The sequence below is a fragment of the Dendrobates tinctorius genome, unplaced genomic scaffold (assembly GCF_039654945.1).
Source record: "Dendrobates tinctorius isolate UK_male_01 unplaced genomic scaffold, ASM3965494v1 ptg000102l, whole genome shotgun sequence".
Lineage (NCBI taxonomy): Eukaryota > Metazoa > Chordata > Amphibia > Anura > Dendrobatidae > Dendrobates > Dendrobates tinctorius.
Genome location: NW_027361770.1, coordinates 32,927,067 through 34,080,499, shown reverse-complemented (window position 1 = coordinate 34,080,499; position 1,153,433 = coordinate 32,927,067). Strand labels below are relative to the sequence as shown.

The 1,153,433-nt window shown below is 44.5% G+C and overlaps 3 protein-coding genes across 9 annotated transcripts; 2 read left to right on the top strand and 1 right to left on the bottom strand.

Moving 5' to 3' along the window:
• Positions 1-52,219: 52,219 nt before the first annotated feature.
• On the bottom strand, positions 52,220-281,294 carry LOC141099764 (NFX1-type zinc finger-containing protein 1-like). Of its 3 annotated transcripts, XM_073587800.1 has the most exons (21): positions 281,238-281,294; positions 274,166-274,216; positions 248,109-248,231; positions 238,203-238,322; positions 214,453-214,572; positions 205,730-205,849; positions 200,359-200,457; positions 189,846-189,971; positions 163,075-163,191; positions 141,498-143,048; positions 140,976-141,101; positions 139,935-140,137; positions 137,637-137,780; positions 128,915-129,014; positions 123,730-123,953; positions 98,320-98,456; positions 88,932-89,086; positions 87,564-87,709; positions 81,255-81,365; positions 59,340-59,435; positions 52,220-57,794 (listed from the first exon to the last, which is right to left on the bottom strand). In XM_073587800.1, exons 2-21 carry the CDS (start codon positions 274,191-274,193, stop codon positions 56,121-56,123), a joined length of 5,520 nt encoding a protein of 1,839 aa, XP_073443901.1. In that variant the 5' UTR covers positions 274,194-274,216; positions 281,238-281,294; the 3' UTR covers positions 52,220-56,120. The 3 variants fall into 3 exon arrangements, with proteins under 3 accessions (XP_073443901.1, XP_073443902.1, XP_073443903.1); XM_073587801.1 differs by lacking the exons at positions 205,730-205,849; positions 214,453-214,572; positions 238,203-238,322; XM_073587802.1 differs by lacking the exons at positions 189,846-189,971; positions 200,359-200,457; positions 205,730-205,849; ... (3 more) ...; positions 274,166-274,216; positions 281,238-281,294 and adding an exon at positions 164,692-165,653.
• Positions 281,295-525,292: 243,998 nt separating this feature from the next.
• On the top strand, positions 525,293-1,005,958 carry AHRR (aryl hydrocarbon receptor repressor). Of its 2 annotated transcripts, XM_073587798.1 has the most exons (11): positions 525,293-525,519; positions 526,399-526,471; positions 589,299-589,480; positions 830,404-830,516; positions 894,858-894,947; positions 954,723-954,852; positions 980,038-980,171; positions 985,629-985,828; positions 995,653-995,756; positions 1,002,362-1,002,503; positions 1,004,214-1,005,958. In XM_073587798.1, exons 2-11 carry the CDS (start codon positions 526,410-526,412, stop codon positions 1,005,298-1,005,300), a joined length of 2,244 nt encoding a protein of 747 aa, XP_073443899.1. In that variant the 5' UTR covers positions 525,293-525,519; positions 526,399-526,409; the 3' UTR covers positions 1,005,301-1,005,958. The 2 variants fall into 2 exon arrangements, with proteins under 2 accessions (XP_073443899.1, XP_073443900.1); XM_073587799.1 differs by lacking the exons at positions 525,293-525,519; positions 526,399-526,471 and adding an exon at positions 555,361-555,453.
• An 89,387-nt stretch (positions 1,005,959-1,095,345) lies between these two features.
• EXOC3 (exocyst complex component 3) lies at positions 1,095,346-1,153,167 on the top strand. 4 transcript variants are annotated; one of them, XM_073587793.1, is made up of 13 exons: positions 1,095,346-1,095,474; positions 1,103,996-1,104,145; positions 1,106,173-1,106,392; positions 1,123,577-1,124,258; positions 1,127,367-1,127,484; positions 1,135,426-1,135,551; positions 1,136,813-1,136,913; positions 1,146,724-1,146,834; positions 1,148,639-1,148,786; positions 1,149,360-1,149,482; positions 1,149,605-1,149,766; positions 1,149,974-1,150,101; positions 1,150,211-1,153,167. In XM_073587793.1, the coding sequence occupies exons 2-13, from the start codon at positions 1,104,002-1,104,004 to the stop codon at positions 1,150,395-1,150,397; spliced, it is 2,250 nt and encodes a 749-aa protein (XP_073443894.1). In that variant the 5' UTR covers positions 1,095,346-1,095,474; positions 1,103,996-1,104,001; the 3' UTR covers positions 1,150,398-1,153,167. The 4 variants fall into 4 exon arrangements, with proteins under 4 accessions (XP_073443894.1, XP_073443898.1, XP_073443897.1 ...); XM_073587797.1 differs by having other exon boundaries at positions 1,095,413-1,095,489; XM_073587796.1 differs by having other exon boundaries at positions 1,095,456-1,095,474; positions 1,104,001-1,104,145.
• Positions 1,153,168-1,153,433: the final 266 nt, after the last annotated feature.

The window sequence follows — 1,153,433 nt, the reverse complement described above, 5'->3', positions numbered from 1 at the left end:
ACAGGCCCTGAGGCGCGGGATACTCTCACAATGAGTGAAATTTTGGGAAGATGCTGAGGGAGTACCTTGTTGACCGTACCAACGTCCTCCGTGATTTCTCTGTGCCTTATAATTATTGGGTATCCAAGCTGGAAACATGGCATGATCTGCCTCTCTACACCTTGGAGGTCCTGGCCTGCCCTGCCGCTAGTGTTTTGTCAAAGTGGGTTTTTAGTTCCGCTGGTGGAATTATAACTGATAAGTGCATCCGCCTGTCAACTTAAAATGCTAACAGGCTGACTCTTATAAAAATGAACAAGGGCTGGATTCTGCCAGACTTCTCAACACCACCGAATGTTAAAAACTTAGCAATAAGATCTATTTTGGCCTCATCTGACCACATGACCTTCTCCCATGCCTCCTCTGGATCATCCAGATGGTCATTGGTGAACTTCAAACAGGCCTAGACATGTTCTGGCGTGAGCAGGGGGCCACGCGTGTCCTGTAAGATTTTAATCCCTGACGGCGTAGTGTGCTATTAACTGTGTTCCCAGCTCTATTCAGGTCATTGACCTAGTCCTGCCATGTAGTTCTGGGCTGGTTTATGACCCTTCTCAGAATCATCCTTACCCAACGAGGCGAGATCTTGCATGGAGCCCCTGACCGAGGAAGATTGACAGTCATCTTGTGTTTCTTCCATTTTCTAATATATGTGCCAACAGTTGTTTCTTTCTCACCAATCTGCTTGCCTATTGTTCTGAAACCCATCCCAGCCTTAAGTAGGTCTACAATTTTGTCCCTAGTGTCCTTAGACAGCTTTTTATTCTTGGCCATGATGGAGAGGTTGGAGTGTGACTGACTTAGTGTGTGGACAGGTGTCTTTTATACAGCTAACAAGTTAAAACAGGCGCAATTAACACAATTAATGAGTGCAGAGTAGGAGGGCTTTTTAACCCCTTAGTGACAGAGCCAATTTGGTACTTAATGACCAAGCCATTTTTTGCAATTCTAACCACTGTCACTTTATGAAGTTATAGCTTTGGAGGCTTAAATGTATCCCACAGATTCTGAGAATGATTTTTTGTGACATTTTGTACTCCATGTTAGTGGTAAAAAATTTTCAAACTTTTAAAATTTGTACCCTTAAATCAGAGAGTGGTGTCACTCAAAATAGTTAATAAATAACATTTTCCACATGTCAATTTTACATCCGCATAATTTTTTTTGTTAGGACGTTATAAGGGTTAAAAGATTTCTCAGTTTTCCAACAAAATTTACAAAACCATTTGTTTTAGGGACCACCTCACATTTGAAGTGAGTGTGGGGGGTCAATATAACAGAAAATACCCAAAAGTTACACCATTCTAAAAACTGCACCTATCAAGGTGTGCAAAACCACATTCAAGAAGTTTGTTAACCCTTCAGTTGCTTCACGAGAACAAAAGCAATGTGGAAGGAATAAATGAACATTTTACTTTTTTCACAAAAAATTTACTTGAAACCAATTTTTTTTTATTTTCACAAGGGTATCAGGAGAAAATGGACCACAAAATTTGTTTTGCAATTTCTCCTGAGTATGCCAATGCCCCGTATTTGGGGGAAAGCCACTATTTGGGCTCAGAAGGGAGGGAGCACCATTTGACTTTTTGAACACAAAATTGTCTGGAATCAATGGTAGGTGCCATGTAGCATTAGGAGACCCCCTGATGTTCCTAAACATTGGAGCCCCCCCAATTCTAACTCCAGTCCTAGCCTCAACACACCCCTAACCCTAATCCCAACCCTAACCCTATCCTTAACCACAACCCTAACCCCAACACCCCATAACCCTAATCCCAACCCTAACCACAACCCTAACCCTAACACACCCCTAACCCTATTCCCAACCCTAACCGTAATCCCAACCATAATCACAACCATAACCCCAACAGCACCCTGACCCCAACACCACCCTAACCCCAACACCACAATCCTACCTTCTACACAACCCTAACCCCAACCCTAGCCTCAACCCTAGCCCCAACCTTAACTTCAACTCTAACCCTAGCCCCAACTTTAACCCTAGCCCCAACCGTAACCCTAGCCCAACCCTAATCCTAGCTTTAGCCCCAATCCTAGCCCCAACCCTAACCCTAGCCCAAATCTAACCCTAGCTCTAACCCAAACCCTAACAATAGCCCCAACACCCTAATGGAAAAATTGAAATAAATACATTTTTATTTTATTATTTTTACCTATCTAAGGGGGTGATAAAGGGGGATTTGATTTACTATTTTTTTATTTTGATCACTGTGATAGGGTCTGTCACAGTGATCAAATTGAATCGATAGGAAAAATTTCCTACCCTTGCTGGGTGCTGGCTGGCAGATCTCGGCAGGCGCACTGCGCATGTACTCACCATTTTCTTCCTGGGAAAAGGCGTTGACATCACCAGGGGATGCAGGAGGATCCAGGGACACCGGAGGTACTCAGGAACCCCATTTCTCTCTCCTCTGATGTGCTAGATCATATCAGAGGAGAGAAAATGAAAAGGGAAATCAGATTTTTTTCTTTTTTGCGGTCGCCGTTATTCCGTGAATAACGGTGATCATAACACTGGGGTTCATAGAAACCGACCCGATTCATGTTCTCTGAGGTCTCAGTTACCCCCACTAGCTGAGACCCCGAAGAATTTACGATGCTGGAGGGCGCTATACACTTATTTTTCATTGCCGTTAAAAAGCGGCGCTGAGGAATAAGTACCATTAACGCCGCCATTAAAAGGCGTATCGGCGGTCATTAAGGGGTTAAAGAAAAACTAACAGGTTTTGCTGGTTGGTAGATGATCAAATACTTATTTCATGCAATAAAATGCAATTAAATCATTTAAAAATTATACAACGTGATTATCTGATTTTTAGATTCTGTATCCCACAGTTGAAGTATACCTACGATAACATTTATAGACCTCTCAAATTTTAGGTGGGAAAACTTGCAAAATTAGTAGTGTATCAAATACTTATTTTCCCACTATAGATACCTCTAGGGCACATTGTACATTATATAATGGTGTACATAAATTGAAGTTTTCACTTTTTGCCATCTGCAGCACATTAAAAAACAACATCACTTCTGGAGCTTCCTTGCCACTAATACTATAGGGACTCTGCAAATGGAATGTGGGAACAAGAAACCATTCCAGTAAAATTTATACTCGAAATGGCACTCCATTTCTTTCTGACTTCTGAGCTGTACCATGCGCCCAAACAGTAAACTACGACTACATATAGGAAATCTCCAAACTCAAAAGAATTAAGTAAAAATGTTTGGGGTATTTTTTCTACTTTTGGAACTGAAAACTTTTTGGTATACAACTCTTTTTGTGTATATGTGCATCTCATAGATATTTTTTATTGGCACACATCTATTCATTGGTCTTCATTATTATTTTTATCCTCTTTTAATATTTTTTTTATTTTTTACACACACTTTGCTTCTGGTCCCACACAAGACCATGTTCTCGCTTCTTTACATGGCTTTGATTTTCTTTTTTCTTTCTTTCACTTTTCCTGTTTTTATTCTCATCATTTTTGATGTTTTCAAATTCTGTGAGTACCTGGGGGTTCAAAGTGTTCACCACACATTTAGGTAAGTTCCTTGAAGGGTGTAATTTACAACATAGTGTCACTTGTGGGGGGTTTTCCCAGCTTAGGTATATTAAGAGCTCTCCAAATGTGACATGGTGTCCGTTAATGATTACAGACAATTTTGAGTTCAAAAATTCAAATGGCGCTACTTTACTTCTGAGCCCTGCCATGCGCCCAAACAGTAGTTTTCCTCCACATATAAGATATCGCCGTACTCGGGAGAAATTTCAAAACAAAAAATAGTCCAATTTCTCCTGTTACTCTTGTGAAAATGCAAAATTTGAGTTGAAAACAACATTTTTGCTGCAGTGTTTAATCCTTGGTGTTTTCTATTAACCTGCAAATGTGATGCACTAAATCCCTGCAGTTTGTCTGTGCTTGCAGCGTGCACTCGTCATGATTGCCCACCATGGGGACTCGTCCTTCTGGCCTTGCCTACTCCTCGCCTCCACCCTGATGTGTGTTTTGGGGATGGTGACTGATGCCCTCGAACGCTCATTGGTGTCTCTCTATATCTGCTCAGGTTTACCAATCACTTACCAATAGTATTGAGCGATACCATCCGATACTGAGAAATATCGGATCGGATTGGATCGGACCGATACCCAAAAAGTATCGGGTATCGCCGATTCCGATACCGGAAGTCCCATGCAAGTCTATGGGACAGAAATATCGGAAGTAAAAAAACCCTTTCTTTCCTTGTACATCCTGTTCGGGAGGGGGGAAGAGAGTGGGCGGTGCGTGGGCGGACACTGTGCGTGTCTGTATGTGCGGGCGGGGTCTGTACGGGCCTCTCGGGGGTCTATGCTGGCCTCTCGGGGGTCTGTGCGGGCCTGCCGGGGCTTGTACGGGCCTCTCGGGGGTCTGTGCAGGCCTGCCGGGGCCTGTAAGGGCCTCTCGGGGGTCTATGCGGGCCTGCCGGGGGTCTGTGCGGGCCTGCCAGGACCTGTACGGGCCTCTCGGGGGTCTATGCGGGCCTGCCGGGGGTCTGTGCGGGCCTGCCGGGGGTTGTGTGTGTGTGCGCAGGCATCGTCCGATGGGACTACAAGTCCCATTGGGCGATGCCTGCTACAATGACAGTGATTGACACATTAGCCAATGATGGGACAGCAGTAGTCCCCTCATCCGGCTAATGTGTTGAATGTAAAGAAAAAAAAACAAAAAAAAAAAAAAACATACATACTACATACATACTGTCAGAGACACCGCACTACACGCTCACAGAGACAGTGCGCGTGTCCTGAGTACAGAAACAGTACTAAAAGATACCTGTGGAGCAGGGCAGCAGAGGTGACAATGCATGCTTCAAACTATTTGTGTCAGGGTCCAGTCAGCGCCGGAAAGTAAAGAGGCACAGGACTTGCGGACACTGAAATTAGCAAGCTGGCACAGGACCTATGGTCTGGTGACTGCAAGGGGGCGGGGCTTAGCATCCTGCTTTCTGATATGACAGGACGACATACAACAACTCAGAGTCAGGCAAAATGGAGGTCACAACAGTACGGGCAAACGAGGCACAGGAGGTACAAACAGACGGGTAGTCAGACAAAGCCAAAGGTCATACACAAGAGGGCGATGTGGTACCAAGGGGACGAGCAGAGAGAAGTCGGGTCACAAGCAGAGAGTCATACACGAGAGGTAGCGCAGTACAAGAGGGGCAGGCAGAACTCGTAACAGGGACAGAACCGGATCAAAACCAAACAAGCAAGCAAGATAACAGGCACAAGGCACACGTACGCACAAGGTCAACTAACTCAGCCGAGGGCAGGAGTATAACTGACAACGGACCTAGGTCCAGTGAGCATTAAATAGCCGCCCTCTGCCAGAGAGAGGCGGAACAATTAACCCCCAGTCTGATCAGGACGGGCCAAAGCGAAACCCCGTCCTGGATCATGACACATACTACATACATACTATATATATACTACATTCATACAACATACATATATACATGCTACATACTGTATATACTACATTCATACAACATACATACATACTACATACATACTTCATATATACTACATTCATACAACATACATACATACTACATATATACTACATTCATACAACATACATACTACATACATACTTCATATATACTACATTCATACAGCATACATACATACTACATATATACTACATTCATACAACATACATACATACTACATACATAATACATATATACAACATTCATACAACATACATACATACTACATATATACTACATTCATACAACATACATACTACATATATACTACATATATACTACATTCATACATACATACTACATATATACAACATTCATACAACATACATACATACTACATACATACTACATATATACTACATTCATACAACATACATGCATACTGCATTATTGTGAGTTCATTTTCCCCTTCACTACTGAGGCCCGGGGAACTCCCTCTTCTGGTGGAGAAGGGTGGTGAGCCTGATTATCAAACACCTGGGCCTGATGATGATGACTGGCTGAATGGAGTTACTGACTGGATATAAGGCTGCCAACACCCTTCTGCCCTGCGGGTGATTTCTCTGTGGGATCCTTGGAGACCAGTCTGAATTCCTGCTCTTCTTAAGCTAAGTTTTCTGCTCGGCTTTTTGCATTTGTGCTTTGACTTTGTTTTGCTTTGTTTTTCTGGATTTCAGCCATTCCCTGCTGGGGTGTGCTGAATTCCTTTAGCTCTGTCTTCTGAAAATACCTGAGTGCTGATTTAGTTTTTGAAGTCTAGCTGCTTCAGGGTCTTTTTCCATATCAGCTTGTTGGCTTATGTCTTTGATAGGGTTTTGGCAGATTGCAGACAGCAATCTTCCTTTCCTGTTCTGTTTAGTTAGCTTGGGCCCCATCGTTTGCTCAGCCTATCTTTCTATCTGTGTGAGTGTTTTTTCATCTTGCTTCACCGTCATTATATGTTGGGGGCTGCCTTTTACTTTGGGGTCTGCTCTGGGGCAGTTTAGATTTCCTTTTCTGTCTTTAGGCTATTTATCTCTCCGGCTGTGATCGAGGGGTCTAGGGCATCGTAGGAACCCCCCACGGCTACTGCTAGTTGTGTTGATAGGTTCAGGGGTCTGCAATCTGATAGTTGGCAACTTCTCTGGTTTTCTGGACGTAGCTTCTATTTTTGTGTCTGCCTCCTACAGTGACTCAATCATTACACTGCATACTACATACATACTACATATATACAACATTCATACAACATACATACTACATACATACTACATATATACTACATTCATACAACATACATACATACTACATACATGCTACATACTACATACATACTACATACAATACATTCATACAATACAATACATACATATAGACATACAGTACATATAACAGAGTACATACTCACCATCACTTGTCACTTTGTTCCCCGAAGCCAGTGTCATCTGTAAAAAAAAATATTAAAATAACAAACAAGCGATATACTCCCTGATCCGCAGAAATCCACGAGTGTCCCACGACGATCTCCCGTGGAGAACAGCAGCATCAGCTGATGCCACCGCTCTCCAGGGGCCCCAGGAATGCAATGACAGGAGGTAGGTATCCTTCCGCACTGTATTCCTCCGCCACTGTAAAATAAAAGTCCCTAGTCTCATCTTTTTATCAGCACTTGCTGACTACTATTATGTCTTACTGCAAGGTATTGTATTTTTGCACATTTTTCATTCTGTGCTTTGTTTATGTATGTAGTATGTATGTAGCATATATGTAATATGTATGTTTTTTTTTTTTTTTTTACGTTCAACACATTAGCCGGATGATGGGACTACTATTGTCCCATCATTGGCTAATGTGTCAATCTCTGTCATTGTAGCAGGCATCGCCCAATGGGACTTGTAGTCCCATCGGACGATGCCTGCACACACACAAGACCCCCGGCAGGCCCGTATAGACCCCCGACAGCCGGCACAGGCCCCCGGCAGGCCCGTACAGACCCCCGACAGCCGGCACAGGCCCGCGGCAGGCCCGTACAGACCCCCGGCAGCCGGCACAGGCCCCCGGCAGGCCCGTACAGACCCCCAACAGCCGGCACAGGCCCCCCGGCAGGCCCGTACAGACCCCCGACAGCCGTCACAGGCCCCCGGCAGGCCTGTACAGACCCCCGACAGCCGGCACAGGCCCCCCGGCAGGCCCGTACAGACCCCCCGCAGTCGGCACAGACCGCACATCATGATGACATCATTTCAGCAGCCAATCACAGCCACAACAGTGGCTCATTGCATTATGGGGACTTCCGATTCCGGTATCCGATATTGAAAAAATATCGGTACTCTGTATCGGAATTCCGATACAGCGAATATCGGCCGATACACGATATTTGCAGTATCGGAATGTTCAACAATACTTACCAATCTATTTTACCATGTGTACCAGAACTTTATTGTTTTGGTATTCACTGTACTCTCTTGCAGCACCTGACTAATTGCTGTGTCAGGACTATTTATTGCCTTATGGCCACTTGACCTTTCATTGGATATACTACTTATTATCTTTACTGTGATTAGATACTTGGCTTGTTCTAAGGGTTAAATTATACTTCTACATTTAATTGTCTTAGGGCCACTTGACTTTTTTACAATTCTGGTGTATCTTCTTAGTGCTGTATATGTGCTTCATGGTAAAATCTGATTAGATAATGTGGCAGACATCTGTCCTGAATACTGAGGGATTTTTACTTTCATATTGGGCTCCCTGAGTTATATAGTATCTCTATATACATTCTCCTTTTAAACAAATGGTTTTATGTTTCTGTTTTGTAATACAATGAAACTTTGATATTACTACTTGACATATACAGTACCTTTAATTCTATGTAGATTTATGTTGCTATGTAGTAGTGCCCTTTATAGAATTTGGCCTTACATAGGGGTCGATTTAAACCAAAACTGCGCTCCAACACTCAAATAGCACTACCAAATAGTTCCAATATTCTAAAATCCTGTAAGTTTCTTTTAATAGTCAGCGTACTCACAAAACAAAAAGTAAATAGGATCCTCCGGATCACGGCTGAGAAACAAGATAGTCTGTAACCGGGAACGGTTACTGTGGCGACTGCACCTCCGTGTTCACTGAGGGGTGCCAGGCCTTTTTACGTTGCTTGGCTCTGTGTTGCTTCACACAGAATGAAGCTATGGCAGAGCATTATGCTCTACAGCAGGGGTGTGGAACCTTTTTCCATCCGGGGGCCATTTGGAAATTTCTACCATCATTTGAGGGCCACACAAAAATGATGACCTTGAAAATTACCCCGGTATATTTAGTCAAACAATTAATTACGGTAACTCACCCTTAATGTGATGGCTGGAGCTGCTTCTCCATCACTGTGGGCTATATATATCACAGGAGGTAGGATATATAGCACTTTTGGGGTAAATGCAGCACTGGGAAATATACACATCACTTGGGGGGCACATACAGCTGTGGGAGGGATATATAGCACTGGGGGGGACAGGGATCATCGGGGAGGCTCATAGATCACCGGGGGGGACAGATCACAGAGGGGTGACACACGAAGATCACAGGGGTGGGGCACAAAGATCACAGGGGTGCATATAGCTGGGGGGCACATAGCTTTGGGTGACAGATCACAGGGGACACATGGGAGCACAAACATCACAGGGGGTACACAGCAGGGGGGCACATAGGTAACAGGGGGCACAAAGCTGGGAGCCACAGATATCAGAGGGGTGCACATAGCTGGGGGCACAGAGATCACGGGGGGCATATAGCTAGGGAGCACAGATCATGGGAAAAAAATCACGGGGCACATAGATCACAGGGGACACAAAGCTGGGAGCCAAAGATATCACAGGGGTGCACATAGCTGGGGTCACAGAGATCACGGGGGGCATATAGCTAGGGGCAAAGATCATGGGAAAAAAATCACAGGGGGCACATAGATCACAGGGGACACAAAGCTGGGAGCTAAAGATATCACAGGGGTGCACATAGCTGGGGGGCACAGAGATCATGGGGGCATATAGCTGGAGAGCACAGATCACAGGGGGCATAGATTTCACATGGAGAAACAGCTCGGGGGGCACATAGATGGAGGGCACAGAGATCACAGGGTGGCATATAGCTGGGGTGGCAGAGATCACAGGGGGCACATAGCTGTAGGGCACAGATCACAGGGGGTAAATATAGGTGGCGGCACAGATCATATGTGGAAACATAGCTGGGGGCACAGAGATCATGGGGGGCATATAGCTGGAGGGCACAGATCACAGGGGTCATAGATATAACATGGGGAAACAGCTGGGGGGCACATAGATGGAGGGCACAGATCAGAGGGTATATATAGGTGGGGGGCACAGATCACATGTGGAAACATAGCTGGGGGCACAGAGATCATGGGGGGCACATAGCTGCATAGCTGGGGGGGCACATAGCTAAGGGGCATAGATTACAAGTAGAAAAGCACACAGCTGCCAGCACAGAGATCCCCGGGGAGACACAGAGCTGCGGGCACGCACAGAGATTGCTGTGGACTCTATGGCAGCATCTCCTCTTCCAGGACATGTGGACGCCGGGAGAGCATTGGGCGCTAATCCCGAACACCCAGACGCTAACCCCACCCACCCAGACGATGTCATCATTCATGTGTAGGGCAGGCAGCGTTTTGTAATAAACGCTGCGTGCCATGCACTTGGGGGTTAAAGGGCCGGCAGCTGACAGGATACAGCTGCCGCCCGAGCATTGGGGACTCCAGGGACCTGCCCATGGGCCTCATGAAAAGCCACTGCGGGCCGCATGCGGCCCGCGGGCCAGAGGTTCCCCACCCCTGCTCTACAGGTCTGCAAAGCAAGAGTGACACACCAACCATTTGCTGCAGGGGCTTTCACAAGGAGACTGTGGCCGTAGGTCACATGGAAAACACGTCCGGGAAGGAAACAGATTGCCCCACTACCATCCTGTAGTCCGTTTAAAAAATAAAAACCCAGAGCAGGTTTTCTTAAATCTGCCTTTGACAAATAGCTTGCCCAAGACCACACGTACTTTTATTTTGCATTGCAATCACAGCTATGCTTGTGACTACAATGCACTCCCGTGGCCTCAATACGCTTCTGTGCGCTTCCTGGGGGACACATAGTGACCCTTGCATATAACACCGGTCACTGCCTCACACCACATATGGGATTTTTCCACATTCAGACAAAATTGCATAACAAATTATAAGATCAAACTTCTCTTATTACCTGTCTTGATTCCACGACTCAGTGTATCTTCGAGGCAGTGACTGACAGCTCAGTCGTCCAATCTAGTGCGGGGGTCTGCTGAGCTGTCAGTGTTTTGAGCGACAGCTCTGCCATTCAATATGGAACTGGAAGATGCCGAGTAGAGATGGGAGGACACCTGGATGTTCAGGTGTGGTAGTATCGGCCGAACAGTTACAAAAAGTTCAGGTCACGGTATGAGAACAGTACCTGAACCTGGACCCAGTTCACTTGAATGGGGAGCCTGAACATCCAGTGTTTGCCACGCTGTCATGTATATGACAGCGCGCGGCAAATGCCGCTTCTGATCGACGGTAAAATGATCACCGCTGGTCAGACAGCTGCGGTTCCCATGCTGTGAAATGACAGCTCGAGCACGCAGCTGTGATCAGAGGTACAGTGGGTATGGAAAGTATTCAGACCCCTTTAAATTTTTCAATCTTTGTTTCATTGCAGCCATCTGGTAACTTCAAAAAAGTTATTTTTTTCTTATTAATGTACTCTATGCACCCCATCTTGACTGAAAAAAAAACAGAAATGCAGACATTTTTGCAAATTTATTGCTCAGACACTCATATTTAAGTCACATGCTGTCCATTTCAATTGTGATCCTCCTTGAGATAGTTCCACTCCTTCATTGGAGTCCAGCTGTGTTTAATTAAACTGATAGGACTTGATTTGTAAAGGCACACACCTTTCTATATAAGACCTCACAGCTCACAGTGCATGTCACACCAAATGAGAATCATGAGGTCAAAGGAACTGGTCAAGAAGCTCAGAGACAGAATTGTGACAAGGCACAAATCTGGCCAAGGTTACAAAAGAATTTCTGCAGTACTCAAGGTTCCTAAGAGCACAGTGGACTCCATAATCCTTAAATCGAAGAAGTTTGGGACAACCAGACGTCTTCCTAGACCTGGTTGTCCAGCCAAACTGAGCAATCATGGGAGAAGAGCCTTGGTGAAAGAGGTAAAGAAGAACCCCAAGATCACCGTGACTGAGCTCCACAGATGCAGCAGGGAGATGGGAGAAATTTCCACAAAGTCAACTATCACCACAGCCCTCCATCAGTCGGGCCTTTATGGCAGAGTGGCCCAACAGAATCATCTCCTCAGTGCAAGACATATGAAAGTCTGCATAGAATTTGCTGAAAAACACTTGAAGGACTACCAGACTATGATAAATAAGATTCTCTGGTCTGATGAGCTGAAGATAGAACTTTTTGGTGATAATTCTAAGCAGTATGTGTCGAGAAAACCAGTCACTGCTCATCACCTGCCCAATGCAATCCCAACAGTGAAACATGGCAGTGGCAGCATCATGCTATGGGGGTGTTTTTCAGCTGCAGGAACAGGATGACTGGTTGCAATTAAAGAAAACATGAAAGCGGCCAAGTACAGATATATCCTGGATGAAAATCTCTCCTGGAGTGCTCTGGACCTCAGACTTGGCCATAGGTTCACCTTCCAATAAGACAATGACGCTAAGTACACAGTTAAAATAACAAAAGAGTGGCTTCAAAACAACTCTGTAACCATTCTTGACTGGCCCAGCCAGAGCCCTGACCTACACCCAATAGAGCATCTCTGGAGAGACCTGAAAATGGCTGTCCACCAAAGTTCATCTTCCAACCTGACAGAACCAAAAAGGATCTGCAAGGAAAAATAGCAGAGGAAGGACCCCCAAGCCCAGGTGTGAAAAACTTGTTGCATCATTCCCAAGAAGACTCGTGGCTGTACTAGCTCAAAAGGGTGCTTCTACTCAATACTGAGCAAAGGGTCTGAATACTTATGACCATGTGATATTTGAGTTTTTGCTTTTTTAATATATTTGCAAAAATTTCTACATTTCTGTTTTTTTTAGTCAAGATGGGTTGCAGAGTGTACTAATGAGAAAAACAATAACTTTTTTGAATTTACCAAATGGCTGCAATGAAACAAAGAGTGAAAAATTTGAAGGGGTATAAATACTTTCCTTACCCACTGTATAAAGTTTACCTTTGGCCACTGGTGTCAGCTGATAGGACTACTGCTAATAACAGTGAGAGCAGGAGTGGCTGATGATGGCTGATGAGAGAATTCATCAGCTGGCTCCTGCGCTGTAACTAAATAATTAAAAATGTAAAGAACGGCGTGAAATGTCTGTCCGCAGTCTCCAACATCATGTCCGCTCTCTGTCTGAAACTCAACCTCTCCAAAACTGAACTTCTTCTGCTCCCGCCGTCTACTAACCTCCCTAAATCTGACATTTCCCTCTCCGTGGGTGGCACCACAATAACACCCCGGCAGCAGGTGCGCTGTCTGGCTGTTATGTTTGACACCAATCTTTCCTTCACATCCCATATACAATCTCTTGCCCGCTCTTGCCGCTTACACCTAAAGAACATCTCTAGAATCCCCCCGTTTCTCACCATGGAAACAACAAAAACCCTCACTGTAGCATTGATCCACTCCCGCCTGGAATACTGCAACGCTCTATTAATTGGCCTCCCCGTTACTTGACTATCCCCTCTCCAGTCCATACTTAATGCAGCGGCCAGGATCGTCCATCTGGCTAATCGGTATTCGGACACGTCCACTCTTCGCCAGTCCTTACATTGGCTGCCCATTCAATATAGGATCCAATTCAAAGTACTTGTTCTCACCCACAAAGCTCTCCACAGTGCAGCACCCCCCTACATCTTCTCCATCATTTCTGTCTATCGGCCTAACCGACCGCTGTGCTCTGCAAACGACTTTCGACTAAACTCTGCACTAATCCGCACCTCCCACTCTACCCCAAGAAATTAGGACTATCCACAATTTGCATAGTTTCAGGTGCTCGCTCAAAACACATTTGTTCAGAGCAGCCTATCACGTTCACTAATCACAGTCATTCTATGTGTAAGTGTGCATGTGTAGCCCATTCACTATCTCCATCCATCCCTCACTCCCTCAAGATGGCAGGACCATCATTGTAAATACATCACTGTAAATACACACCTGTACTTTGTATCTCCCCCACCTCATTGTAGATTGTAAGCTCTCACGAGCAGGGTCATCTTATTTTGCTTTAATTATTGTATTGTTAACATTGCTACTTATGACTTTTGTTTGGAACTGTTAAACTGTAAATCGCTGCAGAATATGTTGGCGATATATAAATAAAGATTATTATTAAATCCCCTGTAATTTCTATAACCAGCCAGGCAAAACTCACAGCTGGGGGCTGCAACCCTCTGCTGTCAGCTTCAGCATGGCTGGTTATCAAGAATAGAGGGGACCCATGCCATATTTTTTAAATTATTTAAACAAATAATTGGAAAAAATGGCGTAGGGTCCCCTATTTTTTGACAACCAGCCAAGCTAAAGCAGACAGCTGGGGGCTGGTATTCTCAGACTGGCGAGTGGCCATAGATATTGCCCCCTCAGCCTAAAAATAGCAGCCCACAGTTGCCCAGAAAAGGCGCATCTATTAGATGAGCCAAGTCTGGTGCTTTGGCCGGTTCTTCCCACTTGCCCTGTAGCGGTGGTAAGTGGGGTTCAAATTTGTGGGGTTAATGTCACCTTTGTATTCACAGGTGACATCAAGCCCACGGTTTAGTAATGGAAAGGCGTCTATAAGACGCATCTCCATTACTAATCCTATAGTTATATTGTAAACTAGCTGAAGAGCCCGGCGCTGGCCGGGCATAGTAACTAACTGTGGTTAGTTATAGCAAATTATAATTATCCTCCATCCCATAGTCCCGTGCCCTGCCCATATACCCATCATACATATCCATGATCCCATAGGCCCGTGCCCATATACCCATCATACATATCCTCCATCCCATAGTCGAGTGCCCATATACCCATCACACATACTCCGTCCCATGCCCATATACCCATCACACATCCTCCATCCCATAGTCCCATGCCCATATACCCATCATACATATTTGCCATCCCATAGTCGAGTTCCCATATACCCATCACACATCCTTCATCTCATAGTCCCATGCCCATATACCCATCATACATATCCGCCATCCCATAGTCCTGTGCCCATATACCCGTCATACATATCCTCCATCTCATAGTCCAGTGCCCATATACCCATCACACATCCTCCATCCCATACTCCCGTGCCCATATACCCGTCATACATATCCTCCATCCCATAGTCCAGTGCCCATATACCCATCACACATCCTCCATCCCATAGTCAACCATTATGACATCATAATGAGCGGCGGAGCTTGCAACCTATGATGACATCAGCGTCGCCATGGCAACCATTATGACATCATAATGAGGGGCGGGGCTTGATACGCACACACTTTTTCCCCATTATGTAGATAGGGGCAAAATTGTTTGGTGAATTGGAACGTGCGGGGTTAAAAATTTTGCCTCACAACATAGCCTAGGACGCTTTCGGGGTCCAGACGTGTGACTGTGCCAAATTTTGTGGCTGTAGCTGCTGCGGATGCCAATCCCGGACATACACACACACACACACACACACACACACACACACACACACACACACACACACACACACACACACACACACACACACACACACACACACACATACATACATACATACATACATACATACATAGAGCTTTATATATTAGATAAACACACAGCCAGAATAAAGTGTTTTATTTGAAATAAAACAAAACACATTTTTCCAATGTTTTTTCATAAAAACACAGTTATACTCACCTAATGCCTGTTCCACTGAAGCCCTCGTTGTTCTGCCTTCATACATGTTGTGACGGTGTGCAATTCAGCATCCAGCATAAACCACTGTTCTGTGTTCCAAGTAAGCAGACTGTTCTCTGTAGTCTAACTTGTTTATTGGTGAACAGTATAGAACATGTGTGGTAAAACTACAAGGAATACAAATGACATAGGTAAGTATTCGGCAGATGATAACACAGCTAACATATTTATAGAAAGTGTACGATGATGCAAACATTACATGAGAATACATGAGTCTCTGATTACATTCACTGTGAACTGGTAGCTAAACAGTTAATGATATCTCCTAGCTGCTAGACAGTAAATAACACCTCTGCAAATCACTGTATTGTAAGAAAACACTGATCCTTACCAGATATGCTTTACCCAGATAGCGACTCAGGTAGAGAAGTCACAGGAAAGCAAAGATAAACAGGAGGACAAAATTCACATGTGCATCCTATGAGATACACAAAATGGAGTCTCCCTCATCCCAGAATACACTGCTTCGTTCCCACAAAGCATTGCTTCTGTTAAAGTCACAGACTGTAAATGCTATCAAATACACTGCTATATATTCAGCCACCACTAGATGGTGCTATAACTAACCCAGTACATAATACAAACATATTGCTTTATTTAGAGCACATAACACAACAGACTGCCTTATATCAGAGGGTAGAACACTCGTCTTCTGTAATAAAACAAAAATATAAAACAACAATATCCCTCACCTGTCCATCATTCTGTCCCAAGCAGTAATCCATTTCTGGGGACTAAACAGTTTCTAACACTAAACAGCAACTAAAAGAGGACTAAAATCATCCAAAAACTCAAAAGACTTGAGAAAAAAGGCAGCAATGTTTTTACCTGCCTAGGCCTCTACACAAATGCACACTCAGGGCGCAGCAGGCCCATGTAGTTAAGATGGCAGTCACACAGGTGCAAAAATACTGATGAGACAGCCACTCACTATTAGAGTTGAGCGAAACAGGTCGGTCAGATTCATAAGTCGCCGACTTCCGCCAAAGTCGGGATTCGCTTCACGAAACCCGACCATAGCGTGAAGTCAGCCATGCGGTCGTCGTCCCGTGCGCCAAAGTCGGTTTTCCCAGAATGCTTGCAGGCTTTTTTTCTCAGCCAATGAACAAGGACGCACACTGTGGGCAACAAGATGACATGGGCAGCGTCCACCACCATCTTAGAGACGGGCATTGCAGTGATTGGCTTGCTTTGGGGCACGTCTTAGTGTCTATAAAAGCCCTGACCGCCGACCGCCATTTTACTTCTGCCGATGTTAACAGCAGGGAGAGGTTGCTGATTATCAGTAGGGAGAGAGTTAGGGCTGTAAAGATCTAAGAAGATGTTCTTATGTGCTTGTGCTGATAGCGATTGTGCTGTACTGTTAGTGTGCAGTGACAGGGGAGGATTTTCTTGCGTGCAGCAGCGCTGGTTATTAGGCTGCCTGCTAGCTGCATTGCTGTGTGTACACTGCTGTGCAGACTGCTTTTTACACAGCACTAATACCTTTATTCTTTTTTTCTGCACAGTTACCAAGTGTTCATTTTTTTCCCACACCGTATAGAGCTGTACGCTCCTCACACACTACCGTGTACCGTGTCACGGAAAAATACATGATGACTATCTGTGTGTGACTCCTGAAATATATACGGTGATTTACAATTTTCCCCAATACTATATACACCTGCAATCTACTGATACAGTACTCTTTTACTGCTTTTTATATTCAGGTCTAATCCATACTGAGCCTGAGAGCGTCTGTGTGTCACTCCTGAAATATATACAGAGATTTACAATTTTCCCCAATACTACATACACCGGTTATCTTCTGATACAGTACCCTTTTACTGCTTTTTATATTCAGGTCTAATCCATACTGAGCCTGAGAGCGTCTGTGTGTGACTCCTGAAATATATACGGAGATTGAAATTTTCCCCAATACTATATACACCTGGTATCTTCTGATACAGTACCCTTTTACTGCTTTTCATATTCTGGTCTAATGAATACCGAGCCTGAGAGCATCTGTGTGTTACTCCTAAAATATATACTGAGATTGAAATTTTCCCCAATACTATATACACCTGGTATCTTCTGATACAGTACCCTTTTACTGCTTTTCATATTCTGGTCTAATCCCTACTGAGCCTGAGAGCGTCTGCGTGTGACTCCTGAAATATATACGGAGATTGAAATTTTCCCCAATACTATATACACCTGGTATCTTCTGATACAGTAACCTTTTACTGCTTTTTATATTCAGGTCTAATCCATACTGAGCCTGAGAGCATCTGTGTGTCACTCCTGAAATATATAAGGAGATTTACAATTTTCCCCAATACTATATACACCTGGTATCTTCTGATACAGTACCCTTTTACTGCTTTTTATATTCAGGTCTAATCAATACTGAGACTGAGAGCGTCTGTGTGTGACTCCTGAAATATATACGGAGATTGAAATTTTCCCCAATACTATATACACCTGGTATCTTCTGATACAGTACCCTTTTACTGCTTTTTATATTCAGGTCTAATCCATACTGAGCCTAAGAGCGTCTGTGTGTCACTCCTGAAATATATACGGAGATTGAAATTTTCCCCAATACTATACACTTGGTATCTTCTGATACAGTACCCTTTCAGGCTATGTGCACACGGAGTTTTTTGGCTCTGCGGATTTTGTAGTAAAAACCACAGATAAATACGCAGGACTAAAGTTCTGCGGTTTATCTGCGGTTTTGCCCTGCGGTTTTACACCTCATAAAGGTGTGAAACTGCAGCGTTTCTGTACTAAAGAATTGACATGCTGCGGATTGTAAACCGCAGCAAAACCGCGTGGAAAAATCCGCAACATGTGCACTGCGTTTTCCAGTTTACCATTGAAAACAATGGTACTGTACAACGCACCTAAATCTGCTGCGGACCCGCAGCTGCAGAAACGCTGCGGATCCACAGCAGAATCCGCACCATGTGCACATACCCTTACTGCTTTTCATATTCTGGTCTAATCCATACTGAGCCCGAGAGCATCTGTGTGTGACTGCTGAAATATATACGGAGATTGAAATTTTCCCCTTCACCGTATACAATTGTACGCTTTTGATACAGTACCATATATCTGCTGGTATTTTGGGTACATTTTCCCAAACATGAGGAAGTATGGTGGAAGAGGCCTCGGACGTGGGTGAGGGGGGCCAGCTAGTTCTGATGGTGGTGGTGGTGCATCTGCTGGTAGTGCCAAAAGCACAATAGCACCTAAGGCAGGAGGTGTTGAGCCTGCGTCATCTTCTGGCTCCAGAAGTCCTGGAAGGCTCACTTTTCTGGGAGTAGGTAAACCGCTTTTAAAGCCGTAGCATCAGGACCAGGTTTTGGCTTACATTGCCGAAACAGTCTCCAGCTCTATCTGCTCCTCTTCTGAAGTTTCAAAAAATGTAAGCACTGAGTCATCAGTGCAGGCTCCTGGTCAGGAACAACACCTTTCCTTGTGTCCTTCACCCGCAACAAAAGTGAAGGATGCGGCAGACAACACATCAGATTACTCCCAAAGGGTCAAGTAACTGAGGTCAAGTTTGGTAAACCAACAAGCACTTTTAACTCTGGAAAATAAATCAGAAATCAGGGGTAACAGGTACTGATATTTAACAGTGATTTTGTTAAGGGAATGATAGTCAATACATGGCCTTAATGAGACATCTGTCTTGGCCACAAAAAAAACCCAGCACCGAAAGGTGAAGAGGATGGTCTGTTATGACCCTTCTCTGAAGTTTCCTTGATATAAGATCGCATAGCATCATGTTCAGGTACCGATAAGTTGAAAAGCCGACACTTGGGAAATTTACAACCGGGGATTAACTCAATTGCGCAGTCATAGCTCCTATGAGGAGACAAAGACGCAGCCTTACTTTCACTAAATACATCAGAAAAATCAGCCAAATAGTCAGGAACCTCATGAGACTGGGGAGAGGTGGAGAAAACAGGTGTGTCACTAAGAACACATTGACAACCCCAACTCACCACATACACTGTTTTCCAATCCAAAACAGGATTATGGGTCTGCAACCAAGGAAAACCCAGTACAATAATATCATGCAAATTGTGCAACAACAAAAATTTATAATTCTCTTGGTGGTCTGGGGCGACCCGCATTATCACCTGGGTCCAAAACTGGGGTTTATTTTCCGCCAAAGGGGTAGCATCAATACCCCTCAAAGGAATAGGGGACCGCAGGGGCACCATGGGAAAACCACAACGTTTGGCAAAGTCAAAATCCATCAGATTCAAAGCTGCTCCTGAATCAACAAAAGCCTTAGCAGAAAATGTAGACAAGGAGCAGATCAAGGTAACCGCCAAAAGGAACTTAGGTTGTACACTGCCCACCGCAAATGCGTGAGCAAAACCTTTTTCTCGTTTAGGGCAGACAGAAATAGTATGAGAGGCGTCCCCACAAAAGATGCACAACATATTACGCCTTCTGAACTCTTGACATTGCGCCTTAGACAAAACCCTATCACATTGCATGGGTTCAGAAGTTTGTTCGAAAGGCAGCACCGCCTCTCACATAGTTTTACGTTCACGTAAACGTCGATTAATTTGAATGGCTAATAACATAGTCATTAAGACCAGAGGGGACAGGAAATCCCATCATAACATCTTTTACAGTTTCTGCCAGACCTTTCCAAAAGAGAGCTGCTAGGGCGTCATCTTTCCATTTAGTAAGGACTGCCCACTTTCAGAATCTTTGACAATATAACTCTGCAGCATCCTGACCCTGGTTCAATGCCAATAAGGTTTTCTCAGCTTGATCAATAGCATTAGGTTCATCATACAACAACCCCAGGGCTTGAAAAAACACATCCACATTAGCAATAATAGGATCTCCAGGTGTCAGAGAAAAAGCTCAGTCCTGGGGATCACCACGCAGCAGGGAGATGACAATTTTAACCTGCTGCACTGAGCTCCCCAATGAGTTAGGTTTCAAAGCAAGAAATAATTTACAATTATACTTAAAATTCAAAAATTTTTCCCGATCCCCAGAAAACACATCAGGAGTAGAGATCTTCGGTTCTACTGCAGATGATTGAGCAAGATAGGCAGAAATTCCCCGCACTTCAGCAGCGAGCTGCTCAACACGATTGGACACTTGCTTAGTCTCCATTAAAGAAAAAATCCTCCTACGGCCCCAGAGAAAAAGAGGAAAAAATATATTAAAAAATTCAGACACTTTTTTTTTTTAAATTCTTTCCTTCTTTAGAGTACCCTAGAGTCTACAGTTAGGCTGGTGATTCTGTTCTGAACTGGTCACCGAGGAGGATGGCAGGAATAGGCTAGGCCACCAGGAAACCAGAAAGGTTGGTAACTTAGCGGATTGCAGACCCCTAATCCTAACAACACAACTAGCAGTAGCCATGGGGCGTACCTATGATACCCTAGACGCCTCAGCACAGCCGGAGAGCTAACTAAGCGTAAAGCAAGAAAGGTGAAATCTAAACTGCCCAGGAGTAGACCCCCAAAGGAATAGATAGCCCCCAAACATATATTGTCATGAGACAAGATGAGACCCAAACACAGGCAGAAAATAGACTGAGCAAATGATGGGGCCCAAACTGACTAGATAGGATAGGAAAGCAAAGACACTGTCTGCAATCACGCAGAAACCCTAAAAATCCAACACATCTGATGTACAAAAAAAATTCTGAGGTCTCACAACCTCTCCCCCACTATATCAGCATTCTGGTATGAACTGGCAGCAAAGCAAAAGAGACTAATATAACAGGGGACTGAACAAACTGACACAAGCTGTAACATATGGAGCAGGGTCCAGCTCACCCCAGCAGGGAGCACGTTGAACCCTCGCAGCAAAGCAGAAAGGGCAAAACCAGATCAGATGCAAAGGATTAGCAAATGAACAACTTAGCTGAAAAATGCAGGATCAGGCAGGAGACATCAGATCTCAGAAAGCACAGGAAGAAAACTAATCACCAGCAGGGAACAGGAGGAAGCCTGCTCACTTAAATACTCCAATCAGTGACCCCTGATTTCCAATCCTTGTCGTCAGGTGGCAGACTTTGGCCAGCTCCACTACCCACAGTAACCACCAGAGGGAGCCCTGACTCAGAGGTCAAATCGAGATAGTTCACAACACAATGCTAAAAAGTTCTATAGGCTGAATGGGAAATCACATATAGTATCAAATATTTGTTCAGATTAGTACAAAAAAGGTTCAAAAGACCTAAAATGAAAAGAGGATATACACTCACTGGCCACTTTATTAGGTACACCTGTCCAACTGTGTGTTAAGACTTAATTTCTAATCAGCCAATCACATGGCGGCAACTCAGTGCATTTAGGCATGTAGACATGGTCAAGACAATCTCCTGCAGTTCAAACCGAGCATCAGTATGGGGAAGAAAGGTGATTTGAGTGCCTTTGAACGTGGCATGATTGTTGGTGCCAGAAGGGCTGGTCTGAGAATTTCAGAAACTGCTGATCTACTGGGATTTTCACGCACAACCATCTCTAGGGTTTACAGAGAATGGTCCGAAAAAGAAAAAAAATCCAGTGAGCGGCAGTTCTGTGGCCGGAAATGCCATGTTGATGCCAGAGGTCAGAGGAGAATGGGCAGACTGGTTCGAGCTGATAGAAAGGCAACAGTGACTCAAATTGCCACCCGTTACAACCAAGGTAGGCAGAAGAGCATCTCTGAACGCACAGTGCGTCGAACTTTGAGGCAGATGGGCTACAGCAGCAGAAGACCACACTGGGTACCACTCCTCTCAGCTAAGAACAGGAAACTGAGGCTACAATTTGCACAAGCTCATCGAAATTGGACAGTAGAAGATTGGAAAAACGTTGCCTGGTCTGATGAGTCTCGATTTCTGCTGCGACATTCGGATGGTAGGGTCAGAATTTGGCGTAAACAACATGAAAGCATGGATCCATCCTGCCTTGTATCAACGGTTCAGGCTGGTGGTGGTGGTGTCATGGTGTGGGGAATTTTTTCTGGGCACTCTTTGGGCCCCTTGGTACCAATTGAGCATCGTTGCAACGCCACAGCCTACCTGAGTATTGTTGCTGACCATGTCCATCCCTTTATGACCACAATGTACCCAACATCTGATGGCTACTTTCAGCAGGATAATGCGCCATGTCATAAAGCTCGAATCATCTCAGATTGGTTTCTTGAACATGACAATGAGTTCACTGTACTCAAATGGCCTCCTCAGTCACCAGATCTCAATCCAATAGAGCATCTTTGGGATGTGGTGGAACGGGAGATTCGCATCAGGGATGTGCAGCCGACAAATCTGCGCCAACTGTGTGATGCCATCATGTCAATATGGTCCAAAATCTCTGAGGAATGCTTCCAGCACCTTGTTGAATCTCTGCCACGAAGAATTGAGGCAGTTCTGAAGGCAAAAGGGGGTCCAACCCCTTACTAGCATGGTGTACCTAATAAAGTGGCCAGTGAGTGTATATTATGTCACAATGAAAAATAGCATAAATAAGTCAGAAAAAGATCCATCAAGCCATGAACTATTAAGACGTTACAAACCTAGCATCCCTGAAATATACTAAGGGATAGAGCCCAAAAACGTTCAAGCGGTCATGGGGAAATGCAAATATAAAGTGCTAAGTGCAATCCATGGGAAGGCTGAGGGCCCACGTGTATCGATACTGAAAGGGTGTCTTCCTCAGGGTAAAATTTCAACAACACACTCATAACATGCCTTATTTATATCTATGTGACAAGGTAAAATGATTACCAGCTGTAGAGCTGCAGCAGCGCACAGGAATTCAGCAGCATGTATCTGGTTGAATGACACACGCACGCACACACGCACACACACTGTTCTAGTGTCTCCATAAAGGCAGCAATACTGAGCGCACAAGGCATCAAAGCCATGGCAACAATAATCATCCAGTTCAGGTCAATCATACTCCATCTTGCGCACAGCAAAGATGAAATAAATAAAGCCCACGTTCAATGATACACACACATGTGCCGCTATAGTACAAAAGCGGATACATGGTGTGTTGACACAGAGGCAAACATAATAGCAATGTGACCCAAGTCTATGCACGAGACACAGTGCAGAATACGCAATGAGTCATAACCATGGCAACAATAAATATCCGGTTAAATGAAACCCACACTCTGTCATGCGCATAGCGGCAATAGTTGTATAGTATAGAGGAATCCCCCATCTCGACGTGTGCATGTGTGTATATATTTATGATAAAAATAGAGATAAATACAAGATATATTACTGCAGGAGCAACCATGGTAGAAGTGTGATCCAAATCTGTGCACAAGTCACAATGCAAAGCGCGCAATTAGTCCAAGCTATGACAACAGTAAAGATCCATTTAAATAAAACATACACTCTGTCATGCGCATAGTGACGGTGAATGTACCATATAGGAAAAGGCCCCACTTAGACATGCGCAATCTCCACTCACTCTTTCACTCCACATACGACCCCTTCTCTCACTCCGTCTCTCATACTCACGCCGTCATCGCCGCTGCTCCACGATCCCCGACATCTTCTTCCGCCGGCGCCATCCTGGATCCAGACGTTGTCCACGCCGGCGACATGTTCTTGCGGCGACGCCATCTTGAGTATCGTGAAATCCCGCGATAGTCAAGATAGCATCGCCGGAAGAACATGTCGCCGGCGTGGACGACGTCGGGATCCAAAATGGCGTCGGCAAAATCTCGCGAGTTTTCGCCGACGCCATTTTGGATCCCGACGTCGTCCTCGCCGGCGACATGTTCTTGCGGCGACGCCATCTTGACTATCGCGGGATTTCGCCGATCCAAAATGGCGTCGCCGCAAGAACATGTCGCCGGCGTGGACGACATCGGGATCCAAAATGGCGTCGGCGTAATCTCGCGAGATTTCGCCGACGCCATCTTTTTGGATCCCGAGTCGTCCACGCCAGCGACATGTTCTTGCGGCGACGCCATCTTGAATCTCGCGGGATTTCACGAAATCCAAGATGGCGTCGCCGCAAGAACATGTCGGCGGCCTGGAGAACGTCTGGAACCAGGATCGCGGCGGCGGAGGAAGATGTCGGGGCAGCGACGATGACGGTGTGAGTATGAGAAACGGAGTGAGAGAAAGGAACGTATGTGGAGTGAAAGAGTGAGTGGAGGTGAAAGGTGAGAGGAGTGTGTGTTGAGGCGGTGTGGTGTGCTGAGGGTTAACATGTGCGTGTGTGTGGTGACATCACCGGTTACAACTGGACGGAAGTTGTTACAACCGGAAGCTGCTTAGGGCATTTATTATTATAGATGATGAGGAAGAAGCCGTCTGTTGTTGGCGGTGATGGCGGGTAGAGGCTTCTTCAGCCAATGTAATAGATTTAGAGTTAGGGGATTCGTGTGTGAGACGACGGCGTTTATAAGCCTTAATCTTGTCAAGTCGATGCTGTTTTTCCTCAGGAGTCTCATTAGCACGGCGTTGTTTTTGTCGTAGTGCTAAAGCTGCTTTCCTTTCACTGGCATTGGCATACTGTGCATCAGTATTGAATGGTGGTATTGATAGGGCAGAAACAGATTGCTGATTAGTTATGTCAGTGAACGGCATATGGGATGAAGTGTAGCAGTAAATTGTTCCACATGCTGATGTGGAAGCATCCTGTTGTGAGTCTAATAATAATGATGAGGAAGAGGCCGTCTGTTGTCGGCGGTGATGGCATGCAGAGGCTTCTTCAGCCAATCTTATGGATTTAGAGTTAGGGGATTCGTGTGTGAGGCGACGGCGTTTATAAGCCTTAATCTTCTCAAGGCGATGGTGTTTTTCCTCAGGAGTCTCATTAGCACGGTGTTGTTTTTGTCATAGTGCTAAAGCTGCTTTCCTTTCACTGGCATTGGCATACTTTTTGTTATGACTCATGTTGGCACAGGTAAAGGAGTCTATTTGGCAGTTATCTGGCAGTGAAGAAGGCGTCCTGGAGTATTGTAGAGTAAACAGATACTAATTGACCCTGTAATTGCCCAGCAGTAGTTATGAAGTGGTAGTGGCAAATTGGCCCTGTAGTTAGACACCGGCAGAGGAGCAAGGCAGCAGTAGTTATGGCGGTAGAGGCAAATTGGCCCTGTAATTAGACACCGGCAAGAGGAGCAAGGCAGCAGTAGTTATGGCGGTAGAGGCAAATTGGCCCTGTAATTAGACACCGGCAGAGGTGCAAGGCAGCAGTAGTTATGGCGATAGAGGCAAATTGGCCCTGTAATTAGACACAGGCAGTGAACAGTCAGAGGAGCAAGGCAGCAGTAGTTATGGCGGTATAGGCAAATTGGCCCTGTAAGTAGACACCAGCAGAGGAGCAATGCAGCAGTAGTTATGGCGGTAGAGGCAAATTGATCCTGTAATTAGACACCGGCAGAGGAGCAAGGCAGCAGTAGTTATGGCGGTAGAGGCAAATTGATCCTGTAATTAGACACCAGCAGAGGAGCAAGGCAGCAGTAGTTATGGCGGTATTGGCAAATTGGCCCTGTAATTAGACACCGGCAGAGGAGCAAGGCAGCAGTAGTTATGGCGGTAGAGGCAAATTGATCCTGTAATTAGACACCGGCAGAGGAGCAATGCAGCAGTAGTTATGGCGGTAGAGGCAAATTGATCCTGTAATTAGACACCAGCAGAGGAACAATGCAGCAGTAGTTATGGCGGTAGAGGCAAATTGATCCTGTAATTAGACACCGGCAGAGGAGCAAGGCAGCAGTAGTTATGGCGGTAGAGGCAAATTAGCCCTGTAATTAGACACCGGCAGAGGAGCAAGGCAGCAGTAGTTATGGCGGTAGAGGCAAATTGATCCTGTAATTAGACACCGGCAGAGGAGCAATGCAGCAGTAGTTATGGCGGTAGAGGCAAATTAGCCCTGTAATTAGACACCGGCAGAGGAGCAAGGCAGCAGTAGTTATGGCGGTAGAGGCAAATTAGCCCTGTAATTAGACACCGGCAGAGGAGCAAGGCAGCAGTAGTTATGGCGGTATTGGCAAATTGGCCCTGTAATTAGACACCAGCAGAGGAGCAATGCAGCAGTAGTTATGGCGGTAGAGGCAAATTGATCCTGTAATTAGACACCGGCAGAGGAGCAAGGCAGCAGTAGTTATGGCGGTAGAGGCAAATTGATCCTGTAATTAGACACCGGCAGAGGAGCAATGCAGCAGTAGTTATGGCGGTAGAGGCAAATAAGCCCTGTAATTAGACACCGGCAGGGGAGCAAGGCAGCAGTAGTTATGGCGGTATAGGCAAATTGGCCCTGTAATTAGACACCGGCAGAGGAGCAATGCAGCAGTAGTTATGGCGGTAGAGGCAAATTAGCCCTGTAATTAGACACCGGCAGAGGAGCAAGGCAGCAGTAGTTATGGCGGTATAGGCAAATTAGCCCTGTAATTAGACACCGGCAGAGGAGCAAGGCAGCAGTAGTTATGGCGGTAGAGGCAAATTAGCCCTGTAATTAGACACCGGCAGAGGAGCAAGGCAGCAGTAGTTATGGCGGTAGAGGCAAATTAGCCCTGTAATTAGACACCGGCAGAGGAGCAAGGCAGCAGTAGTTATGGCGGTAGAGGCAAATTAGCCCTGTAATTAGACACCGGCAGAGGAGCAAGGCAGCAGTAGTTATGGCGGTAGAGGCAAATTAGCCCTGTAATTAGACACCGGCAGAGGAGCAAGGCAGCAGTAGTTATGGCGGTAGAGGCAAATTAGCCCTGTAATTAGACACCGGCAGAGTAGCAAGGTAGCAGTAGTTATGGCAGTATAGGCAAATTGGCCCTGTAATTAGACACCGGCAGTAAACAGGCATAGGACCAAGGCAGCAGTAGTTATGGTGGTACAGGCAATGCCAAGCGTCCGCACAGCAAGTCGGCGTGAGGTAAATGACGCAATTTCATGAATGCAAGATGGCGTCGGCGAAATCTCGCGAGATTTCACCGACGTCGTTAAGGCTGTGTGCACACGCTGCGGATTAGGTGCGGATTCATCCGCGCGGATTTTGTAAAATCCGCAGGTCAAAAGACCTGCGGTTTTACCTGTGGATTGCTCTGCGGTTTTGCCCTGCGGTTTTTCATCTCCTCAATAGAGGAGATGGCAAACCGCAGGAGAATCCGCTGAAAGAATTGACATGTCAATTCTTTCTGCGGATTGAAAACCGCAGATAATCCGCGCGGAAAATTCCGCACCGTCTGCACTGCGGTTTTTGATTCCCATAGGGAATCATGGTACTGTACACCGCAGCAAAAACTGCTGCGGGTCCGCAGCGGCCAAAACCGCTGCGGAACCGCAGCAAAATCCGCAGCGTGTGCACACAGCCTCACACCTCTTGCCATGTTAACCCTCAACACACCACACCGCCTCAACACACACTCCTCTCACCTTTCACCTCCACTCATGTCCACTCACTCTTTCACTCCACATACGTTCCTTTCTCTCACTCCGTTTCTCATACTCACACCGTCATCGTCGCTGCCCCGACATCTTCCTCCGCCGCCGCGATCCAGGATCCAGACGTTCTCCAGGCCGCCGACATGTTCTTGCGGGACGCCATCTTGGATTTCGTGAAATCCCGCGATATTCAAGATAGCGTCGCCGCAACATGTCGCTGGCGTGGACGACATCGGGATCCAAAAAGATGGCGTCGGCAAAATCTCGCGAGATTACGCCGACGCCATTTTGGATCCCGATGTCGCCCACGCCAGCGACATATTCTTGTGGGATGCCATCTTGGATGTCGTGAAGTCCCGCAATATTCAAGATGGCGTCGCCGCAACAACATGTCGCTGGCATGGGCGACATCGGGATCCAAAATGGCGTCGGCGTAATCTCGCGAGATTTCGCCGACGCCATCTTTTTGGATCCCGATGTCGTCCACGCCAGCGACATATTGTTGCGGCGACGCCATCTTGAATCTCGCGGGACTTCACGACATTCAAGATGGCGTCCCGCAAGAACATGTCGGCGGCCTGGAGAACGTCTGGATCCTGGATCGCGGCGGCGGAGGAAGATGTCGGGGCAGCGACGATGACGGTGTGAGTATGAGAAACGGAGTGAGAGAAAGGAACGTATGTGGAGTGAAAGAGTGAGTGGACATGAGTGGAGGTGAAAGGTGAGAGGAGTGTGTGTTGAGGCGGTGTGGTGTGTTGAGGGTTAACATGTGCGTGTGTGTGTGGTGACGTCACCGGTTACAACTGGACGGAAGTTGTTACAACCGGAAGCTGGTTAGGGCATTTATTATTATAGATGTTAGAGCCGTCCCCTGTCGTTTATACTCCTAGTTGAGTGTGCCTGACCCTGTTCTGCCTGTGCTTCGTGCCAATCCTTGTCTGTCTGTCTGGTGTTTCATTCGGTCCTGTTTCGGTTTACGTCGCTTGCCTGCTGATTTTGTACTTCTCTGACTATCCTGTGTATGACCCCTGGCTACATTATTTGACCCCTCTTGAGAATATCCCTCCTGTACCGCACCTCCCGTTCTGTGTGTGACCCTTGGCTATGTTATTTGACCTGTCTCTGTACCTCCCTTCTGTACCTCGCCGCCCGCCCCGTGTTTTGATCTGATTTCGCTTTGACTACTGTTATTCTCTGAGCCACGTTATTCTCTGTACAATTGCTAGCGTCCCTGGAGCTTGCCTGTGGCTCCGCCCACTCCCTCTGATGCGCGGTCACGTGACCGCAGGTCCTGCGGACCCCGGGGGTCTCACCAATGCTCCGCCCTCCCCGCGGGTCATACAGCCAAGCTGTCGTTACCAGCGCTTCAGACTCTCACCGCGGTGAGTAGACATTCTACTCTCCATTATCCAGCCCTGGTCACCCTAGTGGGAACACTATCTAGCTGTCAGTGTGACAGTCCTGATAGGAAAGGGTAAGAAGCTTTCATCTGCGGCCTCACATTTTTTTACAACATCATAATAGCCTAACGAGGGGTCTCAGGGTCATGGGCCTTGAAGGGGTCAGGTTGGATATTAGGGGTGGTAATGTCACCTTAGACTTATTTAGGAAAGAATCCAAATGGATTTATAAGCTTAATAGTCTGGTCCCCTTGGGGATTAATGAGGAGCTGCTATACACTGGTTTTTATAAACAAACCTAGGACTATTAACTCATCTTATCTTTTGTCCTCTTTTTTGTGCAGGTATCAATGCCTGGAAGGTTATTCTGCAATAGTGCCTCTGACCTCCTCTCTGAAAATCTTCAATCGCCCCTGGATTACAAGATTTGATTGATGGATGTTTTTTATAATGTTCTTCATATGAGTTATACAACCCTTGACTGCTGTTAAAAATGCTTATTCTGTTATATTAGTCTTTCTATCTTGGGATTTGTCTCTACAAGCTCTTCTTTTTGAGGGTTTTTCTCTAGGGTGGTCATTTGTTCAGATCTAGGACCTTCATAATACCTATACACATTCTTTACTTCAAGGGATGTTCTCTCTGAGGATGCTTTTGGCACATATATTTTTAAGATCCATGATGTCCATGAATTATTAAAACATTACTATAGGTTAACTGATTTTGTATTTTCTTGCCTTAGGTCACCCATGCTTTGATCTGTCTTTATTATGACCTTTGTAAGACCATTTGGTCCCCTAGCCATAAGATTCTAATATCAACATCTCTATGAAGTATTTTTTATGAGTTTGTCCAAGCTATAGGTAAAACAAGAGCGCAATAGGGTCTTATCCGGGTGACTTTTAGGGTTTAATAAAGAAATATACTCACCCTTTCCAGGAGAGAGCAAAGCATGTAGGATTAGTTTGTCAGCCTGCTGCACATCCAACGGTCCGCCAGTGACCGACACATAAAACTCTTAGGAATAAAATCTTTGGATTTAAGTGCGCTGCCAGACAAATATTCAGATTCCAATCATTTAGATGAATTAATCTCTTTATTCCCAACGTGTTTCGAAGTCCATACTTCTTCCTCAGGGGATGACATATACCATAGCGACAGCAAAGAAACATACAACAATTTTATAATGCAAAACTTTTGCTTATACTAAGCTTCCTAGTATAGGAGGTACTCATTCTTGAACATTACCAACAATCCTATCTAAAATTCTAAGTTAAACAGTGCAAATTTTCCTTTATTCAAAAGTGCTGTACTCTGTAATACATTTCTTCATCATTTTTCTCTCTCTTAGACGCAAGACGCTGACCGCAAGTACCTGGTCCGTCACCTGTCTACTTTCAATTCTTTATTCTTAATTCTATATCAAAACATTCCTAATTCTCCATAAAAGCCATTTCTCAGTGACTAATACTCTTATAAAACACATTATCAAATACTGTCCAGTAAAACATTTCAAAGATTCTTGTAAGTGCTGGACACCGCTCCCAGCTGGGATTTCTTGCAGTGTCCTTCGAGGTAGACATCATCTTCGAAAAGGTTCCATGCAAAACATCATCTTCGCAAAGTGTCTTTATGTAAAACCACGAAAGAGCACCTAAAGAGGTGCAAACTATTTACAAGAGAGTTTGTGATACACTCCAAGTTCATGATCACTGTAGTTCAAAATTGGAGAACGCTGCCACTACAAACATTAGGCAACAAAAGTGCTACCAGAAAAACATGATAACAACAAAAATATAACCAAGCACAACCGTGCAAATAAACCCTCCTGGGTAACGAGAAATTTTAGAAATTATTGTAAATCTTCTACTTGTGGACCCCTCCTGGGGTTCTGGAAGCCAAACTGGAACTGTCACCAGACGTGAGGTATTCATTGGCAATCCTCAGATATTCCTCTTCCCAAGGTGTCAGGTTGGGGACCTTTTGGCTTAGGCTGCCGGGCTGGGGCTGATGCAGGGGCAGCCGGTTTCCTGGGAGCAGGTACCTGAGCAGTCTGGGTGACAAAATTTCATCTCAATACTTTGTGATATATCCTTTGTTGGCAATGACAGAGGTCAAACGTTTTCTGTAAGTCTTCACAAGGTTGCCACACACTGTTGTTGGTATGTTGGCCCATTCCTCCATGCAGATCTCCTCTAGAGCAGTGATGTTTTTGGCTTTTCGCTTGGCAACATGGACTTTCAACTCCCTCCAAAGGTTTTCTATAGGGTTGAGATCTGGAGACTGGCTAGGCCACTCCAGGACCTTGAAATGCTTCTTACGAAGCCACTCCTTCGTTGCCCTGGCGGTGTGCTTTGGATCACTGTCATGTTGAAAGACCCAGCCACGTTTCATCTTCAATGCCCTTGCTGATGGAAGGAGGTTTGCACTCAAAATCTCACGATACATGGCCCCATTCATTCTTTCATGTACCCGGATCAGTCGTCCTGGCCCCTTTGCAGAGAAACAGCCCCAAAGCATGATGTTTCCACCACCATGCTTTACAGTAGCTATGGTGTTTGATGGATGCAACTCAGTATTCTTTTTCCTCCAAACACGACAAGTTGTGTTTCTACCAAACAGTTCCAATTTGGTTTCATCAGACCATAGGACATTCTCCCAAAACTCCTCTGGATCATCCAAATGCTCTCTAGCAAACTTCAGACGGGCCCGGACATGTACAGGCTTAAGCAGTGGGACACGTCTGGCACTGCAGGATCTGAGTCCATGGTGGCGTAGTGTGTTACTTATGGTAGGCCTTGTTACATTGGTCCCAGCTCTCTGCAGTTCATTCACTAGGTCCCCCCGGGTGGTTCTGGGATTTTTGCTCACCGTTCTTGTGATCATTCTGACCCCACGGGGTGGGATTTTGCGTGGAGCACCAGATCGAGGGAGATTATCAGTGGTCTTGTATGTCTTCCATTTTCTAATTATTGCTCCCACAGTTGATTTCTTCACTCCAAGCTGGTTGGCTATTGCAGATTCAGTCTTCCCAGCCTGGTGCAGGGCTACAATTTTGTTTCTGGTGTCCTTTGACAGCTCTTTGGTCTTCACCATAGTGGAGTTTGGAGTCAGACTGTTTGAGGGTGTGCACAGGTGTCTTTTTATACTGAAAACAAGTTTAAACAGGTGCCATTACTACAGGTAATGAGTGGAGGAAAGAGGAGACTCTTAAAGAAGAAGTTACAGGTCTGTGAGAGCCAGAAATCTTGATTGCTTGTTTCTGACCAAATACTTATTTTCCACCATAATATGCAAATAAAATGAAAAAAAAACAGACAATGTGATTTTCTGGATTTTTTTTTCTCAGTTTGTCTCCCATAGTTGAGGTCTACCTATGATGTAAATTACAGACGCCTCTCATCTTTTTAAGTGGTGGAACTTGCACTATTGCTGACTGACTAAATACTTTTTTTCCCCACTGTATATACATACAATTTCAACATTTACATTTATTTATCTATATACGATATCTGATGGGTGGTATACCTTGTGTGGTGCGGGTAGACCTGCGTAATACTGGTGTAGTGGGTAATGTACTGGATACACTACTGGGGGTTCTGCATGGCACAGGGATCATAGATTGTCTGTGAACTCTTAGACTCACCATGGGCATAACAGGTTCACCACTAACAGGGCAAGGGTTCTCTGGCTCCACTGCTGGTGTGGCATCTGCTGCCTGATTATCCTGATCTTCAGAATTTCCTTGAGTCACGTCCTCCTGTGCTACCAATTGGGGAAATGTCAACACCGGCACCACTATAGCATCATTTACTTTAGTCCAATTCGCAGGGAATTCTCCAAGTATTGTGCTGACCTTCTCTTCTTCGTCTATGGGTTGGATGTTATCTGGTTCTTCCACTCTCTCCTTCAACAGGTCAGGACATAGTTTCAGGTGATCTCTTGATCTTGCTGCTGAGGTTTCTCCTCCATCTTTGCTAATAAGGCATACCTTGGTATTATCAAAATTTGAGGGCAGAATGGTATAAGGCTCAGCTTCCCATTGATCATCCAATTTGTGCAATCTTCTCTTCCTTTTTAAGACTTGTTCTCCCGGCGACAAATGAACAGCAGGTGCATTTTGATCGTAAAGCTTCTCCTGCTTTTGTCTTGCCTGGGCTAGACTCTTCTCCACACACTCTTGTACTCTTCTGTACTGTTGCTGCCTCTCTGTGTCCCAGTCAGCATCTGGTGACGTTACTTCAGGTGTCAGGACTCCCATGTCTAAATCAAAAGGCAGTTTACTAGGTCGTGCTCTCATCAGGTAGGCTGGGGTACAGTTGGTGGAGTTCACTGGAATATGGTTGTAAAGATCTACCAGATCTGGCAACTTTTCTGTCCACAGATTTCTCTCCTCCAAGGGCAATGTCTTCAGTAGGTCAATCACTACCTGGTTCATCTCACACATGCCATTGGTCTGTGGGTGATACGGTGTGGTCTGGATCTTCTTACAACCATACAAGTTACAGAATTCCTGGAACACTTCTGCCTCGAAAGCTAGACCTTGATCTGTAAGCACTCTTTCAGGATATCCATGTGAGATACAACAAGAAAACACAGAATGACAGATTTGCAAAAATACTCTGTAATAAAAAATGGCAGTAAACAGCAAGCGCTGGATAACAAATACAGAGTATTTAGTCGATACGCTTTTTTGCGCAAAAAAATGTACACCAAGCTGCTCCACCACGTCAAGGTAACCCCCATTGAAGCAGTCCCTATCTAATGTATTAAAAACCTGAACATGTGAACAGTGTCTAATATGAACAGGATTCAGACAGGCTGCTCCCTAGTATGGGCTTGTGGTCTGAGACAGCTCTTATGTGCACATCACACAAGAGAGGGGTGGGGTCTCCCAAACCATGCTAAGCAAGGAAATGGATTAAAAACACACATGTGACATGCACAAATGTGGACACGTCGATCAGACAATGCTCACACCACCCACCAACTGAGATACAACAAGAAAACACAGAATGACAGATTTGCAAAAATACTCTGCAATAAAAAATGGCAGTAATCAGCAAGTGCTTTATAACAAATATAGGGTATTTAGTCGATACTTTTTTGCGCAAAAAAAGTACACCAAGCTGCTCCACCATGTCAAGATAACCCCCATTGAAGCAGTCCCTATCTAATGTATTAAAAACCTGAACATGTGAACAGTGTCTAATATGAACAGGATTCAGACAGGCCGCTCCCTAGTATGGGCTTGTGGTCTGAGACAGCTCTTATGAGCACATCACACAAGAGAGGGGTGGGGTCTCCCAAAACATGATAGCAAGGAAAAAAAAAACGGATTAAAAACACACATGTGACATGCACAAATGTGAACACGTCGATCAGACAATGCTCACACCATCCACTAACTGAGATACAACAAGAAAACACAGAATGACAGATTTTCAAAAATAATCTGCAATAAAAAATGGCAGTAATCAGCAAGTGCTGGATAACAAATACAGGGTATTTAGCCGATACGTTTTTTTGCGCAAAAAATGTACACCAAGCTGCTCCACCACATCAAGGTAACCCCCATTGAATCAGTCCCTATCTAATGTATTAAAAACCTGAACATGTGAACAGTGGGAGATATCTCAGTTAGTGGGTGGTGTGAGCATTGTCTGATCGACGTGTTCACATTTGCGCATGTCACATGTGTGTTTTTAATCCGTTTTTTTTTCCTTGCTTAGCATGGTTTGGGAGACCCCACCCCTCTCTTGTGTGACATGCACATAAGAGCTGTCTCAGACCACAAGCCCATACTAGGGAGCGGCCTGTCTGAATCCTGTTCATATTAGACATTGTTCACATGTTCAGGTTTTTAATACATTAGATAGGGACTGATTCAATGGGGGTTACCTTGACATGGTGGAGCAGCTTGGTGTACATTTTTTTTGCGCAAAAAAAGTATCGACTAAATACCCTGTATTTGTTATCCAGCACTTTCTGATTACTGACATTTTTTATTGCAGAGTATTTTTGCAAATCTGTCATTCTGTGTTTTCTTGTTGTATCTCAGTTAGTGGGCGGTGTGACCATTGTCTGATCGACGTGTTCACATTTGTGCATGTCACATGTGTGTTTTTAATCCGTTTTTTTTTCCTTGCTTAGCATGGTTTGGGAGACCACACCCCTCTCTTGTGTGACATGCACATAAGAGCTGTCTCAGACCACAAGCCCATACTAGGTAGCGGCCTGTCTGAATCCTGTTCATATTAGACACTGTTCACATGTTCAGGTTTTTAATACATTAGATAGGGACTGTTTCAATGGGGGATACCTTGACGTGGTGGAGCAGCTTGGTGTACATTTTTTTGCGCAAAAAAAGTATCGACTAAATACCCTGTATTTGTTATCCAGCACTTTCTGATTACTGACATTTTTTATTGCAGAGTATTTTTGCAAATCTGTCATTCTGTGTTTTCTTGTTGTATCTCAGTTAGTGGGCGGTGTGACCATTGTCTGATCGACGTGTTCACATTTGTGCATGTCACATGTGTGTTTTTAATCCGTTTTTTTTTCCTTGCTTAGCATGGTTTGGGAGACCACACCCCTCTCTTGTGTGACATGCACATAAGAGCTGTCTCAGACCACAAGCCCATACTAGGGAGCGGCCTGTCTGAATCCTGTTCATATTAGACACTGTTCACATGTTCAGGTTTTTAATACATTAGATAGGGACTGTTTCAATGGGGGATACCTTGACGTGGTGGAGCAGCTTGGTGTACATTTTTTTTGCGCAAAAAAAGTATCGACTAAATACCCTGTATTTGTTATCCAGCACTTGCTGATTACTGCCATTTTTTATTGCAGAGTATTTTTGCAAATCTGTCATTCTGTGTTTTCTTGTTGTATCTCAGTTAGTGGGTGGTGTGAGCATTGTCTGATCGACGTGTTCACATTTGTGCATGTCACGTGTGTTTTTAAGGATATCCATGTGGTCTACAAAAATGCTGTTGGAATGCTCTGGCTGCTGTCCTGGCTGTTTGATCTTTGACAGGCACAACTACCAGGAATCTTGAGTAGTGGTCAACAATGGTAAGGGCATAGATGTAGCCTGACCGACTTGGAACCAGCTTCACATGGTCCAGGTCTACCAACTCAAGTGGCTGTTTGGTGATGATTGGCTGTAGAGGAGCTCTCTGGCTGTTTCGATCCTTTCTGCACAGGTTACATTGTCCACACTCCCGGCACCACCTCTCAATGGCTTTCCTCATATCAGCCCAGTAGAACCTCTCCCGGAGCAATGCTTCCAACTTCTTCCATCCAAAGTGTCCAGCTCCATTGTGGTATGCATCCAGGACCATTGATGCCTCTCTCTTTGGGACTATCACCTGCCAGACCAGCTCATGAGTGCAGGCATTAATACTCATCCGACACAGCTTTCCTTCGTAGATGAACAGCCGACCTCTTTCCTTCCACAACTGCTGGGTTTCTTCAGGAGCATTCGACTATGGGCGTGAGTCAGCTTGTGACAGTAGCTCCTTCACCAGGCGGACTGCAGGGTCACTATCTTGCATTTCTGCCCTGTCATGATGGGGCAATGGATTCAGGGTGACCTCCTTCAAGCCAGACCGTCTGTTTCTCACTCCTTGAGCACGTTGGGCCGCAAGTGGCCGGTGGAAGGGAGGTAACTCTATTTCTTCAAGAGCCTCAGGGTCTTCTCCTGCATCTGGTAGGTTAGGCATTCTCAACAGTGCATCAGCATTGGCATTCTTGTGCCCTGCCCGGTACTTGATGGTAAATTCAGTTAGATAGCCGAGCCATCCATCGCTGTTCCAGTGCACCCAGTTTTGCAGTGTCCAAGTGCGTCAACGGGTTTTTGCCCATGAAGATAGTGAACTTGGCGGAGGCTAGGTAATGTTTGAACCTTTCGGTGACAGCCCAGACTATGGCAAGGAACTCCAGCTTGAAAGAACTGTAATTGTCAGGGTTCCTTTCAGTGGGGCACAGCTTCCTGCTGGCATAGGAGATCACTCTTTCTTTCCCATTCGTTACCTGCGACAGTACTGCTACTAGTCCCACATTGCTGGCATCCATGTACAGCACAAAGGGTTTGTCATAATCTGGGTAGGCCAGAACTTCGTCACCTGTGAGAGCCATCTTCAGCCGAGTGAAGGATCTCTCCAACTCTTCAGTCCATTCAAAGGTGGAATTTTTCTGTTTGGTCTTTTTGGACTGCCCCACCAGAAGATTTTGCATAGGGGTGGCTATTTCAGTAAAGCCTTTGATGAGTCTTCGGTAGTAGCCTACCAGTCCAAGGAATTGACGTCCTTCGTGAAGGTTGCTGGGCTTCGGCCAGTCCCAGATGACTGTGACCTTGTCAGGATCTGGTGCCACACCAACTGCACTGACCACTTGACCGAGCTACTGTACCTTGGGCTTCAGGAGGTGGCATTTGGAAGGCTTCACCTTCAGGCCAAAACTGGACAAAGCTTCAAATACTTCAGCCAGGTGTTCCATATGATCTTCATAGGTTTTGGAAAAAACAATGACATCATCCAGGTACAACAGGACCATCTCAAAGTTCATGTATCCCAGGCAGCACTCCATCAGACGTTGAAATGTTCCTGGGGCAGTGCAAAGCCCGAATGGCATATAATTGAACTCACAGAGACCCATTGGAGTGGTAGATGCTGTTTTCTCATTGTTTGCCTCTGCCACGGGAACCTACCAATACCCACTAGTGAGATCCAAGGTGGAAAAGTAGTTAGCAGTTTTAAGTGCAGCTAATGATTCCTCAATTCTTGGTAATGGGTAGGCGTCTTTATGGGTAATGCTGTTAATTTTCCTGTAATCAACACACATTCTCATGGTACCATCCTTTTTCTTTACAAAAACTATGGGTGCTGCCCATGGGCTACAACTGTCTCTGATAACCCCTGCTTCCTTCATCTCTCTCAACATACTCCTAGCACATTGGTACTGTGTTGGGGGTATAGGTCTGTACCTCTCCTTTATGGGTGGATGGTCTCCAGTGGGGATATGATGTTGAACCCCTTTTGCCTTCCCAAAATCTAGTGGGTGTTTGCTGAATACCCGCTCATACTCTTGTGCCACTCTGTAAACCCCATTTTTCTGGTATGAGGGCGTAGAGTCAGTTCCCACCTGTAGCTGCTGGCACCATTCCTCCATTGGCTTCACAGAGCCATTGTCCTCCACCTGATCGGATGAGACCAATGGCTCTGCTGCCTGCATAGAGTTGCTATTAACAGTGAGCAGCTTAGCAACTGTGGCGTACCGAGGTATTGTGGCCTCATCCTCCCCACAATTCAAAAGGCGTACAGGTACTCTCCCTTTACGTACATCAACCACCCCTCTGGCTGTCAGGACAGTGGGCCTGCTATCAGAATATATGGGCTCTACCAATGCCTGGAAATCCTTCCCTCTGAGACCTATAGCTGCCCGACACCAAACCAACATTTTACATCTGGGGGGTATTGAAATGGGGAAAGCAGCACTGACTCTGACGCTGCCAATCTCTCCGCCACAGAGTTCTACCTGTTGTCTTTGCATCAGGGCTCTGATCTCCTTCTGCAGGACTCGTTGTTCACCGGAACCAGCAGTCTCAGCCACCTGTTGCAACAAGACAATAACCTCGGAAAGACAGTTTTCAATTACATTTATACCAAGAGTCATCATGGGATTACATTCACGTCGATCAATATCAACAACTATGAGACCTTGAGATTTTAGCTCTAGCCGACCCACTTTAACAGTAATCTCTTTACATCCAATCTGCGGACTGGCAACTACTGCCAGTTCATCAGTTGGGCCACAGGTGAATTCAGAATCAGCCCAATACCTCTTGTAGAGGATATAGGGCATAGTGGTCACCTGGGAGCCAGTGTCCAGCAGAGCGTTCATGGGGATACCGTCAATCACCACTGGAAGGATTGGTCTCCCTCCAACATACTTGGCTCGCCAGTTCCTTGGGCCTTGTGGTCCTACTCCTAGGGGTTGGCCCTCTGCCCCAGGGGTTGCTCATTTAAAGGACAAAATCTTGCAAGATGACCTGCCTTGTAGCAGCGACGACAGATGGGACGTCCGTCCTGGTCATAGCGATCGTTGTTCCTCCCTCGAAGTGGCGGGGCTCTCCTCCTCCGGAGCCACGGGACATACTCTGGACTGGAAGCAAGCTGGATCTTTTCTTTGGAGGATACCTGCAGGGACTGCATGGTTTTAGTAAGTGCAGCCATCCCTTTAGTCAACTCCTGGACCTGAAGACGCAGCTCCTCAGTTGGATCTTTATCCAGAGTCTGTGCATCAGCCTCCACAGGGATGGAAGGAAAAGATGTAGCTTCCTGATGGTAGGTGATCGCTGGGTGCCTAGGGGGCGCTGGACGGCTGTCAGTGGGTTCCTGCAGTACTCGTATAGCCCTGTCCTTAAAATCAGCAAAGTCCAGATCAGGATCTTGCAGGGTTAGGATGCGCAACTGTCCTCTGTGTGTACTGGATAGAAGTCCTTCAATGAACTGCTCCTTTAACAGTTTATCTTCCTCCTTCACACTGTCAGGAACAACTTGTTTAACTGCTCGCATCGCCTCCTGCAGGTTGAGAGCATAGTCCCTCATACTGTAATGCGCCTTCTGTTTACAGCCAAAGAACCTCATCTTGATTTCAGCTGCAGTGCGCGTGTCAAAGGTGCTTCTCAGCTTGGCCAGGATTTTTGCAACAGTCTCTTTATCAGTGTCCTGCCAGGCTTTTACTTCTCTCTGCGCTGCACCCGTTAGCTGTCCAATCAGGATATTCACTTTCTGACTTTCAGAAAGAGGGTATACTTTAAACAAACTGCACAGTCTCTCTTTAAATTCACTCAGGGTATGCGACTCACCTGAGTACTGCGGTAGCCAGGCCGTTCCCGGTATATAGGGCATAGACAGCGGCATTATGGGGACCGCTGCGGTGGGCACTACTTGCAGCGGGGTTGGCAACGGCGTCCGCCGCTACATTGCCGTTTGGTACGGACATTCTCTCCCCCCCAGTTAACGTTAGCCAGGGTCGGGGGTTGTGTGAGCTCACCGGCGGCCGCTTCACAGGCCCGATGCTCCGGGCTGTAGGCCTCAGCTCCTCCCCTTCTCACGCGCGCCAAGCAGTGCGGCAATGGCGCCAATTTCACACAGTCTTTTTCACAAACACAGTCTATGGCGCACAGAACCAGGAGGGTACCGGGCTCTGTAATCCTGTTCGTGACGCCAAATTTGGTCGCCCTCCCAGGGCTGTGGGGTACTCGGTATCGGGCCGGTGTCAGGGGGATGTGTCACAGCAGCGGTGACCAGGTCCGTGGCCCTGGGCACCCAAGTAATGGGGGAATTGGAATGGTGGAATGTAGTTAGATGAATAGTTTGTGACGCCACCTGTGGTGTTCGGCGAGTAAGATGTTAAGCCGACGCTGCATGCAGATCCGCTGGGACTGATAGTATGGTGCAGCAAAGGTGTAAAAGCTCACCACAGGTGAAGCTGTAGTCCCAGGTCAGTGTAGATGTGGTTGGCACGGGGATGTAGCAGTGCCAGAAAGGTAGGAAGCAGACAAGACACAGCAGGGTGCAATTTCTGTACCTTTACGTGATAAATGCAGTCCAGGGTCCTGATTACAGATGGTAACGGAGCAGGCTAGCCTGGAAGCAATTCAGGGATTCTCTCTCAGCAGATGGGCTGTGCTGTCTCCTTCCTAGCGCTTATGTGAATGAAGTACTCCCAGAACTGAGTTACACTGGAGTCCCTCCTGACAGATGTTCTCAAGAACCTCACTTGCACGGCAGACAGCTGTAGCCTATCTCGGGGACTCCTCTTTCCTGAGTCCCGGCTCACTATCCAAGCTGCTGTTGTGCCCTCAAGTCTTAGATGGGAGTAGGGAATTTACAGCCTCCTACTCCTCTGGTGTGTCAGAGACACCGCACTACACTTGTTCATAGAGCCAGTGCGCGTGTCGTGAGTACAGAAGCAGTGCTAAAAGTTACCTGGGGAGCAGGGCAGCAGAGGTGACCAGGCGTGCTTCAACTAATAGTGTCAGGGTCCAGTCAGCGCTGGAAAGTAAAGAGGCACAGGACCTGTGGACACTGAAAATGAGCAAGCTTGCACAAGACCTATGGTCATGTGACTGCAAGGGGGCGGGGCTTAGCGTCAGAGAAGCCAGAGAACTCAGATTATGGCAAAGCAGAAGTCATGTACAGTACAGTTAAACGAGGTACAGGAGGGATAAACAGACGGAAGGTCAGACAAAGCAAAAGGTCATACACAAGATATCAGTACAGTACCAGGGAGGAGACAGAGCAGATAATCAGGGCCAAGCAGAGATCAAAACCAAACAGACATATAAGGTACCAGGCAGAATCCAAAGCGATATCCAGGGAACAGACCGAGTCATACACAGAGAATCAAGTAACCAGAACACAGCACTAACACACTCAGGGGTCACCACACAATGCCAAGGGCGAAAGTATAACTGACAGGGATGGGAGCGTCCTGAGGCTATAAGAAGCCTCCCCCAGAACCAGGGAGAGGCCACAATCATAGCCCCAGGTGTGCAGGTAAGCCTGCACGGGATCACAACCTTTAACCCCAGAAATGCCAGTCATCAGAACTGGTTCCAGACATTAACCCCACGTGTGCGAGTCAAACCCGCACTGAGATCATGACAGTACCCCCCTCTCAACGGGGGGCCTCTGGACCCCCAGGCTTGCCCGGGTACTTAGCATGGAAAGCCCGCACCAGGCGATCAGCATGCATCAACCGGGCCGGTACCCAGGACCTGTCCTCCGGTCCATACCCCTTCCAATGAACCAGGTACTGTACTGACTGCCGTACCAACCTGGAATCTACGATATGACCAACCTCGTACTCCACCTGCCCCTCGACCAAAATAGGAGGAGCAGCAGACTCGGAGTCTCCCCGCCCTGCTTCAAAAGGTTTCAGTAGAGATTTGTGGAAGACGTTAGGGATCTTGAAAGAGGGTGGAAGGCACAGCCTATACGCCACTGGATTTATTTTTTCCACAATCTTGTACGGGCCAATGAATTTGGGTCCCAAGTTGGCTGACGGAATCTTTAACTTAATGTTTCACGTGGAGAGCCAAACTTTCTCTCCCACCCGAAACATGGGACCAGGTGTTCGTTTCCTGTCCGCGAAAAACTTATACCTGCCTTGAGACCTAGATACACGCCGCTGGACTTCTGCCCATGTATCTTTTAACCGCTGAACAGACTCCTCAGCCCCGGGACACCCCGAATCCAGATGAGAAAACTCACCAAAATGAGGACTGAATCCATAGCTAATCAAGAAAGGGGACCTACCAGTGGATTGACTCACCCGACTATTGAAGGCAAATTCAGCCAATGGCAGAGCATCGCACCAGTCATTCTGTCTAGCAGAGGTTAGACACCTGAGGATCTGTTCCAGGGACTGGTTAGTGCGCTCCGTCTGCCCATTGCTCTCAGGATGGTATGCAGACGAAAAGGACAGAGACATACCTAATTTTTTGCAGAAAGCACGCCAAAACTTAGCCACAAACTGCACACCACGATCAGACACCACATTCAGGGGTACCCCATGCAACTGGATCACATGCTGCACAAACAACCTGAACAACGTCTCAGCTGACGGTAGTGCGGACAGGGGTACGAAATGAGCCTGCTTAGAAAACCTGTCCACCACTACCCATACCACTGTATTACCCTTAGATGGAGGGAGATTGGTAACAAAATCCATGGATAAGTGAGTCCATGGCCTTTCGGGCACTGCCAAGGGTATCCGCTCCCCTGCCGGCCGGCTATGAGAGCTTTTAGAATGAGCGCAGACCCCACAACTAGCAATGAATTTTTTTATGTCCGAACCAAGGGTAGGCCATCAAAAGATCCTAGCCACCGCCAGACGTGTGGCTGAAATACCAGGGTGAGCACTCAGTTTGGATTCATGGAACGCCTGCAAGAGTTTCAGGCGAAGTTGCTCTGGGACAAACAACTTCCCCTCCGGCTTGGCCGCCGAGGCCTGCGACTGGGCCCCCAGAATCTCCCGTTCCAATTCAGATGAGACCTCTGCTATCACAACCTCAGGGTGAAGAATGGAGGACGGTGGCTCAGGGGGCGACACAGGCTGAAAACTGCGTGATAAGGCGTCAACCTTGACATTCTTAGACCCTGGACGAAATGTAATCGTAAACTGAAAACGGGAAAAAAAAAGTGACCAACGGGCCTGTCTGGGCGTTAGTCTTTTAGCAGACTCAATGTACGACAAATTTTTGTGATCCGTGATCACCGTAACCGGGTGACTGGCCCCCTCCAAAAAGTGCCTCCATTCTTCAAACGCCAATTTGACCGCAAGAAGCTCTCCACTGCCTACGTCGTAATTTCTTTCCACAGCAGAGAACTTCTTGGAAAAGAAAGCACATGGCCTGAGGTCGGTTAGAGTGGCAGGCCCTTGGGACAACACCGCCCCCACCCCCACCTCAGAGGCGTCCACTTCCACGACGAATGGTTTGGACGGATCTGGCTGCACTAACACAGGAGCAGACATAAAACATTTTTTCAGCGTTGCAAAGGCCTCTTTTGCGAGCGAGGACCAATTTCTCACATCCGCACCTTTGCATGTTAGATCCATGAGAGGTTTGACCACTTGCGAAAACCCCCGGATAAATTTGCGGTAATAATTGGCGAACCCCAAGAAGCGCTGAAGACCCTTAAGATCTCGGGGTTGCACCCAATCTGCAATGGCCTGCACCTTCTTGGGGTCCATGCGAAAACCCTCACCGGATACAATTAACCCCAAAAAGGACAACTCTTGTACACAGAATACACATTTCTCCAATTTGGCATACAAATGATTTTCTCTAAGCCTTTGGAGCACAGTTCGTACATGTTCCAAATGAGAATACTTGTCGGGGGAATATAGCAAAATATCATCTAAGTATATAACGACAAAACGACCAATGAGATCCGAGAATACCACGTTGATGAAGTTCTGAAATATGGCAGGGGCGTTGGTAAGACCAAACGGCATGACTAAATTTTCAAATAGTCCCTCGGTCGTGAGGAACGCGGTTTTCCATTCATCCCCCTCCCGGACCCTTATCAAGTTATATGCCCCCCCGAAGGTCCAGTTTAGACAACCACTTTGCCCCTGATAGTTGGTTACATAAATCGGGAATCAACGGAAGGGGGTATGTATTCCGTACAGTAATTTGATTAAGCTCCCGGAAGTCGAGACAGGGACGTAACCCGCCATCTTTTTTCTTTACAAAAAAGAAACCTGCCGCCACAGGTGAGACTGAAGGACGTATGTGTCCTTTGCGCAGACTTTCAGTAATGTACTCCTTCATAGCCAAGCGCTCAGGACCGGACAAATAAAACAGACGGGCTTTGGGTAATTTAGCACCCGGGTCCAGCTCAATAGCGCAGTCAAAGGGTCTCTGTGGCGGTAACGTCTCGGCCTCGCTTTCGGAAAATACATCTTCGAAGTCCTTCAGGCATTTCGGAATACCTTCCAGCTCGACAGATGATACAGACACAGATTTAACTGGTTCAACCAGCAGTGCGGATTTATCACATAACTCAAAATCATTAAACCCCCATTGAACAATCTCCCCCGTTTTCCAGTTAATAACTGGGTTATGGCGTTGTAACCAGGGCATGCCCAACACCAACCCTGCAGGTAGATTGTCCAGCACAAAACAACTTAATTTCTCCACATGAATAGCGCCCACTCTGAGCGAAAACACATCAGACATAAAGCGAATTCCCTCCTTAGTGAGGGGAGATGAGTCAATGGCCATCACCTTGATCGGAACCTTGAGCCTAACTGTCCCTATCTTGCAGTGTGTGACCAATTGGGAGTCAATGAGGTTAATAGATGATCCGCAGTCCACGAAGGCTGTAGAGGAAAAAGAACTACCGTCCACAAACAGTTCCACAGGCACTAATACTTTAGAAAATGAGGAAAATGGTACCTGAGGGTCTGAGCAGCCTCCCCGTTGACTACCCAGACCTAGTCGTTTCCCGCCGACCGGGTTTGAAGACGGGCAATTCGGGCACTCCCTTTTCCAATGTCCCGTTTTACCGCAGTAAAAGCATAACTGCTTGTCCTTCCGGCGTTTCCTCTCCGTATCCTTCAGGGAGAGGGCGCCTACATCCATGGGCTCAGGGGCTGTCTCTTTTCCACTGGGGAATAATGGAGTATCCACCTGCATCACCCCTCTGGCCCGCAGCCTGCGGTCCATCCGGACGGCCTGGGTCATGGCGTCCTCGAGAGCGTTAGGTGGGGGATGTAACGCCAAGGCATCCTGCAGCCGCTCGGACAAGCCTCTTCAAAAGAGTCCTCGGAGTGCGGCATCACTCCAAGAGACCTCTGCCACCCAGCGGCGGAATTCAGAACAAAACCACTCAGCTGAGTGTTTCCCCTGACAGACACTCATCAACATGTCCTCTGCCAATCGCACTCGGTCAGGTTCATCATAAATGTGCCCGAGGGCCTCAAAGAATGCGTTCACTGACATACGTTCAGGAGCAGAGGAAGACAGAGAGAAAGCCCATGCTTGCGGAGCCCCCCGAAGTAGGGAAATAAAGACCCCCACCCTCTGGAACTCATCCCCAGAGGAGCGGGGCCTTAGAGAAAAAAAAAGCTTGCATCCTTCTCTGAAAGACCTGAACTCCCTTTTGTCCCCTGAGAAAAGGTCTGGCAATTTGACCGGAGATTCGGGGGATGCTAATGACACATCCCTACCCCCAGAACTAGAAGCCCCTGCAGTGACAGCCCCCTGCACAGTAACCACCAACTGTTGCTGGGTCTGGGCCATCGTGCGTTGTTCCACATTGAGCTTATGGAACATTTGGGTCAGGTGCTTGACCTGATCAGCCAAGGCTTGTATGGGATCCATGAGGATAACACACACCTTTTTTTTTTTTTCTTCAGAAAAAAAAACAAAACTGAAATGGTCAGCTATAATGTCAGAGACACCGCACTACACTTGCTCATAGAGCCAGTGCGCGTGTCCTGAGTACAGAAGCAGTGCTAAAAGTTACCTGGGGAGCAGGGCAGCAGAGGTGACCAGGCGTGCTTCAACTAATAGTGTCAAGGTCCAGTCAGCGCTGGAAAGTAAAGGGGCACGGGACTTGCGGACACTGAAAATGAGCAAGCTTGCACAAGACCTATGGTCATGTGACTGCAAGGGGGCGGGGCTTAGCATCAGAGAAGCCAGAGAACTCAGATTATGGCAAAGCAGAAGTCATGTACAGTACAGTCAAACGAGGTACAGGAGGGATAAACAGACGGGAGGTCAGACAAAGCAAAAGGTCATACACAAGATATCAGTACAGTCCAGAGAGGAGACAGAGCGGATAATCAGGGCCAAGCAGAGATCAAAACCAAACAGACATATAAGGTACCAGGCAGAATCCAAAGCGATATCCAGGGAACAGACCGAGTTATACACAGAGAATCAAGTAACCAGAACACAGCACTAACACACTCAGGGGTCACCACACAATGCCAAGGGCGAAAGTATAACTGACAGGGATGGGAGTGTCCTGAGGCTATAAGAAGCCTCCCCCAGAACCAGGGAGAGGCCACAATCATAGCCCCAGGTGTGCAAGTAAGCCTGCACCGGGATCACAACCTTTAACCCCAGAAATGCCAGTCATCAGCACTGGTTCCAGACATTAACCCCACGTGTGCGAGTCAAACCCGCACTGAGATCATGACATGGTGTCTGTTGCAGGACCCTTAGTATCCGTACAACCGTGGAGACCAGGCTCCAGTTCATGCGCTCTCTCCAGAGATGAGCTCTTCCTCTCAGCTCTATCTCAGCGCTCCTTCCACACGTCTGCACACTTCACCCTCCACAGACTAACTAACCACTCCCTCCTCTTGGCCCTCAGAGAGCACTCCTCCCCTTAATCCCGGTTCAGAGTTCCCCCTGCTGGCCTGGAGTGGCACTGTGTTGCATGCATAGATTGACTGCGAGAGAGACCCATCATTGCCTCCAAGCCTGGTATTACCCTCCCCTGGAGGAAGGCAAAGCCACTGTGGCGGCCATACTCCTGGGGGTGCCACACATACCTTTTTCCTTGTCTTCTTCTGCACTTCCTTCAGAGGAGAGCACAAACAGGCCCTAACCAGAGTAGAAAGAGAAGTGGGAGGCTCCGCTGCACAACTGAGCACCAAACCAAGTACATTTGAATCTGCAGTTTGAGAAATAAACGCCTCACAGGTCCTCAACTGGCAGCTTCATTAAATAGTACACACAAAACACCAGTGTCAACGTCTACAGTGAAGAGGTGACTCCGGGATGCTGGCCTTCAGGGCAGAGTGGCAAATAAAAAGCCATATCTGAGACTGGCTAATAAAAGGAAAAGATTAATATGGGCAAAAGAACACAGACATTGGACAGAGGAAGATTGGAAAAAAGTGTTATGGACAGACAAATCCAAGTTTGAGGTGTTTGGATCACACAGAAGAACATTTGTGAGACGCAGAACAACTGAAAAGATGCTGGATGAGTGCCTGACGCCATCTGTCAAGCATGTTGGAGGTAATGTGATGGTCTGGGGTTGCTTTGATGCTGGTAAAGTGGGAGATTTGTACAAGGTAAAAGAGATTTTGAATAAGGAAGGCTATCACTCCATTTTGCAATGCCATGCCATACCCTGTGGACAGCACTTGATTGAAGCCAATTTCATCCTACAACAGGACAATGACCCAAAGCACACCTTCAAATTATGCAAGAACTATTTAGGGAAGAAGCAGGCAGCTGGTATTCTATTCTGTAATGGAGTGGCCAGCGCAGTCACCAGATCTCAACCCCATTGAGCTGTTGTGGGAGCAGCTTGACCGTATGGTATGCAAAAAGTGCCCATCAAGCTAAACCAACTTGTGGGAGGGGCTTCTGGAAGCACGGGGGGAAATTTCTCCAGATTACCTCAGAAAATTAACTGCTAGAATGTCAAAGGTCTGCAATGCTGTAATTGCTGCAAAAGGTGCATTCTTTGACGAAAGCAAAGTTTGAAGGAGAAAATTATTATTGCAGCTAAAAAATTTTTTCGAACCTTGTCAATGTCTGGACTAGATTTTAAATTCATTTGGCAACTCATTTAATTAATAAAAGTATGTGTTTTCATGGAAAACACAAAATTGTCTGGGTGACCCCAAACTTTTGAACGGTAGTGTATATATAAAAATATGTGAGGTATTAGTCGATATTTTGGCCAAAGTATGCAAGCTTGCAATCCGCGTCAAGGGTCCCCACACTTGCGAGTCCCTAACACTAAACAGCAACTAAAAGAGGACTAAAATCCTCCAAAAATTCAAAAGACAGCAGAAAAAAAGCAGCAGGCCTGCTGCGCCCTGAGAGTGCATTTGTCTGGAGGCCTAGGCAGGTAAAAACATCGCTGTCTTTTTTCTGCTGTCCTTTGGGATAAATAGTTTGCCAAGATACGACCGTCCTAGGCTGAGAGCCACTAATGAATGATCTGCTGTGAGCGCGTCCCTGACTAACGGTGACATAGAGTTTATTGCCGGTCACTGAGGCTGCTTTCCCAGCCAGCAAATGAACTACAGTGACCTCTGCACCATGAGAAAAATCTCATGGTGCGAAGGTGAATTCTCCACAGTTCACATGGAGGATTTCACTGTGGTAAATTTGAACTGCAGTGAACTCACCTCTGCATTGTGAGACTTTTTCTCACAGTGCAGAGGTCACCACAGTTCATTTGCCAGCTGGGAACACAGCAGTAGTAACTTCTATGATGTCAACGCTAGTCACTGACGCTGCGCTCGCAGCAACTCATTCACCAGTGGTTCTCAGCCTGGATGGTCGCATTTTGGCACCGTCCAGGTTGAAAACTAATTCTCTCCCAGACATGAATTACGGCGTGGGACATAACAATGGAAAGGTGAGGTATATTGTTGTTTTTTATTTTTGTCTTATTACAGGAGATGAGGGATTAGTGGAGTTAGGCGTTAGGTGAGTATAACTGTGTTTGTTACTTTTAACTGAAAATGGAAAAGCTTGTTCTGTTTTATTTCAAATAAAATACTTTATTCTGGCTGTGTATTTATTTACCATATAATTATAGGATTAGTAATGGATAGGTGTCTTATAGATGCCTCTCCATTAATAAGCCGTTGGCTTGATGTCACCTGACAATACAAAGGTGACAACAACCCCACAAATACGGACCCCACTTGCCACTGATACAGGGCAAGTGGTAAGAGCTGCGAAAAGCGCTAGATTTGGCGCATCTCATAGATGCTCATTTTCTGGGAGGCTACAGACTGCTAATTTTAGGCTGCAGGGGCCAATATCCATGGCCCCTTACCAGCCTGAGAATACCAGCCCCCAGCTGTCTGCTTTAGTTTGGCTGTTTGGCAAAATTGGGGGATCCCATGCCATTTTTTAAATAATTTATTTAAATAATTAAAAAAATATGGCGTGGGAACCCCTATATTATTGATAAGCAACTTTGCTGAAACTGACAGCTGAGGGTTGCAGCCCCCAGCTGTGAGCTTTGCCTGGCTGGTTATCATAAATACAAGTGAACCCATGCCATTATTTTTTCTTAAATTATTTATTTACAGCGCAGGCGGTGGCTGATGAATACTCCCATCAGCTATTCCTGCTCTCACTGTTATTAGCGGCAGCAGGCGGCAGCTGATGGGAGCAGTAGTCCCATCAGCTAACCCCAATGACCGGATGTAACCTTTATATCTCTAGTCATAGCTGCGGGCTCATGTCATTTGACAGCATGGGAACTGTGGCTATCTGACCGGCAGTGATGATTTTACCGCCGATCAGAAGTGGTGTTTGCCGTGCTGTCATGCAAATTGACAACGTAACAAACACTCGGTGTTAGGGCAGCCGAACCCGAATAGTAACATGAATTTCCTGGTGAAGTCTGCGTTCCGTGTCCGTGCCCGAACAGTTGGTGTTCGGTATGGACGCCGAACTTTACTGATCAGGTTTGCCTATCTCTAGTGCTAAGTTTCTTTCAGGTGTTCCCTGTTCCAGGCGATTGCCCAGCTACTTAACTGAGCTACAGTAGCTGCCAGTTGTATCTTTAAGCTCTGTGTGGCTTGTCCTCAGTGTTTGGCTCCAAATTCTGACCTTTTGTTGCCAAACTCTGGATTTGTCTATTGACTACTTGTTTGTCTTGATGGACTCTGACCTTGGAATTCTGACTCTGGACTGTGACCTGACTACGCCTTCCGTCTTACCCCTTTAAGTAGTGGTGGGAAGTGACAGAAGGAAATTGCAGCTCAGCACATAGCGCTGGGCTACAATAAAATGGCACGTGGCTTCACTTACAATTGTGAACCGTGCATGATACAGGGAATGCACAGTGCACAGCTGATGTGGGCACAGCACAGGAGATAGGGTCTGAGATTGATCCTACTCCCCTATGGCCTGTGTCTGCTACATTTAAAGTGTCTGTTGTAGTGTAGCACATTTTTGTTCTTTTGCACCAAACTTTTTGTCCTTCTGCACCAATCCAGTAATTTCAAAAAAGTAAGGGGAGATTTGCAAAAAGGGATATGGCCAACTGTGAGTTGACAAATTGCACAACAAAATTTGGCATAAATTCTTCATTTTCTGGAGCAAAGACAGTCAAAAGATGTGCCAAATTTATTATCAAAGTGCAAGACCTTGAGAACTGTGAACCAGAAATAGATTACATATTTCTTTTGCTGTATCTTAGTTCTAGAAGAGTTCAAAGAGGACAAATAACAAAACACGAAACAAAATAAAATGGAACAGGAGCGATTTTTAAGTGAAATAACATTTATTAGATACAGTCAGCATACAATGTTTATCATTCTGCTAAATAAGTTGGACAGATGGGAGTAGGTTTTCACTTCTCACAAAGAAAGAAAAAGATAACTCAGCACCCCAATATGTAATGCTGTTCAACAGATTTATTTTTCCTAAATCCAAGTGGAAAAAGAAATCTGTTGTACAGACTATTGGAGTGCCAGGTTCTCCTTTTTCTATCATTCTGTCCAAGCCATTACTTTGAATGCATATGTTTTGAATATAAATGCAAATACAAACTATGAGCAAGTGTGACTAAGTAAGTAAATAACTGGGTGCAGGGTACAAACCAAAAGGATGCTATTTACATGACATACTCAGATTTGGTCATAATCAGCAGTACCACATGGTCAGCATGGCATCATAGGGGTCAGCACTAGGCCTATGTGATGTAAGACATATACTAAGGATGATCCTGCAGAAGTTTTCTGGATTATTGTAAATATCTGCAGGTAATACTAAACTAAACTTTAATTAATTTGAGGGTGTCTGCCAGCTTTTTCTCCCTGAAAACTTTTATCATTGTTAGAGAAAAAACTGGAAAACTATTTAAAAGGAACCTTGTCATGTCCAAAACACAATTTCCTGCAGATATAGGGTTAATCTGCAGGTAAGTAGTGTTAAAGGGAACCTGTCACCTGTATTGGCCGCTATAACATGCGGCCACCGCCTTTCAGGCCTTATCTACAGCATTCTATAATGCTGTAGATAAGCCCCCGGTCTGAACTACAAGATAAGAGAAATAAGTTTTATTATACTCACCAGCGGGGCGGTCCAGTCTGATGGGTGTCGCAGGTCCAGGTCCGGCACTTCCCATCTTTTTGCGACACCACCCTCCTCCTTGCTTCATCGCTCCCAGCATTGCGCTCCTGCGCAGGCGTACGTATCTGTCCTGTTGAGGGTAGAGCAATGTACTAGAGTGCGGAAGGCGCTGGGCCTCTCTGACCTTTCCCAGCGCTTGCACACTGCAGTACTTTGCTCTGCCCTCAACAGGGCAGAGAAGTTCGCTTGGGCATAAGCGCGATGCTGGGAGCGATGAAGCAAGCAGGAGGGTGGTGTCGCAAAAAGATGGGAGGCGCCGGACCCAGACTTGCGACACCTATCGGAACGGACCGCCCCACAGGTGAGTATAATAAAACTTATTTCTCTTATCTTGCAGGTTGGACCAGGGGCCACATTTTATAGCAGCCAACAGCTGACAGGTTCGCTTTAACATTTTGACAGACTACCTTACTAGCTCAGAGGCTATAGGTAAAACATGAACTTATACGTTCACTGTGACCACCTGTATACTGTAATTGGGGTGGTGATGTGAGTGGTTACAGTCATCGCTGACTTTACAGCGAAGCCTCTTGAAACTTTGATTGACAGCCTGCTCTGCACACATACCCTGCAGAGCACAATGTTAATCAAAGTGTATAGTGAACAGTGATATGTGGGTCGCCCCCGCTCCACCCAGGGCCGTGGGGTACTCGGTACCGGGCCGGTGTCAGGGGAGATGCGTGTGTCACAGCAGCGGTGACCCGGTCCGTGGCCCCGGGCGCCCAATATCAATGGCGGTGGTGTTTGTAATATAGTTTATATGGATAGTAGTTCGTGACGCCACCTGTGGTGTTTGGCAAGTAAGAAGGTAGCCAACGCTGCTTGCAGATCCTCTGGGTCTGATAGTGTGATGCAGCTAAGAAGGTGTAGCTCCCCACAGGTGGAGCTGTAGTCCCAGGGCAGTGTAGGTGCAATGGATGAGTAGAGGCGCAGAATGGTGTAGATGTTGATACCCAGATGTAGCGGTGCTGATGCGGGAATGAATGGAGGACACCAGAGCTTGCAGTTTCAAAGCTTTACTCACAGTTCGTAATGCACACAGGTGCCAGCTTCAGTACCGTGTCCTCCGGGGCAGAGGCCCAGCCAACCTCCAGGCAAGATAGGACTCTCCTCACCAGCACCCCGCCAACATGTGCCTTCCTGAACAACTCCTCCAATGTGCCTTTAAGGGCGAAGCACTCCAGTACTTAGTTACCCTGGAATGCCTCTCTCTAGATGTTCCTAGTCTTTACTTGTATGACAGACAGCTGTAGCCTGCTTCAGGGACTCCTTTCTCCTGAGTCCCGGCACTCTATACAGATGATGCTGTGCCCCAAGTCTTGGATGGGAGTAGTGCATTTACAGCCAACTACTCCACCGGTGTCTGTGCAGAACCATAAGTGTCCATACAACCTCGGGGACCGGGCCCCGGTCTTGCGCTGAGAACCTATAGGCAGGGTTCCTATCCAACCCACTCCTCCTGTTCTCTCTCCTCTTCGTTCCGTACTTGTCTCTCTCTCTCATGGAAATGCAGGTTACATTTCTACGTCTCTCACTCTCCTTCTCTTTCCTGTGCCAGCTGGCTCGGGTCACTGAGGCAGCTGCAGCACTCCTCTCTCTCTTCTCTCAGGGAGCTTGTTCCACTAAGACCAGTCCTCAGCCTCCCCTGACTGATGGTCTTCCTCCTCCTTGAGCTCCCCTCAGACTGACCTTCTGTCAGACTGACCTCCTTCTCTGGGACTCACCCCAGACTGGCCTGTAAATCTATCTTTCCCCTTCTCTTTATACTAACTCCACCCACCTCCCAGCACATCTCGTGTTACGAAGCATGGTTCCACGAAGGGTGCTCTGCTACCCCCAGCCTAAAGCTGCTATGTTGTCCTACTGAACTATCCTGTGTGTGGGATGCAGGTGTTGGAGCATGGCAAGGAGTTCCAACCTTACCTGGATGGTGGGGCACTACACCTTAGGAGAAGGTGCAGCACCTTTGTGGCGACTGAGCCTCAGGGGCGCCACATATGCTCTGCATTAGTAATGCAGCCTATCATGATTTTAACGCTATTTAGGACTATGTGGGACACATTACACTGTATGTAGCACTTTTGGGGGCCATTATACTGCATGAAGCACTATATGGGGCCATTATATGGTATTGAGCATTATTCTAAGGCCATTATACCGTATGAAGCACTTTACGTGTCCATTATACTGTATGGAGCACTATGTGGGGTCCATTATATTCTATGGAGTACATTGTGGGGCTATTACACTGTATGGAGCACCATGTGGGGCCATTATGCTGTATTGAGCACTTTTTCTGGCCATTATACTGTATGTAGCACTATGTAAGGCCATTATACTGTATGGAGCTCTATGTGGGTTATTAAACTGTATGGAGCACTTTTTGTGTCCATTATACTGTATGGAGCACTATGTGTCACCACTATTCTGTATGGAGCACTTTTTGTGGCCATTATACTGTATGGAACACTATGTTGAGCTATTATACTGTATGGAGCACTTTTTGTGGAAATTCTACTGTATGGAGCACTATGTGGGGCAATTATACCATATGGAATGCAATGCAGATCCCCGTTATACAGTATGGAGCACTATATACTGTATGCAGAACTTTTTGTAACCATTATACTGTATGAAGTGCTGTTTGGGGAATACAGTTGGAGAATTATACTTGGATGAGGTCACCATTCCTTGTTGGGACGAATGAGGGAGGGGAATACAATAGGGTCATCATACTGTGCATGTGGAGGGTACGGTGGAGGAATTTACTGTGGGGGGTATCATAATGTGTTTGGGGGCACTTTTGTTTGCACCATACTTTATAATAAAAAAACTAGGGTCTTAGCTGAAAAAATAAGTTAATGTGTATGCAGAATGTAAATGCATATTAACACACGACCATTACACAGAGAAAACCAAAAACAAGGCACAAAACACAAGTATCCTAAAATAAAAAATAAACTGAAAAAAAATGCATGAAGTTATTACTATTATTACTAACTGCATGCATATTTTGCAGTTTATTTTAGAATATTTGTGTTTTGTGCCTTGTTTTTAGTTCTCTCTGTGTAATGGTCGTGTGTTAATATGCGTTTACATTGTGCATACACACTAACTTACTTTTTCAGCTCAGACCCTAGTTTTTTATTCAGTTAAATGTGCATTCTGTGAATATATGGGTGTGACCGCCCTCTTTCTGAGCTGGGAAATCCATCCTGTCTGGCCTATACTTTTACTGGTGGTTCAGTCCCTCTGTCCTTGTACACAATTACGTCACTTGACAAGTGGAAAGGTTTTAATACAATAGTTAGGACTCTTTCACAAGCGTTGCCTTGATGTGGCGGGATGGCTTGTACATTATTTTGATCAAAATTATGTTTACTAAATACCCTTATTATTATTACTAACTTCATGCATTTTTTGCAGTTTATTTTTTGTTTTAGGATATTTATGTTTTGTGACTTGTTTTTGGTTTACCATACTTTATTATCTGTATTATTCAAGGTTTTTTACTCCTTTGTTATTACATATTTTAATTAGGCCCTTGGGCCACATGCTTTTTACTGCTGAACCATAACATATATTATTCAAATATTTTTTTATTCTAAGATCTATAAATTAAAATGCACTTTGTTCATGGGACAACCCCTTTAAGTTTGTTTCCATATAAAAAAAAAGTTAATTGTTATATTTGATAAGGAAAAACTTATTTGTTAAAAATATACGTACAATTGAATATCAGGGTTGGCCCGGGACTTTCGCCAAGCTTTTTATTTTGAACCTCTGTGTATTAGAGTTTGACATCTAGAGGAAAGACAGTTTCTGCCAACAAGATTATTCTTTACTGTAACTGCAGTGAGGCTCTAGAACTTGCTGCAAGAAAATCTGGCCATGGTTAAATTACTTAGAAAGATCTGAATCCTATCCTGAAAGTAAGAATATTACAAATTATATGTACTAGATTCCTGTAGAGGGGTAGACTTGGAGTACAGATTTTAAGACATCCAATGTTTTTTACCCTGAACATTTGAAACAAGGCATGGGTTTGATACACAAGGATTCTGAGGTTATAGTCCCCAAAATGGCTCATCATTATTACCAGTGAATCGAGCGGTTTTGGCGGTTCTGGCGGAAGCGAGGAAAACCAAAAGAGGTACCTGACTGCCTAGAATGAAACGAGTGGTTGGAGCTATGTCTGCCCGGTTGAGAGTAAGGGGGAGCAAGCATGTTCATGCTAAGAATACTGCTTTCATCACTTAATGTAGAAATAATACGTTGCCGCTCCTTGTTTCCTTCAGCTTCCTGAACCTTATTCATTTTGACATACTCCATTATGTTTTGATAGTTTTTGTAATCACTGTATGTAAATGTGGCCACATCCGTTTGTGACACATCCAGATGGAGATCCTTAAGTTTTCCTTTACAAGCTCCGATTTTAAATAAAAGTTTTATTTTTGTATCTGCAAGTATCATTTGTGCAATTGTCTTTTTCATGCGCTCAATTGCATTTATCATTTGTCCAGAATTATGAACCTGAGAAAATTCAGCTTTATTTTCTTGGACATATATTTTCAACTCAGACTGCCATTTTTCAACTACATTTGTTTCTTGTCTGTGCAGAGAACATTTCACATTCTTGTAAATGTTGGAATATTTGCTCATACCATATTTGACATTAGGACACAGAACATGGGTTTCTGTTGTGCGCAGAAGAGTTGCAAAATATGTTGTTTCTATTTTTATTCCAAGGCATGTATCGCAGGGTCCCACAAATAAAGTATCTTCTTCAGAGTTTTCAACTTTTACAAAAAGACCAGACTTCAAAAAGCATCCAATCCAGAATTTGTGACCACATATGAGAGTTATAGGGACATTTGTAGTGCACTGTATAGGACAAGAATCCCCACAAAAATTGCCACAGAGATGGCCACAAGGAAAGGTTTTAGGCGCCTTACAAGGCTCTCTGCAATCTGATCTTTCTGGAATCTTTGAACATGCTAAATCTCGAATGTGTTCACATATAGGAATTGTTTTTGGCACCAATTCCTGACAGTTCCCACAAGGCTCACTACATATTTTCTTACACTTGTGACCCTTTTTACAGACGATCTTGAGACAAGGCTTTTCACACTTAATTTGTGTATGTTTAGGATCATAAGGGTGGCATCGAAGGGCGCAAACATGCCCACAATCTAAACGATATTCACAAGGTATCATGCATCCACCTTCTGGGACATTATCAAAATCTTCAGAACACGATAAGTCATTAATGGTGTTTGGATGATTGACACATTGCACCTGAAGTTCTTTCCCAATTTGTCCATTTTCTTTTAGCACATCAATGATTTTTTTCCAGAGTGAAACTCTTGATAGCATCTGCATGTTCCCAATACAATATAATCCTTTCTTGGCTCTTGATAAAGCAACACATACCCGATTCGGGATTTTAAGAAAACCAACATTGCCAACCAAGTTACTTCTTACCAGAGAGAGGATGATAATATCATTTTCCTCTCCTTGGTATTTATCAACCACACATACCCTGACACCCTGAAACTGAGCTTTGGGCATCATTTTCTGCAAACAATGAAGCTGCCCAGAATAAGTAGTGAGTATTGTTATCTGTGATGGAGAGTAGCCTTGTTGTATGAAATAGAGGCAAAGTGACTTCACAAAAGCAGCTTCATGGACATTCTGACGACTCTTGCCTTCACTGATGTGGTGTTCAGGATGGTCGTGATCCACAAAAAAAAGATTTTGGCAAACACCCTATGTGAGATAAGAAATAAGGTGGTGTTAGTAAATATATTAGAAAGAAAATTCTGCATCCGAAAAATGAATTATACATTACTAACATGTAAGAGGACATGAAAATGAATATGCTACGTCTTATAAAATGTAAGCACTTTGGTCACCTAAACCCCATTGTTATGTCATGAACTACCCAGCTCTTATGTATCCTACCGATTGCTATAGCTCACTTAGAGCCCGTTGTAGTAGAGATACCACCTGATGGTTTCCAGATTGGTTGCCTTCTTGCCATGTAAATGTCATATTGTGTTATGATGTTCTATGCTGCGCTCTGTGATATATTGCAATATTTTATATCTGCTGAATACTGACAGTAAACCATTATTGCTCAGTTGTCTAATGCTTCTTTCAGTTAGGAACTTCAAATTACAATACCATATACTGTAGATACTTATATTGCTATGTGAAAGCGGTGTCATGCGCCATCTTACTCATGCGCGTTGCTACATATTACGTGTGGCCACTCTATAAGGCAACAACAGCTTTTTAACCCAGCAATGTCTCCCCCCATCCCGAGACACCCCGTGAAGGAAGGCGAAACGCGTGTCGGGGTGGTGGGACACGTTGCTGGTCCTCAGTTTGGCAACAGCAATCCCCATTTTAAAGGTAATATCCTTTACCACTATTTACTATGCTGTTTAGTCACCTATTTAATATAGCACACACGTTATGAAAAGGAATCTGATAACTAGAGATAAATAGGGGTCATCTACTGTTAGGCTGGCATCCCTTTATAGATTGTAAGAATGTAGGAATGCAAGCAGGGCCCTCACTCCTCCTGCAACTGTTGAAATGTATTACATTGTTTTTATTCTCTGTACATGTCCCTACTTAATTGTAAAGTGCCGCAGAATATGTTGGCGTTATATAAATAAAAATTATTATAAAAAATTATTATCTTCATGTATATTGCCCCCTATTACGTAAGCATTATATGTGCAAATCATGGATCTTTAGTCCATTTCCCCTCTTTTTGTGAGGCACCTTTTAGCTTGATCTATGTATTCTGATATCTATCTAAAAGTTTGTTATTGTTTTGGACATTTTTCACTTCTTTTGCTTGGAGTATCACTTTCTCTTTACCAGTGTTGCATTGTGAATGCATACCTACCATCTTGCTTGTGTGGCTCACTGTCTGCCAGAGGCCGAATGAAGGTCCATGCTATATATATATATATATATATATATATATATATATATATATATATATATATATATCGACTGTATATTTTCTGTTTTGGTGCTGTTATATGCTTTGTACTCAGAAGAGGTTGTGTTTGTTTGTTAAGCTGGATGGTTTATGGCCATTTAATAAACTGCTTGTTTCTTTTGAGCCATAAAATCAGACCCCTGTATTTTCACTAGTGTCTACCCAAGAGATGATTGCTTACGCCCCCTATATTTGAACACTTTATCTGTCCTTGAGTCTGTAGGGCACAAGGTTAAGCAGGATCTTAAAAACGGTTAGTTTTCTTGATTATTATGAAAAAAGTAAAATATTACCTTTACGTTTTCATATTTATATACAGATTCATGATTCTCCAATTTGTCATAAATGTGTGGTGTTAGTAGCTTTGCTATTTCTGGCTTCATTCGATGCTGCAAAAAAAAAAATTAATATACTTTGATGCATAAAAAAGAATACAGTTCAAAAGGTGGGACTATACCAGTGTAGTAACCTTGTAAAGTAGCAGTTGACTCCCTTGTAAGACTAAGGGCTCAATCACACTTGTGAATAACTCAGAAAACTAATGCAATCCGATAAAAAAAAGAAAACATTTTTTTCAGCTACAATTGTATCAAGATCAGGCTGAAGAAAAACGCAATATTAACACAAAAATGTTCCCTAAAGTAAACCACATGGCACTTCAAATCAAACATAAGGACAAAGCACAAATTCTGGTGCCTGGTAGCTCCAGTAAATTGAAGAGATCTATAAAATATTTAGAGCTTTATACTCGAGTATAAGCCAACCCGAGTATAAGCCGACCCCCCACAAAAACTGGGAAAACTTATTGACTCGAGTATAAGCCTAGGGTGGAAAATGCAGCAGCTACTGATGAATTTAAAAAATAAAAAATAGATACCAATAAAAGTAAAATTAATTGAGACATCAGTAGGTTAAATGTTTTTGAATATCCATATTGAATCAGGAGCTACATATAATGCTCCATACAGTTCATGATGGCCCCATAAGATGCTCCATACAAAATACGCCCCATATAATGCTGCACAAAGGTTAATAATGGCCCCATAAGATGCTCCATAGAATATTATGCCCCATATGCTGCTCCATAAAGGTTATGGCTGCATAAGATGTTCCATAGATTATGCCCCCATAAAATGCTCCATAGATTATGGCCCCATATGCTGCCCCCATAAGATGCTCCATAGATTATGCCCCCATATGCTGCCCCCTTAAGATGCTCCATAGATTATGCCCCCATATGATGCTCTATAGATTATTCCCCCATATGCTGCCCCCATAAGATGCTCCATAGATTATGGCCCCTATATGCTGCCCCCATAAGATGCTCCATAGATTATGCCCCCATGTGCTGCCACTGCTGCTGCATTTAAAAATAAAAAATGACATACTCACCTCTTCGTCGCTGGATGTCAACTGCCAGTGTCACTGCTGGCACCTGAGATAGTCACCTGTCTCCCAGTCCATCGCTGCTTACTGCTGTCTGGCATGTCATCTGTCAGTGACGGTCAGACTGCAGGGGGCGCGGTGTGCACTAACCACGTCACCGCGCCCTCTGCTGTCTGAACGTCACTGACAGATGACGTGCCAGACAGCAGCAAGCAGCCATGGACGCAGGACAGGTGAGTATCGCTATACTTACCAGTCCTGGTGCTGTCTCTTCAGCCACCAGCTTCTCAGCGATCGCCCTTCCTGCCTTTAGCAGTCACGTGGTACCGCTCATTAAAACTCATGAATATGCGCATTCAAGAAGTTTATTAACCCTTTACATGCTTCACAGGAATTGAAGCAATGTGGAAGTAAAAAATTAACATTTAACTTTTTTTTTATAAACATTTTACTACAGAACCAATTTTTTTTAATTTTTACAAATGTAAAAGAGAAAATGAACCACAAAATTTGTTGTGCAATTTGTCCTGAGTACGCTAATACCCCATATGTGGGGGTACGGCAGAGCTCTGAAGGGAAGGAGCTCCATTTTGGAATGCAGACTTTGATGGAATGGTCTGTGGGCATCATGTTGCGTTTGAAGAGCCCCTGATGTCTCTAAACAGTAGAAACCCCCCACAAATGACCCCATTTTGGAAACTAGACCCCCCAAGGAGCTTATCTAGATGTGTGGTGAGCACTTTGAACCCCCAAGTGCTTCACAGAAGTTTATATTGTAGAGCCTTGAAAAAAAAAAAAAAAAAAACATTTTTTTCCACAAAAATGATTTTTTAGCCCGCAATTTTTTATTTTCAAAAGGGTAAAAGGAGAAATTGGACAACAAAAGTTGTTGTCCAATTTGTCCTGAGTATGCTGGTACCCCATATGTGGGTGGAACCACTGTTTGGGCACACATCAGGGCTTGAAAGAGAAGTAGTGACGTTTTGGAATGCAGACTTTGATGGAATGTTCTGCATGTGTCATGTTGCGTTTGCAGAGCCCTTGATATGCCTAAACAGTAGAAACCCCCATAAGTGACACCATTATGGAAACTAGACCCCCCAAGGAGCTTATCTAGATGTGTGTTGAGCACTTTGAAACCCCAAGTGCTTCACAGACGTTTATAACGCAGAGCCGTGAAAATAAAAAAATCATTTTTTTCCCACAAAAATGATTTTTAGCCCCCGATTTTTTATTTTCCTAAGAGTAACAGGAGAAATTAGACCCCCAAAGTAGTTGTGCAATATGTCCTGAGTACGCTGATGCCCATATGTGGGGTAAATTACTGTTTGGGCGCACAGCAGAGCTTAGAAGGGAGGGAGCACCGTTTGACTTTTTGAACACAAAATTGGCTGGAATAAATGGTGCCATCTCGCGTTTTGAGACCCCCTGATGTACCTAAACAGTGGAAACCCCCCAATTCTAACTCCAACCCTAACCCCAACACACCCCTAACCCTAATTAGGGATGAGCGAGTACTGAAGTATTCAGACTCGCTATACTCGTACTGAGTATACCTTAATACTCGGGTTTTCGGTACGAATAGCGAGTCCAATGATAGTCAATGGAAAATGCGAGTAATTGTCTGCTGGACCCTACAAAGTGGTCTGGGGGCTGAGGAAAAGGCTAAAAAATGTGTAAAGGTTAAAAAAATGTATGCTGTAAACAAATGTTTATAACATGGGGGCACCTGGTCAGGGGCTGCACGAGTGGTTTTACATCACTGCTTCACTAGAATGTACAAACACTACTTAAAGTCATGTGGTTTTTTGCCGGAAGAGCGGGACTCGTACGCCACTTACGCAGTGCCAGTGATATATCAGAAATGCCGTAAGAGCGAGTGATGATGGAGGCGATCTTCTGACAGCTAAGTGTGTAAGTGGTGTAAGGAGAGCAATCTGCCCTAGGGGCTGTGTTATGGTTAACACAGGAAGAAGCCACCTATCATCATCACAAGGGATTCAAAGCTTGGACTACTGTCCTTGTTGTGCCACTGCCCAATGTGTAGGCATAGATATACTGTAGTGTCTTCAAAACATTAGCCCTAGGGGCTGTATCATGGTTGATGAAGGAAGCAAGGCAGGTCTGAAGGGCCAAACAATTATGATAAAGCCAGGACTACTATCATAGAGGTGGCAGTGCCTAGTGTCCAGACTTAGCAATAGTGTCTCCAAAAATTAGCCCAAGGGGCTGTATTATAGTTGATGAAGAAAGCAAGACAGGTCTGAAGAGCCAAACAATTATGATGAAGCTAGGACTGCTAGCATAGAGGTGGCAGTGCCCTGTGTCCAGGCATAGCCATAGTGTCTCCAAAAATTAGCCCAAGGGGCATGATACCGTGGTTGATGAAGGAAGAAGGGTCTCACTCTCACCACAAGTGCCTCCGATCGGAAATATTAATTAACATAACATTGTTTTTAGCTTATTGACCATGAGGTACATGTGTCAGAAGCAGGTTTTGAAAACATGTGTAAGAAGAAGAAAAGGGGCTTGTATGGGAAGGGATGGATGTGATCACCAATTAAAAAAAAATGTTTTGGGTGACTTTAGGTTGGGATACTGTCATCTGGTGGGCTTAAATATTGTTGCGAAATCCAGTCCTTGTTAAATTTTATCAGAGTCAGTCTGCCTGTATTCTCTGTAGTCAACCGTGTGCGTGTATCTGTGATGATTGCCCCAGCGGCACTGAAAACACGCTCTGACATCACACTAGCAGCAGGGTAGGCCAGCACCTCCAAGGCATAGAAGGAGAGGTCGGGCCAACTATGCAGCTTCAATACCAATTAAACGGTACAGAAGCGTCAGGAAGGATGCAGGTATGGTCACTTAGATAGTCGTTGACCATCTTGTTCAACTTCTCCCTCCCTGACATTGCTACTGATCCAGCTAGTCCTTGGTGATGAGCCAGTTTATTGAAGATGGCCCAGTTTGTGGACGTTTTACGACCACCTCTTTTGTACCTGCTTGGTGTATCTCTCCCCATTAATGCATACTGTTGGACAGACCTGGTGTCTCTGCTAGCAGTGGTGTCTGAGGGTGCTGTTGCCATCAAATGATCGACAGCCTTCTTGAAGGATTCCATTGTGAAATCACTTGGTGACTGCAACAGTAGCGAAGGAAATTTGTCCTTGTACCGTGGGTCTAGAAAGGTGGCCAACCAGTATAGGTTGCTATTGAAAATGTGGATTACGTGAGGGTCTTGACACAGACAGTCAGATATGAAGTGTGCCAAGCTGCAAAGAGGCAAATGTTCTATGACCCCTGAAGGAGGAACAATACCCATCCTCTCCTCACACTGACTCTCCTTCTCCACCTCCTCTTCAGCCCACCCATGCTGGACAGACATGAAGCTGGGGTTGGGATTCCCCTCTGTAGCATGAGGTGTCCCCTTGGTACCACTGAAAAAGTACTCTCCCTCCTCATTTTCATCATCATCTTCATCCCTCAATGTTACCTGATGATATTGGCTGGACTGGGTAGGATCACCCATTGTGAAATCTTGCTCCATACCCAGTTGCTGGGCACGCAAAGATTCCATTTTTTGATTCTGCAGCAATTTTTTCAGCAGACATAGAATAAGGATGGTTACGCTGATAATAGCCTGATCACCGCTCACGAGCTTGGTGCAGTACTCAAAGTTATCAAGCACCTCACAAATATCAGCGATCCACACGCACTCGACAGTTGTTATGTGTCTTGGCTGAGTCTCAGTGTGATGGGCATGTTTAAGCTGGTATTCAGAAAGTGCCCTCTGCTGCTCACTTACCCTTGCCAACATATGATATGTTGAGTTCCACTGTGTTGGCAGGTCGCAAATGAGTCTGTGGTTTGGCAAATTATATTGCTTTTGAAGCGCTGCAAGACCAGCAACAGCGGTTGAGGAGTGGCGGAAATGGGCGCAAATACGGCGCACCTTCTCAAGTAGGTACGGCAAGTCAGGGTATGTTTTTATATATTTCTGCACCACTAGGTTTAGCACGTGATCCATGCATGGCACATGTACCAGCTTCCCGAGCTTTAAAGCCGCCACCAGGTTACGCCCATTGTCGCAGACAACCAGACCAGGTTGGAGTTGCAGTGGGGAGAGCCACTGATCGGTCTGCTTTATTCCTTGCCACAGCTCTGCTGCAGTGTGTGGTGCTTCACCTAAGCAGATCAGGTTCAGCAGAGCGTTTTGCCGCTTTGCCGATGCGCTGCTGCACAGCTCCCAACTTGAGAGTGATGTGGAGGGTAGTTCAGCATAGGATAACGAGGCAGAGGAGGAGGAAGAGGGGAGACTGGACGTATATGATGAGGCGGAAACCCTGATTGAGGTTGGGCCTGTTATTCGTGGCATGGGTAGGATATGTGTTGATGGTCCAGTTTGAGACTTAGTCCCACCCTCCATCAGGTTGAGCCAGTGTGCCGTGACAGAGATGTATCGTCCCTGGCCACAAGTACTTGTCCACGTGTCTGTTTTAAGATGGACCTTCCCAGTTACAGAGTTGGTGAGAGCACGCTTAAGATTGTTTAAGATGTGCTGGTGTAACGCTGGGACAGCACACTGGGAAAAATAGTACCGGCTGGGAACCGAGTATCGTGGGACAGCCACAGCCAAAAGATCACGGAAAGACTGTGTCCCCACAAGCCTAAATGGCAACATCTCCACGGCTAGCAACTTGGCAATGTGCGCGTTCAGTATTTGTGCTTGTGGGTGCGTGGCTTGGTATTTACACGTCCTTTCATACATCTGGGGCACAGACAATTGGACGCTTTCCTGGGACAAACAAGTGGATGAGCTTGTTGTGGCCTGTGTCTGTGCAACCGCAGCTTGTGAGCAAGAGGTATGATGATCACCTGTGTCCTGCCCAGCAGATTGGAAAGGACGTATCACAGGTGACATGTCAGCGGTTTGAGCCGCAGTCGCAGACACTGATTTGGTACCCTGTTGTTCAGCCCACCGACTAAGGTGCTTGGTTGCCATGTGTTTCCGCATACTGGTGGTGCTTGGTTGCCTTTGCCCTGACCTCTGCTCATCTTCCTATGGCAGATGCTACAGATGACAACATTTGGTTCAGAAGGACTATTGGAAAAAAAATTCCAGACAGCGGCTGAACGCACCCTTGCCTTTACTTGGGGCACAGAGGGATTGCTCTTGGCAACAGTTGACAGTTTGCACTCTGCTCAAACCAGTAGCCCTTGGTGCCTTTGTTGGTGCTACGTATCCACCTTCATCCTCTGTGCTGCTGTGCTGGCTATGCGTGCCAACGGTCTAGGTCGGATCGGTGGGCTCATCGACCACCTCATCGTCCATGTCATCCTCCTTCCGTGTTGATATTGGCGACTGGCCAGATGGCAACTGTGTGTCATCACCATCAGCCTCCACCTGGTATATCATGTGGATGAAAGTGGCTTTCTTCTGGCCGTGGGGTTTCAAATATTTGGCCATCATCAACAGACAATACCCCCTCACGTTCCTCTTCAATGTTGTGCAGTGAGAGGCCAAAGGTAATGCAAGGAAATGGACCAAACAGATCTTCGGAGTGACCACCAAGGTTGGGGTCAAATATTTCCTGTGACTCCTGACTGGGTGATGAACTAATATAAAAGAAGCTGAAGGAAAAAAAAAAGGGCACAATAGGGTCTTATCTGGGTGGTATTGAGAATAAATGGTAGGAAGTTCACTCACCTTTTCCAGGGGAGATAAAAGCATATAATCGACTGTCAGCTGCTGCACGCCCGAAGGTCCACTCTGTGACCGCCAATGTAAATCCTCATGGATAAAATATTTTTTTCGGACTCACTGTACGCTGCTTGACAAAGTTCAGTAGTACAGCATGAAGGGTTTTAACAGTTTAATTCCCAACGCGTTTCGAAGTTTCTAATACTTCTTCCTCAGGGGATGACATGAAGTCAGTAGACTGTTTTGTCATGGACGATTGGGTGCTGCTAGAACATTTCATTAGGCCTTATCAGCCATCCAAGACAGTATCTGCTCTTGTTCTTCTGGCTTCCAGGCCCGTTTATGTTCCAGACCGGGAAATTTCACCAGGAACCTAGGTGCATCAACCTTCTTCGATTTCCCAGACTCTGTGCCTTGTTGGGCACCAACGGCCCCACGTTCACGTCTCTGTCCCTTCACAACAGCCTTTTTAGGAATTTTGGATTTTTCTGCCATAGTTGCAGATGTTCAGATGCAGATATATTGGGGAACAAGGAGCAGTTAGTGCTTTGTGGAAGGTAGCACTATAGCCTAGTACTGCATTGTGTTTTACAAACAGCACCGCAGCAGCAGAAAAAATGTTTCCCTGTGGTTTAAGGAGAGATTACACACCAGTAACCACACAAGACAGTGGTGCTGCCACTAAAAAATTGCCCTGAGGTTTAAGGCAAGAATACGCAGCCCAGACACCACACAAGACAGCGGTGCTGGCTGCGTGTCAGTTGTGCAATACTGTGCGTGCATACTATTTGCTGTGAACACAGCACCGCAACAGCACAAAGAAATTGCCCTGAGGTTTAAGGCAAGAATACGCAGCCCAGACATCACCACACAAGACAGCAGTGCTGGCTGCGTGTCAGTTGTGCAATACTGTGCGTGCATACTATTCGCTGTGAACACTGCACCTCAACAGCACAAAAAAGCTGCCCTGAGGTTTAAGGCAAGAATATGCACCCCAGACACCACACAAGACAGCAGAGCTGGCTGCGTGTAAGTTGTGCAGTACCGTGCGTGAATACTATTCGCTGTGGACACAGCAACGCAACAGCACAAAAATATTGCCCTGAGGTTTAAGGCAAGAATACCCAGCCCAGACACTACACAAGACAGCGGTGCTGGCTGCGTGTCAGTTGTGCAGTACCGTGCTTGCGTACTATTCGCTGTGAACACAGCACTGCAACGGCACAAAAAAAATTGCCCTGCAGGGGTAAATGTGACCCCAAAAAAAGCTGGGAAAACTGTCACTACTCAGTCCCTGACCTTTTCCTTTCAGCGCTGAAAAGAGCTTTTGGGTTTTACAGAGGATTTCTGGATGATTTGCACCAAAAAGCACAACTATCCCTAGCAGCTGCTCACACTCTCCCTACACTAGCTGTGTTTGCATGCAATGTGCAGAAAATGGCGGCGGCTGGGCTTAGTGCCAGGCTATGATGAGTCATAGCCTATGATGATGCTGGGGGTGGCCAGCCAATCATAGTAATGCCACCCACAACCAAGAAGGGTGCAGCATTACTGTGATTGGCAACTGCTGGGCGGGAGAACCGAATAGTGCGAGGCGAGTAGTGAAATACTCGCTATGTACCGAGTACCGCATTACCGAGTATCGAATACCCACGATTATACTCGCTCATCCCTAACCCTAATCCCAACCCTAACCATACCCCTAATCACAACCCTAACCCCAACACACCCCTAACCCTAATTCCCACCCTAATTATAACAGTAACTACAATCCTAACCCCAACACACCTTTAACCCTAATCCGAACCCTAACCATAACCCTAATCACCAAACTAACCTCAACACACCCCTAACCCTAACTGTAATCCCAACCCTTACCCTAATCCCAACACTAACCCTAATCCTAACCCTAACTCTACCTTTAGCCCAACTCACTTTAGCCTAACTCTAACCCTAATGGAAAAATGGAAATACATATATTTTCTTTATTTCATTATTTTTCCCTAACTAAGAGGGTGATAAAGGGGGGGTTTATTTACTATTTTTTTATTTTGATTATTGTGATAGGTACTTCACAGTGACCAAAATGAACCAATAGGAAAAATCTTCCTATTGTTGCCGGGTGCCGGCCGGCAGATCTCGGCGGGCGCACTGCGCATGCGCCTGTCATTTTATTACCGGAAGAAGACGCCGGTGGCCATGGGGGGAAGCAAGGAAACCCAGGGACACCAGAAGGTACCGGAGGGGGATTGGGGACCCTATTTCTCTCTCTTCTGATGTGTGATCACATCAAAGGAGAGACAAATTAAGTGGAACATCTGACTTTTTTTTTTCGCCGTTATATGGTTAATAACGGTGATCGCAAAACCGGGGTCATCAAAAACCGACCCGAAACATGTTCTCTGGGGTCTTGGCTACCCCTGGCAGCCAAGACCCCAGAGAAAATCTGACTCTGGGGGGCGCTTTACACTTAAACCTCAGCGTCGTTAAACAGCAGTGCTGTGGTTTACCCTTAACTACCACCGTGAAAAGACGTATGGTGGTTGTTAAGAAGTTAAGTAAACTTGCCTGGACATTGCAGCAATGCCGCTACACAGTATAAAGTAGATATATGGTAGGAAAAACTCTATGTGAATCTCAGATGCACATGGATATGTAAAGGTATTCACAAGTTATTGCTACATTAAGTGACACATGCCAAATTTATGCTGAGCCCCAAGTCATTTATGGGTCATTAAGGGGTTAAAAAATGTTGTGGCTGTAGAAGCTTTATGATATTTTCCGGTTTCAGCTTAGGTTTTAGGTTGCAAAATGACTAAACGATGTCATTTGCATGTTGTAAGATGTTGTCATTTTTGCTCACAGCATTCCCTTTATCCACGTTTTTCCAATCCTGGCTTTGGTTTAAAAACAACAGCTTTACGTGCACCTGGCTGAAATCTTTTTGTCTTATTAAGACATACACTGTTTTTGTATACAGTGATGAGCAAAAGGGTAATAATAATGTTTTGAGCTTTTAACTTTTCAGGGTCACCATCCACTACTGCTTTGAACATGAGACTTTGAACATAATGCTTTCTCATCATCACACAATAAGAGAAAAAAGAATGCATCTACCTGTGGCAAAACATTTTTGTATACCCGGTTATAGCATGATGGGCATTAAAGTATTAAGTTACGTACCGGTAACGGTATTTTTCGGAAGCCCATGACAGCACCACGAGAGGGGATCTGCCCTTCGGGAACAGGAAACCTACAGATACAAAAGGGCGGCACCTCTCCCACGCATCAGTTGGATTACAGAGCTTGAGAGGCTACCATGGTTAGTACACCGCATATACACAATATATACAACCTACGGTATCTATCCTATTTACAATTCTTTAAACCATCTCCCACATAAGGTAAATTCGTGAAACAATACTTAAAAGGGGTACACCCCTATACGTGAACAAGGGAGGGAACTAAGGGTGCTGTCATGGGCTTCCGAAAAATACCGTTACCGGTACGTAACTTAATACTTTATTCGGACTCCCATGACAGCATCACGAGAGAATTACAGAGATGTAAACTAACTTAGGGAGGGACTACAGCTTGCAGCACCCTTAGCCCGAAGGTGAGATCTGAGGAGGCACCCATGTCTAACCGATAGTGGTTAAAAAAGGTGGAAGGAGATGACCAGGTGGCCGCTTTACATATCTGGTCAATCGATACTCCTGATCTCTCTGCCCAGGATGAAGCCATGGCACGAGTGGAATGCGCCCTCAGGTTCTGTGGAGCCGGACCGCCACCTGCTGTGTAAGCAAGAGAGATAGCCTCCCTAATCCACCTCGCTAACGTGCGCTTTGACACTCTACACCCTTTCCTGGAGCCTTGAAAGGATAAAAATAATGCGTTCTCCCTCCTCCAGGGATCCGTGGCTGCTAAATATTTTAGTAGGCATCTCTTAACATCTAGAGCCTGGAGTTTTTGATCTTTAGGATTGGTTGGATTACGGAGGAAGGAAGGCAGAACTATCTCTTGTGTCCTATGAAAATGAGATGCTACCTTGGGAAGGTATGCCGGGTCTGGCCTTAGGATTACTCTATCCTGTAAGAATTCTGTGTAAGGGGGCAATCTGGAAAGTGCCTGTATGTCGCTTATTCTACGTGCAGATGTTATTGCTACCAAAAATGCTGTTTTAAGTGATATCATCTTTAGTGAAGCAGAGTCCAGAGGTTCAAACGGTTTCTCTGTCATGGCTGTCAGGACTAAATTTAAGTCCCAAGGTATACACCTATCCTTGTGTATGAGTCTCGATTTGTTAACTGCCTTAATGAATCTCGCCACTCAATGGTTGCCGGCAATGTCGCATGCAAATAGGGCCCCTAAAGCTGAAACCTGTACTTTTAATGTACTAGTGGAAAGGCCCAACTCGAGACCCTTCTGGAGGAATTCCAGAATCTGTTTTATGGGTATTCCATCCCTGATATTAAACTCAAAGGTGGACAGGAATTGCCTCCAGGTTCTAGCATAGATGTCTGTGGTGGTTTGTTTCCTACTTTTTAGGAGAGTATCGATTACACTTTTTGAGAAACCTCTATCCTTCAATATTGTCCTCTCAAACACCATGCTGTCAAACGGAGTCCCGCTACTTGTGGGTGGTTGACTGGCCCCTGGTAGAGGAGATCTGGAAGGTTCGGCAGTACCCAGGGATCGCTCACTGACATGGTCCTCAACCATGCAAACCAGGTCCTTCTGGGCCAGAAGGGGGCAATCAATATGACTTTTTTCCCGTCTTCCCTGATCTTCCTCACTACCAGAGGTAGAAGGTTCAAAGGTGTAAAAGCATAAGCCAGCGAGAAGTTCCATTTTATTAGGAGGGTGTCCACGGCCAGTGGATTTTCCCTGGGATTTAGGGAGCAGAAAGTTTTTTCCTTCCTGTTTTCTCTGGTGGCAAAGAGGTCCACCTCCGGTTGACCCCATTTGTGGACAATCTGGTTGTAGATGTCTAAGTTTAAAGCCCATTCTCCCTGCTTTAGGGCCCTGCGGCTTAGAAAGTCTGCCTTCATGTTGTCTTTCCCCCTGATGTGGAGCGCGGTCAAAGACAAAAAATTTTTTTCGGCTATTTGAAGGAGACGTTCTGTTATCCGCATTAGGGCGTCAGAGCGGGTTCCACCTTGGTGATTGACATAGGCTACCGCTACCTGGTTGTCCGAGAGTATCCTCACGTGATGGCCCTGTAGATACATAATGAGTTTTTTAACAGCCAACTCAATTGCCAGCAGCTCCCTCTGGTTAGATGAGGTATCAGTATCAGAGTCCCACTGTCCCTGAACCACTATGTCCTCCATATGGGCCCCCCAACCCCAAGGACTGGCGTCTGTGGTAATTACATGGGTTATCTGCATCACCCAGGGCATCCCCGAGGCTAATTTTCCGTCATCGAGCCACTACTTAAGAGATGTAATAGTTGAGGGGCTTAGCAATACTTGACCCTGCAAGGAGCCCTCTAAGGTTCTGCTATTAACCAGGACATCTTTCTGAAGGGCCCTAGTGTGGAATTGTGCCCACTTTACCTCTGGGATACACGAGGTTAGGGAGCCTAACAGGGACATGGCCTGCCTGAGGGTCATGGAGGGTTTATTGATTGCCCGAAGAACCTGCTGCTGTATCTGCCGTAATTTCTCTACTGGTAACAGACACTGCTGAGTTTCTGAATTTAACAGCAAGCCCAGAAACCTCTGGACCCTTAAGGGCTGAAATCGGGATATCTCGTAATTTATTATCCATCCCAGGTTCTCTAATCTGGACTTAGCTTCCGCTAACTGAGATAGACAATGGCCCACTGAATTTCCCACGATCAAGAAATCATCTAAGTATGGGACAATTAAGATGTCAACTTCACGTAAATGAGCCATAAATTCGGCCACTATTTTTGTAAATACCCAAGGCGCTGCTGAAAGACCAAAGGGCTGGGCTCTATATTGATAATGACGGATTACACCATCTATTGATACCGCCACCCTCAGGAACTGCTGGAAATCTGCGTGTATAGGTACATGATAGTACGCATCTTTCAAGTCCACGACTGCCATAAAACACCCTTCAAACAGCATCTTTATTGTCGAATTGATGGACTCCATTTTAAAGGTGCGATTAACCAAAAATTCATTAAGGAAACGTAAATTAATAATTGTTCTAAATGTTTTATCCGGCTTTTGGATTAGGAATAAGTGAGAGTAGAACCCTTTTCCTCTCTCAGATTCTGGAACCTCTATCAGGACATTTTTCAGGCACAGGTTCAAGATCTCTGCTTCTAAGGCCGCTTGTTCGAGGGGTGAAGATCTTAAAGGTGTTGGTTTCAAGGTATCCCGTGGGACCTGAGTGAATTACAACCTGAGCCCGGTGGATATCACCTTCCGCACCCAGTCACTATTGGTGACCTGTAACCATGCTGGGAGGAAGGATGACAGTCTACCCCCCACGGGAATTGCTAGTCATTGGTTCTGTCTTTTTCGTTCTCTCGATGAGCGCCTGAACATGAAACCCGTACCTCTTCTTCTATCCTCCCATCTGGGACGGTCTCTATTAGGTGAAGGGTTGCGCCGTCTCCCTTGACCGAATCTCCTCCTATTAAATGGACGTTGGTAAGGTGTGGACCAAAGGTTTGGGAATTTTTTCTTATCATCCCCGGCCTTCTCCAGCAGTTCGTCCAGGACTGCTCCAAATAAATACTCCCCTTCACATGGGATAGTGCAGAGTTTCGCCCTGGACTGAATATCTCCCGGCCAACACTTTAGCCACAGGGCTCTCCGAGCTGCATTAGAGAGCCCTGCCGCCCTGGTGGCCATTCTGACTGCATCAGCTGAGGCATCTGCTAGGAAGGCTGCTCCATCCTGGATTATCGGTAGGGCCCCAAGGATCGCCTGTCTAGATGTTCCTTGTTTTAATTGTGATTCTAACTGGTCCAACCAGACCATCATGGACCTGGCCGTGCATGTTGATGCTACTGCTGGTCTTAAGGAACCGGCTGCCATCTCCCAGGTATTTTTAAGGAAGGTTTCTGCCTTCCAGTCTAGAGGATCTTTGACCCCATGTCCTCAAAGGGTAATGAGGATCTTTTTGATGCCTTCGCAATAGCTGTATCTAATTTGGGGGCCTTATCCCAAGTATTTATTGTTGAATCGTCAAAGGGATATCTCCGCTTGAGGGCTGGTGGTAGCGGCCCTCCCTTATCTGGCTTTTTCCACTCCCTGTGGATCAGATCCTGAATCTTTTCGTTTAGTGGGAAGACTCTACGCTTCCTCTGCTCCAGTCCCCCGAACATGACATCCTGCATGGATAATTGAGGCTTCGGCTCCTTCACCTCCATTGTCCCTCTGACTGCCTTCACTAACTTGTCTGCTCGGTCAAGTGGCAGGCAAAACCGACCAGAATCCTCTTCTTCTTCTTCTGAGGAGAGAGATGAAACCTGGGAGTCCTTGCTTCTCCTCCACTCTGTCGAGGAATCCGACTCCACCGGGTCCTCACCCCTTAAACTTTCTGGCTGGGACAGGGATTTTAGGGTTTCTTTCATCTCTGCCCTAACTATATCCCTTAAACATGCTGCTACTGCAGGCGACTCCTCCGCCACTGTTTGCTGGATACAGGGGGGGACACAACTTTTTGGGGCATGAGTCTGGTAACGGGCATGCACAGAGTGCGCATTCCCTGTGTTTGGTTTTACTCGTAGCTTTCTTCCCCTAGAATAAAACACAGAAGGAGGCCCCGTCACTGAGTGAACATTCACGAAGATCACTTACCAGTGCCACAATCAAGTACCGGAGAATGAGGAGGATTTTTCTCAGTCGATGCTCCTGTCCGCCTAGAGGAGCCTTTATGACTGGATTGGTCACTTCGTCCCGGACGCTCCTTACTGTCATGGGACTCTTTCTTCTTCTGTTTGACCTGCCTAAGGTCATCCAGGGGCGGCAATGAAGATTGTCGGTGTTGCCGCCGTTGCTGCTGCTTGCTCTCCATTACTGCACGCAATAATGTGGCCTAGGCAAGGCACCCATCCAGGGTCCTGCCTATATATCCCTCCTCCTCCGGACAGCAGATTTCCTTCCCTTGCCACGCCCCCCCCAATCGGGCCTCCCTCCCCAGCTGGCGCTGCTCCGGTCAGGAGAACCGGCGCTTACCGGCGTCCTCCCGATGGGCGCCGCCATCTTGGGTCCCTGCGCCGCCGACCCGGAAGCGCCCCCCGGCCCCGCCCCCTGACGTCACCGTGACTCCGGCGTGACCGGAAGTCATGCAGGACGCCCGGGCACTGCACTATGGAGCGCTCACCGGCCCCAACGCCATGCAGCCGCCCCCGACCACCACGATCGCGCCAATGGAGTTGGGAGTCCCCGGGGGGCATACTCACCGGCGCGGTCTGCTTATGGAGACGGACCTCCTCCGGACGCCGCTCCCTGCTGTCTACACCACCGCCGTGCCACCCATCCTGGGCCACCGTGGCGTCTTCCAGGAGCCCCGCACCAGGCCGAGGTAGGAGACCCCCTCGCTACCTGTACCGGCCGGCCGGCCGGCCTGGGATCCGGTCATCTGCAGGATCCCCTCAGGAACAGGAAACAAACTGATGCGTGGGAGAGGTGCCGCCCTTTTGTATCTGTAGGTTTCCTGTTCCCGAAGGGCGGATCCCCTCTCGTGGTGCTGTCATGGGAGTCTGAATAAATTACTTTTATTAAAAGGTAACTTCAAGTCTCAGAGAGACAGAAGAGTCTGAGAGTATAAATTTATGACAACTTTTGACACACTCAGTGCAGGAATGAATGTGTCGCATGGATTTATGTCTTTTTACATCAATTAAGGAATTTGCTCTTCAGACCTTCTGGGGTCATAACACAACACTGAACCAGACCCCAATCATAGGACAATAAAACTTTCATACTCCTTAACTATGAACTGTTCCAATACTTATGTTTATCCCTCTCCCATAATGACAATTCTGCATCATGTCAATTGTCTTATCCATTGCATTATTTCTGTGCTGTTTTGTGTATAAATATGTGATTCTTCAGATGTCGTATTAGTCTAGCCTGATGAAGAGACCTGAGTTACCATCTTTTCAGTTAGCCATTAAAAGGTATCAACCACTGAGGACTCAATTCTAAATGTTCTTCTATTTACTGGCTAACACGGTACAAAGATATATATCTTTCCTGTATCATGAGACTGCCATCATTTTATAGACAATCATCTTGGCTATATCATGCATAAATTTGACTTGCAACTATTTAGCATATGATTAGTTATGCAGATTCTTGTCATGTCACTGCAATGTTACTGTATTGCTCCTAAAAATCTAAATTTTAATTTTTATTATTTTGTTAGTATTTTGTAAATCCACCTTTGGCTTTCAACACTGCCTGAATACTTCTTGGCATGCTCTTGATCAGATTCAAGCAAAATCTGATCCCAGATCTCTTCTACATGATTTGAAAGTTGGTGGACTCACTTGGGTATGAATACAGCTTTTTCTTCAACTCTACCCACAAGTGTTCGATTGGGTTGAGGTCTGGGGACTGTGAGGGCCAATCCATCTCCTCTACTTCATTGTCATTAAACCATTACTTTGCCAATCTCGATGAATGCTTTGGGTCATTGTCCTGCTGGAACACTATCTTGTCCTTTTCATACCCATAGTACTTGAGTGTACAAAATAACTCGACTTGTAAGATACTCACATATAGCTCAGCATTAAGACCATTATCGATCCTGGTCAAGTATCCAACACCTTTGGCTGTGAAACACCATATCAGACTTCCTCCACCAAACTTGACAGTTCCTTCAATTTCTCGATCCGTTATCCCCTTTTACTCTTGTTTCTACCAGACCCATTTGTGCACATCAGAGTCTAGTCTATTGACTTTGGTCTCATCACTCCAAAATACCCGTTTCCAATCTTCTACTGTAAACTTTTTGTATTTTTTTGCAAACTCGAGCTGACGCTTCTTCTGACGATATTGAAGTTTAGGCATCTTCACCTTTTTCAAGCCACAATTCCAGACTTGTGTAAAGTACGTTGCATGGTGCTTGCATGGACGTCTGTGATCTCACTATTACAAAGCATATGAGCCTCCTCCACTGATGTGTTTGTCGCAGCAGAACTGATAGACATTGTGATGAGCCGACTTGTTGACTCCATGTCCACCTTTTGGCTTTTGAATGGATGGATGAACTTTTTTTTTCATTTTTCCATCTATTGTGGCACTCACATGTTGCAGTTTGGCAATTTTCTTGGCCAAGAGACCGCTATCGATGAGCTGAATTTGATTCGAGCCAGTGAGCCTTCACTTGGAAATCAACCTAATAACACACTGAGCTATTAGGGAATGTGAGAACAGGTTGTAATTTGTAGTATTCAGGAAGTAAAAAACATTTTTCTACCACCATGAGCAAAATATTAACAATAGTTGCAAGTCAAATTTATGTATCAGATATCCAAGATGATTGTCTATAAAATTACGTTAGTCTCACACGTTCAAAGCAGTAATGGATGGTGAGAAATGGAGTCTGAAAGTCAAAAGTTCAAAACATTGTTATCCTTTAGCTCTGGTGTATATCATGCTCTAAGTATAACATTTTGGGGTTTTTCCATAGGATTCTTTAACCCTTTCATGACCAGGACACTTTTTTTTTTTTTTGGGCTTTCATTTTTTCCTTGCGTACTTTTTTTTTTTTACAGGACGAGTTATAGTGTTGCATTCTTTTTAGCATATAATATACTGGAAAGTGGAAAAAAATTCCAAGTGTGATGAAATTGTGAAAAAACTGAAATTCTGCATTCATTGTGTGGTAAAAACGACATGGAAACATGATTGTAAACGTCAGTCTAATTACAGTGATACCAAACATGCATTGATTTTTTTCCTATTTAAGTCAAGAAAAATATTCAGAATATTGTAAAAAAAAGTTTATGCTTTGTGTCACCACTTTCAGAGACATTCCATAACATTGTGAGGGCTTGTTTTTTGTTTTTTTTTTTACACAGTGAGCTGATTGATACCAATTTTGTGTACATACAATGCTTTGATTGCTTATTATATTTTTTTTTAGAGAGGTGAGGTTACTAAAAAAAAAAAGACATTGTGGCATTCTAATTTTTTTCTCTCTTTATGGCATTTACAGATCGTGTTAATTTATTACATATTTTAATATAGCAGACTTTTCTAACACAGTGTTGCTAAATATATATTTTTATATTGTGTATATATATTTATCCTTTATTTTTAACATTGGAAAAGGGGTTAATTTGAATTTCTATACTTTTTTTATTTTTAAAAAACTTTTTTTCTTTATTTTTTATATTAGTGGCTAGTACATTAGTGGACTTCAACTTACAATCAGTATAACAGGATGTAGTGAAAATCTTGTACTCCTATGGAAAATATGCTAATTATACACCTCATCTTGCTACATACAGCGCAGGCACCGCCACCGGCGCCTGCCTGATGAATGTATAAAAAAAAAAAATTAGGCTTCATCAAGAATGGCGCCAGCGGCATCTGCACAGTAGCATCTTTCTGATGAATTCTACTGCGAAGGCTCCACCGCTTTCATCTTGATAGAGCCCAATTTTTTTCTCTGTCAAAATGGCGCCGGCGGAGAAAAAAAAAATAGGCTTCATCAAGATGCCGCTGGCAGCACCTGCGCAGTAGCATCATTCCAATAGATGCTAATGAAGCCTAATTTTTTCCCTGTCAAAATGGAGCTGGCGGCGATGCCTGCATAGTAGCATCTATTGAAATGTGATAGATGCGGTTGCCGGTGCCACTTCGTTTGAAAAAAAAATTTGTTAAGCAAATCTATATGTCTAAAGAAAATGAAAATATGTATATTATTGTCCGGCACCTGCCTGATGAATATGAAAAAAATTAGGCTCCATCAAAATGGCACCAGCGGTGCCTGCGCAGTTGCATTGTTCCAATAGATACTACTGCATCTTGATGGAGCCTTATTTTTTTCTTCTCTGCTAAAATGGTGCCAGCGGCAGTGCTTGCTTAGTAGCATCTATCGAGTTCCGATAGATGCTATTGCTCAGGCGCTGCCGGCGCCATCTTAATGAAGTCTAATTTTTTTTCTCTGCTAAAATGGTGCCGGTGGTGGCTCTGTGCAGTAGCATCTATTGGATCGCGATAGATGCTACTGCGCAGGCGTGGCCTCCATTTTGTTGGAAAAAAATAGAAAAACATTTTCTTAAACATATCTATATGTCTAAAAAAAACGAAGATATCCATATTATCCACCTTATCAAGCTATGACTGAGGGATCAGTGACCTATGAGCAGTCTTCATTATGAATACCTAATCAGAGCATATGAAGACCTCCCACAGGCCGCCCTGGAGCATGAGAATCTCATTAATTGAAAACTGCAACTAAAGATTAAACAACAACCACAAGACGGATTTCATCAACCCAGGTATCATTTTAATTAGTATAACGGCACCAACCTGACACTGTCTGTAGGTTACTGAGCACAATCCTGCTGACAGGTTCACTTTAAGGTCTAAATTGGCTTGCTCACTAATGGGTTAAAGAGAAACTAACAGGTCTGTGAGAGCCAGAATTCTTGCTGGTCAGTAGGTGATCAAATACTTATTTCATGCAATAAAATACAATTTTTTTATGTAAAAATCATACAATGTGATTTTCTGTTTTTTTTATTTTTATATTATGTCTCTCACAGTTGAATTGTACCTACAATAAAAATTACAGACGTCTCCATTCTTTGTAGGTGGAAAAATGTGCAAAATCAGCAGTGTATGAAATACTTATTTTTCCTGCTGTAGAGCCAATATAGCTAAAGGATTTTTACATCATGGTCTTTCCAGACATTGTACCAATGAACACAGCAAGGATGCTGCTTGCGGAGCTATCATCCCAATTGAGTTTGTCTCCTCAGAATCCCCTAATAAAATGGAGAGCCTTAAGAGGAAGGAAAGTTACTGGTAGTACACCATAAATCTTCATGGACTCAATATAACTATGTGAGTTTTTATGTGAATGTTTTGAGAAGTTTGGCATGTCTACGTACTATTTATACTGGAACCTTTTTACCTTTTAAATCATTATATAAGTCTATGTATGTTATTTAATATGTATTTTTATATTTCACCATACAATGTCCTGTTCTTTTATCTCTATATAATTTTATAATTTCTCCATTGTTTACAGAGATACACAACCTACCACAAAAAGTACTTTTACAGCCCTCAAAATTATTTTTTTTATTTAATACTAATTTATTTTTATTTGATTTTACCCTAATTAATTTTAAGTTCTTATAAAATCTAACAGTTAGTTGCTTACTAAATTTTTCATTGCATCATTTTTATTGCAACTTGTTTTTAGACATTTCCATTTCACTAATGCCATTCCTACAATCTTCTTCTTCCTCCATTACATCCTTCCCCCACCATATCCATACGACCCATCTTTTTCCTCTATAATTTAGGTCCTCATCATTAAATTCCAGGCTCCATCATTTTTAAAGGGCTAGATCCTGCACAAACTCCTCTCAGGCTACTTCTTTCCACTTTGCCTGCTCATCATTATTATCAATGTCATGTCCTTTCCACTCGATCCTTTCCTATGCACCTTTTACTTATTCTATCACTCCCAATATTCTAAAAATGTATTTCTTCAATTAAGCGCTATACTTTTTCTTCACCATTGTTCCTTTTCCATATTTAAAATTCTAATTAATTTTCCCTGTTTCTCATTCTGTCTCTTCTCTCCTGCCACTATTCTTTAGCAAACCTCAAAGCGACACTTTCCAGCCACCCATCCAAACACACTTGGATGTTCACTTCACCTTCGTTCCATAGGGGTTATTCTTTTAATTCCCCTCTGATCACAAACACACTTTCTCTCTCTATCCTCTTACTTACCTTCAATTTTCCACCCTCGTTCACCCTACATCAAGCCCTGAATTTGCTACATGCATTAGCCTCCTACCCAGTCTTTTTTCCCCAATTGGTGACAAGTTCTAATCCCTTTGTTTCACACTTTTTTCTTTACAGCTTATTCTTGTACTTTAATTACAATGCACATTCTGCAAGTTTGAGATTTTTCACTGTATCCATAAACTCCTTGCCTCCTTTCTATTTAATGACTATCCCATCTCTGTATCTTCACTTTTTTCTTGTCTTTCCACCCTACCCCTTCGGGAGCATTTTCTCTTTATTGTTGCCATCCCTTTACCCCCTATAAAGCTTGTAGTTGCTGTACCCTGCTCATTCTTTTTTGACTTATATAAAGGAGCAGGTTTTGCGCTGAAACACATTGGTACTAATGAAAACCTCATCTAAAGCTCAAAGAATCCTGATTTCACGCAGCATAGACCACCTAATGTGATTCTCTCCATTTTGGTAAATGTAGCAGCACACTGACATTTGTCAATTAACTGCCATGCATTTCCGCAGCTATAAAGCACACAGCACACACCCCTTGCTGTTCTTTATATAAAAGCAATACCTGGAGTAAAATATTATCATGCCATACAAACATACATATAGCTAATAAAACTAAATTTTAACACAATATATCCTCTTTAGCCAATTAGCAACCAAGCTACATAAATTTACGGTTCCTGGTCCTGTGATCTTACCCCATGCATGGTAAATTTATGGCGCATGGTTACAGCTTCTGTAATCTAATAGGAGCAGTTCCGGTTTCTGCAAGTTCTCCTGGAATGAATGTCACAGTTCAGTTTCCTATCTCAGTAATCGGAAATTCTGAGTTTACCCATGAATTGAGAATTTTTAGAATGGATGATCAGTTCAGGAGGAGAAATAAATAAATTGCTATAATAAGATATATTACGTTTCTTAATCTCACATGTGATTTATGAGAAAAAAATAAAATGAGGTTACTCTTTCATGGGACCGCCTGAGATCGTGTTTGGTACTCCCATAAGAATGAATGGAGTGGTAGGGTGCATGATAAACCTTTGCTCCATTCATATGGGGGTGTTCAGAGACCTGGTTCTCGGGGACTATGGAGTTCCCTTCAGTTGAATAGGGAATAACTTACAAACTTTGGAAAACCCTTTTGACTTATCATTCGCCAGCCCATATTTTCACCTAGAACTTACTTGATAGTTAAGGCGCACGTATGGTATACCCATTCTTATCAGCCTCTCAAACATTGAAACTTCCAAATTAAAATTTTTAGCCAGTTCGTACACAGTTGTTGCTGGACGGAGCTGCATAGAAAAATATATTTAATCATGAAAAAAATAAATTACATTAACATATTATAATTTTATTACTACTCTGAAAGTGTGTGTCTTTTTAAAAAATCTGGAATGTAATAGAAACATGAAAGACTAAAAATTCTAAGTGATGAAGAGAGGCTAACATTCTCACCACTGTTCTGCTATGATATTTAGAAGTCTTGCATTCCTATTTATATATGCAGCATATTCAAAGAAAAAGAGGAGGGAAATGGATTGAAGGGGCATCAGAAATGACGGACCAGGGTACTCAGGTCGCCGGGCAGCGTTAAATTCAGGAGGTCACGGGGTGGCAGCCGTGCCCGGTGCCTGTGCTCCAGGGACAGTGAAATGGGGGTTGAAAAATAAAGTAAAAATAAAAGAAATTTGAAAAAGAGTACGTGACGCCAATTGGAGTGTTCGACTGTAGGATAGCTGGCACTGCAGATGATCCCTGGGGGGGTAGATGGTGATGGCAGTGCAGATGTTTAACCCCCTCCAACCAGGGCTGACCCCCAGAGATTGTGATGGAAGTAGATGGCACGGAGTAATAAGGCATGAGACAAGGAAAGTCACTATATCATTTACTGTAGTTCAGATGCAGCTCAGAGGAGAAATTACAACTCTCACCAGGTTTACAGTCTGCTCTGCACGATGGGAGTTATCCATCTCTCTGCTGAGACTCGGTGTAAACTTCCTGCTGTTCTAATCCCTTCAGGGACCAAGGCTCCCCGGAGTTTGAAACTTCCAGTACAGCCACTTACTCACTGTGTTTTCTCCCCTTGGCAACTTGCAGCTTGGATCCTGTGTGAAGCACAAGTTTCTTCTTGCACAATCCTTCACTGATCCTCGGTTGCTGTAGTCTTCCTGGGGAAATACACTCTGCTGTTGGTTGTATAAACCCATGCAGTCTCTCAGCTTACCACCTGGCTCTAAAAGCATGGATGGCCTAGGGGCTGATTCTCTGATTCTTCTTATCTTTGCTCCTGGAGGGAGGACCTGTTATGGCTTCCAGGAGCGTTCTCCATTTTCTCTCCACCGTCTTCCTCACTGAACAACAACTCGACTCTTCCCCCTCCTAGTTATGGTACCTCTCCAAAGTTCTAAGCTTCAGGCAAGTAAGGGAGTGAGGTGAAATTGTGTGTGTTTGTGTGTCTCAGCAGAGAAAGCATAACTTCCATCATTTACAAAAACACAAACAGAGTACATATTTGACCATTTTGTGGCGGCAAAGACACAGGGCGCCACAGGACCCTTTGGTGGGCACATGGCATTGCTGGACTACTGATGCAGCAAAGGGCAGATTATACATAATGAATGAGGTCAATTTGGGCTGCTGTTCAGGGCCCGAGGCTCTGGGGGAAAATCATACCCAAAAATTGCTCTCATTATGCTCTATTATGCCAACACTGAGTAGGAAGGAGAACAGAGAGCCCAGAGCAGAGTAAGGGACATTAAATGCATGTAGAATAGCTTCTCTGAAAATCAAATTTCCCAGGAGAAAAAAAATGCACCAACAGATAAATTCGAATTTTGCCTTATCCACTCATTTCCATTGAAGGCATATGCAAAGTAATTAAGACAAGTATGACACAAGAGAAGGAAATCCACTTGGAGACCCAATTGCTGGTGTAATCCATGATGAAAAGGCTACTGTGGCGTCCCCAGGAGTAAGGTCGCCACAGTGGCTTTGCCTTCCTCCAGGGAGGGTAATGCCAGGCTTTGAGGCAATGACGGGTCTCTCTCACAGTCAATCTATGCATGCAACACAGTTACACTCCAGGCCAGCAGGGGGAACTCTGAACCGGGATTAAGGGGAGGAGTGCTCTCTGAGGGCCAGGGAGTGGTTAGTTAGTCTGTGGAGGGTGAAGTGTGCAGACGTGTGGAAGGAGCGCTGAGATAGAGCTGATAGGAAGAGCTCATCTCCCGTAAGAGCGCATGAACTGGAGCCTGGTCTCCACAGCTGTATGGACACTGATGGTCCTACAGCAGACATCAGAGGAGTAGAAGGCTGTAAATGCAATACTCCCATCTAAGACTTGAGGGCACAACAGCAACACAGATAGTGAGCCGGGACTTAGTGAGGAGTCCCTGGAACAGGCTACAGTTGTCTGCCGTACAAGTAGAGTTCTTGGGAACAACTGACAGGAGGAACTTCAATGTAACTCGGTACTGGAGATCCCTCAAATAAGCGCTAAGAAGGAGACTGCACAGCCCATCTGCTGAGAGAGAATCCCTGAGTTGCTTCCAGGCTAGCCTGCTCCGGTACCATCTGTAATAAGGACCCTGGACTGCAGTTATCAAGTAAAGGTACAGAAACTGCACCCCGCTGTGTCTTTGTCTGCTTTCTACCTCACCAGCACAGCAACATCCCCGTGCCAACCACATCTACACTGCCCTGGGACTACAGCTTCACCTGTGGGGGGCTTTTACATCTTTCCTGCACCATACTATCAGTACTAACGGATCTGCATGCAGCGTCGGCTTAACACCTCCCTTGCCGAGCACCAAAGGTGGCGTCACAAAGTATTCATCTAACTACATTCCACCATTCACATTTTCCCATTACTTGGGCGCCCAGGGCCACGGTCCGGGTCACCGCTGCTGTGACACATCCCACTGATACCGGCCTGGTACCGAGTACCCCCACAGCCCTGGGAGGGCGACCCACTACCTGAGCTGCACATAATAATATAATATTGTAACGTGGAATGTGAGAGAGATAAACATTGGAAGGTTGGATATTATCAAGATGGAAATGGAAACAATAAGTGTGGACCTAGTGGGAGTCAAGTGAACTGCACTGGATTAGACTGGATTAGATCTGGATTAGATCTGGAGACTTCCGTTCAGACTTCCGTTCAGAAAGGAAATGCAACATCAACTGTTATTCACTGTCCTATTAAGGAAATAGAAGAATCCAGGATATCTATAAACAGAAAGATAGTGAGGAAACACTTAGCTAACCTAAATGAATTCAAGTCTCCAGGTCCAGATGAATTACACCCCAGAGTACTGAAGGAGATAGCAGAAGAAATTTTTGAACCCCTCTCCATAATCTTTGAAAATTCTTGGAGAACAGGAGAAGTGCCAGAAGACTGGAGAAGAGCAAATGTTGTTCCTATCTTCAAAAAGGGGAAGAAGGTGGACCCAGGCAACTATAGGCCGGTGAGTCTGACTTCTATACCAGGAAAGATCTTTGAACAAATTATTAAACAACATGTATGTCAATACCTGGATAAGAATGAAGTGATTAAACAGAGTCAGCATGGGTTTCTAACTAATAAGTCATGTCAGACTAACTTAATTTCCTTCTATGACGGTATCACTGATTGGGTGGATCAAGGAAATGCTGTAGATATAGTATATCTTGACTTCAGCAAAGCATTTGACAAAGTCTCTCATACAATCCTTATTGAAAAAATGACTAAGTATGGAATGGACAAGGCAACTGTTAGGTGGATTCATAACTGGCTTAGTGATCGGACCCAAAGAGTGGTCGTAAATGGCTGCACATCCAGTTGGAAGAATGTCTCAAGTGGGGTACCACAGGGCTCTGTCCTGGGCCCTGTATTGTTCAACATCTTTATCAACGATTTAGATGAAGGAATTGAGGGTAAACTGATTAAATTTGCTGATGACACAAAGCTAGGAGGGATAGCTAATACTAGAGAAGAGAGAGAGAGGATTCAAAAAGATTTAAATAAACTGGAGAAGTGGGCAGCAACTAACAGAATGGTTTTTAACAGGGAGAAATGCAAAGTACTACATCTGGGCAATAAAAATGAAAAAAGCATATATAGAATGGGAGGAATAGGGCTAAGTGACAGCACATGTGAAAAAGACTTGGGTATACTAATAGATCACAGACTGAATATGAGTCAACAGTGTGATGCAGCAGCAAAAAAGGCAAATGCAATTCTAGGATGTATTAACAGAAGCATACAGTCTAGATCATGTGAAGTCATTATTTCCCTCTACTCCTCTTTGGTCAGACCTCATCTGGAATATTGTGTCCAGTTTTGGGCACCACATTTTAAAAAAGACATCAACAAACTGGAGCAAGTTCAGAAAAGAGCGACCAGAATGGTGACCGGTCTGCAAACCCTGTCTTATGAGGAAAGGTTGCAGGATTTGGGAATGTTTAGTTTGCAAAAGAGAAGACTGAGAGGAGACTTAATAGCTGTCTACAAATATCTAAAGGGCTGCCACATTGTAGAAGGATCAACTTTATTCTCATTTGCACAAGGAAAGACTAGAAGCAATGGGATGAAACTGAATGGGAAGAGACACAGATTAGATATTAGAAAAAAACTTTTTGACAGTTAGAGTGATCAATGAGTGGAACAGGCTGCCACGAGAAGTGGTGAGTTCTCCTTCAATGGAAGTCTTCAAACAGAGGCTGGACAGACATCTGACTGGGATGATTTAGCGAATCCTGCTTTGAGCAGGGGGTTGGACCAGATGGCCCAGGAGGTCCCTTCCAACTCTACGATTCTATGATTCTATGAAGACTACACCATTTATTACTATGGCAGTGAGACAAAAATGAGAAAGGATCTGCCATTGTGGCCAACAAAACGATCGCAGAATGCGTAAAAAGCCACCAATACATCAACTATAAGGTCATGTGCAACACACATTAGATGGAAATGTGACCATCATCCAAGGAAATGCACCAACTGTGGACAAATCAGAGCAAGACACTGAGTACTTCTATGTTCAGGTCCAAGGTGCACTGACAAGAATCCAAAGAAAGGATATAGTCTAAATTATGGGTGACTTCAATGCCTAAGTTTGAGAAGAAGATGATGGAGGAGTGGTCAACAGACATGGCCTTAGGGAGAGGAATGAAGGTGGGGACCACCTTGTGCAGTTCTGTTGTGAGAACAAACTTAGAATGAGGTTATTCAATGCTAACTTTCATAGAAAAGCAAGGAAAGACAAGAGCAAATTCCTGAATGCATGAACCTCGAAGTAGCATATAAAAATGGCCACATCAGGAAATTTGCCTTTGTTGAAACAAGTGAAGAAGCCTTTCTTAGCACACCAAACAATTACTAAAGACTGTGAATGGAATGAAACTAGTGACAAGCAGAACATCAAGCAGAAACTAAAAATACACATTGGAATTATATGCCAGTAGCAGCATTGACCATCATGAGGAGCCTGGGAGCCAAGAGGAACAAGAACCAGACCTGAAGTTAATTTGGTGCTGAGCCAGCTGCTAAACAAAGCACCTGGTATTGATAGTATTCTTGCAGAGCTGCTAAAAGTAGTTCCAAGAGTGACACTTACAGTACTATTACAGAAGATCTGGAAGACCTGCACATAGTCAAAGAAGTGGAAAAGATCAGTTTTCATCTCACTGCGGAAGAAAGGCGATACCAGGAACTGTGTCAATTCAAGAACAATCATTCTGATCCCCCACACCAGCAATGTGCTTCTAAAGATCATTCAGAAGTGCTTGGGCAACATGCTTGATAAAAAAAAAAATTATGATACCTAGATGCATAAGAAAACCCCACAAAGTTGGCTGTTTCTGAAATAATGATCCTGGCTAGTCTAGCACCTATGATTATGCCATGTTCGAAGACACTCTGGTCTTGATTTGGTCATAAAAATTTAGTCTTATGTATAAAGTTCCCATGCATGGTAACTCTGATACTGAAAGAGCAGATGTCTTTAATAAAATGGCTGTTCAGTATAAATTGCCAAACACTGAGAACCTTTGTTTTTAGAATTTCTTGTCCAGGTTCTTCAGTTGCTTAAATAAACAAATAATGCTATCTTCTCCCGTGCTTCCCCCATACTCTGGAACTCTCTACCCCAACACATCAGACTCTCGCTTACCACGGAAACCTTAAAAAAAAAGCTGAAGACCCACTTCTTCCGACAAGCCTACAACCTGCAGTGATCCTCAGTCTACTGAACCGCCGCTTGACCAGCTCTACCCTCTCCTAGTGTATCCTCACCCATGCCCTGTAGACTGTGAGCCTTCGTGGGCAGGGTCCTCTTACCTTCTGTACTTGCATGTGCCTTGTTTTGCTCATGTTTATTGTACTTGTCTATATTTGCCCCTTTCCCTTGTAATGTACCATGGAATAAATGGAGTAAAAAAAGTGTATAATAATAATAATCTTGTAGTGTTGTGCTGTATAAAATATAAAATGACGGTTGAAAACATACTTGCTGATGGTCTCCAATTAGGATAAGGTGTTGGCATCTGCTGCTCAGCGTTGTAATAATATGTGCTTCCAAAACCTCAGCAGCCTCTTCAACAATGACAATTCTTGGTTGAACAACTTGTAGAAGTTTCCTGTATTTTGCTGCACCTATACATTTTTTTTTTCAAAAAGATACACATCGTTTAACTTATTATTTTGGTCTGCTCCTCAAGTACTACTAAGGTACATTCAGTTTGAAATTTAGAAACTAATAAATGGCACAGATTCACTAAAATGTATGAAGACCATGTATCACATAGTAAACTCATCATATTTTCTGTTATTTGCAAGCAATGATAGCCAAAGCAAACCAGGCAAAATGTGCTCCCACAGCTAAAGTACTGCCACTCTAGCACCTCTATGAAATGCACAAGAAGTATGTCTATAACAATGCTAGTCACATTTTTGTTTATATTGTTTTTCCATGAATATGTATATATGTATATTTTTCAGGATTTTTTTTCTTTATTTTGTCTTTTTTTACTTTTTTTTTTTTTTTTAACTTTTTTACTTAGTTCTTCTATGTGACTTTTATTTGTTGGATCACATGACTTTCAATGCAGTGGACTTGTCAGTTTTACAGTGGTAGAATGCACGAACTCTGTAACAGGGTCTAACAGGCCACTGTAGCTGGCAGATGTAAAGGTCATTATTTGACCTCCGACTTATGAGTATGTACAGTGCTGGTGGGTTGAGGGAGGGAGACTATTTGGCAAGGCTGGTCTCCAGCAGCTTCAAACCACCCCTTGCCAATGACTGACAGGTCTCTCCCTATATACTCATGTGGGGAGACACCTGTTACAGTCTAGATGGCATGTGACCGCATGCATCCAAATTGCATACTTGTGGTCACGTCCCATTCTCTCCCGGCCCTGGAGAATCCTCACGGCGCACATGATGTGAGGATTCACAAGTCTGCAGTCACAAAGAGTGACGGCAGAGTTGTGGTTTTAGACCGGACAATTCCTTTATATTCCCAGTGAAGCATTGCATGGCCTATAAGTCTCCCTACACCAATTTGGAACACTCCACAAGGAGAAACTTTACCCCTTAGAATCTGTCACAAAAAATAGTCATGAGATAGAAACATCCACTAATTAGACACTATTGATGGTTGCACTGGATCTACTTTTGATCCTAAATAAAATACTTATACATAACATACGCTAGGGGTTATCTCCACATTACAGTACAGGCTAGAGATATAAAATGTATCTACTGAAATTATCACAAACACATACACTAAATTATATTGATGATCAGACATGTAATAGATATAAAACTGGGAGGAGGAGAGTGGGAGGCTGTACAGATAGTTACTGTGAATCACCTGTTGTAGTCATTCCTATGATGTCAGCCCGTTGCAGTGTATCACAATCCTGCTGGTTCCTCAGTTCAGCCAGCCGGTTGATTAGTATTTGGTACTCATCTTCTAGTTTAAAGATCTCTGAGCGAATAGCTTTCATAACTGTCTGTCTCCACATTCTACAGGAAGAATAAAACATGACTGATGCAATCACACTGAAAGTATAGTTAGCTCTAATTAGAAATATAGTTATGTGTTTGACACTGTGGTATTTACAAATGGCCTACACAATGAATACGGGAAGCTCTGATTACATGACAAGTGTTATGCTGGCCATACACATTTACGGGTTATTGTGCGAACGATGCTTCTGTCAATCTTCAGACAACAACCTTCTAAGACAACTCACCCATACACAGGAGCACTCAATCGGCTGAGCAATCGTGTTCTTGTGGTTTTCATGAGAAACAATCAGTGCAATAAAAGCAATCCGTTCCGCTGCAGCACCTACTGTATGTAAGAACACCTGACCGCGTCAGTAACGCTGCAGGCCGGGCTCTCTGGTGCTGACCCAAGCGAAAAAACAAATCATGTAGTCCGTGCAAAAAGAAGGATAAGGGTGGCACTCATCGTCCCATAAAATTCACTTTAGTGAAGTAGCTTACAACATCCAAGACAGGAGAGTCCCATGTGGAGCTCAATGGACGGCGGCCGTTTCATGCATCTGCGCTCCTATGGGTCCTGAGCATTACCATAGAAGCGCAGATGCGCAAAACAGCCGTCGTCCATTGAGCTCCACATAGGACTGTCCTGTCTTGGATGTTGTAAGCTACTTCACTAAAGTGAATTTTATGGGACGGTGAGTGCCACCCTTATCCTTCTTTTTGCACGGACTACATTCATCATGAGAAAGCTGCCAAAAGAGACATCAATCTGCATTTCATCTCTGGGAAAACAATGTGATTGGCATTCCAAAATCAGTTATACGTATACAACATCTAACCTGGATACAAGTTGGCGGTGCGCCATACACATTAAACTGTTGGTCAAATCTATCGGTGAGTTTGGTCGACATTAGTCTAATGTGTACGGGGACTTTATGGGTAGGTACAAGTTAGCAGTCTGAAATTTAATTTTCTTTTCCTGCTGTATTAGGAAGAGTGTAATTAACTTCATCCCTGGGATGGATCTGCCACATGATGCACACAAATGGACTCCCTTTAATTATAATAGGATCTGTCACATTTTAGACATGACGCCTGTCATTTTACCAGAGAAAAATAACTGCGTTCTTCACTGTTCCAGTGAATATGTTGAGCAACTTGACAGACACCATCATGAGTCAATGCTGTGCTATTTGATCCAGCAATAATACCATCTGTTTTGAGACTCCACATTTGGACCTGCACCTATCAAAGAATTTTCTAGATATTACTAGAAGAGGGACCTGCTGTGTTAGCACATAAAATTTCAGTGTCTGAAGCGGTTTAAGTGTTGCTACCTGAATCAGAACACAAAACTGTAAATTTTAGGTTATGTTGCCATGCTGCCCTTTTGTCTTCACCCAAATACTGAAAACTGGTTTGTAATGATTATCGTGGTGAGATTTGCCACAGAATGTTTTATGCATTCTTTATTGCAGACACGTTAAGATTTAAAAAAAAGAAAGTAATGTGTATAGGAGAAAAAGATACCAAAAAATGCACGGTTCAACAACGTCTTTTATGACACAGCAGGGAGGAGCCTCAAAGTTTCTGTGCATGATTACAGCTGAGCTCCCATCATTCTGAGCGGTGACTCGCAGAGATCCATTATAAGAAGATTGCAACGTGATTAAAACTTTATTTTCTGATGGGGGGCGTGGCCTAGCAGCATGTGAGGAAGACGTGGGTCTGCTGAGCTCCCACACACAGCTACTGATTACTGCCATTATATCCCCACAGCACGGTCAGTAACTAATCTGTGTGCATTCCTGAGACCTGCGGGTGCCGCTGGACAGAGACATTCAGCCTCTAGCCCTAAATCATGCGAAAAAAAGGTCAGAGAAGAGTGACTAATGAGCTGGGGCCTGGGTCCCAAGATGGCGCTGCTAACACAGTACGTGCTCTGGAGGAAGCAGCTGCAGACAGTGAGGACAGGAACAGGGAGGTGGCAGCCCGGCTGAGACGCTTTGCCAGAGTGGAGGAGGCAGAGCGCGAGTCCCTCCAGGAGACAGACGAAGAGCTGGAGTCTGCAGGTGAAGGTATGGATCTGGAGGTGGGAGAGAGGGGAAAGGAGGAGGCCACAGGCTCTGGAGGTCGGGAGAAGCAGGACGCTGCAGCCAGCTGGGGAGAACTAGTGGAGCAAAACAAAAGCCAGCTCCAAGCATTGCAGCTGCAAATGCCAACTGAACCTACTATCAAAGATGTGCTGACAGCAGTTATGCAGTGTGGGTCTGCTATTTCTTCTGTGCTCACTCAGCTGGGTTATTTACAAGAATCCATGCAAAATGTGAGGCATGAACTGCACACCGTTAAAGACAGAACCGGGCAACTTGAGAAACGAGTCGGAGTTGTGGAGGGTACTGTGTCTAAGTCAGCGCAGCATCATAAAGAACTTAAAAGATATGGTTGCTGTGTGGGCCAAAACTGATGACCTAGAGAACAGGTCTAGACGGAACAACGTCCGCATTGTTGGCATGCCTGAACGTCATGAAGGCAAAAATCCTACTGTTTTTATCGAAGCCTGGATTAAGGAGAAAATAGGAACTGATAATCTAACTCATTTATATGCTGTGGAACGTGCTCACAGGGTTCCTACCCGCCCTCCTCCTCCTGGTTACCAACCGAGGCCTATCTTGGCTAAAATTCTCCACTATAGGGACAGGGATAATATCCTTAGATACTCAAGGGAACATCCTGACCTTTCTATTGATGGCTCCAGAGTTTCTTTTTACCCTGACTTCTCGGCAGAAGACCAAAGAATGAGAGCTAAATTTATGGACATCAAAAAACGTCTAAGGGCCATAGGTATCCAATATTCTATGATATTCCCGGCCAAGCTGCGGGTCGAGGCCCGGAACAAAATTCACTTTTTTCTGGATGCTAAAGATGCTATGGACTGGCTGGATCTGAATGAACAGCATCTGAGGAAGGATGAGGAAGACCGGGAATGCGGCTGATGATGTATTTGCTACTTTGGACACTTCTGCGCTGTCTGGTGTCTTGACTTTCGGTTCTGTTGCAGGAAACTGCTCAACATGTTGTCGTTTTGCTATAGATGGTTGCCATGTGCTGTGGGGACTCATCCTGTTATGTGTGGGCAGCAGTTAGGAAGTGAAAGGCCCGTTGACTGATGTGGAAGGGAATAACATCGCCCTTGTTTGAAACACCCTTGGCACTGCCGGGGGACATGTTGGGGAGAGTTCTGGGGGGGGAGGGGGGGTTCTAGGGGTTTGTCGGGTCCTATGTAACTTTTGTGCACAACAATGTAAACTCTACTATGACACGGTGGATATTGGCACCGACTGTATATCGACTTGAGAATGGGTGACGTTAAAATACTTAGCTGGAATATTAGAGGGCTAAAGTCCCCAGTAAAAAGACAGGCCATATTTTCCTTTATAATGGATCAGAAGCCAACTGTTGTATGCTTACAAGAGACGCATCTTACTCCTGAGACACTTGGTATATTAAATAAGAGGTGGATACAACATGGGTATCATTCCACGTACTCTCAATACTCCCGGGGAGTTAGCATACTGGTCTGTTCAGGTGCCCAGTTTACATGCAATCAGGTGGTGGTGGACACGGAGGGGCAATTCGTCTTTCTATTCTGCAAACTCTTTGCTGAGATAATGATACTCATTTCTATATACATCCCCCCCGCCTTATAGCAGCAAAGTTATATATAAAATTCATACCATGTTGAGGGACTTTCCGGGGGTCCCTTATATGTTGGTGGGGGACTTTAATAATGTTTTGGACTCCCACTGGGATAGAGGGAATCATGCACCCCTGAAACCGGGAGGTAATCGTACGCCTTTTGGAGTTTTGTTACATGAGCTAGCCCTGACTGACTTATAGAGAAGTCGTAATCCTGATGTCTACCAATATTCATGCTTCTCCTCTACCTTTGTCTCAGTGTCACGCATTGATTTGGCTATGGGTGATGATTTGATGCTGAGAAAAATTTTAGACGTTAATTATTTGCCGAGAACAGTGTCGGATCACTCGCCCATGTCCATTACAATCAAGGGGGGGGATAATAGATTGAAAACTAAACCGTTATGGCGACTTAAACCGTTTTGGCTGCAGGTAGTGGATAAGAATGATAGCTTTAGCTTTGAGATACAGGAACATCTCAGGTTTAATTTGGGTTCAGCGTCTAGTTTGACTGTTTGGGAGACTCTGAAGGCATACCTGCGGGGCATGTATATACGTGAGATTTCAAAGCTTAAATCTAATTCCAGAGCAGAATCTCAGATTATACTTCATGAGCTGGAGGATGCGGAAAAGGCTCTCTCCATGCGATTCACTCTCGCCAGTCAGAAAAGGCTAAAAGAAGCACAGTTGAAGGTGACTAAAATGACGCTAGAAACTGCGAAACGAAAACGTATGTTTCAGTCAGTTCAATATTTTGAAAATGCGGAGAGTGTTGGTCATTTGCTCTCGGTTATAACTTCAGCACAGGGGGGGTCCTCGTTTATAGCCGGCCTTCGGGATGTGGGTGGGCAACTTTTCAATGACACACCGGGTATTTTGAGAATTTTGGAGACTTTTTATACTGAGTTATACTCCTCACACACCAGGGCCTCAACTGAAGACCTTGACAACTTTTTGGGGCCCGCTAAACTCCCACGTCTGACTGATGAGGCGAGACGTATGCTTGATGAGCCGCTGGACTTGGGGGAGCTTGAAGAGGCTTTGGGATCTATGTCCAATGGTAAGGCGCCGGGGGTGGATGGCTTACCGGTTGAGGTGTACAAAAAGTATAAATCTGTACTTCTCCCTACCTTGCTGGCTGTATTCAATGATAGTCTCAGTCTCAGTTCTGGAGCTCTCCCATCTTCTATGCGGGAAGCTATTATTACTGTGCTGCTAAAAAAGGACAAAGACCCAACACTCCCGGCGTCATATAGACCCATTTCCCTCCTGACGGTGGACATTAAGCTCCTGGCGAAGGTTTTGGCCACTCGACTTTCGAAGGTGGTGGAATCGTTAGTACATTCGGATCAGACGGGTTTCATGCCTCGTAAGTCTACGGCCATAAATATTAGGCGACTGTATTTGAACATGCAGGTGAGGGCGGATAATGCGGGGGGGAGGGTGGTCCTGTCTCTGGATGCCGCCAACGCATTTGACAGTGTAGAGTGGACCTACCTCTGGGCTACACTTCGCTGTATGGAGTTTGGTTCGGGTTTTATTAGCTGGATCAGGCTCCTATATTCCGAACCAAAAGCACGAATACGAGCAAATGGATCACTGTCTGACCCTTTTCCTCTTTATAGAGGTACGAGGCAGGGCTGCCCTCTGTCCCCGCTACTCTTTGCTTTAGCGATAGAGCCTCTGGCCTCCAGAATAAGATATGATAAGGGCATCGAGGGGTTCAGATACGAAGGACAGGAGGAGAAGGTAGCACTCTATGCTGATGACTTGCTTATGTTCTTGGCTGACCCTGATAGATCATTACATAATGTGATGCTGCTCCTTAATTCTTTTGGTGCTGTATCGGGACTAGTTATTAACTGGGAAAAATCTGCGATTCTCCCTTTAGATCCGATCCCAATCAACGTCACGCAGGTGCCGGTTGTAACGACTTTCAAATATCTGGGTATTATGATATCTAATAAACTAATGGATTTTGAATATTTGAATCTCTCGCCACTGATGGCCAGGATTAAGGGAAAGGTTAAGGCCTGGGCTAAGTTGCATCTTTCTGTGGTGGGGAGAGTGAACTTACTGAAAATGGTGATCATGCCGCAGCTTCTGTATGTTCTTCACAACTCCCCAGTCTGGCTCCCTCAAAATAGGTTTTACAAAATTAATGCGATATTTAGAGAACTTATTTGGTTAAAAAAGGGTGCAAGGATCAAATTGGAACATTTACAAAAATCTAAAGAGGAGGGGGGGCTGGTGCTGCCCAATCCATGGCTCTACTTTCTCTCCTCTCAATGTCAGCACATGGCGGGGGGAATGGAGGGCTTCCCAGCGGAGACAGCGGGGGGCCAGTTGATTTTCCGGTTTCTTGTGGGTCAGGGGTCGCTGTTATCCAACTTAGAGGCGGGTAGATTTAGACCTTGGGCGTCTAGATATCCTACGGTCCTTCTCATGATTAAAGTGTGGGATAAAATTAAACAGTTAAGAGGAATCACGGGTTTCACAAAATACTCCCCTATTTGGGATAACCTGTATTTGCCGCAAATGAGGTCGCTTAAAGGTTTTGCGCAATGGAGGCGAATAGGTATCTGGTGGCTGTCGCAATTAGTGGAGGATGGGGTTTTTAAGTCCTTTGACACACTGAGACGGGATTTTCCGCTCCAACACTCTATGTTCTTCCAGTATCTGCAGTTGCAGCATGCCTACACAGTGCAGGACCAAATGAATAGCATATCTATACACCAGGATGCTATTGTCAGCAGGCTCGGGCTGCAGGCATCCACTAGGGGTTTAATCTCGTTTGTGTACGGTGGACTTCTTTCAATGGTTTTGGTGAAGCATCCGATAGGAGCGCTGGCGAAGTGGGAGCAACAGTTGGGCGCCATTTCAGGGGATCAATGGGAATCTATTCTGCAGATGGTCCCCAGGCTGTCTCTTAGTGAACCCAATCGTTTGTCCCAATTGTATATTCTTTATAGAGTTTATAGAACCCCTAAATGGTTATTTGATATGGGGATGAGGAGGGATTCGCAGTGCCCTAAATGTACGCTCGAGAATGCTGATATCTTGCATATGTTGTGGACGTGCCCCTGCCTGCAGGTATTTTGGATTCTGGTCCTTAATTTGAACGATGTGACTACAGGACAGGATATCCCGAGAGATCCCGTTGTCTGTGTCTTGGGTTATGTGGAGGATGTGGGGGGAGATGAATACCTTCAAACCGCAGTTGCCAGAATGCTTTATGCTGCTAGGAAGCTGATAGCATACCATTGGATTTCAGATAAGGTGCCATCTCGGACAGAATACATCAATAAATTAAACTATATACTCTATAGAGAAAAAGCCATATACCTTAAGAGGGGATGACCGAATACTTTTGAGCAAATTTGGGCTGGTTGGTTGGACACCCCGGGTCTGCCAGCAGCGAACCTATTCGTCTAATAGCTGATTTTGGTCGACATTGTTATCCACTGTGTCTATGTGCATGTATTTTATATTTTCATAAGATTTGTGCTTTTTGTGTATAATTTTCTTATTTCTTTTGTGGACCGGGCGGGGGTGTGGGGGAGGGTGGGATGGATGGTGATACAGTTGTTTTTCACTTGTTTGTTATAATGAAAATGTGAATAAAAACTATCTGATAAAACAAAAAAAAAAGAAAAAAAAACAACTTTATTTTCTCTGTGTAGCTGCAATTCAAGTCAGCCAACTGCTCAGTGTTTTAACACTATTTACCTGGAGGATAACCCAATATCTGCAGGTAAATAGCGTTTCTGGTGATATCCCTTTATGTCCATTACAAGAACTGATTATTAACAGCAATCCTTCAGCAGTTACAATGAAAAATGAATTGTCTTCTTCCCAACCTACTCTGATTTTGAATATTTGATGCACATGAATGTTTCAGATAATAAACTACCTTTGATAGACAAAGATTACCCAAATAAGTGCAAACTGATTTCATTTAGTAAAGTAAAATGCTGTTCAGCCCTACGTGAAAAAATTATTGGCGGGAACATGTGTAAAGATGCCAAAGGTTTACACAATTTCCAGTTGTGTCAAAATTTTGAAACATTTTAAGCAGTTTTACATCAGAATTCTGATGAAAATTGCTTGATCAATCTGCCCTTATACACTAATATTACTGCATGCAAATAGTATAAATAATCATATACAGACAACACACCAAGTACTCACATACTCCTTGAGAAAGTCACCTGGTGAAACGTACGTTGGAGTTCCGGGGTGGTCATATTTGGTAACTCATTTTTCCTGTATTATCTATATGTTAGGAGCGGCGGAACGCACTAAATATTAAATAACGTAAAGTGCGTTCGCCGCCCGGGGTCCACCATGCAGAAGGTGTTAACACTGCTGCTAGATAATGGCGGACGTACAATATGCCGGAATAACGCACGCGGGTTGAACGTCACCAGGGTGCGCTGAGCAATCTCTGTTTATTCACAGAGTCGCCTAAGTGCTAAACACAAAAGGCTGAGCCTGTTAACGCCACAGGTCTCAGAGAAATGCACGCACGGTATATGGTCACAGGAGCTGGGCCCTAGGCAGAGGGTCAGTGTCCATCTAGACCTACCGTGCATGCGGCGTCACAACTGTGGACGCCAAAAGGAGCAGCAGACTGCAGCTCGGCGACTGACACTGCTGCTGATCGACAATGCCCGGTAGCAGGCGCACTATCGGACGCTAGCACTGTGGAGGATGCTAGTGTGGCTTGTCACTGCTGGCGCTGACTCTATAGCTAAGTCCCTATGCACACTCGTAATATCAGAGGGAGGGGATCTTAATGAGTCATTTGCATGTTCATGCATCAATCATCATTCACACAGTAGCAACTAGAGACTATACTAGCGCATGGCCGAGCGGCCATGCAAACCTTTTATAGCTGGGACCTTCCGGAAGCTTCCAGATCCCAGAGATGGACCAATCAGATCACGAGAAGGACCTGGGCATGTGACTCCCGATCTCCAATGGGAGATAGTCTCGTGAGCATGCCCAGTGGAGTGATGGAGGGACTTAGTCTCTGGAGCGATTTGCTGCTGAGCAGCCTGTATTGCCATTGCTGACCCAAAGGTGGCAGCAATAGCCAGACCCACAGAGCAGATCTGGGCAGAGTGTCTGGAAAACAATGGTACTGTACAACGCACCTAAATCTGCTGCGGACCCGCTGATCCGCACTGTGTGCACATAGCCTTATACATGGATCTTTCTTCTGCATTCATATTGGTTACTCTTTAACATTATTGAGGGAAAATACCATTTTTTTACAATACCCACTTCTTATACGTTTCCCTGTGATTTTCCTGTGCAGGATTTTTTTCCCCCCTCCTATATGCCTTTTAATCATTCTCGCTAATATTAATACACGGATTTATTTTTGTGTATTAATAAAGATGTGTTTTTTATTCAACATTCCAGTGTCAATTCACAATTTTGAGTAGTATTTATATAATGAAATTGTGAATATACACAAATATGTGTATTGACTAAGCTACTTTGTTACTCTGACGTTTGTGTTAGAAATAAGTCATCCAAACCTGTATATTTTCCAACGCTTATTAATTTGAATAGCACGAATATCTGAGATCTTTTTATATTCCTCTTCACTCATGTAATCCATTTTTTGAAGCTCTTTTTCCATTTTCTGACGGAGTTTAATTTTTTCTTGATTTATCTGAGAGAAAAAGATAAGATTAATTAGATTTAATTAAAATAAATATTATATATTAGAACACTAAGTTCAGGGCAGTGGAGATTTTTTCACTTTCACTTTACTGTTAGAAATATAGCTTGTATATCACGACTGTGTGGCACCCCAGGAGTCCGGTTGCCACAGTGGCATTGCCTCCCTCACAGGGAGTAATCAGTTAAAACTAAAAGAGAAAGAGCGCAATAGGGTCTTACCTAGGTAAAACAGATATGACTCAAGCTGTTATACTCACCAATAGCAGGAGAGTTTTAGGCATGAAAGGAATAGAATCATAGAATCATAGAATCATAGAATCGTAGAGTTGGAAGGGACCTCCTGGGCCATCTGGTCCAACCCCCTGCTCAAAGCAGGATTCGCTAAATCATCCCAGTCAGATGTCTGTCCAGCCTCTGTTTGAAGACTTCCATTGAAGGAGAACTCACCACTTCTCGTGGCAGCCTGTTCCACTCATTGATCACTCTAACTGTCAAAAAGTTTTTTCTAATATCTAATCTGTGTCTCTTCCCATTCAGTTTCATCCCATTGCTTCTAGTCTTTCCTTGTGCAAATGAGAATAAAGTTGATCCTTCTACAATGTGACAGCCCTTTAGATATTTGTAGACAGCTATTAAGTCTCCTCTCAGTCTTCTCTTTTGCAAACTAAACATTCCCAAATCCTGCAACCTTTCCTCATAAGACAGGGTTTGCAGACCGGTCACCATTCTGGTCGCTCTTTTCTGAACTTGCTCCAGTTTGTTGATGTCTTTTTTAAAATGTGGTGCCCAAAACTGGACACAATATTCCAGATGAGGTCTGACCAAAGAGGAGTAGAGGGAAATAATGACTTCACGTGATCTAGACTGTATGCTTCTGTTAATACATCCTAGAATTGCATTTGCCTTTTTTGCTGCTGCATCACACTGTTGACTCATATTCAGTCTGTGATCTATTAGTATACCCAAGTCTTTTTCACATGTGCTGTCACTTAGCCCTATTCCTCCCATTCTATATATGCTTTTTTCATTTTTATTGCCCAGATGTAGTACTTTGCATTTCTCCCTGTTAAAAACCATTCTGTTAGTTGCTGCCCACTTCTCCAGTTTATTTAAATCTTTTTGAATCCTCTCTCTCTCTTCTCTAGTATTAGCTATCCCTCCTAGCTTTGTGTCATCAGCAAATTTAATCAGTTTACCCTCAATTCCTTCATCTAAATCGTTGATAAAGATGTTGAACAATACAGGGCCCAGGACAGAGCCCTGTGGTACCCCACTTGAGACATTCTTCCAACTGGATGTGCAGCCATTTACGACCACTCTTTGGGTCCGATCACTAAGCCAGTTATGAATCCACCTAACAGTTGCCTTGTCCATTCCATACTTAGTCATTTTTTCAATAAGGATTGTATGAGAGACTTTGTCAAATGCTTTGCTGAAGTCAAGATATACTATATCTACAGCATTTCCTTGATCCACCCAATCAGTGATACCGTCATAGAAGGAAATTAAGTTAGTCTGACATGACTTATTAGTTAGAAACCCATGCTGACTCTGTTTAATCACTTCATTCTTATCCAGGTATTGACATACATGTTGTTTAATAATTTGTTCAAAGATCTTTCCTGGTATAGAAGTCAGACTCACCGGCCTATAGTTGCCTGGGTCCACCTTCTTCCCCTTGTCCACATGTCCACATGTGGGGAGCAGAACCATCCCAGCTGCATCACCATCAGCCCCAGCGGTCTCCTTTAACAGCATTGGCCATCCGTTGCCGAACACCACAGGTGGCGTCACATTAAATCCCATATACATGTCCCTCATTTTACGGCACAGTGTAATGCTCGCGCCCTGACTGGTTGGCGTGAGCGTGGGCGATGTGGCCCCACTGGACCACAAACCAGACTACCCTGGAAGGGGCATAACTAAGCAGCTACCTTGGTGTTCACTGGAGCCTCTGATGGTGATGTCAGGTTCATGCGGCAGGTAGCTGCCACTCCAGGGTGGTAGTAGAAAACACCGTGTGCACTACTATAGTGGTGCCAAGTTAGGTTCCGAAACCATACATGATAAAATGAAAACCTGACACTCAACTTAATGCTTGGTGAGGTAGTTTATTGTAGTACCAGAAAACGTTTCGGTCAATATAGACCTTCATCAGTTACTACAGTGTGAAAAAAAATAAATAAATAAACAAAAATAAAGTATGTACAAAAATCACATAAAATGCTATTTGGTCATGGATATATACAATGTTATACAAGAAATACTACAACAGAGACCAAAAAATATATCTTGGGTGCGCAGATTGAAGGAGAAAAGGATAAGATATACCGTGCTAGTATGTTTGAAAGTAGCTTGAAGGAGGGCGCTTTTTATGTTAGTCACTGATAACGCCTAAAAAGAAGTGATTGGCCCTGTTAAAGTGTATACATAAGGTCAATTAGGTGGTGTTACAGAATGGTACATACCAGTAATCAAATGGTTAGAATGCTGCTGTAGCGCAGGATAATCTGTAAGGTAAACGTCATGTAGGATGACATAAGACAGCGGTAAAGTGTGCTATATATCAAAGTTGTGAGTGTCGCTATAAATGGCGAGGTAGTTACCTTAACAGTTGAAAATATCAGCACAGCCTGGTCCTCCTGGACGTGGGTAAACACCACTTGTCAGTGGAGACAGAGGCGAGCTGAGCTTAAGTGGAGGAAGGGCGGGTCTATGGCCTTGACGGACAGGAGGGTAGGGCCAATGGGAGAGAGCTGGGTGGTGACGTCAGCTGAACAAAGATGGCTGCGCGCTCAGAAGCAAAATAGGATGCATTGTAGTGTAATAAAGGGTTATAGAGTCAGGATGCACTGTTTTTCTGTGTGAAATTCATAGTGGATATATTTTTTGGTCTCTGTTGTAGTATTTCTTGTATAATATTGTATATATCCACGACCGAATTGCATTTTATGTGATTTTTGTACATACTTTATTTATTTTTGTTTATTTATTTTTTTCACACTGTAGTAACTGATGAAGGTCTATATTGACCGAAACGTTTTCTGGTACTACAATAAACTGCCTCACCAAGCATTAAGTTGAGTGCCAGGTTTTCATTTTATCACTCCAGGGTGGTGTCTGGCTATGGCTGCTGATCCAACTGAGGGACAGGATACTGCGAGCAGGTGCGGGCTAGTACAAACTGACATGATGGGTACTCTAGCAGGCACGACGTGAGACAATGACAGACAGGCGGGCACAGCTGAGACACTGGCAGGCAGGCGAGCACGGCTGAGACACTGGAAGGCATACGGGCACGGCTGAGACACTGGCAGGTAGGCGGGACAGGAACTGACTCAGTAGTGACAGGACAGAGACTCGCACTGGGACGAGTAGTATTTGTGAACAGGTAGGGGGCTGTTCACACTGGCGGTGCAGGAACTGGTTCAGGAAGGACGGGAACATTGACAGGTACGAAGTGTATCAGGAACAGGTAGAGAGCGGTTCACACAGAAGATGCAGGACCTGACTAGGAACCAATACAGATGGGTAGAACAAGGATCCGCAAGATATGGAACGGAAGCAAAGCAGAACCGCAGAGTTACGGAGCAGAGAAGAACCACAAAGAGCGGAGCAGGGTAGAACCGCAAGGCTTGAGGAGAGGCACTGCAGTTTGCAGCAAGAGGTTCTGCAGCAACAGGAGCTACAGAAGGGAAATAGCGCGGAACCACAAGGTATGCGGAAAGGAGCTGCAGCAAGAGGCTCTGCGGCAGCAGGGGCGAAGCAAAGCGGAACCTCAAGGTATGCGGAGAGAAGCTGCAGCAAGAAGTTCTGCAACAGCCAAACCAGAGCACAGGCAGAACCGCAAGTGTGCGTAGCACAGGCAGGACCGCAAGAGTGCGGAGCACAGGCAGAATCGCAAGACTGTGGAGCACAGGCAGAACTGCAAGTGTGCGGAGCACAGGCAGAACCGCAAGAGTGCAGAGCACAGGCAGAACCGCAAGAGTGCAGAGCACAGGCAGATGGAGAGGACACAAGGATAGACACAGTGGGGTAAGGAGCCACAGACAAGGAGGCCAACAGACAGAGGTTAGAACAGAGTTCAGACTAGGCAAGGCACAGAAACAGGGATATGACGGACACAGGAGTTCAGACAAGGCAAAGAACGAGTCAGTGCACAGGAACAAGGACACAGACCAGGATATTCTGCCTCCTGGTGGGTGGAACAAGAAATGCACAAGGCACAGAGACAGGAATACAGAGACCAGGATATTCTGCCTCCTGGGGGGCAGAAAACATGACACAATGCACATGGAAACAGATCTGGGTAGGATGCCCCCAGAGCAGGCAAAGACAGGACAGGACCTGGCAACTCAGCAGCAAGACACTGACTGAGTAAGGGCATTGCTCAGGCAGCTTCCACCAGGTGGAACTGCCCTAAATATTAGAGGCCTCTTGGTAATTGGCTGGGAACACCATAGGCAGGTGCACACTGATTCTATAAGAACCAGAAAGTGCCTGCGCCACAGGCAGAGCACAGGGGCCACAGGAAGAACATGGGGGCCCCAGGCAGTGCACAGGGCCCCCAGCAGCACACGGGGCCCTAGGCACAGCACAGGGGTCCCAGGCAACACACAGGAGCCCCAGGCAGCGCACAGGGACTCCCAGGCAGAACACTGGGGGCAGAGGCAGCGAACAGGTCCCAGGCAGCACACAGGGCCCCAGGCAGCACATGGGGGGCCCCAGGCAGCACATGGGGGCCACAGAAAGTGCACAGGGCACCAGGCAGCACACAGGGCCCCAGGCAGAGCACAGTAGCCACAGGCAGCACACGGGGCCCCAGGCAGTGCACAGGGCCCCTGGCAGCACATGGGGCCCCAGGCACAGCACAGGGGCCACAGGCACCACACAGGAGCCCCAGGCAGCACACAGGGGCTTCAGGCAGAACACAGGGCCCCAGGCAGAACACAGGGGCCACATGCAGCACACGAGGCACCAGGTACAGCAAAGGGGCCCCAGGAAGAACACAGGGCCCCAGGCAGCACATGGGGCCCCAGGCAGAGCACAGATGCCACATACAGCACATGGGGCCCCAGGCAGAACACAGGGGCCACAGGCAGCACACAGGGCCCCAGGCAGCGCTCAGGGCCCTCGGCAGCACATGGAGCCCCAGATACAGCACAGGGGCCACAGGCAGCATACAGGAACCCCAGGCAGTGCACAGGGGCCCCAAGCAGCACACAGGGCCCCAGGAAGTGCACAAGGCCCCAGGCAGCACACGGGGCCCCAGGCAGAGCACAGGGGCCACAGGCAGCACACAGGGCCCCAGGAAGTGCAAATGGCCCCCGGCAGCACACGGGGCCCCAGGCAGAGCTTTGGGCCCCTGTGCTCTGCCTGGGGCCCCATGTGCTGCCTGGGGCCCCGTGTGCTGCCTGTGGCCCCTGTGCTCTGCCTGAAGCCCGTGTGCTGCCTGGGGCCCCGTGTGCTGCCTGGGGCCTTGTGTGCTTCATGGGGCCCCCCGTGTGCTGTCTGGGGCCCTGTGTGCTGCCTGGGGCCCTGTGTGCTGCCTGGGGCCCCCATGTGCTGTCTGGGGCCCTGTCTGCTTCCAGGGGCCCTTTGTGCTGCCAGGGGCCCCTGTGCACTGCCTGGGGCCCTGTGCACTTCCTGGGGCCCCCAAGTGCTGACTGGGAACTCGTTTGCTGTCTCTGCTCCTGTGTGCTGCCTGGGGCCCCTGTGCGCTGCCTGGGGCCCCAGTATGCTGCCTGGGGCCCTGTCTGCTGCCTATGGCCCCGTGTTCTGCTTGGGGCCCCTGTGCTCTGCCTTGGGCCCCATGTGCTGTCGGGCGCCCTGTGCGCTTCCAGGGGCCCCTGTGCTCTGCCTAAGGCTCCGTGTGCTGCCTGGGGCCTTGTTTGCTTCCTGGGGCCCCGTGTGCTGTCTGGGGCCCCGTGTGTTGCCTGGGGTCCCCGTGTGCTGCCTGGGAACCCGTTCACTGTCTCTGCTCCTGTGTGCTGCCTGAGGCCCCTGTGTGCTGCCTGGGGCCCTGTGCACTGCCTTGGGGCTCCCATGTGCTGCCTGGGACCCCGTTCGCTGTCTCAGCCCCCTGTGCACTGCCTGCAGCCCTGTACGCTTCCTGAGGCCCCCGTGTGCTGCCTGGGAACCTGTTCACTGTCTCTGCTCCTGTGTGCTGCCTGGGGCCCTTGTGTGCTGCCTGGGGCCCTGTGCGCTGCCTGGGGCCCCTGTACTGCCTGATCTAAAGCAGCTGGGGTATATTCTGACCCGGAGGGGTATAATCTGGCCTAGGCCAATTTATACCCTGGGGTATAGTTTGGCCTAGGCCAGAATATACCCGGGGTATAATCTGGCCTAGGCCACTTTAACCCCGGGTATATTCTGGGTGGCCTGTTACACCGGGACACCCAACTAGTTGACACGCCTACCAGGGCCGTGGGGTACTCGGAACCGGGTCGGACAGTTCTTTGGGGAAGTCACGGGGGCTGTGACCTAACTCTGTGGCCATGGCTCTGTGTAACAACCCTGCCGGCATCACTGCATGGCCTCCCATCTGCCACTTACCTTACTCACTACTCTGGGCCATGCTGTGAGTGGTGTCTGCTGCCGGCTCCATGCTGTTTGCCTCTTGCCTCCTGCCTGCTCTCTGCATACTTCCTGGCTGTGTGCATAGGGGGTGGCGCCGCCACTTTCTGGTTCTTATAGAATCAGTTTGCACCTATGGTGTTCCCAGCCAACTACCAAGAGGCCTCTAATATTTAGGGCAGCTCCACCTGGTGGAAGCTGCTTGAGCAACGCCCTTACTCAGTCAGTGTCTTGCTGCTGAGTTGCCAGGTCCTGTCCAGTCTCTGCCTGCTCTGGGGGGCATCCTACCCAGATCTGTTTCTGTGTGCATTGTGTCATGTTTTCCGCCCCCCAGGAGGCAGAATATCCTGGTCTCTGTATTCCTGTCTCTGTGCCTTGTGCATTTCTCGTTTCACCCACCAGGAGGCAGAATATCCTGGTCTGTGTCCTTGTTCCTGTGCACTGACTCGTACTTTGCCTTGTCTGAACTCCGTCCTATACCTGTGTCCATCATATCCCTGTTTCTGTGCCTTGCCCTGTTCGTTGCCTAGTCTGAACTATGTTCTAACCTCTGTCTGTTGGCCTCCTTGTCTGTGGCTCCTTACCCCGCCGTGTCTATCCTTGTGTCCTCTCCATCTGCCTGTGCTCCGTACTCTTGAGGCTCTGCCTATGCTCCGCACTCTTGCGGTTCTGCCTGTGCTCCACACTCTTGCAGTTCTGCCTGTGCTCCGCACACTTGCGGTCCTGCCTGTGCTCCACAGTCTTACGATTCTGCCTCTGCTCCGCACTCTTGCAGTCCTGTCTTGTACTGCCTGATCTACAGCAGCTGGGGTATATTCTGAACCGGAGGGGCATAAACTGGCCTAGGCCTATTTATACCCCAGGGCATAGTTTGGCCTAGGCCATTTTAACCCCGGGTATATTCTGGGCGGGGGGTTAATCTGGCCTGTTACACCGGGACCAGGGGCTCCTTCCTTGTCCTTGTGCCTGAGCTCACCCTGTTACGTGGAATACTTCTGATGGTGAATACGCCGGGGCCACGTACCTTGCCTTAGCTGCTGAATCCACCCTCAGTCTGTACCCATCTCTCACTCAGTATTGTACCGTACTACACCAACCAGACTAACAAGGTAATACGAACAGGGATAACGAAACATACCAAACATACAAATATACACTCATAAATAGCAGAGGTATGCACTAGGGAGTGGAGGATGGGGGAATTATCAAACATTCAAAACCTAGCAACAGTGACAGATAAATCCACCAACCGCCTTCTCCAATAATAACAACCACCAATAACCTCCATCCATGCAGCATAAGCTATCTCTCTGACAATGAGTGCTAGCCAGGAACCAGTTTATATAGGAGATGGGAATGACTAACAGTGAACAGCTGAACCTTAGGGTGTGTGCACACGCTGCGGATTCTGCTGCGGATCCGCAGCAGTTTCTGCTGCGGTGTACAGTACCATAATATCCTATAGGAAATGGAAACCACAGTGCAGACGGTGCGGATTTGCTGCGGTTTCTAATACGCAGAAAGAATTGACATGTCATTCTTTTCTGTGGATTCCGCTGCGGTTTGCCATCTCCTCCATTGTAGAGATGATAAACCGCAGGGCAAAACCGCAGGCTAATCCACAGATAAACCTGTGGATTTTGCTAAATCCGCGCGGATTAATCCGCAGCAGAATCCGCAGCGTGTGCACGTACCCTTAATGCAGGAAAGCTTCCAGGAGCTCTCAACTGAGCAGATTAACCCCTACACTGCTAAAATAAATGTACAACATTTAATATAAATATGAAGTGATTCTAATCAGTGCAGGGGTAGGAGAAATCAGGCGATGCAGTCTTCTGGCTCCACTCTGTCGTGGTAAACTCGTGACACTGTGCAGCAATACAGTATATTGTCCTTTAAAATTCACCAGTGTTTTTTAAAATGGTTGTCATGAAGTCAACCCTTGTCTTTATTAACCCCATAGTAACAGAACCAATTTAGGCCTTTATGACCAAAACCCATTTTTCAAATCTGACTTGTCCCTTCTTGAGGTAATTGCTTATACATAACTCAGTGATCCTGAAGTTACTTTGTTCCTCACACGTCAAACGTTGTATTCGTGGTACATTTAGGTATACAGTATATGTTTTGCATTTATTTATGAAAATATCTGAAATTAAACGTATCCCACGAAAAAGTTATTTACCATATCTCTAACATGCATTGGCATAATATTTCAAACTTCATTTTATTTTATTAGGATGTTAAAACTTTAGCATCAAATGTTAATTTTTTTTCAACAAAGTTTAGAGAACCTATAAATTTTATGGCTCTACTTACCTTTGAAGAGATTTTAAAGGGCCTGTTCAGGGGCATTTGCCTCAGGTGTAGCCAGCACAGGGGCGCCATTGTTAATAAGCAATGTGGCAGTTATAACTAATAAGGGTAGACAGTATGGCAATTATAGCTAACAACAGTGGGCAGTGTGGCAGTTATAGCTAATAAGGTTGGACAGTGTGGAAGTTATAGCTATAGTTCAGAAGGGCAAAGAGTGGCAGTTATATTTCTTTAAGGAGGATGCAATATTTTATAGAAAAGGACAGTGTATAATCCAAGTACCATAAGAGAGTTTACAGATCATGTTTTGTGCAGGGATCAAAGTGAGGTGCAATAAATTATTCAGGCTCACAGCATAGGGCAAGCATTTATATTCAGGGACATTATAGTTTTATTTTTAAGGACAACATGTCGTGGTGTGCTGCAGAAAACAAGAGAATATGGAAGTCTACAGAGATGATCTGTGAATGTGAAAAGTCATCATGTTGTCTGGACAAGATGGAGAAGAAATTAAAGAGAGCAACTCAAATCAAAGAAGGTGTCACCTATAAAGGCACCTGAATGTAATTGTTGATTTGTAATACCGACTACATCTCATCAGTACTGTGTTTCTTGTATGGTTCACAGTCAGAAGATGGCTGTTAACATCTCCCAGAATCTTCTCATGATTTTTAAGGAAATATCAAGAGTAGTAGGCTCATTTGATACAATTGCATGACAGGCTGTCCTGTCATTGCAATTGATCACTGTACTAAGCTTGGTAATGTGTAACACCCCGTGGATGGCATTGGGGCGTCCTACGGGTCCTCAAACGCCAGCTCGGTGAGGAATCTTCCAACCTCGCTTCTCTCTCTGCCCATGGTTTAGAATCTTCTTCCGGATCAGTCTCTGACCTCCGTTCTTCCCGTTCCCGCAGCCTGGTTTCTGGCAGCCGCCAGAATTGTCCGTCATCTTCCCAGGAGTAGCGATCCCATTCAAATGACTCTCCAAAATCACATACTCCCCACAGCCGTCCAGGATGGGCTCGCTCCTGCTCCTTCCTCCATTTTCACTTAATGCGTCCGATGCCGTCGCAGACCAGAGTGCAAGAATGCTCCATGTTATCCACCACCGGCTGCTTCCGCAATGGCGCCGTCCAGTCCGCCACGTGGGTTTCTGCTTCCTGGCCCCTCCCAGGCCACAGCCGGCTCCAGCAGCTCCTCCTTTGCATCCTCAGTCTCCTCCCCTTCAGGGATCCGCTCCATAAGATGTAATTTCTTCTTCCTCCGCCGCGCCCAACGTAGGCGGACTCTGCTCACAAAGGGATGGGACCTAGGCACAAGACACCCTCTCCGCCAGCCAGGCTTTCATGCCATTTTGCTTGTAGGACACCCACGATGGGCGGAGCTATCATCAGCCTTTGCGCCATTTTTCTCCATAGCAGTATTCACAGCCGCCATCTTAACCATGCTGGGGGCTCCTCCGTTTTCTTGAAGCAAACGTTCTTTACCGTGCTCGCCACTTTGTAATGGGGGCTTTAACTCTTCAGCACCCAGGTGCCCCAAAACTATAATTTTGGAGTGTTTGCTGGTGTTAGAGTGGCATGTGTACAATTCTTCACCCACCTGCGGGACCGGAGCCTGATCAGGACGCAGTGTCCCTGTGGGATGTGAACTCACACAAATGTCCTCTGACTCATTGTTCTTTTTCTGTAACGTTTTATGAGGTACAAGTTCTTGCAGCACAGTTACAGTCCATCCGTTACCATAAAGCTTTAACATGCCATCTTCTGCACAATTCCTGATCTGATCCTGACACTTCCCATCCTGCACGTTGTCTGACCCAAAGGCCCGCAGAATCCTCTCGTTGGCCGTCACTGGACACTCCCCGTCTATGTTGCCCATCCTGGCAAAGGTACCAGACTGCCACTTGCATGGACCCTAGGTCCCTGTCAATTCCAGACTGTGTCCCCAGACGCTGCCCCGAGGCTCACTTCCTGGCCTCTCCCTGAGAGTGCTCCCCAGAAGTTCAACTTTTCCTTCAGATCAGCACTGACTGTCATGTCCTGCTTACTCCAAGCTACTGCTGCAACTGAACTGTCTCCTCCCACAGTCTAACCTATTTAACTATTGTTTAGCTTATTTAATCTACATCTCTATAGCTCTACAGCACCACCTATTGTCCTAATTACATATCTATACTGTTCCTACATAACTTTGCCATCACACAGTACATGTTATATAGATACAACAATTTAAAGGGAAAGACACATGACATACAGTACCCCTTAACAAATGTATTCATGTACAGATGGTGGTTCTGGTGCAGTATGTGTGTATGTACTAATGGTGGTTCTGGTGCTGGAGTAGATGAAAAATACAGAAGTGGTGACGTGTTTCTATTATACATTTTCTGTGATTGTTCCATTCCTGATTTTGACTTACAAGTACCGATGTAAACTACTGACGAAATATAGAACGTGTCAGCTTACAATGATCATATAGATTAGAACCAGGAAGGGGAGAGTTGTGTAAACATGAACATCTGGAAAATATTCTAGTTAATCAGGCAGAATGCTTCATGGGCTCTCTGCCCAATCATTAAGGAAATAAGAAGGGGGTTTGGCAATGCTGTGCTTCCCCGAACAGAAACTATAAGATGCAGACTTTTAACCCCTCTCTGCCATTAGACATACTATTCCATCCATGTGACCTGGGACTTGATTCCCATGGATGCAATAGTACGTCATTAGCGATCAGCTGCACACCCGTGGGGTGTGCGGCCAATCGCGGCTGGGTGTCAGCTGATTCTTACAGCTGACACCTGGCACTAAGTGCCAGGAGCAGTTATAATGACCGAAGGTCCGAATAAGATCCAATGGGTCACAAACCGAAACTGAGGCAGAAATCCCAAAAGAGTCTTTACTCAAACAGCAGATAAAGTAGAACTTAGTATATGGAAGAAACAGATTGAATACCCTTATACAGTACACTCACTCAGCCAGAGCTGAAATCACTATGCCAATCCAAGGTTCTCTGAAAAGTGTATTACACAGGGATTTGAAATAAATTTACCTATTAGAAAGGTCAAATCAGGTACTCAGAGAATAGGTGTAAATCGAATGTAGTGATATCAAGGGACCCCCTGGAATGGCACACTGAGTATAACCTATACAAACCTACAATAACAATACATATAAATATAATACAAAGGTCCTTAAGCGCTTCAACTAGGGATACCCGGGTATCTATGACTATGGTACCTTTAACCTGAGATGAGTCTCCTCTCAGGCATATAGATTGCATAGGCTGCAGCCAGTCCCAATCTTCGGCACCAATCAGTTGCAGCAACACAAGGTTCCTCGTCTTGTCGGCCGGTGCCGAGCCCAAACGCCGGGGACTTATAGTTCTGTAGCAGCACCTGCTCTTAGCAGCAGCAGGCAAACATCACAGGGTCCTAGTGGTCTCCTGGTGTAATCACAGTTCAACTTCTTACACGGTCAACGACTGCTCCTGGCACTTTAATCCCTGGAACACTGCGATCAAACAAGGGACTGACAGCCCCTCTGCTTTTGGATTGGAGACCCCGCAGCATGCCGCGGGGTCCCGATCGCTGCCATGGAGACCCGATGTCGTCATGACGACATCCGGGTCTCCAGAGCTGAAAGACTTCCTGTCATGCGCAGTGATGACCAGGAAGTCTCTCAGGTCAGTATAATAGAAACTGCAGAGCTGGCAGCTTCTATAGCATGCAGATCTGCATGCTATAGATGCGATCAGCCTGCATAAAATGAGTGTCCCATAGTGGGACAAAGTGTAAAAGATAGAATTAAATTTAAAAAATTAAAATAATTGTAAAAATATTTAAAAAAAATAATAAAAAATAATAATAAAAAATCAATATTTATTCCATCACTAAATAAATATTTATTTTTCAATAATTTTTTTATTACATTTTTAAATTTTTAACAGGAAAGGAAAGTAAGGGAAGGTGAGGGTTAGGAATAGGAAAGAAATCCCCCTGTAAAGACAGGGAGACCCCCAGATGGGGGATAGACAGGCAGACATACATAAGAGTACCATAGTTACGTCATAGATAGTGGTAATACACTTATTAATAAGACATATCAAGTTCCCTAATAAAAAAAACCTTTCATCGCCTATTTCTAAGCTAAAATTTTCACTACTTATTACCTTCCACTATAATTTTACGATATATATATAACACTAGGAATCTTTCTGGTATGGACTTGATACATATTCCTAAACAAGAAAACTGGTAGCTATAGGTGTATGGTTACTAAAAGTGGTACTAGGACTAGTTTGGAGGCAAAAAAAAAATGGTTCAATCCAAGACTACAAAGCGAAATACTATTCTTTATCCCTACTAAATACTAATCTGTTAAGTTATAATATACACAAATAGTTTACCCTGGAGTAAAGAAAAAAAAAAGAAGTAGCACTACTATTGATGTCCAAATCCTAGCAATATTCAAATATATTAATAACTCCTGGGGAAAGAAAAGGGAGAAAGGAGGACAAAAACCGCCACTATCATCTGAGGCCTTACAGTCTTTAAATGCTTTCATATAGGATTAAGGTCTGCTTTAGAACGTCTAGAGCAGGGTTCCCCAACTCCAGTCCTCAAGGCCCACCAACAGGTCATGTTTTCAGGATTTCCTTAGTATTGCCCAGGTGATAATTCCATCACCTGTCAAATACTGAGGAAATCCGGAAAACATGACCCGTTGGTGGGCCTTGAGGACTGGAGTTGGGGAACCCTGGTCTAGAGAGTTCAAGTAAATCTTCCGAAGATAATATTCCGATGTTTTTCAAAAACTCAACGCCTTCCTACGGTGAAGGGATGACAGTCATTTTTGCTGCAAATTTGACCTGGAGACTAGAATGTTGAATCCAATTATAGGGAATATCAGCACGACGGAGTTCCTTTGTTATAGTATGAAATGATTTTCTTTTCCTCCAGGTGTCCTTAGAGAGATCCTTATAAAAAGATAAGTGGCTGTATGGAGATGAGAGAAATAACGGATCTTTCGCAATATTCAGTAGCGTGTTTCTGACCCAGTTAGGATAGAATGAGTCGATGACATCTCTAGGAACGTCAGATGGAAGGGAAGGAGGTCTACGGACTCTAAAGGCTTTCTCAATCAGATTTCCTTTTTCAGTACAAGGAATAATTTGGTGAATCATTGAAGAAATGTAACTCTTTAATTGGAAGGTCGGGACTTTCTCTGGGATTCCTCTGATCTTGATATTGTTTTTCCTTTTAAAATCTTCGTATGTAGCCAAACTATTTCTAAAGGAGTCTATGTCTTTTTGAATTTTTTCTACGGATTCTGTAAGTGTAGATAAGTTCTAAGTTTCTCCCACACATGAAGTCTCGAACTTTGAGTAAGGAAAGTTATCTGTTTTGGAATCTTGAGGAGGAATGACTGAAGTTTTGGTGAATTTAAAATAAGAGTCCTCCAGGAAGAAAGACAGCACCTTTTGAAAGAGTTTTTTTAATAAAAACCTCCAATGTTTTACCATGCTTAAAGTCCGTATTTTGGTTCCAGAACCACATGCTGCTTCTGAATTTTTATCTGTGATGGAGTTTTCCCCTAGTATTTCTATGGATTTTATCAAAGCTTTTAAAATTTTAACCAAGAATACATCTGTAGGATGTCTATCAGAAGCAGGTAACATTAAAGATGTTATGGAGGTATTATAATTTTCCTTCATATGAGTAATATTAGCATTTCCTCCAGAATCAGTGTCAGAATTACCATCTCCCCCATCTTCTGAGAAAGAGTCTGAGGAATTGTACTTCTCAGAATCCGTGCCAGCAGACAAGTCACTGCCTCCAGATTAAGGTGGTTCCATCTCTAAAAAGTCCTCTGAGTTTATACTTTGCAAATCTTCCAATGAGTTATACGAGTTATAAGTATGGTCAGATAAATCCCCTGTGTTATTACTAGGTTTAGAGAAATCAAGATCGCAACCTTTTATCTCCTCTCCTTCCCATGGCCTATAAGAAATCTTCCCATTCTTCTTTGGGACAAACATTGGCGCATCGTATCTGAGTCTGCCGTCAACAGCTAACGTGGGTGAGAAGGGCCTACAGGGGTTATGCCGTATTGAGTTTGCAGTGTAGTCATCATATTTTTCTTCCCCCAACACTGCGTTGTCATATGGATGAGAGATATCCCCTATACCAAGGCTTGCACCGTTAGAAAGGTTATCTTCCCTTATCTGTTTAATATTGTCACCTCCACTTTGTCTCCATTGTATTGCAGTGCAGCTTCTTATCTCTGTTGCCCCGTTGTACAGACTGCCGCTTCCTCGGGGTTCCAGCTGACTCCTGTTGTCACTGGAGAGTCTGGAGCTTCATCTCCCGGGCACCTGTCTGCTCCTACCTCATCTAATGTATCCACCACCATGTCTCCCCAGCTCCTGTCTGTTCCTGACATCCCCAAAGTGTCCATCACTATGTGTGCTGGATTTGTGATTGCTCTAACTGCCGCTGAGAAATCTGCCACTGAATCCATCAATATTTTGATAATTCTTTTATCCGCTGCCCCCACCGCTGCTGAGCCATTCATCTCTGTAACATTCCAACTCCTGCTGTCTCCTATGGTTGTTATTGAATCCCTGGCCGCATCCCCTGGACCCCTGGCTGCTCCTGCAACCGCTGAGGTCACCATTGCCTCCCTTGAACTCCTGGCTGCTCCCACCTCCAACAGTGGATCCCCGCCGCATCTCCTGGCCTGTTGGCTGCTCCTGCAGCCGCTGAAAAAATCACCGCCATGTCCTCTGCGCTCCCGGCAGTCCCGCCTCCACCAAAGGATCCCCCGCCGCATCTCCCGACTCTCTGGCTGCCTCTGCAGCCGCCGAACAGGTCACCGCAGCCCTCCCCGGGCACCGACCTGCTCCTGCTGCTGCTGGCTTGAAAGGCGCTGACTCATCCTGTTGTCCTGCTTCCCTCACCGGCTCATCAGACATCGCCGCCTTCCCCGGGCCCCCTGCAAGCCGCGCTGCTCCAATCGACTTCCAGCTTGATGCTTCCCGCCCAGCAGTGGGCTTACCTCCGCTCCTGGCCGGCGTCAACCTCAGGGAAGACTCCACTTTAAACCCCGATCTTCCTGCCTTGCAGCTCCCCGCGGTCTCCAGATACTGTTGCCGATGTAACTCCTCAGATGCAGGAACAGCGGTCTGCAGATTTCTCCTTGTGGCTTCAGCTCGGGGAATACCCTGAGCCTGCCGAGTCATCACCTTCCCCCTCTCCTGGCAGGACGCTGTAACTGGATGCCGCGGCTTGTGTTGATCGGATCTAAGGGAAGGGAGGCCCACCTCGGATCTTTCCAGAGGGCTTCAGTGTCCATAAATTAAGTTTTTCTTCATTGGGTCTGGGTCTTCCCTCTCCTTCTTCACTCCAGGAATGTTCTAGCAGGTTTTTAAATCAAAAGTTCGGCTTTTTTGTATGCTTTTGCAAGCTTAAATAGGGGATTCGCAGGAGCTCCTGGTAAACAGGTCTGCTCCCTTCCCCTGAAACCACGCCCCCCAATAAATAAATATTTAAATAAAAAAAATCTAAACAATAAAAGTACACATATTTAGTATTGCTGCATCCATAATGACCCAACCTATGAAACTGTCCCATTAGTTAACCACTTTAGTAAACACCATAAAAAACAAGGCAAAAAAACAATGCTTTATCATTATACCGGGGAACAAAAAGTGGAATAACACACGATCTAAAAGATGGATATAAATTAAAGTGGTACCGCTGAAAATATCATCTTGTCCTGCAAAAAACAAGCCCCCTTACAGCATCATCAGTGAAAAAATAAAAAAGTTATAGCTCTCAGAATAAAGTGATGAAAAAATAATTATTTTTTATATAAAATAGCTTTTATTGTATAAAAGCGCCAAAACATAAAAAAGTATAAATGAGGTATCGCTGTCATCGTACTGACCGGAGGAATAAAACTGCTTTATCATTTTTACCACACGCAGAACGGTGTAAACGCCCCCAAAAGACATTCATGAACTGCTGGTTTTGTTCATTCTGCCTCCCAAAAATCGGAATAAAAAGCGATCAAAAATTGTCATGTGCCTGAAAATGGTACCAATAAAAACGTCAACTTGTCCCGCAAAAAACAAGACTTCACGCGACTCTGTGGACCAAAATATGGAAAAATTATAGCTCTCAAAATGTGGTGACGCAAAAACTATTTTTCTCTTAGTGTATGACAGCTGCCAAACATAAAAACCAGCTATAAATAGTAAATCAAACCCCCCTTTATGACCCCCATAGTTAGGGAAAAATAATAAAATAAAAAAAGTATTTATTTCCATTTTCCCATTAGGGTTAGGGATAAAGTTAGGGTTAGGGTTGGGGCTAAAGTTAGGGTTAGGGTTAAGGTTGGGGTTAGGGTTTGGATTACGGTTACGATTAGGGTTAGGGTTGGGATTAGAAATAGGGTTAGGATTAGGGTAGGGGTGTGTTAGGGTTAGGTTTGTGGTTAGGGTTATGGTTAGGGTTGGGATTAGGGTTAGGGGTGTGTTGGGGTTAGGGCTGTGGTTGGGGTTGGGTTTAGGGGCGTGTTGGGGATAGGGTTGTGGTTAGGGTTATGGTTGGAATTAGGGTTTGGGGTGTTTTGGGGTTAGGGTTGGAGTTAGAATTAGAGGATTGCCACTGTTTAGGCACATCAGGGGCTCTCTAAATGCGACATGGCGTCTGATCTCAATTCCAGCCATTTCTATGTTGAAAAAGTCAAACGACGCTCCTTCCCTTCCGAGCTCTGCCATGCGCCCAAACAGTGGTTTACCCCCAGATATAGGCTTTCAGCATACTCAGGACAAATTGCACAATAACTTTTGGAGTCCAATTTCTCCTGTTACCCTTGAAAAAAATAAAAAACTGGGGGTGAAAAGATCATTTTTGTGAAAAAAAAATGATTTTTATTTTTATTACTCTACATTATAAACTTCTGGGAAGCACTTGGGGGTTCAAAGTGCTCAAAACACATCTAGATAAGTTCCTTAGGAGGTCTACTTTCCAAAATGATGTCACTTGTGGGGGTTTTCACTGTTTAGGCACATCAAGGGCTTTCCAAACGAGACATGGCATCCGATCTCAATTCCAGACAATTTTGCATTGAAAAGTGAAGAGGCGCTCTTTCCCTTCCGAGCTCTGCCATGCACCCAAACAGTGGTTTACCTGCATATATGGGGTATTAGCGCACTCAGGACAATTTGTATAACAACTTTTGTGGTCCAATTTCTCCTGTTACCCTTGGTAAAATAAAACAAATTGGATCTGAAGTAAATTGTTTGTGAAAAAAGTTAAATGTTCATTTTTTTAAAACATTCCAAAAATTCCTGTGAGGCACCTGAATAAACTTATTGAATATGGTTTTGGCACCTTGATGTGTGCTGTTTTTAGAATGGTGTAACTTTTGGGTATTTTCTATCAATAGACCCCCCTCAAAGTGGCTTCAAATGTGATGTGGTCCCTAAAAAAGAAATGGTGTTGTAAAAATGGGAAATCGCTGGTCAATTTTTAACCCTTATAACTTCCTAACAAAAAAAAAATTTTGATTCCAAAATTGTGCTGATGTAAAGTAAACATGTGGGAAATGTTATTTATTAACTATTTTGTGTGACATACAGTATCTCTGTGATTTAAGGACATGAAAATTCAAAGTTGGAAAATTGCGAAATTTTAAAAATTTTTGCCAAATTTTCATTTTTTTCACAAATAAACGCAAGTCATATCAAATAAATTTTACCACTCATAAAGTACAATATGTCATGAGAACACAATGACAGAATCACCGGGATCCATGGAAGCGTTCCAAAGTCATTGCCTCACAAAGGAACAATGGTACGAATTGTAAAAATTGGCCCGGTCATTAACATGCAAACCACCCTTGGGGGTAAAGGAGTTAAACAAGATTTTTTCTCTTGCTAAAAATGATGTCTTATAGTTTTAAAAGTACATAATATAGAAAAAACTATAATGGAGTTGTTCAAAATAATGAAAATGAGGCACACTGGGAGCAATACTTATTCACCCGTCTAGTTTGCAGTGGCTCCAGTGCCATGTCTCCAACGCTTCTATTTACATTGACTGTAGATGGCACAGCCCGGATGCTAAGTGTTTTTTGCAGCTTGTCAGTGGTATATGGTTCAAGACCCTGATGCCAGTGCTTGGCTGCAGATGTCAAATTGGGCATTTGGGCTGTGACATCTGCAGCCATTATAAAAAGAAGGATCAGGGAATACCCCATTAGAGCTGCCAGGAGCTAGAAAGATGAGTATTTATATGTTTATTAAAGGGTTTGTCTGGACTAAAGGTTGGGGGCCGACAGCAGAATGTGATACATGGGGGCAGAATGTGATACACGGGGGCAGAATGTGAGACACAGGGGCAGAATTGACATGGGGCAGAATGTGAGACACGGGGGCAGAATGTGAGACACGGGGGCAGAATGGATATGGGGCAGAATGTGAGACATGAGGGCAGAATGTGAGACACGAGGGCAGAATGTGAAACATAGGGCCCTGGGATATATTTGGTTATCCCACCGCTGCCACCAATAGGTCTTGAACCAGGGTGTTTGGTTGTCCCTGCAGCGAGGGAAATATAACTACTCCCAGCTGCAGCCTGGCAATACTCTTATAAACCCATTCTGTCACTGCCAGCTTTGCCCAACAAGCCCAGGACATGGCGTCGCCACCAGCTCCTATTCCTATGATTAGTAACGGGTCAGGAGCCAACCCAATCAGTAGCGAATTTAGCCTCAGAGGACGTTAACGTACATTATAGAGCAAGGAGAAACGAAGCTAGTAATTTTATAGATTTTACTCCAAAAGGTAGGCAGTGTTTACAAAAGGTATGAAAGATATTACAAAATGAGACAATTGAAATATGTACAAACGAGTACAAAATAACAGGGATTAAAAGGAGAAAAACACTTACAGTTGCTTAAGTCATTTCATAGCAGACCATGTGGTGCGGGGGAGGGGTGATACATCACAGTGCATCACATAGCCTCTCTGTATCAGGGTTCCAGAGCAGACACTTGCAAAATGAGCTCCCACTATCTTATACCCCCGTGGCATCACTGAGGGGGCTGAGTTATGGAAGCACTCCTCTTTTCTCAGAGGGGCTAACATGTACTGAAAACTCATAAGTATCATATCTCGGGGAGGGAACCTCGTAGAGGGACGACCAAAGTATCACTTTCCCCAGCATGACGTTGGCGTTAATTTGAGCCTAAACATGAAGTACCTGTATGAACTGGTAAAGTAGGGATCCATTTCTTGGATTCCGCTGAAGCTGGAGTCTAGAAAACTACAGGGTGGGAAGCTCTATTGGAGCACATTTCAAATATGTAACTTTCATACTTATAACACCAACTGGGGTCAAGATATGCCCTTATATTTAGATCTTATATCAACTCTATCTTAGACAAAAGAGTACATTTCCTCAACTGCCTTCAGCCAGCTTAAGGCCATAAACTAGTATCATGTTAGGAGTCAGGTTCCTGCGTCTGCTCTGCAGGAATCCAGACCCTTACATTCTGCGGTCTCTTGCTCTTTATCTACCGCAGAGGAGATTGCCTTGCAGTAAATCTCTCCAGGGGCTAAGTCCCTCTGTCCTCCTACTGAGCATGCTCCTGAGACAGTTTCCCATTGGAGATAGGGAGTCATGTGCTCAGGTCCTGCTCCAGATCTCATTGGTCCTTCTCGGAGATCTGGAAGCTTCCGGAAGGTCCCGGCTGCTATAAAAAGCGCGCATGACCGTTCCACCATGCACTAGTATAGACTATACTGCTAAGTGTGAATGGTCACGGATGTATGATTCTGGTGACTGACTTATTATGAAACCCCTTCCCTCTGATATTACGCATGTGGTTAGAGAATTAGTTCAGTAGTCTGCGCCAGTCTGTGGCAAGCCTTATGCAAACGTGCACACCATACCTCTGCGCTACGTCCGACATAGCGCCTGCTTTGTAGCTGTGTCGTCCAGCGGCAGTGTCCTGCGCCGCGCTGCAGTTTCACCCCTTCTTGGCGTTCGCAGTAGCGACGCCGCACACACGGTAGGTCTACATGGACGCAGCCCCTCTGTCTTAGTTCCTGCTCCTGTGACCTTATACCGTGTGTGCATTTACCTGAGGCCTGTGACTCTAACAGGCTCAGCCTTTTTGTATGTTTTTGTTGCGGCGCCTCTGTGTGTGAACAGAGCCCGCTCTGCGCACATCGGATGAAGTTGAACCTGTGCGCATTATATCGCCATATTGCTCGTCTGCCATTACTCAGCAGTGGTTGTAACACCTACTGCACGGTGGACCCCGAGCGGCGAACGCACTTATTATTATTTTTATTTAGTGCGTTCCGCCGTTCCTAACATACGTTACACAGAATGTGGAGCAAGAAGGAGCTGGGAGGGGGTCGAAAAGCCCACAGCGTGTGTCTTGCCCAGACCTAATGGATGTAGCAGAGCTCAGTGTGTGACAATGAAAAGTTCTAGAAGGGTACTTTGAATGTAAGCATATTCGTGGTATCATTACAGTGAACATCAAGGTAGATGCTCAGTCACGCCCATCTAGGGTTAGTCTGGTTTGTGGAACAGTGGGGCCACAATCCTCGCTCATGCCATACAGTCTGGGGTTGAACATTACAACATGATAGTGCATGAAAATAGGATTTTAGAGAAGCAGAGTCTGTCAGATGCAAACATGGTTCGAGGTTCACTAATTTGTGAACAACAGCGTCTAAAGATTGTGAATAATTTTATAAAAATGTTCCTTAACATAAAATTGCATAGACATTGAAAATCTACCATCTACAGTAAAAAGAATGACATAAGGATTCAGAGATTCTTGAGAAATCCATGTACACAAAGGACAAGGCCAACATTGGATGCTCGTGATCGACAGGCCCTCAGGTGGCACTTTATTAAAAACAGGCATGATTCGGTTGTTCAAATCACTTCCATAAACCATTGTATGAATATATGTGGCGCCCCTGAAGCTCAGTCGCCACAGAGGTACTGCACCTTCTCCTAAGGTGTGGTGCCCCACCTTCCAGGTAAGGTGGGAACTCCTGACCACGCTCCAACACTCGCACCCCACACAATAGAGTAGTTCAGCAAAACCACATTGCGGCTCCTTGCTTAGAGAGAGGCAGAGCACCTTTGGTGGTTCCCTGCTCGGAACACTAAACGTGCTGGGAGGTGGGTGGAGTTGATGATACATAAAAGAGTGGGAAGGTTTAGGATTAGAGGTCAGTCTGACAGGAGATGAGAGAGGAAGGAAGCCACTCGGAGAGGAGTGGGGATCCCTGGAAGAGGGATGGAGGAAGGAATGCTGCAGCAGGCCTGAGTGACCCGGGTCTGCTGGCACGGGAAAGGAAAGAAGGAGAAAGACGTAGAACTGAAACCTGAACTTCCATAAGAAAGAGAGATTAGTACAGAACGAAGGAGAAAGAGAACAGAGAGGACGTGGGTTAGGAGAGAACCCTGCCTAGAAGTCCTAAGCGCAAGGCCGGGGACCGGTCCCCGAGGTTGTATGGACACTAATGGTTCTGCAGCAGACACCGGTGGAGTAGTGGGCTGTAAATGCACAACTCCCATCTAAGACTTGGGGGCACAACAGCAACACGGATAGAGAGCCGAGACTCAGGAGTAAGGAGTCTCCGAAGCAGGCTACAGCTGTCTGCCGTACAAGTAGAGTTCTTGGGAACATCTGATAGGAGGAACTTCAGTGTAACTCAGTACTAGGAGATCTTCACACCTAAAGGCGCTATAGAGGAGACGTTCAGAAAAGGCACATAAGTTGGCGGAGTGTTGGAAGGGAGCATTCCATCTTGCCTGGAGGTTGACTGGTTCCCTCACCCGGAGGACACGGTACGGAAGCGGGCACTACAGACTGTGAGTAAAGCTTTGGAACTACATGCCCTGGTGTCCTCCTTTCCTTCCTGTGTCCGCCAGCCTGGCACTGCTACATCCCCTGCCCTGGACACTACACCATCTAAGTGTCACTTCACCTACACTGCCCTGGGACAACAGCCCTGCCTGTGGAGGGCTATACCATCATTGCTGCACCACACCATCTGTCCCAGAGGACCTGTCTGCAGCGTCGGCCTAACACCACACTTGCCGAGCACCACAGGTGGCGTCACAAACTATTCATCTAATTGCATTCCCCGCCATTACTTGGGCGCCCAGGGCCACGGACCAGGTCACCGGCCCGGTACCAAGTAACCCCGCAGCCCTGGGAGAGCAACCCATATAATTTGCTGCTCATTCCACAAATGCAAGTTAATGCAAAGAATATCAACACAATCCAAAAGCTCTGCCATCTTTTCTGGGCCAAAGCTCATTTAAAATTGACTTGTGACGCTAGTCACAACCCACGGACTGGCCATGAGTCAGCGAAGTCAGAAGTTCCGGAGTCAATACCAAAAGAGAATGCAGTAAACCAAGGGAAAATATGAAGTCATAAGTCAGGTAACATGCTAGGGTCAGAATGCTAGAGAAATAGTGGATAAGCAAAGGGGCAATAACAATAGGGTAGTCAGAACACCGTCCAAAGGTCAGCAGCAGGATATAAGAAGCAAATGGGCAATAACAAACGGGTAACCCCAGGGTTACTCTTGAAGGTGGAGATGCCTGGTTCTCGCACCTCTCTGTGCTGCTATCAAAATCCTATGCAGCTCCCACCATGGAGGAAAGTGACAGGTATAACAAGGAGTAACACTGTCTGGACAAAGAGTGGAAAATCAAGCCTCAATCAAGCAACAGGCATACAGGATAAATATAAAGGGAAAATGGGTGCACAGTAATAAGGCAGAAAATCAAAACGAAAGAACTCCAAAAAATGGGAAGGAAGAGGTATTCACAACAAACCGCATACAACAATTACAGAACAACAAGAGCGACATTCCAGACCGCCTTCTCCAATGCAGCCAAGAAAAGAATGAAGAATCTATTGCTCGCATGGAGAGAAACCAGACTCAGGTTAATAGAAGAGTGTGGCTCCAATTAGCAGCACAGCCAATAGACCACAAGGAACTCTAAACCCTTTCCATGTCACAAAAAACCTGTTAACTCATAAATGACCGTGAAGATTTAAAGCGAACCTGTGTCCAGCTAATCACCGCAATCTTCTAACCTCAGATGTACCACAGGTCCTAGCAGAATGTGGCACATTCATGACATATTATCCCATTCAGGCAATGTCTGTTTCATTGAATCCATCACAACAGCATGGTTTTACAAAAGAAGAGTTTGGGTCATGAACCCATCACCAATAAAAAACATTTGGGGCATTATGAAATGAAAAATCTAGAAACGAAATCCCGGGACTTATAAAGGGAATCTGTCACCCTTTTTTTCGATTATGAGCTGCCGCCACTGACATCAGGGGCTTATCTACAGCATTCTGTAATGCTGTAGATAAGCCCCCGATGTAACCTGAAAGATAAAAGAGTTATATTATTCTCACCGGGGGGGGCGGTCCGGTCTTGGTCTGATGAGTGTTGCGGTCCGGCGCCTCCCATCTTCTAACGGTGACATCCTCTTCTTTCCTACCTTTCATGGCTCTGGCACAGGTGCACTGCTCTGCCCTGTTGAGGGCAGAGCAGAATACTGCAGTGCACAGGCGCCGGACCTCTCCTGGCGCCCGTGCGCAGTGCAGGACTCTGCTCTGCCCTCATCAGGGCAGAGCAGTGTGCCTGCGCAGGAGCCGCGACGAGAAGGAAAGAAGAGGACGGTATCGTATGAAGATGGGAGGCACCGGACGGGACAGCGACACCCATCGGACCGGACAGAACGCCGGGGTAAGTATAATCTAACTCTTTTTTTATCTTTCAGGTTACATCAGGGGCTTATCTACAGCATTACAGAATGCTGTAGCTAAGCCCCTGATATCAGTGGTGGCAGGTCATAGTCGAAAAAAAGGGTGACAGATTCCCTTTAAACAGCTAGAATCCTACATCGGACAAGAATGGGACAACATAACTTCCTCAAAACTCCAGCAATTGGCCACCTCCTTGGTTTACAGCTTGTTGTAGCAATGCTACAGTTATTTTTTTTAAATGAAATAGAAAAATAATTAATTTTCTACATCTGATCTGAGTTCAATGCTCTGCTATGAATAAAACATGGCTACAAGAGAGTTCCAAATGATTGCTTTCTTGTTTTCTTTACATTGTAAGAGTGTCTCAGCTTTTTTTTTCAGTTAGGGTTGTACACATATGGATATACAAGTACAGTACATATGTATATACAGTAGATAACAGAAAATACTAAAAAATAGAAAGTTCAGTCTGTGAAATTCATGTTTATGCTCAATGCTAAGTGTGCCAAACTGCTGAACTTACCTTACAGCGAGAAGCATTATTCTGGTGCTCAGTAGTTTGATCAGCTGTAGGTTTAGAAGTCGGGTCTTTATTTTTACTTGCTCTTATTCGTGCTAACTCATCACTTATATTATCACCATCAAGTTGACGCTCAAGTAATGCAATTTCAGGCTCTTTTATAACTTCAATGTTCTCTTCTTTATTTTCGGGGCTCTCACTGTTGTCTGTAGTATCTACCAATTGCTCTAAAAAAAAAATACATAGCTTTATATTTGCAATTTTGAACACTCATGGAATTTTCTAAAAATGAAGGATGTAGAAACTCAATTATATTTGCTCAGTTTCATAATAATTTCTCCATGGAGACATAATATCATGTGTATGCTACCAATGTGATGCCTTACCTGTATATTACACCATCTCCAACCCTGTAGCAACCTCAGCATCTCCCCCAAAAATTATTACAATAATGTCCTTCTTTATGTGAGTTTGACATGGTGCAAAAGCTTGAGATATATGATTCTAAATTGCAAAAGTTACATGTTGTGCTATCGCATTGAAGTTTTGTTTTAATCCACACCAAGATCTGCTTGTACACCAGAAAAAGAGATCTACAGCACCTTGAAAAATGAATCATGCCGCATGAACTTTTTCACATTGTTTCATGTTATACCCAGAAAATTAAATTTATTTTATTGGAATTTTATGTGCTATACTAACGCAAAGTAGCAAATATTTGTGAATTGCAAAGGAAATGATATATAGTTTTCTAATTATTTTGAAAATACAAATCTTAAAATTGTGATTTGCATTTTTTATTTAGCCCCCTGTAGACTGATAACCCTAAATAAAATCCTGAGTGACTACTTGAATCCAGAAGTCACATAATTGGTTAATTGAGTCCACCTGTGTGTAATTTATTCTCGGTATAACTACACCTGTTGTGTGAGAGACTCAGAATTTTGTGTGAGAACATTAGGGATCAAACAGCATCATGAAAACCAAGGAACACACCAGACAGGTCAGGGATAAAGTTATAGAGAAGAGTAAAGCAGGGTTAGATTACAAAAAAATAATTATCCAAGCTCTAAAGATCTCATGTAAAGATCTCATTCAATCCATCATCCAAAAATGGAAGGAGTATGGCACAACTGCAAAGCTACCAAGAAATGGTCATCCACTTATACTGACATCCCAAGCAAGGAAAGCACCAATTAGAGAAGCAGCCAAGAGGCCCATGGTCATCTGGAGACGCTGCAGGGATCCACAGCTCAGGTGGTAGAATCTGTCCACAGGGAAAATATTAGTCATATACTCCACAAATCTGGACCTTATGGATGAGTGGCAAGAAGAAAGCCATTTTTGAAAGCAAGCAAGAAGTCCCATTTTTGCAAAAAGTCCTGTAGGGGATACAACTGGCATGTGGATGAAAATAATCTGTTCAGATGAAAACAAAGTAGAACTTTTTGGGCTAAATGCAAAACGCTATGTGTGGCAGAAAACTAACACTGCACATCATCCTAAAAACACTATCCCCACTGTGAAACATTGAGAGGCAGCATCATGCTGTGGGAATGCTTTTCTTCAGCAGGGACAGGGAAGCTGGTCAGAGTTGATGGGAAGATGGATGGAGCTAAATAGGGGGCAATTTTGGAGGAAATAATGTTACATGCCGCAAAAGACTTGAGAATGGGGTGTAGTTTCACCATCCAGCAGGACAACGACACTAAACACATTGCCAGAGATCAGGGCCGTATTTGCCACTAGGCACTTGCGGGCACGTGTCTAGTGCACCAGGATGCAGGGGGGCGCCTGAGCACCGAGCAAGATTTTTCTTTTTTTTTAAGTCCGGTGTCCATCAGCCCATCTGCCCGCCCACGTCAGTCTTCCGGATTCCGGGCTGTCACTGATCTCGGCACTCAACTTAAAGGTATTTGTAAGGCGGTTAATTGTAGTACACGAAAAAAGACGTTTCGGTCAATGTGACCTTCTTCAGTTACGTGTGGTATATAGATTGTGTAGAGCTTATAGGCATCTATCAGAAAGGACGATGGTGCTTTAGGCATTGAGGAGAATGATCTCTCTAAGGTAATGAGCTTGTCAGTATATAGGAGAGGGGCAAACGTGCCTCCAGATGCGGTGTCCACGTTTGCCTCTCTCCTATATACTGACAAGCTCATTACCTTAGAGAGATCATTCTCCTCAATGCCTAAAGCACCATCGTCCTTTCTGATAGATGCCTATAAGCTCTACACAATCTATATACCACACGTAACTGAAGAAGGTCACATTGACCGAAACGTCTTTTTTTGTGTACTACAATAAACCGCCTTAACCTTAGCACCATCTTGAGTTGTGCTCACGGTGTTCTTTCTATACTGATCTCGGCACATCCTCCCTCCATCCTGTGTCCCTGTCCGTCTCAACTCCTCCTCCTCCCCAGCAGTGAAGGAGCTGCGGCTGCTATGAAGGGGAGTGTACGCGGCTCAGGCTGCAGCCTCCTCTCTTCGTGCATATTTTAGCCACGTCTTCCCAGCTGCTCGTCAGCTCCTCAGTGACAAACTTTCCCGGGTGTCATGCATGGCTGGACACAGCGCCTCCAGCAGGGCAGATTTAGATGACACGCGTGACCCTGGATACACCACCTCCAGTTGGGCGAATTTAAATAATAATAACGTGCAGATGGATGCGCCACCTCCAACAGGCGAATTTAGGTAATACACGTAACACGTAAATCTGGAAACCCCGCCTCCAGTAAGGCAAATTTAAACAATAAGGGAAAACCTGGGTAACAATAACAATGGTGGCCCTGCGATAGGGAACGGGGGACGTGGAGACCTCCTGCACTCCCCTGACTCTGTGTCTCTACACTCCTAACGTTCCCTAGGCCGGTTCTGCACCAGGCGCTGCTCAGGATACCTTTAAACCCTAGCTCACCCTGCACCTAAACCCTCACTAGGGAAATGGTCGGTGCGGAAACTAATCCCACCACTGCACTAAACACACATAAGGAAAAGTGACAAAACACGGGAAACACCACTTAGCTTTGCTCTGTTGCTTACGCTCCCAGCAACAGAGCCCACCACCTGCGTGCATCTTTTCCTCCGACCGGATCCAACACCATAGTGCAGCCTTGGAGCAACCAGAGTCCACCACCTGCATGCAGCTGTCCAGAGACAGAGTACAGCTTTTCTGCCAATGAGTACAGCATTTTGAGTCCAGCTTTCCAGCAACCAAGTCCAGCATCATGAGTGCAGCTCTACAACATAGCTGCCACTCCACCAAGCCATGCAAGAACTCCTTGCTGACACCATAGCTGCGACTCCACCAAGCCATGCCAGCCCTCCTTGCAGACACCATAGCTTACACTCCAGGACTCTCACTGAGCTGCCCGTGACTCTCCTTCAGCTCCATTCTTCACCCAGGCTTGCAAATGAGGACCAATCACCAACAGTGATTACCACACCTGTGACTCTTTTATAGCAGAGCCAGCAATCACACCTGTTTTATAATTACGTGCACAAAACTAAAGAAGCAGAGTGCAATGACGCTCACCACCACCGGGGGGCAAATTTAAAACAAAGACACCACAGTGCAATGATCCTAATGGCCACCGGGGGCAAAAACCAAACTTTGGCACACAGCCAAAGGAAAAAAAAAGGTTACTTGAGTGTTTTCTCTGTCATATCCAACCTGGATCATGACACCGGGATGGTGGCTGTACGGAGCCAGGTAAGAGGACGGTGGGAGGGAGCGGCGCTAAACTTCCCCTGTCCCCTCACACTTGAGCCACTGTTTTCCCTTGTGTTCCAGTCCCACGGTGTATATGGCTGCAGACATGTATTCTCCTGACCCATTCACTGTAGGACACGGTAACAAGTGCAGGAGACGAACTCAGCCCCCACTGTCACTCAGTAACCGGAGAGGAGGTGCTGAATATTTCATGAGGTGTGGGGAATCCTGTGGAAACTTTCCACCCACAGCCTGCACTGGGGAGATGGGTGCACTGGGGAGATGGATGCACTGGGGAGATGGATGCACTGGGGAGATGGATGCACTGGGGAGATGGATGCACTGGGGAGATGGATGCACTGGGGAGATGGCTGCACTGGGGAGATGGCTGCACTGGGGAGATGGCTGCACTGGGGAGATGGCTGCACTGGGGAGATGGCTGCACTGGGGAAATGGGTGCACTGAAGAGATGGCTGCACTAGGGAGAATGGCAAAATTGCTGATGTGAAAGTAGCCTAAGTGTCTGCATTAGTCATACTCACCAACGGGGGAGGCAGCACTAAAAGTGCCTAGGGCATCATAAACTCTAAATATGGCCTTGCCAGAGATACAATGGAAAGGTTTAGATCAAAGCATATTCATGTGTTTGACTGACTCAGTCACAGCCCAGACCTAAATCCCACTAAGACTGTGGCAAAATGTAAAAATTGCTGTTCACTGACGCCCTCCGTCCAATCTCACTGAGCTAGAGCTAGTTTGCAAAGAAGAATGGGCAAAAATTTCAGCCTCTAGAAGTGAAAAGCTGAGACATACCCCAAAAGACTTTCAGCAGTAACTGCAGCAAAAAGTGGTGCTACAAAGTATTGACTCCGGCTGGGGGGTTGGAATACAAATACATGTCACAATTTTAAAATTTATATTTTTTAAATATTTAAAAACCATGTATGATTTCCTTCACACTTCACAAATGTTTCCTACTTTTTTTGGTATATCCATAACATCTCAATAAAATACATTTAAGTTTGTGGGTGTAACGTGAAAAAATTTGTAAGAGTTCACAGGGTATGAATACTTTTTCAAGACACTGTACAAAAGGTTGGGAAGTAGCATAGATTTCAGCTTCAGTTTAAGCCAGCAAATGCCCCTTCAGCATATTGTAGCCACTTTTTGATTGCAGAAAACTGTCATAATGGAATGATAAATTCCTCCCTAAGATTAGACCACCTAATAAATGTCTTATGTCTGTGCAATATTGGCACAAGGTGTCACAGTTTAGGTCATGTCTCCTTTCTGATAGGCAATGGTTTCTTGTCTAGCATTCAGAAAAAAAAGTGTGTGAAACACATACTCAATGTGTATGACAGATTTTGGTGCAAGGTAATTTAAATTTGTGGTGCATTTAGATTCAGTAAATCTCCATTTTTTTTCGCCTTTCAACGAAATCTTACTCTTAAAACTTTAGCATGTGAAATACCTTTTTCTTTTGAAGCGTTTTCTGTTTTTTCATAATTGGTACGATACAGGAGTGTTAAACCCAGCCAGTCATATAGGATATAGGATGCCCTCCTGGGTTCCTAAAACAATAGAGCATTATACAAGATACTCATAAACATCGTACCAACATTTAAAAAAAATCTTTCTTTACGTGTCACAAAGTGTATTCTATAGCGTAATGCAGATGAAATGATATATAGTATATACTGTATTTGTCAAGGGCAGGGTCTAGATTACAGCACAGTATTCGATATGGCAGCATTTCAAGTGCTCTAGCAGTTTGTGTTATTATATATATTGGACATAACTAGAACAGTCTGACATTATTCTAAATGAACTTGTCCATAATTATGACGGTGTAAGAAGATAAACCAAGACAGTTAGCGATTTCCGGTGCCCTTTGGGGCCGGAACTATTGGGACTGTCACCACTGTTGCCAGGGGAAGGTTCTTCTGGGAGGGGAGTCCCTTTACGCTGGATGGCAGGGGGCGCGGGGGATATGAAAAGGATTGAGCGCGGGAATGGGGGAGACTTGGCAGGAACACGACAGGAGAACAAGGAGAAGGTTGACTCCCTCCCCACTGCTCCGACTGCTAACTCCAAGTCTTTCATCCCCAAGCGTTCTGAGTCTACCATTGACTGTGTCACTACCGAGTTGACTTCTGACTCTTCCTTTCTGGACGGCTCCTTCCCACCCGCAGTTACAGATAAGCTGACTTGTTCCGTTCTTAGAAACTACTCCAAAGTACTGCCCGCTGCCGCGGTCTTCAAGCGTGCCCACAGTTTGTGTTTGGCGCCATTCCAAAGGAATCCACACTAAGGACTGTTTCTATGCTCCAGCGCACTCAAGCCAAGCGAGACCGGACACATCGGCACCATCGGGAGACTGTGCTTTTCGTTCCTCCGTAACAGAGCCAGAGACATTGTTCAAGATTTGTGACGCCATGGGGAGATATTCTTTCCCCTACAAGAACTGAAAGCGATAAGTTACCTATTATTGTATACCTTTTTCTCAAGCATTGTGTGTTTGTGTGCAATTTCCGTTGTTGCCGTTACTGATCTTGTCGCTCTGCGTGAGTATTCCTTGTCTAATAACCTGTTCAGTAAACCATGTTAACCCCTTCTCTGCTTCCGGCTCTTCACTGCATCCAACGAATCTCTCCCTTTTACAACAGCACAATGCCGCAGTCTTCATATGGACAGCCCTGAACATTATATAATTTATTTTCAATTTGCACCAATATGGCTGGAATTGTACATCCAGATTTGCTGTAGTTTTTAAAATCAAAACCATAAACAATCCTAGAAAAAGTGCATTGTAAAGGAAAGACTGATGGTTCCTGTTTTTTTGTATCCACCCCTGTTTTGGCTCAAACAAACTGCCAGTAAAATTGCCTTTGTGATTCCAGCCTTACAGCTGATGGGGATTATATGCCACCTTCTGCTTGGCTTACTGCTTAATGATGCAGCACAGAATTTGTTGGTTTTTTTTTCTTCTTCTTTTTCATTGGTTGAGCGCCATGCAGATGCGATGGTTATGACTGTGACTACCGCTGACGACACTGAGGCTGCACAGAGTCCCCTGACTGACCTGAGGTGACCTGATGAGCATGGGAAAAAATTCAAAAACTTTACCACGCTCATTAGTTCATCTCCGGTCAGCCGGGGAGGCTGCGCAGAGAGGAACTAATTAATTCTGGCAGTGGTTTAGAGCAGGCTGGTCACATTAGTGCTGGTCCTGTTCTAAACCACTTAACCCCTTCTGATGGATTGCAGCGGGGGATGTGACTGACCAGCGGAGAGGTAAGGTTATTGTTGGTTTTTTGTTTTATTTTTGTTACAGGTCCATGGTTTATTTATGGATTAACAGAGTAATAAATCTGGTCAAAAACTTGGTGTCTTTTTTTCATTAAAATAATTTTTCATTCATGTCTGTGTGGTTTTTTAACCCTTTAATAGTCTAGGGTTAATAATGGATCGGTGTCTTATTGACACCTCTCCATTATGAATAGGCTTAATGTCACCTTCCAATAACAGGGTGACATTTACCCATTAATATTAACCTATTAGCCACCGCTAAAGGGCATATTGGGAATAAGAGAGGCTAAGTGCCAGAAAAGGCGCATCTTATAGATGCGCCTTTTTTGGGGTGTCTGAGGGCAGATTTTTGTAGCCGGGTGGGGCAAAAACAATGGTCCAGCTCCTGGCAATTAAAATATGCCCTCACTCACTGGCTCTCCCTCTCTGGTGCCCATTTACCTCAGGAGCCCACGCAATTTTTTTCAACGAATTAACCCCTTTATTTAATACCTAGATGTCCCAAATTTTACACACAATCTCTAATCTAATTATTAGTCAGGGACATATAAAAAAAATACATCAAATGAAATGGTTTCATGTTGGGTTTTGGATTGTTTTTACAGAAGCCTGCAATTGAATTAGCAGCTATTCTGCTATGTAGAACTTTGTGAAATATCAATATATATATATATATATATATATATATATATATATATATATATATATGTATATATATATATATATATGTATATATCTATTCTTTTGTTTCTTTATTAAATATGTCAGTGTGATTTTGCTGTCTCGCAAAATGAATTGCCGGCTTTTGTTAAAGGACACCGGGTGCAATTTTCTCGCAAGTCACACTTGTGGTCCGTTTGTAATCAGATTTTTTATCGCACCCATAGACTTGCATTGGCGAGTCCGATCCGATAATCGGTGACAATTGCAGCATGCTGCGATCGTATCGGCCCGAGGAAAACGGCTGAGAGAAAAAATCGGATGATGAGAGCTGCCCCATAGATTAACATTGGGATGATTGCAATGCGATTTTTCATTGCATTGCACTCGTCCGTTTTTGTCGCTAGTGTGGCTTCTGCCTTAATCTGAGAATAGCACAATATGGGGCAAGATACCCTGATTCCAACAATGTATTGCTTAGTTTACTGGATGCAGCAGTTGTGATGCAATCAGAGTTTTTAAATGCAGCATGCAGCAGAGCTGAGAAAGTTAACCCCACCCACACCAGCCTCAGTATGTACATTGCCTATTAACAGTGAGCTGCTTATCATGGGGGGGTGTTCGGACCAGTGCTCACTTAGTGCTGTAGTCCAGCAGTGAAATCTTTTAAATCTTCTGCCTGAGCGAGTGTGAACGAGCTGAGTGTGACCTGAGCGTAAGTGCGAACTGTGGGTTAATCTCTTATTTTACTATCTGTGTTTTTAAGGGTTAATTATATTGCATTTAAATCTTGAGGTGTAACTATATTCACAAGGGGTTAATTAAGGGTGGGAGTTCATAATTAAGGGTTTATAAGGGGCAGCTGGTTGGGGCTCAACTCCTTTTGGAAGTGCATTGAGCAGCAGGGTGGTGTACTGGTAAAAGAGGAAAAAAAATCTTTTAAATCTTTTGCCTGAGCGAGTGTGAACGAGCTGAGTGTGACCTGAGTGTAAGTGCGAACTGTGGTAAGTGTGTGACTTGAGATTCAGTGACATTGGATTCAGGAAGTTTCCAAGGGAGGTATTACTGAATTGCTGTTATATTTTATTAATACTTTGTATTTATTTTTGCTTATCTTATTGTCTGGTGCAATCCCCATTAGGATGTGCTCCACTATTGCCAATGCCATCCAGTGCACGTCTTGCCGCATGTATGAAATCCTTGAACAGCCAGTTGAGGGTGCATACTGCTGTGCAAGATGTGAGCATGTTGTGCATTTGGAAGCCCAGATACTGGATCTAAATGTGCAGCTGGTAACACTGAGATCCATAGACAATATGGAAAGGAGTCTTCTGCTCACTGAGCAGACGCTCAATGGGATTGATGAGGGGGGGATGCTAGGTTGGAGCTGCAGGACAATGAAGCAGCTAGCTGGGTGACAGTTAGAAGGCGGGGTAGAGGGAGGAGCACCAGGGAGGCTAGTCCTGATCTGGCACACCCCAATAAGTTTGCTAAGTTGGCAGATGAGGGGAGTGCTAGTGCAGGAGTAGCACTGCTGCAGCAAGGCATGTCCTCTGAAAGCCGGAGGAGTGTCTGCTCCAGTAAGGGGGGAAATAGGAGAGCAGGGCAGGCCAGACAGGTTCTGGTAGTGGGGGACTCAATTATTAGGGGAACAGATAGGGCAATCTGTCACAAAAATAGGGATCGTCGAGCGATTTGCTGTCTACCTGGCGCTCAAGTCCGACACATCGCTGATCGGGTTGACAGATTACTCGGAGGGCCTGGTGAGGATCCAGCGGTCATGGTGCACATTGGCACAAATGACAAAGTTAGAGGTAGGTGGAAGGTCCTTAAAGATGATTTCAGGGAATTAGGCTGTAAGCTTAAAGAAAGGACCTCCAAGGTGGTATTTTCGGAAATACTTCCTGTACCACGTGCCACGCCAGAGAGGCAACGGGAGGTTAGGGAGGTTTATAAGTGGCTCAGGAATTGGTGTAGGAAGGAGGGGTTTGGGTTCCTGCAGAACTGGGCCGACTTCTCAGTTGGCTACAGGTTCTACGCTAGGGATGGGCTGCACCTCATTGGGGAGGGTGCAGCTGTGCTGGGGGAGAAAATGGCTAAAGGTTGGAGGAGTGTTTAAACTAGGGATGGGGGGAGGGTATTCCTTTTATAGGTGGGGAAGACAGTCCTGGGCGCAAATAATGAAATTGGGGGTGGGGTTAGAACAGTTAATAATTTAAGAAAGAATAGAGGTACAGAGAGATACATAAAGTGCATGTATACTAATGCCAGAAGTCTCGCCAACAAAATGGAGGAATTGGAGTTAATGTTGTTGGAACATAATTATGACATGGTGGGGATATCTGAGACATGGCTGAACGAGAGCCATGACTGGGCGCTTAATTTACAGGGCTATAGTCTGTTCAGAAATGACCGTACAAATAAACGAGAGGGAGGCGTGTGTTTATATATAAAATCATCCTTAAAACCCATCCTTCGTGATAATATATATGAATCTAATGAAAATGTAGAGTCCCTGTGGGTAGAGATAAGGGGAGGGGGGAAAAATAATAAATTACTGATAGGGGTTTGTTATAAGTCTCCAAAAATAATGGAAGCAACAGAGAATATCCTCATAAAGCAAATAGATGAAGCGGCGACTCAAGGAGAAGTCATTATTATGGGGGACTTCAACTACCCTGAAATACATTGGGGAACCAAAACCTGCAGTTCCAGCAAAGGTAATAGGTTTTTGACAACTATGAGAGACAATTACCTTTCACAACTGGTTCAGGACCCAACAAGAGGGGGGGCACTGCTAGACCTAATAATAACCAACAGGCCAAACTGCATATCAAATATAAGGGTTGGGGGTCACTTGGGTAATAGTGATCACAAATTACGGTAATAAGTTTTCATGTATCCTTTAATAAGATGTGTAGTAGAGGGGTTACAAGGACACTAAACTTCAGGAAAGCAAATTTCCAACGGATGAGAGATGATCTTGGTGCAATTAACTGGGACGATATCCTGAGACATAAAAATACACAAAGAAAATGGGAGACGTTTATTAGCATCCTGAATAGAACCTGTGCACAATATATACCGTATGGGAATAAACATGCGAGAAATAGGAGGAAACCACTATGGTTAAATAGAGCTGTAAGGGGTGCAATAAGAGATAAAAATAAAGCATTTAGAGAATTAAAGCAAGTAGGTAGTGATGAGGCATTAACTAAATACAGAAGATTAAATAAATTCTGTAAAAAGCAAATCAAGACAGCAAAGATTGAGACAGAGAGACTCATTGCCAGAGAAAGTAAAAATAATCCCAAAATATTCTTTAACTACATAAATAGTAAGAAACTAAAAAATGATAGTGTTGGTCCCCTTAAAAATAGTCTGGGTGAAATGGTGGATGAGGACGAGGAACAAGCCAATATGCTAAATTACTTTTTTTCAACAGTATTTACACAAGAAAATCCCATGATGGATAACATGATTAGGGATAAAAATTCTCCATTAAATGTCACCTGCTTAACCCAGCAGGAAGTACGGCGGCGTCTGAAAATCACTAAAATTGACAAATCCCCGGGCCCGGATGGGATACACCCCCGAGTACTGCACGAATTAAGCACAGTCATAGATAGACCATTATTTTTAATCCCCTAAAGATTCCATAATAACAGGGTCTGTACCACAGGACTGGTGTATAGCAAATGTGGTGCCAATATTCAAAAAGGGGACAAAAACTGAATTCAGAAATTATAGGCCAGTAAGTTTAACCTCAACTGTGGGTAAAATCCTGGAGGGTTTTCTAAGAGATACTATACTGGAGTATCTGGAGAAGAATAACCTCATGACCCAATATCAACATGGGTTTACAAGGGACCGTTCCTGTCAGACTAATCTGATAACCTTTTATGAAGAGGTAAGTTCCGGACTGGACCAAGGGACTGCAGTAGACGTGGTGCACATGGACTTTTCAAAAGCTTTTTATAAGGTGCCACACAAAAGGTTGATACATAAAATGAGAACAATGGGGATAGGGGAAAATATGTGTAGGTGGGTTAAGAGCTGGCTCAGGGATAGGAAACAAAGGGTGGTTATTAATGGAGCACACTCGGACTGGGTCACGGTTAGCAGTGGGGTACCACAGGGGTCAGTTTTGGGCCCGCTTCTTTTTAACATATTTATTAATGACCTTGTAGGGGGCATAGAGAGTAGAATTTCAATATTTGCAGATGACACTAAACTCTGCAGGGTAATCAATACAGAGGAGGACAATTTTATATTACAGGAGGATTTATGTAAACTAGAAGCTTGGGCTGATAAATGGCAAATGAGCTTTAATGGGGATAAATGTAAGGTCATGCACTTCGGTAGAACGAATAAGATGTATAATTATGTGCTTAATTGTAAAACACTGGGCAAAACTGTCACTGAGAAAGACTTGGGTGTATGGGTGGATGACAAACTCACATTTAGTGGCCAGTGTCAGGCAGCTGCTGCAAAGGCAAATAAAATAATGGGATGCATTAAAAGAGGCATAGATGCTCATGAGGAGAACATAATTTTACCTCTATGTAAGTCACTAGTGCGACCACACTTAGAATACAGTGTACAGTTCTGGTCTCCGGTGCATAAGAAAGACATAGCTGAACTGGAGCGGGTGCAGAGAAGAGCGACCAAGGTTATTAGGGAACTAGGGGGTCTGCAATACCAAGACAGGTTATTACACTTGGGGTTATTTAGTTTGGAGAATCGAAGGCTTAGGGGTGATCTTATCACAATATATAAATATATGCGGGGACAGTACAAAGACCTTTCTAATGATCTTTTTACTCTTAAACCTGTGACGGGGACAAGGGGGCATCCTCTACGTCTGGAGGAAAGAAGGTTTAAGCATACTCACAGACGCGGATTCTTTACTGTAAGAGCAGTGAGACTATGGAACGCTCTGCCATATGATGTTCTAATGAGTGATTCCCTACTAAAATTTAAGAGGGGTCTGGATGCCTTTCTTCAAAAGTATAATATTACAGGGTATATACACTAGTTTCCTTAGTGTTGCGTTGATCCAGGGAGCTAGTCTGATTGCCGTATGTGGAGTCGGGAAGGAATTTTTTTCCCCAATGTGAAGCTTACTGTTTGCCACATGGCTTTTTTTTGCCTTCCTCTGGATCAACATGTTAGGGCAGGTTAGGATAGGCTATGGGTTGAACTAGATGGACTTAAAGTCTCCCTTCAACCTTAATAACTATGTTACTATGTTTCTCCTAGTGATAAAACCTTCATTGTAGGTAAACAACAGCCTGATAAGTGACACATCGCTGCATTCAGCATCTCAATTGCTACCTCATGCTGTCTTCAGATTACACAGCAGAACCTGCTGACATATTCCCTTTAATACATTTTTGTCATGGTTATTTATGATCAAAGCTCAAAATGTTTCCTGTCTTGACAAAAAAGTCACCTGGCAAGATTCTTGCTGTAAACATTACTAGGAGCGCTTAAAGGGAATCAGTCAGCAAGTTTTTTGCCATTTAATATGAGATTAGCATAATGTAGGAATTGGGAGCCCGATTCCAGAGATGTGTCACTTATTAATCTGTGTGCTGTAGTTTCAATACATTCAGTGTTTTATCAGCAGGAAATTATCACTGCAGGACTAGGTGTCTCATGCAGTCCAGTCAGGGTGAACTGTGTATCCCCACCCCCATCACTGAGTAGCAGCTTGCGCACAATGCACAGTGTACACAGGCAACTACCAGTCAAGGGTGTAGGCGAGGTTATACACAACCCAGAAGTCTCAGCTCTGCTACCTCTCATCATTCAAATCAGGTATTCTATAAAAACAACAGTAAGCAGCTAAGTAGGTGATACGTCACTGGAATCCGGGTCTCTGTCTCTACATCATACCGCTATCATATTCCATAGCAAAAACCTGCAGACAGATTATGTTTAAGAACATATTGCAAACTGTTTGGTAACTGCATTCAATGCATGATCATACAATGCTATGAGCACCTTAGCTCCCAGTCAATTAGCGTCATGCCTATGCATGAGAAAAGTTGGAGCTATGCTCTGTACCATCAAATGATGCGGTAACTGCTGCAATAGTAAAAAGGAATTGTGAAACTTCCAAACTGAAAACAAAGGGCACTCAATGGTGGACGACTGTTATAACACCATCAGTAAAAGAAGTGTGCAGAAACCCGATGAGCGAATGGGCACAGCAATACCTGGGGAGTGATGAAGTTCAGGAACATGGGATCGTTCATATACTTCTTCATCTCGTATTCTTCTAGAACTGTATTATAGGCGCTCTCCATGACCTCTCTTCTGGACAAAATTCTGCTCTTCAGAATGTCTACTTCTCTCTGCAACTAGGGAATGTTAGGATAAAGGTGATAGCAGGTTATTAAAATGTCACCTTCTAGGACGGACATAACCAGAGGATCAGGCAAAACAAATATCATAATATGTGTAACCTTGATAGTCTGGTGCTTACTATAGGGAGCTGCTATAGTCTATTTTTCATGCGGTTTTATTGCTTTTTAATTACCGCAAATCTTACAATTGTGGCACAACTGCAATATAACTGCAGCAGGTGAATAGTCCCCAACTCACCACTGACTCGCATAGATAGGCTTTCTGTAACCCACAGAGGGCCAAAGTGCCCACTTTTTTTCTACTTGCTTAACTGGGTGCATCTCGTTATCTATACAAAATGTCACCTATCCATATATCAATATCATAATTTATAAACCGCTAAGAGACAAAAGAGCGGAACCTGCCATACGTCATATATTATACTGCAAGTTTCTGCAAAGACGAAACCTCTACAATCCCTACATGATTTTGTGTCTCATCAGGTGTTTCGTTTATGTTTCAGGAATGGATAAGAAACAAATGGGAGTGTTACGGCACTGTCCATGGAGCATGGAGTAAAATCCACTAACTTTATTAAAGGCAGTTTAAAACCATAAAAGACAGCGGTTAAAAGAAAAGTACTTGGATCGAGTACTTGGATATTCTTCAGGCTCATCCTGGGCTGTCTCCAGCTCTCGGGGTATATGTCAATTTTTTTTTTTAGAAAATTGCTGTTACATGATTAAAAGGGCAATTAGAAAACAAAACCCATAAATCTGCAAAGTTCACTGTTACTATGGATAACTTTACAACCAGATGGAATAGTGGAAGCCAAACAAAACTATTCTGTGTAGCTTACACGATATTTATCGCATAGTAACGTGGGAATGTTTTCCTGGGCGGCATCTGAACTGTAAAACATAACGAATGAACGTTTAACAACAGATATACTTGCTGTATACAGACATCTATGAGGTTTAGCCTTGTGTCTTGTGTTAAGTATGTATAGCTATGCCGAACATGTATTGGATCTGCTATCTGCAACCTTACAAGCCCAGGGTTGGCGAGGCAGTAGAAATAGTCCAGTAGTAATTTGCAATGTACAGCCTATATCTCTGCCACATCCTGACTTCTCAGCAGTACAAGTGAATGACAATATTTCAACTCTTGCCTGTAAGTAACCACCTCCACTACAACAGCCACATCTAGCTTTCCGGTGATTCTGCATAGATATGCATAATAAAGCACACAAAAGCATAAAATATAATAGAAAAGAGCGACCAGAATGGTGACCGGTCTGCAAGCCCTGTCTTATGAGGAAAGGTTGCAGGATTTGGGAATGTTTAGTTTGCAGAAGAGAAGACTGAGAGGAGACTTAATAACTGTCTACAAATATCTAAAGGGCTGTCACATTGTAGAAGGATCAACTTTATTCTCATTTGCGCAAGGAAAGACTAGAAGCAATGGGATGAAACTGAATGGGAGGAGACACAGATTAGATATTAGAAAAAACTTTTTGACAGAGTGATCAATGAGTGGAACAGGCTGCCACGAGAAGTGGTGAGTTCTCCTTCAATGGAAGTCTTCAAACAGAGGCTGGACAGACATCTGTCTGGGATGATTTAGTGAATCCTGCTTTGAGCAGGGGGTTGGACCAGATGGCCCAGGAGGTCCCTTCCAACTCTACCATTCTACGATTCTAGATATCTACATATAGCATAGTATATCTGCCATTTTTACACTTTTAACCTTGTAACCCCAATTGTATGCCACAAAAATAGCATGTAACCTGTGAAGTAGAGAAATCTCAGTTTGAAAATGAAGATCCAAACACTGGATTGACAACGCGTTCATTCACAGCCTCCATTTTTGTGACTTTGCCACTGTTGTTTATTATGGTTTTAAACTACCTTTAATAAATGGATTTTATTCCATTCTCCACAGAACGACATTTTTGTCTTATCCAGACCCAATAGGTGTTCCGCAGCAATCCTATGACACTAACATCCAGATCTCAAACAATATTACCTTGGGGAGCTCATTGGTCTTTCTGACTTATCCACAGTATCACAGTATTTTTCTTTTTTTATGTTATAGAATACATCATTTTTTTTTAACATAAGAATTTGGATATCAAACATTAATGAAAGTATCAAGACTCATCTTACTGTGTCTTCTATGTCTTCCACCTCCACCTCCTCCTCCACATCTTCTTCCAGGTCATCAAAATCTGAGAGATCATCGTACTTCTGCCTACGACGTATTGATTGTTCTTTAAACCTCAGTACATTCAAAGAAAACTTCTTCATAAGTTCACTGTTGCTCCTTGATCCGACTCTAACAATTTTGCAGTGGCTGGATTTATATATCCCTAAAAAAACAAAAACGGTGTTGACTTCTGAATACTGCACCTATGTGCACATTATGTTTTCTGTTCCATATTTTTTTTTTAATCATTTGGTACTGTAATGGGCTGGTGACATTTTACAATAAAGCTTTTAGCTTCATGGCTTCTGTTAAATCATTTTCAAACCACCTGTTTTACTTATACACGCTGCACAGCCAAAATTGGTCATCTTTGTTGCTAAACGCCACTTAAGCGCCATTTGCTATGAATAGTGCACCATTAAGGGTCTTTCACATGGTTGCGCCAATTATAGACTTCATCCCAATCATTGTCAGATTTTAACTTGTTCATAGGTTGAATGAATCATAAGTCTTCAATTGCATCTTTTACGCTGACAGTGAAGTCATCGGTATCAGCATAGTGCCTTATGTTAACAAGTGATGTGCTGCCAACAATATGCAAACCGTATGAGAGGAGGAGGAAGTGAATTATCATTCATAAATACCATAACATAATATTAACAGGTAAAAGGGCACCAGTTCACTTTCTATATCAACACAGAGAATGTATTTGCTTGTGTAAATAGACCTGAATAGACTATTCGTTTTTTGATCCCCTATGCTGGTAACATCTGCAGCCAATCCCTGGCTCTGCGGCTAGTAAATCAGCAGAGCCGCTGAGCCCATTGATTTGGACTGCAGTAAATTGAATCTTCTTCCCTCTTTTTTAAGTTTAAAGTTTATTATTATCGCTTTTTTATGTAAAGTTGTTAAGCTACAAGTTTTTTTTTAAATTTTGACCTAGCTCCCTCCTGGTGACGTAGTCATTGCTAGGTTAGATTTATCAGCATAATTTATTTTACCTTCCAGAAATTGGTCAAGGGCATGGTTTGTGTAACAGACAATTAGGATCGGATTGCATCCTTGCCTCCAAATCTTTGCATTTTTCAAAAGAGCACGAACAATTTTCAGTCCAACGTATGTTTTTCCTAGAGGCAAAGGCAGAAGAGTGTAACTTTAAGTGAGCGTTTGTATGGCTTTGTTATTTTAGACAAATCCCAACTATAATGGACAAACATGCCAGCTAGATACAAAGTAGTTTATATGCTATATGCCACACTAAAGGGAAAGTTACAGACAGTCATACTGTCGAGTATTCTATTGGGAACTGACAGCAGCCAGTGCGCACAAACAACACCAACTGTCAGCGTTTGACAGCAGCATGTAAATGGTTAACAGCAGCACAAATATTACTGTGGCTCTTAGACTTAGATACTGGCTATTTAATTTAGCCGGCATCTACAACAGTAGAGCACAAAGGTTAGATTTTTATACCATTGTACTTATCGGAAAATTATTTTAAATGTTATACTAAAAGAAATTACCTGTTCCTGGAGGACCTTGTATAATGGACAGCTCACTTGTTAGACCTTTCTGGAATGCTTCAAACTGAGACTCATCAAATTCAAGCTCTTCTTTCGTTGGCCAAGTGTCCAAATCAAGTATATTAAGCTCCAGCTTTATAGTTTTATTTTTATTAATGTTGCCATATGTTTTTTCGTCTGAAGAGTCTGAGGATGTTTTGTGTTCCAGCTCGCTTAAGGTGAATGACAAGTCATCAAGTAATAAATAAGCAGGAGGAGACATCATTGTTTTACAGTGTACAATGTAATTCTGGAATGGAACATCAGATTCTCTCATTTCTTTGAGCCCCTGCAGGGTATGACAATAGGCTTCAAAATACGCAGTGGTCTCAGCCATCACAAACAGATGTTCATTGTCAGCATTCTTTGCTAGCTGTTGACGGCTTTCTTCCTCAAACCTCAAGGTTATGATTCCCTGTTGCAGATCATCAACAGTTCTTTCTGCAACAGTAGCAAATAACATGCTATTGAAGTTGTCATTTGACAGACAGACAAGGGAACCATAAAGCAAACGCTGTGAATTTTCCCACACAATATGTCTCAGATGTTGGGTTGAGAATTGAACATGATAAACTATCCCTGACTGGACACAAAAAGACTCCAAAATAGATACATTGAAGTATAAGCGTATGTCATTAACACCCTCATCACTCTGATCTCTTAAATATTGAGAAATACCATCTCGTAGTGGACCGATGAAGTCTTCTCTTAATAAAGAAAAGTGAGTGTTGAGGTAGGATGTAACATCGGGATAAGATCCATCTATGATATTTGGGGCCAACCGAGGATTGCCTTTCATGCAAATATCATCATGTGTTGGAAACACTGAAACTCCACGAAAGTCGTCACCAAGCACAAGTCCCTTTTTTCCAACAGCATAGATATAATTATCAGCTTTGAGTGTTCCGTCTTGCTTTTTGTCCTGTAAGTGCTGTAGAAAAAGATTTAGTGTCTCCATGTTTTGTTTTGTTTTCTCCAAAACGGTAACACTATTTGCTTCCATCTGTCTCACAACATTTTCAAGGACAGTTTTGATTATAGATACATCTGCAAAAGAACTAGATGGAAAAATGCTTAGAATCTCAGTCAGCACGGTAAGCGAGTGATCTACCACAGAGCATAGGTCTTCGCTCTGTAGACTACTGCCACACTGCATAATGAAGGAACAGAGGACGTGCTTTAGGAACAACGAATCGAGGATGTGGCTTAAGATATGGATTAAATTTTGGCAACTTGATCTGCACTCAATGGCTTTATTTAATACTGCAAGAAGTTTCTTCACCAACTCAGGAGTCATACTTGCTTCATTTACAAGCTCCTTGAGACCACTACCAGGTGCAGCGAGTTTAAGTATGATCTCAGAAGGTTCACGCGTTTCCATTTTACTGAGTTCTGGAAAGCCGAGCTTTCTTGTCTTATGTACTCTGATTTCATTTTTACTCTCTTCCTCATAGTTTGCAGTGCTGTAGGTTTTAAGCATTGAATATTTGTACACTTTGTCTTTATAATTTCCTAAAGATTGAAGACAAGATAAAATGCATGTTAGTATAATACAAGTATAAATCTATATAGGTTTAGCAACTGTATTATACATCTTGTATGAACTTCTAATATTAATTAATACCATGGACAGACCACCAGTGATATTCTCATTAACATATTCACTACCCAAAGCCACTGGAAATCCTAGCATTAAATACTTTACTACCACTGACTTTTAGTTGGGATGCCTGAATTTTATACCAGTTGTATATGCTATATTGAATATATGTCTCTTACACGACGACATAATTTACAAGTTTACTTTTGAGGGCCTACATTTAATATAGCATAAACATAATTTCTTTTTTGCATAACACTATGGTATGATGATTGGTTGGTTTCTACATCAAGCTACACTATTATGGCATATGGATAGTACAAGCTCGGCAGCTGTGCCAGTATCATCATCACCAGTTGTAACCCCAATGGCATCCCCACCCCTATGGATTGCCATGGAAGTTGAAAGTTTAAGGGTAAGTACACGCTGGGCATTTTTGCTGGGTTTTTTTCTGCAGCAAAACCTGATTACTTGGCAGGAAATAAGCTGTGGCAAAAACGCAAGTTTTGGTGCGTTTTTGTTGCATTTTTTCATGTGTTTTGGGGGCTAACTTGTGTCTCTTTGTGCATGCTAATAAAGTTGATTGCCCCCAGAGGAAAAAAAAAGCTACTATGAGAATAACTGTTTTACTCCATATCAGCATGGGTTTATGAGGAATCACTCCTGTCAAACCAATCTAATCACTTTTAATGAAGAGGTATAGACTGGACCAAGATGAGTCATTGCACATGGTATATCTTGATTTTTTTCAAAGCATTTGATACTGTGCCACATGAGAGGTTGGTACACAAAATGAGAATGCTGGAGCTGGGGGAAAATGTGTGTAAAAGGGTAAGTAACTGGCTTAGTGATAGAAAGCAGAGGGTGGTTATAAATGGTATATTCTCTAACTGGGTCACTGTGACCAGTGGGGTACCGCAGGGGTCGGTGTTGGGACCTCTTCTCTTCAACATATTTGTTAACGATCTGGTAGAAGGTTTACACAGTAAAATATCAATATTTGCAGCTGATACAAAACTATGCAAAGCAGTCAATACAAGAGAAGATAGTATTCTGCTACAGATGGATCTGGATAAATTGGAAACTTAGATCGAAATATGGCAGATGCGGTTTAACAATGATAAATGTAAGGTTATACACATGGGAAGAAGAAATCAATATCACCATTACACACTGAACGGGAAACCACTGGGTAAAGCTGACATGGAGAAGGACTTGGGGTTCCTAGTTATTGTAAACTTACCTGGAGCAGCCAGTGCCAGGCAGCGGCTGCCAAGGCAAGCAGGATCATGCAGTGCATTAAAAGAGGCCTGGATACACATGATGAGTGCATTATACTGCCTCTGTACAAATCCCTGGTTAGACCGCACATGGCTTACTGTGTTCAGTTTTGGGAACTGGTGCTCAGGAAGGATATAATGGAACAAGAGCGAGTACAAAGGAAGGCAGCAAAATTAATAAAGGGGATGGGAGAACTACAATACCCAGAGAGATTAGCAACATTAGGAATATTTAGTCTAGAAAGAAGACGACTGAGGGGCAATCTAATAACCATGTATAAGTATATAAGGGGACAATACCAATACAGTGGGGAAAAAAAGTATTTAGTCAGCAAGCAATTGTGCAAGTTCTCCCTCTTAAAAAGATGACAGAGGCCTGTAATTGACATCATAAGTAGACCACAACTATGAGAGTCAAAATGAGAAAACAAATCCAGAAAATTACCTTGTCTGATTTGGCAAGATTTATTTTGCAAATTATGGTGAAAAATAAATATTTGGTCATTAACAAAAGTTCATCTCAATATTTTGTTATATATCCTTTGTTGGCAATGACAGAGGTCAGACGTTTTCTGTAAGTCTTCACAAGGTTGGCACACACTCTTGGTGGTATGTTGACCCATTCTTCCATGCAGATCTCCTCTAGAGCAGTGATGTTTTGGGCCTGTCGCTGGGCAACACAGACTTTCAAATCCCTCCAAAGATTTTCTATGGGGTTGAGATCTGGAGACAGGCTAGGCCACTCCAGGATCTTCATATGCTTCTTACGAAGCCACTCCTTCATTGCCCTGATGGTGTGCTTGGGATCATTATCATGCTGAAAGACCCATCCACATTTCATCTTCAATGCCCTTGCTGATATAAGGAGGTTTAAACTCAAAATCTCACAATACATCTCCCCATTCATTCTTTCATGTACATGGATCAGTCATCCTGGTCCCTTTGTAAAGAAACAGGCCCAAAGCATGATGTTGCCACCCCCATGCTTCACAGTAGGTATGGTGTTCTTTGGATGCAACTCAGTATTCTGTCTCCTCCAAACACAATGAGTTTTGTTTCTACCAAACAGTTCTACTTTGGTTTCATCAGACCATATGACATTCTCCCATTACTCCTCTGAATAATCCAAATACTCTCTAGCAAACTTCAGACAGGCCCGGACATGTACTGGCTTAAGCAGAGGGGCACGTCTGGCACTGCAGGATCTGAGTCCCTGGCAGAGTAGTGTGTTACTAATGGTAGCCTTTGTTATGGTGGTCCCAGCTCTATGCAGGTCATCCCATGTGGATCTGGGATTTTTGCTCACCGTTCTTGAGATCATTTTGACCCCAAAGGGTGAGATCTTGTGTGGAGCCCCAGATAAAGGGAAATTATCAGTGGTCTTGTATGTCTTCCATTTTCTTATTATTGCTCTCACAGTTGATTTCATCATCATAGCAAGCTGCTTGCCTATTGCAGATTCAGTCTTCCCAACCTGGTGCAGGGCTACAATTTTGTTTCTGTGGTCCTTCGACAGCTCTTTGGTCTTCACCATAGTGGAGTTTGGAGTGTGAATGTTTGAGGCTGTGGACAGGTGTCTTTTAGACTAACGACAAGTTCAAACAGATGCCATTACTACAGGTAATGAGAGGAGGACAGAGGAGCCTCTTAAAGGGAATCTGTCACCCCATTTTTGGCCTATAAGATGTGGCCACAGCTATCAGGGGCTTATCTACAGCATTCTGTAATGCTGTAGATAAGCCTCCGATGTAACCTAAAAGATAAGAAAAACAAGTTAGATTATACTCACCCAGGGATCCGGTCCAGCCCGATGGGTGTTGCGGTACGGTCCGGCGCCTCCCATCTTGTAGAGATGACGTCCTCCTTCTAATTTCTGCCGTGGCTCCTGTGCAGGCGTACTTTCTCTGCCATGTTGAGGGCAGAGTAAAGTACTGCAGTGCGCAGACCCCGGATCTCTCTGACCTTTCCCGGTGCCTGTGCACTGCAGTACTTTACTCTGCCCTCAACAGGGCAGAGAAAGTACGCCTGCGCAGGAGAAGGAGGACGTCATGGTATGAAGATGGGAAGCATCGGACCGGACCGCGACACCCACCGCCCCCGCCCCCGGTGAGTATAATCTAACTTGTTTTTCTTCTCTTTCAGGTTACATCAGGGGCTTATCAACAGCATTGCAGAATGCTGTAGATAGTCCAGTGATGGCGGTGGCCGCACATCATAGGCCAAAAATGGGGTGACAGATTCCTTTGTAACAAAGAAGTTACTGGTCTGTGAAAGCCAGAAATCTTACATGTTTTTAGGTGACAAAATACTTATTTTCCACCATAAATTGCAAAATAAATCTTGCCAAATCAGATAAGGTGATCTTCTGGATTTGTTTTCACATTTTGACTCTCATAGTTATGGTCTACCTTTGATGTCAATTATAGGCCTCTCATCTTTGTAAGTGGGAGAACTTGCACAATTGGTGGCTGACTAAATACTTTTTTTCCCCATTGTATCTCTCCTTGGATCTGTTAATACCAAGGAATGTGATGGTCACAAGGAAGCATTCTCTGCGTCTGGAGGAAAGAAGATTTTTCCAACAACATAGAAGTGGATTATTTACTGTTCTTACCCACAAAGCACCCCCCTACATCTCCTCCCTCATTTCTGTCTATCGGCCTAACAGACCGCTGCGCTCTGCAAACGACTTTCGACTAACCTCTGCACTAATCCATACCTCCCACTCCTGACTCCAAGACTTCTTCAATCCTCTGGAATGCTCTACCCCAAGAAATTAGGACTATCTACAATTTGCATAGTTTCAGGCGCTCCCTCAAAACACATTTGTTCAGAGCGGCCTATCATGTTCACTAATCACACTTATTCTATGTGAAAGTGTGCATGTGTAGCCCATTCACTATCTCCATCCATCCCTCACTCCCTCCAGATGGCTGGACCATCATTGTAAATACACCATTGTAAATACACACCTGTACTTTGTATCTCCCCCACCTCATTGTAGATTGTAAGCTCTCACGAGCAGGGTCATCTTATTTTGCTTTAATTATTGTATTGTTAACATTGTTACTTATGACTTGTGTTTTGAAACTGTTAAACTGTAAAGCGTTGCGGAATATGTTGGAGTTATATAAATAAAGATTATTATTATTATTACTGTTATTATTACTGTTAGGGCAGTGAGAATCTGGAATTCCCTGCCTGAGGAGGTGGTGATGGCGAAGTCAGTAGAGGGGTTCAAGAGAGGCCTGGATGTCTTCCTGGAGCGCAACAATATTGTATCTTACAGTTATTAGGTTCTTTAGAAGGACGTAGATCTGGGGATTTATTGTGACAGAATATAGGCTGAACTGGATGGACTAATGTCTTTTTTCAGCCTTGCTAACTATGTTACTATGTTACTTTCTGTAGAACCGTACCTCTAGATTCTTTGAAAAGCCGGCAATTCATCTGCCGCATATAGTAAAATCACAGAGTGACAGGTTGGAATAGAATAGCTATATACACATAGAAGACATACAGTAGATATGAAGATGTCAGTGGCATATATATATACACGGTGGTCCAAAAGTAGGTGGACAGTAAATAATAACATTTATTTTGATTTATACAGTGGGGAAAAAAAGTATTTAGTCAGTCAGCAATAGTGCAAGTTCCACCACTTAAAAAGATGAGAGGCGTCTGTAATTTACATCATAGGTAGACCTCAACTATGGGAGACAAACTGAGAAAAAAAATCCAGAAAATCACATTGTCTGTTTTGTTTTCATTTTATTTGCATATTATGGTGGAAAATAAGTATTTGGTCAGAAACAAAATTTCATCTCAATACTTTGTGATATATCCTTTGTTGGCAATGACAGAGGTCAAACGTTTTCTGTAAGTCTTCACAAGGTTGCCACACACTGTTGTTGGTATGTTGGCCCATTCCTCCATGCAGATCTCCTCTAGAGCAATGATGTTTTTGGCTTTTCGCTTGGCAACACGGACTTTCAACTCCCTCCAAAGGTTTTCTATAGGGTTGAGATCTGGAGACTGGCTAGGCCACTCCAGGACCTTGAAATGCTTCTTACGAAGCCACTCCTTCGTTGCCCTGGCGGTGTGCTTTGGATCATTGTCATGTTGAAAGACCCAGCCACGTTTCATCTTCAATGCCCTTGCTGATGAAAGGAGGTTTGCACTCAAAATCTCACGATACATGGCCACATTCATTCTTTCATGTACCCGGATCAGTCGTCCTGGCCCCTTTGCAGAGAAACAGCCCCAAAGCATGATGTTTCCACCACCATGCTTTACAGTAGGTATGGTGTTTGATGGATGCAACTCAGTATTCTTTTTCCTCCAAACACGACAAGTTGTGTTTCTACCAAACAGTTCCAGTTTGGTTTCATCAGACCATAGGACATTCTCCCAAAACTCCTCTGGATCATCCAAATGCTCTCTAGCAAACGTCAGACGGGCCCGGACATGTACAGGCTTAAGCAGTGGGACACGTCTGGCACAAACCAGGGGAAGATCCTTGAGGAGATCATTTGCATATTCCCAGTGCCTTCTGGGATAAGTCAAGAGTCTCCGCGAGCTCAACGATCACTGGGTTTTGGCCGTTGCAGCTGAAAAGAGGAAATCTTGACTCATCTTTCATCGTTTTTAAGAAATCTCAATATGGAAGAGGCCAGGAGCCATTTGGTGAGCTGCATTTCTTGCTACATGTTCACAGACTTACCAGTGGAAAAGCCAAACTTCACATGCCACAAATGCAAGCTTGTGTCCCTGTTGGAGGAAAAGTTGCAAAATCTCGAAGAGAGTTTAGCTACGTTGAAGATCATTAAGGAAGGTGAAGAGTTCTTAGACAGAGCAGAATTATCTCTTCATGTTACAGAAAGAGAAGAAATTCGAAGTGCACCTGAAGAAACAGAGAAATGGAGACATGTGATCCAGAGAAGCAGAAGGATCAGGAGGCAATCAGCACCCATACTTCTCAGGAACCAGTACCAGGCTCTCATGCAGGAAAACTATGAAGAAATACATCAGGATAAGACTTTGCCCACAAACAGCAACCTTGTACGCCCTCAGAGTCCTCCTGGATGGAGAAAGAAAAAAGTTGTGAAGAAGAAACGGAGAGTGGTGGTCATGGGGGATTCCCTGTTGAGAGGAACAGAGGCCGCTATCTGCAGACCGGATATAACTTCAAGAGAAATGTGCTGTCTTCCAGGTGCAAAAATTAAAGATGTGTCTGACAGGATATCAGGACTTTTCAGACCTACAGATGACTACCCATTCCTGCTACTACATGTGGGGACAAATGACACCGCAAGAAACGACCTGGAAACCATCTGCAGAGACTTTGAAGACTTAGGCAAGAAAGTGAAAGAACTGGGAGCGCAGGTGGTCTTCTCTTCCATCCTCCCAGTGGATGGCCATGGAACAAGGAGGTGGAATAAGATTCTGCAGGTGAACAACTGGCTATGTCGATGGTGCCGTCAGCAACGATTTGGATTTATGGATCACGGAGTGAATTACCTTTACGATGGACTACTTGCTAGAGATGGGGTGCACCTTACGAAGACTGGAAAACATGTATTTGGAAGTCACCTTGCTACACTTGTAAGGAGAGCTTTAAACTAGAACAACATGGGAAGGGAAGCAAAAGACCAGAAAAAGCCATACACCTGACAAATGCTATTGAGAACTCTGCTATTAGAAGTGGAAAGGAAGAACAAAGACAAAAGAATCTAATTAATAAAAATATTGGAGAAAGAGAAACCAATCACAAACTAAAATGTTTCTATACTAATGCACAAAGCATGGGCAACAAACAAGGAGAATTGGAACTACTAACACAGGAAAAGAAATATGATGTCATTGGAATCACTGAAACTTGGTGGGACGATACACATGATTGGAATACAAGACTAGAAGGATACAACTTATTTGCAAGAAACAGACTTGATAAACGAGGAGGGGGTGTCGCATTGTATGTTAGAAACGCGTATATCTGCACAGAGATTGAAGCTTCAGAGACTGGGAGTTCTGTGGAAACTGTTTGGGTAAGAATACAAGGACAGAACAATGGAAAGGACACCATAGTAGGCATTTACTACAGGCCGCCTGTGCAAGCTGAAGGTATGGATGAACTCTTTATGCATCAAATGGCCAAGTTCTCCAAAAAATATGACATAGTTGTCATGGGAAATTTCAACTATCCAGACATTTGTTGGGAATCTCTCTCAGGCAAAACTAACAGGTCAAAGAAATTCTTATCCTCTCTTGCTGACAACTTTATCTTCCAAAAGGTAGGGGAGAAAACAAGGGGAACTGCTACCTTGGATCTAATCCTTATAAACAAGGAGGAAATGGTTGAGGAGGTAAAAGTGGCTGGGACCCTAGGAGGTAGCGACCATGCTATTTTAGAATTTTGGATAACTAGAGGAGGAAGACCTGTGAAGACTCAGACGTCAAGGTTAGATTTCAGAAAGGCAGATTTTAAGGGATTCAGAAAGAGCATTGGAGGGATCCAATGGCTGGATATCCTTAAAAACAAAAATGTCCAGGAAGGATGGGAAATCTTGAAAAATGAAATTCTTAAAGCACAATTGTTAACAATTCCGAAAAGAGGGAAGAATAGGAAGCATTTAAGGAAGCCAGGATGGATGAACACAGAACTTAAGCACATGCTAAAAAGGAAGAGAAAAATGTTTATAAAATGGAAAGAGGGAGGCATATCTAAAGAAGAATATAATGCGGTCTGCAGAACCTGCAGGGCACAAATCAGATTAGCTAAAGCTGACAATGAATTGAGGCTTGCAAGAGATGTCAAAAGCAATAATAAAGGATTTTGGGGATATGTCAAAAGTAAAAGAAAAGTCAAAGATGCTATAGGATTTTTACAGGATGAAAATGATGAAATGGTAAGACAGGATGTTGAGAAGGCCGAACTTTTAAATTCCTATTTTGCATCTGTTTTCTCTCAGAAAGGAAATGTAACATCAACTGTTCTTCACTGTCCTATTAAGGGAATAGAAGAATCCAGGATATCTATAAACAGAAAGATAGTGAGGAAACCCTTAGCTAACCTAAATGAATTCAAGTCTCCAGGTCCAGATGAATTACACCCCAGAGTACTGAAGGAGATAGCAGAAGAAATTTTTGAACCCCTCTCCATAATCTTTGAAAATTCTTGGAGAACAGGAGAAGTCCCAGAAGACTGGAGAAGAGCAAATGTTGTTCCTATCTTCAAAAAGGGGAAGAAGGTGGACCCAGGCAACTATAGGCCGGTGAGTCTGACTTCTATACCAGGAAAGATCTTTGAACAAATTATTAAACAACATGTATGTCAGTACCTGGATAAGAATGAAGTGATTAAACAGAGTCAGCATGGGTTTGTAACTAATAAGTCATGTCAGACTAACTTAATTTCCTTCTATGACGGAATCACTGATTGGGTGGATCAAGGAAATGCTGTAGATATAGTATATCTTGACTTCAGCAAAGCATTTGACAAAGTATCTCATACAATCCTTATTGAAAAAATGACTAAGTATGGAATGGACAAGGCAACTGTTAGGTGGATTCATAACTGGCTTAGTGATCAGACCCAAAGAGTGGTCGTAAATGGCTGCACATCCAGTTGGAAGAATGTCTCAAGTGGGGTACCACAGGGCTCTGTCCTGGGCCCTGTATTGTTCAACATCTTTATCAACGATTTAGATGAAGGAATTGAGGGTAAACTGATTAAATTTTCTGATGATACAAAGCTAGGAGGGATAGCTAATACTAGAGAAGAGAGAGAGAGGATTCAAAAAGATATAAATAAACTGGAGAAGTGGGCAGCAACTAACAGAATGGTTTTTAACAGGGAAAAATGCAAAGTACTACATCTGGGCAATAAAAATGAAAAAAGCATATACAGAATGGGAGCAACAGGCCTAAGCAACAGCACATGTGAAAAAGATATGGGTATACTAATAGATCACAGACTGAATATGAGTCAACAGTGTGATGCAGCAGCAAAAAAGGCAAATGCAATTCTAGGATGTATTAACAGAAGCATACAGTCTAGATCACGTGAAGTCATTATTTCCCTCTACTCCTCTTTGGTCAGACCTCATCTGGAATACTGTGTCCAGTTTTGGGCACCACATTTTAAAAAAGACATGAACAAACTGGAGCAAGTTCAGAAAAGAGCAACCAGAATGGTGACCGGTCTGCAAACCCTGTCTTATGAGGAAAGGTTGCAGGATTTGGGATTGTTTAGTTTGCAAAAGCGAAGACTGAGAGGAGACTTAATAGCTGTCTACAAATATCTAAAGGGCTGTCACATTGTAGAAGGATCAACTTTATTCTCATTTGCACAAGGAAAGACTAGAAGCAATGGGATGAAACTGAATGGGAGGAGACACAGATTAGATATTAGAAAAAACTTTTTGACAGTTAGAGTGATCAATGAGTGGAACAAGCTGCCACGAGAAGTGGTGAGCTCTCCTTCAATGGAAGTCTTCAAACAGAGGCTGGACAGACATCTGACTGGGATGATTTAGCGAATCCTGCTTTCAGCAGGGGGTTGGACCAGATGGCCCAGGAGGTCCCTTCCAACTCTACAATTCTATGATTCTATATGTATATAGATATATATATATATATATATATACTGTATATATATAAAAAGCTACAAAGGTGATATCAACCCCACAGATATGAACCCCACTTGCCACCACTACAGGGCAAGTGGGAAGAGCCAGGCAAAGCGCCAGTATTGACGCATCTAATAGATGTGTCTTTTCTGGGTGGATGCGGGCTGCTATTTTTATACACTAAAATAAATCCTGATAATATAGTGGATATTGATCCCCTCATATATCAATAAATGAACACAAAAAAAGAGCAATTGAAGGAACAGTCAATTGAAACAATGTAAAAAATTACAAAATTTTATTAAACAAATATACCATAAAATAACCAAAAACAACACAATAGCACTAGAAATCACTAGGGACAGCTATCATAAGGCTAAACAGCAGCAAAAAACACCGCAGATTATATCCTGATGAAACTGCAAGTGGCGGTGAAATGCGCGTCGAGGTGCGCTCAACAGTCCCTACAACCTTTTTACAATGGATATAGGTAATTATTATTGATGTTATACTCTGTTAAATGTTCTGCTATTAGTGCCTGCCTTATAGTATTTTACTGATCTATATTTGTTGGTCATTTATGACCTTGGATCAATCTATATTTTTACTAGGCATATTGTTTGGATAATATGGCATGTTACAGTTGTTTGATTGTCAGTTAATGTATATACACTTACTTTGCTGTGCCATTTACCTATGATCCTTATGCACTATAGCCACTTTATATAATTCTGCAATATTATCCATTAAGTATATTATTACAATCTATTATTGGGTGTCTCCACGGATATATCTAGTGATATTTTTACTTATACAATATTGATATTTTATAGATATATTCTGCTGTGTTTTTTGCTGCTATTTTTAGGCTGGGGGGGCCAAAATCCATGGCTTGTTACCAGCCTGAGAAAACAAGCCCCCAGCTGTCTGCTTTAGCAAGGCTGGTTGTCAAAACTGGGGGGACATCACGTTGTTTTATTTAATTATTTAAATAATTTTAAAAAATATGGCTTGAATACCCCTATATTCTTGATAACCAGCCATGCTCATGCGGACAGCTGAGGGTTGCAGCCCTCAGCTATGAGTTTTTTCTGGCTGGTTATCAAAAATACAGGGGAACCCACACAGGTTTTTTATTATTTATTTGCAGCGCAGGAGCCGGCTGATGAATACTCCCATCAGCTGCTCCTACTCTTATCACTTTATACCTCTAATCACTGCTGAGCGCTCACGCTGTCTTTTGACAATATGGGAACCGCAGCTGTCTGACTGGTGGTAATGATTTTACCACAGATCAGAAGTGGTGTTTGCAGCGCTGTCATGCACATGACAGCATGGCAATCACTGTGGTGTTGGGCCCCCCATTCAAGTGAATGGGGTTTGGGTCTGTTGCTCAGTGTCTGCTGGATGACAGGCTGTATGGTCGCATCATGTAACCATTCAGTTTGCCATCTAGATGTAGCGGAACCGAGTGTGAGGTCACATCCTGCTGTTCTTGACTTTTTCTACAGCAAATACGCTGCAAAAAAAGTCAACCTGCATTTTTGCAGCATTGTTTCACCGTCCATTCAAGTCAATGGGTGAAAAACGCTCCAAAAAAGCTGAAAAAAAGTAGTGACATGCTCTATGTAAAAAAACCACAGGACAGCACAAAATCCTGATGACAAAAAAAACAATGTGTGTGCATGAGATTTCTGAAATCTCATAGGTTTTGCTGGTACTGTAAAAAGCAGCTAAAATTAACATAAAAAATGCAGCAAAAACACCCAGTATTAACATGTCCTAAAAAGGCACTTAGGTCTGCCATGTATTTGGGCCTCCTAAGCTCACTGCTAATGTAACAGTATCATTAAAAATACAACATATCGTGCCAAAAAAGCCATTTGACAGCTATGTCAAGGAAAAACTAAAAAAAAAACATGGCTTTTTAAATGTAGTGATGGGGAAAAAAGCATAAAAATGTAGACTGCTTAAAAAAATAACTCCCATCAAATTTGTCATCTTAATTTATTGCAGTCAGCATATTACATGGCACACTGTCCTTACAATTGCTCATTTTGACCTTCTATGCAGCTAATTCTCTTTTCCATTAGGTCTATGACTTCATGTGATTAAAACTGACTAACTGAATCCTTCTAAGCTCTATGTAGAAACAGGACATCAATTTTCCATGTATGAGTCATGTCACTGGAAAAGTCCCTGGCATGCTATTTTAGAATTTTGGATAACTAGAGGAGGAAGACCTGTGAAGACTCAGACGTCAAGGTTAGATTTCAGAAAGGCAGATTTTAAGGGATTCAGAAAGAGATTTGGAGGGATCCAATGGCTGGATATCCTTAAGGAGAAAAATGTCCAGGAAGGATGCGAAATCTTGAAAAATGAAATTCTTAAAGCACAATCGTTAACAATTCCAAAAAGAGGGAAGAATAGGAAGTATTTAAGGAAACCAGGATGGATGAACACAGAACTTAAGCACATGCTAAAAAGGAAGAAATAAATTTTTGTAAAATGGAAATAGGGAGGCATATCTAAAGAAGAATATAATGCTGTCTGCAGAACCTTCAGGGCACGAATCAGATTAACTAAAGCTGACAATGAATTGAGGCTTGCAAGAGATGTCAAAAGCAATAATAAAGGATTTTGGGGATATGTCAAAAGTAAAAGAAAAGTCAAAGATGCTATAGAATTTTTACAGGATGAAAATGATGAAATGGTAAGACAGGATGTTGAGAAGGCCGAACTTTTAAATTCCTATTTTGCATCTGTTTTCTCTCAGAAAGGAAATGTAACATCAACTATTCTTTACTGTCCTATTAAGGGAATAGAAGAATCCAGGATATCTATAAACAGAAAGATAGTGAGGAAACACTTAGCTAACCTAAATGAATTCAAGTCTCCAGGTCCAGATGAATTATACCCCAGAGTATTGAAGGAGATAGCAGAAGAAATTTTTGAACTGCTCTCCATAATCTTTGAAAATTCGTGGAGAACAGAAGTCCCAGAAGACTGGAGAAGAGCAAATGTTGTTCCTATCTTGAAAAAGGGGAAGAAGGTGGACCCAGGCAACTATAGGCCAGTGAGTCTGACTTCTATACCAGGAAAGATCTTGGAACAAATTATTAAACATGTATGTCAGTACCTGGATAAGAATGAAGTGATTAAACAGAGTCAGCATGGGTTTGTAACTAATAAGTCATGTCAGACTAACTTAATTTCCTTCTATGAGAGAATCACTGATTGGGTGGATCAGGGAAATGCTGTAGATATAGTATATCTTGACTTCAGCAAAGCATTTGACAGTATATCATACAATCCTTATTGAAAAAATGACTAAGTATGGAATGGACAAGGCAACTGTTAGGTGGATTCATAACTGGCTTAGTGATCGGACCCAAAGAGTGGTCGTAAATGGCTGCACATCCAGTTGGAAGAATGTCTCAAGTGGAGTACCACAGGGCTCTGTACTGGGCCCTGAATTGTTCAACATCTTTATCAATGATTTAGATGAAGGAATTGAGGGTAAACTGATTAAATTTGCTGATGACACAAAGCTAGGAGGGATAGCTAATACTAGAGAAAAGAGAGAGAAGATTCAAAAAGATATAAATAAACTTGAGCAGTGGGCAGTATCTAACAGAATGGTTTTTAACAGAGAAAAATGCAAAGTAGTACATCTGGGCAATAAAAATGAAAAAAGTATATACAGAATGGGAGGAATAGGGCTAAGCAACAGCACATGTGAAAGACTTGGGTATACTAATAGATCACAGACTGAATATGAATCAATAGTGTGATGCAGCAGCAAAAAAGGCAAATGCAATTCTAGGATGTATTAACAGAAGCATACAGTCTAGATCACGTGAAGTCATTATTGCCCTCTACTCCTCTTTGGTCAGAACTCATCTGGAATACTGTGTCCAGTTTTGGGCACCACATTTTAAAAATGACATGAACAAACTGGAGCAAGTTCAGAAAAGAGCGACCAGAATGGTGACCAGTCTGCAAACCCTGTCTTATGAGGAAAGGTTGCAGGACTTGGGAATGTTTAGCCTGCAAAAGAGAAGACTGAGAGGAGACTTAATAACTGTCTACAAATATCTCAAGGGCTGTCACATTGCAGAAGGATCATCTTTATTCTCATTTGCACAAGGAAAGACTAGAAGCAATGGGATGAAACTGAATGGGAGGAGACACAGATTAGATATTAGAAAAAACTTTTTGACAGTTAGAGTGATCAATGAGTGGAACAGGCTGCCACCAGATGTGGTGAGTCCTCCTTCAATAGAAGTCTTCAAACAGAGGCTGGACAGATATCTGTCTGGGATGATTTAGCGAATTCTGCTTTGAGCAGGGGGTTGGACCAGATGGCCCAGGAGGTCCCTTCCAACTCTACGATTCTATGACAATCATTTTGTATTTCTTCAATTTTCTTACTATTGCACCAACAGTTTTCTTCTCACCCAGCATCTTCCTTATGGTTTTGTAGCCCATTCCAATTTTGTGCAGGTCTATAATCTTGTCCCTGACATCCTTATAAAGCTCTTTGGTCTTGCCCATGTTGTAGTGGTTAGAGTCTGACTGATTAATTGAGTCTGTGGATGGGAGAGTTTTATAAAGGTGACAATTTAAGACAGCAGTCTTTAACCCCTTCATGACCCAGCCTATTTTGACCTTAATGACCAGGTCATTTTTTCGAAACAATCACTGACCTCAGGGAGACCCGTGTTTGAGACTCTTAAATGAGGCTCCATGGACTTTATTTGCAGGTCATTTTTTGCAATTCTGACCAGTGTCCATTTATGAGGTAATAACTCAGGAACGCTTCAATGCATCCTAGCGATTCCGATATTGTTTTTTTGCGACATATTGGGCTTCATGTTAGTGGTAAATTTAGGTTGATAATTTTTGCGTTTATTTGTGAAAAAAACAGAAATTTGGTGAAAATTTTGAAAATTTTGCAATTTTCAAATTTTGAATTTGTATTCTGTTAAAACAGAGTTATGTGACACAAAATATTAATAAATAACATTTCTCACATGTGTACTTTACATCAGCACAATTTTGGAAACAAAATTTTTTTTTGTTAGGAAGTTATAAGGGTTAAAAGTTGACCAGCGATTTCTCATTTTTACAACAAAGTCTACAAAACTATTTTTTTAGGGACCACCTGACATTTGAAGTCACTTTGAGGGGTCTATATGGCAGAAAATACCCAAAAGTGATACCATTCTAAAAACTGCACCCCTCAATCTACTCAAAACTACATTCAAGAAGATTATTAACCCTTCAGGTGCTTCACAGGAACTAAAGCAACGTGGAAGGAAAAAATGGACATTTTGATTTTTCCAACAAAAATTTTCTTTTAGGCTAGTTTCACACTAGCGTTTTTCTGCGCTGCGTTTGGTGCACACATCAAACGCGTGACAAAAACACAAACAAATGCTTGTAAATGCTGCTTTTTTTGTCGCATTATCGTACGCGGTAAGCCAAAAAAGCAGCATTTGTATGCGTTTTCAAGCGTTTTCCATGCATATGCGTTTTTTATGCGCATGGTGTCACAATCACAGGAGGAAAATTCTAGAAAAATTCTTGCATCAGACACCACCAATGGGACAGCAGTGGGCTTGTGTTATGGAAATTCTTTATATAGACCCAGTTTACAGCTGAATTCTTCACATTTCCTTGGATTTTCTCTTGACAACATGGATCTGCGCTGGAAGACTTTTTACTCCAACTTGGATCTGGACACCAGGACGGCTCAGGCTTATCCAGTTGCTTGCCATCAACAAAGGGAGAGAGACAGCGAAGATGGCAGCGGCAGCGTTTGTGCATACATCCGATTGTTGAACTCCGGGAGAGCCGTGGAGCGTACCACACCCTCTACAGCGAGCTACAGGCAAACCCGGATAAATTTACTGATTACACACGGATGTCCCAACAAGGTTTCATGTATTTGCTAGGTCGTGTCCAAGATGCAATCCGGAGACAGGACACACAGCTCCGTCATGCGATTCCTCCTGACTCCTGGTCACCTTACGGTACGTAGTATTTAAAAAACAATGCCTGCCTAATTTTATTTGTTCTCTCATATGTACTATGAATTATTGTTTTTCCATGTACGTAACCAAAGGCTGCAGCATTATTGTTATGACATGTAGTAAAGAAAAGGCTGCATATTTATGTTTATGCCTTTTTTTTGTTTGTAATTTTATTTTTTGTTGTTGTAAAAATACAGATACACAAATATTAATTTTTGTTGTTTCTCTGTTTCCCAGATTCCTAACTACTGGAGATACCCTCTCTTCACTGCACTTCCAGTACCGGCTTGGAATCTCCACCTTGTCGGGAATAGTTGCGGACACCTGCCGGGCTTTGTGGGATGTTCTCTGTCCCAAATTTCTGCCCCTCCCCACCGTGGAAAAGTGGATTGAAAATGCAGAAAGATTCTGGACAGTCTGCAATTTCCCCAACTGTTTGGGTGCGGTGGATGGGAAACACATCCGGATTATGAAACCAAAAAGAACAGGATCGGAGTACTATAATTACAAAAAGTACTTCTCTACAGTACTCATGGCCATTTCTGATGCAGACTGTAAGTTTGTTGCAGTGGACATTGGTGCATTTGGACTTGGGAATGACTCCCAGGCTTTTAAGAACTCGGACATGGGCCAGAGGTTGTATGGCAACCAGTTCAATTTCTCCATGCCACGTCCTCTTCCCAACACCGAAGGTCCACCACAGCCCTTTGTAATGGTTGGGGATGAGGCATTCCACATGTGTCAAAACCTCTTCAAACCGTACTCCAGCCGGGACTTGGACCACAACAAAATAATTTTTTAATTACAGGCTGACCAGGGCAAGAAGAACTGTAGAGTGTGCCAATACTTGTCTCTAGATGGCGCATTCTAACCACAGAATAAAATGGATCCTAAAATTTGTTGGGCAATTTCTCCTGAGTACGCCGATACCTCGTATGTGATCATAAACCACTGTTTGTGTGCATGGCAGGGCTCAGAAGTGAATGAGTGCCATTTGACTTTTTGAATGGAAAATATGCTGGAATATTTAGCGTTTGCCATGTCGCGTTTGGAGAGCCCCTGTGCGCCTAAACATTGGAGCTCCCCCACAAGTGACCCCATTTTGGAAACTAGACCCCGGAAGGAACTTATCTAGATGTGTGGTGAGTACTTTGAACCCCCAAGTGCTTCACAGAAGTTTATAACGCAGAGCAGTGAAAATAAAAAATCATTTTTTTTCCTCAAAAATGATTTTTTAGCCCGCTATTTTTTATTTTCACAAGGCTAACAGGAGAAATTTGACCACAAAAGTTGTTGTGCAATTTGTCCTGTGTACACCGATATCCCATATGTGGGGGAACCACTGTTTGGGCACACATTGGGGCTCGGAAGGGACGTAGTGACGTTTTGAAATGCCGACTTGATGGAATTTTTTATTTTCCAGGAGAAATTAGACTCCCAACGTTGTTGTGCAAATTTTCCGGAGTACGCTGATACCCCATATGTGGGGGTAAATCACTGTTTGGGCACACATCAGGGCTCGGAATGGAGGGAGCACTGTTTGACTTTTTGAACGCAAAATTGACTGGAATAAATGGTGGCGCCATGCCGCGTTTAGAGACCCCGTGATGTGCCTAAACAGTGGAAACCTCTCAATTCTATCTCCAACCCTAACCCCAACACACCCCTAACCCTAATCCCAACCCTAATCATAACCCTAACCACAACCCTAACCCCAACACACCCCTAACCCTAATCCCAACTCTAACCCTAACCACAAGCCTAACCATAATCCCAACCCCAACCCACCCCTAACCCTAATCTTAACCCTAATTCCAACCCTAACCCTAATTCCAACCCTAACCCTAATCCCAACCCTAATTCCAACCCTAACCTTAATCCCAACCCTAATTCCAACCCTAACCCTAATTCTAACCCTAACCCTATTTTCAACTCTAACCCTAATTCTACCCCTAACCCTATTTCTAACCCTAACCCTAATTCTTTATTTTATTGTTTGTCCCTACCTATGGAGGTGATAAGAGGGGCGGTCATTTGCTTTTTTTTTTATTTTTATCACTGTGAGAGTTTATCCCAGTGATCAAAATAATTGAATGAATCTGCAGCTTTGCAGATTCGGCAGGTGCACTTTTCCAAGATGGCGGCGCCCATGATCCAGGACGGCGGGACACCAGGACAGCCAGAGAGACTCAGGGTGAGGGGGGTGATCGGAAGGCAGGGGAGCGGAGGGAAGGTGAGGGGAGCAGATCATGACAGCGGCAGCTGATCAGTCGGTGCGGGGGTCTGATCGGTGTCTCCAGCCATGGCAGATGCTATTGCAGCATCGACCATGGCTGGATTGTAATATTTCACCAAATTTCATTGGTGAAATATTACAATCGCTCTGCTCTGATTGGCTGTTTCACTTTTAACAGCCAATCAGAGTGATCGCAGCCACGTGGGGGCTAAGCCACCCCCCTGTGGTGAAGTTCAAAGCCCCCTGTACCTGCGGGTCGGGTGACCTTTCAGTGACCCGGTCACTCGACCTGCAGGGGGGCAATCAATTCATGACGCCACATAGGTGTCATGGGTCATATTGGCACAGCTTTTCATGACACCTATGTGGCGTCAAAGGTCGGGAAGGGGTTAATGCAGGAGTTGATTAGGAGCGTCTAACTGGTCTGTAGGAACCAGAACTCTTAATAGTTGGTAGGGGATAAAATACGTATTTCTCACTGCAAAATGCACATAAATTTATTTAATTTATACAATGTGATATTCTGGTTTTTATTTTTGATATTCTGTCTCTCAATGTTAAAATTAACCTACCCTTAAAATTATAGACTGTTCATGTCTTTGTCAGTGGGCAATCTTACAAAATCAGCAAGGGCTCAAATACTTATTTCCCCCACTGTTCATTTTATAGGGAGAAATCATGCCATTTGCATCTAATAAGGAGACATTTTGGAACTGCACTTTCAAGTAACATTTCAGACTAAGTTGTCATGTGCCATTTTTTGTCGTGCGTTCTGCAATGTCGCCAGATTTTGCATCTCCCGCCTCTCTCGCTCTTAATTTGCAATTGACTCAAAGCTGGTGGGAGAACACTAGTTGCTATTATACTGTATCTCTGCTACACAACAGAGCACACAGAGATCTTCCTGCTCATCATTATTTAGTTAAGACAGAAGCAACAGAAGTATGGAAGTGATTATACAGCATTAGAGATCGCTGTAGAAGTGAATCCAATTCTGTGATGGGGTACATGATTTGATAGAAAGTTTAGCACACTCTTTCTGTGTCTCCTTCTATCTGTTTACTCACTCTGTTCCTCATTTCCCATTCCGCATCCACTCTCCATAGACTGTCATAGAGAGTTTAACATGGCAAATCTCTGTGGTGGCAGTCCATCTAGCTCAAGTTGAGCTGTTGTTTTTTTCCAGCCTGTCTGATAAGTTCAGGAGGCTGATAAGTGGAGAAAGCGGCACAATTCTCTGATAGTATATATTTTAAGGTACTGTCACACTTAGCGATGTACCAGCGATCCTGACCAGCGATATGACGCGGTCAGGATCGCTGGTACATCGCTAAGTGGTCGCTAGTGAGCTACCACACAGGCAGATCTCACCAGCGACATCGCAGGGGTCGGGGGTCGCTACTTACCTGTCAGACGAGGTGATCCTGACGTCCTCCCGCTCGTCGTCACAACAGGAAGCCCAGCAGGAAGCTGATGACGAGAAACAGTCCAGGACGTTCTCGCGCGATCAGTGATAACCAGCGGGGGAGCGGTCGGAGGTAAGTATCAGACACAGCGATATCGCTAGCAATATCGCTATAACGTCACAAAAACCAGTGACGTTATAGCGATATTGCTAGTGATATCACTTAGTGTGACAGGCCCTTTACAATATAGTTAAAGTTTGTTGAAAGTACAATTCCCTTTTAACTAGTGACCATTCAAACAATTGCAACTGGTTGCACGGAAATCAGTAATCAAATAATCTCAATTACCTCTAGTATCTCTGCTATTAAAACCAGTTTGTGATACAAATCTTGCTCCTTTGTTTTGTCTTGTAAATCCATATCTTGGTTTTTCAGTTTGTTTAGATTCTTCGTTAAAATGATCCTCTGTAAAAAAAAATAGTTACATTTTGCAGATATGAGTTAAACATATGTATTCACAGTGATATGCTAATCCAGGTAGAGCGTTGTTTAGTCTGTCCCTTTTGATAGGGGAAATAGTTATGTACACTGTGTGCATAATTATTAGGCAAGTATTTTGATCATTGTTAGGCTAGTTTCACATTAGCGTTTTTTTGCGCAGCGCATCGGGCGCATAAAAAACGCAAAGAAAAACGCAAAACAAACGCGCGTTTTTTTAACGTCATGCGCACGCTGATGTGTAAAAAAAACGCAGCGTTGTTTGCGTTTTACATGCGTTTTTTGCATGCGTTGGCGTTTTTTATGCGCATGCGTTTTTAAGTGTGACGTTTTTTCCATTGTCTAGAGAACATTCTAGACTTGTTTAACTCAAAAACGCATGCGCAAAAAAACGCAAGCGTGCGCAAGACCATGCGCACGCATGCGTTCCCATAGGCTCCAATGTGGTGTTTTTGCGCATTCCATGCGCAAGCGTGCGCATGCGTTTTTTTGACGAGACAGGGCGGAACCAAAAATGCAACATGTTGCGTCTGGCGCGCCTGGCGCAAAAGACAAAAAAACGCATGCGCACGAAAACGCAAGTATGCGCAAGACCATGCGCATGTCATGTTAAGTATAGGTGCGCAGTGCGCATGCGCACGGGTGCGCACGATGCGCTGCGCACAAAAGCGCTAATGTGAAACCAGCCTTAAGCATATTTTCTGACTCCAAGCTGTCTAAACTTGAATGCTTATTGGATGAAGCAGATCAGATGATGTCCATCTGTGTAATGGCTGAAAGGGTGGCCTAAGAATTTTAACACCCTTTATCAAGGTGTGCAAAGCTGACGAGAAAAGAGATTTAATTGACTCTGGAAAGTAAGAAATTATTGTGACGGACAGGTCGTGAGGCAGAAGAGTCAGACGTTCCAGAGTCAATACCGAGAGAGGTACGTATATAACCAACGGAAAAGGTGTAAGGGTACCGTTACACCTAGCGATGCACCAGCGATCCCGACCAGCGATATGACGCGGTCAGGATCGCTGGTGCATCGCTAGGTGGTCGCTAGTGAGCTGCCACACAGGCATATCTCACCAGCGACATCGCAGGGGATAGGGATCGCTACTTACCTGTCAGACGCGGCGATCCTGCGTCCTCCCACCCGGCTCCATGCGTCGCTCGTCGTCACAGCAGGAAGCGCAGCAGGAAGTGACCGACGAGGAATGATCCAGGAGCTTCTCGCGCGATCAGCGATAACCAGCGGGGGAGCCGGTCGGAGGTAAGTATCACATGCAGCGATATCGCTAGTAATATCGCTATAACGTCACAAAATCGGTGACTTTACAGCGATATTGCTAGTGATATTGCAGTGTGTAACGGGGGCTTAAGTCAGGTCACAGTGCAGGGTCAATAACAAGAGATAGCGGAGCAAAAGCAGAAGGACAAGACAAAGGGGTAGACAGCTCAGTTAAGTAGCTATGTGATTACCAGAACACTGAAGACCTGCAGAAACTCCCGTGTAAAACCACGGCCGCCGGGGGGTAGCTGCTGCGGTTGTCCCAGGACTCACTGTGCTGGAGGCTGTTTTATCACCCATATGTTGTTCACTTTGGGGACCCAATGGACTGCAGACAGAGGCTGGAATTAACTTTAACAACTCAGCTTTATTCTCTTCAGGGCACAGCACGTTCAATACAGCAACAGGACTCTTTACTTGTTAACAGCAATACATCTTCATCTACAGCAGTACGTCACTTCTTCCTTCACTTCACACATATGCACCACACAGGCAAGCTGACACGTCACACGGAGCACGATGAACACGGAACTCTTCCCTTCTTTCAGAGCTCGACTTCAGCCCCCAAAAGTACCTGACTTTTCCATTACAGCTCACCCCCTAAAGGCACTGTTGCTCCTGTTCTTATCCTAGTTTCACAGCTCACTAAACTCTCCACAATGCTTCTGTACTGCAGCTGCTACTCCCACAGGGATCCTTCCATGAAACTCCCTGGCTTGCAATTCTCCAGACACGGGCTGGACTCAATTAGACTGGTTTGGGTTGTCACTTCAGCTTTTCCTTGGTAGCTGACTTGACCGACGAGACTCCTTCTGTCTCACTAGCCTTATAGTCCCCAGTCCCTGACTGCAAGGCCTCCAACACCACAACGTGCTGGCTACTGCTGTAGGCACTCCGCTGTTCTTCACTTCTGTCCTGTTCGCTTCTGTCCTGTTTGCTACCCCCAGCTCAACTGACTTATTGGAGGGAAACTCCTGTCTAGCCACTCTAAGTTAACCCTATTAACGTCTTCTCCCTAGTTGAGCTCAGTGCCCCCATCTAGTGGCCCTTTTCTAATACTACACCTAACTATCTTACTAATATTGTGTGGATACAAACACACACACAACATGCATACAGCACACAGATAATATCAACAATCGCAGGGCAAAGCCCTTGCCCTCCTTACATTTGCCTGGTAATCATACGCAGTCTGTTGCTGCAGCCGCACTTGGTCCAAAAGTCCATGGACCTATGGCCCCACAAAAGGTAAGTCCTACAATCCAGTAGAAGGGCCATAACAACATATGCACAAAATAATGTTCTCTATAGGCTGTATTGGCCGCATTACTCCCAAATTTGAGAGCGCATCAGTGTTTCTTAAAAAAAAAAAAAACTCAAAGCAAACAGAAAACAAACATTTTTACAAAACGGTCCCATAGACCATCATAGGCTCTCATCTGAAGAGCGTTGCAGGGTTCCCTTTTCCCTGCGGAACAGTCCCAAATGGTGCAACAGGCACTTAAAGGGTTAAGCAAAGTCAGTTCAGCAGTGCGCATTCTGCGCAATTTTTCTACTTAAAGCCCAGGTGTGGGCTGAAGGGGACTCTGCAGCCGCAGAATCTCCATGGTGTAAGAGGGCCCAGGTCTCCCTCTCCTTAGCCTTCTTCCTGGCTATGATGTCCGTGATTCACATGGACGGGCACGCAGGTGGCGGGGGACCGGTACCACTGGGGGAGAGCTGGCCAAAAAGTGGAGGCTCCGGGGCCTCGGGGAGCGCCTGGCGTGGGTGCGTGTGCACAGTGGGGCAGAACTTGGGCCGTGTGTCCCCACAGTGGGACAACAGTGGGGCCGTGCGATCCGCTGATAGTGGAGGCTGGACAGCACTCACCTCCGTCTGCACCGCAGCTCTGCTCAGGCCAGGTCGCAGCTCCTCCTTCAACTTCTGCCAGTGGGAAGCCAGGGTCTCTTCTGGCTCTGTGATCTCCTCTATTGCGACGTCGCTGCCAGGCTGGTCCTCCGTGGTGTTCCAGGGTCCTTCCTCCCCCTGCCGTCCTGCAGGAACATCCTCCCGGTCTTCTAGTTCCTCAGGATGAGGAGCGGGTTCCTCCTCTCTCGTTGTCTGCTCAGTCGCGGCCTGCAGTGAGTGTGGACGCATCTCCGGTGCAGCGATTCCAGGTGTCAGGAGCTCTACTGATGGCGGGGCTTCGGACCGGGTAAGAGATCAGCATTCTCGTTGTTGCTCCGAGCTTTGGGTGACATGTCCGGCCTCCTCCTCCTGTTGCCATCGCCACTCTGCACACTCTGCAGGGTCACTCCCATTCCAGGGTGGAGCGCTGTCCAGCCTCTCCACCCACTTCTCAGCATTCAGGGGGAAAGGGTGCTGCACATACCACTCCTTCAAGGGGCGAACCCGACATTGCTGACAGCTCACATTTGGCGCCATCCAGACCCAGTCACGCCCACGAAGTGCAGCTTGTTGACAAGAAAAGTTCATTTTGGCGTCAGAATTCTCCATCTTGCTGGCGGCCATTTTAAGGTTCACAGTATCACTTTGCAGATCTTCTCCTTTGGTCACAATCAGTTTCTTGGTCTCGTTTTTCAGCATTTTCAGCATTTTTTCAGTCACATCCAGTATTTTAATCATCTTCACTTGCCCATCACTGCTCTCTTCAATTTGCATCTTATAGAGCGCTGCAGTCACTATCAGACTGTCTCTTTTCTTCACCTCCGCTGTGGTCTCGCCGCCATTTTGGGCAGCGAGATCTGTCATGAACTCATTTTCTGCTCCACCAGTTGAGAGTTCCCCTTCCGTTCTCCCTCTGGTGGTGACAGGAGGTAGTGCGGTTGGTTTAAGTGGTAGTGATCTGCCACCTGATGAGGAAGATAACGATTTCATCTCTGGAGTATCAGACTGGATATAAGACAGCCGACGCCCTATCCGAGTGCTGGTGATTCAGTCTGCTTCTCAGGTCCTGGACTTCAGCTCTCTTCCAGTCTTCTCAAGTTAAGTTTGTTTTTTGCTATTGTTCTCACTTGCGCTTGTTGGTCAATTCAGTTTTTTGTGTAATCAGCCTGCCCCTGCTGGGGCTATGCTGAAATTCCACTCCTATTAATCAGTATTTGCCAATCTGCTTTTTGTCCCTTATTAGGCTGGCCTCTTTTTTGCTCTGTCTCAGAATATTTCAGAGTGCTGATATAGGTTTAGAAGTGTAGTGACTTCAGGGGTAATTTTGCTATCAGAAGTGTTGGACAATATTTTTGTAGGTTTTTTTTGGCAGATTGCAGACAGTGTCATTCCTTTTCTGTCCTTTTTAGTTAGCCGGGCCCCATCGTTTGCTCACCCTATTTTCCTGCCTTTGTTTGTATTTTCATCTTGTTTCACCGTCAATACATGTGGGGGGCTGTCTTTCCTTTGGGGTCTGCTCTGGGGCAGTTAGTTTTCCTCTTTTCCTGCTTTAGGCTTATGTAGTTCTCCGGTTGTGACGAGGTGTCTAGGACGACTGCTGCTAGTTGTGCGGTTAAGATCAGGGATCTGCAATCTGCATAGTTACCAACTTCTCTGGTTTTCTGAGACTTAGCTTGTTGTCTTTTTTTTTTCCTCCTTGGTTTCCCATTCATAACAGAATCACCAGCCATACCACAGATTCTAGGGTACTCAAAAGCAGGAAAGAATTGTTAGAGAAAGAAAAAAAAAGTGTCAGAATTTTTTTTTTTTTATTATGTATTTTTTCCTCTTTTTCTCTGGGGCCGTAGGTGGATTTTTTTCCTAATGGAGATTAAGCAACTGTCTGATCGTGTGGAGCGGCTTGCTGCTGAAGTACAGGGAATTTCCACCTACCTTATTCAGTCACATGCTGCTGAACCCAAGATTCCTACTCCTGATGTGTTTTCTGGGGATCGGTCTAAATTTCTGAATTTTAAGAATAATTGTAAATTATTTCTTGCCTTGAAGCCTAACTCATCGGGGAGCTCTGTGCAGCAGGTTAAAATTGTCATCTCCTTGCTGCGCGGCGATCCCCAAGATTGGGCTTTTTCTCTGACACCTGAAAATCCTATTCTGACTAATGTGGATGCATTTTTTCAGGCCTTGGGGTTGTTGTATGATGAACCTAATGCCGTTGATCAAGCTGAGAGAACCCTGTTGGCATTAAACCAGGGTCAGGATCCTGCAGAGTTGTACTGTCAAAAATTCCTAAAGTGGGTGGTCCTTACTACATGAAATGATAGTGCATTGGCAGCTCTCTTTCGGAAAGGTTTGACATAGACCGTAAAAGATGTTATGGTGGGATTTCCTGTTCCCTCTGGTCTGGATGGCTCTATGTCATTAGCCATTCAAGTTGATCGGCGTTTACGTGAACGTAAAACTACACAGGAGGCGCTGCCACCTTTTGAACAAATGTCTGAACCTATGCAATGTGATGGGGTTTTGTCTAGGGCGCAACATCAGGAGCTTAGAAAGCGTAATAAGCTGTGTTTTTTCTGTGGAGACGCCTCTCATACTATTTCTGTCTGCCCTAAACGAGAGAAACGTTTTGCACACACATTTGCTGTGGGCACTATACAACCTATGTTCCTTTTGGCAATTACTCTGATCTGCTCCTTGTCCACATTTTCCACTAAGGCTTTTGTGGATTCAGGAGCAGCTCTGAATCTGATGGATGTAGACTTTGCTAAACATTGTGGTTTGTCCATGACGCCTCTGCAGACGCCCATTCCTTTGAGGGGTATTGATGCCACTCCTTTGGCGGAGAATAAACCTCAGTTTTGGACCCAGGTGATAATGCGAGTTGCCCCAGACCACCATGAAAATTGTAAATTTTTGGTGCTGCATAATTTGCATGATACTATTGTCCTGGGGTTCCCCTGGTTACAAACTTATAACCCAGTTTTCGATTGGAAATCTGTGTCTGTGGTGAGTTGGGGTTGTCAGTGTGTTCTTAGGGACGCTCCTGTTTTCTCCACCTCTCCTCAGTCTCATGATATTCCTGATTATCTGGCTGATTTCTCTGATGTTTTTAGTGAGAGTAAGTCTGCGTCTTTGCCTCCTCATAGGAGTTATGACTGCAATTGAGTTGATGCCTGGGTGTAAATTTCCCAAGGGTCGGCTTTTCAACTTATCTGTACCCGAACATGATGCTATGTGATCCTATATTAAGGAGTCATTGGAGAAGGGTCATATTAGACCATCCTCGTCACCATTAGGCGCTGTTTTTTTTTTTGTGGACAAGAAAGATGGTTCATTAAGAACGTGTGTTGATTATCGTTCCCTTAACAAGATGACGGTTAAATATCAGTACCCGTTACCTCTGATGTCTGATTTATTCTCCAGAGTTAAGAGTGCCTGCTGGTTTACTAAGCTTGACCTCAGGGGGGCGTATAATCTTATTCGCATTAAGCACGGGGATGAATGAAAGACGGCGTTTAATACTCCGGAGGGACATTTTGAGTACCTGGTGATGCCTTTTGGGCTCTCTAATGCCCCTTCTGTCTTCCAATCCTTTATGAATGATATTTTCCGAGACTTTGTGGATAAGTTTTTGATCATCTATCTGGATGATATTTTGATATTTTCTAGTGATTGGGATTCCCATGTGGAATATGTCCGGACTGTGTTCCGGATTTTGAGGGAGAATTCCCTGTTTGTTGAGGGATCAAAGTGCCTCTTTGGTGTACAGAGGATTTCATTTTTGGGATTTATCTTGTCTCCATCGACTATTGAAATGGACCCGGCAAAGGTACAGGCCATTTATGATTGGGTTCAGCCTACTTCTTTGAAGGCTCTCCAGAAGTTTTGGGGTTTTTCTAATTTCTATCGTAAATTTATAGGTAATTTTTCTAGTATTGTCAAACCACTGACTAATCTGACCAAGAAGGGAGCTGATGTGCTGAAATGGTCTCCTGAGGCTGTCTCAGCATTTCAGGAGCTTAAGCGGAGATTTACTTCAGCTCCAGTTTTACAGCAACCTAATGTCTCACTTCCATTTCAAGTGGAGGTGGACGCTTCTGAGATTGGTGCAGGAGCTGTGCTGTCCCAAAAAGACATCGGTGACTTCTAAGATGAATCCCTGTGCCTTCTTTTCTCGAAAGTTTTCCCCATCTGAACGCAACTATGACGTGGGGAATCGGGAATTGTTGGCCATGAAATGGGCATTTGAGGAGTGGAGACATTGGTTGGAGGGAGCTAGACATCAATTTGTGGTCCTCACCAATCACAAGAATCTGATTTATCTGGTGTCGGCCAAACGCTTGAATCCTAGACAGGTTAGATGGGCCTTGTTTTTCACGCGTTTTAATTTTGTGGTCTCTTTTCTTCCAGGCACTAAGAATGTTAAGGCAGATGCCCTTTCTAGGAGTTTCTTTGCTGATTCTCTTATTGTGACCAAGCCTACTACTATCCTAGGTGAGGGGGTAGTTCTTTCTGCCATTTCGCCCGATTTGAGATGCGCCCTGGAGGAATTTCAGGAGGATAAACCTGAGTGTTGCCCTATGGGAAGATTGTATGTTCCTGACCAGTGGAGAAAGAGAGTGATGTCTGAAGTCCATTGCTCCGCATTGGCTAGTAATACGGGTATTTTTGGTACCAGAGATTTGGTGAGTCGGTCGTTTTGGTGGCCTGCCTTATCTCGTGATGTCAGGAATTTTGTACAGTCCTGTGGGACTTGTTCTCGGTCTAAACCCTGTTCTCGTTCTAGTGGGTTGCTGATGCCCCTGCCGGTGCCCAAGCGGCCATGGACCCATATCTCAATGGATTTTATTTCTGATCTTCCTGTCTCTCAGAGAATGACTGTTATCTGGGTGATTTGTGATAGATTTTCGAAGATGGTCCATCTTGTACCACTCCCAAAGTTGCCATCTTCCACTGAGTTGGTGCCCTTGTTTTTACAACAGGTGGTTCGGTTACACGGGATTCCTGAGAACACTGTGTCCGATAGAGGGGTCCAGTTTGTTTCCAGATTCTGGAAAGCCTTTTGTTCCAATCTGGGAATTCAGTTATCCTTCTCCTCCGCGTTTCATCCCCAGACCAATGGGCAGACTGAGAGAACAAACCAGACCCTGGAGTCTTATTTAAGATGTTTTATATCTGCTGATCAAGATGATTGGGTCTCATTTTTGCCCTTGGCCGAATTTGCGCTGAACAATAGAGCTAGTTCTGCCACTCTGATGTCACCCTTTTACTGTAATTTTGGGTTTCATCCTCGATTCTCTTCAGGGCAAGTGGAATCTTCGTCCTGCCCAGGTGTGGACACTGTGGTTGTGAGAATGCAGCAGATATGGGACCAAGTGGTGGATAAGTTGTCACTCTCTCAGGAAAAGGCCCAGCGTTTTTCCAACTGGCGTAGGACCATTGGTCCCCGGTTTAAAGTGGGTGATATGGTTTGGCTGTCGTCTAAGAATATTCCTGTGAAGGTTGCATCTCCAAAATTTAAGCCAAGATTTATTGGACCTTATAAGATTTTGGAGATTCTTAATCCTGTTTCTTTTCGATTGGCTCTTCCAGTTACGTTCAAAATCCATAACGTATTTCACAAGTCACTGTTGAAGAGGTTTTTTGAGCCAGTAGTTCCTGTGGCGGCACCTCCTGATCCTGTATTGGTTAAAGGCAATGTGGAATATGAGGTAGAGAAAATATTGGATTCTTGTTTGGATAGACGGAGACTCCAGTATTTGGTCAAATGGAAGGGTTATGGCCAGGAGGATAATTCTTGGGTCTCTGCCTCTGATATTCATGCCAATAAATTGGTTCGTGCTTTTCACCGGGCCCATCCTGATCGGCCTGGTGGCATGGATGAGGGTTCGGTGACCCCTCCTCAAGGGGGGGTACTGTCATGAACTCATTTTCTGCTCCACCAGTTGAGAGTTCCCCTTCCGTTCTCCCTCTGGTGGTGACAGGAGGTAGTGCAGTTGGTTTAAGTGGTAGTGATCTGCCACCTGATGAGGAAGATAATGATTGGATCTCTGGAGTATCAGACTGGATATAAGACAGCCAACGCCCTATCCGGGTGCTGGTGATTCAGTCTGCTTCTCAGGTCCTGGACTTCAGCTCTCTTCCAGTCTTCTCAAGTTAAGTTTGTTTTTTGCTATTGTTCTCACTTGCGCTTGTTGGTCAATTCAGTTTTGTGTGTAATCAGCCTGCCCCTGCTGGGGCTATGCTGAAATTCCACTCCTATTAATCAGTATTTGCCAATCTGCTTTTTGTCCCTTATTAGATTGGCCTCTTTTTTGCTCTGTCTCAGAATACTTCAGAGTGCTGATATAGTTTTAGAAGTGTAGTGACTTTAGGGGTAATTTTGCTATCAGAAGTGTTGGACAATATTTTTGTAGGTTTTTTTTGGCAGATTGCAGACAGTGTCTTTCCTTTTCTGTCCTTTTTAGTTAGCCGGGCCCCATCGTTTGCTCACCCTATTTTCCTGCCTTTGTTTGTATTTTCATCTTGTTTCACTGATAATACATGTGGGGGGCTGTCTTTCCTTTGGGGTCTGCTCTGGGGCAGTTAGCTTTCCTCTTTTCCTGCTTTAGGCTTATTTAGTTTTCCGGTTGTGACGAGGCATCTAGGACCAACGTAGGAACGCTCCACGACTGCTGTTAGTTGTGCGGTTAAGATCAGGGATCTGCAATCTGCATAGTTACCAACTTCTCTGGTTTTCTGAGACTTAGCTTGTTGTCTTTTTTTTTCCTCCTCGGTTTCCCATTCATAACAGAGATCCTGCCGGCTACGCCAAATGTAAATCCACGGCCGCCTGGGGGTAGCTGCTGCGGTCGTCCCAGTACTCACTGTGCTGGAGGCTGTTTTATCACCCATATGTTGTTCACTTTGGGGACCCAATGGACTGCAGACAGAGGCTGGAATTAACTTTAACAACTCAGCTTTATTCTCTTCAGGGCACAGCACGTTCAATACAGCAACAGGACTCTTTACTTGTTAACAGCAATACATCTTCATTTACAGCAGTACGTCACTTCTTTCTTCACTTCACACATATGCACCACACAGGAAAGCTGACACGTCACACGGAGCACGATGAACACGGAACTCTTCCCTTCTTTCAGAGCTCGACTTCAGCCCCCAAAAGTACCTGACTTTTCCGTTACAGCTCACCCCCTAAAGGCACTGTTGCTCCTGTTCTTATCCTAGTTTCACAGCTCACTAAACTCTCCACAATGCTTCTGTACTGCAGCTGCTACTCCCACAGGGATCCTTCCATGAACTCCCTGGCTTGCAATTCTCCAGACATGGGCTGGACTCAATTAGACTGGTTTGGGTTGTCACTTCAGCTTTTCCTTGGTAGCTGACTTGATCGACGAGACTCCTTTTTCTGTCTCACTAGCCTTACAGTCCCCAGTCCCTGACTGCAAGGCCTCCAACACCACAATGTGCTGGCTACTGCTGTAGGCACTCCGCTGTTCTTCACTTCTGTCCTGTTCGCTTCTGTCTTGTTTGCTACCCCCAGCTCAACTGACTTATTGGAGGGAAACTATCTCCTTTCCTCCTGTCTAGCCACTCCTTTAAGTTAACCCTATTAACGTCTTCTCCCTAGTTGAGCTCATTGCCCCCATCTAGTGGCCCTTTTCTAATACTATACCTATCTATCTTACTAATGTTGTGTGGACACAAACACACACACAACATGCATACAACACACAGATAATATCAACAATTGCAGGGCAAAGTCCTTGCCCTCCTTACACCCGCATGCCCCAGTCACAGATTGAACAGCATAGCTGTCAGTCAAGGCACCAACAGCCCAGCAAGACAGTTTCCATAGAACAACATAGCAATCATTCACTGAGCGGAGGAATAGTGGCAATTAACTTCCAAAGATTTGAGAAAAATCAAATCTAAAGTGACCAGGGGGCCCGGGGCAGACTGTGAGACGGGGACAGAATGCTGGACGCTGGGGCAGACTGCTGGACACTGGGGCAGACTGCTGGACGCTGGGGCAGAATGCTGGACGCTGGGGCAGAATGCAGACATGGGGGTAGAATGCTGGACACGGGCAGATTGCTGGACACAGGGGCACAATGCAGACACGGGGTATAATGCTGGATGCTGGGGCAGAATGCTGGCACGGGGTAGAATGCTGGATGCTGGGGCAGAATGCAGACACTGGGGTAGAATGCTGGACGCTGGGGCAGAATGCTGACACGGTGTAGAATGCTTAACACTAGGGCAGCATGCAGACACGGGGGCAGAATGCTGGACACGGGCAGAATGCTGGATACAGGGGCAGAATGCTGGACACAGGGGCAGAATGCTGGATGCTGGGGCAAAATGCTGAACACTGGGGCAGAATGCTGGACACTGGGGCAGAATGCTGGATGCTGGGGAAGAATGCTGGACGCTGGGGCAAAATATAGACACTGGGGCAGAATGCTGGACGCTGGGGAAGAATTCTGGATGCTGGGGCAGAATGCTGACATGGGGTAGAATGCTGGACGCTGGGGCAGAATGCAGACACTTGGGTAGAATGCTGGATGCTGGGACAGAATGCTGACATGGGGGTAGAATGCTGGATGCTGGGGCAGAATGCTGGACCCTGGGGCAGAATGCTGGAGACTGGGGCAGAATGCTGGACACTGGGGCAGAATGCAGACATGGGGGCAGAATGCTGGACACTGGGGCAGAATGCTGGATGCTGGGGCAGAATGCTGGACGCTGGGGCAGAATGCTGGACGCTGGGGTAGCATGCTGGACACTGGGGCAGAATGCTGGATGCTGGGGCAGAATGCTGAACACTGGGGCAGAATGCAGACACGGGGCAGAATGCTGGACGCTGGGGCAGAATGCTGGATGCTGGGGCAGAATGCTGAACACTGGGGCAGAATGCAGACACTGGGGCAGCATGCTGGACACTGGGGCAGCATGCTGGACACTGGGGCAGCATGCTGGACACTGGGGCAGAATGCAGACACTGGGGTAAAATGCTGGATGCTGGGGCAGAATGCTGACATGGTGGTAGAATGCTGGATGCTGGGGCAGAATGCTGGACACTGGGGCAGAATGCAGACATGGGGCAGAATGCTGGACACTGGGGCAGAATGCTGGATGCTGGGGAAGAATGCTGGACACTGGGGCAGAATGCTGGACACTGGGGTAGAATGCTGGACACTGAGGCAGAATGCTGGCGCTGGGGCAGAATGCTGAATACTGGGGCAGAATGCAGACACAGGGGTAGAATGCTGGATGCTGGGGCAGAATGCTGAACACTGGGGCAGAATGCAGACATTGGGGCAGCATGCTGGACACTGGGGCAGAATGCTGGACACTGGGGCAGAATGCAGACACTCGGGCAGAATGCTGGATGCTGGGGCAGAATGCTGACACGGGGGTAGAATGCTGGATACTGGGGCAGAATGCAGACATGGGGCAGAATGCTGGATGCAGGGGCAGAATGCTGGACACTGGGGCAGAATGCTGGACACTGGGGCAGAATGCAGACATGGGGGCAGAATGCTGGACACTGGGGCAGAATGCTGGATGCTGGGGCAGAATGCAGACATGGGGCAGAATGCTGGACACTGTGGCAGAATTCTGGACACTTGTGCAGAATACAGACACGGGGGTAGAATACTGGACACTGGGGCAGAATGCTGGACACTGGGGCAGAATGCTTGGCGACATTATGTCACCTTTTTTTCTTCATATGATGTAATGTAGAAATTGGGAATAAATAAGTAATGTGTTCTGCAAGTGGAGCTCTAGATAACTGTGTTATTTCCTGCAGAGACGAGCCCTGGCTGGAATACGTGATGGTGATCTGTGCTGGATGAAAGATGAAAAGCAAGGATGAAGGACTTCACCTAGAGACATCACTGGTGAGTTACCTATACACTGACACTATACACTGTATACTATATACAGAGGTCCTGTGTATAATGTCACCAGTGATCACTGTGTTACCTGTACATTATATACAGAGCTCCTGTGTATAATGTCATTGATCACTATATTAGCTGTACACAGACACTGCATACTAAGTACAGATCTCCTGTGTATAATGGCACTTATGGTGACAGTATTATTTTTTTTATTAATGATCAGTATTGTAGTATTCAGTCACCATGTGGTGGTAATATGTGGTCTGGGCATGGTGCGGTGGTATTTGTCCCTTGTATGTGCTATTATTTGGTCACTTTGTGGTGATAATATGTGGTCTGGTCATGGTGCAGTGGTATTTGTTCCTTGTATGTGATATTATTCAGTCACTATGGTAGTAATATGTTTTTCCGGTCATGGTGTGGCTTATTTGTTCCTTGTATGTGGTATTATAGGTCACTATGTGGTGGTAATATATGGTCTGGACATAGTGTAGCGGTATTTGTTCCTTGTATGTGCTATTATTTGTCATTTTAAAAATTGAAAAATAAATTAAAATATACCTAAATTGTATTGCATATTTTAACAAATATTTAATAGGTTAAAGTAGAGTAGGGCCTGACCAAAAGTGTCTACCCTATTATGGTGGCGGCTTAAAAAAATCTTTTGGCCAAAGCAAAAGCTGCCGGCTATATATGTGATCTGGTGATGGGAACTGTTAATGTGTGATAGGTGAGAAGTGGAGTTTTTCCAAGAGAGAGCGGTGGGACTGTGGACAGTTTGAGGGGTGGAGGCGGGGCTGGGTGGAGCCTGGGCGGGGTCTCAAGGGGGCCCCGAAAATTTTGCCAGTATGGGGCCCCGAAATTCCTAGTGGCAGCCCTGGAGACACTTAAATTGAAACATCAAGACTGGGCCAAGAAATATCTGAAGATAGATTTTTCAAGAGTATTAAGGACTGATGATATGAGAGTGACTATTGACAGACCAGATGGATGGGCCCATGCCTGGATCAATGAAGGGCACAGACCTCCACTTTGACTCAGACACCAGCAAGGTGGAGGTGGGCCCTGCTATGGGCTGTTATTAATAAAGATGAGCTAGTTGAATCATTTTGGTTGAAGAAGGGCTTAAAATCATCTCCAAAATCTTGTGCAGGTTTTTAGAAGATGCTTTGTTCAAGTGTCTTCTAAAAAGGAAAAAGTCTGCATCTTTCAAAGAAAACCATGATTCCTATGCAGGGCAATGCTCCATTACATGCAACACAGTACTCCACTGCTTGCTAGCCAATGACTGACTGAAAACTAGCCCTTTTAGCCCTTTTTAAACGGGAGATTTATGGAGAAGGGAAACAGTACACCTCTCTGAACAGTGTCTGGGAGGTTGTGGTTGGTGCTGCCCAAACAGTTGATCGTCAACAGATTAAGAAACTGATAGACTCAATGGATGCAGGTTTATGACTGTTATTGAAAGGAAGGATGGCTATATTGGTCATATCTATATTGGTGATATTTTACAATGTATTTTTGTACATTTTGAGTTGTTTGGTTATTAGAGTTGAGCGAAACGGGTCGAAAAAATTCAAAAGTCGCCGACTTTTGGCAAAGTCGGGTTTCATGAAACGAAACCCGACCCTAGGATGAGGTCGGCCACGAGGTCGGCGACTTACGCGCCAAAGTCGAGTTTCAAAAGTTTGTTTTGCGCTCTTTTTCAGCCAATCAGGATCCACGGACACTGTGGGCAACGTGATGACATAGGCACGGGTCACCACCATCTTTCAGAAGGGCATGCAAGTGATTGGCTTGCTTTGGTGGGCGTCACAGGGGGTATAAAAGGGCGTGCACGCCGACCGCCATCTTACTTCTGCCGATCTTAGTATAGGGAGAGGTTGCTGCTGATTCTGTAGGGAGAGCGTTAGGCAGGGAAGAAGACAAAAAAACTGCTTCTGCTGCTAGCGATTTGGCCTGCACAACACACAAGTCACTGTGTGTGCAGTGCAAGGGGAGGCTATATTGTGGTGTATCAGTGGTGTTGGTTGTTGGGCTGCCTTTTAAGGCTTCCTGACACGCTGGCATTGCTGTTTACCCACTGCTCCGCAAACTGCTTTTTTAAAAGCAATCCAATCTCCCTTATCCTCTCGTCACTTTGGTCACAGGCAGCTGTGCCATCGAGCGTGTCACATAGCGCTCAGATATCAGTGGGCCGCACACAATCCAAAAGTGTCCAGTGTCCAAAAGTGTATGCAGAGATTCAAAATCTCCATTATCCTCTCGTCACTTTGGTCACAGGCAGCTGTGCCATCGAGTGTGTCACATAGCACTCAGATATCAGTGGGCCACACACAATCCACAAGTGTCCAGTGTCCAAAAGTGTACGCAGAGATTCAAAATCTCCATTATCCTCTCGTCACTTTGGTCACAGGCAGCTGTGCCATCGAGCGTGTCACATAGCGCTCAGATATCAGTGGGCCGCACACAATCCACAAGTGTCCAGTGTCCAAAAGTGTACGCAGAGATTCAAAATCTCCATTATCCTCTCGTCACTTTGGTCACAGGCAGCTGTGCCATCGAGCGTGTCACATAGCGCTCAGATATCAGTGGGCCGCACACAATCCACAAATATCCACTGTCCACAAGTGTACGCAGAGATTCAAAATCTCCATTATCCTCTCGTCACTTTGGTCACAGGCAGCTGTGCCATCGAGCGTGTCACATAGCGCTCAGATATCAGTGGGCCGCACACAATCCACAAGTGTCCAGTGTCCAAAAGTGTACGCAGAGATTCAAAATCTCCATTATCCTCTCATCACTTTGGTCACAGGCAGCTGTGCCATCGAGCGTGTCACATAGCGCTCAGATATCAGTGGGCCGCACACAATCCACAAGTGTCCACTGTCCACAAGTGTGTGCAGAAATTCTAAAACTCCCCTGTCCTATAGACACCTTGTACCTTGTTTTACATTACTATATAGTTTGTTGGATTTTGTCTACATTTCTACCAAAAATGAGGAAGGCTGGTGGAAGAGGCCGTGGAATTGGGCGGGGGTTGGCAGCTGGTAATGATGGTGTTGGTGGTAGATCTGATGGTAGTGGCAAGAGCAAAATAGGACCGAATGCAGGAGGTGCTGACCCTGCGTCATCGTCTGGCTACATAAGGACTCGAACGCTTAGTTTTCTAGGAGTTGGCAAACCGCTTTTAAAGGCAGAGCATCAGGAAAAAGTTTTGTCTTACATTGCTGACTCAGCCTCCAGCTCTATCGCCTCCTCTTCTTCAGTTGTAAAAAGTAAAAGCACTGAGTCGTCATTGGAGGCTCATGTTCATGAACCACACCTTTCCTTGTGTCCTTCACCCCAACCAAGATTGAAGGATGACGCAGGCCATACTACTGATTACTCCATGGAGCTGTTTTCACATACCATGCCTGGATTATCAAGTCAAATGGTGAATTACCCAGGCCAAGATGAATCTGACATGGAGTGCACTGATGCACAGCCGCTGATGGATGATTCTGCTGGTACATTCACTCAGAGCACTACATTGTCCTCGCAGTGTACAGAGCCAGATTTTGACCCTGATGAGACTCAGGTGCCCCTTCCCGCACACTATACCACCATACACGGTGACACAGAGAAAGGTGCACATGACATAGAAGAGGAGGTGATGGATGACCCAGTTGTTGACCCAGATTGGCATCCATTGGGGGAAGAGGGTGCTGCTTCCAATAGCTCAGATGAGGAGCATCCACAGCAGACATCGACATCGCAACAGCTGTTATCTGGCAGGCCCGGAGCACTCCAAAGACAGGTTCCAAACATCAAAAGAGTTGCTGGACAGCTTGTCCAGAGGGTCAAAAGATCACAGCGTGCTAGGCCGCAAAATGTCTGCCAAAGTAGGAAGAGTGCAGTGTGGCACTTTTTTGAACAAAATCCTCATGATCAGGCCAAGGTTATCTGTAAGAAGTGCGCAAAGACCTTTAGCCGATGGAAAAATCTGAAAAATTTGAATACCAGTTGCATGCTTAGACATTTAACCAGCATGCACTTGCAAGCGTGGACACAACACCAAACCTCAAGTGGTCAGCAACGCTACATTGTTTCCCCCACTGTAAGCCCACCGGTTAGCACAGCAGCAAATGTTGAGGTGTTGTTGCAAGGCCACAGCAGTCAGGGAATCCCACTGTTATATCAACGAAAGACTGATTCTAGGCCATCAGAAAGAACAACAACTCCATCACCATCATCAACCCTCTCTCAGTCCGCCCTGTCCACCGCTACTTCCACCATATGCAGCTCTCAAGTCCAGCTCACCCTCCCAGACACTATGAGTAGGTCAAGAAAGTACTCAGTCTCTCATCCGCGTACACTGGGTTTGAACGCCCACATTGCCAAACTAATCTCGTTTGAGATGATGCCCTTTCGGTTGGTGGAAAGCACAGCTTTCCGCGAACTCATGGCCTATGCAGTACCATGCTATGACCTACCCAGTCGCCACTTCTTCTCTCGCAAAGCCATACCAGCCCTCCACCATCATGTGAAAGACCGCATTGTCCATGCACTCAAGCAGTCAGTGAGCGGAAAGGTGCACCTCACAACTGATGCATGGTCCAGTCGGCATGGCCAGGGCCGTTACGTGTCCATCACTGCGCACTGGGTTAATGTGGTGGATGCAGGGTCCACAGGGGACAGCGGTGGTGGGACAGTGCTGCCTAGCCCACGGTATAGGAAACAGTTGGCTGTAGGCGTTCGACCCTCCTCCTCCTCCTCCTCCTCCAGAAGCGACAGCTCATCCACAGAGCGCAGTCGTACGAGCACTCCATCTGCAGCTGCCACTGTTGCACACGATGTGTCCCCCTATCGAGCAGCTAGTGGAAAGCGTCAGCAGGCTGTGTTGCAGATGATGTGTTTGGGCGACAGACACACCGCCGAGGTGCTGGCCGAGTACTTGAAGCGACAAACTGAGTCATGGCTGGGCAGTGTACATCTTGAGGCAGGCAAGGTAGTTAGTGATAACGGCCGTAATTTTGTGGCAGCCATAGCCCTTTCAAAACTCAGCCACATACCTTGCTTGGCTCACACCTTGAACCTTGGTGGTGCAGTGCCTCCTCAAAAATTATCCGGAGTTAACAGCCCTGCTCCAGAAGGTGCGAAGACTGTGCGCGCACATCCGCCGGTCGCCTGTACACTCCGTTCGTATGCAGAAGCTGCAGCGATTGCTCCACCTTCCCAACCACCGCCTCATTATCGACATTGCAACAAGGTGGAACTCCACCCTGCACATGGTGGAGCGGCTGTGCGAGCAGAGGCAGGCCATAATGCATTTGTGGGAGGATACACGGCCAGGCACTTTGAGAGCAGACATGGAGTTGACAGGCGTGCAGTGGTCGAAGCTGAAAGACCTTTGTAAAGTCCTTCAGTGTTTTGAGGAATGCACACGGCTGGTAAGCGCAGACGACGCCATCCTAAGCATGAGCATCCCACTTATGCGTCTGCTCATGCAAACTTTGACGCACCTTAAGGAGCAGGCGTCTGCAGCCAATGTTGATGAGGAGGAAGAGGAGGAGGGAATCCTTGATGACATTCAGCCATTGTCTGCTCAGGGACCTCTCCTGGACGAGGTGGAGGAAGAAGAGGAGGAGGAGGATGATGGGGATGATTACTTAGGGGAGGAGGATGCATCTCGTGGGGCAAGTGAAAATGTTGGCGTGGCAAGGTCTTGTACAGGGTTTGTGCGTGACTGGAGGGATGTGGATTTGCCAGAAAGTGCTCCTCCACCCAGCACTCGCAGTGCATCATTGACACCAGGAACATTGGCCCACATGTCAGATTATGCCTTGCGGATCCTAAAAAGGGACCCCCGCATTGCCAAAATGATGAACGATGACGACTACTGGTTGGCCAGCATCCTGGATCCACGCTATAAAGGCAAATTACAAAACATCATGCCACAGGAGAACCTTGACCTAATATTGGCTAATAAACAAGCAACTCTGGTAAATCGGTTGCTTGAGGCATTCCCAGCACACAGCAGCGGTGATGGTTCTCACACGAGCCATACGGGCCGGGGGCAGCTTGGCAGAGGTGTTCGTGGTGCACACAGCAGAAGTGGCGTTGGAGACAGGGGTTTCATGACAATGTTGTGGACTGATTTTTCAAATACCACTCACACAACTGGTAATACTGCATCGATGGAAAGTGACAGGAGACAGCAGTTGTCAACTATGGTTACAAACTACTTTTCCTCCCATATCGATGTTCTCCCACACAGGTCATTCCCCTTTGACTATTGGGCCACTAAACTGGACACCTGGCCTGAATTGGCCCAATATGCCTTACAGGAGCTCGCTTGCCCAGCTGCAAGTGTGCTATCGGAAAGAGTCTTCAGTGCAGCTGGATCAATCCTGACAGAAAAAAGGACCCGTCTGTCAACCCAAAATGTGGATGATCTAACCTTCATTAAAATGAACCACGCATGGGTTTCCAAGGATAGGGTGACAGAAAAATGGCTTGCTTTGGTCCACCTCTTCCTGGTACTTCACCTATTTCGCCTTTTGCATCAGTTGAATGTCCAACATCAACATATGCCACTTTCTAAAACTCCCTAACTGTGCTGCCTCCCCCCCAAATGGCCGGGGTCACCACCTAGCGCACGACACCGTGCGAGTGCAATTGCCCTGGACAGGTGGGTAGGCCGACTCTTGGGCGCGGGCACTGGCACAGGGTCCCTCATAGTGCAATCAAGTGTCTCTGACGGTGGTGGTGCACACCCGCCGTCAGACACACCGCTGTACTATGAGGGGCCCAGTGCCAGTACCGACGCCCACGAGTGGGCCCCCCTTGCTTGGCCAGGGCCCCAGCATTTGCAATCTTTACCTCTCCCTGCTCCTCCGCTGTGTAATCTGGGCCGTCAAATCCATACTGTGCCTGACACCGTCTGAGCCTGCCTCCTGAGACATATATTTTGAATGTGTACGCTATCCATACATGTTATCCAGGGATACGGTACCCTTTCTAACCTTTGTGCAATGACGTGCAATCCATACTGGGCCTAACACCGTCTGAGCCTGCCTCATGCTGTATAGACATATATTTTGAATGTGTACGCTATCCATACATGTTATCCGGGGATACGGTACCCTTTCTAACCTTTGTGCAATGACGTGCAATCCATACTGGGCCTAACACCGTCTGAGCCTGCCTCATGCTGTATAGACATATATATTTTGAATGTGTACGCTATCCATACATGTTATCCGGGGATACGGTACCCCTTCTAACCTTTGTGCAATGACGTGCATTCCATACTGGGCCTAACACCGTCTGAGCCTGCCTCATGCTGTATAGACATATATTTTGAATGTGTACGCTATCCATACATGTTATCCGGGGATACGGTACCCCTTCTAACCTTTGTGCAATGACGTGCAATCCATACTGGGCCTAACACCGTCTGAGCCTGCCTCATGCTGTATAGACATAGATTTTGAATGTGTACGCTATCCATACATGTTATCCGGGAATACGGTACCCTTTCTAACCTTTGTGCAATGACGTGCAATCCATACTGGGCCTAACACCGTCTGAGCCTGCCTCATGCTGTATAGACATATATTTTGAATGTGTACGCTATCCATACATGTTATCCGGGGATACGGTACCCCTTCTAACCTTTGTGCAATGACGTGCAATCCATACTGGGCCTAACACCGTCTGAGCCTGCCTCATGCTGTATAGACATATATTTTGAATGTGTACGCTATCCATACATGTTATCCGGGGATACGGTACCCTTTCTAACCTTTGTGCAATGACGTGCAATCCATACTGGGCCTAACACCGTCTGAGCCTGCCTCATGCTGTATAGACATAGATTTTGAATGTGTACGCTATCCATACATGTTATCCGGGAATACGGTACCCTTTCTAACCTTTGTGCAATGACGTGCAATCCATACTGGGCCTAACACCGTCTGAGCCTGCCTCATGCTGTATAGACATATATTTTGAATGTGTACGCTATCCATACATGTTATCCGGGGATACGGTACCCCTTCTAACCTTTGTGCAATGACGTGCAATCCATACTGGGCCTAACACCGTCTGAGCCTGCCTCATGCTGTATAGACATATATTTTGAATGTGTACGCTATCCATACATGTTATCCGGGGATACGGTACCCTTTCTAACCTTTGTGCAATGACGTGCAATCCATACTGGGCCTAACACCGTCTGAGCCTGCCTCATGCTGTATAGACATATATTTTGAATGTGTACGCTATCCATACATGTTATCCGGGGATACTGTACCCCTTCTAACCTTTGTGCAATGACGTGCAATCCATACTGGGCCTAACACCGTCTGAGCCTGCCTCATGCTGTATAGACATATATTTTGAATGTGTACGCTATCCATACATGTTATCCGGGGATACGGTACCCCTTCTAACCTTTGTGCAATGACGTGCAATCCATACTGGGCCTAACACCGTCTGAGCCTGCCTCATGCTGTATAGACATATATTTTGAATGTGTACGCTATCCATACATGTTATCCGGGGATACGGTACCCTTTCTAACCTTTGTGCAATGACGTGCAATCCATACTGGGCCTAACACCGTCTGAGCCTGCCTCATGCTGTATAGACATATATTTTGAATGTGTACGCTATCCATACATGTTATCCGGGGATACGGTACCCCTTCTAACCTTTGTGCAATGACGTGCAATCCATACTGGGCCTAACACCGTCTGAGCCTGCCTCATGCTGTATAGACATATATTTTGAATGTGTACGCTATCCATACATGTTATCCGGGGATACGGTACCCCTTCTAACCTTTGTGCAATGACGTGCAATCCATACTGGGCCTAACACCGTCTGAGCCTGCCTCATGCTGTATAGACATATATTTTGAATGTGTACGCTATCCATACATGTTATCCGGGGATACGGTACCCTTTCTAACCTTTGTGCAATGACGTGCAATCCATACTGGGCCTAACACCGTCTGAGCCTGCCTCATGCTGTATAGACATATATTTTGAATGTGTACGCTATCCATACATGTTATCCGGGGATACGGTACCCTTCTAACCTTTGTGCAATGACGTGCAATCCATACTGGGCCTAACACCGTCTGAGCCTGCCTCATGCTGTATAGACATATATTTTGAATGTGTACGCTATCCATACATGTTATCCGGGGATACGGTACCCTTTCTAACCTTTGTGCAATGACGTGCAATCCATACTGGGCCTAACACCGTCTGAGCCTGCCTCATGCTGTATAGAGATATATTTTGAATGTGTACGCTATCCATACGTGTTATCCGGGGATACGGTACCCCTTCTAACCTTTGTGCAATGACGTGCAATCCATACTGGGCCTAACACCGTCTGAGCCTGCCTCATGCTGTATAGACATATATTTTGAATGTGTACGCTATCCATACATGTTATCCAGGGATACGGTACCCTTTCTAACCTTTGTGCAATCACGTGCAATCCATACTGGGCGTGAGAACGGCTGGCGAGCTGTTAAGCAAGCTACAGCACCTGTCCAGACAAGTACAGGGATTCCCTAGCGAGCAGACTTATTTGATTGGTTTCTATGTTGGGACAGCAATTTTTGGGGAGCACTATACTCTGGAGAATGATAGATGGGGCCCACCATACACTGGAACATTCCAAAGGTGGACATCAGACACTGGAGCAGCATTTACAGGGCCCAGTATACACTAGAGCATTAGAAATGGGGCCCATTATGTTTGGAGCATTATTTGGGCCCATAAGACAGTGGAGCTTCATCCATGGGGACCAACATATACTGTAGCATTATGTGGAGCTCATCATATACTGTTTCAAACATTATATGGGACCAATGATTTTGTATGGAGAAATAGATGGGCCTCGTCATGAGATGTAAAAAGTGAGGTATTTTTCATTGTACTATACCGCTATTTCTCTGCCGTATCGGAGCATGATCATTGATGAGTTGTGGTATGTGTTAAAGGGGCGCTCTTTCGCCCAGGGCACATGAAAACCTGCAGCCAGCCCTCCCCCCCCACAACTTTAGCCAAATAACCCCCATTTTCCAGTGCGTAACTTGTATTATGAAGTTAATTAAGGTTGACAAGCTTAAGTAAGAAGAATTGATGCTTTTGGCATTCAAATGGGCACTGTAGGTGTGTTTCCTGTCCTCCTCTCACTGCCGACTTTTATTCCCCATTGACTTACATTGGGTTTCGTGTTTCGGGACGACCCCGACTTTTCCCTATAATCGGACGATCTTGCTCGACCCGACTTTTGGAAAAGTCGGGTTTCACGAAACGAAACGCGACCCTAAAAAACCAAAAGTCGCTCAACTCTATTGGTTATTATTCTCAGTTTAACAGATTAAAATAAACAATTGAGATAGGAAAATGTATGTTTTTCATTTAGCTGTGTAATATTTCTGCACACAGGTATTCTCTTACGAAAGACAAAACTTTTCTTTTATTTTCTAACATATTCAGATTTCAGCTTTATTAACCTTTTGGATTGACCAACAGATGTTACATAATAATATAATGAATCATCAAAAATATAAATTGCCTAATAATTGTGCACACTGTATAAGTAGAGATTACTCCTGTACTGTGGCATGGTTTCCATATACAATAGAGCATCATCTCTTATCATAATGGGTCATAGTAAATCAGTCATATCTGAACTAGTTTCTCTAAAATGTAAATAATTCCTGTGTAAACATTTCCTAACAATACTCGGCTGTGACAAAACTTTGTTGTGAACCAGGGGCAGACATATCATTGGTGAAAGAACAAAAAAATGCCCTAAATAATAAACACGGAGGACTGTGATAACACCAAACACCAAACACCTATGTAGAGCAAAAAAGAAGTCCTCCAAACATAGTAATGCATAAAAAATGTTAAAAAGAAGTGTTTTGGAGATGTATACAGACCATACAGAAAAAACACTGAGCTCAAAAATGGATGGATGATATCAATAGAATAATTATATTGCATCCATAATTATAAGCAATCTGCAGCTACCTGCATAATGAGTTTTAGTTACAAGGTGCCCTTATAAAGCAGTAGTCAGCAATAATCATCTAAAGCAGAGCTCTTTCAGCTGGCACGTGGAATCACCTCATCCTTGTTCCAGAGCTCCGAGCTGCAGCTTCCTGCCTCGCACATTGAGCAGCGCAGCTGGATGACTTCATCATTCAGCTCCGCGGCCGCTGTGCCAGTGAGAGGAAGGAAGCTGCTGGCGCACAGAGATGTTAGTGTGGCCGCTGTGCCAGTGAAGCTGCTGTGGTGTGTGTGTGTGCCAGTGAAGCTGCTGTGGTGTGTGTGTGTATGTGTGTGTGTCAATGATGGGGAGAGGGCCAATTAATGGAGTGACAGGGAGAGGGCCAGTGATGGGGAAAGGGTCAATGATGGGAGTGATGGTGAGAGGGCCAATGATGGGAGTGATGGGGAGAGGGCCAGTGAAGGGAGTGATGGGGAGAGGGCCAATGATGGGGAGAGGACCAATGATGGGAGTAATGGGGAGAGGGCCAATGATGGGAGTGATGGGGAGAGGGCCAGTGAAGGGAGTGATGGGGAGAGGGCTAGTGAAGGGAGTGATGGGGAGAGGGCCAATGATGGGGAGAGGGAAAATGATGGGAGTGTTGTGTAGAGGGCCAATGATAGGAGTGATGGGGAGAGGGCAATGATGGTGGTGGGGGAGAGGGCAATGATGGGATGATGGGGAGGAGGAAATGATGGAGGTGGAATGGGCAATTTCTACATTTCTACATGAAGGGGATCATGATGGGGCATATTTCTGCATGAAGGGGATCATGATGGGGCATATTTCTGCATGAAGGGGATCATGATGAGGCATATTTCTACATGAAGGGGATCATGATGGGGCATATTTCTACATGAAGGGGATCATGATGGGGCATTTCTACATGAAGGGGATTATGATGAGGCATATTTTTACATGAAGGGGATCATGATGGGGCATTTAGCACATGTTGGTACTTCGTCATAAATAATTGGGTTTTAGGTTGCAGATGGGCACTCTCAGAAAGGTTCGCCATCACTGATCTATAGAGATAAATAAAGTGCAGAGAGCAAAAAATTGCCACAATAGGGTGCAAAAATAAGAAAATAAATATACCTGGGTTACACTGGGACTTCTGACACTCTGGGTAACTATTCATCCCCCCTGGCTCCTCATTATATATTTATGATTGACACTGATTTTTCTACTCTGCACCTTGAGCCATGGTATGCATTTTTCTCTTGTTTCTGGTTTTCCTCATGAGGTATTTACTTATTTTATTTATGTTTTGAGGTATTTACCCATTGCATTCATAGTATTAACCCTCTGCAAGCCTCACTGGGGTATCCAGGGAAGTAACCCCAGCAGTGTCCCGGTATATTTATTTATTTGCTTATTTTGCACCCTATTGTTGCAATTTTTTGCACTCTGCACTTTTCTCTATAGGGATGATTATTGCTGACTATGGCTTTATAAGGGCACCTTGTAACTAAAACTCATTATGCAGGTAGTTGCAGATTGCTTATAATTATGGATGCAATATAATTATTCTTTTAATATCATCCATCCATTTTTTGAGCCCAGTATTTTGCTTGTTTTTTCTGTATGGTCTGTAAACATCTCCAAAACACTTCCTTTTAACAGTTTTAAGTATATGTATCAATAAAATTTATTTTTTATGTTTGGAGGACTTCTTTTTACCCTACCTAGGTGTTTGATAATATTGGTGCACCCTGTGCAGCCAAACAGGGGTCCAAGAGTTAGGCGGGCCCACTTCTACCTCAAAAGTATTTGGAACTGTGAATTATGATGAGCTACTGGACTGTAAAGGGCCCATATACAGTCCTCGCACAGGGACCCTATTCTGTCTGTGTCCACCACTGTAATAAACCATAGAAAGCATCATAGAATAACAACTGAGAGAATGGAAGTAATAAAACATTCCGCAGTGAACAGCCTTCTCCCCCAGATATCAGGGAGAGGCAATAGAAATGGCTATGGATCTAGGTCTTCAGTTGTACAATAGATCATTTGTTAATAAAGGGGTTCAGGATACTAAGCTAGTAGGAAATGTCATAAGTTCAAAAAAAAACATTAATCAACTGAAAATTCCCTGTCACGCCCAAACCATGATGGTCCCCACAAGTCTTTCATCATTTTTCCTGGAGTGATGAATTAAACATTGCAGAAAACCACTGGTCAGTAATTGACTGAATCAGTCCCATGCCAATATAGCATGTCATTGCTCCACAAAAGTAAACAAAGACCAGCTAATTCCATTTTTTTAAAACTCTTCGTCAACCTATTTAAACCTTCTGCCCTCTAATGATGAGATTACTTTGCTTACCTTGACTAAAATGATACCGATGGTTAAGGCCCCTTTTACAAAATATCACATTTTTTGAAGAAAGATTTCCTTTAATAACTTCCATCTAACTGAAAGATGTTTTGGTAGTGAACAAACAACAAACTGTCATTAGTTGCAAGAAAAAAAGTACCTCTCGTTGTCCTGCTTATATTATAGCCAAACTGTGAGGAAAACCTTGCTCCTTTGGTTTGTCTGGTAAAATCATATATTGGCTTGTCATTTTCTTCAGACTCTTCATACTCATCCTCTGGAACAGCTATGTAAAATAAATGTTAATGTTTACAAGTTTTAAATGTTTAGTAGACATTCTAAAAACCTCTCCCAATTACAGTAGATCTCTTAAACTAAAAATTGAAAAACATACTAAACTAGTGCATACTAAGGCATATTGTTGCAAGAAAAAGTACGGTAAATGTCACATGTCTACCCAGATCTGCTTCATCGACATCTGGCCCTGTCGCAGCTACCATTGTATTCAAGCTGGTGATGGTGAAGAGTTAGACGTCATGGTCAATATCACTGGGCGCCTCAAGCTCTGTCCAGTCAATGATACCAATGTGTATGGCACCTATTATTCCTCAGTCAGGCAGAATGCATGTGTGTTCTGTGCAGCAGCTCCTCAGAAATAATCAGTTCCCTGCTTTGTCCATTAGGACAGTAATACACTTAACTAAAACTTTCAGCAGTATGTTGTGATTTTCCAGTTATTGCTTGGTTTTCTTCTTGTATTTTGGGGAAACATCTATTATTATCTTGATCCTGACACCAGCAAACCTGACTTTGCTGTCACTGGCAACCTGGTATCTGACCCCAATTGTCTCTTTGACTTCGTTTTTACCGACACCGACCAAGCTTAATTTGACAATCATTGTCTCAAGCTCGCTCCTACAGCCAGCATCTACTCCACATGAAACCCAGGAAGCCCCATAGTAAGTTCAGATTCCTGTATAGGATTTAAAAGAAGGCCAGTATTCCTCTAGTACCTTCTAGACAAAGTGGTTAGCACTATATCTTCCTGCCTAAACACAGACATAGGCAGGGACCAGTCAATCCATGTCAGTCGGTGGGGACCCACCTTTCCGACAAGTGTACAGTGTGGTCTTGGTCCCTGGCGTCGATTAAAGTATGTTATTCTCTGAAACACTACAGCATTTCAGAGTCAAACATACTTGGCTGAGTTCATAGTGCCAGTGCCTGATACATGCTGAACATGGATTGGGCATATAACAGCTGACAGGTTCACTTTAATAGAATAACTATACTATAGGGATAGCCTGCAGGCTGTGGCTGACCAAATCAAGGCCAGGATGAAATGTGCCAGTATCTTGCAGGACAGCTCTACACGATGCTCCAGAATTCACCACAACTGACTCATTCTTTGTGGGTGGCCCTTGGTATCTTCTAAGATGACTCTGACTATGTAGCTGTAAGAAAGGTGGCTGGGACCCTCACGTGCCTCCTCTCCCCTAGTAGCTGCTCACAGGATTGCATGCAGAACATCATTGTTTATTAATGTGAAATGTAATGTTTATGTACTGTAATGTCATGTGTCTGTCAGGCACATTAGAGATATAGACTAGACTAGACAGGAGCGTTAGTTAGATACAGGCAGCATAGGGGTTAAGCAAATGTGAGGGGGTCACAGAGCATAGCAGCACAGAGCAGGAATGTATAGGAAAGGCACTTTCTGATTAGAGGCAGAAGCCCGGGCAGCCTGCCCAGTGCAGGGTGCATGCAGTACTAAGTCCAGACGGATTGTTGGCTGTGGGGATAAAGCTGCAATGGCAGTAAGGGGCCCAAGGTGGAAAATAGTGCAGTCAGGCATCAGCTCAACAGGACCATCCCCAAGAAGGATCTGGGGTCTAAGACCGGGGAGGGAACAGTTGAGATGGCGTTCCCGGCACCTTTCCCAATTGGAACCGGATGAAGGGCTGACAGGGAGCAGGTGACATGGAAGGCACAGATGGGACAGACTGTCCAAAGAGACTGCCCAGATGGCAGGGAAAAGGAAGGTACAGGCAGAATAAAGTTTTACCAGAGGTACAGCTGTAAGGGTTGGCCAAGACAACAGTCGTGGACAGGGATGCTAAAGTATTGGTGTCCATGCCTTCCCTCACAGTCAAGTAAAGTCCACTATTCAGCATACCTGCATCTCCAGGTTCGGGTCCCCCTGGGCACTTTCCAGGCGGCAATGGCCCCTCTCCGAGGTGACACCCATTAACTGAGACACAGTCATTGGTAACTTAAATGGTTTCTTTACTGACAACTTCACACAATATATCCACAGTTGGCACATAATTTATAACACATCTGTCTTTACATGCTTCCTCAGCTTTCACTACTTTGCTGACACTTGCACACGGCACGTACCTGGACTGGACTGTCTTAGACTGCTTCCCATCTTCTTCCTGGCCTAACTTTGCCATAATGACAATTCCTTCTGCCTGTTTGACCCCAGACTCGAAATTATCAGCCACCTGGTTTAGTTGCCTATGGAAAAGCATCTGACCCGTCTGTACTGCTCCCTGTGAAGCTACAGCATCCTTCTGTTCCTCAGCCCATCCGACTCCGGTCCTAAGAGCGTCTGCCAAGGCGATGAGTCACCATATATTATCTGTTGTTCTGGGTCACTGTACCAATGTCCAATAGCTGTGGATAACTGGGACTTTCACTACTTAATGTTGCGTGGCTGCCAAGCTGTCCTGGGCCTATAGCCCATGTGGACACTTTGGGTGCCCTGGCCCTGTCTGAACTAACTTCCTTCTAGCCTATCCTTACCTCCCGGAAGCCCCTCCCTATCTTGCTAAGAACTATATGTGCTAAAGTGCCCCCCTTAGTGTCCAAAGGGTGCACTACACTTTCCCTATCTAAAACATAGTATTGTACAATGGAACACAACATATTTACAAGAAATGGTAACACATATATAACAGTGTGTCAATACCATTGATTCTGGGTGGTAATACATGACGACATGTAGCAGTACCACCGTATTACTATAAAAAACATTAAGAACTACTAAGGCCGGTTTCACACTAGCGCTTTTTCAGCGCGCGCACGGCCGGGGGTAGCTCCGCCCCCGATCCGGCTCTCTGCCCGGCGTGCCCGCCCCTTCCTTGTAGCGCCGCCTCCTAGCGGACAGCGGCGCCTGCGATCGGCGCACCCTATCTTTAGCATAGGGTGCGCCGATCGTGCGCAGGCCGTGCGCTAGTTGCGCTTTGACCTGCGCTGCGCACTTTTGACGGTGCGCCGTGCGCGCCTAAATCCGAAAAGTTTGATTTTGGCGCGCACGGCGCACCGTCAAAAGTACGCAGCGCAGGTCAAAGCGCAACTAGCGCACGGCCTGCGCACGATCGGCGCACCCTATGCTAAAGATAGGGTGCGCCGATCGCAGGCGCCGCTGTCCGCTAGGAGGCGGCGCTACAAGGAAGGGGCGGGCACGCCGGGCAGAGAGCCGGATCGGGGGCGGAGCTACCCCCGGCCGTGCGCGCGCTGAAAAAGCGCTAGTGTGAAACCGGCCTTAGGGAGGCAAGGAAATAGTATTATTCGATCCCCTTACACTCGTCCGTTCCTTAAATTTGGTCGCCCCCGACCAAACATTTTCCAAACTTTACTGGTTACAATGCATACTCGCAGGGAGATAATATAAGATCTTAATCTAAGTCACATCCGGTACGCACCGGAGTTTGTCGTACGGCATTATTCTTGATTCCCAGTCCTCCAGTGGAAAAAAACTTCACTGTAAGCAGTTCCTTTCAGTGAATAAAACACAGGTACATTTCCTACATGTTGGACAGCAGTCCTGGGGATAAGCTCTCCCTTTCCTTAAGGGAAGTACGTTTTTTTTCTTGCTAGGCTTCAGCCGAAGAGACAGTCTCTGCTTTTCCAGCAAAATAGGCGCAACAGGCGCAACAAAACAAAAAACAAAAAGTGAAAACAATGCGTTGTCTCAACACTATTAACCCCTTTCCTACATTGGACGTACTATTCCGTCCATGTGACCTGGGACCTAAGTCCCAAGGACAGAATAGTGCATCTAGTGCGATCAGCTGCGCTCACGGGGGGAGCACAGCTAATCGCGGCCGGGTGTCAGCTGATTATCAAAGCTGACACCCGGCACGTAAACCCCTGGCACACTGCGATCAAACACGATCGCAGTGTACTGGGGATTAAGGGAAGCATCGGCAGGGAGGGGGATCCCTCCGTGCTTCCCTGTGACCCCCACAGCAGCGCAATGCGCAGCGCTGCTGCGGGGGCCTCCTTCCCTGCAGGTCCCCGGATCCAATATGTTGGCGGGGACCTCCGGGGGGCCTGCAGGGAGCTGGCTTCCTCACTGCCCGCAGAGAGCAGGCATGAGGAAGCCTGCAGCAGTGCCTGTGACAGATCGCTGATCTGTCACAGCGATCTGTCACATGACAGTTATGCCTCCCCTGGGACATTGTAATAAAGTTGAAAAGAAAAAAAAGTGTAAAAATAATTTTTTAAAAATCGCTAAATAAATTGTAAAAAAAAAAAAAAAATATTCCCTAATAAATTCATTTAAAAAAAACAAAAACAAAACAATAAAAGTACACATATTTGGTATCACCGTGTCCGTAATGACCCGCCCTATAAAACTGTCCCATTAGTTAACCCCTTTAGCGAACCCCGTAAAAAATAAAAATAAAAAACGAAGCAAAAAAATAATGCTTTATTATCATACCGCCGAACAAAAAGTGCAATAACGTGCTATCAAAAAGACAGATATAAATAACCGCTGAAAACGTCATCTTGTCCCGCAAAAAACGAGCCACCACACAGCATTATCTATGAAAAAATATAAAAGTTATAGCTCGCAGAATAAAGCGATGCAAAAATAATTATTTTTTATATAAAATTGTTTTCATTGCATAAAAGCGCTAAAACATAAAAAAAGACATAAATGAGGTATCGCTGTAACCGTACTGACCCGAAGAATAAAACCGCTTTATCAATTTTACCGCATGCGGAACGGTGTAAACGCACCCCCCCAAAAGAAATTCATGACACGCTGATTTTTGTTCATTCTGCGTCCCAAAAATCGGAATAAAAAGCGATCAAAAAATGTCACATGTCCGAAAATGGGACCAATAAAAACGTCATCTTGTCCCGCAAAAAATAAGACCTCACATGACTCAGTGGGTCAAAATATGGAAAAATTATAGCTCTCAAAATGTGGTGATGCATAAACTATTTTTACAATAAAAAGCGTCTTTTAGCGTGCGACAGCTGCCACACATAAAAACCCGCCATAAATAGTAAATCAACCCCCCCTTTATCACCCCCTTAGTTAGGGAAAAATAATAAAATTAAAAAAAGTTATTTATTTCCATTTTCCCATTAGGGCTAGGGTTGGGGCTGGGGTTAGGGTTAGGGCTAGGGTTGGGCTAGGGTTAGAGTTAGAATTGGGGGGGGGTTTCCACTGTTTTGGCACATCAGGGGCTTTCCAAACGTGACATGGCGTCCGATCTCAATTCCAGCCAAAAAAGTCAAATGGCGCTGCTTCCCTTCTGAGCTCTGCCATGCACCCAAATAGTGGTTTACCCCCATATATGGGGTATCAGCATACTCAGGACAAATTGCACAATAACTTTTGGGGTCCTGTTACTCTTGGGAAAATAAAAATCGGGGGTGAAAAGATCATTTTTGTGGAAAAAATATATTTTTAATTGTACAGCTGTACGTTATAAACTTCTGTGAAGCCCTTGGGGGTTCAAAGTTCTCACCACACATCTAGATAAGTTCCTTGGGGGGTCTAGCTTCCAAAATGGGGTAACTTGTGCGGGTTTCCACTGTTTAGACACATCAGGAGCTCTCCAAACGTGACATGGCATCCGATCTGAATTCCAGCCAATTTTGCAGTGAAAAAGTCAAACGGCGCTCCTTCCCTTCCCAGCTCTGCCATGCGCCCAAACAGTGGTTCCCCCCCACATATCAGGTATCGGCATACTCAGGACAACTTGCACAATAACTTTTCTGGTCCAATTTCTCCTGTTACCGTTGGTAAAATAAAAAAATTGAACCTGAACTAATTTTTTTTTGTGAAAAAAAGTTAAATGTTCATTTTTTTTTACACATTCAAAAAATTCCTGTGAAGCACCTAAAGGGTTAATAAACTTCTTGAATATGGTTTTGAGCACCTTGAGGGGTGAAGTTTTTAGAATGGTGTCACTTTTAGGTATTTTCTATCATATAGACCCTCAGTGACTTCAAATGTGATGTGGTCCCTAATAATAAAATGGTGTTGTAAAAATGAGAAATCGCTGGTCAACTTTTAACCCTTATAACGTCCTAACAAAAAAAAATTTTGGTTGCCAAATTGTGCTGATGTAAAGTAAACATATGGGAAATGTTACTTATTAAGTTTTTTGAGTGCCATATCTCTGTGATTTAAGAGCATAAAAATTCAAATTTGGAAAATTGCAAAATTTTCAAAATTTTCTCCAAATTTCCATTTTTTTCACAAATAAACGCAAGTTATATGAATGAACTTTTACCACTAACATGAAGTACAATATGTCACGAGAAAACAATGTCAGAATCACCAAGATCCATGGAAGCATTCCAGAGTTATTACCTCATAAAGGGACAATGGTCAGAATTGTAAAAATTGGCCCGGGAATTAACATGCAAACCACCCTTGGGAGTAAAGCGGTTAATGGGCCGCAACGGCCATGTGGTGCTTTGACTGCAGAGCGTAGCAGGGCTCCCTGCTCTATGGTGATGCATAACAGTCCCGGATTAATTCATAGTACAACGTGCACAACTTTTTCCAACAGCACCAAACAGAAATGTTCAATGGCACACATCTCAGGTTGGTCCTTTCACATCTGTATCTTCCACTTGGCGGTGAGACAAGGTCATCTCTGTGGCCGCAGAGGTTGTAGACTGCTGCGAGGCAGCACAAGCGGGAGTGCTGGCAGTCTCCCGGGTGCCAGCTGACGTTTGGGCCTGCACCGATTCTGGTAAGAGCCCCGTGTCATCCTCATTATAGAGGTGACCGCTACCTTGTAATAGCCATAGGGACAGTTCTCTTTGAAGAGGGAGACACAATCCCCTTTCTTTAGCAACCGACCAAATTTGACGAAAGCCACATTCACGTAGACCTTGGTGTCAGTCAATTCCTCTCTGATGAAGCCATAGCCTCGCTCAGTGTCAGTATAGACCAGCCATCCATGAGTATGTCGCCCTGCCAGAGCTCCCCCGCCAGGCTGCCGCAGCTCCATCCAGACTTCTGTCTCCCTTTGTTTCTTATCTTTGATGACCCCTTCCACCCAGGCTGTCTGCCTAGGAGTGGGAAAGGGACCCTCTGTTGTCAGGTGTGAATGGGTGGCTCCCAGTGACATGACAGAGTAAGATGCAGGCCAAAGGGTGCACTACACGTTCCTTATCTAAAACACAGTATTGTACAACGGACGGAACACAACATATTTACAGGAAATGGTAACACATATAACAGTGTGGCAATACCATTGATTCTGGGTGGTAATACATGACGACATGTAGCAGTACCACCAGATTACTATAAAAAACATTAAGAACTACTAAGGGAGGCAGAGCAAGGAAATAGTATTATTCCACCCCCTTACACGGCCGTGAAGGCTGGGAGGAAAGAAGGATTACAGAAAGAATAGAGTCTGCCCAGAAGGCAGGGGAAATGCAAGATATGTGGCTCTGTGTGAATTGTGCTGCCTGTGTGATGAATATGTTGCTGTTCTGTAAAGTTAAGCTGTTGGAAAAAGACCTCATCTCTGAAGTGATTTGTGGAGCTCATGGATGCGGAGCCGACATGGCAGCAGCTGAGGGGAATATGACAGAGCCTGTAAGTGTGCAGTGGCACATGCTGCAGATGCAGCAGAATGGACTTTGCATTTCATCTGTGGGGCGCCAGGGTGTGGAAACACTACCGCTCGTTGCCATGACTACCACCCTGGCTGCCTCGCATAGCAGAAAGTAAATTAGCAGCCCTAAACCGAGGATGATGTTCTGCTGAAGAGTTCTATACTGAAATTTGGCATTGATCCACAGACTTTCAGTGGAATGACTTGGCCTTTCAAAATCAGTTCCATGCTGGACCTTCTGACTACATCAAAGAATTGGTAGTATAGTTTCCGTCTCTAAACTCACTTGATTCAAACTTGTCTTTAGCAGTCGTTCTGGATAAGCAGCTGTGATTACACAGACTGAAATGTACGACTGTGCCTGCATCTCTACCTAAGACTTGTGTACCCACTAATACTGTAATACCCACACAGAGTGAAATTTATATACGGACAATGTCCCCTACAACACTTTGTGCTTAATATTTACTTCCAGCTTGGGCTAACAGATGACCTTAAACACCTTAGTGGCAGAGCCATTTTGGTACTAAATGACCAAGCCAATATATACAATTCTGACCACTGTCACTTTATTAAGTTATAACTCTGGAACACTTCAACATATCCCACTGATTCTGAGAGAGTTCTTTCGTGGTATATTGTACTTCATGTTAGTGGTGAAATTTCTTCAATATAACTTGCGTTTATTTATGAAAAAAATGGAAATTTGGCAAAAATGTTGAAAATTTTGCAATTTTCAAACTTTTTATTTTTGTACACTTAAATCAGAGAGTGGTCTCACACAAAATAGTTAATAAATAACATTTCCCACATGTCAAATTTACATTAGCACAATTTTGGAAACATTATTTTTTTTGTTAGGGCGTTATAAGGGGTAAAAGTTGACCAGCGATTTCTCATTTTCCCAACAAAATTTACTAAACCTTTTCTTTAGGGACCACCTCAAATTTGAAGTGAGTTTGGGGGGGTCAATATAACAGAAAATACACAAGTGACCCCATTCTAAAACTGCACCCCTCAAGGTCTGCAAAACCATATTCAAGAAGTTTATTAACCCTTCAGGTGCTTCATGTAAACTAAAGAAATGAACATTTTACTTTTTCACAAACAATTAACTTTGGAACCAATTTTTTTTATTTTCACAAGGGTATCAGGAGAAATGGACCACAACATTTTCTTGTGCAATTTCTCCTGATATGTGCGCCAATACCTGGTATGTGGGGGGAAAGCCACTATTTAGGTGCATGGCAAGGCTCAGAAGCGAGGGAGCTCCGTTGGCTGGAATCAATGGCGGGGCCATGTCGTGTTTGGAGACCCCCTAATGTATCTAAACAGTGGAACCCCCCAGTTCTAACTCCAACCCTAATCCCAGCACACCCCTAACCCTAATCCCAACCATAACCCTAACCACAACCTAACCCCAACACACCCCTAACCCTTATCCCAACCATAACCATAACCCTAACCACAACTCTAACCCTAACACATCCCTAACCCTAATCCCAACCCTAACCATAATCCCAACCGTAATCACAACCATAACCCTAACCACAACCCTAACCCTAGCCCATCCCTAAATTTAGCCCAACCCTAACCCTAACCCTATTCCAACCATAACTTTAGCCCAACCCTAACCCTAGTCCAACCCTAACTTTAACCCAACCCTAACCCTAATGGGAAAATGGAAATAAATACATTTTTTTTATTTTATTATTTTACCTAACTAAGGGGGTGATAAAGAGGGCTTTGATTTACAATTTTTTATGTTGATCACTGTGATAGGGTCTATCACAGTGATCAAAATTAACCAATAGGAAAGATCTCAGCAGATGCACTGCGCATGCGCCCATCATTTTCTTCCCTAAAGATGATGCCGGGGACATCACGGGAGGCTGTAGGAGGGTCCAAAGACACCGGAAGTACCGGAGGGGGATCAGGGGACCCCATTTATCTCTCCTCTGATGTGCAATGAGAGAGGTGGAAGTAGATGGGGACAGGCGCAGAGATCCTCACTGCGCAGGCACAATATTTCCAGCCCCGCAGTGTGAATACATCATAACACACTGTGGGGCGGGATCTGGGGCCTCCGCTACACGCAGGCGAGATATCCTTACATCAGCTGATGTAAGTTCCTGGGCAGCGCACATGGGGCATGCCCGAGAAATGTTTCCAGAGTGCAGGCGCCGGTCACGTAACAAGGAACAGAGGAGGCGTTGCATGGAGGCAAGAGGGGGATGATGGACGGCTGCAAGGCGGTTGAGTCAGGGGAAAAAACATACCGCCATGAAGCAATAGAGGTATGTCGGGCAATTTATAAAAGTCTTTATTTCAGCGAAGACACCAACTGAAGGGCATCATTCAAATATTAAGAATGTGTAGTTGTAAAGAAATTTACACCGTTTAATATGAAGGTGAAATGCTTCTAATCAGTGCAGGAGTAGGAGAAATCAGACGCTGAGGTCATCTCACTCCTCTATGTCAAAGTAAACCTGTGACATATAATTTACAAAAAACACAGGGATCATTACAAAAATGGTAATAGGAGGCAGGTAAAGTGCTACTATTACACCCTAGAGGGTATATCCTGCTGGTTGGTTCCATACAAAGGTACGAAGATAAACCCCAATATCAGAATTATACTAAAAAAATTATTATTCCAAAAATGTGTTTTAGCAAAAGATTTCTTCAATGCCAAACATTTAATTTATTACAGAAGTGTGTATGTGTAAGACACTGAATCTTATAGCCTATATGGGAAGGGTTTAACAGATGAAAACACTCTACCTTTGACTCTCCAGTTGTTACTCAGATCTCCTCTAGCTGTCTGATGTGTTGGATATTTTGCTTCATCGGATAGCTTCTCATCAGCATTATGCTGATCCCCTGAAATACAAATAGTACAATTAAATATTCATGGAATATAATAAGAAGCAAGAGTGGTAATGTAGGGAAGGGAGAGAAGATTGGAAGCAAGGAAGCGTATTATTAGATTGTGGTATATGTATCTCCAGAGTACACACAATCTCTTTGTAGCCCTTACCTTATGTTTAAGCTTTGCTTGCAATAGATAGAACAAGGTATAATCACAGCATTGGGTTACGTACTGATAGATCTTGTGATAGTAGAGGTTACTTGACTTGGTTTTATTGAGAAACACTAGTCTAGGGTATTCCTCCAAGGGCTCATTCACACAGTAGTTTTTCTAGTATGTCACTAACATATTGGGTTCAACTACTCAAATTTAAGTATTTTTTTGCTGACCGATAGTCCTCAAAAAAAATGGAAAATTTTACTATGCTGGTTTATTTTTCCGGTCAAGATTCACCCATTCAAGTTAAAGGGGACAGCACATGGATTACGTTCTATGTACTATGTTTTTCACTTACTGCTTGCTAAGAAAAGCTTGGGTCTGTACTACTGGACTGGCGCATAGCAAATGTGGTGCCAATATTAAAAGATGGATGAAAACTGAACCTGGAAATTATGGGCTGCTAAGTTTACCTTCTACTGTGGGTATAATCTTTCAGGGTTTTTTAACCCATTAGTGACAGAGCCAATTTGGTACTTAATTACCAAGTCAATTTTTACAGTTCTGACCACTGTCACTTTATGAAGTTATAGCTCTAGAATGCTTCAACGTATCCCACTGATTTTGAGATTGTTTTTTCGTGACATATTGTGCTTCTTGTTAGTGGTAAAATTTCTTTGCTATAACTTGTGTTTATTTATGAAAAAAACATAAATTTGGCAAAAATTTTGAAAATGTTGCAATTTTCAAACTGTTAATTTTTGTACCCTTAAATCAGAGAGTGGTTTCACAAAAATAGTTAATAAATAACATTTCCCACATGTCAACTTTATATCAGCACAATTTTGGAAACATAATTTTTTTTTGTTAGGACATTATAAGGGTTAAAAGTTGACCAGCAACTTCTCATTTTTCCAACAAAATTTACAAAACCATTTTTTAGGGACCACCTCACATTTGAAGTGAGTTTCTAAAAACTGCACCCATCAAGGTGTGCAAAACCACATTCAAGAAGCTTATTAATCCTTCAGGTGCTTCACAAGAACTAAAACAATGTGGAAGGAAAAAATGAACATTTTATTTTTTCACAAAAAATAAATTTTGGAAATTTTTTTTTATTTTCACAAGGGTATCAGGAGAAATTGGACCACAAAATTTGTTGTGCAATTTCTCCTGAGTACGCCAATACCCCATATGTGGGGGAAAGCCACTGTTTGGGCGCATGGCAGGGCTCAGAAGGAAGGGAGCACGGTTTGTCTTTTTGAACGCAAAGTTGGCTGGAATCAATGGTGGCGCCATGTCAAGTTTGGAGGCCCTCTGATGTACCTAAACAGTGGAACCCCCCAATTCTAACTCCAACCCCAACCCAAACACACCCCTAATACTAATCCCAACCCTAACCACTATTCTAACTTAAAACACGCTTAACCCTAATCCCAACCCTAACATAGCCTTAACCACAAACCTAACCCTAACACACCCCTAACCCTAATCTCAATCCTAAATGTAATCCCAACTATAACCACAACCCTAATCCCAGCCCATCTCTAACTTTAGCCCAACCCTAAATTTAGCCCAAACCTAACCCCAACCATAACTTTAGCCCAAACCTAACTTTAGAGCAAACCTAACTTTAGCCAAAGCCTAACCTTAGCCCAACCTTAACCCTAACCCAGCCCTAACCCTAACTTTAGCTCAACCCTAACTTTAGCCCAACTCTAACCCTAATGGAAAAATGGGAATAAATACTTTTTTATTATTATTATTATTATTATTATTATTATTATTATTATTTTTACCTAACTAAAGGGGGTTTGATTTACTATTTTTTTTTATTTTGATTACTGTGATAGGGTCTATCACAGTGATTAAAATGAATCAATAGGAAAAATTTCCTATTGTTGCTGGGTCCCGGCCGGCAGATCTCGGCTGGTGCACTGCGCCTGCCATTTTCTTCCCGAAAGAAGATGCCGCTGGCTGGGGGACTTCACGAGATAATGCAGGGTCACCCGAGGGGGATCATGGAACCCCATTTCTCTCTCCTTTGATGTGCGATCACATCAGAGGAGAGAGAAATTAAATGGGAAATCAGACTTTTTTTTGCGGTCGCCGTTATTCTGTGAATAATGGTGATCGCAACACTGGGCTCAGTAAAAACTGACCCAAATCATGTTCTCTGGAGTCTTATCTACCCCCTGTAGCTGAGACCCTGGAGAAATTCCAATGCTGGGGGGCGCTATACACTTAATTCTCAGTGCCATTAAAAAGTGGCGCGGAGGAATAAGTACCCTTAATTGCCACCATTAAAAGGCGTATCGGTGGTCGCTAAGGGGTTAAGAAATGGAATCCTTAACAAAAACAGGGTCTCTCAATAAAAATAACCTCCTGACTCAACATCAATTTGGATTTATTAGACATTGGTTCTGTCAAACTAATTTGATCAGCTTCTATGAGGAAGTAATTCCAGAATGAACCAGTAAAACGCAGTGGATGTCCTTTACCTGGACTTTTTAAAGTCATTTCATACACTGTCACATGAAAGGCTGGTACATGAAAGAGGAAATATGTGTAATTGGGTTTACATCTGGCTCAGTGATAAGAAACAGAGGATGGTTATTAATGGAACAACACTCTGTGTCCCAATTAACAGTTGGGTGCCACAGGGGTCAGTACTGGGTCCTCTTCTGTTTAGCATATTTATTACTGATCTTGTTGCGGACATACAAATTAGAGTTTCAGTATTTTCAGATGATACAAATTCAAAGTAAACAACACAGAGGAGGATAATTTAATATTATGGAGAGATTTGCACCTTATTTATTTCCTATTTATTGCACTGCAGCATCCTTCATATCGCTTGTGTTATAAGCACTGTTTTGTGAATTTTGATAGTTTTCTGTACTTATTTGCACTGTAGCACTTTTATTAGCACAGAAAACATTTATACATTTTTTTAAAAATTTGCACTTTTATCACTTTATGATAGGTAGTTTAATGTTGGTTTTATGCTATTTTGCACATTATTATTATTACATTTTCAGTATTAACACTCTTACAAATGTTGTGAATACACATTAAATAGGTATGATTAAGGTTGCACTTTTTAACCTATCTAGATAGTGTGTTAAGCAACACTTTTTCATGTTATTGATTGCTTTATATACCGTATAACTCGAGTATAAGCTGAGATTTTCAGCCCATTTTTGGGGGCTGAAAGTCACCCCTCTCAGCTTATACTTGAGTTATACACTCACTGGCCACTTTATTAGGTACACCTGTCCAACTGTGTGTTAAGACTTAATTTCTAATCTGCCAATCACATGGCGGCAACTCAGTGCATTTAGGCATGTAGACATGGTCAAGACAATCTCCTGCAGTTCAAACCGAGCATCAGTATGGGGAAGAAAGGTGATTTGAGTGCCTTTGAACGTGGCATGATTGTTGGTGCCAGAAGGGCTGGTCTGAGTATTTCAGAAACTGCTGATCTCCTGGGATTTTCACGCACAACCATCTCTAGGGTTTACAGAGAATGGTCCGAAAAAGAAAAAAAATCCAGTGAGCGGCAGTTCTGTGGCCGGAAATGCCTTGTTGATGCCAGAGGTCAGAGGAGAATGGGCAGACTGGTTCGAGCTGATAGAAAGGCAACAGTGACTCAAATTGCCACCCGTTACAACCAAGGAAGGCAGAAGAGCATCTCTGAACGCACAGTGCGTCGAACTTTGAGGCAGATGGGCTACAGCAGCAGAAGACCACACCGGGTACCACTCCTCTCAGCTAAGAACAGGAAACTGAGGCTACAATTTGCACAAGCTCATCGAAATTGGACAGTAGAAGATTGGAAAAACGTTGCCTGGTCTGATGAGTCTCGATTTCTGCTGCGACATTCGGATGGTAGGGTCAGAATTTGGCGTAAACAACATGAAAGCATGGATCCATCCTGCCTTGTATCAACGGTTCAGGCTGGTGGTGGTGGTGTCATGGTGTGGGGAATTTTTTCTTGGCACTCTTTGGGCCCCTTGGTACCAATTGAGCATCGTTGCAACGCCACAGCCTACCTGAGTATTGTTGCTGACCATGTCCATCCCTTTATGACCACAATGTACCCAACATCTGATGGCTACTTTCAGCAGGATAATGCGCCATGTCATAAAGCTCGAATCATCTCAGATTGGTTTCTTGAACATGACAATGAGTTCACTGTACTCAAATGGCCTCCTCAGTCACCAGATCTCAATCCAATAGAGCATCTTTGGGATGTGGTGGAACGGGAGATTCGCATCAGGGATGTGCAGCCGACAAATCTGCGCCAACTGTGTGATGCCATCATGTCAATATGGTCCAAAATCTCTGAGGAATGCTTCCAGCACCTTGTTGAATCTCTGCCACGAAGAATTGAGGCAGTTCTGAAGGCAAAAGGGGGTCCAACCCGTTACTAGCATGGTGTACCTAATAAAGTGGCCAGTGAGTGTATATTCCAGGAGGTCAGCGGGGGAGGGGGAGCGGGGGTGTCAGATCATACTTACCCCCTCCTGGCACATCACTGCAGCCCCCCTGCTTCTCCCACGGTTTCCAGAGCCTGTGTTCAGCGGTCATGTGGCACCGCGGTACCACATGACCGCTGAAGGAAGGAATAGCTGCCGGAGACCGTGGGAGAAGCAGTGGGGCTGCAGCGACCGTGCCAGGAGGAGGTAAGTATATGCAATATTCACCTGTCCCCGTTCCACCACTGTGTGCCCCTCTGTCCTCCGCGTCATTTGTCAGTGACGTGACGTTCAGGCAGCATGTAAAAGGGCAAAAAGTTTCAAAATTGTTGTGCAAACACTTTATTTTTTTCATTTTTCATTTTTTTAATGCCATGAAACTGACATAGAAGGAGCGATAAATCCTCTAAACATCTAAATGCAGTGCTTCTAGAGGTGAAGCCTATAATATTTGTAGTGCTCATAGGGGAGGTGTAATATTTGAAAACATTAAACATGATACAATTTTTTTATATGAAACCTAAACAGTTCTAGTTTTTTTTGTTATCTAGCCTAAGCTTTGATTGAAAAAAAATCACAAAACTGCTCTGAATGAACAAGGCTTAATGGCCATACGTTATTCCAGAATTGAATATATTTGAGTTACCTGTACTTCTCCAGTTGTCAATTGAGTAGGCATCTGGCAATTCTCTCCTATCAGCGCTATCTCTTGTCGGACGATATCCACATTTTTTAATTATTTTGGTATTATCAGTTTCAAAATTCTCTACAATAAAGTTGAATATACTCTCGTTATAAAACATTGTGAGATTATCATTAACAGCCCTATGATTAGCAGAAAAAGGGGTCTTTTCCAGGTTTCAGCAAAATTTCTGTAATCACTCTTTGTGATTACAGTTTGTGCATAATGTACACTGTCAGGATTCTGCTCTGTTGTCTGCTCAAGTGGATGTCACTTGTGTATGTGATTTGCATAGTTGTTCTAACTAGCTTGCTTCATTAGGTTTTCCATCTAAATCCCGAATTCGAAGGATTAAGAAGATGGAAGCATTCACTCTAATGAGGCAGATAAAGTCATTTTAGACTCCATTTAGCCTTTGTTTTAGCAGTATCCCATTTTGTGGAAGGAATGCATAAAACCATGGTAGACCATGTTTCATGTTTCTTGTGTACCCCTAAAAAGACAGACACTGCCAAAAAATGGCCAAAATGAAATCCAAAGTGAATAGGCTTACTTTAATATACTGAATTTTTCCATGAGGGGTTTAATCATGTTTTTCCAGATTTAGACGTAAACCTATGTACTCAGCGTGGAGCACAGGATAAGTGAGAACCTAGTATTATTCTGATTTTTGCAAAGTACAATGAACAAATAAACAGCAGTTTAGGAGTTTTTTTATATTTTAGTTTATATTTTTATGTAATTCACCATGCAGTTTAATTGATCCATCAACCTTATTCTTCAGGTCAATTGGTTTACTGCCATAACAACTTTATTGTTTTTTTCCTGTTTTTCTCCCTCAGCAGACTAAAAATTATTATTTATTTATTTTTTGCATTGCCATATTTTGAGAGCTGTAACACTTTTTATTTTTCTGTCAATAACAATAGAGCTATATGATGTATTGTTTTTTGCAGAATGAGTTAACATTTTTATTGGTAGTACCAATTTGACCAACATAACCCTTCCTGATCACATCTTACTCCAACTTAGCAGAGATGGAATGAACAAAAAAACATTAATTCAGATATTGTTTTTATTCATTTATTTTTTAACAGCAATCACCATGTGGTGTAAGTGAAATGCCAACTAGATTCTTCTGTTCAGTACAAAGCTATAACTTTTTTACTGTATAAGAAACAGATTCAACAAGAGAAGATGCATGTTAAGAAACTGTATTTCTCCACATAGATCCAAGCTTCAGAGAATGGTAGCTCTGTTTAGGTATGAATACAAGAAGAGAAGAACAGAAAGGACACTATTGTAGGTATTTACTATAGGCCACCTGGACAGACTGAAGATATGGATGAACTTTTTTTTTTTTTACATCAGATGTCTTTATTCTCAAGAAGAAATACAAGATGATCTGCCATCTTGGCCCTAATTCTTACCAACAGAGAAGAAATGGTTGAGGAAGTAAAGATGGCTGGGAATTTAGGAGGCAGTGATCATGCTGCCTTTGAATTTTGGTTTGCAAGAGAAAGAAGAACTGAAAAGACTCAAGACTTTAAGGTTGGACTTCAGAAAGGCCGATTTTAATGGACTCGGAAAGAGGGTAGGAAAGGTCCAGTGGATGATGTTCTAAAGGACAGAAATATCCATAAAAGTGGAAGATTTTGATAAATGAAATTCTCACTGCACAATCATTAACAATCCTGAAAATAAGGAAGAATATAATGATGTCTACAGGGAATGTAAGGTAAGCATTAGAAGATCTAAAGCCAGTAATAAAAGTCAGAGTTGCAAAGGAGACCAAAAGCAATAGAAAAGAATTTCGGGGGTTTGTCAAAAGCAAAAGGAAAGTCAAAGATGCTATAGGACTTTTACAGGTTGAAAAGAGTGAATTGGTAAAAAATGATTACCATTTTGCATCAGTGTTCTCTAAAAAAGCAATTGTAACATCAACTGATCTTGACTGTGCTATTGAAGGAATAAAATAATTCACACTATCTATAAACAGAAAAATGGTTAGAGAACACTCAGCTAATTTAAAATAATTTAAATCTTCTGGTTCAGAAGAATTACATCTTAGGGTACTGAACAAGATAACAGAGGAAATTGCAGAACCACTAGCCAGAATCTTTCAATATTCCTGGAGAACAGAGGTCCTAGAAGATTGGAGAAGGGATAATGTTGTCCCTATTGTCAAAAAAACGAAAGAAGATGAAGCCAGAAAATTACAGGTCAGTGAGCCTTACTTCTATACCAAGGAAGATCTTTAAACAAATTATTAAACAGAATGTATGTAAGTACTTGGATAAAAATACAATAATTAGCCAAAACCAGCAAGGGTTTGTAGAAAACAAGTCATGCCAGACTAATCTAATTTCCTTCAATGATAAAACCATTGACTGCGTCCAGCCATGTGAATTGCGTAGATATAGTATGTTTTGACTTCAGCAAAGCATTTGATTATGTATCTCATACTATCCTTATTGAAAAAACAACCTAGTATGGGATTGACAAGGCTACGGCTAGGTGGATTCATAACTGGCTCAGTGATCGTGCTCAAAGAGTGGTAATACATGGTTACACATCCAATTGGAAGAGCATCGTTCAACATTTTTATAAATGACCTAGATAAGGGAACTGAAGGTAAACTAATCAAATTTGCAGACAATGCAAAGCAAAGAGGCATAGGTTTTCGTTGGCTGTAAGCCATACTCATCAAAATTAACAGAAATAAACACTTGAAATACATCACTCTGTTTGTAATGACTGTATATAATAATTGAGTTTCACTTTTTGTATTGAAGAACTGAAATAAATTAACTAATGCTATTATATATGCTAATTAACGCTAATATGCTAATGCTAATGTTAATGCTAATATGCTAATTATGCTAAATTAACTAATGCTATTATATATGCTAATTTTGTGAGAAGCATCTGTATATACAGTTGAAACCAGAAGTTTACATACACTATATAAAGAGACACACATGCATGTTTTTCTCAATATCTGAAATGAAATCAGAATAAATATTTCTCATTTCAGGTCAATTAGTATTACCATAATTATTAATATTTGCCAAATGCCAGAATAATGAGAGAGAATGTTTTAAGGCATTTTTATTACTTACTGCAAAGTCAAAAGTTTACATACACTAAGATTACTATGCCTTTAAACAATTCTGGACTGCCCATATGATGATGTCATGTGTTTGGAGATAGATATATATATATATATATATATATATATATATATATATATATATATATATATAAAACACACTGCTTCTTTGTGTAGCATCATGGGAAAGTCTAAAGAAAACAGCCAAGAAATCAGGAAGAGAATTGAGGACTTGCATAAGTCTGGCTCATCCTTGGATACAATTTCAAGATACCTGAAGGTGCCTCGTTCATCTGTACAAACAATTATATGCAAGTGCAAACAAGATAGGAATGTCCACTTATGCAGCCATCATACTGCTAAGGAAGGAGAAGGATTCTGTGTCCCAGAAGTGAACGTGCTTTGGTCCAACATGCATAACAACCCAAGGACAAAAGCAAAAGACCTTGTGAAAATGATGGCGGAAGCTGGTAAGATTGTGTCAATATCCAGAGTGAAATGAGAACTGTATCAACATGGGCTGAAAGGCCAATCTGCCAGGAAGAAGCCATTACTCTAAAAGAAACTTTAAGGCTGTGTACCCACGTTGCGGATTGTCTGCGTTTTTGCCACGAAAATGCATACAGAACGCACCCCAAGCATTCCTATGGCATTCTGCACCTGCTGTGCTAATGCTGCATTTTTTCCGCGGCGGAATCGCATAGCCGAAAAAAACGCAGCAGGCTCATTATTTTTGCGGAATCACCGCAATTCCGCAAAGAATCGCCGCAATTCCGCACACATAGGAATGCATGAGATCCACTTACTTTCCACATGTGGCTATGCCCACAATGCGCAAAGTGAGCGGCTCATGGAGGAGACTGTCCTCCAGGCTCTGGGTACCATATGTTAGGGAGTGCGGAACGCACCAAATAATATGAAAGGAGATATGAGGTGCGTTCGCAGCCCAGGGTCCACCGTTCAGAGATGGAACCTGCTGCTGGGTAATGGCGGAACAAGATGGTGGCTAAAGGCTTGCTTACACGTGGGTTAACTTCACCCAGTGTGAATAGAGGATCCAAGAAAAGCACTTGTGAGCATCTGCGCTGCTTTAGTGATAAGAATTCTTCAGAAATCACAACTCTGTACTCTACCCTGAAGAAGAGGTGCGGTTTGTCACCTCGAAACGCGTCGTTTCTGTAGTACATATAATAAAGAACTTGAAGAATTTATATGGATTTCTGAAGAATTCTTATCACTAAAGCAGCGCGGATGCTCAGAAGTGCTTTTCTTGGATCCTCAACTTATGATACCTAGTGGACGCTGTCCACCTGCACGAGCTCTGCAGCAGCTATATGACTGCAACAAACGTTGAGAGTGGTTGTGTCTGAACACAACCCATAAAGGGTGAGTACTCCAGAGTATTTTTATATTTTAATTGATTTATACCAGGTGAAGCCCTATGTCTGCGCCCCCGCCCTTGTTTTCTCTTATCCAGTGTGAATAGAGGCAAACTCTGTTACTCCACAGAGCCGCTGAAACAAACGCCAGAGCCTGTTGAACTCACAGAGCTCGGCTGAGTGAGCACTAAGTAGGGTCACAGAGCCCTGTCCTAGAGACATCGGAATAGAGCTCCTCTAGACCATCAGTGCTCGGCGCCGCGGCTGCGGTGCCAGCAAAAGGTAATAATATACTTAATCGCACCAAGTGCACACAGTGCCGCTTCGGCGGATGCCACTAACCACCCAGGACAGGGAGGAAAGCGCTAGAGGTGCGCATGACGTCACACGGCGGTCACAGCTACCTGGTGCAGTATGACAGTGCCTGTAGCAGGGAGGCACAGTCAAACGCTAGTGTTCATAGACTACTGGGAGCACAGTGGCTTGAGCATAGCCACCCATTGGTGCTGACTCTCACTCTGAATCCCTAACCAACATGCGTATCAAAGGGAGGGGAGTCTTAATGAGTTAGTCACCAGATACATGCATCCATCATCATACACACAAATAAGCATAAGAGTCTATACTAGCGCAAGGCCGAGTGGCCATGCAACTCTTTTATAGTGGCGTCCTTCCGGGACCTTCCCTGTGGTGGACCAATCTGAGCAGGAGCGGGACCTGTGCATGTGACCTACGACCTCCAATTACAGGTTGTCCCACGGGCATGCTCAGTACCGAAAAGATAGGACTTAGTCCCAGAAGTGTCTACTTGCTGCTGACTCAGTCATGGGGTAATAGCAGAGCCAGAAGGAGCAACCAGATGCCTAGCATCAGCCTGGGCAAGACGCCTGGAGTGGCGACCCTGCCGAGCAGGAATCTCTGCGGCTGCAGAGGAATGGGAGACCGCAGAGAGCATGCCTCGAGATTCCCCCTGTGCAGTGGGGAAAACTCGATGCCTAACACCATATCCCTGTAAAAAAAGAATAATAAATTGGGTTATACTCACGTTCCGGTGTCCCGCGCAGCCTTACTGATGCTCCCGCCAACTCACGTTCCCAGTAATGCCTTGCGGCAAGGACCTGTGATGACGTAGCGGTATTGTGAGACCGCTACAGTATCGCGAGACTGCTACGTCAAAGTTCATAATTGCAAGGCATCACTGGGAACGGGAGCATTGCTGAGGCCTGGGGATGTTGCGCGGGACGCCGGTAGGTGAGTTCATCACGATTTTTTTTTTTTTTTATTATTTTTAACATTCTATCTTTTACTATTGATGCTGCATAGGCAGCCTCAATAGTAAAAAGTTGGTCACACTTGTCAAACACTATGTTTGACGAGTGTGACCAACCTGTCAATCACATTCCAGGCGATGCTTCAAATCGCTTGGAATGTGCTTGAATTCCGCACGCGAAAATTGCGTGAAAAACGCTTGTTTTCGCGGGATAAACGCATGCGAATTCCATGCGTTTTTCCCGCGACAGGATTTGCAAAGTGCAACGTGGGTACATAGCCTAAAAAGCCAGATGAATGTTTGCAAATGCACACAGGAACATAGACCTTAATTTTTGGAGACAAGTCCTGTGGTCTGATGAAAGTAAAATTTTGACTTTTTGGGCATAATGACCATCATTATGTTTGGAGGAAAAAGGGAGAAGCTTGGAAGCCTAAAAACACCATCCCAATTGTGAAACATGAGGGTGACAGCATCATGTTGTGGGGTGGTTTTGCTGCAGGAGGGACTGGTGCACTTCACAAAATAGATGGCATCATGAGAAAAGAAGATTATGTGGCAATACTGAAGCAGCATCTCATAACATCAGCCAGGAAGTTAAAGCTTGGGCAGAAGTGAATCTTCCAAATGGACAATGACCGAAGCATAGTGCCAAAATGGTAACAAAGTGGCGTAAGGATAACAAAGTCAATGTTTTGGAATGGCCATCGAAAAAGCCCTGATCTCAATCCTATATGGGCAAAGCTGAAAAGGCAGGTGCGAACAAGTGACTTACAAACCTGGATCAGTTACACCAGTTTTGTCAGGAGGAATGGGCCCAAATTCCGAGCAACTATTGTGAAAAGCTTGTGGAAGGGTATCTCAAATGTTTGACTCAAGTCATTCAGTTTAAGGGCAAAGGTACCAAATACTAATGAAATGTATGTAAACTTTTGACTTTGCAGTAAGTAATAAAAATGCCTTAAAACATTCCCTCATTATTCTGGAATTGGCAAATATTAATAATTATAGTAATCATAATTGACCTAAAACTGGAAAGGTTTATTCTGATTTCATTTCAGATATCGAGAAAAACATGCATATGTGTCTTTTTATATAGTGTATGTAAACTTCTGGTTTCAACTGTATAAAGCAAGTTATTTGTGAAATATATAAGGAAAAACAAACACATAAAACTATAGCTTACGATACATAAAAGATCTCACGAGACCTATTAGAATATTTACACCACATTAGTGTAATATTATAACATGATGTAGTAAGTCAGAAAATCTTGAAGTCTATTTAATAATGTCTGTTAAAAGTTATAATACAATCTAGAAAGAAGAAAAAATAAAAAGAGAAATAACAACAGTGAGAAAAAAGGATAGAGGAGGAAGAAAAAGAGAAGGAAAAAGAAAAAGGGAATATGAGATATATACACTTAGGACCCAGTCAGACGGCTGTATAAATCGGACAGTGCACGGACTGGCCGGTGGCTCCACTGACCTGCGGGTGACAGCTTCATGTATTTCTATGCAGCCTTTACGCTCGGTTCGGCCAGCTTTGTGCACTACGTTCCGATATCAATTCAATTTATACGGCCATCTGACTACTCCCTTTAAAGGTAACCTCACCTATTAAACAAACTAGTTCAAGAGCACAGATAATTATTTATTGGAGTTTCTAAATATGATCAAACTCTGCCAAGTTGTATATGGTAGTAGGCTGTTGAACATTTTAGTATCTTTCACATTTTCAAAATTTTCAGTAAGACAGTCCCTTTATTTCTAAGCCGTACAAATGTTTAAGGAAGAAACAATGTTTAAAAAAACAAACAAATTGTTGTGCCAAAACTTTCTTTGTGACTTTTTCATGCCAGGAAGCTGATGTAGAGGGAGCAATAAATTCCTAAATGTAGTGCTCATGGGGGAGAATAAATCTATAATAGTTGAAGACATTCAACATGATACAATTTCTTTTATGTGAATTTTCTTATATTTTTAATCTAGCCTAATGTTTGATTTAAAAGAATTGATCAGCAGGCGTTCACAATGTAATCTGACAGCAGCACAAGCAAGGTACACAGACCTTTATTCTATATCTCCCGGTATTTACCTGCACGGAACCTCCGATCCTCACAAGATCTCCTTCGCTACTCCCCTCTTATCTCCTCTTCCCACAATCGCATACAAGATTTCTCCCGCGCATCTCTCTACTCTGGAACTCTCTACCCCAACATATCATGACTCTCGCCTACCATGGAAACCTTCAAAAGGAACCTGAAGACCTACAATCCTACAACCTGCAGTAACCACCGATGAACCAAACCGCTGCACGACAGATTGTGAACCCTCGCAGGCAGGGTCCTCTCCCCTCCTAAATCAGCCGTGAGTTATAATGTTTAAGACTACTGTACTTGTTTTTATTATGTATACCCCTCCTCACATGTAAAGCGCCATGGAATAAATGGCGCTATAATAATAAATAATAATAATATTTCAGGGACTCATCACCCTGTGTGTTTGGGGAGTGGTGGCAGCATGATTACAGGTTGTGTAATCTGTATTGGGGGTGTGATTTATGCTCACTTAATAGCCAGTAACAGAGGATGAGTGCTGGATTGAGTGAGAGGAGATAAATTAACCCTTGCAGTCACATCCACGTCACATGCTGGGAAGTGTGTACGTGACAAGACAGTTTTCCTCTAATGATAATTTTTTGCTGATAAAACACTGATTGTATTGAAACAGCAAAATACCACCTAGTAAGTGACATATCACTGGACTCAGGCTTTATTCCCCTACATCGAGGTGCTCTCAGATTATATAGTAAAAACCTGCAGAAAAAAATTCCCTTTAAAAAAAATCACAAAAACAGCACTGAATGAACAAGGCTTAAAAGCTATATTTATTATTCTATGTTTTAATATACCATATTGAGTTACCTGTACTTCTCCAGTTGTCAATTGAGTTTGCATCTGGCAATTCTCTCCTATCAGCGCTATCTCTTGTCGGACGATATCCACGTTTTTCAATTCGTTTGGTATTATCAGTTTCAAAATTCTCTACAATAAAGTTGAATATACTCTCGTTTTACAACTTTGTAAGATTATCGTTAACGACACTATGAATAGCAGATAAAGGGGTCTTTTCCAGGTTTCAGCTAAATTTCTGTAATCACGCTTTGTGACTACAGATTGTGCATTATGCACACTGTCAGGATTCTGCCCTGTTGCCTGCTTAAGTGGTTGTCACTTGTGTATGTGATTTGCATAGTTGTTGTTATGTTCTGACTAGTTTCTCATCGGCTTCATTAGGATTTCCATCTAAATTCCAAATACAGAAGATTCAGAATATGGAACCATTCACTCTAATGAGGCAGATGAAGTCATTTTAGTCTCCATTTAGCCTCTGTTCTAGCACTACCCCATTATGTGGGGACGGATGCATAAAACCATGATCGACCTTATTTCTTGTGAACCAATATAAAGACAGACACTGCCAGAAAAATGGCCAAATGGAATCCACAGTGACTAGACCTGCTTCATAATACCGAATTTTTCCATCAAGGGTTTAATCTGATTCATGTTTGTGCAGATTTAACCATAAACCCGGGCTTAAGTACTCAGCTTAAAGCACAGGATAAATGAGAACCTAGTATTATTCTTATTTTGGCAAAGTAGAATGAACAAATAAACAGCAGTTTAGGAGTTCTTTATATTTTATTTTATTTTTTTAATAATTCGCCGTGCAGTATAATTGATCCATCAACGTTATTCTTCAGATCAATATGGCTATAGCCATAACAACTTTATATAGTGTTTTTATCCATTTTGCTCTTTCTGCAGACTAAAAATTAGTATTATAATTATAGTTTCAGTAACTATAATTATAGTTTTAGTAACTTTAACAATTTTCAGTAAGCCGTTTTCCTTTATTTCTAAACCCTACTAGAGTTGAGCGACTTTTGGTTTTTTATGGTCGAGTTTCGTTTCGTGAAACCCGACTTTTCCAAAAGTCGGGTCGAGCAAGATCGGCCGATTATAGGGAAAAGTCGGGGTCGTCCCGAAACACGAAACCCAATGTAAGTCAATGGGGAATAAAAGTCGGCAGTGAGAGGAGGACAGGAAACACACCTACAGTGCTCATTTGAATGCCAAAAGCATCAATTCTTCTTACTTAAGCTAGTCAACCTTAATTAACTTCATAATACAAGTTACGCACTGAAAAATGGGGGTTATTTGGCTAAAGTTGTGGGGGGGTAGGGCTGGCTCCAGGTTTTCATGTGCCCTGGGCGAAAGAGCGCCCCTTTAACACATGCCACAACTCATCATGCTCCGATACGGCAGAGAAATAGCGGTATAGTACAATGAAAAATACTTCACTTTTTACATCTCATGACGAGGCCCATCTATTTCTCCATACAGAATCATTGGTCCCATATAATGTTTGAAACAGTATATGATGAGCTCCACATAATGCTACAGTATATGTTGGTCCCCATGGATGAAGCTCCACTGTCTTATGGGCCCAAATAATGCTCCAAACATAATGAGCCCCATTTCTAATGCTCTAGTGTATAATGGGCCCTGTAAATGCTGCTCCAGTGTCTGATGTCCACCTTTGGAATGTTCCAGTGTATGGTGGGCCCCATCTATCATTCTCCAGAGTATAGTGCTCCCCAAAAATTGCTGTCCCAACATTGAAAACAATGAAATAAGTCTCCTCGCTAGGGAATAACTGTACTAGTCTGGACTCCTCGTCGTCCCCATCTTCCATCTCACTGCACAGTATTTCAACCTTGCAAGTGCTGTGATCCTGAGCAAGCAGGGGGGGGCCCACTCGTTGGCGACGGCACTGGCACAGGGCCCCTGATAGTACGGTGGTGTGTCTGATGGCGGGTGGGCCGAACCTGCACTTTCATCTGCAGCTTCCTCTTTGTCACCGTGTAAGATGGAACTGTATATGGGAAGGGTAACCTGAGTTTCATCAGGGTCAGATTCAGGCGGGGTAGCGTGCGAGGGGAATGTAGTGGTCTGGGTCAATGTACCAGCAGATTCATCGAGCAGTGGCTGGGCATCAGTGCACTTGTGTCGCCCCCAGGAGTACGGTCGCCACAGTGGCATTACCTTCCTCCTAGGGAGTGTGATGTCATGCTTGGGAGCAACGAAGGATCTTAACTGATTAACTGATTGGGCGGCGTTATTCCCACGAGTCATGACCCTCCAAACAGCGTTCATGAAGGCAAAGTGTTTGTTTTACGTGGGCAGTATGGTTGCAAAGCTGAACCTTAAAGGAATGTCCAGAAGGGCACCACCAGGAGTGGAGCCTACGGCGTAATTTGACTCAACACGGGCAACCTCAACCATGCCAGCTACAGAACAGATGCACACATTGCAAGCTTAATTCCGTTAATGAACGAGACTCCGTCATGCCCCGCAGTCCGAGTCCGGCTTACTAGAGGGACACGTGAGGCTCTGGCACATGAGATTGGCCAATAATTGGTGTGTCATGCCCTTACATGTCCGTGGCTGCATGTGCGCTACACTGAAAAGACCAGCGTTTGTCGCTTACAGGTGCAGATAACCCGCTGAACAACGTTAGTGATGGGGATCACTGATTACAATTATTACTCGCGAACGATGATTTCCCAGTAAGTGCAGGTCAACCGCAGTTCCGGAATTAGTCCTAACCGTCATTCCTGAAAAAAATGAAAAACTTACGTGTGCAAACCACAGGTGCTGTAGCTTGCTTAACAGCTCGCCAGCCGTTCTCACGCCCAGTATGGGTTACACGTGATTGCACAAAGGTGAGAAAGGGTACCGTATCCCCGGATAACATGTATGGATAGCGTACACATTCAAAAGATATGTCTATACATCAGGAGGCAGGCTCAGACGGTGTAAGCCCAGTATGGCTTGCAAGTGATTGCACAAAGGTGAGAAAGGGTACCGTATCCCCGGATAACATGTATGGATAGCGTACACATTCAAAAGATATGTCTATACATCAGGAGACAGGCTCAGACGGTGTTAGGCCCAGTATGGCTTGCACGTGATTGCACAAAGGTGAGAAAGGGTACCGTATCCCTGGATAACATGTATGGATAGCGTACACATTCAAGAGATATGTCTATACATCAGGAGGCAGGCTCGGATGGTGTAAGGCCCAGTATGGCTTGCAAGTGATTGCATAAAGGTGAGAAAGGGTACCGTATCCCCGGATAACATGTATGGATAGCGTACACATTCAAAAGATATGTCTATACATCAGGAGGCAGGCTCAGACGGTGTTAGGCCCAGTATGGCTTGCAAGTGATTGCACAAAGGTGAGAAAGGGTACCGTATCCCCGGATAACATGTATGGATAGCGTACACATTCAAAAGATATGTCTATACATCAGGAGGCAGGCTCAGACGGTGTCAGGCACAGTATGGATTTGACGGCCCAGACTACACAGTGGAGGAGCAGGGAGAGGTAAAGATTGCAAATGCTGGGGCCCTGCCCAAGCAAGGGGGGCCAACTCGTGGGCGTCGGTACTGGCACTGGGCCCCTCATAGTACGGCGGTGTGTCTGACGGCGGGTGTGCACCACCACCGTCAGAGACACTTGATTGCACTATGAGGGACCCTGTGCCAGTGCCCGCGCCCAAGAGTCGGCCTACCCACCTGTCAAGGGCAACGGCACTCGCACGGTGTCGTGCGCTAGGTGGTGACCCCGGCCATGGGGGGGGGGAGGCAGCACAGTTAGGGAGTTTTAGAAAGTGGCATATGTTGATGTTGGACATTCAGCTGATGCAAAAGGCGAAATAGGTCAAGTCCCAGGAAGAGGTGGACCAAAGCAAGCCACTTTTCTGTCACCCTATGTGTCATCAGGGGAAGGTGGGACAAAATGCTTGGAAACCCATGCATGGTTCATTTTAATGAAGGTTAGATCATCCACATTTTGGGTTGACAGAAGGGTCCTTTTTTCTGTCAGGATTGATCCAGCTGCACTGAAGACTCTTTCCGATAGCACACTTGCAGCTGGGCAAGCGAGCTCCTGTAAGGCATATTGTGCCAATTCAGGCCAGGTGTCCAGTTTAGCAGCCCAATAGTCAAAGGGGAATGACCTGTGTGGGAGAACATCGATATGGGAGGAAAAGTAGTTTGTAACCATAGTTGACAACTGCTGTCTCCTGTCACTTTCCATCGATGCTGTATTACCAGTTGTGTGAGCGGTACTTGAAAAATCAGTCCACAACATTGTCATGAAACCCCTGTCTCCAATGCCACTTCTGCTGTGTGCACCATGAACACCTCTGCCAAGCTGCCCCCGGCCCGTACGGCTCGTGTGAGAACCATCACCGCTGCTGTGTGCTGGGAATGCCTCAAGCAACCGATTTACCAGAGTTGCTTGTTTATTAGCCAATATTAGGTCAAGGTTCTCCTGTGGCATGATGTTTTGTAATTTGTCTTTATAGCGTGGATCCAGGATGCTGGCCAACCAGTAGTCGTCATCGTTCATCATTTTGGCAATGCGGGGGTCCCTTTTTAGGATCCGCAAGGCATAATCTGACATGTGGGCCAATGTTCCCGGTGTCAATGATGCACTGCGAGTGCTGGTTGGAGGAGCACTTTCTGGCAAATCCACATCCCTCCAGTCACGCACAAACCCTGTACCAGACCTTGCCACGCCAACATTTTCACTTGCCCCACGAGATGCATCCTCCTCCCCTAAGTAATCATCCCCATCATCATCCTCCTCCTCCTCTTCTTCCTCCAACTCGTCCAGGAGAGGTCCCTGAGCAGACAATGGCTGAATGTCATCAAGGATTCCCTCCACCTCTTCCTCCTCGTCAACATTGGCTGCAGACGCCTGCTCCTTAAGGTGCGTCAAAGTTTGCATGAGCAGACGCATAAGTGGGATGCTCATGCTTAGGATGGCGTCGTCTGCGCTTACCAGCCGTGTGCATTCCTCAAAACACTGAAGGACTTTACAGAGGTCTTTCAGCTTCGACCACTGCACACCTGTCAACTCCATGTCTGCTCTCAAAGTGCCTGGCCGTGTATCCTCCCACAAATGCATTATGGCCTGCCTCTGCTCGCACAGCCGCTCCACCATGTGCAGGGTGGAGTTCCACCTTGTTGCAATGTCGATAATGAGGCGGTGGTTGGGAAGGTGGAGCAATCGCTGCAGCTTCTGCATACGAACGGAGTGTACAGGCGACCGGCGGATGTGCGTGCACAGTCTTCGTACCTTATGGAGCAGGGCTGTTAACTCCGGATAATTTTTGAGGAAGCACTGCACCACCAGGTTCAAGGTGTGAGCCACGCAAGGTATGTGGCTGAGTTTTGAAAGGGCTATGGCTGCCACAAAATTACGGCCGTTATCACTAACTACCTTGCCTGCCTCAAGATGTACACTGCCCAGCCATGACTCAGTTTGTCGCTTCAAGTACTCGGCCAGCACCTCGGCGGTGTGTCTGTCGCCCAAACATATCATCTGCAACACAGCCTGCTGACGCTTTCCACTAGCTGCTCGATAGGGGGACACCTCATGTGCAACAGTGGCAGCTGCAGATGGAGAGCTCGTACGACTGCGCTCTGTGGACGAGCTTTCGCTTCTGGAGGAGGAGGAGGAGGAGGAGGAGGAGGGTGGAACGCCTACAGCCAACTGTTTCCTATACTGTGGGCTAGGCAGCACTGTCCCACCACCGCTGTCCCCTGTGGACCCTGCATCCACCACATTAACCCAGTGCGCAGTGATGGACACGTAACGGCCCTGGCCATGCCGACTGGACCATGCATCAGTTGTGAGGTGCACCTTTCCACTCACTGACTGCTTGAGTGCATGGACAATGCGGTCTTTCACATGATGGTGTAGGGCTGGGATGGCTTTGCGAGAGAAGAAGTGGCGACTCGGTAGGTCATAGCGTGGTACTGCATAGGCCATGAGTTCGCGGAAAGCTGCGCTTTCCACCAACCGATAGGGCATCATCTCAAACGAGATTAGTTTGGCAATGTGGGCGTTCAAACCCAGTGTACGCGGATGAGAGACTGAGTACTTTCTTGACCTACTCATAGTGTCTGGGAGGGTGAGCTGGACTTGAGAGCTGCATATGGTGGAAGTAGCGGTGGACAGGGCGGACTGAGAGAGGGTTGATGATGGTGATGGAGTTGGTGTTCTGTCTGATGGCCTAGATTCAGTATTTCGTTGATATAACAGTGGGATTCCTTGACTGCTGTGGCCTTGCAACGACACCTCAACATTTGCTGCTGTGCTAACCGGTGGGCTTACAGTGGGGGAAACAATGTAGCGTTGCTGACTACCTTCTTTGTGATCAGTTGCACATGTGGCACTTGAGGTTTGGTGTTGTGTCCACGCTTGCAAGTGCATGCTGGTTAAATGTCTAAGCATGCAACTGGTATTCAAATTTTTCAGATTTTTCCCTTGGCTAAAGGTCTTTGCACACTTCTTACAGATAACCTTGGCCTGATCATGAGGATTTTGTTCAAAAAAGTGCCACACTGCACTCTTCCTACTTTGGCAGACATTTTGCGGCCTAGCACGCTGTGATGTTTTGACCCTCTGGACAAGCTGTCCAGCAACTCTTTTGATTTTTGGAACCTGTCTTTGGAGTGCTCCGGGCCTGCCAGATAACAGCTGTTGCGATGTTGATGTCTGCTGTGGATGCTCCTCATCTGAGCTATTGGAAGCAGCACCCTCTTCCCCCAATGGATGCCAATCTGGGTCAACAACTGGGTCATCCATCACCTCCTCTTCAATGTCATGTGCACCTTCCTCTGTGTCACCGTGTATGGTGGTATAGTGTGCGGGAAGGGGCACCTGAGTCTCATCAGGGTCAGAATCTGGCTCTGTACACTGCGAGGACAATGTAGTGCTCTGAGTGAATGTACCAGCAGAATCATCTATCAGCGGCTGTGCATCAGTGCACTCCATGTCAGATTCATCTTGGCCTGGGTAATTCACCATTTCACTTGATAATCCAGGCATGGTATGTGAAAACAGCTCCATGGAATAATCAGTAGTATGGCCTGCGTCATCCTTCAATCTTGGTTGTGGTGAAGGACACAAGGAAAGGTGTGGTTCATGAACATGAGCCTCCAATGACGACTCAGTGCTTTTACTTTTTACAACTTCAGAAGAGGAGGCGATAGAGCTGGAGGCTGAGTCAGCAATGTAAGACAAAACTTTTTCCTGATGCTCTGGCGTTAAAAGCGGTTTGCCAACTCCTAGAAAACTAAGCCTTCGAAGCCTTATGGAGCCAGACAATGACGCAGGCTCAACACCTCCTGCATTCGGTCCTATTTTGCTTTTGCCACTACCATCAGATCCACCACCAACACCATCATTACCAGCTGCCAACCCCCGCCCAATTCCACGGCCTCTTCCACCAGTCTTCCTCATTTTTGGTAGAAATGTAGACAAAATCCTGCAAACTATATAGTAATGTAAAACAAGGTACAAGGTGTCTATAGGACAGGGGAGATTTAGATTTTCTGCAGACACTTGTGGACACTGGACACTTGGATTGTGTGAGGCCCACTGAATATCACAGCGCTATGTCACAGGCTCGATGGCACAGGTGTGAAAAAAGTGACTACAGGATAAGGGAGATTTTGAATTTCTGGGAGATTTTGAATTTCTGCAGACACTTGTGGACACTGGACACTTGGATTGTGTGAGGCCCACTGAATATCACAGTGCTATGTCACAGGCTCGATGGCACAGGTGTGAAAAAAGTGACTACAGGATAAGGGAGATTTTGAATTTCTGGGAGATTTTGAATTTCTGCAGACACTTGTGGACACTGGACACTTGGATTGTGTGAGGCCCACTGAATATCACAGCGCTATGTCACAGGCTCGATGGCACAGGTGTGAAAAAAGTGACTACAGGATAAGGGAGATTTTGAATTTCTGCAGACACTTGTGGACACTGGACACTTGGATTGTGTGAGGCCCACTGAATATCACAATGCTATGTCACAGGCTCGATGGCACAGGTGTGAAAAAAGTGACTACAGGATAAGGGAGATTTTGAATTTCTGGGAGATTTTGAATTTCTGCAGACACTTGTGGACACTGGACACTTGGATTGTGTGAGGCCCACTGAATATCACAGTGCTATGTCACAGGCTCGATGGCACAGGTGTGAAAAAAGTGACTACAGGATAAGGGAGATTTTGAATTTCTGGGAGATTTTGAATTTCTGCAGACACTTGTGGACACTGGACACTTGGATTGTGTGAGGCCCACTGAATATCACAGCGCTATGTCACAGGCTCGATGGCACAGGTGTGAAAAAAGTGACTACAGGATAAGGGAGATTTTGAATTTCTGCAGACACTTGTGGACACTGGACACTTGGATTGTGTGAGGCCCACTGAATATCACAGTGCTATGTCACAGGCTCGATGGCACAGGTGTGAAAAAAGTGACTACAGGATAAGGGAGATTTTGAATTTCTGGGAGAATTTGAATTTCTGCAGACACTTGTGGACACTGGACACTTGGATTGTGTGAGGCCCACTGAATATCACAGCGCTATGTCACAGGCTCGATGGCACAGGTGTGAAAAAAGTGACTACAGGATAAGGGAGATTTTGAATTTCTGGGAGATTTTGAATTTCTGCAGACACTTGTGGACACTGGACACTTGGATTGTGTGAGGCCCACTGAATATCACAGTGCTATGTCACAGGCTCGATGGCACAGGTGTAAAAAAAGTGACTACAGGATAAGGGAGATTTTGAATTTCTGCAGACACTTGTGGACACTGGACACTTGGATTGTGTGAGGCCCACTGAATATCACAGTGCTATGTCACAGGCTCGATGGCACAGGTGTGAAAAAAGTGACTACAGGATAAGGGAGATTTTGAATTTCTGGGAGAATTTGAATTTCTGCAGACACTTGTGGACACTGGACACTTGGATTGTGTGAGGCCCACTGAATATCACAGCGCTATGTCACAGGCTCGATGGCACAGGTGTGAAAAAAGTGACTACAGGATAAGGGAGATTTTGAATTTCTGGGAGATTTTGAATTTCTGCAGACACTTGTGGACACTGGACACTTGGATTGTGTGAGGCCCACTGAATATCACAGTGCTATGTCACAGGCTCGATGGCACAGGTGTAAAAAAAAGTGACTACAGGATAAGGGAGATTTTGAATTTCTGCAGACACTTGTGGACACTGGACACTTGGATTGTGTGAGGCCCACTGAATATCACAGTGCTATGTCACAGGCTCGATGGCACAGGTGTGAAAAAAGTGACTACAGGATAAGGGAGATTTTGAATTTCTGCAGACACTTGTGGACACTGGACACTTGGATTGTGTGAGGCCCACTGAATATCACAGTGCTATGTCACAGGCTCGATGGCACAGGTGTGAAAAAAGTGACTACAGGATAAGGGAGATTTTGAATTTCTGGGAGATTTTGAATTTCTGCAGACACTTGTGGACACTGGACACTTGGATTGTGTGAGGCCCACTGAATATCACAGTGCTATGTCACAGGCTCGATGGCACAGGTGTGAAAAAAGTGACTACAGGATAAGGGAGATTTTGAATTTCTGCAGACACTTGTGGACACTGGACACTTGGATTGTGTGAGGCCCACTGAATATCACAGTGCTATGTCACATGCTCGATGGCACAGGTGTGAAAAAAGTGACTACAGGATAAGGGAGATTTTGAATTTCTGGGAGATTTTGAATTTCTGCAGACACTTGTGGACACTGGACACTTGGATTGTGTGCGGCCCACTGAATATCACAGCGCTATGTCACAGGCTCGATGGCACAGGTGTGAAAAAAGTGACTACAGGATAAGGGAGATTTTAAATTTCTGCAGACACTTGTGGACACTGGACACTTGGATTGTGTGAGGCCCACTGAATATCACAGCGCTATGTCACAGGCTCGATGCAGCAGGTGTGAAAAAAGTGACTACAGGATAAGGGAGATATTAAATTTCTGCAGACACTGGACACTTTTGGATTGTGTGAGGCCCAATGAATATCAGAGCGCTATGTCACAGGCTCGATGCAGCAGGTGTGAAAAAAGTGACTACAGGATAAGGGAGATTTTGAATTTCTGCAGACACTTGTGGACACTGGACACTTTTGGATTGTGTGAGGCCCACTGAATATCAGAGCGCTATGTCACAGGCTCGATGGCACAGGTGTGAAAAAAGTGAATTGTAGAATTGGGCAGAATAGGAATCTCCCTAGAGTGTAGGTCTGTAAGAACGGAACAAGTCCTCCACTTATCCTTCCACAGTGACACACAGATAGCTTCACTGTGGCTGTGATAACAGCCGTTACACGGTACTGTGTGAGGAGCGTACACCGCTGTTTGGTGTGAATAAATGCACGCTCAGTACCTTAGCAGGACAAAAAAAAAATTGGGATTGCTTTTAAAAAAGCAGTTTGCAGAGCAGTGGGGAAACAGCAATGCAGCTGTCAGGAAGCCTTAGAAGGCAGCCTAACAACCATCACCGCTGATCCACCACAATATAGCCTCCCCTTGCACTGCACACACAGTGACTGGTGTGTTGCACAGGCAAAATCGCTAGCAGCAGAAGCAGTTTTTTTGTCTTCTTCCCTGCCTAACTGTCACGGCACCGCCAGACTCAGGGCCTGCTGTCCCGGCCTCGGCCAGTAGGAGGCGCCGGACTATCACATCACCGTCAGACTCAGGGCCTGCTGTCCCAGCCTCGGCCAGTAGGAGGCGCCGGACTATCACATCACCGTCAGACTCAGGGCCTGCTGTCCCAGCCTCGGCCAGTAGCAGGCGCCGGACTATCACATCACCGTCAGACTCAGGGCCTGCTGTCCCAGCCTCGACCACTAGGAGGCCCCGGACTGTCCTATCACCGTCTGACCCGTGGCCTGCATTCTCGGCCTTGGTCTCTGGGAGGCGTTGTGCTTCAACCCCGAGTGATGGCGGCGATAGCCATGAGGCTCCTGCGCAGGCGTCCGCTGGACGCAGGCTTCGCTCCTCGGTCAGTCATGAAGGGGCTGGTGCATTACCATCCAGCATGGTCCTGGGGCGGTCCGGATGACATCATCAGGCCACGGGCCTGTAAGGGATGACCTGATCCCTCAAATACCTTGGGACTGCTCTTGCAGGCCGCCGGATATATTCTTGGTTCCCCTGCGTGTTACTGTGTGAATTGCTGTTTGACCGACTCTGACTTTTGCCTGGACTTCTGACTCTGCTTCTGCCTAACGACTTTGTACCTCTGCTGCCCTCCTGGTTTATGACTCTTACTTTGGCCTGGATTCTGACTCTGCTTCTGCCTAACGACTTTGTACCTCTGCTGCCCTCCTGGTTTATGACTCTTACTTTGGCCTGGATTCTGACTCTGCTTCTGCCTAACGACTTTGTACCTCTGCTGCCCTCCTGGTTTATGACTCTTGGCCTGGATTCTGACTCTGCTTTTGCCTAACGATTCTGTACCTCTGCTTCCCTCCTGGTTTATGACCCTGGCTTCGGCCTGGAATCTGACTCTGCTACTGTTTACTGTTTTTATACCATTTCTGCCTGACTGGTTTAGTCTCGGATATCATTGCCTCTGTGTCCTGTATTGGAACACCTTTCTGGCGACCGTCCTGCTCTGGTCATTGCTCCTATTCAGACAGCGCCTCCTGGGCTCTGCTATAAATCCAGATCCCTGTATAGGGGTAAAGGGTATCAGTGTTTCTCGGGGTGCTGTCTGGCTGCAGTCCAGACCGCAGGCAGACGCCACATTATATCCGGCCACAAAAATAAAACGGCTTTTTGTGTCTATACTTAACACATATAAAAGCAGTTTTTCCTCACTTTTTTTTTCCTTCCTCCTGACTGAGCTGATTCCTGGCCCAAACACCTGTTACATTGCACAGCCTGGAAGGTCGCTCTCAGGCTCAAGCATGCTGCAGCCTGGAAGCTTCAAGGAAAATGCTGGCTGTTGGAAATCCACATTCCTGGATCATCACCCCCTGGACAGCTCTGGGGGCAGTGGCGGATTATAATGAGGTCAATTTGGGCAGTTGCCCCGGGCCCAGTGGGGTTAAGGGGCCCACAGCCCAGGCCAGTAAATTGCCCCATTATAATCCGCCACCGCGCAGGGCCGGATTATAGGCAGGGCAGGCGGGGCTTCAGCCCCGGGGCCCCCACCACATTCCTGCTGGCTGCTGCAATGGCACTCCATCTTCTCCCCACCTAAAAGTGAGTGACCGTGGGGGCGGCATTATGTGCTCTGCTACCAGCAGCATCTACAAGTAGCGTGAACGCTGATGCTGCTGGTAGCGTGCAAAGGCTTGTGATGAGATCACAGGAGGGAAGGCGTCAGGGCCCCCGATCATGTGACCCCTGTCTCCTCCCCTCCTGTGACCTCATCACAGGTCCTGTGCGTACAGCACTGAGAGCAGCCATGTATGTGGAGTGCGGCTCTGCGGGTGGAGGTCGGTGCTGGAGGCCCCATTATCCTCTATGTGGAGTGCGGCTCTGCGGGTGGATGTAGGTGCTGGAGGCTCCATTATTCTCTATGTGGAGTGCGGGTGGAGGTCGGTGCTGGAGGCTCCATTATTCTCTATGTGGAGTGCGGCTCTGCGGGTGGAGGTCGGTGCTGGAGGCCCCATTATCCTCTATGTGGAGTGCGGCTCTGCGGGTGGAGGTAGGTGCTGGAGGCTCCATTATTCTCTATGTGGAGTGCTGCTCTGCGGGTGGAGGCCGGTGCTGGAGGCTCCATTATTCTCTATGTGGAGTGCAGCTCTGCGGGTGGAGGTCGGTGCTGGAGGCCCCATTATTCTCTATGTGGAGTGCGGCTCTGCGGGTGGAGGTCGGTGCTGGAGGCTCCATTATTCTCTATGTGGAGTGCTGCTCTGCGGGTGGAGGCCGGTGCTGGAGGCTCCATTATTCTCTATGTGGAGTGCGGCTCTGCGGGTGGAGGTCGGTGCTGGAGGCTCCATTATTCTCTATGTGGAGTGTGGCTCTGCGGGTGGAGGTCGGTGCTGGAGGCCCCATTATTCTCTATGTGGAGTGTGGCTCTGCGGGTGGAGGTTGGTGCTGGAGGCTCCATTATTCTCTATGTGGAGTGCGGCTCTGCGGGTGGAGGTCGGTGCTGGAGGCTCCATTATTCTCTATGTGGAGTACGGCTCTGCGGGTGGAGGTAGGTGCTGGAGGCTCCATTATTCTCTATGTGGAGTGTGGCTCTGCGGGTGGAGGTCGGTGCTGGAGGCTCCATTATTCTCTATGTGGAGTGCGGGTGGAGGTCGGTGCTGGAGGCTCCATTATTCTCTATGTGGAGTGCGGGTGGAGGTCGGTGCTGGAGGCTCCATTATTCTCTATGTGTAGTGTGGCTCTGCGGGTGGAGGTCGGTGCTGGAGGCTCCATTATTCTCTATGTGGAGTGCGGCTCTGCGGGTGGAGGTCGGTGCTGGAGGCCCCATTATCCTCTATGTGGAGTGCGGCTCTGCGGGTGGAGGTAGGTGCTGGAGGCTCCATTATTCTCTATGTGGAGTGTGGCTCTGCGGGTGGAGGTCGGTGCTGGAGGCTCCATTATTCTCTATGTGGAGTGCGGCTCTGCGGGTGGAGGTCGGTGCTGGAGGCTCCATTATTCTCTATGTGGAGTGCGGCTCTGCGGGTGGAGGTCGGTGCTGGAGGCCCCATTATTCTCTATGTGGAGTGCGGCTCTGCGGGTGGAGGTCGGTGCTGGAGGCTCCATTATTCTCTATGTGGAGTGGGGCTCTGCAGGTGGAGGTCGGTGCTGGAGGCTCCATTATTCTCTATGTGGAGTGCGGCTCTGCGGGTGGAGGTCGGTGCTGGAGGCTCCATTATTCTCTATGTGGAGTGCGGCTCTGCGGGTGGAGGTCGGTGCTGGAGGCTCCATTATTCTCTATGTGGAGTGGGGCTCTGCGGGTGGAGGTCGGTGCTGGAGGCTCCATTATTCTCTATGTGGAGTGCGGCTCTGCGGGTGGAGGTCGGTGCTGGAGGCTCCATTATTCTCTATGTGGAGTGTGGCTCTGCGGGTGGAGGTCGGTGCTGGAGGCTCCATTATTCTCTATGTGGAGTGCGGCTCTGCGGGTGGAGGTCGGTGCTGGAGGCCCCATTATTCTCTAGGTGGAGTGCGGCTCTGCGGGTGGAGGTCGGTGCTGGAGGCTCCATTATTCTCTATGTGGAGTGCGGCTCTGCAGGTGGAGGTCGGTGCCGGAGGCTCCATTATTCTCTATGTGGAGTGCGGCTCTGCGGGTGGAGGTCGGTGCTGGAGGCTCCATTATTCTCTACGTAGAGTGTGGCTCTACGATTCGTGACCCCCGTCACGTGACGAGGGGGGCCCACAGAGTCTGAACTGCCCCGGGCCCTGGCTACCCTTAATCCACCCCTGTCTGGGGGTCAGGTATTGCCCGCAAATGCGGCCAAACTGTTGTTACCAGTTTCCCTTTCTTTTTCTAAGAAACGTCTGTGTGTGAAGGCTTATGTGGATTGTGGTGCTGCCGGCAACCTTATGGATTTTTTATTTGCTAAGCGCCTTGGTGTACCCCTGTCAAGGCTTAAAGCGCCTATTCAGACTACTGCGATTAATGGTACTTCTATATTCCAAGGAGGCGTGGAATTCGTTACTGCCGAAATTTCTATGTCAGTGGGGACATTACATAACGAGCAAATGTCCTTTTTTGTTATATACAATTTATCTGATCCAGTTGTGTTAGGCATGCCATGGTTGTACCAACATAATCCGGTTATTGACTGGCGCATAGGTGACGTTGTACGCTGGAGTCCACAGTGTCAGAGTAACTGTATGTCTTTTTCAGTAAACCAGATTAAAATTAAAACACCTTCTATTCCCTATGCGTTTAGGGATTATGAAGATGTTTTCTCTATAGTGGAGTCGGAGAAACTACCTCCTCACAGAGAATACGATTGTCCTATTGAATTGGTCCCTGGTGCCCGTCTCCCTAAGGGGAGAATATTCAACCTCTCTGGTCCTGAGCGTGTAGCCATGAAGGAATACATAGCAGATAGCCTTCGAAAAGGCTTCATTAGACCTTCCACCTCACCTGTAGGAGCTGGGTTTTTCTTTGTAGAGAAAAAAGATGGTGGACTTAGACCATGCATTGACTACCGTGAGCTGAACGCCATAACCGTAAAAAATCAATACCCGCTGCCACTCATTCCTGATCTGTTTAATCAGTTACTGGGAGCTCGCTGGTTTACTAAGCTCGACCTCCGGGGGGCATATAACCTGGTCCGCATAAGAGATGGGGACGAATGGAAAACGGCCTTTAATACACCCCTTGGCCATTTTGAGTACCTGGTAATGCCCTTCGGACTCAGTAACGCTCCTGCAGTATTTCAGCACTTCGTCAATGATATTTTCAGAGATATTTGTGGGGTGTATGTCGTCGTATATCTGGACGACATTTTGATTTATTCTGCTGACCCTGTGACACATGCTCAACACGTCCGTTCAGTACTGCAGCGACTGCGCGAAAACTCTTTGTTCGCGAAATTTGAGAAATGTGTTTTTTTTGCCGAAGAGGTGCAGTTCTTAGGATACATGGTCTCAGGCAAGGGGTTCCGTATGGATCCTGCCAAGATTCAACCCATTAAGGATTGGGTACAACCCAAATCGCTGAAAGAACTACAGCGATTTTTGGGATTTGCGAATTATTATCGCAAGTTCATCAGGGAATTCTCAGAGATTGCCAAGCCACTCACGGACCTTACCCGGAAAGGGGCGGACGTGACTAATTGGAATCCTGAGGCAACCAGGGCTTTTTCCACACTAAAAGAGTGCTTCGTGGCTAACCCGGTGTTGATTCAACCTAACTTGGACCACCCGTTTATTGTGGAAGTAGATGCCTCCGAAGTCGGAGTGGGAGCAGTGCTCTCACAAGGCACTGCAGCCCTCACTCAGCTTCGCCCATGTGCCTTTTTCTCCCGCAAATTCTCTGCCACAGAGAGAAACTATGACATTGGAAACCGAGAATTATTGGCCATCAAGTGGGCCTTCGAGGAATGGCGCCACTTCCTCGAAGGCGCCAAACACAAAGTTACTGTTATTACCGATCACAAAAACCTAACCTACCTAGAGTCGGCTAAAAGACTAAACCCTAGGCAGGCCAGGTGGGCCTTGTTTTTCTCCAGGTTCGATTTTTTAATCACCTTTCGCCCCGGAACCAAAAATGTGAGGGCAGATGCCCTCTCCCGCAGCTTTTGTCACACACACACCGAGGACTATGAACCAGCCCCCATATTGGCTAATGGCATTGTCGTGTCGGCAGTATCTCTGGACCTTCTGGAGGAGATCCGTAGGTCATCAGAACAAGCTCCTGACACTACGCCCCCCAAAAAATTATTCGTTCCAGCTACCTTTCGCTTACGAGTGTTAAAAGAATCTCACGACTCCTTCCTGGCAGGCCACCCTGGTCTCAATAATACCACTAGGCTGGTAACCAGGAACTTTTGGTGGCCAACGGTGGCCAAGGACTGTAAGGAGTACGTCTCAGCGTGTGAAGTCTGTGCCCGCGCCAAGTCCCCCCATATCCGTCCTGCCGGCTGGCTTCAGCCCTTGCCCACCCCTGAAAGTCCATGGACCCACATCTCCATGGACTTCATTACAGACCTGCCACCCTCTGAGGGGAAAACTTGTATTTGGGTGGTGGTGGACAGGTTCAGTAAACAGTCTCACTTTGTTCCCCTGTCCGGCTTACCCAACTCTGAAACCTTAAGTAAGTTGTTTGTTCTTCACGTTGTACGTTTGCACGGTGTTCCGGCAAATATCGTATCCGACAGGGGTACCCAGTTCGTCTCGAAGTTCTGGAGGGCGTTCTGTAGACGTATTGGTGTTGAGTTGTCCTTTTCCTCGGCATACCATCCCGAGACGAATGGTCAAACTGAGCGTGCCAATCAAACGCTGGAGCAATACCTCCGCTGCTATGTCTCAGCACATCAGTCAGATTGGGTGGAACATTTGCCATTGGCAGAGTTCGCTCTCAATAATAGATACCAAGACTCCATCAAGACCACCCCCTTCTTCTGTAACCTTGGACTACATCCGCGCTTTGGATCATTTTCGGCCAAGATGTCGGAAATCCCAGGGGTTGAGCAAAATATACATCGTCTAAAGACTATTTGGTCCGAAGTAAACTCTAATTTAAAAGGGGCTCAGATTAGACAGACTTCGGCAGCTAATAGACGATGATCCCAGGGGCCGCACCTGGGAGATGGTGACAAGGTTTGGCTCTCTACAAGAAACATCAAACTTAAGGTACCGTCGGCCAAACTGGGTCCCAGGTTCATCGGCCCATATGAAATATTAGAGGTAATTAACCCGGTAGCGTTTCGGTTAAAGCTCCCGCAGTCTTTTAAAATTCCTAACGTTTTTCATAAGTCCCTCCTCAAGGTATACCGCTCCCCAAATCGTCCCGTCCGGTCCCCTCCTCCTCCAGTTTTGGTCAAGGGCGCCTTGGAGTACGAGGTCCAGGGCATATTTGATTCCTGTCTAGTGAGAAACTCGGTACAATATTTGGTGCATTGGAAGGGCTACGGCCCAGAGGAGAGGTCCTGGGTCCCCGCTAGTGACATTCGTGCAAAGCGGTTGATTAGGAAGTTTCACCTCCTCCACCCTGACAAACCGGGTTTTGAGGGTCCGGAGGCCCCTCTTGGAGGGGGGGGTACTGTCACGGCACCGCCAGACTCAGGGCCTGCTGTCCCGGCCTCGGCCAGTAGGAGGCGCCGGACTATCACATCACCGTCAGACTCAGGGCCTGCTGTCCCAGCCTCGGCCAGTAGCAGGTGCCGGACTATCACATTACCGTCAGACTCAGGGCCTGCTGTCCCAGCCTCGACCACTAGGAGGCCCCGGACTGTCCTATCACCGTCTGACCCATGGCCTGCAGTCTCGGCCTTGGTCTCTGGGAGGCGTTGTGCTTCAACCCCGAGTGATGGCGGCGATAGCCATGAGGCTCCTGCGCAGGCGTCCGCTGGACGCAGGCTTCGCTCCTCGGTCAGTCATGAAGGGGCTGGTGCATTACCATCCAGAATGGTCCTGGGGCGGTCCGGATGACATCATCAGGCCACGGGCCTGTAAGGGATGACCTGATCCCTCAAATACCTTGGGACTGCTCTTGCAGGCCGCCGGATATATTCTTGGTTCCCCTGCATGTTACTGTGTGAATTGCTGTTTGACTGACTCTGACTTTTGCCTGGACTTCTGACTCTGCTTCTGCCTAACGACTTTGTACCTCTGCTGCCCTCCTGGTTTATGACTCTTACTTTGGCCTGGATTCTGACTCTGCTTCTGCCTAACGACTTTGTACCTCTGCTGCCCTCCTGGTTTATGACTCTTACTTTGGCCTGGATTCTGACTCTGCTTCTGCCTAACGACTTTGTACCTCTGCTGCCCTCCTGGTTTATGACTCTTACTTTGGCCTGGATTCTGACTCTGCTTCTGCCTAACGACTTTGTACCTCTGCTGCCCTCCTGGTTTATGACCCTGGCTTCGGCCTGGAATCTGACTCTGCTACTGTCTACTGTTTTTATACCATTTCTGCCTGACTGGTTTAGTCTCGGATATCATTGCCTCTGTGTCCTGTATTGGAACACCTTTCTGGCGACCGTCCTGCTCTGGTCATTGCTCCTATTCAGACAGCGCCTCCTGGGCTCTGCTATAAATCCAGATCCCTGTATAGGGGTAAAGGGTATCAGTGTTTCTCGGGGTGCTGTCTGGCTGCAGTCCATACCGCAGGCAGACGCCACACTAACGCTCTCCCTACAGAATTAGCAACCTCTCCCTATGCTAAGATCGGCAGAAGTAAGATGGCGGTCGGCGTGCACGCCCTTTTATAACCCCTGTGACACCCACCAAAGCAAGCCAATCACTTGCATGCCCTTCTGAAAGATGGTGGTGGCCCCTGCCTATGTCATCACGTTGCCCACAGTGTCCGTGGATCCTGATTGGCTGAAAAAGAGCGCTAAACAAACTTTTGAAACGCGACTTTGGCGCGTAAGTCGCCGACCTCGTGGCCGACCTCATCCTAGGGTCGGGTTTCGTTTCATGAAACCCGACTTTGCCAAAAGTCGGCGACTTTTGAAATTGTTCGACCCGTTTCGCTCAACTCTAAACCCTACCCATGTTTAAGAAAGAAGGCCGATGTAAAAAAACTAATTGCTGTGACAAAACTTTGGGACGTTTTCATGCCAAAGAGGCTGACGTAGAGGGAGCGATAAATTTCTAAATGTAGTGCTCATGGGGGAGAATAAGTTTATTATAGTTGAACACACTAAACATGATACAATTTATTTTATACGAATTTTCTTATATTTTAAATCTTGCCCGATATTTGATTAAAAGGAATTGATCAGCAGACTTAATGTGAAGGAAAAATATAATTGTAGGGAAATAAATAACAGCAGTAGACTTATATTTAGTTGACAAAAGAACAAACTGAAATTACCAGTATTGCATAATCTCAGAACCATAGGGGGTCCCCTACAAGAATACTGAGAGGTGTGAATCGTGACATATCGGTCTATTGAATCAAGCTTCAAAGTGTGGGAAGATGGTGATTACAACCAACCTGAATATTTCCTATGTACTGTAGCTAGAGACACAGGATATCACTAAATGCAATGTCCTGGGCTCCTAAATTAGCCTAACCATCCATTCACAAACAGCAATTTTTAAATAGTCCAATCGAGGCCGTCCTGGAAATAGGAGCCCAGGACCAGGCATATAAAGACGGGTGACACAATAGGAAAGTTGTTCCCATGTGGGGATCAGTGTCTGCTCTTCGTGATCCATAATTCAGTTCTCCTTCCCTCAAGGAAACAGGAGTTAACTGTAGACGGAAACGTTTAGGTATTTCTGTTATTTCTCTCTTTTTAATTTATAACTGTTTTTTGCACATTTGTGTGTCATAATATTTTTAACAGTTTTATATTTTTTATTGTAAGTGTAACGGGGGCCAGGGTATCAGTCATGGAGAGGGGCTTTAACTCTTCCACATCCTGACGCTCTGCTACTGTAAAATCAGAATGTCCATTTTGTAATGTACTTTGTGTGTTAGTGGTTTCACCCACCTGAGGGCCAGCATTCTCCTCAGAAGACAGGGTTCCTTTTCTTCTCACACACACACAATTATTGTCAGAGTCTCTGTTCATTTTTTGCAACACTTTACTTAATTCGTTCAAACTTGCAGCAGCTACAGTCCAGTATTTTCCACATGACACAGAAATTTCCTTCTCTAGACTCTCCCTAATACTGTCTTCTGGCACAAGATCTTGTTTCCAGCTAACTGAGATGATGGTCCCGCTTCTTCCAGGGGTTCACCGTTCCTCTTCCATTCAGAAACATCTCGGGAGTTGCCCAAAAGCCTCGCCATTTGTTCCCTCAGGCTGCCCAGTCCCACTTGTTTCCTGTCGACAGTTTCCACCTTTTCTGTAACCCGAGCCTACACTTCCTTGTGTCTCCCCCTCTGGCACTGCTTCTGTTCACTCTTTACATCACAACTCTTTCTAGAACAATCCTGTTTCCTCAGAACTAACTCCTCCCACTAGCTAGCTTCCTATTGGGTTAAACATTTAACTATTACTACTCTGGCTAAAACCAGTTAACTATCTTATCTTACATCTAAATCTACATCTCTGCCCCTGTAGTGCCCCCACTGCACTATACTTGTTATGGGCTGGTGGAACACACCAAATAATAAAGATGAAATAATATATAAGGTGCGTTCGCAGCCCAGAGCCCACCGTGCAGAGGTGACCAACTGCAGCTAAAACAATAGGGAGAAGGCGTGTAGGAGAGAGCCAGACACCGGTGGGAAAACACCCACCCGGTGCGAACAGGCACGAACCCCGTTACTTCACGAGGTACGTGCCAGCCGGTGAACAACCGCAACCTGTTAGCGTCACAGGTCACGGTAGTGTGAACCACTGCGTAGTGCGGGTGCACTGTCCGCCCTGACGGATGCCACTAACCAGCCTAACAACTGAGCTGGAAAGCGCTCCTAAGGTGCACGGCATTACTTTGGCGGATGCTGCGGTAGCAGTGGTCCAGAAGGCCGGTACTGGCTGACGCCCAAGGCGCAAGAGGAAGACGATGAGGAACACTGCGGAGCTATGCAGTGTCAGAGCTGCTATGCTGACTCCAATTCCTAACCCTAACACATGCGTAATATCCAAGGAAGGGGAATTATAATGTGTCAGTCACCAGGCTCATTCATCCATCATCACACATACACTAAGTACTATAGCCTCAGAGTCTATCATAGCGCATAGCGGGGCGGACATACGAACCTTTTATAGCCGTGCCCTTCCGGGACCTTCCTGATCCTCCTGATGGACCAATCAGAACTGGAGAAGGACCTGAGCATATGACTCCTGATACCCAATGGGAGATCATCTCATGAGCATGCCCAGTGGACCGAAGGAAGGACTTAGACTCTGGAGTCTTTTGCTGCTGGCCAGGCTTCATTGCCATAACTGGACCAGAGGTGGCAGCAGCAACTGAACCCACAATGCTGGTGTGGGCTGAACACCGGGATCGTGGAGTCTGCTGAGCAGGCTCCACTGCGGCCGGAGAGGAATGGGAGACAGAGGATGGCAAGGCTCGGGATTCCCGCTGTGCAGTGCCCGGAACCTGACGCCTAACAATACTTCATATAACCTCAGACTATGCTAAACATTAGGCCTAACTATGTTGTTAACTGTCCCTACCTTAGTCCCTAACACAATACAGGTATATAAACATTACATCACATGTAAACGTATACTATAAATGACATATACACATAAGCACATTAGTAAACATCCACAGCGCACCTGGTTTGATCCAGCAGATATGCATCGAGGTGCAGGGCCGAAACCAGCCACCTGCACACCCTTACAGAAGCACTATAAATGTTTACATTAAAGGTTAAAATCTTTAATTAGTCTGATGCTTGTATGCTCTAAATTAGAGGTCTCAAACATGCGGACCGCATGTTGTCCCTGAGGCAGTCATCTGCGGCCCGCGGTGCACCACATGTCTCACCCCCTGAGGCAAGTAGAAGGGGGAAGGCACGCAGCCATCCAGGAGCGCGCGATGGCTGTGTGTTCTGTGTGCACAGGACCTGTGCTGAGGTCACAGGAGGGGGAGGAGTCAGGGGGGTCACATGATCAGGGGCCTCAGTGTATGCTGAACTCTGCTGTGGTTGTCATGGTGCTGGCTGGGTAAGTTTCTGTGTGGGGTCAGGAGGGGTTTACAGGGTGGATGTAGCAGAGATGTGTGTATGAGGTGTACGGAGAGGAGCCGTGTTTGTACAAGGTGTACGGAGCGGAGCCGTGTGTGTACGAAGACCGAGGTGTATGGAGCAGAGCCGCATGTGTACGAGGTGTACAGAGTGGAGCCGTGTGTGTACGAGGTGTACGGAGCGGAGCCGCGTGTGTACGAGGTGTACGGAGTGAAGCCGCGTGTGTACGAGGTGTACAGAGCGGAGCCGCATGTGTACAAGGACCGAGGTGTAGGGAGCGGAGCCCTGTGTGTACGGAGCTGAGCGGAGATGTGTGTGTATTTTGGCATGGGGTGGGCCCCATTTGAAAGTTTGCACCAGGGCCCATAACTTTGTAGTTACACCACTGCTCACGCTAGAAGAGAGGAGGAGTGCGCCGCTCTGTAGTGGCTGTGGCCCTGCATGATGACATCCATCTGGCGCTGTGTAATGACATCACGCCAGCGCGCAGAGAGCAGAGGCGTGACTTTCCCCCCATTGCTGGATTTTGCAGGTGACTGTGGCTGTGCGTGTACAGTGAGATGATAGAGCCGGCTCACATGCATAGCCGACACTATCATCCGCTGAGGTAAGCTGTACATCGCAGCTGATAACCTATTTGAACGGCCACGATCTGTATTAGCACCGATCGCGGTCATTTAACCCCTTTGATACCGCTATCAATTGCGACTGTATTAAGTTTCAAAGGAATGTGCCCCGCCAGCTTAAATTTTTTTTTGTGTGCGGCCCATTTACTCTGCCGAGTTTGAGACCCCGGCTCTAAATAATCCATAGCCTTAAAGAGAGCGGGTGTGGCTTTCTTTTAATTGTCTGACAGTAACATATTTCGGGGGGGGATTCATCACACTGTGTGTTGAAGGAATGGTGGCAGCATGTTACATATCCAGGATGTGTAATCTGTATTGGTGGTGTGATTTATGCTCACTTAATAGCCTGTAACAGAGCCTGAGTGCTGGATTGAGTGAGACGAGATAAATTAACCCTTGCAGTCACACCCACATCACGTGCTGGGTAGTGTGTACATGTCATTAGTTTACTATGTGCAGCAGTTATGATATTCACAGTTTTCTCTATTGGAGTTCTAGCACACAGACCACAGCTCTCTATGTAAATAGCAGAGTGACAGAGACCTGCAAATCACTGCTGAAGGCATAGTTGGACTAGCAGTCACAAGACAGTTTTCCTCTAATGATAATTTCTTGCTGATAAAACACTGATTGTACTGAAACAGCAAAATACCACCTAGTATGTGACATATCACTGGACTAAGACTCTCTTCCTCTACATCGTGGTGTTCTCACATTATATAGTATAAAACCTGCTGAAAAAATTCCCGTTAAAAGAAAATCACAAAAACTGGACTGGGTGAACAAAGCTTAATAACCATATTTGTTATTCCAGATTTTAATATATCTGAGTTACCTGTACTTCTCCAGTTGTCAATAGAGTTTGCATCTGGCAATTCTCTCCTATCAGCGCTATCTCTTGTTGGTCGATACCCACATTTTTCATTTCGTTTGGTATTATCAGTTTCAAAATTGTCTACAAATAAGTTGAATATACTCAAGTTTAGAACATTGTAAGATTATCATTAACAACACTATTATTAGCAAATAAAAGGGTATTTTCCAGGCTCCAGCTAAATTTCTGTAATCACTTTTGGTGGCTACAGATTGTGCATGATGCACAAAGTCAGGATTCTGCTCTGTTGTCTGCTCAAGTGGTTGCCATTTGTGTATATGACTTTCATAGTTGCAGTTGCGTTCTAACGGCCTTCTTTTCTCTTTCACGATGGAACCATTCACTCTAATGAAACAAATTAAGTCATTTGGGTACCATTTAGCTTTTGTTCTAGCAGTGTCCCTTTTGTGTGTGTGGATGGGGGGCATGCACAAAACCATGATTGACCTTGTTTTTGTCAACCCCTAAAAAGACACACATCACCAGAAAAATGGCCAAATAGAATCCAAAGTGACTCCGTCTGCCTCATTCTGATTTTTCCATCAAGGGCTTCACCTGAATCACTTTTTATTGGAGAGTTAGCTGCAAACCCTGAAACAGCTTGAAAAAGACCACAAAGGTCGAAAAGATGTTGATGTTATATGAAGGACTAAAGAACATATATATGAAACTTCCTAAGGAGCGCTGCCTTCAATTGGTTTTGCAGCTTGTACATGACTTGTCATGAAGTGAGGAGTGAGAGTTGGAGAAGCAAAATATTCAGAATTGAGTTCTCAGTGGCTGATACCTTTTAAAAGCTAAATGAAAAGATGGTAACAAATTGCAAGCTTTCGAGACTACTCAGGTCTCTTCAACAATGCATTGACTAATAAAAAATCTGAAGGATCAAATATTTATGCACAACACAAGTCCCGCAAGGCTTATCACAGTCTGTGTGGGGGTTTGATGTGTTCTCCCTCACTCTTGTTCTCCACTTTCTGACAGCACGTTCATAGCTAGTATGTGATATGTCATTTCCTTCTTCCTGCTTCTCCAGCTGAGTTTTCGAGACTACTCAGGTCTCTTCATCAGGCATTGACTAATACAAAATCTGAAGATTCACATATTTATGCACAGCACAGCACAGAAACAATGCAATAGATAAGACAAGTGATGTGAAGCAGAACTATCATATATGGGAGAGTGATGGACAGTTATGGCCATAAATATTGGAACAGTTCATAGATAAGGAGTATGAAAGTTTTATAGTCCTCTGATTGGGGTCTGGTTCTGTGTTATGATGCCTCCACAAGGTCTTAGGCGCAAATTCCTTAATCAATGTAAAAATACATAAATCCATGCGACATATTCATTCCTGCTCTGAGTGTGTCAAATGTCATCATGAGTTTATATTCCCAGACCCTTCTGTCTCTCTGAGAGTTGAAATTACATTTCAATACAAGTAACCTCATGTCCATGGTGCTATGATCAGACACACAAAAATGTTTTGCCACAGGTAGATCCATTCTTTCTTCTCTTATTGTGTGGCAATGAGAATGCGTCCTTGTTCTCAGTTTTTGCCCGGTCTCCCCCACATACAGACCCACAGTTGGACATTTAGTACAAATAATTAAGTACACCACATTAGATGTGATGCAGCTGAAAGTTCCTGGGATCTTATAGTTCTGGTGTGAATTGGGGATCTTTATCTTGTCCTTGGTAATTATAAATAGACAGGTTTCATATTTTTTATGGTTGTAAGGAAAGATTACTGCAGCTGTTGGAGATGACAGTGAGCTTGTGACAATGATGCTTCTTAGATGTGGGGGCAGCCTAAAACACAATAGTGGGGGGTCTGGAATAATGGATTGTAATCGGGCATCTTTTTGTTGCAAAGGTTGTTATTTCCATGCAGATCCCCTTAGCACTTCCAGATTTGGATTGTAGGTGACTACTACAGGCACCCAATTATTTTCTTCTTTATCTTTGCAATGTACTGTAGCAGGTGATTCCTTGACATTCTGGTGGCTCTTGTAATTTGGTTTTGAATTGTTCTTGGATGGTAGCCCTGATTCAAAAAGGTCTTTCTGAGGCAACCAAGGTGTTCATCTTTATCCATGGGGTTGGAACAAATACGACTGTATCTGATGGCTTGGCTGTAGACAATAGATTTTTTTAAAGGGAATCTGTCACCCATATTTAGTGATATCATGTAAAGATATCACCCAATTGTGCGTCCCATAAGGATTCTATTAGGATTTTTTATTCCCCCTGACCCAGCACCTTTGAGGCATAAATACCTTTTTTATCTTGTTGGGGATGTATGCAAATCACTGCGGTCCGGTCTGATGGGCGTGGCTTAGTCGCCTTCTTTCTCCCCGCTCCTCGGCTTGCTGCACGTAATCTTCATCTGTGAATATCACAGATAACGTTGGTTTCCGTGCTTGCGCATTGTATAGGCCTCCGGCGCCTGCGCAGTATGCTTTGCCCAACTGTGGGCGAAGCACATAATTGCTACTGCGCATGCGCCGGTATTTTCCAATGCGCGCTAAGCCTCGGAAGTGTGTCCTGCATGTGAAGACTTCCGGGGCATGGACCACGTTGGAAAATACCGGCGCATGCGCAGTAGCGATTAGATGCTTCGCCCACAGTTGGGCAAAGCATACTGCGCAGGCACCGGAGGTCTTTACAATGCACAAGAGCAGAAACCAACGTTATCTGTGATATTCACAGATGAAGATTACATGCAGCAAGCCGAGGAGGGGGGAAAGATGGCAACTAAGCCACGCCCATCGGACCAGACAGCGGCGATTTGGATACATCCCCAACAAGATAAAAAAGGTATTTATGCCTCAAAGGTGCGGGGTCGGGGGGGAATAAAAAATCCTAATAGAATCCTTATGGGACGCACAATTGGGTGATATCTTTACATGATATCACTAAATATGGGTGACAGATTCCCTTTAAGTGTTTTGGATGGAAACTGTCCCATTTGAGTTATGTTGGATGGTCTATTGGCTTCCGATACAGGGATGCCTCTATTTCATTGTTCTTTAGCTTAAAGATGGTGTCCAAAAAGTTAATTTCATTGCTGGAGTAGTTGAGTGTTAAGTTGATGGTGGGATGAAATTGATTAAACTGTTCATGGAACGTCTTTAGCTATGGCTCAAACTCCATCCAGATAATTAAAATATCATCAATGAAGTGGTAGTAGGCCTGAGGCCTGATGGGACATGAGGACAAAAAGTTGCTTTCAAGCTTGGCCATGAAAAGATTTGCATATTGTGGAGCCATTTTACTTCCCATAGCTGTGCTAGTCTTCTGTAGATCTATCTTGTTGTCAATTTCAAAGTAATTGTGGGTGAGGATGAATTTTATAAGTTTCACCACAGAATCAGCATCAGACCCTGTGTTTTCCATGAAGAATTTGCAGGCATTTAATTCATCCTGGTGTGGGATATTGGAGTACAAAGATTCCACATCCACGGTGGCCAGGACGGTTCCATCTGGTAGAGGACCTATTCCTGCTAGTTTATTCAATAGGTCAGTTGTGTCCTGAATGTAGCTGGGTGTATCCTTTATCAGTGGTTTAAGAATACCCTCTACCCATCCAGATACTTGCTCAGTAAGGGTGCCCACACATGAAATAATTGGTCTTCCTGGATTTCCAGATTTGTGGATTTTGGAAAGCATGTAAAATGTCCCTATTCTTTGACTCCTTGGTATCAGTAAAATAAATAAGGCAACACTCTGTAGCACCATAGCTTGCAAACATGGAATATGAAAGTTGAACTGCGTTACTGCACTAGAAATATGAAAAACTGAGAATGCTTAGCACATAAATTGGCCAATTCATGCGTACCTGGAAGCCAAGTTAAGGTGATTCTCATTTTCCAGGACCTAACACTGCCAAACCTCTCTTAGACTAAAGTCTTCATGTGTATGGGAACCTGTGAATCCTCTCTTGGACTGAAATCTATATCTTTGTGGAGGGCTAGGGTCTTGCTATGATTAAAAACACCTGAGGCTAAAAGGCAGAGTGCTCAGTCAGAAGGCTAATGAATACAAATTTCTAAAAACTGACTGTCACATCCAAACATAGACTAGATGTGAACAGGTGCTTACGTAGAGTCACCAACTCATATACAATCAAATAAATAAGGCAGCACTTTGTAGCGCCATAGCTTGCAAACATGAAATGTGAAAGTTGAACTGCATTACTGTACTAGAAATATGAAAAATTGAGAAAGCTTAGCACATAAATTGGCCAATTCATGTGTACCTGGAAGCCATGTTAAGGCAATTCTCATTTTCCAGGACCCAACACAGCCAAACCTCTCTTAGACTAAAGTATTCATGTGTATGGGAACCTGCGAATCCTCTCTTAGACTGAAATCTATATGTTTGTGGAGGGGTAGGGTCCTGAAAACATGAAATATGAAAGTTAAACTGCATGACCTCTGCTATCAGGTCATCGAATCTTATGAATTAATCAGGCAGACAAGATGGGATATGTCAAAAGTAAAAGAAAAGTCAAAGATGCTATAGGATTTTTACAGGATGAAAATGATGAAATGGTAAGACAGGATGTTGAGAAGGCTGAACTTTTAAATTCCTATTTTGCATCTGTTTTCTCTCAGAAAGGAAATGTAACATCAACTGTTATTCACTGTCCTATTAAGGGAATAGAAGAATCCAGGATATCTATAAACAGAAAGATAGTGAGGAAACACTTAGCTAACCCAAATGAATTCAAGTCTCCAGGTCCAGATGAATTACACCCCAGAGTACTGAAGGAGATAGCAGAAGAAATTTTTGAACCCCTCTCCATAATCTTTGAAAATTCTTGGAGAACAGGAGAAGTGCCAGAAGACTGGAGAAGAGCAAATGTTGTTCCTATCTTCAAAAAGGGGAAGAAGGTGGACCCAGGCAAATATAGGCCGGTGAGTCTGACTTCTATACCAGGAAAGATCTTTGAACAAATTATTAAACAACATGTATATCAATACCTGGATAAGAATGAAGTGATTAAACAGAGTCAGCATGGGTTTGTAACTAATAAGTCATGTCAGACTAACTTAATTTCCTTCTATGACGGTATCACTGATTGGGTGGATCAAGGAAATGCTGTAGATATAGTGTATCTTGACTTCAGCAAAGCATTTGACAAAGTCTCTCATACAATCCTTATTGAAAAAATGACTAAGTATGGAATGGACAAGGCAACTGTTAGGTGGATTCATAACTGGCTTAGTGATCGGACCCAAAGAGTGGTCGTAAATGTCTGCACATCCAGTAGGAAGAATGTCTCAAGTGGGGTACCACAGGGCTCTGTCCTAGGCCCTGTATTGTTCAACATCTTTATCAGCGATTTAGATGAAGGAATTGAGGGTAAACTGATTAAATTTGCTGATGAGACAAAGTTAGGAGGGATAGCTAATACTAGAGAAGAGAGAGAGAGGATTCAAAAAGATTTAAATAAACTGGAGAAGTGGGCAGCAACTAACAGAATGGTTTTTAACAGGGAGAAATGCAAAGTACTACATCTGGGCAATAAAAATGAAAAAAGCATATATAGAATGGGAGGAATAGGGCTAAGTGACAGCACATGTGAAAAAGACTTGGGTATACTAATAGATCACAGACTGAATATGAGTCAACAGTGTGATGCAGCAGCAAAAAAGGCAAATGCAATTCTAGGATGTATTAACAGAAGCATACAGTCTAGATCACGTGAAGTCATTATTTCCCTCTACTCCTCTTTGGTCAGACCTCATCTGGAATATTGTGTCCAGTTTTGGGCACCACATTTTAAAAAAGACATCAACAAACTGGAGCAAGTTCAGAAAAGAGCGACCAGAATGGTGACCGGTCTGCAAACCCTGTCTTATGAGGAAAGGTTGCAGGATTTGGGAATGTTTAGTTTGCAAAAGAGAAGACTGAGAGGAGACTTAATAGCTGTCTACAAATATCTAAAGGGCTGTCACATTGTAGAAGGATCAACTTTATTCTCATTTGCACAAGGAAAGACTAGAAGCAATGGGATGAAACTGAATGGGAGGAGACACAGATTAGATATTAGAAAAAACTTTTTGACAGTTACAGTGATCAATGAGTGGAACAGGCTGCCACGAGAAGTGGTGAGTTCTCCTTCAATGGAAGTCTTCAAACAGAGGCTGGACAGACATCTGACTGGGATGATTTAGCGAATCCTGCTTTGAGCAGGGGGTTGGACCAGATGGCCCAGGAGGTCCCTTCCAACTCTACGATTCTATGATTCTATGATACCAACTTGTTTAGTTCCTTGTAATAGCCCTGTGTAGGATCTGACTCCAATTTCTGTAGTAGAGTGTGTCCATAAGATATCTGTTTGCTTCCTTCATTTAATCTGACGTATTCATCATGACTATTGCACCTCCATTGTCAGCAGGTTTAATAATGATTTCTTTGCTGGTTTTCAAAGACTATGGCCTTTCTCTCCTGGGCACTGATGTTGGATGTTTGCCTCCTGTTGTTGTCTATGATTTTGGATTTTATCAAATGTCTGAAGAAGTCTATATATTTATCTAAATGAGGATTGCATCCAGGTGGAGGTGTCGATGACCTGATACCAGATAGTCCAAGAATAGGGACATTCTACATGCTTCTCCGCCTTTTAGACTCAGGCATTTTTGCTGAATCTGTGGTGAAACTTCATCCTCACCCACATTTACTTTGAATTTGACAAGATATATTGACAGGAGACTGGTACAGCTATGGGAAGTAAAATGACTCCACAATATGCAAATCTTTTCATGGCCAAGCTTGAAAGCAACTTTTTGTCCTCATGCCCCTTCAAGCCTCTGGCTTACTACCGCTTCATTGATGAAATTTTAATCATCTGGACGGAGTCTGAGCCACAGCTAAAGATGTTCCATGAACAGTTTAATCAATTTCATCCCACCATCAACTTAACACTCAACTACTCCAGCACTGAAATTAACTTTTTGGACACCATCATTAAGCTAATGAACAACAAAATAGAAACATCCCTGTATCAGTAGCCAATCGACCATCCAACACACATTAAATGGGACAGTTTCCATCCAAAACACTTAAAAAACTCTATTGTCTACAGCCAAGCCATCAGATACAGTCGTATTTGTTCCAACCCCATGGATAGAGATGAACAACTTGGTCGCCTCAGAAAGACCTTTTTGAATCAGGGCTACTATCCAAGAACAATTTAAAACAAATTTATAAGAGCCACCAGAATGTCAAGGAATGACCTGCTACATTACAAGGCTAAAGAAGAAAATAATTGGGTGCCTCTAGTAGTCACCTACAATCCAAATCTGGAAGTGCTAAGGGGATCTGCATGGAAATTACAACCTTTACTACAAAAAGATACCCGTTTACAATCCATTTTTCTAGAACCCCCCCACTACTGTATTTTAGGCAGCCCCCACATCTAAGAAGCGTCATTGTCACAAGCTCCCTTTCATCTCCAACAGCTGCATGAACCTTTCCTTGCAACCATAAAAAATGTGAAACCTGTCCATTTATAATTACCACGGACAAGATAAAGATCTCCTATTCACACCAGGACTACAAGATCCCAGGTACTTTCAGCTGCATCACATCTAATGTGTACTTAATTATTTATACTAAATGTCCAACTGGGGGTCTGTATGTGGGGGAGACCAATCAAAAACTGAGAGTAAGGATGAATTCTCATCGCCACACAATAAGAGAAGAAAGAATGGATCTACCTGTGGCAAAATATTTTTGTATGCCTGATCACAGCACCATGGACATGAGGTTACTTGTATTGAAAGGTAATTTAAAATTTCAGAGAGACAGAAGGGTCTGGGAATATAAACTCATGACAACCTTTGACACACTCAGAGCAGGAAAGAATGTCACATGGATTTATGTCTTTTTACATTGATTAAGGAATTTTCCCCTAAGACCTTGTGGGGGCATCATAACACAGAAATATGTGAATCTTCAGATTTTGTATTAGTCAATGCCTGATGAAGAGACCTGAGTAGTCTCGAAAACTCAGCTGGAGAAGCAGGAAGAAGGAAATGACATATCATATACTAGCTATGAACGTTCGGCCAGAAAGTGGAGAACAAGAGTGAGGGAGAACACATCAAACCCACACACAGATTGTGATAAGCCTTGCGGGACAAAGGGGCTGATCTCTGTCCAAGCATCCCAGAGGAGCAGCAGACAGGACATCACAGCGAGAAGTAGTAAATCACATGACGTTACATATTTGAACAGACAGAGGGATATCAGCTCTCATTGTTTAATACAGAAGGTTGATTGAAATGCATTTTAATCTCCCTGGAGTCCCCCTTTTAGCTCTAGTTTCTCAGGTTCTCCAGCAAATTATATTGTAGTTAATGACTCCAGCAGCTGAAACCCCATTATAAGCTTATTTTCAGGGTACCCTTTAAACAAAAAAGTCTAAAAATAAAAAATAAGTAATAAATAGATACAAGAAAAATGTACAATCTATTCAACTATTCATGTGTGGATATATTTACAGTCAATATTGTATTTTTGGGTTTTGCACTTTCATCTCTCATTTCATTTTTTGGGGGGTATGCAAAGTGGAAAATAAATTGTGGAGTTTTATTTTTTTCCTTATTCTATTTACTGTTTGAGTTAAATCATTTTAAGTGTTGAAAGGTCAGACTTTTAAAGACACAGTAATTTTTATTAAATTATCTGAATAGGAAAAATAGGATAGGTCTGAAATTGTAGGTTTTGGTTTTTTTTTTTTAAATAATTTCTTTTTCACTTTTTTTCTCTCCCCCCTTAGGAGACTTGAACCTGTGATCCTATAGTATTGCAAAATATTGTAAAAATAGCGACTTCATATGGAGCTTAGGCACAGATAGAGGCAGTAGGCCACTGACTGCTATGGTAACCCCTTGGCACCCTGCGATTATGTTATGGAGGGCATTGGAAGAGAAAATGTGCCTTCCCCTCAGATCACACCACTTAAATGCTGCTTTCAGTGATTAACAGAGGAGTTTAAGTGGGTAAACAGCAGCAATCAGAAACAGCTCAGATCATTGCTGTTGGCAAGTGCAAAAAGGAGCCACCGTTTACTCCAGAGCTCCATATACGTGCCCCTGACATCCACTGTACATGTAGCAGTGCAGCGGCATCCACACTGTGCAGTGATGAGGTAGGTACCCAGCAAAGTTCAAAGCAAAACGTGTTTTAATATCCAACTCACAGAAATACACAGCACACGATATCCTCCGGCCCTGTGCTGCCTCACACAGAGCCTTCTGATCTGCACGCTTGCAAGACCAAACTGACACACCCAACCCTCTGCTGCAGGGAGTTTTACAAGCAACCTGTGGCTGTAGGCCACATGGAAAACCCGGCCGGGAAGGAAACGGACAGCCCCACTACCATCCTGTAGTTCATTTCAAAATTAAAATCCCAGAGGAGGTTTACTGGTTTTCTTAAATCTGCCTTGGACAAAAGCTTGCCCAAGACCAACACTTTTATTTTGCATTGCAATAACAGCTATGCCTGTGACTGCAATGCACTTCCACAGCCTCAATTCGCCTCTGTGTGCATCCTAGGGGGGACACATAGTGACCCTAACATATGACACCAGTTACTGCCTCCCAATGTACAACAGGTGATAGGAAGTAGTTGAACTTAAAAATGAAATACTAATAAGAGATAAACATGCCATAAAACAAACGAACATAAAAACAAATACAAACATAATACACCTGTGACATAAAAGCAAAAGATTATCAAATCCCCCATTCTTTCCTCCATTGCTTTTCCAGGAGTATAATTACAGTAAATGCATCCAGTCACAGATTTGAAATATGGCAGATTCTACTATCTTTAATGACAACATACCTTTATTTCGCCAGCTATTAATTTTGACTGTATCTGTCAAATTCTCCACATCTGTATTCTCTCTTATTTCCTGATATGGGTGATTTTCTGAAGATGTGTCTGAATCTATAATGCTGGGATGTTCTAAAAGAGAAAAATATTATTTTTATGAAAAGATTAAACCATAGGTGCCAATTTTACGAAGCTGCCATCTGGAGAATGGAGTAATTGTCACACCCCGTTTTTATATGCCATGCCCCCTTAACACTCTTTCTTCATGCTCTGCATGCTCAATGCCCCAACAATGCCTCTGGACCCCCCCAAAAATGCTGTAGTATAATGTCACTGGTGATCACTGTATTACCTGTACACTGACCCTATATACAGAGCTCCTGTGTATATTTTCATTGGTGAGTCACTGTATTACCTATACACTTACAATATACACTGTATACTAAATACAGAGCTCCTGTATATAATGTAACTGGTGGTAATAACAGTGTACGTATTGCAGTTTATATTAATGATCAGTATTGTAATATTCGGTCACTATATTGTAATATGTGGTCCGGTAATATGTGGTCCAGTCATGTGCTGCTGTATTTATTCCTATATGTGGTATTATTTGGTCACTATGTGGTGTAAGATAGCGCTGTCATTCAGATAGGGGATTCTCGCTTGGCAGGCAAATAATCACATCCGGCACAGATTTTCCATAAAGCAATCTCAGTCCATGTGGTTTATTCATGCATCATAAACCATCAAAGCAATAGAAAACAGCATAGCGTCCATAACAGAGCTTCGCTCTGTCCAGCCCGTGGTCACACAGGTTATGCAATGTTCCATGCGCAGGCTCTTCAGCCTCACAGTTAGCTCACCCGTCAGGGTTCCCTCATGGCTGCTTCTCCATGCTGCAGACGTCCCTTCCCTCCAGGGAACTATCAGGCATGTGCAGCCATTAACACAGCATTCACTTGCTGTCAGGAGGACAGCCCCATCTCGCTCAGACGGGACCTTCTAAAATGGAAGAACCAGGTCCCAGCATTCACTCATGTGACCTACCCTGGCCACCTTATATGGTCCATAGCCACGCCCACCGGGTCACATGGCTATGACCTCATCACAGGTCCTTCACACACTCACATAGTCTTTTACTACAGGCGTTTTCAGAAACACCGCTGGGTGAATTTGTAGTTAGCTAGTTCTGCCCATCTCTCCAGCTACCTGAAGGCTTCTCCCTAACACATTGGCACGAAAGATCAGCTCTGCTGATCAGCACATAATCAAGCCTTCATCTCAAGGCTACCCACCTTGAGATATATTATGATCATTCAGCATCCTACTCCTATCAGGACACTGGAAATGCTTATACGCCTGTCCTGGGACACCCACACAGCGCCCCCTAGCAGACAGAGTGATCACTACACCACAGTGGTGTAGTCATGGTGTGGCAGTATTTCTCCCATGTATGTTGAATTATTTGGTCGCTATATGCTGGAAATATGTGTTCTGGTCACGGTGTGGTGGTATTTCTCTCTTGTACAGTGTGTGGTATTATTCTGTTGCTATGTGGTGGTAATAGGTAATCCAGTCATGGTGTGGTGGTATTTTTCCATTGTATGTGGAAATAACTTTCAGAATGAAAAAAGCTATGTAGAAGAAAAAAAATTGTATTTCCAGTTAAAATTGTGTAGCCCTAAATATCTGAATGAGGTTATTGAAAGAGTGAAATTAATTGCTATGGATGAAATATTTAAGGAAGTAGCGTAGTTATGGAGTTCTCATATGATGTGCATTATGACAGCATTAATTTATCATTGTATACAGGGTCGGACTGAGGGCTCCTCAGAGGGCTGCCGAGCTTGACGTAGAGGGTGCCCACTGGTTTCAACTTGAATGTGCGTCCAAGGACATACATTCAGTTGAAATGTATTGTGGTGCAGAAAGCCTGAACCGCAATAGTTAACACGGCCGACAGCTGACATCAAGGTGGCGCATGAAAATGACCTCAATGGTCGCAGGGACTTCAGCCACCAGCCTCTTATAGGTCGGCGGCCATTTTAACTCGACTGCACTGGATCTGAGGATGCCGGGAGCGCAGGCATGGAAAAAGATTTTTTTTATTCTTCTTTTGCGGATGTGGCATGATGCTGGGCCAGGACAGGGTCATGGGGATCACCAACCAGTGACATGGGGGCCATAAACCAGGGACATGAGGGCCAGTGACATGGGGGCCATGGATCATGGATATGGGGGCCTCGGACCAGGAACATGGGGATTACGGACATGGGGGCCATGGACCAGGGACATGATGGCCAGTGACATGGATGCAGGGACATGAGAGCCAAGGAGATGGGAGCTGGGGGTAAGGGACATTGGGGCCAGGGACATGGGGGCCAGGAACAAGGGACATGGGGGCCAGGAACCAGGGACATGGGGGCCAGGAACCAGGGATATGGGAGCCCAACATGGGGGACATTAATTAAAGGGGCCAGGTTGACAGACCTAATTACTGTATGGAGGCCAAAATAAGGAACCTACATTATTTGTTTATAGTGGCAAGTGGATGGACATAATTACTGTAGGGGCCAATTAGGGAACATTACAGCTGTGACATAATTTACTATTTAGAATACTGTTTTCCATGGGGGGGACAAAAGGGACATCCTGTTACTATGCAGGGCGCAATATGTCGCCTTTTTCTTCATCTGGTGTAATGTATAACTTGGGGAATAAGTGGAGAATGTGCTCTAGCAGTGATTAGCTACATTTGTGTCTTATCTTCTGCAGAAACGAGTCCTGGCTGGAAGAAGAAAAGCGAAGATGAAGGCCATCACCTAGAGATGCTACTGGTAAGTCAGTGTGTTTCCTGTACACTTATACTATATACTATATACAGGGCTCCTCTGTATAATTTAACTGGTGATCACTGTGTTAGCTGTACATTATATACAGAACTCCTGTGCATAATTTCACTGGTGAGCACTGTATTACCTATACACTATGCACTATATTAGGAGCTCCTGTGTATATTGCCATTGGTGAGTCACTATATTACCTGTACACTTGAACTATACACTGTATACTATATACAGAGCTCCTGTGTATAATGTAACTGGTGGTAATAACATCTACGTCATCTACGTTGGGCTTGCTATTATCTGTGGATTACCGGACGTTTGCCTGCACACAGAGCCTGTTACCGGCCGGAACAGAGCTCTGGGACTCATCTGTTTGCTTCTAATAGCCGGGAGTCTACTTAAGTTGAGCACATGCTATTGGCTTCTACCTATTGACTTTTCAGTGCCACCGCTCAAAAGACCACTTGCAGTGGTGAACTATCTGGCGATTGCAACTGCACTCCTCTTTAGAGGTATTTCATATATTGGAGTTAATCTTGGACCACATTTAAAGCACTTTTATTATTTATGGTTCCTCCATTATATTTGATTTTATTCACATTAGCACAGTTATATCAGGAACTGTTTTTTAAATATTGGAGCGCAACCCTGTTATTGTTATTTTTTATTTTCACTGGGAAATTTGGCTACTTATAACCACATTTAATACATCTCTCCTTTTTTCTTTGTAGTTTGATTGAACAAACTTCCATTTTTTATCTTCTTATCATCTAAATGCTTATGAGTTTACTGCATCAACAATACAGGTAAATATTTTTATTTTTACTCTTATTAATTCACAGCGCGAGTATTATTTGTATGATTTATTAGTTTTTATTAATGATCAGTATTGTAATATTCGGTCACTATGTCGTGATATGTGGTCTTGTTAATATGTGGTCTGGTCATGTGTGGCGGTATTTATCCCTATATGTGGTATTATTTGGTCACTATGTGGTTTGGTCATGGTGTGGCGGTATTTACATGTATGTGGAATTATTTGGTAACTATATGCTGGTAGTATGTGTTCTGGTCACGGACAGTATATGGTATTATGTGGTATTATTCTTTCACTATGTAGTGGTAATATGTAGTACAGTCATGGTGTAGTGGTATTTCTCCCTTGTATGTGGAATTATTTGGTTGCTATTTGCTGGTAATATGTGTGTTCTGGTCATGGTATGGCAGTATTTCTCACTTGTACAGTATGTGCTATTATTCTATTACTATATGGTGGTAATATGTAGTTGTAAAGATTCCAGATGTTTTCATGGAGCCTGTTTTGCCTTTGTCCAAGATGAGTTTGGTACTTTGCTCTGTCCTGGAACTTCTTGTCTGCCCTACTATTTATGTCCAGGTCAGGAGATCCTCCTTGCCTGAGTATTTTGTTGCTGTTTGCTTCTGAGCTTCCTGCTGGCTTGCCTCTGGGGTTCCCTCTGCTGCCCATTACCCGTTGCTTTGCCTCACCACTTCCAGTTGCCTTCAGTCTTGTACGCTTCTCCCGGATCCAGGCTGAGGTTACCTGCTGTCCTGACTTCTGAGACTGTGTTCTGTTTCGGGCTGCTTTGCGGGACTTCTCAGCCCAAAAGGTACATTTAAGGACCTACTCTCTGTTATGCTCCACGTATGTGTTTCTGGACTTCCATGAAAGGTGTCATCTCCTCTATCTTCATAGCTTCATATGCTGGGGGGGTGCTGTATAAAATGGGGCTGTGCTGTATATCATGGTGCTGTGCTGGGGGGGCTGTGCTGTATACCATGGGGCTGTGCTGGAGGTGCTGTATACCATGGTGATGTGCTGGGAGGGGGTTCTGTATATGATAGTACTGTGCTGGGGGGTGCTGTGCTATATACCATGGGGCTGTGCTGGGAGGGGGTGCTGTATACCATGGGGCTATGCTGTGGGGGCTGTGCTTTATACCATGAGGCTGTGCTGGGGGGTGCTGTATACCATCTGGCTGTGCTGGGGGTGCTGTACACCATGGGGCTGTGCTGGGGGTGCTGTATACCATGGGGCTGTGCTGTATACCATGGTGCTGTGCTGGGGGAATCTGTGCTGTATACCATGGTGCTGTGCTGGGGGGTGCTGTATACCATGGGGCTGTGCTGGAGGGGTTGTGCTGTATACCATGGTGCTGTGCTGGGGGGCTCTGTTGGAGGAAGCTGTGCTGTATATCATGGTGCTGTGCTGGGGGGCTGTGCTGTATACCATGGGGCTATGCTGGGGGGCTGTGCTGTATACCATGGGGCTGTGCTGAGGGGGGCTGTGCTGTATACCATGGGGCTGTGCTGGGGGGTTTGTGCTGTATACCATGGTGCTGTACTGGGGGCCTGTGCTGTATACCATGGGGCTATGCTGGGGGGCTGTGCTGTATACCATGGGGCTGTGCTGGGGGGTTGTGCTGTATACCATGGGGCTGTGCTGTATACCAAGGGGCTGTGCTGGGGGGTTGCTGTATACCATGGGGCTGTGCTGGGGATTGCTGTATACCATGGGGCTGTGCTGTATACCATGGTGCTGTATATTATGGTGCTGTGCTTGGGGGACTGTTCTGTAAACAATGGTGCTGTGCTGGGGGGCTCTGCTGGGGGAAGCTGTGCTGTATATCATGGGGCTGTGCTGGGGGGTTGTGCTGTATACCATGTGGCTGTGCTGGGGTTTGTACTGTATACAATGGTGCTGTGCTGGGGGCTGTGCTGTATACTATGGTGCTGTGCTGGGGGGTGTGCTGTATACCATGGGGCTGTGCTGGGGGGGCTGTGCTGTATACCATGGTGCTGTGTTGGGGGAGGGGGGCTGTGTTGTATACTATGTGGGGCTGTGCTATATACCATGTGGGGCTGTGCTATATACCATGTGGTGCTGTGCTGTATACCATGTGGTACTGTGCTGTATACCATGTGGCGCTGTGCTGTATACCATGTGGGGCTGTGCTATATACCATGTGGGGCTGTGCTGTATACCATGTGGGACTGTGCTGTATACCATGTGGGCTGTGCTATATACCATGTGGGGCTGTGATAAATACTACAGTTAGGTCCATATATTTTTGGACAGAGACAATATTTTCGTTCTAGACATTACCACAATGAATTTTAAACAAAACAATTTAGATGCAGTTGAAGTTCAGACTTTCAGCTTTCATTTGAGGGTATCCACATTAAAATTGGATGAAGGGTTTAGGAGTTTCAGCTCCTTAACATGTGCGACCCTGTTTTTAAAGGGACCAAGAGTAATTGGACAATTGACTCCAAGGCTATTTCATAGATAGGTGTGGGCAATCGCTTCATTATGTCATTCTCAATTAAGCAGATAAAAGGTCTGGAGTTGATTTGAGGTGTGGTGCTTGCATTTGGAAGGTTTTGCTGTGAAGGAAACATTCAGTCAAAGGACCTCTCCATGCAGGTGAAACAAGCCATCCTTAAGCTGAAAAAACAGAAAAAACCCATCTGAGAAATTGCTACCACATTAGGAGTGGCAAAATCTACAGTTTGGTACATCCTGAGAAAGAAAGAAAGCACTGGTGAACTCATCAATGCAAAAAGACCTGGGCGCCCACGAAAGACAACAGTGGTGGATGATCGCAGAATAGTTTCCATGGTGAAGAGAAACCCCTTCACAACAGCCAAGCAACTGAATAACACTCTGCAGGAGGTAGGCATATCAATATCCAAATCTACCATAAAGAGAAGACTGCATGAAAGTAAATACAGAGGGTTCACTGCACGGTGCAAGCCACTCATAAGCATCAAGAATAAAAAGGCTAGACTGGACTTGGCTAAAAAACATCTAAAAAAGCCAGCACAGTTCTGGAAGAACATTCTTTGGACAGATGAAACCAAGATCAACCTCTACCAGAATGATGGAAAGAGAAAAGTATGGCGAAGGCATGGTACAGTTCATGATCCAAAGCATACCACATCATCTGTAAAACACGGCGGAGGCAGTGTGATGGCTTGGGCATGCATGGCTGCCAGTGACACTGGGTCACTAGTGTTTATTGATGATGTGACATAAGACAGAAGCAGCCGAATGAATTCTGAGGTATTTAGAGCCATACTGTGTGCTCAGATCCAGCCAAATGCAGCCAAACTGATTGGTTGTCGTTTCATACTACAGATGGACAATGACCCAAAACATAAAGCCAAAGCAACCCAGGAGTTTATTAAAGCAAAGAAGTGGAATATTCTTGAATTGCCAAGTCAGTCACCTCATCTCAACTCAATTGAGACTAAACTTCAGACAGAAAGGCCCACAAACAAACAGCAACTGAAAACCACCGCAGTGAAGGCCTGGCAGAGCATCAAAAAGGAGGAAACACAGCGTCTGGTGATGTCCATGAGTTGAAGACTTCAGGCAGTCATTGCCAACAAAGGGTTTTCAACCAAGTACTAAAAATTAACATTTTATTTACAATTATTTAATCTGTCCAATTACTTTTGGTCCCTTTAAAAACAGTGTGGCACATGTTAAGGAGCTGAAACTCCTAAATCCTTCATCCAATTTTAATGTGGATACCCTCAAATGAAAGCTGAAAGACTGAACTTCAACTGCATCTGAATTGTTTTGTTTAAAATTCATTGTGATAATGTCTAGAACCAAAATTAGAAAAATGTTGTCTCTGTCCAAATATATATGGACCTAACTGTATGTGACTGTGTTATATACCATGGGGGGCACATTATACATTAAATTCTATGGGGTAGGCTGTGTTATATAATATGGGGGGGCTACATTATATTCTATGGGGAGGTGGGCTGTATTATATTCTATTTGGGGCTACATTATATTCTATGGGGGGCTGTATTATATTTATTATATTCTATGGGGATGATTACATCATACTCTGAGGGGCTAAATTATACTATATGAGGAGGCTACCTTGTATTTTATGGGGGGGGCTAGATTATATTGTATGGGGGCTGCATTATACTTTATGAGGGGGCTACATTATATTCTATTAGGGCTGCATTATACAGTACTATATGAGGACTACATTGTATTCTATGGAGGGGCTACATTATACAATATAAGGGGCTGCATTTTACTCTATGAGGGGGATGCCATATTTTCTATGGAGGGGCTGCATTATTTTCAATGGGGGGTTACATTAGATTCTGTGGGGTGGCAGCATTATGCTCTAAGGGGAGCTGCATTATATTCTACTGTATGGATGGTTACATTATATTGTATGACGGGGCTGCATTATACTCTGTGGGGTGGCTGCATTATGCTCTATGGGGTGGCTGCATTATTTTTTATGTGGAATGCATTATACTGTATCGAGCGCTATGAGGAATACATTATACTATGTGAAGAACTATGGGGTGCATTATACTATGGGAAATTAATTGTACTACATGGATGACTGGCGGTGTATTATACTATATGGAGCACTATGACGAGTGTATTATACTATATGGAGGACTGAGCAGTGTATTTTAATATATGGAGGACTATGAGGAGTGTATTATACTATATGGAGGGCTATGAGGAGTGTATTATACTATATGGAGGACTATGAGGAGTGTATTATAGTATATGGAGGACTGAGGAGTGTATTATACTATATGGAGGACTATGGGGCACATTATATTATATGGAGGACTATGGGGCGTAAACTGTAGATGTGCTGCTGATAACATGATACTGTATGGTGATCTGTTAGTGACCTGTTAGTGATTGTTTTGTCCCCATCTTTCTTTCTCAGACGGTAGAAAGAGGCCGGGAAACCAGTGTTGAACTACATAAATTTTGTCGATCACACTCATTTAGCTGCCCGAACTCAGCGCATGTAAATACAATTGAAATGCTTCTGTGTGATGTGCAATATGTTAGCATTTGGGGCCCCATTTTAAACTTTGCCTAGGGCCCCACTTTGCCTAAAACCGGCTCTGGCCACAGGGGCTTAACATGGAGGCAGGTAAGATCCAGGCTATTCTTAATTGGCCCGCACTTTAGAATGTCAGGGAGGTACAACGTTTTATCGGCTTTGCTAACTTTTATAGACTGTTTATTCATAATTTCTCTGAGATTGTTCGTCCTATTACACAACTAACCAAAAAGGAAAAGACTTTCTTGTTTTCTACACAGGCTCAAGAGGCTTTTGATTGTCTTAAGTCCCGTTTTACTTCTGCACCTCTGTTGATTCACCCTAACCCAGCACATCCTTTCATCGTGGAAGTGAACACTTCGGATTGTCCTCTGGGGACCAGGAACAGGAGAGAAAGGTCTGTTACATCCATGTGCTTTTTTTCTTTTGTAAACTTTCTGCTGCAGAGAGGAATTATGATGTTTTAGATAAAGAGCTTCTAGCCATCATTGCTGCATTTAAGGAATGGATGCACCCTCTGCAGGGGCAGCACAACAAGCTATTGTGCTCACGGAACATCGGAATCTGGAATTTCTTAGATCTGCTAGATGTCTTTCTCCACGTCAGGCTTGTGGGAGTTTGTTTTTGAACCAATTTAATGTTGTCATCTCGTACCACCCAGGTTCACGTAATGGGAAAGCAGATGCTTTGTCCTGAATCCATGCCTATGTATTTCTGGACTTCCATGAAAGGTGTCATCTCCTCTATCTGCATAGTTCTGGACTTCCACATATAAGTGCCCATTGTACTCTTGCTTGCATATTACTGCTGTACTTTCACGTACAAGTATCCGTTGCTCTCTTGCTGAATACTACTGCTGGACTTCCACGTATAAGTGCGGGTTGCACTCTTGTTTGCATACTACTGCTGGACTTCCACATATAAGTGCCGGACGCACTCTTGCTGCATATTACTGCTGGACTTGTTTGTATGAGCGGTTTTGCCCCACTACTAACTAACATTTCTGTTTTGTGCCTTAGCTTTGTTACAATTGCAGGAAAGTCTCTGCTAGCTCATGTTCTACTTCTTGGTTTGTTAAATACACTTATTTGTTGCATCTTTGGTCTCAGTCTCATTTTATCCCACTCAATCAGATTCCATAGTACCCACATAATTGTTACAGTAGTCCAGTCATGGTGTGGCAGTATTTCTCGCTTGTACAGTATGTGGTATTATTCAGTCACTATGTGGTGATAATATGTGGTCTGATCAAGGAGTGGCAGTAATTTTCCCTTGTATGTGGAATTATTTGGTCGCTTCATGCTGATATTATGTTGTCTGGATTTCTCCCTTGTATGTGGAATTATTTGGTTGCTATATGCTGGTAATATCTGGACTGGTCACGGTGGGACAGTATTAATGCCTTGTACAGTATGTGGTATTATTTGGTCACTATGTGGTGGTAATATATGTTATGGCCATGGTGTGGCGGTATTTCTCAATTTATGTGGTACTAGCTGAAGAGCCCGGCGCTGCCCGGGCATAGTAACTAACTGTGGTTAGTTATTGCAAATTATAATTATCCTCCATCCCATAGTCCCGTGCCCATATACCCATCATACATATCCACGATCCCATAGGCCCGTACACATATACCCATCATACATATCCTCCTTCCCATAGTCGAGTGCCCATATACCCATCACACATCCTCCATCCCATAGTCCCATGCCCATATACCCATCATACATATTCTCCATCCCATAGTCCCATGCCCATATACCCATCATACATATTCACCATCCCACAGTCGAGTGCCCATATACCCATCACACATCCTTCATCTCATAGACCCATGCCCATATACCCATCATACATATCCTCCATCCCATAGTCCCATGCCCATATACCCATCATACATATCCTCCATCCCATAGTCCCGTGCCCATATACCATCATACATATCCGCCATCCCATAGTGCCGTGCCCATATACCCATCACACATCCTCAATCCCATAGTCCCATGCCCATATACCCGTCATACATATCCTCCATCCCAGAGTCCAGTGCCCATATACCCATCACACATCCTCCATCCCATAGTCAACCATTATGACATCATAATGAGCGGCGGGGCTTGCAACCTATGATGACATCAGCGTCGCCATGGCAACCATTATGACATCATAATGAGGGGTGGGGCTTGATACACACACACTTTTTCCCCATTATGTAAATAGGGGCTAAATTGTTTGGTAAATTGGAACGCGCGGGGTTAAAATTTCGCCTCACAACATAGCTTAGGACAGATGTGTGACTGTGCCAAATTTTGTGGCTGTAGCTGCGACAGTGCGGATGCCTATCCCGGACATACACACATACACACACTTGAGCTTTATATAATAGATTATTTGGTCACTAGTGGTCTGATCATTGTGTGATGGTAGTTCTCCTTTGTATGTGGAATTATTTGGTTACTTTATGCTGGTAATATGTGATCTGGCCACAATGTGGCGGTATTTCTCCCTTGTATGTAGTATTATTCGGTCACTATATGATGGTAATATGTAGTCCAGTCATGGTGTGGTGGTACTTCTCCTTTGCATATAGTATTATTGGTCTTGTTATAGTGGATTGTGTTGTCTATAGCGGTAATTTGTTCTCTCTGATATTAATTAGGAGAATATTCTTTATTTCCATTACTGATTGAATACTTGTAACATGATGCACTTACAGGGGTTCTCTGGTGAAAACAAGTAATCACCTCTCCACAGGATAAGTGATAACTTAATGATTGGTGGGGGTCCAACTGATGGGAACAGCAATGATCGACAGAATGTGGAACCTTTATCTCTATTAGATTGGAGAGGCATGTGCGACTTGATCACTGATCCATTCATTTCCTGCGCTTATTTTTTTCTGGAAATCCCAAAGAGAATGAATGAAGATGTAGGGTCGGTGGGCCGGGCTGGGGGGTGGTCCCTCGATATACCGCGCAGTGACGTACAGACACAAGATCAGGCAAGTTTCGGGTACAACAGGTACAAGTTTATTCTCTTGCCGTCTGCCTGACGGCCTCCGAAGTACACCTTACTTCAATTCACTTTACTTCACTTATCGGCCCTCCGTTTCCAGGGCCGCTTCCCGCACGCCATACTTTACATCGGGGATGTACATTTACGCACCATCCCCTCTTCACTCTTCGACGCTCCTGTCAGTTCCGTCACTGTGGCCGCCTTAGGCCCGTAAACCAACAGTACTTTTACTGATCAGTCGTCTCTCCCTCAGTACGGTATGCTTTACCTCAGTGCCTTGTCTATACTGCGGTACTCGTGTGTCAGGACCACCCCCCTGACGTTCTCTCTCCTCAGTCCCCCTGGTTTGGTTTTCCTCACAGTGCACAAACTGTCGTAGTCCTCCTGTCACTGGAGCTCCCCCTGGGGACTGGAACTTTCTGGAACCCTCCTGTCAAATTTATATCATTCCCGGGTTCCCTGTGACTCCGCCCCCCATGACCAACGGTTTCCTAAGCTGATGTCAAGTCCTTTGCTCACACTCCTCCCTGCCCTCTAATGGTCAACCCAAGGTACTGCACGTCCACTACACTTTCTCAGCTGTTTCCCCACTGTGGTAACTGACACCTGTCTAAACTGTGCAACCCTTCCTTTCTCTATTCTGACAAGTCTGTCCGTCCATCAGGTCACCTTCCCTACAAAGATGCGCTCAGACGTCCCACCTGCTTCTCCATTTAAAAAACGGGGATAAAAGTGTCCTGTCAGGAAAATAACTCCTAAACCAGAGGTCTCAAACTGCATTCCTCAAGGGCCGCAAACAGGTCATGTTTTCAGGATTTCCTTGTATTGCACAGGTGATAATTTAATCACCTGCACAGATAATGATTCTTACAAGAAATAATTCCCTCAGGCCGGGGTCACACTGGCGAGGAATACGGCCGAGTGAGAGGACCAATGATTCTCTATGCACCAGGCGTATATTTCTCCTCAGTATCCTACGCTCCGTGCCACTCGCAGCATGCTGCGATTGTCAGCGTACTACACCCGTAATACGCCAATGCAATTCTATGGGTGCACAAAAAATACGGATTACACACGGGCCACACATGTGACTTGCGAGAAATACGCACCAGGTGTCTTTTAGCAAAGCCGGCAATTCAGTGCGCTATACAGTAAACTCATACTGACAGGTTTAATAAAGAAACGAAAGAATAGATATAGACACATAGAATGTGTATATATATATATATATATATATATATATATATATATATATATATATATATATATGCATTCTATGTGTCTATATCTATTCTTTGGTTTCTGATATAAACCCGGTCATAGGGCTCCAATATATGTCCATTTTGCAAGCCTGCGAGAAAATCTCACCATACGGATGCCATACGGATTGCATACGGATGCTGACATGCGCAAAATACGTGACCACACCTTGATTACGGATGACATACGGATCACTGTTTAGTGGTCTGTCATCCGTATTACGCATGTAAACTACGGATCGTATTTTGCGCAGGTTAGTGTGACTCCAGCCTCACAGTCACGGGGAGAACACACAAACTCCTTGCTGATTGTGTCCTTGGTGGGATTTGGACCCAGGACCCCAGCCCTGAAGAGCTAAACACTGAGCCACCATGATACCATAAAAACTATCATTTAAAGAGGACCTTTCACAGGTTTTTTCAAATTTAAACTAATTACCTCATCCATTTGTCGCCGCTCCTCTGGTTTTGGAACAGATTTCCATGTTTTTTTTCTGTGCCCCTCTTTTGCAAAGTTATGCCTCCTAGTAAAAAAGATAACAATTTTCCCTTTAACCAGCCACGAGTGGCATGTCCTTTTTCTCCTGTATGACAGCAATTCCTTGATATACTTCCATTTGGACGAAGGGAAAAGTTGCACCTTTGTTACCATGAAGCATAACTTTGGAGCAAAGAGGCACAAAAAAAAACTGTTCCAGAATGAGTGATAAGCCGGAGTCACACTACAGAGGAATACGGCCGAGTGAGAGGCACAAAAAGCACGCATTAGACACGGACCAATGATTCTCTATGGGGTCCCTCGCACCAGCCGTATATTTCTCATCAGTATTCTACAGTCCGTGCCAATCGCAGCATGCTGCGATTGTCAGCGTACTACGGCCGTAATACGCCAATGCAAGTCTATGGGTGCGCAAAAAATACGGATTACACACGGAGCACACATGTGACTTGTGAGAAATACGCACCCGGTGTCTTTTAGCAAAGCCGGCAATTCAGTGCGCTATACAGTAAACTCACACTGACAGTTTTAATAAAGAAACGAATGAATAGATATAGACACATTGAAAATATATATATATATATATATATATATATGCATGCATTCTATGTGTCTATATCTATTCTTTGGTTTCTGTTAGAAACCCTGTCATAGGGCTCCATTATATGTCCATTTTGCAAGCCTGCGAGAAAATCTCGCCATACGGATGCCATACGGATTACATACGGATGCTGACATGCGCAAAATACGCGACCACACCTTGATTAGGGATGACATACGGAGCACTGTTTAGGGGTCTGTCATCCGTATTATGCATGTAAAATACTGACCGCATTTTGCGTTGGTTAGTGTGACCCGGCCAAAAAGTGGCAATTGGAGGAGGTACTCAGCTTATGTAAGACAAAAAATCCAGTGAAAGGGTCGTCTTTAAATATATTTGTAAATTTTAATGTCCCTAAAAAAATTTTGTCATGGAAGAAGATAATGGGTTCTAGTTAAAAAAAAGAAAAGAGGAGAAAGGGGTGAAATTACTTTTTATAGGTGTTAGAGATTGATTAAGGTTCAGCAAACATGTTTCATACAATTCTATTTGTAAAGAGGGAGACTGTACTTATTGGTGACTTCCTGATAGGCAGCCAGAAGAGGGCAGCATTGGGTAGAATATCAAAAAATTGCATGCCCAAAGTGCTGCTTGTCACCATAGGATAGGGATTTTCCCATGAGTCATGTAAGCAGTCAGCTGTATTATTTTCGGGATTTCCCAGTGTGAAAGGGGAAGCTAGTAGCCAGGAATTGAAGTTTCAGGTAATGCATGTAGTGGCAAAAGTAATGGGTGTGTTATCCCAGAAGAAGAGAGAACCAGCACCCCTGAAACAATATTGTGCACAATAAATGAAAGGGGTTGGTCCCATTCAGAAGCTCTGTTAGTAGTTAAAGCACTACTCCAGTGGGTTTTTTTTCCAGCACTGGAGTAGTGATTTTAACCTAAACCCCCTGCCATATTCTCCCCTTCTTGTCACCTATTTTTAGCATCGCTCTGGTCTCGCGCCATCTTGTGGGCACAACTTCTGACTGGCTGGAAGTCAGAGGAAACGTCACACGCTCTCAGTGCAAGTCTATGAGAGCCAGAACGAGGCACTCATGGACTTGCATGGAGCTGTGAGCTCCGACTCTCTCCAACAAACACTGGAGCAGCCGGCAGGTCACAAACCTCCAGACTTGACGGAAGCGTCGGTGATAACAGATGAAGACGAAGAAAAAGTAAAAGAACATACAAATTTGATTCACCCCAATAAATAAAAGCCATCATCATTTTCCCAGTGCTGCACCAGGTGACTGACAGGCCCCTTCCTATGTACACACAAGGAGGAACTGAACTAGCCTGGCTTTGAGTACTGCTGACTGTGGTTTAACCAGCATGAATCAGACGACAGATTCCTTTTAACCCTATAATGTGCAATGACACTTCCCCCTGTTTGATGTGAGCTCCGACAATGAGCCCGCACCTTTTCCGGCACATTACAGCTGATCTGTACAGCTGACATATGCCCGGAACAGTTGGGGATGGAATTGCGATTCACCCGTGGCTGTTAACATATTAAATGCTGCTGTCAAACTTTTGATAGCGGCATTTACCATGCACGCGCAGGAAGCGCGTCATTACCTCCTTCCATCGGCGCTCGTGTTACATGACTGTGGGTCGCCGATGGGTTGGCATGACAACCTGGGGTCAGGAGAAGACCCCTGTGGTTGTCATTGCTGGATCGCTATGAGCACCATCTGGTGGATGGCGCTCATAGCAAGTGAGCATATCTGCTACATACAGTAGTTCTGCAGCCCTGCTCTATGCAGCAGAAGTGATCGGGCAACTGCAGCTTCTAGTCTCCCATGGAGACTATTCAAGCAAGTAAAAATATATATATAAAAAAAAAGTTCGAATCACCCCCCTTTCGCCAAATTCAAAATAAAACAATTAAAAAAAAATCAAACAAACACATATTTGGTATCACTGCATTCAGAATTACACAATATCAATATATAAAAAGAATTAATCCAATCGGTAAATGGCATAGCGAGAAAAAACATCAGAATTACGTTTTTTTGGTCACTGCAACATTGCAATAAAGTGCAATAATGGGCGATCAAAAGATCGTATCTGCACCAAAATGGTATCATTAAAAACGTCAGCTCGGCATACAAAAAATAAAATAGGTTGTCAGTGTCTCCTCAACCTTCCCTCCGATTTTCCGGTCGGGTTCATGAATTTTTGTATTCTGCATACCTATTTTATGGATATCTAAATAAAATGTTTTGGATTTTACCCTTTTGAGCAGGACCATCCTTTCCGTATTTTGTCTACTGCCTGACAGAGCTGTGGCCCGTGCTTGAAAGCAACATGGAAGTATAAAGGGTGAGCTGAACACTTTTTTTTCATACAAAAAATAATCACTCACCCAGCCCCAGATCCCGAAAAATGGAGAAGCTACGGATCTATGAAAATGGCAACTTTTTTTCTATTTTTTTTATTTTTTTCAAATTTTGGAATTTTTTTTCACCACTTAGATAAAAAAGAACCTAGACTTGTTTGTGTTTATGAACTCATAATGACCTGGAGAATAATAATGGCAGGTCAGTTTTAGCATTTAGGGAACCTAGCAAAAAAGCCAAACAATAAACAAGTGTGAGATTGCGCTTTTTTTTGCAATTTCACCGCACTTGGAATTTTTTTCCCGTTTTCTGTTACATGACATGCTAAAATCAATGGTAACAATCAAAAGTACAACTCATCCTGCAAAAAACAAGCCCTCATATGGCTACAGTGACCAAAAAATAAAAAAGTTATGGCTCTGGGAAGAGGGGGAGCGGAAAACGAAAATGCAAAACTAAAAATACCCCTTCTCATTTTATAAAGCATTGTTACGTTACAGCATTTCTTCAAAGTGTATTTTTACTGATACATTTCAGGAAAAAACATACCTCTGCTGTAATCATGCACCTAGGATCTGATTCTTGCTGCTGAGTTTTATTTTGGTCTTTTGCGTTGCTTAGGCTGCTCATCATGGTTACCATGTGAGCCCTACCAACTTGGTAAAGACCATTAAAAGTATCACTAAATAAAAGTCCCATGTGTCTGAAACCATTTGGAGGATTAAAAATAACAATAAAAAAAAATCGACAAACCAATTTAGTGGAACAGCGAGAATAAATTCAACAATTAGCCACTTTTGACCTATTGACAAGCCCTATTAAAAGACTATCTTCATTATTGAGAAGAACAGTGAGTCCTGACAATGATAATATGGCCCAAAAGAGCCCTGAACTCAATATCATCGCTACTGTCTGGGATTACATGAAGACACAGAAGGATTTGCACAAGTCTACATCCACGGGAGATTTGAGGTTGGTTCTCCAACATGTTTGGAACAACCTTCCTACTGATTTTGTTCAAAAACTGTCTGCATTTGTACCTACTGTAGAAGAATTGATGTTTTGATGGCAAAGTGTGGTCACAACAAATATTGATTAGATATAGATTTTCTTTTGTTCATTCTGTCAGCTGCTAAAAATAAAATATTAATTTCTATTTTTAAGGCCTGGGTCAGACTTGTGATAAACTCAGATGAGTCTCGCACGTCAATACCCGGCGAGACTCGTCTGAGCTTTTCGCAAGTCTGACCCCGGCCTAAAGCATGCTTACTTTGCAGCATTTTTTCCACTACTGCCTAAAACTTTTGCACAGCACTGTATGTCTAGAATGCTCTAGAATGTGACAAGGTTATGCGCTTTGTTTGAGTGATATGTGTGCTGCATGTGTACGCTATATAACAAGTGATTTGCTGCATGAGTATAATATCTGAGCGGAGTGCATGCTGCATGTGTCTAATATGTGCACAGTGCAGCGTGTGTTCTGCATGAGTATAATTTGTGAGCAGGGTGTGCTGCATACACTTGATAATAGAATAGTGGGCGCACACCTCTCAATCAATGAAGTAAAGATATGAAAATGGGATGCAAAACCTGGTCTCCATACAAACGTGAGAAAAATATGGTTTGCATATATGAATATCACACTTTCTTTTTTTTTTTGCATTATGTGCTGATTTCCATATGTACCTTATGTATTAGTTAGCTCAACTATCATTGTTATTGATGGTGGATTTTCCACTGATTTGATTCATACTAGGGTATGTAGTTTGATTGCTATGTATCCATATTTTTAATTGGTTTTAATGTTTGTTCATGTTTGCGGTGCAATAAAGGTTTTTCTATTTTACATTGTGGTTGTGCATACCATTATTGGTCTCGGCTTTTCTCTCCTTTGCTGCATATACTTAACATGCGAGCGGTGTGTGTTACATTATCTGTGAGTGATGTGCGTGCTGCATGTACCACCTCCACAGGAGTAAGGATAGCAGAGGGTTAATTTACATATCATAAACGGACTTTAGAAATACTTTTTTTAAAGATCTGTTTATATGTCCATTGTAATAAAGGGACTGTTAGGCAGGAAATTTAGATAGGTAGACACGACTGATGGCTGCTGGTGGTTCTGGGGGCTTGGAGGGCCAGTCAGGTTCCCTTTAAATAAATAGCAGTGATGAGAGCTAGCTTCAGAGACGCACTGTGCACGATCAGAATCCCTCTTCTGACCTTCCGATCATGCGCACTGCACTTTTGATGCCGGAGAACAGTACACCCAGCTTCTGAGGTGCACTGTGCATGACCGGAAGTTCAAAAGATGGCTTCTGGTCATGCACAGTATGCCTCTGAAGCCAGGAAGCGTACACTTGGCTGCAGACATGCAGTGACACTGCCAAAATGTACGTTGCGCATGCACGAGATTTGCAGGAGCTGACAATGACTAATGACCCATTGGCTAGTCAAAGCATAGCAAACGGGGATAGTATTAATGCTTTTTTTAAACCTCATTTTTACAGAAAAACATTACACAGGGCTACTTAGGCAGGGAATGTACTCATAAATAAGTGAATGCTGTAGGGTTCCAGGGTATGGAGAACCCAACAGGTTCCTTTTAATAGGACAGGCACCTGTAAGCATGTGCAATAGGAATTTCTGCTCCCTGTCTTTATGTGTGGGGGTAAGAGGCAGCTCACTCTGCTGTCCACCCTGTCTCTCTAAATGCTGGGCAGCTGCTGTAACCTGGAGATAGCTGGTGGGTACATGGCACAGATTATTTCCAGGTCCCAGTGGCGAAGCTTCTACTGCACATGCTCACAGGCACCTGTCTTAACATTCTAGGACAGTTTAGGCTAGTTTCACACTAGCGTTTGTGAGCGCAGCGACGGCCTGCGCACGGCCGCCGCTAAGCCCCGCCCCCTGCCGCGCCTCCGCCGGTAGCTCCGCCTACTGGCGCATGACGCTGCATGCGCCCTGCGTCCCCTATCTGTATCACTGGGGGTGCAGGTCGTGCGCAGTTTGCGTTTGGCGGCGCATGCGTCCTTTTGACGGTGCGCCGACCTGCGCCAAACGCAACCTGCTGCATTTTGGTTGCGCCGGCGCACCGTCAAAAAGGAGCATGCGCCACCAAACGCAAACTGCGCACGGCCTGCGCCCCCAGTGATAAAGATAGGGGACGCAGGGCGCATGCAGCGTCATGCGCCGGTAGGCGGAGCTACCGGTGGAGGCGCGGTAGGGGGCGGGGCTTAGCGGCGGCCGTGCGCAGGCCGTCGCTGCGCTCACAAACGCTAGTGTGAAACTAGCCTTAGAAATAAAGCTAGCCGCCATCATAATACTCACCGGTGACTAGCTCCCTTGACAAAACCAGTCTGATTTGGAATTTATTTCTAATTACATTTCCTTTTGTTACTTAGATTTTTCTATTCCCAGAGGACACCTTTAAGGATCCTTTAAATGGGCTGATAATTAGGCAAACGACCGCTGTCCTGTTTAATTATGTTTGCTGTTGACTTTTTCTGTTATTTAATTTCATCTTTTTGCAGAAATGGAAATCACTGATTTTCAGCAGCGCACCGCCCATTAGTAAATGTGCTGTCGACAATTATGGAACTGTGTGCGAAGAAATGCGTGCACGTCTACTGATCATCCAGTCACATATCAAGCAGGAGGAGGCGAAAGAGCCCCAATGGACTTGCTGTATTGTCAGTCTGTACTGGGTATGAATGTACCTATGTAAAAGGCTCCTTATAAGGTTCATTGTGTACCTTTCTGAACTGGCAGATAAAGCAGGATGGAAAACACTACCTGATACCATTTACAACTTGCAAATACATATGTCACAAAACAGGTTAGATAACATAATATGCAAAATAATAGATTGCTAAATCTGACGCTTATAGTTAATGTTGGTGCATATTTTAATGAATGCTAAATGGTTAATTAATTTCACCCTATTTTATGTTACAGACCACCTTCTCCAAAAGAGGACTCCGACATAGGAAGCTATACCTATAACAAATTCTCTAAACTAGTCTGCCAAAGTGCTTATGTGGTGCCCCTGAGGGTTCAGTCGCCACAGAGGTGTGGTAAGGGCCAGATTGGGGGGTGGTCCACTGCTTACCGCGCACAAACGACACAGAGACGAGATGGAGGCAGATTTTCGGGTACAACAGGTCCGAGTTTATTTGCCGTCCTCCTGACGACCGTAGCAATGCACCGCAGCACCTTTACAGCTCTCCGTATTCAGGCCCGGGTACCTGCATCTTCCTTCTGTCGTAGTGACGTTCCTCGTGGCTCTTTCACCGGGGCTGCCCTAGGCCTATCTACCGCCAGCGCTTCACCAATCCGAGGTCGTCGTCAATTTGGTACCCCCGAGGCCTTGTCTGTTCTGCGGTTCTTAGTGTCGGGGCCACCCCCCTGAATTCTTTTTCTCCTCAATCCCCTGGTCGAGTTTTCCACTACTGTTCATTCTTCTTCACTGTCTCTTCTCCTCCTGAGCGCCTCCCAGGACAGGAACCGTATGGAACCCTCTCCTGTCCTATTTATCTCCCTCCTCAGGAATTTTCCTCCTGGGTTCCTGCCTCCTCGCCCCCCATGACTAAGTGTTTTCGTAGCCTTAAGCTGCTGTCAAGTCCTGTTCTCACGCTCCCTCCTGCCATCTTGTGGTGAAACTTAGGTACTGCATTCCTTTTCCGTTTTCCCCAGCTGTTTTCCTTTTGTCGTTACAAACATCCGTCTACAGTGCACCAACCGTCCCTTCTCCCTACAGACAAGTCCGTCCGTCAGGTCACCTTCCCTACAGAGGTACTGCACCTCCTCCTGAGGTGTAGAATCCCACTTCCCAGGTAAGATGGTAACGCCTGACCAGACTCCAGCACCTACATCCAGCACAGACACCTTAGAACAGCAGAGCACCCTTTATGGCAGCTGCTTTGGATCATGAAGGGTGCTGGGTGGTGGGTGGAGCTTAGAAAAACTAGAGGGGAAAGCTGACAGGAAGTTCAGTGAGTTCCCCTATGGGGGAAGGAGGGAAAGGACGTAGATGCAGCAGCCTCCTGTAAGCTGTAGCTGCTTGCAAGGAAAGAGAAAGAAGGAAGGATCAGTTTTCAGAAGAAAAGATAGATAAGAACGGAATGTGAGGAGGAGAGGGACTGGGGACTAGGGCTAGTGCAGAGCCCAATCCTAAGTTTAATGCACCAAGGCCGGGCGCCGGTATCCGAGGCTGTGTGTGATACTAATGATCCTGCAGCAGAAACCGGAGGAACAAGAGGCTGTAAATGCTCTGTTCCCACCTAAGACTCGAAGTCACAGCAGCAACGTGTGTGAGCCGGGACATAATTGTATGGCGTCCCCAAAGCAGGCTACAGCTGCCTGTTATACAAGTGGAGTTATAAGTAACATCAAGAAGGAGGAACTTGAATGTAATTCAGAACTACAAGTACCTCAGATTAGCGCTAGAAAGGAGACGTTCAGAAAAGGCATACGAAAGGGAGTGCTGGAAGGGTGTATTTTAATTATATGTCATTTTATTTCTAGTGATGATATTTATCGCGTTTTTGCTGGGTCATTGAACATGTGGTGGTGTTGGATTGTTCGGTTATTTTCTTCTATCAAAAAGCGGACGTATCAAGTGCAGTTACTACAATTATGCTGAAGCATCTGTATTCCTATATATATGAACCACTACAATTTTCTGGTCATGATTAGCTGCTGATGATATTATCTTTTATTGCTATGCATTTTGTGCATTAATATATATTACTAGATGGTGGCCCGATTCTATCGCATCAGGTATTCTAGAGTCTCTGTTAAAATAAAAAATAGTGATATACTCACCTCCTGACGGCCCCTGGACTCTGTCCCTCCTCTCACCACGCTCCCGGCATCTTCTGGTCCCAGTAATGCTTAGCGCGAAACACCGCTGATGACGTCACGCTCACGTTAGAGTGACGTCATCTCCGGCCCTTCACGCTAAGCATTACTGGGACCGGAAGATGCCGGGAGCGTGGTGAGAGGAGGGACAGAGTCTGGGGGCCGTGGGGAGATGAGTATATCACTATTTTTTATTTCAACAGAGACTCTAGAATACCTGATGCGATAGAATCGGGCCACCGTCTAGTGTATTATACTCCTGTTATACCCGGAGCTGCTGTCACTGTTCTGCTGTTACATAATGTATTGTACTCCAGTTACAGCCAGAGCTGCAGTCACTGTTCTGCTGTTACCTAATGTATTGTACTCCAGTTACACCTAGAGCTGCTGTCACTGTTCTGCTGTTATCTAATATATTGTACTCCAGTTACACCAAGAGCTGCAGTCACCGTTCTGCTCTTACCTAATGTATTATACTCCTGTTACAGCCAGAGCTGCAGATACTGTTCAGATCTTACCAAATGTATTGTACTCAAGTTACACCCAGAGCTGCAGTCACTGTTCTGCTGTTACCTAATGTATTGTACTCCAGTTACACCCAGAGCTGCATTCACTTTTCTGCTGTCACCTAATGTATTGTACTCCAGTTACACCCAGCGCTGCAGTCACTGTTTTGCTGTTACCTAATGTATTGTACTCCATACTATATACAGGACTGTGTAATGAGTGACGCAGCAGTGATGCCTTTAACGGCTGTAATGTGCCTGTACAATAAGCAATGCAGCCGTGTTGCCACGATGACTAAGCAACTGTCGCTGATTGGTCGTGGCCTAACTGCCGCGACCAATCAGCGAGGTGGGATTTCCATTACAGACAGACAGAATTAGACAATTATATAGTAGAAATATCATGTGATTTTTATCGTTTATTATGGTTTGCTGTATCATTTTCTATATTATCTTTTATTGCTATGCATTTTGTGCATTAATATATATTATATATCGTCTGTGATTTATATAGTTTATTATGGTTTGCTATATCATTTTCTATCTGTTTGCCTTTATTTGTACATATATTTATATACTAGCTGACGATCCCGGCGCTGCCCGGGCATAGTAACTAACTGTGGTTAGTTATAACAAATTATAATTATCCTCCATCCCATAGTCCAGTGCCCATATACCCATCACACATCCTCCATCCCATAGTCCCGTGTCCATATACCCATCATACATATCCTCCATCCCATAGTCCCGTGTCCATATACCCATCATACATATCCACCATCCCATAGGCCCATGCCCATATACCCATCATACATATCCTCCATCCCATAGTCGAGTGCCCATATGCCCATCACACATCCTTCATCTCATAGTCCCATGCCCATATACCCATCATACATATCCTCCATCCAATAGTCCCGTGCCCATATACCCATCATACATATCCGCCATCCCATAGTCCCGTGCCCATATACCCGTCATACATATCCTCCATCCCATAGTCCAGTGCCCATATACCCATCATACATATCCGCCATCCCATAGTCCCGTGCCCATATACCCGTCATACATATCCTCCATCCCATAGTCCAGTGCCCATATACCCATCATACACATCCTCCATCCCATAGTCAACCATTATGACATCATAATGAGCGGTGGGGCTTGCAACCTATGATGACATCAGCGTCGCCATGGCAACCATTATGACATCATAATGAGGGGCGGGGCTTGATACACACTTTTTTCCCATTATGTAGATAGAGGCAAAATTGTTTGGTGAATTGGAACGCGCGGGGTTAAAATTTCGCCTCACAACATAGCCTAGGATGCTCTCGGGATCCAGACGTGTGACTGTGCCAAATTTTGTGGCTGTAGCTGCGACGGTGCGGATGCCAATCCCGGACATACACACACACATACATATACACACTTGAGCTTTATATATTAGATTTAAATGGCTATCTTGACCATTATAATGAATATACCTTTCTGGATTAATATAGGGTCCCGTGAGTATTGTTTTGATCAGGCGCTTTCCATCTCTGCCGTATGTTCTCCCCTGTCCCATTTGGCTATTCTTATTTGTATATGTAGGTATTATATCTTAGATAATCTTTTATAAATATGGTATGCTTTACTTTATATTCTGGTCGCGGTATCACGCATCCGTACGTAATTTTTATGTGTTCCCATATTTTTGCCCTCATCCAACATGGCCGCCACATGCCATTTTGCCATTGCGCATGCGCGGCTTTTCCCTGCTTCCGCCTCCATTCACTTCCGTCCGCGGTCTGGCGTCTGACCTCACGGGGCCCCGTTCTGTGTCAGCGCCAGCTGCTGTGGCAGTAAGGGAATGGTGGGCGGGATCATGGCGTGCTCCTGAGTGGCTGAATTTTTTGCATGGTCTTCATAAATAGCCATAGCGTGGTTCATGTCTGACGCCCCCTGAGGAAGGAATTTTTCTGAAACGCGCGTTGGGGTAGGCGGTGGACAGTGCGGGGTCTCCACTCACAATGCTGGTATGTGATCCCTTTCTCTACACTAGCGGCTATGGCCATAAATCAGCATTATTTTTTGATATGGGTGCAGGTCCAATGTGGTTACTCCCCTGTATAGTGTCTGGTTGCTTGCTACTGAGATATGTCAGTTTGATTTGCATATTGTGGTGACTGTCAGCCGGAATATTATTCATACATCTGCCTTCAATAAGATGCTGGTCTATCTGACTATAATTTAAATGGCTGCCTCCTGGTTACTGTATACTTGAGTTAATATATTAACCGCAGTTTCATGTGGACTGTCAGTCTTCAGTGCAGTCAATCAGGGTCACTGCTGTATGCACCTTATATGATCTCATTTAAATGTATGCTGGCCACTTATACAGGGCTTCCTATATAACTGTGATACTATAAATCTATGGAGTTACCTCTCACTGTTCCACTGCTATTTTTACAGATATTGTCTGTCGCTTTTTAGCCTATTCTGTTGCCTACCTGTTTGTCTAAATATAGTTTTTCACCTTTGATATACTACCATTATTCCTGGACTTTTTGCATTGCGTCTTCGTTTTGTGGTTTTTCAGTTGATATGCAGTGTGTCCTACACTGTCTTGAATGTAAGCTGAGATAATAACTTATATACATTGCTTCACATAATCTATGATATGTTTCTGTTTTGTCTCTTCAGCTTTTTATGTTGTCAAATTTCCTTACATCTGCCTGGGAGTTGGCTGAGCCCCTGACCTGGAGGCTGCGGCACTGAAGCGGACACCCGTCTGTGCGCAGAAACGTGAGTAAAAGAATTGGAACTGCACTCAGCTGTGTCATTGCCTCCTTCCTGCGCCAACTCACTCAGGCACAGAGATGTAGCAGTGCTAACACTACACCATCTACCTCAACACCTACTACTACTGCCCTGGGACTACAGCTCTACCTGTGGGGAGCTATTCCATCTTTGCTGCATTATACCATCTGTCCCAGGGGATCTGCACCCCAGCGTCGGCTTAACCCCTTCATTGCCGAGTACCACAGGTGGCGTCACAAATTATCTACCTATAAACTTTATTCAGCTTCATTCCACCTATTTTACATGGACGCCCAGGGCCACGGACCGGGTCACCGCCACCACGACACATCCCTTTAAGACACTGGCCAGGTACCGAGTGATCCCCACAGCCCTGGGGGTGATCCACTTACCCCATAAGTAACATCAGAGAACAAAAAAAAAAGATACTGAAATTGCAAATACGTCATTTTCACTTAATGAAACCTTACCACGCAGATTGTCTTCTTCCTCTTCCATGATTCAGTGGTTGATGCTTTAGGCTACAATTAAAATATACAATTATAGATTTCATTTAAATGCATATTTTAATTGAAGTTCATGCTTTGAGGGCCTAAGTTAAGCTACAGCTATCCTCATTTATTGGAATATTGCCCCACTATAGTTCCCTATGTGACAGGGGCACGGGAGGGGGCAAAGAAGAGGATACATAGCTAAAATAACAATACATGTTCTCACTACCTATTGAGATCACAAAGGATGAACCCGGTCTGATAATAAATCAATGACATATGCCATATCCTAGAATTATGATAGTCAGTTTAGAAGATGTTGAAACCCCTTGAACATAGGGCAACACTGACAGAGCTGTCATTATGTAAATACATATTCAGCAATCATGTGACCAATTTGGATGGTGATACACCAAAAACTAGTGCAAGGCTATTACAGGTCCAGGTTTTACTATTTTAAAATACATCTATGCGGAATAGAGTAGATTCCAGAGAAAACACTGATAGTGTCTTTGTTATGTTTATCCATCTGCAGCTCCTTATTACCTTAACCCCTGGAGGAATTTTCGTTTTTTACTCCCCTTCTTCCCAGAGCCATAACTTTTTTACTTTTCCGTCAATATAGCCATGTGAGGGCTTGTTTTTTGCTGGACGAGCTATACTTTTGAACGACACCATTGATTTTAACATATCATGTACTAGAAAATGGGAAAAAATTCCAAGTGCGGTGAAATTGCAAAAAAAGTGCAATCCCACACTTGTTTTTTGTTTGGCTTTTTTGCTAGGTTCACTAAATGCTAAAACTGACCTGCCATTATGATTCTCCAGGTCATTACGAGTGCTTAGACAGCTAACATGTCTAGGTACTTTTTTATCTAAGTGGTAAAAAAATTCCAAACTTTGTTTAAAAAAAATTGTGCCATTTTCCGATATCCATAGCGTCTCCATTTTTCGTGATCTCGGGTCAGTTGAGGGCTTATTTTTGCACGCTGAGCTGACATTTTTACTGATACCATTAGTGTGCAGATGCGATCTATTGATCACCCATTATTGCATTTTATTGCAATGTTTCAGCGACCAAAAAATGTAATTCTGGCATTTTCACTTTTTTTCTCACTATGCCGTTTAGCGATCAGGTTAATCCTTTTTTAGGCCGGGATCACACTACCGCGTGTGATGCGAGAAACTCGCACGAGTCTCTTGCATCAACACCGACATTGCACTCAGGACCGGAGCTGCGGCTGCATAGAAATACATGTGCCGGGTGTTGATGAGAGAGACTTGTGCGAATTTCTTGCATCACACACAGTAGTGTGATCCCGGCCTTTTAGATAGATCTGGCAATTCTAAATGCGGCAATACCAAATATGTGTATGTTTGATTTTTTTATCGTTTTATTTTGAATGGGCCGTGATTTGAACTTTTATATTCTTTTAATGAATGGGCTGTGATTTGAACTTTTATATTCTTTTAATTTTCTTTTGTAAATGCTTTATTTAAGAATGTTGGCTGTTATGAATGGGTCACCGAGGAGGATGGCAGGAACAGGCTAAGACACAAGAAGACCAGAGAGGTTGGTAACTGAGCGGATTGCAGACCCCTGATCCTATCCACACAACTAGCAGTAGCCGTGGAGCGTTCCTACGATGCCATAGACGCTTCGTCACAGCCGGAGGACTAACTAAGCCTAAAGCCAGAAAGGTGAAATCTAAACTGCCCCGGAGCAGATCCCCAAAGGAATAGACAGCCCCCAAACATATATTGTCAGTGAGGCAAGATGAAACACAAACACAGGCAAAAAACAAACTGAGCAAACGGTGGGGTCCAAGCTGTCTAGACAGGATCGGACAGTAAAGGTACTGTCTGCAATCACGCACAAAACCCTAAAAAATCCAACACTTCTGATATATAAAAAGCCTGAGGCCACACGACCCTCCCCGCTAGATCAGCACTCTGGTATAAACTGGACGCAAAGCAAAAGATACTAACATAACAGGGGACTGAACAAACTGACACAAGCTGTAACATATGGAGCCGGGCCCAGCGCTGCCCCCAGCAGGGAGTACGTGAACCCTAGCAACAAAGCAGAAAGCAAAAAAAAAGGCACAACCAGATTAGATGCAAAGGATTAGCAAAATAACAGGACAAATTACACAATAACTTTTGGGGTCAAATTTCTCGTGTTACCCTTGGGAAAATAAAAAAAATTGGACCTGAAGTAATTCTTTTTGTGAAAAAAGTTAAATGTTGCATTTTTTCTAAACATTCAAAACATTCTTGTGAAGCACCTGAAGGGTTACTAAACTTCTTGAATTTGGTTTTGAGCACCAAGGGGTGCAGTATTTAGAATGGTGTCACGTTTGATTGTTTTCTATCATAAAGACCAGCTCAAAGTGACTTCAAATGTGATGTGGTCACCCCCAAAAAATGGTGTTGAAAAAATGAGAAATCGCTGGTTAACTTTTAACCCTTATAACTTCCTAAGAAAAAAAAAATTGGGTTAAAAAATTGTGCTTATGTAAAGTAAATATATGGGAAATGTTACTTATTAAGTATTTTGTGTGCCATATCTCTGTGATTTAAGGGCATGAAAATCCAAAGCTGAAAAATTGCAAAATTTTCAAAATTGTCACCAAATTATATCTATGGATATATCTATAGATATATCCATAGATATATCTATCTTTTGATATATCTATGGATATACAGTACAGAGCAAAAGTTTGGACACACCTTCTCATTCAAAGAATTTTCTTTATTTTCATGACTATGAAAATTGTAGATTCACTCTGAAGGCATCAAAACTATGAATTAACACATGTGGAATTATATAATTAACAAAAAAGTGTGAAAAAACTGAAAATATGTCTTATATTCTAAGTTCTCCAAAGTAGCCACCTTTTGCTTTGATTACTGCTTTGCACACTCTTGGCATTCTCTTGATGAGCTTCAAGAGGTAGTCACTGGAAATGGTCTTCGAACAGTCTTGAAGGAGTTCCCAGAGATGCTTAGCACTTGTTGGCCCTTTTGCCTTCACTCTGCGGTCCAGATCACCCCAAACCATCTCGATTGGGTTCAGGTCTGGTGACTGGAGGCCAGGTCATCTGGTGTAGCACCCCATCACTCTCCTTCTTGGTCAAATAGCCCTTACACAGCCTGGAGGTGTGTTTGGGGTCATTGTCCTGTTTCAAAATAAATGATGGTCCAACTAAATGCAAACCGGATGGAATAGCTTGCCGCTGCAAGATGCTGTGGTAGACTTGCTGGTTCAGTATGCCTTCAATTTTGAATAAATCCCCAACAGTGTCACCAGCAAAGCACCCCCTCACCATCACACCTCCTCCTCCATGCTTCACGGTGGGAACCAGGCATGTAGAGTCCATCTGTTCACCTTTTCTGCGACGCACAAAGACACGGTCGTTGGAATCAAAGATCTCAAATTTGGACTCATCAGACCAAAGCACAGATTTCCACTGGTCTAATGTCCATTCCTTGTGTTCTTTAGCCCAAACAAGTCTCTTCTGCTTGTTGCTTGTCCTTAGCAGTGGTTTCCTAGCAGCTATTTTACCATGAAGGCCTGCTGCACAAAGTCTCCTCTTAATAGTTGTTGTAGAGATGTGTCTGCTGCTAGAACTCTGTGTGGCATTGACCTGGTCTCTAATCTGAGCTGCTGTTAACCTGCGATTTCTGAGGCTGGTGACTCGGATGAACTTATCCTCTGCAGCAAAGGTGACTCTTGGTCTTTCTTTCCTGGGGCGGTCCTCATGTGAGCCAGTTTCTTTGTAGCACTTGATGGTTTTTGCCACTGCACTTGGGGACACTTTCAAAGTTTTCCCAATTTTTCGGACTGACTGACCTTCATTTCTTAAAGTAATGATGGCCACTCATTTTTCTTTACTTAGCTGCTTTTTTCTTGCCATAATACAAATTCTAACAGTCTATTCAGTAGGACTATCAGCTGTGTATCCACCAGACTTCTGCACAACACAACTGATGGTCCCAACCCCATCACCTGTGAAGTGAAAACCATTTCCGGTGACTACCTCTTGAAACTCATCAAGAGAATGCCAAGAGTGTGCAAAGCACTAATCAAAGCAAAAGGTGGCTACTTTGAGGAACCTAGAATATAAGACATATTTTCAGTTGTTTCACACTTTTTTGTTAATTATATAATTCCACATGTGTTAATTCATAGTTTTGATGCCTTCAGAGTGAATCTACAGTTTTCATAGTTATGAAAATAAAGAAAACTCTTTGAATGAGAAGGTGTGTCCAAACTTTTGGTCTGTACTGTAGATAGATAGACAGATAGATAGATAAATAATAGCAAGGGCGATGTTTATTAATGACCAATATTTTTTATTTGAAAAAAAAAAAGGGAAAAAAATGGCGTGGGCTCCTGCGCAATTTTCTGCTCCAGAGGGAGAAAGATGATGGCCAGGGGCCAATATATGTAGCCTGGGAAGGGGGTAATACCCATGGCCCCTTCCCAGGCTATGGATATAAGCCCACAGCTGCCTGCATAGCCTTTTGTGGCTATTAAAATAGGGGGACCCCCCCAAAAAATGATGTGGGGTCCCCCTATATTTTATAGCCAGAAAGGCTATGCAGACAGCTGCGGGCTAATATTCATAGCCTAGGAAGGGGCCATGAATATTGCCCCCCCAGGCTACAAATACCAGCCCGAAGCCACCCCAGAAATTCTGGCACTTAGCCCCTCTCTTCCCACTGCTGTGTAGTGGTGGCATATGGGGTAATAAGGGGTTGATGTCACCTTGCTATTGTAAGGTGACATTAATCCCGGTTAATAATGGAGAGGCGTCAATAAGACGCCTCTCCATTATTAATCTTATATTAATATAGGGTTAAAAAAAAAACACACACATAAGAATAAAGTATTTTAATTAAATAAAACACAACACATTTTTTCTAAATTTTTACTTTACGCCTATCCAGTCGAAGTCATCGATCAACTGCAAAAAAAATGAAAGCACAAACCAACAATATACTCCCTGTCCAACGTAATCCCATTAATAACGATTGACTCACGACGATTGTCCCCTATAGAGCTGTCACATCATTAGATATGACTGCTCTATAGGCCTCCGATGACCGGAGATAACCCTCTGGCAGTGTGTCATCGGAGATAAGCCTCTCGCTTTATGGCACTAAAGCGTGAGAAAATTCTCACGCTGTAGTGCCACAAAGTGACAGGTGAACTTAGATGACCTGTCGGCGGCAGAGTGATACAATGCAGAGAATTATTTCCGTCATTGTATCACAGGAGCCCCTGGAGATCGGTCGTATCAGCTAATGTGACAGCTCTCCACGGGAGATCGTCGTGGGACAATCGTATTAATTGGATTACGTTGGACACAGGGAGTATATTGTTGGTTTATTATTGCAATTTTTTTTACAGGTGATCGATGGCTTTGAGGATTAGGTGTAGATGGTGAGTATGAACTATATATGTGTGTATGGTTTTTTTTACATTCTACACATTAGCCGGATAATGAGACTACTACTGTCCCATCATTGGTTAATGTGTCAATCACTATCACTGTAGCAGGCATAGCCCGATGGGGCTTGTAGTCCCATCGGACGATGCCTGCATACACACACACACACAAACACACACAGACCACCGCACAGACCCGCACAGACCCCCGCATACAAGCTCACACAGCTCCGCACAGAACCCCACACAGATCCCCGCACAGCCCCGCGTATCCCACACAGACCCCCGCACAGCCCTACACAGACCCCCGCATAGTCCCGCATACCCCCCGCAGAGCCCCGCATACCCCACACAGACCTCTGCACAGACCTCTGCACAGACCCGCATACCCCCGCACAGACCCCCGCACAGACCCGCATACCCCCCCACAGCTCCGCACAGCCCCGCATACCCCCGCAGACCTCCGCACAGACTTACATACCCCCGCACAGTCCTGCATAGACCCACGCACAGCCCTGCATACCCCCACACAGACCCCCACACAGACCTTCGCACAGACTCGCATACCCTCGCACAGCCCCGCATATCCTGCATACCCCCGCACAGCCCACCGCATACCACCACACATACACACAAATAGCCCGCACACACCATACAGGTACACAAGTGTCGACGCATGCGCAGTTAAAAAAACGGATTCCGTCATTTGTCGGACAGCGATGGATCCAGCGCCCATAGGCTTCCATTCTAGCAACTAACGACAGATGGCGCCAGATCCGTCGCTGTCCGACTTTTCCACGGAGACAAAAAACCATTGTCTCCGGCCGACGGACAAAGAATTTCCAACGGATCGGGCGAACGATGGATGAAACGTGCATCCATCAATAGGAATCCGTCGCTAATACAAGTCTATGAGAAAAAAACGGATCTGGCAGCATCAGTCGCCGGATCCGTTTTTTTCAAAATTTGACAGAATGCGACTTATGGCAAAAAGCTGATATGTGAAAGGGGCCAAATAAAAAAGAACCTAGACATGTTTGTTATCTGCAAACTTGTAATGACCTGGAGACTCATAATTCAGGTCAGTTTTGCATTTAGTGAGCATGGTAAATAAAAAACAAAAACAATTGTGGATTTGCACTTTGTCTTGCAATTTAATTTCACCGCACTTTCAATTTTTTCCCCATTTTCCAGTACACTGTATGGTAAAATCAATAGTGTCTTTCAAAAGTAAAATGCAAAAAAAAAAACAAAAACAAGCCCTCATATAGCTATAGTGACAGAAACATAAAAAAGTTATGGCTCTAGGAAGAAGGGGACCAAAAAGTGAAAGCGTAAAAATAGAAAATCACAAGGTGTTGAAGGGGTTAAAGACCTGACTAATAAATTACATAACACAACTCTGGAGAGTCTGTAGACAAGTATCAGATATTAGGAAATACAGGATAAATAGAATATGCCTTGCATACAGAATGAGTAATGCTTGTTTTACTAATACAGAGAGAAAAGCGAATAATCTACAAAAATGACCTAAAAGCTTCTACCAAGTAGCACCCTATCACAGTATTTCTGCAGTGTTCGTCTCACACATACCTCAGTGACCGTCAGCCCTCCGTTACAGAATGCCAAGTGCTCAGAAAGGAGGATTGCTCAGCCCTATAACTACACTGGGAGGTTCCATTATTGTGCTTTGGTTTCGTTTCCTCACCTCCAATAGTGGGTTTCTGTGAATAAGAAATTCCTGTTACAGCTGACTTTCTGTTACACTTTCTGTTTTGAAAATGATGATAGCTTTTTATTCTTCCAATCGTCATATGTTAGTAATAGTTATTAGTTAATAGTCTGAAATAACCTCAATAATGTAGTACAGGAAAAGTGAATAAACAACTCACATCACAATACCAACATAAAAAAGTTAGTTTTTTTTATCAATTATATTTATTTGGACAATCGCTATTTGTTAGACAGGTTCCCTAACACGAGGCTAATCATAAGGCTCAGCAAAATCGCAATTATTCAATTTCACTACACCATCAGCACAACAGAGAACAGAGAAAAGCTGCTACTAAAATCCAAGCTAAAAGTCCATGCAGCTACTCTGTACCCAGCTATAGGAAAAACAACACAGAGACAGACATACCGTTGGTGCAAGCTGTCGTGAAATTGTGCATTATAATGAGTTATTGGACTGCAAAGGGCCCCTATTTTGTCCTTGTACAGTGGCCCTCTTCTGTCTATGTCCACTACTGAAATAATAGGTTTGGCATTTACATTTAATGTATGTATGTTCATAGACCAGAATTTTAACAAGTCACATGAACATAGTGCACAAATCACACAAGCACTGTACACATATCACACACGTCACACAACCACAGCGCACGACACAGGAGAATAGAGCACATGTCAGACACATGTCAGCACACAAGCACAGGGCATGTCATAGATGGCACACAATCACAATGTACACAATATACAAGAACAGAAAACACATCATACATGTCACACAGGCACAGTTCACACATTACTCAAGCACAGAGTACATGTCAACCACTGCACAAAAGCACAGTGCACACATCCTGTCAGGACCACCGCACTGCACTTGCTCACTGAGCCAGGGTGCGTGTCCTGAGTACAAAGACTGTGCACAAAGATACCTGCGGAGCGAGCAGCAGTGGTGACAATGCATGCTCCAGGACCTGAATCACGTGACTGCTGGGGGCGTGGCCTAAGCTCCACAGAGCTAGGAGCTGCAGGGAAACTCCTACAAGGGTAACTACAGGACAATGTTACCAAGGAGCATAGACAGAGACAGATACCAGATCAAGCCGGGTCAAAGCACGAGATAGCAGGACAGTACCAAAGGGCTTAGACAGAACGAATAGTCAGGACGTAGCAATAGATCAGAAAACCAGAACAGGTTTTAGACGGTACAATAGGGGTAAAATGTAACGGAGTAACGATAGCCAAGCCAGGAGGTCAGAACCAGAAAAGACAATGGTACCAAAAACGAGAGACGGAGTACAGAGTGAAGGAACAAGCCGGGTCATACACGGGAAGCAAACAAACAATGCAGAGTACACACACACCAGGGGTCAGACACACCAGAATAGCAGTATAACTCACAGAGAATGCCAGTATGGAGTGAGCATAAATACCCATCCCAGATCCAAAGAGAGGCCGGCAATGTTAACCCTGTCAGAACAGGACATTAACCATGTCCTAACCATGACACCGGCAATGTTAACCCTGTCAGAACAGGACATTAACCATGTCCTAACCATGACACATCGTACACGTTACACATGCATACACCACACAGCACACACATTATAAAAGCAGAGCGCACACAGCACATAAGCAAAGCACATATATGACACAAACAGTGCACATGGCAAACAATCATTACACATTTTGTTACAGGGATACCACAACAGAGTGGAGTCAGATGATCGCAGTGTCCGTACTCCTGTGGCATGCCTCCCAACTTTTGAAGAAGGGAAAGAGGGGCAAAGGCTGTGGCATGCACAATTTTAGGCCACACCCATTTCACAGCTAGTCACACCCATGCCCATGCGCCAACCACACCCATTTAGTACTGCTGGTCACGCTGACTGGTACTGAGGGCACAGTGGCTGGCATTATGGGCACAGTGACTGGCATTATGGGCACAGTAGCTGGTACTGTGGGCACACTGACTGATACTGAGGAAAAGAAAGAACAGAGAGAAAAAAAGAAAACAGAGAGAAAGAAAGAGAACAGAGAAAGAAAGATCATACAGAGAAAGGAAAAACAGAGAGAGAAAAAAAGAAAGAGGGGAAAGAAAGAAAGAAAGAACAGAGAACGGAAGAAAGAACAGGGAGAGAAAAAAAGAGGGGAACGAAGGAAAGAACAGAGAGAGAGAGAAAGAAAGAGGGGATAGAAAGAACAGAGAGGGAGAAAGAAAGAGGGGAAAGAACAGAGAGAAAGAAAGAAAAAGAAAGAATGAACAGAGAGAGAAAGAAAGAACTGAAAGAGAGAAAGAAAAAGGGGAAAGAAAGAACAGAGAGAGAAGGAAAGAAACAAAGAAAGAGCAGAGAAAGAAAGAAAGAAAGAAAGAAAGAAAGAAAGGGGAAGAAAGAAAGAACAGAGAGACAAGGAAAGAAAGAACAGAGAGAGAGAAAGAAAGAATGAACAGAGAGAGAAAGAAGGGAGAGAAAGAACAGAGAGAGAAAGAAGCAATGAAACAAAGAACAGAGAGAGAAAGATAGAGAGGAAATAAAGAACAGAGACAGAGAGAGAGAAAGAAAGAACAGAGAGAAAGAAATAAAGAAAGAACAGAGAAAGAAAGATTAGAGAAAGAAAGAACAGAGAGAGAGGAAAAGGGGAAAGAAAGAAAGAACAGAGAGTGAAAGAACAGAGAGAAAGAAATAAAGAAAGAACAGAGAAAGATTGGAGAGAGAAAGAAAGTAAAAGAACAGAGAGAGAAAGAAAGAATGAACAGAGAGAGAAAGAACAGAGAGAGAAAGAAAGAACAGAGAGAGAGGAATAACAGAGAGAGAAAGAAAGAGTGGAAAGAGCAGAGAGAGAATGAAAGAAACAAAGAAAGAACAGAGAGTATTGTGAACTCTCTTGATCTGACTTCTGAGGCGGGGCTCCCTCTGGTGGTTGCAGCAGGTAGTGGAGCTGGTCATATTGACAGAAGTCTATCACCTAAAGACAATGATTGGAAGTCAGGGGTTACAGACTGGAGAGGATTTAAGTGAGCAAGCTTCCTTCAGTTGCTGCTGGTGATTTGTTTGCCTTCCTGTGCATTGTGAAGTCTGCTTTTTCCCCTCCTTGGTCTTGCTTCATTCATATAAGTTATTTGTTTGCTGAATCTTTTGCATTTGATATAGTTTTTTGCCTTTCTCTGCTTTCTGCTTTGCTGAGTAGGTTCAGCATTATTCCCTGCTGGGATTTGTGCTGGACCCCACTCATATGTCACAGCTTATGTAATTTTGTTCAGTATTGCTAATCCTCTGTTATATTAGTATCTTTTGCTTTGCTTCCAGTTCACACTAGAATGCTGATCTTGCGGGGGAGAGGTTGTGTGGCCTCAGTATTTTTGTATATCAGATGTGTTGGATTTTTTAGGGTTTTTGCATGATTGCAGACAGTATCTTTTCTGTCCTGTCCTATCTAGACAGTTTGGGCCCCATCATTTGCTCACTCTATTTTCTGCCTGCATTTGTGCCTCATCTTCTCTCACCGAAAATATATGTTTGGGGGCTATCTATTCCTTTGGGGTTCTACTCCGGGGCAGTTTAGCTTTCCCCTTTCTTGCTTTAGGCTTAGTTAAGTCTTTGGCTGTGCCGGGGCATCTAAGGCATCGTAGGCATGTCCCATGGCTAATGCTAGTTGTGTTGTTAGGTTTAGGGGTCTGTAATCCGCTAAGTTGCCAACCTTTCTGGTTTCCTGGTTGCCTAGCTAATTCCCCGGTAATCCTCCTCGGTGACCAAATCATAACAGAGAGAGAAAGAGGGGAGAGAAAGAAAGAACAGAGAGAGAAAGAAAGAACAGAGAGAGAAAGAAAGAACAGAGAAAAAGAAAGAAGAGAGAGTAAGAAAGAACAGAGAGGGAAAGAAAGAGGGGAAAGAAAGAACAGAGAAAGAAAGAGGGGAAAGAAAGAACAGAGAGAAAGAAAGAGGACATAGTGAGAGAGAAAGAAAGAGGGGGAAGAAAGAAAGATAAAAAGAAGGCAAAGAAAGAACAGAGACTGAGAAAGCAAAAGAAAGAACACAGAGAAAGAAAGAACACAGAGAAAGAAAGAAAGAACAGAGAGGGAAAAATAGTTTAGAGAGAAAGAAAGAACAGAGAGAGAAAAGGGGGAAAGAAAGAAACAGAGAGAGAGAAAAAGGGGAAAGAAAGAAAGAACAGAGAGCGAAAGAAAGAACACAGAGAGAGAAGGAAAGAAAGAGAACAGAGAGAAAGAAAGGGGAAGGAAAGAAAGCAAGAAAGCAGGGAAAGAAAGAAAGAAAGAGCAGAGAGACAAAGAAAGAGAGGAAAAGAAAGAACAGAGAGAAAGAAAGAGGGGAAAGAAAGAAGAACAGAGCAAAAGAAAGAAAGAAAGAAAGAGAAGGAAAGAAAGAACAGAGAGAGAAAGAAAGAGGGGACAGAAAAAAAGAACAGAGAGAGATAAAGAAAGAAAAAAGGGGAAAGAAAGAACAGAGAGGGAGAGAGAAAGAAAGAACAGAGAGCAAAAGAAAGAACAGAGAGAAAGAAAGAAAAAACAGAGAGAGAAAGAAAGAACAGAGAGCTAGAAAGAAATAGGGGAAAAAAAGAACAGAGATAAAGAAAGAACAGACCGAGAAAGAAAGAGGGGAAAGAAAGAAAGTACAGATAGAGAGAGAAAGAAACAAAGAAAAAAGAACAGAGAGAGAAAGAATGAGGGGAAAGAAAGAACAGAGAGATGTTATGATGAGTCATCGAAGGAGGAAAAAACAAAATACCAGCTGAGTACAGAAAAACCAGAGAGGTTGGCAGCTATCGGATTGCAGACCCCTGAACCTATCCACAACAACTAGCAGTAGCCGTGGGGGGTTCCTACGGTGCCCTAGACCCCTCGATCATAGCCGGAGAACTATATAGCCTAAAGACAGAAAGGGGAAAAACTAATCTGCCCCAGAGCAGACCCCAAAGCAATAGGCAGCCCCCAACACATAATGACGGTGAAGCAAGATGAAAACACTAACACAGATAGAAAGATAGGTTGAGCAAATGATGGGGCCCAAGCTAACTACATAGGACAGGATAGGAAAGCTGCTGTCTGCCATCCGCAAAAACCCTATCAAAATGAGCCAACCCACTGATAGGAAAAACAGGCCCTGAAGTCGCTAGGCTTCAAAAGACTATATCAGCACTCAGGTAAATTCTGAAGACAGAGCAAAATATCAACAGATCAGAGACAAAAATGGAGTTCAGCTCACCCCCGGCCGGGGATGGCAGAACTCCCAAAAAACAAGGAAAACAAAACTGAAGAGTACAAAGCAGAGCAGAAAAACATAGCTTTGAGATGCAGGAATCAGACTGGTCTCCAAGAATCCAGCAGGAAAATCACCAGCCAGGAAGAAGGGCGTCGGCAGCCTTATATCCAGTCCTCAATTCCAGCCACCCAGTCATCATCTAGCTGCCCATGTGTTTGGTAATCAGCCTCACTACCTTCCTTCACCAGAAGAGGGAGTTCATCAGACCTCAATGGTGAAGGGAAAAATGAACTCACAACAGTACCTCCCCCTTGAGGAGTGGTCACCGAACCCTCATCCATACCACCAGGGCGATCCAGGTGAGCCCGATGAAAGGCACGCACCAATCTTTCGGCATGAATATCAGAGGCAGAGACCCAGGAATTATCCTCCTGACCATAACCCTTCCACTTAACCAAATACTGGAGTCTCCGTCTAGCCAGACGGGAATCCAGTATCTTCTCTACCTCATATTCCATGTTACCTTCAACCAATATAGGGTCAGGAGGTGCCACCACAGGAACTACTGGTTCAACAAACCTCTTCAACAAGGACTTATGAAACACATTATGAATTTTAAATGTGACAGGAAGAGCCAACCGAAAAGAGACCGGATTAATAATCTCCAAAATCTTGTAAGGTCCAATAAATCTAGGCTTAAACTTAGGAGAAGCCACCTTCATAGCGATATTTTTTGATGACAACCAAACCATATCACCCACCTTAAACTGGGGACCAACAGTCCTACGCCGGTTGGAAAACCGCTGGGCCTTTTCCTGGGAGAGAGACAACTTATCCACTAGGACAACGCTCAGGTTTGTCCTCCTGAAACTCTTCCAGAGCACGTCTCAAATCGGGCGAGATGGCAAAAAGAACTACCCCCTCGCCTAAGATGGTAGCAGGCTTAGTCACAACAGGAGAATCAGCAAGGAAACTCCTAGAGAGGGCGTCTGCCTTGACATTCTTGACAGTGCCCGGAAGAAAAGAGACCACAAAATCAAAACGTGTGAAAAACAAGGCCCACCTAGCCTGTCTAGGATTCAAGCGCTTGGCCGACTCCAGGTAAATCAAATTCTTGTGGTCAGTAAGGACCACGACTTGGTGTTTGGCTCCCTCCAACCAATGTCTCCACTCCTCAAATGCCCATTTCATGGCCAACAGTTCCCGATTCCCCACATCATAGTTACGTTCGGATGGGGAGAACTTTCGGGAAAAGAAAGCACAAGGATTCATTTTAGATGTCACAGGATCTTTTTGGGACAACACCGCTGCTGCACCAATCTCAGAAGCGTCCACCTCCACCTGAAACGGGAGTGAGACATCAGGTTGCAGCAAAACCGGAGCAGAAGTGAATCTTCGCTTCAGCTCCTGAAAGGAAGAAACAGCCTCCGGAGACCAATTCAGCACATCAGCACCCTTCCTAGTCAAATCCGTCAATGGCTTGGCAATACCAGAAAAATTAGCTATAAATTTCCGATAAAAATTAGCAAAACCCAAAAACTTCTGGAGGGCCTACAAAGAAGTGGGCTGAACCCAATCATAAATGGCCTGTACCTTGGCCGGGTCCATTTCAATAGTTGACGGAGACAAAATAAATCCCAAAAATGAAATCCTCTGTACCCCAAAAAGGCATTTCGATCCCTTGACATACAGGGAATTCTCCCTCAAAATCCGGAACACAGTCCGAACATGTTCTACATGAGAGTCCCAATTCTTGGAGAAGATCAAAATATCATCCAGATAGATAATCAAAAATTTATCCACAAAGTCTCGGAATATATCGTTCATGAAGCACTGGAAGACAGAAGGGGCATTAGTGAGCCCAAAAGGCATCACCAGGTACTCAAAATGTCCCTCCGGAGTATTAAACGCCGTCTTCCATTCATCCCCATGCTTAATGCGAATAAGATTATACGCCCCCCTGAGGTCAAGCTTGCTAAACCAGCAAGCACCTTTAACTCTGGAGAATAGATCAGAAATCAGGGGTAACGGATACTGATATTTAACAGTAATTTTGTTGTGGGCACGATAGTCAATACAAGGCCTTAATGAACCATCCTTTTTAGCCACGAAAAAAACCCCAGCACCTAAGGGTGAAGAGGATGGTCTAATATGACCCTTCTCCAATGCCTCCTTAATATAGGATCGCATAGCCTCGTGCTCGGGTACAGATAAATTGAAAAGCCGACCCTTGGGGAATTTACACCCCGGGTTCAGCTCAATTGCACAGTCATAACGCCTATGAGGAGGCAAAGACGCAGACTCATTCTCACTAAATACATCATAAAAGTCAGCCAAATAGTCAGGAACATCATGCGACTGGGGAGAGGTGGAGAAAACAGGAGCATCACTAAGGGCACACCGACAACCCCAACTCACCACAGACAAAGATTTCCAATCCAGAACTGGATTATGAATTTGCAACGAGGGAAACCCCAGAACAATGGTATCATGCAAATTATGCAACACCAAAAATCTGCAATTTTCTTGATGGTCTGGGGCGACCCGCATTACCACCTGGGTCCAAAACTGAGGTTTATTCTTCGCCAAAGGAGTAGCATCAATACCCCTCAAAGGGATAGGCGTCCGCAGAGGTGTCATAGGAAATCCACAACGTTTAGCAAAATCCAAGTCCATCAGGTTAAGAGCTGCTCCTGAATCCACAAAAGCCTTGGCGGAAAATGTGGACAGGGAGCAGATAAGAGTAATTGCCAGAAGAAACTTAGGTTGAACACCACCCACAGAAAACGTGTGTGCACAACGTTTCTCTCGTTTAATGCAGCCAGAAATAATATGCGAGGCATCTCCACAAAAAAAACACAGCTTATTACGCCTTTTGAACTCCTGACGTTGCGCCCTAGACAAAACTCTATCACATTGCATAGGTTCAGACATTTGTTCAACAGGTGGCAACATCTCTCGTGTAGTTTTGCGTTCACGTAAACGCCGATCCACCTGAATGGCTAATGACATAGAATCGTCAAGACCAGAGGGAACAGGAAATCCCACCATAGTATCTTTTACAGTTTCTGACAAACCCTTCCGAAAGAGGGCTGCCAAGACACCATCATTCCAGGTAGTAAGGACCGCCCACTTTTGGAATTTTTGACAGTACAACTCTGCCGAATCCCGACCCTGGCTTAATGCAACAGGGTCTTTTCAGCCTGATCAATAGCATTAGGTTCATCATACAACAACCCCAAGGCTTGAAAAAATGCGTTCACATTATTCAGAATAGAATCATCAGGTTTCAAAGAAAACGCCCAATCCTGGGGATCGCCGAGCAGCAAAGAGATGACAATTTTAACCTGCTGCGCTGAGTTCCCCGACGAGTTAGGCTTCAAGGCAAAAAATAATTTACAATTATTCTTGAAATTCAAGAATTTAGACCGATCCCCCAAAAATACATCAGGAGTAGGAATCTTTGGTTCAGCAGCATGTGAATGAGCAAGATAGGCCGGAATTCCCGCACTTCAGCAGCGAGCTGCTCCACATGGTCAGACAATTGCTTCATCTCCATTGAGAGAAAAATTCCTCCTACGGCCTCAGAGATATAGAGGAAAAAATATGCACACAAAAAAAAAAAAAAAAAAAATTCTGACACACTTTTTTTTTTTTTTTTACAATTCTCTCCTGCTATTGAGTACCCTAGGATCTGCGGTATGGCTGGTGATTCTGTTATGATGAGTCACCGAAGGAGGAAAAAACAAAATAACAGCTAAGTCCAGAGAAACCAGAGAGGTTGGCAGCTATCGGATTGCAGACCCCTGAACCTATCCACAACAACTAGCAGTAGCCGTGGGGGGTTCCTACAGTGCCCTAGACCCCTCGATCACAGCCGGAGAACTATATAGCCTAAAGACAGAAAGAGGAAAAACTAAACTGCCCCAGAGCAGACCCCAAAGCAATAGGCAGCCCCCAACATATAATGACGGTGAAGCAAGATGAAAACACTAACACAGATAGAAAGATAGGTTGAGCAAATGATGGGGCCCAAGCTAACTACATAGGACAGGATAGGAAAGCTGCTGTCTGCCATCCGCAAAAACCCTATCAAAATGAGCCAACCGACTGATAGGAAAAAACAGGCCCTGAAGTCGCTAGGCTTCAAAAGACTATATCAGCACTCAGGTAAATTCTGAAGACAGAGCAAAATATCAACAGATCAGAGACAAAAATGGAGTTCAGCTCACCCCCGGCCGGGGATGGCAGAACTCCCAAAAAACAAGGAAAACAAAAACAAAACTGAAGAGTACAAAGCAGAGCAGAAAAACTTAGCTTTGAGATGCAGGAATCAGACTGGTCTCCAAGAATCCAGCAGGAAAATCACCAGCCAGGAAGAAGGGCGTCGGCAGCCTTATATCCAGTCCTCAATTCCAGCCACCCAGTCATCATCTAGCTGCCCATGTGTTTGGTAATCAGCCTCACTACCTTCCTTCACCAGAGGAGGGAGTTCATCAGACCTCAATGGTGAAGGGAAAAATGAACTCACAACAGAGAGAGAAAGAACAGAGAGAGAAAGAAAGAACAGAGAGAGAGAAAGGAAGAACAGATAGAGAGAAAGAAAGAGGGGAAAGAAAGAACAGAGTGAAAGAAAGAACAGAGTGTGAAAGAAAGAACTGAAAGAGAGAAAGAACAGAGAGAGAAAGAAAGAAACAAAGAAAGAAAGATCAGAGAGAGAGAAAGAAAGAGGGGAAAGAAAGAACAGAGAAAGAAAGAAATAATGAATAGAGAGAGAAAGAAAGAACGAACAGAGAGAGAAAGAAAGAAAAGAGAGAGAAAGGAAGAACAGAGAAAGAAAGAGGAGAAAGAAAGAACAGAGAGAAAGAAAGAAAGAAAGAAAGAAAGAAAGAGGGGACAGAAAAAAAGAACAGAGAGAGAGAAATAAAGAAAGAGGGGAATGAAAGAAAGACCAGAGAGAGAGAAAGAAAGAGGAGAAAGAAAAAAAGAACAGAGAGAAAGAAAGAGGAGAAAGAAAGAAAGAACAGAGAGAAAGAAAGAAAGAAAGAAAGAAAGAGGAAAGAACACAGAGACAAAGAGGGGAAAGAAAGAACAGAGAAAAAGAGAAATGAAGAGCAGAGAGCAAAAGAAAGAACAGAGAGAGAAAGAAAGAAAAAACAGAGAGAAAGAAAGAAGAGAGAATGAAAGAAAGAGGGGAAAGAAAGAACAGAGAGAGATAAAGAAAGAAACAAAGAAAAAAGAACAGAGAGAGAGAAAGAATGAGGGGAAAGAAAGAACAAAGAGAGAAAGAACAGAGAGAGAATGAAAGACCAGAGAGAGAGAGAGAGAGAAGAAGAACAGAGAGAGAAAGAAAGAAAGAGGGGAAAAAAAGAGCAGGGTGAAAGAAAACTTAAAGAGAGAAAGAACAGAGAGAGAAAGAAAGAAAAAAAGAAAGAAAGAACAGAGAGAGAGAAAGAAAGAGGGGAAACAAATAATAGCACATACAAGGAACAAATACCGTTATACCATGGCTGGACAACATATTACCACCACATAGTGACTAAATACTACAATACTGATCATTAATTAAAAAACCCCTCAATAATAATATCACCATATGTGCCATTATACACAGGAGATCTGTACATAGTATGCTGTGTCTGTGTACAGGTAATACAGTGATTACCGGTGACATACACAGGAGCTCTGTATATATTGTGCAGGTTATACTGCTATCAATGACATTATACACAGAAGCTGTGTATCTCTATATAGTGTCAGTGTAAAGGTATTACAGTGATCACTGGTGACATTGTACACAGGACCGCTGTATATAGTGTACAGTGTATAGTGTCAGTGTATAGGTAACACACTGACTAACCAGTGACATGTCTAGGTGAAGTCCTTCATCTTTGCTTTTCATCTTCATCCAGCCAGGGTTCGTCTCTGCAGGACATAGCACAGTTATCTAGAGCACTGCTGTCCGAATACATTACTTAATTTTTTCCCAACTTCTATACACCACATGAAGAAAAAAAGGCGACATAGTGTCGCTCTGCACAGTAATAGGGCTGCCTCCCCCATTTAAAACAGCATTCTCATAAAATAAACACATCACTGCAGTAATAATATCCCTTAATTAGCCCTTATGGTAATAATTGTTAGAATATGTTTAGTTTGTGACTATCAGCCATTTTCTTGTAGTATTCTGGCTGCTGGGTCTTTTTTCCCTGGTGCTGGGTTTGTCTTGGGTCAGGTGATTGTATCACCCTTTATTAACCTGCACCTGTCTCCCACTCCTTGCTGGACAACAGTGTTAATCAGCTTGAGTTCTGGCTTGGAGCTTTGCTTTGCCTTCTGTGTGTTTAATTAGTGCAGTGTTGGGATCTCTGTTCTGCTAGTCTTTTTTTCTGTTTTCAGTTTGTTTCTGCAGTCTTCTCTTTGTTTTCTATTAGGAGGTGACCCTTTTTTGTACCCAGTCCTTAGATCTTTCAGGGACCCCCTTCCCCCTTTCTATAGGTCTTCATTTGAGACTAACCTAGGATTGTCGGTGGGTCTATTCGCAAGAATGGGCCACCCACTCCATCGTAGGGTATCAGCCTAGTCGTAGTGCAGGGTCAGTTCCCCCCCCCCTCTACCCTAGTCCTGTGCTGCAAAACCATAACAGTTTGTCCAGCCCGAGAAAGTACAAAAAAAAAATAAAAACCCCTTCCGGATTTCTTCAGCATGGACAGTGTTCAGGATCTTGATCAATGCCTGCAACGGTTAACGTTGGAAGTTGCCAGCTTACATCAGCACGTAAGTAATTGCCCAGGAGTCTGCCTTGAAGAGCCTAAGGTGGGTTTGCCTGAATGTTTTTCTGGTAAACGGCAGGAATTTTTTTTCCGTTTAAAAATGCATGTTTACTTTATTTTCGGCTTAGACCCAGGTCTTCATGGGTTGAATTACAGTGTGTGGGGATTGTTATGTCCTTACTGCAAGAGGAGCCGCAAGTTTGGGCATTTTAATTGCGTCCAGATGACTCTTGTTTGATGTTAGTAGAAGCGTTTTTTCTGCTATGGGGTTAATATATGATGATCCGGATCGGGTCGCTACAGCCAAGGCTAACCTCAGACGGCTGATATAGGGTTCTGGTGACGCTGAGGGATATTGTACCCAGTTCAGACGATGGAAGTCAACTGGAATGATCCAGCAAGAGTCAGTTTTTAGTAGGTTTGAATGACAGGATTAATTTGCTGCGGATTAAAGAAGGCGATGAATGGAAGGCAGCCTTTAATACCCCAGAAGGTCATTTTGAATGTCTAGTAATGAATTTCAGCCTTACAAATGCTCCGGCGTTCTTTCAAAATTTCATCAATGACATTCTGAGGCTGTTGATTGGTAGGAGTGTTATTGTTTATTTGGATGATATTTTGATCTATTCCCCCGATCTGGAGTCGCATTGGCAGAGAGTCCGCGAGGTTCTGCAGATTCTGAGAAAAAACACACTCTTTGCTAAACTGGAGAAATGCGAGTTTAATGTACAGAAAATTAGCTTTTTTGGGTACATTATTTCCAGTGATGGGTTTGAGTTGGACCTGGTGAAGGTTCAGGTGGTATTGGAGTGGCCTAGACCTGAATGCTTGAAGTCAATTCAGAGATTCTTGGGGTTTGCTATTTATAGAAAATTCATAAAGAATTTTTCTGTTATCGCCAAACCCCTTACTGATCTGACTAAAGGTACTGTCACACTTAGCGATATCGCTAGCAATATCGCTATAACTTGTGACGTTATAGCGATATTGCTAGCGATATCGCTATGTCTGATACTTACCTACGACCTGCTCCCCCGCTGGTTATCGCTGATCACGCGAGAACGTCCTGGACTGTTTCTCGTCATCAGCTTCCTGCAGCGCTTCCTGTGGAGAGACGAGCGACGAGCGTGGAGCCGGGCGGGAGGACGTCAGGATCGCCTAGTGTGACAGGTAAGTAGCGACCCCTGACCCCTTCGATGTCGCTGGTGATATCTGCCTGTGTGGCAGCTCACTAGCGACCACTTAGCAATGCACCAGCAATCCTGACAGCATCATATCGCTGGTCGGGATCGCTGGTGCATCGCTAAGTGTGACAGTACCTTAAGAAGGATTCCAATACTGTCCACTGGTCCCCTGAGGCTGTTAAGGCCTTTGTGCATCTGAAGGAGAAGTTTAGCTCTGCTCCTGTTTTGATCCAGACAGACGAGACTAAGCCCTTTCAGGTAGAGGTGGATGCCTCATCAGTAGGAGTGGGGGCTGTTCTGTCACAGGAGGGAGAGGATGGGGTAAATCCCTGTGCGTTCTTTTCTAAAAAAAAATTCGGAGGCGGAGCTCAACTACAATGTTGGGAACCGAGAATTGCTGGCTATTAAGCTTGCGTTTGAGCATTGGCGACATTTTTTGGAGGGTGCTATACATCCGATACAAGTCTTTACTGATCATAAGAATCTGATCTATCTGGATGCTGCTAAACGTTTGAATGCTCGTCAAGCAAGGTGGGTATTGTTTTTTGCCCGGTTTCATTTATCTGTTACCTATATCCCTGGGACACAGAATGTTAAAGCTGATACTTTGTCTCAAAGTTTCTCCCCACCAGTTAATACTGAAAAGGAGGAATCTGTTCTGCAGAGAGGGGTGGTGGTGGCAGCATTAGGTTCTGAGTTGTAAAATAGCATTCTTATAGCCCAGGATGCGGCACCAACTAACACTCCGTATGGGAAATTATTTGTGCCTAAATCCCTGAGGAGAGCTTTGTTTACGGAATATCATGAGTGTCGTTTGGCGGGTCATCCAGGGATTGCCAAATCTAGAATTTCGATCAGTCAGAATTTCTGGTGGCCAGGGTGGCTAAGAGAAATCGTCAAGTGGGTGTGTCAGTAATAACTGCTGTGTGACCAGGGCAGGGCCGGATCCGAGTCTGAGGTGCGGTGAGGTCAGACGTGGGTGAGCTGGTCTTTCAAACCAATTGGGTGTGTCAGTGTACTGGTGCGCTAGGTCTAAGGCTTCTCATGCTCCAGCGGCAGGGTTGCTATGCCTGTTAGAGGTTCCTAGTTCCCCATGGATGCATCTTGCTATGGATTTTATCACCGACCTGCCGGTCTCTGAGGGTTTTTCTGTCATCTGCGTTGTAGTGGACCGGTTTAGTAAGATGTGTCATCTGGTCCCGTTTAATAAATTACCCTGCGCTAAGACAATTGCCCCAGGGCATTTGTGAAAAACATTGTCAGACTCAAAGGTGTTCCCACGGTCACTGTCTCCGATAGGGGACCACAGTTTGTGGCTCGATTTTGGCGTGCCTTTTGTGACAGACTTAAGGTTCATTTGTCATTTTCGTCGGGTTATCATCCGGATTCCAATGGACAGACGGAGAGGAAGAACCAGGACTTTGAACAGTTTTTGAAATGTTTTGTAGCAGACAATCAGGAGATGTGGTCAGAATATCTACCATTAGCTGAGTTTGCCCTCAATAATCATACATCTTCTTCGGCTTGGTGATCTCCTTTTTTTTGTTGTACTGGGAAGCATCCATCTTTCAGTCCTTTTTCTAGGCTTGAGGCGGCGGTGCCTGAGGAGGAGAGTTTTTCTGGAAATTTGGAAAGGGTTTGGACCAGTGTGCGCTATAATTTGAATCAGGCTAATAGGAGGTCTAAGAAATATTTTGACAAGAGAAGAAGGGAGACAAGCTTTGTTGTTGTGGACATGGTTTGGTTGTCCTCTTGGAATCAGCATTTAAAGATCCCTTCTAAAAAGTTGGGGCCTAAATTTGTACGACCCTTCAAAGTGGTTCAGATTGTCAAATCGGCAGCAGTCAGATTGGACATTCCTTCGTCCTGGAAAATTAATGCAGTTTTTCATGTATCTTTGCTGAAGAATCGCTTGATAGGGTGGCTATGCCGTCTGATCCTCCAATTGATGAGGACTGAGAGTTTGAGATTTCACGCATTCTTGATTCCAGGTGGCACAGAGGAGGCTTACAGTATCTCGTGTCCTGGAAGGGTTTCGGTCCCGAGGACAATTCCTGGGTGAAAGCTGTGGATGTCTTAGCCTCAAAATTAATTAAGACTTTTCACAGGAGATTTTTGAATAAGGCCCGGCCTAGAGGATCCAGGGGATCCTCGTTAAAGGGGAGGTACTGTTAGAATCTGTTTAGTTTGTGACTATCAGCCTTTTTATTGTAGTGTTCTGGCTGCTGGTCTTTTTTCCCTGGTGCTGGGTTAGTCTCGGGTCAGGTGATTGTATCACCCTTTATTAACCTGCACTTGTCTCCCACTCCTTGCTGGACAACAGTGTTAATCAGCTTGAGTTTTGGCTTGGAGCTTTGCTTTGCCTTCTGTGTGTTTAATTAGTGTAGTGCTGGGATCTCTGCTTCTGCTAGTCTTTGTTTCTGTTTTCAGTTTGTTTCTGCAGCCTTCTCTTTGTTTTCTATTAGGAGGTGACCCATTTTTGTACCCAGTCCTTAGATCTTGCAGGGACCCCCTTTCTATAGGTCTTCGCTTGAGACTAACCTAGGATCGTCGGTGGGTCTATTCGCAGGAATGGGTCGCCCACTCCTATGTAGGGTATCAGCCTAGTCGTAGTGCAGGGTCAGTTTTCCCCCTTCTAACCTAGTCCTGTGCTGCAGAACCGTAACAATAATATCCCCCATCCTGGCCCTCATGTGTCTCATTCCTGGCTCCAGCCATATGTTCTCCCATCCTGGTCCCAATTGTTCTCCCATCCTGCCCTCATGAGTATCCACTCTGCCCCCATGTGATGTCCGGTGATCCTGCGCCTTCTGTCCCGTGATCCTTCTCCATCTGTCCTGTGGTTCTACCCCACCTGTCCCATGATCCTGCCCCACCTGTCCCGTGATCCTGCCCCATCTGTCCCATGATCCTGCCCCATCTGTCAAGTGATCCTGCCCCATATGCCCCATGATCCTGCCCCATCTGTCTCCATCCTGCCCTCTGTGTCTTCCATCCTGCCCTCTGTGTCTTCCATCCTGCCCCCTTTGTTTTCCATCCTGCCCACTGTGTCTTCCATTATGCTCCTGTGTCTCCCATCCTGCCCCGTGTCTCCATTCTTCCTCCTGTGGCTCCATTCTTCATCCTGTATCTCCATTCTTTTTCCTGTGTCTCCATTCTTCCTCCCTTGTCTCCATTCTTCCCTCGTGTTTCCATTCCTCCCCCCTGTCTCCATTCTTCCTCCTGAGTCTCTAGAGTTTCTATTCTTCCCCCGTGTCTCCATTCTTCCTCCTGTGTCTCCATTCTTCCTCCTGTATCTCCCATCCTGCCCCCGTGTATCGCCTCCTGCCCCCCGTGCCATTTTCGATAAAAATAAAAAAAAACCTTTCTCCTTCCCTGGCCACCCTCCTGCGGCGATGCTCCTTCCATGCAGTTCAAGCACACACTCGCCAGCGAATGACGTCATACACCTGCGTGCTGATGTCAGCTGTCAGCCTTCAATTGGCTGGCAGCTTTTAACTATTGCCGTGCGGGCCCGCAGTTACTGCACCGGCAGAATCCTGCCGCTAGGACCCGGTGAGGAGATGAGACGGGGCCCGATACGGTCCATCTCTGTTCATCGGGCCCCATACACCAGCGGCCCTGCAATTGAGCATATTTGCCCTGCTCTTTGTAGTAGAGGTGATCAGATAAGTGCAGCTTCTAGTCTCCAAAGAGACTATTGAAGCAAGTAAAAAGTAAAAAAAATGTTTAAAAAATAAAAATTATAAAAGTTCAAATCACCCCCTTTCGCCGCATTCAAAATAAAACAATTATAAAAAAAATCAAATATACACATATTTGGTATCGCCGCATTCAGAATCGCCTGATCTATCAATATATAAAAAGAATTAATCCAATTGGTAAACGGCATAGGATGCTGTGTGGGGCTCATGCAGTATATAAGGAGGCTGTTTGGGGCTCATGCCATACATGGGGAGGCTGTGTGGGGCCTCATGCAGTATATGGGGAAACTGGGGCTCATGCAGTACATGGGGAGGCTGTGTGAGGCTCATGCTGTATATAGGGAGGCTGCGTGGGGCTCATGCTGTAAATGGGGAGGCTGTGTGGTGCTTATACTGTACATGGGGAGGCTGTGTGGGGCTCATGCCATACATGGGGATGCTGTGTGGGGCTTATCCCGTACATGGGGAGGCTGTGTGGGGCTCATGCCGTACATGGGGAGACTGTGTGGTGCTCATGCCGGACATGGGGAGGCTGTGTGGGGCTCATGCCGTACATGGGGAGGCTGTGTTGGGCTCATGTCGTACATGGGGAGGCTGTGTGTGGCTCATGCCTTACATGGGGAGGCTGTGTGTGGCTCATGCTGTACATGGGGTGGCTATGTGGGACTCATGCCGTATATAGGGAGGCTGTGAGGGGCTCATGCCGTATATAGGGAGGTTGTGTGGGGCTCATGCCGTATATAAGGAGGCTGTTTGGGGCTCATGCCATTTACAGGATGGCTGTGTGGGGCTCATGCCATATATAGGGAGGCTGTGTGGGGCTTATGCCATATATAAGAAGGCTGTGTGGGGCTCATGCCATATATAGGGAGGCTGTGTGAGGCTCATGCTGCATATTGGGGAAGCTGTGTGGGGCTCATGCTGCATATGAGGGAGGCTGTGTGGGGCTCATGCCGAATATGTAGAAGGCTGTGTGAGGCTCATGCCTCATATGGGGGAGGCTGTGTGGGGCTCATGCCGCATATGGTTTGGCCCTCCACAACAGACATGGTCTCTCATATGGCCCCTCGGGAAAATTAATTGCCCATCCCTGCTTTATCATCATACCGCCGAACAAAAAGTGGAATAACACGCGATCAAAAAAATGGATATAAATAAACATGGTACCGCTGAAAATGTCATCTTGTCCCGCAAAAAACAAGCCCCCATACAGCTCCTTCACCAGAAAAATAAAAAAGTTATAGCTCTCAGAACAAAGTGATGCAAAAATAATTATTTTTTATATAAAATAGTTTTTATTGTATATAAGCGCCAAAACATAAAAAAAATAATAATTAGGTATTGCTGTAATCATACAAACCCGAAAAATAAAACTGCTTTATCAATTTTACCACACACGGAATGGTATAACCGCCCCCCCCAAAAGAAATTCATGAATTCCTGGATTTTGTTCATTCTGCCTCCCAAAAATCAGAATAAAAAGCGATCAAAAAATGTCATGTGCCCGAAAACGGTGCCAATAATCATCAACTCGTCCCGAAAAAAACTAGGACTCAAATGACTCTGTGGGCCAAAATATGGAAAAATTATAGCTCTCAAAATGTGGTGATGCAAAAACTATTTTTTCAATAAAAAGCATCTTTTAGCGTGTGACAGCAGCCAAACAGAAAAACCCGCTATATGGCCTCTTTCACACGTCCTGATATTTCCAGTACCAGAGATGTCAGTGTCCGTGTGTGTAATACTTGCGGCACACGTGTGGCATGCGTGTGCTGCATCAGTGCCACAAGGACGGGCGCCAGGGAAGAAGTGTTACAGTAAGCACTGTTCCCTGGCGTCGGGTGCTGAACATGGTTCTCATCATTTTCCCCTGCTCTACCGGCGATCGGCACAAGCAGGGGAGAATGATGAGAGCCGTGTTCAGCACTGTACTGACCGCTTCTTCCCCGACACTGATGCGTGCCACATAGATGACATCTATTGTGTGTTATGCATATGCACGTGTGCTGGAAGTTTTGTGGCCCGTGCTGACATTAAAAAATGGATATGTCAGCATGTTTTGCCTACAGACACACAGTCTGTGGAAACAAACTGACATGTGCACAGACCCATTCACTTGAATAGGTAAAAAGCGCTCTATTCCTCCCGAGTCTCTCAGCATGGCTGCCCAATGGTGGTATGGGGTATCAGTGTACTCAGGACAAATTTCACAATAACTCTTGAGGTCCAATTTCTTCTGTTACTCTTGGGAAAATAAAAAAATGGGGCAAAAAGGTCATTTTTGTGGAAAAAATATGACTTTTTATTTTTACGTCTCTACGTTATAAACTTCTGTGAAGCACTTGGGGGTTCAAAATGCTCACCACACATCTAGATAAGTTTCTTAGGGGGTCTAGTTTTGAAAATGGTGTCACTTGTGTGGGGATTTTACTGTTTAGGCACATCACGGGCTCTCCAAATGTGACATGGCGTTCGATCTTGATTCCAGCCAATTTTGCGTTGAAGGCCGGCATCATACTAACGAATAAATCGGACAAATGCAATGCAATAAAAAATCAAATTGCAATCGTCCCAATGTTATTCTATGTGGCATCTCCCATCATCCGATTTTTTTTTTCGGAACGTTTCCTCGGACCGAGACAATCGCAGCATGCTGCGATTGTCCCCGATTTTTGGATAGGACTCGCCAATGCAAGTCTATGGGTGCGATTAAAAATCAGATTACAAACGGACCACAAGTGTGTCTTGCTAGAAAATCGCACCCGGTGTCCATTAGAAAAGCCGGCAATTCATTTTGCAATAGAGTAAAATCACACTGACAGGTTTAATAAAGAAATGAAAGAATAGATATATACACATAGAATACATATATATATATATATATATATATATACACGTCATTGAGACACATATATATAACTCCTGGACTCAGAGGTGTGCAGACGTGCCTGTCTGCTCTCTGCCAGACTGTGGAGACAATAGGGCGCCTTGCTAGTGGCAGCCCATTGCAGCAGCTATTATTTTATTTTATTTTGTTTGTTACAGTCTTTTATACCTTTCCTGATGTCTTTTTGGACCTCTAATTTCTACCTTGGATCTATGCAACGTTTTCATCTCGTGGATTGCGACGTTCCTGCACGCTGGTCTGCTGTGGGATGGAAAATGCAGCACACCCCCACACTTTCTACTGCCGCCGGGCACACTGCATATGGTTTTTACCCGGATCCTCCACTACCACCCACAAGTCCCCTGCTGGCATGGCCACTTTGGGGTACGCAATATGGTCCATCTCAGCTAATACTACCGACGGATGTATGCTGCTGCCCACAGCCTGTGTCAGTGATACAGCCATATGTGCTCAGCGGAGAGCATCGTATACAGTATGCCACGGAGAGGTCTCCCGGGATGGATGGAATCACTGATCGGATGGTTGTCCCTAGGTCTGTCACTAATCGAGTAGTGTATTCAAGGAGTCGTCTTCTGGAAATGCGCAGGACAAAGTCTTCTCCAGCAGTTGCAATACCACATGTTCCACGGGAAATGAGGAGACCTTTCAGAGGTTGCAGAGCAGGCAAGAAGACCAAGTCCTGGAGGAGAAGGTTTAAACCTGCAGTCCCATCCATCATCATGGGTAATGTACGATCGCTTGGTAACAAGTCGGATGAACTGCTGGCTCTGAGTAAGACCCAGAAGGAGTTCAGGGAATGCAGTCTCATGTGCTTTACAGAAACCTGGTTGCATGAGGACGTCCCGGATTCAAGTATATCGGTACCGGGGTTTCAAATGGTTCGGGCTGACAGGGACAGAGTGAAGTGCGGTAAGAAGAAGGGTGGAGGAGTGATACTGTACATTAACAACAGATGGTGTAATCAGGGGCATGTAACAGTAAAGGAGAGACATTGTTGCCCAAACATTGAACTATTAGCAGTGGGCCTCAGGCCTTACTATCTGCCTAGAGAATTCTCTCTTGTTATTGCAGTGGTGTCGTATATACCACCATCTGCAAATCCAGAGGCAGCTGGGGATGTACTGTCTGGGGTGATTGCCCGGCTTCAGACGAAACACCCTAACTCTCTAACTGTCATTTCTGGGGATTTTAATAGAGCCAAGATCTCATTACCAAAATTCTATCAATATGTCAAATGTTCTACAAGGGACAATTATATATTGGATCTCCTCTATGCCAGTGTTAAGGATGCTTACTCATCATCTGCATTGCCCCCCCTGGGGAAATCTGACCACAATCTCATACTATTGTCTCCAGCTTATCAACCAGTTGTCTGCAAACAACCAGCGACAATTAAACGGATAAGGAAATGGTCTCCGGCAGCTGAAAAGACTTTACAAGACTGCTTTGAATGCACAGACTGGGAGGTGTTATGTGCCAGGGAACCTAATGATGATGTTAATGAGGTTACCAGGAGAGTTACTGATTACATCAACTTTTGTACTGACAATATTGTACCTATTCATGAGGTTCGGTGTTTTGCAAACAATAAGCCTTGGATTACAAAAGAATTGAAACATCTACTAAACAGGAAAAAAAAAGCTTTTGAAAGGAAGGACAAGGAGGAAATGAAAATTGTTCAGAGAGACTTAAAGGGGAAAATTAGGATTGCCCGTGAAGCATTCAGAATTAAATTGGAAAATAAATTGTCACATAACAACTCCAGAGAAGTGTGGGCTGGAATGAAGCTTTTGACTGGGTTTAAGGCAAGGTCAGATCAGGGGGGTGGGGGGCTGATCATGGCTAATGAAATGAATGTTTTTTTCAACAGATTCAACAATAAATGTGCCATGTCAACAGAGGAGAGGGCCGGGGAGAGACGAGCAATATCAACTGGGGGGAGGAAGTCGGAGTCTTTCTTGATCTCCGAAAATGATGTGAGGGAACAGTTTAGTAAGCTGGTCATGGGTAAAGCAGCAGGGCCTGATGGTATCTGTCCACGTGTCCTCAGAGTGTGTGCGAATCAGTTGTGCACTGTCTTCCAGCACCTGTTTAACTGGAGCTTACAATCACAGAGAGTACCAGTTCTATGGAAGACTTCTTGCCTGGTGCCGGTTCCCAAGACTACCTTCCCGAGCTCCCATAATGACTATAGACCGGTGGCCTTAACATCGCATGTGATGAAGTCCTTGGAGAGAATTGTACTTGCCTACTTGTGTCCGAGGGTGTCTGCTTTTACGGACCCCCTTCAGTTTGCGTATCGGCAGAGTCTGGGGGTGGACGATGCTGTAGCGTATCTACTACAAACAGTACATTCCTTTTTGGACAATGATAGAACCACTGTGCGTGCCATGTTCTTCGATTTCTCCAGTGCATTCAACACCTTACAGCCACTATTATTACGTAAAAAGCTGGTTGAAATGGCGGTTGATGAGGGACTAGTGAATTGGATCATTGATTATCTGTCGGACAGGCCACAGTTTGTGAGGTTGGGGGCGGCCGTATCGGATAGTGTGCGGAGTAGTGTTGGAGCCCCTCAGGGAACGGTGCTGTCGCCATTCCTTTTTACGTTATACACAGCTGATTTTCAGTATAAATCAGACCTTTGTCACCTTCAGAAGTACTCTGATGACTCAGTGATAGTCGGAGGTATTGAGAGAGACCGGGGGGAGGAGGAATACAGAAGGGTGGTTTTGGACTTTGTTGACTGGTGCCAGGCTAACCATTTAGAACTCAACGTAAAGAAAACCAGGGAGCTGGTGTTGAGTTATGGAAGGTGCATGAAGGATTGCTTACCTATCACTATTGATGGTCAGGATGTGGAGATGGTGGAGAATTTCAAATATTTGGGGGTTCACCTGGACAGCAAGCTTGATTGGAGGTGCCATATGGAGAAGGTTTGCAAGAAAGGGATGAGTAGACTTTACTTCCTAAGGAAGTTAAGGTCGTTTAATGTGTGTAGCAAAATGCTTGAAATGTTCTACCAATCCATTGTGGCGAGTGCAATCTTTGATGCAATTATATGCTGGGGTAGTAGTGTGCGCACAGCTGACGCGAATAAGCTGAATAAACTTATCAAGAAGGCTAGTGCGGCGGTGGGTCTACAACTCAGGACTTTCGAGGAGGTATTAGAGGATAGAATTACTAAGAAATGCAAGGCTATAATGAGCAACAATACACACCCGCTCTATGAACTGTTTGCGAAGCAAAAGAGCACATTCAGCAAGCGTCTACTCCAACTAATGTGTAAAAAGGAAAGATATAGAAAATCGTTTGTTCCGACAGCTGTGGGGATGTTTAACAAATGTATAAGTGTAAAGCATCCCAAGACTAAATGAAGTTCAAAGTGTATGGGGGGGAATTGGTGAGTTACAAGTACCAGTCTATCCGCATCTGCTGTCCATATAGACTTATTTTGTAAAGTGTGTATTGTTCTTGTAATGTTCTTGATCTTTGTTCTGCTGCTGTAATACTGTAATTTCCTCCGGGATCAATAAAGTTTATCTAATCTAATCTAATCTAATCTAATATATATTTATATTTCATACAGTTCTACATAGTAGAATAGCCGCTAATTCAATTGCAGGCTTCCGTAAAATCATTCCCCAACCCGACATGAAATGACACATGGTTTACATACAGTGAACCTTTTCATTTCATGTTTTTTTATATGTCCCTGACTAATAATTAGATGATGGTTTGTGTGCAAAATTTGGAACGTCTAGGTGTTAATTTAAGGGGTTAATTAATTGTAAAAAAATGTGTGAGCTCCTGCGGTAAAATCGCAACCAGAGAGGTAAAGCAGGTGAGTGAGGGCAGATTTTTATAGCCTTGAGAGGGACCATTTTTTATGGCCCCCCCTGGCTACAAAAATCTGCCCCCAGACACCCCAGATAAGGCGCATCTATAAGATGTGCCTATTCTGGCACTTATCCTCTCTATTCCCATTTCTCCATCAGCTGGGGACTCCCCGCAGCCTCAGTGACGTAAATTAACACCTAGATGTCCCAAATTTTGCACACAAACCATCATCTAATTATTAGCATACTCAGGACAAATTGCACAACTTTTGGGGTCCAATTTCTCCTGTTGCCTTTGGGAAAATAAAAAATTTAGGGCGAAAATATTTCTGTGGAAATAATATGATTTTTTTATTTTTATGGCTCTACGTTATAAACTTCTGTGAAGCACTTGGGGGTTCAACGTGCTCACCACATATCTAGAAAAGTTTATTGGGAGGTCTAGTTTCCAAAATGGTGTCACTTGTGGGGGGTTTCCACTGTTTAAGCACATTAGGGGCTCTTCAAACGCGACATGGCGTCCGATCTCATTTCCAGCCAATTTTGCATTGAAAAGTCAAGCGGCGCTCCTTCCCTTCCGAGCTCTGCCATTTGCCCAAACAGAGGTTTACCTGCATATGTCAGGTATCACCATACTCAGTAGAAATTTGACAACCACTTTTGGTGTCCAATTTCTCCTGTTACCCTTGGTAAAATAAAAAAATTGAATCTGAAGTAAATTTTTTGTGAAAAAAAAGTTAAATGTACATTTAAAAAAAAAAAAATCCAATAATTCCTGTGAAGCACCTGAAGGGTTAATAAACTTCTTGAATGTAGTTTTTAGCACCTTCAGGGGTGCAGTTTTTAGAATGGTGTCATTTTCGGGTATTCTCCATCCTATAGACCCCTCAAAGTGACTTCAAATGGTCCCTAAAAAAATGGTGTTGTAAAACTAAAAAATTGCTGTTCATCTTTTAACCCTTATAACTTCCTAACAAGAAAAAATGTTGGTTCTAAAATTGTGTTGATGTAAAGTAAACATGTGGGAAATGTTACTTTTAAGTATTTTATGTGACATATCTCTGTGATTTAAGGGTATGAAAATTTTCAACATTTTTGCCAAATTTCCATATTTTTCACAAATAAAGCAAGTAATATCAAAGACTTTTTACCACTATCATGAAGTACAATATGTTACGAGAAAACTGTGTCAGAATCACCAGGATCCATGGAAGCGTTCCAGAGTTATTACCTCATAAAGGGACAGTGGTCAGAATTGTATAAATTGGCTTGGTCATTACCATGCAAAGCACCTTTTGGGGTAAAGGGGTTAAAGCAGCACTTTGCTGTTATCATCGCCGCTCTGTTTCTGCAGTGCTATCTTGTGATTGTAACTTCTGACTGATCGTAAGTCTGAAGTTACGTCACAAGCTTTTAGTTCAAGTCTACCTCCAAATCACCCCACAAACTGCTGGAGACTGACTGGAGCTGCGTTGTAAGGTGAAGAAGGCGGCAGATAAGCATAAGAGCATGGGCAAGAACCCTACCTAAAAAGCCCCAGTCCAGCGTTGCATTAATAAAAAACATTGTACTCCTGTCAATACCTTTTGTGGGCTTTTGCCCCTGATTTTTTAAGACCCTAGCTGTCATGATCCAGACCGGGTTTTGAATCCTGTTTTCCCTTTTCCTGGTCTGGTCATGTAGTGGTTAACCTTTCTCAGCCTCAGTCTGGGTTCAGGTTTGCTATTTATCGCTGCTGCTTCCTGCAGGCGATGTCAGTTATAGTTTTGCCTAGGGCTGCTGTAGCTGACCCTGATTGCTCTGATTGGTCCTGCTACGTTTGCTATCTGATCCTGTGTCTCTGTTTTCCCCTATTCCTGTCCTGACTCAGTGTTTCCCTTTAGTGTGCTGACTCCCTGGTTTTGACTTGTCTTGTATTCTGACCTGATTCTGTCTTTTGTCTTATCTGCTTCTAACCGTTGCTGATTCCCTGGCTTGTCTCTGTGTCTCTGACCGTGAGTTTGCTTATTCCTTTGGTACTGACCCAGCTTGTCTGACTATTCTGCTGCCACCTGTGGTAGCCTACTGCTGCACTACAGGCCAGCTCTGTTTAGGTGCAGTCCTGCTTCCACTCTACTGACATCTTGTGGAGCCTGTACCTACCTGCATTGCAGCAGCGTGATACTAACAACACCACTGTTGCTAATTAATTTGTCAGTGTAAACAATATGATGTTGTGAGTTTTGCTGTGCAGCTTTGTAATAAGAAGCCATGATATTTCTGCAGAACTCATGCAGTACAGTATGTGCCATTAATAAGGTGAGACTGCCATCTGCTGGCCAGCTGAAATCATGCAGAAGCAAATTGTGCTGGAAGATTTGCAGGGGGAGTGGCCTCGTGTGCTGTACTGGTCAGGTGACCCACAGGGAGAACTTTCCTGATATAAAAGCCTTGCGCACCAAACCACGAGGAGATTTGGGGACCAAGGAAGAGAGCGGAGCAGATGTGCTGCCGAGACTCCTTTGAGACCAGCATAACAGGCCTCAGCGGGTAGTCTGAGCCACTCAGGTGCAGGTCGCCGCCTGAAAGGGTCCAGATTCCCTGCCGGAGACCTCCAAGTATAGCCTACGCTGATCAGAGCCAGGATCTGCACCCTGCACTGGTCAAGCCTCCATGGGCTGAAGTTGCATGTCAAAAGCCAATGCATAGTTTTCTCTTCTATGAGCATAGGAGACATCCGCCGATGGTCAATCCAAGAAGATCCATGAGGAGACTGCGACAGGCAAGGCACGCCGGTGGTTACAGAGAAACTGAGCGCGTGAACAGCTGTCATCCACGGTATCAGAGTAGACTGGGATTAGAGTCTCAGGTTGAAGGTTGGTGCGTGGGAGGCTCAACGGGTCTTGATAGACTACTGTATAAAGAGACTTGCGGCCTAGCAGGAAAACCCAGTGATCCCTGCTAGGACCAGAGGTTCCATGACTAGGCGCACCACTTTTTGTGAAAAAGAACCTTTACGTCAACTAGCGAAAGACTTTATTTGTTATTCTAAACTCATTGTTATTCTTTCTGTTGTTGATTTACAGAGTTATTAACACTAATAGTTTAACCCCCTTAATGACTGAGACAATTTTGACTTTAAATACCAAGCCAAATTTTACAGTTCTGACCACTGTCACTTTAAGAGGTTAAAACTCTGGAACACTTCAATGTATCCCACTGATTCTTAATTTTTTTTTTGTGATGTTTCGTACTTCATGATAGTGGTAACTTTTTTTGCTATGACTTGCATATATTTGTGAAAAAAACAAAAATTTGGCAAAAATGTTGAAAATTTTTCAATTTTAAATCCAATGCCCTTAAATAAGAGAGATAAGTCACACAAATAGTTAATATATAACATTTCTCACATGTCTACTTTACATCAGCACAATTTTTAAAATATTATTTATTTTGTTAGGGACCTCATCTAATTTGAAGTGACTTTGAGGAGTCTATATGACAGAAAGTACCCAAAAGTGACACCATTCTAAAAACTGCACCCCTCAAGATACTCAAAACCAACCACTTTCAAGAAGCTTATTAACTCCTCAGATGCCTCATAGGAACTGAAGCAATGTGGAAGGAAAAAAATGAACATTTATTTTTTTCACCCAAAATTTACTTTAGCTCCAAATTTTTGACATGCCTAAACCTCCAATAAGTGACCCCATTTTGGAACTAAACACATTAAGGAATGTATCTAGATGTGTGGTGAGCACCTTGAACCCCCAGGTGCTTCACAAAAATTTATGACGTTGAGCTGTGAAAATAAAAACTCGCATATCACCTACAAAAATGTATTTTAACCCCAGTTTTTTATTTTCACAAGGATAACGGGAGAAATTGTTGTACATTTTCTACTCAGTACGCAGATACTCCATATGTGGGGGAATACAACTATTTGGGTGCACGGCAGGGCTCAGAAGGGAAGGAGCACCGTTTGACTTTTTGAACTCAAAAATGTCTGGAATCGAAAGCGAGCGCCACGTCTCAGTTGGAGAGCCCTTGATGTGCATAAACAGTGCAAACTCTGACAAGTGACCCTATTTTGGAAACTACACCATTTAGAGAACTTATCTAGATGTGTAATGAGCATCTGAAACCCCCAGGTGCTTCACAGAAGTTTATAACTTTGAGCTGTGAAAATTTAAAAAATCGCAATTTACCCACAAAAATTTACTTTTAGCCTCATTTTTTTTATTTTCACATGGGTAATAGAAGAAAATGGACCCAAATATTTGTTGTGTAATTTCTCCTGAGTACACTGATGCCCCATATGTTGAGGAAAACCACTGTTTGGCCGCACAGCAGACTCGGAAAGGAAGGAGCGACGTTTTGGAATGCAGACTTTGATGAAATGGTCTGCTGGCATCATGTCGAGTTTGGAGAGCCACTGATGTGCCTAAACAATAAAAAAACCTCAACAAGTGACCCCATTTTGGAAACTATACCCATCAAGGATTTTATCCAGGGGTATAGTAAGTGTTTTGAACCCACAGATAGCACACAGAATTTGATAAAATTAAGTCATCATATTGAAAATTTTCTTTTTTTTCATGAAAATGTTGTTTTAGCCCCAAATCTGTAATTTTCCCAAAGGACAAAAGGAGTAAACGGACTCCATAATTTGTTTCACAATTTATCTATACCCCATATGTGGTCAAAACATCTGCTTGGGCTCATGGCAGGGTTAAGAAAGAAAGAGGGCTATTTGCCTTGGATAGATTGTGAATGCTAAGTTGCATAGCTTAGCCACTGACTGTCGCCGACTCTAATACTGATACCTTAACCACATGCGTAATATCCAAGGGAGGGGAATCTTAATAAGTCATTCACCAGGTACATGCATCCGTCATCATCCACACATATAGCAACTAGAGTCTATACTAGCGCATGGCTGAGCGGCCATACAAGTCTTTTATAGCCAAGACCTTCTGGAACCTTCCAGATCTCTCTGATGGACCAATCAGAACTGGAGAAGGACCTGAGCATGTGACTCCCGATCCCAAATGGGGAATCGTCCCATGAGCATGCTCAGTGGAGCGATGGAAGGACTTAGATTCTGGAGTCTTTTGCTGCTGGCCAGGATGCATTGTCATACCCGAACCAGAGGTGGCAGCAGCAACCGATCCCACGCTGCTGGTCTGGGAAGAGCACCGGGACCGACGAGACTGCTGAGCAGACTCCACTGCGGCTGAAGGAGAATGGGAGACCGCCGAGTGCAAGGCTCTGGATTCCTGCTGTGCAGTGGCAGGAACCCGACGCCTAACACCAGCTCTGGCTTGTCAAGGTAACGAGGCTTATTCGCCGTGCAATGCTCCTCTGGGAAAATAATATGCAAATTGCCTCTTCAGAAAGGAAGAGGACTTGAACTCTATAGCGCCACCTGTTGGTAGTAGCGATCCTACAAGTCACAATCAACCCTTTAACGAGTCTTGTAATATGACTTAGGATAAAAGCCAAATCAGAATCTCTCAATTTGCAGACACAGTGTTTTGGGCTATTGGCCCTTGTCAGTGCAAAGTATGAGAACTGATTTGGCTAGGTGAGAGGCTCTGGACTGAGGTCTGGACTGTGACTTGGAGGATCGCTACTACCAACAGGTGGCGCTATAGAGTTCAAGTCCTCTTCCTCTCTGAAGAGGCAATTTGCATATTATTTTCCCAGAGGAGCATTGCACGGCAAATAAGCCTCCTTACCTTGACAAGCCAGAGCTGGTATGTCACTCTCCATAAGGAGAAACCTTACCCCTTAGACCTCAGTCCAGAGCCTCTCACCTGTCAGGAACACCGCACTGTACTTGCTCACTGAGCCAGTGCGCGTGTCCTGAGTGTCAGCGCCGGCGTGCAGCCTCCGCTGAGCAGTGACTCACCCGCAATGTAGGGGTACCGGTGTCAGGTACAGCCAGAAAGTACCGATGCACAGGACCTGTGGATGCTGAAGTTTAGGAAGCCAGCATAGGACCTATGGTCATGTGAATGGTCATGTGACTGCAAGGGGGCGGGGCTTAGCGTCCTGCACACAGAGAAGGAAGAGAACTCAGAGTCCAAGCAAAGCAGAGGTTATGCACAGTACAGACCAGCGAGGTACAGGAGAGATAAACAGATGGGAGGTCAGACAAAGCCAAAGGTCATACACAGGATCACAGTACAGTACCAGGGAGGAGACAGAGCGGATAATCAGGGCCAAGCAGAGATCAAAACCAAACAGACATATAAGGTACCAGGCAGAATCCAAAGCGATATCCAGGGAACAGACCGAGTCATACACAGAGAATCAAGTAACCAGAACACAGCACTAACACACTCAGGGGTCACCACACAATGCCAAGGGCGAAAGTATAACTGACAGGGATGGGAGCGTCCTGAGGCTATAAGAAGCCTCCCCCAGAACCAGGGAGAGGCCACAATCATAGCCCCAGGTGTGCAGGTAAGCCTGCACCGGGATCACAACCTTTAACCCCAGAAATGCCAGTCATCAGCACTGGTTCCAAACATTAACCCCACGTGTGCGAGTCAAACCCGCACTGAGATCATGACATCACCTAGCCAAATCAGTTCTCATACTTTGCACTGACGAGGGCCAATAGCCCGAAACACCGTGTCTGCAAATTGAGATTCTGATTTGGCTTTTATCCTGTCATATTATAAGACTCGTTAAAGGGTTGATTGTGACTTGTAGGATCGCTACTACCAACAGGTGGCGCTATAGAGTTCAAGTCCTCTTCCTCTCTGAAGAGGCAATTTGCATGTTGCATTTGAAGAGCCCCTGACATGTGAAAAGAGCAGAAACCCAACACAAGTGACCTCATTTTGGGAACTAGACTCCTCAAGGAATTCCTCTAGGGGTGTAGTCAGTAAAGTGAACCCATAGGTGCCTCAAAGAATTTTATAACACTGAAATGTGGAAATATGACATTTTAGTGGCAAAAATGCAATTTTTGTATTTGCTGCACATATGTCAGGTACACAAGGCAAACCCCTTAGTGACAGAGACAATTTTGTACTTAACGACCAAGCCAATTTGTACAATTCTGACCACTGTCATTTTATGAGGTTATAGCTCTGGAATGCTACAATGGATCCCATGGAATCTGAGACTGTTTTCTCGTGACATATTGTACAGTCATGGCCAAAAGTTTTGAGAATGACACAAATATTAATTTTTACAAAGTCTACTGCTTCATTTTTTCTAATGGCAATTTGCATATACTCCAGAATGTTATAAAGAGTGATCAGCTTAACAGCAATTACTTGCAAAGTAAATATTTGCCTAGAAAATGAACTTTATCCCCCAAAACACATTTCAACATAATTGCAGCCCTGCCTTAAAAGGACCAGCTAACATCGTTTCAGTGATTGCTCCATTAACACAGGTGTGGGTGTTGATGAGGACAGGGCTGGAGATCAATCTGTCATGATTAAGTAAGAATGACACCACTGGACACTTTAAAAGGAGGCTGGTGCTTGGCATCATTGTTTCTCTTCTGTTAACCATGGTTATCTCTAAAGAAACATGTGCAGTCATCATTGCACTGCACAAAAATGGCCTAACAGGGAAGAGTATCGCAGCTAGAAAGATTGCACCTCAGTCAACAATCTATCGCATCATCAAGAACTTCAAGGAGAGAGGTTCCCTTGTTGCCAAAAAGGCTCCAGGGCTCCCAAGAAAGACCAGAAAGCGCCAGGACCATCTCTTAAAAGTGTTTCATCTGCGGGATTGGGCTACCAGCAGTGCAGAGCTTGCTCAGGAATGGCAGCAGGCAGGTGTGAGTGCATCTGCACGCACTGTGAGGCGGAGACTCTTGGAGCAAGGCCTGGTCTCAAGGAGGGCAGCAAAGAAGCCACTTCTCTCCAGGAAAAACATCATGGACAGACTGATATTCTGCAAGAGGTACAGGGAGTGGACTGCTGAGGACTGGGGTAAAGTCATTTTCTCTGATGAATCCCCTTTTCGATTGTTTGGGACATCTGGAAAACAGCTTATTCGGAGAAGACCAGGTGAGCGCTACCACCAGTCTTGTCTCATGCCAACTGTCAAGCATCCTGAAACCATTCATGTGTGGGGTTGCTTCTCAGCCAAGGGAATGGGCTCTCTCTCAGTCTTGCCTAAAAACACAGCCATGAATAAAGAATGGTACCAGAATGTCCTCCAAGAGCAACTTCTCCCAACCGTCCAAGAGCAGTTTGGCGATCAACAATGCCTTTTTCAACATGATGGAGCACCTTGCCATAAAGCAAAGGTGATAACTAAATGGCTCAGGGAACAAAACATAGAGATTTTGGGACCATGGCCTGGAAACTCCCCAGATCTTAATCCCATTGAGAACTTGTGGTCAATCATCAAGAGACGGGTGGACAAACAAAAACCTTCAAATTCAGACAAAATAAAAGCATTGATTTTGCAAGAATGGACTGCTATCAGTCAGGATTTGATCCAGAAGTTGATTGAGAGCATGCCAGGGAGAATTGCTGAGGTCCTGAAGAAGAAGGGTCAACACTGCAAATATTGACTTGCTGCATTAACTCATTCTAACTGTCAATATAACCTTTTGCTACTCATAATATGATTGAAATTATATTTCTGTATGTGATAAAAACATCTGACAAACATGCATAAAAACCAGAGGCCAGCAGATCATGTGAAAATATAATATTTGTGTCATTCTCAAAACTTTTGGCCATGACTGTACTTCATGTTAGTGTTAAAATTTATTTGATATGACTTGCGATTGTTTATGAAAAAACGGAAATTTGGCAAAAATTTTGAAATTTTAAAACTTTTTGCGCCCTTAAATCAGAGTCATATTGCGCAAAATAGTTGATAAATAATATCTCCCACATGTCTACTTTACATCAGCACAATTTTGGAAGCATAATTTTTTTTCGTTAGGACATTATAAGGGTTTAAAGTTGACCAGTGATTTCTCATTTTTCCAACAAAATTTACAAAACCATTTTTTTAGGGTCCAACTCACATTTGAAGTGAGTTTGGGGGTCAATATAACAGAAAATACCCAAAAGTGACATCATTCTAAAAACTGCAACCCTCTAGGTGCGCAAAACCACATTCAAGAAGTTTATGAACCCTTCAGATTCTTCTTGAGAACTAAAGCAATGTGGAAGGAAAAAATGAACATTTTACTTTTTTCACAAAAAATTTACTTTGGAACCAAACTTTATTATTTTCACAAGGGTGTCAGGAGAAAGTGGACCACAAAATTTGTTGTGCAATTTCTCCTGAGTACTCCGATACCCCATATGTGGGGGAAAGCTACTGTTTGGGCACATGGCAGAGCTCAGAAGGGAGGGAGCACCGTTTGACTTTTTGAATGCAAAATTGTCTGGAATCATTGGCGGGTGCCATGTCACGTTTGGAGACCCCCTAATGTGCCTAAACAGTTGAAATCCCCCAATTCTAACTCCAACTCTAACACAGCCCTAACTCCAACTCTAACCCCAACACACCCCTAAGCCTAATAATAATAAACAATAATAATAAATTTTATTTCTATAGCGCCAACATATTCCGCGGCACTTTACATTTCAGAGGGGACTTGTACAGACGATAGACATTACAGCATAACAATAACCACATAGATCATAACAGATACCAAGAGGAATGAGGGCCCTGCTCGCAAGCTTACAATCTATGAGGAAAAAAGGGAGACACTAAAGGTGGGTGGTAACAATTGCCCTGATTGTTTGGATCAGCCATAATATTAAGTGTGTAACAGTACGGACACAAAGGGCTAATAGATGCATAAGGCATGTGGGAACATGATGCGGGGAACCTGGTTATGGTAAAACTTTTGACTGTGCCACACAGAGATAGTTAGGTTAATGTGTTGAGGCGTAGGCCAATCTGAATAAATGCGTTTTCAGGGCACGCTTAAAATTGTAGGGACTGGGGACTAATCGTATTGACCTGGGAAGTGCATTCCAAAGAATTGGTGCAGCACATGTAATGTCTTGGAGACGGGAGTGGGAGGTTCTGATTATTGAGGATGCTAACCTCAGGTCATCAGCAGAACGGAGGGCATGGGTAGGGTGGTAGACTGAAACGAGGGAGGATATGTAGGGTGGTGCTGAGCCATGGAGTGCTTTGTGGGTGAGGGTAATAAGTTTGTACAGGATTCTGGAGTGGATGGGTAACCAGTGTAAGGACTGGCACAAGGTAGAGGCATCGGTGTAACAATTGCCGAGGAATATGATCCTGGCTGCAGCATTCAAGACAGATTGGAGAGGGGAAAGTTTGGTAAGAGGGAGACCGATTAGAAGAGAGTTACAATAGTCCAGACAAGAATGAATAAGAGAAACAGTAAGAGTTTTTGCGGCATCAAAGGTAAGAAAAGGTCGAATTCTAGAAATGTTTTTGAGATGCAGATAACAAGAGCGAGCCAGTGATCGGATGTGGGGGGCAAAGGAAAGCTCGGAGTCAAGTATGACCCCAAGAAAGCGGGCATGTTGCTGGGGAGTAATAGTGGAACCACACACAGAAATGGCAATGTCGGGTATAGGTGCATTAGTAGCGGGAGGAAACACAAGGAGTTCAGTTTTTGACAGGTTCAGTTTCAGATATAGTGAGGACATGATGTTAAACACAGCGTTTAGACAATTGCTGGTGTTTTCTAAAAAGGCAGGCGTGATGTCAGGAGAAGTGTATAATTGGGTGTCATCAGCAAAGAGATGGTAATGGAAACCAAATCTACTGATTGTTTGACCAATAGGGGCAGAATACAAATAGAATATGAGGGGGCCTAGAACCGATCCCTGAGGAACCCCCACAGTTAGTGGAAGATGAGAGTTGGAGGAGCCAGCAAAAGATACAGTAAAGGAGCGACCAGAGAGATAGGAGGAAAACCAGGAGAACGGTGTCCTTGAGGCCAATGGAGCGGAGCATAGTATGGAGGAGCTGATGATCCACCGTGTCGAATGCTGCAGAGAGATGCAAGAGAATTAGCATAGAGTAGTGACCATTAGATTTAGCTGTTAATAGATTATTAGAGACTTTAGTGAGGGCACTTTCAGTAGAGGGTAAAGAGCGGAAACCGGATTGGAGAGGTTCGAGAAGAGAGTTATCAGAGAGACAGTGGATCAGATGGCATTGGACCAGGCGTTCCAGGAGTTTAGAAATGAAGGGAAGATTAGAGACAGGTCTATAATCCCAACTCTAACCATAGATCTATAATCCCAACTCTAACCATAACCCTAACCACAACGCTAACCCCAAAACCACAACCCTAACCCCAACACAACCCTAACCCCAACACAACCCTAACCCCAACTCAACCCTAACCCTAACTCTAGCCCCAACCCTAACCCTAGCCCCAAACCTAACCTTAGCCCAACCCTAACCCTAGCCCCAACCCTAACCCTAGCTCTAACCCCAACCATAACCCTAACCCTAGCCCCAACCCTAGCTCCAACCCTAACGCTAATGGAAAAATGAAAATAAATACATTTTTTTATTTTATAATTTTTACCTAACTAAGTGGGTGATAAAGGGAGCTTTGATTTACCATTTTTTTATTTTGATCATTGTGATAGGGTTGCCGGGTGCCGGTCAGCAGATCTAGGCAGGCGCACTGCGCATGTGCCTGCCATTTTCTTCTGCCGGAAGTATTGGGGTTGCTCGGGGGACCCCATTTCTCTCTCCTCTGATGTCCTAGATCATATCAGAGGAGAGAGAAATAAATAGAAAAGCATACTTTTTTTGTGATCGCCGTTATACCGTGAATAACGGTGATCACAACACTAGGGACGGTAAATACCGACCTGAATCAAGTTCTACGGGGTCTCAGCTAGGGGGGGCGCAATAACCTTATTTCTCAGTGCCATTAAAAAGTGGCTCTGAGGAGTAAATAGCCTTTACTGCCGCTGTTAAAAGTTAAAACTTGACCCCACAATTTATTGCTCAATTTCTCCCGAACACGATGCTCCCCCATATGTTGTCAGAAATGAGTGTTAGGCCACACCTCAGGGCTTAGAGGGAAGGAGCGCTATTTGGCTTTTGGAGCACAGATTTTGCAAGAATAATTTGCGGATGACATTTGTGGACATCTGCCAGAATAGCGGAAAACCCTCAAAGTGACCCTATTGTAGAAACTGCATCTCTCAATGAATTTATCTATGGCTGCAGTGACTTTTTTGTAACATCCACGCCAGGCTTTTTTTTTCTGCAGAATAGCAAATCTGCCAGTCTAGTACCCATATATTGTGTCCCCATACAGTATAGAATCTCCTTATATTGCAGTGCCCCCATAGATTGTGCCCAGCTTGTGCTTCTGGCGATACACACTCGTAAATTAAGAGACTTCTCTCCATTACAATAATGTCAAATATGTTTTATTGGCAAAATTAGTCCACAAGTAATTAACCCCTTTCTGCCATCTGACGTACTATCCCGTCCATGGGACCCGGGCCCCTATGACCATGACATCCAGCACTATCAAACACGATCGCAGAGTACCGGGGGTTTAGGGAAGCATCGGCAGGGAGGGGGCTCCCTCCGTGCTTCCCTGAGACCCCTGGAGCAGCGCAATATGCTGCGTTGCTCTGGGGGGCCTCCTTCCCTGCAGGTCCCCGGATCCAATATAACGGCGGGGACCTTCGGGGGCCTGCAGGGAGCCGGCTTCCTCAGTGCCTGCAAAGCACCAGGCATGAGGAAGCCTTCTGCACTGCCTGTGTGAGATCGCTGATCTGTCACAGTGATCTGTCATGTTTCAGATCAGCGATTTCACACATGACAGTGATGTCCCCCCTGGGACAGTACAATAAAGTTAAAAAAAAGTGTAAAAATCATTTATACAAAATCGCTAAATAAATTAGAAAAAAAAATATTCCCTAATAAATTCATTATTTGGAAATAAAAAAACCCCAAAACAATAAAAGTACACATATTTAGTATCGCCGCGTCCGTAATGACCCGCCCTATAAAACTATCCCATTAGTTAACCCCTTTAGCGAACCCCTTAAAAAATAAAAATAAAAAACAAAGCAAAAAATAATGCTTTATTATCATACCACCGAACAAAAAGTGTAATAACGCGCGATCAAAAAGACGGATATATATAACCATGGTACTGCTGAAAACGTTATCTTGTCACGCAAAAAATGAGCTGTCATACAGCATCATCAGCAAAAAAATAAAAAAGTTATAGCTTGCAGAATAAAGCGACGCAAAAATAATTATTTTTTATATAAAATTGTTTTCATTGCATAAAAGCGCCAAAACATAAAAAATGACTTAAATGAGGTATTGCTGTAATCGTACTGACCCCAAGAATACAACTGCCTTATCAATTTTACTGCACGCGGAACGGTGTAAGCGCACCCCCCAAAAGAAATTCTTGAAATGCTGGTTTTTGTTCATTCAGAGTCCCAAAACTCGGAATAAAAAGTGATCAAAAAAGTCACATTCCCGAAAATGGTACCAATAAAAACGTCAACTCGTTCCGCAAAAAATAAGACCTCACATGACTCGGTGGGTCAAAATATGGAAAAATTATAGCTCTCAAAATGTGGTGATGCAAAAACTATTTTTACAATATACAGTAAAGCGTCTTTTAGCGCATGACAGCTCCCAAACATAAAAACCCACTATAAATAGTAAATCAAACCCCCCTTTATCACCCCCTTAGTTAGGGAAAAATAATAAAATTTAAAAAATGTATTTATTTCCATTTTACCATTAGGGTTAGGGCTAGGGATAGGGCTAGGGTTAGAGTTAGGTCTAGGGTTAGGGATAGGGTTAGGGCTGAGATTAGGGTTAAGAGTGTGTTGGGGTTAGGGTTGGAGTTAGAATTGAGGGGTTTCCACTGTTTGGTCACATCAGGTGCTCTCCAAACGCAACATGGTGTCTGATCTCAATTCCAGCCAATTCTGCATTGAAAAAGTCAAACGGTGCTCCTTCCTTTCCAAACTCTGCCATGCGCCCAAACAGTGTTTTACCCCCACATATAGGGTATCAGCCTACTCAGGACTAATTGGACAACAAGAATTTCTCCTGATACCCTTAGGAAAATAAAAAACTGGGGGCAAAAATATCATTTTTGTGGAAAAAAATGATTTTTTTTATTTTCACGCCCGGGCGTTATAAACTTCTGTGAAGCACTTGGGGGTTCAAAGTGCTCACCACACATCTAGATAAGTTCTGTGGGGGTCTAGTTTCCAAAATGGGGTCACTTGTGGGGAGTTTCAACAGTTTAGGCACATCAGAGGCTCTTCAAACGTGACATGACACCCGCAGACCATTCCATCAAACTCTGCATTCCAAAACATCACTACGTCCTTTCCGAGCCCCGACGTGTGCCCACACAGTAGTTTTCTCCCACATATGGGGTATCAGCGTACTCAGGACAAATTGTACAACAACTTTTGGGGGTCCAATTTCTCCTGTTACCCTTGGGAAAATAAAAAAATTGGGGACTAAAAAATCATGTTTGTGGAAAAAATATGATTTTTTTATTTTCTCGCCCGGGCATTATAAACTTCTGTGAAGCCCTTGGGGGTTCAAAGTGCTCACCACACATCTAGATAAGTTCTTTAGGGGGTCTAGTTTCCAAAATGGGGTCAATTGTGGAGTGTTTCCACTGTTTAGGTACATCAGGGGCTCTCCAAACGTGACATGGCGTCCGATCTGAATTCCAGCCAATTTTGCATTGAAAAAGTTAAAACGGCACTCCTTCCCTTCTGAGCTCTGCCATGAGCTGAAACAGTGGTTCCCCCCCACATATCAGATATCAGCGTACTCAGGACAAATTGCACAATAACTTTTGCAGTCCAATTTCTCCTGTTACCCTTGGCAAATTAAAAAAAACTGGACTTGAAATAATTTTTTTGTGAAAAAAAGTTAAATGTTCATTTTTTTTAAACATTCAAAAAATTCCTATGAAGCACTTGAAGGGTTAATAAACTTCTTGAATATGGTTTTGAACACCTTGAGGGGTGAAGTTTTTAGAATGGTGTCACTTTTGGGTATTTTCTATCACATAGACCCCTCAAAGTGACTTCAAATGTGATGTGGTCCGTAAAAATAAAATGGTGTTACAAAAATGAGAAATCGCTGGTCAACTTTTAACCCTTATAACTTCCTAACAAAAAAAAACTTTGTTTCCAAAATTGTGCTGATGTAAAGTAAACATTTGTGAAATGTTACTTATTAAGTTTTTTGTGTGCCATATCTCTGTGATTTAATGGCATAAAAATTCAAAGTTGAAAAATTGCGAAATTTTCAAAATTTTCGCCAAATTTCCGTTTTTGTGATTTGTGTGCGCTTTTTTTTTCTTTTTTTACTTTTTTACATGTTTTATTTTACTTTCTTTTCACTTTTTTTTTTACTGTGGGACATGTATAATTTTTACTTTGATCACTTGTCTCATATACTGTTGTACTCATGTACAGCAGTATATGAGACTGTCATTGTCTCACTGACACAGTCTGTGAGAGCCATCTTATTGCTGGATCTCACAGGCCACCATACTCTTAACAACCGTTGTGTTAATGCTTATCCACGGTCGTTAAGAGGTTAAAGTTGTGCTAGGAATTATGTCAATTCCTGGCTGGTTCCTGATCTATGTTCCTTGCATCCAGACACCTGCATTATAGTTTCATTTTCTGTGAATTGAAACCTGGAAGGATGCCACACAATTGTACTTACAGCCAGAAAGATTCAAGAAGTACAAAGAGAAACAAGAAAAATACATTGACAGGGTGAAACTAACAGTAAGCTGAAACTAGGCTCCTCACAGCATATTTACCCATAGGCAGAGACCTGGCAATGTAACTGAGTGAATGGGGAGAAGCTAGTGTCGGGATCCCTCAGATACTTCTTTCATCCAAAGGACCGATGTTCTTGGGTGTAGGACACCATATGTCTCTAATTGATTGCTCCGTCGAGAAGAATAACACAGACACAAGCTGTATAATACAACTCGGGATGCCTGCCAAGACGCCTCTGGCTTATCAGTTAGGCTTCCATCTTTTATAGCAAAGAATTTAGACATTTACAGACATGCGCAATAAAGAAAAGAAAAATAGTTACTTCTACAACAGCTTTGCCATGTAAGCAGGAAATATTTGACCTTGGTTCACAAGGGAGATGTCTGAGACATCTCCTCGAAGAAAAGATAAAGTTCAGCAGAATTCATTTAACTCATTCAGTTCTTATCATTCCCCCTTTGACATCTTCATTTTCCACAATCTGGAACACTGGATCCTGCAACAACAGCGGATAGTGGCTCGTTCACCAGGTACTATCCCAGGCCGACGGGTTGCCCGAGGGAGACAGGTCTTCTACCTTCTCCATCCCCCAGATACTGAGGCCACGTCCATCATTGCAAGAGTACGCTCCTTCATGCCAGAAATGAGATGTCAACCTAGGATTTAAAGGAATAATAGTTCAATTCTTGTTGTTTACAGTCAAACTTCCTTATCTATTTCTGCATCTTTTCTTGCATATAGAGATACACCAAAAAACAAGTTTCAGTAGCACATATATTACAAGGAGACAAACCGCAATACGTAATAAACTTAGTATAATCCCAGCTATCCAGCCTCCAATACCCTTAAACCAATTAGCTGGATTAAGAAAAGAGAAGGTGTCTGACCACCAACTGTCCTTAGTACGATTATTGTCTTTATCGTACTGATCTCTAAGTCCTCTAAGTCTTTGAACATCCTCTATTTTTGATCTTAACTTTAAACTACTGTTGGGATCTATATAATGACAGCAAGCGGGTCCGATGACTTGACACATACCTCCTTGCGCTGCAGTTAAATAATCTAGTACTATGGTATGCTGATTGGTGACTATGATAAGCTGATTTTGGACAGCAACAGTGGTGTTCAATATATCCAATATATCCCATATTTGGTCATCTAAGTAATCTGTAGCCCTGACTAATTTATCCCACATTTGAGTAATCATAGGATAAATAAAAATAGAGCTGACAATTTTATTAGCCACACTCATCTGCACTATATGTGGTCTCCCAGAGAGGCGAGGTGTATTGTCAGCAGCTCTTTTGTACAACGTGTGTTTAGGTATGCTCTGAGTATTCAACTGGTCATTCGGAATAACAAAGGTAGCTGGAGTCAAACGACCCAGAGTACAAGCACCTTTTACCCCTACTGGCAACCATTTATATGCATTGTCTCCACATACCCAGTACATGTCACTAGGTAGGTCCCATAGGGCTGAATGTTGTAGTACCAGTCTATGAACTAAATCTATGAACGCAGATGCATTCTGGAGCATGCACCAAGGTGAAAATTGTCCTAAAGGACTACAATAACCTGCATCAGGGTTTCCACAAGGGGAGGTTCCCTTCTTATATTCCGAGGACTCGTTACAAGGCATATTACCAGGAATATTAATACAAGTTTCGTTAGTGCCCTGGGGAAATAAATTGGAGTACTCCCATGACATATTATGTAACTTTCTTTCTAGCAACATTGGTTTGAAGGCATCAGTAGAATGAGAAGTTACATCAAAGCTAACTTGTAAACCATACGTTGGAACTTGCCCCAAGTAGGTTAACCGAGTCCTTTTCCTGGGTACCCAAGCCCCCCCTTTATATGCCAGATATTGAAGGTGTGTATTACTTCCTGAAAGGTTACCCTGCCACCAAGGGTATCCTACCCATCCCACAATAGGTATTCCAACAGTTGTGTTCCATAACTTCACATTATTTGTGGCATTATTAGCAAGTGTATCAGAACAACTGGTCCAGGCAAATAATTCCTCGGGTGGCACAGGAATAACAAGGAACGGAATACTAGTGGCTGATACTGGTGAATGTGTGCAGATCCAGCAATCTGCTGGAGACTGAGTGTCATTTGACCAATCATTCAGTAATTTTTCATGATGTTGTATAAACTTATTATTCAAGGACATTGGAGAATTTAGACTGTCCCACGCAGCTACCATTATTACAGATAATGCAACAAAACCAAACCAAAACATTATGCACTCTTATGTATTGCTAACTCCTGTGGCTAGTTTGCAATGCGATGCGTGGATCCAGGTTGGTCGTCCTTCCAACTTAACAGAAGTAGGCGTTGTTAGGAGTACTTGGTAAGGTCCTTGATATCGGGGTTCAAGGGTCTTTCTGGAGTGTTTCTTGACAAATACGTAATCACCAGGTTGTAGGCAGTGAGTTCCTTCCACACTATCTGGATCTGGAATGGAAGAGAAAACTAGAGAATGCATTTGAGTTAAATGCTTTTGCAACTGGATTACATAACTTGTCAAATTATCCACATTAAGTGTTAAGACCTGTGGGTAGTACAACCCTGTGTTTGGTGGTCTTCCAAACAATATCTCGAAGGGTGACAGTTTAGTTTTCCCCGTGGGTGTGTACCTTACTGAGAATAATGCTAATGGGAGACACTCTGGCCATGGTCTATGGGTCTGCTCCATGGTTTTCTGTATTTTTAATTTTAGTGTCCCGTTCATTCTTTCTACCTTCCCTGAACTCTGTGGGTGGTAGGGTGTATGAAATGCTTGTTCTACACCTATCATTTGCATTACATTTTGCATTACCTCAGCAGTAAAGTGTGTACCTCTGTCTGATTCAATTGTTTCAGGGACACCGAATCGTGGTACTAGTTCCATCACTAGTTTCTTTGCAGTGGCTCGAGCTGTAGCCGTTTTCACCGGGTAGGCCTCTGGCCATCCAGAGAACATGTCAACACACACCAGAACATATTCATATGGTCCACTTCTGGGGAGTTGAATGTAGTCGATCTGTAGTCTCTGGAAGGGATATAACGGCCTAGGACTGTGTTTCCGTGGAGTTTTCACTACCTGTCCGGGATTGTGTGCTAGGCATATGGGACAGGAGGTACAGTGTAGCTGCTCCACCTTCCCAAACCCAGGAGCAATCCAAACCTTCGTGACTAGGCGCGTCATTCCATTGGCGGACATGTGAGTTGGAAGGTGAACTGCTTCTGCCATCCTTGGGTACAAAACCCTAGGCAAGCAGTACTTCTGATCTTTCTTCCATATTCCGTTCGTCTTCTCAGCTCCCATCTTTTCCCAAGTTTCCTTGTCCGTCTGAGCGGAGTCTTCTTGGAACTTTTGTAAGTCTGTAAACAATTCTGATGCATCCTTGTGCACTATGTTTACTTTTTCTGGAGTCCCCAAGGCAGCTTGCTTCGCCGCCTGGTCTGCTTTTTCGTTGCCTTTTGCTTCCATGTTGTCTTTTCTGGTGTGTGCTGGCACCCTCATAACGGCCACCCCCTGTGTCTCGGCCACATTCTCGAGGATTTCTCTGATCAGTGTGGCATGTTTTATGGGTGTTCCTGCTGCTGTCATGAAACCCCTTGTGCGCCACAAAACCCCAAAATCATGTACTATCCCAAAGGCATATCTTGAGTCAGTGTAGATATTTGCTGTTTTTCCTTTGGAAAGTTTTAATGCCTCATTCAGAGCTGTCAGCTCAGCCTCTTGTGCGGACATGTGGGGTGAAAGTGCCTTTGCTACAATAGTCTCATGTGGTGACACTACCGCATATCCTGTGTGGAATTTTCCACTTTCATCGGCATATCTGCTGCCATCCACAAAAAGTACAAAGTCTGGATTTGACAATGGTGTGTCTGTGACATTGGGCAAGCCAACAACTTCTTGCTGCATCAGTTCTATGCAATCATGTTCAGCCTCGTGTGGGGACTCAAAAGAAAGCGATAATGTGTTCTCATCTATATCCCCCCCTTCAGAATCTGCAATTGGCAACAATGTAGCCAGATTCAGATTCTGAGTTTTGGTAAACATAACATTAGGAGGCATAAGCAAGGCACATTGCAATCTGAGTTGTCTTGCCATAGAAATATGTTTAGAAGAAACCTGATTCAGGATACCGTATATATCATGTGTGGTACAGACAGTTAGTGGGTTATCCAGTACAATATCAGAAACTTTGTCAAGTAGCAATGCGATTGCAGAGACTGCTCTGACACAGGATGGTGTTCCCTGTGCTACAGAGTCTAATTTGGCAGAATAGTATGCAAGGGGTCTATTCTTTTTGTCATGTTTCTGTGTCAAAATGCCAGTAGCATGCCCTCTAATTTCAGCGGCCATCAGTTGAAAGGGTATATCATAGTTAGGTATACCTAATGCTGGGGCTGACACTATGGCCTTCTTCAGATACTGAAATGAGTCTCGTGCAATGTCAGTCAGTTGGAAAGGTATTGTGTTGATGCAATCATACAGTGGCTGCATGTGTTCACTAGCATGTATGACCCATTGGCGGCAAGACGAAACTAAACCCAAAAATGCTCTCAACTGCTTATGGGTTGTCGGTTCCTTCATTTGTTGTTCAATTGTGATTCTGTCATTGGTTAAGTGTCGGGTACCGTGTGATAGACAATGTCCTAAGAATACGACTTTTGGTTGGCAAAACTGTAATTTTTCTCTGTTGACCTTACATCCATTGTCTGATAAAAACATCAGTAGTGAAAGTGTATGGATTCTACAGTTAGCCTCATCAGGTGCACAAAGCAACAGGTCATCCACATATTGTAAGAGCACAATATCAGGTGGGTGTGGCCAGCCGGCCAACACAGACTGCAATGCTTGCGTGTACAATGTGGGTGAATGCTGCATGCCCTGTGGCAGTCTGGTCCAGGCATATTGTTTGCCCTTAAATGTAAAAGCGAACAGATGCCAACAGCTTTTGTGGAGGGGCACTGAGAAAAATGCGTTTGACAAATCAATCACTGAAAAACATTTCGATTGACTAGGGATTTTTGCCAATAGCGTGTGTGGGTTAGGTACTACTGGTGTCAAAGGAACAAGGACCTTATTTATCTCTCTCAGATCATGTACCATGCGATATTTCGGGGCATCACCTGGTCCTCCTTTCTTTTTGACAGGAAACAATGGCGTATTAGCTTGTGATTTAATTGACACCAATGCTCCATTGTTTACAAGATCAGTGACTTGTGCCTCAATAGCAGCCTCTTGTTGGGCACTGATAGGGTACTGCCGCAGCTGTGGCAACCTTGTGTCTGCGGGCACCTCCACCACAACTGGGGATACGGGAAGTAAGCCAATATCCGCATTCCCTTTTGCCCATAAGGTATCAGGTAATTTGTCTAGGGCTGTGTCCCATGGTTGTGATGTGGTGTCATCAGGATTTTGTGACTCGAGAGCTTGAATTATCATGCAAGCCTCAAGAGCATCCTCATCCTCATCTGGGATAGTAAGATGTACTGTACCATCTTCAGCAAATTTGATATCTGCCTGCAGTTTCTTTAGTACATCTACTCCCAATAGGCAAATTGGTGCTCTTTTGACAAACAAAAATTTATTCAGAAACATTTTAGGTCCTATCTTAACTGGTAAAGGTTTGCTAAAAGGAATTAGGCTAGATTGTCCACTGAATCCTGAGACAAAAGTCGAATACTCTGAAAGGAGGTCTGGAGTTATTACTTTGTCATTAACCACCGAAGAGGTTGCTCCAGTATCTAATAGAAAGGGTACCTTTTTACCATTCACCTGAATTTTAATTACTGGCTCCCTAGAATCGAGTGTCATTCTAGTGGCATTTAGTCAGTCGGTTGTGTCCTCCTTTCTAGATTGATGTTCCCTATCTGCTTTTCTCTTTCGGCAATCTCTTTGAAAGTGACCAGGTTTCTTACAGTAATGGCAAGTAAAAGTCTTTCTCCTTGGTCTCCCTACCGGGTCTTCCAAATCTAGTGTAAGAAACACTTTCCCTTTTTCTCTTTTGTTTTCCCTTAAGTCCATCTCAATTCCCATGGCTCTCTGCTTTAGACCATGGGCATTGTCTGCTGACCTCCAATCGGGAGTACAATTTTTCAACTTCAATTTCATTTCTGGCGTTAACCCATCTATGAAGGACTTAGCAAGCAGTCTCTGTACCCCCGGGTTGGTAAGGTCTAGTCCCTCATCGCTAAATCCCATCTCTAATGTCTGGTAAAAATCAGCTACTGTTTGTCCAGGTTGTTGTGAAACAGCTGTCTGTGAACCTCGCTGTCTCTGTTTGTCTCCCATGAACGTGTCAAGGACTTCTAGGAATATTCCTGCTGATGCCTGTGTGCGAGGGTTGTCTGCTGCATCCTCCGCTGGCTTTCTAATTGTCAAAGCCTGCCAGAGCTCGTGTTGGAGTGGCAGAGGTAGTTTTAATCTGAGCATATCTTCCCCGTCATTCCAGGTACCTCTGTGTACCATCAACACCTGTCTTAAGTAAGCAGCAAATCGGGCTGGATTGATAATCGGGTCAGGGGCGTTAGACAACAAAGCCATACATTCAGTTGCAGTCCAAGGCTGGTAATGATTAGTAATTATATGTCTAGTGACGTAATCCCCCTGTGCTGTAATCTCCCTGAAGGGTCTGCTTTGTGATCTGACAGGGGCTAATAGGTTGGGCGCATGGTATCGGGGTGCACCACAGGCAAGACAATTCTCCCTCCAATTGGGGTTTTGTTGACCACAATTACTGCAGACCCATCCAGGTTCATCACTGCCACTAGGTGGCTTAACAGCTATTTGCGTCTCTGGGTACAGCTTAGCCGGTGGTGGAGGTGAACTGGGAGTTGTGGCAGGAGCCATAGGTACTGGTGGTGGCACTGACAAAGGGGTTGGATAGGGTGGAGGCTCATGCATTTTCTCCACTGGGTCATCTGTCATTCTGACCTTCTTTGGACGTATCCATTTCCCTGTCTTCTCGTTATATGCCCACTTTTCCCTCTGAGCAACTTGTGAACATTTTAAACATGCTTCAACCTGTTCTCCCCATCCCGCATCTGCAATTTTTCCTGATTTCGTGTCTTTTATCTCCTTCCATTTGTCCTCATTTAAAGCCTCTTTCCCTTCTACCTTGAATTTTTTTAATACCTTTTCTAGGTCTCTTGCTGCACTTTTTCGATATCTATCCTCAATTATATCACATAACCAATTTCCCTCCTCAGGTGTCTTTCCCTGACTGTTCCCCATTTCTTTATCCTGTTTCTCTTGTTCCTTCCTGTTAATCCTCCCTTCCTTAGGTGGTGTATTGGGTAAGCTCAAGACTAGGCTCTACTATACCTCGTTACCTTCTTCCTAAGGTGCTAACAGGCTAAATGGGGTGTCTGTTCCTCGTTGTACTACGTGTTTCGTGTACTTATATGCTATGTAACATCCGAACAGAAACACTCCCACAACACACAGGATTGTAAACAAAGTATCCATCTATCGGGGTTCTTCAGTCATATCTTGTCACAGGCTCATTTCACGGTCCTGTGCTCATTCGATCACACTCTTATCTGTCACAAGGTTTAATCGTAAAGGGTGTTGATTTAAGCTTAGGCGGTGACTTCCCCGAAAGGACGCTGTCACATAACCCAGTTAGGCAATATCACCACTCTTTGAACGAATACCTACTGTGCAGCTTATTTTTCTACTTTCCACAACCTTTCAAATCAAAGTAGCCATTCAACAACCTCCCTGATTCCTAACACGGAATCTTCTATTGTGGAGAACTTGTCCGTCGGGGCTTTGCAGCATGAACTGTTCACCCAGCCTTATATTCCGTAATGTCAGACCTCTCCCATTTCGATTTGCATCAGCTCTTTTTCTAAAAATAGCTGTGCACAGACAGAACCTACAGTAACCTCTCATTCGAGCAGAAATTACATATGCGTGTCACACCCGATTTCCTCAGAGTTCTTATATGGACCTGATCTTACGGCCCCCTCCTCTACTAGATTCCCCTTTATACGGACCTTAGTTATAATGATACATTATGAAGAGCAGAGAAGAGAAAAATTGATCTCTTACCTGGCCAGGTGTTTAGGTCTGCTGTTCACAATTTCATCAGTAACTGGAGTGGTCTGTAGATCGGGTAGTCTTGGAGAGGTGCCTATATCAGGTCCCTGTTTCGGGCGCCAGGAAACTGTCGGGATCCCTCAGATACTTCTTTCATCCAAAGGACCGATGTTCTTGGGTGTAGGACACCATATGTCTCTAATTGATTGCTCCGTCGAGAAGAATAACACAGACACAAGCTGTATAATACAACTCGGGATGCCTGCCAAGACGCCTCTGGCTTATCAGTTAGGCTTCCATCTTTTATAGCAAAGAATTTAGACATTTACAGACATGCGCAATAAAGAAAAGAAAAATAGTTACTTCTACAACAGCTTTGCCATGTAAGCAGGAAATATTTGACCTTGGTTCACAAGGGAGATGTCTGAGACATCTCCTCGAAGAAAAAGTTAGATAAAGTTCAGCAGAATTCATTTAACTCATTCAGTTCTTATCACTAGTTTGGGCTTGTCTCTTAAGGTCCCTTCACACATAGCAATCTCGCTAGCGAGATCGCTGCTGAGTCACAACTTTTGTGACACAACAGCGATCTCACCAGCGAGATCGCTGTGTGTTACAATGATCAGCGACCGGCCCCCCTGCCGGTATCACAGATCGCTGCCAGAAACCGCTGGACATTTTTTTCGTCGCTGATCTTCCTCTGGCCAACACGCATCGCTACGTGTGACAGGCGGGAGACCAGCAATCAGCTGTAAAATAATAAAAAAATAAAATATATTGTTATTCTCACCTTTCGGCGTCCCGCGCAGTCTTCCCACCTCTCTCCACGCTCCCGGTCCCAGTAATCCTTTGCAAGAATGACCGCGAGACTTCGCGATCCCGCGAGAACTGACGTCATCGCGGTCATTCTCGCAAAGGATTACTGGGACCGGAGCGTGGAGAGAGGCGGGAATGCTGCGCGGGACGTCGGAAGGTGAGAATAACAATATTTTTTATTTTAATTCCATTTTTTACATGGATCCATGGCATCAGCGCTAACGAACACAGCGATGCCGCGCGCTCGGCATCGCTGTGCTAATCGCTGGTGAAGCTGTCTGTTTGACAGCTCACCAGCAATCACATAGCGACTTACCAGCGATCCTGACATGTTGATATCGTTGTCAGGATCACTGGTAAGTTGCTATGTGTGACTCCAGCTTTAGAATAGTCACCTTGTCAGACTTTCAAGTACCTTTTTGTCTGAAATGCATAGTTTCAGATTAGAATATAGATGTTTAGAATCAGTAACGTAGCTAAGGGGGACAGTCATCGTGTACTCTGAGGGGCTCACCTGGAGCTACGCTATTGTTAACTGTATGGGTGTGCGCAGTGTGTATAGAGTCTGCCTATGAGGGTGCAATATACTATATAGAGGCCTATGGGATCTGCATTATACTGTATAGAGACTGATTATTGGGAGTTTTTTATAGTATGTAGAGTCTGCCTATGTGGGTTTAATTATACTGTTATAGAATCTGCCTATAGGGAGTGCATCACACTATATGGAGACCTAAGGCGAGTACATTATACTATATAGTTTCTGCCTACGGGGTGTGCATTATACTGTATAGAGTCTGCCTATAGGGAGTGCGTTATACTATATGTACTATATGGAGGTCTATAGAGGCACATTATACTATACAGAGGCCTATGGGGGTGTCTTATACTGTATAGAGGCCTATGGGGAGTTCATTATGCTATATAGAGGCCAATGGGGAGTGCATTATACTACAGTTAGGTCCATATATATTTGGACATAGACAACATTTTTCTAATTTTGGTTCTAGACATTACCTCAATGAATTTTAAACAAAACAATTCACATGCAGTTGAAGTTCAGATTTTCAGCTTTCATTTGAGGGTATCCACATTAAAATTGGATGAAGGGTTTAGGAGTTTCAGCCCCTAAACATGTGCCACTCTGTTTTTAAAGGGACCAAAAGTAATTAGACAGATTAAATAATTGTAAATAAAATGTTTATTTCTAGTACTTGGTTAAAAACCCTTTGTTGGCAATGACTGCCTGAAGTCTTGAACTCATGGACATCACCAGACGCTGTGTTTCCTCCTTTTTGATGCCCTGCTAGGCCTTCACTGCGGTGGTTTTCAGTTGCTGTTTGTTTGTGGGCCTTTCTGTCTGAAGTTTAGTCTTTAACAAGTGAAATGCATGCTCAATTGGGTTGAGATCAGGTGACTGACTTGGCTATTCAAGAATATTCCACTTGTTTGCTTTAACAAACTCCTGGGTTGCTTTGGCTTTATGTTTTGGGTCATTGTCCATCTGCAGTATGAAATGACGACCAATCAGTTTGGCTGCATTTGGCTGGATCTGAGCACACAGTATGGCTCTGAATACCTCAGAATTCATTCGGCTGCTTCTGTCCTGTGTCACATCATCAATAAACACTAGTGACCCAGTGCCACTGGCAGCCATGCATGCCCAAGCCATCACACTGTCTCCGTGTTTTACAGGTGAGGTGGTATGCTTTGGATCATGCACTGTACCACGCCTTCGCCATACTTTTCTCTTTCCATCATTCTGTTAGAGGTTGATCTTGGTTTCTTCTGTCCAAAGAATGTTCTTCCAGAACTGTGCTGGCTTTTTTAGATGTTTTTTAGCAAAGTCAAGTCTAGCCTTTTTATTCTTGATGCTTATGAGTGGCTTGCACCGTGCAGTGAACCCTCTGTATTTACTTTCATGCAGTCTTCTCTTTATTGTAGATTTGGATATTGATATGCCTACCTCCTGGAAAGTGTTGTTCACTTGGTTGGCTGTTGTGAAGGGGTTTCTCTTCACCATGGAGATTATTCTGCAATCATCCACCACTGTTGTCTTCCGTGGGTGCCCAGGTCTTTTTGCATTGTTGAGTTCACTAGTGCCTTTCTTTCTTTCTCAGGATGTACCAAACTGTAGATTTTGCCACTACAAATGTTGTAGCAATTTCTCAGCTGGGTTTTTCTGTTTTTGCAGCTTAAGGATGGCTTGTTTCACCTGCATGGAGAGCCCCTTTGACCGCATGTTTCCTTCACAGCAAAACCTTCCAAATGCAAGCACCACACCTCAAATGAACTCCAGGCCTTTTATCTGCTTAATTGAGAATGCCATAACGAAGGGATTGCTCACACCTGTCCATGAAATAGCCTTGGAGTCAATTGTCCAATTACTTTTGGTCCCTTTTAAAACAGGGTGGCACATGTTAAGGAGCTGAAACTCCTAAACCCTTCATCCAATTTTAATGTGGATACCCTCAAATGAAAGCTGAAAGTCTGAACTTCAACTGCATCTGAATTGCTTTGTTTAAAATTCATTGTGGTAATGTCTAGAACCAAAATTAGAAAAATGTTGTCTCTGTCCAAATATATATGGACCTAACTGTATATGGAGGCCTATGGAAAGTATGGAAAGTGCATTTAATTATATGGAGGCCATTTAGGGGGCCATTATACAGTGTGGGTATTACAATGAGGGGGCCATCATACAGTGTGGGAGATAATGTGTGGTATTTGTACACTGTGGGGGCCATCATAGAGTGCTGGAATCATCAAACAGTTTGGGGCTACGAAGGGGTTAGTATACTGTGTGGGGAGTACTGTACTGTGAGGGGGCATTATACTATGTATAAGTAAGCATCATACTGTGTAGAGGGGAGCTGTGCCTGGGAGACTCGGGAGATTACTAAATGTTAAGTGGGCACTTATTGTTATAGAGGAACTCAGGTTATTGTGACTTTCAAATGGGCACACAGAGAGCATTATTACTTTCTATGGGGCAAAATGTGGGCACTATTTTCTCGGAAACTTACTTACTATCATTACTATATTCTAGATGGTTGTATAACTATCTAGAGAGCACACAGTACCCCACAGTAGGTACAGTAATAGAGACACCTACAGTACCAGCGGCTCAGTATTGGGTTATCAGCAAGATGAGGAGTTTGTTCAGGTTGGGAATAGATGGGGACTTCTGCTGTATCCTGAATTTTAAAGGGAACCTGTCAATTAATCATGTTGCCCGAAACATGGGCTGCATGAACTAGAGATCAGTTCATGTATTCTAAACAGAGGTTTAGCTAGGATTTCTGTTCAGGGAGGGCAAAGCTTCTGAATGGGCCCCTAACCAGGTAACCATGATTACAACTATGGTGGTGCACAGGGCCGGCGTCAGCAAGTGCCGGGGCCCTAAACATGCGGGGGGCCCACTCACCGTTAGGGACACAGGCGTGCTATGGGGGCCTGGTGCCAGTGCCAGCACCCACGATTGGGCCCCCCTCTTGCTGACGGCCCCAGTACTTGTGTCACTTACCTCTCCCTGTTAGAACACTGCGGCATCTTCCTCGTCTCCTGACTGTGATGCTTTAGGTCAGAGGCCTGAACAGTCACAGTGCAGAGAGCTGGAAGACAGCGATGCTGAGGACTCCAGAGCAGAGAAGGGGTCAGCAAGGAGAGGTCACTATTTAATTTGTTTATGTTTTCAGCAATATATGGGGCACATCATATACTGGAGCATCATATGGGCCCCATTATATATGGAGCACAACATGGGGCCCACCATATACTGAAGCATTATATATGGGGCCCATGATATATGGAGCATTATATGGGGCCCATCATACACTGGAGCATCATATATGGGGCCCATTATATTTGGAGCATTATTTGGGGCCCATCATACACTGGAGCATCATATACGGGGCACATCAAATGAGAACAAATGTGTCTTTGTTGCAATCTCTGCAGCCGAATCATGGCTGTAGAAGTTGTCTTGTTGGTCTGGGCTAGACGGTAAAGGCATGAAAAGTGATTGACTCCACCAGAAAGAATATCAGCTGTAAGTCAATATCTGTAACTGTACTGTAAGCCATTAAATGTTCGACAGGACTTGATTCTACCACTACATGGTCACCATAAGGCAGGGGTCCCCAACCACTAGTCCACGGCCCAGCACCGGGCCATTGCAGTGCTCTTGCCGGTCCGCGGACACAAGCGGAGCCGGCGGCGGTGCAGCAGCTGATACTCACCCTGCATCCCTGTCGGCGCGGCGGCTTCATCCAGCGCTGAGCGGTCAAGTGTACCACTCATTTAAGGTCATGAATATGGACACCACTCCTCTCCCATAGGCGTGGCATCCATATTCATAGACCTTAATGAGCGGTAGCACATGACCGCTCCGCACAGGAAGAAGATGAAGCGCCGCGAGATGCCTTATGGCATAAGGTATAGAGATTATTTTTAGTAACACCTCTGTCATCTGCAGAGGTTCCCCTATACCTAAAATTAGGGTGAGCCACCAGTGCCATCTCCAGGTTTTCGTGGGCCCTGTGTGAAAGCGTCTCAGTGGGCTGCTTTAACACATACCACAATTCATGATTCACCGATACGTCAGAGGAATATAGGTGTAAGGAGGTGGCAGGTTCCCTCAGTTGCGCCCTCTCCATCTGCCTTATGAACCCCAGAGCACTTTAAGTAATGAAGGTGTTTCTGTACCCATGTATATATATTGTTATGTGTTCTCCTTTAATGTGCTGTAATCTGCTATGTGTCTATGTATATATGTTGTTGTGTACTGTTGCTAGCTCAGGGACAGCAACAGTCAACAGTTGTGGGCTGGGCTTGCAACCACCAGGTGAAAGGAAGCTACAGCTTCCTCAGAACTGCTGGGATCTTTCACCAGTGCAGTCGTATTTACAGATGGGGCACTGGCAAACCCCCTCCCCCAGACAGAAGAGGTCTGTTGCCCTGGGCTAGGAACTAAAAACTCTAAGTACCAAGGACTGAGGACTAAGAACCAAGGATTAAAAGGACTGCAACACAGGCCCTCTGGACTCTGGAGGGGCCTACCCTGAAGGGGTCTCTGTTAAATATTAATAATCCGTTAATTTCTTATAAGACTCAGTTCTGTAGAATGCTTTAGCTTACATGACATAGGCTATTTTTAAGCTTGGCTCATGGTAGAAAGACAGCTCCATATATGTAGAGACCACGTGCTTTAGGAGACGTATATAATTCATGGCTAACTGTAGAGGTCGCTCTTCTTCCCTCACCATCATGAGAGACAGACGCAAGATGACATGACATAACAGCTGGTATATTACTTGACGGCGATGTGAGAAGCCGAACTGAGACACAGCAGCCATTTGCTATTCAGGATCTCGGAGAGAAGAAGAATACATGTTGCTTTTGCCATGTGGGATCTCAGAGCATGATCTAATGGACAATATCTCTTTCACTTATTTTTATTCACCTGTTTTTCTGTAATAACCTTTCTTTGATGGAAGAAACCAAATAAACCACTATATTTTTATCTGGTAACTAGTCCTGAGTATTTTACAGGATAAGCATTATTTTACATTGGAGAGCCAGCCAGATCTGAATTTTTGTACTTTTTTGCGGATTTCCCTCAACTTGCCCACACGGGGGATTGGACTTTGCTAACGTCAAATCATATGTGCAAGTTATCGGGAATTCCACTACTTACAAGAATCACATAGAACCTAGAAGTAAGAAGTACCAGATAGATTGAGAAGTACTACAAGTGCCAAAAGTACCAGACGTAAGCCAGACGTGTAAAGACAGGAACCCAGCGTTGTCCATCAAAGGAGCTGAGACATTTCAAGGTAAGATAAAATGGATGTCATTAATTGTCTTGCTAAGCAGAGTAAATTGAAATTTAAGTCTGTAGACAATTCTAATTCAGAAGTTTTATGGTTAAGTTTATATGCCGAGTGTGAACTCGAGAATCAGAGGTTAGATTCTAAGTTTTTCAATAGAGAAAGAGAGAGATTAAAAAATATTCTACAGATGGTAGATATATTTCATAGATCTGTGTCAGAGAAATCCAAAAATGATTGTTGTGATGTTCTCGAGATTGGCTGTAAAGTTAGGGAGATTGACTGTAATCAAGTGTCTGTAGCAGCCATTGAAGGTGACCTTGCAGACGTGGAACAAGATGGAGAAGTAGGAGGAGACTTCAGAACTGACGTAGAGGATGTACAAAGGAAAGACGTACCACTAAAAATAGAAGACTCACAGGCCCAAATCCGAAGTAGCGTGAGGAAGGATTTGATAAAGATATGCCAAATAATTCCTGCTTATGACAACAAAATAGATGTTTGTAGGAACTCTGAGATCTTTGAAAGTTGTTCTGATAACTTTGATTTATCTAACGAGGAGAAGAATCAGTTGTTCAAAATGTGGATCCCTGTAAATTTTGCTAGGAGATTGTCTTTAAAGTTATCTGGTGAAACACATGAGAATTTAACTGATAAAGACAGATTAAAAATTCTCATTTTTTGTTCATCAAATGAAAATCATCCAGATATTGATATTCTTCAAAAATTAAGGATTGGTCGGAAGGAATGTATTTTTACGTTCATGTCCATATATGAACGTTTGTACAAAATGCTGAGTGAGAATGTCAAAACACCGTCCCTCATAAGGAGTTTTGTAAGCAAATTTTGGTTTCTAAATCCTGCATCTCGTGTTATTGCGTCACAAAAAGATTCATTGTTTGAATGTGCGCAATCCCTTGATTTTGCCAGAAAACACGAGAATCGTGAGAGGAAAGTAAATTGTGCTAATTTTGTAAAGACAGGCAGAGTAAAATCTTATCAGAAGCCGGTATTAGCAAAACCTTCTAAAATGAGTTTTCCCCAAAATCAAATCTACGAAGAAAGAAAAAGAAAATCACATGTTTGTTATAAACCATATGGAATGATGCAAAAGAACACCGAAAAGACACAAATTGAATTAAGAAAAATGATGAGTTCTGATTTTCTTTCTGTAACAAAGATGGCCGAATTTAACAGACAGAAACAGGTGGTGAGTGACATCATGGCCTGTAAACTGAATACTCTGCTCCAAGAATCTATCAGCTTTAAAATGGCAAGAACCTTTCAGGATATTTTTTGCAGAGAAATAAGTATGGGTGTAGGAATTGGCTAGGAAAAAAGTAATATATATTGTGTAACAGTGTTATACAATTAGTGAGTTATAGAGTATAATCCTGTAGTTTTATGGTTTGTGGATATATACATAGTCATACAGTATATATATAGAGTGTTTGTAGAAGTAGAAATAGTAGAACTGTATTTTTTAATGAAAATTAAAATCTACATCAGTAATAATATTTAGAATATGAATATGATATTAACCTTATTTTTTTATGTTTCCTTAGAATTTTCATTTCAAAGCAGGACTTAATCGAGAAAAATTCTCTTCCAAGGATTTATGCCTTTATTTACACAGGAAGTTGCAATATTGCATGATTTTATATATCTAACCCTTAAAAGGAAATAACTAATTGCTTTTTAAAATGTTCTGGGTGTGTGCTTTACTGCATGGTTTGAATGACAACCACAGCAGGGGAATTTGAACCTTGTTCTAATAATACAAGTATACCAGTATGCTATGTCCCTGTTCCTTAGGAAAAGAATTTTAAAGGGGGTCTCAACTTTTGCAAAGCAATGGAATTTTTTTTCCAGGCCTAAATGTCAAGTATAGCTATACATATACATATATTTATGTCATGTGTATTTGGGGAATATTCAAAGAAATATTAAGAGACTAAATTGAAATAGTTTACAATGCATTGATAATTAGGATAATTTGGGTTAAAATACGTGTATTCATCACACCTTCATATGTGAGGTATTTGGTTTAAAGTTAATATGTGACACAGTCTGAGTGACAGTGACTGAGTGTATGAGCAGCTGCTGAGCGAGTAATGTGATATGTTTGTGAGACCTCAGGATTCTATAAGAGAGAAAAAAAAAAAAAACCCCAAAAGCTTTTATCTTTAGGAGGAAATATGCAGATCAGTTAAATTATTAGAATATTAGGATATATAATGAAATATTATCTATACAACATATATTTCTGTATTTCTATAGTAATTATTTCTTGATTTAGTTAATTGTGGATAAGTGCAATCGCACAACAAAATAGAAAATAGTTTAGGAAGAAAATCTATTCTTTCCTTATCAGCTTTAGCTCTTTTAAACAGGCACCAGCACAGAGCCTGGTATTCACCAGCTGCATCTGGGAATAATGGACCTTCCTTCTCTGTCCAAGTGTGTTAATCTTAAACTACATTTAAATTAATTTTTCCAAAGGATAATTTTATGATATTCAAATTAATTTTGATGGTTACACATCTTCAGACAAATAATGGTATAAGCAAGTATAAATTCACATAATTTATACATTAATTATTTTTAATTTTGGTTTTGATAAATGAATTATTTCATGAAACAATATTTTTTGGTATTAAGGGGGAAATATGTTTTTTATCCTGACTACATAATCACATTTGATTAATACCTCTTCTTCACACATTTTAATAGGAAAAAAAAATATTAATAAGGTACAATGGTATAAGTATTGGGTATAATAACAAGTATTATAAAGAGTCATTTCTTTACACTAAGAGGAATTACATGCAAAGTTGCATAATTTGAATATTTTGGTAACACAAGTTTATGACAATTATGAAATAATCCAGATCATGGAAATATTAAGGGTATATGTTACTGAAGACATAACTACTCTGCATCAACATAAAGGCCTTATTCTTATTTTTATTTTTATTCTTATTTTTCATTATTTTTAATTCTTTCACCAATATTTAGTAAAGTAATATCTACTGAGAATATTGCTTCATTAAATATAGCAATTATATGGTTCTATTACTAAGAAAATGTTTCACTTCTGAGTTATATGCAACAATTCTTTTATTCATTCATTCGCTCACTCATATATTCTTATTTTGGTTCATGGCTATACATTCCTACATATTATTAGTATAATAAATATATTCCTTATTAATAAAGATGAAAACACTGGTTACATAAAACACAGTGACACCTATGGGTTGAAAAAGGTAATTACACCTATGACATAAAAATGTTCTATCACATGAAAAAAATGGATAATAATGTATTATCACTTATTATTGGTTTATTATTTCAAATATTGAAATCCATATACAGTACAAATTCTGATAATAATTATATGGATATTACTGATTGCTATGGTACGCTGTGATATTATGGGATAGGGAAATTACCAGATTTGGTATAGAATAGGGAATGAAGACTTCAAGCAAGATACTGAAATTATGTTAATAAAGACTTTTCACATTTCTAAACTTCATTGATTTTTATCAGTTGCAAGAAGAAGAATGCCGCGATCCAGAAATCCCAGAAGGTAACAAAGCTATGATTACTGAGTAATAGACTGTGTTAATTACAAATGCAGTATCCACCACTGACAGTCACAAGTGCAGTATCCACCACTGACAGTCACAAGTGCAGTATCCACCACCGACAGTCACAATTAAAGTGTCTAACCTGACAACCAGAGGACGATGATCCTATGATGCTGAGATGAACGGTGTTATCACGTTCTTATCAAGTTCCAGAGGTTTTCAATCACCTGAAAAGCTTAGATGAAAGCTGGTGAACAATGAAGGTAATTATCAGGAAGCTACAACCCTGACATATGTCCTGTGCATTAGGACAAGGACTGGTTATGGTGCTATGTTTAGCAAGGAAGAGTCATTTTAACCCTTGCTTTGCTGACCAAAGACGTCACACCTGTTCAAAGACCAGTACCGATGGAGGATTCCAGAATATCCAAGGCGAGCCAATGTAAGCCCAGGTTTTTAAAGATGACACTGCACAGATATTAAAGCTGCATTTCATCTATAGACTTTGTTTCTTATCAACATTTGAATTTATGGACTTTGATTTGATACACCACACAATTCCTACAACATCTATATGCTATAAAAACTGTATTTTTAAAAGAACCAAGAAGAAGACAGAAGACATCAAAATGAAGACCAGATGACATCAGATGATGATGACTGGACCTGAGATGCTTCAATTTAGACTTAGGGAAGTATAATTATACATATTTTATATGAATATTGTTCACGGCTTACCATAACATGAATTCACATCAATTATGTCATTGAGTACTTATAACGGTAATCTGATATTATTATTATTATTATTATTATTATTATTGATATTAAATTATTTTGTCAAAGAAGAAGAAAAGAAGAAAAAAGATCGTTATATTTGAGGGTTCCAATTAATGTCTGTCTCCCTCAAAAGGGGGAATTGTTAAATATTAATAATCCGTTAATTTCTTATAAGACTCAGTTCTGTAGAATGCTTTAGCTTACATGACATAGGCTATTTTTAAGCTTGGCTCATGGTAGAAAGACAGCTCCATATATGTAGAGACCACGTGCTTTAGGAGACGTATATAATTCATGGCTAACTGTAGAGGTCGCTCTTCTTCCCTCACCATCATGAGAGACAGACGCAAGATGACATGACATAACAGCTGGTATATTACTTGACGGCGATGTGAGAAGCCGAACTGAGACACAGCAGCCATTTGCTATTCAGGATCTCGGAGAGAAGAAGAATACATGTTGCTTTTGCCATGTGGGATCTCAGAGCATGATCTAATGGACAATATCTCTTTCACTTATTTTTATTCACCTGTTTTTCTGTAATAACCTTTCTTTGATGGAAGAAACCAAATAAACCACTATATTTTTATCTGGTAACTAGTCCTGAGTATTTTACAGGATAAGCATTATTTTACAGTCTCAGGCGCCCAGATTCCAGAGGTTGGACGACTGTGATCTTCAGCTGCTGTGGCCATTGTGGGTACAACTACAGCAAGTGTCAGGGCGAGAGCAGGCAATCCAGTGTTGAAAATTGCCTTTTATGTCCATCCTTCATACTCTGTTCAATAAAAAGTTACATTTTCTCTGTTGAATACAGCTGCATCTCTGGACTCTTAATTACCTTGACTGCTGTGGCCTCAGGAGAGATGTAAAGGTTCGTCGGATGCAGGAAGCAGCAGGAGGCAGGGGTTAACAAAAGTTCTTTACTTAAGCAAATATTGAATATGTATTAAAGGAAACCTCCGCGCAGGGAGGTATTAAAGCAACTAGTGAAGTATACAGCAAAGCACAACAAGAGTGTAAAAGTGAAAGTAATGACTTATCGATTGAAGGTTTTGTTGGAGAGTGGTTGGAACAGCTCCTGATGACGTCGCAGTCCGTGAACAAAGTCTCTGGCTTGGCTGTATAGAAACGAGATGCACTGTCTCCTGACCGTGCCGAAATATCCAGGTACGCTGGTCTTGAGTCAGTTGAATTTGTGTTCGTTGAACTTGGGTCCGTTGAACTTGGGTTCATTGGAGAGAGAGTACAGTTCCTTCTGTGGGTTACAAGAGAGTGACATGGTACACTCGGAGCACAACGCGGCACAAGCCGCAGCGGTGACAAGGCCTCGTGCAGGATCACAATGCCCAGGTGAGGTCGGTACATCTGCTGCACTACCCGTTCTGGGTCTCGTTCGTGGAGGGATACTGGGTTAAGTGAGTAACAGGCGAACAGTCTGCGAAGGGCTGATGTCAATGGCGGCAGTTGAGGAGAGGCAGTAACCTTCGTCCTGCTCTGTAATCGCCTTCCCGCCAAGTCCCCCTCCTTCCTGCGCTCTGCCCCTTTTAAATCTCCCACGCCCCTTTCTGTCAGGTGCTCAAGCTCTCTCCACCCAGGCAAGTCACCCCCCTGCAACAGTGATGATGGCCCCGATAGTTCTGGCTCAAGAGTTTATTCCAGACCGATGGCATTGGTCCTGTTCACCCCCTACACTCCCCTTTTCTTTTCACTTGCCATTCCACGGGCGAGACATCCTGGAACACGTTATGTTTGTGTTGATCTTTTTCAGCTGCTTGTTGCCAAATGAATTGGTCCTGGTTCTAACGGTTGGGGGCTAGCCAGCCATTGTACTTTCGGAGCGGCGTAGATTGGAAGGAGAAATGAAGTCCTCAAGTGTGGTTGTACCTGGCTGTTCTGATGTTGAGGAAGCCAGGTCATTGCCCACCATTACAGTCCCTTCTGAGGTTCCAGGGTCCTGATTCTCTGATACATTTTCAAGCTGCTGTTCTGGACCCTCTTCCTCTTCCTCCACTGTGGGACAGACCATCTCAGGAACCTCAGCCATTTCTTCCTCTGGTATGGGATCCTCAGAGAGGCATGGCCAGAGCAAACATCGGTGCACTACCCAGGTGGGAGCACGCCCTCTCTTTCTGGTTGGATTTCATAGACGGGTCCTTTCCCGCCAACCCGGCACTTCACCCGGTATGGCCGACTCTCCCATCAATTCTCCAGTTTGTCCCGTGGACATTTTTCCCTCACCAACACCTGGTCTCCGACTGAGAGATCTGTCCCATGCAGAGGAAGTCTCTCAGGGTGTTCAAACTTCAGAATTTGAGTCTGTACCAGCCAATGTAGGGTTTGCAGATGATGGTGATGTTCTCGAGCCCAGGTAGACACCCCCGTCTGTGGGTAGTCCTCCCCCGGGTCCAATTCCAGCTCCATGGCTCCTTTCCCTTCGCGTCCGAACAGCACAGAGTAGGGCGTGAAACCGCTGGTCTTGTGCACTCGATTATTATAGATCCACACTAGCTCAGACACATACTCAGACCACTGGGTCTAACGATCCTCCTCCAAAGTTCTCAGCATTTGTATGAGGGTAAGGTTGAAACGTTCACAGGCCCCGTTTCCTTGTGGATGATACGGTGTGGTGTGGGACCGGTCAAACTGGTAGATCTGTTGTAACTCATCCATGACGTTCCCTAAGAAGCAGGCTCCCTGATCAGAGTGAATCCGTTGCGGGTATCTGTAGACCTGAATAAAATTTTTAAAGATGGCGTGGGCCGCCGACTCTGTTGTTTGATCTCGAGTGTGGGTGTTACCACAGCGAACGTCGAGAAATGGTCAACCATCACCAGAAAGTGGTCATATCCCTGATGTGCCAGTCCGATGGTTAAGTAATCAACAGTCAGCAGTTCCAGGAGCGCTGACCTCACAGTAGTCTGTGTCGGGGCCCTTTGTTCTGGAGTTTTGGCCAAATCACTCGCCTTGCAGAGTTTACAAGTTCCTCAACTGCTGCTCTCAAACGAGGTTGGTAGACAAAACATTGCAGCCATTGGAAGGTTTTCTCCGCACCAAAATGAGCTCCTCTCTCGTGAGCTTCTGCGGCGATTTTTTTACAGCATCGTCTCGGGGATCACCACCTGCCAAGAGGCTCCCAATTCTTTTTGCAGCTGGACCTTATGATACAGTAGACCATCCCTCATCAGGAGTCGCTCCCACTGTCGAAGTATTTTTAGCGATTCGGGAGCTAGAGTGCTTCTTTGTTCTTGCGTGGGCAACCATTTTGCAGTCACCCACTGTCGAAACAGGGCAAGTTCAGTGTCCTTCTGCTGTAAGTGGACCCACTTGTCCCTGGATCTTCGCAACAATCCTTCACGCGGGGTGGTCCAAATTTGGTCCAGCATAGCTGCCACCATCCAAGCAGTCTTCCGAAATCGGGGAATTTCCTCATCCTCTAACATCTCATCAGGGTTTTTCCCTGGGGTTGCATGCCTCGCTCTAGACAATGCTTCAGTGTGGGTGTTTTCGGCTCCCCTCCTGTAAGCATTCTTATACTGAAACTTCGCCATCCAGGCTACCCAGCGTTGTTCTAGGGCCCCTAACTTAGCATTCTCCAGATGCGCCAATGGATTATTATCGGTGCGCACAAACATTTCCGAGCCGGCCAGGTATTCAACGAACCTCTCCGTCATAGCCCACACCAGTGCCAGCAACTCCAGCTTGAAAGAACTGTAGTTGTCCGGATTGCATTCGGAATCGTGAAGGGACCGACTAGCGTAAGCCATCACCCTTTCTTTTCCGTCCTGCATCTGTGACAACACAGCCCCCGACCCATGTAAGCTGCCATTGGTGTGGAGAATGAATGGCACAGAAAAGTCCATGTAAGCCAGCATCGGTGCTTCAGTCAGTGCCTTCTTCAAGTCCCGGAAAGCTCTTTCTTGTTTCTCTTCCCAATGGATGGTCCTGCCTTTCACAGTCAGGGGTACCCCTTTCAAGAGCTCTAGCAGGGGCTGCACCACACGTACAAAGTTCTTCACAAACCGACGGTAGTACCCCATCAATCCTAGGAAGGCCCGAACGTCCTTCACGGTCTCAGGTGTTGGCCAGTCCTGGATCACCTTGATCTTCTCCCGGGACGGTTCCACTCCCTCAGCTGAAACACCATGGCCTAGATAAGCAATTTGAGTCCAGAACAAGTGGCACTTCTGGGGTTTCACCTTCAGTCCGTACTTCTGCAGGTGACTCAGGACCTGCTCTTGTCTTCGCAGGTGATCTTGAAATGAAGAAGCATACACTATGATGTCATCCAAGTATATGAATGTGGCCTTGAAATTCAGGTCTCCTAGGCACCTCTCCATCAACCATTGGAACGTACTGGGGGCATTGGCCTGGCCGAAGGGCATCCTGTTGAACTCGAAGAGCCTCATGGGTAGAATAAAAGCCGTTTTCGCCCGGTCCTTCTCTGACATGGGTACTTGCCAGTACCCACTAGCGAGATCCAAAGTCGAGAAGAATTTGGCTTTTCCCAAAGCGGACAAGGACTCTTCAATCCGAGGCAGGGGATATGAGTCCCGCATGGTGCAGGCGTTAAGCTTATGATAGTCCACACAGAACCTCAATGTCGCATCCTTTCGTACCAGCATGATGGGGGCCATCCACTGACTTTGGCTCTCTCTGATGACACCGGCCTGTAGCATCTGACCGAGCATCTCTCGTACCTCCTGGTACAACTGTGGGGAAATCTGCCGGTAACGCTCTCTAATAGGCACTGTGTTCCCTGTTGGTATTTCCTGAGTAATTCCTGTAGTACAGCCAAAGTCGTCCTCATGACTCGCAAACACGGACCGGTATTGCCCTAGTACTTCTTCCACTTGTTGAACTTGCGCAGGTGTTAGTCCGGACAATTCAGCACGCATCTGCTCTAATATGCGGCGCCCCTCGTGGATGTATTGGGGCTCTGGCGTTGGAGACATGGTGACTGTCGCTGACCAAGGGTATTCCTGTTTAACTGACAACTGTATGACTTGGTGCAGAATGATTTCCTCAGGCATCCCCACTATCCGTGCTACTTCACTCCTTGGTGACAATACTACTTCTTGATTGGTCAAGTTAACGCAGCGTACAAGTACAGTTCCATCTTGCACAACAGCCAGAGTTTGTGCCACCAACCTTCCGGCTGGCAGTGGTTGAGTTAAAGGAGGTTCTAGCTGTACCTCCACCCCCCTCCAGCGGGGCATGAGCCCAAATAGGCAGGGTCAGCACGGTCTGTGTCTGTGAATTTCACTTTTCCTTTTATGCTTTAATCAATTGTGGAGTAATATTGCCATCTTGTGGCCCAATAGCAAAAAATGCTGAAATGTTGATTTAAAATAATGTCTCTTAGAATCTCTTTTTTGTGAGATATATTTAGCACTAGGCACTTTATTTTTTAATCCATTATGAGATATTTTCTCTATTAATAATTACAGCACGTTTGCACTTTGTACGCTATATTGGGCTATTTTCCAATATGATTGTAGAAATCCAGTTATTGTGTAATTCCAAAGGTCAGTTGAGAACTCCTAAACACTTCTATTTTTCCAGTACCTTTTCCTGCAAAAACATTTTTATAAAAAAAAATTGTTTTAATGATTAATCAATAAAATTATTATTTTTATGAATTTTTTTGTCAATTCACAATTATTTTTTTGTCAATGAGAAATTTTTACAAAAAAAATAGGTGGTAAACATTGTTATGTGAAGTAAGTGTGGCCTATGTTTCATAGGCATTTGTGATAACAAAGGACCTTGTGTGTAAATCAAATCCAGCTAAGCCAACAGTCCTTCTAAGGACTAATTCCGGAGTATATAGGTTGCAGTGTTAGGTATGCAGGGGAGTGTACGTCGCTCTATACATATCAGTGCAAGGCATGCAGGCACTGTATGTGTGTATTTAGATATCATTGCATACATCAAGAGGGTCCATTCCATTACTGTCTGCTGCTGCTGCTACCTATAGCATATATTGGTCGTATATACCTAGCCCCAGGTATAATTGGCTAGGAAAAAATATTTTTGGCAGGTTAATAGAGCTTATTTTATTGCAAAGCAATCCAGAGCCCTTTTTTTTTCTCCATTTGCTTTTTTGACACTGCACAATACAGTCAGATCCTTTTGGGACGCCCTCACACCCAGGGCTGTGGGGTACTCGGTACCAGGCCGGTATCTCACAGGGAAGTGTCACAGCAGCGGTGACCCAATCCGTGGCCCTGGGCGCCCATTGTAAATGTTCAGTGTGAATGTGTAAGTCATGACGCCACCCGTGGTGTTCGGCAATGTAGATGTTAAGCCGTAGCTGCAGACAGTTCCTCTGGGACAGATGGTGTGGTGCAGCAGTGATGGTATAGCCCTCCACAGGCAGGGCTGTAGTCCCAGGGCAGAGTGGATGCAGCGACACTTAGTGTAGTGTCGGGCGCAAGGGATGTAGCAGTGCTGGGCAGGTTGACGCAGGAATAAGTGGAGGACACCAGGGCATGTAGTTTCAAAGCTTTAATCACAGTCTGTGGTGGCTCAAGAGCCCGCATCGGTGCCGTGTCCTCCGGGTCAGGAGCCCAGCCAACCTCCAGGCAAGATGAAGCACACCTTTCCAACACTCCTTCAACTTATGTGCCTTTTCTGAACGTCTCCCTCTTAGCGCCTTTAAGTGAAGTACTCCTAGTACTGAGTTACACTGGAGTTCCTCTTGTCCGATGTTCTTATGAACTCTACTTGTACGGCATACAGCTGTAGCCTGCTTCGGGGACTCTGATTCTAAGTCCCGGCTCTCTATCTCGTTCCTGTTGTGCCCCCAAGTCTTGTGTGGGAATAAAGTGATGACAAACGTCTATTCCTCCGGTGTCTGTTGTGGGACCATAAGTATCCAAACAACCTCGGGGACCGGACCCCGGCCTTGCGCCTAGAACTTGAGAGGGGTTCTCCTCTAACCCTCAATCCTCTGTTCTCTTCCTCTCCTCATGTTCCGTACTAATCCTTTCCTTCTTATGGAGAGTCAGGCTTTCTTTCAGTGTTCCTTTCCTGTCCGGCTGACCCAGATCACTGAGGTCGGCTGCAGCACTTCCCCTCCTTCATCCCTCTCAGGGGATCTCCTTACACAGGTCCGACCTCATCAGACTCCTGTGACTAACTCCCTTATCCTATCCTCTTCCCGCTCTTTAGTGCAAACTAAACTCCACCCGCCTCCCAGCACGCTTCGTGTTCCAAGCAGGGAGCCACCAATGGGTGCTTTGCTACACTACTGTGTTGTGTGGGATGGAGGTGTTGGAGCATGATCAGGGGTCTCCACCTTACCTTAATGGTGGGGTACCACACCTCAGGAGGAGGTGTAGTACTTCTGTGGCAACTGAACCTTCAGGGGCGCCACACTTTTCCTAGCACAGTGTGAAAATCCAGCAATTTCAAAGGGGTCCCAAAAATCACTTTTGAGTGGGCAGAGAAATCTTTCATTTTTATGTGGTACGGTAGAGTAGAAAATTACACAATTTCTAGATACCATTTTGCTGAACCTCCCAAAAAATACATATAGGCCTCATATTTTACAGTGTGGTATGTCTGTGACATGCCTCATGCATCCATTTGCTAAAAATTTGGGTATTTTAGGCCTAAATTCCATTTATTTTTTGCTGTCTGTCACTCTAGTTATATTCAGCACTATTTTGCATTAAAACAAAAAAAGGCCACATATTTGGCAGTGTGGTATCTCTGTGAAAGGCCTCATAATATCTTTGTGCTGTAAGTTTAGGAATTTTAGGCTGGTATTCCAGTGTTTTTCCTGTCTGACACTCTAGCTATATACAGCACTATTTTGCATAAAAAAAAAGTACGGGCCAAATATTTGGTAGTGTGGTATCTCCGTGACAGGCCTCATCTATCTGTGCAAAAAATTTGGCCATTTTAGGCCAACATATTCTAGTGTTTTTGCTGTCTATTATGGTACGTATTGACACCAATTTGATAACCAAAAAAACATTTTTAACTACAGTCCAGATAATTTAAAGTGTGGTTTTCCTGCACAAGTGTAGGGACAGTGACCTGACGGACAGACGTAATTGTCAGTTATAACAGATGGATAACAGCTGGGCAGTAAAAGTGATAGGCAGTACCCTGGGTGACCACAAGGTGGCAGGGGGGAGTGTGAGGAAAAGGACTTGACAGCAGCTTAGGGCTAGGAAACCATTGGTCATGGGGGGGCGGAGTTACAGGGAACCGGGAAAGATATAAATACTGGGGGAGGGTTCCAGAAGATTCCAGTCCCCAGGGGGAGCTCAGGTGACAGGAGGACTACGACAGTTTGTGCTCTCTGAGGAGAACCAGACCAGGGGGACTGAGGAGAGAGAAAATCGGGGTGGTCCTGACAGGAAGAACCGCAGAAGGGACAAGACACTGGGTGTAAGACACCGTATTTGGCACGACAACTGAACAGTAGAAGCGCTGTTGGTTTACGTGCCTAAGGCGGCCACAGTGACGGACCTGTCAGGAGCATTGACGAGTGAAGAGAGGACGGTGTATGCATACACGTCCCCAGTGTAACGTACGGTGTGTGGGAAGCAGCCCTGGAAACGGAGGGCCGTGAGGTGAAGGAAGTGTGGTGTGCTTCTGAGGCCGTCGGGCGGACGGCGAGCGAAAATAAACTTGGACCTGTTGCACCCAGAACCTGCTTCCATCTTGTCTCTGTTACATCTTTGCGTGGTAAGAAGAGGTACCACCCCCCACCCCCCAGCTCGGCCCACGAACCCTACACACATATCACATACAAGTTCGCTCCCAATTCATCCAAGTAGCATGGCAAGGGACGAGGAAGTGGACGTGATGGTGATGGTGCATGCCAAGGCCGAGGCCGTGGGTAAGCTGAAATTGGGCCACAGAAAACACCCACATCTTCTTGCTGGACATTAGTTTCAGAAGTCCTAGGCAGCAAGACAGCACTATTGAAGCCAGAGCAGTGTGAAAAGGTTGTTGGTTGGATAGCGGATAATACTTTCAGTTACTTATCCACCACCACCAGCACCCTGTCTCACACACGGTCAAGTCTGAGCAGCCATGAATCTGGACCGCATATTCCTCACCCTGATCCTCCTTCCTCCCACCATGCTGAATGCCCTGAGACAACTGATCCCACACTCGGACACTCTGAAGAGCTGTTCACTTTTCAATTTATAGATTTGGGTCTCTAGCCCGGTCCACTTGAAGCGGGGCAAGATGAAATTCCATGTAGCGATGCCCAAATATTTGAGCAGCCACGGTCCCAAGACGTGGATGATGATGAGACACATTTTCCGGAAAGTCAGGAGGAGGACCAGGGTGCGGAAGTGGAAAATGAGGTGATTGATAATATAGTAACTAACCCAATCTGGCAGAAGGACATGCAGAACGAGGACAGCAGCACACAGGGGGAGGGAGGCGTAGCGCCCCTTCAGGCAGGAAGAAGCCGTGTGGTGTTTGCAGACAGAAGGCGGGCAACCGTTCCCCGTAACACCAACATGATGGAAATTGCCAGTCCAACTGTTAGGTCTTCCCGAGTCTGGTTATTTTTTAAAGACTTTTTTAAAAATAAAAAATACAGGCCACTAGAGTTGAGCGACTTTTGGTTTTTTAGGGTCGCGTTTCGTTTCGTGAAACCCGACTTTTCCAAAAGTCGGGTCGAGCAAGATCGTCCGATTATAGGGAAAAGTCGGGGTCGTCCCGAAACACGAAACCCAATGTAAGTCAATGGGGAATAAAAGTCGGCAGTGAGAGGAGGACAGGAAACACACCTACAGTGCCCATTTGAATGCCAAAAGCATCAATTCTTCTTACTTAAGCTTGTCAACCTTAATTAACTTCATAATACAAGTTACGCACTGAAAAATGGGGGTTATTTGGCTAAAGTTGTGGGGGGGGGCTGGCTGCAGGTTTTCATGTGCCCTGGGCGAAAGAGCGCCCCTTTAACACATGCCACAACTCATCATGCTCCGATACGGCAGAGAAATAGCGGTATAGTACAATGAAAAATACTTCACTTTTTACATCTCATGACGAGGCCCATCTATTTCTCCATACAGAATCATTGGTCCCATATAATGTTTGAAACAGTATATGATGAGCTCCACATAATGCTACAGTATATGTTGGTCCCCATGGATGAAGCTCCACTGTCTTATGGGCCCAAATAATGTAAATGATAATGTAATGTAAAGTAAAAGAAAAGTCAAAGATGCTATAGGATTTTTACAGGATGAAAATGATGAAATGGTAAGACAGGATGTTGAGAAGGCTGAACTTTTAAATTCCTATTTTGCATCTGTTTTCTCTCAGAAAGGAAATGTAACATCAACTGTTATTCACTGTCCTATTAAGGGAATAGACGAATCCAGGATATCTATAAACAGAAAGATAGTGAAGAAACACTTAGCTAACCTAAATGAATTCAAGTCTCCAGGTCCAGATGAATTACACCCCAGAGTACTGAAGGAGATAGCAGAAGAAATTTTTGAACCCCTCTCCATAATCTTTGAAAATTCTTGGAGAACAGGAGAAGTGCCAGAAGACTGGAGAAGAGCAAATTTTGTTCCTATCTTCAAAAAGGGGAAGAAGGTGGACCCAGGCAACTATAGGCCGGTGAGTCTGACTTCTATACCAGGAAAGATCTTTGAACAAATTATTAAACAACATGTATGTCAATACCTGGATAAGAATGAAGTGATTAAGCAGAGTCAGCATGGGTTTGTAACTAATAAGACTAACTTAATTTCCTTCTATGACGGTATTACTGATTGGGTGGATCAAGGAAATGCTGTAGATATAGTATATCTTGACTTCAGCAAAGCATTTGACAAAGTCTCTCATACAATCCTTATTGAAAAAATGACTAAGTATGGAATGGACAAGGCAACTGTTAGGTGGATTCATAACTGGCTTAGTGATCGGACCCAAAGAGTGGTCGTAAATGGCTGCACATCCAGTTGGAAGAATGTCTCAAGTGGGGTACCACAGGGCTCTGTCCTGGGCCCTGTATTGTTCAACATCTTTATCAACGATTTAGATGAAGGAATTGAGGGTAAACTGATTAAATTTGCTGATGACACAAAGCTAGGAGGGATAGCTAATACTAGAGAAGAGAGAGAGAGGATTCAAAAAGATTTAAATAAACTGGAGAAGTGGGCAGCAACTAACAGAATGGTTTTTAACAGGGAGAAATGCAAAGTACTACATCTGGGCAATAAAAATGAAAAAAGCATATATAGAATGGGAGGAATAGGGCTAAGTGACAGCACATGTGAAAAAGACTTGGGTATACTAATAGATCACAGACTGAATATGAGTCAACAGTGTGATGCAGCAGCAAAAAAGGCAAATGCAATTCTAGGATGTATTAACAGAAGCATACAGTCTAGATCACGTGAAGTCATTATTTCCCTCTACTCCTCTTTGGTCAGACCTCATCTGGAATATTGTGTCCAGTTTTGGGCACCACATTTTAAAAAAGACATCAACAAACTGGAGCAAGTTCAGAAAAGAGCGACCAGAATGGTGACCGGTCTGCAAACCCTGTCTTATGAGGAAAGGTTGCAGGATTTGGGAATGTTTAGTTTGCAAAAGAGAAGACTGAGGGGAGACTTAATAGCTGTCTACAAATATCTAAAGGGCTGTCACATTGTAGAAGGATCAACTTTATTCTCATTTGCACAAGGAAAGACTAGAAGCAATGGGATGAAACTGAATGGGAGGAGACACAGATTAGATATTAGAAAAAACTTTTTGACAGTTAGAGTGATCAATGAGTGGAACAGGCTGCCACTTGAAGTGGTGAGTTCTCCTTCAATGGAAGTCTTCAAACAGAGGCTGGACAGACATCTGACTGGGATGATTTAGCGAATCCTGCTTTGAGCAGGGGGTTGGACCAGATGGCCCAGGAGGTCCCTTCCAACTCTACGATTCTATGATTCTATGAATGCTCCAAACATAATGGGCCCCATTTCTAATGCTCTAGTGTATAATGGGCCCTGTAAATGCTGCTCCAGTGTCTGATGTCCACCTTTGGAATGTTCCAGTGTATGGTGGGCCCCATCTATCATTCTCCAGAGTATAGTGCTCCCCAAAAATTGCTGTCCCAACATTGAAAACAATCAAATAAGTCTCCTCGCTAGGGAATCCCTGTACTAGTCTAGACTCCTCGTCGTCCCCATCTTCCATCTCACTGCACAGTATTTCAACTTTGCAAGTGCTGTGATCCTGGGCAAGCAGGGGGGGCCCACTCGTTGGCGACGGCACTGGCACAGGGCCCCTGATAGTACGGTGGTGTGTCTGATGGCGGGTGGGCCGAACCTGCACTTTCATCTGCAGCTTCCTCTTTGTCACCGTGTAAGATGGAACTGTATATGGGAAGGGTAACCTGAGTTTCATCAGGGTCAGATTCAGGCCGGGTAGCGTGCGAGGGTAATGTAGTGGTCTGGGTCAATGTACCAGCAGATTCATCGAGCAGTGGCTGGGCATCAGTGCACTTGTGTCGCCCCCAGGAGTACGGTCGCCACAGTGGCATTATCTTCTTCCTAGGGAGTGTGATGTCATGCTTGGGAGCAACAAAGGATCTCTCTAGCAGGTTAACTGATTGGGCGGCGTTATTCCCACGAGTCATGACCCTCCAAACAGCGTTCATGAAGGCAAAGTGTTTGTTTTACGTGGGCAGTATGGTTGCAAAGCTGAACCTTAAAGGAATGTCCAGAAGGGCACCACCAGGAGTGGAGCCTACGGTTAAATTCAACTCCACCTGGGAAACCTCAACCATGCCAGCTACAGAACAGATGCACACATTGCAAGCTTAATTCCGTTAATGAACGAGACTCCGTCATGCCCCGCGGTCCGAGTCCGGCTTACTAGAGGGACACGTGAGGCTCTGGCACATGAGATTGGCCAATAACTGGTGTGTCATGCCCTTACATGTCCGTGGCTGCATGTGCGCTACACTGAAAAGGCCAGCGTTTGTCGCTTACAGGTGCAGATAACCCGCTGAACAACGTTAGTGATGGGGATCACTGATTACAATTATTACCCGCGAACAATGATTTCCCAGTAAGTGCAGGTCAACCGCAGTTCCGGAATTAGGCCTAACCGTCATTCCTGAAAAAATGAAAAACTTACGTGTGCAAACCACAGGTGCTGTAGCTTGCTTAACAGCTCGCCAGCCGTTCTCACGCCCAGTATGGATTACACGTGATTGCACAAAGGTGAGAAAGGGTACCGTATCCCCGGATAACATGTATGGATAGCGTACACATTCAAAATATATGTCTCAGGAGGCAGGCTCAGACGGTGTTAGGCCCAGTATGGATTGCACGTGATTGCACAAAGGTTAGAAAGGGTACCGTATCCCCATATAACATGTATGGATAGCGTACACATTCAAAATAAATGTCTCAGGAGGCAGGCTCAGACGGTGTTAGGCCCAGTATGGATTGCACGTGATTGCACAAAGGTTAGAAAGGGTACCGTTTCCCCGGATAACATGTATGGATAGCGTACACATTCAAAATATATGTCTCAGGAGGCAGGCTCAGACGGTGTTAGGCCCAGTATGGATTGCACGTGATTGCACAAAGGTTAGAAAGGGTACCGTTTCCCCGGATAACATGTATGGATAGTGTACACATTCAAAATATATGTCTCAGGAGGCAGGCTCAGACGGTGTTAGGCCCAGTATGGATTGCACGTGATTGCACAAAGGTTAGAAAGGGTACCGTTTCCCCGGATAACATGTATGGATAGCGTACACATTCAAAATATATGTCTCAGGAGGCAGGCTCAGACGGTGTTAGGCCCAGTATGGATTGCACGTGATTGCACAAAGGTTAGAAAGGGTACCGTTTCCCCGGATAACATGTATGGATAGCGTACACATTCAAAATATATGTCTCAGGAGGCAGGCTCAGACGGTGTTAGGCCCAGTATGGATTGCACGTGATTGCACAAAGGTTAGAAAGGGTACCGTATCCCCGGATAACATGTATGGATAGCGTACACATTCAAAATATATGTCTCAGGAGGCAGGCTCAGACGGTGTTAGGCCCAGTATGGATTGCACGTGATTGCACAAAGGTTAGAAACGGTACCGTATCCCCGGATAACATGTATGGATAGCGTACACATTCAAAATATATGTCTCAGGAGGCAAGCTCAGACGGTGTTAGGCCCAGTATGGATTGCACGTGATTGCACAAAGGTTAGAAAGGGTACCGTTTCCCCGGATAACATGTATGGATAGCGTACACATTCAAAATATATGTCTCAGGAGGCAGGCTCAGACGGTGTTAGGCCCAGTATGGATTGCACGTGATTGCACAAAGGTTAGAAAGGGTACCGTATCCCCGGATAACATGTATGGATAGCGTACACATTCAAAATATATGTCTCAGGAGGCAGGCTCAGACGGTGTTAGGCCCAGTATGGATTGCACGTGATTGCACAAAGGTTAGAAAGGGTACCGTATCCCCGGATAACATGTATGGATAGCGTACACATTCAAAATATATGTCTCAGGAGGCAGGCTCAGACGGTGTTAGGCCCAGTATGGATTGCACGTGATTGCACAAAGGTTAGAAAGGGTACCGTTTCCCCGGATAACATGTATGGATAGCGTACACATTCAAAATATATGTCTATACATCAGGAGGCAGACTCAGACGGTGTCAGGCACAGTATGGATTTGACGGCTCAGATTACACAGCGGAGGAGCAGGGAGAGGTAAAGATTGCAAATGCTGGGGCCCTGCCCAAGCAAGGGGGGCCCTCTCGTGGGCGTCGGTACTGGCACTGGGCCCCTCATAGTACAGCGGTGTGTCTGACGGCGGGTGTGCACCACCACCGTCAGAGACACTTTATTGCACTATGAGGGACCCTGTGCCAGTGCCCGCGCCCAAGAGTCGGCCTACCCACCTGTCCAGGGCAACGGCACTTGCACGGTGTCGCGCGCTAGGTGGTGACCCCGGCCATGGGGGGGGAGGCAGCACAGTTAGGGAGTTTTAGAAAGTGGCATATGTTGATGTTGGACATTCAGCTGATGCAAAAGGCGAAATAGGTGAAGTCCCAGGAAGAGGTGGACCAAAGCAAGCCATTTTTCTGTCACCCTATGTGTCATCAGGGGAAGGTGGGACAAAATCCTTGGAAACCCATGCATGGTTCATTTTAGTGAAGGTTAGATCATCCACATTTTGGGTTGACAGACGGGTCCTTTTTTCTGTCAGGATTGATCCAGCTGCACTGAAGACTCTTTCCGATAGCACACTTGCAGCTGGGCAAGCGAGCTCCTGTAAGGCATATTGGGCCAATTCAGGCCAGGTGTCCAGTTTAGCGGCCCAATAGTCAAAGGGGAATGACCTGTGTGGGAGAACATCGATATGAGAGGAAAAGTAGTTTGTAACCATAGTTGACAACTGCTGTCTCCTGTCACTTTCCATCGATGCAGTATTACCAGTTGTGTGAGCGGTATTTGAAAAATCAGTCCACAACATTGTCATGAAACCCCTGTCTCCAACGCCACTTCTGCTGTGTGCACCACGAACACCTCTGCCAAGCTGCCCCCGGCCCGTACGGCTCGTGTGAGAACCATCACCGCTGCTGTGTGCTGGGAATGCCTCAAGCAACCGATTTACCAGAGTTGCTTGTTTATTAGCCAATATTAGGTCAAGGTTCTCCTGTGGCATGATGTTTTGTAATTTGCCTTTATAGCGTGGATCCAGGATGCTGGCCAACCTGTAGTCGTCATCGTTCATCATTTTGGCAATGCGGGGGTCCCTTTTTAGGATCTGCAAGGCATAATCTGACATGTGGGCCAATGTTCCCGGTGTCAATGATGCACTGCGAGTGCTGGTTGGAGGAGCACTTTCTGGCAAATCCACATCCCTCTAGTCACGCACAAACCCTGTACCAGACCTTGCCACGCCAACATTTTCACTTGCCCCACGAGATGCATCCTCCTCCCCTAAGTAATCATCCCCATCATCATCCTCCTCCTCCTCTTCTTCCTCCACCTCGTCCAGGAGAGGTCCCTGAGCAGACAATGGCTGAATGTCATCAAGGATTCCCTCCTCCTCTTCCTCCTCATCAACATTGGCTGCAGACGCCTGCTCCTTAAGGTGCGTCAAAGTTTGCATGAGCAGACGCATAAGTGGGATGCTCATGCTTAGGATGGCGTCGTCTGCGCTTACCAGCCGTGTGCATTCCTCAAAACACTGAAGGACTTTACAGAGGTCTTTCAGCTTCGACCACTGCACACCTGTCAACTCCATGTCTGCTCTCAAAGTGCCTGGCCGTGTATCCTCCCACAAATGCATTATGGCCTGCCTCTGCTCGCACAGCCGCTCCACCATGTGCAGGGTGTAGTTCCACCTTGTTGCAATGTCGATAATGAGGCTGTGGTTGGGAAGGTGGAGCAATCGCTGCAGCTTCTGCATTCGAACGGAGTGTACAGGCGACCGGCGGATGTGCGCGCACAGTCTTCGCACCTTCTGGAGCAGGGCTGTTAACTCCGGATAATTTTTGAGGAAGCACTGCACCACCAGGTTCAAGGTGTGAGCCAAGCAAGGTATGTGGCTGAGTTTTGAAAGGGCTATGGCTGACACAAAATTACGGCCGTTATCACTAACTACCTTGCCTGCCTCAAGATGTACACTGCCCAGCCATGACTCAGTTTGTCGCTTCAAGTACTCGGCCAGCACCTCGGCGGTGTGTCTGTTGCCCAAACACATCATCTGCAACACAGCCTGCTGACGCTTTCCACTAGCTGCTCGATAGGGGGACACATCGTGTACAACAGTGGCAGCTGCAGATGGAGTGCTCGTACGACTGCGCTCTGTGGACGAGCTTTCGCTTCTGGAGGAGGAGGCGGGTCGAACGCCTACAGCCAACTGTTTCCTATACCGTGGGCTAGGCAGCACTGTCCCACCACCGCTGTCCCCTGTGGACCCTGCATCCACCACATTAACCCAGTGCGCAGTGATGGACACGTAACGGCCCTGGCCATGCCGACTGGACCATGCATCAGTTGTGAGGTGCACCTTTCCGCTCACTGACTGCTTGAGTGCATGGACAATGCGGTCTTTCACATGATGGTGGAGGGCTGGGATGGCTTTGCGAGAGAAGTGGCGACTGGGTAGGTCATAGCGTGGTACTGCATAGGCCATGAGTTCGCGGAAAGCTGTGCTTTCCACCAACCGAAAGGGCATCATCTCAAACGAGATTAGTTTGGCAATGTGGGCGTTCAAACCCAGTGTACGCGGATGAGAGACTGAGTACTTTCTTGACCTACTCATAGTGTCTGGGAGGGTGAGCTGGACTTGAGAGCTGCATATGGTGGAAGTAGCGGTGGACAGGGCGGACTGAGAGAGGGTTGATGATGGTGATGGAGTTGGTGTTCTTTCTGATGGCCTAGAATCAGTCTTTCGTTGATATAACAGTGGGATTCCCTGACTGCTGTGGCCTTGCAACGACACCTCAACATTTGCTGCTGTGCTAACCGGTGGGCTTACAGTGGGGGAAACAATGTAGCGTTGCTGACTACCTTCGTTGTGATCAGTTGCACATGTGGCACTTGAGGTTTGGTGTTGTGTCCACGCTTGCAAGTGCATGCTGGTTAAATGTCTAAGCATGCAACTGGTATTCAAATTTTTCAGATTTTTCCCTCGGCTAAAGGTCTTTGCGCACTTCTTACAGATAACCTTGGCCTGATCATGAGGATTTTGTTCAAAAAAGTGCCACACTGCACTCTTCCTACTTTGGCAGACATTTTGCGGCCTAGCACGCTGTGATCTTTTGACCCTCTGGACAAGCTGTCCAGCAACTCTTTTGATGTTTGGAACCTGTCTTTGGAGTGCTCCGGGCCTGCCAGATAACAGCTGTTGCGATGTCGATGTCTGCTGTGGATGCTCCTCATCTGAGCTATTGGAAGCAGCACCCTCTTCCCCCAATGGATGCCAATCTGGGTCAACAACTGGGTCATCCATCACCTCCTCTTCTATGTCATGTGCACCTTCCTCTGTGTCACCGTGTATGGTGGTATAGTGTGCGGGAAGGGGCACCTGAGTCTCATCAGGGTCAGAATCTGGCTCTGTACACTGTGAGGACAATGTAGTGCTTTGAGTGAATGTACCAGCAGAATCATCCATCAGCGGCTGTGCATCAGTGCACTCCATGTCAGATTCATCTTGGCCTGGGTAATTCACCATTTGACTTGATAATCCAGGCATGGTATGTGAAAACAGCTCCATGGAGTAATCAGTAGTATGGCCTGCGTCATCCTTCAATCTTGGTTGGGGTGAAGGACACAAGGAAAGGTGTGGTTCATGAACATGAGCCTCCAATGACGACTCAGTGCTTTTACTTTTTACAACTGAAGAAGAGGAGGCGATAGAGCTGGAGGCTGAGTCAGCAATGTAAGACAAAACTTTTTCCTGATGCTCTGGCTTTAAAAGCGGTTTGCCAACTCCTAGAAAACTAAGCGTTCGAGGCCTTATGTAGCCAGACGATGACGCAGGCTCAACACCTCCTGCATTCGGTCCTATTTTGCTCTTGCCACTACCATCAGATCCACTACCAACACCATCATTACCAGCTGCCAACCCCCGCCCAATTCCACGGCATCTTCCACCAGCCTTCCTCATTTTTGGTAGAAATGTAGACAAAATCCAACAAACTACATAGTAATGTAAAACAAGGTACAAGGTGTCTATAGGACAGGGGAGATTTTGAATTTCTGCAAACACTTGTGGACACTGGACACTTTTGGATTGTGTGAGGCCCAATGAATATCTGAGCGCTATGTGACAGGCTCGATGGCACAGCTGTGACCAAAGTGACTAGAGGATAAGGGAGATTTTGAATCTCTGCACACACTTTTGGACACTGGACACTTTTGGATTGTGTGAGGCCCAATGAATATCTGAGCGCTATGTGACAGGCTCGATGGCACAGCTGTGACAAAAGTGACTAGAGGATAAGGGAGATTTTGAATCTCTGCACACACTTTTGGACACTGGACACTTTTGGATTGTGTGAGGCCCAATGAATATCTGAGTGCTATGTGACAGGCTCGATGGCACAGCTGTGACAAAAGTGACTAGAGGATAAGGGAGATTTTGAATCTCTGCACACACTTTTGGACACTGGACACTTTTGGATTGTGTGAGGCCCAATGAATATCTGAGCGCTATGTGACAGGCTCGATGGCACAGCTGTGACAAAAGTGACTAGAGGATAAGGGAGATTTTGAATCTCTGCACACACTTTTGGACACTGGACACTTTTGGATTGTGTGAGGCCCAATGAATATCTGAGCGCTATGTGACAGGCTCGATGGCACAGCTGTGACAAAAGTGACTAGAGGATAAGGGAGATTTTGAATCTCTGCACACACTTTTGGACACTGGACACTTTTGGATTGTGTGAGGCCCAATGAATATCTGAGCGCTATGTGACAGGCTCGATGGCACAGCTGTGACAAAAGTGACTGGAGGATAAGGGAGATTTTGAATCTCTGCACACACTTTTGGACACTGGACACTTTTGGATTGTGTGAGGCCCAATGAATATCTGAGCGCTATGTGACAGGCTCGATGGCACAGCTGTGACAAAAGTGACTAGAGGATAAGGGAGATTGGATTGCTTTTAAAAAAGCAGTTTGCAGAGCAGTGGGTAAACAGCAATGCCAGCCTGTCAGGAAGCCTTAAAAGGCAGCCCAACAACCAACACCACTGATACACCACAATATAGCCTCCCCTTGCACTGCACACACAGTGACTGGTGTGTTGTGCAGGCCAAATTGCTAGCAGCAGAAGCAGTTTTTTTTTCTTCTCAGCAGGACAAAAAAAAAAAATTGGGATTGCTTTTAAAAAAGCAGTTTGCGGAGCAGTGGGTAAACAGCAATGCAGGAATGTCAGGAAGCCTTAGAAGGCAACCCAACAACCAACACCACTGATACACCACTATATAGCCTCCCCTTGCACTGCACACACAGTGACTGGTGTGTTGTGCAGGCCAAATCGCTAGCAGCAGAAGCAGTTTTTTTGTCTTCTTCCCTGCCTAACGCTCTCCCTACAGAATCAGCAGCAACCTCTCCCTATACTGAGATCGGCAGAAGTAAGATGGCGGTCGGCGTGCACGCCGTTTTATACCCCCTGTGACGCCCACCAAAGCAAGCCAATCACTTGCATGCCCTTCTGAAAGATGGTGGTGACCCCTGCCTATGTCATCACGTTGCCCACAGTGTCCGTGGATCCTGATTGGCTGAAAAAGATCGCAAAACAAACTTTTAAAACGCGACTTTGGCGCGTAAGTCGCCGACCTCGTGGCCGACCTCATCCTAGGGTCGGGTTTCGTTTCATGAAACCCGACTTTGCCAAAAGTCGGCGACTTTTGAAATTTTTCGACCCGTTTCGCTCAACTCTACAGGCCACATATTGAACAGTCTGGTATCGCTGGCAGATGTCTGGTGTATTAGTGGCCTACAAATTTTGGCAATTCAGGCCTACATTTCACTGTATTTGCTGTCTGTTACCCTAGTTCTCTACACTAATTTGCGGTAAAAAAAATACAGGCCGCATATTGAACAGTCTGGTATCTCTGGCAGACATTTGATGTATTTGTGGACTACAAATTGTGGCAATTCAGGCCTACATTCCACTGTATTTGCTGTCAGTTACCCTAGTTCTCTACACCAGGGTTCCCTAAGCCCAGTCCTCAAGGCCCACCAACAGATCATGTTTTCAGGATTTCCTTTGTATTGCACAGGTGATGCAATTATCACCTGAGCAATACTAAGGAAATCCTGAAAACATGATCTGTTGGTGGGCCTTGAGTACTGGAGTTGGGGAACCCTGCTCTACACTATTTTGGGGTACAAAAAAAATACAGGCCATATATTGAACAGTCTGGTATCGCTGGCAAACGTCTGATGTATTTGTGGCCTACAAATTGTGGCAATTCAGGCCTACATTCCGCTGTATTTGCTGTCAGTTACCCTAGTTCTCTACACCAGGGTTCCCTTACCCCAGTCCTCAAGGCCCACCAACAAATCATGTTTTCAGGAATTCCTTTGTATTGCACAGGTGATGCTCTACACTATTTTGGGGTAAAAAAATACAGGCCATATATTGAACAGACTGGTATCGCTGGCGGACATCTGATGTACTTGTGGCCTACAAATTGTGGCAATTCAGGCCGACATTCCACTCTATTTGCTGTCTGTTACCCTAGTTCTCTACACTATTTTAGGGTAAAAGAAATACATGCCACGTATTGAAGAGTCTGGTATCACTGGCAGACATCTGATGTATTTGTGGCTACAATTTGTGGCAATTCAGGTCTACCTTCCACTGTATTTGCTGTCAGTTATCCTAGTTCTCTACACTATTTTGGGGTAAAAAAAATAAAGGCCACATATTGAACAGTCTGGTATCGCTGACAGACGTCTGATGTATTTGTGGCCTACAAATTGTGGCAATTCAGGCCTACATTCCACTGTATTTGCTGTCAGTTACCCTAGTTCTCTACACCATGGTTCCCTAATCCCAGTCCTCAAGGCCTACCAACAGATCATGTTTTCAGGATTTCCTTTGTATTGCACAGGTGATGCAATTATCACCTGAGCAATACTAAGGAAATCCTGAAAACATGATCTGTTGTTGGGCCTTGAGGACTGGAGTTGGGGAACCCTGCTCTACACTATTTTGGGGTAAAAAAAAATACAGGCCATATATTGAACAGTCTGGTATCTGTTATGAATGAGTCACCATAGAAGGCAAAAACAGAAATACTAGCTAAGTCCAGAAAACCAGAGAAGTTGGCAGCTATCGGATTGCAGACCCCTGAACCTATCAACAACTAGCAGTAGCCGTGGGGGGTTCCTACGGTGCCCTAGACCCCTCGATCACAGATGGAGAACTACATAGCCTAATGACAGAAAGGGAAATCTAAACTGCCCCAGAGCAGACCCCAAAGCAATAGGCAGCCCCCAACATATAATGACGGTGAAGCAAGATGAAAAAACACTCACACAGATAGAAAGATAGGCTGAGCAAATGATGGGGCCCAAGCTAACTAGATAGGACAGGATAGAAAAGCTGCTGTCTGTAATCCGCCAAAACCCTATCAAAACAAGAGCCAACAGCTGATAGGGAAAAAAGCCCTGAAGACGCTAGGCTTCAAAAAGACTATATCAGCACTCAGGTATTTTCTGAATACAGAGCAAAAAGGAATTCAGCTCACCCCAGCAGAGAATGGCAGAAATCAAGGAAAACAATGCAAAACAAAACCAAAACACAAATGCAAAAAGTAGAGCAGAAAACTTAGCTTTTGAGGAGCAGGAATCAGACTGGTCTCATGGAATCCCTCAGAGAGCTCACCAGCAAGGCAGAAGGGCGTCGGCTGCCTTATATCCAGTCAGTAATTCCCATCACCCAGTCATCATCATCCTGCCCAGGTGCTTGGTAATCAGCCTCACTACCTTCCTTCACCAGAAGAGGGAGTTCATCAGACCTCAATGGTGAAGGGGAAAATGAACTCACAACAGTACCTCCCCCTTGAGGAGGGGTCACTGAACCCTCATCCACGCCACCAGGGCAATTAGGGTGAGCCCAATGAAAGGCACGCACCAATCTTTTGGCATGAATATCAGAGGCAGAGACCCAGGAATTATCCTCCTGACCATAACCCTTCCACTTAACCAAATACTGGAGTCTCCGTCTAGCCAGACGGGAATCCAGTATCTTCTCTACCTCATATTCCATGTTACCTTCAACCAATAGAGGGTCCGGAGGTGCCACCCCAGGAACTACTGGTTCAACAAACCTCTTCAACAAGGACTTATGAAACACATTATGGATTTTAAATGTGACAGGAAGAGCCAAACGAAAAGAGACCGGATTAATAATCTCCAAAATCTTGTAAGGTCCAATAAATCTAGGCTTAAACTTAGGAGAAGCCACCTTCATAGCGATATTTTTTGATGATAACCAAACCATATCACCAACCTTAAACTGGGGACCAATGGTCCTATGTCGGTTGGAAAACCGCTGGGCCTTTTCCTGGGAGAGAGATAACTTATCCACCACTTGGTCCCAGATCTGGTGCATTCTCTCTACCACAGTGTTAACACCTGGGCAGGCAGAAGGCTCCACCTGCTCTAAAGAAAATCGAGGATGAAACCCAAAGTTACAAAAAAAAGGTGACATCAAAGTGGCAGAACTAGCTCTATTATTTAAAGCAAATTCGGCCAAGGGCAAAAATGAAACCCAATCATCCTGATCAGCGGAAATAAAACATCTCAAATATGACTCCAAGGTCTGGTTTGTTCTCTCCGTCTGCCCATTGGTCTGAGGGTGAAAAGCAGAGGAGAAGGACAACTGAATTCCCAGCTTGGAACAGAAAGTCCTCCAAAATCTAGACACAAACTGAACTCCTCTGTCAGATACAATGTTCTCAGGAATCCCGTGCAAGCGAACCACCTGTTGCAAAAACAGGGGCACCAACTCAGAGGAAGATGGCAACTTAGGGAGTGGTACAAGATGAACCATCTTAGAGAACCTATCACAAGTCACCCAAATAACAGTCATTCTCTGAGAGACAGGCATATCAGAGATGAAATCCATTGAAATATGGGTCCATGGCCTCCTGGGAACCGGCAAAGGCATCAACAACACACTAGAGCGAGAACAAGGTTTAGACCGGGAGCAAGTCCCACAGGACTGCACAAAATTCCTGACATCACGAGACAAGGCGGGCCACCAAAAAGACCGACTCACCAGATCTCTAGTACCAAAAATACCTGGATGACCAGCCAATGCAGAGCAATGAACTTCAGACATCACTCTCTTCCTCCACTGGTCAGGAACATACAACTTTCCACTGGGACAACGCTCAGGTTTGTCCTCCTGAAACTCTTCCAGAGCACGTCTCAAATCGGGCGAGATGGCAGAAAGAACTACCCCCTCGCCTAAGATGGTAGCAGGCTTAGTCACAACAGGAGAATCAGCAAGGAAACGCCTAGAGAGGGCGTCTGCCTTGACATTCTTAGTTCCAGGAAGAAAAGAGACCACAAAATCAAAACGTGTAAAAAACAAGGCCCACCTAGCCTGTCTAGGGTTCAAGCGTTTGGCCCATTCCAGGTAAATAAAATTCTTGTGGTCAGTGAGGACCACGACTTGATGTTTAGCTCCCTCCAACCAATGTCTCCACTCCTCAAATGCCCATTTCATGGCTAACAGTTCCCGATTCCCCACATCATAGTTACGTTCAGATGGAGAGAACTTTCGGGAAAAGAAAGCACAGGGATTCATTTTAGATGTTACAGGATCCTTTTGGGACAAAACAGCTCCTGCACCAATCTCAGAAGCGTCCACCTCTACCTGGAACGGGAGTGAGACATCAGGTTGCCGCAAAACCGAGGCAGAAGTGAATCTTCGCTTCAGCTCCTGAAAGGAAGAAACAGCCTCCGGAGACCAATTCAACACATCAGCACCGTTCTTAGTCAGATCAGTCAATGGCTTGGCAATACTAGAAAATTTTGCTATAAATTTCCGATAAAAATTAGCAAAACCCAAAAACTTCTGGAGGGCCTTCAAAGAAGTGGGCTGAACCCAATCATAAATGGCCTGTACCTTGGCCGGGTCCATTTCAATAGTTGACGGAGACAAAATAAATCCCAAAAAAGAAATCCTCTGTACCCCAAAAAGGCATTTCGATCCTTTGACATACAGGGAATTCTCCCTCAAGATCCGGAACACAGTCCGAACATGTTCCGCATGAGAATCCCAATCCATGGAGAAGATCAAAATATCATCCAAATAGATAATCAAAAGTTTATCCACAAAGTCTCGGAAAATATCGTTCATGAAGCACTGGAAGACAGAAGGTGCATTAGTGAACCCAAAAGGCATCACCAGGTACTCAAAATGTCCCTCTGGAGTATTAAACGCCATCTTCCATTCATCCCCATGCTTAATGCGGATAAGATTATACGCCCCCCTGAGGTCAAGCTTGGTAAACCAGCAAGCACCTTTAACTCTGGAGAATAGATCCGAAATCAGGGGTAACGGATACTGATATTTAATAGTAATTTTGTTGAGGGCACGATAATCAATACAAGGCCTTAATGAACCATCCTTTTTGGCCACGAAAAAAAACCCAGCACCTAAGGGTGAAGAGGATGGTCTAATATGACCCTTCTCCAACGCCTCCTTAATATAGGATCGCATAGCCTCGTGCTCGGGTACAGATAAATTGAAGAGCCGACCCTTGGGAAATTTACACCCCGGGCTCAGTTCAATTGCACAGTCATAACTCCTATGAGGAGGCAAAGACGCAGACTCATTCTCACTAAATACATCATAAACATCCGCCAAATAGTCAGGAACATCATGCGACTGAGGAGAGGTGGAAAAAAACGGAGCCTCACTAAGGGCACACCGACAACCCCAACTCACCACAGACACAGATTTCCAATCCAAAACTGGATTATGAATTTGCAGCCAGGGAAACCCCAGAACAATGGTATCATGCAAATTATGCAACACCAAAAATCTGCAATTTTCTTGATGGTCTGGGGCGACCCGCATTACCACCTGGGTCCAAAACTGAGGCTTATTTTTCACCAAAGGAGTAGTATCAATCCCCCTCAAAGGGATAGGCGTCCACAGAGGTGTCATAGGAAATCCACGTTTAGCAAAATCCAAGTCCATTAGGTTCAGGGCTGCTCCCGAATCCACAAAAGCCTTGGCGGAAAATGTGGACAGGGAGCAGATGAGAGTAATTGCCAGAAGAAACTTAGGTTGAACACCACCCACAGAAAACGTGTGTGCAAAACGTTTCTCTCGTTTAAGACAGACAGAAATAATATGCGAGGCATCTCCACAAAAAAAAAACACAGCTTATTACGCCTTCTGAACTCCTGACGTTGCTCCCTGGACAAAACTCTATCACATTGCATAGGTTCAGACATTTGTTCAACAGGTGGCAACACCTCTCATGCAGTCCTGCGTTCACGTAAACGCCGATCAACCTGAATGGCTAATGACATAGAATCGTCAAGACCAGAGGGAACAGGAAATCCCACCATAGTATCTTTTACGGCTTCTGACAAACCCTTCCGAAAGAGAGCTGCCAAGGCATTATCATTCCAGGTAGTAAGCACCGCCCACTTTTGGAATTTTTGACAGTACAATTCTGCAGAATCTCGACCCTGGCTCAATGCCAACAGGGTCTTTTCAGCCTGATCAATAGCATTAGGTTCATCATACAACAACCCCAAGGCTTGAAAAAATGCGTTCACATTAGTCAGAATAGGATCATCTGGTTTCAAAGAAAACGCCCAATCCTGGGGATCGCCACGCAGCAAAACGATGACAATTTTAACCTGCTGCGCGGAGCTTCCTGACGAGTTAGGCTTCAAGGCAAAAAATAATTTACAATTATTTTTGAAATTCAAAAATTTAGACCGATCCCCAAAAAACACATCAGGAGTAGGGATCTTTGGTTCAGCAGCATGTGAATGAGCAAGGTAGGTGGAAATTCCCCGCACTTCCGCAGCGAGCTGCTCCACACGATCAGACAATTGCTTTATCTCCATTGAGAGAAAAAAAAATTCCCCCTATGGCCTCAGAGATATAAAGGAAAAAATATACACACTTTTTTTTTTTACAATTCTTTCCTGCTGTTGAGTACCCTAGGATCTGCGGTATGGCTGGTGATTCTGTTATGAATGAGTCACCATAGGAGGCAAAAACAGAAATACTAGCTAAGTCCAGAAAACCAGAGAAGTTGGCAGCTATCGGATTGCAGACCCCTGAACCTATCAACAACAACTAGCAGTAGCCGTGGGGGGTTCCTACGGTGCCCTAGACCCCTCGATCACAGACGGAGAACTACATAGCCTAAAGACAGAAAGGGAAATCTAAACTGCCCCAGAGCAGACCCCAAAGCAATAGGCAGCCCCCAACATATAATGACGGTGAAGCAAGATGAAAAAACACTCACACAGATAGAAAGATAGGCTGAGCAAATGATGGGGCCCAAGCTAACTAGATAGGACAGGATAGAAAAGCTGCTGTCTGTAATCCGCCAAAACCCTATCAAAACAAGAGCCAACAGCTGATAGGGAAAAAAGCCCTGAAGACGCTAGGCTTCAAAAAGACTATATCAGCACTCAGGTATTTTCTGAATACAGAGTAAAAAGGAATTCAGCTCACCCCAGCAGGGAATGGTAGAAATCAAGGAAAACAATGCAAAACAAAACCAAAACACAAATGCAAAAAGTAGAGCAAAAAACTTAGCTTTTGAGGAGCAAGAATCAGACTGGTCTCCTAGAATCCCTCAGAGAGCTCACCAGCAAGGCAGAAGGGCGTCAGCTGCCTTATATCCAGTCAGTAATTCCCGTCACCCAGTCATCATCATCCTGCCCAGGTGCTTGGTAATCAGCCTCACTACCTTCCTTCACCAGAAGATGGAGTTCATCAGACCTCAATGGTGAAGGGGAAAATGAACTCACAACAGGTATCGCTGGCAAACGTCTGATGTATTTGTGGCCTACAAATTGTGGCAATTCAGGCCTACATTCCACTGTATTTGCTGTCAGTTACCCTAGTTCTCTACACCATGGTTCCCTAACCCCAGTCCTCAAGGCCTACCAACAGATCATGTTTTCAGGATTTCCTTTGTATTGCGAAGTTGATGCAATTATCACCTGAGCAATACTAAGGAAATCCTGAAAACATGATCTGTTGTTGGGCCTTGAGGACTGGAGTTGGGGAACCCTGCTCTACACTATTTTGGGGTAAAAAAAAATACAGGCCATATATTGAACAGTCTGGTATCACTGGCAGACATCTGATGTATTTGTGGCCTACAAATTGTGGCAATTCAGACCTACATTCCACTGTATTTGCTGTCTGTTACCCTTTTTCTCTACACTATTTTGGGGTAAAAGAAATACAGGCCATGTATTGAAGAGTCTGGTATCACTGGCAGACATCTGATGTATTTGTGGCCTACAAATTGTGGCAATTCAGGCCGACATTCCACTCTATTTGCTGTCTGTTACCCTAGTTCTCTACACTATTTTGGGGTAAAAGAAATACAGGCCACGTATTGAAGAGTCTGGTGTCACTGGCAGACATCTAATGTATTTGTGGCCTACAAATTGTGGCAATTCAGGTCTACCTTCAACTGTATTTGCTGTCTGTTATCCTAGTTCTCTTCACAATTTTGGGGTAAAAAGAAATACAGGCCACATATTGAACAGTCTGGTATCGCTGCCAGACATCTGATGTATTTCTAGCCTACAAATTGTGGCAATTCAGGCTTATATTCCACTGTATTTGCTGTCAGTTACCCTAGTTGTCTACACCATGGTTCCCTAACCCCAGTCCTCAAGGCCCACCAACAGATCATGTTTTCAGGATTTCCTTTGTATTGCGCAGGTGAAGCAATTATCACCTGAGCAATACTAAGGAAATCCTGAAAACATGATCTGTTGTTGGGCCTTGAGGACTGGAGTTGGGGAACCCTGCTCTACACTATTTTGGGGTAAAAAAAAATACAGGCCATATATTCAACAGTCTGATATAGCTGACAGACGTCTGATGTATTTGTGGCCTACAAATTGTGGCAATTCAGGCCTACATTCCACTGTATTTGCTGTCTGTTACCATAGTTCTCTACACTATTTTGGAGTTAAAAAAAAAAAGGCCACATATTGAGCAGTCTGGTATCGCTGACAGACGTCTGATGTATTTGTGGCCTACAAATTGTGTTAATTCAGGCCGACATTCCACTGTATATGCTGTCAGTTACCCTAGTTTTCTACACTATTTTGGGGTAAAAAATTACAGGCCACATGTTGAACAGTCTGGTATTGCTGTCAGACGTCTAATGTATTTGTGGCCTACAAATTGTGGCAATTCAGGCAGACATTCCACTCTATTTGCTGTCTGTTACCCTAGTTCTTCACACTATTTTGGGGTAAAAAAAAAAAATACAGGCCACATATTGAACAGTCTGGTATCGCTGGCAGACATCTGATGTATTTGTGGCGCCCCTGAGGCTCAGTCGCCCAGAGGTACTGCACTTTCTCCTAAGGTGGGGTACCCCACCATCCAGGTAAGTTGGAGGCTCCTGACCACGCTCCAACACTCGCACCCTACACAATAGAGTATTTCAGCAAAACCACATTGCGGCTCCTTGCTTAGAGAGAAGCAGAGCACCTTTGGTGGTTCCCTGCTTGGAACGCTAGACATGCTGGGAGGTGGGTGGAGTTTAGAATACATAAAAGAGCGGGATGGTTTAGGATTACAGGTCAGTCAGTGAGTCAGTCAGAAGGAGAGTGGGAGAGAGGATGCCACTCGGAGAGGAGTGGGAATCCCTGGAAGAGGGATGGAGGAAGGAGTGCTGCAGCTGCCTCAGTGACCTGAGCCAGCTGGCACGGGAAAGGAAAGAAGGAGAAAGACATTGAACTGAAGCCTGAGCTTCCATAGGAGAGAAAGACAAGTACAGAACGTAGGAGTGAAAGGGAACACAGAGGACGTGGGTTTGAGGAAGAACCCTGCCTAGAAGTTCTAAGCGCAAGGCCGAGGCCTGGTCCCCGAGGTTGTATGGATACTAATGGTTCTGCAGCAGACACCGGTGGAGTAGTAGGCTGTAAATGCACTACTCCCATCTAAGACTTGAGGGCACAACAGCAACACAGATAGAGAGCCGGGACTCAGGAGTAGAGTGTCCCTGGAGCAGGCTACAGCTATCTGCCGTACAAGTAGAGTTCTTGGGAACATCTGTCAGGAGGAACTCCAGTGTAACTCAGTACTAGGAGATCTTCACACTTAAAGGCGCTATAGAGGAGACGTTCAGAAAAGGCACATGAGTTGGCGGAGTTTGGAAGAGAGCATTCCATCTTGCCTGGAGGTTGACTGAGTCCCTGACCCGGAAGACACGGTACAGAAGCGGGTACTACAGACTGTGAGTAAAGCTTTGGAACTACATGCCCTGGTGTCCTCCATTCCTTCCTGCGTCCGTCTGCGTGGCACTGCTACATCCCCTGCGCCAAACACTACACGATATAAGTGTCTCCACATCTACACTGCCCTGGGACAACAGCCCTGCCTGTGGAGGGCTATAACATCATTGCTGCACCACACCATCTGTCCCGGAGGATCTGTCTGCAGCGTTGGCTTAACACCTCCCTTGCCGAACACCACAGGTGGCGTCACGATCTATTCATCTAACTACATTCTACCATTGACATCTTCCTTTTACTTGGGCGCCCAGGGCCACGGTCCGGGTCACCGCTGCTGTGACACATCCCTCCGACACCGGCCCGATACCGAGTACCCCACGGCCCTGGGAGGGCGACCCATATTTGTGGCCTACAAATTGTGGCAATTCAGGCCTACATTCCACTTTATTTGCTGTCAGTTACCCTAGTTCTCTACACTATTTTTGACATAAAAAAATACAGGCCATATATTGAACAGTCTGGCATCACTGGCAGACATCTGATGTATTTGTGGCCTACAAATTGTGGCAATTCAGGCCTACATTCCACTGTATTTGTTGTCTGCTACCCTAGTTCTCTACACTCTTTTGGGCTAAAAAAAAATACAGGCCACATATTGAACACTCTGGTATCGCTGTCAGACGTCTAATGTATTTATGTCCTACAAATTGTGGCAATTCAGGCCTACATTCCACTGTATTTGCTGTCTGCTACCATAGTTCTCTACACTATTTTGGGGTAAAAAAATAAACGCCACATATTGAACAGTCTGGTATCGCTGGCAGACATCTGATGTATTTGTGGACTACAAATTGTGGCAATTCAGGCCTACATTCCACTGTATTTGCTGTCAGTTACCCTAGTTCTCTACACCAGGGTTCCCTAACCCCAGTTCTCAAGGCCCACCAACAGATCATGTTTTCAGGATTTCCTTTGTATTGCACAGGTGAAGCAATTATCACCTGAGCAATACTAAGGAAATCCTGAAAACATGATATGTTGGTGGGCCTTGAGGACTGGAGTTGGGGGACCCTGCTCTACACTATTTTGGGGTAAAAGAAATAGAAATACAGGCCACATATTGAAGAGTCTGGTATCGCTGGCAGACATCTGATGTATTTGTGGCCTACAAATTGTGGCAATTCAGGCCTACATTCCACTGTATTTGCTGTCTGTTACCTTAGTTCTCTACACTCTTTTGGGGTAAAAGAAATACTGTACATGACACATATTGAAGCGTCTGGTATCGCTGGCAGACATCTGATGTATTTGTGGCCTACAAATTGTGGCAATTCAGGCCTACATTCCACTGTATTTGCTGTCTGTTACCCTAGTTCTCTACACTATTTGGGGGTAAAAGAAATACAGGCCACATATTGAAGAGTCTGGTATCGCTGGCAGACATCTGATGTATTTGTGGCCTACAAATTGTGGCAATTCAGGCAGACATTCCACTCTATTTGCTGTCTGTTACCCTAGTTCTTCACACTATTTTGGGGTAAAAAAAAAAAATACAGGCCACATATTGAACAGTCTGGTATCGCTGGCAGACATCTGATGTATTTGTGGCGCCCCTGAGGCTCAGTCGCCCAGAGGTACTGCACTTTCTCCTAAGGTGGGGTACCCCACCATCCAGGTAAGTTGGAGGCTCCTGACCATGCTCCAACACTCGCACCCTACACAATAGAGTATTTCAGCAAAACCACATTGCGGCTCCTTGCTTAGAGAGAAGCAGAGCACCTTTGGTGGTTCCCTGCTTGGAACGCTAGACATGCTGGGAGGTGGGTGGAGTTTAGAATACATAAAAGAGCGGGATGGTTTAGGATTACAGGTCAGTCAGTGAGTCAGTCAGAAGGAGAGTGGGAGAGAGGATGCCACTCGGAGAGGAGTGGGAATCCCTGGAAGAGGGATGGAGGAAGGAGTGCTGCAGCTGCCTCAGTGACCTGAGCCAGCTGGCACGGGAAAGGAAAGAAGGAGAAAGACATTGAACTGAAGCCTGAGCTTCCATAGGAGAGAAAGACAAGTACAGAACGTAGGAGTGAAAGGGAACACAGAGGACGTGGGTTTGAGGAAGAACCCTGCCTAGAAGTTCTAAGCGCAAGGCCGAGGCCTGGTCCCTGAGGTTGTATGGATACTAATGGTTCTGCAGCAGACACCGGTGGAGTAGTAGGCTGTAAATGCACTACTCCCATCTAAGACTTGAGGGCACAACAGCAACACAGATAGAGAGCCGGGACTCAGGAGTAGAGTGTCCCTGGAGCAGGCTACAGCTATCTGCCGTACAAGTAGAGTTCTTGGGAACATCTGTCAGGAGGAACTCCAGTGTAACTCAGTACTAGGAGATCTTCACACTTAAAGGCGCTATAGAGGAGACGTTCAGAAAAGGCACATGAGTTGGCGGAGTTTGGAAGAGAGCATTCCATCTTGCCTGGAGGTTGACTGAGTCCCTGACCTGGAAGACACGGTACAGAAGCGGGTACTACAGACTGTGAGTAAAGCTTTGGAACTACATGCCCTGGTGTCCTCCATTCCTTCCTGCGTCCGTCTGCGTGGCACTGCTACATCCCCTGCGCCAAACACTACACGATATAAGTGTCTCCACATCTACACTGCCCTGGGACAACAGCCCTGCCTGTGGAGGGCTATAACATCATTGCTGCACCACACCATCTGTCCCGGAGGATCTGTCTGCAGCGTTGGCTTAACACCTCCCTTGCCGAACACCACAGGTGGCGTCACGATCTATTCATCTAACTACATTCTACCATTGACATCTTCCTTTTACTTGGGCGCCCAGGGCCACGGTCCGGGTCACCGCTGCTGTGACACATCCCTCCGACACCGGCCCGATACCGAGTACCCCACGGCCCTGGGAGGGCGACCCATATTTGTGGCCTACAAATTGTGGCAATTCAGGCCTACATTCCACTTTATTTGCTGTCAGTTACCCTAGTTCTCTACACTATTTTTGACATAAAAAAATACAGGCCATATATTGAACAGTCTGGCATCACTGGCAGACATCTGATGTATTTGTGGCCTACAAATTGTGGCAATTCAGGCCTACATTCCACTGTATTTGTTGTCTGCTACCCTAGTTCTCTACACTCTTTTGGGCTAAAAAAAAATACAGGCCACATATTGAACACTCTGGTATCGCTGTCAGACGTCTAATGTATTTATGTCCTACAAATTGTGGCAATTCAGGCCTACATTCCACTGTATTTGCTGTCTGCTACCATAGTTCTCTACACTATTTTGGGGTAAAAAAATAAACGCCACATATTGAACAGTCTGGTATCGCTGGCAGACATCTGATGTATTTGTGGACTACAAATTGTGGCAATTCAGGCCTACATTCCACTGTATTTGCTGTCAGTTACCCTAGTTCTCTACACCAGGGTTCCCTAACCCCAGTTCTCAAGGCCCACCAACAGATCATGTTTTCAGGATTTCCTTTGTATTGCACAGGTGAAGCAATTATCACCTGAGCAATACTATGGAAATCCTGAAAACATGATATGTTGGTGGGCCTTGAGGACTGGAGTTGGGGGACCCTGCTCTACACTATTTTGGGGTAAAAGAAATAGAAATACAGGCCACATATTGAAGAGTCTGGTATCGCTGGCAGACATCTGATGTATTTGTGGCCTACAAATTGTGGCAATTCAGGCCTACATTCCACTGTATTTGCTGTCTGTTACCTTAGTTCTCTACACTCTTTTGGGGTAAAAGAAATACTGTACATGACACATATTGAAGCGTCTGGTATCGCTGGCAGACATCTGATGTATTTGTGGCCTACAAATTGTGGCAATTCAGGCCTACATTCCACTGTATTTGCTGTCTGTTACCCTAGTTCTCTACACTATTTGGGGGTAAAAGAAATACAGGCCACATATTGAAGAGTCTGGTATCGCTGGCAGACATCTGATGTATTTGTGGCCTACAAATTGTGGCAATTCAGGCAGACATTCCACTCTATTTGCTGTCTGTTACCCTAGTTCTTCACACTATTTTGGGGTAAAAAAAAAAAATACAGGCCACATATTGAACAGTCTGGTATCGCTGGCAGACATCTGATGTATTTGTGGCGCCCCTGAGGCTCAGTCGCCCAGAGGTACTGCACTTTCTCCTAAGGTGGGGTACCCCACCATCCAGGTAAGTTGGAGGCTCCTGACCACGCTCCAACACTCGCACCCTACACAATAGAGTATTTCAGCAAAACCACATTGCGGCTCCTTGCTTAGAGAGAAGCAGAGCACCTTTGGTGGTTCCCTGCTTGGAACGCTAGACATGCTGGGAGGTGGGTGGAGTTTAGAATACATAAAAGAGCGGGATGGTTTAGGATTACAGGTCAGTCAGTGAGTCAGTCAGAAGGAGAGTGGGAGAGAGGATGCCACTCGGAGAGGAGTGGGAATCCCTGGAAGAGGGATGGAGGAAGGAGTGCTGCAGCTGCCTCAGTGACCTGAGCCAGCTGGCACGGGAAAGGAAAGAAGGAGAAAGACATTGAACTGAAGCCTGAGCTTCCATAGGAGAGAAAGACAAGTACAGAACGTAGGAGTGAAAGGGAACACAGAGGACGTGGGTTTGAGGAAGAACCCTGCCTAGAAGTTCTAAGCGCAAGGCCGAGGCCTGGTCCCCGAGGTTGTATGGATACTAATGGTTCTGCAGCAGACACCGGTGGAGTAGTAGGCTGTAAATGCACTACTCCCATCTAAGACTTGAGGGCACAACAGCAACACAGATAGAGAGCCGGGACTCAGGAGTAGAGTGTCCCTGGAGCAGGCTACAGCTATCTGCCGTACAAGTAGAGTTCTTGGGAACATCTGTCAGGAGGAACTCCAGTGTAACTCAGTACTAGGAGATCTTCACACTTAAAGGCGCTATAGAGGAGACGTTCAGAAAAGGCACATGAGTTGGCGGAGTTTGGAAGAGAGCATTCCATCTTGCCTGGAGGTTGACTGAGTCCCTGACCCGGAAGACACGGTACAGAAGCGGGTACTACAGACTGTGAGTAAAGCTTTGGAACTACATGCCCTGGTGTCCTCCATTCCTTCCTGCGTCCGTCTGCGTGGCACTGCTACATCCCCTGCGCCAAACACTACACGATATAAGTGTCTCCACATCTACACTGCCCTGGGACAACAACCCTGCCTGTGGAGGGCTATAACATCATTGCTGCACCACACCATCTGTCCCGGAGGATCTGTCTGCAGCGTTGGCTTAACACCTCCCTTGCCGAACACCACAGGTGGCGTCACGATCTATTCATCTAACTACATTCTACCATTGACATCTTCCTTTTACTTGGGCGCCCAGGGCCACGGTCCGGGTCACCGCTGCTGTGACACATCCCTCCGACACCGGCCCGATACCGAGTACCCCACGGCCCTGGGAGGGCGACCCATATTTGTGGCCTACAAATTGTGGCAATTCAGGCCTACATTCCACTTTATTTGCTGTCAGTTACCCTAGTTCTCTACACTATTTTTGACATAAAAAAATACAGGCCATATATTGAACAGTCTGGCATCACTGGCAGACATCTGATGTATTTGTGGCCTACAAATTGTGGCAATTCAGGCCTACATTCCACTGTATTTGTTGTCTGCTACCCTAGTTCTCTACACTCTTTTGGGCTAAAAAAAAATACAGGCCACATATTGAACACTCTGGTATCGCTGTCAGACGTCTGATGTATTTATGTCCTACAAATTGTGGCAATTCAGGCCTACATTCCACTGTATTTGCTGTCTGCTACCATAGTTCTCTACACTATTTTGGGGTAAAAAAATAAACGCCACATATTGAACAGTCTGGTATCGCTGGCAGACATCTGATGTATTTGTGGACTACAAATTGTGGCAATTCAGGCCTACATTCCACTGTATTTGCTGTCAGTTACCCTAGTTCTCTACACCAGGGTTCCCTAACCCCAGTTCTCAAGGCCCACCAACAGATCATGTTTTCAGGATTTCCTTTGTATTGCACAGGTGAAGCAATTATCACCTGAGCAATACTAAGGAAATCCTGAAAACATGATATGTTGGTGGGCCTTGAGGACTGGAGTTGGGGGACCCTGCTCTACACTATTTTGGGGTAAAAGAAATAGAAATACAGGCCACATATTGAAGAGTCTGGTATCGCTGGCAGACATCTGATGTATTTGTGGCCTACAAATTGTGGCAATTCAGGCCTACATTCCACTGTATTTGCTGTCTGTTACCTTAGTTCTCTACACTCTTTTGGGGTAAAAGAAATACTGTACATGACACATATTGAAGCGTCTGGTATCGCTGGCAGATATCTGATGTATTTGTGGCCTACAAATTGTGGCAATTCAGGCTTACATTCCACTGTATTTGCTGTCTGTTACCCTAGTTCTCTACACTATTTGGGGGTAAAAGAAATACAGGCCACATATTGAAGAGTCTGGTATCGCTGGCAGACATCTGATGTATTTGTGGCCTACAAATTGTGGCAATTCAGATCTACCTTCCACTGTATTTGCTGTCAGTTATCCTTGTTCTCTACACTATTTTGGGGTAAAAATAATACAGGCCACATATTGAACAGTCTTGTATCGCTGTCAGACGTCTGATGTATTTATGGCCTACAAATTGTGGCAATTCAGGCCTACATTCTACTGCTGTCTGCTACCATAGTTCTCTACACTATTTTGGGGTAAAAAAATAAATGCTACATATTGAACAGTCTGGTATCACTGGCAGACATCTGATGTATATGTGGACTACAAATTGTGGCAATTCAGGACTACATTCCACTGTATTTGCTGTCTGTTACCCTAGTTCTTTACACTATTTTGGGGTAAAAAAAAAAATACAGTCCACATATTGAACAGTCTAGTATCGCTGGCAGACATCTGATTTATTTGTGGCCTACATATTGTGGCAATTCAGGCCTACATTCCATTGTATTTGCTGTCAGTTACCCTAGTTCTCTTCACTATTTTGGGGTAAAAAAAAATACAGGCCACATATTGAACAATCTGGTATCGCTGTCAGGCGTCTGATGTATTTGTGGCCTACAAATTGTGGCAATTCAGGCCTACATTCCACTGTATTTGCTATCAGTTACCCTAATTTTCTACACTATTTTGGGGTACAAAAATACAAGGCACATATTGAACAGTCTGGTATCGCTGACAGATGTCTGATGTATTTGTGGCCTACAAATTGTGGCAGTTCAGGCCTGCATTCAACTGTATTTGCTGTCAGTTACCCTAGTTCTCTACTAGTGATGAGCGAGCACTAAAATGCTCGGGTGTTCGATGCTTGGGTTGAGCACCTTGGAATACTTGGGTGCTCGACCCGAGCAACAAGCCCAATGTAAGTCTATGGGAGACTCGAGCATTTTTACCGCGATCCCCCCCGAGGGTTTTTTCAAGGTGTAAAAACGTGTGAAAATCATGGAAACACTGCTCAAATGACACGGGAACATCATGGGGATCGCCCCTGGAAGCATTCCTGTCTCCTAAGTCACAGCTGTGAGCAATGTTTTCAGAGTTTCACGCCATTTTTACAGGCACACCAAAAAACTTACAAAAATGAAACCAAAACGGATTTTGGTTTCGTTTTGGTTTTGTTTTGCGGGGGTATGCGGGTCTCTGCAGGGGTATGCGGGTCTGTGCAGGGGTCTGTGTGGGGGTATGTGGGTTGCCCTCCCAGGGCTGTGGGGTACTCGGTACCGGGCCGGTGTCATGGGAATGTGTCACAGCAGCGGTGACCCGGTCTGTGGCCCTGGGCGCCCAAGTAATGGGGGAATGTAGTTAATGGAATGGAATAGTTCGTGACGCCACCTGTGGTGCTCGGCAAGGGAGGTGTTAAGCCGACGCTGCATGCAGATCCGCTGAGACTGATGGTAGGGTGCAGCAAGGATGTAAAAGCTCCCCACAGGTGAAGCTATAGTCCCAGGGCAGTGTAGTGGTGGTTGGCAAGGGGATGTAGCAGTGCCGTAAGGGTAGGAAGCAGACAAGACACAGTGGGGTGCAATTTCTGTACCTTTACTTGATAACTGCAGTCCAGGGTCCTGATTACAGATGGTAATGGAGCAGGCTAGCCTGGAAGCAATTCAGGGATTCTTTCTCAGCAGACGGGCTGTGCAGTCTCCTTCCCTAGTGCTTATTTGAATGAAGTACTCCAAGTACTGAGTTACACTGAAGTTCCTCCTGTCAGATGTTCCCAAGAACCTTACTTGCACGGCAGACAGCTGTAGCCTCTCTCAGGGACTCCTCTCTCTCTTGAGTCCTGGCTCTCTATCCAAGCTGCTGTTGTGCCTCAAGTCTTAGATGGGAGTAGGGCATTTACAGCTTCCTACTCCTCTGGTATCTGTTGTGGGACCGTTAGTATCCGTACAACCGTGGAGACCAGGCTCCAGTTCATGCGCTCACTGTGAGGGAGCTCTCCTTTCCCAGCTCAACCTCCAGCTTCTCTCTCCACGTCTGCACACTTCACCTTCCGCAGACTAACTGACTACTCCTTCCTCTTGGCCCTCAGAGAGCACTCCTCCCCTTAATTCCAGTTCAGAGCTTCCCCTGCTGGCCAGGAGTGGAACTGTGTTGCATGTATGTATTGACTGAGATAGAGACCCATCACTGCCTCCAAGCCTGGCATTACCCTCCCCTGGAGGAAGGCAAAGCCACTGTGGCGGCCATACTCCTGGGGGCACCACAGTCCCCCAGTGCAAGTCAGCACTCCTGGGCTGAACAAAAACATGAACATATAAACAGTTAAACAATAATAATTTTACAAGATTTAAAAATGAAAAATGTACAAAAACCAAGTGCTTCAAAAATGGTCCTATGATGATAAGTCCAAGCATCAATGTCCATGGTCCATTCCTGGGCAAATGGTGAAATATTTACAAGAAAAGTTTTTGATCACACACAAGTCCTGTGGTTCAGTGTCCATAAAACAAATTCCAAAGGAAACTCTTACAGGTTACCTGTAGGCACAACACTTGAAAAACAGTTACATATTTACACATACACAATTTCAACATTTACATTTACCTATATGCGATATCTAAGGGGTGGTATACCTTGTGTAATGCGGGTAGACCTGCGTAATACTGGTGTAGTGGGTAATGTACACTACTGGGGGTTCTATGTAACACAGGGATACTAGACTGACTGTGAACTCAGACTCACCAGGGGCACAACAGGTTCACCACTGTCGGGGGGGGGGTTCTCTGGCTACACTGCTGGTGTGGCATCTGCTACCCAATTTTCCTGATTCTCTTGAGTCACATCTTCCTGTGCTACCAATTGGGGAAACAGCAACACTGGCACCACTATAGCATCGTTCACTTTAGTCCAATTTGCAGGGAATTCCCCAAGCACTGTGCTGACCTTCTCTTCTTCCACTATGGGTTGGATGTTATCTGGTTCTTTTCTTTCTTTTAACTGGTCAGGGCATAACTTCAAATGATCTCTCGATACCGCTGCTGAGGTCTCTCCTCCATCTTTACTAACAAGGCATACCTTAGTATTATCAAAATTTGAGGGCAGAATGGTATAAGGTTCAGCTTCCCACTGACCATCCAATTTGTGCGATCTTCTCTTTCTTTTCAAGACTTGCTCTCCTGGCGACAAAGGAACGGCAGGTGCATTTTGATTGTAAAACTTCTCCTGCTTTTGTCTTGCCTGAGCCAGACTCCTTCCCACGCATTCTTGAACCGGTCTGTACTGTTGCTGCCTCTCCGTGTCCCAATCAGCATCTGGTGTCGCTACTTCAGGTGTCAGGACTCTCATGTCTAAGTCAATAGGCAGCTTACCAGGTCTTGCTCTCATTACATAGGCTGGGGTACAATTGGTAGAGTTCACGGGAATAGGGTTGTAGAGGTCTACCAGATCGGGCAACTTCTCTGGTCACAGATTCCTCTCTTCCAAGGGCAAAGTCTTCAGGAGGTCAATCACTACCTGGTTCATCTTCTCGCACATGCCATTGGTCTGTGGGTGGTATGATGTTGTCCGGATCTTCGTACAACCATACAGGTTGCAGAATTCCTGGAACACTTCCGCCTCGAAAGCTGGACCTTGATCAGTAAGCACTCTCTCCGGATACCCATGTGGTCTACAGAAGTGCTGCTGGAACGCTCTGGCTGCTGTCCTGGCAGTTTGATCTTTGACAGGCACAACTACCAGGAATCTTGAAACACAAACAAAGCACAGAATGAAAAATGTGCAAAAATACCTTGCAGTAAGACATAAAATAGTAGTCAGCAAGTGCTGATAAAAAGATAACAAATACAGGGTATTTAGTCGATACTTTTTTTGCAAAAAAATGTATGCCAAGCTGCTCCACCTCGTCAAGGTAACCCCTATTGAAGCTGTCCCTATCTAATATATTTAAAACCTGAACATGTGAACAGTGTCTAAATGAGCAGGATTAAGACAGGCGCTTACCAGTATGGGCTCGTGGCGTGAGACAGCTCCTTTTGTGCATGTCACACAAGAGAGGGGTGGGGTCTCTCAAATCATGCATAAGCACAAAAAAACTGGATTAAAAACACGTAACATGCACAAATGTGAACAAGTCGGTAGGACAATATTCACACCAGCCACTGACTGAAACACAAACAAAGCACAGAATGAAAAATGTGCAAAAATACCTTGCAGTAAGACATATTATAGTAGTCAGCAAGTGCTGATAAAAAGATAACAAATACAGGGTATTTAGTCGATACTTTATTTGCAAAAAAAGTATGTCAAGCTGCTCCACCTCGTCAAGGTAACCTCTATTGAAGCAGTCCCTATCTAATATATTTAAAACCTGAACATGTGAACAGTGTCTAAATGAGCAGGATTAAGACAGGCACTTACCAGTATGGGCTCGTGATGTGAGACAGCACCTTTTGTGCATGTTACACAAGAGAGGGGTGGTATTATGAATGAGTCACCAAGGAGGAAAAAACAAAAAGCAAGCTAAGCCCAGAAAACCAGAGAGGTTGGTAACTAGCGGATTGCGGACCCCTGATCCTATCCATAACAACTAGCAGTAGCCGTGGAGCGTGCCTACGGTGGTCCTAGACGCCTCATCACGGCTGGAGAACTAAATAAGCCTAAAGAAAGAAAGAAGGGAAAATCTAAACTGCCCCAGAGCAGACCCCAAAGCAATAGACAGCCCCCAACATATATTGTCGGTGAAACAAGATGAAAACACAGACACAGGTAGAAAGATAAGCTGAGCAAACGATGGGGCCCTCGCTAACTAGAAAGGTCAGGAAAGAAAAGCTGCTGTCTGCAATCACGCAAAAAACCCTGCCAAAAAGAATGTCCAACACTTCTGATAGAAAAAGGCCCTGAAGTCGCTAGACTTCAATTCCCTATATCAGCACTCAGGTATATTCTGAAGACAGAGCAAAAGAGATCAACTGATCAGAGACAAAATGGGGATTCAGCCCAGTCCAAGCCAGGGCTGGCTGAACACAAAAACTAAGTAAACCAGACAAAAACTCATATGAACAATAGCAGTGAAAACTTAGCTTTAGGAAGGCAGGAACCAAACTGGAAACCATGAGCCACAGTCAGGAAAAATTACCAGCAAGAAACTAGGGAGTCGGCTGCCTTAAATCCAATCAGAAACTCCTGATGTCCAATCGCAGTCCTCTTCCTCAGGTGGCCGGTCTCTGCCATTTAGATCAGCTCTATTACCTCCCTTCACCAACAGAGGGAGTCCAGATAGAGAACTCACTACTCCTCTGTCAGCACAGCCAGCTCCATAACCCTCACCAGAAGCCAGAGGCAAACCCGAAAATGAGCTCATAACAGGGTGGGGTCTCTCAAATCATGCATAAGCACGAAAAAAACTGGATTAAAAACACATGTGACATGCACAAATGTGAACAAGTCGGTAGGACAATATTCACACCATTCACTGACTGAAACACAAACAAAGCACAGAATGAAAAATGTGCAAAAATACTTTGCAGTAAGACATATAATAGTAGTCAGCAAGTGCTGATAAAAAGATCACAAATACAGGGTATTTAGTCGATACTTTTTTTGCAAAAAAATGTATGCCAAGCTGCTGCACCTCATCAAGGTAACCCCTATTGAAGCAGTCCCTATCTAATCCAGTTTTTTTCGTGCGTATGCATGATTTGAGAGACCCCACCCCTCTCTTGTGTGACATGCACAAAAGGAGCTGTCTCACGCCATGAGCCCATACTGGTAAGTGCCTGTCTTAATCCTGCTCATTTAGACACTGTTCACGTGTTCAGGTTTTAAATATATTAGATAGGGACTGCTTCAATAGGGGTTACCTTGATGAGGTGGAGCAGCTTGGCATATATTTTTTTGCAAAAAAAGTATCGACTAAATACCCTGTATTTGTTATCTTTTTATCAGCACTTGCTGACTACTATTATATGTCTTACTGCAAGGTATTTTTGCACATTTTTCATTCTGTGCTTTGTTTGTGTTTCAGTCAGTGGGTGGTGTGAATTTTGCCCTACCGACTTGTTCACATTTGTGCATGTCACATGTGTTTTTAATCCAGGAATCTTGAGTAGTGGTCCACAATGGTAAGAGCATAGATGTAGTCTGACCGGCTTGGAACCAGCTTCACATGGTCCAGGGCTACCAACTCAAGGGGTTGTTTGGTGATGATTGGCTGTAGAGGAGCTCTCTGGCTGTCTTGATCCTTTCTGCGCAGGTTACATTGTCCACACTCCCAGCACCACCTCTCAATGGCTTTCCTCATACCAGCCCAGTAGAACCTCTCTCATGGAGCAATACTTCCAACTTCTTCCATCCGAAGTGTCCAGCTCCATTGTGGTATGCTTCCAGAACCATTGATGCCTCTCTCTTTGGGACTATCACCTACCCAACCAGCTCATGAGTGCGGGCATTGATACTCCACCGACACAGCTTCCCTTCATAAATGAACAGCCGGCCTCTCTCCTTCCACAGCTGCTGAGTTTCTTCAGGAGCATTCGACTCTGGACGTGAGTCAGCTCGTGTCAGCAGCTCCTTCACCAGGCGGACTGCAGGGTCACTATCTTGCGTTTCTGCCCAATTATGATGGGGCAATGGGTTCAGGGTGACCTCCTTCAAGCCACACCGTCTGTTTCTCACTCCTTGAGCACGCTGAGCCGCAAGTGGCCGGTGGAAGGGAGGTAGCTCTATCTCTTCAAGAGCCTCAGGGTCTTCTCCGGCATCTGGTAGGTTAGGCATTCTGGACAGTGCATCTGCATTGGCAGTCTTGTGCCCTGCCCGGTACTTGATGGTAAAACTCACAGTTCGATAGCCGAGCCATCCATCGCTGTTCCAGTGCACCTAGTTTTGCAGTATCCAAATGCATCAACGGGTTGTTGTCCGTGAAGATAGTGAACTTGGCAGAGGCTAGGTAATGTTTGAACCGTTCGGTGACAGCCCAGACTATGGCAAGGATCTCCAGCTTGAAAGAACTGTAATTATCAGGGTTCCTTTCAGTGGGGCGCAGCTTCCTGCTGGCATAGGAGATCACTCTTTCTTTCCCATTCTGTACCTGCGACAGTACTGCTCCTAGTCCCACCTTGCTGGCATCTGTGTACAGCACAAAGGGTTTGTCATAATCTGGGTAGGCCAGAACGTCGTCTCCTGTGAGAGCCATCTTCAATCTGGTGAAGGACCTATCCAACTCTTCAGTCCACTCAAAGGTAGAATTTTTCTGTTTGGTCTTCTTGGACTGCCCCACCAGGAGATTTTGCATAGGGGTGGCTATTTCAGTAAAGCCCTTGATGAATCTTCGGTAGTAGCCTACCAGTCCAAGGAATTGGCGTACTTCATGAAGGTTGCTGGGCTTTGGCCAGTCCCAGATGACTGTGACCTTGTCAGGATCTGGTGCCGCACCTTCTGCACTGACCACATGACCGAGGTACTGCACCTTGGGCTTCAGGAGGTGGCGCTTGGAGGGCTTCACCTTCAGGCCAAAATTGGACAAAGCTTCAAACACTTCAGCCAGGTGTTCCAGATGATCTTCGTAGGTTTTGGAGAAAACAATGACATCATCCAGGTACAACAGGACCGTCTCAAAGTTCATGTGTCCCAGGCAGCACTCCATCAGCCGTTGAAATGTTCCTGGAGCAGTGCAGAGCCCAAATGGCATATAATTGAACTCACAGAGACCCATTGGAGTAGTAAATGCTGTTTTCTTATTATCTGCCTCTGCCACGGGAACCTGCCAATACCCGCTGGTGAGATCCAAGGTGGAAAAGTAATAGGCAGTTTTAAGTGTAGATAATGATTCCTCAATTCTGGGTAATGGGTAGGCATCTTTATGTGTAACGCTGTTAATCTTCCTGTAATAAACACACATTCTCATGGTACCATCCTTTTTCTTTACAAACACTATTGGAGCTGCCCAGGGGCTACAACTGTCTCTGATAACCCCTGCCTCCTTCATCTCCCTCAACATACTCTTAGCACACTGGTATTGTGTTGGGGGTATAGGCCTGTACCTCTCCTTTATGGGTGGATGGTCTCCCGTGGGGATATGATGTTGAACCCCTTTTGCCTGCCCAAAATCTAGTGGGTGTTTGCTGAATACCTGCTCATACTCTTGTGTCACTCTGTAAACCCCATTTTTCTAGTAAGAAGGTGTAGAGTCAGTTCCCACCTGCAGTTGCTGACACCACTCATCTGGCTGCTTCACAGAGCCATTGTCTTCCACCTGATCCGATGAGACCAAGGGTTCTGCTGCCTGCAAACAGTTGTTAATTAACGGTGAGCAGCTTAGCAACTGTGGCGTACCGAGGTATTGTGGCTTCCTCTTCCCCACAATTCAAAAGGTGTACAGGTACTCTCCCCTTTCGTACGTCAACCACCCCTCTGGCTGTCAGGACAGTGGGCCTGCTCTCGGAGTATACTGGTTCTACCAACGCATGGTAATCTCTCCCTCTAAGACCTATAGCTGCCCGACACCAAGCCAACATTTCACATCTGGGGGGTATTGCAATGGGGAAAGCATCACTCACTCTGATGCTGCCAATCTCTCCGCCAGAGAGTTCTACCTGTTGCCTTTGCATCAGGGCTCAGATCGCCTTCTGCAGGACTCGTTCTCTGGAACCAGCAGTCTCAGCCACCTGTTGCAACAAGACAATAACCTCGGACAGACAGTTTTCAATTACATTTGTACCAAGAGTAATCATGGGATTACACTCACGTCGGTCAATATCAACAACTATTAAACCTTGACACTTTAGCTCTACCCACTCCACTTTAACAGTAATTTCTTTGCATCCTATCTGCGGCAAAGACTGACCATTACTAGCAACTACTGTCAGTTCATTAGTGGGGCCACGGGTAAGTTCTGAATCAGCCAAATACCTCTTGTACAGAATGTACGGCATAGTGGTCACCTGGGAGCCAGTGTCCAGCAAAGTGTTCATGGGGATGCCGTCAATCACCACAGGAAGGATCGGTCTCCCTCCCACATACTTGGCTCTCCAGTTCCTTGGGCCTGGGGATCCTAGTCCTGGGGGTTGGCCCTCTGCCCCAGGGGTTGCTCGTTTAAAGGACAATATCTTGCAAGATGACCGGCCTTGTAGCAGCGACGACAGATGGGACGTCCGTCCTGGTCATAGTGATCATTGTTCCTCCCTCGAAGTGGCGGGGCTCTCCTTCTCCGGAGCCACGGGACATCCTCTGGACTGGAAGCAAGCTGGATCTTTTCTTTGGAGGACACTTGCAGGGACTGCACGGTTTTGGTAAGTGCAGCCATCCCTTTGGTCAACTCCTGGACCTGAAGACGCAGCTCCTCAGTTGGATCTTTATCCAGAGTCTGTGCATCAGCCTCCACAGGGATGGAAGGAAAAGATGTTGCTTCCTGATGGTAGGTGATCACTGGGCACCTTGAGGGCGCTGGACGGCTGTCAGTGGACTCCTGCAGTACCCGAATAGCCCTGTCCTTAAAATCAGCAAAGTCCAGATCAGGGTTTTGCAGGGTTATAATACGCAACTGTCCTCTGTGGGTACTGTATAGGAGTGCTTCAATGAACTGCTCCTTTAACAGTGTATCTTCCTCCTTCACACTGTCAGGATCAACTTGCTTAACGGCTCGCAGCGCCTCCTGCAGATTGAAAGCATAATCCCTGATACTGTCCTGCGCCTTCTGTTTACAGCCAAATAGCCTCATCTTGATTTCAGCTGCAGGGTGGGTGTCAAAGGTGCTTCTCAGCTTGGCCAGGATCTTTGCAACAGTCTCTTTATCAGTGTCCTGCCAGGCTTTCACCTCTCTCTGTGCTGCACCCGTTAGCCATCCAATCAGGATATTCACTTTCTGGCTTTAAGACAGAGGGTATACTTTAAACAAACTGCACAGTCTCTCTTTAAATTCACTCAGGGTATGTGACTCACCCCAGTACTGTGGTAGCCAGGCCGCTCCCGGTATGTTGGGCATAGACAGCGGCATTATGGAGACCGCTGAGGCTGTCGCTCCTCCTGGCAGTGCTGCGGGGTTGACAACGGCGCCTGCCGCTGCATCGCCGTTTGGCACGGACAGCCTGTTCCCCCCCTAGTTAACGTTAGCCAGGGCTGGGGGTTATGTGAGCTCACTGGCGGCCGCTTCACAGGCCCGACGCTCCAGGCTGTAGGCCTCAGCTCCTCCTCTCACGCGCTGTCCTCTCTTCTCACGCGACACTTCGCTTCTTTGCGTTCTGCGGCAGGCTCCGCCCACGAAGGCCTGCCTCCTTCTTCCCGCGTGTGCCAAGCAGCGCGGTAATGGCGGCTATTGGCGCCAATTATACACACAGTCTTTTTGCACAAACACAGTCTATGGCACACAGGACCCGGGGGGTACCAGGCTCCATAATCCTGTTCGTGACGCGAAATTGGGTCGCCCTCCCAGGGCTGTGGGGTACTCGGTACTGGGCCGGTGTCAGGGGAATGTGTCACAGCAGCAGTGACCCGGTCCATGGCCCTGGGCGCCCAAGTAATGGGGGAATGTAGTTAATGGAATGGAATAGTTTGTGACGCCACCTGTGGTGCTCGGCAAGGAAGGTGTTAAGCCGACGCTGCATGCAGATCTGCTGGGACTGATGGTAGGGTGCAGCAAGAATGTAAAAGCTCCCCACAGGTGAAGCTATAGTCCCAGGGCAGTGTAGAAGTGGTTGGCACGGGGATGTAGCAGTGCCGTAAGGGTAGGAAGCAGACAAGACACAGCAGGGTGCAATTTCTGTACCTTTACTTGATAACTGCAGTCCATGGTCCTGATTACAGATAGTAACGGAGCAGGCTAGCCTGGAAGCAATTCAGGGATTCTCTCTCAGCAGACGGGCTGTGCAGTCTCCGTCCCTAGCGCTTATTTGAATGATGTACTCCAAGTACTGAGTTACACTGAAGTTCCTCCTGTCAGATGTTCCCAAGAACCTTACTTGCACGGCAGACAGCTGTAGCGTCTCTCTCGGGGACTCCTCTCTTTCTTGAGTCCTGGCTCTCTATCCAAGCTGCTGTTGTGCCTCAAGTCTTAGATGGGAGTAGGGCATTTACAGCTTCCTACTCCTCTGGCATCTGTTGTGGGACCGTTATTATCCGTACAACCATGGAGACCAGGCTCCAGTTCATGCGCTCACTGTGAGGGAGCTCTCCTTTCCCAGCTCAACCTCCAGCTTCTGTCTCCACGTCTGCACACTTCACCCTCCTCAGACTAACTGACTACTCCTTCCTCTTGGCCCTCAGAGAGCACTCCTCCCCTTAATTCCAGTTCAGAGCTCCCCCTGCTGGCCTGGAGTGGAACTGTGTTGCATGTATGTATTGACTGCGATAGAGACCCATCACTGCCTCCAAGCCTGGCATTACCCTCCCCTGGAGGAAGGCAAAGCCACTGTGGCGGCCATACTCCTGGGGGTGCCACATATGCGGGTCTGTGCGGGGGTATGTGCGGGGGGCTGTGCGGGGGTATGTGGGTCTGTGCAGGGGTATGCAGGTCTGTGCGGGGGTCTGTGTGGGGGTGTGCGGGGGTTTGCGGAGCTGTGCGGGGGTCTGTGTGGGGGTATGCGGTGGTCTGTGCGGGGGTCTGTGGTGCTGTGCGGGGCTATGTGTGGGGCTGTGCGGGGTATGTGCTGGTCTGTGCAGGGGTATGTGCTGGTCTGTGGGGGGTATGCGGGTCTGTGCGGGGGTGTGCGGAAGTTTGTGTGGGTCTGTGCAGGGCTATGTGCGGGTCTGTACGTGGGTATGCAGGGATTTGCGAGGGTCTGTGCGGGGGTATGCAAGGGTTGGCAGGGCTGTGCGGGGGTCTGTGCGGGGGTGTGCGGGGGTTTGCGGGGCTGTGCAGGGGTCTGTGCGGGAGTCTGTGTGGGGCTATGTGTGGTTCTGTGCGGGGTGTGCGGGGGTTTGCGGGTCTGAGTGGGGGTCTGTGGGGCTGTGCGGGAGTCTGTGCGGGGGTTTACTGGTCTGTGCGGGGGACTGCAGAGCTGTGCGGGAGTCTGTACAGGGGTTTGCGGGGCTGTGCGGGGCTATGTGCGGGGCTGTGCGAGGGTATGTGCTGGTCTGTGCGGTGGAATGCGGGTCTGTGTGGGGGTATGCGGGTCTGTGTGGGGGTGTGCGGAAGTTTATGCGGGTCTGTGCAGGGCTATGTGCGGGTCTGTGCGTGGGTATGCAGGGATTTGTGAGGGTCTGTGCGGGGGTATGCGAGGGTTGGCAGGGCTGTGCGGGGGTCTGTGCGGGGCTGTGCGGGGGTTTGTGGGGCTGTGCGGGGGTCTGTGCGGGAGTCTGTGCGGGGCTATGTGTGGTTCTGTGCGGGGGTGTGCGGGGGTTGCGGGTCTGAGCGGGGGTCTGTGGGGCTGTGCGGGAGTCTGTGCGGGGGTTTACCGGTCTGTGCGGGGGTCTGCCGGGCTGTGCGGGAGTCTGTACAGGGGTTTGCGGGGCTGTGCGGGGCTATGTGCGGGGCTGTGTGAGGGTATGTGCTGCTCTGTGCGGTGGTATGTGGGTCTGTGCGGGGGTGTGCGGGGCTATGTGCGAGTCAGTGCGCGGGTATGCAGGGATTTGCAGGGCTATGCGGGGGTCTGTGCGGGGGTGTGCGAGGGTTGGCAGGGCTGTGTGGGGGTCTGTGCGGGGGTTTGCGGGGCAGTGCAGGGCTATGTGTGGAGGTGTGAGGGAGTATGCGGGTCTGTGCGGGGGTTTGTGCGAGAATCTGTGTGGGGCTATGTGTGGGTCTGTGCGGGGGTTTGCGGGTCTGAGCGGGGGGTCTGTGGGGCTGTGCGGGAGTCTGTGCGGGGGTTTACCGGTCTGTGCAGGGGTCTGCGGGGCTGTGCGGGAGTCTATACAAGGGTTTGCGGGGCTGTGCGAGGCTGTGTGCAGGGCTGTGCAAGGGTATGTGTTGATCTGTGCGGTGGTATGCGGGTCTGTGTGGGGGTATGCGGGTCTGTGCGGGAGTGTGCGGAAGTCTGTGCAGGGCTATGTGCGGGTCTGTGTGCAGGTATGCGGGGGTTTGTGGGGCTATGCGGGGGTCTGTGCGGGGGTTGGCGGAGCTGTGCGGGGGTCTGCGAGGCTGTGTGGGGGTATGCGGGGGTGTGCAGGGTCTGTGCGGTGCTGTGCAGGTGTCTGTGCGGGGCTGTGCGAGGGCATGGGGGGTATGAGTGTGTGGGTGTGTGTGCGTGTGTTTGTGTATACAAGCATCATCCGATTGAACTTCAAGTCCCATCGGGCTATGCTTGCTACACTTACAGTGATTGACACATTAGCCAATGATGGGACAGTAGCAGTCCCATCATCCGGCTAATGTCTTGTTGAATGTAAAAAGAATGTAAAACGTTCATATGATATGAGTCTATTTTTGTCTGGATGCACAATAAAGATAAAATAATCCAGTGACTGGTCGTCGGCAGTGTGATACAATGCGGAGGATTATCTCCGCCATTGTATCGCTGGAGCCCCTGGAGAGTCGTCGCATGAGCTGGTGCGGCAGCTCTCCATGGAAGATCGACGTGGGACAATCGTATTATTTGGATTGCGGCAGAAAGGTGAGTGTAGGTTGCTTTATTATTTTAATATTTTTTACAGGTGATCTATGGTTTCGGGCATTAGATGTAGATGGTGAGTATGAACTATATGTGTGTGTATGTTTTATTTATTTATTTTTTTTACATTCAACAACACATTAGCCGGATGATGGGACTACTACTGTCCCATCATTGGCTAATGTGTCATTCACTGTCAGTGTAGCAGGCAAAGCCCGATGGGACTTGCAGTCCCATCGTATGATGCCTGCATACACGAACAAGGAACACCCACACACGCATACCCCCGCACAGACCCCGGCACAGCCCCACAAACCCCCACACAGAACCCCGCATAGCCCCACCAACACCTGCACACCCCCGCACAGATCCCCGCATACCCGCACACAGACCCGAACATAGTCAATGCCTGTATACACAAACACACGCACACACAAACACACACACGCATACCCCCCCCAAATACCCCCGCACGGCCCCATAGATCAGCACAGCCCTGCACAGTCCCCCGCACAGCCCCACACAGTCCTGCACAGACTCCCGCACAGCCCGCAGATCCCCGCACAGACCCACAACCCCCCGCATACTCCCACAAGACCCGCACAGACCCGGACAGACCCTGGCACAACCTTGCACAGACCCGCATACCACTGCACAGGCCCCCACACAGACCCGCATACCCCGCACATAACCCCGCACATAGCACCGCACAGTCATGCAAACCCCCGAACACCCCCCCGCACCGACTCCCACACAGCCCTGCAGACCCCCGCACAGACCCGCAACCCCCCGCACACCCCTGCACAGACTCCCGGACAGCCCCGCAAACCCCCGCATACCCCTGCACAGACCCCCGCAAACCCCCGCACAGACTCGAATACCCCGCACAAACCTGCACATAGCCCCGCACTGACCTGCATATCCCCCGCACAGACCCGCACATAGCCCCGCACAGACCCGCATACACCCGCACACCCCAGCACATAGCACCGCACAGCCACTACTCTCTGGCCTCCCCTCTAGCACTCTTACACCACTCAAATCTATCCTAAACTCTGCTGCCAGAGTAATCCAACTGTCCCTCCATTATTCCCCAGCCTCTCCTCTCTGCCAAGCCCTTCACTGCCTTCCTATTGTCCATAGGCTACAGTTCAAAACCCTAACTAGGACATACAAAGCCTTCCACAACCTGTCTCCTCCATACATCTGTGACATGGTCTCCCAATGTCCGACTGGGCTATGACTTCTTCTACGCTAACCCAGTGTGCTGTCAGCGAGATGTACCGTCCCTGCCCACAAGCACCTGTCCACATGTCCGTGGTTAGGTGCACTTTCCCTGTAACAGCATTGTTGAGGGCCCAGGTAATGTTGTTGGACACATGCTTGCTTGTGTAATGTCGTGACGGCAGATCGGGAGAAATAGTGGCGGGTGGGGACCGAGTACCTTGTTACAGTCACCGCCATCAGGTTGCGGAAAGCTTCCATCTCCCACGAGCCTAAAATGCAACATTTGAGAGCAAGCAGATAAGAAATATGTGAATTTAGTACTGTGGCGTTGGACAACTGAACGCTGAGTTGGGACAAGGATGTGGACATGCTTGTGCTAGTTGACTTTGTGCGCAGCTACAGATGCAGGGCAGGAGGTATTTTGCATGCACCATGGACAGGGAATTGGCTTGCATGCACAACAGCGGATGAAGCAGTGGTATCTCCCGCAGACACTGTTCATGGAGCCTGGTGTTCAACCAGCGAGGTCAGGTGCTTTGCTGCCATGTGTCTGATCATGCTGATGGTGGTAAGGCTGGTAGTTTTGCTACACCTGCTGATGCAGGCATGGCTGGTGGTGCAAATGGCCTTTTTGGGGTTATCGGAAGAGTCTTTAAAAAACAACAAGACTGTTAGGGGAACATTCATTGTTTCCCTCTCCCACACCACCTCCTCACCTTGATACCTGTCTTTCGGTGTTCCCAAAGGCTTAGTTATAGGACCCCTAGTCTTCTCCATCTGCACCTTCGGCCTGGGACAGCTGATGTAATGGCACGGTTTTCAATATCATCACTATGCCGATGACACGCAGATCTACCTATCTGGACCTGACATCACCTCTTTACTGCCAAAATCACACATCTTCCTGCTATATCATCCTTCTTTTCTGCTCGCTTTCAAAAAGTGGACATGGACAAATCAGAATACATCATCTTTCAGGCATCTCACGCTGAGTAGACATGAGAGCTGTGTATACATGATTCATTACCACTTTAGTAAGAGGTAAACTTTGCCCAAGAGAAAATTATTTTCCAGACATTCACTGCCTTTTTTACAAATTAATTGCAGCTGTGATCTTCATCTTCTTGGTGTGGATGTGGTAAATATCCAAGTCGTTATCAATACCATCATCATCCATATCTTGTAAAGAGGAAATCTGGTGTTTCCAAGGGTCGTGGTTATGTAAGTTTAGTGGCATTTCTTTAACAGTGTTCGTTACACTAGGAGAAATAATTTTCGACTGGGTCACTTGGATATTATTGGTAATATGTATGGTTGAAGATGAAGAAACTTGTGCCACGGGTGTGTTTATAGTTATGGACGGTGCACTCCTCTTTAACCCCTTAGTGACAGCCAGTTTGCAGCTTAATGACCAGGCCAATTTTTACAATTCTGACCACTGTCATTTTATGAGGTTATAACTCTGGAACACTTTAATGGATCCCTCTGATTCTGAGATTGTTTTTTCGTGACATATTTTACTTCATGTTAGTGGTAAAATTTCTTCGATAAGTCTTATGTTTATTTATGGAAAAAAAAGAGAAATATGCCAAAAATTTTGAAAATTTTGCAATTTATAACTTTTTATGCCCTTAAATCAGAGAGATGTGTCACACAAATTTCTTAATAAATAACATTTCCCACATGTCTACTTTACATCACCACAATTTTGGATGTAAAAATTTTTTTTGTTAGGAAGTTATAAGGGTTAAAAGTTGACCAGCGATTTCTCATTTTTACAACAAAATTGACAAATCCATTTTTTTAGGGACCACATCATATTTAATGTCATTTTGAGGGGTGTACATGACAGAAAATACCCAAAAGTGACACCGTTATATAAACTAGACCCCTCAAGGTGCTCAAAACCACATTCAAGAAGTTTATTAACCCTTTACGTGCTTCACAGGAACTAAAGCAATGTGGAAGGAAAAAATTAACATTTAACTTTTTTTTGCAAAAAAATTACTTCAGAACCAATTTTTTTTATTTCCACAAGTGTTGAAAGAGAAAATGAACCACAAAATTTGTTGTGCAATTTCTCCTGAATACGCCGATACCCCATATGTAGGGGTAAACCACTTGTTCAGCGCACAGCAGAGCTCGCAAGGGAAGGAGCCCGTTTTACTTTTTCAACGCAGAATTGGCTGGAATTGAGATCGGATGCCATGTTGCGTTTGAAGAGCCCCTGATGTTCCTAAACAGTGGAAACCCCCAACAAGTGACCCCATTTTTGAAACTAGACCCCTTAAAGAACTTATCTAGATGTGTGGTGAGCATTTTGAACCTTCAAGTGCTTCACAGAAGTTTATTACGTAGAGCCATGAAAATTAAAAATATTTTTTTTTTACTCAAAAATGATTTTTAGCCTGCTATTTTTTATTTTCACAAGGCTAACAGGAGAAATTGGACCACAAAAGTTGTTGTGCAATTTGTCCTGAGTACGCTGATACCTCATATGTGGGGGGAACCACTGTTGGGGCGCATGGGAGAGCTCGGAAGGAAAGGAGTGCCATTTTGGAATGCAGACTTTGATGGAATGGTCTGCGGGCATCATGTTGCGTTTGGAGAGCCCCTGATGCACCTAAACAGTGAAAACCCCCGACAAGTGACCCCCTTTTGGAAACTAGACCCCCCAAGGAGCTTAGCTAGATGTGTGGTGAGCACTTTGAATCCCCAAGTGCTTCACAGAAGTTTATAACCCAGAGCCGTGAAAATAAAAAATCAAATCAAATCAAATCAAATTTATTATCGCCAAGTACATATTACATATATACAAGGAATTCTTTGTGGCAAAGAGGCAACATAATATACAGTGGGGCAAAAAAGTATTTAGTCAGTCAGCAATAGTGCAAGTTCCACCACTTAAAAAGATGAGAGGCGTCTGTAATTTACATCATAGGTAGACCTCAACTATGGGAGACAAACTGAGAAAAAAAAATCCAGAAAATCACATTGTCTGTTTTTTTTTTCATTTTATTTGCATATTATGGTGGAAAATAAGTATTTGGTCAGAAACAAGCAATCAGGATTTCTGGCTCTCACAGACCTGTAACTTCTTCTTTAAGAGTCTCCTCTTTCCTCCACTCATTACCTGTAGTAATGGCACCTGTTTAAACTTGTTATCAGTATAAAAAGACACCTGTGCACAACCTCAAACAGTCTGACTCCAAACTCCACTATGGTGAAGACCAAAGAGCTGTCAAAGGACACCAGAAACAAAATTGTAGCCCTGCACCAGGCTGGGAAGACTGAATCTGCAATAGCCAACCAGTTTGCAGTGAAGAAATCAACTGTGGGAGCAATAATTAGAAAATGGAAGACATACAAGACCACTGATAATCTCCCTCGATCTGGTGCTCCACGCAAAATCCCACCCCGTGGGGTCAGAATGATCACAAGAACGGTGAGCAAAAATCCCAGAACCACGCGGGGGGACCTAGTGAATGAACTGCAGAGAGCTGGGACCAATGTAACAAGGCCTACCATAAGTAACACACTACGCCACCATGGACTCAGATCCTGCAGTGCCAGACGTGTCCCACTGCTTAAGCCTGTACATGTCCGGGCCCGTCTGAAGTTTGCTAGAGAGCATTTGGATGATCCAGAGGAGTTTTGGGAGAATGTCCTATGGTCTGATGAAACCAAACTGGAACTGTTTGGTAGAAACACAACTTGTCGTGTTTGGAGGAAAAAGAATACTGAGTTGCATCCTTCAAACACCATACCTACTGTAAAGCATGGTGGTGGAAACATCATGCTTTGGGGCTGTTTCTCTGCAAAGGGGCCAGGACGACTGATCCGGGTACATGAAAGAATGAATGGGGCCATGTATCGTGAGATTTTGAGTGCAAACCTCCTTCCATCAGCAAGGGCATTGAAGATGAAACGTGGCTGGGTCTTTCAACATGACAATGATCCAAAGCACACCGCCAGGGCAACGAAGGAGTGGCTTCGTAAGAAGCATTTCAAGGTCCTGGAGTGGCCTAGCCAGTCTCCAGATCTCAACCCTATAGAAAACCTTTGGAGGGAGTTGAAAGTCCGTGTTGCCAAGCGAAAAGCCAAAAACATCACTGCTCTAGAGGAGATCTGCATGGAGGAATGGGCCAACATACCAACAACAGTGTGTGGCAACCTTGTGAAGACTTACAGAAAACGTTTGACCTCTGTCATTGCCAACAAAGGATATATCACAAAGTATTGAGATGAAATTTTGTTTCTGACCAAATACTTATTTTCCACCATAATATGCAAATAAAATGAAAAAAAAAACAGACAATGTGATTTTCTGGATTTTTTTTTCTCAGTTTGTCTCCCATAGTTGAGGTCTACCTATGATGTAAATTACAGACGCCTCTCATCTTTTTAAGTGGTGGAACTTGCACTATTGCTGACTGACTAAATACTTTTTTGCCCCACTGTATAACAACAGATACAACAAGTAACATCTAACAAGACAGATACAGTATATAGTCTACACATGACGATTTAATTGTTGAACAGAGAGTGGATAGAAGCTGTTCATATGGCGGTTGGTGCTGCATTTGGGGGCTCTGAAGCGACGTCCTGAAGGGAGTAGTTGGAATGAGGAGTGTCCCGGGTGAGAGGGATCGGATGAAATTTTCAATGCGTGGGATCGAATACTCTTATCATAAAGATCCTGGATTTTAGGCAGGGGGGAACCTATAATTCTCTCTGCTGTTCTGAAAGTCCTTTGTAAGCGGAGTTTGTCATGCGCAGTGGCTCCCCCATACCAGACTATCAGAGAGGAACAAATCACAGATCTGATGACAGCATTAAAGAATAAGATCAGCAGATTCTTAGACAAACCATATCTTTTCAGCTGACGCAGGAAGAACATCCTCTGTTGTGCTTTTCTTATAACAGCATCCACGTTTTTCCCCCATTTAACCCCTTCCTGACATGAGACGTACTATCCCGTCCACGGTACTGACCGGGGACGGGATAGTACGTCTACCGCGATCAGCGGCGCCCACATGGTGAGCGCCGCTGATCGCGGCCGGGTGTCAGCTGATTAGCACAGCTGACACCCGGCACAATGTGTCAGGGGCGGTCACGGACCGCCCCCGACACGTTAACCCCTTGCACACCGCGATCAAACATGATCGCGGTGTACCGGGGGTTAAAGGGAAGCATCGGCAGGGAGGGGGCTCCCTCCGTGCTTCCCTGAGCCCCCCACGGCAGCGCAATGTGCAGCGCTGCTGCGGGGGGCTCCTTTCCTCCAGGCCCCCGAATCCAAGATGGCGACGGGGGCCTTCGGGGGCCTGGGGAAGCTGGCTTCCTCAGTGCCTGCAAAGCGCAGGCATGAGGAAGCCTTGTGCACTGCCTGTGACAGATTGCTGATCTGTCACAGTGATCTGTGATGTGACAGATCAGCGATCTGTCACAGGACAGTGATGTCCCACCTGGGACTATGTAATAAAGTAAAAAAAAATTAAAAAAAAGTGTAAAAATAAATTAAAAAAAATCGCCAAATAAATTAGTAAAAAAAAAAAAAAAATATTCCCCAATAAATTCATTTTTTGAAAATAATAAAAAAAAAAACAATAAAAGTACACATATTAGGTATCGCCGCGTCCGTAACGACCTGCCCTATAAAACTGTCCCAATAGTTAACCCCTTTAGCGAACCCCTTAAAAAACAAAAATAAAAAACGAAGCAAAAAATAATGATTTATTATCATACCGCCAAACAAAAAGTGCAATAACGCGCGATCAAAAAGACGCATATAAATATCCATGGTACCGCTGAAAACGTCATCTTGTCCCGCAAAAAACAAGCCGCCATACAGCATCATCAGTGAAAAAATAAAAAAGTTATAACTCGCAGAATAAAGCGATGCAAAAATAATTATTTTTTATATAAAAGTTTTCACTGCATAAAACCGACAAAAACATAAAAAAACGACCTAAATTAGGTATCGCTGTAACCATACTGACCCGAAGAATAAAACCGCTTTATCAATTTTACCGCACGCGGAACGGTGTAAACGCACCCCCCCAAAAGAAATTCATGAAACGCTGGTTTTTGTTCATTCTGCGTCACAAAAATCGGAATAAAAAGCGATCAAAAAATTTCACGTGCCCGAAAATGGTACCAATAAAAACGTCAACTCGTCCCGCAAAAAATAAGACCTCACATGACTCGGTGGGTCAAAATACGGAAAAATTACAGCTCTCAATATGTGGTGATGCAAAAACTATTTTTACAAGAAAAAGCGTCTTTTAGCGTGCGACAGCCGCCAAACATAAAAACCGCCATAAATAGTAAATCAAACCCCCCGTTATCACCCCCTTAGTTAGGGAAAAATAATAAAATAAAAAAAATGTATTTATTTCCATTTTTCCATTAGGGTTAGGGCTAGGGTTAGGGCTAGGGGTGTGTTGGGGTAGGGTTAGGGTAGGGTTAGGGTTAGGGCTAGGGCTAGGGTTAGGGCTAGGGTTAGGGCTAGGGTTAGGGCTAGGGTTAGGGCTAGGGTTAGGGCTAGGGTTAGGGGCGTGTTGGGGTTTGGGTTGGAGTTAGAATTGGGGGTTTCCACTGTTTGGGCACATCAGGGGCTCTCCAAATGCAACATGGCGTCTGATCTCAATTCCAGCCAATTCTGAGTTGAAAAAGTCAAATGGTGCTCCTTCCCTTCCAAGCTCTGCTATGCGCCCAAACAGTGTTTTACCCCCACATGTAGGGTATCAGCCTACTCAGGACAAATTGCAAAACAATTTTTGGGGTCCAATTTCTCCTGTTACCCTTAGGAAAATAAAAAATTGGGGGCAAAAATATCATTTTTGTGGAAAAAAATGATTTTTTTATTTTCACGTCCGAGCGTTATAAACTTCTGTGAAGCACTTGGGGGTTCAAAGTGCTCACCACACATCTAGAAAAGTTCCGTGGGGGGTCTAGTGTCCAAAATAGGGTCACTTGTGGGGAGTTTCAATAGTTTAGGTACATCAGGGGCTCTCCAAACGCACATGACACCCGCAGACCATTCCATCAAAGTCTGCATTCCAAAACGTCACTGCTTCCCTTCCGAGCCCCGACGTGTGTCCATACAGTAGTTTTCTCCCACATATGGGAAATCAGCGTACTCAGGACAAATTGGACAACAACTTTTGGGGTCCAATTTCTCCTGGTACCCTTGGGAAAATAAAAAAATGGTGACTAAAAGATCATGTTTGTGGAAAAAATACGAATTTTTTATTTTCACGCCCGGGCGTTGTAAACTTCTGTGAAGCACTGGGGGGGTCAAAGTGCTCACCACACATCTAGATAAGTTCCTTGGGGGGTCTAGTTTACAAAATGGTATCATTTGTGGGGGGTTTCCACTGTTTAGGTACATTAGGGGCTCTCCAAAGGCAACATGACACCCGCAGACCATTCCATCAAAGTCTGCATTCCAAAACGTCACTACTTCCCTTCCGAGCCCCGACGTGTGCCCATACAGTAGTTTTCTCCCACATATGGGGTATCAGCATACTCAGGACAAATTGGACAACAACTTTTGGGGTCCAATTTCTCCTGGTACCCTTGGGAAAATAAAAAAATGGTGACTAAAAGATCATGTTTGTGGAAAAAATACGAATTTTTTATTTTCACGCCCGGGCGTTGTAAACTTCTGTGAAGCACTGGGGGGGTCAAAGTGCTCACCACACATCTAGATAAGTTCCTTGGGGGGTCTAGTTTACAAAATGGTGTCATTTGTGGGGGGTTTCCACTGTTTTGGTACATCAGGGGTTTTCCAAACGCGACATGGTGTCCAATCTCAATTCCAGCCAAAAACGTCAAATGGCGCTGGTTCCCTTCCGAGCTCTGCCATGCGCCCAAATAGTGGTTTACCCCCACATGTGGGGTATCAGCGTACTCAGGACAAATTGCACAATAAGTTTTAGGGTCCTGTTACCCTTGGGAAAATAAAAATTGGGGTGAAAAGATCATTTTTGTGGAAAAAATATGATTTTTTAATTGTACCGCTGTACGTTATAAACTTCTGTAAAGCCCTTGTGGGTTCAAAGTTCTCACCACATATCTAGATAAGTTCCTTGGGGGGTCTAGTTTCCAAAATGGCGTCACTTGTAGGGGGTTTCCACTGTTTAGGTACATCAGGGACTCTCCAAACGTGACATGGCGTCCAATCTGAATTCCAGCCAATTTTGCATTGAAAAAGTCAAACTGCGCTCCTTCCATTCTGAGCTCTGCCATGCGCCGAAACAGTCGTTCCCCCCCACATATCAGGTATCTGCGTACTCAGGACAAATTGCACAATAACTTTTGCAGTTCAATTTCTCCTGTTACCCTTGGTAAAATAAAAAAAATTGAACCTGAAGTATTTTTTTTATGAAAAAAAGTTAGATGTTCATTTTTTTTAAATATTCAAAAAATTTCATGTGACGCACCTAAAGGGTTAATAAACTTCTTGAATGTGGTTTTGAGCACCTTAAGGGGTGCAGTTTTTAGAATGGTGTCACTTTTGGGTATTTTCTATCATATAGACCCCTCAAAGTGGCTTCAAATGTGATGTGGTCCTAAAAATAAAATGGTGTTGTAAAAATGAGAAATCGCTGGTCAACTTTTAACCCTTATAACTTCCTAACAAAAAAAAATTTTGGTTCCAAAATTGTGCTGATGTAAAGTAATCATGTGGGAAATGTTAGTTATCAAGTTTTTTGTGTGCCGTATCTCTGTGATTTAAGGGCATAAAAATTCAAAGTTGGAAAATTGCGAAATTTTCAAAATTTTCGCCAAATTTCCGTTTTTCTCACAAATAAACGCAAGTTATTTGAATGAAATTTTACCACTAACATGAAGTACAATATGTCACGAGAAAACAATGTCAGAATCACCAGGATCCATGGAAGCTTTCGAGAGTTATGACCTCATAAAGGTACAGTGGTCAGAATTGTAAAAATTGGCCCGGTCATGAACGTGCAAACCACCCTTGGGGGTGAAGGGGTTAAGATCTAAAGTCTTTTTTATTACCACAAAAGTGATTTTTTAGACCCCCAAAGTTGGTAAATAGTGGAAACCACTCAATTATTGCTCCAACCCTAACCTCAACACACCCCTTACCCTAATCCCAACCTTAACCCTAATCCCAACCCTAATCCCTAATCCTAATTCTAACCCTAATCGTAATTCGCCCTAACCCTAATTATAACCCTAATTCTAGCCCTAACCCTAGCCCTAGCCCTAACCCTAGCCCTAACCCTAGCCCTAGCCCTAACCCTAGCCCTAATGGAAAAATGAAAAAAAATATTGTCTTTATTTCATTTTGTTTGCCTAACTAAGGGGGTGATAAACGGGGGGGTTATTCACTATTTTTTTTATTTTGATCACTATGATCGATTATCATAGTGATCAAAATGAATGGAATCTGTCAGCCGGAGTCGGCAGATTCCCAGTGGGCGCACTGCGCATGCGCCCGCCATTTTCCCCGGATCCAATATGGAGGCGCCCACCGGTGGACGACGGCGGGACGCAGGACCACCGGGAGGGGACAGAGGACCACGGAGAGGTACCTGGGGGATCGGGGACCCTCTTTCTCTCTCATCTGATGTGCGATCACATCAGAGGAAAGAGAAATTAAATGCAATATCGCGGCTTTTTTTGCGATCGCCGTTATAGGGTTAATAACGGCGATCGCAAAAGCGGGGTGGGTAAAAACCGACCCGATTCATGTTCTCTGGGGTCTCGGCTACCCCTTGCAGCCGAGACCCGGGAGAAAATCCAACACTGGGGGGCGCTATTTACTTACTCCACAGCGCCGTGAATTCACGGCGCTGTGGTTTAAGTACCCTTAATTACCGCCGTTAAAAGGCGTATCGGCGGTCGTTAAGGAGTTAAACTTAGTTTTTTACGATCATCCATCAGTTTGTTTGGTTTTCCTCCAACACTGATCTGCTTTCTCTAATTCAGCATCTTACGAACATGTTACACTTTGCCCTTTATACAGACATGTGCGGCATTGGCATCATACAGTATTTTGGACGGGCATTTTTTAGTCTCACACGCGCATCTGTTAAACCGATCTTCTGACGGGCATGAAATCCATTCTGGTAATTGGTGGTGGCTAAACGACTAATCATTGTAGGCTGTATCCTGGAACTCATACCTCCCATAGCCACTACTGTTATTAATCATGTACGTTCCCATTCCTGTCATCACCATGCCTCTTTTCCTTATCACTTCATCCAACGATTCGTCCGCCATATTTTTACTAAAAACCTGCACCTTCTCAGCAGCAACTGTGTAGGAAACCACTTTACAGTTTTGCAAGGTGTTTATGATGCCCCTAAAAAAAATTTTTACACACTATGTTGATACAGTATGTACTCCCAGGGGGAAATGTTTGTCAGCCCATACATTTAGTGTATGGGCATTCCAAGTATAGATAAAACGCTCCTTTGTAATGTGACTTTTTTATGAAACCCTCCCCGACGTTGCTTCCAAGGGGAATTGTGGTGCGTGCAAATTAGGGCCAGGCCTTGCATTCATTTCATGGACAAACTTTATGGTAATGAAAAATAAAATAATAATGGAATCTTTTGTTTCATGTGGCCATCCAGTACGTGGTTTCAAAGGCTTATTGGGGTGCATATGACTTGGCAGCAGGGTAGGGCTTGCTGTCAATGTATAGTAAAACAGTATGGGAGTACAAAATGAATAATGTGAAGTGTTTCCTGTGCTCATCCAGTACCTGGGTTCAAAGGTTTATTGGGGTGCATATGACTTGGCAGCAGGGCAGGCCTTGCTGTCAATGTATAATAAAACAGTTGGGAGTACAAAATGAATAATGTGAAGTGGATTTTCCTGTGCCCATCCAAACTGGGTTCAAAGGTTTAGTGGGGTGCTTATGACTTGGTAGCAAGGCAGCAGCCCATACACTCACTGCATAGGCAATAACAGCATAGGAGATCCACTGTTTAATAATGGCCCTTTAAGAAGATTAATGCTGCCTGATGCCCCTGTAAAAATAGGCTCTGTGACTTTAAGAGTCCAGCCTTCATAAATGAAACAAGATGTGTCTGCTTATGTGTCACACACCACGTGGCCAGCTAGGGTTGTTAAATGTTACAATGACATTTCTCAGTGAATGCATTTGTATTGATTGAAAGCAATGCTAAAGTTTGATTTGGGTTAATTATTTTGGCTTAGATAAAAGTCATTAACCTGGAAAGGATGTTCCTTAACATATTTCCCAGCAAAATCCATTTTGGTTTCGTTTTTATTGGTTTTTTGGTGCCCATGTAAAAAGGGCGTGAAACTCTGACAACATTGTTTAGAGCTGTGACCTAGGAGTGACAAATGCTTCCAGGGGCAGTTGCCATGATGTTTCCGTGTCATTTGAGCAGTGTTTCCATCATTTTCAGATGTTTTCAGACCTTGAAAGGACCCCTTGGGGGATTGCGGTAAAAATGCTTGGGTCTCCCATAGACTTACATTGGGCTCCTTGTTCTATCCAAATACCCGAGTATTCCAATTTGCTCGACCCGAGCAACTAGCACCCGAGCATTTTAGTGCTCGCTCATCACTACTAGAGCGTATAGTCTTCCATATAGCATTATGGGCATCACATAGTGCTCCATACAGAATAATGAGCTCCATATATTACTCCATACAGAATAATGAGCCCCAGATAATGCTCCATACAGTATATGATGGGCCCCATATATTCATCCATACAGAATAGGCCCCATATAATGTTCCATACAGAAAAGGCCCTATATAATGCTCCACACAGTGTATGATGGGTCCCATATAATGCTCCAAACAGAATGGAACACAATGCTCCATATATAATGGGCCCCATAATATGCTCCATATAGAATGGACCCCATATGATGTTCCATATATAATGGGCCCCATATATGATTCTCCAGTGTATGATGGACCCTTATAATGGCCCATATAAAGGACCTTGTATATGATGCTCCAGTGCATGATGGGCCCCATATAATGCTGAATATATAATGGGCGCCATATATAATGCTTCAGTATATGATGAGCCCTATATTATGCTCCTATACTGTAATGAGAACCATATGATGATCCATATACAACGGGGCCTATATGATGCATACGATGCTCCAGTATATGATGTGCCCCATAAATTGTTCAAAACATTAAGAAAAAAATGAAATACTGATCACTCTTTTCTGGCCCCTGCTCTGCTCCATGCTCCTCAGCGTCACCGTCTTCTGGTTCTCTGCACTGTGACTGTTCAGGCAGAGGACAAGCAGATGTGACGTCATTGCTACCTCTGACCTAAACCGTCACAGTCAGGAGACGCGGAAGACACCACAGTGGTGGAAAGGGGAGAGGTAAATATCACAATTACCGGGGCCCTGAGCAAGAGTGGGGCCCACTCGCGAGTGATGGCACTGGCACTGGGCCCCTGTAGCGCACCGGTGTCCCCGATGGTTCGTGGGTCCCCCCTCCTGCTTAGGACCCCGGCATTTGCTGATGCCGGCCCTGTGCACTACCATAGCGGTAATCAGAGCTACTTGTTTAGGGACACACTCAGAAGTTTTGCACTCCCTGAACAGAAACCCTAGCTACACTTCTGTTTATAATACATGAACTGATCTCTGGTTCATGCAGCCCATATTTCGGGCAGCATGATTAATTGACAGATTCCCTTTAAAATGCAGAATACAGCAGAAGTTTACATACTGTATTGCAAAGTGTAAGAACAAGAAGCACAGTCTCCACAGCTGTGAATGGTCACAGCTCCTCAAGGACCTGCTCTTGCAATGTCTGTTTCTGACATCAGGTGCTGCCATATTTATTATGTGGGTCATGCTAGTGATAGAGGAAACATCAAGAATGGAAGCTCTGGGCAGTGCAGATTCTGTTCTTCCACTGCATTTAGGGTGGCTAGGATCTTTAGTGCCATCCAGTCTGGCATTTTGGGTGTGTGGTATTCAGCTGGAGTGATCAGCTCCCTCCTTTGGCCAATTAGACAGTACCATAACCTACTAAAGCTCTCAGCCTACTGATGGTAGCTGACAGGTATAGCTGGCTATTCTTCTTGATTGATACTGTTTCTCAGCTCCTATATTGTCTATTGGCAGGGCCAGTGTCAACACCCAGGCAAGTGCTGGGGACCTGAGCAGGAGGGGGCCCACTTGCCATTGGGGACAGCATTGCACTATGGAAGCATGGAGCCAGCGCCCGCAGATGGGTCCCCCCGCTTGCTCAGGGCCCCGGTTCTTGCAATACTTACCTCTCCCTGTGACATTTCAGGTCAGAGGGCATGATGACGTCACCGCTGTGCACCCTCTGCTCTGAACAGTCACAGTGCGAGGCCAGCGAGGAGAGGTGAGTACTTAATTTTATACATTTTTTTAAATGTTTGGAGTAATATATGGGGCCCATTCAAGTTGAGAATAATATGGGGCTCATTATATATGAGCAATATATGGGGCCCATCATATACTGAAGCATTATATGAGGTCCATTCTCTATGGAGCATCAGGCAACTTCCTGTGTTACTTTCCTTACATTTTACTACCAATATTACTGTATGAAACTGATATTTGTGCCATCTGAGTGTAGCTGGAAAAAAAACAAAAATTGAAGGATTGGAGCTATTTTATGAGGTATCAGAGCTCCCAACTAAGAAGTCTTACACCGCACCTTTGCCAACTTCCTCTTAATTGAAACTTCAATTCAAAGCTCTAAATGCTGGGACAAACCCTGACACATCATGCATGAGCCATGGCTGACTACTTCTGTACCATTATAAAAGGTTTTACCGTGGGTCAATTGATCAGTCAATAACCTGTGTTATTTTCCTTACATTTTTCTACCAATAGTACTGTATGAAACTGATGTTTGTGTCATCTGAGAGTGGCTGGAATAAAAAAAAAAATAGAGTTGTTGCATGAGGTATCAGCTAAGAAAGTGTATACCGCCTCTTTAACCACCAGGTCCTCATTGAAACTTTAATTCCAAGCTGTAAATGCTAGGCCAGACCCTGATGCCTCATGCATGGGCCATGGCTGACTGCTGCTAGGCCATTTGCAATTTTCTACGGTGGATAATAATAATAATAATCTTTATTTATATAGCGCCAACATATTCCGCAGCGCTTTACAGTTTAACAGCATGGATCAATTGATGCCAGTGGATCAATTGATGCCACTTTTCATGGTGTATGCCCCTAATTTTAGCTGTTTGGGAAGCTTTTTGTCACTCTTTAAGGTGTTGTGTACACATTTGGAATGTCTAAACGTTCAGCGAATCGAACCGAACCAAACCTTGAAAGCTTCGCTCATCTCTAGTCTCCATCTCTTGGATTGCCTGTAGATGAAAGTATGTCAGAGGACCATTATACTGTTTCTGCTCTGTGGAAATTGTTGTCACTTTAGTGGTTTGTGACAATAATTTTTGTAAATGTTGAGACTCCAAGTTGGGTCTCCATCTGGTGGGTTGCCTGAGGTGGAAGCTGCGAAAATTGATGCCACTTTAGTGCTGTGTGGCAATAATATTTTTAAATGTTTGCACTCCTAGTTAGGTTTCCTTCATGTGTGTTTCCTGTAGGAGTAGGGCACACAGTCCTGGAGGCCTGCACTTACTTTCAGTCAACTACCTGTATTACTATCCTTACATTTTGCTAACATTAGTGCTCTTTCCAGCAGATATTTGTGCCACTTGAGTGTGGCTGGGAAAAAATAAAACAGTGTGAGCTGTTGTATGAGGTATCAGGGCTTCCAGGAAATAAGGCTTACACTGCACACTCACCCACCTCATCTTAATTGAATCTTCAATTCAAGGCTCTAAATGCTGGCTAAGACTCTGATACCTCATGCATAGTCTATGGTTGACTGCTTCAGTGCCATTATGAAATATTCTACTGTTGGTTAATTGATCAGTCAACTACCTGTGTTACTATCCTTACATTTTTCTACCAATTATACTAAACTGATGTTTGTGCCACCTGAATGTGGCTGGGAAAAAAAAGGTTGTGCTGTTGCATGAGGTATCAGGGCTCCCAGCAAAGAAGGCTTGGAAGGCTCCCTTACCCACCTCGTCTTAATTGAAACTTCAATTCAAAGCTCTTATTACTGGCCCTAACGTTGACACCTCATGCATGGCCCATGACTGACTGCTTCCATGCCATTATAAAATGTTCTACTGTTGGTGAATTGATCAGTCAACTACCTGTGCTACTAGCCTTACATTTTTCTACCCATAATAGTCTACTAAACTGATGATTGTGCCACCTGAGTGTGGCTCAGAAAAAAAAACAATTTGAGCTGCTGCATGAGGTATCAGGGCTCCCAGTAAAGAAGGCTTATACAGTGCCCTCACCCACCTTGTCTTAATTGAAACTTCAATTCAAAGCTCTAAATACTGGCCCAGACCCTGATACTTCATGCATGGCCCATGGCTGATTGTTGCTGCGCCATTATCAAATTTATGCTGTGAGTCAATTGATGCCACATGTTGGGTCTACAACATGTATATTGCCTGAGCACCAGGCCTATACCTGTCACTCATCCACCTGTTACTGATCAATGTTTCAGCTAGAAATTCTAGTCCAAGGCCTGTTCCATGCATCCATGCTGCACCATCATACTATTTGTACTATGGGTCATTTGATGCCACTTTTCCTGGTGTCTGCCCCCTAATTTGTCCTATTGCTGAAGCTTTTTGCCCCCCCTTAAGGTATTGTCCATACGTTTAGTTGTACCTCCCATTGAATTCAGTGAGGTTCAGGTACATTCGATGAACATGTTCGGTGAACATCAGGACATTTGCTGAACCGAACCTTGAAAGGTTTGCTCGTTTCTAATGAAAGTCCTTCCACATACACAGGTGCAGAGAAAAAAATTGGGTTAAAGACACACTACTTCCACAGATGCAGTAGAATAGCAGAAAAAATAGGTTTTAAGTACAGTACTCAAACAGACATGGTGCAGATTAGAAAAATGTGTTTTTATGCACACTCAGGGCTTCCACTAGGAATTTCTGGGCCCAATACTAGCTAAATTTTCAGGGCCCCCTTGAGACTCCGCCCAGGCTCCACCCCTCGAACTGTCCACAGCCCCACCGCTTTCTCTTGGAAAAACTCCACTTCTCACCAATCACACATTAACAGTTCCCATAACCAGGTCACACATATAGCCAGCAGCTTTTGTTTTAGCCAAAAGACTTTTTAAACCGCCACCATGACAAGGTAGATTCTTTTGGCTGAGCCCTACTCTACTTTATTGTAGTAATCATTTGTTAAAATGTCCAATACAATGTAGGTATATTTTTATTTAATTTTCAATTTTTAAAATAACAAATAATATCACATACAAGTGACAAATACCACCGCACCATGTCCAGACCACATATTACCACCACATAGTGACCTATAATACCACATACAAGGAACAAATACAGCCACACCATGTCCAGAACACATATTAACACCACAGTGACTGAATAATATCACATACAAGGGACAAATACCACCACACAATGTCCCAATCACATATTACCACCACATGGTGACCAATAATACCACATACAAGGAACAAATACCACCACACCATGACCAGACCACATATTACCACCACATAGTGATCAAATAATAGCACATGCAAGGAACAAATAGCACCACACCATGGCCAGACAACATATTACCAACACTTAGTGACTGAATACTACAATACTGATCATTAATAAAAAAAATACAATACTAATATCACCATAAGTGCCATTATACAAAGGAGATCTGCACTTAGTATGCATTGTCTGTGTACAGGCAATACAGTGATTACTGGTGACATTATACACAGGAGCTCTGTATATAGTGTCATTGTACAGGTAGCACAATGATCAACAGTGACATTATACACATGAGCGCTGTATATATTGTACAGCTTATACTGTGATCAATGACATTATACACTGGAGCTCTGTATATAGTGTCAGTATAAAGGTAATACAGTGATCACTGGTGACATTGTACACAGGACCACTGTATATAGTGTACAGTGTATAGTGTTAGTGTACAGGTAACACACTGACTCACCTGTGACGTCTCTAGGTCAAGTCCTTCATCTTTGCTTTTTATCTTCATCCAGCCAGTCAGCACTCTGAGGGATGAGTGGCGTGAAGTTGTCAGCCGGAGCAGCGGAGAGTGAGTCAATCTTCTCCTGTTGCTTTCCCGCCAAGTCTGCCTCGTTCCCGCTCTCAGTCCTCCTTATATACCCCGCGCCCCCTGCTGTTCAGCAGGAAGGTCCCTCCCTTCCAAAAGAAGTCATGCCCAGCAACAGTGGTGACAGTCCTGATAGTTCCGGCCTTAAAGGGCACCGGAAACTGTTGACTCTATCTCGGCTCATCTTCTTACACCCACCCTATCTTTTCACCTGCCATTCAACGGGCGAGGCATCTTGCACATTGATAGAGAGCTTTTTGACTGTTTTAGCGGTTTGCCGCCAAATAAACTGATCCTGATTGTACCAATTGGGGGGTTGTCCAGCCATTGTGCATTCGGAGCGACGTAGATTGGAAGGAAATGCGGAGTCTTCCAGCGGAGGCAAAGTCGAATCTGCACCTGCCGTTTTCTTCCGGGGTCTCAGTGCCCTGATCTACAGATGAATTTTCAGATGGCTGTTTGAAACTTTCTTCCTCTTCATCCTCCACGGCCACAGGAGGCACCTCTTCAGGAGCCTCAGGGGTTTCTTCCCTTAGTATGGGGGGTCCTTGGAGAGGCATGGCCGGAGCATACTCCTGTAGACCACTCTGGTGGGCGCATTCTCTTCCCCTTCTGGATAAACCTCATACACGGGCCCTTCCATACTCACCAGATGCTTCACTGTGTATGGCCTACTCTCCCACTGATTTTCCAGCTTGTCACGGAGATGTTTCTCCCGCACCAACACTCGATCACCAACCTGAAGATCTGTCCCCCGCAGAGGAAGCTTCTCAGGGTGCTCCAGTTCCCGGAGCCATGTCTGAACCAAACAATGTAAGGTCTGTAGACGGTGGTGATGTTCTCAGAACCAGGTAGACACCCCCGTTCGTGGGTAGTACTCTCCTGGATCCAGCTCCAATTCGATGACTTCTTTTCCAGTTTGGTCGAACAATAAGGAGTAAGGTGTGAAACCGGTGGTTTGATGGACTCGATTGTTGTAGATCCACACGAGCTCAGAAACATATTCTGGCCACCTAGCCTTCTTATCGTCTTCCAGGGTCCTCAGCATCTGGATCAGAGTAAGGTTAAATTGCTCACAGACCACGTTTCCCTGAGGATGGTACGGTGTAGTCAGGGCTGCCATCAGGGCATTACTGCCTTGACTGGCGTATAGGGGCCCGGTGGGCAGAGGGGGCCCTCATTGGGCCCCGTCTCATCTGCTCACCGGGCCCTACCGGCAGGCTAAACCAGGCCCTGGCTAGCGGCGCTGCGGCAGTTCAACTCTATTGACATGCGGGCCCGTTAGTTAACAGCCGCCAGCCAATCGGAGGCTGGCAGCTGACGTCAGCTGCAGCACACACGTCGCTGGCATCTGACCTCAGTCGCTGGCGAGTGCGCACTTCAGCTCCGTGGAGGGAGCTTCGCCGTAGTAGGGTGGCCAGGTAAGAAGAAAGTGGTTTTTTTTTAACTGAAAGCGGCAATCCAGGGGCCCAGGGCAGAATGTGAGACATAGGGGCAGAATGGACATGGGGGCAGAATATGAGACACGGGGGGCCGGGGACAGAATGTGAGACATGGGGGCAGAAAGGACATGGGTCAGAATGTGAGACACGGGGACAGAATGTGAGACATGGGGGCAGAATGGACATGGGGCAGAATGTGAGACATGGAGGCAGAATGTACATGGGGTAGAATGTGAGACACGGGGGCTGGGGGCAGAATGTGAGACGTGGGGGCAGGTTGGACATGGAGCAGAATGTGAGACATGGGGCAGAATAAACATGGGGCAGAATGTGAGACATGGGAGCAGAATGGACATGGGGCAGAATGTGAGACATGGGGGCAGCATGTGAGACACGGGGGGGCGGGGGCAGAATGTGAGACATGGGAGCAGAATGGACATGGGGCAGAATGTGAGACACGGGGCGGAATGGACATGGGGCAGAATATGAGACATGGGGGAAGAATGGACATGGGGCAGAATGGACATGGGGCAGAATGTGAGACACGGGGCAGAATATGACAGTGAGACACAGGAGGGGCAGAATATGAGGCACGGGGGCAGAATAGACATGGGGCAGAATGTGAGAGACGGGGCAGAATGTGAGACACGATGGCAGAATGGACAGGGGGCAGAATATGAGACACAGGGGAAGAATAGACATGGGGCAGAATGTGAGGCATGGGGCAGAGTGTGAGACAGGAGGGCAGAATGTGACAGTGAGACACAAGAGGGGTAGAATGTGAGGCACGGGGGCAGAATGGACATGGGGCAGAATGTGAGACACGGTGGCAGAATGTGAGACACGGGGGCAGAATGGACAAGGGGGGAGAGTGTGAGACATGGGGCAGCATGTGAGACACAGGGGCAGAATGGACATGGGGACAGAATGTGAGACATGGAGGCAGAATGTGAGACATGGGGCAGAATATGAGGCACAGGGGTAGAATGGACATGGAGCAGAATGTGAGACACAGGGGCAGAATGGACATGGGTCAGAATGTGAGACATGGGGGCAGAATGTGAGACACAGGGGCAGAATGGACATGGTGCAGAATGTGAGACATGGGGGCAGAATATGAAGCACAGGGGTAGAATGGACATGGAGCAGAATGTGAGACACAGGGGCAGAATGGACATGGGTCAGAATGTGAGACATGGGGGCAGAATGTGAGACACAGGGGCAGAATGGACATGGGGCAGAATGTGAGACATGGGGGCAGAATGGAAATGGGGCAGAATGTGAGACATGGGGCAGAATGTGAGACATGGGGCAGAATGTGACAGTGAGACACAGGAGGGGCAGAATGTGCGGCACGGGGGCACAATGTGACAGTAAGACACAAGAGGGGACAGAATGGACTCAGGGCAGAATGTGAGACACAGGGACAGAATGGACATAAGGCAGAATGTGAGACATGGGGGCAGAATATGAGACATGGGGGCAGAGTGGACATGGGGCAGAATGTGAGACATGGGGGCAGAATGTGAGACACGGGGGGTAGAATGGACATGGGGCAGAATGTGAGACATGGGGGAAGAATGGACATGGGGCAGCATGTGAGACACAGGGGCAGAATGGACATGGGGGCAGAATGTGAGACGCAGGGGAAGAATGGACTTGGGGCAGAATGGACATGGGGCAGAATGTGAGACACAGGGGCAGAATGTGACAGTGAGACACAGAAGGGGGCAGAATATGAGGCACAGGGGCAAAATGGACATGGGGCTAATTGTGAGAGATGGGGCAAGATGTGAGAAACAATGGCAGAATGGACAGGGGTGCAGAATATGAGACACAGGGGCAGAATGGACATGGGGCAGAATGTGAGACATGGGGGCAGAGTGTGAGACACGGGGGGCAGAATGTGACAGTGAAACACAGGAGGGGGCAGAATGTGAGACATGGGGGCAGAATGTGAGACACGAGGGCAGAATGGACGGGGGGGCAGAATGTGAGACACAGGGGCAGAATGGACATGGGGGCAGAATGTGAGATATAGGGGCAGAATGTGAGACACATGGGCAGAATGGACATGGGGCATAATGTGAGACATGGGGGCAGAATGTGAGACACATGGGCAGAATGGACATGGTGCAGAATGTAAGACATGGGGGCAGAATATGAGACATGAAGGCAGAATGTGAGACACAAGGGTAGGATGGACATGGGGACAGAATGTGAGACATGGGGCAGAATGTGAGACATAGGGGCAGAATGGACATGGGGGCAGAATGTGAGACATGGGGGCAGAATGTGAGGCACAGGGGTAGAATGGACATGGGGCAGAATGTGAGACACAGGGGCAGAATGGACATGGGGTCAGAATGAGAGACATGGGGGGCAGAATGTGAGACACAGGGGCAGAATGGACATGGGGCAGAATGTGAGACATGGGGGAAGAATGGACATGGGGCAGAATGTGAGACATGGGGCAGAATGTGAGACATGGGGCAGAATGTGAGATATGGGGAAGAATGTGACAGTGAGACACAGGAGGGGCAGAATTTGAGGCACGGGGCAGAATGTGACAGTAAGACACAGGAGAGGGCAGAATGGACACAGGGTAGAATGTGAGACAGGGACAGAATGGACATGGGGCAGAATGTGAGACTTGGGGCAGAATGTGAGACACGGGGCAGAATGTGAGATACGGGGGCAGAATGTGACCGTGAGACACAGGAGGGGGCAGAATGTGAGACACAGGAGGGGGCAGAATGTGACAATAGGACACAGGAGAGGGCACGATGCTAGACACAGGGGGCAGGATGGGAGACACATGGTGCAGGATCATGGGGCAGGATTAATACGATGTAGACAGATGGGGTAGGATCGGGAGATCATATTGGGCAGAATGGATACTCGTGAAGGCAGGATGAGAGAAAATATGGCTGGAGCCAGGGATGAGACACACAGGGGCCAGGATGGGGGATATTATTACCATAGGGGCTAATTAAGGGATATTATTACTGCAATGATGTATTTATTTTATTTTTTTGAAGATACTGCTTTAAATGGGGGGAGGTCCTGCTACTGTGCAGAGTGACACTATGTCACCTTTTTTTCTTCATCTGGTATAGTGTAGAAGTTGTGAAAAAATTAAGTAACGTGTTCTGCAAGTGGAGCTCTAGATAACTGTGTTATTTCCTGCAGAGACGAGCCCTGGCTGGAAGACATGATGGCGGTCTGTGCTGGATGAAAGATGAAAAGTGAAGCTGAAGGACTTCACCTAGAGACGTCACTGGTGAGTCAGTGTGTTACCTGTACTCTGACACTATACACTATATGCAGAGTGCCTTTGTACAATGTGACCAGTGATCACTGTATTACCTGTACAGTGACACTATACACTATATACAGAGGTCCTGTGTGCAATGTCACCAGTGATCACTGTATTACCTGTACACTGTTACTATATACAGAGGTCCTGTGCATAATGTCACCAGTGATCACTGTATTGCCTGTACAATGACTCTATATACAGAGTTCCTGTGTATGTCACTGGTAATCACTGTATTACCTGTACACAGACACTGCATACTAAGTACAGATCTCCTGTGTATAATGGCACTTATGGTGATAGTATTATGTTTTATTATTAACTAGCTGAAGAGCTCGGGTGTTGTGAGCTCATGTTCTGGTTTGCCTCTGGCTTCTGGTGAGGGTTATGGAGCTGGCTGTGCTGACAGAGGAGTAGTGAGTTCTCTATCTGGACTCCCTCTGTTGGTGAAGGGAGGTAATGAAGCTGATCTAAATGGCAGAGACCGGCCACCTGAGGAAGAGGACTGTGATTGGACATCAGGAATTTCTGATTGGATTTAAGGCAGCCGACTCCCTAGTTTCTTGCTGGTGATTTCTCCTGACTGTGGCTTCTGGTTTCCAGTTTGGTTCCTGCCTTCTTAAAGCTAAGTTTTCTCTGCTATTGTTCATATGAGTTTTCATCTGGTTTACTTAGTTTTTGTGTTCTGCCAGCCCTGGCTGGGACTGGGCTGAATCTCCATTTTGTCTCTGATCAGTTGATCTCTTTTGCTCTGTCTTCAGAATATACCTGAGTGCTGATATAGGGAATTGAAGTCTAGCGACTTCAGGGCCTTTTTCTATCAGAAGTGTTGGACATTTTTTGGCAGGGTTTTTTGCGTGATTGCAGACAGCAGCTTTTCTTTCCTGTCCTTTCTAGTTAGTGAGGGCCCCATCGTTTGCTCAGCCTATCTTTCTATCTTTGTTTGTGTTTTCGTCTAGTTTCACCGACAATACATGTTGTTGGTTGTCTATTGCTTTGGGGTCTGCTCTGGGGCAGTTTAGATTTTCCCTTTCTTTCTTTAGGCTTATTTAGTTCTCCAGCCATGACGAGGCGTCTAGGACCACCGTAGGCACGCTCCACAGCTACTGCTAGTTGTGTGTATAGGATCAGGGGTCTGCAATCCGCTAGTTACCAACCTCTCCGGTTTTCTGGGCTTAGCTTGCTTTTTGTTTTTTCCTCCTCGGTGACTTATTCATAACACTCGGTGCTGCCCGGGCATAGTAACTAACTGTGGTTAGTTATAAAAATTATAATTATCCTCCATCCCATAGTCCCGTGCCCATATACCCATCATAAATATCCATCATCCCATAGTCGAGTGCCCACATACACATCACACAAGCTCCATCCCATAGTCCCATGCCCATATACCCATCATACATATTCTCCATCCCATAGTTCCGTGCCGATATACCCGTCATACATATCCTCCATCCCATAGTCCAATGCCCATATACCCATTACACATCCTCCATCCCATAGTCCCGTGCCCATATACCCATTATGACATCATCATCACCATGGCAACCGTTATGACAAAACCGTCACCATTGCAACCTACTGTATTAAGACATCATCTTCACCATTGCAACCTATTATGACATAAGCGTCGCCATGGCAACCATTATGACATCATAATGAGGGGCGGGGCTTGCAACTTATGATGACATCAGCGTTGCCCTAGGAACCATTATGACATCATAATGAGGGGCGGGGCTTGACACACACACACTTTTTCCCCATTATGTAGATAGGGGCAAAATTGTTTGGTGAATTGGAACGCGTGGGGTTAAAATTTCGCCTCACAACATAGCCTATGACGCTCTCAGTGTCCAGACATGTGACTGTGCCAAATTTTGTGGCTGTAGCTGCGATGGTGCGGATGCCAATCCCAGACATACACACACACACATACATACACACCCACATTAAGCTTTATATATTAGACTAGCTGAAGAGCCCGGCGCTGCCCGGGCATAGTAACTAACTGTGGTTAGTTATAACAAGTTATAATTATACTCCATCCCATAGTCCCGTGCCCATATACCCATCATACATATCCACGATCCCATAGTCGAGTGCCCATATACCCATCACACATCCTCCATCCCATAGTCCCATGCCCATATACCCATCACACATCCTCCATCCCATAGTTCCATGCCCATATACCCATCATACATATCCTCCATCCCAAAGTCCCGTGCCCATATACCCATCATACATATCCACGATCCCATAGTCGAGTGCCCATATACCCATCACACATCCTCCATCCCATAGTCCCATGCCCATATACCCATCACACATCCTCCGTCCTATAGTTCCATGCCCATATACCCATCATACATATCCTCCATCCCATAGTCCCGTGCCCATATACCCATCATACATATCCGCCATCCCATAGTCCCGTGCCCATATACCCATCATACATATCCTCCATCCCATAGTCCAGTGCCCATATACCATCACACATCCTCCATCCCATAGTCCTGTGCCCATATACCCGTCATACATATCCTCCATCCCATAGTCCAGTGCCCATATACCCATCACACATCCTCCATCCCATAGTCAACCATTATGACATCATAATGAGCGGCGGGCTTGCAACCTATGATGACATCAGTGTCGCCATGGCAACCATTATGACATCATAATGAGGGGCGGGGCTTGATAAACACACTTTTTCCCCATTATTTTGATAGGGGCAAAATTGTATGGTGAATTGGAACGCGCGGGGTTAAAATTTCGCCTCACAACATAGCCTAGGACACTCTCGGGGTCCAGACGTGTGACTGTGCCAAATTTTGTGGCTGCAGCTGTGACGGTGCGGATGCCAATCCCGGACATACACACACACACACACACACACACACACACACATACATACATACATTCATACATACATACACATCCACATTGAGCTTTATAAATTAGATGATCAGTATTGTAGTATTCAGTCACCATGTGGTGGTAATACGTGGTCTGGGCATGGTGCGGTGATATTTGCTCCTAGTATGTGCTATTATTCTGTCACTGTGGTGGTAATATGTGGTCTGGTCATGGTGTGGCTGTATTTGTTCCTTGTATGTGGTATTATAGGTCACTATGTGGTGGTAATATATGGTCTGGACATGGTGCGGTGTTATTTGTCTCTTTGGATGTGATATTATTGCTCATTTTAAAAGTTGAAAAACAAATAAAAAATATACCTAAATTGTATTGGATATTTTAATAAATGTTTAATAGGTTAGAGTAGAGTAAGGACTGGCCAAAAGAGCCTACCTTGTCATGGTCACGAAACAATCACTGACCTCAGGGAGACCAGTCAAAGAAAACACTGCGGCAGCCGGCAATGGCGCTCAATCAGTGAAATCCTAGGAGCATTGCTCCCTGGGAAATACAAATATGCAATTAAAGTCCATGGAGCCTCATAAAGTCCTATTTTGCATCTGTTTTCTCTCAGAAAGGAAATGTAACATCAACTGTTCTTCACTGTCCTATTAAGGGAATAGAAGAATCCAGGATATCTATAAACAGAAAGATAATGAGGAAACACTTAGCTAACCTAAATGACTTCAAGTCTCCAGTTCCAGATGAATTACACCCCAGAGTACTGAAGGAGATAGCAGAAGAAATTTTTGAACCCCTCTCCATAATCTTTGAAAATTCTTGGAGAACAGGAGAAGTCCCAGAAGACTGGGGAAGAGCAAATGTTGTTCCTATCTTCAAAAAGGGGAAGAAGGTGGACCCAGGCAACTATAGGCCGGTGAGTCTGACTTCTATACCAGGAAAGATCTTTGAACAAATTATTAAACAACATGTATGTCAGTACCTGGATAAGAATGAAGTGATTAAACAGTCAGCATGGGTTTGTAACTAATAAATCATGTCAGACTAACTTAATTTCCTTCTATGACGGAATCACTGATTGGGTGGATCAAGGAAATGCTGTAGATATAGTATATCTTGACTTCAGCAAAGCATTTGACAAAGTATCTCATACAATCCTTATTGAAAAAATGACTAAGTATGTAATGGACAAGGCAACTGTTAGGTGGATTCATAACTGGCTTAGTGATCGGACCCTAAGAGTGGTCGTAAATGGCTGCACATCCAGTTGGAAGAATGTCTCAAGTGGGGTACCACAGGGCTCTGTCCTGGGCCCTGTATTGTTCAACATCTTTATCAACGATTTAGATGAAGGAATTGAGGGTAAACTGATTAAATTTGCTGATGACACAAAGCTAGGAGGGATAGCTAATACTAGAGAAGAGAGAGAGAGGATTCAAAAAGATATAAATAAACTGGAGCAGTGGGAAGCAACTAACAGAATGGATTTTAAGAGGGAAAAATGCAAAGTACTACATCTGGGCAATAAAAATGAAAAAAGCATATACAGAATGGGAGGAATAGGGCTAAGCAACAGCACATGTGAAAAAGACTTGGGTATACTAATAGATCACCGACTGAATATGAGTCAACAGTGTGATGCAGCAGCAAAAAAGTCAAATGCAATTCTAGGATGTATTATCAGAAGCATACAGTCTAGATCACGTGAAGTCATTATTGCCCTCTACTCCTCTTTGGTCAGACCTCATCTGGAATATTGTGTCCAGTTTTGGTCACCACATTTTAAAAAAGACATCAACAAACTGGAGCGAGTTCAGAAAAGAGCAACCAGAATGGTGACCGGTCTGCAAACCCTGTCTTATGAGGAAAGGTTGCAGGATTTGGGAATGTTTAGTTTGCAAAAGAGAAGACTGAGAGGAGACTTAATAGCTGTCTACAAATATCTAAAGGGCTGTCACATTGTAGAAGGATCATCTTTATTCTCATTTGCACAGGAAAGACTAGAAGCAATGGGATGAAACTGAATGGGAGGAGACACAGATTAGATATTTGAGAAAACTTTTTGACAGTTAGAGTGATCAATGAGTGGAACAGGCTGCCACGAGAAGTGGTGAGTTCTCCTTCAATGGAAGTCTTCAAACAGAGGCTGGACAGACATCTGACTGGAATGATTTAGCGAATCCTGCTTTGAGCAGGGGCTTGGACCAGATGGCCCAGGAGGTCCCTTCCAACTCTACGATTCGAAGAGTCTCAAACACGGGACTAGCCAGATCTTCCTCCAGGGAAGGACCCAGCCAAGGGGTGGCTCCTTTCGGAAACCAGATATGACAAGGGAAATACCAAGGCCAGGTATCCATCCACAGACAGCTGTTTCGGGGTGTTGCCCCTCATCAGAAGATCTGGCTAGTCCCGTGTTTGAGACTCTTAAATGAGGCTCCACGGACTTTATTTGCATACCTTATCATGGTGTCAGATTTAAAAAATCTTTTGGCCAAAACAAGAGCTGCTGGCTATGTGTGTGATCTGGAGATGGGAACTGTTAATGTGTGATTGGTGAGAAGTGGAGTTTTTCCAAGAGAGAGTTGTGGGACTGTGGACAGTTCGAGGGGTGAAGGGCGGGGCTGGGGTGGAGCCTGGGCGGAATCTCAAGGGGGCCCCCAAGATTTTGCCAGTATGGGGCCCCGAAAATTTTGCCAGTGTGGGGCCCGAAATTCCTAGTGGCATCCCTGGGTGTAGTGTGTGACCTGTCGAACTGTTAGATCCGCTGTAATTCATCCATTACTCTTCCCAAGAAACAAGCTCCTTGATCCAAATGGATCCTCTGGGGGCATCCATACACCTGAATAAAATGTTTACAGATGGCGTACGCAGTGGACTTAGCCATCTAGTCCTGGGTGGGTGTCACTACCGCAAACCTCAGGAAATGATATACCATCACTAAACAGTGGTCGCATCCTTGGTGGGCTGGCCCAATGGTTAAATAGTCGATGGTCAACAATTCCAGGGGAGCTGAGGTTACTATCATCTGAGTAGGGGCTCTTTGTTCTGGGGACTTGGCCAACTCACAGGCCCGACAGAGACTACAAGCTTCCTCAACTGCTGCTCTTAGCTGTGGGTGGTAAACAAACTGCTGTAACCACTGATAAGTTTTTCAAGACCGAAGTAAGCTCCATTTTCGTGAGCCTCAGTGGCCACGGTAGACAGCACTGTCTCAGGAATCGCCACCTGCCAGGAAGCCCCAAGTTCCCTCTGCAGTTGAACCTTCTGATATAACAGCCCTTTTCTCATCTGGTGACGTTCCCACTGCCCGAGTATCTTCAATGCTTCTGGAGTCAGTGGAGTCAGATCACTCCGCTGTTCCAGACTGGGCAGCTTCTTCAGTGTCAGCCACTGTCTGAACAGAGCAAGTTCACGATCTTTCTGTTGCAACTGAACCCACTAATCCCGAGATCTTCCCAACACGCCTTCATGATGGGGGGTCTGTACTTGGTCCAGCGTGGCCGCCACCGTCCCAGGAGTCCTTTGGAACTGAGGAACCTCCTCTTCCTCTATCATCTCATCTTTACTCTTTCTTGGCAGTGCATGTTTTGCTCTGGATAGGGCGCCAGCATGAGTGTTCTCTGCCCCCCTTTTATAGGCGATTCTGAACTGAACTTCATCCAGGCCACCTAGCGTTGTTCCAAGGCCCCTAGCTTGGCATTCTCCAGATGCACTGACGGGTTGTTATTGGTGCGCACCAACACCTCCGAGCCGAACAGGTATTCTGCGAATCTCTCCGTCATGGCCCACACCAACGCTGGCAACTCCAGCTTGAAGGAACTGTAGTTATCCGGGTTGCATTCGGAGTCATGAAGGGATTGGCTAGCATAGGTGATCACCCTTTCTCTTCTGTCCTGCACCTGTGACAACACAGCCCCAAGTCCATTCAAGCTGCCGTCAGTGTGGACAATGAATGGTATAGAGAAGTCCGTATACACCAGTACCTGAGCTTCGGTTAGCACCTTCTTTAAGTCACAAAACGCCTTCTCTTGTCTCTCCTCCCAAAGGAAGGACTGACCCTTGGCATTTGGGGGTACCCCTTTTAAGAGTTCGAGTAACGGTTGCACCACCTGGGCAAAATTCTTCACGAAGCGACGGTAGTACCCCGTCCATCCCAGGAACGCCCGAACATCCTTTACATTCTCCGGGGTCAGCCAGTCTCGAATCACCGCAATTTTCTCCTGTGATGTCTTCACTCTCTCGGTGATAATGGCATATCCAAGGTACTCGATCTGAGTGCGGAACAAGTGACATTTTTGGGGTTCACTTTGAGCCCATACTTCTGTAAATGGCTCAACACTTGCTCCAGTCTCCGTAGATGATCTTCAAACGAGGCAGCGCATACAATGATGTCATCAAGACAGATGAGCGTCGCCTCAAAGTTCAAATCACCTAGTCACCTCTCCATCAGTTGTTAGAATGTACCGGGGGCATTGGCCAGGCCAATTGGCATCCTGTTGAATTCAAAGAGGCCCATGGAAAGTATAAAGGCCGTTTTCACCCGATCCTTTTCTGACATGGGCACTTGCCAGTATCCACTGGCCAGATCCAGCGTTGAGAAAAATTTGGCCTTTCCCAACGCGGACAGAGATTCCTCAATCTGGGCAGAGGGTATGAATCCCGTACAGTACAGGCGTTAAGCTTGTGGTAGTCTACACAGAACCTCAATGACCCGTCCTTCTTCCGCACCAGCACAATGGGAGCTGCCCAAGGTCTCTGGCTCTCCCTAATGACACCCACCTGAAGCATCTGACCAAGCATTTCTCTCACTTCCTCATATAGCTGGGCAGAAATCTGCCGGTAGCGCTCTCGAATGGGTGCTGTATCTCCCGATGGTATCTCATTAGTGACCACCGTGGTGCAGCCGAAGTCATCTTCATGATTCGCAAAGACGGACTGATATCCCCGCAGTAACGCTTCTACTTGATGCACTTGGGTGGGCGTGAGTTCGGACAGTTCAGCACGCATCTGTTCCAAGATGTGCCGACCCTCTTGGATGTATTGAGGTTCAGCCGTCAGAGTGGTAGTGACTTTCACCGACCATGGGTCTTCTGGATTCACCTCCAACTGTATGACCTGGGGTGATATAACTTCTTCGGGCATGCCCACTACCCACGCAACTTCACCCCTGTTTGGGACAACAATCTCCTGTTCTGTCAGATTCACACAGCGTACCAGCACTGTCCCTTCTCATACCTCGGCCAGCGTTCAGGCCACCAAGAGTCTTGCAAGCAGTTGTTCCACTACCGAAGGTTCCAATTGGACTTCCACCCCTTCCAGCAGGGCATGTGTTCGGACGGTCAGGGTTAGTATGGTCTGTCCTGGTGGTAAGGTGAATTGAGTGGAGGTGGGCACAATCACATTCCCTAATGTTTCCCCTTAAATAGAGACTTCCTGGCACCCAGGCTGTAAGAATTAATTGTTGGAACACCCGGGGGGAGGGTGCGGACTCCACTGGTTTAAAGACAAGTGAGATGGCTCATCACTCAGCAGTTTTCTGAATTCTTTCAGGATATTCATCTCCAGCGTAACGATATGACCGTGGCCAGCATCACCGCGGGTCAGCACAATACCCATCTGTCCAAGATCCTTCACGGACAAGAAGACCTGCATTCATACCACCCCTGCGATCGGGATAGGCAGGTGATTTGCCACTGTCAGCTTTACTATCGGTCCCCACTCAGGCCTGAAAGTCTCTGGGAAGTGCCAACGGAAATATGCTTCCGGCATCATGGTCACTTGAGACCCGATATCCACCAGGCAACGCACGGCCCGGCCATCAAACTCAGCCCAGACCAGCAGCCATGTAGACACCAGATTGGAAGGAATTTAACTACTCCTTCCTTTCCATTCTGACTCCGGGCGATGTCGCCCAGCCTCGGAGTTGTCATGATCCCAGTGCAGGTTTTTGAGCTGCACACCGGGGGTTAATGTCTGGAGCTCGGTGCAGGTTTTGACCTGCACACTTGGGGTTAATGATTGTGGCCTCTTTCTGGTTCTGGGAGAGCTTCATAAACCTCTGGGTAGCTTCAATCCCTGCCAGTTATACTTTTGCCTTTGGCCTAGTGTGCTGACCCCCGTGTGCCTGTTTGTTGCTAAAGCTTGTTTATATGGTTCTGACCTGGCTGTGTTTCCCGTTGTGAGTTTGCCTGTTGTTTTTGTACTGCGTTATTATCTGTGTATGACTCATTGCCTGTGACCTGACTACTCTCTGCTCGCCCCTCTTGTACCTTGCAGCTATCTCTGTGTGTGACTCATTGGCTACGTCCTGACTATTCTCCCTGTCTATGCCCCTTGGTAACTTTGTCTAGCAGTTACTCTGCTAGGAATTGTCTTGCAGCTCCTAGCTCTGTGGAGTTTAGGCCACGCCTCTAGCAGTCACGTGCTTCAGGTCCTGCGGCTCTGAAGTATGCATCTATTCGGTTGCTGCCCACTCCACAGGTAGCTTTGAGCACGCTTTCGCTTTACTCAGGGCACGTGCACTGGCTCAGTGAGCAAGTTCAGTGCGGTGTCTCTGACAGGAGTCCTCTAGTTTAACGGGCAGCGTGGCCGGGGGTTGGCCCCTTGCAGACATTCCCTATCCATATGTCCTATCTCTCCGCAGTTGTAACAAGCGAAAGACTTCGGTCGACGGATCCTTCGGGCCTCGTTATGGACATTTGCTTCGCCTTGGTTCCGGAGGTGCATTGGCCGGCCTCAACTTTCTCTTTCATCTGAGCCAGTTCCCCTCGGATATTCAAGTTTTTTTCTCATCTCTTCAACCCATTGGGGTTCAACTACCGACTGTACTGCTGCTTCACCACTCTGGACCTTCCCTACTGTGACTGTCACCCCTGCTCCCTATGAGCAGGCCTCTCTCCCTATGTCAGCAAAAGTGATACAAGGGTCTACCCGCATGCCTGAATGCTTTTCTGGTAAACTATAGGAATTTTTTTCATTTAAAAGTGCATGTTTACTTTATTTTCAGCTTAGACCCAGGTCTTCAGGGGCTGAAATACAGCGTGTGGGGATTATTATGTCCTTATTGCGAGGGGAACCACAAGTTTGGGCATTTTCATTGCGTCCAGATGACCCTTGTTTGGTGTCAGTAGAAACTTTTTTTCTGCTATGGGGTTAACATATGACGATCCGGATCGGATCGCTACAGCCGAGGCTAAACTCAGACGGCTGAAACAGGGTTCTGGTGACGCTGAGGGATATTGTACCCAGTTCAGATGATGGTCTGCAGAAGTCAGCTGGAATGATCCAGCACTCAAAAGTCAGTTTTTAGCAGGTCTGAATTACAGGGTTAAAGACTTACTCATTGCACACCCTACACTTGAGGCTGCCATGCAGTTAGCCATCAGGGTGGATAGAAGATTGAGAGACAGGCAGAATCAGGAGAAGGCTTCAATTCTGCTGGGTCCTGTCTCTCGAGAGACCCCCGTGGACTATGGGGAACCAATGCAACTTGGGGCGATGTCCTCTCATTCCCAGGAAAGGGAGAGAAGGTTCTCTGAGGGGCTATGCCTTTATTGTGGTAAGACTGGCCTATTTATCAAGCAATCTGAAGGTCGCATAAATCAGGAAAAGAAAAAAAAAGGGGGGTCAGAGTAACCCTCCCATTCGTATTGCATTTGAGTTTCTTTTTCTGGTAGTTCTATCTGTCATGGTCATACTATGGATTTTCAAGTGATGGTGGACTGTGGGTCTGCACTGAATTTGATCGATCAACAATTTCTAGACAAGTATAAGATTGAGTCGGTACCTTTATCATCCCCTTTTCCTGTAGTGGAGATTGATAACACTCCGCTAGAGCATGAGTGCGTTTCTCGAAAGGTCACTGGGTTTCCACTCACTGTGAATATGGAGCACCAGAAATCTTTAGATTTGATTGTACTTGAAAAATTGCCTTTTCCAGTCATCCTGGGGTTACCCTTGTTTAAAAATGCACAATCTTGTACTGGACTGGTCATCAAATACTATAAGATCCTGGGGTCAGGGGTGTTATGGAAAATGTTGTGAGGTACACATTGCTGCTGAGGTGAAAAATGAGCTACCTGAAACCATTCAGGAGTTCTGGAAAGTATTTTCTGAAGTTGAGTCACAATCTCTACCACTGCATAGAGATTACGATTGCGCTATTGAGTTCGTCCCAGGTGCTACTCTCCCTAAGAGTCGTTTATTTAATCTGACGATCCCCGAGAGGGAGGCCTTAATGGAATACCTGCAGACTAGTCTTGCTGCAGGTCATATAAGACCCTCCAAGTCCCCTGTGGCTCTGGGATTCTTTTTTTGTCAAAAAGGAAGATAGGGGTCTTAGGCCGTGTCTGGATTTCAGGGAGAATAATAAGATCACTGTGCGCAATACTTACCCCTTGCCGCTAATTCCGGATTCGTTTAACCAATTAGTTGGATCCAAGTGGTTCTCTAAGATTGATCTCCGTGGGGCATATAATTTGCTGTGGATTAAAGAAGGCGATGAATGGAAGGCAGCCTTTAATACCCCAGAAGGTTGGTTTGAGTGTCTAGTAATGCCTTTTGGCCTTACAAATGCTCCGGCATTCTTTCAAAATTTCATCAACGACATTTTGAGGCCGTTGATCGGGAGGAGTGTTATCATTTGTTTGGATGATATTTTGATCTACTCGTCCGATCTGGAGTCACAATGGCAGAGAGTCCGCGAGGTTCTGCAGATTCTGAGAGAAAACACACTCTTTGCTAAACTGGAGAAATGCCAGTTTGCGGTACAGAAAATTAGCTTTTTGGGGTGCATTGTTTCCAGTGATGGGTTTGAGATGGACCTGGTGAAGGTTCAGGCGGTATTGGAGTGGCCTAGACCTGAATGCTTGAAGTCAATTCAGAGATTCTTGGGGCTTGCTAATTATTGCAGAAAATTAATAAAAAAAATTTCTGTTATCTCCAAACCCCTTACTGATCTGACTAAGAAGGGTGCCAATTCTGTCCAATGGTCCCCTGAGGCTGTTAAGGCCTTTGAGCATCTCAAGGAGAAGTTTAGCTCTGCTCCTGTTTTGATCCAGACAGAAGAGACTAAGCCCTTTCAGGTAGAGGTGGATGCCTCAACAGTAGGAGTGGGGGCTGTTCTGTCACAGGAGGGAGAGGATGGGGTACATCCTTGTGCTTTCTTTTCTAAGAATTTTTCGGAGGCGGAGCTCAACTACGATGTTGGGAACCGAGAATTGCTGGCTGTTAAGCTTGCGTTTGAGCATTGGTGGCATTTTTTGGAAGGTGCTAGACATCCTATACAAGTCTTTACTGATCATAAGAATCTGATCTATCTGGTTGCTGCTAAACGTTTGAATGCTCATCAAACTAGGTGGGCATTGTTTTTTGCCCAGTTCCATTTCTCTGTGACATATATCCCTGGGACAAAGAATGTTAAAGCTGATGCTTTGTCTCAAAGTTTCTCCTCAGCGGTTAATACTGAAAAGGAGGAATCTATTCTGCAGAAAGGGGTGGTGGTGGCAGCTTTAGGTTCTGAGTTGGAAAATAGCATTCTTAAAGTCCAGGATGTGGCACCAACTAACACTCCGTATGGGAAATTATTTGTGCCTAAAGCCCTGAGGAGAGCTTTGTTTACGGAATGTCATGAGTTTTGTTTGGCGGGTCATCCACGGATTGCCATGACTAGAAAGTCGATCGGTCGGAGTTTCTGGTGGCCGGGGTGGCTAAGAGAAATTGTCAAGTGGGTACGTCAGTGTACCATGTGCACTAGGTCTAAGGCCTCTCATGCTCCAGTGGCAGGGTTGCTGTGCCTGTTAGAGGTTCCTAGTTCCCCATGGACGCATCTTGCAATGGATTTTATCACCGACCTGCCGATCTCTGAGGGTTTTTCTGTCATCTGGGTTGTGGTGGAGCTGTTTAGTAAGATGTGTTGTCTGGTCCTGTTCAATAAATTACTCTGCGCTAAGACACTTGCCAGGGCATTTGAGAAAGATTGTCAGACTCCATGGTGTCCCCATGGACATTGTCTCCGATAGGGGACCACAGTTTGTGGCTCGATTTTGGCGTGCCTTTTGAGACAGACTTAAGGTTCATTTGTCGTTTTCGTCGGGTTATCATCCGGAGTCCAATGGACAGACGGAAAGGAAGAACTAGGACGTTGAGCAGTTTTTGAGATGTTTTGTAGCAGGCAATCAGGAGATGTGGTCGGAATATCTACCATTAGCTGAGTTTGCTCTCAATAATCATACGTCTTCTTCGGCTGGGTGTTCTTTTTTTGTTGTACTGGGAAACATCCATCTTTCTGTCCTTTTTCTAGGATTGGGGCAGCGGTGCCTGAGGAGGAGAGTTTTTCTGGAAATTTGGAAAGGGTTTGGACCAGTGTGCGCCATAATCTGAATCAGGCTATAAGGAGGTCTAAGAAATATTTTGACAAGAGAAGAAGGGAGGCGAGGTTTGTTGTTGGGGACATGGTTTGGTTGTCCTCTAGGAATCTGCGCTTAAAGATCCCTTCTAAAAATTGGGGCCTAAGTTTGTAGGACCCTTCAAAGTGGTTCAGATTGCCAACTCGGCAGCGGTCAGGTTGGACATTCCTACGCCCTGGAAAATTAATTCAGTTTCTCATGTATTGTATCTTTGCTGAAGAAAGTTGACACGCCGGATAAGGTGGCTATGCCCTCTGCTCCTCCAATTGATGAGGAATGTGAGTTTGAGATTTCATGCATTCTTGATTCCAGGTGGCACAGAGGAGGCTTACAGTATCTCGTGTCCTGGAATGGTTTCGGTCCAAAGGACAATTCCTGGGTGAAATCTGTGTATGTCTCAGCCTCAAGGTTAATTAATGCTTTTCACAGGAGTTTTCCGAATAAGGCTCGGCCTAGAGGATCCGGGGGATCCTCGTTAAAGGGGAGGTACTGTTAGAATTGGTTCTGTTTGTAACTATCTGCCATTTTCTTGTAGTGTTGTGGCTGCTGGTCTTTTTCCTCTGGTGCTGGGTTTGTCTTGGGTCAGGTGATTGTATCACCCTTTATTAACCTGCACTTGTCTCCCATTATTTGCTGGACAACAGTGTTAATCAGCTTGTGTTCTGGCTTGGAGCTTTGCTTTGCCTTCTGTGTGTTTAATTAGTGCAGTGCTGGAATCTCTGGTTCTGCTAGTCTTAGTTTCTGTTTTCAGTTTGTTTCTGCAGCCTTCTCTTTGTTTTCTTCTAGGGATGTGACACGTATTTGCACCCAGTCCTTAGATATATCAGGTAAAATAAAGGAAAAAATCCGGCACTCCCAAATGCAAAAAATAGAAGTTCTTCTTTATTATTCACAGCTTAATAATCCACATGATATACATTCAATATATACGTAACGTTTCGGTCACTATTATGGACCTTCTTCAGACATGTGGAGCTGTGAAAATCGCCACGTGCAGGAAACAATGCGCTATAAGTTATGTGCTGCCATGTAAAGAAATTATTTTTGTGAGATGTCTGCTAATAGTTTCTCATTTAATGAGACAGAAGTAGCTGACATAGTTTCACAGGTTACTACATCAAGTGAATTTCTACAAATCCCCGGAAGTGAATTTAAGACACGAGACTTGGAGAGGGAATCCCGACACCTTATAGGTCTGGAGCTACATAGCGCAACTATAGCAGACTATATCCGAACACAGCGAATACCAAGAGGCCTCAGGGTATCACTGCGACCCACTCTGTTTCAGAATAATACTGAATTCTGTGAAAAATTTGAACGGATCCTAAATAAATGTTCACTGGATTTGATGGCTTTGACTCTTGAATATCTGAACAAGGATATAAAGAGTGGACAAGAGAAGGTTGTTAATATTGAAAGACAACTAAAGGACACATTATCTAAGGAAGAATTTGATAATATTAAGAGTCGTACCAAGGAGAGTCTAGAAACCTTAAGACAAGAGACTGAGAAACGCAAACGCCAGAAGTTTATTCGTGATACACAAGACTATCTACAAAAAAGAGTTTATAGATGGCAGGGCTCTACCGGCTCCTCTCGTCCGAACTATCGCAATTACAGATTTACAGATGGCTCATCAGCCTCAAGCTCGGACAACGAGAGAACAGGCACAGGCAGATCTTCTTTTTTAAGCCAAGACAGGAGATACAATCTAAGAAGAGGACGAGGAGGGGGGGGCCAGTGCAACAGACACCAATCGCCACATAATGAGCACGAGACAGGTAACATAACAAATCTGGTTGTGAATATCTCTTCTAAATCTCTGGATTCCTCACAAATAGCTTTACTGCAAAAAGGATTATCTTTCTGTCCCACATATAGATTTAACACCTTCCAGTTAGATTTAGATCTACAAAGGTTCTATAGAAACCTGAGGTTAAAGGCTCATTTTGGTACACAGTTACCCACTCCACCTAGGGATATAGAACAAGTTAAATCACTGGTAAATATTACTGATTTGGGCCTTAGATTACAGAGTACCTTTAATCCACCTAAGACGAGTCCACCGGTTGAAACTTTTATTTCCCTGATAGAGAAGGAGGTTTAAATATATACTAAACAAATCACCAAAGGTGAATTGAGTTTCCGCTCTAATTTAAATCAGGTAGAACGGGATGCCTTACAAACCCTAATCCATGATCAGGACATAATCATTAAACCAGCGGATAAGGGTGGAGCCACGGTCGTTATGGACCGCTCAGCTTATCGTAATGAGATTTTATCACAACTTATGAATAGGGAAGTTTATTTACCATTACCTCATAATCCCACAAGATCTATTCGGGAGAAGATTGATGAGATATTGACACGGGCGTTGGGGGAAGGTACGATCGATAAGAGAACGAGAGAATTTCTAACTAAGATGGATGCGATAATTTCCCGTTTTCTACACACTCCCGAAAATACACAAAAGGCTCCATAATCCCCCAGGTAGACCAATAGTCGCATCAACTGACTCCATATTATCCCCATTGTCCCAACTTTTGGAGAGAACACTCACTCCACTAGTTAAGGACACTCCCTCCTTTATTTTGGACACTGGGGCATTTCTGGAGATTATAAAGGGTTTTGGTCAATTACCAGAAGGCACCTTATTGGTGTCCTTTGATGTCAACAGCCTGTATACTTCTATTCGACATGAGAAGGGAATGAGGGCAGCTAAACTCCTATTAGAGAGGTCTACAATTGAGCCCAATGCCATTAGTTTTTTGATGGACTTGCTGAGAATGGTATTGACAGAAATTTTTTTTCTTTTTGAAGATTCTTTTTATCTTCAAATACAGGGGACAGCTATGGGGTCACACATGGCTCCACCTTATGCTAATTGTTTTATGGCCCAGTTTGAGTCTGAATTCATATACCCACACATTGACTATCAATCTCATTGTTTACTTTGGCGCAGATACATCGATGATGTATTCTGCCTTTGGCATGGATCACTTAATTCGTTAGAGGAATTTCATATATACCTCAATAGCATTTGGCCTGAATTGACCTTTACCTTGAGTAGTCATGAATCTAGGATTAGTTTCCTAGATACCATGATTATACAAGACACCTCTGGTAATCTGTCTATAGATTTGTTTACAAAGGAGACAGACCGGAACAACTTGTTGCTATACCAAAGCTGTCATCCAGTGGCAGTGAAAAAGTCAATCCCCATTTCACAATTTGATAGAGTTAAAAGGATTGTTAGTGACCCCCTAATACGTTCTACACGACTAAGCAATATGGAAGAGAAATTTGTGGAGAGGGGTTATCCCCGCCGTTTGCTTAAGAAGTGTCGGGATGACAACCGTTCCCGCAATAATTTGAGTATGGGTTCTAGAATCCCCTTCGTCCATACTTTCCATCCTTTTATGTACAGATTGCACAAAAAAATACGTAAACTGGCCTATACTTCGGGACAGTTTCCCGAAGATACCCGATTTTCAGGTCCCCTTTCTCCCATGTTTTAGGAGACCCAATAATTTGAGAGATAAGATCGTCAGAGCAGATATTGGCTCTGCATTAAAAATTCCTAGGCAAAGTTTTCTCCAAACACAGAAAAGAGGGACCTTCCCGTGTCTACAATGTGCACAATGTGCTAACGTTTTAAAAGGTTCCTCCATTTCACATCCCCAGACAGGTGTAGATATCCCTATTAAGGGGTTCTACACCTGTGATTCTAAGTTTGTGGTTTATGCGATTAAGTGCCCTTGTGGCAGAGTATATGTAGGGGAAACGACACAGAGCGTGAAGGATAGGATCTCGCATCATAAGTCTGACATACGCTGTGGACGCCATCATTTACCCATACCTTTTCATTTCCACATTGCGGGTCACACTATAGCCCAATTAAGGTTCCTTGTCCTCGAACAAGTTCCAGCACATAGAAGAGGGGGTAATCAGGTGAAATCACTAAAGCTCAGGGAAGCCTTTTGGATTCATTCGTTGCAAACTTTGGAACCCAAAGGGTTAAATAGAGAATATGATGTTATGAGTTTATTTTAAGATTCATATCACGAGATCTCTTCTTAACCTTTTTCCTCTTTTTTCTTCTTTTTTTATTTTTTACAGCAGCAACAATCTCGTTAGAGAGTATCTTTGGAGGGGTATGGTGTTTATAATAATTTGTTTCCTTCAATTTTTTCATTTTGAATAGTTTCCCTCCTTTTTTTCTTTTTATTTTTTATTTCTCCCACAAAGTTTTTTTCTTTATATGGTCCCTTATCCCCCTTTTTATTCTGATCCCCTTCTTTTCCTTCTCGGTTTTTCTAGCAAAATAGTAAACTGCTTATTCATAGTAATATTGCATATTACGTTACATATAAGCCGTCTTATAATGTGCCTCCTCCCTTTTTTTCTTTTTACCTAGTGTCACTGCACTGAGAGACAAGCCGCTTAGAAGAATTGAGACACCATTGATTTCACCGCCACATCAATACTGCGTTACACTATTTCCGGTTGCTGCCAGCTTCCGTGACGCACTTCCGGTTTGCGCGCCATTGAAACACCATTAAATTCATCGTCGCATCCGTATTGCGTTCCACTACTTCCGGTCACGGCCAGTGTCCGCGACACACTTCCGGTTTGCGCTCCACTGAGCATTCCACTCCTCACTCTCGGCTCATCCCCGCCTGTCAGCTCACACTTGTGCGCATTAGTACGCACCTCCGTTGGGTATATAATCCCAACGGCACACAGCCACCAGTAGCGCATTTCTTTACATGGCAGCACATAACTTATAGTGCATTGTTTCCTGCACGTGGCGATTTTCACAGCTCCACATGGTAAGCAATATTGCTTGATTCCATTTGCATTTTTTTTCATAGGATGTTGGTGGGACCGTTTTATTTGTGGTCTCTCAACAGTACAGTCTATTCAGATTAAACTATATTACTGTGACTCATTTGGTCACCTTTGAGCCTTAACAAAAAAATTTTTCTACTTGTAAGGCATATACCATGACATTAGGTATCTTTTGTCTTATCATGCTTTTCTACTTTTTACTTTTTTCTTGTCTAGGTTTGGGTTTCCCTTTTTTCAAAGTATCTCAATAAATAATTGTATTTGGAGCCACTTTGTATTTTTTCTTTCTCCCTTTTATTTTTCTAGGTATTTTGCATTATATAGATCTCTGATGTCAGTCTTTTGGTCATTTGATCACTAGTCTTTATCTATGATATTAACTGAATGATGATTTGATCGTTATATTGAGTATTTCTTTGGTAACCCATTTATTGGTAGTTCCATCTATATCTGTGTCTCCCCATAGTATGTTATATGATATCTTTTTGCTGTTTCATATGGGATACTTTATTTCTCTGTTTGATTATTATATGTTTCTAGTTTTGTGACTACCAGATATTCTGATGCATATAGGATTCACTTCTGTAGAACCTGTTTTTCTGTGCAGCTGCGGTCTTCATTGACCATATCTGTTGTTGATAGGTATCTTGAAACCAGTTATGTTTTGTAATATTTTGAATTGAAATTTATGTAATTTTTTGTTTTATTTTTTTCTTTGTTGTGTCAAATTCAGTCTGAAGAAGGTCCATAATAGTGACCGAAACGTTACGTATATATTGAATGTATATCATGTGGATTATTAAGCTGTGAATAATAAAGAAGAACTTCTATTTTTTGCAAAGAGCGCATTTCTTTACATGGCAGCACATAACTTATAGCGCATTGTTTCCTGCACGTGGCAATTTTCACAGCTCCACATGTCTGAAGAAGGTCCATAATAGTGACCGAAACGTTACGTATATATTGAATGTATATCATGTGGATTATTAAGCTGTGAATAATAAAGAAGAACTTCTATTTTTTGCATTTGGGAGTGCCGGATTTTTTCCTTTATGGTATATTGGGACTGGTATCCTGTTCTGAGCACCCCTCATCTGTTTCCGGAGTGACGTGTCTCTTTTTTGTCTTAGATATTTCAGGGACCCCCTTCCCCCTATCTATAGGTCTTCGCTTGAGATTAACCTAGGATCGTCGGTGGGTCTAGTCCTTTATGTGGATTCCTCAGGGATGGCACGGAACACGATCCATGGGCACTCTCACAGTCCGCGGCAGAAGGTGATCCTTTGGGGTAGTTTCTAGGCAGCTTATCTTTTACCACAGACAGGGCAGTCCAAAAGAACAGAGTCAGACGATAACTTAATAGCGTCAAAGTCAATCTTATAGTTTTTTTCTTTGTATTTTTACATTCTGTGCAAGTCTGGGTGTGGCCTCCCTCTTCTGAGCTAGAAATTGTATTTTAAGGCTTCCCTTGACTGTTGTCCACTGGTTGGGACCTGGTCCTTTTGTCCACACTGTCCTTATTCACACACTGATGTGAACTTTGACACATCATAAGGTTTTTAATATTAGACAATGTAGGACCGCCCCGATCACAGAGTCACCTTATCGATGGTGGGACGGCTTTTATGCTATATTTAATCAAATACAATATTACTAAGAACTCTGAATTACTTAAATGCACTTTTACTTTTTATTTATTTAATTACACCAGTGTTTTTCTCTTTTTGTCTTTTCTTAGTTTTGTATGCTTTATGGCCAATGTGAACATGCGTTTATATGCTGCATGTATACCAACTCAAACCAAGCTCAATTTTTGTCTTTTTTATGTTACAAGTTAGTTAGAAAATTTATAGCAAAGGAATGTAATCCTTGGCTGAAGCAGCTGTATACCACCTGTAGAGCCTTTTAGCAAACCACCATCAACCATTGACATACAGGTGCATACCATAAAAGCCTTTGTAATTGCAATATCCAAAATAGAAGAAAAGGTAGCACTCACCCTCCGAATAAAACTTTCTTTATTCAGTCATGTAGTAGCCAAATAAAGAAAGTTTTAATTGGGGGGGTGAGTGCTACCTTTTCTTCCATTTTGTACAAGTTAGATCACGCGCTGCGCATGATCTAACTAACTTGCTAGTGCCTGGTGACCCAAATGTCATCATGTCGACATTGTGTTTCCATGGCAACGATCAGGACCCTGCGATAAGTTGTAGAGTCTCACATCCAAGGGCAGAGGGGCTTTCTTCCCTCTGCCTGCTCTCTAAATGCTGTGACGTCAGACGTCAAGGTTAGATTTCAGAAAGGCAGATTTTAAGGGATTCAGAAAGAGAATTGGAGGGATCCAATGGCTGGATATCCTTAAAGACAAAAATGTCCAGGAAGGATGGGAAATCTTGAAAAATGAAATTCTCAAAGCACAGTTGTTAACAATTCCGAAAAGAGGGAAGAATAGGAAGCATTTAAGGAAACCAGGATGGATGAACACAGAACTTAAGCACATGCTAAAAAGGAAGAAAAAAATGTTTATAAAATGGAAAGAGGGAGGCATATCTAAAGAAGAATATAATGCTGTCTGCAGAACCTGCAGGGCACAAATCAGATTATCTAAAGCTGAAAATGAATTGAGGCTTGCAAGAGATGTCAAAAGAAATAATAAAGGATTTTGGGGATATGTCAAAAGTAAAAGAAAAGTCAAAGATGCTATAGGATTTTTACAGGATGAAAATGATGAAATGGTAAGACAGGATGTTGAGAAGGCTGAACTTTTAAATTCCTATTTTGCATCTGTTTTCTCTCAGAAAGGAAATGTAACATCAACTGTTATTCACTGTCCTATTAAGGGAATAGAAGAATCCAGGATATCTATAAACAGAAAGACAGTGAGGAAACACTTAGCTAACCTAAATGAATTCAAGTCTCCAGGTCCAGATGAATTACACCCCAGAGTACTGAAGGAGATAGCAGAAGAAATTTTTGAACCCCTCTCTATAATCTTTGAAAATTCTTGGAGAACAGGAGAAGTGCCAGAAGACTGGAGAAGAGCAAATGTTGTTCCTATCTTCAAAAAGGGGAAGAAGGTGAACCCAGGCAACTATAGGCCGGTGAGTCTGACTTCTATACCAGGAAAGATCTTTGAACAAATTATTAAACAACATGTATGTCAATACCTGGATAAGAATGAAGTGATTAAACAGAGTCAGCATGGGTTTGTAACTAATAAGTCATGTCAGACTAACTTAATTTCCTTCTATGACGGTATCACTGATTGGGTGGATCAAGGAAATGCTGTAGATATAGTATATCTTGACTTCAGCAAAGCATTTGACAAAGTCTCTCATACAATCCTTATTGAAAAAATGACTAAGTATGGAATGGACAAGGCAACTGTTAGGTGGATTCATAACTGGCTTAGTGATCGGACCCTAAGAGTGGTCGTAAATGGCTGCACATCCAGTTGGAAGAATGTCTCAAGTGGGGTACCACAGGGCTCTGTCCTGGGCCCTGTATTGTTCAACATCTTTATCAACGATTTAGATGAAGGAATTGAGGGTAAACTGATTAAATTTGCTGATGACACAAAGCTAGGAGGGATAGCTAATACTAGAGAAGAGAGAGGAATCAAAAAGATTTAAATAAACTGGAGAAGTGGGCAGCAACTAACAGAATGGTTTTTAACAGGGAGAAATGCAAAGTACTACATCTGGGCAATAAAAATGAAAAAAGCAAATATAGAATGGGAGGAATAGAGCTAAGTGGCAGCACATGTGAAAAAGACTTGGGTATACTAATAGATCACAGACTGAATATGAGTCAACAGTGTGATGCAGCAGCAAAAAAGGCAAATGCAATTCTAGGATGTATTAACAGAAGCATACAGTCTAGATCACGTGAAGTCATTATTGCCCTCTACTCCTCTTTGGTCAGACCTCATCTGGAATACTGTGTCCAGTTTTGGGCACCACATTTTAAAAAAGACATCAACAAACTGGAGCAAGTTCAGAAAAGAGCGACCAGAATGGTGACCGGTCTGCAAACCCTGTCTTATGAGGAAAGGTTGCAGGATTTGGGAATGTTTAGTTTGCAAAAGAGAAGACTGAGAGGAGACTTAATAGCTGTCTACAAATATCTAAAGGGCTGTCACATTGTAGAAGGATCAACTTTATTCTCATTTGCACAAGGAAAGACTAGAAGCAATGGGATGAAACTGAATGGGAGGAGACACAGATTAGATATTAGAAAAAACTTTTTGACAGTTAGAGTGATCAATGAGTGGAACAGGCTGCCACGAGAAGTGGTGAGTTCTCCTTCAATGGAAGTCTTCAAACAGAGGCTGGACAGACATCTGACTGGGATGATTTAGCGAATCCTGCTTTGAGCAGGGGGTTGGACCAGATGGCCCAGGAGGTCCCTTCCAACTCTACGATTCTATGATTCTATGATTGCACCGATCTCAGCATTTAATGTTAGTTTCACACTAGCATATGGAGGAGCTGCGGAGGGATGCGGACTTCCTCCGTTATGCTCCGCCCATGGCCGCACCTCCTCCGGTCAGCTCCGCTTCTGTCGGCATGCGGCTTATGTGGCACCCCTGAGGGTTCAGTTGCCACAGAGGTACTGCACCTCTTCCTGAGGTGTAGTATCTCACTCCCCAGGTAAGATGGTAACACCTGACCAGACTCCAGCACCTACATCCAGCACAGACACCTTAGAACAGCAGAGCACCCTTTATGGCAGCTGCTTTGGTTCATGAAAGGTGCCGGGTGGTGGGTGGTGGGTGGAGCTTAGATTGCACTAAGAGGGGAAAGCTGACAGGAAGTTAGGTCAGTTCCCCCATTGTGGGAAGGAGGGAAAGGACGTAGATGCAGCAGCCTCCTGTGAGCTGGAGCTGCTGGCAGGAAAGAGAGAAAAGAGAAAGATCAGTTGTTCAAAAAAAAGATAGAAAAGTACGGAACATGAGGAGGAGAGAGAACTGGGATCGGAGCTAGAGCAGAGCCCTTTCCTAAGTTTAATGCGCCAAAGGCCGGGAGCTGGTATCCAAGGCTGTGTGTGATACTAATGATCCTACGGCAGAAACTGGAGGAATAGAAGTTGTGACCACTTTATTCCCACGTAAGACTCGAAGACACAGCAGCAACGTGTGTGAGCCGGGACATGATGGTATGGAGTCCCCGAAGTAGGCTACAGCTGCCTGTCATGCAAGTAGAGTTATAAGTAACAGCAAGAAAGAGGAACTTGAGTGTAATTCATAACTACAAGTACTTCATATTAGCGCTAGAAATGAGACTTTCAGAAAAGGCACATTAGGAAGGGAGTGCTGGAAGGGTGTATTCCATCTGCCTGGGAATTGGCTGAGCCCCTGACCTGGAGGACACAGCACTGAAGCGAGCATCTGTCTATGCCAGAAACGTGAGTAAAGTATCGGAACTGCATTCAGCTGTGTCATTGCCTTCTTCCTGCGCCAACCTACTCAGCACTGCTACATCTCTGTGCCTAACACTACATAATCTACCTCAACATCTACTACTACTGCCCTTGGACTACAGCTCTGCCTGTGGAGAGCTACTACATATTTGCTGCACCACACCATCTGTCCCAGAGGATCTGCATTGCAGCGCTGGTCCCCTTTCTGACCAGATACCACAGGTAGCGTCCCGAACTACCTACCTATAAACTTTATTCAACTTCATCCCACCTATTTTACACCAATGGCCACGGACCTGGTCACTGCCAGCGCGACACTTCCCCTTTAAGACACCGGTCCGGTACCGAGTAAACCCCACAGCCCTGGGGGTGATCCACCTGCGTACCCTATCTTTAGCATTAGGTACGCAGGCCGTGCCGATGTATGCAGATGCCTCCGCATGCGTTGTTTTGACTGTGCGGCGACTGCACCAAAATGCAACACGTTGAGTATGGCGCAGGTCGCCACACTGTCAAAACGACACATGCGGAGGCATCCGCATACATCAGCACATATAACATGACGTATTTTTACATCATCGTCTGTGTCCCTGACTTTGATGCGGGCTTCGGTGCAAAGTTCACATCTTTCCAGCAGGAGGAGATGCCTTCAGGTTAGTGTTTATATTTATTGTCACTTTATTATTTTAGCACTTTCTCTATTGCCTAAACATAAGGATGCATGTGATTGCTGTTGGTTCAGTTGGTCTAAGGTACATTATATATACATAATGTAATCAATATATACTACCATTCAAAAGTTTAGGGTCACTTAGAAATTTCCTTACTTTTGAAAGAAATGCAGTTTTTTTCAATGAAGCTAACATTAAATGATTCAGAAATACACTGTATACATTGTTAATGTGGTAAATGACTATTCTAGCTGCAAACGTCTGGTTAGTAATGCAATATCTTCATAGATGTATATAGGCCCATTTCCAACAACCATTACTCCAATGTTCTTATGGTACTTTGTGTTTGCTAACTGTGTAAGAAGGCTAACAGATGGTTAGAATACCCTTGAAAACCCTTGTGCAAGTACCGTATTTTCCGCTTTGTAAGACGCACTTTTTTTCCCCAAAATTTGGGGGGAAAACAGGGGTGCGTCTTACAAAGCGGACATGCCTTACCTAGGCTGTGATCGGGGGCGTCCGGCGGTTGCTGGCCGCTGCTGCGGGTGTGTCCGGTGCCGCGTTGTGTGCCCGTCGATGCCCGGGGCTCTGCCAACATTGTGCGACAGGCCAGAGCCCCGGCATTTCCTCAGTTCCCTGTGTGCCGGTAAAAAGATGGCCGCCGGCGCGTGCGCAGATGGGATCTCGGGACCCAGTTCTCGAGAGATGAGATTTGAAATCTCATCTCTCGAGAGGTGGGTCCCGAGATCCCATCTGCGCACGCGCCGGCGGCCATTTTCCCTGGGTTCCCTGTGTGCGCGCGGTGGTGCCTGCAAAAAAATGGCCGCCGCGCGTGCGCAGATGGGATCTCGGGACCCAGCTCTCGAGAGATGAGATTTCAGATCTCATCTCTCGAGAACTGGTCCCGAGATCCCATCTGCGCACGCGCCGGCGGCCATTTTTTTTTTACCGGCACTTCAGCGCACATATACAGGGAACCGAGGAAATGCTGGGGCTCTGGTCTGTCGAACAATGTCGGCAGAGCCCCGGGCATCGATGGGCACACAACGCCGCACCGGAGCACCCGCAGCACCGGCCTCCAACCGCCGGACAGGTGGAGAAACCTGACACCAGCACAAGACTCTGCAGCAGCAACAGCACACATCGGAGCCCCCCCTCATCCCTGAATGCGGCCTGCAGCATCACTCCACGCCTGCCTCCTCCAGCAGCGAGCCTGGGACCCCTCTACACCGCAGCCACCAACCCCGGTAAGCAATAAGATGCAAGGATTATAAGAGGCACCACCATTTTATTAAAAAATATTTTTTTCTTATTTTTCTCCTCAAAAATTGTGGTGCGTCTTATAATCCGGAGCGTCTTATAAAGCGAAAAATACGGTATGTTAGCACAGCTGAAAATAGTTTGACTGATTAGAGAAGCTATAAACCTGATGTTCCTTTGAGCTAGTTGAGAATCTGGAGCATTACACGTGTTCAAAAAAGTTTAGTGTCTGCTCACCTCCTCCTGGAGCGCACGGATCCTGTTGTGCGGCAAGTTTTCAGAACTTAGAAAAATAAGTCCAATGCTGTTAGTCCATAAAATCCATTTTCTTTTATTCCATCACTTCCAATAGTATAAAAGCAATCACGTCATAGTCCAGAACATTAAAATCAAACGCATTTCAACGCAAAACCGTGTGTCTTAATCATTGACAAAGATCTAATGGCAGATTGAACATTTTAGACTAGTTCACAGTTCAATCCCACTCACCAGATCCAGCTACCTGATAGGGACAGCTGTGTAGAGAAACTTCATAGACGATTAACCCCTTAATACTTAGGTTTTTTTTTGTTCTGTTTTTTTCTTTTTTATTCATAATGATAAATCAGATCCTGTCTAATATTGATGCCATGCAGGACCCTGGTGAAATCCACCATGTTTCCCGGCTTATCAGTTTTCTTTTAATATTGCCACCTCTGGCTGGAATTTTAACCTTTTCTATACTTGACACCTCAAAAGCGGACACATTACATGTGTTGGTTCCATTAAACTCTCAAAATGGCCAGAAAAAAAGAACTTTCATGTGAAACGCAACAGTCTATTCTTGTTCTTAGAATGAAGGCTATTCCATGCGAGAAATTGCCAAGAAACTGAAGATTTCCTACAACGGTGTGTAGCACAAACAGGCTCTAACCAGAGTAGAAAGAGAAGTGGGAGGCCCAGCTGCACAACTGAGCAACAAGACAAGTAGTTTGAGAAATCGATGCCTCACATGTCCGCAACTGGCAGTTTCTTTAAATAGTACGCGCAAAATGCCAGTGTCAATGTCTGCAGTGAAGAGGCGTCTCCGAGATGCAGGCCTTCAGAGCAGAGTGGCAAAGAAAAAGCCATATCTGAGACTGGCTAATAAAAGGAAAAGATTAATATGGGCAGAAGAACACAGACATTGGTCAGAGGAAGATTAGAAAAAAGTGTTATGGAAAAACGAATCCAAGTTTGAGGTGTTTGGATCATACAGAAGAACATTTGTGAGACGCAGAACAACTGAAAAGATTGAAAAGATGCTGGAAGAGTGCCTGATGCCATCTGTCAAGCATGGTGGAGGTAATGTGATGGTCTGGGGTTGCTTTGGTGTTGGTAAAGTGGGAGATTTGTACAAGGTAAAAGGGATTTTGAATAAGGAAGGCTATCACTCCATTTTGCAACGTCAAGTTATACTCTGTGGACAGAGCTTGATTGGAGCCAACTTAATCCTACAACAGGACAATGACCCAAATTATGCAAGAACTATTTAGGGAAGAAGCACACAGCTGTGATTCTATCTGTAATGGAGTAGCCAGCGCAGTCACCAGATCTCAACCCCATTGAGCTGTTGTGGGAACAGCTTGACTGTATGGTACGCAAAAAGTGCCCATCAAGCCAAACCAACTTGTGGGAGGGGCTTCTGGAAGCATGGGGTGAAATTTCTCCAGATTACCTCAGCAAATTAGCTGCTAGAATGCCAAAGGTCTGCAATGATGTAATTGCTGCAAAGGGAGCATTCTGTGACGAAAGCAAAGTTTGTAGGAGAAAATTATTATTTCAAATGATAATCTTTTTTTTGAACCTTGCCAATGTCTGGACTAAATTTTAAATTCATTTGGCAACTCATTTGATTAATAAAAGTTTGAGTTTTCATGGAAAACACAAAATTGTCTGGGTGACCCTAAACTTTTTAACGGTAGTGTAGTTAAAGTGCATGGTGTCTATGATACAAATTGGATCTATATATATATATATAAAGCTCTGGCAAAAATTAAGAGACCACTGCAAAATTTTCAGTTTGTCTAATTTTTCCCACTCCACCTCCATCATTGTTCTCATCACCACATCCATCATTATCTTCTCACCCACTACCCCTATCATTGCCCTTTCCACCATCTACATCATTGCCCATTCCACCACTTCCATCATTGACTCCTCTCCCACCACCATTGTCCTTTCCACCACTACCATCATTGCCCATTCCACCACCTCCATCATTGCTTCCTCCCCCACCACCTCCATCGTCCTTTCCACCACCAACAATATTGCCTTCTCCCCCATCACTGTTCTCTCCATCACCCACATCAATGCCAATCTCCAATATACACACAGCAACACTCTCACACACACAGCACTGCACCACTCTCTCACACACACAAACATATACAAAGCACCGCACGCAGGCAGGCAAACACACACAGCACCTGTAATGTTTTCGGACTTTTATGCTAGATCCGTTATCTTCGCATTTAGTGTGTCGGCCATCTTGTTTCCTGGACTGTGCATTGACTTTTGCCCTCAACCAATATGGAGTCCTCAGCTTGTCATTGGCCATCTTGTTTCCTGGCATGTGCAGTGACTTTGCCCTCAAATAACATGGAGTACTCAGCTATGATGTCCCTGCCCTGTTTCCTGCCAATTGTCCTTTTAATCAGCTCCAGCTGATTCACCTGTGCTCCTGAATCAGCTCTATTCCCAGTTTGTGACTTGGTCTGTGAAGCCTGGATCTCCTCTGCTTGGAACCATTTGTGGACACAGAACCCTTCTGCTTGCCAGCTACTTCTGACAGGAAAGTAATAGACTCTGAATATCGTTGGTTGTTTGCCTAACTCTGCAACTATCCTGCTACTGCACTACTTGTATGGAGTAATACAAGAAATGCTTAAGAAGCTTATGTCTCATGTGTCTTATTATACCCATGCGTTAGACTCTAGATAGACTGTATACCACATGACAGATTCAGGAGCCATGATAGAGTCTGCTGGGTCTGAGACACCGCTGCAACCTGTATAGAGATTTTTTTTTTTATTTTTTATTTTTTTTTTTTTGGATCTTTGCCGTTGGGGAGCCGCTGCAGGCTGTGGATCCAAGATATCGATATATGTGATAGTGGTTGTGGCTTCTCACAACCTTTCCAGGTGAGCACATTCCCTTCTTTTAAGTCAGGAGTGTTACCACAGGTAAACACTATTGTGCTCCTTTTCTTTCTTTCCAGCCTCTCTGCCATACATCTTCGGGGAATATGGAGGACTCTGTTAAACATCTGTGCGAAGTAACCAATTCAATCCTTGCCGATCTACAGGCAGTAAAGGACAGCTTTGCAAGTCTGCGGGATCGGAGTGATCATAATCTACAGGTGTTCGGACAAACCACTCAGGACTTACGAACCCGGATTGAGGTTCTGGAGCGACAAGTCCAAACCCAAACTTCCACCCCGGCAATGGGAATCCCCAAGCTACCACCATTCCGCTTTGGCGGTGAACGGGAAAGATTCAGAGGATTCATTAATCAATGCAAACTGTTCTTTGCGGCTCATGCGCCTCAGTTCCTTACTGAGCGATCTAAAGTATTAACAATAATTATGCTACTCTCCAACAAAGCTCTCGCATGGGCAAACCCTCTAATTGAGACTGACGACGACTGTCTAAATAACCTTGATGCTTTCATTTCAGCTATGGGGAAGGCATTCGATGATCCGAACCGCGGTGCTACAGCGGAATCAGCTATGTTGACTTTAAGCCAAGGTAAGCGCTCAGTAGCAGAATATGCTCTGGATTTCCGGAGATGGGCCCTCGACACCACTTGGGATAGCTCCGCTAAAAGATCGGTTTTTCGGAGAGGATTATCCTCTGTAATTAAGGACGAACTTGCTCGTGTCGACCCACCTACAGCATTAGGAGATTTTATCAACTACTGTATTCGGATCGATGCTCGGCTTACTGAACGCAGACAGGAGAGGTGGTCGGAGCTAAGGCACTCTAATCATTTATTCTCTCCCTCTCCAGCCAAGGAGTCCTTGAGCAGGATTATACGAGAACCAAAACCCGAGCCTATGCAGGTGGACTCTTTACAGAGACGGGTCAGTGATGCACGTAAGGAACAGCGACTAAAGGAAAATCTGTGTTTCTATTGCGGTAAGTCAGGACATTTCATCATCAACTGCCCCAGTCGTTCTCGTAAGACAACTGCAGCCATCATACACTGCGAGTGCTGTGAGAGGGGTTCTGTCAGGTCCGCACTACAGACCCCAGAGGGAGTAGAAGATACAGACATTGATTACTCGGACTTGAACTCCGTTATCTCTGAGCCCGATGCAGGTGTTACTGCAGCAGTTTTTCCGGTCCTCTCAGCGGTTTCCCAGCTGAGCTGCAAGAACAACAATTCTCATTGCTTCATTCCCCTCAAACTCAGGGTTCACTCCGTTTGGGTATCTACCTCCGCTATGATTGATTCAGGGGCAAGCGGCAATTTTATGGACATCTCCTTTGCCCAGAGACATAACGTACATTCAGTAAAGAAGGCTACTCCTGTACAGATGGAGACCGTGGATGGCTCACTGTTAAACTCGGGACCAGTGGACCAGGAGACGGAACCCCTGAAGGTCCTCATGGGTAATGACCATCAAGAGAGTCTGTCCTTTATGCTCATCTCTTCTCCTCATTTCCCTATTATTCTAGGACTGCCTTGGCTGCAGGCTCAGAATCCTACGATTAATTGGGAGACTAAAGAACTGCACTTTCCGAAGACACAGATAAGTCCAGAAGCTTCAGTCTGCTCCATCCCTAAGGGACCACCATCAGTCTCAGAGCTACCAGCAATATACCGTGAGTATGCTGATGTGTGCGACAAAAAGAACGCAGACCTACTACCCCCTCACCGTCCATATGACTGTCCAATAGACCTATTAGCAGGTGCAGGGATACCGTTTGGCAAGATTTACCCTTTGGCAGGGCCAGAGCTAAAGGCGCTAAAGGACTATATAGATGAACAGCTAGCCAAGGGCTTCATACGCCATTCTTCATCTCCCGCTGGTGCACCAATCTTCTTTGTGAAGAAGAAAGACGGATCTCTTAGGCCCTGCATAGATTATCGGGAGCTCAATAAGATCACGATCAGAAACCGTTACCCACTACCTTTGATTCCGGAATTATTGGAGAGAGTACGGCATGCAAAGCTCTTTACTAAGTTGGATCTCCGTGGGGCCTATAACTTGGTCCGCATTAGACCTGGGGATGAATGGAAGACTGCTTTCAGGTCACGCTACGGACACTTTGAATACCTGGTAATGCCATTCGGTTTATGTAATGCCCCAGCAACTTTCCAACATTTGGTGAATGACATTTTTAGAGATCTCCTGGATACATTCATTGTAATTTATTTGGATGATATCTTGATTTTTTCTAACTCCACAGAGGAACATCACAGACATGTGAAGATGGTCTTAGTACGCCTTCGACAAAACCATCTGTATATCAAACTAGAAAAGTGCGAATTCCATCGGACGAAGATCCAATTTCTGGGGTATGTAATGACGTCACGAGGAATTAGTATGGATGAGAGTAAGATCCAAGCCATTAAGGACTGGCCGGTCCCCAAGAATGTAAAGGAGGTCCAGCACTTTATAGGGTTTGCTAATTTTTATAGGCGTTTTATCAGGAACTTTTCTGAGGTAGTGTCTCCCATCACACGGCTTACCCGCAAGAACTCTGCTTTTACCTGGACCCCCCAGGCTCAAGAAGCATTTTCCCGCCTGAAACAGAAATTCACCACGGCACCTATTCTGGTGCATCCTAACCCTGAACGTGCCTTCATAATAGAGGTGGATGCCTCAGACAGTGCCATTGGAGCTATCCTCTCCCAGAGGACAGGCGAGAAAGAAGTCTTACATCCCTGTGCTTTCTTTTCTCGGCGGTTGTCTCCTGCAGAACGAAACTATGACGTGGGTAATAGAGAATTGTTGGCCATCATCGCAGCCTTCAAAGAATGGAGACACCACCTTCAGGGAGCTGCACAGCAGATAATCGTCTTGACTGACCACCGCAATCTCGAGTTTATCAGATCGGCTAAGTGTTTGACTCCTCGCCAGGCTCGTTGGAGTCTTTTCTTAAACCAATTCAGTTTTGTTATCTCTTATAGACCAGGATCGCGTAATGGAAAGGCCGATGCGTTGTCTAGACTCTACTCAGATGAAACTATCCCACTCACGTTTCATAAGACTGTTATCTCTGATTCCAGGTTCCTGGGGGTGATCCATAATCAAGACTTGCTTAACGATATCAAGGAAGCATACCATACGGATCCCTGGTTGGCACAACCATCTTGTGAAGTAAGTCTTGTATATAAGAATGGTGTGTGGATTCAGGGGCAACGCCTGTATATTCCTGAAGCGGCCAGAGGGAAAGTACTGCAACTCGTCCACGATTCTAAAATAGCGGGGCATAGAGGAGTTCTGAAGACTCAAGAATTCCTGTCTCGCTTCTTTTGGTGGCCCACGTACAGAAGAGACGTTCTGGATTATGTCACTTCTTGTGAAGTCTGTGCTAGATGCAAGACTCCACGTTCGTCGCCTACAGCTCTTTTACAACCCCTACCCATTCCCACCCGTCCATGGGGATCCATATCAATGGACTTCATTGTGGAGCTGCCAACCTCTCAAGGGAAGAACACAGTTCTAGTGGTGGTGGATCGGTTAACAAAGGCAGCCCATTTTATTCCGTGTGTGGGTTTACCCACTGCGAAACACACATCGGACTTGATCATCCAAAATGTGTTTCGTCTGCATGGCGTACCGGATGAGGTTGTATCTGATCGAGGGGTGCAATTCACTTCAAAGTTTTGGCAGCACTTCTGTGCTGCGTTAAACATCAAAGTTAATCTATCTTCTGCCTTTCATCCGCAGACAAATGGACAGACTGAGCGGACTAACCAGACCTTAGAACAGTATCTCCGCTGTTTTATCTGCCACCTACAAGATGACTGGGTGGATTTGCTCCCACTGGCTGAATTCTCTTACAACAATTCGCAGAGCGCTTCCACTAAGCTGTCACCCTTTTATGCCAATTTGGGTTATCATCCTAACATCCTTCCTCGATTTCCCATAGACACACCTCTCCCAGCTGTAGCCGACAGAATCACATCTCTACAACAGAACCTTGATCTACTTAAGAGGAATCTGGAATCCGCTCAGGACAGGTATAAAAAATTGGCAGATAGGTTTCGTAAACCTGCACCAACCTTCAAGGTAGGAGATTTGGTTTTGCTGTCAACTAAGAACCTTAAGATGAGAGTACCATCATCCAAATTGGGTCATAAGTACATCGGGCCTTATAAGATTACTAAGCTTGTCAGTAACGTTGCCTGTCGCCTTCAACTGCCGAGATCTATGAGGATTCACCCTGTGTTTCATGTTTCTCTACTGAAGGCTGCAACTCTCAATTCTTTCCCTGGTCGTTCTTCTTCCCCTCCTGCTCCGGTCCTCATCGATGGCCAGGAGGAGTTTGTCGTGGAAAGGATCCTGGACTCCAGGTTGCGTAGAGACGGGGTGCAATACCTGGTACAGTGGCAAGGCTATTCTTCTGAGGACAACTCGTGGGAACCAGCCTCCAATCTCCTTGCGCCTCGTTTACTCCGCCAGTTCCATCAGAGGTACCCGGGAAAGCCTGGACTGGGGCCATCCGGAGGCTGTCCTTAAGGGGGGAGTAATGTAATGTTTTCGGACTTTTATGCTAGATCCGTTATCTTCGCATTTAGTGTGTCGGCCATCTTGTTTCCTGGACTGTGCATTGACTTTTGCCCTCAACCAATATGGAGTCCTCAGCTTGTCGTTGGCCATCTTGTTTCCTGGCATGTGCAGTGACTTTGCCCTCAAATAACATGGAGTACTCAGCTATGATGTCCCTGCCCTGTTTCCTGCCAATTGTCCTTTTAATCAGCTCCAGCTGATTCACCTGTGCTCCTGAATCAGCTCTATTCCCAGTTTGTGACTTGGTCTGTGAAGCCTGGATCTCCTCTGCTTGGAACCATTTGTGGACACAGAACCCTTCTGCTTGCCAGCTACTTCTGACAGGAAAGTAATAGACTCTGAATATCGTTGGTTGTTTGCCTAACTCTGCAACTATCCTGCTACTGCACTACTTGTATGGAGTAATACAAGAAATGCTTAAGAAGCTTATGTCTCATGTGTCTTATTATACCCATGCGTTAGACTCTAGATAGACTGTATACCACATGACAGCACCACTCACCTCTTCACATGTCCCCGCAGCACATCTTGGCAGCTTTCTCTCTGAAACAGCCACGCTGAATGATGATGTCATTCAGCTGTACTGTTTCAGACAGGAAGTGCCGACCAGGAAGCAGGACAGCATTGGATCCCTGCAGCTCTGCTCTGCTGCCAAGCTGCAGGGATAGCTCCCCACCTGGCGATTGCCCACAGGGCTAGCCGCCCTGCAGGGGCCCACCTCTGGGGTACATCACATGCAGTATGTCCACTCCTGCGGGCAGTGTTAGCCTCAGCCTGTGGCTATCTCTGCCTGTTATTAAAGTGAAATGGTATTCACTCCTCTCCACGCCCATGGGGGCATGGAGAAGTGTGAATATTCATTTCTCATTAGCAGTTGCTACTCCACTGGCACCGGTAGGGCCCCCCTGACTCAGGGGCCTTATAGCAGCTGGGCGTGTTGCCATTAATGATACACCACTGGCATGGGGCACCTTAAGCAGTGGGGGCCCTAGGCAGCTGCTGGTCAGTATGCCAGCAGGTGTCAGTGCCTGGACCCACAGGAGAATTCTCCGATTCTCAGGTGGCTCAGTCTGACCCTGGTGCCACTATTCACATTTCTTTGTGGCTTGGATATATATATATATATATATATATATATACACGCACACACACATCTCTGGAAAAAAATTAACAGACCACTGCAAAATTTTCAGTTTGTCTGATTTTTCTCTTTATAGGTGTATTTCTGAGTAAAATGTAAATTGCTCTTTCATTCTATTTATCCCGTAGAATGTAAGTCTGCAAGGACAGGGTCCTCTCTCCTCTGCACCAGTCTGTCATTGTAACTTTGTTTAATGTTAACAATATCTATAATTTTGTATGTAACCCCCTTCTCATGTACAGCACCATGGAATTAATGGTGCTATATACTGTAAATAAATAATAATAATATTCTATAAACTACTGACAACATGTTTCCAAGCACTAAATTTTGTATTTATTTTCAGAAAATGGGAAATGGTCAAAATTAAATAAAAGAACCAGTGCTTTCAGACCTCACATAATGCTAAGAAAACAAGTTCATAATCATTTAGAAACAACAATACTAATGTTTTAGCTCAGGAAGAGTTCAGAAATCAATTATTTTGTGGAATAACCATGATTTGTAATCACAGCTTTCATGCGTTTTGGCATGCTTTCCACCAGTCTTTCACACTGCTTTTGGGTGACCTTATGCCACTCGTGGTACAAAAATTTAAGCAGTTCTTCTTTTTTTGATGGCTTGTGACTATCTATCTTCCTCTTGATTACATTCCAAATGTTTTCAATGGGGTTCAGGTCTGGAGATTGGGCTGGCCATGACAGGGATTTGATTTGGTGGTCCTTCATCCACACATTCACTGACCTAGATGTGTGGCATGGCACATTGTCCTGTTGGAAAAAACAGTCCTCGGAGTTGGGGAACATTACCTGAGCAGAAGGAATCAACTGTTTTTCCTGGATAACCTTGTATGTGGCTTGATTCATACGTCCTTCGCAAAGATTATCCTGCCCAATTCCAGCCTTGCTGAAGTATCCCCAGATCATCACTGATTCTCCACCAAATTTCACAGTGGGTGCATGACACTGTGGCTTGTACGCCTCTCCAGGTCTCTGTCTAACCATTAGACGACCAGGTATTGGGTAAAGCTGAAAACTAGACTCATTAGAGAAGATTACCTTACTCCAGTTCTCTATGGTCCTATCCTTATGGTCTTTGGCAAACTTCAGCATGGCTCTCCTTTGCTTCTCATTGATGAAAGGCTTTTCTCTACTTTTGCATGACTTGAACCCTGCATCTAGGAGCCTGTTACGAGCTGTTTTTGCTGTGCACTTCATCCGAGCTGCCATTTGCCATTCCTTTTGTAGGTCACTTGATGTCATCCTGCGGTTGCTGAGTGACATTTGAATAAGATGACGGTCATCCCGGTCAGTGGAGAGTCGTTTTTTGCCCTCTGTTGGTCTGTAGCTTCATTGTCCCAAATGTCTGCTACTTGACCTTATTGTAATGGACTGCCATCTTAGAAATTGAAAGGATGGAAACAACATGACCCTCACTGTATCCCTCTGCTAGTAAAGCCAGAATTGAGCCCTTCTTTTCCTCACTCAAGGCTTTTCTTTTCAACTCCTTTGGCATGGTTAAAAGTTATTTTTTCATTTCTATTACTTTTGGGATATTACTAGCACTTGTTTTGCCATCCAGCTTGTCTTATTGCAAGAGGATTGTGAACACCACAGCAGGGTTTTTTTTATACTTTCCCTCGTTAAATAGGATTTGGTTCAGGTGATCACCTAATCAGAAGCACATTAAGTAGAAAAGTAGAATGAGGTGAATTCAACTGACACTGGAATGGAATGGCTGTCAGACATGCAGAGATGCTGATTTTTATAAGACTGTGCTATATATATATATATATATATATATATATATACACACATATAATGTTTGTGCTGATACATTCATTTTGTATTTATTGAACTATGCTCTTTATACTAATTGGTGCCATATTAATTTACTCATTACAGATTCCCAATGACAAGTGTACATTTATATATCTCCTCCTGCTGTTTGTCGCCACCTTATGTCTATTCAATGAATTGCTTACCCTAATAATAAATATTTACATTTTATTTGAATTATAATCTTTTGAGGCTATACTATCTATGTAAATTGGTGCTATTTTGTCTCTAGTATGGCCACTCAAGTCATTGCCTATGTGGTGAGCTGAAATTATTACCCTATAGAATACATGGATAGTATTTTAATATATTTTAAATATTCTATGTGAACCTACTGTGGCTGATCTTTAATGTTATGTTTGGTGTTGGCGTACACATACTGAGATAAAGAATCATATTGGCAGGTCAGCTTTCGCATTTAGTGAACATGCTAAATAAATTTAAAAAAAACAATTATGGAATTGCAATTTTTTGCAATTTCACAGCACTTGGAATTTGTTTTTCCATTTTCCAGTACACAACTCGTTTTGTAAAAAAAAGCACTCATGAGGCCATATTGACAAAAAAATAAAGTTATGGCTTTTGGAAGAAGGAAAGGAAAAAACAAAAATGAAAAATGGAAACTCTCTCAAGGGTGAAGGGGTTAATAAAAAAACATATTTCTCTGGAATAAGACATCAGATTGTAGATGTCAAGGTCTCATTTTTTTTCGGTTTCCTACGACTTTCAAGTCCATGTAGATGGCTTAGAAGGAATGAGCCTTCTGGCAGATTCCTTTTAAGTTATGACTTGGCTATGGAACCTTCTTATGTAATGAGTTATTTACCATGCTTAGGTATGTATACAAATTTGAGCAGGTTGCGGGATGCAGTGACAGACGGGAGACAGATCAAGCATTAGCGTATTTACTTGTACAGGGATATACTCCGCACAGGGAGTAGATAGGTTTTTAAGGATTATTGCAGTAATGGGGGGGAACAACAAGAAAATAGGGAGAATGGAGAAACACAGGTGAGGAGGTATAAACGAGTTCTTTAAAAGATAAACTTATCCGGTTAGTAGACTTCCAGGTGCTGAATTCAACGCTGTGGAGCAGTAACGCCGACAGCCGTCAGCGAAGGCTTGTTCCGGTGGAGTGCTGAGGGAAACGAGGATCCGGTGGAGTCTGTACAGTGACAGTTCGTCTCTGGTACCCTACGCAGGGTTTTGAATCCGGGCAGAACCCACGGAGGCACTCCAAGTCTCTGTCCACAGTCCCTGCGGGTGGCCGAGGGTTTTCTCTAACGCGGGCCTTTGCTGCTCTGGTGCTGTGGGGACAGAGCACTTACGTCCCTCCGCCAAGTCTGCTCGCTTTTGCACACGCTCCACTCTCCTCGAGCTAACCACGTCCCCTGCTGCTAGGTGCTTCTGCTTACATAAACATTATGCAACAGCACCCTGCAATTAATGAATATTTGAATTCCACTATTGTTATAAATGTTAAAAAATGAGAGACACTTAATATTTTTTAATTAGAAAATATATAAGCCATTCAACAGCAAAAATGTAACTTCACAGGATGGAACCCAACAGTTTTACTTATCTCTCTATGTATCTAATAAAGCATTAAATAAATTGAGGAATAGATAGAATCCAATGTAACTCTAGTTAATACCTTTCTGGGTAAGATAGGTGAATAAGGGTATAATGCCCAAGCGGAAGCCACAGCCCTTGTTAACAGTGCAGAAAAATATACTATTAAATTAATTTGCAGGTGCATAAATATGCTGTGGTCAATATACAATATACTGTTATATATTTATATATAGATATATATATTATGGTCCAGTAAAGGGTGTTTTACTGAATGGGAGATACATTTCTCCCAGCAGGTTAATGTTTTGCCGGGTTTTTCCCTAAAGACAGGACCTGCGATGATGTCATGGTCACGTGATCAACCCATGTGATGTTTACCTCACTTGTAGGAGGGGTTATGGGCTATGTAATGAAGGTTGGCGTTTGGCACATGGTGAGTGTGTCTGGAAGTCACAGCAACTTGGCTGAACTTAGCCTGAACATGTTTACAGGATCCCCGTGCTGCAGGACTATAGCAGCAAGACTCTCAACAACCCTGGGAATGGCACCTGGCAGATGCCGCGGACCTGGCAGCCACTTGGTTAAGCCCGTCCCGTGCAAGGGGTAAGTCTGGAACCAGTGGTTCTCCAAGCTGGAGTATATTTATATTTTCCTTACTTTCTGTTAACCTGCTGTTTGCAACGTGACATTAAACCACTGAAATTGGACTTTAAGCCCGTGTGTTGCCTCATTACTGCAGCCCTGCCATTACCTGTGGATCCCTACAATTGGTGGAGAATGCGGGCAAACGCAGTGAGTCCATGCTATTTTTCTTATTTTTGATTTGTACCCCAGCCTATGTGCTGGGTGAAATGAGTGGCACAGACCCAGGCGGGGAACTTTCCAGAAATGGAGGCCACGGTAAAAAGGCCCATAGAGGGCATGCGACAGCAGCAGCAGGCTATGCAGCAGCAGGCTACACAGCAGCAGCAGGCTATGCAGCAGCAGCAGGAAACCAATCAGCTGTTGCTACAGCATATCATGACAGCGCAGACAAAAGGAACTAACCGGGGAATCCATGATGTCTGGAAAGCGGTTCGTACAGCGGTTCCCAAAATGGAGAAGTTGGATGATGTGGAGGCGTACCTGGAGATGTTCGAAGGAGTCGCTGAGAGAGAAGCAACCCCGGGACCAGTGTGCAGAAATTATCGCTCCGTTTCTGGCCCCAGGACCTTTGAAAGCGTATCAGGACCTACCCATTGAGCAAAGGGCGAACTACTCGTACACGGTCGTCAAGGGTGAGATACTGGCACATCTTGGGGTAAATGTGTTAGTTCGGGCCCAGTGGTTACACCAGTGAGAGTTTACCCCCTCCAAGCCGGCTCGGTCCCAGTATTACGACCTGATGCACCTGTTACGAAAGTGGTTGCAGCCTGAGGTGTTTTCCCCCACAGCCATGCTGGAAGGCATAGTGACTGATAAGTTTTGGAGGGCTTTGCCTCCCTCCCTCCAAACATGGGTTGGACAGGCATCCCCTACTAATGCCATGCAGATATAGACCTCATAAAAAGGTATTGGGCTACCAAAGAGCTACAGGGAGGGACTCCCCGGAAGGTAACAGGAAGGTTTTCTAAGTCTCCACCCCTGGTTCGGTGAGCGGAGCCCAGGAAGGCCGCTCTGGACTTATCTGGGGAAGTAAGGAGCCCCATAAACTGCTGGCGGTGCCAGGAACCAGGTCATATGAGAGCTGATTGCCCCCACCTGGCTGAGCCCATGGACACAAACTTTGGATACCGCCAGTCTCACTATGCCGAACCGATGTTTGCAATGGGCACCCCGAAAGGTGGTCCCAATATGGAACATTTGTGCCGGGTTGAAGTGGAAGGCACCCCGGCTGTGGCCCTATTGGACTCAGGGAGTCTTGTAACCCTGGTACGAGCCAGCTGGATACAAACCAGTGAGTATACGGGTTGGAAAATAGGGGTGTTGTGTATACATGTAGACTTAAAAGACTATCCCACTGCACTAGTGGTGATAAACACGCCAGCGGGAAGGCAGTGCCACGAGGTGGGGGTTGTGACTAATCTGCATTATGAAGTGATAATTGGAAGAGACTTTCCTTTATTTTCTGTGCTGTGGCCATCTGTAGTCCCACCCATGGAGCAACTGCCGGCACCAGAGGCAACCAGGTTACATTCTCCAGAAGTAGGGCATGAACCTGGTGGCACGGAGGAAGAAGTGCTGGCGGTAGGGGTAACCTTCCCTTCGGTGGAGGAGGAGAAGAATTCTCCCATAGAAGTTTTGGCTGGAGAGGTGGAAGACTTGCCGCCGGGACCCGAGTTGTCAGACTTGAATGTAGCATGTTATGAATGAGTCACCGTAGGAGGCAAAAACAGAAATACTAGCTAAGTCCAGAAAACCAGAGAAGTTGGCAGCTATCGGATTGCAGACCCCTGAACCTAACAACAACAACTAGCAGTAGCCGTGGGGGGTTCCTACGGTGCCCTAGACCCCTCGATCACAGCCAGAGAACTACATAGCCTAAAGACAGAAAAGGAAATCTAAACTGCCCCAGAGCAGACCCCAAAAGCAATAGGCAGCCCCCAACATATAATGACGGTGAAGCAAGATGAAAAAACACTCACACAGATAGAAAGATAGGCTGAGCAAATGATGGGGCCCAAGCTAACTAAATAGGACAGAATAGAAAAGCTGCTGTCTGCAATCCACCAAAACCCTCTCAAAAACAAGAGCCAACAGACTGATAGGGAAAAAAGCCCTGAAGACGCTAGGCTTCAAAAAGACTATATCAGTACTCAGGTATTATCTGAAGACAGAGCAAAAAGGAATTCAGCTCATCCAGCAGGGAAAGGCAGATATCCAGAAAAACAAGGCAAAACAAAACCAAAACACAAATGCAAAAGGTAGAGCAGAAAACTTAGCTTTTGAGGAGCAGGAATCAGACTGGTCTCCAAGAATCCCTCAGAGAAATCACCCGCAAGGCAGAAGGGCGTCGGCTGCCTTATATCCAGTCAGCAATCCCAGTCACCCAGTCATCATCATTCTGCTCAGGTGCTTTGTAATCAGCCTCACTACCTTCCTACACCAGAAGAGGGAGTTCATCAGACCTCAATGGTGAAGGGGAAAATGAACTCACAACAGTAGCAGGTGACAATTTTGTTACGGCGCAAATGTGAGACCCTACTTTGGCCCGGACAAGAGAAAATGTACTGTTTGTTAATGGGGAACCCCAACAACCTGGGGCAGCTACAGTGTTGCCACGCTTTGAGCTAAACCAAAGTTTGTTGTACCGAGTGGAGAAAATACGTGGGGAAATGGTAGAACAGTTACTGGTACCTCAGGCTTATCGTAGGTTGGTAATGGACTTAGCACATGCGCATGTACTTGGGGGGCATTTGGGCCAAAAGAAAACCCTAGACAGAATTCTGCGGCGGTTCTACTGGCTAGGGGTCCATGAAGAAGTTAAACGGTACTGTAATTCCTGTCCAGTGTGCCAGGTAACCAGTCCCCAGCCTCACTTTCGGAGTCCCTTTGTGCCTTTGCCAATCATAGAGGTACCCTTTGAGAGAGCGGCAATGGATCTGGTTGGGCCTCTCAATAAGTCAGCAAGGGGACACCAACACATCTTGGTAGTTCTAGATTATGCTACCCGATATCCTGAGGCCATTCCTCTGCACCACACATCAGCTAAGCTTATAGCAAAGGAACTCATGGGTATGTTTTCGCAGGTGGGAATTCCTCAAGAAATTTTAACAGACCAGGGAACCCCCTTTATGTCAAAAATTACGAAGGAACTCTGCCGCTTGTTAAATGTTAAACAGTTGCGCACATCGGTCTATCATCCCAAAAAAGATGGTCTGGTAGAAAGATTCAATAAGACGCTGAATAACATGATAAAAAAGGCAGTTTCCAAAGATGGGAAGGACTGGGATCTCTCATTGCCATATTTGTTGTTTGCAGTGCGGGAGGTGTCTCAGGCATCTACGGGGTTCTCGCCCTTTGAACTATTGTACGGCAGACATCCACGGGGCTTACTGGATATAGCCAAAGAGGCCTGGGAGAACCAACCTTCCCCCCACAAAAGTGTGATAGAACATGTTGCAAAAATGCAAGAAAGAATGGAGACAGTCCCACCCTTAGTCCGGGAACATATGGAGGCAGCACAACAGTCACAGAGTCGGTCTGTAACCGGGGGGCTCGGGTAAGAACCTTTAGCCCTGGGGATCGGGTGTTGGTACTTGTGCCTACCTTAGATAGCAAATTTCTTGCAAGGTGGCAGGGACCCTACGAGATCATGGAAAAGGTGGGGCCAGTAGACTACAAGGTACACCAGCCAGGACGGAGAAAGCCAGAACAGGTTTACCATGTTAATTTGCTTAAACCATGGAAAGATGGAGATAACCTTGGTGGGGATAGTCCGCTGTCTGCGTTTCAGATGGAGAAGGCTCCATCACCTCGGGGCCAGGCAGGAGAAGACCAACCCGCAGTCAAAATTGCAGGCACTTTGTCTCCTAGACAGGTTCAGGAGGTCCGGGAGTTCATTAGCCGAAATACAGATGTTTTTTCGGAGCTCCCCGGACGCACCTCCCTAATCCAACATGACATTGTCAAGGAGCCACAGGCCAAAGTCCAACTAAAGCCATATCGGGTGCCTGATGCCCGGCGACAAGCCATCTCAGAAGAGGTAAAAACTATGCTACAGTTACGGGTCATAGAAGAGTCCCAAAGTGAGTGGCCAGCCCAATAGTCCTAATAGTCAAGCCTGATTGGTCACTAAGATTCTGTAATGATTTTAGAAAACTGAATGACATTTCAAAGTTTGATACCTACCCTATGCCCCAGGTTGACGAGTTGATAGAGCGATTTGGGCAGTCACGGTATTTTACAGCTCTTGACCTCACAAAAGGCAGGTACCCCTAACAGAGGCTGCGAAGGAAAAACGGATTTTGTAACACCCGAGGGGCTGTTCCAATATAAGGTGTTACCCTTTGGGTTGCATGGGGCATCAGCAACATTCCAGCGATTAATGGATATTGTTCTCCGTCCCCATCGCCGCTATGCCTCAGCCTATCTAGACAATATTATTGTGTACAGCACCGACTGGGAAAGTCACTTAGCAAAAGTACAGGCAGTGATAGACTCTCTGCGACAAGCAGGGCTAACTGCCAACCCAAAGAAATGTTCCATAGGGTTGGAGGAAGCTCGGTACTTGGGTTGCGTCATTGGGAGAGGAGTTCTCAAGCCTCAAGTAAACAAAGTGGAGGCAATTCAGAACTGGCCCCGTCCCCTCACAACAAAACAGGTAAAAGCCTTTTTAGGTTTGGTGGGATATTACAGGCGGTTCATTCCCAACTTTGCAACCCTGTCCGTGCCTTTAACAGACTGCTTAAAAGGGAGGAAATCTGTGATGGTCCACTGGAATGATCAGTTAGAGGAGGCCTTTACAAAGTTAAATGGGGTACTGTGTGGTACACCAGTCCTGATCACTCCAAATTTCAAAAAAGAGTTCGTTGTGCAGACGGATGCCTCTGAGATAGGACTCGGGGCCATGCTGTCTCAGGAGGTTAACGGGGAAGAGCATCCCTTTAGTTTCCTAAGTCGGAAACTTACACCAGCTGAAACCAGGTACAGTACTGTGGAGAGAGAGTGCCTGGCCATCACGTGCGCTACTATTTGCTGGGGAGACCATTTCGGTTGGTGACAGATCATTCCCCTCTTACGTGGAGAAGTCAAGCTAAGGAGAGGAATGCCCAAGTCACCAGGTGGCTCCTGTCCCTGCAAAATTTTAAATTTTCAGTAGAACATCGGGCAGGCAGACTACAGGGGAATGCAGATGCCCTGTCCAGAGTTCACTGTATGTCATGTGCCCACCCCCTTAGGGTTGAACATACAGTAGGAGGGAGGTATGTGGTACAGTAAAGGGTGTTTAACTGGATGGGAGATACATTTCTCCCAGCAGGTTAATGTTTGGCCAGGTTTTTCCCTAAAGACAGGACCTGTGATGATGTCATGGTCACATGATCAGCCCATGTGATGTTTACCTCACTTGTAGGAGGGGTTATGGGCTATGTAATGGAGGTTGGTGTTTGACACATGGTGAGTGTGTCTGGAAGTTACAGGAACTTAGCTGGACTTAGTAGAACTTGTATACAGGATCCCCGTGCTGCAGGACTATAGCAGGAAGACTCTCAACAACCCTGGGAATGGCACCTGGCGGATGCCGCGGACCTGGCAGCCGCTTAGTTAAGCCTGTCCCATGCAAGGAGTCTGGGACCAGTGGTTCTCCAAGCTGGAGTATATTTATGTTTTCCTTACTTTCTGTTAACCTGCTGTTTGCAACGTGACATTAAACCACTGAAATTTGACTTTAAGCCTGTGTGTTGCCTCGTTACTGCAGCCCTGCCATTACCTACCAGAGCGAATCCCTACAATATATATATACATACATACCAAACACACACAGAGAGCCCTCCAGCCCTGACATGGCATACCTTTCTTTGATGGGACCCTAACCTAATATCATGCCTCTCCTGGGCTAAATGCAACAGCCTTAGGGTTTGTGCACACAACCAATTATATTGGAGGAGTTTTTTGTTTTTCACAGATAGCACTTGTCAGTCTATGGGGCTGTGCACATGTCCAATTTTTTTCCACGGACAAAGCGGTCTGACAAAAATATCAGTGACATGACAGATTTTGATCAGAGTGTTGGGTCAAAATTGGCAATGTAAGTCTATGGGTCTGTGGAAAACATTGGACGACACTCAGATGACATCCAAATGCAGTACGATTTTCATGGTCTGACATAATGGAGAAAGCGGAGACCTTTTTTTTACACTCCACCTACAAGAAAAACTGATGCCATTCTGTTCCCACTGTGATTAAACTCTGATCAGAAAAATTGGACCATTTTTAATACATAAATTGGCCAATTCATGAGAGCTCAACACCCGAGGCAAGGCATACCATTCTTTGATGGGACCCTATATACACACTGCATCATCACACTTTGATTGATGACTGTGATGCTGAGTCAGTTCTCATGGACAAGCCATGAGTTGGGATAGTTAAGGAGTCCAAGGACAAAAGCCAGGAGGGTACGACATAAGCAGAAGGAAGAGACAAAGACGTATTCAGGCAATGGTTTGAGGTCAAAATATTAGGAATATAGCAAATGAGAACAAAGGGGTTAAACAGATGGATGGTCAGAACTAGGTCCAAGGTCAGGAAATGAAAAATCAACTAATTGAACACAAGACACAGAGAGACAAACCACACAAAAGCTGAATGTATATTTGGCAGAGGTCTGGCAGTAACAGCCTAGTTTAGAAAGCCGGTCAGTCACCTGGGGAAATGAACACCTGGAGACAGCCAGCACCTCCCAGTCTCAGATTGGGTCACCGAGCTGTCAAACAAAACACTGACAGCTCAGCACGCCCCTGCACCAGATTGGACACTGAGCTGTTAGGAATATGAAGTGATAGAAGTGATAGAGGAAATTTTAATTTACGAGGGGTGCCTGAAAACTTTGAGGCCCACCCAAGAAGTTGGCAAAGTTCACACATCGGCTGTTGCAATGGCTGCAATCGCTGCAATTCCACCTTCCACCAAGGTGCTTTTTCATCTGTGGGAATAGGTGATAGTCCGAGGGAGCCAAATCAGGGGAACAGGGTGGGTGCTGAAGCAGCTGGACACCACAGGAGTGAATTGCAGCAGCCGATGTGTGAACTTTGCTAACTCTCCATTTCCATATTTCAGCCTTGCGACCCAACTTTAAAATGCTGTAACGGAAACAAGAAAAATCAAAATAAATCCAGATTGCTCATGAGACCATTCAACTAACTAAATAACATATTGCATTGCAAAACAAGACCATGCAAAAAAGATTTCATGGGTAGGCCTCGAAGTTTTCAGGCGCCCCTTGTAAATAACACTGGATTGACAAACTCTAGAATCTCATATGGTCCAAAAAATTTTGGACCCAACTTCGCTGACTGCACTTTAAGTTTAATGTTCCTAAATGATAACCAAACCTTATCTCCAGTGTTAAAAACAGGACCCACCAAACGGTTTCTATCGGCCTACAATTTTTGGCGAATCTGAGCGGTCCCAATAATATTCTTTTGAACCTCCCTCCAGACATCCCCAAGTCTCTGCACGGCGACCTCCACCCCGGGACATACAGAACTAATTCTAGAAAATTCACCAAAATGGGGATGAAAGCCATAATTACATAAAAACAGTGAGGTTCCATTAGACTGATTTACTCGACTGTGAAAGGCAAACTCAGCGATAGGTAAAAACAAAGACTAGTCCTTCTGCCGAGCCACCATAAAGCACCTCAAAATGTATTCCGAAAATTGATTTGTCCTCTCAGCCTGACCGTTTGTTTTCCCTTGGTAAGCAGATGAAAATGACAAGTCAATCCAGCGTTTATTATAAAAAGCTCTCCAGAATTTAGAGGCAAATTGCCCTCCCCTATCAGACACAATATTAATAGGGATCCCATGTAACCTTACAATATGAAAAATAAACAACCTGGAGAGTGTCGCTGCATTAGGTAATCTTGACAAAGGAATAAAATGTTTGTTTTCTGAAACGGTCAACTACCACCCAGATAGCAAATGAGTTCATGGTCTTTCTGGAATTGCCAATAGAACCAATTCGAGGGTCACACAGTTATGACAGACTTTAGTGCGTGCACAGAATTCACAATTGGATACAAAATATTTAATATCATTATCTATTGAGGAACACCAAAAAACTGTAGCAATGACTTTCAATGTAGCAGTAACCCCAGGACAGAATTATGAAATTCCTGTAACACACGCAATATTAGGTACACAGGCACAAATAATTTGAACTCCGGAGTAGCGGGAGGAGCAAACGACTGGACTTTACGGATCTCTTCTTCCAGCTTCAAGGTTATCATGTAAACCACAATATCCTGAGGAATAACTGAGGATGGAGTTTCTGGAGGAGAAACTGAATGAAGACTATGAGATAATGTGTCGGCTTTTCAGGCTTAGACCCCAGCCTGAAAGTAATGGAAAAATTAAACCAAGAGAAAAACAAGGACCATCTGGCCTGTCTAGTAGTTAGCTGTTTAGCTGGCTCAATGTAAGCTAGATCTGTGACCACAGTAAATGGAGGAACTGCTCCCTCCAAAAAATGCTTCCATTCCTCGAAGGCCAATTTAACAGCAAGTTACTTATGATTCCCAACATCATAATTTCTTTCCGCAGACGAAAATTTGTTTAGTAAAAAAAAGCTAATGGACGCAGGTTAGTCACAGTTTTGGGCCCCCGCAATAAAACTGCACCTATCCCGACCTCCAAAACATCCACCTCCACAATGAATGGTTCTTGGAGATTGGGTTGGATTAGAATGGGAGCAGACAAGAAATAAAGCAGAAAATTACAATGTCATCCAGGTAAATAACAACATATCTTCCAATGCAGAGAAAATATAATTCATAAAATTAAGAATGCCATTTTCCACTCATAACTTTTCCGAATGCGTAGCAAATTGTTAGCCCCTTTAAGATCAAGTTTAGAAAACACTCTGACCCCCAGAAACTGATTATATAGGTTGGGGATAAGTGAAAGTGGGTAAGTAGTTTTAGTTTAGTTCTCGGAAATCGAGGCAATGACATAGACTCCCATCTTTTTTTTTACAAAGAAATATCTGGCAGCAGCAAGGGAGGAGGAAGGACAAATATGACCCTTCCGTAAACTTATGTTAACATATTCTTTCATGGCCATCCGTTCAGATGCTAGCTGCATTGCTGAGTGCACACTGCTGTTCAAACTGCTTTTTTCAAAGCACTCCAACTTTTATTATTTTGTCCTGGTGAGTTACTGAGCGTTCATTTTTTCACACACCGTCTAGCGGTGTACGATCCTCACACACTACCATGTACCGGCTGGTATCACGGACAAATAGAAGATATCTTGGTGTGACTCTGGAAGAAAAAGCCGAGGAGTTTGTCCGTTTTTCCAGACCTACACCTTAGAGTCGTGTCCGTTTTTCAAACAGTTTCGTATATCTGCTGTTTGTTAACAGTCAAAACTACACAGAGACAGCGTGTGTCAGTCTGTATGCAAATACACAGAGCTTGACAATTTTCCATACAGACACCATCTAGCGTTGTACGCTCCTCAAACACTACCGTGTACCGTCTTCTAGCACGGACAAATAGAAGCTACCTGTGTGTGACCCTGGAATAAAAATCCGAGGAGTTTTTCCGTTTATCCAGACCTACACCTTAGAGTCCTGTCCGTTTTTCAAACAGTTTCATATATCTGCTGTTTGATAACGGTCAAAACTAGACAGAGACAGCGTGTGTCAGTCCGTATACAAATACAGGGAGCTTGACAATTTTCCATATAGACACCGTCTAGCGGTGTACGCGCCTCACACACTATCGTGTACCAGCTGGTATCACGGACAAATAGAAGCTATTTGTGTCTGACTCTGGAAGAAAAAGCCGAGGAGTTTGTCCGTTTTTCCAGACCTACACCTTAGAGTCGTGTCTGTTTTTCAAACAGATTCTTATATCTGCTGTTTGATAATGGTCAAAACTAGACAGAGACAGCGTGTGTCAGTCCGAATACAAAAGCACGGAGCTTGACAAATTTCCATACAGACAACGTCTAGCGGTGTACGCTCCTCACACACTACCATGTACGGGCTGGTATGACGGACAAATAGAAACTATCTGTGTGTGACTCTGGAAGAAAAAGCCGAGGAGTTTGTCCGCTTTTCTAGACCTTCACCTTAGAGTTGTGTCCGTTTTTCAAACAGTTTCGAATATCTGCTGTTTGATTATGGTCAAAACTAAACAGAGACAGCGTGTGTCAGTCCGTATACAAATACACGGAGCTTGACAATTTTACATACACAGATCGTATAAAGCTCTCCGATTTTCCAACAGTATTGTATATCTGCCGTTCACATTACAGTTACTTTTATACCTAGTCAGTGTGTGTGTGTGTGTGTGACACTCCATAAATACATATACGGAGAATGTTAGTTGCACAAAAATCGTATACAGCTGTACACTTCCGATACAGTTCTGTATATCTGCTTGTTGGATTACTGTCTAATACATACTTTGAGAGCGTCTGTGACTAACATAATATATGTTGATTTAATTTGTTTAATACACCTTACACAGCTGGACGCTCCTCATACAGTATCATCTCTGTTGGTATTTTTGGTACATTTTCCCAAACATGAGGAAGTATGGTGGAAAAGGCCGTGGACGTGGGTAGGGGGGCGCAGCTGGTACTGATGGTGGTGGTGCATCGGCTGGTTCTGGCAAAAGCACAATAGCAGCTAAGGCAGGAGGTGTTGAGCCTGCGTCATCCTCTGGCCCAAGAAGGCCTGTAAGGTTGCCTTTTCTTGGAGTAGGAAAATCGCTTTTAAAGCCGGAGCATCAGGAACAGGTTTTGGCGTACATTGCCGAAACAGCCACCAGTTCTATTGCCTCCTTTTCTGAATGGTCGAAACCTGCTGCACGGAGTCGTCAGTGCAGGGTTCTGGTCATAAAAAACCCCTTTCCTTGTGTCCTTCACCCCCACCAAAAGTTAAGGATGTGGCAGCCCACACTTCAGATTACTCTATGGAGCTCTTTTCACATACCATGCCTGGGTTATCCAGTCAAATCCTGAATTCCCCAGTCCAAGATGAATCTTACATGGAGTGCACTGATGCACAGCCACTGCTAGATGATTATGCTGGTACATTGACCCACAGCACTACATTGCCCTCGCAGTCTATTGAGCCAGAATCTGACCCTGATGAAACCCAGGTACCCCTTCCCACATACTATACCACCTTACACGGTGACACAGAGGAAGGTAAAGAGGAAGGTGCAGATGCCTTTGAAGAGGAGGTGATGGATGACCCAGTTCTGGACCCGGATTGGCATCCATTGGGGAGGAGTGTGGCGCTGGCAATAGTTCAGATAAGGAGAAGTATCTGCAGCAGGTATTGACATCGCAGCAGCGGCTATCTAGCAGGCCCGTAGCTGTCCTAAAATGTGGAACAAAAACTAAAAGAGTTGCAGGACAGCTTGACCAGACGGTCAACTTAGCACAGCGTGCAAGGCCAGAAAATGTTTACCATAGTAGGAAGAGTGCAGTGTGGCACTTCTTTGTCCAAAATTCTACTGATGAGGCAAAGGTTACCTGTAAGAAATGCGGAAGGACCTTTAGCCGAGGTAAACAACTCAGAAATTTGAATACCAGTTGCATGCTTAGACATTTAATCAACATGCACTTGCAGGCGTGGACGGACTACAAAACCTCAGGTAGCACATGTGCACCTGCTCCGACTGAAGGTAGCCAACAACGCTCCATCGCTACCCCCACTGTAAAGGTACTATCACACTAAGCGATATCGCTAGCATTATCGCTATAACTTGTGACGTTATAGCGATATTGCTAGCGATATCGCTGTGTCTGATACTTACCTACGACCCGCTCCCCCGCTGGTTATCGCTCATCGCGCGAGAACGTCCTGGACCGCTTCTTGTCGTCAGCTTCCTAGTGTGACAGGTAAGTAGCGACCCCCGTCCCCATCGATGTCGCTGGTGAGATCTGCCTGTGTGGCAGCTCACTAGCAACCACTTAGCGATGTTTCTGTCGCGTCATATTGCTGGTCGGGATCGCTGGTACATCGCTAAGTGTGACAATACCTTAAGACCACCGCCACTATTAAGCACACCACCAGCACTAAATGTGGAGGTGTCGTTGCAAGGCCAAAGCACTCAGGGAATCACAATGGTTTTGCAACACAACTCTGAATCTAGGCCATCACCACCAATACCATCACCAACCCCCTCTCTCTCCATCCAGTCCACCGCAACTTCCTCCATATGCACCTCTCCAGTCCAGCTCACCCTACCAGACACTCTGAGTAGGACAAGAAAGTACTCATCCTCTCATCCGCGTACACTGTGTTTGAATGCCTATATTGCCAAACTAATCTCATTAGAGATGATACCCTACCGCTTGGTTGAAAGCAAAGCTTTCCGCGACCTCATGGCCTACGCTGTCCCACGCTATGACCTACCCAGTCGGCACTTCTTTTCTCAAAAAGTCATCACTGCTCTCCACCGGCATGTGAAAGACCTCATTGTCCATGCACTAAAACAGTCAGTGAGTGGAAAGGTGCACCTCACAACAGATGCATGGACCAGTAGGCATGGCCAGAGCCGTTACGTGTCCATCACTGTGCACTGGGTTAATGTGGTGGATGCAGGCTCCACTGGGGACAGCGGCGGTGGAACAGTGCTGCCCAGCCCACGGTATAGGAAACAGTTGGCTGTAGGCTTTCGCTCCTCCTCCTCATCTGTCAGCGAAAGCTCGTCAACAGAGCGTAGTTGCACGAGCACTACAACAGCAGCTGGCAGTGTTGCACACGAGGTGTCCCACTATCGAACAGCTAGTGGTAAGTGTCAGCAGGCTGTGTTAAAGATGATGTCTTTGTGCGACAACAGACACACCGCGGAGGTACTGGCCGACTACTTGCAGCGACAAACAGAGTCATGGCTAGGCAGTCTACATCTTGAGGCAGGCAAGGTAGTCAGTGATGACAGCCGTAATTTTGTGGCAGCCATAGCCCATGCAAAACTCACACATATACCTTGCCTGGCTCACACTTTGAACCTGGTGGTGCAGTGCTTACTTAATAATTATCCGATGTTAACATTCCTGCTCCATAAGGTGCGAAGACTGTGCTCGCACATCCGTCGCTCGGCCGTACACTCCAGTCGTATGCAGAAGCTGTAGCGATTGCTCCACCTCCCCAAGCACCGCCTAATCATAGACGTTGCAACAAGGTGGAACTCCACCCTGCACATGGTTGACAGGCTGTGCGAACAGAGGCAGGCTGTAATGCATTTGTGGGAGGATACACGGGCAGGCAGTTTGAGGGAAGACATGGAATTGTCGGGTGTGCAGTGGTCAAAGCCGAAAGACCTCTGTAAAGTCCTTCAGTGTTTTGAGGAATGCACATGGCTGGTAAGCGCAGACGACTCCATGATAAGCATGAGCATCCCACTTATGCGTCTGCTCATGCAAAGTTTAACGCACATTAAGGATCAGGCGTCTGCAGCAGAGGAGGAGGAGGAGGGAAGCCTTGATGACAGTCAGCCATTGTCTGGTCAGGGAACTGTCCTGGATGAGGTGAAGGAAAAGGAGGAGGATGCGGGGATGAATATTTTGGGCAGGAGGATGTTTCTCAGGGGGCAAGAGAAAATGTTGGCGTTCCAAGGTAAGGTACAGTGTTTGTGCGTGACTGTAGGGATGTGGATTTGCCAGAAACTGCTCCTCCACCCACCATGGACAGTGCATCATTGACACCTGGAACATTGGCCCACATGTGCGATTTTGCCTTGCGGATCCTAAAAAGGGACCCCCGCATTGCCAAAATGATGAGGGATGATGACTACTCGCTGGCCAGCATCCTCGATCCATGCTACAAAGGCAAATTACACAACATCATGCCACAGGAGAACCTAGAGATAATATTGGCTAACAAACAAGCAACTCTGGTAAAATGTTTGTTTGAGGCTTTCCCAGCACACAGCAGCGGTGCTGGTTCTCCCACGAGCCATAGTGGGCACAATGGAAGAGGTGTTCAAGGTGCACACAGCTGAAGTGGCGTTGGAGACAGGAGTTTAATGACCATGTTGTGGAATGATTTCTCAAGTACCGCTCACACGACTGCTAATACTGCATCGATTAAAAGTGACAGGAGGCAGCAGTTGTCAACTATGGTTACAAACTACTTTTCCTCCCATGTTCTCCCTCACAGGTCATTCCCCTTTGACTATTGGGCCTCTAAACTGGACACCTGGCCTGAATTGGCATAATACGCCTTACAGGAGCTTGCTTGCCCTGCTGCTAGTGTGTTATCTGAAAGAGTCTTCAGTGCTGCTTGATCAATCCTGACAGAAAAAAGGACCCGTCTGTCGACCCAAAATATTGATGATCTAACCTTCACTAAAATGAACCATGCATGGGTTTCAAAGGATTTTCATAGAATCGTAGAGTTGGAAGGGACCTCCTGGGCCATCTGGTCCAACCCCCTGCTCAAAGCAGGATTCGCTAAATCATCCCAGTCAGATGTCTGTCCAGCCTCTGTTTGAAGACTTCCATTGAAGGAGAACTCACCACTTCTCGTGGCAGCCTGTTCCACTCATTGATCACTCTAACTGTCAAAAAGTTTTTTCTAATATCTAATCTGTGTCTCCTCCCATTCAGTTTCATCCCATTGCTTCTAGTCTTTCCTTGTGCAAATGAGAATAAAGTTGATCCTTCTACAATGTGACAGCCCTTTAGATATTTGTAGACAGCTATTAAGTCTCCTCTCAGTCTTCTCTTTTGCAAACTAAACATTCCCAAATCCTGCAACCTTTCCTCATAAGACAGGGTTTTGTCCCACCTTCCCCTGATGACACATCAGGGGCGGGCTGGGCCTGGTGGCAGAGAGGCAATTGCCCCCTGGGCTGGTCTCCTAGCAGCAACTTTGGCCCGTTCAGCCACACATTACTTCAGAAGCCGCACTGTGTCTTCATTTGCTCTTCGCAACAAGCAGCATCATCCTGATTGGTGGAGCAGAGGTCACTCAAGACTGCAATTTCTTTCCAGCTCTCTGATTGGTGGAGAAGCTGTCCCTAGGGGCTGTACTGTATTCTTCCTGCTGAGGAGGCTGCAGGCCACCTCAGACCATGTGAAAGTGTGAATAGCTGCAGTGCAGGCATTCAAGGGGGCTTGTGATAAGGTGTCTCTTTGCTTCTTAGTTGTTTGGGGGGAAGCATGGTCGAAACTGAGCTGGAGGGGAGCAGTTAGGGTACATATCTGTCCGGCAGGCAGGAATAGTAGGGCACTTTTCTGTATGTCTCATTCTGTGTGATTAAAAGCAGTTTCAAGTCCTCAATTCAGTGTATTCCTGTGTATGTTTGTGTATATGTGTGTGTGATGACATGTGTATGTGTACTGTACATGCATGTTCTTAGTGAAGTGTGTATGTGTGCATCAGTATATGTGGTGATATGTGTATATGCGCGCCTGTGTATGTGAACTGTGTATATGCGCAACCGTGTACAGTCATGGCCAAAACTATTGGCACCCCTGCAATTCTGTCAGATAATATTCGGTTTCTTCCTGAAAATGATTGCAAACACAAATTCTTTGGTATTATTATCTTCATTTAATTTGTCTTAAATGAAAAAACACAAAAGAGAATGAAGCAAAAAGCAAAACATTGATCATTTCACACAAAACTCCAAAAATGGGCCGGACAAAAGTATTGGCACCCTCAGCCTAATACTTGGTTGCACAACCTTTAGCCAAAATAACTGCGACCAACCGCTTCCGGTAACCATCAATGAGTTTCTTTCAATGCTCTGCTGGAATTTTAGACCACTCTTCTTTGGCAACCTACTCCAGGTCCCTGATATTTGAAGGGTGCCTTCTCCAAACTGCCATTTTTAGATCTCTCCACAGGTGTTCCATGGGATTCAGGTCTGGACTCATTGCTGGCCACCTTAGAAGTCTCCAGTGCTTTCTCTCAAACCATTTTCTAGTGCTTTTTGAAGTGTGTTTTGGGTTATTGTCCTGCTGGAACACCCATGACCTCTGAGGTAGACCCAGCTTTCTCACACTGAGCCCTAAATTATGCTGCAAAATTTGTTGGTAGTCTCCTGTCTTCATAATGCCATGCATACGGTCAAGCAGTCCAGTGCCAGAGGCAGCAAAGCAACCCCAAAACATCAGGGAACCTCCGCCATGTTTGACTGTAGGGACCGTGTACTTTTCTTTGAATGCCTCTTTTTTCTCCTGTAAACTCTATGTTGATGCTTTTGCCCTAAAAGCTCTACTTTTGTCTCATCTGACCAGAGAACATTCTTCCAAAATGTTTTAGGCTTTTTCAGGTAAGTTTTGGCAAACTCCAGCCTGGCTTTTTTATGTCTCGGGGTAAGAAGTGGAATCTTCCTGGGTCTCCTACCATACAGTCCCTTTTAATTCAGATGCCGACGGATAGTACGGGTTGACACTGTTGTACCCTTGGACTGCAGGGCAGCTTGAACTTGTTTGGATGTTAGTGGAGGTTCTTTATCCAACATCTGCACAATCTTGCGTTGAAATCTCTTGTCAATTTTTCTTTTCCGGCCACATATAGGGAGGTTAGCTACAGTGCCATGGGCTTTAAACTTCTTGATGACACTGTGCACGGTAGACACAGAAACATTCAGGTCTTTGGAGATGGACTTGTAGCCTTGAGATTGCTCATGCTTCCTCACAATTTGGTTTCTCAAGTCCTCAGACAGTTCTTTGGTCTTCTTTCTTTTCTCCATGCTCAATGTGGTACACACAAGGACACAGGACAGAGGTTGAGTCAACTTTAATCCATGTCAACTGGCTGCAAGTGTGATTTAGTTATTGCCAACACCTGTTAGGTGCCACAGGTAAGTTATAGGTGCTGTTAATTACACAAATTAGAGAAGCATCACATGATTTTTCGAACAGTGCCAATACTTTTTTCCACCCTCTTTTTTATGTTTGGTGTGGAATAATATCCAATTTGGCTTTAGGACAATTCTTTTTGTGTTTTTTCATTTAAGGCAAATTAAATGAAGATAATAATAGCAAAGAATTTGTGTTTGCAATCATTTTCAGGAAGAAACTGAGTATTATCTGACAGAATTGCAGGGGTGTCAATACTTTTGGCCATGACTGTATGTGTTGATCCATGTATATGGTAACGTGCGGGTGTCTGTGTACATAGTGATGTTTGTGCCTCTGTGGTGACCTGTGTATGTGTGCATTCATGTATATGGTAACGTGCGTGTCTGTGTACATGGTAATGTTTGTGCCTCTGTGGTGACGTGTGTATGTCTGCATTCATGTATATGGTAACGTGTGTGTGTCTGTGTACATGGTAATGTTTGTGCCTCTGTGGTGACCTGTGTATGTGTGGATCCATGTATATGGTAACGTGCGTGTCTGTGTACATGATAATGTTTGTGCGTCTGTGGTGACCTGTGTATGTGTGCATTCATGTATATGGTAACGTGCGGGTGTCTGTGTATGTGGTGATGTTTGTGCCTCTGTGGTGATGTGTGTATGTGTGCATCCGTGTAAAACGTAGAGTAGGACTCCCCATACGAGACTGCCTTGACGTGGCGGGGTAGCTCAAACAATTGATCAATTTTTTGCTAAATGTCTCATTTTTGAATACAGATAGAAACCAATGTGTGTTTTCACACTTTATGTATTACGTTCTGACCACAAGCAGCGCTGGCTTCTCCCCCTCTTTTTTCTTGATATTGGTTTTGTGGCTGACCACCACTGTAGCCGTGCGCGCTGGGTCATGTACGCTATTCTTTCTGTTTTCTTAGTGATTGATCTAGGCTGCTGTTCACATTAACAGCGGCCCTGCCCTGCCCTAGGCTTTATTTGATTACGCACCTGTATCTGGGCCTGGATCGTCCTTTATCTGTGGTGCTGGTCAGGCAGTGTGGAGGTTGGACCTGAAATGTCTGCATGGACCTGGCTAACCTTTATCTGCGCTTGTCCTCTGGTGCCATAGGAACGATTTTGAAATGCTTGAGGTACAGTGTGCATGTAATGAGGTCTTGCTTTTATACATTTAGGAGGCCGCAATGGCACAGCGAACATAAAAAACGTAGAGTAGGACTCCCCATACGAGACTGCCTTGACGTGGCGGGGTAGCTCAAACAATTGATCAATTTTTTGCTAAATGTCTCATTTTTGAATACAGATAGAAACCAATGTGTGTTTTCACACTTTATGTATTACGTTCTGACCACAAGCAGCGCTGGCTTCTCCCCCTCTTTTTTCTTGTGCATTCATGTACAGTATATGGTAACGTGCGTGTCTGTGTACATGGTGATGTTTGTGCCTCTGTGGTGACGTGTGTATGTGTGGATCCTTGTATATGGTAACGTGCGTGTGTCTGTGTACATGGTGATGTTTGTGCCTCTGTGGTGACCTGTGTATGTGTGGATCCATGTATATGGTAACGTGCGTGTGTCTGTGTATGTGGTAATGTTTGTTCCTCTGTGGTGACCTGTGTATGTGTGCATCCATGTACATGAAAAAAATATATAAAGTGCTCTCAGTGAGAGAAACAAAATAGGAATCCTGTGGAATCCTGTGTTTCTCTCACTGAGAGCACTTTATATATTTTTTCTACTGGCTAACATGGTACAAAACCACTTTTTTCGTTTTACTCCATGTACATGGTAACGTGCGTGTGTCTGTGTATGTGGTGATGTTTGTGCCTCTGTGGTGACCTGTGTATGTGTGGATCCATGTATATGGTAACGTGCGGGTGTCTGTGTATGTGGTGATGTTTGTGCCTCTGTGGTGACGTGTATGTGTGCATTCATGTATATGGTAACATGCGAGTGTCTGTGCACGTGGGGATGTTTGTGCCTCTGTGGAGACGTGTGTATGTGTGCATTCATGTATATAGTAACGTGCGAGTGTCTGTGCACGTGGGGATGTTTGTGCCTCTGTGGTGACGTGTGTATATGTGCATTCATGTATATGGTAACGTGCGTGTCTGTGTACATGGGGATGTTTGTGCCTCTGTGGTGACGTGTGTATGTGTGGATCCATGTATATGGTAACGTGCGTGTGTCTGTGTATGTGGTGATGTTTGTGCCTCTGTGGTGACCTGTGTATGTGTGGATCCATGTATATGGTAACGTGCGTGTGTCTGTGTATGTGGTAATGTTTGTTCCTCTGTGGTGACCTGTGTATGTGTGCATTCATGTACATGAAAAAAATATATAAAGTGCTCTCAGTGAGAGAAACAAAATAGGAATCTTGTGGAATCCTGTGTTTCTCTCACTGAGAGCACTTTATATATTTTTTCTACTGGCTAACACGGTACAAAACCACTTTTTTCGTTTTACTCCATGTATATGGTAACGTGCGGGTGTCTGTGTATGTGGTGATGTTTGTGCCTCTGTGGTGACCTGTGTATGTGTGGATCCATGTATATGGTAACGTGCGGGTGTCTGTGTATGTGGGGATGTTTGTGCCTCTGTGGTGACCTGTGTATGTGTGCATTCATGTATATGGTAACGTGCGAGTGTCTGTGTATGTGGTGATGTTTGTGCCTCTGTGGTGACGTGTGTATGTGTGGATCCATGTATATGGTAACGTGCGGGTGTCTGTGTATGTGGTGATGTTTGTGCCTCTGTGGTGACGTGTGTATGTGTGCATCCGTTTATATGGTAACGTGCGTGTCTGAGTATGTCTTGATGTTTGTGCCTCTGTGGTGACGTGTGTATGTGTGCATTCATGTATATGGTAACGTGCGGGTGTCTGTGTACATGATGATGTTTGTGCCTCTGTGGTGACCTGTGTATGTGTGGATCCATGTATATGGTAACGTGCGTGGGTATGTGGTAATGTTTGTGCCTCTGTGTGGATCCGTGTATATGGTAACATGCGTGTGTCTGTGTATGTGGTGATGTTTGTGCCTCTGTGGTGACGTGTGTATGTGTGCATTCATGTATATGGTAACGTGCGAGTGTCTGTGTATGTGGTGATGTTTGTGCCTCTGTGGTGACGTGTGTATGTGTGGATCCATGTATATGGTAACGTGCGGGTGTCTGTGTATGTGGTGATGTTTGTGCCTCTGTGGTGACGTGTGTATGTGTGCATCCGTTTATATGGTAACGTGCGTGTCTGAGTATGTCTTGATGTTTGTGCCTCTGTGGTGACGTGTGTATGTGTGCATTCATGTATATGGTAACGTGCGGGTGTCTGTGTACATGATGATGTTTGTGCCTCTGTGGTGACCTGTGTATGTGTGGATCCATGTATATGGTAACGTGCGTGGGTATGTGGTAATGTTTGTGCCTCTGTGTGGATCCGTGTATATGGTAACATGCGTGTGTCTTTGTATGTGGGGATGTTTGTGCCTCTGTGGTGACGTGTGTATATGTGCATTCATGTATATGGTAATCTGGGGAGGAGGACCCCCATATAGTGTTTGGGCCGGAACCAGGGGGACCTCCATCAGAGTTATTGAAGGAATCACATCAGGGGGATTACAAAGGGAGACATGCGACTGAGGTTGTCAGGGCAACAGGGGGCGGGGCTAGGGTAAAAGGAGCAGGGGACGCGCTGAAGTGGCAGTTGGGGAAGAGAGCGAGTGAAGGCAGGACGAAGGGTGACTTGCTGTGGCACCGAGAGGAGCCTGCGAGGAAAAAGCTGGACATTTACCGACAAGAGAGACGTGAGAGACTGTTCCTAGAGACTGCTCCCCTCTCCCATTCTGAGAGAAGCATCCCCGCTATCCCCCGCCTTGGCGAGAGAGGAACTTTACCTCAGGTTGTGGCCGTGAGTACCCGAAACTAGGTCACAGAGGCCTGGGCACTTCCCCCCAGCCTTCCCCCATCACGCCGACCTGGCCATCACCGGCCTGAAGATACGCCACCTCGTCACAGGCGAGATAAAAGGCTCGCTACCCTGGCTTTGGGAGAGACTCCTTGATAAAGGACGGCTAGAGGTCATCTGGGGAACTGCGTCATCACCGCGCGCCACCTCCATCATTTTCTTCAGGGCCTGTTGCGCCCCAACGGCATCGCTTTCTTCAGGGCCTGTTGCGCCCCAGCGGCACCATTTCCTTCAGGGCCTGTTGCGCCCCAGCGGCAGCGTTTCCTTCAGGGCCTGTGGCGCCCCAGCGGCTGCGCTTTCTTCAGGGCCTGTTGTGCCCCAATGGCATCGTTTTCTTCAGGGCCTGTTGCGCCCCAACGGTATTGCTTTCTTCAAGGCCTGTTGCGCCCCACCGTCATCACTTTCTTCAGGGCCTGTTGAGCCCCATTCCTTCCTGGGGAAGCGAGACTTCAGGACAGCTGCCTCAGCGACCTCAACGCAGCCACGCTCACGAAACCAGCAGTCCCTGGAAGGCTAAGTGGCTTTAGAAATTTGAATAAGATTGTTGAGTCCCTGCGTGGACTGTTTGTTTGGTTCACAATTTTATGTTTCTTCAAACAAGCCCAGTGGCTAAAACTAGATAAAAGTTATTTTGCAAACCATCAGTCGTCTAGTGTCTCGTCACTGCATCCTGCGAACCTGCTCAACCCTACACTTGGCGTAGTCGGCAGGATGCAGTCCCTGAGCATAGACGGTGGTGGCGCAGGTCAGGGGGAAGCTGTAGACTCTGTAAATAATGAGGGCCCCCGTACTAGCATTTCATTGGGGGCCATGCTGAACAACCTGCCTTAATTCTCCGGCTCCAATACTATGCTATGGAGCTGGACAGAGCGAATGCGGGGGCTCTTTCGGATGCACCCAATGACCCCTGACCTGGAAGCTGAAGTGGCACTCATGGCCCTAGACGGGGAGGTGCGGAGGTCAGTGATGTTGAAACCTCCGGGGCACCGCAACACTTTTGAAAAGGTGTTGCAGATAGTGGAACAGACCCACGGGGATCCCACTAATGTGGGAGAGTTAAGGACCCGTCTGTTTAGCAGGATGCAGGCAGAGGGGGAGACGATTACTCAGTATATGAATGTGCTCCAAGAATTGCATACGGCTATTGAAAGAAAAGACGGGGTAGGGGTAGGACCTGTTGACATTACCCTACGTGACCTACTGGTGACTGGACTGCGAGATCCACTGATAAAACAGGCATTACGGGAACAGATCAGAATGAATCCCCAAATAGACTTTTCAGAAGTGGGAAGTCAGGCACGGGTTCGGGAGCAAGAGCATGGGATGGCGGTCCCCGTGGGGAAGGTCCGAGGTGTGGAGGCCTCCTCGAACACAGATGAGGAACCTCAGTGGGTGGAGGAGATGAAGCGAGAATTGAAAAATATTAAGAGCGAGTTGGCTGAAGTAAAGAGAAGAACCGAACCGGAGACTGGACGACCCAGTGTTAATCCCGGTCCCTGGGGGTCACGTTCTCCGCGGGGTGGTCAATCTATACTGGCCCGGTGTTATGAGTGTGGAGAACCAGGCCACTTCGCCTGAGAGTGTCCGCGGCGTGGGAGATACCCACCCCGGCGGCCATTAAACTAAAGGGCTCCGGGCTGGGGGGACGCCGCTCGGAGCCGAAAACCACAACTAGGGGTGGTGGAAGTCCCGAAGATTTGGTAGCAAAGTGTCCGGTAGTTTGGGCAGAAGTAGAGGGCCGGGCTGTCCGGTGTCTGGTGGACACGGGGTCACAAGTAACCACTATGCCCGCAGCGTACTTTCAACGAAACTTTCCGGAGGCAGCAAGGCCTCAGTGGGGGCCCATGATTAGACTAGTAGCCGCTAACCAACTGCCGGTCCCGGTTGCCGGGGTAGTGTGGGTGCAGATGACGTTGTGCGGTAAACCCCTCGGCCGCAGAGGGGTGGTGCTGACTCAAGGAGAAGCCGATCAACGACACCCCGTCACCCTAGGCATGAATATTTTAAAAGAGTTTGGTAACCTGTTGCTTAATGATCCCACACAAAGGACACTGAAGCAGTGGGGTTCTCGCACAGCTCAGGGACAGGTATTCCAGCAGCTGGTGCGAGGTGCGCGGGTGCATCGGGACTGCCAGGAGGGTGAGGCTCTGGGCAAGGTCATCGCATCAGCGGCACCCCTGCTTGTGCTGCCTCCTGGACAGACAGTGGTGGCCCTGCCAATTCAGGCCCCGATACCTTTGGAGGGCGTAGAGGTGCAGGTGGAGCCGTGTCACTCAGAGCACTTACCTCCTGGCATACTGGTGGCCCGTTCCCTCGCTACGGTGCAAAAAGGAACCGTCCTGGTCCGCTGCGTTAACCTTGAAGACCGAGATACCATTCTGAAAGCACGGACTGTACTGGCCAAACTAGTAAAGCCTTTAGAAGAAGTGCTGCCCGCTCCTGCGGTTCAATTACGAGTACACCCCGAGGATCCTTGGGAGGTAACAATACGAACCTTACAGGCCCACGAAGTCTCGACACAAGAGAAGGGCCGAAATATTTTGGAGCAGATGCGGGCCGAGCTTTCTGGACTAACTGCGGCCCAACTTTCACAAGTAAAAGCATTGCTGGGACAGTACCATGAAGTATTTGCTAGCCATGAGGACGACTTTGGGTGTACCACCGCCATCACTCATGAGATCCCCACAGCAGGAGCGGCCCCTATACGAGGACGATATCAACAGATCCCGGCACAACTCTATCAAGAGGTGAAAACTTTGCTGGCTCAGATGCTGCAAAAAGGGGTGATACGGGAAAGTCAAAGCCCTTGGGCGGCCCCCATCGTGTAGGTCCGGAAGAAAGATGGTACACTACGATTCTGTGTGGATTATCGTAAATTGAATGCTTGCACTATTAAAGACTCATACCCACTGCCCCGCATAGAAGAATCTCTGTCTGCATTGGGCAAAGCAACATATTTTTCGACCCTGGACTTGGCCAGTGGGTACTGGCAGGTGCCCATGTCAGAAGAGGACAGAGCTAAGACGGCGTTCATAATGCCCATGGGACTGTTTGAGTTTAATCGTATGCCATTCGGGCTGGCCAACGCCCCCGGGACCTTTCAGAGATTGATGGAGCGATGTTTAGGGGATCTCAATTTTGAGGCCACGTTGATCTACCTGGACGACATCATTGTCTATGCCGCCTCCTTCGAGGACCACCTGAAGCAGTTGGGACAGGTACTCAGCCGGCTGCAAAAGTACGGGTTGAAGGTGAAGCCTCAGAAATGCCACCTATTTCGCTCTCAGATTGAGTATCTGGGTCATGTCGTTTCGGCAGAGGGTGTGAGGCCATCCCGGGAGAAGGTTGCTGCTATCCAGGAATGGCCTACCCCCGAGACGGTGAAAGACGTGCAGGCTTTTCTGGGGTTAGCTGGATATTACCGTTGTTTCGTAAAGAATTTTGCATGTCGAGCTCGAGCCCTGCATGACCTGCTGAAGGGGGCTCCCGCTGGGGCCAATGGGCGAAAAATCCAGTGGCAACACCCTCAGGAAGAGGCCTTCCGAGATCTCAAGGCTGCACTCTCGGATGCCCCAGTGTTGGCTTATGCGGATTTCTCTCAGCCGTTCATCCTGCACACTGACGGGAGTCTTCACGGGCTAGGGGCTGTGTTGTCACAGGTTCAGGATGGCCGGGAGAGGGTGATCGCTTATGGAAGCCGTTCACTCCATGACTCCGAGCGTAACCCTGACAATTACAGCTCTTTTAAGCTCGAGCTCCTCGCAGTGGTGTGGGCTATGACGAAGAGATTCGCAGAGTACCTAGCGGGCTCCGAGGTGGTAGTGCGAACTGACAACAACCCACTGGCTCATTTGGAAAACCAAGTTGGGGGCTTTGGAGCAGCGATGGGTGGCCCGAATGGTGAAGTACAATTACAAGATTATTTACAAAAGAGGGGCCGAGAATGTTCATGCAGATGCTCTCTCCAGGATTCGACATACAACTCCCGGACAGAATCGAGATGAAGAATTAGAAGGAGAAGAAATACCGTTCGCTCTTACCGCTGCCGTGCTCACCAATGTTGATGCAAAAGTATCTTCTCCAGAGGCCCACAGGGGCATCCTGGAACAATCTCGGGATAAGTGGATACAACAGCAACAAGAAGATGAAGAAGTTGGACTTCTCCGGACATGGGTCGCCGCTGGTCAATTACCCACTGATACTCAACGACAAACTTTGACCCAAGACCTGTCGCTGATGCTGCGACAATGGGAGAGACTGATTATCCGAAAGGGACTACTGTACCGTAAAATTACTTCACAAACAACCTCAACGACTGTTTGGCAGGTGGTTACGCCCGGAGCTCAACTACACGAACTGGCTCGAGAGGCTCACGAAAAAGGGGCCCACTTTGGAGTCAAAAAGACTTTGCAATGGTTACAACAGAAAGTTTATCACCCACGCTTGTCGGCTGTTGTGGACGAAGTTTGCCGTACCTGCCGCTTATGTGAATTGGCCAAACCGCTTGCTCAGAGGGCCGCAACACAGACGATTGTGACTTCAGCACCCTTTGAGCTCCTGACGGTGGATTATCTGCACATTGGTCCCGCATTCCAGGGATACGAACACTGCCTCGTCATGGTGGATCATTTCACCAAGTTCGCTGTGGTCACCCCTACTCGAGACCAGACCGCGGAGTCAGCCGCCTCCGCAATTTGCAGAAACTTTATACAAGTGTACGGCTGTCCTCAACGTATTCATTCCGACCAGGGGGCATGTTTTTTGGGGAAAGTTATGGAGGAACTACATCATCTTTATGGGATTGATAAATCCCGGACCACACCATATCACCCGCAAGGGAATGGGGCTTGTGAGCGATTTAATCGGACATTGATTCAAATGCTACGCACTCTGGAGAGTGACAAGAAAGCTCGTTGGCCTGAATATGTTTCTGAATTAGTATGGGTTTATAATAATTGAGTACATTGAGTTACGGGCTATACTCCTTATTTTCTGCTGTTCGGACGAGAGGGTAAAGGGATCACGGAGGTAGAGTTGGACCCCGAAGAGCCTCGGCATTGGACCGGAGTGTCGTCTTGGGTCCGAAATCATCGCCACAGACTGCAAACTCTTCACCGAATTGTACATACCAAACTTCAAGACTGGGAACACCCAGGGAAGAATACAGCTTCCCCTCCTCATCTCCAAAGCGGGGACCGTGTGCTTGTACTAGATCAACGCCCCCAGAATAAACTGGAGTCACGTTGGGAAGAGAGTCCTTATCGGGTACTGCGTCGTATCCATCCAGAAGGACCTGTGTACGAAATACGGCCCGAGCAGGATGAAACACTGCCCACCCGCATTGTGCATCGTAATATGTTACGCCCGTGTATTTCCACCGACCCAAAGCAACTGGAACCTGTCCCGAAGACATCCGAACCGGAGTCCATATGCTGGGACTCGGACGACGAGGATTTCCCTCCAGTTCCCAAGGGCCCTTCACCCTATAATGAGCCAGTTGACACAATTAACCCACCGGCATCATGCAGCCCACTGACGTCCACCACCCCAGAAGATTCCACCCCATTCGAACTTAGACGCTCCGAGCGGTCAACAGCCGGCAAACCCCCCGAACGGTATGAACAAGATCAGTTCGTATGGCAACGAATATTGACACCTTTACAGGCCAATCTTAATAGACTAACTCCCTCGCCCGAGGACTAACGAGCTTACAGGGTGGGGGAATGTGGGGAGGAGGACCCCCATATAGTGTTTGGGCCGGAACCAGGGGGACCGCCATCAGAGTTATTGAAGGAATCACATCAGGGGGATTACAAAGGGAGACATGCGACTGAGGTTGTCAGGGCAACAGGGGGCGGGGCTAGGGTAAAAGAAGCAGGGGACACGCTGAAGTGGCAGTTGGGGAAGAGAGCGAGTGAAGGCAGGACGCAGGGTGACTTGCTGTGGCACCGAGAGGAGCCTGCGAGGAAAAAGCTGGACATTTACCGACAAGAGAGACGTGAGAGACTGTTCCCAGAGACTGCTCCCCTCTCCCATTCTGAGAGAAGCATCCCCGCTACCCCCCCGCCTTGGCGAGAGAGGAACTTTACCTCAGGTTGTGGCCGTGAGTACCCGAAACCAGGTCACAGAGGCCTGGGCACTTCCCCCCAGCCTTCCCCCATCACGCCGACCCGGCCGTCACCGGCCTGAAGATACGCCACCTCGTCACAGGCGAGATAAAAGGCTCGCTACCCTGGCTTTGGGAGAGACTCCTTGATAAAGGACGGCTACAGGTCATCTGGGGAACTGCGTCATCACCGCGCGCCACCTCCATCATTTTCTTCAGGGCCTGTTGCGCCCCAGCGGCACCGTTTCCTTCAGGGCCTGTTGCGGCCCAGCGGCAGCGCTTTCTTCAGGGCCTGTTGCGCCCCAGCGGCAGCGTTTCCTTCAGGGCCTGTGGCGCCCCAGCGGCTGCGCTTTCTTCAGGGCCTGTTGCGCCCCAACGGCATCGTTTTCTTCAGGGCCTGTTGCGCCCCAACGGTATTGCTTTCTTCAAGGCCTGTTGCGCCCCACCGTCATCACTTTCTTCAGGGCCTGTTGAGCCCCATTCCTTCCTGGGGAAGTGAGACTTCAGGACAGCTGCCTCAGCGACCTCAACGCAGCCACGCTCACGAAACCAGCAGTCCCTGGAAGGCTAAGTGGCTTTAGAAATTTGAATAAGATTGTTGAGTCCCTGCGTGGACTGTTTGTTTGGTTCACAATTTTATGTTTCTTCAAACAAGCCCAGTGGCTAAAACTAGATAAAAGTTATTTTGCAAACCATCAGTCGTCTAGTGTCTCGTCACTGCATCCTGCGAACCTGCTCAACCCTACAGTAACGTGCGGGTGTCTGTGTATGTGTCGATGTTTGTGCCTCTGTGGTGACGTGTGTATATGTGTATTCAAGTATATGGTAACGTGCGTGTGTCTGAGAATGTCTTGATGTTTGTGCCTCTGTGGTGACGTGTGTATGTGTGGATCCATGTATATGGTAACGTGCGTGGGTATGTGGTAATGTTTGTGCCTCTGTGTGGATCCTTGTATATGGTAACGTGCGGGTGTCTGTGTATGTGGTGATGTTTGTGCCTCTGTGGTGACCTGTGTATGTGTGCATTCATGTATATGGTAACGTGCGTGTGTCTGTGTATGTGGGGATGTTTGTGCCTCTGTGGTGACCTGTGTATGTGTGCATTCATGTATAGGGTAACGTGCGTGTGTCTGTGTATGTGTGGATGTTTGTGCCTCTGTGGTGACATGTGTATATGTGCATTCATGTATATGGTAACGTGCGGGTGTCTGTGTATGTGGTGATGTTTGTGCCTCTGTGGTGACCTGTGTATGTGTGGATCCATGTATATGGTAACGTGCGTGGGTATGTGGTAATGTTTGTGCCTCTGTGTGGATCCGTGTATATGGTAACGTGCGGGTGTCTGTGTATGTCGTGATGTTTGTGCCTCTGTGGTGACCTGTGTATGTGTGCATTCATGTATATGGTAACGTGCGTGTGTCTGTGTATGTGGGGATGTTTGTGCCTCTGTGGTGGCCTGTGTATGTGTGCATTCATGTATAGGGTAACGTGCGTGTGTCTGTGTATGTGTGGATGTTTGTGCCTCTGTGGTGACATGTGTATATGTGCATTCATGTATATGGTAACGTGCGGGTGTCTGTGTATGTGGTGATGTTTGTACCTCTGTGGTGATGTGTGTATGTGTGCATCCGTGTATATGGTAACGTGCGTGTGTCTGAGTATGTCTTGATGTTTGTGCCTCTGTGGTGACGTGTGTATGTGTGCATTCATGTACATGGTAACGTGTGTGTCTGTGTACATGGTGATGTTTGTGCCTCTGTGGTGACGTGTGTATGTGTGCATTCATGTACATGGTAACGTGTGTGTCTGTGTACATGGTGATGTTTGTGCCTCTGTGGTGACATGTGTATATGTGCATTCATGTATATGGTAACGTGCGGGTGTCTGTGTATGTGGTGATGTTTGTGCCTCTGTGGTGATGTGTGTATGTGTGCATCCGTGTATATGGTAACGTGCGTGTGTCTGAGTATGTCTTGATGTTTGTGCCTCTGTGGTGACGTGTGTATGTGTGCATTCATGTACATGGTAACGTGTGTGTGTCTGTGTACATGGTGATGTTTGTGCCTCTGTGGTGACGTGTGTATGTGTGCATTCATGTACATGGTAACGTGTGTGTCTGTGTACATGGTGATGTTTGTGCCTCTGTGGTGACATGTGTATATGTGCATTCATGTATATGGTAACGTGCGGGTGTCTGTGTATGTGGTGATGTTTGTGCCTCTGTGGTGATGTGTGTATGTGTGCATCCGTGTATATGGTAACGTGCGTGTGTCTGAGTATGTCTTGATGTTTGTGCCTCTGTGGTGACGTGTGTATGTGTGCATTCATGTACATGGTAACGTGTGTGTGTCTGTGTACATGGTGATGTTTGTGCCTCTGTGGTGACGTGTGTATGTGTGCATTCATGTACATGGTAACGTGTGTGTCTGTGTACATGGTGATGTTTGTGCCTCTGTGGTGACGTGTCTGTGTGTGCATCCGTGTATATGGTAACATGCGGGTGTCTGTGTACGTGGGGATGTGTAGTTGCAGATCTCTGTATCCCTGTTAATGTGCAGTAAGCTGGGTGTATGCACACCAAATTTATGAACGCACTTTGTGTTCACAGTGAAGCAGCAGTGACACAGGACTCTGTCAGCCATTAGCGCCAACTTTGAAAATCTGGCGTTTGGCAGTGTCCTACATCACTGCTGCCACCCTGGGCATGTGCAGGGTGACAATGAAGCCGAGGTGCATGCCTACAGCTCCACTGCGTATTTGGAGGGTGGTGGTAGAAGCTGTGGGGTGTCACTCACTATTACTATCTCCGCCCCTTACCACCTCTTGTTTCACAGTTAGAAGATGTGATGGCAGAGAGAGAAGCACATCTCCCACAGACTATGGTTACAAGGCATATTAAGAGGCTCCTCTTAAAGGGAATCTGTCAACAGAAAAAATTCTATCAACCTGCAGATATGGAGTTAATCTAAAGGTTAATAGCATTCCTAACATGCCAGGCGCCTGCACTTAGCCAAACACTGCAGGGAGAAAATTTACTTTATTCTCCATGTGGCGTTCACGTTTTATTCATGGAGACAGTGCCGACACAGGTTCAGTCACCGCTCTGCAACCGCACCCTCGCATTGACTGATCCCCTGCATTGGGGAGGGCTGTCAGTCAGGGCTGGGGGCACAGTTACAGATATCACTCTGTATACCCAGAGCGGTGACTGAACCTGCGCCGGCACTTCCCCCACCCTGTGACTGACAGCGTTCGGCTAAGTGAGGGGGCTGGGCAGGTTAGTAACACTATTAATCTGCAGATCATTCCCATATCTGCAGGTTAATAGCGTATTTCTGCAATCAGGTTACCTTTAAACAAAACGCCACCGGAAACGGAGTAAAAAAAGTACTTTTAGGCTATGTACCCACGTATGCTGAAAAAACTTCTTCCCAGGAAAAACGCGTGTTTTTTATGTGTTTTTTGTGCAATTTTTGCGTGTTTTTGTTTGCGTTTTTTACAGGAGCATCCTCCTGCTAATAGAATATACTTGGAAATGCGTTTTTTCCGTAAAATTAATGAACATGCTGCGTTTTTTTCCGCAATGCATTTTTTTCGCAGAAATTAACACATCATGTGCACAAAAATTGCGGAATTCATTACAAAGAATGGGATGCTTCTTGTATGCGATTTTGAAGCGTTTTTACTGGGAAAAACGCTTAAAAAACACGAAAAAACGCTTACGTGGGTACACAGCCTTAGAGAATAGATAGGTAGGGAGAAGTGTAGGGTGTTGTGTAATAAAGCTCATTACGCAGTGGTTAGGGTGTAAGGATAGAAATTTACAGAGGACATTATAGGTACCTGACCATACCGCTAATGTTGACAGTGCAGGTGTAAGATTCATTAAGAGGCGCACTGATCACGTAATGAATTAGGCACATCTTACCACTGGTGTGCGCCTTGCCAAAAGTCTACATTTCTGGATTAAGTTAGGCCACTAAAGTATTGTAACTTTTGAAGAATTTGGTTGACGGGCTTCGCCATACCACTTGCCGCCCATGTTCTTCCTACTTTGGTGTGTCTGACTAAGACTGGGTGAAAATGGCAAAAGCCACAATTTTAACAAATTTGAGATGTGCAAAAATTTTATGACTTTTCAAAGTGTATTATGCCAGAATTCTAGCAAAAATGCTTTGATGAATTGTGGCCTAAGTGTATTAGTGGATTTAGTACACAAGTAAAACTAAAGTGTCTTAGGCATTTGTCATATCTGTATATCAGTCCTACATTATATGTGACTGTGCACACTGGGGTGTTACTGCAAGGACTGTGACGTATACTGACCACAGGTAGGTTACGTCCGAGAGTGGACCCTCTGGATCGCGGCACTGGAGCTCCCAGGGGCGAGCACGCCAGGTGGTGCCGACCTTTATACAGGGGCCGTTAGGGGCAGGCCCTGGGAAGACAGATGCCGCGACTGCTAGACCCAAGAGGGGCGGCTCACAAGACTGAGTGAGGGGTGCAGGACTGAGGCACGGAATGCAGAAGGGAGTAGGAAGTACGGAGTGGGAGCAGGGCGGAAACACGGAGTATAGGACCAGGCACCGAGAGGGGAATACGGGATGGAGACACAGAGTACCGGACTGGGCACTGGAGTACAGGACGGAGACACGGAGTATAGGACGGGGCACTGGAGTACAGGACGGAGACACGGAGTACAGGACTGGGCACTGGAGTACAGGACGGAGACACGGAGTAAAGGACGGGGCACTGGAGTACAGGACGGAGACACGGAGTAAAGGACGGGGCACTGGAGTACAGGACGGAGACACGGAGTACAGGACGGGGCACTGGAGTACAGGACGGAGACACGGAGTACACGATGGGGCACTGGAGTACAGGACGGAGACACGGTAGATAGGACGGAGACACGGAGTATAGGACTGGGCACTGGAGTACAGGACGGAGACACGGAGTATAGGACGGAGACAGAGAGTGTGAAGGGGAAACCCCTAAACACTTGGCCAGGATACCGTAGAAAGACACACGATAATCAGGCGTCTCCACCATGTTGGAGACGCCTGATATACCCTGTGCTGCTGGCTGATTGGGCGCCTAGGCTTCTGGGCGGGCGCTCCAGGGTTAAGAGACCTGGAGAGCGCGCGCCCGCGGCCTAAGGCGCCCGCAGGAAGCAGGCACGTGCCGGACAGAGGAGAAGGAGGAGGAGGCGGGCACAGAGCGGGGAGGCGAGCGCCGGTAAGTATAGGCGGCGGCAGGCCCCGCCGCTGCTGGGGCGGTGGCGGCTACCGCCGCCGACGTGACAAGGAGGCATGTGATTATAAGCATAAACAGGTTAAGGCTGACATCTCAGGTAGCATTTGTTGTATGTAACACTTTACGGTATGGCTGCTAAGTAGAAGAGTTGAGCAAATATGTTCGGAATCAATCACCGAATCTGAGTTTGCCATATTCGTGCCATAATAGTACCAACATATTCGGTCATTTCTACTCCCATTGACTCCAATGACGTTTGGCTGTGTTCAGCGAATATTGCAAATACAATATTTGCCACTGATCATAATCGGAACCGAATTTTGAAATATTCGATCAACTCTACTAAGACAATTTAAGTTTAGTATGTATGAAATGGTTTCTTATCAGTTGCACCTCGGTTGCCCACTACTCACGCTGAATGGTATGTGAGACCTTAGACTCTTTAACAAAAAGATGGGTCACCACTCCTGGGCCAGTGCTTTGTGTTTGCCCCCCAGGCTAAAATTTGCCAGCCAGCCCCTGTGACACATAGGTTACCAGAAAAGTGCCTCGGTTTTTTCCTCCTCTTCCTCGGACTTGCCCAATTACGCCCTTTGCAGCAGCTGAATGTCCAGCCAACACATCAACATATGCCAATTTTTAACCTTCCTAACTGGGCTGCCCACCCCTCCCCCAAAGGCTGGGGTCAAGACCTGGCGCATCCAGGCAAGTGCCGTTGCTCTGAACAGGTGGATGGGCCCACTGATGGCTGACGGCAATGGCACAGGGCCCCTCATAGTACAATACAGTGTCTCAGACGGTGAGAGGGCCCACCCACCGTCAGACACACCAGACTGGACACACCTGGTATGTGCTGATACAGTACCTTGTTTCAAAAATTTGTATTAAGGTATCATCTGTAGGATAACCAACTGTGGGGGGGGGACCCTCTTCTTGCCGCAGACAAACACGAGTCTGGGACAGAGTTTGTATTGAACAGGTCCGTTTTTAGTGCCCATCCTTCTGTCAACAACAGCAATTCACCACAGCCTTTTCACATTTCTCTGTACACAGGCCCTGGTACCTTCACTTCCTTTGTAACTATAATTGTGGCGTCCTCTGTGGCTCTTCCACTGTGGCTGGCCTCGGCCCAACCACCACAGCGCTGCACCAGTCTGAGCACACCATCCGTATGATAGCCCCAGGCCATCTTCGTCTGCGGCTACCGTCCTCTCGGCCACCCCCCCGTGACCGCCTCAACTGTCAGTCCTCTCTGGAGCCTTTCCACTGTCTCTATTTCCTCAGCAGAACTTCCTCTTTACTGTGCTCCCTTCGCTGACTGACTCTTCCAGAACCTTCCCTCAGCCTTTTATACTTCCAGTTCTGGTAACTCCACCCACCATCGCCTAACAGTTTCTCTGACCAATGGCAGTTATTCAGTCCCACTCCTACACTCTCCACTGCCCTCCAATGGGCAAGCTAAAACACTGCACCCTTTCTCTTTATCTTAGCGGTTTCACACCTACACTGCGCTACACCTCTGCTTCTCACAGCAGGCTGGTTTGTATGTCAGTCCACCTTCCCTACATCATCCATAGTGAGTGAGCGTGTGTGGGTTACGCCTTCTATATATACGGTGAATCGGAGAAACAAATTTTTACACTATACTTGATACAGCTTGTATCTTGTTATACAGTACCTTTGTTCGACATTTAGCATTACGGTCAAATCCATACTGTGTAAGCATCTGAGATTGACTACAGGACTATTTATACGGAGATTTCAATTGTACCCTAAAAAATATATACTTGCTATCTTGTTATCCAGGACCTTTTTTACAACATTTTTTATTATGGTCAAAACCAAACTGAGTGAGCGTCTGAGGGTGAATATGGAAATATATATCGATATTTTCAATTTGGCCAGCACTGTATACAGCAGAACGCTTCTGATACAGTAACCTTTTTAGCTATTTAGATTCTGGTGTAATCCATAATGAGCCTGTAAACGTCTGTCTGTTACTCTGGCAATATATTTGGAACTTTAAGATTACCCCAACACTGTATACAGCTGTACGCTTGTGTTACATAACCCATTTACAGTTTTTCATATTTTTGTAATCCATACTGGGCCTGAGAGCATTTGTGTCTGCCTCCTGAAATGTATACGGAGAATCTGAATGTTTACACTATACTATACAGTGGGGAAAAAAAGTATTTAGTCAGTCAGCAATAGTGCAAGTTCCACCACTTAAAAAGATGAGAGGCGTCTGTAATTTACATCATAGGTAGACCTCAACTATGGGAGACAAACTGAGAAATAAAAATCCAGAAAATCACATTGTCTGTTTTTTTTTCATTTTATTTGCATATTATGGTGGAAAATAAGTATTTGGTCAGAAACAAGCAATCAAGATTTCTGGCTCTCACAGACCTGTAACTTCTTCTTTAAGAGTCTCCTCTTTCCTCCACTCATTACCTGTAGTAATGGCACCTGTTTAAACTTGTTATCAGTATAAAAAGACACCTGTGCACACCCTCAAACAGTCTGACTCCAAACTTCACTATGGTGAAGACCAAAGAGCTGTCAAAGGACACCAGAAACAAAATTGTAGCCCTGCACCAGGCTGGGAAAACTGAATCTGCAATAGCCAACCAGCTTGAAGTGAAGAAATGAACTGTGGGAGCAATAATTAGAAAATGGAAGACATACAAGACCACTGATAATCTCCCTCGATCTGGTGCTCCACGCAAAATCCCACCCCGTGGGGTCAGAATGATCACAAGAACGGTGAGCAAAAATCCCAGAACCACGCGGGGGGACCTAGTGAATGAACTGCAGAGAGCTGGGACCAATGTAACAAGGCCTACCATAAGTAACACACTATGCCACCATGGACTCAGATCCTGCAGTGCCAGACGTGTCCCACTGCTTAAGCCTGTACATGTCCGGGCCCGTCTGAAGTTTGCTAGAGAGCATTTGGATGATCCAGAGGAGTTTTGGGAGAATTTCCTATGGTCTGATGAAACCAAACTGGAACTGTTTGGTCGAAACACAACTTGTCGTGTTTGGAGGAAAAAGAATACTGAGTTGCATCCATCAAACACCATACCTACTGTAAAGCATGGTGGTGGAAACATCATGCTTTGGGGCTGTTTCTCTGCAAAGGGGCCAGGACGACTGATCCGGGTACATGAAAGAATGAATGGGGCCATGTATCGTGAGATTTTGAGTGCAAACCTCCTTCCATCAGCAAGGGCATTGAAGATGAAAGGTGGCTGGGTCTTTCAACATGACAATGATCCAAAGCACACCGCCAGGGCACCGAAGGAGTGGCTTCGTAAGAAGCATTTCAAGGTCCTGGAGTGGCCTAGCCAGTCTCCAGATCTCAACCCTATAGAAAACCTTTGGAGGGAGTTGAAAGTCTGTGTTGCCAAGCGAAAAGCCAAAAACATCACTGCTCTAGAGGAGATCTGCATGGAGGAATGGGCCAACATACCAACAACAGTGTGTGGCAACCTTGTGAAGACTTACAGAAAACGTTTGACCTCTGTCATTGCCAACAAAGGATATATCACAAAGTATTGAGATGAAATTTTGTTTCTGACCAAATACTTATTTTCCACCATAATATGCAAATAAAATGAAAAAAAACAGACAATGTGATTTTCTGGATTTTTTTTTCTCAGTTTGTCTCCTATAGTTGAGGTCTACCTATGATGTAAATTACAGACGCCTCTCATCTTTTTAAGTGGTGGAACTTGCACTATTGCTGACTGACTAAATACTTTTTTTCCCCACTGTATATACCTTGTATCTGGTGATACTGTACCCTTTTTCAACTTGTTATTTTATTGGGTAATCCATACTGAGCCTGTGAGCATCTGTGTATGCCTCATGAAATATATACAGAGATTTACTGTTATCCATAGACTGTATAGAGCTGTACGCTTCTAATACAGTACCATATATCTGTTGGTTTTTTGGGTCCATTTTCCAAAACATGAGGAAGTATGGTGGAAGAGGATGCGGATGTGGGCATGGAGGGCCACCTGGTACTGATGGTGGTGGTGGTGCATCTGCTGGTAGTTCCAAAAATACAATAGCAGCTAAGGCAGGAGGTGTTGAGCCAGCGTCATGGTGTAGCTCTGGAAGGCCTGTAAGGCTCCCTTTTCTGGGAGTAGGTAGACTGCTTTTAAAGCCGGAGTATCAGGAACTGTTTGTGGCTTACATTGCTGAAACAGCCTCCAGCTCTATCACCTCCTCTTCTGAAGTTGTAAAAAATTCAAGCACTGAGTCGTAACTGCAGGCTTCTGGTCAAGAGCAACCACTTTCCTTGTGTCCACCAAAAGTGAAGGATGTGGAAGCACACACCTCAGATTACTCCATGGAGCTCTTTTCACATACCATGCCTGGGTTACTTAAAAATAGGGCCCATCATGTACTGGAGCAATGTAAATGGGGCAGATCAGACACTGGAGCAGCATCTAAGGGGCACATTATACACTGGAGCATTACAAATGGGGCCCATTATATATGGAGCATTATTAGGGCCCATGATACACTGGAGCATCATCCATGAGGCCCATCATGTACTGAAGCATTGTAAATGGCGCAGATCAGACACTAGAGCAGCATCTAAGGGGCCCATTATACACTGGAGCATTACAAATGGGGCCCATTATATATGGAGCATTATTAGAGCCCATCATACACTGGAGCATCATCCATGAGGCCCACCATGTACTGGAGCAATGTAAATGGGGCAGATCAGACACTGGAGCAGCATCTAAGGGGCACATTATACATTGGAGCATTACAAATGGGGCCCATTATATATGGAGCATTATTAGGGCCCATGATACACTGGAGCATCATCCATGAGGCCATCATGTACTGGATCATTGTAAATGGGGCAGATGAGACACTGGAGCAGCATCTAAGGGGCACATTATACACTGGAGCATTACAAATGGGGCCCATTATATATGGAGCATTATTAGGGCCCATGATACACTGGAGCATCATCCATGAGGCCCATCATGTACTGGATCATTGTAAATGGGGCAGATCAGACACTGGAGTAGCATCTAAGGGGCACATTATACACTGGAGCATTACAAATGGGGCCCATTATATATGGAGCATTATTAGAGCCCATACACTGGAGCATCATCCATGAGGCCCATCATGTACTGGAGCAATGTAAATGGGCAGATCAGACACTGGAGCAGCATCTAAGGGGCACATTATACACTGGAGCATTACAAATGGGGCCCATTATATGTGGAGCATTATTAGAGCCCATCATACACTGGAGCATCATCCATGAGGCCCATCATGTACTGGAGCATTGTAAATGGAGCAGATCAGACACTGGAGCAGCATCTATGGGGCACATTATACACTGACTGGAGCATTACAAATGGGGCCCATTATATATGGAGCATTATTAGTGTTAGGCGTCAGGTTACTGCGTCAGCTCTGCAGGAATCCAGAGCCTCACATTCTGCGGTCTCCTGCTGTCTTTCTACTGCAGAGGAGATTGCTTTGCAGCAGACCGCTCCAGAGACTAAGTCCCTCTGTGCTCCTACTGGGCATGCTCACGAGACGATCTCCCATTGGAGATCGAAAGTCATGTGCCCAGGTCCTGTTCCAGATCTCATTGGTCCATCTCGGAGATATGGAAGGACCCGCACGGCTATAAAAAGCCCGCATAACCGCTCGCCCATGCGCTAGTATAGACTATACTTGCTATGTGTGAATGGTGACGGATGCATGATTCCAGATCTCATTGGTCCATCACGGAGATCTGGAAGGTCCTGCACTGCTATAAAAAGCCTGCATGGCCACTTGCCCATGCGCTAGTATAGACTATACTTGCTATGTGTGAATGGTGACGGATGCATGATTCTGGTGACTGACTCATTTGAAACCTAATTCGCATGTGGATAGGGAATTAGTTTAGCAGTCAGCGCCAGTCAGTGGCAAGCCTTAAGCCACTGTGCTCACCGCACCGCTACGCTAGCGTCCAACATCGCGCTTGCTTTCTGCTTTGTCGTCGAGCAGCAGTGTCCTACGCCGCGCTGCAGCCGTCCTTGCCTTCCGCAGAAGCGACGCCGCACACACGGTAGGTCTAGAGGGACGCAGCTCCTCTGTCTTGGGTCCTGCTCCTGTGACCAGATACCGTGTGTGCATCTACCTGAGCCTATGTCACTAACAGGTTCAGCGTTTTGCATGTTTTTTGTTGCGGCACCTCTGTGTGTGAACAGAGGCCGCTCTGCGCACTCCGGGTGAAGTTTAACCCGTGTGCATCATACCGCCATATTGCTCGTCTGCCACCACTTAGCAGCAGCTATACCACCTACTGCACAGTGGACCCAGAGCGGCGAACGCACTTTATTATTATTTTATTTAGTGTGTTCCGCCGTCCCTAACAATTAGGGCCCATGATACACTGGAGCATCATCCATGAGGCCCATCATGTACTGGAGCATTGTAAATGGGGCAGATCAGACACTGGAGCAGCATCTAAGGGGCCCATTATACACTGGAGCATTACAAATGGGGCCCATTATATGTGGAGCATTATTAGGGCCCATGATACACTGGAGCATCATCCATGAGGCCCATCATGTACTGGAACATTGTAGATGGGGCAGATCAGACACTGGAACAGCATCTAAGGGGCCCATGATACACTGGAGTATCATTCATGAGGCCCATCATGTACTGGAGCATTGTAAATTGGGCAGATCAGACACTGGAGCAGCATCTAAGGGGCCCATTATACGCTGGAGCATTACAAATGGGGCCCATTATATATGGAGCATTATTAGAGCCCATCATACACTGGAGCATCATCCATGAGGCCCATCATGTACTGAAGCATTGTAAATGGCACAGATCAGACACTGGAGCAGCATCTAAGGGGCCCATTATACACTGGAGCATTACAAATGGGGCCCATTATATATGGAGCATTATTAGAGCCCATCATACACTGGAGCATCATTCATGAGGCCCATCATGTACTGGAGCATTGTAAATGGGGCAGATCAGACACTGGAGCAGCATCTAAGGGGCACATTATACACTGGAGCATTACAAATGGGGCCCATTATATATGGAGCATTATTAGGGCCCATGATACACTGGAGCATCATTCATGAGGCCCATCATGTACTGGAGCATTGTAAATGGGGCAGATCAGACACTGGAGCAGCATCTAAGGGGCCCATTATACACTGGAGCATTACAAATGGGGCCCATTATATATGGAGCATTATTAGAGCCCATCATACACTGGAGCATCATCCATGAGGCCCATCATGTACTGGAGCAATGTAAATGGGGCAGAGCAGACACTGGAGCAGCATCTAAGGGGCACATTATACACTGGAGCATTACAAAAGGGGCCCATTATATATGGAGCATTATTAACCCCCAGTTTTCAATGCGTAACTATTATTAGGAAGTAAATTAAGGTTGACAAGTTTCACTTAAGAGAATTGATGTTTTTGGCATTGAAATGGGCACTGTAGGTGTGTTTACTGTCTTCCACTCCCTGCCGACTTTGCTTCCCCATTGACTTGCATTGGGTTTCATGTTTCTGTCGGCCTCCGACTTTTCCCTATAGTCGGCCGATTTCGTTCGACCCAACTTTTGAGAAAGTCGGGTTTCATGATCGCGACTCAACCTGAAAAAAGGCAAAGTTGCTCATCTCTATTAACCCCTTTCTGACATCAGACGTACTATCCCGTCCATGGGCCCCGGGCCCCTATGCCCATGGACGTGGTGAGCGCCGCTGATCGTGGCCGGGTGTCAGCTGATTATCACAGCTGACACCCGGCACTATGTGTCAGGGGCGGTCACGGACAGCCCCCGACACGTTAACCCCTTGCACACCGCGATCAAACACGATCGCGGTGTCCCGGGGGTTAAAGGGAAGCATCGGCAGGGAGGGGGCTCCCTCCGTGCTTCCCTGAGCCCCCCACAGCAGTGCAATGTGCAGCGCTGCTGCGGGGGCTCTTTCCCTGCAGGTCCCCGGATCCAAGATGGCGACGGGGACCTTCGGGGGCCTGCAGGGAGCTGGCTTCCTCAGTGCCTGCAAAGCATAGGCAAGGAGGAAACCTGCACACTGCCTGTGACAGATTTCTGATCTGTCACAGTGATCTGTCACAGGACAGTGATGTCCCCCCTTGGACAACCTAATAAAATTAAAAAAAAAAGTGTAAAAATAATTTTTAAAAAATCGCTAAATAAATTTAAAAAAAAAAAATATATTCCCTAATAAATTCATTTTTTGGAAATAAAAAAAAAAAAACAATAAAAGTACACATATTTGGTATCGCCGTGTCCGTAATGACCTGCCCTATAAAACTGTCCCATTAGTTAACCCCTTTAGCGAACCCCTTAAAAAATAAAAATAAAAAACGAAGCAAACAATAATGATTTATTATCATACCGCCAAACAAAAAGTGCAATAACGCGCGATCAAAAAGACGCATATAAATATCCATGGTACCGCTGAAAACGTCATCTTGTCCCGCAAAAAATGCCACACAGCATCATCAGAGAAAAAATTAAAAAGTTATAGCTCGCAGAATAAAGCGATGCAAAAATATTTATTTTTTATATAAAATTGTTTTTATTGCATAAAAGCGCCAAAACATAAAAAAAGACGTAAATGAGGTATCGCTGTAACCGTACTGACCCGAAGAATAAAACCGCTTTATCAATTTTACTACACGCGGAACGGTGTAAACGCACCCCCCAAAAGAAATTCATGAAACGCTGGTTTTTGTTCTTTCTGCATCCCAGAAATCGGAATAAAAAGCAATCAAAAAATGTCATGTACCCGAACATGATATCAATAAAAACGTCAACTCATCCCGCAAAAAATAAGACCTCACATGACTGAGGCTGGTTTCACATTTGCGTTTTTTTGCGCTGGAAAAAAACGCATACGTGCGCATGCGTTTTTTCCCCTATATTTAACATGGGTGCGCATACCTGAGCGCTGGCAAGCGCACGTATGCGATTTTCATGCGCTGCGTTTTTTTGGGGTGTGCGTTTGTATTTTACAGACGCAGCATGTTGCATTTTTTGGCCCTGCAAAAAAACGCATGCGCACGTATGCGCACGTTTTGCGCTAAAACTGGCCATTATAGCCTATGGATGCGCATACGTGCGCACTGGCATGCTCATGTATGCGTTTTTTTAGCGCTGCGTTTTTTTGGTAGTGTCCACTTGTTGTACTAGTTATAATCTTCTAAAGTAAAAAAAAAAAGTCTATATAAAGGAGGTGCCTGCCAAAACTCTGCCACTACTACACTGACAGATTGGAGAGCAGACAGTCAACAAGGAAACCATCTTCTATCAGCGAAGAATGTGAGTATATTACATTATATGCCTGTCCTTTTAAATTATGTATGTACTAATGATTTTTATTATTTTTACATGCAGTATGTCTTCAGAATCCGAGTATTCCCCATCGCGGCAGGAATTGGCGCAAGCAGACCGTGAGGTGATTATTTTCGTGCATCTGGTAAGTATATCTGCTGCTTCTCCAAATCTCTTACGTTTTTTTCAACTTTTTTAAGACATCGTCATCATCATCTTCTTCTGCGGACGGGACTAGTGAGGGCGAAGAGCAGGAGCAGCGAAGCCAAGTCCCGGTGGTGATACGGAATGTATGTATCAAATGATTTGTAATGTTCTTTATTTTTTATCTTCTATTTTTACTCTTTTTTATGTTTCTTTTTTTGTAACTTTTTATTCAATTTAAATTTGATTATTCTAATGAATGTGTTTTGTCTAGGTTCCACAACGGGATGAAGACGTCTACCTGGATAATGAGCAGCTCATCAGCCTGGTCCAGGAGCGTTCGCCGTTGTGGGACAGCCGTGACCGGCTGCACAAGGACATTGTGGTGACCCGGCGGCTATGGAATGAGGTGGCCGCAGTGTTGATGGATGGCTGGGACAGCGCCACAGCATCCTCCAAAAAGGCGTTTAGTGAGTATTTCCCTGCTCTACATTGTGCCGCAGTGACTGTTGTCCTTGACGGCACTGTTGGGTTTCGTGCTAGGCATATTCTAGCAGGAAACCCAACAGTGTCATCGGGGTCTACAGTGACTGCTTAGAGTATTGTATTGCTACATTGTGCCGCAGTGACTGTTGTCCTTGACGGCACTGTTGGGTTTCGTGCTAGGTGTATTCTAGCAGGAAACCCAACAGTGTCATCGGGGTCTACAGTGACTGCTTTGAGTATTGTATTGCTACATTGTGCCGCAGTGACTGTTGTCCTTGACGGCACTGTTGGGTTTCGTGCTAGGTGTATTCTAGCAGGAAACCCAACAGTGTCATCGGGGTCTACAGTGACTGCTTTGAGTATTGTATTGCTATATTGTGCCGCAGTGACTGTTGTCCTTGACGGCACTGTTTTTTTTTTAACAACAGTGGACAAAGTCCGAACACGTTGGCGTTCGATCAAGGACCGCTTCAACAGTGATGTTCGTGCTGAGGGCCAGGTTCGCAGTGGATCTGCGTCAAGGACCAGAACTCGATACCGTCACTATCACGCGTTGCAGTTCCTAAGACCGGTCCTTGCCACGAGATCGTAAGTATTATAAATTTTGGGTTTTTATTTTTATTAATCTGTGTTTTTCTAATCCACAGCTGATGCTTCTTGTAAAGGCATGGTAGTAATGATTTTCCTTTCTTCCACAGCACCTGGAGCAGCACCCTGCAACCTGGCCCTGGAGCGGTCCTTCCTCGGACGTCCTCTGACCCATCCCAGCCATCCGACAGCCAGGAAGCACCTTGCAGGTCAACCACACACACAGCTGGTGACCAGGAAGCTGGGCCATCAGGTGTTCCCCTGTCCCAGGTCTCTGCCACTGGTTATGCGGGCACTACCCGCCAGCGGCAGAGGGCCTTGGACAGGAATGTCTTGCCCGAGTTTATGCATTTGAGCGAGGCCTTTAATTCCAGCCTCAAGTCACTGTCCGACAGAGTTGAAAGCGGTTTTGCACTCATGGAACGTGGTTTTAACCACTTTGAACACCGCTTCAATTCTGTAGAACAGCGCCTTGACCGTCTGGAGGCCGACCTCAACAGACCAGCACACCATTTTTTTAGTAAGATTGAAAAGGGCATGGCGGAACACCTTAGTCCTGAGCAACAGCTGAATGTGCTGCAGGCCTGCAACAATGCTTTCTTGCAGGCTATGCAGCATAATCGGTACGGTCAGCAGTCAGTGGTGTCATTTCCACCTGTGCCACCATTGACTCGCTTCACCTCACTACCGACTTGTGCTGCATACCACTGCATGGACACCTCTATTCAAAGCCAGGACACCCACCGTTACACCACCACAAGTCTGAGTGCAGCTGGTCACTTCACCGACACCACCATGGCAAGCGCTGCTCCTGTCTGGAGCACCACCGCCACTCCCATGCATGCGTGGAGCTCAGCCACCACTAGGCAAACATGGAACAGCCCTGCCACTACAACAACATGTAGTAGCCCTGCCACCACCACTCTGCAAACCTGGACCATCACTGCCACCACCAGTCCTCCTGCAAGGACGAGCACTGCCAACGAAGAGCAGCAGCAGCAGCCACCTCAGCAGCAGCAGCCACCTCAGCAGCAGCAGCCACCTCAGCAGCAGCAGCAGCCACCTCAGCAGCAGCAGCAGCCACCTCAGCAGCAGCAGCAACCACCTCAGCAGCAGCAGCAGCCACCTCAGCAGCAGCAGCAGCCACCTCAGCAGAAGCCGCCACCTCAGCAGCAGCAGCAGCCACCTCAGCAGCAGCAGCAGCCACACCAGCAGACAGGGGACCTACATTCAATATTTGCCCCTAGTTCAAGGCGAAATCTATCAAGGCGGGCATTGGGCCAAAGTCGGTCCAGGCACACAAGCCTACGGCGACATGCCATTACAACTAATGTACCTGAACAGATTTCCTCTCCTCCAAGTGTTCCTAGTTTAATTCCCTTAACTGGACTACATTCCCCCACAAGTTTTGTTGCCCCTTCCCCTCAAACACCGTCTTCAACTGCAAGTGTTGCATATTCCCTGCACACCCCCAAATTGAAACCATCTGCCCCCAAACGCCGGAAAAAATAATTTTTTGGTTTATTTTTGTGATTAAAAATAAATTTACATTTGTGGTTCACCATTACAAAGTTTCATTAATGTTGTTTGCGCCGCTCACACACACTGATGGGTAAATACATGTTAAAAACCAACCCAAGGCCTAGTATAGTCATATGTGAAATAACACGGACTAGTATAGTCATACCAAGGCCTAGTGTAATAACTCAAGTTTTACCAACTTGGATCTGGTTTCATGAAAAACAAACTGTTGAAACTTGTCTTAAAAATAAGTTTCTTTCTAGTTTAACCAGTTTGTTTTTTGTGAAACAAGATGCTAGTTGTTAAAAATCGAGTTATTACAGTAGGCCTTGGTATGACTATACTAGGCCGTGGTATTTCACATATTACTACAGTCATATGTAAAAGTTTGGGCACCCCTATTAATGTTAACCTTTTTTCTTTATAACAATTTTGGTTTTTTGCAACAGCTATTTCATTTTCATATATCTAATAACTGATGGACTCAGTTATATTTCTGGATTCAAATGAGGTTTATTGTACTAACACAAAATGTGCAACCTGCATTTAAACAAAATTTGACCGGTGCAAAAGTATGGGCACCCTTATCATTTTCTTGATTTGAACACTCCTAACTACTTTTTACTGACTTCCTGAAGCACTAAATTGGTTTTGTAACCTCATTGAGCTTTGAACTTCATAGCCAGGTGTATCAAATCATGAGAAAAGGTATTTAAGGTGGCCACTTGCAAGTAGTTCTCCTATTTGATTCTCCTATGAAGAGTGGCATCATGGGCTCCTCAAAACAACTCCCAAATGATCTGAAAACAAAGATTATTCAACATAGCTTTTCAGGGGAAGGATACAAAAAGTTGTCTCAGAGATTTAACCTGTCAGTTTCCACTGTGAGGAACATAGTAAGGAAATGGAGGAACACAGGTACAGTTCTTGTTAAGCCCAGAAGTGGCAGGCCAAGAAAAATATCAGAAAGGCAGAGAAGAAGAATGGTGAGAACAGTCAAGGACAATCCACAGACCACCTCCAAAGACCTGCAGCATCATCTTGCTGCAGATGGTGTCACTGTGCATCGGTCAACAATACAGCGCACTTTGCACAAGGAGAAGCTGTATGGGAGAGTGATGCGAAAGAAGCCGTTTCTGCAAGCACGCCACAAACAGAGTCGCCTGAGGTATGCAAAAGCACATTTGGACAAGCCAGTTACATTTTGGAAGAAGGTCTTGTGGACTGATGAAACAAAGATTGAGTTGTTTGGTCATACAAAAAGGCGTTATGCATGCGCTGTATTGTTGACCTATGCACAGTGACACCATCTGCAGCAAGATGATGCTGCAGGTCTTTGGAGGTGGTCTGTGGATTGTCCTTGACTGTTCTCACCATTCTTCTTCTCTGCCTTTCGGATATTTTTCTTGGCCTGCCACTTCTGGGCTTAACAAGAACTGTACCTGTGTTCTTCCATTTCCTTACTATGTTCCTCACAGTGGAAACTGACAGGTTAAATCTCTGAGACAACTTTTTGTATCCTTCCCCTGAAAAGCTATGTTGAATAATCTTTGTTTTCAGATCATTTGGGAGTTGTTTTGAGGAGCCCATGATGCCACTCTTCATAGGAGAATCAAATAGGAGAACTACTTGCAAGTGGCCACCTTAAATACCTTTTCTCATGATTTGATACACCTGGCTATGAAGTTCAAAGCTCAATGAGGTTACAAAACCAATTTAGTTCTTCAGGAAGTCAGTAAAAAGTAGTTAGGAGTGTTCAAATCAAGAAAATGATAAGGGTGCCCATACTTTTGCACCGGTCAAATTTTGTTTAAATGCAGATTGCACATTTTCTGTTAGCACAATAAACCTCATTTGAATCCAGAAATATAACTGAGTCCATCAGTTATTAGATATATGAAACTGAAATAGCTGTTGCAAAAACCAAAATTGTTATAAAGAAAAAAGGTTAACATTAATAGGGGTGCCCAAACTTTTACATATGACTGTATACTACAAGCCCCAAGGCCTACTATACTCATATTTGAAATACCACGGCCTAGTGTAGTCATTACAAGGCCTAGTGTAATAACTCTAGTTTTACCAACTAGAATCTGGTTTCATGAAAAACAAACTGTTGAAACTTGTCAAGTTTCACCAGTTTGTTTTTCGTGAAACAAGATCCTAGTTGGTAAAAATCGAGTAGGCCTTGGTATGACTATACTAGGCCGTGGTATTTCACATATGACTATACTAGTAGGCCCAAGGCCTACTATACTCATATTTGAAATACCACGGCCTAGTGTAGTCATTACAAGGCCTAGTGTAATAACTCTAGTTTTACCAACTAGAATCTGGTTTCATGAAAAACAAACTGTTGAAACTTGTCAAGTTTCACCAGTTTGTTTTTCGTGAAACAAGATCCTAGTTGGTAAAAATCGAGTAGGCCTTGGTATGACTATACTAGGCCGTGGTATTTCACATATGACTATACTAGTAGGCCCAAGGCCTACTATACTCATATTTGAAATACCACGGCCTAGTATAGTCATTCCAAGGCCTAGTGTAATAACTTGTAAGTTGGAATGGAGCAGATTACATTCATCCACTCAATGCTGACTTGTATTCCCCATGGACTTTCATTGGGGTTGGGTTTTGAGGGTTGTGTTTTGAGAAAATCACATACTTTTTTTTCAACTAGTTGCACAATTTTCTCTTGAAAAAAATTGGTTTCCTGATTCATGGCCTGCAGCTTTGCTCGTTCCAATATATTTCACGCAGACTATCAATGCTGCATTTTAACTCATATGTGTATTTACCTGCCCAGGTGTGTGAACATCAAAAAATTCAGTTATACATGGGAAGTTTTTTATTTAATTGGAGTTTAAAAAATATAGTGCACTCAGTAATGGTATCAAATAAGGTTTTTTATTACCATAAACAAACAAAAACATTACACCATTTCATCTTGCCAGTGCACCCGTCCTACATCAGAAATAAAGTAGGCCGCAAATTGGTCCCTCATTTGGCCAACTTCAACGGATGACCTGAGAGTGTGCTGAGTGAATTCAGGCAATGGGTTAGGAGCATCATCGTCCAGTTCAAAGGTCGGGTGCTCTTTAGCCATCACAAAGTTATGTAGAACCACACAGGCCTTCACCACCTCATCGACTGTTTCAAGTTTAAGATTAATGGCCGTGCCAAGAATTCGCCATCTGGAGACAAGAATCCCAAAAGCACACTCGACAGTTCTTCTGGCCCTGGTCAGCCTGTAATTAAATATTTTTTTGGTGTGGTCCAAGTCCCGGCTGGAGTAGGGTTTCAGTAAGTTTCCGCACATTTGAAAAGCCTCATCGCCAACCATTACAAAGGGCAGTGGCGGAGCTTCGGTGTGAGGAAGAGGCCGTGGCATAGGGAAATTAAATTGGTTGCCATACAACCTCCGGCCCATGTCTGAGTTTTTAAAAGCCTGTGAGTCATTACCACGGCCAAATGCTCCAATGTCCACTGCTACAAACATACATCCGGCATCCGCAATCGCAATGAGTACTATTGAAAAGTACTTTTTGTAATTATAGTACTCAGATCCCGTTCTTTGGGGTTTGATGATCCGTATGTGTTTACCATCAACAGCTCCCAAACAGTTGGGAAAATTGCATACTGTCCAGAATTTGTCAGCAATTTCCATCCACTTTTCAGCGGTGGGCAGGGGCATAAATTCTGGACAAAGAACATTCCAGAGAGCCCGGCAGGTGTCAGCAACAATTCCAGACAAGGTAGAGATTCCAATACGGTACTGGAAGTGTAGTGAAGATAGGGTTTCTCCAGTCGCCAGGAATCTGTGAACAGACAAAGAAGTAAAATTAATATTTATGTATATTATTTTAAAAAACTATAAAATAAAATATTAGTACATTCACGAAAACTAATTACCCAAGGTTTTGAATACTAAATTTAAAAAAAAAACATCAGACCGCACCCCTTGGTTTTTAAAACATACTGTAATGTCACCAGTAGCCGTTCCTCAGGAGGAATCGCACGACGGAGCTGTGTGTCCTGTCTCCGGATGGATTGTTGGACACGAGCAAGCAAATACATGAAACTTTCGTGGGACATCCGGATATAATCTGTAAATTTCTCCGGGTTTGACTGGAGCTCTCTGTAGAGGGTGTGGTATGCCCCACGGCTCTCCCGGAGTTCAACAATCGGATGTATCCACATACGCCGCCGTCTTCGCTGCCTCTCTCTCTTCCTTTGTTCATGGCAAGCAACTGCATACGCCTGAGCCATCGCGATGTCCAAATCCAAGTTGAAGTGAAAACTCTTCCAGCGCAGATCCATGGTCACGAGAAGAATCAAGCAAATGTGAAGAATACTGTAGACAGGGTCTATATATTAACATACCACACCCACAATGAAGTCCCATTGGTCTTGTGTGTTGTTGAATGGTTGTTTTTTCTTTTTTGTGGGGTTTTTCCAAAATCTGTAAAAAAACGAAAACGCACAAAAAACGCAAACAAACGCGCAAAAACGCTGCGTTTTTTTCCTGCATGCGCATAAAAATGCTTGAAAAAAACGCAGCGTTTGTATGCATTTGTATGCGTTTTTTCAATGCGTTTTTTTGCGGGAAAAACGCGCTGCAAAAAAAAGCAAGTGTGAAACTAGCCTCAGTGGGTCAAAATACGGAAAAATTATAGCTCTCAATATGTGGTGATGCAAAAACTATTTTTACAATAAAAAGCGTCTTTTAGCGTGTGACAGCTGCCAAAAATAAAAACCGCCATAAATAGTAAATCAAACCCCCCGTTATCACCCCCTTAGTTCGGGAAAAATGATAAAATTAAAAAAATGTATTTATTTCCATTTTCCCATTAGGGCTAGGGCTAGGGTTAGGGCTAGGGCTAGGGCTAGGGTTAAGGCTGAGATTAGGGTAAGGGGTGTGTTGGGGTTAGGGTTGGAGTTAGAGTTGGGGGGTTTCCACTGTTTGGGCATATCAGGTGCTCTCCAAACGCAACATGGCATCTGATCTCAATTCCAGCCAATTCTGCTTTGAAAAAGTCAAATGGTGCTCCTTCCCTTCCAAGCTCTGCCATGCGCCCAAACAGTGTTTCACCCCCACATATGGGGTATGAGCCTACTCAGAACAAATTGCAAAACAACTTTTGGGGTCCTATTTCTCCTGTTGCCCTTAGGAAAATAAAAAATTGGAGGCAAAAATATCATTTTTGTGGGAAAAAAATATGATTTTTTTACTTTCACCCCCGGGCGTTATAAACTTCTGTGAAGCCCTTGGGGGTTCAAAGTGCTCACCACACATCTAGATAAGTTCCGTGGGGGGTCTAGTTTCCAAAATGGTGTCATTTGTGGGGGTTTCCACTGTTTAGGTACATCAGGGGCTCTCCAAAAGCAACATGACACCCGCAGACCATTCCATCAAAGTCTGCATTCCAAAACGTCACTACTTCCCTTCCGAGCCCCGACGTGGGCCCATGCAGTAGTTTTCTCCCACATATGGGGTATCAGTGTACTCAGGACAAATTGGACAACAACTTTTGGGGTCCATTTTCTCCTGGTACCCTTGGGAAAATAAAAAAAATGGGGACTAAATGATCATGTTTGTGGAAAAAATACGATTTTTTTATTTTCACGCCTGGGCGTTATAAATTTCTGTGAAGCACTGGGGAAGTTGAAAGTTCTCACCACACACCTAGATAAGTTCCTTAGGGGGTCTAGTTTCCAAAATGGTGTCATTTGTGGTGGGGTTTCCACTGTTTAGGTACATTAGGGGCTCTCCAAAGGCAACATGACACCCGCAGACCATTCCATCAAAGTCTGCATTCCAAAACGTCACTACTTCCCTTCCGAGCCCCGACGTGGGCCCATGCAGTAGTTTTCTCCCACATATGGGGTATCAGTGTACTCAGGACAAATTGGACAACAACTTTTGGGGTCCATTTTCTCCTGGTACCCTTGGGAAAATAAAAAAAATGGGGACTAAATGATCATGTTTGTGGAAAAAATACGATTTTTTTATTTTCACGCCTGGGCGTTATAAATTTCTGTGAAGCACTGGGGAAGTTGAAAGTTCTCACCACACACCTAGATAAGTTCCTTAGGGGGTCTAGTTTCCAAAATGGTGTCATTTGTGGGGGGGTTTCCACTGTTTAGGTACATTAGGGGCTCTCCAAAGGCAACATGACACCCGCAGACCATTCCATCAAAGTCTGCATTCCAAAACGTCACTACTTCCCTTCTGAGCCCCGACGTGGGCCCATACAGTAGTTTTCTCCCACATATGGGGTATCAGGGTACTCAGGACAAATTGGACAACAACTTTTGGGGTCCATTTTCTCCTGGTACCCTTGGGAAAATAAAAAAATTTGGGACTAAATGATCATGTTTGTTGAAAAAATAAGATTTTTTTATTTTGATGCCCGGGCATTATAAACTTCTGTGAAGCCCTTGGGGGTTCAACGTGCTCACCACACATCTAGATAAGTTCCGTGGGGGGGTCTAGTTTCCAAAATGGTGTCATTTGTGGGGGGTTTCCACTGTTTAGGTACATTAGGGACTCTCCAAAGGCAACATGACACCCGCAGACCATTCCGTCAAAGTGCATTCCAAAGCGTCACTACTTCCCTTCCGAGCACCGATGTCTGCCCATACAGTAGTTTTCTCGCACATATGGGGTATCAGTGTACTCAGGACAAATTGGACAACAACTTTTGGGGTCCATTTTCTCCTGGGACCCTTGAGAGAAAAAAAAATGGGGACTAAATGATCATGTTTGTGGAAAAAATACGATTTTTTATTTTCACACCCGGGCATTATAAACTTCTGTGAAGCACTGGGGGAGTTCAAAGTGCTCACCACACATCTAGATAAGTTCCTTAGGGGGTCTAGTTTCCAAAATGGGGTCACTTGTGGGGGGATTCCAGTGTTTAGGTACATCAGGGGCTTTCCAAACGCGACATGGTGTCCGATCTCAATTCCAGCCAAAAAAGTCAAATGGCGCTGCTTCCCTTCTGAGCTCTGCCATGCGCCCAAATAGTCGTTTACACCCACATATGGGGTATCAGCGTACTCAGGACAAATTTCACAATAACTGTTAGGGTCCTGTTACCCTTGGGAGAATAAAAATTGGGGGTGAAAAGATCATCTTTGTGCAAAAAATATGATTTTTTAATTGTACCGCTGTACATTATAAACTTCTGTGAAGCCCTTGTGGGTTCAAAGTTCTCACCACATATCTAGATAAGTTCCTTGGGGGGTCTGGTTTCCAAAATGGGGTCACTTGTGGGGGGTTTCCACTGTTTAGGTACATCAGGGGCTCTCCAAACGTGACATGGCGTCCGTTCAGAATTTCAGCCAATTTTGCAATGAAAAAGTCAAACGGCGCTCCTTCCCTTCTGAGCTCTGCCATGCGCCGAAACAGTGGTTCCCCCCCACATATCAGGTATCAGCCTACTCAGGACAAATTGCACAATAACTTTTCCAGTCCAATTTCTCCTTTTACCCTTGGTAAAATAAAAAAAATTGAACCTGAATTTTTTTTTGTGAAAAAAAGTTAAATGTTCATTTTTTTTTTTAAATATTCAAAAAATTCCTGTGACACACCTGAAGGGTTAATAAACTTCTTGAATGTGGTTTGGTTTTGAGCACCTTGAGGGGTGCAGTTTTTAGAATGGTGTCACTTTGGGGTATTCTCTATCATATAGACCCCTCAAAGTGGCTTCAAATGTGATGTGGTCCGTAAAAATAAAATGGTGTTGTAAAAATGAGAAATAGCTGGTCAAATTTTAACCCTTATAACTTCCTAACAAAATAAAATTTAAGTTCCAAAATTGTGCTGATATAAAGTAAACATGTGGGAAATGTTACTTATTAAGTTTTTTGTGTGCCGTATCTCTGTGATTTAAGGGCATAAAAATTCAAAGTTGGAAAATTGCGAAATTTTCAACATTTTTGCCAAATTTCCATTTTTTTTTTTACAAATAAACGCAAGTTATATGAATGAAATTTTACCACTAGCATGAAGTACAATATGTCACGAGAAAACAAAGTCAGAATCACCGGGATCTATGGAAGCGTTTCAGAGTTATTACCTCATAAAGGGACAGTGGTCAGAATTGTAAAAATTGGCCCGGTCATGAATGTGCAAACCACCCTTGGGGGTGAAGAGGTTAAGGAGTCCAAAGACAAAAGCACACCCCTATACCAGATTGGACAGCTGAGCCGTTAGTAACGGTGTCCTAGACACACTGAGGGGTGGAATCGTGACAATGGTTACATGAATTTCACTATTGCTAAGCACATAAAAAATGTGCTAGTACACATATACAGCTTAAACATTTTCTGATAAAAAATGCCAAGTACCTTTCTTTATGTTTTTACTTTTTTATGTTTTACTTACTTTATCAGTAACTGATAAACTACCACATCGTATGAACCCAATCTTGTTCTTGTAAGGGACCATTTGTGGCAAGGTTAACTTCATGGTCCCACAGGCTGCCCCTGTTGAGGCCACAAGTGGTTAGATGGTATGTGTCAAATCAGGAAGACCAGAGTCAAATGAAAAGAGGTAAAAACATCTTTACTGGAATTCCTAAATTAAAACTGCAACAAACGATAGCATGCACAATACTTTTGGTAGAAATTTTCTGTGTCATACAGAAGCTTCTTCCTTATGTGTATAAGATATGGCATTACAATGGTACTGATATCCTATAGAATATATCTCCAGCTTTATAGCTCTTGCCTTCACTTCTATTATCCACCCTCTCAGATGTACCTCCACATCCTCTTCTGGTCAGAAAAGAAACTGCTATCTCCCAGTGCCCTTCTAGCTCACTCCTACTAGCTGCCTAGGGTATTTTGTTTCTCACATCTCTTAGGCTACTTTCACACATCAGTTTTTCGCCGTCAGACGCAATCCGGTGTCATGCCAGAGCGCCGGATTCAGCAAATGTTATGAAAAACTGGATGTGCCGGATCTGGTTTTCTGACGGATCCGTCATGCGTATCCGACCAAAAAACGGATCCGTCTCATCCGTTTCAACCGGTTTTCGACGGATACGCCGGATCCGGTTTTTAAATATCCATCCCCTTGGTGGGCTTTTGAACAGGATTGGCTACTGAAAACCTATATATACCGTGTTCCTACAGCCCATCTTTGACAGGTTGTAGAGGAGAAAGTGCAGGTTGGAGAGAAGAGCAATTGACTGGCGAAGATGGATGTTGTGATTGGAAATATTTTGAAGAACTTGGTGGATTTTACAGCGGAGGCAAATTGTTTGAGGGTGATAGTTCTGGAGAAGGAGAGAGCGAGACAGCAGCACATCATGCATCGTCGACGCCATTTGTGGATCCACCCCATCACAGCCAAGAGAATGACGCGTGGGGTCTATTCTACACTCTGCATGGACCTTAGACGAAACCCGGAGAAATTTTTCGCATATGTTCGGATGAAAATGGAGAATTTTGATTACTTGGTGGAGCGTATAGCACACCGCATATGAAAATCCGACACCTATTGCCGCTTCTCCATTTCACCGACAGAGCGTCTGATGGTGACTCTAAGGTACGACACATTTATTGGATCAGATTGCATCAGAGCACACTTTCACTGAAATGTTGTTGGAGGTACTTTGTATCTCCAATTGTTATAGCTGTATTTTGGTATGTATGCTGTGATTTCGAACTAATAATTTTTTTTAAATTCCCCCCAGATTCCTTGCAACTGGAGAATCCCTTTCGTCACTCCATTTCCAGTACAGGCTTGGGATTTCCACCATATCTGGAATTGTGAAGTACACATGCCGTGCGCTGTGGGACTGTTTACTTGATGAGTTTTTAGCCGAGCCCACAACAGAGAGGTGGATTGAAATAGCTGACAAGTTTCAACAGATATGTCAGTTTCCCAATTGCTTGGGCGCTGTGGATGGGAAACATATCCGCATTGTTAAGCCATCAGGATCCGGATCGGGATTTTTCAATTACAAGAAATATTTTTTCATTGTCCTCATGGCAATCGCTGACGCGGAGTATAAATTTATTGCAGTTGATATCGGGGCCTATGGCCGCTCAAATGACTCTCAAGTTTTCAAACTGTCTTCCATGGGGCGTAAACTGTATGGAAACACCTTCCAGTTCCCACCCCCTAGACTGCTGCCACAAACATCTGGCCCACCTATGCCATTTGTCTGTGTAGGGGATGAAGCCTTCCAGCTGTCAGAACACCTTTTGAAACCGTACTCTAGCAGAGGATTGTCAAGAACAAAACGCATATTTAATTACCGCCTCACAAGAACAAGAAGAATGGTGGAATGCTCCTTTGGTATTCTGACAGCCAAATGGCGGGTCCTATTGACTGCGATCAACCTCAAGACTGAAACTGTGGACGAGGTGATCAAAGCTTGCGTGGTACTCCACAATTTTGTTCTCTGCGAGGAACCCATTTCCATTGAAGACACCTCTGAAGAAACAACCTTGCAAGATTAGAAGTTCTCTGACGGTTTCAGTAATGAGGGACAATTTTGCACAATACTTTTTGTCACCTCAAGGAAGAATACACTGGCAGGATGACAGAGTGTGACAAAATTCTGCCCTTAACCAAAGTTGGGTACCTTCTGTACCAACAGTATACCTTTGCCAACCAAACTTGGCTATGTTGTCGTGGTTTAAATATTTTTACCTTTTGGCCACAGGTGTGTACCTTGTTGTGTTTTATTCAAAGTATTTCACCTTTTAACAAAAGTCGTGTACATTATTAGGAAATCACCAACAAGATGCACAACTTTTTTTAAAAGGTGAAATACTTTGCTTAAAACACAATCAGGAACACAACTGTGGCAAAAAGGTAAAATGTTGTTACCTTTTTCCCACAGTTATATACCTGGTTTTGAATACCTTTTTACCTTTAAAATACCCTGTATTATACCTTTTGGTATACCATATATCGCCATAGAAATAAATCACAGACAACCATTGTAAAACAATAATTTAACTTTTATTGATAATTTTTTTTTTTTTTTTTTTAATTAAAATGTTTAGAAAATTTATAAAACTTTTAGAATAAAGCTTAGAAACACCAACATTGGTCCTTTTTATTGAACACAACATTACAAGTTTGTGTATTGTGGGGTGGAAATACTGCTGGAGGGGCTGCGGGACACTTCGACACTGGGAGTGTGGAGAGAGGACTGGGATCGTGGTGGGGAAGGAACAGTTAGAGGTGAAGGTGTGGAAAAATATAGAGAATGGGTGGAGATGTGGGAGGCAGAACAGGTGGTGGGTGGTGGAGTGGAGGGTTGGGCAGGGACTGTAGGAGCAGATAATGTGGATGGAAAGTGGTATGGGGAAGTAGTTTGGTACGGGGAAGGAGTTTGGTACGGGGCAGGTTGCTGGAAGTGGGGAGATGGCTGGTACTGGGGTGGTTGCTGGTACTGGGGAGGTTGGTGGAACTGGGAAGGTGGCTGGTATGTAATAGGAGGGGGAGGAGGGACAGTGGCTGGAGGGGGTGCATGTGGAGGAACTACAGGGGTGGGAGGAGGAGGTTGGGAGGTAACTTGCAGTAGAGCACCATGGCACGAATGCATTACATGCATCTGCTGGCTAGGAGAGAGCGTTTCCATGTGCTCCACAACAGACCTAAAAAAGGTATGGTTTGGCAAAGATCTTGCTTCTGAATGCATGGTTTGCAGAAGTGTCTTCAACTCCAGAATGCTGGAGTTGAGCTGCTGAAAGCCTGCAGCGATTTGCTGTGACAAGACTTTTAGACAGTTCTGAAAAGATGCATTCAGATGCAAGAACTCTGGCGCATAGCTCTTTTCCTGACCCCTCTGCCGCTGCCGCCCAGTACCCGCAGGTGTACTAGAGGTGGCAGGGGCAGAAGGGTGGGGTAAAGGGAAAGCGATCTCCTCACCAGCAGCTTCATGTAATGTAGGCGGCCACGATGCTCCTGCGCTGATGGATGGGACAGATGGGTCGAATGTGTGGGAAGGCAGTGAAGGTGCAGATGTACCGGGGCGGTCGAAGTGTCCCTCGGTGCCGGTCTCCTCAGGGATCGCTTCAGAAGGGTCCAACCGTGCTGGCTCCCGAGTGCTGCTCACCGTGCTGTGGAATAAAGAGAAAAAAATACAATTAATATAGTGACATGGCATTGCCCTGGCTGGAAAAAAATTAGACATGTAAACATTTTTTTGGACATGTGGTGTATAGAGTTGAGTGACTTTTGGTTTTTTAGAGTCGCATTTCGTTTCGTGAAACCCGACTTTTCCAAAAGTCGGGTCGAGCAAGATCGTCCGATTATAGGGAAAAGTCGGGGTCGTCCCGAAACACGAAACCCAATGTAAGTCAATGGGCAATAAAAGTCGGCAGTGAGAGGAGGACAGGAAACACACCTACAGTGCCCATTTGAATGCCAAAAGCATCAATTCTTCTTACTTAAGCTTGTCAACCTTAATTAACTTCATAATACAAGTTACGCACTGAAAAATGGGGGTTATTTGGCTAAAGTTGTGGGGGGGGAGGGCTGGCTGCAGGTTTTCATGTGCCCTGGGCGAAAGAGCGCCCCTTTAACACATGCCACAACTCATCATGCTCCGATACGGCAGAGAAATAGCGGTATAGTACAATGAAAAATACTTCACTTTTTACATCTCATGACGAGGCCCATCTATTTCTCCATACAGAATCATTGGTCCCATATAATGTTTGAAACAGTATATGATGAGCTCCACATAATGCTACAGTATATGTTGGTCCCCATGGATGAAGCTCCACTGTCTTATGGGCCCAAATAATGCTCCAAACATAATGGGCCCCATTTCTAATGCTCTAGTGTATAATGGGCCCTGTAAATGCTGCTCCAGTGTCTGATGTCCACCTTTGGAATGTTCCAGTGTATGGTGGGCCCCATCTATCATTCTCCAGAGTATAGTGCTCCCCAAAAATTGCTGTCCCAACATTGAAAACAATCAAATAAGTCTCCTCGCTAGGGAATCCCTGTACTAGTCTAGACTCCTCGTCGTCCCCATCTTCCATCTCACTGCACAGTATTTCAACTTTGCAAGTGCTGTGATCGTGGGCAAGCAGGGGGGGCCCACTCATTGGCGACGGCACTGGCACAGGGCCCCTGATAGTATGGTGGTGTGTCTGATGGCGGGTGGGCCGAACCTGCACTTTCATCTGCAGCTTCCTCTTTGTCACCGTGTAAGATGGAACTGTATATGGGAAGGGTAACCTGAGTTTCATCAGGGTCAGATTCAGGCCGGGTAGCGTGCGAGGGTAATGTAGTGGTCTGGGTCAATGTACCAGCAGATTCATCGAGCAGTGGCTGGGCATCAGTGCACTTGTGTCGCCCCCAGGAGTACGGTCGCCACAGTGGCATTATCTTCTTCCTAGGGAGTGTGATGTCATGCTTGGGAGCAACGAAGGATCTCTCTAGCAGGTTAACTGATTGGGCGGCGTTATTCCCACGAGTCATGACCCTCCAAACAGCGTTCATGAAGGCAAAGTGTTTGTTTTACGTGGGCAGTATGGTTGCAAAGCTGAACCTTAAAGGAATGTCCAGAAGGGCACCACCAGGAGTGGAGCCTACGGTTAAATTCGACTCCACCTGGGAAACCTCAACCATGCCAGCTACAGAACAGATGCACACATTGCAAGCTTAATTCCGTTAACGTACGAGACTCCGTCATGCCCCGCGGTCCGAGTCCGGCTTACTAGAGGGACACGTGAGGCTCTGGCACATGAGATTGGCCAATAACTGGTGTGTCATGCCCTTACATGTCCGTGGCTGCATGTGCGCTACACTGAAAAGGCCAGCGTTTGTCGCTTACAGGTGCAGATAACCCGCTGAACAACGTTAGTGATGGGGATCACTGATTACAATTATTACCCGCGAACAATGATTTCCCAGTAAGTGCAGGTCAACCGCAGTTCCGGAATTAGGCCTAACCGTCATTCCTGAAAAAATGAAAAACTTACGTGTGCAAACCACAGGTGCTGTAGCTTGCTTAACAACTCGCCAGCCGTTCTCACGCCCAGTATGGATTACACGTGATTGCACAAAGGTGAGAAAGGGTACCGTATCCCCGGATAACATGTATGGATAGCGTACACATTCAAAATATATGTCTCAGGAGGCAGGCTCAGACGGTGTTAGGCCCAGTATGGATTGCACGTGATTGCACAAAGGTTAGAAAGGGTACCGTATCCCCAGATAACATGTATGGATAGCGTACACATTCAAAATATATGTCTCAGGAGGCAGGCTCAGACGGTGTTAGGCCCAGTATGGATTGCACGTGATTGCACAAAGGTTAGAAAGGGTACCGTTTCCCCGGATAACATGTATGGATAGCGTACACATTCAAAATATATGTCTCAGGAGGCAGGCTCAGACGGTGTTAGGCCCAGTATGGATTGCACGTGATTGCACAAAGGTTAGAAAGGGTACCGTATCCCCGGATAACATGTATGGATAGCGTACACATTCAAAATATATGTCTCAGGAGGCAGGCTCAGACGGTGTTAGGCCCAGTATGGATTGCACGTGATTGCACAAAGGTTAGAAAGGGTACCGTTTCCCCGGATAACATGTATGGATAGCGTACACATTCAAAATATATGTCTCAGGAGGCAGGCTCAGACGGTGTTAGGCCCAGTATGGATTGCACGTGATTGCACAAAGGTTAGAAAGGGTACCGTTTCCCCGGATAACATGTATGGATAGCGTACACATTCAAAATATGTCTCAGGAGGCAGGCTCAGACGGTGTTAGGCCCAGTATGGATTACACTTGATTGCACAAAGGTTAGAAAGGGTACCGTTTCCCCGGATAACATGTATGGATAGCGTACACATTCAAAATATATGTCTCAGGAGGCAGGCTCAGACGGTGTTAGGCCCAGTATGGATTGCACGTGATTGCACAAAGGTTAGAAAGGGTACCGTATCCCCGGATAACATGTATGGATAGCGTACACATTCAAAATATATGTCTCAGGAGGCAGGCTCAGACAGTGTTAGGCCCAGTATGGATTGCACGTGATTGCACAAAGGTTAGAAAGGGTACCGTATCCCCGGATAACATGTATGGATAGCGTACACATTCAAAATATATGTCTCAGGAGGCAGGCTCAGACGGTGTTAGGCCCAGTATGGATTGCACGTGATTGCACAAAGGTTAGAAAGGGTACCGTTTCCCCGGATAACATGTATGGATAGCGTACACATTCAAAATATATGTCTATACATCAGGAGGCAGGCTCAGACGGTGTCAGGCACAGTATGGATTTGACGGCCCAGATTACACAGCGGAGGAGCAGGGAGAGGTAAAGATTGCAAATGCTGGGGCCCTGCCCAAGCAAGGGGGGCCCACTCGTGGGCGTCGGTACTGGCACTGGGCCCCTCATAGTACAGCGGTGTGTCTGACGGCGGGTGTGCACCACCACCGTCAGAGACACTTGATTGCACTATGAGGGACCCTGTGCCAGTGCCCGCGCCCAAGAGTCGGCCTACCCACCTGTCCAGGGCAACGGCACTTGCACGGTGTCGTGCGCTAGGTGGTGACCCCGGCCATGGGGGGGGAGGCAGCACAGTTAGGGAGTTTTAGAAAGTGGCATATGTTGATGTTGGACATTCAGCTGATGCAAAAGGCGAAATAGGTGAAGACCCAGGAAGAGGTGGACCAAAGCAAGCCATTTTTCTGTCACCCTATGTGTCATCAGGGGAAGGTGGGACAAAATCCTTGGAAACCCATGCATGGTTCATTTTAATGAAGGTTAGATCATCCACATTTTGGGTTGACAGACGGGTCCTTTTTTCTGTCAGGATTGATCCAGCTGCACTGAAGACTCTTTCTGATAGCACACTTGCAGCTGGGCAAGCGAGCTCCTGTAAGGCATATTGGGCCAATTCAGGCCAGGTGTCCAGTTTAGCGGCCCAATAGTCAAAGGGGAATGACCTGTGTGGGAGAACATCGATATGGGAGGAAAAGTAGTTTGTAACCATAGTTGACAACTGCTGTCTCCTGTCACTTTCCATCGATGCAGTATTACCAGTTGTGTGAGCGGTATTTGAAAAATCATTCCACAACATTGTCATGAAACCCCTGTCTCCAACTCCACTTCTGCTGTGTGCACCACGAACACCTCTGCCAAGCTGCCCCCGGCCCGTACGGCTCGTGTGAGAACCATCACCGCTGCTGTGTGCTGGGAATGCCTCAAGCAACCGATTTACCAGAGTTGCTTGTTTATTAGCCAATATTAGGTCAAGGTTCTCCTGTGGCATGATGTTTTGTAATTTGCCTTTATAGCGTGGATCCAGGATGCTGGCCAACCAGTAGTCGTCATCGTTCATCATTTTGGCAATGCGGGGGTCCCTTTTTAGGATCTGCAAGGCATAATCTGACATGTGGGCCAATGTTCCCGGTGTCAATGATGCACTGCGAGTGCTGGTTGGAGGAGCACTTTCTGGCAAATCCACATCCCTCCAGTCACGCAATAACCCTGGTACCAGACCTTGCCACGCCAACATTTTCACTTGCCCCACGAGATGCATCCTCCTCCCCTAAGTAATCATCCCCATCATCATCCTCCTCCTCCTCTTCTTCCTCCACATCGTCCAGGAGAGGTCCCTGAGCAGACAATGGCTGAATGTCATCAAGGATTCCCTCCTCCTCTTCCTCCTCATCAACATTGGCTGCAGACGCCTGCTCCTTAAGGTGCGTCAAAGTTTGCATGAGCAGACGCATAAGTGGGATGCTCATGCTTAGGATGGCGTCGTCTGCGCTTACCAGCCGTGTGCATTCCTCAAAACACTGAAGGACTTTACAGAGGTCTTTCAGCTTCGACCACTGCACACCAGTCAACTCCATGTCTGCTCTCAAAGTGCCTGGCCGTGTATCCTCCCACAAATGCATTATGGCCTGCCTCTGCTCGCACAGCCGCTCCACCATGTGCAGGGTGGAGTTCCACCTTGTTGCAATGTCGATAATGAGGCGGTGGTTGGGAAGGTGGAGCAATCGCTGCAGCTTCTGCATACGAACGGAGTGTACAGGCGACCGGCGGATGTGCGCACACAGTCTTCGCACCTTCTGGAGCAGGGCTGTTAATGCCGGATAATTTTTGAGGAAGCACTGCACCACCAGGTTCAAGGTTTGAGCCAAGCAAGGTATGTGGCTGAGTTTTGATAGGGCTATGGCTGCCACAAAATTACGGCCGTTATCACTAACTACCTTGCCTGCCTCAAGATGTACACTGCCCAGCCATGACTCAGTTTGTCGCTTCAAGTACTCGGCCAGCACCTCGGCGGTGTGTCTGTTGCCCAAACACATCATCTGCAACACAGCCTGCTGACGCTTTCCACTAGCTGCTCGATAGGGGGACACATCGTGTGCAACAGTGGCAGCTGCAGATTGAGTGCTCGTACGACTGCGCTCTGTGGACGAGCTTTTGCTTCTGGAGGAGGAGGGTCGAACGCCTACAGCCAACTGTTTCCTATACCGTGGGCTAGGCAGCACTGTCCCACCACCGCTTTCCCCTGTGGACCCTGCATCCACCACATTAACCCAGTGCGCAGTGATGGACACGTAACGGCCCTGGCCATGCCGACTGGACCATGCATCAGTTGTGAGGTGCACCTTTCCTCTCACTGACTGCTTGAGTGCATGGACAATGAGGTCTTTCACATGATGGTGGAGGGCTGGGATGGCTTTGCGAGAGAAGAAGTGGCGACTGGGTAGGTCATAGCGTGGTACTGCATAGGCCATGAGTTCGCGGAAAGCTGTGCTTTCCACCAACCGAAAGGGCATCATCTCAAACGAGATTAGTTTGGCAATGTGGGCGTTCAAACCCAGTGTACGCGGATGAGAGACTGAGTACTTTCTTGACCTACTCATCGTGTCTGGGAGGGTGAGCTGGACTTGAGAGCTGCATATGGTGGAAGTAGCGGTGGACAGGGCGGACTGAGAGAGGGTTGATGATGGTGATGGAGTTGGTGTTCTTTCTGATGGCCTAGAATCAGTCTTTCGTTGATATAACAGTGGGATTCCCTGACTGCTGTGGCCTTGCAACGACACCTCAACATTTGCTGCTGTGCTAACCGGTGGGCTTACAGTGGGGGAAACAATGTAGCGTTGCTGACTACCTTCGTTGTGATCAGTTGCACATGTGGCACTTGAGGTTTGGTGTTGTGTCCACGCTTGCAAGTGCATGCTGGTTAAATGTCTAAGCATGCAACTGGTATTCAAATTTTTCAGATTTTTCCCTCGGCTAAAGGTCTTTGCGCACTTCTTACAGATAACCTTGGCCCGATCATGAGGATTTTGGTCAAAAAAGTGCCACACTGCACTCTTCCTACTTTGGCAGACATTTTGCGGCCTAGCACGCTGTGATCTTTTGACCCTCTGGACAAGCTGTCCAGCAACTCTTTTGATGTTTGGAACCTGTCTTTGGAGTGCTCCGGGCCTGCCAGATAACAGCTGTTGCGATGTCGATGTCTGCTGTGGATGCTCCTTATCTGAGCTATTGGAAGCAGCACCCTCTTCCCCCAATGGATGCCAATCTGGGTCAACAACTGGGTCATCCATCACCTCCTCTTCTATGTCATGTGCACCTTCCTCTGTGTCACCGTGTATGGTGGTATAGTGTGCGGGAAGGGGCACCTGAGTCTCATCAGGGTCAGAATCTGGCTCTGTACACTGCGAGGACAATGTAGTGCTCTGAGTGAATGTACCAGCAGAATCATCCATCAGCGGCTGTGCATCAGTGCACTCCATGTCAGATTCATCTTGGCCTGGGTAATTCACCATTTGACTTGATAATCCAGGCATGGTATGTGAAAACAGCTCCATGGAGTAATCAGTAGTATGGCCTGCGTCATCCTTCAATCTTGGTTGGGGTGAAGGACACAAGGAAAGGTGTGGTTCATGAACATGAGCCTCCAATGACGACTCAGTGCTTTTACTTTTTACAACTTCAGAAGAGGAGGCGATAGAGCTGGAGGCTGAGTCAGCAATGTAAGCGTGCGGGCTTACGCGTGCAACAGATTAAGTGCAACAGGATAAAGTGTTTTGCAGTTAGACAATGCATTGAAGCTGATGTTCCTCTCTTCTCTTCTTCACACAGGTATTTCATTCCATCATCCATGTGTGCTGTCTGACAAGTGTGAACTGCATCATATAGTGCCAGATATTTTTATGGTATTTCATTCCATCATCCATGTGTGCTGTCTGACAAGTGTGAACTGCATCATATAGTGCCAGATATTTTTATGGTTTTTCATTCCATCATCCATGTGTGCTGTCTGACAAGTGTGAACTGCATCATATAGTGCCAGATATTTTTATGGTATTTCATTCCATCACTCCTGTGGTGGGTCTTTATTTTTTATCTATTTGGTTTCTGCTTTGAAGTGTAGAAAGGTGTGTTTTTTTTTTGTTTTTTTTTCCCTTTCTCAGTTTGATGGCCTTGTCCAGCGTTAGTTATTTACCCTGCATAGTAATGCCTGCTCTGGCCTTGTGCTAATTGGTTAATTACTGATTGTGGCCTTTTGGTGGCTGAAGCTAGCAGACATTTCATTTCATATATATTTAGCTCTGGCTGGGATAGCACGCGTGCGGGCTTACGCGTGCAACAGATTAAGTGCAACAGGATAAAGTGTTTTGCAGTTAGACAATGCAGTTGGACAGGGCAGGAGACAGGTAAGGTGCATAAGTTTTTCATGCACGCTTGCTTCTTGGTCAGTTGTACTAAATATGCATTGATCATATCAACCTGCTGCTTATTTGTCTTCACTTCTGCTTTTTAACAACTCGCCTGCCCTTTTACACATTCTGTGCACTCTCTGCATATCCACCCCTCCCTTTTCCCCTCTCCCATGTTTAACTCTGAGGCTCTATTGACATTTCTTACCCACACCAAACCATCCAAAACCTCCATGCAGCACTCAAAACGTTCATACAAATCATCCCACCACCTGCTTTTTCTGTTTTTTCTCCTTTTAATAGTTGCAGGTGACATCTCCCCCAACCCTGGGCCTCCCTCCACCAGCATACATTACTCTCCTCCAGCTGCATATAGAAACCCTGCTAATCTTATTAACATTCAGTGCATGCCTTCTCCTCTCACTTTCCAATGTGCTCTCTGGAATGCACGGTCTGTGTGTAACAAACTGACTTACATTCACGATCTTTTTCTCTCTAATTCCCTTAACCTTCTGGCTATTACAGAAACCTGGATCCAGCATTCAGACACCACCGCTGCTGCCGCTCTCTCGTTTGGTGGGCTGAAATTTTCACATACCCCCAGACCTGAGAACAGACAGGGTGGAGGTGTTGGTTTGCTCCTTTCATCACAATGTGCTTTCCAGGTCATCCCCCCGGTTCCATCACTTACATTTCCTTCCTTTGAAGTCCACGCCGTCAGACTCTTTAAGCCCTTCTCCTTACGAGTGGCGGTCGTTTATCGCCCTCCAGGCTCCTCCCGCCAGTTTCTAGACCACTTCACCACCTGGCTTACTCACTTTCTGTCCTGTGACATCCCCACCCTCATCATGGGAGACTTTAACATCCCCATCAATGATCCGCTCTCCCAGTCTGCCTCTCATCTTCTTTCTCTAACTTCTTCATTCGGCCTCTCACAGTTTACTAATTCTCCTACACATGAGGACGGGAATACTCTGGACCTGGTTTTCTCCCGTCCCGGCTCGCTGCACAACTTTACTAATTCACCTCTCCCGCTCTCGGACCACAACCTTCTTTCCTTCTCTGTCAAGAATTGTCTCCTCACCCGGGACACCCCCACTTACCACACTTATCGGAATACACGTACCATTAATACCCAACAGCTTAGGGACAATCTCCACACATCTTTAGCCCCCATCTCCACCCTCTCCTGTCCAGACATAGCATTGTCACACTTCAATAATACACTGAAGAATGCCCTAGATGAAGCAGCACCTTCTATACGCAGAAAGACCCGACACAGACAAAAGCAGCCCTGGCACACAACGCAAACACGCTCTCTTCAGCGCTGCTCGAGGTGTGCAGAGCGGCAGTGGAGAAAATCTCTCTTAGCAGAAGACTTCATCCACTATAAGTTCATGCTCAAAACCTATAACTCTGCCCTTCATCTGGCCAAACAATCCTACTTCACCACCCTCATCACCTCACTATCCAACAACCCAAGACGACTTTTTGAAACCTTAAACTCCCTCCTGAAACCTAAAGTACAGGCCCCCATCACCAACCTCAGCGGTGAGGATCTGGCCACTTATTTCCTAGAAAAAATCAACCACATCCATCAGGATATCTCAGCCCTATCTCCTCAGTGCCTGGATCCCCTTCCCTGCCGCACCTCAAGCTCACTAGACATCTTTGAGCCTGTTTCAGAAGAAGAAGTTTCCAAGCTCCTCGCTTCTGCTCGGCCTACAACCTGCAACAGTGACCCTATTCCTTCACAGCTCCTGCAGTCTCTCTCACCAGTGGTCACCACTCACCTGACTAAAATATTTAACCTCTCTCTTTCTTCAGGTATATTTCCCTCCTCATTTAAACATGCCATCATAACCCCTTTACTTAAAAAGCCATCCCTGGACCAGAACTGCACTGCTAACTACAGACCTGTCTCTAACCTTCCCTTCATCTCTAAACTCCTGGAACGCCTGGTCCACTCCCGTCTAATCCGCTATCTCTCGGATAACTCTCTTCTCGACCCCTTACAATCTGGTTTCCGCTCTTTACACTCTACTGAAACTGCCCTCACTAAAGTCTCTAATGATTTAATAACAGCTAAATCGAAAGGTCATTGCTCCCTGCTGATTCTCCTGGATCTCTCTGCCGCATTTGACACTGTGGATCACCAGCTCCTCCTCACTATGCTCCGCTCTATAGGCCTCAAGGACACAGCCCTCTCCTGGTTCTCCTCCTACCTCTCTGACCGCTCCTTCACTGTATCTTTTTCCGGCTCCTCTTCCTCTTCTCGTCCCCTTACTATCGGGGTCCCGCAGGGCTCAGTCCTAGGCCCCCTCCTCTTCTCTTTATACACTGCCCCTATTGGACAAACAATCAGCAGATTTGGGTTCCAGTATCATCTCTATGCTGATGACACCCAATTATACACTTCTTCCCCTGACATCACCCCTACCCTAATTCAAAATACCAAGGATTGTCTGTCTGCTGTCTCTAGCATCATGTCCTCCCTCTATCTGAAACTAAATCTCTCTAAAACTGAACTTCTTGTGTTTCTCCCCTCTACTAACCTCACTCTACCTAACATCGAAATAACCCTGGAGGGTTCAACCATAACTCCCAAGCAGCATGCCCGCTGTCTTGGGGTCATATTCGACACTGAACTTTCCTTTACTCCGTACATCCGATCACTCAGTCGCTCTTGTCACCTGCATCTTAAAAACATCTCCAGAATCCGACCTTTTCTCACCTTTGAAACTGCTAAGACTCTTACTGTCGCTCTTATTCATTCTCGTCTGGACTACTGCAACTCTCTTCTGATCGGTCTCCCTCTTACCAAACTTTCTCCTCTCCAATCCATCTTGAATGCGGCAGCCAGGGTCATATTTCTGTCCAGCCGCTTCACCGATGCCTCCATCTTGTGCCAGTCATTACACTGGCTACCTATTCGCTACAGGGTCCAGTATAAACTCATCTCTCTCACCCACAAAGCTCTCCACTGTTCTGCACCGCCTTATATCTCCTCTCTCATCTCTGTCTATCGCCCTACACGTGCCCTCCGTTCTACAAATGACCTAAGACTAACATCCCCCGTAATCCGAACCTCGCACCTCCGTCTCCAAGACTTCTCTCGTGCTGCTCCAGCTCTCTGGAATGCACTTCCCCAGACGATCAGACTGATACCTAGCCCTGACCTATTCAAGCGCGCTTTGAAAACCCATCTCTTCAAAGAAGCCTATCACATCAACTACTCAGCAAGCTAACTTTGCCCTGTTCCCTCCTTCCAAATATTATTCTGAATCTGCACCCTACTATTCATCTGTCTCCACACCCTTCATGCACATGATAACTGCACTTGATACTTGTCTATTGCGCTTAAACACACGGGCTGATGACCGGATCATGCAGCTTTATATGAAAATCCCTATTATAATTGCCAGACCTGAATTAACAAGCATTTCTCACCTACTGTGTCCCCCCATTTCCTTGTAGATTGTAAGCTTGCGAGCAGGGACCTCACTCCTAATGTCATTGTTTGAATTGTCTTAACTTGTATTGAATTTATTGTCTGTACATGTCCCCGCTTAATTGTAAAGTGCTGCGGAATATGTTGGCGCTATATAAATAAAAATATTATTATTATAATGTAAGACAAAACTTTTTCCTGATGCTCTGGCTTTAAAAGTGGTTTGCCAACTCCTAGAAAACTAAGCGTTCGAGGCCTTATGTAGCCAGACGATGACGCAGGCTCAACACCTCCTGCATTCGGTCCTATTTTGCTCTTGCCACTACCATCAGATCCACCACCAACACCATCATTACCAGCTGCCAACCCCCGCCCAATTCCACGGCCTCTTCCACCAGCCTTCCTCATTTTTGGTAGAAATGTAGACAAAATCCAACAAACTATATAGTAATGTAAAACAAGGTACAAGGTGTCTATAGGACAGGGGAGATTTTGAATTTCTGCAGACACTTGTGGACACTGGACACTTTTGGATTGTGTGAGGCCCAATGAATATCTGAGCGCTATGTGACAGGCTCGATGGCACAGCTGTGACCAAAGTGACTAGAGGATAAGGGAGATTTTGAATCTCTGCACACACTTTTGGACACTGGACACTTTTGGATTGTGTGAGGCCCAATGAATATCTGAGCGCTATGTGACAGGCTCGATGGCACAGCTGTGACAAAAGTGACTAGAGGATAAGGGAGATTTTGAATCTCTGCACACACTTTTGGACACTGGACACTTTTGGATTGTGTGAGGCCCAATGAATATCTGAGCGCTATGTGACAGGCTCGATGGCACAGCTGTGACAAAAGTGACTAGAGGATAAGGGAGATTTTGAATCTCTGCACACACTTTTGGACACTGGACACTTTTGGATTGTGTGAGGCCCAATGAATATCTGAGCGCTATGTGACAGGCTCGATGGCACAGCTGTGACAAAAGTGACTAGAGGATAAGGGAGATTTTGAATCTCTGCACACACTTTTGGACACTGGACACTTTTGGATTGTGTGAGGCCCAATGAATATCTGAGCGCTATGTGACAGGCTCGATGGCACAGCTGTGACAAAAGTGACTAGAGGATAAGGGAGATTTTGAATCTCTGCACACACTTTTGGACACTGGACACTTTTGGATTGTGTGAGGCCCAATGAATATCTGAGCGCTATGTGACAGGCTCGATGGCACAGCTGTGACAAAAGTGACTAGAGGATAAGGGAGATTTTGAATCTCTGCACACACTTTTGGACACTGGACACTTTTGGATTGTGTGAGGCCCAATGAATATCTGAGCGCTATGTGACAGGCTCGATGGCACAGCTGTGACAAAAGTGACTAGAGGATAAGGGAGATTTTGAATCTCTGCACACACTTTTGGACACTGGACACTTTTGGATTGTGTGAGGCCCAATGAATATCTGAGCGCTATGTGACAGGCTCGATGACACAGCTGTGACAAAAGTGACTAGAGGATAAGGGAGATTTTGAATCTCTGCACACACTTTTGGACACTGGACACTTTTGGATTGTGTGAGGCCCAATGAATATCTGAGCGCTATGTGACAGGCTCGATGGCACAGCTGTGACAAAAGTGACTAGAGGATAAGGGAGATTTTGAATCTCTGCACACACTTTTGGACACTGGACACTTTTGGATTGTGTGAGGCCCAATGAATATCTGAGCGCTATGTGACAGGCTCGATGGCACAGCTGTGACAAAAGTGACTAGAGGATAAGGGAGATTTTGAATCTCTGCACACACTTTTGGACACTGGACACTTTTGGATTGTGTGAGGCCCAATGAATATCTGAGCGCTATGTGACAGGCTCGATGGCACAGCTGTGACAAAAGTGACTAGAGGATAAGGGAGATTGGATTGCTTTTAAAAAAGCAGTTTGCGGAGCAGTGGGTAAACAGCAATGCCAGCCTGTCAGGAAGCCTTAAAAGGCAGCCCAACAACCAACACCACTGATACACCACAATATAGCCTCCCCTTGCACTGCACACACAGTGACTGGTGTGTTGTGCAGGCCAAATTGCTAGCAGCAGAAGCAGTTTTATTTTCTTCTCAGCAGGACAAAAAAAAAAATTGGGATTGCTTTTAAAAAATCAGTTTGCGGAGCAGTGGGTAAACAGCAATGCAGGAATGTCAGGAAGCCTTAGAAGGCAGCCCAACAACCAACACCACTGATACACCACTATATAGCCTCCCCTTGCACTGCACACACAGTGACTGGTGTGTTGTGCAGGCCAAATCGCTAGCAGCAGAAGCAGTTTTTTTGTCTTCTTCCCTGCCTAACGCTCTCCCTACAGAATCAGCAGCAACCTCTCCCTATACTGAGATCGGCAGAAGTAAGATGGCGGTCGGCGTGCACGCCCTTTTATACCCCCTGTGACGCCCACCAAAGCAAGCCAATCACTTGCATGCCCTTCTGAAAGATGGTGGTGACCCGTGCCTATGTCATCACGTTGCCCACAGTGTCCGTGGATCCTGATTGGCTGAAAAAGAGCGCAAAACAAACTTTTGAAACTCGACTTTGGCGCGTAAGTCGCAGACCTCGTGGCCGACCTCATCCTAGGGTCGGATTTCGTTTCATGAAACCCGACTTTGCCAAAAGTCGGCAACTTTTGAAATTTTTCGACCCGTTTCGCTCAACTCTAGTGGTGTATAATATTTACCTTCTGGTGGAACGACAGGGCTCGTGCGCACTTGTACTTGCTCCTGCGTCCTCCGGAGCCACTCGGGGGCCCGCATCTCTTTGTTGAACTCCTTCTTAAAACGATCCCTCACAGACCGCCACTGCTTCACAATTCTCTCCCCTGAAAAGAGAAAGCACAAAGTGGTTAGTATACAACATCAGTGTTTCTCAAACTCCAGTCCTCATGCCCCCCACGGGTCATGTTTTCAGGATTTCCATAGTGTTCCTCTAAAGGAAATCCTGAAAACATGACCCATGGGGACCACGAGGACTGGAGTTCAGGAAACACTGGTTTACATCAAGCAACCGGTACTGTATATACTTACGCTCTTTAATCTGTGCCCGAGCATCGAGGTCCTCCCAGCGGTCCACAAGGAGCGAACAGATTTCCTCCCAGAGCCGTCGGGTAACTATCAGGTCATCATGGCGGCGGTCAGCCATATTCCATAGCGGCTCCCTTTCTCCGACGAGCTCGATTAGATGAAAAATTAGACATGTAAACATTTTTTTGGACATGTGGTGTATAATATTTACCTTCTGGTGGAACGACAGGGCTCGTGCGCACTTGTACTTGCTCCTGCGTCCTCCGGAGCCACTCGGGGCCCGCATCTCTTTGTTGATCTCCTTCTTAAAACGATCCCTCACAGACCGCCACTGCTTCACAATTCTCTCCCCTGAAAAGAGAAAGCACAAAGTGGTTAGTATACAACATCAGTGTTTCTCAAACTCCAGTCCTCATATCAGGTCATCATGGCGGCGGTCAGTCATATTCCATAGCTGCTCCCTTTCTCTGACGAGCTCGATTAGATGGTCCACATCTATTCCTCCATCCTCACCGTCAGAGTCGGGAGCACGCTGTGATGGCTGTTAAAGTAAAAGATAAAAATACCAAAATTAGGCACCACACTTTAAGACATGAAATAAAAATGGGTAAAAAAATAAACTAAAATATTATACTTACACGCTGGTGACCGCCGCGTTGGTGTCGCCGACGACCATGGGAGGCACTGCGAGGACCTCTTGGCCGAGCACCAGATTGGGAAGACTAGAGAAGAAAAGAAAAAAAATTATGTTTGGATGTTGGCATATTTGTTTGCTGTGTGATGTCTGCGGTACATTTTTTTCTATGTGTTGTGTGTAGTTTGATGTTGTGTTTCTGCATTTGATGAAAGAAACTTACCAATTGTGAGCCCACTCCAGGTATCTGTCCACCCCTTTGTTCTTCTTCTGGGAGCTCCTCTTCACCTTGTGATTCCTGTTTTGAAATAAAAGCCAATGAATAGACATGTATTACAGAGATGATGGATATTGGAAATAAAAACTTACCGTCAAACACTGACAATGTGAGGGAGGGCTCCCAGAAGAAGATGTGGTGTCCTCCTGCTGGCCAGACTCCACTCCGGTTAGTGGTGCTGCTGCTGTTGCTGCTGCTGATGGTGCTGCCGTTGCTGCCTGTGCTGCTGCTGCTACATCATCTCTACGGCGTATTCTGCTGGTGAATAAAGAGAAACAAAGGGCTAATGAATATCTTGATATTTCATGGCCCTAGTTTTGAGGAATGGGGATGTCATAATTATCCTATGTCATCTGCTGGTGGACTCCCCTCCACCTGGTGACCATGCTCCAATTGGGGTGGTGCAGATGTCATCTCCTGCCATCTTCAGCGTCGGTCTCCTCTCTTTGGTGCCATTTTGGGTGTGGCTGAGGGTCCCACTGTCATGGGTTTATATATGTTTGTTGTGGGCAGTTATACTGAGCATGCTCAGACCATCCGGCGCATTGCGGCGCTCATAGACTTTCATTGTGTGAAAAAGCCGGATGCGCCGGATCCGGTGGGTCCGGCTTTTTAGCCGGAGACAAAAAACGTTACAGTTGCCGTTTTTTCCAGATGCCGGATTGCGACACATTGCCGGATCCGGCGAAAACCGGACAAAACGCATGGCCGTCCGGCGCAATCCGGCGCTAATGCAAGTCAATGGGGGGGGAAACCGGATCCGACATTGCATTTCGCCGGATCTGGTTTTAGTTAAAATAGCCGGATCTCGCCTGACGGCGAAAACCGGATGTGTGAAAGAGGCCTTATTTAGTACTGTTGTACTCCTGTCTGTTGTTGGATACTTTCTTGGTTCTCCTTCTTTCTCCACACTTTGACCATGAACAGCTGCTAAACGTTTACTCCTACCACAAACTTGCTAACTTTAATTATTTTGGGCTAAATACACTCTCCACTCGTGTGGTATTTTCTTCAACAAGCAAAGCTTCCTACTACTTCAGTAACTTTTCTTTAATTCCTAACCTAGAGGAACTCCCTTGCTCAGCCCACCTAGCCCCTCCCACCATGGGCTGGCCACTAATAGTTAATCCTGTCCCAGGTTAATTAACTGTTGCAGACACAGATTATATAAAATCACATATAAAAGAGGTCATTGCATTGCATGAATACAAATGTTTTCAGAAGCGGTGCCAACAGTTCTTCCACTCCTTTACATTCTAAATTAGGGCATTGCTTAAAATGCAATTGCCAAGCATAATAGTTACATTTGTGTCAAAGTTAAAATTTACGCCACAATCACACATCAGTATTTTAAATCAGTATTTTTAATCCAAAAACAAAAATTGAACTTACAAAAATAAATTATAATATGAATATTTCTAACTATTATGTATTTGAAACAGATTCCAGGTTTTGGCTTACAAATTCTGATGTAAAATAGTGATCAAAAAGTCTGGTTCACACAACCATATTTTTGGTCCAAGTGTTGTCCTTATAAACACGGACTAGACACGGACAGCACTCAAACCAGTGTTATTCAACAGGGCAGTACATTGCAATTCTTTAAGATAGGAAACTGTCTTTGCTCTGGTAATGTTTTAATCCCTACTGATGTAAAAAAAAAGGCATTGACTGCAGATGGATGACAAATGAGAAAAAAATCGTTTGCATTCTATGGGTGAGACTTGGACGATTTTCTTCTACGCGGGTGTGAACGTAGTGAAATGCAGCAGTGAGAACACAACTTTTTACTATTTCTTCTCATTGCATTACTCAAAATTTCAATTTTGAAAGTTGTATTGTCTGTCTGGGGCCGGACTCACACAAGTGTATAAAAAATAGAGTTTCATCCATGGGATGATTTTTTTCTCACTTGTCCTCCCTGTTTAATCCCTTTTTATACATCAGCAGCTATTAATCATATATAGTTTCCTCTGTTTTCAGAATTGCTATACTGTGGCTCCGTATGTGATCCAGTTTTTTCTGCCCTCTCATAGACTTGAATGGGTGAATCTGACCTGCCATACAGAAGAAACTAGGGCAGTCTGAGATTTTTTTTGACAACCAAATTTGGTCCATGGAGATAATTGCTCATCTGCACTGCTCCATTAATTACATTGGTCCGAGAGCTGTCGGTGCGCTGTCCATTTTTTCAATTATAACACTAGGATCGAAAATACGTTTGTGTGACCCTACCCTGACAATTACACAGAGAGGTAGATAATTATAGGTGTGTCTACTCTATGCTATATGTTAGTAAAAACGTATTCATTAGCAATGACTGGGCTAAATAAGATTGGCCGCTAGATGGCGCTCACAATCCTGCGAAAAAGACTCCAGTTCTCGCCACATGTGGAGCCTGTTCTTGTCATTCACTTTCTTGCTCACCACCTGAATCGTAAGGAAGTGAGAGAAAGTCGTAAGAACATAAGGGGGGCACCGTCACCGGTGATCCTGCACCACAGTGACATTATATGCCAATGATAAAACTTATACAGAGTGTCACAGCTCAGACAGTGCCCAGAGGTGGAGAGTGCAGCCTGCAGTCCTGGACCCGGCATCACAGTCAGCCCTGGATGTATCTCCTCATTTCCTAGGATTGGGACAAGTGTCACTGCCGGGGGTGAGTTCTGTTCCCTTTACATGTGCAATGAATGGCATGCGGCACATTTCCAGTTTCTTCATAACGTTTCCTTAGATGCTTTGCCCAACTTTGGCATGTTTGTCCTTAACTTTTACCATGTTTAATGCATTTCTTTCCTATAGATTGCACTTTCTAATAGTTATGTCATCTTACACCTTAAACCCTAACCCTACCATTGCAGGTTGCCTTGATTTTCAGCTTTATATTATTATTATTATCACTATCATTATTAATAATAATAATAATAATAATAATAATAATAATAAAAGTAATAATGCTCGCTTGAAATTATTATATTAAAATAAATCTTTATTTAATTTTTAACTCAACGAGATAATTTAGCATTGTTGGCTAAACTGAAGTGTAATTTCCCCCCGTTTTTGCTTGAAATAATATGTTGTAGGTTTCACCATATAAATAAAATATATGGTCCGTTCAGTTCTAAGTTTACATTGTGTAATTTAAACAAAATACTGCAATGTTACAATTTTAGTAATAGGCCTGAAATCTTTCTGCTCGCAACTTCTTAGTATTGGAATTTTTTGTTTCTTACATTATATATAGAGAGAGAAATGTAGCAGGTGCTAATACCAAGCTGCGGATCCTTTCATTGGCGTGCTCTGATAGAGCCATCTCTTTGAAGTTTGTGTTTTGGGAGCCTCTTGTGGGATGATGCGGTGACACAGTAAATGTTCTGTCAGAGAGCATCACTTTCTGATGGCTCACCCTGTCGCTGTGTCACGGTCCGGGCTTATGGCTTAATCACAACACTACTCTGCGAGATATTCGGTTACACTCCCACTTCTTCGGTCTAGATGCGTCTTTATGCACCTGTCGCTTTTTCTTATCTTGTTTCAGGTTAGACCACTATGATTCCTCCTGGAGAATGCATGTACGCCGGGAGAAAAAGAAGAAAACCCATACAAAAACAGTTAAGCATTTCTATTCTACATTTACTTACATGCATCTCTATATAATGTATTGAAGCGTCTAAATAGTAAATTCCTCTGGGAAGACTAAAAATAACAACATGATATGACTTTTATATTTTTACATAGGAAATTCATAGTAAATACAACTTTTCCAGTGACTTATGATATATAGAATTAATTATATAGAAGCAGGCTTCTTAAAAGTTTACTTTAAATGAATATTGTAAATAATTGAAACTAATGTTATAGTCAATCATTATTGAATATTATATAATTGGGGTACTTGAATGCAAGGTAAGCTCAGGTCAGAAGGAACTTAGAGGCACAATCATGTTAATTACACAAGTTTAATATTAACTCATTGTTTAACCCTAAACTAAATCCTGCAAATATTGTGTGAAGATTTACTGTACTTCACACCGGTTGTTTAAATTATGTAAATTGCTGCGATTTTTCTTTTTTTTTTTGTTTGTGCAGTCCATCGACCATCAAAATTGTTACAAAAACTGATTTTATTAGCAGAAGGAAGTATATATAATAAAGCATAAGGATCCAAACATTCTATCCAACAGGTGGGAAATGTGCCTATCCACATACCCATGGACTAAACTATATAAACTGTTGGATAATTGATATTGAAAGTTTGCATTGAGCAGTTGTGAATTTGGCAGTAAAATCTAATGCATTAGTATAAATACAGTATTACAGTTCATGGGTTTTGTGCTGTATTTTTCATACTTATCTTTCGTGGAGCTAGTAAACTTTCAGAGCATCATCAAAGCCTACAGATCCATCAAAATGTAACCTCTGGAGCTGAAGGATACAAGCCATTTTTAGACAACAGTTGAAGAAATGCTGTATTAACGCTTTAAATATGTCTTCTGGGGTCCATTAAGGTAGGGTTTAAGGTTGGTTGTGATATAAGTATCTGACATTGTAGAAAGTAAGGGCCATTATCACCCAACTAAAAATATGTGTTCCAGATGTCTTCAGCCTTCAGATTTGTTTTTAGCTTCAAGTCATTTTTGACAAGTTTAGAGTTAAGAAGTGATTAAAATGCATATTGCATGAAAGGTTTGATCATTATGATGTGTCAAAATTAATAAGAAATAAATATTAAAAATAAATAACAATTTAGATTGCTGGTTCAAACATTTTCTGGTTTAGACCTATAAAAACGTGCATAAATCAAATCCAAATAACTATGGTATACTAAATATGACTGCAAAGATTTTAACCAAAAAGTGTCATGTGATATATTTTCTAGAAAACTGTATGAAAGTATGGGTTCTCAAAATTTAAGGAAAGATTTTTTGTTACACCAGCTTACCACATACTTCAAAGTTTTCTTGTAAACTCCAGGAAAATGTTTCATCTTGTAGAGCTGCTTGGTGTGTTGTATTCAGTGCTTCATTTTTCATCTCATTTTCTTAAGTCTACAATTACTTTAAGTGAACTCATATAGTTATTACACTAACATTGTATACTTCATGTATAAAACTTTTGGCAATCCAACATTAAATCTGAATTATAATTGTCAACCGTGTCTAGCAAGGAAAATTCTACTTAAAATGTTGCCTGTTTCTGGAAATGAGGTGACAACTATTAGCACATATTAGCATTAATAAGTGCAAATATGACTGACTGCATTAGTAAAGCAGCAAACTTAATCCACAACTGCTTTAAAAAATGTGTTATTTTATCACTCAATAAAATAAACTATTTTATAGCGTTATAACGCAGCTACACCAGTCCGATATAATAAAAAAACAAATGACAGCCAAAAAGGTAGTCAGCTAGAATCAACCACGAGCTACAAGGTGTAATTAGCGTGGTTTTCACATCTCATAAAGTGATGGAATAGATTGATGGCGGCCCAAATGACAGGACCCCTAATGCTGAAAATGAAGGGTATACCACATTGGTTTACATCTGTTAGTTAGGGATTCTGAGTCAGACCCCCATCGGTCTGAAAGTGATGGCATATTCTACCAATATGCCATCGCTTTCTGAAATGAGGAAAAAAAACTTTAAGTAGTTCCATGTTTCACGGCTAATCTAAAAAGAATAATCTGTCTTTGCATACAGTAAGTCTAAAGCTGCAGGGAGGAAAATGTTTGTTTAGATATGTCATCTATATGTACGGGCATGTAATAGATCTCTACATACATATTAAATAGATAAAGCATATGGAAACACACATTCCTCATTATATAACATTATGAGTATATATTACAAAGTCACAGAATGTCTGCCATAATATTATTTTACTTCTGTTTACCCCAAACAGCATACCCAAGCAATGACATTTCATTGTCAGATGATCTTTCATACAAACTATGGCAATATGACCCCTCTACTTTGAAGCTTTAGTATAGTTGGATGTGGTTTTTATAAAATATACATTTCTGCCCAAATATTTCCCGTATTATATTGCCCTCATTATAAGAACCTTACATTGTAGGCAGTATAGAGGGAAGAGTTTGCCCGCAGTAGTGATCTAGTCATTATCTGCTGTTAAAGCCAAAGTATCTAAAATGCCTGGATGCATGCTTTTATACGGACCCCAAGGCAGATTTTGTAAAGCTATTACAAAGCCTAAGCTTCAGCCCCTAGACCAAACACCAATATTCAGACCTTAAACCAGACCCCATAAAGCAGACTGCAAAGTTCAAACTCAGATATTTAGGAACTGAGTTTGCATGACTCCACTCCCCTCACTGGCAACTGACAATGTTGGTTTGCCTGCGCTGGCTCCAAATGAATCAGTGCTGCCTATCTTCAGTTAGGGAGGTTGGGTCATGCAAAAACAATGAATGGAATGGTGCAGTAATCCTCTTGGCCACACCAAGGGTGCACTGAGTACTCTAATAAGTATATGTGCTATTTTTAAAGGGACTATATCTCCTGCAAGGCTATGTGCTTATTTTATACTGTCAGTTTGGGCTGACACTCCCTTTAATTCTTTTCCTTATCTTTTTTTTTGTTAAAATTTATAGTCAAACCAGGACATGTTCAAGAAAATGGTTTAGCATGTTTAGCATCCTCTTGAGTTTTTTTTACACGATTCTCCAGCTTATCTCCATATGATGAGTTCCAGGCATGCAGGCAAAAGCATTGGTAAAGGTTTTCCAATATTCCACACACAGGATCTGGTCCTGTTTCAACAGCTAAATAGATTGTTCCAACATAGAGCTGAAAAACCCTATGTACTGTAATTAGGGCTGAAAGGTAATATAAGCTCGCAAGGCCGAATTTAAATGATAAGACACTTGAGCAAAACTTTCCTCTTCTCACCTCTGGTTGATCTGCTCAAAATATCCAGCACTTGAAGCCTTGTGCATGGCATTGTAGAGTGTTTTAGAGGAAAGGCTTCACAAAGTGAGTAGTGGTACTAAAGCATGCGTGCCCAGTCCAGCCAGGATTATACCTTTTCCTTCATGACTCTTTCATTCTTTTCATACACTGCTCACAGCATAGAATTGATGTACTAAAAACATGCGTACTCACCTGGAATTTCACCTTCAAGAGTATTTGCAACCTCTTGATGTAGATACAGTTGAATACAATGCTCCACCAATGCCTCTGAGCATAACAGGGGAGTTGCTGTCACTAGATCGCACCTGCTGCGTGGAGCCTTAGTCCACACACTGCATGGAGCGGAGCAGCTTCATTGGGATGGGGTAGGTGAGATTTTTTTTTTAATTGTGTCAGTAACAGTTTGTGAGGGGAAACTGTAGGAGTAGCGTAGTTTATATGGATCTTCGGGGAGCCAGCACAGATACGATGTTGAAAGAATTACTGTACCGGTATGGTGCTGTAAAGTGGCGCAGTTCATATTGATGCCATAATGTGGTATAGTGCTGTACAGTAGTGCAGTAAAGTTGTGATGCTGTAAAGTATTACTGCACAGACATGGTCCTGTGTTGTGGGACTATATAGATATAGTGCTGGAAAGTGGTACAACGCATAGATTATAAAGTGGTACATCACAGATATGATGAATGATATAAGGTACAGGCATAGTACCTACATTGTGCTGTAAACTAGTATAGTATAGAAATGGTGTTGTAAAGTGGCACAATATACATAATGGTTTATGAGATGGTACAATACTGGAATGGTGCTGTGTAGTGGTACAGTTTAAATGTGATGCCTGTAAAGTGGTACAGTACAAGTATACTGTAAAGTGGTGTTTTTGTGCTTAGTAATTGAACAACATTAATATTTTGTAAATTATATGAAGATAAAAATCACAGTTTTGGAAATGTTAGCTGACTTTCCGGGGGGGGTTTTCTAAAAGAGTGTTAAGAGAGTTTCAGTGAAAAGCAAAGTAATCTCTAGTTTTACCTACTCACTCATAGGACACTGCTATTACTATAAAGGACAATAATAAAGCAATCACTAGAATCCTTAAAATAAACAACAATTGTGTACTTCAGTTTGGGCATGCCTGCCACAGGTTAAATAAAGTATTAAACAGTCTGTATAGTTATCCCATATACAGACCAACGGGCTATTATAAACAGGTCAGTATCCTACTATTGTGGTCTAACGACAAAAATAAAAACGAAAGGTCACGTTGCCTGTACTTTCAGATCACAAGGAAAAACTGATTATTTACTTCCATTATATGATTTTGAAAAAAATAGAAACATAGAAATAGTCTTCAACATTTTTGGAATAAACTCTGTTAAAAATACATAAAAAAGTGACAAATCCATACTTTTTATAATCTTTCTAAAAGTAAAGCTACACATGTTTAGAAAGGTAAAATTAGAGCAGCATCTAAAGTTGATGTATGACTTTCTATAAAATATAACAAATGAAGGCACTTGGCACGCCAATGAGAAAAACAAGCAGGATTTTATTGTAGGCAATCCAGACCTCATACTGTATAACGTTTCGGTCCCAAAATCTGGATGCTCATCATATACGGACTGCTGAGGGGTCCATGTAAAATGATATATTAGACACAAGGGTAAAGCAGTCACTAAGGAGGAGTTGTGTGTTTCTCATTGGAGTGCCAAGTGCCTTCATTTGTTTTCATACGGAGTGGAACCTATCTTGAGCACCACCATAGTTCAGGAGCGCCATATATCTGCTAAACACTTATCTATAAAATATAGGCATGGAATAAAATACTATTGGAATAGAATTTATAGTATACAAGTTCTACATTTCAGTTCAGAAATACTGTACCTAGCTAGTAAACTATACTGACGATTTTCATATGTACGTACATTCAAGATTTCTTGCTGCCGTCTAAGAGCTGGAAAGGTTCTTCACATAAATATGTCATCATGTGTAGAAAATCGCAAAACGCGGTGAAGTATTTTCCAGTTATCACCTTAATTTGAAATATTTTTCAAAATGATTATATGCAGTAAAATAAACTCCACAGAGCGTTGTGGAAAATTATGTGAAACTCATTTGTCACTCTTACAATAAAGCTTTTTATAATGTCAACATCAACGTTGCAAGAGTTTTAAGCTTGCCAGATTTACAGGAAACCCAAACCACAAAATCAAATTCAAGACAGCGATAACGATTTTTTTCTATCATTATTGTTTGATATTCAAATTTTACTCTTTTTGTAATGACTATTTAACATTTTTTACTCAAAATCAAAGAAAGAAATTTGCGTATCAAGACTACATCATAAAACTTAATCATGTAACACCCACACATAAGCTAAAAGTTTTGCTATCAGATAAAAGGATGTAGATTGTGTATAACTTACCCTACACATTGATCACATAACACACAGTTATTAAAAAAAGACCCTTTTTTTTAAAGTAGTGGGAGACTTATGATTTAAAGGGATCCTGTCACCCCCAGAAATGTAATTTAACTGCAGATATGGAGTTAATCTGCAGTTAAAAAGCACATAATAATAATAATCCTTATTTATATAGCGCCAACATATTCTGCAGCGCTATATAAACATGTAAAAGTTAAAGATAATACAATAATTAAAGCAAAATAATGACGACCTTGCTCATAAGAGCTTACAATCTACAATGAGGTAGGGGGACACACAAAGTACAGGCGCGTATTTACAATGATGGTCCAGCCATCTTGAGGGAATGGGGGATAGATAACTGCTGCATGAGCTAGTCAGCAGACAGTATTTGTGGTGCTTTTGGGTGCGGTGGAGTTTAATGGAGAGTTATGGTCACAGAAATAGTGAATGGGCTATATATAAAAGGACTTTGATTAGGGAATGTGATATGCCGCTCTAAACAGATGAGTTTTTAGGGAGCACCTAAAACTGTATAAGTTGTGACTAGTCTTAATTTCTTGGGGTAGAGCATTCCAGAGGATTGGCGCAACTTGGGAGAAGTCTTGGAGCTGGGAGTGTGTTTAAGTTATCAGAACAGAAAGAGGAGACGAGAACTGTCTGAGGACTTGATAACCAAAATATATATATATATATATATATATATATATATATATATATATAAAGCTGAGTGTATAAAGCTTAGTGTGTGTGTATGCGTGTATCAAGCCCCGCATTATGATGTCATAATTGTTGCCATGGTGACAATGATGTCATAATAGATTGCCATGGCGCAGATGATGTCATAATGGGTATATGGGCACGGAACTATGGGATGGAGGATGTGTGATGGGTATATGGGCATGGGACTATGGGATGGAGGATGTGTGATGGGTATATGGGCACTGGACTATGGGATGGCGGATATGTTTGATGGGTATATGGGCGGTTATGTCATAACGGTTGCCATGGTGACAAAGATCTCATAATAAGTTGCCATGGCTGAGTGTATGTGTGTGTGTGTATGTGTGTATATCAAGCCCCGCCTCACATTATGATGTCATAATGGGTTGCAATGGTGATGGTTATGTCATAACGGTTGCCGTGGTGACTATGATGTCATAATAAGTTGCCATGGCGAAGATGATGTCATAATGGGTATATGGGCACGGAACTATGGGATGGAGGAGAATACAGTATTAGCCCCATATAGCCTCCAATATACAGTATAAGCCTCCACATAGCCTCACTATATACAGTAGGAGCCTCCACATAGCCTCCCTATATACAGTATGAGCCCCCATATAACCTCCAATATACAATATAAGTTCCACTTAGCTTCCTATATACAGTATGAGCCCTCATATAGCCTCCCATGATCACCATGGCAACCGTTATGATGTAACAACAGTGGCTAGTTATAACAAATTATAATGATTATCCTCCATCCCATAGTCCCTTGCCCATATACCCATCATACATATCCTCCATCCCATAGTCCCATGCCCATATACCCATCATACATATCCTCCATCCCATAGTCCCGTGCCCATATACCCATCATACATATCCTCCATCCCACAGTCCAGTGCCCATATATCGCCATCATGCATATCCTCCATCTCATAGTCCTGTGCCCATATACCCATCATATATATCCGCCATCCCATAGTCCTGTGCCCATATACCCATCATACATATCTGCCATCCCATAGTTAAGTGCCCATATACCAATCACACATCCTCCATCCCATAGTCCTGTGCCCATATACCCTTCACACATCCTCCATCCCATAGTTCCATGCCCATATACCCATTATGACATCATCTTTGCCATGACAACCTATTATGACATCATTATCACCATGGCAACCATTATGACATAACCGTCACCGTTGCAACCCATTATGACATCAGCATTGCCATGGCAACCATTATGACATCATAATGCGGGGCTTGATACACACACACATACACACACACATACACACATGCACATACACACACATACACTCAGCTTTATATATAAGATAGTATTCTAGCTGCTGCTGCACTGTGTATATTGTTGTATTATAGGGAAAGCGCAGTGCTAGGTTAAGCCACTAAATGAGGGAGCAGAGAGCATTGTTTGCACATAGTTAATATAGGAGTGGTCACTGTGGTTAAGGCAGGAGGACTTCCTGATTAGAATCAGTCAGGTCAGGGCGCCCAGTAAGCTCGGGTGGGCTCTATAGCCCGGGCACCATTGTGACCACGCAACGTTTATGTAGAAGCAGCCCAGCAATCCAGTATCAGTGGGTCAGTACAACAGCAGAGGTAGCAGTGACAGCAGTAGTTGGAACTAGAACTACAGGAAAAGACACAGCAGTTTAGACAGGCAGGTCGCTCATCATGTGGTAGATCATTGCATGGGTTGTTGCCCTCTGATCCAGGGCGAAACAGCTGAGGGACCCCCAAGCGCAGAGATTCTGAACAGGGAGGACGCTGAGGAACTGTATGATATGGTCCAACCCGGGAAAATGCTGAATAACTGAGAGAGAGGTACAGGGAAAGAGGAAGAGAAGCACTATGCAAAATCTGATGTTGATGCTGTGATGAATATGGATGTGCTGTGTATGAAGAACAGTAAGTTATGCGTTTAAAAGTTGAATTGGACTGTGTCTCAATTTATGCAACACCAGACAGCGGGAGCTTCCAGCTGCTAAGAGGAGACCCCCACAGTGCAGAAAATGAAGCCACAGGTATGCTGAGTAATGGACATTCCTTATATGTGACGGGAACCCAGGGCGTGAATACACAACCAGCCTTGGTCATGACTACAGCCCTGGCCTTCCCTCACAACATCACAGTAATACAAGTTCTGCAGTAATATCTCCTTGCGCAGGGAAGAGCTGCTCCTTCGGACACTAGGTGAGGATGCCTCTATTTTTTTCTGATGCACTGTGAGTTCGGTACAGAGAGGATTTCAGCTAAAAATTCTATTAATGATGAAATCCTGTTTTATCTATATATAGTGTGAGACAGTGACCGGCGTTGTTGTGAATGGACGGTATGTGTCGCAGAGGAGGAGATCCTCTGCGATGTAAGCCGGAAATGTTTCTCTAGGACTTGCAGTTCCACAAGCCTTGCTTAGTGTATAAGGGGCTGGGCTTGCAGGGTTAGTTGGAGAGCTGGGCGGGTCTGGCAAACCACACACCTCCCATCAATGGGTGTGTCTCATACGTTATAATGAGACCGTGGCTTGGTCACATGGTTCCTGGATTGAAAGGTCCTGTGAGAGTACAGGTTTCCTGGAAGGCACATGAAGGAGGCATGGGTCTGCAGATTCCGTGATGGCTACCTGTGTTGGGGGAAGCTACCAAACTTCTGTGGGTCTGAACCTGACGGATCCCAGTAAGGCAGCTTCCTTGGAAGTCAGGATCCATGTCTGTGAAGACTGCCAGACTGGCAAGCAGGTAACCCAGAGCATGGGAGACTGTGTGCACTGACGAGGGTCAGTTAAAGAACTGTGGGGACATAGCCGCAGTTTAGAGTGGACTGTATAATAATAATAATAATCTTTATTTATATAGCACCAACATATTCCACAGCGCTTTATAGTTTAACAGTTTCAAAACACAAGTCAAAAGTAACAACGTTAACAATACAATAATTAAAGCAAAATAAGATGACCCTGCTCGTGAGAGCTTACAATCTACAGTGAGGTAGGGGAGATACAAAGTACAGGTGTGTATTTACAGTGATGTATCTACAATGATGGTCCAGCCATCTTGAGGGAGTGATGGATGGATGGAGATAGTGAATGGGCTACTCATGCACACTTACACATAGAATGATTTTGATTAGTGAACGTGATAGGCCGCTCTGAACAAATGTGTTTTGAGGGAGCACCTATAACTATGCAAATTTTGGATAGTCCTAGTTTCTTGGGGTAGAGCATTCCAGAGGATTGGCGCAGCTCGGGAGAAGTCTTGGAGTCGGGAGTGGGAGGTACGGATTAGTGCAGAGGTTAGTCGAAAGTCGTTTGCAGAGCCAGCCGTCGGTTAGGCCGATAGACAGAAATGAGGGAGGAGATGTAGGGGGATGCTGCACTGTGGAGAGCTTTGTGGGTGAGAACAAGTACTTTGAATTGGATCCTATAATGAATGGGCAGCCAATGTAAGGACTGGCGAAGAGCAGACGCGTCCGAGTACCGATTAGCCAGATAGATGACCCTGGCTGCTGCATTAAGTATGGAATGGAGAGGGGATAGTTGCGTAATGGGGAGGCCAATTAATAGAGCATTGCAGTAATCCAGGCGGGAGTGGATCAATGCTACAGTGAGGGTTATTGTTGTTTCCATGGTGAGAAAAGGTGTAAGTGGCAAGAGATTGTATATGGGATGTGAAGGAGAGATTGGTGTCAAACATAACACCCAGACAGCGCCCCTGCTGCCGGGGTGTTATTATAGTGCCACCCGCGGAGAGGGAAATGTCAGATTTAGGGAGGTTAGTAGATGGCGGGAGCAGAAGAAGCTCAGTTTTGGAGAGGTTGAGTTTCAGATAGAGAGCGGACATGATGTTGGAGACTGCGGACAGACAGTCACTGGCATTCTGTAGTACAGCGGGGGTAAGGTCGGGGAATGACGTATATAGTTGTGTGTCATCAGCATAAAGATGGTACTGAAAGCCAAATCTGCTGATAGTCTGTCCAATTGGGGCCGTGTAGAGAGAGAAGAGAAGGGGGCCAAGGACTGAGCCCTGAGGTACCCCGACAGCGAGAGGAAGAGGAGATGACCTGGAGCCAGAGAACAGACCTGTATGCTAGGTCTGTGATGTATAACAAGCCGCATGGATTGGTTTAAGTGGAAAATCATTCCAGTGCACCTTAATCCCGCTGCCAAGTGAGTGTCCCCCCAACACATTCAGTGAGCATTGCACTACTATAGATATAGGTGTTACCTTTTATTGTAATCCTGCGTGTGATGATGAGATGATTGTGAAGTGATCTCTAAGAAAAATAGCAAGTGTCTATCAAATATGAAGCAGAATGGTCAGAGTGAAATTAAAAAAAGAAGATTATTCTTAAAAAGTATCCTTACAGGGGCATTCTCCAGTTGCGACAGCTCTGCAGGCTCCTTTCCTTCTAATGATCTTTGTTCTTATACTGTGAAACATTAATAATTTGTCAGTCCTTGATCTGGAGTCTATACAGTTATAACTATATTTGCATAAAGATATAACAGTGCATTTCAACTGCTGGGGTTGATGATTTTGTAGAACTGATACCAGATCAGGAGCGGAGAGGGAGCAACAAGAAGGTGAGCAGATACTGTAACTGCTGTACAGAATTGAATGGGCTGGAGAAAGGTGTCTGATATCTTAGGGGGAACTCCTAAGGTACTCCTTTGCCTATAGCTACTCTGCATGCTCAATCAGGCTTTGATTATTAATCTCCTTGGCCACAAGCTGTAAACTAAGGAAGATAAAAGCTCTCATTGCAGGATAATGACAACAGATAAAAAAGCAAGTCAATTGCAATCTTGCTTTCTTCATGTTATACTGTATAACTAAAGCAATTTAATAACATGTAATATTCTTGTAAAGGAATTGTTTGAATTGAATCAAGGTATCACCTACAGTCATGGCTGAAAGTGTTGGAACCCTTGAAATTATTCCAGAAAATGAAGTTTTTCTCCCAGAAAATTATTGCACTTACACATGTTTTGTTATACACCTGTTTCTTTCCTTTCTGTGTATTGGAACAACATAAAAATCTTTGCATTGTGTGTCTATGTGTGCCAGACTAAGCTTTGAGAGCATAAAGAGGAGACGAGAACTGTCTGAGGACTTGAGAACCAAAATTGTTAAATAATATCAACAATCTCAAGGTTACAAGTCCATCTATGGAGAAAGCTAGATTTGCATCCTAGGACATAGGTCTTCCAACAGCACAATGACCCCAAACATACAGTACCTCAAGAATCACACAGGAATGCATGGAAACATAGCGTGGAAACAAAACGTTGTAGAGTTTGTAATGGGTCTGGATCTAAAACCAATTAAACGTCTGTGGAGAGATCATAAAATTTCTGTTGGGAGAAGTCACATTTGAAATATGAGACCTGGAACAGTATGCAAGAGAAGAGTGGTCCAAAATTCCAGTTGAGGGATGTAAGAAACTTGTTGATGTTATAGCGATTGATTGCAAATTTGCTTCTTTTTCCTGTTTTTTTTTTTGTATTCCAGTACACACAAAGGAAATAAACGTGCATAACAAAACGTTTAATTACAATAAACTTCTGGAAGAAATACTTCATTTTCTTGAAAAATTTCAAGGGTGACAACATTTTCTGCCATGATTGTATCTGTAAGAAAGGTGATACAGTCATATGTTAAAGTTTGGCCACCCCTATTAATGTTAACCTTTTTTCTTTATAACAATTTTGTTTTTTGCAACAGCTATTTCAGTTTCATATATCTAATAACTGATGGACTCAATTATATTTCTGGATTCAAATGAGGTTTATTGTACTAACAGAAAATGTGCAATCTGCATTTAAACAAAATTTGACCGGTGCAAAATTATGGGCACCCTTATCATTTTCTTGATTTGAACACTCCTAACTACTTTTTACTGACTTCCTGAAGCACTAAATTGTTTTTGTAACCTCATTGAGCTTTGAACTTCATAGCCAGGTGTACCAAATCATGAGAAAAGATATTTAAGGTGGCCACTTGCAAGTAGTTCTCCTATTTGATTCTCCTATGAAGAGTGGCATCATGGGCTCCTCAAAACAACTCTCAAATGATCTGAAAACAAAGATTATTCAACATAGCTTTTCAGGGGAAGGATACAAAAAGTTGTCTCAGAGATTTAACCGGTCAGTTTCCACTGTGAGGAACATAGTAAGGAAATGGAAGAACACAGGTACAGTTCTTGTTAAGCCCAGAAGTGGCAGGCCAAGAAAAATATCAGAAAGGCCGAGAAGAAGAATGGTGAGAACAGTCAAGGGCAATCCACAGACCACCTCCAAAGACCTGCAGCATCATCTTGCTGCAGATGGTGTCCCTGTGCATCGGTCAACAATACAGCGCACTTTGCACAAGGAGAAGCTGTATGGGAGAGTAATGCGAAAGAAGCCGTTTCTGCAAGCACGCCACAAACAGAGTCGCCTGAGGTAAGCAAAAGCACATTTGGACAAGCCAGTTACATTTTGGAAGAAGGTCATGTGGACTGATGAAACAAAGATTGAGTTGTTTGGTCATACGAAAAGGCGTTATCCTTTGAGGCTAAAAAACACAGCATTCCAAGAAAAACACTTGCTACCCACAGTAAAATTTGGTGGAGGTTCCATCATGCTTTGGGGCTGTGTGGCCAATGCCGGCACCGGGAATCTTGTTAAAGTTGAGGGTCGCATGGATTCAACTCAGTATCAGCAGATTCTTGACAATAATGTGCAAGAATCAGTGACGAAGTTGAAGTTACGCAGGGGATGGATATTTTAGCAAGACAATGATCGAAAACACCGCTCCAAATCTACTCAGGCATTCATGCAGAGGAACAATTACAATGTTATGGAATGGCCATCCCAGTCCCCAGACCTGAATATCATTGAACATCTGTGGGATGATTTGAAGCGGGCTGTCCATGCTCGGCAACCATCAAAATTAAACTGAACTGGAATTGTTTTGTAAACAGGAATGGTCACAAATACCTTCATCCAGGAACTCATTAATAGCTACAGGAAGCGACTAGAGGCTGTTATTTTTGCAAAAGGAGGATCTACGAAATATTAATGTCACTTTTATGTTGAGGTGCCCATACTTTTGCACCGGTCAAATTTTGTTTAAATGCAGATTGCATATTTTCTGTTAGTACAATAAACCTCATGATGAGTCCATCAGTTATTAGATATATGAAACTGAAATAGCTGTTGCAAAGACCAAAATTGTTATAAAGAAAAAAGGTTAACATTAATAGGGGTGCCCAAACTTTAACATATGACTGTAACTTCTTGATCGGTGGGGGTCCGACCATAGGCACCTGCATCGATCAACAGCAAGGAGATTTTATCCCAGTTTGAATGGAATGACAGTGTGCATGCTTGACTGCTGCTTCATTCATTCCCTATGGGGCTGAGAGTGCACTACACTGTAACGGGGACAAATGTTCCACATTGGGCATAATAGTTCCACAGTCTGCTAATCAGTGCAAGTCTCAGCAGTGGGACACCCACCGATCATCAAGTTACCACCGATCTTCTAGATAGATTATTATGATAACTTGTTTAAAATGGACAACCCCTTTAACATAGTGATGTACATTTATGTAAGTCCGCTACATACATGGTGGGTGCTGAAGATCTTAAACCCAGACACTTGTAACTGCTACCTATTGTGGCAATTTCATTCTTCAGATATTCAATACTGACCACTACACCTTAGAGGTTAGACATTGCATGGTGCTTATAGCTCACTATGGATGCTAAGGGTATACAGGCCATTTTTAGTACTGCTACTAACTACTATTAAACTCTAGTGCAGGCAGGACATAACAGGATATCACTAGAACAACAATGGAGAACAGAAGCATTTCTCTGTATTGTACAATCAGACAATTGTGAATTTAAGTCCCCTAGTGAAACTAAAAGCAAAGCTCCCAACTTGATGGGTCAGTCCCGCTGTATCAGTGCTTTTATCTGTGCACACACTTACATTAATTAAATTATCTCCTTTTCTTGACATCTGTGAATAGAACCCACAACCTCTATACCTCTATCTAAAACTTTTAGCCACAGCCACCATTAACATCACTAGGAGAATTTAGCATACTTGAAGCTACCTTGCAGGCTGTGAACCCACAGTCAAATTTATACTGGTACATAGAGATATATCTGTTCATAGCAGTGTATTTCTATGTACCTGTATTCTAGAGCAGGGTTCCCCAACTCCAGTCCTCAAGGCCCACCAACAGATCATGTTTTCAGGATTTCCTTTGTATTGCACAGATGAAGCAATTATCATCTGAGCAATATTAAGGAAATCCTGAAAACATGATCTGTTGGTGGGCCTTGAGGACTGGAGTTGGGAAACCCTGTTCTAGAGGGAGAATAAAGTCAGATTTTTTTTCTATAAAATTACTAAAAAATAATTATTAAACGATTATAAAAACGTGATTTTCTTGAGTTCTAGTCTCCTCGGGAATAAAACCCACAATCTTTATCGTTGCAGGCAGTAGCTAAAGCTATGAACCACAGATTACACTGACATCAGTGGGAGGATTTTGTATATTTGAAACTGCATTGCGGGCTCTGAACCCACATGTAGATTACACTGGTACATAGAGATACATCTGTACATGGCAGTGTTTTTCTATGTCCCTGTATTCTAGCAGGAAAATAAAAGAATTAATTCTTTCTTTCGATGAAATTACTGAAAATGATAAAAAACAATAATGTTATTTTGAATGCACTTTTTTAAAAAAAATAAAAATAATTAACATCGCAAATCAGCGAATATCAGATATATCTGGTGTCCCTATTATCTTAATAACCCGCATAACACAGTGATCAGATTATTTACAGTGATTAGTAAATGGCGTAAAAAAAAGCGTGATTAATTTATTTTATCCATTAAACCCATAAAAAATGCAATAAACATGTAACTGCTGTTGTGTTCACGTGTAATGCTGCGTGTTTTGTACTGCTTTTTTTCTGCACGTGAACTCCAGGTGTCTACCACACGATACAATAACAATCTTCTCTGATTACTGCTTGTCTGCTGCGCATCTTTTATGCCTTTTACATTTTATTTGCTGCGTTTTTGGAGCAAATTTAAAGCAATGTTTTTAATGTGTTTTTAATAGTACACAAAAGCTTTGATTCTGTGCTTACAAATGCTACGGTGTTTTGGATTTTTTTACAAGCTTTTTTTTTTCAGGCTTCACATAGATGTCTGTAAGGAAAGAAAGCACCAAAACCGTACAGTACAACAACATCTTTAGATACACCAACGGCAGGAGTTCTCATGAAATCACATCTACATTGGATATTTAAACCATGCGTTTTTTCTGCTGCCTTCTTTTACAAAGAAATTTTGCTGTGGTTTAACAAACCAAATAAAGTTGATGTGAAAACTGGGCTTACTGTGTGTCTAAAGACGCTGTTAAACTTTGCGGTTTTGGTGTTTTTTTTCTCTACAGGCTTCTACGTGGAGTTTAAAAAAAATATGTAAAAACTGCAGTTTATTTAGAAAGAAATTGTAAATGTGTAGGGCTTGGGGTGTGGCAAGGGGCGGTAATGCATAATTTGTCCCTCTCTCTTCCTCAAAAGTTTGGAAATATACTAACACTCCCACAAAAGTTGTTAAAAAATGAAAAAAATAACAAACTCTAAAACTTTAAAACATTAAAACATCCTCCTATACTATTTGTTAAATAAAAAAGTAAAAAATAAACATATTTGGTATCTCTGAGTCTGTAAAGGTCCTAACAAAATAAAGCATTATGTAATTTATTCTACAGGGTGAGCAATGAAGGTTTCAAAATTGATGTTTTTAAATCACTTCTCCTTCTCCCTAAATGGAATAAAAATGTATCAAAAAGTTCAATATACCCTAAAATAGTATCCTTTAAAATTACAGATCACCCTCACATAGCTACATTGATTAAAAAAAGAAAAAAGTAATGTCATGGCAGCATAAACAAAACATTACTTTTTTTTAGAGGTACACAAATATAGAAAAATACATTAACTTGGTATGGTCATAATTACACTGACCCACAGAATAACATGAACATGTCATTTTTATCACACAGTGAATTACGGTATGTTTATTTGCACCCAACAAAGAATTTAATTTAATTTTTTTTTAAATACATGATATATTAAATCAAATAGTGCCATCAAAATATACAAGTCATGCAGCAAAAATAAGCCTGAAAATCTCATCTCCCGAGATCTTGATGCCGAGATCTGCATCTGTGCATGCGCCACCCCCCGGCCACCATTTTCCTGGAGTCCACCACACAGGAAAACATGGAACTGTGGGGGCTCTGGCCTTTCACAAAATGGCAGCAGAGCCCCCCGCAGCACCAGAGACCCCTGCAGCAGCACCGGAGACCGCCGGACACAAAAGCAGCACCGGACATCCCCGTAGCACCGGACACTTGTAGCAGCACACTGCACATTGAACACCCCCTCCTCTCAGCATGCAGCCTGCAGCCTCACCCCCATCCTGCCTCCTCCAGCTGCAACCCTGGGACCCCGCTTCACCGCAGCCGCCACCCCTGGTAAGCAATAAGACGCATGGATTATAAGAAGCACCACCATTTTATTTAAAAAAACTTCCTATTTTTCTCCTCAAAATTTGAGGTGCGTCTTATAATCCAAAAAATACGGATGGCATTGCTAATTTATAAATAAAGAAAAAGCAACATCAGCTCACTGGTATAAAGAACCCCATGGATATGGGTGCAGTGCAGGGAAAAATTCAGTCCGGATCCTGTGCAATGAGAGCCATGGTAGAATGAGGAAAAAATCCAGCAACCGCAGAACAAATATAAGAGTTATATATTAAAACTTCACATTTATTAGGCACATTAAAAACCAATGCTAAAAATAAAACCACATGAAAGAAATAAAAGATACCTGGTCTAAGTGTTTTGAACTACTAGCTCTTAGTCTTGTCAGTAATAGCTCGAAACGCGTAGACTCAGTGTGTTTTCTTTCCTTCATGTGGTTTATTTTTATCCCTGTTTTTAATGTACCTAATAAATGTGATGTTTTAATATATACAGTGGGGAAAAAAAGTATTTAGTCAGTCAGCAATAGTGCAAGTTCCACCACTTAAAAAGATGAGAGGCGTCTGTAATTTACATCATAGGTAGACCTCAACTATGGGAGACAAACTGAGAAAAAAAAATCCAGAAAATCACATTGTCTGTTTTTTTTTCATTTTATTTGCATATTATGGTGGAAAATAAGTATTTGGTCAGAAACAAAATTTCATCTCAATACTTTGTGATATATCCTTTGTTGGCAATGACAGAGGTCAAACGTTTTCTGTAAGTCTTCACAAGGTTGCCACACACTGTTGTTGGTATGTTGGCCCATTCCTCCATGCAGAGCTCCTCTAGAGCAGTGATGTTTTTGGCTTTTTGCTTGGCAACACGGACTTTCAACTCCCTCCAAAGGTTTTCTATAGGGTTGAGATCTGGAGACTGGCTAGGCCACTCCAGGACCTTGAAATGCTTCTTACGAAGCCACTCCTTCGTTGCCCTGGTGGTGTGCTTTGGATCATTGTCATGTTGAAAGACCCAGCCACGTTTCATCTTCAATGCCCTTGCTGATGGAAGGAGGTTTGCACTCAAAATCTCACGATACATGGCCCCATTCATTCTTTCATGTACCCGGATCAGTCGTCCTGGCCCCTTTGCAGAGAAACAGCCCCAAAGCATGATGTTTCCACCACCATGCTTTACAGTAGGTATGGTGTTTGATGGATGCAACTCAGTATTCTTTTTCCTCCAAACACGACAAGTTGTGTTTCTACCAAACAGTTCCAGTTTGGTTTCATCAGACCATAGGACATTCTCCCAAAACTCCTCTGGATCATCCAAATGCTCTCTAGCAAACTTCAGACGGGCCCGGACATGTACAGGCTTAAGCAGTGGGACACGTCTGGCACTGCAGGATCTGAGTCCATGGTGGCATAGTGTGTTACTTATGGTAGGCCTTGTTACATTGGTCCCAGCTCTCTGCAGTTCATTCACTAGGTCCCCCCGCGTGGTTCTGGGATTTTTGCTCACCGTTCTTGTGATCATTCTGACCCCACGGGGTGGGATTTTGCGTGGAGCACCAGATCGAGGGAGATTATCAGTGGTCTTGTATGTCTTCCATTTTCTAATTATTGCTCCCACAGTTCATTTCTTCACTCCAAGCTGGTTGGCTATTGCAGATTCAGTCTTCCCAGCCTGGTGCAGGGCTACAATTTTGTTTCTGGTGTCCTTTGACAGCTCTTTGGTCTTCACCATAGTGGAGTTTGGAGTCAGACTGTTTGAGGCCGCCTGTGCAAGCTGAAGATATGGATGAACTCTTTATGCATCAAATGGCCAAGTTCTCCAAAAAATATGACATAGTTGTCATGGGAGATTTCAACTATCCAGACATTTGTTGGGAATCTCTCTCAGGCAAAACTAACAGGTCAAGGAAATTCTTATCCTCTCTTGCTGACAACTTTATCTTCCAAAAGGTAAAGGAGAAAACAAGGGGAACTGCTACCTTGGATCTAATCCTTATAAACAGGGAGGAAATGGTTGAGGAGGTAAAAGTGGCTGGGACCCTAGGAGGTAGCGACCATGCTATTTTAGAATTTTGGATAACTAGAGGCGGAAGACCTGTGAAGACTCAGACGTCAAGGTTAGATTTCAGAAAGGCAGATTTTAAGGGATTCAGAAAGAGAATTGGAGGGATCCAATGGCTGGATATCCTTAAAGACAAAAATGTCCAGGAAGGATGGGAAATCTTGAAAAATGAAATTCTCAAAGCACAGTTGTTAACAATTCCGAAAAGAGGGAAGAATAGGAAGCATTTAAGGAAACCAGGATGGATGAACACAGAACTTAAGCACATGCTAAAAAGGAAGAAAAAAATGTTTATAAAATGGAAAGAGGGAGGCATATCTAAAGAAGAATATAATGCTGTCTGCAGAACCTGCAGGGCACAAATCAGATTAGCTAAAGCTGAAAATGAATTGAGGCTTGCAAGAGATGTCAAAAGCAATAATAAAGGATTTTGGGGATATGTCAAAAGTAAAAGAAAAGTCAAAGATGCTATAGGATTTTTACAGGATGAAAATGATGAAATGGTAAGACAGGATGTTGAGAAGGCTGAACTTTTAAATTCCTATTTTGCATCTGTTTTCTCTCAGAAAGGAAATGTAACATCAACTGTTATTCACTGTCCTATTAAGGGAATAGAAGAATCCAGGATATCTATAAACAGAAAGATAGTGAGGAAACACTTAGCTAACCTAAATGAATTCAAGTCTCCAGGTCTAGATGAATTACACCCCAGAGTACTGAAGGAGATAGCAGAAGAAATTTTTGAACCCCTCTCCATAATCTTTGAAAATTCTTGGAGAACAGGAGATGTGCCAGAAGACTGGAGAAGAGCAAATGTTGTTCCTATCTTCAAAAAGGGGAAGAAGGTGGACCCAGGCAACTATAGGCCGGTGAGTCTGACTTCTATACCAGGAAAGATCTTTGAACAAATTATTAAACAACATGTATGTCAATACCTGGATAAGAATGAAGTGATTAAACAGAGTCAGCATGGGTTTGTAACTAATAAGTCATGTCAGACTAATTTAATTTCCTTCTATGACGGTATTACTGATTGGGTGGATCAAGGAAATGCTGTAGATATAGTATATCTTGACTTCAGCAAAGTGTCAAAACTAAAGGAACACAAAGAGCGCAATAGGGTCTTATCCGGGTTAATGCTGGAAAAGTAATTTAGATTATACTCACCCTTTTTAGGAGAGATTCAAGCATGTAGGATCAGTAATCTGCTTGCTGCACGTCCAAAGGTCAGCTCTGTGACCGCTTACACATCAGATTTTGGAATAAATCGATATATTGTCATCCCCTGATGAAGAAATGGTATACATTTCGAAACGCGTTGGGAAATAAATGAATTAATCTTTCTCCTAAATATTGGATTGGTGAATTTATCTGGCAGCGCACAAAAAGTCCGAGAATTTATTCCAAAATCTGTTGACTTCAGCAAAGCATTTGACAAAGTCTCTCATACAATCCTTATTGAAAAAATGACTAAGTATGGAATGGACAAGGCAACTGTTAGGTGGATTCATAACTGGCTTAGTGATCGGACCCAAAGAGTGGTCGTAAATGGCTGCACATCCAGTTGGAAGAATGTCTCAAGTGGGGTACCACAGGGCTCTGTCCTGGGCCCTGTATTGTTCAACATCTTTATCAACGATTTAGATGAAGGAATTGAGGGTAAACTGATTAAATTTGCTGATGACACAAAGCTAGGAGGGATAGCTAATACTAGAGAAGAGAGAGAGAGGATTCAAAAAGATTTAAATAAACTGGAGAAGTGGGCAGCAACTAACAGAATGGTTTTTAACAGGGAGAAATGCAAAGTACTACATCTGGGCAATAAAAATGAAAAAAGCATATATAGAATGGGAGGAATAGGGCTAAGTGACAGCACATGTGAAAAAGACTTGGGTATACTAATAGATCACAGACTGAATATGAGTCAACAGTGTGATGCAGCAGCAAAAAAGGCAAATGCAATTCTAGGATGTATTAACAGAAGCATACAGTCTAGATCACGTGAAGTAATTATTTCCCTCTACTCCTCTTTGGTCAGACCTCATCTGGAATATTGTGTCCAATTTTGGGCACCACATTTTAAAAAAGACATCAACAAACTGGAGCAAGTTCAGAAAAGAGCGACCAGAATGGTGACCGGTCTGCAAACCCTGTCTTATGAGGAAAGGTTGCAGGATTTGGGAATGTTTAGTTTGCAAAAGAGAAGACTGAGAGGAGACTTAATAGCTGTCTACAAATATCTAAAGGGCTGTCACATTGTAGAAGGATCAACTTTATTCTCATTTGCACAAGGAAAGACTAGAAGCAATGGGATGAAGCTGAATGGGAGGAGACACAGATTAGATATTAGAAAAAACTTTTTGACAGTTAGAGTGATCAATGAGTGGAACAGGCTGCCGCGAGAAGTGGTGAGTTCTCCTTCAATGGAAGTCTTCAAACAGAGGCTGGACAGACATCTAACTGGGATGATTTAGCGAATCCTGCTTTGAGCAGGGGGTTGGACCAGATGGCCCAGGAGGTCCCTTCCAACTCTACGATTCTATGATTCTATGATTCTATGATTCTAAGGGTGTGCACAGGTGTCTTTTTATACTGATAACAAGTTTAAACAGGTGCCATTACTACAGGTAATGAGTGGAGGAAAGAGGAGACTCTTAAAGAAGAAGTTACAGGTCTGTGAGAGCCAGAAATCTTGATTGCTTGTTTCTGACCAAATACTTATTTTCCACCATAAAAAAGAGGGGGAGAAGCCAGCGCTGCTTGTGGTCAGAACGTAATACATAAAGTGTGAAAACACACATTGGTTTCTATCTGTATTCAAAAATGAGACATTTAGCAAAAAATTGATCAATTGTTTGAGCTACCCCGCCACGTCAAGGCAGTCTCGTATGGGGAGTCCTACTCTACGTTTTTTATGTTCGCTGTGCCATAGCGGCCTCCTAAATGTATAAAAGCAAGACCTCATTACATGCACACTGTACCTCAAGCATTTCAAAATCGTTCCTATGGCACCAGAGGACAAGCGCAGATAAAGGTTAGCCAGGTCCATGCAGACATTTCAGGTCCAACCTCCACACTGCCTGACCAGCACCACAGATAAAGGACGATCCAGGCCCAGATACAGGTGCGTAATCAAATAAAGCCTAGGGCAGGGCAGGGCCGCTGTTAATGTGAACAGCAGCCTAGATCAATCACTAAGAAAACAGAAAGAATAGCGTACATGACCCAGCGCGCACGGCTACAGTGGTGGTCAGCCACAAAACCAATATCAAGAAAAAAGAGGGGGAGAAGCCAGCGCTGCTTGTGGTCAGAACGTAATACATAAAGTGTGAAAACACACATTGGTTTCTATCTGTATTCAAAAATGAGACATTTAGCAAAAAATTGATCAATTGTTTGAGCTACCCCGCCACGTCAAGGCAGTCTCGTATGGGGAGTCCTACTCTACGTTTTTTATGTTCGCTGTGCCATAGCGGCCTCCTAAATGTATAAAAGCAAGACCTCATTACATGCACACTGTACCTCAAGCATTTCAAAATCGTTCCTATGGCACCAGAGGACAAGCGCAGATAAAGGTTAGCCAGGTCCATGCAGACATTTCAGGTCCAACCTCCACACTGCCTGACCAGCACCACAGATAAAGGACGATCCAGGCCCAGATACAGGTGCGTAATCAAATAAAGCCTAGGGCAGGGCAGGGCCGCTGTTAATGTGAACAGCAGCCTAGATCAATCACTAAGAAAACAGAAAGAATAGCGTACATGACCCAGCGCGCACGGCTACAGTGGTGGTCAGCCACAAAACCAATATCAAGAAAAAAGAGGGGGAGAAGCCAGCGCTGCTTGTGGTCAGAACGTAATACATAAAGTGTGAAAACACACATTGGTTTCTATCTGTATTCAAAAATGAGACATTTAGCAAAAAATTGATCAATTGTTTGAGCTACCCCGCCACGTCAAGGCAGTCTCGTATGGGGAGTCCTACTCTACGTTTTTTATGTTCGCTGTGCCATAGCGGCCTCCTAAATGTATAAAAGCAAGACCTCATTACATGCACACTGTACCTCAAGCATTTCAAAATCGTTCCTATGGCACCAGAGGACAAGCGCAGATAAAGGTTAGCCAGGTCCATGCAGACATTTCAGGTCCAACCTCCACACTGCCTGACCAGCACCACAGATAAAGGACGATCCAGGCCCAGATACAGGTGCGTAATCAAATAAAGCCTAGGGCAGGGCAGGGCCGCTGTTAATGTGAACAGCAGCCTAGATCAATCACTAAGAAAACAGAAAGAATAGCGTACATGACCCAGCGCGCACGGCTACAGTGGTGGTCAGCCACAAAACCAATATCAAGAAAAAAGAGGGGGAGAAGCCAGCGCTGCTTGTGGTCAGAACGTAATACATAAAGTGTGAAAACACACATTGGTTTCTATCTGTATTCAAAAATGAGACATTTAGCAAAAAATTGATCAATTGTTTGAGCTACCCCGCCACGTCAAGGCAGTCTCGTATGGGGAGTCCTACTCTACGTTTTTTATGTTCGCTGTGCCATAGCGGCCTCCTAAATGTATAAAAGCAAGACCTCATTACATGCACACTGTACCTCAAGCATTTCAAAATCGTTCCTATGGCACCAGAGGACAAGCGCAGATAAAGGTTAGCCAGGTCCATGCAGACATTTCAGGTCCAACCTCCACACTGCCTGACCAGCACCACAGATAAAGGACGATCCAGGCCCAGATACAGGTGCGTAATCAAATAAAGCCTAGGGCAGGGCAGGGCCGCTGTTAATGTGAACAGCAGCCTAGATCAATCACTAAGAAAACAGAAAGAATAGCGTACATGACCCAGCGCGCACGGCTACAGTGGTGGTCAGCCACAAAACCAATATCAAGAAAAAAGAGGGGGAGAAGCCAGCGCTGCTTGTGGTCAGAACGTAATACATAAAGTGTGAAAACACACATTGGTTTCTATCTGTATTCAAAAATGAGACATTTAGCAAAAAATTGATCAATTGTTTGAGCTACCCCGCCACGTCAAGGCAGTCTCGTATGGGGAGTCCTACTCTACGTTTTTTATGTTCGCTGTGCCATAGCGGCCTCCTAAATGTATAAAAGCAAGACCTCATTACATGCACACTGTACCTCAAGCATTTCAAAATCGTTCCTATGGCACCAGAGGACAAGCGCAGATAAAGGTTAGCCAGGTCCATGCAGACATTTCAGGTCCAACCTCCACACTGCCTGACCAGCACCACAGATAAAGGACGATCCAGGCCCAGATACAGGTGCGTAATCAAATAAAGCCTAGGGCAGGGCAGGGCCGCTGTTAATGTGAACAGCAGCCTAGATCAATCACTAAGAAAACAGAAAGAATAGCGTACATGACCCAGCGCGCACGGCTACAGTGGTGGTCAGCCACAAAACCAATATCAAGAAAAAAGAGGGGGAGAAGCCAGCGCTGCTTGTGGTCAGAACGTAATACATAAAGTGTGAAAACACACATTGGTTTCTATCTGTATTCAAAAATGAGACATTTAGCAAAAAATTGATCAATTGTTTGAGCTACCCCGCCACGTCAAGGCAGTCTCGTATGGGGAGTCCTACTCTACGTTTTTTATGTTCGCTGTGCCATAGCGGCCTCCTAAATGTATAAAAGCAAGACCTCATTACATGCACACTGTACCTCAAGCATTTCAAAATCGTTCCTATGGCACCAGAGGACAAGCGCAGATAAAGGTTAGCCAGGTCCATGCAGACATTTCAGGTCCAACCTCCACACTGCCTGACCAGCACCACAGATAAAGGACGATCCAGGCCCAGATACAGGTGCGTAATCAAATAAAGCCTAGGGCAGGGCAGGGCCGCTGTTAATGTGAACAGCAGCCTAGATCAATCACTAAGAAAACAGAAAGAATAGCGTACATGACCCAGCGCGCACGGCTACAGTGGTGGTCAGCCACAAAACCAATATCAAGAAAAAAGAGGGGGAGAAGCCAGCGCTGCTTGTGGTCAGAACGTAATACATAAAGTGTGAAAACACACATTGGTTTCTATCTGTATTCAAAAATGAGACATTTAGGAGGCCGTAATGGCACAGCGAATATAAAAAACGTAGAGTAGGACTCCCCATACGAGACTGCCTTGACGTGGCGGGGTAGCTCAAACAATTGATCAATTTTTTGCTAAATGTCTCATTTTTGAATACAGATTGAAACCTATGTGTGTTTTCACACTTCTTGTATTACGTTCTGACCACAAGCAGCGCTGGCTTCTCCCCCTCTTTTTTCTTGATATTGGTTTTGTGGCTGACCACCACTGTAGCCGTGCGCGCTGGGTCATGTACGCCATTCTTTCTGTTTTCTCAGTGATTGATCTAGGCTGCTGTTCACATTAAACGGCAGCCCTGCCCTGCCCTAGGCTTTATTTGATTACGCACCTGTATCTGGGCCTGGATCGTCCTTTATCATGTGGTGCTGGACAGGCAGTGTGGAGGTTGGACCTGAAATGTCTGCATGGACCTGGCTAATCTTTATCTGCGCTTGTCCTCTCTGGTGCCATAGGAGCGATTCTGAAATGCTTGAGGTACAGTGTGCATGTAATGAGGTCTTGCTTTTATACATTTAGGAGGCCGTAATGGCACAGCGAATATAAAAAACGTAGAGTAGGACTCCCCATACGAGACTGCCTTGACGTGGCGGGGTAGCTCAAACAATTGATCAATTTTTTGCTAAATGTCTCATTTTTGAATACAGATTGAAACCTATGTGTGTTTTCACACTTCTTGTATTACGTTCTGACCACAAGCAGCGCTGGCTTCTCCCCCTCTTTTTTCTTGATATTGGTTTTGTGGCTGACCACCACTGTAGCCGTGCGCGCTGGGTCATGTACGCCATTCTTTCTGTTTTCTCAGTGATTGATCTAGGCTGCTGTTCACATTAAACGGCAGCCCTGCCCTGCCCTAGGCTTTATTTGATTACGCACCTGTATCTGGGCCTGGATCGTCCTTTATCATGTGGTGCTGGACAGGCAGTGTGGAGGTTGGACCTGAAATGTCTGCATGGACCTGGCTAATCTTTATCTGCGCTTGTCCTCTCTGGTGCCATAGGAGCGATTCTGAAATGCTTGAGGTACAGTGTGCATGTAATGAGGTCTTGCTTTTATACATTTAGGAGGCCGTAATGGCACAGCGAATATAAAAAACGTAGAGTAGGACTCCCCATACGAGACTGCCTTGACGTGGCGGGGTAGCTCAAACAATTGATCAATTTTTTGCTAAATGTCTCATTTTTGAATACAGATTGAAACCTATGTGTGTTTTCACACTTCTTGTATTACGTTCTGACCACAAGCAGCGCTGGCTTCTCCCCCTCTTTTTTCTTGATATTGGTTTTGTGGCTGACCACCACTGTAGCCGTGCGCGCTGGGTCATGTACGCCATTCTTTCTGTTTTCTCAGTGATTGATCTAGGCTGCTGTTCACATTAAACGGCAGCCCTGCCCTGCCCTAGGCTTTATTTGATTACGCACCTGTATCTGGGCCTGGATCGTCCTTTATCATGTGGTGCTGGACAGGCAGTGTGGAGGTTGGACCTGAAATGTCTGCATGGACCTGGCTAATCTTTATCTGCGCTTGTCCTCTCTGGTGCCATAGGAGCGATTCTGAAATGCTTGAGGTACAGTGTGCATGTAATGAGGTCTTGCTTTTATACATTTAGGAGGCCGTAATGGCACAGCGAATATAAAAAACGTAGAGTAGGACTCCCCATACGAGACTGCCTTGACGTGGCGGGGTAGCTCAAACAATTGATCAATTTTTTGCTAAATGTCTCATTTTTGAATACAGATTGAAACCTATGTGTGTTTTCACACTTCTTGTATTACGTTCTGACCACAAGCAGCGCTGGCTTCTCCCCCTCTTTTTTCTTGATATTGGTTTTGTGGCTGACCACCACTGTAGCCGTGCGCGCTGGGTCATGTACGCCATTCTTTCTGTTTTCTCAGTGATTGATCTAGGCTGCTGTTCACATTAAACGGCAGCCCTGCCCTGCCCTAGGCTTTATTTGATTACGCACCTGTATCTGGGCCTGGATCGTCCTTTATCATGTGGTGCTGGACAGGCAGTGTGGAGGTTGGACCTGAAATGTCTGCATGGACCTGGCTAATCTTTATCTGCGCTTGTCCTCTCTGGTGCCATAGGAGCGATTCTGAAATGCTTGAGGTACAGTGTGCATGTAATGAGGTCTTGCTTTTATACATTTAGGAGGCCGTAATGGCACAGCGAATATAAAAAACGTAGAGTAGGACTCCCCATACGAGACTGCCTTGACGTGGCGGGGTAGCTCAAACAATTGATCAATTTTTTGCTAAATGTCTCATTTTTGAATACAGATTGAAACCTATGTGTGTTTTCACACTTCTTGTATTACGTTCTGACCACAAGCAGCGCTGGCTTCTCCCCCTCTTTTTTCTTGATATTGGTTTTGTGGCTGACCACCACTGTAGCCGTGCGCGCTGGGTCATGTACGCCATTCTTTCTGTTTTCTCAGTGATTGATCTAGGCTGCTGTTCACATTAAACGGCAGCCCTGCCCTGCCCTAGGCTTTATTTGATTACGCACCTGTATCTGGGCCTGGATCGTCCTTTATCATGTGGTGCTGGACAGGCAGTGTGGAGGTTGGACCTGAAATGTCTGCATGGACCTGGCTAATCTTTATCTGCGCTTGTCCTCTCTGGTGCCATAGGAGCGATTCTGAAATGCTTGAGGTACAGTGTGCATGTAATGAGGTCTTGCTTTTATACATTTAGGAGGCCGTAATGGCACAGCGAATATAAAAAACGTAGAGTAGGACTCCCCATACGAGACTGCCTTGACGTGGCGGGGTAGCTCAAACAATTGATCAATTTTTTGCTAAATGTCTCATTTTTGAATACAGATTGAAACCTATGTGTGTTTTCACACTTCTTGTATTACGTTCTGACCACAAGCAGCGCTGGCTTCTCCCCCTCTTTTTTCTTGATATTGGTTTTGTGGCTGACCACCACTGTAGCCGTGCGCGCTGGGTCATGTACGCCATTCTTTCTGTTTTCTCAGTGATTGATCTAGGCTGCTGTTCACATTAAACGGCAGCCCTGCCCTGCCCTAGGCTTTATTTGATTACGCACCTGTATCTGGGCCTGGATCGTCCTTTATCATGTGGTGCTGGACAGGCAGTGTGGAGGTTGGACCTGAAATGTCTGCATGGACCTGGCTAATCTTTATCTGCGCTTGTCCTCTCTGGTGCCATAGGAGCGATTCTGAAATGCTTGAGGTACAGTGTGCATGTAATGAGGTCTTGCTTTTATACATTTAGGAGGCCGTAATGGCACAGCGAATATAAAAAACGTAGAGTAGGACTCCCCATACGAGACTGCCTTGACGTGGCGGGGTAGCTCAAACAATTGATCAATTTTTTGCTAAATGTCTCATTTTTGAATACAGATTGAAACCTATGTGTGTTTTCACACTTCTTGTATTACGTTCTGACCACAAGCAGCGCTGGCTTCTCCCCCTCTTTTTTCTTGATATTGGTTTTGTGGCTGACCACCACTGTAGCCGTGCGCGCTGGGTCATGTACGCCATTCTTTCTGTTTTCTCAGTGATTGATCTAGGCTGCTGTTCACATTAAACGGCAGCCCTGCCCTGCCCTAGGCTTTATTTGATTACGCACCTGTATCTGGGCCTGGATCGTCCTTTATCATGTGGTGCTGGACAGGCAGTGTGGAGGTTGGACCTGAAATGTCTGCATGGACCTGGCTAATCTTTATCTGCGCTTGTCCTCTCTGGTGCCATAGGAGCGATTCTGAAATGCTTGAGGTACAGTGTGCATGTAATGAGGTCTTGCTTTTATACATTTAGGAGGCCGTAATGGCACAGCGAATATAAAAAACGTAGAGTAGGACTCCCCATACGAGACTGCCTTGACGTGGCGGGGTAGCTCAAACAATTGATCAATTTTTTGCTAAATGTCTCATTTTTGAATACAGATTGAAACCTATGTGTGTTTTCACACTTCTTGTATTACGTTCTGACCACAAGCAGCGCTGGCTTCTCCCCCTCTTTTTTCTTATTTTCCACCATAATATGCAAATAAAATGAAAAAAAAACAGACAATGTGATTGTCTGGATTTTTTTTTCTCAGTTTGTCTCCCATAGTTGAGGTCTACCTATGATGTAAATTACAGACGCCTCTCATCTTTTTAAGTGGTGGAACTTGCACTATTGCTGACTGACTAAATACTTTTTTTCCCCACTGTAACTTGTTTTAGTTTTTCCTCATCCTTCAATTTCTAGTCTATGCTTGGGATATTTAGCACAAATAAGTCACTGCTGTGAGATTTAGTAAGTAGTGACATATCAGTTGTTCCTTCTCACTGGACTACCTTCAATAAACATGCAGAACATCATATGTCCATATTCATTCAACCCCGCATCCACTCACACTGTCCAGTGGGAGTGATATGCCATATTATCTACGTGCTTTAGGATTTCTGTATTGCAGTCTTGAACTATTATTCTTTACTTTACAGACTCCTAAGGGTATATATTCACATAACCTTTTTTCAGGTGGGTTTGGAGCGAGCTCACTCCAAAACCCAACTGAAAAAGCACTTTGAAAACACTCAAGAGAATTAATATTTGCAACTTCAATGTAAAAGTTATTTTCTGTTCATAAGTTCAGGCTTTTGAACGTCTTTTAACTGGTTTCCAAAAATGACAAGTGGTTAAAAGAAGTGAACAGTCCATTCTTTAGGTGTTTTCCACTTGGAAGACCCTTCTAACCTACAATACTGTATGAAGACTAAAAGGGCACGCAAAAGATGCTTGAGCATCTTTTTGAGTGTTTAAGAGTGTTTTTGCCCAAAAAGCTTGTGTTTTACTCATTTCTTAATGGAATTTTAAAAAAGGATGTAAATCGCACCAAAATTCTACCAGAAAGCACTCAAAAGATGGCCAACAAAGGCTTATGAAAATGCCAACAAAAAAGTTTACAAACTACTCAAAGAAACGCGGGAAAACCCTGCAAAAACATGTTCCGGGAAAATAAATTCTGCAAAAACGATGGCATTTTCAGATGTGGTTCCTGCTTGAAAATCTCATGAGCTTTGCATATGCTGAACTAAACCCTAACATGAGTTTGGTCAATACCAAAATGTAGAACTATTGTCCTGCAGATTTTTGCAGTGAAATAGTTAATTTTGTATGTAATTTTGAAATGATTTGTGAGCCAACTGTGCTCTAGCAAAGTAGACATTTAATAGTGAGGTTTTATCTCTATGACTGTCTTGGTTGTCACTAGGAACAGGTGCACTATGAAGTGAACGTGGGCTACAGTTTTAAGAGCTCTCTTTACTGCTGCTGTAGTAACACTGCTGTGGAAAATAATATCATAGTAAAAGCGTCTCGCATTTTGCCAACATGGTTATTTTACTTGTTTAAAATGGGCACTGATACTTAAATGCACTAAGGCAGTAGTCCAGATAAGCTCCATTTCGCTGAGGAAGAACAATCCACTGACATCTGAGAAGAAAAGAGATCATGCCGACAAAACTAGAGATAACTCAAATTTGGTGGAACATGCTTAGATCAGACTACCAGTCCAATTTTTAGGTGAAGTTTTAAAGGAAGATTTTTATTTTTTTATTTTTAGAATGTAACAACCACTACTATCTGAGAAAATGTGTACTTTGAATATATCAGAGGCTCTTTGCTGATATACAGTACTTCCAATATTAACTACAAATAGGCTTGGACTGGACCACAGGAGAAAAGGTGAATCCTCCGGGGGGCCCTTGATTCACTACTGTACAGACAAAGGGAGCATATCATCATTTAACAAACTTATCAGTATATTATTATATAGAAACAAAATAAAAATTGTGCATGAGGGCAGTGGCGTAACTAGAGTCTGATGGGCTCCAGTGCAAAATTTGGACTTAGGCCCCCACGTGAATGTTAGTCACATTTATTGGCCCTTATAGTGTTGTAGATCCTGTAAAGACATATATATTCACCCCTCATGTAATATACCATTTTGGTATAATTTCCCCCATACTTGTATAATGTCCCCATACTGGTACAATATCCCCATTCTGATATAATGTCTCCCATCCTGGGTCCCTTCCGTTTTTCTTATGCACATTTTAAAAAGAAATAAATGATTCTACTCACCTTTCTCCACTCTCACATCACGCAGTACTTTTCTTTAGCCGACGCTGGAGTCAACAGCTGACTTCGGCGTGCCGGTACTGATCAGGCAGCGGCATGTATTGCTGCACAGGAACTCAGTGGGTCTCTGTGCCGCAATATATTTCTACTGAATGTACCTCTTAGGAAACACATCTAAGTAAAATTGGCATTGGCGGACCCCCATCCCATACGAGTCCGGTCACACCCTCTGCGACCACAATCGTTACGACCCTGAATGAGGGTAATGTAAAATTTCCATGTAGTTGAATAGTGAGTCCCAAAAGTCAGTGTTAATGGTGGACCCTTGGCACCCCTGTCTGACACTGACTATAATGCATATCTATACAATACTTAATGAGTAGAGCGTTTATAAACAGGGAGAGGAGCAACCTGCAGTCACTGTGAAATTTGTCTATAACTCAGAAAACCCCTTCATCTATCTATTCTGCTCTTTGCAATTATATATCTATTTTACACTCTAAAATACCTTTGGCTGTATAAGAGAAGCAGTAGTCTACAGCTGGACAGTTACATGCAATTGCTTGTCAACAGCTATCTCTCACGACTTACCAATGTGTTTTCAATGGCCACTGCCAGACTGCGCTGATGTTATCATATTTTGGGGAGAACAAAAGGATCAGATGTTTATCTTCAATTTGCTGAACTATTATTTCTCCCACATCATCTGTCAGGGGAGAGTTAGGAGGCCACAATACCCATTAGATTATGAGCCAATCACTAGCCGACTGAAATCTAATGTGTGTTGGCATTGTAAGGCTGTGATGACTCCCTACTGGAAAGAAATTAATGGCATGGGTGGGCAAATCTGGTGATGGCTCATCAGTATATGCCTACACATTACATTCTGAAATAGTGCACTACAAGATTCCAAATTAAATAGAGGCTAGTCAAGTATTTGTATTACTTTTTTTTCAACCGAGCTATGCGTAAACCACCCTATGAGGGTCCGGAATGACTGGAAAGCTGCTTTGACATATTTCTTAGTACAGACAGACCAGATGCAAAGACCTATTTGCTTTATAGACTATTCATTTAAAGCCCTTTAAAGAGGTTTAATATTGTTGACCTATCCTTAGATTAGGTAATCAGCATTAGATTGGTGAGGTTCTAACTCTTTGCACCCCCACTGATTAATTGATTGAATGGGCTATGGTTCCCCAGAGGTTTTATGCAGTGATATGGGAGACAACTTACAGTGCCAATCATGGCAACTACACTATAGATAGAGCTGTTCCACTTGTAGTGTGCCTGTCACAGGTGTGTCAGGTGTGACAGACAGTCATTCTGGATCAAGTCACTGCACCTAGCTCTGCAGGCACATTCTGGATCTTGCATCTCAGCTGTGGAGTGATATCCTTCTCTCTCTAGGACCTAGCGGTGATCTACAACCTGCCGACTGCAGCTGAATTAAACACCCTTGCTGGAGGCTTAAGTACCTTTAGTTGATTCAGCAAGGTGTTGGTGATAGCCCTATTTACCTCTGTCTGTTGGAAGTGCTAGAAGTCGATTTATTTGTACTTGGAACCTCTTGGAGGATTGCTGCTGTGACCTCTCTATGTTCAAAGTGCTGCCCATTGTCTTGGATTGTCAATCCAAGACCCTCTTCTCCCACTCTTGACACACTGATAGCAACACCACAGAAGAAATACTAGCACAGGTTTCTAGTATCCGTTGTTTCAGATGCTGCACACCTCGTATCTTCACAGCATAGACAATTGCCTTCAGATGACCCCAAATATAAGGGGGTCAGATCGGGAGACATTGGTGGCCATTCAACTGCCCCATGTCAAGGAAATTCTTATCCTCTCTTGCTGACAACTTTATATTCCAAAAGGTAGGGGAGAAAACAAGGGGAACTGCTACCTTGGATCTAATCCTTATAAACAGGGAGGAAATGGTTGAGGAGGTAAAAGTGGCTGGGACCCTAGGAGGTAGCGCCAATGCTATTTTAGAATTTTGGATAACTAGAGGAGGAAGACCTGTGAAGACTCAGACGTCAAGGTTAGATTTCAGAAAGGCAGATTTTAAGGGATTCAGAAAGAGAATTGGAGGGATCCAATGGCTGGATATCCTTAAAGACAAAAATGTCCAGGAAGGATGGGAAATCTTGAAAAATGAAATTCTCAAAGCACAATTGTTAACAATTCCGAAAAGAGGGAAGAATAGGAAGCATTTAAGGAAACCAGGATGGATGAACACAGAACTTAAGCACATGCTAAAAAGGAAGAAAAAAATGTTTATAAAATGGAAAGAGGGAGGCATTTCTAAAGAAGAATATAATGCTGTCTGCAGAACCTGCAGGGCACAAATCAGATTATTAAAGCTGACAATGAATTGAGGCTTGCAAGAGATGTCAAAAGCAATAATAAAGGATTTTGGGGATATGTCAAAAGTAAAAGAAAAGTCAAAGATGCTATAGGATTTTTACAGGATGAAAATGATGAAATGGTAAGACAGGATGTTGAGAAAGCCGAACTTTTAAATTCCTATTTTGCATCTGTTTTCTCTCAGAAAGGAAATGTAACATTTACTGTTCTTCACTGTCCTATTAAGGGAATAGAAGAATCCAGGATATCTATAAACAGAAAGATAGTGAGGAAACACTTAGCTAACCTAAATGAATTCAAGTCTCCAGGTCTAGATGAATTACACCCCAGAGTACTGAAGGAGATAGCAGAAGAAATTTTTGAACCCCTCTCCATAATCTTTGAAAATACTTGGAGAACAGGAGAAGTCCCAGAAGACTGGAGAAGAGCAAATGTTGTTCCTATCTTCAAAAAGGGGAAGAAGGTGGACCCAGGCAACTATAGGCCGGTGAGTCTGACTTCTATACCAGGAAAGATCTTTGAACAAATTATTAAACAACATGTATGTCAGTACCTGGATAAGAATGAAGTGATTAAACAGAGTCAGCATGGGTTTGTAACTAATAAGTCATGTCAGTCTAACTTAATTTCCTTCTATGATGGAATCACTGATTGGGTGGATCAAGGAAATGCTGTAGATGTAGTATATCTTGACTTCAGCAAAGCATTTGACAAAGTATCTCATACAATCCTTATTGAAAAAAATGACTAAGTATGGAATGGACAAGGCAACTGTTAGGTGGATTCATAACTGGCTTAGTGATCGGACCCAAAGAGTGGTCGTAAATGGCTGCACATCCAGTTGGAAGAATGTCTCAAGTGGGGTACCACAGGGCTCTGTCCTGGGCCCTGTATTGTTCAACATCTTTATCAATGATTTAGATGAAGGAATTGAGGGTAAACTGATTAAATTTGCTGATGACACAAAGCTAGGAGGGATAGCTAATACTAGAGAAGAGAGAGAGGATTCAAAAAGATATAAATAAACTGGAGAAGTGGGCAGCAACTAACAGAATGGTTTTTAACAGGGAAAAATGCAAAGTACTACATCTGGGCAATAAAAATGAAAAAAACATACAGAATGGGAGGAATAGGGCTAAGCAACAGCACATGTGAAAAAGACTTGGGTATACTAATAGATCACAGACTGAATATGAGTCAACAGTGTGATGCAGCAGCAAATAAGGGAAATGCATTTCTAGGATGTATTAACAGAAGCATACAGTCTAGATCACGTGAAGTCATTATTTCCCTCTACTCCTCTTCGGTCAGACCTCATCTGGAATATTGTGTCCAGTTTTGGGCACCACATTTTAAAAAAGACATCAACAAACTGGAGCAAGTTCAGAAAAGAGCGACCAGAATGGTGACTGTTCTGCAAACCCTGTCTTATGAGGAAAGGTTGCAGGATTTGGGAATGTTTAGTTTGCAAAAGTGAAGGCTGAGAGGAGACTTAATAGCTGTCTACAAATATCTAAAGGGCTGTCACATTGTAGAAGGATCAACTTTATTCTCATTTGCACAAGGAAAGACTAGAAGCAATGGGATGAAACTGAATGGGAGGAGACACAGATTAGATATTAGAAAAAACTTTTTGACAGTTAGAGTGATCAATGAGTGGAACAAGCTGCCACGAGAAGTGGTGAGTTCTCCTTCAATGGAAGTCTTCAAACAGAGACTGGACAGACATCTGACTGGGATGATTTAGCGAATCCTGCTTTGAGCAGGGGGTTGGACCAGATGGCCCAGGAGGTCCCTTCCAACTCTACGATTCTATGATTCTATGTCGACCAATCCACTTTCCAGGAAATTATTAATGTAGGAATTCTCCGACCTGACACCCATAATTGATGGTATGCTGTGGTATATGGGGTACAAAGATAGTGGGGCTATACTTCATCAATAGAAGCCTCAATGCCACTGAATATCTGAACTTGCTATATGATGATGTGTTGCCCTATTTATGCACTGAAGATGGCATGTTCTCTGAGTTTTTCCAGCAAGATGATGCACCACCACATTATGGGTGTCAGGTCCGAGCATTCCTACAAGGAATCTGACCCCCTTAGACTAGCATTTCTTCTGCAGTGTTGCTATCAGTGTGTGAAGAGTGGGAGAAGAGGGTTGCATTGACAATCCAACACAATGGGCAGCACTTTGAACACATTTTGTAAGTGGTCATAAACTTGTAAATAACTCATGAAAGAATAAAGTTACAGTAAAACCAAGCATACCATTGTTTTCCTTGGAAAATTCTCAATAAGTTTGATGTGTCACATGACCCTCTTTCTATTGGAAAAAATAAAGTTGGATCCAAAATGGCTAACTTCAAAATGGCCACCATGGTCACCACCCATCTTGAAAAGTTTCGTCCCTCCCATATACTAATGTGCCACAAACAGGAAGTTGATATCACCAACCATTCCCATTTTATTTAGGTGTATCCATATAAATGGCGCACCCTGTATGTGCACAAGATAACCTTTGGTATATTTAGAAAAATGCTAAATGTTTAAATATCAATGGGTTAGCAGTCTAGTAATACAGATGAAAATATTAGTTGATCATTCAGGAAGGTTTATATCATTATGGAAATTCTTACCTTGAAAATAACTGTATGTTTCATTAGCAGAAAAGTAAAATAGCACTTACACTGTCATGAATGTTCTCAATAATCAGACTTTCTAAACAGGCAGCACATCACTCTAGAAATGTTATTTGGATAAAATAATTTTGAACCTTACTTAAAAATCATCATTTTAAGTTTTCAGCAGCACGTCCTATTGTGTATATAGGACATGTGCTGCTGTGAATATTGATATTTTACGCACACAGGTCGATTGCATTAATTATAATTTAGTGTTCATGAAAATGCAGTCAGCCTGTCTAAACAGGTTGCAAACGACCGCAAATCGACTAACAAGAAGCCTACAGACATTCATTCAATGGCCACACTAAAACTGTCCTGGGAAATTATAATTGTGGAAAACTGGGAAATAAAGTAGCACAAAATAGGGTTTTAACTGTTAAATAGACACAGAAAACAGAAATGGATCTGCTCACCTGGCAGTGTTGCAACCTAAGCAACATGTAAAAATCGCATGTATCAGCTGCTGCAGGCCACAAGTCCATAAGACTTAGAAAATAAACATATCCTGGTGAAGTGTTACTTGATGCGCTGCTGATGAATCTGACCAACGGTCACCAATGACCTGTTAGCCTCCAAAGCCATGCGACACTACTCTGTCCTCCTCCTCCTAGACCTTTCCTCTGCCTTTGACACAGTGGACCATTCCCACCATTCCCATTATTACAGACCCTCTCATCTCTTGGCATCACTGACTTGGCCCTATCTTGGATCTCATTATACCTAACAGACTGGACATTTAGCGTCTCCCACTCACACACCACCTCCTCACCTCAACCCCTATCTGTCGAAGTCCTGCAAGATTCAGTCTTAGGGCCCCTGCTCTTCTCCATTTACACCTTCGGCCTTTGACAGTTCATAGAATTTCATGGCTTTCAGTACTATCTCTATGCTGATGACACACAGATCTACATCTCTGGACCAGATATCACCTCCCTACTAACTAGAATCCCACAATGTCTGTCTGCTATTTCATCCTTCTTCTCCGCTAGATTTCTAAAGCTTAATATCGACAAAACAGAATTCATCATCTTTCCCCCATCCCTCTCTACTCCCCCAACAGACCTATCCATTAAAGTAAATGGCTACTCACGCTCCCCAGTCCCACAAACTCTCTGCCTCAGGGCAATCCTTGACACTGATCTCTCCTTCAAACCTCATATCCAAGCCCTTTCCACTTCCTGCCGACTTAAACTTAAGAATATTTCCCGGATCCGTATATTAATAAACCAAGAATCTGTAAAAACCTTATTCCATAACCTCATCATTTCCAGTTTGACTACTGCAACCTCCTGCTCTGTGGTTTCCCCTCTAACACTCTCGCACCTCTCCATTTTTTTCTAAACTCTGCTAGCCGACTAATCCACCTGTCCCCCCACTATTCCCTGGCCTCTCCCCTCGGTCAATCCCTGCACTGGCTCCCCATTGCCCAAAGACTCCAGTTCAAAAACCTAACCTTGACATACAAAGCCATCCACAACCTGTGTCCTCCATACATCTGTAACCTCGTCTCCCAGTACTTACCTGCACGCAACCTCTGATCCTCACAAGATCTCCTTCTATACTCCCTTCTTATCTCCTCTTCCCACAATCGCATACAAGATTTCTCCCGTGCAGCACTCCTACTCTGGAACTCTCTACCACAAGATATTAGACTCTCGCCTACCATAGAAACCTTCAAAAAGAATCTGAAGACCTTCCTCTTCCGACAAGCCTACAACCTGCAGTGACCACTGATGGACTAAACTGCTGCACGACCAGCTCTACCCTCGCCTACTGTATCCTCACCCATTCCTTGTAGATTGTGAGCCCTTGTGGGCAGGATCCTCTCTCCTCCTGTACCAGTCATGACTTGTATAGTTTAAGATTAATGTACTTGTTTTATTATGTATACCCCTCCTCACATGTAAAGCGCCATGGAATAAAGGGTGCTAAATAATAATAATAACAATGAATAATAACCTTGAAAACTTTATTTTTATGATTTAAAAGTCAACACATTTCAAGGTCAATGCAAGACCTCTTCACCAGGACAAAAAACCTAGTACATCCTTGTGGTAAATAATCCTATTTACAGTCATGGCCAAAAGTATTGACAGCCCTGCAATTCTGTCAGATAATACTCAGTTTCTTCCTGAAAATGATTGCAAACACAAATTCTTTGGTATTATTATCTTCATTTAATTTGTCTTAAATGAAAAAACACAAAAAGAATTGTCCTAAAGCCAAATTGGATATAATTCCACACCAAACATAACAAAGAGGGTGGACAAAAGTATTGGCACTGTTCGAAAAATCATGTGATGCTTCTCTAATTTGTGTAATTAACAGCACCTGTAACTTACCTGTGGCACCTAACAGGTGTTGGCAATAACTAAATCACACTTGCAGCCAGCTGACATGGATTAAAGTTGACTCAACTTGTGTCCTTGTGTGTACCACATTGAGCATGGAGAAAAGAAAGAAGACCAAAGAACTGTCTGAGGACTTGAGAAACCAAATTGTGAGGAAGCATGAGCAATCTCAAGGCTACAAGTCCATCTCCAAAGACCTGAATGTTCCTGTGTCTACCGTGCACAGTGTCATCAAGAAGTTTAAAGCCCATGGCACTGTGGCTAACCTCCCTAGATGTGGACGGAAAAGAAAAATTGACAAGAGATTTCAAGGCAAGATTGTGCGGATGTTGGATAAAGAACCTCCACTAACATCCAAACAAGTTCAAGCTGCCCTGCAGTCCGAGGGTACAACAGTGTCAACCCGTACTATCCGTCGGCATCTGAATGAAAAGGGACTGTATGGTAGGAGACCCAGGAAGACTCCACTTCTTACCCCGAGACATAAAAAAGCCAGGCTGGAGTTTGCCAAAACTTACCTGAAAAAGCCTAAAACATTTTGGAAGAATGTTCTTTGGTCAGATGAGACAAAAGTAGAGCTTTTAGGGCAAAAGCATCAACATAGAGTTTACAGGAGAAAAAAGAGGCATTCAAAGAAAAGTGCATGGTCCCTACAGTCAAACATGGCGGAGGTTCCCTGATGTTTTGGGGTTGCTTTGCTGCCTCTGGCACTGGACTGCTTGACCGTGTGCATGGCATTATGAAGTCTGAAGACTACCAACAAATTTTGCAGCATAATTTAGGGCCCAGTGTGAGAAAGCTGGGTCTACCTCAGAGGTCATGGGTCTTCCAGCAGGACAATAACCCAAAACACACTTCAAAAAGCACTAGAAAATGGTTTGAGAGAAAGCACTGGAGACTTCTAAGGTGGCCAGCAATGAGTCCAGACCTGAATCCCATAGAATACCTGTGGAGAGATCTAAAAATGGCAGTTTGGAGAAGGCACCCTTCTAATATCAGGGACCTGGAGTAGTTTGCCAAAGAAGAATGATCTAAAATTCCAGCAGAGCATTGTAAGAAACTCAGTGATGGTTACCGGAAGAGGTTGGTCGCAGTTATTTTGGCTAAAGGTTGTGCAACTAAGTATTAGGCTGAGGGTGCCAATACTTTTGTCCGGCCCGTTTTTTGGAGTTTTGTGTGAAATGATCAATATTTTGCTTTTTGCTTCATTCTCTTTTGCGTTTTTTCATTTAAGACAAATTAAATGAAGATAATAATACCAAAGAAGTTGTGTTTGCAATCATTTTCAGGAAGAAACTGAATATTATCTGACAGAATTGCAGGGGTGTCAATACTTTTGGCCATGACTGTATACGAGGTATTGACATTATCATGTGCTTGTTTGGTGGCTTTTTTTTCTCTCAAAGTAATAACTCGTATAAATAGGATCATTTACCATAAGGATATACTAGGCGTTTGTCCTGATAAAGAGGTCCTGCGTTGATCTCAAAATGCGCTGACTTTTAAACCATAAAAATAAAGTTTTCAAAGATATTATTCGTTGGTCAGATTCATCAGCAGTGCATCAAGTGACACTTCACCCGGATATGTTTGTTTTCTGAAAGAATAAAAATCCATTACTTGGATATTTCTCAGGATGAGGTTACATTCACATATCCATGTAAATGCTACCATCTGTGAGAAATGGAACACTTTTTCTCATGTGTCATCCATATTGCCTTTGTGTGGCATCCGCGTTGCATCTGGTTTTTTTTCTCATTTGTTTTTTTCACCAATTAAATATTTTTGCTCCCAAGCCTATAAAAGGAACACTGGAAGATCACATATTTGTATGCAGTTTTATCACTGAACAACAAATCTGTGAGATATAGAAGCAAACTGGAGCCTGCCAATTTTCATCCATGTTTCACAAATCCTCACAGACCTGAATGGCCAATTCTGATGCTGAAACATGAATCAGAATAGAGCCTTCAATAAGTCTCCATATGTGAGAGCCTTATTCTTCACCCATGTGTGTATAGATCTAAGAAACTCTGTGAGGGCAATTTATCAAAGATTTTTCACCAGTTTTCTGTAAAAAAAAAAAAAAAAGCTTTGAAAAGTCACTTTTTTTGTGCAAACACAAGGTTACACAAAAATGCATGTTTTCTCCATTCTAGCCCCAGTTCAGATAAAGTGGGTAAAGCTTGGGCAAGTTAGGGTGTGATGAATCCCGTTCTTCAAATTCATGACATGTGGCTTCGTCCACTACACCACAAATGTTATTCTAACAGGGGCTGAAATAAGATTTGTGGCAATGCTCACATAGCGGCTCATGCCACTACACGCTTCGATGGATTCATTTAGAGGCAAAAGCCTCTTAATGAATCTGGAGCGCCACTCCAAAATGTCCCCTCTTCGAGACTGATGAAAAAAATGCCGGTCCTGATGAATTGCTCCCCATGAGTTCCTATTTAGTCCAAGAAAAAGATGGACAGCACACAAACGTGTTACAAGGCTGTGTGAATATAGCCTCAATCTAACATTATTTAATTTCAGCTCCCACTATACAGTACAAGTATGGTGACATTTTTTAATGCATTGCCTTGCAAAACCTTGTGACTTAGGCCTCTTTCACACTTCCGTTTTTTACAATCAGTCACAATCCGCCAGGTTTTGAAAAAAACGGATCCTCAATTTTTTTTTTTGAGGGTCCGTTTTTTTTCCCCATTGACTTGCATTAATGGCGGATTGTGACGGATTGCTGTCCGTTGCATCCGTTTTTTGTGAGGATCCGCCAAAAGTAGCTGTCCGTCACCATCCTCAAAGATTTCAAAACGGAGCTTTGGGTGCCGGACTTCTCTCTCTCTCTCTCTCCTTCCCGGCCAGCGGTTTCTTTAAATTTCCTCATTTTCAGGATCCGTCTGAAAATGGATCCTGTGCCATCCGTTCACATCAGTTGAGAACGGATCTGCTTGTCTGACTTTTTGGCGGATTTGAACTGATGCAAAAAAACTGAAGTGTGAAAGAGGCCTTATCGAAAGCATTTCTGAGGCGAATGTATTTTCAATCAATGTCAGCCTGATTTATCTGGGCAATTTTTCAGTGGTATATGTACAATACATACAGACATGGCTACAGACAATGTGAGCTTCACAACGACTTCTTAACACATTCATGATGAAAGTCACATTGCGTTAAACTAAGTTGTTTCTAACAATTCATAAAGGTCTGTAGAAGGATTTCTCAGGAACGCCGAATTGCTACAGATAATCTCTTCTAATTGTTGGTGGTTTCCCAAATCATTAACCATCTTTTTGCTATATGTGGAAACTACAGAATGTCCAATAGTCCAAATTCATAAAATACGCAGGAACTTTATTAAAATTATTTGAAAATGTAACTTTCTTCATAAGAAAATAAAACAATTTTATCTGGTAAATTCCTTTTATGTATTGTACAGAAGTAACTAACTATGTTTCTAATCTGTAAAGGTCAGAGTTCTCATTGAGTCAAGTGTCTTATTCATTTTTTCATGTCTGTGTTCTGTCAGCTGATGAACACAATGCTGCAATTCATTAGGAAACACTATTGAGTGGAATATAGCACATTAAAGTGTGTTGAGCGTCTGTTTAATGATAGATTAATAGATGGTAGCAGTGTTGGAGTGAGAGTGGTCTGAGCCCTTGGGCATTAAAGGCTGGCAACTAATCTCTAGAACCTTTCTATATTTTATCCTTTAAAAAAAATATCATTTTTCTGTCGCCACTTTCCAGGAGACTTTTGTATTTTTCTATTGACAGAGCAGTATAGGGGTTTATTTATTTTTTTCTTTTTTGCAGGACTAGCTATAGTTCTTATGTTTACCATTTTGGATAGGACTTTTTCAACAATTTTTACACCATCTTTTGAAAAATAAGGTGATTAAAAACAACAATTTTCTGAGTGACGAATCTATAGTTTTTATTTGCATGATTTTGGGGTTCAAGCCACTTTTTCATAGCTTTTTATTACAATTTTTTGGATATAAAACATTTTCGTTATTTTTTATAGCTTTCAGTGTGCTCTTTTTATCCTTTGGGTCATTACAGATTCAACAATACCACATGTATAGTTTGTTTTATTATATTTTTTTAAAAGAATCTCATTTATATTTTTATGTGTTGGCATATTTTAAGGATTTCAACTTTTTTCCGTTGATTGAGCTGTGGAAGGGCTTGTTTTTTGCATAAGGCTTTGTAGTTCCTGTTACTAAAATTTTGAGGTTTATATGACTTTCCCAGATTTTTCTAATTTTGTTTTCAGTCAAAGTCAACAAACAGCAATTCTGGATTTGTTATATTTTTCCTGTGATATTTATTAAATGGGACAAATGCTGAATTTAAAGTTTGGGTCATTACTAGAGATGATCGAACTGAACTTAAAAGTTCGGGGTTTGTACTGGACAGTTAGTGTCTGATGCTAAATGTCGAAAACTGACTTTTCCTGTTATATACCACGGAAATTTTAAACAAAGCATATAATGCTGTATGGATGGCGAATTCAATCCAGGAAAAATTTTGGAAAGGTGGCAAAAATAACCATGTTAAACTGTATGGATGACTAATTGAATCCAGAAAAAAAGTTGAACTTTTTTGGAGTGTTATATGCCACCGAAATGTAAAACAAAACACATAATACTGTATGTATTCCAAATTCAATCCAGAAAAAAATTTCAATGCTTTTTGTAGTGTTATATACCACCAAAATGTAACAGAAAGCATGTATTAGTCTATGGGTGAATAATTGAATCCAGAAAAATTTTTGAGCACTTTTTTGGAGTGTTATACAACACCAAAATATACCGCAAAGCATGTTATACTCTGTAGGTGAGTAATTGAATCCAGAAAAAAAATTTCAACACTTTTGGAGTGTTAAATCCCACCAAAGTGTAACAGAAAGCATATAGTACTCTATGAGTGAGTAATTGAATACAGAAAAAAAATTCAACTTTTTTTGGAGTATTATGTACCACTAAAATTTAACAGAAAGCGCGTAATATTCTATGGGTGAATAATTTAATCCATAAATATTTTACAACCTTTTTTGAGTGCTATATACTCCCAAAATATAACAGAAAGCACGTAACACTCTATGGGTGAGTAATTGAATCCAGAAAAAAATTTCAACGTTTTTTGGGAGTGTTATATAACACCGAAATGTACCAGAAAGCACGTAATACTCTACGGATGACAATTTTTTCACCCCCAAAAATGAATGTGGTCACATGCCTTCAGCTATATGTTTTGCAATGGACTGCAAAGCCCTAAGCCCTGCCTAGAGACGGAATTCCACCACTCTCTCTGCTCTTGCAACTATACCTCCCTAGGCTAAATGCAGAATCTATCTGATACAAACAGCAATGCAGAAGATTAGCGCTTAGAAGGACAGTTAGTATGAATGTTCAGCATCGATACCAGTATCAAAACTGGAGGACTCTGAGTCAATAAACTGTGCACTCACAGACCTGGACAAGACCTCTCTCCCTTCAATAAGAATTGTCCCTGAGCTGTGCAATGACATCAGTGAGCCAAGTCTGGCGGTACTGGTCTTTTTATAACCTCTAATGAGGTAATGCAGCTAGCCAATCACAGTAATGTCACTACCAAGATGGCTATGTCCATTAACCCCTTAACCCCCAAGGGTGGTTTGCACGTTCATGAAAGGGCCAATTTTTACAATTCTGACCACTGTCCATTTATGAGGTAATAACTCTGAAACGCTTCCATGGATACTGGTGATTCTGACATTGTTTTCTCGTGACATATTGTACTTCATGGTATTGGTAAAATTTCATTCAAATAACTTGCATTTATTTGTGAAAAAAACGGAAATTTGGCGAAAATTTTTAAAATGTTGCAATTTTCCAACTTTGAATTTTCATGCCCTTAAATCACAGAGATATGGCACACAAAAAACTTAATAAGTAACATTTCCCACATGTTTACTTTACATCAGCACAATTTTGGAACCAAAATTTTTTTTTGTTAGGAAGTTATAAGGGTTAAAAGTTGACCAGCGATTTCTCATTTTTGCAACACCATTTTATTTTTACGGACCACATCACATTTGAAGCCACTTTGAAGGGTCTATATGATAGAAAATACCCAAAAGTGACACCATTCTAAAAACTGCACCCCTTAAGGTGCTCAAAACCACATTCAAGAAGTTTATTAACCCTTTAGGTGCGTCACAGGAATTTTTTGAATATTTAAAAAAAAATGAACATTTAACTTTTTTTCACCAAAAAAATACTTCAGGTTCAATTTTTTTTTTATTTTACCAAGGGTTACAGGAGAAATTGGACTGCAAAAGTTATTGTGCAGTTTGTCCTGAGTACGCTGATACCTGAGATGTGGGGGGAACCACTGTTTTGGTGCATGGCAGTGCTCAGAAGGGAAGGAGCACCGTTTGACTTTTTCAATGCAAAATTGGCTGGAATTCAGATCGGATGCCATGTCACGTTTGGAGAGCCCCTGATGTACCTAAACAGTGGAAACCCCCCACAAGTGACCCCATTTTGGAAACTAGACACCCCCAAGGAATTTATCTAGATATGTGGTGAGAACTTTGAACCCACAAGGGCTTCACAGAAGTTTATAACGTACAGCGGTACAATTAAAAAATCATATTTTTTCCACAAAAATGATCTTTTCACCCCCAATTTTTATTTTTCCAAGGGTAACAGGACCCTAAAAGTTATTGTGCAATTTGTCCTGAGTACGCTGATACCCCATATGTGGGTTTAAATGACTATTTGGGCGCATGGCAGAGCTTAGAAGGAAGCAGTGCCATTTGACTTTTTTAGCTGGAATTGAGATCGGACACCATGTCGCAATTGGAAAACCCCTGATGTACCAAAACAGTGGAAACCCCCCAAAAAAGACACCATTTTGGAAACTAGACCCCCCAAGGAACTTATCTAGATGTGTGGTGAGAACTTTGAACCCCCAATGGCTTCACAGAAGTTTATAACGTACAGCCGTACAATTAAAAAATCATATTTTTTCCACAAAAATGATCTTTTCACCCTCAATTCTTACTTTTCCAAGGGTAACAGGACCCTAAATGTTATTGTGCAATTTGTCCTGAGTACGTTGATATCCCACATGTGGGGGTAAACCACTATTTGGGCGCATGGCAGAGCTCGGAAGGGAAGCAGCGTCATTTGACGTGTTTGGCTGGAATCGAGATCGGACACCATGTCGCGTTTGGAAAGCCCCTGATGTACCAAAACAGTGAAAACCCCCCGCAAATGACACCATTTTGGAAACTAGACCCCCCATGGAACTTATCTAGATGTGTGGTGAGCACTTTGAACCCCCCAGTGCTTCACAGACGTTTATAACGACCGGGCGTGAAAATAAAAAAATCGTGTTTTTTCAACAAACATGATCTTTTAGTCACCAATTTTTTTTATTTTCCTAAGGGTACCAGGAGAAATTGGACCCCAAAAGTTGTTGTCCAATTTGTCCTGAGTACGCTGATACCCCATATGTGGGAGAAAACTACTGTATGGGCACACGTCAGGGCTCGGAAATGGAAGTAGTGACATTTTAGAATGCAGACATTGATGGAATGGTCTGCGGGTGTCATGTTGCTTTTGGAGAGCCCCTGATGTACCTAAGCAGTGGAAACCCCCCACAAGTGACCCCATTTTGGAAACTAGACCCCCTAAGGAACTTATCTAGATGTGTGGTGAGCACTTTCAACCCCCCAGTGCTTCACAGAAGTTTATAATGACCGGGCGTGAAAATAAAAAAAATCGTATTTTTTCAACAAACATAATCTTTTAGTCTCCATTTTTTTATTTTCCCAAGTGTAACAGAAGAAATTGGACCCGAAAAGTTGTCCAATTTTTCCGGAGTACGCTGATACCTCATATGTGGGAGAAAACTACTGTATGGGCACATGTCGGGGCTCGGAAGTGAAGTAGTGACGTTTTGGAATGCAGACTTTGATGGAATGGTCTGCGAGTGTCATGTTGCCTTTGGAGAGCCCCTAATGTACCTAAACAGTGGAAACCCCCCACAAATTACCCCATTTTGGAAACTAGACCCCCTAAGGAACTTATCTAGATGTGTGGTGAGCACTTTGAACCCCCAAGGGCTTCACAGAAGTTTATAATGCCCGGGCATGAAAATAAAAAAATCATATTTTTTTCACAAACATGATCATTTAGTCCCCAATTTTTTTATTTCCCAAGGGTATCAGGAGAAAATGGACCCCAAAAGTCGTTGTCCAATTTGTTCTGAGTACGCTGATACCTCATATGTGGGAGAAAACTACTGTGTGGGCACACGTCGGGGCTCGGAAGGGAAGTGATGACGTGTTGGAATGCAGACTTTGATGGAATGGTCTGCGGGTGTCATGTGCGTTTGGAGAGCCCCTGATGTACCTAAACTATTGAAACTCCCCACAGGTGACCCCATTTTGGAAACTAGACCCCCCCACGGAACTTATCTAGATGTGTGGTGAGCACTTTGAACCCCCAACTGCTTCACAGAAGTTAATAACTCCCGGGCGTGAAAATAATATATAATTTTTTTCCACAAAAATGATATTTTTGCCCCCAATTTTTTAGTTTCCTACCAGTAACAGGAGAAATTGGACCCCAAAAGTTGTTTTGCAATTTGTCCTGAGTAGGCTGATACCCTATATGTGGGGGTAAAACACTGTTTGGGCGCATGGCAGAGCTTACAAGGGAAGGAGCACCATTTGACTTTTTCAACGCAGAATTGGCTGGAATTGAGATCAGATGTCATGTTGCATTTGGAGAGAACCTGATGTGCCCAAACAGTGGAAACCCCCCAATTATAACTCCAACCCTAACCCCAACACACCCCTAACCCTAATCTCAGCCCTAACTCTAGCCCTAGCCCTAACCCTAACCCTAACCCTAGCCCTAACCCTAGCCGTAACCCTAGCCCTAACCCTAGCCCTATTGGGAAAATGGAAATAAATACATTTTCTTTTAATTTTATTATTTTTCCCTAACTAAGGGAGTGATAACGGGGGGTTTGATTTACTATTTATGGCGGTTTTTATGTTTGGTAGCTGTCGGACGCTAAAAGACGCTTTTTATTGTAAAAATAGTTTTTGCATCACCACATATTGAGAGCTATAATTTTTCCATATTTTGACCCACCGAGTCATGTGAGGTCTTATTTTTTGTGGGACGAGTTGACGTTTTAATTGGTATCATTTTCGGGCACGTGACATCTTTTGATCGCTTTTTATTCCGATTTTTGGGACGCAGAATGAACAAAAACCAGCATTTCATGAATTTCTTTTAGGGGTGCGTTTACACCATTCCGCGTGCGGTGAAATTGATAAGATGGTTTTATTCTTCGGGTCGGTACAGTTACAGCGATACCTCATTTAGGTCTTTTTTTATGTTTTGGAGCTTTTATGCAATGAAAACAATTTTATATAAAAAATAATTATTTTTGCATCGCTTTATTCTGCGAACTATAACTTTATTTTTTTGCTGATAATGCTGTATGGTGGCTCGTTTTTTGCGGGACAAGATGACGTTTTCAGCGGTACCATGGATATTTATATGCGTCTTTTTGATCGCGCGTTATTGCACTTTTTGTTCGGCGGTATGATAATAAATCATTATTTTTTGCTTTGTTTTTTATTTTTATTTTTTAAGGGGTTCACTAAAGGGGTTAACTAATGGGACAGTTTTATAGGGCGGGTCGTTACGGACGCGGTGATACCAAATATATGTACTTTTATTGTTTTTTTTATCTCCAAAAAATGAATTTATTTGGGAATATTTTTTTTTTATTTACTTAGCAATTTTTTAAAAATTATTTTTACACTTTTTTTAACTTTATTACAGTGTCCCAGGGGGGACATAACTGTCATGTCACAGATCGCTGATCTGTCACATCACAGATCACTGTGACAGATCAGCGATCTGTCACAGGCACTGCACTTGGCTTCCTCGTGCCTGCGCTTTGCAGGCACTGAGGAAGCCAGCTCCCTGCAGGCCCCCGAAGGTCCCCGTCGCCATCTTGGATTTGGGGACCTGCAGGGATGGAGCACCCCGCAGCAGCGCTGCACATTGGGGGGGCTCAGGAAAGTACGGAGGAAGCCCCCTCCCTGCCGAGGCTTCCCTTTAACCCCCAGTACACCGCGATCGTGTTTGATCGTGGTGTGCAAGGGGTTAACATGTCAGGGCGGTCCATGACCGCCCCTGACACATTGTGCCGGGTGTCAGCTGTGATAATCAGCTGACACCCGGCCGCGATCAGTGGCGCTCACCACGTGGGCGCCGTTGATCGCTGTGACGTACTATCCCATCCCTGGGAATTAGGTCCCAGGTCACATGGACGGAATAGTACATCACATGGCGGAAAGGGGTTAAAAGGACGTGCAGGCAGTCCCCATACAGTATGCTTATTGGCTTTGTAACAGGTGCCAATCATGCGGGGATTTGAGTTTCAATATCAAGTACCAGCTAATGCTCACTGAGTCAAACCACCCAGATACTCGAGCGATATTCAAGTATCATAGAGCACGTTCACTCATCCCTAAAAATTACCATTTTTTCCAATAAAATGTTGCTTTGGCCCCAAATTTTTAAATTCAAAAGAGACAATAGAAGAAAATAAATGGCACAATTTATGTAATTTCTCTTAAGTACCCATATGTAGTTAAAATGTCTTTTGAGGCAGAGTGCAAAGCTCTGAAGGGTAAAAGCACCATACTGAAGTTTAAATTTTGCTGGAATGGTTTGAAGGTGCCATGTCACATTAGTAGAGTCCATGAGGTGCCGGAACACAGCAGAATCCCTCCATAAGTGACCCAATTTTACAAACTACACCCCCAAGTGAATTCACCCAGGGGTGCAGTGAGCATGTTGATACTACATGTGCTTCACAGAATTTTATACTATTGGGTGGAAAGAGTAATTACATATTGACCACAAAAATTTTATTTTAGTCCAAAGTTTTTTAATTTTTATAAGAGCTAATAAGAAAAAATTGACCTCACAATTTATTGTGTAATTTCTCCTGAGTGTGCCAATACATTTAATCTGGAAATACTTTTCAATCACAGTGGAAAGCTCAGAAGGGAAGGAATGCCATATTATAGCGCAGATTTTGTTATGGTTTGTGGATGCCATGACCCACTGGAAGATCCCCTTAGGATTCAGAACAGCAGAGCGCCCCCCATAAGTGACCCTGTTATGATGAGTCACCGAAGGAGGAAAAAACAAAATACCAGCTAAGTCCAGAAAAACCAGAGAGGTTGGCAGCTATCGAATTGCAGACCCCTGAACCTATCCACAACAACTAGCAGTAGCCGTGGGGGGTTCCTACGGTGCCCTAGACCCCTCAATCACAGCCAGGCTACATAGCCTAAAGACAGAAAGGGGAAAAACTAAACTGCCCCAGAGCAGACACCAAAGCAATAGGCAGCCCCCAACATATAATGATGGTGAAGCAAGATGAAAACACTAACACAGATAGAAAGATAGGTTGAGCAAATGATGGGGCCCAAGCTAACTACATAGGACAGGATAGGAAAGCTGCTGTCTGCCATCCGCAAAATCCCTATCAAAATGAGCCAACCGACTGATAGGAAAAACTGGCCCTGAAGTCGCTAGGCTTCAAAAGACTATATCAGCACTCAGGTATATTCTGAAGACAGAGCAAAAGATCAACAGATCACAGACAAAAATGGAATTCAGCTCACCCCTGGCCGGGGATGGCAGAACTCCCAAAAACAAGGCAAAACAAAAACAAAACTGAAGAGTACAAAGCAGAGCAGAAAAACTTAGCTTTGAGATGCAGGAATCAGACTGGTCTCCAAGAATCCAGCAGGAAAATCACCAGCCAGGAAGAAGGGCGTCGGCAGCCTTATATCCAGTCCTCAATTCCAGCCACCCAGTCATCATCTAGCTGCCCAGGTGTTTGGTAATCAGTCTCACTACCTTCCTTCACCAGAGGCGGGAGTTCATCAGACCTCAATGATGAAGGGAAAAATGAACTCACAACATGACCCCATTTTACAAACCACACCTCTCAATGACTACATCTAAGGATGCAGTCATCATATTGACACCACAAATGTGTCACAGAATTTTATACCATTGGGCGGTGAAGAAAAAACAATTACATTTTTAGCACAAAAATTTAGTTTTAGCCAAAGATGTTATATTTTCACAAGGGTAAAAGGGTAAAACAAGGAACGAAAATTTGTCACACAATTTCTGTTAAACATGGAAATACCCCATATGTATCTGTACAGTACTGCTTAGCTACATGGCGAGAATCGGGAGGGAAGGAGCACTATTTGACTCTTGGAGAACAAATTAGTGTAGAATAGATTGCAAACTCCATATACATAAACCCTAATTGCCAGAAGACCAGAATGTCCTCTTCAGTGACCTCGTTTTGGAGATTACACCCACTTAGGAATTTATCTACAGGTTTCGTGATAATTTTAACTCCATTGGTGTTTTTCAGAAACAAGCAGCAGTACATATTGCACAGTGAAAAGTGCAAATCTGCCACTGTAGTACTCACTGCATTTTAGTGACCATACATTATGCCCAGCTCGTTCTTCTGATGACATGCATCTATAAATTAAGAGGGGTCTCATCTCTATAGAAATGCCAAACGTGGATGATAAATGTGGTTTAGGCACATTGTGAGGCTCAGAAGGGAGAGGGGCGTTTGAATCTGAAAGTGCAGAATTTGCTGGATTTCTTTTCCTGAGCCTTTGTGCTACCAGTAATGTGGAAGCCAGCTATATTTCCATTGACAGATGACGGACCTGAGTGTGGACTTCCTTTTTTTTGGATTGAGTTCAAGCTTTTAATGGGAACATTTTACATAACATTTTGAATCACATTTATTCTGTGTTCTACGCTGAACACTTACATTGGGATTTCCATTTAAATCTCCAAATTACGTAATTCAGATGAAAACCCCCAAGGGTTCCATTCACTATAATGAGGCAGCAGAGTTACTCTGGACTCCATCTGGCCTCTGTTCAGCAGTGTCCTTCTTTTCAGAGATGCACAAAACTGTGGGCAACGGCACTTTTATGCACTCTTAAAAATACGGACACGGCCGAATCACAGGTCAGACGGCACCCATAGTGCTTCCATCTGCCTCATTATAGGGAATCTTCCTCTGGGGGTTCCGTCTGAATCACATATTTCAGAAATTTAAACGGAAACCCTAGTGCAAGCACTCATCACAGAACGCAGGATAAATGTGCGAAGAGCCTTACTTGCTCTTTGGGAAGCAAAATGAAAAAATCAACAGTAGGTGAAGAATTGGTTTTATTGATTTAGGTGACTTTATTCTTCGGGTAGGTGCGATTACAGCAGTACCTGATTTACTGTATTTTTCGGACTAAAAGATGCACCGGACGATAAGACGCACCTAGGTTTTAGAGGAGGAAATTAGGAAATAAAAAATTGAACGATCATTTCTCTTAAGTAGCGGCACACATGACGGCTGCCAGCAGCTGCAGAAAGGCTTCGGCTGACGCTGTGCTCGCTATTAAAGAACGATGAATACTCACTTCTCTCCACATACACAGTCCTGGTGTGCAGAGCAGTGAGTATTCCATCAGCTGCCCTTCAGCTTGGAAGCAACGTATGATTTCCCTGCTATGCACTGCTTACAAGCATAAAGCAGCTGCCGGCATCAGAATATGATGCTGCAAGGGAGCACCGGGAAGGTAAGTGTAATGGTTTGTTTTTTAATGTTTTCTGATGGGGCCATGCATATACCAGGATGGGGGTGGGGGCCAATCATACAGTCATATGTTAAAGTTTGGGCACCCCTATTAAGGTTAACCTTTTTTCTTTATAGCAATTTTGGTTTTTGCAACAGCTATTTCAGTTTCATATATCTAATAACTGATGGACTCAGTTATATTTCTGGATTCAAATGAGGTTTATTGTACTAACAGAAAATGTGCAATCTGCATTTAAACAAAATTTGACCGGTGCAAAAGTATGGGCACCCTTATCATTTTCTTGATTTGAACACTCCTAACTACTTTTTACTGACTTCCTGAAGCACTAAAGTGGTTTTGGAACCTCATTGAGCTTTGAACTTCATAGCCAGGTGTATCAAATCATGAGAAAAGGTATTTAATGTGGCCACTTGCAAGTAGTTCTCCTATTTGATTCTCCTATGAAGAGTGGCATCATGGGCTCCTCAAAACAACTCTCAAATGATCTGAAAACAAAGATTATTCAACATAGCTTTTCAGGGGAAGGATACAAAAAGTTGTCTCAGAGATTTAACCTGTCAGTTTCCACTGTGAGGAACATAGAAAGGAAATGGAAGAACACAGGTGCAGTTCTTGTTAAGCCCAGAAGTGGCAGGCCAAGAAAAATATCAGAAAGGCAGAGAAGAAGAATGGTGAGAACAGTCAAGGACAATCCACAGACCACCTCCAAAGACCTGCAGCATCATCTTGCTGCAGATGGTGTTACTGTGGATCGGTCAACAATACAGCGCACTTTGCACAAGGAGAAGCTGTATGGGAGAGTGATGCGAAAGAAGCCATTTCTGCAAGCACGCCACAAACAGAGTTGCCTGAGGTATGCAAAAGCACATTTGGACAAGCCAGTTACATTTTGAAAGAAGGTCCTGTGGACTGATGAAACAAAGATTGAGTTGTTTGGTAATACACAAAGGCGTTATGCATGGAGGCTAAAAAACACAGTATTCCAAGAAAAACACTTGCTACCCACAGTAAAATTTGGTGGAGGTTCCATCATGCTTTCGGGCTGTGTGGCAAATGCCGGCACCGGGAATCTTGTTAAAGTTGAGGGTCGCATGGATTCAACTCAGTATCAGCAGATTCTTGACAATAATGTGCAAGAATCAGTGACGAAGTTGAAGTTACGCAGGGGATGGATATTTCAGCAAGACAATGATCCAAAACACCGCCCCAAATCTACTCAGGCATTCATGCAGAGGAACAATTACAATGTTCTGGAATGGCCATCCCAGTCCCCAGACCTGACTATCATTGAACATCTGTGGGATGATTTGAAGCGGGCTGTCCATGCTCGGCGACCACCAAACTTAACTGAACTGGAATTGTTTTGTAAACAGGAATGGTTACAAATACCTTCATCCAGGATCCAGGAACTCATTAATAGCTACAGGAAGCGACTAGAGGCTGTTATTTTTGCAAAAGGAGGATCTACGAAATATTAATGTCACTTTTATGTTGAGGTGCCCATACTTTTGCACCGGTCAAATTTTGTTTAAATGCAGATTGCACATTTTCTGTTAGTAGAATAAACCTCATTTGAATCCAGAAATATAACTGAGTCCATCAGTTATTAGATATATGAAACTGAAATAGCTGTTGCAAAAAACAAAATTGTTATAAAGAAAAAAGGTTAACATTAATAGGGGTGCCCAAACTTTAACATATGACTGTACCAGGATCCTATTATAGAGAAATGAATATTCATTGCTCTCCACGCCCATGGGCGTGGAATGCAGTGAATATTCATTTCTCTTTAGCAGCGAGCCCAGGAGTTAGCCACAGCAGCCGCCTTCTGCCTCTGTGACCTGCCGCTCCCCCACCTCCCCATCACAGCCAGAGCAGGTACATCTGGACTATAAAATGCACCCCCCCATTTTCCTCCACATTTTTGGAGAAAAAAAGTATATGCTATAATCCGAAAAATACGGTATATCAGTTTTTTAATTTTTCTATAATTTGGCTGACAGAATCAAGTGAGGGCTTTTTTTGCAGGACGAGTTGATGATTTGATTGGTACTATTTTTGGGAACATGACATTTTTAATAATTTTCTATTCTGATTTTTGAGAGGCAGAATGAACAAAAACCATCAATTCAGGAATTGTTTTTATTGTTATGTCATTCACTATATGGTAAAAATTCTTTGGGTCTGTATGATTACAGCGATACTACATTTACACAATAAAAACAATTTTATAGAAAAAAGAATTGTTTTTGCATCGCTTTATTCTGAGAGCTATAACTTTTTTATTAATCTACTGACAGAGCAGTATGGCTGCTTGCTTTTTTCCAGGACAAGATGATGTTTTCAGTGATACATTCACATACATTTACATTCAACTTTTTGATCGTGTTTTATTTCGTGGTGGAATGATGAAAAGGCAAAGTTTTTCTGCCACGTTTTTATAAAAAAATTTATGGACTTCACTGACAGGGTTAAAAGTGTGACAGTTTTATAGGTTATGTCATGTCGTTACCAAATATATGATTTTTTTGCAAAAATATACTTATTTATTGGTTTAAAAAATATTTTTTTGCTTATTTATTTTATTTTTTTATATTTTTTCATTTTTTCAAAAACTTTTTTACTTAGTCGCTTTTAAATTTTATTCGTCTGATTGCTGGTGTAATGTATTGCAATGCACCTGTCACTGCTGCACTGACAGAAGCCTCTTAGACCATGCTATGAGCATGGTCTAACAGGCTTGCCATAGCTCGCTGTCCCAGAGGTCATCATTAGTGATGAGCGAGTATACTCGTTGCTCGGGTTTTCCCGAGCATGCTCGGGTGTCCTCCGAGTATTTTGGCGTGCTTGGAGATTTAGTTTTCGTCCTCTAATCTGCATGATTTGCGACTTGTAGACAGGCTGAATACATGTGGGAATTCCCTAACAAACAGGCATTCCACACATGTATTCAAACTGTCTAGCAGTCGCAAATCATGCTGATGAGACCGATGAAATCTAAATCTCTGAGCAAGTAAAAATAATCGGAGGACACCTGAGCATGCTCGGGGAAACCCGAGCAATGAGTATACTCGCTCATCACTAGTCATTAGAGTTGAGCGAAACAGGTCGGTCAGATTCAAAAGTCGCCGACTTTCTCCAAAGTCGGGTTTCATGAAACGAAACCCGACCACAGTGTGAAGTCGGCCATGCGGTCGGCGACCCAAGCGTCAAAGTCGGGTTTCGCCGAATGCTTGCAAGTGACTTTTTTCAGTCAATGAGAGAAGCGGAACGTAGCGTAGCGGGAGCGTAGCTGGAGTGGGAGTGGGAGAGAAAGAGAGAGAGAGAGGGAGAGAGAGAAGAGAGAGAGAGAGAAGAGAGAGAGATTTCGCCGCCTCTAGGGTTAAAATTCATGCCAGGTGTGTTTACAGTCCTCCACTCACTGCCGACTTTTCTCTCCATTGACTTGCATTGGGTTTCGTGTTTCACGACTTTTCCTGACTATTCCCTATAGTCGGCCGATTTCGTTCGACTTGACTTTTGAGAAAGTCGGATTTCATGAAACCCGACTCGACCCTAAAAAAGGCAAAGTCGCTCATCTCTACTAGTCATCATGATTGATTGTGACATTTAGAGAGTAAATGGCGTGGGGTGGTACAGGCACTGCTCCTGGCAGTGGCAGCTGAGGCTCGGCTTTCACTTAGGTTAAGTGCACACGTAGCAGAAAATTTCTGCTGAAAAACCTGACTCCCTTCCCAGAAACCACGCGTTTTTTTCTGCGCGTTTTCCACACGGTTTTGCGCAGAAAACGCACGGTTTTTATGTGTTTTTTTCCGCGCGTTTTCAAAACGCATAGAACTAGCCAGAAACGCGGAAAAATCCGCAAAATTAATGAGCATGCTGCGTTTTTTACCGCAATGCGTTTTTTTCGCGGTAAAAAACGCATCAATATGCACAAAAAGTGCAAAATGCATAGAAATTAATGGGAAGCTTATTTTTAGCGGTTTTATTGGAAAAACCGCTAAAAAAACGCTGTGTGTGAACACAGCCTTAAGCTGAGCTCCCAGTGGCGATCATGTGGGCACTTGACATAAATTTACATCATTTTGCAGGAATCCCTTCCCAACCATGACTTAGGCTAGGTTCACATTTGCATATATGTGCACAGCGTATCATCTGCATGCACAAACACATGTCAAAATGCATGCTAACGCAGCATTTTTCGGCATCATCTTAGGCATGACGTAAAAAAAGCTGCGTTTGCATGCGTTTTGACATGAGTTTGCATTATTTATGCACATGCATTCGATAGGACAATGCTTTTCCAGGAGAATTTCCTTGACACAAGCCACGTCCAATGGGCACGTCTCATGGAAATTCTCTATATAGACCCTTATACAGATGAAATCCTCATCTTTTGCTGCTTTATCCTGCTGCAAGATGGATCTTTGCATGGAGAGCTTACCGTATATCGTTATCTGGATTTGGATTTGAACTTGGCTTATGTCTTTGCTGTTGCTTGTTAAGAAGAAAGGAAAAGAGAAAGATGGCGAAGACGTCTTCATCACTACTGGCAACACCCCATCGTTGAAGTCCGAGAGAGTCGTGGAGCCTACCACTCGCTGTACACTGAGCTGCGTGCAAAGCTTGAGAAGTTTTTCGACAACACAAGGATGTCGGAACAGAACTTCGATAAGTTGCTGCAACGTGTCCGAGGATCCATCACCAGGCACAACACACAGCTACAGCGAGCAATTCCTGCTGAGGAACATTGGTGACCCAAAGGTGCGTAATTTTGAAAAAATAAAACCTGTCATTAATATGATTGTTCTAAAAGACATGTGCTGCCTTTTTTTCCATTTTTTTCTAAAAACTATGTACTGTTTTGTTTTACATGTTTTTCTAAAAGCCATGTACTGATATTTTCTTTCCATTTTCTCTTCCGCAGAGTCCTGGCTACTGGACATTATCATCTCTCCATTTCCAATTCCAGATTAAAGTGTCCACCCTTTCTGGGATTGTTGCAGACACCTGCTGTGCGTTATGTGACGTTCTGTGTGACGAATTACTCCCCCAACCCACAACTGAACTGTGGCTGGAAAATGCTGCAAAATTTATGGACATTTGTAATTTTCCTAACTGTTTGGGGGCTGTGGACGGCAAACACATTTGTATTAGGAAACCAGCTGGAAGTGAATCCGCGTTTTTTAATCATAAAAAATACTTTTCTATTGTTTTGATGGCGATTGCAGATGCTGACTTTAGATTTGTCACCGTTGTCATTGGCTCATTTGGATGAGGAAATGACTCACAGACTTTTAAAAACTCCGACATGGGCCAACGTTTATATGGAAGTGATTTTAATTTTCCACAGCCACGACCTCTTCCCAACACTGAAGGACCGCCAATGCCGTTTGTTGTGGCTATTATTATTAATATTTATTTATATAGCACCATTGATTCCATGGTGCTGTACATGAGAAGGGTTACATACAAATTACAGATATCACAGTAAACAAACTTACAATCATAGACTGATATAGAGGGAAGAGAGGACCCTGCCCTTTCGGGCTTACATTCTTCAGGATGGTGGGGAAGGAGACAGTAGGTTGGGGGTTGCAGCAGCTCCAGTGATGGTGAAGCAGTAGCTCCAGTAGTGGTGAGGGGGCAACGGGGATCATTGCAGGTTGTAGGCTTGCCTGAAGAGATGGGTTTTCAGGTTCCGTCTGAAGGATCCGAGTGTGATTGATAGCTGGACGTGTTGGGGCAAAGAATTCCAGAGGATGGGGGCTTCTCAGGAGAAGTCATGGAGGCGGTTGGGTGAGGAGCGAATAAGTGTGGAGGAGAGAAGGAGGTCTTGGGAGGACCGGAGATTACGTGAGGGAAGGTATCGGGAGACTAGTTCAGAGACATATGGAGGAGACAGGTTATAGATGGCCTTGGGAGGATCAGAGATTACGTGAGGGAAGATATCGGGAGATTAATTCAGAGATATATGGAGGAGACGGGTTGTAGATGGCCTTGTAGGTCAGTATTACTAAGTTGAATTGGATACGCTGACCGAATGGTTGGGGATGAAGCGTTCCAAATGGGTGCCAAGAGATAAAGAACACTGTGAATGTGCAAACAAAAACAATTTTTTATTTAACAATAAAAAATTACATTTGGAGAATTAAAAATTAGCTTTGGGGCATGTGGGAGGGTGAAGTATTATGGACATGGGGGTGTGGAGCTGGGATGATTGGCTAACATGTGTGGATGATGAAGGGGTTCCAGGGGAATGGCCTACAAAATGCATTGGTCTGGGAGGTCAAGGACGGAATTAGAAGTGGAAGATTAGACAGATTAGACAGATTAGAAGTTCAAGTGTGGGAAGGGAGAGATAAATTAGACAACAGAGACACATTGGAAGGTGAGGGTGGAGGTGGTTTGAGAGTTTTGGAGGTACGTTTGCTGGTCCTAGTCTTCTTCTTGGTTTGCTGTGCTGAACTGGTACTGACCTTCTGTTTGCTTCTTTTTTTCTTTGGGAGGGTGGGAGTGGTGGCTTGAGGCTGGTTTGCAGCAGAACTCGGCATGGTGGTGGAGGTAGACTGGTGCACAGCAGGACTCGGCATGGTATGGTGGTGGAGGTAGACTGGTGTGCAGCAGGACTCGGCCTGGTGGTGGAGGTAGACAGGTGTGCAGCAGAACTCGGCATGGTGGTGAACCTGGATAGTGGTGGAACAACCGGAAATGCCATGTGTGGCTGCAGGAAGTACCGAATCTGCATAGCCTGGCTGTAAGCAGCATGGCAGGCTATTCTGAAAGACCGAGCCTATGTGAACAAACTCGGGCATGAGTGGCCTGTTCCAGGCCTTCTGCTGCTGGCGAGAAGAGCAAAAAAAAGTGGCAGAGGACTGGGACAGGGGAAAATCTGAAGGACCAGCTTCCGATTATCCAGCCTGTGAAGCCTGCCCACTTGCTGATTCGTTGGTGGATGACTGGAACTGTTCGGTGGCTGTTCGATGAGTGGCTGCTCCAACAGAGGACGATCCAGGTTCGGCGGTGCTGCTCCAGGTTCTGTTTGAAAAAGAAATGAAAAACATTACTACAAAAAATAACTTTTTAAAGCACCAACATATCCTGCGGAAAAGAAAAATTCAGATGTTATAACATGGAAGGAGAGACTACGGTGGTACTTGTATTTTGAAATAGTTTGAGCAGCACCACTTCGAATGCGACTCTCCTCTCTCATGTCCTTATTGAAGCGATCATTCATCGAACGCCACCTTACTTTGACTCTCTTCGCTGTGAAGGTGGAAAAAAAGAAATTGTAAAACAATGCACCACAGGTTTACTGCCACATCAGACCACATTGCAATACTTACAAAAATTATTTCTGACTTGTGGCGTGGCATGGTCCCAATCATCCAACAGCGATCTGGCCACTTCATCCCATATCCGCCGAAAGACCACAGCATCCGAGCGCAGCTGATCTCGGATGTCCCACAACGGAACTAGCTCCTGCACCAATTTTATTAGGAGGTCGCTGTCAATAGTGGCTTCATGATGTGGAAACTAGAAATTAAAAAAAAAACACATTAAAGGGAATCTGTCACCTCATTTATGCCCTATGAGATGCAGCCACCGCCATTAGGGGCTTATCAAAAGCATTCTGTAATGCTGTAGATAAGTCCCCGACGTAATGGATGTAACCTGAAAGATAAGAAAAATGAGTTTGATTATACTCACCTGGGGGGGGCGGTCTGGTCCGATGGGTGTTGCAGTCCGGGTCCGGCACCTCCCATCTTCTAGCAATGACGTTGTTTTCCTTGCTTCTGTCGCGGCTCCTGCGCTGGCGTACTGATCTGACCTTTCCGCTCTGGGAGGTATGCTCTTCACTGGAGGACATCTTTGATGATGAATGCTGCAAGAGAGACAGAAGTGAGTACAGACTGCAGTGAGAGAAACAGACAGACATTTTCATATCTTCTGTACTCACATCCTGAGTGAAATCCAGAGTCTTCAGAGCAGCAAAACAGTAACAATCGCTTCCAGAGGCTTGAGAGTACTGTACTTCCTGTGCCCACACCCTCTTTTTATACTGCTTTGTTTTGCAGGTGGAATAAACCATTTCCTGGACCTGCTCATTCTGAACGAGGCATGCGTATCGAACGCAAGCGCATGCATGTCCTTGTGTACCAATGCGTTCCCATTAGTGTTGAGCGATACCGTCCGATACTTAAAAGTATCGGATCGGATGGTATCGGCCGATCTAAAAAAAATATCGGGTATCGCCGATTCCGATACCGGAAGTCCCATTCAAGTCTATGGGACTTCCGGTATCGGAATAAGAAAAACCCTATTTTTGCCTTGTACAGCCTCTCTGGGGTCTGTACGGGCCTTTCGGGGGGCTGTGCCGGCCTGCCGGGGGGTCTGTGCAGGCTCCGGTGGTCTGTGCCGGCCTGCCGGGGGGCTGTGCCGGCCTGCCGGGGGGTCTGTGCAGGCTCCGGTGGTCTGTGCCGGCCTGCCGGGGGGCTGTGCCGGCCTGCCGGGGGGTCTGTGCAGGCTCCGGTGGTCTGTGCCGGCCTGCCGGGGGGCTGTAGCATGTAATTTTTTTTTTATTTTTTTTTTTTTACATTCAACACATTAGCCGGATGATGGGACTACTACTGTCCCATCATTGGCTAATGTGTCAATCACTGTCATGGTAGCAGGCATCGCCCGATGGGACTTGTAGTCCCATCGGACGATGCCTGCACAGACTACCGGAGCCTGCACAGACCACCGGCAGGCCGGCACAGCCCCCCGGAGCCTGCACAGACCACCGGCAGGCCGGCACAGCCCCCCGGCAGGCCGGCACTGACCACCGGAGCCTGCACAGACCACCGGCAGGCCGGCACAGCCCCCCGGCAGGCCGGCACAGACCACCGGAGCCTGCACAGACCCCCCGGCAGGCCGGCACAGCCCCCCGGCAGGCCGGCACAGACCACCGGAGCCTGCACAGACCCCCCGGCAGGCCGGCACAGCCCCCCGGCAGGCTGGCACAGACCACCGGAGCCTGCACAGACCCCCCGGCAGGCCGGCACAGCCCCCCGGCAGGCTGGCACAGACCACCGGAGCCTGCACAGACCACCGGCAGGCCGGCACAGACCACCGGAGCCTGCACAGACCACCGGCAGGCCAGTACAGACCCCCGGACAGTCGGCACAGCCCCCCCGAAGGCCCGACAGCGCATCATGATGACGTCATTTCGGCAGCCAATCAGAGCCACAAAAGTGGCTCATTGCATTTTGGACTTCCGATTCCGGTATCCGATACGAAAAAAGTATCGGTACTCGGTATCGGAATTCCGATACGGCAAATATCGGCCGATACCCGATACTTGCGGTATCGGAAAGCTCAACACTAGTTCCCATAGACAGTAATGCGTTTTTTTGATGCACTCATCCGCATCTGCATGCACATATTTGAAGGATTTTTGACGCCTCAAAAAATGCAACATGCAAACGCATATCCCTGCGTACACCATGTTAAGTATATGTACACATGACGCAATCAAATGTGTACAGATGCGGATCAAACGCTGCGCACACAGACGTAAATGTAAAACCAGCCTTCAACTCATATCAAATGTAGTAAAGGGGTTGTTCATTTGCGAGAGGGGCATTTTTTAAATTCTTTTTGCTAAAATGCATGCAGTTGGGGCTAAAAATAATTTTTGAAACCAAGTTTTGTTAAAAACTTTTATGTGGTCTGCTGTCATAAATTAGCTGAGAGGAACTCAGAAAAAGACAGTTACAAACTCTGGGTCAGATTGTCTAGCTGACTGACGTAATCTCAGATAACTCATTCCACAGCCAGCAATAAACAGTACAACACATAGGGTATAGAAGGAAATACTTATGTCCCCCCAAAAATTGAGAAAAGTATTCAAGGTGTGATACCTTTGTTGGCTAACCAGAGAAATTATATTTGCAATCAAGCTTTCAGGGTTCAGAAGGCCCCTTCATCAGGCTAGATTACGTTTAATCCAGCCTGATGAAGGGGCCTTCTGAGCCCTGAAAGCTTGCTTGCAAATATAATTTCTCTGGTTAGCCCACAAATGTATCACACCTTGAACACTTTTCTCAATTTTTTGGGGGGACATAAGTATTTACATCTATTTTTCTGGCTAACACGGTACCACAATATTATTTTGTATTGTACATCGTAAGGGTATAGAAGGCAATCTCTGCAAAATTTTTAATGAAGCCCAATAGAAAAATAATTTTTAGCCCCCAGTATAAGCACATAAGCTTAAAAAAAAGTCCCCAAGTGTGGACAGATAATAAAAATTATAACTCATGTATTTATTATGCTCTTCTGTCATAGGAGACCATCATCAGGGAGTGAAAAATCAAATCCTTCTAAAAGACACAGAGATCGACTGAATGCAGAATTAGATCGACTGGCCAGCCTGCTACCTTTTCCTCCAGAAATTATCACAAAGTTGGATAAACTTTCCATACTTCGTCTCAGTGTCAGCTATTTACGTGTGAAAAGCTTCTTCCAAGGTAAGTTATAACTGCAGATGGACAGGTTTTCTATTGTTAATATCATTATTTTTTATTGTCTTTATTCTTGACTTCTGCACAGTCCTAGACATCTGTTCATTTGTATCTGGAAATGTTATCTGTGGATTAGCTTATAGATGTATGCAGAATATGAAGTCCAATCTAGAAGTCTATTCTAGTGGTAAACAGGTCTGCTTTTGTTTCTTAGACTCTAATGTGTGTGGAGTTATAGAGAGGTGATACAGAGCTCGAGGAAAAAGCTGAGTGCACAAGCAGCCAATTGGTGCTTCACATTATGCTTTTATCTGCCTCCTTGGAGAAGGTTGTAGTGAGCTGCTTTATTCAGTATTTGTAGAGAAACTATTTTACTGACTAAGTGAGACCATATTCCTAAAATGTAAAAAAGAAAAATATAAGCTTAAGGGCAGAGACACACAGCCGTATTTTTCATCCGAGAATCGGATTGTAAAACTCGCACTGGCTGTCTGCTCTCCTGACCTGAGCTTCACAGCTGCATAGTAATCCATCACGCTGTCAAGCTCAGGTCAGGAGAGGTGCCGGCCGTTCAGTGCGATGAGATTATCGCAGGAGAAATATGCCAGTGTGTCTCTGCCCTAATAGTAAATACGGAATATATTTGCACAGGGAAGAACATAGAGTGCTTGAAGGGTTTCTTATTATTTTACTTTTGTATAAACCCCTTAAGGGCTCCATTTCACCCATTTTTTGATGTTTTAAAACGTTTGCTTAAAAATGCGTATTTTTTAAGCATTTGCCATACATTTTGATGATCTTTTTATTTGTGTCTCTAAGTAAATGAAAAAATTGCAACAAAAATGAACAAACAAAATACGCTGTGTATGTAAAGTTTACTACAGAATTAAAAAATATGGAGAGTTGATTTTAATATGTAGTGTAATGTATGGATTTGAAAACTTGGCATTTACTTGTATCGCACATATTTTGTTATATCTAAGCTAGACCAATAAACACTACAGTGGCTTATTCTATTGTAGCAAGAAAATGTGAGCTTTGCCTCAGTTTGTATTTTTCACCTATTTATGTTGAGTATTTGTGAATGTGACATATATAATCTCTGGTAAGGATGGTTTTACATACAGTGTTTTTTTTAAAAAAACACTTCTGCAGTTCTTGAAGTAATGCTAAAAGTAAATCCATCAGGAAGGAGACATCTCCTTTTAATATTTCTGAATCCTTTAAAATGCACTTCTGGGCTTAACTCAAAAACGGATAGCTGCAGAGTCGCATAGCGGTTAAATACGCAGCATGTTCATTATTCCTGTGGAATCGAGGCGATTCCGCTGCTGTAGGATTGCATTGAAACGCTCACTTTACGCATGTGGCTATGCCCACCATGTGTAAAGTGAGCTCTTCATGTGCGGATGGTACCCAGGGTCTGGAGGAGAGGAGACTCTCCTCCATGCCCTGGGTACCATATCCCTGTAAAAAATAGAATAAACATAAAAAATAGTGATATACTCACCCTCCGGCGGCCCCCGAAGTCCTTCCCGCCCTCAGCCACTCTGCAAGCATCTTCCGGTCCCAGGGATGCATTGCGTGAATCACCTGAGATGACGTCGCGGTCTCGCGAGAGTGATGTCATCTGGGGTGATTCTCGCAATGCATCCCTGGGACCGGAGCTTGCTGGCAGCGTCGCTGAGGAGATCTGGGGCCATCGGAAGGTGAGAATAACCAAATTTTTTTTTTTTAAATTATTTTTAACATTCTATCTTTTACTATTGATGCTGCATGCTAAAAACATTTGTAAAATGCTTGTGTTTTGCAGGAAAATTCAAATTCTGCATGTGTTTTACCCGCGACAGGGACTTGTGGAAATGCTGCAGACATTTCCGCAGCATTTCTGCAACGTGGGCACATAGCCTGATGGGAAAGCTGTCCTGACTCAGATGCAAAAAATAAGGAAAAGCAGTCAGATTAGTACCACTGTGTTTAACAAATGGTATAATGATTTTTATGCTGTAATAATGCTTTGCTTTCTTTAACCAAACATATTGGTTCTCATTTAAATCAAAATATTCTATTTTTGTCGCATCTGCTCACAAACATTAGCCTTTTGTCTTGTCCAGGTGATCTTTAGCAAACTATTGACAATCGCCAACATTCTTTTTGGAGAACAGTAGCTTTCTCCTAGCAATCATGTAATTCACACCATTGTTGTTTGGGGTCCTCCTAATGGTAGAATCAATAACTTTAGCTAATGTGAGAGAGGCCATTAGTTTCTTAGAGGTTATCTTGGGTTCCATTGTGATCTTGCGGACTATTCTACTTCTTGCTCTTGTAGTGATCTTTGTTGGTTGACCACTTTTTGGAAGGATAATAATTGCCTTGAATTTTCTCCATTTGTACACAATCTATCTAACAGTTAATTTGTGGAGTCCAAACTCTTACGAGATGGTTTTGTAACCTTCTCCATCCTGAAGTCCTCAGAAATCTCCGTCGTTCATGAAATAATATCCTTCCACAAATGTGTTGTGAAGATCAGACTTTGGTAAATCTCTGTTCTTTAAATAAAACAGGACACCCACTCACACCAGATTATAATCTCATTGAAGACTCCAGACTCAAATTTCACCTTCAAAATTATCTGTGAATACTAAAGGTTTGAACTTTTGCCTCTCACAAACATTTGATACTGGATGATGTTCCTCAACAAGAATTAAATGGTCTAATATTTTTCATGCATTTGTTTTATTTGATTCACATTATTTCCCTTAAGGACATTTGAGAAAATCTGATGTACTTTTAGGTCAGGTTTTTGCAGAAACATGGAAAATTCTGATGGATTCACAATCTACCAAGCACCATTGTATACTCTTCAGATAGAAAGATGCAACTCATAATGTTGTAAGATCAGACTCCCAGAATTTTATGGGGGAGTGAGGGAGTTTATACATAAAAGGACATGTATTTGCTCATTTAAAGATAAATATTTATTAGAAAAATATTTAGTTGCTGAAATCAGAATGAATACTCCTTTAACAACCTCTAAAAGATTTCTTATGTGTAAAATGTAGTTCTTTTTGCAAAAACTGCATTAGAACAACTTTGCGGCAGCAAAGATTTAATTTGACATATATTGCCGTTTACTTATCAGTTAAAATGATTAGAGTTGAGCGACTTTTGGTTTTTTAGGGTCGAGTTTCGTTTCGTGAAACCCGAATTTTCCAAAAGTCGGGTCGAGCAAGATCGGCCAATTATAGGGAAAAGTCGGGGTCGTCCCGAAACACAAAACCCAATGTAAGTCAATGGGGAATAAAAGTCGGCAGTGAGAGGAGGACAGGAAACACACCTACAGTGCCCATTTGAATGCCAAAAGCATCAATTCTTATTACTTAAGCTTGTCAACCTTAATTTACTTCATAATACTAGTTACGCACTGAAAAATGGGGGTTATTTGGCTAAAGTTGTGGGGGGGGGAGGGCTGGCTGCAGGTTTTCATGTGCCCTGGGCGAAAGAGCGCCCCTTTAACACATACCACAACTCATCATGCTCCGATATGGCAGAGAAATAGCGATATAGTACAATGACAAATACTTCACTTTTTACATCTCATGACGAGGCCCATCTATTTCTCCATACAGAATCATTGGTCCCATATAATGTTTGAAACAGTATATGATGCGCTCCACATAATGCTACAGTATATGTTGGTCCCCATGGATGAAGCTCCACTGTCTTATGGGCCCAAATAATGCTCCAAACATAATGGGCCCCATTTCTAATGCTCTAGTGTATAATGGGCCCTGTAAATGCTGCTCCAGTGTCTGATGTCCACCTTTGGAATGTTCCAGTGTATTGTGGGCCTCATCTATCATTCTCCAGAGTATAGTGCTCCCCAAAAATTGCTGTCCCAACATTGAAAACAATCAAATAAGTCTCCTCGCTAGGGAATCCCTGTACTAGTCTGGACTCCTCGTCGTCCCCATCTTCCATCTCACTGCACAGTATTTCAACCTTGCAAGTGCTGTGATCCTGAGCAAGCAGGGGGGGCCCACTTGTTGGCGATGGCACTGGCACAGGGCCCCAGATAGTACGGTGGTGTGTCTGATGGCGGGTGGGCCGAACCTGCACTTTCATCTGCAGCTTCCTCTTTGTCACCGTGTAAGATGGAACTGTATATGGGAAGGGTAACCTGAGTTTCATCAGGGTCAGATTCAGGCCGGGTAGCGTGCGAGGGGAATGTCGTGGTCTGGGTCAATGTACCAGCAGATTCATCGAGCAGTGGCTGGGCATCAGTGCACTTGTGTCGCCCCCAGGAGTACGGTTGCCACAGTGGCATTACCTTCCTCCTAGGGAGTGTGATGTCATGCTTGGGAGCAATGAAGGATCTCTCTAGCAGGTTAACTGATTGGGCGGCGTTATTCCCACGAGTCATGACCCTCCAAACAGCGTTCATGAAGGCAAAGTGTTTGTTTTACGTGGGCAGTATGGTTGCAAAGCTGAACCTTAAAGGAATGTCCAGAAGGGCACCACCAGGAGTGGAGCCTACAGCGTAATTTGACTCAACACGGGCAACCTCAACCATGCCAGCTACAGAACAGATGCACACATTGCAAGCTTAATTCCGTTAACGAACGAGACTCCGTCATGCCCCGCGGTCCGAGTCTGGCTTACTAGAGGGACACGTGAGGCTCTGGCACATGAGATTGGCCCATAACTGGTGTGTCATGCCCTTACATGTCCGTGGCTGCATGTGCGCTACACTGAAAAGGCCAGCGTTTGTCGCTTACAGGTGCAGATAACCCGCTGAACAACGTTAGTGATGGGGATCTGTGATTACAATTATTACCCGCGAACGATGATTTCCCAGTAAGTGCAGGTCAACGCAGTTCCGGAATTAGGCCTAACCGTCATTCCTGAAAAAATGAAAAACTTACGTGTGCAAACCATAGGTGCTGTAGCTTGCTTAACAGCTCGCCAGCCGTTCTCAGGCCCAGTATGGATTACACGTGATTGCACAAAGGTTAGAAAGGGTACCATATCCCCGGATAACATGTATGGATAGCGTACACATTCAAAATATATGTCTATACATAAGGAGGCAGGCACAGACGGTGCTAGGACCATTATGGATTGCACGTGATTGCACAAAGGTTAGAAAGGGTACCGTATCCCCGGATAACATGTATGGATAGCGTACACATTCAAAATATATGTCTATACATCAGGAGGCAGGCTCAGACGGTGTTAGGCCCAGTATGGATTGCACGTGATTGCACAAAGGTTAGAAAGGGTACCGTATCCCCGGATAACATGTATGGATAGCGTACACATTCAAAATATATGTCTATACATCAGGAGGCAGGCTCAGACGGTGTTAGGCCCAGTATGGATTGCACGTAATTGCACAAAGGTTAGAAAGGGTACCGTATCCCCGGATAACATGTATGGATAGCGTACACATTCAAAATATATGTCTATACATCAGGAGGCAGGCTCAGACGGTGTTAGGCCCAGTATGGATTGCACGTGATTGCACAAAGGTTAGAAAGGGTACCGTATCCCCGGATAACATGTATGGATAGCGTACACATTCAAAATATATGTCTATACATCAGGAGGCAGGCTCAGACGGTGTTAGGCCCAGTATGGATTGCACGTGATTGCACAAAGGTTAGAAAGGGTACCGTATCCCCGGATAACATGTATGGATAGCGTACACATTCAAAATATATGTCTATACATCAGGAGGCAGGCTCAGACGGTGTTAGGCCCAGTATGGATTGCACATGATTGCACAAAGGTTAGAAAGGGTACCGTATCCCCGGATAACATGTATGGTTAGCGTACACATTCAAAATATATGTCTATACATCAGGAGGCAGGCTCAGACGGTGTTAGGCCCAGTATGGATTGCACGTGATTGCACAAAGGTTAGAAAGGGTACCGTATCCCCGAATAACATGTATGGATAGCGTACACATTCAAAATATATGTCTATACATCAGGAGGCAGGCTCAGACGGTGTTAGGCCCAGTATGGATTGCACGTGATTGCACAAAGGTTAGAAAGGGTACCGTATCCCCGGATAACATGTATGGATAGCGTACACATTCAAAATATATGTCTATACATCAGGAGGCAGGCTCAGACGGTGTCAGGCACAGTATGGATTTGACGGCCCAGACTACACAGCGGAGGAGCAGGGAGAGGTAAAGATTGCAAATGCTGGGGCCCTGCCCAAGCAAGGGGGCCCACTCGTGGGCGTCGGTACTGGCACTGGGCCCCTCATAGTATGGCGGTGTGTCTGACGGCTGGTGTGCACCACCACCGTCAGAGACACTTGATTGCACTATGAGGGACCCTGTGCCAGTGCCCGCGCCCAAGAGTCGGCGTACCCACCTGTCCAGGGCAACGGCACTCGCACGGTGTCGTGCGCTAGGTGGTGACCCCGGCCATGGGGGGGGGGGGCAGCACAGTTAGGGAGTTTTAAAAAGTGGCATATGTTGATGTTGGACATTCAGCTGATGCAAAAGGTGAAATAGGTCAAGTCCCAGGAAGAGGTGGACCAAAGCAAGCCATTTTTCTGTCACCCTATGTGTCATCAGGGGAAGGTGGGACAAAATCCTTGGAAACCCATGCGTGGTTCGTTTTAATGAAGGTTAGATCATCCACATTTTGGGTTGACAGACGGGTCCTTTTTTCTGTCAGGATTGATCCAGCTGCACTGAAGACTCTTTCCGATAGCACACTTGCAGCTGGGCAAGCGAGCTCCTGTAAGGCATATTGTGCCAATTCAGGCCAGGTGTCCAGTTTAGCGGCCCAATAGTCAAAGGGGAATGACCTGTGTGGTAGAACATCGATATGGGAGGAAAAGTAGTTTGTAACCATAGTTGACAACTGCTGTCTCCTGTCACTTTCCATCGATGCAGTATTACCAGTTGTGTGAGCAGTACTTGAAAAATCAGTCCACAACATTGTCATGAAACCCCTGTCTCCAACTCCACTTCTGCTGTGTGCACCACGAACACCTCTGCCAAGCTGCCCCCGGCCCGTACGGCTCGTGTGAGAACCATCACCGCTGCTGTGTGCTGGGAATGCCTCAAGCAACCGATTTACCAGAGTTGCTTGTTTATTAGCCAATATTAGGTGAAGGTTCTCCTGTGGCATGATGTTTTGTAATTTGCCTTTATAGCGTGGATCCAGGATGCTGGCCAACCAGTAGTCGTCATCGTTCATCATTTTGGCAATGCGGGGGTCCCTTTTTAGGATCTGCAAGGCATAATCTGACATGTGGGCCAATGTTCCCGGTGTCAATGATGCACTGCGAGTGCTGGGTGGAGAAGCACTTTCTGGAAAATCCACATCCCTCCAGTCACGCACAAACCCTGCACCAGACCTTGGCACGCCAACATTTTCACTTGCCCCACGAGATGCATCCTCCTCCCCTAAGTAATCATCCCCATCATCCTCCTCCTCCTCCTCCTCTTCTTCCTCCACCTCGTCCAGGAGAGGTCCCTGAGCAGACAATGGCTGAATGTCATCAAGGATTCCCTCCTCCTCTTCCTCCTCATCAACATTGGCTGCAGAAGCCTGCTCCTTAAGGTGCGTCAAAGTTTGCATGAGCAGATGCATAAGTGGGATGCTCATGCTTAGGATGGCGTCGTCTGCGCTTACCAGCCGTGTGCATTCCTCAAAACACTGAAGGACTTTACAGAGGTCTTTCAGCTTCGACCACTGCACACCTGTCAACTCCATGTCTGCTCTCAAAGTGCCTGGCCGTGTATCCTCCCACAAATGCATTATGGCCTGCCTCTGCTCGCACAGCCGCTCCACCATGTGCAGGGTGGAGTTCCACCTTGTTGCAATGTCGATAATGAGGCGGTGGTTGGGAAGGTGGAGCAATCGCTGCAGCTTCTGCATATGAACGGAGTGTACAGGCGACCGGTGGATGTGCGCGCACAGTCTTCGCACTTTCTGGAGCAGGGCTGTTAACTCCGGATAATTTTTGAGGAAGCACTGCACCACCAGGTTCAAGGTGTGAGCCAAACAAGGTATGTGGCTGAGTTTTGAAAGGGCTATGGCTGCCACAAAATTACAGCCGTTATCACTAACTACCTTACCTGCCTCAAGATGTACACTGCCCAGCCATGACTCAGTTTGTCGCTTCAAGTACTCGGCCAGCACCTCGGCGGTGTGTCTGTCGCCCAAACACATCATCTGCAACACAGCCTGCTGACGCTTTCCACTAGCTGCTCGATAGGGGGACACCTCGTGTGCAACAGTGGCAGCTGCAGATGGAGTGCTCGTACAACTGCGCTCTGTGGACGAGCTTTCGCTTCTGGAGGAGGAGGAGAGTCGAACGCCTACAGCCAACTGTTTCCTATACCATGGGCTAGGCAGCACTGTCCCACCACCGCTGTCCCCTGTGGACCCTGCATCCACCACATTAACCCAGTGCGCAGTGATGGACACGTAACGGACCTGGCCATGCCGACTGGACCATGCATCAGTTGTGAGGTGCACCTTTCCGCTCACTGACTGCTTGAGTGCATGGACAATGCGGTCTTTCACATGATGGTGGAGGGCTGGAATGGCTTTGTGAGAGAAGAAGTGGCGACTGGGTAGGTCATAGCGTGGTACTGCATAGGCCATGAGTTCGCGGAAAGCTGCGCTTTCCACCAACCGAAAGGGCATCATCTCAAACGAGATTAGTTTGGCAATGTGGGCGTTCAAACCCAGTGTACGCGGATGAGAGACTGAGTACTTTCTTGACCTACTCATAGTGTCTGGGAGGGTGAGCTGGACTTGAGAGCTGCATATGGTGGAAGTAGCGGTGGACAGGGCGGACTGAGAGAGGGTTGATGATGGTGATGGAGTTGGTGTTCTTTCTGATGGCCTAGAATCAGTCTTTCGTTGATATAACAGTGGGATTCCCTGACTGCTGTGGCCTTGCAGCGACACCTCAACATTTGCTGCTGTGCTAACCGGTGGGCTTACAGTGGGGGAAACAATGTAGCGTTGGTGACTACCTTCGTTGTGATCAGTTGCACATGAGGTTTGGTGTTGTGTCCACGCTTGCAAGTGCATGGTGGTTAAATGTCTAAGCATGCAACTGGTATTCAAATTTTTCAGATTTTTCCCTCGGCTAAAGGTCTTTGCGCACTTCTTACAGATATCCTTGGCCTGATCATGAGGATTTTGTTCAAAAAAGTGCCACACTGCACTCTTCCTACTTTGGCAGACATTTTGCGGCCTAGCACGCTGTGATCTTTTGACACTCTGGACAAGCTGTCCAGCAACTCTTTTGATTTTTGGAACCTGTCTTTGGAGTGCTCCAGGCCTGCCAGATAACAGCTGATGCGATGTAGATGTCTGCTGTGGATGCTCCTCATCTGAGCTATTGGAAGCAGCACCCTCTTCCCCCAATGGATGCCAATCTGGGTCAACAACTGGGTCATCCATCACCTCCTCTTCAATGTCATGTGCACCTTCCTCTGTGTCACCGTGTATGGTGGTATAGTGTGCGGGAAGGGGCACCTGAGTCTCATCAGGGTCAGAATCTGGCTCTGTACACTGCGAGGACAATGTAGTGCTCTGAGTGAATGTACCAGCAGAATCATCCATCAGCGGCTGTGCATCAGTGCACTCCATGTCAGATTCATCTTGGCCTGGGTAATTCACCATGTCACTTGATAATCCAGGCATGGTATGTGAAAACAGCTCCATGGAGTAATCAGTAGTATGGCCTGCGTCATCCTTCAATCTTGGTTGGGGTGAAGGACACAAGGAAAGGTGTGGTTCATGAACATGAGCCTCCAATGACGACTCAGTGCTTTTACTTTTTACAACTTCAGAAGAGGAGGCGATAGAGCTGGAGGCTGAGTCAGCAATGTAAGACAAAACTTTTTCCTGATGCTCTGGCTTTAAAAGTGGTTTGCCAACTCCTAGAAAACTAAGCCTTCGAAGCCTTATGGAGCCAGACGATGACGCAGGCTCAACACCTCCTGCATTCGTTCCTATTTTGCTCTTGCCACTACCATCAGATCCACCACCAACACCATCATTACCAACTGCCAACCCCCGCCCAATTCCACGGCCTCTTCCACCAGACTTCCTCATTTTTTGTAGAAATGTAGACAAAATCCAACAAACTATATAGTAATGTAAAACAAGGTACAAGGTGTCTATAGGACAGGGGAGATTTTGAATTTCTGCAGACACTTGTGGACACTGGACACTTGGATTGTGTGAGGCCCACTGATATCTGAGCGCTATGTCACAGGCTCGATGGCACAGCTGTGACAAAAGTGACTAGAGGATAAGGGAGATTTTGAATTTCTGCAGACACTTGTGGACACTGGACACTTTTGGATTGTGTGAGGCCCACTGATATCTGAGCGCTATGTGACAGGCTCGATGGCACAGCTGTGACAAAAGTGACTAGAGGATAAGGGAGATTTTGAATTTCTGCAGACACTTGTGGACACTGGACACTTTTGGATTGTGTGAGGCCCACTGATATCTGAGCGCTATGTCACAGGCTCGATGGCACAGCTGTGACAAAAGTGACTAGAGGATAAGTGAGATTTTGAATTTCTGCAGACACTTGTGGACACTGGACACTTTTGGATTGTGTGAGGCCCACTGATATCTGAGCGCTATGTCACAGGCTCGATGGCACAGCTGTTACAAAAGTGACTAGAGGATAAGTGAGATTTTGAATTTCTGCAGACACTTGTGGACACTGGACACTTTTGGATTGTGTGAGGCCCACTGATATCTGAGCGCTATGTCACAGGCTCGATGGCACAGCTGTGACAAAAGTGACGAGAGGATAAGTGAGATTTTGAATTTCTGCAGACACTTGTGGACACTGGACACTTTTGGATTGTGTGAGGCCCACTGATATCTGAGCGCTATGTCACAGGCTCGATGGCACAGCTGTGACAAAAGTGACTAGAGGATAAAGGAGATTTTGAATTTCTGCAGACACTTGTGGACACTGGACACTTTTGGATTGTGTGAGGCCCACTGATATCTGAGCGCTATGTCACAGGCTCGATGGCACAGCTGTGACAAAAGTGACTAGAGGATAAGTGAGATTTTGAATTTCTGCAGACACTTGTGGACACTGGACACTTTTGGATTGTGTGAGGACCACTGATATCTGAGCGCTATGTCACAGGCTCGATGGCACAGCTGTGACAAAAGTGACGAGAGGATAAGGGAGATTTTGAATTTCTGCAGACACTTGTGGACACTGGACACTTTTGGATTGTGTGAGGCCCACTGATATCTGAGCGCTATGTCACAGGCTCGATGGCACAGCTGTGACAAAAGTGACTAGAGGATAAGTGAGATTTTGAATTTCTGCAGACACTTGTGGACACTGGACACTTTTGGATTGTGTGAGGCCCACTGATATCTGAGCGCTATGTCACAGGCTCGATAGCACAGCTGTGACAAAAGTGACGAGAGGATAAGGGAGATTGGATTGCTTTTAAAAAAGCAGTTTGCAGAGCAGTGGGTAAACAGCAATGCAGCGGTCAGGAAGCCTTAGAAGGCAGCCCAACAACCAACACCACTGATACACCACAATATAGCCTCTCCTTGCACTGCACACACAGTGACTGGTGTGTTGTACAGGCACAATCGCTAGCAGCAGAAGCAGTTTTTTTTTCTTCTTCCCTGCCTAACGCTCTCCCTACAGAATCAGCAGCAGCAACCTCTCCCTATGCTAAGATCGGCAGAAGTAAGATGGCGGTCGGCGTGCACGCCCTTTTATACCCCCTGTGACACCCACCAAAGCAAGCCAATCACTTGCATGCCCTTCTGAAAGATGGTGGTGACCCGTGCCTATGTCATCACATTGCCCACAGTGTCCGTGGATCCTGATTGGCTGAAAAAGAGCGCAAAACAAACTTTTCAAACGCGACTTTGGCGCGTAAGTCGCCGACCTCGTGGTCGACCTCATCCTAGGGTCGGGTTTCGTTTCATGAAACCCGACTTTGCCAAAAGTCGGCGACTTTTGAAATTTTTTGACCCGTTTCGCTCAACTCTAAAAATGATTCAAGTTAAAGTGCCAATTGCTGCAGTCAGCTTTGCTCTGCTTTCTCAGTTTTACATGGCAATAGAACAAGTTGACAGTTCCTACATGCTGTTCCTAAAGAGCACCCCAAAGCAGCCAGTAAATGTTACCGTATATACTCAAGAATAAGCTGACCCGAGTACAAGCCGAAGCACCTAATTTTGCCACGGAAAACTGGGTAAGCTTATTGACTCGAGTATAACCCAGGTATGCATTGTCCCCTCATCCCTGTCTTGGTATGTGTGGCTCCCCCTGTTGTATGCATGGCTTCCCCATCCTCCCCCATCTTACATGGCTCAGCATCCTCCCTGTCCGTCCCCTTGTTACATGGCTCAGCGTCTTCCCCCTTGCTACATGTCTCTGTGTCCTCCCTGTCCTCCTCCTTGTTACATGGCTCAGAGTCCTCCCTTTCCTCCCCCGTCCTCCCACTTGTTACATGGCTCAGCGCGTCCTCCCTCTCCTCCCCAGTCCTCCCCCTTGTTACATGGCTCAGCATCCTCCCTCTTGTTACATGGTTTAGCATCCTCCCCCTTGTTACATGGCTCCGCATCCTCTCCCTTGTTACATGGCTCAGCATCGTCCCCCTTGTTACATGGCTCAGCATCCTCCCTGTCCTCCTCCTTGGTACATGGCTCAGCATCCTCCCTGTCCTCCCCTTGTTACATGGCTCAGTGTGGTCCCTGTCCTCCCTACGTCCTCCCCTGTGTATGTGTGGCTTGGCTCCCCCATCTTCCCTGTCATGGCATGGTCTCTGCACTTCCCAGCTGTCTTGTCTCCGTTGTTGCGGCGAAGCAGCTTCTTCCTGTGTTCAGCGGTCATGTGGTACCGCTCATTAAAGTAATGAATATGCGCTCCACACCTATGGGAGTGGAGACACGTGCATATTCATTACTTTAATGAGTGGTACCACATGACTGCTGAACACAGGAAGACACTGCATCGCCTGGACAAAAGAGATGCAGAGAAGGAGATGCAGCGAGGTGCAAGGAGTGGGTGAGCATGATGTGACAGCTGCTGGCTCCTGCCGCTCCCCCACCCCCTCCCCTGCTAGCTATCTGGGACAATGGCTCATGTATAAGCTGAGGGGGCATTTTCAGCACAAAAAAATTTGCTGAAAATCTCGGCTTACACACAAGTATATACGGTATGTGGTCAATGCAAATGTTCCAGTGATACCAGTGAAAATTAGTGTTGACTTAGTCAAACCAATAAGAATTTGCAACTATCTTGAGTCATGGTAAACTTTTATTTTTACCATTTTGATAGCTGCTGTATAAAAACCAGTCATCAGAAAAGTAGAAAAATATTTTACAACAAGAAGACAAAAGAAAGATATTGAATTGATTTGGTCAACAATGATTAATGGGTAAAAATAAATGGCCATAAAGCACCGACAAACTTTAGTGCACAACTTTCCAAAGTATGTTACCAATTTGTTATACACATTACATTTATAGGAACTTTTATAATATGCTATTATAAATTCATAAGAATTAACATAGAGTTGGACGTCACTTTAAATCTAAAACAGCTTTCACTCTTTGATAAGCCTTTCTACAAGTCATTGAAGTGTGACTGGGAATTTTGGTAAAATTTTGAATATTTGAGAGGTCAGACACTGATTTGTTGAGAAGTCCTGGCTCATTCCAAAGGTTTTTGATGGGGTTGAGGGTAGGATTTTGTGCAGGCTACTTACGTTATTCCACACTAAATTCACCGAACAATGCCCTTATGGACCTTGCTTTCTGCATTGGATCACAGTCATGCAGGAGCAGAAAAGGACTGTCCCAAAACTGTTTGCACAAAGTTGGAAGCATTTGTTCTGAATATCTTGATATGTTGAAGCATTAAGATTTCCATTCAGTGGAGCTAGGGGGCCAAAGCCAACGCATAAAAAATAACCCGAGAGCATTATTCTTCCTCCACCAAATTTTATAGTTGGCACACTGCAGTCAAACAGTTAACACTCTCCTGGCATTTGGCAAACTGAGAGTCATCCATCAGATTGAGAAGCATGATTTGCCACTTCTGAGAACACCTTTTCACAGACTAGTGGTGGCATGCTTTAAACCATTCCATCCGATGCTTGGCATTGAGCTTAGTGATGCAAGGCTTGCATGTAGCTGCTCGGACATGGAAACCCTTGCCATTAAGATCTCAGTGCACAGTTTTGTACTTATTTTGCAGTTATTGATTGTGCAGATTATTGTCAAAATTTATGCACTATGTAACTTTGCATAGTCTGTCACTTTGTGCTGCGTTGCTGTGGTTTCTAAATGCTTCCACTTTTCAATAATACCTCTCACAGTTAATCATAGAAAGAAAGAAATTCCAGGAACTGACTTTTATTGCAATCTATTCTTTCAAAAAATGTTGTAAAGGCAGACTACATGGCTAGATGTGCTTGATATATTTTTTTGGACTATAAGACGCACCGGACCTTAAGACGCACCAGACATTAAGACGCGCATAGGTTTTAGAGGAGGAAATTAGGAAAAAAAACCTGAAGGAAAAAATGTGGTCAATTCTGTACTTAATATCCCCTATCCTGGTAAATATGGCCCCCTCATCCCCATCCTGATACACATGGCCCCTAATCCCTATCCTGGTATGCAAGGGTCCCTTATCCTAATCCTGATATGCATGGCCCTCATCCCCATCCTGGTATGTATGGCTCCCTCATCCCTATCCTGGTATGCATGACTCCCTCATCCCTATCCTGGTATGCATGGCCCCCTTATCCCTATCCTGATATGCATGGACCTCATCCCCATCCTGGTATGCATGCCTCCTCATCCCTAGCCTGGTATGCATGGCCACCTCATCCCTATCCTGGTAGGAATGGTCCCCTCATCCTTATCCTGGCAGGAATGATCGCCCTCATCCCTATACTGGTATGCAGGGTCCCTATCTCGTCCAAGTATACATGGTCCCATCCCTACCAGGGTATGCAGGGACCCATCCTTAACCTGGTAGGATTGGCCCCATCCCAGTCTTGGTATGCATGGCCCCATGCTTATTCTGGTATGATTGGCCCCATCCTGGTCCTGGTATACATGACCCCATCCTTATCCTGGTATGCATGGCCCCATCCTTATCCTGGTATGACTGGCCCCATCCCAGTCCTGGTATGCATGATCCCATCCTTATCCTGGTATAATTGGTCCCATCCCAGTCCTGGTGTGCATGGTCCCATCCTCCCATCCTTATCCTGGTATGATTGGCCTCATCCCAGTCCTGGTATGCATGTCCTCATCCTTATCCTGGTATGATTGGCCCCTTCATGGGCTTGGTATGCATGTCATCATCCTTATTCTGGTATGCATGGCCCCATCCCAGTCCTGATATGCATGGCCCCATCATTATACTGGTATGATTGACCCCATCCCAGTCCTGGTATGCATGGTCCCATCCTTATCCTGGTATGATTTGCCCCATCCCAGTCCTGGTATGCATGGTGCCATCCTTATCCTGGTGTGATTGGACTCATCCCAGTCCTGGTATGCCTGGTCCCATCCTTATCCTGGTATGATTGACCTCATCCCAGTCCTGGTATGCAATGCATGGTCCCATCCTTATTCTGGTATGATTGGCCCCACCCCATCCTGGTATGCATGGTCCCATCAGAAAAGATTAAAAAAAAACCATTACACTTCCCTTACTCCGCTCCCTCACATTGCTCTTCAGTATCGTGCAATGTCAGCTACCGGCTTCCTGCTGCTGCCGGCGGTCACGTGTGCTGATACTTAAGTGAGATGAATATTCTGAATATTCACCAGATGCTGACAAGTTCACAATTGTTTTAATGTACTTTAGTGGTAATAACTAAATAAAATTGCTAATTTAAAGTTTACAATAATATATTTGTAATGGCAATTTCTTTAATTTTTTTATTTCAGAGAATCCCTTTAATTGTAGGGAAGTATAGAGATGTGGTGTACCAATCTACAAAAACTATATAAATAATGTGCCGTTTGGCTAATAGTAACTATCACATTATGCAACTGACTCACAGTTGTGATTGATGGCTGCCATGTAGGCATCTACATACACACACAGCTTGTCAGTCACATCTTACATAGATAGAGGCAGTTTGGGGAGTTCTGTTCCTAAATAATTTTAATTAGAAAATCTTTCAGCACAATTTCCCTGCTGTTTGAGCAAATAGAAAAGAAAATCTGTTCCTATACCATGCTGCACTTACCGTGATTTTATTGCATAACCTTTTATATTCAGTGCATTTTTCCATAGTTTTTCCCCTGCTTTTAGAGAAAAAAATCCCACCACAATATAAACTTCAAGCATGCTTGAGGATTTCATGGGCTACTTTAATGCAGATCATATAGAAGCAATTCTAGAAATGCTAAACAAATACTGTCAACACTTGCGGAAGACCACACAGAGTGACACAGCTTTAGTTATTATATTTTTTTGGTTTGTTGGTTTGCTTTTTATTTCCAGACTGGTGATATTCCCTGACACTGGCTAAGCAGTCCAGAACTTGGAACAATCGTGTGATATATTGCACCAAACTCTTATAAATGTATTTAATATAAACTCTGTAGACTTGACTACACCTTTGAAGGTGAGGACACACCATAGAAAAATTAGAATTGGGAATTTGTCTTTGTTACTGTAAACAAATGGACATATGTGGCTTCCACACCCATGCCTGCCTATCAGAATGTACTCATGTGGAGTACAGATGATGACAGTGAAAGGGTCACCTGTGTCTTATTAAATCTGAGGATATGCTAGTGCTGGAGATTGTTCTGATAAGCACAACACTCAAAAGAGGAGATAGGTGCTGACTCCTACTTACAGGGAACCTCAACAAAGTCACTGGCATAGTACTGGAGGAGAGATATGTGTCACTGAGGTTGTTAGCTTTAGTGATTCGAGTAAAAAATAGTAAAACCCACTGGTGATTGACACAGAAATAAGTTACCAGCTGTTGTGTTTGGGTGACAACAACCACCTGTTGTCAGAAGTAAAAAATAAATATATAAATATATTTTGGATTTTATATATTTAGATCTTTAGTGATATGAACCTAGGAAAATGCTCCAGCACACTAAGTGCTGAGAGGGGTTAATTGGCCATGTTAAGAGCTAGGTTTAGTGAACACTGAAGAGTGGGTAGGAGGCTCTTCACCATATCTCCACCCCAGGGTGGAGTCACAAAACTAAATACACAGCATTCTGGCTCTTTCAGCATTGGGTTTGCCTGGAGTTGAGAGCTCCAGAGCTGTTTTTTCGTGATACGGAAAGCTGAAGAAGAAGAGGGGACAGGAAGAAAAACGTTAGACACGAACAAGAAGCCAGAAAATATACTGATGAAGCATATTAGGTGCAGCAAAGAAGACCCAAGACAACATACTCAGAAGGGAGGTAAGAAAATTTATTAAACAATCCACAGGGAGGAGATTGGAACAAAGCAAAATCCTCTAAACTGCATGCTCGCAAATGCCAGAAGCCTGACAAACAAGATGGAAGAACTAGAAGCAGAAATATCTATAGGTAACTATGACATAATGGGAATAACCGAGACATGGTTAGATGAAAGCTATGACTGGGCAGTTAACTTACAGGGCTACAGTCTGTTTAGAAAGGATCGTAAAAATCGGGTAGGAGGAGGGGTTTGTCTTTATGTAAAGTCTTGTCTAAATTCCACTTTAAGGGACGATATTAGCGAAGGGAATGAGGATGTCAAGTCCATATGGGTCAAAATACATTGAAGGAAAAATAGTAACAAATTCTTATTGGGGTCTGTTACAAACCCCCAAATATAACAGAAATCATGGAAAGTCTACTACTAAGGCAGATAGATGAAGCTGCAACCCATAAAGAGGTCCTTGTTATGGGGGACTTTAACTACCCAGATATTAACTGGGAAACAGAGACCTGCGAAAGCCATAAAGGCAGCAGGTTTCTGCTAATAACCAAGAAAAATTATCTTTCACAAATGGTGCAGACTCCAACCAGAGGAGCAGCACTTTTAGACCTATTACTATCTAATAGACTGGAGAGAAAAACAAATCTGCAGGTCGTCGGGCATCTAGGAAATAGCAACCACAATATTGTACAGTTTCACTTGTGTTTCGCTAGGGGGCCTTGTCAGGGAGTCACAAAAACACTGAACTTTAGGAAGGCAAAGTTAGAGATGCTCTTAATCTGGCTGACTGGGACAATCTCCTCAGAAATGCAGATAATAAATGGGAAATGTTTAAGAACACCCTAAATAGGCACTTTAGGAAATAAAAGGACAAGAAATAGGAAAAACCCAATGTGGCTAAACAAAGGAGTAAGAGGGGCAATTAGCAGTAAAAAGAAAGCATTTAAACTACTAAAGCAGAATGGCACCGTTGAAGCTCTAAAAAACTATAGGGAGAAAAATACTTTATCTAAAAAACTAATTAAAGCTGACCAAAAGGAAACAGAGAAGCACATTGCTAAGGAGAGTAAAACTAATCCCAAACTATTCTTCAACTATATCAATAGTAAAAGAATCATAAGTGAAAGTGTAAGCCCCTTAAAAAATTATGAGGAAAGAATGGTTGTAAATGACGAGGAAAAAGCTAATTTATTAAACACTTTCTTCTCCACGGTATTCACAGTGGAAAATAAAATGCTAGGTGAAGTGCCGAGAGACAAAGAAAACCCTATATTAAGGGTCCCCAATCTAACCCAAGAAGAGGTGCAAAACCGGCTAAATAAGATTAAAATAGTTAAATCTCTTGGTCCTGATGGCATACACCCACGAGTACTAAGAGAACTAAGTAATGTAATAGACAAACCATTATTTCTTATATTTAGAGACTCTATAGCAACGGGGTCTGTTCCACAGGACTAGCGCATAGCAAATGTGGTACCAATATTCAAAAAGGGCTCTAAAAGTGAACCTGGAAATTATAGGCCAGTAAGTCTAACCTCTATTGTTGCGAAAATATTTGAAGGGTTTCTGAGGGATGTTATTTTGGCTTATTTCAATGAGAATAACTGTTTAACTCCATATCAGCATGGGTTTAGGAGGAATCGCTCTTGTCAAACCAATCTAATCAGCTTTTATGAAGAGGTAAGCTATAGACTAGACCAAGGTAAGTCATTGGACGTGGTATATCTTGATTTTTCCAAAGCGTTTGATACCGTGCCACACAAGAGGTTGGTACACAAAATGAGAATGCTGGGTCTGGGGGAAAATGTGTGTAAATGGGTAAATAACTGGCTTAGTGATAGAAAACAGAGGGTGGTTATAAATGTTATATTCTCTAACTGAGTCACTGTGACCAGTGGGGTACCACAGGGGTCAGTGTTAGGACCTTTTCTCTTCAATATATTTATTAACGATCTGGTAGAAGGTTGGAAGAACTACAATACCAAGAGAGATTAGCAAAATTAGGATTATTTAGTCTAGAAAAAAGACGACTGAGGGGCGATCTAATTACCATGTATAGGTATATAAGGGGACAATACAAATATCACTCCAAGGATCTGTTTATACCATGGAAGGTGACGGTCACAAGGGGGTATTCTCTGCGTCTGGAGGAGAGAATACCAACATAGAAGAGGATTCTTTACTGTTAGGGCAGTGAGAATCTGGAATTCCTTGCCTGAGGAGGTGGTGATGGCGAACTCAGTTGAGGGGTTCAAGAGAGGCCTGGATGTCTTCCTGGAGCATAACAATATGTATCTTACAGTTATTAGGTTATTTAGTAGAAGGACGTAGATCTGGGGATTTATTCTGATGGAATTTAGGCTGAACTGGTTGGACAAATGTCTTTTTTCGGCCTTGCTAAATATGTTACCATGTTACTATGAACCTTTTTATGCTTGTACCTGAGCGGGTGGATCCCCGCAGCAACAGGGACTGTGCCATATGTTATGTTTTTTTTTTTTGTTTTCCTATTAGGCCAGAAAGGCCATGTTTATTTAGTTTACTCTGCACTCATTTATGCAAAATATTTAATAAACCAGTGGAAGATTTAAAGAGACAGTGTCCATGTGTCTACCTCTATGTACAGCCGAATGAGCAGGTCTACCATACTATATAGATATCAGAACTTACTCTTTTGGAATACAGAACATGGCAGTCAAAGGGTCCACAGAACAATCTCCTGCAGCAGCTTATCCCCCAAGTTAGCAAGACCCAGGTGCTGATGCCTTTACTGCCATCATCAGCATAGGTTTGGAATCTACTTATATGCATTATTTTTACAATAATGTAGGCAAATCCAAAAGTTTTTTACAGTCTCATGTTCTTGCTGGACAGAATTACAAAAAAATATGAAAGTTTAAGTTGAGATACTCTAGATTTTTTCGCTTAATAATATTCCTTAGGTGACTGAATTGAGAAACCATTAAAATAATAAATAAAAAGTGGTATATTTAAAGAGCGAGCCTCACGGAAGAAATGTAGTGCACTTTCCTTGTTAGGACCACATCTCTTTTGTCTTAAGATTGCATAGCCCTTTAGGATGACATTCAGGTTAGTTCACTGCACAAAATCTGAAGAGTCACATTTTTATGCACAAGAGGAAGACCATTTGGGGAATCACAATCATTGACCAAATCTCAACCGAAGGACAATAAAACTTTCACACTCGTATCAATGAACTGTTCCAATATTTACGGCCACAACTGTTTTTTCCTGATCCCACATTTATAGTTTTGCTTCATGTCACTTGTCTTCTCTATTGCATTATTCCTGTGTCCTGTTGTGCATAAATGTCACTCTTTGGATTTTGTATTAGTCAATGCCTGATGAAGAAACCTGAGTAGTCTCGAAAGCTTGCAATTTGTTGCCATCTTTTCAGTTAGCCATCAAAAGGTATCAACCACTGAGAACTCTCAAATTTTAATATTTTTATAAATATGCTCTAAGCATTAATTAGCATATTAGATTAAAGATGGTTTTCAGCGCAACAGACGGTCAAATTATTAAACTAAAGGTATAAAATTTATTATGGCTAAGTTCCTTACTTGGCTATGTGTTTAGTTTATAATGTGGTTTGCGCCTTTTGTGAAAGGTATTAAAACATTAGAAGTCGAAACCCAATACTGCTTCTCAATTTTCAAGGTACTAACATTAAAAAACAATATTTTTCACAAAGAACAGTATCTTCAAACACAACACAACATACCATTTTTTTCTTGCACATTTGTATCTTTTTTTTCATTTATAGTTCTCCACTGAGAATTCAGTTTCAAAGAGCTGAATGGGTGGTTCTATTTTTTCCCTGCTAAATCTACATTTTGCAGCAGCACACTGCTTCTCCTTTATGCTGCAGGATCCTTCCTCTGCTCTCCTGTGTACTCTTGAGATGCACCGCCTCTGAGTTCATCTGCTGTATTCTGCTTGCCATCGATCAATTGCAGAGACAGTACAACTAGTCAAAATATGCGTATCTGAATCAGGCATATAGATTTACACACAGGCAAGCATTTTTGATCAGTATACAATGCAGGAGTGGATTATCTACAAAACAAAATACAGTTGTGAATTTTCCTATTACAAGTTTTATATTTGTCCGTTCAAATCCTGACTTTGGCGTAAAAGAACCGAAGTGAAACACTCACCAAATTCTGATGTGGGAATAAGGCCAGTCATATCAGCAATTTGTGGACATGACTCGCATTACATATGGGTGAATGTTACTACATGCACTAGTATGGTCTGTAAAATGGACAACAATACTGTATGCTTGCAATTTTTGCATGTAAACAAATTCTTTTTCTGCCCACTCTTCCTTAAAGACCACCTCTATGGAATGTATGGCTTATTGTGTAATATGGACAGATACTCCAGTCTCTGCTTGGGAACTCTGCAGCTCCTTCAGGGTTACCTTTGGTCTCTGTGCTGTCTCACTGATTAATGCCCTCTTTGCCCAGGCTGAGAGTTTTGGTGGACGACCCTCCCTTGGCAGGTTTGTTGTGGTACCATGTTCTATCCATTTGATGATAATGGATTTGATTGTGACGGATCATTAAAGATTGGGATATTTTTTATAACCCATCCCTGACTTGTACTTGTTTGGACACCTCCTTGGTCTTCATGGTGTTGTTTGTTTAGTGGTGCCTCTTGCTTAACTGTGTTGCAGGCTCTGTGGCCTTTCAGTAAAGGTGTGTATATACTGACAGACCATGTGACACTTAGATTGCACCCAGGCGGGAGTCCTTTCACTGAACATGTGATTTATAAAGGTAAATGTTTGCATCAGAGATTTTTAGGGACTTCATCACCAAAGGGGTGAATACATATGCACATGCCACTTTATAGTTATTAAACATTTAAAGGGGTATTCACAAGTTTGAAATTTATTCCTTACCTATGAAAAAGGGAATAATTTTCAAATCTCTGGGGGTATGACTGTTGTGATGTCTGACTGAAACTTGGAAGAGCCCCATGTGAATGGATACGTGGCCGATCGTGTTCAGTGCTGCTCCATTCATTCTTAAAGGGACCACTATAGATAGTTGAGTGCAGCACCCAGCTAGTCTTCGGCACTCTCATAACAATGAATGGAGCTGCTGTGCCCACAGTCAACCATTGCTACATAAATAGAGGGATCTTCAGAGCCACGGTTCTCGGAATTGATGTCGGTCCCAGCAGTAAGGTAGGGGATAACTTCCATTAATAGGGATAACTTCCAAGCTTGAGAATGCCTCTTTAAGCCATAGTTCCTTTCTGGTCCATTATAGCTACAGAATATGTTCGCACATCTGCACCATTGTATAACTTTTGGAAAGATTTATATTTAGATTTTTGTTTATAAAATGTCTTCAACTTTTGGAATTAATTTTAGGTGATGAAAATGACTAAATTGAAAAAAAAAATGCATTTCCTTTACACTCGTGTAGTGAGTCATATCCCGTGAAAAGAGCACAGGAAAGATACCAGCACTAGTGAGATGTTTTGAAAACCTGTCTGGCTGCTATGGTAGCAACTCTGATTTCATGTCAGGGCTACTTGCAAAGCTTGCAGCTTCATGTGGATACAGATATATGTTTTATGTGCTTTAGTCTAGTCATCTACCTTACTTATGTAACAACTCATACTATGATTTGTACTTTTAAGATTCTTTTTTCCTCCTTTGTTTTACCTAAGTGAATTAAAAATTAAAGGGCTTCCTCACCGTTAAATGCTATATTCGTATAACCCCTTAAGGACGCAGCCCATTTTCATTTTTGCATTTTCGTTTTTTCCTCCCCTTTTTCAAGTATCCTTAGCTTTTTTATTTTTCAGTCAATTGAGGGCTTGTTTTTGTGACTGACAAGTTGTAGTTTTGCTTGACACCATTCATTTAACACATAAATTGATGGAAAATGGCTTCTGAGCCCTCTCCAAAAACCCTGCCACTTTCTGTCATGGCGTGTTTAGGGGTTAATAGAAGAGATGAGCGCATTGTTTGAAACTCAAATTCACTGGCTTTGCAACATTTTCCTCCTGAATTCGGTTTACACTGGAAAAATTTACATGGATCTTGATACTGGAAAAGGTAGAGGACAGGGGAAGTGAGACCACAAGAATAATACATATTGTTTCAATATGAACTGTCTAATTCACTTATCCAGTGAATCTGGAGATGGAATCCAGCTGTCATACATACTACCAGTCCTGCGCCTGACTGTGCCCCACTAGGAACCACTGACCCCCCATGACCCAGCAGTGGTGTATAGACCACCACTTGATAAACTTGTAAATGATGCCATAGTTGCTGGGATTATGGGGAATACTGCAAAGCCACACAAAACGACATTTGCCTTCTCTCTGATGCTTCATCAATGTGTGAAGTGGTGCTGGGCAAGTTTTTTTTTTCAAGTCGCCAACCGACTCTTAAAGGGAATCTGTCACCCTTTTTTTTGGCTATGAGCTGCCACCACTGACATCAGGGGCTTATCTACAGCATTCTGTAATGCTGTAGATAAGTCCCAGATGTAACCTGAAAGAGAAGAAAAACATGTTAGATTTTGATGAAAATGGTATTTTATGCTTAAAGCAGTGTGAAACAGCTAATAACAGCTTTTGAAGACTTTTGAGCTGAAAGTTATTCATAGGAATAATATAACCCATCATGGCCAATTATCATTTCTGTGATTCAGTTGGTTTTTTTTTACTCCCATTCTTAAAGGAACGATCTGATACTTAAAATGCTCTTTATAAATATCTATTTTTACACCCTAAGCACTTATCTATTTAGCTTTATTATAAAATTTCCTACAATTCTCTCTATCCTGCTTATCTCTAAATATTTTTTTTTACTTCACTTGCGGTGACGTTTCGTTTGAGAGGAGTCACAGGAGGTTGGGGCTGCCCTCACTTACCTGCAAAGTTTATTGACTCTCCTGGAACACAATGTCATCAGGAGGCAATTACTTAATACAGTTCTGAAAATGTGAATAAATGGAGGGCACAGCTAGATTAATGAAAAATACTAGATGGTTCGCCAATGATATACTCAAAAACACACATGGAAAAAAGGGGAAGGAAAGCAGTATATCTTAATTTGGGAACTCCACAATGTATAAAAAAGGTAAATTTTATTGATTCATGACACGTACACAACACAGCAAAACATTAAAAACATTTAAAAAATGCAAACCAATGCGATCATGTCAAAATCGTGAGACAATGATGTAATGACTCTCCCACAGCGAAAACCTCATATAGCAGCAATTAGTATGAATAGATGACAAGCAGACCAACTCAAATGTATAGATAGTCACAAATAGTATACATGAGACAATATAATATAACCATAGATAGATAAAGGGGCCTGATTGTAGCAATAGTAAAAAATGCTATTCACAGCACCATGTAAACCAATAAAGAGGGCAATTGAGAGTATACATAGGCCTCTAAATCACAAACCTTCAAATAGAATGTTCAAAAACCCAAGATGTGAGATACCTGACCATGGGAATAAGAGGCTAATGACCCCTAAACTGGCAAATGCACAAAGAACAAAAGGTGTTCAGCATTGCGAATAAATAAAGTACCAGATGAATGCTGGAAATAACCTGTGGAGTAAAGGAGTGGGGGGAGCAGAGCCCCACGCGTATCGCCACACTCTAAGTGGCTTCTTCAAGGGAGGATAAAGCGCTGAAGAGGTACATGTGTCACATCTTTATATAGCACAATCACATCTAATATATAATTAATTAGATGAGTACTAACCCACGAAGTAGAGAGCGTTGCATGGCTGCGGCCATCTTGTCGGCGTTGTTAATAGATAAACAAAGTTATTCAGAAGTTGATGACATCACTGGGCAGGGTAGCGCCTGCGCACTGAAGACAAAGGGACGAAGAAGGTATAGCGCATGCATCCAAGACATGTCAGTGTTATGCGGGGCTTAGGTCAAAGGAGGCTGACAAACCCGGGCCCCTGCGGAGTCCCTCAAACTAGGGAAAACCCTGTCTGACCCTCAACCCAGGGTTTTTGCTAAAGGTGCAAATGCCTGAGCCTCCAGCCTCTCCTTATCTCCTGCTCAGCCCTAAGCTGAACCCTCCACCCTCCACCCAGTGAGTTGTAAAACCACCAAAGCCCACACAGTAATGACAGACAGGGAGAACTCAAACCACACCGCGCCGCAACCACACAGGACAATACTATAATGTGAACAGGGCAAAACAAAGCACAAATATAGGAAGGCGAAAAGGTAACAACGGATCATACGACACCAGATATGAATTTCTCTCTCCAACACCTCCTCTCCAGACCGGAACCACTTGGCACAAAACACAAGCTATAATCGGCGACGCCCACAGGCCAGCACGACTATTTAAAGACCGTGGGCGTGACCAAACATCCCACCTGATTTCCAGCTAGATTAACCCCAGATAACCTGAGTAAAATCAAGCCGGCGCCACTGAGGCTATAGTGGACGGAGATGGAACTACCGCTGCCTGCCGGACGCTGTGGTGTGAACAGCGTCCGACATGACAGTACCCCGTCTTCTACGAGGGACCCCAGGGCCCTCAAGACTCATAGGACCCGGCTTGTCCGGATGACGGCGGTGAAAGGAACTGACCAGCCGATCCGCATGTATGTCCGAGGCTGGTACCCAAGACCTCTCCTCCGGACCATACCCCCGCCAGTGCACCAAATACTGAAGAGTACGGCGCAGTACTCGAGAGTCCACCACCTTGGAGACTTCAAACTCTAAATCGCCATCCACCATGACTGGAGGTGGCATCGGCGTCGTTTCCACAGAGCCTACCACCTTTTTCAATAAAGACCTGTGAAACACGTTGTGTATCTTGTATACCGCAGGAAGCTCCAACCGATAAGCAACCGGGTTAATGATGGCAGCAATCTTAAAAGGGCCAATAAATCTTGGACCCAATTTCAATGATGGAATTTTGAGTTTTATGTTTTTAGTAGCTAACCACACCCAATCACCCACACACAGGTCCGGACCTGGCACGCGTCTAGAGTCAGCCACACGTTTGTATCTTGCACTCATGCTCAGCAATCGCTGTTTCACACTCCTCCAGACCGATGATAGTTGAACTCCTAACCAGTCCTCCTCTGGGACGCCCCCAGAGCCCCCCTGACGCAAGGTACAAAATTGAGGATGGTGCCCATAAACACAAAAGAACGGAGACTCTCCCGATGATTGTTGGCGGTGATTATTTAATGCGAACTCGGCCAAGGGAAGGAACGTCGACCACTCCTCTTGGTTGTCAGACACAAAACATCGCAAATACTGCTCCAGATTTTGGTTCATGCACTCAGTTTGACCATTTGACTGCGGATGAAACGCCGACGAATGAGACAACTTGATCCCCAATCGTGAGCAAAAAGCTTTCCAAAACTTCGCCACAAACTGGGTACCCCTATCAGACACTATGTCCGACGGAACTCCGTGCAGTCTGACCACCTCCTGCACAAAGACCTGAGCCAAAGTCTTAGCGTTGGGCAAGGAAGGCAACGACACAAATCTTCGAATATCGATCAACCACCACCAGGATGACCGTGTTCCCCGCCGAGGCAGGCAAGTCTGTGATAAAGTCCATGGAGATTTCTGTCCATGGCCTACTAGGTATCCCCAGAGGCTGTAGAGTGCCAGCAGGATGGGTTCTGGGCGACTTGGCCCTGGCGCACGTGATGCAAGCTGTCACGTACGAAACCACGTCCTGCCGGATTTTTGGCCACCAGAAGCGGCGCGATACCAGTTCCAAGGTGCCCCTAACCCCTGGATGACCGGTCAGGACCGAGTCGTGGTGTTCCCCCAACACTTTAAGACGAAGATGAAGGGGTACGAATGACTTATTAGCGGGAAGTCCTGGTGGTACCTCCTCCTGGGCCTCGGCAATCTCCGCCTCTACCTCAGTCGTGAGAGCCGAAACCACTACACCTTCCTGGAGGATGGGTACCGGATCTTCCCGAGGTTCTCCCCCCGGAAAACACCTGGACAAGGCATCCGCCTTGGTGTTTTTCGCCCCAGGACGGTAGTCCCAAGAAAGTTAAAACGTGTAAAAAACAATGCCCAGCGAGCCTGCCTGGGAGACAGACGCTTGGCCGACTCCAGATAGAGCAGGTTTTTATGGTCGGTGATGACTGTGACCTGGTGGGCCGCCCCCTCCAAGAAGTGTCGCCATTCCTCAAAAGCCAATTTGATGGCCAACAACTCCCTGTTGCCGATGTCGTAATTCCGTTCGGCCGTCGACAGCTTCTTGGAGAAGTAGGCGCATGGACGCAAATTGCTCAAGGACGAGCCCTGTGACAGTACTGCCCCCACTCCCACCTCAGATGCATCGACCTCCACCGTAAAAGGTTTAGATACGTCCGGTTGCACCAGAATGGGGGCTGAAGCAAAACGGTTCTTCAGAAGCTCAAATGCATGCACCGCATCCTCAGACCAGATAGCGAGATTGGTACCTTTTTTCGTCATGTCCGTGAGCGGTTTGGCTATAGTAGAGAAATTCTTAATAAACTTCCTATAATAGTTAGCAAACCCAAGGAACCGCTGGAGCGCTTTTAGATTACCAGGCCGTTCCCATCGCAGCACCGCTTGCACCTTCGCGGCATCCATTTTAAACCCTGCGGCGGACACAATATATCCCAAAAAAGGCAACTCTTGAACAAAAAACATGCATTTTTCAAGCTTAGCATAGAGCTTATTCTCACGGAGCAGCTGTAACACCTGCCTGACATGCTCTAAATGAGTGTCCTGGTCGCTCGAATAAATGAGGATATCATCCAGGTACACAATCACAAATTTCCCCAGCACATGAGCAAATACATCATTTATGAAATGTTGGAACACAGCAGGCGCGGTTGTCAACCCAAATGGCATAACTAGGCTTTCAAAATGACCCTCAGGGGTATTAAATGCCGTCTTCCACTCATCCCCCTGACGGACCCTTATGAGGTTATATGCCCCCCTGAGGTCAAGTTTGGAAAACCACTTCGCACCAGCCACCTGGTTGAACAAATCAGGGATCAGAGGCATCGGATAGGGATCACGGACCGTAATCTGGTTTAACTCCCGGAAATCCAGACACGGGCGTAACCCCCCATGTTTTTTCTTAATGAAGAAAAACCCCACTGCTACAGGTGAGGATGAAGGCCGGATGTGCCCTTTACTTAAACTCTCCGCAATGTAGTCCTTAAGAGCTTGTCTCTCCGGACCAGAAATACTAAACATCCTCGCCTTTGGCAATTTAGCCCCGGGTTTTAACCTAATCTGACAGTCATAGGCTCGATGTGGAGGTAGTTCTGAGCAACCCCTCTCAGAGAATACGTCCGCAAAATCCAGCAATGCCTCCGGAAGGCTGGACTTCACGGCGGACACACATGTGGCCAAGCAATTTTCCTGGCAGAAACTGCTCCACTGGACTATGTCCTGGGTTCTCCAGTCAATCACCGGGTTGTGCTTAGACAACCATGGGAAACCCAGGACTATTTGTGCTGGGAGATTATTGAGTACCTTACATGTAACCCACTCAGAATGTAGGACCCCAATGTGGAGTTTAACCTCAGCTACAAACTCAGTAATCTCCCCCTGTGGGAGGGGAGTGGCATTAATGGTAACCACGTGAATAGGATGAGGGAGTTTTTCGATCTTGAAACCTGCCATGCGTGCAAACTCCTCATCCATGAGATTGGTGGCTGAACCGCTATCCACAAACACTGATATTGGTAGCTCTCTGCCCGCAATAATAACCCTGGCAGGGAGCATACATTGAGATACCATCATGGAGGATATGCATACGCTCAGTTGGGCCTCCTCCATACCCTCTGAGCTTACCAGTTTTCCGCCGGTGCGACTTTCTTTGGTAGCACAGGACAAGCATTTACATAATGATCTCTTTTACCACAGTAAAAACATGCTCCATGCTTCCTGAACCCAGGAACGCGACGCTGCACATGTGATACCCCAGCGATTTGCATAGGTTCCGTGGGCTCACCTGCAGCAACCACACTGGCACTCCTGCTTTCCCCCAGAGGCAGCGTCTCCTGCGCCCCTTGACGCAAACGGCGATCAATACGAATAACCAAACTCATGGCAGATTCTAACGATGCAGGAGTCTCATACATCAGGAGGGCCTGTTTAACTCTTTCTGAGACCCCATGAATAAACTGATTCCGCAGCGCTGGGTCGTTCCACTGTGTGTCTACTGCCCAACGGCGAAATTCTGAACAATAGTCTTCCGCCATACGTTCCCCCTGACGGAGGGCGCGGATTTTAGATTCCGCCAAAGCCAATCTGTCGGGGTCATCATAAATGAGCCCGAGTGCTGAAAATACATTCTCAACCGAATGAAACGTAGCAGAGTCGGCTGGTAAGGAAAACGCCCATGCTTGGGGGTCCCCACTCAGTAAAGATAACACCAGACCCACCCGCTGAGCCTCATTACCTGAGGAGACCGGGCGCATGCGAAAGTATAACTTGCAGGCCTCCCGAAAGATGACAAATTTGCTGCGTTCCCCAGAAAATCGTTCAGGCAGCGAAATCTTAGGCTCTGCACCTGCACCTGCAGAAGCCGCTTGCACATTAGCTACAACCAGGCCCTGCTTCTGAACTGCCCCCTTCAACTCGGTGACCTGTACGGACAGCGCCGCCAACTGGCGGTTCATGGAAGTCATGGGATCCATGGAAAAATGTTGGGCCGATTATAATGTTATGCGGGGCTTAGGTCAAAGGAGGCTGACAAACCCGGGCCCCTGCGGAGTCCCTCAAACTAGGGAAAACCCTGTCTGACCCTCAACCCAGGGTTTTTGCTAAAGGTGCAAATGCCTGAGCCTCCAGCCTCTCCTTATCTCCTGCTCAGCCCTAAGCTGAACCCTCCACCCTCCACTCAGTGAGTTGTAAAACCACCAAAGCCCACACAGTAATGACAGACAGGGAGAACTCAAACTGCACCGCGCCGCAACCACACAGGACAATACTATAATGTGAACAGGGCAAAACAAAGCACAAATATAGGAAGGCGAAAAGGTAACAACGGATCATACGACACCAGATATGAATTTCTCTCTCCAACACCTCCTCTCCAGACCGGAACCACTTGGCACAAAACAAGCTATAATCGGCGACGCCCACAGGCCAGCACGACTATTTAAAGACCGTGGGCGTGACCAAACATCCCACCTGATTTCCAGCTAGATTAACCCCAGATAACCTGAGTAAAATCAAGCCGGCGCCACTGAGGCTATAGTGGACGGAGATGGAACTACCGCTGCCTGCCGGACGCTGTGGTGTGAACAGCGTCCGACATGACAGTCAGTCGAGATGTAATCGTGGCGGACATAATAGCATGTCTAGAGACAAGAATAAGTAGCGTTACCGGATGCAAAGCGCCTGCGCAACAGCCGGCTTGTTAGCAGACCTGACCGCAGATGTTAATGCATTAACATGACTAGATTTAAGGCGCCTGCGCAATAGAAGCAAAGAAACACAGTACGTGCAATTAGAGTGTAAACAAAGAGCCCATATAACGATCACCAGCTTTTCAACATGATTGAAGGCAACAAGCCACAGCGTATCATGAATCAGACAAGTTGGCACTGCCATGCTCCATCTTGCCCCTTTCTGTCCATTTTGACAGACCTGGGTAAAACTGGCATAAAAATGCCAAAAGCCGCAAACTTTTGGCGCTAACTCACAGTGAGCAAAACTTTTGCAAATTTTTGAAGCATTTTATACAGGAATTAATCATTTTGATGAATGGGAGCCCTTTTCTCTATCTCATGTAAGCTAATGCTGGATGAGCAGGTTCTAGACTTTCTGCTTGTAAAGATAAATATACTTGTGCACTGAAATGAAAATTGTAGTGCATTTCTGAAATGTGATAGTTGACGCACTTTGGCATCACACTCAAAAGCCCTGTATGAACCCTGCCTGACATAAGAAGTTCTGTAGATACTTAGCTATATCTGATTATATCTGGTAGTGTTTTTCTGTAACCTAGAACAATGCATTAATCTCTGAAAGATTCCTTAAGAACACTGATGTTGCAAGCTAATCTTCTCCAGTCCCCATCTGCTATTTTCAAAAGGCTAAGAAATCAAATAAAACGCATATAGCGACATAAAAATATTACAATGTAGTGCAGTTGTATAATCAGCTGCCATAATAAAAAACATTTTCTCAATTGTGGTTCGCTTAATTATGTCATTAAAAACAATGGCACATCATCTTCTGTAAGACGTCCCTATTAGAATACAATGTTTGTAAAGAATGATCTGAAGACTACATCTGCTCTTATTAGCAGAGTGACAGCAGATGAAGTGTGACCATATGTTATCCGTCATAGCACATAGCAAACTCAAATCAAGGGTTACCCTTTTCCGTTTAGTTTTATCATACTTTCTCAATATGAAGCGGATCATGATGGATAGCTAAATACATCCGAGTTTATGTAATGAAAAACAAAGGCCAAATACAGTGGAACTGGGGCAATTAATATGTGCGTCATTCTTATTACCGCATGCATTGTTTTTTACCGAATGAATGGAGTAAATATGACATTCTTTACATATTGCTACATTTACAAATGCAATATCCTACTAGAAAAATACCAAGTTTAAGATGCGACCGACATGAGGCTTCAGACCAGTTAAAGTGGTGCCAAATTTGTTAAATGTTGTGCAACATACAAAACAGTTACAGCACGATGTACATAGATACATAGATGTGCATAAAAGCTTGTGAAATCAAAGGCATTATTAATACATCAGCCTCAATGTTTAAGTATATATATATATTTCACAATGCTTCTTTATAATAGCTGTTTTGTTATAAGCCTCATGTACAGCGTGGGCCATTTATATGGATAAACCTATATAAAATGGGAATGGTTGGTTATATCAACTTCCTCTTTGTGGCACATTAGTATATGGGAGGCGAAAACTTTTCAAGATGGGTGGCGACCATGGTGGCCATTTTGGATTGCATCTTTATAAATGGCCCACCCTGGTGTATCCATATAAATGGCACACCCTGTGCATGGTCCCATTATAGGTCCATGTGGTACAGATCTCTACTGCTGCACTCATGGACCTCTTGTGCCTATGATTTATATTGAAACACACAGCTTTATTTTCTAGTCTAAATGATTCTGCATGCCATATGGTTGACTCTAAGGGAGAATATGGTACAATACTGAGGATCATACAGAAGGGGCAGCATTGCTATCATGCAGGGTTCATTCACATGACGATGTCCTTGGGTTCATATGAGGAAAACACACAGTTTGATGATTTTTTGACATGGCAGTCCCTCAGACATTTCATAGAAATTACTATACTAGTTCATGTAGTTAGAGACATTATTATCATCAATTTAAGTCAAAGAATCAATAATGGGTAAAAAAAATTAAAAGAATTATAAAGTACATGAAAAAATTCAGACTGTCTCAGCTGACAAATTTCTAAACCCCATGCCCACTGAGTACAGCAAACATCTTGACATTTCATGTTGGTCAATCTCTCAATAGAACATAAATGAAATGAAGTACATGGCAATCTTAAAGTTAATGGAGATGCGTGATATTTAGTTTTAATAATAAGTAGCAAAATATTAAAAGTTTTTTTTAGCTTCTGTAGATCTAAGTATTTTAAATAGGTATTCGTAGCCTTGCAACTGATAAATGGAATAGGACATATTGAGACCTGCAAGCACCATGTTATAATGCAGAGGGAACTGAGAATATCAATATAAACTTCAGTGTAAAAAGATTCAGTTTATATAATTGAATGAAATCTCTGCTATTTCAGTAGTTAGGCATCCAGTGAGTGGTCATCATCAGTGACTGACTGCTATCTTTGAATAAATGCTTATACAGGGCAGGCGGATAATCATTGAGTGCCTACTGGACTCCTAAGTCCAAAATGATTAAAGGGCATCAATCAGTAGACTCAAAGCTCCTAAACCGTCTATATATCCATGTAGGTCATAGGAAGCTGAATAAAATGGTACCTTGACCTTGATATCTGCAATCCGATGTCTTATTCCAGAGATATCCATCTTCTACATGCATGTAAATGAGCTGTTCAGGAGTATAGGCAGGATATTGATCATTTACAAACATATAAGAAAAACATTAGATTTTTCTTGAATAAGACATCAGATTGCAGATATCAAAGTATTATTTTATTCAGCTTCCTATGACCTACATGCCCATATGGATAGCTAGGAGGGCTGATCCTACTGACAGACTCCTTTAAAGGATTTCAATCAGTACATTACAAGTTATACTGAATCTTTTCATAAATATATATATATATATATATATATATATATATATATATATATATATATATATATATACACACAGATATACAGGGTTGGACTGGCCCACCAGAGAACCGGAGAATCCTCTGGTGGGCCCTGGTTTCTCCTTCAGGAGAGTTCGTAGTGCGAACCTTGCAGTTGCTATGGGGCTCTTCAGTGAATGAGAAAGGTGGGCCCTCTGAATCAAATTCTCTGGTGGGCCCAATGTTCTTCAGTCTGACACTGCAGATATATACCGTTCTTGTGAAGACAAGCATGGACTCATTCTATACAGTGATATTGGTGGAGCATACTGCATACATTAGCTTTTATTCACCCTGATAACTGTTGAACCATGCAGTTAATTTTCTAAATTGTTACAAGGGTATTTCATCTAGAGTCGAGCGAATTTGTTCAGGTCCCCTCTTATTTTGCAAGCTATAGCCCTTACCGATCAGCTGATCGGCGCTGCAGCTGCTTGTGTCGCAGCTATGTCACAGTCACAGCACATGCATGAAGATCCCAACACACAGGTTCTCCATGCATGTGCTGTGACTGTGACACAGCTGTGACTCAAGCAGCTGAGGCGCCGATCAGCTGTTTAGCCGGCGCGCTCCATGTATCCAGGTTCCCGCTGTAGCTTATTCGGTAAGCGCTATAGCTTGCCGAATAAGTGGGGACCCCAACAAATTTGTTCAACTCAATTTTCATCCTGCACATTAAAAACAGCCATTATTGCACAAAGTTATATATGTGGATGATGATGATACAAACCAGTATGTATGAGTAAAATGATAGATCAAAGACAATGTGAAATCATTTAATGTTCCCCAACAGAGAGAATTGTCTCTTGAAACACTTATTCTTTTGCTCCTTGTGGCACTTATGCTGTTACATACAGAACTGAAATGTTCATACATTTCTGTGGTTGGACTTTGAGACTCATTTTTCTGCTGCGCTTTGGTGGCAACCTAGGAATTTTAAATAAGGAAGCAATGAAATTCGGTCACATCTCCATTTTCTTCTACAATATTTCCAAAAAATGTCCTGTAGTAGATTGAAAAAAATGCACAAAAAGGAAGGTCCCAGAGTTCAACTCTTTTAAATATGAAATTCTAAAGTAAGTAAAGTCTCCGGTAGGTAACTTACATAGCTGAGCAATCACTCATACTTTTTCAAAGTATTTCTGCAGCTTAGAATATTTTATTGTTCTGCTTATGGAGTAGCTTAGAATTATATGATGTCATGATTCCCCTCTCAGCGTTTCACGGGCATAGTGAGTGATAGGTCAGTCAGCCAACTGGGTGTAGGGGCACGCTAAGCTGTCAGTGTGTCGAATGACCGCTCAATCATCCAATCTGGTGCAGGGATGTGCTGAGCTGTCAGTGCTTTGATTGACCGCTCAGCCGTCCTATCAGAGACTTGGTGGTGCTGGGTCTCTTGCAGGTGCTCCCTGTTTCTAATTAATTCCTGTGAGAAGAAAGTATAGCTGAAGCTGACCAACTTGTACAGTATATGCCAGCTTTCAATGGAAAATAAGAGTATCTTATACCTTTCTCTAATGCACAGGATGCACAGCTGAGTTCAGGGCTCACATAAAATCCAACTATACCACAGTGTATTTTCTGTAAAAAGGAGAAAGTGTAATCATAAGCCTGAATCACAAGGTATCATGCTTCAAGCATACGCCCTGTAAACATTTTGTTTCACCAACTATGCATTCTTCCACCTGTATTGATGGTCAGGGGACTGTAATTTCAAGTCCATCACACATGCTAAGGCCCCCTTCACATGTCAGTGTTTCCAATAGGTCTGGTAACAATTTTCACACATACTGGAGACACTTACAAACAGCTACAGGCTGATATTATCAGACTGGGAAGGTCCCTGGTTTTGAGCCCTTCCAGCCTAAAAATACAAGCTCCCAGCTGCCTCGGAATTGGCGCCTCATATTAGATGTGCCAATTCTGGCACTTTGCCATTCTCTTTCTGATTGCCCTGGTGTATTTGCAATAGGGGTTATTGTATTGGGGTTTATTTAAGCTGTGATTTATCAAAAATCACAGTTGGCATCAAGCCCTGAGGTTAAAAATGGAAAGGTGTCTATCAGACACCGCCATTACTAACCCAGCAATAAAAAATAAAAACACGCACACAAAAAAATAGTTTATTTGAATAACGACTTCACACTATCTCTGGTTCACCAATTTAATGGAAAAAAAATTCCCATGCAGGTCCACCGTAGTCCTGGGAATCCGACGTAGTCCAGAAATAGATACCTGAAAAACATAAAAAGAGAGAAATAAAAACAAGAGACTGTCCCTCGTTCACTGATTTATTAGCAAAAACGTTCCCACGAAGTTCTGATGTAGTCCATGGCATTCACCGAATCCGGTGTCTGTGAATATCAATAAAGTTCCTGCTATTCACAGGCATCGGGTTCTGACAACAATGCTCATCAGCATCACTGGATCACGCTGCGCTCATCAAAGACCTGGAGACTCTAATGAGCGTTGTTGTCAGTACCCGGAGACTGTGACCAACAGGAACTTTACTATTATACACAGACACTGGAGCCGGATTGAGGGAATGCCATGGACTAGGCCGTGGCTTCGTGGGAGAATTTTTGATAATAAATTGATGAATGAGGCACAGTGTCTTATTTTTTTTTCTCACTCTTTTTATGTTTTCATGTATCCATTTCTGGACTTTGTCAGATTCCCAGGACTATGGCGTACCCGCATAGGATTTTATTTTTGTAATGAAATGGTAAACGAGGGATAATGTGGGAGAGTCTTTATTCAAATAAGCTGCTTTTTTCTGTGTGTGTGTTTATTTTTGATTAATTGATTAGTAATGGAGAGTCTGATAGACACCTCTCCATTACTAACCCAGAGCTTGATGCCACTGTGATTTTTGACAATATAAACCTCAGTACTATTACCCTAATTACCATCATACCAGTGGGATCGGGAAGAGCCAGGCAAAGCGCCAGAAATAGTGCATCTACTGTGATGCGTCAACTCTGAGGAGGCTGCAGGTAGGTATGCTAGGAAGGACATGTTAACATGGACCTTCCCAGCTTAATAGTATCAGGCCACAGCTGTCTGCTTTATCTTTGCTAGTTATCAAAAATAGGGGGACCTCATGTCATTTTTTTCACTTACCGTATTTTTGGACTATAAAACGCACCCCAAATTTTCAGAAGCAAAATAGGGAAAAAAATAATGTGTCAAATGGGGGTCCATCTTACAGTTCAAATTCAGTTTACTGGGGGGAGATCGGCACAGGTGGAGGAGTAGTCACAGAGGAGCGTGGTCACAGGGATTGTTCGGTAGTCCAGGCTGGTGTGATGGCCTTCGGTAAATCCCATCCCAGGTGGGTACGGCGGTGGTGCTCTGCAGTTCCCGGTGGTATTTTGCGACAGGGGCAGTGGTGGCGTTCTGTGGTGTGGCGGGGCCCCGCTGGCATTATGCGACAGGTGCTGCAGTGATGCTGTGATGCGGCAGGGCTCTGCTGGCATTTTGTGAAAGCCTGGAGGCCCCCACAGATCCATTGCTGCGATGCGGTGGCCTCTGGGAAAATGGCCACAGGGGGCGGCGTATGCTCAGATTGAGATCTCGGCACCGAAATCTCAGTGCCGAAATCTGAATCTGAGCATGCGCCGCCCCCGGCGGCCATTTTCCCAGAGGCCACCACATCGCAGCAATGGAACTGTGGGGGCCACTGGACTTTCATCAATTGCCAGCAGAGCCCCCCTGCACCACAGAGAACCACCGCCGCACCACAGAGAACGACCGTCGCACCAGCCTGAGAAGGGAGGCTGCATCGCCCTGCAGCATCAGACTGGGGCCACTGCCACAGTATTTTGTAAGTATATTCTGACTATAAGACGCACCTCCATTTTCCTCAAAAATTTTTTGGGAAAAAAGTGCGTCTTATAGTCTGAAAAATATGGTATTTATTAGCTTAATACAAGTAAAGGAAACTACACACACAATACACTAATTAGATATTTCATGAATATATATCTATCTTTCTACAACATATCTATCTATCTACAGTGGCATGTTAAAGTTTGGGCATCCCTGGTCAAAACTACTGTTATTGTGAACAGTTAAGCAAGTTGAAAATGAAATGATCTCTAAAAAGTCAAAGTTAAACATATATTTTCACATTTTACATTTTAAAAATTACAAAAAAGAAAATGGGCTGATTCAAAAGATTGAGCAATTTGCATGTTTAGTACCTTGCATCACCCCTTTTAAAACTATAGTAGCTTGTATACGCTTTTTGTAGCCAGTCAAGAGTCTTTCAACTTTTGTTTGACGGATTTTCATCCATTTTTCCTTGGAAAATTCTTCCAGTTCTGTGAGATTCCAGGGCTGTCTTGCATGCACTGCTATCTTGAGATCTAACCACAGATTTTCAATGATGTTCAGATCAGAGGACCATGAGGGCCATGATCAAACCTTCAGCTTGTGCATTTTGAGATAGTTTATTGTGGATTTTGAACTGTGCTTAGGATCATTATCCATTTGCAGAGGGCATCCTCTTTTAAGCTTCAGGGCTTTTACAGATGGTGTTATGCTTGCATAAAACATTTAACGCTGAGTCACTTCTCACAGGCAAGCCAGGAGGTTATGGCAAAAACAGAAGAAAGACACAAAGGAGTAGTCAGGTAGCGTTCTGAGGTCAGAATATCAGGAGGATAGTGGATCAGAGCAGAGGGGGTTAAACAGACAGATGGTCAAAATGAGGTCGACAAGATTAGGCAACAAAAAGATGAATACACAGAAGACTGAGCACAGAGAGAAAGAAACCACACAGTAATTGAATGTATGTCTGGCAGAGCTCTGAGAGTAACAGTCCAGTTAAGTAGCCAAGCAATTACCTGGAACAGTGAACACCTGAAGACATCCAGTGTCTCCTAGTCTCAGATTGAGCAGCCTAGCTGTCAATCAACACACTGACAGTTTAGCACGCCTCTGCAACAGACTGGATGACTGAGCTATCAAAGCAGAGCTGTCAGTAACTGCATCCCAGACACACTGAGTTGTGGAACCGTGACAAAGAATTTGTTGAAATTTGATTGAATCCATTCTTCCCTCTACCCATGAAATGTTCTCCATGCCATTCACTGCAACATAAACCCCAAAGCATGATTGATCCACCTCTACACTTAACAGTTGGCAAGTTGTCATTTTCTTGACATTCTGAGCACTTTTATCCACACATACCTTTGATCATTGTGGCCAAAGAGTTCTATTTTAACCTTATCAGTCCACAGAACTTGTTTCTAAAATGCTTCAGGCTTGTTTAGATGTTCTTTTGCATGCTTATGATGCTGAATTTTATGGTGAGGATGCAGGTGAGATTTTCTTCTGATGACTCTTCCATGAAGGCCATATTGGTGCAGGAGTCTTTGGACAGTAGAACAATGTACCGCAGATCTAGAGTCTGCTAAATCTTTCTGAAGGTCTTTTGCAGTGGGTTCTGATTTGCCTCCCTGACAATCCTACGAGCAGCTCTCACTAAAATATTTCTGGGTCTTTCAGGGCAACTTGAAAACACTTTGCTATCTTCTAACAGCCTTCTCCTGCTTTGTGGGCCACCACCATTTTCATTTTCAAAGAGCTAGGCAGCTGCTTAGTAAAACCCATAACTGCTGTTTTTTGGCAAAAAGTTAGCGGAAGCTGGATTTTTATAAAGCTGGGAAATTTGCATCACCTGGCCTTTCCTAACAATGAGGATACGTGCACACGCTGCGGATTCTGCTGCGGATCCACAGCGGATTTGGCCCTGCGGGTCCGCAGCAGATTCTGCTGCGTTGTACAGTACCTTTATTTCCTATGGAAATAAAAAAACGCAGTGCACATGCTGCGGATTTTTCCGCACGGATTTGCTGCGGGTTACAATCCGCAGCATGTCAATTCTTTGTGTGGATTTCGCTGCGGTTTCCTAACTTCACCCTTGTGAGGTGAGAAACCGCAGGGCAAAACCGCAGGCTAATCCACAGGTAAACCGCAGGGATTTTACAAAATCCACAGGGAGAAATCCGCAGCACTAAAAACTACGTGGGCACATAGCCTGATAGTGAACAAGCCATAACCCAAACAGGATAATTAAGGTCTGAGACCTTGGTCAAAGTTATCTAAGCACACAAATCTCCAAGGGTGCCATAACTTTTGAATTGGACCATTTTCCTTTTTGTAATTTTTAAAATGTGAAAAATTACTATATATATATATATATATATATATATATATATATATATATATATATATATATATATATATATATATATATATATATATATATATATATATATAGGGGTTGGACAAAATAATGGAAACACCTGGAAACATCAACAAAAGTTAGTTTAATATGGTGTAGGTCCAACTTTTGCGGCGATTACAGCCTCAATTGTCCGAGGTATGGATTCATACAAGGTGTGAATTGTTTCCAAAGGAATAGTAGCCCATTCTTCAGTTAAAACACCGGCCAGTTCTTTGAGTGACGATGGCGGCGGAAATCGACGTCTAACTTGAATCTCTAAAATCGGCCATAAATGCTCAATAATGTTGAGTTCTGGGGATTGTGGGGGCCAGATGAGATGCTCAACTTCATTAGAATGTTCCTCGTGCCATGCTTTAACGATTCTAGCTGTATGAATTGGTGCATTATCATCCTGAAAGATGGTGTTCCCCTCCGGGAACAGTGCTTGAACCATAGGATGCACTTGGTCACCCAAAATGCCTAAATAATCGCGGCTGTTAATTTTTCCATGAAGGGATATCATTGGCCCGGCGGATCTCCACGAAATAGCAGCACAGATCATCACAGAACCTCCGCTATGTTTTACGGTTGGGAGAAGGCAGTCTGGATGGAATGCTTCTTTCGGTTGTCTACAAACATACACTCGGCCGGAGGTCGGAAATAGGGTAAATGATGATTCGTCTGAGAATATCCCATGTTTCCACTGCTCAAGGGACCTATTCTGGAGGTTTCTACACCACTCTAAACGCTTGGAAACATTTGTCATTGAGAGCAGCAGTTTTCTAATTGCAGCTCTTCCGTGGAATACAGATTTGTGCAGCTCCCAACGAACATTTTTCGTGGAAACTGAGTTCTGTAGGTGTTCATTGAGCTCAGCAGTGATTTTCGGAGCCGTGGTCTTGCGATCCACTCTCACAATTCGCTTTAGAGTCCGACGGTCTCTCTCAGTCAACTTCGACTTTCGGCCGGACCTGTGCTTTGCTGCCGATGTTTTTCCTTCTCTTTCAAATGCAGTCATTACTTTGGAGACAGTACCTCTTGACACGCCAAGCATTCGGGCACTTTCTGTTGCACTAGCGCCGCCATACGAGCACCAACAATTTGGCCTCTTTGAAAATCCGAGAGGTCTGCCATTGGTATCATGTTCTCATCAATGTTCTTACAATTCTGCAAAACAAACAGTTAATTTACATACACGTATCACATAACACAAATAATCAACTACAAAACATTACCATATGTCACGGTTTGCATGTTTATAACATGTTCAAAGATTATGATGCCAAAATGTTAGGTGTTTCCATTATTTAGTCCAACACCTGTGTATATATATATATATATATATATATATATATATATATATATATATATATATATATAAATAAACACACACACACATGTATATCGGTCTAAAATGCAATGGAAATGTATCATCTTTAATTTTAGATCTTTTAGAGATCATCTTCATCTTGCTTAACTGTTCATAACAGTCATATTAACCGGACAACTACCACTAATATCCCACATCATCCCGTCACAGCCGCTGGACTACTACCCATAATATCCCACATTATCCCATCCGCCGGAACCACCGGACTACTACCACTAATATCCCACATCATCCCATCAGCCAGAGCCACCAGACTACTACCCCTAATATCCCACATCATCCCGTCAGCCAGAGCCACCGGACTACTACCCCTAATATCCCACATCATCCCGTCAGCTAGAGCCACTAGACTACTCCCCCTAATATCCCACATCATCCCATCAGCAAGAGCCACTGGACTACTACCCCTAATATCCCACATCATCCTGTCAATCTGGGGTCAGAACCAGAGCCCTGAGTGGAACGGTCCTAACTTCTATACCGGGGATCCCTTTAAGAGAGGCCTGGGGTCAGTACCAAAGCGCAGAGTGGATTTGCCCTCACTTCCATCCGGGGGATCCCTTCAAGAGAGGCCTGGGGTCAGTACCAAAGCGCAGAGTGGATTTGTCCTCACTTCCATACCGGGGATCCCTTTAAGAGGGGCCTTTGGTCAGAACCAGATCGCTGAGTGGTTTTCCCCCAACTTCCATACTGGAGATCCCTCTAAGAGAGCCTGGGATCAGAACCAGAGTGCTGAGTAGATTTGCCCTTACTTGCATACCAATAATCCCTTTAATAGAACTCTGGGGTCAGAATCAGAGCGCTGTGGGATTTGCCCTATCTTCCATACAGGAGATCCCTTTAAGAGAGCCTGGGGTCAGAACCAAAACGCTGGATGGATTTGCCCTGACTTCCTCTCCGGAGATCCCTTTAAGAAAGGCCTGGGGTCAGTACCAAAGCGCAGTGTGGATTTGCCCTAACTTCCATACCAATGATCCCTTTAAGAGACCCTGGGGTCTCTCTCTCTCTCTCCCCTTTTCCAGAGTTCTGTTCCTTTAAATTTCATACACTTGCTGCTGCGACGGAACCGTCTAAAAACTGGATCCGGTGCATCAGTTTTTTGCAAATCTGCAACTGATCCGTTTTTTCACACTTTGACGGTTTGGTATGGAGAATGTGTGTTTACTGTTAGCGTGGGTGGTCAGGAGCCGGAATCTCCAGGAGTGGACCCTCTGGACCGTGGCACTGAGGGGCCCCGGGCGAGCTGCATGGTGGAACCGACCCCTATACAGGGACCGTTAGGAGCAGGCCCAGGGGTTCAAGTACCACGTTAGCCGGTACCGAGAGGGGCGGCTCAGGATGGACTGGAGTAGGAGTGTGGGACTGAAGTGTAAATGGCAGAACAGGGCTGGAACACAGGAGACAGGAATGGAGTAAGACTATAGACTGGAACGTGGAGGAACTAAAGTATAGATGACAGGACAGAGTTGGAACACAGGAGACAGGAATAAAGGAGGATGGAAGGACTGGAGCAGGATGGAACACCGGAGGCAGGACTGGAGTAGGACGGCAGGACTGGAACAGGATGGAACAGGAACACCGGAGGCAGGACTGGAGTAGGACGGCAGGACTGGAACAGGATGGAACAGGAACACCGGAGGCAGGACTGGAGTAGGACGGCAGGACTGGAACAGGATGGATCAGGAACGCCGGAGGCAGGAGACGGAGGAAACAGGAACACTGGAGCAGGACTGAGAATAACTGTTAGCGAACACGGAAAACAGGCTGCAAGGCTGCTGCAGGAAACACTGAGGACGGCACCGAGAGACTGTAGAGACAACAGGAGGAAGCAGGGTCCAGTGTGCAAGGTAACACAACAATCAGGCGCCTCCCTCAGAGGGAAGCAGCCTGATATAGACCCATCTGGTCTGCCATTGGTCTGAAGGTGCTTCCGGGTCAGGGCACAGCCGGAGGACAAGAAGCAGCAGGGAGGCACGGCCGCGGCCTATGGCGCATGCCCATTACATGCAGGGATGGCGTCGGCCGTGAGCCGATCAGAGGTGATCGCCATGGCCGTTGGGTGGAGAGAGGCTGCAGCGTGGGGGTGGAGAGAGGCTGCAGCGTGGGGGTGGAGGAAGGCTGCAGCGTGGGAGCGGAGGCCGGTCGCGGCGTGGGAGCGGAGGCCGGGTGAGTATGACGGAACGGTGTAACAATGTGTGATGGGTATATAGGCACGGGAGGGGGATTCATTTCTATCATGTGCTCGCTGCTCCTTTCTGGGGGGCAGACAATGGCTGGGAGCTTATGTTCCCAGAGATGCTACATTTCTCCCACCATGTCAGCGTCTGCTGAGGTGTTGTCAAGTGGGAAAACTTGCTCATAGCAACCAATCACAGCTCAGCTTCTATTAACCAGATGAGAGATGCTTAGTGATTGGTTGCAAGGAAAACTGTTGCTCATAGCAACCATCACAGCTTCTTTTGAACAGTTCTGGTGAAATGAAAGATGCTTTGTGATTGGTTGGTGATACACACATACATACATTCAGTTTTCACCCACAAAGCCCTCCATGGCTCAGCACCACCCTACATCTCCTCCCTTGTTTCAGTATACCACAATACCCGCGCCCTCCGTTCTGCTGATGACCTGAGGTTAGCATCCTCAATAATCAGAACTTCCCACTCCCGTCTCCAAGACTTTACATGTGCTGCGCCAATTCTTTGGAATGCACTTCCCTGGTCAATACGATTAGTCCCCAATCCCCACAAACGCATTTATTCAGACTGGCCTATCGCCTCAACACATTAACCTAATCTATCCCTGTGTGGCACAGCCAAAAGTTTTACCATAACCAGGTTCCCCGCATCATGTTCCCACATGCTTTATGCATCCATTAGCCCTCTGTGTCAGTACTGTTACACACTTAACATTATGGCTGGTCCATACAATCAGGGCAACTGTTACCACCCAACTTTCGTGTCTACCTCTTTCCTCATGGACTGTAAGCTTGCGAGCAGGGCCCTCATTCCTCTTGGTATTTGTTATAATCTATGTGATTATTGTTATGCTGTAATGTCTATTGTCTGTACAAATCCCCTCTGAAAGATAAAGTGCTGCGGAATATGTCGGCGCTATAGAAATAAAATTTATTATTATTATTATTATTATTATTATTATATATATAGATAAAGGTAATTTTTATCAGGTATGATGTTAATGTAAGGTTCTTGTTAAGCACATTTGATTCTTTGACCTTATTATTCCATAATTGATTTATACTTTTCAATTTGATATAACTAACCACAGTTAGTTACTATACCCAGGCAACGCCGGGCTTTTCCGCTAGTATATAATAAAAAATTGTTCCACTGTAGGAACTAGTAGCATCTTGATCTTAATATTTGTATGTATAAGGCAAAATAAAGACAGCGTAAATATTTAGAATATGAAGTTGTAAAAGTAAACTAAAGATAATGTTGTGTATAGAATGTAAGGAGAAAAACAGTGTGTTTTACAATGCTGTTATGTTCTGGCTTGTATGAGCACGTCTGCTTATAGGCTGTAGACCCCCACAAACATAAGTGCAGTCAGTGTTGATAGAATGATGCTGTCTTGTCAGCCAGAGTACAAATTACAAAGTACTATAATTAGCCTAGAAACATTTTTGCTTTGCTGTAATCCTTCTCTTAAAAGTGACTTCTTTTTGGTAGAAGTGGTTTAATAATTATTACATTATTTTACTATGGCTTTTATTTTCTACGTCTATTAGGAGGAACCATACTGTGATAGTATGTAGGATCCAATGTGCTTGTCTGTGGTGCAGATCCTACTGGCCAATTCTAGATGGCTAAAATATGAGTTAGGATTGGTTCACATTTGGTCTTCTGCAGAAGTATGACAAATACTGTACATCAGATGTATATAGAACACCAAGTGTTGGCACCCTTGAAATTGTTACTGAAAATGAAGTATTTCTCCCAGCAAATTATTGAAATCTATTTATATACAACCCCTGGCAAAAATTATGGAATCACCGGCCTTGCAGGATGTTCATTCACTTGTTTAATTTTGTAGAAAAAAAGCAGATCACAGACATGGCACAAAACTAAAGTCAATTCAAATGGCAACTTTCTGGCTTTAAGAAACACTAAAAGAAATCAAGAACAAAAAATGTGGTAGTCAGTAATGGTTACTTTTTTAAACCAAGCATAGGGAAAAAATTATGGAATCACTCAATTCTGAGGGAAAAAATTATGTAATCACCCTGTAAATTTTCATTCCCAAAACTAACACATGCATCAAATTTGATCTGCTCGTTAGTCTTCATCTAAAAAGGAGTGATCACATTCCAAGTGGAGGAACTTCACCGACCGCCATATTGGGACAACCAAGTGATGGGTGTCTCAATATGGAAACTGCTGCTGGTACCAACCTATTGTGCAGTACCACCAGCGGAACACCGTCGCACCACACACACACTCACACACACCTACTCACACTTACACACTCACACTAATACACTCACACACATACACACTCACACTTACTCATACACAGTAACACTCACACACTCATACTCACACACACTCACACACTCACGCAGCCTCTTGCGCAGTACCACCAGCGGAACACCGTCGCACTGCGATGGCGCGAATTCCGTGCAGGTGCAGTGAATCATTCGGCTGATCCTGGCAGCAGATGCGCGACATGTCTACAGGCAGGGGAAGCCGGTCACATTAAAGGGGTTTTCCCATGAACAAAAGTTCATTTTAAAAATTGTCTGTGTCTGACTGTGTATGGAGCATACCACATCTCCTGGGCAGGGGAGAAAGCAAAAGACAATACTGGCATTACAGCAGGGGATAACAGGGGATTCATTGTGTGAGGTAAAATATTTCACTGACTGTAAACAATATTTTACCTCACAAAATGTATCCTCTGTGATCTCCTGCTTTAATGTCAGTATTGTCTTTTGCTTCCTCCCTTGCCCAGGAGCTGTGGTATGTTCTGTACACGGTCAGACACAGGGGTGAGAGAGACAGAGGACAGGGAGGAGACAGCTCAAATGGGACAGCACATGAAGGGAGAACACAGCACAGGAAGGAGAGAGACAGCAGACAAGGGAGATAGCACATGGGGTAGACAGGTCAAAGTAGAGAGAACAGGTGGGAGAAGTCAGCACATGGGGAAAGAGAGAGTGAATAGGTGGTTGGGCACATGGGGGGGAGAGATTCTCAACGCTGCAAAGCCTGCCCCCATTGTGACATTACCGCCCTACCGATGCGATAGAATCAGGCCTCCATCTAGTTAAACATATTTGTTATACACATTTTTAATTCCTTTGTATGTATTTGAACAGCACAAAAAAAAAAACAGAGAAAAAAAAGGCAAATTGGACATAATTTCACACAAAACCCCAAAAATGGGCAGGACAAAATTGTTAGCACCTTTGCAAAATTGTGGGAAAACACCTTTGTCTCAAGCATGTGATGCTCGTTCAAGCTCACCAGTGGTAAGTAACAGGTGTGGGCAATATGAAAATCATACCTGAAACCAGATAAAAAGGGGAGAAGCTGACTCAGTCTTTGCTTTGTGTGGCTGCATGTGCCACAGTAAACATGAAGAAGAAGACTATGATAACTTGAGAACCAAAATTGTTGAACAATATCACCAATCTCAAGGGTTCAAGTCCATCTCCAGTGATCTTGATGTTCCTTTGTCCACTGTGCGCAACATAATCAAGAAGTTTCAAGCGTATAAAGAAAAAGAGGGTGGCACTCACCAGTCTAAAAATTCCAACGTTTATTTAATTTCTTAAAACATCTTCAATGGGGGAGTGGAGGAAGGAGTGTGAGGACGACGACGACGGCCGTGTCATGCTATTGTGCTTCTACGGGTCTACGTATGACCCGTAGAAGCGTAATAACGCAAAACAGCTGTTGTCGTCCTCACACTCATTCCTCCACTCCCCCGTTGAAGATGTTTTAAGAAATTAAATAAACATTGGAATTTTTTAGACTGGTGAGTGCCACCCTCTTTCTTTATACGCTTGGATCTGCAGTTTTGCGTTTTCCAGGGTGAGCACTCGATAGTCTTGCTTTATATGCCTATAGCGTGCATAGGAGCAGACGCTTCAAAGGTCTGTGATTCACAGGTGAGCCAGCAGTGTGGATTGCTTTCATGCTTGTGTGGAATAATCAAGAAATTTTACAACCCATGGCATGGACAGAAGAAAACAATTGATGAAAGGTTGCAATGCGGAATAGTCGGGATAGTGGCTAAGCAGCCCCAATCAAGTGCTAAAGAAATTTAAGCTGTTTTACAGTGTCAGGGTGCATCAGTGTCAGCGTGAACTATTCATCACCATTGGAATGAAATGAAATGCTGTGGCAGGAGACCCAGGAGGATCCCACTGCCGACACAGAGACATAAAAGATTTCCACGCCATCTGTACGTAAGACAAAATCCTTGTGGGAAAACATTATAGGAACAAATGAGAACAAGATAGAGCTTTGTGGTAAAGCACATCATTATATTTACCAAAAACGGAATGAGGTCTACAAAGAAAAGAACACAGTATCTACAGTCAAATGTGGCGGAGGTTCAAAGATATTTTGGTGTTGTTTTGCACTGTGTGCCTTTACTGTGTCAAGGTACCATGAAATCTGAAAACTAGCAAAGGATTTTGGATCACAATATAGTGCCCTCTGTGAGAAAGCTTGGTTTGCGTTCTAGTTCATGGTGTCACGTGCCCCGTCCTGTTTGACACGGCCAGCAGGCCAGTAACTAATACAACAGGACACGGCACGTGTAATTGTCCAAGTGTGACACGGCCCGCAGGCCGGTAACTAATACAACAAGACACAGGGGACAGGGAAACATTTACAACAGTGGGCCCTGCGATGGGGAACGTGGAGACCTCCTGCACTCCCCTGAGTCAGTGTCCCTAACACTCCTAACGTTCCCTGTACAGGCTCCTCACCTGTCGCCGATCAGGATACCTGTCACCCTAGCACACCCTTCACCTATTCCTTACTAGGGAGCTGGGTGGTGCAGGCACTGGCCCCACCGCTGTACTAACACCAACATGAGGAAAAGTGACAAACAGGGAAACACTTAGCTTTGCTCTGATGCACTTGCTCCTGGCAACAGAGTCCAACACCCGAGTGCATCTTCCTCCCACCATGTCCAACACCTGGGTGCAGCTTTACAGCAACAGCGTCCAGCACCCAAGTGCCGCCTTGGAGCAACAGAGTCCAGCACCTGAGTGCAGCTGTCCAACAACAGTGTCCAGCACCTGAGTGCAACTGTCCAGCAACGGAGTCCAGCACCTGAGTGCAGCTTTCCAGCAACAGTGTCCAGCACCTGAGTGCAACTGTCCAGCAACGGAGTCCAGCACCTGAGTGCAGCTTCCAGCAACACAGTCCAGCAACTGAGTGCAGCTGTACACCATAGCTGCCACTCCACCAAACTTTGCAAGAATTCTTCACTGACACCATAGCTGCCACTCCACCATGCTTTACACGAACTCTTCACTGACACCATAGCTGCCACTCCAGGACTCTGACTGAGCTGCCCTGGGCTCTCCTCAGCTCCTTCCTTCACCCAGGATGGTTGGAAAAGATCAACAATATCACCAACGTGAGTGAGCACAACTGACACACCTTTATTGAGTAAACACATCTGTTAGTGATTCCCGTGCAATTACACTAACCACCACCGGGGGCAAAACTATCTCTAAAAACACCAGTGCAATGACCATACTGGCCACCGGGGGCAAAACTATCTCTAAGCACAAAGCTTAGAGAGAGAAAAAAAAAGGTTACCAGTGCTCTTATCTGACATGATCCAGCATGGATCATGACACATGGGAAGCACCCAGAAATGGATGGAAACAAGGAACTGGAGCATTCTGAAGTGGCCGGCAATGAGTCCGGATCTAAATCCTATTGAACACCTTTAGAGAGACCTTAAAATTGCTGTTGGCAGAAAGCACCCTTCAAATATGAGAGACTTGGAGCAGTTTGCAAAAGAAGAGTGGTCCAAAATGCCAGCTGAGAGGTGTAAGAAGCTGGTTGATGGTTATAGGAAGCAATTGCTTGCAGTTATTTATTCTAAAGGTTGTATAACCAAATACTGACTGTGACAAAAGTTTTGTCTGTCCCATTTTTGGAGGTTTGTGCGAAATTATGTCCAATTTGAATTTTTTTCTCTTTTTTTTTGTTTTGCTCCAGTACACACGAAGGAAATAAACATGTTTATAGCAAAACATGTGTAAGTGCAATAATTTTATGGGAGAAATACTTCATTTTCTGGAACAATTTCAAGAATGTCAAAACTTTCTGCATTCAGTATATGTCTGAATACAGTTTTTTGCAATCCAGTCACAGAAATCAAGAGGAATACACTGTATGAGTATGAATTTACCCTTAAGATTGCATAATTTAGTGATACTAAATACTAAAGGGTGTTAAAAAGTCTTAAAAGTATCAAGTGTTACCCTGGTTACGATATATGTGATTGTAACAAAGCCATGCAATCAGCCTATAAATCAAAGGTTAACTATGAACTATATAGTGCTAAACAAATAGACAAGATAGGAAAACATCTGCTTGGGTCATCTGCCATAAACTGGAGTAATGACATCTGCAGAGCAAAACTGGACAGAAATGAATCAGCAATAACATTGTGCAAGCAAGTTACCTTGAAGAAGAAACTAATGGAAAATGCATATGGAGTGCCAATTAATTCATTTAAATGCCGTTGTCAGAGATACAGTGGAAGTTAAATGGTTAAACGGCAGTGATCGGCACAAGTTTACTGAAGGAGGTTCAGCTCCTGCTGATGAGAATTTATATCATTGGTCTTTAAGGGGTTAAACTGCAATCATTGTAGTATGGCTTGAATAACTGATGTAATTCACAGTTTGTGAGTAAATTGACTCTCTGCAGATTTTATTCCTGAAATTTCTGCAATATTTTTTGGATAGTTACAGATTGCTGGCAGTAGTATAACACTGACAATTATTACACCATAATCTTCATGTTGCAACTTGCAATGCATTGAAGGGAACTCCGGCTCTTTTTGGTGATGTGAATCATTTGACTCCTTTCATCAAAAACAGTTTTGAATCTCAAATCAAATATATGTTCACACACACAGGTCAACATATATTTATGGTGAAATCATCCCCATGCCAATGTGGTCAAAACCTACTCCATCCTGCAGTTAATCAATCTCAGAAGATTTTTCAGAATTTTCAGTAGGGTGCTCGGGGTTTCAGCAGCATTAGAAGTTAGATAGTGTAATTCACGGACAAACTGGCCAGGGGTCTCCAGCTTGAACTCATAGGCATATAGTCATGGCCGAAAAGTTGGCACCCTCGAAATTGTTCCAGAAAATGAAGTATTTCTCCCAAAAAATTATTGCAATTACGCCTTTTGTTATACACATGTTTATTTCCTTTGCGTGTATAGGAACAACACATAAAAGCAAACAAAAGAGGCAAATTGGTCAAAATTTCACGCAAAACCCCAAAAATGGGAAGGACAAAATTGTTGACACTCTCAACGTAATATTTTGTGCACCGTTTGGAATAAATAGCTGAAATTGTTTCCTAACACTATCAAAAAACTTCTTACGCCACTCAACTGTAATTTTGAACCACTCTTCTTTTGCAAACTGTTCCAAGTCTCTCATATTTGAAGGGTGCCTGCTCCCAACAGCAAGATCTCTCCACAGGTGTTCAATAGGATTTAGATCTGGACTCATTGCTGGCCACTTCAGAACTCTCAGGTGCTTTGTTTCTATCCATTTTTGGATGCTTCTTAAAGTATGTTTAGAGCCATTGTTCTGATGGAAGGCCCATGACCTAGGACGCAAACCCAACTTTTTGACACTGGGCACTACATTGCGATACAAAATACGTTGCTAATCTTCAGATTTCATGATGCCTTTGTTCTCAAGTCCTCAGACAGTTTTCTTCTCCTCTTTGTTTTCTCCATACTTATTGTGGCCCACACAGACTCACAATGCAAAGATTGAGTCAACTTTTCCTTTTTTTATCTGGTTTCAGGTGTGAATTTCATATTGACCACACTTGTTACTTGCCATAGTTGAGTTTGAACAAGCATCACATGTTTAAACAGAATTTTGGAACGGTGATAACAATTTTATCCTGCCAATTTTGGGTTATGTGTGAAATCTGTCAAAGAAATAACTCTCCTGTAGAGTTGAGCGATACCGTCCGATACTTCAAAGTATCGTATCGGATGGTATCGGCCGATCTTTAAAAAAAGTATCGGTATCGCCGATTCCGATACCGGAAGTCCCATTCAAGTCTATGGGACTTCCGGTATCGGAATAAGAAAAACCCTTTCCTGCCCTTGTACAGCCTCTCTGGGGTCTGTACGGGCCTTTCGGGGGGCTGTGCCGGCCTGCCAGGGGGTCTGTGCAGGCTCCGGTGGTCTGTGCCGGCCTGCCGGTGGTCTGTGCAGGCTCCGGGGGGCTGTGCCGGCCTGCCGGGGGGCTGTGCCGGCCTGCCGGGGGGCTGTGCCGGCCTGCCGGGGGGCTGTGCCGGCCTGCCGGGGGGCTGTGCCGGCTCCGGGGGTCTGTGCAGGCATCGTCCGATGGGACTACAAGTCCCATCGGGCGATGCCTGCTACCATGACAGTGATTGACACATTAGCCAATGATGGGACAGTAGTAGTCCCATCATCCGGCTAATGTGTTAAATGTAAAAAAAAAAAAAAAAATTACATGCTACATACATACAACATGCATACTACATACATGCTACATTCATACTACATACTACATACATGCTACATTCATACTACATAAATACTACATGCAACATACATACTACATATATACTACATGCATGCTACATACATACTGCATGCTACATACATACCACATATATACTACATACATACTACATGCATGCTACATGCATGCTACATGCTACATACATAACACATATATACTACATGCATGCTACATACATACTACATGCTACATACTACATATATACTACATGCATGCTACATACTACATGCTACATACATACTACATATATACTACATGCATGCTACATACATACTGCATGCTACATGCATGCTACATACATACTACATATATACTACATGCATGCTACATACATACTGCATGCTACATGCATGCTACATACATACTACATACATACTACATGCTACATACATACTACATATATACTACATACATACTACATACATACTACATGCATGCTACATACATACCACATACATAACACATATATACTACATGCATGCTACATACATACTACATGCTACATACATACCATATACATACTACATGCATGCTACATACATACTACATGCATGCTACATACATACTACATGCTACATACATACTACATATATACTACATGCATGCTACATACATACTACATGCTACATACATACTACATATATACTACATGCATGCTACATACATACTACATGCATGCTACATACATACTACATGCTACATACATACCACATACATACTACATATATACTACATGCATGCTACATACATACTGCATGCTACATGCATGCTACATACATACTACATACATACTACATGCTACATACATACCACATATATACTACATACATACAATACATTCATACAATACATACATAGACATACAGTACATATAACATAGAGTAACATACTTACCAATACTTGTCACATTGTTCCCCGAAGCCATTGTCTTTTCCGGAATAAATATTAACATAACAAACCACAAAAATACTCACCCACGATCCGAAGCAGTCCACGAGTGTGTCCCACGACGATCTTGGGTAGAGAACTGCAGCATCAGCTGTTGCTGCCGTTCTCTACGGGCTGCAGGAATCCAATGACGGAAGGTAGGTATCCTTCCGCACTGTATTCCTCCGCCACTTAAAAAAAAAAAAAGTCCCTAGTCTCACTTTATGCCATTGCTGTGTGGGAAATTCCCACACAGCAATGGCATAAAGTGAGACTAGGGACTTTTTTTTTTTAAGTGGCGGAGGAATACAGTGCGGAAGGATACCTACCTTCCGTCATTGGATTCCTGCAGCCCGTAGAGAACGGCAGCAACAGCTGATGCTGCAGTTCTCTACCCAAGATCGTCGTGGGACACACTCGTGGACTGCTTCGGATCGTGGGTGAGTATTTTTGTGGTTTGTTATGTTAATATTTATTCCGGAAAAGACAATGGCTTCGGGGAACAATGTGACAAGTATTGGTAAGTATGTTACTCTATGTTATATGTACTGTATGTCTATGTATGTATTGTATGAATGTATTGTATGTATGTAGTATATATGTGGTATGTATGTAGCATGTAGTATGTATGTAGTATGTATGTAGCATGCATGTAGCATGCAGTATGTATGTAGCATGCATGTAGTATATATGTAGTATGTATGTAGCATGCATGTAGTATATATGTAGCATGTATGTAGTATGTATGTGGTATGTATGTAGCATGTAGTATGTATGTAGCATGCATGTAGTATATATGTAGTATGTATGTAGCATGTAGTATGTATGTAGTATGTATGTAGTATGTATGTGGTATGTATGTAGTATGTATGTAGCATGCATGTAGTATATATGTAGTATGTAGTATGTATGTAGTATGTATGTATGTAGCATGTAGTATGTATGTAGCATGCATGTAGCATGCATGTAGTATGTATGTAGCATGCATGTAGTATGTATGTAGCATGCATGTAGTATGTATGTAGTATGTATGTAGTATGTATGTAGCATGCAGTATGTATGTAGCATGTATGTAGTATGTATGTAGTATATATGTAGTATGTAGTATGTATGTAGTATGTATGTGGTATGTATGTAGCATGCATGTAGTATGTATGTAGCATGCATGTAGTATGTATGTAGCATGCATGTAGTATGTATGTAGTATGTATGTAGTATGTATGTAGCATGCAGTATGTATGTAGCATGTATGTAGTATGTATGTAGTATATATGTAGTATGTATGTAGCATGTAGTATGTATGTAGCATGCATGTAGTATATATGTAGTATGTATGTAGCATGCATGTAGTATGTATGTAGTATGTATGTAGTATGTATGTCGCATGCAGTATGTATGTAGCATGTATGTAGTATGTATGTAGTATATATGTAGTATGTATGTAGCATGCATGTAGTATGTATGTAGCATGTAGTATGTATGTAGCATGCATGTAGTATGTATGTAGCATGTATGTAGTATGTATGTAGCATGTATGTAGTATGTATGTAGCATGTAGTATGTATGTAGCATGCATGTAGTATGTATGTAGTATTTTTTTTTTTTTTTTTTTTTTAACATTTAACACATTAGCCGGATGATGGGACTACTACTGTCCCATCATTGGCTAATGTGTCAATCACTGTCATGGTAGCAGGCATCGCCCGATGGGACTTGTAGTCCCATCGGACGATGCTTGCACAGACCCCCGGACATCAGCACAGCCCCCCGGCAGGCCGGCACAGCCCCCCGGCAGGCCGGTACAGACCCCCACAGGGTGCACAGACCACCGGCAGGCCGGCACAGCCCCCCGGCAGGCCGGTACAGACCCCGGGCAGTCCACACAGCCCCCCGGCAGGCCGGCACAGCCCCCCGGCAGGCCGGCAGAGACCCCCGGAAGGCCCGAAATGACGGCGCATCATGATGCGCACACACCGCGCATCATGATGACGTCAGGCCGTCAATCAACTGAACTTCCGATTCCGATGCCGAATTCCGATATTGAAAAAATATCGGAAGTCGGTATCGGAATTCCGATACAGCAAGTATCGGCCGATACCCGATACTTGCGGTATCGGAATGCTCAACACTACTCTCCTGTCATCATTCCCATGTGCTACAGTGTCATTGCTTTAATGAGAAATGAGAAAAATGTCAAAGTGAATGCTTGTATAAACCCAGTGTAATTCCGCTGATATAGCCTCATCCCTCTGTTCTCAGCCATTTATTACTTTAGGGCATTTCATTGACACTGTTAGATTCTAAACCAGTGCATGTTATCTTGAATATGATCTGACTACTATTTCCTCGGTGGATAAATTATGTTTTCCTATCATAAAATACTTTCCTTGATGAGTAATACAGACAAGTAAATTACTGTGTACTTCTTATGTTTCTAAGATTGTGTGCCACTAAGAAAGAAGAAACAGTCACCTTCCAGCTGGGGTGATGTACAGTACAATATACTGCGAATGATCAATAAATATTACTTCAGTAGGTCAACCTATTTTTGTGCAGTTTTTCCTATTTATTCACCTTCACCTTATGCACTGCGCTATACAATCCTCCTAATTCATAACATTATCCAGAAATCACGTATGGTTCATAATCACTATAGGATACATTATTTCTGCAGACTTATAGGTCAGCAAAGTTTTTAGCATGTTTCACGGTAGGTCACAATTCCTCCTGACAAAGCGAAGTAATGCCCTATGGTCTCTCTCTCCACACTGGCCAGTCCCGTCCTGTCACATGCACAGCCCCGGATTAAACCCTGTACCATACATCAGCATCAGAAGTAACAGCCCTGTTCACTTGCTCCTTCAGATCACCATAGTGGATGTCTACTTATGAATGGCGGCCCACACTCTGTCTTCAGTGCTTGACCAGCGACTGTTGACTATCAGACAGTGACAGAAAAGGACTGAGCCTCCTGTCTTCACTGGTGTAGTCTGGAGATCCTAGGCCTTGACTGGCTTCATCCGGATATCACTCACTAGTTCACGATGTCTCTCCTGCCTCGTTCTCCAAGTGCGTCATGGTGACTCAGCCGTGGCGTCCTTCTGCAACTGCTGGTTTCACTTGTAGGCATCAATTAACTTTCTGCTTTATCACTATTATATATATATATATATATATATATATATATATATATATATAGTTCACACTAAAAATTACTTGATTCTAAGAGTAACATAATCAAAAGTTACATGATCTATGAATCACATATTTGCAATGTGAAAGATGCAGTTTATAGGATGCAGTAAAGAAAACAGAGATATTAAAACACAGTATCTGCAAAAACACCACAAAAAAGCCCACACTTAAAAAAATGGTATTTTACTTGCATTCTTTCGATAACAAAAACACAATAAAAATTATTTGAAAGAAGCCTTCAGAAGAAAGTCACATAATTGGTGTGAATAATACAGTGGGGAAAAAAGTATTTAGTTAGCCACCAATTGTGCAAGTTCTCCCACTTAAAAAGATGAGAGAGGCCTGTAATTGACATCATAGGTAGACAACAACTATGATAGTAAAAATTAGAAAACAAACCAGAAAATCACCTAGTCTGATTTGGCAAGATTTATTTTTCAAATTATGGGGGAAGATAAGTATTTGGCCACTTAAGAACATGCAAGATTTCTGGCTCTCACAGACCTGTAACTTCTTCTTTAAGAGGCTCCTCTATTCTGCACTCATTACCTGTAGTAGTGGCACCTGTTTGAACTTGTTATCAGTATAAAAGACACCTGTCCACAACCTCAATCAGTCACACTCCAAACTCCATTTTGGTGAAGACCAAAGAGCTGTGGAAGGACACCAGAAACAAAATTGTAGCCCTGCATCAGGCTGGGAAAACTGAATCTGCAATAGGCAAGCAGCTTGATGTAATGAAAACAACTTTGGAAGCAACAATAAGAAAATAGAAGACATACAAGACCACTGATAATATCTCTCGATCTGGGGCTCCACACAAGATCTCACCCCGTGGAGTCAAAATGATCACAAGAACGGTGAGTAAAAATCCCAGAACCACACCAGGGGACCTAGGGAATGACCTGCATAGAGCTGGGACCACCGTAACAAGGGCTACCATCAGTAACACACTAAGCCGCCAGTGACTCAGATCCTGCAGTATGTTAGCGTGGCTGGTCTGGAGCCAGAATCTCCAGGAGTGGACCCTCTGGGCCATGGCACCGAGGGGTCCCGGGCAAGCTGCTAGGTGGAACCGACCCCTATGCAGGGACCGTTAGGAGCAGGCCCAGGGGTTTGAGTACCATGGTAGCCGGTACCGAGAGGGGCGGCTCAGGATGGACTGGAGTAGGAGTGTGGGACTGAAGTGTAGATGGCAGAACAGAGCTGGAACACAGGAGACAGGAGTGGAGTAAGACTGGAGACTGGAACGTGGAGGGACTGAAGTGTAGATGACAGAACAGAGCTGGAACACAGGAGACAGGAATGGAGTAAGACAGTAGACTGGAACGTGGAGGGATGGCTGGAGCAGGAACACAGGAGACAGGATTAGAGGAGGACAGAAGGACTGGAGCAGGATGGAACTGGAACACTGGAGGCAGGACTGGAGTAGGATGTAAGGACTGGAGCAGGATGGACCAGGAACACCGGAGGCAGGGCTGGAGTAGGACGACAGGAGTGGAGCAGGATGGAACAGGAACAGCGGAGACAGGACTGGAGTAGGATGGCAGGACTGGAGCAGGATGGAACATGAACACCGGAGTCAGGACTGGAGTGCAGCAGGGGACACTGATAGCAGGAATGCGAGGCTGCTGCAGGGAGAACACGAGAACGGGATTGTGAGACTGCAGAGAACACTCGAAGAAGCGGGGCCCAGTGTGCTAGGAAACACAATGATCAGGCGCCTCCCTCAGGGGGAAGTGTCCTGATATGCCCCTGTCTGGTCTGCCATTGGTCAGGGGGTGCTTCCGGGTCAGGGCACAGCCGGAGCACAAGAGGCAGAAGGGAGGCGCGGGTGAGTATGTCGGAATGGCGTGACACAGTACCAGACGTGTCCCCCTGCTTTAGCCAGTTCATTTCCGGGCCCATCTGAAGTTTGCTAGAAAGCATTTGGATTATCCAGAAGAGTATTGGGAGTACGAGTCATATGGTCTGGTTTGGATTTTATCCTAAGTCATGTAACAAGGCTTGTTAAAGGGTAGACATTGACTTTTAGGATTGCTACTTCCAATAGGTGGCACTAGAGTTCTAGTCCTCTTCCTCTCTGAAGGGACAATTTGCATATGGTCTGAAGAAACCAAAGTAGAACTGTTTGGTAGAAACAAAACTCGCCATGTTTGGAGGAGACAGAATGCTGAGTTGCATCCAAAGAACACTATGCCTACTGTGAAGCATGGGGGTGGCAACATCATGGTTTGGGGCTGTTTCTCTGCAAAGGAACCAGGACTACTGATCTGTGTGCATGAAATAATGAATGGAGCCATGAATCGTGAGAGTTTGAGTGCAAACTTCCTTCCATCAGCAAGGGCATTGAAGATGAAACTTGAATGGTTCTTTCAGCATGATAATGATCCCAAGCACACACCAGGGCAACGAAGAAGTGACTTCATAAGAATCATATAAAGGTCCTGTAGTGGCCTAGCCAGTCTCCAGATCTCAACACCATAGAAAATCTTTCGATGGATTTGAAAGCCTGTGTTGCCCCGCGACAGGCCCAAAACATCACTGCTTTAGAGGAGATCTACATGGAGGAATGGACCAACATGCCACCAACAGTGCCTGACTAAATACTTTTTTCCCCACTGTAATTGCACATTATATATTTTGCACCAAAAGGAATTATTGACCAAGTGGAGATGCATATGGGTGGTTCTTAAAGATGAGTGGATTGATCAGATGAGGACTGAGTCCAAGTTGAATTTACTGATTTCAAGCAAATTGAAACACTTTGAGATTCAGTTGGCGGTTTGTAAAAAAAAAAAACGGCACCATTTTTCACACGGCATCAAGAGCAGGATAATGCTAATTTGCTTCCCCATAATGTCCTGCAGCTGACATCTAACAGATTATCATACCATGTACTATAGTGGTGAGTACCTGGGCCATCACAGATCAGCGGTTCCCAGTGGAGCACAGTTTGTTGGCAGAGTCATTTTCCATCTCCAGAGTCACTGGGTAAGTCTCTTTCTTCTGTAGAGTGTAAGCTTTTATGTTCAGCTGGGTCCTCTTTCTATTCTTCTCTTCTGTAGGATGTGAGATCTTATCTTCAGCAGAGTCCTCTATTTCTTGTACACTGTCAGCTCTTACAACACTGGTATACAGTGAATTTGGTGCCAAGGATGTGTGAACAGTTTTATATTAAATTTATGGTGCTGATTAAGAAAATGACTTTGGGTCTGCCAGATTGGCTCTAGTTTTTGAGATTTAAGAATAATTTACAGTATAATTCTGTCTTCAGTCACTTTTACAGCATTGTAAGCCTACAATTTGAGATACAAAATAATTATATGGGATCAATACCTAAGACAATGTTTTAAAGCCAAAAGATCAAAAGCTATTTCATTTGCTATCACGCTCAGGTCACATTGGGAAAATGCATTATTTTCATAGATGAATTATCTCAAAAACTACAACCAATTGAACAAAATTAATGGGATTTTTTTATTCAGCACCCTCAAAATACCCTGAGTTCAATAAAAAAACCTTTGCACCTGAAAAAAATATTTTTGTAGACCTTTTTAATAAATGGGGTCCTCTCCCTCTCTTCTGTAGAGCGGAAGCTCTTATGATCACCCATGTCCTCCGTCTCTCTCCTGTAGAGTGTAAGCTCTTATGGTCAGCGGGGTTCTCGCTCTCTTCTGTAGAGTGTAAGCCTTTATGATCAGCAAGGTCTTCTCTCTCTCTTCTTTACTATGCAAGCTTTTATGATCAGTGGGGTCCTCTTTCTCTCTATCTCTATCTCAACGAATCCAGTTGAAACTACTAACACTGACCTACAAAGTCATCCACAACCTATCCCCTCCCTATATCTCTGAACTAATCTCCCAATATCTTCCCTCACATAATCTTCGATCCTCCCAAGACCTCCTCCTCTCCTCCACACTTATTCATTCCTCACACAACCGCCTCCAAGATTTCTCCCGAATATCCCCTATCCTCTGGAATTCCATGCCTCAACACGTCTGATTATCTATCACCCTCGGATCCTACAAACAGAACCTGAAAACCCATCTTTTCAGGAAAGCTTACAGCCTGCAATGACCATTCTGCCGCCTCACCACCGCCTGAGCTGCCGCCTCAAAACCACCAGAGCTGCTGCACCCCCGACCTTCTGTCTCTTCCCCACTATCCCATAGAATATAAGTACGCAAGGACAGGGTCCCCTCCCCTCTGTACCAGTCTGCCATTGTAAATTTGTTTACGGTTAACGATATCTATAACTTTGTATGTAACCCCCCTTCTCATGTACAGCAACATGGAATTAATGGCGCTATATAAATCAATAATAATAATAATCTCTCCTATAGTGTGTACACTCTTATGGTCAGTGTTTTTCTTCTCCTATTCCCTATGTATTTTCCAAGCCAATAAAAACTTTCCAATATTGATGTTCACACAAACTTACTTGGCACAATTTCTATTTTTTTGGAAAAATTTGGCATAGTCGGCAAATTTGAACTTCAAAAGAATTGCTCATTCTTATCTCAGTTACTAATAGTAGGTCTTTAATGAGAGTTTCTGGAAGCCACTGTATTTACTTCTCAGCTGAGTAGCAAAGCAGATCAGAAGAATTTGAGTCAAAAATAGGCACTGTCCCTCAAAAGACAGGCACCTGGGAGTTATGATGTATAAGACTGAATTCTAATACTGTTGCTTTTTACCTCTCCCTGATTAGGCAAGTTTCCATTTTTGCACACTTCTTCCAAGAGCCATAAAATGTTATATTTTTCTGTTGACGGCACCAAATTATGGCTTGTTTTCTTGCAGAGTTTCATAACTAGTATGCCTCTACGCTACTTAGATATGCTTGTGGTATTAGCCACAAAATGGATACTGGTAGCAATTCACACCAGCTTCAATGAGTTCAGCAGGTTACCAGAATGGAAATAAGACAACACCAAAGTGTGCACAAGGAAAAAAGTAGTGCACTATAAATTGGTGCATGTTAATAGTATGTCAATACCAACAGGTCATAGACAGGTGAATATAAACCACATTAAATGATTTGTCTATATCGATTGGATATAATCAGCCAGGTTTTATAAACACATACTTATGGCCATATGTGGTAGTATCAAACAATTCACTTCATATATCTATAAACAGTATCATTAAGCACCACTATATAAACAATTGGTGTATACTTTATAGCCGCTTTGTCAATGTATAACATGCACAAATACTTTACAATTGATTGATTGCATACATAAAAGACACAAGTCCAAAAAGCATAAGTGGCTCAAATCCAAAATATATATAGACAGGTCCAAATGTAAGTCTACAGCTCTGGCAAAAATTAAGAGACCACTTTCAAATGTTCAGTTTGTCTGATTTTTCTCTTTATAGGTATATTTTTGAGTAAAATATAAATTGTTCTTTTAGTTTACAAATTTCTGACAACATGTCTCTAAATTTCCAAGCAATAAATTTTGTTTTTTTTTCTGAAAAGGAGAAATGGTCAAAATTTAAAAAAAAAACAAAAAAAACAGTGCTTTCAGACCTCAAATAATGCAAAGAAAACAAGTTAATAATCATTTAGAAACAACAATACTAATGTTTTGACTCAGGAAGAGTTCAGAAATCAATATTTTGTGGAATAACCATGATTTTTAATCACAGCTTTCATGCATCTTGGTAAGCTTTCCACCAGTCTTTCACACTGCTTATGGCTCAAAAATGTAAGCATTTCTTCTTTGTTTGATGGCTTGTGACTATCCATCATCCTCTTGATTACATTCCAGAGGTTTTCAATGGGATTCAGGTCTGGAGAATGGGCTGCCCATAACAGGATTTTGATGTCGTGGTCTCTTAATTTTTGCCAGAGCTGTATATTATCCAATCCTATGTTGCCACTGAGCATAAGGAACTAAGGTCCACGTGCAAATATAACAGATACCTTGAGATGCCGATAGTGATCTGCGATGTGTGTCCTCAGTAGTTGGAAAAAATCCAAGACAATCCAGGAAGATAGCGGTAAAGCTAGTATCAGAGAGTTCTGGCCTATGAATCACCTGATGCATTGAGGCGGTGTGTGAAAGCATGTGACATCACTGTGTAGCTCGTGTACAGTGACCTGGTGGGGCTGTACTTTCCCTTACGTGTTTTTGGAGACGTAGCTATCTCCATCACCAAAATGCAATTGATTTTGGGTTTTGTTTTTATGGCTTTCATTTTGCTGTAAAAATGACTTGTCAACATAATTTTCCAGGTCAGTAGAAGTAATGCAATACCAAACTGCTATCATTTCTTTTTTTATTTAAGTAGAGAAAAAGAATATAATTTAAAAAAAAAATATGCTTGTATCACCATTTTCTGTTATCTGTAATATTTTCATTTTTATGTTAATTGATCTGTTTGAAGGCTTTTTTTTTGCGTGGCAAGGAGGAGGTTTGATTGATACCATTTAGGTATATTTGGTCAGTGCTCCTTTTGCATCAATTACTGCATCAATGTGGCGTGACATGGAGGCGATCAGCCTGTGGCACTGCTGAGGTGTTATGGAAGCCCAGGTTACTTTGATAGCCGCCTTCAGCTCGTCTGCATTGTTTGGTCTGGTGTCTCTCATCTTCCTCTTGACAATACCCCCATAGATTCTCTATGGTGTTAAGGTCAGGCGAGTTTGCTGGCCAATCAAGCACAGTGATACTGTTGTTTTTAAACCAGGTATTGGTACTTTTGGCTTTAAAAAGCTTGTCGGCAGAGGGAAGCATGAAGTGCTCTAAAATTTCCTGGTAGACGGTTGCACTGACTTTGGTCTTGATACAGTAAAACACAGTGGGTCCTACACCAGCAGATGACATGGCTCCCTGAACCATCACTGATTGTGGAAACTTCACACTAGATCTCAAGCAGCTTGGATTGTGTGTCTCTCCACTCTTTCTCCAGACTCTGGGACTTTGATTTCCAAATGAAATACAAAATTTACTTTCATCTGAAAACAACACCTTGGACCACTGAGCAACAGTCCAGTTCTTTTTCTCCTTGGCCCAGGTAAGACGCTTATGGCGTTGTCTATTGGTCATGAGTGGCTTGACACAAGGAATGTGACACTTGTAGCTCATGTCCTGGATACATCTGTGTGTGGTGGCTCTGGAAACAATGACTCCAGCAGCAGTCCGCTCCTTGTGAATCTCCCCCAAATTTTTGAATAACCTTTTCTTAACAATCCTTTCAAGGCTGCTGTTATCCCTGTTGCTTGTGCACCTTTTTCTACCACACTTTTCCTTCCACTCAACTTTCCATTAATATGCTTGGAGACAGCACTCTGTGAACAGCCAGCTTCTTTAGCAATGACCTTTTGTGGCTTACCCTTCTTGTGGAATGTGTCAATGATTGCCTTCTGGACCCCTGTCAAGTCAACAGTCTTCCCCGTGATTGTGGAGCCTATTGAAACAGACTAAGGGACCATTTTAACCATTTAAGAAGCCTTTGCAGGTGTTTTTTATTAATTATTCTAATTTACGGAGATAAAGACTTTTAGGATTTCATTGGCTGTGAGCCATAATCATCAACATTAACAGAAATAAACACTTGAAATACTGTAGATCACTCTGTGTGTAATGACTCTATCTAATGTATGAGTTTCACTTTTTGTATTGAAGAACTGAAATAAATTACCTTTTTGATGATATTTTAATTTAGTGAGAAGCAGTTAATATATTATATACAGTATATACTGTATATATAGAGTATATGTATTTTGACTTTAAACAAAAAATTTACTTAAAGTTTTAGTAGTCCCCGTAGGGAGGATTTAATCCTGCGAATGTGTCTGATCACTTAGACTATATACTGCAATTAATAATAATAATAATCTTTATTTATATAGCGCCAACATATTCCGCAGTGCTTTACAGTTTAACAGTTTCAAAACACAAGTCACAATACAATAATTAAAGCAAAATAAGACGACCCTGCTCATGAGAGCTTACAATCTACAATGAGGTGAGGGAGATACAAAGTACAGGTGCGTATTTACAATTGTGTATTTACAATGAAGGTCCAGCCATCTTGAGGGAGTGAAGGATGGATGGGGATAGTGAATGGGCTACACACGCACCCTTACACATAGAATGACTTTGATTAGTGAACGTGATAGGCCGCTCTGAACAAGTGTGTTTTGAGGGAGCGCCTAAAACTATGCAAATTGTGGATAGTCCTGATTTCTTGAGGTAGAGCATTCCAGAGGATTGGAGCAGCACGGGAGAAGTCTTGGAGTCGGGAGCGGGAGATACGGATTAGTGCAGAGGTAAGTCGAAAGTCGTTTGCAGAGCGCAGCAATCGGCTAGGCCGATAGACAGAAATGAGGGAAGAGATGTAAGGGGGTGCTGCACTGTGGAGAGCTTTGCGGCTGAGAACAAGTACTTTGAATTGGATCATATAATGAATGGGAAGCCAATGTAAGGACTGGCGAAGAGCGGACGCGTCCGAGTACCGATTAGCCAGATGGACGATCCTGGCCGCTGCATTAAGTATGGACTGGAGAGGGGATAGTCGAGTGACGGGGAGGCCAATTAATAGAGCATTGCAGTAATCCAGGCGGGAGTGGATCAATGCAACAGTGAGGGTTTTTGTTGTTTCCATAGTGAGAAAAGGGCGGATTCTAGAGATGTTCTTTAGGTGTAAGCGGCAAGAGCGGGCAAGAGATTGTATATGGGATGTGAAAGAGAGATTGGTGTCAAACATAACACCCAGACACCGCACCTGCTGCCGGGGTGTTATTGTGGTACCACCCACGGAGAGGGAAATGTCAGATTTAGGGAGGTTAGTAGACGGCGGGAGCAGAAGAAGTTCAGTTTTAGAGAGGTTGAGTTTCAGATAGAGAGTGGACATGATATTGGAGACTGCGGACAGACAGTCACTGGCGTTCTGTAGTACAGCGGGGGTAAGGTCGGGGGAAGACGTGTATAGTTGTGTGTCATCAGCGTAAAGATGGTACTGAAAGTCAAATCTGCTGATGGTCTGTCCAATTGGGGCCATGTAGAGAGAGAAAAGAAGGGGGACAAGGACTGAGCCCTGAGGTACCCCGACAGCAAGAGGAAGAGGAGATGACGTGGAGCCAGAGAACAAAACACTGAAGGAGAGGTCAGAGAGATAGGAAGAGAACCAGGAGAGTGCAGTGTCCTTAATGCCTAGTGACTGGAGCCTAGAGAGTAGGAGATGGTGGTCAACAGTATCAAAAGCTGCAGATAGGTCAAGAAGAATGAGCAGAGAGTGGTCACCGTTACGTTTTGCTGTCAGAAGGTCATTGGTCACTTTGATGAGTGCAGTTTCAGTCGAATGTAGGGGGCGGAAGCCGGACTGTGAAGGGTCTAGAAGGGAGAGAATGGAGAGGTAACGGGTAAGGCGAGAATAAACTAGGCATTCCAAAAGTTTAGAGATGAAGGGTAGATTGGAGACTGGTCTGTAATTGTTTGTGCAGGATGGGTTGAGAGCTGGTTTCTTTAGTAATGGAGTAACAATGGCGTGTTTGAAGTAGGATGGGAAAATGCCCGAGGAGAGGGAGAGATTAAAGATTGTAGTTAGGTGGGTTGTGACGACTGGAGAGAGAGACTGGAGGAGATGTGAGGGAATGGGGTCGGTAGTGCATGTAGTCGGACGAGAAGAAGAGAGGAGTCTGGAGACTTCTTCTGTGATGGGATCAAATGTGGAAAGTGAGCCAGGGGAGATGCAGGAAGGGATTGGAGTCACAGCACTTGGTGGTTGGGAGCAGATTTCTTGACAGATATTATCTATTTTTTCTGTAAAGTGGGAGGCCAGGTCATCAGCACAAATGTCTGTGATAGGGGCTTGTGCTTTTGGCCTGAGCAGGTAGTGAAAAGTGTCAAAAAGTTTCTTGGGGTTGTTGGCTAGTGAGGAGATCAGGGTGGTGAAGTAGGTCTGTTTGGTGAGGTGAAGGGCAGCATTATAGGTTCTTAACATAAATTTGAAGTGGATGAAGTCTTCTGGTGTGCGGGTTTTTCTCCATAGGCGTTCAGTACTCCTGGAGCATCGCTGGAGAAGTTGAGTTTGCGATGTGAGCCAGGGCTGTTTTACTCTGTGTTTGGCGGTTCTGAGAGTGAGGGGAGCTACTTGTTCAAGGGTGCTTCTAAGAGTGTCATTGTAGTGATGAACAGCCAGATTAGGACAGGAAAGAGAGGAGATTGGGGACAGTGATGAGTGTAGGGAATCTGAAAGTGTCTGAGGTTTAATAGCTTGTAGATTTCTGACTGTGTGGTAGTTAGGAGTGAGCTGGGGTGGGCGAGGATTTGTGAGCGTGAAGGAGAGAATGTTGTGGTCAGAGAGTGGAAGCGGTGAGTTATTTAGGTGGGAGATTGAACAGAGCCAGCAGAAGACCAGATCAAGGGTGTTACCGTCCTTATGTGTCTCAGAGGTTGAAAGCTGTGAGAGGCCTAGAGAGGTGGTTAGTGATAGAAGCTGGGATGCAGATGTGGAAGTAGGGCTGTTAATGGGGATGTTGAAGTCTCCCAGGATGAGGGTTGGTAGTTCTGAGGACATGAAGTGCGGCAGCCAGGCTGAAAAGTGGTCAAGGAAGTGGGTGGGTGAGCCTGGGGGCCGGTATATGACCACTACCCTGAGGGAGAGGGGACGGAAGAGCCTGATGGTGTGGACCTCAAAAGAAGGGAATAAGAGTGATGGAACTGGGGGGATGACCTGGAAAGTGCATTGTGGGGACAGGAGTATGCCGACTCCACCACCAGGTCTGTTTGTGGGTCTCGGGAAGTGAGAGAATTGTAAGCCACCGTAGGAAATGGCAGCAGGAGAGACAGTGTCAGAATCCTGAATCCAGGTTTCAGTGAGGACCAACAGATTAAGAGAGTTGTTCAGAAAGTAGTTGTGTAGGAAAGGAAGCTTGTTACAAGCAGACCGTGGATTCCAGAGGGCACAATTAAAAGATGGAGAGGAGGGAGTGCAAGTAATGTTAATAAGATTATTGTGGTTTCAATATGAGGTAGGGTAGGGGTTGAGGTTGGGGGATGGTGGACCAGGGTTGGGGGAGATGTCCCCTGAAATCAGTAGGAGTAGGAAGATAAAGAGCAAATAGTTGTTGGAATTGTAAGTAGTTTTTTTCTGCGATGTGTTTGGGCAAGATGGGCTGAGGTTTCTCAGGAAGGTGAGGAGTGCGTGGGAGCTGTACATGGGAAAGGGAAGTATAGAGGGGCTGATGTGTATGAGTCGTGATGGAGGGGGGATAGGGTGGTGAATGTGGATGGCAAGGGAACACAGGAGGATAAAAATAAAGCACATGGTTAAAGTGGAGAGCAAAGTGTGGGTTACCCGACTCCTGCCCTGACTAACTGCCTTGTATAACTGCCGTTTTACTGGATGCTTAGCTTCTGTGATGCTTTGCTTATGAGATGCCTGCAATTCTACGGTATAACAGTTTAAGTGTATAGTAAAAACTACAGTCTCTTATAAAGGCAATCCTCAAGGTGCCATGGCCACCTATCGCTCCCTTGCCTCTTGTGGAACAGACCAGGTGCTTTTAATGCCGCTGTCAGAGATTGACAACGTACTTTATGGGGTTAATAGCATTTGGCAGTGTCTAGCCGTGCTCACTGCTGTTAGAGTTTCGCTGCTGTTGTAATACAGCCATAATCTGATGGCAATTACTGTATGTAGTGTTGGCTCTTGAGAGGGAGCCTGACATATGATGTATCAATTTTAACAATCAAACAATAAAAAAATATGAAAGTTGAAACACAGGCCACTACTATTTTTGGTTTAATTTAGATAATTTGAAATAATGATATTTCACAAAGAAATCAAGACAAATTATGAAACAATGAAAATAAATTTAGGTACCACATACAGTTGTGGCCAAAAGTATTGACACCCCTGCAATTTTGTCAGATAATACTCAGTTTATTCCTGAAAATGATTGCAATCACAAATTCTTTGGTGTTATTATCTTCATTTAATTTGTCTTAAATTAAAAAACACAAAAGAGAATGAAGCAAAAAGCCAAACATTGATCATTTCACACAAAACTCCAAAAATGAGCCAGACAAAAGTATTTGCACCCTCAGCCTAATACTTGGTTGCACAACCTTTAGCCAAAATAACTGCGACCAACCGCTTCCGGTAACCATCAATGAGTTTCTTACAATGCTCTGCTGGAATTTTAGACCATTCTTCTTTGGCAAACTGCTCCAGGTCCCTGATATTAGAAGGGTGCCTTCTCCAAACTGCCATTTTTAGATCTCTCCACAGGTGTTCTATGGGATTCATGTCTGGACTCATTGCTGGCCACCTTAGAAGTCTCCAGTGCTTTCTCTCAAACCATTTTCTAGTGCTTTTTGAAGTGTGTTTTGGGTCATTGTCCTGCTGGAAGACCCATGACCTCTGAGGGAGACCCAGCTTTCTCACACTGGGCCCTACATTATGCTGCAAAATTTGTTGGTAGTCTTCAGACTTCATAATGCCATGCACACGGTCAAGCAGTGCAGTGCCAGAGGCAGCAAAGCAACCCCAAAACATCAGGGAACCTCCGCCATGTTTGACTGTAGGGACCGTGTTTTTTTCTTTGAATGCCTCTTTTTTTCTCCTGTAAACTCTATGTTGATGCCTTTGCCCAAAAAGCTCTACTTTTGTCTCATCTGACCAGAGAACATTCTTCCAAAACGTTTTAGGCTTTTTCAGGTAGGTTTTGGCAAACTCCAGCCTGGCTTTTTTTATGTCTCGGGGTAAGAAGTGGGGTCTTCCTGGGACTCCTACCATACAGTCCCTTTTCATTCAGATGCCGACAGATAGTACGGGTTGACACTGTTGTACCCTCGGACTGCAGGGCAGCTTGAACTTGTTTGGATGTTAGTCGAGGTTCTTTATCCAACATCCGCACAATCTTGCTTTGAAATCTCTTGTCAATTTTTCTTTTCCATCCAAATCTAGGGAGGTTAGCCACAGTGCCATGGGATTTAAACTTCTTGATGACACTGCGCACGGTAGACACAGGAACATTCAGGTCTTTGGAGATGGACTTGTGGCCTTGAGATTGCTCATGCTTCCTCACAATTTGGTTTCTCAAGTCCTCAGACAGTTCTTTGGTCTTCTTTCTTTTCTCCATGCTCAATGTGGTACACACAAGGACACAGAACAGAGGTTGAGTCAACTTTAATCCATGTCAACTGGCTGCAAGTGTGATTTAGTTATTGCCATCACCTGTTAGGTGCCACAGGTAAGTTACAGGTGCTGTTAATTACACAAATTAGAGAACCATCACATGATTTTTTGAACAGTGCCAATACTTTTGTCCACCCTCTTTTTTATGTTTGGTGTGGAATTATATCCAATTTGGCTTTAGGACAATTCTTTTTGTGTTTTTTCATTTAAGACAAATTAAATGAAGATAATAATAACAAAGAATTTGTGTTTGCAATAATTTTCAGGAAGAAACTGAGTATTATCTGACAAAATTGCAGGGGTGTCAATACTTTTGGCCACAACTGTATACTCGTGTATAAGCCGAGATTTTCAGCCCATTTTTTTGGGCTGAAAGTCCCCCTCTCGGCTTATACACGAGTCATATACCTGGGGGTCAGCGGGGGAGGGGGTGTCACAGATCATACTCACCCATCCTGGCACTCTCTGCAGCCCCCTCGCTTCTCCACTGTCTCCCTTCCTGCCTTCAGCGGTCACGTGGTACTGCTCATTAAACTCATAAATATGCATATTCATGAGTGGTAATGAGTGGTATCACGTGACCGCTGAAGGCAGGAAGGGAGACAATAGGGAAGCGAGCCTGCAGAGACGTTTCAGGACGGGTGAGTATAGCGATATTCACCTGTCCTCATTCCCACGCTGCTCAACGCCGTCTGCTGCTTCCCGTGTCAGTGATGCTTAGCCAGCAGGGGGTGCAGTGACATGGTTAGTGCGCGCCGCGCCCTCTGCTGGCTGAACAGTCACTAACAGAGGACGCGCAGCCAGTGGTGAGCAGCGATGGACCCCGGACAGGTGAATATCTCAGGTGCCGGGTCCTGAGCAGGAGAGGTGAGTATGGCATTTTTTGCAGCAGCAGCAGCATATTATTATTATTATGCATTTATATAGCGCCACTTATTCCATGGCGCTTTACATGTGAAAAGGGGAAATATAGACAAGTATAATAAACATGTGTAAGACAAGGGACATAAGGAGAGGGGACCCTGCCCGCAAGGGCTCATAGTCTGCAGGGATGGGTGAGGATACAGTAGGAGAGAGTAGAGCAGGTCGTGCGGTGGTTCAGTAGACCGAGGATCATTGCAGGCTGTAGGCTTGTCGGAACAGGTGGGTCTTCAGGTTCTTCTTGAAGGTTTCCGTTGATGGTGAGAGTCTGATGTGTTGCAGCAGAGAGTTACAGAGTATGGGGGAAACACGGGAGAAGTCTTGTATGCGGTTGTGGAAAGAAGAGATAAGGGGGAGTAGAGAAGGAGATCTTGAGATGATCGAAGGTTGCGTGCAGGTAGGTACCTAGAGGCCATGTCACAGATGTATGGAGGGGACAGGTTGTGGTTGGCTTTGTATGTCATGGTTAGGGTTTTGAATTTGAGCCTCTGGGCAATAGGAAGCCAGTGAAGGGCCTGGCATAGGGGGTAGACTGGGGAATAGCGGGGAGACAGGTGGATTAGTCGGGCAGCAGAGTGTAGGATGGACTGGAGTGGAGCCAGAGTGCTAGAGGGGAGGCCAGAGAGTAGGAGGTTGCAGTAGTCGAGGCAGGAGATAAGAGCATGCACTAGTGTTTTTGTGGTTTAGTGGTTGAGGAATGAGCGGATCCGGGAAATATTTTTGAGTTTGAGGCGGCAGGAGGAGGTGAAGGCTTGGATATGTGGTTTGAAAGAGAGTGCAGAGTTGAGGATCACCCCAAGGCACCGAGCGTGTGGAACTGGGGAAAGAAAGCAGCCATTGACATTGATGGATAGGTCTGGTGGAGGGGTAGAGTGAGATGGGGGAAAGATGATGAATTCTGTTTTGTCCATGTTCAGTTTGAGAAAGCGAGCAGAGAAGAAGGCTGAGATTACAGACAGACATTGTGGGATTTCAGTCAGTAAGGAGGCGAGGTTGGGTCCAGATAGGTAGATCTGCGTGTCATCGGCATAAAGGTGATACTGCAAACCGTAGGATTCTATGAGCTGTCCCAAGCCAAAGGTGTAGACTGAGAATTATAGGGGTCCTAGGACAGAGCCTTGAGGAACACCAACAGACAGGGGGCGAGGTGAGGAGGTGGTGTGTGAGAGGGAGACACTAAATGTTCGGTCTGTTAGGTATGATGAGATCCAGGATAGGGTCAAGTCTGTGATGCCAAGAGATGAGAGAGTCTGTAGCAGGAGGGAATGGTCTACGATGTCGAAGGCAGAGGACAGGTCCAGGAGAAGGAGGACAGAGTAGTGTTGCTTGCTCTTGGCGATTAGTAAGTCATTAGTGACTTTAGTCAGGGCAGTTTCAGTTGAGTGATGTGGTCGGAAGCCTGATTGTAACCGGTCAAAGAGGGAACAGGAGGAGAGGTGGGAGGACAGTTCAAGATATACATGCTGTTCCAGTAGTTTTGAGGCATAAGGGAGAAGAGATATCAGGCGCTAGTTAGACACAGAGGATGGATCAAGGGAGGGCTTTTTGAGGATGGGTGTGATTGAGGCATGTTTGAAGGATGAGGGAAAGACACCATTTGTAAGTGAAAGGTTGAAGAGGTGTGTTAGAGATGGGATGAAGACTGTGGCCAAGTTAGGGATGAGGTGAGACAGGAGTGGGTCGAGGGCACAAGTGGTGAGGTGTGATCATGACAGAAGGGTGGAGAGCTGATCTTCTGTCATATGGGGCATAATATATGGGGCATAGTCTATGGAGCAGCATATGGGGGCATAATATACGGGGCAGCATATGGGGCATATTCTATGGAGCAGCATATGGGGGCATATTCCATGGAGCAGCATATGGGGGCATATTCCATGGAGCAGCATATAGGGGCATATTCCATGGGGCAGCATATGGGGGCATATTCTATGGGGCAGCATATGGGGGCATATTCTATGGGGCAGCATATGGGGGCATATTCCATGGAGCAGCATATGGGGGCATATTCTATGGGGCAGCATATGTGTCATGATCCATGTGGGATCAGGACAGATAAAAGCACAGGTAACCTTTTTTTTCTCAAGCTGTGCTTAGAGATGTTTTTGCCCCCGATGGCCATTTGGATTATTTCACTGTGGTGTCGTTTGTTCTTAATTTGCCCCGGTGGTGGTGAACGTCATTGCACTCTGTTTCTTTAGTTAAGTGCACATATATAATGCAGGTGTGATTGCTGGCTCTGCTATAAAAGAGTCACAGGTGTTGCAATCAGTGTTGGTGATAGTGTTCATTTCAACCATCCTTGGTGGAGGAAGGAGCTGGAGAACATTCCTTGCAGTACTGTCTTAGCCCTGGTGTGGAAGGAGTCATAGGGGATTTCCTTGTAGCTCTGACAGAGCTTGGTGGCAGCGTTTCAGGAGGAGAGCTGCATTCTGGTGGTGGACTCTGTTGCCTTGAGCAAGTGCAACAGAGTAAAGCTATGTGGTGTTCCCCTGTTTGTGTTTTTCCTTCGTGTGTATTAGTACAGCAGTGAGGCCAGTGCCTGCGCCACCCAGCTCCCTAGCAAGGGATAGGTGTAGGGTGTGCTAGGGCGACAGGTATCCTGAGCGGCGCCCGGTGCGGAACCGGCATAGGGAACGTTAGGAGCGTTAGGGACACTGACTCAGGGGAGTGCAGGAGGTCTCCATGTCCCCTTTCCCTATCGCAGGGCCCACTGTTGTAACTGTTTTCCCTCCCCCTTGTCTTGTTGTTTACAGTTACAGGCCTGCGGGCTGTGTCACACAGGACTGTATCACGTGCCGCGTCTTGTTGTTTACAGTTACCGGCCTGCGGGTTGCGTCACACACTTTTTTTTCTGCTGAGCCATGGACCCAGTTCAGACCATTGCCCAAATGCTGCAGACCCTTACTGATGACATGAGGGGGCTGCGCGGTGAGTTGGTGCAGCAACTTCAGCAGTTGGTGGGCTTCGGGGGCTTGGTTCAGAGACAGGCTCAGACAGAACCCAAGATAAACCTCCCTGACAGATTTTCTGGAGGGAGAGATCAATTCTTGGTATTCCAGCAAGCCTGTAAATTGTATTTCAGGCTGCGCCCTCATTCATCAGGGAGTGAGGAGCAACGGGTGGGAATCTTTATGTCCCTTCTTAAAGGGGATCCCCAATCCTGGGCCTTCGCCCTACCGGACGATTCTCCATCATTGGTGTCCATGGACGAGTTTTTTGCGGCTTTGGCGCTTGTGTATGGGGATCTTGATGGCATCGCCCTGGCGGAATCTCGACTCCATAGGTGTAAACAGGGAGCCCAGGTTGCTGAGGAGTACTGCTCAGAGTTTAGGAGGTGGGCAACTAACACTTAGTGGAATGACCCTGCACTTAGGAGTCAATTTGTGCAGGGTTTGTCTCCAAAGTTGCAGGATACTCTGGTGCAGTACGCCGCCCCCAGGTCGCTGGAGGCCGCCATGTCCCTTGCCATCCAGATGGATAGACGCCTTAGGGAAAGACATATACAAAAAGTGCCCCTGATGTCCTCGCTAGGGAGGAGGACCCACCAGTGCGGGCGGAGGAACCCAGACAGCCCGGTGTTGTTGATACAAAAAAGGGGGTGTCTGCGGCTCGTCGTGGTGGGGGTATGCTTTTCCTGTTGGAAGCCTGGCCATTTTATGAGAGCCTGCCCAGTTCATGCCAAGTCCCCAGACGAACCTATGCAAGTAGGAGTAGCTAGGTTGTATTCGGAGCTGCCTACAGTTCGGGGAGTGGTGTCGGCATGTTTGTACTGTGGGCAGACTGGTCATGTCCTGAAGGCTTGCCCATTGCATGCCAAATTATCTATGCCATCTGAGAAGCCGCATTCCCCTGGTCACTTGGAGGGAGGTGACCAGGGAGTATACATTTTCTCCATTTTGCCCTCCCAAGGTAACATGTCAGCAGAGGTCTTGGTTGGCGGGGTACCGGAGGTGATACCGGTGCTTGTGGACAGCGGAGCAGGAGTCAGTCTGGTGGATGCTCGCTTTGTCCAGACTCATGGTCTGAGGTGTAGGACGCTAGCCTAGCCTGTAAGCGTCCAGGCCATAAACTCTGTTCCACTGAGCCAGGGGAGCTTGACCAAGGTCGTAGAGAATATCCATCTGCGTATAGGACATCATGAGGAGTCCTTATCGTGCTATGTCTTGGAGGGAATGCCAGTACCTATTGTTTTAAGCCTCCCTTGGCTGAAAAGACACAACCCGGTAATAGATTGGCGAGCGAGGGAAGTGGTCAGCGGGGGGCACTCGTGTAAGGGCTGCTGCCTAGGAACTACTGTCTCTGCCGTCTCTCTTCCACGGACCCCTTCCTCTCCGATGAGAGCAGCAGATGTGCTGCAGGAGAGTAGGGGCAAGTCTCAACTCTCGCCATTGGCCAACCCTGGGAGGCACAGACCTCGTGGTGGAAGGGGTTGGAGGGTGGTGTACCCCTTGGTGAAGTGCGGGGGTGTGAGTGTGGTGACACAGGGGGACGCCTCTGTTGTCCATCCCAGAAAGAGTTCTCCAAGTGGTGACAAACGAACGAGTGGCAATAAACGTTCAGGTCCGGACCTGTGTGTGATCGAGCGTGTATGGGTGGCCACCAAAAAACATCCAGTGGAAGTGTGTTGTGGAGTGTTACCAGCTCATACCAAACATACACATACACAACCCGTTCCCCAGGTCTGCGCTTCGGAGATGTGTGTTGCCTCCAGAACACACGATGCCAATACCAGCGGGCTCGTTTGTCATCAACCTGACATGCAGGTAGTTGCTGGGGTGAACTCTGGGTCTGGGCGTCCCCGCTGTAGGTGGTTCCCTGATGGGGAGCGGTATTGAGGGTCCAGAGGCCCCTCATTAAGGGGAGGGTACTGTCATGATCCATGTGGGATCAGGACAGATAAAAGCACAGGTAACCATTTTTTTTCTCAAGCTGTGCTTAGAGATGTTTTTGCCCCCGGTGGCCATTTGGATTATTGCACTGTGGTGTCATTTGTTCTAAGTTTGCCCCGGTGGTGGTGAGCGTCATTGCACTGTTTCTTTAGTTAAGTGCACATTTATAATGCAGGTGTGATTGCTGGCTCTGCTATAAAAGAGTCACAGGTGTTGCAATCAGCATTGGTGATAGTATTCATTTCAACCATCCTTGTTGGAGGAAGGAGCTGGAGAATGTTCCTTGCAGCACTGTCTGAGCCCTGGTACGGAAGGAGTCATAGGGGATTTCCTTGTAGCTCTGACAGAGCTTGGTGGCAGCGTTTCAGGAGGAGAGCTGCATTCTGGTGGTGGACTCTGTTGCCTGGAGCGCTCTATCCTCCCTTGAAGATGCCACACAGCATGTGGCGATACGCGTGGGGTTTGCTCCCCCCACTCTTTTACCCCCCAGGTCATTCCTCTGGTATGCTGGGCATTCCTACTTGCTAGTTTAGAGGCTATTAGACCTCTTTTTTCATAGTTAGGCATTTGAAATCTTGGGCTAATAGTGTATATTTCTTTTGAGACTCTGTCATTCAGTTATATATCCTCAACCTCTTTAACCATATGCCCTTTTGCTCACATGGTGCTGTGAATAGCGTTGTTTTTTGTATTTGTAGGCCTTATCAATTACTCATGGTAACTATATATATATTGTTGTATTGCATCTGAGACGGCCTGTTATACACCTTGTTAGGGTTTTTTTTGCTGTGGGAGAGTCACTGTGTCAGTATTTCATGATTGTGACATGATTGTCTTTGTGCTTTTTAATTGTTTTTATGTCTTTATGCTGTTCTGTGTACATGTTATGAATAAAATTTATATATTTTGCTATTAGATTGTCTTGGAGTTCCCATTTTTTGGATGTACTTCTTTCCCTTTTTGCTTCATTGATCACTTTCAGTACATCTTTGGTGAACCCTTGCTGTTTTGTTTGGCTGTGCCCTCCGCATTTTTATAGTTCTGTTGTCTGGAGCAAGTGCAACAGAGTAAAGCTAAGTGGTGTTCCCCTGTTTGTGTTTTTCCTTCGTGTGTATTAGTACAGCGGTGGGGCCAGTGCCTGCGCCACCCAGCTCCTTAGCAAGGGATAGGGGTAGGATGTGCTAGGGCTACAGGTATCCTGAGCGGCGCCCAGTGCGGAACCGGCATAGGGAACGTTAGGAGCGTTAGGGACACTGACTCAGGGGAATGCAGGAGGTCTCCATGTCCCCTTTCCCTATCGCAGGGCTCACTGTTGTAACTGTTTTCCCTCCCCCTTGTCTTGTTGTTTACAGTTACTGGCCTGCGGGCCGTGTCACACAGGACTGTATCACGTGCCGTGTCTTGTTGTTTACAGTTACTGGCCTGCGGGTCACATCACACAGGATGGGTCCACGTGACAATATGGGGGCATAATCTATGGAGCAGCCTATGGGGTCATATTCCATGGAGCAGCATATGGGGGCATATTCTATGGGGCAGCATATGGGGGCATATTTTATGGGGCAGCATATGGGGTAATAATCTATGGAGCAGCATATAAGGGCATATTCTATGGAGCAGCATATGGGGGCATATTCTATGGGGCATTTTATGGGGGCATATGGAGCATTTTATGGGGGCATAGTCTATGGGGCAGCATATGGGAGCATAGTCTATGGGGCAGCATATGGGGGCATAGTCTATGGGGCAGCATATGGGGGCATAATCTATGGAACAGCATATGGGGACATAATCTATGGAGCAGCATATGGGGGCATAATCTATGGAGCATCTTATGGGGCCATAACCTTTATGGAGCATTATATGAGGCATATTATTCTATGGAGCATCTTATGGGGCCATTATTAACCTTTGTGCAGCATTATATGGGGTGTATTTTGTATGGAGCATTATATGGGGCTCCTGATTCAATATGGATATTCAAAAACATTTAATTTACTGATGTCTCAATTAATTTTACTTTTATTGGTATCTATTTTTATTTTTGAAATTTACCAGTAGCTGCTGCATTTTCCACCCTAGGCTTATACACGAGTCAATAAGTTTTCCCTGTTTTTTGTGGCAACATTAGGGGGCTCGGCTTATACACAGGTCAGCTTATACACGAGTAAATACGGTAATATTTCCACATAATGAATTGTCTGGTGAAATCCACTGAATTTATTCCTAATGATATCAGTTACAGAACAAGGTAAGGTCAAAAACTTATTTTCACTGACTATGCCAATGCTCTTTAAAGGGGTTATCGGATGTAGAAAAACAAGTGTTAAGGCATGAATGTGCTTAAAATAAAAAAAAATTGGGGCATACTCATCTTCCAGTACCCCACGTATCCAGCGCAGAGAAGTCCAGAGGTTTGCTGCAGCTCTGGAAATAATGCCTGAGTGTGTCTGATGACATGATCTACTAGTCACCTGACTGCCAAGGCAGACGAATCATTGGTGCAGCCGCATAGAGACCCAATAGCCAAGGGGTCCCATTATTGGACTGTTAAAGGCCATAAACTATTCTTGCACACGGGCCCTTTTGTGTCTATGACCACCAGTGTTGACTGCTGCAGGGAAGAAAAAAACAGGATACAACAGTATAAGAATACAGAAACTAAATGGGAAAGGTTTAAGAACATCCTTAATAGGCACTGTAAGCAGTTTATACCTTGTGGGAATAAAAGGACAAGAAATAGGAAAAACCCAATGTGGCTAAACAAAAAAGCAAGAGGGGCAATTAACAGTAAAAAGAAAGCATTTAAACTACTAAAGCAGGATGGCACCGTTGAAGCTCTAAAAAACTATAAGGAGAAAAATTATTTATCTAAAAAAATAATTAAAGCTGCCAAAAAGGAAACAGAGAAGCACATTGCTAAGGAGAGTAAAACTAATCCCAAGCTGTTCTTCAACTATATCAATAGCAAAAGAATCAAAAGTGAAAGTGTAGGCCCATTAAAAAATTGTGAGGAAAGTATGGTTGTAGATGATGAGGAAAAACGCTAATATATTAAACACCTTCTTCTCCACGGTATTCACGGTGGAAAATGAAATGCTAGGTGAAATGCCGAGAGACAAAGAAAACCCTATATTAAGGGTCACCAATCTAACCCAAGAAGAGGTGTAAAACCGGCTAAATAAGATTAAAATAGATAAATCTCCGGGTCCGGATGGCATACACCCACGAGTACTAAGAGAGCTAAGTAATGTAATAGACAAACCATTATTTCTTATATTCAGAGACTCTATAGTGACGGGGTCTGTTCAGCAGGACTGGCGCATAGCAAATGTGGTACCAATATTCAAAAAGGGCTCTAAAAGTGAACCTGGAAATTATAGGCCAGTAAGTCTAACCTCTATTGTTGGTAAAATATTTGAAGGGTTTCTGAGGGATGTTATTCTGGATTATCTCAATGAGAATAACTGTTTAACGCCATATCAGCATGGGTTTATGAGGAATCGCTCCTGTCAAACCAATCTAATTAGTTTTTATGAAGAGTTAAGCTATAGACTGGACCAAGGTGAGTCATTGGATGTGGTATATCTTGATTTTTCCAAAGCATTTGATACTGTGCCACACAAGAGGTTGGTACACAAAATGAGAATGCTGTGTCTGGGGGAAAATGTGTGTAATTGGGTAAGTAACTGGCTTAGTGATAGAAAGCAGAGGGTGGTTATAAATGGTATATTCTCTAACTGGGTCGCTGTGACCAGTAGGGTACCGCAGGGGTCGGTGTTGGGACCTATTCTCTTCAACATATGCATAAACGATCTGGTAGAAGGTTTGCACAGTAAAATATCGATATTTGCAGATGATACAAAACTATGTAAAGCAGTCAATACAAGAGAAGATAGTATTCTGCTACAGATGGATCTGGATAAGTTGGGAACTTGGGCCGAAAGGTGGCAGATGCAATTTAACAATGATAAATGTAAGGTTATACACATGGGAAGAAGGAATCAATATCACCATTACACACTGAACGGTAAACCACTAGGTAAACCTGACATGGAGAAGGACTTGGGGATCCTAGTTAATGATAAACTTACCTGGAGCAGCCAGTGCCAGGCAGCGTCTGCCAAGGCAAGCAGGATCATGGGGTGCATTAAAAGACGTCTGGATACACATGATGAGAGCATTATACTGCCTCTGTACAAATCTCTGGTTAGACCGCACATGGAGTACGGTGTACAGTTTTTGGCACCGGTGCTCAGGAAGGATATAATGGAACTAGAGTGGGTACAAAGGAGGGCAACAAAATTAATAAAGGGGATGGGGGAACTACAATATCCAGAGAGATTAGCAAAATTAGGATTATTTAGTCTAGAAAAAAGACGACTGAGGGGCGATCTATAGCAAAATTAGGATTATTTAGTCTAGAAAAAAAAGACTGAGGGGCGATCTAATAACCATGTATAAGTATATAAGGGGACAATACAAATATCTCTCCGAGGATCTGTTTATACCAAGGAAGGTGACGGTCACAAGGGGGCATTCTCTGCGTCTGGAGGAGAGAAGGTTTTTCCACCAACATAGAAGAGGATTCTTTACTGTTAAGGTAGTGAGAATCTGGAATTCCCTGCCTAAGGAGGTGGTGATGGTGAACTCAGTTGAAGGGTTCAAGAGAGGCCTGGATGTCTTCCTGGAGCGTAACAATATTGTATCTTACAGTTATTGTTAGGTTCTTTAAAAGGACGTAGATCTGGGGATTTATTCTGACAGAATTTTATAGGCTGAACTGGATGGACTAATGTCTTTTTTCGGCCTTACTAACTATGTTACTATGTCCTCTGGAGCGTGCTTCACTTCTGAAGTGAGCTGCCCTGGATCTCCTTAAGGACTGGAAGGAGTGTGTGCTATTGTTTTTTGAAAGTACACCCATGTCTTAATTTTTTAGATATATATTGGACAACCCCTTTAAGTGCACAATTAGCATAATACATAAACTAGAGTTGAGTGTCCTCAAGTATTCCAAGATGTTCACATTATTATATTTTCCATACTTTAGTTTAACTACCCGAAGCATCGAATCCCAAAATTATTCTCAAATGTGATATATATCAAAGAAATAAAACTTGTAACTGAAGAAAGAAAAAGAAATCAAAGCAAACAGACACTGGGCCTTAGGGCTATGTAGTGCCTCTTTCTGCCTTGCATCTGGATAACAATGATTCATTGAAAATATAGAAAGACTGTTCCTTGTGGCTTAGTCCTTTGGAGCTGCACATACATAATGCTATATTTCCTCTTGCAGCTCCTGATGTTCCAGACATCATCACCACCGGCTCTGTTAGAATTGAAATATAATGTAAAATATATTATATACTATCGAAATTTAAATAAGCAGTGTCAGTAAATGCTGAGCAAAATAATGCCCAGGATGTATCGATATAAAGTTACTCTGGAAATACACTTAAAGAGGTTGTCCACTATCCTGATTCAGTTACTAGTTATGCCATAAAAACTTAACAATAATGCCCATAAATATCTCCATATACCTTTTCTGCCAAGTTTCATGTTGTTTTATGCTTTTCTTCTTTGATTCTTGTGCCCTGGCATCAGTCATCACTTCCTCTTCGGAATCCACTGCTCTCTTTGCTCTCTTCAGACTACATCTCCTATCATTCCTTGAGTTGGACTGCAAGCCAGCAGTGAGCACAGACCTGTAACTCCAACCAAACCCCTCTCCATCCTCCTTCAGCAACATACAAACCATCAGGGATCCGCCACTCACTAATCAGGTCGCCCACCTACATGGCAAGCAAAGCCCACCCATCAGTTTCCAAAGCCTGGAACGGGGTGGATAATCTGAGGTGACATCACAGAAAGCAGGAGATTCTCAGTCAGAGATCATGTGACTTGAATAGTGTCTCAGGTCACAGCAGGATTTGGCAAAGCACAGTATTTAGTGAAGTGCTCATCTATGGCTATTAAGTTACATGAAAGAGACATATAAAGTAGTGGCCAACCTCTTTAATTAATATTCTGTGTATTTGGACCTCCTCCATGTCCCTCGATTGCAGATGTTGAGGAAAATATGTTGACTATCAAACACTGGATATGAACTACCACTAGCAGTATGTTAAGAAAAGTCTCAAGTGTATAACATTGTAAGTAAGCACATAATAAAAGAGTTTTTTTCTGTTAATCCAGAGCTATGGATATTACATGTGATGGACATCACAGTAGACAAATAATGAAATGATGCATTTGATTACATGAATGGCTATCTGGCTCTGATGGCCTCATTCATAAGTACACATTTCAGTTTGAAAGCTTATTTCTTTCCTAGAAATAATTTCTTGCCTGTTTCTCATTAGACAAGGTGCCGAGTTCCTCATGTATGTACAAAATGCTAGATGGATGAGCTGTCATAATGATTGATTTTATCCATAATACTCCTGACTCCACTATGTATATTCCTCTTTCTGCAACTCATCTTAGAATTATGGTTCAAAATGTATTATTCAGCAGATATAAATACAATACATAATAAGAAATAATGATCAAAAAGGGAATATCCCCAGTGTGGCAGGGCTAAGGGTCGTGTAATTGATGGGAGATATGTGCCTCATAAATGGCTTGTCTCTATAATGTAAGGCATAAGTAAAGCGTACCAGATATTATTATTGTGGTTGTTTGAAGGACCTGTGGTGAGGTCACAGTCAGGTGACCAGTCAGCTGCTGAGTTTGTGGGTGTGGCTACAGCCTTATAATGTGGCCTGCTCCTGAACCAGGGAGTTGTGTGTGGGGAGGACTAAGCCTCCCATGTGTGCTGAGACTCCTGCTCTGAGTCTACAACTACGGACATTTTGTGTTATTTTGCCTGAGCTAAAAGGCTATTTGTTTGGTGTTACGTTGCCTTGTGCGTTTATGCCGTGAATAAACCGCAAGCACTGTTGAAGAACCTGTCTCACATTTGTCTCCCGCTGCACCTAAGCGAGCCACATCCCCACACCAGATAGAAGAGGTATTTACAACCAGAGAAAACCGTATAACATTTTATGAAGAAAGTAATTGTGTAACTAGGACCAATAAACAAAAAGAGAATTAGAGAAGGAGGATCCCAGGGGGAAAACTGGTTGGACGAGAAGGAGAGGAAAAAGAAAACAAGAAAAAAATAAGGAAAGGAAAATTTTGTAATGAAACAGTTTTCGAATGAAATTCACCCTCGAGGTAGCCCAAGCGAAACACGTGTCGGGGTTGCATACATGTGGTATTTGAACAGGAAGTAACAGGTAAGCAACAGCTATCTGACCATACATTGCTTCTTTGAATTTGCATACCAAGTCTTTTTATATCACCTATTGAGCATTGGTCTTTTCCTTTACTATGTTTACAAGAATGGGTATAATCTTAGATATGGGCATTGGGCTCACATTAAGCTCATCTGCTGCTTTTGCCCCCTTCGTACATTGTTCACTTTATCATGATGTTATTAGCTTGAGTCTTCACCTTTAATTCAGATTTTAGTAATATTTTGTCTATTAATTTATCTCTATTTATTCCAGTAAAAATTTGGAATTTTATATAGTTGGTGGATGTATGGCTCCTTGTTCTTGTATAATCTATATTTGACATTTGGAGTCCCTGTCCCTTATATATTTGAGTTATACTGCATGATCTATGATCTTTCAATCTAAGGTTTACTTGATTTTTCCATTCCAGATTATATTGATTCAATAAGGGAGAGAAGCAATAGAGCAATCTCATTGTAGACGCAGTCCATAGGCAAAAGACACTAAATCGGAAGGCATAGAGAATTGTAAAATTGTAACGTCTCAAGGGGGGTGAGCTCACAATACACCTGGTTTAAAAAACCCAGAAAATAAATCAAGCTACTGAGTTGGCCATATAGCAACTGTGATCCCCTAGAGTTGTCCTGTAAAAATAAGTCAAGGGGCATATTGAAGTGCCCTGCAAAAAAATGCCGTGTCTGATGGACCTCCATGGCAGAAAGGCCAAAGAGGTTTGTTCTGCTCATCAATGCTGACAGATGGGGTTTATAAACACCAGAGGTAGAAGACGTGGACATTTTTAAAGTACCAGTAGGGGACTTTAGTATCGAACATTAACAGGATCTCCAGAAGGAAGGGGGAACCTAGCAAGGTGGGAAAGTCTGTCTGTCTTATTGAACCACAACATGATATTTTATTCTTGTTGGCATCTGATTTCTACATTTGTTTGAAGAGATCCTGACTGTTTTATATTCATTGAATTGATGAATTATCTCATGAAGTAGATGTTTACCATACATGGATGAATGCAGGGATGCATCTGTTATGAGGTGAGATGAGAATCTTTCCTCAGAGAGAACCCTACAGCCATCACTGATTGCACAGGAGTTTCACCTTCCTTGGACATTTCATATATTCCCTGCACTGCCGGCCACTGGTGATTGGAGAAGAGGAATTCCAGTAGCCCCATCCCTTAAAAGGCTAACAGACATGCCCTCTTCTAGGCATGCCTCCTCAAACAGAGGGTAAACTGTAAAGTCAGCCCTCCAAGATCAGAAGAAAGAGGCAGAAGTATCCTGAAGTGGGAAGATATGGCAATTACAGAAGTGGAGAAAGCACAGTAGTTGGATAGGAAGGAGAGGTGGATGAAAACAAAGGAGCAAGAGGGATGTGCATAAGACCTTATGGCCCAGAAAACGAGGTGCAAAATGTGAGAGTTGGAAGCAAAAGAATTACTCCATGATAATCAAACGCACTGTTAAATGTCTGGCACTATATATTGGTGGATAAGTATTAGTATTGTGACTGAAACAGTACATTTGGGGTATTATTTTTGTGTCTATATTATGTGGGTATTTGTTATGCTCCTGCCAGTGTATATTGGATGGGTATTACTTTTATACTACAATGTGAAAAGTATTGGCTCTATAGTTCCATGGTTTTATCTAACACTAACCACACCATAGTTCCAGTCACAAAATTAAAGCCCACCTAATATGCTGCACTAGTATACTGTACCAGTCACTAAAGTAATACCCATTCAATATACAGTGTAAGAAACAAAGTATCCATCTAATATACAGTGTTAGACACAAACATAATATCCAGCTAGTGTACAGACAGTCACAAAAGTAATACCTAATTAATACACAGTGTTAGCCAGAAAACTCACCTAATATACAGTATCATAAATAAAACTAATACCCATCTAATATACAGTACCAGTCATTTAACAATACAAAAAGCTCATGCAGAGCAAAACAAACTAAATGCTGGAGCCTACTATGTCTGAGTTTACAGGGTGTGATGGGCAAAGGATAACTTGGAAACATTTTGTATGTACTCTATTCACTGCTGGTTTATAGTTATGTATGTGTCTTATTCTCTGCTAGTATACATTTCTGCTAAGGGACTATACAATTATGGTATATGGTTATGTATACGATATGCTATTTATTTAGTGCTGCCATATATTTTTGGATACGGATTATTTACTGATTTACTGGTAGGGGTAGGGGCATCATTTGAGTTTTCGCCTCACCCAGCAGAAAAGCTGGAATCGGCCTTGACGTATGACTTCAGAATAGTCATGATATTATTTGAATATTCTCAATTCTATCAGTCTATCTTACATATAGAAACGTGGTTCTTTCTATTGTCATTGTTTACTATACATTTTATGAAGAATACAAACGGCATAGGTTGTACATTATTTGTATAAAGCATACCGCATATCAATCAGCGTTAAAATACAAGAGCCAGTCACACAAAATTCCAGTGTTATATCTGGCACTTCGTCTAAATTATTGCTTGAATAAATCCATGTGTATTTGAAATAATGGTGCTCTTAGACATACAACTTTGTTTCAGATCATGGCCTCTTCAATACAACGTTCATGCCAGTTACGGTTATAAAAATCAATAAACCATTGGTGCCCTGTTTATGATTACCCCATATGGCAGAATTTCTGTCTTCGAGGCAGTTACAGTTGACACATATGGTTGTAGGATCCATCTGGATCATATAGATTTACCACTAACTGAATGTGCTTTACTAAAGTAAAGCAGGCTAATGGACACCCACTGTCATCTGCTGAATGATGACAGATTTAAGTTAAATGGTCAAATGTCAGAGAACAAATAAAAACCAGAAAAATAACTAAAAAGTAGCTGCGTCACAGCAAATAATTACTAAGGTTCAAATCTTCTCAACATTCCCTTAGGCTCTAATGGCCAAACATATCACAAAAGTGTGTCCCATCGGCACATTGTAGATTGGCTTACAGTCAGATTCTGCTGTCCAAACTGTATTAAACAGGGAGGTCAACTAATGAAATTCTATACAGCTTAATAAAAATGAGCCTAAGAGTGAAATATTATCATCGATGGCAAACATATCTGCATAGGTAAGTGATTATAGCAAACAGCCAGCCTCAACGTAGAACTAGTGTGGACATGGATTAGGGTAGGGATCATAAAGGTGGATCATACCAACAAAGACATGTATCTTCTAGGCTATAATTATTTGTTTCTCTCAACCAAAATCCCAATGGCTAAATACATTTTGTGGATTTGTTTGAGCGAGGCTAAAGTTCTAAAATAAGTGAGATGTAAAAGTCTACAATGGAGCTCTTGAATTGTACCCTATAACACCCCTATACAACCATGTTTAGTAAGATTTATACTTTTTAACTACAGCGATCATCCAGGCTAAATGCAACGTTTACAGCGTGCTTGACTTGCCTGAAATTTACAAAATCTGGCATACTAACCTGCTTTTACCACCATACAGTTGAATGATACCCTGAGCTAATTTGCCCTTTGGTTCCCCCACCCCATTGTTTGCTTACTCCGAGCAGATTGTACAATCACTACACAGTGTATGGAGCTGTGATCTGCTTCACTTTCGATTGCTCCAGGACCTGCGAAGAGCTGAACATTGGTGTGACAGGTGTTATACTCAAAAACAATCTGATATTGATGATCCATCCAAAGGAAAGGATAAGTTATCAATATCTAACTACTGAACATGATTGGTACATGTGACTATGGATGAGTTCATGCAAAATACAGGCATTTTGGTAAGAATGACAGCTAAGTGTCAACCCTATTTTCAAGTGTGACACTGTTTGCTGATACCTTGCATGATACTGCTTGCTAAGATTTTGTAGCTAAGCCTATCATGCGTGATACAGCCTGCTGAGCTGTTGCAGCTGAGCCTATCATGCGTGATACTGTCTGATGAAAAACTGGATCTAAGCTTATAGTTTCTCTCTGCTACGTGTAACATGCATTGATCACTACAATGTCCGTAATAATTATAACCCAGTGTTCTATTGACCTTGAATATGATCCCCCTCTCTTAGCCCTAATCCGCAAGTCCATTTTTCATGTATAATAATAATTTTATTTCTATAGCGCCAACATATTCCACAGCACTTTACATTATAGAGGAGACTTCTACAGACAATAAACATTTCAGCATACCAATAAACACATAGATCAAAACAGATACCAAGAGGAGTGAGGGCCCTGCTCGCAAGCTTACAGTCTATAAGATTGTATGTATGTGTTCTATCTATGTTTTTTCATGGACAGTACATGTACCTAGAAAATCAGTTGAACTGCTGTCATTAGATTTCATCTGATTTATAGATCAAACTAGCATATTCCAGTAATTGGGTCAGTCAAAATACAGAAAGAACCTGGAAACCATCTATGTGTCTGTAAGGGAGGGACAGGACTGTAGTCATGACCTGTATTACTGTAGCAGCTGTGTCCAGTCCTTCCGCTACATGAAACAATACTCTTCTCCTCGGCATACCTGCATCTCCAGATTCAGCTTCACCCGGGCACTTCCCAGGCCATAATGGTCCCTCTTCTAGGCGACCCCATCAATGGCGACACAGTCCGAGACAACTTTAACACTTTCTTTACTCTGGATTTCGCACGTTACATCCACAGTTGGTACATCATAACATTTGCTTGCTTCCTCATCTTTCCCTTGCTCATTGAAACTTCTGTGCAGTACATGCCTGGAATGTCTAAGACTGCTTCCCAGTTCCTTTCTAGCCTGACCTCGCCATAATGGCATTTCCTTCAGCCTTTTTCACCCCAGACACGAACTAATCAGTCACTACATTTGGTGGCCTCTGGTGAAGCATCCGGCCCATCTGTACTGATCTCGTCGAAGCTCCAACTCCCTTCATCTCCTTAGTCCAGCCAACTTCTGCCCTTAAAGCATTGGCCCTGGTGATGAGATGCCACATCTTTCCTTTTCTGTTCTGGCCCACTGCTAAGACATGCAGTGGCCATGGGTAACGTGGGCTATAACGACTTAACTTTACGTACCTGCCGAGCTGTCGGGGCCTATAGCCCATGTGGAAACTTGGGCGCCCTGGCCCCATCTGACGAAACTGCTCTTCACCACTAACCTTAACTCCCAGCAGACCCTCCTACAATTAACCCTCTATGGACATCCTATCAGGCCCCACTAGTATGCCCCCATCTAGTGGCCTGCAACATAATTACATCTACCCGGTCTATGGGGGAACTATGTACTAAGAGTGCCCTCCTCTAATGTCCCAAGAAGGATAATAAATAATGATACATTTTATTTCTATAGCGCCGACATATTCCGCAGCACTTTACATTTCAGAGGGGATTTGTACAGACAATAGACATTACAGCATAACTGTGACGGCCGTCTGCGAATCTGGGCTGCAGTGGGAACAGCACCCCGAGTAACCCCGAGACCCTTAACCCCTATACAGGGATCTGGAATTGTAGCAAGGCCTAGGAGGTAGCTGTCTAGATTAGCAGTGGACCAGTGCAGGACAGCCACCAAGGGGTCAAAACTAAAACCCGTAATCAAGGTCAGGATGCAGGAGTCTGAGACCAGGGCGCAAATCAGCAGACAGAAGGAGAGTCAAAAGTCCAGGCCAGGGTCACTAAAACCAGGAGGGCAGCAAGGTACAGAATCAGCAGGCAGAAGGAGAGTCAGGAATCCAAGCAAAGGTCAGCGTCAAAAAGTCGGAAGAGAGGCGGAGGTACAAAAACGGCAGGCAATAGAATGGTCAAGAATCCAGGCTGAGGTCAGAGTATACACTATAGAAATTCACACAGTAACACGCAGGGGAACCAAGAATATATCCAGCAGCTTGCAAGACCAGTCCCCAGGTATTTGAGGGATCAGGTCCTCCCTTACAGGTTCCCGGCCCAATGATGTAACCAGGACCGCCCCCAGACCAGGCCAGATGGACATGCAGTAAGCCCTACATGACTGACAGAGGGGTGGAGCCTGCGCCCACCAGATGCCTGCGCAGGAGCCTCCTCTCTGCCACCACCCTCACCCTGGAGCGAACCACGGCGCCTCCCAGTGGCTGAGGCAGGACCAGCCGTCCCCGAGTCCGATGGCGACGTGACCGTCCGGCGCCCCCGAGTGGCCGAGACCGGAACTGCAGGCCCTGAGTCTGGCAGTGACGTGTCAGTCCGGCGCCTCCTAGTGGCCGACGCCAGAACAGCAGGCCCTGAGTCTGGCTGCGACGTGACAGTACCCCCCCTTCTAAGAGGGGCCTCCGGACCCTCAAAACCCGGTTTGTCAGGGTGAAGGAGGTGAAATCTTCTAATTAACCCCTTGGCATGGATGTCACCAGCGGGGACCCAGGACCTCTCCTCTGGGCCGTAGCCCTTCCAATGCACTAAGTATTGCACGGACCCTCTCACTAAACGGGAATCAAGGATACCTTGGACTTCGTACTTCAAGGCACCCTTGACCAAAACTGGAGGAGGAGGGGACTGGACAGGTTGAATTGGGGAGTGGTACGTTTTGAGGAGGGATTTGTGGAAAACGTTGGGTATTTTGAAGGACTGAGGGAGCTTTAAGCGAAAGGCTACCGGGTTAATTACCTCCAAAATCTCATAGGGACCAATAAATCTGGGGCCCAGTTTGACAGACGGTACCTTAAGTTTAATGTTCTTGGTAGACAGTCAAACTTTGTCCCCAACTCCCAGGTGCCGCCCCTTGGACCGCCGTTTATTTGCCGCCGAAGCCTGTCTGACTTGGGAGCCTTTCAAGTTTGAGTTCACCTCTGACCAGATGGTCCTTAAGTGATGTATGGATTTCTCTACCCCCGGGAGGTCCGACATCTTAGCCGAAAATGAACCAAAACGTGGGTGTAAACCAAGATTACAGAAGAACGGGGTGGTTTTGATGGATTCTTGGTATTGGTTATTTAGGGCAAATTCGGCTAACGGGAGATGTTCCACCCAATCAGATTGATGTTCCGAGACATAACAGCGGAGATACTGCTCTAGGCCCTGGTTAGTGCGCTCAGTTTGACCATTGGTCTCAGGGTGGTAAGCGGAGGAGAAGGATAATTCAACGCCAATCCGTTTGCAGAACGCCCTCCAGAATTTAGAAACGAACTGGGTTCCTCGGTCGGACACGATATTCACCGGGGCGCCATGCAGTCGTATTACATGAATGACGAACAATTTACTCAGCGTTTCTGCATTAGGTAGTCCAGACAGGGGAACAAAATGGCACTGCTTACTGAACCTGTCTACCACCACCCAGATACATGTCTTCCCTTCTGAGGGTGGCAGGTCAGTAATGAAGTCCATGGAGATGTGGGTCCATGGACTCTCTGGGGCAGGCAAGGACTGGAGCCAGCCGGCAGGCCGATTATGGGGGGACTTAGCACGAGCACAAGTTTCGCAAGCCAGTACGTAATCCTTGCAGTCCTTAACCACCGTCGGCCACCAAAAGTTCCTGGTCACTAGTCTGGCGGTATTATTAACACCAGGATGGCCTGCCAGGACAGAGTCATGCGACTCTTTCATAACTTGTAGACGCAACGGGGCCGGAACAAACAATTTCTGGGGGGGCGTCGTATCCGGGACTGGTTCTGAGGATCTACGGATCTCCTCCAGAAGGTCCAGAGACACGGCCGACACGACGATCCCATTGGCCAGTATTGGGACTGGTTCCGAGTCCTCAGCCTGTGAGGGGCAGAAACTTCGAGAGAGGGCATCAGCCCTTACATTTTTCGTCCCTGGACGAAACGTGATCACAAAGTTAAACCTTGAGAAGAATAAGGCCCACCTGGCCTGCCTAGGATTCAGTCTTTTAGCTGACTCCAAGTAGGTCAGGTTCTTGTGATCTGTGATCACGGTAACCTTGTGTTTAGCACCTTCGAGAAAGTGGCGCCATTCTTCGAAGGCCCACTTTATGGCCAACAATTCCCGATTCCCTATATCATAATTTTTCTCAGTAGGGGAGAATTTTCGGGAAAAGAAGGCACATGGACGGAGTTGAGTGAGAGAGGCAGTGCCTTGGGAAAGCACTGCACCTACCCCAACCTCAGAGGCATCAACCTCTACCACAAAGGGGCGATCTAGATCAGGCTGAATTAATATTGGGTTGGCAGAAAAACACTCCTTTAAAACAGAAAATGCCTGAAGTGCCTCTGGCTTCCAATTAACCACGTCAGCCCCCTTCCGGGTCAGATCCGTGAGCGGTTTGGCGATCTCAGTCTCAGAGAAGCCTTTGATGAATTAACGGTAGTAATTAGTAAATCCCAAGAATCGCTGCAGCACTTTTAGAGTTTTAGGTTGTACCCATTCTCTAATGGGTCGGATCTTGGCAGGATCCATGCGAAACCCCTTAGCAGAAATCATGTACCCCAAAAATTGTACCTCCTCAGCCATAAAAACACATTTCTCCAACTTGGCGTATAGAGAATGTTCTCTAAGTCTCTGGAGTACAGAACGGACATGTTGCACGTGTGTAAGAACATCAGCGGAGTAAATCAGGATGTCATCCAAATAAACCACTACATATACCCCACAAATATCCCTGAATATATCATTCACAAAGTGTTGGAACACGGCGGGCGCGTTACTCAACCCAAACGGCATCACAAGATACTCAAAATGACCAAGAGGTGTGTTAAAGGCTGTTTTCCACTCATCCCCATTTCTTATGCGAACCAGATTGTAAGCTCCCCGGAGATCAAGCTTAGTGAACCAACGGGCTCCTAGTAGCTGATTAAACAGATCAGGGATGAGTGGAAGCGGATACTGATTTTTTACAGTAATCGCGTTCAGCTCATGATAATCAATACACGGTCTGAGTCCACCATCTTTTTTTTTCTACAAAGAAAAACCCAGCCCCTACAGGTGAGGTGGATGGTCTAATAAAGCCTTTTTGCAAGCTGTCCGCTATGTAGTCCTTCATGGCTACACGCTCAGGACCAGAGAGGTTAAATATTCTCCCCTTAGGGAGACGAGCACTTGGGACCAAGTCTATAGGACAGTCATACTCTCTATGAGGCGGTAATTTCTCAGACTCCACTATGGAAAAGACGTCCTCATAGTCCCTGAATGCGTACGGTATAAAGAGTGTTTTAATTTTAATTTGGTTCACTGACAATGACATACAGTGATTCTGACACTGTGGACTCCAGCGCACGATATCCCCTTGGTGCCAGTCAATAATAGGATTATGCTGGCGCAACCATGGCATACCTAAAACAACTGCATGTGATAAATTGGAAATAACAAAAAATGACATATGTTCTGTGTGTAATGCCCCCACTGACATAACAATCTCTGTAGTAACAAATTACACTCCACCCTGGATAATGGATGTACCATTAATCGCCGTGGTTTGAATAGGGGCATTAAGTCTTAGTAAAGGTACACCAAGTTTCCTTGCAAGCAAAAAAATCTATGAATTTGCCTGCAGAACCACAATCCACATAGGCCTTCACACACAAAGATTTCTTTGAAAATAAGAGAGAAACGGGTAACAAAAGTTTAGCCGCATTTGCGGGCAATACCTGAGCCTCTGGGACAGCACGACCAGAGCTGCCCAGAGGCCGACGTCCCAGGAATGTGGATTTCTGATGCTCAGCATTTCCCTTGAAGCCTCCAGGCTGCAGCATGATGGTATAGGAAGATGGGAGTATTCCTTCAGGCTGTGCACTGGAGCAGGTGTAGGCCAGGTAATCAGCTCAGGGAAAAAAAAAAAAAAAAAATCAGGAGACTGCTTTTATATATGATGGAAATATACACAAAAAGCAGTTCTTTTTTGGCCGGATATAATGTGACGGCCGTCTGCGAATCTGGGCTGCAGTGGGGACAGCACCCCGAGTAACCCTGAGACCCTTAACCCCTATACAGGGATCTGGAATTGTAGCAAGGCCTAGGAGGTAGCTGTCTAGATTAGCAGTGGACCAGTGCAGGACAGCCACCAAGGGGTCAAAACTAAAACCCGTAATCAAGGTCAGGATGCAGGAGTCTGAGACCAGGGAGCAAATCAGCAGACAGAAGGAGAGTCAAAAGTCCAGGCCAGGGTCAGTAAAACCAGGAGGGCAGCAAGGTACAGAATCAGCAGGCAGAAGGAGAGTCAGGAATCCAAGCAAAGGTCAGCGTCAAAAAGTCGGAAGAGAGGCGGAGGTACAAAAACGGCAGGCAATAGAATGGTCAAGAATCCAGGCTGAGGTCAGAGTATACACTATAGAAATTCACACAGTAACACGCAGGGGAACCAAGAATATATCCAGCAGCTTGCAAGACCAGTCCCCAGGTATTTGAGGGATCAGGTCCTCCCTCACAGGTTCCCGGCCCGATGATGTAACCAGGACCGCCCCCAGACCAGGCCAGATGGACATGCAGTAAGCCCTACATGACTGACAGAGGGGCGGAGCCTGCGCCCACCAGATACCTGCGCAGGAGCCTCCTCTCTGCCACCACCCTCACCCTGGAGCGAACCACGGCGCCTCCCAGTGGCTGAGGCAGGAACAGCCGTCCCCGAGTCCGATGGCGACGTGACGGTCCGGCGCCCCCGAGTGGCCGAGACTGGAACTGCAGGCCCTGAGTCTGGCAGTGACGTGTCAGTCCGGCGCCTCCTAGTGGCCAATGCCGGAACAGCAGGCCCTGAGTCTGGCTGCGACGTGACAATAACAATAATCACATAGATTATAACAAATACCAAGAGGAATGAGGGCCCTGCTCGCAAGCTTGCAGTCTATGAGGAAAGAGGTAGACACGAAAGGTGGGTGGTAACAGTTGCCCTGATTGTATGGACCAGCCATAATGTTAAGTGTGTAACAGAACAGACACAGAGGGCTAATGGATGCATAAAGCATGTGGGAACATGATGCGGGGAACCTGGTAATGGTAAAACTTTTGGCTGTGCCACACAGGGATAGATTAGGTTAATGTGTTGATCTGAATAAATGCATTTTCAGGGCACACTTAATTTTGTGGGGATTGGGGACTAATCGTATTGACCTGGGAAGTGCATTCCAAAGAATTGGCACATCACGTGTAAAGTCTTGGAGACGGGATTGGGAGGTTCTGATTATTGAGGATGCTAACCTCAGGTCATCAGCAGAGTGGAGGGCGCGGGTAGGGTGGTATACTGAAACAAGGGAGGAGATGTAGGGTGGTGCTGAGCCATGGAGGGCTTTGTGGGTGAGAGTAATAAGTTTATACTGAATTCTGGAGTGGATGGGTAGCCAGTGTAATGACTGGCACAAGGTAGAGGCATCGGTGTAACGATTGGTGAGGAATATGATCCTGGCTGCAGCATTCAAGACAGATTGGAGAGGGGAGAGTTTGGTAAGAGGGAGACCGATTAGAAGAGAGTTACAATAGTCGAAATGAGAATGAATAAGAGAAACAGTAAGAGTTTTTGCAGAGTCAAAAGTAAGAAAAGGTCGAATTCTAGAGATGTTTTTGAGGTGCAGATGACAAGAGCGAGCCAGTGATCGAATGTGGGGGGCGAAGGAAAGCTCTGAGTCAAGTATGACCCCAAGACAGCAGGCATGTTGCTGGGGAGTAATAGTGGAACCACACACAGAAATGGCAATGTCAGGTATAGGTAGATTTGTAGAGGGAGGAAACACAAGGAGTTCAGTCTTTGACATGTTTAGTTTCAGATATAGTGAGGACATGATGTTAGACACAGTGTTTAGACAATCGCCAGTGTTTTCTAGAAAGGCTGGCGTGATGTCGGGAGAAGAAGCGTATAATTGGGTGTCATCAGCATAGAGATGGTACTGGAACCAAATCTACTGATTGTTTGACCAATAGGGGCAGTGTACATGGAGAAGAGGAGGGGGCCTAGAACCGATCCATGAGGAACCCCAACAGTAAGGGGAAGGTGAGAGGAGGAGGAGCCAGCAAAAGATACAGTAAAGGAGCGGTCAGAGAGATAGGAGGAGAACCAGGAGAGAACGGTGTCCTTGAGGCCAATGGAACAGAGCATAGTGAGGAGGAGCTGATGATCCACAGTGTCGAATGCTGCAGAGAGATCCAAGAGAATTAGCATGGAGTAATGACCATTTGATTTAGCTGTTAGTAGATCATTAGAGTCTTTAGTGAGGGCAGTTTCAGTAGAGTGTAAAGAGTGGAAACCGGATTGGAGAAGGTCGAGAAGAGAGTTATCAAAGAGATAGCGGATAAGACAGGAGTGGACCAGGCGTTCCAGGAGTTTAGAGATGAAAGGAAGATTAGAGACAGGTCTATAGTTAGCGGCACAGTTTTGGTCGAGAGATGGTTTTTTAAGTAGTGGATGTATGATGGCATGCTTAAATGAGGAGGGAAAGATACCAGAAGAGAGAGAGAGGTTAAATATTTTAGTTAGGTGAGGGGTGACAGCAGGGGAAAGGGACTGGAGGAGATGTGACGGAAATGGGTCACTGGTGCAAGTGGTTGGGCGAGAAGATGCAAGGAGCCTGCTTACTTCTTCTTCTGTGACTGCTTCAAAATCAGAGAGTGAGCTAGATGCAGTGGGGGAGGGAGGACAGTGCAAGGTATGAGGTGATTGGGAGATAATTTCCTGTTGAATCTGGTCAATTTTTTTCTTTGAAGTAATTGGCCAGATCGTCAGCTCGGAGGTCCATGGTTGGGCCTGTACTCTTGGGTTGAGTAGAGAATGAAAAGTGTCAAAGAGACGTTTTGGGTTATTGGACAGTGAGATGATGAGGGTGTTGAAATAGGTTTGTTTGGAGAGGTGAAGGGCAGTGTTGTATGTTCTAAGCATAAACTTATAATGGATGAAATCTTCGTGTAGATTGGATTTTCTCCAAAGACGTTCGGCACACCTGGAGCACCGTTGCAGGAAACGTGTTTGCAGGGTGTGCCAGGGTTTGTCGCCGTCTGTGTTGTGGTGTTCTATTTATAGGGGGTGCAAATTTATCCAGGGCACTTTGAAGTGTTTCATTGTAATGCTTCAATGCAGAATCAGGACATGAGAGGGAGGCGATAGGGGCCAATGAAGACTGCAAGTTCTTCATAAGTTTCTGGGTGTTAATGGCCTGTATGTTTCTATAAATATGGACAGTGGGGGTGACCTGAGCAGCCTGGCAGTTCTTGATAGAGAATGAAAGAAGATTGTGGTCAGAGAGCGGGAGAGGGGAGTTTGCAAAATCATCCACTGCACAAAGCCGAGAGAAGACCAAGTCGAGGGAGTTTCCATCTTAATGCGTTGGAGAATTAGTAAGCTGCGAAAGGCCAAATGAGGAGGTTAGAGATAAAAGGTGAGTAGCAGATGGGGAGAGGGGAAGCGCAATGGAGATGTTGATATCTCCCATGATGAGGGTAGGGGTGTCACAGGAGAGAAAATGTGGAAGCCAAGTGGCAAAATGATCCAGGAACTGATGGGAAGCGCCGGGAGGATGATACACCACCGCCACTCGCATGGAGAAGGGGGTGTAGAGTCTGACGGCATGGACCTCAAAAGAAGGGAAGACTAGTGAGGGTAGTTGAGGGATAACCTGAAAGGTACATTTTGGTGATAGGAGCAGACCAACGCCTCCACCTGCTCTATTGCCTGATCTTGGGGTATGAGAGAAGTGTAGTCCCCCGTATGAAAGAGCAGCAGCAGCGGTAGTGTCTGACTGCTGGATCCAGGCTTCAGTAAGAGCCAGGAGGTTAAGAGAATTAGAAAGGAAAAAGTCATGAGTGAAGGAGAGTTTGTTACACACTGAGCAAGAATTCCATAGTGCACAATTAAGAGAGACAGATGGCATGCAGGGAATATTAATAAGATTAGAGGGGTTTCTGAGTGTAGCAGTTAGGGGGTTTGACTTTCTATAACATGGGGGACCAGGGTTGGGAGCAATGTCTCCTGCGACTAGGAGAAGGAGGAAAGAAAGAGTGAGCAGATGGTTAAGTGATTTGTGAGAGTGTCTCTTATGTTGAATGGTGGGACTGACTGGATCTGTGCAATTTAACAATGTGAAAAGAGCATGAGTGCTATACATAGGAGAGAAATGGAGCGAGAGGCCGATATTTATGGAGTGTATAGAGTTAATGCCAGGGCGGTGGATGTGTGTGAATGCAGCGGCCAGGATATAAATTACGCAAATGCATATGGTGTATATTTGTTGTATTCCAGATGTACAGGGAGTAGATGTATATAAAGGTCTTGCCTGTCTCCTGCCCTGTCTAACTACCATGTTATAACTGCCAGTACTTTGATACATGTACTTCGACTACATGTGCATAAATGCCCCCTGCATAAAAGCTTCCCCAAGCTATGTCTGAATATATAGGAGGCTAAGGCTTAGAACTTTTTTTTTTTTTTTTGCTCTCTCTCTTCTCGTTAATCAATCAAACTAAATTGAGACAGCAGGACCCAATAAAATGTTGTGGTCAAATAAACAGATGTCCAGCACTACATGGATTATAAAGTACTTTGAAAAGTTTCTTGACCTCACAACATAAGGGGACAAGTAGAGTAAGTTGAAAAAACTGTATACCAGATATATACCAGAAGGATGCACTAGCTTACCCTAACTATACATTGACAACAGACACATAATATTATATAATATACAATGGTAACACGAACCACCGCACAACCTGCTCTACCCTCTCCTACCTTCTCCTATTGTATCCTCACCCATCCCTGTAGACTGTGAGCCCTCGCGGGCAGGGTCCCCTCTCCTTATGTACTTGTGTGTCCCTTCCCTTGTCTTACACATGTTTATTGTATGAGGTTAGAAATTTTATTTTGCATAGGAGAAAAACGAATGCGACACTGATGAAAATTTTTAGCTTTCCACTCACCTTACTGTGCAGCTTGAGTAACAAGGGTTTACTGTAATGATATTATTGTATTCATGAATTAGAAGACTTTAAAAGGTTTTCTGATTTTAGGACAAATGTGTCCCAAGCTCAATTTGTTGTAAAATAAACAAACGGTGCTTACTCACCCTCCCTCGATTTAGGACTGAGTGTCTACTGCGGTTATTTTTTTCAGCACTGATATCATGCTGACAGGACTACAGTCAATCAGTGAGCTCAGTGGCGCTGCCTGTGTAGATGTCACAAGCTACTGCATTCAGTAACTGGCTGTACACAATAACAGACACTGGGAGCAGCCTCAGAATCTTGGCGCTGCACCCAGGGAGGATGAGTGAAGTGCTGTCTGATTTCTTTACAGCAAACCGAGCCTAGGGTCACAACTTTCTTGAAAATGGAAAATAAAGCTAACAGCATCATTACCTGACACCCCTATACTTAGAAACATTCAGCTCAAACGAGTGCTGGATTCAGTGACACCACATTGTGAACCACCTGGAAACTAACCTTTTATCAAAGACCCTCTAATCTTTAAAGCGTGTTCACTGCCTCCACCCAGTCTATCCTCTTTGGTGAGGAGGAAAATCTCCATATTCTGGGGATAATCTGAAGAGCTGGTAGAACAAAATATGGCAAAAAAAATCTTTCTTGATTTAAAAAATAGGTCCAGGAAACATAGACAGTAGTGCTATTTGCAGAGATGGCTCTACCTGGGTGTTGTGTAGAGCATGTAGAGAAAAACTGCACATAGATGAACCAAATCTCATTAGAACATGATACTTTATTCAGAAGAATGTATTAAAAAGAGTATACAAGTGATCCAAAGGGGTGATCCGACAATGACTGCTACCATACAAGTGGAACCACAGGGTAGAGGAACAGAGGTAAGTTCAAGATGCATATTTACATAACATGTATTCATATGAATAACAAGTAAGTAGCAGACCAATATAAAAAATGTAAGGCCACCGGTGTAAATCACCAAAAAGTAGTGGCGAGATCTAATGGTAAAAAGAAAATGATGATGGTAAATAATTACCTCGGACCTGCGGTGCCACTGTCCCTATGCGCGTTTCTGCTTGTGTGCCGGAAGAAGGCACACAGGGAGAAGTGCGGGGACCCATGCCATCGGTCCCCACACTCATGGCGCTGTGATTGGTCAGTTAATCTGACTTATCGATCACAGCATGATTTCGCAGGAGGTGCTGAAATACCAGCACCTCCCGCACGATCACCACAGGAGCTCAGCACTACTAATGGCTGAACAGTAACAGCCAGGGATGGTACCATCACCGCCTGTGGATGTTTAACCCCCGAATTACTGCTATTGAGAGTGATCTCAACACTTAGGAGTCAAGAAGAAGGAGGAGGCTCCCTCTCTCTTGAGATCGGTGCCCCTGCAACATCACCGTGTGTGCCTGATCATTACCATGGTGGCCCAAAGTTATCATGACAACTTCTGGGTCACCAAGCTACGGAAAGCCTCATAGGCCATGCTCAGAGCATGGTCTAAGAAGCTTCTGTCAGTGCTGGTCTACATCAATGCTTTGTACTAGCGATCAAAATAAAACAAAAAGTGAGATTCCCATACAAGGAATAAGCAAAAAAAAAATAAAAAATGATAAAAACATATATTTTTTTAATTACAAAATAATTTAAAAAAAATACACCAATAAATACACATTTTGATGTAAAAAACAAGTTAAAAAGTACACGTTTGGTATCACCACATCCAGAACGACCCGATCTATAAAACTCTCACACTAGTTAAAGCGAATCTGTCATCAGATTTTTGCTAAGTAAACTACCGTACATTGTCATATTGGCTCTGCTACACTGATTAAAATGATAACTGGGTTGAAGAAATCTATCTTGTGGTTCTTGTGTAATCAGTGTTAGAAGTTTTGAGCTAATGAGATGCTCGTGCTCTGTTGATGGACTGTGGGCGGCTCTTTTTTATGCTCTGGCCTCATTATCATCTTTCTGGGATAAAATGACAGGTCACTGAACCTTCAGTGACCTGCCTCCTATTTTAAATACTGCGCTTGCGCAGTTAATATTGTGGTCTTTTTAAAAAAAATTAACTCCAGCAAAATGGCGCTGGCGGCGCATACACAGTAGCATCGTTTGCTAGCCGATAGGTGCCACTGTGCATGCACCGCCATTTTTCTGAGACCAAACTTTTTTTGCTCCATCAAAAAGGCATCTATCAGCAACTGATGCTCTCAATCTGCGCAAGACCTACCCACCAGTGATGGTTCAAGATGCTCCCCATACATCTAAATACATTTCTTAAGGGGTCTAGTTTCCAAAATAAGGTCACTTGTGGGGGTCTCTACTGTTTAGACACATGAGGAGCTCTCCAAACATGACATGACTCTCAACTCCAGTCAAATGTTCCTCCTTCCGTTTCGAGCTCTGCTATGCACCTAAGCAGTACTTTGCTCCCACATATAGGGTACCAGTGTACTGAGGAAAAATTGCACAACAAATTTTGGTGTCCACTTTCTCCTGTTACCCTTGTGAAAATAAAAAAAATTGGGGCTAAAGTAAAATTTTTGTGAAAAAGTAAAATGTTCATTTTTTCCTTCCATGTTGCATTAATTCTTGTGAAGAACCTGAAGAGTTAATAAATTTCTTGAATGTGGTTTTGAGGACTTTGCAGGGTGCAGTTTTTAGAATCACTTTTGGGTATTTTCTGTCACATAGGTCCCCCAAATGCCACTTCAACTGTGATGTGGTTCCTAAAAAATTGGTTTTGTAAATTTTGTTGGAAAAAAGAAAAATTGCTGTTTAACTTTTAACACTTATAAGTTCCTAACAAAAATTTTGTGTGACATAACTCTCTGGTGTAAGGTCATAAGAATTAAAAGTTTGAAAATTGCATGTGGTGACAGTTTTCACACATACCAGAGACACGTCCACATGTAGACCCATTCAAATGAATGGGTCTGTGCACATGTCAGTGCGTTTCCACGGACTATGTGTCCGTGGGCAAAACACGCTGACATGTCCATTTTCTACCGTCAGCATGGATGGTAAAAAGTCCCACACACGTGCACATGGAGAACACACATTGATCTCCTCCATGTGACACGCATTGGCACAGGGGAAGAAGCGTTACAGTAAGCGCTGTTCCCCGGCGGCAGGTGCTTAAGATGGCTCTCTTCATTCTCCCCTGCTTTACCGGCGATCAGTGCGAGCAAAGGAGAATGATGACAGTTATATTAAAGTCCGAACAATGACAGCAGGTGGGGGCTTTTGGGACAATTACTCCCATCATCCGCCACTTGCTGCTGCTAATAACAGTGACAGAAGGAGCGGAAGATTGGGGCTTTCCTCAGCCGTCGCCTGTGATATAACAAAATGAATGAAAAACCCAACATGAAACTGTCTGCTTCAGGTTGGTTATCAAGAATAGAGGGGTCCCCAAGCTGTTTTTTTTTTAATTATTTAAATAAATAATTTAAAAAAGGCATGGGGTCCCCCCTACTTTTTGATAAACAGCCTTGCTAAAGCTCACAGCTGGGGGCTGGTATTCTCAGGCTGGTAAGGGGCCATTGATATAGGCCCCCCAGCCTAAAATCAGCATCCCGCAGATGCCAGAAAAGGCGCATCTAATAGATGCGCCTTTTCTGGCACTTTGCCCGGCTCTTCCCACTTGCCCTGTAGCGGTGGCAAGTGAGGTTAATATTTGTGGGGTTGATGTCACCATTGTATTGTTAGGTGATATCAAGCCCACTTCTTAGTAATGGAGAGGTGTCTATAAGACATCTATCCATTACTAATCCTATAGTTATATGTTAAATAAAGACACAGCCAGAATAAAATCCTTTATTTGAAAAAATGACACAGACTCCTTTATTAATCTCAAATGAAGCATACTTACTGCATCGCCTAATTCCAGTGAAGCCCTCGATCTCCTGTAATAAAAATAAAATAAAAAGACAGCAATATACCATACCTGTCGTTGTGTCACTGATGCTGCTCTGCCTCCCAGCCTCACATCTATCTCTCTATCTTTGTATCTATCATATATACAGTATATATATAATGTTTTGAAGAAAATTTGGCTTTAAAACGATGTGTACAGTTGTGTATTACAATGCAATTTTAACATGAGCTTTTACATACTGAGAACAGCTGTATGTAAAAGCTCATGTTAAAATCGAATGGAAAAAGGATTGCATACGGATGTCATACAGATACTAGATGCGAGGTAATTGCATCCACGCATTGTAAACGGATTACATATGGATCACCATATGGAGAACACTCCTGCGATTCTCGGCCGTCAAAATCAGACCGATTTTTTATACATTGAGTGTGACTCAAGCCTTAACAGATGTCAGACCTGAGTGAGGATTTGCTTTTTCTGTGGATTGAGTTGAAGGTTTTGTTAGGAACATTTTATGAATGAATAAATCAACAGCAGGTGAAGAATTGTTCTAGTTTTTTTTTTCTCCATTCCTAGTGTAGCATAAATGATATGGCAACTTTACTCTTTGGGTCAGTGCGATTACAGCGATACCAGATTTAAATTTTTTTTGTGTTTGGCTGCTGTCACACACTAAAAAATGCTTTTTATTGTGTATCGCCATACTTTGAGAGTTTTAATTTTTCCATATTTTGGCCAACAGTCACGTGCAGGTTTGTTTTTTGTGGGACGAGTTGATTTCTTTTTGGTACCATTTTCAGACACATGACAATTTTTGATTGCTTTCTATTCCGATTTTTGTGGGGCAGAATGAAGAAAACCAGCAATTCAGGATTTTTTATTTTTTTTATGTCATTCCACATGTGATAAAATTGATAAGGCAGTTTTATTCTTCGGGTCAGTGTGATTACAGTCATATCACATTTATATCTTTTTTTAGATTTTGGCACTTTTATAAAAACTAATTTATAGAAAAAATTATTATTTTTCATCGCTTTATTCTGACAGCTATAACTTTTTTTATTTTTCCATTGATGGAGCATACAGCTAGTTTTTTGAGGGACAAGAAGATGTTTTCAGTGGCACCATGTTTATTTATATCCATCTTTTTAATCCCATTTTATGCCACTTTTTGTTCGACGGTATGATGATAAAGCTTTGTTTTTTGCCTTGTTTTATTTAATTTTTTTATGGTGTTCACTAAAGTGGTTAACTAGTGGGACAGTTTTATAGGTCGGGTCGTTCCGGATGCAGCAATTCCAAATATGTGTACTTTTATTGTTTATATTTAAAAATATTTATTCATGGATACAAAAATATATTTAGATTTTTTTTATATTTTTTTAGTTCTTAAAATATTTTTACAATTATTTTTAAACTTTTTTTTAGCTTTGTCACTTTGTCCCACTATTTTTTGCAGGCTGATCATTTGTATAGCATGGCAAACTGCTCGGCAAACTGTCAGTGCTGCACTGTCAAAGTTGCTGATCATGCTCGGAGCATGATCAAGCAACTATGCTAACTCTGGTGACCCTGATGTCGCCATGATGACATTGGTGCAACATGGCAACGATCAGGACTCCGCGATGATGACTTGGGGTCTCCAATCCTAGGCAGAGGGGCTGTATTCTCTAAGACTGCTCCCAAAATGCTGTGATCAAGTTGGATCACAGCATTTAGGTTGTTAAAGTGCCAGGAGCGGTGCGGAACTGCTCCTGGCACTGAGTGCCAGGAGTCAGCTGTCAGAATCAGCTGACACCCGGAGGCATTCGCGAGCACACCAGCCTCTGTATAATCACCAGGACGTATCCATATGTCCCAGGTCAGTAAGTACCAGGTCACAGGGATGTATGGATACGTCTCAGTTGGGAAAGGGAATAAATCAATGTTTCATAGGACTTTAAGGTAGTTGTCCCTTTTCATCTGTACTTGCCACAGGATCAGTGATATTAAAAAAAATAAATTGATGTCTACACATCCCCTCCTCTACCCCACCCTTCAAGATCCAGCATTGTTCCCTTTAAGAGCTATGTGATGGAAAATGTAAATGACTCTCTTTTTACCTTCATGGGAAACTGTCCCAACCACATAGAAAATTGCATAGATGCACGTTGCTGTTTTGGACGTTTCCTGAACATAAGGAGTTAATAAACATAAGGGAATAATTGGGTTACAGGGCTGTAGGAAGGGCAGACAAAAATATTTATAAATACCACAATAAAAGTCATTGCAAAAGCTGGGTTGCGTGACTCTTTGTTTAAAAGTCTAATTTAGGAAAAAAAAAGCCCTCAGGGCATCATTTGTAATGCAGAAGAAAGGATGATAAATTCCATTGTGGTCACATGTTTATTATCATAAATAGCAATATTAAGTAATAGCAATGAAAAACATTCCATCACTGAAACACACGGCCCATCCAACGGACCTTGTGCAAAGCGCAAATGGGAGATTCCAGCGTTCGGTCTCAGTGTGATTTGTAAACTGGATGGATAGTTGTAAACATTGGCAGACTTGCTCATTTTTCAAGAAACCTTTCAGTTCAGTTACAATACTAAGACTATAAGGCCTTGTGGACACACTGTTCATTATATTCAGATGCAGTGTTATTCTAATTATTGCTGTAACAATAGTTATATTGTCCTGTGCTTCATAGAAATATGATATCAAATGACATATTAAAATTAAGGTAAGAACATGTTGAATATGAAGTTTTTGTTTGTTTGGGGCCATCCAAACTGCTTTGCATAATGTATTTAAAAAAAAAAACCATGCATCCCTTATGACTACACAGTTGGGTTTTAAGGATGATCCAATCTTTTAGAATTGAAATTCTCAGAGTTCTAAAAAATGTTCCTAATAATTTGATTTGCAGTAAATATATGTGCTGCAAATTGCCCTGAAAATGTATATTACAATCTGAGGCATCGTAGGTCTGTATCCAACCTCTTTCAAGTTCTTTAATACAAACACAACCTTAGTAATGTTAAAGTGATCTCACCAAAAAGACAGTAACCTTGCAGCAACCAACAGCTAATTTAATGACACAGACTTACTTTGTAGGGCAGCTCAGTGGCTAGCAACTTCTGCAAGCAGTTTGTATCTTCTCCTCATGTTTGAGTGAGATTCCTCTTTAATAAAGTAGGGGATTTAGATTGGGGATAGTGATGGCAACGTCTATAAAGTGTTGTGGAATTAAGTGAGTAAAATAAATATTAAAATAAAAAATGGTCCAAAAATTATCCTTTTAGTCATTTGTTATCAGTCAGACCTTTCTGTGCAAAACAATGACTCAAACTGACAATATCGCTGTCAGAGGTAACATCATCTCGCTGTGACTGAGACTAACAATGTGCCATGTATTGTATAATGTACTTTTCGGCTACTTTCACACATCAGGTTTTCGGCGTCAGGCGCGATCCGGCGTCGTGCCGGAACGCCGGATCCGGCAAATGTTTCGTAAAACCTGATGTGACGGATCCGGTTTTCTGCCGGATCCGTCTTTTTCTGGACAGACAAAACCGGATCCGTCTCATCCAGTTCATCCGTTTTTCTATCCGTTTTTCGACGGATTACGCCGGATCCGGTTTTTAAAATTGACCCATGTGGCCTTCCGAACGGGATTGGCTACTGGAAAACTATATATAGCATGTTCCTACAGCCCTTCTTTGACAGGTTGTAGAGGAGAAAGTGCAGGTTGGAGAGAAGAGCAAGTTACTGGCGAAGATGGATGTTGTCATTGGAAATATTTTGAAGAATTTGGCGGATTTTACAGCGGAGGCAAATCGTTTGAGGGTGATTGTTCTGGAGAAGGAGAGAGCGAGACAGCAGCGCATCAGGCATCGTAGACGACGTTTGTGGATCCACCCCATCACAGCCAAGAGAATGACGCGTGGGGTCTATTCTACACTATGCATGGACCTTCGACGAAACCCGGATAAATTTTTTGGATATGTTAGGATGAAAATGGAGAATTTTGATTACTTGGTGGAGCGCATTGCACACCTCATAAGAAAAGCGGACACCTATTGCCGCTTCTCTGTTTCACCCGCAGAGCGTCTGATGGTGACTTTAAGGTAAGCCACATTTATTGGATATGATCGCATCAGAGCACACTTTCACAGCAATCTTGTTGGTGGTAGTTTGTATCTCCAAGTGTTATAGGTCAGTTTTGGTATGTAATGCTGTGATTTAAAACTAATTTATTGTTTTTTAATTCCCCACAGATTTCTTGCAACTGGAGAATCCCTTTCGTCACTGCATTTCCAGTACAGACTCGGGATTTCCACCATATCTGGAATTGTGAAGTACACATGCCGTGCACTGTGGGACTCCTTAGCTGAAGAGTTTTTACCAGAGCCCACAACAGAGAGGTGGATTGAAATTGCTGACAAGTTTCAACAGATATGTCAGTTTCCAAACTGCTTGGGCGCTGTGGACGGGAAACATATCCGCATTGTAAAGCCAGCTGGATCGGGATCGGAATATTTCAATTACAAGAAATATTTTTCAATTGTCCTCATGGCCATTGCTGACGCGGAATACAAATTTATTGCGGTTGATATTGGGGCCTATGGCCGCTCCAATGACTCTCAAGTTTTCAAACTGTCTGCCATGGGGCGTAAACTGTATGGAAACACCTTCCAGTTCCCACCACCTAGACCGCTGCCGCAAACATCTGGTCCACCTATGCCATTTGTCTGTGTAGGGGATGAAGCCTTCCAGCTGTCAGAACACCTTTTGAAACCATACTCTAGCAGAGGATTGACAAGACCAAAACGCATTTTTAATTACCGCCTCACAAGAGCAAGAAGAATGGTTGAATGTACCTTTGGTATTCTGACAGCCAAATGGCGGGTCCTATTGACTGCGATCAACCTCAAGACAGAAACTGTGGACGAGGTGATCAAAGCGTGCGTGGTACTCCACAATTTTGTTATCTGCAAGGAACCCATTTCCATTGAGGACACCTCTGAAGAAACCACCTTGCAAGATTACCATGACATTACCACTAGAAGTTCTGTGACGGTTTCAGTAATGAGGGACAATTTTGCACTATACTTTATGTCACCTCAAGGCAGAGTACACTGGCAGGATGACAGAGTGTGAAAGATTTGTGCCCAACCAAACTTGTGTACCTTCTGTACCAACAGTATATACCTTTGCCAACCAAAGTTGGCTATCTTGTCATGGTCTCTATTTTTAGCTTTAGGCCACAGGTGTGTACCTGGTTGTGTTTTATGCAAAGTATTTCACCTTTTAACAAAAGTTGTGTACATTGTTAGGAAATCACCAACAATAAACACAACTTTTTAGGTGAAATACTTTGCTTCAAACACAACCAGGAACACAACTGTGGCAAAAAGCTAAAATTTACCCAAAGTTATATACCTAGTTTTGAATACCATTTCACCTTTTAAATACCCTGTATTTAACCTTTTTCGCCGCAGAAAGAAATGACAGACAACCAGTGTAAAATAATTTAACTTTTATTGAAAAATAGAGTTGAGCGATACCGTCCGATACTTCAAAGTATCGGATCGGCTGATCTTTAAAAAAAGTATCGGTATCGCCGATTCCGATACCGGAAGTCCCATTCAAGTCTATGGGACTTCTGGTATCGGAATAAGAAAAACCCTGTTTTTGCCTTGTACAGCCTCTCTGGGGTCTTTCGGGGGGCTGTGCCGGCCTGCCAGGGGGTCTGTGCAGGCTCCGGTGGTCTGTGCCGGCCTGCCGGGGGGCTGTGCCGGCCTGCCGGTGGTCTGTGCAGGCTCCGGTGGGCTGTGCCGGCCTGCCGGGGGGCTGTGCCGGCCTGCCGGGGGGCTGTGCAGGCTCCGGGGGGCTGTGCCGGCCTGCCGGGGGGCTGTGCCGGCCTGCCGGTGGTCTGTGCAGGCTCCGGGGGGCTGTGCCGGCCTGCCGGGGGGTTGTGCCGGCCTGCCGGTGGTCTGTGCAGGCTTCGGGGGTCTGTGCAGGCATCGTCCGATGGGACTACAAGTCCCATCGGGCGATGCCTGCTACCATGACAGTGATTGACACATTAGCCAATGATGGGACAGAAGTAGTCCCATCATCCGGCTAATGTGTTGAATGAAAAAAAAAAAAAAAAAAAAATTACATGCTACATACATGCTACATACATACAACATGCATACTACATTCATACTACATAAATACTACATGCAACATACATACTACATATATACTACATACATACTACATATATACTACATGCATGCTACATACATACTGCATGCTACATACATAACACATATATACTACATACATACTACATGCATGCTACATACATACCACATACATACTACATACATACTACATACATACTACATGCATGCTACATGCATGCTACATGCTACATACATAACACATATATACTACATGCATGCTACATACATACTACATGCTACATACATACCACATACATACTACATGCATGCTACATACATACTACATGCTACATACTACATATATACTACATGCATGCTACATACATACTACATGCTACATACATACTACATATATACTACATGCATGCTACATACATACTACATGCTACATACATACTACATATATACTACATGCATGCTACATACATACTACATGCTACATACATACTACATATATACTACATGCATACTACATACATACTACATGCTACATACATACTACATATATACTACATGCATGCTACATACTACATGCTACATACATACTAAATATATACTACATGCATGCTACATACATACTACATACATACTACATGCATGCTACATACATACTACATGCTACATACATACCACATACATACTACATATATACTACATACATACTACATGCTACATACATACCACATACATACTACATATATACTACATGCATGCTACATACATACTACATGTTACATACATACTACATATATACTACATGCATGCTACATACATACTACATGCTACATACATACTACATATATACTACATGCATACTACATACATACTACATGCTACATACATACTACATATATACTACATGCATGCTACATACATACTACATGCTACATACATACTACATATATACTACATGCATGCTACATACATACTACATGCTACATACATACTACATATATACTACATGCATGCTACATACATACTACATGCTACATACATACTACATATATACTACATGCATGCTACATACTACATGCTACATACATACTACATATATACTACATGCATGCTACATACATACTACATACATACTACATGCATGCTACATACATACTACATGCTACATACATACCACATACATACTACATATATACTACATACATACTACATGCTACATACATACCACATACATACTACATATATACTACATGCATGCTACATACATACTGCATGCTACATGCATGCTACATACATACTACATACATACTACATGCTACATACATACCACATATATACTACATACATACAATACATTCATACAATACATACATAGACATACAGTACATATAACATAGAGTAACATACTTACCAATACTTGTCACATTGTTCCCCGAAGCCATTGTCTTTTCCGGAATAAATATTAACATAACAAACCACAAAAATACTCACCCACGATCCGAAGCAGTCCACGAGTGTGTGCCACGACGATCTTGGGTAGAGAACTGCAGCATCAGCTGATGCTGCCGTTCTCTACGGGCTGCAGGAATCCAATGACGGAAGGTAGGTATCCTTCCGCACTGTATTCCTCCGCCACTTAAAAAAAAAAAAGTCCCTAGTCTCACTTTATGCCATTGCTGTGTGGGAATTTCCCATGTATTGTATGAATGTATTGTATGTATGTAGTATATATGTGGTATGTAGTATGTATGTAGCATGCATGTAGTATATATGTAGTATGTATGTAGCATGTAACATGTATGTAGTATGTATGTGGTATGTATGTAGCATGTAGTATGTATGTAGCATGCATGTAGTATATATGTAGTATGTATGTAGTATGTATGTAGTATGTATTTGGTATGTATGTAGCATGTAGTATGTATGTAGCATGCATGTAGTATGTATGTAGCATGCATGTAGTATGTATGTAGTATGTATGTAGTATGTATGTAGCATGCATGTAGTATATATGTAGTATGTATGTAGTATGTATGTGGTATGTATGTAGCATGTAGTATGTATGTAGCATGCATGTAGTATGTATGTAGCATGCATGTAGTATGTATGTAGTATGTATGTAGTATGTATGTAGCATGCATGTAGTATGTATGTAGTATGTATGTAGTATGTATGTAGCATGTAGCATGTATGTAGTATGTATGTGGTATGTATGTAGCATGTAGTATGTATGTAGCATGCATGTAGTATATATGTAGTATGTATGTAGCATGTAGTATGTATGTAGTATGTATGTAGTATGTATGTGGTATGTATGTAGCATGCATGTGGTATGTATGTTGCATGCATGTAGTATGTATGTAGCATGCATGTAGTATGTATGTAGTATGTATGTAGCATGCATGTAGCATGCATGTAGTATGTATGTAGTATGTATGTAGTATGTATGTAGTATGTATGTAGCATGCAGTATGTATGTAGTATATATGTAGTATGTATGTAGCATGTAGTATGTATGTAGCATGCATGTAGTATGTATGTAGTATGTATGTAGTATTTTTTTTTTTTTTTTTTTTTTTTTAACATTTAACACATTAGCCGGATGATGGGACTACTACTGTCCCATCATTGGCTAATGTGTCAATCACTGTCATGGTAGCAGGCATCGCCAGATGGGACTTGTAGTCCCATCGGACGATGCTTGCACAGACCCCCGGACATCAGCACAGCCCCCCGGCAGGCCGGCACAGCCCCCCGGCAGGCCGGTACAGACCCCCACAGGGTGCACAGACCACCGGCAGGCCGGCACAGCCCCCCAGCAGGCCGGTACAGACCCCCACAGGGTGCACAGACCACCGGCAGGCCGGCACAGCCCCCCGGCAGGCCGGTACAGACCCCCACAGGGTGCACAGACCACCGGCAGGCCGGCACAGCCCCCCGGCAGGCCGGTACAGACCCCGGGCAGTCCACACAGCCCCCCGGCAGTCCACACAGCCCCCCCCGGCAGGCCGGCAGAGACCCCCGGAAGGCCCGAAATGACGGCGCATCATGATGCGCACACACCGCGCATCATGATGACGTCAGGCTGTCAATCAACTTTGAACTTCCGATTCCGATGCCGAATTCTGATATTGAAAAAATATCGGAAGTCGGTATCGGAATTCCGATACAGCAAGTATCGGCCGATACCCGATACTTGCGGTATCGGAATGCTCAACACTATTGAAAAATGTTTTTTTTAGTAAACTTTTTAAAAATTTTAATAAACTTGTTTAATAAAACTTTGAAACTCTAAAACTGAAACCATAAAACTGGTCATTTTTATTTAAATACACACATTATAAATCTGTGTAGTGTGTGGTGGAAATACTGCTGTAGGGGCTGCGGGACACTTCGACACTGGGAGTGTGGAGAGAGGACTGGGATCGTGGTGGGGAAGGAACAGTTAGAGGTGAAGGTATGGAAAAAACTACAGAATGGGTGGACATGTGGGAAGCAGAAGAGGTGGTGGGTGGTGGAGTGGAGGGTTGGGCAGGGACTGTAGGAGCAGATGATGATGGCAAGTTGTATGGGGAAGGAGTTTGGTACGGGGCAGGTTGCTGGAAGTGGGGAGATGTCTGGTACGGGGCAGGTTGCTGGAAGTGGGGAGATGTCTGGTACGGGGCAGGTTGCTGGAAGTGGGGAGATGTCTGGTACGGGGCAGGTTGCTGGAAGTGGGGAGATGTCTGGTACTGGGGAGGTTGCTGGTACTGGGGAGTTTGCAGGTACTGTGGAGGTTGCTGGTACTGGGGAGGTTGCTGGTGCTGGGGAGGTTGCTGGTGCTGGGGAGGTTGATGGTGCTGGGGAGGTGGATGGTGCTGGGGAGGTGGATGGTGCTGGGGAGGTGGATGGTATGTAATAGGAGGGGAGGATGGAAAGTGGCTGGAGGTGGATGGTATGTAATAGGAGGGGGAGGATGGAAAGTGGCTGGAGGGGGTGTAGATGTAATAGGAGGGGGAGGATGGAAAGTGGCTGGAGGGGGTGTAGATGTAATAGGAGGGGGAGGATGGAAAGTGGTTGGAGGGGGTGTAGATGTAATAGGAGGGGGAGAATGGAAAGTGGCTGGAGGGGGTGCAGGTGGAGGAACTACTGTGGTGGGAGGAGGAGGAGGTTGGGAGGTAACTTGCTGGAGAGCAGCGTGGCATGAATGCATTACATGCATCTGCTGGGCAGGAGAGAGCGTTTCCATGCGCTCCACAACAGACCTGAAAAAGGTGTGGTTTGGCGAAGATCTTGCTTCTGAATGCATGGTTTGCAGAAGTGTCTTCACCTCCAGAATGCTGGAGTTGATCTGCTGATAGCCTGCGGAGATTTGCTCTGACAAGACTTTTAGACAGTTCTGGAAAGATGCATTCAGATGCAAGAACTCTGGCACATAAGTCTTTTCCTGACCCCTCTGCCGCTGCCGCCCAGTACCCGCAGGTGTACTAGAGGTGGCAGGGGCAGAAGGGTGGGGTAAAGGGAAAGCGATCTCCTCACCAGCAGCTTCATGTAATGTAGGTGGCCACGATGCTCCTGTGCTGGTGGATGGGACAGATGGGTCGAATGTGTGGGAAGGCTGGGAAGGTGCAGATGTACAGGGGCGGTCGAAGTGTCCCTCGGTGCCGGTCTCCTCAGGGATCGCCTCAGAAGGGTTCAATCGTGCCGGCTCCCGAGTGCTGCTCACCGTGCTGTGGAATAAAGAGAAAAAAAAACAATTAAAATACTGACATGGTATGGCCCTGGCTGAAAAAAAAATTTACATCTAACATTTTTTTTCACATGTGGTGTGTAATATTTACCTTCTGGTGAGCATTGTTTCCCGGAGGAACGACAGGGCTTCTGCGTACTTGTACTTGCTCCTGCGTCCTCCAGATCCACTCGGGGCCCGCATCTCTTTATTGAACTCCTTCTTGAAACGATCTCTCACAGACCGCCACCGATTCACAATTCTGTTCCCTGAAACGAGAAAGGAGTGGTTAGTATACAACATCAGTGTTTCCCAAACTCAAGTCCTCATGGTCCCCAGGGGTCATGTTTTCAGGATTTCCATAGTAAATAGAAATCCTGAACACATGATCCGTGGGGACCACGAGGACTGGAGTTCGGGAAACACTGGTTTACATCAAGCAACCGGTACTGTATATACTTACGCTCTTTAATCTGGGCCCGAGCTTCGAGGTCCTCCCAGCGGCCCACAAGGAGTGAACAGATTTCCTCCCAGAGTCGTCGGGTAACGATCAGGTCAGCGTGGCGGCGGTCAGCCATATTCCAGAGCGGCTCCCTTTCTCTGACGAGATCGATGAGGCAGTCCACATCAATCCCTCCATCCTCACCGTCAGAGTCGGGAGCACGCTGTGAAGGCTGTTAAAGAAAAAGACAAAAATAACATAATTAGCCTCCACAAAAGAAATGAAATAAAAAGTGCAAAAAAACAAAGCAAAAATATTTATACTTACACGCTGGTGACCGCCGCGTTGCTGTCGCCGACGACCCTGGGAGGCACTGCGATGACCTCTTGGCCAAGCACCAGATTGGGAAGACTAGAGAAGAAAACAAAAAATATTATGTCTTTGGATGTAGGCATTTGTTTGCTGTGTGTGGTCTGCAGAACATTGTTTTCTATGTGTTGTGTGTAGTGTGATGTTGTGTTTCTGCGTTTGATGCAAAAAACTTACCAATTGTGAGCCCACTCCAGGTGTCTGTCCACCCCTTCCTTCTTCTTCTGGGAGCTCCTCTTCATCTTGTGATTCCTGTTTTGAAATAAAAGGCAATGAATAGACATATATTACAGAGAAGATGGATTTTGGAAATAAAAACTTACCGTCAAACGCTGACGATGCGAGGGAGGGCTCCCAGAAGATGATGTGCTGTCTTCCTGGTGGCCACACTCCATGCCTGTGGGTGGTGTTCCAGCTGCTGCCATTGCTGCTGCTGCTGCTGCATCTATTGGGCGGCTGTTGAATAAAGAGAAACAAAGGGCCAATGAATATCTTGATATTCAATAGCCCTAGTTTGGAGGAATGGGTGATTTGATAATTACCGTCTCTCATCTGCTGCTGGACTCCCCTCCCGTTGTTCAGCATGCTGCTCCAATTGGGGTGGTGCTGATGGTGCTGCTGCAGATGTCTCCTGCCTTCTCCTGCGCCTGGTTGCTGTCTTGGGTGGCATGTTGGGTGTGGCTGTGGGTCCCACTGTCTTGCTTTTATATATGTCTTGTGGGCAGAGCTACTGAGCATGCTCAGACCAAAAAACCGGATCCGGCGCATTGCGGCGCTCATAGGCTTTCATTGTGTGAAAAAGCCGGACGCGCCGGATCCGGCGTGTCCGGCTTTTTCGCCGGAGACAAAAAACGTTACAGTCACCGTTTTTTCCAGACGCCGGATCGCGACACATTGCGACACATTGCCGGATCCGGCGAAAACCGGATGAAACGCATGGCCATCCGGCGCGATCCGGCGCAAATGCAAGTCAATGGGGGGGAACCGGATCCGGCATTGCATTTCGCCGGATCCGGTTTCTGTCAAAAGCGCCGGATCGCGCCTGACGGCGAAAACCTGATGTGTGAAAGAGGCCTTCTTCCGCCCCACTAATATGCCTAAAAATAACAGTGATAGCTATGGAAAAGCATACATGGATGAAAGTAAAAGAAAGTAAAAGATGACTTACTTTTGTAACTGGGCATACTGTATTTACCACTTTGGATTGTGACCGTGTAGGGTTCAGCAGGTTCGCAGGATGCAGTGATGAGACACGAGACTGAGTGTGGAATAAACATTTATAAACTGTAACCACTGGGACTATATTGAGCAAACCAAAAGTGTTAACAACAAACTAGTCCACGCAGGGACTCAACAATCCTAACAACACTTCCTTATTGTAATGCGATTAACCCGGTTTGCCCGGGTGCTATAGGCCACGTATGACCAAACTACGGGTCCGGTGGGGTGCAACAGGCCCTGAAGGAATGGTGCCGGTGGGGAGCAACAGGCCCTGAAGAGACGATGCCGGTGGGGCACACCAGGCCCTGAAGAAACTGGGCCGGTGGGTTGCAACAGGCCCTGAAGAAATGATGCCGGTGGGGCACAACAGGCCCTGAAGAAACGATGCCGGTGGGGCACAACAGGCCCTGAAGAAACTATGCCGGTGGGGTGCAACAGGCCCTGAAGAAACTATTCCGGTGGGGCGCAACAGGCGTCTCCTTGCGGCTCTCGTCCCACTGCAGAGTTATGACGCAGTCTCCAAATATAACCATTCACCAACCTCTGCTTGGGGCCCCTTAGCAAATCGGACGGGGGTCTCTCCTGCTGCCTGTAGCGAGGTGGTGCCTCCTAGGCCCGGCGATGACAGGGCCGCAGCTGAGGGAGAAGGCAGGGGGGCAGTGTCCTGACCACTGTAAAGGAATGGTCTGTCATCGCAGCGGTCAGTAGAGGTCGTGAACTTGCCACAACAGGGCGGGAAACAGCGGGGGCGGCTGTATGCGACCGTATGAGGGGAGCGGCCGCCGGTGATCGGCTCTCAAGTCTCATGTTCTCGGTGAGTCCGCAGCTTTCCTTTCACAGGCCCCTGTCGGTCTCTTCACAACACACCGTTCGCTCCCTCGGTTCTCTCTGTCTCACACAGCTCCCTGTCTGTTGTCCGGCTCTCTGTCAACTGCCACTTCAGCGCTCCCCCTGCTCCCTTTACACTAGCCCTGCCCCTTGTTTTCCCTGACAACTTCAGTCAAGTCTTTCCTTTTACTGTCCTCCCAGTATCGTTCCCTCTGGAACCCTGATGGCGGTCCCCTGGGTACCTGCCCATTCACTGTCTGGGAGTCCTCCTCCCCACAACAGCGCTAAGTCACAGTCTAGTTGGACATTGATAGGCCGGATTCACACTGATTGCTCACGTACACATTATAGTCTATGTGTGGGTATACAGATGCTTTTTTTGTCGGTTGATGGTCTGCAACAGAAAGGAGCTACTTGTCCAATTAATATACCAAACTTATACAATTTGTGATGTGAGCAGTCAATACATAGATAACATCCATTTGGTCTAATTGTGAATAGTTTCCCTGGTTAATTACACCTTTTTACAAAGTGAACTCCAAGTCATGCATTTTCCGTATAATTTTAATTTACAAGATGATTTTCTACTAAAGAGCAGTTACTTTTAGGAATATGAGTAAGTTAGCACTTACGTTGTAAGTCACATATTACGGTAATTATATTTCTATTCAGATGCTCTCAAGGTTTCCGAGATCAAAATGGATCAATATTGAAGCATGGAAAACTACTGTATTGAAAGTCCAAATTGGTATTTCTAAAAAGAAATGCTACTGAAGCATTCTACATGTTCTGCTCTTGGTCTAGAACATGGACCCCAAATCCCATCCTCCCGGCCCCCAACAGATTATGTTTTCCTTGTCGACGGTGGGACGGCTTTTATGCTATTTTTGATCAAAAACAGTAGTACTGAGAACTCTGTTTTATTTATATGCACTTTTGCTTTTTACTTATTTATTTACAGCAGGGTTTTTTGCTCATTTTGTCTCTTGTAGGTTTTGTATGTTTTATGGCTGATGTGAACATGCGTTTATGTGCTGCATGTATACCAACTCAAACCAAGCTCAATTTTTTGGTTTGTTCTGCTCTTGGTCTAGAACATGGACCCCAAACCCCATCCTCCCAGCACCCAACAGATCATGTTTTCAGTATTTCCTTAGTAAGGCACAGGGCAGAGAACCTGTGGCAGTTTCTGATGCCTTGCTAAAGATTCCAACACCTGTGTAATGCTAAGGAAATCCTGAAATCATGATCTGTTGAGGAGCCGTGAGGACTGGAGTTTAGGAAACACTGGTCTAGTACGTAGCTACATTCATAGTGCTGTTTTTATATATTGATAGTATTTATTTTCAAATTAATACACTGCCCAGATATTGTGAGTCCTATCTGATCACATTACCAGTATTTAACGCATATGTAGGTTTTCCTAACAACTGTATATGATTAGTACTCAGACTAATTATGTAGCATATAGATTTCGTTACAATTTTTATAGGCTCCAAAATGTAGGGTGTAATATTAGGGGAATAAAATTTTAGAACACTTGAATATTGTAAGAATTAAAATGTAAAAAAATGTTAATGAACATCTGCTAGAAAATGTACTGAATGAATCGTCATCTAGATGATATTGGGACAAGCTATTCAGAAATGTGTTTGTTTGTCTTTGGATACACTAGTAACTTTCAGGAATTAGGTGCGATATGAGACTAAAGATCTGTTAATTTTCAAAGTGTACAGTATTTGTGCTACTATAGACAGAAAATATTGAATACAATTTTATTTCTGCAACGTGCTAAAGTTTGTAAATTCATTAAAAGAACTTTACGGGGAATCATTTGTAATCTGCAGTTATTATTGTTTCATGCTAACAAAAAAGATATACATATGCAAGAGATTTGTTTGTTACATGCTGCATTATTCACAGATATCTAGGCATATTATTGTAAAAAAGAAGCTGTTCTGTAAAGTATCCAGAAAGGAAAGTTAGAGATGTGTATGTGATAGAAGGCAGTGCACTGCTCTTCAAGAACCACTACATACGATATTTAGTCTTAGCTAGTTTTCCACACCGATTTTTGTCTATAGAGCACCTTTTGTAGAATGGATGCCATGTATTTCTATCGTGACAGACAACAGATGTGTTTCCAATGTGCCAAATTTCTGTAGAATTGGGGAGCCGCTCATGGAAGATCACATTGACACTTAATCACATTTGATGACATCAGGTTTTCACAGCAGGTGAGGCTTGGATGAATTATTTCACCCCATGGACACATTCTGGATAAATTTACAAGGGCCAAAGAGTGTAAACAATGTGATATTAATGTTAGAATAGTTACAGTGGTTAAGGGTGACGACTGCTTTACGTAGTCTGTCACTTTTTGTTTTCAAGATGCTCTAATACATAATATTTTTCCCTGCCAAACAGTTATAGTAGTGATGCAATTTCTTTCATTTCAGGCACCCAACATTTTCAGATTGAACTAATTCTTTAGCAACTGTCACAGGACTGCAAATATAGTTCTGTCTACTTTTTGAAATATAGTATCTGATTTGGGCTCCTTTGGATGGTTATTGGCTTCACAAGTTTGACACAACTCTATGCTTTGATTCAAACCTTCATTTGTCATTAAGACAATTCTTACCGTTGCTACAACTTCACCAAAATGTAATTAAGAAATGACAGTTAACAGGAACAATGGAGGTCAAGAAGACCAAGCAAAATTTCAGTGAGAGCTGCTTGTAAGATTGGTAGAGAGGTAAATCAAAAACCCCGCTTGACTACAAAAGACCTTCAGAAAAATTTATCAGATTCAGGAGTTGCGGTACATTGTTCTACTGTTCAAAGACCCATGCACATGTAAGGGGGTGAATTGCAGGAAGAGCCCGGGGAGGGCTGCCTCCTCTGCTCCTTGCCCGGAACCATTGAGCAGGGTAGCAGGTTCCCCAGGGGACAGAGAAGGGGCTGAGCACAGGAAACCAGCAGAGCAGAGAGCAGGAAAAGAGCGCGCGCTTTCCTCAGAGGAGCCTGGGCAGCAGACGGGGAGGACGCTGACACAGACTGGGAGAGAGACAGAGCTCCCGGTCACAGAGTAAAGACTGGGGTACCACACACAGAGACGGTAGACCGTGAGTACATGAGACTGTGTACTGCGGAGACAGCAAAGGTGCACCATGATCCCTGTGGACAGACTGAGACCTGCAGAGAAGCGGAGGCCTGTATAGAGACTGAGGCCAGAGCAGAGACCGTAGCCCGTGACTACATGAAGCTGGAGTCTGCAGTGACAGATGAGGTGTGTCCTGACTCCCGTGTGAAGTCTGTGTCCAGTGCAAGACAGCAGTTAGTGTGGAGACAGCAGCACGTGCAGAGACAGTGATCCGTGCTGAGAGATCTAACAGGGGATGGAGTGTTGTTTCCCCTGGGAGAGGCTGTTGTGCTTAGACAAAAGACTCAGAGCAGAGGGGACCCCGTTTGCCCAGTACCCCCTCTGCCTCCAGTTTTAACCCTTGAGACCCCAGTGGAGGAATGTAAAGACACAGAGTACAGAAGGACTACAGATGACAAGCGCTGCTGGTGATTCAGCGCCAACGTGGGAGAAGAGTGACCCTTCAATCAAGACCCCTTCAGACTGATAAGTTCCTCCATAGGAAAACTACCCTTTATACTGTTTAATACTGTTGATGCTTTTTGTCTGCTTTCTCAACTTGTTCTCATAATATTCCTATTTGCACTGTTAATTTTGTCAGTGTTATCCCCTGTAAATAAACCTCGATTTAACTGTTGGTCCCTCTGTGCCGTGATGACATACTCATCTCCTGCACCTTATTACACACAAATATGGCCTTCATTAAAGAGTCATCAGAAGAAAACATCCCCTGCATCCTCACCATAAAATTCAGTGTCAGAAGTATGCAAAAGAACATCTAAACAAGACTGATGCATTTTGGACTCAGATGAGTTTATCACAGAACTCCTTGGCCACAATAATAAAAGATATGTGCGGAGAAAAAGGTCACATAATTTCAGGAGAAAAACATCACGCCAACCATTAATCATGGAAGTAGATCAATCATGCTTTGGGGCTGTGTTATAGCCAGTGACACGGGAACCCTGTAGAGGCTTGTGGGACTTCTCTAATGCAGAACAGTAGGTACGGTAATAGGCAATCCCAGTCCCGGCTGTCCTTCTCCACAACCTTTTTAAAATCTTGTTTAAGGTCTTGATCAACCTCTCCATGAGGCCATCCGTCTGCGGATGGTACACAAATGTCCTGAATTGGGTAATCTGAAAGGCCATAACTCTCTCATTACCTTGTACATGAATGGTGTTTCTTGGTCCGACAGAATCTCTCTTGGCAGGCCCGTCCAGAGAAAAATATGGACTAGCTCTTGGGCTATACTCCTGGCTAAGGAGTTCCTCAGTGGTACCATGTTGCAGAGTCCATGACCACCAAGATGTATTGATGGCCTATGGCAGACTTATATAGGGATCCTACAAGGTCCATGGCAATTTGGTCAAATGGGACCTCTATAATGTGTAATGGAACTAGGGGACTGTGGAAGGGGGAGCAGTTAACTGACATGTAGGACAGGATCGACAATAATTAACAATCGCCCGGTGACACCCAGGCCAGTAGAACCCGCTCTTGGGTTTTATCTATGCCCAGATGCCAACCCAAGACATGAAAAATGTGCCAGGTCTAGTACCCTACATCTATAGGGTCCCAGGACTAACAGCTGAACTAATTATTCTCCTCTCAGTTTAGTGACCCGATAAAGCAACTCCTAATTAACTGCAAAATAAGGGAACCTGGTGTCAGCCCCCAGCTTTTAGGCAACCCCATTTATCACAGTCACATTGTCCCATGCCCCTTTTAATGTAAGGTCCTCCATCTGAGCCGTCCCAATTTCCTCCCAGAAACCTTCAACTCAGGAATCTCATTCTCATGGGTCACTGACTCATCCTCGCTGGGGGAACCCATCTGCCTCCGATTGCAATGGGGATTCTTCCTGGGTGAATCGATTCCTATCTGAGTTAGTTGACACCCTCACCTTTCCCTACAAGTCCCAGACCAGGCTGAAGTCCTGCCCAATTATCACTAGGTTTAACAAACCTTTAACTACCCCGACTCATGGGAATCAGTGCCAAGGTTCATTTTATAGTCATGAGGTAGTCCATGGCATCTTCATGAAAACAACATATGCCCACAGTTTTAATGGGGACCAACTGATGGGGAAGTGTGGCCCTTACCAAAGTCACCAAACTCCTTGAGTTCAAGATACTGACACCAGTATGCCATTTATTGTTACGGGACATGACTTCGGCCCCTCCTCGGGCTTATAGTCCACAATGCAGGCAGGTTAGGCATAGTATGAACAGCACCTCCCTAAGTTGCAGTCCATTTGCTTGGAGGACATAGGACAATGGGCGGCTATGTGTCCAGGACTGTGGCATCTCCAGCAGACCAGGTCTTTACCAGTGGTCTTTGGCAATCCCTCAGTGACTCCTTTGGATCTTGGACTTTCCCCAGTGGTGACTCAACTACCCCTCTTTTGGGACTCGTGCTTCAGTTGGGTACCCCAGTAAGGAGATACACCACCCCTGGCTTCCTTAGAGACCTCTCAATCACCTAGTACCTTTCTATGAGGCCAACCAGGTCACCTGCTTTCTGGGGTCTCCCTGGGCAACCCAGGTCTGCATAAGCCTATGGAGGGAGTGAATAAATTTGTCCATGACAAACCGCTTAACCATCTGGGCTGGAGTGGAGCTCCAACCATTTTCAACCATTCTGTACAAGATGCAGTAAGTCAAACATTTGAGAGCGAGGGGGTTTGTCACCATAGTATGCTCAGTGATGAACCATTTGGGTTTTGACCGACAACGTCACTCCCACGCGTGCCAAGATTTCATTTTTGGTTTGGCATACTCCTGTGCATCCTGTAAAGCCAGGTCATAATAAGCCTCTTGGAGCTCACCAGTTAGATAGCGGACAAGCACCTCCACCTACTGCTCTGGGGGCACCTTTTCCCACTCTGCAACCCATTTGGAAACGGTTAAAAATGCCTCCACATCATCCCCTGGGGTCATCTTTTGCATGGCTCGTCTTCCACTTTCTGGACATACGAGTCATTACCTGGCATTGGGGAAGGGACTGCCAGCCTCCCACGAACAACCTCTGCGAGGAGGTCCATCTGCCGCATAAGCACCTCTTGTTGCAGTTGCTGCTGTTGGAGCTGCTGCACCAACAGTTTATTAATTTCCTGTTGCGCCAGCTGCTGCTGTTGACTTGCCAGCTGCTGCTGTTGTCAGACCTAGATCAGGTGCTTGACAAGCTCCTTTATGCTGTTTGTTGTCGTTTCCTGGCTTATGGCAACCTTTACCCAGGACATGCGGTTTGTCCACAGCTGCTACTCATGTTCCTGGATCGCTGCCCGCATTCTCTACCAACTGTAGTAGAATGGCTCACTCGGCTGCACACGGAGGTAGATACAGGTACACTCTCTCTTTAAATCTTCCATTGGTTTATTATATATGCAGAACATATAAATCTGCATCTGTGGGGATCCGCCCTCTCCAGATAATTACCACACAATGGTTCAGTTTTTCCTCATGTGATTTTGGACCATTCTTTGAAACAAAAACTTTTCACATCCTGAAGATTCCGTGGGCTCCTTCTATGAATTCTGTGATTTAGATTCTTCCATAAATTTTACACTGGATTCAGGTCAAATGATTGGCTGGGCCAATCTAGTAGCTTTATTTTTTTTTCTCTGAAACCAATTGAGAGATTCAGGAATACTTGAAGTAATTCATCCTTCCTTCAATGGTATGAAATTTGCCAGTTCTCAACTCCAAACTTCAGTGTTGATATGGTCTTTTTGAGGTAATATGCAGTGCCTTTTGGCCTCCAGATATGGTCTGTATTATGGCATCCTAAGAGTTCAATTATGGTCTCATCTGATCAGACTATATTCTCCCAGTATTTCACATGATTTGCTCAGCAACATTTGCACAAACATTAAAATGAGATTGAACATGCTTTTCGTTCAGCAATGGAATCTTGAGTGGTGATCATGCATTCAGGCCATGAAGTTGAGTGCAGTTCTTATTGTTTTCCTTAAAAAAAATTGTATCTGTTGATTCCAGGTCTTTCTGCAGCTCTTCACAGGTGGTGCTTGGCTATAGGATAACTCTTTTGATAATTCTTTTCACTCCTCTGTCTGAAATCTTGCAGGGACCATCTGGTTGTAGCCGGTTTATGGTAAAATGATGATCTTTCCACTTCTGAATTATGGCCCCAACAGTGCTCACTGAAACCTTCAGTAGTTTAGAAATTCTTTTGCAACCAATGTCATAGGTATGTTTTGCAACAATAAGGTTAAGATAGTTTTGAGACAGCTCACTGGTTTTACTTATCATGAGATGTTTCTTGTGTGGCACCTTGGTAATGAGACACCTTTTTATAGGCCATCAGTTGAACTATCTGATGTTATTTTTCTCTAAGTGGCAGGATTGCTTTCCATTTACTGATAGATTTCAGCTAGTGTCATGACTTTCCATGGCATTGTGCACCTCTTTCTTCATGTGTTCAACACTTTTTCCCTATGCCATTTCTCATTATTATGCATAACTTAATTTATGGACATCTATAGTTTGACGTATTTGCCTATGTGAATTGGATAGGTTGTTACTGACATCTGGCTGGAGAGAATTTCATGTCATTAGCACCTGTATATTTATGGTGTTCAATAATTTATCTACCTGAATATGAAAGCAAAAAGTTCTGAGAAATTTGAGCTTAATACTTTTCCATGGAATAACCCATGACTTCAACACTTCTATTCCACTTGGCCTCCAGTTATCAGATGTCCTCACAATAGGATAGGAGAGTTCTTGTTGCTGTTAGAACCAAGTTACTGTTTCTTTCACTGCATTAACATCAGTAAATCATTGCCCATGCAGACTTTTTTCAGGTTTCAAAATAGAAAGTAATTACTGGGAGCCAATATGGACTGTAGGGTGGATGATTACGCTCCATGAAACCGCATACACTGATATGAGCCTGTGATTTGCAAGACACATGAGCTGGCGCATTGCCGTAAAGCAGCAGCACACCTGCCAACAACTTCCCACGGCTGTCTCTTTGATTGCCTCATTTAATGCATTCACTGTTAAACCATACAGTAGGTGTCTCCATTAGTTGTTGTCATGTGTGACATGAATTCTGATAATAAATTGCCTTTTGAATCTAAAAAAATATTGCCATGATCTTTCCAGCTGACTGCCGGAAACAAAATGTCTTTGGAGATGGTGACCCCTTGTGTATCCACTGCATGAACTCTTGGTTGGTCTCAGGATCATAGTGGTGGACCCATGTTTCATCATTCATAATAATTTGAGAACTGAAGTCTCCTGGATTTTCTCTAAGCATGTCTAAATTCTCTTGTTTAAAATACTGGCGACAATTATTTCCTCATTCATGGCACCTACAGGGAACTGACCCTTGACATTTTTAAAACATCATGAATGATACTGGAAACCGTGCCAACTAAAATGCTTTACACTCCCTGACAGAAGTTATGTCGCTTATCCATGTTATGTAAATAAAAGCTTATAACCTGACGTTAAATTCATCAATTGGTTGTATAAATTATTCTTTTGAGACCTGAAACCCTCCGAAATGTGGTTTAGGTTAAGAAAATAAATTGGCATCAATACAGAAATATTGATCATTTAATGGACACAGAATGGTCAGATTTTGGCAAGACAAAAGTTTTGTCGCCCACAGAAAGTAATGTGATATTCAAACAAATAATTAACTTAAAATACAAATATATGTTGCATAACATTGGTGAATGAAGTTGTGGTGCTATTAGAGTCATATTTAATATTTTGTGTGTCTTCCATGAGCTTGAAGGACTGCATCCATGCGGTTCAACAAAGATTCATACAATTTATTAATGAAGTCATCAGGAATAGCAAAGAGTGCAGTCTTACATGCCTCCCAGAGTTCATCTAGATTCTTTGGTTTTGTCTTCCAAGCTTCCTCTTTCATCCTACCCCAAACATGCTCAATGATGTTCATGTCTGGTGACTGGGCTGGCCAGTCCTTGAGCACGTTGATCTTTTTTGCCTGGAGGAACTTTATTGTAGAGATGGATGTATGAGATGGAGCACCATCCTGCTACAGAATTTGACCCCTTTTATGATTTGGAATATAAGAGGTAGCTAATTCTTCTTGATATTTTAGGCTATTGATATTGCCTTCTACCTTGCAAATGTTTCACACACCCCCATACTGAATGATACCATGATCTTTCCACCACCAAATTAACTGTTTTCTGGGTGTATTTTGGATCCATACGGGCTCCAGTAGGTCTCCTGCAGTATTTGCGGCGACTGTGGTGTAATTCTACTGAAGATTCATTAGAGAAATCCACCTTCTGCCACTTTTCCAGCATCCATCTGTTTAGCAGGCTGTGGATCTTTGCAAATGCCACACTGTTTTTTATTTGCCTTTTGTTTAGTGCTGGCTTCTGGGCACTGATTTGACCATGGAGGCCATTTCGAGACAGAATCCTACAAACTGTTCTAGTTGACACAGAGACTTGAGGTGACCAGGCCTGTTGGAGCTCTGCTACAGTGGAAGAGGGGCTTGCTTTGGATTTTCTAACCAACAAATGTTCCTCCTGAGCAATTGTTTCGCAGGGTCTGCCAGACCTGGGCTTGTCAAACACATCTCCAGTCGCTTCTAATCTTTTCTTAATTCTTTGTACTTGACGCTGAGACACATTAAAGGTGCCAGCCTCCTCTGCAGTGGATCTGGTCTTCAGCCTCTTGATAATCCAGGCTTTGGTCGCAGGGTGGATTTTTGGCATGTTCTCAGAGCTCAAGTTGCACCTCAAGTGAAAGTCTGGGGTGCTGGGTTTCTTTTTATACACACCCACTAAGTAACCGATCATTTACTGAGCACAGGTGAGGATGTAAACCAGGATTGGGTGCATTATATGACCAGGCGACAAAACTTTTGTCTTGCCAAAATCTGACCATCCTGTGTCCATTAAATGATCAATATTTCTGCATTGATGCCAATTTATTTTCTTAACCAAAACCACATTTCGGAGGGGTTCAGCTTTCAAAAGAATAATTTATACAACCAATGGATGAATTTAACGTCAGGTTTTAAGCTTTTATTTACATAAGATGGATAAGCGATATATCTTCTGTCAGGGAGTATATGCATTAGCTATAACACTGACCCGGCGATCTTCAAAAATCATGGTCTCCACTTTACAGCATATTTCATCTGAAGATGGAGCGACAGGTCATCCTGAATGATGGTCATCTTCCCTACCACATTTAAAATGCTTGGCCCAAAATCTTAGTTGGCAGTAGGAAGATACATCATCACCATATACAGCATTCATCCTTTCATGGATTTCTTTAGACTTCTTTTCTTCCTTTGTAAGAAATTTAATAGATATAGATAGTCTGTAGTCTGATCACAATATAAAAATATTGAAAATTAAACCTCCAAATAAAAAAAGGAATTGAATTTTAGAATTGCAGTTTATTTTGTTGCCTGTACTCCCCCAAAAAGATTACAAAATGTAATTGAAACATCATATGCTCCCCAAAATGGTATCAATAAAATGTACAGATCAGAGAAGCCCTCAAGTTCAAAATATTTTTCTATGACTAAAATATTAAAAACATTGTAGGTCTACTAGTTGGACTAACCTGCAGAATTGCATTGCAATGTCATTTTTTATCACACAAGGAATTCTGTAAAAATAAAAAATGACAGAATTATGTTTTTTGTTTTTTTTTTCACCATTTCATCCCACTTGGATATTTTCAAATTTTTTATTGCACTGTATTTTAAAATGATTGCTGTAATTCAAAACTAGTACTCATATCACAAAAAACAAGCCCTCATGTGGCTATGTCAGTGGAAAAAAATAAAAAAGTTATGGCTCTTGAAAGAAGTTGAGAAAAATCTGAGAAAGCACAGAAACAAAAATTTGCAACATCTTGAAAGGGTTAATAGCCTTATTGTAAAAAACAAAAAACAGTTTGATCAGACAAATCAGTCATTGGTTTGCAGTCCAAAATGACTAGCTTTACGTCCTGATATGTGGAATGCAAATAATACAACTTTGACATAACTTACACCCTATTTACTATACTGTATATACAACAATGTGTATGTAGGTTACAGCATTCAGCATTAACATTTTTCTCATCATGTTTCTAAGAGTTGACTTCATAGGATTACATGTACTTTTCATCTTCCATTAGAAAGATTGTTGTTTGGATGTAAAGAAAATACACAAAAATACCTTGGTCGCTAACCTCAAAATAACCATGGCAAAGAAAGCATTTCCGACTTTGTACTTTTATTTCTTTGTTTGCTCCATCAGGATGGCATATGTTTTGCAGAACAGTTGAGATGTAAACCAGCGGCACAATGCAAAGCACTTAAAGAGAATGAGTCCTCAGAAAATGACCTGTTTTTTTTTAGGTTTTTGTGCTACATGTTGCTATTTGTGTTTTTTATCCATAAACAAAATTAGTAATCTTGCAATTTTCACTGGTCTTTGGGGCTATTTCAGGCTCTTACTTCCTCTCTTTTCTGGAAGAATCAGAATCATAGAATGGTAGAGTTGGAAGGAGCCTCCTGGGTCATCTGGTCAAACCCCCTGCTCAAAGCAGGATTCACTAAATCATCCCAGACAGATGTCTGTCCAGCCTCTGTGAGAACAATTCCATTGAAGGAGAACTCACCAACTCTCGTGGCAGCTTGTTCCACTCATTGATCCCCTGTCAAAAAACTTTTTCTAATATCTAATCTGTATCTCCTCCCATTCAGTTTCATCCCATTGCTTCTAGTCTTTCCTTGTGCAAATGAGAATAAAGATGATCCTTCTACAATGTGACAGCCCTTGAGATATTTGTAGACAGTTATTAAATCTCCTCTCAGTCTTCTTTTTTGCAATCGAAACATTCTCAAATTCTGTAACCGTTCTTCATAGGACATGGTTTGCAATCCGGTCACCATTCTGGTTACTCTTCTCTGAACTTGCTCCAGTTTGTTGATGTTTTTTTTAAATGTGGTGCCAAAAACTGGACACAGTATTCCAGATGAGGTCTGACCAAAGAGGAATAGAGGGCAATAATTACTTCACGTGATCTAGACTGTATGCTTCTGGTAATACATCCCAGAATTGCATTTGCCTTTTTTGCTGCTGCATCACACTGTTGACTCATGTTCAGTTTATGATCTATTAGTATACCCAAGTCTTTTTCACATGTTCTGTTGCTTAGCCCTATTCCTCCCCTTCTGTATATGTTTTTTTCATTTTTATTGCCCGGGTGTAGTACTTTGCATTGTTTGCATTGTCCCCTGTTAAAAACCATTCTGTTAGTTGCTGCCCACTGCTCCAGTTTATTTATATCTTTTTGAATCCTCTCTCTCTCCTCTAGTATTAGCTATCCCTCCTAGCTTTGTGTCATCGGCAAAGTTCATCAGTGTACCCTCAATTCCTTCATCTAAATCATTGATAAAGATGTTGAACAATACAGGGTCAAGAACAGAGCCCTGTGGTACCCCACTTGGGACATTCTTCCAACTGGATGTGCAGCCATTTATGACCACTCATTGGGTCCAATCACTAAGCCAGTTATGAATCCACTTAACAGTTGCCTTGTCCATTCCATACTTAGTCATTTTTTCAATAAGGATGGTGTGAGATACTTTGTCAAATGCTTTGCAGAAGTCAAGATATACCACATCTACAGCATTTCCCTGATCCAACCAGTCAGTGATTCTGTCATAGAAGGAAATTAAGTTAGTCTGACATGACTTATTAGTTACAAACCCATGCTGACTCTGGTTATTCAGTTCATTCTTATCCAGGTACTTACATAAATGTTGTTTAATAATTTGTTCAAAGATCTTTCCTGGTATAGAAGTCAGACTCCCCGGCCTACCTTCTTCCCCTTTTTGAAGATAGGAACAATATTTGCGCTTCTCCAGTTTTCTGGGACTTCTTCTGTTCTCCAAGAATTTCAAAGATTATGGAAAGTGGTTAAAAAATTTCTTCTGCTATCTCCTTCTGTACTCTGGGGTGTAATTCATCTGGACCTGGAGACTTGAATTCATTTATGTTAATTAAGTGTTTCCTCACTATCTTTCTGGTTATAAATATCCTTTTACATCATAGGTAGCATTACACTGACAGATATCACCTCTATACACAGCTGATAACACAAGATCCATAATAGATGATGTCACAGTTAACCCTGCTTCCCATCGCATACAAATGTCCTTTGCACATGCTCAATAGAAGCTTTAATACAAATAATAAGAGAAGAGTATATTCATTGCTGCTTACATACAAGGCGTCATCCACATCAATTAAAGGAGGACGGTGAGCAGCAGTCGGGGGAAGGGATGGAGAGGCCCAAAACCACACCCATCAAACAAGTACCGAGCAGATTACCAAACATCGTTGGAAAGCGTAAAAAAGTTTGTGGGGGTTATACTGGGGCATCAGGGGGTTATTTAAGCATTTATCAAATGCAGCAAAGATGCTGAATAAGCTGTTAGTTTTAGTTATTATATGCCAAAACTGATGACAGTACTGTATGGCAGAGCAGAGTGCAAATTACCTACAGAAGGGTAAGTGTGCTGAAATAGAAAGAGATCCAAGAGTGAGTAAAACAAACCAAGAAATATAAAATAAAGGATTTAGTACATGCTGTTAGAGAATATGCCGCCTTCTTCCTAAAAAGAAACAGACGATAGGTGCAGGGTAAAGAACATAAACATCAAAGAGATAAACCCTAGCTGGACTCTCACTGACTGACTTAAACTACAGCAGTATGGGTGGACATCCAATTGAGACTATCAGCAGCAGGAAATACCAGCAGGGGAAAAGTATATAAAGCTGCACCCAAAAGATGATAGGGCAGACAAATGAGTAAATGAAAACACTTTACCCTAAAAAAGACTGAAGCAAGGATAGCAGAAGCCAAACACCCAGAGAAAAGGTGTATCTGCTGTGGCTATGCTGACAGAGAAACTGACCACAAAGCACAGGCTTAAAAGTTCAATCCCAGGCACATGACAGAGGTGCTGTACCGGCATAGATAGTGTGAAAGTGAATTCATTGATTTGTCATATACGGAAGTAACAGCATTTTTTGTCTTCACATCATACACCTATTCTCAGGCAATTAGAGACATTGTGGTATTGAGATTTGAATATAATGGGAAAATTCAGCAAGGCTGGCAAATTCAAACTTAAAGAGCTCGAACATCTCTAAGTATAGCTTATATGGATAATACAGAATAAAGGGTAGATACCTCATTGTCTTGAGCAGTCAGCAATAGTGGACCTGACCACTGGATGAGATCAATGAATCTTTACGCTTGTCTGGTCCCAGCTGCCAAGCAAAGGAAGGTTGCAATTTAGACCCTAAAATTAGATTGTGTATTTTTTTTCAATCCTTTCATTTTGTAGGGGACTAGCAAATACTATAAGGTAAATTTTACCTCCATAAAAACAATTTATATCATTTAGAAAAAGGAAAGAAACTGCACAAAGCTCATGGAGGATTTCTGGGTAATAAAAATTAATGCTTAAAGTCTCCATACCAGTTAAATGCAAAAATAATACCCACTTTCCCCAAAATGTCCAGTTAGCCAGACATAGTCAGTGGGTGGCTTAGAGGACTTTTCTGGCCATTTCTCATGTGACAAGGACAAGGTCACGAAGCATAGGTCAGTGGGGACCGAGACTGCCTGGAGGAATAGGGAAGACGAGAATAATCTTTTTCATAATTCTTTTCTTTAATAATTTTCTTTAAGTTATAGTATTTATTCTCAATAACATGCCTTATATTAGTTCCAAATGAAAATCACAAAAACATTAGATATACATCAAGTTTGATTTTATCAGTAAGTGAAGATATCAATGTTTTGATTGTGTATCTAGTTTAATTTTCCCCATCATTTTCTTAGTGTTCTTCTGATAAATTTACTTACAGCCACTAAATGAACCATTTACTGATTTCTGTGTTGTAAACAGGTGTACACCACGTCTTCTAAAGATGATTATCTTGTTTATAGTTGTACCAAGAAATCCGCAAACTAGAATCTTAGATTTGAGGCATCAATCTAATAAGGCCAAAAGGTTTTCCATGTTTATCATAAAAGTAAAAGACCCCACCCTCATAATACTATTGTACTGACTACACCCAATTTTGGTTAAAACAGGAAAAATTTGTAATAATTCTTTTCATAGAAGCTGTTTAATGCAATACAACATTTTGGATCCACAATAATTTTGGACGTTTGCTATTTAAATAATCACTTTACTGAATTCTTGTCAAGTATAGGTAACACTTAACATTATTAAAGGCGTTGTCCCCTGTCAGAAAACTTTTCCTGCCAGCTCAGTTCATTCTAAAAAAAAAATAAAGAAACCACACTTTACTTACCATCCCTGCATAGGCAGATTATAGTGAGGACAATCTGGGCTACCACTTGGGGTCCGAGGCTTCGGGGAGGCCCATGGCCAGATTGCCATTATTACAATTTTTATGCGCCTCCATTGGGGGTGCACATCTATGCTCAGGGAGCTTTCCTGGAGCTCCGCTGCTAGCATTGCAGAATGGCAGTGCAACTCCAGGAAAGCTCCTGTCGCTTCTCCTGTGACGTGCCGGTGCAATGACATCATTGTGCCAGCATCTACATACTGGCCACAAGAAGAAGTGGAGCCCTGGGGACAGAAGCAGAGCGTCTGAGAAACGGGAGCGAGATACGCATATGTTTTATTTATATATATATGTATGGGATATATTCTTGTATATAGGAAATATGTGAGGTTTCATCCTACATATAGGGAGCTATGTGAGACATCATACTGTATGTAGCGAGCTATGTAGGGGCTCATCTTGCATATAGGGTGCTATGTGGGGAATCATACTGTTTACAAGATGCTATGTAGGGGCTCATTCCTCATATAGGGAGTTATGTGAGGGCTCATCCTGCATATAAGGGCTATGTGAGACCACATACTGTATATAGGAGACTATGTAGGGGCTCATCCTGCATATACAAGGTGGGCCATTTATATGAATACCCCTAAATAAAATGGGAATGGTTGGTGATATCAACTTCCTGTTTGTGGCACATTAGTATATGGGAAGGGGGAAACTTTTGAAGATGGGTGGTGACCATGGTGGCCATTTTGAAGTCGGCCATTTTGGATCCAACTTTACTTTTTTTCAATGGGAAGAGGGTCATGTGACACATCAAACTTATTAAGAATTTAACAAGAAAAACAATGGTGTGCTTGGTTTTAACATAACTTTATTCTTTCATGAGTTATTTACAAGTTTTTCTTTGTTTAAAGCCATTGACATGTCGCAGAGGTTAACACGTGAGGAGTGGATAGAAATTGTGTTGATGTCTGGTGAACGCAGTACCTGGGTCATTGCAGCAGTTTTCAGTGCAAGACACCCTATGCAAAAAAAACTGTCACCATTCTCATTTTATTTAGGGGTATCCATATAAATGGCCAACACAAAAAAAATTTGCCTCATTACTGAACATAATGTTCTGTGTAAACTGAGGTTCCTGTTCCAATTTTTTGTTTTGCCCATTCTGCAAATTCAGCGCGCCGATCTGAGTCACCAACCATTCCCATTTTATTTAGGTGTATCCATATGAATGGCCCACCCTGTAGATAGATATGTACGGGCTCATGCTGCATTTAGGGAGCTATGTGGGGGCTCATACTATATATAGGAGGCTATTTGTATGCTCACATGGTATATAGAGAACTATTTGGAGGGCTCATACTGTATGTAGGGGCTGTGTGAGGGCTCATACTGTATATAGGAGGCTATGTGAAAGCTCACACTGTATATAGGAGGCTATGTGGAGGCTCATACTGCATATAGGTGGCTGTTATGATTGAGTCACCGTAGGAGGCAAAAATAGAAATGCTAGCTAAGTCCAGAAAACCAGAGAAGTTGGCAGCTATCGGATTGCAGACCCCTGAACCTATCAACACAACTAGCAGTAGCCGTGGGGGGCTCCTACGATGCCCTAGGCCCCTCGATCACAGCCGGAGGACTACATAGCCTAAAGACAGAAAGGGAAATCTAAACTGCCCCAGAGCAGACCCCAAAGTAAAAGGCAGCCCCCCACATATAATGATGGTGAAGCAAGAAGAAAGAATAAAACACAGACAGAAAGATAGACTGAGCAAAGATGTGGCCCACGCTAGCTTAGATAGGAAAGGACAGGAAGGCTGCTGTCTGCAATCCGTGAAAACCCCTATGAAAATAAGAGCCAACAAACTGACAGTAAAAAAGGCCCTGAAGACGCTAGGCTTCAAAAAAGCTATGTCAGTACTCAGGAATATTCTGAAGACAGAGCAACAGGCAAAAGGAGATTCAGCTCACCCCAGCAGGGAATGGCAGAATCCAGAAAAGCGAGGAAAACAAAACACTAATGCAAAAAGGCAAAGCAGAAATCTTAGCAGGAATCAGCAGACTGGTTTCCTAGAAGTCTACAGAGAAATCACCCGCAGGCCAGAAGGGTGTCGGCAGCCTTATATCCAGTCATTAACTCCACTCAGCCAGTCATCATCATCAGCCCCAGGTGTTTGACAATCAGGCTCACTACCTTTCCTTACCAGAAGAGGGAGTTCCTCGGGCCTCAGTAGTGAAGGGGAAAATGAACTCACAACAGGTGGCTATGTGAGGGCTCATACTGTATATAGGAGGTTATGTGGAGGATCATACTGTACATAGGAGGCTATGTGGAGGCTCATACTGTCTATAGGTGACTATGTGAGGGCTCATACTGTATATAGGAGGCTATGTGGAGGCTCATATTGTATATGGGAGGCTGTGGAGGCTCATACTGTATATAGGAGGCTATGTAGGGGCTCATCCTGCATATAGATAGATATGTAGGGGCTCATACTGCATATAGGGAGCTATGTGGAGGCTCATACTGTATATAGGAAACTATGTGGGTGCTCATACGATATACAGAGAGCTGTGTTGGGGCTCACCCTGCATATAGGGTCTATGTCAATCCTCTCTTAAAAATGCAGATCAGCCTAAACACATGATAAAAGTCATAAACTATGAGCGCTAAATAAAAAGGCCAACATTTATGGAACTGTTAAAAAAAGAAGAAGATATTGAATATTCACGGGAATAGCAGAAGCAAAATAAGAAGAAAAACAGGCCACTTTTGACCTGATTATAGGTCCTCTTTAAGGTTCTTCAGTATGTCAGCCTGTTTCTAAGACAAGCAAGAAATTGTATTTACCTTGTGCGTCCATTCATATAATGTGACAATGCAAAAAGGTATAATTAATTAAAATAAGTGAGAAAATAAAAATAAGTCCCTAAAGCTAAAAGCTATTTTTTTCATATATTATAACATGTACATACAGTTACATTCCTTTAATCTGACATCCAGTCATCTAGAAAAGTTTAAAATTTGGTGACGATTTAATGCACAGAAAAATACTGAAGAACTATTTGTTATCAAAAAACAGTAGAAGTGCTTAAAGGGAATCTGTCATCTATTTTTTCGTCTATAAGCTGCGGACACAGCCGTTAGAGGCTTATCTACAGCATTACAGAATGTTGTAGATTAGCCCCTGATGTAACCTGAAAGAGAAGAAAAACAAGTTAGATTATACTCACCCAGGGGCGGTCTGGTTCGGTCCTGGTCCGATGGGTGTTGCAGCTCTGGGTTTGGTGCCTCCCATCTTCATGCGATCATAGAATCATAGAATCATAGAATCGTAGAGTTGGAAGGGACCTCCTGGGCCATCTGGTCCAACCCCCTGCTCAAAGCAGGATTCGCTAAATCATCCCAGTCAGATGTCTGTCCAGCCTCTGTTTGAAGACTTCCATTGAAGGAGAACTCACCACTTCTCGTGGCAGCCTGTTCCACTCATTGATCACTCTAACTGTCAAAAAGTTTTTTCTAATATCTAATCTGTGTCTCCTCCCATTCAGTTTCATCCCATTGCTTCTAGTCTTTCCTTGTGCAAATGAGAATAAAGTTGATCCTTCTACAATGTGACAGCCCTTTAGATATTTGTAGACAGCAATTAAGTCTCCTCTCAGTCTTCTCTTTTGCAAACTAAACATTCCCAAATCCTGCAACCTTTCCTCATAAGACAGGGTTTGCAGACCGGTCACCATTCTGGTCGCTCTTTTCTGAACTTGCTCCAGTTTGTTGATGTCTTTTTTAAAATGTGGTGCCCAAAACTGGACACAATATTCCAGATGAGGTCTGACCAAAGAGGAGTAGAGGGAAATAATGACTTCACGTGATCTAGACTGTATGCTTCTGTTAATACATCCTAGAATTGCATTTGCCTTTTTTGCTGCTGCATCACACTGTTGACTCATATTCAGTCTGTGATCTATTAGTATACCCAAGTCTTTTTCACATGTGCTGTCACTTAGCCCTATTCCTCCCATTCTATATATGCTTTTTTCATTTTTATTGCCCAGATGTAGTACTTTGCATTTCTCCCTGTTAAAAACCATTCTGTTAGTTACTGCCCACTTCTCCAGTTTATTTAAATCTTTTTGAATCCTCTCTCTCTCTTCTCTAGTATTAGCTATCCCTCCTAGCTTTGTGTCATCAGCAAATTTAATCAGTTTACCCTCAATTCCTTCATCTAAATCGTTGATAAAGATGTTGAACAATACAGGGCCCAGGACAGAGCCCTGTGGTACCCCACTTGCGACATTCTTCCAACTGGATGTGCAGCCATTTACGACCACTCTTTGGGTCCGATCACTAAGCCAGCTATGAATCCACCTAACAGTTGCCTTGTCCATTCCATACTTAGTCATTTTTTTCAATAAGGATTGTATGAGAGACTTTGTCAAATGCTTTGCTGAAGTCAAGATATACTATATCTACAGCATTTCCTTGATCCACCCAATCAGTGATACCGTCATAGAAGGAAATTAAGTTAGTCTGACATGACTTATTAGTTACAAACCCATGCTGACTCTGTTTGATCACTTCATTCTTATCCATGTATTGACTTAAATGTTGTTTAATAATTTGTTCAAAGATCTTTCCTGGTATAGAAGTCAGACTCACCGGCCTATAGTTGCCTGGGTCCACCTTCTTCCCCTTTTTGAAGATAGGAACAACATTTGCTCTTCTCCAGTCTTCTGGCACTTCTCCTGTTCTCCAAGAATTTTCAAAGATTATGGAGAGTGGTTCAGAAATTTCTTCTGCTATCTCCTTCAGTACTCTGGGGTGTAATTCATCTGGACCTGGAGACTTGAATTCATTTAGGTTAGCTAAGTGTTTCCTCACTATCTTTCTGTTTATAGATATCCTGGATTCTTCTATTCCCTCAATAGGACAGTGAATAACAGTTGGTGTTACATTTCCTTTCTGAGAGAAAACAGATGCAAAATAGGAATTTAAAAGTTCAGCCTTCTCAACATCCTGTCTTACCATTTCATCATTTTCATCCTGTAAAAATCCTATAGCATCTTTGACTTTTCTTTTACTTCTGACATATCCCCAAAATCCTTTATTATTGCTTTTGACATCTCTTGCAAGCCTCAATTCATTTTCAGCTTTAGCTAATCTGATTTGTGCCCTGCAGATTCTGCAGACAGCATTATATTCTTCTTTAGATATGCCTCCCTCTTTCCATTTTATAAACATTTTTTTCTTCCTTTTTAGCATGTGCTTAAGTTCTGTGTTCACCCATCCTGGTTTCCTTAAATGCTTCCTATTCTTCCCTCTTTTCGGAATTGTTAACAACTGTGCTTTGAGAATTTCATTTTTCAAGATTTCCCATCCTTCCTGGACATTTTTGTCTTTAAGGATATCCAGCCATTGGATCCCTCCAATTCTCTTTCTGAATCCCTTAAAATCTGCCTTTCTGAAATCTAACCTTGACGTCTGAGTCTTCACAGGTCTTCCGCCTCTAGTTATCCAAAATTCTAAAATAGCATGGTCGCTACCTCCTAGGGTTCCAGCCACTTTTACCTCCTCAACCATTTCCTCCCTGTTTATAAGGATTAGATCCAAGGTAGCAGTTCCCCTTGTTTTCTCCCCTACCTTTTGGAAGATAAAGTTGTCAGCAAGAGAGGATAAGAATTTCCTTGACCTGTTAGTTTTGCCTGAGAGAGATTCCCAACAAATGTCTGGATAGTTGAAATCTCCCATGACAACTATGTCATATTTTTTGGAGAACTTGGCCATTTGATGCATAAAGAGTTCATCCATATCTTCAGCTTGCACAGGCGGCCTGTAGTAAATGCCTACAATGGTGTCCTTTCCATTGTTCTGTCCTTGTATTCTTACCCAAACAGTTTCCACAGAACTCCCAGTCTCTGAAGCTTCAATCTCTGTGCAGATATACGCGTTTCTAACATACAATGCAACACCCCCTCCTCGTTTATCAAGTCTGTTTCTTGCAAATAAGTTGTATCCTTCTAGTCTTGTATTCCAATCATGTGTATCGTCCCACCAAGTTTCAGTGATTCCAATGACATCATATTTCTTTTCCTGTGTTAGTAGTTCCAATTCTCCTTGTTTGTTGCCCATGCTTTGTGCATTAGTATAGAAACATTTTAGTTTGTGATTGGTTTCTCTTTCTCCAATATTTTTATTAATTAGATTCTTTCGTCTTTGTTCTTCCTTTCCACTTCTATTAGCAGAGTTCTCAATAGCATTTGTCAGGTGTATGGCTTTTTCTGGTCTTTTGCTTCCCTTCCCATGTTGTTCTAGTTTAAAGCTCTCCTTACAAGTGTAGCAAGGCGACTTCCAAATACATGCTTTCCAGTCTTCGTAAGGTGCACCCCATCTCTAGCAAGTAGTCCATCGTATAAGTAGTTCACTCCGTGATCCAGAAATCCAAATCGTTGCTGACGGCACCATCGACGTAGCCAGTTGTTCACCTGCAGAATCTTATTCCACCTCCTTGGTCCATGGCCATCCACTGGGAGGATGGAAGAGAAGACTACCTGCGCTCCCAGTTCTTTCACTTTCTTGCCTAAGTCTTCAAAGTCTCTTCTTTGCTTCCCGTCGCTGCTCCTGCGCAGGCGTACTTTATCTGCCCTGGACCATGGATACCAGGAAAGGGGGTGAGGGGACCATGAATACTAGGAAAGGGAGGTGACGGGACCATGCATACCAGGAAAGGGGGGTGAGGGGGACCATGCATACCAGGAAAGGGGGGTGAGGGGAACATGCATACCAGGAAAGGGGGGTGATGGGACCATGCATACCAGGAAAGGGGGGTGAGGGGGACCATGCATACCAGGAAAGGGGGGTGAGGGGAACATGCATACCAGGAAAGGGGGGTGATAGGACCATGCATACCAGGAAAGGGGGGTGAGGGGACCATGCATACCAGGAAAGGGGGGTGATGGGACCATGCTTACCAGGAAAGGGAGGTGAGGGGACCATGCATACCAGGAAAGGGAGGTGAGGGACCATGCATACCAGGAAAGGGGGGTGAGGGGACCATGCATACCAGGAAAGGGGGGTGACGGGACCATGCATACCAGGAAAGGGGGGTGAGGGGACCATGGTTACCAGGAAAGAGGGGTGAGAGGACCATGCATACCAGGATTGGGGGGTGAGAGGACCATGCATTCCAGGATTGGAGGGTGAGGGGACCATGCATATCAGGATTGGGGGGTGAGAAGACCATGCATATCAGGATTGGGGGGTGAGGGGACTATGCTTACCAGGATTGGGGGGTGAGGGGTACCATGCATATCAGGGTTGGGGGGGTGAGGGGACTATGCATATCAGGATTGGGGCGTGAGGGGACCATGCATACCAGGAAAGGGGGTGACAGGACCATGCATACCAGAAAAGGGGGGTGAGGGGGACCATGCATACCAAGAAAGGGGGGTGAGGGGACCATGCTTACCAGGAAAGAGGGGTGAGAGGACCATGCATACCAGGATTGGGGGTGAGAGGATCATGCATTCCAGGATTGGAGGGTGAGGGGACCATGCATATCAGGATTGGGGGGTGAGAAGACCATGCATATCAGGATTGGGGGGTGAGGGGACCATGCATACCAGGATAGGGGGGGAGGGGTACCATGCATATCAGGATTGGGGCGTGAGAGGACCATGCATATCAGGATTGGGGGGTGCATTATTGCATTATTATTAAAACTTCATAAATAAACTACATACATATTCTAGAATACCTGATGCGTTAGAATCTGGCCACCATCTAGTGCTGTAGATAAACCCCTAACGGCGGTGGCCGCAGCTTATAGAGGAGAAAATAGGTGACAGATTCCCTTTAAAAGAGCATCTCAGACAGATGTTAGCAAAGCTTTCATTTTTGGTGGCATTTTCTTCCTAAAAGTTCTTTACCCCTAAAAGTGAGTCTTATACATTTTATTACAACAATAATCCAGAATTTAAAAATCTATATCAATATTATGAGCAAAGAAAAAATTAAAGTACACTGTAAAGGGCAAGATCTTTGTCAAGGAAAATACTTCTCTTTAAACTGACCGTTCCAGGGCTGTTTCCAAATTTAGAAGCTTCACATCCTGAGGAACCACTAAAATATGTCTTTGTAAATAGTTACAGTTAGAATGCCTTAATAATTTACATGTGTGAGGAAAGAACAAGAGCGAAGTTTGTGACGCTTAGAAAACAGATGGTCGTTTTCTTTGTGACCTGTGGTTCTTCATAAACTCAAGGTCAGCTTCATTCATTCATATTTATTGTTTTTTAACGGCCTTTTTTTGTTACTATAGTAATTAATGTATCAATTCCTTTTGTAACAATACTGTATAGAACATGTTTTATGCGTTTCCTTTGCTTGCTACTATATCTGGAAATTATTTAAGCATGTTGTTGAGTCTATTTCATATCATTTGCATTTTTGGTGGGTCTACTCTAGCTTTACTTTAAGGATACGTGCACACGCTGCGGAATCCGCTGCGGATTAATCCGCACGGATTTTGCAAAAACCGCAGATAATCCGCAGGTCCAAAGACCTGCGGATTATCTGCGGTTTTGCCTGCGGTTTGGTCCTGCGGATTCACTATCTCCACAATGGTGGAGATAGGAACCCGCAGCGGTTTCGGCAGAAAGAATTGACATGCAATTCTTTCTGCGGATTCAAAACCGCAGCAAATCCACGCGGTTTTTTCCGCAGCGTCGGCACAGCGTTTTTTTTTTCCCATTCAAATGAATGGTACTGTACACCGCAGCTAAAACTGCTGCGTGTCCGCAGCGGCCAAAACCGCTGCGGAAACGCAGCGGAATCCGCAGCGTGTGCACACAGCCTAAAGGGTGACTGTCCTTTCAAATAACTTTTCAGAATTAGCTTTCCTGTGTGCATAAATGAGGAATAACATTATTTCTGGCCATAATAATTCTGTCCTGAATTTTCACCAGTTTTCACTTTAAAAGTGGCTTCTGTCAGAGGCACATTATTCAACTATTCTTGCACAGGAGCTTTCCGCTGTCTGTATCCACCTCTGGATAAGATATATTACAAATTTTATTATATTCTTCTGTTAAGATGGTGGACAGCTGTGGTCGCGTTCTTACTGCTGAAGGCATCGATTGTGTCAGTGTGATGCTAAGTGATATGTGAATTGTCTTACATCTCATGTAAATATTGTGTAATGTGAATTATATGGTATTGTGGTGTTTGCCTGTTTAATGTTTAGACTATATTTGACTATAGGGTAAGGTTAGAGTTAATGTTTGGGACTAGCCCATAGTGAAGTTCTAATCTTAGGGAGATTGACTCCTTCCTGCTTGGAAGGCAAATAGGGTCTGGAGTGCTGAGGGAGCAGTGCCGCTTGCCAGGGTGACTCTTATTGAGAGGAGACCTAGCGAGAGGGATAGCAAGATCCTGAAGATCAGTAACTAAGAGATACAGAGAAAACTTCTGGAGATGGATCCTAGAAGAGGGCGCCTAGCCACGAGACCTTGGGCTTGTAACACTGACAAGTAACAAGCCTAAACAGCACTGAGTGCTCAGGACCAGTGAATGGTCCTGAGCAGTTGCTTCAAATTATCAGTTGGGGAAGAAATAGAATGGGGAACCTCTGAATAAGTAGAGGAGACTTGGTAATCAGGACTGTAGTGTCAAAGTTGGGTTGTGATGAAGTAGGGACAGAAAGCAGACATAATTAACCCTGGGGTATAGTACTGAAGAAGGATTCTGTGTGGAAAACGTCCATAAGACTTTGTACCCGCTATAATTTGTATATAACCCTTATATGGTTGCTGTTTCGTAAAGAGTTTATTTTTGAATGGTGGTCTCCTTCATTGAACTATAAAACATCTGGTCCTGGCACACCAACAACATCAGCTACATGTGGCCTGCACTGTCATAATAATCTCACAGCACAAGCCCACACTCCCAGCCAGGACCACCACTTTCATGTAACGTGTTCGGGTGCCCAGATGCGCGTCTCGTCCACGGCTACCACCCTGCGCCACGTTACATGTCTGTACTATTGATTTATGCCAACTTTGCTGATAGTACAGTTCCATTTTAAGAATTTTAAAATAGAATCAATACTTCTGCTAACAAACAACCTAATCATAAATCAAACTGACCCTAAAGGATAGGGAAAAAAAAGGGAAAACAAAAGCCACGCACGATCTAGTAAAAAATGTTTCTAGACTGCAAGCTATAATAGTTGCACTCCCCAGACATAGGCAAACTGAGTCATAAAAAGGGATCCCACTGAAAGTCCAAGCAGGCAGATTGCAGCTTCACCAGCTAGGCTCACGGAAGGCTTCAGACGACCAAGGTGAAAGCAATCAGTAGCCAAAGAAACATCCAGATAATTGTTGTCACTTCCGTCACAAGATTCTCGTGAATACCAAAAAATGCAGAATAAATCAACGCGTTTCAACTCCAAAATCACCAAAATCATAGTTGGATTGCTGGAAGGAAAAAAGGAGAAATTCATTACCCAGCTCTCTGTAGTTGTTTCCTGCATCATCTGAAGCAAAAAACATATCTAGAAAAACTGTACATTTCTAGAAACTTCTTCGAGCCAAACTTACAGCAATATCATTTCCTTTTGCTATACTTCTGCAGGTTTTCCTCCACATTGATGAACAGGGGCTGCAAAAAATGTAAAATAATAAACACTACAACACGTTTCATACTTTAACATGCACCTATCACTTCAGACGTCCTTTCAGAATAAGCTAAATCTGGAATTAGGAATATTGCTAAATCTGGTTATTAAATGGTGTCTTTTTACCAGTTTTCCACAATCAGTTTGCCAGTTGTTGCTCTTATTTTACTCCCGCTGCTCCCCTGATTAATTCATTTTTTTTTTAATCCGACATATGGTTAAATTGATATGGGCCTTTTCATTTAGTGCTATATTTATGGTATTTATCAAGGGGGCATAGTTTACAGGATAATTGTGCAGCGCAGCCTAAAGACACCTCCCAGAAAATCTTGTGAGCCACGAACCTTGGAAAGACCATAAAAATTATCACTAAGTAAGCAGGCAAATATCTCTAGAAACGTGCTAACGTATATTTTTAAAGGAAAAAAATAAATTCAAAGGTGTGCAGTGTGAATGTAATGAAAAGCAACATCTCTTTACTATTGACCTGGCGACAGGCTCGCTTTAATTTTTAGCTGTCTCTGAGTTGAGAGGCTGAAGGCTAACTGCTGTGATGCCTCCCATACACTGCACACAGAGAAATTATTCCCGGTCCTCATCAGAAAGACATCATACAGAACTATTGAGCAGTACAGCTGTGAATTCAGCACCAGGGTGAGATAAATACTAACAAGAAAGTAACAACCAAATCTGTCTGTGTCTGTGCATCTTTAGGCCCCGTCTCACATAGCAAGATCTCTAGCGAGATTGCTGATGCGACACCAATTTTGTGACGCGCCTGCGATCTTGCTACATGTGACTCATAGCGGCAACCGGCCCCCCTGCTGGACATCGCTGATCGTGCTGGAATGTCCTGGGCCATTTTTTCATCGTCAGCGTCCCGCTGGCCAGCATGCATCGCTGTGTTTGACGCCGACGAGTGACCTCATTGGCGACGCAGAACTCAGGGACGCAGGCTGGAAGCGTTCAGAATAGCTGCTGTGTGACAACGCACCAGCGATCCTTACCAGGTCGTATTGATGTCGGGATCGCTGGTGTGTCGATGAAGAGATCTACCTGTTTGGCAGCTTACTAGTGACGCACCAGCGATCCTTACCAGGTCGTATCGTTGTCGGGATCGCTGCTGTGTCGCTATGTGAAACGGGACCCTTTCTCTCACTCTGCTTCCCTCTCATCATTATATTCTTCTATGAGCTGCTGTAATCTGACACCTCAGTGACCGGGCAGTCCATCTTGTTTTGTTTCAATTTATTTGATCTGTTTTTCAAAATAAGCAACAAGTTCAGGCGGCATAGAGGAGGGAGAAAAAGCATACTTTTCTGATGAGATATATTATACAGTTTTATATATTTGATTGCACTATTGATTTATGGAGTTTGTTAAAACAAGGTGCAGTGGAAAATTAAAGCTGTGAGGTGATTGGTTGCTATGGGCAACAAAAATCATCTCAGTTATCATTAGAATCTGGTAGGACTACAGCCATAAAGTGGTTTCCCCATGAACAAAAGCAAGTATGCAGACAGGACAGCATGGTAACAAAGCAAATTCTTTCTGTGAGGTAGACGATTTGCTGTTTGTTCTGGAACATGTCTCACCTCACATAAAGAATCAGGATGACATGTGATCCCCTGCTGTAATGTCTGTATACTCTCTTATGTCCCCCCTGCAGAGGAGATGTGGTATGATCAGACCATGTTCCTGTATGGTCAGACATAGCATTACACAGTACACAGTGGGGCACATTTATAAGATTATCTCAGCACAGGAACATTTTATTTTCACACATCCAATTGTGGAACTTCTTATTATTCCAAGATCTACCGATTAAAGTATGTACCTTGCTCAGTGGAAACTCCTTTAAGCTTTGGGCATACAGTTCTAAGACATTAGATCTCAGCACAGATGTAAGACATACACAGTATATTTTTTACATTTTCATTAAAGGAGCATTTAAGAAATGTTGGTACGAAAAATAGCCCAGAAAATGTGTTTTGCCCTTTAGTGGGATTATAGTCCATGTGCACCATGTTGTCACACTTTCTTTTATCCTTTGTTATGGTATTGCAGAAGGTGTACAGTATGTTATTGGGTGCCATAAAAGCAAACATACAAGCCATATTAAAGTCTGTGGTAATATGGAAATAGTGAATGAGCTGCAGACTACAGAAATATGGATCTCTTACAGCTCTGTGTAAACATGACATCATTTCTTACAAGCTGTATTGCGGAAACAGTACAAGTACGCTGCAGGCTGCAATCCCTCGCTAGCTCGATGTTCTGCGGGGAACTGAAGCAAGGTAATATTACATCTAGATCTTTTTTGTGAACACAACATGCACCTAGAATATCGTCTGTCTACTTGAGAAATATTGATTTTGACGGTAACTAACTAAGGGAAAGAGGCGGCAGAGAAAATGGTCACAACGTTACAGTGTTCATTCACAAACCCCAAAGGAAATATGGATTTGGTCATTTCTTTCTTTCCCATTTATTTTCAAAGGCCATTGCAGACATCATCACTGTCCCCATTGGCGCTCACAATCTAAATTTATTATCAGTATGTTTTTCTTTGACAAATAGAACTTAGGGTTCGCTCACACCCTCTTATACATCCGATGAGGGCTGATGTTTACATCTGATGTTTTATGGGATAGCATTCGGGATGAGTTTCTTTTTCTCATGCAGATTCGGCATGAGAAAAAAATCACGGCATCATGCAATTAGCAGCACAAATTGGAAAGCGTGCACCCATTCAAGTATATGGGTGCGTAGAAATAATCGGACTGCACTCGGATAACATCTGAGTGCTGTCCAATTTTCTCAAAATCACAGAATGGAGAAATTTTGTTCTCCATCTTTTCCTCACCTATGCTACGATTCTCTCATCTGATAGAATCAAATCACACTAAACTGACATTCTGATCAGAGTTTGATCGGAGTATCACTAACATAATAGTGTTAGAGAATCTACGCATGTGTGATCCCGAACTTATATTGTAAATCTTCTAGGAAAAAGTTTGGTTACAAGAAATATGGCCACCATTTTAACTCCCCAGATTTCCTATAAACTTGTCCAGAAAATATTTCTATATATGGAGTAATACAAGACCATGGCACATCTCATTGTTTGGTTAATTTGCTATTTTAGGGTTCCTAGAAAGCTGTGTGACAGCTATATGAAGCCATGTTAGTTTTCACTCACAAATTTTTTCCCAACCGAAAAACCTATGCGTTTTAGCAGTATTTTATTTGTTTTATTTTAGAGAGAAACAAACTTTAAAATGTTTTATTTGTTTAGTGTAGTCTTAGGGCCCCGTCATACTGCTGAGTCACAACTTTTGTGACGCAACAGCGATCTCACCAGCAAGATCTCTGTGTGTGACAGCGATCAGCCCCCCTGCCGGTATCGCTGATCGCTGTAGGAAAGCCCTGGACTTTTCTTTGGTTGCTGGTCTCCCGCTGGCAGCACGCATCGCTGCGTGTGACAGGCGGGAGACCAGAGATCAGCTGGTAACTAAGGTAAACGAAGGGTTTCTAAGCACGGCGCTGTGCTTAGAAACCCGAGGTGTACCTTAGTTATCAGCGCGCTGATGCAGGGAGCTGGTAACTAAGGTACACATCGGGTTTCTAAGTGACGCACGTCCCTAGATACCCGATGTGTACCTTAGAATCATAGAATCATAGAATCGTAGAGTTGGAAGGGACCTCCTGGGCCATCTGGTCCAACCCCCTGCTCAAAGCAGGATTCGCTAAATCATCCCAGTCAGATGTCTGTCCAGCCTCTGTTTGAAGACTTCCATTGAAGGAGAACTCACCACCTCTCGTGGCAGCCTGTTCCACTCATTGATCACTCTAACTGTCAAAAAGTTTTTTCTAATATCTAATCTGTGTCTCCTCCCATTCAGTTTCATCCCATTGCTTCTAGTCTTTCCTTGTGCAAATGAGAATAAAGTTGATCCTTCTACAATGTGACAGCCCTTTAGATATTTGTAGACAGCTATTAAGTCTCCTCTCAGTCTTCTCTTTTGCAAACTAAACATTCCCAAATCCTGCAACCTTTCCTCATAAGACAGGGTTTGCAGACCGGTCACCATTCTGGTCGCTCTTTTCTGAACTTGCTCCAGTTTGTTGATGTCTTTTTTAAAATGTGGTGCCCAAAACTGGACACAATATTCCAGATGAGGTCTGACCAAAGAGGAGTAGAGGGAAATAATGACTTCACGTGATCTAGACTGTATGCTTCTGTTAATACATCCTAGAATTGCATTTGCCTTTTTTGCTGCTGCATCATATTCAGTCTGTGATCTATTAGTATACCCAAGTCTTTTTCACATGTGCTGTCACTTAGCCCTATTCCTCCCATTCTATATATGCTTTTTCCATTTTTATTGCCCAGATGTAGTACTTTGCATTTCTCCCTGTTAAAAACCATTCTGTTTGTTGCTGCCCACTTCTCCAGTTTATTTAAATCTTTTTGAATCCTCTCTCTCTCTTCTCTAGTATTAGCTATCCCTCCTAGCTTTGTGTCATCAGCAAATTTAATCAGTTTACCCTCAATGCCTTCATCTAAATCGTTGATAAAGATGTTGAACAATACAGGGCCCAGGACAGAGCCCTGTGGTACCCCACTTGAGACATTCTTCCAACTGGATGTGCAGCCATTTACGACCACTCTTTGGGTCCGATCACTAAGCCAGTTATGAATCCACCTAACAGTTGCCTTGTCCATACCATACTTAATCATTTTTTCAATAAGGATTGTATGAGAGACTTTGTCAAATGCTTTGCTGAAGTCAAGATATACTATATCTACAGCATTTCCTTGATCCACCCAATCAGTGATACCGTCATAGAAGGAAATTAAATTAGTCTGACATGACTTATTAGTTACAAACCCATGCTGACTCTGTTTAATCACTTCATTCTTATCCAGGTATTGACATACATGTTGTTTAATAATTTGTTCAAAGATCTTTCCTGGTATAGAAGTCAGACTCACCGGCCTATAGTTACCTGGGTCCACCTTCTTCCCCTTTTTGAAGATAGGAACAACATTTGCTCTTCTCCAGTCTTCTGGCACTTCTCCTGTTCTCCAAGAATTTTCAAAGATTATAGAGAGGGGTTCAAAAATTTCTTCTGCTATCTCCTTCAGTACTCTGGGGTGTAATTCATCTGGACCTGGAGACTTGAATTCATTTAGGCTAGCTAAGTGTTTCCTCACTATCTTTCTGTTTATAGATATCCTGGATTCTTCTATTCCCTTAATAGGACAGTGAATAACAGTTGATGTTACATTTCCTTTCTGAGAGAAAACAGATGCAAAATAGGAATTTAAAAGTTCAGCCTTCTCAACATCCTGTCTTACCATTTCATCATTTTCATCCTGTAAAAATCCTATAGCATCTTTGACTTTTCTTTTACTTTTGACATATCCCCAAAGTCCTTTATTATTGCTTTTGACATCTCTTGCAAGCCTCAATTCATTTTCAGCTTTAGCTAATCTGATTTGTGCCCTGCAGGTTCTGCAGACAGCATTATATTCTTCTTTAGATATGCCTCCCTCTTTCCATTTTATAAACATTTTTTTCTTCCTTTTTAGCATGTGCTTAAGTTCTGTGTTCACCCATCCTGGTTTCCTTAAATGCTTCCTATTCTTCCCTCTTTTCGGAATTGTTAACAACTGTGCTTTGAGAATTTCATTTTTCACAATTTCCCATCCTTCCTGGACATTTTTGTCTTTAAGGATATCCAGCCATTGGATCCCTCCAATTCTCTTTCTGAATCCCTTAAAATCTGCCTTTCTGAAATCTAACCTTGACGTCTGAGTCTTCACAGGTCTTCCGCCTCTAGTTATCCAAAATTCTAAAATAGCATGGTCGCTACCTCCTAGGGTCCCAGCCACTTTTACCTCCTCAACCATTTCCTCCCTGTTTATAAGGATTAGATCCAAGGTAGCAGTTCCCCTTGTTTTCTCCCTTACCTTTTGGAAGATAAAGTTGTCAGCAAGAGAGGATAAGAATTTCCTTGACCTGTTAGTTTTGCCTGAGAGAGATTCCCAACAAATGTCTGGATAGTTGAAATCTCCCATGACAACTATGTCATATTTTTTGGAGAACTTGGCCATTTGATGCATAAAGAGTTCATCCATAGCTTCAGCTTGCACAGGCGGCCTGTAGTAAATGCCTACAATGGTGTCCTTTCCATTGTTCTGTCCTTGTATTCTTACCCAAACAGTTTCCACAGAACTCCCAGTCTCTGAAGCTTCAATCTCTGTGCAGATATACGCGTTTCTAACATACAATGCGACACCCCCTCCTCGTTTATCAAGTCTGTTTCTTGCAAATAAGTTGTATCCTTCTAGTCTTGTATTCCAATCATGTGTATTGTCCCACCAAGTTTCAGTGATTGCAATGACATCATATTTCTTTTCCTGTGTTAGTAGTTCCAATTCTCCTTGTTTGTTGCCCATGCTTTGTGCATTAGTATAGAAACATTTTAGTTTGTGATTGGTTTCTCTTTCTCCAATATTTTTATTAATTAGATTCTTTCGTCTTTGTTCTTCCTTTCCACTTCTAATAGCAGAGTTCTCAATAGCATTTGTCAGGTGTATGGCTTTTTCTGGTCTTTTGCTTCCCTTCCCATGTTGTTCTAGTTTAAAGCTCTCCTTACAAGTGTAGCAAGGCGACTTCCAAATACATGCTTTCCAGTCTTCGTAAGGTGCACCCCATCTCTAGCAAGTAGTCCATCGTATAAGTAGTTCACTCCGTGATCCAGAAATCCAAATCGTTGCTGACGGCACCATCGACGTAGCCAGTTGTTCACCTGCAGAATCTTATTCCACCTCCTTGTTCCATGGCCATCCACTGGGAGGATGGAAGAGAAGACCACCTGCGCTCCCAGTTCTTTCACTTTCTTACCTAAGTCTTCAAAGTCTCTGCAGATGGTTTCCAGGTCGTTTCTTGCGGTGTCATTTGTCCCCACATGTAGTAGCAGGAATGGGTAGTCATCTGTAGGTCTGAAGAGTCCTGATATCCTGTCAGACACATCTTTAATTTTTGCACCTGGAAGACAACACATTTCTCTTGAAGTTATATCCGGTCTGCAGATAGCGGCCTCAGTTCCTCTCAACAGGGAATCCCCCATGACCACTACTCTCCGTTTCTTCTTCACAACATTTTTCTTTCTCCATCCAGGAGGACTCTGAAGGCGTACAAGGTTGCTGCTTGTTGGCAAAGTCTTATCCTGATGTATTTCTTCATTGTTTTCCTGCGTGAGAGCCTGGTACTGGTTTCTGAGCAGTATGGGTGCTGACTGCCTCCTGATCCTCCTGCTTCTCTGGGTCACATGTCTCCATTCCTCTGTTTCTTCAGGTGCACTTCGAATTTCTTCTCTTTCTGTAACATGAAGAGATAATTCTGCTCTGTCCAAGAACTCTTCACCTTCCTTAATGATCTTCAACGTAGCTAACCTCTCTTCGAGATTTTGTAACTTTTCCTCCAACAGGGACACAAGCTTGCATTTGTGGCATGTGAAGTTTGGCTTTTCCACTGGTAAGTCTGTGAACATGTAGCAAGAAATGCAGCTCACCAAATGGCTCCTGGCCTCTTCCATCTTGAGATTTCTTAAAAACGATGAAAGATGAGCCCAAATTGAGCTCGCGGAGACTCTTCACTTATCCCAGAAGGCACTGGGAATATGCAAATGATCTCCTCAAGACTCTTCCCCTGGTTTTCCGATTTCCTCTTTTCAGCTGCAACGGCCAAAACCCAGTGATCGTTGAGCTCGCGGAGACTCTTCACTTATCCCAGAAGGCACTGGGAATATGCAAATGATCTCCTCAAGACTCTTCCCCTGGTTTTCCGATTTCCTCTTTTCAGCTGCAACGGCCAAAACCCAGTGATCGTTGAGCTCGCGGAGACTCTTCACTTATCCCAGAAGGCACTGGGAATATGCAAATGATCTCCTCAAGACTCTTCCCCTGGTTTTCCGATTTCCTCTTTTCAGCTGCAACGGCCAAAACCCAGTGATCGTTGAGCTCGCGGAGACTCTTCACTTATCCCAGAAGGCACTGGGAATATGCAAATGATCTCCTCAAGACTCTTCCCCTGGTTTTCCGATTTCCTCTTTTCAGCTGCAACGGCCAAAACCCAGTGATCGTTGAGCTCGCGGAGACTCTTCACTTATCCCAGAAGGCACTGGGAATATGCAAATGATCTCCTCAAGACTCTTCCCCTGGTTTTCCGATTTCCTCTTTTCAGCTGCAACGGCCAAAACCCAGTGATCGTTGAGCTCGCGGAGACTCTTCACTTATCCCAGAAGGCACTGGGAATATGCAAATGATCTCCTCAAGACTCTTCCCCTGGTTTTCCGATTTCCTCTTTTCAGCTGCAACGGCCAAAACCCAGTGATCGTTGAGCTCGCGGAGACTCTTCACTTATCCCAGAAGGCACTGGGAATATGCAAATGATCTCCTCAAGACTCTTCCCTGCTCCCTGCATCAGCGCGCTTGTAACTAAGTACACAGCGATGCCGCACGCTGGGCGACGCTGGTGCTGATTGCTGGTGAAGCTGTCTGTGTGACAGCTCACCAGCGATCATGTAGCGACTCACCAGCGGTCCTGACACGTTGATATCATTGTCGGGATTGCTGGTGAGTCGCTATGTGTGACGGGGCCCTTAGGTGCAACTAAAGCCTGTGAAAGATCTTATGATCACCAATCCAGCTCAGGTATCACTGTACAATATACGATGTGTCATCTTATACTGTAGTCTCTACCCTCGTTAATAGGACAACCTGAAATTCCTCTATTTGGACTCATTTGAGCATAAAGGCAAGCCCAGACGCCTGCCCCAAAGGGGCTACAGGGAGGGCGCACATGACTAAGGAGGGCTGCTAGGCCTGAGGGTTAGTGAAGGGTAAGGTGTAGTGCTTTTGTGTTTGTGGGGAAGGTGTGGGTTGGAGCTATGGGGCTTATTGTGCAATGTGAGTTGGCAGGGAGTGGTCAGTAGTGGGATGGATATATAGGGCAGAACTGTGGGGGGATGGTCATTCCTTACCTTGCAGACGTCCGGAATCGTCAGCTCCTCACATCTGGGACTACAGCTTGAATCTTTGGATCCAGAAGATGGAATACCTCGTGGCACAGATGAAGAGGATGATGAAGCAGCGCGGCCAGCAGTGGATGAAGGAACAGCTGCAGCGATGGTCTGGTGATGGCGACGGCGGAGAAGATGGGACCCCTCTGCCTCCGAAGCGGCAGCGACGATCACGGCCTCCTGAGCACCTCAGCCCGGAGTTAAGTTTGCAGCGGAGGATGAGCCCCATTAGCAGACCTGTTGCAGAGCCAGAAGTCGAGAAGCAGGCAGCAAGGTAACGGGGCGGTGAGTGACGTGGCCGGCCTCCCCTCCATTTCGGATCACGTCACACAGTGGTGACGCGCACGTCGCGGCCACGTTACCCGGCGTGGTCACCTGACCCGGCGCGGTCATCGGCATCGGTGGACGGCGGTGACGTAACGTGGCAAGGAGCCCGGTGGCGAGGTGGTGTGTGACTTCACTGGCCTCATTTCCTTTCTTGCGGCGCTGGGGGGAAGCGGGCGGTGGCTCGGTCATGTGGCCACCCTTCAGCTGCAAGGGGCCACAGGTCATGTGGTCCGGCGTCGCGTTCCCCCGGCGTTAGGTGCCAGATTCAGGCCTGCGGCTGGAGCGCCAACCTCCCCCCCCCTGTTTGAGGCTCCGAGCCAGTGACTTTTTGCCATGCGTTCCCGGACGGACAGTCTGTCTGGGCGCTGGCGCTGCGGCCCAGGAGGGTTGCAGTCGGCGTAGATCCATGGAGAAGATCGCAGTTGCGGTGCTCGATGCGGAGGACACGTGACGGCTGTTCCGTGGGGTTCCGCGGAGTCAGCCTAGTAAGTAAGGCTCACTTAAACCTTTATTAATGTCTAGATTATATTGGTTGGGAAGGGTGTTGCTACGTATGGTTTCGGGTGTTTTGTCTGGGGGTTCGAAAAGATGCGCGGCTGGTCCATGTGGACAGCGTTCGAATCTGTGAGGGAATGGTTGCTTTGTGGTCCGGGAGGCTGTTTTTGTGCACTTCATGAGTGTTGGGAGGTAATTTTTAATTTCATGCTAGTTTGCTTTTATGATAGTGGGTATATCTATGGGTGACGACATCATTTTATTTTGGTTAGTATAATTGTGCTTGCATTCTCTGGGTGTTTGTGTATGACTGGTCGTGATTCCATGGCGGTTTGTGAGTAATTCAGGTGGTGATACGGATATTGGCAGAACGGTGGTGGATAGCCATATCCATGCCAGTTTTATGGTTTATTGTTATAGGCATGGGGTCTTTGGGCTGGAGGATTATCGCCGCTCCAAGTATTTGATAAAGGTTTTGATGGTAGTTCACTGATGTGGTGAGCTGTTTTATCGCCGCGCCTAGTATTTGATAAGGGTTGATGTTAGTTCACTGATGTAGTGAGCAGTTTTATCGCCGCACCTAGTATTTGATAAGGGTTGATGTTAGTTCATTGATGTGGTGAGCAGTTTTTATTGCCGCGCCTAGTATTTGATAAGGGTTTGATGGTAGTTCACTGATGTGGTGAGCAGTTTTATCGCCACGCCTAGTATTTGATAAGGGCTTGATGGTAGTTCACTGATGTGGTGAGCAGTTTTATCGCTGCGCCTAGTATTTGATAAGGGTTGGATGGAAGTTCACTGACGTGGTGATCTGTTTGGGTAGTGCATCGGGCGGCTTAATCTTTCACGTTACAGTGGGGTGTGTTCTATTGCTGGTCAGAGGTGAGGGGGTAGGTGGTCGAGTTTTCATTAGGGTGTGTTTTATTTATATGGCGGGTTCGGTTCTCCAATAGGGGCTTTGAGTGTACTAAGGGTTTTCATGTTCACTAGGGGCATTTTGGTTTGTTGCGGCAGACGTTCTGGTGAGGTCGAGATGCTTGGGACGGCAGATTTTTTCGGGAACCTGCCTTTCTGGCAGCAATGGATGACATTTCCCCCGGGGGGCTTGGAGTTGACCTTTTACCGGATTTGTTTTCCTGGTTAATTTCTGGGGGTACGTAGATATGGCGTGGGGTTATGGTTGGTCAATGTCCGGTTGTTGAGGTCCGTGGTTTGGTTTCTGTGTGGTAGTCGGGGATTATCTGGTATTAGGGATGGTGCAGTGCTTATTTTCTGTTCATGGTCCAACTTGGGACTACTATCTGGTATTAGGGAAGGTGGTGTGCTTATTTCTGTTCATGGTCCAACCCTTGACTACTTTGTTTTTCTTCATGCTCAGGGCGTTGTTGCGGTTATCATGTGTTTGGATAAGTCAAAGTGTTTGATTCACCTGGGGCCCTATGTCTAAGTCAGGTTAGGTTAACGAGTACATCGTGTCAGGTCGGGGGTCGTTATTAGGTTCCCGTGTATATCGCGCTGCTGTTTTTGGGGGGTTGATTTTGGTTATTGAATACGTGAGGCTATGATCCACTGGGGGTTTTTGCATGATCTGCAGTCATATGGCGTTCTTACGGTAATTTGCTGGTCGTGGCTGCCCTGGGGCAGTTTTAACAACTTTTGTACGTAAGGACTGGTGGGTTCTCACTGCGGTTCTTTAGGGTTGCCGATTGATCTTTTGGCAGACTGTATCGGGTGGTATTTGTTACAGCCGTTGATTGCAGCTATGTAGGAGTTTATTATACAGAGTGGATAGTTTTTCGTTACAATGGGCTAGGAGGTTTATTGTGGGTGCAGCTGGTCCTGCTTTGCCTTCTGGGTATACAGCTCTCCTTAGAGTCTTTTCTTTTTGGGTGCCCCCGGACGGGGGGGCCATGGTGAAGTGTTGCGCAAGGATGATGCAACATTTGAGTTGGGTAACCCAGCGTGTGCTTTACTGGTCTCGGGGGTCCTGGTTGGTGAACGGTTTGTTTATCCAGCGGGTGTGGTTCCATTTGTCAGGAATTCTGTATAGAGCATGAGGCAGGACATGTTGTTTCGATGGCTGTGTGAATGGTCTCCCGCGTGGGTGTAGCCCGTCCGGCAATACATGGCTATGTCATTTATTCCGTTATGCGCACTTGTCAGGACCGGCTGGTATTATGGGGACACGGTTGTGGTGCAGCGCTGCTGCGGGGGAGGTGTACTTTAGGTAGTGGGTGAGCAGGTTGCAGCTATAACATTACTTTCATTAATGTCGGGCTGGTGGTATGCTGTGGCAGGGGAAGCTAGTGTGATGTGCATTGACTTTTAATGATTCTAAGGACCTGGTAATCGTCTGGGGCTGTGCTCCGTTTGGGGGTGCTTTTTGCGGTGCTTTAAGGTTGAGTGGCGGACAAGCATTGGGCACCGGTGAGTGCAATGTTTTGACGGACGGCCCGGGTTTATGGTGTCTGGGGTTTTTCGGGAGACGTGATGTGTGTCTGAGTTTTCCTGGACTTCAGGTGGTGTGGAGTCGCTTTTCTTTCTTTTGTGAGTAGTGTCGAATCCGCAGTTCAGCGGGGAATGGATGCGGAGTACATCTCACTTTTGGTAAGAGGGTGGCAACAATAGTGTTGTGATTCTGGGTTTGAAGTGCATGGGTGATGCACACAATTAATTCGTTCCGGGTCGTGGTGATTACGGGGTGGATTGGTTTATGTTTTCTAGTTGGGTGGATATTTTAAGATAGATGCTATCACGCAGGGTTGACGGGACCAACAGCGTTTTGGTACTGCACGTGTGTGGTGGAGACTTGGTCGCTGGGGCGTCAAGGAGTTTGATCTGAGACATCGGGCCTGAATGCTCCTGCCTGGGAGCCATGCTCGTGTTGTTGTTCATGACTATATAGTGGGACACGTTTTTCAAGAATCTGTCGGAGGTTGGGGAACCAGTGTAGGTTCTGTTGTTACGTCTATAATGGTTGGCTTTGATTATTATCAGGTGGAGTGCAATTTTCTGCCTGGGAGCCGTGCTCATGTTGGTGTCCATAGGGGCTCCTGTTTGGAATGACTACATAGTGGGTTTTACTGGGCACATTTTCAAGAATCTATCGGAGGTTTGGGGAACCAATGTAGGTTCTTTTGTTCACGGCAATAATGGTTGGCTTTGATTAATTATTAGGTGAAGTATAATTTTCGGAGGTGCCTGCAATGTTGCGGTCTCAACGAGGCAGAGGCGGCGGCTCAGGTTGGGGACTGGTCGCGCAGGCGGTGCATAGGATTGGACGATGCGGTTGGCTAGTTGCAGGTCTTGGGTGTGGCTGACCTTGTTGTACTGGTATTTTGGTGTAGGTTGGCATTGTGAGGTCTAATGGGGATCAGTTTTGATCGATTGGTCTTGGTACAGAAACATTGGTTACTCGAGCCGCAGAGTCGTCTCGGGTTGGGTTTTTTTTGGTGGTGGTACTCGCACGTACAAGGTGTCATACGTGCTCGCGGTGGCGGAAAAGGAGGGGGGTATTTGAAGTCGGTGGATTGCACAAAGAGCGGGGGGGCGAACCCAGTGCAGGAGTGGGTTACCCCTGGTGGTGCAATGGTATACTTGGTTAAGGTGGGTCCCAGCTGTGCTGGGTCACAGCGGGACATGTTAACGTGGGACCCTGCTGTGCTCGGTCACAGCGGGGCATGTTAACGTGGGTCCCTGCTGGGCTGGGTCCCAGCAGGACATTGGTTGGGCAACACTCGGCTGGGTGTCCTCGAGCCGGTGTGGTGCGGCTGAGGGCACGTGGTGGAGCTGGTGTTGCAATCATGTACAATGGACTCTTCATTTACCCCCCCTCCTTTTGCTGGTGGTTATGTTTATGGAATATTTCTACGTTTATGGATAAACTGTTATTGCTTGTTTGGTGTTAATAAACGGGGCTGCTGTGGCCTTTTACATCCAATGTCACGCAGTCGTGTCTTATTTAAGTTAAGAAGGGGTAAGTGTGGGTTTTGGGAGGGGTCATTACAGTGAAGCCGTCAGTCAGACTTTCCTAAGTCAAGGCAAGCCCGGACGCCTGCCCCAAAGGGGCTACAGGGAGGGCGCACATGACTAAGGAGGGCTGCTAGGCCTGAGGGTTAGTGAAGGGTAAGGTGTAGTGCTTTTGTGTTTGTGGGGAAGGTGTGGGTTGGAGCTATGGGGCTTATGGTGCAATGTGAGTTGGCAGGGAGTGGTCAGTAGTGCTTTGTGTTTGTGGGGAAGGTGTGGGTTGGAGCTATGGGGCTTATTGTGCAATGTGAGTTGGCAGGGAGTGGTCAGTAGTGGGATGGATATATAGGGCAGAACTGTGGGGGGATGGTCATTCCTTACCTTGCAGACGTCCGGAATCATCCCGCCCTCCCGCCCTAATTTTAGGATCTTCTGGAGATCGACATGGTGAAGAGAAGAGATTTGACGTTGTCGCAGCAGTCGGCGGAAAAGGAGGGGGGTATTTGAAGTCGGTGGATTGCACAAAGAGCGGGGGGGTGAACCCAGTGCAGGAGCGGGTTACCCCTGGTGGTGCAATGGTATACTTGGTTAAGGTGGGTCCCAGCTGTGCTGGGTCACAGCGGGACATGTTAACGTGGGACCCTGCTGTGCTCGGTCACAGCGGGGCATGTTAACGTGGGTCCCTGCTGGGCTGGGTCCCAGCAGGACATTGGTTGGGCAACACTCGGCTGGGTGTCCTCGAGCCGGTGTGGTGCGGCTGAGGGCACGTGGTGGAGCTGGTGTTGCAATCATGTACAATGGGTTTTTTGCAACACTCGGCTGGGTGTCCTCGAGCCGGTGTGGTGCGGCTGAGGGCACGTGGTGGAGCTGGTGTTGCAATCATGTACAATGGACTCTTCATTTACCCCCCCTCCTTTTGCTGGTGGTTATGTTTATGGAATATTTTTACGTTTATGGATAAAATGTTATTGCTTGTTTGGTGTTAATAAACGGGGCTGCTGTGGCCTTTTACATCCAATGTCACGCAGTCGTGTCTTATTTAAGTTAAGAAGGGGTAAGTGTGGGTTTTGGGAGGGGTCATTACAGTGAAGCCATCAGTCAGACTTTCCTAAGTCATGGAGAGAGAAGCGGAAGGCAATTTAATATCTTTACCTTTATATACACTCACATATATATATATATATATGGATTACACATTCCAAAATGACCATGATAAAGGCTATCACTTAGAACCTGTGCAAGAAAACGGCTCAGATGGATTTACACAGTTGATTGACATCCCATATACATTTATACAAACTGCATTCTATCATTCTAATGCAGCCATAAAGATGAATGTGCATATAAACAGCTGATTTTCCTGCAGACTTATTTTCTTTCGTTTTCTGGTAAAGTTGGGTCAATGCTTCTTTAAGACCTTTCCACTGTCTTGTTACATTATCTCCTTTAGGATTGCGTGACTGTAAGGGCTTAGCTGCCAGACTGCAGAAGGGTAGTTATGAAAACGATCTCTTCATCAGAGTTGCATCACTCAGCTGATTGGTGAAGTAGAAAAACCATTAATGAGCCAACTCCCCATAGTACTCGCACCGCGCACTAGGAAGGATTCGACAAGCTGGCGTATTGTACACACTAAGAATAGGCACTCTGTCCAAATGAGAAGCATGTCATCAGCTGAAAGACATGGCATTTTCCTACTATGTTTCTGCATGTTTTCTTTTACCTTACTTAACAAGGGCTTTTAATTATTTTCTGAGTAATCTGCAATATTAAGCCTTGGTAAACCAGCATCTGGCATTGTGAAACACAATTCGTAACATGAAGAACTGGAGCCTTTTGATGGATGCAATCCACATCAATTGGTAGCAAACAAATGCGAAATAAATCATTTCTTTTCAGCCAAGTTCCATTTTTTCTCAGAATCACAAACTTTCAGATAGTGCTCAAGCTCAGTTCACACCGGAACTTTTGCACAAGTTTTTGCTGACTGATGGACATAGAGGGATCACAGACCCATCCATGTCCATACTGTACCCATATTACACCTCCTTTTATACAGAGGCACATGCAGGGTTTCTTTTTTTTTAAACAGATTTTTGCCCAATGAAGGAAGGAAAAGAGTAAATGAAAGTTTTCTTCCCTGTAAGCAATGGTTCTGGGGTAGATGATGGTAGCTCATGAAGACACGGTTATTCAGCCAGAATTTCTAAAGTTATATCATTCAGACCCTTAAATGTGATGTCCTGTTTTATCTTTTATTATTCCATAGGCTCAGAGACATATAAAATAACATCTGAGCTTTTACTCACTTTTCCTGGGTCTGCCATTACCTGTCTACTGCTGCTCCAGTCTCTTCTTGACACTAATCATTAATAAATGCATGGGAAAAGACAGTTAAAATATGTTGTTAAAACAGAGACTGCTGTAGTCAAAGAAATGCCCATTGTAGTGTTTAACCCCTTCACGACATATGCTGTATATTTATGTCATATGCCGTGACCTGAGTTTGATGCAGGCTCACACACTGAGCCCGCATCTTTCCCGACACATGATGGCTGATTTAATCAGCAAACATGTGCTTTTAACAACTGCGGGTGAAGCTGTGCTCCACCCACCACTATTAATTAGTTAAATCCCGCTGTCAGTCACTAACCAGAAGCATGTAATTCATCCCACCCATTGGCGCCTCTGTCATGTAATTGCAATGGTCTGTCATGACAGCCGTGGGGTCTGCTCATGAACTCTATGACTATTAGGCCGGGGTCATACTTGCAAGAAACTCGCATGAGTCTCGCGTCTCAATACCCGGCACTACCGCCGGCACTCAGGACCTGAGCGCTCAGCTGCATAGAAATACATGCAGCCGCACACTCCGGTTCTGAGTGCCGGCAACAGTGCCGGGTATTGAGACGCGAGACTCATGTGAGTCTCTCGCAAGTCTGGCCCCGGCCTTATTACAATCCTCATGTGAATGCTGGCTTGTGGCTAGGGTTCATAGGAGATTGCAATTTCTGCTATAAATAGCAGTTCCTAGGCACTGCTATGCATAGCGCAAGCGACCAAGCGATCACAGCTTCAAGTCTCCTAAGGGAACTATTAAATAAAGTAAAAAAAATTGAAAAATTTAAAAAATAAAAAAGCACAAGTTCAAACCATCCTCCTTTTTCCACATTTAAAATAAAACAATAAAAAATACACATATTTAGTATAGTTACATTCATAAATGTCCAATCTATCAAAATATAAAGTAAATTACCGTATATACTCGAGTATAAGCCAAGATTTTCAGCCCATATTTTAAGGTTGAAAGTGCCCCTCTCGGCTCATACTCATGCTCGAGTCATATACCGGGGGTCGACGGAGGAGGGGGAGGGCGGGTGTCAGATCATACTCACCCCCTCCTGACGAGGTCTCTGCAGCCCCCCTGCTCCTTCCTTGGTCTCAGCTCCCCTGCTCTTCCTGCGTTCAGTGTTCACGTGGTACCGATCATCAAAGTCATGAATATGCACATATTCATGACTTTAATGAGCGGTACCACGTGATCACTGAAACCTGGAAGAGCAGCGGCGCTGAGAACATGGAAGAAGCAGGCGGACTAAAGAGACTGTGCGCCAGGAGTGGGTGAGTATGACAGGGGAGGATGGGGAGCAGTGCTATATTCACCTGTCCCCGTTCCACCACTGCGCGCCGCTCTGTCCTCCGTGTCCTCTGACTGTGACATTCAGGTCAGAGGGCGCGATGACGTAGTCAGTGCGCGCCCTCAGCTGAACGTCACTGTAGAGGACCCGGGAGACAGAGCGGCGCGCTGTGATGGAACGGGGACAGGTGAATATCGCCAGTGCCGGGAGCCTGAGCCAGCGGCGACACCGGCACCTGTCCCACATAGCTCGCCGGTGTCCCCGCCTGCTCAGGACACTGGCACCTGGCCCCCAGCGATGAGAGGTGAGTATGTCTTTTTTGTTTTAATTGCAGCAGCAGCAGCAATATATGGGCCATATTTATCTTTAGAGCATCTTCTTGGGCCACCATTAACCCTTGTGCAGCATTTTATGGGGATATTTTATCTATGGAGCATCTTCTTGGGCCACCATTAACCCTTGTGCAGCATTTTATGGGGGTATTTTATCTATGAAGCATCTTCTTGGGCCCCCATTAACCCTTGTGCAGCATTTTATGGGGGGGATTTTATGTATGGAGCATCTTTTTGAACCACCATTAACCCTTGTGGAGTATTTTATGGGGGTATTTATCTATGGAGCATCTTTTTGGACCACTATTAACTCTTGTGCAACACCACCCTCTGTTTATACTCGAGTCAATATGTTTTCCCAATTTTTTGTGGCAAAATTAGGGGGTATTGGCTTATACTCGAGTCGGCTTATACTCCAGTATATACGGTAATCCGATCCGTAAACAGCGAAGCAAGAAAAAAATTGAAACTCCAGAATTAGTTTTTTGGCCTCCAAAATATTGCAATAAAATGCAGTAAGAGGCAATCAAAACATCGTATCTCCACAAAAATGGTATCAGTAAAAATGTCAGTTCAGGGTGCGAAAGATGAGCCCTCACCCAGCCCCAGATCCCAAAAATTGAAAATGTTAAGGGTCTTGGAAAATGGCAAAAGCATAAAATAGTTTTCTTAGAAATTTCCCCCATAATTTTAACCACTTAAATAAAAAAATAAACTACACATATTTGGTATCTGGGTACTCGTAATGGCCAGTTTTACCATATAGTTAACATGGTAAAAAAACAGTTGTGGAAATGCAATTTTTTGCAATTTTACCACATTTAGAATTTTTTGTCCCATTTTCCAGTCCACTATATGCTAAAATCAAAGGTTTCATTAAAAAGTACAACTCGTCCCGCAAAAAACAAGCCCTCATACAGCTACAGTCATATGTTAAAGTTTGGGCACCCCTATTAACCTTTTTTCTTTATAACAATTTTGGTTTTTGCAACAGCTATTTCAGTTTCATATATCTAATAACTGATGGACTCAGTTATATTTCTGGATTCAAATGAGGTTTAGGCTATGTGCCCACGCTTGCATTTTTAAACGCTCAGGAAAAGGATCCCCTTCCCAGAAATCGCGCGTTTTTTTCCGCGCGTTTTTTGCGCGATTTTTGACGCGTTTTTTGACACGCGATTTCTGGGATCATTGGGGATGGCTAAAAACGCTTAGCAATGCGGAAATTAATGAGCATGCTGCGTTTTTAGCCGCTAAGCGATTCCTGAGCGGTTAAAAACGCATGCATTGGCACAGAAAGCCAAAAACGCATGCTAATTAATTTGATGCATCTTTTAAGCGTTTCTGCAGCGTCTGAGCCGGCACAAACGCTGCGGAAACGCTTAAAAAAACGCATCGTGTGCACACAGCCTTATTGTACTAACAGAAAATGTGCAATCTGCATTTAAACAAAATTTGATCGGTGCAAAAGTATGGGCACCTCAACATAAAAGTGACATTAATATTTCGTAGATCCTCCTTTTGCAAAAATAACAGCCTCTAGTCGCTTCCTGTAGCTATTAATGAGTTCTACCCTGGTCCGACTAGTGCAAAAAAAGTCAGAGTTTCGTCCGAAACCCGACCCCAAGGCAAGTCAATGGGAAATAAAAGTCGGCATTGAGCGGATGACATTCATCCACTCAATGCCGACTTTTATTCCCCATTGACTTGCCTTGGGGTCGGGTTTCGGACGAAACTCTTACTTTTTTTGCCCTAGTCGGACCAGTTTCACATGAAACAAATTTTCTTTCATGAAACCCGATCCGACCAAAGTCGCTCAACTCTAGATCCATGCTTTTTGTTTAAAAGCAAGGCAAGTAATTCCAACGTTCCAGGACATTAATGTTCAGTAGGCATAGATATATATGCTAGTCAGACAGTACTTTGAAAGTCCCTACAATTCTGTATATCTCTCCGCAATAAAAAAAAAATAGGAGATATGATAAAGTAAATGGTATGAAATGAGGATTTCTCTACCTATACTTACTTACCCTAAAATCTTATTAAAAAAAAGTCATAACATATATGTCTCAACCAGAAATTTCTCAATAAAGGACATGATTCATCAATGTATTTTTGCCAGAATTTTGGCCTAAAGCACTTAAATCAGTTGTAAAAAGTTTGCGCAAATCAAAGTTGCGACAAAATGTAACAGCTTTTGGCATTTTCATACCGGTTTCACCCAGCTCTGCCAAAATGGACAGAGGTGTAACGGGGGTGTGACGCCACATCTCATCTAACTCATGAAGAGATGTGGTGTACCTTAAGCCAGAAATCTTACTCCAATGCCCAACAATCAGTTGACTGGTGGCCTCATACACATTAGATTGTCAGCCAAACCCGTCTATAGTGGAAGGTTCAGCAGACATTAATCTAATGTGTATGGGGGCATTTAATCATGAAATAGTGGGATAACAGGCCATACTAGTCTATGAAACTGCTTCTCAGCCAATGGCCCAATTTTTTTTCTCTGAAAATGTAAAAAATGTTTACATCCTAAACAGTTTATACAATAGTTTTGTAACAATTAAGGAGTAAGTTCTTCACTATAGTTATTTCTTAATTGCTGCCTATAGCAATATTTTTCCACTGTGATGATGGACATTTTGGTGAACCCATTTGACCCAATTATAAGTTAATAGGGTTTCAAATTCATTGTCTTTATGTACAGAATAAATTATACAAATTCTGTCACTGACTGAATACTTTGAAGGCTGATTGTAAAACTAAATGAATCAATGCGCCATTTAGTACCTTGAAATTGTTGAATATTTTATGATATATTGTTTGCGGTAACTGAAAGCTTGTAGCCATGACTTAAACAGCCTCATAACTTTCCACAGTATAAATCCTGCCTATTAACATGTGTGGTAGGGATTTACTCTGACATTTATACTTGGCTATTAAGTACAGCTTTAGATTAAAAGTGACGCGCCGGCTTTTCAGGTAGTTCAGCGCACATTTATTTCACACTCTGCGAAGTCCATTTCTTGGTCTATAGTATTGTATGTACAGACTTTTGTATTGTGGCTTCGCCTTTAGGAGGCTAAAATGCATAGAAAGAGAATATGTCGATCAGTCAGTGTCTTACTGTATATGTCCTTTTTAAGGAGCCAGAGAGTTTTTCTCAGCGTGCTAGCTAGCGGGGATGTCACCGAAGTCACTGCAGTTCAGCCCGGCTGCGAATGGAGGCTGCGCTTGCAGCAGCTCATTCACCAGTGGTTTTCAGCCGGGATGGTCGCATCTTGGCACCGTCCAGGTTGAAAAGTTGAAAACTGTTTATCCCCCGTACATGGATTATGGCGTAGGACAGAGCGACGGACAAGTATGGTATTTTGCTGTTTTTGTTATTTTACTTCTATTACAGGAGATCGAGGGCTTCGCTGGAATTAGGCGTTTAAATAAAAATGCAAAACTGCGTTTAGTCTTATTTCAAATGAAGGACTTTATTCTGGCTGTGTCTTTAATTACCACACACCTATAGGATTAGTAATAGATGGGTGTCTTATTGATGCCTCTCCATTACTAAGCCGTGGGCTTGATGTCACCAAACATTACAAAGGTGACATTAAGCCCAAAAATATGGACCACACTTACCACCGCTACAGGGCAAGTGGGAAGAGCCGCGCAAAGTGCCAGAATTGGTGTATCTAATAGCTGTGCCTTTTCTGGGAAGCTGCGGGCTGGTATTTTTATGCTGGGTTGCCAATATCCATAGCCTCTTACCAGCCTGAGAATAACAGCCCCCAGCTGTCTACTTTAGCAAGGTTGGTGGTCAAAAATGCCTTTTTTTATTATTTATTTAATTAATTGGTTTGTTCTTAAAATAAGCTAATATTCTTTAGGATTTGTAAAAAAGACGTCTTCTAGCTGCGTGCGATGGCATACATATCTGAAGTGTCCTACTGGGGTGCCAAGGGCCCACCAGAAACCAACTCTAGGGGCCCACTTTTCAGCTACATGCAAATGTGACATTATCCTTAATCACAAATTTATATAACAATGAACTGGGTAGATTGTTAATTGATGCTGCCTTTGTCTGTACATAGTGATTCAAGTATATAGTGCTAAGTACTGCTCATATAAAAGGGTGGTGGCCCACTGGAGCATTCTCCTGTTCTCCGGTGGCCAGTACAAGCCTGTCTGCAGGTGAAGTAAGCTCATTGTTCGAATTTCATTCATAGTTACTGAAGTTTAACAATAAGAACTACATTGTTCAATATGAAATACACACAGAATAATATCTTGTGCAAAAAGTATAAATATTTTATTAAACTATTAAATCTCTTAAAATATCAGTAATTGCAAAATATGAGTCAGTACATGGTGAAAGACAGCATGGCCGGAATACACCCAGTAAGATTATTATAATCAGGTGAATATGGGCTAACAGGAAAGGATTAAAGGAAGAATGGGTATCCCCAGGTTCCTAATTAGGCACATAGTCAAAAACTATACATCTATATGGATACATGTAATGCCCTAACTGGGGAAAATACCTCTATGTGCCATCGCACGGCTCAGTGGACAACCTATATATCCCACAAAGTGATCCTGAGCTCCTAATATTCAGCCATCAATATAGGTCATGAAGGGATTTGTTTCTTACCCATAGTGGTAATACCGGGGGTCCCGCCAACGCCCCTATGCGTTTCGCACACAAAGGGATTACTCGGGGGGGCCGTTTGGCTAATTGTAAGGCTGAGGGATCTTTTATAGCGATCCAAATGTCAGTGCCAGTTCAAATTAAGTGCGCACGGCCATTTAGACGCCGGCGCATGCGCAGTGGGTCCTTCAGTCCCGTCGCGTCACTTCCGGCCATCCCGGATGTCGGCGCACGTCAGAGCTCGCATGGTTGTCATGGGAACCCGACGCTACACCGCCACCGTAAGGATGCCTTATACAACGCGACAGGCGCATCCACCGCGCAGGCGCAGAACAATGCCTGACATTACTGTTCACAGAGCTGGGCATGTATCATAAGCGCAACCATAATTGTTTAGGGTACAATTGCAAGTAACCATGAACAGAAAAGGGCAGCAATATACAATAAGTTATATGCAATAAATAGAAAAAAGTTCTTATATGCAAAAATGTATAAAGTATGCGCACAAAATTATAACAGCAACAAACAAGGATCAGTGAAGTCAGAAATGATGATCTTCTTCTTTTTCCAATGAGATGGATACCAAGCTTCAGCACTTAATGGAATAAGTATGATTTCAGACATCAAGGTAATAGATTCATATTTACTAAATACTGATAAAAATAAAAAAGAAGAAAACAATTAAAAACCACCCAAAACCAATTAAAATAGAGAAACCAAAGGACTGTAATATTAATTAGAGGAATGGTGAAAAAGTTAACTTTTCATTAAGGCAAGGTGGGGTCATTGTATCAAGCAGAACAATCCATCGACATTCCAACTGGGCAAGTTTTTTCTTCATATCTCCACCCCTAATGCCACAGTGGACTTTATCTATCCCCTGTACTTTTAAGCCCGAGGGATTTGAATCATGATATAGTTTAAAATGCTTCGGGATAGTTTTAAGGATGGATGGGTCAGTAATTTCTCTAGAGGCCAGGATATCCCTGACGTGCTCTCGGGTCCTGACACGTAGTTCTCGCGACGTCAGACCCACATATACCAAATTGCAAGGGCATGTCGCATAATATACAACATACCGCGTGTTACAAGAAATGTAATTTAGGATACGATATTCCTTTTTACCATCAGAGGATGAGAAAGACGTGGCCCATATTATATTGCTACAGGCACGAAATGAACCACAGGGATAACATCCCAGACGCTGTCCATGTGTGCTAAAGATTTTAGGAGTGGGTGCCACATAGTGGCTTTTAACTAGAAGGTCCCGCAAATTTTTCCCCCTTCTTGCTGTCATAAGCGGATAATCTGGTTGGATCTGACTCAGAATCGCATCCGTTTTGAGCACCGGCCAGTGTTTTTGAAGGATCTGACGCATCTCAGACCATTGGTTGTTAAAGGTTGTAATATATCACAACGGCTGATCCCCACCAGTGTTGCGTTTAGTTCCACATAAAAGCTGGCTACGTGGAGTACCCCGGGCACGGCGGTATCCTTTCTTTATACATCTATTGCTATATCCGCGCTCACGGAACCTGGAGCTTAGGTCCCGAGACTGACCCTCGAAGGCCTCATCCGAAGAGCAAACCCGTCTCATACGTAAAAATTGTCCTGTTGGTATGGCTCGTATGGTCGACGGGGTATGGGCAGATGTAGCGTGCAGCAAGGAATTGACTGCAGTTTCCTTGCGGAAAATATCAGTTTGAATTTTCCCTTCCCCATCGACCATAATCTTCACATCCAAAAAGTCAATGACTTTTGCATCAATCTTGTATGTCAGTTTGATGTTATATGGGTTCTGATTCAGCTCTCGGATGAAGCCCCGAAAGCCAGTCTCGGTACCCTGCCAAATCAAAAAAAGTCATTGATGAACCTGTACCAGCACTGCGCCTGGGATGCAGCCCGAGCGCCACCACCGAAAACCTCTCACTCCCAATACCCCAAGAAGAGATTAGCGTATGACGGCGCACAGGCCACACCCATCGCAGTGCCTCGTTGCTGTAAATAAAACCTATCCTTAAAAGTAAAAAAATTGTGTGTCAAAATAAAGTCTAAAAGCTCCAGGATCAGCGAACGCAGAGCAGGGTCATAGTTGCTCATGCCCAAGAAGTACTCCACTGCCAGCAAACCATCCACATGGCAGATGCTCGTATAAAGTGATTCAACATCAATAGTGGCTAGATGCATGTCTGAGTCAACACATAATCCGTCTGTCTTCCTCAGAACGTCCGTAGTGTCTCTGACAAAGGAGGGCAAGGACTCAACCAATGACTGCAAGTAATGATCTATGAACTTGCACACGGGGTCACAAAGCCCTCCAATGCCAGGAAACAATCGGACGCCCCGGGGGAACCAACGGGTCCTTATGCACCTTTGGTAGTAAGTAAAAGGTGGGGATTACCGGGTCCTTCACCATCAAACCATCAAACACTTTTTTTGGAATCGTGCCCAATGTTAGGGCACCATCCAAAATCCTAAATAAATCACCCAAAAATGTATCCACAGGATTACTATGCAGCAGAAGGTATGCCTCTCGATCTCTTAATTGCCGTAGAGCCTCTTTTTCATACATCCCCACTGGCCAAATCACCACGTTCCCCCCCTTATCTGCTGGCTTGATAACCACATCCACAAGGCTGTTCAATTTCCTGATGGCATCATTCTGTGCCCTGGTGAGGTTGCAGCCACTCTTACTCCTTGAGAGGTTTTTAAAGTCCTCCAAGACAAATTTATTAAAAATTTCAATTTGTGGATAAATAGAGAAGGAGGGGAACGTGGTTGACCTAGGTAAAATGGATGCAGGAAAAGTACTTGTATTGAAGGGAGTTGCTCCTGTTTCGAGTTCCTCCAAAGCGACCAAGGCTTCCTGCTCCTGAGTGGTAGACAGGTCCATACACCCCTCAGGTTTGTGATGAAGTTTACACAGGACCACTTTTCCCAAAAAGAGTTGCAAGTCCTTCATCGCTGAGAAGAAATCGAAAGAGTTAGTGGGAACGAATGTCGGACCCATACTCAAAACATCTGCTTGAGTCTGGGTAAGGGTGTAATTAGATAAATTAATTACCTCCAATGTGTTTTTGGGTTTCTTTTCCAATGACTGGGGTGGAGTCAATTTTCGCTTATTTTGCATCTTGCCCTTTCTTATAATAGATTTAGCATATCCCAATCTCTCATTCAAGGGAAATGGAAGAGAAAGACCCACATTCCCGTCCTCATCCATGGATGACGCTGATGAGAATGAGTTGCGTTGGTTTTTGGAGGGCACTCGCACAGATGGCTGTTTTTTCCTCCATCTATATACTCTATCAGTCGAATAGTCAGACATATCCCTCTGATATTTTTTAGCTTTAGAAGCAACAATGTCCTTTTCCCATTTTATGAAATCCTCTTCCAATTCTTTATTCATTTTTACTAAGGCATCACTTGTTAATTTAGCCCGAAAGGTCTGCCTGGACAGAGCCAATTTCTACTTCCAATTGATTCAGAATTGTCTCATTATTTTTTATTAGAAGGCCCATATATCCCTTTGAGCAATTGGAAGACAGCTCCTCCCACTGCCTCCTATAATTTTCATCATCGATGGAAAAAGAGGGGAATACCTGTACCCGTAGTACCCGGGGTATCAGGCCCTTATCCACATACCGTTCCAAGAATGACTTATTCCACCATAACCTCGTTTTTTTAATTAATACATTTTTTTTAGCTTAACAATTAAGTCCTCTGTTTCTCTAGAATTGACAGCCACACTCTGGTCTCCACCAAATACCTCATTCAATTTTGTCAACCACGCTTGTTCGCGGGTCTTATGATCCATGTGATCAGGCAGATGAGCTGTGAATATACACAGAAAGACATAGAATTTAATATAGAATATCATGCCTATGTTTGATCAAAAATGGACTTAAGTCCAAAGAAAGGGGGGCAACTCAGTACTAAAGCACACAACAGAGACACAGTTGAGTTCAGAAAACACCCAAAAGAATAAGAACTACATTGTTCAATATGAAATACACACAGAATAATATCTTGTGCAAAAAGTATAAATATTTTATTAAACTATTAAATCTCTTAAAATATCAGTAATTGCAAAATATGAGTCAGTACATGGTGAAAGACAACATGGCTGGAACACCCAGTAAGATTATTATAATCAGGTGAATATGGGCTAACAGGAAAGGATTAAAGGAAGAATGGGTATCCCCAGGTTCCTAATTAGGCACATAGTCAAAAACTATACATCTATATGGATACATGTAATGCCCTAACTGGGGAAAATACCTCTATGTGCCATCGCATGGCTCAGTGACATTATCCTTAATCACAAATTTATATACCAATGAACTGGGTAGATTGTTAATTGATACTGCCTTTGTCTGGACATAGTGATTCAAGTATATAGTGCTAAGTACTGCTCATATAAAAGGGTGGTGGCCCACTGGAGCATTCTCCTGTTCTCCGGTGGCCAGTACAAGCCTGTCTGCAGGTGAAGTAAGCTCATTGTTCGAACTTCATTCATAGTTACTGAAGTTTGTAGCTTAGTGTAATAAAACATCTCAGGTAAAAGTGCCACTGTCCTATTCCATGTATGACAACAATATATACTATAGAAAACACTATAATATATACTATAACTCATCACTGAAATTTTATGCACTTCTATTTAGTGATTTAGTGCATGAACTGAAATTATTATTAAACCTAAAGGTTTTTTTTACATGATTCAGCTCTCCTATGTCTACCTAGTTCTAGTGATAGAATAATATTTCCATGCAACAGCCATGGGAACGGTCCAGACAATGTTTTATATATCGTAAAAAAAGTTTTCTTTTGGGTGATCCTATATTGATATCACTAGTTTAAGAAGACAACTTCATTGCTAAATTTTATTTCTCATTTTCTTGTCTTGAAATAAAACTGTAATGACATTTGTGATTCAGCTAAGTGTCAGGGAATTGTGGCTGATGTTTCCTCCAGGGAATCCCAGGCTTGCATCAACTGCTGCTACGAACTACTACTCATTACTAGAAGTACAGCCCATAGGAATTACAGAAGGAAGGCAGTGGCAAGAAGCTCAAATTGCTATTTTTAAAAGGTAGTAATGGCTGGCCACTCCTTACATGTTAATAAAAAATAACTTAGTTTGTGGTAGACTAGAAGCTCATGTGATATCTATTAATATGTTCTATCATCAATACTACACAATCTACACATAGCATCATGCTTATATGATTTAGAAACGTTGTTACACTAGACCAGATGACAAAGCATTCTCTCCAAAAACAGTTGGTTCTAGGTGAGAATATCTCCGTAGAGCACAGTCTAGCAAAGCCTCATCACAAACAACCCTACAGCATTAAGGAGATACACAGCCTCTAACAAATGGGTACTACTTTGTGCAAAACTCCATAAGGTCCTAATACATTAGAGAGTTGTCACCCGAATGATTTATCTGACAGCTCTCTCTCCCGGCTACCCCATAGACAAACACAGACTACCCCATACACAGGAACATTTAGCTTGGGCAGCAGATTATCTACCGGAGGACGAAAAGAGTGGCCACTGGAAATCTGACAGTCTGGATTCTTCTTTCCTGACATCATCTCTAGTGGAGAGTTGGGTGTCCCTCAACATATTAGACTGTTTACTGTGAATGGGGGCCTTTAGTGTCTATCTGAAGAAATGTAGCTTGGAAGATGCAATGGGGCCAGATATAAAGAATCGTTTTTACTATTATGTAAAACCCTTGAGAAATCAACAAGCTAAATAAATAAGAAGTAATAATGAACATTTCCCATATGGAAGTTATGTAATTCTATTTAAAAAATGTATTTGGAATAATTTCCTTTCCCCAAGAAACCTATAGAAGTATTTATTAGATAATAGGCATATTCCAGGCTTTTTACAAGCATATGAACAGGTTACTTGATATTGTAACCATCAGTGATGATCGCAAGTGCTCGTTTCTGAAGTTTACCTGGTCCTCAGATATGCACTGAGTTCGTGGGTGCTCGAAAGACAAGTTCAAGTTCACATGACCGCATGTTTTGCGGCTGTTAGACATCCACATAACATGCGGAGATTGCCTGACAAACATGGGCAATACCCGCATATTTTGTGAGTGTCCAACTGCCACGAAACATGCAGCTTCGGGACTCGAACATGTCATTCAAGCACCTGCGGTATTCAGTGCATACCTGAGAACCAGGCAAACTCAAGTAGCGAGCACTAACGCTCATCACTAGTAACCATGTATTGGTAAGTATGATCTCTTTTCAGTGACACATATACAAGAATTATATACACAAATTAAGCTCTGTTCACATCTTATTTGTGATTTTCAATAAAGATGGAATACAAAATGCAGTGTGGGATCCATCGTGAAGTAGCTCCCAATGCTATCTGACTAGCCCTATTAAATTATATTATTATTAAAGGATCAGCATGCTGGAAAAACACATTTCTGCATGTGGCGATTCTCTTTTTATATTGTATTACGAAATCCGCATTTCAATATTGAATAAAATTTCTTGGACTTCTTGAGAATTAGATTCTAGATTCAGCACATTAACTGTAAAATCAAATAACATACATTTAAAGGGAACCTGTCAGCTGTTTTGGCCGCCATAAGGTACGGCCACCACCTTTCAGGGTTTGTCTACAGCATTCTATAATGCTGTAGATAAGCCTCTGGTATGACCTGAAAGATAAGAAAAATAGGTTTCATTATGCTCACCCGGGGGGTGGTCCGGTCCGATGGGTGTTGCTGGTCCGGGTACGGCGCCTCCCATCTCCGCCATCCTGCTTGTTTCATGGCTCCCCAGCATCACGCTCCTGCACAGGCGTACTTCTCTGCCCTTTTGAGGCCAGAGCAAAGTACTGCAGTGCCCAGGCGCCAAGAAAGGTCAGAGAGGCCCAGCAGGAGCGCGATGCCAGGAGCAATGAAGCAAGCAGGAGGAGGGCATCGTAAGAAGATGGGAGGCGCCGGACCCGGACCTGCGACACCCATCAGACAGGACCGCCCCCGGGCGAGTAAAATAAAACTTATTTTTCTTATCTTTCAGGTCAGACCGGGGGCTTATCTAGAGCATTTAGAATGCTCTAGATAAGCCCTGAAAGATGGTGGCGGCATCTTATAGCGGCCAAAACAGGTGACAGGTTCACTTTAATACAACAATAATTGTAATGCTATGTAAAATATAATACATTATTTGTACTATCCTGACCAAATATGTCTTGTCCCAAACTGTGTGATGTTGTGTTTTCACAATCATTAGGTTAGTGGTGCTCCTTATAGAAATTTTAGCATGGGGCACATAGCAATCATGACAGCATGTTTTGCATTATCACCGATCTCAATAATGGTTTCCTTTTCTTTCCTTTTTGGAGAGAGCAAATTAAATGAGATTGATGGAATTTCCCCAGGTGACTTTGAAATGCTTTGATAGTGCTATATTTGCTAAAGCGTCTGAAGTCCAAAGACTTTGTTTCCTATTGGACGTAGTAAAACTGAATTTGCTCCTTTCTGTTTCATTCAATCGTACAAGACCTTCTCAGTCCCAAGATGACTGAGAGAGAAGCAAATGCCAAAATAAAAAAAAAATCCTGTCCACCCAATGGAAACAAAAGCTCATTTTATTTTCCAGATTGAATTGTCCAGCTGTCTGTCTTATGTGAATGTATTTTCTCTATGGTGGTGATCAGCAGTTTTCTGGATGGTGTTTTTGGCTTCTAGTAGATTGCCTTGATATTTAATGGGTGTCCATTAAACACGTATCAGACCCGCTGGCTTATTAACTGTCAGGTCTGGCACAATGTTTTCTTACTAGAGAACACATGCACCTCTTTATATGGCTGGGAGAACTTCCAAGAATGTTCTGATTCCAAATTCTTTGCGAATACCTAACCAAATGATGTCAGGGCTGTGCTTCAGATGTCTTATAATACAATTTTATGACTTGAAATTTAAACAAGTGACATGTTCCCAACATTTGCAAATGTGTTGACAAGGATGGCTATTCTATTGTAATTCATGAGGATAACAAGTGTCATAAGTCACAAAATGACTTGAGTAAAGGCTAATTGATATAAAGCCGCCACGTTCTGTACTGACATGGCTGTCTACCCAAGCCTTTCTCTGCGACCAAGGACTTTACTAGTCTGACACTAACTATAAGCCGTACAGCAGGAAATTAACAATTTGATGTAATACTTCCATGGAAAGGTAATTTCTGGGCAAGAAGCTTTCAGACACTTAGGGCTGATTGACATGTTGTGATCACATTTTGCAGCTGCTCTAAAATTTTAATATTTTCCCAATTACAAGACAATAATAAAATGCCCTTACTATGGAGCTAGAGCAGAAGATGCCAAGAGTCTGCGGGTTTGCAGTAGAAATCTCATAATTATGGACTGAACTTCATTTTGATAGCTTTACACTAGCTAGCGAGCTGTGAATTTGACATCACTTACCCCAGTGCACATCTAACGTAAGACATAATTAGCAGCATAAAAGAACGTAAACAATTAGAATCACATGGACAGATAAAATTAACACCATAGCACTAATTAATCACTGCTCCCCAAATCTAACATGATCCGATTCATACTACCGTCTGTCTGCACCCTTACACACAGTCATAGTGCAATCAGGCACTCCCACTTCCTCAAAAAAATTGTTTTAAAGGCTAAGATTACAAATTGTGCACTGTAATATAAAGGGCAAGTTAATACCACCACAGCATGACCACATGTTATCACCATACTGATCATTATCAAAAACCACTGTAATATAGCACCATTATAACCTCATACTATGATTATATTGTGGCAGACAAAAGTTCTACATGGATGTTGTGTAGACCATATATGTGGTGCAGGCCAGTGACACCAGTAAGACTGCAGTCGCCTAATAAACTGAGAGGCCCATGGCTGGCATTTTAAAGAATTGCCAGATTAACAATCAGGCCATATCTACACATTATACTCATGATGATATGGGCTACGAGATAACTTCCTGATAGCTAGGGTACTGACCACCGAGATCTCCACTGATCCCGAGAACCAGGGGCTCTGGAGAACCCCATATGAATAGAGTGCTGGTCGATCATGCACACTGCAGCTCAATTCATTCTTATGGTAGTGTCAAAAACCAGCCGAGTATAGCGCTCAGCTAACTTTAGCTGTCCCATATCTTTTTACCAGTACATGTCAAGATTTAAAGTATTTGATGACTACGGGCAAATATTTTCAAAGAGGCTTCCTCCCCATTTTTGGAAAGAGCAAAATTAATTTTGTATAAACATTGTACAAATGCTTTCATGTGTAAATAATATTGCTTTATACTATACTGGTTATGGTGACCCATTACAAAGTTCTGTTATTCCTGCTGACAGGGGAGCTTTAACAAAATGCTTTATGTTGAACTGGACACACAATGTAATAGGCTTTGCAGGAAAAAGGTTTTTGTTTTGTTTGTTTTTTCATTTTGACTCTGAAGGCCCCGTCACACTAAGCGATGCACCAGCGATCCCGACAACGATATGACCTGGTCAGTATCGCTGGTGAATCGCTAAGTGGTCGCTAGTGAGCTCCCAAACAGGCAGATCTCACCAGCGATGTAGCGACGCAGCAGCGGTCGTTACTTACCTGTCAGACGCGGTGATGAAGACATTCCTCCCACCTGCTTCCACGCGTCGCTCGTCGGCGCCAGCAGGAAGCCCAGCAGGAAGCGGCCGACAAGCAACGGCCCAGGACGTTCTCGTGCGATCAGCAATAACCAGTGGGGGAGCCCGTCGTAGGTAAGTATCACACATAGCGATATCGCTAGCAATATCGCTGCTGCGTCACAAAATCGGTGACGCTTTAGTGATATTGCTAGCGATATCGCTTAGTGTGACTGGGCCTTTAGTTGCGGAGATATTAGCAATCTACAGTAAGTATTTGGCAGCTAATTAACTAATTTTCATTAAGTCTAAATGGATGTTATACATCTTCACCTTGTATAATGTTGCCCAATCACAACCAGGCAGCAACACACAGGAGAAAAAGAACATGGCTTCACAATAGCTCAGAGCAGGTTTCTCAGTGTGTGAGATGTATGATATCAGACAGCCTGATTTTCTGATCTAACCTACTGCATGAGTCAGTGTGGGAGAAGGGAAATGCAGGTGAGTTTATCTACAGTATGTCACACTAAAACCCTTTTATCAGCATTCCTCGTTTCATAGTAATGTTAGCTCTGCCTTACTGCCCTTCCCCCACACTGGTTGTCCAGAGATGTGTAAGTAATCACACTTATTTCTATTGTGCTCAGGCAGCTTGTAATCACTCTGCATTGAAATCAGGGTTTTCATTAAGTATTACACAGGAGTAATCAAATTCAGCACAACAGACATACCGGTAAGTGTGATTCTAAGGGTCCCGTTTCACCTAGCGACGCACCAGCGATCCCGACAATAATACGACCTGTAGGTATCGCTGGTGCGTCGCTACATGGTCGCTAGTAAGCTGCCAAACAGACAGATCTCTTCAACGACGCAACAGCGACCCCGACAATGATGCGACCTGGTAAGGATCGCTGGTGCATTGTCACACAGCAGCTATTCTGAACGCTTCCAGCCTGCATTCCTGAGTTCTGCGTCACCAACAAGGTCGCTCGTCGGCGTCAAACACAGTGATGCATGCTGGCCAGCGGGACGCTGACGATGAAAAAATGGCCCAGGACATTCAAGCACGATCAGCGATATACAGCAGGGGGGCTGGTCGCCGCTATGTGTCACATGTAGCGAGATCGCTGGCGATATTGCTGTTGCGTCACAAAATCGGTGACGCATCAGCGATCTTGTTAGCGATCTCGCTATGTGTGATGGGGCCTTAACACTCTGAGCCTCCTCTCCAGAAGGCAGTGTTGGGGAAGGGGCAGTACTGCAGAGGTGACTATGCTATGAAAGGAGAACTGATAGAAAATAATGTAATGTGCGACAGCTAAACTCAGTTGTGCTGCCCCTTCCCTCAGACAGACTCATGCCCGAAGTTAAACCATGCGATCAGGGCTGTATCATTAAATCTGAAATACTAAGAAACCTGTTCTCAGCTATTGTGAGAGCATGTTTTTCTTTCTCCTGAGTGTTGCTGGCTGCTTATGATTGGGAACGTCATACAAGGGAACAAGTACGCACCCCCAGTAAAAACTGTCTGACGTGAAAATTAACTCATTCGACAAATACTTTGCTAATATCTTTGCAACAGAAAACTAAAGACGAAAATACCAATAAGGCTTGGTCCGAAACATGTATTTGGGTTTTGCACCATGCCAGCAGCTTATCATCTATAGTGGGATGTCTCTCATATGTAATGTCAACCACTATTACATGGTGTATACAGTTCAGCATGAAAAATTTGGTGAAAGTTCCTCTTTAAGCACCAGGACCAAAATGGCTGAGTGTAGAAGAACAAAGGCAATTTGCATACACGTATTATACAATAAAATCCTTCATGAAGGATTTATAGCTGACATAGTAGTGCCGACCCTTTTTTCCTTCTGGTGGACTGTATTATAAAATGGCTTTGTATATATACAGTGGTTTTGTTTTTTTTTGTTTGTTTTTTTTAAATTCACAACATTTTGACTGCAATTCTTTGGCAAACATCAATATGTGAAATTCAATTTATACCGGGAAGCATGGTGGCTCGGTGGTTAACATTGCAGCGTTGGAGTCCTGGGTTCAAATCCCACCAAGGACAACATCTGCAAGAAGTATGTATGTTCTTCCCGTGTTTGTGTGGGTTTCCTCCCACATTCTAAAGACATACTGAGAGGGAATCTAGATTGTGAGCCCCATCAGGGACAGTGATGATAATGTGCGCAAACTGTATAGCGCAGCGGAATGTTAGCGCTATATAAAAAATAAAGATTATTATTATTATGCACCCTGAGTTACATAAGTTTAAAATATCAATCGCCATCTAATTGTAATCATATTAGCCCCATTTCCATTTGCAAAAAAACATAGCACAGAGGTGGCCAGCATTTAGCAGATGTGCAAACTACCCAAAACATATCAAGGTTCCACTTTTGGTACATGGCTAATGGAGTAATTATCAGTGCCAGATTTCATCCTTGCAGGGCCAACACTCCCGCCAGTGAGTGCACAGTAATTGGAATAGATCATAATGTGTGTGAATCCCGTAAGTGCAGCAGAGGTATGCAGAAAATATGTCTTGGAAAGGAATATCATCTTTTAAAATATAGTATTAAGCATACATGGAAAAAATTTACTTTTTTTTTTCAAATAACTTTGCATCATTCTTCTACTTTGCATTAAAACTTGGGACCACCGATCATGGATATGGAGGTTGCTGAATTTTAATATACCGACTTAAATTATTATAAATGAAAGTTGAAAGTGGGAATACTCATTGTCATTGCGTTTTCACTTTTTCCTGTACGTGCTTGTTTTGGACATTCCCTCCTCACATAATTAGGCTCCTCCTTGTAAGGAAGTCTCCAACTTTTGATTGAGTTTTAATGAAGATAGTGCTGCAGTTCTGTATAAAAGGTGGTCTACCAGCATTAGGGCCACTGCACCACGTAGAACACCGACTCTAAATTATCATTTATTAGGCCATTTAACTGCACTGTGGTATTTGTCAGAGTTAAAACATAACTTTCATGATTTTTTTTAATGTTTTACTAATTCTTTCTATATTCGTATGTAGTGTAGTCTGTATGTGTTAATATACTTACCTACCGCCACCTTCTCTGGGATTCAGCACTGTCGTGCTCCTCTTCTCAGTGACATCATCGCACTTCAGACTCTCCAGTTCACTCTATGCTCTGTGTGTGAGCCGAAAGTCTATTTTACAATGTAAGCCTATGCAACCTCGTTCTGATGCTCCATAGACTTACACTGTAAAAGCCATTTTCGGGTGAGACAGAGCACAGCGTGATCCATTGAGTCTGAAGAATGGTGATGTCACTGAGAAGAGGAGCAGAACAGTTGGGGATCCTGGAGAAGACCATAGTAGGTGAGTATATTAATACATACACATTACAATACATGCATATATAAACAGATTTAGTAAAAAAAAACTCATGGGAGTGCTTTTTTTTAAGAAATGGGTAAGAGCACAATATGATTTATTCACCTTGATGACTTTGTAATACAGGCTATTAAACCTCGAGTCACATACTTACATGTGAGAAGAACTTAGGTCTTAAAGCCATTGTGTCTTTAATTTTCCTATTTTGTTCACAAAACCCAAGAAAAAAACAAAAACTGATCAGTAAATAATAATAGTACATGTAAATAACATAGGTTTTGGCTGACTTTGTTGCCACTAAGGCAGCTAATTTGAATTTGTTGAGTAGTTCATGTTGCAATGTCAGTTAGAATTGTTCAGTCATACAAATAAGCAAACTAAACAGAAATAAAAGAATCATAATTGGCTCCATATTAATGACATTTAGTCTGCTAACTAGCAAATGTCTAAACATGAGTATGACACAACATAATGGGAATATGCTACAATCATAAATTATAATACCAGTGTCTTCTATGGAGCAGAAATTGGAGCGAGGCCTATTTACACTAGACAGTAGAGCAACTTGTGCGAGAAGTCATTAGCTAAAGGAGTTTTTATAGTTTTCCCATGATATTTTGCCATTTCACTGAAATATTGGAATTTTGCATTATAATGTAGAAGGGCACAGTGCCACCTGGTGATCCTGTACGGCAAACAGCAAAGTTATAAGTCACTTAAATAACTTTGATCTACTATTTAGGTTTATGCAATATTATCAAACTACATTTTCCATCAATCCTTATTTTTCATTTAGTGTATTACATACTATAAATACTATATTTCATTCTTACAATAAATCATGGTGAAAGCTGTAGGTTGTCTAAGCCGGCCTTGGTGCACATATAAATATTCACTGACTGATATAAGATCATCATTCACACAACAGGTATAGATTCAATGAAGCCTTAGTTTCAGTTACAGTGGGGAAAAAAAGTATTTAGTCAGCCACCAATTGTGCACGTTCTCCCACTTAAAAAGATGAGAGCATCCTGTAATTGACATCATAGGTAGACCACAAATGTGAGAGTCAAAATGAGAAAACAAATCCAAAAAATCACCTTGTCTGATTTGGCAAGATTTATTTTGCAAATTATGGTGGAAAATAAGTATTTGGTCAGTAACAATATTTTGTTATATATCATTTGTTGGCAATGACAGAGGTCAAATGTTTTCTGCAATTCTTCACAAGGTTGGCACACACTGTTGGTGGTATGTTGGCCCATTTCTCCATGCAGATCTCCTCTAGAGCAGTGATGTTTTGGGCCTGTCGCTGGGCAACACAGACTTTTAAATCCCTCCAAAAGTTTTCTATGGGGTTGAGATCTGGAGACTGGCTAGGCCACTCCAGGACCTTCATATGCTTTTTACGAAGCTACTTCTTCGTTGCCCTGGTGGTGTGCTTGGAATCATTATCATGCTGAAAGACCCATCAACATTTCATCTTCAATGCTCTTGCTGATGGAAGGAGGTTTGCACTCAAAATCTCACGATACATGGCCCCATTCATTCTTTCATGTACACAGATCAGTCGTCCTGGTCCCTTTGCAGAGAAACAGCCCCAAAGAATGATGTTGCCACCCCCATGCTTCACAGTAGGTATGGTGTTCTTTGAATGCAACTCAGCATTCTGTCTCCTCCAAACATGACGACTTTTGATTCTACAAAACAGCTCTACTTTGGTTTCATCAGACCTTATGACATTCTCCCAATACTCTTCTGGATAATCCAAATGCTCTCTAGCAAACTTCAGATGGGCCTGGGCATGTACTGGCTTAAGCAGGGGGCCATGTCTGGCACTGCAGGATCTGAGTCCTTGGTGGCGTAGTGTGTTACTGATAGTAGTTTTTGTTACGGTGGTCCCACCTCTATGCAGGTCATTCACTAGGTCCCCTGTGTGGTTCTGGGATTTTTTCTCACCGTTCTTATGATCATTTTGACCCCACGGGGTGAGATCTTGCGTGGAGCCCCAGATCGAGGGAGATTATCAGTGGTCTTGTATGACTTCCATTTTCTTATTATTGCTCCCACAGTTGATTTCATACTAAGCTGCTTGCCTATTGCAGATTCAGTCTTCCCAGCCTGGTGCAGGGCTACAATTTTGTTTCCGGTGTCCTTCGACAGCTCTTTGGTCTTCACCAAAGAGGAGTTTGCAGGTAATGAGTGAAGGACAGAGGAGCCTCTTAAAGAAGAAGCTACAGGTCTGTGAGAGGCAGAAATCTTGCATGTTTTTAGGTGACTAAATACTTATTTTCCACCATAATTTGCAATATAAATCTTGCCAAATCAGACAAGTTGATTTTCTAGATTTGTTTTCTCATTTTGACTCTCATAGTTGTGATCTACCTATGATTGTCAATTACAGGCCTCTCTCATCTTTTTAAGTGGGAGAACTTGCACAATTGGTGGCTGACTAAATACTTTTTTCCCCACTGTATATTGACAGGGATAAAAGGAGGGATATCTTAAGGCATCCATATCCATTCGATAAAAGTCAACGGGCCTGCCGATTTCAGTGGGAATAGCCAACAATCTAATGTGTATGATGGCCATCTGACTTCTGTAGACCGATGAAATCATTGGACAGTCTGTTGGAATTTCATCAGTCTAGCCTTCTTTTTGTCAAGGAGATAAGCGGCTGCGAGAAGTGTCTCTCATAGAGAACACAAGAGCCCTTGACTGAGCTCAGTGTTCCTGTATATGAATCAGGAGAAAGAGCAGTCGGCCAAATGATCGTTCGGCTGACAGTTATCTAATGTGTATGGAGGCCTTTACTGTGACTGACTTTCAGTAGTACTGAAAAAAGAAGAGCGGTGGGACTCTGGGTGATAGCTAAATAAGGCTGTGTTCACATAATTTTTATGCTTAACATTCTTGCTAGCAGTCCCATATTTGCAGAAAAGGGTCGGTGCTTACGCAAGCGCCCCCAAAAGTCAGCGATCCTCTTTGGGTTTGGGTCTCACAAAGAGTATTGAGATGTTCGTGCCTAGGACTGAGGGTACCAACACTAATTCTGGTAAGTATGGATTTATGCTGGGTGCATTTTAATGCCCTTTGTGGTTCCTCAGTAATGCTCCATATTACCCATTCTCCTTAGATGCAATGACTCAAAACAAGGTATGTAATAGAGAATCCCAAAATTATATAATTTTTTTTAACAGAAATACCATTGTATACATAAGTGCATTGGAGGCATTAGGAGATACAGTAAGACTCTATAGAAGAGAATGGGTGCAGCTCAGGTTTTAGGTTTAATAGATTTTATAGAGGTTTACTAATTGTCTAAAAGAAAAATTAGAGAAAAACATTGTGTTTTGTTTTATTTTAATTTTTCTATATGATGTAAATTTTCTGAACTTTTTCTTTGCATCATTGTAATCAGAAAATGCAATGATGAGCAATTTCCATTATTGTGCTTAATGCTTAATATGTATTCTGGCTTTAAACTTTCTCTTTTGAGTATATCCCCATCACATTGCAATTTTCATGCTTGGTAATCTCTGTTTAAAGCCCAATAAGATTAATAGTTGTCCATTGCGTGACTGCTGCCATATGTTACAAGACAATATTACCTACGGCAAACAAACGCGTATGGTATTCTCTCCATACTGTAAGCAGAGAACATAGGAGACAAGTTCATTATCTTTATGGTTCAAACATAGACATGATGCATTGCTAGACGATGCGTTCAGTGGAGAGGTTTAGTTTCATAACTAAATTTTTAGAAAGTTAAAGATGTCATTTTGATGAAGACAGCTCACAAGGTGTGGTGATGTACATAAGTCACTATGTTTACTAGCACTATCATTTAATAACCTCTGTTTTGAATATTTAAAATAATTAATGTTTAATGGGTTTGTTCAGTCACATCATATTGATATAGGTCTATAGAATATGGAGTGCTGACTTCATGAGTATACTGTAAACGAATACATTTTATTAGTCAAAATCAATCATTAAAAAATTATACACAGAAGGCGTACATCAAGAAGGAAACAACAGGTGTCACCTGGAGAACAGTCAAAATAATTGAGCTGTCACAGTACAGAGGAATTATTTAAGCATAAATGAGTTTATTATTAAGAGTCAAGCATATAGAAATCCCTAACAGTATATATCATGTAAATACATCAGCTATAAAAAGGCATCTCCACAGGAAAAAATGTTATATGTATATCTCAGGTACATCCATATCCTAGTAATATACACTTCCCAGGAGAACCAAGAGAAATGATGTGCATGGGTGGCTCATATCGGCATATTTAAAGTGCTTGTTAGATCAATGCATATGCAAATACTTAGAAGAAAAAAAATTGCGGCACTCGCCATGTTGCACAGTCTCAAAAAATCCTTTATTTCACCTCTAGGGTGTAGATATTTGAGTCTGGAAAGCGGCCCTGGACCCGTTGAAGCGGTAACATGCGAAACGGCCGTCGTCCATTCCTGCACTCCCCGCATTCCTCCTAAGCCCGCTTTCCAGACTCAAATGCCTACACCCTAGAGGTGAAATAAAGGATTTTTTGAGACTTTCTGCAACATGGTGAGTGCCACAATTTTTGTCTAAGTATTTGCAAGCACCTGTCTATTTCATTACTGAGCACCATAATATTGTTATATGTGCTGAAGGAATTCAGTTAAATAGAAATAGAGAACCATTAGTTAAGAGGCATGAGACTGCTGTTTGGCTCTGGTGCAGTTCACTTTTTTTTCTTCCATTGAGATCAACGCATATTCCATTGAGGGCACAACTTACCCATGTTTAAAGGGCAAGTGCAAATCAATGTTCCCCGAGCACCGCCCCGACGTGTGTTTCGCATTCGCTTTCTCTGAATCTACATATTATTTCTGGAATTTTCTTAACATCTTATTGATAATCTATCCATGGGATAGGTCATCAAAGTACAATAAGATTGTATCAGGATCCTGTCAGCACCGGCGGGCTGCCGCGGCTCAACAGGGTAACTCACCCAGACTACGGGAGGACCCGGGGTCCAATACTGCAGGGAAAGTTCAGACAACAGGACCTGCGACACTGAAAGTAGTTTAGCAGTACAAGGACCTACGATCATGTGACCACAGGGGGTGTGGCTTAGCGTCCTGCTGCAGGATAGGGTTCTATTACAGGAATCCTGGAGCAAAGGCTAGGGAAACTCAGTTCAGACAAGCGGGGGTCATACACGGGGAGGACGGCGCGGTACAAGAGGGACAAGCAGAGAATAGTCAAAACGTAAGCAATGAATCATACACAGAGATAGCAACGAGGTACAAGGGAGGCAGTCAGAGAGTAGTCAGGTCCAAGGCAAAAGAATCATACACGGGAATAGCACAGCAGTACAAAACGAACAGACAGAACTCGTAACAGGGACAGAACCGGATCAAAACCAAGCAAGCATAAAGTATCACAGTCACAAAGCACACCAGGGTCACACACTCGGCCAAGGGTCTGAGTATAAGCGACAAGGAGTGAGCCCACAGTGAGGCTATAAAAAGCCTCCCAGAATCTCAGAGTGAGGCTGTCAGATTAACCTCTAAAGTACCTGATCCCACAAACTCAGTAGATCATGAAAGATTGGCACTGGTCTTGTAGCACATCACTGGGCGGTAGCCGAGGGCGAGGCACTCATCTCTTTTTATGCACTCAAAATCATTACATGAAAGTGTGGGTCCTGGCTAGATGTGTGGACTTGTGCTTTGAGGGTCTTAAGCTCATGTTGTATGCTTGCCAGGACCAGATATTCCACAGTTCAGTGAGGGAGACCATTATTTAAAAATTAAGTCTTTACAGAATGGTTAATTGGTAAAGATTATATACAAGGCATAGATAGTACAAAGACTTATGGACGTTTCCTTTACAGTATGACACATTTTCCTATGTAGTTTACTCCTGGCCTAGTGAGGCACAGTGATTCTCCCTATTTTGACGCAACCCAGCTTTAACGCTACAGTACTGATCAGCAAATCTCCTTACTTACACAACGGTTCTGCATCCTTTTTCTTCCACTACAGAATTCCTGTAAACCCTTGTACTTGGGACTTCCAACAGTCCCACATACTGAGTCCTGTTTAGGCCTGTTACTGTCTGCGTTACAAACTCTGGAGTTCATGACTTGACATCTTTTCCAAGGACCCTTCTCTGTCTCTTTCATCACTTTTTCTTTAGGATCTCGCTATCTCCCGCCTTAAGTCTCCTCTCACTCAGGGTCACCCTTTCATACAGATGTTCTCACTTCACACTGCAGACCCTATCTGACTACCTAACAGGAAGCAGTCATTCTCACTAACATTAACCTCACTTTAGCGAGCTAGTCCTAGACATTAACTCTATCACAACTTACCCTAGTGTCACTACCTACGCAACAGTCAGCTATCTACATCCCTATATGACCTGTCCTGTAACACAATACCTTACACTATACATCCTATACTATACATTACAAATATTACTTACCTTACATTACTATACTTAACCATATCACAATACATTACAATTCACATCACCCAATATATATAAAAGACACAAGACATTATTCACACTAAAAACCAACACATAACGCAAATGGTTTGTGTCTTCAGTGGTAGAAATGCTGTAGCACAGTCCACCATCCTTACAGTGCAAAACCTGCCCCCCGTCCACCTCCATCAGCTGTTATTTGCTGCTGAGCACAGCAGAACAGCTCTTATTCTTTTGAATAGGATGTGAACAGCTTGAATAGAGCTGCAAAGCACAGCTTTATTCGATATGCAGTGGCTGCTGCCATATGCTCCATAACTGCTCCTATGCTTTTGAACACCACTTCCTATGAATAGGAATGATTCTGCAGACTTTGTCAGGACGATTTGCGGCCTAGCTGGAAAAAATGGAGACCCCCGCTAGGGCCTGTGTTAGAAGAAGAAATCGTGCTGTGTTGTACATCCATGGGGATTATCATCCTTGCCAGCAGTTAAAGACACATACACACATGAGAGACTGTTATAATAGCTAAAGTAAACAGGAGGACTCATTGTATATCTGATGTTGTATATTTCATGCTGTAATTGTCCTGTTTTTGCATCAATCACCATTGATATAATTATTATAATTTCCTGTCATATCAAGAAAATAAATAATACAACTGGTTACTTCTGCCTTGTGTTCATATTTGCATTGCATCCTGTCACCTGCTTACTTATTCCTTATGAAATTCCTGTCCACATGCAAGGAACTTAAAGGGGTATTCCCATCTCCAAGATCCTATCCCAATACTCTATTTAGTAGGTGTGGTAATAATAGTATTAGCAAATACCTCCAGTTAGAAATGTATTATAACTTTTCTGATATGCTATGTCTCTCTTCTCATGTGCAGGCATTGCAGGACCTTAGGTATCCATATAATAATATTAATATTATTGCACCTAATACATATTGGGATAGGATCGTGGAGATGGAAATAACCCTTTAAGCATCTTACACGTGGACCGGAATTTCATTTTGGAGAGATCTGGAGCGTTTAAGAGCATGACCAGATTTTTGTCATCTATAGCAGATGGGAGATTCAGTGAGCTGACAGATTTGTGATAATTTAGGCAACGATTATGTTTCTCAAAATATTATTACATCTAGAGCCTGAATTCATTGCTTGCTGACATTTATAACAACTCATTTTTTGCTTTTACAGTCACTCACTTTTATTACAGATGCTGGAAGAATAAAAACTAAACTGCTCACACATATCAGATATGCAAATAGAGCACCCGCTAGGACAAGTGTGGAAACTTGGTACCGGGCCACTTTCTTAAAGGGGCAGTATCACAGCAGCGGTGACCCGGTCCATGGCCCTGGGCATCCAATGAAAGGGGTGTATTTGTAGGTAGGGTAACCGACAAGGAGGGGGGTGACCCGCTTCTTGCCGCAGACAGACACGAGACGGAGGCAGAATTTGTGTTCAACAGGTCCACTTTTATTGGCCATCCTCCTGACGACCACAGCAATACACCACAGCAGCTTCACACTTCTTCGAACACAGGCCCGGGTACCTTCACTCTCTTTTCCGGTAGTCGTGACATCCTCTGTGGTTCTTTTCGCTGTGACTGCCCTAGGCCTATCTACCACAGCGCTTCACCAATCTGAGTACAGCGTCCGTTTGGCACCCCCAGGTCGTGTCCGTCTGTGGCTTCTGTTGTGTGGGCCACCCCCCATGACCGTCTCAACTGTCAGTCCCCTACTGAGCATCTTCTCCGTCCTCTCTCCTCAGCAGAGCCTCCTATCTCTTGTGCTCCCCTCACTGACAGACCTTTCCAGAACCTTCCCTCAGCCTTTTATCCGTCCCGTTCTGGTAACCCCGCCCACCATGACCTGACAGTTTCTTCAACCAATGGCAGTTATTCAGTCCCTTTCCTACACTCTTCACTGCCCTCTAATGGTTAGACTACAATGCTACACTCTTTCTCTTTTTCTCCAGCTGTTTCCCATCTTTCACTCTAACAGTCCACCCACAATACACTACACCTCTGTCTCTCCACTGCAAACAGGTCCGCCCGTCAATCCACCTTCCCTACACTCTCCCTTCCTTTATCCATTGTCATCCTCAACAATCTTGCCTCCCTCTTTTTCGTTCTGAAACTTCCCCACCTTCTTTTGTCAGGCCGGTTGCTGAGCCAGACTCTCGATACGTGGGGGCTGAACCAAACCGGGAGCAATAGCGCTCCCAGTAGCTTTCGGCTCACTCGCAGCGTGTACGCCACCATGACAATTCATTTAGGTTGGGTTAGATCCATCCGGACTACTCTACGGATACATTACTCACACTTTTCTCCCTTTCTGTCACCTTCTTTCATTCACCTTCTTTCATTCGGACCGCCATGACCGAGGCCCTAACCTACCAGGTCATCGTCAGCGTCTTCCTGTCTTTTGTGGGGGTGTATGGCTGATACTCGGGGTCTGACCTAGGGACTGTTGTCTGCTCTACTCCCAGCCGTCTCTTCTGTCCTGTCAATTTTAGTCGGCATTTTCCTCTTTACTCTCGGTACCCGGGACCTGTTGAACATTTCCAGCATTTTTTTTAAAATAACAGTTCAAATCAACTATGCATATTATACATACTTTTAACCATACCAAGGTTACTACTATCACTCTGTAAACGTTTTCTTTACTTTTAGCATTTTTTTTAAAGTATAACATTTTCTATTATTTAACCAAAACGTAAACATTATTGCTCCCCCTTCCTTTGAAGAGAGCACTCCCCCATATGCATCCCTGTTATGCCATGAGTGGGCTACTTTTACCCCATCGAGGACTTAGAACTGTTCCCCATGCCATGCAACGGTGCACAGCAGTCCCGCCAGTCCATTTTCACAGATACTTCGGGCCACCTCCTGGCGGCCGATCTTCGCCAACAACAAGGGACTCCACAGCCGTGGAATCTCTGGGATGCTCACAGTGTCCCTAGGCCTCGAGTGTCCCTGATGCCCGAGACCCGGGAGTCCTTGTCTCTTTATGGGGGCTCATACCCCTATGGGCAGGTAATGACTGCTACCACATAGTAGCCACAGGGGCAATACTCCTTGTAATAGGAGACTAGATCTCCCTCCCGCAGATCCCAGCTGTGCTTGACAAATGTTACATTTAAATATATTTTGTAGCCGGTGATGAGGTCCCGAATGAAGCCGTAGCCCTTGGCGGTATCCATATACACCAGCCGCCCGTACGACCGAGGGGTAGACATGGTGGCCTCCCCCTTCTCATGAAGCAGCGCCCACACCTCCTGCTCTTTGGCCTTCTTCTGCTCGATAATCTCCGCAACCCAAGCGGAGGGTCCGGTATAGGCTGCAGAGTCCGGTGGGCCGCGATCGAGAGAGGAGCAGAGGCGGCCGCAGACATTGGGAAGCAGGCTGCAACCGGAGTAGCGGACGGGATAGAGGCGGCCACAGGCATCATCGGGTAAGCTGTGGAGTAGGCCGCAGCCGGGATAAAGGCGGCCGTGGGCTCCGGTGAGTAGGCCGCAGCCAAAGCCGTGGATGGGACAGCGGCGTTCACGGATGCCGGTAAGTCGGCCGTGGTGATCTGAGGCAGGCCCGAAGTGACGGCAGGTCCCGATGGATAGGCCGCGGCCGGAAGACGGAGCACGGCAGGGGAGGCCGCAGGTTGGTTCCACGTCGGCGCCGCCGGGCGGGGCGGCTCGGGGTGGTTGTCAGCAGCCGTAAAGTCATCTGGGGCCATAGTCGCTGGAGAGCGGGAGGTCGTCCGGAGAGGTCGAGGGCCGGTGTCAGGGCCCGGGGGCCTGTCTTGTGCACTGGGCATGGGGGCGGGATCTGCCTGCAATGCCACCGGCTGGGTCGGGGGAACACTCACCTTCCCCGATGCCTCCCAGCAGGCTTTCCCACAGCTCCTTCAATAGCCATTGGTCTTCACCCTGCCGTCCGGCAGGGCCGGCCTCCAGGCCCGATGGCTCCGCGGGGAGAATTCGTGCAGATTCTTCCAGTGACTGTTCCATCAAGGTCCGGGGTACCAAGAATGGCTCCCAGGGGCAGGTCTCCTGACAGGATTCGATCTCCTGATGCCATTTCCATTCCAGGCGTCCGAGGCCACGGCAGCTGCAGCGTCGCATCTCATCCGAGTTCCCAAAGCCCAATGGCGCCAAGCAGCTGCACCCAGTCTCTCCACCTGGGCCACTCCCGTTCTTGGATGGGTCATTGATCGGCCTCTCCACCCACCTTCCAGGGTCCAGCATGGGAGGGCAGCTGTCTCCTGATGTAGGCCGCTCCCCCCAGGGGCGGGCGCGACATAGTCCCAGGTTGTCCAACATGGCTGCAAACTTCTGGGTATCTTTTTGGTGCTAAAATGCCACAGCCATTTTGACAAAACACTTTTCCGCTCCGGATCCACCAACAATCCTAAGCACAATCCCAATTTGTCAGGGAAAAATAAAATCTTCACCCCGTACAGCTTGGGGTCCTTTGGTACTTTGAGGCAGGCTTGCTGCTGAAGGTGTTGTATTTGCGGCAATAATCCTGCCGACTACGCCAAATGTAGGTAGGGTAACCGATAAGGGGGGGTGAACCGCTTCTCGACGCAGACAGACACGAGACGGAGGCAGAATTTGTGTTCAACAGGTCCGCTTTTATTGGCTGTCCTCCTGACGACCACAGCAATACACCACAGCAGCTTCACACTCCTTCGAACACAGGCCCGGGTACCTTCACGCTCTTTTCCTGTAGTCGTGACATCCTCCGTGGTTCTTTTCGCTGACTGCCCTAGGCCTATCTACCACAGCGCTTCAGCAATCTGAGTACGCCATCCGTTTGGTACCCCCAGGTCGTCTCCATCTGTGGCTTCTGTCGGGTGGGCCACCCCCCCGTGACCGTCTCAACTGTCAGTCCCCTACAGAGCCTCTTCTCCGTCCTCTCTCCTCAGCAGAGCCTCCTATCTCTTGTGCTCCCTTCACTGACAAACCTTTCCAGAACCTTCCCACAGCCATTAAATCCGTCCCGTTCTGGTAACCCCGCCCACCATGACTTGACAGTTTCTTCAACCAATGGCAGTTATTCAGTCCCTTTCCTACACTCTTCACTGCCCTCTAATGGTCTGACTACAATACTACACTCTTTCTCTTTTTCTCCAGCTGTTTCACTCTAACAGTCCACCCACAATACACTACACCTCTGCCTCTCCACTGCAAACAGGTCCGCCCGTCAATCCACCTTCCCTACATATTTACAGGGGAATGCAAAATAAAGAGTTTTTGTATAAAGTGTTCGTGATGCCACCTGTGGTATTGGTCAGAGGTGACCAGCGCTGAGAGCACATCCTCTGGGACTGACGGTGTGATGCAGCAGTGTTGGAATAGCTCTCCACAGGCAGAGCTGTTGTCCCAGGGCAGTGGTGATTGGTTGAAGATGCAATGGTTGCTGATGGTAGATGTAGCAGTGCTGAGTGAGTGTTGAGGCAAGAATTCAAAGGACACAGTGAATTGTAGTTCCAAAGCTTTACTCACAGTTTCTGGTGCACACAGATGCACGCTTTAGTGCAGTGTCCTCCAGGCGAGGGGCTCAGTCAACTCCCAGGCAAAAGAAGTACACCTTTCCAGCATTCCCTTCATTATGTGCCTTTCCTGGCCATCTCCACAGTGCTGCTTTCCACTTGCCTTCCCTTCCAGCACCTCACAGTCAGTGTCCCAGGCTAGCTGCCACAGACCCTATTGGACAACGTGACCCACTACGTTTCCTTGATCCTTTCTGGCTGCCTTTCTGGAGAAGATGACTGTGGTAGTTGGCTGTGGCCTCTAAAGTTGCCACAGCTATCGGCTTACTAGCTGAGTCCTGATGTCCACTCCACTAGGTTAAGGAGCCGAGACCCTTCTGCGTCCTGGATTCTCCCCCACCTGATGTCCATCAGCGTGGAAAGAGCCCCATGGGGAGCACTCTCCACCTGTGCCTCTGGGAGAACCCCTTTTCCCTCTCAGGGAACTTCCTTTCAAGATTACTCCGTCCACCAGTTCCCAGTTCCTCCTGACTAGGAGCTGCTCCAACTATGTCCTCTCACCTTCCTCCCCCTAAGGGGAACTGACTCTATCTTCCTATCAGTTCTCCCACTCTATCTCTAAGCTCCACCCACCTCCCAACACCCTTCATGAACCAAGCAGGGTTCATAAAGGGTGCCCTGCTGTTCTAAGTGTGTGTTGGGTGCAGGTGTGTTAATGTGGTCAGGGGTCTCCATCTTACCTGGAAGTAGAGTACCACACCTCTGGATGAGGTGCAGTACCTCTGTGGCGACTGAACCTTCAGGGGTGCCACACAACCTCTCCCAAAGCATTGCTTCTAGGTGAGAATAAGGGATCCTTCCCATGTCAGTAATTTTTTTTTCTATACAAAAACAATCCGAATTTTATCAGTGTTTTTGATCAAAGCATCATCCGAGTTTGCCCTGGCCATCAGTTTTTTCCTTCATTAGTTTTTTTTCTCAGATGAAATGGACAGCACATGGATTGAAATGGAACATGTCTCTGCGATTTTGTGCTTTCCACTTGATCTGCAAAAATAATTTAAAAAAACACAGAACTTGTAACAGAAAAACTGACGTCTGAATGAGGCCTAACTATAATACAGAGTAATATGGAGACCATGCCACAATTTGCCAGGTTTTTGTGTATATCTAAAAAAAAGGCAAATAGTGCCAGTGAATGTCTCCATTGGTGTTCCCGTCGAAATTCTGTTTTTCAGGGGTCCTGACAGAATCCCCGTCATAGTGCTCTACAGAAGTCACTGTATGAATGTGAACCTAGCAAAAACTCTGTACAGCAATTGCACGCACAGCTCTGCCATGGACATGGGTTCTTACTAGAGTTGAGCGAAACAGGTCGGTCACATTCAAAAGTCGACGACTTTTATCAAAGTCGGGTTTCATGAAACGAAACTCGACCACAGTGTGAAGTTGGCCATGCTGTTGACGACCCAAGCGTCAAAGTCGGGTTTCGCCGAATGCTTGCACATGACTTTTTTCAGCAAATGAGAGAAGCGGAGCGGAGCGGGAGCGAAGCAGTAGCGTAGCTGGTGTGGGAGTGGGAGAGAGAGAGGGATAGGGAGAAGGAGAGGGAGAGGGAGAGAGAGAAGAGAGAGAGAGAGATTTTGCCAGGTGTGTTTACAGTCCTCCACTCACTGATGACTTTTCTCCCCATTGACTTGCATTGGGTTTTGCGTTTCATGACTTTTCCCGACTTTTCCCTATAGTCGGCCGATTTCGTTCGACTCGACTTTTGAGAAAGTCGGGTTTCATGAAACCCGACTCGACCCTAAAAAAGGCAAAGTCGCTCATCTCTAGTGCTTACTATTTAGATTTTCAGGTTTCCTATACATTCTACTGGCATCAGAATCAAATTTTTTATTATGTATATATTTTCAATGGATTCATTTAAATATGATAAGCAAATATGCAAAAAAAGAAAATATTACAAAAAGCACCAAAAATTGTTCACATAATCCTGGAAAAAATACATTTACACTGTGCACTGTGGACAACTTCCACAATCTCAAGCACTGGATTACTCCGTCTTGAGGAATATTGGCTCCGGATCTTCCTGCCAGTGCGACATACTTGCCTACCTATGTACATGTCGTGTGACTGTTTTTTTCTTTGTGCCACACCTAGTTTAATTTCAGGACAATTTATATTTAGCTGCTATACAATCCAAATTGCATGTCTTCAACTCATTATAAAATATTACACTGTTCTCCTCTTAAGTCGAGCCTCAACTTGTGACAAGTCAATGTGTAGTAAATAGAAGCAGCACCACCCAAACGTCTCTGTGGAAATAGGAATGGATTCGGGTCCTGCAAGACTCACTAGATGTAAATCGTGAACAGCCCCAGTATAGTTAACGCAATAAATGTTTTGTTTACTTGAGAAAGGTTTGGCTAAAAAATTAGTTCTAAATGTTAACATCAGTAACTATGACTATGTGTTAAGGGCAACCTTATTGTGCGTCCCATATTTGCTGTGAAATATTTTTATAGCAATTCCAAAGAAAGCCACAGAGTGATCTGCATGGGCAAATCAGCACCAAATGCAGATTGTGCTACCAATTTCTCTGTTGAAAACTGGAGCATCTAAAGTGAAAGAACACTATAGGCACCTACCATACCCTGGCGCTTCCCTGCTCCTTTGCCAGGTCTCCTTCTAGTCTTCCTACAGCTGATTATCAGCCATATTTGAACCCCAGATGATTACTCTGATGGAAAATTGACGAGCTGGATCTGATCAGTGGCCGCTGATCGACTGTGGCGGTCACGTGACACAGCAATGTAACGTGACGTGCTGAGAATAGCGATTGTTTTTATTTTCAATGGGGCTTGAAAATGGTTAAGCAGTGATTTTTCAGTAGGTGCCCTTGAAAAATCTTTTAGTTATCCAAAGGTTTATAGATATTTAAAATAATAAGCTCACCCACCCTCTCTGGCTCCAGCGCTGTCTTGCAGCTGCTGAGAAGGTGTAGCCCATAACTGAGCTCAGCATCTCTGACCAAGGTAGGTGTCAAGAAAAGCTGAGACCACGATCAGCTGTTACCACCTCAAGTGTTGTCGATGTGATGTCACAGCTGCAGCCTAATAAAAAAAGCCTGCGGCAGCGCTGAGGAGGATGCGCTAGCGCCGGAAAGGGTGAGTAATGGAGGTGTCTTATTTTATACATCCACAAACTTTTGGTTAGCTAAAAGTGGCAAATTTAGGACATAGTGAACAGGAAAGCCTCAGTCCGCAGTAACCACACTTGCAGTTAGGGGGCAGACAGATGGTCATATTTCTCCTGCGAGGATTGCATTAGAATCCTTGGACTGACCGTCGGCTCTCCTGACCTGAGCATGACATCAGCATAGAATTTCATCACGCTGTCACACCCAGGTCAGGAGAGGTGCCAGGCCAGTCCATGCACTGTGATGTGATTCTCGCACGAGAAATACTGTTGTTTGTCTGCGCCTTTAGAGTATGTTTACTATTTCAGCTATATTGATATATTCGTGGCCTAACCCTATAATGAAATTATGGCGTATTTTAGCATACATAATTCTGAGATATGCTTGGCTCACTTTTTATGTGTAATTTTTCCCTATTTTAATTGATTCCTCAGAGTCATCAGATATCTCAATGTGTACTTCACTGGTTATTTAATACTAATATGTATCAGTAAATTACCTGGATTCAATCATAACACATTATTGCTTCTATTCAGCCATAGAATGCAATAGTTCTCCTCAAGGAGGAAATAACACTGCTTTCCAGGACCACATAAAAGTAACAATGCAACACACTAACTTCATTCTCTGGGTCCTCGTTACTTACGCATGTTGAGTAAGTTATGAGTACATTCCTCTTCACCTCTCATTTGGCCTCTCTTGTCTATGGACTACTTTGGTATTCTTCCGCTGGAACAAAACTGAGAAGGACGCAGTCAATCAGATTGGCTCAAGTGGTAACAAGACATTGTTTATGTCAGGTGACCACTGTGGGACACAGCAAGCACTTGTATTGCAGAAATGGCGCCATTTTTCTTATTGTCTGCTGCACCCATGGGCTGTTGATAAGGGAATAGGGATTATCCAGTACTGAACAACCAATTGAACTTTTTCAATAATTTCAGCTAAGCAGCTCTTTTGGCTGCTCTCTATAATATTAGATCCTATGGGCTTGCATTTGCTTCCCACCTTCATTTTTGAGCATGATACCTTACTTGGACTACATTTCATAGATACTAACGACAGCATTCTGGCAACACCCCACAAGACCCTCTGTTTAGGAGAACTACTAATAAAGTCATCAAGCCACTACAAATTATCGTTTGACTGAAAGTCATTCAGATCTTTACACTTCCCTAATTTGCTTTCACAGCATCAACTCCAAGAACTGTTCACTTGCAGGATAATACAGCCCACCCCTTGACCAGTGACATAGCAGCAAGATAATCAATGATATTCACTTTACCTGTCAGTGGTTTTAACTTTATAGTACATATGTATTACTAACACTAGGGATGATCAATATTCAAGTGGAAATAAATTCTACTCACTCGAAGTTTACAAAAATCTGTATTAATCAAAATGAGGATTTTTTGTAATTTACTTCTGTCTGGGTTAAGCAAGATGGCAACTGTTGGCTGCCATTTTTCTGAACCACAAAGGACCATGAAAAGGTTAAAAAATATTTTAAAAATCCTTTCCTCACCTTACTCTCTTTGGCCCCTTTTCTTCCTCGTCTGTTGGGTCCGCATCGCATCTTTGATTGTGGCCACTTTCACTGAAATCCCCAGGACTATCACAGTAGGCCAGATCTTCTGGCTGTAATGAGTCCTGGGATATTCGGCACATGGGAGTGCAAAGTCATAATGCACGTTGTGACGTCATGATGTGACCTTTCCTGCACTTCCGCAGAATCCTCCCGGAGATTGGACGGGTGATGGTGAGGATCGGAGGAGTCAGAGAGGTGAGTGATGAGTGATTAGCATCTTACAGTTATTATGCCCTGAGGTCTTGAAAGATCCCAGACAATAATAAGGGACATTAAATTCACAGAGAATAACTTCTCTGCTAATCAAATTTTGCGGGAAAATCCACACGAACAAATTTTGCTTGATCTGCTCATCTCTACTATTACCAATTATCTGGTTGTTGCACTTTTTAAAGTAAAGAACATGCGCTAAACTCAGTCATAACGAACACAACAATGCTTCATGCAGACATCGGTGATTTTTCTCGTATGCAAAAACGGCCTGATTTTCATCATTGTTTTGGATCAAATTTTCATCAGAGTTTGTTTAGAGTGTCAGTTTTTACCATTGGATTTTAATCAGTTTTGCGCATTAAAAAAAAAATGATGGAAGTTTCACAAGAGAAGTGCACCTGCGCAGGAGCATGATGGATACACTGTGCGGATGACACATGATGTGTCATTGATGAAAAGCAGGGAAGGAGGATGGTGATCGTAAGAAAAGAGGAAGTGCCGAATCGAGTCCAGAGACACCCAATGGACTGGACTGTAGTGTATGTTAGTATAATAAAAGCTATTTTTGTGAGATCTAGTGACAGGTTTCTTTTAAGCAATTTTTTGTGTGTGCTGCTTTTTTTTTCTTTTCAAGTGACTGTGGAGCAGTTACTAATACTTTGTCCACCAAACTGTACAACAGTATATAATTTCATTGTAATGTGTGCTGTATTCCTCGAAGAATGCTGTGCAGCTCCTCAGCTACTACAGGTTTTTCAAAAAGTATCATATTTTGGTAAATTAGTTACACTCCAGAGCCTCATTGCCTTTAGGGATGCTTCTGAAATAGTGCTGCCATTTCTTGGATATTGTCTATATAGACATGGTTGATTACTGATTTGAATTTGTACCCTTAAGCTAGGATTTTTTCTCACTTGTCATCCGTGTGCAGTCCATTTTTCTTCAGCTGCATTTATAAAATAATTTATAGGACCATTTCAAGTTTCCTATGTTATAGAATTGCTATCTATCCATTTTTTTCCTTGCACACATAGATTTGAATAGGTGATTGTCATCTGATCTCATCTCACATGCTGCAATTTTTTTCAGACAGATTCTGTCAGTGAAAAAATCGGTCACTGTATGAGGTGATCAGGGTGGTAGTCGTGGCAAGGAGCTATTGCGTTCCCACACCCTGGCATCCTGGCACCCCACAAAGGAAACACAAAGTCCCGTCTGTGGTGTGTGATATGTGCAAAGTTGAACACTCACATTTGGCTCCAGGGTTCCTTCTGATTCTGTAATCTCAGCTCCAGGTTCTCGGTTCACACAAACAACTTCAGACTCCATGTCCATACTAGACAGTTCAACTTTATTTGAAAACAGGGTTTTTGATACAGACGTAGCACAGTTCACATTCATTTGCTTTCCTTGAGCTTTCCCTGCCTTCTCTGACAACTTCCATCCTGAAGACATTTGTATATCTTGAGCTCTCTCTGTCTCTTCTGACAACTTCTGTCCCGCAGACACTCCTTTCACTTCTACTAAACCATAAAAATGGTGAACACAAGGCCAAAATAACATATAAAAAATACAATTTTATTAAAGCATCTAATAAAATCCAATCGACAGGTACATATGGGAACGATGTAGAAGAACGCACACATAGTGGTGGTACATAAGCACATGCAAAGGGACGTGCACATCCAGATTAATATATAACAGCATTAGATATACTAATCACACAATTGTGATTTAACCCACATGGGGAAAAAAAACCGCTATAATGTTACCATTCCAATAAGGGGCTGACGTGCTCATCCGGGATACTTCACAGTTCCTGCTGCCGCTGTGACCTGCTGGTAATTTAACCCCTTATTGGAATGGTAACTCTGGGGTAGTGATTAATACATGGAGGTCACTTACTGCTAGCAGGGTGGGATTTTTATGGACATGGCTAAGGGAAATGATTGTGGTATTTATCCCAGCTGTGCACTGTTATGTCCATCAATTTCCCTGTGATATTATTATACATTATAGCGGGGTTTTTTTCCCCATGTGGGTTAAATCACAATTGTGTGATTAGTATATCTAATGCTGTTATATATTAATCTGGATGTGTACGTCCCTTTGCATGTGCTTATGTACCACCACTATGTGTGCGTTCTTCTACATCGTTCCCATATGTACCTGTTGATTGGATTTTATTAGATGATTTAATAAAATTGTATTTTTTATATGTTATTTTGGCCTTGTGTTCACCATTTTTTTGGTTTAGTTTATGTGTTTTTGGTGATAGGTAGTTGAATCCGCAATTAATCCATGGTAGATGTACAAGTAAAATACCATGTATATGTGTTTGACCTGTTGGTGTCCTTTCACTTCTGCGGCGTCCATGCCCCTAGGTCCCCCATCTTCCTCCCATTCCCCTTGTCCGGTTTTCAATGGAAAAAGGTAAATGGCCCACTCATCTCTGCCCAGTCCCCGTCGTTAGCCCCGGATCTCCTTTGGAATGGTTATTTCAATAGATGGTGACCACTCGCATGCTGCTTAGCCTGGGGTCCCTCATTGCCTCAGCAATCTCCAGCCCCAGGGCTATCTGTCTTCCATTTCTCATTGCTAGATCACTAGTCTGCCCTAAACAGGAAGTCTCACCACTATATCTTACTGCTCTGCACTACACACATCTTTAAGGCTATGTTCACATTAGCATTCGGGGGCTCTGCAGAGGGCTACGTACTTCCTCCGCTAAGCCCCGCCTACTTCCTTATACTTCTGCATGCGTCCTGCGTACCTATCTTTAACATTGGGTATGCAGGACATATGGATGTATGAGGATGCTTTGTTTTGACGCAACTGTAAGGTGGCAATTGGACAGGTCATGGACGGGAGGTATGTGTACCCCAGGTGCCAAACCTGGGTGATGTAGGACCTAAAGTAGCAGGCTCCAGCACACTTAGTGCTGAAAGGTGTTTTTATGAGACTGGACTATGGGTCCAGGCTTTACGAGCAGCTGAAAGAGCTGGATGGGATCGGCTGCTCACTTACCTCCAGTCCAGTTCATGGATGGTCTGATTTAAGGCAGCTGAACCTGTCTCACGTTCTCTGTGTGTTTTGCAAGGTGAAGAGGCCTTGTATGTGCTGCTCAGACCCTGCTGGGGTCTGAGAGGAAAACACTCACATTTAAATGGCTGAGCCAGTATATTAAATGGACTTGTTGTTTTCTGTTTTCCTCTGTTATACCTTTGTTTACCTGGAAGAGGCTGCTATATTTTGTAACCCTAAAGGTTTATGAATGTCTTTTAACCCCTTAACGACTGCTGAAGCACATTTTAACGGCACTGTGGATAAAGTGTATAGCTCCCCGAGACCCCAGAGAACATGATTCGGGTCGGTTTTTACCGACCCCGCTTTTGCGATCACTGTTATTAACCATATAATGGCGACCGCAAAAGAAAGCCTGATGTGTCATTTAATTTCTCTCTCCTCTGATGTGATCACACATCAGAGGAGAGAGAAATAGGGTCCCCGATACCCCCCGGTAACTCCCGGTGGACCTCGGCCTGCGTGCTTTCCCTCCATGGGCGCCGCCATCTTCTTCCGGAAAGAAAATGGTGGGCGCATGCGCAATGCGCCCACAGAGATCTGCCAGCCGGCACCCGGCAAGATTTCATTCATGGTACATTTTAATCACTGTGATAAACCCTATCACAGTGATCAAAATAAAAAAATTGTAAATAAACCCCTCTTTATCACCCCCCCTTGGTTAGTGAAAAATAATGAAATAATGCAAATATATTTATTTTCATTTTTCCATTAGGGTTAGGGTTGGAATTACAGTTAGGGTTGGAATTTGGGTTAGGGATAGGGTTGGAAGTAGACTTAGGGTTAGGGTTGGAATTAGTGTTAGGGTTGGAATTAGTGTTAGGGTTGGAATTAGGATTAGGGTTGGAATTAGGGTTAGGGTTGGAATTAGGGTTGGAATTAGGGTTAGGGTTGGAATTAGGGTGAGGGTTGGAATTATGGATGGGGTGTGTTGGGGTTAGGTTTGTGGTTAGGGTTATGGTTAGGGTTGGGATTAGGGTCAGTGTTAGGTTTGTGGTTAGGGTTTGGATTAGGGTTAGAGGTGTGTTGGGGTTAGGGTTGGGATTAGGCTTAGGGGTGTATTGGGGTTAGGTTTGTGGTTAGAGTTAGGGTTGGGATTAGGGTTATGGGTGTGTTGCGGTTAGTGTTGAGTTAGAATTCAGGGGTTTCCACTATTTAGACACATCAGGGGGTCTCCAAACGCGACATGGCACCACCATTGATTCCAGACAATTTTGCATTCAAAAAGTCAAACGGTGCTCCCTCCCTTCCGAGCCCCATGTGCCCAAACAGTGGTTTCCCCAACATATGGGGCATCAGCATATTGAGGACAAATTTCACAACAACTTTGGGGGTCAAATTTCTCCTGTTACCCTTGGGAAAATAAAAAATGGGAGCTAAAAAAATCATTTTTGTGGAAAAAAATGATTATTTTCACGGCTCTGCATTATAAACTTCTGTGAGGCACTTAGGGGTTCAAAGTGCTCACCACACATCTAGATAAGCTCCTTAGGGGGTCTAGTTTAAAAAATGGGGTCACTTGTGGGGGGTTTCTGCTATTTAGGCACATCAGGGGCTCTGCAAGCGCAACATGACGTCTGCAGACCAGTCCATCAAAGTCTGCATTCCAAAACGGCGCTCCTTCACTTCCGAGCTCTGCCATGCGCCCAAACAGTGGTTCCCCCCCCCCACATATGGGGTGTCAGCGTACTCAGGACAAACTGCACAACAACTTTTGTGGTCCAATTTCTCCTGATACCCTTGTGAAAAAAATAGCGGGTTAAAAAATTATGTTTGAGGAAAAAAGTGATTTTTTATTTTCACGGCTGCGTTATAAACTTCTGTGAAGCACTTGGGGGTTCAAAGTCCTCACTACCCATCTAGATAAGCACCTTGGGGGGTCTAGTTTCCAAAATAGGGTCACTTGTGGGGGATTTCTACTGTTTAGGCACATCAGAGGCTCTGCAAACACAACATGAGGCCCCTCAGACCATTCCATCAAAGTCTGCATTCCAAAACGGCGCTCCTTTCCTTCCGAGCTCTGCCATGCACCCAAACAGTGGTTCTCCCCACATATGGGGCATCAGTGTACTCAGGACAAACTGCACAACAACTTTTGGCATCCAATTTCTCCTGATACCCTTGTGAAAATAAAAAATAGCAGGCTAAAAAAGGTTTCTACTGTTTAGGCACATCAGAGGCTCTGCAAACGCAACATGATGCTCGCAGACCATTACATCAAAGTCTGCATTTCAAAACGGCGCACCTTCCCTTCCGAGCTCTGCCATGCACCCAAACAGTGGTTACCCCCACATATGGGGTATCAGCGTACTCAGAACAAATTGCAAAACAACTTTTGTGGTCTAATTTCTCCTGATACGCTTGTGGAAAAATAAAAATAGCGGGCTAAAAAATCATTTTTGAGGAAAAAAATGATTTTTTTATTTTCACTGCTCTGCATTATAGAATTCTGTGAAACACTTCGTGGTTCAAAGTGCTCACCACACATCTAAATAAGTTCCTTAAGGGGTCTAGTTTTCAAAATCATGTCACTTGTGGGGGTTTTTCACTGTTTAGGCACATCAGGGGCTCTCCAAATGTGACATGGCGTCCGATCTCAATTCCAGCCAATTCTGCATTGAAAAAGTCAAACGGCGCTCCTTCCCTTCTGAGCTCTGCCGTGCTCACAAATAGTGGTTTACCCCCACATATGGGGTATCAGCATACTCAGGACAAATTGCACAATGACGTTGGGGGTTTAATTTCTCTTGTTACCCTTGTGAAAATAAAAATTTGGAGGTGAAAACATCATTTTTGTGGAAAAAATATGATTTTTTATTTTCACTATTTTCACGGCTCTACGTTATAAACTTCTGTGAAGCACTTGGAGGTTCAAAGTTGCTTACCACACATCTAGATAAGTTTCTTAAGGGGTCTAGTTTCCAAATTAGTGTCACTTGTTGGGGTTTTCCACTGTTTAGGCACATCAGGGGCTCTCCAAATGCGATATGGCGTCCAATCTCAATTCCAGCCAATTCTGCATTGAAAAAGTCAAACAGCGCTACTTCGGTTCCAAGCCCTGCCGTGCGCCAAAACAGTGGTTTACCCCCACATATGGGGTATTGGCCTATTCAGGAGAAATTGCACAACAAATATGGTGGTTCATTTACTCTTTTTACACTTGTGAAAATAAAAAAATTGGTTCTGAAGTAAAATGTCTGTAAAAAAAAAAGTTAAATGTTAATTTTTTTCTTCCACATTGCTTCAGTTCCTGTGAAGCACATAAAGGGTTAATAAACGTCTTGAATGTGATTTTGAGCACCTTGAGGGGTGCAGTTTATAGAATGGTGTCACTTTTGGGTATTTTCTGTGATATTGACCCCTAAAAGTGACTTCAAATGTGATGTGGTCCCTAAAAAAATTGTTTTGTAAATTTTATTGCAAAAATGAGAAATCGCTGGTCAGCTTTTAACCCTTATAAGTTCCTAGCAAAAAAAAATTTTGTTTCCAAAATTGTGCTGATGTAAAGTAGACATGTGAGAAATGTTATTTATTAAGTAATTTGTGTGACATATCTCTCTGATTTAAGGGCATAAAAATTAAGTTTGAAAATTTCAAAAATTTTCGCCATATTTCTGTTTTTTTCATAAATAAACGCAAGTCATAGCGAATGAAGTTTACCACTAACATGAAGTACAATATGTCACGAAAAAACATTCTCAGAATCAGCAGGATCCGTTAAAGCATTCCAGAGATATAACCTCATAAAGTGACAGTGGTCAGAATTGTAAAAATTGGCCTGGTCATTAAGCTGCAAATTGGCTCCGTCACAAAGGGGTTAATAAACCGTACGTTTGTTTTCAGCTAACGAACTATATTCCGTATCTGAACCAGTGTTTATCGCAGAGCTGATCCCCTACACAAAATATATACAGTATATATACTGTATATATATGTGTGTACAGTGTATATTTACAGGTGCTTCTCACAAAATTAGAATATTATCCAAAAGTTAATTTATTTCAGTTCTTCAATACAAAACGTGAAACTCATATATTATATAGAGCCATTAGAAACAGAGTGATCTATTTCAAGTGTTTATTTCTGTTAATGTTGATGATTATGACTTACAGACAATGAAAACCCAAAAGTCATTATCTCAGTAAATTAGAATACTTTATAACCCCAGCTTGAAAAATGATTTTCAAATCCAAAATGTTGGCCTACTGAAATATATGTTCAATAAATGCACTCAGTACTTGGTCAGGGCTCCTTCTGCATCAATTACTGTATCAGTGTGGCATGGCATGGAGGCTGCTATGATAGCAGCCATCAGCTTGTCTGCATTGTTGGGTCTGGTGTCTCACATCTTCCTCTTAACAATACCCCATAGATTTTCTATGGGTTTAAGGTCAGGCGAATTTGATGGCCAATCAAGCACAGTGATACTGCTGTTTTTAAATTAATTATTGGTACTTTTGGCAGTGTGGACAGGTGTCAAGTCCTGCTAGAGAATGAAATTTCCATCTCCAAAAAGCTTGTCGGCAAAGCGAAGCATGATGTGCTCTAAAATTTCCTGGTAGACGGCTGTGCTGACTTTGTCCTTGATGAAACACAGTGGACTTACACTAGCAGATGACATGGCTCCCCAAACCATCACTGATTGTGGAAACTTCACACTAAACTTCAAGCATCTTGGATTGTATGCCTCTCCACTAGTGTTGAGCGATACCATCCGATATCGTGAAATATCGGATCGGATTGGATCGGACCAATACCCAAAAAGTATCGGGTATCGCCGATTCCGATACCGGAAACCCATGCAAGTCAATGGGGCACAAATATCGGAATGAAAATAATCCCTTTCTTTACTTGCACATCCAGTTCGGGAGGGGGGAAGAGTGTGGGCGGTGCGTGGGCGGACACTGTGCGTGTCTGTGTGTGCGGGCGGGGTCTATGCGGGCCTCTCGGGGGTCTGTGCGGGCCTGCCGGGGGTCTGTGCGGGCTGCCGGGGGTCTGTGCGGGCTGCCGGGGGTCTGTGCGGGCCTGCCAGGGGTCTGTACGGGCCTGCCAGGGGTCTGTGCGGGCTGCCAGGGGTCTGTGCGGGCCTGCCGGGGGTTGTGTGTGTGCAGGCATCGTCCGATGGGACTACAAGTCCCATCGGGCTATACCTGCTACAATGACCGTGATTGACACATTAGCCAATGATGGGACAGTAGTAGTCCCATCATCCGGCTAATGTGTTGAATGTAGAAAAAAAAAACATACAGTACATACTACATATATACTACATTCATACAACATACATACATACTACATACATGCTTCATATATACTACATTCATACAACATACATATATACTACATTCATACAACATACATACATACTACATAATACATACATACTACATATATACTACATTCATACAACATACATACATACTACATATATACAGCATCCATACATACTGCATACATACTTCATATATTCTACATTCATACAACATACATACATACTACATACATACTACATATATACAACATACATACATACTACATACATACTTCATATATACTACATTCATACAACATACATACATTCATACTACATACATACTACATATATACTACATTCATACAACATACATACATACTACATACATACTACATATATACTACATTCATACAACATACATACATACTACATATATACAACATAGATACATACTACATACATACTTCATATATACTACATTCATACAACATACATACATTCATACTACATACATACTACATATATACTACATTCATACAACATACATACATACTACATACATACTACATATATACTACATTCATACAACATACATACATACTACATATATACAACATAGATACATACTACATACATACTTCATATATACTACATTCATACAACATACATACTACATATATACTACATTCATACAACATACATATACTACATACATACTACATACAGTCATGGCCAAAAGTATTGACACCCCTGCAATTCTGTCAGATAATATTCAGTTGCTTCCTGAAAATGATTGCAAACACAAATTCTTTGGTATTATTATCTTCATTTAATTTGTCTTAAATGAAAAAACACAAAAGAGAATGAAGCAAAAAGCAAAACATTGATCATTTCACACAAAACTCCAAAAATGGGCCGGACAAAAGTATTGGCACCCTCAGCCTAATACTTGGTTGCACAACCTTTAGCCAAAATAACTGCGACCAACCGCTTCCGGTAACCATCAATGAGTTTCTTACAATGCTCTGCTGGAATTTTAGACCATTCTTCTTTGGCAAACTACTCGAGGTCCCTGATAATTGAAGGGTGCCTTCTCCAAACTGCCATTTTTAGATCTCTCCACAGGTGTTCTATGGGATTCAGGTCTGGACTCATTGCTGGCCACCTTAGATGTCTCCAGTGCTTTCTCTCAAACCATTTTCTAGTGCTTTTTGAAGTGTGTTTTGGGTCATTGTCCTGCTGGAAGACCCATGACCTCTGAGGGAGACCCAGCTTTCTCACACTGGGCCCTACATTATGCTGCAAAATTTGTTGGTAGTCTTCAGACTTCATAATGCCATGCACATGGTCAAGCAGTCCAGTGCCAGAGGCAGCAAAGCAACCCCAAAACATCAGGGAACCTCCGCCATGTTTGACTGTAGGTACCGTGTACTTTTCTTTGAATGCCTCTTTTTTCTCCTGTAAACTCTATGTTGATGCTTTTGCCCTAAAAGCTCTACTTTTGTCTCATCTGACCAGAGAACATTCTTCCAAAATGTTTTAGGCTTTTTCAGGTAAGTTTTGGCAAACTCCAGCCTGGCTTTTTTATGTCTCGGGGTAAGAAGTGGAGTCTTCCTGGGTCTCCTACCATACAGTCCCTTTTCATTCAGACGCCGACGGATTGTACGGGTTGACACCGTTGTACCCTCGGACTGCAGGGCAGCTTGAACTTGTTTGGATGTTAGTGGAGGTTCTTTATCCAACATCCGCACAATCTTGCTTTGAAATCTCTTGTCAATTTTTCTTTTCCGGCCACATCTAGGGAGGTTATCCACAGTGCCATGGGCTTTAAACTTCTTGATGACACTGTGCACGGTAGACACAGGAACATTCAGGTCTTTGGAGATGGACTTGTAGCCTTGAAATTGCTCATGCTTCCTCACAATTTGGTTTCTCAAGTCCTCAGACAGTTCTTTGGTCTTCTTTCTTTTCTCCATGCTCAATGTGGTACACACAAGGACACAGGACAGAGGTTGAGTCAACTTTAATCCATGTCAACTGGCTGCAAGTGTGATTTAGTTATTGCCAACACCTGTTAGGTGCCACAGGTAAGTTACAGGTGCTGTTAATTACATAAATTAGAGAAGCATCACATGATTTTTCAAACAGTGCCAATACTTTTGTCCACCCTCTTTGTTATGTTTGGTGTGGAATTATATCCAATTTGGCTTTAGGACAATTCTTTTTGTGTTTTTTCATTTAAGACAAATTAAATGAAGATAATAATACCAAAGAATTTGTGTTTGCAATCATTTTCAGGAAGAAACTGAGTATTATCTGACAGAATTGCAGGGGTGTCAATACTTTTGGCCATGACTGTATATACATACTACATATATGCTACATTCATACAGCATACATACTACATAATACATAATACTACATATATACTACATTCATACAACATACATACATACTACATACATACTACATAAATACTACATTCATACAACATACATACTACGTAATACATACATACTACAGACATACAACATACATAAAACATGCTACAGACATACAACATACATACTACATACATACTACATGCTACATACAATACATTCATACATTTATACAATACATACATATAGACATACAGTACATATAACATAGAGTACATACTCACCATCACTTGTCACTTTTATCCCCGAAGCCAGTGTCATCTGTAAAAAATATTAAAATTACAAACAAGCAATATACTCCCTGATCCGCAGAAATCCACAAGTATCCCACGACGATCTCAAGGGCACCAGGAATACAATGACGGGAGGTAGGTATCCTTCCGCACTGTATTCCTCCGCCACTGTAAAAAAATAGTCCCTAGTCTCATTTTTGGCATTGCTGTGTAAGTTCCCACGCAGCTTTTTCCATAAAGTGAGACCAGTGAACTATAGTAACCTCTTAGTGATGCACTGCAGGAGATCGTCATGGGACACTCGTTTATTTCTGCGGATCAAGGAGTATATTGGTTGTTTGTTATTTTAATATTTTTTACAGTGAGATGACACTGGCTTCAGGGATCAAAGTGACAAGTGATGGTGAGTATGTACTCTATGTTATATGTACTGTATGTCTATATGTATGTATTGTATGAATGTATTGTATGTAGTATGTACAGTTGTGGCAAAAATTATTGACACCCCTGCAATTCTGTCAGATAATACTCAGTTTCTTCCTGAAAATGATTGCAAACACAAATTCTTTGGTATTATTATCTTCATAATTTGTCTTAAATGAAAAAACACAAAAGAGAATTAAGCAAAAAGCAAAACATTGATCATTTCACACAAAACTCCCAAAATTGGCCAGACAAATGTATTGGCACCCTCAGCCTAATACTTGGTTGCACAACCTTTAGCCAAAATAACTGCGACCAACCGCTTCCGGTAACCATCAATGAGTTTCTTACAATGCTCTGCTGGAATTTTAGACCATTCTTCTTTGGCAAACTGCTCCAGGTCCCTGATATTTGAAGGGTGCCTTCTCCAAACTGCCATTTTTAGATCTCTCCACAGGTGTTCTATGAGATTCAGGTCTGGACTCATTGCTGGCCACCTTAGATGTCTCCAGTGCTTTCTCTCAAACCATTTTATAGTGCTTTTTGAAGTATGTTTTGGGTCATTGTCCTGCTGGAAGACCCATGACCTCTGAGGGAGACCCAGCAGTATATATAAGGTATCACTCACCAATAAGAGGCAGACCAATAGAGATGAAGCAGATTAGTTGCTGTGACTGCTGTTCTTTGATAGAGGTGAGAAAACACACCACAGATGTCTTACTCCAAGGGGTTAAGTGAGCCGTGCTCCCATGGAGTAAGACATCTGCCGTGTGTTTTCTCACCTCTATCAAAGAACAGCAGTCACAGCAACTAATCTGCATCATATCTATTGGTCTGCCTCTTATTGGTGAGTGATACATTATACATACTGTACATGCTATAACTTTACATGTATATACTTATTTTATCCATGCATATTTTAGAGTGGGTTGTTTCTCTGTTTGGTTTTTATCATTGTTTATTTTCTTTAGTCCTATAGCGCAGGTCAATTTGTATATTTTCGCTATTTTATGTAATTTGGGCTGACACCGACCCATATTTGACCTCAGCAGCTGAGGACGCAGTTCTCCTTTTTTTGCCGGTAAGCGCTTGTGTGATTTTTTGTTCTTTTCACTTTTGGGTTTTCGTTGGCTGTAAGCAATACTCATCAACATTAACAGAAATAAACGCTTAAAATAGATCACTCTGTTTGTAATGACTCTATATAATATATAAGTTTCATTTTTTTATATTGAAGAATTGAAATAAATTAACTTTTTAATGAAACTTTAATTTTGTGAGAAGCACCATATATATATATATATATATATATATATATATATATATATATATATATATATGTACACACACTACCGTTCAAAAGTCAAAAGTTTAGGGTCACGTTGAAATTTCCTTATTTTTGAAAAAAAAGCACAGTTTTTTCCAATGAACCTAACATTAAATGATTCAGAAATACACTCTATATATTGTTAATGTGGTAAATGACTATTCTACTTGCAAACGTCTGGTTTGTAATGCAATATATTCATATATATATAGAGGCCCATTTCAAACAACCATCACTCCGGTGTTCTTATGGTACTTTGTGTTTGCTAACTGTGTAAGAAGGCTAATGGATGGTTAGAATACCCTTGAAAACCCTTGTGCAAGTATGTTAGCACAGCTGAAAACAGTTTGGCTGATTAGAGAAGCTATAAACCTGACCATCCTTTGAGGTAGTTGAGAATTTGGAGCATTACATTTGTTGATTCCATTAAACTCTCAAAATGGCCAGAAAAAACCAACTTTCACGTGAAACTCGACAGTCTATTCTTGTTCTTAGAAATGAAGGCTATTTCATGCAAGAAATTGCCAAGAAACTGAAGATTTCCTACAACGGTGTGTACTAATCCCTTCAGAGGAGAGCACAAAAAGACTCTAACCAGAGTAGAAAGAGAAGTGGGAGGCCCCCCTGCACAACTGATCAACAAGACAAGTACATTAGAGTCTGTAGTTTGAGAAATTGACGCCTCACAGGTCCTCAACTGGCAGCTTCAAGTGTCAGGGCCCTGAGCAACTAGTATTGTGAGGAAAGAGGGAAACACAAGCGCAATATAGGGTCTTATCCCACAAATAAAGTAAGCGGTTTGACAAAAAACTGCTCACCTGGTAGTAGGTATTCAAAGCATGTATAGATAAGGGCTGCTGCAGATCCACAAGTCGGTCACCGACTACATGAAATAGAACTCTGCAAAGGAATACGTGGATTTCATCCACGCTGCCCAAATGATGAAATTCCAGAAGGTTAATAATGTTTGACAGTGGTTTATTCTACGCATTTCAAAGTTTTTTGCAACCTCTTCTTCAGGAAATACCACATGAAGCATACATAGGTGGTGCACACAGATTTAAAAAAAATGAGCTCCAAACAGTCAGATGACACATGTCAAAGTTCATAGTTAGCAGTCAGTATAAAAATTCATAGTAATAGTTAGAAGCTGTTCTTATATTGACATGTCTATTTTAATTTCTCAGGTTGTTGAACAAAAGGAAAAAAATAAGGAAAATTAAAAAACACATATATCCTGAGCAAGAAAAGCAAATCCCCGGAGGTGGGCCCCGGCAGGGTGGGTAACACTGAGGGCAATCGGAAGCTCCGCTGCCTACAGGAGAAAATGGCAGTGGAGCAGAGCTGCAGGGATCTCATGCCATCCTGCTTCCTTCCCGGTGCTTCTTGTTTGACTCAGCTGCACAGCTGGATGACATCATCATTCAGCATGTGGCTGTTTCAGAGAGAAAGCTGCCAGCGATGAAGATGCTGCCGGGATGTTCTGCGGGGAACGTGTGGAGAGGTGAGTGGTGCTGTGTGTCTGTCTGTCTGCATGCGCGTGCATGTGTGTGGTGCTGTGTGTTTTGGAGAGGGCATTGATGTGGGTGATGGAGAGAGCAGTGATGGGGGTGGTGGGGAAGGCAATGTTGGTGATGGTGGAAAGGACGATGGGGAGGAGGCAAAGATTTAGGCGGTGGAATGGGCAATGATGGGGGTAGTGGGGAGAAGGCAATGATGGATGAGATGGAGAGGGCAATGATGGGAGTAGTGTGGAAAAGGCAATTATGGTAGTGGTGGAAAGGACAATGATGGTGGTGGTGGGGAAGGAGGCAATGATGGGGTGGTGGGAGAGAAAGCAATGATGGAGTTGGTGGAAAGGGCAATGATAGGGGTGGTGGGTGAGAAGGCAATGATGGAGGTGGTGATGAGGACAATGATGGGGTGGAGGGGGCTGCATTATACTATATAAGGGGGCTGCATTAAACCCTATGAGGGGGCTGCATTATACCCTATGAGGGGGGCTGCATTATACTATATAAGGGGGCTGCATTATATTATATGAGGGGGCTGCATTATACTTTGAGGGGGCTACATTATAATCTGTAGGGGGCTGCATTATATTCTGTGTGGTGGCTGCATTATTTTCTCAGGGGTCTAAAATTATATTCTGGCAGGCTACATTATACTTTATGAGGGGGGCAGCCCTATGAGGGGGCTACAATATATTACCTTATGAGGGGGTTGCATTGTACTCTGAGGGAGCTACATTATACTCTGTGTGGAGCTGCATTATACTATATGAGGGGGGTTTCATTATACCCTATGAGGGACTACATTATATTCTACGGTGGGATGCATTATACCTTATGAGGGGTTGCGTTATATTTTGTGGGGGGCTGCATTATACCCTATGAGGGGGGCTGCATTATATTCTATGAGGGGGGCTGCATTATATTCTATAAGGGGGCTACATTATATTCTATGAGGAGGATACTTTATATTCTATGAGGGGGCTACACCAACCCCTGCTACATAATTGAGACATGTACTACCTTATATTATACCCTGATATTAGCGTGTTTTACCACACAATTGGTGGTTGGTCTTTTATTTATTTTTATGTAGCTACATAATGGGCCCCAAGAATTATTTTTTTTGGTGGGCCCAAGGTGCTCCAGTCGGACACTGGGCCAAGCATATACTGGAGCATTATAAGGAGCGCATCATATACTGTATGGAGCATTATATGGGACCTATTATATATCAAGCATTATATGGGGCCCATTATATACTAGATCATTATATGGGGCCCAGCATATACTGAAGCACTATATGGGACCCAGCATATACTGGAGCATTATATGAGGCCCAGCATATACTTGAGTATTATATGGGGTCCAGCATATACTGGAGCATTATATGGGGCCCATTATATATGGAGCAATATAAGGGATCCATCAAATACTGGAGCATTATTTGGGGCCCATCATATATGGAGCATTAATATGGGTCCCGTTATATATGGAGCAATATATGGGGCCCATCATATACTGTATGGAGGATTATAAGGGGCCCATTATATATGGAGCAATCTATGGGGCCTTCATATATTGCATGGAGCATTACAGTGCCTTGTGAAAAGTATTCGGCCCTCTGGAACTTTTCAACCTTTTCCCACATATCATGCTTCGAACATAAAGATACCAAATGTAAATTTTTGGTGAAGAATCAACAACAAATGGGACACAGTTGTGAAGTTGAACGAATTTTATTGGTTATTTTAAATTTTTGTGGAAATTCAAAAACTGAAAAGTGGGGCGTGCAATATTATTCGGCCCCTTTAACTTAATACTTTGCTGCTCCACCTTTTGCTGCGATTACAGCTGCAAGTCGCTTGGGATATGTCTCTATCAGTTTTGTACATCAAGAGACTGAAATTCTTGCCCATTCTTCCTTGGCAAACAGCTCGAACTCAGTGAGGTTTGATGGAGATCGTTTGTGAACAGCAGTTTTCAGCTCTGTCCACAGATTCTCTATTGGATTCAGGTCTGGACTTTGACTTGGCCATAACACCTGGATACATTTATTTGTGAACCATTCCATTGTAGATTTTGCTTTATGTTTGGGATCATTGTCTTGTTGGAAGACAAATCTCCGTCCCAGTCTCAGGTCTTTTGCAGACTCCAACAGGTTTTCTTCAAGAATGGTCCTGTATTTGGCTCCATCCATCTTCCCATCAATTCTAACCATCTTACCTGTCCCTGCTGAAGAAAAGCAGGCCCAAACCATGATGCTGCCACCACCATGTTTGACAGTGGGGATGGTGTGTTCAGGGTGATGAGCTGTGTTGCCTTTATGCCAATCATATCGTTTGGCATTGTTGCCAAAAAGTTCGATTTTGGTTTCATCTGACCAGAGCACCTTCTTCCACATATTTGGTGTGTCTCCCAGGTGGCTTGTTGCAAACTTTAAATGACACTTTTTATAGCTATCTTTGAGAAATGGCTTTCTTCTTACCACTCATCCATAAAGGCCAGATTTCTGCAGTGTACGACTGATTGTTGTCCTATAGACAGACTGTCCCACCTCAGCTGTAGATCTCTGCAGTTCATCCAGAGTGATCATGGGCCTTTTGGCTGCATCTCTGATCAGTCTTCTCCTTGTTTGAGATGAAAGTTTAGAGGGACGGCCGGGTCTTGGTAGATTTGCAGTGGTATGATACTCCTTCCATTTCAATATGATCACTTGCACTGTGCTCCTTGGGATGTTTAAAGTTTTGGAAATCATTTTGTATCCAAATCCGGCTTTAAACTTCTCCACAACAGTATCACGAACCTTCCTGTTGTGTTCCTTGGTCTTCATGATGCTCTCTGTGCTTCAAACAGAACCCTGAGACTATCACAGAGCAGGTGCATTTATACGGAGACTTGATTACACACAGGTGAATTATATTTATCATCATTAGTCATTTAGGACAACAATGGATCATTCAGAGATCCACAAAGAACTTCTGGAATGGGTTTGCTGCCCTGAAATTAAAGGGGCCGAATAATATTGCATGCCCCACTTTTCAGTTTTTGCATTTCCACAAAAATTTAAAATAACCAATAAATTTCTTTCAACTTCACAATTGTATTCCACTTGTTGATTCTTCACCAAAAATTTACACTTGGTATCTTTATGTTTGAAGCATGATATGTGGGAAAAGGTTGAAAAGTTCCAGGGGGCCGAAAACTTTTGCAAGGCACTGTATATGAGGCCCATTATGAAAGGAGCAATATATGGGTCTCATTATATATGGAGCAATATATGGAGTCCATCATTACTGTATGGAGCATTATATGGCGCCCATTATGTATGGAGCAAAATATGGGGCGCATTATTCTGTATGGAGCAATCTATGGGGCTCATTATATTTTGTATGGAGTAATATATGGGGTCCATTATACTGTTTGGAGCAATATATGTGGCTCATTATACTGTATGGAATATTATATGGGGTTCATTATACTGTAAGGAGCACTATGTGGTGCCAATAATGTTGTATGGAGGACTATACTGTCCGGTTTCTCAGCTATTGTAGAATTTACAATACATATCAATCATATTGCACTATACCTATATTTCTCTGCCTTATTTGTGCATCATGTGTTAAAGGGGCCCACTGAGACTCTTTCGCCCAGGGCCCACAAAAACCTAGAGCCGGCTCTGTATACTCCACATTGTGACTACTTGTAAGTTTTTGTTTGCTTTGTCTTTATTCTGGGAAAATCGTAAGCAGACTCTGGTGCCGTCACAATTGTACTTTACTCCAGTGACCTCCATTCATTCAGATGAGCACTGTTGTAGCTTCCCCGTAGAAGAAGGAAGTGGCTCATAGAGAAATAAAGAGATTGAATCAGTTGTAGATGAAAGACGTGCATAATGCAAGCACCGAGCAACTGAGAAACTACTACTAGAAAGCTCTGCTGGTTAAATGTAGACACCAAAGTCCGGAATGTGGACAAACCGGTTCCTTTTTATTGTCTAAAACTCTCCGACATGGAGGCCTTTTTGTTTTCCATAGCTTGATATATCTGGAACCGCACCCGTTAACTCCTTCCGTTCTTCGTCCTTTTATTTTTTTATTGCTTTTGATTTTCATTTTTGAACCGAGATACTTAAAAAGCAAGTTCCGGAGAGCTGATACAATATATAATGAGGAATTAGATTCCATTACACGCGGGCTTAACCTTCACCAAGTGCATTCAGCGCTTGCCAGGAGTCATCAATATTTAACAGCTGTTGTTATTATGAAATTCCTCGCCGGGTAATGTGGCTTCATTGCTTGCACGCAATGGTTTGGACCAGTGCCAGAGCTCTGTCAGGCAGAAGAAGAGATTGACAGAGGGTTGGGTTTGCGTGACAGCGAGGGCTTGGTCAGCCAGCGGTCTGTTCTCCCTCTGGTGTTTCTCTCTAGATGGGATTCCACTATTAGGAAAGAAGGCAGTGTGTGAGAAAAAAAAAAAGAAAAGGAGGAAAAAGAAAAAACCTAGAGGCTGGATTATAGCAATGCTAGGATGGCTGTGTGCCAGCTCCCGCCCACATGTAGAAGACAGCTGGGCTCACATCACGCGAACATGTCAGGGAGGAGGGGGAGAGGGGAAAGATGCACTGTACATAGCCTGGAGGAGGAGAAGGGTTCATGTGAATGAGATGGTAACCCTCTGCGATGCCCTGTTATGTATGGAAAACACATTAACCATCCACTCCTAGGGAGGAAACGTGATCCTCGCTTAACCCCCTCGCTGCCAGTGGAGCCTTCAGTGACGAACAATAAGAGCAAAAGACATCGGAGAGCAAGAATTAAGTCATTTTACAATGGCTTAAGCATGTGGAACTATTAACTTGTTCACTGCAGGAGCCTGTAACACACTGACTGCATCTCAAGATCCAACCAAAAAAAGTGCATTCATAGAGAACACTGCTGTGTTTAAGGCCACCTTTACATGTAAAAAACGGTCCTTGTTTGGATCCGTTTTTGGACCGCATGTCAATTCTTGTTGCATTCTTTTTATACGTATTTAATAAAAAATATTAAGGAGGCAGTATACAGTAATCCGGATCATCCGTGTGCGATCCATTTTTTTTTCTTAAGGCTACTGAATTGTACAGTATGTATGATCAGTAACATGGATCAAAGTGGGACATGTCTCTGATTTTTTTTATTGCTGATAATTAGTCCACTAATATAAGAACATGTGAAAAGTCACAATCAGGGCTCGAGCAGATGACCGCATCAATTGAACGAGTGCTATGCTATTTTATGGGACTTTCCACCTCCAGGAAAATTGAATCCCACTCTGATCAACCTCTGATTAGCATAATCGGACCAAAACTGTCATGTGACTCTAGCTTCATTGTAATGGGTCCATGATATATCTGGAAAAATAACAGAAGACCCACGTAGCAAAAAAACTGATGTTTCTTTTTTATTGTTATATTGTTTTTTATTGTTATAATTACCTTGCAAATCTATATATATCAAATTGAATGTATGTGTGTGTGTGTGTATCACCAACCAATCACAAAGCATCTTTCATTTCACCAGAGCTGTTTAAAAGAAGCTGAGCTGTGATTGGTTGCTATGAGCAACAGTTTTCTCACTCGATAACGTCTCTGCAGACACTGACCGTTTCGGAGAAATCTAGCACCCCCGGCAACATAATCTCCCAGCCATTGTCTGCCCCCCAGAAAGGAGCTGAGAGCACATGACAGAAATGAGTCACCCCCTCCCGTGCCCATATCCCCATCAAACATCCTCCATCCCATAGGCACATCTTCCCTCTTAAAGGGATCTCCAGTATGGAAGTCAGGGCAAATCCATCCAGCGCTTTGGTTTTGACCCCAGGGTCTCTTAAAGAGATCATTGGTATGGAAGTTAGGGCAATTTCACTAAGCGCTTTGGTTTTGACCCCAGGCCTCTCTTAAAGGGATCCCCGGTAAGAAAGTTAGGACTGTTCCACTCAGCTCTGTGGTTCTGACCCCAAGGTCTCTTAAAGGGATCATTGGTATGGAAGTTAGGGCAATTCCACTAAGCGCTCTGGTTCTGACCCCAGGCCCCTCTTAAAGGGATCCTCGGTACGGAAGTGAGGGCAAATCCACTCTGCGCTTTGGTATTGACCCCAGGCCTCTCTTAAAGGGATCTCCGGTATGGAAGTTAGAGCAAATCCCTCAGCACTCTGATTCTGACCCCGTGCTGACCCCAGGCTTCTATTAAAGGGACAATTGGTATGGATGTTAGGGCAAATCCATCCAGTATTTTGGTTCTGACCCAGGCCTCTCTCAAAGGGATCCTCGGTATGGAAGTTAGAGCAATTCCACTCAGCATTCTGCTTCTGACCCCAGGCTCTCTTAAAGGGATTCCCGGTATGGAAGTCAGGGCAATTGCCTTCAATTGCTCTGGTACTGACCCTGGGCTCTCTTAATGGGATCTCCTGTATGGAAGTTAGGGTAAATCCCTCAGCGCTCTGATTCTGACCCCAGCATTCTATTAAAGGTATCATTGGTATGCAAGTCAGGGCAAATCCACTCAGCGCTCTGGTTCTGATCTCAGGCTCTCTTAAAGGGATCTCCAGTATGGAAGTTAGTGCAATTCCACTCAGCGCTCTGGTTCTGACCCCAGTCTCTCTTAAAGGGATCAATGGTATGGAAGTTAGGGCAATTCCACTCAGCGCTCTGGTTCTGACCCCAGGCCCCTCTTAAAGGGATCCCTGGTATGGAAATAAGGGAAAATACACTCTGCGCTCTGATTCTAACCCCAGGCCCTTCATAAAGGGATCCCCGGGATTTGCCCTAATCCACTCTACGCTTTGGAACTGACTCCAGGCCTCTCTTAAAGGGATCTTCGGTATGGAAGTTAGGGTAAATCCCTCAGCACTCTGATTCTCACCCCAGGCTTCTATTAATGGAATCCCCGGTATGAAAATAAGGACCATTCCACTCAGCGCTCTGGTTCTCACCCAAGGCTGACGGGATGATGTGGGATATTAGGTGTAGTAGCCCAGTGACCTTGGCTGATGGGATGATGTGGGATATTAGGGGTAGTAGTCCGGTGGCTCTGGCTGACGGGATGATGTGGGATATTAGGGGTAGTAGTCCGGTGACTCTGACTGACGGGATCATGTGGGATATTAGTGGTAGCAGTCTGGCGGCTGTGACGGGATGATGTGGGATATTAGTGGTCGTTGTCCGGTGGCTCTGGCTCATGGGTTGTTGTGGGATATTAGGGGTAGTAGTCCGGTGGCTTTGACGGGATGATGTGGGATATTAGGGGTATTAGTCCGGTGGCTCTGATGGGATGATGTGGGATATTAGTGGTAGTAGTCTGGTGGCTCTGGCTGACGAGACGATGTGGGATATTAGGGGTAGAAGTCCAGTAGCCCTGGCTGACGGGATGATGTGGGATATTAGTGGTAGTAGTCTGGTAGCTCTGGCTGACGGGTTGATGTGGGATATTAGGGGTAGTAGTCCGGTGGCTCTGGCTGACGGGACGATGTGGGATATTAGGGGTAGAAGTCCAGTAGCTCTGGCTGATGGGATGATGTGGGATATTATAGTGAATGTGGCTATGCGGAGTGGGCGAGGCTATACACTCAGCTTTAAATATATAGCTATAATCATTATAATTTGTTATAACTAACCGTAGTTAGTTACTATGCCCGGGCAACGTTGAGCTATTCAGCTAAAAATAAATAAATTGTGATAACACAGAACTTACCAATATAAGGAATATTAATGTTGTAAGCTGTGGGTACTTCTGAGTCAGACACAAACAGTCAAGGGTCCCTATGCAAGAAGAAAATATTTCTCATCATAGAGCACCCCCCTATGTATCTTGAACAATCCCCTATTAATTGTCAGCTATGAAATGTATTAGACCTTTACATGCAATATAATAATCAAGTAGAAAGCTACTTTGAGGTAGGAAGTGGGCCTTTTAACATACTGGACCCCTGCACAGGTTGTACATATGGTATGTGGCACCTATGTTATTTATTAGAATTCAGACTATATCAGCAGGGCTCACTGATAGTAGGTTGGAGATAAGCAGATTCCTGGCAGCTGCCTACTGTATGTACCTTGAGCTATGTGTTGCTAGCAGCTATCTAAGGCATGTTGCATGCAGTGATTGAGCCTTCTAAGATTCATGCTCCCAAATTATACCATTGATAGAAGGCTCTATCTTATGCCATTATATTGAAGTGCAAAGACATATGTTGCCCATAGAGTTGAATTCTAAAAAAACATATAGTGCACAGTAAACATTTTTGTAGTGGACCTCTTTACAGAAAAACACAGCTACACTTTCCTATACAATTAGGCCTGTTTCACACTTCCGTTTTTTTGGGTCAGTTAAAATCTGCCAAAATGTCGGAAAGCGGATCCGATGGTAACTGATGTGAACGGATGCCACCGGACCGTATTTTTTGACGGATCCGCCGAATGAAGAATTTTAAAGGAGCCGCTGCCCGGGAAGGGGAGAGAGAGAGAGAGGAGAGAGAGAGACCATCGGTCAAGATCTGCCGGTAATGCATCTCAATGGGGAAAAAAACGGATCCGCCAAAAAAAATGGCGGATCCGTTTTTTTCAAAAACCGGCGGATTTTGACTGATGGTCAAAAATGGAAGTGTGAAACAGGCCTTAGACAGAAGGTAGGCCAAAACATAACACACCAACCCGACCTCTGAGGCGTCCATCTGAACCATAAATTCCTTACTGAAATCAGGTGTGATCAAGACCGGCTGCTCACAGAGGCAGAGCTTTAACTCTTGGAACGTCATCTCCGCTTCAGAAGACCATTGGCCATCGACGTCTTCATGCCCTTAAATGGAACCTGTCAGCTGGATTGTGCTCAGAAAACCACAGACAATGTTAGGTCGGCGCCATTATACTGATTGAAATGATACCTGGGATGATGAAATCCATCTTGTGGTTGTTGCTTAATTTTTATTTGTAGTTTTCAGTTAATGTGTCATGGTCACGTGTCTCTGGACGCAGCGGTTACCTCAAGGCGAACCCATAACACACGTGACCCTGGAAACACCGCCTCCAGTGGGGCGCATTTAAATAATAAAATGTGCAGGTGGATACGCCGCCTCCACCTGGCGAATTTGGGAATTACACGTTATACATAAAATCTGGAAACCCCGCCTCCAGTACGGCGAATTTAAATAATAAGGGGGACCTGGGAAACAATTACAATGGTGGTCCCTGCGATAGGGAATGGGGGACGTGGAGACCTCCTAAGCTCCCCTGAGCCAGTGTCCCTGCACTCCTTACATTCCCTATACAGGCTCCGCACCTGTCGCCGCACGCGTACCTTAACGCCCTTGCTCACCCTGACCCTAAACCCTCACTAGGGAATGGGTTGGTGCGGAGACTAATCCCACCACTGCACTAATAACACACATGAGGAAAAGAGACAATACAGGGGAAACACCACTTAGCTTTGCTCTGTGCGTGCGCTCCTAGCAACAGAGCCCACCACCTGCGTGCATCTTCTCCACCCGGATCCATCACCATGACAGGATCCTTCACCTTTGTGCAGCCTTGGAGCAGAGTCCACCACCAGTTGCAGCTGCTTAGTAACAGAGTCCCAAGGATGAGTTCAGCTTCTTACACGAAGTCAACCATGCTTGAGTTCAGCTCAGCAGCCAAGTCCCACATGGTGAGTGCCACTCTCCATAGTAGCCACTCCACCAGACAATGCAGACACTTCCCGCTGACACCATCACTGCGACCCCACCACGCCATGCCAGCCCTTCATCCAGACACCATAGCTGAAACACGTCCCCCCTGGCTAAGCTGCGCAGGACTCCTCACCAGCTCCATCCTTCCTCCAGGCTCTCAAACTCAGAGTGAACACAAACTCACAATATCACAGGCAGTGATTGCACACCCCTAGCACACCTTTATAGGGTGTCACACCTGATCCATAATTAAGTGCACAAAAACCTAAAGTGCAATACCACTAACCACCACCGGGGACAGTCAAGACACCTTGGAACTTTCCAAAGTAAAAAAAAATCACCCAGTGCAATTTAAAACTGTCAGATCATGACATAATGAGATTCTTGTGCTCCGGGGCAGCCTGTGGGCCGGGCTTTATGTGGTCCTCTGCTTACATATGCATTTGTATTGGCTTATGACACGTCACTGATCTCTCAGTGACCTGCTCCCTATTTTACATACTGCATATTATATTGTGGGGATACAAAAAAAATGTAACTTCATCAAAATGGCACCAGCCGCACCTGAGCTGTAGCATGATTTGGATTGCCAACGTAACAATGGTGGCAGCTCATGGATTGCTTCCTGGCCCTCAAGGGTTAAATATGTTTATGCACTTGTATGTGGTAACAGTAGAATAATCCATAAGGCTGCAGTTAGCTTGGACAGGGTTAACTGTAGTGGCCAACCCATATGGGAAGGGGGAACTGAGTGTTACAAACAGAGGCAGGAAGTGACAGTTCAGTTAATGTGAGAGCAGGAGTGCATATGCTTCAGGAATAGTGGGCTGCTAGAGAAGATGTGAGCTCAATATTCAAGACAGTAGACTTCCGTAAATACCTTCCGTATGATTCCGTCAAATGGCTAAGGGCAACCTTGAGATGGCCGTTGGGGGCCAGGGCCACACTTAGCTTGTGAAGCTAGATGAAAAGAAGGACTTGACTACATGGGGTGGCAAGGTATCTCAGTCCAGAAATGCTGCTGGGGTGAGGAAGATCCCCAAGGGCTAGGAAAGCCAGAGAGGGGGATATGCCATCTATCCCGAGAACCAGGGCTGAAGTTGTATCCGTTACCTGTGGGAAAGATGACAACCCATTGGGCCATATCCTTTAAACCTGCTTGTAAATATTGTACAGACTGCCATTCTATAACTAAAGGTTTGTTTTTTATTAACCATGTGTCTCCTGGACTGTTTGCTGCCCTGGCTCCAGAAGAGGGATTCCTGGATTCAGAAAAGGCTGCTGGCCAGAAGGAAGTGGAAGGCACCACTTATACAGCAGTACACAAGGACTGAGATACTCCTTGTCTGTAGGATGCCAGAGCGAGTGGGGACCAAAGCTCACCCACAACTACCTCGCTTGGGCATCTTACATTTGGCGTAGTGGGTAGGATGCGACTACCTCGCACAAACAAAACAGGAAAGATGTGGCACATGGTGCAGATGGAAGAGCATTGTAATACATGTGGCCCAAGAAGGCGGCCAGATGCATGGATTCCAAGATGGCAACGGCGTCATTGAAGAGATGGAAAAATACCGCCTATCGTGGGCTTGGACAGTGCCCGAGAGCGCAAAAAGATGTTCGGCCCCAATGAGTGACTGCCCAAAGAAGGATGGGCCCAGTGAAAAAAAGCCTCTCTGAAATAGGAGGTATGTTCCGGAGGGAGGCATGTTACAGCGTGAGGCACGGCCCGCTGTGTGTGAAAGTGCCCTGGAATAGAGAGAGGCTGGAGGCAGAGACCTCGAGAGTGAAGTGTGTCGTGGTGGTTGCTTCAGAAGAGGCAGAGCACCATCAGAAGGCAATCTGTGCCATTTTGTCTGCAGCAGGGAAGAGGAGAGACGCACTGAGAAGAGCTCCCGGTGAGAATGGCTGGTTACACACCAAATTCCCATGATAAATATCGGAGTTTCGGAGGAGGAAATGAGGAAGAGCTGGAAAGGATAGTTACCCCTGGGGCCACCGCGAGCAGTCATCCGGATAGAGGGGCTGTTCCAGAGCCGCTGCTGCCGCCACCGGTACAGATTCAATGGTCGTGTTACCGCAGCCGGATGTGGGACTGTTGAAGCACGAGCTGTGAATAATGTCCTAGAGCCAGATACTGGCAGGAGAGGTCTTTGCAGCAGGAGCAGAAGAATCCTCAGGGAGCGTGTTAATGGTCCGTGGCAAAAAGAAAGACGCTACAGGGTGTCCAGGAGTCGGTTCCAATGGAGCAGCAGGAGGGCTTTGAGGATGACAGCGCATCGGGACCTGGAATGGAAGCAGAGAAGGAAGCTGAACAAGCTGATCCAAGTTGGGTTGAGCCCGTTCCAACGAGTGATCCGGCGGTGCAGCATGCTCCTAGAGACCCCGACCCCTCCCTCCAAATAGCAACCACCATGGGTGTCGGCGCAATACTCGTCTACATATTCCAATCCCTCCTCTGAGAATAAACCAAAGTGGATACAGGCACTGCTTCCACCCTGAGACCCCCAAGGTGTAGAGGAATTTTACAGATACCTTCCTGATGGGGTGGCTAGAAGGATCCCATGGGAGCAGGCAGAGTCAGATCAGGATTCCCAGACCAGGGGCCGGGTCCTGGAGTTCCATATTAAGGAGGGGTATGGATTCTTGGAGCAAGAGTTCACTGATCAAATCTACTACATCAGCCGTGATGCCGTAAAGCAAAATTATCTGCCTTCCTGCCTGTACAGCCTGTTCCCAGGGGAAATCGTCTATTTTGTGAGGTGCCAGAAGGGGTGGTGCGCTGCATAGGTTGAGTGGCCTTATATGTAGGAGGACAACTTAGAAAGGGATTGGGAGGTGTTCGCCTGAAGGATTCAGCGGGAGGCCCTGCAACAGAAGGCCAGGGAGGTCAAAGCAGCCCAACAAAAAAGAGCCAGAGAGGCCCCACAAGGGTTCAGGCCTACTGTAGGAGGCAGCAAATCCAATTCTAAGGAGGGAGAGTCGGGACGGCTGGATAGGAAGCCAGTGACCGGAGAACAGCTGGCTGGAGGACAGGGACTCATCCTGGAAATGCAGGCTGCAGATTTGCCTCAAGGGTCAGCAAATGAGTTCACCTCATCAGCGCCGAAGTCAGAGGTCAGGACTGGAGCTGCTACAGTGCTGCTGAACCAGAAATTCAACGTGGTGAGCTATGGGCTCACCCAAGTGGGCTGTGGTAATGCAGCCTCAGCAGAGGTCGATCCTGGCCAAGAAAAGTTCCCGGACCAGCCTGGGAGATGGAAAAGACCACCATCCCACACCATCTGGGCTACCTTCATGGAGGAGAGGAGGAAGGCCAGTGCCAAGTCTTGACCAGTTGATTGGATAACTAATTGCAGCTGGAGTAAAGTTGGAGAGAGCTGCTGAGGTTCCCAGTTTGCAGCTTATCTCCATTGGGTCAGTGCCCCTCTATTCAGGAACCTGCACAGTTATTGTTAAAAAAAGAGAAGGGACTGTTTATTTTTCCTCTGGGCCACAAGAGGCTGAAGTTTAAAGGAGTGACTGTTGAAATATTGTTTTCTTTTTTTTGTTGCGCCTGTTGTGCCTTTTTCTGCTAGAATAGCAGAAGATGGTGCTCTCAGCGGGTTGTTGACATCCTCCCCAACCGGAATTGCGCCATTGTGGACTGTGTCACAGCTAAAAGTTAACTAAGTATTGGCCTACGGGCATATTAATATAGATCGACATTGACACGTTGTTCCAGGGTCCTTACGGAAAAGGACCGATATTATCGAAAGGTTTTATGGATATGTACTGTCACATTTGCTGTTCCAGGGCCCTTAACCAAGAAGGGCCGGCTATAAGAAGAAGACGTCGAAGAAAACTCGTCGGTTTTTTATAAATGATGTTCAAACTGCCTTGTCTCTTTATTAATTTTTCCTTTTAATGTCTGGCATGGTCAGGGACAACCATTATTAAAGTGTGGGGAAATGTGACAATGGTGGAAGCTCATGGATTGCTTCAAGACCTTCAAGGGTTAAATGTGTTTATGTACTTGTATATGGTACTGGTAGAATACCCCAAGAGGCTGAAGTTAGCTGAGACAGGGTTAACTGTAGTGGCAAACCCATATGGGAAGGGGGAACTGAGTGTTAGAGACAGAGGCAGGAAGTGACAGTTCAGTCAATGTGAGAGCTGGAGTGCATATGCATCAGGAATACTGTGCTGCTAGGGATGACATGAGCTCAATAGTCAACATTTTTTGAAAAAATGTGTATGTGGTCAATTTAAGGAGTGTTATGGCTATAGATCACACTGCAATAGGTTAGTGGTGAACAAACCTTTTACTAAACCACAAGGTGAGTCTCCAGGGCATATCTACTGTCAACTGATGTCTTCTCAGAGAAAGCTTTGCTGAGCAAAGAACATAGCTTTCTCTGATATTGCGCTGGTGTTGACTCCCTCTCGGAAGCTAGAAAGTGCCCTCATTTTGATTTTATAGCAAAGGTCTAAAAGCCTGGTATCAAATATGCTTGTTATGCTTGCCAAAATGACCAAGGGCCCCCTGTTGGATCAATTTTTGCACCCCGCTGCGACACTTGGTTGTCGTGGCCAGCATCTACTTCATAATCAATTTCATTCTGCCAACTTTTTCCCCTCCCTTGGGATAACTCAATGTCCCCTTCCCCAATCACTTCTGGCTGCTTATCTTTCTCCTGTCCCGCCTCAACATCCTGCTACATGTAACATTGACATTGATGGTCCCTAACTGCCCAAGGGCAGCAATGAACATGAGGAAGTAGCTGTTCTTCCTCTATTCTCTATTGCTTCTTATGAGTTTTTCTAAGATAAATATTAAGTAGATTAAATTGTTGGTGCCGCAATTGCAGAAGATTATTTGTATGCACCGTTCCTTCAATTCCAAGATCTCTTAGGACAGCTTTCTTCAATATTACCAGTAAGTCCAACAAGAAGTATCCGAGGCACTGGATGTATTCTTCATTAAGCTTTTCTATAGATCACAACATACTGCATATAAAAAAAAAGCACAATATTTTGTCCATAAGTGGCCTTTATCAATACAGGAAATGAAAAAGATCATACATGTTGATGTCACAGTTCTCACTACTGACATATTTAGTAGCCTTTTCAAAGAGTTTCAGCAGGCAGTATATGTGTCCTTCATCAGCTTCCAATGGCAAATTTCAAAGTGACCCCCCCTATCTCCAGTATGCCTGCTGCGTGATGTTGTAATACCACAGCCGCCGGGGGGTAGCCTCTTCGGTCGCTCCAGTATTCGCTGTGCTGGAGGTTGCTCCATCTCCAGTACGCTGTTCAGCTTTGCAACTCAAATGACTGCATACAGAGGCTGGAAACATCTTAAACAGTTCAACTTTTTTCTCTTCAGGGCACAGCACATCCACAGCGGCTTCAGGACACTTTAAACGGTACCAGCAGTACATCTTCATCTACTGCAGCATGTTACTTTTTCTCCTCTGTTACACACGATGCGAACACACGCAAGAAAGCGAGCACGTCACACGGAACACGGCACTTAGACCCTTCTTCCTGAGGCCGACTTCAGCCCACTAAGGTACCTGTCTACTCCGGTATAGCTCACCCCTTTACGGCACTGTTGCTCCTGCACGTCTCTTTATGCTTGTGGTTCACTAGACTCTTCACTCAGCTCCCACACTCCAGCTGTCACTTACACAGGAGATTTACCCATTGACCTCCCTGGCTTGCACAATTCCAGACACGGGCTAGTTTCCACAGACTGGCTTTGATGTCATGTCAGCTCTTCGCTCCTAGCTGACTTGACTACTGAGACTCCTCCGTTAGTCTCCCTAGTCCTCCAGTTCCCAGTCTCTAACTGTAGGACCTCCAGTGACCTTACCTCACTGGCTGCTGCTGTAAGCATCTGTTGTACTCCACTGTCCAGTATGGCTACCCCAGCTCAACTAACTCCAGCAGGAAAAAGTATCTTCTTTTTGCTCCTGGCTAGCCACTCCTCTAAATTAACCCTTCCAAAGGTTTCCTCCAGCTGTGCTCAGTGCCCCCATCTAGTGTCCCTTTTCTGGTATTATAAATATCTCTAAATCTCTAACTAACTATTGTCATGTGGCCGCAAACACACACACATGACATACATACAGCACACAAACATGTCATGAATACAGATAATATACAATAACGTCAATATTTACAGGGCGAGGCCCTGACCTCCTTACAATATAATCAGTCCCCACTTTACACTGCTCATGCAGATCCTGTAACATATGCAGCACTGGATTTTGGTGGGTTACAATGTCACAATGTTGCATTTGGGTAGACTATTTTGTTTTTGCAAAACATGGAAGAAGAGCTTTGCAACATGAGAAGAGTTGAAATGCCCAGTCACAGGAGGATCCCCACCATGCTGTAGAATGTAAGCCCGCAAGGACAGGGTCCTCTCCCCTCTATATCAGTCTGTGATTGTTAGTTTGTTTACTGTAAGTGATATCTGTAACTTGTATGTAACCCCTTGTCATGTACAGTACCATAGAATCAATGGTGCTATATAAATAAATAAATAAATAAATAATAATAATAATAATAATAATAATAAAATTAGATCTTTAGGACAATGCCTAGTTGTAGTTGATGGGATCCATCCTTTGTGAGATTTGCTGCTTGATGCACAGCAACTTGTCCACTGTATGGCTTTCATCTCACATGTTTACAAGCTGCATGGCAATGTTTTACCTTACATGTCAAAAAGATTGAAGGTTAGCTATGAAAGACATGTACTGCCCCTGTCCAAAGTTGCTGCTCCACATGTCTATTGTACAGAACATTTTCAAATGCAAAGGCAAGTCAAGAGAGTGGTGCACACTCTCTTGCATGTGATTGCACAGAACGGCACCCTGTTATGTGATAAATAATGGTTGCTGTGTATCTTCCTATAAGCCTGAGCATGTACCAACATTTCTTGAAAATGGCAGACTTCACTAATTGGTACAGCAGGGACTGCACCACCAGCAATTTGACCAGGTTGAAGCTGAGTTTGCACACAAGCAGGTGATTAGGAGCATACACGTGTTTCCTTGGCACACAATCAGCGATGGATATCTGGTTGTGCAAACAAGAGGGAGAAGGAAGAGGAGGTATATGACAAACAGTAGTTTTGAATTATATCATTGACTAGCTGAATAGCTCGGCATTGCCCGGGCATAGTAACTAACGGTGGTTAGTTATAACAAATTATAATGATTATATCGATATATAAAGCTGAGTGTATAGCACCGCCCACTTTGCATAGCCACACTCACTCTAATATCCTACATCATCCTGTCAGCCAGAGACACAGGACTACTACCCCTAATATCCCACATCATCCCATCAGAGCCATCGGACTACTACCCCTAATATCCCACATCATCCCGCCAGCCAGAGTCACCAGACTACTACCCCTAATATCCCACATCATCCAATCAGCCAGAGCCACCAGACTACTACCCCTAATATCCCACATCATCCCATCAGCCAGAGCCACCGGATTACTATCCCTAATATCCCATATCATCCAATCAGCCAGAGCCACCGGACTACTACCGCTAATATCCCACATCATCCCGTCAGAGCCACCGGACTACTATCCCTAATATCCCACAACATTCCGTCAGAGCCACTGGGCTACTACCCCTAAAATCCCACATCATCCTGTCAGCCAGAGCCACCGGACAACTACCACTAATATCCCACATCATCCCATCAGCCAGAGCCACCGGACAACTACCCCTAATATCCCACATCATCCCGCCAGCCAGAGTCACCAGACTACTACCCCTAATATCCCACATCATCCAATCAGCCAGAGCCACCAGACTACTACCCCTAATATCCCACATCATCCCATCAGCCAGAGCCACCGGATTACTATCCCTAATATCTCATATCATCCAATCAGCCAGAGCCACCGGACTACTACCGCTAATATCCCACATCATCCCGTCAGAGCCACCGGACTACTATCCCTAATATCCCACAACATTCCGTCAGAGCCACTGGGCTACTACCCCTAAAATCCCACATCATCCTGTCAGCCAGAGCCACCGGACAACTACCACTAATATCCCACATCATCCCATCAGCCAGAGCCACCTGACAACTACCACTAATATCCCACATCATCCCGTCAGCAAGAGCCACCGGACTACTAACCCTAATATCCCACTTCATCTCGTCAGCCAGAGCCACCAGACTACTAACCCTAATATCCCACATCATCTCGTCAGAGCCACCAGACTACTACCCCTAATATCCCACATCATCCTGTCAGCCAGAGCCACCAGACTACTACCACTAATATCCCACATCATCCCGTTAGCCAGAGCCACCGGACTACTACCCCTAATATCCCACATCATCCCCTCAGCCAGAGCCACCGGACTACTACCACTAATATCCCACATCATTTCGTCAGCCAGAGCCACCGGACTACTACTCCTAATATCCCACATCATCCCCTCAGCCAGAGCCACGGGACTACTGCCCTTAATATCCCACATCATCCTATCAGCCAGAGCCACCAGAATACTACTACTAATATCCCACATCATCTCGTCAGAGCCACCAGATTACTACCCCTAATATACCGCATCATCTCTTCAGCCAGAGCCACCGGACTACTACCCTTAATATCCCACATCATCCCGTCAGCCAGAGCCACTGGACTACTACCCCTAATATCCTATATCATCCCATCAGAGCCGCCGGACTACTACCCCTAATATCCCACATCATCCCGTCAGCCAGAGTCACTGAACTACTACCACTAATATCCCACATCAACCTTATTTATAAGGTTTCTTCAAATATTTTGCTATATCAGCCTGATGAAGGGACGTAAGCAGTCCCGAAAGCTTGCTTTGTAACATCATTCACCATTATTTGTTAGCCATTAAAAGGTATCATAACCACAAGATTCCTATTTTGTTTCTTTCACTGAGAGCACTTTATATATGAAATAGATATATTAGATACACATATATATATATATATATATATATATATATATTAAATTAGATATTTATTATACTGTAGATACTGCTCTGGCAAAAATTAAGAGACCACTGCAAAATTTTCAGTTTGTCTGATTTTTCTCTTTATAGGTATATTTTTGAGTAAAATGTAAATTGCTCTTTTATTCTATAAACTACTGACAACATGTCTTCGAATTTCCAAGCACTAAATTTTGTATTTATTTTCAGAAAATGAGAAATGGTCAAAATAACTAAAGAATGCAGTGGTGGCAGACCTTAAATAATGCTAAGACAGCAAGTTCATAATCATTTAGAGACAACAATACTAATGTTTTAACTCAGGAAGATTTCAGAAATCAATATTTTGTGGAATAACCATGATTTTTAATCATAGCTTTCATGCGTCTTGGCATGCTTTCCACCAGTCTTTCACACTGGTTTTGGGTGACCTTATGCCACTCCTGGTACAAAAATTTAAGCAGGTCTTCTTTGTTTGATGGCTTATGACTATCCATCTTCCTCTTGATTACATTCCAGAGGTTTTTCAATGGGGTTCAGGTCTGGAGATTGGGCTGGCCATGACAGGGATTTGATGTGGTGGTCCTTCATCCACACATTGATTGACCTAGCTGTGTGGTATGGCACATTGTCCTGCTGGAAAAAACAGTCCTCAAAGTGGGGGAACATTGCCTGAGCAGAAGGAATCAACTGTTTTTCCAGGATAATCTTGTATGCGGCTTGATTCCTACATCATTCGCAAAGAATAACCTGCCCAATTACAGCCTTGCTGAAGCATCCCCAGATCATCACCGATCCTCAACCAAATTTCGAAGAGGGGTGCAAGACACTGTAGCTTGTATGCCTCTCCAGGTCTCCGTCTAACCATTAGACGACTATGGGTTGGACAAAGCTGAAAATTAGGCTCATCAGAGAAGATTACCTTACTCCAGTCTTCTATGGTTCAATCCTTATGGTCATTGGCAAACTTCAGTCTGGCTCTCCTTTGCTTCTCATTGATGAAAGGCTTTTTTCTAGCTTTACATGACTTGAGCCCTGCCTCTAGGAGCCTGCTACAATCTGTTCTTGCCATGCACTTCACCCCAGCTGCCATTTGCCATTCCTTTTGTAGGTCACTTGATGTCATCCTGCGGTTGTTGAGTGACATTTGAATAAGTTGACAGTCATCCCAGTCCTTCGTTAAATAAGATTTGGTTCAGGTGATCACCTAATCAGAAGCACATTAAGTAGAATGAGGTGTACTCTGGTTGGAATTCAACTGACACTGGAATTGAATGGCTGTCAGACATGGAGAGAAGCTGATTTTTATAAAACTGTGCATTGGTTTCTTAATTTTTGCCAGAGCTGTATATGTATATGTTTGATATTTATTATATGGGGCTTTGCGTGTGGAGTGAGTGTGGCTATGTGGAGTGGACGGGGCTATGCGGAGTGGACGTGGCTTGATACACACACATATAATTTTTGCCAGAGCTGTATGTAAAGGTACTGTCACACTAAGCAATGTACCAGCGATCCCGACCAGCGATATGACGCATTCAGGATCGCTGGTGCATCGCTAAGTGGTCACTAGTCAGCTGCCAAACAGGCAGATCTCACCAGCGACATCGCTGGGGACGGGGGTCGCTACTTACCTGTCACACTAGGCGATCCTGCGTCCTACCGCCCGGCTTCACGCGTCGCTCGTCATCACAGCAGGAAGCGCCGCAGGAAGCTGACGACGAGAAACAGTCCAGCCTGTTCTTGCGCGATCAGCGATAACCAGCGGGGGATTGGGTTGTAGGTAAGTATCAGACATAGCGATATCGCTAGCAATATCGCTATAACGTCACAAGTTATAGGGATATTGCTAGCGATATCTCTTAGTGTTACATGCCCTTAAGAGACTACCACATCAAAACCCTGTGGTGGCCAGCCAATTATCCAGACCTGCACACCAACCTCTGAAAACCTCTGGAATGTAATTAAGAGGATGACGGATAGTCAAAAGCCATGAAACAAAGAAGAACTGCTTAAATTTTTGCGCCAGAAGCAGTGTGAAAGACTGGTGGAAAGCATGCCAAGATTCATGAGAGCTGTGATTAAAAATCATGGGTATTCATTAATATTGTTGTTTCTAAATGATTATGAACTTGTTTTCTTAGCATTATTTGAGGTCTGAAAGCACTGGGTTTTTTTTATTTTGACCATTTCTCCTTTTCAGAAAAAATAAAATGTATTCCTTGGAAATTCGGAGACATGTTGTCAGAAGTTTGTAGACTTACATTTTACTCAAAAATATACCTATAAGGCTGGGTTCACACGTAGCGGAACTCTCGCGGAAAATACCGCGAGAGTTCCTTAATTGCATTCCGCGGGAAAATCGCATTTTAAATTCCCGCGATTTTCCCACGGAAAAACTAGCATTTTGCAAGCGTAATTAGCTTGCAAAACGCTAGCGTTTTCCAAGCGATCTGTAGCATCGCTTGGAGAACTGATTGACAGGTTGGTCACACTCGTCAAACATAGTGTTTGACAAGTGTGACCAACTTTTTACTACTGAGGCCGCCTATGCAGCATCAGTAGTAAAAGATAAAATGTAAAAAATAATAAAAAAATAAAAAATGGTGTTATTCTTACCTTCCGACGTCCCGCGCAGCCTTCCCGCCTCTCTCCATGCTCCTGTTCCCAGTAATCCTTTGCAAAAATGCCCGCGAAGACGTATGCTCTCACGGGTTCGCGACGTCTCGCGGTAATTCGCGATGACGTCTCGCAAATGACCGCGAGACTTCGCGATCCCGCTAGAACGGACGCCATCGCGGGCATTTTCGCAAAGAATTACTGGGAACGGGAGCGTGGAGAGAGGCGGAAAGGCTGCGCGGGACGTCGGAAGGTGAGAATAACAATATTTTTTATTTTAAATTCTATTTTTTACAGGGATATGGTACCCAAAGCCCGGAGGACAGTCTCCTCTCCTCCGGACCGTGGGTACCATCCGCAATTGTTCTGCTTACTTTTCGCATGGTGTGCACAGCCACATGCGGAAAGTAAGCAGAACAATGCATTCCTATGGGTGTGGCTTCGCCGCGATTCCGCAAAATTAATGAGCATGCTGCGTTTTTTACCGCGAAGCGATTCCACCGCTGTAAAAACCGCAGCATTAGCACAGCATTGCGGAATCCTATAGGAATGCATGGGATGCTTATTTTTGCGTTTTTGCGGCAAAATCGCGCGGTTAAAACTGCCGCGGAAATGCGAAAAAAACGCCACGTTTGAACTCAGCCTCAAGAGAAAAATCAGAACATTTGGAAGTAGTCTCAATTTTTGCCAGAGCTGTACATACATACACTCATTTTTATATATAGAAGATGCCACCAACTAGGCATACTTAAGGGTGCTGCCTGGCTACCAGACAGACAAGTGTAAGGAGAAGGGGTAGGGAAAGGACTTGAGCCTTGCTTAGATTGCTGGCCAGTTTACTTTTCCCAGATGAGCATGTGATATCGGTTTCTGGCTGATGAAGAACCACAGTTCGTAGTCTATTTGACTCTGAACATCTATGGCTTATTTTCCTCATGCAGAGCCTTTAGCCTGCCAAAGATTAATCTGTCGCCTATGTGGAAAAGAACTAGCATACCTGTGATGCATGCATGTAGGACTTACAACCACAAGCAGATCTTTTAGGGGCTTTAGAGTCTCATCCACCAACAGCACATTCTCAGGTCTTGTCCACTCACTATAAAATCATCATCATCCTTACAACAGCTGCCACAGTGTGGAAAATGTTTGGGGTTTTTTTGGGTGGGGGGTCACTTTTGTGATGCCTCTTTCAGGTAGATTCTAGGTGGAATATGCTTGTAAAGATGTGGAGTCCACATAACCTAACATTGGTCCGAGTGCTGTCAGTTTTTTTTCATAGCAAACACTCAGACTGAAAAGGTGGTCATGCTAACGTAGCCTTATTCTGAGCTCTGAGGTCATCTCAATAGCCTGTAACACTCAGCGGCTGCTGCATTCCCTGTCTCAGCTTCTATAGTGGGTCTGATAGTCTCTTCTCATTGACTGTGCTGTACTATGAAATATGATAGCTGCAAAGAATTATGAAGAAGGCCAAGCGTCCATACCTGAGACATCCCTGGATGACTCACTCTTCGGCAATGTGTAAAATAACATAGGGAATTTTTTGTGGGGCAATGAAAATTGTTAGAATTTGGGATCTGTAAATTTCATCGAATTGAACACACAGTCAATTTGCATTGAATCAATTTGCTCATTTCTTATATTCATAAAGCAAAAAATATGTGATTTATTAGTGTAAATACATTTCTTGTTCATACATTTCATAAATAAAACATTTATTTGGTAGCCAAGCAGTCATGTTCCAGATAGTGTTTTGTGATGGCTTACTTGTGTGCATTAAATCTGACATTGAAAATTCATTTGTATATTGTCTGCAAATTGTTTTTTCACATGTAAGGAGAGAAGAGTTTCTATTGGAATATAGCAATCCTATAAGCCAACATTGACCATTTAAAGAGCCCTGCCACTTACAGTAACTCAGGATATAAAGACAAACTAAAATCCCCATTTGTCTGCAGCTGTTTTGGGGGTTCTTGACCCTCATGAGTGCAAAGTTGAAGACTGGTTGGGTGGGTAAGAGACCTGCAACAAAGGTTACTAAGGGGTAAAGTTTCTTCTTCTTAAGGAAACCGCCAACCTGGGATATGGAGGACTTAAAGGCCAAGGAACATTGCATGGCATTTAAGATTTCCTACGCCAGGTTGGCTTTCTCCTTATGGAGAATATTTTTTCTTTATACCTGAATCGTTTCTTGATATCATTCAGCATTTTTGGATGCTATGATACTTAAGTAAAACTCAAAATGGCAACTTGTGGTCTATTCATATGTAGATCACAATGTGAAGGTTGTCAGGGGAAATAAAACTCAGTCAATCATGGCAGTATGGTTCTTCCTTTTCCATAACAAAAAAAAGATTTCACAGTGAATGATTAGATAGATAAATCTGATTCATGGGGTGGAGTAGGATATTCATATGGGTTTGCCCAAACAGGGGTGGAGGCAAACTGTGTGGTTTACATGTCGTATTGTATACAATCATATGCGCAATAGAAAACATATGTAATGAATACAGCTATCCCCATTTTACATTTCTTACTCTGATAACTTCTCTGAACTTCTGCAGACTATACATAAAGCACATACAATCTATCTGCTAGCTGAACAGAGCTGTATAAAGGTTCCTAAATGGATTTGATGATGAAAGTTGATTTAATATGACAGTGGCGTTATGTCTTAATTTCCACTGTATATTTTTTCACTTAAAAAAGTTGAGTTGCTCATTTATTTTACTCATTTATTCAGCCCCATTAATTTCCCAGGGCCTTACAGACATTATCAGCACTGTCCCTGGAAGAGGCTCACAATCTAAATTCCCTATTAGTATGTCTTTGGAATGTGGGAGGAAACCGGAGAACCCAGAGAAAACCCACGCAAACACGGGGAGAACATACAAACTCCTTGCAAATGTTGTCTTTGATGGGATTTGAACCAGGACCCCAGTGCTAACCTCTGATCCACCATGCCGCTCCTGTGGGGGATCCTACAGGTTTGGCTTACTTTTATTTAATTAAAGCTTCTCCATACAAGAGACAGCTTTAACCTAAACAGAGTTATCTAGATAAACTAAAGCTATAAATGGATTGTCCATTACTGAACAGCCCTGTCATCACAGCTACATAGCACAGAACAAAAGAAAATACATTTTATTTTCACCTCCCAGACTGATGCTATTTCTGCAATGTCAGTGCTGCAACTTCTGTGACCACTGCAGTCAATTAGCTGCTGCTGATCGCCTGCAGCTTCCACCATTCCATCTTAGTGGACTTCCTCTTGACTCCCAGCAAGCAACTGACCACCCCATGCCACTAAAAAGCGGTGATTGAAGGCATCTTTAGGAATATCAACCCATTCCATTATCTTTCGCACATGTACATTTGTCTCATGTTTTTGTCATGTTTCTCAATTTAAGTCTAATATTTTATTAAAAAAAAGCTCAAAACAATGAATTTGAAAACAAAAGTTGTAAACCAGCGGACACACAGTATATTATAAGGAAGCACTTTTACATCTGCCCTATAGAAGCTTTTGACTATTGTACAGCATACATTCTGACTTTACATGCAGATGTATACTGCTAACTGTAAGTGCAATGGGCAGAATGACTATAACTGATGAATGCAAACGTTTACCTGACTTTAATATTGTTAATGTGATAACAGCTTTAATTCATTATTGGTTTAAACCTCTTCTATTGTCAGATGCAGGATGTATTATTTCTGCTGAAGTGGGAAAGAATAATTATAAATAATAAAAACTCATAAATTGCGTGTTTTTGGAAAGTTTTCTGGTGTTAGAAGATTGACCTCATCAAAAAAAATAATTTCAATTATAATGGCTGACCACTACTAGACAACCTCTTCTTATTAACAACTAAAGTGGCCATAATAACTAAAAACATATGCTTACCACCTGGGCCATCGCCGATTCTCCGATGTCGGCCGTGCGTCTTCCGAGATCACTGCAGCCATTAGCAGCTGATGTCAGCATTTAAAGACTAGTATGTTACATTTTATCACATATTGATTGGAAGGGTCATGTAAGATTTTGCACAAAAACAGGTGTGTACATAAATCAAAAGGGCAGAAAAAAACATCTTTGTAGCTTCATTAAATTTATCCAGCATTGTGTGCCATTTTGATGTGCAAAATCTGCCCATACAGAAGAAAAGAAAAAAAACACTTAAAAATGCAAATTATTTAACTTCTTATGGAAATGCTTGCTGAAAGCAAGGCTGAGATGAAACGTGAACATGTAAGTAACACTATCCTCAAATGAACCCTCAAACGTCTACTTTTAGAACAGCTAAACCACAGTGCCTATACCTTTCTCAATAAGACATATACAAATGTCATCCATCCTTCTAGCTCTTACAAACCATCTGCCTAGTGGTCTAAAATATAAGCAGTAAATGCATTTTTAAAAAGTTTATATAGTAGGCATCTTTACTGTATCTTGTTCTTGTATCTCTCTATGTTGTTTTTACATTTAAAGGGTTGTACAGGATTTTACATTGATGGCCATTCTTTTGTATGGGTCATCAATATCTGATCAGTGTGGGTGCGACACCTGAAACTCCCACCGATCAGTTGTTCCAAGTGTCGGCGGTGGCTGGAAGTGCTCAGCTGTGAAGATACGCAGCACAGCTCCATCAATGATTTACTAGCCGCTGCTGGTGGATACTACACATCTGCCCCCTCCCCTATTCAAATCAATAGTGGGCAGTTGCGCAGTATGTGCAGTACTCAGATGTGCAATACCAGTCTCAGCCACTATACCATTGCCAAAGCTGAGCTGTGCAGCTTTGCACTTCTGGCCAGTGCCGGGAACAGCTGGTTGGCAGGGGTGCTAAGGATAGGCCATCAACGTAAAATCCTGGACAACCCTTTTTATCTCTGATACTACTAGTCTGGGATGTAGTCATGCAAGTTGATGAGCAGAGTGAAGGAATAGCACACTATCTAGTCTGGCAGTGAAGAACTTCGATGAGAAACTTTACCTGAAGTCATAACTTCACATTAATTTCCTTCTGTCAAGCAGAAAAGAATAATATTAATATATTTCAATGTACTTCAAACTTGTATAGAGAAAATCAGAAAATGAATAAGAAAAATTAACATAAAAGTTGTAAAAATATCTCAAATTTTAGTTGTTATGTATTGCCATTTTCATTATCAGTAAATCCTGGTTTTCATTGCAAATTTTATATATGTGTGTGTGTGTGTGTGTGTGTGTGTGTGTGTGTGTGTGTGTGTGTGTGTGTGTGTGTGTGTGTGTGTGTGTGTGTGTGTGTGAACGTGTTTAATTCCTCATTAATAACTTTGGAGCATCATATCATTATTTAATTTTACTGTAATCTTTATGGACAATTAACATAATTGTTCATAAAATTTATTGAGAGAATTCAGAAAAATCCATATATGCAATAGTATTCAATGCTTATGTATTTAGTGTGATAAATATTTTTGAAAACCTGATGAACTGAGTTGTCAAAATAAATAATACAAGAAACAGATAGGAAAAAGAGAGATATGCTGTTCCAGCTCATCTTTAAAATCTTCAAATTTATTGATTCTTATTTAAAATGCCACTAGGAATATACAGAAAAAGCAATGCATTACACACACTATCCGGTGTGCGTTCTCAAAGCATGCAAATACAAGGAACATAACCATACAAGAACCAAAGGGCCCAAATCATTAATGACACGTGTGCAGAAGCAGCAAATTTATCAAGTGTTGTAACTTGAAGAATTGGCCAGGTGGGTGTTGTCACGCCCCATCCATGTTCCATCCAATTGGTGTAAAAACAGCAAGAGTTGCAAAATGTTTGTGGAACTCGGAGTTGAGAAAACATTTTATGACTTCAAAGTGTTTTATGCCAGAAATCTGGTGACAACACTTTGATGAGTCGGGGCCATAGTGTACTACTGATATGCAATGTGGTAAATTCAATATGATCATGACCAAAGATGAGTATTTTTAGGGTTTAAAGGGAACCTGTCAGCAAGATTGTGCACAGTAACCTACACACAATGTCAGGTCGGCGCCGTTATACTGATTAAATTGATACCTTGGGTGATGAAATCCGTCTTGTGGTTGTTGTGTAGTCTTTATTTTCAGTTGTGAGTTAATGATTTGTTCATGTTCTGGGGCAGCCTGTGAGGGGTTTTCATGTGATGTTCTGATTAGGTATTCATAATGCAGACTGCTGACAGGTCAATGATCCCTCACTGACCTGCCCCCTAGTTTACATAATGAATATATGTACAGTTGTGGCCAAAAGTATTGACACCCCTGCGATTTTGTCAGATAATACTCAGTTTCTTCCTGAAAATGATTGCAAACACAAATTCTTTGGTATTATTATCTTCATTTAATTTGTCTTAAATTAAAAAACACAAAAGAGAATGAAGCAAAACGCAAAACATTGATCATTTCACACAAAACTCCAAAAATGGGCCAGACAAAAGTATTGGCACCCTCAGCCTAATACTTGGTTGCACAACCTTTAGCCAAAATAACTGCGACCAACCGCTTCCTTTAACCATCAATGAGATTCTTACAATGCTCTGCTGGAATTTTAGACCATTCTTCTTTGGCAAACTGCTCCAGGTCCCTGATATTTGAAGGGTGCCTTCTCCAAACTGCCATTTTTAGATCTCTCCACAGGTGTTCTATGGGATTCAGGTCTGGACTCATTGCTGGCCACCTTAGATGTCTCCAGTGCTTTCTCTCAAACCATTTTCTAGTGCTTTTTGAAGTGTGTTTTGGGTCATTGTCCTGCTGGAAGACCCATGACCTCTGAGGGAGACCCAGCTTTCTCACACTGGGCCCTACATTATGCTGCAAAATTTGTTGGTAGTCTTCAGACTTCATAATGCCATGCACACGGTCAAGGAGTCAAGTGCCAGAGGCAGCAAAGCAACCCCAAAAACATCAGGGAACCTCCGCCATGTTTGACTGTAGGGACCGTGTTTTTTTCTTTGAATGCCTCTTTTTTCTCCTGTAAACTCTATGTTGATGCCTTTGCCCAAAAAGCTATATTTTTGTCTCATCTGACCAGAGAACATTCTTCCAAAACATTTTAGGCTTTTTCAGGTAAGTTTTGGCAAACTCCAGCCTGGCTTTTTTATGTCTCGGGGTAAGAAGTGGGGTCTTCCTGGGTCTCCTACCATACAGTCCCTTTTCATTCAGACGCCGACGGATAGTACCGGTTGACACTGTTGTACCCTCGGACTGCAGGGCAGCTTGAACTTGTTTGGATGTTAGTCGAGGTTCTTTAGCCAACATCCGCACAATCTTGCGTTGAAATCTCTTGTCAATTTTTCTTTTCCGGGCTTTAAACTTATTGATGACACTGCGCACGGTAGACACAGGAACATTCAGGTCTTTGGAGATGGACTTGTAGCCTTGAGATTGCTCATGCTTCCTCACAATTTGGTTTCTCAAGTCCTCAGACAGTTCTTTGGTCTTCTTTCTTTTCTCCATGCTCAATGTGGTACACACAACGACACAGGACAGAGGTTGAGTCAACTTTAATCCATGTCAACTGGCTGCAAGTGTGATTTAGTTATTGCCAACACCTGTTAGGTGCCACAGGTAAGTTACAGGTGCTGTTAATTACACAAATTAGAGAAGCATCACATGATTTTTCGAACAGTGCCAATACTTTTGTCCACCCTCTTTTTTATGTTTGGTGTGGAATTATATCCAATTTGGCTTTAGGACAAATCTTTTTGTGTTTTTTCATTTAAGACAAATTAAATGAAGATAATAATACCAAAGAATTTGTGTTTGCAATCATTTTCAGGAAGAAACTGAGTATTATCTGACAAAATTGCGGGGGTGTCAATACTTTTGGCCACAACTGTACATACTGAAAAAAAACCTTCTGCAGGCAGGCGCTATCCGTGGCACCTGAGCTGCAGCTTAACTGCATGTTTAGTGCCCTAGTAATCACTGTTCTTGATGTTATTGAGCAAGTAGGGTGGCACAGTGGCTCAGTGATTAGCACTGCAGCCTTCCAGCGCTGGAGTCCTGGGTTGAAATCCCACCAAGGGCAACATCTGCAAGGAGTTTGTATGTTCCTCCCCGTGTTTGCATGGGTTTCCTCCCACATTCCAAAGACATACTGATAGGGAATCTAGATTGTGAGCCCCATCGGGAAAATTCCGATAATGTCTGGAAAGCGCTGTGGAATTCATGGCGCTAAATAAATGAGTAAAATAAATAAATAAAAAAACCTATTTGAATATGGTGCGCACCTGCGCAGTAGCAGCTATGGGTGTGTATAGAGATCCGATAGCTGTTATTGAGCAGGTGCCGGCAGCACCATCTTGGTGAAGAAGAAAAAAAATTTCCTCCTCCAAGATAACGCCACCCACACCTGAACAGCAGCAGCTCTCTGAGATTGAGTAGTGAGTTGCAGTTGCCAAATAAAGGCTGAAATAGAATAACAGTAAGAGTTTTCACATATAAAAAGTAAGCATCTTGCATGGTAAACAGGCACTGTGTTCATGTAAGCAAAAAAAAATTTCAGAAGTTTTCCCTTGTTGTCGAATATCATTATTGTAGTACTTTTTCTGAAATCTTTTGGTAGACATTCCGTTCAGGACTTAACACGTTGTTAGACACTAAAGTCCCCGTCACACACAGCTGATTTTGTGATGCCACAGCGATCTCGCCAGCGAGATCGCTGTGTGTGACGGGGATCAGCGACTGGCCCCCCTGCCGGGTATCGCTGATCGTGCTCGATCGGCCTGGGCCATTTTTCGATCGCTGGTCTCCTGCTTGCCAGCTCGCTGCGTGTGGCAGTGAGAGACCAGCGATCAGCGACGCTGGTTTCCAAGGTAAACAGCGGGTATCCAAGAGTCGCACGGCTCTTAGATACCCAATGTTTACATTAGAAACCAGCTTACTCGCTGGTCCTGATCGCTGGAGGGGCTGTCTATGTGACAGCTCACCAGCGATCAGCCTAACGATGTCCCAGCGATCCCATCATGTTGGATCGTTGGTGGGATCGCTGGGACATCGTTATGTGTAACGGGGCCTTAAGACATCGTGTCATCAAGATCAGTGCTCAATATGGGCGGGGCATGGTGAAAGGTGGGCTCCTAAATCAGTAAGAGGTTTATACCTTCAAAATGTTTATCCTCTTAATATATTGCAGTCATCATATTATATAGCACTGTGTGCTTACAATTGCTCATTTTGTCCATTCACAGAGTTAATTCTTCTGTTTTCCATTAGGTCTATATGACATCACGAGATTATGGTAAATACTAACTAGCTAAATCATTTTAAGCTCTATGTAGAACGAGGAGGTCAATTTTGCTAGCACAAGTCATGAGTTACGGCAAAAGTCTATTTCAGAAGAGGTGAGCGCAGCAGTTGGGTCAGAAATTGAAGAGGGAGTTGATAAATGCAGGGACAAGAGACTTTCCGTTTCTACATAGAGCAGAGAAAACATAATAATTAACTGGGTGAATGGGCAAAATGAGCAATTGTAAGTACACAGTGCTATATGATATGATGATTGCAATATATTAAGTGCTTATTTAAAGAATTAAGCGAGGTGCAAAATACACGCACCTCCGTGTGTGCATCATCACAAATTGGACTCCAATCCCTGCTGGAATAACATTTATGACAGAGCGAAAGCCGCTTATTATGAATTTGATGAGCGGCAGTCACAAAGCCTCGTCCTGCCCCAGCTCCACCCACTTTGTCAGAGCTGTGCAAAAACTGCATAAGAATGTCAAGTCGCAGAATTTTACCACAGCCTCGAGTTGCGACAAAATTGTGCAACTGTTCAAATTTTTTTCGCCAGAATTCTGATGTAAAAACTTTAATGAATCAGGTCCAAAATTTGTGATCTGTAAAGGAAAAAAAATTAGAATCATCTTCCCTTCTAATGTTTCTACCTATCTGAACAAGTATCCTAATGGTTACTTCACTGTTCAAGTGTTGCATAACTTGGACAACAGGTCAGTTCCTACTGTTATCACTTGTTTGGACTCTATCTAGGGCTACATACTGTTTTCGGCCACATCTATTCTTAGTTACTCTACTCTTATGGCCCATCACACACAGCGAGATCGCTGATTTTGTGACACCACAGCGATCTCGCCAGCGATATCGCTGTGTGTGACATGTATCAGCGACCGGCCCCCTGCCGGGTATCGCTGATTGCGCTCAAACGTCCTGGGTCATTTTTTGATCGTTGGTCTCCCACTGGCCAGCACGCATCACTGCGTGTGACAGCGAGAGACCAACGATCAGCGACGCTGGGAGCTGGTTTCCAATGTAAACAGCGGGTACCTAAGAGCCGCGCGGCTCGTAGTTACCCGCCATTTACCTTGGAAACCAGCGTGCACATGGAATTTAGAACGTTTTATTCTAAGATAAATGCCATTAAAGATAAATGTTTTACCCTTGGATAAGAGAATGGGTAGTATTTACCTTAATTTTCCCATTTTTTTTAAATCACTGTAAATTTTTACTCCTTTGTTAGGATTTTAAATTTGTAACCAGATTTTAAAGATCACATTCACGTTAGATTAATGACAGGCAAACCCTACAATATCTGGGGAATCGGCCTACATGAACCTAATGTATATGAGGACCTACTGACTCTCTTCCAACCGATGACATGGAGGTAGAAGGAACAAGCATGTCTAATTTCGGACTGCTGGTATATTTGTTCTCTGGGAGATAAGAAGCCGTCAGAGTAGTCTCTCATAAAGAACACTGGAATGCTAGACCAAGGGAAGAGCTCTGGTATATGTGAGAATTGGGAGAGATAGTGTTCGGGTAAATGAGCGTTCGGCTGACAGCTATCTATTATGCATGGTTGGGGCTTTAGGGTGATTTTGCAAATGAGCTGTGATTATGTCCATAGATTTTTAGGGTGGAAATTTGTTACATAATAAAGAGTTGCGTAACTCTCATGAACAACCATAGAATGTGTACTATATCCATACTTTTCCTTTTTGAAGGTGTGAAATTTCAAAGTATAAGCATAAAAAAGTTCAAACAGAAAATTTAAGGAGTCATAAAGAGTTCCACCAATTCATTATGTTATGAGGTTTGCCAGTAGATTTCCATGCCCCAGTGCTACATCTTATGGAGCCCATTGCTCCAGTCATTATAAGTACAAAGATATAGCAGGCACGAGGCCTCATGACTCATTAAGAAATGTAACTTTTGCCACAATCAATTGCAAGATTTTTAAATTTTACATTTAAAATTGTACGGCATATAAATGGCCATGCCCGAAGTATAAAAAACTGGGAGCTTCAAATGTGCAGCATGATAATTCTGTTAAATGCTTGAGGATTTGCCAAATCATAAAACCCATATAGCTTCATGCTGTCAGATATGAAAATTGCATGCTGCTCTTTCTATGACCTCTGACTGTAACACTTCACTGCGTCTCTCACACTGATCAGTTCTGTTACTTATAATTTTTTTTTTACTCACCTTGTTTAACAGCAATTGAGGAACAGCACTCCAAGAAGCAACCATGCCAGCCGGTCGGTCACGCAATAAAAGAAGACAACTCATCCGGAGGGACTGCCATGCCAGAAGGAGACTTGCTACTAGAGGTGGGTGATAAAATGCTATCATTTCCTTAACGGCAGTCTATTAATAATTCAAAGCTTTCCCTTTGTGTATAGTAGATCTCTCTACTATTACACTTGGCTTGGCAAATCGCTCGTGCCACTGAAAGGGTAAGTCTGTTGCTGTTTAGGAAGATAAGACATGCAATGTTTTCCAACACCATGCTTGTTGTTGTTGTCCCTTACAGAAGAGAAGGCAATCAGAAAACATCTGAAAACGATTTATTCCTTAGAAAATCTGCATGAAAAAAGTGGAAAACTTCTGTTGTCTCTCTTTGTGTATTATACAAAACAAAGAGTGCCCTAAATAAAAAGTATGATGTTTCTGGGAAAAGATAAAATTATTAAAATACGTAGTCCTTCCTTCAAAACTCATTTTTCATGAGCAAGAGATACAGAAAATTTAGCAACTGTCACAAAACTTTTTCATATGCCAAAGTACGTGATATCAAAGATGGGTCTGTGCCAATCTGAAGTTAGACAGTAGAAATGGTGAAGAGTTTAGTGGATCTCTTACACTATCTCCCTCCAACCCCGCCAAAAAAGGTTGACAAATATAGGAATAAAACATTATGGATAGAGTTAGGGCCACTACTAAGACAAGACACAAAAAAGTTGTCAGAGCTCTAGTATATAGAAAGGCATTTCTGCATTATGAATATCTTGGTATGCAGGCATTCTATGTTGTATTATAGTGTGTGCAGCATGAACCTTAGGAGTAGGACACTTCGGTGATTCTTATCATTGAGACCAAATGTACAACTTTTTGCCCATCTGGGACAAATAAGTTCTAAAGCATGCGAAAAATGAACGAACGAAAAAAGAAGGTAGGAAGATTTTGTGTTTTATATATACCACATCCTGAGAGCTAAGGTGTGCCAAGGGAGGTGTACAATGCCTCTCACCACTTGAGACTCCACAAAATAATCTCAGCTCTGCGAAAGGAAAGTATGGAATTGATTACTATCGTACCAGATAACTGGAGAGTGTCTCATAAAAAGATTTATGAGCTGCCAGATTTGGTGGAGTGGTTGAATATTTCTATGGAATTTTGGCTTCTCTGTTTTTTTTCTGATGACCTATGATTTAGAGGAAGGCTGTGTAGATGGTTTCCTGCCCAAAATACTTTTGGAAGTTTTATCATGAAAGCCACTTGAGATTTAAGGCTTAATATTTCTCAGAAGGCATTTTTGAAATAATGCAATGCCCAATGTAATCCGCTTCTTTTAAAAAATGGTCACCAAATAAATTAACATAAAGGATCCCAATACAGTCATAAATCAAGCACTGGATGAGAAGTAGAGATTATAGTCCAACTATACACATTGTCTATATATATTTATACTTATCTCTGGTGAATAATTAACAGAGATAATAGGGAGTTAACGATTTATATACAGGGAATTATACCCATTAATAATGAATTGTACATACTGTATACATATAAAATATATGCATAACTATATGTGACCTTTAACTAACATTGATTTTTGCTTTCCTAATGTGAAATTCTAGATTTAAGCTGTTATATGATTCATACTGTCTGAATCACAGGTAGCATTAAATCAGTCTTGCAGCTGTGTAAGTTTTACTCAAATGCACCTGCATTTCTGAAAAAGGCTGATGACTGAGGCTACAATTCATTAAAGCTTTTACTACACAAAACTGGGGTAAAAAGCTTTGAAAAGTCGCAATATTTTTGACCAATAATGAGTTTCACAAAAATGTAGCATCTCTTGCCATTTTCATTGTCACTTACTGGAGTAACATTTCTGGTAAAGCACACGGAGGTGCATGCTATTGAGAAGATGTGCCTAATTCATTAAGTGGCATACATACTGTTAATGAATTAAGCTCTTGGTACTCTAGCGAGCCTTTCATTAAGACTGACATGTGCAACACCAGTCTTAAAGGCCATGTGCAACACCAGTCTTTAAGGCGTTGTCTACTACTCGGACAACCCCTTCCCAATCCCTATGTGGCCAGTCAGTGACTACTTCTCTCTCCCTACCTTCAGAGATATCACATACATCCATAGATAGTAAGAGAGAAGCAGCATTCACTTAATAATAGTAATAATCTTCCTCCGGATGTGTGTTATTTGTCTGAAGGCGAGTGGAGTGATGTGACCGCTGATTGGCCACAGGGATCCCTTGACATAACAATGTTATGAGATCCATGGGACAGCCAGTGCTAACTCCACTAGAACAGCACCAACACTGGAGGTGAGTATAGCTCTGATTGTTTTACAAGGGGAAAACATAGGGATTTAGAAAGGGTTGTCCGAGTAGCGGAAACCCCTTTAATGAACAAACACCTAAATGTCTCAGAAAACTATTCAGTGACTGGTCCATAGCAGTTTCTCCCAAGCCTGATCCCTTTGACTGACAGGTCTCTCTTAGAAATGAGCTGAGCAGGCAAAGTTTTACCTCACCTGTTCGTGCAGCTTTCCCTGGGAAATTCAGTTTGCAGAGAAGTTACTAGAAAATAAGTTTATCTCTTATTATGCTCTGGGGCTTCTCCAAACCTCAGAGAATAATAATAATAATGTAGAAAGAAAAAGTTGTTACCTTCCTGGTCAATCTCCACTCTTTACCATTACCCGTCTGGTCCTCACCGCATCTCAGATCACCGATGTGTGTGCTGAAATCCCCAGGCCAGGACTTCCAGCTTCGGTGGAGCCCTGGAAGGTTTCACATATGCACGTACAAGGTCTCATAGCATCATGATTCTACCAGGCTCTCATCAAAAGTAGAAGTCCCAGCCCTCAGCTAGAGGCCCAAGGATTTTATGCAAGCAAGGCGATCTGAAGATGTAAAGATTATATATATATACTAGCTGAAGAGCTCGGCGTTGCCTGGGCGTAGTAACCAACTGTGGTTAGTTATAACAAATTATAATGATTATATTGCACCTAAAACCATTTCACATCATATATTCAACACTACAGATTTGCAACACAAATTAACTAAACTATTACCCAAGTATCCTATCCCGTGTGATACTGACTGCTGAGCAGTGTATCTAATCCTATCCTGTGTGATACTGACTGCTGAGCAGTGTATCTAATCCTATCCTGTGTGATACTGACTGCTGAGCAGTGTATCTAATCCTATCATGTGTGCTACTGACTGCTCAGCCGTGTATCTAATACTGTCCTGTGTGATACTGACTGCTGAGACGTGTATCTAATCCTATCCTGTGTGATACTGACTGCTGAGCTGTGGATCTAATCCTATCCTGTGTGATACTGACTGCTGAGCAGTGTATCTAATCCTATCCTGTGTGATACTGACTGCTGAGACGTGTATCTAATCCTATCCTGTGTGATACTGTCTGCTGAGCCGTGTATCTAATCCTCTCCTGTGTGATACTGACTGCTGAGACGTGTATCTAATCCTATCCTGTGTGATACTGTCTGCTGAGCTGTGTATCTAATCCTATCCTGTGTGATACTGACTGCTGAGCCGTGTATCCAATCCTATCCTGTGTGATACTGACTGCTGAGCCGTGTATATAATCCTATCCTGTGTGATACTGACTGCTGAGCCGTGTATATTATCCTATTCTGCGTGATACTGTCTGCTGAGCCATGTATCTAATAGACGATAACACCATAGAAATGATAAGAATAATAGGCCTCAGTTACCACAACTGTCTACAAAGAAAACTGTTGCTGATAGCAACCAATCACAGCTCATTTTTCATCTTTTAAACAGCTCTGGGACAGCATGGCGAGTTTTGAGTGGCGACTTTTGTGTTTTGATTTTATGTGGCGAGGTTAGTGCATGTGTGGTGAAATGTGTGCTGAGGGTGGTATATGTGTTGACGCACGTGGTAGTGTGTGGAGCATTTTGTGTGTGTGTTCATATCCCCGTGTGTGGTGAGTATCCCATGTCAGGGCCCCACCTTAGCAACTGTATGGTATATACTCTTTGGCGCCATCGCTCTCATTCTTTAAGTCCCCCTTGTTCACATCTGGCAGCTGTCAATTTGCCTCCAACACTTTTCCTTTCACTTTTTCCCCATTATGTAGATAGGGGCAAAATTGTTTGGTGAATTGGATCGCGCGGGGTTAAAATTTCGCTTCACAACATAGCCTATAACGCTCTCGGGGTCCAGACGTGTGACTGTGCCAAATTTTGTGGCTGTAGCTGCGATGGTGCGGATGCCAATCCCGGACATACACACACACATATATACACACACCCACATTGAGCTTTATATAATATATATATATACAGTATATATATATATACAGTATATATATATATATATAGCTTCAAAATTAAGTTTTTAAATGAAGGTCTTTATTATTAAGGGAAAAAGAAATCCATACATACTGGGCCCTGTGTGAAAAGTGATTGCCCCTCAAACCTAATGACTGATTGGGCCGCCATTAGCAGCAACAACTGCAATCAAGCATTTGCGATAACAGACAATGAGTCTTATTGAAGGAATTTTGGCACACATACTGTATCTTTGCAAAATTGTTGTAATTCAGCCACATTTGTTGGGTTTCCAAGCATGAACGGCTTTTTCAAGGACATGCCACAGCATCTCAATCGGATTAAGGTCAGGACTTTGATTAGGCCACTTTAAAGTCTTTATCTTGTTTTTCTTAACCCCTTTCTGACATTTGACGTACTATCCCGCCCACGGTACCCGGGCCCCTATTGCCAGGAACGGGATAGTATGTAATCGCGATCAGCGGCGCTCCCGGGGGAGCGCCGCTGATCGCGGCCGGGTGTCAGCTGATTATCACATGATCGCAGTGTACCGGGGTTAAGAGAAGCATCGGCAGGGAGGGGGCTCCCTCCATGCTTCCCTGAGACCCCCGGAGCAGCGCGATGTGCTGCGCTGCTCTGGAGGCCTCCTTCCCTGCAGGCCCCCGGATCCAAGTTGGCTGCGGGGGCTGTTATGAATGAGTCACCGTAGGAGGCAAAAACAGAAATGCGAGCTAAGTCCAGAAAACCAGAGAAGTTGGCAGCTATCGGATTGCAGACCCCTGAACCTATCAACAACAACTAGCAGTAGCCGTGGGGGGTTCCTACGGTGCCCTAGACCCCTCATTCACAGCCGGAGAACTACATAGCCTAAAGACAGAAAGGGAAATCTAAACTGCCCCAGAGCAGACCCCAAAGCAATAGGCAGCCCCCAACATACAGTTGTGGCCAAAAGTATTGACACCCCTGCGATTTTGTCAGATAATACTCAGTTTCTTCCTGAAAATGATTGCAAACACAAATTCTTTGGTATTATTATCTTCATTTAATTTGTCTTATATTAAAAAACACAAAAGAGAATGAAGCAAAAAGCAAAACATTGATCATTTCACACAAAACTCCAAAAATGGGCCGGACAAAAGTATTGGCACCCTCAGCCTAATACTTGGTTGCACAACCTTTAGCCAAAATAACTGCAACCAACCGCTTCCTTTAACCATCAATGAGATTCTTACAATGCTCTGCTGGAATTTTAGACCATTCTTCTTTGGCAAACTGCTCCAGGTCCCTGATATTTGAAGGGTGCCTTCTCCAAACTGCCATTTTTAGATCTCTCCACAGGTGTTCTATGGGATTCAGGTCTGGACTCATTGCTGGCCACCTTAGATGTCTCCAGTGCTTTCTCTCAAACCATTTTCTAGTGCTTTTTGAAGTGTGTTTTGGGTCATTGTCCTGCTGGAAGACCCATGACCTCTGAGGGAGACCCAGCTTTCTCACACTGGGCCCTACATTATGCTGCAAAATTTGTTGGTAGTCTTCAGACTTCATAATGCCATGCATACGGTCAAGGAGTCAAGTGCCAGAGGCAGCACAGCAACCCCAAAACATCAGGGAACCTCCGCCATGTTTGACTGTAGGGACCGTGTTTTTTTCTTTGAATGCCTCTTTTTTCTCCTGTAAACTCTATGTTGATGCCTTTGCCCAAAAAGCTATATTTTTGTCTCATCTGACCAGAGAACATTCTTCCAAAAACATTTTAGGCTTTTTCAGGTAAGTTTTGGCAAACTCCAGCCTGGCTTTTTTATGTCTCGGGGTAAGAAGTGGGGTCTTCCTGGGTCTCCTACCATACAGTCCCTTTTCATTCAGACGCCGACGGATAGTACCGGTTGACAATGTTGCACCCTCGGACTGCAGGGCAGCTTGAACTTGTTTGGATGTTAGTCGAGGTTCTTTAGCCAACATCCGCACAATCTTGCGTTGAAATCTCTTGTCAATTTTTCTTTTCCGTCCACATCTAGGGAGGTTAGCCACAGTGCCATGGGCTTTAAACTTATTGATGACACTGCGCACGGTAGACACAGGAACATTCAGGTCTTTGGAGATGGACTTGTAGCCTTGAGATTGCTCATGCTTCCTCACAATTTGGTTTCTCAAGTCCTCAGACAGTTCTTTGGTCTTCTTTCTTTTCTCCATGCTCAATGTGGTACACACAACGACACAGGACAGAGGTTGAGTCAACTTTAATCCATGTCAACTGGCTGCAAGTGTGATTTAGTTATTGCCAACACCTGTTAGGTGCCACAGGTAAGTTACAGGTGCTGTTAATTACACAAATTAGAGAAGCATCACATGATTTTTCGAACAGTGCCAATACTTTTGTCCACCCTCTTTTTTATGTTTGGTGTGGAATTATATCCAATTTGGCTTTAGGACAAATCTTTTTGTGTTTTTTCATTTAAGACAAATTAAATGAAGATAATAATACCAAAGAATTTGTGTTTGCAATCATTTTCAGGAAGAAACTGAGTATTATCTGACAAAATTGCAGGGGTGTTAATACTTTTTGCCACAACTGTATAGTGACAGTGAAGCAAGAAGAAAAAGCACTAACACAGATAGAAAGATAGACTGAGCAAATGATGGGGCCCAAGCTAAATAGATGGGACAGGATAGAAAAGCTGCTGTCTGGAATCCGCCAAAAACCCTATCAAAACAAGGGCCAACAGACTGACATGGAAAAAGGCCCTGAAGACGCTAGGCTTCAAAAAGACTATGTCAGTATTCAGGTATTTTCTGAAGACAGAGCAAAAAGACAAAAAGGAATTCAGCTCACCCCAGCAGGGAATGGCAGAATCCAGAAAAGCAAGGCAAAATAAAACCAAAACACAAATGCAAAAGGCAAAGCAGCAAACTTAGCTTTGGAGGAGCAGGAATCAGACTGGTCTCCTAGAATCCCTCAGAGAAATCACCAGCGAGGCAGAAGGGCGTCGGCTGCCTTATATCCAGTCAGCAACTCCCGTCACCCAGTCATCCTCTACCAGCTCAGGTGTTTGGTAATCAGCCTCACTACCTTCCTTCACCAGAGGAGTTCATCAGACCTCAATGGTGAAGGGGAAAATGAACTCATAACAGTACCTCCCCCTTGAGGAGGGGTCACCGAACCCTCATCCACGCCACCAGGGCGATCAGGGTGAGCCCGATGAAAGGCACGCACCAATCTTTTGGCATGAATATCAGAGGCAGAGACCCAGGAATTATCCTCCTGACCATAACCCTTCCACTTAACCAAATACTGGAGTTTCCGTGTAGCCAGACCGGAATCCGGTATCTTCTCTACCTCATATTCCATGTTACCTTCCGGAGGTGCCACCCCAGGAACTACTGGTTCAACAAACCTCTTCAACAAGGACTTATGAAACACATTATGGATTTTAAATGTGACAGGAAGAGCCAAGCGAAAAGAGACCGGATTAATAATCTCCAAAATCTTGTAAGGTCCAATAAATCTAGGCTTAAACTTAGGAGAAGCCACCTTCATAGCAATATTTTTTGATGATAACCAAACCATATCACCAACCTTAAACTGGGGACCAATGGTCCTATGTCGGTTGGAAAACCGCTGGGCCTTTTCCTGGGAGAGAGATAACTTATCCACCACTTGGCCCCAGATCTGGTGCATTCTCTCCACCACAGTGTCAACACCTGGGCAGGCAGAAGGCTCCACCTGCCCTGAAGAAAATCGAGGATGAAACCCAAAGTTACAAAAAAAAGGTGACATCAAAGTGGCAGAACTAGCTCTATTATTTAAAGCAAATTCGGCCAAGGGCAAAAATGAAACCCAATCATCCTGATCAGCGGAAATAAAACATCTCAAATACAACTCCAAGGTCTGGTTTGTTCTCTCCGTCTGCCCATTGGTCTGAGGGTGAAACGCAGAGGAGAAGGACAACTGAATTCCCAGCTTGGAACAGAAAGTCCTCCAAAATCTAGACACAAACTGAACTCCTCTGTCAGATACAATGTTCTCAGGAATCCCGTGCAAGCGAGCCACCTGTTGCAAAAACAGGGGCACCAACTCAGAGGAAGATGGCAACTTAGGGAGTGGTACAAGATGAACCATCTTAGAGAACCTATCACAAATCACCCAAATAACAGTCATTCTCTGAGAGACAGGCATATCAGAGATGAAATCCATTGAAATATGGGTCCATGGCCTCCTGGGGACCGGCAAAGGCATCAACAACCCACTAGAGCGAGAACAAGGTTTATACCGGGAGCAAGTCCCACAGGACTGAACAAAATTCCTGACATCACGAGACAAGGCGGGCCACCAAAAAGACCGACTCACCAGATCTCTAGTACCAAAAATACCTGGATGACCAGCCAATGCAGAGCAATGAACTTCAGACATCACTCTCTTCTTCCACTGGTCAGGAACATACAACTTTCCACTGGGACAACGCTCAGGTTTGTCCTCCTGGAACTCTTCCAGAGCACGTCTCAAATCGGGCGAGATGGCAGAAAGAACTACCCCTTCGCCTAAGATGGTAGCAGGCTTGGTCACCACAGGAGAATCAGCAAAGAAGCTCCTAGAAAGAGCATCAGCCTTGACATTCTTAGTTCCAGGAAGAAAAGAGACCACAAAATCAAAATGTGTAAAAAACAAGGCCCATCTAGCCTGTCTAGGGTTCAAGCGTTTGGCCGACTCCAGGTAAATCAAATTCTTGTGGTCAGTGAGGACCACGACTTGATGTTTAGCTCCCTCCAACCAATGTCTCCACTCCTCAAATGCCCATTTCATGGCTAACAGTTCCCGATTCCCCACATCATAGTTACGTTCAGATGGGGAGAACTTTCAGGAAAAGAAAGCACAGGGATTCATTTTAGATGTTACAGGATCCTTTTGGGACAAAACAGCTCCTGCACCAATCTCAGAAGTGTCCACCTCTACCTGGAACGGGAGCGAGACATCAGGTTGCCGCAAGACCGGGGCAGAAGTGAATCTTCGCTTCAGCTCCTGAAAGGAAGAAACAGCCTCCGGAGACCAATTCAACACATCAGCACCCTTCTTAGTCAGATCAGTCAATGGCTTGGCAATACTAGAAAATTTTGCTATAAATTTCCGATAAAAATTAGCAAAACCCAAAAACTTCTGAAGGGCCTTCAAAGAAGTGGGCTGAACCCAATCATAAATGGCCTGTACCTTGGCCGGGTCCATTTCAATAGTTGACGGAGACAAAATAAATCCCAAAAATGAAATCCTCTGTACCCCAAAAAGGCATTTCGATCCTTTGACATACAAGGAATTCTCCCTCAAGATCCGGAACACAGTCCGAACATGTTCCACATGAGAATCCCAATCCTTGGAGAAGATCAAAATATCATCCAGATAGATAATCAAAAATTTATCCACAAAGTCTAGGAAAATATCGTTCATGAAGCACTGGAAGACAGAAGGGGCATTAGTGAGCCCAAAAAGCATCACCAGGTACTCAAAATGTCCCTCTGGAGTATTAAACGCCGTCTTCCATTCATCCCCATGCTTAATGCGGATAAGATTATACGCCCCCCTGAGGTCAAGCTTGGTAAACCAGCAAGCACCTTTAACTCTGGAGAATAGATCCGAAATCAGGGGTAACGGATACTGATATTTAATAGTAATTTTGTTGAGGGCACGATAATCAATACAAGGCCTTAATGAACCATCCTTTTTGGCCACGAAAAAAAACCCAGCACCTAATGGTGAAGAGGATGGTCTAATATGACCCTTCTCCAACGCCTCCTTAATATAGGATCGCATAGCCTCGTGCTCGGGTACAGATAAATTGAAGAGCCGACCCTTGGGAAATTTACACCCCGGGCTCAGTTCAATTGCACAGTCATAATTCCTATGAGGAGGCAAAGACACAGACTCATTCTCACTAAATACATCATAAAAGTCCGCCAAATAGTCAGGAGCATCATGTAACTGAGGAGAGGTGCAAAAAATCGGAGCCTCACTAAGGGCACACCGACAACCCCAACTCACCACAGACACAGATTTCCAATCTAAAACTGGATTATGAATTTGCAACCAGGGAAACCCCAGAACAATGGTATCATGCAAATTATGCAACACCAAAAATCTGCAATTTTCTTGATGGTCTGGGGCGACCCGCATTACCACCTGGGTCCAAAACTGAGGTTTATTTTTCGCCAAAGGAGTAGCATCAATCCCCCTCAAAGGGATAGGCGTCCGCAGAGGTGTCATAGGAAATCCACAACGTTTAGCAAAATCCAAGTCCATTAGGTTCAGGGCTGCTCGCGAATCCACAAAAGCCTTGGCGGAAAATGTGGACAGGGAGCAGATCATAGTAATTGCCAGAAGAAACTTAGGTTGAACACCACCCACAGAAAACGTGTGTACAAAACGTTTCTCTCGTTTAGGACAGACAGAAATAATATGCGAGGCATCTCCACAAAAAAAACACAGCTTATTACGCCTTCTGAACTCCTGACGTTGCTCCCTGCACAAAACTCAATCACATTGCATAGGTTCAGACACTTGTTCAACAGGTGGCAACACCTCTCGTGCAATCCTGCATTCACATAAACGCCGATCAACCTGAATGGCTAATGACATAGAATCATCAAGACCAGAGGGAACAGGAAATCCCACCATAGTATCTTTTATGGCTTCTGACAAACCCTTCCGAAAGAGAGCTGCCAAAGCATTATCATTCCAGGTAGTAAGGACCGCCCACTTTCGGAATTTTTGACAGTACAATTCTGCAGAATCTCGACCCTGGCTCAATGCCAACAGGGTCTTTTCAGCCTGATCAATAGCATTAGGTTCGTCATACAACAACCCCAAGGCATGAAAGAATGCGTTCACATTAGTCAGAATAGGATCATCTGGTTTCAAAGAAAACGCCCAATCCTGGGGATCGCCACGCAGCAAAGAGATGACAATTTTTACCTGCTGCGCGGAGCTCCCTGACGAGTTAGGCTTCAAGGCAAAAAATAATTTACAATTATTTTTGAAATTCAAAAATTTAGACCGATCCCCAAAAAACACATCAGGAGTAGGGATCTTTGGTTCAGCAGCATGTGAATGAGCAAGGTAGGCGAAAATTCCCCGCACTTCTGCAGCGAGCTGCTCCACACAATCAGACAATTGCTTTATCTCCATTGAGAGAAAAAAAATTCCCCCTACGGCCTCAGAGATATAGAGGAAAAAATATACACACTTTTTTTTTTTTTACAATTCTTTCCTGCTATTGAGTATCCTAGGATCTGCGGTATGGCTGGTGATTCTGTTATGAATTTGTCACCGTAGGAGGCAAAAACAGAAATGCGAGCTAAGTCCAGAAAACCAGAGAAGTTGGCAGCTATCGGATTGCAGACCCCTGAACCTATCAACAACAACTAGCAGTAGCCGTGGGGGGTTCCTACGGTGCCCTAGACTCCTCGATCACAGCCGGAGAACTACATAGCCTAAAGACAGAAAGGGAAATCTAAACTGCCCCAGAGCAGACCCCAAAGCAATAGGCAGCCCCCAACATATAATGACGGTGAAGCAAGAAGAAAAAACACTAACACAGATAGAAAGATAGACTGAGCAAATGATGGGGCCCAAGCTAACTAGATAGGACAGGATAGAAAAGCTGCTGTCTGCAATCTGCCAAAAACCCTATTAAAACAAGGGCCAACAGACTGACATGGAAAAAGGCCCTGAAGACGCTAGGCTTCAAAAAGACTATGTCAGTATTCAGGTATTTTCTGAAGACAGAGCAAAAAGACAAAAAGGAATTCAGCTCACCCCAGCAGGGAATGGCAGAATCCAGAAAAGCAAGGCAAAATAAAACCAAAACACAAATGCAAAAGGCAAAGCAGCAAACTTAGCTTTGGAGGAGCAGGAATCAGACTGGTCTCCTAGAATCCCTCAGAGAAATCACCAGCAAGGCAGAAGGGCGTCAGCTGCCTTACATCCAGTCAGCAATTCCCGTCATCCAGTCATCCTCTACCAGCTCAGGTGTTTGGTAATCAGCCTCACTACCTTCCTTCACCAGAAGAGGGAGTTCATCAGACCTCAATGGTGAAGGGGAAAATTAACTCATAACAGGGGCCTTCGGGGGCCTGCAGGGAAGCAGCTTCCTCAGTGCCTGCAGAGAGCAGACAGTGAGGAAGCCTCTGCAGCGCCTGTCAGATCGTTGATCTGACACAGCGCTGTGTGAAGTGTCAGATCAGCGATCTGACACATGACAGTGATGTCCCCCCTGGGACAATGTAGTAAAGTAAAAAAAAGTGTAAAATAATTTATAAAAAATCGCTAAATAAATAAAAAAAATATATATTCCCTAATAAATTCATTTTTTGGAAATAAAAAAAAACCAATAAAAGTGCAGCAAGTGCCCAGAGAGCGTGTGGTGCGGTGAGGACGCGGTCAGGCGCTCAGGTACACATCGTGACGGAACATGCTGAGTCTGGGGGGGACAGTGGAGTCTCGGGGACAGAGAGGTCTGGAGGGGACAGAGAGGTCTGGGGGGAGAGAGAGAAGTCCGGAGGGGACAGAAGGGACAGAGGACTAGAGGGGTCAGATGAGTCCAGAGGGGACTGAGGAGTATGAGGGAGAGAAAGGAGTCCAGAGAGGACTAGAGGGGACAGAGGAGTCTGGGGTGGACAGAGGAGTACAGAGGGGACACAGAAGTCTGGGGTGGACAGAGGAGAACAGAGGAGTCTGGGGTAGACACAAAAGTTTGGGGTGTACAGAGGAGTACAGAGGGTACACAGGAGTCTGAGGTGGACAGAGGAGTACAGAGGGGACACAGGAGTCTGGGGTGGACAGATGAGTACAGAGGGCACACAGAAGTCTGGGGTGGACAGAGGAGAACAGAGGAGTCTGGGGTAGACACAGGAGTTTGGGGTGGACAGAGGAGTACAGAGGGGACACAGGAGTCTGGGGTGGACAGAGGAGTACAGAGGGGACACAGAAGTCTGGGGTGGACAGAGGAGAACAGAGGAGTCTGGGGTAGACACAGGAGTTTGGGGTGGACAGAGGAGTACAGAGAGGACACAGGAGTTTGGGGTGGACAGAGGACACAGGAGTCTGGGGTGGACAGAGGAGTACAGAGGGGACACAGGAGACAGGGGTGGACATAGGAGTACAGAGGGGACACCAGAGTTTGGGGTGGACAGAGGGGACAGAGGAGTCTGGGGTGGACAGAGGAGTCTGGGGTGGACAGAAGGGAAAGAGGACCTGTGCCTGCCTATTCGGGACCTGTGCAGCACTGTGCTGCCTATTGGGGACCTGTGCAGCACTGTGCTGCCTATTGGGGACATGTGCCTGCCTTTTGGGGACCTGTGCTGCTATTGGGGACGTGTGCTGCCTATAGGGAACAATGCTGCCTATTGGGGACCTGTGCTGCCTATTGGGGACCTGTGCTGACTATAGGGACCTGTGCTGTCTATTGGGGACCTGTGCTGTGTATTGGGGACCTGTGCTGCCTATTGGGGACCTGTGCTGCCTTTTGGGGACCAGTGCTGCCTATTGGGGACCTGTGCTGCCTATTAGGGAACAATGCTGCCTTTTGGGGACCTGTGCTGCCTATTGAGGATCCGTGCTGCCTACAGGGGACAATGCTGCCTATTGGGGACCTGTGCCTGCCTATTGGGGAACAATGCTGCCTATTGGGGACCTGTGCCTGCCTATTGGGGACCTGTGCCTGCCTACTGGGGAACAATGCTGCCTATTGTGGACCTGTGCTGTCTATTGGGGACCTGTGCTGCCTATAGGGAACAATGCTGCCTAATGAGGACCTGTGCTGCCTATAGGGAACAGCTCCTTGACTGTGCCCCTACTTGTATATGTTTGAGGAAAAGGTGCGTGTAAATGGGTGTGGCTTAATAATGGGTGTGTCTTAAAATGGGTGTGTCTTAAAATGGGTGTGGTTTTCCTACAAACAAACATAGAACCTGTTGTTAAAAATTTGAATCCCACCACTGTATCAGGGGCTCTCCAAAGCCAACATGACACCCGCAGACCTTTCCATCAAAGTCTGCATTCCAAAACGTCACTACTTCCCTTCCGAGCCCCGACGTGTGCCCATACAGTAGTTTTCTCCCACATATAGGATATCTGCGTACTCAGGACAAATTGGACAACAACTTTTGGGGTCCAATTTCTCCTGTTACCCTTGGGAAAATAAAAAAATTGGGGACTAATTGATCATGTTTGTGGAAAAAATAAGATTTTTTTATTTTCACTCCCGGGCGTTATAAACTTCTGTGAAGCCCTTGGGGGTTCAAAGTGCTCGCCACACATCTAGATAAGTTCCTTGGGGGGTCTAGTTTCCAAAATGGTGTCATTTGTCGGGGGTTTCCACTGTTTTGGCACATCAGGGGATTTCCAAACGCGACATGGTGTCCGATCTCAATTCCAGCCAAAAAGTCAAATGGCGCTGCTTGCCTTCCGAGCTCTGCCATGTGCCCAAATAGTCGTTTACACCCACTTATGGGGTATCAGCCTACTCAGAACAAATTGCACAATATCTTTTGGCGTCCTGCTGCCCTTGGGAAAATAAAAATTGGGGATGAAAAGATAACAGTGGTTCCCCCCCACATATCAGGTATCAGCGTACTCAGGACAAATTGCACAATAACTTTAATTTTTTGGTGAAATAAAGTTAAATGTTCATTTTTTTTTTAAACATTCAAAAAAATTCGGTTTTTAGAATGATATCACTTTTGGGTATTTTCTATCATATAGACCCCTCAAACTGACTTCAAATGTGATGTGGTCCATAAAAATAAAATGGTGTTGCAAAAATGAGAAATCGCTGGTCAACTTTTAACCCTTATAACTTCATAACAAAAAAAAATTTTGGTTCCAAAATTGTGCTGATGTAAAGTAAATGTTATGTGGGAAATGTTATTTATTAATTTTTTTGTGTGCCATATCTCTGTGATTTAAGGGAATAAAAATTAAAAGTTGGAAAATTGAGACATTTTCAAAATTTTCGCCAATATTTCTGTTTTTTTCACAAATAAACGCAAGTTATATGAATGAAATTTTACCACTAACATGAAGTACAATATGTCACGAGAAAACAATGTCAGAATCACCGGGATCCATGGAAGCGTTCCAGAGTTATTACCTCATAATGGGACAGTGGTCAGAATTGTAAAAATTGGCCCGGTCATGAACGTGCAAACTACCCTTGGGGGTAAAGGGGTTAAGCCATTCAGAGGTAGACTTGTGGGTGTGTTGTGGATAATTGTCCTGCTGCATGACCCAAGTGCGTTTCAGCTTGAGGTCATGAACCATGAGCCAGACATTCTCCTTCAGAATTTTTTGGTAGACAGCAGAATTCATGGTTTCATTTACCACAGCAAGTCTTCCAGGTCCTGAAGCAGCAAAACTGCCCCTGACCATCACACTACCATGACCATATTTTACTGTTCACATGATGTTCCTTTTCTGAAATGCTGTGTTACTTCTATGCGAGATGTAAAGTTCAACTTTTTTCTCATTAGTCCACAGAGCATTCTCTCAAAATTCTTGGGGACCATCATGAAGTTTTACAGCAAAACTGAGACTAAGCTCTCTGCCATGCCGGACATTTTTGCTCAGTCTATTTCTTATGGTGGCGTCATGAACAGTAACCTTAACTGATAGAAGTGAGGCCTGCAGTTCTTTGGATGTTGTTGTAGAGTCTTTTGTGACCTCATGAGACGTTGCTGTGCTCTTGGGGTAATTTTGGTCGGCCCCAACTGTTCACAACAGTTCACAACTGTTCTTTGGATTGCAGCATTATGTCTAGCTTTTGAGGATCTTTTGCTCTACTTTACTTTGTCAGGCAGGTCCTATTTAAGTGATTTCTTGATTGGGAACAGGCATGGAAGAAGAAAGGTCTGCATATGGCTAAGGAATTTAAACTCAGCTTCCTAAAAGATGTGATAAACCACAGTTCATTTATGTTTTTTATGGAGGGGGACAATCACTTTTACACACAGGGACCTGTAGATTTGGATTTTTTTCCCTTAAAAATAAAGACCTTCATTTAAAAACTGCATTTTGTGGTTACTTGTGTCATCGTTATCTAATATTTAAACTTGTTTGGTGATCTGAAACATTTAAGTGTGACAAACATGCAAAAGAATAAGAAATAAGGAAGGGGGCAAACACTTTTTCACACAACTGTATATAGCTTGATTGCCTTTTATGGTTCAGAAAAATGTCTGCCAGTGGCCATCATTTTGCTGAATCCACATTTTAGCAAACTACAAAATATCTGATATTTTGGCTAATGCATATTTTTGTAAAATTCAAGTAGAATTAAATTCCATTCAAATGTATTCATTCATCTCTCATGTCTCCCTGCATATACAAATAAGCAGACATCTGTGAGACTAGGGAAGTGGAGCAGGAGAAGGCACCGGCGTCCGGCCTCTTGGTCTAGTCTGCTGAAGCACATAGTCACTGGTTAGATTTACAAAGTATGCTTAGCTGTTTCTAAGTAAAACATACCTGACTGCAATACCGCAGTGAGACTCTGATTCATGTTGCCGGTGGTTTTGGCAGATGACAGGTTCTCTTTAATGGTGAAGTGAGCATTAAATGTAAAGGGAAGACGTAACCGCACATGAACAACATCCTCCCATTCATTTTTATACCCTAATGTAAAATGTGACACATAGTCATGAGCTTGGAAGTTTCCGTTTCAGCTAGTTGTGTGATGTGACACTCATACCTGGATGTGCTTTAACTTCATCGAGATAATTTATTATATAATGAAACTGTTTCAGAATGAATAATAATTAAAATCACTTCTAGCTTTTTACATGAATGACTACCACTATCAATTTGCAATGCTTGACCATGGAGTGACGGAATATTTATTCATTTATTTATATTACTCACTTATGTAGCGCCAATGGGGGACATGCAATGGGGGTATACTAAATAAATACCTTATGCTTTAACAAGTGCTTGTGTTCCCATAGACTCTAATGTGTTATTTTGGCGCATTTTGTGTGCAAGCGTGCGCATGCATTTTTTTTATGCCGTTGGACGGACCCAAAAATGGAATAGGTTGCGTCTGGCACGCCTAGGCACACACTACAAAAAACGCATGCACATGAAAACGCATACGAACGCATGCAAATTCTAGACCATGCACGCGCACGATGCGCTGCGCTAAAAATCGCTAATGTGAAACCAGCCTGAGTAAAAGTAATAATAGCATGTCTTCACTGATCTCCTATCCCAATATGCAGTGCATTGGTTTCTTTATAATTTTCAATCACAGAGTGGCTTAAATGTAGAGATTAAAGAACGGAGCAGTAAGTAGAATCATAGACATGTTAGAATCAATCTGGCGAGTAAGAATAGGCTAAAAATAGGCTATACACTTGGTATTTATAGCACTGTAGGGAAGCACATTAGTACTTTTACCTATAGATAAGGATTAAGTAACAGAAACTGATCCTGAAAAGCTTGCCAGTAGAGTTGAGCGACTTTTGGTTTTTTTGGGTCGCGTTTCGTTTCGTGAAACCCGACTTTTCCAAAAGTCGGGTCGAGCAAGATCGTCCGATTATAGGGAAAAGTCGGGGTCGTCCCGAAACACGAAACCCAATGTATGTCAATGGGGAATAAAAGTCGGCAGTGAGAGGAGGACAGGAAACACACCTACAGTGCCCATTTGAATGCCAAAAGCATCAATTCTTCTTACTTAAGCTTGTCAACCTTAATTAACTTCATAATACAAGTTACGCACTGAAAAATGGGGGTTATTTGGCTAAAGTTGTGGGGGGGGAGGGCTGGCTGCAGGTTTTCATGTGCCCTGGGCGAAAGAGCGCCCCTTTAACACATACCACAACTCATCATGCTCCGATACGGCAGAGAAATAGCGATATAGTACAATGAAAAATACCTCACTTTTTACATCTCATGACGAGGCCCATCTATTTCTCCATACAGAATCATTGGTCCCATATAATGTTTGAAACAGTATATGATGAGCTCCACATAATGCTACAGTATATGTTGGTCCCCATGGATGAAGCTCCACTGTCTTATGGGCCCAAATAATGCTCCAAACATAATGGGCCCCATTTCTAATGCTCTAGTGTATAATGGGCCCTGTAAATGCTGCTCCAATGTCTGATGTCCACCTTTGGAATGTTCCAGTGTATGGTGGGCCCCATCTATCATTCTCCAGAGTATAGTGCTCCCCAAAAATTGCTGTCCCAACATTGAAAACAACCAAATAAGTCTCCTCGCTAGGGAATCCCTGTACTAGTCTAGACTCCTCGTCGTCCCCATCTTCCATCTCACTGCACAGTATTTCAACTTTGCAAGTGCTGTGATCCTGGGCAAGCAGGGGGGGCCCACTCGTTGGCGACGGCACTGGCACAGGGCCCCTGATAGTACGGTGGTGTGTCTGATGGTGGGTGGGCCGAACCTGCACTTTCATCTGCAGCTTCCTCTTTGTCACCGTGTAAGATGGAACTGTATATGGGAAGGGTAACCTGAGTTTCATCAGGGTCAGATTCAGGCTGGGTAGCGTGCGAGGGGAATGTAGTGGTCTGGGTCAATGTACCAGCAGATTCATCGAGCAGTGGCTGGGCATCAGTGCACTTGTGTCGCCCCCAGGAGTACGGTCGCCACAGTGGCATTACCTTCTTCCTAGGGAGTGTGATGTCATGCTTGGGAGCAACGAAGGATCTCTCTAGCAGGTTAACTGATTGGGCGGCGTTATTCCCACGAGTCATGACCCTCCAAACAGCGTTCATGAAGGCAAAGTGTTTGTTTTACGTGGGCAGTATGGTTGCAAAGCTGAACCTTAAAGGAATGTCCAGAAGGGCACCACCAGGAGTGGAGCCTACGGTTAAATTCGACTTCACCTGGGAAACCTCAACCATGCCAGCTACAGAACAGATGCACACATTGCAAGCTTAATTCCGTTAACGAACGAGACTCCGTCATGCCCCGCGGTCCGAGTCTGGCTTACTAGAGGGACACGTGAGGCTCTGGCACATGAGATTGGCCAATAACTGGTGTGTCATGCCCTTACATGTCCGTGGCTGCATGTGCGCTACACTGAAAAGGCCAGCGATTGTCGCTTACAGGTGCAGATAACCCGCTGAACAACGTTAGTGATGGGGATCACTGATTACAATTATTACCCGCGAACAATGATTTCCCAGTAAGTGCAGGTCAACCACAGTTCCGGAATTAGGCCTAACCGTCATTCCTGAAAAAATGAAAAACTTACGTGTGCAAACCACAGGTGCTGTAGCTTGCTTAACAGCTCGCCAGTTGTTCTCACGCCCAGTATGGATTACACGTGATTGCACAAAGGTGAGAAAGGGTACCGTATCCCCGGATAACATGTATGGATAGCGTACACATTCAAAATATATGTCTCAGGAGGCAGGCTCAGACGGTGTTAGGCCCAGTATGGATTGCACGTGATTGCACAAAGGTTAGAAAGGGTACCGTATCCCCGGATAACATGTATGGATAGCGTACACATTCATAATATATGTCTCAGGAGGCAGGCTCAGACGGTGTTAGGCCCAGTATGGATTGCACGTGATTGCACAAAGGTTAGAAAGGGTACGGTTTCCCCAGATAACTTGTATGGATAGCATACACATTCAAAATATATGTCTCAGGAGGCAGGCTCAGACGGTGTTAGGCCCAGTATGGATTGCACGTGATTGTACAAAGGTTAGAAAGGGTACCGTATCCCCAGATAACATGTATGGATAGCGTACACATTCAAAATATATGTCTCAGGAGGCAGGCTCAGACGGTGTTAGGCCCAGTATGGATTGCACGTGATTGCACAAAGGTTAGAAAGGGTACCGTATCCCCAGATAACATGTATGGATAGCGTACACATTCAAAATATATGTCTATACATCAGGAGGCAGGCTCAGACGGTGTTAGGCCCAGTATGGATTGCACGTGATTGCACAAAGGTTAGAAAGGGTACCGTATCCCCAGATAACATGTATGGATAGCGTACACATTCAAAATATATGTCTCAGGAGGCAGGCTCAGACGGTGTTAGGCCCAGTATGGATTGCACGTGATTGCACAAAGGTTAGAAAGGGTACCGTTTCCCCGGATAACATGTATGGATAGCGTACACATTCAAAATATATGTCTCAGGAGGCAGGCTCAGATGGTGTTAGGCCCAGTATGGATTGCACGTGATTGCACAAAGGTTAGAAAGGGTACCGTATACCCGGATAACATGTATGGATAGCGTACACATTCAAAATATATGTCTCAGGAGGCAGGCTCAGACGGTGTTAGGCCCAGTATGGATTGCACGTGATTGCACAAAGGTTAGAAAGGGTACTGTATCCCCGGATAACATGTATGGATAGCGTACACATTCAAAATATATGTCTCAGGAGGCAGGCTCAGACAGTGTTAGGCCCAGTATGGATTGCACGTGATTGCACAAAGGTTAGAAAGGGTACCGTATCCCCAGATAACATGTATGGATAGCGTACACATTCAAAATATATGTCTATACATCAGGAGGCAGGCTCAGACGGTGTTAGGCCCAGTATGGATTGCACGTGATTGCACAAAGGTTAGAAAGGGTACCGTATCCCCGGATAACATGTATGGATAGCGTACACATTCAAAATATATGTCTATACATCAGGAGGCAGGCTCAGACGGTGTCAGGCACAGTATGGATTTGACGGCCCAGACTACACAGCGGAGGAGCAGGGAGAGGTAAAGATTGCAAATGCTGGGGCCCTGCCCAAGCAAGGGGGGCCCACTCGTGGGCGTCAGTACTGGCACTGGGCCCCTCATAGTACGGCGGTGTGTCTGACGGCTGGTGTGCACCACCACCGTCAGAGACACTTGATTGCACTATGAGGGACCCTGTGCCAGTGCCCATGCCCAAGAGTCGGCCTACCCACCTGTCCAGGGCAACGGCACTCGCACGGTGTCGTGCGCTAGGTGGTGACCCCGGCCATGGGGGGGGAGTCAGCACAGTTAGGGAGTTTTAGAAAGTGGCATATGTTGATGTTGGACATTCAGCTGATGCAAAAGGCGAAATAGGTGAAGTCCCAGGAAGAGGTGGACCAAAGCAAGCCATTTTTCTGTCACCCTATGTGTCATCAGGGGAAGGTGGGACAAAATCCTTGGAAACCCATGCATGGTTCATTTTAATGAAGGTTAGATCATCCACATTTTGGGTTGACAGACGGGTCCTTTTTTCTGTCAGGATTGATCCAGCTGCACTGAAGACTCTTTCCGATAGCACACTTGCAGCTGGGCAAGCGAGCTCCTGTAAGGCATATTGGGCCAATTCAGGCCAGGTGTCCAGTTTAGCGGCCCAATAGTCAAAGGGGAATGACCTGTGTGGGAGAACATCGATATGGGAGGAAAAGTAGTTTGTAACCATAGTTGACAACTGCTGTCTCCTGTCACTTTCCATCGATGCAGTATTACCAGTTGTGTGAGCGGTATTTGAAAAATCAGTCCACAACATTGTCATGAAACCCCTGTCTCCAACGCCACTTCTGCTGTGTGCACCACGAACACCTCTGCCAAGCTGCCCCCGGCCCGTACGGCTCGTGTGAGAACCATCACCGCTGCTGTGTGCTGGGAATGCCTCAAGCAACCGATTTACCAGAGTTGCTTGTTTATTAGCCAATATTAGGTCAAGGTTCTCCTGTGGCATGATGTTTTGTAATTTGCCTTTATAGCGTGGATCCAGGATGCTGGCCAACCAGTAGTCGTCATCGTTCATCATTTTGGCAATGCGGGGGTCCCTTTTTAGGATCTGCAAGGCATAATCTGACATGTGGGCCAATGTTCCCGGTGTCAATGATGCACTGCGAGTGCTGGGTGGAGGAGCACTTTCTGGCAAATCCACATCCCTCCAGTCACGCACAAACCCTGTACCAGACCTTGCCACGCCAACATTTTCACTTGCCCCACGAGATGCATCCTCCTCCCCTAAGTAATCATCCCCATCATCATCCTCCTCCTCCTCTTCTTCCTCCACCTCGTCCAGGAGAGGTCCCTGAGCAGACAATGGCTGAATGTCATCAAGGATTCCCTCCTCCTCTTCCTCCTCATCAACATTGGCTGCAGACGCCTGCTCCTTAAGGTGCGTCAAAGTTTGCATGAGCAGACGCATAAGTGGGATGCTCATGCTTAGGATGGCGTCGTCTGCGCTTACCAGCCGTGTGCATTCCTCAAAACACTGAAGGACTTTACAGAGGTCTTTCAGCTTCGACCACTGCACACCTGTCAACTCCATGTCTGCTCTCAAAGTGCCTGGCCGTGTATCCTCCCACAAATGCATTATGACCTGCCTCTGCTCGCACAGCCGCTCCACCATGTGCAGGGTGGAGTTCCACCTTGTTGCAATGTCGATAATGAGGCGGTGGTTGGGAAGGTGGAGCAATCGCTGCAGATTCTGCATACGAACGGAGTGTACAGGCGACCGGCGGATGTGCGCGCACAGTCTTCGCACCTTCTGGAGCAGGGCTGTTAACTCCGGATAATTTTTGAGGAAGCACTGCACCACCAGGTTCAAGGTGTGAGCCAAGCAAGGTATGTGGCTGAGTTTTGAAAGGGCTATGGCTGCCACAAAATTACGGCCGTTATCACTAACTACCTTGCCTGCCTCAAGATGTACACTGCCCAGCCATGACTCAGTTTGTCGCTTCAAGTACTCGGCCAGCACCTCGGCGGTGTGTCTGTTGCCCAAACACATCATCTGCAACACAGCCTGCTGACGCTTTCCACTAGCTGCTCGATAGGGGGACACATCGTGTGCAACAGTGGCAGCTGCAGATGGAGTGCTCGTACGACTGCGCTCTGTGGACGAACTTTCGCTTCTGGAGGAGGAGGAGGAGGAGGGTCGAACGCCTACAGCCAACTGTTTCCTATACCGTGGGCTAGGCAGCACTGTCCCACCACCGCTGTCCCCTGTGGACCCTGCATCCACCACATTAACCCAGTGCGCAGTGATGGACACGTAACGGCCCTGGCCATGCCGACTGGACCATGCATCAGTTGTGAGGTGCACCTTTCCGCTCACTGACTGCTTGAGTGCATGGACAATGCGGTCTTTCACATGATGGTGGAGGGCTGGGATGGCTTTGCGAGAGAAGAAGTGGCGACTGCATAGGCCATGAGTTCGCGGAAAGCTGTGCTTTCCACCAACCGAAAGGGCATCATCTCAAACAAGATTAGTTTGGCAATGTGGGCGTTCAAACCCAGTATACGCGGATGAGAGACTGAGTACTTTCTTGACCTACTCATAGTGTCTGGGAGGGTGAGCTGGACTTGAGAGCTGCATATGGTGGAAGTAGCGGTGGACAGGGCAGACTGAGAGAGGGTTGATGATGGTGATGGAGTTGGTGTTCTTTCTGATGGCCTAGAATCAGTCTTTCGTTGATATAACAGTGGGATTCCCTGACTGCTGTGGCCTTGCAACGACACCTCAACATTTGCTGCTGTGCTAACCGGTGGGCTTACAGTGGGGGAAACAATGTAGCGTTGCTGACTACCTTCGTTGTGATCAGTTGCACATGTGGCACTTGAGGTTTGGTGTTGTGTCCACGCTTGCAAGTGCATGCTGGTTAAATGTCTAAGCATGCAACTGGTATTCAAATTTTTCAGATTTTTCCCTCGGCTAAAGGTCTTTGCGCACTTCTTACAGATAACCTTGGCCTGATCATGAGGATTTTGTTCAAAAAAGTGCCACACTGCACTCTTCCTACTTTGGCAGACATTTTGCGGCCTAGCACGCTGTGATCTTTTGACCCTCTGGACAAGCTGTCCAGCAACTCTTTTGATTTTTGGAACCTGTCTTTGGAGTGCTCCGAGCCTGCCAGATAACAGCTGTTGCGATGTCGATGTCTGCTGTGGATGCTCCTCATCTGAGCTATTGGAAGCAGCACCCTCTTCCCCCAATGGATGCCAATCTGGGTCAACAACTGGGTCATCCATCACCTCCTCTTCTATGTCATGTGCACCTTCCTCTGTGTCACCGTGTATGGTGGTATAGTGTGCGGGAAGGGGCACCTGAGTCTCATCAGGGTCAGAATCTGGCTCTGTACACTGCGAGGACAATGTAGTGCTCTGAGTGAATGTACCAGCAGAATCATCCATCAGCGGCTGTGCATCAGTGCACTCCATGTCAGATTCATCTTGGCCTGGGTAATTCACCATTTGACTTGATAATCCAGGCATGGTATGTGAAAACAGCTCCATCGAGTAATCAGTAGTATGGCCTGCGTCATCCTTCAATCTTGGTTGGGGTGAAGGACACAAGGAAAGGTGTGGTTCATGAACATGAGCCTCCAATGACGACTCAGTGCTTTTACTTTTTACAACTGAAGAAGAGGAGGCGATAGAGCTGGAGGCTGAGTCAGCAATGTAAGACAAAACTTTTTCCTGATGCTCTGGCTTTAAAAGCGGTTTGCCAACTCCTAGAAAACTAAGCGTTTGAGGCCTTATGTAGCCAGACGATGACGCAGGCTCAACACCTCCTGCATTCGGTCCTATTTTGCTCTTGCCACTACCATCAGATCCACCACCAACACCATCATTACCAGCTGCCAACCCCCGCCCAATTCCACGGCCTCTTCCACCAGCCTTCCTCATTTTTGGTAGAAATGTAGACAAAATCCAACAAACTATATAGTAATGTAAAACAAGGTACAAGGTGTCTATAGGACAGGGGAGATTTTGAATTTCTGCAGACACTTGTGGACACTGGACACTTTTGGATTGTGTGAGGCCCACTGATATCTGAGCGCTATGTGACAGGCTCGATGGCATAGCTGTGACCAAAGTGACTAGAGGATAAGGGAGATTTTGAATCTCTGCACACACTTTTGGACACTGGACACTTTTGGATTGTGTGAGGCCCACTGATATCTGAGCGCTATGTCACAGGCTCGATGGCACAGCTGTGACCAAAGTGACTAGAGGATAAGGGAGATTTTGAATCTCTGCACACACTTTTGGACACTGGACACTTTTGGATTGTGTGAGGCCCACTGATATCTGAGCGCTATGTCACAGGCTCGATGGCACAGCTGTGACCAAAGTGACTAGAGGATAAGGGAGATTTTGAATCTCTGCACACACTTTTGGACACTGGACACTTTTGGATTGTGTGAGGCCCAATGAATATCTGAGCGCTATGTCACAGGCTCGATGGCACAGCTGTGACCAAAGTGACTAGAGGATAAGGGAGATTTTGAATCTCTGCACACACTTTTAGACACTGGACACTTTTGGATTGTGTGAGGCCCAATGAATATCTGAGCGCTATGTGACAGGCTCGATGGCACAGCTGTGACCAAAGTGACTAGAGGATAAGGGAGATTTTGAATCTCTGCACACACTTTTGGACACTGGACACTTTGGGATTGTGTGAGGCCCACTGATATCTGAGCGCTATGTGACAGGCTCGATGGCACAGCTGTGACCAAAGTGACTAGAGGATAAGGGAGATTTTGAATCTCGGCACACACTTTTGGACACTGGACACTTTTGGATTGTGTGAGGCCCAATGAATATCTGAGCGCTATGTGACAGGCTCGATGGCACAGCTGTGACCAAAGTGACTAGAGGATAAGGGAGATTTTGAATCTCTGCACACACTTTTGGACACTGGACACTTTTGGATTGTGTGAGGCCCAATGAATATCTGAGCGCTATGTGACAGGCTCGATGGCGCAGCTGTGACCAAAGTGACTAGAGGATAAGGGAGATTTTGAATCTCTGCACACACTTTTGGACACTGGACACTTTTGGATTGTGTGAGGCCCAATGAATATCTGAGCGCTATGTGACAGGCTCGATGGCACAGCTGTGACCAAAGTGACTAGAGGATAAGGGAGATTTTGAATCTCTGCACACACTTTTGGACACTGGACACTTTGGGATTGTGTGAGGCCCACTGATATCTGAGCGCTATGTCACAGGCTCGATGGCACAGCTGTGACCAAAGTGACTAGAGGATAAGGGAGATTTTGAATCTCTGCACACACTTTTGGACACTGGACACTTTTGGATTGTGTGAGGCCCAATGAATATCTGAGCGCTATGTGACAGGCTCGATGGCACAGCTGTGACCAAAGTGACTAGAGGATAAGGGAGATTTTGAATCTCTGCACACACTTTTGGACACTGGACACTTTTGGATTGTGTGAGGCCCAATGAATATCTGAGCGCTATGTGACAGGCTCGATGGCACAGCTGTGACCAAAGTGACTAGAGGATAAGGGAGATTTTGAATCTCTGCACACACTTTTGGACACTGGACACTTTTGGATTGTGTGAGGCCTACTGATATCTGAGCGCTATGTCACAGGCTCGATGGCACAGCTGTGACCAAAGTGACTAGAGGATAAGGGAGATTTTGAATCTCTGCACACACTTTTGGACACTGGACACTTTTGGATTGTGTGAGGCCCAATGAATATCTGAGCGCTATGTCACAGGCTCGATGGCACAGCTGTGACAAAAGTGACTAGAGGATAAGGGAGATTGGATTGCTTTTAAAAAAGCAGTTTGCGGATCAGTGGGTAAACAGCAATGCCAGCCTGTCAGGAAGCCTTAAAAGGCAGCCCAACAACCAACACCACTGATACACCACAATATAGCCTCCCCTTGCACTGCACACACAGTGACTGGTGTGTTGTGCAGGCCAAATTGCTAGCAGCAGAAGCAGTTTTTTTTTCTTCTCAGCAGGACAAAAAAAAAATTGGGATTGCTTTTAAAAAAGGAGTTTGCGGAGCAGTGGGTAAACAGCAATGCAGGAATGTGAGGAAGCCTTAGAAGGCAGCCCAACAACCAACACCACTGATACACCACTATATAGCCTCCCCTTGCACTGCGCACACAGTGACTGGTGTGTTGTGCAGGCCAAATCGCTAGCAGCAGAAGCAGTTTTTTTGTCTTCTTCCCTGCCTAACGCTCTCCCTACAGAATCAGCAGCAACCTCTCCCTATACTGAGATCGGCAGAAGTAAGATGGCGGTCGGCGTGCACGCCCTTTTATACCCCCTGTGACGCCCACCAAAGCAAGCCAATCACTTGCATGCCCTTCTGAAAGATGGTGGTGACCCCTGCCTATGTCATCACGTTGCCCACAGTGTCCGTGGATCCTGATTGGCTGAAAAAGAGCGCAAAACAAACTTTTGAAACGCAACTTTGGCGCGTAAGTCGCCGACCTCGTGGCCGACCTCATCCTAGGGTCGGGTTTCGTTTCATGAAACCCGACTTTGCCAAAAGTCGGCGACTTTTGAAATTTTTCGACCCGTTTCGCTCAACTCTACTTGCCAGTATGAACTCTTAAGAGAATATGTTGCGCCTCTGCGGGTCCAGTCGCCACAGAGATACTGAATCTCATCTAGAGGTGTGGTATCTCACGACCAGGTAAGATGGGGGCACCTCACCACACTCTTAACACTGCATTCAACACACACTAGCTAGTCAGGGCACCTGGGCGTACCCTTCGGGAGGATGGCCTCATCCCAGACTGGCTAGGAAAGGGTGTTGGGAGCTAGTGGGGAAGGTAGGTAATGGGGAGGAGCTTACAAAGTGGAGTGATGTAGAGCAGCCAATGGGAACATCAAGTGGGCGGAGCTTAGAAAAACAGTGGGAGATTTGAAGAGATTGAGAGAGTCCCCTCAGGAGAAGAGCAGGAGGAAGGATGCGCTTGGAGCAGCTCCTGTCAGGAGGAGCTGCCGGATAGATTGCCTGGGAGGAGAAGCTCCCGGGAAGAAAGAAGGGAATTTCTAGAGTCCCACGCTAATTGCTATCAGGTGGGAGAAGAAAATAGGTCGCAGAAGGGTCTCAGCCCCTAGCCTAGCGAAGTAAACAACAAACTTAACTAGCAAGCTGACAGCTGTGGTTGCTGTATGGGCCACAGCGAATCCCACAGTTATCTTCCCAGAAAAGCAGCCATATAGGATCAAGGAACCACCTGAGTGACGAATTCTGACAGGATCCGCGGCAGCTAGCCTGGGACACTGACTGTGAAGATGCTGGAAAGGGAGAAAGGAGAGGAAATCAGCACAGTGAGACGGCCTAGAAAGGAACATCCTGAAAGGGAGTGTTGGAGGGGTGTACTCATCTACCTGGAAGTTTACTGGACCCCTGACCTGGAGGACTCAGTACCATCGCGGGCGTCTGTGTGCACCAGACAGTGAGTAAAGCCCATTGAACTACATGTGACTATGTCCTTCATTTTACTCATGCACCACTCCTTCACTCCACTCCACAGCTACCAACTCTACCAACAACTACATTTATTCTGCCCTGGGACTACAGCCCTACCTGTGGAGGGCTACAACATCACAGCTGCGCCCAACATCCATCCCAGAGAAGCAACACTGCAGCGCTGGTCACCTCTGACCAGATTGCCACAGGTGGCGTCATGTATTCAACTATAAACTTTATTCTCATCTCCTTAATTACCCCCACCACAAACTATAGCCATTGACCTCCTGGGGCCACGGACCGGGTCCCAGCCGCCGTGACACCGTCTCCCATTGAAGCCGACGGGCCCTGCTCCGAGTACCCCACGGCCTTCGGGGCGTGTCAAATACATTAAGCTTATATTACGTTATCACCAGTTTGGAAATTAGAAAAACCTGGAAAAGGCTGAGTCTGTCCAGTTCATCTGAAAAAAAAAATAAATAAAACCAGTATTAAAATTTGTGATTAAGTTGTAGATATGAAAGGATATGAACAAACAAAAGATTGGTGGCGCTTGTAGGTTCAATCAATTATATCAAATGCACCAAAATTTAGGTATTCCCACATTAGACGTACATGGCATATCCACAGACGTGCAATGCCTTAACCAGTAGTGCATGCATTTATTAGACACTTATAGCATATCCCATGAATATGTTATCTCAAAAATCCCTAAATGTGTAATTTTGACATCTTCTGAAAAGTCAGCGAGACATAGGAACATGATATCAGTGCCAATTCATGAACTCGGACTACAGATGAGTGGATTAGGCAAAATTCTAATTCACTTTGATTTTACCTAGAAATTAAATTTCCAGTGAAGTTATTCTCTGCGAATTGGATGTCCCTTATTATGCTTTGTAAATCTCTCTCCAGACCATAGAGCAAAGTAAGTGTAATAGGTAAAAAGAATTAAAATCCTTATACTCATTTTACCAAATAGAATGTGCGCACACGCTGCGGATTTTTCCGCGCAGATTTTGCAAAATCCGCAGGTAAATCCCCAGGTCAAAAGACCTGCGGTTTATCTGCGGATTAGCCTGCGGTTTGCCCCTGCGGTTTCACACCTGTACAATGGAGCAGGTGTAAAACCGCTGCAGATTCCGCACAAAGAAGTGACATGATTTCCATAGAATATAAAGGTACTGTACACTGCAGCAAAAACTGCTGCGGATCCGCAGCGTGTGCACACACCCTTACATATCTGGTCCCTCCGCTACTTACCGTCACCTGTCCAGTCCTTGTCACAAGTGTGCTTAAGATCGTCTTCACTCACTTTTATTTGTAAGAATTATAAATTACGGTATGCTCCTACTGAATGTAAAAAGATGAAAATGACACTATAGTCTCATGAATATGTCTTGAATATGTTAAAAAGCATATTTATCCAAAATCTTAAGCTGGATATACTGTATTTTCTTATGGGCAGAGATATTGTCATTTGTCAATTTGGTTGCGATAGTCATTTTTGAAAAAATGAGCAGCAGGACTCGCAACCATATTGGCTGTAACTTTTGACGTAGGTTCTCAAAATGCTAGTGACAAATTATCATTCTGCTGTCACATATAATCAACAAGAAAGTGAAAGCTCACCATTAGTTACTAACATGCTAACTGAAAGGTGAAAGTAGCCAATATGACTGCACTTTTTCTGCAACTTCCTTTTTTAAATGGCCTCTAAACTGAAAAGAAATGTTTCTAGGTAAAAGAAAGTTGGCCAAGACTCTAACGTACTCTCCTTTCCTCATTTACTTGGATATTGACATTTTTAGAATTTAAGTGGACATCTTTGACAACATATCCATAGGCCTAAGATGTTTGTTAGTGGATAATGAAGTAGAATTAGAAAGCTTTTAGATTATCTTTAGAAACATACATGCCACATCTCTCCGCAAAATAGGGGAAGATCTTAAGGTGTGATAAATATCAGCCATATTGCATCCCCAGTGCAGTCAAGAATGGGCACCTTACCTCATGGATTAAATGGTACCTTGTGAACACACAGGGCATACCATAGTACATATATAGAAATAAAACTCCATTGTATGGATGTACAGAGCAAGATCATATGCTGACAGTGAACTACTATGCAAGTAGTTACCTAACAAACCACCCCTACTATACATCTCTTTGTATTTTCTTACAAACAATCTGACTATTGTTAACAAGATATGCTATACAAAACTTAGTACATTGCATTTTGTAGGATTTCTGCCTAGTACATTGGCTTTTGCGTAATCTAATTAATAGAAATAAATATTAAAGGTAACCTGTCTATCCCCCAAGCCTCCCAAACCACCAACATATGTAACATAGCTCTTTCCTCTAATCCTATCGTCATTGATGTCCCAGACAAGTGTAGATAAGTGTGCAAAAATACCACTTTAAAGTGTCAGGGCACCACTTTAACATGGATAAGTCCAGCCTCTGGCACTGTAAGCCACCATAGATGTGATTTATGGTCTCCTCAATTCAAGCACTAACAGGACGATATAAGCACCTGAAGAATACATTTTTGGATACATTTCCACACGTGACTAGGACTTCAAGAACATTGTAGGAATTGTTGGGTAGAATAGGATTGCATAATGTAAAGGTGGTGGTTTGGAAGGCTTGGATGACCTCACAGGTTCCATTTAATAATTTTTCCTTACACAGCCATGCTTAGTTTTTTTTTTTGTTTTTTTTTTTTAATCAAGCAGCTAGAAGGTGGTTTTAGGGTGACTTATTATTACACTGATACAATTAAATGTTATTAGTATAGGCTGCAGCTAGATAGAGACTTGTAGGACTATTGTGCAACAGTTGACGTTATTTTATACTGACAACCAGCTTCAATCAAAATTACTCAACCATTGCAAATAAGGCTTGTTAACAAAATTTACATACCTTCTGCTGTTTGCAAAAAACTAATTAGATAAAAACAATTTATATAGCACAACACAACTGTAACAATTGGCTTCTCCAAATTCATCTCAAAATGCCACTTTTAATGAATACTGCAATCTGAGAATTATTCAAGCACTTCATGACAAGTATCGTTACTACTTAGTGAGCTTCCTTTAGCTGTTATAATTTGTTGCAAATGTGAAGCATAGCCAGACACCAGCTTTTCACAGCATTCCTGAGGAATCTTAGCCCATTTGTCATGAGCAGTGACCTTCAGTTCACTAAAATTTCTGGTTTTGCATGCTGCAGCTCTTTCTTAAGAACTCACCAAATATTTTCTATATGGTTCAAGTCAAGCAACTGTGAAAAGCTGTGTAGGAGGATGGACCGGGCTAGGGCTACTTCACGCATCTCTGGGCTGGAACTGTCGGGTCTGTCACCATCATTGCTGGGGGGAAACGTTTCTGACCTGGACAGACCTGAGCATCTGACTTTAAGGGGCGGGTCAGTTATAAAAGGAAGGGAGCGCGTGCTTTCGAGGCTTTTGGCGGGAGCAGAGCTGACCCCTAGGGAGAAGGTTGACTCCATCTCCACACTGCCTGACACAGCTTACAGCCAGGTCGACCACCTTCCCTCCTTCACGCATGCTGATTGTGCGATACCAGACCGCCTATTACCTCAGACTGAGGTCCATAGCTGCGCTCGCAGACCGGTGTCCCTGACTAGGTCCGACACGCTCACCACCGCTGAGCCTCTTCACCACCCTGTACACGAGGGCGCATCCGTGGCCTGCGCCCCGGGATCTCACACTACGCACTCAGTGCCAGAGTGCTTCACTCGTTCTCCTCCGTGTACCAGGACTGAGAGTTTTCACCGGGAAAAACAAAGGAGCACCGCTGCAGGACAGGGACTGTGCAGTAACTTCATCCGGGACCATTTCAAAGCCATTTTGCAACACCTCCACTGCCATCAAGGACACTTTCAACCTCCCTCCATCTAGGAGCTATGAAATGATAAGTTTACACGTTTTATTTGTTGACTCTTCTCTCTGCAAAGTGTTTATTGCACATTGTCTGTGTACTGTGTACCGTTTTACCATTGTTAACCCCTGTGCTCCCTGCAAGGAGCATAAAATGCTACTTTTATTCTTGCATAAAAAATCTGTTAACTCTTGGTTTGCCTCCTGCTCATCACTGCATCCTGAGTTACTGCTAGCATACTTCAGCTGGGCCACTAATGAATGCTCCAGGACTTCATATGAGGCAAAGCTTTTTTGGACCTTGAGGTATGCTTGGTATCATTATCTTGTTGAAAGGTCCAATGATGACCAAGCATCAGCTTTCTCACAGAAGGCATGACATCTTCTCCTAGGATTTTCTGATGCTTGATTAGATTCCCTTTCCCTCTCCACACTGAAGGTTTCCTGCAAAGCATCCCCAGAGCATCACTGAGCCACTACTTTGGGCAGTATGTCCTTTTAAGAGTTTGCATTGCTCTTCCTCCTTTGGACATACCACTGATAAATAGGCTTGACATGTTCTAATTTATTTGGGCCTGGTTTACCTTGATGGCACAATGGACGCTCTGCATCTAAGCTTCGAGACTAAACCTCTTCAGCCACAGTGATAATAATGGAGCAGCAAACAGTTTATCTGTCATCAAAAAGGTCACATAATACAGCAATGACCAAGCCAAGATAAAAGTACGCTGAGTCCCACGACCTCACTGAGTTCTTCTTAAGAGCTAGAGGATTTAGAAAAGCCCCGGCATTTACTGCTTCATCGCTGCCAAGTCACTTTTGGAGGAAGAAGAAGCAGAATTACACTGCAGAGGAAACAAGCAATAAGCAAAGCAGGGAAAGACCAGTGTGTTAGGCGTCAAGTTTCCCCTACTGCACAGGGGGAATCTCAAGCCATGTCCCCTGCGGTCTCCCATTGCTTTGCAGCCGCAGAGATTCCTGCTCAGCAGAGGTATCAGTCCAGACGTCTTGCCCAGGCTAATGCTAAGCATCTGATTGCTCCTTCAGGCTCTGCTGTAACACCATGCTTGAATCAGCAGCAAGCAGACGCTCGAGGGACTAAGTCCTATATTTTGCCTACTGAGCATGCCCGTGGGATGACCTTTCATTGGAGGTCGGAGGTCACATGCGCAGGTCCCGCTCCTGCTCGGATTGGTCCACCACTGGGAAGGTCCCGGATTGGTCCATCTCAGAGATCTGGAAGGTCCCGGCAGCGCACAGCTATAAAAGGCCTGCAAGGCCGCTCGGCCATGCGCTAGTATAGACTCTAATTGCTATCTGTGTAAATGATGATGAATGCATGTGCCTGCAAATGACTCACTAAGATCCCCTCCCTCTGATATTACGTGTGTGGATAGGGACTTAGTTACTTAGGAATAAATTCTTGGACTTTCAAGTGCGCTGCCAGACAAATTCCATAACCACACCAGGTTAAAAAAGTTAACCCTTTAATCCCTACGCGTTTCGAAGCATAACACTTCTTCTTCAGGGGTTGATGTGTCAACCCCTGAAGAAGTGTTATGCTTCGAAACGCGTAGGGATTAAAGGGTTAACTTTTTTAACCTGGTGTGGTTATGGAATTTGTCTGGCAGCGCACTTGAAAGTCCAAGAATGTATTCCTAAGTAACTGTGTTGCGGTTCCGCTGTGGACCGTTGGACGTGCAGCAGGCTGACATACTACACAGGCTTTACTTTTTCTTTGAAAAGGTGAGTATAAATACTCTAATTATTTATACGTTTTACCCAGATAAGACCCTATTGCGCTCTTGTCTCAACCTTTTAGTTATACAATTACTGGATAGGGACTTAGTCATAGAGTCAGCGCACTACAGGCCACAGTTCACATCTTACAGCACTAGCGTCCGACCCCTCTTGGGCATTGTCGTGTGGCGGCCGGGTTGGTCGCCATGCTGCAGTCAGCAGCACTTGTTGGCGTCCACGGTAGCGATGCCGCATGCACGGTAGGTCTAGACGGACATTGACCCTGAGTCTTGGGCCTAGTCCTGTGACTGTATACCGTGTGCACTAGGGTGACCGGATCTCATATGGGGGGGAAAAAATGTCAGAATCTTGTTCGTCTGGACCCCACAAAACGATTCCCCTTTCCAGATATTGAGATAGCCAAAATTTGAGCTCGATCAAACGACGTTAACCCGTGCCGCTCGTCGCTCAAAGTTTGAAAAAATCCAAATTGAGGTATTTTAAGATTTATGTATTTTGCATAGTCTGTTAGGCTATAAAGAATGTGACAACAGCATTTCAGAAATAGCCCTGACCAAATTTTCGAACCATTTGTGGTATTTGAATGCAGAGTTGGTGGGATTATCGTTTTTTGATCCCACCATTACAGACAATGAAAAGTTGTTAATGGCTAATAAATTGCTCAGTAGCACAGATGAACCATCAGAGCACGCTAACCTACATGAGTTGATAATTTTACATAGTTATCTTATCTATTCTAGAGCTTTTGTTAAAGTAGTTTTTGAAACGTCAGAATATAATGCTCGGCATTTGCTTACAACTTGCAGGACATATTGCTTTTGTTCTTCATCTTTTGTCAGAAGGTCGTTAAAGTCGGTTACTTCCTACCTCTTTTAATTTTTCATTCCTAACTTTTGGATTTACAACCCTAGCATGCTCTGATGGTTCATCTGTGCTACTGAGCAATTTATTAGCCATTAACAACTTTTCATTGTCTGTAATGGTGGGATCAAAAAACGATAATCCCACCAACTCTGCATTCAAATACCACAAATGGTTCGAAAATTTGGTCAGGGCTATTTCTGCAATGTTGTTGTCACATTCTTTATAGTCTAACAGACTATGCAAAATACCTAAATCTTAAAATACCTCAATTTGGATTTTTTCAAACTTTGAGCGACAAGCGGCACGGGTTAACATCGTTTGATCGAGCTCAAATTTTGGCTATCTCAATATCTGGAAAGGGGAATCGTTTTGTGGGGTCCAGACGGACAAAATTCCGACATCGATTTTTTGCGGTCACCCTAGTGTGCACACCACTGAGACCTGTGAGGTCAACAGGCTCGGCATTTATATTTATACCTTAGGCGTCTCTGTGAGATTAACAGAGCTCGCCAGCGCACATCGGGTGACGTATAACCCGCGTGTGCTATACCGCCATATAGCGCGTCTGCCATTATATAGCAGCAGTTTAACACCTCTGCACAGTGGACTCTGGGCGGCGAACGCACTTTCTGTTATTTAATATTTAGTGCGTTCCACCGTCCCTAACACTCTCTTTGTATTCTTTCCTATTTTCCTTTCTGCTACTCTTCTCCCATTAAGAAATAGTTTTATAAAATATAAAATGAATAACTATGGGAACAGAAAAGTTCCATTTTTGCTTGATCACTTCACAAAACAGAATCTTCAAATTTCTGCGACTCATTTATATGGATTTCAGAATAGTGGAGATGATTTTTCTTCTGCTTTTGAGTCAGTAGGGACTTACGGCTTGGAGTTACGGCCTGGAGACCTTCAACATTTAGTAAGCACCAATTTAGTAAGCGCCATAGTGTGCAAACTGAGAACCTGCTGCCACCAAATCATTTGAAGCCACTCAATGGTTTTTGACCATCTGCCTCCTCAGAAATCTGTTAGCAGCCGGTGATAGCTTCCGCTTTCTGCCATGTCCAAATAGTGTAGCCTGTACTTCCAACTGTATCTCTAGGAACATTCAATGCCTTTACTGTTACGTGGTGTGGAGGGACAGGACCCGTTCCTCCCACGTCACCAAAGTGACGTAACTACACAGGCACAGCTCTCCAGCGCCCACTTTGTCTCTCAGGTCAGTAAGGGAACTGCACCTAGAGCAAATGGCTGCCGGGGAGGATGTCCTGTTACCCGCTGGGTATTCTAAGATTCGTAATCAGAGTAAAAGCATCAGCCCAAGATTAATTTTATGGTTTAATTGCCTTAAGGGCGCACTAGATAATTACAGAAATATACAGTAAGCTATACAATGGAATTACAGTGAATTTGCAGTCAGAGTAAAATACAACAATAAGGGTACAAGACTTAGAGATATTAAGCTGGAGGTCAATTTATCAGGTTGTAGGTTGCATGCGGATGCCGGGAGCTCTGCAGTCCACAGGTACAAGAATTTTAGTTGTCGGACAGACCCCAAAGCGTGGGCTGCTGCTCCCCTTGGCAGATCTGTCCCCAGTTCCTTCTTAGATCATTATCGTCTGGTTCTTCTGAGAGAGAGAGAGTCTCTGCCATATGTTGCTGTTCTTAAGCATGCTGGGTCCCTCCCCCTGTGTCAGAGGGTGGGCTAATAATCTCCACCCTTTAGCTCCCTGCAGAACTTATTCCCAATATCTAAGAAAGGGGGTAACTTTCAACAGCATGATTGGATCAGGACACGAGAGGTACCAGTGAATGCGGTTTGTTTTGCCTGTCATGTGGAGAGCAAACATGGCCCCATTGGGCTGCAGTGGAGGGCCTATCTCTATATCTCAGGTCCCAGAGCCCTCACCGACTCAGGAGTCGCACTGCCAGATGCGCGATTTCCTCAGGGTCACGCGGATATTTTTCATGAGTCCATAACTCGAAAGATGTGCTCATAATCCATGATCCAAGGATGGAGTCGGGGCGGCTGGGAGAGACAATGGATGTGTATTTCTGTGTCTAGCTGACAGGTATATTCTAATTGATGCCCCCAGGCCCCTTCCTGCCCCATGCTGGCGTGGCTCCTACTCAAGCTTTGAAGTTCTGTTTTGGGCCTTATCTCATTATCATACTAAAAGGCCTTCCTATTCAACATTGGAGCACTAAATCCTGTTTTCTTCAATATGCTTACAGGCCCTGGGGGTAGGAGCAGTTAACTCCTTCATCACACGTGGTATCTATTTTCTTGTAAGTTGCAAGGCAATGATCTCTTCTCTTATGCTTTTGAACCAACCTAAGTCATGTGGAAGGCTTGTTAAAGGGATGACATTGGCTGTTTGGATTGTTACCCCCAGTAGGTAACAGTAGAGTTCAAGCTTTAGTCATCTCTAAAGAGGCAATATGCATTGCCATATTTCTAATATGTAATTAACACCTTAAAGTTAACAAACCCCTAGCCAGTCCAGGTATTTGATGTGTTTTATCTCAAGCACACCTGATGCAACTAAAGCATGATTTGCAGATGTCTGCACTTATGGGAATTTTATTCAGGGGGTTGAAAAAATTCTGAGACTGAAGTAGCCATTTAAAGTGGCATTTTGTGTTACATTTGAAGAAACCACTTTTTATATTAGTTTGGCTGAGCTATTTAAATGTTCTCGTTTAATTGTTTTGGGGTTTTTTTGCACACAGCAGAACATTTGTCCATTTTGCTAATAATCTTAATTTCCATTAGAGGATGAATAATATTGATTGCAATTGTAGTCATAACTAGATAGGCCTGTTCTGCAATTAAAAAAAAAAAAGCTCCAGTCAGCGTGCTTTGTGCTACGTGACAAAGGCAGTAATTACCGTATTATGGGAAAGGAGGTTTGAGTATTTAGTATATTAGTAAGGCTTCCTGAATATCAGGAAAGCTTAATCAATCTTCAAACAACCATGCAGAAATAAAATAAAAATCAGTGTTCAATATACAAGTTAAAATAACAGTTTTGAGCTCGATGACAGCTTCACTCGACAACTTTTACATGAATTCTTATGGCAGGAACATCATCTATCCAATTACATGATGATTGCACATATTGCTTTGAAGGGGTCGCTTCACATAACAGCTCATATAACGTTCTCCTAAAACATATGAATTTCTAAAGTTTTTATTTGCATTTGGTTATTCATTTCTATACCCAGTAGTTTTAGTAACTATGCATCCACAAATCCCACAAACGACATAAAAGGCGATGACATTAGGTAAATTGCATATTACATCCCAGTGACGTGACATGAGACATTGCACAGAGTTTCACCAAGCCAGATTTTCAGTCTGTTGAGTTCTAAAAAAAAAAATTATAGATGTACAGAAACAGTTACGTAAGTTTCTTATCGTGAATGGAAATGGGCCTATATCTTAAAATAGATTAGAAATAAAAATACGGTAAGTATTTTTTTCTGAAGTTGAATACTTTTCATTTCTTATTTTGCATTTCTCCTGAGTTACACAGCTGAATTAAAATTCTTCACGTTTCAGAGCTGAAAGCTCCCAGGATTCTATGTGTATGCATAGACATTTGCAATTTAAAAAAAAATTTCTTCTTTTGGTTTTTTTTTCATGAGAATGCATATCTTCAACCCATGGTGTAAAATTATCCAGAAAAGTCTATATCACTATCAGGGTTGGACTGGCCCACCAGACAACCGGAGAATCCTCCGGTGGGCCTTGACTTACTCTTCAGGAGGGTTCGTAGTGAAAACCTTGCAGTTGTTATGAGGCTCTTGAGTAGGGGAGAAATATGGGTCCTCCGAATCAAATCCTCCAATGTGCCCAATGTTTTTCAGTTTGACACTGAAAACTATCAACCACAAGTATTCTGCATTGAAGCATTACAATGAAACACTTCAAAGTGCCCTGGATGAATCTGCACCCCCTATAAATAGAACACCACAACGCAGACGGCGACAACCCTGGCACACAGTCCAAACACGTTTCCTGCAGCGGTGCTCCAGGTGCGCCGAACGTCTGTGGAGAAAATACAATCTACATGAAGATTTCATCCATTTTAAGTTTATTCTTAGAACATACAACACTGCCCTTCACCTCTCCAAACAAGCCTATTTCAACACCCTCATCACCTCACTGTCCAATAACCCAAAACGTCTCTTTGACACTTTTCATTCTCTACTCAATCCAAGAGTACAGGCCCCAACCACGGAGCTCCGAGCTGACGATCTGGCCAATTACTTCAAAGAAAAAATTGACCAGATTCGACAGGAAATTATCTCCCAATCACCTCATACCATGCACTGACCTCCCTCCCCCACTGCATCGAGCTCACTCTCTGATTTTGAACCAGTCACAGAAGAAGAAGTAAGCAGGCTCCTTGCATCTTCTCGCCCAACTACTTGCACCAGTGACCCATTTCCGTCACATCTCCTCCAGTCCCTTTCCCCTGCTGTCACCCCTCACCTAACTAAAATATTTAACCTCTCTCTCTCTTCTGGTATTTTTCCCTCTTCATTTAAGCATGCCATCATACATCCACTACTTAAAAAACCATCCCTCGACCAAAACTGTGCCGCTAACTATAGACCTGTCTCTAATCTTACCTTCATCTCTAAACTCCTGGAACGCCTGGTCCACTCCCGTCTTATCCGCTATCTCTCAGAAAACTCTGTTCTCGACCCTCTCCAATCCGCTTTCCGCTCTTTACACTCCACTGAAACTGCCCTCACTAAAGTCTCTAATGATCTGCTAACAGCTAAATCAAATGGTCATTACTCCATGCTAATTCTCTTGGATCTCTCTGCAGCATTCGACACTGTGGATCATCAGCTCCTCCTCACTATGCTCCGTTCCATTGGCCTCAAGGACACCGTTCTCTCCTGGTTCTCCTCCTATCTCTCCGACCACTCCTTTACTGTATCTTTGCCGGTTCCTCCTCCTCTCACCTTCCCTTTACTGTTGGGGTCCCCCAAGGATCGGTTCTAGGCCCCCTCCTCTTCTCCTTGTACACTGCCCCTATTGGTCAAACAATCAGTAGATTTGGTTTCCAGTACCATCTCTATGCTGATGACACCCAATTATACGCTTCTTCTCCTGACATCACGCCAGCCTTTCTAGAAAACACTGGCGATTGTCTAAACGCTGTGTCTAATATCATGTCCTCACTATATCTGAAACTGAACCTGTCAAAGACTGAACTCCTGGTGTTTCCTCCCTCTACTAATGTACCTATACCCGTCATTGCTATTTCTGTGTGTGGTTCCACTATTACTCCCCAGCAACAGGCCCGCTGTCTTGGGGTCATACTTGATTCCGAGCTTTCCTTTGCCCCCCCACATTCGATCACTGGCTCACTCTTGTCATCTGCACCTCAAAAACATTTCTAGAATTCGACCTTTTCTTACTTTTGACTCTGCAAAAACTCTTACTGTTTCTCTTATTCATTCTTGTCTCGACTATTGTAACTCTCTTCTAATCAGTCTCCCTCTTACCAAACTCTCCCCTCTCCAATCTGTCTTGAATGCTGCAGCCAGGATCATATTCCTCACCAATCGTTACACTGATGCCTCTACCTTGTGCCAGTCATTACACTGGCTACCCATCCCCTCCAGAATTCAGTATAAACTTATTACCCTCACCCACAAAGCCCTCCATGGCTCAGCACCACCCTACATCTCCTCCCTTGTTTCAGTATACCACCCTATCCGCGCTCTCCGTTCTGCTGATGACCTGAGGTTAGCATCCTCAATAGTCAGAACCTCCCACTCCCGTCTCCAAGACTTTATACGTGCCGCACCAGTTCTTTGGAATGCACTTCCTAGGTCAATAGGATTAGTCCCCAATCCCCACAATTTTAAGCGTGCCCTGAAAACGCATTTATTCAGACTGGCCTATTGCCTCAACACATTAACCTAATCTGTCCCTGTGTGGCACAGCCAAAAGTTTTACCATAACCAGATTTCCCGCATCATGTTCCCACATGCTTTATGCATCCATTAGCCCTCTGTGTCTGTACTGTTACACACTTAACATTATGGCTGGTCCATACAATCAGGGCAACTGTTACCACCCACCTTTCGTGTCTACCTCTTTCCTCATAGACTGTAAGCTTGCGAGCAGGGCCCTCTTTCCTCTTGGTATTTGTTATAATCTACTGTATGTGATTATTGTTATGCTGTAATGTCTATTGTCTGTACAAATCCCCTCTGAAATGTAAAGTGCTGTGGAATATGTCAGCGCTATAGAAATAAAATTTATTATTATTATTATAAGTATAACAAAGGTATCTAAAAAATGTGCTTGGTATTCCGGGTAATGTTTTTCTAGTCTTAGTGTGAACTGTGTCCAGGCAATCCAAATAATTATCTGTTTCTACACCACTCTGTAGCCCAACGCTAGAAAGAAGTATATTAGATCTCTCTTTTTAGCAGAGGGTTTATGTGAAGAGCGAAGTATGGTTCACATAATGTAGCTTTGCCTTTTAAATTTGGTGGAAATGAAAACTCAGCAACTTTCTTAGCACTGATGATGCGATGTACTTACTTTGAAAATTCATAACTGTATAATCTTTTTTTTAAGGGAACTTGTCACAAACTTTACTACCCCTCACCCACAAATCATCTAAATGACTATGTAGGTCTTTAAAAGATAACCAGTTAATCCCTCTATGATCACAAGTACTACTCCAGCAGCAAAAAATAACATTTTAAGTAGTGACTGGAAGTGCATTGAGGTGAGACGATGCACTTCTAGCTTCTCAGCCTCACAATGTGTTTCCTACCTAACAGCACCGTCCCTTGGCTGATTAACAGGTTAATAGCTGAGTACCAGAGCAAATGACCTGTCAACCAGCCAAGGTAAGATGCTGCCAGACAGGAAATAGGCTGAGAAGCTAGTAGCATTGTCACGCCCCAATGCTCTTCCAGACACAATGTCAAAACGTGATTACTCATTGTTAGAGAAATGCTTTGGGTCTTAACGGGAGACTGGCTTATCTTTCAAAGGGTTACACAATAACATTAATGGCTTTGGGTGGGGGCAAAGTTTCTGTCAGGTTCTTTTTAAAGTTGACCAACTCCAGCTGAAAATGTTCATTTTTTTCAGTTAATTTTTTATTTACATTTTTCTAGACAAGTAAAAGTGTCAAATATATATAACCTCAAAAAGCAAGCAGAGCCCTAAAATGATGGATTCTCCACTGCATGCGTGGAAGTTATACCATAAATCTGTACCTGATAGGTTCCTGAAAAGCTGAAGAAACGAAATATAGCAGTTTAAAAAATATAGCAGTGAAAAAAAATAAAGAGAAATTAAAAGAAAAAAAAGATGGTTGACTGAAGGAGACCCTCGAGTTGATGCTATAAATGGTGGGAATGGTCAAGATATACATCCCACGGAGACCAAATCAAGTAAAAAAAAAATCACAATTCTTCACAAATTTTAGCAGTCAATCGCGCCATAGAGAGGACGTCCACAACCTTGTGGATGAAATCTGGATGACATGGTGTCACTCTACATTTCTAGAATATGTAACCAGGCATTTCGCCTTGAGAAAAAGTAAAAACACCCTGGTGACGTACTTAGAGACAGGTTCGGACTGGCCTGCCGGGGAGCAGATAAATCCCTCGGTAGGCCCCTGTGCACGAGTGGGGCCCCCCATTCCACAATTTAAGCATTGAGATTCACAGTGTACAGAAAAAGGCAACATCTCATTATTCATTTACCAAACTATCCAGAATATTATTATAGAAAAGCATGGAGACATTTGTGACTGAGGGTCAGGTAACGTAACAGTGGGTCCCCAGAGTCAATGTTACAGTGAGGCCTTGGCACCTTAGTCTGACACTGCTTAGAGAGATTGCTTGGGGAAAGGTTTAGAAGGTATCATTTAGAGGAAAAGTGAATTAAGACTCCTAGGATTTGATAGAGACAAAGATTGATCATCGACCTGTATGGTGGAATCAAACTGTGGATAAAGCATAACCTAGGTAGTTTTCCCATTTGTGCCACTAAGAGTGTTTACCTGTAGAATCCATATCCAGAATATGTGACATGTTATAAATGTCAGAAAGGAGAACAGGCCTGTGATACAAATGCTAATTTTATTAAGAGACAGGATCTTTCAAAAAGGATTTGAAAGCTGCCTGACATACATTTTCAAAGTAAGTACACCAGCCTCATCAGTTCTCAGCAATCTATGATCATTGCATGCAGTTTGTATTGGGGAATTTTATTATATTTCTTGCACATCTTTAATGTTTGCTCTACTAAACATATGAAAGCATGTGCCACACCCAGTGCATGATACATAAGCTTAGTATCAGAGCTAGAAGAAAGTTCCCTTAAGATTAAGAATCCATTGACCCTGAAAATTTTGCTACTTATGTTTTGCGTGATCTGAGTGACTTACACGGCTGTTCACATCAAGGCCTGCTTGTTGGGTTCCTCGTTTAACCATCAGTAACCATAGTAGCCCATCTCCAGGGAAAGAGCAGACATCTAGTATTCCATCATTCCAAAACTAATAAAAAAAACATCTTTTGGGATTTTTTGGGGACTTGTGCATGACTGTGTCTTTGAAGTTATCACTGCTTCATTATAATGTTGTAGGAATCGGGAAACTATTAAAATATATGAAAACACCGGAAACCTCTCTGCCCGGACATAGTAATATTGGAGTAAATAATATGTCTTATATATGATTGTAATGGGATGTTAGTAAAGAATTTCTGCTTGTGACAAATTGGAGCACATGGGATTTTACAAAGTCTTCTGCCAAAGGCCAACATTATTCCAGCAACTAAATGTCAGAAAAAATATCTGGAAAACAACATGTACAATTAAGATATGTTTAAATATGGAATTTTACTAGAGATTTTTGTAGCAAAATTTTGACTTTTTTTATGACAAATAATTATTTTATTATTTATTTTATTGTACATTTGACTAAGACCTCCAAAAATAATTCCTTCATGAACAGTTTTCACTTATATTTATTGGTGTATTAACTGATTTTAAACATTGCGCCCTAATATCTGTTAAAGGGGTTTTATGATACTTAAACTGACCTTCCTGAATATCTTTTTTCAGCAATAACTTTTTCAATTTGCTTTATTTTAAAATTTCATGCTATTCTCCCTATGTTGCTTCCTATATCTGTTTTTTTTCTTGTTTTGTTTTTGCTTACTGTGACATTTCGTGTCCATAGCTTCTATGTCCACCACTACACTTCTTTTCTCCCTACCGCCCTGGGGTGGGATTCAAATTTTTAACCACAGATTCCCTGTTTTTGCTAAGAACCCATGCCCATTTTACACCACATATACTTTTTTAAACCATACCCATTTTCACCCATTTTTCCTCAACCACAAATTAGACGTAACAGGAGCTAAAAGTAAAAGTGCTTTCCTCTTCTTGCCCTGAATGTAACTTTACGTACAGTCTCATTGCCTCCTTTCCAATGCACGTTGTTCCGGTCACTGTCAGTCACTTCTTACTATGGTGAATAGTATACTACTCAAAAAAAATAACGGGAACACTATTCCATTTGCAACAGGCTGTTTGTGTTCCCTTTATTTCTAGGGCCAAATACCGCCACACCGGTGACATTATACAGAGGAACTCTGTATATAGTGTCAGTGCACAGATAATACAGTGATCACCAGTGACATAATACACAGGACCTCTGTATGTGGTGTCAGTGTACAGGTAATACAATGATCACCGGTGACATTATACACAGGAGCTCTGTATATAGTGTCGGTGTACAGGTAACACAGTGATCACCAGTGACATTATGCACAGGAGCTCTGTATATAATGTCAGTGTACAGGTAATACAGTGATCACCAGTGACATTATACACAGGACTTCTGTATGTGGTGTCAGTGTACAGGTAATACAATGATCACCGGTGACATTACACACAGGAGCTCTGTATATAGTGTCGGTGTACAGGTAACACAGTGATCACCAGTGAAATTATGCACAGGAGCTCTGTATATAATGTCAGTGTACAGGTAATACAGTGATCACTGGTGACATTATACACAAGAGCTCTGTATATAGTGTCGGTGTACAGGTAACACAGTGATCACCAGTGAAATTATGCACAGGAGCTCTATATATAATGTCAGTGTACAGCTAATACAGGGATCACCAGTGACATTATACACAGGAGCTCTGTATATTTTGTCAGTGTACAGGTAATACAGTGATCCCCAGTGACATTATACAGTGCAGCTCTGTATATAATGTCAATGTACAGGTAATACAGTGATCACTAGTGACATTATGCATAGGAGCTCTGTATATAGCGTCAGTGTACAGGTAGTGCAGTGATCCCCAGTGACATTGTATGCAGGAGCTCTGTATACAGTGTCAGTGTACAGGTAATACAGTGATCACCAGTGACATTATACACAGAAGCTCTGCAAATAGTGTCAGTGTACATGTAATACAGTGATCCCCAGTGACATTGTATATAGAAGCTCTGTATATAGTGTCAGTGTACAGGTAATACAGTGATCACCCATGAAATTATACACAGGAGCTCTGTATATAGTGTCAGTCTACAGGTAATACAGTGATCAACAGTGACACTATGCATTGGAGCTCTCTATATAGTGTATAGTGTACAGGCAATGCAGTGATTACAAGTGACATTATACACAGGAGCTCTGTATATAGTGTCAGTGTACAGGTAATACAGTAAAAACCAGTAATATTATACACAGGAGCTCTGCATATAGTGTACAGGTTTTACAGTGATCACCAGTGACATTATACAGAAGAGCTCTGTGTATACTATAAAGTGTGTAATGTAAGGGTACATGTAATACAGTGACTTACCAGTGACATCTCTAGTTTAGGTTATTCATCTTCACTTTTGCTCTTCATCTGGTGCAGATCACTATCACTTATTCCAGCCAGGACTCATCTCTGCAAAAAATAACACACAGTCATCTATAACTGATTGCTCCTAGAGAACATTCCCCACTCCCTTCCCTCCTATTTTTTCTCTGCTCCAAATGAAGAAAAAAGTGACATAGCACTGTCCTGCACAGTAAGAGGACTTCATTTTTGTTCCATCTATGGAAACAATATTATCAAAAGTAAAATATATTACAGCAGTAATAATGTCTCCTAATTTGCTACAGTAATTATGTCCCCCAATTACCACCACAAAGCAATAAGGAATTCCTCATTCTCACCCCCATACAGTAATTATGCTACCTGCCCTGGCCCCTTCCTGTAATTATGTCCCCAGTCCTTGGCCCTTTCCTATCATTATGTCCCATATTCTGGGCCCCTTCCTGTAATAATGCCCCCATCCTGGGCTCCATATAATGTCTCAACCTGAGTCCCATCCTGTGCCCCATGTAATGTCACATCCTAGGCCCCATATGTCTGTCACTGATTCTGTAATTAATTAAAATAAAAAAATTATTTTTACCTGTCCGCGGTCCAGCAGCATCCTCTTCCTGCATTATTTGTAGCACAGACGCTACGGCGCAAGGCAGTTACGTCATATGCTGGCAACGTGTGCGCCAATGTCAGCTGCCTGGTCAGCGGCTCTTTTAACTATTGCGGTGCAGGAAGGGCTTCCTGACCCATAATATTTCAACTGAATGTGCATCTGATGATGCACATTCAGTTGAAAATGGCGGGGCAGCCCCTTTACCGGATTTGGGTATTGCTTCCTGCCTGTTTGTGTAACCGGCTGCAATTTTAACAATCTGTTCCCCTGAATCTCAATTCTGCTACAGCCCCTCATTTTCAGTCTCTACTGCCACACTTCTTTTGTCACTGCCACCACCTCATTCACTGAAATGAGACATCATCAGGGAGCGGTTATGGATGTAGTGTGAATGACAGTAGCGCTGCACCATAGCTTCTGTTACTGCTCTAAAACAAATCGTCATCAGGGGGCTTGGCATAGAATAAATGTGAATGACAGTAGCACAATACCACAGCTTCTAGCACCAACCTGAAATAGATTGTTATCAGGGGATGGTGATAGCAGCAGGGTGAGTGACAGTAGCCCCGCACTATAGTTTACTTTATGTCATGAACCTGAAATGAAACCTCAACAGGGGTTGGTGATCGAAGCAGGATGAGTAGCAACAGCGCTGCTCCTGATGACATACTGTTTCAGGAAGAGTATAGAAGAAGTTACTCACACTGCTTCTGTCACGGCCCCCTAATGTCGTCTCATTTCAGTGAATGAGGTGGCAGCAGTGATAGAAGCAGTGTGGCAGTGTTAAATATTAATAATCCGTTAATTTCTTATTACACCCAGTTCTGTAGAATGCTTTAGCTTACATGACATAGGCTATTTTTAAGCTTGGCTCATGGTAGAAAGACAGCTCCATATATGTAGAGACCACGTGCTTTAGGAGACGTATATAATTCATGGCTAACTGTAGAGGTGGCTCTCTTCTTCCCTCACCATCATGAGAGACAGACGCAAGATGACATGACATAACAGCTGGTATATTACTTGACGGCGATGTGAGAAGCCGAACTGAGACACAGCAGCCATTTGCTATTCAGGATCTCGGAGAGAAGAAGGATACATGTTGCTTTTGCCATTTGGGATCTCAGAGCATGATCTAATGGACAATTTCTCTTTCACCTATTTTTATTCACCTGTTTTTCTGTAATAACCTTTCTTTGATGGAAGAAACCAAATAAACCACTATATTTTTATCTGGTAACTAGTCCTGAGTATTTTACAGGATATGCATTATTTTACAAAATATATTACAAATAACCATAATGCTGAACTATATTTGAAATACTACAAAGATCAATGATGAAACATAAACATTCTGTTAAAATAGAAGATTGTGGAGCAAAAGATTCCAAATTCTAATCTTATCTTTCCTGACTGTATCTTTGCTCCTAACCTTGCTTCCTATTGCAGGACAGTTTTACTATTACCCTTCCTGTTATTCCGTCCGCGGTCTTCAGTCCTTCTACATCTGTTCATTGTTTCCCGCTTACATCTGCAGCCCAACTCGAGATTTGTGAAATAAGAGCTGACACTGTGCAGTGGGTCTACGCAGAGCGCTTGGAAGCAGTAATTGGACCTGACGTTCCTTATATTCATTTATGGAGAACACCATTTCGCTTTCTGCCTCAATATAACAATTTGCTAAGGGAAAAAAAAAACCCTGCCAACATTTTTAATCCCATAATCATTTTGATAAGGAGAACAGAAGTAAAGTGATTATGGCATCCTAACAAATCGGACAAAATAAGAACAGCCGCTTCTTTTCTACATCCGTTTCTCATGTGCCATATTAAACAATTCCTTTAACTTCTAAATTTGCAAATAGGAACAAACATTTGGCTTTTAAGTCTTGGATTACATTTGCATTTAATATGTATATCCAATTATGAATAGTCACGAAGACCTGCACCTGCTCTTACACTCAGTACAATTAGGTTTACAATCTAAGGCACGCGCATGTGGGCCCCTCCGCACTTCGGGAATATTTCCCTGTTATCCTTGTGAACCGTGATAAACTAAACTATGTGTTTTACTGTTACCTCGTCTTCCATGGAAACCTTTACACTTATAAAAAATAAGATATATTTTATTACCAAGTCTAGATTTGGGGGGCAATGGTCATCCGACCACAAAGTCTGGTTGATTGCACTTACTGATATCTCAATATGGTTGGTGACTTTAAAAAATCCTTTAGTTGAAATGGGTTTTCCCTTTTAGAAATTTTTTTCCTGCATACTTAGTTGTTCACTACCTTAGCATTGATGACCTATCCCTAGTATAGGTCATCAATGTCTCATCAGCAGGGGTCTTACACCTCAATTACAATTAAATATAAAAATGATTTTTCAGTGAGGGAGGAACAGATTGCATCATAAAGGTGTGGATGACATTATCTCTCAGAGAGCAAGACGACCATATAAACAGTCTGGGGGTGAGTGGTTTGTTCCAACAGATTCTCTTTTAAGGATGGATGTCTCAGTACTAGGACCCCTAAATTTCCTCAATAGATACAAAATATTTTTAAAAGCTTAAAGGGGTTTTCCAATTCATATAATGCCCTTTATAAATATCTATATTTGTGATGTTTTGTATGAGGGGGGTCTCCAGTGGGACGTGATCAGGTGGATAACTCTGTTGTCATTTTCCACAGACTCTATGAGGTCCCAGAAACAGAAAGTGATCAGGGGGCAGAGCTGGGGTCACTTGCCACAGCTTCTTTCACCACTGCCCCTTATGATGTCCCCGATCAATTGTGGTGATGATGGAGGCAGGGCAGGGCAGAGAAGAGACCTCAGCTTCTATCACTGCCACCATACTTCTTCTGCCCATGACGCCCCACATCTTCAGTCCCCACTGCCTGTAAAATAATGCATATCCTGTAAAATACTCAGGACTAGTTACCAGATAAAAATATAGTGGTTTATTTGGTTTCTTCCATCAAAGAAAGGTTATTACAGAAAAACAGGTGAATAAAAATAGGTGAAAGAGAAATTGTCCATTAGATCATGCTCTGAGATCCCAAATGGCAAAAGCAACATGTATCCTTCTTCTCTCCGAGATCCTGAATAGCAAATGGCTGCTGTGTCTCAGTTCGGCTTCTCACATCGCCGTCAAGTAATATACCAGCTGTTATGTCATGTCATCTTGCGTCTGTCTCTCATGATGGTGAGGGAAGAAGAGAGCCACCTCTACAGTTAGCCATGAATTATATACGTCTCCTAAAGCACGTGGTCTCTACATATATGGAGCTGTCTTTCTACCATGAGCCAAGCTTAAAAATAGCCTATGTCATGTAAGCTAAAGCATTCTACAGAACTGGGTGTAATAAGAAATTAACGGATTATTAATATTTAACAATTCCCCCTTTTGAGGGAGACAGACATTAATTGGAACCCTCAAATATAACGATCTTTTTTCTTCTTTTCTTCTTCTTTGACAAAATAATTTAATATCAATAATAATAATAATAATAATAATAATATTAGATTACCGTTATAAGTACTCAATGACATAATTGATGTGAATTCATGTTATGGTAAGCCGTGAACAATATTCATATAAAATATGTATAATTATACTTCCCTAAGTCTAAATTGAAGCATCTCAGGTCCGGTCATCATCATCTGATGTCATCTGGTCTTCATTTTGATGTCTTCTGTCTTCTTCTTGGTTCTTTTAAAAATACAGTTTTCTTATAGCATATAGATGTTGTAGGAATTGTGTGGTGTATCAAATCAAAAGTCCATAAATTCAAATGTTGATAAGAAACAAAGTCTATAAATGAAATGCAGCTTTAATATCTGTGCAGTGTCATCTTTAAAAACCTGGGCTTACATTGGCTCGCCTTGGATATTCTGGAATCCTCCATCGGTACTGGTCTTTGAACAGGTGTGACGTCTTTGGTCAGCAAAGCAAGGGTTAAAATGACTCTTCCTTGCTAAACATAGCACCATAACCAGTCCTTGTCCTAATGCACAGGACATATGTCAGGGTTGTAACTTCCTGATAATTACCTTCATTGTTCACCAGCTTTCATCGAAGCTTTTCAGGTGATTGAAAACCTCTGGAACTTGATAAGAACGTGATAACACCGTTCATCTCAGCATCATAGGATCATCGTCCTCTGGTTGTCAGGTTAGACACTTTAATTGTGACTGTCAGTGGTGGATACTGCACTTGTGACTGTCAGTGGTGGATACTGCACTTGTGACTGTCAGTGGTGGATACTGCATTTGTAATTAACACAGTCTATTACTCAGTAATCATAGCTTTGTTACCTTCTGGGATTTCTGGATCGCGGCATTCTTCTTCTTGCAACTGATAAAAATCAATGAAGTTTAGAAATGTGAAAAGTCTTTATTAACATAATTTCAGTATCTTGCTTGAAGTCTTCATTCCCTATTCTATACCAAATCTGGTAATTTCCCTATCCCATAATATCACAGCGTACCATAGCAATCAGTAATATCCATATAATTATTATCAGAATTTGTACTGTATATGGATTTCAATATTTGAAATAATAAACCAATAATAAGTGATAATACATTATTATCCATTTTTTTTATGTGATAGAACATTTTTTTATGTCATAGGTGTAATTACCTTTTTCAACCCATAGGTGTCACTGTGTTTTATGTAACCAGTGTTTTCATCTTTATTAATAAGGAATATATTTATTATACTAATAATATGTAGGAATGTATAGCCATGAACCAAAATAAGAATATATGAGTGAGCGAATGAATGAATAAAAGAATTGTTGCATATAACTCAGAAGTGAAACATTTTCCTTAGTAATAGAACCATATAATTGCTATATTTAATGAAGCAATATTCTCAGTAGATATTACTTTACTAAATATTGGTGAAAGAATTAAAAATAATGAAAAATAAGAATGAAAAATAAGAATAAGAATAAGGCCTTTATGTTGATGCAGAGTAGTTATGTCTTCAGTAACATATACCCTTAATATTTCCATGATCTGAATTATTTCATAATTGTCATAAACTTGTGTTATCAAAATATTCAAATCATGCAACTTTGCATGTAATTCCTCTTAGTGTAAAGAAATGACTCTTTATAATACTTGTTATTATACCCAATACTTATACCATTGTACCTTATTAATATTTTTTTTTCCTATTAAAATGTGTGAAGAAGAGGTATTAATCAAATGTGATTATGTAGTCAGGATAAAAAACATATTTCCCCCTTAATACCAAAAAATATTGTTTCATGAAATAATTCATTTATCAAAACCAAAATTAAAAATAATTAATGTATAAATTATGTGAATTTATACTTGCTTATACCATTATTTGTCTGAAGATGTGTAACCATCAAAATTAATTTGAATATCATAAAATTATCCTTTGGAAAAATTAATTTGCATAAACCATTTTGATGTGCGATTGCACTTTGCACTTATCCACAATTAACTAAATCAAGAAATAATAATTACTATAGAAATATAGAAATATATGTTTGTATAGATAATATTTCATTATGTATCTTAATATTCTAATAATTTCCTAAAGATAAAAGCTTTGGGGGTTTTTTTTTTTTTCTTTCTCTCATACATTCAGGATCCTGAGGTCTCACAAACGTATCACATTACTCGCTCAGCAGCTGCTCATACACTCAGTCACTGTCACTCAGACTGTGTCACATATTAACTTTATACCTCACATATGAAAGTGTGATGAATACACGCATTTTAACCCAAATTATCCTAATTATCAATGCATTGTAAACTATTTCAATTTAGTCTCTTAATATTTCTTTGAATATTCCCCAAATACACATGACATAAATATATATGTATAGCTATACTTGACATTTAGGCCTGGAAAAAAAATTCCATTGCTTTGCAAAAGTTGAGACCCCCTTTAAAATTCTTTTCCTAAGGAACAGGGACATAGCATACTGGTATACTTGTATTATTAGAACAAGGTTCAAATTCCCCTGCTGTGGTTGTCATTCAAACCATGCAGTAAAAAAACACACACCCAGAACATTTTAAAAAGCAATTGGTTATTTCCTTTTAAGGGTTAGATATATAAAATCATGCAATATTGCAACATCCTGTGTAAATAAAGGCATAAATCCTTGGAAGAGAATTTTTCTCGATTAAGTCCTGCTTTGAAATGAAAATTCTAAGGAAACATAAAAAATAAGGTTAATATCATATAATTCTAAATATTATTACTGATGTAGATTTTAATTTTCATTAAAAAATACAGTTCTACTATTTCTACTTCTACAAACACTCTATATATACTGTATGACTATGTATATATCCACAAACCATAAAACTACAGGATTATACTCTATAAAATAATTACATATAACTCACTAATTGTATAACACTGTTACACAATATATATATTACTTTTTCTAACCAATTCCTACACCCATACTTATTTCTCTGCAAAAAATATCCTGAAAGGTTCTTGCCATTTTAAAGCTGATAGATTCTTGGAGCAGAGTATTCAGTTTACAGGCCATGATGTCACTCACCACCTGTTTCTGTCTGTTAAATTCGGCCATCTTTGTTACAGAAAGAAAATCAGAACTCATCATTTTTCTTAATTCAATTTGTGTCTTTTCGGTGTTCTTTTGCATCATTCCATATGGTTTATAACAAACATGTGATTTTCTTTTTCTTTCTTCGTAGATTTGATTTTGGGGAAATCTCATTTTAGAAGGCTTTGCTAATACAGGCTTCTGATAAGATTTTACTCTGCCTGTCTTTACAAAATTAGCACAATTTACTTTCCTCTCACGATTCTCGTGTTTTCTGGCAAACTCAAGGAATTGCGCACATTCAAACAAAGAATCTTTTTGTGACGCAATAACACGAGATGCAGGATTTAGAAACCAAAATTTGCTTACAAAACTCCTTATGAGGGACGGTGTTTTGACATTCTCACTCAGCATTCTATACAAACGTTCATATATGGACATGAACGTAAAAATACATTCCTTCCGACCAATCCTTAATTTTTGAAGAATATCAATATCTGGATGATTTTCATTTGATGAACAAAAAATGAGAATTTTTAATCTGTCCTTATCAGTTAAATTCTCATGTGTCTCACCAGATAACTTTAAAGACAATCTCCTAGCAAAATTTACAGGGATCCACATTTTGAACAACTGATTCTTCTCCTCGTTAGATAAATCAAAGTTATCAGTACAACTTTCAAAGATCTCAGAGTTTCTATAAACATCTATTTTGTTGTCATAAGCAGGAATTATTTGGCATATTTTTATCAAATTCTTCCTCACGCTACTTCGGATTTGGGCCTGTGAGTCTTCTATTTTTAGTGGTACGTCTTTCCCTTGTACGTCCTCTACGTCAGTTCTGAAGTCTCCTCCTACTTCTCCATCTTGTTCCACGTCTGCAAGGTCACCTTCAATAGCTGCTACTACTTGTAACTGTTTCTCCACATTACAGTGAATCTCGGGAATATCACTATCCTCTACACAATCATTTTTAGATTTCTCTGACACAGATCTATGAAATATATCTACCATCTGTAGAATATTTTTTAATCTCTCTCTTTCTCTATTGAAAAACTTAGAATCTAACCTCTGATTCTCGAGTTCACACTCGGCATATAAACTTAACCATAAAACTTCTGAATTAGAATTGTCTACAGACTTAAATTTCAATTTACTCTGCTTAGCAAGACAATTAATGACATCCATTTTATCTTACCTTGAAATGTCTCAGCTTGTTCCCTTTGATGGACAACGCTGGGTTCCTGTCTTCACACGTCTGGCTTAGGTCTGGTACTTTTGGCACTTGTAGTACTTCTCAATCTATCTGGTACTTCTTACTTCTAGGTTCTATGTGATTCTTGTAAGTAGTGGAATTCCCGATAACTTGCACATATGATTTGACGTTAGCAAAGTCCAATCCCCCGTGTGTGCAAGTTGAGGGAAATCCGCAAAAAAGTACAAAAATTCAGATCTGGCTGGCTCTCCAATGTAAAATAATGCATATCCTGTAAAATACTCAGGACTAGTTACCAGATAAAAATATAGTGGTTTATTTGGTTTCTTCCATCAAAGAAAGGTTATTACAGAAAAACAGGTGAATAAAAATAGGTGAAAGAGAAATTGTCCATTAGATCATGCTCTGAGATCCCAAATGGCAAAAGCAACATGTATCCTTCTTCTCTCCGAGATCCTGAATAGCAAATGGCTGCTGTGTCTCAGTTCGGCTTCTCACATCGCCGTCAAGTAATATACCAGCTGTTATGTCATGTCATCTTGCGTCTGTCTCTCATGATGGTGAGGGAAGAAGAGAGCCACCTCTACAGTTAGCCATGAATTATATACGTCTCCTAAAGCACGTGGTCTCTACATATATGGAGCTGTCTTTCTACCATGAGCCAAGCTTAAAAATAGCCTATGTCATGTAAGCTAAAGCATTCTACAGAACTGGGTGTAATAAGAAATTAACGGATTATTAATATTTAACATATTTCCATTCTCAAAATATTAGATATGTGAATCAATGTATTAGTCATTTTATATGCCGTATTATGTGTTTCCTCAATATGTATCTTTTCAAAAACAAATCTAAAAAAATAATCAATTTAAATTTTTACATTGTTTCCCTCTGCTCCTTTCTTCTTTTAGCAAACTACCATATGTAGAGAAAACACTGCCTGCCAATTAGTTGTAGATGACAAGAAAATTATTTTGCTTCCATACCAATGACTAGTTTGACAAATGAAATATTGGCGCCGATTCATCATTTGCATTTTTTTAAGTCCCAGTCTTTTTTTTTGTTTTGTGGTATTAGTTGCACCAAACTAAACTTTGAAAAAAAATTTGTAAACAGATGAAAAAAAAAACAGGAGAACACATACATATTAGACTTCAAAAAGGCGCAAGTAGAATAATTAATTAGGCACAAACAAAAAAGTCACAAAATGCATAAAACTAGACAAAAAATTGATTCAATGAGGAATCAGGCCACTGTGCACAAACCAGTACTATTCTTGAAAAATGTAATATCACAATAGACAAAGAGACTTAGGTGGGACTGATGTTTGGAGCATTATATATGGGGCTCCATCATTCACTGGAGCATCATACATGGGTCCATCATAAACTGGAGCATCATATATGAGTCCATCATATATGGAGCATCAAATATGGGTCCATCATACACTGGAGCATTATATATGGGGCCCATTATATATGGAGCATTATATGGGCCCATCATACAGTGGAGCAATTTATATGGGGTCCATTATATATGGAGCATTATTTGGGCCCATCATACACTTCAGCATCATATATGGGTCCATCATGCACTGAAGCATCATATATGGGTTCACCATAAAGTGGAGCATCATATATGGGTCCATCATACACTGGAGCATTATATATGGGCCCCATTTTATAGAGAGCATTATATGGGCCCATCATACACTGGAGCATCATATATGGGGTCCATAATATATGGAGAATTATATGGTGCCCATCATACACTGGAACATCATATACGGGGCCCATTATATATGGAGCATTATACACTACACCATTATATATGGGGCCATTACATATGGAGCATTATATGGGCCCATTATACACTGGAGCATCATATATGGGGCCCATTACATATGGAGCATCATAAGGGGCCCATTATATATGGAGCATTATATGGGGACTATTGTGTATGGAGCATTATATGGGGCCCATTCTATATGGAGCAATATATGGGGCTCATTTTACTCTATGGGGTCAATCCTATACTGTATGGAGCATTATATGGGGCCCATTATTTATGAAGCAATATATGGGGCCCATCATATACTGGAGCATTATATGGAACTCATCTTATACTGTATTTAACATTATATTGGACTCATTATGTATGGAGCAATATATGGGACTCATTATTCTTTATGGAGCTTTATATGGGGCCCATTATACAGTATGGAGCAACATATGGGGCTCCATATACTGTATTGAACAGTATATGGGACCTATCATATACTGTATGAAGCATTATATGGGGCTCATTATTCTGTATGGAGCAATATATGTGGATCATTATACTGTATTGATCATTATATGGTGTCTATTATTCTGTATGGTGCATTATTTGGGGCTCCTTGTTCTCTATGGAGCATTATATATGGCCCATTATTCTGTAAGAAGTAGTATATGGTGCCCATAATACTGTATGGAGCAATATATGTGGCTCATTATACTGTATTGATCATTATATGGGATTTATTATTCTGTATGGAGCATTATAAGGGGCTCCTTATTCTCTATGGAGTATTATATATGGCCCATTATTCTGTATGGAGCAATATATGGTGCCCATAATACTCTATGGAGCAATATATGGGGCTCATTATACTGTATGGAGCATTATATGGGCTCATTATACTGTATGGAGCATTATATGGTGTCCATTATTCTGTATGGATCAATTTATGGGGCTCATTATTCTGTATGGAGAACTATGTGCTGCCTATAATACTATATGGAGCAATATATGGGGCTCATCATACTGTATGGAGCAAAAGGCGGGACTCATAATAGTGTATGGAGCAATATATGGGGCTCATTATTGTGTATGGAGCACTATGTGGTGCCCATAATACTGCATGGAGCATTATATGGGGCTCATTATACTGTATGGAGCAATATATGGGGCTCATTATTCTGTATGAAGGACTATGTGGTGCCCATAATACTGCATGGAGCATTATATGGGGCTCATTATTCTGTATGGAGCATTATATGGGGCTCATTACACTGTAGGGAGCAATATATGGGGCTCATTATTCTGTATGGAGGACTATGTGGTGTCCATAATACTGTATGGATTAATATATGGGGCTCATTATTCTGTATGGAGCATTATATGGGGCTCATTATACTGTATGGAGTAATATATTGGGCTCATTATTCTGTATGGAGGACTATGCGGTGCCAATAATAGTGTATGAAGCAATATATGGGACTCATTATACTGTATGGAGCAAAATGTGGTGCCCATAATAGTGTATTATATGTGGCTCATTATACTGTATGAAACACTATGTGGTACCCATAATACTGCATGGAGCAATATATGGGGCTCATTATTCTGTATGGAGCATTATGTTGTGCCCATAATACTGCATGGAGCAATTTATGGGGCTCATTATTCTGTATGGAGCATTATATGGGGCTCATTATACTCCATGGAGCAATATATGGGGCTCATTATTCTGTATGGAGCACTATGTGGTGCCAATAATACCATATGGAGGACTATACTGTCTGGTCTCTGAGCTATTGTAGAACCTGGAATAGCTGTCACTCATGTAATGTAAGAAGTGAAATCTTTGGCATTGTACTACACATATACTGTATTTCTAAGCTGTATCTGTGGATCATGAATTGTGGTATGTGTTAAAGGGGCCCACTGAGACTCTTTCACCCGGGGACAACGAAAACCTGAAGCCGACCCTGGATGTATACCTAAAAAAAATATTATTAGAAAGATAAATTCTAGGCTCTCATTGAGTGCAACTACCACGTATTTCAGTTACTATACATTAATCGTAAAACTATATGGATAATAAAAAGCTTTTAGAAAAGTAATTTAATCTCCAGTCATTCTTATGATACTGCAACATTCCCTTTATGCCGCCATTTCAGTTGTACGTTAGATCTCAGCCTGGCATTAATGTTTTCAGTCTTCATTAGGGCAGTGACTATAATCCCTTTCATATTTACTTTCTCTGCTCATTAGATCCTGAGACATCCCTAATGGAAACATTATTTACATTCCACTGACATCCACCATCCATTGTATGAGCTCATAATTCTGCTTTGTCTAGAAAAGTGGCACAAGATATGATTGGGATTCCACTCTTCTAATTTACAGGACTAAAACTAAAATCCACAGCCATATACAATATCATAAATAATAGGCAAAGTGAATCTAGAAAGAAATCTCTTTTTTAAATATTTGAAGTCAATTCATCAATGGAGTAGTGCCATAAGAAAGATAAGCGGAAGGATTGGCTAAAGTAATGAGTTAATGAATTGCGCATGTTTCTGCATCCTTATCACATTTTCGTGATGAGCTCTTTTTAAAAATGATAAATGATATTTGTTTCTATCATTTCTAGCAATAATAGCAGAAATGCTAAATAATTTCTATTACATATGTTACTGCTTCGTGTGAGTAGTGTGAACCCATTTATTGCAAACAAAAAAGATTAATAAATGAATACAAATAAAACAATGTAGTTGAATATAATATGTTAATAAAAAGGGTACACACGCCACTTACACTTAGGATATATGTCCGTATGGGGACACGTGCCACATTTCTTCCACTCATACGCTAGACACATACTGTACATGTGCCACTCACACCACATAGGACACACACAGCCTTGACATACTGTAGAGGACGTAGGCCACACATTTGCCATATACAAACTGGACACTTGCTACACACGTGGCACTTTTCCATAGGTCATGTGTCGAATAAAGGCACCTACATGCTGTATACATGGTTTCTTCATATCACCGTAACCTACCCAATGTAGAGAGCCATCACCTTATCCATCTTCATCCTCATATAGGATCCCTTCTGCTATGAATATAAACCAGGATATAAACAGAAGTGAGTTTTAACTTAAGAATTAAAGTTGGCCAAATCCATCAAGCTCAGTAGGACGAGTCGACCATCTGATGAGCATGGCAGCCTCTTGACTCTCCTCTGACAGAGAACAAGTGAAGGACTGGGCAGTGTAAATATAAATGCTCAAGTCTTAGAGAAAATAAATTATTCCCAAAAATAAGCCACCAACATTTCCTTCTACCCATTGAAAACACTTGAAAGCACATTTGTGTTTTTGACGAAGTTGGAAGTATAAAATGTGTATGTGGACCTCTTAGTCATGGATATGGCAGTTCTTCATGTAAAAGGACAACCTAATCTCATAGATCATAATCTAAACTACTTCATTTTCTGGTGCCAAACATAGAAAATACAGTTTATTTTGTCATACTATATGAAATTGGTAATATTCTATCATTTTTTAATAGCCTGATGCTAAAGTCAACCTCCTCATAGCGACAGTCTATGATGGGTCATTTTTTCTTCTCCTTGGTCATTGCAAGAGTCGGCTTCATGATATTTTCTTTGGATTCATCTGTCATACAGATTTCTTTCCATTTTAAAACAGACTGTTACAATAGTTCAGATTCTCGGCACCTCACTGCCTCTTAGACCGCATGTGACTCAGTTCTGTTGGTGACCACACAACTGTTATCTCCAGTATTTCAGCTATGGAAAATCAGCTTAGTGTTCCACCAAATAATGAAGAATATTCTAAAATGCATTTGTTTTTCATAAAGAGAGAAATGAGAATATGAGCATTGTGTGATTATCGTGTGAATCATCTTATAACTGTCAAGAGTTGGATATAATTGTTTGTGAATGAAAAGCAGAAGATGGAGACATGAAATTAAACTACAGACCAGAGTGAACTGATTTATACCATTGGAAAAAATAAATAATAACTTACCAATGCATTCAGTATTTTAATATCTGATGTGTTGTACAAATGCTTTGTCATTTTTATCTAATGAATAGCAATGCTCCAAGTAGAACATTTTTGATGTTTCTATTATTACGACATTATTAGGATTATATTAGCCAATTGTAAAACACTGTCCCATTATGACTGGTGGTAAACCCATGTATTTAACTGCTATTAAAAACCCCATTTTGGCATGTCTCACCTCAAATGGAAAGTTATATTTTCATTATATAAAGTATTCATGAGTCAGTCCAGACCCTAAATTTGCTAGCATCGTAAATAGTAAATCTCCAAAACAGTAAAACAGTGGATTGCTGAACAGAACGTCATAGGAAGCTAGGGCTGCTCTCACTTCCCACAGCATCTTTCACCCCTCCTGAAACAGGACATAATCAGGGGGGTGGTGATGCTGTCACCACATATTTTTTCATCGACGCCCTCTGAAGATGCCCCTGTATCCATGGCACTAACATAAGCTATGGGAGAAGTGACTGAGCCATTCTGCTTCTGTCTCCACTGCCGTATTTTCCCACAGCTTTTATCTGTGCTATGGATTCAAGACCTTTTCATAGGGCAAAACTGAAAGAAATGGTGATAAGTAACTACAGTGCTGCCCAGTGACGTCCTCTTCCAGAAGGGGAGATAGATGCTATGGAGAAGTGAGTGCAGCCCCAGCCTCCTGTGACGTCCTGCTTGAGACTACTCTCAAATGAAACGTCACAGGAAGTGAAGAAAAAAACACAATTAGGGATTAGCAGAATAGGAAGAAGTGTAGGATATTTTATAATAAAAGGTTAGTGTATTTTATAAAAAAGCAAATGACAAAAGTGTGAAGGATGTGACAGGGTCACAGGCAAAGTCTATGAAGGGATATATGTGTCACTGCACATATTAGCATCAGTGATGCAAAACCAGAATAGTTTTCCTCCAGTGCGCTATGTGTTGAGAGGGTTAAGTTATGATATGGACTGGTTTTAGTGCACCTCCATAGATGGGGTCCCCCATATCTCCACCTGCAGATTCCTGACAGGACCTGTGTGATGTCAAGGTCATGTGATTGTGCTGCCTTCATACACGTTGACACGGTGTGCAATCTAGCATACAGCATAAACCACCTTCTATCTTCCAAAATAAGCAGACTGTTCTCTGCAGTCTAACTTGTTTATTGGTGAAGAGTATAGAACATGCGGTAAAACTATAAAGAATACAAACAACAGGGGTAAGTATTGGGCAGATGATCACACAGCTAACACTACAATTACAAGAAGTATACAGTGTGAGGCAAACTTTACATGGAAATGCACAGGTGTCTAATTACATCTACTGAGCACTGGCTGCCATACAGTTAATAACATCTCTGAACAAAACTGCATTGCAAGAAAAGATATTAATCTTACCAGATATGCTTTACCTGGATAACGAACTCAAGTAGGGGAGTTACAGGAGGACAAATAAACATGTGTGTCCTTATGAAATACACAGAAGAAAAAGGCATCTTCCTCATCCCAGAATACATTGTTTCAACCCACAATGCAACACTCTGTTAAAGACACAAGCTATAAATGCTATTAAAGACATGGCTATAAATTCAGCCACCACTAGATGGTGCTATAACTAAACCAGCACATAATATAAACTTATTTACCCTATATTCAGAGGGCAGAACAGTGATCATCACATGGGGTGCTAAATACCTGGCCATAAGAGTCAGTGGTGTGTTCTGTATTGGGAGAGTAGAAACTCCCACATAGCCACGGAGGAGCTAAGGACCGTGCTGGTTAACTGCAGGTGAACCTGCAATGAATGGACTCTTATGGACTGTGTTTTGTTTGTTTTACCGTTATTCCAGCAAGGCTCTGTTTATTTTTCCGAGTCCTGCTGAAGTTTATGCTATCCTCAATAAACCAGCAGGTGATCTTCTACCAGAACGATTTCTGTGCCTACCTGGGAAAGCAGCTGAGTGTGTCAATTCCTCGCAAGGAGTAAAAATAGATATTTATAAAGGACATTTTAGGTATTGGACCACTGCTTTATTCTCATCTCTCACCCACAAAAATACACTGCTCAATAAAATAAAGGGAACACTCAAATAACACATCCTAGATCTGAATGAATGAAATATTCTCATTGAATACTTTGTTCTGTACAAAGTTGAATGTGCTGACAACAAAATCACACAAAAATCATAATTGGAAATCAAATTTATTAACCAATGGAGGCCTGGATTTGGAGTCCCACACAAAATTAAAATGGAATGGAATGTCCTTAAAACAAGCCAAAATGATGCTCAGTATTGTATGTGGCCTCCACATGCCTGTATGACCTCCCTACAATGCCTGGGCATTGTTCTGATGAGGCGGCAGATGGTCTCCTGAGGGATCTCCCACCAGACCTGGACTGAAGCATTCGCCAACTCCTGGACAGCCTGTGGTGCAATGTGACGTTGGTGGATGGAGCGAGACATGATGTTCCAGATGTGCTTAATCGAATTCAGGTTTGGGGAAAGGTCGGGCCAGTCCATAGCTTCAATGCCTTCATCTTGCAGGAACTGCTGACACACTCCAGCCACAAGGTCTGGCATTGTCCTGCATTAGGAGGAACCCAGGGACAACCGCACCAGAATATGGTCTCACAAGGGGTCTGAGGATCTCATCTCGGTACCTAATGGCAGTCAGGCTACCTCTGGCGAGCACATGGAGGGCTGTGTGGCCCTCCAAAGAAACGCCACCCCACACCATTACTGACCCACTTCAAACCGGTCATGCTGAAGGATGTTGCAGGCAGCAGATCGCTCTCCACGGCGTCTCCAGACTCTGTCATGTCTGTCACATGTGCTCAGTGTGAACCTGCTTTCATCTGTGAAGAGCACAGGGTGTCAGTGGTGAATTTGCCAATCCTGGTGTTCTGTGGCAAATGCCAAGCGTCCTGCACAGTGTTGAGTTGTGAGCACAACCCCCATCTGTGGACGTCGGGCACTCAGACCATCCTCATGGAGTCAGTTTCTTACCATTTGTGCAGACACATGCACATTTGTGGCCTGATGAAGGTCATTTTGCAGGACTCTGGCAGTGCTCCTCCTGTTCCTCCTTGCATATAGGCAGAGGTAGCGGTCCTGCTGCTGGGTTGTTGCCCTCATATGGCACCCTAAACATCTCCTGGTGTACTGGCCTGTCTTCTGGTAGCACCTCCAGCCTCTGGACACTACACTGGCAGACACAGCAAACCTTCTTGCCACAGCTCGCATTGAAGTGCCATCCTGGATGAGCTGCACTACCTGAGCCACTTGTGTGGGTTGTAGAGTCCGTCTCATGCTACCACGATTGTGAAAGCACAACCAACATTCAAAAGTGACCAAAACATCAGCTAGAAAGCATTGGTACTGAGATGTGGTCTGTGGTCCCCACCTGCAGAACCACTCCTTTATTGAGGGTGTCTGGAAAATTGCCAATAATTTCCATCTGTTGTCTATTCCATTTGCACAACAGCATGTGAAATTGATTGTCAATCAGTGTTGCTTCCTAAGTGGACAGTTTGATTTCACAGAAGTGTGATTTACTTGGAGTTATATTCTGTTGTTTAAATGTTCCCATTATTTTTTTCAGCAGTGTATATTAGCCCATTTGTCATAAATGAAGTGGATGTGACTAATAAAGGTTTAGGTTGTACCCTTGACTTCTAAATATTAGTTTACGATTATAGAATTAGTAGAATGCGATAAGTATTGTGTGAAGAAATTAATATGCCTACAACTTTAAGATTGGTGACCATTTAACTAAACAGAAGGCAACAAAATACAAAACAATAGGACCAAAATTCTATAATAACTGTAATCAATGTCCAAACATGTGGAAAAAATGTTATAATGTGCACTTTGTGAACCAATAGCAGTATGTTCGGTGTATGAGACTTTAGGAGGTTTATTATTTTGTTTCCAAATATGACAATTTGTGCTCAGTGGAAAGCTTCCATTAATGGGTAGTGAACGATTTCTTTGCTGACTCCCTTGGTATTGAATGTCTTTCAGATGTGACTTATTAAAGCTGTGTTCTGTTAGTTCAAGAGACTTTGCCTCTTCTTGATCCTCCAGAAGCCATAAATTTCCATATTGCCTGTAATAATTAGCAGCCCGAATGTTGTCAATTAGATGTCAGGACATAATACTACACACTGTTAATTAACCTGTGTGCCTCTCGTTTCTTCCTTAGTCACTGAACGGATTTGCTCTTGTTGTGAGTACAGAAGGGATGATATTCTACGCTTCATCAACCATACTAGAATACCTGGGCTTCCACCAAGTAAGTGCACTTCTCCTAATCCATTAGTAAATTGATAGAAGCATCTATTGGGAATTTTCCCTTATTCCTGTAGTCTGTACAGGGGGTCCAATGATGTTGCTACTGGAACTAGTACATTTTAATACTTCACTCATTTGTGGTTTTACTGCAAAAAAAAATGTTCTGTCTTTTAAATAAGGCTTCTGACAGTGTAATGGCCAGAAATGTGACTTATTCACTGTTTAAAGAAACCTGGAGATTTATTTGCTTCTTAGAGAGAGTCTGATTTGCCAAGCTCCCCAAACATTACATTGTACTCATTACACGATCCATGCAAATTACTAAAATTTACTGCGTATAGGTTTCCAGAATTGGCGCTGAGCTGCAGTACCTGATAATGGCCACAGCACAGTGTATGGCACTGTGGTACTTCCAGGTATCAGCTAATTGTTGGGGGTGCTGGGTCTCAGACCCCCACCAATCTGATATTGATGACCTCTACTGGGCAATTTTAAAGAATTTCCAATAGTTCTGTTTTTACTTGATGTGTTTTTTCTTATTTTCCCTGATCCAAATAAAGCACAGAATGAAATTGTATTATTTCAAGTAATATTTTGTGTCAAAACCCTTTATGAAGGATATGTGTCGGAGAGAGCGTTAAGTGACAGTAATGGCGTCCCATGGACATGAGTAATATGATGCAGTAATTTGATACCTCTCTTCTATGCATCCTCCTCTGATACATATGCCTGATGAAGAGTTTTGACCTGAAAAGTTGACAAAAACGAATAGGATCACATTGTTTGTTTAATTTGTATCTGAGGGAAAAACATTTGCGGCAAAACCAGAACTGATGGAGCGCTGTTCTTTCTTCAGTAGTCAGCTGTACCTGTACTATTGAGCCAAAAGAGCTGTGCCGCCTGGATTCCTGATTATGGTTGGCTGTCCTGTGGATAGGTCATACCTTAGCCCTGGACAACCCCTTTAAATAACCACATGGGACGGTCACATTAAGACACATAGCAATATACTACATACAACATATGCTTGCTTCTGATATTTCGACAGGAAATACCTTTCCCTAGGCTGGTGAAATATTTATTCTATAAACTCTCTACCATTTCATACTGGAAATATCACAGATCTCATTTTTTATTTCTGGATTCAATAAACATATGAAATTACCGTGTGCAAACTATGGAAAATATCTAGCCCAGGCATATATTTCTTTAGTAAATATTTTAAAATACGAATCGTGCATAGAGATTGGGTTGGTCACCTAAAATTCTTAAAAAAAAATCAAATATTGGAAGCCACATTCACCCCTTTAAGAAAACAGTTTAATTCATGATGAACTGAGAAAATGCCTTACCAGTTGGGAAGGGTTTTTACTTTTGGCAAAAACACCCTCTTCACATGCCCTGCAGAGTGTTGGGCCCTAGGAGTTTCCGAAAATACTGAAAAAGCGTAAAATGCCTTTGGCAACCTGCAGATATGTTTGGATTACCATAATATATACTTGTGTGTTGGCTTATTTTGTGTTTTAAAATAAAATACATATTTTCCCAGAGAATAATATACATTTTTATGGAAAAAACATTCTAGCTCTCTGTTATGGCTACAGACATTTGTGCCCAAACACTGATGGAATATACAATATACACATACCGTTAATATTACTAGTAAGATATATCTGAAGATGTATTAGAGAACTGAAAAACAAATCCCTACTTTTATACTGAATAATCAGCAGTCAGCCTCTTTTTCTTTGGTAAAAAAATGTAATTCATGACATCAACATTTCGGTAGATGGTCTTTCCACAGTTGGACATTTCTATAAGTAAACGTGACCAGTAAAAGCTATGTAGTCAGATGGTCAGGTGAAAATGTGGTCATTTAGACTATTTTTTATCTTATTTGTGTATAGTGACCTGTAGTTACTTTACAACAATTAATTTGGTAATGGAAAGACACTAGATTATCCCCTACTTTACCCTGGACCAATATCATTTATGTAAAGGACTTCCAATTATTTTAGATTTTTCTGTGGATTTTCCACATCACAAAGGGTAAAATCCACCGCAAAATTCAGTGCATATGCACAAGATGATGAGTGTGCTGCAATCTTAAATGCACAGGTACGCACCTGTAGGGAGTATGATATATTACGGTTATGCCTTTGCCTTTCTCTTTCGTCCTGGTGCTGTTTATTATCAGTGTATGTATATTTGTTAAATAAATTATGGTACTGCTTCTCGATTAAGTGTATTACCATGTCTATAGAATGGTACTGCTACGCTGTTATGTGTATTACTGTGTCTTACTGAATGAATATATGTATAATGTTATACCATTGTAATACTGCTATGTATAGTGTATAGGGTAAGTGCAGTTATTGGATTGGCCACTAGATGGGGGCATTATAGTGTACAGAACTTTGTACAGAGCTTTCAGCTAGTGTATAGTGTAGCAAAGGGTCAACTATAGGAGGGGCTGTTGTGTGGTAACTAGGAACGTTCCCTTAGGTAGTCAGAAGGGCCCGGGCACCTGAATAGTCCACATGGGCTCTAGGCCCAGGACACCACAGCAGTCATGTAACACTTAGAAGAAGAGCAGCTTAGCTATTCGGAGTCTATAGGATAGAAGTATGGCATCAAGCAGCAGGATTGCAGCAGTTCATAGCTGGAGAAAGGAAGCAGTCTGGAATAGTACAGGGCGCTGATTTTCAACATGTGGCGGACAGTTGCATTGGCTGATGCTCTCAGGACCAGGGCGAAATGGGCCAGAGATTCACCAAGCACAGGAAGTCTGAACAGGGAGAACGCTGCGGTACCCCCTAAGGCACTATTACCCCGTAATATACTGGAGGACGTGGAACTGAGTACAGGGAAAGAACAGAATGAGAACTGCATGGAACTTGCGGTTGATGTTGTAACTGACAAGAATGTGCTGCCAAGTTATTCAAGTAAAGTGTCACTTGTTGCATTTGAACTGGACTGTGTCTCAATTCTTGCAAAACCAATTGTAGAAAGGCTTCAGCACCACAGTGGAATCCCTGATAGTGCAGTGAGAGAAGATACAGGTATGCTTGTCAAAGAATGCCATTTTCATGTGAGAGGAGGCCAGGGCACAGATGCACTGAAGTGCTCGGCCATGACTACAATCCTGGACCTCCCTTACGCTTGGCACAGTGGGCAGGATGCAACTGCCTTGCAATGTGGCAGAACCACGAAGAAAGATGTGGATAATGTGAAAGTAATTGCTGTGTTCAGAAAACTTAAAGATGAAGATTTGGTGAATACTATTGAAATGACAGATGTGACTAACAAACTGAACTTAACTTATACTGTGAAAGAGACTGACATTGTGTTGGCCAAGATGGCGGCCATGAAGGTGGTGGGAAATAGTGTCAAAGTAGAAGAAGACATGGGCCTTTCCCTTCATAGGCATTTCAGTACAGTATTGGCGCCAAAATCTACCTGTCGCTATCCCCCGGGCCACACCTCGTGAGTGCAGATGAAGAAAAGAAGAATTTGCCCTCCCCTACAGAATTCCAGCAAATGGTGGAGTTGTCGGAGGCATCCCCACTTGGAAACGGGTGGGGCCTAGAAGGAGAACCCGTGTGCCACTGTGCGACGCCATTGTGTGATCTTGGACCTGCAGCAATGGAGCACTCCTGCACCTGAAGCTGCTGAGGCATAGGCTGCATGGAGCTGAAATGGCAGCAGGAATTGGAAAGAACCCAGCCCAGCAGATCGTGGGAAGACATCGTGGGGGTACCCACTCACCCACTCTCGGTGATGCCCCAGGGTCAGAGCCGGTGGTCGGAGGAGTCATCATCTTCCCCGAGATCAGAGCCTCTGTGTGCGGAGCCAATGCCTCCTACGGAGCCGGAGCATCATGCGGAGCCAGCGTTGCGGCTCCTGGAGGAGGAACCTCGTCGGCCAGAACCAAAGTTGTTAACTCAGCGGAGAATGGAAACAACGACCGCTCTGGAGGAGCCAACGCCGGAAGCCGAGTATGAACCGGAGCTCTATTTGCCACCAGCAGAATACGCAGGTGCACACGCGGAAGGATCCCACGTACCTGGGACGGGCGCGACCAATGTTCCTGAGAGGGTGAGTGCACCTCAACCCATTACCCCGGGGAGATGGTCCTCACCACGGGCCCCTGTATCGGAGGCTGTCGTCCACCCCTGTGTCCATGAAGGAGGATCTGTGCCTTGGCCTTGTCCCTCGGAGGTCCATCCTGTCTCCAACACCGCCATGTCCCTGGGTGCCCCCCCACTTCCCTTTTGCTACTACCAGGCAGACTGCCTGGATAGATGATTTCATCAAGAAGAAACAAAGGGAAAAGGAGGTGTGGGCCGAATTGCGCCATCCTGGAGGGGGTGCTCTGGCTGGTCGACATACCCGCTGCCGGCTTGTGTACACCGATATTGAACGGGATACAGGTTGATTAGGGAAGATGGGACTGATGCCAAGATTTATGTGAATGTGGCATCAGTCAAATTTGGTAAACCCCTACAGGAAGGAGACTTTGTGTCATTTTTTAAAGAGGACTGTCCCCAGGGTTATTACGCAGTAGCAGTCACCCTCTGCAGTGAAGATGACCTGGGACTCTTTCCGGGCCCAGAGCTGGCTCAGCTGACAACTGACAACCGGGCTATTGCTAGGCCCAATTCAGAAGTGGTTTCTTCATGGCAGCCTATGACTTCTGAGGCTGCAGAGTTATCCTCAGCCCGAAATGGGAGTGGGATTCAGCCACTTTTACAGCTGCACATGATGCGTACCATTGACTTAATAGGACTTTGCTTTGCATAAAAAAAAAGTTGTGCACGTTGCACCTGAAACAAATAGGACTGTTCTGCATCCCTGCAGGCGATAGAGCCCTGAAGCACCCCAAGAGATGGGTGTAATACAGCCGGACGACCTAAGTGAATGATTACTGTATTTTTTGTTTTTTTGTTTTGTTGTGCTTGTTGCACCCTTTCTACTGGTAAGCAGGAACTGACTTTGTGATGTTTCTGGATGGAGAAAAAATGGCTGGTCTCAACAAACAGGATTGTGCTTTCCAAAAGGGAAGGAGGAGCTCATCCTTAAGGACTATGGACCCACCGCACACGTGTCATGCTGTAAATATTGGTATTTCTATATATTTCTCACCAGGAGGACTATGAACCAGGATTATGTTCTTGCAACACAGACTGTGCTGTGCCATTTTTGTGGACCTGGCTCATGATGAGTCACTTTTATTAATATTTGGATTATCTCATGTTGCCTCCCTGCGTGGAGTATAAGTTGTAAAAAAATAAAGGTTTACGCGGTACTTGGTCGGGGATGACCAAATTAAAGGGAAGGAGGAATGCAGGGGGTATGATATATTAAGGTTATGCCTTTGCCTTTCTCTTTCGTCCCGGTGCTATATATTATCAGTGTATTGTGGTACAGTAAAGGGTGTTTTACTGGATGGAAGATATGTTTCTCCCAGCAGATTAATGTTTGGCCTGGTTTTTCCCTAAAGACGGGACCTGCGATGATATCAGGGTCACGTGATCAGCCCATGTGATGTCTACCTCACTGGTGGGAGGGGTTAGGCCCTTTGTAATGGAGGTTGGTAATTGCCACAGTGTGAGTGTGCTTCTGGAAGCTACAGGAACTTGTGTGGACTCAGCCAGAAACTTGTATACAGGAATTCCCGTGCTGCAAGACTATAGCAGCAAGACTCGGAAGAACCCCGGGAATGGCACCTGGCGGATACCGCAGGACCTGGCAGCCGCTTAGTTATGCCCGTCCCGTGCAAGGGGTGAGTCTGGGACCAGTGATTCTCCAAGCTGGAGTATGTGTTTGGTTTTCCTTATGTTCTGTTAAGCTGCTGGTTGCTGAGTGACATTAAAACCACTGGAATTGGACTTTATGCCTGTGTGTTGCCTCGTTACTGCCGCCCGGCTATTGCCTACCAGAGCGAATCCCTACAATTGGTGGAATGGATGCAGGCAGAAGCAGTGAGGCCAGGCTGTTTTGATTTTTGATTGGTACCCCAGCCTATGTCCTGGGTGAAACGAGTGGCAGAGACCCAGGCGGGGAACTTTCCAGAAATGGAGGCCACAGTAAAAGCGGTCATACAGGCTATGCAGCAGCAACAGGAGGCCATGTGGCAGCAGCAACAGGAGGCCATGCAACAGCAGGCTATGCAGCAGCAGGCTATGCAGCAGCAGCAGGAAACCAATCAGCTGTTGACACAGCATATCACGACAGCGCAAGCAAAAGGAGCTGACCGGGGAATCCATGATATTCGGAAAGCGGTTCGTACAGCGATTCCTAAAATGGAGAAATCGGACGATGTGGAGGCGTATCTGGAGATGTTCGAAGGAGTCGCTGAGAGAGAGAAGCTCCCCCGGGACCATTGGGTAGGTGTCCTCGCTCCGTTTCTGACCCCAGGACCGTTGAAAGCATATCAGGACCTAACCCCAGAGCAAAGGGCGGACTACACGGTCGTCAAGGGTGAGATACTGGCACACCTTGGGGTAAATGTGCTAGTGCGGGAATAGCGGGTACATCAGTGGGAGTTTGCCCCCTCCAAGCCAGCCCCGTCCCAGTATTACGACCTGTTGCACCTGTTACAAAAGTGGTTGCAGCCTGAAGTGTTGTTCCCCATGGCCATGCTGGACCGCATAGTGACTGATAGATTTTGGAGGGCTTTGGAGTATTGGCTGGAGAGGTGGAAGACTTGCTGCCGGGACCCGAGTTGTCAGACTTGAATATATCAGGTGATAATTTTGGTACAGCGCAACTCCGAGACCTTACTTTAGCCCGGGCCAGAGAAAATGTACTGTTTGTCAATGGGGAACCCCAACAACCTGGGGCAGATAAGGTGTTTCCACGCTTTGAGTTGAACCAGGATTTGTTGTACCGAGTGGAGAACATACATGGGGAAATGGTAGAACAATTACTGGTACCTCAGCCGTATCGCAGGCTGGTAATGGATTTAGCACATGCGCATGTACTTGGGGGGCATTTGGGCCAAAAGAAGATCCTCGACCGAATTCTGCAGCGATTTTAATGGCCAGGGGTTCATGAAGAAGTTAAACGGTACTGTAGCTCCTGTCCAGTATGCCAGGTAACCAGTCCCCAGGTTTACCATATTAATTTGCTTAAACCCAGGAAAGATAGAGAGCACCTTGGTGGGGATAGTCCGCTGCCAGCATTTCAGATGGAAAAGGCTCCCTTACCTCGGGGCGAGACAGGAGAAATCCAACCCGGGGTCAAAATTGCAGATACTTTGTCCCCTAGACAGGTTCAGGAGGTCCGGGAGTTCATTAGCCGAAATACAGATGTTTTTTCGGAGCTCCCTGGACGCACCTCCCTAATCCAACGTGACATTGTCACAGAGCCACAGGCCAATATCCGACTAAAGCCATATCGGGTGCCTGAGGCCCGGCGACAAGCCATCTCAGAAGAGGTAAAAATTATGCTACAGTTAGGGGTCATAGAAGAGTCTCAAAGTGAGTGGGCCAGCCCAATAGTCCTAATACCCAAGCCTGATAGGTCTCTAAGATTCTGTAATGATTTTAGAAAACTCAATGACCTTTCAAAGTTTGACGCCTACCCCATGCCCCGGGTTGACGAGTTGATAGAGCGCTTTGGGCAAGCACGGTATTTTACAACTCTGGACCTCACAAAAGGTTATTGGCAGGTACCCCTAACAGAGGCGGCGAAGGGAAAAACGGCTTTTATAACACCTGAGGGGCTGTTCCAGTATAAGGTGTTACCCTTTGGTTTGCATGGCGCTCCAGCAACGTTCCAGCGGTTAATGGATATTGTTCTCCGTCCCCATCGCCGCTATGCCTCAGCCTATCTAGATTATATCATTGTGTTCAGCACTGATTGGGAAAGCCACTTAGCAAAAGTACAGGCAGTGGTACACTCGCTGCGACAAGCAGGGATAACTGCCAACCCAAAAAAGTGTTCCATAGGGTTGGAGGAAGCCCGGTACTTGGGTTATGTCATTGGGAGAGGAGTTCTCAAGCCCCAAGTAAACAAAGTGGAGGCAATTCAGAACTGGCCCCGCCCCCTCACAATAAAACAGGTAAAAGCCTTTTTGGGTTTAGTGGGATATTACAGGCGGTTCATTCCCAACTTTGCAACCCTGTCCGCGCCTTTAACAGATTGTTTAAAAGGAAAAAAAATCTGTGATGGTCCACTGGAATGATCAGTTAGAGGAGGCCTTTAAAAAATTAAAAGATGTACCACACAGTCCCCCAGTCCTGATCCCGTTAGCTTCCTAAGCCGGAAGCTTACCCCAGCTGAAACCCGATACAGTATTGTGGAGAGAGAGTGCTTGGCCATCAAGTGGGCACTGGAATCGTTGTGCTACTATTTGCTGGGGAGAACATTTCGGTTGGTGACAGATCATTCCCCTCTTATGTGGATGAGTCAAGGTAAGGAGAGGAATGCCCGAGTCACCAGGTGGTTCCTGTCCCTGAAAAATTTTAAATTTTCAGTGGAACATCGTGCAGGCAGACTACAGGGGAATGCAGATGCCCTGTCCAGAGTTCACTGTATGTCATGTGTCCACCCCCTTGGGGTTGAACATAGGGGTGATGGTATGTGGTACAGTAAAGGGTGTTTTACTGGATGGAAGATATGTTTCTCCCAGCAGATTAATGTTTGGCAGGGTTTTTCCCTAAAGACGGGACCTGCGATGATGTCAGGGTCACGTGATCCGCCCATGTGATGTCTACCTTACTGGTGGGAGGGGTTAGGCCCTATGTAATGGAGGTTGGTAATTGCCACAGTGTGAGTGTGTTTCTGGAAGCTACAGGAACTTGTGTGGAAGATGCTGTAGAATGCTGTAGATAAGCCCCTGATGGTGGTGCCGGCAGCTGATAGTCAAAAAAATAGGTGACAGATTCCCTTTAAGTGCTAAATGTATATATGTATAATGTTGTACCATTGTAATACTGCTACGTATAGTGTATATGGTAAGTGCAGTTATTGAATTGGCCACTAGATGGGGCATTATAGTGTACAGAGCTTTCAGCTAGTGTATAGTGTGGGAAAGGGTTAACTATAGGAGGGGCTGCTGTGTGGTAAGCTAAGAACGTTCCTTTAGGTAGTTAGAAGGGCCCGGGCGCCCGAATAGTCCACATGGGCTCTAGGCCCAGGACATCATAGCATACACAACGTTCAGAAGAAGAGAAGCTTAGCCATTTGGAGTCTATAGGACAGAAATATGGTGTCAAGGTGTTAGTCGTCGGGTTCCTGCCGCTGCACAGCAGGAATCCCGAGCCTTGCATTCGGCAGTCTCCCATTCCCCTTCAGCCGCAGAGGAGCCTGCTCAGCAGACTCGTCGATCGCGGCGCTCCGCTCAGACCAGCTCTGTGGGCTTGGTTGCTGCTGCCACCTCTGGTCCAGCTATAGCAACGCATGCTGGTCAGCAGCGAGCCAATCCAGGGACTAAGTCCTCCTTTCGGTCCACTGAGCATGCCCGTGGGACGATCTCTCATTGGAGATCGGAGATCACATGCTCAGGTCCTTCTTCTGCTCGGATTGGACCATCAGAAAGGTCACGAAGGTCCCGGAAGGATGCTGCTATAAAAGGTTTGCATGGCCGCTCTGCCTTGCGCTAGTATAGACTGCATTATCAGACTATGAGGAGTGAGAGTTGTATGCATGTATGAATGTCTCTGGTGAATGACTGATGGTTCTGTGATCACATCCCAATATCTTAGAAATGTGTAGAGTACTGCATCCCTCTGTAAAACTTTTAGCAATTTTTTACTTTTCAGATACATGCTACTGTGCAGACACGGCGTCGCCACCTTGTTGGAGACAAATATTATTTTTCCTGTAGCAAAATGGCGCCGACAGCACAGTAGCATATGTTGGATCACTAATAGATGTTACTGCGCAGGCGCCGCAAGCACCATCTTGTTGGATGGAGACTTTTTTTTTCTCTTCTAGCAAAATCGCTAGCGCCTGCACAGTAGCATCTATCAGATCGCCAATAGATGATACTTCGCAGGCGCGGCTGGCGCCATTTTGAGAAGTATTTTTTATATTTTTTTGAGAATAAATAAATATGACTAAATAAAACAATTTAATGCACATTATATATGTGATTATGCTGCAGAGCAGGCACTGCCGCCAACGTCGGCGCCTGCCTGCTAAATGTGATTTTGTTTTTTCAATACATATGACAATCAGTATGTAAAATGGAGGCAGGTCACTGAGGAAACAGTGACCTGTCAGAAGCCATACTGGTGAATACCTAGTCAGAGCACCACATGAAACGAAACCCGACCCTAGGATGAGGTCGGCCACGAGGTCGGCGACTTACGCGCCAAAGTCACGTTTCAAAAGTTTGTTTGGCGTTCTTTTTCAGCCAATCAGGATCCACGGACACTGTGGGCAACGTGATGACATAGGCAGGGGTCACCACCATCTTTCAGAAGGGCATGCAAGTGATTGGCTTGCTTTGGTGGGCGTCACAGGGGTTATAAAAGGGCGTGCACGCCGACCGCCATCTTACTTCTGCCGATCTTAGCATAGGGAGAGGTTGCTGCTGCTGATTCTGTAGGGAGAGCGTTAGGCAGGGAAGAAGAAAAAAAAAACGCTTCTGCTGCTAGCGATTTTGCCTGTACAACACACCAGTCACTGTGTGTGCAGTGCAAGGGGAGGCTATATTGTGGTGGATCAGCGGTGTTGGTTGTTAGGCTGCCTTCTAAGGCTTCCTGACAGCTGCATTGCTGTTTACCCACTGCTCTGCAAACTGCTTTTTTAAAAGCAATCCCAATTTTTTTTTTTGTCCTGCTGAGGTACTGAGCGTGCATTTTTTCACACCATACAGCGGTGTACGCTCCTCACATAGTACCGTGTAACGGCTGTTATCACAGCCACAGTGAAGCTATCTGTGTGTCACTCTGTGAGAATAAGTCGAGGACATGTTCCGTTCTTACAGACCTGCACCTACTAGTTTTGTCTAGCTTTCAAACAGTTAAATATATTTGCTGTTTGATCACATTCAAAACTATAGAGAGACAGCGTTTGTCAGTCCGTATACTTAAAAAACACGGAGCTTGACAATTTTACGTACACCGGACAGCCGTGTACGTGAACGCTCCTCTCAGTACCGTGTAACGGCTGTTATCACGGCCACAGTGAAGCTATCTGTGTGTCACTGTGGAAGGATAAGTGGAGGACTTGTTCCGTTCTTACAGACCTACACTCTAGGGAGATTCCTATTCTGCCCAATTCTACATGCACCTTGTAGTTTGTGATACACTAGCCAATTTCTGCCTGTGACATAGCGCTCTGATATTCAGTGGGCCTCACACAATCCAAAAGTGTCCAGTGTCCACTATTGTGTGCAGAAATTCAAAATCTCCCTTATCCTGTAGTCACTTTTTTCACACCTGTGCTATCGAGCCTGTGACATAGCGCTCTGATATTCAGTGAGCCTCACACAATCCAAAAGTGTCCAGTGTCCACTAGTGTGTGCAGAAATTCAAAATCTCCCTTATCCTGTAGTCACTTTTTTCACACCTGTGCCATCAAGCCTGTGACATAGCGCTCTGATATTCAGTGGGCCTCACACAATCCAAAAGTGTCCAGTGTCCACTAGTGTGTGCAGAAATTCAAAATCTCTGTGATCCTGTAGTCACTTTTTTCACACCTGTGCCATCGAGCCTGTGACATAGCGCTCTGATATTCAGTGGGCCTCACACAATCCAAAAGTGTCCAGTGTCCACTAGTGTGTGCATAAATTCAAAATCTCCCTTATCCTGTAGTCACTTTTTTCACACCTGTGCCATCGAGCCTGTGACATAGCGCTCTGATATTCAGTGGGCCTCACACAATCCAAAAGTGTCCAGTGTCCACTAGTGTGTGCAGAAATTCAAAATCTCCCTTATCCTGTAGTCACTTTTTTCACACCTGTGCCATCGAGCCTGTGACATAGCGCTCTGATATTCAGTGGGCCTCACACAATCCAAAAGTGTCCAGTGTCCACTAGTGTGTGCAGAAATTCAAAATCTCCCTTATCCTGTAGTCACTTTTTTCACACCTGTGCCATCGAGCCTGTGACATAGCGCTCTGATATTCAGTGGGCCTCACACAATCCAAAAGAGTCCAGTGTCCACTAGTGTGTGCAGAAATTCAAAATCTCTGTGATCCTGTAGTCACTTTTTTCACACCTGTGCCATCGAGCCTGTGACATAGCGCTCTGATATTCAGTGGGCCTCACACAATCCAAAAGTGTCCAGTGTCCACTAGTGTGTGCAGAAATTCAAAATCTCTGTGATCCTGTAGTCACTTTTTTCACACCTGTGCCATCGAGCCTGTGACATAGCGCTCTGATATTCAGTGGGCCTCACACCATCCAAAAGTGTCCAGTGTCCACTAGTGTGTGCAGAAATTCAAAATCTCCCTTATCCTGTAGTCAGTTTTTTCACACCTGTGCCATCGAGCCTGTGACATAGCACTGTGATATTCAGTGGGCCTCACACAATCCATAAGTGTCCAGTGTCCACAAGTGTGTGCAGAAATTCAAAATCTCCCCTGTCCTATAGACACCTTGTACCGTGTTTTACATTACTATATAGTTTGTTGGATTTTGTCTACATTTCTACAAAAAATGAGGAAGGCTGGTGGAAGAGGCCGTGGAATTGGGCGGGGGTTGGCAGCTGGTAATGATGGTGTTGGTGGTGGATCTGATGTAGTGGCAAGAGCAAAATAGGACCGAATGCAGGAGGTGTTGAGCCTGCGTCATCGTCTGGCTCCATAAGGCTTCGAAGGCTTAGTTTTCTAGGAGTTGGCAAACCGCTTTTAAAGCCAGAGCATCAGGAAAAAGTTTTGTCTTACATTGCTGACTCAGCCTCCAGCTCTATCGCCTCCTCTTCTGAAGTTGTAAAAAGTAAAAGCACTGAGTCGTCATTGGAGGCTCATGTTCATGAACCACACCTTTCCTTGTGTCCTTCACCCCAACCAAGATTGAAGGATGACGCAGGCCATACTACTGATTACTCCATGGAGCTGTTTTCACATACCATGCCTGGATTATCAAGTGAAATGGTGAATTACCCAGGCCAAGATGAATCTGACATGGAGTGCACTGATGCACAGCCGCTGATAGATGATTCTGCTGGTACATTCACTCAGAGCACTACATTGTCCTCGCAGTGTACAGAGCCAGATTCTGACCCTGATGAGACTCAGGTGCCCCTTCCCGCACACTATACCACCATACACGGTGACACAGAGGAAGGTGCACATGACATTGAAGAGGAGGTGATGGATGACCCAGTTGTTGACCCAGATTGGCATCCATTGGGGGAAGCGGGTGCTGCTTCCAATAGCTCAGATGAGGAGCATCCACAGCAGACATCGACATCGCAACAGCTGTTATCTGGCAGGCCCGGAGCACTCCAAAGACAGGTTCCAAAAATCAAAAGAGTTGCTGGACAGCTTGTCCAGAGGGTCAAAAGATCACAGCGTGCTAGGCCGCAAAATGTCTGCCAAAGTAGGAAGAGTGCAGTGTGGCACTTTTTTGAACAAAATCCTCATGATCAGGCCAAGGTTATCTGTAAGAAGTGCGCAAAGACCTTTAGCCGAGGGAAAAATCTGAAAAATTTGAATACCAGTTGCATGCTTAGACATTTAACCAGCATGCACTTGCAAGCGTGGACACAACACCAAACCTCAAGTGCCACATGTGCAACTGATCACAAAGAAGGTAGTCAGCAACGCTACATTGTTTCCCCCACTGTAAGCCCACCGGTTAGCACAGCAGCAAATGTTGAGGTGTCGTTGCAAGGCCACAGCAGTCAGGGAATCCCACTGTTATATCAACGAAATACTGAATCTAGGCCATCAGAAAGAACACCAACTCCATCACCATCATCAACCCTCTCTCAGTCCGCCCTGTCCACCGCTACTTCCACCATATGCAGCTCTCAAGTCCAGCTCACCCTCCCAGACATTATGAGTAGGTTAAGAAAGTACTCAGTCTCTCATCCGCGTACACTGGGTTTGAACGCCCACATTGCCAAACTAATCTCGTTTGAGATGATGCCCTATCGGTTGGTGGAAAGCGCAGCTTTCCGCGAACTCATGGCCTATGCAGTACCACGCTATGACCTACCCAGTCGCCACTTCTTCTCTCGCAAAGCCATCCCAGCCCTCCACCATCATGTAAAAGACCGCATTGTCCATGCACTCAAGCAGTCAGTGAGTGGAAAGGTGCTCCTCACAACTGATGCATGGTCCAGTCGGCATGGCCAGGGCCGTTACGTGTCCATCACTGCGCAATGGGTTAATGTGGTGGATGCAGGGTCCACAGGGGACAGCGGTGGTGGGACAGTGCTGCCTAGCCCACGGTATAGGAAACAGTTGGCTGTAGGCGTTCGACCCTCCTCCTCCTCCTCCTCCTCCAGAAGCGAAAGCTCGTCCACAGAGCGCAGTCGTACAAGCACTCCATCTGCAGCTGCCACTGTTGCACATGAGGTGTCCCCCTATCGAGCAGCTAGTGGAAAGCGTCAGCAGGCTGTGTTGCAGATGATGTGTTTGGGCGACAGACACACCGCCGAGGTGCTGGCCGAGTACTTGAAGCGACAAACTGAGTCATGGCTGGGCAGTGTACATCTTGAGGCAGGCAAGGTAGTTAGTGATAACGGCCGTAATTTTGTGGCAGCCATAGCCCTTTCAAAACTCAGCCACATACCTTGCTTGGCTCACACCTTGAACCTGGTGGTGCAGTGCTTCCTCAAAAATTATCCGGAGTTAACAGCCCTGCTCCAGAAGGTGCGAAGACTGTGCGCCCACATCCCCGGTCGCCTGTACACTCCGTTCGTATGCAGAAGCTGCAGCGATTGCTCCACCTTCCCAACCACCGCCTCATTATCGACATTGCAACAAGGAGGAACTCCACCCTGCACATGGTGGAGCGGCTGTGCGAGCAGAGGCAGGCCATAATGTATTTGTGGGAGGATACACGACCAGGCACTTTGAGAGCAGACATGGAGTTGACAGGTGTGCAGTGGTCGAAGCTGAAAGACCTCTGTAAAGTCCTTCAGTGTTTTGAGGAATGCACACGGCTGGTAAGCGCAGACGACGCCATCCTAAGCATGAGCATCCCACTTATGCGTCTGCTCATGCAAACTTTGACGCACCTTAAGGAGCAGGCGTCTGCAGCCAATGTTGATGAGGAGGAAGAGGAGGAGGGAATCCTTGATGACATTCAGCCATTGTCTGCTCAGGGACCTCTCCTGGACGAGGTGGAGGAAGAAGAGGAGGAGGAGGATGATGATGGGGATGATTACTTAGGGGAGAAGGATGCATCTCGTGGGGCAAGTGAAAATGTTGGCGTGGCAAGGTCTGGTACAGGGTTTGTGCGTGACTGGAGGGATGTGGATTTGCCAGAAAGTGCTCCTCCAACCAGCACTCGCAGTGCATCATTGACACCGGGAACATTGGCCCACATGTCAGATTATGCCTTGCAGATCCTAAAAAGGGACCCCCGCATTGTCAAAATGATGAACGATGACGACTACTGGTTGGCCAGCATCCTGGATCCACGCTATAAAGGCAAATTACAAAACATCATGCCACAGGAGAACCTTGACCTAATATTGGCTAATAAACAAGCAACTCTGGTAAATCGGTTGCTTGAGGCATTCCCAGCACACAGCAGCGGTGATGGTTCTCACACGAGCCGTACGGGCCGGGGGCAGCTTGGCAGAGGTGTTCATGGTGCACACAGCAGAAGTGGCGTTGGAGACAGGGGTTTCATGACAATGTTGTGGACTGATTTTTCAAGTACCGCTCACACAACTGGTAATACTGCATCGATGGAAAGTGACAGGAGACAGCAGTTGTCAACTATGGTTACAAACTACTTTTCCTCCCATATCGATGTTCTCCCACACAGGTCATTCCCCTTTGACTATTGGGCCGCTAAACTGGACACCTGGCCTGAATTGGCACAATATGCCTTACAGGAGCTCGCTTGCCCAGCTGCAAGTATGCTATCGGAAAGAGTCTTCAGTGCAGCTGGATCAATCCTGACAGAAAAAAGGACTCGTCTGTCAACCCAAAATGTGGATGATCTAACCTTCATTAAAATGAACCATGCATGGGTTTCCAAGGATTTTGTCCCACCTTCCCCTGATGACACATAGGGTGACAGAAAAATGGCTTGCTTTGGTCCACCTCTTCCTGGGACTTGACCTATTTCGCCTTTTGCATCAGCTGAATGTCCAACATCAACATATGCCACTTTCTATAACTCCCTAACTGTGCTGCCTCCCCCCCCATGGCCGGGGTCACCACCTAGCGCATGACACCGTGCGAGTGCCGTTGCCCTGGACAGGTGGGTAGGCCGACTCTTGGGCGCGGGCACTGGCACAGGGTCCCTCATAGTGCAATCAAGTGTCTCTGACGGTGGTGGTGCACACCCGCCGTCAGACACACCGCCGTACTATGAGGGGCCCAGTGCCAGTACCGACGCCCACGAGTGGGCCCCCCTTGCTTGGGCAGGGCTCCAGCATTTGCAATCTTTACCTCTCTCTGCTCCCCCGCTGTGTAGTCTGGGCCGTCAAATCCATACTGTGCCTGACACCGTCTGAGCCTGCCTCCTGATGTATAGACATATATTTTGAATGTGTACGCTATCCATACATGTTATCCGGGGATACGGTACCCTTTCTCACCTTTGTGCAATCACGTGCAAGCCATTCTGGGCCTAACACCGTCTTAGCCTGCCTCCTGATGTATTGACATATATTTTGAATGTGTACGCTATCCATACATGTTATCCAGGGATACGGTACCCTTTCTCACCTTTGTGCAATCACGTGTAATCCATACTGGGCGTGAGAACGGCTGGCGAGCTGTTAAGCAAGCTACAGCACCTGTGGTTTGCACACGTAAGTTTTTCATTTTTTCAGGAATGACGGTTGGGCCTAATTCCGGAACTGCGGTTGACCTGCACTTACTGGGAAATCATCGTTCGCGGGTAATAATTGTAATCAGTGATCCCCATCACTAACGTTGTTCAGCGGGTTATCTGCACCTGTAAGCGACAAACGCTGGCCTTTTCAGTGTAGCGCACATGCAGCCACGGACATGTAAGGGCATGACACACCAGTTATTGGCCAATTTCATGTGCCAGAGCCTCACGTGTCCCTCTAGTAAGCCGGACTCGGACCGCGGGGCATGACGGAGTCTCGTTCGTTAACGTAATTAAGCTTGCAATGTGCGCATCTTTTCTGTAGCTGGCATGGTTGAGGTTTCCCAGGTGGAGTCGAATTTAACCGTAGGCTCCACTCCTGGTGGTGCCCTTCTGGACATTCCTTTAAGGTTCAGCTTTGCAACCATACTGCCCACGTAAAACAAACACTTTGCCTTCATGAACGCTGTTTGGAGGGTCATAACTCGTGGGAATAACGCCGCCCAATCAGTTAACCTGCTAGAGAGATCCTTCGTTGCTCCCAAGCATGACATCACACTCCCTAGGAGGAAGGTAATGCCACTGTGGCGACCGTACTCCTGGGGGCGACACAAGTGCACTGATGCCCAGCCACTGCTCGATGAATCTGCTGGTACATTGACCCAGACCACTACATTCCCCTCGCACGCTACACGGCCTGAATCGGACCCTGATGAAACTCAGGTTACCCTTCCCATATACAGTTCCATCTTACACGGTGACAAAGAGGAAGCTGCAGATGAAAGTGCAGGTTCGGCCCATCAGACACACCACCATACTATCAGGGGCCCTGTGCCAGTGCCGTCGCCAATGAGTGGGCCCCCCCTGCTTGCTCAGGATCACAGCACTTGCAAGGTTGAAATACTGTGCAGTGAGATGGAAGATGGGGACGACGAGGAGTCCAGACTAGTACAGGGATTCCCTAGCGAGGAGACTTATTTGATTGTTTTCAATGTTGGGACAGCAATTTTTGGGGAGCACTATACTCTGGAGAATGATAGATGGGGCCCACCATACACTGGAACATTCCAAAGGTGGACATCAGACACTGGAGCAGCATTTACAGGGCCCATTATACACTAGAGCATTAGAAATGGGGCCCATGATGTTTGGAGCATTATTTGGGCCCATAAGACAGTGGAGCTTCATCCATGGGGACCAACATATACTGTAGCATTATGTGGAGCTCATCATATACTGTTTCAAACATTATATGGGACCAATGATTCTGTATGGAGAAATAGATGGGCCTCGTCATGAGATGTAAAAAGTGAAGTATTTTTCATTGTACTATACCGCTATTTCTCTGCCGTATCGGAGCATGATGAGTTGTGGTATGTGTTAAAGGGGCGCTCTTTCGCCCAGGGCACATGAAAACCTGGAGCCAGCCCTACCCCCCCACAACTTTAGCCAAATAACCCCCATTTTTCAGTGCGTAACTTGTATTATGAAGTTAATTAAGGTTGACAAGCTTAAGTAAGAAGAATTGATGCTTTTGGCATTCAAATGGGCACTGTAGGTGTGTTTCCTGTCCTCCTCTCACTGCCGACTTTTATTCCCCATTGACTTACATTGGGTTTCGTGTTTCGGGACGACCCCGACTTTTCCCTATAATCGGCCGATCTTGCTCGACCCGACTTTTGGAAAAGTCGGGTTTCACGAAACGAAACTCGACCCTAAAAAAACAAAAGTCGCTCAACTCTAGGGGGACACCACACTGTTTTTTAAAATTATTTATTTAAATAATTAAAAATGCATTGTGGGAACCGGCAAAAGTCGGTTAAAGTTCAGTAAATGACCGAGTTCATTTACCAAACTTTGAACGACTTTTGCTGCTTTTTTGGAAAAAAGCTCGGCAATCCAAATCCGAATGTACAACATTGTGACAAATTTGAGAATGGCGATCGTTTTCCAATCAAGTTTGCTCATCTCTAGTGGGGAATGTATAAAGAAGGGGTGGTGGGTCAAAAGAAATGGGAGTGAGAAAGTACAGAAGGGTGATACATTTGTGTTTTATTCCTTCTTCCTTTGTATGTTTTATACATTGTATTTTGTTAAAGAAGTCTCATAAAAATGTTTATTCTATAGTCAGTCCTAATTACGGTATCTATGTAATGGTGTTTAAGTGTGAAATGCTAAGCAATTAGTATCTTCTCCAGTTTCCAAAACTGCTATGGTGCCAAATGACCGCACTGTATGCATTGCCAGCTCACCTAGCATCTGCAATGTGGAGCTGTAGCTGCTTTCCCTGTGAAAGGACCCATTAACACCTGTGGACCAGCAAAGCTAAGCCACTGCCGATCAGCTACATGTTTGCTGATTGGCCGCAGCTTAATAGCCTGTTTACCCAGGCAGACCGTGACTCTGATAGGTATTGAATGATCTGTAATATGTCATTCAGTGTGCACAGTCTGCCATTGCTCCCGGCAGTGCAAGTCCTATTTACTTGGAATGATGTGGTGCCAAGAATGATGATATTTTATGCAAACAAATGTAGGGAAGACGGTGATTGCTAAGTATTTTCTTACACTTACTCACTATTACTATTGCTTTTGCATGGTTTGAGAGACCCCACCCCTCTCTTGAGTGACATGCACATAAAGAGCCGTCTTACACCACGTGCCCATACTAGGAAGCGCCTGTCTTAATCCTGTTCATTTAGATACTATTCATATGTTCAGGTTTTAAATACATTAGATAGGGACTGCTCCATTAAGGGTTACCTTGACGAGGTGGAGTGGCTTGGTATACACTTTTTTGCAAAAAAAGTATCGACTAAATACCCTGTATTTGTTGTCATCTTTTTACCAGCACTTGCTGATTACTGTCCTATTTTTTACTGCAGGGTATTTTTGCACATTTGTTATTCTGTGCTTTCTTTTTGTGTTTCAGTCAGTGGGTGGTGTGAACACTGTCTGACCGACTTATTCACATTTGTGCATGTCACATGTGTTTTTAATCTGTATTCTGTTTGCATGCGACCTTAAATCAATTAAGGTCAGGAGGATCTCAAAGAAAGCATGTAGTAGCATTCATACTTAAAACCATAAAATTCATATTAACTTTAAAGCTTTACAAAAGAATAAGATCTATAGTAAATTAGCAATGTTTAAAGATTGATGGCCAAAAGGTTGCAAGTCTTATGGTGGATAACGAGCAATGGACACAAACAGAAAAAAGACAAATTAAGTCAGACTGCAGAAGAAAAAAAGGAGGGCCCAATTCATCAAGGTGTATTCACCATTTTTCTGCAATAAAACACCATGAAACGGCACAAAAAAAATTGAACTAGATTTTTTGTTATTTTTACTCCCGTCCGAGGCCAACTTGCCCAAAGAAGATCTAACTTATGTCACTTGATTCTCCTTGTCTTGAAATGCAAGATATCATTGGATTAAGTGAAGATGTCTGACACTAGATTTCGTATATAGAAATCCTATATAAATGTTTTAAATATCCAACAAGAATAGACTGGTTATTATTTGTTCCTGCTTAACCCCAACAATATGCATTATGATTGTAGCACTGGGACGAGGCATTGAGTGACGGGATCATGGAATAATTCGGCCACACACATTGAACATTGTTCTGGAGCTGAGCAGTTTCTTCCACCATTCATGTTCACCTTTGAGAAGCTCTTTCTGAAGGCCAAGGGCCGATTTATTATTGCATTTGCACCTTTTTTGTTAAATTTTTTTTTTTTTCCGCCTGTTTTTCATTTTCACCTAATTCTATGCACCTTTTTAACGACTATATTCTATGTTTTCACCTGCGTTTCTTTATGTTCCTCATAGTGGGCAATATTTGAGGTTTCCAGATATTTTCGGCTGATTCATCAATTGAAGTAATTCTTATGTATATCTGAAATCTTTGCGCAAATTGTGCAATATTTTAGCTGAAAATGTAACATTTTGAAATAAAAATGTGCAAAATATGTTAACGGTATTTTTTTTTTTGTTATGCACAAAATTCATGTACCTCTTGCACCATTTTGAAGAATTTGGCATAAGTACCACAAAACAAAAAAAGGAAAAGTGACTAAAAAAAATGCAAATAAAAAAACGGGCCCTAAATCTACAGAAACGCAGATCAAGCTGCATGATTTCACTGCAGACGATGCCTCCAGAGAACAAAAACACTGAGGTATTTTCCAGTGCAGGAATTCTTCTAGAGAAATATACAGTAATTACAAAAACTTATGCAAAACAGTATACTTTTTTCGTTTTTTTTTCTTCTTTTATTTATTTTATTTAAGTTATTGTAATTTTGTTTAGCACTCAGACGTATTAAAATGCATATGTTCAAACGTGAATATGTATACGGATAAGCTTAGATCCATCTGCTGCTGACATCAATGATAAAAATGTATACATCAACGTCAACTACACATTATTCTGAAAAGTGTAATCATGCAGTGCGAACCTATGTAATGTGTGCCATAAGGTCTGTATACCTGCACTATAGTTGTAATATGGTACATGCATTCTTAAGCTTTTTGTATGAACAGACAAATGTATAGGTTTATCGTAGGCATTACCAAATTGGAAATGGTGCAATAAAAGGGTTTTCTAATTAATAAGAAAAATAAGTATTGTACATAGGATGACTAACCAAACAAATTGAGTGTCCTTCTTCTAGTATGTGGTAAACTCTGTTATTTGGTTGAAAATAATCACTGGGGTTATTATAGGGATGCAAATAGCTGTTCAGCCAGAATTGTTCCCAAATGCATTATAAAAACAATGCAAATCGGTCGCCAGACCTGGCTGTCACATGGCAAGCTGTGGGATGTACGGAATATCTCAGAAAACAGTACATTTTCATGGATTTATAATGCTTCTAAGTACAGTAAGCCTCTGTTCACATCTATGTTAGAGCCTCTATCACACAATCTGCGTTCATCCTCAGGACGTATTTGAACTTTGACACCCCATGTGCCCAGTTTGGTGTTTTTTTTCAAGAAACACAGCATAAAAGATAGCTATACCATGCAGTCTCACCAGGTTTGTCCTGATGAAGAGGTCTTGCATTACCTCAAAACATGTTGCCTTTTAAACCTGTTCAAATAAATGTTTTGATTTTATTAAGGATTATTCCATCTCAGCAGCACATAAGTGATACTTCCATTCATTTTCCTTTAAAAGACACCATGCCTTGATCGTCAAGTGTCACTTATAGAATGGGTTTAGCCCTACTGACGAAACTACGCAAGGTTAAGGATTACAGAGTTTCCTGCAACTAAGACCCCTATGCAGTGAACAGTGGTTCATTATAATTGGTGGGAAAGATTAGCACCAAGCATTCAGTTTCATTGTACCTCCAATCAAGACCAGCATTATGGGGAGCGCAAATTGGGCCTCCAGGCAGTGGCATGCCGCTTATAGCGGGGGACCCGCAGTCAGCTTCGACTCTGGGCACCCCCCTACCCAGCATCGTACATTGTAGTGACCATAATACTGTATGTATGTTGTCGACATCGCTCGCTTAGTGGCCTGAACTCAGTGCATCTAAATGCAACGTAAATGTTTTTATGTGATAGTGCAATATGTCAGCATTTGGGGCCCCACTTTAAACTTTTGCCCAGGGCCCCACTTTGTCAAAAATCGGCCCTGTCTCCACCATAGAGGAAATCAAGCACTATACAGTTCTCAATAAATAAGCACTCCTCCCATCAAAATTTATATCCTTTTAATATGTTGCAGTCATCATAATTTATAGTACTGTGTATAATATGACGATTTAAATTTATTAAGAGGGTAAAAATTTTGATGGGAGTGCTTCTTTACAAAAAGCGGTCTGTCCAGTGGCTTGGCTATCATAGTCATAGGGGGCCCTTGTTTGTCCTACATCCCTAGGAGCTTACCATAAAACTAGTAACTACACTAGGTGATTCTGGCAAATGATTTGGTGCTATGATGCAAGACTTATTTGCTAGTTTTTTAGATCGCCCAATTTAAAAGGAACAGCATCTTGGTCCCTAATTTCCCCACTAACTATGTGTGAAGGTAGCATTGCATACTATACTAACCCCGAATGGCTGCTAGTCTTCATCCATGGGCCCACGTAAGACACCCAGTGACGCAGCTAAAAGTTATGGACAAATAGCCCTAAAAAAAGCATTGCGCTGAGGTGGTGGCCAAGTTTAAGTTTTACAGGACCCATCAGCCTAGACTTCTTGTGAAGACATTCGTTTAACCCAGTCAACTCTTTTAAAGCTCTGTACACCGCCCTTATTGTTTAACAGGATCCATAATATGGATAATGGATCCCACTGACAAAAACTGCATTCAAATCAGGTTTCAGTTTTTCTTTCATCATGCGGAACAGCTCAAAAAACCTGCACTATCTTACTACTAAACTATAGCAGGAGTGTGAACAAGGCCTTACTGTCAGCACACTATCACAGACTCCATGGCTGATCACTGACATGTTTTGTTTGCTTTCTCGCCATCATTTTGATAGATTGTCCCTTTGCATGGTTGAATATCTGACCCTTTCTCCATCTGTTCACAATTAATATTATTATTAGGGGAACCATGTTCTTTTTCTGCACAGGGCCAGAGGCTAATGTGCTTTTTTTCCTGCTCTTTCATGCCTTCCAGCGATTTGCTTTGATATTAATATTTCAGCACAAGCTTCCTTCCACTACACCCAGCCTTTGCTACGTACACACACTTTTCCTCTAGCCCATTGACACCAGTACACATTCGCAGCAATGTCGTGCATGTCAGCATGTATTGTTCTTTATAGTTCAAAAGATATTTTATTCAGACATTACTGCACCATTATTCTGTCGTTTCCAGTGGTTTACTAGTTTGGATTAAAAGGAACTTTCCATCACTTTTTTTTATTTGTGGCCTTTGAAATGTTCCAAAAATATTAGTGTCTTAAAAAAAGCTATAATCTCCTCTGCAAACAATAGAAATGTGTCCAATGCTACTCTGTAGTGAGTCTCACTGATGGAAGACAGACTTGCTCATTAGCCAACTTATTTCCATGTCTGCAAAGTGCAGTCTCCGCTCATGTGGAGTCCTCTCGTCATGTCATTTTTACAGGGATCTATAGTTAGCCTTCCGACGGGAGCGCGCCATCGGTACAGGACACGTGAGGTCTGATGTGGTGCCAGTCTTCCCATAGTTATGACCAAATGTTCTTTTGATGTCTTCCATAATGTGAAGCTACCCATTCATTGTACAGTGAACCCTCGAGTTACAATATTAATTTGTTCCGGAATGAACAAATTCAGTAACTTAAACCATAACTCTAGTAACTGGCTCTAAAGCTCAAAAAAATTCAACCCAAAATAAGAAAAAAAGGATAAACTAATGATTTGTAGAAATAAAGCATTGAATACATTATTGTATTTGTTCCTGTTTTGGTGAGATTCTGGTGTTTTGCTCCTTTTTCTGGTTTGCCGCAAATTCATCTTTCCATTTGCACCTTTATTCAAGTCTATTTTATATATGAGTGCTTGGTTTTTGTTTTTTTTCCTTCATTTTTTTTTAGTTTGCCACTGTGTTCCTAGGGTTTTTGGATGTTTACACCTGATTCATAATTTGTGAATTCTTAAAAAGTCGCCAAATTTGTCCCACATGTACTCCAGTCCTCCCCCCACCCCCGCCCCATTGAGCTTATATACGCTGGAAATTTTGGATCAATTTTTGTGACCTTTTGAAAAACATGCAGCTATCTCTTTGTTGTGACCGATACAGGGGAGACCCAATAAGAAACCTCCCGCCCATATCTGTCCAAGTGTCTTCACTGTGTTTCACTTGTACTTAACCAAACCCTTGGAATTAGCATTAAGCTGCATGCCCACAATCCACTACATAGGATAGCACCCTATTGGCTGATTTTTAATCTCAATATTACTTTTAAAATTAATAGAATATTAATATTATTGAAACTTAAGATATTTAAATTATTAATGTGCATTTTTCAAATCAGGAAAAGTGTCTCTATATAATTTTTTAACGTGTTTATACAGAAATAAAAGAATTTTGCAAGAAATGTAAGTGACATATGAATTGATCATATCACCTTACATGCTTTGCTGTACTGAGATTAATTTTATATTATAATAGTTAATATAATTCTTAGAGATGAGCAAATATTTTGAAATTCGAATTTGCCAAAGTTTTCCAGCAAATGTCATTAGCAGCAAATTGATTTGGGGTCAAATTTAAAGTACACCAGTTGCAAATTAAAAAGATGAGTATAACACTAGGTTTCTAAGGCCTGTTTCATCTCTCTCTCTCTCTCTCTCAAAAATAAGTATTTGATACACTGCCAATTTTGCACATTTTCCCACCTACAAATAATGGAGAGGTCTGTAGTTTTTATTGTAGGTTCACTACAACTATTAGAGACAAAAGCTTTAAAAAAAATCCAGAAAATCTTTTGGTAACCATGCCAATACCAAACAGAGTATTTAATAGGCTAATTATACTTTCAAAAAAATAGTCTAAAAATGATTCCTTTATTTTGTTATTAGGCACATTGTTCTGTCACTGCTTGTAAATCCAGGAGAATTACAATATTTTCTGTGTATAGGCATAAGGCCAGGGTCACACTGCCTTTTAGACAGTCCGTTGACGGGCTGTGTTACACCGCGGTTTAACGCAGTTCGTTAACGCTGCCATTGAGCCCCATTGTCGGGTGCATCGCGACGCATGCCGTAAAGCTGCACGCGTTCGCGATGTGCCGGCATTTGCTGACGGAGCCTCAGATGCGGCCTGCAGCGTCTGAGGCTCCGTCACCGCTAGCGCTGATGAATCATCTGTGCTAGCGGGTATAGCATAACACGATCGTGTTATGTTATACCGTTAGCAGCCCGTCAGGCTATGTGTTGAATGGGCTGCTAAAACGTAATGTGAACCCAGCCTAATTGGGAAATTCAGCTACCTCGGCCTGTAATCCAGGCCAAACCAGGGCTATACATTTTATAAACAACTAGTAGAATACCCGCTGCATCACTCGCGAAAAAAAAATGGTAAATTGTTGGTTGCGGCGGTCTGTGGTCCTGGGTAGTTCACCATGGGTAAGCACTTGCTTGAGCATTCCTTTACACCTCAGATTATTGTCTGTACACTTGTATTTAGACTATTATTTTTAGAGGCGTGAGCCTATTAAGCCCTGTGTGCTGCCTGTATTGTAGGCAAATTTGCTCTAACTTTATTACTAATGACCCCAGTCATTATTGACTGATCTTTATATTGCAATATATGTATATGTATTTATTGTTCTTGTCATTTTAAATTGCTATAATAAATTTCATTAATTTTTATAATTATGGACTTTGAACTCCAGTGTGTTTCTCTTGGTTTCAAATTGTTGGTTATGGTAGCTGAAGTAAAATTTTCAGTGTTACATTTTCAGAGTGCTACAGTAAAAAAATTTTTTCACTTTAAATTTTTATTATTTTGGCATTTTACTAATTTGTTCACTTGTCTCAGCTCTTTGACACAATTTTGCTTTCTTAGCTTTTGGATGCTCTTTACCAATAGATGGTCGTTTTTTGGGCAACATTTCAAAAAACAGTCCATAATATTATGACCCTTTAGTATTCACCTGACACTGATAAGGCTAGTTTCACACTAGCATTAGGAGGAGCAGCGCATGGCCGCCGTGCAGCTCTGCCCCCTGCCACATCCCCTCCGGTCAGCTCCTCCTATGGGCGCATGACGCTGCATGCGACCTATGTACCCTATCGTTAGCATTGGGTACGTAGGCCATGCGCTGGTATGATTTTGACAGCACATGCGCCCTTTTGACGGTGCGCTGATGTGCACCTAACGCACTGTTTTGTATTTTGGTGCGCTCGGCGCACCGTTAAAAGGGCACATGCGCCATCAAAATCATACCAGCGCACGACCTGCATACTCAATGCTAACGATAGGATACGCAGGTCGCATGCAGCGTCATGCGCCCATAGGAGGAGCTGACCGGAGGGGGCATGGCAGGGGGCGGAGCTGCATGGTGGCCGTGGGCTGCACCTCCTAACGCTAGTGTGAAACTAGCCTAAGAGATGTAATAGGATGAATAGTAAATACAGAGCAGCCCTCACACAGTATTACTATGACCTGAAGGAGCTCACATCTCAGTAATGAAAACAAATCAGAGGTCAGCTTTCACTTTACCTCAGCAGCTTCAGTGATGAAAGCACCCTGTATACAGTAGTAAACAATAATGACAATCTTACTATGAGGCATTTTTCACCTGACCAACATTGCTGCTCAGTAATGTTTGTCCATGTGCATAGGGTGCATCCATCTGAGTGTGTTTGCATGCGTGTGTGGTCCGTGTGTGTGTGTGTGATATGCATGTGGTATTTGTGGGGTGATGTTTGGTTGTGTGTTGTGGTATGTGTGTGGTGTTGTGCTTGTGGGTTGGTGTATGTGTGCTGTCTGTGTGATGTTTGTGTGTTGTGTGTGGTGGTACGGCCCCTTTAGCAGCGACTCTTTGGCGCCATCGTTATAATCCGTCCCTGACAGTCACATCTGTTGTTTTCCGCTCAGCACTTTTACTTTCACCTTCACATTTCTCCATTATATGAATAGGGCCTAATTTCAGGGGTCCCAATCTCATGATGGGGGGATGCTAGCGAGATTTAACGTGTGCAGTATTCTGCTCCTGTGGGTGGAGAGGGGGCATGCCAAATTTCACCCAAATTGGACGAGAACTGTGGATTTGTATAGAGCGGGCTGCTACAGATTTCACATTTCTCCATTATATGTATAAGGCCTAACTTCAGGGGGCCCCAATCTCATGACGGGGGACACTAGCAAGGTGTAACATGTGTAGTATTTTGCTCCTGTGGGTGAAGAGGGGGTGTGCAAAATTTCCCCCAAATCGGACGAGAACTGTGGATTTGTATAGAACGGGCTACTACAGATTTTGAGTTTTATATATATAGATGAACACCGAGTGGGGACCATGATGGTGATCTTCCATTTACATGCTCTGGTTTGCCTTATCTACTTTGTGTGTTGACTTTTGTGGCTATTAATTTTACCACATCACTGCTAGCATGGAATCAGGGTTCAATTTCTGATACTCTGAGGCTATGTGCACACGTTGCAGATTCACCTGTGTTTTTTTCCGTGCGGATCCGCAGGAAAAACCGCAGGTAAAGTGATCTGCGGTTTTCCTGCGGATTAGCCTGCGGTTTTGCCCTGCGGTTTCACACCTCTACTATGTTAAAGGTGTGAAACTGCTGCGAAATCCGCTCAAACAATTGACATGCTGCGGTTTGTAAACCGCAGTAAAACCGCGTGGAAAAAAACGCATCGTGAGCACAGCGGATTTGAAAGTCCATAGGGTAACTTGGTACTGTACCATGTCTGTGGAACTGCTGCGTTTCCGCAGGGCCAAAACCGCTGCGGAAACGCAGCAGAATCCACAACGTGTGCACATAGCCTTAAGGCCCCGTCACACATAGCGACTCACCAGCAATCCCGACAACAATATCAACGTGTCAGGATCGCTGGTGAGTCGCTGCATGATCGCTGGTGAGCTGTCAAACAGACAGCTTCACCAGTGATCAGCATCAGCGATGCCGAGCGCGCGGCGTCGCTGTGTACATTCGTTACCAGCGCGCTGATGCAGGGAGATGGTAACTAACGTACACATCAAGTATCTAAGGGACGTGCATCACTTAGAAACCCGATGTGTACCTTAGTTACCAGCTCCCTGCATCAGCGCGCTGGTAACTAAGGTACACATCTGGTTTCTAAGGGACGCACGTCCCTTAGAAACCCGATGTGTACCTTAGTTACCAGCTGATCACTGGTCAGCGGGAGACCAGCGATCAAAGAACTGTCCAGGGCTTTCCAAGAGCGATCAGCAATACCGGCAGGGGGGCCAGACGCTGATCCCTGTCACACACAGCGATCTCGCTGGTGAGATCGCTGTTGTGTCTCAAAACCTGTGACTCAGCAGTGATCTCGCTAGTGAGATTGCTATGTGTGACGGGGCCCTTATCCTCTCCAGTCTGATATGGTGCTGATTAAAAATAACACTACAACAGCCTTTTTGCTCCCAGTCCTGGGAAGGCGCTCAATCCTGTGCAGGTGCAGTGCATGGTGTTGGAACCATATCTGTCCAACATGGAGGTGTCAGCAGATCCATGCCCTGTTGCAGTGGAGCATTGTGACAGTTCCATACATTTAGTGATAATCAACTATGAAATGCTAAACAGCATGACCAGTCTAGCTCAGAGGCCTTCTGAGGAAATTCACATCAGTCAATGCTTATAAAATCCTAATTATCACCATGCATGATTTTTTTAGAAAATGTTAGGCCTTTTGTGCCCAGTATGGTTTTGGGGCCCAATCCTGCACAGGGCCCTGCCAGGCAAAATCATATAATCTAATTACTAGAAAACCATCATTTTCAGCAAAAATGAGAATGATGGTAAAGAAAATGGTAATCATGGACACCATGCATTTTTCCCTACTTTTTTTAGGGCTTTATATCCTGCACAAAAGCCCAGTTCTGCGCATGATGGGCAGCACGATGGCTCAGTAGTTAGCACTGCAGCCTTGCAGCGCTGGAGTCCTGGGTTCAAATCCCATCAAGGACAGCGTCTGCAAGGAGTTTGTATGTTCTCCCTGTGTTTGCGTGGGTTTCCTCCCACATTCCAAAGACATACTGATAGGGAATTTAGATTGTGAGCCCCATCGGGGACAGCATGATAATGTGTGCAAAACTGTAAAGCTCTGCGCAAAATGTTAGCGCTATATAAAGATTATTATTATGTCTCTGCTATGGAAATACCCACCACTTAATGCCAGAAAATAATCATTTTTACAAAAAATGATGAGCAAGCCATCTAATGTGACATTTGAAACTAAGTTCTGAACCATTCCTGTTGAGAACAGGTATATATGCATTGAGGAGTAGGTGCATATGCGTCACTTTGTGTTCTAACATAGTTTAGTTCCCAGCCAATTAGGTGTCACCACCTGGGCCACTTGCAGTAGAGCATTGTGGACATTCAATACATAAACCCACTGGGCCATAAAGGATATGTTCTGTCCCTAGCCGTAATTGTTGCTGTCGGTCGTGGAATGCACCTTGCGGTACAATAATTCTAAGGAGCAACCTATGGTTTCTGCATGTGGAAGTACAAAGCAGAGACTGCTTTCTTTGATAATGGTTTCTAGGCATCCTCCATCAAGATTGAAAGCATGCCATCATTTTGGAAACGGTAGTAAAATCCACTTGATACAGAAGTGACTATGGTGAATTTGGACATATGGGAGCTGTGTTTCCACTCAAATGGATGACTGGATGCATATTGATGTTTCCTGAATGCCTAACTGTGTAAGGAGGTGGCAGGTTCCCTCAGTTGCACACTCTCCTCCTTCCGTGTGACCCCCCCGTGCCCTTCATATATATATATATGTTATGCACTTGAATGTACTATGTGTTTATACTATGTATTATGTAAATGTTCCTTTTAATGTGCTGTGTCTGCCATGTATGCAATACACCTAATAGAGGCAGGGACAGCAACAGTTAATATTGTGGGCTGGGCCAGCAGCAGAGAGCAAACAGGAAACTGCTGCTTCCTAGTCAGAACTGCCAGGGTACCTTGGAGAGGGCAGATGTATTTCACACCTGGACGGGAGTGGTCTTTTGCCCCTAACTCCAAGGACTGCAGGGACTCAGGAGGGGTCTCGAAGACTACAGTACTAACGACTGCAACACGGGCCTCAGGGCTCTGAAAAGACCCCCACTTCTGAAGGGGTTATCCCCAGCATGTGGAATTCCACTAAACCTTGCCTGTTGCAACTGCTGTGGGTGCGGTTGGAAAGCGTGACAGGGAGAGAGTAGGAAAACCAGTGGTGTACTCGTGCCTTACTTCCTCATCACTATTCAATAAAAAGTTATTTTCCCTGTCGGACAACTGCCGCCTTCCGGACCCTTATTCGTCTGGACCGCTCTGACCAGAGGAGAAGGTAATCTGTGGGGGAAAAACTGTGTTGATCCCGTCTGTCTATGTGCAAGGGTCCGGGGGTGCTCACTGATAGTGTGCTCAGTGGACTCTGCCTATGTACTGTATCTTTAAATAACACGGCCACAACCCCCCCTTACAACTGGCAATACAATGGAGGAAGATGAGGAAGGATGGAAAACAGTGGATGATGATGGTGATGATGACCATGACCAGACACCACTTCAATATGTGGCCTTGCTACCAAACATATGATCATGAGGCAAAGGCAGAGGACAGCTTGAGCTTTGCTCATATACTTGGTTAGTTTGCTTTTCACACATGAGTAGCTGATCCTGATTCATGCGTTGTTTGAGAACTGTAGTTCCTAGTTGAGTTGTGCTGGGATGGCCACGGCTTATTTTTTGGCTGCAGAGGTTTGGTTCTCCAGCAGCACAGAAAAGAATTTCCATGCCTGAAATGCCTACATATAGACACTACAACCACCACATCCATAACCAGCTTTTGTGCCTACTCCAACAGAAGCTGCAGCTTAACATGCTCTTGAACTGACTGCAGAATTAGCTGTTCAGGCCCATGGAGATGTATGTCTTTTTGGACAAACATCAATGACAGCTCCAATCTTTATTGTCATTACCACTACCTTCCTCTGATGACATCACCTACTCATCCCCTGATCTGGTTCCTGAGTTCTGTACACCACATAATCATCATCATTGACACCTGACCTAGTTAACCATTCTTTCCACTGGCAAATGTCTTAAGCTCCTTGCCACAACTCTCCCTCATTACTTTTTCTAGATTTGCCCTGACACTGAGTGCTACTATCGTCTTAGTTGTGACTGCCAGTGCCCTTACCACAGCTATCAGTGCCACTATGGTTACCACCACAACGATAGCTAGGCATTTGAGTCATCATGTTCTCCACCCACTCCTCCTCATCTCATCTAAATCCAAAGGTTGAATGTTCTAATTCAGAGCGTCAACTGGAAAAAGTTGTTGTGAAATATTCTCCTTAGCACCACCAGGAGAGTTGTGGCTTGACTATGGAGCAGACAAAAACTGAGATGTCCCTGACAGAAATGAAAAACAGCAATTGAAAAGAATAAAGAAAAGATTAACACTTACTGTGGTGGAGGAGGAATGTGCAGGACACTGACTTAATCTACTGAATCAATGATGTTGCTGTCAGAGGTAACATCATCCTTTTCTAACTAGGATGAATAAAGTAATATAAAACACAATACCACTGGTGCTATATATAATAAAGCCTAGCCCAGCTGCCTAGTTTGCTGGACAACTTCCACATGGTGTCTATAATAGTATTGATAAAGTATAGACGTATAGATAACAAACGGCGCTTGAGGTCAGGGGAAGCAAGTGTATAGGCGGAGATCCAAGGGTGAGAGCACAGCCCCAGTCGGTAGCATGTGCTAGAGGGATCACTGCCGGTTCACTTCAGAGGTGGCCTCCTGCTAACCGACATTTGGAAAGTGACATCACTGAGGTTCCAACATACAGTCAGGCTGCTAGAAGGATAGAAGTTATTTGATGCGTTTCAAAAGCATACGGCTTTCTTCATCAGGGATAGACATACATTTCCTGCACATCAGCAGCGCAACAGGTAACATAACATCTTCTTATCATTCACTGTCTCTACTATTTACTGTACAGCCTGTATTATTATGAGGTAGTCTATACCTGTAACCCTCCATATCTCTTGGAGTTTTTTTCTTCAAACCATTCAGGTAACCACACAGCAGGCTAACCTCATATATATTTTAATATAACCGATACTATGGGTAAACAGCAGTTTCCAAAGTCCCCAAAGGGGATGGGGCACTCTCAATATACTACAGAATTCACACATGAGAAGAGCATTCTGCCCAATATAAATCCACATCAGAAAGAATTAGATTAAAAAAATCCTTTTATTAATCATCACATAAAACCACACAATCATAGTAATAATAGATGAAGTAATCGGTGTTTGGGAAACAAAAATAAATTACCCGGAACTGAATCAGAGCCTAGGCAAAATAAAGTGCACCATAAGGGAAATTTCCCAAAAGAAGGGGGGCAGTAAGATGCCCGTATCAAATCATCACCCTGTACATACAATATCAAATCTCAATGGATCCCTTAAATATCAAAGTATCCTAGTGCAGGATAAGGAGACTGATTATAGAGAAGCACTGTGGCTAGTATGCAGAGAGACACCCACCATAGAGGCTATACCTTCTTTGCTAGATAAAGTGACAGTGCAAATTAAAGTGCCACATCGTGCTTACCCATGTGGGTGAATGTCCAAGTTCCAGGAACGTGCCCCGACGCACGTTTCGCCTGACTGGCTTCCTCGGGGGGCAATGTGGATAGATATGCTGGCCACATATAAATATCCCTAACTCCAGGTGCTCGAAATCAGCCACGAGGACGCGGCGCATGAGGGACGGAGCTTTCACAGACAGCGCGTCACCGCCGGCCCTCCAATGGCAGCTCTGGTCAGGAGAAATCTCCAGTGACGTCAGTGCCCAGCGCAGTCACACTAAGGAGGCCTTGGGCAACGCGAGACTGTGAAGGCCCCCGCGCATGCGCACCCCCGCGGCGGACATCTTGGTGTCTGGCAGACAGATGGGCAACAGTGTCCGGTATACGGCAATATGTAACCTTTTGAGTGGAACTTATAAAATTAAATGTGGAGAGTATGGGGCAATGCAAAGAAGCAAAAAGAAGAGAAAAAGAGACGGGGAAGGATAAGTGGGAAAAACACAGAAAGAAAAAAGAAAAAACTGAGAAAACAGGAGGGAGGGGAGAGGGCCCAGGAAATAAGGGAGGTCACTAACGACTTCAGGATTCCATCCCAATACTACCAAAGTTTCCCAGACAGAGATGTAGAGCTATAACACCACCTGCATATATGCGTCCCCATAATAACACATTGATAATACGCAGGGGGAAAGGATAGAAAAACCAGCATATAATATTTAAATATCACTCCCAAAGGTACCAAGGGAGAAAAAAGGGGGGGGGAACACACCTTACAAAGTGTGTAAATAATTGGCCTCAACCCTCCCATAACAGAAAAGAGAAAAAAGAAAAAGAAAAATGCATGAAAATAAAAACAACAATGGATCCCACAAGGAGATAAGCAATTATCCATTATACAATGTAATAATTACATACATCATAGAATCTAATTGTCACACAATAAATGTAACAAAAAGCTATAGAGTCACACAAACAAGTAAGAAAATCAGTATCTCCTAGGAGGATCATCCAATATATGATTCGTCCTCCTCAAATTTAAGAGCCATTCCACCGGAACCGAGACCAGCCGCTGTCATCAGTCATGCATCTGGACAGAACACGATCATCATGAACAGTCACTATGACAATTGTAAAATAAAGAAATGGAATTAAAAACAGCACACCATAAATTAAAAAAGAAAAAGAAACAGAGGAAAAGGAAAGAAGTATCAAAAAACCAGTTACAAAAAGCATGCAAAGGATAATTTTTTATTAAGGCCCTTGGGCGCCATGGTTTGTAGGGTGACAATCCATCGACACTCAAGCTGCGCCAGTGCATGTTTAAGGTCACCACCTGTAATCCCCCATGCACACGGTCAATGCCTATTAATTTAAGGCCTGTGGGGTTGCACTTGTGGCGCAGCTTGAAGTGTCAAGGGACCGTCTTAAGCATCACAGGGTCCATAATTTCTTCAGCTGCCCTGATATCTCTAATGTGCTCCCTAACACGAACCCGAAGTTCCCGCGAAGTCAAACCCACATATCTCAATCCACATGGACATGTGGCGAGATAAATCACGTAGCATGTACTGCATGATATATAGCTGGTAATCCGATGGCACCCACCTCCATCTACATTTGAAAAAGAAGTGGCCCGAAGAATGTTCTTACAGGCCAGACAGGAGCCACACAGGTAACAGCCTTGTCTCTGCATACCAGCACCAAAAGGGTCCAGAGGATTGGCCACATAGTGGCTTCTCACTAGGATATCCCAAAGATTTTGTGGTCTTCTGGCTGTTAAGAGGGGACGCTCCGGCAAAATTGTTCTGAGTACCGGATCTGATCTTAAAACAGGCCAATGTCGAGTCATAATTTCCCGTATTTGGGACCAACGATTATTGAAGGTGGATATAAATCTAATGAGTTGACTCCCATTCGCCACTTTGCATTTCACCCCCAACAGTTGATTGCGTGGGGTTCTCTTGGCCCGCAGGTAGCCCCTTTTGATCGATCTCCTGCTGTAACCCCGGTCACAGAACCGCTGGGAAAGGTCACGAGCCTGCTCCTCAAAAATCCCATCAGTAGCACAAATACGCTTTAGTCTTAAAAACTGGCCAGTTGGAATGGCATGAATCGTGGAAGATGTATGTGCAGATGTGGCATGTAAAATAGCATTGACCGAGGTCTCCTTGCGGAAGACGTCGGTCAGCACTAAACCACTCTCTGACACTATAATTTTAATGTCCAGGAAGTCAATGACTTCCCTGGAACTTTTATATGTTAATTTTATGTTTAAGTTATTCTTGTTAAGATTACTGATGAATTCATGAAGAGCATGCTCGGGAACCTGCCATACAAGCAAGATGTCGTCAATATATCTGTACCAGCACAGCACATGAGAAGCGGCACACGCGCCATCCCCGAACAACTCCCTCTCCCAATGGCCGAGAAAGAGATTGGCGTAGGATGGCGCACATGCCGCCCCCATGGCCGTGCCGCGCTTCTGTAAATAATACCTATCCTTAAAAGTAAAGAAATTATGTAACAGAATAAATTCAAGCAGCTCCATGACCAAGGAACGCAGGGATGGATCCAGATCACCCATACCCAGAAAAAAGTGTACAGCCTCCAGTCCATCTACATGATTGATGCTGGTATACAGAGACTCGACATCGGCCGTAACCAGGAACATATCTGGTTCCAATAATAACCCATCTATTTTCCTCAGGACGTCTGTAGTGTCCCTGACATAGGAGGGCGTGGTCTCAACAATGGGATGTAAATAATATTCGATAAACTTGCAAATCGGATCACATAGCCCTCCCATGCCAGAGACAATAGGACGCCCCGGGGGCTCAACCGGATCTTTGTGAATCTTAGGTAATAGATAGAAGGTGGGAACCATCGGACTAATCACCAGCAACCCATCACGAACTTTTTTAGGAATAATTCCTTGGGAGAAGGCCCGCTCCACAATATCCAGAATAGCCCCTGAAAATTCCTTCATAGGATTACCCGGAAGGAGTGTATAGGAGTCCCGATCCCTCAATTGTCTGTATTCTTCCCTTTCATACTTCACTGTCGGCCAAACCACCACATTTCCCCCCTTGTCCGCTGGTTTTATTACTATATCATGTAGATCTCTTAGTTGTCTTAGGGCTAGTGTATAGGCGGAGATCCAAGGATGAGAGCACAGCCCCAGTCGGTAGCATGTGCTAGAGGGATCACTGCCGGTTCACTTCAGAGGTGGCCTCCTGCTAACCGACATTTGGAAAGTGACGTCACTGAGGTTCCAACTTACAGTCAGGCTGCTAGAAGGATAGAAGTTATTTGATGCATTTCAAAAGCATACGGCTTTCTTCATCAGGGATAGACATACATTTCCTGCACATCAGCAGCGCAACAGGTAACATAACATCTTCTTATCATTCACTGTCTCTACAATTTACTGTACAGCCTGTATTATTTTGAGGTAGTCTATACCTGTAACCCTCCATATCTCTTGGAGTTTTTTTCTTCAAACCATTCAGGTAACCACACAGCAGGCTAACCTCATATATATATATATATATATATATATATATATATATATGTATTTTTATGAGACCTCTATTCTAATGTTATTATTCACTTTTTAATACACCACTAACCTCCTACTTTTTGTTCTACAAAACTTGTACCTGTCTGTTTGATTTGTTTCAACTGTACTTCCTATACACTTGCTTCCCCTGACCTCAGGCGCCGTTTGGTATCTCCACTTCTATACTTTATCAATGGGATGAGTAATGTGCCACAGAGTCCTCCTGGATAATAATATCTCCCATCCTGGCCTTCATTCTTGAATAATGTTCTTCATCCTGGCCCCTAAATTTAATAATGTCTACCATTCTAGCCCCTTTCTTTAATAGTGTCACCTGTCCTGGCACTCTTCCCCAATACATTTAAAAAAAAAGATTATCCTAACCTGTCCTTGCTCCCATGACTAGCAGCATCCTCTTCCACCTCCATAGCTGGCGGGAGGGCACATGGGTGTGATGTCATCTGCCGCCCATGATGAGCACACAGATGTCAACTGCCCGTTTATAATAGATTTGTGGCCTGTATATCTATTTTGGTGCAGGGAGTCAGCGGCTCTCTACACCGCAATACATTTCAGCTGACTGTGCATCCAAGGACATATATTCATCTGAAGTAGGCATGAATGGGCTCTCTACCTCCACTTACCCAGTCGTGGTCACACCTTATTCAATCACAACCATTATGACTCTGGTTACTTCATTCTGATTTCACATTGAGTTCAAAGACAGGTGCAAGAATTCTTAAATAGCTTTAGTCAGTGTTAGCTGAAAGTCGATATCATTTTATTTAACTGGATGGTACTCTTTTAGTGGATTTTGACGTTTATATCAAGAATAGAGATGGGGAACGCAAACAGAAATGTTTGGTGTTCATGCCAGACAGTTCAATGTTTGGGCCTGAACTCTGCATACGCACTTTCTGCCAAAGTCCGGTGCAGTGTTCGGAGTAAGTCCGTGGAGAGAGTTCGGGTCCATTATTTTCAATGAGGTTCAAGTTCTGGTACCTGAACTGAACTTTATAAATAGTTTGGGACAGGTACCAGAACCCGAACTTCCACTAGTCCGCCCTTCCCTATTCAAGGTAACAAAACTCCAAACAATTCTGGACCTATTCAATTGAATTAGAATTTTAAATATGTTTATTGCATTGTCAGGTCTCAGATGTGTGAAAGGAAGGAGGGAATTTATATATTCATGACATCTTAAGGGCACAAGGGCCTAGTAAGCCCAAGTGGCACCCAGGTTGCCAGCAATTGAGGGCTGTTGAAGAGAGATCACATGACATGGAGCCCTTACCAGGGTCATGCAAATCTTTTTCTCCAGCTCTAGTGTGTATCAATTCCTGAAACAGTAGAAGACACCGATGGGTAAGTATTATAGTGCACACTTTTAACGTACAGTATATGGCCTGGAGAGAGCAATAAAAATGTTGGAGTGCTATTTTATCTGCTGATCTATTCTAATGGGAGGCATGAGACCCCTGTTGTCGTGGACAGTGTCTAGCAAATAGACAAACATCGCCTACACTGTGAATAGGTGATAGGAGAAAATTTTAGAAAAACACCTTTAAATGGGTTATCAGAGACTCAGGTCACTTCTGCAAAAACATCGGATCCCATACGGATCAAATCTTTATACTGTATATCTAATTTTTAAGGATAGATTGCATTTCTTAAAATAGGAAACTGTATTTGGTTGTGGAAATTTTATGCACTGCTGACGTATAAAAACAAATGCCATACGGATGACAATACAGATGAAAAATTGTCCTTTTTTTAATTATTTTTTTATACACTCGTGTGAACTTGGTCTTATAGAGTAATGTGAGCACATCTGTAAAAACAACGTATAGCTGTCAGCAGATTTTACAAGAATTTTAAAATGCCATGCTCAGAGGAGATAGACTTTATGCCACTGGGTTTATGATGATATAAAGTAGAGCTTCATTTTAAATAACAAAGGAAAGGATCCAATTTAGTTTGTATTGATAGAAAGTTTTCTTCTTACCGGTCCTCTCATGGAAAGAGCAGCTTTGAAGCATGTGTGTATAGCATTCAGGCATTTGCTGATAGGTCCATGTTCCGCACATGATAGAAACACCAATTATATCACTTAGCGATCACAACAGGGGTGATCTTCCAAAATTTCAGAATGAAAACTGTATGAATGTTGTAATTAACGTAAGTAATAATAATATAATAATAAATTTTATTTCTATAGCGCCGACATATTCCGCAGCACTTTACATTTCCGAGGGGAAGTAGGAAAATAAAGGCGGCCTACTGATATATAAGTGTCACCTGGTGTAATGGATGATGCAAAACTGGGTATTTACATCGTCCTGTCTGTGCCATGTGTTTTGTTCGTGGACTTGTTTTACAAGGGCATGTGTTCAGGCCCATTGCGTGCCTAGGATCTGGAAAATATGGGAAGGTTAAATATTTGAAAAGGCATCTGTCATTCACGACAAAAAGCACAGACCAGGACTGGAAAAATGTGAGGTCTACTTTGTGGATTTTGTATTTAGATTTGGACCAGAAATTCTTTTGTTCCCTGCACGCCACAAACAGCATGTTGTTTTCTGTTGTTTTCTGTTAGTATACATGATTAGGAATGGAAAAAAGTCTCCTTCACTGACAAACTAATCTACTGAGAGGCAGAATACAAAAAATAATTGTAGAGATTCAATATTAGGTTACACTCCAGTTTGTAATGCAAACTATCAGTATGTAAAGGGGTTATTCAACGAAATAAGTCAACTTGTTGATCGGTGGGGTCCGACTGCTGGGACCTGCCCATTCAGCAGCATGAGCCACACTTATCCCCAATGCATGAAGCAGCAGTGTGTATATTCGATCGCTACTCCATTCATTCCCTATTGACAATCCCATATAGTATGAATGAAATGGAGCCAACCTTCTCATCCTTTTTATATTTGGGATAAAAATTCCCTGTTTTTCTGATCACTATGGGTCCCAAGGGTTGGACCCCTACCAATATGTAAGTTATTGCCTATCATGCACATAGGGGTTAACGTGTTTTCACTAGGCTACCCCTCTAAGCCAATTGTTAATTAAAATAATGGTGCCACTACATGTAAATTATCCTTGTTATGTCCATGAATCCCTAGAAAACCTTTCAGTCATTGGTAAATCGGCACAGTGCCTTAAAGGGAATCTGTCAGCAGGTTTTTGCTACATATTCTGAGGACAGCGTAATGTAGCAGCTGAGACACAGAATTTAGGGATGTATCATCTATTAGTCTGTGTGCTGTTGTTTCCATACAATGAAAGTTTTATCAGCAGGAGATTATCACTGCCACAGTGCACAGGAGTCCTGGTCTGACCACACCCCCTCCTCTGATAGGCAGTTTACTGTCAATAGACAATGTACATACAAAGCCTGTGTGGGCAGGGTTAGCTCTCTGCGCTCTGCTACAAGTTACATCTAAAAATTATAATTGTGTCACAACTGCTGCACCCGGTAAACTAACAGATACATCACTGGAATCAGGGTCTCTTTTCCTACATTATGGTGTTCTCAGATGAAGTAGCAAAAACCTGCTGACAGATCCCCTTTAAGTCTAGCATTATCTTCCTAGGAAGTTCTTTAGAATAGATTCCTTTTGTTTTAAGTACTGACACAGATGTGGTTTTGTAGTCTAGTAGTAAAAGGCATAGCAGCACATAAAACTTTAGAACAGCCATGTCTTTCTGCACTGTCTTTTCTCAGCGGCTGATCATTTGCTTAGAAAGTGAAAAATCGTTGCACTTTTCCTCACTAGCTAGTTTACATTTTTACTTCATCCATGTAAATTACACTGTTTATGACAAGCTCTGAAATTCACAAAAATGACCCGTCTTTTCTAGCCACATCCTTACACAGCTAAGTTGGAAACCACCTATTTATGTCTTCTGCCTGTTCTTAATGCAATGAAGGACGCTCACTACGTAGCACTTAATGACTCAATTATTGCACGTCATTAATGTCTTCACTAATTTTATTCTTGGGACATAAGATCAGGTTATTGGATCTGGATTTATTATTTTACAAGTACTACTAAAATATAAAGCTGGTCTTCATACTGATTCCAGTCGGCAGAGGTTGGGGGAAAGAAGGTTCTGGAATCAGACTTTGCTCTAATGTCTTAATGTGTAGATTTAGTAACAAAAATTGAGGGTTGTGTGGCTCTAGATGCTTTTCCAGACAATTAAACGTAGGATTTATTTCGGCCCCACAAATTTGTTTACTCCGTTGTTACACGGCACATGTGCATTTAGAGGACACATTTATTGTGACTTTGACCATGAACTCCTTGAATGTTCAGCAGTTTCTGAGTTTCTAGTCTAATAAATAATAAAGCTGTTTTTATGAGAAATCTGTCAATATTACAGATGGCGTGCTTATAAAATGTGGGAAATAACCCAGTAGGTGGTATCACTTTATGCGAGCCGGCGTCCCTCTGCTTTTTATTTATTTATTTTTTGCATGTCTAAATGTGACCTGGGAATAGTCTGGCTGATTCTTCATTTATATGTTTTGATGTGGCTGAATTGGATTCTCTAATAGTCGTGCATTTACAGCATTACCAGAACTTCTTACATCATACTGCTGAAATCCCACAAGTTGCAGTGAAACATCATTTTATAGTCTGATCGTCTATAAAACCTACAGAAAAAAAGGACCAACCTTGTAAATACTGTGATGCAGTGACCCCTGTGACAGCTAGGGGGCGCTGTATGGGCTTTCCAGGACATGCATGCAGGCGTTTCCTTTATTGTGATGGGGCAATGGTGAGCGGCAGGGTTGTAAATGGCCGATATGTATCACAAGGGTGGGTGCCTTGTGATGGAAGCTGGAACGTTTATTGATCAGCAGAGGTACTGCTGAGGGTTTGTTACTGTGTATCAGGGAAGCTTCCAGGTGACTTGGTGAGATGGGTGGAACCAGTCACCTACAAAACCACCCAGGGGCATGTGTCTGAACGCCCAATGTAAAGCCTGTATGTGTGTGGCTGTGTGTGGAATAGGACCAGTAGTGAGGTCATGACCATGTGATCCATACCTCACCTGTGGGTGTGGTTATGTACCATATAATGTGCCTGAGGTCTGGTCACATGGAGAGAGAGTGTGTACCTGAATGGTTCAGGGTGCAAGTTCCTGGAGGGTCAGTGTTGGGAGATTCTGGGAGAAGAATCGGATCCCTGGAGCACGTGCTGCGACCTTGGACCTGGTGAGGCATGAGTGATGGACGGTCTCAGGAGGGGACGGACGTCCTGAATAGCACCTGCTGAGGCCCTGGACCTGGTGGCTGGTGTGTTGGGAGACCCTGGGAGGAGAGTTGGATCACTGAATAGCACCTGGTGAGGCCTGTGTGTTTGCAGAGTCAGTGACGGCACTGCATTGGGGGAGCTACTGTCCGTCTGTGGATCTGGACTGTCAGGTGGCCTGCTGAGCAAGGCGTTGTCCGGGACAGTGATCCCAGTTCCGCAGCTTCCTCGAGAGAGAGAGTGCTGACAGGAGTCAGCGTGCGGAGCAGAAGCTCCTAAGAGGTAACCCCTGGACAGGGGGAAATAACTGTTGGTGCTTGTGAGGTTCTATGAACGTTAATGAGCTGTTTGGCGTGCGGTCACCCACGGTCACTGGACAGAAAGGTCCAGCATGTTTAGGGACTGCAAGGAAAAGCCATACCCTGTAAATGTTCTGGACTATGTGTTAAGCCTGTGAAGTGTAACATGGCCTACAGCGGTTTATCATGTTTGAATAAATCAAAAATGGACTGTTTATGTGGAAAAACCTGTGCCTGACCCTATTAATCTGCTGCCAAGTGAGTGTTCCCCAACACTAATAATAAGCGCTACCTTACATTACCTATTGTCTTCTCACATTCACATTAGACTAATGTTGCCAATTCTGTCTATGACATAATATGCTGGTTGGTGTTTGGAGGTAAAAGTGGCCCCCTTACCTATTGCGCACCTGTGCAGAAGCAGAAGTTGCACCAATGACATGTCCGCCCATGGGCCAACAATCTAATGTATATTGTAGCCATGGACAGTTGGTTCTCAGGGAGATAAAGATCCAGCATGTCTGATTTTGGACTGACAATCCTTTTGCTCCCCTTAGAAATATTTGGCCACAGCTCTCTCATAGAGAGCACAAGTATTGGAGGAATGGCAAAGATACAAGCTGGTCAAAGAACCAGCCGAACCATTGCTTGGCTGATGGCCATCTTAGATGTTTAGGGATGCCTTAGTAAAGAATGTCTTAAAGCCTTTATGATAAGGCTGGTTCTGCTGGTTCAGTCTTTGTACTGAAATTGTTTAGTAATTGACATTTTTGGGAGTGGAGATAAACTACTGTCAAATGAAAGTTACAGAACTATTGGTACCTCAATTAATTTTCACATTTTTATTATGGAAAGTGATAACGTCAGTTACGGTAAGTACAAAATCCATGGTGTAACATAGTAGTAGTTAGAGTAGTAGGAGTAGGAGTAGTAGTAGTAGTAATAGTAGTAGTGGAAGTAGTAGTAGGAGTAGGAGTAGTAATAATAGTAGTAGTGGTAGTAGTTAGTAGTAGTAGTAATAGTAGTAGTAGTGATAGTAGTTAGTAGTAGTAGTACTATTAGTAGGAGTAGTAGGACGAGTAGTAGGAGTATTGGCAGATTTCTTGCATACTTTCAGCCAACTGAGGGATATTTCACGTTTCTTCTGTAATATTTGCAGTCTACTTCATCCACACCATTATTTGCTGTTCTATTTACCTTTCTTGTAGTGAATGACACTATAACCGGCCTGTAGTTAGTGAATTGGGAAAATGTTTTAAGCTTTTGAGATATGTAGAAAAATAATACAGACAAAAGTGTTTTTACTCTATTCTGAGCTGAGTCTTCTGAAAGTGTTTGAAAAGCTCAAAATTTGTCCATATTCTTCATCTATACTCATATATAGTTCTAAGCCTATAACTGGCCGGCTAATGTAATGTCATTTTTAGGCAGGTAGTACAATAGAATCTAACATCTATATTCTTCAATATATTGCCTTAAAGTGGATCAACATACAATTACATCATGGAATCTCAGATCTTTACATCTTTAGATTTTATTTCTATCTGTGGCGCCCCTGAGGCTCAGTCGCCACAGAGGTACTGCACCTCCTCCTGAGGTGTGGTGCCCCACCATCCAGGTAGGGTGGAAACTCCTGACCACGCTCCAACACCTGCACCCCACACCACAAAGTAGTGTAGCAAAGCACCTGCGGCGGCTCCCTGGTTGGAGTATAGCAAAGCACCCATTGGTGGCTCCCTGCATGGAACACGAAACGTGCTGGGAGGTGGGTGGAGTTAGATTACATTTCAAGGAGCAGGAAGAGTTTAAGTTAGTCAGTCAGTAGTTGGTTGGAGAGAGAAGATCCCTAGAGAGAGGGATAGATGGATGGAAGTGCTGCAGCAGATCCCAGTGATCTGGGTCTGCTGGCACGGGAAAGGGAGAAAGAGAGCAACATAGACTGAAAGCCTGACTCTCCATAGAAAGAAAGAATTAGTACGGAATGTGAGGAGTAAAAGAGAACAGAGGACGTGGGTGAGGCGAGAACCCTTCCTAGAAGTTCTAAGCGCAAGGCCGGGGCCCGGTCCCCGAGGTTGTACGGATACTAATGGTCCTGCAGCAGACACCGGAGGAATAGAAGTAGAGACCACTTTATTCCCACACAAGACTTGGGGGCACAACAGCAACTGGATGAGCCGGGACATAGTAGCAAGGAGTCCCCGAAGCAGGCTACAGCTGTCTGCCGTACAAGTAGAGTTCATGGGAACATCAGACAGGAGGAACTCCAGTGTAACTCAGTACTAGGAGTACTTCATCTAAAGGCGCTATAGAGGAGACGTTCAGAAAAGCACAAGTTACCGGAGTGTTGGAAAGGAGTATTCCATCTGGCCTGGAGGTTGACTGAGTCCCAGATTCGGAGGACACGGCATGGAAGCGGGCACCTGTTTGTACAACAGACTGTGAGCAAAGCTTTGGAACTGCATGCCCTGCTGTCCTCCACTTATTCCAGCGTCAACCTGCCCGGCACTGCTACATCCCCTGCTCCTGACACTACACCACCTAAGTGTCACCATATCTACTCTGCCCTGGGACAACAGCCCTGCCTGTGAAGGGCTATACCATCACTGCTGCACCACACCATCTGCCCCAGAGGATCTGTCTGCAGCGTCAGCCTAACATCTACATTGCCGAACACCACAGGTGACGTCACGACTTATTTATTCACACTGAACATTTACAATGGGCGCCCAGGGCCACGGGCTGGGTCACAGCTACCGTGACAACTCCCATTGAGATCCACCGGGCCCGGTACCGAGTACCCCACAGCCCTGGGTGTGAGGGCGTCCCAAAACTTGGCATCACGAACAGGATGACGAGACCCGATGCCATCGGGTTCTGTGTGCCTATGATTTATTGAACTTAAAAGTTTGTGGAAATGTGCCAAAGACCCTATTTGATAGACTGTCAAATGAACGCTAAAAATGGCTGCTGGCGCGGTGAAGAAGGGCGTGACAACATGGGTGGTCCTAAGAAAAGACCGTGAACTATTCTGGGCCTCCCCTATCTGAACTTCTATGCAACTGCAACATGGCCCACCCCCGAGGGTTCGTGTACTGGCTTGGTATGGAGGAGTAGGAAAGAGACGCCGCCCTCAGAAGGAGGGGCGAAAGCCAGTGGCGGGAAAAGAGCCCAGACAGGAAGAAAAACGCCAGAATGCCATCCTGGAAGAAGGGAGGAGGCCTGTAGAGCGCACAGAGGTTGAGTCGGATCTCCCCGGCGCCATGGCTGAAGGCTCCAACCCCGTCTCCGGGATGAACCGCCAACAGCTGGAGGACGAAATAACCCAGCTGACGTGCCATCTGCGGCTGAGGCAGGAGGCCTTACGCAGGTTAAGCAGGCAGCACGCTCAGGAGGGGCCTACACCACCGGCACCTCTGGGCCCAGTAACTTTTCAATCGGTACCTGCTGTTACAGCTGTCACCTCTGTACCTTCACCAATGGTACCTGTCACCGCTGAACCGGCCTGTCCTCAGGCAGCACAAGTATACGCCTCCACGATGTCCATACGGCTGGTCGTGGCCTGTCCGGAAGAGTCACCGGAGACCAGGGGAGCTGAGGCTGATCCCTGGGGGGAGACATCCGAACCCCCAGCGGCGGCACCCGTGCCCACCATGGGTAAAAGCAGGTCCCGGGAGGAGGAAGAGGAGACGAAGTCCTATTGTCAGCAGACCCTCCACCAACTGGCAGTGGAGCAGAGGGAGAGGGAACAGTGGAGACTGGCTGTGTTGGGTCCTGATCTGGACCGGAAGGAGAAGGTTCGTGCTGGTCGCTATGGTCCCCGGGATGCAGCTGGTTGGGGGCAAGTCCTAAATGTGAACCACGAGAGAGGCTTCGGGTTCATTGCAGACCCCAAAAGGATCAGCAACCTATTCTTTAACTGGCGGGATGTGGCGTCACACCTGAGGAAGGGGCACCCTGCTAGAGACCTGCAGCCAGGGGAGTATGTGACTTTCACCCGGCATGAGGGGATGAGAGGGTGGTATGCCATGAATATACTGCGGATACCTGAAGAGCTACTGGCAACCTATACAGGAAAGAAGATATATGTACCCCCAGGTGCCACCACCACTTCATCTTAAGTGAATCCAGCAGCAGGAAGAGATCATCAAGAAGTTCTTCCCTGGAAGCAGCAGCCCAAGTCAACAGCTTCCAGTACCCCAGGAGGGAACAACTAGCCAGAACCTGCAAAATAACTAACTTTGTTGCCCAGGAGGGTATTTGCACAGTTGTGCCTTTTTCCTAATTTTGTTCATCATGTTTTCTTCAGTTTGCCCAGTTTGATTGGCAGCATTTCTTCGTTTGGAACTGTGGAGATCATGGACGCTGAATGATCCAAAACTGTGTTTGTAAATAGTTGCACCTCTTTAGGTGCCCTCTCTTGGTTTTACATAGACACTTTGCGAAGGTAAGGTCTACCTCATCTGGAGCATGACTCCAATCAAAGGACACTGCAAGAGATCCCGGCTGGGAGCGGTGTCCAGCACTTACAAGAATTATTGAAAGTTTTAATGTGAAGTATTTGATAATGTGTCTTATGAGTGTATTGATGACCAGAAGATAGCTTTTATATAAGATTTAGGAATGTTTTAATAAAGAGATGAGAGATTTGAATAAAGAATGAAGATTTGGAAAATGTAGGTGATGAACCAGGTATCAGCAGTTATCACTTTAAGCTAATGATTTAAAAGTAGAAAATGTGAAAAAGGAAAGATGATGAAGAAATGTGTTGATGATGAAACTTGCACTTTTGAATTAAGACTTTAGATAGTCAAATAAGAATTGTTTGTAACGTTCAAGAATGAGTGCCTCTCACATTGAGATTAGATAAGAACTGTTTACTAAGCATTGCAAAATTTTGTATGTTCCCGTGTTTGTCAACTTTGCTTGCTTTGCAGCCCGCGGACATGCTGTGTTTAATGGGGGGGTATGTGGCGCCCCTGAGGCTCAGTCGCCACAGAGGTACTGCACCTCCTCCTAAGGTGTGGTGCCCCACCATCCAGGTAGGGTGGAAACTCCTGACCACGTTCCAACACCTGCACCCCACACCACAAAGTAGGGTAGCAAAGCACCTGCGGCGGCACCCTGGTTGGAGTATAGCAAAGCACCCATTGGTGGCTCCCTGCTTGGAACACGAAATGTGCTGGGAGGTGGGTGGAGTTAGATTACATTTCAAGGAGCAGGAAGAGTTTAAGTTAGTGAGTAGTTGGTTGGAGAGAGAAGAAGATCCCTAGAGAGAGGGATAGATGGATGGAAGTGCTGCAGCAGATCCCAGTGATCTGGGTCTGCTGGCACGGGAAAGGGAGAAAGAGAGCAACATAGACTGAAAGCCTGACTCTCCATAGAAAGAAAGGATTAGTACGGAACGTGAGGAGTAAAAGAGAACAGAGGATGTGGGTGAGACAAGAACCCTTCCTAGAAGTTCTAAGCGCAAGGCCGGGGCCCGGTCCCCGAGGTTGTACGGATACTAATGGTCCTGCAGCAGATACCGGAGGAATAGAAGTAGAGACCACTTTATTCCCACACAAGACTTGGGGGCACAACAGCAACTGGATAGTGAGCCGGGACTTAGTAGCAAGGAGTCCCCGAGGCAGGCTACAGCTGTCTGCCGTACAAGTAGAGTTCATAGAAACATCAGACAGGAAGAACTCCAGTGTAACTCAGTACTAGGAGTACTTCATCTAAAGGTGCTATAAGAGGAGACGTTCAGAAAAGCACAAGTTACCGGAGTGTTGGAAAGGAGTATTCCATCTGGCCTGGAGGTTGACTGAGTCCCAGACCCGGAGGACACGGCATGGAAGCGGGCACCTGTTTGTACAACAGACTGTGAGCAAAGCTTTGGAACTGCATGCCCTGGTGTCCTCCACTTATTCCAGCATCAACCTGCCCGACACTGCTACATCCCCTGCGCCTGACACTACACCACCTGAGTGTCACCATATCTACTCTGCCCTGGGACAACAGCCCTGCCTGTGGAGGGCTATAACATCACTGCTGCACCACACCATCTGCCCCAGAGGATCTGTCTGCAGCGTCGGCCTAACATCTACATTGCCGAACACCACAGGTGGCGTCACGACTTATTCATTCACACTGAACATTTACAATGGGCGCCAAGGGCCACGGGCCGGGTCACAGCTAACGTGACAACTCCCATTGAGATCCACCGGGCCCGGTACCAAGTACCCCACAGCCCTGGGTGTGAGGGCGTCCCATATCAATACCATGGATTTTTTTGTACTGTATGGTTTCACTCTTTTGTTTTCCTGTGTATTTTCCATCACTATATAAATGTGTTCTATCACTTGCAGATGCTTTTCCTTTCTGTAAGATGGTTCTGCTACTTTCAGTTGTCACCTAATACCATTACGTTAGCTCTATAATATAGAGAGGGTGATAGCTACATTTCAATTTCCGCATTCATGTGTTTCAGTCCAAAGCAGGGGATGTGTTTCAGATACCAGGCAGTGGAAATGTGCCATAAACAATAAGTTCTCGGTGTATCAGTGATATAGTGTAGCAGTTATGTAGGAACTGGGTTTTAAGTAATGATTTCCAAATGTTTGGAAGCTAAAGCTGTGGAGATGTTGAATCCACAAGCAAAGTTCTAACTCATGTCAGTTCTACTTTCATCATCCAAGGCCCATGACTTTTATCCTGATGATGATTGGAATAATAATTAAATCATTTCTTATGCGTTCCAGCTCATGTTCTCCCTGGTGTTTTATTGCTCTTAGAATTGTACCAATAATGAGATAATTTATATTTGTCGCTTTGTCGGTATGTTATGTGCTGGAGTTTAAAAGTGGTTGCATGTCATAACAATTGCAAATTAAATATACAAAATGTATTACGTTACTTTTAACTCTTTCTTAGTTTTTGCAAAATTCCAAGATCAGTCCAAGGCTAATGTTGCATGGAGGCATTTCTTACTGAATGCCTGAAACTTTTTATATTCCTGTGTCAAGGAAAATTAGTGATGACTAGAGTTGAGCGAAACGGGTCGAAAAATTTCAAAAGTCGCCGACTTTTGGCAAAGTCGGGTTTCATGAAACGAAACCCGACCCTAGGATGAGGTCGGCCACGAGGTCGGCGACTTACGCGCCAAAGTCGCGTTTCAAAAGTTTGTTTTGCGCTCTTTTTCAGCCAATCAGGATCCACGGACACTGTGGGCAACGTGATGACATAGGCAGGGGTCACCACCATCTTTCAGAAGGGCATGCAAGTGATTGGCTTGCTTTGGTGGGCGTCACAGGGGCTATAAAAGGGCGTGCACGCCGACCGCCATCTTACTTCTGCCGATCTTAGCATAGGGAGAGGTTGCTGCTGCTGATTCTGTAGTGAGAGCGTTAGGCAGGGAAGAAGAAAAAAAAACTGCTTCTGCTGCTAGCGATTTTACCTGTACAACACACCAGTCACTGTGTGTGCAGTGCAAGGGGAGGCTATATTGTGGTGGATCAGCGGTGTTGGTTGTTAGGCTGCCTTCTAAGGCTTCCTGACAGCTGAATTGCTGTTTACCCACTGCTCTGCAAACTGCTTTTTTAAAAGCAATCCCAATTTTTTTTTTGTCCTGCTGAGGTACTGAGCGTGCATTTTTTCACACCATACAGCGGTGTACGCTCCTCACACAGTACCGTATAACGGCTGTTATCACAGCCACAGTGAAGCTATCTGTGTTTCACTCTGTGAGAATAAGTCGAGGACATGTTCCGTTCTTACAGACCTGCACCTACTAGTTTTGTCTAGCTTTCACACAGTTAAATATATTTGCTGTTTGATCACATTCAAAACTATAGAGAGACAGCGTGTGTCAGTCCGTATACTTAAAAAACACGGAGCTTGACAATTTTATGTACACCGGACAGCTGTGTACGTGCACGCTCCTCTCAGTACCATGCAACAGCTGTTATCACGGCCACAGTGAAGCTATCTGTGTGTCACTGTGGAATCTGTGTGTCACTTTTTTCACACCTGTGCCATCGAGCCTGTGACATAGCGCTCTGATATTCAGTGGGCCTCACACAATCCAAAAGTGTCCAGTGTCCACTAGTGTGTGCAGAAATTCAAAATCTCCCTTATCCTGTAGTCACTTTTTTCACACCTGTGCCGTCGAGCCTGTGACATAGCGCTCTGATATTCAGTGGGCCTCACACAATCCAAAAGTGTCCAGTGTCCACTAGTGTGTGCAGAAATTCAAAATCTCTGTGATCCTGTAGTCACTTTTTTCACACCTGTGCCATCGAGCCTGTGACATAGCGCTCTGATATTCAGTGGGCCTCACACAATCCAAAAGTGTCCAGTGTCCGCTAGTGTGTGCAGAAATTCAAAATCTCCCTTATCCTGTAGTCACTTTTTTCACACCTGTGCCATCGAGCCTGTGACATAGCGCTCTGATATTCAGTGGGCCTCACACAATTCAAAAGTGTCCAGTGTCCACTAGTGTGTGCAGAAATTCAAAATCTCCCATATCCTGTAGTCACTTTTTTCACACCTGTGCCATCGAGCCTGTGACATAGCGCTCTGATATTCAGTGGGCCTCACACAATCCAAAAGTGTCCAGTGTCCACTAGTGTGTGCAGAAATTCAAAATCTCCCTTATCCTGTAGTCACTTTTTATACACCTGTGCCATCGAGCCTGTGACATAGCGCTCTGATATTCAGTGGGCCTCACACAATCCAAAAGTGTCCAGTGTCCACTAGTGTGTGCAGAAATTCAAAATCTCTGTGATCCTGTAGTCACTTTTTTCACACCTGTGCCATCGAGCCTGTGACATAGCGCTCTGATATTCAGTGGGCCTCACACAATCCAAAAGTGTCCAGTGTCCACTAGTGTGTGCAGAAATTCAAAATCTCCCTTATCCTGTAGTCACTTTTTTCACACCTGTGCCATCGAGCCTGTGACATAGCGCTGTGATATTCAGTGGGCCTCACACAATCCATAAGTGTCCAGTGTCCACAAGTGTGTGCAGAAATTCAAAATCTCCCCTGTCCTATAGACACCTTGTACCTTGTTTTACATTACTATATAGTTTGTTGAATTTTGTCTACATTTCTACAAAAAATGAGGAAGGCTGGTGGAAGAGGCCGTGGAATTGGGCGGGGGTTGGCAGCTGGTAATGATGGTGTTGGTGGTGGATCTGATGGTAGTGGCAAGAGCAAAATAGGACCGAATGCAGGAGGTGTTGAGCCTGCGTCATCGTCTGGCTCCATAAGGCTTCGAAGGCTTAGTTTTCTAGGAGTTGGCAAACCGCTTTTAAAGCCAGAGCATCAGGAAAAAGTTTTGTCTTACATTGCTGACTCAGCCTCCAGCTCTATCGCCTCCTCTTCTGAAGTTGTAAAAAGTAAAAGCACTGAGTCGTCATTGGAGGCTCATGTTCATGAACCACACCTTTCCTTGTGTCCTTCACCCCAACCAAGATTGAAGGATGATGCAGGCCATACTACTGATTACTCCATGGAGCTGTTTTCACATACCATGCCTGGATTATCAAGTGAAATGGTGAATTACCCAGGCCAAGATGAATCTGACATGGAGTGCACTGATGCACAGCTGCTGATAGATGATTCTGCTGGTACATTCACTCAGAGCACTACATTGTCCTCGCAGTGTACAGAGCCAGATTCTGACCCTGATGAGACTCAGGTGCCCCTTCCCGCACACTATACCACCATACACGGTGACACAGAGGAAGGTGCACATGACATTGAAGAGGAGGTGATGGATGACCCAGTTGTTGACCCAGATTGGCATCCATTGGGGGAAGAGGGTGCTGCTTCCAATAGCTCAGATGAGGAGCATCCACAGCAGACATCGACATCGCAACAGCTGTTATCTGGCAGGCCCGGAGCACTCCAAAGACAGGTTCCAAAAATCAAAAGAGTTGCTGGACAGCTTGTCCAGAGGGTCAAAAGATCACAGCGTGCTAGGCCGCAAAATGTCTGCCAAAGTAGGAAGAGTGCAGTGTGGCACTTTTTTGAACAAAATCCTCATGATCAGGCCAAGGTTATCTGTAAGAAGTGCGCAAAGACCTTTAGCCGAGGGAAAAATCTGAAAAATTTGAATACCAGTTGCATGCTTAGACATTTAACCAGCATGCACTTGCAAGCGTGGACACAACACCAAACCTCAAGTGCCACATGTGCAACTGATCACAAAGAAGGTAGTCAGCAACGCTACATTGTTTCCCCCACTGTAAGCCCACCGGTTAGCACAGCAGCAAATGTTGAGGTGTCGTTGCAAGGCCACAGCAGTCAAGGAATCCCACTGTTATATCAACGAAATACTGAATCTAGGCCATCAGAAAGAACACCAACTCCATCACCATCATCAACCCTCTCTCAGTCCGCCCTGTCCACCGCTACTTCCACCATATGCAGCTCTCAAGTCCAGCTAACCCTCCCAGACACTATGAGTAGGTCAAGAAAGTACTCAGTCTCTCATCCGCGTACACTGGGTTTGAACGCCCACATTGCCAAACTAATCTCGTTTGAGATGATGCCCTATCGGTTGGTGGAAAGTGCAGTTTTCCGTGAACTCATGGCCTATGCAGTACCACGCTATGACCTATCCAGTCGCCACTTCTTCTCTCGCAAAGCCATCCCAGACCTCCACCATCATGTAAAAGACCGCATTGTCCATGCACTCAAGCATTCAGTGAGTGGAAAGGTGCACCTCACAACTGATGCATGGTCCAGTCGGCATGGCCAGGGCCGTTACGTGTCCATCACTGCGCACTGGGTTAATGTGGTGGATGCAGGGTCCACAGGGGACAGCGGTGGTGGGACAGTGCTGCCTAGCCCACGTTATAGGAAACAGTTGGCTGTAGGCGTTCGACCCTCCTCCTCCTCCTCCTCCTCCAGAAGCGAAAGCTCGTCCACAGAGCGCAGTCGTACGAGCACTCCATCTGCAGCTGCCACTGTTGCACACGAGGTGTCCCCCTATCGAGCAGCTAGTGGAAAGCGTCAGCAGGCTGTGTTGCAGATGATGTGTTTGGGCGACAGTCACACCGCCGAGGTGCTGGCCGAGTACTTGAAGCGACAAATTAAGTCATGGCTGGGCAGTGTACATCTTGAGGCAGGCAAGGTAGTTAGTGATAACGGCCGTAATTTTGTGGCAGCCATAGCCCTTTCAAAACTCAGCCACATACCTTGCTTGGCTCACACCTTGAACCTGGTGGTGCAGCGCTTCCTCAAAAATTATCCGGAGTTAACAGCCCTGCTCCAGAAGGTGCGAAGACTGTGCGCGCACATCCGCCGGTCGCCTGTACACTCCGTTCGTATGCAGAAGCTGCAGCGATTGCTCCACCTTCCCAACCACCGCCTCATTATCGACATTGCAACAAGGTGGAACTCCACCCTGCACATGGTGGAGCGGCTGTGCGAGCAGAGGCAGGCCATAATGCATTTGTGGGAGGATACACGGCCAGGCACTTTGAGAGCAGACATGGAGTTGACAGGTGTGCAGTGGTCGAAGCTGAAAGACCTCTGTAAAGTCCTTCAGTGTTTTGAGGAATGCACACGGCTGGTAAGCGCAGACGACGCCATCCTAAGCATGAGCATCCCACTTGTGCGTCTGCTCATGCAAACTTTGACGCACCTTAAGGAGCAGGCGTCTGCAGCCAATGTTGATGAGGAGGAAGAGGAGGAGGGAATCCTTGATGACATTCAGCCATTGTCTGCTCAGGGACCTCTCCTGGATGAGGTGGAGGAAGACGAGGAGGAGGAGGATGATGATTGGGATGATTACTTAGGGGAGGAGGATGCATCTCGTGGGGCAAGTGAAAATGTTGGCGTGGCAAGGTCTGGTACAGGGTTTGTGCGTGACTGGAGGGATGTGGATTTGCCAGAAAGTGCTCCTCCAACCAGCACTCGAAGTGCATCATTGACATCGGGAACATTGGCCCACATGTCAGATTATGCCTTGCAGATCCTAAAAAGGGACCCCCGCATTGCCAAAATGATGAACGATGACGACTACTGGTTGGCCAGCATCCTGGATCCACGCTATAAAGGCAAATTACAAAACATCATGCCACAGGAGAACCTTGACCTAATATTGGCTAATAAACAAGCAACTCTAGTAAATCGGTTGCTTGAGGCATTCCCAGCACACAGCAGCGGTGATGGTTCTCACACGAGCCGTACGGGCCGGGGGCAGCTTGGCAGAGGTGTTCATGGTGCACACAGCAGAAGTGGCGTTGATGACAGGGGTTTCATGACAATGTTGTGGACTGATTTTTCAAGTACCGCTCACACAACTGGTAATACTGCATCGATGGAAAGTGACAGGAGACAGCAGTTGTCAACTATGGTTACAAACTACTTTTCCTCCCATATCAATGTTCTCCCACACAGGTCATTCCCCTTTGACTATTGGGCCGCTAAACTGGACACCTGGCCTGAATTGGCACAATATGCCTTACAGGAGCTCGCTTGCCCAGCTGCAAGTGTGCTATCGGAAAGAGTCTTCAGTGCAGCTGGATCAATCCTGACAGAAAAAAGGACCCGTCTGTCAACCCAAAATGTGGATGATCTAACCTTCATTAAAATGAACCATGCATGGGTTTCCAAGGATTTTGTCCCACCTTCCCCTGATGACACATAGGGTGACAGAAAAATGGCTTGCTTTGGTCCACCTCTTCCTGGGACTTGACCTATTTTGCCTTTTGCATCAGCTGAATGTCCAGCATCAACATATGCCACTTTCTAAAACTCCCTAACTGTGCTGCCTCCCCCCCCATGGCCGGGGTCACCACCTAGCGCACGACACCGTGCGAGTGCCGTTGCCCTGGACAGGTGGGTAGGCCGACTCTTGGGCGCGGGCACTGGCACAGGGTCCCTCATAGTGCAATCAAGTGTCTCTGACGGTGGTGGTGCACACCCGCCGTCAGACACACCGCCGTACTATGAGGGGCCCAGTGCCAGTACTGACGCCCACGAGTGGGCCCCCTTGCTTGGGCAGTGCCCCAGCATTTGCAATCTTTACCTCTCCCTGCTCCTCCGCTGTGTAGTCTGGGCCGTCAAATCCATACTGTGCCTGACACCGTCTGAGCCTGCCTCCTGATGTATAGACATATATTTTGAATGTGTACGCTATCCATACATGTTATCGGGGGATACGGTACCCTTTCTCACCTTTGTGCAATCACGTGCAATCCATACTGGGCCTAACACCGTCTGAGCCTGCCTCCTGATGTATAGACATATATTTTGAATGTGTACGCTAACCATACATGTTATCCGGGGATACGGTACCCTTTCTCACCTTTGTGCAATCACGTGCAAGCCATACTGGGCCTAACACCGTCTGAGCCTGCCTCCTGATGTATTGACATAGATTTTGAATGTGTACGCTATCCATACATGTTATCCGGGGATACGGTACCCTTTCTCACCTTTGTGCAATCACGTGTAATCCATACTGGGCGTGAGATCGGCTGGCGAGCTGTTAAGCAAGCTACAGCACCTGTGGTTTGCACACGTAAGTTTTTCATTTTTTCAGGAATGACGGTTAGGCCTAATTCCGGAACTGCGGTTGACCTGCACTTACTGGGAAATCATCGTTCGCGGGTAATAATTGTAATCAGTGATCCCCATCACTAACGTTGTTCAGCGGGTTATCTGCACCTGTAAGCGACAAACGCTGGCCTTTTCAGTGTAGCGCACATGCAGCCACGGACATGTAAGGGCATGACACACCAGTTATTGGCCAATCTCATGTGCCAGAGCCTCACGTGTCCCTCTAGTAAGCCGGACTCGGACCGCGGGGCATGACGGAGTCTCGTTCGTTAACGGAATTAAGCTTGCAATGTGTGCATCTTTTCTGTAGCTGGCATGGTTGAGGTTTCCCAGGTGGAGTCGAATTTAACCGTAGGCTCCACTCCTGGTGGTGCCCTTCTGGACATTCCTTTAAGGTTCAGCTTTGCAACCATACTGCCCACGTAAAACAAACACTTTGCCTTCATGAACGCTGTTTGGAGGGTCATGACTCCCTAGGAGGAAGGTAATGCCACTGTGGCGACCGTACTCCTGGGGGCGACACAAGTGCACTGATGCCCAGCCACTGCTCGATGAATCTGCTGGTACATTGACCCAGACCACTACATTCCCCTCGCACGCTACACGGCCTGAATCTGACCCTGATGAAACTCAGGTTACCCTTCCCATATACAGTTCCATCTTACACGGTGACAAAGAGGAAGCTGCAGATGAAAGTGCAGGTTTGGCCCACCCGCCATCAGACACACCACCGTACTATCAGGGGCCCTGTGCCAGTGCCGTCGCCAACGAATGGGCCCCCCCTGCTTGCTCAGGATCACAGCACTTGCAAGGTTGAAATACTGTGCAGTGAGATGGAAGATGGGGATGACGAGGAGTCCAGACTAGTACAGGGATTCCCTAGCGAGGAGACTTATTTGATTGTTTTCAATGTTGGGACAGCAATTTTTGGGGAGCACTATACTCTGGAGAATGATAGATGGGGCCCACCATACACTGGAACATTCCAAAGGTGGACATCAGACACTGGAGCAGCATTTACAGGGCCCATTATACACTAGAGCATTAGAAATGGGGCCCATTATGTTTGGAGCATTATTTGGGCCCATAAGACAGTGGAGCTTCATCCATGGGGACCAACATATACTGTAGCATTATGTGGAGCTCATCATATACTGTTTCAAACATTATATGGGACCAATGATTCTGTATGGAGAAATAGATGGGCCTCGTCATGAGATGTAAAAAGTGAAGTATTTTTCATTGTACTATACCGCTATTTCTCTGCCGTATCGGAGCATGATGAGTTGTGGTATGTGTTAAAGGGGCGCTCTTTCGCCCAGGGCACATGAAAACCTGGAGCCAGCCCTACCCCCCCACAACTTTAGCCAAATAACCCCCATTTTTCAGTGCGTAACTTGTATTATGAAGTTAAGTAAGGTTGACAAGCTTAAGTAAGAAGAATTGATGCTTTTGGCATGCAAATGGGCACTGTAGGTGTGTTTCCTGTCCTCTCACTGCCGACTTTTATTCCCCATTGACTTACATTGGGTTTCGTGTTTCAGGACGACCCCGACTTTTCCCTATAATCGGCCGATCTTGCTCGACCCGACATTTGGAAAAGTCGGGTTTCACGAAACGAAACTCGACCCTAAAAAAACAAAAGTCGCTCAACTCTAGTGATGACATTATACTACTGTACCATTGCAGATACTAAAAGACAGAATTAAAAAAAACTAGAAGCAGAAAACTTTACGTTATCTTTAGGACCAGCAATATTTTTGGCTTTTTAATAAGACCCAAGGTACAGACCAAACTTGTTTGAGGCGCTAGATAGTATGCCTTCATCTAATAGGTATGAAACCTATTCTATTTAGTTTTCGATATAAAGTAAAGCTAGCTGGAAGTTGACAATCCATTCAGTTACAAAACTAGTTGGATGGAGGGTCACAACCTGGCTTCATCTTCCAGCGCTGGCTGGTTAATTAAGATACAATGTTGTGTTCTCACAACAGATATTTAGATTACTGAGATAGGAGATGACAGGTGGTGCTTTTAAAATTCAATACAAAGGGTATTGGGTATTACCCAAGGGTACTGGGAATTACCTAATGAATGTGAGATGTGGGGCAAACAAGCATACATTTCTCCTATCCCAGGTGGTCAGCATATGCTGTTGCTAACTAGTAACAAAAGAAAAGGACTCATTTTAATTATGTACACCCATGCTCTTATCAGAGTCTGGAATAAATGGGTTCTGTCTCCTTTTTAGGTATTGTGCCCTCTTCACACCCATCAACCTGCCTTAGCTTGGTTGAGCTTTACTGTCCTCTCATTAAGTGTCTACACCACCAAAAACTACAACTTTAATCATGTTGAAATATCACATTTAATTTAAATTATAGTGATTATATAATGAGGATGCAGAGCAAGAATAACATTTTCAATAATTTATGTGTCTCTCAAGGTGTGTCCTCAATGCAAAAAAGAAATACATTATTAGGCCATGTGAGGTAACGCTGTCATTCACATAGGGGATCACTCGCTTAGCCGACACAAAACCAGATCCAGCACGGGTTTTCCATAAAACCATTATAGTCCATGCGGTTTATTTATGCAGCATAAACCAAAGCAAGCAACATAAAGTTCATATCAGCATAGCGTCTTTGACAGAGCTTCTCTCTGTCCTCCCTGTGGTCACACAGGTTGGCATACACAGGCTCTTCAGCCTCATAGTTATCTCACCCACGTCCGGGTTTCCTCATGGCTGTTTCTCCATGCTGCAGATAACCATTCCCTCCCAGGAATCACCAGGCACGTGCAGCCATTACACACAGCCACTCCACATGCTGTTAGCCAGGAGACACATCTCCCAGCGGGACCTTTCACAACGGACCAACCAGGTCCCTGCATTCACCACATGTGACCTACCCTGGCCACCTTATATGGTCCGTAGCCACGCCCACCGGGTCACATGGCTATGACCTCATCACAGGTCCCCGAACCCTTCACACACACTTTGCAACAGCGTTCTTAAACACACCCCCTGGGTGAGTTTGTAGGTAACTGGGTCGGCCCGTCTCCCCAGCTACCTGGAGACTTCTCCCGGACACATTGACACAACATGTCAGCAACATCACTGCTGATCAACACACACATCAGTCTCCATCTCAAGGCCACCCACCTTGAGATACATAATGGTCATTCATGACTCTGCCATTCATCCTCTCTCCAATGGATTACAGGGACTTCTTATTGATCACAATGGAGGGAGGATAATGCCTAATTTCTTCTGTGGTGATGATGCAATTAAACTGTGCCAATATTTCCCCACAAATTGAAACTAAATGATTTGTCCAGACTTGTAATATTGATCCTTAAAATAGGTCATCAGTATCAAATCGATGGGGGTCCAACACCTGGTATCTCCACCAGGACAGCTGGTGATGGCCGGATGTAAACACTGAACATAGCCGTATGGCACAGCTCCATCCAATGTCTAATTGCACATCAGCAGCTATTTGATGCACCTATATATGAGCTGGTCCAAAGTTCATGTCAAACCCCAATAAGAACTATCTGAGGTCGTGCCAGGTGTTGGACCCCCATTGTATTGATTTTGACTACCTAAATATTTGCCATCAATATTATATGCCCAGATATCCTCTTTAATCATTATCAGTTGCAGCAATGGGAAAACATGTAATTAACATACAATCATTAGGGAACTCTTCTAACAAGATTATCCAAAGCAGGCAACCTTCATTATTCTTTCCCTTTTTTGGCTAATTAATTTGTTTTCTATAATACCTGTTTCAATGTGTATTATTTATCTGTAAACCAGTTGAAAAAATATAGGATTCAACTAGTTGGCGAATGAAAATGTATTATCTGATTCAGTTTCTTTCTAATTTGATATTTCAGACTGACGTCATGCATCAAAATGTCTATGATTACATCCATGTGGATGATCGGCAGGAATTCTGCAGGCAACTTCACTGGGCCATGAATCCCCAACAGATGGTGCTTGCACAGGAGTCTCAAACAGAAACAGGTTGGTTCATTAGACGCTAAGAAGCGTTAATGTTGGTAGCATTTGGTATAGTTTTTCATGGTATTGAATTTTCATATAGTATTGCTACTAACCATGCAATTCTTACTTGTATCCTTATCTGCTCTTTCTGGACAAGTAGTCAGGATCGATCAATTCTTTCTCAATATCAGAATCTCAGGAACTAGGTGCAGTGATCCTTTGTAATGCCAAGTTCTTTGTGTGAGAATGATAACCATTGGCAAGCCTTATGCAGGTCACAGACTAATACCTAGAGGAAGGGCCAGGTTTAGGCAAAGTGGGGCCCTAGGCAAAAGTTTAAAGTGGGGCCCCAAATGCTAACATATTGCACATCACACAGAAGCATTTCTGTTGTATTTACATGCGCTGAGTTCAGGCCGCTAAACGAGTGTGATCGACAATATTGAAGTCGTTCGACGCTTGTTTCCCAGCCTCGTTCCACCAACTGAGACAGAATGATGGGGACAGAACAATTACTAATAGATCCCCATACAGTATCATGTTATCAACAGCACATCTACAGTTAACACCGGCGATGTGCTGCTGTGAACAATGATTTTTGTTCCGGCAAAAACAATCCAATCACTCGATGAATAGGCAGCATTTTGCTTGTTTAGTATAATACACCCCATAGTCCTCCATAAATTATAATGTGCACGACAGTCCTCCATATTGTAAAATGCACACCTGTTATGATTGGTGCACCGAGGAGGAGAGCAAGCCCAAGCTAAGCCACAGAAAATCAGAGAGGTTGGTAACTAAGCGGATTGTAGACCCCTGATCCTATCCGCACAACTAGCAGTAGCCGTGGAGCGTGCCTACGATGATCCTACATGCCTCGGCACAGCCGGAGAGCTAACTAAGCCTGAAGCAAGAATGGGGAAATCTAATCTGCCCCAGTGCAGACCCCAAAGGAATAGATAGCCCCCAAACATATATTGTCGGTGAGACAAGATGAAAACACAAAAGCCGATAGTAAAATAGACTGAGCAAACGATGGGGCCCACACTGACTAGACAGGACAGGAAAGGAAAGACACTGTCTGCAATCACGCAAAAAACCCTGCAAAAAAGGTCCAACACGTCTGATGCAAAAATACTGAAGTCGCATGACTTCGCCCACTATATCAGCACTCTGGTATATTCTGAAAGCAGAGCAAAAAGAGGCCAATCTAATAAAGGACAAAAACAAACTGGCACAAGCAGTAACATATGGATGGTGATTCAGCACAGCCCCAGCCGGAGCTGTGAACAGAATAGCAAAAGAACACTTAGCTGAACATGCATGGACTGAGCTGGAAACTAAGACCTCAGGAGGCAAGAAAAAGCACCAGCAGGGATAGAAGAAGTCGGCTGTCTTAAATCCAGTCTCAAAACCCAGATCTCCAATCGTCATCCTCATTATCAGGTGGCAAGCCTCTGTTAATCAGATCAGCTCCATTACCTCCAGTAACCACCAGAGGGAGCCCAGAAAGAGAACTCGCAACCCCTCTGTCAATTTGACCAGCTCCACTACCTTCAGTAGTAACCAGAGGTAGGCCAGAAAGCGAATTCACAACACACACCCCATAGTCCTCCATATAATATAATGTGCCCCATAGTCCCCCATATAGTATAGTACACTCCCCATAGTCCTCCATATTGTATAATACACTCCCTATAGTCCTCCATATAGTATAATACACTGCCCATAGTCCTCCATATAGTACAATACACTCCCTATAGTCCTCCTTATATTAAAATACACTCCTCAGTCCTCCATATAGTATAATACACTCCTCATAGTCCTCCATATATTAAAATACACTCCTCAGTTCTCCATATTGTATAATACACTCCTCATAGTCCTCCATATATTAAAATTTACTCCTCAGTCCTCCATATAGTATAATACAGTCCCCAGTCCTCCATATAGTATAATACACTACTCAGTCCTCCATATACTATAATACACTCCTCATAGTCCTCCATATATTAAAAACACTGCTCAGTCCTCCATATAGTATAATACACTCCTCATAGTCCTACCTATAGAGTATAATACACTACTCAGTCCTCCATATAGTACAATACACTCCTCATAGTCCTCCATATATTAAAAACACAGCTCAGTCCTCCATATAGTATAATACACTACTTAGTCCTCCATATAGTACAATGCACTCCTCATAGTCCTCCATATATTAAAATACACTGCTCAGTCCTCCATATAGTATAATACACTCCTCAGTCCTCCATATAGTATAATACATGCCTCAGTCCTCCATATAGTATAATACACTACTCAGTCCTCCATATAGTATAATACAGTCCCCAGTCTTCCATATAGTATAATACACTCCTCAGTCCTCCATATAGTATAATACATGCCTCAGTCCTCCATAAAGTATAATACACTACTCAGTCCTCCATATAGTATAATACACTTCTCAGTCCTCCATATAGTATAATACATGCCTCATTCCTCCATATAGTATAATACACTACTCAGTCCTCCATATAGTATAATACAGTCCCCAGTCCTCCATAGAGTATTATACACTACTCAGTCCTCTATATAGTATAATACACTCCTATAGTCCTCCATATATTAAAAACACTGCTCAGTCCTCCATATAGTATAATACACTCCTCATAGTCCTACCTATAGAGTATAATACACTACTCAGTCCTCCATATAGTACAATACACTCCTCATAGTCCTCCATATATTAAAAACACTGCTCAGTCCTCCATATAGTATAATACACTACTTAGTCCTCCATATAGTACAATTCACTCCTCATAGTCCTCCATATATTAAAATACACTGCTCAGTCCTCCATATAGTATAATACACTCCTCAGTCCTCCATATAGTATAATACACTCCTCATAGTCCTCCATATATTAAAATGAACAGCACAGTCCTAAATATAGTATAATACACTCCTCATAGTCCTTCATATAAAATACACTACTCAGTCCTCCATATAGTATAATACACTCCTCATAGTTCTTATATATTAAAATGCACTGCTCAGTCCTCCATATAGAATAATACTGTCAGGAACACCGCACTGCACTTGCTCACTGAGTCAGTGCGCGTGTCCTGAGTAAAACAAACTGTTCCCAAAAATACCTGTGGAGCGGGGCAGCAGCGGTGAAGATGCGTGCTTCAGACAAACAGGACCTGAAGCACGTGACTGCTGGGGTGTGACCTAAGCTCCGGAGAGCTAGGAGATTAAGGAAAACTCCTAGAAGGGTAACTAGGGGACAAAGTTACCAAGGGGCATAGACAGAGACATAACTCAGATCAGGCCATGGTCAAAGCATGAGATAGCATGACAGTACCAAAGGATTAGACAGAACGGATAGTCAGGACATAGCCAAGGGGTCATTCACAGAGAGGGCAGCACAATACAAGAGAAGCAGGCAGAGGGTAGTCAGGACATAGCCAAGGGGTCATACACAGAGAGGGCAGCACACTACAAAAGGATAAGGCAAAACTCGTAACAGGGACACAGCCAAGTTAGAACCAGACAGACGTAACGTAGCACAGGTACAAAGCACTGGCACTGGCAAAACAGGGTCAAACACACTCGGCCAAGGGTCAGAGTATAAGCGACAGGGAATGGCCCCACAATGAGGCTATAAGTAGCTTCCCAGAATCCCAGAGTGAGGCCCATCCAGGTTAACCCTTAAACCACCTAATCCCAGAAACTCAGCAGACCATGACAAATACACTCCTCAGTCCTCCATATAGTATAATACACTCCTCATAGTGCTCCATATATTAAAATACACTGCTCAGTCCTCTATATAGTATAATGCATTCCTCATAGTGCTCCATATAGTATAATGCACTGCCATAATCATCCATGTAGTACAATTCACTTCCCATAGTATAATGCACCCCATAGTTCTTCATATAGTATAATGTATTCCCCATAGTCCTCGATACAGTATAATGCAGCCCACATATAGTATAATGCAGACACCCCATAGAGCATAATGCAGTCACCCGACAGAGTATAATGCAGCCACATCACAGAATATAATGTAGACCCCTCAGAGTATAATGTAGCCCTGCCATACAATATAATGTAACCCCCCATAGAATATAATGCAGCCCCCTCATGCAGTATAGAATATATGGTAGCCCCCTCATAGAGTATAATGCAGCCCCCATAGAATATAATGCAGCCCCTCCATAGAATATAATGCAGCCCCCTTATAGTATAATGTAGCCCCTCCATAGAATACAATGTCGCTTTCCTCATATAGCATAATGCAGCCCCTATAGAATATAATGTAGCCCCTCATAGAGTACAATGAAGCCCCCCATACAATATAATGTAGTCCCCCTTACAATACAATGTAGCCCTCTCATATAGTATAATGTAGCCCCCTCATAGAGTATGATGCAATCACCCCTCATAGAATATAATAAATATAATACAACCCCCCATAGAATATAGTGTAGCCCCGCATAGAATATAATAGAACCCACCTCCCCATAAAATATAATGTAGCCCCATCAAAGAGTATGATGCAATCCTCCCTCATAGAATACAATACAGCCCCAATAAAATATAATGTAGCCCCCCCATAGAATATAATACTACCCACCTCCCCATAGAATATAATGTAGTGCCATCAAAGAGTATGATGCAATCCTCCCTCATTGAATATAATGTAGCACCCCCCTCCCAAGAATGTCCCCAGAATCTAGTACTCACTCACTGATATATTTAAAAAAAAATAGAATCCTCGACTTTCCTCGTGCCCTGCGCTGCTCCCGGCTCAGCTCCAGTCTCAGTGGCTGCACTTTCCGGCACACAGTGGGTGCACAATGAAGTGACATCATTGCGCACCCGCAGTGTCAGAGGCAGAGGGGAATGATGGGAGAAGGAGCGTCCTCTGATGCTCTCTCCTCCATTATTGCCTTGAGCTGTACCGACGTCATAGACGCCGGTATAGTTGAATGCGGCACGGAGGGGGAGTCGGCGCTGGCGGCAGGTGGGCTCAATGGCCCCATAGCGGCTGCGTGATGTACCTCTATTAGCAGCACGCCACTAGCTGGAGGCCCCTGAGGGATCAGGGCCCTAGGCAGCTGCCTCGTCTGCTTGCCGCTAACGTCGACCCTGCCTAGAGGGAGAAAGAGGGAGCCACGATGACACCCTATTTATTTAACTAAAAGTCAGACTGCAGGAGCATGATGCCAAGACACTATTGAGGACAAAAGCAACAAAGAATCAGGCAGAAAACTGGAAACAGTTGTAAAGGAAAATGAAGCAGCCATTATGTGCTCAGCAATTAGGAACATCATTGACCAATGGAATAGTGTGGGTTGCCAATGCCTGGGGCAAGTCACATATGGCAACCACTATCAAAGTAAAGATGCCTACTAATTACTCCCTTGAAACAAATAATACCCCTCTGAGTGCATCCTTTAGAAAGTAATAAAGGGGTTGTTTTCTTTCAGAAACTCCTGGTCCTTGGGCATATTTTGTTATAAAATACAAAACAAACCGCACTATATTCACCATCTCCTTGGGTCCAGCGCTGAGTTTCCCCCACTGCTCCTGGAGTCATTTATTGGCTACAGCGCTGATATCACGTTGACAGCACGGTAGCCACTCCCTGAGCTCAGCTCATGTAGATGGGATGACCCGTTCGCAGCCGCTGAGCTCACTGACTGGCTGTTGTGCTGTCAGCGTGATGTCAGCGCTGCAGCCACTATCTGACACCACGAGACTCAGCGCTGGACCCAGGGAGGGGGGATTGGCTGTGTGCCCACGTTACATTTTTTTAAGCGTTTCCGCAGCTTTTGTGCCGGATCAGAAGCTGCAGAAACGCTTAAAAGAAGTTTCCAATTAAATTTAATGCATTTTTGGCTTCTTGTGCCAATGCATGCGTTTTTAAACGCTTAGAAAATGCTTAGCGGCTAAAAACGCAGCATGCTCATTATTTTCCGCATAGCTGAGCGTTTTTAGCCATTTCCAATGTTCTCAGAAACCGTGCAAAAAAAACGCATCAAAAACCACGCAGTGCAGAGAGGCTACCACCAGGTGGCAGCAAAATAGTCAAACAAGCCGTGTCGATATCAGAGAGTAGCGCAGTACCAAGGGAAATACTAAACACAGAGTCAGAGACACGCCAAAAAGGTCATTACCGGTCAGAAGCAGAAACACCAGAAGCAAGAGACAGGAGCAGGTCAGAGCCAAAGCAGAGTCGGGTACTGGGAAATCTAGACACACACGAATGTTAACAAAAGAGCCCAGAAAAACTTCTAAACAGAGTAAAGGTGATCTTCAAGCTCAAGGAACATCAGTGTCAGATTGCATGATCCGTCGTTATATGAGCCAAAGTGGACTTCATGGGAGATGACCAAGGAGGACACCATTGTTGAAAAAAATCATAAAAAAAGCAAGACTGGAATTTGCCATACTACATGTTAACAAGCCACAAAGCTTCTGGGTGAATGTCCTATGGACAGATGAGACAAAAATGGAACTTTTTGGCAAGGTACATCAGCTCTATGTTCACAGATGGAAAAATGAAGCATATCAAGAAAAGAACACTATCCCTACTGTGAATCATGGAGAAGGCTCTGTTGTGTTCTGGGGCTGCTTTGCTGCATCGGGCACAAGGTGTCTATAATCTGTGCAGGGTACAATGAAATCTTAAGACTATCAAGGGATTCTAGAGAGAAATGTGCTGCCCAGTGTCAGAAAGCTTAGTCTCAGTTGCAGGTCATGGGTTTTGCAAGAGGATAATGACCCAAAACACACAGCTAAAAAAAATCAAGAATGGCTGAGGAAAACATTGGACTATTCTGAAGTGGCCTTCTATAAGCCCTGACCTAAATCCTGTTGAGCATCTTTGGAAAGAGCTGAAACATGCTGTCTGGAAAAGGCAACCTTCAAACATGGGACAACTGGAGCAGGTTGCTCTTGAGGAGTGGGCCAAAATACCTGTCAAGAGGTGCAGAAGTCTCATTGACAGTTACAGGAATCATTTGATTGCAGTGATTGCTTGAAAAGGTTGTGAAACAAAATATTAAGTTAAGGGTACCATCATTTCTGTCCAGGCCTATTTCTTGAGTTTTATTTTTTTTTTTTTTAAATTCTGTGGAAGCATGGTTGAGAAGCAATGTCTGACTTTCATTTGTTCATTTTCATAGATTTTTCATTTATTACTTTTGTCAGATTCAAGTTATTTCTGTCACCATTGTGGGTTTTTCAGTCATTAAACGGGGGGTACCAATAATTTTGACCATGTATGTTCCTGCTCTTTTTATTTTGAAATTTTGTGCCCCTAAGAATTTTGTGCCCATGGACACTGCCTCATGTGTCCCCTACCGTGATGCAGTGTCTGAAGACCATTCATAACGTAAATGGATGGAGACACTAACACAAGAACAACTATTGGAATAATTATTGCAGTTTTGCAATGGTTGGTCAGAAAAACAGAAACTTACAAACTTAAAGAATACAGCAACTGGCAATGGTGCAATTACCGAAGCCTCCAACGTATATAGGGAGAGAATTTGTGGGAACAAGGCAAAAGTAAGGTCAAAACCCAGAAAAATGTAAACATAAAGTTCATCATTATTTCACTGAGTGGTGACATCATTACCGCTTATTACCCCCCCTACATGGCAAGATTCTATTTTTATTTTTACCTCCCATTTTTCCAAGAGCCATAACTTTTTTATTTTTTATTTTTTTTCACATACTGTAAATGTATGAGGACTTGTTTTTTGCAGAATGATTTGTACTTTTGTATGACACCATTCGTCTTACTACATAGTATACTGGAAAACAGGAAAGAAATTCCAAGTACAGAGAAATTCAGAAAAAAAACGAAATTTTAACATTGTTGCAAATGACTTGGCAATACGATACTCCTCATTAGTACTATTTTGGCGATACCAAATGTGTTACGTTTTTTATTATTTTAGTGGTGAAAACCAAATCAGAAATTGAATCTGTGATTGTTTGATTGCTTGTGCTATATACAGCAATATTTCGGTATTGCTGCGTATAGTAAAAATCATAGTCGCCTTTAAAACCCGGCCACATGCTGGTGTTCAAGGGAGCTCCGTTATGACAATCATGGATATCTTCAACAGACCTCTGGCTGTCATAACAATTAATGGGCCCAAAGATTGATGTGCCCCATGCCTGCATGCTGTTAATGCTGCTGTCAGAGTTGGCTATTAGAGGTAAGCCCTAGCTGTAACACCCAGCCATTGCTTGCTGGGCATAGTGCGGGCTCAACACATGAGCCCACTCCATATTCCTGCTGCCAACTTGCGCCATTCATGTACAGCGGATGTCGGTAAGGGTTTAAAAGATGCAGCAGTGCTGGGTTAGTGCAGAGAGTGAGATCTTTCAATAACAACCAGGATCTCACACTTTCACAGCAGAGAGGACTGTCGAGGCTCTGCATGCCAGGATCACACAATTTGGAAGTTCAGACCCAACTTTGTCTAGAAAAAGGGCAGCCCCAGACTGGTGGTAGATATACCCATGTGGAACAACTACAGTATAACATGAATAAATTACGTATATAGTAAGCATTGGCAACATACAGTTTACATGTCTACATCTGACAGCTATCGACTTGGTAATGTCACCAAGAGTTGGGCAGAACTTTGATGCTGTCAGGGCTATATGCCACGAATGTCTGCCCATGTGGGATGGGTAAACTGGGTTGCACGTAAAGTTAGATAATTGTAATATGTTTCAAAATGAACATTTATTTTGTGGTTTTAGCTATGGCGTGAAACATAAAAAGAAGACATATAAAAAAAAAATCTTCACCTCAACACGTACCTGGCACACTGCCACACAGTTGTCAAACTCTTAGCAAACAAATAAGGTTGAACACTTCAGCTTTGAACCTCTATTAGTTGTTTGTGGTAGATTTATAGTCAACCACCGCAGTAATAATGAAAGGTGTACTGAAACTCAGATTGGTTTTATTCACTTACTATTCTTAGGTGAATGGCACGGCATGGCATTTACTGGCCCACTTAAGTGTTCTTACTAGAGCATTAGTCACAGATAGAGATCTTCACATTTCATGTTCTCCTCTCCTATTTCAATCAGAAGAAGAAAATAGTAAGATAATCCAAGTGTCAGTGGCCTTTAACTTTTTATGTGATGGATTGGTCTTCCAGGCATTGTAAACCACGAGAACGGATCATTTGTGGCAGCAGTTATATAGATGGTTAGTGCCAGCATCAGGATAATTAAGCTTATTGGTCCAACACTGGCAGGCCTTTGCTAATAAAATGATCCCAGTGCTGCTCAGGTTTCATGTCTATTTGGATTCAGAAATATAAATTTTTCCCAAGAGACGCATTTTTGTTAATAAACCAACCACAGACATAAAATGCAAAAAAAAACATGTTAAATTAATGATGTGAGACATAGTCAGAGTTCTACGCGTATCATATTCTTTTGTTGTGTCTCTGAATGGGAATAAAGAACAAATATCCTTTGACCACTAGAAGGTGTTAGGTTAAAGCGACCCTCAACCCTCAGATTATAGTGTGACCATACATTTCATCACAAATACTCACACTAACTAGTGCCATTTTTTTTTTGCCACAACCTCTTTTGGTCAGATTAGCAATCTATTCTTCTCGCTTCCAAGATGGCATGGGGAGTACTGTGGTAAACAGTGGCGTAACTAGAGTCTTATGGGTCCCGGTACAAATTTCTAGTTATGCTACTGCTTACCACAGTAAGCAGTGCATCTTCCTCATGCCATCCTGGAAGCGAGAACAGAACGCTTATCTGACCATAAGAGGTAGAATGTTGGTCAGATCTATGGGCTCCTGTAATAATGTCTTCCATCCTGGGCCCCTTTCCTGTAATATTTTCCTCTATCCTGTTGTAATGTCCTCCATGCTGTAATAATGTCCCCCATCCTATAATAATGCCTCCCATCCTGTAATAGTGTCTGTCATGGCCCCATACTGTAATAATGTTCTCCATCTTTTCTTGACATCGGGCTACGCTGCTGTAATAAAGAATCCTTAAGATCAAGATGAGATGAATGGATTTTATTTCCACAATGGGTTTCAACGCTGGATTACTGTCTTTTTTTCACTATGCAATTATTTTTTTGACTTTAAAAAGATGCTAGTACAGCGTTGAAACCCATTGTGGAAATAAAAACCATTCAACTCATCTTAGTCCTAAGGATTCTTTATTACAGCAGCGCAGTCTGATATTGTCATCCAAATTGGTCGACTATCCTGGAGGTGATGTAGTAGGGGCCCAGATTGGGGAGTGGTCCACTGCTTACCATGCACAGACGACACAGAGACGAGTCGGAGGCAGATTTCCAGGTACAACAGGCCCGAGTTTATTGGCCGTCCTCCTGACGACCGTAGCAATACACCGCAGCACCTTTACAGCTCTCCGTATTCAGGCCCGGGTACCTACACCTTCCTTCTGTCGTAGTGACGTTCCTCACAGATTTTTCGCTGGGGCTGCCCTAGGCCTATCTACCACCAGCGCTTCACCAGTCCGAGGTCGTCGTCCAATCGGTACCCCCGGGGCCTCGTCTGTCCTGCGGTTCTTTGTGTCAGGGCAAACCCCCTGACTGTCTCTTCCTATCAGTCCCCTGGTCGAGCTCTCCACCGTCGTCAGTCCTCCGGACTGGGTCTTCTCCTCCTGAACTCCTCCCGGGACTAGCCTAGCCTGGAACCCTGTCCTGTCCTATTTATCCCCTTCCTCGGAAATTTCTCTCCTGGGTTCCTATCTCCCCGCCCCCCATGACTAAGTGGTTTCGTAGCCCTAAGCTGCTGTAAAGTCCTGTTCTCACGCTCCCCTCTGCCATCTTGTGGTCAAATCTAGGTAGTGCACTCCTTTTCCATCTTCCCCAGCTGTTTCCCTTCTGTCATTGCCAATATCCGTCTACAGTGCACAAACCATCCCTTATTCCTCCAGTCAAGTCCGTCCGTCAAGTCACCTTCCCCACAGTGATCTTCAACCAGACACGAGGCAGCAGCAGCTGTTATCATCAGGTGTTCATAGGAGTTGTGCCTATGTTAGCAGGTTGCGGGAAACAGTGACAGACAGAAGACAGAGTAAGGGTTAACAAACGTGCGTCGCTTGTTACCTGTGTGTCACTGGTGCTGATCGCTGGTGAAGCTGCCTGTTTGGCAGCTCACCAGCGATCATGTAGTGACACACCAGCGATCCTGACAAGGTCATATCGTTGTCGGGATCGCTGGTGCGTCGCTATGTGTGACGGGGCCCTAAGTGGAGGAGAGGAAGTGGTAGGAGATAAAGGGAATGCTCCAGATAAGGTGACTAAACATAAGAAATGTAAAGTCACTTTTTATTCCCAGGGTGGAGGGTTGTTTTAAGGTTTTAATATATTAATAATTAGGACACTCATAAAACATGAAAGCCTTTGCATAATAGAAAGTCAATCTTTTTATGTCTACACAATGTCCCTGATTGTCACGAACCGACACGGTTGACTCCAGCGGACAACACAACAGATACCAACAGCAAGATTGAATGGGGTGAGAAAGGCCCTGACCGTAGGGAACAAAGGATGGGGCACCTCCCGAAGTCCAACCTGTGCCTGTCCCTAAACTCCCTTAACGCCCTAAGCAGGTCTGTCCCCCCGCCGCCGTCACGTGCCTAGTCCCTGATTGTCACCTTTGATTGTCACCTCACTATTCCTTCCCTAGTGCACTGGCCGGCAAGGATCCTAGCCTCAAAACTGCAGTTGATGAACAACACAGGGAGAGAGACAGCAACAAGACAGACAGAAAAAGGGAAAATAGTACTTAACACTGTCCCTGCTGTAAAGCACCAGACAGCAGAGGATAAGGCACCAGGACCGCAAACTCCACAAAAACAGCAGATTCACCACTGAAGCCAGAGAGCTCTTTACTCCAGGCTGGTCATCATAGATTACTCTATCACCGACAGCTGATAGTTCATGTGAGTTTTTAAAGAATGGTGGAAGGGTTCACCACCCACATCAGCTAACTAGCAACAAAGCAGCTGCCAGCAAGGAAACTGACATTAACCCTTGCTGGCCAAAAGGAAAAAAAGCTATATTTAAATTATTGCAGAACCAGAGCTGCCACGAATCCAAAAATGAATTGTGACAGTCACCAAAGCGTTTTTGCCAGAATTCTGGCATAAAAAACTTTGAAAAGTACCAACATTTTTGTGCAAAAATAGAATGACTTTTGGCATTTTCGCAACAGTTTTACCCAGTTCCAAAAAAGTGGGCAGCTTTTGCATGCTGTCTGTCAGGATTGTCCACTGTTGGCAGTGAAAGCAGGCAGTCACATAACTGCAAGTATGCTGTTTGCATACATGCAGTCCCATGCCCGATAGACACAGGAAAGAGAATTGATCAAGGCTGCACTTACTACTGTAGTTAGAATGTGGCCTAAACTATGCAAATTGCATCCCTGCAGTCATGTGACCATCCAGACTCACACTTAACCTCAGAGAATTCTAATAGTATGCGGTGTAACATAGAGTGATTGCAGACTTTCAACCCAACCCTGGACAACCTCTTTAATTCTGGAGCACGTTATCTTAGAGCTGCCTCTTACAATTCTCCTTCTCAAGGTGAAAATACAATAAAAATGTAGGATCTTTTGCATCTACAAGTTCAGGCATAAAATGAGCAGTGAGACCACTGAAGTTTTGTAAGGGGAGGCCAGGACTGTAGTCGTGACCAGAGACACTGAAGCATCTGTGTAACGACCTTTCCTCACAGAAAACTGAATTCCTCTTCTCAGCGTACTTGCATCTCCAGGTTCAAGTCGCCCCGGGCACTTCCCAGATGGTGATGGCCACTCTTCTAGGCGACCCCCAGTAATGGAGACACAGTCCAGGATAACTTGGACATTCTCTTTACTTAATAATTCACACGTTACATCCATAGTTGGCACATCATGGAATCCACTTGTTTCCTTATCTTTCCCTACTTCACTGATGCTTCTGTGCGGCACACATCCAAACCGGACCGTCTTAGACTGCTCCCCAGATCTTTCCTGGCCTATCCTCACCATGATGACAATTCCTTCTGCCTGTTTCGCCCCAGGCTCGCAATCATCAGCCACCCGGTTTGGTTGCCTCTGGTAAAGCATCAGGCCCCTCTGTACCATTCCTGTTGAAGCTTCAACTTCCTTCAGTTCCTCACTCCAACCGACTCCCGTCCTAAAGGCGTCCGCCCAGGCTATGAGTCGCCACATCTTTCTTCTCCTGTACTGGCCCACTGCAAAGATCCCCAGTGGCCGTGGATAACGTGGGCTGCAGCTACTTAACATTGTGTGGCTGCCAAGCTGTCCTGAACCTATAGCGCTTGTGGACACTTCGGACACCCTGGCCCCATCTGACTTAACTTCCAATAAACACCTGTCTTATCACCCGGCAACCCCTCCTATCTTTAACCCCCTATAAACTAGCTATAACCTATCCTAACCGTGTACACTAGTATGCCCCCATCTAGTCGCCCACAAAGAAACTACACTTACCCTTATCTATGAGAACTATAATACTAAGGTGCCCCCCTCTAATGTCCGAAGAGAGCACTTCACTTTCCCTAAACTGTACATGAGCCATAGTAAACATTATTACATTATATACAGTGAAGAACATGACAACATAGTAATGGTAATACCCAGAAGGGAAAGCAGTACCATAACATGAATTAGGTAGTACATAAAATATGTAGCAATACCCAATAAGCAAACAGACATAAATAATGCAAAGAACATTATTAAATCAACCCCTTTACAGTTTAATGGTGTGATACTTTATTATCGTGTATAAAATCCTTTGAAGAACACAGTTTTGTTAGCCCAGATGCACACTGAAAATATACAGTATATATAGTATATGTGTTCTGTATACACACATGCATATTCTGTGCGGTGTAGTGAGCTGTGTTGTTTAATGTAAGTGTAAGAAGATGAACCGGACCGGGGGTACCTCTCTTGCGCCTGTTCCGGAAATGTCGGGACTGTCACCATTGTTGCACGGGGGAGAGCTTTCTGGCCCAGACCGACCTATGCACTTGTCAGCAGGGGAAAGAGACAGGAGTCCTGGCAGGAAGACAGAGCACGCAGCAGGGTGAGGTGCAGGCTTTGTTAGCGGAGCATCGCGTGAGCACAGGCCCACCTTGCACATCCCCTGTGACCATGTCCACTGCTTGCGAACATCAGACTGCTACTCACCGTACGTCCTCCGTGCCTGAAGGTGACTCACACGCGAGACCAGTGACTGCTGCGTGCGTGCGGCCTAGCTGAGAACAGGTGACTTGGCCAGAGCATTCCGACTCCTCACCCGCATACACCTCGGATCAGAGCCATGCTCTGGCGGTATCGCATATGGAGCTGAAATCAGTACGAGGAAATCGCGGGTACGGGAACCCGCCTAGTACAGCAAAGACTCTCTGCCTGCATCGTGGCACTTGACCTCCGTCTATCCCGGATGACCCCAAAACATCACGTGCTGCTGTTGTCGGTGCCACCATTGGAGACCGAGGCACTTTAATGAAGAAACCAACAGACTGATTACTCTTTTTCTCCCTTAAACATTCTCCTAGCCCCTTTCTTTCGTATTCATCCCTCCAGTTCCAGTATTGCTATATACCCTTCCTTCCATATTCTCTTTCTCCCTGTGTGGAGTATATATCTAATATATAAAGCTCAAGTGTGTGTATGTATGTATGTGTGTATGTGTGTGTATGTCCGGGATTGGCATCCGCACCGTCGCAGCTACAGCCACAAAATTTGGCACAGTCACACGTCTGGACCCCGAGAGTGTCCTAAGCTATGTTGTGAGGCGAAATTTTAACCCCGTGCGTTCCAATTCACCAAACAATTTTGCCCCTATCTACATAATGGGGAAAAAGTGTGTGTGTATCAAGCCCTGCCGCTCATTATGATGTCATAATGGTTGACTATGGGATGGAGGATGTGTGATGGGTATATGGGCACTGGATTATGGGATGGAGGATATGTATGACAGGTATATGGGCACGGGACTATTTGATGGAGGATGTGTGATGGGTATATGGGCACTGGACTATGGGATGGAGGATATGTGTAACGGGTATATGGGCACGGGACTATGGGATGGCGGATATGTATGATGGGTATATGGGCACGGGACTATGAGATGGAGGATATGTATGATGGGTATATGGGCATGGGACTATGAGATGAAGGATGTGTGATGGGTATATGGGCACTCGACTATGGGATGGCGAATATGTATGATGGGTATATGGGAATGGGACTATGAAATGGAGGATGTGTGATGGGTATATGGGCACTGGACTATGGGATGGCGAATATGTATGATGGGTATATGGGAATGGGACTATGGGGTGGAGGATGTGTGATGGCTATATGGGCACTCGACTATGGGATGGAGGATATGTATGATGGGTATATGGGAATGGGACTATGGAATGGAGGATGTGTGATGGGTATATGGGCACTCGACTATGGGATGGCGAATATGTATGATGGGTATATGGGAATGGGACTATGGGATGGAGGATGTGTGATGGCTATATGGGCACTCGACTATGGGATGGAGGATATGTATGATGGGTATATGGGCAGGGGCCTATGGGATCGTGAATATGTATGATGGGTATATGGGCACGGGACTATGGGATGGAGGATAATTATAATTTGTTATAACTAACCACAGTTAGTTACTAAGCCCGGGCAGCGCCGGGCTCTTCAGCTAGTCTTTAATAAATTTGATAATTCTTGATCTGCCTCCTGTCCGTGACGACATCTCGATCCCTGCAATTCTATATAAGCAGTTTATTTGATTCAATGGTTGATTTATACGATGATAAAAAAAAACTAGACTACAATATGGTTTTGCTGCTAATAAATAATATTTATAATACATCCAAAGAACAAGTGATTGGGCATCAGACACCTAGAGGTTATGCCCTATGAAAATGTTAAGTGTTGAAAAATGAAGATAATTTGTACTTTGGTAATCCTCATCCTTTGAATCATTTGCTACTAATCCAGGATTTTCACATTTTTATGTAAGCGTGTTTGTGTCCCATGGGAAAAGGGTTTAAAAATATCTGGATTTGGAAAATGCATTGAAACTAGGGGAAGATTTGGCAGAGCGGAACGTAAAACACCCCACATACACTATGCAAAATAGTCCTTGGGATCAGCGCCCAGGTAGCATGAACACATCTGGTAATAAGGTGTATGGGACATGAAATATGGCAGCGAGACAGGCAGCCATACAGCAAGGCTGGATGCATTCATCTGACACCAGCAAAACACATGCAGTGTGAAGTGTTTGCATTACTGTCTAAGAAATGGTCTGGATCAACCTCACGTAGCAAAAAGGATGCCGGAATCTATCAAAATGAAAACTTCTAGGCATTTTTCCCAGAGTAGCACAGACCTGGATGTTAGATGATGTTACTTCTTCTCTACCATATAGAGGTTACACACAAACAATGTAAGAATTAGGATATTTAGAATGCTGAAGTTAATGTAATGTTAAGCACCGACGTTGGAGGGTGGACAGATATGGTCTGGATAAGACTCACTTGACTCATTGTTTTAGTTGTCATATTTATTATTTACGTATTACAGTATATGTAGATTGTGGTTGTATTCTGCCAATGTGTTATGCTACTTTATTCTATGTTACTACATAACCACACACTCCTCTACAATAAGGAACAAAGGTTTGGCAAGGAGGCCATCATGTTGTCCAGTCATGAACTGATTGCTAAATGGCAGTGATACCAATGCTAGAACACACTAGAAGCATTTATTAAAGGTGGTTTCAGGATAAGCCGTCATGTGTACATGAGGAATAACACTATGTGGTCCCAGCGCCGTGACTAGGGGTTCAGCTCAGGGGGCGCAGAACACATCTGAATGGGCGCCTAACCAGGTAGCCGTGTATAAAACAAGGAACACACCCTAATCTTGGGTATGATACCGGAGCTCATGACAATGCTGTTACTGAAAAGAAATCGCTATGCAAAGACCAACACTCCACCATACGGTGACCATATACAGTGCCTTGCGAAAGTATTCGGCTCCCTGGAACTTTTCAACCTTTTCCCTCATATCATGCTTCAAACGTAAAGATACCAAATGTAAATTTTTGGTGAAGAATCAACAACAAGTGGAACATATTTGTGAAGTTGAACAAAAGCGAAAGGGAAAGATGCAGTATCGTGTAACATGGAAACTGATGTAGATGATGGAATGTATCTGGATGTGCTGAGAAGAACTGAAAGTAAAGTTTTGCATTTTGAGTTTTACCTGGATTGTGTCTCTGTTCATTCGCATGAAGCCAAAGGCGACCCCATGGAAAGGAGGGTAGGCCCCGTCGGCACCAGGAATGAAGAGGCAAGTGTACTACAAGAGCAATGTAGTGTGTCTGTGAAGGGAGGCCAGGGCTCAGGCACCCCAGTGTCCTCGGCCATGGCTACGGCCCTTTCAAATATATCGTGGCACTACTGAGTAGGTGCACAAAAAGAAGGTTCCCACACCAGAATAAGTAATTGAAAAAAATTTTGGCACTCAACTTTTGCAATATGTGAAGGATTTAATTTGCAGTCACAAATATTAGACGTTTCGGCTAAGACAATAAGCCTTCATCAGTACACTGCAAATTTGACAAAATATATACATGCAAAAAAAATCAGACACTACTTATAGTACAAAAATACAAGAAAAAATATTTTTTTTAAACAATAGTAATCCAAAGAATGAAACTAAAATCAGTGCACAAGTGATTAGGGAGGACAGATTGAAGGTATTGAAGGAAGGGATTTCAAAAAGGAAAAAAAAGGGAATTGAAAAAGGAAAAAACAAAACAAAACGAAAAAATGCAAACCTACCAAGACTGCTCATGTTCAAAGAATCATTGAATATCTAGGAAAAGATAAAAATGTGCGAGTATAAGTTGCCGTTGTAGTCATGAGTAAAAGACTGTGTTTAGGGTCAATCTGGGTTAGGTCTTTATAACTCACTTGAATGAAGCACCACTCATGTGAAAAGTATGGGCCAAAATATCCACAAAAGATCTGAAGATCTAAATGCAAATAATGTGTCATTAGGCATAGGAACTAGTTTAATGAATGTCCTATAAGTTCAATAAATGCTGAACTGACCTGGGGAGAAAATTGGAAGAGGGGACAAAAATATCCTCAGTATATGTATGTCATAAAGTGGAATCCCTTGAGAGGTCTAATGGAGCAAAACAAAACATCATAAGTGTTGGTTTATGATCTGCCAAAAAGAGCATGATGTTGAGACTTACCAATCTCACACATGGGGTTAATATGTCAGCTATTGAAAGGAGACAGCTTCAGAAGTGTGTGAATAGCGGTCTGTAAGGTAAAAGTAACACAGGGGTTAATACCGGTGTGACATATATAAGTGTGTGAATAAGCCAGCTTACCATTGGTGGGTGGTGGAGCTATATGGCCTGGAGGAACGCGGTATCCACCGCTAGTGCCGCAGGTGTTAGTGGCCAGCGTTACTGTGGTTTAAATAGACAGTGGGCGGGACTATCACCCAGATTGAATGGACAGCATCACAGGAAGTGACGCTGGAGCGCGCTTCACTTCCCTGTGAGTCTGTGTAACCTGGAAACCCATAGGAGGGGTTGTCTATCTGTGACGTCAGGCAGGGGCGGCGCTTAGTAGCGTCATCACCCTATGAGCCTGTGTAATGGAGCTGCACATGGGAGGCATTGTTTGCATCTGACGTCTAATGGGGCGGTGTTAAAGATTGTCTTTGTCCTGTCAGCATTGTATATACTTGTATATATCATAAAACACCTGAGATGCTGCCCTGTGTCAAAATAGAAATGCCCATGTTATTACTAACCAGATGCCGTCCTACAAATGAAGTATATACCCATAAAAAAGGGGGGATGGGGAAAAAATTATGAAAAAGACAAATTGAAAAAATGAAAAATTATAATGAATTATTAATAGACAAAAATATTCAAAAATATTTAGAAAAATAAATCAGAACAGAGCTAGGCGGGGAGGGAGAGTCCGAGGGGTAAAAAGGAGACCAGGAGAGACTTTTGCTTGACGATCAATATAAACGGCTCTGTGAAGATAAGACAATATATTAGAATCATATTATATGGATCACATGTTTAATGACAAATACAGTATCCCATCTTAAACATAGCCCAAATCCAATTGTGTAACTTCAAGTCCAGTAAGTAAAAACCCAGCGAATACCACAAACTATATGGAGAACCTGTTAACCTAAATACATTCCCCCTTATATATGGAGAGCAAATCATAAGAATGATAATAGGTCATATTCCCTATTGAGGCCCTTTGGTGATAGTGTCTGTAACTCATGTATCCAAAAGGCCTATCTTTGTTGAGAAGTTGGACACGGTTACCACCTCTCCGTGGGGGAAGGGACATGTTCAATGACTAAAAATTTTAATTGTGGGATAGTATGTCCAGATGTAATAAAATGTTGTGGTAAAGGTAGTAATGTATTGCCACATCTAATTGTGGACTTATGCTTACTGATGCGGTCTCTTATCGGTTGAGTAGTTTCACCGATATAGAGGAGCCCGCATGGGCATTTAATCTGGTATACCACATGCGAAGTATCACAGGTGGAAAAAACCTTGATCTTGTATCGTTTGCCTGAGCGTGGGTAATAGAAGTGATCATCCTTCAATACATTCCCACACTGATTACAATGTAAGCATGGATGGGTGCCTGTTTTGGGGGTTGAGAGAAATCTTTGTGTTGACGATCTTGTACCTGAGCCAATGTCGGCCTTGATCAGAGTGTCCCTAATATTCTTGGGACGCTTGTAACAGGGTAAGAAATTTTGGCAGAATTCAGTGACCTCTGGATGTGCCTCCCTCAAAATTCCCCAGTGTTTCCTTATGGATCGATGTAAGATATGTGCATAAGGGTGAAACATATGGACAAAAAGAATTCGTCCTTTCAGTGAATTGCGTGTGGAAGTGGGAGGATGTAATGCACTGTCCAATAGGTCAGTGGGATAGCCTCTATCCTTAAATTTATTGTACATCTCATTGAGTCTAGTTTTACTGATAGTTGAATCAGAGACTCTCCGTTCTACCCTCTTAAATTGTGAAGAGGGTATGGATCTCTTAGTAGAGAGAGGATGTAGACTCTTATAATGTAAGAGGCTATTTCTGTCCGTGCTTTTGATAAAAAGGTCAGTACTTAATCGACCCTCCCTGTTCTTGATGACCTTAGTATCAAGGAAGCTCACTTCGCATAGATCACTGGTGATAGTAAAAGATAACCCCGACCAGGTGATTCAGTGTGTTATGAAATTCCTCCAAGGTATGTAGTGGACCCGTCCATACGCAAAAAATATCATCTATAAATCTTTTCCAGACTAGACAATGGGTCTTAAAAACCGGGTTAGGGTACACTATATCGTCTTCAAAGGTCACCATGAACGTATTTGCGTAAGGGGGCACGACGTTGGATCCCATCGCGGTCCCCCTTGTCTGCAAATAAAATGTGTCTTCGAAAAGAAAATAATTCTTCGTAAGTACCAATGACAGTAATTCCACACAAAAATTGACCATATTACTATCCATGTTAGATCTTAATAGTCGTCGTCTAACACAACTGATGCCTAGGTCATGTGGGATAGATGTGTAAAGGTCCTTAACATCCCAGGACACTAAGAATCCCTAGGGATAGAGCCTAAAGACCGTATGACTTTAAGAAAGTCTCCTGTATCCAATAGGTAAGATGATACTTGTCGTGTCAAGGAAGTCAGTATTTTTTCTAAAAGTATAGAAAGTGGTGATAAGATGGACTCCGTTGATGCCACTATTGGTTGGCCCGGGGGACACTCTAACCTCTTGTGTACTTTGGTAAAATGTAAAAAACTGGGGTAATGGGGTCCATCTTTGTCAGAAAGTCACGTGTTTTAACATCAATCACGCCTCTCGTAGTGTAATCAGTAATAATGGAATTAATGGAATCTCTGACCCCTCTCGTTGGGTCATGTGGTAAAATTGAATAAACTGAACTGTCACTCAATTGGCGCATTGCTTCCCTCATATAGTCTTGTCTGTCCATTACTACGATCGCCCCGCCCTTATCGGCGGGATTGATGATGATACTGGAGTCTTGTCGGAAGGGCTTCCAAAGCTTGGAAGTCCACCGCATCTAAATTAGGAGAAACCTGTAGAATCCCTCTCTCAATATCCTGACATAATTTCTGAAATGCTTTGTCTACAAATTCAATAAAGGATTCAACCGCATGTGAGCTATATGGAGGTCGATAAGTACTCTTATTACGGAGTCCTAAGCGATCAATAGAAATCGGACATGAGATGGTAGATAGAGGGGGAATTACCTCTTTATCCTTTTTAGCAAAATGTACAAGAAGTCTTATGCGGCGATAAAACCGCTGTAGGTCCATGTCCATTTGAAAAGTGCTCATTCTAAACGAAGGGCAAAAGGATAGGCCCTTCTGCAAAAGGTTATTCTCTGCGACACTGAGAGTTCTGGAGGAAATATTAATGACTAGGGAGTCTGTACCTGAGATCTCGTTATCCTTTGAGAATCTGAATTTCTTCCTCCGTTGGCTGTGGCGGATCCTCTTCTGCGGGGGCGTCTTCTGTGTTAATCTAAAAATTGTGATTGTCCAGGTCTGTAGTTCCTTCCATCCGTGTCAGATCCAGATGTGGAAGGATCGTTGGAAGACTGGTGATCAAACCTGGAGGAGTTAGATCGAGAAGTAGTGTTATAACGCCAATGATACACCCTATTGCTATTATAATCTTCCGTGTCTCTTTGGAACTTAATCCTCTTCCTCTGCTCAGTGTCACGTTTATGCTGATCTATGACCCCCTTGAGTTTATCCTTTAGGGAACTAAGTTCCTCGGTTGTGCTGGAAGAAGCCAATTGTGATTCAATATTTTTGATAGTATCACGACTGGTATTAATGGCTGCTTGTAAATGTTCCACAGCGAGGGTCATCAGGTCAAAAGAGCATTTATTTAATATTTGCTCAAATTTCTGGCAAAAGTCAGATGAGTCGCTAAACAAGGTAGGTCGTAACGGGACCCTGAGTTCTCTAGGAATACGCTGGACTCTGAGGTATTCTGATAATGTCGCACAATGAAGTTCAAGATTCGTCTGGTGTCTCAATTCACGCTCCAGGTCTCTCCCTCTCGTCTCCTTTGGTGGGACTTTAAGAAATTCACTGGAAAGCTTAAGCTTAGAGAGAAACGTCTAATATTTGTGACTGCAAATAAAATCCTTCACATATCGCAAAAGTTGAGTGCCAAAAATGTTTTCAATGACTACGGCCCTGGCTGACCTTTACACCCCCACACTGTATGATGCTCCCCACAGCTTCCTATACACAGTATAATGTCCCTGCACTGTATTTTAACCACCCACACTAATCCTCACACAGTGTAATCTATAATAATAAATGCGCTAAGCAGCTTCCAGGTTGTAACAACTTCCGTCCAGTTGTAACTGGTGACGTCACAGCACACCTCTTGTCATGTTAACCCTCAACACACACACTCCTCCTCAACACACACTCCTCTCACCTTTCACCATCTCCACTCACGTCCACTCACTCTTTCACTCCACATACGACCCTTTCTCTCCCTCCGTCTCTCATACTCACGCCTTCATCGCCGCTGCTACACGATCCCCGACATCTTCTTCCGACGGCGCCATCCTGGATCCAGACGTTGTACACGCCGGCGACATGTTCTTGCGGCGACGCCATCTTGAGTATTGTGAAATCCCGCGATACTCAAGATGGCGTCGCCGCATGAACATGTCGCTGGCGTGGACGACGTCGGGATCCAAAATGGCGTCGGCGAAATCTCGCAAGATTTCGCCGACGCCATTTTGGATCCCGACATCGTCCTCGCGAGATTTCGCTGACGCCATTTTGGATCCCGACATCGTCCACGCCGGCGACATGTTCTTGCGGCGACGACATCTTGAGTATCGCGGGATTTCACGATACTCAAGATGGCGTCGCCGCAAGAACATGTCGCAGGCGTGGACAACGTCTGGATCCAGGATGGCGCCAGCGGAAGATGTCGGGGATCATGGAGCAGCGGCGATGACGGCGTGAGTATGAGAGACTGAGTGAGAGAAAGGGTCGTATGTGGAGTGAAATAGGGGGGGACGTGAGTGGAGATGGTGAACGGTGAGAGGAGTGTGTGTTGAGGGTTAACATGGCAAGAGGTGTGTGACTATCCTCCCGATGCGATAGCATCGGGCCTTAATCTAGTATAATCATAATCATACACTCACCTAACTCAGGTTCCTAGCTAATCCATCAGCAGACAGCAACAAGGTGCAGGTAGACCACTGTGATTATCTGATCGCACAGGGTCTCTGACATCTTGTGCGCCCCAGTCCCAGCGCAATTATGTCACCATGTTGCTCCACCCCCTTCACAGAGGTAAGACACTGAACTATATATATGAACTATATATATATATATATACTGTATATACCACTGACATTCATACAGTCCTATGGGCCTCAATGCAAAATTTGGACATGGGCCTCAAACAGTACATTGGTGAGATGTTCCAGCCTCGGTAATAATGTCTTGCATGTTGTAATAATGTCCCCAGTTCTGCACACCAAACTGTAATGATGTATTTTGACTCTTTTATTTAATAATGTTCCCTGTCCTGGCCCCCATCCTGTAATAATGTCCACCATCCTGTAATAACATCACCCATCCTGGCTCCCAACTTGTATTAATGTCCCCTTCCTGTAATAATTTACCCCATCCTGGCCACTATCGTGAAATAATGCAAAAAGGAACAAGTATGAATCCTACCCTTAGTATTCATCACCAGTGGACATATAACTCACTTCTGAATAATAAAATGAATGGTCGCCACTCTCCATTCCAACCTATACAATTAAAAGGAAAGTTTGGTTTAACATGTGATGGTTCAAGAAACTTTTAAGTATACTGTATGTTCTAGAAGTAAAATGAAGTGCATTGTCATATGTTTTTCCTATTTTCTATGAAGAGCTGAAGAATTTTTCATTTCATCAGCTACTTAACTTCACAAAAAGTTTCAGTCAATACTGAAGCACGGCTTTGTTATCTTGCTGATTTATCGGCTATTACTGCCCATTCCAGTCTATTCTAGAATTCAATTTGCATCTGTAAGAAATATGTAATGCTATATTAAAGGGAATTTGTTACCAGGTTTTTGCTACTCCATCTGAGAGTAACACAATATAGGGGCAGAGACACTGATTTCAGCAATGTATTACTTACTTTACTGATTGCTGCAGTTTTGAATAAAACATGTTTTGCTCGCTGCAGATCTATCAGTTCTCTTGAATGCTGAGCCCTGTATAACCCCGCCCCCACCACTGATTGGCAACTGTGTATACTGTGCATAAGCAAAGCTGCCAATCAGTGGAGGGGGCGTGGTTGGACTATCTGGCAGCAGACCAAGTAGTCCTCTAGTAATAATTATTTTTCTGATAAAACAGTGATTTTATAAAAATTACATGAAGCAGCCCAGTAAGTGGCCCATCACAGAAATCAGGGTCTCTGCCCCTATATAATGCTTCTCTCAGTTTAGATAGCAAAAAACTGGTGACAGATTCCCTTTAAAAAATGGTGAAAGATAGAAAGTCTTATATAAAAATGCTGATGCTTTAGTTCTCGCCTGTATGACTGGATCATTTGGTTCTGGCTTCATTTATTCCGTCCTTTCGCATACTTTGAGGAGTACGCTGAGTGCATGAGCCCAGTGTGCATGGCTTGTCCTCTTTCTGGCTCTTGTGAATATTGTGGCCAGTGCTTCCATACTGAAAGCCTAGCTGTAAGCCATAGACGGCCCGGTGTTTATACTGTATATACAATGCACAGCTGGGAATGGATTTAACATATAGTGGAACAGAAAACAGATGTTAATATGCCGTTTGCTACAGACGTATACTTTCTCTTGTATTTAGCTTATTTTCGCTGAGTGAGGGAAGCCATCATCTGCACAGTGTATATTATCATTGCTATTGATGGGACATTTAAATCAACTGTCAGTGAAACGACCGACTCTTCATGTACGGAATGGAAATGACTCATTTCTTATGTTTTCACAATGCAGGAGAAGATGTCTTCCTGAAAAAGTTCTATAAAGCGCAAGAGTCCAACTCCAGCTGTTCGGAATACTCCTCGTTCCTAAACCGATGTTTTATCTGCCGTGTGCGATGCCTGCTGGACAGCACCTCGGGATTCCTGGTGAGCCAGGGGTCCGGGAACAGAAGGGCTTCATGGAATGAAGACATTTCTCCCATGAAGTATTGTGATTTTTGGGGTTTATAGAATGATACCTATACAGAGCATGTATATTATATAGGAATAGCCATAACAGCGTGCCCTGACATCCCACGCTCTGTAGATTGTGAACTTAAGCACAGAACAAATATTAGTAATACTCAGCGTACAAGACGTGGGCTATGTTCACACTCCTTAAACTTTTGCTATGGAAACCTACAGTACACAAGTTTTACAATAGGCAGGAATCAGTACCTCTCTTCATCCCCCTGACGGTTCACACCTTGCATGGATTCAGCCACACAAAGACATCCCCCTAATATTGTTATCCCTATTACATTTCACAAATGCAGGAGGACAATACACCAACTACTGTATGATAATCCCTGTAATGCCTCACTTACCGAGGAAGGATCACGCTGTCAGACATGATGACGTTTATATGGAGTTGAACCGATCATTAAAAGCTTATACATGTTTCTAACACATAATAAGTCATCCTTAATTGAAATCTGCATAGTTCGCATTAAAGGGAAAGTATATTTACCATTGGCCTATCTAAATGACAATTTATCACAGTGGCCTACAAGGTTGACTTTTACTGTGTAATCTTTATAGACAACTAATAGACTCTACTATTTGATTATTTGCTATCTAATCTGAGAGAATAATATAAAGGCAGGGACCCTGATTCCAGCAATGTGTCACATACCTATTAATAAAAATCACCTATTTATCATCAGGACACTTTCACTAGAGGCCTACTTGGCCTGCTGCCTTGCCACGCCCCCTGTACTGATTGGCAGCTTTCTGACTATGCACTGTGTACTCGGAAAGCTGCCCATCAGTGGTGTGGGCGGGGTTATACAGAGCTTAGCATCCAGAGAACTAGTAGATCTGCATGGGATATTCAAAACTACAGCAGGCAGCCCAGTAAGTGATAAATTACTGGAATCAAGGTCTCTGTCCCTATATCATGCTGCTCTCCTACGGGCCAGTAAAAACCTGGTGACAGATTCACTGTTTCATTAAAAGTTACTTTGATCCAAAATGTTATATTTCGATCACATATTTTAAATTTTAGTTTTCTTGTATGAACATTTATTTTTTGTCATCAGAGATTCTTGAGCAAAGAATATGCAATGGTAATCTGGCAGAACAGAAGAGCAGCAGTCAGTGTAAATCATTGTAGGTCACTCTGCAATGTTTAAGATCGAGATATATGGCTGAGAATTAGATTTACCATCCATTTTCTGTTGTGGTCAAGGTGTGACTCTCATACTAATACTACATATATTCAGTGCTGCAATTCTCCCCAGCAATGTATCACACTGTGGTTAGAAGCATTTATCGCTCTCAAGAAATCCTATTTACAAGGTGAATGACATTAGTTGCCCATATTAGTACTGGTGAAGAACGTCCCTGCGTTTCCTACAGCCTTAGCACTAACAAACCCTGAAAAGTGATGTGGCCCCACAACCCCACCACCCCAAATGGCTCACAGAAGCTGGGATCTGAAAAGGTAGTTGTTTGATTGAACCTTCCTGTGTGTCCGTGCCATCATCACCAATAACCGTATTTCCCTGAGTCCTTGGCCCTGCTTAAGAAAATCACCATCGCCCTGTCTGACTCGATTCCGAGCGTCAATCATCAAGTGGACGGCAATCACATGTAGTGGTGCCCAGCAAACATCAGTGATAATTAATAATATGAAAGATGCCATGATCAGTAGTAACGCTGAGACACTTACCAAACTGTAGATGTCTGTATTGCCAAACATCATCAATCAGAAGCACAAGAGAAGCCTTCTTCCCTCCCTCAGGCCTACAGTACTGCAGATTTGCACAGACACATGCTTTTCTTATATCTTTAGCCTTGGGAAAGCATGCATCTACACAAGCAAGATGGCCATAGGACAGTTTGAACACTACTCCTATTGATTTTTGGAAATATCAAGACAATTGCTGACTGCTGCTGCCTATTCTTTTTTGGCAAAAAAATGTTTATATGCTGTAGGGTTTTGTACTCACTCAGCAGCGGTTGAGGTAGGCACAGGAAGCGCTTTCAGTAAAATGCCCAGGCAGGTTTATTAGAATTTCATAAACCGCTCAGCATAAGCAAACAAAAGAACAGCCTTTTCCAGCATAAAGCGAAAAAAAAAGCAACAGGAAATAACCAGTCCATTTAGTAATGCGGGTTCACCCGCTCAGGTCAGTATCCTTCAGCAAACACAATGGAGGCCTCCACACCTCCAGTCTGAATGAGACTCTTGGTCTCCATTTTATCTGCCAAATTTACCTCCGGGGTGGGGATATGTGAGCAGTCATTCCCACCCATCTCTTTGACTGCTCATAAAACCCAGCCCTGATGTGCCCTATTATCTCTCTCAGCACTATACATACTGGAGCGTGCTTTCCCGGGCTTACATCACCGAAGCTACCAACTTCGATGATGCATATCTCCCTTCAAGGACCTGTCCGGTGGCCATCTTACAATGCCGATATCTTGCAGAGCCACTATTATGTTAACTTGGCTGACTATACCTGTACCTTGGTGACTATCATGTGAAAAAAGATATTGGTTGCCTTAGTCAGGTTAACTGTGGATCCAATCAGATGAATCCAATATAAAGCAGGTTATCATTCATGAGACAATCCCTTTAATAAGGCATTATTGTGCGCTGTGGGGATTCGCCGGTTTCAGACCCGGGACTGGACGGTATGTATGACTTATACCTACTCCCTGGTCAGTGGACGTGACCTCTGTACAGTACACAGGGAAGGATTCCTGCCCTTGGTTATCATACAGAAAGAATCAGCAGCAACATGGAGGATATTACACAGCAGTAATGATCAGTGCAGAATAGGGTGACCGCAAAAAATCGATGTCGGAATTTTGTCCGTCTGGACCCCACAAAACGATTCCCCTTTCCAGATATTGAGATAGCCAAAATTTGAGCTCGATCAAACGACGTTAACCCGTGCCGCTCGTCGCTCAAAGTTTGAAAAAATCCAAATTGAGGTATTTTAAGATTTAGGTATTTTGCATAGTCTGTTAGACTATAAAGAATGTGACAACAACATTGCAGAAATAGCCCTGACCAAATTCTCGAACCATTTGTGGTATTTGAATGCAGAGTTGGTGGGATTATCGTTTTTTGATCCCACCATTACAGACAATGAAAAGTTGTTAATGGCTAATAAATTGCTCAGTAGCACAGATGAACCATCAGAGCACGCTAGGGTTGTAAATCCAAAAGTTAGGAAAGAAAAATTAAAAGAGGTAGGAAGTAACCGACTTTAACGACCTTCTGACAAAAGATGAAGAACAAAAGCAATATGTCCTGCAAGTTGTAAGCAAATGCCGAGCATTATATTCTGACGTTTCAAAAACTACTTTAACAAAAGCTCTAGAACAGATTAGATAACTATGTAAAATTATCAACTCATGTAGGTTAGCGTGCTCTGATGGTTCACCTGTGCTACTGAGCAATTTATTAGCCATTAACAACTTTTCATTGTCTGTAATGGTGGGATCAAAAAACGATAATCCCACCAACTCTGCATTCAAATACCACAAATGGTTCGAGAATTTGGTCAGGGCTATTTCTGCAATGTTGTTGTCACATTCTTTATAGTCTAACAGAATATGCAAAATACCTAAATCTTAAATTACCTCAATTTGGATTTTTTCAAACTTTGAGCGACGAGCGGCACGGGTTAACGTCGTTTGATCGAGCTCAAATTTTGGCTATCTCAATATCTGGAAAGGGGAATCGTTTTGTGGGGTCCAGACGAACAAGATTCTGACCTTTTTTCCCCCCCATTTGAGATCCGGTCACCCTAGTGCAGAATGACTCAGAGCTGGTGAGAGGACACTACGACCTCTCCCATACACAGTACAGTACACAGGGAAGGATTCCTGCCCTTGGTTACCATACAGAGAGAATCAGCAGCAACATGGAGGATATTGCGCAGCAGTAATGATGATTGTAGCCAGAATCCAGCTCTGCAGTGAGGTAAAAGAGTTGCTAGAAAGCTCAGCACGATCTTTCTGTGACTTCCCCTGCTTTCTCACTCTGCTCCTCGCTCCTCCCCCCATCCATAGATTATTATAGGAGTTACAACTTGACACCCACTGTGCCGGCAGTCCATCTTGTCTTAATCAAGGAGTAGAGAGGTTTGTCTTTTGTTCAAAGTGTATGATGAGTTCAGGAAATAGGAATAGGGAAAGAAGTGGCTTATAAGAGGAGAAAGAAGCACATTTCCCTGATAATATGCATTTTATAGTTTCCGATATTCACATGTAATATTCATTTATGTAGTTTGTTGAAAGTACAGTTTCAATTCACTAACTATAGCCAAAATTCCAGGCTTTCACCCACTGAAAGTATCTGGTCAAATTTTTGCTGAGCCTGTATCTAAAATACATGATTAATTATGTAGATTAGTAGATTCAGTTTTAGAAAAAAAGCCACAGTAAAACACTAAAATTACACGTTGTATATTGTCCATTGTAATGCTAAACTTGCACACCGTGTTTACTTTCCATGTATCTTCATAAGAAACAAAAAAAACATACTTTCCATCTGAGTAATAACAACTTGCTCCGTTCTGGCATGGATCTTACTCCATAATAAACAGTCATTTCATGTGGTTTAGAAAAGCAAATGTTGTGCCTCTAACTAGCGTTTATGGTATGAAGCCAGGCAGGCGTAATTACAGGTCCATGGTGGAGCGGGAGAACGAGCCACTGCCAGCATCATTTACCTGCCACCATTGCTGATAAGCAGCTGGTAAATACAGTAGTTTATAGAAAGTAATAGAAGCAGATCGGAACAATGTAAACCTATGTCCAGACAAAAAGGAAGTCTATAGTCTATACGTTCTGCCTCCAATCTATCAATTACATAGTAGTGCAGGTTCCTGTGCATGTATATACACATAAAACTAAATAGCTGAATGATTAGAAAACACTCAGTTTTTTTGGGGGGGGGATTCTGAGTTGGTAGAGGAGTCCTCAATTATCTACTCTCTCCTGATTGTATGAAGCATGAATGTATGAAACATTTAGATTCCAATATGATCGCTTTATTTACTTTCTAAATACCATTAATGGGAATGTAAAATATGTGAAGTCTCCCCCGATAGGGGAACATTATGCAATACCCCCACCTACTGGTCAAGTAAGGTAACAAAAGGCAAAGGAGAGTATGTTGTGCATATGGGACTGTTATAATGAGCATTTAGGGGGCTCAGTATTTCTGCACAGATCTAATAGTATATACCCAACTGAATACATGCAAGGCAACAACGCTAACGACACGGTAGTATGCATAGAGCAGATAATGAGGTTTTGATTAAGTTCCACATCCTTTTTGTTACTAACTTGTTCCCTGGTAATATCTTTTATGTGGTGCAGACAATGCAGTTTGAAGGTAAGCTGAAGTTCCTCTCTGGACAGAAGAAGAAAGCATCTCCAGGAACAAGTGCTCCACCACCGATGGCATTGTTCTGCATAGTCGTGCCACTTCTGCTTCCCCCTATCACAGAGATGAAAATGAAGAGCGTGCTTGTGAGGACACAGAAAAAACCTGGTGCGCCTTCCAACATCGGAAACACGTAAATCACATTTTCTTATCCAATATAATAATCATTAATAGAGTACTTTGCTCTATATTTTTTTAAATGGAACCTTTCATGTCCCCAAATGCTATTAACCTGCAGATATATGGTTACTCTGCAGCTTAGGCCTCTTTCACACATCCGTTTTGCGCCGTCAGGCGAGATCCGGCTTTTTTTTGTAAAACCGGATCCGGCGAAATGCAATGCCAGATCCGGTTTTTCCCCATTGACTTGTATTAGCTCCGGATCGCGTTGGATGGCATTGCGGTTCATCTGTTTTTTGCCGGATGCGGCTATTTGCCTCATTCCGGCGTCTGGAAAAAACGGCTACTGTAACGTTTTTTGTGTCCGGCAAAAAAGCCGGAAGCGCCGGATCCGACGCTTCCGGCTTTTTGCCACAATGAAAGTCTATGGGCGCCGGATCCAGACAAAGACAGATCCAGCCACCGGATCCGTTTTTTTAAGTCTGCGCATGCTCAGATCCAATAGGCCAGCCCCCAGGAAACAGATATAACCTGCTAGACGGATCCAGCAGAAAAACGGATCCGTTTCTACAGTTCTCCAAAATTTACACCGGATCCGTTTTTTCTAAAAATAGCCGGATCCCGCCTGACGGCAAAAAACTGATGTGTGAAAGTAGCCTTAATAGCGCTGCAAATCCTGACCGGCTGCCAGCACTATGAGTGGCGGCACTTTGATTGACACTTCGATTTTCACAAAGGTGCTGCATAGTGAACTATCAATCATGTGCTGGGTCTTGCTTACTGTGTAGCGAGCGCTAACTGTAGCCGCTCCATGCATGCTTCTGTGATTGAAAGCCAGCAGCTCCCGAGAAGAATAAAGTTCATTTTCTCCAGGTAGCCGCTCTTTCAGTAAAGTACATTGACAGCATTGTAACATTGTTACCCTGTAGATTCATCCTAAATCTGCAAGGTTGGAGCATGAGCGAGATTTTACAGGCAATACCCATAGAGAGGAGGGTTTGCTACTGCAATGTGTCACTGGCCCCCGATGACCTTCCAGACTCATGTACATACATTGTATAAACAGATAGTTTGGGGCCAGTCAGAAATGCAAGAACTTGTATCACCCTAACCTAAAGGCCCTTGTGTTTTGTTTAGTTACACTACAACAACCTGAAGGGTTCCCTTTATAGAGAACCTGTCAGCAGGATTTAGCTAAGTAAACTACAGGCATTTTCATGTTGCTGCTGTTATACTGATTAATATTATACCTGGAGGAAAGAAATCTGTCTTGTGGTTCTTGTCTAATCAGTGTTAGAAGCTTTCAGTTAATGAGATGCTCGTGCTGCAGGTCGGGACTGTAGGCAGAATCTTATCTAGGCCAGAGAAACCAAGGAAAGACCTGCCTAGAGTCCTGCCCCACAGCACAATAAGTCTGTCTCTATGATGAGGAACATGTTTGTCTTTTGGAAATGCATTTCATTTAATGTCTAGTGTTCTTCTCTTGTATCATGGAGACACACCCACTCAGTATTATGGGTATGGATACGTGCTTTTGTCTAAGGCTGGGATCACACATGCGAGGAATATGGCTGAGTCTCGCATGTTAATACATGCGGCTCCTTGTATTGCTATGCTGTCGCACGCTCCGCTCCTGAGTGGCGGTGGTAGTGCCGAGTATTAACATGCGAGACTCAGCCGTATTCCTCACATGTGTGATCCCGGCCTAATTGTAGCTTCATTGTTTTTAATGTTGATTTGAGTAAAGGTCATGTTTTAGAGTGTTTTAGTGTTCAGTTCACCCATTTTTTTTTTCTTGTTCTATTGTATAGGTGATCAAAAGCACAGGTTCACGTCCCCCAAAGGGGACTAATAACTAAATGTAGAAAATAATATATGTATAAAATTACATATAAAGTTTTATTATTGCTTACATTTAGTCTCCTTGGAGGACTTGAACCTGTGATTTCTTGATTGCCTACACAATAGAACAAGAAAAAAAATAGGTGAAAACTTAACCTTTACTCAAATCAACATTAAAAACAATGAAGCCACAATTACAGACGCATGTATTCATACCCACAATACTGAGTGGGTGTGTAGAATTGAACCTACAAAACCACTAGACGCGTGTCTCCATGATACAAGAGGAGAACACTAGACATTAAATGAAATGCATTTCCAGAAGACCTGTATTAGTCACCCTACTACAGATACAGTAATCACTAAAGGGAACAATTAACCACATTAATAGATATAAAAATAATCATTCACGTAATCCATCAGAAAATCAACAATAGCACAGCTGAATGGCATAGAGGTAAATTGCGTCTCTCTTACCATTACTCTTATACCATCATAAGGTAGTCCGGTTTGTGATGGGGTGTGTGACAGAGCCGGCAGGGACAGCAGGCTGGTAGACAACCCAACAGACCTTTATTAAAACTGGGAGAATATAACACCAAACATAGATATGGTTCATTAGCGTCTGCAATTTGGCCGCACAAAAGGACAAATCCGAGGGCACCACTTGGTTATCCGATGCCAAGGAAAATGCAACAATAGTCTAGTTCCTCAAATCCAGCAGAGTGGGCAAGACATCACAATCCCACGTGGCAACTGATCTCCAATTTCTAATAGTCCATACTGTGGCACCAGGACCTGGTCGCAGCAACAGATCCTAGACCTTCACAGGACTCAACCTACTAATCAACAAAACATATGACTTACTGTTCTACTTCTCTTGGAATCAGCCCCCCGGATGTGAAGAAGTGTTTACACCCACACCCTTAACCATCAGGTACATTTAACTTGGAGGGAAAGAATGTCCCAGAAGACCAGTCTCCAGCCAGTGTGAAGTTGTGTATCAGCCAGCCCCTCTGCAGAGAGGAGCAAATACACACATGCCCCCCCTCCAGATGCAGGACAGTACATGCTAATGTAGGAATGATTACAGTATAGTCCATGAAAAGAGACAGGGGGTGACAATGTTACAACCCATCCTTCTCCCACTCAACTTGTGTACAGACAAGGGACATCAACAGGTCCCTTGTCAAGTACATGTACATGGCTGACATTATTATTATTATTATTATTATTATTATTATTATTATTTATTGTTATAGCGCCATTTATTCCATGGCGCTTTACATGTAAGGAGGGGTATACATAATAAAAACAAGTACAATAATGTAAACAATACAAGTCATAACTGGTACAGGATGAGAGAGGACCCTGCCCGCGAGGGCTCACAATCTACAAGGGATGGGTGAGGATACAGTAGGCGAGGGTAGAGCTGGTCATGCAGCGGTTTGGTCGATCGGTGGTTACTGCAAGTTGTAGGTTTGTCGGAAGAGGTGGGTCTTCAGGCTCTTTTTGAAGGTTTCGATGGTAGGTGAGAGTCTGATATGTTGTGGTAGAGAGTTCCAGAGCAGGGGTGATGCGCGAGAGAAATCTTGTATGCGATTGTGGGAAGAGGAGATAAGAGGGGAGTAGAGAAGGAGATCTTGTGAGGATCGGAGGTTGCGTGCAGGAAAGTATGGATGTATGGAGGAGACAGGTTGTGGATGGCTTTGTATGTCATGGTTAGGGTTTTGTACTGGAGTCTCTGGGCAATGGGGAGCCAGTGAAGGGATTGACAGAGGGGAGAAGCTGGGGAATAGCGGGGGGACAGGTGGATTAGTCGGGCAGCAGAGTTTAGAATAGATTGGAGGGGTGCGAGAGTGTTCGAGGGGAGGCCACAGAGCAGGAGGTTGCAGTAGTCAAGGCGAGAGATATGACTCATGGCTCCTCCTGTGTGGACAATCCATGAGCATTTTAGTGTTGGTTTCCACTTCTATATAATATTGTAAAGTTATAGGGTTGAAGGGCCGGGTTGCATTTAACATCCTATTTGGATTAAACTCTGCTTCCTGCATCCACAAATCGGCATTGTAGATCTCTCACAATTTCCTAGGAGAATATCTGCAGGCAGGCCACTCTCAACCCCAACCAAGCATTGCTTGACCCCCCAAAGCCAAAGTCAACTTCTACACTTGTTTTTTTTTCCTCCATTGGCCAACAGCTAATTCAATGGTAATCCCAGGTCATTGCTGTATCACCGCTGGCTAAACCACTGGGATCAGCTGTGGCAGCAAACGCCCCAGAGTCACAAAACCAAGAACTCTCCGAACATCAAACACAGCCTCCTGTAAGTGCTTTCTTTGATGACTAGAGGAACTTGTAGTTTGGTACCTCAACCCATAAAACCCTAGTGATCAAACGGGTTTCTAAGTCATTTGGCAAGTCAGCTAGGTGGCAGCACCTCTTCCTCCATTGTAGTTTGCTGTAGATAATAGCCGATTTGGTGCAGGGTCATTCCTCAATAGACCGTGAGGACAGGTGTCTTATAGAAGCCCAGGCTGCCCACATCAGTAAAAACTTTGCTGTGTCGTACCACTTCCCATTTGCATTTTGGAAAAAGAGGTAAAGAAACTAGGCGGCTGATATAGTTTTTGGGGTTGAGGACGACTCCTCCAATAGATAGCTAGGCACATAACATAACCTGCAGATGCCTAGGATGTCCACAACCATAACATCGGCTCTCTACTACTTTCTCTCCTTGTCGCATTCCAGAGTATGAGGTAGGACTAGCTGCAATGTGATTCACATGGGTATCAACATGAATTGGTGGTCTAGTGAGGCCGTGAACATTGGGGACTGAAGGACAAGGGGCCACCGGTGGTTGGATGCTCATAGTCTTTTCTCCATCCACCAGTAGCATTTTCCACTGAGGCTTGCTGGTGAGAACCTCATCAGCTAAAGCAGCAGCTTGTTCTACTGTCACTGGTTTTCTCTCAGACACCCATTCCATGATCTCAGCGGGGCATTTGGCAAAGAACTGTTCTTTTAGGATGACCTGGATGATGGTATCTCGAGTTAAGGCCCCCTCTCCCTTCAGTCAGTAACAGCAGACATAGCCCAATGGGAGGAGTAGTTTCATCAGCCCATGCCTGCTGACGTGCCGATGTTTCCCACGCTGTCACACAGATGACACACAGATGACAGCGTGGGAAACATCATAGGAAGCCCATAAAAACACAAACAAATCCAAAGCAAATCCGCAAACATTTTTACACCTGCGCTTTTGATGCAGATTTGACTCACTCAACTGAAGTCAATGGGTGAAAAACGCTGCAGAAATGCAAAAAGAATTGACATGTTGCAGAAAAAAATGCAATGCACATACTCAAAGGAAATTTACTGACCATGTGCACAACACTTCAGAATTGTCACTGAATTAGCTTCCATAAGCTTTCCATAGCGTTTTTGGACCATTTCCATGCGGAAAAAAACTGCAAAAATGCATCAAAAACGCACTGTGTGCACACAGCCTAAAGATATTTTTGTCTATGGAGCTATGTTTTCAATACGTTGGTCGGGCAACTTTCTAACGTTATTAACCAGCATGTTAACCCTATATCTGCAGGTTAATGGCAGATATAGAGTTAATGTGTCAATAGCAACTAATTACAGCGCAGCTTTCATTTTTCATGAGCAGAACACAAAATTAAAACTGTGCTGTGGTTACTTTGGCATCAAACAGATATTCTTTAAGAAGGTTTCTAAAATTTGCCCCGATGTTTTTAAAACTTTTTACATTAAAGGAAATCTGACAGCAGCATTAGGTAGGGATAGATACTTTGATTCCAGCAATGTGTCACTTAGTTTACAGGGTGCAGCAATTTTGTGATATAATCACAGTTTTCTCTTCTGCAGATCTAGCAGAGCTCAGTTGAGCTGTGTATAACCCCCTACACCACCGCTCTCTATGTACATTGTAGAGAGACAGACAGCTGCAGGGGTGTAACTACCATGGTCACAGCAGTCGCCACTGCGACCGGGCCCGGGGGGAGAGCCAGGGGCCCGGCAGGTCAGACCATGATATCTCCCAACCGTCCTGATTCTCGCGGGACTCTCCCGTTTTTGACCCACCCCCCGCGTCCCGCCCGGGAGTCTATTCTTCCTGCTCTGCACTGAGCCGCCATGCCCCCCATGCACCCCATCCTTGCCCTCCCAGATAGACCCTTTTCGGTGCGCACAGGACCTGTGATGAGGTCACAGGAGGGGAGGAGTCAGGGGTCACATGATCAGGGGCCTCAGTGTGTGCAGGACTCTGCTGTACTGATTGTCATAGTGCTGGATGAGGTAAAGTTTCTGTGTGGGGTCAGGAGGGGTTTACAGTGTGGATGTAGCAGAGTTGTCTGTGTGCAAGGAGTACGGAGCAGAGCTGTGTGTGCAAGGAGTACGGAGCAGAGCTGTGTGTGTGCAAGGAGTACGGAGCAGAGCTGTGTGTGTACGAGGTGTACGGTGCAGAGCCGTGTGTGTACGAGGTGAGTGGAGCAGAGCCACGTGTGTACGAGGTGTACGGAGAGGAGCCACTGTGTGTATGAGGTGTACGGAGCGGAGCTTCGTGTGTACGAGATGTACGGAGCAGAGCCACGTGTGTACGAGGTTGTTCGGAGCGGAGCCGCACGTGTGTACGAGGTGTTCGGAGAGGAGCCGCGTGTGTACGAGGTGTAGGGAGCGGAGCCGTGTGTGTACGAGGTGAGTGGAGCCGTGTGTGTACGAGGTGTATGGAGCGCAGCCGTGTGTGTACAAGGTGAGTGGAGCCGTGTGTGTACGAGGTGTACGGAGCAGAGCCATGTGTGTACGAGGTGTATGGAGCGCAGCCGTGTGTGTACAAGGTGAGTGGAGCCGTGTGTGTACGAGGTGTACGGAGCAGAGCCGTGTGTGTACGGAGCAGAGCCACGTGTGTACGAGGTGTACGGAGCGGAGCCGCGTGTGTACGAGGTGAGTGGAGCCGTGTGTGTACGAGGTGTATGGAGAGCAGCCGTGTGTGTACGAGGTGTGTGGAGCCGTGTGTGTACGAGGTGTATGGAGAGCAGCCGTGTGTGTACGAGGTGTAAGGAGCGCAGCCGTGTGTGTACAGAGTGGAGCCGTGTGTTACGAGGTGTACGGAGCAGAGCCGTGTGTGAACGAGGTGTACGGAGCAGAGCCATGTGTGTACGAGGTGTACGGAGCAGAGCCATGTGTGTACGAGGTGTATGGAGCGGAGCTGCGTGTGTACAAGGTGAGTGGAGCCGTGTGTGTACGAGGTGTATGGAGAGCAGCCGTGTGTGTACAGAGTGGAGCCGTGTGTAAACGAGGTGTACGGAGCAGAGCCATGTGTATACGAGGTGTATGGAGCGGAGCCGCGTGTGTACGAGGTGTATGGAGCGGAGCCACGTGTGTACGAGGTGAGTGGAGCCGTGTGTGTACGAGGTGTATGGAGAGCAGCCGTGTGTGTACGAGGTGTATGGAGCGGAGCCGTGTGTGTACGAGGTGTACGGAGCAGAGCCGTGTGTGTACGAGGTGTACGGAGCAGAGCCGTGTGTGTACGAGGTGTACGGAGCAGAGCCACGTGTGTACGAGGTGTACGGAGCAGAGCCACGTGTGTACGAGGTGTACGGAGCAGAGCCACGTGTGTACGAGGTGTACGGAGCAGAGCCACGTGTGTACGAGGTGTACGGAGCAGAGCCACGTGTGTACGAGGTGTACGGAGCAGAGCCACGTGTGTACGAGGTGTACGGAGCAGAGCCACGTGTGTACGAGGTGTACGGAGCAGAGCCACGTGTGTACGAGGTGTACGGAGCAGAGCCACGTGTGTACGAGGTGTACGGAGCAGAGCCACGTGTGTACGAGGTGTACGGAGCAGAGCCACGTGTGTACGAGGTGTACGGAGCAGAGCCACGTGTGTACGAGGTGTATCGAGCAGAGCCACGTGTGTACGAGGTGTACGGAGCAGAGCCGTGTGTGTACAAGGTGTATGGAGCGCAGCCGTGTGTGTACGAGGTGAGTGGAGTCGTGTATGTACGAGGTGTACGGAGCAGAGCCACGTGTGTACGAGGTGTATGGAGCGGAGCCGCCTGTGTACGAGGTGAGCAGAGCCGTGTGTGTACGAGGTGTACGGAGCAGAGCCGTGTGTGTACGAGGTGTACGGAGCAGAGCCACGTATGTACGAGGTGTATGGAGCGGAGCCGTGTGTGTACGAGGTGTACGGAGCAGAGCCGTGTGTGTACGAGGTGTACGGAGCAGAGCCGTGTGTGTATGAGGTGTACGGAGCAGAGCCACGTGTGTACGAGGTGTATGGAGTGGAGCCGCGTGTGTACGAGGTGTATAGAGCGGAGCCGCGTGTGTACGAGGTGTACGAAGCAGAGTTGCATGTGTATGAGGTGTACAGAGCGAAGCCATGTGTGTACGAGGTGTACAGAGCGGAGCCGCATGTGTATGACGTTTATGGAGCGCAGCCGTGTGTGTATGAGGTGTACGGAGTTCATTTATTTTGGCATGGGGGGCCCCCATTTGAAAGTTCACACCGGGGCCCATAACTTTGTAGTTACGCCACTGGACAGCTGCTAATCAGTGCTGGGGACATAGTTGGACTATGAGGCATGAGGCCAATTGTCATATAGTGATAATCTCCTGCTGATAAAACACTGATTATACTGGAACAGCAAAACACAGCCTAGTAAGTAGCACATCACTGTAATCAGGGTCTCTGCTCCTACACTATCGTGCTCTCAGATTACATAGCAAAAACCTGGTGACAGATCTGCTTTTAAAAAAATTTACACACACTTTATCCTAGTATTTTCTGTATTGAGATTGCAACAGTACTTGTGATCTTTACAACACATAAAGTTAATTGAACTTAATTGACATAAATAACAGTCTGTTGCAGTTTGCAGGAATTGATGGACTCTTCCCCCCCCCCCCCTGCAGGAAGCATGAAGGGTCTTTTATTTACATTAGGTGCCTTATATCGGCCTCCAGCAGTACAATGTGGCCATTATTATTTGCCCTTGTGTTAGGATTTTTTTTTATGTCATAAAAAGGTATTCTGGAGGAAGTCGCCAAATGTGAGTCTTACCATTCATGGACTTGGCTATTGTAATTCATGCATGGCCATTGGCCAGTCTTTTAAATTCTATGATGCACAGCTACCTGAGGTTTATAACGTTAGACCTGTAGCATTTAGCTGATGACTGTCGTGCTGAGACAACTTCTTTAAGGGTAATCTGTCAGCAGGTTTTTGCTACCTCATCTGAGAGCACCATAATGTAGGCAAAGAGACCCTGAATTGAACTATGTATCACTTAGTACTGGGTGCAGCAGTTCTGGCACAGAGTTATTAGATTTAGCAATGCAGCAGAGCTGAGAAAGCTAACTCCGCCCCCCAGGCTCTTCGTGTACACATTCTATAGACAGTAAGGTGCCTATCACAGAAGGGGGTGGAGTCAGACCAGCGCTAAGTCACAGCAATGTTAATCACAAGGTGATTAAGGCTTCAGTCTAAGTGAACAACAGCACACTGACATGTGACACATCTTTGAATTCAGTGTTTTAATCCCTACATCATGCTATCCTCACTTTACATAGTAAAAACCTGCTGACAGATTCCCTTTAAACTCTGCTGTCCGCTGACTCAGTCCCAGTCTACATAACAAAGCTGATGATTAAGCTGCAGGTGCAGATACATTGAAAGGGTGGCAAATCACTACAGTTCTTGCCAGTTTCAACTAATGACTAGATGTTTGTAAGGAGTGTAGTTTGAGGTGTGGATTAGCATAAATGTTATTTTGTTTCCTGCAAAAAACTTCAGGACACTGTAAATTATAGTCAAAAGTAGGAAGTGAGTCATATTATTTGTAATGTCAGGTAGCTGGATATACCTGGGCTTATTCAAGAAGGGAACATCCTGTGCCACATACCATAGTATGTTCTTGTGTTTCAGTCTTTTACCTCTAATCTCTTAAATGGATTTCTTCTTCCCTACAGTGGAAAAGTGTTCCCCAGTACTGATGTGGAGAGTAATGGAAGGAATGGCCACCAGGGGGCGTGCTTTCCAAATATGTTACACAATACAGAGAACCAAATAAAATGTATGTAGTAACACCAATTCCTATTGCTGTATTGCTGCTATGATGTTCTGTATTACAGCATAGTTGTGTCATGCAATATTGTTAGATAACAGAAAGCTAAATTGATATTGTTCAAGCCTTTTTTTTATTTTTGTGTAATTTTTTTTTAATATACATTTTTTGAAAGCAGTATATTTCAAAAGATAAGCTACACATTAATTTAAGTATTTTTTTTTCATATATGACATACGGTTGGGTTGTTATGTTTCACAGAGTAATCCATGTGTAAAATAAGACTTCAGCAATTCTCAATGTTCTTTTTAAATACTTTATTAATGGCATTTTGCTTATTAAAGTGCTTATACAATCTCAAAATGACCAGTGAAATGATAATATTCTATTTGCCTGCCTTTTTGTTTTGGGGTTCCAAATAAATTATTTATGAGTACCACTTCCCCAACAATAACAATTACCTCTTCATATTAATCAGATTAAAGTTTGGCCTCTTTGAGATCTCTCGGCAAATATGTCACCGCTTGGCCTTCATACATTGCTCAGCGCAGTTTATTTGAGGTTGCCAAAAATTGCATTGGACTATTGGGAATATGATTGGACCATGGATCTATTGCAATCGGTGGGCTATGAAAGAAATAACATACTTGCAATGCTAAAAGGTATCTTTCAGGAGAAACAACCCACTTAAAGAGAACCTGTCAGCAGGATTGTGCACAGTAACCTACAGACAGTGTCTGGTCGGCGCCGTTATACTGATTAAAATGATACCTTGGTTGATGAAATTCGTCTTGTGGTTGTTGGGTAATCTTTATTTTCAGTTTTGAGTTATGCTCGTGCTCCGGGGCGGCTTGTGGGGGGGGGTCTTTATGTGGTGCTCTGCTTACATATTCATAATGGCTGACAGGTCACTGACCTGCTCCCTAGTTTACATTTTTTATATATATATATATATATATATATATATATATATATATATATATATTGATAAAACACTGGGGTCAAAGGTCACGTGCGTTCAGCATGAAGCTCAGGCGTACGGCCGGGGTTCGGGTATAACTGACACTGGGTCAGGTTTATTAACGGTGAAAGCAATGCATAAAGGAAATAAAACATAAAACAAATCCTTGCCTGTCCGGCACTAACTAAACAAGGTACAACCTAACTACCAACTGGCGGGCTTCTCCCGACCAGCCAAACCACAGTTGCAGTGGGCACTGCTTTCACTCACGTGTGTCTCTCACACAGACAGGCTCTCTGTGTCCCCAGGCTGAGACCCTCACACAACCACTTGGCATCCTTTTATATCCGCCTCCCATTATTCATTAGTAACCAGGTGCGATACTGACCAGACTAGGCCACATAGGAAAGGTATCTGGGCGAGATATACCTGCCCTCATCCACTATTCCCACATGATTCTCACATATCCCCCCCTCTGCTCAGACCACTCCGGTCGAGCAATGACACCCGCCAAACAGTGTACTCGGGACAGGGCATCTGCATTCCCCATCTGTACCCCTGGGCAGTGCTCCACCGTAAAAGTGTAGGCCTGCAGGGCAAGGAACCACCGGGTCACCCGGCTATTCCGTTCCTTGTTCAACTGCATCCACTTGAGAGGGGCATGGTCAGTGATCAGCCTGAACTTTCAGCCCACCAGGTAATATTTGAGGGCCTCTAGAGCCCACTTAATGGCTAGGCACTCTTTTTCTATGACTGCATACTTTTGCTCATGTTTGTTCAGCTTCCTGCTGAGATAGAGGACTGGGTGTTCCACTCCGTCCCTCACTTGTGACAGTACGGCCCCGATACCGGCATCAGAGGCATCCGTTTGTACCACAAACTCGCTGCAAAAGTCCGGAGTCACCAGTACTGGTTGAGAGCAAAGTACCCGTTTTAGGCTATGGAAGGCTTCTTCAGCCGCGAAACTCCATTTAATCATGACGGAGTCTTTCCCTTTTGTAAGATCCGTCAGGGGGGTAGCGATGGCTGCAAAATTGGGTATGAACCGGCGATAATAGCCGGCGATCCCCAGAAAGGCTTGCACCTGCTTCTTGTTGACAGGTTGCGGCCAGTCCTGAACCGCCTGAATCTTATCGAGCTGGGGTTTAACAATACCCCTCCCAATTACATACCCCAAATACCGGGCTTCTTCTAGCCCGATGTGACATTTCTTGGGGTTCGTGGTTAGACCTGCCTCCCACAGGTCGTCAATCACAGCTTGTACTTTCTGGAGATGAGTCTCCCAGTCCAAGCTGTAAATGACAATGTCATCCAAATAGGCCGAAGCGTACTGCCTATGTGGCCTCAGGACTCGATCCATCAGTCTCTGGAAGGTTGCCGGTGCCCCATGCAGTCCAAATGGCATATACACATACTGAAATAAACTTTCCAGCGTAGCAAATGCCGTCTTTTCTCTGGCAGCCTCAGTCAGAGTGATCTGCCAATACCCCTTTGTTAGATCTAGGGTCGTAATATACCGGGCTTTTCCTAACCGATCTATTAACTCGTCGACCCGGGGCATAGGGTAGGCATCAAATTTTGAGACCGCATTCAGTTTCCTGAAGTCATTGCAGAACCGGATGGTGCCGTCCTGTTTAGGAATTAGCACAATCGGGCTGGCCCAAGCACTGTGCGATTCCTCAATGACTCCAACTCTAACATCGCCTTCACTTCTCGGGAAACGGCTTCACGGCGCGCTTCCAGGATTCGGTAGGGTTTTACGTGAACTGTGACACCAGGTTCCGTTATGATGTCATGTTTCATTAGCGTAGTCTGCCCGGGTTTTTCTGAGAAAAACTTTTGGTTGTGAAGTAGAAACTGCCTGACCTCAGTCTTTTGCCGCTCCGAGAGAGTCTCTGCAACCCGTACCTCCGGTACGGTATGCGAGCAGACGGGACGGGCCAGCTCCGCTGACAAGGCAGACCGATCTTTCCAGGGTTTTATCAGATTTACATGATAAATCTGTTCAGGTTTCCGTTTACCTGCCTGGTATACTTTGTAGTTTACTTCACCAACTCTTTCCTTGATCTCAAAGGGGCCCTGCCACTTTGCCAGGAACTTACTGTCCACCGTGGGGACCAGGATCAACACCCGATCTCCGGGTGCAAACGTACGGATCTTGGCGCCCCTATCATAGATTCTTTTTTGGGCTCCTTGAGCCTGCATCATGTGTTCTTTGACGATAGGCATAACAGCCGCAATACGGCTCTGCATTTGTGTGACGTGATCTATCACCGTTTTAAACGGAGTGACCTGACCCTCCCAGGTTTCTTTTGCAACGTCTAACAGTCCGCGAGGACGTCGGGCGTACAATAACTCGAAAGGCGAGAATCCCGTGGAAGACTGGGGTACTTCCCTGATGGCAAAAAGCAAATACGGAAGTAAATAGTCCCAGTTCTTCCCATCCTTGTCTATCACCTTTCTCCATCTGCTTCAGGGTTTTATTGAACCGTTCGACCAACCCGTCTGTTTGAGGGTGATACACGGATGTGCGTAATGGTTCGATTTGTAACAATCGGCAGAGCTCCTTCATTACCCTGGACATAAAGGGGGTCCCCTGGTCGGTGAGTATCTGTTTTGATATACCGACCCGACTAAACACATGCACCAGTTCCTTGGCAATCGTCTTGGTGGCCGTGTTACGCAAAGGGATGGCCTCCAGGTAACGAGTGGCATAATCCAAGATGACCAGGATATGTTGGTGTCCACGTGCAGACCGTGGAAGGGGCCCAACTAAATCCATCCCAATCCTCTCAAACGGGACTTCAATAATAGATAGGGGTACCAAAGGGCTACAGAACCGGGGCTTAGGTGCAGAGGCTTGGCAGTCAGGACAAGACTCACAATATACACGAATATCATGATGCATGCCTGGCCAAACAAAACAGTGTAATATCCTTTCGGTGGTTTTCTGGACTCCCAAGTGACCTCCCATCACATGTCCGTGGGCCAGGTCCAGCACCTGCCGCCGGTAGGGTTTTGGCACGACTAATAGTTGCACCGTGTCTTCCCCCTTTTTCTCTATCTGATAGAATAAATCATTCTCCAGAACCATGTAAGGATATGCCAGCCTAGAGCCAGGTTCTACGGGTACCCCATTTATCACTTTTACATTTGTCCTAGCCTGAGAAAGGGTAGGAGCCTTTATTTGCTCGCTTTGGAAGTCATCTTTCTGAACTTCTAAATCCAGCAAACGGGGAGGTGGACGGTTGTCGGCCTCCTCCTCTTCCCCGGTCTCCTCCGTATCACCCGCCATGACTGAAAACGGGAACTGCAGGTCATTTCCAGCAGACTCTTCCCCCGAGTCTTCCGGGGAGACATCTTCCAGGGGTTCGGGACCCACACGCGCCCTGGGAGAAGAATCATGTACACTATTACCCTGGGGCATCAACTGATTCTCCCACAATTGCCAGAAGTGAGGAAAATCCCGGCCCAGGATAACATCATGCAATAACGCCGGGATGAGTCCCACTTTATGTTGCACAGACCCATAGGAAGTAGTAATGCATATGACCGTGGTGAGGTATGAACAGGTGTCTCCATGCACACACGTTACAGAAAATTTGTCTGATGGTCCAGTCGGGGCTGACACCAGACTGGCCTTCACCAGAGTCACCACACTTCCCGAGTCTAACAATGCCACCACATTTTTCCCATCAACAGTTAAATCACTCAAGTGTTTTTCCACATTCTTTTGACCAGCATTCACACTCACTACCCGTGCAACCATAGACATGCGGTTTTTAGAGTCTGTGACGTCGCACTGCATGTGTTCAGTAGTGAGCGGACAGTTCGCAACAATGTGTCCCATCTCTTGGCAGCGGAAACACCTAACGGGCCCCTTGCTTAGACCATAGTTCGTCACTCTCGGCCTCGCAGTGCGGGCAGTCCCGTTTTCCTCCCCCACTGTCTTAGGGATTTTTCCTTCTCCCCTACTCCCTGGAACAGTCTTACCAGTTCCACGTGGAGACGATGAAGAACGAGGTGGGGTAGCGTCGTCTCGTAGACCTTCCGCCACGGAGTAACGTTCAACCAGATCCACCAGTTGATCTGCCGTCGTAGAATTTCCATGGCTTACCCACCTCCTCAGGGCTGGCGGTAGAGCTCTCAGGTACTTGTCCATGACGACTCTCTGGATTATCTCTGGCGCTGTCAACACCTCGGGTTGTAGCCACTTCTTCGTCACATGGATCAGGTCGAACATCTATGACCGCGGTGGTTTATCCGGCTGATAAGTCCATTGATGCACTCTCTGTGCACGGACAGCGGTCGTCACTCCCAGCCGGGCCAAGATCTCGGCTTTCAGTTTGTCAAAGTCCTGCGCAGCTTCAGGCTCTAAGTCATAATAAGCCTTTTGGGCCTCACCGGAAAGAAACGGGGCAATCAGGCCGGCCCATCGTGCCTTCGGCCATTTTTCTCGCACCGCCGTCCGTTCAAACGTGGTCAGGTATGCCTCGACGTCATCTTCGGTCGTTATCTTCTGCCAGTACCGACTCACGTAAATTACTCTTGACTCGGCTTCCAGGTTAACATCAGGTAAGCTTGCCAGGCGCTGCGCCACCTGCTGGAGAAGCGAACGATCGGTAGCTGTCATGTCCACCAACTCCTTCAGCTGGGCCATCATCACCCGATTAGCTTCTTGCTGGACGGCGGTGGACTGTACCAGCGCTTTCACCACGTCCTCCATGCTCATGCATCCAACGTGATGCCCGCATTCTCCACCACAATGTGATAAAACACTCCGGGATCGCCTTTGCTGGGGTCAAAGGTCACATGCGTTCAGCATGAAACTCAGGCGCACAGCCGGGGTCCGGGTATAACTGACACTGGGTCAGGTTTATTAACAGTGAAAGCAATGCATAAAGGAAATAAAACATAAAACAAATCCTTGCCTGTCCGGCACTAACTAAACAAGGTACAACCTAACTACCAACTGGCGGGCTTCTCCCGTCCAGCCAAACCACATTTGCAGTGGGCACTGCTTTCACTCACGTGTGTCTCTCACACAGACAGGCTCTCTGTGTTCCCAGGCTGAGACACTCACACAACCACCTGCCATCCTTTTATATCCGCCTCCCATTATTCATTAGCAAGCAGGTGCGATACTGACCAGACTAGGCCACATAGGAAAGGAATCTGGGCGAGATATACCTGCCCTCATCCACTATTCCCACATGATTCTCACAATAAATATATATATATCTTGAAAAAAAATCCCTTTCTGCAGGCAGGCACCTGCGCTGCAGCATGATCGCATATATAATATGTATGTAACTCATTTCTTTGATGATATCTATAAACTCCTAAAAAAAAATCTATTTGAAAATGATAGTGTATTCCTACTGACAAAAGCCATTTAAATGATTGTACATCCAGACTGCAGGACACTTACTGTAATCTGATATACAGTTACGTTCTATGGATTGCACAGACTCAGGAATTGTCACCCAATTGCAAATGCCAGAACTGTAGGTAATATACTAGTGTTATTAATTATTACATAACCGCTTCTTTCTTCACGGCTAATCAAGTGTCATGACAGCTTTTGGGATCTGTGTAAGCTAGAAGTAATGCATAATATCCCACGTTTAAACTCTTATTTACTTACCAACAGTAATGAATGCCGGTGACAATGGAATTTCATTATTAAAAGTCCGAACAAATGAAGACCAGTGGGTGTGGGTGGAGGCAAACTCTCCAATACTGTACAGGAATGGTGGCTCAGATTACGTAGTTGTCCCACAACAAGCCCAGAGGTAAGAAATCCACAAAAATAATATAAAATAAAGAATTCATACACATTATGCAACCAAATGTAACTTGTTTCAGCAAGCCAGAGAAGTGTTGCTGAGTGGTCGATCACTTCTTCGAAACACATAATAAGTAAAGACGCACCAAAAATTGTGTTAAAAAAACTAGTTCTTCTTGAAGACAGACATGTGATTCAGTGGTAAATAACATCAACCTCCATATTCACCGAAGGTGTGGATCGCTCCCATGCATCAGCATTGGTGCGTGCCACTTGTGGCCGCGTTTTAATTTTCCATGACATCTGCCCACCTGTGCAATGTTTCGGGGTTCTGCTTCCTTTTTCAACCATGCAGAACCGGGGTAGCAATATGCACCTTAGTTGAATTTGGTGGAAGATGATGTTTTTTGCATCTGAATAGTATAGTATATTCATTACAGGGGGGGAAAAAAGTATTTAGCCAGCCACCAATTGTGCAAGTTCTCCCACTTAAAAAGATGAGAGAGGCCTGTAATTGACATCATAGGAAGACCACAACTATAAGAGTCAAAATGAGAAAACAAATCCAGAAAATCACCTTGTCTGATTTGGCAAGATTTATTTAGCAAATTATGGTGGGAAATAAGTACACTGCTCAAAATAATAAAGGGAACACTATTCCATTTGCAACAGGCTGTTTGTGTTCCCTTTATTTCTTTGAGCAGTATATTTGGTCACCTAAAAACATGCAGGATTTCTGGCTCTCACAGACCTGTAACTTCTTCTTTAAGTGGCTCCTCTGTCCTCCACTCATTACCTGTAGTAATGGCACCTGTTTGAACTTGCTATCAGTATAAAAGACACCTGTCCACAACCTCAACAGTCACACTCCAAACTCCACTATGGTGAAGACCAAAGAGCTGTCGAAGGACACCAGAAACAAAATTGTAGCCCTGCACCAGGCTGGGAAGACTGAATCTGCAATAGGCAAGCAGCTTGGTGTGATGAAATCCACTGTATATATATATTTTTAAGAAATATCTCTCTCTCTTTTTCCCGGCCAGCGGTTCCTTTAAATTTCCTCATTTTGCGGATCCGTCAAAAAACGGATCCTGTGGCATCCGTTCACATCAGTTAATAACGGATCCGCTTCTCCGCCTTTTTGGCGGATTGTAACTGACACAAAAAACTGAAGTGTGAAAGAGGCCTTAATGCTCTGTCAGGGTTTGTTCCACATTGACATCACTATACTCACACATAGGGATAAAAGAGCCATTGAACAAGCATATGTATCAGGAAAGTGAGAGCTGTTATTAGGAAAACTGCTCTGGAAACTGTTGATGCTGTGGGCTCTGGGATTGAAATTATATAGGACTCATAAGAGCTTTGTAAGGAGCTGAGAGGGAGAGGTAAGGGAGATAAGCAACTAACTGCTGCACTTAAATCAATGGAATGGAGAGAGTTGACAGGAATATTAGGCGTCAACTCCTGTCCTGGAATGTAACTACTGGCCAAGTTCAGTGGCCGAGCTTAATGGAAACAAGCTGTACACTATATAAGATAAAAGCTCTCATTGCAGAAGAATGACAGCAGAAAGAAAAAGCATGTCAATTGCAAACTTGCTTATTTTCATGCTGTTTAACTAAAGCAATTTCATAACATGAGAATACCGCTTTAAGTTAATTGTAATGTTTTTAATTGTTATTTATTGTAATGTTTTACATTGGATTAATTTCAGGGATGAAGAGATGCAAAAGAAACAGACTACGCTTGGTATGAAAGGAAACAGAGAAGTTCCTCTATGTAACAGTTCAAGTGAATCACCAGCACTATTGAAGCAACATCAAACATGGGGAAAACATGAGAAGGAAGATATGAAGATGAAGTTTCAGATAAACAAGACTGACTCTTTTCTGCAGGAGGACAACTACTTACCTAAGCATTTTTCTAGCATGCAGAATCACTGTAACACCAGCAATGTTGGGTCTAGGTCAGGACCCCAGTTGATAGGCTCATTTACAAATAGATCAGGGAGGCCCTTCTACAACATGGACCAAAGCCATCCTGGAGTGCACCTGACAGGGCGACCCCATCATGGAGGTGTTGACAATTTCCAGGTATATCATGGTTTGCAGCAGCATTCTGTAGACTCTAACTCTACAGATATTAAAATGGAAAATACTTTTGTGACTCCAAATGTCCTATATGACTCAGGTTTTCCTTTGAACATCCCCATCAAAACTGAAAATGACTCAGATTCTGAGGGCAGATCTGAACATTATCTTAAGCCCCATGGTCATGGATGGGTGAGTGAAAATAATGTCGTAAAAAGAACTTTGATGGACTACCCTCAGTCACTTCATCTAAAGACTGAATCGAACCTCAATGAGCAAAACTTTTGCCTGAAACCAAAGCATCATATGCATTCTACACATAGAGGGCACTGTTTTGTTCCGGCTGCACATATGAACCATATAAACACAAGTCGGCCTTTTAAAGGTCTGTACAATAAGGATCCAACTCAATTTTATCCCCAGAAGCCCAACTTCCTGGACAGCGTACTGAGCCAACAGGGGGCAAATTGCTTAAATAATCCACTTTATGCAACAGATGATAAGAATCAGGGCGATCAATCTTATAAGCTGCAATGTGAGTTTAAAGCTCACAATATGGTTCAGAATATCAAGCGTGAGCCCCTGGATTCCCCTCCGTGGGCTGAGAGTGATCAGGAATCGATACCAGCACTCTACCAAAAAAACACACTGATGGGATTTTTACCTGGCCAAATGCCACATAATACAGCTGAATTTGCGTACATTCAATAAGTTTTGCATTTCTTATTTGAATTTTAGATAAAATAATATATTGCACTATTTTGACATAAGGTCTCTTTTTATATGTATAGCTTACACTGTGGTAAAAGTGCGGTCGGTGCTTAAAAAGCCTTATGTATCGGGCAGACATTTTGAAAACTGCTCATTTCTCAAGAAACGCAACTATATTTTCCTTGTTTTACCACTAATGAAAAAAAAAGATTTTGCTTCTGTGGAAAATAATTTTATTTTATGAGCTATTCACACTTTTTCTATGTTTTTATAACTCTTTAGACTATGGGGCATTCCCTTAAAGGGTGTGTTGTTTTTTAGAAAGTCCTTTTTGTTGAATGAAGGATGACAGTATTAACAATTTGAGATGCACACTGATACTTGCCTTGATGAATATTGGACTGAATGTATTTGATTGGCACCTTAACAATATGTAAACTGAAAGACGCAAGGCCCCAAAAAACATGTTTTTGCTCTAGACAACTATACACTCTGATAATTGCTTAGCTTTTTCCTTTTTTTAAGACATTGTATTTATAGAAAACTGTCAGGCATTTATTCTGATGTTAAAGTTACAAAATGTCACTGATTCTAACTGAAAAGCAGGAAATGCAGCCATGAAGAGTAAAACAATAAAATAAACATTATGTTTGCTGTATGATATGTTTATTACTACACAAAAGCTGAAGTTCTTTGAAAACTGTACGTCTCTAAACATGTTGAAAAATTACTTGTTCTGTTCATTTACTCAGTGATTTTAAAGAGGACCTGAAAACTCTCCTGAAATGTCCTTTTAGTACAACCCCAATTCCAAAAAAGTTGGTACGTTGTGTTAAATCGTGTAAAAAAAAAAAAAAAAAAAAAAAACCAAGAATGCAACGATTTGAAAATCTCTTATAGTTATATTTTATTCACAACAGAACCCATCTAAGGCTATGTGCACACGTTGCGGATTCTGCTGCGGATCCGCAGCATTTCTGGCCCTGTGGATCCGCAGCAGTTACTGCTGCGTTGAACAGTACCATTGTGAGGTGTGAAACCGCAGGGCTAAATCGCAGGCTAATCCGCAGGTAAACCACAGGTATTTTGACCTGCAGATTTACCTGCGGATTTTTCAAAATCTGTGCGGAAAAATCCGCAGCACTTCCAACTACGTGTGCACATAGCCTCAGAAGCTGAAAGTAAGACATTGAATCATTCCGATGATAGCAACACATCTCAAAAAAGTTAGGATAGTTAACAAAATGCTGGAAAAGTAAGTGATACTAAGAAAAGTATTGCAAGGACTCCACTCTGGCAGTGCTTGAGGTAGACACATACAGCAGGTTCTCAATCAAATAAGATTTATTTACTTTCATAAATCTTCAACGAAAACAAACAACCTTTCTATATCAAAACAATATGACTTAAAGTAAACAGGTACAGTTACTGGCGTCACAGTCACAATCTCACCCATGTAGAGCAAAGTACTGTCACACAGTTCCTCACAAGAAACTGCTTCAGTATCTCCCAGGTCTTTTCCTCCTTTCACACACAGACCCTAAATGACACAGCTGGACTGGAACTGGAGGTATGGGAACAGCCAGTCCCACCCAGCTCTAGTGGTTGTTCTTAACCCGGACCCAACATCTATGCCCAATAATAAAACCTCTCAGTAGTATCTGTGCTGAAGCCTACTTCTCAGTGTCTTACATAACCGAGGCAAGCCACCACAGAGACACATACCTCCCATCTAGGACTTGTACAGCTGCAACGTTTCATACACCCCCGCTGCTCAAAGCCAGGGTGCTGGGCACCTTCTGCCAGCAGACAATGTACCCTGAGAGGGCATCCGCATTCCTGTGTTGTTTCCCAGGCCTATGTTCAACCTGAAAGCTAAAATCTTGAAGGGCCAGGAACCACTGTGTCACCCTGGCATTGTTCCCCACTTATTGTCTTCCTCACCTGGGACACGTTACTTCGATTTAGGAAATGTGTAGTTTCCCTGCTGGAGACAACCTCTCCCAGGAGTTCCTTCTGCTGCTGTAATTGGTGTAGCTGTAGCTGGAATGGCTGAATAAGGAGTTTGTTAGTCCCCTGCTATCAATGGTGAGCTATACATAGAGGTTTTAGAACAACATATGCTCCAATCCAGATGAAGTACCCAGTTGGATGAACACATAGGTGGGCTGCACGGCTGAAGTAAATCATTTCTTCAGAAATGGCTGACAATAAGTTTTTTTATTCACAACGCGTTACTGGTATTTTTATCAAGTGAAAAAAACAAATGTCCCATCCATACAATCTCTTTCAGGGAAAACGTTATATATTTCATATGTTTTTCTCACAAGAGTACAGCTTCACAAAAGAAGAGTTTATGTGATGACCCCTTGCAGTCAAGAATAGAGTTGAGCGACTTTTGGTTTTTTAGGGTCGCGTTTCGTTTCGTGAAACCCGACTTTTCCAAAAGTCGGGTCGAGCAAGATCGTCCGATTATAGGGAAAAGTCGGGGTCGTCCCGAAACACGAAACCCAATGTAAGTCAATGGGGAATAAAAGTTGGCAGTGAGAGGAGGACAGGAAACACACCTACAGTGCCCATTTGAATGCCAAAAGCATCAATTCTTCTTACTTAAGCTTGTCAACCTTAATTAACTTCATAATACAAGTTACGCACTGAAAAATGGGGGTTATTTGGCTAAAGTTGTGGGGGGGGAGGGCTGGCTGCAGGTTTTCATGTACCCTGGGCGAAAGAGCGCCCCTTTAACACATACCACAACTCATCATGCTCCGATACGGCAGATAAATAGCGGTATAGTACAATGAAAAATACCTCACTTTTTACATCTCATGACGAGGCCCATCTATTTCTCCATACAGAATCATTGGTCCCATATAATGTTTGAAACAGTATATGATGAGCTCCACATAATGCTACAGTATATGTTGGTCCCCATGGATGAAGCTCCACTGTCTTATGGGCCCAAATAATGCTCCAAACATAATGGGCCCCATTTCTAATGCTCTAGTGTATAATGGGCCCTGTAAATGCTGCTCCAGTGTCTGATGTCCACCTTTGGAATGTTCCAGTGTATGGTGGGCCCCATCTATCATTCTCCAGAGTATAGTGCTCCCCAAAAATTGCTGTCCCAACATTGAAAACAATCAAATAAGTCTCCTCGCTAGGGAATCCCTGTACTTGTCTGGACAGGTGCTGTAGCTTGCTTAACAGCTCGCCAGCCGTTCTCACGCCCAGTATGGATTGCACGTGATTGCACAAAGGTTAGAAAGGGTACCGTATCCCTGGATAACATGTATGGATAGCGTACACATTCAAAATATATGTCTCAGGAGGCAGGCTCAGACGGTGTCAGGCCCAGTATGGATTGCACGTGATTGCACAAAGGTTAGAAAGGGTACCGTATCCCTGGAGAACATGTATGGATAGCGTACACATTCAAAATATATGTCTCAGGAGGCAGGCTCAGACGGTGTCAGGCACAGTATGGATTGCACGTGATTGCACAAAGGTTAGAAAGGGTACCGTATCCCCAGATAACATGTATGCATAGCGTACACATTCAAAATATATGTCTCAGGAGGCAGGCTCAGACGGTGTTAGGCCCAGTATGGATTGCACGTGATTGCACAAAGGTTAGAAAGGGTACCGTATCCCCAGATAACATGTATGGATAGCGTACACATTCAAAATATATGTCTCAGGAGGCAGGCTCAGACGGTGTTAGGCCCAGTATGGATTGCACGTGATTGCACAAAGGTTAGAAAGGGTACCGTATCCCTGGATAACATGTATGGATAGCGTACACATTCAAAATATATGTCTCAGGAGGCAGGCTCAGACGGTGTCAGGCACAGTATGGATTGCACGTGATTGCACAAAGGTTAGAAAGGGTACCGTATCCCCAGATAACATGTATGGATAGCGTACACATTCAAAATATATGTCTCAGGAGGCAGGCTCAGACGGTGTTATCCCCAGTATGGATTGCACGTGATTGCACAAAGTTTAGAAAGGGTACCGTATCCCCGGATAACATGTATGGATAGCGTACACATTCAAAATATATGTCTCAGGAGGCAGGCTCAGACGGTGTTAGGCCCAGTATGGATTGCACGTGATTGCACAAAGGTTAGAAAGGGTACCGTATCCCCGGATAACATGTATGGATAGCGTACACATTCAAAATATATGTATCAGGAGGCAGGCTCAGACGGTGTTAGGCCCAGTATGGATTGCACGTGATTGCACAAAGGTTAGAAAGGGTACCGTATCCCTGGATAACATGTATGGATAGCGTACACATTCAAAATATATGTCTCAGGAGGCAGGCTCAGACGGTGTCAGGCACAGTATGGATTGCACGTGATTGCACAAAGGTTAGAAAGGGTACCGTATCCCCGGATAACATGTATGGATAGCGTACACATTCAAAATATATGTCTCAGGAGGCAGGCTCAGACGGTGTTAGGCCCAGTATGGATTGCACGTGATTGCACAAAGGTTACAAAGGGTACCGTATCCCTGGATAACATGTATGGATAGCGTACACATTCAAAATATATGTCTCAGGAGGCAGGCTCAGACGGTGTCAGGCACAGTATGGATTGCACGTGATTGCACAAAGGTTAGAAAGGGTACCGTATCCCCGGATAACATGTATGGATAGCGTACACATTCAAAATATATGTCTCAGGAGGCAGGCTCAGACGGTGTTAGGCCCAGTATGGATTGCACGTGATTGCACAAAGGTTACAAAGGGTACCGTATCCCTGGATAACATGTATGGATAGCGTACACATTCAAAATATATGTCTCAGGAGGCAGGCTCAGACGGTGTCAGGCACAGTATGGATTTGACGGCCCAGATTACACAGCGGAGGAGCAGGGAGAGGTAAAGATTGCAAATGCTGGGGCCCTGCCCAAGCAAGGGGGGCCCACTCGTGGGCGTCGGTACTGGCACTGGGCCCCTCATAGTACAGCGGTGTGTCTGACGGCGGGTGTGCACCACCACCGTCAGAGACACTTGATTGCACTATGAGGGACCCTGTGCCAGTGCCCGCGCCCAAGAGTCGGCCTACCCACCTGTCCAGGGCAACGGCACTCGCACGGTGTCGTGCGGTAGGTGGTGACCCCGGCCATGGGGGGGGAGGCAGCACAGTTAGGGAGTTTTAGAAAGTGGCATATGTTGATGTTGGACATTCAGCTGATGCAAAAGGCGAAATAGGTGAAGTACCAGGAAGAGGTGGACCAAAGCAAGCCATTTTTCTGTCACCCTATGTGTCATCAGGGGAAGGTGGGACAAAATCCTTGGAAACCCATGCGTGGTTCATTTTAATGAAGGTTAGATCATCCACATTTTGGGTTGACAGACGGGTCCTTTTTTCTGTCAGGATTGATCCAGCTGCACTGAAGACTCTTTCCGATAGCACACTTGCAGCTGGGCAAGCGAGACACTGCTGTCTCCTGTCACTTTCCATCGATGCAGTATTACCAGTTGTGTGAGCGGTATTTGAAAAATCAGTCCACAACATTGTCATGAAACCCCTGTCTCCAACGCCACTTCTGCTGTGTGCACCACGAACACCTCTGCCAAGCTGCCCCCGGCCCGTACGGCTCGTGTGAGAACCATCACCGCTGCTGTGTGCTGGGAATGCCTCAAGCAACCGATTTACCAGAGTTGCTTGTTTATTAGCCAATATTAGGTCAAGGTTCTCCTGTGGCATGATGTTTTGTAATTTGCCTTTATAGCGTGGATCCAGGATGGTGGCCAACCAGTAGTCGTCATCGTTCATCATTTTGGCAATGCGGGGGTCCCTTTTTAGGATCCGCAAGGCATAATCTGACATGTGGGCCAATGTTCCCGGTGTCAATGATGCACTGCGAGTGCTGGGTGGAGGAGCACTTTCTGGCAAATCCACATCCCTCCAGTCACGCACAAACCCTGTACCAGACCTTGCCACGCCAACATTTTCACTTGCCCCACGAGATGCATCCTCCTCCCCTAAGTAATCATCCCCATCATCCTCCTCCTCCTCCTCTTCTTCCTCCACCTCGTCCAGGAGAGGTCCCTGAGCAGACAATGGCTGAATGTCATCAAGGATTCCCTCCTCCTCTTCCTCCTCATCAACATTGGCTGCAGACGCCTGCTCCTTAAGGTGCGTCAAAGTTTGCATGAGCAGACGCATAAGTGGGATGCTCATGCTTAGGATGGCGTCGTCTGCGCTTACCAGCCGTGTGCATTCCTCAAAACACTGAAGGACTTTACAAAGGTCTTTCAGCTTCGACCACTGCACGCCTGTCAACTCCATGTCTGCTCTCAAAGTGCCTGGCTGTGTATCCTCCCACAAATGCATTATGGCCTGCCTCTGCTCGCACAGCCGCTCCACCATGTGCAGGGTGGAGTTCCACCTTGTTGCAATGTCGATAATGAGGCGGTGGTTGGGAAGGTGGAGCAATCGCTGCAGCTTCTGCATACGAACGGAGTGTACAGGCGACCGGCGGATGTGCGCGCACAGTCTTCGCACCTTCTGGAGCAGGGCTGTTAACTCCGGATAATTTTTGAGGAAGCACTGCACCACCAGGTTCAAGGTGTGAGCCAAGCAAGGTATGTGGCTGAGTTTTGAAAGGGCTATGGCTGCCACAAAATTACGGCCGTTATCACTAACTACCTTGCCTGCCTCAAGATGTACACTGCCCAGCCATGACTCAGTTTGTCGCTTCAAGTACTCGGCCAGCACCTCGGCGGTGTGTCTGTCGCCCAAACACATCATCTGCAACACAGCCTGCTGACGCTTTCCACTAGCTGCTCGATAGGGGGACACATCGTGTGCAACAGTGGCAGCTGCAGATGGAGTGCTCGTACGACTGCGCTCTGTGGACGAGCTTTCGCTTCTGGAGGAGGAGGAGGAGGAGGAGGAGGAGGAGGAGGGTCGAACGCCTACAGCCAACTGTTTCCTATACCATGGGCTAGGCAGCACTGTCCCACCACCGCTGTCCCCTGTGGACCCTGCATCCACCACATTAACCCAGTGCGCAGTGATGGACACGTAACGGCCCTGGCCATGCCGACTGGACCATGCATCAGTTGTGAGGTGCACCTTTCCACTCACTGACTGCTTGAGTGCATGGACAATGCGGTCTTTCACATGATGGTGGAGGGCTGGGATGGCTTTGCGAGAGAAGAAGTGGCGACTGGGTAGGTCATAGCGTGGTACTGCATAGGCCATGAGTTCGCGGAAAGCTGTGCTTTCCACCAACCGAAAGGGCATAATCTCAAACGAGATTAGTTTGGCAATGTGGGCGTTCAAACCCAGTGTACGCGGATGAGAGACTGAGTACTTTCTTGACCTACTCATAGTGTCTGGGAGGGTGAGCTGGACTTGAGAGCTGCATATGGTGGAAGTAGCGGTGGACAGGGCGGACTGAGAGAGGGTTGATGATGGTGATGGAGTTGGTGTTCTTTCTGATGGCCTAGAATCAGTCTTTCGTTGATATAACAGTGGGATTCCCTGACTGCTGTGGTCTTGCAACGACACCTCAACATTTGCTGCTGTGCTAACCGGTGGGCTTACAGTGGGGGAAACAATGTAGCGTTGCTGACTACCTTCGTTGTGATCAGTTGCACATGTGGCACTTGAGGTTTGGTGTTGTGTCCACGCTTGCAAGTGCATGCTGGTTAAATGTCTAAGCATGCAACTGGTATTCAAATTTTTCAGATTTTTCCCTCGGCTAAAGGTCTTTGCGCACTTCTTACAGATAACCTTGGCCTGATCATGAGGATTTTGTTCAAAAAAGTGCCACACTGCACTCTTCCTACTTTGGCAGACATTTTGCGGCCTAGCACGCTGTGATCTTTTGACCCTCTGGACAAGCTGTCCAGCAACTCTTTTGATGTTTGGAACCTGTCTTTGGAGTGCTCCGGGCCTGCCAGATAACAGCTGTTGCGATGTCGATGTCTGCTGTGGATGCTCCTCATCTGAGCTATTGGAAGCAGCACCCTCTTCCCCCAATGGATGCCAATCTGGGTCAACAACTGGGTCATCCATCACCTCCTCTTCTATGTCATGTGCACCTTTCTCTGTGTCACCGTGTATGGTGGTATAGTGTGCGGGAAGGGGCACCTGAGTCTCATCAGGGTCAAAATCTGGCTCTGTACACTGCGAGGACAATGTAGTGCTCTGAGTGAATGTACCAGCAGAATCATCCATCAGCAGCTGTGCATCAGTGCACTCCATGTCAGATTCATCTTGGCCTGGGTAATTCACCATTTCACTTGATAATCCAGGCATGGTATGTGAAAACAGCTCCATGGAGTAATCAGTAGTATGGCCTGCGTCATCCTTCAATCTTGGTTGGGGTGAAGGACACAAGGAAAGGTGTGGTTCATGAACATGAGCCTCCAATGACGACTCAGTGCTTTTACTTTTTACAACTGAAGAAGAGGAGGCGATAGAGCTGGAGGCTGAGTCAGCAATGTAAGACAAAACTTTTTCCTGATGCTCTGCCTTTAAAAGCGGTTTGCCAACTCCTAGAAAACTAAGCGTTCGAGGCCTTATGTAGCCAGACGATGACGCAGGGTCAGCACCTCCTGCATTCGGTCCTATTTTGCTCTTGCCACTACCATCAGATCCACCACCAACACCATCATTACCAGCTGCCAACCCCCGCCCAATTCCACGGCCTCTTCCACCAGCCTTCCTCATTTTTGGTAGAAATGTAGACAAAATCCAACAAACTATATAGTAATGTAAAACAAGGTACAAGGTGTCTATAGGACAGGGGAGATTTAGAATTTCTGCACACACTTGTGGACAGTGGACACTTTTGGATTGTGTGAGGCCCACTGATATCTGAGCGCTATGTGACAGGCTCGATGGCACAGCTGCCTGTGACCAAAGTGACGAGAGGATAATGGAGATTTTGAATCTCTGCGCACACTTTTGGACACTGGACACTTGTGGATTGTGTGAGGCCCACTGATATCTGAGCGCTATGTGACAGGCTCGATGGCACAGCTGCCTGTGACCAAAGTGACGAGAGGATAATGGAGATTTTGAATCTCTGCGCACACTTTTGGACACTGGACACTTGTGGATTGTGTGAGGCCCACTGATATCTGAGCGCTATGTGACACGCTCGATGGCACAGCTGCCTGTGACCAAAGTGACGAGAGGATAATGGAGATTTTGAATCTCTGCGCGCACTTTTGGACACTGGACACTTGTGGATTGTGTGAGGCCCACTGATATCTGAGCGCTATGTGACACGCTCGATGGCACAGCTGCCTGTGACCAAAGTGACGAGAGGATAATGGAGATTTTGAATCTCTGCGCACACTTTTGGACACTGGACACTTGTGGATTGTGTGAGGCCCACTGATATCTGAGCGCTATGTGACACACTCGATGGCACAGCTGCCTGTGACCAAAGTGACGAGAGGATAATGGAGATTTTGAATCTCTGCGCACACTTTTGGACACTGGACACTTGTGAATTGTGTGAGTCCCACTGATATCTGAGCGCTATGTGACACGCTCGATGGCACAGCTGCCTGTGACCAAAGTGACGAGAGGATAATGGAGATTTTGAATCTCTGCGCACACTTTTGGACACTGGACACTTGTGGATTGTGTGAGGCCCACTGATATCTGAGCGCTATGTGACAGGCTCGATGGCACAGCTGCCTGTGACAAAAGTGACGAGAGGATAATGGAGATTTTGAATCTCTGCGCACACTTTTGGACACTGGACACTTGTGGATTGTGTGAGGCCCACTGATATCTGAGCGCTATGTGACAGGCTCGATGGCACAGCTGTGACCAAAGTGACGAGAGGATAATGGAGATTTTGAATCTCTGCGCACACTTTTGGACACTGGACACTTGTGGATTGTGTGAGGCCCACTGATATCTGAGCGCTATGTGACACGCTCGATGGCACAGCTGCCTGTGACAAAAGTGACGAGAGGATAATGGAGATTTTGAATCTCTGCGCACACTTTTGGACACTGGACACTTGTGGATTGTGTGAGGCCCACTGATATCTGAGCGCTATGTGACACGCTCGATGGCACAGCTGTGACCAAAGTGACGAGAGGATAATGGAGATTTTGAATCTCTGCGCACACTTTTGGACACTGGACACTTGTGGATTGTGTGAGGCCCACTGATATCTGAGCGCTATGTGACACGCTCGATGGCACAGCTGCCTGTGACCAAAGTGACGAGAGGATAATGGAGATTTTGAATCTCTGCGCACACTTTTGGACACTGGACACTTGTGGATTGTGTGAGGCCCACTGATATCTGAGCGCTATGTGACAGGCTCGATGGCACAGCTGCCTGTGACCAAAGTGACGAGAGGATAATGGAGATTTTGAATCTCTGTGCACACTTTTGGACACTGGACACTTGTGGATTGTGTGAGGCCCACTGATATCTGAGCGCTATGTGACACGCTCGATGGCACAGCTGCCTGTGACCAAAGTGACGAGAGGATAATGGAGATTTTGAATCTCTGCGCGCACTTTTGGACACTGGACACTTGTGGATTGTGTGAGGCCCACTGATATCTGAGCGCTATGTGACACGCTCGATGGCACAGCTGCCTGTGACCAAAGTGACGAGAGGATAATGGAGATTTTGAATCTCTGCGCACACTTTTGGACACTGGACACTTGTGGATTGTGTGAGGCCCACTGATATCTGAGCGCTATGTGACACGCTCGATGGCACAGCTGCCTGTGACCAAAGTGACGAGAGGATAATGGAGATTTTGAATCTCTGCGCACACTTTTGGACACTGGACACTTGTGGATTGTGTGAGGCCCACTGATATCTGAGCGCTATGTGACAGGCTCGATGGCACAGCTGTGACAAAAGTGACTAGAGGATAAGGGAGATTGGATTGCTTTTAAAAAAGCAGTTTGCGGAGCAGTGGGTAAACAGCAATGCCAGCGTGTCAGGAAGCCTTAAAAGGCAGCCCAACAACCAACACCACTGATACACCACAATATAGCCTCCCCTTGCACTGCACACACAGTGACTTGTGTGTTGTGCAGGCCAAATCGCTAGCAGCAGAAGCAGTTTTTTTGTCTTCTTCCCTGCCTAACGCTCTCCCTACAGAATCAGCAGCAACCTCTCCCTATACTAAGATCGGCAGAAGTAAGATGGCGGTCGGCGTGCACGCCCTTTTATACCCCCTGTGACGCCCACCAAAGCAAGCCAATCACTTGCATGCCCTTCTGAAAGATGGTGGTGACCCGTGCCTAGGTCATCACGTTGCCCACAGTGTCCGTGGATCCTGATTGGCTGAAAAAGAGCGCAAAACAAACTTTTGAAACGCGACTTTGGCGCGTAAGTCGCCGACCTCGTGGCCGACCTCATCCTAGGGTCGGGTTTCGTTTCATGAAACCCGACTTTGCCAAAAGTCGGCGACTTTTGAATTTTTTCGACCCGTTTCGCTCAACTCTAGTCAAGAACCTTTCACCAACAGAAAACATTTGGCATGTTATTGGGTCGCCCTCCCAGGGCTGTGGGGTACTCGGTACCAGGCCAGTCTCTCAGATGGGAATGTCACAGCAGCGGTGACCCGGTCCGTGGCCCTGGGCGCCCAAGTAAAAGGGAGATTGAATGGTGAAATGTAGTGGAAATGAATAGTTTGTGACACCACCTGTGGTGTTCGGCAATGAAGATGTAAGCCGACGCTGCAGACAGATCCTCTGGGACAGATGGTGTGGTGGAGCAGTGATGTTATAGCCCTCCACAGGCAGGGCTGTAGTCCCAGGGCAGAGTAGGTGAAGTGGCACGTAGATGGTGTAGTGTCAGGCGCAAGGGATGTAGCAGTGCTGGGCAGGTTGGTGCAGGAATAAGTGGAGGACACCAGGGCGTGTAATTCCAAAGCTTTACTCACAGTCTGTTGTACAAACAGGTGCCTGCCTCCGTACTGTGTCCTCCGGGTCAGGGATTCAGTCAACCTCCAGGCCAGATGGAACAATCCTTTCCAACACTCCGCCAACATGTGCCTTTCTGAATGTCTCCTCTTATAGCGCCTTTGAGTGAAGTACTCCTAGTACTGAGTTACACTGGAGTGCCTCCTGTCCGATGTTCTTATGAACCCTACTTGTACGGCAGACAGCTGTAGCCTGCTTCGGGGACTTCTTGCTACTATGTCCCAGCTCACTATCCTGTTGCTGTTGTGCCCCCAAGTCTTGTGTGGGAATAAAGTGGTCACTACTTCTATTCCTCCGGTGTCTGCTGCAGGACCATTAGTATCCATACAACCTCGGGGACCGGGCCACGGCCTTGCGCTTGGAACTTCTAGGAAGGGTTCTCTTCTAACCCACGTCCTCTGTTCTCTTTTACTCCTCACGTTCCGTACTAATCCTTTCTTTCTATGGAGAATCCGGCTTTCAGTCTATGTTGCTCTCTCCTTTTCCCGTGCCAGCAGACCCAGGTCACTGGGATCTGCTGCAGCACTTCCATCCATCTATCCCGCTCGACGGGGATCTTCTTCTCTCTAGCTCTCCAACCAACTGACCTCTAATCCTAAACTCTTCCCGCTCCTTGTAATGTAAACTAACTCCACCCACCTCCCAGCACATTTCGTGTTCCAAGCAGGGAGCCACCAATGGGTGCTTTGCTATACTCCAAGCAGGGAGCCGCCGAAGGTGCTTTGCTACACTACTTTGTGGTGTGGGGTGCAGGTGTTGGAGTGTGGTCAGGAGTCTCCACCTTACCTGGATGGTGGGATACCACACCTCAGGAGGAGGTGCAGTACCTCTGTGGCGACTGAGCCTCAGGGGCACCACATTATCAAATGAAAAATCCGACAAAGACAACCCAGGACTGTTGAGCGAGAATCCTACATCCGACAGGAATGGGATAATATTCCTTTTCCAATACTCCAGCAAATGGTCTCACGACATGTTTACAGACTGTTGCAAAAAGAAGAGGTGATTCTACACAATAGTAGACACGGCCTTGTCCCAACTATTTTGAGATGTACTGCTGCTATTAATTTCTAAATTAGATAAGTTTTACAAATGATATGGAGATATACAGTGGGAAAAAAAGTATTTAGTCAGCCACCAATTGTGCAAGTTCTCCCACTTAAAAAGATGAGAGAGGCCTGTAATTGACATCATAGGCAGACCACAACTATGAGAGTCAAAATGAGAAAACAAATCCAGAAAATCACCTTGCCTGATTTGGCAAGATTTATTTTGCAAATTATGGTGGAAAAAAAGTATTTGGTCACCTAAAAACATGCAAGATTTCTGGATCTCACAGACCTGTAACTTCTTCTTTAAGAGGCTCCTCTGTCCTCCACTCATTACCTGTAGTAATGGCACAAGTTTGAACTTGGTATCAGTATAAAAGACATCTGTCCACAACCTCAAACAGTCACACTCCAAACTCCACTATGGTGAAGACTAAAGAGCAGTCGAAGGACACCAGAAACAAAATTGTAGCCCTGCACTAGGCTGGGAAGACTGAATCTGCAATAGGCAAGCGGCTTGGTGTGATGAAATCAACTGTGGGAGCAACAATAAGAAAATGGAAGACATACAAGACCACTGATTCCATGCAAGATCTCACCCCTTTGTCCTTGTGCTAACTAAACAGAACAGACTCTGGTTACTCATGCAGGGCATAACTAATCATATGCAAAATAGTTCCAAGTCAAATTTATGTATGAGACAGCCAAGTTGATTGTCTATAAAATTATGGTAGTCTCACGTTAGAAGTAGTAGTGAATGGTGAGATATGGAGACTGAAAGTCAAAAGATCAAAACATTGCTACCCTTTTGCTCATCAGTGTATACTGCAGAATGGGGCTGCATATAAAGGTCCTGAGAAAGCTACAGTAATATACTGCAGGATAAAGCTAAATGGAGTGATATACTGCAAAATTGGATCTATAAAGGGGTCTGAAAGGAGTGATTTACTGGAGGATATGGCTATGTGTAGGGGCTGAAAGGAGTGATAAACTATGATGGGACTGTGTATAGTGGCTTTCATCAAGAAATATATCAAAAGATTAGGCTGTTTATAAAGGAGCTGAAAGTCGATATACACTGCAGGATTGGGCTGTGTATAATGGGCTGAATGAAGTGATATACAGTACTGAAGGCTGGCGCTACATAGAGTGGGGAAAATAAGTATTTGATACACTGACAATTTTGAAAATTTTCCCACCTACAAAGAATGGAGAGATCTGTAATTTTTATCGCAGGTACACTTCAACTGTGACAGAATCTTAAAAAAAATCCAGAAAATCACATTGTATGATTTTTACTTACTTAATTAGCATTTTATTGCATGATATAAGAATTTGATACCATAGAAAAGCAGAACTTAATATTTGGCAGAGAAACCTTTGTTTGTAGTTACAGAGGTCAGATGTTTCCTGTAGTTCTTGAACAAGTTTGCACCCATTGCAGCAGGGATTTTGGTTCACTCCTGTATACAGATCTTCAAATCTTTCAGGGATCGGGGCTGTTGCTGGGCAACACTGAGTTTCAGCACCTTTCAAAGATTTTCTATTGGGTTCAGGTCTAGAGACTGGCTAGGCCACTCCAGAGACCTTGAAATGCTTCTTATGGAGCCATTCCTTAGTTGCCCTGGTTACTTGTTTCGGGTCATTGTCATGCTGGAAGACTCAGCCACGTCCCATCTTCAATGCTCTTACTGAGGGAAGGAGATTGTTGGTCAAAATCTCACGATATATGACCCCATCCATTCTCTCTTCAATACAGTGCTGTCGTCCTATCCCCTTTGTAGAAAGCACCTCCAAAGTATGATGTTTCCCCCACCATACTTCACGGCTGGGACTGTTCTTGGGGTTCTATTCATTCTTCTTCTTCTTCTTCCAAACACGGTGAGTCGAGTTAATACCAAAAAGTTCTATTTTGGTCACATGACCTTCTCCCATACCTCCTCTGGATCATCTAGAGGGTCATTGGCAAACTTCAAACAGGCCTGGACATGTGCTGGCGTGACCAGGGGGACCTTGCGTGCCCTGCAGGATTTTAATCTATGATGGGGTAGTGTGTTACTAATGGTAATGTTTGAGACTGTGGTCTCAGCTCTCTTCAGGTCATTGACCAGCTCCTCCTGTATAGTTCTGGGATGATTCCTGACCTTTCTCAGAGTCATCCTTACCCCATGAGGTGAGATCTTGCTTGGATCCCCTGACCAAGGAAGATTGACAGTCATCTTATGTCTCTTCCATTTTTTAATAACTGTGCCAACAGTTGTTGCCTTCTCACCAAGCTGCTTTCCTATTGTCCTGTAGAACACAGGTAATGACTGCAGAGTAGGAGCGCTTCTTAAAGAAAAACTAACAGGTCTGCAAGAGGTAGAATTCTTGCTGGATGGTAGGTGACAAATACTTATTTTATGCAATAAAATGGAAATGAATTATGTGAAAATCATACAATGGAATTTTCTGTATTTTTTTTAGATTCTGCCTCTGACAGTTGAAGTGTACCTACGATAAAAATTACAGACCTCTCCATTGTTTGTAGGTGGGAAAAATTGCAAAATTGGCAATGTATCAAATACTTATTTCCCCACGGCATACTGCAAGGTGGGGCTGGGTCTAGAAGGGTTGAAAATAATGATATACTGGAAGATGGTGCAGCATAAGGGCGAAAAGAGTGATATACTGCAGAATAGTGAGAAAATTTGTAGAGAAAGCTACTGACCAAAAACGCAGGGATCACCACAAAAATATATTTTATTAATTATAGATAGACCACACCATATAAAAACATGTAAAATGTCATAAAATGACACATACAAAGCACACAAAGCTCATAAAGGAGCCAACAAGACAAACCCCATTTTGTTCGAGCAAATAAGTTGGCTCAAAAATGAATAATGTAACAAACAGTAAAAAAAAGCTAGACAATCATATGAGACACTATAAACAGCAGATGACCTGCAAAAATGTTATGTCACAGAAAACCCCCATCAGACTCATGTTAGTATGTTGTCAAATGCCCTTATTAATAAATAGGCCACGGTGGCCAGAGAGAAGTTATATGAGTCGTAGAATAAACCAGCATTTAAGAAAATGTAACCAATAAGACACAAAATATACGGAAACATTTAAATGCCCACAGACAACACCGGGGGAAAAAATGAAAATATTTCACAGTGACACAATTATCAAGATATGCCCATACAATTAGAAAAAGCCACGAATATAATCCGGGGCACAGTGCAAACGATAATACAGAAGGATTCAGAAACCTATGGAGTAGATAGAAACCATAGTAAAGCCTAAAAAGGCTAGAAATACATGAAAAAATTATTTTTACAAAGACTGAATCCTGCCCGCGCTGTCCCAGTATGATACCGCTCACATGGGGGGAGCTTGTGGAGTGCCCGACGCGTGTCGCCACCGCAAGGTGGTTTTGTCAGGGGCTGGAGGGTCAGTCTGATACATGTCCTATAAATATGTTCAATAATTAACCAATACAAGCTGCAGCCGCGGCAAAATACCTGATTAGCCGCATTTGGTATGGAGACCAGGACGCGCAGTCAAGCCGGAATCAGAGGTATGGTCTATGACTCACAGTTACTTCCGGATTAGAGCTGTATGACATATCAAATCCCCAATGCACAAGCGCAGAGCAGGCAGTTACCACAGTGACAAGGATTAGAGCTGTATGACGTTTCAAATCCCTAATGCGCAAGCGCAGAGCAGGCGGTTGCCACAGTGACAAGGAAACATTGAAATACTGTGTGACGTGTCTGGTCCACAATGTGCAAGCGCAGAGTGAGCGGTTACCACAGTAACAGGAAGAAACGCTAATATGCTGTGTGACATGTACGAGTATATAAGGGCATGAAAGAAGTGATCAACTATTGGAGGAGGCTGTATATATAAGAGCTGATAAGAGTAATTTATTGCAAGATGAGGCCGCATATGAAGGGGATGAAATTAGTGATATACTGCAGGATAGGACTGTGTATAGAGGGGCCGAAAAAAAGTGATTTACAGCAGATAGGGACCGCACCGCATATTTAGTAGGCTGAAAGGAGTGATATACTGCAGCATGTACGAGTGTATATAAGGGTATGAAAGAAGTGATCAACTGTTGGAGGAGGCTGTATATAGAAGAGCTGATAAGAATGATATATTGCAAGATGAGGCTGCATATAAAGGGGATGAAATTAGTGATATACTGCAGGATAGAGCTGTGTGTAGAGTGGGAGAAAGGAGTGATATACTGCATTATGGAGCAACATATACTAGGGCTAAGAGGAGCAATGTACTGCAATGTACTGCAGGATTGGATTGTGTATAGGGAGCTAAAATTAGTGATATACCGCAGGATGGGGCTGAGTATAAGGGGCTGAAACAAATGATATACTGTAGGATGGGGCAGTGTATGGAGGGGCTAAAAACTCATATATTGCAGAATGGGGCTGTAAATACCAAGAGGAAAGGAATGATATACTGAATAATGGTGCTATATGTAAATGGCTTGAGGAGTGATGACCTGCAGGATAGACTCAAGGAAGTGATTTACTGAAGAATGAGGTGGTGTATAGGGTGATGAAAGGATTAATACACTGCAGGATGGGGGCTGAGTATAGAAGGGCTGAAATGAGTGATATATACATGTGGTCAAAATTGTTGGTACCCCTCGTTTAATGACAGAAAAACCCACAATGGCCACATAAACAACTTAAATCTGTAAGTTTCTGTTTTTCTGACCAACCATTGCACAACTTCATTAATTGTTCCAATAGTTGTTCTTGTGTTACAGTGTCTCCATCCCTTTATGTTATGAATGGTCTTCAGACACTGCATTATGGTAGGAGACACATGGGGCGGTTTCCATGGGCACAAAATTCTTAGGGGTACAAAATTTCAAAATAAAAAAAGCAAGTACACACGTGGTCAAAATTGTTGGTACCCTTCATTTAATGACAGAAAAACCCACAATGGTGACAGAAATAACTTGAATCTGACATACAGTAAGTAATAATAAATCAAAAATCTATGAAAATGAACAAATGAAAGTCAAACATTGCTTTTCAACCATGCTTCCACAGAATTTTCAAAATAATGAACTCATGAATCAGGCCTGGACAGAAATGATGGTACCCCTAAAAATAATGTGACAAAAAGGACATGTTAAATCAACGTGTGTCCACTAATTAGTATCACAGATGTCTACAATCTTGGAATCAGTGAGTGTGTCTGTATAGAGGGCTACAGATACTCACTGTGCTGTTTGGTGACATGTGTGTATCACACTCAACATGGACCAGAGGAAATGAAGGAAAGAGTTGTCACAGGAGATTAGAAATAAAATTATAGACAAACATGATAAAGGTAAAAGTTATAAGACCATCTCCAAGCAGCTTGATGTTCCTGTGACTACAGTTGCACATATTATTCAGAAATGTAAGCTTCATGGGACTGTAGCCAACCTCCCTGGACGTGGTTAGGAGGAAAATTGATGACAAATCAAAGAGACAGATAATATGAATGATAACAAAAGAGCCCAAAAAAACTTCTAAACGGATTAAAGGTGAACTTCAAGTTCAAGGAATATCAGTGTCAGATCGCACCATCCGTCGTTGTATGAGCCAAAGTGGACTTCATTGGAGACGACCAAGGAGGACACCATTGTTGAAAAAAAAATCATGAAAAGCCCAGACTGGAATTTGCCAAACTACATGTTAACAAGCCACAAAGCTTCTGGGAGAATGTCCTATGAACAGAGGAGACAAAAATGGAACTTTTTGGCAAGGCACATCAACTCTATGTTCACAGATGGAAAAATGAAGGATATCAGGAAAATAACACTATCCCTACTGTGAAACATGGAGGAGGCTCTGTTATGTTCTGGGGCTGCTTTACTGCATCTGGCACAGGTTGTCTAGAATCTGTGCAGGGTACAATGAAATCTTAAGACTATCAAGGGATTCTAGAGAGAAATGTGCTGCCTAGTGTCAGAAAGCTTGGTCTCAGTTGCAGGTCATGAGTCTTGCAACAGGATAATGACCCAAAACACACAGCTAAAAACACCCAAGAGGAAAACATTGGATTATTCTGATGTGGCCTTCTATGAGCCCTGACCTAAATCCTATTGAGCGTCTTTGGAAAGAGCTGAAACGTGCCGTCTGGAAAAGGCAACCTTCAAACACAAGACAACTGGAACAATTTGCTCTTGAGGAGTGGGCCAAAATACCTTTCGAGAGGTGCAGAAGTCTCATTGACAGTTACAGTAATCAATAGATTGCTATGATTGCCTCAAAAGGTTGTGCAGCAAAATATTAAGTTAAGGGTACCATCCTTTCTGTCCAGGCCTATTTCATGAGTTTTATTTATTTTTTTTTAATTATGTGGAAGCATGGTTGAAAAGCAATGTCTGACTTTCATTTGTTCATTTTCATAGACTTTTTAATTATTATTATTTTTGTCAGATTCAAGTTATTTCTGTCACCATTGTGGGCTTTTCTGTCATTAACCCCTTAGCGACCGCCGATATGCCTTTTAACGGCGGTAAATAAGTGTACATAAACCACAGCGCCGCTAATTCACGACGCTGTGGAGAAAGTGATAGCGCCCCCAGTGTCGGATTTTCTCCAGGGTCTGGGCAGCCGGGGGTAGCCGAGACCCCAGAGAACATGAATCGGTCAGTTTTTACCGACCCCGCTTTTGCGATCGCCGTTATTAACCCTATAACGGCGACCGCAAAAAAAGCCACGATTTTGCATTAAATTTCTCTTTCCTCTGATATGATCGCACACCAGAGGAGAGAGAACTAGGGTCCCCGATCCCCCCAGTACCTCTCCGTGGTCCAGGGTATCCTCCCGGTGGTCCAGCTTCCCGCCGGCGTCCTCCGGTGGGCGCCGCCATCTTGGAGCCGAAAGAAAATGGCGGGCGCAAGCGCAGTGCGCCCGCCGGGAATCTGCCAGCTCTGGCTGGCAGATTCCATTCATTCATTTTGATCACTATGATAAGCTATCATAGTGATCAAAATAAAAAAATAGTACATAACCTTCCCGTTTATCACCCCCTTAGTTAGGCCAACATAACAAAATATAGAAAATATTTTTTTTCAGTTTTCCATTAGGATTAGGGCTAGGGCTAGAGTTAGGGCTAGGGTTAGGGTTAGGGCTAGAGTTAGGGTTAGGGCTAGAGTTAGGGCTAGGGTTAGGGCTAGAGTTAGGGCTAGGGTTAGGGCTAGGGTTTGGGCTAGGGCTAGGGCTAGGGTTAGAATTAGGGTTAGGGCAAACTAGGATTAGGGTTAGAATTATGATTAGAGTTGGGGTTAGAGGTGTGTTGGGGTTAGGGTTGGAGCAAGAATTGAGGGGTTTCCACTACTTACCAACTTTGGGGGTCTAAAAATTGGGGTCTAAAAAATCATTTTTGTGGAAATAAAAAAGACTTTTTATTTTCACGGCTCTGCGTTTATAAACTTATGTGAAGCGCTTGGGGATTCAAAGTGCTCACCACACATCTAGATAAGCTCCTTGGGGGGTCTAATTTCCAAAATGGGGTCACTTGTGGGGAGTTTCCACTGTTTAGGCCCATCAGGGGCACTGCAAACGCAACATGATGCCCGCAAATCATTCCATCAAAGTCTGCATTCCAAAATGGCACTCCTTCCCTTCCAAGCTCTCCCTTGTGCCCAAACAGTGGTTCCCCCCCACATATGGGGTATCAGCATACTCAGGACAAATCGCACAACAACTGTGGGGGTATGATTTCTCCTTTTACCCTTGTAAAAATAAAAATGTGGGGGCGAAAAGATCATTTTTGTGGAAAAAAAATGATTTTTTTATTTTCACGGCTCTACGTTATAAACTTCTGTGAAGCACTTGAAAGTTCAAAGTGCTCACCACACATCTAGATAAGTTCCTTAAGGGGTCTAGTTTCCAAAATGGGGTCACTTGTTGGAGGTTTCCACTGTTTAGGCACATTAAGGGCTCTCCGAACGCAACATGTCATCCGATCTCAATTCCAGCCAATTCTGCGTTGAAAAAGTCAAACGGCGCTCCATCCCTTGCGAGCTCTGCCGTGTGCTGAAAAAGTGGTTTACCCCCACATATGGGGTATCGGCGTATTCAGGAGAAATTGTACAATAAATTTTGTGGTTGACTTTCTCTTTTAACACTTGTGAAAATAAAACAAATTGGTAAATTTTTTGCAAAAAAAAGTTAAATGTTAATTTTTTCCTTCCATATTGCTTTAGTTCCTGTGAAGCATGTAAAGGGTTAATAAACTTCTTGAATGTGGTTTTGAGCACCTTGAGGGGTCTAGTTTTTAGAATGGTGCCACTTTTGGGTATTTTCTGTAATGTACACCCCTCAAAATGACTTTAAATATGATGTGGTCCTTAAAAAAGTGGTTTTGTAAATTTTGTTGTAAAAATGAGAAATCGCTGGTCAACTTTTAACCCTTATAACTTCCTAACAAAAAAAAAATTTTGCTTCCAAAATTGTGCTGATATAAAGTAGACATGTGGGAAATGTTATTTATTAAGAAATTTGTGTGACACATCTCTCTGATTTAAGGGAATAAAAATGTAAAGTTTTAAAATTGCAAAATGTTCAAAATTTTCGCCATATTTCCGTTTTTTTCATAAATAAACACAAGACTTATCGAAGAAATTTTACCACTAACATGAAGTACAATATGTCACGAAAAAAACAGTCTCAGAATCAGCGGGATCCATTAAAGCGTTCCAGAGTTATAAGCTCATAAAGTGACAGTGGTCAGAATTGTAAAAATTGGCCTGGTCATTAAGCTGCAAACTGGCTCTGTCACTAAGGGGTTAAACAAGGGGTACCAACAATTTTGACCATTTGTGTACTGCAAAATGGGACCCTGCATAGGGAACTGAAAATAGAGATTATATGCAAAGATTTTATCAATGTAAGGCTTGAAGCACCAAATTTTGAAGCACTTTCACCAGTTTAGCAGGCACTTGTTATTACATTGCAACCTCTATTATTCCAATGAAGAGTGGTGCAAAAACAAGGAAATATTGGAGCTTCAGTATAATGATGTGAAAAAAAAAGTCAGCACTCACCCTTCTTTCACAAGAGACTTCAGCCCTTTTTAATTTTCATTATTGGACATCTAGCAAAAAAGTGCAAAATTGCTAGCAGCGTGGCAGCAGGTGCAGAAATTTCATAGGAAGAGACATGATGGACAAATAACGTTTCGCGCTAGCTTGCACTTTTTCTGGTCCATATGCAAGGGTGGGACTGTGTATAAGAAATGAGAGAGGGGATGTAGTGAAGGATGTCATAACGATGACTCACTGGCTGAGGACTGCCCTGGAGTGGTACTTGTTGGCTACCTTTGGCCAAGTCTATCCTCACCACCCGAGGTACTGGTGAACACCGTGAAAGCCGCCACCATAACAAAGGCTATGGCTATATATACGGGGTAGAGTATAGTGGCATACTGCAGGAGGGATCTGTATAAAGAGAGGTTGAGAGGGGGTGATATACTGCAGGATGGGGCTGAAAAGAGTGACTTAGGCTGGTTTCACATTAGCGCTTTTTAAGCGCACGCACGGCCGGGGGGTAGCTCCGCCCCCGAGCCGGCTCTCTGCCCGGCGTGCCCGCCCCTTGCTTGTAGCGCCGCCTCCTAGCACACAGCGGCGCCTGCGATCGGCACACCCTATCTTTAGCATAGGGTGCGCAGATCGTGCGCAGGCCTTGCGCTAGTTGCGCTTTTACCTGCACTGCGCACTTTTGACGGTGCGCCGTGCGCGCCAAAAACCGAAAAGTATGATTTTGGCACGCACGGCGCATCGTAAAAAATGCGCAGCGCAGGTCAAAGCGCAACTAGCACACGGCCTGCGCACGATCTGCGCACCCTATGCTAAAGATAGGATGCGCCGATCGCAGGCGCCGCTGTGCGCTAGGAGGCGGCGCTACAAGCAAGGGGCAGGCACGCCGGGCAGAGAGCCGGCTCGGGGGCGGAGCTACCCCAGGCCGTGCGTGCGCTTAAAAAGCGCTAATGTGAAACCAGCCTTACTGCAGAATGGGACTTGGTAAAGGTGCAGAAAGGAGTTATATACAGGGAGTAATATTCTGCAAGATGGTGCTGTATATACAAGGGGTTGAATGGAGTCATATACAGGATGGAGCAGTGTGTGAAGTTTCTGAGTTGAGTGAAATTCTACAGGAAGGGGCTGTGTATAGGGTGCTGAGAGGAGTGATATACTGCAGGAGGGAGCTGTATATAGAGGAGACTGGATGGAGTGATGTAGAAAGAGGCTGCATATAAAGAGGCTGATAGTAGGGATATACTGCTGGAAAGGGCTGAAAGGAATGATATACTGCAGGATGGGACAGTGTACAGAGAACTAAAAAAGTGATATACTGCCGAATTGGAAAGTGTATAGAAGGGCTGAAATTAGTGATTTGCTGCAGGATGGGGCAGTGTATATGGATTGAAAGGACAGATATACATGAGGTGATATACTGAAAAATTGGGCTGTTTATAAAGTGACCAATAAGAAATATATAGAGTTGGATTGTGCTGTGTAGAAAGGCATTGAGAGGGTGTTTTATACTGCAAAAAAGTCTGAATTTAGGGAAAGGAATGGATGGAGCTGTGTATAGCGGGAGCGATATACTGCTGGATAAACCTGTAAACAGCCAGTAAAGAAGAATGATATACTGCAGGAGGGGGCTTATATAGATGAGAAAAGAGGAAAGATACACTGTTGGATGGTGCTGTTCCCACAGGGGCTGACATGAGTGATATACTGCAGGATGTACAGTAGCTGTGTATAAGTGACAGAAAGGAGTAAAATACTGCAAGATAATACCATATATAGAGGGGGCTGGAGTGAGTGCAATTCAGGATGATGGGTCTGCGTATGAAGTGCCTGAGAGGAGTGATATAATGAAAGATGGGGATGTATATACAGGGTTGAAAAGAGTCATGTACTGCAGGAGGAGTCTATATATAAAAGAGAATGAGTGGAGTGATGTACAGTCCTGCTCACCATTATTGGCACCCCTTCATTTTTTTCATAGACTGTACAATACCTTCAGAAATAAATGTACCAAAGTTATATCCTCAGGATTTTTTTAATTAGTGGTCCAAAGCACCATTCATATAATACAATAAAACTTTATTTTTCAACTTACATGTTGCAATTTCGAAGAAGAAATAGAATAAACAGCATATGCAGCAATAAAGGCACCCCTAATTAATATTTGGTTGCACACCCTTTGGCCCTGATGAAAGCCTCCAAACATTTCTTGCAGTCATCTATAAGCGTCTTGCACTTCTCAGCTGGTATTTTCTCCCTCTCTTCCTTTGCAGTTTGTTCAAGCTTTTGAATGTTCACAGGGTTCTTTTTCCCAATGACAGATTTCAGCACACCCCAAAGATTTCAATGAGATTGAGGTCAGGACTCATTGCTGGCCATTTTAAAACAGTCATTTTTTTCTTTTTCAACCATTCATATGTCCTTTTGCATGTGTTCTTCGGGTCATTGTCATGCTGGAGGACCGATGATCTTAGACTCAAACCAATTTTTCTTACACTGGGTAGGATATTTCGCTTTAAAATCTCTTAATAATTCTCTGATTTCATAATTCCTGTGATACGGTCAAGGCCTCCAGTACCGGATGCAGCAAAGCAACACCACAGCAGTATGGATCCCCCACCATTCCTAACTGTTGGTTGGGTGCTTTTTTTTCCTTATAAGCTTCATTGCGTCGTCGGTAAACAAACTGTTGCTTTGCATTGGCAAAAAGCTTTATTTTTGTTTCATCTGTCCACAGAATATTTTCCCTGAAGGATTATGGTTTGTCAAGGTACTCTTTGGCAAAGATCAGTTGTTCCTTTTTATGCCTTTTCTTCAGCAATGGTCTATCTTCCTTGACCTTAACACATAAAGCTCTGCTTGGTTTAGTGTGCTGCGTATGGTACTTGTTGAAACCATGACCCCAGACTGTTCCAGATTGTCCTTCAAGTCTTTGGATGTTTGACGTGGTGTTTTTTCCACCATTCGCACCAACCTGCGGTGTTGCTATCAGTTTGTCAAGAGTGGGAGAAGAGGGTTGTATTGACAATCCAACACAATGGGCAGCACTTTGAACACATTTTATAAGTGGTCATAAACTTGTAAATAGCTCATGAAAGAATAAAGGTACGTTAAAACCAAGCACACCATTGTTTTTCTTATGAAATTCTCAATAAGTTTGATGTGTCACATGACCCTCTTCCCATTGGAAAAAATAAAGATGGATCCAAAATGGCTGACTTCAAAATGGCTGGCATGGTCACCACCCATCTTGAAAAGTTTTCCCCCACCCATTTACCAATGTGCCACAAACATGAAGTTGATATCACCAACCATTCCCATTTTATTTAGGCGTTTCCATTTAAATGGCCCACCCTGTACATTATGAGACTGTATACAGAGGAGCAATATACTTCATGGATGGCATGGGAGGAGTGAAATACTGAAGGAAAGAGTTGCAGAAAAATGTCAGTTTTTTTGTTACCATGAACATTCATGTTTTAATTTATCAAAGTTAAAAATTAATATTTTTTACATACTATTGGACGAATGTACGGAGTCCGTTTTCCTTTCTCATATTGCTGCGCATGCCAGCTGAACACAGCACTAACTGGTAAAGATTCCGTTCAGTTGACTCCATTACCAGTATGTAGGATGAGATCTTCATTTTTTTCCTTAGTAAAGAATAGGGTTGCACTAAAAGGGTGTAGCTTTTTTTAGCATGTGACTCTGTTGGAGTTGGCTGAAGGGAGGAGATTAGAGTTGAACAAAAAGATTCACAGGACCGTGGTCCAGCAGCCAAGTTGGAAGTCCATAGGGTAGTGATACTATTTTCATGGGATTCTATGTTGTCTAAAGGTAGGAGTAGGTAGTTAAGGTAGTTAAAATAAGGCCAGACAGTAGATTGCTAAAGGTAAATATAAAGCAATCATCCTATCAATCCATTGTTCTACCAGCCTAGGCCCAATGTGTGGCTGGAGATAGTAGACCCAGGTGAGCTGTCACCACAGGGAGTCTCACATACAGCCCCATGTGATGGAATATGCTTTGTTCTGTGAGCTAAAGAAAATTGTTTAAAGGGGAGGGAGAAAAAGACACATGGGTTGAATCAGGCAGTTATTGGATTGACTTCGACATGAGAGGATCCGAGCTGGGATGGATGGACTATGGAGTTATGGAGATTGTTCGCTGAAGGGGTATCCATGAGCTACGGTCATGATATCCATCGTCTGGCGGAACATAGGTTGTGACTGCACACTATAGCGGCTGGAGATACCAAAAGCTGTGGGCCAACCAAAAGTTGGGAGATAGTGGGTATAGCCTGGTATGGGGCCAGAGGAACTACCGATCTCGGATTGGGAACTTGTGGACTGAGGACATTGTATGTTGGCCATCTACCTGGATTTGTTGTACAACCATGGATGTATGGAATAAAAATAGTTGTATCGCTAACCTGCCTAGGTGATTTTTATAACCCACAACCTCAGATCCTCAAAGAGACCCACTCCTTAGTAATGGGAAAAAATGCTTTTCTGTGGATCTACTTTCTAGTTGAGGGAACATTTTTTGAAACAAAAAGAGCAGATGGGTTCTATTAATATATGATCCAGTATGTTGTTGTGGGCTGTCAGGTGTTCGTCATATAGGGAGTTCCCACACTGCATACAGGATTTCACAGCAATGACAGGAGAGTTTGTACAGCAAATACAGAAGATCCTGGTCTCCTCCATATCAGGTTGAGTAGATGTGAAAAGCTCTATTATATTCCCCAGCTGGGTTGCTGAAATAACACTGCTTGATGCTGCTACATTAAACTAATCGCTTGTTCATAGCTAATTCAAATAGATTCTATTCTGTAATAATAAAAATGCTTTTATCTGCAATTCGTCTATGGTGAGGTGTGGCAGTAGGTATAGCGTATGACAGGCATCTAGTCAAGGATTATTGTCGTATAAAGTTTAAGCCTTGATGCTGTTTTTTTCCATGCACTCATTGTCCAATTCATGTTTTTTACGCTCATCTGTGCTCAAATTTATCAAAGCTGGCAGGGTTACTTGTGTTACTCCACAGTTTTTTGCTGCCACATACAAGAAAAAAAAGTCAGGGCAAACTCAAATCCCTTCAATATTCTACAATAATTCCGCAGTTGTCTGCAATTCATCAATGGTGAGGTGTGTCAGTATAAACACCATATGACAGGAATCTAGTCAGGTATTATCTAATATATAAAGCTCAAGTGTGTGTATGTATGTATGTATGTATGTATGTGTGTATGTCCGGGATTGGCATCTGCACGGTCGCAGCTACAGCCACAAAATTTGGCACAGTCACACGTCTGGACCCCGAGAGCATCCTAGGCTATGTTGTGAGGCAAAATTTTAACCCTGCACTTTCCAATTCACCAAACAATTTTGCCCCTATCTACATAATGGGGAAAAAGTGTGTGTGTATCAAGCCCCGCCCCTCAATATGATGTCATAATGGTTGCCATGGCGAAGCTGATGTCATCATAGGTTGCAAGCCCCACCGCTCACTATGATGTCATAATGGTTGACTATGGGATGGAGGATGTGTGATAGGTATATGGGCACTGGACTATGGGATGGAGAATATGTATGACGGGTATATGGGCACGGGACTATGGGATGGAGGATGTCTGATGGGTATATGGGCACTTGACTATGGGATGGCGAATATGTATGATGGGTATATGGGCATGGGACTATGGGATGGAGGATGTGTGATGGGTATATGGGCATGGGACTATGGGATGGAGGATGTGTGATGGGTATATGGGCCCTCGACTATGGGATGGAGGATGTGTATGATGGGTATATGGGCACGGGCCTATGGGATCGTGGATCTGTATAATGGGTATATGGGCACGGGACTATGGGATGGAGGATGTGTGATGGGTATATGGGCATGGGACTATGGGATGGAGGATGTGTGATGGGTATATGGGCACTCGACTACGGGATGGAGGATATGTGCGATGGGTATATGGGCATGGGCCTATGGGATCGTGGATATGTATGATGGGTATATGGGCACGGGACTATGGGATGGAGGATAATTATAATTTGCTATAACTAACCACAGTTAGTTACTATGCCCTGGCAGCGCCGGGCTCTTCAGCTAGTTACTTTATAAATTGTAAGCCTTGCTGCTGTTTTTTCCATGCACTCATTTTCCAATTCATGTTTTTTACGGTGTTCTGAACTCAAAAATTCATTAAAGCAGGCAAAATTAAAGATTTAGGGTGTCCATTCACAGTTTCTTCGTACCATCTGAATTAAAGAAGTAGTGGTGGGATACTTTATGGTACTGGATCTGGAATTACCACTTCTGGACTTCTCCAGTGCTTTGCTTCCATCTATTTCTGGATGGTTCTTGAAGCATGTTTGGGGTCATTGTCATGCTGAAAGAACCATGAGCTATTATGATGCAAACCCAGCTTTCTGACGCACTACATTACAACCCAAAATCCATTGGGAGTCTTCACATTTCAAGGCATCCAGGGCTGCAGACAGCAAAACAACCCCAAAATATCTTTGAACCTCCACTGTATTTGACTGTACCTACTGTGTTCTTTTATTTGTAGGCCTCATTCCATTTACATTAAACAGTAGAATTATGATGGCTCTCTATAAATAGTGATGGCCAGATGATGGTCCTGCAAAAAAGAAAAAAAAAGACTTTCAATGTGTCTGATCATGTCTCACACACCACATCGCCAGATAAGGTATTAAAACTATAAAATAACATTTCCTGTGGAATGTTTTTTTCTTAATTGAAAGCAATGCAAAAGTGCAAAAACACTGCGTGTGAACTTAGACCAAGATGTGGAAGAGCATTTTTTTCTCTTATTTATTTTGCCTAAAGCTATGTGCACACGCTGCGGATTGGTCTGCGGACTTTTCCAACGCGGATTTTGCAAAATCCGCAGGTAAATCCGTAGGTCAAAAGACCTGAGCTTTATCTGTGGATTAGCCTGCGGTTTTGCCCTGCGGTTTATCATCTCTACAATGGAGGAGATGGCAAACCGCAGCGGAATCCACAGAAAAGAATGACATGTCAATTCTTTCTGCGGATTGGAAACCGCAGCAAAAACCGCGTGGAAAATTCCGCACCGTCTGCACTGCGGTTTCTATTTTCCATAGGATATAATGGTACTGTACAATGCAGCTAATTCTGCTGCGGATCCGCAGGGCCAAAACCACTGCGGATCCGCAGCAGAATCCACAGCGTGTGCACATACCTTTATATACATATCATTCATAGAATCATAGAATCATAGAATCGTAGAGTTGGAAGGGACCTCCTGGGCCATCTGGTCCAACCCCCTGCTCAAAGCAGGATTCGCTAAATCATCCCAGTTAGATGTCTGTCCAGCCTCTGTTTGAAGACTTCCATTGAAGGAGAACTCACCACTTCTCGTGGCAGCCTGTTCCACTCATTGATCACTCTAACTGTCAAAAAGTTTTTTCTAATATCTAATCTGTGTCTCCTCCCATTCAGCTTCATCCCATTGCTTCTAGTCTTTCCTTTTGCAAATGAGAATAAAGTTGATCCTTCTACAATGTGACAGCCCTTTAGATATTTGTAGACAGCTATTAAGTCTCCTCTCAGTCTTCTCTTTTGCAAACTAATCATTCCCAAATCCAAAGAATGTTTCTTAACATTTTTTCCAGTCAAATCCATTTTAAAAGTGGTTTTGTATGTGTTATTGTCAGTCTGTAAAAGTGGAGTAATAGAGTAAGGCTGGAGTCACACATAACGTATAAAAATATGGTCCGTATTTTACCGCCGTAATACGCAGAAATGGTCCCTAAATAGTGATCTGTATGTAATCCGTTGTCAGGGTGTGTGTAAGAGAAAGTTCTTACTGAGACAGCTGGAAGAGCCGGACACAAAATTGCAGACAATTCTTCTTGAAGCTGAGGTTGAAGTTTATTCAGAAGATGCACGGCAGAACAGAACAGACAATCAGAGAAGTTGAAATATGCGGGCAAAAACAGGAATTCAGACGGGCAGAGATTCGCTAGGAAGTCGCTGCCCCTCCCCGGGTGATCATGTTAACATATTGTTGTGTAAGATGCCTATCAAGAGCCTGATCAAAAGTTATGACTGTCTTACACAATGCCGCTACTCGGCTATTAGATTTTCCTAGCGAATTCTTTCTATCTAGTTCCCTGTTCTCTGTGGTAAACCAACGCATACAATTTAACCATGTGGTTTACACATTAACCCTCTCCAGCTGGGGTGTGCCAGCATATTTCTCTGCCTGTTTCCATAGCCACTCCATATTTACAGTGGTCTACAAGGATGAATTTTACTCTGTTCTAGTATCAACAAATGCAATTTAAGCAAAGTTAGATACTCACACCTCTCTCAGATGGAAGACCTCGCTGCAGCTTTTTGGGGTCAATAAGATATCAAAAGAGGTGCAGCCGTGATTCCAGACTCACTCGTTACACTTGCCAAGCATCTCCCCACGCCCTTTTAAAGCTTCTTGCTACCCGGCACAAAAAAATTCTCACGTCCTTGTAGATAGCTTCTTCTTAGTGTAACGTCCGTCTGTGGTTCTGGGCTGCAGCCAGGCAACACCAACATACAGGGATCTGGATTTACAACAGAGCCCAGGAGGTAGCTGTCTGAATATGAGCAGCGGCCAGAGCAGGACAGTCGTCAGAGGGAAGTAGGAAAAATGGCAGGCAATAGAAGAGTCAAATTCAGGCCAAGGTCAGAGTCAAAAACCAGGAGGGCGGCAGAGGTACAGAATCGTTAGGAAGTAGCAGAGTCAGAATATCCAAGCCAAGGTCACAAACCAGGAGAGTTGCAGAAGTACAAAGTCGTCAGGCAATAGAAGGGTCAGAAATCCAGGCTGAGGTCAGAGTCAAACAGAAGTCAATCACTAAGTAGCACACAGGGGAACCAAGAATATATCCGGCGGCTTGCAAGCCCAGTCCCAAGGTATTTGAGGGATCAGGTCATCCCTCACAGGCTCCCGGGCTGATGATGTCATCAGGACCGCCCCCAGGACCAGACCTGATGATGATGCACCAACCCCTTCATGACTGACAGAGGAGCGGAATCTGCGTCCACTAGATGTCTGTGCAGAAGCCCTTTCACTGTTGCCGCCATCACTCAGGCGCGAGCCACGGCGCCTCCTAGTAGCTGAGGGCGGAACAGCAGGCCCCGAGTTCGACGGCGACATGTCAGTCCGGCGCCTCCTGGTGGCCGAGGCCTGGAGAGCAGGCCCCGAGCCCGAGGGCGGCGTGACAGTCCGTCGCCTCCTAGTGGCTGAGGGCGGAACAGCAGGCCCCGAGTTTGACGGCGACATGTCAGTCCGGCGCCTCCTGGTGGCCGAGGCCCGGACAGCAGGCCCCGAGCCCGAGGCGGCGTGACAGTCCGTTGCCTCCTAGTGGCTGAGGGTGGAACAGCAGGCCCTGAGTCTGACGGCGACGTGACAGTACCCCCCTCTCCAGGAGGGGCCTCCGGACCCTCAAAACCCGGTTTGTCTGGGTGAAGGAGATGAAATCTCCTAATTAATGCCTTGGCATGGATGTTCCTTGCGGGGACCCAGGACCTCTCCTCCGGGCCGTAGCCCCTCCAGTGTACAAGATACTGTATGGAGCCTCTCACAAGGCGGGAGTCAAGGATAACCTGGACTTCATACTCCAAGGACCCTCTGACCGAAACAGGAGGAGGAAGGGACTGGACAGGGTGAATTGGGGAGCGATACAGCTTGAGGAGGGACTTGTGGAACACATTGGGCAACTTAAAAGACTGTGGAAGTTTTAAACGGAAAGCTACAGGGTTAACTACTTCTATGATTTCATATGGACCAATAAATCTGGGACCCAGTTTGGCAGACGGCACTTTAAGTTTGATGTTTTTGGTAGAGAGCCAAACCTTGTCTCCAATCCCAGGTGCGGCCCCTTAGATCGTTGCCTATTCGCAGCCGAAGTCTGTCTAACCTGGGCCCCTTTCAAGTTTGAGTTTACCTCAGACCAAATCATTTTTAAACGATGTATATTTCCCTCTACCACGGGGAGCTCTGACATCCTGGCCGAGAACGAACCAAACCGCGGATGCAGTCCATGGTTGCAGAAAAATGGGGTAGTCTTAATGGAGTCCTGGTAACGATTATTTAGGGCAAACTCAGCTAGTGGCAGATGTTCCACCCAATCAGACTGATGTTCTGACACATAACAGCGGAGGTATTGCTCCAGTGCTTGGTTGGTACGTTCGGTTTGACCATTGGTCTCGGGGTGGTAGGCAGAGGAGAATGACAGCTCAATCCCAATGCGTTTGCAGAAAGCTCTCCAGAATTTTGAGATGAACTGGGTACCTCTGTCGGACACAATATTCACTGGAGCACCATGCAGGCGTACAACATGCACAATAAAAAGTTTACTCAAGGTTTCTGAGTTAGGTAACCCAGACAGGGGGACAAAGTGACACTGTTTGCTGAACCACCACCACCCAGATACACGTTTTCCCATCTGAGGGTGGCAGGTCCGTAATGAAGTCCATGGAGATGTGGGTCCATGGACTCTCAGGGGTGGGCAAGGACTGGAGCCAGCCGGCAGGGCGATTATGGTAGGACTTGGCGCGGGCACAGACTTCACACGCTAACACATATTCTTTACAGTCCTTAACCACCGTCGGCCACCAAAAGTTTCTAGTTACCAGTCGGGTGGTATTATTAAGACCAGGATTGCCTGTCAGAACAGAGTCATGTGACTCTTTAAGAACTTGCATGCGAAACGTAGCCGGGACAAACAATTTTTTGGGGGGCGTAGTGTCAGGAGCCTGTTCTGGGGAGCTACGGATCTCCTCCAGAAGGTCCAGAGATACTGCTGACACAACGATCCTGTTGGCCAATATCGGGACTGGCTCACAGTCCACGGCTTGTGAGGGGCAAAAACTGCGAGAGAGGGCATCGGCCCTCACATTTTTAGTACCAGGGCGAAAGGTGATTAAAAAATCAAACCTAGAAAAGAACAAGGCCCACCTTGCCTGTCTAGGATTTAATCTTTTAGCTGACTCCAGGTAGGTCAGATTTTTGTGGTCGGTAATTACCGTGATCTTATGTTTGGCGCCTTCGAGGAAGTGGCGCCATTCCTCGAAGGCCCATTTGATCGCCAATAATTCCCGATTACCTATATCGTAGTTTTTCTCAGTGACAGAGAATTTTCGGGAAAAAAAAGCACATGGGCGAAGCTGAGTGAGGGATGCAGTGCCTTGCGACAGCACTGCTCCCACTCCGACCTCAGAGGCATCCACTTCTACAATAAATGGGCGCTCTAGATCAGGCTGAACGAAAACTGGGTTGGCCACAAAGCACTCTTTTAGCGTAGCAAAAGCCTGAATTGCCTCAAGGTTCCAATTAGCCACGTCTGCCCCTTTTCGGGTCAAATCCGTGAGTGGTTTGGCAATTTCGGAGAAACCTCTGATAAATTTACGGTAGTAGTTAGCAAACCATAAAAATCGCTGCAGCGCTTTTAGCGATTTGGGTTGCACCCAAGCTTTGATAGGTTGGATCTTGGCAGGATCCATACGAAAGCCTTTGCCTGAAACCATGTACCCTAAAAACTGTACCTCCTCAGCAAAGAAAACACATTTCTCCAGTTTAGCAAACAAGGAGTGTTCTCGCAGTCTCTGCAGCACAGAACAGACGTGTTGAGAGTGTGTCACAGGGTCAGCAGAATAAATCAAAATGTCATCTAAATACACGACGACATACACCCCACAAATGTCCCTGAAAATATCGTTTACAAAGTGCTGGAACACGGCAGGTGCGTTACTGAGTCCAAACGGCATTACAAGGTACTCAAAACGGCCAAGAGGGGTATTGAAGGCTGTTTTCCACTCATCCCCGTCTCTTATGCGGACTAGATTGTATGCCCCCCGGAGGTCAAGTTTAGTAAACCAACGGGCTCCTATTAGTTGATTAAAAAGATCAGGGATGAGTGGAAGTGGATACTGGTTCTTTATAGTGATTGCGTTCAACTCCCGGTAATCAATGCAGGGTCTGAGACCACCATCTTTCTTTTCTACAAAGAAGAACCCGGCTCCAACTGGTGAAATGGATGGTCTAATAAACCCTTTTTTTAAGCTATCTGCTATATACTCATTCATGGACTGATGCTCTGGACCAGAGAGATTAAATATTCTCCCTTTTGGGAGACGGGAATCTGGAATCAGGTCTATAGGGCAATCATACTCTCTGTGGGGGGGTTGCTTCTCAGAATCTACAATAGAAAAAACATCTTCATAGTCTCTGAAAGCAAACGGTATGAGGTGGTTTTTAACTTTAACTTGGTTTACGGCTAGTGATATGCAGTTATCTTGACAGTGCGAACTCCAGCGTACAACATCGCCTAGGTGCCATTCGATGACTGGATTGTGCTGGCGTAGCCATGGCATTCCCAAAATGACTGCAGCAGATAAATTATCCATCACAAAAAATGACATAAACTCGGTATGCAATGCTCCCACAGACATAGTGATTTTGTCAGTAACAAATTTAACCCCCTCCCGGACAATGGGTGTGCCATTAATAGCAGTAGTTTTTATAGGGGCATTAAGTCTTAATAGGGGTACACCGAGACTTTTAGCAGCCAAAGTATCCATAAAATTTCCTTCAGATCCACAATCCACATACGCGTTCAAACACTGAGATTTCTGACCAAAAGAATGAGAAATAGGTAATAAAACTTTTGCCGCATCTGCGGGCAATACCTGAGCCCCTGGGCAACCATAGCCAGAGTAGTTGCCCAGAGGCCGACATCCCAGGAGCATGGATCTCTGAGGTGCAGCTCTCTCCCTGAAGACTCCAGACTGCCGCATAGTTGTCCAGGAAAATGAGAGTGATCTTCCAGGCTGTGCAATGCAACAGGTGTTCAGGCCAAAAATCAGCTCGGTCAGAAGGAGGGAAAAAAAAAAAGTTCAGGGAGACTGCTTTTGTATATGTTGGGTATATATACAAGAAGCAGTTAATTTTAGGCCGGATATAATGTAACGTCCGTCTGTGGTTCTGGGCTGCAGCCAGGCAACACCCGAGAAACACTGATACCCTTTACCCCTATACAGGGATCTGGATTTACAACAGAGCCCAGGAGGTAGCTGTCTGAATATGAGCAGCGGACAGAGCAGGACGGTCGTCAGAGGGAAGTAGGAAAAACGGCAGGCAATAGAAGAGTCAAATTCAGGCCAAGGTCAGAGTCAAAAACCAGGAGGGCGGCAGAGGTACAGAATCGATAGGAAGTAGCAGAGTCAGAATATCCAAGCCAAGGTCACAAACCAGGAGAGTAGCAGAAGTACAAAGTCGTCAGGCAATAGAAGGGTCAGAAATCCAGGCTGAGGTCAGAGTCAAACAGAAGTCAATCACTAAGTAGCACACAGGGGAACCAAGAATATATCCGGCGGCTTGCAAGCCCAGTCCCAAGGTATTTGAGGGATCAGGTCATCCCTCACAGGCTCCCGGGCTGATGATGTCATCAGGACCGCCCCCAGGACCAGACCTGATGATGATGCACCAACCCCTTTATGACTGACCGAGGAGCGGAGTCTGCGTCCACTAGATGTCTGTGCAGAAGCCCTTTCACTGTTGCCGCCATCACTCAGACGCGAGCCACGGCGCCTCCTAGTAGCTGAGGGCGGAACAGCAGGCCCCGAGTTCGACGGTGACATGTCAGTCCGGCGCCTCCAGGTGGCCGAGGCCTGGAGAGCAGGCCCCGAGCCCGAGGGCGGCGTGACAGTCTGTCGCCTCCTAGTGGCTGAGGGCGGAACAGCAGGCCCCGAGTTCGACGGCGACATGTCAGTCCGGCGCCTCCTGGTGGCCGAGGCCTGGACAGCAGGCCCCGAGCCCGAGGGCGGCGTGACAGTCCGTTGCCTCCTAGTGGCTGAGGGTGGAACAGCAGGCCCCGAGTCTGACGGCGACATGACAGTACCCCCCTCTCCAGGAGGGGCCTCCGGACCCTCAAAACCCGGTTTGTCTGGGTGAAGGAGATGAAATCTCCTAATTAATGCCTTGGCATGGATGTTCCTTGCGGGGACCCAGGACCTCTCCTCCGGGCCGTAGCCCCTCCAGTGTACAAGATACTGTATGGAGCCTCTCACAAGGCGGGAGTCAAGGATACCCTGGACTTCATACTCCAAGGACCCTCTGACTGAAACAGGAGGAGGAAGGGACTGGACAGGGTGAATTGGGGAGCGATACAGCTTGAGGAGGGACTTGTGGAACACATTGGGCAACTTAAAAGACTGTGGAAGTTTTAAACGGAAAGCTACAGGGTTAACTACTTCTATGATTTCATATGGACCAATAAATCTGGGACCCAGTTTGGCAGACAGCACTTTAAGTTTGATGTTTTTGGTAGAGAGCCAAACCTTGTCTCCAACTCCCAGGTGCGGCCCCTTAGATCTGTCATGATCTGAAGTGATCTGACAGTTTTAAATCACTGGGTGAACTTTTTTTACTTTGGAAAGTTCCAAGGTGTCTTGACTGTCCCCGGTGGTGGTTTTGATATTGCACTTTAGGTTTTGTGCACTTAATCATGTATCAGGTGTTACACCCTATAAAGGTGTGCTAGAGGTGTGCAATCACTGCCTGTGATATTGTGAGTTTGTGTTCACTCTGTTTTTGGAGAGCCTGGAGGAAGGATGGAGCTGGTGAGGAGTCCTGCGCAGCTTAGCCAGGGGGGATATGTTTCAGCTATGGTGTCTGGACGAAGGGCTGGCATGGCGTGGTGGAGTCGCAGTGATGGTGTCAGCGGGAAGTGTCTGCATGGGCTGGTGGAGTGGCGACTATGGAGAGTGGCACTCACCATGTGGGACTTGGCCGCTGAGCTGGACTCAAGCATGCTCGACTTCGTGTCAGCAGCTGAACTCATCCTTGGGACTCTGGTACTAAGCAGCTGCAACTGGTGTTGGACTCTGCTCCAAGGCTGCACTAAGGTGAAGGATCCTGTTATGGTGATGGATCCAGGTGGAGGAGAAGATGCACTCAGGTGGAGGGCTCTGTTGCTAGGAGCGCACGCAACAGAGCAAAGCTAAGTGGTGTTTCCCCTGTATTGTCTCTTTCCTCATGTGTGTTATTAGTGCAGTGGTGGGATTAGTCTCCGCACCGACCCATTCCCTAGTGAGGGTTTAGGTTCAGGGTGAGCAAGGGCGTTGAGGTACGCGTGCGGCGCCCGGTGCGAAACCGGCATAGGGAACGTTAGGAGTGCAGGGACACTGGCTCAGGGGAGCTTAGGAGGTCTCCATGTCCCCATTCCCTATCGCAGGGCCCACCATTGTTAAAGTTTCCCAGGTTCCCCCCTTTATTATTTAAATGCGCTTTACTGGAGGCGGTGTTTCCAGATATTGTATGTATAACGTGTAATACCCAAATTCGCCAGGTGGAGGCGGCGTATCCACCTGCACGTTTTATTATTTAAATGCGCCCCACTGGAGGCGGAGTATCCAGGGTCACGTGTGTTATGGGTCCGCCTTGCGGTAACATCTGCGTCCTGACACACGTGATCATGACATTATCACAGGCCCTACAGTTTTTTTTTCTGATGAGCTTTGGCCATGTGGAGACCGCTGAGTAATTGCTGCCGGGCCTCACTGATGTGAGTGGGGAGCGGCAAGGTGTTTAGAGCCGCTGCAGCAGCTGTTATCACGGTCTGGGGCCTCTGCTCAGGTAACCAGGAAATCAAAATTGGCGGCTGCGGTCTGGCTAAAGCCCCCTAGAGTCGCTGCTGGGGAGCGGGACTTGCTCATGCACGTGGGCGTACCCAGGCAGGTGGGAGGAATGGTGCCCCATGGAGCTGCTTGGTGTTCCCCGAGGTGAAGGGGTGCGTTCCAGTGATGAGCAGACTGGTGTAGAGTCCGCGGGGCTTACGCCAAATCTTCAAATTCCACCATAAAAGCCGCCCCTCCTGGCCGTGTGGAGGCGACCAGCGAGAGTATATTTCCTCCATTTCCCCGTCCCCTTCTCCTCCTGGTGTGTGCAGCAGGAGTGCTGCGGGGGAGTAGGGACAGATTTCTACCCTCACCACTGACCAACCCTAGGAGGCGCAGTCCTCATGGTGAAAGGGTTGGAGGGTGTGTCCCTTGGTGAATAGTGGGGGTGTGAGTGTGGTGACACAGGGGGACGCCTCTGTTGTCAAGTCCAGAGTGAGTTCACCAAAAAATGACAAACGAATGTGTGTAATAAACGTTCAGGTCCGGACCTGTGTGTGAACGAGCGTGTATGTGTGCCACCAAAAAACATCTTGGAAATGTGTTGTGGAGTCTGATCAGCTCTTAGCATACATACACATACATAATCTCGTTCCCCAGGTCGGCGCTGTGGAGAGGAGTGGTGCCTCCAAAATGAACATGTATTGCCAATACCAGCGGTGCGTTTGTCATAAACCTGAAGTGTCAGGTAATGGTGGGGTGAACTCAGGGTCTGGGCGTCCCCGCTGTAGGTGTTTCCCTAATGAGGGGTGGTCTTGAGGGTCCAGAGGCCCCTCATTAAGGAGGGGGTAGTGTCATGATCTGAAGTGATCTGACAGTTTTAAATCACTGGGTGAACTTTTTTTACTTTGGAAAGTTCCAAGGTGTCTTGACTGTCCCCGGTGGTGGTTTTGATATTGCACTTTAGGTTTTGTGCACTTAATCATGTATCAGGTGTTACACCCTATAAAGGTGTGCTAGAGGTGTGCAATCACTGCCTGTGATATTGTGAGTTTGTGTTCACTCTGTTTTTGGAGAGCCTGGAGGAAGGATGGAGCTGGTGAGGAGTCCTGCGCAGCTTAGCCAGGGGGGATGTGTTTCAGCTATGGTGTCTGGACGAAGGGCTGGCATGGCGTGGTGGAGTCGCAGTGATGGTGTCAGCGGGAAGTGTCTGCATGGGCTGGTGGAGTGGCGACTATGGAGAGTGGCACTCACCATGTGGGACTTGGCCGCTGAGCTGGACTCAAGCATGCTCGACTTCGTGTCAGCAGCTGAACTCATCCTTGGGACTCTGGTACTAAGCAGCTGCAACTGGTGTTGGACTCTGCTCCAAGGCTGCACTAAGGTGAAGGATCCTGTTATGGTGATGGATCCAGGTGGAGGAGAAGATGCACTCAGGTGGAGGGCTCTGTTGCTAGGAGCGCACGCAACAGAACAAAGCTAAGTGGTGTTTCCCCTGTATTGTCTCTTTCCTCATGTGTGTTATTAGTGCAGTGGTGGGATTAGTCTCCGCACCGACCCATTCCCTAGTGAGGGTTTAGGTTCAGGGTGAGCAAGGGCGTTGAGGTACGCGTGCGGCGCCCGGTGCGAAACCGGCATAGGGAACGTTAGGAGTGCAGGGACACTGGCTCAGGGGAGCTTAGGAGGTCTCCATGTCCCCATTCCCTATCGCAGGGCCCACCATTGTTAAAGTTTCCCAGGTTCCCCCCTTTATTATTTAAATGCGCCTTACTGGAGGCGGTGTTTCCAGATATTGTATGTATAACGTGTAATACCCAAATTCGCCAGGTGGAGGCGGCGTATCCACCTGCACGTTTTATTATTTAAATGCGCCCCACTGGAGGCGGAGTATCCAGGGTCACGTGTGTTATGGGTCCGCCTTGCGGTAACATCTGCGTCCTGACACACGTGATCATGACATTATCACAGGCCCTACAGTTTTTTTTTCTGATGAGCTTTGGCCATGTGGAGACCGCTGAGTAATTGCTGCCGGGCCTCACTGATGTGAGTGGGGAGCGGCAAGGTGTTTAGAGCCGCTGCAGCAGCTGTTATCACGGTCTGGGGCCTCTGCTCAGGTAACCAGGAAATCAAAATTGGCGGCTGCGGTCTGGCTAAAGCCCCCTAGAGTCGCTGCTGGGGAGCGGGACTTGCTCATGCACGTGGGCGTACCCAGGCAGGTGGGAGGAATGGTGCCCCACGGAGCTGCTTGGTGTTCCCCGAGGTGAAGGGGTGCGTTCCAGTGATGAGCAGACTGGTGTAGAGTCCGCGGGGCTTACGCCAAATCTTCAAATTCCACCGTAAAAGCCGCCCCTCCTGGCCGTGTGGAGGCGACCAGCGAGAGTATATTTCCTCCATTTCCCCGTCCCCTTCTCCTGGTGTGTGCAGCAGGAGTGCTGCGGGGGAGTAGGGACAGATTTCTACCCTCACCACTGACCAACCCTAGGAGGCGCAGTCCTCATGGTGAAAGGGTTGGAGGGTGTGTCCCTTGGTGAATAGTGGGGGTGTGAGTGTGGTGACACAGGGGGACGCCTCTGTTGTCAAGTCCAGAGTGAGTTCACCAAAAAATGACAAACGAATGTGTGTAATAAACGTTCAGGTCCGGACCTGTGTGTGAACGAGCGTGTATGTGTGCCACCAAAAAACATCTTGGAAATGTGTTGTGGAGTCTGATCAGCTCTTAGCATACATACACATACATAATCTCGTTCCCCAGGTCGGCGCTGTGGAGAGGAGTGGTGCCTCCAAAATGAACATGTATTGCCAATACCAGCGGTGCGTTTGTCATAAACCTGAAGTGTCAGGTAATGGTGGGGTGAACTCAGGGTCTGGGCGTCCCCGCTGTAGGTGTTTCCCTAATGAGGGGTGGTCTTGAGGGTCCAGAGGCCCCTCATTAAGGAGGGGGTAGTGTCATGATCTGAAGTGATCTGACAGTTTTAAATCACTGGGTGAACTTTTTTTACTTTGGAAAGTTCCAAGGTGTCTTGACTGTCCCCGGTGGTGGTTTTGATATTGCACTTTAGGTTTTGTGCACTTAATCATGTATCAGGTGTTACACCCTATAAAGGTGTGCTAGAGGTGTGCAATCACTGCCTGTGATATTGTGAGTTTGTGTTCACTCTGTTTTTGGAGAGCCTGGAGGAAGGATGGAGCTGGTGAGGAGTCCTGCGCAGCTTAGCCAGGGGGGATGTGTTTCAGCTATGGTGTCTGGACGAAGGGCTGGCATGGCGTGGTGGAGTCGCAGTGATGGTGTCAGCGGGAAGTGTCTGCATGGGCTGGTGGAGTGGCGACTATGGAGAGTGGCACTCACCATGTGGGACTTGGCCGCTGAGCTGGACTCAAGCATGCTCGACTTCGTGTCAGCAGCTGAACTCATCCTTGGGACTCTGGTACTAAGCAGCTGCAACTGGTGTTGGACTCTGCTCCAAGGCTGCACTAAGGTGAAGGATCCTGTTATGGTGATGGATCCAGGTGGAGGAGAAGATGCACTCAGGTGGAGGGCTCTGTTGCTAGGAGCGCACGCAACAGAACAAAGCTAAGTGGTGTTTCCCCTGTATTGTCTCTTTCCTCATGTGTGTTATTAGTGCAGTGGTGGGATTAGTCTCCGCACCGACCCATTCCCTAGTGAGGGTTTAGGTTCAGGGTGAGCAAGGGCGTTGAGGTACGCGTGCGGCGCCCGGTGCGAAACCGGCATAGGGAACGTTAGGAGTGCAGGGACACTGGCTCAGGGGAGCTTAGGAGGTCTCCATGTCCCCATTCCCTATCGCAGGGCCCACCATTGTTAAAGTTTCCCAGGTTCCCCCCTTTATTATTTAAATGCGCCTTACTGGAGGCGGTGTTTCCAGATATTGTATGTATAACGTGTAATACCCAAATTCGCCAGGTGGAGGCGGCGTATCCACCTGCACGTTTTATTATTTAAATGCGCCCCACTGGAGGCGGAGTATCCAGGGTCACGTGTGTTATGGGTCCGCCTTGCGGTAACATCTGCGTCCTGACACACGTGATCATGACAAGATCGTTGCCTATTCGCAGCCGAAGCCTGTCTAACCTGGGCCCCTTTCAAGTTTGAGTTTACCTCAGACCAAATCATTTTTAAACGATGTATATTTCCCTCTACCCTGGGGAGCTCTGACATCCTGGCCGAGAACGAACCAAACCGCGGATGCAGTCCATGGTTGCAGAAAAATGGGGTAGTCTTAATGGAGTCCTGGTAACGATTATTTAGGGCAAACTCAGCTAGTGGCAGATGTTCCACCCAATCAGACTGATGTTCTGACACATAACAGCGGAGGTATTGCTCCAGTGCTTGGTTGGTACGTTCGGTTTGACCTTTGGTCTCGGGGTGGTAGGCAGAGGAGAAGGACAGCTCAATCCCAATGCGTTTGCAGAAAGCTCTCCAGAATTTTGAGATGAACTGGGTACCTCTGTCGGACACAATATTCACTGGAGCACCGTGCAGGCGTACAACATGCACAATAAAAAGTTTACTCAAGGTTTCTGAGTTAGGTAACCCAGACAGGGGGACAAAGTGACACTGTTTGCTGAACCACCACCACCCAGATACACGTTTTCCCATCTGAGGGCGGCAGGTCCGTAATGAAGTCCATGGAGATGTGGGTCCATGGACTCTCAGGGGTGGGCAAGGACTGGAGCCAGCTGGCAGGGCGATTATGGTAGGACTTGGCGCGGGCACAGACTTCACACGCTAACACATATTCTTTACAGTCCTTAACCACCGTCGGCCACCAAAAGTTTCTAGTTACCAGTCGGGTGGTATTATTAAGACCAGGATGGCCTGCCAGAACAGAGTCATGTGACTCTTTAAGAACTTGCATGCGAAACGTAGCTGGGACAAACAATTTTTTGGGGGGCGTAGTGTCAGGAGCCTGTTCTGGGGAGCTACGGATCTCCTCCAGAAGGTCCAGAGATACTGCTGACACAACGATCCCGTTGGCCAATATCGGGACTGGCTCACAGTCCACGGCTTGTGAGGGGCAAAAACTGCGAGAGAGGGCATCGGCCCTCACATTTTTAGTACCAGGGCGAAAGGTGATTAAAAAATCAAACCTAGAAAAGAACAAGGCCCACCTTGCCTGTCTAGGATTTAATCTTTTAGCTGACTCCAGGTAGGTCAGATTTTTGTGGTCGGTAATTACCGTGATCTTATGTTTGGCGCCTTCGAGGAAGTGGCGCCATTCCTCGAGGGCCCATTTGATCGCCAATAATTCCCGATTACCTATATCGTAGTTTTTCTCAGTGACAGAGAATTTTCGGGAAAAAAAAGCACTTGGGTGAAGCTGATTGAGGGATGCAGTGCCTTGCGACAGCACTGCTCCCACTCCGACCTCAGAGGCATCCACTTCTACAATAAATGGGCGCTCTAGATCAGGCTGAACCAAAACTGGGTTGGCCACAAAGCACTCTTTTAGCGTAGCAAAAGCTTGAATTGCCTCAAGGTTCCAATTAGCCACGTCTGCCCTTTTCGGGTCAAATCCGTGAGTGGTTTGGCAATTTCGGAGAAACCCCTGATAAATTTACGGTAGTAGTTAGCAAACCATAAAAATCGCTGCAGCGCTTTTAGTGATTTGGGTTGTACCCAAGCTTTGATAGGTTGGATCTTGGCAGGATCCATACGAAAGCCTTTGCCTGAAACCATGTACCCTAAAAACTGTACCTCCTCAGCAAAGAAAACACATTTCTCCAGTTTAGCAAACAAGGAGTGTTCTCGCAGTCTCTGCAGCACAGAACAGACGTGTTGAGCGTGTGTCACAGGGTCAGCAGAATAAATCAAAATGTCATCTAAATACACGACGACATACACCCCACAAATGTCCCTGAAAATATCATTTACAAAGTGCTGGAACACGGCAGGTGCGTTACTGAGTCCAAACGGCATTACAAGGTACTCAAAATGGCCAAGAGGGGTATTGAAGGCTGTTTTCCACTCATCCCCGTCTCTTATGCGGACTAGATTGTATGCCCCCGGAGGTCAAGTTTAGTAAACCAACGGGCTCCTATTAGTTGATTAAAAAGATCAGGGATGAGTGGTACTGGTTCTTTATAGTGATTGCGTTCAACTCCCGGTAATCAATGCAGGGTCTGAGACCACCATCTTTCTTTTCTACAAAGAAGAACCCGGCTCCAACTGGTGAAATGGATGGTCTAATAAACCCTTTTTTTAAGCTATCTGCTATATACTCATTCATGGACTGATGCTCTGGACCAGAGAGATTAAATATTCTCCCTTTTGGGAGACGGGCATCTGGAATCAGGTCTATAGGGCAATCATACTCTCTGTGGGGGGTTGCTTCTCAGAATCTACAATAGAAAAAACATCTTCATAGTCTCTGAAAGCAAACGGTATGAGGTGGTTTTTAACTTTAACTTGGTTTACGGCTAGTGATATGCAGTTATCTTGACAGTGCGAACTCCAGCGAACAACATCGCCTAGGTGCCAGTCGATGACTGGATTGTGCTGGCGTAGCCATGGCATTCCCAAAATGACTGCGGCAGATAAATTATCCATCACAAAAAATGACATAAACTCGGTATGCAATGCTCCCACAGACATAGTGATTTTGTCAGTAACAAATTTAACCCCCTCCCGGACAATGGGTGTGCCATTAATAGCAGTAGTTTTTATAGGGGCATTAAGTCTTAATAGGGGTACACCGAGACTTTTAGCAGCCAAAGTATCCATAAAATTTCCTTCAGGTCCACAATCCACATACGCGTTCAAACACTGAGATTTCTGACCAAAAGAAAGAGAAGTAGGTAATAAAACTTTTGCCGCATCTGCGGGCAATACCTGAGCCCCTGGGCAACCATAGCCAGGGTAGTTGCCCAGAGGCCGACGTCCCAGGAGCATGGATCTCTGAGGTGCAGCTCTCTCCCTGAAGACTCCAGACTGCCGCATAGTTGTCCAGGAAAATGAGAGTGATCTTCCAGGCTGTGCAATGCAACAGGTGTTCAGGCCAAAAATCAGCTCGGTCAGAAGGAGGGAAAAAAAAAAAGTTCAGGGAGACTGCTTTTGTATATGTTGGGTATATATACAAGAAGCAGTAAATTTTAGGCCGGATATAATGTAACGTCCGTCTGTGGTTCTGGGCTGCAGCCAGGCAACACCCCGAGAAACACTGATACCCTTTACCCCTATACAGGGATCTGGATTTACAACAGAGCCCAGGAGGTAGCTGTCTGAATATGAGCAGCGGACAGAGCAGGATGGTCGTCAGAGGGAAGTAGGAAAAACGGCAGGCAATAGAAGAGTCAAATTCAGGCCAAGGTCAGAGTCAAAAACCAGGAGGGCGGCAGAGGTACAGAATTGTTAGGAAGTAGCAGAGTCAGAATATCCAAGCCAAGGTCACAAACCAGGAGAGTAGCAGAAGTACAAAGTCGTCAGGCAATAGAAGGGTCAGAAATCCAGGCTGAGGTCAGAGTCAAACAGAAGTCAATCACTAAGTAGCACACAGGGGAACCAAGAATATATCCAGCGGCTTGCAAGCCCAGTCCCAAGGTATTTGAGGGATCAGGTCATCCCTCACAGGCTCCCGGGCTAATGATGTCATCAGGACCGCCCCCAGGACCAGACCTGATGATGATGCACCAACCCCTTCATGACTGACAGAGGAGCGGAGTCTGCGTCCACTAGATGTCTGTGCAGAAGCCCTTTCACTGTTGCCGCCATCACTCAGGTGCGAGCCACGGCGCCTCCTAGTAGCTGAGGGCGGAACAGCAGGCCCTGAGTTCGACGGCGACATGTCAGTCCGGCGCCTCCTGGTGGCCGAGGCCTGGAGAGCAGGCCCCGAGCCTGAGGGTGGCGTGACAGTCCGTCGCCTCCTAGTGGCTGAGGGCGGAACAGCAGGCCCCGAGTTCGACGGCGACATGTCAGTCCGGCGCCTCCTGGTGGCCGAGGCCTGGACAGCAGGCCCCGAGCCCGAGGGCGGCGTGACAGTCCGTTGCCTCCTAGTGGCTGAGGGTGGAACAGCAGGCCCTGAGTCTGATGGCGACGTGACACTTAGTTGCTCATCTTTTTATAGTCTTTTTATTATCCGTGGTTTTCTTATAAAAAAATCGGGCAGGTGGTCTCGGAGCGATCACGAGAGGTTCTCCTTCAGGCTGGCTTCCTTTGATCGGTTTAAAGTATGGCCATACGCTGTTTTTATTTTTTCTTCACTCTTCCAACCTCAAAGCTCTCATCTACAGCTTTCTTCCGTGGTTCTTCTGGAGGCAGCTCTCTGGAGCCGCTCCTCCTGGCTGGCAATCGCCACTTGTAAGAAAAAGTTCTTACTGAGAGAGCTGGAAGAGCCGGACACAAAATTGCAGACAATTCTTCTTGAAGCTGAGGTTGAAGATTATTCAGAAGATACACGGCAGAACAGAACGGACAATCAGAGAAGTTGAAATATGCGGGCAAAAACAGGAATTCAGATGGGCAGAGATTCGCTAGGAAGTCTGGCGATGATAAGGCTCCGTGCCCTGGCCATGGTGTGGCACAGTGCCATGATGGCGGTGGAATGGCAACAAGCAACAGTAACAGGGGCTTCTTATACATTATGAGAATAAAGAAAGCTGCATTTTGCCGCAGAGGGCATTTTACATTATAATTCTAAGGCATTCACATGATAATTCAAGAGAAACGTGGTTTAGAGCAGAGAATATAATGACATAATACGAAGATATTAATTAACATTTCTCCAAGCAACACTAAAACCCATAAGTCATTGGTATCTATGGCTACTGTCCTAAAATCTTATCACTGCTTTCAGACTTGATCCATAAATTCATGAATTTGACATTTTAATGATTCTTCTCTCTCTACCAACAATATCACATAAACACACATTGACCATATATTTGGTGACCCTATTCCCCTATTGATCCAATCTTCCTCTATGCACATCTACTGAGGTTGGTAGGAGAAATGATCTCATTTTCCATCCTCCATTTAGTACATTTTATTAGCTCTTTTGTAAAAGTTGAATCTTCTCTAACTTTCGATAAGATGGCTGCCTTACTCATCATGGCTGCTCAGTATATTATGGCTGTCCATTCTCTTACAAGTCCCCCTCTTGTACTCTATGCAGAGTGCAACATACAGTACTGTAATATTCAAGGGTCAATTATTGAAAATAAGAATATTGAGGTAATTCAGCGCTTTATGCACATGTGTGTGTAAGGCAAAAGTCCCTTAAAATAGCACAAACACATAATAAAAAAATAATTCAAATAGTCCCGAAAAAAATAAGTTGCACAATAGTCAAGTCTTTTGGTCTTTTTCTTCTCATTCTTTGTCTTCTGGATTTTCCTGATCTTCTCCCCCCTCACACTATCAGAGTCCCACTGTATAGTGTGAAGCATCTTCTCCTGATCATCCAATAGGTTCATGGTCCCAGGAGTTGAATATGAAAATCTTCAGCTGACCTGGAGAAAATAGAAAATAGTGGAGTATCAGTCCTTACCAGAAATCTCAGTAAAATAATTAAGAAGTCTACATTGATCGATATGAATGATTTTAACACCTTTGTAGCTTGAAATTTGAGCAAAGACTTAATCATTGTTGTTGGGATGTAAGTCACTAGCCTGTCCCCTTCAATGGGCAGGGACTCAAGGGAATTGAACAGAGATGAGTCTCCATCCTTCTCCTGTGCTTTTACGAGATCTTGAAGAGGAGAAAAGGCAAGGGGGCTCTCGGGGTTTTGTAGTGACTGCAGCGATGACTTCTTGGGGATATTTGTCATCGCCCGTAAGTGCAGCTTCCTTGGCTGCGCGATCTACATATGCATTGCCAAGGATGTGGGGTCAGGAATCAGCCTCTGGTGCCCTTTAATTTTACAGAAGGACCATAAATTTGGGAATTCTTTGCCCTGCTGCTCAATTTGTTTAAGAATTTCTGCATGCTGCAAGGGCTTGTTCTGTGAATCAACCATCCCTCTCAGGGCCCATACATTGAGATACAGGGTGAGGAAGGAAACAAGATAGGCGCTGTCACTGAAGATATTCATTGGCTCTGTACACACAAGCTCAATTTGACAATCATGACTTTTTCCTGCATACTGCATCATCTGGGCTAAATGATATTTCTCACCCACTTCGACTTGTAAGTCTCTAGTCTCAAAATCAATGATTCATTGGGCCATTCTCTGTGAATTAATACCTGAAGCTTTTCCTTTCAGCAAAGTTTTTAAGGTGACATGCAGGGTTTGTAAGATTAAAGGAGCAAATCCCACTATATGTCTCACTTGATTCATAGTCCAGTGCACGCCCAGTAGGTGCTTCATGCACAGAGTGAATCCTTTTTCACGGGGGTAAGCAACCTAGAGTAGTAACCTAGGGCATACAACTGACTAGACAATTCTGGGCTTTCTTTGGGCCATTTTTGTAGAAGCACAGAAGAAATAGAGATCTCACTGGTGTGAGTCTGAATATAGAAAGGCTGGGAAGGGTCAGGATTAACCAATGCAGTAGCTGCCGTAAGGGCACGCTTCAATCCCTCAAAAGCCTGTAAGGCTGCTCCTTCTACGGTTACAGGGGTAAAGTCATCATCAACATTTTTCAATAAATCATACAGTGGTTTAGCCAGATAAGCGAAATCTTCAATAAATTCTCTGGAAAAATTGATAAGACTCCAAAATTTTCTGAGCTCAGTAATATTAGTTGGTATGGGGAGAGCCTGAATAGCTTTAACCCTGTCACGCATGGGTTTCTTTCCTTCTGCTGAGAAAGACACACCCAGAAATTTAACCTCTGATTTCATCAATTGTACTTTGTCTAAACTCATTTTGAGTCCTGCATCTTGTAAAGCCAGACTGTGACGTCCGTCTGCAAGTCTGGGCTGCAGAAATACAGCGCCCGGAGTAACCCCGATACCCTTTACCCCTATATGGGGATCTGGATTTATAGCAGAGCCCAGGAGGTGCTGTCTGAATAGGATCAGCAACCAGCGCAGGACGGTAGCCAGAAAAGGGGTTAAAAACAGGACCAAAAACGTAGGCCAGAATCAAAGTCGAAACCAGGCGGGCAGCAACGGTACAAAAACGGCAGACAGTAGCAGAGTCAAATCCAGGCCAAGGTCAAAGTCATAAACCAGGAGGGCAACCAAAGTACAAAATCAGCAGGCAGAAGAGAGGTCAGGAATCCAAGCCAAGGTCAGCGTTTAAAGTCGGGAGAAAGGCAAAGGTACGGAATCGGCAGGCAATAGAATGGTCAGAAATCCAGGCAGAGGTCAGAGTAAACTATAGTAAATCACAAAGTAGCACGCAGGGGAACCAAGAATATATCCGGCGGATTGCAAGACCAGTCCCAAGGTATTTGAGGGATCAGGTCATCCCTCACAGGTTCCCGGACTGATGATGTCATTAGGACCGCCCCCAGGACCAGGCTGGATGGTGATGCACCAGCCCCTTCATGACCGACCGAGGAGCGGAGCTTGCGTCCAGCAGATGCCTGCGCAGGAACCTCATCTTTATTGCTGCCATCACTCGGGGTGAACCACGGTGCCTCCCAGTGACTGAGGCAGGAACAGCAGGCCGTGAGTCAGACGGTGATGGGACAGTCCGGCACCTCCTAGTGGCTGAGGTTGGGACAGCAGGCCCTGAGTCTGACGGTGATGTGACAGTCCGGCGCCTCCTAGTGGCCGAGGTCGGGACAGCAGGCCCTGAGTCTGACGGTGATGTGACAGTCCGGCGCCTCCTAGTGGCCGAGGCCGGGACAGCAGGCCCTGAGTCTGACGGCGACGTGACACTGACAAACATTTTCAAGGGTCTCTTTGTGTTCACATTCATCAACAGTTTAAATCAATAAATCATCCACATACTGTAAGACTTTGTCTCCGTAGCCAAGGGGTTCTAACACTTGAGCCAATGCCTGATGGAAATACACAGGAGAACTGTGAAATCCCATGGGCAACCGCGTGAACAAGTATTGCACATTCTCAAAAGTGAATGCAAAGCGGAGGGCAGATTCAGGTGTTAGGGGTACTGAGAAAAAGCCATTTGCAATGTCCAAACAAGAAAACACTTTACAATCACTCCTCAGCTGTGACATAACTTCAGGGACAGATGCAACAAGGTGAGCTGCTGAGGGAGTGTACTTATTTACAAGTCTCAGGTCTACTACCATTCGAAAACTGCCATCTTCCTTTTTACAGGTAGAATAGGAATGTTACATGGGGAATTACCCTTCACAACAACACCTTGTTTTTCTTTTTTTGTAAACTCTTTATTTTGAAATTTTTCACAACACCATTAAACACAACACCAGTTCTCAGGTACAGTTGGCGCAATGTTAAGTAAGGGTTGGTCTAAGGCGAGAAGGAAGGAAAAAATGAGGGAGAAGTAGGTAGGGGAGAAAAGAAAAGATAAAAAGAAAGGGGAGGGGAAAAAGGGTACATATACATGTACAGTATCAACAACATTAACATCAACATCATGTGGTTGACAACAGGAGCACAATTATTAAATGGGTGCACTTTTGGAAAATAATGCATCGCACTACATTACATTTGGGCTATCTAGTTTGAGGCAATGAGGCTAAGAGCCCCAGAACAGAAGCCGTCTAATTCAGTTAAACTTAAACTTGAGAAACTCTAAAATGCCCTTAAAGAGGGTTGTCTTCTAAATACCTATTCCAAGGGGCCCAAGTCAACACGTAAGCCCTATGATTATAAATTTCCCAGCTAGACAGCTCCTCTAAGTGAGAGATTTGATTTATTTTAGTATACCATTCTCCCAACGTGGGAGGAGCTACATCTTTCCAATGGGCAGCTATCAACTGTCTCGCCGCACTCAACATCAGTGGAAGAAGCCCATGTTTTTTTGGTAAAAAATCTTTAGACGGGCATGAAAGGAGAGCCTCTGTGGCTCTAAGATCAGCCTTTATTAGTTTTAATTTTTTGAGAACTAGTTCAACTCCCTCCCAAAAAACCCGCAATCTAGGGCAGTCCCAGAATATATGTGAATGATATCCTCTAGAATTGAGGCATCGCCAACATTCATCGTTATCCACGAGGCCTAACTGGAATAATTTAGCTGGAGTTAAATGCCACCTAGTCAATATTTTATAAGAATTCTCCTGCAGAAGTACACATCTAGAAAAACACCGAGCATTTGACAGCATTCTAGATATTTGGTCTTCTGTAAACGTGGTGTTAAGTTCCATTTCCCAAGAGTGTATAAACGAGGGTTTAGAATGTACAGTCGGAGAGATGAGATGCGAGTAAATGCGAGATATAATTTTTAGCCGTGGGGACGGAAGTTTAACCATAAGATCTAACCAGGACCAATTAGATTTAGACGGGAATCTCCGTCTAAACTGTAAAAGTGTACGTCTGATGTGTTGTTTTTGAAGAAAATTTGTTGGTTGAGTCGACGCGTCCTGTGGCCAAGACCCCTCCCGCAAGGTGCTATTACCATAAAAACTATTCAAAGTTTCTCTAGGGAGGTTGGACCATGAATTGTATGGGTCTTGAAAATCTAGCTCTAACAAATAGGGAATTGAGCCGATCGGTGTCAATATTGAGGGGAAGGTATCTTCCGGGAACTCTCCCATTACCAATCTTTTAATACGCAACGTAGTTGTAGTTATGTCATCCAACCTAAGAGAGGCCGGCGGTGTAGCCCTAGTCCAAAGATACGGCAAACCCCTCGAGCCCAATAAAGCCAGTCAACACTATCCCCCTCCTCTCTTCCAGCACAGGACACCACCTTTAACCATCTACTGAGATGAATAGCCTTATAATATAGAAGAAAGTCTGGGACCCCCAATCCTCCAGAAGAGATAGGGCGAGAGAGAAACTTATATGGCAACCTAGCCCTTTTAGATTTAACACCTTGTTTTTCTAATTCACTGACTGCAACCCTTATGTAAGGGATTGCGTCCTCAGGAATACGGTACTAACACTGGAAAGGTGGCAGTTTTTCACCATCAATTTTAACCTGAGTTTGCATTAACCCACAATCAGTTTTCTTAGAGATCCACAATTCAGGGAACTTTTGCTTCAATTCATTTTTCAAAGCATCATTGTCAGCGTTTTCAACATTTTCATCAGCACATAATCCAAAACTAGCAATGGGTAATTTGTGACTCTCCTGATCTTCCTCCACAGGTACAATTACAGAACAGATAGTGGCTTCTTTGTTCCGCCACAGGACTTTGTTACATAAATCGACAACAATTCCCATTGCTCCCAAAACATCAGTTCCCAAAATAGTGGAGGGTAACTGTGGGTTTACCCAAAAAGCGCATCGAAGACCCCTTTGCTTTGATCCCCCTGCGTCCTGAAATCTCAGGTTCACTGGACAACTTTTTACTGCTTGAATACAGGAGCCCTCAAATCCTACCAAAGTGGTAGTCTCAGGCAGTCCAGGGGGTGACTGCAATTTGTGTCTTGTTACTGAAACAGGCTCGTGTATCGATGAGGATGTCTTCCCATGGCAGCCCCTCTATTTGCCCCCCTGACATATGGTCTCCCATCCTTGCCCAGGGAAAGGGGGGCAAGGAGTGTAAGGGGAACAGGGGGAGCACTCCATCAATCAGTGTTACCTGCGGTGGGAAGCCCGAAAAATCCATCATCCCCATCTGGACATGGCTTCAGTCCAACAGCTGCCACCTCCGCCCCAAAGAGATCCTTAGTCAGGGTCCGGTCCTCATGTTCCTGTAGCTCCTTAATCAGCGGAGCACAGGGACAAGGAGGAGTGACCCCTCCCTGAACAGCATGGACCTCGGGGCGCGGATGAGTGAAAGCTATTGGGGAAGGAGCAGAAGGCTCCTGTGAGACTGGGATAACCTTTTGAAGACCATTATACTGCTGATACTGCCTAGGGTCATTTACTGCTGGATACGGAGGTCTAACTCGGAAAGGTGGTCTAGAAAACTCCTGGGGAGTTTGGGGGTTAAATGGCTCCCGGGGTTCTCGGGGCATAGTCCCTGGCACAAAATTGGGACAAACACGTTTGAAGTGTCCTAGATGTCCACAAAAATAACACAAGGGAGGACCTCTCATGGGATCCCGTGGGGGCTCCGCCGAACGAGACCTGTCCATTCTCGGCAGCTGGCCGTACCCCCCCCGGAACTCCTGGCCTCCCCAAATGAGCAGATACACTCCGAGGTGAATGGTATGCAAAAACATTGGACTCATCACCCTTCACCTCGAACTGCATCGTCCTAACAAAACACTCCCTTACTTTCCTCCCAATTAGGCAAAAAAAATTTTATTTTTTTTTTTTACAAATTTAAGATGGACCAGGGACATTTGTCCAGGGAATTTTTTTCTCGGGGTTGAAGCAGCATCACACCTAACCTAGGGTCTGCATGGGCTGGAGCTGTTGGGACAATATATCTTTCCTCAACTGTGTCTGTATAAGCTGGAGCTGTTGGGACACTAAATCTTGTAATGTACTACTTCACTCATTCTCCTAACTCTCTTCTCCAGTCTACACCTGTATTTACATCAGCACTGTGTTTTGAAGCTGCAGTGTCCATCTGTGACATAACTGCTCTCAGCTGCTGCTGCTCGCACCCCTCCTCTCTGTGCTTCCATGCCTGCTCCAGCATCTCACTCAGCTTTTCTAATCTCTCCCTATACGCTGCCCCTCCCCGGGTGATCATGTTAACATATTGTTTTGTAAGATGCCTATCAAGAGCCTGATCAAAAGTTATGACTGTCTTACACAAAGCCGCTACTCGGCTATTAGATTTTCCTAGGGAATTCTTTCTATCCAGTTCCCTGTTCTCTGTGGTAAACCAATGCATACAATTTAACCACGTGGTTTCCACATTAACCCCCTCCAGCTGGGGTGTGCCAGCATATTTCTCTGCCTGTTTCCACAGCCACTCCATATTTACAGTGGTCTACAAGGATGAATTTTACTCTGTTCTAGTATCAACAAATACAATTTAAGCAAAGTTAGATACTCACACCTCTCTCGGATGGAAGACCTCGCTGCAGCTTTTTGGGGTCGACCAGATATCAAAAGAGGTGCAGCCGTGATTCCAGCCTCACTCGTTACGCTTGCCAAGCGTCTCCCCACGCCCTTTTAAAGCTTCTTGCTACTCGGCACAAAAAAATTCTCACGTCCTTGTAGATAGCTTCTTCTTAGTTGCTCATCTTTTATAGTCTTTTTTTATCCTCGGTTTTCTTATAAAAAATCGGGCAGGCAGTCTCGGAGCTATCACGAGAGGTTCTCCTTCAGGCTGGCTTCCTTTGATCAGTTTAACGTATGGCCATATGTGTTTTTTTATTTTTTCTTCACTCTTCCAACCTCAAAGCTCTCATCTACAGCTTTCTTCCGTGGTTCTTCTGGAGACAGCTCTCTGGAGCCGCTCCTCCTGACTGGCAATCGCCACTTGTAAGAGAAAGTTCTTACTGAGAGAGCTGGAAGACCCGACACAAAATTGCAGACAATTCTTCTTGAAGCTGAGGTTGAAGTTTATTCAGAAGATACACGGCAGAACAGAACGGACAATCAGAGAAGTTGAAATATGCGGGCAAAAACAGGAATTCAGATGGGCAGAGATTCGCTAGGAAGTCTGGCGATGATAAGACTCCGTGTCCTGGCCATGGTGTGGCACAGTGGCATGATGGCGGTGGAATGGCAACAAGCAACAGTAACAGGGGCTTCTTATACATTATGAGAACAAAGAAAGCTGCATTTTGCCACAGAGGGCGTTTTACATTATAATTCTAAGGCGCTCACATGATAATTCTAGAGAAACGTGGTTTAGAGCAGAGAATATAATGGCATAATACGAAGATATTAATTAACATTTCTCCAAGCAACACTAAAACCCATAAGTCATTGGTATCTATGGCTACTGTCCTAAAATCTTATCACTGCTTTCAGACTTGATCCATAAATTCATGAACTTGACATTTTAATGATTCTTCTCTCTCTACCAACAATATCACATAAACCCACATTGACCATATATTTGGTGACCCTATTCCCCTATTGATCCAATCTTCCTCTATGCACATCTACTGAGGTTGGTAGGAGAAATGATCTCATTTTCCATCCTCCATTTAGTATATTTTATTAGCTCTTTTGTAAAAGTTGAATCTTCTCTAACTTTCGATAAGATGGCTGCCTTACTCATCATGGCCGCTTAGTATATTATGGGTGACCATTCTCTTACAGTGTGACCGCGTATTTTGCGCATGTAAGCATCCGTAAGTTATCTGTATGTGATCGGTATACCGTATTTTTCTTGCAACCTTGCAAAATGGATATTTAACCCCCTTCATGACCAAGGCTATTTTGACCTTAATGACCAGGCCATTTTTTGCAGTTCAGACCAGTGTCCCTTTATGAGGTAATAACTCTAGAACGCTTCAACGCATGCTAGCGATTCCGAGTATGTTTTTTCATGACATATTGGGCTTCATGATAGTGGTAAATTTAGGTCGATAATTTTTGCGTTTATTTGTGAAAAAAAAAAGAAATTTGGTGAAAATTTTGAACATTTCGCAATTTTCAAATTTTGAATTTTTATTCTGTTAAACCAGAGAGTTATGTGACACAAAATAGTTACTAAATAACATTTCCCACATGTCCACTTTACATCAGCACAATTTTGGGAACAAAATTTTTTTGTTAGGATTTATAAGGGTTAAAAGTTGACTAGTGATTTCTCATTTTTACAACAAAAATTTACAAAACCATTTTTTTTAGGGACCACCTCACATTTGAAGTCACTTTGAGTGGTCTATATGGCAGAAAATACCCAAAAGTGACACCATTCTAAAAACTGCACCCCTCAAGCTACTCAAAACTACATTCAAGAAGATTATGAACCCTTCAGGTGCTTCACAGGAACTAAAGCAACGTGGAAGGAAAAAAATGGACATTTTAATTTTTCCAACAAAAATTTTCTTTTAGCATCAATTTTTTCATTTTCACATGGGCAACAGGATAAAATGGATTTTAAAATTTGTTGGGCAATTTCTCCTGAGTACACGGATACTTCATATGTGGTCATAAACCACTGTTTGGGTGCACGGCAGGGCTCAGAAAGGAAGGAGCGCCATTTGACTTTTTGAATGGAAAATATGCTGGAATATTTAGCAGTTGCCATGTCGCTTTTGGAGAGCCCCTGTGTGCCTAAACATTGGAGCTCCCCCACATGTGACCCCATTTTGGAAACTAGACCCTCCAAGGAACTTATCTAGATGCATAGTGATCACTTTGAACCCCCAGGTGCTTCACAAATTGATCCATTAGAAAAAAGTACTTTTTTTTCACAAAAAATTTCTTTTAGCCTCAGTTTTTTCATTTTCACATGGGCAACAGGATAAAATGGATCCTAAAATTTGTTGGGCAATTTCTCCTGAGTACACCGATACATCATATGTGGTCATAAACCACTGTTTCGGTGCATGGCAGGGTCCGGATGGGAAGGAGCGCCATTTGACTTTTTGAACGGAAAATTAACTCCAATCATTATCGGACACCATGTCACGTTTGGAGAGCCCCTGTAAGCCTAAACAGTGAAAAAACCCCACCAGTGACACCATTTTGGAAACTAGACCCCTTAAGGAACTTATCTAGATGTGTAGTGAGCACTTTGAACCCCCAAGTGCTTCACAAAAGTTTATATCACAGAGCAGTGAAAATTAAATCATTTTTTTCCTCAAAAATTATTTTTTAGCACGCTATTTATTATTTTCACATGGCTACCAGGAGAAATTGGAGCATAAAAGTTGTTGTCCAGTTTGTCCTGAGTACGCTGGTACCCCAAATGTGGGGAGAACCACTGTATGGGTGCATGGCAGGGCTCAGAAGGGAAGGAGCACCATTTGATTTTTTTAAATGAAAATTAGCTCCAATAGTTAGCGGACACCATGTCGTGTTTGGAGAGCCCCTGTGTGCCTAAACTTTGGAGCTCCCCCACAATTGACCCCATTTTGGAAACTAGACCCCCTGCATCTAGATGCACAGTGAGCACTTTGAACCCCCAGGTGCTTCACAGAAGTTTATAACGCAGAGCTGTGAAAATAAAAAATATTTTTTTTCCTCAAAAAATTATTTTTTTGTCCGCAAGTTTTTATTTTCACAAGGGTAACAGGAGAAATTGGACCCCAAAAGTTGTTTCCAGTTTGTCCTGTGTACGCTGGTACCCCATATGTGGGGGGAAACCACTGTTTGGGCACATGTTGGGGCTCGGAAGAGAAGTAGTGACATTTTGAAAAGCTTATTTTGATGGAATGGTCTGCAGTCATCATGCTACATTTGCAGAGCCCCTTTTGTGCCTAAACTGTGGAAACCCCGCACAAGTGACCTCATTTTGGAAACTAGACCCCCCAAGGAACTTATCTAGATGTGTGATGAGCACCTTGAACCCCCAAGTGCTTCACAGAAGTTTATAACACAGAACCGTAAAAATAAAAAATTATTTTTTTCCTCAAAAAATGATTTTTAGCCCGCAATTTTTTTTTCACAAGGGTAACTGGATAAATTGGACCCCAAAAGTTGTTGTCCAGTTTGTCCTGAGTATGCTGGTACCCCATATGTGGGGGGAACCATTGTTTGGGCACACGCCAGGGCTCGGAATGGAAGTAGTGACGTTTTGAAATGCAGACTTTGATGGAATGGTCTGCGGTCGTCGTTATGTTTGCAGAGCCCCTGATATACCTAAACAGTAGAAACCCCCCACAAGTGACCACAATTTGGAAACTATACCCCCAAGGAACTTATCTAGATGTCTGGTGAGCACTTTGAACCCCCAAGTTCTTCACATAAGTTTTGTCATGGTCACGTGTGTCTGGGCACACAGCGGTTACCGCTGTGTGTCTGGGCACACAGCGGTTACCGCAAGGTGAACCCATAACACACGTGACCCTGGATACACCGCCTCCAGTGGGGCGCATTTAAATAATAAAATGTGCAGGTGGATACGCCGCCTCCACCTGGCGAATTTAGGTATTACACGTTATACAATAATCAAATAATAAAGGGGGAACCTGGGTAAGTTTAACAATGGTGGGCCCTGCGATAGGGAATGGGGGACGTGGAGACCTCCTAAGCTCCCCTGAGCCAGTGTCCCTGCACTCCTTACTTTCCCTATACAGGCTCCGCACCTGTCGCCGCACGCGTACCTTAAAACCCTTGCTCACCCTGACCCTAAACCCTCACTAGGGAATAGGTCGGTGCGGAGACTAATCCCACCACTGCACTAACAACACACATGAGGAAAGAAGACAATACAGGGGAAACACCACTTAGCTTTGCTCTGTTGCGTGCGCTCCTAGCAACAGAGCCCACCACCTGCGTGCATCTTCACCTCCACCCGGATCCATCACCATAACCGGATCCATCACCATAGTGCAGCCTTGGAGCAGAGTCCACCACCAGTTGCTGCTGCTTAGTAACAGAGTCCCCAAGATGAGTCCAGCTTCTGCCACAAAGTCGAGCATGCTTGAGTCCAGCTCAGCAGCCAAGTCCCACATGGTGAGTGCCACTCTCCATAGTCGCCACTCCACCAGTCCATGCAGACACTTCCCGCCGACACCATCACTGCGACCCCACCACGCCATGCCAGCCCTTCGTCCAGACATAATAGCTGAAACACGTCCCCCCTGGCTAAGCTGCGCTGGACTCCTCTCCAGCTCCATCCTTCCACCAGGCTCTCAAACTCAGTGTGAACACAATCTCACAATATCACAGGCAGTGATTGCACACCCCTAGCACACCTTTATAGGGTGTCACACCTGATCCATAATTACGTGCACAAAAAATCTAAAGTGCGATACCACTAACCACCACCGGGGACAGTCAAGACACCTTGGAACTTTCCAAAGTAAAAAAAGTTCACCCAGTGCAATTTAAAACTGTCAGATCATGACAAGTTTATAACGCAGAGACATGAAAATAAAAAAATCCTTTTTTTTCCATAAAAATATTTTAGCCCCCAATTTTTTATTTTCCCAAGGGTAACAGGAGCAATTAGACCCCGAATCTTGTTATGCAATTTTTCCTGAGTACGCTGATACCCTATATGTGGGGGTAAAACACTGTTTGGGCACACGTCGGGGCTCGGAAGGGAGGGAGCACCGTTTGACTTTTTGAATGCGAAATTGGCTGGAATCAATGGTGGCACCATGTCGCGTTTGGAGACCTCCTGATGTGCCAAAAACAATGAAAACCCCTCAATTCTAACTTCAACCCTAACCCCAATACACCCCTAACCACAACCCTAACTCCAACACATCCCTATCCCTAATCCCAACCCTAACCATAACCCTAACCCCAACACACCACTAACCCTAATCCCAACCCTAACGACAAGCCTAACCCTAATCCCAACCCTAACCCCAACACACCCCTAACCCTAATCTTAACCCTAATTTCAACCCTAACCCTAATTCCAACCCTAACCTTAATTCTAACCTTAACCCTAACCCTAATTCCACCCTAACCCTAACCCTAATTCCAACCCTAACCCTAATTCTAACCCTAATCCTAACCCTAATGGAAAAATAAAAATAAAAATATTTTCTTTAATTTATTATTTGTGCCTACCTATGGGGGGGTGAAAAACGGGGGGTTTATTTACTTTTTATTTTATTTTGATCCCTGTGAAACTTTATCACAGTGATCAAATGAATGAATGGAATCTGCAGCCGCAGATTCCAGCGGGCGCACTGCGCATGCGCCCGCCATTTTCCAAGATGTCGGCGCCCATGATCCGGGACCGTGGTATCGGGGGGGTGTGAGGGGAGGTGATTGGAAGGCGGGGGGGAGCGGAGGGAAGGCGGGGGGAGCAGATGAGGCCAGCGGTGGCAGATCGTCGCTGTCATTCAGCGGTGGGGGCCAGATCGCCCCCGTTAACCGTGGGGGCGGTCGAATCGGTGTCTCCAGCCATGTCCGATGCTACTTTTTTTTTAATTGTAGGTTCCTCACAACAGAGCTTTCTTATGTCGCACTCCATCTGGAGTTTTTGATTGGGAGAGCCATAATATCTGGCATAGTCCGGGCTACATGTTCGCAAATCTGGACCAGACTTCATCAAGTGGTCATGCCTGAGCCCAAGATGGGAGACTGGTTGAGGATTGCCAGGGGATTTGAGGCGCACTGCCAATTCACCAATTGTATTGGAGCCCTGGATGTGAAGCACATCCGTGTGCGTAAGCAGCCGAACTCAAGGTTCCAATTCTATAATTATAAACAATATTTTTCTGCAGTTTTGTTGGCTCTGGTTGACAGTATCTACAGGTTTATAATTGTAGACATTGGGGCTTATGGAAGAACTGGAGACTCTAGAGTTTTCAATTCTTCCATTATGGATCGGCGGCTGCGCAATAACCAGTTGGACCTACCACCACCACGTCAGCTTCCAGGCTCAAATCAAGAAGCGGTGCCTTATGTCCTAGTGGGGGATGAAGCCTTTCAATTGACCAGGCATGTAATGAGGCCATACCCACGCAGAAACCTTGACCACCGGCGCAGGATTTTTAACTTGCGCCTATCACATGTCCGAAGACTGGTGGAGTGTGCCTTCGGCATTCTTTGTGCCAAATGGCGTGTCCTCCATTCTGCCATTCAGCTGAGTGAAGCCAACGTCAATGAGGTCATCAAAGCTTGTGTGGTCCTCCATAACTTTACTAGACTGCATGATTGCTCCTCATCTGATGTGGCTGAAGGTGTGGTGGACAATGGGGATAGGCCTAGGCCACATGTGCACCCTTTATAGCATTCTCTCTCAGGACTCAAAGTCCGTGATGTGTTCACCCAGTATTTTGTATCACCTCAGGGTGCTACTACCTGGAAAGATCAAGCTGTATCTTTGTTGTGATGTTCTTATGTGTTGATATATAACATTTTTTGGCCATTTAATATTGTTTTTGTGTTCTGTTAAATTGGTCTAAAGATGTGTAAAGAGTGCATTCTTTTCAAATAAGGAAACAAGAGTCCGAACTTTGCATTTTCTACTTTTTTATAAATGCAAAAGTAAACTTGGGATAGTGCTTACTGTTATGATTGAGTCACCGTAGGAGGCAAAAACAGAAATGCTAGCTAAGTCCAGAAAACCAGAGAGGTTGGCAGCTATCAGATTGCAGACCCCTGATCCTATCACAACAACTAGCAGTAGCCGTGGGGGGTTCCTACGATGCCCTAGACCCCTCGATCACAGCCGGAGAATTAAATAGGCCTAAAGAAAGAAAGGGGAAATCTAAACTGCCCCAGAGCAGACCCCAAAGCAATAGGCAGCCCCCAACATATAATGACGGTGAAGCAAGATGAAAACACTAACACAGACAGAAAGATAGACTGAGCAAAGACGGGGCCCAAGCTAACTACATAGGAAAGGACAGGAAGGCTGCTGTCTGCAATCCGTGAAAAACCCTATGAAAATAAGAGCCAACAGACTGACAGTGAAAAAGGCCCTGAAGACGCTAGGCTTCAAAAAAGCTATGTCAGTACTCAGGAATATTCTGAAGACAGAGCAACCGGCAAAAGGAGATTCAGCTCACCCAGCAGGGAATGGCAGAATCCAGAAAATCAAGGAAAACAAAAACAAAACGCAAATGCCAACAGGCAAAGCAGAAAACTTAGCTTTAGAGGAGCCGGAATCAGACTGGTGTCCTAGAAGTCCACAGAGAAATCACCCGCAGGGCAGAAGGGCGTCGGCAGCCTTATATCCAGTCAGTGACTCCACTCAGCCAGTCATCCTCATTAGGCTCAGGTGCCTGATAATCAGGCTCATTACCTTCCTTTACCAGAATAGGGAGTTCACCAGACCTCAGTGACGAAGGGGAAAATGAACTCACAACAGTACCTCCCCCTTGAGGAGGGGTCACCGAACCCTCAACCACGCCACCAGGGCGATCAGGGTGAGCCCGATGAAAGGCACGCACCAATCTTTTGGCATGAATATCAGAGGCAGAGACCCAGGAATTATCCTCCTGACCATAACCCTTCCACTTAACCAAATACTGGAGTCTCCGTCTAGCCAGACGGGAATCCAGTATTTTCTCTACCTCATATTCCATGTTACCTTCAACCAATACAGGGTCTGGAGGTGCCACCCCAGGAAAAACTGGTTCAACAAACCTCTTCAACAAGGACTTATGGAACACATTATGGATTTTAAATGTGACAGGAAGAGCCAAACGAAAAGAGACCGGATTAATAATCTCCAAAATCTTGTAAGGTCCAATAAATCTAGGCTTAAACTTAGGAGAAGCCACCTTCATAGCAATATTTTTTGATGATAACCACACCATATCACCAATCTTAAACTGGGGACCAATGGTCCTATGTCGATTGGAAAACCACTGGGCCTTTTCCTGGGAGAGAGATAACTTATCCACCACTTGGTCCCAGATCTGGTGCATTCTCTCCACCACAGTGTCAACACCTGGGCAGGCAGAAGGCTCCACCTGCCCTGAAGAAAATCGAGGATGAAACCCAAAGTTACAAAAAAAAGGTGACATCAAAGTGGCAGAACTAGCTCTATTATTTAAAGCAAATTCGGCCAAGGGCAAAAATGAAACCCAATCATCCTGATCAGCGGAAATAAAACATCTCAAATACGACTCCAAGGTCTGGTTTGTTCTCTCTGTCTGCCCATTGGTCTGAGGGTGAAAAGCAGAGGAGAAGGACAACTGAATTCCCAGCTTGGAACAGAAAGTCCTCCAAAATCTAGACACAAACTGAACTCCTCTGTCAGATACAATGTTCTCAGGAATCCCGTGTAAGCGAACCACCTGTTGCAAAAACAGGGGCACCAACTCAGAGGAAGATGGCAACTTAGGGAGTGGTACAAGATGAACCATCTTAGAGAACCTATCACAAATCACCCAAATAACAGTCATTCTTTGAGAGACGGCATATCAGAGATGAAATTCATTGATATATGGGTCCATGGCCTCCTGGGGACCGGCAAAGGCATCAACAACCCACTAGAGCGAGAACAAGATTTAGATCGGGAGCAAGTCCCACAGGACTGCACAAAATTCCTGACATCATGAGACAAGGTGGGCCACCAAAAAGAGCGACTCACCAGATCTCTAGTACCAAAAATACCTGGATGACCAGCCAATGCAGAGCAATGAACTTCAGACATCACTCTCTTCTTCCACTGGTCAGGAACATACAACTTTCCACTGGGACAACGCTCAGGTTTGTCCTCCTGGAACTCTTGCAGAGCAAGTCTCAAATCGAGCGAGATGGCAGAAAGAACTACCCCTTTGCCTAAGATGGTAGCAGGCTTGGTCACCACAGGAGAATCAGCAAAGAAACTCCTAGAGAGGGCGTCTGCCTTGACATTCTTAGTTCCAGGAAGAAAAGAGACCACAAAATCGAAACGTGTAAAAAACAAGGCCCACCTAGCCTGTCTAGGGTTCAAGCGTTTAGCCGACTCTAGGTAAATCAAATTCTTGTGGTCAGTGAGGACCACAACTTGATGTTTAGCTCCCTCCAACCAATGTCTCCACTCCTCAAATGCCCATTTCATGGCCAACAGTTCCCGATTCCCCACATCATAGTTACGTTCAGATGGAGAGAACTTTCGGGAAAAGAAAGCACAGGGATTCATTTTAGATGTTACAGGATCCTTTTGGGACAAAACAGCTCCTGCACCAATCTCAGAAGCATCCACCTCTACCTGGAATGGGAGTGAGACAAAAGGGTGCCGCAAAACCGGGGCGGAGGTAAATCTTCGCTTCAGCTCCTGAAAGGAAGCAACAGTCTCCGGAGACCAATTCAACACATCAGCACCCTTCTTAGTCAGATCAGTCAATGGCTTGGCAATACTAGAAAATTTTGCTATAAATTTCCGATAAAAATTAGCAAAACCCAAAAACTTCTGGAGGGCCTTCAAAGAAGTGGGCTGAACCCAATCATAAATGGCCTGTACCTTGGCCGGGTCCATTTCAATAGTTGACGGAGACAAAATAAATCCCAAAAATGAAATCCTCTGTACTCCAAAAAGGCATTTCGATCCTTTGACATACAGGGAATTCTCCCTCAAGATCCGGAACACAGTCCGAATATGTTCCACATGAGAGTCCCAATCCTTGGAGAAGATCAAAATATCATCCAGATAGATAATCAAAAATTTATCGACAAAGTCTCGGAAAATATCGTTCATGAAGCACTGGAAGACAGAAGGGGCATTAGTGAGCCCAAAAGGCATCACCAGGTACTCAAAATGTCCCTCCGGAGTATTAAACGCCATCTTCCATTCATCCCCATGCTTAATGCGAATAAGATTATACGCCCCCCTGAGGTCAAGCTTGGTAAACCAGCAAGCACCTCTAACTCTAGAGAATAGATCCGAAATCAGGGGTAACGGATACTGATATTTAATAGTAATTTTATTGAGGGCACGATAATCAATACAAGGCCTTAAAGAACCATCCTTTTTGGCCACAAAAAAAAAAACGGCACCTAAGGGTGAAGAGGATGGTCTAATATGACCCTTCTCCAACGCCTCCTTAATATAGGACCGCATAGCCTCGTGCTCGGGTACAGATAAATTGAAGAGCCGACCCTTGGGAAATTTACACCCCGGGCTTAGTTCAATTGCACAGTCATAACTCCTATGAGGAGGCAAGGACGCAGACTCATTCTCACTAAATACATCATAAAAGTCCGCCAAATAGTCAGGAACATCATGCGACTGAGGAGAGGTGGAAAAAACCGGAGCCTCACTAAAGGCACACCGACAACCCCAACTCACCACAGACACAGATTTCCAATCCAAAACTGGATTATGAATTTGCAACCAGGGAAACCCCAGAACAACGGCACCATGCAGACCATGCAACACCAAAAATCTGCAATTTTCTTGATGGTCTGGGGCGACACGCATTACCACCTGGGTCCAAAACTGAGGTTTATTTTTAGCCAAAGGAGTAGCATCAATCCCCCTCAAAGGGATAGGCGTCTGCAGAGGTGTCATCGGAAATCCACAACGTTTAGCAAAATCCAAGTCCATTAGGTTTAGCGCTGCTCCCGAATCCACAAAAGCCTTGGCGGAAAATGTGGACAGGGAGCAGATCAGAGTAATAGCCAGAAGAAACTTAGGTTGAACACCACCAACAGAAAACGTGTGTGCAAAGCGTTTCTCTCGTTTAGGACAAACAGAAATAATATGCGAGGCATCTCCACAGAAAAAACACAGCTTATTACGCCTTCTGAACTCCTGACGTTGCGCCTTAGACAAAACTCTATCACATTGCATAGGTTCAGACGTCTGTTCAACCGGTGGCAACACCTCTCGTGCAATCCTGCATTCACGTAAACGCCGATCAACCTGAATGGCTAATGACATAGAATCGTCCAGACCAGAGGGAACAGGAAATCCCACCATAGTATCCGTTACGGCTTCTGACAAACCCTTCCGAAAGAGAGCAGCCAAGGCATTATCATTCCAGGTAGTAAGGACCGCCCACTTTCGGAACTTTTGACAGTACAACTCTGTAGAATCTCGACCCTGGTTCAATGCCAACAGGGTCTTTTCAGCCTGATCAATAGCATTAGGTTCGTCATACAACAACCCCAAAGCTTGAAAGAATGCGTTCACATTAGTCAGAATAGGATCATCTGGTTTCAAAGAAAACGCCCAATCCTGGGGATCGCCACGCAGCAAAGAGATGACAATTTTAACCTGCTGTGCGGAGCTCCCTGACGAGTTAGGCTTCAAGGCAAAAAATAATTTACAATTATTTTTGAAACTCAAAAATTTAGATCGATCCCCAAAAAATACATCAGGTGTAGGGATCTTTGGTTCAACAGCATGTGAACGAGCAAGGTAGGCGGAAACTCCCCGCACTTCCACAGCGAGCTGCTCCACACGATCAGACAATTGCTTTATCTCCATTGAGAGAAAAAAAATTCCCCCTACGGCCTCAGAGATATAGAGGAAAGAATATACACACACTTTTTTTTTTTTAAACACAATTCTTTCCTGCTATTGAGTACCCTAGGATCTGCGGTATGGCAGGTGATTCTGTTATGATTGAGTCACCATAGGAGGCAAAAACAGAAATGCTAGCTAAGTCCAGAAAACAAGAGGTTGGCAGCTATCGGATTGCAGACCCCTGATCCTATCACAGCAACTAGCAGTAGCCGTGGGGGGTTCCTACGATGCCCTAGACCCCTCGATCACAGCCGGAGAATTAAATAGGCCTAAAGAAAGAAAGGGGAAATCTAAACTGCCCCAGAGCAGACCCCAAAGCAATAGGCAGCCCCCAACATATAATGACGGTGAAGCAAGATGAAAACACTAACACAGACAGAAAGATAGACTGAGCAAAGACGGGGCCCAAGCTAACTACATAGGAAAGGACAGGAAGGCTGCTGTCTGCAATCCGTGAAAAACCCTATGAAAATAAGAGCCAACAGACTGACAGTGAAAAAGGCCCTGAAGACGCTAGGCTTCAAAAAAGCTATGTCAGTACTCAGGAATATTCTGAAGACAGAGCAACCGGCAAAAGGAGATTCAGCTCACCCAGCAGGGAATGGCAGAATCCAGAAAATCAAGGAAAACAAAAACAAAACGCAAATGCCAACAGGCAAAGCAGAAAACTTAGCTTTAGAGGAGCCGGAATCAGACTGGTGTCCTAGAAGTCCACAGAGAAATCACCCGCAGGGCAGAAGGGCATCGGCAGCCTTATATCCAGTCAGTGACTCCACTCAGCCAGTCATCCTCATTAGGCTCAGGTGCCTGATAATCAGGCTCATTACCTTCCTTTACCAGAATAGGGAGTTCACCAGACCTCAGTGACAAAGGGGAAAATGAACTAAAACAGCTTACCATATTTTTTTCACATGGCGTATATTGCCCATAAAATGTGGAACTTTATGTATTATACATAATTTGTACAAAATATATAAAAACATACCTTCATTTGCTAAGGCAAAAAAACCCCCAATAATTTGGGTTCACAATTGCTGGTATGTTGGTGGAGGTGAGGGCGGGTGGTCTTCATCTCTTTGTTGGGGGGTGAGGTTCCCAGCTTGTCCATCACCCTGTTGTGGTGGATAATCTTGGCCCTGTGGTAATATGTGGCCATGGTCATGTAGCTGAGCGCCAAAGTGGCCATAAGGAAAATGGAGATTATACTCCTGTGGATGATTGTAGCCACGTCCATCATACCCCAATATGACCATGTCGTCCAAAGCCAGGTTCTGGCCAGCCTCCAACACCGGGTCTGTACAAGTGGCCATATTGGGCAGGTTGGCTATAGGCCACCATTTGGTCCTGTTTTATCCAAGGTTGGTTTTGGGAGGGAATGGGTTGAGGTGTAGGCGCACGTGCAGGTGGAACTTCAGATCCTAATTGAGCAGGCACATCTGGGTGTGGGGTAAGGCGGAGACGGTTACGGGGTGAGAGCAGCCACCTCTCAAGAAACTCAAACACCTCATATGGGGTATTGGGGTGTGTGCGTGCATCAATTAGGATCTGAATGGATCCTCGCACACGTAGCCTCACCTCGCGGGGTAGGGGACGGAGGTACCATGCCAGGCATCGAGAATAAGCCTCTTCACCCTCATCCTGGGCAGCCCTGGACAGGTAATTGAGGACACCTGTGTCTACATGCCTCCGGGTATCAGAGGCAGTGTTATCTCTTCTATGGCTCCCACGGCGGCCCACGGCGGCCTACGGCTGCACGCTGGGGGGAGCCCTCAAGACGGACAGTAGGGCTGCTGGGTGCTGGTGGAGCTGCTGGTTCTGGACCAGGTACAGAATCAGATGCTGGTCCTGGTGGAGCTTGGGGGTTGCAAATGGAAGGTTCAGAACATGGGCCAGCCACCTCTTCACCTCCCCCGACCGGGTCTAGAATGGCCTCAGAATCCGACCCTGTCTCCCTCTCTGTGAGGTTGAACTGAGTTCTGTTAGGAAATTTAATCAAAAAAAATGTAGCTCTGACCCTAAACAGCATGTGTCATGTGGTGTGATGTCTGTACTTACGGTCTGAGATCCAGAATTGTTGCCAAAAAAGACAAGCGGTCAAAATATATATATATTTTTGCTTGGTCGGTGCTGCTGCCCCACTCCTGGCTCTCTGCTGTCTTTCCCGCCGGTACTGGTCGCAGATGCTGCACCAGCGTCTCATCACATCCTCAACTGCAATGTGAAGGAAAAATGTAATTTTACCTTTGGGAAATGTGCCAAGCAACTTTCTTAACATTTCACATGGTCATGTGGCTTAGTAGGGTGTGCTTTATTTAAAAAATGTTATAGTACAATTAAGGATAACTACATACACAGTATAGGGTTTTAAGGGCTACTTTGAAAAAAGCTTAGTTTTGGCCTTTAAGATGATTGGTAAAAAAGGCGATAACTTACTCATTTGTTGCTGCTCCTCACGTGGCCGTTCACCAAGATCTGTAAACATCTGCCCACAGATGCGCCTCCATGCCGCCTCTTTTCTGGCCCGGTCTGAATAATGGGCATCACGTTCGTCCCAAATTTCGGGCCTTTCCTGGACCAAAACTATTGACAGCGCCACATAAATGTGGGTAGACATGCTGCTGGATTCCGTGGAGGCGTTCTTCCGGGATGTCTGGAGCGTTTTTTGAGCTAATTAGCATGTCTAAGCTTCCTGATAATGGATTGGCCCATTTCCTGTCACCAGAAGTCTTGCGTATTTCTCGCAAGTCACACATGTGGTCCGTGTGTAATGCGTATTTTTTGCGCACCCATAGACTTGCATTGGCGTATTACGGGCGTAGTACGCTGACAATCGCAGCATGCTGCGATTGGCATGGACTGTAAAATATGTGCGAGAAATATACGGCTGATGGGAGCTACCCCATAGAGAATCATTGGTCCATGCTATGCGTGGTTTTTACGCCTCTCACTCTTCCGTATTTCTCTCTAGTGTGACGCCGGCCTAATACTCTGACAACATTGTTCTCTGCAGACATCTGGGATTCAGAGATGCTTCCAGGAATCTTCCCCATGCTGTTACTATGCCATTTCAGTGTTGTTTACATACATCGTGTTCATCAATTTTTAGACCCCTTCCAGACCCCCGGGGTGGGGCGCTGAAAAAAATGCTCGAGTTTTCCATTAACTTACACTGGTTCCTCGGGTTGAGCAACCGAGCATTACGATTTGCTTGACTCGCGTAACAAGTACCCGAGCATTTTAGTGCTTGCTCATCACTATTACGTATACTGTATAACACAGAAAGGATGGCAATACAGTGGCTTGCATAAGTATTCACCCCTTTGGAAGTTTCCGTGTTTTGCATCAGTTCATGTAAATAACATGCCTACAACTGTGAACATTTGGTTTTCTTTTTATTGTGAAGCAAACAACAAATAGGACTAAATAACTAACAACTTCAGTGTGCATAACTATTCACCCCCTAATGTCAGTATTTTGTAGAGCCTCCTTTGTGCCAATTACAGCTGCAAGTCACTTTGCATAAGTCTCCATGAGCTTTCCACATATGCCACTGGGATTTTTGCTCATTCCTCAAGGCAAAACAGCTCTAGTTCCATCAAGTTAGGCTGGTTTCACATTAGCATCTGTTTGCACAGCATTTCATGCACAGCAGTCAGTATGCATCATGTTTCCCTATCTTTAACCCCTTTACCCCCAAGGGTGGTTTGCATGTTCATGGCCGGGTCAATTTTTACAATTCTGACCACTGTCCCTTTATGATGTAATAACTCTGGAACACTTCCATGGATCCCGGTGATTCTGACATTGTTTTCTCGTGACATATTCTACTTCATGATAGTGGTAAAATTTCATTCATATAACCTGCGTTTATTTGTGAAAAAAATGGAAATTTGGCGAAAATTTTGAAAATTTTGCAATTTTCCAACGTTGAATTTTTAAGCCCTAAAATCACAGAGATATGGCACACAAAAAACTTAATAAATAACATTTCCCACATGTTTACTTTACATCAGCACAATTTTGGAACCAAAATTTTTTTTTTTAGGAAGTTATAAGGATTAAAAGTTGACCAGCGATTTCTCATTTTTATAACACCGTTTTTTATTTAGGGACCACATCACATTTGAAGTCACTTTGAGGGGTCTATATGATAGAAAATACCCAAAAGTGACACCATTCTAAAAACTGCACCCCTCAAGGTGCTCAAAACCACATTCAAGAAGTTTATTAACCCTTCAGGTGCTTCACAGGAATTTTTTGACTGTTTAAAAAAAATGAACATTTAACTTTTTTTCCCCAAAAAATTACTTCAGGTCCAATTTTTTTTTATTTTACCAAGGGTAACAGGAGAAATTGGACTGCAAAAGTAATTGTGCAATTTTTCCTGAGTACGCCGATACCTGATATGTGGGGGAACCACTGTTTCGGCGCATGGCAGAGCTCAGAAGGGAAGGAGCGCCGTTTGACTTTTTCAGCGAAAAACTGGCTGGAATTCAAATCGGACACCATGTCGCATTTGGAAAGCCCCTGATGTGCCTAAACAGTGGAAAACCCCCACAAATGACACCATTTTGGAAACTAGACCCCCCCAAGGAACTTATCTAGATATGTGGTGAGAACTTTGAACCCCCAAGAGCTTCACAGATGTTTATAACGTACAACCGTACAATTAAAAAATAATATTTTTTCCAAAAAAATTATCTTTTCACCCCCAATTTTTATTTTCCCAAAGGTAACAGGACCCAAAAGTTATTCTGCAATTTGTCCTGAGTAAGCTGATACCCCATATGTGGGGGTAAACGACTATTTTGGTAGAGCTCAGAAGGGAAGCAGTGTTCATGTTTGATCGCAGTGTGCCAGGGGTTAATGTGTCGGGGGCGGTCCGTGACCACCCCTGAGACATAGTGCCGGGTGTCATCTGTGATAATCAGCTGGCACCCAGCCGCGATCAGCAGCGCTCCCCCCTGGGACAGTGGTTGGCTCCTGGTGCAGCGGGTTACTCCAGTTTGTCTCCTGGTGCTGCTTTCTGTCATGGTGAGGACAAGACTGTCTATGTAAGTATAGAAGCTTTGGAAATGTCTTTCTCTCTGAATGTTTTTTCTGTTCCTTGTAGACTGGCGGATTCTCTCTGGCGCAGTGGGTGTCTCCTGGTGCAGCGGTTTTCCCGTGGTCATCTCCTGGTGCTGTGGTTGGCTCCTGTTGCTGACGTCTGTCCCTGGCCTGTGCTGACTGCTGTGGTGTTGGACTACTGCCTGTAATGTAAGTATTGTTGTCCTTTTTTTTCGTCTACATTGTTTTTGATTTTTACAAGTTTAATTTTTCTTCTTTTTTTTTCTGTAGTGTTTCACTTGGCTGCTGCATGCTCTTCAACCATGTCCTCAACTGAAGAACAGACTTCTTACCAGGGTGGACCGGACAAAGATTATGGAATCACATTTACTTTACTGATTGGTATGTATTGACTGGCAATACTCCACATGTGTTAAATCATTTAATTTCTTTATAGGTACCTGCCAGTGGTGAAGAGCAGGAGCAGCCCAGTTGATAGGAATCTTCACAGGGTCGTCGGGTTCATGTGTCTCAGGAGGAAAGACGGGGTGTAAGTATTTGTTTCATCAGAGTAGTAATATAATTTTTTCAGTTTTATTTAAAATTCTTTTTTTCTATTTTATCTATAGGTTTCACAACGGGAAGAAGCCACACTGGATATAGATAACGAACAACTCATCCACCTGGTGCAAGAGCAAGTATCGTTGTGGGACACCCGTGACCATCAGCACTCCGACAATGTGGTCATTCAACGGCTCTGGGAACAAGTGGCAACATCGCTGCTACCTGGTTGGGACCATGCCACGCCGTGTGCCAGAACAGATTTTGGCAAGTATTGCAATGTGGTCTTAAACAGCAGTGAACCAGTGAATGGATGTGCATTGTTTTCTAATTATTCTTTTTTTCTCCTTCATAGTGAAGCGAATCAAAATCCGTTGGCGCTCGATGAAGGATCGCTTCAACAAGGACATGAGTGAGGAGCTTCGGGATTGAAGTGGTTCTGCTGCAAGGTTCAGAAAATACAAATACCACCGGGACCTTGCCTTTCTGAGTGAGGCCAGCGTTTGCTCAGCGAACATAAGTATAGTTTTTTTTTACTAATGTTTACTTTTTTCCCCCACACAGAACCTGGAGCAGCACAATACAAACTTTATTTTTTCACTAATGTTTTTCTCTTTTTTTCACAGAACATGGTGCAGCACCACACAACCCGGAGCCTCCTCGGTTGAAGCGGCCCCTCATCTACCAGCCACTGAACAGTCATTCACCAGCGATGGAGCAATCTTGCAGGCTACACAGGCTGGGGAAGAGGCAGCCGGGCCATGAGGTCTTCCCCTCTCCCAGCCCTCTACCTCTGCTTTTGCTGGGTCTTCTCGTCAGCAGCAGAGGGGAAGACCTGATGGCCCGGCTGCCTCTTCCCCAGCCTCCAGCTCGGTCTTCCAGGATGGGGTTAGGTTGATTACTGACAGAGTGAAGAGTGGGTTTAAGGAATTAAACAATCGCCTAGACCGCCTGAAAGCCGACCTTAATAGCGTGGCGCAACATTGCTTTTCTGCAATTGAGCGGAGCGTGTTGAAAAACCTTACTCCTCAACTCTAGCTGTCCGTCATGCAGGCCTGCCAGGTTGCTTACACCCATGCTTTACAGCAGCAGCAGTCCCAATCCTACACTTAACAGGCCGGAGGATACTACCAGCAGCAAATGTACTATCCAGCTTCCACAGCACCAAACTTTCCACCACCACCGCCTCCAGTTCAATGAGCGACCATGCTGCCAAGTCGTTCAACTCTGCAGCTGGCATCCACCATGCTCCAGAGTACAGCACCCCTGCAGCCATCAGTATCAATGATGCTACCCAGTCCACCACCCCTGCCCATTATAGCACCCCTGCCCATTACAGCACCCCTGCTGTGGCCTAAACCAGCACCCGGACCGATGACTGCTACAGAGCCCAGCACTCCCACTCGGCCAATAAAAGCAAGGTCTAAAAAAGATGAGGATTTCCTTAGTGCAGTGTGTGTATATATATATATATATATAAAGAGAGAGAGAGAGAGAGAGATATATATCCCATGAGACACGCCTACCGGGTGTCTGATGTCAAGGAAAAACTACTGGAAGAAATTGGAAATTTAATTCGCATGCGCATAAAAAACACAAACGCATGCAAAAACGCATACACACACATGCGGACTCAACCGCAAATGTGAACCTAGCCTTAGATGGTTTCCTCTGGTGAACCGCAATCTTCAAGTCTGACCACAGAGTCTCAATTGGATTAAGGTCTGGGCTTTGACTAGGCCACTCAAAAACATTTACACGTTTCCACTTAAACCACTCGAGTGTTGCTTTAACAGTATGCTTTGGTCATTGTCTTATTGGAAGGTGAACAGCCATACCAGTCTCAAATAACTGATTGACTGAAATAGGTTTTGCTTAAGAATATACCTGTATTTCGCACTATCTTCTCCTCGACTCAGACCATTTCCCCTGTTCCTGCTACTAAAAAACATCCTCACATTATGATGCTGCCACCACGTTTCACTGCGGGGTGGTGTTCTTGGAGTGATGTGGTGTTTTGCTTCGGCACCAGACAAAGCATTCTCCTTAGTGGCCAAAAAGCTCAATTTTGGTTTCTTCTGACCACAGCACCTTCCACTTTACATATGGGGAATCTCCCACATGACTTTTGGCAAACTCAAAACGAGCCTTACTTTTTTTGTAAAAGCTTTTTTCTGTCCACTCTTCCATTGAGGCCACCTCTTTGGAGTGTACAGCTTATTGTTGTCATATGGATAGATACTCCTGCCTCTGCTTGGGATCTCAGCAGCTCCTTCAGGGATACCTTTGGTCTCTGGGCTGCCTCTCTGATTAATGCCCTCTTTGCTCAGGTGAGTGTTTTGGTGGGTGACCCGCTTTTGGTAGGTTTTGTTGTGGTACTATGTTCTTTCCATTTGATGATAATGGATTTGATGGTACTCTGGGGTATCATCAGAGATTGAGATTTTTTATAACGCAACCTTGATTTGTACTTCTCAACAACTTTGTGACTTGTTTGGAGATCTCCTTGGTCTTCATGATGTTGTTTAGTTAGTGGTGCCTCTTGCTTAACCCTTTCATGACCTTGGATGTATCCATATGTCCAGGTCGCCTGATACTTAATGATCTTAGACATATGGGCATGGATATGTCATGGCGATTGTCCACGCACAGTGGCTATGCGTGTGATTGCTGATGGGTGTCAGATGATTCTGACAACTGACAACCGGCACTCAGTGCCATGAGCGATCACAGCATTTAGAGAGAAGGCAGAGGGAGGAAGCCTCCTGTGTCTTTGGATCGACGCCCCCGCGACATCATTGCAGGGGTCAGATCGTTGCTATGGTGACCCGAACTCGTCATGACAACATTCGTGTCACCAAAGCTAGCAAACTTGGTAGATCATGCACAGTGCAGCGCTGACAGCTTGTACAGATGATCAGCCTGCAAAAAGTGAAAGTCCCATAGTGGGATAAAGTACAAAAGTAAATAAAAGTGGAAAAGAAATTGTAAAAATGTAAAATATATATATATATATATATATATATATACAGCTCTGGCAAAAATTAAGAAACCACTTCCAAATGTTCAGATTGTCTGATTTTTCTCTTTATGGGTATATACATTCAAGAAGTTTATTAACCCTTCAGGTGCTTCACAGGAATTTTTTGAATGTTTAAAAAAAAAATGAACATTTAACTTTTTTTCACAAAAAAATTATTCAGTTACCAAGGGTAACAGGAGAAATTGGACTGCAAAAGTTATTGTGCAATTTGTCCTGAGTATGCTGCTACCCCATATGTGGGAGTAAACCATTATTTGGGCACATGGCAGAGCTCGGAAGGGAAGCAGCGGCATTTGACGTTTTTGGCTGGAATTGAGATCGGACACCATGTCGCGTTTGGAAAGTCACTGATGTGCCTAAACAGTGGAAATGCCCCACAAAGGACACCATTTTTTAAACTAGACCCCCCAAGGAACTTATCTAGATGTGTGGTGGGAACTTTGAACCCCCCAAGGGCTTCACAGAAGTTTATAATGTACAACCATAAAATAAAAAAATCATATTTTTTCCACATACATGATCTTTTTGTCCCCAATTTTTTATTTTCCCAAACATAGCAGGAGAAATTGGACCCCAGAAGTTGTTGTGCAATTTGTCCTGAGTAGGCCGATACCCCATATGTGGGGGTAAACCACTGTTTGGGCGCATGGCAGATATTGGAAGGAGCACCGTTTGACTTTTTCAACGCAGAATTGGCTGGAATTGAGATCAGATGCCATTTGCGTTTGGAGAGCCCCTGATGTGCCTAAACAGTGGAAACCCCCAATTCTAACTACAACCTTAACCCCAACACACCCCTAACCCTAATCTCAGCCCTAACCCTAATGGAAATACATTTTTTTAATTTTATTATTTTTCCCTAACTAAGGGGGTGATAAAGGGGGTTTGATTTACTATTTACGGTGGGTTTTTATGTTTGACTTTTTTGGTTTTATTGTAAAGATAGTTTTTGCATTACCACATTTTGAGAGCTTTAATTTTTCTGTATTTTGACCCACAGTCATGTGAGGTCTTATTTTTTGCAGGACGAGTTTTATTGGTATCATTTTCAGGCACGTGACATTTTTTGATCACTTTTTATTCCGATTTTGGGGACGCAGAATGAACAAAAACCAGCATTTCATAAATTTCTTTTGGGAGGGCATTTACACCGTTCCGCGTGTGGTAAAATTGATAAAGCGGTTTTATTCTTCGGGTCACTACAATTACAGCGATACCTCATTTATATAATTTTTTAATGTTTTGGAGCTTGTATACAATAACGCTCTCAGCAGGCACTGAGGCTGCCGCCTCCCTGCAGGACCCCGAAGGCCCCCATGGCCATATTGGATCCAGGGGCCTGCAGGGAGGAAGCTCTTGGAACAGCGCAATCACATTGCGCTGTTCCGAGGGTCTCAGGGAAGCGCGCAGGAAGCCCCCTCCCTGTGTGATTCTTCCCTATGCCTCCAGTACACTGCGATCATGTTTGATTGCAGTGTGCTGGGGTTAATGTGCCGGGGGCGGTCCGTGACCACCCTGCCACATAGTGGCGGGTGTCAGCTGTGATAACCAGCTGACACCCGGGCACGATAAGCAGCGCTCCCCCCGTGAACGCCACTGATCACGGTGACGTACTACAGGCTCGGGTACCGTGGACAGGATAGTATGTCGGATGTCAGAAAGGGGTTAAGGGGATAAACACAGGTTGAAATGTAACAAAATAGGTAAAAAGCCAAAGGTATGAATACATTTGCATGCCGCTGTATATTATTATTTATATAGCACCATTGATTCCATGGTGCTGTACATAGGAAGGGGTTACATACAAATTACAGATATCACTTACAGTAAGCAAACTAACAGTGACAGACTGATGCACAGTGAAAAGGACCGTGCCCTTGCGGGCTTACATTCTACAGGATGGTGGGGAAGAAGAAAGTAGGTTTGGGGGTTGCAACAGCTCCGGTGTTGATTGAGGCGGTAGCTCCAGAGTGGTGAGGAGGCAACGGGGTCATTGCAGGCTGTAAGTTTTCTTGAAGAGGTGGGTTTTCAGGTTCCATCTGAAGGATCGGAATGTGGTTGATAGTAGGAAGTGTTGGGGCATACAATTCCAAAGGATGAGGTATATTCAGGAAAAGTCTTGGAGGTGATTAGGTGAGGAGCAAATAAGTGTGGAGGAGAGAAGGCTGTCTTGAGAGGACCGGAGATTACATGAGTGAAGATATCAGGAGTTCAGTTCAGCGATATACAGAGACAGGTTATGGATTGCTTTGTAGGTCAGCATTAGTAATTTCAACTGGATACCCTGAGGGAATGGGAGCCAGTAAAGAGATTTGCAGAGGGGACAAGTGGAGTAGCGAGGAGAGAGATGAATTAGTCAGGCAGCAGAGTTAAGGATAGACTGGAGAGGTGCAAGAGTGTTAGCAGGGAGGATGCAGAAAATGTTGCAGTTGTCAAGGCGGGAGATGATGAGTGCATGCACAAGAATTTTAGTAGATTGAGGGTTGAGGAAAGGTAGGATTCTGGAAATATTTTTGAGATGGTGGCAATAGGAGGTGGAAAGAGCTTGAAGGACAGGCCAAGTCAAGGGTTACTCCGAAGCAGCGGACTTCCGGTACGGGGGAAGCGTGATGTAATTTATTGTGATAGATAGATCAGGTAAGGGAGATCTGTGAGATGGAGGAAATATGATGAGTTCAGATTTGTCCACATTGAGTTTGAGGAAGTGAGAGAAGGCGGATATGGCTGATAGACACTCTGGGATTCTGGACAGCAGAGAGGTGACGTCTGGGCCAGAGAGGTAGATCTGAGTGTCATCAGCATAAAGGTAGTACTGGAATCCATGGGACTTTGAGTTGTCACAGGCCAAGTGTATAGATTGAGAAGAGTAGCGGTCCTAGAACAGAGCCTTGGGGATTCCAACAGATGGTGGGATGCGGAGGTAGTATGGGAGTGGGAGATTCTGAATGTGCAGTTAGAAAATTATGAGGAGAACCAGGATAGGGCGAGGTCTTTGATGCCAAAGGAGAGGATCTGTAGTAGGAGGCAGTGGTCAACTGTGTCGAAAGCAGAGGACAGGTCTAGAAGGATGAGTATTGTCCATTAGCTTTGGCTGTAAGTAGGTCGTTAGTAATTTTGGTCAGGGCAGTCTCACTGGAATGATGGGGATGGAAACCAGATTGTAGATTGTCAAAGAGCAAGTTAGATGGGAGGTGGGAGGAAAGTTCAGTGTGGACATGCTGATCCAGGAGTTTGGCAGCGAATGGGAGCAGTGATTTTGGGCACACGTCATATCTTGTCCAAAGCCCATAACCAATCAGAAACAATCATATAAACATATAAAATCTTGTGAAAATATTTAAAAACAAATTACGGTAGGTTAGAAAAGTAATGAAGATATATACAGTACAGACCAAAAGTTTGGACACACCTTCTCATTCAAAGAGTTTTCTTTATATTTTCATGACTATGAAAATTGTAGATTTACTTTGAAGGCATCAAAACTATGAATTAACACATGTGGAATTATATAATTAACAAAAAAGTGTGAAACAACTGAAAATACGTCTTATATTCTAGGTTCTTCAAAGAAGCCACCTTTTGCTTTGATTACTGCTTTGCACACTTTTGTCATTCTCTTGATGAGCTTCAAGAGGTAGTCACTGGAAATGGTTTTCACTTCACAGGTGTGCCCTGTCAGGTTTAATAAGTGGGATTTCTTGCCTTATAAATTTGGTTGGGACCATTAGTTGTGTTGTGCAGAAGTCTGGTGGATACACAGCTGATAGTCCTACTGAATAGACTGTTAGCTGCTTCTTTCTTGCCATAATACATATTCTAAGTAAAGAAAAACGAGTGGCCATCATTACTTTATGAAATGAAGGTTAGTCAGGCCGAAAAATTTGGAAAACTTTGAAAGTGTCCCCAAGTGCAGTGGCAAAAACCATCAAGTGCTACAAAGAAACTGGCTCACATGAGGACCACCCCAGGAAAGGAAGACCAAGAGTCATCTCTGCTGCAGAGGATAAGTTCATCCGAGTCACCAGCCTCAGAAATCGCAGGTTAACAGCAGCTCAGATTAGAGACCAGGTCAATGCCACACAGATTTCTAGCAGCAGACACATCTCTACAACAACGGTTAAGAGGAGACTATGTGCAGCAGGCCTTCATGGTAAAATAGCTGCTAGGAAACCACTGCTAAGGACAGGCAATAAGCAGAAGAGACTTGTTTGGGCTAAAGAACACAAGGAATGGACATTAGACCAGTGGAAATCTGTGCTTTGGTCTGATGAGTCCAAATTTGAGATCTTTGGTTCCAACCACCGTGTCTTTGTGCGATGCAGAAAAGGTGAACGGATGGACTCTACATGCCTGGTTCCCACCGTGAAGCATGGAGGAGGAGGTGTGATGGTGTGGGGGTGCTTTTCTGGTGACACTGTTGGGGATTTATTCAAAATTGAAGGCATACCGAACCAGCATGGCTACCACAGCATCTTGCAGCGGCATGCTATTCCATCCGGTTTGCGTTTAGTTGGACCATCATTTATTTTTCAACAGGACAATGACCCCAAACACACCTCCAGGCTGTGTAAGGGCTATTTGACCAAGAAGGAGAGTGATGGGGTGCCACGCCAGATGACCTGGCCTCCACAGCCACCAGACCTGAACCCAATTGAGATGGTTTGGGGTGAGCTGGACCGCAGAGTGAAGGCAAAAGGGCCAACAAGTGCTAAGCATCTCTGGGAACTCCTTCAAGACTATTGGAAGACCATTTCCGGTGACTACCTCTTGAAGCTCATCAAAGAATGCCAAGAGTGTGCAAAGCAGTAATCAAAGCAAAAAGTGGCTACTGCGAAGGACCTAGAATATAAGACATATTTTCAGTTGTTTCACACTTTTTTGTTAATTATATAATTCCACATGTGTTAATTCATAGTTTTGATGCCTTCAGAGTGAATCTACAATTTTCATAGTCGTGAAAATAAAGAAAACCCTTTGAATGAGAAGGTGTGTCCAAACTTTTGGTCTGTACTGTATGTACACTACCATTCAAAAGTTTGGGGTCACCCAGACAATTTTGTGTTTTCCATAAAAACTCATACTTTTCTTAATCAAATGAGTTGCCAAATGAATTTACAATCTAGTCCAGACATTGACAAGGTTTGAAAAAAAGATTTTTATTTGAAATAATAATTTTCTCCTTCAAACTTTGCTTTCATCAAAGAGTGCTCCCTTTGCAGCAATTACAGCATTGCAGACCTTTGGCATTCTAGCAGTTAATTTGCTGAGGTAATTGGGAGAAATTTCACTCCATGCTTCTAGAAGCCTCTCCCACAAGTTGGTTTGATGGGCACTTTTTCCGTACCATACGGTCAAGCTGCTCCCACAACAGCTCAAAGGGGTTGAGATCTGGTGACTGCGCTGGCCACTCCATTACAGATAGAATACCAGCTGCCTACTTCTTCCCTAAATTGTTCTTGCATAATTTGGAGGTGTGCTTTGGGTCATTGTCCTGTTGTAGGATGAAATTGGCTCCAATCAAGCTCTGTCCACAGGGTATGGCTTGGCGTTGCAAAATGGAGTGATAGCCTTCCTTATTCAAAATCCCTTTTCCCTTGTACAAATCTCCCACTTTACCAGCACCAAAGCAACCCCAGACCATCACATTACCTCCACCATGCTTGCCAGATGGCATCAGGCACTCTTCCAGCATCTTTTCAGTTGTTCTGCGTCTCACAAATGTTCTTCTGTGGGATCCAAACACTTCAAACTTGGATTCGTCTGTCCATAACACATTTTTCCAATCTTCCTCTGTCCAATGTCTGTGTTATATTGCCCATATTAATCTTTTCCTTTTGTTAGTCAGTCTCAGATGTGGCTTTTTCTTTGCCACTCTGCCCTGAAGGCCAGCATCCCGGAGTCGCCTCTTCAATGTAGACGTTGACACTGGCGTTTTGCATGTACTATTTAATGAAGCTGCCAGTTAAGGACCTGTGAGGCGTCAAGTTCTCAAACTACAGACTCTACTGTAATGTACTTGTCTTATTGCTCAGTTGTGCAGCGGGGCCTCCCACTTCTCTTTCTACTCTGGTTAGAATGTGTTTGTGCTCTCCTCTAAAGGGAGTAGTACACACCGTTGTAGGAAATCTTCAGTTTCTTGGCAATTTCTCACATGGAATAGCCTTCATTTCTAAGAACAAGAATAGACTGTCGAGTTTCACATGAAAGTTCTTTTTTTTCTGGCCATTTTGAGAGTTTAATGGAATCAACAAATACAATGCTCCAGATTCTCAATGTCACGATCCACTTTTGGATCTGTGTCAGTTTGGACTTTTCTGATATAAACTTTTTTCCTTTCAGGCCATCGGGGGTTAATGTCAGTTTTTCCCCCGGTGGCTGCTGGTGTTACTACATGTTTAGTTAGTCTGCTGGTGGGGACCACTCCCACCTTCCTATATAAGGTCACCTGGTACACCAGCTGTTCGTAATACAGGTCCTTTGGAAACCAACCACTGTGAAGACTGGTCCTACCTGTTGCAGAGGTGGTTCAGCTTATCTGGAGCAGTGGTGATGCTGCTGAAGAGAGGAGCTTTCTGGAGCAGTGGTGTTTCTGCTGAAAGCTGAGTTCAGGTGCCTTACTCTGCTGTTCTGTGCATGACAGCAGAGAAAGCTAAGTGTTGTTTGTTTTTCTCTGTCTGTTATTTTACTTGGTGCTATATTAGTGCAACGGTGGGACCAGTGTCCGCACTAGCCAATTCCCTAGTGAGGGATAGGTGGAGGGCAAGTGAGGGCTGAGGTATCCTGGTCGGCGACGGTTTGAAAGAAGCCGTATAGGGACGTCAGGATAGTCCAGGACACAGCCTCAGGAGAGTGCAGGAGGTGTCCCTTTCCCCGTTCCCTATTGCAGGGCCCACCGTTGTAATTGTGTCCCCTTGTTTTGTCTTGTTGTTTGGTGACGACCGGTCGGGTCGCGTCACGCAGGGCCAGTCACATCGTGACACTCAACTAGCTCAAAGGAAGGTAAGATTTATAGCTTCTCTAATCAGCCAAACTGTTTTCAGCTGTGCACAAGGGTTTTCAAGGTTATTCTAACCATCCATTAGCCTTCTTACACAGTTAGCAAGCACAAAGTACCATAAGAACACTGGAGTGATGGTTGTTGGAAATGGGCCTCTATACACCTGTGAAGATATTGCATTCCAAACCAGACGTTTGCAGCTAGAATAGTCATTTACCACATTAACAATGTACAGAGTGTGTTTCTGAATCATTTAATGTTAGCTTCATTGGAAAAAACTGTGCTTTTCTTTCGAAAATAAGGAAATTTATAAGAAATTTTTGAACAGTAGTGTATATGAAAAGATCACATGTAATGATACATAAGCTCATGTCTCATGTTCATACCTTGTGGCATTCTTTATGTGCACAACATTCAGAAGTAAAGCTAGAGGTACAAACGATACCTTGCCAAGAAGATTTCAAAGATTAAATTTAATCTTTATTGATGAAACATAATAAAAAATGTATAATTAAAATGCATATATAACAAATCAAGCTAACGGAACTTGAAGGAGTGCAGACAGACACTGGCTAGATTATAGGTAAGTATAATTTAATATAATATTTTGCTATGGTTTTGGAGATTTATTGTAGGACTATTATAGTCCTGGAGTTTTCACATTTAATCTCACACAGAGAAAAATTCCTTTGCACTATGCACTTTATGTTTCACATGTGAATCATTATTTGGGAATGTTATATTTCATTGTTTTTTTTACTTGATTATTGATTTCTTGATTTAAATAGCAACTGTGCTTCATTGCATTAGTAGTTACTTATAATCTAGCCAGTGTCTGCACTCCTTCAAGTTCCATTAACTTGATTTGTTATATATGCAATTTAATTATACATTTTTTATTGTTTCATCAATAAAGATTAATTTTAATCTTTGAAATCTTCTTGGCAAGATATCGTTTGTACTTCTGGAGGTTGTGCACATACATTTCATGAATGGATGTTTTTTGCCCCATTACATGTTAATTTCAACACTGTGTTAACTTGTGGCATTTTTGTTTGTAAAATATACATCCACCATGATTCCCAGGTCAGTAACTTCCTATAGTGATTGCCTCCTCTATGTGGTCTGTTAACTCGTTCAATGCCTGATACAATGCAAGATGCAATATCTTCTCCATGCTCTATGGAAAAATGTTTAGCAGCAGCTGAACATTTGCTGATGAGTTTATTAGCTCTATTCAATAGATGTTGGTTAATACGTGTTTTCAAGGGGCCACTGATGCAGCCTGCATATTGTATATTGCAAATGTTCATCTGCTACTACTCATTTTTCCATATTTTTATATTTAACTAGCTGAAGAGCCCGGCATTGCCTGGGCATAGTAACCAACTGTGGTTAGTTATAACAAATTATAATGATTATATTGCACATAAAAACATTTCACATCATATATTCAACACTACAGATTTGCAACACAAATTACCTAAACGATTACCCAAGTATTGATAGTATTTTATTTTCAACTCATTCAAGAGCCTTTTGATAAACATGTGTATCTGTGTATCTAATCCTATCCTGTGTGATAATGTCTGCTGAGCTGTGTACCTATTCCTCTCCTGTGTGATACTTTCTGCTGAGCAGTGTATCTAATCCTATCGTGTGTTACTGACTGCTCAGCCGTGTATCTAATCCTATCCTGTGTGAAACTGACTGCTGAGCAGCGTATCTAATCCTATCCTGTGTGATACTGTCTGCTGAGCTGTGTACCTAATCCTCTCCTGTGTGATACTGACTGCTGAGCTGTGTATCTAATCCTATCGTGTGTTACTGACTGCTCTGCCGTGTATCTAATCCTATCCTATGTGAAACTGACTGCTGAGCAGTGTATCTAATCCTATCCTGTGTGATACTGTCTGCTGAGCTGTTTACCTAATCCTCTCCTGTGTGATACTTTCTGCTGAGCTGGGTATCTAATCCTATCGTGTGTTACTGACTGCTCAGCCGTGTATCTAATCCTATCCTGTGTGAAACTGACTGCTGAGCAGTGTATCTAGTCCTATCCTGTGATACCGTCTGCTAAGCTGGGTATCTAACCCTATCCTGTGTGTTACTGACTGCTCAGCCGTGTATCTAATCCTATCATGTGTGTTACTGATTGCTCAGCCGTGTATCTAATCCTATCCTGTGTGATACTGACTGCTGAGCCGTGTAGCTAATCCTATCCTGTGTGATACTGACTGCAGAGCCATGTATCTAATCCTATTCTGTGTGATACTGTCTGCTGAGCCGTGTATCCTTTCCTATCCTGTGTGATACTGACTGCTGAGCTGTGTATCTAATCCTATCCTGTGATACGGACTGCTGAGTTGTATATCTAATCCTATCCTGTGTGATACTGACTGCTGAGCCATGGGTCTAATCCTCTCCTGTGTGATACTGACTGCTGAGCTGTGCATCTAATCCTATCCTGTGTGATACTGACTGCTGAGCCGTGCATCTAATCCTATCCTGTGTGATACTGACTGCTGAGCCGTGTATCTAATCCTATCCTGTGTGATACTGACTACTGAGCAGTGTATCTAATCCTATCCTGTGATACCGTCTGCTGAGCTGTGTATCTAACCCTATCCTGTGTGATACTGACTGCTGAGCCGTGTACCTAATCCTATCATGTGTGTTACTGACTGCTCAGCCGTGTATCTAATCCTATCCTGTGTGATACTGACTGCAGAGCCGTGTATCTAATCCTATTCTGTGTGATACTGTCTGCTGAGCCGTGTATCTAATACTATTCTGTGTGATACTGTGTGCTGAGCTGTGTATCTAATCCTATCCTGTGTGATACTGTCTGCTAAGCCGTGTATCTATTCCTATCCTGTGTGATACTGACTGCTGAGCCGTGTATCTAATCCTATTCTGTGTGATACTGTCTGCTGAGCCGTGTATCTAATACTATTCTGTGTGATACTGTGTGCTGAGCTGTGTATCTAATCCTATCCTGTGTGATACCGTCTGCTGAGCCGTGTATCTATTCCTATCCTGTGTGATACTGACTGCTGAGCTGTGTATCTAATCCTATCCTGTGTGATACTGACTGCTCAGCCATGTGTCTAACCCTCTCCTGTGTGATACTGACTGCTGAGATGTGTATCTAATCCTATCCTGTGTGATACTGACTGCTGAGCCGTGTATCTAATCCTATCCTGTGTGATACTGGGCTCCCCCTGCAGTCTGTGTCAGAGGGTGGTCAGCGTTGGCACGGTAATAAATTGTGCTATTTCCAGGTTTACAGGACGATAACACCATAGAAATGATAAGAATAATAGGCAAAAGTGTTTGGTGAATTGGAACGCGCGGAGTTAATCTTTTGCCTCACAACATAAGCCTATGACGCTCTCGGGGTCCAGACGTGTGACTGTGCAAAATTTTGTGGCTGTAGCTGCGACGGTGCAGATGCCAATCCCGGACATACATACATTGAGCTTTATATATTAGATTGATAAATTGTATGATTTTGAGAAGGTCTTGATGCTGGAACATGCTTTCATCTTTAGGCTATGTTCACACTTTGTGTTTCTGATGTGTTTTTTTCCCCACAGAGAAAACCTGCTCTCTTGGCGGTTAAAAAGCAACGTAAAAAATGCAGGCTTTGCTGCGTTTTTTTTTACTGTGCTTTTGGCAGGATACATTTGTCTATTGTGCATGCCGATTCAACTTCATCAGGTTTTGGCAACAAAAATGCAGCAAAACCTGATACCTGTGTGTTTTGCACTAGCCATTGTATTAATGCGTGAAAAACACTGCATAAAGGAACATGCTGCATTTTACAAAAGAGCAGCTCTTTGACAAAACACTCAGGAAAAAAAGACAAGGTGTGCGTATTAGGCTACTGAAATCTCAGACTTTGCCAGTACCAGAAAACTTAGTACAACAAAAATTCAAGGCACCTGTGCAATTTTCAGTAGAATATATATACAATAGAATATAATCAATGATTATCAAAATAAGATGCACAATTGGACCAAATGAGAAAAAGGACACATCGGAACAAGGGTCATGTAATAGAGAAAAAATCCGAACAACAAACGTCCAATATTACAAATAAAATTAATATTTTATTCACAAAATTAACAATATACAGAATGAATGGTGGACAAATACCAAATGAAAGGGCCAAAAAACTAGGAATCCAATGAACACCACAATGAATAATAATTCAAGAGTGCCAAAAATGCATAATAAAAATAAAATACAGAATAAAAACTACAAAGAAGAAATATGTGATTGAAATACAATGTAATACATATTAACCAGGTATATAAAGCAATACACGGTAATATATTCATAAAGTGCAAAGTGCAAAATCATGTGAAAAAAGGAATTACAAAGATATCTATATATGTATGTGCCCACAAGTAGAATAAAGCCACAATAGCCGTTTTAAAGGGGCCTAACAAATAAGTATAGTACCATGAATTAAAAATAAAAAAATATATATATATATGCTGTGAAACAAAAATATAGACTAATAAATCACTAGAATATGAATATATGCCATAAATGAACAATCAGTAATGGAGAGGCAAATACAAGCCTAAAAGATATAAGGTGCAATGACCACTTAAAGACGCTCCACTAAAATACATAGCGCCAAAGAATTCCAGCTGAATAATTCAAAACAATGCCCCATTATTACCTGGTGTATATGGTGGAGGATTCCTAGGATGCGCCCGGCCCCGACGCGCGTTTCGGCGTCTGCCTTCGTCAGGGGGTCTGACGAAGGCAGACGCCGAAACGCGCGTCGGGGCCGGGCGCATCCTAGGAATCCTCCACCATATACACCAGGTAATAATGGGGCATTGTTTTCAATTATTCAGCTGGAATTCTTTGGCGCTATGTATTTTAGTGGAGCGTCTTTAAGTGGTCATTGCACCTTATATCTTTTAGGCTTGTATTTGCCTCTCCATTACTGATTGTTCATTTATGGCATATATTCATATTCTAGTGATTTATTAGTCTATATTTTTGTTTCACAGCATATATATATATATTTTTTTTTTATTTTTAATTCATGGTACTATACTTATTTGTTAGGCCCCTTTAAAACGGCTATTGTGGCTTTATTCTACTTGTGGGCACATACATATATAGATATCTTTGTAATTCCTTTTTTCACATGATTTTGCACTTTATGAATATATTACCGTGTATTGCTTTATATACCTGGTTAATATGTATTACATTGTATTTCAATCACATATTTCTTCTTTGTAGTTTTTATTCTGTATTTTATTTTTATTATGCATTTTTGGCACTCTTGAATTATTATTCATTGTGGTGTTCATTGGATTCCTAGTTTTTTGGCCCTTTCATTTGGTATTTGTCCACCATTCATTCTGTATATTGTTAATTTTGTGAATAAAATATTAATTTTATTTGTAATATTGGACGTTTGTTGTTCGGATTTTTTCTCTGTTACAGTACCAGAAAACTTGCATATAAACTGTCACAGACCCCACCGCTAACACCGGTATGTCACGGACGGAGGGATGCGACGCACTGCCGACACACGGCTATCACAGGCACAGGGGGGCTTATCTTAGTTATCCCACCGCTGGCACCATAAAAAAAACAGCAAGCTAGTCTTGCCCTAACAATTTATCGCAGGGGGGTTATTTTGGTTGTCCCACCACTGCCAACAATACTGCACAAAACTTTTCAGTTCCACTTTGGAACTCGCAGCTCTCCGGCGCCCCCCTTACCCTCAGGTCAGTCAGGGATCTACACCTGGGATAATTGGTCGCCGGCCAGCTGCTTCAATGAGGACTGGCCAACCGGCACGCTGCAGTGAGGGAATTATGAAATGCTCTGGCCGCAGCCACTCAATTAGTTTATAAACTCCCTTCTGTCACTCTCAGCAGTGCCCAGGGCCCAGATCACACTTTGCCACCACCAGCTCCAGAGTTTCTCTGATTAAGTTATAAACTTAATAGAGGGGTTTGAAGCCAACCCAATTCAGTAGCAATTATCCTAAAGGCACGTGTTCATTTTTAGAGCATGAAGAAAGACTAATAAGTTTTATAATTTATTCCCAAAAAGGTGGGCAGTGATTACACAGATAAAAGGTGTTACAAAATTGAGACATTAGATATGTACAATGCAAATATAAAATAAAAGGGATTAACATAGAGATTCAACACTTACAGTTGCTTAGATGGTCTCTAGGCTAACCACGTGTGGAGGAGGCGGAGCCACATGTCGCCCTGCATCTGGGGTCCTTTTGGCAGCAAACCTCCAGCTCGAATGACTGATTTTTGGGAGGGAATACCTTATAGCTTTGGGTTTGTGACATCATAAAAGGGGCCATCTGGTATGTTCCTCCACCTGCTCTATAAGTTTTGTAGTCAGAATTGTAACTTCTAATGACTATATCTCACAGCGGGTACCTCGTATAAACATGAACATGGTATCATTCTCTTTAGCCTGTCGCAGACAATAAACATGCAGTAATTATGTCACGTCCTTTAGGAGGAACCCATTTCTCGGATTCCGTTGGGGTTAGAACTTCGCAAGAACCACCATAATGACGCTGGATCTGAGCATGTCGCAGAAATGTCCGTTTCATTTTCGTGTCGCGAAAGGAGCTATCGCTTCTTTTAATATTTCCCATACGTGAATTTGCCGCATGGCCAGGACAAAGACAATCTTTCAACTTAGCTAATTAACATTCCTTAGCTGGAGAGAAGAGAGCAGGGAATGTTTGTACAGCGTGTGTGTGTGTGGGGGGGAAGACGGGAGGGTCCGCAGCTATGTGACAGGCAATTCTCATCTGTAGTGTAATAATCAGGGAACCTTAAGTCATACCTTACAGACATACTGTATCTTACTTAATCATTACATAAACAAAAAACACTACAAAAATACAACATCTGAACACAGCCTTAGTCCCCTGTAGTAAGATGTGCCATAGAAAGTCAGTGGTGTGCAACTCTTATTGAATTTGGTGCACCTTTTTGCTTCAAAGTCAGAGACTGGAGCACTTTTCTACCATAATTTACGCCACTTTTGTAAGTTATGATGATTCTGGTGGATGCGCTCGGCTGTGCACTTCCGGCAATGCTTCGGCCGTGCCCCTCCGCCAATGCTTCGGCCGTGCCCCTCCGCCAATGCTTCGGCCGTCCCCCTCCGCCAATGCTTCGGCCGTCCCCCTCCGCCAATGCTTCGGCCGTGCCCCTCCGCCAATGCTTCGGCCGTCCCCCACCGGCAATGCTTCGGCCGTGCCCCACCGGCAATGCTTCGGCCGTGCCCCTCTGGCAATGCTTCGGCCGTGCCCCTCCGGCAATGCTTTGGCCGTGCCCCTCCGGCAATGCTTCTGCCTTCCCCTCCGGCAATGCTTTGGTCGTGCCCCTCCGGCAATGCTTCGGCCTTGCCCCTCCGGCAATGCTTCGGCCGTGCCCCTCCGGCAATGCTTCGACCATGCCCCTCCGGCAATGCTTCCGCCATCCCCCTCCGGCAATGCTTCGGCCGTGCCCCTCCGGCAATGCTTCGGCCGTGCCCCTCCGGCAATGCTTCCGCCATCCCCCTCCGGCAATGCTTCGGCCGTGCCCCTCCGGCAATGCTTCGGCCGTGCCCCTCCGGCAATGCTTCGGCCGTGCCCCTCCGGCAATGCTTCGGCCGTGCCCCTCCGGCAATGCTTCGGCCCTCCCCCTCCGGCAATGCTTCGGCCCTCCCCCTCCGGCAATGCTTCGGCCGTGCCCCTCCGGTAATGCTTCGGCCGTGCCCCTCCGGCAATGTTTCGTCAGTGCCCCTCCGGCAATGCTTCCGCCATCCCCCTCCGGCAATGCTTCGGCCGTGCCCCTCCGGCAATGCTTCCGCCGTCCCCCTCCGGCAATGCTTTGGCCGTGCCCCTCCGGCAATGCTTCGGCCGTGCCCTTCCGGCAATGCTTCGGCCGTGCCCCTCCGGCAATGCTTCGGCCGTGCCCCTCCGGCAATGCTTCGGCCGTGCCCCTCCGGCAATGCTTCGGCCGTGCCCCTCCGGCAATGCTTTGGCCGTGCCCCTCCGGCAATGCTTCGGCCGTGCCCCTCCGGCAATGCTTCGGCCGTGCCCCTCCGGCAATGCTTCGGCCCTCCCCCTCCGGTAATGCTTCGGCCGTGCCCTTCCGGCAATGTTTCGGCCGTGCCCCTCCGGCAATGCTTCGGCCGTGCCCCTCCGGCAATGCTTCGGCCGTGCCCCTCCGGTAATGCTTCGGTCGTGCCCCTCCGGTAATGCTTCGGTCGTGCCCCTCCGGTAATGCTTCGGTCGTGCCCCTCCGGTAATGCTTCGGCCGTGCCCCTCCGGTATGTAGATCATGGAGCTGGCGGGGACTGATGCAAACATGGCAAAAGTTGAATTCTGAGAAACATTGATATTGTTATTAACAGCAAAGAATAATTCTGCACTTGTTACACAGCTGGCCCTGTAGAAAGAAATAACAACAGATAAAAGTTCTTTTTTTTAGTTCATGTTAAATTTCTGATGTTTATTCCCTTATAAAATGAGCAACGTCACACACCGTGTCATAGTGATCACCGGGTCCTCAGGGCAGAGTCCCACAGAGCCCGTCCTGTAGAGGGGGCTACAATGGAGGGGCTTTGAGCAACTCCAGGAATCTCCTCACCTCACCTCTGGCCTGTGTACAGTGGGGGCGCTGCAGGGCGACCTCACAGGTGTCATACCCAGACACTCCCTGAGCGCAGCAGCCTTACACTCCCACCAATCACAGCAGGGGTGACACGGAGCAGCACAGTGTGCAACTGAGATAAGCGTGCTGATTGGCGAGTGTCCAGTTGGTGGGCGGCACAGACAGCCGGGAAGTGTATTGCTGTGATACCATACCAGCTTCCGGTAGCGGTCGTCACAAGACAGAGGTGCGGGGACGCTGGGTAGGATGTGCTGCATTGTGCCGCCATACCGTCGGGTGACAGACAGCGGTCTACTGGCCCCGACATGAGGTCCCCATACAGGCGGGACGGACGGGGCGAATAGTGCTGCTGTTCCGGCCCATAGAAGGAGGGCAGGCCGCGGCTCTTTCCACAGCTGCGGCCACAAGTGACATGGACTGTGTGTATGATGCATTCTGTAACACCTGCTGGAGGCGGCTCTTAAGTTCACAGCCAGGGCTGACCTGTAACATAGGACATGTGAGGGCAGAGCTGTGTCCTGCCCTGTATAGTCCGCTATAAAATAGTGGGATATGTGTGCTGCCCATGTCTTACTCTACTGATCATGTGTGGTGTGTGCTGCCCATGTATTACTGCACTGATCATATGTGCTGCCCATGTATTACTGCACTGATCATGTGTGGTGTGTGCTGCCCATGTCTTAATCTACTGATCATGTGTGATGTGTGCTGCCCATGTATTACTGCACTGATCATGTGTGGTGTGTGCTGCCCATGTCTTACTCTACTGATCATGTGTGATGTGTGCTGCCCATGTATTACTGCACTGATCATGTGTGGTGTGTGCTGCCCATGTCTTACTCTACTGATCATGTGTGATGTGTGCTGCCCATGTATTACTGCACTGATCATGTGTGGTGTGTGCTGCCCATGTCTTACTCTACTGATCATGTGTGGTGTGTGCTGCCCATGTATTACTGCACTGATCATATGTGCTGCCCATGTATTACTGCACTGATCATGTGTGGTGTGTGCTGCCCATGTCTTAATCTACTGATCATGTGTGATGTGTGCTGCCCATGTATTACTGCACTGATCATGTGTGGTGTGTGCTGCCCATGTCTTACTCTACTGATCATGTGTGGTGTGTGCTGCCCATGTATTACTGCACTAATCATGTGTGGTGTGTGCTGCCCATGTATTACTGCACTGATCATGTGTGGTGTGTGCTGCCCATGTATTACTGTACTGATCATGTGTGGTGTGTGCTGCCCATGTATTACTACACTGATCATGTGTGGTGTGTGCTGCCCATGTCTTACTCTACTGATCATGTGTGGTGTGTGCTGCCCATGTATTACTGCACTGATCATGTGTGGTGTGTGCTGCCCATGTATTACTGCACTGATCATGTGTGGTGTGTGCTGCCCATGTATTACTGTACTGATCATGTGTGGTGTGTGCTGCCCATGTATTACTACACTGATCATGTGTGGTGTGTGCTGCCCATGTCTTACTCTACTGATCATGTGTGGTGTGTGCTGCCCATGTATTACTGCACTGATCATGTGTGGTGTGTGCTGCCCATGTATTACTGCACTGATCATGTGTGGTGTGTGCTGCCCATGTATTACTACACTGATCATGTGTGGTGTGTGCTGCCCATGTATTACTGCACTGATCATGTGTGGTGTGTGCTGCCCATGTCTTACTCTACTGATCATGTGTGGTGTGTGCTGCCCATGTATTACTGCACTGATCATGTGTAGTGTGTGCTGCCCATGTATTACTCTACTGATCATGTGTGGTGTGTGCTGCCCATGTATTACTCTACTGATCATGTGTGGTGTGTGCTGCCCATGTATTACTGCACTGATCATGTGTGGTGTGTGCTGCCCATGTATTACTGCACTGATCATGTGTGGTGTGTGCTGCCCATGTATTACTCTACTGATCATGTGTGGTGTGTGCTGCTCATGTATTACTGTACTGATCATGTGTGGTGTGTGCTGCCCATGTATTACTGCACTGATCATGTGTGGTGTGTGCTGCCCATGTATTACTGTACTGATCATGTGTGGTGTGTGCTGCCCATGTCTTACTCTACTGATCATGTGTGGTGTGTGCTGCCCATGTATTACTGTACTGATCATGTGTGGTGTGTGCTGCCCATGTATTACTGTACTGATCATGTGTGGTGTGTGCTGCCCATGTCTTACTCTACTGATCATGTGTGGTGTGTGCTGCCCATGTATTACTGTACTGATCATGTGTGGTGTGTGCTGCCCATGTATTACTGCACTGATCATGTGTGGTGTGTGCTGCCCATGTATTACTGTACTGATCATGTGTGGTGTGTGCTGCCCATGTATTACTACACTGATTATGTGTGGTGTGTGCTGCCCATGTCTTACTCTACTGATCATGTGTGGTGTGTGCTGCCCATGTATTACTGCACTGATCATGTGTGGTGTGTGCTGCCCATGTATTACTGCACTGATCATGTGTGGTGTGTGCTGCCCATGTATTACTGCACTGATCATGTGTGGTGTGTGCTGCCCATGTATTACTACACTGATCATGTGTGGTGTGTGCTGCCCATGTATTACTGCACTGATCATGTGTGGTGTGTGCTGCCCATGTCTTACTCTACTGATCATGTGTGGTGTGTGCTGCCCATGTATTACTGCACTGATCATGTGTGGTGTGTGCTGCCCATGTATTACTCTTCTGATCATGTGTGGTGTGTGCTGCCCATGTATTACTGCACTGATCATGTGTGGTGTGTGCTGCCCATGTATTACTACACTGATCATGTGTGGTGTGTGCTGCCCATGTATTACTCTACTGATCATGTGTGGTGTGTGCTGCCCATGTATTACTGCACTGATCATGTGTGGTGTGTGCTGCCCATGTATTACTGCACTGATCATGTGTGGTGTGTGCTGCCCATGTATTACTCTACTGATCATGTGTGGTGTGTGCTGCTCATGTATTACTGCACTGATCATGTGTGGTGTGTGCTGCCCATGTATTACTGCACTGATCATGTGTGGTGTGTGCTACCCATGTCTTACTCTACTGATCATGTGTGGTGTGTGCTGCCCATGTCTTACTCTACTGATCATGTGTGGTGTGTGCTGCCCATGTCTTACTCTACTGATCATGTGTGGTGTGTGCTGCCCATGTCTTACTCTACTGATCATGTGTGGTGTGTGCTGCCCATGTATTACTGTACTGATCATGTGTGGTGTGTGCTGCCCATGTATTACTGCACTGATCATGTGTGGTGTGTGCTGCCCATGTATTACTCTACTGATCATGTGTGGTGTGTGCTGCCCATGTATTACTGTACTGATCATGTGTGGTGTGTGCTGCCCATGTATTACTGTACTGATCATGTGTGATGTGTGCTGCCCATGTCTTACTCTACTGATCATGTGTGGTGTGTGCTGCCCATGTCTTACTGTACTGATCATGTGTGATGTGTGCTGCCCATGTCTTACTCTACTGATCATGTGTGGTGTGTGCTGCCCATGTCTTACTCTACTGATCATGTGTGGTGTGTGCTGCCCATGTATTACTGCACTGATCATGTGTGGTGCCCATGTATTACTGCACTGATCATGTGTGATGTGTGCTGCCCATGTCTTACTCTACTGATCATGTGTGGTGTGTGCTGCCCATGTATTACTCTACTGATCATGTGTGGTGTGTGCTGCCCATGTATTACTCTACTGATCATGTGTGGTGTGTGCTGCTCATGTATTACTGCACTGATCATGTGTGGTGTGTGCTGCCCATGTATTACTGCACTGATCATGTGTGGTGTGTGCTACCCATGTCTTACTCTGCTGATCATGTGTGGTGTGTGCTGCCCATGTCTTACTCTACTGATCATGTGTGGTGTGTGCTGCCCATGTCTTACTCTACTGATCATGTGTGGTGTGTGCTGCCCATGTCTTACTGTACTGATCATGTGTGATGTGTGCTGCCCATGTCTTACTCTACTGATCATGTGTGGTGTGTGCTGCCCATGTCTTACTCTACTGATCATGTGTGGTGTGTGCTGCCCATGTATTACTGCACTGATCATGTGTGGTGCCCATGTATTACTGCACTGATCATGTGTGATGTGTGCTGCCCATGTCTTACTCTACTGATCATGTGTGGTGTGTGCTGCCCATGTATTACTCTACTGATCATGTGTGGTGTGTGCTGCCCATGTATTACTGTACTGATCATGTGTGCTGCCCATGTATTACTGCACTGATCATGTGTGCTGCCCATGTATTACTGCACTGATCATGTGTGGTGTGTGCTGCCCTGTATAGTCCGCTATAAAATAGTGGGATATGTGTGCTGCCCATGTATTACTGTACTGATCATGTGTGGTGTGTGCTGCCCATGTATTACTGCACTGATCATATGTGCTGCCCATGTATTACTGCACTGATCATGTGTGATGTGTGCTGCCCATGTCTTACTCTACTGATCATGTGTGGTGTGTGCTGCCCATGTATTACTGCACTGATCATGTGTGCTGCCCATGTATTACTGCACTGATCATGTGTGCTGCCCATGTCTTACTCTACTGATCATGTGTGGTGTGTGCTGCCCATGTATTACTGCACTGATCATGTGTGCTGCCCATGTATTACTGCACTGATCATGTGTGATGTGTGCTGCCCATGTCTTACTCTACTGATCATGTGTGTTGTGTGCTGCCCATGTATTACTGCACTGATCATGTGTGGTGTGTGCAGCCCATGTATTACTGCACTGATCATGTGTGGTGTGTGCTGCCCATGTATTACTGCACTGATCATGTGTGATGTTTGCTGCCCATGTATTACTGCACTGATCATGTGTGATGGGTGCTGCCCATGTATTACTGCACTGATCATGTGTGATGTGTGCTGCCCATGTATTACTGCACTGATCATGTGTGCTGCCCGTGTATTACTGTACTGATCATGTGTGCTGCCCGTGTATTACTGTACTGATCATGTGTGGTGTGTGCTGCCCATGTCTTACTCTACTGATCATGTGTGGTGTGTGCTGCCCATGTATTACTCTACTGATCATGTGTGCTGCTCATGTATTACTGCACTGATCATGTGTGGTGTGTGCTGCCCTGTATAGTCCGCTATAAAATAGTGGGATATGTGTGCTGCCCATGTATTACTGTACTGATCATGTGTGGTGTGTGCTGCCCATGTATTACTCTACTGATCATGTGTGGTGTGTGCTGCCCATGTATTACTGCACTGATCATGTGTGGTGTGTGCTGCCCTGTATAGTCCGCTATAAAATAGTGGCATATGTGTGCTGCCCATGTATTACTCTACTGATCATCTGTGGTGTGTGCTGCCCATGTATTACTCTACTGATCATGTGTGGTGTGTGCTGCCCATGTATTACTGCACTGATCATGTGTGATGTGTGCTGCCCATGTCTTACTCTACTGATCATGTGTGGTGTGTGCTGCCCATGTATTACTGCACTGATCATGTGTGCTGCCCATATATTACTGCACTGATCATGTGTGCTGCCCATGTCTTACTCTACTGATCATGTGTGGTGTGTGCTGCCCATGTATTACTGCAGTGATCATGTGTGCTGCCCATGTATTACTGCACTGATCATGTGTGATGTGTGCTGCCCATGTCTTACTCTACTGATCATGTGTGTTGTGTGCTGCCCATGTATTACTGCACTGATCATGTGTGGTGTGTGCTGCCCATGTATTACTGCACTGATCATGTGTGATGTGTGCTGCCCATGTATTACTGCACTGATCATGTGTGATGTGTGCTGCCCATGTATTACTGCACTGATCATGTGTGATGTGTGCTGCCCATGTATTTCTGCACTGATCATGTGTGCTGCCCGTGTATTACTGTACTGATCATGTGTGCTGCCCGTGTATTACTGTACTGATCATGTGTGGTGTGTGCTGCCCATGTATTACTGTACTGATCATGTGTGGTGTGTGCTGCCCATGTATTACTGCACTGATCATGTGTGGTGTGTGCTGCCCATGTATTACTGCACTGATCATGTGTGATGTGTGCTGCCCATGTATTACCGCACTGATCATGTGTGATGTGTGCTGCCCATGTATTACCATACTGATCATGTGTGATGTGTGCTGCCCATGTATTACTGCACTGATCATGTGTGATGTGTGCTGCCCTGTATAGTCCGCTATAAAATAGTGGGATATGTGTGCTGCCCATGTATTACTGCACTGATCATGTGTGGTGTGTGCTGCCCATGTATTACTGTAGTGATCATGTGTGATGTGTGCTGCCCAAGTCTTACTCTACTGATCATGTGTGGTGTGTGCTGCCCATGTATTACTCTACTGATCATGTGTGGTGTGTGCTGCCCATGTATTACTCTACTGATCATGTGTGGTGTGTGCTGCCCATGTCTTACTCTACTGATCATGTGTGGTGTGTGCTGCCCATGTATTACTGCACTGATCATGTGTGCTGCCCATGTATTACTGCACTGATCATGTGTGATGTGTGCTGCCCATGTATTACTCTACTGATCATGTGTGGTGTGTGCTGCCCATGTCTTACTCTACTGATCATGTGTGGTGTGTGCTGCCCATGTATTACTGTACTGATCATGTGTGCTGCCCATGTATTACTGTACTGATCATGTGTGCTGCCCATGTATTACTGCAATGATCATGTGTGCTGCCCATGTATTACTGCAATGATCATGTGTGCTGCCCATGTATTACTGCACTGATCATGTGTGCTGCCCATGTATTACTGCACTGATCATGTGTGCTGCCCATGTATTACTCTACTGATCATGTGTGGTGTGTGCTGCCCATGTATTACTGCACTGATCATGTGTGCTGCCCATGTATTACTGCACTGATGATGTGTGCTGCCCATGTCTTACTCTACTGATCATGTGTGGTGTGTGCTGCCCATGTATTACTGCACTGATCATGTGTGATGTGTGCTGCCCATGTCTTACTCTACTGATCATGTGTGTTGTGTGCTGCCCATGTATTACTGCACTGATCATGTGTGGTGTGTGCTGCCCATGTATTACTGCACTGATCATGTGTGATGTGTGCTGCCCATGTCTTACTCTACTGATCATGTGTGTTGTGTGCTGCCCATGTCTTACTCTACTGATCATGTGTGGTGTGTGCTGCCCATGTATTACTGCACTGATCATGTGTGGTGTGTGCTGCCCATGTATTACTACACTGATCATGTGTGATGTTTTCTGCCCATGTATTACTGCACTGATCATGTGTGATGTTTGCTGCCCATGTATTACTGCACTGATCATGTGTGATGTGTGCTGCCCATGTATTACTGCACTGATCATGTGTGATGTGTGCTGCCCATGTTTTACTGCACTGATCATGTGTGATGCCCATGTATTACTGCACTGATCATGTGTGCTGCCCGTGTATTACTGTACTGATCATGTGTGGTGTGTGCTGCCCATGTATTACTGTACTGATCATGTGTGGTGTGTGCTGCCCATGTATTACTGTACTGATCATGTGTGGTGTGTGCGGCCCATGTATTACTGTACTGATCATGTGTGGTGTGTGCGGCCCATGTATTACTGCACTGATCATGTGTGATGTGTGCTGCCCATGTATTACTGCACTGATCATGTGTGATGTGTGCTGCCCATGTATTACCATACTGATCATGTGTGATGTGTGCTGCCCATGTATTACTGCACTGATCATGTGTGATGTGTGCTGTCCTGTATAGTTCGCTATAAAATAGTGGGATATGTGTGCTGCCCATGTATTACTGCACTGATCATGTGTGGTGTGTGCTGCCCATGTATTACTGCACTGATCATGTGTGATGTGTGCTGCCCAAGTCTTACTCTACTGATCATGTGTGGTGTGTGCTGCCCATGTATTACTGCACTGATCATATGTGCTGCCCATGTATTACTGCACTGATCATGTGTGATGTGTGCTGCCCAAGTCTTACTCTACTGATCATGTGTGGTGTGTGCTGCCCATGTATTACTGCACTTATCATGTGTGCAGCCCATGTATTACTGCACTTATCATGTGTGCAGCCCATGTATTACTGCACTGATCATGTGTGCAGCCCATGTATTACTGCACTGATCATGTGTGCTGCCCATGTATTACTGCACTGATCATGTGTGATGTGTGCTGCCCATGTCTTACTCTACTGATCATGTGTGGTGTGTGCTGCCCATGTATTACTGCACTGATCATGTGTGGTGTGTGCTGCCCATGTATTACTGTACTGATCATGTGTGGTGTGTGCTGCCCATGTATTACTGTACTGATCATGTGTGGTGTGTGCTGCCCATGTATTACTGTACTGATCATGTGTGGTGTGTGCTGCCCATGTATTACTGTACTGATCATGTGTGATGCGTGCTGCCCATGTATTACCGTACCGATTGTGTGTTGTGAGCCCTGTCTGTGCACAGAGTAGTGATCGTGTGTGATGAGCCCTGTCTGTGCATTACTGTATAATTAGTGCTCCCCTATTATTGCTCCCATAACGCCCCTTACACTCGCCCCACCATCACCCAGGTTAAACACAGGAGAGTCTTGCTGGCTTTTGGGGTATTCAACGCACATGTCGTGTTTTTCAAGATTAAAGTGGGTACAGCTCCTAGTAGTGTTCTTAAGAATTTCTATGTGAAAGCATTTTGAAATTACTTAGAAATTCATGGCTTCTAGAAGTTTGTTTCATTCTATGTTATTATTTTCTAAGCTCAGTATGGAGGAGCCGGACAGGGAGGCGGTGGCCACTGCGGTGCAGCGCGTGGCTGGGATGCTGCAAAGACCAGATCAGCTGGATAAAGTGGAGCAGTATCGGAGGAGAGAAGCTCGTAAGAAAGCATCTGTTGAGGCCAGGCTGAAGGTGAACATCTACTTACGGGGATTGTTTTTCCTTTTCACTTTTCTCTCGGTTCGCCTTGGTTCAATTCGGCCAGTCATGGGGTTTGTTGGTAGAAAAAAACTGACTGTATGCTGCCAAATTGTGAGAGTGTGCATTGCACACTCAGTTACTATTCCCTATGCTACCCAGCGGTCACATGACTGCATGTAAACAATTTGCCAATTAGATGCTTTCGGCTTTTCTGGCACCTAGTCTATAAGTCAGAGTTTCGTCCGAAACCCGACCCCAATGCAAGTCAATGGGAAGTAAAAGTCAGCATTGAGCGGATGACATTCATCCACTCAATGCCGACTTTTATTCCCCATTGACTTGCATTGGGGTCGGGTTTCGGACGAAACTCCGACTTTTTTTTGCCCTAGTCGGACCAGTTTCATCCGACTCAAATTTTGTTTCATGAAACCCGATCCGACCAAAGTCGCTCATCTCTAGTCATGAGCATTGCCACTGAAGCAAAAGGTGGTTTGGTTCTCATTTAATCGCAGTTTTCTGGTAACCTAATTTATTATTTCTCAATTATGATAGGGCATGCTAGGCCCTACAGACTGGTAGAGATCTAGGAGCCAGACCATTACTGTTCTCCATGGCATTTTACACACTGTTATATATTAGAGATAATAAAATAGGGTATCTGTGACGACACAGCATTTTATCTTAGTTAACCAGACATCTATTTTCAGTAAGCCAGGAGGAATAGACTGTTATCTATATGTTGACTTTTGAATTAATGTGTTTTGTTGGTTGGTCAAGGAAACACAGACTTTTATTCTTATAAGCCTGCAATATTAACTTTTCTTGATGTTTGTTGTAACATATTGTGCAATTATCCTGACAGAGACTCGGGGTAATTGAATAATGATGTTTGCTGATATGTTGATTACACATTGTCCAGGCAAACTTGCTTGTTGACTTGCAAAACAGAGGAGTAAACACTATGCAAATTGATTTAACGTGCATTGTTTGAGTAATCTTCTCACATCTCCCGCTGGATGCTGGCTTGAAGGGCAATAGTTGTGAGATATACAAGTATAAGATGTATAAGTGGTAATATGCCTCTAACAATACACATCCAGGTAGCCAAGAGAACCAGAGATTCTGTACAAAACCACAGCCAGGAACACTCTACATGTCAGCAGCCAAGACATCATGGCTCCATCACGAGTGACACAGATTTGACATTCTAGATTTGGACCCACCGATCACGTGAGCCCCATGGATACATTTGGGTAAACCAGGATTGAGACCCACAGGTCACCTGGAACCATTGAGAAGCCAGGATGTGACCCTCCGGTCAACTGGCCTTGTACCTGAATGGACTGTCACCTTCCTAAGCTTGTCATTACCTCCACGCTGTGCGTTACAAAGGTGAGGGTAGTCGGCCCTGGAAAACCTGAAGTCACAGCTACTCTTATCCTGGCGAGTCAGAGGAAAGGGGAGACTCTGTAACTTTGCGCCATCTTGGATATTTTGCTAGGACTGTTCTATATGTTATTTGCCTGTTTTGTGGTTCAATAAAGTATTGCCACACTGTTTTACCCTCACCATGTGTTGTCTGAGTAGTTTTGTGCCCACAGTAAAAGGAGAGTGGGCGTTCAAAGGGATCTTCACATATGGTAATCAAAATCAAGTAGTCCAGTAGACCGCTACAGACCAACCTCTGCACCTGCTGTGAGCTTGCTAACTCAGCCTTTTATGGCAGAAAAGCTGGGCTGCATGGCTCTCAGACCCCCGAAGTTGGTCTGTGCATGCACACCCGGCTGCTCAGTGCTGATTACCATACAGGTAGAGCGCAAAAGATAATTTTTATGGGTATCATGGGGCTGAGAGGTGCATAGAATGTATTGTTGGGATTTTAATTAGGAGGCACACAATGTGCTGACAGCAGTTAAATATCCATAAACCGCCTGACAAATTCCCATTAAGGTGTGACCTTTATGGATATGATCTGCAACGTTCTACACTTTTGTTTTTGCTTTTTTTTTTTTTTTCAGGCAGCCATCCAGTCCCAACTTGACGGTGTGAGAACAGGTTTGAGCCAACTTCACAATGCCCTGAATGATGTAAAAGACATCCAGCAATCGTTAGGCACCCTCAGTAAAGACTGGAGGCAGAGTATAAATACTATTGAAAGCCTAAAAGATGTGAAGGACGCTGTTGTTCAGCACAGCCAGCTTGCTGCAGCCGTGGAGAATCTCAAGAACATTTTCTCAGGTAATAAAGGGTTATGAATGTTCATATGCATTTCTACAGATTTTTTTTCTACCTGCAACAGAACCGATTCCAACCACACTATACGCCATATCTGACCACTGTGACACCCACTAATCCCTGGAATTAAGGGACACAGGGCGAGACAGATAAAATGCATGGACCTTTTCGATATGCTTATTTTTAATATATGAATGGAGCAGTGATGCAGATCCCTACACATTGCCTAATGGTACTTGTGACGACCCTGTAATTTGAGACCCCCTCAGGACATTGATGACATATCTTTTGCTGTTTTCCATTATGAATATACAGGGTGGTCCAAAAGTAGGTGGACAGTATGTGTAATAGGGTAATGAAACATTTCCTAATAAATGGATTGGCCGGCACGTTCACCAGACTCGACCCCAATGGATTTTTTCTTTTGGGGAGTCTCAAGGACAAAGTTTATAGTCGAAAACCAAAAAGTGTCAGTGATTTTAAAAATTACATTAGAGATGCATTTCAAGAAATTAATACCCAAAGAGACTTGTGCAAAAATGTTTGTCGAAGCGTAAGAGGCAGACTTCAAAGCTGTGCAAATTGTGATGGAAAACTGTTTGAGCACCTGCGTTGATACAATTTAAGGGCTTTTGCATTATTCAGAATAAAATTTAATTGTCAATGTTATGCTTGTGTTAGTAAATATAGTTTTTTATATAAATCAAAATAAATGTTATTTCTCCATTGCTTCATTGGGGGACACAGAAACCATGGGTGTATGCTGGCTGCCATTAGGAGGCTGACACTATGCACAGAAAAAGGTTCGCTCCTCCTCCGCAGTATACACCCCACCGACCGGCACTAATTTCCTCAGTTTAGCTTAGTGTCAGTAGGAGGTGGACACGGGTCTTTCATTAGACCCATATCTACCTCAGCGTGCATCGTTCCCTTGCAGGTTTCGGAGGGATACGGAGTGAACAGTCACATCCGTACTCCCACAAAGAGACTGAGTACGGCGTGTACTGCCACCCCGTATCCTCATAGCTCTCCACGGCAGGACCAAGAGCCCCGAGCACGGATGCGTGTCAGGCGATCCACCTGGTCCTCGCCCCCCGTCTCCCACCCACTCGCCCACCAGAGCCTGTCGGTCTGGATGAGACGCAGACCTCCTTCTATGGAAGAGGACAGGATTTTAAGGTACAAGTTTTTGCTGTGAGGTAAGTATAGGACCCCGGAGTGTCACCTCCTCTCCCCACGTCTCTCTCTCTTATTTTGGCCAGCCATGCTGCAGGCTTGGGTACCTTGCGGAGCGGGCGCCCTTAGTGACATCCCCAGGTGTCACGGCTCCTTTCAGCAGCCTTTTCCTCTCTCTGCGCCCCCCCTCCCCGGCTGCACTTATCTTGTTTCGGCTCAACAGCCGGGCGGCAGGCATGGATCCATTGCAGGGCGATCGCGCGGCAGTGCAGCGATGCCTCCGCGCTCCCCGCCGGCAGCCGCATCTACTCCAGGCCCCGGCTTCCATTGCGGCCTTGTTCGGCGTCGCGGCCACGCCCCCCGCCTTTTTCCTTAGGCAGGCTTCTCTCCCGCCCGTTCTAAGCCCGCCCACCGCTCGCTCCCTCCCATTCTAGGCCGCCCTCCGCTCTTTCCCTCCACGTCTGCGCTCTGGAGGCGGCGCTGAGCAGCGGGCGGTACCACCTTTGGCTGCAGTTAACCCCGCCCTCCTCCCTGTCTCCACAAGGAAGCGCGCGTTTTTTCTACCGGGCTCTCAGGCGGCCGCCATTTTCTCCAGCCTGTCAGCCGGACTCCTTCGCCGCTTCTGTGGCCCTACAGATATGGATGAGCTGTGCAGCAGCGCTCGCTGAAAGCATCCACAGGACACCGAACCGTGAGTAGCTCCCTGCCTCCTGTCCCCCATCCTTCGGCACTGCTTCAGTGACTTTCCCCCCATCCTGCCCGCTGCCCAGGAGCCCCCTATTGCTCCACGTGAGAGCGAATCTCCCATTCCTGACTGGGCTTCTTCCCTATCTCAATCAGTGGTGTATCTCACCAGGGCATCTCAGTCCCTAGTGGCCATTCTTCATAAGTTGTCCCTGGACTCCTCTGCAGGACCCAGCAGGTCACAGGAGGTTCCACCTGAACCAGCCTCCATGAGCCGCAAAAGATCCAGGCAGGATCTCCTGCCGGAATCCTCCCCTCGCTCCATCTCGCCACATAGTCCTTCCCAGCAGTTTCCTTCCCGTGCATCCTCACCTGAGTCAGGCGAAGCGTTCTCGGATGCGCCATCCGAGGAGATTTTAGAGCTGGATTCGGACCATACCGCGGACATGAACAGAACCTCATTGCAGCGATTAACCATACTTTCGAGATCACAGACTCCCCTGCGAAACCCTCAGATCAGGAGGTTTCGTTCAGACGGGCATAAACACCTTCCGGAGTCTTCGCTCCTCATTCTGAGTTTGCCAAGCTCCTCACCAGGAAAGGAAAAATCCGTCCAGGCGCTTTCAAAGAGGGAAGCGCCTCGGCGTGCTGTATCCATTCTCTCAGGAGCTTACCGACAACTGGTCGGCTTCTCCCTCTGTAGACGCTCTGTGTCCAGACTATCTAACAGCACGGTCCTTCCGATTTCAGGTGTGGCAGCTTTGAAGGATTCTAACGACAGGATCATAGAATCCTTAGCAAAGTCAGCATTCGAAGCGGCTGCGACGGTGCTAAGCCCAGCCTTTGCCTCCACTTGGGTAGCAAAGGCCAAAGCTGCTTGGGCGGAAGATCTCCGCCAAGGCATTCTTGATGGAGCCCAACCAGAGTGTTTGGCCGAGATAGCCAACCAGATCTCCCATGCCGGGGATTATCTGGTCTCGGCCTCCTTGGGTGCCGCCTCTTGTGCAGCTCAAGCGTCCAGCAACTTAGTTGCAATCCGGCGTACAATTTGGCTCAAGGCTTGGCAGGCGGATTTGTCGTCTAAAAAATCCCTTACCAATCTGCCCTTTCAGGGTGCGCGTCTCTTTGGATCCCAGCTGGACCAGATTATCAAAGACGGCACTGGGGGCACAAGCTCTCTTCCTCAGTCCAAGCCTCGTAGACCCCCTCCAGGGTGTCAGCTTCGGTCTTTCCGCCACGTCGCGACGGCAGAATCTTTTTCCAACCAGCAAAGGCCGCAAGCACGCCAGGATAGGAAGAAGGTCTCCTTTATGCCCACTTCATCCTGGCGATCTCACTCCTCCCAGGGCAGAGGGTCCAGAACTGGAAGGTCCACCTCGGCATGACTATCTACAAAGCCCCGAGGCGCCTTTCCAACTGGGCGGCCGACTCCTTTTCTTCAGGGACATCTGGCTTGCCTCGGTGGAAGTCGCTTGGGTCAGGGAAGTCGTATCCTCAGGATACAAGATAGAGTTTGTGTCTCGGCCCCGGGATCGCTTCTTCGAGTCCCGTCCTCCAAAAGACCCCGCCTTAGTTCCGGGCGTCTTTGCACCCATCGACTCGCTTCTCCGTTCCGGGGTCATTGTGCCCGTTCCCAAAACAGAGCGATTCACAGGGTTTTACTGAAACCTGTAGTGCTGAAAAAAGGCGGCGCGGTTCGGCCCATTCTGAACCTCAAACTGCTGAACAAGAGGGTCCGCCTGCGTCATTTCAGGATGGAGACCCTTCGTTCAGTAATCGCTTCCATGGAGGCGCAGGAATTCGTGTTCAATAGACATTTCGAGATGCCTATCTGCATGTCCCCATCTTTTACGGGCATCAGACATTTCTGCGTTTTGCGATTCATCAGGACCACTACCAGTTTGTCGCCCTGCCGTTCGGTCTTGCCACTGCGCCCAGAGTGTTTACAAAGATCATGGCGGCGTTGATGGCCCTGTTGAGGATCAGAGGTCTCGTACTCTTCTCGTACCTCGACGCCATTCGAATCAAAGCTCCGTCTTTTCACCATACTCTCCAAAGCCTTACCATCGTTCTCGGCACCCTGTCCAGTTTTGGGTGGCTCGTAAGTCCTGCCTCGTTCCGACTCACCGTCTTGTGTTTTTAGGCTTATTGTTAGACACCCGTCGGTCGAGGGTCTTTCTCCCGGAAGAGAAGTTGATCTCTGCGGCGAGATGTTTGATCTACAGAGCCTAAAGCTTCCATCTTTCCGGTCAGCCATGAAAGTCTTGGGGAAAGATGGTGGCGACGACGGAAGCGATCCCCTTTGCTCAATTTCACACGAGAGCGCTTCAACAGGCCATTCTGTCTCGGTGGAACAGGTCCGTTCTCTCCCTGGATCGTCCAATTCGCCTCTCGTTCCGGGTCAAACAGTCCCTCAATTGGTGGCTGACGTCACCCCTCATCTCCCTGGGCCGGTCATTCCTTCCGATTTACTGGCAGATTGTGACAACGAGTGCCAGCCTTCTCGGCTGGGGAGCTGTGTTTCGCAATCAGATGGTTCAGGGTCAGTGGTCGACCCAAGAGACAACTCTGCCGATCAACGTCCTCGAGATACAGGCGATTTATCATTCACTGGGAAAGGCTTCTCAGGGGTCTGCCGGTCCGGATTCAGACAGACAATGCCACAGCGGTGGCATATGTCAACCACCAAGGGGGGACACGGAGCTCCTTGGCTCTAGCGGCAGTGTCCAGGATTCTCCACTGGGCAGAGGTATTGGTCCCAGCGATATCCGCAATGCACATTCCCAGCGTGGACAACTGGGCCGCCGATTTTCTCGGCCGCGAGGGTCTCACGGCGGGAGAGTGGTCCTTACTTCCGGACGTCTTTCATCAGCTTTGCCGTCGTTGGGGGACTCCGGACGTGGACCTGCTGGCGTCTCGCCTGAACAGGAAGGTCCCACAGTTCGTATCCAGGGCCCGAGATCCTCTCGCAGTGGGCGCCGATGCTCTGACCATTCCCTGGTCGAAGTTCAAGCTCCCTTATCTGTTAACTCCCCTTCTTCTTCCCAAGCTGTTGAGGAAAATCAAGGCGGAGGGGTATCAGTCATCCTCATCGCTCCTAATTGGCCCAGAAGGGCTTGGTTCGCGGACATCGTCAATCTTCTCGCGGATGCCCCCTGGAAGCTTCCAGACAGAGCGGATCTGCTGTCTCAAGGTCCAATCTGCCATCCCAATTCTCTGCCACTTGATTTAACGGCGTGGCTGTTGAAACCGCGGTTCTGAAGCGGTCAGGTTTTTCAGATCGGGTTATTCACACCATGATCCGTGCTAGAAAACCTTCGTCTTCGAGAATTTATTATCGTACATGGAAGGCCTATTTCACTTGGTGTGAGGCCAATGACGTTCCGCCCATGTCCTTTTCTCTCCCTTCTATCCTGGCATTCCTCCAGGCAGGCCTAGATGCGGGCCTTGCCCTCAGTTCTTTGAAGGGTCAGGTTTCAGCGCTCTCCATTCTTTTTCAGAAGATGTTGGCCTCCCGTCCGCAGGTCAAAACCTTCAGGGAGTGGCTCATACGGCACCTGCGTACCGCGCTCCCGTGGTTCCATGGGATCTCAATCTGGTTCTGGAGACTCTTCAACGGTCTCCCTTTGAACCTCTCAGGGAAGTCTCCCTGTCCCCTCTCTCCTGGAAAGTGGACTTTCTGGTGGCCATCACCTTCATCCGGCGCGTGTCGGAAAGGGTGGCCCTTTCTTGCGCCCCCCTTTCCTGGTGCTCCATCAGGACAAGGTGGTCCTGCGGCCCCCGCCTTCCTTCCTAAGGTGGTGTCCATTTTTCACCTACATGAGGACATTGTTCTCCCGTCCTTTTGTCCGGGCCCAATCCTCCCTCTGGAACGCTCCTTGAACAAGCTAGACCTGGTCGGAGCCATGAAGGTGTACCTGGCTAGGACGTCTCCCTTGCGGAAGAAAGACTCTCTTTTCATCATTCCAGATGGTGCGCGGAAAGGTCAGCTGGCCTCCAAGGCTACCATTTCTCGCTGCATCAGATCGGCAATTTTGGAGGCCTACCGGGTCAAGCATCGAGTGCCCCCTCCGGGAATTAGAGCTCACTCTACCCGGGCAGTGGGTGCCTCCTGGGCGGTGCACCACAGAGCTTCTGCGCAGCAGCTCTGCAAAGCGGCAACCTGGTCTTCGATCCACACGTTTGCCAAATTTTACAAGGTCCACACTTATGCTTCGGCGAAGGTCAGCCTAGGCAGAAGGATCTTGCAGGCGGCGGTGGTGAGTCCGCTGACCTGATGGAAGTTTGTTTCCCACCCCAGGGACTGCTTTGGGACGTCCCATGGTTTCTGTGTCCCCCAATGAAGCGATGGAGAAAACAGGATTTTTGGTTGCTTACCGGAAAATCTGTTTCTCGGAGCCTTCATTGGGGGACACAGCACCCTCCCATATTCTGCAACTCCTGTTCTTAGGTTGTTTGTTGATTACAGTTGAGTTGTCTGTTGTTTTCATTCTGTTTTGTTACTTCTCCTACTGCTTTCTCACTAACTGAGGAAGTTGGTGCCGGTCGGTGGGGTGTATACTGCGGAGGAGGAGCTAACCTTTTTCTGTGCATAGTGTCAGCCTCCTAGTGGCAGCCAGCATACACCCATGGTTTCTGTGTCCCCCAATGAAGGCTCCGAGAAACAGATTTTACGGTAAGCAACCAAAAATCCTGTTTTTCAGTCCACCTACTTTTGGACCATCCAGTATATTAACCATTCGTATAATATGCACGCCCTGCTCCTTACAAGATAGATACATTTGAGGGCTGCATTCCCTTCTGGACAACATTAACATTCCAAGTGACAGGACACCTAAGGCTAGTTTCAAACTAGCGTTACAGGGTGCAGCGCACGGCCGCCGCTAAGCTCCGCCCCCAGCCGCGCCCCCTCCGGTCAGCTCCTCCTCTGATCGCATGATTCTGCATGCGATCAGTGTACCCTACATTTAGCGTTGGGTGCGCTGGTACACTTTTGCCGGCGCATCCGCCCTTTTGGCGCTGTGCCGACGTGCGCCAAACGCACTGTGTTGCATTTTTGTGCGCTCGGTGCTGCGCCCTGTAGCGCTAGTGTGAAACTAGCCTAACATTTACAGAGTAGGTTTTAAGTTATATTGTTATTAGGAGCAGAAATGAAATCGTCCGTACCCTGCTCGTGTGTTTTTTGTTTTGTTCTTTTTGTTTTGTTTTTTTACCCAGTATTTTGTTGTATATACACCTCTGGCAAAAATTAAGAGACCACTGCACAGTTTTATAAAAATCAGCTTCTCTACATGTCTCACAGCCATTCCATTCCAGTGTCAGTTGAATTTCAACCAGAGTACACTTCATTCTACTTAATGTGCTTCTGACTAGGTGATTACCTGAACCAAATCTTATTTAATGAAGGAAAAGTATAAAAAACCCTGCTGTGGTGTTCACAATACTCTTGCAATAGGACAAGCTGAGTGGCAAAACACGTGCTAATAATATCCCAAAAGTAATAGGAATGAAAAAATAACTCTTAACCATGCCAAAGGAGTTGAAAAGAAAAGTCTTGAGTGAGGAAAAGAAGGGCTCAATTCTGGCTTTACTAGCAGAGGGATACAGTGAGCGTCTTGTTGCCTCCATCCTTAAAATTTCTAAGACGGCAGTCCATTACAACAAGGTCAAGCAGCAGACATTAGGGACAACAAACCTACAAACCGGCAGAGGGAGAAAACGACTCTCCAGTGTCAGGGATGACCATCATCTTATTCGAATGTCACTCAGCAGCCGCAGGGTGACATCAAGTGACCTGCAAAAGAAATGGCAGCTGGGGTGAAGTGAACAGCAAGAACAGTTCATAACAGGCTCCTAGAGGCAGGGCTCAAGTCATGTAAAGGTAGAAAACCTTTCATCACTGAGAAGCAAAGGAGAGCCAGGCTGAAGTTTGTCAAATACCATAAGGATTGGACCATAGAGGACTGGAGTAAGAATCTTCTGAGTCTAATTTTCAGCTTTGCCCAACACCTGGTTGTCTAATGGTTAGATGGAGACCTGGAGAGGCATACAAGCCACAGTGTCTCGTACCCGCTGTGCAATTTGGCGGAGGATCGGTGATGATCTGGGGATGCATCATCAAGGCAGGCATTGCCCAGGTTCATCTTTGCGAAGGACATATGAATCAAGCCGCATACAAGGTTATCCTGGAAAAACAGTTGATTCCTTCTGCTCAGGCAATGTTCCCCAACTCTGAGGACTGTTTTTTCCAGCAGGACAATGCGCCATGCCACACAGCTAGGTCAATCGATGTGTGGATGAAGGACCACCACATCAAATCCCTATTATGGCCAGCCCAATCTCCAGACCTGAACCCGATTTGAAAACCTTTGGAATGTAATCAAGAGGAAGATGGATAGTCATAAGCCATCAAACAAAGAAGAAATGCTTAACGTTTTGTACCAGGAGTTGTACCAGGTCACCCAAAAGCAGTGTGAAAGACTGGTGGGAAGCATGCCAAGACCATTGATTTCTGAACTCTTCTTGAGTTAAAACATTAGTATTGCTGTTTCTAAATGATTATGATCTTTCTCACACCCCCCGCCCCAGCAGCAAACATGGTGGAGGAGTTGGTTTTCTCCTGTCAGATACCTGCTCCTTCACCCCAATCCCACTGCCACCCTCTGTTACCCTCCCTTCCTTTGAGGTGCACTCTGTGCGCATCTACTCCCCCTCCAACCTCCAACTGGCTGTCATCTACCGCCCCCCAGGGCCAGCCACCACCTTCTTTGACCACTTCACCACCTGGTTACTTCATTTCCTTTCCGCGGACATCCCTACTATCATCATGGGCGACTTCAACATCCCCATTGACACTTCCCTCTCAGCTGCCACTAAACTTCTATCTCTCACTTCCTCCTTCGGCCTCACTCAATGGTCTTCTACAGCCACCCACAAAGATGGCCACACACTGGACCTCATCTTCACCCGCCTCTGCTCCCTATCTAACCTCTCTAACTCACCTCTTCCTCTCTCTGACCACAACCTGCTCACATTCTCTTCCCTCTTCACTCCATGTCTACAATCCCCACCCCACAAACTTTCACACCCTCGCAGGAATCTTAAACACCTTGACCTACACTCATTCTCCGAATCCCTCCTCCCTCTTACAGATATAAGTTCCTTACACAATGCGGATGACGCTGCCGCTCTATATAACACCACAATAGCTGTAGCTTTGGAATCCGCTGCCCCACTTACACATACCAAAACTCGCAAAATCAACAGACAGCCCTGGCACACCAGCCTGACCAAAGAGCTGAGGCGAGCTTCCAGGGCTGCTGAGCGCAGATGGAAAAGATCCCACTCCAACGAGCATTTCATCGCATTCAAACAGTCCCTCACTACTTTCAAGACCACACTCGCCACAGCTAAACAAACCTACTTCTCATCTCTCATATCCTCCCTGTCTCACAACCCTAAACAGTTATTCAACACCTTCAATTCTCTCCTCCGCCCCCCAGCACCTCCTCCCTTCCCACTCATCTCAGCTGAAGACTTTGCCTCATTTTTCAAGCAGAAAATTGATAACATCAGGGACAGTTTTGGTCAACAACCCCCAGAGCCCTTCCTCCCGACTTCCCAGCCCTCCACCTTCAAAACCAACTTCTCCACCATTACAGAAGATCGACTCTCCACTCTACTCTCAAGATCACATCTCACCACCTGTGCACTCGACCCGATCCCATCCCACTTCATCCCAAACCTCACCACAGTCTTCATCCCAACCCTAACCCATCTCTTCAACCTATCACTAACAACTGGTGTTTTCCCCTCAAGCTTTAAACATGCCTCCATCACACCTATCCTCAAAAAGCCCTCTCTTGACCCATCCTCTGTATCTAGCTATCGCCCTATATCACTTCTCCCATACGCCTCCAAGCTACTGGAACAACACGTCTACCTTGAACTGTCCTCCCATCTCTCTTCTTGCTCCCTCTTCGACCGCTTACAATCTGGCTTCCGGTCACACCACTCCACTGAAACTGCCCTTACTAAGGTCACCAATGACCTCTTAACTGCCAAGAGCAAGCGACACTACTCTGTCCTCCTCCTCCTGGACCTGTCGGCTGCCTTTGACACAGTGGACCATTCCCTATTATTACAGACCCTCTCATCCCTCGGCATCACAGACTTGGCCCTCTCCTGGATCTCATCATACCTAACAGACCGGACATTCAGCGTCTCCCACTCACACACCACCTCCTCACCTCGCCCCCTATCTGTCGGAGTCCCACAAGGTTCAGTCCTAGGGCCCCTGCTGTTCTCTATTTACACCTTTGGCCTGGGACAGCTCATAGAATCTCATGGCTTTCAGTATCATCTTTATGCTGATGACACACAGATCTACATCTCTGGACCAGATATCACCTCCCTACTAACCAGAATCCCTCAATGTCTGTCCACTATTTCATCCTTCTTCTCCACTAGATATCTGAAACTCAACATGGACAAAACAGAATTCATCATCTTTCCCCCATCTCACGTGACCCCCCCTACGAACCTATCAATTACAGTAAATGACTGCCCACTCTCCCCAGTCCCACAAGCTCGCTGCCTCGGAGTAATCCTTGATGCTAATCTCTCCTTCAAACCACATATCCAAACCCTTTCCACTTCCTGCCGACTTCAACTCAAAAATATTTCACGCATCCGTTCATTCCTCACCCAAGAATCTGCAAAAACCCTAGTCCATGCCCTCATCATCTCTCGCCTTGACTACTGCAACCTCATGCTCTGCGGCCTCCCCTCAAACACTCTCGCACCCCTCCAATCTATTCTAAACTCTGCTGCCCGACTAATCCACCTGTCCCCCCGCTATTCCCCAGCTTCTCCCCTCTGTCAATCCCTTCACTGGCTCCCAATTGCCCAGAGACTCCATTACAAAACCCTAACCATGACATACAAAGCCATCCACAACTTGTCTCCTCCATACATCTGTGACCTCGTCTCCCGGTACTTTCCTGCACGCAACCTCCGATCCTCACAAGATCTCCTTCTCTACTCCCCTCTTATCTCCTCTTCCCACAATCGCATACAAGATTTCTCTCGCGCATCACCCCTACTCTGGAACTCTCTACCACAACATATCAGACTCTCACCTACCATCGAAACCTTCAAAAAGAGCCTGAAGACCCACCTCTTCCGACAAGCCTATAACCTGCAGTAACCACCGATCGACCAAACCGCTGCACGACCAGCTCTACCCTCGCCTACTGTATTATCACCCATCCCTTGAAGATTGTGAGCCCTCGCGGGCAGGGTCCTCTCTCCTCCTGTACCAGTTATGACTTGTATTGTTTAAGATTATTGTACTTGTTTTTATGTATACCCCCCTCACATGTAAAGCGCCATGGAATAAATGGCGCTATAACAATAAATAATAATAATAATAATAATAATCTTGTTTTCTTAGCATTATTTGAGGTCTCCAAGCACTGCATTTTTTTTTTGTTCTTTTTTGACCATTTGTCATTTTCTGAAAATAAATACAAAATTTCTCCTATGCCTCATTGAGCGACACAGTGGGTGTTATGCTGCTTGCCACTAGGAGTACACTAAGTAAACACAGAAAAAAGTTAACTCCTCCCCTGCAGTATACACCCTCTTGCTGGCTGGGAATTCCCCAGTTCTTGCTTAGTGTCTGCAGGAGGCACTTGGCTCTGGCTTAAGACCCCACCGTTTTTATTTTATTTTTGAATTTTCTGTAAATTTTTATTTTTTAATTAACAGAGTGAAGGGGGCGACGGTTCCTTTCTACAGCCCACTCTCCCCCGAACCAACAACAGGCAAGCACGCGGAGTATACCTCCCCGTACACTTTCCTGTGACGACTGGGGCTGATTCTTCTGGCAATGATTCCTTTACGGTCCCGGTACCCCACACGGATACGAGGGGGAACGCACGGAGTAGACTTGACCAGCGCTTTTGGATGCCCTGACTCAGCCCCATAGCTCTCCACCCCCCTGTCCATAAGGTGGACCGATTGAGCAATACCCCTGTAACAACCTCTCCGGCTCTGCTACATCGCCCGGGAGCTTTTTTACCTCGGAATCTGAGATGGGATGAAAACTGCAGGCTCCTGGACAGCGCAGACGGCGCGAGCACCGGATTGGAGGTATGGAGTCCTGGTCCCTGGGAGAAGCGCTGACCGAGTCTCAGCGGCGGAATACCAGTGCCCTGTCGCAGCCCCCCGCTCCACCCTTCAACCAGCGCTCGCCGCGGGTAGGCCCAAAAATTTAGTCTCCGGCTTTTCGGTATACTAGGCCGCAATTTACATAGCGCCGCCCATGTCTTTGGCGCCTCTCACTCTGTAAGAGACGTGTCCTGCTAGTCTCGGGGGGCCATGTCCTTAACCCCTTCTCTGTCCCGTGGGCTCTGGGACGGCTGCGGGGGGTGCGGGCATGGATGGACAACACCTGGTGACGCTACAGGGCCACCGATATTCCTCCCAGGGACACAGCATCAGGACCGCGGGTAAGCTGCATCTGCCTCAGAGCAAAGCTTAACCCCTTCGCTGCACATTCCCTGCAGCCCAGGCTCTGCTTGTAACCTTTTCACGGGCACTATGTCTCAGTCTAAGGAAGCAAAAAGGGGGCTAATAAGAAACGCACTGCGTTCTTTACCGCTGGTACCTCTTGCAAGACTGCCTTGCCCAGTACCCAGACTAATCCGCTATGCACGGATTGCGACCCGGCTTGTGCTAAACGCCATCTGCCGCCGCGCAAGGTGCTCCCTGCGTTTAGTCCCTCTGTGTGGGCCGCGTCCTTGTCACGGTCTGTGGAGTCACTGACCAAGGCTATAGACTCCTCCGGGAATCCTCTTTAAGTCAGAACGTGTCTTTACCACCCGAGGAGGGCTCTGGCGATGGCTGGGAACCGTCCACCTGCGGGGACCGTGCTCGTTCAAGAGATCCTCAGGTCTCTAGAAAGTGGACCAATGACGCATCCCCCTAGTCACGCTCGCAATCATCTGCGAGTTCTGTCTCTCGCTCTCCCTCTCCTAATGTTCACAGAGAACATGTCTCTGAATTCGAGTCTTACACGTCAGTCCCTGAAAATTCCCCAAATGTCCATAAATCGCTTGATTCTCTGACAGTCAGTCAACAAGTTTCTGATGTTGGACGAGGAGAATATTCCCGCTCCGGAACACGTTATCTCCTTTAAGAGGACTAAACGTGAACGCAGGGTATTTGCCAGCCATCCGGAGTTAATGGACATTGTCTAGAAACGTAGGAACCAACCACATAAGTGGTTCACAGGGCACAAGTCTATCGAGGCTGAAAACCCTTTACTCCATATCTGCTGAAGAATTGGTTACAGTCCCCCTCCGTGGATTCTCCTGTATTGTGCCTTGCTCCTAAAACGCTTTGATCCGTTTGAGGGCTCTTCAGTCAGAAACCCCTCCGATCGCCAAATTGGCTACCTCGCCAGTTCAGTTTTTGGAGCTTCAGGAGCGGCATTTTTTCCATCTTTCGCGGCGACTTGAGTGGCTAAGGCATGGCCACTTGGGCAGAAGTCTTAATTACTGCCTTCCAAGCAGATAATTCAAACAGGGGATTTTGAAGTAGATGCCTCTTTAGATGATGCTAAGGCAACTGCTAATGCAGTCTTCATCAGATGAGCCCTATGTCTACGTGACTGGCAGGCAGATTCCACCTCCAAGAGAATAAAGACTTCTCTGCCGTATCAAACTGGTCTCCTGTTTGGACAAGAAACTTGACCAGCTTATTTCTGACACTTCTGGGGGGTAAGAGTAGTTTTCTTCCCCAATAAGGGGCTGCCCGGCCGTTTTCGGAATCAACAGCCGACTAGTTTTTCAACCTTTTTTCGCAACAGCTCCAGCTGGTCCTCCACAACCTTCTCTTCCGGATCAGGTCGGTCCCCGCGTGGAGACAGAGGTTCCCAGGTCTCTCACAGACCTAACCGCTCTTGGAAACCCAGGCCTACAGCATCTGGATCTAAAGGAAGCAGATCCCATAGATCCTCTACTCAATGACCGAAACCGACAAAGTAGGCGGCCGTCTGCTGTCATTCACAATGGTTCAGCGGTTTTTATTCAAACCTTTCTTTGTGGTTCCAAAGAAGGAAGGAACGATGCGGTCCATACTGGACCTCAGGTTGCTAAATCAGTTTGTCAAAGTACGGCGATTCCGAATGGAATGCCTCAGGTCGGTGTCGCTTCCATGCAAAAGGGGAGAGCCCCTATCATCCAGCAGTTCCTGCATTTTGCAATTCTCCACGCTCGGAGTGGTGGTACTTCCATATCTGGTCGACCTGTTTAATCAAGGGTCCATCCCTTCCAGCCTACAACAAATCCGTGGATATCACAATAAATACACTTTCTCGCCTGGGTCAGAAGATAAACTTCGAAAAGTCTTCCCCCAACACCGGTCCAGCAGATTTCCCTTTTGGGAATGGTTTTGGACACATCCCGCGGGTTGGTCATTCTCCATTCAGGGAAGGCCCGAGCTTTGCAACAGGCAGCGCGGACTCTTTCCCGTCCGGTCTCTCATTCTATTCGTTTCAGCATGAGAGTTCTCGGAAAGCAATGGAAGCGCTGCCATTCGCACAATTCCATCTCCGCCCTTTGCAACAAGCCTTGCTGTTGACTTGGGACAAGAACCCGTCTTCCCTGGACCGTCGGTGCCTTCTGTCCTTGCGGATCAGACAAGCTCTCAAGTGGTGGACGCTGAAATCCTCCCAGAGTCAAGGGAGGTCTTTTCTCCCAGTACGATGGTTGGTGGTGACCACCGATGCAAGTCTTCTGGGGTGCGGTGTTGCGTCACACGGCACAGGGTCGTTGGTCAATTCGGGAGTCGCGTCTCTCCATCAACGTCTTGGAGATATGAGCGATCAAATTAGCCCTACTGAGTTTCCACCATCTCCTCGCAGGTCTCCCCATCAGGATCCAATCCGACAATGCCACAGCTGTAGTGTATATCAACCGTCAAGGGGGTACTCAGAGCAGGATGGCCAAGCACGAAGTGAGTCACATCCTCCATTGGGTCTAGACCAACCGTTCGCCCATCTTAGCGATCCTCATCCCGGACATAGAGAATTGGGCGGCAGACTTTCTCAGTCGCCAAGCCTTTGCCTCGGGAGAGTGGTCTCTTCATCCGGAAGGTTTTCAGCAGATTTGCCGTCGTTGGGGCTCTCCGGATGTGGATCTCATGGCCTCAAGGCTAAACAACAAGATTCCTCAATTCGTTGCCCGATCGTGCGATCCAGGCACCATTGGAGCGGAGGCCCTAGTTCTGCCGTGGCACCAGTTCCGGCTCCCATACATCTTTCCCCCTCTCCCCTTGCTCCCGAGGGTCATCAAGAAGATTAGAGCAGAGAAAGTATCGGTGACCCTAGTCGTGCCGGGCATGGTACACAGAACTAGTACAACTAGTCGCCGACGTCCCTTGGCGACTTCCTATCGCATGGATCTACTTTCTCAGGGTCCGATTTACCACCGGAACTCGTGGAAGTTCGTGTCCATGCGCATTTATCACCGCACCTGGAAAACCTTCTTTTCGTGGTGCAAGGATCATGGTCGATCCTTTCTAGTGTTTTCCATTCCTGCCTTATTGGAATTCCTTCAGTCAGGATTAAAGTCAGTCCTCGAGCTTAGCTTGCTCAAGGGCCAAATTTCAGCCTTGTCAGTGCTATACCAATGCAAAATTGCCACCAAACTTCAGGTCAAGACGTTGATTCAGGGAGTTTCTCATGTAGCGCCTCCCTATAAAGGGCCGTTCGAATCATGGGACCTTAATTTGGTTCTCGGGGCCTTACAGGAGGCTCCTTTTGAACTGTTGCAGGACGTACCACTACCTATTCTCTCTTGGAAAGTGGTCATTCTAGTGGCAAGTACGTCGATCAGACGAGTTTCGGAATTGCCGGCCCTGTCCTGCCGTCATCAGTTCCTGAATTTTCATCAGCACAAGGCAGTTCTCAAGACGTCCCCGTCCTTCCTGCCCAAAGTGGTATCCTCTTTCCATCTCTATGAGGAAATTGTTTTGCCCTCCTTTTGTCCGGCACTGGTCCATCGCATTGAGAAAGCCCTCCACACCCTGGATGTGGTTCTGAGACGGTACATCTCGTGGATGGCTCCCTTCCGCAAGTGAAATGCCCTGTTCATACTTCCAGAGGAGCATAGGAAGGGTCTAGCCGCTTCAAAAACCACGCTAGCCAGGTGGATTTGCTTGGCTATTCAGGAATCCTACCGTGTCCGGGACACACCTGTCCCAGCAAGGATTAAGGCGCATTCTATCCGCTCAGTGGGCGCCTCTTGGGCCATTCGGCTCCAGGCGTCGGCAGAACAGGTCTTCAACGCTGCAACTTAGTCCAGCCTACATACCTTTACAAAACATTATCAAATTCATTCTCAGGCCTGTTCACAAGGCTGCGACTTTGTCCAGCCTGCATACCTTTACAAACATTGCCTAATTTCATTCTCAGGCCTCTGCGGATGCAGCTCTTGGCAGACGCATCCTGCAATTGGCAGTACCACAGTGTTGTGTCAGTGGTACATGGGGTATTAGCAATTGTATGTTCCCCACCCAGGGACTGCTTTAGGACGTCCCACTGTCTGTGTCCCCCAATGAGGCGTAGGAGAAATAGGGATTTTTGTGTACTCACCGTAAAGTCCTTTTCTCCGAGCCAATCATTGGGGGGGGGACAGCACCCTCCCTGTTTGGCCTATTTGCTCACTGTAGCATTATTAGGTTTTGACAGAGTTATGATTATTGTCATTCGTTTAATGCTCCTACTGCTTTTTCACCGAACTGGGGAATTCCCAGCCAGCGAGAGGGTGTATACTGCAGGGGAGGAGTTAACTTTTTTCTGTGTTTACTTAGTGTCCTCCTAGTGGCAAGCAGCATAACACTCACTGTCTGTGTCCCCCAATGATTGGCTCGGAGAAAAGGATTTTACGGTGAGTACACAAAAATCCCTATTTAGTGCTTGGAAATTTGAAGACAATGTTGTTAGTAGTTTATAGAATAAAAGAGCAATTTACATTTTACTCAAATATACCTATAAAGAGAAAAATCAGACAAAATGAAAATTTTGCAGTGGTCTCTTAATTTTTGCCGGCGTTGTATATTACTCTACAACGTTCCTTCACAGAGGAACATTTCGGACATAAAGGATTTTTCATAACCAAGCACACAGTTGATTTTAGAATTACACATTGCGGTTATCTGTATTGGAATATTGTTGTTCTGGCATATATTACCAGTACAGTATACCTAAAAACATGTTATACATGGCAAAGTATATATTTTTCTTCTGTTATTTTACAGTACCAGAAATTGTAAAAGAAACACAAGAGCTCATCGTACAAGGGCGACTATTGGAAGCACATCGAAAATTGATGGACCTGGAATGTTCTCGTGATGACCTGATGTACGAACAATACCGGATGGACAGCAAAAATACCCATGACATGAATTTGATTCAGAATTACTTTGGGGAGGTTCTGCATCTTTCAGATGAGATGGCTAAACAGCTGTGGATGGTCATACAAAGATCCATAACCACTGTTCGTAAGGATCCTACTTTGGTTGTCTCAGTTGTCCGCATCATAGAGCGGGAGGAGAAAATAGATCGTCGCATGATGGACAGGAAAAAACAGACCGGATTCATTCCTCCAGGAAGACCTAAAAAGTGGAAGGAAAAGATGTTTGTGGTTCTGGAAAAAACTATTGGAACCAAAATTGAAGGCAGTCAGGCAGAAACACGAGAGTCTGATAAAATGTGGCTGGTCCGCCATTTAGAAATTATCCGCCAATATGTGCTCGATGATCTCGTAGTAGTTAAAAACCTTATGGTGCAATGTTTTCCAGTGACCTACAATATATTCAATAAGGTATTAGAATTGTATCACCAAGCTTTGTCTTCACGGATCCAGGAGTTGGCCTCAGAAGATCTTGAAGCTAATGAGATTGTCAGCCTCCTCACTTGGGTTTTGAACACCTATAATAGGTAATACTGAAGGCTTCCACTTCTTTTCAGGCTGGTAACTACACTTGATAATCATGCCTCTGTATCCAAAGTTTCAGTGATAAATGTCCAGTCTTGCCATTTATTGTATGGGACATGGATGGCTGGAGGCTGCATTTGTGTGCTCTGTTGCATTGTGTATTCAAAATTGGTTTCCAGCATTTGCATAGACAAATCACTGCTGCAGATCAGCTCATCCCATGTTTGATTTCATATAGATTTAATATAGAGGCTGTACTTCAGCCCAGATGAGTGAGGTCTTCCAATACATAATGGCCTGGATAACCTTTGTGGTCACACAGAATCTGCAGATACATCACTCATAAAGTACAGGATCTGGTATTGGGGATGAAGGAGAACAACTGTGTTATAGATGTTGCGGGGTGCGGTTTTTGCATTGTCATGGCTAGGGTGTTAGAAGATCAGCCTGCTCATTCTTGGGATGTTTAAACCCTTCCTGAAGTGGCGATTTTCCATTTTTGCACTTTTGTTTTTTCCCCCCTTCTTCCAAGAGTTATAACTTTATAATATTACGTCCACCTAGCCATATGAAGGCTTGTTTTTCTGCTGGACTAGTTCTGTTATGTGATGTACTGGAAAACAGGGAAAAAAATCCCCCTCTTATTTTTTTTTTACTTGCCATAGTTTTTTATACTGTAAATCTGACCTGGTTAATATGATTCTCCAGATCAGCACTATTTGGAGGATCAGAATCCAGATCGGCATTATTATTATTATTATTATTATTATTATTATTATTTTTTTTTAATGGGAGCTTGTCATGTAAAAAAAAAAAAGCCCAATAACCTGCAGATGTGGGGGTTAATCTCCAGGTTAATAGTGTTCTGAATCTGCCTTGTACTCACACTGAGACACCTGCTGCAGCCTCTGTCTTTCTGTCATAGAGGTGGCGCCGTTGTGGCTTCAGTCACCGCTCAATACATAGTGAGCAGCAGCTGAAACCATGCCCCCCGGCACTGACAGCAGGCTCTGATGCTGAGATTGACAACGGCATTTACCAGGTTATTTTGATCACTCGGATTCCACCTGGCGAGGAACTGCAGCACGACCGTATTTAAATAAATGGGGTCTTGCTGTAATTCTCTGAATATCTGCCGGCTGGTAGCACTTGCTGTACAGGCTAAATGCTTTCCTGGAGGTTAGCCACCCACTGATTAGATCATGTGGATGTCACACTTGTTCTCTACTGAAGGAGTGGAAGATTGGTTGGGGTCCCTGCATTGAAGCTCCAAGTATTGTCATCTTTCACCTGCCCTGTAGCTAGATTGTACATGTTTTAGCAAAACTTTTTTAAATCCTTGCTACAGTCTGATGCCTAATATAAAGGGATGTCAAACTGGTCTGAATCAGGTTTGATTGGTGTTTTCCCCAGTCTCCCACACAGCCATGTCATGCTTGGAGTCAGAAGTCTGTTTTCTGAACAATATGGTGATTGTGAAGGGTGAAAAAGGAGAAAGGATCACACTATAGAAATCAACACTCTGTAGAACATAGTGCAGATTTTTGTGTCTTGGAGCTCACCATTAGACCCAACATTAAAGTGGTTTATAAAATGAATAACTTGTTGATCGATGAGGGTCTGACCACTTGGACCATTACTGATCAGCAGAACCAGGAACTTTTATCCCCGATAGACTGGACCAGCAGTGCACATGGTCAACCGCTGCTAAATTAATTACCATATATACTCGTGTATAAGTCGACCCGAGTATAAGCCCAGACACCTAATTTTGCCACGAAAAACTGGGAAAATGTATTGACTCGAGTACAAGCTGGGTATGCATTGTCCTCGCATACCCATCCTGGTATGCACGGCCTCCTCATCCCTGTCCTGGTATGCACGGCCTCCTCATCCCTGTCCTGGTATGCACAGCCTCCTCATCCCTGTCCTGGTATGCACGGCCTCCTCATCCCTGTCCTGGTATGCACGGCCTCCTCATCCCTGTCCTGGTATGCACGGCCTCCTCCTACTTGCCTTCCCTGCGTGCCCTCGCAGCATCTTGTTCAGACTTCCAGCAGCTTCTGTGGTTGAGCGATCATGTGTCCTCACTGATTAAGGTAATGAATATTCACCTCTCTCCACTCAGCAGGGACACATGATCGCTCGGCCGCAGGAGCTGCTAGAAACCGGAACGAGATGCTGCAAGGGCGTGCAGGAAAGGTAAGTAGGAGGGTATTTTTTTTTCTTTTTTCTTTTCCTTTTTACAGCTGCTGCAAGCCGGCGGCTGTAACTGTGCGCTCTATAAGAGAAATGACTATTCATTGCCAGTGCAGTGAATACTCATTTTTCTTTAGCAGTGGGCACAGTTATAGCCGCAGCCTCCAGCTCCTGCCTCCTGTGACACTTCTCCACTGCTCCCCCTCCCCCGCCGGCTTCTGGGACAGTGACTCTTGTATAAGCCGATTGGGCGTTTTCAGCACAAAAAAAGTGCTGAAAAATTTGGCTTAAACACAAGTATATATGATACTTAAATTGGCAACGCATGTAATTTGAATGGGATGGAGATTCCAATTTTCACTCCATCTTGTAACGGAGAAAAAGTCCTTCATCTACTGATCGCTGTGTGTCCCAACGGTCGGACCACAAGGATCTGTAACTTATTACATGTCCCGTGGATAGGTAATAACTTGTTTTCATTGGACAACCCTTTTAGCATAGTACATCAGTTTTGCTTAGAGTGATCCTGATGGTTTGTTCTCACTCCACCCTTTGGTTCCTGAAATCGCCATGTCCTTCATCTGAACTATTTCTGCAGTGTTTGCATGGAATTCTGCAATCCCTGGTCAAATGACCTGCACTGCATGGTTCCAAAACTTTCTGCTACCTTTTTGCCACATCTCAATATATCATCATAAAGGAAAAAGGAAACGCTGTGGATCCCACTTTGCACAGTTAGTAGGACAGCTAAGGTAATGAAGACCACATAGGGTGTAGAGATTGTAGAAGGGCATCCCCCATTGTATTACTTGGAGTATATAAGCCTTGGCTCCTGTCAGTAGACGTTGAGCTGTAATCGTCCTTTTTCTTCTTGCCTAAGGAAAAAAGCTTTATTCTTTTCTCTGTCATAGTTCAGAAATGATGGGAAATGTGGACCTGATCCCAGAAGTAGACATGAAGACAATGAAACCCCTTCTTTCTCAAGACATTGTGGACCAGCTTCTCCATAAATACATGGCGACTCTCCAAGTAAGATGTCGTTTTTTTTCACCATAACTTTGTCTTGGGTTTGGAAATCATTGGGCCTCATTTATCAAAGCTTACTAAAAGAAATACCACCTTGGTTGCCACATCAACCAATTGACTCTCCCAAGATGAACATATAAACTGCACTGTGGTGGCTATGGCCAATTTTTATTTTGGCTCTGATTTATGTATGCTTAGCACATTTAGTAAAGTACTGGTCTATAATAAATATTGTCACATTTATTTATGCCACCTTCAACCCTTTCTGTTACGACATATGTCGGGTTCCCGTCTTTCAAACAGGCTCGGGAGCTGAGCCTGTATCATTCCCGACAGACTACTAGCTCTGCTGCCTCTAACCCGTTTAAATGCTGCTTTCAGAGATCGACAGCAATATTTAAACGTGTGATCCGGGTAGCATACAATTACATCTGTATATCCGCGCCCCCCCCCCCCCCCCACTTGATTATGGGGTGCTTGACAGCTGTGTATGCTGAAAGCCCTAGTCCCTGCCATGATTATGCTGCTGTGAAGACCAGCCTGTGATTTGTCCTATATACTGCGGTATTACATTATATAATCGATCAGACTATCACAGATTCAAGTCTTTACCTCTTTGGTGACTTTGATACAGGCTCGCTTACATCAAAATGTGAAGTAATCTGATTGTTAAACAGCGTAACCAGAAAAAAAGAAATCTAAATATCATAATTACGTATTTTTGGCCACAGTGTTGCAATAAGAGGTGAACAAATCATAGCTACCCCAAAATCGGATCCGTAAAAACTTTAGCCCAGGGCACAAAAAATAAGATATCACACAGTCACCTATCTTGAAAAATGAAAACGTTATAGGTCTCGAAAAATAGCAACATAAGCAAAAAAGGTTTTTGGTTTTTTTGGCAAATTTTTGACTTTCTTTTCACCACTTAAAGAAAACAAAAACTATGCATGTTTAGTCTGTGTAATCGTACTGACTTGAAGAATCATATTGCTGGGTCAGTTTCACCGTATTGTGAACATGGTAAATTTTAAAAAAAAAAAAAAAAAAAGTGAAATTACACTTTTTTGCAATTTTATCGCACTTGGAATTTCTTTTCCCAGTTTCCAGTGCATGAAATGATAAAAAGAATGAAGCAAAAAAGTAAAAATATAGAAACAATAAAGTATAAAAATTCACATCTCCCTCATCAAAATTTAAAGAAATTAAAAAAAAAAAAACATTTTGGTATTGTTGCACTTGTAAAGTCTGGTCTTTCAAAATCTAAAATATTTTAGCCCAGTTTAGTAAATGCGTTAAAAAGAAACATAGTCGAAATGCCAGTATTTATTTTTGTATTTATTTATTTATTTTGGTCAGAAGCAACTCAATAAAAACAAAATGCAGTAAGAAGCAAATAAAATTTAAATGTCTGTTCTGAAATAATATCAAGGAAACTGACACCTCACCATGCAGAAAAAACAATCCCTCATAAATCTTGTGTCTCTGCACCCCCCAGCTCCATGTAAAGTTCTAACTACTGTATATACCCGTGTGCAAGCCGACCCCCCCCCCCCCCCCCTAATTTTGCCACAAAAACTGGGAAAACTTATTGACTCTTGTATAAGCCGAGGGTGGAATCCATAGACTATGCCCCCATATGCTGCTCCATAGTTTATGCCCCCATGTGCTGCTCCATAGTTTATGCCCCCATATGCTGCTCCATAGCATATGCCCCCATATGCTGCTCCATAGCATATGCCCCCATATGCTGCTCCATAGCATATGCCCCCATATGCTGCTCCATAGCATATGCCCCCACCTGCTGCTCCATAGCATATGCCCCCACCCCATATGCTGCCCCATAGACTATGCCCCGCATATGCTGCCCCATAGACTATGCCCCGCATATGCTGCCCCATAGACTATGCCCCGCATATGCTGCCCCATAGACTATGCCCCGCATATGCTGCCCCATAGACTATGCCCACATATGCTGCAAAAAAAAGCCATACTCGCCTCTCCTGGGTCCATCGCCGCTGTCTGCCGCTTCTTGTGTCAGTGACTGTTCAGCCAGCAGAGGGGCGGCACACAATAACCACGTCACCGCGCCCCCTGCTGCCTAAACGTCACTGACACAGGATGCAGCAGAGACAGCGGTGAGCAGCGATGGACCAGGGGACATTTGAATATCGCTATACTCGCCCATCCTGCCGCGGTCTCTGCAGCCTCGTTCTCCACTGTCTCCCTTCCTGTCTTCAGCGGTCACGTGGTATCGCTCATTACACTCATGAATATGTGCATATTCATGAGTGTAATGAGCGATACCACGTGATCGCTGAAGACGGGAAGGGAGACAGTGGAGAAGTGAGGCTGCAGAGACCGCTGCAGGACTGGTAAGTATGATCCAGGTATATGACCCGTGTATAAGCCGAGAGGGGAACTTTCAGCCCAAAAAAATGGGCTGAAAATCTCGGCTTATACACGAGTATATACGGTACATTGGTTTGATGATGATAAAGGGATAGAAGACTAATATTTTTAATACTAGAGCGGCTTGTTGAATCATTCTCATCCCCCCCCCCCCAGCATTTTTTCATGTTTTGCTAACTCACAACCTGGAAATATTTTTTTTGTTTGTTTTGTTTGAGGGGTTACATCGGTTCATGTAAAGAACATGCCTACAACTGTGAACATTTTGGTTTTCTTTTTTTATTGTGAAGCAAATAACAAATAGGACAAAATAATCGAAAACTTCAGTGTGCAGAACTATTTTCTCCCTTCCCCCAACTGATTGACAACATCAGAGACAGTTTTGGTTTGGTCGACAACCCCCAGAGCCCTTCCTCCTAACTGCCCAGCCCTCCTCCTTCAAAACCAACTTCTCCACCATTACAGAAGATAATGGTCTCCACTCTCAAGATCACATCTCACCACCTGTGCACTTGACCTGATCCCATCCCGCTTCATCCCAAACCTCATCACAGTCTTCATCCCAACCCTAACCCATCTCTTCAACCTACCACTAACTACTGGTGTTTTCCCCTCAGGCTTTAAACATGCCTCAATCACACCTATCCTCAAAAAACCCTTCCTTGACCCATCCTCTGTATCTAGCTATCGCCCTATATCACTTCTCCTGTATGCCTCAAAACTACTGGAACAACACGTCCATCTTGAACTGTCCTCCCACCTCTCTTCTTACTCCCTCTTTGACCGCTTACAATCTGGCTTCCGGCCACACCACTCCACTGAAACTGCCCTAATTAAGGGAACCAAAGACCTATTAACCGCGAAGGCCAAGCGACACTATCTGTCCTCCTGGACCTGTCCTCTGCCTTTGACACAGTGGACCATTCCCTATTACTACAGACCCTCTCATCTCTTAGGGCCAAGTCTGTGATACCTTCTTGGATCGCGTCATACCTAACAGACCGGACATTCAGCGTCTCCCAAACGCACACCACCTCCTCACCGCGCCCCCTATCTGTCGGAGTCCCACAAGGTTCAGTCCTACGGTCCCTGCTCTTCTCCATTTACACCTTCGGCCTCGGACAGCTCACGGTTTTCTGTATCACCTCTATGCTGATGACACACAGATCTACATCTCTGGACCAGATATCACCTCCCTACTAGCCAGAATCCCTCAATGTCTGTCCGCTATTTCATCCTCCTTCTCCGCTAGATTTCTAAAACTTAATATGGACAAAACAGAATTCATCGTCTTTCCCCCATCTCACGCAACCCCCCCAAAGGACCTATCTATTAAAGTAAATGGCTGCCCACTCTCCCCAGTCCCACAAGCTCGCTGCCTCGGGGTTATCCTTGACACTGATCTCTATTTCAAACCACATATCCAAAACCTTTCCACTTCCTGCCGACTTTAACTCAAAAATATTTCACGGATCCGTACATTCCTCAACCAAGAATCTGCAAAAACCCTAGTTCATGCCCTCATCTCCAGCCTTGACTACTGAAACCTCCTGCTCTGTGGCCTCCCCTCTAACACTCTCGCACCCTTCCAATCTATTCTAAACTCTGCTGCCCAACTAATCCACCTGTCTCCCCGCTATCTCCCGGCCTCTCCCCTCTGTCAATCCCTGCACTGGCTCCACGTTACCCAAAGACTCCAGTTCAAAACCCTAACCATGACATACAAAGCCATCCATGACCTGAGTCCTCCATACATCTGTGACCTCATCTCCCGCTACTTACCTGCACACAACCTCCGATCTACGCTCTTATCTCCTCTTCCCGCAATCACATACAAGAGTTCTCCCAGGCATCCCCTCTACTCTGGAACTCTCTACCACAACATACAGTACAGACCAAAAGTTTGGACACACCTTCTCATTCAAAGAGTTTTCTTTATGTTCATGACTATGAAAATTGTAGATTCACTCTGAAGGCATCAAAACTATGAATTAACACGTGGAATTATATAATTAACAAAAAAGTGTGACACAACTGAAAATGTCTTATATTCTAGGTTCTTCAAAGTAGCCACCTTTTGCTTTGATTACTGCTTTGCACACTCTTGGCATTCTCTTGATGAGCTTCAAGAGGTAGTCACTGGAAATGGTTTTCACGTCACAGGTGTGCCCTGTCAGGTTTAATAAGTAGGATTTCTTGCCTTATAAATGGGGTTGGGACCATAAGTTGTGTTGTGCCGAAGTCTGGTGGATACATAGCTGATAGTCCTACTGAATAGACTGTTAGAATTTGTATTATGGCAAGAAAAGAGCAGCTAAGTAAAGCAAAACGAGTGGCCATCATTACTTTAAGAAATGAAGGTCAGTCAGTCCGAAAAATTGGGAAAACTTTTTGAAAGTGTCCCCAAGTGCAGTGGCAAAAACCGTCAAGCGCTACAAAGAAACTGGCTCACATGAGGACTGCCCCAGGAAAGGAAGACCAAGAGTCACCTCTGCTGCGGAGGATAAGTTCATCCGTGTCACCAGACTCAGAAATCTCATGTTAACAGCTGCTCAGATTAGAGACCAGGTCAATGCCACACAGAGTTCTAGCAGCAGACACATCTCTACAACAACTGTTAAGAGGAGACTATGTGCAGCAGGCCTTCATGGTAAAATAGCTGCTAGGATACCACTGCTAAGGACAGGCAACAAGCAGAAGAGACTTGTTCGGGCTAAAGAACACAAGGAATGGACATTAGACCAGTGGAAATCTGTGCTTTGGTCTGATGAGTCCAAATTTGAGATCTTTGATTCCAACCACCGTGTCTTTGTGCGACGCAGAAAGGGTGAACGGATGGACTCTACATGTCTGGTTCCCACCGTGAAGCATGGATTGGGGAGGAAGTGTGATGATGTGGGGCTGCTTTGCTGGTGACACTATTGGGGATTTATTCAAAATTGAAGGCATACTGAACCAGCATGGCTACCATAGCATCTTGCAGCGGCATGCTATTCAATCCGGTTTGCGTTTAGTTGAACCATTATTTATTTTTCAACAGGACAATGACCCCAAACACACCTCCAGGCTGTATAAGGGCTATTTGATCAAGAAGGAGAGTGATGGGGTGCTACGCCAGATGACCTGGCCTCCACAGTCACCAGACCTGAACCCAATCGAGATGGTTTGGGGTGAACTGGACCGCAGAGTGAAGGCAAAAGGGCCAGCAAGTGCTAAGCATCTCTGGGAACTCCTTCAAGACTGTTCGAAGACCATTTCCGGTGACTACCTCTTGAAGCTCATCAAGAGAATGCCAAGAGTGTGCAAAGCAGTAATCAAAGCAAAAAGTGGCTACTTTGAAGAACCTAGAATATAAGACATATTTTCAGTTGTTTCACACTTTTTTGTTAATTATATAATGCCACATGTGTTAATTCATAGTTTTAATGCCTTCAGAGTGAATCTACAATTTTCATAGTCATGAAAATAAAGAAAACTCTTTGAATGAGAAGGTGTGTCCAAACTTTTGGTCTGTACTGTATCAGACTCTTGCCTACCATGGAAACCGTTAAAAAGAACCTGAAAACCTACCTCTTCCGACAAGTCTACAATCTGCAGTAACCACCGATCGACCAAACAGCTGCATGACCAGCTCTACCCTCGCCTACTGTACCCTCACCCATCACTTGTAGATTGTGAGCCCTTGCAGGCAGGGTCCTCTCTCCTGTACCAGTCGTGACTTGTATTGTTTAAGATTACTGTACTTGTATTTATTATGTATACCCCTCCTCACATGTAAGGTGCCATGGAATAAATGGCGCTATAATAATAATAACTCCATTCCTCAAGAGCACCCAACAGGTCATGTTTTCAGGATTTCTTTAGTATTGCACAGGTGACGGAATTATTGCCTGCACAGAAGATGTGATAATCCTGAAAAAATTTACAAGGTAAACATGGCCTGTTGGTGGCTCTTGAGGACTGGAGTTGGGGAGCACTGTTGTAGAGCTTAATTGCGGCAATTACAGCTGCAAGTCGCTTTGAATAAGTCTCTGAGATTGCCACATGTTGCCACTGGGATTTCTGTCCATTCCTCAAGGCAAAACTGATCCAGCTCCTTCAAGTGATATGGTTTCCTCTGGTGAACAGCAATCTTCAAGTCTGACCACAAATTCTGAATTTGATTAAGGTCTGGGCTTTTACGAAGCCAAACCAAAACATTTACACGTGTCCCCTTAAACCATAAGAGTGTTGCTTTAGCAGTATGCTTTGGGTCATTGTCTTGTTGGAAGGTGAACCTCCATCCCAGTCTCAAATCACAGACAGGCTGAAACAGGTTTTGCTCAAGAATATCCCTGTTTCACACCATCCATCTTCCCTGTGACTACTAGGACCATTTTCCCTGTCCCTGCTGTTGAAAAACATCCCCACAACATGACTGCCACCACGTTTCACTGTGGGGATGGTGTTCTTGGGGGGGTGTCCAGTAAATGTGCTCGGATATTGTTATCCCAGTATCTTGGGCGTGCTCAAGTAATATGTTTGAGTCCCCACGGCTGCATGATTCATAGCTGTTTGGCAATCTCGCATGTGTAGCGGCTGTCTAACACCTGCGAATCATGCAGCTGCGGGGACTCTAATGTATTACTCGAGCATGCCTGAGATACTCAGGTAACACCCGACTTCCTTTCACTAACTATGTGACTTATAAAAGTAATTGCTTGCGCCACAAATTTTTAGGGGCTTCATCGCAAAAGGAGTAAATGCACATGCCAATAATAAGCTATTTGATCCCATACATTTAATTTATTCTTTCCTATATTTTTCTCACTTCTCCAACTTGGACTATATAGTGCTGATGCATCACACACAAATCGGATTAAAAAAATATTTAAACACAAGTTGTAATGAAACAAAATAGGTAAAAAGTCAAGGGGGTGAATACTTTTGCAAGCCACTGTATATTGCAACATTAAACATTGCATCAATAAATCTGTTGACCTGGAAACATGACTTTCCGTTATGAAGCTGAAATACTGTATATATTTTGTGTACGTGATATTTCCATCCTAGAAGGGATCGTAGTGATTGACAGGCTCAGGAGCAGACTACATTTCTCTCCGCTTTGAGCAGATCATCACTTTGCCCATGTATTTTATCAGATTCTGACTGAGTCTTCAGACCCACCCAGTGCAGACCAGTAAACTAATAATGCTCCTGAAAAAAGTAATCCAGCAGTAAGAATGCCAAATATCTGCAGTCATTCCAATAGTATGACTTACAAGGGTGCAAACAAACCTCTCCCCTGGGGCCGAAGGTATACGTCTCCTAAACAGCACAATGTAAGGCGACAATGCACCTTCTATGTGACCCCCACTGATGGCTGAACCGTACACAGACATATACAGGCTTGGTTTGGCTCACAATTAATGACCAAACACTGTATCTCAATGTCAGTAGGCATTGAGATGGATTGGACAAGTCTTCCTACTTGTTTGCTTTATGATTCTCTTTAATGCTCTGACATAAGAAAATATGTTTGTTTTTTTTAAGTCCAATATCATTGGATGGTTGAGAAAAGCTTTAGAGACAGACAAAAAGGACTGGGATAAAGATAGAGAACCTGAAGCGGATCAAGATGGATATTACCAGACCACATTGCCAGCCATCGTGTTCCAGGTAACTGATTACAGCTGCACGTCGTCATGTTAAGGGGTTTTATCATTGTAGAGATGTTGTCTGTCATTGTCTGCAGCGCCAAATCTGAGCTCCGCGGCTCTGCCTGATTTCACGGAAGAAGCCTTAGATCTCACTGGCATGACAGATACTGGGAGCAGTGGTGGAGACTGGACCCAGAAAGGGCGAGTGCAGCACGATATTATATGGGGAACTTTATTTGTGGGCACAATATCTGGAGCAATTCTACGTGTCTAATTAGCTCTGGGATCTCTGAGACCACAGGATCCTCGAATAGTAATATGTCATTTGATTCCATTTTGAATGTGTCTCCTGCTTGAGGCTCCTGCATGCCTGCACATGTGAATAAATAAGTACATCTACATGGTCTGTCCTGACTTGTTTTACATGACTGTAATAGTGATATATAGAAATGTAGCTGTCTGCTATATGCTGGTTGCATGTATTTGGCTGAAATGATTACATGCCAGTATGACATGCCATCACTGCAGCAGTTGAAATGGTTATAGCGGGCATTATAAAGGGGCGAGTGTGTGCATTAGTGTTAGCTTGCACTGTAAGGCTGTGTGCACACGCTGCGGATTTTGCTGCGGTTCCGCAGCAGATTTGGCCGCTGCGGACCCGCAGCAGTTTTTGCTGCGGTGTACAGTACCATGATTCCCTATGGGAATCAAAAACCGCAATGCAGACGGTGCGGAATTTTCCGCGGTTTTCAATCCGCAGAAAGAATTCACATGTCAATTCTTTCTGCGGATTCTGCTGCGGTTTGCCATCTCCTCCATTGAGGAGATGAAAAACCGCAGGGCAAAACCGCAGAGCAATCCGCAGGTAAAACCGCAGGTATTTTGACCTGCGGTTTCACCTGCGGATTTTACAAAATCTGCGCGGATGAATCCGCAGCGTGTGCACACAGCCTAAGGAGCTACCCTTGTCTTCTGAAAATGGAAAATCCCCATAATGGTGTTAATCCATGAAAAGACATTTATCACTTTTTAACCAGCATAATAGATGTCTGATTGCTCAGACCGCATGATCTTGAGGTGGGACGGGATCCCTCATTCATCCTCATTGGGATCTGTACTGCATGGTAAGGCATGGTCATGTCATCGTTTTGATGATTTGTCATTGTTTATGGCTAAATCACTAAATAAATGAAATCAGGAAGATGGAAAATAACTTGTCACTTACCCATATTGTACTGTATGCTGTCTGCTGCAATTAACTATTTTATTTTCTGCTTTAGATGTTTGAGCAAAATTTACAAGTAGCAGCTCAGATAAGTGAAGACCTGAAGAAGAAAGTTTTACACTTGTGTCTGCAACAAATGAATGCATTCCTCAACAGGTATCAAGTATAACGTACTTACTCATATACCATAGTACTAATGCTACCTTACCTTTATGTTGTAGTATTTAATGGGGTAGTCTGGGCATGGGTAGTGATGACCTATCTATAGCATACGTCATCATTAGCAGACTGATTGGGGTGCATCTCTCATCGCCCCCACGGATCGGCTGTTAATTGCTCCGTCAGCAGTAAGATGTTAACGCCTTCAGCAGATCTCCATTTAATGTGTAGTGGCCTCGGCCTGGTTCTGTAAGAAGGATCCTGTTTTTTTATGTAGAAACTGTGCTGCAATAGTTGGCAACTGCAGCTTTATTTTGAATGGAGCTGCGCAAAATGTTTACCTCCAGCCGACGCCAGAGCAAATAAAAGTTGATCGTGAGGGTGCCGGGTGTTGGACCCCCAGCGATCTGCTACAGATGACCTATTGTATAGGTGTGTTATGAAAAACTGTGTTCGGAGAACCCCTTCAAATTACCATTACTATGAACAAATCTCCCAAATTTATCATTACACTATGTCTGTTTAAACTTGACTTTCAAAAGCTCTTTTTAATGAGTTTCTTTTCTCCTTCGTCTCATTGGGGGACACAGAGACTGTGGGTGTGTGCTTCTGCCGTCTGGAGGCTGACACTAAGTATACAAAAAAAGAGTTAGCTCCTCCTCCGCCGCATACACCCTCGCCCCCAGACCGGGCGTAACTCAGTTTTTGCTTAGTGTCTGATGGAGGCACACGCAGTCTGGAGCTCCTGACTAGGTTTTTTTTTTTTTTTTTTTTCCTTTCTTTGAAGATAAGACAGGGGCGACGGATCCTATAGAGAGGGTCCGATCTCCCCAAATCATCAACGGGCGACCACGTGTGAGTAGTCCTCCACGTGTTTTCTCTCCCGCATCGAGGGACACATCTGGGACTTTTCCCCAGACAACCATTTTTCTTTTTTATTTTGTAAAGAGGGGCAACGCATCCTGATAAGAGGATTCGATTTCCCCATGAACTACAACGGGCGAGCACGTGTGAGCGATGGACGATCCCCAACGGACTCCACGTTTTGTTCCTCTCCTGCAACGCGGGATTTCAGGTTGCCCCTTCCACCCCTAGGTAGTGACACCAGGGGTGCAGTTGGAGGCGCAGGTGAGCCAGGGGATCGAAGCATCCACCCCCAGTAGCCTCCCCCTCCCCGCCCAGGGATGGGGTTGAGAGCACCCCAAGAGAGCCCCCCCCGGCGGCCAGGCTCACCTTTTTTTGTAGGGTCACCCCCCGGAACGGGACCCCCCAGAATGCGCCGCGGGGCTGTCTGTTCCCCCGCCCGACGGGGTTACTTTTTCTCACGGAGCCAGACTCTCTCCCCGGTGGAACCCGGTGCGAGTAGTGCCACATGCGGAGTGCGGCCAGAAGTCCCGCCGGCGGCCGCGGTCCCCGCGGTATGGGGAGATCCGCAAGGCCGCGTGAGGCCTGCCCGCCCCTTCCGGTGGTAGCCGGAAGCCCCGCCCACTGACTTCCGGCAGCCCGGGGGGCGCGGTGGGCGCGCAGTGACCGGGGAGCGCGCGCCCCCCTCCCCCTCCCCCTCCTCGCAGGTCCCCGCCGGAGTACGGCTGAAGCTCCGCCGGCGGCCGCGGTCCCAGCTGTATGGGGAGGGCCGCGAGTTCCGCCCGCCGCTTCCGGTGGGGGCCGGAAGCCCCGCCCACTGACTTCCGGCGGACCGGGGAGCGCGGCGGGCGCGCACAGTGACCGGAGGCTCCCGCCCCCCTCCCCCTCCTCGCATTTCCTCGCCGGAGTGCGGTCGGAAGCCCCGCCGCCTCTCTCCAGAGTGCACCGCAGTGCCCCCGGCGAGTAACGGCACGTGAAGCAGCTCGTCCACGTCTCAGGGTTTTCGCTGCGTCCAGAGCACCCCGTGGAAGAGGTGGGACGTTACCGGTGGGTGAGTGCAACCCCGTTTCGAGTGCCGCACTGGTTGTCAAGGAAGGGGTTACCCTCCTCCTCCTACCCTACCCTGCAATATGTCTGGCAAAGGGAAAGCTCACTCTTTCCTATACGCTGTTTGCGTTTCCTGTGGGGTCAGGCTGCCTAAGGCGCAGCCGGGTAAATTTTGCGAAGCCTGTGAGTCGGAGCGAGCCCAGGAGCCCCCCATTGTTGCAGAGCCCAGGGGTCAGGACCCCCCAGAATGGGCAGTGTCTTTATCGCATTCTATGATGTCCCTTACGAAGGCAATTGAGTCCCTTCGGGGCCCGGGCAGGGTCAAGGATGGTGGTCTGCCAGCGGAAGACAGCTCGTCCACGTCTCAGGACCCTTCGTCCGTTAGGGGCCGCTCCAGCACCAGACAAGCTCATGGTAAGAGAGCTCGTTCTCCGTCGGCCGGGCCCTCTGGGGAGTCGGCGGCGATTTTTAGGGCATCTCGTTCCCTGTCGCCAAGCTCAGGAAGCGATCAGGACGAGGGCGAGGAGGAGGAGGAGGAAGCCTGGAATCCAGAAATCCTGGGATACCAGGATTCGGTGGACAGCCTCATTGAGGCGGTCAACCAGACTTTAGAGATCGAGGATGATGTGTCCACGGCCTCAGGTCACAAGGTCTCCTTCAAGAAAACCAGGCGTCTGCATAGAAGGTTTGCCACACATCCGGAGTTCGAGGAGCTAGTCCAGAAACATAGGGAACACCCGGATAAGCGCTTTGCAATGCAAAAGGCGCTGCAAGCAAAGTATCCGTTTCCTCCTGAACTCCATAAAGGGTGGGTGGAGTTGCCAGTAGTGGACCCACCGGTGCCACGTTTAGCATCAAGATCGCTATTGTCGATACCCAGCGGTTCTTCTATTAAGGACCCAACTGATCGCCTCATAGAGGGGCTTGCCCGCTCAGTGTATGAGGCAGCAGGGTCGGCTCTGGCCCCCTCCTTTGCAGCTACCTGGGTGGCTAAGGCCATGGTTTCATGGGCAGACACTCTGCATAGGGCCCTCCAAGACAGGGATCTGCCCGCGGAAATCTTGGAGGTGACAAATCAGATATCAGGAGCGAGTGATTATCTCGTCGGCGCCGCTCTGGATGCGGCCGAGTGTTCTGCTGTGGCAGCAGCAAATGCGATCGCCGTAAGGCGAGCATTATGGCTGAGATTATGGAAAGCGGATTCTATCTCTCAAAAATCCTTGACCTCATTGCCTTTTCAAGGCAATCGGTTGTTCGGTGAAAAGCTTGATAAGCTTATCTCAGAAGCCACAGGGGGGAAGAGTAGTTTTCTACCGCAGCAGAAGAGTTGGCCGGCATTCAGGCAGACGCAGAGGCGTTTTCGGCCCTTTCGTAGCTCCTGGAGGTGGACTTCGGCCAGGGCATCCACCTCCGCAAATGATGGTCAGATTAGGGAAAGGCAAGTTTCTTACAGGGCCAATCCGCTGGGTAGAGGCCGAGGCAGTTTGCCCAGAGCGAGGGGGGCCAGATCACAAAAGCCTCCAGCAAAATGACTCGAGGCACTTCGTACCTACGGACGACAGAGTGGGCGGACGCCTACTAAGGTTCAGCCACGTTTGGGTCGCAGTGGCACGCGACGCTTGGGTGGCAGAACTGATATCGTCCGGGTACAAGATAGAGTTTGTCGGACTCCCGCCACGGCGTTTCTTCCGTTCCCGGCTTTCCGGAACAGAATCGCAGGCGGAAGGTCTGTTGCAGGCTATAATGACGCTACAGCGCAACGGGGTCATTGTCCCAGTGCCGAAAAGCGAAGAGACGCAAGGTTTTTACTCCAACCTGTTTTCAGTCCCCAAAAAGGACGGGACAGTAAGGCCAGTACTGGATTTAAAGATCCTGAACAAATTTATCAGGGTCAGGCGATTCCGGATGGAATCCCTCCGTTCGGTCATTTCAGCCATGGATCCAGGGGAATTCCTGGCCTCGATCGATGTGCAGGATGCATATCTACACATCCCGATTTTTCCTCCACACCAGAGGTTCCTGCGTTTTGCGATCGGAGGGCGACATTTCCAATTTGTTGCTCTGCCCTTCGGTCTGGCCACTGCCCCCAGAGTCTTTACAAAGATAATGGCGGTGGTTATGGCCATCCTGCATGCTCGGGGCATAACGGTACTACCCTACCTGGACGACCTTTTGGTAAAGGGGCCGTCGTTTCAGGCGTGCCAGGAGAATGTCGGTATCACTCTGGATACCCTGGCCCGCCTAGGTCGGCTGATCAATCGGAACAAGTCGTCCTTGGTTCCGGCCCAGAGAATCGTATTTCTAGGCATGGTTTTCGACACCTCCCAGGGGCTGGTGATCCTCCCTCAGGACAAGGCGCAAAGGATCAAACAGGGGGTACGGAACCTTCTTCAGCCGGGCTCCAGATCCATCCGGTACGGCATGAGTGTGTTGGGCAGAATGGTGGCGGCGATGGAGGCAATCCCGTTTGCCCAGTTCCATCTCCGTCCGCTTCAACATGCGCTCTTGTCAGCATGGGACCGAAGGCTGCTTTCCCTCAATCATCGGTGCAGTTTGTCTCCACCGGTCCGACGGTCACTCCAGTGGTGGACTCGCGACTCGTCTCTGGTTCAGGGGAAACCCTTTCCCCCGGAACAGTGGTTGGTGGTGACGACCGATGCAAGCCTGCAGGGTTGGGGAGCAGTTTTCCAGAGTCACACAGCCCAGGGGCGGTGGTCCTTTCGGGAGGTAATTCTCCCGATCAACATTCTGGAGATACGGGCAATACGATTGGCCCTGCAACATTTTCAGCGTTGGCTGACAAACCGGCCGGTGCGTGTTCAGTCGGACAATGCTACAGCGGTAGCGTATGTGAACCATCAGGGGGGCACGCGCAGCCAGGCAGCCATGCGCGAGGTCGGGCTGGTACTGCGTTGGGCCGAGAAAAACCACGTGGTAATTTCAGCGGTGCACATTCCGGGAATCGAAAACTGGGCGGCGGATTTTCTCAGCCGACAGGGGATCGCGGCAGGGGAGTGGTCCCTGCACCCCGAGGTTTTTCAACAGATCTGCCAACGGTGGGGGACACCAGACGTGGACCTTATGGCATCCAGAGAGAACGCCAAGATTCAAAGGTTCGTCGCTCGATCCCTCGACCCGCAGGCAATCGCAGCAGACGCTCTGGTGCTTCCGTGGAGCCAGTTTCGGCTCCCGTACTTGTTCCCCCCGCTGCCTCTGCTTCCAAGAGTCATCAGAAAGATAAGGAGAGAGAAGGTTCCAGCAATTCTGCTGGCCCCAGACTGGCCTCGGCGGGCCTGGTATGCAGATCTGGTTCAACTAGTGGTGGACGTACCCTGGCGTCTCCCAGATCGGCCGGACTTACTGTCCCAGGGGCCGATCTGCCATCCGAACTTAGGGGCCCTGTGTTTGACGGCGTGGCCATTGAATCTTGGCTGTTAACACAGGCAGGATTCAGGCGCGATGTGGTGGCCACGATGGTGAGTGCCCGAAAGCCTTCCTCGGCGAAGGTATATCATCGGACTTGGGAAGTGTTTTTCCGTTGGTGTAGGGATCGCGGAGTGGCTCCTCTGGTTTTTTCGATCCCCAACGTACTGGCTTTTCTGCAGGCAGGGCTGGACGCGGGATTGGCTCCCGAGTTCGCTCAGAACGCAAGTCTCGGCCCTGTCGGTGCTTTTCCAACGAAAGGTCGCTTCGGTCTGGCAGGTTAGGACGTTTATGCAAGGGGTCGCACATTTAGTACCCCCCTATAAGGCACCGATGGAATCATGGGACCTGAACTTAGTGCTCAGGGCCCTTCAGGAGCCTCCCTTCGAACCGTTACAAGAAGTCTCCTTACCTTACCTGTCCAGGAAGGTCGTTTTTCTGGTAGCGATAACATCTATTAGGCGGGTTTCGGAACTGGCGGCTTTATCTTGTAAACCGCCGTTCCTGACTTTTTATAAGGATAAAGTAGTTTTAAGGCCAGCTCCCCCCTTCTTGCCGAAGGTTGTCTCTGCATTCCATATCAACGAAGACATTGTCTTACCCTCGTTTTGCCCGGCACCGGTGCATAGGGTAGAAAAGGCATTGCACACCCTGGATCTGGTAAGAGCCCTTAGGAGGTATGTGACAAGGACAGCGCCATTCCGCCAGACAGACTCTCTATTCGTGATTCCAGAAGGGCGGCGGAAGGGACTCGCTGCGTCCAGAGCGACTTTGGCCAGATGGGTTCGTCTGACAGTCCAAGAATCATATCAAATCAGTGGCACACCGGTTCCGGCAGGGATCAGGGCACACTCGGCTCGAGCAGTGGGTGCCTCATGGGCACTGCGACACCAGGCTTCAGCGGAACAGGTGTGCAAAGCAGCTACCTGGTCCAGTTTGCATACGTTTGTCAAACATTATAACGTACATACCCAGGCATCCTCGGATGCAAGCCTAGGAAGAAAGATTCTCCAGGCAGCAGTTGCGCACCTCTAATCAGGGGCGCAAAATAGCATGGATTGGGTGAGCTAAGATCCCGCCCAGGGACTGCTTTAGAACGTCCCACAGTCTCTGTGTCCCCCAATGAGACGAAGGAGAAACATGGATTTTTGTGAGTACTCACCGTAAAATCCTTTTCTCCGAGACGCTCATTGGGGGACACAGCACCCACCCTATTAGCCAGTTGGCATCTGTTTATTTTGAATTATACAAATCCTTATGTAAGGATCAGGGTGGTCCCTTTTTCAGATGTATAATTTCTTGCCTGAGTTTAAGGCGCGTTCTCCTACTGCTTATGCACTAAACTGAGTTACGCCCGGTCTGGGGGCGAGGGTGTATGCGGCGGAGGAGGAGCTAACTCTTTTTTTGTATACTTAGTGTCAGCCTCCAGACGGCAGAAGCACACACCCACAGTCTCTGTGTCCCCCAATGAGCGTCTCGGAGAAAAGGATTTTACGGTGAGTACTCACAAAAATCCATGTTTTGCTATTAGATTTTCATAATGTTGAAGGTAGACATAAGTTCATCAAGTTCATCCTACAGTCTGTGTTGATCCAGAGGAAGACAAAAACCCCATGAGCTATGTGCCTATTGACCCATATTAGAGGAAAAGTTCCTTCTCAACTCCACATATGGCAATCAGAATAGTTCTCTGGATCAGCGCCCCATTACAGAACCCAGCACACACAACCTGTAATATTATTATATTTTTCTATAAAGGCATCTGGGCCTTTTTGAACTTTTGTAGTGAATAAACCACAACAACATAATGTGGCAGAGACTTCCATAGTCTCACTGCTGTTACAGTAAAGAATCGTCATCGACGATGATGGTTTTTTTTTTTTCTTTAGCTGTACAATGCACCTGGTCACTATTGCAGCCCTAAGTGTAAAAATAAATCATTAGCTATCTCCTGTGTTGTCCCTTTTTATATAGTTGTTCATTGTAATAAGCCTTCATGTTTCCATCTTGAATAACCCCAAGTTTGATAACCCATCCTGGTGTTGCAGGTCACCTATTTCCTTAACCTTGGTTGCTCTTCTCTGCAGCCTCTCTAATTCTGCAATGTCCTTCTTATACACCGGAGACCAAACACCAGACAAGTTAGGCAATGTTGCAGACATTTACTGATATATCTCTCTAGGAACTTACCAGTCCATGCTCCTAAAGCACAATCCAGAAGGTCAGTCTCCATGGAAAGTCACTACATGGCTCCCAATGGAAACCCCATTACTGTTAGTTCTCGGAAGTGTGCAAAGTAACATCATTGACACATTAACTATAATGATTAACGGTGGTGTGAATAGATTCGCACAACTCGGTACATCAACCATGGCCATAATCTCAGGCTGCTGGACAGGAGCCAGAAGAAGTTCCTCCTACCTGTTCGCATCTGCAGCTCTTCTTTTAATCAGTAAGGTCTGGCATAATGTCACAATATGCTTTTTATTTCAACAATGATATTGTCAGGCCTGCTAATCAAAAGAACAGCCGCTGCTCCTGCCTAGCAGTCAAAGGTTACTGACTGGCCAATAGACCAGATCATACGAATCAATTCGCATCAGCCCTGTATGTTACATGTCCTGATGTTATACATGGAAATAAATAGGTTGTATCCCTGAGAACTTCCCTTATTGTGTCATTAGCAATAAAGTACAGGTGCTTCTCACAAAATTAGAATATTATCAAAAAGTTAATTTATTTCTGTTCTTCAATACAAAAAGTGAAACTCGTATATTAGATCACTCTGTTTGTAATGACTATATATTTCACATGTTTATTTCTATTAATGTTGATGATTGCGTTACAGCCAGTGAAAACCCAAGTCATTATTTCAGTAAATTAGAATAATTAACACAACACAGCTGCAAAGGCTTCCTAAGCGTTTAAAAAAGGTCCCTTGGTCTGTTTCAGTAGGTTCCACAATCATGGGGAAGACTGCAGACTTTATAGATGTCCAGAAGGCAGTCATTGACACACTCCAAAAGGAAAGTAAATGTTGCAGTTCATTTGGAAATCAAGGTCCCATAGTTTGGAGGAAGAATGGAGAGGCACACAATCCAAGCTGCTTAAGGTCTAGTGTGAAGTTTCCACAATCAGTGATGGTTTGGGGAGCCATGTCTGTCATCTGCTGGTGTAGGACCACTGTGTTTTATCAAGGCCAAAGTCAGTGCAGCCGTCTACCAGGAAATTTTAGATGCTTCCCTCTGCTGATAAGCTTTTTGGAGATGGAAATTTAATTCTCCAGCAGGACTTGGCACCTGTCCACACTGCCAAAAGTACCAATACCTGGTTTAAAAGCAACAGTATCGCTGTGCTTGATTGGCCAGCAAACTCTCCTGATCTTAACCCCATAGATTCTGTCAAAAGGAAGATGAGACACCAGACCCAACAATCCAGATGAGCTGAAGGCTGCTATCAAAGCAACCTGGGCTTCCATAACACCTCAGCAGTGCCACAGGCTGATCGCCACATTGATACAGTAATTGATGCAAAAGGATCCCCGACCAAGTACTGAGTGCATTTACTGAACATACATTTCAGTAGGCCAACATTTCAGATTTCAAAATCATTTTTCAAGCTGGTGTTATAAAGGATTCTAATTTACTGAGATAATGATTTTTGGGTTTTTGTTGGCTGTAAGCCATAATCATCAACACTTGAAATAGATCACTCTGTATGTAATGACTCTATATGAGTTTCACATTTTTAATTGAAGAACTGAAATAAATTAACTTTTCGATGATATTCTAAATTTGTGAGAAGCACTTGTCACCACCTCTGTAATGTGATCTATGCACAAATGCCCGAAAGGGGCGTTCATACACTGTGACTTCATAATCTGCAAATCCACTCTCTATACCTTTAAATCACTAGCAAACATAGCATTGCAGATCCTCATGATGATGTCCTCCATTGTGATCATATGCTAGGTAGCTTTGATGGCATTGCCGAGTTGGGACAAACCTCCTTAAAGGTATTTTGGCATCAAAATTCCCCAGATCTGAATTTGATTGGTCATTTGTGGGATGTACTGCCAGATGCCACCAGACACCTAGAGGTCTTGAGAAGTTCATGCCTTGGCAAGACAAATCTGTTTTTGCCTCACAAGGGAGCCCAACACAATCTTGGGCAGTGGGTGTCAATGTTATAGCTGACCATATTATTCCCATGCAAGCAGGATCAAACTTGGTAACTAACCTTGTTCTATAGTTTTCCTAACACTTGACAGATGGCAGACAGCTGGGCAAACAACCTGCGAAACATCTTGTATGATAAATTAATAACACAGAATGAAAATGGGTGATCACCTCTTGTCTTTATTAGTATTAAAATAGGTACAGTGGTGGTATGTAATGGCTCCATACAGAATTATTGTATAGCATGTCTACATACCAAAGGAGGAGCAATTTACTAATGTATCTGTGATTACAGGTACAGAGAAGAAGTGCAGCTCTATAAAGAAGATCACTTAAAGAACCGCCAGCGTCCTGTATGCTATGTCCAGTATATGATCGCCGTCATTAATAACTGCCAGACATTTAAGTAAGCCGGTGTTCATGTACTTGAAGCAATTTAATGTTGAAAATACTCTAAAAGGAAAACAGTCATTGAATGTCCATCTGTTACTATGAATGCGAAAAAAGACCCCTTCGTAAAGCTCCGCTCCCTAACCATACAATTGGGGCCAACAAAAGGATCAAACCCTTAAGAACAAAGCATGGCAAGCTTTCCTAAAGGCATTATGTGTATAGCTCCTAGGTGACGCCTCCGTATGGCTCTTTGAATGTGTCCTAAGGAGCTATACAAAATATCCTATTAGAAAGGTTTTGTGTGTAGGCTGCATTTAGGCTATTTTCACATCCGGCTTTTGTACTCCGGCGCCGTGCGGTGAAAAGCTGTAGTAGCGGATCCGGGATGTGCCGCTGACACCGGATCCTTTTGCGTGGCCGGATACGGTGTCGCTTAGATTTAAAGGAGCAGCGCACCCGCTCAAAGGTATCACCTGATGAGTGAGAGATTTTTCGTCATTCGCCAGGCACATCTAGGGTTAAAACTCAGTGTCTGTTCAAACAACTGGTCCGGCGCTGTCAAAAAACGTAGCATGGAACGTTTTTTGCAGACGTCGGACGGAGAAGTTTGGCTGTATCCGGCAAAAAACGGACGCGCCACGTGCCCATCCAGCACAATGCGGCGATAATGAACGTCTATGGGGGGAAAAAAAACGAATCCGGTGCCAACCGGTACCGGATCCGGTTTTTACAAATTTCACCGCATTGTGCCGGATTACAAAAGCCGGATGTGTGAAAGTAGCCTTACACATGCAACCATTTTTGTTGTAGTTTTTTTGTCTTAAAGCAGAAGATCACAAGTCAAAATACTAAGAGATATTTGTCTGTCACATATATTTCTGTCCTTGACTATAAAAATAACAATAAACTGTGTTAAAGACATCTTGTGTGAAATCAGCTTTAACGCTATAATGTGACACGACTGATGTCCACATCAGGACATGAGCAGAACCTATTCTAGTTCATGCACTCAGACAGGTATCGGACATGTTATCGTTGCCGCTCGTCTCTCCATGCAGAAGCGGGCAGCGTGGGAAGAATTGTTACTTTATCTCTTTTCACTAGCCATGCCCAACCATATAATCTAAATATATTCACCTTCCCTGGATCAACTTCTGTGCCGCTGCTTCACCTTTGTGGATAGGCTGCAGCAGTGATGATGTCACATCTAGAGTGCAAAACACCGCTGCAGCCCATCATGAAGTTCAGAGGCTTATGCAGTCTAAGTCCACATCACTGCTGAACCCAGCGATTGACTGCAGAGTTGACATGTGTTGTAGATGCGACCTCACTGCTGTAGCTTATCAACAGAGACCAGAGTAGCTGCAGAGAGACAGTGATGGACTCAAGGGATTGATTATTGCTGTTTTTTTTTTTTTGTTTGTTTTTTTTTACTTCAATAGGTCTGCAACCTATGACAACATTCTCGCCAAAAATATTCATCTGGACAACTTTTTTTTTTTTTTGAGCTGTACACATAAAGTAAAAAAAACACAAAACAATTTATGTAAAAAAATATATATAATTTCATAACCCGTAATAACGAGGACACTGACAGAGGGAGTGTGAGCCTGTGCCTAGCTGTAGAGGCCTCGGCAGCAGCCCTTCTTTACGGGATGGGTCCAGTCAGATTTATCAGCTCATCCTGGATATATGGTGGAGATTCTGGGCTACAGATTTTTCCATGTTGCCAAGAATTAAGGAAGATAACCTAAGTTTAATTCTGCAGTCTCTAGTTCTGTATGTTGTAATACAGCCATTCTATTCTGATTTTGTAGAGAGTCGATTGTAAGCCTGAAAAGAAAATACCTAAGGAGTGAAGATGATTTCATGGCATCTGGCTCTACAAATATGGACTCCATATTGGACAACATTGCCAATGAAGGCTGCAAGAGTCTTCTAGATGAAGTATTCATGGATTTGGAGGTGGGCACGAGTTTTTCATCTCTTAAAGGTTGAATCACTCCCAATCTCAAGGCTGTAATGTTAGCTTGGGACCTGGAGTAATTCAAGCTTTAATATCTAATCCTAAAACACTAATGCCAGCTTTAGAATAGGCAGAATCTAGAGCTGGCATCACTTGAACAATATATTTGACAACAATTGTCTTTTACACTCAGATCATTAGTTTAAGGGATAAATGGTAAGTACTTTAGTCCTAAATCACCAGACACTCTTTAGGCTGCATGTACATGTTTAAGCCACGAGTGGATTAAAAAGAGGTCTCAGGGCCTGATTTATTAAAACCAATGTTGTACATGCCAGGCATGCAGGAGTAAGATGCACCTAATTCATTAAGAGGCGCACACCACTTAAGGAGTTAGGCACATTTTATAAATGCTGTATGTCTTGGCCAGAAATGTACTCCAGTCGTGGACTGCAGTACATTTCTGGCACAAGTTACACTATCCAGATCACTGCTTACTGTTCTAGATTTCATGTGATGGCCATTTATAAACTGTGACCCCTGTGATCATTAATAGTGATCTTCTTCTTTAGCCTCATTTGAATGACCTGATGACTAGAAAATGGCTTGCTGGCTCTAATTCTGTGGACACCATATGTGTCACCATAGAAGACTATTTTAACGATTTTGCAAGGATTAAAACCCATTACAAGCAGGTATGTGTAACTAAGATCTACTAACTAGGGTTGTTTTATGTAGTCTTACAGTCTCTTACTGTATTGTAACTATTTTATGTCTTAGAAAATATCAATAATGTTAACTTGTTCTGTTTTCACAGAAAATGACCATTAAAGCCCACAAACAAGTAGTGACAGAATATATCAAAGCAATAATGCAAAAACGGATTTGCTTCAAAAATGCAGAAGAACGCAAGGAGGGTGCAGAGCGCATGATTAAGGAAGCAGAGCAGTTTAAGTTCCTGTTTAAGCGTCTTACATCTGTAAGTGTCTTAGTGCCTATACATGCATGAGAGACTGCAGGCAAAGCACTCACACTCCAGAAAGGGTATATTGGCCCCATCACTAATATTGTGATGTCTGTGACATGTCCTGCCATTGTCAGTAAGGGAAAGTAGTGTTCATGGCGTATTAGCGCATGTAATGTCTGTGTTCAGAGCTATTCCCTAAACCACAGTCTTTGTCTTTAGGGATTTGGTGAAGAGACGGATGGACTCTGTGATACCATCATTGATATTGCCGAGGTTATAAAACTCACAGACCCTTCACTTCTTTACCTGGAAGTCTCCACTTTGGTGACTCGATATCCGGATCTCAGGTAATTTCTCAGAATTGACTTGCTTTTTTCCCTTTCATGTTGGTATGAAATTAATAAAGTTTAACTTTCCCTTTTTTTTTTTTTCTTTTTTTTTTTTTTTGTCTGGCAGGGATGATCACATAGCTGCTCTACTTGCAATGAGAGGAGACGCCAGCAAGGAGATGAAGCAGACAATAATAGAGACTGTGGATCAAAATCAAAGTCAGAGGCAACAGGGTCAAAACTACACCCCAATATTTAAAGATATAATTGTGCCCAGCATGCCAACATTGACTGTGCCCAAACTTCTAAAGTAGGGTTAATGTGCCCAAAGGATCTACTTTATAAATAGTCCTCATTCTTCAGTCTCTTGTCTGGTGGTTACTAACAACCACTGGTGTATTTTACAGCAGTGGAAACTTGCATGTTTTCTGACACTTAAAGTACCGCTCCAGCACCTTTTTTTTTATTTCACTGTCCATTAGATCTCAGTAATGTATGTTTAGGTCATGCACTGAAATGCCAGTCATAGACGTCTGCCGTTTCCAGCACTGCTCTGGTCCTCTCCTGGATCATATGATTGCAGCTATGACAAGCCGGCTCACTACAGCATATTTTCTGTGAGCGGAAATCACTTTCTTGATGTAAGTCGGAGTCTCATATTAAGTAAGGATTGGAACTAAAGTTTTACGATGTGAGCTGGATAGTCAGGGCTGCACTCACATGATGCAGAAGAAGGAACGGAACAGTGCTGGAAACGGCAGAAGGTGGCAATTAGTATCTTACTGCACGCACGGTACATACATGACGGCTAACAGATGCTGACAATAAAAAAAAAACAAACAAAACACTGGAATGACACTTTAAAGACAAAAAGTGCGTTTCACAAGTGTGCCCATATCTGAGCTGGTGATTGTCTTTTGGCCTGATAACTGAATGGAGCAGTACAGCCACGGTGCTAGTTTACCCCAAGCATTATTAGAATGCATTCACTATAGATATGTAGTCAGTTATCCCAAGCTGTTCGTCTTAGAAATCAGCCCATAAATAAGAAAAAATAATCTCTCCTACATTGAGTTATCTGTATGTCCAGTCTTATCTGTTAAATATGAGGTGCAAGGCTTGGGAGCTCTCGGGTGGATTGAATGTGACACCCAGCTATTGCATCCAAGGAAAATTAAAAATACAAAAACTGTTCCTGCAAAGAAATGTTTCTTCATGGAACCATAACCTATTGTTTTATTCAGAACTATTTATCTGCAGTTTTACCCTGCGTATAAAGTGAACCACAAGCAAATGCCTTATTTCCCACTGAAATTAAATAAAAACCTTGATAATATAGTAGCAGGCCTAAAACCCACTCCTAGTAGCCACATGTGTAGGGGCAGGAAAAGGTATAATGCTGATCTGGTATAGATATGTACTGGGAAAGATTCTACTGGAGCTCCATGGGCCTCTTTAATAGAGGATTTTTTTGTTGTTGGTTTCTATTTAAGACTTACGGCAAAATATTGTGGCACACTCCATAATAAGCTATACGTACTGAATTGTTTAAGCCTTGGAGCTCCTACCAAAGAATAGGCCTTTAAGACTTCACCCTATACTGTAAAGGACTAACCCATATGTTGTGTCCACTGAGATCTTAACATAAACTTAGTAAAAGACATGTTGTAACTCAAGACTTAAAGGTGCAATACAGAACTGCAGAGCAATGTAGTCTCACACAAGAGTAGAAGTGGAAACCGATATTTACAAGTTAGACACTTCTCCCAGCAAACAGGAGAGCTGAATGACCATAATCACCGACTAGGCTTCATTGATGTTAAATCAAAGGAACTTCAGAACTAAAGGGGTTGTCTACTATTAAGTCAACTCTTTCTCATCATACCCCATGCTTGGCCCAGATAAAATAAAAAAGCTAATGCTCACCTCTTGGGCTGGCGCCGTTCCGTGGTGTTGGGCTCGCGCGGTCCCGGTGCTCTCGTGTCAACATCACTGAAACAGTGCCAGCACATGATGCGAGTGTAGACTTTATTTTATCAGGGGCAAGTATGGGGTAATGACTAGGAGTTGTCCAAGTAGTGGACAACTTCTTTAAGTATGGATGATGCATTGTAGAGTGCACACAAGAGAGCTGAATGAAGCAGAATGGCTGATGGCTCCTTTTATCCTGTCCTGAAACAGTCACTCCAATGATGAACCGGGTGTTTAGCACTAGAAATTCAATCTGTTACTTATGATGTATCTGAAAACGATGTCAGCTTTCCATTTAGAGAGGTGGCACTTTCCTTTCCTCACCTGGCATACTAAAAGTCTGAGTTCTGGAGTCTGCACAATACACCATGATCTCAAGGTTCGGACATCTGCTGAAGCTCTTGTTTAATTGTCTTTTATATATGGATTAAACTTCACATGCGCATGGGTGAAATTGCTTTTAAAGAGAGAATCGTTAAAAATAAAACTGTTTAGCTATCTTTAGCTGGTGACAGGCTTTTGAAGATCACTATGAACCATGTTATCGTACAGCTAGAGATGGCCATCAGTCCTGGACCATGGACTGTTATTTAATGTTTTTATTGCAGTAGTTTATAGCGGTGGGGTGCGATATTATGCAAATTGTACATTTTCTGATTTTAGTTAGTAAAGAGCAACTTTTTGTGCACGCATTGTGCATTCAGTCTCTGCACGTTCCTTCATGTTCATTTTGCATGTTAGCAGATGTCTAAAAATACTTACACTGCAATAAATTTCTCTCAAACTACTGGATGCCAATAGATTTGGTAGTGCACGTTCAGATTGTCATTTGGTACCACTTTATCAACCAGCAGAGCCCTGTATGCACAGTAACACTTATTTCTTCTGTGTTTAGGACACATGTATATTTTTATTTTCCATAAGCTGTTAATATTGATTTGACACCTTCATCTAAACTTGCAATATAAATATGCTATTCAATTTTTGTTCTATTGGGGAAAAATGAAAATCATATAATTATTTATGTAGCTATTAAAATGTTTCTGATCATTAGCTTTACTGACGAGAAGAAATTGTTAAATGGTGTGTAACAATAAAATCCATGCAGCAAAATTATTCTTTTTATACTTCATAAATTAAGGTTTCCTTTTATATACAAAATATAATAGTCAAGCTCCACTTTGCGCAAAATCCACTTTATTTAATCAGGTACATTAATATCCCTCTTATAAACAGTCCAATGACCAGCATGATATATAAAAATCTTCCCTCCTAAATAAAATATAAAAATATCATCTTCAAATTCCCTGAGTTTTGTGGAGTATTTTCTAGTACGTTTGTTTCATTGTTTCTAACGGTATTTTCAGGCTACAACACAA

Coding starts and splice junctions, on each gene's coding strand:
- LOC141099764 (XM_073587800.1), bottom strand. CDS start 274,193: ATGGAAGAGGAAGAAGACAATCTGCGTG. Junction 214,573..238,202: donor TGACAACTGGAGAAGTACAG/GTAACTCAGATA, acceptor ACTTTATTGTAG/AGAATTTTGAAACTGATAAT. Junction 123,954..128,914: donor AAACGCTTCAAAAGAAAAAG/GTATTTCACATG, acceptor TTTTTTTTTTAG/AGCAATTGGTAGATACTACA.
- AHRR (XM_073587798.1), top strand. CDS start 526,410: ATGATTCCTCCTGGAGAATGCATGTACGCCGGGAGAAAAAGAAGAAAA. Junction 589,481..830,403: donor TGTGAAAAGCTTCTTCCAAG/GTAAGTTATAAC, acceptor CTTGTTTAACAG/CAATTGAGGAACAGCACTCC. Junction 980,172..985,628: donor ACAGCACCTCGGGATTCCTG/GTGAGCCAGGGG, acceptor TATGTGGTGCAG/ACAATGCAGTTTGAAGGTAA.
- EXOC3 (XM_073587793.1), top strand. CDS start 1,104,002: ATGGAGGAGCCGGACAGGGAGGCGGTGGCCACTGCGGTGCAGCGCGTG. Junction 1,104,146..1,106,172: donor CTGTTGAGGCCAGGCTGAAG/GTGAACATCTAC, acceptor TTTTTTTTTCAG/GCAGCCATCCAGTCCCAACT. Junction 1,136,914..1,146,723: donor ATGAATGCATTCCTCAACAG/GTATCAAGTATA, acceptor CTGTGATTACAG/GTACAGAGAAGAAGTGCAGC.